This window comes from Stigmatopora argus, chromosome 10 (genome assembly GCF_051989625.1).
Source record: "Stigmatopora argus isolate UIUO_Sarg chromosome 10, RoL_Sarg_1.0, whole genome shotgun sequence".
NCBI lineage: Eukaryota > Metazoa > Chordata > Actinopteri > Syngnathiformes > Syngnathidae > Stigmatopora > Stigmatopora argus.
The window spans coordinates 3,287,501-4,200,000 of NC_135396.1; the positions used below are offsets into that span (position 1 = coordinate 3,287,501).

At 40.6% G+C, this 912,500-nt stretch overlaps 48 protein-coding genes, 7 long non-coding RNA genes and 1 other non-coding gene across 105 annotated transcripts in view; 26 read left to right on the forward strand and 30 right to left on the reverse strand.

Annotated features, from left to right (window-relative positions):
* The window catches only part of hnf1ba (HNF1 homeobox Ba), an 18,932-nt gene extending 4,578 nt beyond the window's left edge, over positions 1-14,354 (forward strand). Inside the window, exons 3-10 of the mRNA XM_077611914.1 lie at positions 1-108; positions 213-439; positions 7,031-7,167; positions 9,229-9,355; positions 9,442-9,624; positions 9,706-9,824; positions 10,067-10,111; positions 12,967-14,354. The exon at positions 1-108 is cut by the window's left edge and continues 163 nt beyond it. Coding sequence (XP_077468040.1) covers positions 1-108; positions 213-439; positions 7,031-7,167; positions 9,229-9,355; positions 9,442-9,624; positions 9,706-9,824; positions 10,067-10,111; positions 12,967-12,987 — 967 coding nt within the window. The 3' untranslated portion in view covers positions 12,988-14,354. The remainder of the gene's footprint in view (positions 109-212; positions 440-7,030; positions 7,168-9,228; positions 9,356-9,441; positions 9,625-9,705; positions 9,825-10,066; positions 10,112-12,966) is intronic.
* Positions 14,355-17,901: 3,547 nt separating this feature from the next.
* synrg (synergin, gamma) lies at positions 17,902-35,660 on the forward strand. Its single transcript, XM_077610532.1, has 24 exons — positions 17,902-18,014; positions 19,205-19,245; positions 20,160-20,302; positions 20,439-20,566; positions 20,718-20,823; positions 20,896-21,007; positions 21,416-21,703; positions 22,725-22,991; positions 23,499-23,579; positions 24,373-24,569; positions 25,283-25,498; positions 26,095-26,234; positions 27,042-27,151; positions 27,234-27,296; positions 27,832-28,623; positions 31,847-32,212; positions 32,531-32,694; positions 32,758-32,811; positions 32,883-32,979; positions 33,041-33,189; positions 33,452-33,562; positions 33,623-33,658; positions 34,291-34,323; positions 35,188-35,660. Exons 1-24 carry the CDS (start codon positions 17,938-17,940, stop codon positions 35,317-35,319), a joined length of 3,903 nt encoding a protein of 1,300 aa, XP_077466658.1. The 5' UTR covers positions 17,902-17,937; the 3' UTR covers positions 35,320-35,660.
* LOC144083067 (uncharacterized) lies at positions 33,844-35,392 on the reverse strand. The gene is made up of 3 exons (XR_013303466.1): positions 35,179-35,392; positions 34,207-34,318; positions 33,844-34,147 (listed from the first exon to the last, which is right to left on the reverse strand). It is a non-coding gene; the product is annotated as an uncharacterized LOC144083067 (long non-coding RNA).
* Positions 35,661-40,066: 4,406 nt separating the features above from the next.
* On the forward strand, positions 40,067-52,584 carry LOC144083064 (uncharacterized). 23 transcript variants are annotated; one of them, XR_013303460.1, is made up of 19 exons: positions 40,067-40,216; positions 40,860-43,125; positions 43,243-43,325; positions 43,443-43,525; positions 43,634-43,653; positions 43,718-43,800; positions 43,882-44,007; positions 44,105-44,509; positions 44,578-44,668; positions 45,712-45,797; positions 47,018-47,135; positions 49,638-49,757; positions 50,312-50,429; positions 50,757-50,879; positions 50,981-51,089; positions 51,355-51,477; positions 51,674-51,825; positions 52,325-52,375; positions 52,462-52,584. XR_013303460.1 is itself a non-coding variant. In XM_077610534.1 (17 exons), the coding sequence occupies exons 14-17, from the start codon at positions 50,828-50,830 to the stop codon at positions 51,750-51,752; spliced, it is 363 nt and encodes a 120-aa protein (XP_077466660.1). In that variant the 5' UTR covers positions 40,067-40,216; positions 40,860-43,125; positions 43,243-43,325; positions 43,443-43,525; positions 43,634-43,653; positions 43,718-43,800; positions 43,882-44,007; positions 44,105-44,509; positions 44,578-44,668; positions 45,712-45,797; positions 47,018-47,135; positions 49,638-49,757; positions 50,312-50,429; positions 50,757-50,827; the 3' UTR covers positions 51,753-52,584. The 23 variants fall into 23 exon arrangements, 3 of the variants coding, with proteins under 3 accessions (XP_077466660.1, XP_077466659.1, XP_077466661.1); XR_013303459.1 differs by having other exon boundaries at positions 52,325-52,584; XR_013303461.1 differs by lacking the exon at positions 52,325-52,375.
* dusp14 (dual specificity phosphatase 14) lies at positions 52,244-61,054 on the reverse strand. Of its 6 annotated transcripts, none has more exons than XM_077610539.1 (9): positions 60,737-61,054; positions 57,554-59,271; positions 56,538-56,655; positions 55,267-55,386; positions 53,611-53,728; positions 53,098-53,217; positions 52,717-52,785; positions 52,447-52,544; positions 52,244-52,381 (listed from the first exon to the last, which is right to left on the reverse strand). In XM_077610539.1, exon 2 carries the CDS (start codon positions 59,208-59,210, stop codon positions 58,605-58,607), a length of 606 nt encoding a protein of 201 aa, XP_077466665.1. In that variant the 5' UTR covers positions 59,211-59,271; positions 60,737-61,054; the 3' UTR covers positions 52,244-52,381; positions 52,447-52,544; positions 52,717-52,785; positions 53,098-53,217; positions 53,611-53,728; positions 55,267-55,386; positions 56,538-56,655; positions 57,554-58,604. The 6 variants fall into 6 exon arrangements, with proteins under 6 accessions (XP_077466665.1, XP_077466663.1, XP_077466664.1 ...); XM_077610537.1 differs by having other exon boundaries at positions 52,447-52,549; XM_077610538.1 differs by lacking the exon at positions 53,611-53,728 and having other exon boundaries at positions 52,447-52,549.
* Positions 61,055-61,479: 425 nt separating this feature from the next.
* tada2a (transcriptional adaptor 2A) lies at positions 61,480-67,346 on the reverse strand. Of its 2 annotated transcripts, XM_077612168.1 has the most exons (15): positions 67,194-67,346; positions 66,380-66,486; positions 66,234-66,293; positions 66,065-66,156; positions 65,818-65,975; positions 65,344-65,432; positions 65,061-65,133; positions 64,920-64,983; positions 64,442-64,485; positions 63,835-63,945; positions 63,289-63,360; positions 63,077-63,209; positions 62,965-63,008; positions 62,798-62,877; positions 61,480-62,347 (listed from the first exon to the last, which is right to left on the reverse strand). In XM_077612168.1, exons 1-15 carry the CDS (start codon positions 67,216-67,218, stop codon positions 62,162-62,164), a joined length of 1,338 nt encoding a protein of 445 aa, XP_077468294.1. In that variant the 5' UTR covers positions 67,219-67,346; the 3' UTR covers positions 61,480-62,161. The 2 variants fall into 2 exon arrangements, with proteins under 2 accessions (XP_077468294.1, XP_077468293.1); XM_077612167.1 differs by having other exon boundaries at positions 62,798-63,008.
* Positions 67,347-67,539: 193 nt separating this feature from the next.
* Positions 67,540-81,058, reverse strand: LOC144083955 (uncharacterized). Its single transcript, XR_013303669.1, has 4 exons — positions 80,875-81,058; positions 80,546-80,667; positions 72,121-72,190; positions 67,540-67,752 (listed from the first exon to the last, which is right to left on the reverse strand). It is a non-coding gene; the product is annotated as an uncharacterized LOC144083955 (long non-coding RNA).
* Positions 81,059-81,225: 167 nt separating this feature from the next.
* On the reverse strand, positions 81,226-99,152 carry traf4a (tnf receptor-associated factor 4a). Its single transcript, XM_077612162.1, has 7 exons — positions 98,697-99,152; positions 88,695-88,746; positions 86,931-87,035; positions 85,996-86,157; positions 85,014-85,175; positions 84,110-84,265; positions 81,226-84,026 (listed from the first exon to the last, which is right to left on the reverse strand). The coding sequence occupies exons 1-7, from the start codon at positions 98,837-98,839 to the stop codon at positions 83,394-83,396; spliced, it is 1,413 nt and encodes a 470-aa protein (XP_077468288.1). The 5' UTR covers positions 98,840-99,152; the 3' UTR covers positions 81,226-83,393.
* On the reverse strand, positions 98,915-114,565 carry nek8 (NIMA-related kinase 8). 3 transcript variants are annotated; one of them, XM_077612158.1, is made up of 19 exons: positions 114,091-114,565; positions 113,414-113,511; positions 108,243-108,372; positions 107,439-107,644; positions 107,107-107,339; positions 106,900-107,031; positions 106,618-106,826; positions 105,730-106,054; positions 105,521-105,668; positions 105,307-105,383; positions 105,116-105,233; positions 104,535-104,685; positions 104,273-104,436; positions 103,878-104,030; positions 102,524-102,682; positions 101,634-101,688; positions 101,423-101,532; positions 99,343-99,386; positions 98,915-99,025 (listed from the first exon to the last, which is right to left on the reverse strand). In XM_077612158.1, the coding sequence occupies exons 3-16, from the start codon at positions 108,287-108,289 to the stop codon at positions 101,660-101,662; spliced, it is 2,151 nt and encodes a 716-aa protein (XP_077468284.1). In that variant the 5' UTR covers positions 108,290-108,372; positions 113,414-113,511; positions 114,091-114,565; the 3' UTR covers positions 98,915-99,025; positions 99,343-99,386; positions 101,423-101,532; positions 101,634-101,659. The 3 variants fall into 3 exon arrangements, with proteins under 3 accessions (XP_077468284.1, XP_077468286.1, XP_077468285.1); XM_077612160.1 differs by having other exon boundaries at positions 101,423-101,688; positions 105,730-105,899; positions 105,975-106,054; positions 114,091-114,223; XM_077612159.1 differs by lacking the exons at positions 98,915-99,025; positions 99,343-99,386 and having other exon boundaries at positions 99,488-101,532.
* On the forward strand, positions 111,160-115,287 carry tlcd1 (TLC domain containing 1). The gene is made up of 4 exons (XM_077612166.1): positions 111,160-111,667; positions 112,708-112,790; positions 113,432-113,514; positions 114,055-115,287. Exons 1-4 carry the CDS (start codon positions 111,462-111,464, stop codon positions 114,448-114,450), a joined length of 768 nt encoding a protein of 255 aa, XP_077468292.1. The 5' UTR covers positions 111,160-111,461; the 3' UTR covers positions 114,451-115,287.
* Positions 115,288-115,432: 145 nt separating this feature from the next.
* LOC144083956 (uncharacterized) lies at positions 115,433-117,062 on the reverse strand. The gene is made up of 3 exons (XR_013303670.1): positions 116,792-117,062; positions 116,584-116,713; positions 115,433-115,564 (listed from the first exon to the last, which is right to left on the reverse strand). It is a non-coding gene; the product is annotated as an uncharacterized LOC144083956 (long non-coding RNA).
* On the forward strand, positions 115,544-119,587 carry LOC144083949 (ras-related protein Rab-34-like). Of its 2 annotated transcripts, none has more exons than XM_077612164.1 (11): positions 115,544-115,771; positions 116,608-116,690; positions 116,841-116,932; positions 117,012-117,077; positions 117,151-117,252; positions 117,335-117,399; positions 117,512-117,563; positions 117,668-117,749; positions 117,918-118,008; positions 118,224-118,331; positions 118,406-119,587. In XM_077612164.1, exons 2-11 carry the CDS (start codon positions 116,616-116,618, stop codon positions 118,474-118,476), a joined length of 804 nt encoding a protein of 267 aa, XP_077468290.1. In that variant the 5' UTR covers positions 115,544-115,771; positions 116,608-116,615; the 3' UTR covers positions 118,477-119,587. The 2 variants fall into 2 exon arrangements, with proteins under 2 accessions (XP_077468290.1, XP_077468289.1); XM_077612163.1 differs by having other exon boundaries at positions 115,545-115,771; positions 116,605-116,690.
* LOC144083954 (adenine phosphoribosyltransferase) lies at positions 119,465-121,245 on the reverse strand. Its single transcript, XM_077612169.1, has 5 exons — positions 121,060-121,245; positions 120,875-120,968; positions 120,027-120,173; positions 119,825-119,920; positions 119,465-119,747 (listed from the first exon to the last, which is right to left on the reverse strand). Exons 1-5 carry the CDS (start codon positions 121,180-121,182, stop codon positions 119,605-119,607), a joined length of 603 nt encoding a protein of 200 aa, XP_077468295.1. The 5' UTR covers positions 121,183-121,245; the 3' UTR covers positions 119,465-119,604.
* A 1,839-nt stretch (positions 121,246-123,084) lies between these two features.
* Positions 123,085-126,600, forward strand: proca1 (protein interacting with cyclin A1). Its single transcript, XM_077612157.1, has 4 exons — positions 123,085-123,486; positions 124,238-124,370; positions 124,449-124,583; positions 124,662-126,600. The coding sequence occupies exons 1-4, from the start codon at positions 123,246-123,248 to the stop codon at positions 126,472-126,474; spliced, it is 2,322 nt and encodes a 773-aa protein (XP_077468283.1). The 5' UTR covers positions 123,085-123,245; the 3' UTR covers positions 126,475-126,600.
* A 1,537-nt stretch (positions 126,601-128,137) lies between these two features.
* Positions 128,138-130,919, reverse strand: LOC144083950 (dehydrogenase/reductase SDR family member 11-like). Its single transcript, XM_077612165.1, has 7 exons — positions 130,670-130,919; positions 129,738-129,947; positions 129,584-129,678; positions 129,273-129,402; positions 129,067-129,159; positions 128,601-128,666; positions 128,138-128,520 (listed from the first exon to the last, which is right to left on the reverse strand). Exons 1-7 carry the CDS (start codon positions 130,799-130,801, stop codon positions 128,479-128,481), a joined length of 768 nt encoding a protein of 255 aa, XP_077468291.1. The 5' UTR covers positions 130,802-130,919; the 3' UTR covers positions 128,138-128,478.
* A 1,050-nt stretch (positions 130,920-131,969) lies between these two features.
* On the forward strand, positions 131,970-135,542 carry ca4b (carbonic anhydrase IV b). Its single transcript, XM_077611613.1, has 8 exons — positions 131,970-132,018; positions 132,097-132,141; positions 132,220-132,384; positions 133,238-133,383; positions 133,463-133,555; positions 133,939-134,005; positions 134,292-134,455; positions 135,112-135,542. Exons 1-8 carry the CDS (start codon positions 131,970-131,972, stop codon positions 135,280-135,282), a joined length of 900 nt encoding a protein of 299 aa, XP_077467739.1. The 3' UTR covers positions 135,283-135,542.
* Positions 135,543-138,311: 2,769 nt separating this feature from the next.
* Positions 138,312-143,157, reverse strand: LOC144083464 (RIMS-binding protein 2). 2 transcript variants are annotated; one of them, XM_077611348.1, is made up of 6 exons: positions 143,065-143,157; positions 140,053-141,191; positions 139,829-139,985; positions 138,968-139,092; positions 138,804-138,875; positions 138,312-138,739 (listed from the first exon to the last, which is right to left on the reverse strand). In XM_077611348.1, the coding sequence occupies exons 2-6, from the start codon at positions 140,278-140,280 to the stop codon at positions 138,674-138,676; spliced, it is 648 nt and encodes a 215-aa protein (XP_077467474.1). In that variant the 5' UTR covers positions 140,281-141,191; positions 143,065-143,157; the 3' UTR covers positions 138,312-138,673. The 2 variants fall into 2 exon arrangements, with proteins under 2 accessions (XP_077467474.1, XP_077467473.1); XM_077611347.1 differs by lacking the exon at positions 143,065-143,157 and having other exon boundaries at positions 140,053-141,241.
* On the forward strand, positions 141,269-146,470 carry ywhag2 (3-monooxygenase/tryptophan 5-monooxygenase activation protein, gamma polypeptide 2). The gene is made up of 2 exons (XM_077611345.1): positions 141,269-141,615; positions 143,546-146,470. Exons 1-2 carry the CDS (start codon positions 141,529-141,531, stop codon positions 144,200-144,202), a joined length of 744 nt encoding a protein of 247 aa, XP_077467471.1. The 5' UTR covers positions 141,269-141,528; the 3' UTR covers positions 144,203-146,470.
* Positions 146,471-150,576: 4,106 nt separating this feature from the next.
* Positions 150,577-155,864, reverse strand: camkk1b (calcium/calmodulin-dependent protein kinase kinase 1, alpha b). The gene is made up of 16 exons (XM_077612191.1): positions 155,569-155,864; positions 155,439-155,486; positions 154,729-154,782; positions 154,592-154,643; positions 154,403-154,524; positions 154,241-154,277; positions 154,150-154,171; positions 153,974-154,062; positions 153,444-153,643; positions 153,314-153,367; positions 153,148-153,221; positions 152,841-152,928; positions 152,301-152,429; positions 152,120-152,223; positions 151,759-151,809; positions 150,577-151,396 (listed from the first exon to the last, which is right to left on the reverse strand). Exons 1-16 carry the CDS (start codon positions 155,794-155,796, stop codon positions 151,312-151,314), a joined length of 1,437 nt encoding a protein of 478 aa, XP_077468317.1. The 5' UTR covers positions 155,797-155,864; the 3' UTR covers positions 150,577-151,311.
* A 1,577-nt stretch (positions 155,865-157,441) lies between these two features.
* On the reverse strand, positions 157,442-160,414 carry LOC144083481 (dicarboxylate carrier UCP2-like). The gene is made up of 6 exons (XM_077611381.1): positions 160,167-160,414; positions 159,896-160,103; positions 158,475-158,681; positions 158,170-158,271; positions 157,911-158,091; positions 157,442-157,829 (listed from the first exon to the last, which is right to left on the reverse strand). Exons 1-6 carry the CDS (start codon positions 160,293-160,295, stop codon positions 157,715-157,717), a joined length of 942 nt encoding a protein of 313 aa, XP_077467507.1. The 5' UTR covers positions 160,296-160,414; the 3' UTR covers positions 157,442-157,714.
* Positions 160,415-160,574: 160 nt separating this feature from the next.
* On the reverse strand, positions 160,575-172,778 carry c2cd3 (C2 domain containing 3 centriole elongation regulator). 2 transcript variants are annotated; one of them, XM_077611379.1, is made up of 31 exons: positions 172,529-172,769; positions 171,532-171,801; positions 171,210-171,367; positions 170,756-170,928; positions 170,589-170,686; positions 170,228-170,333; positions 169,935-170,048; positions 169,721-169,868; positions 169,381-169,490; positions 169,051-169,218; positions 168,867-168,982; positions 168,600-168,718; positions 168,376-168,501; positions 167,491-167,904; positions 167,259-167,410; positions 166,892-167,138; positions 166,428-166,789; positions 166,149-166,321; positions 165,746-165,881; positions 165,412-165,680; positions 165,257-165,334; positions 164,365-164,961; positions 163,941-164,246; positions 163,604-163,742; positions 163,266-163,527; positions 162,947-163,056; positions 162,682-162,834; positions 162,120-162,283; positions 161,584-162,013; positions 161,363-161,459; positions 160,575-160,812 (listed from the first exon to the last, which is right to left on the reverse strand). In XM_077611379.1, exons 1-31 carry the CDS (start codon positions 172,578-172,580, stop codon positions 160,678-160,680), a joined length of 5,982 nt encoding a protein of 1,993 aa, XP_077467505.1. In that variant the 5' UTR covers positions 172,581-172,769; the 3' UTR covers positions 160,575-160,677. The 2 variants fall into 2 exon arrangements, with proteins under 2 accessions (XP_077467505.1, XP_077467506.1); XM_077611380.1 differs by lacking the exons at positions 160,575-160,812; positions 161,363-161,459; positions 161,584-162,013; positions 162,120-162,283 and having other exon boundaries at positions 162,687-162,834; positions 162,926-163,056; positions 172,529-172,778.
* A 3,005-nt stretch (positions 172,779-175,783) lies between these two features.
* Positions 175,784-178,462, forward strand: LOC144083719 (diablo IAP-binding mitochondrial protein-like). Of its 2 annotated transcripts, none has more exons than XM_077611749.1 (6): positions 175,784-175,961; positions 176,519-176,651; positions 176,741-176,869; positions 176,958-177,068; positions 177,499-177,595; positions 177,686-178,462. In XM_077611749.1, the coding sequence occupies exons 1-6, from the start codon at positions 175,849-175,851 to the stop codon at positions 177,889-177,891; spliced, it is 789 nt and encodes a 262-aa protein (XP_077467875.1). In that variant the 5' UTR covers positions 175,784-175,848; the 3' UTR covers positions 177,892-178,462. The 2 variants fall into 2 exon arrangements, with proteins under 2 accessions (XP_077467875.1, XP_077467877.1); XM_077611751.1 differs by having other exon boundaries at positions 176,744-176,869.
* A 795-nt stretch (positions 178,463-179,257) lies between these two features.
* Positions 179,258-182,223, forward strand: LOC144083720 (diablo IAP-binding mitochondrial protein-like). The gene is made up of 6 exons (XM_077611752.1): positions 179,258-179,400; positions 180,154-180,274; positions 180,338-180,460; positions 180,807-180,917; positions 180,998-181,094; positions 181,612-182,223. The coding sequence occupies exons 1-6, from the start codon at positions 179,357-179,359 to the stop codon at positions 181,812-181,814; spliced, it is 699 nt and encodes a 232-aa protein (XP_077467878.1). The 5' UTR covers positions 179,258-179,356; the 3' UTR covers positions 181,815-182,223.
* Positions 182,224-184,654: 2,431 nt separating this feature from the next.
* nectin3a (nectin cell adhesion molecule 3a) lies at positions 184,655-209,797 on the forward strand. Its single transcript, XM_077612105.1, has 6 exons — positions 184,655-185,023; positions 199,144-199,491; positions 202,234-202,536; positions 203,960-204,077; positions 204,946-205,097; positions 207,349-209,797. Exons 1-6 carry the CDS (start codon positions 184,960-184,962, stop codon positions 207,960-207,962), a joined length of 1,599 nt encoding a protein of 532 aa, XP_077468231.1. The 5' UTR covers positions 184,655-184,959; the 3' UTR covers positions 207,963-209,797.
* An 11,404-nt stretch (positions 209,798-221,201) lies between these two features.
* On the reverse strand, positions 221,202-224,651 carry rrp8 (ribosomal RNA processing 8). The gene is made up of 8 exons (XM_077610901.1): positions 224,464-224,651; positions 224,290-224,394; positions 223,787-224,063; positions 222,780-223,716; positions 222,575-222,704; positions 221,651-221,757; positions 221,479-221,575; positions 221,202-221,397 (listed from the first exon to the last, which is right to left on the reverse strand). The coding sequence occupies exons 2-8, from the start codon at positions 224,377-224,379 to the stop codon at positions 221,284-221,286; spliced, it is 1,752 nt and encodes a 583-aa protein (XP_077467027.1). The 5' UTR covers positions 224,380-224,394; positions 224,464-224,651; the 3' UTR covers positions 221,202-221,283.
* Positions 222,701-234,023, forward strand: ilk (integrin-linked kinase). Of its 3 annotated transcripts, XM_077610905.1 has the most exons (15): positions 222,701-223,692; positions 223,952-224,928; positions 225,022-225,228; positions 225,975-226,168; positions 228,733-228,898; positions 229,787-229,882; positions 229,966-230,062; positions 230,140-230,223; positions 230,313-230,398; positions 230,630-230,739; positions 231,012-231,139; positions 231,227-231,348; positions 231,995-232,094; positions 232,924-233,054; positions 233,141-234,023. In XM_077610905.1, exons 4-15 carry the CDS (start codon positions 226,080-226,082, stop codon positions 233,288-233,290), a joined length of 1,359 nt encoding a protein of 452 aa, XP_077467031.1. In that variant the 5' UTR covers positions 222,701-223,692; positions 223,952-224,928; positions 225,022-225,228; positions 225,975-226,079; the 3' UTR covers positions 233,291-234,023. The 3 variants fall into 3 exon arrangements, with proteins under 3 accessions (XP_077467031.1, XP_077467028.1, XP_077467030.1); XM_077610902.1 differs by having other exon boundaries at positions 222,701-224,928; XM_077610904.1 differs by having other exon boundaries at positions 222,701-224,928; positions 225,077-225,228.
* Positions 234,024-234,560: 537 nt separating this feature from the next.
* On the forward strand, positions 234,561-241,697 carry apbb1 (amyloid beta (A4) precursor protein-binding, family B, member 1 (Fe65)). Its single transcript, XM_077610900.1, has 14 exons — positions 234,561-234,733; positions 235,513-236,072; positions 236,139-236,344; positions 237,081-237,137; positions 237,205-237,284; positions 237,365-237,431; positions 237,593-237,739; positions 238,203-238,330; positions 238,598-238,712; positions 238,796-238,874; positions 238,956-239,036; positions 239,110-239,225; positions 239,701-239,877; positions 239,966-241,697. Exons 2-14 carry the CDS (start codon positions 235,535-235,537, stop codon positions 240,119-240,121), a joined length of 1,947 nt encoding a protein of 648 aa, XP_077467026.1. The 5' UTR covers positions 234,561-234,733; positions 235,513-235,534; the 3' UTR covers positions 240,122-241,697.
* A 194-nt stretch (positions 241,698-241,891) lies between these two features.
* robo1 (roundabout, axon guidance receptor, homolog 1 (Drosophila)) lies at positions 241,892-462,798 on the forward strand. Of its 6 annotated transcripts, none has more exons than XM_077610931.1 (31): positions 241,892-242,156; positions 307,963-308,087; positions 348,172-348,261; positions 377,569-377,895; positions 427,639-427,796; positions 432,570-432,690; positions 433,303-433,441; positions 433,523-433,650; positions 439,888-440,012; positions 440,325-440,496; positions 441,066-441,265; positions 442,531-442,612; positions 442,704-442,872; positions 443,560-443,726; positions 443,831-443,952; positions 446,264-446,495; positions 448,250-448,371; positions 448,701-448,872; positions 448,950-449,153; positions 449,818-449,844; positions 449,963-450,005; positions 451,519-451,673; positions 453,015-453,365; positions 454,759-454,878; positions 456,360-456,504; positions 456,670-456,906; positions 457,982-458,472; positions 458,596-458,751; positions 461,517-461,774; positions 461,862-462,055; positions 462,124-462,798. In XM_077610931.1, the coding sequence occupies exons 1-31, from the start codon at positions 242,101-242,103 to the stop codon at positions 462,136-462,138; spliced, it is 5,103 nt and encodes a 1,700-aa protein (XP_077467057.1). In that variant the 5' UTR covers positions 241,892-242,100; the 3' UTR covers positions 462,139-462,798. The 6 variants fall into 6 exon arrangements, with proteins under 6 accessions (XP_077467057.1, XP_077467062.1, XP_077467059.1 ...); XM_077610932.1 differs by lacking the exon at positions 241,892-242,156 and adding an exon at positions 294,391-294,689; XM_077610936.1 differs by lacking the exon at positions 453,015-453,365.
* On the reverse strand, positions 458,993-463,076 carry LOC144083267 (uncharacterized). The gene is made up of 4 exons (XR_013303508.1): positions 462,826-463,076; positions 462,316-462,432; positions 460,600-460,654; positions 458,993-459,225 (listed from the first exon to the last, which is right to left on the reverse strand). It is a non-coding gene; the product is annotated as an uncharacterized LOC144083267 (long non-coding RNA).
* Positions 463,077-463,329: 253 nt separating this feature from the next.
* On the reverse strand, positions 463,330-505,196 carry LOC144083938 (uncharacterized). Its single transcript, XR_013303668.1, has 7 exons — positions 504,742-505,196; positions 466,777-466,948; positions 465,771-465,933; positions 464,132-464,232; positions 463,735-463,864; positions 463,454-463,586; positions 463,330-463,376 (listed from the first exon to the last, which is right to left on the reverse strand). It is a non-coding gene; the product is annotated as an uncharacterized LOC144083938 (long non-coding RNA).
* Positions 505,197-506,359: 1,163 nt separating this feature from the next.
* robo2 (roundabout, axon guidance receptor, homolog 2 (Drosophila)) lies at positions 506,360-746,156 on the reverse strand. Of its 2 annotated transcripts, XM_077610828.1 has the most exons (30): positions 745,702-746,156; positions 643,175-643,501; positions 563,604-563,761; positions 563,389-563,509; positions 562,507-562,645; positions 556,645-556,781; positions 552,945-553,069; positions 551,031-551,202; positions 548,621-548,826; positions 546,975-547,056; positions 546,722-546,887; positions 546,491-546,657; positions 544,982-545,103; positions 542,620-542,851; positions 539,527-539,651; positions 539,276-539,447; positions 536,644-536,832; positions 535,507-535,533; positions 533,390-533,432; positions 526,476-526,603; positions 524,956-525,228; positions 523,529-523,654; positions 519,453-519,612; positions 518,964-519,227; positions 516,767-516,981; positions 511,474-511,671; positions 511,071-511,229; positions 510,684-510,935; positions 509,415-509,609; positions 506,360-508,825 (listed from the first exon to the last, which is right to left on the reverse strand). In XM_077610828.1, coding segments are annotated over exons 1-30 (4,806 nt in total). In that variant the 5' UTR covers positions 745,826-746,156; the 3' UTR covers positions 506,360-508,823. The 2 variants fall into 2 exon arrangements, with proteins under 2 accessions (XP_077466954.1, XP_077466955.1); XM_077610829.1 differs by lacking the exon at positions 511,474-511,671.
* A 19,147-nt stretch (positions 746,157-765,303) lies between these two features.
* On the reverse strand, positions 765,304-769,451 carry LOC144083142 (uncharacterized). Its single transcript, XR_013303484.1, has 3 exons — positions 769,298-769,451; positions 768,791-768,908; positions 765,304-765,448 (listed from the first exon to the last, which is right to left on the reverse strand). It is a non-coding gene; the product is annotated as an uncharacterized LOC144083142 (long non-coding RNA).
* A 2,756-nt stretch (positions 769,452-772,207) lies between these two features.
* LOC144083482 (stromal interaction molecule 1-like) lies at positions 772,208-793,267 on the reverse strand. Of its 2 annotated transcripts, XM_077611382.1 has the most exons (14): positions 793,028-793,267; positions 791,794-791,904; positions 789,448-789,578; positions 788,125-788,239; positions 785,867-785,978; positions 785,649-785,764; positions 783,227-783,404; positions 780,726-780,903; positions 780,126-780,293; positions 779,890-779,990; positions 778,851-779,080; positions 777,882-777,962; positions 776,573-776,636; positions 772,208-775,176 (listed from the first exon to the last, which is right to left on the reverse strand). In XM_077611382.1, the coding sequence occupies exons 1-14, from the start codon at positions 793,032-793,034 to the stop codon at positions 774,723-774,725; spliced, it is 2,046 nt and encodes a 681-aa protein (XP_077467508.1). In that variant the 5' UTR covers positions 793,035-793,267; the 3' UTR covers positions 772,208-774,722. The 2 variants fall into 2 exon arrangements, with proteins under 2 accessions (XP_077467508.1, XP_077467509.1); XM_077611383.1 differs by lacking the exon at positions 777,882-777,962 and having other exon boundaries at positions 793,028-793,265.
* A 289-nt stretch (positions 793,268-793,556) lies between these two features.
* Positions 793,557-795,877, reverse strand: LOC144083898 (acyltransferase PGAP2-like). The gene is made up of 6 exons (XM_077612067.1): positions 795,646-795,877; positions 795,008-795,167; positions 794,679-794,928; positions 794,450-794,556; positions 794,269-794,377; positions 793,557-793,996 (listed from the first exon to the last, which is right to left on the reverse strand). The coding sequence occupies exons 2-6, from the start codon at positions 795,134-795,136 to the stop codon at positions 793,881-793,883; spliced, it is 711 nt and encodes a 236-aa protein (XP_077468193.1). The 5' UTR covers positions 795,137-795,167; positions 795,646-795,877; the 3' UTR covers positions 793,557-793,880.
* On the forward strand, positions 795,859-800,703 carry chrna10a (cholinergic receptor, nicotinic, alpha 10a). Of its 2 annotated transcripts, XM_077612065.1 has the most exons (5): positions 795,859-796,045; positions 796,946-797,091; positions 797,583-797,737; positions 798,103-798,635; positions 799,040-800,703. In XM_077612065.1, the coding sequence occupies exons 1-5, from the start codon at positions 796,000-796,002 to the stop codon at positions 799,666-799,668; spliced, it is 1,509 nt and encodes a 502-aa protein (XP_077468191.1). In that variant the 5' UTR covers positions 795,859-795,999; the 3' UTR covers positions 799,669-800,703. The 2 variants fall into 2 exon arrangements, with proteins under 2 accessions (XP_077468191.1, XP_077468192.1); XM_077612066.1 differs by lacking the exon at positions 795,859-796,045 and having other exon boundaries at positions 797,017-797,091; positions 797,583-797,655.
* A 1,725-nt stretch (positions 800,704-802,428) lies between these two features.
* LOC144083554 (olfactory receptor 10J4-like) lies at positions 802,429-803,429 on the forward strand. Its single transcript, XM_077611513.1, has one exon. It carries the CDS (start codon positions 802,429-802,431, stop codon positions 803,362-803,364), a length of 936 nt encoding a protein of 311 aa, XP_077467639.1. The 3' UTR covers positions 803,365-803,429.
* A 2,833-nt stretch (positions 803,430-806,262) lies between these two features.
* LOC144083429 (olfactory receptor 52B2-like) lies at positions 806,263-807,451 on the forward strand. Its single transcript, XM_077611270.1, has one exon. The coding sequence runs from the start codon at positions 806,263-806,265 to the stop codon at positions 807,226-807,228; it is 966 nt and encodes a 321-aa protein (XP_077467396.1). The 3' UTR covers positions 807,229-807,451.
* Positions 807,452-808,162: 711 nt separating this feature from the next.
* On the forward strand, positions 808,163-808,353 carry LOC144084104 (U2 spliceosomal RNA). Its single transcript, XR_013303731.1, has one exon. It is a non-coding gene; the product is annotated as a U2 spliceosomal RNA (small nuclear RNA).
* A 564-nt stretch (positions 808,354-808,917) lies between these two features.
* On the forward strand, positions 808,918-811,564 carry vstm5 (V-set and transmembrane domain containing 5). Of its 2 annotated transcripts, none has more exons than XM_077611229.1 (5): positions 808,918-809,017; positions 809,101-809,257; positions 810,079-810,405; positions 810,480-810,623; positions 811,317-811,564. In XM_077611229.1, the coding sequence occupies exons 2-5, from the start codon at positions 809,176-809,178 to the stop codon at positions 811,346-811,348; spliced, it is 585 nt and encodes a 194-aa protein (XP_077467355.1). In that variant the 5' UTR covers positions 808,918-809,017; positions 809,101-809,175; the 3' UTR covers positions 811,349-811,564. The 2 variants fall into 2 exon arrangements, with proteins under 2 accessions (XP_077467355.1, XP_077467356.1); XM_077611230.1 differs by having other exon boundaries at positions 809,013-809,029.
* A 401-nt stretch (positions 811,565-811,965) lies between these two features.
* On the reverse strand, positions 811,966-817,190 carry med17 (mediator complex subunit 17). Its single transcript, XM_077611228.1, has 13 exons — positions 817,050-817,190; positions 816,390-816,639; positions 816,159-816,322; positions 815,859-816,078; positions 815,640-815,776; positions 815,012-815,093; positions 814,784-814,936; positions 814,590-814,720; positions 813,937-814,121; positions 813,717-813,854; positions 812,996-813,113; positions 812,774-812,933; positions 811,966-812,358 (listed from the first exon to the last, which is right to left on the reverse strand). The coding sequence occupies exons 2-13, from the start codon at positions 816,622-816,624 to the stop codon at positions 812,150-812,152; spliced, it is 1,932 nt and encodes a 643-aa protein (XP_077467354.1). The 5' UTR covers positions 816,625-816,639; positions 817,050-817,190; the 3' UTR covers positions 811,966-812,149.
* Positions 817,191-817,396: 206 nt separating this feature from the next.
* On the forward strand, positions 817,397-828,553 carry cep295 (centrosomal protein 295). The gene is made up of 28 exons (XM_077611227.1): positions 817,397-817,746; positions 818,164-818,364; positions 819,473-819,597; positions 819,658-819,751; positions 819,863-819,982; positions 820,051-820,191; positions 820,345-820,528; positions 820,594-820,752; positions 820,862-821,149; positions 821,214-821,290; positions 821,364-821,564; positions 821,634-821,698; positions 821,830-823,195; positions 823,304-823,472; positions 823,544-823,669; positions 823,732-823,896; positions 823,970-824,082; positions 824,830-825,058; positions 825,149-825,270; positions 825,351-825,648; positions 825,993-826,336; positions 826,454-826,633; positions 826,954-827,124; positions 827,466-827,535; positions 827,617-827,859; positions 827,937-828,006; positions 828,275-828,374; positions 828,445-828,553. The coding sequence occupies exons 1-28, from the start codon at positions 817,648-817,650 to the stop codon at positions 828,484-828,486; spliced, it is 5,562 nt and encodes a 1,853-aa protein (XP_077467353.1). The 5' UTR covers positions 817,397-817,647; the 3' UTR covers positions 828,487-828,553.
* A 425-nt stretch (positions 828,554-828,978) lies between these two features.
* Positions 828,979-832,295, reverse strand: ech1 (enoyl CoA hydratase 1, peroxisomal). Of its 2 annotated transcripts, none has more exons than XM_077612226.1 (10): positions 832,203-832,295; positions 831,413-831,581; positions 831,251-831,339; positions 830,880-831,004; positions 830,761-830,809; positions 830,608-830,672; positions 830,191-830,261; positions 829,562-829,633; positions 829,346-829,496; positions 828,979-829,269 (listed from the first exon to the last, which is right to left on the reverse strand). In XM_077612226.1, the coding sequence occupies exons 2-10, from the start codon at positions 831,538-831,540 to the stop codon at positions 829,165-829,167; spliced, it is 855 nt and encodes a 284-aa protein (XP_077468352.1). In that variant the 5' UTR covers positions 831,541-831,581; positions 832,203-832,295; the 3' UTR covers positions 828,979-829,164. The 2 variants fall into 2 exon arrangements, with proteins under 2 accessions (XP_077468352.1, XP_077468351.1); XM_077612225.1 differs by having other exon boundaries at positions 832,022-832,252.
* A 356-nt stretch (positions 832,296-832,651) lies between these two features.
* Positions 832,652-835,029, forward strand: sbds (SBDS ribosome maturation factor). Its single transcript, XM_077612228.1, has 5 exons — positions 832,652-832,895; positions 833,023-833,152; positions 833,307-833,507; positions 834,213-834,377; positions 834,449-835,029. Exons 1-5 carry the CDS (start codon positions 832,765-832,767, stop codon positions 834,572-834,574), a joined length of 753 nt encoding a protein of 250 aa, XP_077468354.1. The 5' UTR covers positions 832,652-832,764; the 3' UTR covers positions 834,575-835,029.
* LOC144083992 (claudin-4-like) lies at positions 834,833-837,235 on the reverse strand. Its single transcript, XM_077612230.1, has 2 exons — positions 836,785-837,235; positions 834,833-835,961 (listed from the first exon to the last, which is right to left on the reverse strand). Exons 1-2 carry the CDS (start codon positions 837,118-837,120, stop codon positions 835,623-835,625), a joined length of 675 nt encoding a protein of 224 aa, XP_077468356.1. The 5' UTR covers positions 837,121-837,235; the 3' UTR covers positions 834,833-835,622.
* A 960-nt stretch (positions 837,236-838,195) lies between these two features.
* On the reverse strand, positions 838,196-845,861 carry LOC144083994 (claudin-4-like). Its single transcript, XM_077612232.1, has 2 exons — positions 845,719-845,861; positions 838,196-838,937 (listed from the first exon to the last, which is right to left on the reverse strand). The coding sequence occupies exon 2, from the start codon at positions 838,928-838,930 to the stop codon at positions 838,292-838,294; it is 639 nt and encodes a 212-aa protein (XP_077468358.1). The 5' UTR covers positions 838,931-838,937; positions 845,719-845,861; the 3' UTR covers positions 838,196-838,291.
* Positions 839,248-900,055, forward strand: LOC144083984 (cyclin-dependent kinase-like 1). Of its 4 annotated transcripts, XM_077612219.1 has the most exons (17): positions 839,248-839,442; positions 840,130-840,191; positions 861,669-861,938; positions 868,809-868,917; positions 873,598-873,686; positions 877,097-877,188; positions 887,577-887,658; positions 895,326-895,412; positions 896,212-896,400; positions 896,676-896,797; positions 897,348-897,420; positions 898,368-898,458; positions 898,727-898,927; positions 898,994-899,076; positions 899,137-899,193; positions 899,345-899,500; positions 899,576-900,055. In XM_077612219.1, the coding sequence occupies exons 9-17, from the start codon at positions 896,233-896,235 to the stop codon at positions 899,669-899,671; spliced, it is 1,047 nt and encodes a 348-aa protein (XP_077468345.1). In that variant the 5' UTR covers positions 839,248-839,442; positions 840,130-840,191; positions 861,669-861,938; positions 868,809-868,917; positions 873,598-873,686; positions 877,097-877,188; positions 887,577-887,658; positions 895,326-895,412; positions 896,212-896,232; the 3' UTR covers positions 899,672-900,055. The 4 variants fall into 4 exon arrangements, with proteins under 4 accessions (XP_077468345.1, XP_077468346.1, XP_077468348.1 ...); XM_077612220.1 differs by lacking the exon at positions 899,345-899,500; XM_077612222.1 differs by lacking the exon at positions 899,345-899,500 and having other exon boundaries at positions 898,368-898,472; positions 898,727-899,076.
* Positions 841,492-844,693, reverse strand: LOC144083630 (uncharacterized). Its single transcript, XM_077611614.1, has 2 exons — positions 843,889-844,693; positions 841,492-842,731 (listed from the first exon to the last, which is right to left on the reverse strand). Exons 1-2 carry the CDS (start codon positions 844,609-844,611, stop codon positions 841,958-841,960), a joined length of 1,497 nt encoding a protein of 498 aa, XP_077467740.1. The 5' UTR covers positions 844,612-844,693; the 3' UTR covers positions 841,492-841,957.
* LOC144083490 (claudin-4-like) lies at positions 847,940-848,787 on the forward strand. Its single transcript, XM_077611394.1, has one exon. It carries the CDS (start codon positions 848,151-848,153, stop codon positions 848,775-848,777), a length of 627 nt encoding a protein of 208 aa, XP_077467520.1. The 5' UTR covers positions 847,940-848,150; the 3' UTR covers positions 848,778-848,787.
* On the forward strand, positions 850,725-852,680 carry LOC144083989 (claudin-4-like). The gene has a single exon (XM_077612229.1). The coding sequence runs from the start codon at positions 851,087-851,089 to the stop codon at positions 851,819-851,821; it is 735 nt and encodes a 244-aa protein (XP_077468355.1). The 5' UTR covers positions 850,725-851,086; the 3' UTR covers positions 851,822-852,680.
* On the forward strand, positions 852,837-854,730 carry LOC144083993 (claudin-3-like). Its single transcript, XM_077612231.1, has one exon. It carries the CDS (start codon positions 853,847-853,849, stop codon positions 854,492-854,494), a length of 648 nt encoding a protein of 215 aa, XP_077468357.1. The 5' UTR covers positions 852,837-853,846; the 3' UTR covers positions 854,495-854,730.
* On the reverse strand, positions 859,419-862,998 carry LOC144083985 (uncharacterized). The gene is made up of 5 exons (XM_077612224.1): positions 862,813-862,998; positions 862,098-862,281; positions 861,592-862,028; positions 860,678-860,864; positions 859,419-859,716 (listed from the first exon to the last, which is right to left on the reverse strand). The coding sequence occupies exons 1-5, from the start codon at positions 862,884-862,886 to the stop codon at positions 859,600-859,602; spliced, it is 999 nt and encodes a 332-aa protein (XP_077468350.1). The 5' UTR covers positions 862,887-862,998; the 3' UTR covers positions 859,419-859,599.
* On the reverse strand, positions 863,414-867,910 carry ppp5c (protein phosphatase 5, catalytic subunit). Its single transcript, XM_077612216.1, has 13 exons — positions 867,752-867,910; positions 866,420-866,661; positions 866,080-866,227; positions 865,874-865,995; positions 865,732-865,797; positions 865,520-865,618; positions 865,342-865,447; positions 865,131-865,273; positions 864,963-865,050; positions 864,816-864,856; positions 864,561-864,739; positions 864,402-864,483; positions 863,414-864,322 (listed from the first exon to the last, which is right to left on the reverse strand). Exons 1-13 carry the CDS (start codon positions 867,846-867,848, stop codon positions 864,260-864,262), a joined length of 1,476 nt encoding a protein of 491 aa, XP_077468342.1. The 5' UTR covers positions 867,849-867,910; the 3' UTR covers positions 863,414-864,259.
* On the reverse strand, positions 884,057-892,614 carry tgfb1a (transforming growth factor, beta 1a). Its single transcript, XM_077612218.1, has 6 exons — positions 891,692-892,614; positions 886,130-886,414; positions 885,752-885,986; positions 885,518-885,668; positions 884,968-885,078; positions 884,057-884,895 (listed from the first exon to the last, which is right to left on the reverse strand). Exons 1-6 carry the CDS (start codon positions 892,020-892,022, stop codon positions 884,848-884,850), a joined length of 1,161 nt encoding a protein of 386 aa, XP_077468344.1. The 5' UTR covers positions 892,023-892,614; the 3' UTR covers positions 884,057-884,847.
* cyp2y3 (cytochrome P450, family 2, subfamily Y, polypeptide 3) lies at positions 899,963-903,802 on the reverse strand. The gene is made up of 9 exons (XM_077612217.1): positions 903,599-903,802; positions 902,521-902,683; positions 902,214-902,363; positions 901,964-902,124; positions 901,716-901,892; positions 901,476-901,617; positions 900,702-900,889; positions 900,391-900,532; positions 899,963-900,237 (listed from the first exon to the last, which is right to left on the reverse strand). Exons 1-9 carry the CDS (start codon positions 903,761-903,763, stop codon positions 900,053-900,055), a joined length of 1,473 nt encoding a protein of 490 aa, XP_077468343.1. The 5' UTR covers positions 903,764-903,802; the 3' UTR covers positions 899,963-900,052.
* Positions 903,803-904,295: 493 nt separating this feature from the next.
* LOC144083987 (uncharacterized) lies at positions 904,296-908,115 on the reverse strand. Its single transcript, XM_077612227.1, has 5 exons — positions 908,027-908,115; positions 906,363-906,621; positions 906,256-906,289; positions 905,513-905,702; positions 904,296-905,276 (listed from the first exon to the last, which is right to left on the reverse strand). Exons 1-5 carry the CDS (start codon positions 908,070-908,072, stop codon positions 904,930-904,932), a joined length of 876 nt encoding a protein of 291 aa, XP_077468353.1. The 5' UTR covers positions 908,073-908,115; the 3' UTR covers positions 904,296-904,929.
* On the forward strand, positions 904,778-910,261 carry LOC144083995 (uncharacterized). The gene is made up of 7 exons (XR_013303676.1): positions 904,778-905,283; positions 905,538-905,710; positions 906,277-906,626; positions 907,011-907,096; positions 908,203-908,275; positions 908,357-908,468; positions 910,128-910,261. It is a non-coding gene; the product is annotated as an uncharacterized LOC144083995 (long non-coding RNA).
* Positions 910,262-912,500: the final 2,239 nt, after the last annotated feature.

A 912,500-nucleotide genomic window follows, 5' to 3' on the forward strand; every position in this document is an offset into this window, starting at 1 on the left:
CCGCTTCAAGTGGGGGCCCGCCTCGCAGCAGATCCTCTACCAGGCCTACGAGAGGCAGAAGAACCCCAGCAAGGAGGAGAGAGAGTCGCTGGTGGAGGAGTGCAACAGGTCGGTCGCCATCGCCATCACCGATGAAGAAGCGCCCCCCAAAATCTATCGGAAATGATCCAAAATGGAGGCTTGAAATGTGGTCCTTGTTTGTGGTCCCTTAGAGCCGAGTGCCTTCAGAGGGGCGTGTCGCCATCCAAAGCTCAGGGTCTGGGTTCCAACCTGGTGACGGAGGTGCGCGTGTACAACTGGTTTGCCAACCGGCGCAAGGAGGAAGCCTTCCGACAGAAACTGGCCATGGACGCCTACAGCACCCCCACCACGCACGGCCTCAACCCGCTGCTCTCCCACGGATCGCCGCACCACCCGCAGGGCAGCGCTTCGCCACCGAGTAAGTTCAGCTCTTCTAATTATTATTATTTTTTAATTGACCTCTATGTTTACGGTCAAATAAACTTGCCCGACGTCCAACATTGACCGGGAGGGGGGCCAATGAACGTTCAATTGTTTGGCACCCCCACCTGTTCAAATGAATTGGACGTCTAATGCCGTCAATGGTGTAGCTAAATAGTTCATCTATGTGAGCTCACAAGAGATTTAAAAAAAATTGCAGAGCAAAATGCACACGGAGCAGTTTAGGTCTTTATTCTTATGCTTAAAAATGTTTACAGTTTGTTTAGTTTCATATTTGTAATGATATATTCATTTTCCGTAAACAAGAGTAACGGGGGTGCTGGAGTCTATCCCAGTGTACACCCTGAATTGGTGGCCCACCTATCGCAGGGCTAGCTTGAATTAGTTGGCAGCCAAATTTAGTTTTTTGTTTAGAATTATTACACATTGCAAATTTGTATTTGTATACATTTTTTTGGTACTATTTAAATAACTGATCTGGGAAGTGGGGGGTACACGGAGTACACATTCAATCTTAGCCCTGTGAGCTGGACATGCTAACCACTCTTTGGACGAGCTAGCCAACCTTCAGTCGGATATACTAGCCACTCTTTGGACGAGCTAGCCACACATTGGACATGCTAACCACTCGTCAGACATGCTAGCCACTCTTCGGAGACGCTAGGCAACCTTTGGACATGCTAGCCAACCTTCAGTTCGACATGCTAGCCACTCTTCAGATGTGCTAGCCACTCTTCGGACATGCTAGCCACACTTTGGACATTCTAACCACTGGTTGGACGTGCTAGCCACTCTTCGGCCGCGCTAGCCACTGTTTTGACGAGCTAGGCAACCTTTGGACATGCTAGCTAACATTCAGTCGGACATGCTAGCCACTCTTCGAACGTGCTAGACACTCTTTGGACGAGCTAGCCACACTTTGGACATGCTAACCACTGGTCGGACGTCCTAGCCACTCTTCTGCTGTGCTAGCCACTCTTTGAACGAGCTAGGCAACCTTTGGACATGCTAACCAACCTTCAGTCGGACACGCTAGCCACTCTTCAGACATGCTAGCCAGTCTTCCGACGTGGTGAGAGCTCAAATCTCAGTAGGTCACGTTGTTGGTAGGCCCGTAAATGGAACGGAATGACCTTTCTCCGTGCCCAAGCGGCCCGTTAAGCAACTCAACGCGGGGAATCGGCGAGCGGGAAGCTCTCCCGCTTGTTTGACGAGGCCATCGCGGAGCGAGAGGAAGACAGACGAGCGGTCGACGTGAGCGGAGCTGAGCAAATTCCATTGTCATTCCAATCTCGGACAACACCCCGAGAACAATCGGCATTGTGGGCCGCAATCTCCACCACAAAGTCAGCGCCGGGCGTCCCGCGTCGGGGTCGCGCCGGGGTCAACGGGGCCCGCCAGACAGCGCCGGCATATTCCGGGGAAAGGTGACCGTTTCACCTCCGACGTCGGTGTTTACCTAGCGGCCCATCGCCGTTGACGAGGTCTCCTCGCCGCGTATACGACGCAGCAACAAAGCTGATAGCGTTATCCGCCTCGCCATCGCTCAGCCGCCATAAAGCGGCGGCCGGCGGCCCATTGTTTTCTCTCGTGTCTCAACACGAGAGAAAACAAACTGTTTGCCTTGCTGGGCTTTGCTCTTTTACCTTTGGATTAAGCGTTCGTCGCCAACTTTATTTGCCTTCTTCAATCTTGGCCGACCCAAAAGAGTGGACGGCCATTCAACAGTTCCGGGCAGAGAGCGTACGCCGTGGTAGTCAGCCAAGAGGACGCTAACGAAGGAATCTGCAACTCTGAACAGCAAATATTTTTGTTTCACATCTTGCCGACACTTGAGGATCAGCGCTCCGGAAAAGTAACGAACAAATACTTCCAGCAATTTGATGCAGTTAGTCAACGCTTGAAAAATACGATTTTTGTGCAATAAACAGCTAGGCTAGCTCAAAAGCTAGAACACGCCTATCCCAGCTGACTATGAGCACAATCGGCATGACGGACAACCAATCATAGCTTAGAACAGGGGTGTCAAACTCGGGTTGGTTCGCGGGCCGCATTAACGTCAACTCCATTTCATGTGGGCCGGACCATTTTAGATATAATATTTAGAATTTTTTTAAATAATGGATTAAATGAACTAGATTAAAGGCCGTGAATATTCAGTTTTTAATAGATCTAGAACAATGTTTATTTTAGCTTTTTAAAATATATTTTTAGATTTTACAAAATGATTTTTGAACTAAAAACTTAAAAAATAGCAATTATCTATTTAAAAGGGGGAAAATCAGGAAATTTAATATACATCTATACTCTTCATTTGAATTTGATCCTAAAACAGAAAGTCAGCATTCACGATTTACTTTCCCGGGCCACACAAAATGATGCGGCGGGCCAGATTTGGCCCCCGGGCCGCCACTTTGACACCTGTTGCTTAGAGCGTTCAACTAGCCAGCCTAGCCTAGCATCCCGGAGAACCCAAGGAAAACCAACGAATGCAAGCCTGGGGAGAACATGCAAACTCCACCCCGAGCGACAAACCACCTGGAATGGAACTCTCCACACCAGAACAGCGAGGCTAACCAATCCTTCCTCAGGACTTAAAGATCCATTCGCATCCTGGCCAGCCACCATTTTGAATCCCAACCAGGTCCTCCTCATTCCTAAAACGAGAGCATGCAGGAATTTGCAAGGAACTTCTTCCTCCCTCCCTCCCTCAACTTTGCTCACCTGACCATGCGTTGACCTCGGCGTCGGGCCCCCGGCTCTCAGCTGGCCGCTTACAAGGCGTCCCGCCGCCGCCCCGCCGACGACGTCAGCTGTTTTTCAGTGTCGGGCCATAATGTCCCGGCGGGGTTCCTCATTGCGTTGCTGGGGCACGGCCTGTATTATGCATGCCTAATGGACAATTAAAATCCTTTGCTACTACATCTCCCGGGCCTTTGATTAGGGACTCCTTGGACTATACCCTTCCACGGCGGGGGGCCCCATTGTTTGCTGTATTAGAAGACTGCAAACTAGGTTCATTTATCTCCTCTGCTGGGCTCTCCAGGAGTGGGGGGCACATTTTACACCCACCTTTTCTTGTGTGGGTGTGTGTGTTTTTTTACCTTTATGGGCCGAAGAGGCTGGTTTCAGACTTGGAGCAGCAGGAGCTGTCCGCTGGGGTTTTGGATCTTTTTGGGCCAGACAGGACTGATGAGCTAGAGAAGAGGGCGGGAGATGCTAATCTGGAAAACACCCAACACCCGCACGCTTTCCTCGGCTGCGCCTTCGCCAGAGTTCACCCGTGGGTCGCGTCCGAGGATTCTTTTCCTTTGGGAATTTTGCCCAGATTAAAAAAAAAAGGCTCTGCTGACCAGTTGGACGAGATCAGGAGTGTCCAAATCATTTTTTCTGCCATACTGACTGGGCCGTTACACATGTTGTGGTGACGGGGGGTGTCCGACATGAGTGACCCCAGAAAAACTGCTCAAGTGTCGTTTCAGTTTGAAGCTTTGTAGACAAATTCCTAAGAGATTTTGTCCACAAGCGACCAAACTTGAAAAATTCAGCCCTCAGCGTTGGTTCAATTTAGCAACATGAAGTTTGGTAGGAATGTTGGACAAGTCATGAAGCACCAAAAAGTCTCAAGAAGCCTGGCTCAAAAACTCACTGGAAGGACTCCATTTTGGCTCAAGTCTTCTAAGACAAAGTCCTCTTTGAGATTTTGCCCAGATTTGACCAAACTTGTCAAATTTAGCCCTCAACGTTGGTTCAACTTAGCAACATGAAGTTTGGTAGGAATGTTGGACAAGTGATGAAGTACCAAAAAGTCTCAAGAAGCCTGGCTCAAAAACTCACAGGAAGAATTCCATTTTGGCTCAAGTCTTTGAAGACAAAGTCTTCTTTGAGATTTTGCCCAGATTTGACCAAACTTGTCAAATTTAGCTCTCAACGTTGGTTCAACTTAGCAACATGAAGTTTGGTATGAATGTTGGTCAAGTGATGAAGCACCAAAAAGTCTCAAGAAGCCTGGCTCAAAAACTCACAGGAAGGACTCCATTTTGGCTCAAGTATTTTAAGACAAAGTCCTCTGAGATTTTGCCCAGATTTGACCGAACTTGTCAAATTCGGCTCTCAACGTTGGTTCAACTTGGCAACATGGAGTCTTCTAGGACAACCTCCTTTGGGATTTAGTTTTTGGTATCGTATGTAGGCCACAAGAGGATCGTGTTCGAGTACTTCACAGCGAGGCAAAGACGACACGCAGCTTCAAAATGTCCAATCGGGAGGCAAACCCCTTGTTTCATTGTGATTTGTTGCGCCGGAGCGTCTTTCCTCCATTTTGTCCAAGTCCATATTGTCTGTAGCCCCCCCCGCCCAACTCCCGCAACCCTCGGCCGGCCTTGTAAACACGACGGCGGGACAATAAAGCACTCCATCGAAGCGCTGACCCCCGCTCGGGAGACAATGGAAGGGCGCTCATAAAAGGACACTTATCTGGACCACTTTGTTACGGCTTAGTCATAACTCCAATTCCGGGGACACATTCGTTCGGGTCCTCTTTTCTCAATGCGCCCCTGAGGTGGTCCCCCCCCGGATGCGAGCCCCTAATTCCGCCCACAACTGCAACCAGCGGGCGACAACTGCTTTGGATTTGGACAAAATGGCCTTATTTTTAACCCCGGAAATGATGCAAAATCCAAAGGCGGTTACTTGTAAATACAGCCAAATCAATAGAAGAGTGCCCTTTAAATGCCCCCAAATTATTAGCAGGTGAGCTAAAATCAACGGTGAGTGAGTGACTCAGCATTGACGTCAAATCAACAGGAAGTGACTCAGCGTTGACATCAAGTCAACAGGAAGTGACTCAGCATTTTACACCAATTTCGTTATATGCAGCTGTGTATGATGACGATAAAGGCTCTTGATTTGATTTTGACATCAAATCAACAGGAAATGACTCGGCGTTAACGTCAAATCAACAGGAAGTGACCCGTACGCCCACAGAAATGGCATATTTGAAGTGAATTCCCTTTTCATTCATGAAATGCATTGAATCACAAAAAAAATCAATGATACAAAAAATATCTTATAATAATTATTCATATTAAACTTAAGCGTTTGAACCGATGTCCAAATGAAAAAAATAGCCCTGAGGATTTAGTAAATAAATAGAAATGTAACACAGGAATTGTAATATTCCGCACGTTTGTGATGACGCACTGTTTTTCCTGTTGCTTTGATTTGACTTTGTTCATTTGAATGTAAATAGAAGAAGTCTTTTAAGTGTTTTAAGAGCAAAAGAAAGGCAAGCAAGCAAGCAAGCAGCGTGTTGTTGACGGTGTTTGGTTGCTACGTTGTGAGCAAATGAAGTGAAGGTGTTTGTGGAGATTGGCACCTCCCCGTCGACTCCCCAAAACAAGACGGATGACTTAATTAAGCTCGGTCAACACAATTAGCCCACACTCCGGTAAATATTGCGCCGGGACACGACACGCGAGGCCAGGCCAGGCGAGGCGCACCTGCCACTCGCTCTTTCCCTGCCATTGACGCTTGTTTATGTCCAAATTGTTCTCTTGCAAAAGAAATTGACATTTTTTTTAATTTGTCAAACTAGCGTTCCCTCTTACAATAAATTTAAAAAAAGTAAATATTACAATAAATTTAAAAAAAGGAAATATTAGAATAAATATAAAAAAGGAAATATTAGAATAAATATAAAAAAGGAAATATTAGAATAAATTTTAAAAAGGAAATATTACAATAAATTAAAAAAAAAGAAATATTAGAATAAATATAAAACAGGAAATATTACAATAAATATAAAACAGGAAATATTACAATACATTTAAAAAAAGAAATATTACAATAAATTTAAAAAAGGAAATATTACAATAAATATAAAACAGGAAATATTACGATAAATTTAAAAAAGGAAATATTACGATAAATTTAAAAAAGGAAATATTACGATAAATTTAAAATAGGAAATATTACACTATTTTTAAAAAAGGAAATATTACAATAAATGTAAAAAAGGAAATCTAAAGATAGTTGAATTAATTATGAAGGAAAAAAATACATTTGAAAATAATATTTCATTTCGATGAAAGGCTTTTATTGAGAATAACAGAAGTTAAAACATTTATTGTCTTTTTTTTAGTTTTCGTTACTGGAAAAAAATGCATCAAATAGTTGAAAATCCAAGGCAACAAGAATATTTTCTTTGTATTTTCCTTTTCTGAACTTGGATTAAACTGCCAAATATCAACCGGACTAGACGTCCAATCCACTGGGATTTCCCTCTCCGAATAGATTGGACGTCTCCGCGCGCCCGTTTTCCCCCCGTCACGTTTGGGTCAAGGACGAAAAGGAAGAAGGACATCTGGACTGCAAACATTGTCTATGTGTGGATAAGAATGTGTTTGACATCGGGTAATGTTGACTCTGCATATCGCGGCGGGACGCTCGGAATCGGCAAACAGTCCGCTCGCCGTCCCGTGTTTGGTTTTCCACGCGGCGTTTTGCCGTTTCCCCGACCGCCGCTTTTCCCCTCAACTCTGACCTCTCGACCTTTCGTGTCTTTCAGTGCGCTACAGTCAAGGGCCGGGCGAGGTGACGTCGTCCACCGGCATGAACCACCACGCCGGCCAGTCGGTCCTCCAACAGGTGTCCCCGGGGGGCCTGGACCCCAGCCACGGCCTGCTGTCACCCGACGCCAAAATGGTGAGTGAGCAAGCGAGCGACAGCCTGAGATTAGATAAGGGCCGCCCCCAACTCGCGTTTTATACGCCGGACAAAGAAACGTTCTGTCCTCATTGATTTGGACGCCGTTTCGGAGGATAGGTGACGTCTTCGTTTATGTTTTATTTTTTTACGTTTCTCTGCTGCTCCAATATTTGCTTTGTAACAAGGAAATAGTGTTGGAGGGTGCAGCACGGGGGCGGAATTTAAGGGGGGAGGGGGCTACCTGTCAACAGGGGCGGTCCTGGCAAATTTTGGCGCTCTCGGCGGACAAGCCTCTCGACCAAATAACATAAAAACAGAAGAATTCATGTTATTTATTTCGCTCATTTCACATCATTTCGGCTAAAATCCTCATTTAAACCCAATAGAGACTACAAATATGACAACAAAAATAAACACCAATGTAAGATACACAAACTCTGAGCCACAAAAATAGATTAGAATATGTTAAAATAATTAATTTATACTATACCATAGGTTTTAGTCTTTGGCATTCAATTGCTCAATTATTATTAGTAGTACTATTAGTAGTGGTATTAGTGGTATTAGTAGTAGTAGTAGTAGTAGTATTAGTAGTAGTAGCATTAGCATTATGATATTATTAATATTAGTAATTATTATGATATTATTAATATTAGTAATTATATTATTAATATTAGTAATTATATTATTAATATTAGTAATTATATGATATTATTAATATTAGTAATTATTATGATATTAATGATATTATTATTAATAAATAATCTCAATTACATTGGACAAACGACTAGTTTTGGTCATTTTGGTCAAACAACAAGCTATCCCATCCCAATTTTCTGAACCGCTTCATCCTCACTAGGGTCGCAGGGGGTGCTGGGGCCTATCCCAGCTGACTTTGGGCCAGACACCCAGAATTGCTGGCCAGCCAATCGCAGGGCGCAAGGAGACAAACAACCAATCACTCGTAACTAGGGGCAATTTAGAGTGTCCAATCAGCCTAGCATGCATGTCCTTGGAATGTGGGAGGAAACTGGAGTACCCGGAGAAAACCCACCCACGCCATAATGTTTCTTTGTCTAATTTATTATTGTCTAGCTTACCATTATTTTTATACACATTTATTCTTGAATAAATTGATTGTTAATTTAAAAATAAATGATTTAAAGTCAATCAAAAGTAGAGAAGCACTCAACATTTGCTTCTTTTTCTTCTTTTTAATACCATCGTATTAAACTCATTGCTTGCCATTGACATCAATAGACGTCCAATTCATTTATCCTGGCTGGATTGACTAGTCCAGTTAAAAAAAAAAAGATTGGACGCCTGTGTTCACATTAACGTTGTTCATCTCTTATTTGAGCTCGAGGGAGGGAGGGAGGGGCCAAAAATACACTGTCCCGCCCCCAAAAAGTCTGATATTTTGAGCTCCAATGTTTTTTTTAAAGCCACCTTTTGTTCCTTATCAGTGTTTGATTACACGAGTGTGCACTTTACATACACACACACCCTTTTATGCAAGAATTTGAACAAAGTCAACATGGACACTCAGCGGACACAACAATGACCTTTCTTTGATAAAGTTTGGATGACAATGGCCAGTTTGAAATGAGGTTTTCAGCTTATGATTTTATACCTTGATATTTTCGTAATGCCAAAAGCGTACCTGCCGCGCCTCTAAAACGCCCAAATATTAGACATTCAGCGCAATGTGGCGTATACCGTATTTTTTAAATATATTTTTGGATTTTACAAAATGATTTTTGAACTAAAAACACAGAAAAAGTTGATTAAAAAAATGACAATTATTGATTTAAAAAGGAGAACATCAGGAAATTTAATATACATCTATACTCCATTTTAATTTGCTCCTAAAACAGAAAGTCGGCACTCATGATTTACTTTCCCGGGCCACACAAAATGATGCGGTGGGCCAAATTTGGCCCCCGGGCCGCCACTTTGACACATGTGCTGTACGCGCAGGCGGCTAATATGCAAGAAAATACTGTCATTGTGAATACACGAGCACACAAGGGGCTAACGTTTTGCTTGCATGTTCAGATTTCCGGTTCGGGAGGCGGCCTACCTCCGGTCAGCACACTGACCAACATCCACAGCTCGCATCACGGCCACCATCAGACGCAAAACCTCATCATGCCGCTCTCGGGGGTCATGGCCATCGCGCAAAGTATGCGCCCGCCGAAACCCCGCCCCCACGCCACTATTTCCCCAACTCCTATTTTCACCTCAGCTCCTTTTTTTTTCCCCCTCCAGGTCTTAACACGTCGCAATCTCAGTCGGTTCCGGTGATCAACAGCGTGGCGGGCAGCCTGGCGGCGTTGCAGCCGGTCCCGTTCTCGCAACAACTTCACAGTCCTCACCAGCAGAGCCTGGCGCAGGCGTCGCCCGGCCACATGAGCCAGCAACCTTTCATGGCCGCCGTCACGCACTCGCACAGTCAGTAGCCCGAAACAGCCGCCCCCAACGTACTTCTCGTCCTTTTCAATCGCTCAAACCGACTTTTCCGCTTTCCCGCAGTTTACTCCCACAAGCAGGAGCCCCCGCAGTACTCGCACCCGACGCGTTTCCCGTCGGCCATGTTGGTGACGGACGCCAACGGCATCGGGACGCTGGGTTCCATGACGGCGGGCAAGACGGTCAGTAACAAACACACACTTGCCCATGTTTATTTTTTTTAACGTTTGGCTTCATGAATGTTTTTTGTTGTTGATGATGTGATTACGTGATGTCATTTCCTGTACAGTGGTACCTTGACATACGATCTTAATCCGTTCCGGGACTGAGCTGATCGTAGGTCGAGGTACCACTGTATTCGGAATTTAATTTCTGTGAATCGCACATGCGCCAAATGTTGATTTGTTGTCTTCCTGTCACACAGGAGGCTCCGGTAAACAAGATGGTGCCACTTGGGGGTCTCTCATGGGTAAATACTTTGTTTTCTTAGTCCAGTAAACACACACACACACACACACACACACACACACACACACACACATGCACACACGTACTCCTCCGTCCGTTCATTTCCTGTCCAATCAACTTCTTGTTCCTTGGAGCTGAACTCACGTTGATTGATGGCGTGAGGAAATGAGCCTCTTAATCCAAATTCTCAAGCTTGGTGTCATGCTACAGTGGATAGGAGGGTGGGCAAGGAGGGACGGCGGCAGGGGGCGGGGGTTCGAACCCGCCAGCTTTTTTTTTAATTCCAGGTGGTTTGTAATCATTCCCCACTGATGCATTTATGCAACCTCGTGATTACATTTTATCGTCCTGTCTAAAATTAATGGGATGTTGGAGATTGTTTTTTTATGTAAATTGTAAATTCAAAATTTGGCGGGTTGTTACTTTTTCCAATTAGGGCTGCCGTCATTCATCGATTAATTGGCAGCTAACGGGTTATTTTGAGTCGTTTAAAGACATGGTTGACCTAAAAGTGGGTCAAATCTTCTTCTTTTTTAGCCTCTCACTCGCAAAAGTCTTCGTATTTACTTTTATTTTATGTATTTTTACATTATTTGCTAGGATTGAAGTAGTGCATTTGTATCTTTTTTTTCTTTCATTTTTATTAAAGTGCATGATTTTACTAAACACTAAAAACAAAAGGGAAAAATAACGATAAATATACTATTTTATTTTTAATACAATCAAAACTATTACTATTTTAATTGTGTATATAAAAAAATAATGTGAAATTAATTAATTAAAAAAAACCAAGAAGTAGTCTCTTATTTTAATGGGTTTTTTTTTAGATAAAATGAAAAATTCTGTAAATATTCTGCAATATTGACTGCACTAAAATGAAAAGCGGTATGGTCCGAAACCACGACGCCAACTTCGCACGCTCAATTTCCCACGCCGAGCGCTGATGGCTTCACGGCGTGTGACGGATGAGGGGGAGGGGCCCCAAAAGGGCGGGCTTTAGTCCAGTCGCCAAAAAGATGTCGAGATACCACAAAAAATCCTCCTTTTTAGGGGAAAAATCCAGCAAAAATAATATAAAATATCATTAGAACGGGACAGAAATAGTCTCCTAGTCATTTTTATATTTAGTATAGGCTCCAGCACCCCCGCGAGCCCTCTGAGTGTAAGCGCTACGGAAAATGAATGAAAAAATACATCTGTAATAGATAAATAATCCATCACAATAGATAATGCATTCATTCATTTTCCTTTCTGTTGATCCTAACAGTAGCAACGGGGGTGCTAGAGCCTGACCAGTAGGCGGGAATGCTTTTCAGCCAATTGCACGGCACAGGGAGACACACAACAAATCACGCTAGGGTCAATTTAGCATACAGTTAGCCTAACGGAGTACCCGGAGAAAACCCACGCAGGCCTGGGAATGAACATGCAAACATGTTATGGCTCCCAATAACATAGGCTAAAGCTGAATATTATATTATTATTATTATGTCATACTACTTTTCTCATTGACTGCCTTTGACACATCCAATCGTTTGTGACTGGGAGGGTCGGCAGCTCTCATTTCTAAGGTGCCAATGGCTCATTTAAGCTCCAACAATTATTCAGCGGGCCCTCCCTCCCAGGTATTTCCTTATCTGAACTTTATTTGGCCGAGCCCGCCTTCTTCTCACGACCTTTTTTTTTTTTTTTTTTTTTTTTTTTTTACAACACTCCCTGTTTACCCACAAAGCCTCCATTATTGCACCTGACGCTGATGGCGCCGCCCCGCGGGTCACCTTTTTATCAGCTGTTTGCGCCCAAATAAATTCCACAAACAATTCCAAATGGACTTAAATCTATTTGGTCAGGTGTGGAGCAAAAGTACTCCGCCCCTGTTGTCGTAAAACTCCCCCCCCCCCCCCCCCCCCCCCCCCCAAAAAAGAAAACTCTGATTTTAAAATGAGACCCAAGTACAAAAGTCCACATTTGGATACTCGTTTAACTCATTGCGATCGTTCCAGTCAAAATGGATTGGACGTCTATCGTCGTCAATGGCAGCCGACTTGACACCAAATTTTTAAGGCTTCTAGCAGGCGTGGCGAATAAAATAGACGCAAAGAGCGAAAATTTAGTCAAAACGTACGTCAAAAACAGCATTAAAAAAATCTAATTAGCCTAATTCTTTTTAAAATATCATTTATGAAATTATGAATTTGAGTGAATAATGTAAAGATGAAATGAGGAATATGATATGAAGCAAAAAGCCGCATTCATTTTGGTCGGGAGCCGCATGCGGCTCGAGAGCTGCTGTAGAACAAGGGTGTCAGACTCGGGTTGGTTGGCGGGCCGCTTAAACGTCAACTTGATTTCATGTGGGCTGGACCATTTTAGATATAATATTTAGATTCTTTTTTTTTATAAATGGATTTAAAGAACTGGATTAAAAACCCTGAATATTCCGTTTTTTTATAGATCTAAAACAATGTTTATTTTAGCTTCTTTTAATATATTTTTAGATTTTCCAAAATGATTTTTGAACTAAAAACGCAAAAAAATTGATTAGAAAATTACAATGATTGATTTAAAAGGGGGAAAATCAGGAAATGTAATATACATCTATACTCTTCATTTTAATTTGATCCTAAAACAGAAAGTCGGCACTCATCATTTACTTTCCCGGGCCACACAAAATGATGTGGCGGGCCAGATTTGGCCCCCGGGCTGTCACTTTGCCACATGTGTGTAGAAAGTAAAAAATTTAATGTTTTCCCTGAAATCTAAGCCGAGCGCTTTAAACAGCGTTGGCCATTTTGTGCCTTTCCCCTACTTTTTGTCTCGCGCTTACTGTTTATTTTCTTTTCTTTTTTTGGACAGTGTCCTCTCCAAGCGTGGTGAGAGCGTGCCCACCTGACCTCCTCGCTGCCCGGCAACCCCCGTGCATTTCCCCCCTCTATTTTCCCCCGCCCCACCCGCTTTCCCATCGCCATGGCGACGGACAACGAGTCGGCCCGGGGAAGCAAACCGCGTCCGATTTCACTATTGGCTATCGCCATTTTTTTTGCTGGGATCGAAGCAACTTTATTGACCAAGTATGGCGGAAACACACCAGGATTGTTTTCTTGAAAAACTCCCGGAGGAAAAACAAATCGCGCGAATTAGCACCCCCAAAATGTCTTCCTGTTTGCCTTTGGCGCTGACTTGCGTGTGTATATACTGTGATTTTTTTTTATTTTTTATTTTGGGTTTGTTGACAATCTTCAGAGGACTATGCAAATATTAAGCGCAAGAAGACGAGAAAATGAATTTAGAAGACAAGTGTTGTGTATATGCGTGGAGGGGAGAACGGGGTTGGTTGGCACAATTTTTTTTACTCTTTCGGGAATATATTCCATCACGACACTTACAGTTAGCTGAAGATGCTAATCAAAACCGTACCTTTTTCCTCCTACTTTTTAACAGTAACACTTTCATAACCTAATTAATATATGATATACCCCCCCCCCAAATCGTGAATTTTAATTGACCTTTTAAAAAGCAATTGTCTCGTTATGCTGACAATAATGCATTTTTTTTATTTTTTTTTTTTATCGGCGCAATTCTGACTCCGATTGCGCAACACCTACCCTGGTTGTCAAGTTATACCCAACGTGACAAACAACCCTGTTCCCCCTTACATATATGTACTATGCATGAGCCGTGGCATTAAAAAAGTAGTCTATTCTTAAAAAAAAAAAAAAAATGTCACACCACCTACTGTATGCACTACGTGAGTGACGGCACCGACAACATCTCGCACAAGCGTTTTTTTTAATTGTTTGTTTTGTTTTTTGTTTGTTTTTTTTGTTAATATTTTGCTCAACGCTGCCTGCTGGAAGGAGAAACAAAAAGGCCAAAGTAGATACCAATTTCCTCATCTGTGTTTTGATATGAATATTGTCGATGATAAAGTTGGACCCCACTGCGTGACAAATTTGAGGAGGGGGTGCTTGACACCCAACAGTATTAGACATTTCCATGGATACGTTAGGTCATGATGTTGCTAGCGGTTGATGCTTTTTTTTTGGACTGTTATGAGGTGCGTGTGCTCATTCATAGCCGGATTTTGCGTGTGCGTGGGTGCGTGTGCGCGTGTGTGTGTGTGTGAGAGATTTCCTTCCTTAATGTATTATTTTTGTAAAAAAAAAAATGAAATCAATCTTAAATCATTATTTATACGTGCTGAGGAAATGTTGATATTTTAAGTAAAGGTTTTTTAAAGTCGACGTCATGGTTGATTGTCATTGTTTTGTGCTCGCGGGGGGTGCTGGAGATAATCCCAGAGCCTAAATTGGTGGCCAGCCAATCGCAGGGCACGAGGAGACGGCAAACCAATCGTAGCTAGGGGCAATTTAGAGTGTCCAATCAGACTACCATGCATGTTTTGGGAATGTGGGAGGAAACCGGAGTACCCGGAGGAAACCCATGCAGGCCTGGGGAGAACATGCAAACTCCACATGACCTGGATTTGAACCCAAAACCCCAGAGCTGTGAAGCCGATGCGCTAACCACTCGCCCTTTTTATTATTGTTTTCTTATTTACTTGATTATTATTTAATTTGTAGTATTTTATCTCTTTATTATATTTATTCTAAATACTTTTCTTATTTGGTTTATGGAATTCCATTTTAAATTTAAAATTTAATAATTTAATTTGCAAAAATGGAGTTGCCTGCAACCCCACTTGTTTTCATTTCCTCTATTATTATAATTTAGTTAGAATTATTTTAGCCTTTACTTTTTCTATTTTCTATTTTATTTCCATAACTTTGTCAATCATTTGAGTTATTTTATTATTTCAACTTATCCCGTTTTGGCCCAAAAAAATACTTGTCGGGCGAATCTTTCCATTGAATGCTACGGACGATTTAATTGGACGCCGAGTGTCGTAGCGGCAGCCCGGGGGGACCCCGAGCGACTCCCCACCGTGAGCGGTGGTCTCCTCCCGTTGACCTGGCTTGGGTCTTGTAATCCACTGATGTTGCGCAATTTGCTTTTCAATGAGGCCTTTGATTCTCCCGCCCGGGAAGCCCACCATAGATCTGAGCCGGACCCTTTTTTGGGGAAGCTCTCCTGCTGGCGACAAAAGGCAACCCGCGCGCATCTGTTTGGGTGACTTACCAAAAGCTTTCCACATCGCCGCTAATGTGGCCTGAATGCAAAGTGCCCGCTTTGCTCTTTCTTCGGCCTCAGGCCTGATGGATGGTGACATTTATGGTAACAATAACGTACATAAATGTATGGCTGGACACACTTGGGTTAAATAGGTGAAATGTAAGATTATTAATTTGAGTTTAGTTCATGATCATTTTAGCATTTCTTATTTTCTCAAAAATTTTCATCTTATTTTCTGAACCAATTTATCCTCACTAGGGTCGTGGGGGGTGCTGGAGCCTATCCCAGAATTGGTGGCCAGCCAATCGCAGGGCACAATGAGACAAAGGACAACCAATCATAGCTAGGGACAATTTAAAGTGTCCAATCAGCCTACCCTGCATGTCTTAGGAATGTGGGAGGAAACTGGAGTACCCGGAGAAAACCCACACAATGAATGAAAACGTAAAAAGGTCACAAGTATTTTAAAAATATGTTAAGTCAGTCCAGTGTAAATGAAGCATTCGGGCATAACATTATTCCCATTGCTTTGATCATCATAATCAATAATAATAATACAATAGTGTTAAGTTTTGTGAACAACAAATAGTTTCAGTAGGCTGACACTTTATTCAATTCGTTTTTATGACATTAGTTTGCCACCCAAAGTCATCACTTATATTTTTCATAATTTTTTTAGTTAACAAGATTAACCATGTTCCCAACGCCACTATTGGCTCATAGCCAGTCTTCCCGCGAGGGTCGGTGCCAACAAAAATGACCCCAAGAGCACAGTGATGACTTATCTGAGAGATCCCAAAAAGCGGCCTACCCCAAATAAAAGTCACCATAAGTGGCGCTGCAAGGCCACGTTACCGTGGCGACCGCCCCGTACCCGCGTCATGGCCGGCGACGAGAAGTGACGAGGGGGCGGGATGATGGAAGAGCGCCGCGTCGCACACGTGTTAAAGATGGCTTTCGGTGACCAATTAGCCTCTCGACCCTTGACCCCCGCTGGGCCGCCACCTCCGTGAGTCCCTTTGGGGCCCAGCTGGAGTTGATGTAGCGTCCTCGCTTGTGACGCCGCGTTCAGCACGTGCCTTGCACTTTCCGCCTCGGTGTCGCCGGAAGGTCAAACCACAAAAAAAGTTTGCAGGAAATTTATTTTGAATTGGAGATGAACTCCGGGTTGCCATTGACTGACGATTCGAATAGACTGGACTTCCATTGACATGGTTTATTTGTTAAATGCAGAATTAGGGTGTTAAGCTAACAATTGGGTTTAAGTCTGGGGTTTTAATTGAGATTTTTATCTGGGTTTCAGGCCTGTTTTGGGATCAAAACAAGTGATGGGATTTTCAAACTTTGGATTAATTGTCAAAGGATGGTTGCAAAGTATGTTTTTGAATTAGCATCGAGGTTGCTAATTGATGTTTCATGCCTGGATTGAGGTTTCAAACCAGATTCAGTGTGAAATGCTATTGTAGCTTTAGTAATTTTGTCTTATAGTTTGACTTCTTTGATTGGATTTGTGTTTGTAATAAGTCAAAGTTGGATTTTCAGGCCAAATTTGCCTTCTGAGTGGCGACAATGAAGCTTTTTCTTCTCTTGTCATGCGAGCTTTTTGGGACCACTCCCGCATTTGGAGAACATCTGACAGATTGATGTCGTCATGCTGACGCTGTCGCAGCTTTGTCGTGATTTACGGCACTCCGGTTAATGTTCACCTTTCCCGGCCCGTCGCCTTTCACGAGAATGGGGGGAAGGCCCGGAGGGGGTTCGCTCTGATCTGGGTGGAGACGGATGCGGGGTGATGGAGCCTCATCGGGCTTCTAATGAAGCTCAATTGGAGGCGGGAATACATGCAAACATCTGTAATGAGCTGCGGTCTAATCGCCAATGGGCGACACCATTAATCACCCTCGCGGGAGCAATAATGGATATTCGGCCATTGAGATTCAAAGTGGAAAATACACTGAAGGAGATCCAGAAAAGTATCCAGGCCTTCTCGCATTGTTGCCTGGCCACGTGAGGCTTAGCCTGAGATACCTTTTGTTTGGTTCACATAACACTAAATCTGTTTTCATTTCATTTTTCAATGACATTTAGCATCGTCTTCAGTTAATTTGATTGCTGTTGTTTTGTTAGCATGCTAGAAGTTAGCTGCTAACCATGTTAGCTGTAGACTTTTTTGTCTGTCTAAATTCCTTAAATATATTAATGCATTTTCTTTTTTCTTTTTTTTTTTTTTACATGCACCTGCTAAATGTTATTTTTAACTGTCTTGTTTACCTAAAAGTTCAATTACAAACGGGATTTAGAATTTAGAATTTTGTTATTTTTATACAAATTTGGTTTGCTTGTGAGGCACGTAAAATGGATACGTATATTAATTTTAATTGAATTTTCGTAATGTTGCATTTTTTTTTTCCTCACTAAACGCACTCTATTTGCCTCATGTGTAAAAACAAAAGTAGGGTGGTTTCGGTGTTCAAATAAATGTGAGCGTCAAGCAGCAGCTGATGTATAATTATCACGGCAATAATGCAACTGGTTGACATGACACATAATGGCCGTCATAGTAGTGTTGTCAGACGGTACCTAAAGTAGATCAACATAGACACCTCTCGGGCTATACGTACACTGCAAGACTTGACACTAATCTGGGCATTCGAAACTAACGCGAGGTTGACGAAATCTCGTGTTACTGACGTAATGAATGACGTCAGCATCAATGTAGCAACTGCCCTACTCAAGATGGCGCTGCGGCCGGGATCATCTGGAGGCGGCAGGTGCGTTTATCTCCTTTATCTCTATTTTCCCGTGTTTTTAACATTTGTATTTCGTGCAACAAACATCGGATTGGACTACGATTGGGGACCGTGGACGTTTTAAGGCGATATTGCGACCGGATGGTTTTGTCGTCGAAGCCGGTTGACGAGTTGTATGGTTGTCCTAGCTAACGTTAGCCGCTAGCTCATCGGTTGATTCGACCCTTTAAATTCATATCCATTGACATCATTAAGGTATTTTAGGATGGGATAACAGGTGTTGAGTTTGCTGTAATTTGTGAATAAGGTTTTATATGCTATTGTTTGCGCGTAAGAAAGATACGGACGCATGTACGGGCCCTTAGTGGATTTGTAATGTGTAATTATTTATCCCTGATATTCACGGAAAGTAGAGTGAAAGGATGCAGCGAATAGATGATCCTGTGATCTATTATTTGCCCAAAAAAAGACAAAATGTTGTTATTTGGGTTATAGTTTGGTTAAGGTAATGTTTTGATTATTTTGGTGACACGTCGTTGTCGAGGCACAATGTTAGAGTACGTTATTAGGATTAGCAATTGTAAATATGTTTGGTCAGGCAAATGTCATGGAACAAGAATAACCCAAATAATATGTATACAGTGTCTTGATATTACATCAAGCTTCAGATGGTGCTACATAATTCTTTCTTTCTTTATCCTTGACGTTCAGTGTGGAATGAGTAGAAAATCGCTAATAATGCAAATTGACCTCTGTCATCATCACTATATTTAATTTTGCATTACATAATTAGTGAACATGAAGTGAGACATGCTAAATATTAATTTTCATTTATTTTTTATGTCAAGCACCTGAGCAGCATAAATAATGAATGTGGGGATGACATTGATATACTAGCTCAGTTGTAACTGAAGTCCAACCATTGTTGGTGGAAAGAACATGGATGCAAATACAGTCCTAATGCGGTGGTTGTCTAATATATAAAGCAGTCACAGACATTCACAATGGTATGCAAAATGTGAGGGAGTTTTGCTTGGTTTGGTTGATGCAAAAATACAATAACCTGTTACATTCAAACATTTACGCTCCCGTTCCTAAGACATTCTTAATGCACACAAAGATGGTACTTTCTACCAGCATGCAATGGCACGCTTTACTAAAGAACTGATAACATGTGTCTCATTCATAACTTGTTTCCGCTACTTTTTCAGTTTCATGTATCCTGTCGGAGGGAGCTTGGGACCCCCACAAGGTGAGTCACCAAATGTCACTTGGTGCAGCAAAATGAGTCACATGTAAAAAAATGACTAGTTCATTAAAACAGTTAAGATGTGTTTTCTGACCCTAGATTCACACAATGTACTGGTGTGTGAAAATAGACCAATCAGAGGGCAGTATTTTAGCCTGGAGTATTCTGGAAAATTCTTTGGAATTTCTTACTTAGTTTAAGACAAATGTTTTAGACCAAACCCAACCATTGAAACTTAATTTTTACATCAATGGCAGTCAATCAGTTGAGGATTTTTTGGGGGATTGTCCATAATGATGAGCACATTAAAAACTAGCGAACAAAATGTATGGCAAATCTCCAAACCCCGTGATTGTTAACCCCACTCAACATGTTTAATCACACAAAAAATGGCTCCAGAATGCTCTGCTTGTCTTTTAAGTGGACGTCTGCCTTGGCAGACATTTTGGATGATGCCATGCCCCCCCTATCCCCTCCTGTTTTGCTCCAAGCTGTTGAAAAACAGATTGGCTTCTGGCTGGTCTTGTATTGTCAACTATTAACAGATAGAATCACAGTCATCGACTTGACATTTTCCGTAACTTTTCCATCCGTGCATCTGAGTTGTCAGAAGTTAGAAGCACTTTGATGACTTTATTTCATGTATCTGTCCATTGTGATAGTACATTGGTACTTGGGTATTGAGTTTCAGGTATTTTAGGCAAGAATTTGTATATATTTTTTTTAATTCTGAGAGCTGGTTCTAGAGGTGACTGTGTAGTTCCCTTCAGAAAGAGTGCATTTAGCCAAACCATCTTCTCTGTGAATTAGCCCTTAGCTCTAATCTTACATATTTACATATGTTCATTAATATGTATTGTCCGTTTATCAAATAAATCAAACTCAAAGTCATTATAGCATGTCGCTTCTGTGTACAGGCATGATGCCCATGCAGCAGGGACAACAGCAACAACAACCACAGCCGGGATTCCCAATGGTTCAAGTTATGCAGCCAAATATGCAAGGCATGATGGGAATGAATTTTGGGGGCCAGATGCCTCCAGGAGCGATACCCATGCAGGTGGGTTTTCGCGTTGTTGCATGGTGTACAAGTCCAATGGAAGTGTTTTTTTGGCGTGAATTTTTTGGGTGAAAAAATGGATCAGTCATTTGTCATAGTACAGAGTTTCACTTAATTTGCGCCTTGTATGTTATAGGCTGGGATGGCGATGGGGATGCAGACACCCGGGATGCCGTTTTTGGCCCAGCCCCAGTTTATGGGCATGAGACCTGCGGGACCACCGTACACCCCAGATATGCAGAAGCAAATGGCTGAAGAGCACCAGTAAGAAAGAAGCCTACACCCTCTCGTTTTTATTTTTTTGCCAGTGCAGCAATTTAAACTCCAAAAGTCTTTCTTTTCAACAAGACCGTCTTTGGTCTATTATTAGATTGTCGTTCTCAAAGGCGTCTGCATCTCTCTTGCTTTTTTGTAGAAGACGTCTGGAGCAGCAGCAGAAGATGCTGGAAGAGGACAGAAAACGACGACAATTTGAGGAGCAGAAGCAGAAACTCAGGCTGCTCAGTAGCGTCAAACCTAAGGTGAGACCAAAAAAAAACACTTTGTGCAATCGCTCTTGTTTTGCCATTTTTGACGTGTTTTTCTTCACGCAGACGGGGGAGAAAAGCCGAGACGACGCCCTGGAGGCCATTAAAGGCAACCTGGACGGTTTTAGCCGGGACGCCAAGATGCACCCCACGCCGTCGTCGCAGAGCAAGAAACCAGGTAGAAATTATTGTTGATTCTGAAATCAATGGTCATTTGGTCTTTGCAAATGCGACCACTGCAGTTTTTTATAATTTTTATTTCAACTTTCCTCTAACTTGTTTTTCCCCCTCAACGTTGTTGTTGATTTGCTTAACCAACAATGCATTGCGGTAAAATTTGTTGTCAGGTATCATACTATTTTTTTGCCCTTTCTGTAACACTACTCAAATCTAAGTAGTGTTCTTTTTTTAACTGGCATGAAATGAATTATTTTCAATTATTTGGGGAAAAAGTGTTATAAATTGTATTACGGCAGCCCTCATTCGTCAAACTGAATTGGCCGTTACTCATTAATTCTTCACTTGTCGTGTTTTTTTTTTTTGGCCCGTTCTGTACTCCATCATCACAACGTTTTCATTCTTCCAGACCTATCTTCTTCATCATCATCACCATCACCCCACTCCTCTGTCCCCCCACCCCTGTCTGAGGACAATGGCGAATTTAGTGACTTTCAAGGGTCCGCCGCCACGGCGAGCCTTTTCCCCGAGGGGGACGAGGAATTTAGCGACTTTGTTCAGGGTCCCGCCGGTTCCCAACCTTCTTCACGTCTTTCCTCTCAAGTGCACCCTTCCCCCCCTTCCTGTGTGTCCCCTCACCCTGCCGCACCTCCTCCACACTCTGCCGTCAACGGCGGCTCTCAAACTGCATTTCAAGGTAAATTATTTTTCTGTCGTTCATATTTCCATTCTTTCGTGAATTCACGGCAACCTTTTTTGTGGTCGAGAGACGTGTTGGAAATTCCGCTGAGACAAAAATTATAATAGATGGAAAATTGATTATACTAGTGGTATTTACTATCCAAAATATCTTTTATGAACTAACGTCCAAAAAAAACAGAATTAGCCAATTCTAAGGACATTGACTGAGAAGCCAAATATATTTATTGGATTTATGGATGATATTTTGCATTTCAAATATCTCAGAGGAATTGAGAAAAGGTTTATATGATAAGTAGAGCTGGGCGATATGACCAAAATTGTTCTAATGATTTAAAAAGAAAAAATTTGGTCGATCGATAATGATCACAATACCTGTCTCATCAAAGTTCTGTGAATAAGTAAATAAATTATTTTCCTCCATATTCAAATATGAAAGTAACTGTTACCTTACTTATCTTAACCCCACATAACAAGTTTTAGATTTTTGCCAGGTTTTCAGAACATTTACATAAAATGGGAAAACACCTTGATATCAAGTAACAAAAATGTCCTCAAATGAGAACTATGGGTTAACGACAATTTCAATAAGGCATTTAAAAAAAGAATTAAAAAAGAAAGCAAACGCCAGGGAGAATTAACTTGGACTTTTTAGTGGGTCAGCTCAGTGTTGTCCTGCATCTCGTACTCACTAATTTTGGCTGTGTTATTGTCCTTTTGCGTTCATGCCCCGTGTTAGCTTCTATTGCTAACATGCTAAAAACATGTTTTCTCATCATCGTCTTCTGAGCTTAAAATGACCGAATTTTTATCAAAAGTTTTTAATATTATCGTTGACAAAAAATATTTCACGATAATTATCGTTTTATCGCCCAGCTCTAATTACAAGCAACTAACTGCCTCATTCACATAGCAACCACTAACATATGTGGAGCCGCCACATAACGATGCTTTAAACGAAAGACGCCGGTTGGCTGATGCTGAAAAAGCACATTGCCCCGATTGGTCCTCCCCTCTAGGCCCTTCTCTGGAAGAAAAGCTTTCCTCGTCTTGCGACCTCACCGCCGGCAAGACGGCCCACTTGAACTTTAAACCCAGGCAGATGTTGACCCAAATGCATCCCAGAGCTAGAGTTTCCACCCAGTTTCAGAGCAGCAGTAAGGCCAGGAACTGGGCCACGACCTCCGCGGACTTGAATCTCCAGTCTGTCTTCGTCTCGCAAAACCCGCCCGAGCCCGCGGCGCCACCTGCTGCCAATCCCTCCTCTCAATGCAGTGTTCCGAGCGGTGAGACAAGCGCTAATTTATTTTGAAAAGCTCTGCAGCTGATTCTGCCACTTGAACCACTGCTTTTTTCTACTCTGCCATCACTGCTTTTATCTATTTTTAATTTTTTTAACATCCGATTCAATCAGGATGACATCCTCTTTCTTATGACTGTGACCTTTTTCTAAGTGTTGCTCACCTTGATTTCCAACCTCTTTGCTAGAATTTTTCCCCAGGTATTTCGCATTTATTGTTTGGGATCTTATGCAAATGGCCACCTGCTTTGGACTAACATGATATTTTCTGGTCTATTTAAAAGCTGTTGAATCACACGCCTTCCCTGGTCATTGCTTGACGGGTGTTTTTTGTTGTTGTTGTTTTACGTCTGCGCTGAAATTTCCTGACATTATTTTTTTTGTAGAAATTTTGGATACCAGCAGGGGCTCGGCTGCCAAGAGACTTGGCAACTCGTACTGCCCTCTTCAGCTGATTCTAAAACAAATAACTCTCTTTTGTCTGTTTCAACAGGAGGTGTTGGTGTGTATCCACAACAAGAGCAAATGCAGTCCCTCCCCCCAGCTTGGTTGTACAACGACAGCCTCATCCCAGGTCATTTTAGCATTTGGATACATTGTAACAGAGGCCAGTTTAATTTGAGTACTTTTTCGGGGGCTAGTCGTCAAAACCTTAGCAGCGGTTGATGTTTTGCAGGGGTGTCAAAATCATTTTTGTCGCAAGCCAAGCCGTATTTACGGTTTCACTCGGAGGGTCGTCATGTCTGCTAACTAAAATTGTCAGACGGTTATTTTTTGTTACTTTTTAAGCCCCGTAAGGGCAAATATTCTTGTATTTTTATTTTTTAAAAAGGGGGAAATGGTTGTATTGTTTTTTTAATGCTGTTTTTAATTTAAGAGGAAACGATAAATATCATTTTTGGTTTTATATGTATTTACACTACCAACTAAGCCTTCTCAGTTTTTTCTCCATCTAAATTTCAGATTTAAAATGCAATACTAGTTTTCTTTTTAGAGCTATTTTTAATTTTAATCCATTTTTAAATAAGGAAAAAAATATTGCCTTTATTCATGTTTAATCATTTGTTTTTCACTTAAATAAGATAGGTAGCACATTTTAATTAATATTTAATTCTTGAAATTTACTCTAAAAAAATGAAAGCAGAAAACAAATTATTCAGTTTCATTAAACTATGAATTTTCCTTTTTTTTAGATTTTTAAAAAGGCTTTTTTTGGATTAAAATCAAACTGTAAAAAAAAAACTTTTCCGGAAGCATTGCATCATAATGTAAAACAGTATTTCCATGTATATTTGTTAAGGATTCTATGTGTCTGTGGTTCCTAATGTGTCGTTAAGAAAGTAAAAGTGTTGTTTTTGTGCACGCAGACATGTTCAAGAAGGTTGTGGAGTTCAGCATGACGCCGGCCGGCATCGACACGGCCAAGCTGTACCCGCTGCTCATGTCATCCGGTCTTCCTCGGGAGGCCTTGGGCCAAATCTGGGCTTCGGCCAATCGGACTACGCCTGGCATGTTGACCAAAGAGGAGCTCTACACCGTGCTGGCGCTGATAGGCGTCGCGCAGGTAAAACGGCATCCAAATTCAATTTGGGACCATTTAGTCTTCACTCTTTTTGTTTGTTTATTTTATTCATTTCCTTTCATATTTCATTTAAAAAATGGTTAATTAGTTTCAAGTGTCAGACTGAATTGATGACTTTTAATAATATCGCTAATGGTTCAAATGTAGCCATTGTTTCATGACAAATTAGTTTTTATATGTAAACAAACTCATCATTAGATTTGTTTTTGGTAGACTACATTGTAAAATCTAATGTTTATTACATGTCCTTTCATATATTTTCGTGAGCATTTATTTGATTGCTAATGCATACGTATGTAGGAAGTCTAGCTAGTTTGTACCACTTTTATTTCTTGACGCATTAATGTAATTTAATAATTAATGATTGAGTGGCTTTGCTTGAGCTGACATCAAATATAGAAGCAAATAAAATGATTCATTAAAAGAAAACGCATAAAGTTACATTGTCCAATATATCTAGTAATTACAGTAAGCCTGTTTGATAAGCATTCATTTCATGAACAATTTATATTTATACAAATAACTTAGTCATTTGCATTTTTATGCTGACATTTGTTTCCAGGAAAAGATTTTTTTGATTTTGATTTATTATGATAGTTTTTCTTTTTTTTAAACTCGCATTTGGTTACAGTTTTAGCGAACCAATCCACAGCTGGAATGCAAGTTTAATGTTCCAATTTGTGTAAATGTTTCAGAGCGGCCTGCCTGCGATGAACGTGGAAATCCTGGCTCAGTTTCCGTCGCCGCCCATTCCCAACCTGCCGGCCCTCGCCATGGCCTTGGCCCCCGTCGTGCCCCAGCAGCCTGTGATGACCCACCCGCCGGTGTCCATGCCCATGCCCGTACCGCCCTCCACAGTCCTGCCCCCCACGACACCTGCCAACTTTATTTCTAGTTTCCCTACCGCTCAGGTAAGTTTTCCATTATCACTCGGACACAATCTTATTTGCTTTTAGCCTCGTGTCAGGGACGTGTATTTGCTGGGTGACAAAATGATAATGATAACGATTGTGAAACAATTTTTGTCAACAATAATATTTAAAAAAAAATGATAAAAAATGGATAACTTTAAACTGCAATTACACCACCTGCCCACCAGAGAGAATGGGGGCGCTGTTGTGAAATGAACGCTAGTTCCAGACCAACGCTCAGGAGAAGAAGAGGATGATGAGAAAATCAGTTTTTAGCTTTTTAGCGATAGGGGCTAACACGGAGCATTAACGCAAAAGGACAATAACACGGCCAAAATAAGCCATTATGAGATGCAGGACAACACCGAGCCGACCCACTCTCGATATCAACTGATAATTTAATTTTTTTTCATCGTGATAACAATTTTTGTCATATCGCCCAGCTCTAGTCACGGTAGCAATCCCGCCTCGAGAAAATAAAGGCACTTCATGCCAACTGATGGAGCTCTTTTTGTATCTTATAGATTAATATCACCGAATGTGTAAACACCAGCCCTTCTCAATTGTGGTCTTAATTGTTGTCGGGTACTTTTTAGGGAACCAAAGTAGAAGATGACGACTTCCAGGATTTCCAGGAGGCTCCCAAGGCCGGAACGGGCGACCAGGGTTTCGCCGAATTCCACGGGGAGTCGAGGGCGACTTTCCCTGCCGGCGTAACGGCGCAGCATCAAAACAGGTTCCCGTTCATCCTCGGCGCTTCTTCGGAATGCTTTCTTTGAATATATATTGGGCTCAATGAAGTTCTCGATAGTCGGCTCGTCTTTCTTCCTCGGTGGAAGCTCCTCGGCATAACAATGAGTTGAGGTCGCGTCCTGACGAATTCATTTCAGCGGGCGGTCGATAAGCTCATTTCTCCGTATTACTTGAGCAATCCAAACGGAAAGGCAATTATGTGCTAAGAGGCAAAGATGCAAGTGCAAGCGCAAGTGAATTTTCTTCCATCTGAGTGGTGTCAGCTTTCTCTAACAATTGCAAGGACACTGGATACTTTTTCAGCACTTGGACTGGCTTTAGATTAGATTTGATGAATCTTTATTCACCAATTCTCGTGAATTTCTACATTAAATTGGCATTTTCCGAATGACAAATGACAATCATTTGTTGCTCTAACTCGCTTTTGCTAGAGGGATTTTTGACATGGCCTCTTTTTGGCAGTCTGCATAGGACATAAACCTGTTGGATTTATGTATTTTTTAAAATATATATCTATATGAATATTCAATGCTTGTTTTCACGTCTAAGTGAATGCGGTCTTGTTTTAATGTGTCTTTAATTTTAAACATGACATAACCTGTGGTGTAATGATGAACCCCTTGAAAAGTAACACTGAACTATTCAAGAGACTGTTTTTAAATCTGTCTAGCTGGTCAGTTAGCATCTGCATATTTATACGGTGGATTTAGGGGATCAGTGAGATCAACCTCAATTTTTTTTTTTTAGTCTGTTGATGTCCACCTAAAAATTGCTCCAAAATATCTTCCAGTGCAACGGCCATGTTAACGCCTCAGACCGGCGGCGCTTCCGCCGACAAGTACGCCGTCTTCAAGCAGCTGTCTGTGGATCAGCCCGCAGAAGTCACGCCGCCTACCTCAGGTATTATCTTCATATCTGTGTGATTTTATTTAATTTTTTTAACCATGTATTTCCCCACGAAATTGTCTTTTTCCTCTTCCAGGTGGTGGAGACAAATACAGTGTGTTTAGACAACTTGAAAATCCCGCTGACAGCAAACCACTAGGTAAGTTGACTTTTTTTTTACACTAAAATATTAAAGAGAATACATGGATTGCCCTCCACAATGAAATGAAAACTGTAATGTACATGGAGTTGGTTGTTTTTGCACATGTTTTGCCTGCTCTGTTTCATTAGAACAGTTTGCAATGTGGTCCGGTTTTACGAACCCAGTAAGTCATGCTTGAAAGTCTGCAGTGTGCTGAAAGTCTTTCTTTTAGTGAATGCTGAATTTTTCCACTTTGATTTCTCAGTCAATCTGCTCCAGAATTGGAGGACATTTGAACATTTTTTGAAAAAAAAATCAATGTCCTCTCATTTGGACCGACACTACCATTTTTTTAATTTGCCTTTTCATATCTGTGTTTTTGATTTTTTTTTCGTAACTCACTGGCTGCTAATGACTGCGATATATGTCCAATCCGTAGTACGTCTTATTGCGATGGCTAGTAGGCTACGATAAAGGAATCCCTATCTTCTAATAATACTCTCTTGTCCACTTTAAAACCAAGAGTATATTTTGTGTTCTCATTTGCTTGCAGGCGAAGGATTTGGCAATTTTAAGTCCGTCCGAAGCGACGACGGCTTCACGGACTTTAAAACGGCCGACAGCGTCTCTCCACTAGAAAGTTCGGAGCAGGCCAAGATCTTCCAGCCCGCCTTCCCTTCTTCTTCTTCTTCTTCTTTCGCCAACGCTCAATCTCTGCAGCCGCCGCCCGTTCCCGTTTCCGTTCCCGTTCCTCAAGCCAAAAACCCTCTCAACATGACAGACCTGGACCTTTTCTCGTCTATGGCGCCCTCCGCCGAGACACAAACCGGCAACGCCAAGCCCGACGGCTTTGGGGACTTCACCCTCTTCGGGCGTCCGTCGTCGGACGGCGCTCCGGCCACGGCGCCCCAGGACGACTTCGCCGACTTCATGGCTTTCGCCGGTTCCGGCGGCGAGCCCAGAGGCGAGAAGATCTCGGACAAGTACGACGCCTTCAAGCAGCTGTCCCTGGAGGGCGGGCCGGCCCACGAGGACGCCAAGGAAGGCGGCGAGGATTTTGCCGACTTCCAGTCGTCCAAGTTCTGCACGGCGCTGGGCGCTTCGGAAAAGACGCCGGCGGACAAGGTGTCCGCCTTCAAGATGGGCACGGAAGACTGCGCCTCGGTCAAGTCCTTGGACCTCCCGTCCATCGGGGGCAGCAGCGCCGGGAAGGACGACTCGGAGGACGCGCTGTCGGTGCAGCTGGACATGAAACTGAGCGACGTGGGCGGGGACTTGAAGCACGTGATGTCAGACAGCTCGCTGGATCTGACGGGGCTGTCGTCCCATCAGCCGCCCGCCACAGGTGAGGAACTGGTGCGCTTGCTTTGGTGAGGAAGCACATTTTTCGTACGCTCACAATATGGCGACATATCACATTGGCCGTCTATCCTCATCCTCCATTTCAAACTTTTAGCATTCATTTATATTTATCTTTAACCGCCGTCGACGGCAACAGACATCCACTCGGATGTTTGTCGCTCTCGGCGGCAGAAGTAGCGTCTTATTGTTGATTTATTTATTTGTTTGTCGTTCTTCGTGTATTATTTATATCCTCACAAATGGTCGTTCCTTTGCTAGCTCGCGTCATCGTTACGGCGCGATACAAAATTAATTTATTAGTTTGATGAAACCAAGTGCAGAAATACTCGTTTGTCTTTTGGGATTAGCTCAATAAGGCTCCGCCCCTTCAACGTCTTTTCTACTAATAGGACAGGAGATGGTGCCAAAGTGCTTTTCAAGTTGACATGCTAATTAGAATCTTATGGCGATTAACATAATGGGTTAAAAAAAAGATATGAAATAGAATATGGGCATCACCTTTGTGGTTGCAACTATTTTTAAAATAGATTGATTTGTCGATGAATTCATTTTTGATCAAAAAATATTTATATAACTTATTTAAAAAAGGGACATTTTTGACTATTGCTTAGGTCCCATTTAGTAATGAATTACTTGCTGCTGTTAGAATCTGAATGAAAAACACTTTTTATAAATAGTGTCAGTTACTAAGAAATTGTAAGTTATAGGCCGTGAAATACCCCACCTTTTGGCTAGGTTTCTTGAACATTTTTGTACTACAATGCAGTTCCTAGCTAGTGTAGATTCTGGTTGATGTCTTTAAATGCATCTTAAGAGTCAACCAATTGTGTGCGTGTGCAATTGCGCTTGCCGTGGACAGCGGTGGATGGCGCCGTACTAAATTTTTTGCACTTTAGGTAACAGCTTGGATGTTTTAAGAGAGCAAAATGGAAAATGGAGTTTGAAGTAAGGCTAACAAAAAGGTCAAAGTCAGACAGAAACAGATATTTCAGATTTCCATTGAAGAAACGTATCAAGCGGCCATCGCAATTCGCCTGTAAATCTCCGCTTTTTGGTTTGCTTGCGTTAAATTGGGCTTGCTAGCTTTCAATTTCAATTTTTGAAATAATCCAACCAGGTAAATCCACGAGCAACTTTGCCATATTAAGATTAGAACTTGATTTCATCCCGTATTCGGGAAATTTCCTCGATTGCAGTAGCAAGACAGACACACAAGACATTGTAGACCTAGTTAAAAAAAACAGTAATGTCAACATATCAGTATTCATACTCATTCTGTCATTCATCCATTTTTTTAATGGACCTTTGATCCATTCCAGTCCGATCATTTCACTGCAACACCACAACATTCATACAACACCATTTTTACCAGTTAAACATGATCAACGCCTTATAAATAAGGACGTTTGGACCACAAATAGTCAATAACACAGCGTGGAAGGATTTCTAACATTGCTCTCTTTTAAGTCTATTTTTATCCACCATTGTTTTTGGAGAGCCTATTTATTATTGTTCAGCCCATTTGAACCAACCAAATGTTTCCCAACATGCATTTGACCTACTCTTAAAGAGACAGTATTCCTTTAGTCGATTGGCTTTCGCGTAAAGCGCACAGAAGGAAACTGTTACGGTGTGTCATTGAGACTGTTTTTATTCCTCGCTTGCTTTTACCCATCATGCCCTGCTTCTTGCTGCCTTTTTCAATTTGTGAAATTGACAAGTACACAAGACGTGTTGAGGAGAAAACTATCTTTTCACGATTCTCCTTGTTGTTGTGTTCAACCGCTTGATTGAAAGAAAAGTGGAAAGGAAAAAGGATACTGTCTCTTTAAATAGGCTTTGTGGATTTTTGCTTTGCTTTCTAACCTTTTGGGCGCTTGATTAGGTCGCATCGTTGTATAGAATAACTTGAATTTTTCGCTATTTTCAAGCTTTTGGAGTCCTCCAAGTGGTGTTTGATCCCTTTTTTGCCTTTAACAAAGTGTAGCCCACCCAATGCATTTTGTCACGTCCCCCGATTGACCGATTTGAGTCTGTGAATGTGCCTTCTGATTCTTTGTGCTTTTCTTTCACTGGTTTCTATCCTTGGGTTCTCTCTTTATTTTTCTCCCCCTATTTTTTTCCTTTTCTGTCCCTTTTGCTCAGCTCCGACTTGCATGCCCTTGTAAAACTCGGCAAATCCAAAGTCTTAATTTTCCACGTGTTAGTTTGCCGACCTTTGTGACCTCTTCTGGCTCTTTTTTTCTCTCATGTTGTGGTAATAAATATTCCTCTTGCTCTGGCTCAATAATGGGTGCCGTCTTATTTTTCTTCTTTCTTTCCACTACTGGATGCTTCTCTTGCATCGCTAAAATTCTTGTCAATTTCACAAATTGCTCTAATTGCTGAAAAAATGGTGTGTTTGAAGATTTGAATGAGTTTTTAGGATCCACACAAAATTTTAGGAGCATTTTTTGAGGCCCTCGTCTTTTGTTTTATGGTTGATCAATTCTGACCCCCCTCTTTTTTCACTCAAAAATGTTGTTTTTACTGCCTTTTCATGTTTCTAGTAGTACAAACATATAGTAGCCCTATATTTAAATAGAAATGAACACCCAATGCAGGTTTTCAATTCTGCTGGCAAGTTCATTCTTCCAGCATCTTCTTTGATTTAGTGCTTTAGAAAATTGCATTATGCTAAAAAAAGGTAAGTTTCATGAAATGGAATTCATATATGAAATGTTAGGCCTGTTTAAAAGAAAATACACAATGAAAACAAATAACCACAAAAGGAAATTGGACTGTCAAGCGATAAACTGCATTTTTAGACTTATTTTGCGTTTAAAAAAATACTTTTTTTAATTCATTGTTTTTTTCTTTAAGATTTTATACAGTGACTCCGAAATGTGTGCACTGTTTAAAAAGAGTGAGACTTGAAATGTACTCCCGTTCCAAAATGTTCACCTATTTTGAATCGATTTGGATTAATTTTCTAATCTATTCAGAAGAAAGTCTTTGAGACGTTTCCAGCTCACGGTATAATTGCATAATTATTTTTAAAAACACGCCATCTCTGAGCTATAGCGGCGGAAGCTAGCGATTAGTGAGCAGCCATCAGGTAAGACAAACAACCATTTGCTAATAGAAGCCATTTTTGCCTTTGTTGTTATTTTGTTGGTCTCAGGGGCATTTTTTATACTGGCACGTCGTCTGTGTTGTCATTGCAGAGGCCGACGACTTGAAATTCGACCCCTTCGGCACCTCGGCGCTCGGCGGCCCGGCCAACGATGACTGGTCGGAGCCCGGCCAAACCGACGCCAAAGCCGCCTCGGAAAGCATCTCGCTCGCCGGGGACGACGGCAAAAACGAGGACGACTTTGGAGAATTCGCCGGGACCGTTTCCGAGGACCCGGACTCGGTCCCGCCCCCCGAGACGGCCTCGGAGGCGGATCCGGACGATTTTGGCGCCTTTCAAGGAGACAAGCCAAAGTTTGGGAAATCCGACTTCCTGAAGGCCAGCGCTCAGCCCAATGTCAAATCTAGCGAGGAGATGATCAAGAATGAGCTGGCCACCTTTGACTTGTCTGTTCAAGGTTAGATCTTTATTCAAACCGGTTGCCGTCTCCATAACGCTCTCATTGGTCCAAATACGTCCTGTCAAAATAATCCTAGTCACTTCCCTATTAATATCCGCTTACTTTTTATTGACAAAGGTTGAATTCCAGGTCAACAATTCCTGTTGATTTATTTTCCAGGTATTTCAGAGTCACCTTTTGTTGATTTTGAGTCATTTTTGAGAGAAATTATGGCCAGCAATAACAGTCTAAAGTAGTTATTACTTTGCCAAGTTTTCTTATCGTGCTCACATTGACAGCTGACGTCCATCTTTACATTTTTTTTCTTCCCTTAAGGTTCTCACAAGCGCAGTCACAGCCTGGGAGACAAGGAGATGGGTCGCCCGCCCCCACCGCCGCCTCCCGAGCAGCCTTTCCGAGACCGCTCCAGCACCCTGAGCGAGAAGCCCACCCTGCCCGTCATCCGCGACAAGTACAAGGACTTGACGGGAGAAGTAGAGGTGAGGCCAGACCAGGCGTCCAATCATTTAAATCCACCTAACTCTCTTTTTTTGACATCACAGGAAAGCGAGCGCTACGCTTACGAGTGGCAGAGGTGTCTGGAAAGCGCTCTTGAGGTTTGTTTGCCATCAATTGCCCAACTGCTCCCCCCACGAGGTCATTTTTTTAACAGTCTTCCCGCATCAAGGTCATCACTAAAGCCAACAACACCCTGAACGGCATCAGCAGCTCCGCCGTGTGCACCGAGGTCATCCAGTCGGCTCAGGGCATGGAGTATCTCTTGGGTGAGAGCTTCAACCCGTTGGGGCGTGGGCGCGAGGGTCTAACGGGCGCCTCACGCGACAGGTGTGGTGGAGGTGTACCGCGTGACCCGGCGAGTGGAACTGGGCGTCAAGGCCACGGCGGTGTGCTCGGAGAAGCTGCAGCGGCTCTTGAAGGACATCAGCCGTGTGTGGAACAACCTCACTAGCTTCATGTCGCTAGCCAAGTTGGTGGTGAGTAGTAAAGCTCTTGTTCCCAGTTAAAGTGTGGTGTAGAATTACAGTCAAAATGACAACTGATATTCCATTTAAAAACTTTTTTATTTACAGTTAAGTTTGGCATTAGGAAAGTCAATGGTTACTTCTTTTAGATGACCTTATTTGATGCCGTTCAAATGAAATTAACTCCATATTGAAAAGTGATCAGTCAATTATAAAATATAGTGCAGAAAATACAGTATTTCTAGTGATCATTTATTTGTTGGTGTTTTGGCAGCCCGACGAAAGCTCCTTGGATTTTACCTCCTGCGTCCTGCGGCACGGGATCAAGAACGCCAAGGAGTTGGCGTGCGGCGTGTGTCTGCTCAACGTGGACTCCCGTAGCAAGGTGAGCTCGTGCAAAAAAACCCACTCGCCACTTTTCTCTGATGCCGTAAAATGTTTGCAGATTAAAGACGCGAGCGCCCTCAGACGCCTTTTTAAAGTACGACAAACCGCTCTTTTACCTTTCCTTAGCAGTTTTGGATGAGCTTAGGGAGCGGGGCTTAATTCACACTTCTTCGCTTTTCTAGAACGGCCTAACTTAAAGTAGCTCACCTTTTTAAATATTGGTTAAAAAGTTCACTTTAGTCAACTGTGAGTAGACAGAAAAAAAACAGCTCATTGAATTGAATGCTTTTATTGTCATTATAAATTCTAACGTTTTTTCACAAATCAGTATTAATTCTGCTTGTGCATTTAAAGGTGAGGACTTTAATTTACTTGCTCTCCTATTGGATGAACATTGGGCTCTGAAGTGCTGTCGTTGCAGTCTAGGCCAGGTCCAGTCCGGTCCTCACCGCGGCAGTCGAGTGCCTTAGCAACGGTTGCTACGCTTGTCTTTGAGAAAGCAACCGTCGGCCTTTAGCTGAAAATCAATGCAGATCGTCGTCGTCGTTGAGCGCTCACTCTTTCTACGCCAAAGGTGGAACTTCTGAAAGGCAAAAACAACATTTTAACTTGGGCTTCACGCCGGTCGATGTCTTTTTGTACCTTTCCTCCTCTCTCTTGGTGGTGACGGTGACGCTGGCGCTGTTTTTTTTGTTGTTGTTGTTGTTGACCGTCTTGTGATTTCAGGCGTTGACTCCAGAAAGTATTCGGAGGTCTGCGGTAAATATTCTCACTTGGGTTGTTCGGTCATTCCAAAATGTTTGACCTCGTTTGGTAGGCCCATCAATCTGAAAATTTTTGTTGGAAGGAACTCAAATTTTCACAGCTTGTGGAGAAACGTTTCAAGTCTTTGTGTGTAACGTTTCCATCTTTTCAGGTTAAAAATTCCGTTCACTTGGAAAGAAAAGGCATTTTGCGTGTTGGACGATGCTCGGTCGGAATCGGTCACCCAAGACAGTGCAAGTGCAGTGTTCCCTCTCACAAATTGAGCACATTTTGAGTCACTGGCCAGCCAATTGCAGGGCAAAGTCCACACAGGACCGACCGGGATTTGAACCCAGGACGTCAAAGCTGCGAGATTGCGAGGTTGAGGCACAAACTACTTGTGCCACGGGGCCTGTCTCAGACAACTTTAGCAACACAGACAGTCTGTGTTGCTAAATTTGTGCCTCAGCCTCGCAGTCTCGCAGCTCTGACGTCCTGGGTTCAAATCCCGGTCAGTCCTGTGTGGAGGTTTCCCTGCAATTGGCTGGCCACTGATTCAAAATTTTAAAAAAATGTGAAGAAGGAACGCTGCACTTGCACTGTCTTGGGTGACCGATTCCGACCGAGCATCCTCCAACACGCAAAATGCCTTTTCTTTCCAAGTGAACGGCATTTCTTAACCTGAAAAGACAGAAACGTTACACACAAAAACTTGAAACGTTTCTCCACAAGCTGTGAAAATTTGACATCCTTCCAATGGAAATTCTCAAAATGACTGGCCTACCAAATGAGCTCAAACATTTTGGAACGACTGTTACACACAAACTGTTTTTTTTTCATGAGTTATGTCAAGACGGCTCCTTTTCTTACCTTTTTAAGGCGTTCAACTCAGAGACAGACAATTTCAAGCTAGCGTACGGTGGCCACCAGTACCACGCTAGCTGCGCTAACTTCTGGATCAACTGCGTGGAGCCCAAACCGCCGGGACTCATCCTGCCCGACTTGCTGTGAACTTCCCGACGTTCAACTTTTTCTTCGCCTCCTTCATCTTCCTCTCCGCCGGCGGCCATTTTGTCCTGGTGCCCGGATCCTATTGTAAAGTTTGTATGGATTAATTTAGTTGTGCTGAAATGCTGATTTGAATGTGCTCTTGTTTTAAATATATTTTAAATCTTCTAGGCTGGAAGATGACATTTTATTTGGCTGTCTTAGTTTTCGCTGTTTTTCAGGGTATTTAACGGGTGTATATTTTAACTCATTCGGTGCATCGAAGGTAAGCAATTTAAGTTATTTCTGTTGTGGCTGTAAATCTGTTGTCTTAATGTTATGTAAATAAACAATTGTAACAATTACATAGTCGTTTTTTAAGGGAAAAAAAGTCTTACTAGACTGTCGTTTTTTACGAAAAATGCCTTACTATACTATGTCGTTTTTTAAGAAAAAAAAAGCCTTACTATACTATGTCGATTTTTAAGAAAAAAAACCTTACTATACTGTGTCGTTTTTTTTTTACGAAAAAAACCCTTACTATACTATGTCGAGTTTTAAGAAAAAAGCCTAACTATACTATGTCGTTTTTTAAGAAAAATGCCTTACTATACTGTCGTTTTTTAAGAAAAAAAGCCTTACTATACTATGTTGTTTTTTTAAGAAAAAAAGCCTTACTATACTATGTTGTTTTTTTAAGAAAAAAAGCCTTACTATACTATGTTGTTTTTAAAGAAAAAATGCCTTACTATACTATGTCGATTTTTAAGAAAAAAGCCTTACTATACTATGTCGTTTTTTTACGAAAAATGCCTTACTATACTATGTCGTTTTTTACGAAAAATGCCTTACTATACTATGTCGTTTTTTACGAAAAAAGCCTTACTTGGTCGTATTTTTGATACATACGTACATTTGATTTGATTTGATATAAAGGCGTAGCATCCCATAAGACTAGGCTTTCATTTCAAACTATTCCACAAAATGTAGGTTTTCCTAAAGAGCAAGCTTTCCACAATACTAGTGTCCTACAAGTGCAATCAGTGGATTGCCGTCAGGTGCTTCTTGCAGCCCAACCCCCGTTGCTTCAACTGAGTCCGACCGAGTCTGTGCTGGATGTTTCGGAACAAAATGCTGGCCCAACCCACAGCGGCCCTCGAGGACCCCTGTTGCAGACTCTCCAAGCCAGTCCAAGTCTTTTTCTGGACCTATTGTAAACGTTGGCCATCAAAATGCAGACTTTTGACCATTTTGACTCATTTAAGAGCACCTTTGTTGAATGATATTTTACCCATTTCATTATATGCAGCGGTGTATGATGACACTAAAGGCTTTTGTTTTGATGTAAAGGCATAGCATCCCATAAAACTAAGCTTTCATTTCAAACTATTCCACAAAATGTAGGTTTTCATAAAGAGCAAAGCTTTCCACAATACTAGTGTCCTACAAGTGCAATCAGTGGATTGCCGTCAGGTGCTTCTTGCAGCCCAACCCCCGTTGCTTCAACTGAGTCCGACCGAGTCTGTGCTGGATGTTTCGAAAAAAAAAATGCTGGCCCAACCCACAGCGGCCCTCGAGGACCCCTGTTGCAGACTCTCCAAGCCAGTCCAAGTCTTTTTCTGGACCTATTGTAAACGTTGGCCATCAAAATGCAGACTTTTGACCATTTTGACTCATTTAAGAGCCCCTTTGTTGAATGATATTTTACCCATTTCATTATATGCAGCGGTGTATGATGACACTAAAGGCTTTTGATTTGATGTAAAGGCATAGCATCCCATAAAACTAAGCTTTCATTTCAAACTATTCCACAAAATGTAGGTTTTCATAAAGAGCAAAGCTTTCCACAATACTAGTGTCCTACAAGTGCAATCAGTGGATTGCCGTCAGGTGCTTCTTGCAGCCCAACCCCCGTTGCTTCAACTGAGTCCGAGTCTGTGCTGGATGTTTCGAAAAAAAAAATGCTGGCCCAACCCACAGCGGCCCTCGAGGACCCCTGTTGCAGACTCTCCAAGCCAGTCCAAGTCTTTTTCTGGACCTATTGTAAACGTTGGCCATCAAAATGCAGACTTTTGACCATTTTGACTCATTTAAGAGCCCCTTTGTTGAATGATATTTTACCCATTTCATTATATGCAGCGGTGTATGATGACACTAAAGGCTTTTGATTTGATGTAAAGGCATAGCATCCCATAAAACTAAGCTTTCATTTCAAACTATTCCACAAAATGTAGGTTTTCATAAAGAGCAAAGCTTTCCACAATACTAGTGTCCTACAAGTGCAATCAGTGGATTGCCGTCAGGTGCTTCTTGCAGCCCAACCCCCGTTGCTTCAACTGAGTCCGACCGAGTCTGTGCTGGATGTTTCGAAAAAAAAAAATGCTGGCCCAACCCACAGCGGCCCTCGAGGACCCCTGTTGCAAACTCTCCAAGCCAGTCCAAGTCTTTTTCTGGACCTATTGTAAACGTTGGCCATCAAAATGCAGACTTTTGACCATTTTGACTCATTTAAGAGCACCTTTGTTGAATGATATTTTACCCATTTCATTATATGCAGCGGTGTATGATGACACTAAAGGCTTTTGATTTGATGTAAAGGCATAGCATCCCATAAAACTAAGCTTTCATTTCAAACTATTCCACAAAATGTAGGTTTTCATAAAGAGCAAAGCTTTCCACAATACTAGTGTCCTACAAGTGCAATCAGTGGATTGCCGTCAGGTGCTTCTTGCAGCCCAACCCCCGTTGCTTCAACTGAGTCCGACCGAGTCTGTGCTGGATGTTTCGAAAAAAAAAAATGCTGGCCCAACCCACAGCGGCCCTCGAGGACCCCTGTTGCAAACTCTCCAAGCCAGTCCAAGTCTTTTTCTGGACCTATTGTAAACGTTGGCCATCAAAATGCAGACTTTTGACCATTTTGACTCATTTAAGAGCACCTTTGTTGAATGATATTTTACCCATTTCATTATATGCAGCGGTGTATGATGACACTAAAGGCTTTTGATTTGATGTAAAGGCATAGCATCCCATAAAACTAAGCTTTCATTTCAAACTATTCCACAAAATGTAGGTTTTCATAAAGAGCAAAGCTTTCCACAATACTAGTGTCCTACAAGTGCAATCAGTGGATCGGCGTCAGGTGCTTCTTGCAGCCCAACCCCCGTTGCTTCAACTGAGTCCGACCGAGTCTGTGCTGGATGTTTCGGAACAAAATGCTGGCCCAACCCACAGCGGCCCTCGAGGACCCCTGTTGCAGACTCTCCAAGCCAGTCCAAGTCTTTTTCTGGACCTATTGTAAACGTTGGCCATCAAAATGCAGACTTTTGACCATTTTGACTCATTTAAGAGCACCTTTGTTGAATGATATTTGACCCATTTCATTATATGCAGCGGTGTATGATGACACTAAAGGCTTTCCCATAAAACTAAGCTTTCATTTCAAACTATTCCCCAAAATGTAGGTTTTCATAAAGAGCAAAGCTTTCCACAATACTAGTGTCCTACAAGTGCAATCAGTGGATTGCCGTCAGGTGCTTCTTGCAGCCCAACCCCCGTTGCTTCAACTGAGTCCGACCGAGTCTGTGCTGGATGTTTCGGAACAAAATGCTGGCCCAACCCACAGCGGCCCTCGAGGACCCCTGTTGCAAACTCTCCAAGCCAGTCCAAGTCTTTTTCTGGACCTATTGTAAACGTTGGCCATCAAAATGCAGACTTTTGACCATTTTGACTCATTTAAGAGCACATTTGTTGAATGATATTTCACCCATTTCATTATATGCAGCGGTGTATGATGACACTAAAGGCTTTTCATTTGATGTAAAGGCATAGCATCCCATAAAACTAAGCTTTCATTTCAAACTATTCCACAAAATGTAGGTTTTCATAAAGAGCAAAGCTTTCCACAATACTAGTGTCCTACAAGTGCAATCAGTGGATTGCCGTCAGGTGCTTCTTGCAGCCCAACCCCCGTTGCTTCTACAAACCCTTTGCCCACCCCCCAGCTAATTGGTGACGGCGAGGAGGTGATCGTTACGATCCGTCCCAAAAAATTGCAAATGAAAAAGCACTATGTAAACGCTAAACGATTATCCCCCGACTTAAACCCAGCCGGGAAGAAAAATATCATGGAACATTTCAGGATGAATACTTTTAGAGTGACCTCTTACAAAAAAAACAAGAACAATCGCCTCCGCCAAGGACCTTTTTCAATTTAACTTTACATGACAGATAATGGTTTACTTTGAAACCACAGTCAAATAGTCAAGTACATATTGACTTTTGGCTTTTAAGGACGAGAATATATATATATATATATATATATATATATATATATATATATATATATATATATATATATATATATATATATATATATTTAGTATATATATATATATATATATATATGGGTTCAATAAAACTGAATACAGCAGTTTCAAATTAAACCATTACACACATATATATATATATTTATATATATATATATATATATATATATATATATATATATATATATATATATATATATATATACATACATATATATATATATATATATATATATATATATATATATATATATATATATATATATATATGTGTGTGTGTGTGTAATGGTTTATACTGTATTCAGTTTTATTGATTTGAGAATACACATCTCTTTGGTAGCTATACAAAATAGCTCTGGTCCATCTTATGGTGCCGATATAATTCCGTTTTTCAAAATAAATCATTCATTGATTCAATAATTTTCCGCACCGCTTTACTTCGCAGGGGTTGCAGGGATGCTGGAGCCTATCACGGCCAACTATGGCTTGCCAGCCAATCACAGGGCACTGAGACGAAAACACGCTGATTAACTTCAAATGACTTCAGGTGGTGGGGCTAGGCACACTGTATCGCAGACCTATTGCACGCCAGTCAGGTATAACAATAATTATAACATTTATTTTAATGTCTTACGAGTTAGTTGCTTGTTATAATGAACAAGTGTGCGTTTATTTTGATGTCTTACGAGTTACTTACTTGTTATAGTGAACAAGTGTACCTTTAGTTTGAGCTGAAGATCGCCATGTTGAGCTCCGCTAAGCAAGCATGGGTTAAGGTTAAACCTCAAGCTTAAATTTTAATGTTATTTTGCTAAATTATGTATTGGGCAAGTATTCATAAGAACCGAGCGGTGTTCTTAACGCGGTGGTTATTGTTACGGGATTCCAACTGTCTTTTTTTGTGTGGAAATATCATGCTAATGAGCGATTAGCACGAGGCTAGCGCTAGCCGCGAATGGCTAATCCACGTAGTGCTTCTAACTGTACTTTATTGTGGATGCTAAATGAGCGTTAGTTAAGCTAATGTTCATACTCCTATGATTTTGTTTGTAAAAATACACTTATTTGTCGGTGCGAATGGGCTCAAAGTTTTGGTTAATGATGTTAAATGCAAATGTGATTGATTGACACACATTGTATGGCATGCACTTGTTGTAGTGTATGTACACGATGGAATTAAGGCTATAAATGTTTGTTTAGAAAGCAGACTAAACTCTGTCCCTGTGTGGCTTTTTTAAGTTGACGGACATCTTCCTGGACAGCGGCTTGAGTTCTAAAAGGCCTGGGGCCACCTGGTCTGACTGCACCACGCCGGCCTGGCTCAGTACCTCCGGGACACTAAAGTGAAGTTCAACCTGGACGGCATGGACGGACGGACAGCATGGACGGACGGACGGCATGGATGGACGGACGGCAGGGACGGGCGGCATGGAGGGACGGCACAGACGGACGGACGGCGGATTTATGGATACTTCTTCACAGTGGAGTTTTGGACACTTCTTGGACACTTTTTTTCTCCCCAGTGGAGTTTTGGACACTTTTTTTCTCCCCAGTGGAGTTTTGGACACTTTTTTTCTCCCCAGTGGAGTTTTGGACACTTTTTTTCTCCCCAGTGGAGTTTTGGACACTTTTTTTCTCCCCAGTGGAGTTTTGGACACTTTTTTTCTCCCCAGTGGAGTTTTGGACACTTTTTTTCTCCCCAGTGGAGTTTTGGACACTTTTTTTCTCCCCAGTGGAGTTTTGGACACTTTTTTTCTCCCCAGTGGAGTTTTGGACACTTTTTTTCTCCCCAGTGGAGTTTTGGACACTTTTTTACCGGTGCAGGTAAGTATTTTGGTCTTTGAGTTTTGATTTGTGGACACTTTTCTCCCTAGTGGAGTTTTGGACACTTTTTGGACACTTTTCTCCCCAGTGGAGTTTTGGACACTTTTCTCCCCAGTGGAGTTTTGGACACTTTTCTCCCCAGTGGAGTTTTGGACACTTTTTGGACACTTTTCTCCCCAGTGGAGTTTTGGACACTTTTCTCCCCAGTGGAGTTTTGGACACTTTTTTACCCGTGGACGTTTGGACACTTTTTTACCCGTGGATTTATGGACACTTTTTTACCGGTGGACTTTTGGACACTTTTTTTTACCGGTGCAGGTAAGTATTTAGGTCTTTTGAGTTTTGATTTGTGGACACTTTTCTCCCTAGTGGAGTTTTGGACACTTTTTGGACACTTTTCTCCCCAGTGGAGTTTTGGACACTTTTTGGACACTTTTCTCCCCAGTGGAGTTTTGGACACTTTTTGGACACTTTTCTCCCCAGTGGAGTTTTGGACACTTTTTGGACACTTTTCTCCCCAGTGGAGTTTTGGACACTTTTTGGACACTTTTCTCCCCAGTGGAGTTTTGGACACTTTTTTACCCGTGGACGTTTGGACACTTTTTTACCCGTGGACTTTTGGACACTTTTTTACCCGTGGATTTATGGACACTTTTTTACCGGTGGACTTTTGGACACTTTTTTACCGGTGCAGGTAAGTATTTAGGTCTTTTGAGTTTTGATTTGTGGACACTTTTCTCCCTAGTGGAGTTTTGGACACTTCTTGGACACTTTTTTTCTCCCCAGTGGAGTTTTGGACACTTTTTGGACACTTTTCTCCCCAGTGGAGTTTTGGACACTTTTTGGACACTTTTCTCCCCAGTGGAGTTTTGGACACTTTTTCTCCCCAGTGGAGTTTTGGACACTTTTTCTCCCCAGTGGAGTTTTGGACACTTTTTCTCCCCAGTGGAGTTTTGGACACTTTTTCTCCCCAGTGGAGTTTTGGACACTTTTTCTCCCCAGTGGAGTTTTGGACACTTTTTCTCCCCAGTGGAGTTTTGGACACTTTTTCTCCCCAGTGGAGTTTTGGACACTTTTTCTCCCCAGTGGAGTTTTGGACACTTTTTCTCCCCAGTGGAGTTTTGGACACTTTTTCTCCCCAGTGGAGTTTTGGACACTTTTTCTCCCCAGTGGAGTTTTGGACACTTTTTGGACACTTTTCTCCCCAGTGGAGTTTTGGACACTTTTTGGACACTTTTCTCCCCAGTGGAGTTTTGGACACTTTTCTCCCCAGTGGAGTTTTGGACACTTTTCTCCCCAGTGGAGTTTTGGACACTTTTCTCCCCTGCTGAGTTTTGGGGGACGGACGGACGGACGGCACGGACGGACGGCACGGACGGCACGGACGGACGGCACGGACGGACGGCACGGACGGACGGCACGGACGGACGGCACGGACGGACGGACGGCACGGACGGACGGACGGCACGGACGGACGGACGGCACGGACGGACGGCACGGACGGACGGACGGACGGCACGGACGGACGGACGGACGGCACGGACGGACGGACGGACGGCACGGACGGACGGCACGGACGGACGGCACGGACGGACGGCACGGACGGACGGCACGGACGGACGGCACGGACGGACGGCACGGACGGACGGCACGGACGGGACGGACGGACAGAGGGATCAAGGTGAGTGCAAAATTCAGCACACCTTGCTAAAAAAATGTAATTAATTTATTGGAAAAATTTCAAAGACTTGAACCTTTTTTTCCCCCGTGGACTTTTGGGCATGAACGGACGGCAAAGATGGACGGCAAGGACGGACGGCAGGGACGGACGGCAGGGACGGACGGCAGGGACGGACGGCAGGGACAGACGGAGGGATCAAGGTGAGTGCAAAATTCAGCACACCTTGCTAAAAAAATGTAATTAATTTATTGGAAAAATTTCAAAGACTTGAACCTTTTTTTCCCCCGTGGACTTTTGGGCATGAACGGACGGCAAAGATGGACGGCAGGGACGGACGGCAGGGACGGACGGCAGGGACGGACGGCAGGGACGGACGGCAGGGACAGACGGAGGGATCAAGGTGAGTGCAAAATTCAACACACTTTGCCAAAAAAAAAATATTGGAAAATGTTCAAAGACTTGAACTTTTTTTCTCCTCTGCGGACTTTTGGGCATGGACGGACGGCAGGGACAGACAGAGGGATCAAGGTGAGTGCAAAATTCAGCACACTTTGCAAGAAAAATTCCTTAAATTATTGGAAATTTCCAAAAGCTATAACTTTTCCCCTCCCTGCGGACTTTTGGGCGTGGACGGACGGCACGGACTGATGGACGACAGGGACAGAGACAACTGCAGTGAGTCGGCCACGCCCGCCGGCCCGTGCCGTCGTCCAATCGCAAGCCGAGCCCATTCCACCCGTGTTTGCTCTCTTTCAGCGTGCTTCACGGGTACGTGTAAACTAGGAGTCTTGAGGCCCTGTAGTTGGTGTTAGTGACTGGCGGCCATCTTACGACAGACACTCTGAATTGGCTCAATTCTTCAAACGTTTTGGTTGGAAGGAGGTAAGTGATCCAAGATGGCGGCGCGGGTGGATGCAGCTGGCTCTTGCTCTCCAGTTTTGTTTCCTCAGTCTTGTCGTTGTTTGCTAACATCTGCCAGGCAAACCTTTTCTACAGTCGCCAGGATTTGGTTGCTCTCGGGAGGAGATGCCATAAATCCATCAGAGCAGATTGCCAACGAACCTGCCGCATGTCCCCGAGGACATCTCGAGACGACCAATTTCGTCATACGCTGCTGTGTATGATGACAATTAGGCTTTTGATGATTCGATGATGATGATCAAGCCCATGTCTGAACAGTTAGCAATCCCTCATTTTCTGTTGCTTTGGGGATATTTTTGCGCCACTTCCTCTTGATTTTGAGGGAATTGATCGCATCACTCACATTACAAAAAAGATAGGGTTGTTGGAAAAAATATTATAGAAAATAATTCAAATTCACAAGATGGGGAAGACGTGCTGGCGGCTGTCATGGAGTTCCGTGCGCATCGGTCGCGCCATGCAGGCAAGCCCCGCCCCCCCCCAGGGATAGAATTTGGCCGTCCGTCCGCTTAATCGGGTCTTTGCTTTCAGCTGGACGAGAGCGGGAAGTCGGTCTTCACCGTTCTGTGGGGGGACGTGGCTGCTGAATTGAGGAAGGTGAAGAACTGCGTCATCTGTTACGGTGGGTAGCCACAAGAGATTTGGCCGGCTTTTGGTCGGGGGAAAAAAGGCTGTTCTCTGTCCATGAATCGTTAGGCTTTTTTTTTCTAAAAAATGACAATGTATACATAGTCATTTTTTTGGAAAGAAGGCTTACAATAGATGGTCGTTTTTTTTTTTTTTTAAAGCCTTATACATTGTTTTAGTTTTAAAGCCTTACAAAAAAAGCCTTAAAAATGACCATGTATAGTAAAGCTTTATTCTTAAAAAAATATATAGTATATATAGTAAGGCTTTTTTTCCTAAAAAATAACATAATATAGTAAGGCTTTAAAAAAAAAAACAACATAGTATAGTAAGGCTTTTTTTCTTTAAAAAAACGACAAAGTATGGTAAGGCTTTTTTCTTAAAAAACGACATAGTATAGTAAGGCTTTTTTTCCTAAAAAAGGACATAGCATAGTAAGGCGTTTTCCCCCTAAAAACGACATAGTATAGTAAGGCTTTTTTCTTTAAAAAAAATGACATAGTATATAGTAAGGCTTTTTTTCTTAAGAAAAAACGACAGTATAGTAAGGCTTTTTTTTTTTTAAATTAAAAAACGAAATATTTTAGTAAGGCTTTAAAAAAAGAAAGATAGTAAGGCTTTTTTTTTTAAATTAAAAAACGACAGATAGTAAGGCTTTTTTAAATTAAAAAACGACACAGTATAGTAAGGTTTTCCTAAAAAACGACATAGTATAGTAAGGCTTTTTTCTTAAAAAAACGACATAGTATAGTAAGGCTTTTTTTCTTAAAAAAACGACATAGTATAGTAAGGCTATTTTTCCCTAAAAAACGACATAGTATAGTAAGGCTATTTTTCCCTAAAAAACGACATAGTATAGTAAGGCTTTTTTCTTAAAAAAACGACATAGTATAGTCAGGCTTTTTTTCTTAAAAAAACGACATAGTATAGTAAGGCTTTTTTCCCTAAAAAAAAGACATAGTATAGTAAGGCTTTTAAAAAAAATGACCATGTATAGTAAGCCTCATCTCATTTTCTGAACTGCTTTATCCTCATTAGGGTAGCGGGGGATGCTGGAGCCAATCCCATTTGTCTCGGCCAGACGATCTTAGGGTACAAGGAGACGGACAACCACGCACTGTATAGTAAGTCTTTTTTCCTTAAAAACGACATGGTATAGTAAGGCTTTTTTTCCCTAAAAAACGACATAGTATAGTAAGGCTTTTTTTCCTAAAAAACGACATAGTATAGTAAGGTTTTCCTAAAAAACGACATAGTATAGTAAGGCTTTTTTCCTAAAAAACGACATAGTATAGTAAGGCTTTTTTTTCTTAAAAAACGACATAGTATACAAAGGGTCTTTTCCCTAAAAAACGACATAGTATAGTAAGCCTTCCCCCCCCCCCCCCAAAAAAAAACAGCATAGTATTGTAAGGTTTTTTCCCTAAAAAACGACATAGTATAGTAAGGCTTTTTTTTCTTAAAAAAACGACATAGTATAGTAAGGCTTTTTTCCCCCAAAAACGACATAGTATAGTAAGGCTTTTTTTCCTAAAAAACGACATAGTATAGTAAGGCTTTTTTTCCTAAAAAACGACATAGTATAGTAAGGCTTTTTTCCCCAAAAAATGACATAGTATAGTAAGGCTATTTTCCCCAAAAAAACGACATAGTATAGTAAGGCTTTTTTTTCTAAAAAAAAACGACATAGTATAGTAAGGCTTTTTTTTCCCCCCAAAAAAACAGCATAGTATAGTAAGGCTTTTTCCCCCCAAAAAAACGACATAATATAGTAAGGCTTTTTTTCCTAGAAAAACGACATAGTATAGTAAGGCTTTTTTTCCCTAAAAACGACATAGTATAGTAAGGTTTTTTCCCTAAAAATGACATAATATAGTAAGGCTTTTTTTTTTCTTAAAAAATGACATATTATAGTAATGCTTTTTTCCCTAAAAAACAACATAGTATAGTAAGGCTTTTTTTCCTAAAAAAATGACATAGTATAGTAAGGCTTTTTTTCTTAAAAAAACGACATAGTATAGTAAGGCTTTTTTTCCTAAAAAAAACGACATAGTATAGTAAGGCTTTTTTACCTAAAAAAGGACATAGTATAGTAAGGCTTTTTTCCCCAAAAAATGACATAGTATAGTAAGGCTATTTTCCCAAAAACGACATAGTATAGTAAGGCTTTTTTCCCTAAAAAAAATGACATAATATAGTAAGGCTTTTTTTCCTAAAAAAACGACATAGTATAATAAGGCTTTTTTCCCTAAAAAAAAAAACGAAAGTATAGTAAGGCTTTTAAAAAAAATGACCATGTATAGTAAGCCTCATCTCATTTTCTGAACTGCTTTATCCTCATTAGGGTAGCGGGGGATGCTGGAGCCAATCCCATTTGTCTCCAGGCCAGAGGCGGGGGACATCCTGAATCGGTGGCCAGACGATCTTAGGGTACAAGGAGACGGACAACCACGCACTGTATAGTAAGTCTTTTTTCCTTAAAAACGACATGGTATAGTAAGGCTTTTTTTCCCTAAAAAACGACATAGTATAGTAAGGCTTTTTTTCCCTAAAAAACGACATAGTATAGTAAGGCTTTTTTTCCTAAAAAACGACATAGTATAGTAAGGCTTTTTTTCCTAAAAACCGACATAGTATAGTAAGGTTTTTTTTTCTCAAAAAACGACATAGTATACAAAGGTTTTTTTCCCTAAAAACGACATAGTATAGTAAGGCTTTTTTTCCCTAAAAAACGACATGGTATAGTAAGCCTTTTTTTCCTAAAAAAAACAGCATAGTATAGTAAGGTTTTTTCCCTAAAAAACGACATAGTATAGTAAGGCTTTTTTTCCTAAAAAACGACATAGTATAGTAAGGCTTTTTTTCCTAAAAAACGACATAGTATAGTAAGGCTTTTTTCCCCAAAAAATGACATAGTATAGTAAGGCTATTTTCCCCAAAAAAACGACATAGTATAGTAAGGCTTTTTTTTCTCAAAAAAAACGACATAGTATAGTAAGGCTTTTTTTTCCCCCAAAAAAAACAGCATAGTATAGTAAGGCTTTTTCCCCCCAAAAAAACGACATAATATAGTAAGGCTTTTTTTCCTAGAAAAACGACATAGTATAGTAAGGCTTTTTTTCCCTAAAAACGACATAGTATAGTAAGGTTTTTTCCCTAAAAATGACATAATATAGTAAGGCTTTTTTTTTCTTAAAAAATGACATAGTATAGTAATGCTTTTTTCCCTAAAAAACAACATAGTATAGTAAGGCTTTTTTTCCTAAAAAAATGACATAGTATAGTAAGGCTTTTTTTCTTAAAAAAACGACATAGTATAGTAAGGCTTTTTTTCCTAAAAAAAACGACATAGTATAGTAAGGCTTTTTTACCTAAAAAAGGACATAGTATAGTAAGGCTTTTTTCCCCAAAAAATGACATAGTATAGTAAGGCTATTTTCCCAAAAACAGCATAGTATAGTAAGGTTTTTTCCCTAAAAAACGACATAGTATAGTAAGGCTTTTTTTCCTAAAAAACGACATAGTATAGTAAGGCTTTTTTTCCTAAAAAACGACATAGTATAGTAAGGCTTTTTTCCCCAAAAAATGACATAGTATAGTAAGGCTATTTTCCCCAAAAAAACGACATAGTATAGTAAGGCTTTTTTTTCTCAAAAAAAACGACATAGTATAGTAAGGCTTTTTTTTCCCCCCAAAAAAACAGCATAGTATAGTAAGGCTTTTTCCCCCCAAAAAAACGACATAATATAGTAAGGCTTTTTTTCCTAGAAAAACGACATAGTATAGTAAGGCTTTTTTTCCCTAAAAACGACATAGTATAGTAAGGTTTTTTCCCTAAAAATGACATAATATAGTAAGGCTTTTTTTTTCTTAAAAAATGACATAGTATAGTAATGCTTTTTTCCCTAAAAAACAACATAGTATAGTAAGGCTTTTTTTCCTAAAAAAATGACATAGTATAGTAAGGCTTTTTTTCTTAAAAAAACGACATAGTATAGTAAGGCTTTTTTTCCTAAAAAAAACGACATAGTATAGTAAGGCTTTTTTCCCCAAAAAATGACATAGTATAGTAAGGCTATTTTCCCAAAAACAGCATAGTATAGTAAGGTTTTTTCCCTAAAAAACGACATAGTATAGTAAGGCTTTTTTTCCTAAAAAACGACATAGTATAGTAAGGCTTTTTTTCCTAAAAAACGACATAGTATAGTAAGGCTTTTTTCCCCAAAAAATGACATAGTATAGTAAGGCTATTTTCCCCAAAAAAACGACATAGTATAGTAAGGCTTTTTTTTCTCAAAAAAAACGACATAGTATAGTAAGGCTTTTTTTTCCCCCAAAAAAAACAGCATAGTATAGTAAGGCTTTTCCCCCCCCAAAAAACGACATAATATAGTAAGGCTTTTTTTCCTAGAAAAACGACATAGTATAGTAAGGCTTTTTTTCCCTAAAAACGACATAGTATAGTAAGGTTTTTTCCCTAAAAATGACATAATATAGTAAGGCTTTTTTTTTCTTAAAAAATGACATAGTATAGTAATGCTTTTTTCCCTAAAAAACAACATAGTATAGTAAGGCTTTTTTTTCCTAAAAAAATGACATAGTATAGTAAGGCTTTTTTTCTTAAAAAAACGACATAGTATAGTAAGGCTTTTTTTCCTAAAAAAAACGACATAGTATAGTAAGGCTTTTTTACCTAAAAAAGGACATAGTATAGTAAGGCTTTTTTCCCCAAAAAATGACATAGTATAGTAAGGCTATTTTCCCAAAAACGACATAGTATAGTAAGGCTTTTTTCCCTAAAAAAATGACATAATATAGTAAGGCTTTTTTTCCTAAAAAAACGACATAGTATAATAAGGCTTTTTTCCCTAAAAAAAAAAACGAAAGTATAGTAAGGCTTTTAAAAAAAATGACCATGTATAGTAAGCCTCATCTCATTTTCTGAACTGCTTTATCCTCATTAGGGTAGCGGGGGATGCTGGAGCCAATCCCATTTGTCTACACGCCAGAGGCGGGGGACATCCTGAATCGGTGGCCAGACGATCTTAGGGTACAAGGAGATGGACAACCACACACACTGTATAGTAAGTCTTTTTTCCTTAAAAACAACATAGTATAGTAAGGCTTTTTTTCTTTAAAAAACGACATAGTATAGTAAGGCTTTTTTTCTTTAAAAAACGACATAGTATAGTAAGGGTTTTTTTTCTCAATATACGACATAGTATCCAAAGGGTTTTTTCCCTAAAAAACGACATGGTATAGTAAGCCTTTTTTTCCTAAAAAAAAAAAAAAAAACAGCATAGTATAGTAAGGTTTTTTCCCTAAAAAACGACATAGTATAGTAAGGCTTTTTCCCCCTAAAAAACGACATAGTATAGTAAGGCTTTTTTCCCTAAAAACGACATAGTATAGTAAGGTTTTTTTTTCTTAAAAAACGACATAGTATAGAAAGGATTTTTTCCCTAAAAAACGACATAGTATAGTAAGGCTTTTTTCCCTAAAAAACGACATAGTATAGTAAGGCTTTTTTTCCTAAAAAAAAAAAAAACGACATAGTATAGTAAGGCTTTTAAAAAAAAAAAAAAGACCATGTATAGTAAGCCTCATCTCATTTTCCGAACTGCTTTATCCTCATTAGGGTAGCGGGGGATGCTGGAGCCAATCCCATTTGTCTCCACGCCAGAGGCGGGGGACATCCTGAATCGGTGGCCAGACGATCTTAGGGTACAAGGAGACGGACAACCATGCACTGTATAGTAAGTCTTTTTTCCTTAAAAACGACATGATATACTAAGGCTTTTTTCTTAAAAAACGACTTAGTATAGTAAGGCTTTTTTTTTTCTTAAAAAACGACATAGTATAGTAAGGCTTTTTTCGTAAAAAACATGACACAATGTATAACAAAGCTTTATTCATTAAAAACGACATAGAATAATAAGCCTTTTTTCTAAAAAAAACGACCATGTATAGTAAAGCTTTATTTCTTAAAAAAAACGACATAGTATAGAAAGGCATATGTAAGCTACAGCATGGAGGAAATGTTCCCCGCAAGTTACCCAACGCCTTGCCTTGTTTGTTGACAGACTTGTACCGGCGCCCCACGGATTGCGCCTGCATCCAGGAGTCTCCGGCGCCCCAGTGAGCGGAGGCTGACATGGTCATGCAGTTGGGACAGATGCACATCGCCACCGCCTTCGTCATGCCAGGTAGAAAACCGTGTCGCGACCGTAAAGATATTAGCACCGTAGGACAAAAATGTTGTCATCTTAGGCAGTGTTGAGAAATAATTGTCTTTGTGTCATGACAGATGCATTGGACAACGTGGAAGAGGAGTGGGGAGGAGAAGAACGGGTGCAGCCGACCGATCGACAAGTCAAGTCCTGCTTGCCTCACCCCGTGACAGCCGTGGGTTTGAGGTGTGTCCCCGTCATTCGGCATACGTGGATGTGGACGAGGGCGACTGGCAGAACAACGCCACCATGCGGTTCTTCGACAGCCGGCGGTTGTGGTGGGAATGCCAACCAATAAAAGTTTGGGTGGCTTATTTGAAATCCTAGCTAATAGCCAGTGTCTTTTGTTTTTTTAGGCCAATTCTTTTAACTAATTTTTATGTAATGTTTAAATGGAAAATTTAATTTTTAAAGTTTTTCTTAGTAAAAGGTAATGAGTCTTTTGTCGCAGGCACCAAGAGTTCGTCTGCGGGACGCGAACCGGCTTCCATTCGACGGTAGGCATATGCTCTACTGTGTGTGCTAAAGGGCCCTCCCACCTTCCCACTAAACTACAACCGGCTGAGTATTTTCGGTAAGAGGGCGCTGGAGTGATTTTGGCTAAGTGTGTAAGCCGCCTCCCTACTCAGCATGGTCCTGTCCAATAAAAGTTTTCTTGTCTTTTGTTTTTGTAGGCCAATTCTTTTAACTAATTTTGATGCAATGTTTAAATGTAAAATTTAATTTTTGAAAGTTTATTTTAGTAAAAGGTAATTTGTCTTATGTCGCAGGTGTCTCTCCCCGCCGAAGGCGGGGAGGGGCACCAAGAGTACGTCTGCGGGACGCGAACCAGCTTCCACTCGGTGGTAGGCGCATACTCTACTGTGTGCGCCAAGGGGCCCACCCACACACCCACTAAACTTCGACCGGCTAAGTCTTTTCGGTAAGAGGGCGCTGGAGTGATTTTGGCTAAGTGTGTAAGACGCCTCCGTACTCAGCATGGTCCTGTCCAATAAAAGTTTTCTTGTCTATTGTTTTTTTAGGCCAATTCTTTTAACTAATTTTGATGTAATGTTTAAATGTCAAATTTAATTTTCGAAAGTTTATTTTAGTAAAAGGTAACTAGTCTTATGTCGCAGGTGTCTCTCCCCGCCGAAGGCGGGGAGAGGCACCAAGAGTACGTCTGCGGGATGCGAACCGGCTTCCACTCGGTGGTAGGCACAAACTCTACTGTGCACATACTTACCCCGCGCGCTATTGGGCCCTCCCACCGTCCCACTAAACTTCGACCGGCTAAGTCTTTGCGCTGAGGAGGCGCTCGACTCATTTAACTAAGTGTATAAGCCATCTCCACAAAATGGTTAAGAATGTGTGACTGTACTCAAGTCTCGTTTAATGGGCCAAAAGGTCTTACACTCTTGACAATTCTGGCATTTTAAAAGAAAGCTGGAATTCCTCCTGCGTCAGCCCCTTGGTGAAATCAACATCCGCAAGTGAGTCTAAGAAAAACAAAAGAAAAGAAATATTTTCTGCACAGCAACATGAATGTCTCTTTTAAACTTACTTTTTTTGTCTTCAGGTGTCCTCCTCTCGCTTTCCTTTGGGAAACCTTTTCGTTGGAAGACTGTCCATCCCACAAGTCATCCATTTTTGCCGTTGTCACTCATCTGAAAAAATAAAAATAAAAGTTGACAGCAAAGTATCTCTTGTTCTATTATGTGACCTTGACTTTGATTTATTAAAAAAAAATGTTTCATTCGAAAAACTATTTTGTAAGGGGATGTGGCTATGCACACGCACTAGGATCGCTGCAACAAGGCAAGACATCACCTACCGAGTCAATACAAAGGCGACCGGTCGGGGCGGCGCTTCATCCGCAAGCTGGTCCCAAAACTACTCCATCCTGTCAGAAAGATCATTTTTTAAAGAAAAAAGCCTTACTATACCGTCTTTTTTTAAAGAAAAAAGCCTTACTATACTATGTCGTTTTTTTAAGAAAAAAAGCCTTACTATAGTATATCGTTTTTAAAAAAAGCCTTACTATACTATGTCGTTTTTAAGAAAAAAAGCCTTACTATACTATGTCGTTTTTAAGAAAAAAAGCCTTACTATACTATGTCGTTTTTTAAAGAAAAAAAGCCTTACTATACTATGTCGTTTTTTAAAGAAAATAAGCCTTACTATACTATGTTGTTTTTAAGGAAAAAAGACTTACTATACAGTGTGCGTGGTTGTCCATCTCCTTGTACCCTAAGATCGGCTGGCCACCGATTCAGGATGTCCGCCGCCTCTGGCCTGGAGACAGCTTGGATTGGCTCCAGCATCCCCCGCTAGCCTAATGAGGATAAAGCGGTTCAGAAAATGAGATGAGATGAGGCTTACTATACATGGTCATTTAAAAAAAAAAAGCCTTACTATACATGGTCATTTATTTTAAAGAAAAAGCCTTACTATACTATGTCGTTTAAGGAAAAAAGCCTTACTATACTATGTCGTTTTTTAGAGTAAAAAAGCCTTACTATACTATGTCGTTATTTAGGGAAAAAAGCCTTACTATATATACTATGTCGTTTTTTAGGAAAAAAGCCTTACTATACTATGTCGTTTTTTAGGAAAACCTTACTATACTATGTCGTTTTTTAGGAAAAAAAGCCTTACTATACTATGTCGTTTTTTAGGGAAAAAAAGCCTTACTATACCATGTCGTTTTTAAGGAAAAAAGACTTACTATACAGTGCGTGGTTGTCCGTCTCCTTGTACCCTAAGATCGTCTGGCCACCGATTCAGGATGTCCCCCGCCTCTGGCCTGGAGACAAATGGGATTGGCTCCAGCATCCCCCGCTACCCTAATGAGGATAAAGCAGTTCAGAAAATGAGATGAGGCTTACTATACATGGTCATTTTTTTTAAAAGCCTTACTATACTTTCGTTTTTTTTTTAGGGAAAAAAGCCTTACTATACTATGTCGTTTTTTTAGGAAAAAAAGCCTTACTATATTATGTCATTTTTTTAGGGAAAAAAGCCTTACTATACTATGTCGTTTTTGGGGAAAATAGCCTTACTATACTATGTCATTTTTTGGGGAAAAAAGCCTTACTATACTATGTCCTTTTTTAGGTAAAAAAGCCTTACTATACTATGTCGTTTTTTTTTAGGGAAAAAAGCCTTACTATGTCGTTTTTTAAGAAAAAAAGCCTTACTATACTATGTCATTTTTTTAGGAAAAAAAGCCTTACTATACTATGTTGTTTTTTAGGGAAAAAAAGCATTACTATACTATGTCATTATTTAAGAAAAAAAAAAACCTTAATATATTATGTCATTTTTAGGGAAAAAACCTTACTATACTATGTCGTTTTTAGGGGAAAAAAGCCTTACTATACTATGTCGTTTTTTTTAGGAAAAAAAGCCTTACTATATTATGTCGTTTTTTTAGGGAAAAAAGCCTTACTATACTATGTCGTTTTTTAGGGAAAAAACCCTTTCTATACTGTCGTTTTTTTTAGAAAAAAAAAGCCTTACTATACTATGTAGTTTTTTGGGGAAAATAGCCTTACTATACTATGTCGTTTTTTTTAAGAAAAAAAGCCTTACTATACTATGTCGTTTTTTAGGGAAAAAACCTTACTATACTATGCTGTTTTTTTTTAGGAAGAAAAGGCTTACTATACTATGTCGTTTTTTTAAGAAAAAAGCCTTACTATACTATGTCGTTTTTTAGGGAAAAATAGCCTTACTATACTATGTCGTTTTTTTAGGGAAAAATAGCCTTACTATACTATGTCGTTTTTTAAGAAAAAAAAAAGCCTTACTATACTATGTCGTTTTTTAGGGGAAAATAGCCTTACTATACAAATGTCGTTTTTTTAAGAAAAAAAGCCTTACTATACTATGTCATTTTCTAGGGAAAAAAGCCTTACTATACTATGTCATTTTTTAGGGAAAAATAGCCTTACTGTACTATGTCGTTTTTTTTTTAAGAAAAAAGCCTTACTATACTATGTCGTTTTTTAGGGAAAAATAGCCTTACTATACTATGTCGTTTTTTTAAGAAAAAAAGCCTTACTATACTATGTCGTTTTTTTAAGAAAAAAGCCTTACTATACTATGTCGTTTTTTAGGAAAACCTTACTATACGGTGTCGTTTTTTAATTTAAAAAAGCCTTACTATCTGTCGTTTTTTAATTTAAAAAAAAAGCCTTACTATACTGTCGTTTTTTCTTAAGAAAAAAAGCCTTACTATATACTATGTCATTTTTTTAAAGAAAAAAGCCTTACTATACTATGTCGTTTTTTAAAGAAAAAAAGCCTTACTATACTATGTCGTTTTTTAAAGAAAAAAAGCCTTACTATACTATGTTGTTTTTAAGGAAAAAAGACTTACTATACAGTGTGTGTGGTTGTCCATCTCCTTGTACCCTAAGATCGTCTGGCCACCGATTCAGGATGTCCCCCGCCTCTGGCCTGGAGACAAATGGGATTGGCTCCAGCATCCCCCGCTACCCTAATGAGGATAAAGCAGTTCAGAAAATGAGATGAGGCTTACTATACATGGTCATTTTTTTTAAAAGCCTTACTATACTATGTCGTTTTTTAAGAAAAAAAGCCTTACTATACTATGTCTTTTTTTTAGGAAAAAAAGCCTTACTATACTATGTTGTTTTTTAGGGAAAAAAAAGCATTACTATACTATGTCATTTTTTAAGAAAAAAAAAAAACCTTACTATATTATGTCATTTTTAGGGAAAAAACCTTACTATACTATGTCGTTTTTAGGGAAAAAAAGCCTTACTATACTATGTCTTTTTTTTAGGAAAAAAAGCCTTACTATACTATGTTGTTTTTTAGGGGGAAAAAAAGCATTACTATACTATGTCATTTTTTAAGAAAAAAAAAACCTTACTATATTATGTCATTTTTAGGGAAAAAAAGCCTTACTATACTATGTCGTTTTTTTGGGGGAAAAAAGCCTTACTATACTATGTCGTTTTTTGGGGAAAATAGCCTTACTATACTATGTCGTTTTTTGGGGAAAATAGCCTTACTATACTATGTCATTTTTTGGGGAAAAAAGCCTTACTATACTATGTCGTTTTTTAAGAAAAAAAGCCTTACTATACTATGTCTTTTTTTTAGGAAAAAAAGCCTTACTATACTATGTTGTTTTTTAGGGAAAAAAAAGCCTTACTATACTATGTCATTTTTTTGGGGAAAAAAAGCCTTACTATACTATGTTGTTTTTTTAGGGAAAAAAGCATTACTATACTATGTCATTTTTTAAGAAAAAAAAAAGCCCTTACTATATTATGTCATTTTTAGGGAAAAAACCTTACTATACTATGTCGTTTTTAGGGAAAAAAAAGCCTTACTATACTATGTCGTTTTTTTTTAGGAAAAAAAGCCTTACTATATTATGTCGTTTTTTTAGGGAAAAAAGCCTTACTATACTGTGTCGTTTTTTAGGGAAAAAACCCTTTGTATACTATGTCGTTTTTTAAGAAAAAAAAGCCTTACTATACTATGTCGTTTTTTAGGGAAAAAACCCTTTGTATACTATGTCGTTTTTTGAGAAAAAAAACCCTTACTATACTATGTCGTTTTTTAGGGAAAAAAAGCCTTACTATACAATGTCGTTTTTAAGGAAAAAAGACTTACTATACAGTGCGTGGTTGTCCGTCTCCATGTACCATAAGATCGTCTGGCCACCGATTCAGGATGTCCCCCGCCGCTGGCCTGGAGACAAATGGGATTGGCTCCAGCATCCCCCGCTACCCTAATGAGGATAAAGCAGTTCAGAAAATGAGATGAGGACTCATGTATAGTATACATGGTCTTTTTTTAACAAAAAGCCTTACTATACATGGTCTTTTTTTAAAGCCTTACTATAAATGGTCATTTAAAAAAAGCCTTACTATACATGGTCATTTTTTAAATAAAAAGCCTTACTATAAATGGTCATTTTAAAAAAGCCTTACTATACATGGTCATTTTTTAAATAAAAAGCCTTACTATAAATGGTCATTTTAAAAAAGCCTTACTATACATGGTCATTTTTTAAGAAATAAATGCCTTACTATACATGATCTTTTTTTTCTTCAAGAAAAAAGCCTTATTATACATGGTCATTTTTTAAGAAAAAAAAGCCTTTTCTATAAATTGTCTATTTTAAGAAAAAAAAGCCTTACGATACATGGTCACTTTCTTAAGTAAAAAAAAGCCTTACTATAAAGTGTCGTTTTTTTAAAAAAGCATTTCTATAAATGGAAATAGGAAGTTCAAGAAGAAAATAAAAGCCTACAGTAAAACAAAACAAAAAATGGTGGGCCATTAGCAGAGTAATTTTATTTGGATTAATTTAGTTATTTTGTATTTTAAAAAATAGAGGGTAAATTACTACGAAAGAAAAACTAACTTTAGTGTCATTTAATTGTTTAGTATTTTATTCCGATATAAAAGGTATTTTTAATAAAGACCTGGCGTACATTTTTGTGTTTCCCTAACATTTTGGTGATGCGGCATAAATCTCAAGGCACGCCACTATCTGAAAGTCGTTACATTTAAAACCTTGTCGCCTTGATTAAAAATATAAAGTTTCTGTCATCAAAGTTTTATCAACTGCAATCAAATAAACCCCACCAACATTATTTCAAAATATAATTGTTCACACTGACCTTATGTCGCCCAAAGTTGATGTCTCCGGATGCCGAACAACTTCTGGTTCGAGTGATTTAAAAAAAAACAAGTAATGTAACGATTTTAGTGTCATATTTTAATGATTTTTTCTCCAAACAATTCTCCTAACATGCGGCGATAAACAATTTGCTGTTCACGCACACTTCACGTCGCCCAAAAATGATGTCATCAAAATCAAACAACTTCCGGGTCACGTAACGAACAAAAAACGACTTTCATCTAAAAATATTACGACTTTTTCTCTCCCAATATTACTTAAATGTCCCAATAATACACAAAAAGCAGTTTTGTGCTCACACAGATTTAACGTCGACAAAAGTTGAAGCCCGCAAAACCAAACAACATCCGGTTCACACTCCATAAAAATAAACAAAACGACCTCAACGTCATAATATTACGATTTGAATCTTATAATAAAGCAATGTATGACTCAATTCTCTTCCTTTTTCAGATTTTAGTCTCTTAAGATTTTTCGCTCGGAATATTACAACGTATGAGAGATATTTTCCTTTGGCATGCACAGTGGTTGGGGAACAATTTGTAAACCAAATGTTAGTATGACATGAACCTAAATATGATACCCCTAGCCAGCACCATGGTTGTTTTTTTGTTTTATTTTGTTTTTCAATAACCAAAAATAAAGATTTACCCTTAAACATTGGTCACCAAACTAATCCACAAAGGGCCGCAGAGGGTGCAGGATTCCATTCCAACTAAACAGAACCGCATCTTTTCACAAAACGGGTGTCTTCCAAGTCCCGTTAGTTTTAGCAGAAACCTGATTGTGCCGGATCGGTTGGCACGAAAACCAGGACCCACGGCAGAACCGGAGGGCCAGTTTGCGGACCCCCGGCTCCACCAGCTTCAAACAATTGACAATTTTCACAGGGAAACACTTTCACGTAAGGGTCATTTCTACGATTCACGGTCCGTCCCGTTTGACCCGTTAACACGCTCGATGTGCAAACGGAGACCCGCGGGCCTCTCTCCGGCCCGCTAGCATCCGATTGGAGGAGCGCGGCCGGCGTCTCACATGCCCCAGTAGGGCGCCAGACCGCGGCGTTCCCTCTGGTAGACGTCGGGGACGAGCCCGTAGGGCGTCTGCACCATCTTGACCGAGTTCCTCCCGAAGAGCTTGCGTTCGTACTCGATGAGCTGGCGCCAGAAACCGCCGTTGGGCCGGATGACGGGGCGGCGGGCCTTCACCCAGGCGTGGGCGTCGGCCAACGACACGCGGTGGTACTTCATGAGGTAGGCCAGGCAGAGCGAGGCGGAGCGGCTGACGCCCGCCGCGCAGTGCACCAGGACCACGCCGCGCTTGCGGCCCACGCTGTGGATCTTGTCGGCCACGCCGTCAAAGTAGAGCGAGATGGGCGAGTGCGGCGCGTCGGCCAGCGGCACCTTGACGTACTCCACGTGCGGCCAGTTGAAGTTGGGCAGCTCCAACGTGGCGTTGACCACGCAGGTGATGCCCTTGGACAGCAGCAGGCCGCGGTTGGACGCCACGTTGCCCCGGCTCAGGAACAGGCCCGGCGTGATCTGGGCCATGCCGCCTTCCGCCGTGGAAAGCGGGGCCACCGAACCACGCTGCTGGTGGTGGTGCTGGGGGAAGAATCCTCGGCCGCGGGAACCCATGGCGAAGACCACGACGCGCTCAACGCCGGAAAAGGGGAGGCATAGCGTAGCGCCGAGAATCCTGGGAAATGGAGAATTCATGTGTCAAGTGGGATGAGCGCACCTCTAAAAACCTCAATTTGGGTCGCGGGGTTCCTCAGGGATCCGTCTCGGATACGCTAGTTTTATTAGCCAACCAATGACTATTTGAACTGGATGTTAGCATTAAGCTAGAGGATGTATGTTGCTTATGTCACTTGTTTGTGCTCAATTACAAAAATGAAACGGCTCCAAATTTGTAGCCTACATTTTTTACTGCTACCAATTCAGTGACTGCCATTGACGGCAATACACCTCCAAAAATGGTCATCTCTCGCAGTTTAAAATGGACGGACTTGTCAATGGAGTCCATTTTAAAAGAACAGGTGACAAAACTCAATTTCAAGCAAGTGTCAATGGAGGCCATTTGAAAACAACAGGCGACAAAACTCGTCAATTCTCAGCAGAAATATACAGCGGGGAGTTATTCAAAAGCCATTTTCTTCTCTTTCCGCCTGCTATGATTGAGAACAAGTTGCTGTCCTCTCATCAGCAAAGGAGACGGAGCAAAATTGCAGACGTTGCTGTGGCAACCTACAGACATGGACATATCCATATGACTAGTGGCTCTTTCCTTCCTCTGCAATCAGTCCCAGGGAGATCTTCTGGCATCATTCAAGTCTGTTGACGTGAGTGTTCAGATTCCACTGGTAGCGCAAACTGGGGAACATGAGATACCCAACTGAAAAATTTAAAATTAGGTGCAGTCTACTTTATGGAAAATCCGGGATAACGGTGTACAAAAAAGAAGGGCTCATTTTTAGGTCCTAAGTGGTCGCTTTCTGCTTCACTAGATCGGGTCATTTTATTCCGGAATATGGAACTAGTTCTGTTACTTGAAGTGGCTGAAAACAAGAGTTTGAAATCAGTTCTACAAGTAAGGCTTGGATTAAGATGTCAAATTTGGCTTTTAAGGGAATATCTCAAATTAAATGACATTTTCTTTCCATTAAATTACTTTTAAATGTGTCACTATTAAGTTATTATTCAATGAAGTAGTAGTCGATTTTTTTCTTTTTAAAGACAGTGTTCTAAAACACCTGCCTTTTTTTCTTTTGATATACATAATCATTTAATAATCGCTCGAGGAATAAAACTGATTTTTTAAAATTAATACTCATACTAATTCTATTGCAAAAAACTTCATATTTGAAGTGATGATCTCATTGTGTTTAAACATTTTAAATTTGATACATTCTAATAACGAACAGAAATATTCGCATGTCTAAATTTAACTGCAGCAATAAAAAAACGATCATCCAAATTCAACAATGTTAAGTATTTTTTTCCAGAAACAAGTCTATTTAATAAGCATAAATAGTGTAAATCCACATCAGTGCGTAAGATTCCTGCATGTCATTCATTTATTATCAGGCGTTTGGAAAAATCTACATTCAAGTGTTGTTAAATAGCTGGTTTATATTTATATAAAAAAAGTAACCACTCACCAGTGTGACTCAAGAAGCTGATAACGATGGGGACGATTTCTCGTTTCACGCAAGGCCCACGTCGGTTACCGGCGTCCACTCGGTCCGTTCAATCACGCCGAGGTGCAGGTAGTTGGGAGTGGGTTATGTGTGGGGGGGCTCCACGACACGCAGCGTGACGACAAAGTCCGCGGAGGCTCCTCCTTTTTCACGGCTTGAGTGTGGGGGTGACAACAGCGACACGCCAAGGCCAAAAGCACTCACTACAATTTTTTTTAGGCAAGACGTCGGTGGCAGCGAAAGCTGAGAATTAATTCATGGTCAGTCTTCCTAGTTTTTAACCCTGGCATGCATCAATTATTTTCTTTTATCTCTTTTTTATTTTATTTTTTTAATCATATTTAAGGCTCTGAAAAAATAGTAATATTTCATGTCTCCTCAAATCAGTGTATCTGAAATGTAGATAAAAATATATACAAATAATTGTAAATAACATTGAATTGAAAACTTCATTAAAAATGTTTAAAGGGGGCCAAGAGTAATGACAAAATAAATGAAAAAATAAATTTGCAATTAATTTTAAAAGAAAAAAACAATTAAATTGTGCCTGGAAATTTAACGTATCGATCAATGTCAATTTAATGATTTGAAATCGTACCCAAATAAGCAATTGAAACGCCCAAACATTTCTCTACTCAAATTGAGGCCTTTTAATGATCCAACTCAAGCGTAGTGAGTATCCAAAACCAAAAATGTATTCTTTTAAAAACAGCCTTAAATTGGTCAGTTCGGTCACAATTTAGCTTGGACATTTAAATTGTATTTGAACATTTGAAAATCTACATGATGCCACCTGGGGGAAAAAAAGTGCACAAATGTAGCATTAAAAAGAAGTTCAACGACGCAAAACCAAACGCACACTTAAAGCAACACGAAGGCATCCGGCCGGCAATGCGGTGGATGACGGTGCCGGTCGCCATGACAACAGGCACCCGCAGCCAAACGCGTCAGGTGACATTAGGCGACTTTGACGCGACAAATCCAATGTTGTACACCCGGGCCGACACGGTTCTGTTTTTTCTTCTTCAACGATGACAAAAGAGATGACGACGACGTGTGCGCAGTTGCCGTGGCAACGAGCTCAATCCGAGACCGGAATGCATCCTTCTGAGGCAAAATCGTTTCTGATCACTGAGCGAAAAACATTAAAAAATAAAATAGGGGAGGCGTTGAAACATTAAAAAATAAAATAGGGGAGGCATCGAACTCGTAAGCTGATTCGACGGCTCTAATAAATCGGACGTCTATCGCCGTCAACGGTTAACGAGGGAAAGTTTACGATGGGGGAACGTACTTGAAGTTAGCCTGACACTTAGCAGCGTTAGCTTGAAGGTGGTGGTAAACGTGTAGTACAAGGAAGAGAGCAAAACAAAAAAAGGTGCACCGCTAGGCCTTGGTGATGCTTCCCTCCCGGATGAGGAAGTCGTAGATCTTGCGTGTTTTGTTGACGTCGATCTTGATGAGCGCCCGCGCCTGGGCCAGACGCAGGCCGCCCTGGCGACGGCATTCGTTGAGCAGCGCCTGCTTGTATTCCAAGTAGGCGCCGGGCACCAGACGCACCACCTGGCACAACTGCGCACAAACCGCAAAGGCGTCAGCGGATGTCCAAAATTTCATCATATTTAATGAAGCTGTCACTTTTTTTGCAGGCGGGGCGGATCAAATCAATACGTAAATAAATGAAATCACTTATAAATAACCACTAGGCCGTTCCGAATGAGTCAATCTAAATATATAAATTGCATCAATAAATTATTACATTAAAAAATATAGATAAATATAATAAAATTTTCAAAAGGAGATGGGCGGTTTAACATAGAGCCAGTTGCAGCAAAAAAAAGAATAAATCTAAATTAAATAAGGTTTTCAAATTGAAACTTAAAAAGAAATACAAGATAATATTTTCTAATAATTAGATACAATGGATTGGACGCCTATTGACGTCAATAAGTTCCCTCTTTCACTAACCACTGCACCCAGGTTTTGAAAAAAAAAAAATCAATGGAACACACGTCTACGTACTTCTTTCTCTCTCTCGTTGAGCTTCTCTGTACCAGGCAGTCCGGTCAGGTTGAGGGGGGGTGCGCTCCTCCTGCCTGTTGCTATGGAGACCCCCCCCCACGCGCGCACACATACGACACAATGAAAGCCAAATATAACCCGCTTGGTGAAACGGAAATAATTGCTACCTGAGGTCGTGATTGTGGTCACCGCCGGTGTGATGCCGGCATCTCTGCGGACCCAAAAAAATGAAAAGTGAGATTGACCGGTCACGTGACGGCGGCGGCCGTCCAATCTTACATGGCGGCCTGCTTGCTGAGCCACTGCTGGCACGCTCGGCCGTCGTGGATGTACTGCAGCACGTCGCACAGCGCCGTCCTCTTGCGCCGCTCGTCCTCGCGCAGACGCTTGGTTCGGTCGTAAACTTTGGCAACTGTGGCGCGTGGGAACGAGACGGGGTCGGGTGAACGCTCGGTGCCGACTGGACGATGGAGACGGCGGCCGCAACTCACTGCAGAAAGACTTGAGGCCTGCCCCGCGGTACTCCTGCAGCCTTCGGATCTCCCGCCGGAGCTCAAATTCCACTAGGAGGCAGAAAATCGAGATTAAAGTCAATGGAGCGCCGTGTCGGAAAATATTCGGGTCATTCTGGGATTGGACAACGGTATTGCTGTCTAACTATTTGAAATGATACGAAGGCAAATTACTACAACATGCTTTGGGCGGAAAAACTGAAAAATATATATTAATCTGGAGTACTCCTAAAATGATTTTTTTCTCTAACCTGACTCCCCCAATGGCCAATTGACATCTCATTGCTGTCTTTTGTAAATGTGGGGACATTTGTTTTCAAATCATAAAAACTAGAGTTTTAATATGAATGACTATTTGTGAGCGGTTGCGGGTTCAATTCCCCGCCCCGGTTACCTCATCGAAGCGTCCTTGAGCGTCACCAGTAAGTAAATGACCATACAAATAGTGTTGGGGTGCCTATACGTAGACGGGCAAGTCTATTTACCAATTGTGGAAATGACCCGTTGTTTTGTGTAGACACTTACACACGTGACTCTCGATAAATTTGTCGTGCTCGAGGGGTCCGGTGACTCTGGCAAATCGTCTCATGAGTTCGTAGAGTTCTTGGACTTCTTTCGGGTAGCAGTGCTCCAGCACTGGAAGAGAAGAAACCAGAGCGCCCCGTTAAAATTGCTATTGACGGCGAGATATGTCTAATGTCTTTTAAACCGTCGGGGCCGGGGAGTAGACGCCCAATCCGTTTTGGACGGCGAGGGTCGGCAGCGATCCCCTCTCAAAATGGATTGGACGTCGGTGGCGCCGTGCCGTAAACCTCTGCTCGCGGGGCATTTTAGCGTGAAGCGTGATCTTGGCATGTGGTAAATTTGCTCTACCGAAGGGGCGTACGCACAACCTCCAACAGTCTCCATGACGACCGTCGGACAGCTCTTTTGTCTCTGGGGGGTGCCGGAGATAAGGGCTGATGCCGGTCGGGGAGGCTAATATGAATGCATCCCGAGACCGACCAATGGCAGAGAAATGTGGCAGACGGTCGCGTCGAGCAGGCAGAGGGACGCACACGCGGCGGTCGCTGAACGGCAGCTTGGTATCTTGTAGCCATAGCAACCGTGCTTGTGTCAGAGGCGAACTCACTCTGGAATTTGCGCATGTTGATGAGTCCGTGATCGCGAATGATCCTGGAAACCAGATCATAGAAAATAAATACATCAAAATTGGTATTGCATCTTTTCATTGTGCAACGTGGCACTTATTCTATAACATTGACAAAAAAATGGAAATTGGGTTAAACCTTAATTGGGTTAAATTTATTCCAAAAAGGTCATTGGGTTCAATTACTTATTGTCAGCCATCTTCACAGAGTATGTGTTGTGGTAGTTAGTAAAAAAAAAACGGAAATTGATATTGAACACCCGTTGATGGGAATAGATGTCCTATGCGTCAAAGCGCTTATCTGGCAACCCAAAGAAAAGAGGATATATATTCTCAACTATTTTTGGCTAACAGAAAAGAAAAAAAAGTGTATGAAAGGGTTAAAACATGCTCGCATTCAATTTGTTTTGGGTGGAAGACTGTGTGCAAGCACGCCCCCTATTGACAAACATAAACCTACTTCTTCCTCCGCTGTCGCTCCTTTAATCTGGAATGGTAAATATCCACCACGGCCAGTTTGAGCGCTAGAACACAATCAAGTACGCCTCATATTACACGACAATAGGACCATTTGCGTTTTCTCGCGCCCGAATCTACAAACCGCGAAGGACATCCGAGTCGTCGTCCACAAAGTCGATGTCTTTCAGATCCCATTCGGCGTAGTTGTCAAATTCCTGCGGGGTCGGAGAGAGAAAAATACAGTCGAGGAGCGTGCTGCCCATGAGTCATCGAGATTGACGCGTACACATATTTGACAACAAAGTCGAGGCGATGGACAAATGTTAGGATGATTCATTGTTGAGTGTGAGTCACCCCGTAAATAGGACAGCGCTCACAATCATGTAGAGGACAAGGGGGTCTCTTATGAAATTGACGTTGCTAACCTCCATGAAGTCAGCTCTGGCGGGCATGTATCCTGCCATGTCTCTGGACAGCATGGAGTCAAATGTGGGGCGAGGGGGGTCGTCACTTGCTGGTTAGATGGAGGAAGGTTAGAATTATGAGAACATTCTGGTGTAAATTGGTGACAAACTAAGATTTGGCGCGGAAAAATCTGCCGTTCTAAAGTAAAATGAGAACTAAATGGCAAATATTCTGCCTGTAATTTACATATTTGTTGTTGTCAGTTTTTAGGGACTGACAATATTCACATGATTTGCTCTTTGAAATAATAGGACAAATTAAATATAAGTTTTGAAAAAAAAAATCGCCATTAATTTCCTATTTGTTTGTGAATTGAATTGCATGTTTCACTTAAGTACATTTAAAAAAAAGTTAGAAGTAATCATGTTTTCATCTTGTAAATTGATGTTGATGAGACATAGCCCTAAAAAAAATTTTCCGGTGAGGTCACTGACCTTTGAAAGGAATGGCGCCGTCGGCGAAGCGAGCGTCTTTGGTCTTTCGCAGACCGAGCAGCGTGGAGGAGAAGAGAGGATTGTTGATGAAATTCTTCATGTAGTGACTCTCGCACTCTTCCTTGCTTTTGCTTCGCATCTGGTAGGCCACGTCCTGCCTGGAGAGGCCACACATAGCAAACATGCAAAGGCAAAACTAAAAGGCAGTCCGGCAGGCCTCGTCGACAACCAACGACATTCGACCGACCAGTTCCCGAAGCCGCAGTCCATCACGGCCTCCAGCAGGGCCATTTCCTCCTGCGCCGTCCAGCTGGCCTCCAGGACGGGAAAGTCTGACGTCTGCACAAACAGGACGCAACTAATAAATCAACTTTTTTTAACCTACATAAAACGCTCTCATAGACATTGCTGCTTACCATAATTTCATACTTGTGATCACTCTGATGTTTCTTGTATTCGAAGCCCCTGGTGAAACACTGGGAAAATACAACAGGGAGATATTTGAGGGGTGATTACGTAGTAAGTAGCTTCTTTTACTCTGTGGAGACGGCAGTTTTGCCACCTGCAGACAGAGAAGGAACGGCGAAGGTCCGCATTCTGCACACTTGATGTAAGGCTCGACGAGGTACGTCGAGCACCCTCTGCATGGCGGCTTGTCGAAAGGGTCGCCTGAGGGAAACGTGCACAACATTTAACTACAGGTTAGCAACTTACTTGGGAAAAATGGCTGCATCACATTAAGAAACATTCAACATAAAACGTTAGTTTAAAGCCGAACATGGACTGGGAACTACTCCACGACTCCACTATTGGTTGCATTTGTTTGAGTTAGTTATTCATTTAGCTAATTATATAATGTTTGTAGTTCATAAAACACAATGCAACACAAATAAGTACTTTTGTACGTTAACAATCATTGAAAATAATTAAATAGCTAGTTTATAACTTGAATTACAAATATTATCATACAAAATATTACCTTCCCAGACGTTTTTCGCTTAAACTTGTCACAAAAAAAAATATATTTTTTCAATTTGCCCGATCTAAACCTGATCATGGACAGATTGTATATATAGTAAAGATTAGTGCAGACAAATTGAACCTGTTTTATTTTGACACATTCTGAAAATTATATTTGCACTGCATAAAGTCCTTAAACTGAGTTGTGGAAGCCTTCCATTAACAATAATTTTACCAGAAACACTAAATTGCACATAAAACTAGAAGAAACATCGTTCCAAATAGAACGTGACCAGCAATACATTGCTGTATGGAATGCTACCGTTAGCATTGCAAAGCTAAGTCGGGTGTTGTGCTTCGTAAAAACAAAAAAAGCTAAAACGCTTCAACACGACTCGGACACAAATTGAACTTACTCCCGAAAGAAGAAAGGTGCTCCATTTTAGTATATTTCAGATGTTATTTGGAGGAAAACTACGCAGAAAGGGGTGCTAGCTTTTTTGCGCCGCAATCGATTTTTCTCAACTCAGCCTGTTGCCCTGTTGCTGGGTTTCTACAGACCAGTCCAAACTAGTCGAACACCTATCGCAAGAGTTTTAGGTTTTTGACCTCCAGGTGGTAGTGTTGCACCTTTTATCATGCGAAGATGAAAAATATGGTAAATAATAAAGACCTCGTCTCCGTATCCCGAAAAATCACCACTTGAGTCATTAAAATACATTTCCAAAACGATTTCTTTTCATTTTTTGACCTTATACAATACAGAAATGTCACATTAAATTAAAAACGGCAGTCTGTTTATGGCCTCCAATATACTCAAATATTCATTTTTTAAAAAATCCCATTATTTTTTGTCCCACTAATTCCATTCACAGCGAGAGATGTCCAGTTCAATTAAACTAGAAGGTCTGGCTGGTCATGTTGCAGTGCTCCCAGTCAAAATGGATTAGACATCAACGGCAGCCAATGAGTGACCTATGAGTGGTTAAACAAACAAATCATTTGCTGACAAAATTGATCAACCTTTTTAATACTTCTAACAGTTAAATTTCACCTGAGCCATATATAATGGTAATATTTGGAACAACTCCCATAATAATAAAACAACCTAATAGAACAATTTGGACATTGAAAAGTGTCAAATGTTACAAGAAACATGCATAATTATTATAATAGAACAAACGGGGCACCGATTTGCATCAAAGGATAACTTGTGAGAAAATGATTATTACATTAAAAAAGTAAAAAAAAAAAAGTACACATTAGTGCCTTGGAGCCAAACTGCTGTCTCTTGTTTCTTCACAGCAACTGTAAAAAAAAAAACCTAAAAAAGCGGCGACCCCCTGCGGCAGCGCCCCCGATGTTCCTCCGCCAGAGAAGTGTGCCACATAATACAATGCCCCTCCCCACACACTCCAGCCTTTAAAAGCTCCCCCCACCCAGCTCAAGTACTTCCCAGCTGCTGTTATTTGAATAGCGGGGCCCCTCACGAGAAAAGAGGGCATCTGGTGCACACAAACACCTTTTAAGTGCTCCTGTCGTGGAGATGTCAGGCAACGAGATGAGACGTTAGCGAAACGGACGCCAGGCTTCATTAAAATGAGTCGCGTGGTCGATACGTGACGTCAAAAAGGCGGAGGGTGGGAGCCCCGTTTTGCGTGGACGCCTCATCGCTGGTTGGTAAACATTCAAAGTAATGTATGATGGCCAACTTTAACGGAGCTGCTTCAGGGTCCTAAGAAGCGGATAAACGTGCTACCGTATTATTCGGACTAGAAATCTCATCTGAATATAAGTCGCCCCAACTGAAGAATGCACATTGAAGAACATATGAAGCACTAAAGTATGCATCACCTTTTTTTTAATTGATCAGAAACTGAGAAAAGTACTATATGTTAAAGCAAGGGTGTCAGACTCGGGTTGGTTCGCGGGCCGCTTTAACGTCAACTTGATTTCACGTGGGCAGGACCATTTTAGATATAATATTTAGAGTTTTTTTAATAAATGGATTAAAAGAACTGGATTAAAAGCCCTGAATATTCAGTTTTTTATAGATCTAAAACAATGTTTATTTTAGTTTTTTAAATATATTTTTTAGATTTTACAAAATGATTTTTGAACTAAAAACACAGAAAAAAATGGATTAAAAAAAATCACAATTATTGATTTAAAAGGGGGAAATTCAGGAAATGTAATATACATCTATACTCTTCATTTTAATTTGATCCTAAAACAGAAAGTCGGCACTCATCATTACTTTCCCGACCCACATTTGGCCCCCGGGCCGCCACTTTGACACGTGTGTTAAAGTGATAATGATAATAGTGTAAGAGCGATGATATTAAAATCTTTTTTTTAATGAACCATATTGCATTAAATGGTGTTTGAGTGCCAATAAAAAAAACAAAAAATATTTTTACATTTACATACTGCTCTCTATTTTATCAAGGTCTTTTCTCTTGTTTTTATAGATACATTCGTCAGTAAAGCGTCGAGAATGAATCTGGACCGCCATATGAATAAACATAATAAAAAAAATGCCGAATCATATAAAACAAAAGTACCAAGACTGGCATAGACATTTAATTTTTTAAACCCTGCCTTTTTACGCCATCATTTTGCATTTTCAGATGATGACATCATCATTCCGCCATCTCCAAGCAAATTGTAACTCTGGTGAGATTTGAGGGGGGAAAAAAAAGCCCACCAGCGACAAGCCACGCCCCCAAACCACATAATCATCATTGTGTTATACTGCGTTATATCAACCAACCCTGGAGCGGCGCCGTCAATCTTGGCGGAACTTCGTAGCCCAACTATTTGAGCCCTATCTCCACCCGCCGGTGTCGTCGGAAATCTACCGCGACTCCATTTTAAATGATGACTTTTGAAATGTCACTTGACTTATGAGCTAGCTTTCACCACCAAAGACTGGAAAAGAGCGGCGAGGCCCTGTGAAGCGCAACCGCCACCGCCAAGCGCTTCCTCACAGCAGAGCGCGTCCGCGACAACAACGTCACAATGCATCAGCTAACGGGACGCTAACGTGGACGCTAGCGGGCCTCGGGTTGCTTTAATGCTGCTCCCAGTGGTTCAGTCAAAAAAAACTGGAGTGGATTACGTATTGTGTTGGAGAATAGAGAGTAATAACACAGAAGGGTTGAGTTTTTACAAAGGATTAACTCTTGGCATTGGTGCAGGGATGTCAAAGTCATCTTTGTCAGGGGTCACGTTGTCGTTACGTTTGCCTCCGGAAGCCACCAATGCAATTCATCGACAACTAATCAATGACTGAACGGATACAAAACGATTTAGATGACCTACGAATCCTTTAATAATTAAGACAACAGTCCAAATACTCCTTTGGAGCTTCACCTTAAATATTTTTAGGGTTTATTTGGAGATGTTTACCGTATTTTCTCGCATATAAGCCATATTTGTAACTAAAAAATGGCGCAATCAAGGTTACGGCTTATATGCGCACAAATTAGATTTGACATGCACGAAACTGCAAGACGAAATGCCATAACGCAAGATAATGCGGCCAATATGGTCATTTATTTCAATATAGAGAAAAGATAAACAGATAAAAAGCTAACCAAAATTGTAAAATTCAATCATTTTAAGGGTACAGCTTGTAGAGACGGTCAATATGCGAGGAAATACGGTAATTCATCGACTAATTGTCAACTTAATCAAGAGCAAAAGTAGTGTTTTGATTGTCAATGAATGAATTTTAAGACAGCGTCTTTATTTTATTTACATTTTTTTTAATCAAACACAAATCAAATCTATAATGTATTTATGATTTGTAATTAAAAAGTTTTCAAAATTAGTTTCATAATTGTTTTTTTTGAAAATTGACACTTATCCACATTGACACTGTCGATGATAAATATTCCATTTATTTTGACTGCAATGGATTTCTGTCAGCCCCTCCCACTCCAAACGAATTTGACGTCTATCTCCGTCACGTACACAGTACAATTCCAACTATTTCCTTCGCAATGGCCGCCTCTTTACTTCCTCCAAACTGAGCTCGCCGATCATCCGGAGGATGTTTGCGTTTGACTTAGCGAATTCACGGAACGTGAGCGAGAAGCGAACGGCATCTGTTTCTCATTGACGGCCAAACAACATGACGACGACGCGGCTCTTTAACTGGCCGGGCCGCACGTGAGCGCGCCGTGACCACATGTTCCAGTCGTTCTCGACGCAACCAACCGCTCTTAAAAGATGTTTGTTTTTTTTCCAATGGCCCGTCGTGTTGCAGGCGGGCCAGCCGTTTTCCCTGACTCGGGGGGTTTCGTTTGATTTAAGGGGCAGCGCAATGCATGACACAATCGCCTTGGTTTGTTTTTCTACGAGGCTGCGAATGACAGGCAGTAAAATAGAGTTTTTAAATATTTCGTTGAAGCAGCTGTGTCGCAGAGTTCCTAGATTTTATGTAATTTGACCCCAAAAATATTGACTTACCGTATTTTCTCGCATAAGCCTTACCCTTAAAATTGCCTTAAAATCTTTGAATTTGACAATTGCTCTCGTATAAGCCGCCCCCTGATTCATAATTTTCACCTCCATATTCATGGTTTTAATAGGGAGTACAAATGTGTTACTTTGAAGGGAAAATCTTAAGAAAAATCATCGCACGTGGTATTTCTGAGATACTGTATAAATCACAGGTGTCAAAGTGGTGGCCCGGGGGCCAAATCTGGCCTGCCGGATCATTTTGCGTGGCCCGGGCAAGTAAATCATGAGTGCCGACTTTCTGTTTTTGGATCAAATTCAAATGAAGATTATAGCTGTATATTATATTTCCTGATTTTCTCCCTTTTAAATCAATAATTGCATTTTTTAAATGAATTTTTTAAGTGTTTTTAGTTCAAAAATCATTTTGAGCGAGCAATGGCAGGCACAAGTTAGTTTTTTTTCCCCGTTTTATGAAAGATACGGTTTATTTTCTTCCTTAAATTTAATTCGTAAACATCAAAATGAATTTTGTTTAGCGTTTTATCTCTTATTCTTTTCTCTATTTAGAAATAAATGACCGCATTGTCTTGCGTTATGGCGTTTCATCTTTGTCACCATGTCAAGTCTAATTTGTGCGCATATTAGCCGTACCCTAGATTTAGTCATCATTTATTTTGCGGCAAATATGGCGCATATGCGAGATGCCCGTGATGACATTTTTCCATATTTTCTCTGATGCGGCTGTCGCTCGTTGATTGACAGGAAGCCCGGGCAACATGGCGAAAGCACACGCCGACTTTCTCCGTAAAAAAAATGATGCGGCAACGGGCGCCAATGAATCCCTCCGTAACGCTCGGGGATCGATTATCCTACCGTGTGATTGATTATCTTGGTCTCTCATCTTCAAGGATGAAATGGATTCTCACAATGGGAAACCCAATCTCTGCACAGACACAAAAAAGGAGGGTTTTAAAAAAATACAGCCTTTGAAGAACTCTATCTTTAGGAAATACATTCTCAGTGAAAATTTTTTTTGTCATACATTTCTTTCTTTAAAAAAAAAAAGTAGGAATTGCTGCTCTTCAAATTTAACGGTGAAAAGGCCACAAGGTTCCACATCTGTCTTCACTTCCTGTATGAGCTTAGGGACTTCCTGTCTCGAGTTTCTTCCTTGTCTGCTTATCTTTATTATTTATTTGTCCATCTTTGGTTAACTGACAAAAATAAACCAACAGCACCCATTCCCACAAAAAAAGTTTACAGTGAAATGAAGTTTTGTCAGTTTGTTCGATTGCTGCCAGCCCACCCATTTCAAATAGATTGGACGCCTACGTTGGATTAGGAAAAGTTGCCACGTTATGCAACTTTTATTTTTTTACGGATTACAAGCAATCCTGTGGAATGTTAAAAAAAAAGGTTCCGTAGGTGAGGATTATATATAAATATGCAGGTATTATCCGTGCAACTGTGTTATTATTATTTTTTTCAATATGACGAGAACAACACAAGTCTTCATTGTCCCGTCCCGGGTTATGTAAATCACATCTGGTGTCAAGATCCACTGAGGTGGGCTTTTTTGATGATGGTGGGTGGTAGGTGGGGGGATGGGCGGGTGCAAATGGGGACAACATATGGGTCCCTTCCTTTCGGGAATCGGGTTCGAACGTAAATCCCTGCCATTCAGTCAAAAAGACAGATGAAGTTGCAACTTGCCATGTATCTGTGGCTCAAATGTCATTTTGAAATGTAAAAATGAAATACCAGAAAAGTCCATAACCTCTGATTTTCATCTCACAAATAGGATTTTGTTTCTATGGAAAATCGATTCGCAATCGGAACTGTTTTATGACATAAAGTGGTGATTTGAGAAAGAAATTTAGCCTCGGTTGACTTCCATTGGATTGTTTTTTTTGGGGGGGGGGGCTTGTTGTCATTTCCAGGATTTGGACCACAGACTTTGCAACGTTGGGGTTGCGATAAAGAATTGCAGCAGCTGTGTGAACGCCATGGAAATGGTAAACAAAAAAGGGGAACGGTATTGATCCCTGTGGAACACCCCAGATTCATATTAGATGAGGGAACATGCATTGTTCCCATTGGCCAAATTTCCAAACTGTTATCGTTGGGTGGGAGATGACAGCCACGCCTCGTGGTCATCCACCCACGTTTTCGTGGCACTTCTCAAGGCGGTCGGTGACCTTCCCGCGTGTTCCTTTCTAGAAAAGAATACACTCTCAAGGTCATTGCTAATGGATTGTACAGCATTTGGATGGATTAGCAAAAGAGCCACACAGCTTAAAGCTAAAGTGCAATATGGAATTGTTGTCCCGAAGGTCTTCAACGGCAAAGTCAGCCAAGAATGCATTTAAAGATCTTCGATTAAGATGAAGCGGGACGGTGGTAGAGTGGTTAGCGGTCCGCCTCGCAGTTCCAAGATTGACACTGGGAGGTCGGACCCCTCCGGGGATTTAACCCTCAGTTTTAGAACTGCGAGGCGGACATGCTAACATTAAAATAGCATCCTAGCGTGGTTCAAAAGTTGCAATGTCGAAATTCCCTGTTTGAATTTGTATAATACTGATTTAACTTAGTAAATATTGAAGTATTTGGAGTAAGATTTTTTTAATCATATTTACCACTACAAACATTTTGGACAATAGTAAATATTCATTTTTTTATGGATCTAAATCAATGTTTATTTGAGCTTTTTTTTAAAGGGAAAACTCTTAAATGTGTTTTTGATTTCAAAAGGAACCAATTTTTTTTAAAAATTCTTTTCAATAATGTGGAAAACAGAAAATATTTTTATATATTTATTTTTAGATTTTGCAAAATGCTTTTTGAGCTAAAAAGAAAGAAAAAGATTGGAAGAAAAAATTGCAATTATTGAATTAAAAAGGGGAAAATCAGGAAATAATAATACACAGTTATCCCTAGATTATGCGGGTAATGTAGACCAGACAAGGCCGCGATAAACGAAAAACCACAAGGTAGGGTCACCCCTATTAAAAATAAATAAATAAATATATAGATTTTTTTTAACTTCAGTGCTGAGTTCTAGTAGCGAGCGGAGAACAGAGGAGTGGCTTCCGCTTGCGAGTTTCGTGTGGATTTTCACATTATGAATTTACAAAAAAAATGTAATTAACCCCAAAAAATTCCCCCAGAAAAAAAAACACTATGTAGTGAAGCCGCCCTATTCGAGGGATTACTGTACATTTATAATCTTCATGATCCTGAAACAGAAAGTCGGCACTCATAATTTACTTTCCCGGGCCGCACAAAACGATGCGGCGGCCCAGATTTGTCCCCCGGGCCACCACTTTGACACCCATGTCCTAAAGAGTCAGAGTCAAAGCTCAAAGGAGCCCTTTTTGTTATGTTCAGCCCTGGCTCACATGCACGCTGTGTCCCCGTGACACCGACTTGACAGGAAACGGCTAATATTACCCCGGCGCACCCGTAATGAAAGCAAGATGACGGGGGAGTGAGACATCGCCTTCGACGCTCTCCGCAAACCACACACTAACGCCATGAGACGTTATTATCTATTTTCAGGATTTAATCGCCGACTTCTATCCCGGCACTTTGGAAACGTGTTGCGGGGGTCCTAAAAAACTGCAAGACAAAATGTCAAATATGTCAAACAGAACACGCAATATGGCCAAAATGTAAAAAATCCTCACATTTTCAGCAAGCTAACCGGTCGATGCTACATTGGGTGTGAAATTCCAGCGACATTCCTCAGGCCCTTTTACAAGCCGAGGTCTCGGCGGCGTCCTGCGACAACAAGCCTTTAACGTCGATTGTGTTTGGAGAGAAAACAAAGCTGACACATTGGCTCTCCCGGCTAAAGCGCCACTGGCGGCTATAATGCGCTCCATGTGGCTGAAATCGGAGACGGGTAGGACCCACGTTGTCAGTGATGGAAGGCTCCCTGGTGACCCATCAATGTTGCCAGATGAACCTGTTGACACTTCGGTCTTTGAGATTAGCGCCTCGAGTTGAAGTCAAACTGACTTGGCTTCATTAAGGCTAGCTTGAAAGCTAGAAGACAACTTGTTTGTTTTGCTGCAGTATCTTGGAATTTGGGATTGGCCACTAGCCCAGAAGATAATTATTCCTAACAATGGAGGCCATGTGAACGAGAGAGGCCCGAAAAACGAAGACCCAAACAACCTACTTGACACTAGTTTCTTCAAATTTGGTTCTATGTGCCTGTGCTACTTCTGTTCTTAGGTTATTCGGGCCTCTGGTCCCTAAGGGGACTCCTTCTCGAGGTCTTGAGGCCTTTTAGCCCAAAGTAAAACAAACTAAAACATTATTTTTGTAAGACCCACTTAGCACAAGATAAACAGTCTCATATATGAAAAGCACTTTTGTTGGGACTCTGTTATTTTTCTGGCTGTGGTTCTTAAAGTCTCTGGTGAATTATTCAGGATTTCGGGTTTTAAGTCACAGTCACCATAAGAAAGAAACAAAGACCTCAGAAAATAGAGTACCTACCTAGTCACCCTAATAACCGGTGGTTCTAAATTTAACATGTCATAATGCGGACAGGAGAACCAAAAGGATCATAAAAACGTAGAAGACAAAAGTCCATCTAAGAAAGAGAAGATTAAGCGATTTTTGAAAAAGTCAATCATCACATTTCATACATTTGGGGGGATCGGTGATCAGCCAATCGCTGAACACCAAACAGCGCCAGAACCAGAGACCGCAAAATCCCGACGGTCATTGACGGCTTTACGCTTCGCCCATCAATGACCGATCTGAGCGTGCCATATTTCCCGCAAGTCTATCATTATCACAAAAGGAGCAATAATCACGAGTCGGCATGCGACGGAAAAGCTGGTGCAATGGGGGCTAAAACCCCTGGCGGAGCTCTCCGCAGATCCCCGCCTCGGCATCCCCTGGTCGGCGCTAATCGGAAGCAGGCAGACTGGGGCGGATCCCGGCGCGGGATTATAAAAGCTGCGAACAATTAAAAACGCACGAGGTCGGCGAGAAAGGAAGGAGCTGCTGTCTGTTCATTTCTTTGGATTAATTTAAAGAGCTTTTCAAGAGGGTTTGGATGGAGAGGACTTTTTTTTTTTAGAATTTTTTTATTCCTTCTGCAGCTTTTACGTTGATTTAAACTCCCTTCAACTAGTTTTCCCACAAAAATCTGACTTGAATCACATCTTTTTTCTCAATACATCCTACAACACAAACAAGACATTTTTTTCCCTGAACAGTTCATCACCTCAATGCAAGCTCCCCTTCTGACAAATGATTGGGTGGATGCAAAAGCTTAGTGAGACCCTCCTGCAATAATTAACCTGGATGCCACCCCTGGAGCCACAAAATTGAACGTTCACACTAAACGTGCCACAATAATATGCACCATGTCGTCTAATTAAGTGTCCTTGTTAAGGGGATCTTTTTTTACCTTCCCATTTCATACACACACGTTTGTGTGTATGTGTATGTGTATGTATGTGTATATATGTGTATATGTGTGTATATGTGTGTATATGTGTATATATGTGTATATATGTGTATATATGTGTATATATGTGTATACATGTGTATACGTGTGTATATGTGTGTATGTGTATATATGTGTATATGTGTATATGTGTATATATGTGTATATATGTCTATGTATGTGTATATGTGTGTGTATATATATATGTATATATATATGTATATATATGTGTAAATGTGTATATATGTGTATACGTGTGTATGTGTATATATATATATGTGTATATATGTATGAGTATATATGTGTATGTATATGTGTATGTGTATATATATGTGTGTATTTATATGTATATATGTGTATATATGTGTATGTGTATATATGTGTATGTGTATATGTATGTGTATATATGTGTATATATATATGTGTATATATATGTATGTATATATACATGTATATATTATATGTATATATGTGTGTGTACTGTAGAGCTATCAAAGTGAATATATGGATATTCTATATACATATTCATGTGTCTATATAACCAGTATTTGCTATTAATGTAAGCAAAAGTAAAAGTTTGGAATCACAAAAGTGAAGCAAAAAAAAATATACTATAAGATTTTTTGTATTTTTACAGTAAGTCACAGCATATTTAATACACATTCAATTTTTCCTCCTATGATTGAGTTTCAGTTTAAAAACAAAAAAAGTAAATTTCGTTCATTATACTTGCCAGTCAAAATGGACTGGACGTCTATCGCAGTCAATGGCAAAGAATGAGTTAAAATTTGCCATTGCCTTGAGGAAATCTGCTGTGGGAAACCTGGCAGGAAAATTTGGTCAGATGCCCGACGTGCGTCAAGGCACAGATTTGCCTGATGGCGGCCATTTGCAATGTATTGTTGCTTTCCGCGCGTAATTAGCAGCGCTCCATCTGAATGAGGCTAATGCAATTACAGTCTATTGTTCAAACACATCCGCTTAATTTCAATGGCTTTGCTAGGTGACGGCTAACACACGTTTATACTAAAGACCTGCCCTCATTGATCTATGCATATTTATTTATTTTTTATTTTAAAAGGCACTATTTGGAACATTATCCTTCCACTTAGACTTCACTTGACCTTCTTGAACCCACGCAGGGCTCCATAAATAACGGCAATAAACGACGACAGCAAGGTTGTACATGTACATGGATCCTTTCCCATTGGCAGAACATCTTCCCCCTCAGCCAATGGCTAGCCGGTTCGACTTTAAGGGCCCGTGTTCACCCGGGCAACGGGCCCCCTACCATCACTGACGCACATAGATACACTTAAATAGAAACGACATTCATTAAAAAAATAATATACATATATATATTTTTTTTTTAAAAAAAGGTAAAGCAAGCATGCCAAATCAGCTCTTTCGTTAAAAATGGGAGTGATTTCAAAATAAAGGATTATCGATGTGGTTTGGTTCAATGAGTGTAGGGTTATTTAATGCGTTTTTTATGGTCTATAATCCATACGATGAGAGATCATGGATCGCCGCCCTTGTACATCTGGATGCCTTAAACCCAACGTATTCCTCGATTCATGTATTGCGATAATCTTGATAGGATGACAATGATGATAATAGGATTAAAGTCTTATACATTTCAACAAATGAACATCATGCCCGCAGTATAACAACGTGCTGGTAGCGTGATGGTTGCTTTGCTGCTCCAAAGCCTGGATGACTACGTGTGATTGGTGAAAGCATAAATTCTGATGTTGAACAGAATATCGTAAAGCGAGTTAAATCGATAAAAATTAAAATGTTGTATTTTCCGACCATTTAAACCTGGGATTTCAAACTCAATTGATTGTAGTGCTCCTGTAAATAGTTGGCTGGATAGGGTCCAGCACCCCCTACAAAATTTACGAATACTCTAACACACTAAACCAGCGGCAAATAACGTTCATTATAATTTTTGCAGGACTGACGGCTAACGTTACAATTTACTTTACGTGCATTTGACAACGAAAGTGGAGATAAAAATAAGCTTTAAAACATACATTATGTCTATTTTGGAGCCGCTCTTTTTCTCCTCCTTTAATTTTTTTTGGTGTGGAGACAGATTATGGGTTCCACAGTGGGTGCCCACAAAAAAGGTCTTACTTACTGTAAAGGCTCTTAAAGACTGGGGTGGGGGTTTACATTTATCCTCACAATTTAAGCAAGCACAAGACTAACAGTGTGATAAGCGCAAGAATTAGGATATATATATAGGTCATTCAATGTTAGTTACTGTTATGTGTTAGCGTTTAATGGTTTTGGAAGCGTTGATTCAAGTACTCATTTAACCAAAGAATGGTCTCGCTTTAGTTGGATTTTTTTCCAAGAGTGGAGACATTGGAAAAAAAGCAAATTATATAGATAGTAGTCTTACTGTCTCTGAATGAATGAACGTACAAACAAATGAATGGGAGGTTGTTGGCTTAGCTTGAGGGACATTTATGCATTCCAGCTGGACATCATGAAGGAATGTGACGATGCTGAATAACCTCACGAGTGTGTGTGTGTGTGTGTGTGTGTGTCTCTGTGCGCTGCAGCCTAGCTCAGTAATAATGGGATTACTTTATGGTTAATCCTGCAACAGTATGTGGAAGGAGGTCACAAATACTCGCTTCTTTAAACACATATAGAAAGATCATTGACAGGAAGACAAACAATATTATTGAATTAGCTTAAATTAAAAAAAAATCATACAGATCAACAGTTAAATCAATATTAATTAAAACGTAAAATATTTATATTAATACAATTGTTAAAAATACATGACAACGCCATGATAAATGGTATATCTTTTACACAATATTTTGGCTAAAAACAATACCAACCCAAGCATTACATATATATGACAAACATTTTTTGACCCAGTGACCTTTGACCCAAAATTAAATCCACTCCTCCGTTTAATATTACAAACATATCTTTCGATGGCACTGAAACATGTTCGATTGGATTTGACATCTATCACTGTCAATGACGGAATGAGTTAGAAATTGTTGAACGCGGGGATCTGATTTGTGATTTTATGACTAGCTGAATTGTAAATCTGGCAACGTTGAGTTCATCGAAATGTTCTTGCGCTTGAAGGAAAGCCCCAAACAGTGTAGCAATCTTGTCTGCTGTCTCCTTCCCCTTTTTATGACTTCTTCCTAGCACTGATTTACATCAGCCTTCTCTTGTTTTTGCTCGACACGCAGCAAAAGGCGGAGGCACGACTCTACTCCTTTGAGCTCATCTAATTATACATGTGACTTGTTGCGGTTCTAAAAAAAAATTGAATGATGTGGCTTGCCTTTGTATGTCGGTGGAGTTTTATCGAATTGTACAGAGGAATTGACTCAGACTTTTGGAATGTTGTAAAAAGAACAAAGTACACAGAGGTGATAGTAAAAGTCTACACACCCCCTGGCAAATGTTAGGTTTTGCGTAATTAAGGTGACCTTTAATGTGTACAGCTCAGGTGGGAGGGAGAAAAAGCTTACCACAACAAACTAGGTTACTTTTCATCACTCTTGTAATTTAGTGCGGACATTAAAAAGTCATATTAATGATAAGACATGAACCTTGCAACTCAAATATGACATTCCTTAAGGAAATAAGCAATTTAGAGTCGAATTTATGGGAGGGTTCAAGTTTGCTTATTTGTTTCCTTAGTTTCAGTGTTGTAAGTAATCAATTGGCAAAGTTATTGTGCGGTCAATATAAAAACTACTCATTTTGAGAGCCAGTATGGTTCGTCTTTGGCTATCAATAAGTTAATTATGATTAGAATTGCATGCTTTGACAACTCACCCCAAATTGCTGTTGTTGTGCTCCTATCATTGCGTAGCTTCATTTTTTTAACCTTGCCTTTTCATCCAGTCACTCATATTGGCCCGGGTCTTCATATTTTTGATGTATTTTCGTTCTGGCAACTGTTGTAAAATAATTTTCAATCATTTTCAGGCTGTTAGGAATACAGTTAGCTAGTTAGCTAGCTTCATGTCGGGCGTCTAAACACTCCCGCATTCAACTATTACGTCATCACAACAATCAAATCAAAACATATTTTAAACGTCAATGGGATATATTAATACTCTTGAATATGACTCAAAATTACTATTAAGGCGTCTTTTCATTACCTTTTGGATGGTGAGTTCACTGTCACACTGGTTGATTGTCTGTCGGCCGCCATCTTGAAAAGTGTAGACAATTTAAGAGAGGAGTAAAATGTTGTCTATGTTTTTCCAGTAGACCCAACAGATTGAATTCGAGAAACATCCATTCGCCCACTCACATTATTTGAATTTGGTACATTTCGTGCTAAAAGATAATTAAAAAACGGTATTAAAATTCAACAATAAATCACATACGTTGGGGGGAAAATAAGCAGGTGAACAAACCCCCCAAAACAGTCCAAATAATTCCTACCAACTCATGCATGACACTAGTGAAAACATTTTTTTTTTTTAAAGGCAAGTATAAACCCCACCTTTTAAGACACAGTATATGGTATTTATTTCAATTGAGAAATTGACAAGCACTCATCAAACGACAAAAACTTTGTGCACCGTCTGCATCAACTGCCGGCGCCTTTAAAATAAATACTTTTTTCTTTTTCAACAAAGAGGAAAAATAATACAGACAGAACACGTGAGGCTCAAATAAGTGAGACACACGGACAGACAGACAGGCAGATTTTCCAACTCGACGTCGACCCTCCAACCGAAAAGTAGAAAACAGCCCAAAAGGATATGCTTGTTGTTTTTTTCCCCCATTTAAAAATACAGAATCGTACAAAAACATCTTTGAAATCACTAAAATATCAGCTGGTATTATGAGAGTAAATCAGTGTGTCTGTGTTTAAGTGTAGTAATAAAAAGGACAGAATGTGCTTCTGTACTTATACATGATGAATTCACACAACCATTGTGAGTCAACAGTAATGTACATTTTACAGTCCTCCGTCCAGTAGGTGGCGCTGTGACGCCAACCATGTCAGCGCACGTCAATCAATATACAGCAAATGTCAACTTGTGGTCTTGTTGAACTGGTTAGCATAGTCACACAATTTTCACATTTTCTGTTTACAAAAACAGGCAATACTATCAAAAAAAAGATGATATTCTTAAAATTCTCCCAAAACAAAGGGCCAGAGGCCAAAATAGTCATGGAGGGACTTTTCAAGAGAGCAGGTTACAGTACAAAATGTGGTCCAGATGTTAGTACATGCACGTGTGTCACGTTTGTCCTCTCATGCGAGCGCATACTGTACATTTAAAAGGCCACATGGCTTTTCCTTCACTTTTAAATGCATCTTTTGATCCCACTAACTGGTCAGAATGGCCGTTCATGTTCTCTGGCGAGGTTCCCCCTTGCTACAAGGCTTCTAAAAAGAAAAAATATAATAAATTTCAAATATATTTATTAGTAATAATTCAAAAAGAACCGACAATCCATGTGAACACACTCTAGTCTCTTTTATTGGTTTTAGCTCTTAGCTTTGTTCACATGCAAAACTTCCAATAAACAGCATCCATCGTCTAATAATTGTATTTATTTTAATTGGGCACCAATTAGATACAATCTTTTTGAGCGATACTTGAGAATTTTTTTTGTAGTTCTACTCATGAAAGGTCTATGAAATTGTTGCTTCGAACCAAAATGGCGCACTTCCTGTAACCTTTTTTTTTCTTTTTCGCTCATAAGTGAATAAAATTTCACCTAAACATTTTCCCAAATTTAAAGTTGGTATCAAGATAGATGCGTCAACTGAATTCATATTACTGGATGAAATTAAATTTAATGTCTTCAAGAACTGGAGACCCTTGCAAATGAACTACAAAACGGTTGCTTCGAACCAAAATGGCCGACTTCCTGTGTCTTTTCAGCCCTGTCTGCTTTGACACTTTTTGTAGCATGATAGAAAACCAAATTTCAATTAAACTTAAAACAGGACACGGAAGCTGAATTTTCCTCCAAAACTTTGTGCGGTCATTTGAGAGACTTTTCAAGGATGAAAATGAGACTTCCTTCACGCATGCTAACATGCTAACCATTGGCAACATAGCATACTAACCACTCCGGCTCAAACCATAGTCGTGATGGTTTCCAAATCTGGACCGAAAGCCAAAAGGGGGAGGGACAACCAGATGAAGAGGACCAAAAAAAGGGGCTCATCAGAAGACCACCACCACAAGGTGCTAATTATTATACCTCCTTATCCGCGCAGGGGCACGACGAGTCAAGACGCGAGGCGAGGCGAGGCGTGGTCCCGGAAATGCGCGTTTCCTTAGAACAAGTGGGGCTGGGAAACCGTGTAAAAGGTTGCATAACGGGGGGAACGGAGCTGCACTGTCACACCGGTCCGGTGGGCTACAAGAGCATGTAAACAAACGCGAGTCAGGCTGAATTTTTTTGCCTTCTCTCCATTTAGTTCCACCCGTCCGAGATCCAATCTCCTAAGTGCAGAGCGAGGCCCTTGGCCGCCCCGCCAGGTCCTTCATCCGACAATCTACGGGTGGAGAATACAAAGCAAAAAGATGAACTTTGAGGCACTCTTTGATTTTTTCCAAGGCGTTTTGTTTGTTCGTTTTGTTTTCCGGCGCTCTCCCGAGTCCGTCAGCCGTCAAAAAAAGGGGTTTTCGGCGGTCCTCCCTCTTCAAGCCATGATCTTCTGTGGAATCTCGATGGAGGCCTTGACGAAGACGCAATTGTCGCGCACGTAGTTTCTCTTCTTGATCTCCTCGTGCGAGATGAACTTGGGGTAGCCGAAGCCGAGGGTGCTCTCGTCCAGCGAGTTGCGGGCGCTGCTGGGCTTCTGGAAGTTCTTCCAGTTGGGGTCCGGGTTGAAGGTCTCGGTGATGTGCTGCGGCTTGGACAGCGACGGGTCGCTCTGGTCCAGGATGGAGAAGGTGACCTTGTAGGCGAAGGGCCACTCCAGGAGGTTGTCGTACTCGCCGGGCAGAACGCGGATGTAGACGGACAGGTGCGAGCCTTCGCCGCTGCCGTTGCCGTTGAGGAAGGCCGACACTTGGAGCTTGTAGCCGTAGCGGTGAGTGTAGAAGGGCGGGCTGAAGAACTCGTGGTTGCTCCGTAGCTTGGCCTCCTGCAGCTTGCGCGAGTAGTCACTCAGCTTCCAGATGAGGACGCCGTCGTGGCTGACCGACAGTTCCTCCATCTCCCGCCGCAGCTCCAGGATCTCCTGACGTTGGCGTCCCACCAGGTTGCACATCATGGTCAGGTGCGACTTGGTGGTGTCCTCCAGGTGGCGGCCGATGGCCAGTTTGGGGCACTGAGAGAGGGATTGGGTTGGATGCCTTTAGGGGCTAAATCTGGGGAAAAATGCTCCATTGAAAAATACAAAAACTGACTTACTCGATGTTTACAGCCGGCGTCTTTAAAAGGGCAGAGCACCAGGGCGCTGCCGCAGTTGTCCTTCACGTGGTTGGCCAGGTCTTCGCGGGCGATGTTGGGCGTACCGCACTGGTTCGGGCACTGGACGGGGAAACGAGGGCAGTGGTACTGGTGGTTCTGTGGAAGCAAGAGAGAGATTTTCAACGCGTTTTGACAGCACTTATGATAGCTGTTTGTTTCTATGGGACCAGATTTTTGCCCGCAAAAACTCAGGACAAAAAAATCTGAGTTAAAATGTATTTATTTATTTTTTGCCATTTTATTTTTAATTTGGAAACTAAATACAAAACGAAAATAAATACAGGTTTATTGCCTTCTGGGCTTTTTGCATATAAAAAAGACACCTGTTTTCATATTCCCTGGGAAAAAAGAATTATAGTTCTGCTTTTCCAATTGAAATATATATTTATATTTTATTAGATATAATTTTAAAATCATCTGCTTTCATCAAGGGCTACAGAAAATATTTAGTTTTTTTCCCCCTATTTTTAAAAAAATAACTATATGTAATATATGTTCATTTAACACATTTAAAAAAAAAACAAAATATTTTTTTTAAATCAATCATTTTGTGAATGACTAAAGAAATCAGAAAGTAGAGGTCATTCCTTTTCTGATTTTAAAACTAATGAATTACTAATTAAAACTAGCTAAAAATTAATCTTTTACAAAAATAAAAATTTAAAAAATATATATAAAAAACACTTTCCCGTTATTTAGCAAAAATAAAAAGTTAAAAAAATAAATAAAAATGTAAAATGTAGAAGAGAATATTTACTGTAAAGAGGAGTTGGACACTTTTCAATCAACAATGTCTCTAAAATGTGATTGGTCGTCTACGGGCGGGACACGGCAGCGTCCTCACCTGTATGGTGTCGAAGACAAACTCCTTGCCGCAGTACTTGCACGGCTGCGTGCGCTTGGGACACTCGGCCATGCTGTGCTGGGACAGCAGGCGACGCATCATCCGTGCGCCGCATTTGTTCTCGCAGTAGACGCTCTCCTGAGGACACACGCCTTGGTGGTTCTGGACAACACACACACAAAAGACATGCCATTTTCTGATTGGTCAACTATCATTTTCTTCGGCTTATCAGTCCGACTCGGCGACGGGTGATTATTTTTTACGGCACCGACTATTTTACGGTCGTTGTTTATGGCCCGCGGAGACGTTGATTCATGGATCCGTTTGCCCCCGTTCGCAGCGTCGCCTTTTTGTCACCCGAACACGTTAAGAAGAATGAATGTCTTTATCCGAAAAGGAAAGCTCTCGGATATCAAACCCAAGGCCTGAGGGCCAAATCCGGCTCGCCAAAGTGCCATATTTTCTGCACCTTTTCTTTTTTTCTATAAAAAAATTGCTACTGTTTATGTCAGCCCTTAATATCTATTCCTCATGATCTGATTTTATAATCTTTTAGCAGCCTAGGAAACATAACGCGAAAACCTGCCGGCTCGCCATCTGCTTTTCCGATTCAGCAATTTCTTCGATAGGAGAGAAAACAAGTGGGTGGCTAAGAGGAAAAACAACTCCCACACTATCCTGACTAGAACCACAACTCCAGATGCAGGGAGAAAAAAAAAACAGATGAGAAATGGAAGAAAACAAACATTTTACTGCTGTGAGGTTGGTAGCTAATCATTTTTAGCAATGGTTTACCAAAGACTGGACGCTCTGGGGTCAGTCAATGTGAAAAAAAAACGTCAAGACAACTGGCAATATTTTTGGGGGGGATGGCTCTTGAGCGCCCATTAACGGATGGCACCCTGTGCAATCGCCCGTATTGCCCGTAGCAAAAATGATTTCCCCAAAACATGGGTCAAACAAAGAGCGCTTTTCATCGTACCTCGTAGGCTTCGCCGGTGAATTCGCTGCCGCAGAACTCGCACTTGACTTTGCGCTTGGGGCAGTCGTGCTGCAGGTGGTCGGGGAGGTCGCGCCGCGTCAGCTTGACCGAGCAGCGGTTGGGGCAGGGGATGACGTTGAAGGCGCAGGTGGAGAAGTGACCCTATCCCGGAAAAACATAAAATTGCCGTCAATAACATTGATCACGCCCAAATGGTTTCCTCCCAAAGCGCAAAAAGAAACATGCTAGGCTAACTGCTTGAACACTCTAAATAAGCTTCGAGTTTTTTTTGTCTCATTGTGCCCTGCGATTGGTTGGCAACCAGTTCAGGGTTTAGACCACAGGTGTCAAAGTGGCGGTCCGGGGGCCAAATCTGGCCCGCCGCATCATTTTGTGCGGCCCGAAAAAGTGCCGAATTTCTGTTTTAGGATCAAATTCAAATGATTATAAAAGTATATTATATTTCCTGATAATATAACTCCAATAATAGCATTTTTTTTTAAATCATTTTTTTTCTTTTGTTTTTAGTTCATAAAGCATTTTGTAAAATCTAAAAATAAATAGATAAAATATTTTCTGTTTTCCTCTTTAATATTGAACATAATACAAAAAAATTGTTTCCTTTTGAAATGAAAAACAAATGACTAAAAGATGTTTTCCCCCAAATAAACATTGTTTTAGATCTATAAAACTGAATATTTAGAGCTTTTGATCCAGTTCTTTTAATCCAACCTTTAAAATATATATATATATATATATATATATATATATATATATATATATATATATATATATATATATATATATATATATATATATATATATATTTTTTTTATTTTTTATTTTTTATTTTGTATTTTGTATTTTTTATTTTTTTTTAAATATTATATCTAACCAACGAAGTTTGACACCCTTGATTTGGACTAAAAACTCACCTGCAGTTGCTTCATCTGCCCGGTCCAACGACAGCCTTCCTCGCTATGGATGCAGCGGATGGGCAGCGCCAAGATCTGCTGCTCCAACTCCGGATCCGGATAAATCTGGAAAAAACAAAAAAAACAAAGGCCCGTTTTTGATCCGTCCGTGTTGAAAAAGTGGCAAAGTTTGTGGAGCATGACCCAGAAAGCTCCTCTCGTCCTCATTCTCAATTTCTTCTGACATTTTTGTAACGCGAGCACTTTGGATTGGACAAATGAGGACACCGTGTGAGAAGACGCTCAAGCGGGGCGAAGCGACATTTTCGTCTGCGGGATTTACGACCCGACTCATCTCGGTGGGAAAGCGCAAAGGCGTCCGTCCTCCCTCCAAATGTCACGGCACGCTAAACAAAGAGAGGCTTGCGTTTTTTGGCCGACACGCTTTTTTTTTTTTTTTTGTCCAAACGACTCTTTAGCTCGCCAACTCAACCCACGAGTTAACACCTCATCTTTGGCTCTTTTGATCCATCTGCTGAGAATTTAAAATGAGTTTATCCCCAGCAAAAGTCCAATCCGTTGGAATTGAATTTGAGATACGAGTAAAATTTCGAGCAAATATTTAACTTGAGATACGAGACAAATTTTGATTTACGAGCACTGGAAAATAATAAAATAAAATAAACACAGAGACAAAATATGCATTGCAGGAGTATGGGATGAAATTATTTTTTCAAAATAAACATCAAATTAGAACACAGAGAGAGACAAAAAATGCATTGCAGGATTATGGGATGAAATTATTTTTAAAAAGCATATATAGAGAGACAAAAAAGAATTTAATGATTATGCGATTATTATTTTTTTAAACAAGACTTATTCCACTTAATGCATGCGTTTAAACGCAATTGCATGCGTAAAAACGACGGTTTGGCGCAGGCGCGTTGAATTTGTTTCAGTTTTTTTTCCCCGTTAGTCAGTGCAGAATGGCGGAGCTTCCTCGCTAATACGAGAGGAGTATATACTACTTGTGGTTGGCAAGTGGTTGTGCGTTATCCTATTGTGAGGACATTTGTGTGCATCATTTTGGGAGTATTTTGAAGGGAAGACAAAAGCAAACAACCCTCGATAGGTTGCATCTGAAAGTGTAGTTGGAGGCGGGGCCAATAGAGCCAACCCGGGAGAAGAAAGGTATCAAAATTTAAAACAAAATTACAATTAAATTCAGTGATAGGTTAGATGAAACTTATTTTTGAGTGTGTCTGCATCGTAAGCCAAGTTCATTTAAATTTGTTTATGTTATGTTACGAGCGCGTTGCCGTGTACTCTATTAATAGATGACGAATTAGAAGAAATAAAAAAAAAATTCCAATCCTTTTTCAGAGGGTTGGAACGAATGAATTTGTTTTTAGTTCATTTCATTTGACATACGAGCTCAGTCCTGGAATGCATTAAACTCGTAGTCAGATTATTGCGGTAGTAGGGTCACCCCTATTACAAAAATAAATAAATAAAATAAAAAAATTGGAAAAAAAAAGAATGGCATCTGGTTATGGGTTTCAGCGTGGGTTTTCGCATTTTTATGAACTTAAAATAAATAAATGAATAAATAAATAAGCTGGGTTAGGCTCCAGCAACCCTTTCGAATATAGGCGGTATGGAAGATGAATGAATAAAATTAAAAAAAATTTTTTTATAAAAAAATCTCTGTACCATGACTCCACGATTGCTTTTTTTGAACGCTCAATTAAACACAGAGCACGTGATGTAGTCAGTCAGTCCTACCTTGGCGTAATCCAAAGGCAGCTGGTCTTCCGGACACTTGAAAACTCCTTCGCTGGAACGAGACAAAGAAAAGAAACATTTTTTTTTCCCCTTGAAAATATGGAGCAAGCACATCAAGCTGTTGACCTGCTGGCGCAAGTCAAACCATTTTGATTGGGCTTTTGGACTTCACCCCAAGGACGAACGCCGCTGTCACGTGAAAACGCTGCATTCAATAAAATGTGAACTTTGAGGCCGGCACACAGTGGCTCTTTCATCTCCTTCCTGGCTTTAAGCGCACGCACACACGTGTGCGCCACACTTTTGCCTTTTCCGGACCTCAAGTCACGTTCGGCGAACAATGCACGCCATTTAAATCGTTTTGGAGGATTGGTGGAACACATCAAGGTTGCTCGTTTGGAACGTTTCCTTATTTGCAATCGGTTTGGAAAAAGCTGCTCCCAATTTGGAATTGGACAATATTTCTAGGATGAGTTTATCACTGGTTATATTCAATGTTAGCCATAAAATAGCAATATTCAAGTGTCAACTCATTAGGATATCATTTAATTCCTAATGCCTTTCAATTATTGGTAATCTGCTCTTATTTTAAATTTAATTCCTATAAGGCGTAATGCAGTCGCATTTTTAGGAGGGCGACTTTTTGCCTGATCAGAAAAGAAGAACAAGCATGTCTTAAAATGGCAATAGCAAAATGGGCTAAACAGATATCTGTAAAAAATAACAATAGTTCAGAAAAAATAGCCTGAAAAAACAGAAACAGAAAGAGAAAAAAAATAACATAAGTCATACTTAAGTATTAATTAGTCGCAGGCCCAGCCTAACTGTCAAAAAAGGTGCGACTTATAGTCCGGAAAATACGGTCATTAGCAGCAAATTACCAATCTTTAAACGAATGATCACACTAGAACATTTTACATCTAATTTGCCATAAACTTTCATCATATTTCTAAGACACGTCAGTTGAGATAAAGTCCAAAAGTATGAAATTGCTGAAAAATTCCCGATTCCCGAGTTTGGCCGTCAAGCAAATGCACATCAGCGCGGGAGGACAAAAAGAAGCGCCCGCGTCTCCCCGGCTGTCCGACCAGCGCCACGCAACCAAGAAATGCAAAGCGACAAGTCCGGCGCTCTGGACACAAACGTGACGCCAGCGAGTTCGAGCGGGACACCGCCGGAGGGGCCCCGTCCCGCTCGGACCCCCACGTCCGGGGAGATGCTCGCGGGCGAAAAGGAGCCTCGTCACGGGCTGTCAGCACGATTCCACCGCCACCGCGATGGCGCATCGGCGGCAGAGGGGGGGGGTGGAGATCACGTGCCCTCGCCGGTCGTCTTTTCGTGACAAGCCACGACCGAAGGGCATCAGAGTACGCAAACTTGACGGACGGGTCGGGATGAGATCACGTCAAGGGACGGAACGGGCTTTTAAGGAGGACGAGAGGCTGAGGGCAAATGCTGGTTTCAACTTTCACAAACACAAATGATATGCATATTTAACTGTAAAAAAAATAGGATTTGCCCAAAGGAACATTTTTTTTAAATTGTGTTTACAAGTATATGGCGATAATGGCGTGCGTCTCCAGAGAGCGAGAGTGGCGGTTTGATGTCGTTATCTGCGCCCGGCCGGTCAGGTGTCGTTTCCACCCGTGTCACTTGACACCCGTCTCCCCGAAAGCGGGGTTTTGTTTGTCAAAATCAATCCACGCGGTAACGGCGAGGGAGGGTTAGGGAAGCATCACGATGAATTCATTGGACGTCATTGACGGCAATAGCGGTCGATACATTCGAGTGAGGAGGGGCTGCTATCGAAGGATTGCGCAGAATTCTGGCCCGACAAATAATTTCTTCTTTTTAACTGGACACAGTGACTAGGGCTCGTGCGCCCCTAATAACGACGGCACCCTGGGCAGTCGCCCGCATTGCCTGAAGCAATAACCAGCCCCCCTGACTACAGTAATCCCTCGAATATCGCGGCTTCACTACATCGCAGATTTTTTTTCTGGGGGAATTTTTTTTTTTACTAATTTTTTTTGTAAGTTCATATAAATGTGAAAATCCATGCTAAAACTCGCAAGCGGAAGCCCCACCCTGTCCTCCAATTGCTACTAGGACTCAGCACTAAAGTAAAAAAAATATATATGTTTTTTTAAATAGGGGTGACCCTACTTCCCAGTTTTTGGTTTATCGCGGCCATGTCTGGTCTACATTAACTGCGATAATCGAGGGATTACTGTATTAGCACTTAAAAAATGATGCTAACCCTCAAAAGCAACCACGTGCTGCTTTTGAGTTTAAGCGATAAAAGACATCACTTGTTTCCAACACCATGCAGCAACTTGTCGACTAACTTTTTCAAGACTCAAGCTTATTTTTAGCTTTCTCATTCGACTTTTGTACTTTGGTATAAAGTCGATTTTCATTTGATGCTTCAGCCAGAAGAAGCGAAAAAAAGTGATGCAAGTGGTAGGAAAGGAAGAAAGGCTACTATGATACGTGTGTGTGTGTGTGTGTGGATGTCTGGCCCGTTTCCCCGGATTCCGAGTCCGCCGGGGAGGCAACGTGGACCGAAATAGCGGCGCTAATAAAAAATAAAAGGACTTTTACTACAGGATGAGAATGAATGAAAGTTGAAGAGAAGTTCGCATTTGAGCTCCGTCCACGCCGCTGACGCATAGTGTGACTTTATGGCCCAAAGGCTTTTATCCTACAACAAATGGGGGGCTTTTGGGAGAGGGGGGGGGGACACACTTGTCGGAGTAGGCGTCAAACTCCTCGTTGTGATCTTTTTCGCAAAGAACAAGAGCGAGCACGTGTGAAATCTGGCTGTTTCATCACAGATGGCGCGTCTAATTTTAGCCGGGGCCTCGGAGGGCAGATTGAAGGGATGGGGGGGGACGAGGGGGCGAGGTGGGCCGGCGAGGTGGGGGTGACGACATTGCGCCGTGCCGCTGCCACGCTAATCCGGCGGAATGCCGGCATCCGGGTGCCAACGCCACGGTCAGGCCTATTAAGGAGAGGCGCTTGCCAGCGCTGGACGGAAGACATTTAGCCACTTTGCCTACTTGGAATCGGCATTTACAATAAAAATGCTGCCAAAGCTCAAATCACAAGTGTTTGTTTTTTTTCAAATGCAACAATGTCTTCACTAAGCGTAAATGACTGACAAAATCCATTTCAACCCGCCAATTCTAAACCAAGGCTATGATCATTCTCCTTCATGAAAATGAACCAAACGACAGCAAAAAAAAACTACAATTAAAACTGTAGTGTTCAACAAGTGCATTCAATTTTTTTTAAATGGATCCCTTTGTTTTGTATTGCAGCACTAACCATGCACGTTGAATTGCCAACCTTTCTATAATTAATATTCAGTCATTCGCCAAGGGGGTGCTAGAGCCTATTTTATACAACAACGGACCTGGGAACAGGTACACCCTGGTCTACAAACACACTCACACACACACACACAAAACAGGAAATGGGTCCAGTCCTGAATTTGAGGGCATTTATGCATATATAAAATATATACATTATATATTAGGGGTGATTTCATGTGAATAATATTGAGGAAAAATCACAAATTGTTATTTTCTAAGGACTAAGAATTTAGTCCTCAGCCCTACTTGAAATAGATATATCTAAAAAAAAAAAAAAAAGAAGGAAAAAAAAAAGATGATAAAAGGTGTGGCCATCCTGGGCAATTTTAGTCTCCATGGCAACCTGGGTAGGAGGAGGAAATCTTTGGAGGGAGCAGCTGGCAGGCAGCAAGTCCACAAACATACAAACACAGGTGCGCGGATCCACTCACTGACAACACACACACACACACACACCCTTCTGCACCTTATCGGCAGGATTCAAGGCCAAATCTATCAGCGTGCACACACACACACACACACACACGCCCTACCCTCCTACCCCACCCTACCTATCAAGCCCTTATTTCCACTCATCCGACCTGCTCGCGGACGCCATTTCTTTGTTCGCCGAGGCGCTGACGTCCGGGCGGCCCCCCCTTTGTCGACAAGCGCGTCGACGGCATTGTTTTTTTTCTCCGGCGCGAATTCCTCAAACGGCCTGTGTTGCCGAGAGCGAGCCCCAGATGCATGGTGGGATTTTCCTTTCTCCTTTTTCACCACCTCTCCGAACGGGGGGGAACAAAGGGGTCAGTCCACAATTACAGGACACTTCAGGTTGCAAATCAACCACAATCACCAGACCAAATACAGACATTCAAGTTTCATATTGCAATTTTTTTCCCAAAAGCCCCAGCTTTTGATTCCCTCCGAATCAGCCGCAGACATCCGATCCATTTGGCCCGTAGTCCCAGTCCAAATGGATTGGACGTCCATCACCGAGTCCATAAAACAAGCGCTAATTCACGAGCACCTGGCGTCCTTCCCCAGACAAGATCAATACATCTCGCTGTTGGCGATCACGCGGCAAACCCGGAGAGAGATTTCTGTGTAGAGGCCTTATTGACTGGGTAAATAGATGGCCCCCCCCCGGCCCCCCACCCCACCAGGCGGAACAAGACGGAGGGATCTTTGGCGTCCGGACAAAAAAAAGGGGAAAAAAGGCCGGAAAGGAAGCGGGGAAGGGGAGCAATGATCTCAACTCTCATGGATAAATGATGACGATTCATCAGCTGAGGGGGGCTTAACTGCTGCGACCACACCTGTCGGGCCCCACAGAGGAGTCTTTCACTGGGGACAGGTGCCATGGCGACCCCCCCTCCCCACCCACGCGAGCAAACAGCGGGCTCCGGAACTTTCACAAGATCCGCTTTCACGTGCACAAGTTCCGCTTCCCGATGGTGCCGAGGATACGGTCGTCTCGGAAACGGCGGGTTTTGGGTTACAAATCGGGAAAATCGAAAGCAAGGGGTATCTCCACTTTTTCATCCCGGAAAAGCGAACTTCATTAAGTACCATCACAGCGCTATAAAATATCATAACACTATCAACAAGTGATGTTCTCAGACTTTTCCTTCAGTTTCAGCACAGCAAATTTTTATCTCACATGTTGATATTTGAACTAAAACACCCAAGCTAGCTCACTTTAGTCCCTTTTTTTAACCACACTTTCTTTTGATCATATATCAATCTTTTTATGCCTGCTTTCAACCAATCAAAAGCCTTTATGGTCATCCTACACAGCTGCGTATAACAAAATGGGTGGTGCTACTCCACAAAGTGCATTTTCCCAGTAAAAAAAAACATAAATAAGTCATATAAAAATATAATAAGTCACAGCCTGCCAAGGTAAATTCTAAAATATTGCACCATCTAAGATATTGCACATTGTTATTTATGCTTTGACTTTTTGGGTGAAGCTTTAAATCTCAATGTACTCGCATAATGTCAATAAAGTTATTGAATTCAAATCATCAACGGGAGTTCTCGACATGCCTCAACTTGTCATCCGCGGGGTGCTTTAAGAACGATCTGTGCGTCTTTCTGGAAAAAATTCCAACAATGCCCCCGATTGGCTTGTCAGCACGTGCCAGCTATCTTTCAAACGTCAATTAGTCGGCAAGCTAGAGGTTTGATTTATTTGGGACACGGATCGAGTCGTACGTTGGACGAGTCGTGCCTCGTTAACCCCCTCTAGTTCGCTTTATGTACATCTCACGCACGGGTCATTAATCGGACGTGCTGGCGGCGGCGGCGCGCACGTGCGCAAAGTCTCACGGGTATTAAACCACCAAGAGGCGCTTATTAAGCAGCGATTATTTCGGGAAAGGGTCACTTAATTTGAGTGGGAGCGGGAATATATATTTGAACATAATTTTTACACATTTTTTACATCTTAGGAAATAATATGTTTAAATTCATATTCAGGTATTTGAAAAAATGTCTTCATTATTTAGAATTGTAATCCTCCGAAATGATTGACACTTTGAAAAATATTTTGCAATCATTTTCTTTTTAAATTACACTTCAATGTAAATCTCCTCGCCCTTCCTGTGTAAAGTTTGCATGTTCTCCCCAGGCCTTCGTGGCTTTTCTCCGGGTACTCCGGTTTCCGCCCACATCCCAAAAACATGCTTGCTAAGCTAAAGCTAGCAGGTTGAACACTTTAAATTGACCCTAGCTAAGATTGGTTGTCCGTCTCCTTATCCCTTGCGATTGGCTGGCCCATAGTGAGGCTCCAGCACCCCTGGCGACCCTAGTGAGGATAAGCGGAAAGAAAAATGAACATTTTCTACTGTACTATGATGTGATATTCTACCATTTTAAAGTATTTTGCGGTTTTCGTGAGCAAAATGTAAACATACGCACATGGTTTACATTTGGCCAATGGGAGAATCCCACTTGTTAGTAAACATAAAAGCACAAGGACAAAAACTGAGAGCTGACTAATGGGTGGGAAAGTCTACATTTGGAAAGGCCATGTTTAGCTTTTTTTTCTCCATTTTTCCAAACAACACTAATGGCCGCCTATCGGGTGTCAATGTCCATTTCCTTCATTTTGGCTGTTTCCCGTCCTGCCGGGGCTTGGATTACGTTCCCAAACGTGAGCTAACAGCTTGATCCACTTACTTAAACCCCTCCCCACTTTTTTTGTATTTTTTTTTATAAACTTTGACATGAGTTTAAAAAAATGCTGCTCAAGGAATGCGTTCCCATTGCTTCATATGAAACACGTGTTTGTTAAGAAAAAGCTTAGGGCTGACAGAAATAGCGGTCCAATCAAGTTGATCATCTCTTTGCCATTGACGGCGACGGTAGAATTTTGAAAAAAATAAACTGCTAACATATTAAGTGCCGTTGAGGGGGAAAGACGTCCAATTCAGCTTGACTGGGGGACTGGCGGCGATCGAACGATCTGATCAAGTAATTGGAAATCAGGCCTGAGCATGTTATTTTTTATAAGATGTGTGGTAAAAAAAAAAAAAAAGACTAAGGATGCAAATTTTAAAAAAAATGGAGCGACGTGGCGCGGCGGTCATGCAGCGAGGGCACCAGCATTTTTGGCGAAATGGAAAGGATGGCGCCGGCCGACTGGCCGGCCCTTGGCCAACTTGGCTCCAATTCGCCCAGTCAATGGATCTGCGGCAAGCGGCTAATTAAATAGCGGACAATCCGCAAGGGGGGTTTTGTTTGGGCCGTCACCAGGGAATCGGCTATCAAACTGGATTGGATGCCTGTCGCAGTCAATGGCGGTGGATGAATTCATTTAGGAGACAATATTAAAGGCGCTCAAGTATTTTTAGCATTAGCAGGCAGACATTTTAATAGCTCAATTTTAACCAATCAAATGTAAGCATCCCAGTTTCACGGGTCCGACGAATTTAGGTTGCTGACCGGACCTGCCTGCCGCCATTTGAAACCTGTTATCTAGGTATGTAATAGCAATTAGCAGGTAGCTAGTGGCGATTGTACTTGAATGGCCAAACTGGAGCTAAATCCTATTTTTCCACCTCGGTTGACCCGAGCCAATTCACGGCCAGACAGTCATCGAGCAAATACGTGGGTTGGTCAATGCTGGCCGTGGGAGACGGCGTCGCGTCTCCCGCTTCCGCTTTTGCGCGAGCGCAGCTTCCCGGCAAGCAGTCATTGCGTTTGCGCTTATCTGACGCTTCGCTGGCATCATCGTTAGCAGCGTTCCTCTTTCTACTGGCGAGTGAGTTTCTCCCCCTCGGGCTGATTTCAAGCTAGAAGGCCCAGTTAGAGTTACAGTTTAAGTAGGAGGCATTTTTCCCCCTTCTTTCAGTTTTTTTAATGGTGATGAAAACAACAGCAAACCAGTTTGTCTGAACTTCACAGGCCCCTTGGGAGAGACAGCGCACAAACAAAGACCGCAACATTCTTATGACATCTAAAACTTTTAAGGCATGAGTTTTGAAGATTTTTTGGTATTTTTGGAAGTTGGTGTCTGTCCAAAAAACGTGCTGAGCTAAAAACAATATGAATGTGGTTGAACTGGCTTGTTGAATAGAGTAAAAGTAGTAGATAAGAAGATTTAATGCTTTAAAAAAGTCTAGTTTTGAATGACCAAACTCTAAATCAATTCATCTTATATAAAAATACAATGTTTAGGAAAATGACGCCTATTTTGATCAATGTGAAACTCAAAACACAGTTTTTCCAGACTATAAATCACACGAGCCAAAGAATGCGCAGAGAAAAAAATATCTATATTTTTGGAGGGCATTTTTTTTAAATTGATCAGAAACCAAGAACAAAAATACGTTAAAGAAACAATAGTAATATGAAGAACAGGCTAAATAGGCTATACTATACTATCTATAAACAAAAAACAACAACAACAACATAACAGGTTGTTAGTGGCAAAAAAAAGTCACAGACCTAGCGAAAGTAAGTTAAACAAATGTGCGACTTATAGTCTGGAAAATACAGTATTTTGCATCACCACATCATGGTTGAGTTTACAGACTTTTAGCCGTAGCACTCCAGTATGACGCGCTGATTTCTTTATGAACAAAGACGTCTTTGCGACAGATTAGGAGGTGAAGCCGGCCGGCCGGGTGTCGGCTCGTCTGACCCCCGAGTGAAAGATCCCTCAGAGCTTTCCACCAATAGTCTCGGCATCTAATCATGGACTGGAGGCAACAGTCCTCCCTTACTCCTCCCGCGCTCCCCCCTTACTCCTCCTGACCTCCCCATCCGTACACAACATACACTATCGGGCCTGCGTGGCACCTCGGGGCAAAACTGCAGACATGGGGATCTAACAAAAGAAGACAGTCAATGTAAGATCATGCTGGATGGCTGAACAAGCCCATTGGTGAACATCTAAAATGCAAGCAAATCCCACTATATTATTATTCTAAATGACTTTTCAATGACTAAATGTAGCCGAGAAGCAACTTAAAGTACATCAATTCAAAAAGGTAAACAAACCCTTTTGGGGGGAATCTTCAACGCTATTGCAAAAGAAAAGCACCTCCATTTTTAGTCATCGACTTGTTTTCTTAAAATGCATACAGTACAGATCTATCAACACTACTGTCATTTTAAATAATATATTCTATAAATGTACTGTCCAATCAACTTGAAACGCAAGTCAACGACGTGGAAAAGACACCGGACATCCCTACAATAGCAAACCCGGCCAGGAATAAAGAAACTAAATACTGGTAAAGTCCAATAAATGAGGACTGGGAAGGTTGGCAGCGAACGATCACATCCTCGGACGTCCAATCCACATAATTGGAGTCCCCTTCTAACGGCTTGGACGTGGATCACCGTCAACGGCAGGGAAAGCGTTAATGCAAGTGAACACACGTCCATTATTATTGTTATAAAATGGCCCAATATCATGGAAAAAGACTTTCTTCCAAATCTGTCAGGTAAATAGTCCTCTTGAACTATAATGAATTCTAAGCTAGGATATACAAAGAAGAAAAAGGAGCAATGAAAACAAAAACAATGACACTGTACCTTTAAGGTAAGGTAAAGAGTCAATACTAATCGAAATCTGGCAAGGATCCAATGGGAACACAAAAGGTCCCTCATTCAACAGTCCAAAAATAGAACGTTCAAAGGCAAGCTACCCCCTTCAATCAATCTTTTTTTTCTTTCAGCGTTCAACTTGACTTCAAGCAATGGCTAAATCCGTGCTATGTACAGAAAAAGGCAATTGGAAGCGCACCGACAAGTGTAAACAGAACCTGTGATAATCAACAATACAATCAACGACCGACCAACCCCCCCCCCTTGTTATGATATCCATAATAAGGCGACATTTCAAGCACAACGTCAAGAGAATGAATACACGTCGTTTCTTCGCTGACGGTGTGAAAGTGCCGCGGGCCTGGAACCCAATCGAATCTGTCCCGCTTTTTATCTCATGGCGCAGTGTAAACACAACACCGTGGAAAGGTGAGCTGGAAGCGACCCGCCCCGCCTACGCGTCCCCTTTCTATCTATTTACCCAAGCTCAACCGAAACTGCAGTACCCATGCAAAAAAAAAACATACCCACACACATACACGGACTGATTAACCGATAACCGAGGAAACAAGCGGCGTACCTGAGGAATTCTTGCAGGCAGGTGTCACAGAAGCGATGGCCGCAGGTCGACACTTGGACGGGCTCCCGCATGGCCTTGCTGCACAGCGGACACTGGAAGCGTCTCTTGGGCTTCTCCAGGAACTTGTAGTCGAAGCCGGGCATGGTGGCTTCTCTTGAGACGGCGGCTGGGTTCGGCTCGACTCGGCTCGGCTGGGCTCGGCTCGACTCGGGCTTTTTCGGCCTGGCGCTCGTCCCTGTCCTTGCGGTTCTTCGCTTTGCGCCTCACGCCGAAGAACGGCTCATAGCACGTCTTTTCCAGGGATGGCGCTCCGGGGGGTCGTCTCGCCCCTGCGACATACAAACAAATAAAAAAAAAAGAAATGGACACGGAGCTTCAAATGTAAGGAAGGAAGCCGACTTGGGGGTCTGAAGGTTGTGGTGGCGGTGGCGTTAAGACTGAGGCGAGCACACAAACCCTTCGACTGTTTAGGTGCACCGAGCCCCGCCCCCTCCTCCAAGCAGGAGGAGTCAAGAAGACGATTACTTTTTTTTAATAACTCCAAACTCCTCTTTAATTGGGCATTTCCCCCAATGCATAAATATGAATAAACCAATTATAATGCCGATTAATTTGTAATCATGAAAAAAAATGAATATGGACTTACGTTTTATCAGGATAGAAGCTCAGCAGCGCCCTCTTGAGGCGGAACTGAAAGGCACAGGAGAGAGAAAAAAATCAGTAAAAATGTGTTTTGTGTTTACTAGTGCATTCAAAGGTGAAGATTAAAAATATAGGCATTTGTAGGGGGAGTGAAAGGAATTTAATCAACAGCAATTTTCCAGGTTAGTGATAACTAATACCATAAATGAAAAACATACGGAGATGACTTTTCACCTGCTCTATTGCATTTGCATTACATCATCACGAGAGGAAACAATGGTAATAGGGAATCGAGCACAACAACAAAAAATGTAGATTGAAATAAGAGCACGATAATGGGTTACATATTAAATATCAAAGTGCATCATCAAAAAAGAAATCCATTGCAATAAGGGCTCATGCACAATATTTAAAAATGGGGGACAAACAATAATAGGCAGAACAGGTTATGGCATTTAATACCAAAGGAAGAATACATAATTAGATGGAGACAAAAATACATTAATCTGACTATTTTGTTGCAAAATAAGAAATGCATGTATATGGAAGTTTTTGTCTACACTATAGTGATTTACATTTTCTCAAGAGTTGGATTAAAATGTATACCTTTATATAATATATTTTCTGTTCCGATTATCTTCATAAGGCTCGCAGGGGTGCTGGAACCTATCGGACTTTGGGAAGTAGGCGGGGAGCTCTCTAAATATATAGATAGCCTGACAATCGCAGGACATAAGACAAAAATATATAAATATATACAAACAAACAAAAAAAAAACACAAATGAGTGAAATATAATGGCCTTGGTGGGTTCTGGTCTCGATAAAATCTGAGTCTTGGGTAGTGTGGTCTTGAGCACAACACTACAATTTATGCCTAAATAAAGATTTGTTGGACAGACAGTGAATCATACATTCATCATTGGATTTTTGGAAGACATTTTTTTTCACAGGAATGTATAAAATGGTCTTTTAGCACGAAATAGCGTCCATTTATGCCACAAATCAGAGGAACAGAAAAGTCACTTTGCCAACTATTTTGGTATCTTCACATCTTTTTTTGATTGCAACTTGTTGAATTTTTGCCTCCCTTTTTTGTAAAACGCACACTTCTGTACTTCTTTAGAGTTTCTACTTGTACTTAAGTACATCGTACTTCTATCTCTCACTTGGCTCAACTAATCCAATAAAGCACAATGAGAGCAGTGTGTCCGGGGATCGGCGTGCATCAGCGCGGGTCATTTGACAGACGACTAGCTTAAACACTCCACTGTTCTTTCCCCTGTGCATTGTCAACATCTCCATTCAACAGGAAGGCTTAAACACAGGGGTGAAGGGGGGAGAAGGGGGGCGGAGGCCAGCCTGGAACCGGTTTACACTCTTACGGGCCAATTGCTCGACACGCACGTGACGCCGCGCACAATGCCTGGACGGCGGCGTCACCGTGGGACGGCCAGCTAATAGCTACCTCACGGAAGGTGTCCGGATTACGACCGGCGGGGGGGAAAAAAAACTGTAAACGTGCCGTTGACGACGAGCCGTGTCCAATGCATTTGAAATAGGAGGGCTGGCAGCGACGTGAAAGATGTTGCTCGGTTTATGTGTGGACATTTTTTGGACCTCGGATAACTGGGTGAAAAATATTTAAACAAACACCACCTATAAGTGCAGCCATTTTGTGACATCAGTTATACCCACGTATACATATTTTGTGTGTATATATAATAGTATCATGTCAGTCCCAATGTCAGGCATTCATTTACTAGTAAAATTGGCTTTTCTTGACATTTTTCTTTCAATGAATACATTGTTTTACTTTAATATATCGGGCAAAATTACTTCTACTGGCATGCACATGCTAAATGTGTTGTATGTCCCTTTAAACACGGCTTCGATGTGGATGTAAGTTTGACTTGAACGTAATTATTTTGTCCTTTCTCACTTCCCTATAATGATGCCATTTGGAAAGAACATTTTACATGTAATTACATGTATAGCGAAGTTTAAAAAAGAGGTAGAATGTTTTGTTGTTGCTTGGTTTGACTTAAAGTAACGTGCTCGCAACATGAAGACATTTTTGTTGTACCTTCATTTTGCACATGAGTCTGCTTTGTAGGAATTGTTTGGGGAGTTTCTCTTCTCTGTTCCCACTGGACAAAGCAGACACACTCCCAGAAATGTTGTCAGAAATCGTCCCTGAAGAGAGAAAGCTGTTTGTGACTTTCTTCCACACTCACTTCCTTGAGGCGCGATCATACTTTCCTTTCACGGCGCGAACGGTGTCAAAGGGAACGTACTCAGGTGGGCGGGGCATCCGACAAAGTCATCTCGGGACGGCTTCGTCGAGAAAAGCTGAAAGGAGGAAGGGACAAAAGGAAGTTTGGCATGAGACAATAAGCACTTCTGTGGAGACTAAATGTGTTTTTTTGTGTGCCATATTGACAATATCCTCCCATGTTGCAGTCGGACTGTCTTTTTAACCCGTAGCAACGAGGATTAGCGACATCATCTCGCTTACTTATTAAATTGTGTTGCACTTTAATCTTCTCTAAATCGGTGTCTATTTTTAATGTGGACTCTCCGAGAAAAGTTTAATCCAACATTTGCGGCTTTTCACTTGCAGCTTGAGGGGGCGGGCGGACATTGGTGGAGTATTTAATGTTGGATTGTATTTTTAAGTATAGATGCTAGCATTTTTCATCTGTCCTGTAACGAGGTCAGAAATCAATGAGAACAGAAAAGGAATTTCACCATATCATATTTTATACTAAAAGGGAGTGTCCATGTGACCAAATATGGTGATGCTTTGACTTTGTCTGCTTAGGCAGAAGTTGTCTGTCTTAGAGTGCTCCTCTGGCTATTATTTCTCTTATATTTAAATGATTATTTTTTTTTAAAGAACAAATTCAATTAAATTAACATCCTTAGAAACTAATTTAAATGAATGAAATACAACCTATATATCATGCTCAAAAAATATTAAATTTTTTTTTGTAGTATTTAACATCGTGGACATCCACCATTCATGTCAATGGCAGCCAATGATGCGAATTAAAGGGTTCTACATTCATCCAAAATGGCTGACAAATCCTCGAGGGATCGTTCAAAGTTATAAATGTCCCGAAAGATAGATAAGGAAAAATATTTTTTTTTCCAGAAAAAAAGGGACTAATGGGCAAAATATTACGTTTCACCGCCAGCAGGCTGTTTCCATGACAACAAGCCACCGATGTCACCGTGAAAGGGTGGCTCTCGTCCAGCTGCACCGCCTTCGGTACCCCCGAGTCTTCCTCTTTTCTTCCCAAGCGTCCGCGGGCTCCCTTTCCCCACGTGTACGCCTCGCCATCTGCCGGAAAGGTAGACGAGATGAAAACGGGTGGGCGGAGAACACCCCCCAAAAATGTGGTTTCCATCCGCATTGTGTCTTTTTCTGGTCCCCAGAAAGTAGACACGTTGCGCCGCGGTTGGGTTCTTCCTGCGAGGGCAACACAATGGCTCCATCTGCCAACAAAGGCCTCCCTTGATGAGGAGAAGCTGGAGGCGAGCAGGTTAGCTGCCGGTGACTTTCACACCAGGGGAGCTAATCACCGGCACAATGTGACATTTCACCATTTGAACCCCCCAACAAGTACACCCGAGCAACCCCTTTCAGGCAAACAAAGGGAAAAAAAACGCACATTTTAGCTTATTTCCGGGATTTTTCCATCCGTTTGAGCCATATATTTCATGAAATCTACCAATTGCAGTGTAAGTCGCACTAGCCAAAAAGAATACACGTTAAGGAGCTACAACTAGATATCCTATAAGTCACACTGGAGTACAAATTGCATTTTTTTTGTTAAGTAACCAATAATTTTAAAGTACAAATAATAAAATGTGGAAAAACAGGCTAAATAGGCATCTGTTAACATACCTGGTTTTACAAATAACTATAGCTAAAAAAAACATATCAGGCTGTTGGTGATGAAAGAAAAAAATATTTATAATATAATAACCGTAATATAATGTACTTGATGGAATTTTGCACTCATAGTTTGGCTGAGCCTGTGACTATATAACTATACTATACTAAAGTGCTACTTATAAATGCTATTCTGTTTTTTTAGGCTATAGGCAATCCAAAAGAATGTTACAATTGTATTATAATTTTGTTCTCGGTTTCTGATCAATAAAAATGTTGCCCCTCAAATATGCAATTTATGCTTTAGTGTTTCTTCATTGTGGATTCTTTGACTTACAGTCCAAAAAATACGGTATAAGTCGCGCTCGAGTAAGATGCTAAACTCTGAAAAAAGTGAGATTTATAGTCTGTACAATACAGTACGTGTAGTGAGAAAAAAAAAATCTGATAATGTTACAAAGCTCCAACGGAAAAAGACACGCCAAAAGTATTTGAAGGCAATGCAAAGGTCAAATAAGACTCAATAAAAACAAAGACTCAGTACTGGGTGCGTGCGTACTAGACATTTTAAAGGGTAAAAGAAAATCGGCTTTGGCGTTTCGTTTGACACCTGCGTGACCTAAAATGAGGGATTACTCACCAGACGTGATGGCCAGCGTGAACGCGTCTCCACAGGCCGCCATGGTGACGCCCCGTAGGCCGGGCACCGGGTAGGGAACGCGACTGCCCCGCCGGGAACTGCGACCCATCTGCCCATGCTGGTTGCTGCCAAAAGTGATGCACTGGCCGTTCTCTAGAGAGGGATGACCAAGGGTAAGCAAAAGGATCCCCACCTTTGTCATCATCTTTGTTTTCCAGACAAGATAGTAAAGAGAAGTAGCAAATTTGAACGCCATGTCAACTTGAAATTTTAAGCTAGCATGATTGAAGATTTTATTTTTTCACATTTTTGTTGATCTTTTTTTTTAACTTCAACTTTCACACTTTAGGCAGATCAGTTCAACTCCTAGCAAAAGAGGAGGGTGGTAACTTTACCCGTCACGGCGACAGAGTGCGCCGTGCCGATGTCAAGGTAAACGACCTTCTCCTCGGTGAGTGGCGCCGATTGAACGGCCGTGAAGCAGTGAACTTCGTCCACCTGGTTTGAAGGACATGGCTCCTCCCCAGACGTGATCTTGTCCAGACCCAGCTTGTTAAACCTAAGACCAAGATGATGACAGACCAACCAAAACTAGATTAGAAAAACAAAACAATATTTGTATTTTCACTTGGTGACTTTCCATGATCAAGTAGTGACCTGTTACTTCCGCATGCGACAATGCTGTTCCCAGCGCTGACGATCATGGAGCAGTCGACACCGCACAGCACTCTCTGGGGCTCAAACTGGGTGGGCAAACACACCTGCTGGGGACAGTTGTGCGTGTCTTGGCTGCCTAGTCCGAGTCGACCTATAAATCGGCGTAAGTCATGACAGCCCAAAAATAGGAGAAAAAAAAAACAGGTCACATTTTTAGGAGGGCATATTTTTTTTCCTTTTATCAGAAACCAAGAACAAGCATACATTAAAGGACCATAAGTAAAATGGAGAACAACAGGCTAAATAGTTTCAATTTCAGTTGACTATAGCCTTTTATGTTATTTCTTTGGCTATCGATGGTCCGAGAAGAAAAATAAACATAAATGCTGCACTTGAATTTAAGTCGCAGGCCCAGCCAAATGATGAAAAAAATATAACTTAGTCCGTTGAATACGATCCTTAAACCTAAGTACAGTACTTTTTAGTTCCATTTACATGGCGATAGGTTTCCATCAAAACTTGAAGATTCAAGTGAAATAGATTGAAGTTGTGCTATTTTTTAAAATTTATATTTTGATTACCGTTCTCTCCTCTTCCCCAGGCAAAAACTTCTCGTTCGTTGGTCACGGCAAGAACGTGGGAAGCGCCGCATGACACCTGCACTAGTTCGTAGCCGAGGAGAGCTTCCACGATCTTGGGCTGGGGCAGAGAATTAAAAAATATTACCATATAAAAGGTGAAATAATGCAGCGAATGGAACGTAGCAGCGTACCTGCGTGACATCATTGAAATTCCCATGGCCAAGACAGCCATTGCTTCCACTTCCAAAGGTCATGATGATGCCCCTGTCTGCAAATGGCTTCATTACACATCTCTGTATGTATATTTTCTTAAATTTGGGAGCCATTTCTAGCCAGTTGTCAACTCGCGAATTTCCGAGCTCCTAAGTCAAGGTCCGTCTTAACGAGGGTATGTGGAAGCCTTACCTGTCATGCAGGCGGTGAAGAGATCGCCGCAGGAAACCGACTTGATGGTGACCCCGGACTGGCCTTCGAGGAAGCGCGAGATGAAATGAGGCTGCATCTGGTCCACCACTCCGGGGAGGCTCGCCTCGGGGGACCCCACCAAGGGCGCCTACCCACGTCGCAAGAGTCAATTTATTTTAAGACCGAATAAACGCTCGTTCCCGACGCACCTCCCAAGTGATGAGCCGCCCCGACTTGGTCACGCCCATCTTCTGAGTGCGTCCCAGTGACACCTGCAGGACCTCCGTGTTGAGCATAGGCAGCCGTAGCGGGGCGGCGATGCCGCTTCCCCAAGTGTAGACGCACGACAGCGGGAGGGAATGCAACTTGCCGGAACCGTCTGAACAAAAAAAAACATTCTTGGTCATATGATCGGATCTGGGACATGTCTCCTCTAATTGACTTGGCTCCTTACCTCTGGACCTGCTGATTGGTACCCGACCCGTATTTCTGCCTTGTGGTCCGGTCTGCACAGCAGACAGTGGTTTCTCAATTCTGGAAAGAATACATTTAAACTAGTGGTTTCAAACCAAAATGTCAGACTCTCCATTTTTTGTGTGTGTTTTCTAGACTTCTCGTGATTCGCATGTCCACCAAATGACATGTTACTGGGTAAAACTGTCTCAGGGATCAATTTACCCCACAAAATATCCATTTTCTAATTTGATGTTCCCAAGTGAGTCAAATATCACATACCATACCCAATGTCAAAAATGCATATCAATGCCAATATAAACTCCCCAGTTGTGTCCAGTTTTAGATTCAATCGCATAATCTACAACACAATTTAATGCCAAGTGTAAAAAAGGCGCAAAACATTTGCTACAATGCGAGCTATAAATTTCGGTTATGTTATGCTATGTTACTTTTTTTTTTCATTCAAATTTATACTATTTTTGTGGCTCCACGTTTGTGAAATGGACATTCGTGTTTGTATGTTGGCATATTTGAACTGTTGAAATAATAATGAACATAGATAATGTAATATATTGTGTTTGTGTGTGTTTGGGCGGGTTATAAATGAGCCAGGACCGCTCCCGTTTCGACGAGAAACGCACCTGCGCATCTTGACGTTCCCGATATCCGTGTATAGATTGAGGAGAGGGCCGATGCAGATGGGGAGCGCCATGATTTCATTGAGCTGAGGTCGTTTGGAGGGATCTAAGTTGAGCATGTTGAGGATGAGCTGACGCAATTCCGAGCTGTAGCGGTCCGAGATGGGGGCGAAGGTGCCGCTCATGATTTTCAGCACCAAGGCGGGGAGGTTCTGAAAGAAGGGCAAGAGATATTTAGAGCCCCAGGACGAGGTATTGGCTTGGAGATAGCCAAAGATTTCTCACGGCGGCCTCAAATGCTCTCTTCAGGCTTGCTAGCTCGTAGAGGACGCAGCCTAGAGCCCAGATGTCACTTTTCTGGTTGTACGGCTTGCCTTCGCACAGCTCCGGAGAGATGTAGCATGGTGTCCCGACGACCTGCCAAGAAGGGAAAAAACACATTAAAAATGGAAATTGGTGGAATAGTAAAGAGGCGTATGGTTTGTGGCTCACCGTGTACGCTTTGCTTTTGCTGACGAGGATTTTGGAGATACCAAAGTCGCCGATTTTGACGATCATTTGGTGCTTGTCCAGCAGAATATTCTGCGTCTTGAGGTCCCGGTGCAGGATGAGTTTGTTGTGGACGTGGTACAATGCCAGCAGGATCTGAACGAAGAAGTGAAGGATGGTGTCCTCGTCCAGGAGGGAGTTGCAGCGCTTTTGGATGTAGTCCGCAAGGGTGCCGCCTGGACGGCAATAATTTGAACAGGGAAGAGGAGAAGTCATTATTCAGAACTGGAAATCAAGTGTGGCATGTTGAAAGAATATCCGGCCATTTTTTTTACCCGGTGCGTACTCCATGGCGATCATGAGCGCCTTGTCTTCCAGGAAGTTCTCGTAGTACTCAATGATGTTGGGATGGTTGAGCAGTTTCAACACTTGGCACTCGTTCTGAGCAGCCAGGCGCTCGTCCCGGGACATCTGCTCTACCGGGATCTCCTTCAGGATGACCAGGCCGCCGTCGCTGCGCCGGCGGCACAGGTGGACGATCCTGAAGACCGGAAGGAAAAGAAAGGAGATTTGAGGAAGAAAATGCTAACGACAACACAGAAAATATCACCATGTTTTTTTAACCTGTCAACCTACAACGGGTCGACTTTGAATATGGCATTAAAAAAACGTCAATTAATACATTGGCTGGCACTGACGGCTATAGATGTCCAATCCATTTGAATATGATTTATTGAAGTGAATTAACGCATATTCAATCCCTCCAGTTCAAACCCACATGATTTGACGTCTACCATCGTTAAAAGTGTTAACATGAATTTTAAATATTACATTAGCTGTCATTTCAACTGGCTAATAATTGGCAACTTTGACACAGTAACTATCAACGTAAACAAAAGTTCAAAATAAATGATTAAATCGTAGAAAAAACAAATGTTTGTAATAATGCTAATTAGCTATTACAGTGGATAGCATATTTGTAAAAGGTGGCATTATTTTCGCGAAACAAGCTAGTATCCAAACTTTCTGTGACACACTTCGTGAGGTTTTTACAGCAAAAAAAGCGTACAACTGTGTCGCGAGCAGCCCAAAATGTGTGCAAATAGTCGAAATAGTTGACGTTAAGACTGAGTTTTTACCCGAATGCTCCTCTTCCGACCACTTTGATTTTCTCGTACTTCTCCATCGCGGCAGAGGCTGCGATCCAACACTTCCGTCGGCTCCCTTGGCAACCTTTCCTTGGCGAGGGAGAGCGACGAAGGACAAATCCTGCGAAGCGCAAAGTGGAACCGCATGGATTGGAATGCTTCCCATGGACCAATTTCAAATGGAAAAAAAATGGGGACTATTCTTAAAAGCACTAACAAAGGTTTATATTAATGGGAATCTTTAAGATTCAATCTTAACATAGTAAAAGTGAAAATGCCATAAATGTGTATTTGGTAGAAAAGTGATACAATTGGTTATATCTCAAAATAGACAAAGATAAAAAGAAGTGTTTTTTGGTTTGCCCGAGTGTAAAACACATTTCGTTTTCTTTGAAAAGAAAAGTTTTACAGTGTAGTAAAAGAAAAAATATTTCAAAAAAAGAGTTCATCCAAATCACTTAAAAAGTTACTATTTCTGTTTAGTCAGTTTTGCCACAACTTTTTGATATTATATTCAGTAAACAAAAGCATGTTTTGTTCTGTCAAATATCAGTATATAATCACGTAATGTCAAAGGAAACCAATCCTAAAATGTAATCAAATCTTGCGGGGAAAAATGTTCCTTTTGAAAACCAGAAATTAAACATTCACCGTATTGGCCCGAATATAAGACGATGTTTTTGTATTGAAATCTGTCATCTTATATTCGGGCCAGTAGGGTATGTCGCGGAATATACATCACACTCATTGGCTGCCACTGACGGTGGTAGACGTTCAATCTATTTTGATTGGGAGGGGCTGGCAGCGAATTATTGCCATTCTCTGTTGCATTTTTTTTTATAATGACCAAACATATTTATAGAATTTGCCCAATTCCAGTCACAGATAGATTCAATTCAAAATGCCTGACATCGACTTGGGTGCCGTCTGGAGGAATGTGATCCAAGTGCTGGATAATAAATGCTTTGTGCAGCGACAAAGAAATGCCTGTGCTGCCACTATGCTATTATCATCCATCTGAGAACGTGTCTTGACATATGATTGCACATCCACCTTCTCGCTTCCTTCCTGACTACAACCAGGAATGAAGATAACCCGTCTTGAGAAAGCCGCTCGCTCTCTTTCTCAGGAATATCATATCTTGAGAAAAAGTTTGCCGCACGCCCGACCGACGCTTCTCGGACCGGCTCGGCGACATACTTGAGTCAAGATGCGAGAGTCAGAGTCCAGGAATGTGGCGCACTGAAACTCAAACAGGATGTTTGAAGGTTATGTGAAGAAAGCACGCGTGTTGTTGTCGAAAAATGCTCTCAACTTTTCACCTCTCGTAAAAAAACAAAAAAACAAAACACTCCCAGGTTAATAGGTCCAACTTCACCAGTAGTGGCAAACAAGATGATGATTTTGAGAGTAATAATTTAGTATTTCTGTGCCAGAAAATATAAACAAAAATCTAAATTTGATTCTTAAACCTGATGTGAACCAAAAGTGGAATTCCAACTTAAATGGGAGAGCTTGGGCTAAGACTCTTCCATCAAAAAGGCATTTTTAAGCATTTCTTTTGCCATCTTCTGTTCAAGTGGAGAACTACGATCCATAAAACAGAATTAAGTGTTTTTCCTCAACACGTGCTTTTGCTGACATCTAGTGATAAATGTTTTTTTTTCCTAAAGCAAAGCACACACTTGCCAAGTGTAACCAAAGGTTATTTAGTGGCATATTAAATTAAACCAGATGGTTGGGAATACAAGTGAATTTATGGGGATGACAGACTGTAAAGGAAAAAATGGACTGCAGTTTCAAATAAAAGTAGATCATTGATGTATTTTTCACAATGAGACCTGGAAAATGCGCAAAACTATTCTATAATTTACTTGAAGTTCATTTCAGTATAAAACAAATTCCAAATTCAAATGTAATATAAAAAATATAACACAATTTTCATATGAAACTATATTTAACTTTTCCTCTCGCCCATAAAACAAAAAAAAAACAATGACCCTTCAATCAGTTTCAATTTTCTATCTAATCAGAAGAAAACTTTTCATATAAAATACCAGTCTAAAATGAGCTAGGAATAATAATTCAAAAAAAAATGAATGCAGTAAACATTTGCACATTTCTAGCAAGTGATTGTATCTGCATCCAGGAATAATATCCAGTTGACACTTAGGTACAATATGTATTTCAAATGCTGAATATGCAGCTGTCATGCAGGTGTTGGAAAACGGGCGTGTAATGTGTGCGGTTCGTGAGGAATGCTACGACCAAGAAATGATAGCCCCGAATATACTTATACAGTTATACCTCTACTTACGAATGCCTCTAGATACTAAATTTTCAGGTTACAACTTTCCTTTAAAAATGCAAATGAGTGACTTGAGATATGGTAGAAAAGGCTCTTGCCACCACCTGGCGGACAAACATGGGTATCACATCTCCCATTATAACGGCTGTGGGGGGAACTATTTCAGCGGCGCAGGGCACATTTTCATATAGTTTATTTATTTTAAGACATTAATAAATCGATTCCTTATAATTTTCTCTCATTTTTGTTTCTCCTTACGTTGACCAATTTTAAAGGGTTTAGTTGGTAGTTCTGTGAGGAAAGTGAAACAAATGAAAGAATTTACATATAAAGTACACTTCTACTTACGAAATGTTCAAGTGACAAAAACAGTTCTGGAACCAATTAACTTCATAAGTAGAGGTATGGCTTTGTTTTATCCTCTAGGCTCACCCAACCACGCCCCCTTGACAGTCTAAAAGCAGGCAAACCAAAAGCCAGGGCCCCAGCAGGGCCCCCCCTTAGGTCCACCCCTGCTTTGAAGCGTCTTTTACTCTTAGGCATCCACTTTGGTTATGTCGCCTGCCACGTTTTCGCCTTGCTCCTCCCCTCTGCTCGAATAGTTGCGTGGCCTGATGGGTGCAGCCCTCACGCAAGACGTAGCGAGTCCACACCCAGCCGCTTGTCCCTTCACTCGGCGCCGAATTCGGAGCCCCAACCCCCGGGACGCAACAGGCGAGCGGCCCCCGCACCCTCCACGCCCTTTTCCTACTTTTTTTCTTTTTTTTCTGGGTTTGACTTAGAGCAAACACAAACATCACGCCACACTACTCCCAGTGAATAGCGCGCGTAAAGCACCCGCCCACCGCATCCACCCAAGCCGGGAAAGGAGCGCGAGAGACGGACGGCACAGGCGAACGAGGATGGAGGCCCTCGTCGCCGTGGTCAAGAGGCACCCGGGGCCGTCGGTGCTGTTCTTCGCCGTCCTTTTCAAGCTGCTCAACCTCCTCTTACGGAAGTTACCGACGCCCAAAGTGGTGCGCCGGGATGAATTTCAACTGTGGAGGTGGAGGAACCTCGGCGTTTCCATCGTGCACTCGCTAATCTCTGGGACGTGGGCTTTCTCCAGGTACCATTGACACATTACGCTCTGAGTTTAACTAGCTTGATTACTAGTGGACGTCCAATGCATTTAAACTGGGAGGGCAACCGCTCCCAGTTCGAATGCATTGGACGTCTAGCGCAGTCAGTGGCAGCAGCCAATGAGTAAATTGTGCATGAAGAATACCTTGCTATTTTGACAGCGTGACACTAGAGTATGGGTTTTTAGTCACGTAGTGGGGGAGGGGGGTCTGTTCTTAACTTAACGCAATAAAATTAAGAGTCATAGTGAAATAGTGAAAACATGTTCCTATGATTGTTGATAGTGAATACAACTTTGAAAACAATGATTTTCCCTTCTTAGTTACGTTCTTTAGATGGCGTCTTTGTATATGAAAGTATTCTTGAATTGTTAAGATTCTTCATTGAGGGCCTCAATATCTGGGAAAGTGGCAATTTTATCCGGCAATTCTCTACGGTGGAGTATTTACTTGCTCAAGGTCGAGGGAGCGTTTTCGCTATGAGCAATGTGAACGACCCCCCAGGGCGCAGTTTGTTTGGTGGTGCACAAGAGCCCTGGAAAAAAAATAATAACCCAAGTGTTGCCAGTTGTGGAGACTATTTTCCCCCATTTCAACGGTTAGTGCTAGAGGGGAGGTTTGGGCAGGTTTGGACAGGTTTGTAAGCCACATAAAAGGTTGATTCCATTTTTTTGCAATAACTGTAGAAGTAGAGAAACATGTTAGGGGTGGACATCAACCGGAAAAACCTGATTTTTGGGTGAGTCATTTAAGTTTATTAGTGGAGGAGCTCTCAAGGAAAGTTGGGTTGGTTTAGAAGACAATGAAAAAAAGTATGTGTGTGTGGGGGGGATACTTTGCAGTGAATGGAAATTGGGTTAGGGTTAGGACATTTCAACGTAGTGTTTAGACAAGAAGGAAAACCTGATTTAGAGGCGTTTCCTTGTTTATTTTATCAGTACGGCACCAAGCCACCAAAAAGATGACTGTACGAAAACTGGAATAACATCTAACCCTAACATGTTCCTGTGTATTCCCATCCCCGCAGTGTGTTGATTTGGCCTGAGACAACTAGCGACATCCACAGGTACCACACGCCCCTGTCCTACCTGCTCGTGTGCATTTCAACAGGTCAGCGAACGCATCGCCGTTTCCCTTATCTGCCTCAACATTTATACACTAGGCGTACAACTAGAATCCATAAAAACAATTCCAATATAGAAGGACTTTGATGCTAGGTCTGCGTGTCCAACACAAACAAAAGCCGAGGCCCCGCCCCCTCACCTGTTTGCTAATTACCACTAAACTAGTGGCGACTCAAATCACTGTGACGACGCAACGATCATCATCCCTCCCGGGAGGCGTTTGTACACACCAAACACAAATCTGTGGAGGTTTTTGCCATAACAACACTTGGTTGTGTTGTTGTTGAATGCGCACACACACACGATGCTCGTGTGTGTGTGTTTGTGTGTTAGCTACAGCGTGCCACTCATTCCTAGGCACAAAAGGACTCTCAGTTTGCCTAAAAATGCAAAACAAGTGCTACGATACAAGAATCGAAGCAGAATGCTGGTATTATAGTTACGCTGGTTAAATTCATGTGTTGATAAAACTACTGTAATTTAAAGTTGAGGGTGTAGTTTGTTTCATAGATCGTACAGCAACTACTAAAGCAGAATAAATGGATAAAAAAATCTAGTATTTATCCTCTATGAGAAATCAAATTTAAATCATGATTGTTCTAATTGTACCTTCTCTCTCCTCTCCAGGTTACTTCGTCGGTGACACGTTTGACATCATCTATTCGGGATACGCGTTAGCCTCTTGGGAATTCCTCATCCACCACGCGCTGGTAAGAAAAGGTCATTACAGTAAGGCAGTGGTCCCCAAAGTACTCCAGAAAGGGCCGCAGTGGGTGCAGGTTTTTTGTTCCAACCTGCAAGAGGAAACCTTTCCACCAATCTGGCATCCTAGAAGTGCAATCATGGATTGCAGTCAGGTGCTTCTTTTTTTAGCAGAAACCTCATTGGTTAAACTGTTTGTGTTGGATCGGTTGGAACAAAAACCTGCACCCAGGACCGGTTTTTAGACCTCTACAGTAATCCCTCGTTTATCGTGGTTCATAAATTCCAAGACGCACCGCAATAGGCGAATAACCACAAAGTAGGTACATTATTTCTATTTAATATTATTTGGACTTTTAAAAGTCTCGCTGTATACTATTAAACTCCCATAGGTAGACACTGCCTTCTAGTGGCCAGTGAAATCATCTCCAATTGCAACATGCCATTTTTCCATGTTGTTGTTCCTACACTATAAACTTTTCAAATATTTGAAAGACGCGATGTGTCGACTCCGTGTTAATCATCCCCGCTTCCCGCTGTGCGTTCAGGTGCTCTTGAGCTTCCTGTTCGCCCTCTACACGCACCTGTACGTGGGCGCCGCGGTGATTGCGCTGCTGGTGGAGGTGAACAGCGTGACGCTGCATCTGCGGCTGCTACTCAAGGCGGCGGGCGCCGCCTCCTCGGCCGTCTACAACATCAACAAACTGGTTAACGTTTTCACCTTTGTGGCCTTCCGCCTTTGCACGCAATTCTATATCACCTGGTACATCGCCACCAACTATTCCAAGCTGGATTCCGCCTTCTTTTTCATGTGTGCCCTGATAATCATGAACATCATGATTTTGATTTACTTCTACCGCCTCATCCGCTCCGACTTCTTTCGGCACGCCGGCCGCGCTGCTCAAAACGGGAAGCTTGAAACCAAGAAGTTCATCACTGATTGAAGAAGCATCTTTTTTTCATACCCGTGTTGTCCAATTGTTGGGTTTTGTTTTGTTCGCACTGACTACATTTTCCCATGGAAGGAACTAACGGAGCGTTTTGAAAGCGCATGCTGAAAAGTTTTGGATTCGGGGGTTGTTGTACTTGAGTTAGGTGAGGTTGATTTGACATATTTGTCACGCAGGCAAGAGGTTGTAAGTTAGAATCCTGGCTGTTGAACTTCCACAAAGACTTGAAATAGTCCAAGCAACAAAATATCTCAAACGTGACAATGGCAATGGATTGTACAATGTCAAAATGGCAGCACAGAGATGAAGTTAAAAATGTGGATTGATTTGGTTGTTTCTTGTCACAGAATAAACTTTTTGGGGTTGGTGAGGGAGATAGAACGTTTTGGATTTTGATATTTGTTGCAAGAAATGGCAAACTTTGAGAATGTCACAACCGACAAAGCTGCATTTATCATTTGGGTGATTTTACTCCACGCCACTTACAAGTTTTAATGTGTACAAAATGTGTCTACCTGTCAAAATGTTTACTTTTGATGTACTATTTCGTATATTTATCGTGAACATGGACTCGGGTGGAATCACGGTTTGGGGGGATTATTTCAGTTTAGAAAAATAACAAGAAACAGACAGAAATGAAGATATGATAGCTGACCTGTTCCACAGTGCCTCAACTAAAGTGCCTTTAAACAGACCAAAAAAAAAAATCCAGAATTTTGCTTTCTTTTTCTAAGAACCCTACCGTTAAAAACAAAAAAGTGGCAATAATGTGTGTTCTAATGAGGGATAACAGGTGTGTATTTTGATCATGAGTAAAAATTTTAAAAGGAATGTGTTCTTGTTTCTGGTGCTGTTGTTCACATACTAATGGCTATATTTTCGCTATCGAGTTAAGGACGCGACCCTAGTGAGGATAAAGCGGTTCAGAAAATGAAATTAGATGAGTTAAGGACGAAAATCACTCACCTTACATCCGCTCCAATGAAGTCTCCGACCCAAGATGGCCGCCAATCAGTTACGCCGCCGCCTGCCTTGGGCCGAATGCAGTGAAGCATTTCTTGTTACATCACGTCCGGTCTAATTTCCAACTCTTCCAGCAGAGGTCGCGCTGTGCCAAAGAGAAAAGCATTGACTCTCCGGTGGCTGCTTCTTTTTGTCTTCGGTTTACTTGGCCATCGTTCGGCATCAAAATCCACGTTTCATCACTTTTGCTATGAGCAGTAACGTGTTGGACTTGCACTCAAGGACGTTTGGCTAATAAAGGGGAGCAAAGGGTGGATAAAAAAGGGAAGAATCACCTCTCGTCTCGCTAAAGGTATCGTCTTTTTTTTTTTTTTGCTTGACTCAACGTTTTTCAATTTTTTCTTCTTCTCCAAAGTTCTACAAAAGATTAAAAAAATAGAAACACTGTCTAAAAGCTGCGACTTTAGAATCTATTGCATGGTAACTTTTATAACTGTTAAAATGCTACCTTTAAAATGCATTAGTTGTAACCAAGTCATTTGCGTAAAAGAAGCCTTTATAACGTTTTTACGAACAATAGGATTAAAAGTAAACTGATAAACCGATTTAAGTCGTCTGCTGCTTCCGTGCTTTCCGCGATTTATCACGAATTGAAGGAGTTTTTAGTTGTTCTTTAGCTTTATTTTCCCAAACGTGAGTCATTTTTTTCACCCAGCATTCTTTCAACAAGCCCTCGAGGAGGACCACACACATCGTTTTTAGAAGAAAAAATAGTCACTATCGCACAATTCGGCAATATTCTGATCAAATAATTGCGAATTCGTGCATGGTTATGATACTTGGGCTCTTTGGGTCGGCTAACAAGCAAAGTTTTGCAAGTAGGCGAGCGGTTGCTGGTGTGTTAGCGTCACCATGGCAACGAGTACAGCTCCTCCCAATTTTTCAACAAACTAAATATTTCCAAATAAGATCATTTTTAGAGTATTTGTAAAGGCTTTGGGTCTTTCTGGGCTTAGTTACATTTTTTAAATCGAATAATTTAGTGACTTGGTGATTGATTGTTGGTCATGATGGTAGCATAGTTGTACTTAGGTTTTTGTTTTTTTTAACAGGATCATTTGGATTTCAGAATAAAATTAAAGTGAAAAAATATTTTTTACTTACCTCATCATCATCAATTTTTAGCAGGAGGCCTGATGTCGACACGAGGTTCATCCATGAGCGTGTTCCCACCGGTTCGCAAGGACCGCATCATCCCGCAGCTTCCTCACGTAAATCCACGCCATTTTTAATCCTGAAATAATGTTAAAAATAATAATCTTTAAAACCCTGCAAATTTCAGGGTAAAAAAACAAACATTTCAACGATTTACCTTGCTGTTAAATGTCAAAACGAATGTCGGCCATCCATTTTGTTCGCAGTGTTTCCGCAAGGACGCGGCGCTCCACGTTGAGAGCGACTTCGACCCCAAAGTGAAAACGGCGTGCCAAGAGCAGCGCACCGGCACGGTCGGGTGTGTGTCCCGATCCGAGTAAGACCACGTTCCCGGGAGGGCGTTCGCCGCTTGACGCCTCTTGTCTCGGTTACCGCAGGTTCAAAACCTCCAAGGTCATTGTGGTTGGCGACTTGGCCGTGGGCAAAACCTGCCTAATTAAGAGGTTAGACAGAGAACCAATGAATTACAGAGATTGGTCTTCAACACTATTTGTAACTCGTTGCTTCCTATTGAAGGTTCTGCAAGGACATTTTCGACAAGAACTACAAGGCCACCATCGGCGTGGATTTTGAGATCGAGCGCTTCGAGGTGTTGGGCGTCCCTTTTACCTTGCAGCTGTAAGTCCCGATTGCGATGGATGTCGCAGTTGTCGTGGCAACCTCCCGTGACCCTTCTTTTTTTCTCGACTGGACCTGTAAGGTGGGACACGGCAGGTCAGGAGAGATTCAAGTGTATCGCTTCCACTTACTACAGAGGAGCGCAAGGTTACTGATATTTATCGATGCAGTTTGTCACCTTTAAGATGGACGGCCAATCCAAGTGCTAATTAATCTGTTTGCAAAAGTGTCGACGATGTGATTCTGCTTATCGTTCCAGTGGTGATCATCGTGTTTGACGTAACCGACGTGGCGTCTTTGGACCACACCAGGTGACGTGTTTCATTTGAATGTCGAGGTTGCTTCAATCGTGACAATGAGTTCATGTTTAGAATGTACGTGGTTGTTTTTGTGAGTTGTCGTGGTTGGTTTTCAGGCAATGGCTGGAGGACGCCCTCAGAGAAAATGACCCCACGGCCGTTCAGCTGTTTCTGGTCGGCACCAAGAAAGACATGAGTGTACGTCTGCTACTCTATCTTTTGTAAATCCTTCCTACGGTAGTTTAGATGGATTTTGGTGAATCTGTTGGACCGTATTTCTGTTATGTCTTATCATTTGGGGGTTTTTGGGAGGGTGTAACTAGTTGGTTGGAACAGAATTCGAATGTTGTTATTGTTGTTGTGCAGTCGCCCGCTCAGTACTTGAAGATTGAACAGGATGCCCTTCAGATGGCGCAAGAGATGCGAGCTGAGTATTGGACGCTCTCGTCTCTGACAGGTGAGCAAGTGTCATTTAAAAAATATTTTTTAATAGCGTATGTGATGCAAAGTCAATATTTTGTTATGTAAAAAAAGGAGCTTACAATGGGCCTTTTTTTCAAGTAAAGTATTTTTTTTCAGTTTCAAAGAAATACAGTACTATAATAATAATGGTACAATATTGTTATATTATTATGAATTCAACTCATTTGACCAAAATCATCTGCACTTCAGGGGAGAACGTGAAAGAGTTCTTTTTCCGAGTGGCATCGCTGTCGTTCGAAATCAACGTCCTCGCCGAGTTGGAGAAAAGCGGAACGAGGCAAATTGGCAACATCGTTAGTAAGTAGAAAAAAGGTCGAATCTTTTTCTAAGTCTAAAAAAAACCCTTCTTTTAATGGCTTTTTTTCTTCTAGAAATCCAGAGCAATACTAGCAACCTATACAGCGCATCCAAGAAAAAGAAACAACCAGCCTGCTGTCAGTGATGCCACAAAGGAAAGGCGGATGGTACGAAAGGGAAGAAAAAAAAAACGACACTGCCGTATTGAAACCGAGAGAGGTCAGAGGTCAGATTTTCCGAGCTGACTTGTGACTTCACGTGTGCATTGGGAGTTATCGTACCATTATAAATGTGTCCATAGAGGTTTAAAAAAAAATCTAAGCGTGCGTGAATGTATCAAAACAACCTCATTTAGACCGCTCAATTTTCTCACGTTACCTGGAATTGGCTCCAGCACCCCCCGCAACCCTAATGAGGATAAAGCGGATCAGAAAATAAGATGAGAAGACCAAATTATTATGAACAGACTAAACAAAACTGAACTCAGTTCACACAGGAAAATAAATGATCTATGGTTAATTTATTTTTGAAAAACCAAACAGCTATTGTGGTAAAACATGACAATTCTCCAGGGCAGTTTTTAATAGGAAAAAAAGCATGTATTAAAATTTAGTTTATTTCCCCCCTCACAGGAAACAAGTTAATTATAGGAATCATTTTATGTTGTTGGGGAAAAATAATGAAAATACACAAGTATATTCATCTAGCTTTGTCGTGATGCATTCAAGTACACTTCGAACTTTTGTTTACAAGTATACCGAACAAGGGGGGATGTTGACATATATTTGTAATATATTTAAAGAAAATGCACTAGAAATTGACTGAATGCAAAGACCATAATACCTATATTACAAAAAAGTATTGAAATCGCTATTTTTAGTGGCATTACATCAGTTTACACGAGTGCAAAAATAGAAGTTTTTAGACATAAAGTACCTGCGTGGACACGAGACTCGAACTGCCGCCGCCAAGCCAAAGAGTCGGTCACCTCGTCAGTGGAAATTGAGCGCTAACGTGATGGTGGAAGGACTGCTTCATTCAAACTCTACAAACAAAGACCAATTCCAAAAAAGCACTTTTTACATGCCTTTTTTCGCATCTATAGTTAATCGTACATAATAAAACTTATCAAGTCAATGAACGTAAACTTTATTTAGTAACTTTAACTGCTCTTTTGTTACAGACGAGTGTTAAAAACGTCCTGAAATGTGTTGACGTGTTACTTTGTCGACAATAAATGGTTTCTATGAAAGGAATGTCTTTGTGTTCTCACTCATTTCTCGAAGCCTTTGAAGGACTCCAAATATTTTGCATCGATTTGTCCCTGGAGTTCAGCAGGGACGCAGTGCGAGCATTTGTAATGGTCTTGAATCCACTTGCCTCCTTCCGTGTTCTCCATGGCCACAGCAGCCACACCTAAGCGACAAATGGAAGGGAACTTCATCCACCATTTGTCGTGACCAATCAAGATAATAAAGCATAGCCTTACTTACCAACAATGGTGGCTCCCATTCTCTCCAGTAACTGGATAGCGGCCTTCATGGTTCCTCCGGTCTCGATCCACTGGTCCACCAACAATACCCTCAAACCTTGGACAAACATTCAAGCCGTGGCGTTCCTCGATTGCGAACCATCATCCCACTTCTAGAACGCACACCGTTGGGAAGCCACGTTCCCCCCAAAAATTCTGTTTACCTGGTTTGATGGCATCTTCTCGTACCTCCATGGTCTTCTCCCTTCCCGTGTAGTCGCTGTACGTCTGCTGTTGGCTGCTCACGCAAAGATGTCCCGCCTTGCGCACCGCCAGGAAGCCTTTGCCCAGCGCGGTGGCAACAGAAGCACCTGAAGACGGGAAAATAATCAGCTGAGCATAGATAGAAGTTGACTTCAACATGGCACGACATAACTTCAAAACGAAATATATCTAAATGGCGCTTAACAAATATACTGTACTAGCCTTCAACTGTAAATAAAGTTACTGAGCCCTCAGTTGGGGAACTAAATTTAGTCATTTTGGCAGCAGCCTAGCTTAACTGATATAGGAGTAGGGCAGTGGGCAGTGACTTCCCTGAGAAAGGACATCAACTAGGATGGGCGCAAAGTTTTGTTTAAGGTTGTTTGTTGACTTCAGTTGAGTAAAGAGCATGCTCTATGGGGTTTTACTTTGTGAGATAAACTGCTGATTTTGCAGTGTATGCTAGCAATGCCTATTAGAAAGAAAGAAAAAAAAACTTCAACCATTGACAAGTCTATTTCAAACTGGTTGTACTTCTAACTAGTATTAATTTACACATCACTAATCTTCAAATTTGGATCTTTTTTTATAGATAACCAATGACAAAAAAAACCAAAAGGCCATACCAGCTACATATATTTGTAATGTTCAAGATTCCCACTTCCCAGATTTGAACAATGTTTAAATCCATTTTTAGCTCATCGACTGCCGTCGGAGTCAACAGACGTCCAATCCGTATTGACAGTCGGCGACCGCTCGCCAGTTGTAGAGCCGAACGCTACTTGAAGAGTGAATCTTGACTCGGTACCTAGAATGAATCCCATGGCGTCTATCCCGGCAACCAGGTCGATGGAATCGCCGGTAAAGGGGCTCAGGATATCTTGGACGCAGTCCGCCAGGGCCTGGGACGGCGGACAGTCAGCACATTCGGACCGCGGACAGTCGGTGCATTCGGACGGGCGTCGACTCCGCTTGAGTGGAGCCGATACCTGCCTGCGCGTTGCAGTACAGTCTGGACGGGTCCAGCCAGGCGAATGGCGCTCCCTTGGTATTGGGCGCCATGAGGGCCAGATACCAGCCTCGGGGGCGATCCTTCGGGGATTCCAGCAGGTCCATGGCGCCGAGGGAACTGGGAAGGACCCGGCCAGACCCCCGGACGACTAGAAAAGGGAGGAGGGGCTGCTTGCTGGACTTAAATTAGCAACTTTGGGTTGCAAGTGGTCTGGTAGCTTGACAGCTGCTCAAATGCGACATTAGCACTTCCTTGACAGGTCACTTGGCTGCCATTGACAGCGTTTGATGCTCAAAGTGCCGTCAATGACGGTGAAATATGAACAAATGATCTCTTACCATTGTCATTTAAAAAAAAAAATAGATATGACCTCATTCTCACAATATTTTTTTCTCAATAAGCTAGATAGAAGCTAAATATATACTATTGTCTAAAATAAACAATCAAAATGTAAAATAAAAGTTATTGGAAATAAAAACAGATATGAAAGACAATTTAAATATGATTTGTTTGGGAAGCAAATTAAAATTAAAATAGCCAAAATATTTTTCTAGCTAAAATTTTGTGTCTATACATCTTTCTCCCATTTCAAAAGAATATAATTAAAAATGTCACTTTTGCCCTTAAAGAAAATTGTCCTGAAAAACAAAGTGTGTTCAAATGACACATTTTTCTAGAGAACCCTTAGAAAATAAAATTGGAAAAAAAACTACCTCTAAAATTATTTTGACAGATCAAAAATGACAAAATTCCACCCCTTGTTTTTTTTTTTAAACATCTCTTCCTTCTTGTGACAACGCGCACAGTCCATTTCCCTTCCCACGCCAAGGCGCTTTGCCACGTTGTCCTTTAGAAGGCAGGATTGCAATTTCCCAAAGTAGGCCGACGACTTTCCCCAGTCTAGCTCCCCTCCCCAACCACCTCCTCCTACATGATGAAGTGGCGCGTCGCCTCTGACCATTTGACATCATTTCTCTCCGCCTTCCTCCAATCCGATTGGTGTGCTTGGAGGAGAGGCCTGCGCCCGTGCCCGTGCCTGACCGGCTAAGAGCAACCTTGTGACTGAAAAGCTGACAAGAGCCTTTTCTTTTAGCGCACTCAGCAAAGTAAAGCGGTCCCTCGCAAAGGATGAAACGATGCTTTGGGGTACAAGCTGTTTCGGGGTTCTGCTCTGGTCTGCTCTCCACGGGATGATCTGACTTGCTTCCTCCGCATTCCACAATCCACGACCCCCCCGCCTATTTGCCTCTGCATTCAAATGGCGCTCACGGACGCTTCATGCTAGTTTCCATGGCGAAGCAAGAAACCTCCACGCTTCTTCGTTCCCAACGTAAATTGTCACTTTGAAGGAAGGGTTTAGTAGAAAAAGTCATTTGATCAAGTCCCCATTTGTGGGTTGTGAGTTTCAAAAGGGTTCCCAGACCAGCGATTGGACAATCAAATCTACAGGATGACACCTTGGGGGATGCCCGCTTTCCAAATGTTATCTTTTGTCACTAATAGAAATCCCAACCATAAGACATACGTATTTAACATATTTGCCCTCATTCCTGAATGTATTCGAACCATTTCAACTTCAAGCAGTTGGACAACAATTTCCCTTTTGAAGGGTTCCGTGACCCCAAATAAATCCCAACAAAATCCCCGGACTAGAACGTACCATTTCTGTAGAAATGGTGTAGAAAGGTTATCAAGCAAGTCAGTTTACTATAACTTGGAGTTCCGTGTGGAACAACGATTAAAAGACAACCCTGCTTCGGTTGTAAAACGATATATTGTTTTGGCGAGCAAAAGGGTAAACAATCCTTTTATCACTCTGACTTGACCTCCTCCTTCTGCACGTCTCGACCCAAATGCTCGCTAGTAGTAGTAGTATTAGGGGCAGCGCATTCTGAGATGCGGGAGGGGGAGCTTGGTAGGTTACTCACGGTCATCTGTCAGCGCATTCAAGGATTTAACCCCCCACCCTCCCGGGCCCGGCCCCTCGACACGTTTGCATCCGGCTCCGTATTGAATCGATTTTATTTGCAGTAAACTCCTCCTCGTGTAGTCAAGGTAATAATCATCAGACCACCCGAGTGGGAGGGCGCACGTAGGCCTAAAAAGCCCCCGGGTGGAGCCGAGCGGCGAGGGCCCCCACCCCGCCACTTTACCCCTGCCCTTGGCCATGTGGTGGCTCGTCTTGGTGGTCGTGTCTTACCTGGACAGAGAGGCGGTGCGTGCCGCCGTCGCCGCGCCGACGGTGGAGGAGCGCCGGTCGGAGCGGGGCGTGCTGCCTTTTGTGGGTGCGGGGGAGGCCAAGAGGAGGGGGTCCGAGGAGATGCTGAGGAGAGTCAAGAGGGGCTTCACGTATCCCGGGACGCTGTGGTGTGGAGCTGGAAACATGGCGGACAATTACGACCAGTTAGGTGAGATTGGGTTGGTTTTCTATTCAGCAAAAATACAGGCAGAATAAGGGTTGATAAACCCTGAAAATCTTCATGTTAAAGATTTACAAGCAAACTAACCCTAAAAAAAATAGAATAAAAAAACATCAAGTGCATAATTCCTTTTTGTGGGTGCTTTCTTAATACAGAAAATATGTTTGACGATGCGTCTGATTATATGTGGAAGGATTGAGAGCAATTTAGTCATGAATTTGTAGTAGTAAATTTTTATTAGCTACATTAGCCCTCTTGGGGGCGGGACAAAAAAGAGTGACTATACTGATATCCGTCAGAACCTGAGTTTCTCTCATGACATGAAGATTGAGCGATGTTGGTGGTTGAAACTTCCTCATTCATAAATTTGCTATCAAGCTAAGCCTAAAAATGACCTCAAAATACATCGCCCTCTAGTGTTTCTGTTTTAAATTTTTATTTTTGCATTTGGGTTTTGTGCAATGACAAACAGCAAAAGAGCCACCTGGCAGTTCTGACATGTTTTGTAACAAAATTATCTTTAGGGGTTAAAATATCTTTTGAAAAATCGCTAACTAAGGTCATGCCTATTAAAAAAAAATCATTCAGTGCTGAGTCCTAGTAGCAAGAGTAGCTTCCACTTACGAGTTCCAGCATGGATTTTCACATTTAAAAATAATAATAATAATTAATAGCAGAAAAAAATCACAAAGCAGTGAAATCGTGATAATCGAGGGATTACTGTACTTGCAATCTCTAGGAAGGTTTGAGAAGACGGATAGCTGCTGCCGCACGCACGACCACTGTCCTCACGTCATCCACGCCTTTTCCACAAAATACGGCTACACCAATTTCAAGTTGCACTCCATCTGTCACTGCGACTGTGACGAGGCGTGAGTAGAAAACCGACACACACACACACACACCATGCGACAACACACAATGGATTGAGATGCACTTCCGTACCACAGGTTGAAAAATTGCCTCCGCCGAGTCAACAACACGTCCTCCAGGATGGTCGGCCAGGTATTCTTCAACGTGATCGGCGCACCTTGCTTCGATCTGCTCTACGAGGAGCAGTGTACCGATCGCCACTGGTACGGCGTGTAAGTGTCTTTACCTCCGATTGGGACTTTTCGCCAGGCCACAACCAAAAAAAGTCATTCTCCTCCCATCCATGGCAGATGCAAGCAATACGAGAAGGTGCCCATCGCCGTGGTGAAGGAGGCGGTCCCGTACGACTACGGCGGCGAAGAGATCGTCGAGGAGGTGACGAGGGCTTCTTCCGAAGGGAAAGGCCGCGGCGAGGAGGACCTCAACAAGGTGCTCGCCACCGTCTCCTCCCCATCTAGCGCCGACACGGACAAAGAGTCGCAAACCTCGGAGAAGAAGGTGAAAGATGGAGTCGATAAAAAGAAGAAGAGGAGAAGAAAGGGTAAAGTTGGCCATCAAAAGACACAAGGACAGAGTGAGGCTCGGTCCAAACCTTCCCATGTGGTCATGAAGGATGGTCCATTGATGGAGACCGCCAAGTATCTTCTGACCGGACCTCCTGCTGGATCTCCCTTGAAAAACAGGCAACCAAAGAAGAGCAAGAAAACCTTGACAGCAGGAGAAACCACAACCCCTATTAAGTCTTTATCCAAAATCCAGAAAACAGGCAAGGAGAAAGTACTCATCACTTCTGTTGAGGAGATACCTCAACTTGCGGTTGAGCCCTACAAGCTAAGTGTCTCTTCCAGTCCTACAATTCTGATGGCAAAAAATCAATCTGGCAAGGAGATACCACATCGCGAGGTGGAATTGATTCACAGCCCAGGTGCCACAAATCCATTTACGGTAGAAAAAAACAGTCCTGGTTTTGGGTCCATCTCAAAAATCCAAAAACCAAAGAACATGAGAAAGGAAAGGCTACTTGTCACTTCCGTTGAGGAGATCCCTCAACCCAAGATCAACTTAACCAAGAACCTCAGCGTCACTTCAATCCCCAACAACCTTCACAAAGAGATGTTTCAACCGGTGCTAGATTTGAACAACAACCTCTGTGTCCCATCTCCTCGGACACGAGAAAAAGCAAGTTCTCCAAAAACGAAGCGACGAAGAAAGGCCAAAGCAACGGAGACTCAACCCTTATTTGAGACCGCCAAAAACCTTGGTCCCATCATAAAGTCGCAACGCAAATGTCAGCGGCCAGGTAAGGCGATTGCGCTAGCTCACAGGGTTCGTCAACCTGCAGTCACTGGCGCCAACCCTTCAATCTTGGACCCACAATCTGAACAACAGCTCCCAGGTGTAGGTGCGTCGGAGACCCCGACACCTGCAGTCCACTTCACCAAAATCCAAAGCGTCCTTCAAGTCACTCCGGCGTCACAACAACAACCTGAGCAGTTCCCGAAATTTCTTAGACCTACCACCGCCACGTCCACAGCCACCAAGAGCTTCTCTCAAATACCGGTCCAAACCACTTCTAACCCGAGTGCCACTTTCATCTCGACGTCACAGCCCGAACGAGACCCCGGTGAGAAGGTCTATCCTCAACGAGACAACAAGTCTAGGAAAAAAAAGAGGAAAGCGCGACTCAATCTAACGACCCAGAACACAACATCAGGAACAATCACGGAGCTCTCTCAAACTCCTCTCACGATTGCAGCTAGCCTTTCCAAGGTGAGCATTGTGAAGAGACACAAGTCCAGTGAAGGAAGACAGAAGAATGTAAAGACAACAACTACTACACCAAGTGCCATGAAACGAAACAATGCCAAGAAGTCAGAGAAGAAATATACGCCACCCAGAGAACTTTCTATTCCGGAATTTCCAGGTCTGACATCGACACCCGTAGCGACAACGGACAGAAACGAACATTCGACACCCCGGGTATCTGCTACGCCAAACTCCAGTGCCATGCAGTGGTCAATGAAGAGAGTCAGAGAGCAATTTGCCTGGAAGAAGAGAAGAAAAGCAGCCCTGTCCGTTAAATCGCTGACACTTGCTGTTTAGCTAGCTTTGCTGATTGCGGGACTTTAAATCCGACTTCGATAGTTCACATCAAGGAGATGAACAAATCCAATGAGATTGTAACGCGAGGATCTGGTGTGATAGGTGACGTGAATAAAGTACATCTGATGTTTCTGCTCTGGTTTTCGTTTTTCGGTTTAGTTCTGGAAATTGACGTTAAGGTTTTGTTAGGTCTTCCTAGTTAATTTGGATATTAATTTTATTTTTTTATGTTTTAGCTACATCTGGTCCAAACCATTTTTTTCCGCTGAGATGAAATTGTCCAACCCTATGACCTATGAAAGGGCCTTTGATTGGCTGCATGAAATCATTGAAATTAGGACTAGAGAACTACTCAGGACACAAAGCCCATTACTACTCTTGGCTCTAAGCGCATTTCTTCCCAGTAAACGAACGCAGACGACGCAAGACAATTTGAACCCACTGGGCTCTTTTGTTCCAGCCGGACTCTGACCTCGCGCTCGCAACCCTCGGTGATTTTCAGACGAGGTCACATTCTCCGAACAGCTTTATCGCATTACTTTCGCCTCCTAACATCCCGCCAAATACGCCAAATCCCGTCGCTCAGCTGACTTTCACATGCTGGCTTCCGACTTAATGCGCACGAAGCATCCGTCTGTCTTTTCGTCCGCCGATCGACGGCGATAAAAGGTCGGAGAGTGGAAAACAATCGAGTCTGGGAGTACTTTTTGGAAGACGGCCAAGGATTTAAAGCAGCTTCGGCACGCTGAAGGAACAGAGGCGGGCGGTTTGACGGAAACAAAGTATAATATTCATGCACTGTAACAAAATTCTGCCAATTCCGGCATTCCGAAAAATGTCTATTGAGCCTTTGTGACAGAATGAATACGGAGGCCTTGACGATTTGTGAACTCGTTAGCAGGGTTCAGCACTCAAGCATTGTGTTGAGCCATATGGAAATTGATTGATGTGTTTAATTGCCTTTTGCAATAAGAGACAGTGTTCATTGGATGATTTTCCTACTCAGCATTTACTCATGGAGTGGATGCATATTGTTTTTTTTATTGTGTAAGAGAAAGACACACTCGTATAATTAAGCCTAATATTTGATGGAATGAAGCCAAGGATTTGTTTCCAGAAAATGCATTCAGGATTGATGTCGTTACCAATTATTTTGGCCCTTACCCTAGTGACATCTAGTGGAAATTTAGAGGGACTTTGTAACATATCGGAAGCTACCGTTTGGCTTATTTTATTGATCTAAAATGAATGTCCATTTCTATCTAAATTCTGTTGTAGGCTACAGTTTTTAAAAAAAGACTTATTGTCCGAAAAATGCGGTACTTACCTTACAATTGAATTTGGACAGCTTCACACAGGTAGGTAGATTATGCTAAATCAATAAAGTAACATTCATATAACTAAAATATCAGTATTATAATACCCTTATTTTTTTACTAAGATGAAATTGTAACATTTTGGCACAACTTTTAAATAATGGCCGGTGTGGTGTAGTGACATCAAATAAGTAAATGGTGACCACTTTTACATTGGCGAAGGCATCAGAAAACGCCGAGAATTTATCGACAAAGGGTGTGTAAATTTCTACTTCTATACCCACTTCTCTACAATAAATATCTTCCAGACCTGATAGCATATTTTGAAGAAAGTAATATTTCAAGAGTAGATTGTGGCGAGCACTTTTAATGATAATAAGCGCTACAAATATGAATTTGCTGTGCATTCACTCACTTTTTCTCAGCTTATCAATGCTAACAAAGTCCACTGGACCCTTTCTTTCTTAAAGGAAACCTCATAAAGTCATCAACGCGTGTCATTAATAAAGATAGGCTTGCAGAAATTTCCTGCGCTCATCAGTCACTTATCTAAAGACGGGGGAAGATCCTTTTTGCTTCTACTACTGTATATGTTGAGATGCTATTTACGTTTAGCGTGATCCCGAATGAGGCTAAAAAGACGATCTAAAAAAATCAAGACCTTTTAGCTTGAGACGAAGTAGGAGGGCTAAAACGACTGTTGCACGGGTCGCATCTGAACATCTCCGATCTAGAAACGACAAAAAAAGATGACACATCTGATTATTTATCACCTTAAATTATTCTCCAAAGGTCAAAGGTTGAGCGCACCTGCACGTGTGGAGGGGCGCTGAGGACATAAGTGACGGCTTCGGCAACATCTTTGGCTGTCAGTGGCTGCAAATGGAACAACCGGGTTAAAATTTGATGCCGCATTTAACTAAATCCCTCAATTTAACAATATATCAAAAATGTCGACACATTGTACTTGAATAACGACAATAAAGGCATTCAATACAATTCACTTGAATGACTAAAGGGCAGTTCCAAAAACAATGATGAATAACAGCCGGTAGATGTCTCTGTACCCAGAAAATCACATTAATAATTTTTACCAAACCTCCCCAGAAGGCATTCTAGGAATTCCGGCGTCTATATACTGTATATTGCGGCGTATATTTCTATCGTAACATAAAACGACTCATATCGCCATCAGTATGAAATGTGATCATTCACAGCCTGGCCTTCCCAGTTGAAATAAAAAATGTTACAAAAATACAAATAAAAATAACGTTACCTTAAATCTGGAGTAAGCGGCAGCTGCTTTTTCAGCGTCGCCGTTGTTGAGCCGAAGAGTGAATTCAGTCTCCACCAGACCGGGAGATATACACTAACAAAAGACAAGAAACTCAAATGACACTACAGAAGAGGCAAAATAAATATATATATATATATATATATATATATATATATATATATATATATTGCACAGGCGAATGGTACCGAGGCTCTTATTTGGGTCTTGGCCTCAAGCAGTTCCTGCCTCAAGGCCTCGGTCAGTGCCGTCACGGCAAACTTGGTGGCGCTGTAGAAGTGGACGTTGGAGTTCGGAACCATGCGATGACCGGCCATGCTGTGGCAAAATAGGTCACTTATTGATTCATTATGAAAAATAAATGAATGACCTGTACTGTATTTTGTCAAATGCTACTCGTTATTGTGTATTCACAAAAATTTGAACAATGGGGAAAAAGTCTGAAGTCAGTTAGCATCATAGCGGCAAATGTTTGCGACTGATTAAACGGTGGCGTTACCTGTTGATGTTGATAATGTGCCCATCGTCCACATTTCTTTCTTTCATAGACTGATAAGCCTCTCGCGAGCATATAGACAAGCCAAGGATATTGACCTGCATGGAAATGACACCAAATGACACAAATGCATTAAGCAGGTGGCGATCCAACGTACATCCAGCATGTTCCTCCAGCCAGAAGTCTTGCCGCTCAGCAGGGGCTCCGGGTGGGCCAACCCTGCGTTATTGATGCACACGTCCACGCCTTTGTGCTGGATTTTGATGGCGCTGAACATGGACACGATGTCCTCCTCGCGGGTCAGGTCGCACTTGAACGGCACCAGGACGCCCGGGAGTCCTTCACCCTGACATTCGACTGCTACGGCCTGGGGGAGAGACATTGTCAGACATGGGTTGTCAAACTATTACAATGAAACTAGGGACTTGTGATGCTAAACAGTTTGCGGCATTCTCAAGATGTATCATTTTTGTTAACGTTTACTTGCTCAAGGTCAGTCTAGTGGTGCTGTCACTTGCTCACGTTTGCCAATACGCACTTCAAAAATTCCGGTTTATTTTTTATCATCCTGTATGAAGCTTTTTTTTTTCTAACGATGCATTGCAATTTTACAAAATCTTCAATTTTTCGGTTGAAACATTAGTTTCATCAACACTTTAGATATTATCTGTCATTTTTTCCAAGCCACACTGGTCCAACAGCTCAATGTATTTTTGTTTGTTTAAAAGGTAAATAATTTAATGTTAAAGTCAATAATTGAACAGGTCCAAGGGACGCTCATAAGTTTAACTAGTTTTCATAACGGCGTTTCGGGCAGCTAAATAAAGTGACTCAAAAAGAACTAAACACACAAATATATCCACCATATGCTGGTTTCTGTACTAGCAACACATATACCCAAACACAACAAATCCAGCAAGGTTCTACTGGAGATTTATTACTAAATTCGTTTGGAAGATACACCAACTTTTTGTGGTAGCAAGTTAGCATGTGTACTAGCAAACTCCACGTGACGCAGTTACGCTTTCACGGCAAATTGTCTTGTTTGTGAAATTGTTACAGTTAATTAAAAAAATGGTAGGTGCCAACCTTTATTTTATCCACGTCCCGGGCACAGCCCACCACTGTCATTCCGAAACGGACCAATTCTTTGGCAATGGCCGCCCCGATACCGACCGAGGCTCCGGTGACCAGAGCCACTCTGCCCCGCCAGCGCTCCATCAATTTCGGCTTGCTTCTGGCAAAGATACGGCACACTGCCAAATAATTACGGAAAGATAACTTCCCGACTTCTTTCAACGCTTGACGTTCCCAGACAATTGAATGCACCGCGCAAGTAACCACGCCCACGCCTTGATATAAAAAAAAACATGGACGTTGTTATTTTTAAGGCTTGATGTTGAAATTAAGTTTGAATAACTTTTTAGTATGCAGTCAAATGTCTGCTTTTTAAAAAATAAATTCAAAGAACTTTACAGCTATTTCGAAATACTACACACTCCGCTGTCGATTATGCACTGTTCATCGAATGGCCCCGACGCAAAATGGCCGTCAAATGACGATGGCCATTACTATTGCTTTACAGAATACATCAGATATCTAGCTTTGTAATGTGATATTTACGAGAACTTTTACTACAATTTTGATGTAAAATATGCATTTAGGTTTGCATATAGAGAGCTCTCTATATAGATTTTTTAATCCATTCCAATTTTCTCTCTCTTTTTTGGGGTACCAAACAAAGTAAACACTCCACCAAAAATAGTGAGAACCTAATAAATAATTAAAAGTTTTAAAATTGCAGGAAAAATGTTTTAAATTTTCTCACCAAGTATTTAACAGGAAAAAGTGTATCCATCCATTATGCTTGTCAAGGTCACGGGGTGCTGGAGCCTATAAATAAACAAAAACATTGTGTAAATTCAATATTGCTTTGCAGAAAAATACTGTATACTATATAGCTTTTTTTAATCAACAAAGAGCTCAACAATTTTGAGGAAACCCTGACTCATCTATTTTATCATTAAATTAATATAAAATATTGTTATAGTAGGCAAAATAATCAATTTTATTTATCACAAAGGCCTACTCCATTTACATCCAGTGTAAGTAAAAATGAAAAGCTAACTGTAATTTCCAAGAAAACAGTAGCAATATGGAAGATAAAGGAAAACAAACATAGATTGGCTGTTCTAACAGATCAACTTGGATGTTCTTTGAGTCCAAAGCTTGTATATTTTTATCTATTGCTCATGTAATTGTTTGCCTATCTCATAAGGTTAGTCATAAAAGCAAAGTGGGCGGGGGCCACACCGATGGTCCTGAGTTTATAAAAACAAGACGTCTGACGTTTTTGACCAAAAATAATATCCAAAACAGGACATTGCCAATGTGGACATTTTTGTTGGTGTCATTCCTGGAGTTGGCCTCTGGGCAAGGTAGGAACATCTCAATACTTCTCACCAAAGACTCTTATGATGTCATGTCAATTAAAAAAAGTCAATTCTAACGTCTAGATTGGTGTTACCAGTCCCAAGTGTCTTGCAGTGACACTTGTTTAGGTAAAACTCAAGAGCACAATTACTAAGAAGAAAAAAAAATATGAAAAAGCAGCATTATCAAGGGTATTTCTTTGCCAGGGCCCGACCAATGGGGAAGGAGTTTTCCAGAGTGTAATGGAAGATCGCAATCGCCCGTCAACATCGTGACCAGGAAAGTGTTACCGGACCAGAGGCTGGCGCCGTTTCACTTTCTGGGGTATAGGCACGCTTTTCATGGAAACCTCTCCAACAATGGTCATACAGGTACTGTTTGATTGACTGAACTCAATCATTGGTGGTCAATAAGCCATTTTTGGAACTCGTACAGCATATACAGGGGTACCTCGACATACGAGTGCCCCGACATATGAGCAATTTGAGATACGAGTAAAATTTTGAGCAGATATTTATCTTGAGTTACGAGACAAATTTTGATATACGAGCACTGGGCGGAGCGTTGCATTTTTTTCTGTGTTTTTTTTCCCGTTAGTCAGTGCAGAATGGCGGAGCTTCCTCGATAATACGAGAGGAGTACAAGTGGTCGTGCGTTATCCTATTGTAAGGACATTTGTGTGCATCATTTTGGGAATATTTTGAAGGGAATACAAAAGCAAACAAACCTCGATAGGTTGCATCTGAAAGTCAGGGTGGAGGCGGGGCAAATAGAGCCAACCCAGGAGAAGAACGGTATCCAAACTTAAAATAAAATTAGAATTAAGTTTAGTGTAAGGTTAGATTAAATATATTTTTGAGTGTGTCTGCATCGTAATCCAAGTTCATTTAAATTTGTTTATGTTATGTTACAAGCGCATTGCCATGCAAAAAGAACCCCCCACTCTCTTTTAAACCACTAGTTATTTGTTACTTTGTTAATAGATGGCAAATTAGTACAAATAAAAATGTTTTTTCCAATCCAATATCCTGTTTTTGGTGTTTTTTCAGAGGGTTGGAACGAATTATTTTGTTTTTAGCTCATTTCTATGGGAAACGTTCGTTTGAGTTACAAGAAAATCGACATACGAGCTCAGTCACGGAACGCATTAAGCTTGTATCTTGAGGTACCGCTGTATAGTAATTCAGGCAATATCTATCTAATTTTTTTTTGTACTTGTCGTAGTGCAACTGGATTTACCTGCCGGTATGCAAATCAAAGGAGGAAATCTGTCGACAGCGTACACCGCACTTCAACTCCACTTCCACTGGGGCAAAGATGGCGGCCCAGGCTCTGAGCACACAATAGATGGCGAACTTTATCCCATGGAAGTATGTGCACAATATTTACCAAACAATAGAAAAAGAGAATTCTAATGCAGATTGGTGTTTGTTTCCTCCCAACCCGCAGATGCACATTGTGCACATCAAGGAAGGATACGATTCCTTGTCGCAGGCCGCGAGTGATCCAGAAGGCCTGGCTGTTCTCGCCATCTTCTTCCAGGTGTTTACCATTTGCTAGAAAACCAATGCTGATGTTTTATTTTAGTCAGAAATTGTTTCATTTTTAAAATGACCTTTTTTAAAGAAAAAATATTTTTTTAAAATGTAATATGACAAGTTTAAGGCATTTAAAATGGCTCTAGAACAGAGCCTTGTGGTACTCCATAGTAAAAAAAACACATAACACGAGGAAACCCAATTTTTTTTTAGTTATTACCCGATCTTTCATTTTCTCTACCACATCAAGTCTTTTTAACTAAACGTTCTGTCTTTCCGTTAAGAAATATAAATACTTTGTCACTGGTTGAGATCCGTATTGAACGAAGCAAAGGAGAACTTCCAATGAAAATTTGTGCATTCTGTTCTTTTCAACTTCTCTCCTAGGAATCCAATTCTGCCAACAAAAAGTTGGAACCCCTCCTAAAGGCTCTGAAGAGAATCCCACGACCTTGTAAGTTTCCATGGCGACGCTAAACATGATATGAGATGATATGACACATGTAAAGTGCCAAAGTGTAAGTGTGTTCTCGATATGATTTAGATATTATACACATGTGCAAGTTAGCAACGTGCCAAAGTGCAATTTGTGAGACGATAAGATGCCTGAATGTACACCAAAAAAAAAGCAACGTTTATATAATAGGTTGAACGGTATTTATCGACAATAACAATGGTGTTAGCTCATTCTAGTGGTCGCCTCGGGCTGTGTTTCATTTGTTGACGTTTCCTACGTGCAGCCAACAAAACAATTGTTCATGGCATCTCCCTGCAAATGTTCCTCCCCCCACACGGTCATTTGAGAGATTACTTCCGTTACCATGGTTCCCTGACCACACCGGACTGCGCCCAATCTGTCGTTTGGACCGTCTTGGAAAACGCCGTACCGCTCAGTAGGCAACAGGTGAGTCCAATTGGAATGAGAATGAATGGGCCTACACAATAAGTTGCAGTGATGCCTACATTTTTGTTTTTTTTTGCACTTCTCAGGTTTAGTTAGTCACTTCAACATGACATTTCTTACTACATTTAAACTAGGAAAGCTGAAACATTTTTTGCACTCAATTTTTCTAATAAAAAGTTATTATTTTAGGGGATTATTTTTATCGTGAGGGGGTCTCATTTTATTTAAGTAAAAAAACATTGTGCAATATCTTAGATTGTGCAATATTTTAGAATTTACCTTGCCAGGATGTGACTTTTTATATTTTTTTATATGACTTATTTATGTTTTTATTACTGGGAAAACGCACTTTGTGGAATAGCACCACCCATTTTGTTATACGCAGCTGTGTATGATGACAATTAAGGCTTTTGATTGATTGAAAAATCACTTGGACAAAACAGTCAATGAACCAATTTATGGCTGAATTCATTCACCCTCAGTACTGCGTATCCTCACGAGTTTCGCAGGGGGTGCTGGAGCCTATCCCAGCCAACCACGGATAGCAGGCGGGGTACTTAAAAAAAATAAGTTGCTAAGGCTAGTCAAGTTAATTTATTAATCTGACCTTTTTTTTTAAATGACTCCATCTTCTTTGACTTTTGTTCTCGTGTCAGCTGTCCACCTTCTCCCAGCTTCGTTTCTCCGACGGGAGGCCGATGGCGAACACGTTCCGCGCCGTGCAGCCCCTGAACGGCAGGCGGGTGTATCGGTCCGGAGGCCACGTGGCTACTTCGCCCGCCCCCGCCGTGGTCCTCACTTTGGTCTTCCTGCTGTACTCCCTGTGAAGGGCAAATACTAAGTGGACATCAAGTTGGGAAAAGACAGTTGAAATGGACTGGATGTCAATGGCAGCCAATGAATTAAGGGTGTACCCCAAGGTTCCATGCTGAAACCACTACCATTTCTATATTGTATGTACTCTTACTATTGTAATGTAAACGTCCAAAAGTTTAGTTTAGTTATATATTTAGCATGCTGATCAACTTTTGAGCACTCCTTGTTGAGCTTACTTGTGATTAGTGGTATAGAGTATTATTTAATACAACGAGGGAGTATTTTACAGAAGTGAAACTTTTTCAAGATAACACTTGTTTTAGCTTTGCAATAAAAGCATCTGACTGAAAGTTGAAGGCTTTTCAAAATAACAGCCACTGCCTACTATCCTGTCAGTGAGATCTATGTGTACTGTTTCCTCACCATATATATATACATATATATATATATATATATATATATATATATATATATATATATATATATATATATATATATACAGTATATATATATATATAGATATATATATATATAGATATATACAGTATATATACACTATATATAGTCGCAGCTCGTACCTCGACTCAATTACATTCTTAGCGAATCAATTTCAAAGACATTTTCTTCTAACTCCACAAAAATGTGTTCTTTTTTCACTGGAATATAACTTGACAGTAGTACAACATTAAAAAAATACAATAATTTACATTGGGAAGCGATGATTCGCTGCCAGCCTAAATTCAAATAGATTAGACATCTATTGTCGTCAACAGCACTGATCATTTACTGTAAAAAAAAAATCCCCCCCCAAAAAGGTGAGGTGCCACTCTACTGTCACTCACTTCCTGTTCTCTGAATTTGTGGTTGTAGTTAACGTGACGACGTTCCTCTTTGCAACGTTCGAGTACGCACACAAAGCTGCATTTTGTTCAACACACACACACACACAATTCACACTGATGTTGGACTTCTCATAAGGGTGCTGAGATATGAGAGTTGTGAACACTTCCTGCCGACTAATCTGCAAAAAAAAAAGACTTTCACATTGTGCGATAAAAACCTTTGCAAAGTGAGATAAGAATTCAGAAATCATTAGTATAACTAAAAAATGCACAAACTTGGGTATGGTTTGGAGTCAACTACTACATCACAACGTACCTGATTATAAGCCGCACCACCCAAATTTCATTTTTTTTTGGTATTAGTTTTTTTTTCTAAAGCGCATTCCCTTTGATATAAGCTGCATGTATCCACATTTTAATATATTTACATGTTGCTGGTATGAGCACAGCCAGACTGAAACGTTAAACACACTTACCAACAATTTGATGACAAAAAGAGAGAGAAAGATATTCTGACTTCTTGACTTAGCATAGTACTTTTAGCTGAGAGCTAACGGTTTTCAGTGCTAGCCTTAGCCGTTGCACATCAGCTCTTTATGGCACACTGTGAACTTTCGTTCTTTTTTTTAACCCACCGCTCAAGCCTAACCTTAAATTATTCTGATTTAATGGCACAGATGATAAATAATACGAAGCTTTCAATAAATTAATTAAATCCCAAGTGCTTGACGAAACCGTCCACCGTATGTTAGCTTTAGCATAGCAGTGTCAATGTAGCAAAGTGTGAATATATTATGTTATTCTGTGGCGGTGCTAAGAATAAAACAAAGGCCTGTTTGTCTATTTACAGAATTTCCTGAGTGTTAAATCTGACAAAAAATTTGACAAACGAGTTTTAGCAAAATTTAAATATCCATTTTTTAAAATAACCATCCCTATTTAACCTTAAATTGTTCTCATGATAACAAGTTGGCATTTACCTGGATAATTCACTATAAATAACTTTTAAAAAAGGATTTTCATTTCATCTATAAATAAGACACTTTTTATGAAAGCCACAATATTTTAACGGAAAGGAAAATAGCACTTCCTGTATGAAGCACGTGCCTCACACTAGTCGATAAAAAGCGGATGCTCACTTCTCCTTGTCTTTCTTTGTCAGGACTCGAAACTTCTGCCGGTAAGTTCATTTTATTTTCATGCAAAGTTATTTCTGGAAATATAATTTCTGCTTCCAGAGGGTTTTCAAGCCTGGCAAATCCAGAAGGAGGAATTTACAAGTTGTTAAATGTTCAGTGTTGTTCAGCATAAAGTAGAAAGCACTGCAAAAAAAGGTCAACGCAGTGTAGTGTTTCCTACTTTATGGATGACTGCACTGTGGGCGACAAAGGAAGAAAAGAAAGCATCGTTTGACGATAAATTGCATGAATGTATGTTTGGAAAAATGTTTTGAAATGAATTTGAAATGTGTCAGAGTCCCCCAACAAGCTCTGTGTGGTTATTATTCAGGGTAATGTTCGGGTTACTATTTATTGCTAAAAATTCAGCTCATGGATTTCTGTTTAAAAGTGTAAATATCATGATCAGAATGACAAAAAGTGCATGTTTTAATTATATTTTGAGAAGCAACAGGTTATCATTTGTATTGAATTTAGGTTTTAATAGGATATGTGTAAACTTTGTAAAATATAGTATGGAATTCTAGGATATATATACATATAAATATATATATAAATATCCTAGAATCCCATGAAGCCATATAAACATGTCCAAAAGTTATTAAAAAAAATGATTGTGATATTTTTCCATAACTCATGTTTATATTAAGTCTATGAATGTTTTTAAAGATGCTAAAAATATTGGATTAGGTCCTTGAAATGAACCTAAACATAAATGAAGGGTGTTATTCATTTTCAGTTGATGGCATTGTGATGCCGATATTTTTAATGTCAACATTCAAAAAAGAAAGGTCATGCATTTTTTTTCCAATAAAGTCATATGTATACAAAATAAAACATGCATTGATTTTACTTGGTCTATTTGCAGTTAGCAGAAAAAATGTAAAATGTTTTTGTTTATGACGAGTACATTTCGTGATATCATATATATATATATATATATATATATATATATATATATATATATATATTTATTTATATATATATATATAGATATATATATATATATAAATAAATCTATTTTTTTGAGTAATTGGTGGTGTACATTTTTGCAACTACTATTGCAAAAAAATAGATCCTAACACAAACAGAAATTCTGTGCACCCGTCTGTCCGGTATATAAAGTACAAATTAAAATAATCCTACAAAATGTTATGTTATGACTATACATAAAAGTATTGCATAATGTAAAAAGAGTCCAAAAAAATACAAAATGTATAAATATGTAAAAAGCACACACCAAAAAGTTCTTCATAAGGCTATCATAATACCCTTTGCAGTCAGGTATTTTGTTTAAGTAACGTAAAGTGTTGTGTGTATTTTTGATTTTTTTTCTTTTTATATGACTTTAACGTGTTTTTTTGACGACCACAACCCACTAATCAATCCCACGGTAGCAGCTGCAGAAAGTTGGACGGCACCAACCCGCGGCGTCCTTGCAGGTCGCCCTGAAAAGACATTTTATTGGTCTAAATATCGAATAAAAGAACAAAATAGGTGATTAACCCTCACATAGTAGAAGCCGTCGGCGTCCATGTCACCCAACACGTAGATGATGTCACCTGAACGAAAGCCGATTTCGACCTGCAATTGAGGAGAAACGGGAAACACAAAAAGATAAAATGTATTATGGGAGTGATGGAGAAAAAATTTAAGTCCATTATGCTGTTACTTACTTCGCTGTCAGCATTGGGGGAACTTTCCCAAGGGTCGTAGTCGAACAGGGCCACCATGCGGCGTACCACGACATCTTCGGGAACGCTGGACACGGCGTCGCTCACGTCAGGAGTTAAAGACATTCCTGCAAAATGGAAAAATGACACTCCAGTACTGTAGGTGGTGCCATAGCGTAGTCATTAAAAAGAGAAATCGCAAAAGAAAACACGAAAATGTCGTACAAAAATGCTAAATAAGTCAAACAGCTGAAAAGTAACGGATATTTGAATGAACTAACAAATGAACCAAAAATTGGCATCCAAAAGATTTGCAAGCTGACAAATTAGCTAACAAATAAACTAACGTACGATTTAGCTAACTAGCAAACAAGCTAAATGGCTAATGAATTAAGTAGCGGAAATGAGCTAACAGGGGGGAATATGTAGTCAACAAAACCTTCAGACGGATGAAATGAAAATTAGCAAAAAGAATCAATAAACAAACGACGCAAACTTTCCACAAAAAGAAGAAGTGAATTGAAAAATGGACATAAGAAAACAAACGTAAATTCACATATGTTCCAATTAAAACACAATAACGGATGAGCAAATTGACAAATGGTAGCCCAGGGAAAAAAAAACACCTAAAGTGTGGCAGGAATAAATTAAAATCAATGACAAAAATGGACAGTCTTGAATACTGTGTGCAACTTCCCTAAGAAATGAACAGATGGCAATCACCTAAAGTGAAAGAACTGAGAAACAACATGCAAACAAAACAAAAGAGCACGACTTATAACCTAAAGAACAAATGAAGTAACTCACGATCAAAACCCATGAACCAACTCCCAAACAATAACACGAGAGCAATTTTCAGTTCACCTGTTTGATCTACGGGTATGAATCCCTGCCGCATGATCAGATGTTTGAGGTAGTGGTCGTCCACGGGTACTTCGGCCACCAAATTACTGGCCACGTAACCCGAGAGGCCGCCGGATTCCCCGTGATAGAAGCCGTCCACGTCCTTGTCGCCAAACACCTAGCGCAAAAATCCCAACTAAAAGTTATTTTGGGTCCAGGCCCCCAAAGGAAGACGGTGGTCTCACCTTGATGATCTGGCCCGGCACGAAGGGCAGCTCTTCGGCCGCCGTGTCCGGGTTGGGCGACATGGAGGCGGGATTGTACGGGTAGAGCGCCACGAAGAGCCGAGGCTCCGATCCCGGCGACGAGGCCCGGCTGGCGGTCTCCAACTCCCATTGGCCCAGATCCTCGGGGCTGACCACCCGCACTTCGTCGGGATAGATCAGCACGTCCAGCTCCATGACGGAGTCCATGGAGAGCTGTTGGCGGTCTTGAATCTAGGTTCCAGATGGTCCACCAGCCCTCGCCTTCTGCCTCATCCTCATTTTAGGTAACTAAGTTAAGAGGCGGTTACCGCTAATCCAATTTGCCTTCACCTCTAACTCGACATTGCGCATTTTCCACCACTCTTCTCTTCCACTTTGCCTTCATAAGTACATGCGTTTTTATAATTGTGGCTTACAGATCATTCATTTTCCATGATCCTTATCCTCACAATGGTGGCGGGGGGTGCTGGAGCCTATTCCAGCTGACTTTGGGGGACACCCTGAACGGTTGGCCAGCCAATCGCAAGGCACGAGCACAGGAGCAACCAAACACGCATACCTTAGGACAATTTAGAGTCTTCAACTAGCTAACTAGCTAGCCTAGCATACATGTTTTGCGGAGGTGGGAGGAAAGCGGAGTACCCGGAGGAAACCCGTAAAGGCAACCCCAGGGTGAACATGCAAACTCCACACAGTGAGGAGCCACCTGGGATGGAACCCTCAAACCACCGTGACCTTTGACCCACTTAGAAAAAGCCAAAGCTTCCTTTTTAACAGGTGATCTTAGTGACTAAGAAGCACCCGTGTGTGCGTCTGTCACTAAATGGCAATCCATTTGAATTCAGATGACTTTTCATCAATGATTTGAATCTTTTCTATTCAAAAACAAGTCCAATAGGTTGACTTGAATGTGCAAAATTCCTAGCGTATTAAATGAAAGTTTATTTTGAATGGAGGGTGTAGTTCTTCACGTTGACCACACGAGGTCAGCCTTTCAGATCTACAAAAGCCATTACGGCACACCCAACCCCTACTCTCCTTGAACTCCATTACCCAGAAGGCCTTGCGCCAGGGCAGCCACTAGTATTACATCATTGGCACGGGCTTTCAATTTTCTACTGGAGGGTGACGCAACCGATGGAGAGGGAGGGATGGAGGGATGGAGGGATGGAGGGAGGGGGGTGAGCTAAGGGAGAGAGAGAGAGAGTGAGTGCTTAGCCCGAGAAGAGCAGAACAGCTGCAGCGTTCACTTGTCGTCGGATTTTCACCGCATTGCGAATTGACCCAAACTACAAATTGAGATTTTTGAAATAAGAGCAAATCTCCAGGCGAGCGGCGCCGAGGCCTCAACACCCCCCCTGGCTCCCCCCCTCGGACAACAGCGCCACCCCCTTTGAAAAAAAAACCCAATTAAGCCTAAAAGAGCGGCACTAAAAGCCCTCCGTTTGCCCAAAGATGGTCGACCGCGAACAGCTGGTGCAGAAAGCCAGGCTGGCCGAGCAGGCTGAGAGGTATGACGACATGGCGGCCGCCATGAAATCGGTAAGTGCCTTTTAAATCACGCCGTCCGTCACGCCGATAGTCGTTTGCCATTCTTTTCAATTTACAGCGCCTTCTTGCTGACATGACGTCAAAGCCACTCCCTTTGTCTTGTCCTCTTGTGAATAGTCGGGTTACTAGGGATGCTCAAATTGGGCGGGGCCTGTGCTCCATCCACCGATATTATTAGTATTATTACTAAAAGTCATTTTCAACCAAATGACGCCTCCATTCCATTCAAAGCCACCCATCCAAGGGTGACCGGGGGGCACGTGAGGTTGCCCCTGCAGCCCCCCCAAAGCCCTTTTGTTCCCCCCCATACCCGCACCGCTTCTTCCTTTGTCTTGGAAAATACATCATAATCCGACTGGTTTGAGATTTAATGCAAATAAGAGCCATGTGAAATATGCAGGCCGGGGGTGGGGAGGCTTTTTTCTTTCTTTCCTTCCATCCACGCAAACGTAGGAGGCTGTGGAAGAAGGAGAAGCCTTCTGGAATATTCTTTTGTCATATTGCAGTGGAGTCAATAAGGACGATGATGATAAGATAAGATTTCTCAATGTAGAAGAAACTGCTGTGTCATGTCAGTGAGAGTCAAACTGGATTAGTGCAGCAGATTTTGATTGAAGAATGACTCAATCACATGTTAAGAATGTGCAGTAATGACATCAATTTATATCATTACTATTATTATTCTTATTATATTCACTGCAGATGCTCAAAGCGATTTATTGACTGCAATAGACGTCCAATCCATCTGGACTGGGAGAGTCTAAATGGATTGGAAAAAAATAGGCTAACTCATTCATGAAAATTCAGGTCAAGTAGATTGAACGCCTATCGCCGTCAATGGGAGCCAATGAGATGTTTAAAGAGTTGGAAAAAAAGGAATTGCAGGCTTCCCCAGTGCTTTATAAGCATGGCGGGCCGCCAGGCTTTTCCGGTGTTAAAACAGAATTTAAAAACTGTTTTTTATAGGTGACTTACAATAACCCATAACAGTATATGGGCAATATTTAAGCCATATAAGTCACAAATTTAGACACATGTACAATTCAAATAATTAAAAAAAAAATGATTTTCCAATTTTTTTTGGAAGTCAAGTAACAAGGCAACATATTGAGTCATTAACTGGCTTGTCAAGGGTTAATGACTGCTCTCACTGCATTGGTTAAGGCAAAAGAAAAAAAGTAGTAGTCAATTTTAGCCTTGGTTAAGGTCAGGGTGTGTACGCACAGGGTTTTCACTTACAGTGCAGCTGCCCGCAGTGCTCATGACAACATCTCAGTCATTTGAAAACGGCCCCTCCCTACCTCAATGCACCCCCCCACACCCCACGTCCAAAAAATGACTATCCCATACATCTTTAACTTAACATTAATTCCATGGAAATTTCCCAGAGCACCCTGCCAAATGTGTGCAGATGTATTTTGAATGTGAGTGTGTCGTTACCATGGAAATGGCCGCAAAACAGGATGGGCGATGACGGCGATGGACGCCCGACCCCGAGGTCGCCCTCCTTTGATGCGTGATGACCAACGTCCAATCGAATGGCTCTTTTCATCCTGTGAATTCAAATTCTATTGTTACTATCAGATGTCCAATCGGTTGGAACCGTGAAGGACGGCAGCAAATGAACATATTGACGTTCTGGCGCCGTCGTACATAGAAAAATAATTACAAATTACTTTTGACAACTTCTTCGTTGACTATATTTGTGGGCGGGGCCAAGGGCCCTGGGAAAGGAAGACACAGCAATTAGGATCACTTTGACTATGAAAATAGTTGATTGTTTTGCTAATTCATTAGCCCGAGTTAGCAGACACAAAATGGCCGTCCGAGCGACGTCGGTCGGACCCGCCCATTTGAAGCTGTTGGCCGGCACCAACGTGGACTTGACCAGTTCCCGCCGGGTTTCCCTCTCCCCCCTCAGGTGACGGAGCTGAACGAGGCGCTGTCCAACGAAGAACGCAACCTGCTGTCGGTGGCCTACAAGAACGTGGTGGGCGCCCGGCGCTCGTCGTGGCGCGTCATCTCCAGCATCGAGCAGAAGACGTCGGCCGACGGCAACGAGAAAAAGATCGAGATGGTGCGCGCCTACCGGGAGAAGATCGAGAAGGAGCTGGAGGCGGTGTGCCAGGACGTGCTCAACCTCCTGGACAACTTCCTGATCAAGAATTGCGGCGACACGCAGCACGAGAGCAAAGTCTTCTACCTGAAGATGAAGGGCGACTACTACCGCTACCTGGCCGAGGTGGCCACGGGCGAGAAGCGCGCCGCCGTGGTGGAGTCGTCGGAGAAGGCCTACAACGAGGCGCACGAGATCAGCAAGGAGCACATGCAGCCCACCCACCCCATCCGGCTGGGCCTGGCCCTCAACTACTCCGTCTTCTACTACGAGATCCAGAACGCGCCGGAGCAGGCGTGCCACCTGGCCAAGACGGCCTTCGACGACGCCATCGCCGAGCTGGACACCCTCAACGAGGACTCGTACAAAGACTCCACGCTCATCATGCAGCTGCTACGCGACAACTTGACTCTGTGGACGAGCGACCAGCAGGACGACGAGGGCGGGGAGGGCAACAATTAAAGCGCCGGCCGGGAAGGTTGAGACCACCACCCAGACCACGACGACGACGAGTTTAAAAAGAGAAAAATCAAGAAAAATTGGGCCAGAGAAACGAGGCCGGTGGACTTTGGCAGCCGCTTTTTGCCGACTCCACTCGCGCAGCAGCCGTTGTTTATTTTTCCATGCCTTTCCAGAAAAGAAACGAGAGGTGAGCGTGAGTTCCAGTAGACCTTTTCGCCGTGACGTACTTCCGGGTTTGCCAAAGCTTACGACGCCTTCTCGCCGTAAATTGAGACGGGTCGAGGGTGGAAGGACTCGGTTTGAAAAGATGGGCGAGGTCACTTTTTTGGGTGGAGAGATGGAACGGTAGCGGAAATTTCAATTGCAATTGTCGGCTCGATTAAATAAAAAAAATGCATTTAAAAAAATGGATATGTAAGGCAAATTCTCACTTCATTAGGGATCCGTTGACTCTTTTGTTTTCTTGTTTGAAGGACGACACGCTTGGACAAAATTGGCGGTTTCCCTCTGTCGACAAAAGAAAAAACCACAGTCAGAGGAATCACAAGTACTAAAAATTAATATAAAATAGGCACTACTTTGGAATTGTATTTCAATACGATTAAAAACCTAAAACAGGCTTGAGCAAAATTTCAGTCCATTTTTATAGACCCAACAATGAAAATTGGAAGCTGGGGCTGCTTTGCTCTAACAGGGACTGGGTATCTTGAATCTGCAATTTTAGTAAAAAATATATTTTTTAGGGTAACCAATAATTTTCTCTACCAACCAAAGGTTGTGTTGCATTAATGAGGCCCGGCTGGCATTCCTCCTCTAAATTTTGTCATTTTCAGAATAGCTCGTCCCTACTTTTCTGGCACCCAGAAGTACTCTGGCACTTATCGTTTACTCGCATTATGAAAAGGTCTACAAATATAAATATATAAATAAATAGAGAGAGCAAGAGAAATATATATATCGGGCGAAAGGGCCTCCACGCTGTTGATTTTCTTTGCGCCGAACCAGAGCACTCGTCGGCCAATCGGAGCGCGTCGTCAAATAGTATCGACGACATGGCACTCAGAACTGGGTCATCCAGACACGCTGCTTCATTTTTATTGTACTTTTCTTATTCTATGTATTCGTTGTGCATTGCGACAGTTGTTGGTTTCAGGAAGTAGTCGCAGCCCGGGGCAAGTCATTGTCATTAATATCTGTCGTAACGCCGCTTGATTCAAGAAAGTAGATTCCGGAAACAAATTGTTCCAGGAAGTAGTGCAAGGCCAAAAAGTGCGCGTTGAATTCCGCTAACAATTTTTATGAAAGGAAAAAAAAACATGTTCGGATGTGCAACTCACAGCTAACGTGACAAAACAACTGCATTCATTGTTGCAAGCTCAAATCCAGGAATTAGTCACATCCCTAAACAATGAATGGCTTCAATTGGCCCCCCAAAAAATACATATACTGCTTTTAAAAATGCTTCAACTAGTAGACCTTAGTTTACGCCCCCGCCATTTTTTAGAAGCGGATGTTACCAAAAAAAGAAGAAAAAAAAGGAAAAAAAATGAATGACAATGCAGCTTTGTGTTTTATTTCATGAAATGCACTTGCGTACAACTACTACTACTATTACTACTACTACTACTATACTGTTTCTTCAGTGTATACAATGATGATGATGACGAAGAATAATATGCTATATGATACTATTCAATATTGTGCATGCTGGTGATGTATTTATATACGGTAGCTCGACTTGATTCACTTACTGTATATTGTGGGTGTTAAATATTCATATGACTGAGAAAACAGAAAAATGCAGCCTTCTGTCTAATTTATTTGTTTTATAAAAGGATTATTTTCTCTACTCGTAATTGTTTTAAAAAAAATCCAAGATTTGCTTTTGTGGCATACAATGTGTGTATTTAATTTATATTAAAAAGAACAAATGAATAAAAATAGCTACAAAGAAGACAAAAAAGGATGCTAGAATTTCACCATTGTTCACTCAATGTCACCAAAAAAAGGCAATTATGACACACTGCAGTATTTATTATTTATGTTATGTTTTTTTTGGCGCTTTGATGAACGTGTTTGGACCACATAAAATTGGGTTTGTTTGTTTGTTTTGATACCTTTCTGCTTTTTCTCGCTGTTTTCCCAATTGACAAAAAATATCTTGAATGTGAGTCCTGATGTAGCAGTTGCACAAAAAACGGAATATTAGCTACAATGATCATTGAGACAATAAAATAAATCTAATAAAATGATGGCTGAATGATCAACGCGCCATTTCTCCTGTCTTTTTTTTACACAATTAAAAAAAATGTCGAAAAGCAAAGTCTTACCATTAAAATGAATACAAACCAAAAATTGCTCTGATCACAGCACCCATTATTACAGATTCATTTGCTGGACGCCCAGCACTGTCAATGGCAGTGCCTTAAAGGGGGTGACAGGCGGGAGGAATGATGTCACCGCCGCCCTTACTCCACACTATTTGGACAGCTGCTTGCATTTATTTTTAGTCTCCAAAGTTCCCGCAAGGCTGCCACGCGAGTCCTTTCATCATGCTACAAATAGCCTCCCCTGACTTTATATATATCGCCAAGTCACTCTCAACGTGTATTTTAAATGACAGAGCTTTCCAGTACTCTTTTTTTTAATGTTCTTATTCTGGGTCTCTGTCATTTTTGGACATCCGTTATGATGACGATTAAAGGCATTCAATTCTTCCAATTTAGGAAGGCACTTGCCAATGGTTTTAAAATGTAAAACACCTCAGGGATTTAAATGTTAGCATGTGAAAGAAAGTACACTTTTTCTTTGTTTGAAAAATATGTAAGAACTGACACAACGTTAAAAAAAATGACTAACAAAATTTCGGGGATTTTGTGTTAGCATTTTTGTAGCATTTAGCATGCGTAAAAAGGGTCGTCTTTTGATTCAATAATCTGTAATAACTGACATAACAGTTTACACGAGCTTTAGAGTTAGCATTGCTTGTTAGCATGTGTGAGCTTCATTTTTCTTGATTTGTTTGAATAATATGAAACAATTGACACAATATTAAAAAAAAATACTTTAGTAATTAGATTATCGCCAATTCACTTCGCATTTTTTATGCTATTAATTATTAAACAAAAATACCTCCGGTGTTAGCATTGTTTGTAGCATTAGCATGCGTAAAATGGTCTTCTTTTGTTTAAACAATACTTAACCAACATAACCATTTAAAAACGGAGTAATAAAACCACTACATTAATGTTACCATTGTTTTCCTTCCCCCTTAATTATAGTTTTCAACAATATTAATAACTATGAACTCCGGAAAAAAACATTGCCTTAATCTACTTTATTCACGTAAAAACGTTTAAATTTTCCCGAACAAAAACACACATTGGCTGTCACTGTTGTTTGTACCATTAGCTTCAGCTTTTGATAATTTTTAAAACCAACAAAATGTTTTGTGTTGTGGTGCATTTTTTTTTTAAACACTTTTTGGACAAAAACGGCTAAACTGCCCATTTTCCACCGTCGGTCTCTTCTTACCTTCTGCCTGATAGCAGGCTCACTTGCAGGATGAACCTTCTCACGAGATGAACAACCAATCACCGTTTGGCCGACGAGGCAAAGAGACCAATCAGATGGCCGTTGCTAGGGCTAGAAAAAGTCCCCCCCGCTGCTCCTACTGCCGCGCCGAGGTGACACCTAATGCATCCTATGAGGAACGTGACAAAAATGGAAGCGGACGTTCAGGCTTTAGGCGTTCGAGACCAGGCTGCTTTTTTTTAGCGCTAGGACACCATTTTGGAGCCACTTTGGGATGTCAAAAGTAGCCTTTTCATCAAATTCACACTGCAAATAGGTTTGTTTAAATCAGATTATTGGAATTATTTAAATATACGTTTTTTATGTGAAAAAAGGCACTAACACTGGGAGAAAAACACGATTTCTGCTCGAAAAGTAAATCGGACGATAAGAATTCCAGAACTATCTGCTTGGCATCAGAAGGACGTAAAATGTGGCTATAAATAAACCGTCGGTAGACAGGTGGTAGATCAAAGACACCCTTTTGACAAGGAAAAGGCCCAACTCATCGATGATAGAAAGGAAAAAAAAGTAACCTGTCAATGCGGTGGTCAAAAGTGGTACTGCAACTTTCTCCAACATACAGATAACGTAGATTTTTCCTTTTTTTCTAGGTACATGACATCGCTATTGTATTGGCCCGAATATAAGAGGTTTTTTTTTGCATTGAAAAAGTGTGGGTCGTCTTACATACGGGGTCTAGACGTTATACCCATTCACAACGCTAGATGGCGCCAAGTATCTTTAGAGGGAATGCTGAAGACTTTGATGGTTCATACACTTACTGCAATTTTGTTGTTTTATCGCACTAGATTGGTTCATTTACATTTCAAAAACCACAGGCTATTCAAGTAAAATCAATTTTTCCAATTTATGAGGGGGTTGTCTTTATTTTTGATGGCGTCAATGCGGCAGCGTGGCGTGACGGGCAAAAAAGACTTCAGCGGCATCTATTATTCATGCTGCCTTTTTGCGCTCTGTATTATTGATACAAAATGGCGGCACGCTGGTCAAGTCGCACTGAAAGCAGAGGACATTTTTCTCTTTTATATTTATCCATTTTTGTATTACTCTGTATTGTTATTGTTATTATTATAATTTTGTATTTGTATTAATAAGTAATGGGATTTAAAATTGGAGAAAAAGAACAATCCTTTTCATATTTATTTTATACTGAAAACAATATGAAAAACATTTTCACAGAGCAAAGCCATACATTTAATTTTATTTACTTAAAATGAATCTATATTGAAAATGTTAATTTACAAATTAGAAACTGATCAAAGACAATTTGATACCCCAAAATTGTAAATTTATGTTGTCATATTTCTGTCCATTTTTGTTTATCATTCAAATTCACATTTAACTGTAATTTTTAGTCTAGAAATATTTCATGCCTTGAAAATCCTTCAGCTAAGTGCTATTTAATATTAAATTGTCTTTGATTTGATATCTTTGTAAAAGTACACCACAAAAAATGGGTTTCTAATTTAAAAAAAACCCTGAAAATGGCAGTAACATTGACATGAAAAAAACATACCTTTTTGTTTTTTAAAATTGATTTTCATGTCTTGATCTGTTCTGATTGTCTGGTTTTGAGCACTTCACGGGTGAGTTGTCAAGCATGTGGGCACGAGGGGTCTTCCCCCACACTTACATGCACCCCCCTAAAAAAAGGAAAAAAAAGATGTTTCAATGCATGAGCACACTTTTTAAAGCTTAGTAAACAAAGCAGCAAAAGGAGTATGAAGGATAGTCTTTATTAAAAATACAGTAGCGAGCGAGAAGTCGCCCAGCAAAATTTCAAGCGCATATCACCGGCGAGGTTTTTCATTCTTTTTTTCTTTTTAATTTTGTGCTGTTGCATGGCAACGGTTTCCACAGAAATCCTCCCTCGCGGCTCCCCGCACAACTGCAGCAAATTTGCAAAGAAGAGACCAGAATCAACATGACTATTTTGTCAAATTTGGGAAATATTAGGAATTGATCATTTGTTTGCTTCCAGGCCCTCAGTTAAAATGGATTGGACGTCTATTGCCGTCAATAAAAGTTTTCATAATCAATTTCCCTTTTTTACTATCATATGTGTCCTGGGATAGCAGTGAATGAGTTAATCCAATGATAAGTTATGAATAAAAGTCGACTGGAGTGACCAGTTTTTCAAAGGAATTAATAAAAATATATATATTTATGTATTAATACATAAAGGGACCCCTTCCCCTCCTTTTCAAATTTTTCAATAGTGAAGTCCATTCAAAATTCATGCTTGTGTTTGATGGAAAGCAAGTTCTACCCTCTAGTGGACAAATGTAAAAGTGAACACTTGAACCGCAGCAAAGAATAGACAGAAATAGGGACATGATTATATATTTTTAAATATTTATAATTTATATTTTTAGTAACTCCTACCGTGTATTTGGAGAAGGTGGGAAAGGTCATAAAAACTAAATTTTGAGTGAACTATGGAGGCCAATTAGCTATAAAATGACTTGAATGTATAAACCACATATTGCAATTGGCTTTTTTGTTGTTGGTAAAAATGCTTTTGTTTTCATTTAAAAGATTATAAACATTTAAATTGAACATTTATCATTTGCTATACATGAGACAGTGTAATGCTGATATATGTGCATGCCAAGTCTCAATTAGGATGAGTATTATATATTGTTCTAATTATGTTCAATATACCAGTAATACTTGTTTTAAATTGCAAATTGATACAATTTGATTTTAAAAAAAAGATATTTAAAAAAAAAAAAACCTCTACGGAAGCTCAAAGGTAAACCAGGCTCGGAGCAATATTTGCCTTATTTAAATGCTCTTTATTTATCAGTTGATGAATAAATGAACAAACATGTAATTCTTTTCAGGAATATGGGAAGAAACTATACGCAACTTACACGCATTTTTTGCGTAAACACAGCCACAGTCAATGTGTGTCACTTTGAATGTAAACGCACATAAGAACAAATATTATAGACCAAGACATAAACTGAAATTTGGTTTTATGTTGCACGGTAAAATATCTCAGCTTTTAGAGACCTGTTTTTTCCCCAATAGTTTTGCAAAAAAAAAACATTTTTGAATAATTAATGCTCTGAATTTAGCTTATTGGGGACAAGGTCATGGAGTGTTAAAAACAAGGAAAAAGCCAGCGCGTAATTAGCAAGAGTTCAAATAACAACAAACATTGACGTCATCAATGCAAAGTTTTGGGTTTGGAGGACAACTTTTAAGGACGGGATTTTTATCTGAGGCTGAAAAAGTCAAGTGGCCCGTTTTATCCGATTAGCGGACATGTCGCTCCGGCAATGACGGGGTGGAGGTTTTTTTTAGGGTAAAAACCTGGACCTGGCCTTCTCCCTGGTCGTGTGTTCCAGGAGAAGGCGTGCAGAAGAGGGATGGATCATATTTCAGTTTTGTGCACTCATTTTTTTTCTGCCAGCACCTCTTCTTTAGCTAAAATGTTCTGTTGAATAGAGTCGTTGTAGGAAAATGTAAACAGTTATTCTTCGGACAGCCTGTTTTTTGTCGTTCTAGCTTGTGTCCGAACACTCTGTGAACGCTTCGTCTTCGAATAAATCCTCCAGTTCGTCGCGGCTTCCGTCGCGGCTGTTGCTCCTGACGGGCCAACACAATGTGAGCAAAATGGGAGAATTTGGATGAGCAAAAATTGGGAATAGGTGCGGATGAGTTGGGATTACTAGTTTGGATCTAAGTTTGCTAGCGGAGGAGAAATTTACGATTACGTTTTGCAACCCCAAAAAATTGATAGCCTATTTTGGCTCCTTTAACACTTCTGCATCACATGATTATTAAATACAGGTATTTTGGTTGGTTATTTTGAGGAGAAATACGCCCATTTGTGATGACGAGAAGCCGGAGAAGGATGGAAGTATGGAAGGGTTTGAAATTTAGGAAAGCATGAGGAGGAAAAAAATTAAAATTAAAAAGAGGGGAAAATGTTTGTTGAGAATGATTACCTTAAAGAAGGGTGAAGGTGAGCTGAGGATCCCAAAAGACTCCAACAACCACTGGAAGAAAAAGATCGTTGTCTTCACTTGCCTCATTTGACACTTAGAAATTATTCACAAGTAGCACAACATTATACATTTCATCAAAGGAGCAAAAAAAGCAACATGATTTTTGACTACAAGCACATGTACTTGCGAGTATTTGTATTTCAAGTATGTGGACTTGTGTGCACTATTACTACAAATGTGTTTACTTGTACTAGAAATGCATGGAATTGAGTGTACTTTTACTACAAGCATGTGTACTTGTACAGGTGAAGTCAAATGTTGTAATTTTGGAACTTGGGCTGCTTTGGAGCCGCTTCCTTACGTCAAAAGACCACCCGGAGCAGACATGGACCTCTCGGCTCGTCTGGCGGGACACTCAAAGGGATTGCTGAAGGAGCGCTTCCTGAGCATGGACTTCACCAGGATCTGCAGATATTCGAGGGATTACTGTAGTTCCTCTCGTTCCACTAGAATAGCCTTAAAATTCTAATGAGGTTTCTCACCACAGTGGAGAGGCTGGAAATGAGGGTGACGCTGTTCAGAACGTCTTCGTCTGTCACATCCACTGCTGTGCAGTGATCCTCCTCCAGCGGTAGAGGGCACTCTCCGGACTCTGTCACCCATTGGTGGAGCTGCCAAGCAGGCGGGCACACAGTTAAGAGACAAAATCTAACAACAATTTATTTTTTTCCCCCAAAGGCAAAAATAAAAAAAATGGAAGAGCCAACTTGAAATCCGTCCATTGTCAGGGGGATCAGAATCAGTTCAAAAAAAAATACTTATTAGTATTAACTCATTGGCTGTATTACGGATTGCTACTGTTTAAGTGGCAAGTTCCATTTAGTGTAAAAGCTGAGAAGTACAACAAAATCTAGGCTGATTTAATCTTGTGTGGGCCATATACAATGATATTTTCATTCATTCATTTCATTTTGTTGGGGGACAATACAACAAACGGGGAAGCAGGCCACAATCCGAGCCACGGTTTGGACGTATGACATTTCAGTAGCGCAAGGTCGTACTATTTGCGGAGTGTTGCTCACTTTCATTTGCGGGACGGTGATTCTGCTCTGCGGATTTTTGTCCAACATGTTTTCAATGAGCTGCTTCAGTTCTTCGCTTATCTCAGGCCTGTGGAAAGAGAACACAATCAAAAGCGAGTCACTCAATCTAAACAAGATAAAAGTCACCCAATATCAACAAAAAGCAACCCACAAATGAATTTAGCAAGCAGCAAATCATATTTTTTTACACCAAAATACCCCAGACAAAGTGGTAAAAAAAGGAAAAACATTTTTTAAACTGGTTTTGTTCTTTATAAAACCCCATCATATCAGAACACGGTCTCACGTTTGCAGAAATTCCACAGGCTTGTTCTTGATCTTGTTATGCAGGGCAACGATGTAGTCGTCGTAAAAAGGACACTGCGTGTATACGTGCAGGTTACAAGAAATAAGGAAATGTACACATTCACACAAACTGACAAAATTTCCTATTTTACACATAGTTTGCGTACCTTTCCATAGACAAAGCAGTAGAGCGTCACCCCCATGGCCCACACATCTAGCGCCTGCACAAACACAGAGACAGAAGCTAAAATGAGGCCTTTGCCACGGTTGTTTTTTTTTGCAGAGGCAAACCTTTACCTTTCCCGTAAATTCCCGTTGGTGTTCCTCCATGGTCTCGGGCGCCATGAAGGCAGGGGTGCCGGCCGTGCCGGACAGCAGCGCGTCGGCTCCCTCGAACTCGTTGCTCACGCCAAAGTCGGCGATCTTCACGTGGCCGTCGTCGCCCAGCAGCAGGTTGGACGGTTTGATGTCGCGGTGGATGATTTTGTGGAAGTGCACTGCCAGGAATAGCGTTGCAAATGAAAAACCAACACAATGACCAATACTAGAGTTATGAAACCGTTTACTAAGTTGAAACAAATGACTAAAAACTTGAATTCAAAGAAAAATAATCATAGTCATTTTCTAATAAAATACTAATTGAGATGAACTCATTCACTACCAACCAACGGATACCAGACTTTGCCCCCCATTTTTTAAATTTTTTCATAAGTGCGACAGAATATTTTGTTCTATAAGGACATGAACACAAAATGTACAAACACAGACACATTATAAATTTAAATAAAAACTAAATGTCACATGGTGCCAAATGCGTGTCAACGTACAATACTCGATGCCCAGCACGACATCTCGGAAGTAAAAACGAGCCCGATCCTCCGTCAACGGCTCATCCGTGGGCACCTCCATCACAGGACTGAAAAGCAACCGACCCAAAAAGAAAGAACCGTCAAAATAATCCAATCCTTTTCAGAGAACACCCAAATGCAAACAGCTAACACACCCTTTAGTCATCAGTTCGAAAGCTTGAAAAGCAAAAAGCCGTTTTAGTCTTTGAAGTCGTCACCCCCCAAAAAATGTCATTGAGATTTTACCCATGTGAAGTCCATCTTCGTCAGGATCGTCAAGAACCTGCAAATACACGAGCAGAAATGATACTACGGCGGCTGACAAATGAACAAATTGTTCAGTAAGCAACACCAACCGTTTTACTTCTAACTACAAAGCTGGTGTTTGCAACGAGGGCACTGACCGACCTCCACCAGCCTGACCACGTTGTGGTGGTCCAGCTTCTTGAGAATGGCGATCTCGCGATAGATCCTCTCCAGGGGCATTGACGTCTTGGAGAAGCCCTCCTGCTGGGGGGGTACAGCACGACCTGAAGACAGAAAAGGATGAAATTCCACACTCTTACCCGTGTTATGCTCTTTAGTGGCGCTACTCACGCAGAAAGCCAAATTGTTTCATGAGCTTCTTCTTAGAAACCACCTTCATGGCCTGGGTGTAAAGAATTAAAAAAAAACATGAGAATGAGAATACAGATAAAGCAAAATGACTGAAATTAGAAACGTGGTCTACTTACATAATACTGTTCCGAGTCTTCGTTGTAAGCGAGTTTCACCACGCCATAAGAACCCTAGTTTACAATAATAACAAATTATATTCTGGAGCATGAAAAACAGCAGTAGTATCACCATTCAGTCACAAGATAGCAGTATTAAAGAATAAAAATATTATAGAATTTTCATGTAGCCAGACAAACAATTTTAAAGCACCAATCCCTAACTTTGGCGATTTAAAAAGGGATTCATTATTAATAGTTTTTGATGCTACACTCAATATTTATTATAATAATCATTAATATGCCCTTTTCCTATTTTTTTCATGAATAAATAAAATGGTAAAGTAAAAAATGCTAATAAACAGTAAGTAAAATAAAAAATAACAGTCACACTTTAAGCTGAAAAATAACAAATAATAGAACAATTAAAATGAAAACACATTTAAGTAAGAAACTTGCAGTTGTATCTTTAAAAAAACCATGAATTTATTGGCAGCCATTGACAGCGGTAGATGTCCAATCTGTATGAACTGGGAGGGCTGTGAAAGTTACAATAAACTCTTTGAAATTCTCATCCATGCCCCAAAAAGTTTTAAAATTAAAATCAGTCCAAAAATGTGTCATCGCTTTTTCTAAAATATATGTCGATCTTGTTAAAAAAAAAAGATTTATCTTCTGATATCTTATTTTCTGAACCGCTTTATCCTCACTAGATAATAATAAATTTATACCTTTCCAATCTCTTTCTTGAGCTTGTACTGGTTTAATTGCACAAAGTCCTGAAAGCAGAAAAAAAATCCTTCAGCCTCCTGAGAACAAAAAAACAGATTATTTCAAAGACATGGGAAAGGCGTTGCTGACATCGCTGTCGGTGATGGACACCCTCTTGGTCTCGATGGTGGGCTGCCTGAAGACGCGCCCGCCACGCTCCTGCAGGGACAACTTCCTGTCGGAGAAGCGGGCCCGTTGGGTGGCGGCCGAGCGATAGCCGCCGTTGGGCGCCGAGGCCGCGTTGACGCTCATGGCCGCCACCGTGTCGGCCAGCTCGGCGTGGTGGTCCGCCTCGTTGTCGTCGCCCGACACGCTCATGATGACCCGGAGGGGTAGGTCGCTCACTCGGGAAGCATCGCGACGCCGCTGATGGGAAAATAAAAAGAGGGAAAAGACAGGAAATCACGTCATTTGCAGAGCATCGGAATCGGGTAAAAACATATAATTTTTTTAAACCTTGGAGCTTCACTTTTGTAAACGTAAAATGGATAAAATGCTGTTTGATAGTTTTAATGCCCTCATTAATAGGCATAAATTCATCTGTCGGCCAAATTTGCGCAATTTCTTGTCCTTTTAAAGCTTTTAAACCAACTAAATTTGACTGTACTACAAATGTATGGCTAAACCAACTGATCATTTTTTAGACTATTTGTATTGGAATTTCTGGCAAGATGAGAGTTCCCATCCGCGAGATTGTCTCCAGCATGTTGTCTTGAGATACAAGAGCTAAACGCCGGAAAGCTCCTTATGCAACGACGGCAACAAAAGATCGGGGAGGAAAACACTTCCTCGCCAAGAAGGAATTTGAATTGACTCAAGGTGTGTGTGTGAGACAAACACTCAAGCGCGCAAACATACAAATTAAAATCCAGCTCGTTTGTTTATACAGAAAGGAGAACAATACAAGCCTGAAGCGTGCGTACTGGCACATATTAAAATTTATACTTTCACTAGTCTCCAACCCTTTTGACTTTACTCACACTGAACAAGTATTTTGTATTAACACGCAAATTACAGATATATTCACACTTAAATTTGACCTTTTCTACTTTATCCTTGTATTTGCTTTTCTCCACAGTTCTCATTTGTTCTGCAAATTCAATTTAGGACTCATAATTCAGATTAACTCCCACTTTTGCCAGCTGGAAAGAAAATATATCTATACCAGAGTCAGATGTTGAATTGTGTGTCTGTTTCTTTTGTTAAAGCAATTGCTGATGTGTCTAAACGCATCCTGAGTCTCTCAGTTTTTTGTGTTCTCTCCGTTTATCTTAAAATCCTCCAAAACAGAAAACAGTCAAGTACGAGGTCAAGACACGTTAACGCTAAAAATACGTCAAAATAGGTTCTATGAGTCGATGTGTACTCACCTAGCGCGAGAGCGGACCTCCCGTGTCCCGGGTCGTCGTGGTCGTCCTACGCGAGGTCGACGTCGGAGGTGTACCTTTTGTGTCTGAGCGCCGGACTTTCACTGTTAATCGGAAAGAGGTCGCGGTCAGCTAGCGCCGGCGTTTAGGGATTAGCCTGGGCCGCATTTAGCGCAGCTGAGCGCTTCTGAACACCACAACATGACCCGAGAAGGCCGGGAGGGGTCGGAGGGGCTGTGCTGATACGTTGAAAAGTCGAGCATCACAGCATCACAGCTCAACCACGGGTGGCAAACTCATGTTGGTCGTGGGCCATGAAAATGAATCTTCATTCAGCGTGGCCAGGTAGAAGAATCCTGAAAAACTTGGAAGAGCTTCGATGATGAAATTGACATTTGTTAACAAAGACTAATTGCAAGACAAAAAATTGACTGCGACATTTGAATGTTGTCTTGGCTCAACAAACAAAGAAATGATTTTTATCTGTCTTGTGCCTGTTTGCATATGACAGATTGACTGAGCTTTTTATAGCAAACATTCAATTTAGAAAAAGGATCGGAACAGATTTGACTTTTTGTTAAAGCTTTATTGTGTCAAAACCAGGAAAAGAGACACTTGTTTCAAGACCGTGTCAATAAAGGCAAAGCTAAATTACAAGCATAAGTATGTCAACACACCTTTCAATAGGAATATAAAAGAAAAATACAACAAATATTTAAAATTGATGTTAATAAGTCCAATTTCTGAATTGTTAAAGTAATTCATTGAGTATGTAAATAACGGCACTACTCAATGGCCAATTCATGATTTATGCATCCTACCAGTGTTGTCAATTTTTCCCCTTACGAAGCAAAAACCGGCTGGACGGGTTATAGCAGCGACTCCACGGACTTGTGTGCTCTTGTCATCCCTCTTTTAATCTGCTCGTAGCTCATAAACATAACCACGTTCCACGAGCCCAGGCGCAAGAAGGAGGCCAAGAATCTGCAAAAACAGGCACAAAAAACATGATTTGCAATTTGCATGCATTTTTCCTTGATACTTTTCATAACAGCACATCCGTACCCTTTGTAGAAGGCCGTGGGCCCTTCCTTGAGCAGCATAGTCAAGGCGCAACGGAGGGAGCCGCTGTACTGTCCCGGCGGAGAGTTCATGTAGCGCGTTTTGATCACGTCCACCGGAGACGCCACCACGGTGGTGCAGAAGCCGGCGGCGAAGGCGGCCGTGAAGTGGCAGGGCATGTTATCTGGGGGCGCCAGGTTAGGCGAGCCGCCCTCGGGCAGGTGTTACGGTGGTCTCCCGTCGTGCGCGAGGTTCTACTTGCCAGTCATCAGCTTGGACCGCAGGAGGCGCTCCTTGATGATGTCATAGGTGACCATCTCGCAGCAATTCACGATGGCGTTGCGAGCGATGTTTGGCAGGCAACCTGCGGATTTCACTTGGCTGCTCCAAAAGTTGCACAATCCAAATACCTTTGTCTTTATTATTCTTCCTATTCATGTTGACTACTTATTTATTGCTATTAGTTATTTATTTGTGCACTTTATGGTGATGATTTAGATCTCACTATACATGTATATTTACAATAAAAGATTCCAATTCCAATTCAGCAATATACGAAGGAGGTACCTTTCCACAGCCCTCGGACTCCTTCGTCCCTGGCGATGGTCCTGTAGGCTTCCATGGTGCCGCTGTACCTGGCCGCCGCCGAGGAGCCTCGGGGCACGCGGCCCTGCGCCTGGAAGCGAATTTTGACCACGTCGGTGGGCTGGGCCACCATCACTGCCATGGCCCCCGTGGTGCAGCCCGCCAGCAGTCGAATCCCAATGCTGGCATCTACAAAAAAAATGGGAGAAGTTAAAAATTTTTAGAAGGATTTGGACAATTCTCGGTCAACAATGTCGGAAAAATTAAATAGATTACATTTGATCCATTTCAACAGTGACAGGCTAACGGATAAGAACTTTTGCAATAACTCAAGAAAGAATAAATGCATTATTAAAAATGCAGGCTAGCTTTGTAATATGAAACGGAAGAGGTGATTCCATTTTGCAAGGCCACCGAGGTCTGAAAAGGATTTTTTAAAGAACTTGTTTCACCCTAAAAGGCAGGCACTCAAGCAAAGAGTGCAATGCTTTGAGTTTGGCTGCTTAGGTGGGACTTCTGCTCTCTGTGGAGGAAGTGGGAGAGCGGAGGATGCTGACCAGGATGATGTCCATCATGAACAGCACCTCCCACCCCCTGCATGAGTCTGTGGAGACCCTCCGAAGCTCTTTTAGCAATAGACTGCGGCACCCTCATTGCAGCAAGGTGCGCTTCTGCAGATCCTTCCTCCCATCAGCTGTCAGGCTCTTTAACAAAAAAATGGCTGAGTGTTAAGACCTACCTTATGCATGAATGTACATCTATGTGTATGTATGTATATATGTGCTTATATATGTATGTATACATATATATATATATATATAGATATATATATACATATATATATATATACATACATATATATATATATATATGTGTATATAAATATATATATATATGTGTGTATATATATACACATATATACATATATATATGTGTATATAAATATATATATATGTGTGTGTATATATATACATATATACACATATATATATATATATATTTATTTTTTCAGCAACACGCTTATTTATTTATTAACTTACTTATTACCCATCTATTTATGTCTAAAATGCCTTTCCTATTTCTGCATCCTCACCCTCTTGCTACTGTGACAACGAAATTACTTGAATACGGGATGAATAAAGTTATCCAATCCAATTTCACAGCCATGAAGTTATGAGGTTGAAGGTTTGGTCTTGGCACAAAATCAAGAGGAAACGGCTACTCTCCCCTAAAGGGCGGGGCCATAGCGTTCTTCTTCACTATAGGAATGCCTGCTGGGGTGGTTACTTTGCCTTTACGACACACCTTCTTGACTTTCAAAATAATGAGACAGACGCCTGCAGCAAAAACAATGAATGCATAGTTGTGACAAGTCCGGATTTACCATCACTCATAGCACTCACCTTCCGAGCCCCCGCTGTACAAGTGCTTCATGGTGTCATACAGGCCCACCCGCACCGATGCGAAGCCCATCTGCCTGTGCAGCCCGGCGATAAGTCCGTTGTAAAGTCCCCGGACGCCTTCTGAGTTTTTGATGGTGAAGATGGTACCAAACACACCCCGGTACATGGGCTTCTGGCCCCTCGCCAAGGCTTTGGATTCACCTTGAATCTAGAAGAAAATAATACAGTGACCACTCTGTGTGGTCGTGTCCCTCCCGCAAGTTCTGCTCACCTGCAGTCTGACTTTAGCCGTGTCCAACGGGAAGGTGACCAGGTCCGCCACGCATCCGGCCGCCCCGGCCGATAAGACTTTGACGAGCACCGGCGGCTGCAAATCTGTGGATTTTCCTCTGCCGACCATTGTCGAGAGCAAAACCTTCGTCTGAGGATCAACAAAAACAAATAGACGCCTCACGGAGTCACATTATAGCTAGCTCAGTCAGAAGTAAACGCCGGTGTCCCGCCTCTAGCCCTATTGAGGCTGCCAACTTTAGTACTGCTATTAAAAAAAAAAAAGACCGGCAAAGGCAACCGGTTACTCCGTCTGTCGTGCGCACACTCATGTAGCCGGTCATGCGAACACAACTGACACAAAAGAGTCACGTCACCTGCGCAAGTATTTGACTCCAGCAAGCACACAGAATGGACAGCAAATATTTATTTAAAAAAATACATCAGTGTGACACTTACTGTAGTTTTTTTTCCTTCCACATTTCTATACATTAAAAACACTATCACACGAGCTAATCGTCGTCATCTAAGTGAGTGGCGCAGATTCGGGCAAATCTTTCAGTCTCTCTCCTCTTGGAGGTGGGCGACATGGAGGGACAGCGCCGAGGACCCTTGTGAGGAATGTCAAGCGGGGGAAGGCCGCCCTCCTGGCAAGAGATATTGAAGGACAAAGAAAAGAAAATCAAGAACAGAAAGCTGGGAAAACCCTAGCCCTAGTCACACTACTATTCACGGGACACAATCAAAGCATAAATGCATAGGTTAGCTTCCAACAAATTTATTTGAAATTCACAGTTATATACGATTGAAAACATGAGACTTCATACGCGCGTGCTGCCCTTTTATCTGGCAGCCAGCGTTCGTTTTGTCAGTCGACCGGTACGATGGTATGTGGACAGGTGGTGTTTGCGCAATGATTAGTATGACTCGTCTTGTATGGGAAAGAGGTCTGTTAAATGGAATGTGGACAGATGGTGTTTGCGTGATGATTAGAATCAAAGATGTCGGAACGCCACCTAGCTCTTGACTGATGTCTGCTCTTCTAGGTCCTGATCTACAAAGAAGGTGCTAAATTATACAAGCTGTGTTTTGTATTCCTTTGCAGTAGTGTGGTGAAATCCCAGTTTTATTTTAATCAACAGAAAATCATGCATAAATGCCGCCAAATCAACTGGCAAAAAAAGCAAGACTACTCACCACGTCACTGGACGAACTGGAAAGTAAAGGTGCCAAGCGTACCGCTTTCAGAGAAGCCTCAAGTTGATGTGAGGGCAGGAAAAAGTTGGGAAGAGAGCTTTCGGGGCAAAGAGTTAAATAAACAAAATTCACATGATGGCAAAGTACAAAAATAAACTAAGCAAACTGTGCCTTTCTAATATCCAGTTATGCGCTTATTGAGACGAGCCAGTAAAGGATACACTAGGTTGTCAAATGTAGACCGTGACTCACTGCCCACTGCTGACGCGCCGTCGTCGTTACTCGGAGAACTTGAAGCTTCTCCGAAATCCACGGAAAGCTCCTCCAAGCTGTCGGCTCGCCGGCATTGCACGACGACGTCCTGTTTCTTGCCGGATTTCGTCTGACTCTCGCCTTGTTCTGACAGGATGCTATTCGATGGAGTGGTCTTATCGGAGGAAAACGTAAATTCGTTCAAATGTCTCGGCTCCAACACCACTTCCTCGTAATCTTCCTCCTCTTCTTCACTGCTAAAATTCGATTTGCATTCCCCATCCTCGACTTCATCCTCCTCCCCGTGCCCGCCATCCTCTTCTTCCGCCGACTGAGATGATGGAACAGGTGATCGGGGACAAGATGAGGGTATCAGCATGTCGGTGTGGTTCTCTTTGTCTGGATGGAGGAAATGCCTTGTATTGAAAATCATTACAAATAATAAAAAGGGGGCTTTAAAGTCATCACATTGAACATGAAGGGAAGCCAGAGTGCCAAGGCTCACCACTGTGGACATCGCCTTGAAAATGTCCGGACGGGACGAGGAGCTGGCGCGTGTTGCCCTCCGCCTGCGTCTGCTCGTCATGTTGCAAAACAGGGGAGAAGGCGGGCGACGCAAGCTTGCTGCTGAAGTATCTCTGGATGTTATCCTGATCGCTCATAATTTTCCTGTAGGTTAAAAAACTCGATTTTAAGTCACGTCTCTTCTTGGGTGAGAACACGAGGGAGAATTGAATGTCGCTAGGCCAGCGGTCGGGAAAATAGTATACAGAGAGAACCAGAAACAATTCATATATTTAAAACATTTCATTCTTTGAGAGCCATACTCAAAACATACAAGTCAAAATATATGAAAATGTCCTTTTATTTTTTGTCATTACAACACAGAAATCTATTGTTTTGTTACGCTGTTGCTAATTCAATGAGTATCATTGAGAGTATGCTTTCAAAAGGGAGTCTAATGGGGAAAAAAAGGATTCTAGAGGTATGTTTTAGCTTACAGGGTAGCCACATGCGCCCATCAATAGAGCCACAGGTTCCCTACCCCTGCGGTAGTCTATCTATACCTGATGGTAGTGAAGAGGAACGAGCCAGAGGGGTTGACTTCGCTGATGCTGTCGCAGGATGAGTGGGGAGCGGCTTGCTCCTGGAGGCTTTGATGATGAAGACGCACCTTTTGCATGTGCTCGTGGTGGCGTTCGCTCTCACTGGGCACCAGACTAGTCAAAAGATGCCAAAAAGTCAATTGAAATTGCAAGAGTGGTTCATAAATATAATCTAATAAAAAAATCATTGTGTGAAGGTACACACATTTTGGGAATGAGGGTCTACCTATGGTCAGGTGAAGAGATATGCTGCTCAGGGAATCTACTGATGTGAGAAGGGAAGGTGCTGTAAGTAGCGGTAGTCTGGTAGCTGCGAGTTTCCACTTGGGACAAGGGCTGTGAAGAAAACACACATTTTAAACTCATTGGCAGCAATAGAGGTCCAATCCATTTTGACTGGGAGGCGTTGGCAGGGATTATTTACTGCTGGCTCTCAATCAAAATGCATTGGAAGTCTTTTAGTTGATTTTAATCTGAATTTTCTTCTTCCGGGACTATCGCATTACATGCTCTGTGAATATTAGGCAGCAGAAGTATTATCTTACCTCCTTGTCCACGGTGACTTTTCTGTGCCCGCGTAGGTCCTGCACCCATTTTAGGGGTGTGACGGCCAATTTGAGCTGGCCTCTACAGTGCCCGCTGAAGTCGACGATGTTGTACCAGCCGCACAGCGACTGCAGCCCGCAAAGCAACGGGGACAAGTCTACCGAGGTGAAGCCAACCACCTGCTCTGCTTCTGCGGCGCTTTTGTGGAGGACTTTGAAGACCAGGCTTTGCTGGGGGTCGAGTAGGAGCTGCTTGGAAAGCCTGGGGAGTAAAATGTAGAAATTCCTCAACTACGGTTGAGGTTTTTTTGCACGATGTGTGGGGAAACGAGGCTCACCTGCATTCACGCTGGTGGTCCCATAGGGGGCAGTTGGTGTCCGCCACCACGGGCGTAGTGATGGGATCTGCAGTGTCGGCAGCAACGTACGAGACAAAACAGACAGCCGGCCCCATGCTTCTGTCAGACGCCGTGGTACCTGGCAAAAAAATGGGGCGAGTCACTTAAAGTAAAAGAGCCTGTAGGTTTGAAAATAATGTCTTAAGACGTTCTTGAATTATTTGGAAAAAAGCTAAAGACAAACGTAGGAATTAAATACATACATTTAGCCTAAATGTATGTAAATATAGTGTTGAAATGACCACTGGGCAGGGTTCATAATAGATTAAGCACTGACCGTTTAGATCGAGATTGAGGTTCTTGGCTCGGTGCACGATAACCGTCGCTGGGAAGGATTCATCCTCACTCATTTCAATGGGCTGCGATATTACGTCATCTTGAGTGGTTTGACTTGGTGTGATTTGTGGCGGGGAGGATGGCGGCGAGAGCCGTATCGGCCCCTCCACTACGGTCTCGTCCTGGCTGTCAAAGCCCGCCGGGTCCTCTTCAACGGTGGGAATTGAACCGGAGGTCAGGCTGATGTGAACCCGCAGGGCGGCCCCCTGCAGGTCTGCCGCCGAGCGTCGGAAAAGTGGATACACTCCTGACAAACAAGATAGGCGTTGCGATGAACAGAAATGCAGCCCTGGAAAGAACTGCTAACACTAATAAACGGATTGACCGTCATGAAAAATGGAAATTAGGATTGGATTATTTCCTACCGCTGATGGTTAACTTCGGCTGGTGAGCTTTAGCGAGCGAGGACAGATCGACGAAGGCGGAACCCAGCAGTCGGTCCGTGTCCCGTGGCTTCTGGCTTTTGTCCTTCTGGAAAGCCACCCACACCTGGACCTCCAGCTTCTCCTCTCGAAGGTACCACAAGAGCGGCTGGGAGCTGTTCAGCTCCAAGGTGCGGCTGCCCTGGAACGTCACGGTGGCCAGGTGGCCCTCCCCCAAGCACGGGTGCTTCATGAGCGAGCAAAAGGCATCGTGCTCGTAGAATTTGTAACGGAGGTAGCAGTAAGTGGAGCGCTCTAGAGAATCGTGACCCGGCAGGAAGAGGCAGTGAAGGGGCAACCACGCTCTGGGCATGGAGAAGGTGATGGATAACTTCCTGCTGCTCAACTCCCAGGCGCCTTGGTCATCACCGTCTACCTGAGCCTGCGTCATATCCCAGCCCAAATTTTGAGCGGCCTGAATGACCCGCTTCCGTTCAGAGTGGTGCGCGAAGCCGACTGAGATCTCCAGGCCCCCGACCAACGTGTGCTGTCGTTGTGGAGATTCGCAAGGGGCGGAGATGCCGTACCAGCCAGAAATTCCTAAACGTGTGGCACACACAAAATGAGGATCATCACTCTATTCTTTGAGACTCTTAATTAATGTACAGTAATCCCTCGACTATCACGGTTAATGTAGACCAAACATGGCCGCGAAAATTGAAAAATTGCAAAGGAGGGTCACCCCTGTTTATAACTACCGGCGGGAAGTTAAAGTTGTGAAAGGAACATGTAATAAAAACATAGCAAAAAAGGAAGCGCATTTTTTAATCCCGCTTCAGCCGAAAATACTCAGCCACTAAATTTTCAGTGCATCTCGAAAAGCAGGGTCACTCGCCTGTTGTTTTGTGGAGCAGTTCGATTAAGGGTATTTTCACTGTGCCCAACATCACATCTGGAGGTGTGGCATTAATACCTAGAAAGAAAAAAATGAAATAATTCCGGATTTCAGCAGCTGAGAAGAGAATAAAAAGACTTTAGGTGATGCTAAACCTTTACGGCTGTCTTTGTTCCAAACGGTGAAAACGGCACAAGCTTCCGCCAGCTGCTCGGCCAGACTGCAGCTTTCGCCGCCGCTTTTGTGGACCATTACATCGCAGCGCATCTCGGCACGGTGGTCAAACTCCGGCCAGAAAGTCCTCGCCGCCGCGCGGGTGCACGACGGCTCGTCGTTGGGCAACAGAGACAAGTGGACGCTCACGTAAGAGTTGACTCCCACGGTGGCAAAGTAGTCGAACCTTTCGTCTTGCTGGGCAACGACTCTGGAGGTTTACGATTCGGAGTTAGCCGTTGGGAGAGCATTCTGTGGGATGACAGGGGGGCTTACCTGGCCGCTGCCTGCAAACCGGACCCTCGGTGTACTTGAACTACGAGAGTCACTGAGGAGGAAGCGTCTCCTCTGCCGGTCAGCGCGTCCACTCTCATCGGACGGCATTTGTACCGGATGCACACGTCGAGAAGGCCTGACAATAAGTTCAAATTAAAATAAATCACCACTAAAGGGGAGTTAAGACACGCTATATTTATCGTATTGTCTCGTATATACGCTGTATTTGATTTGAAGGCAATTTTAAGGGTGCGGCTTATACATGGAGGCGGCTAATATACGAGAAAATACTGTACCTCATTTACTGCCATACATGAAGTTGTGCATCCCCCCAATTTTTTTTGATTCAATTCAATTCATATATTCCTGTGTTTATGAGTTATAATGAGTTGAGATTGCGAACCAGAAGAATGAGGCTGGCGTGCTGGCAGGCCGTCCGTTTTGGTGAGCAAAGGTAGTGAAAACATTTGGGCATCGTCAAGATGGCGTCCTTGCATGGTAACCATGGCACAAAGCTTGGACAAAGGCAGAATCCCATGGGCCAGCAGCTGGTCTCGGACATTCGGATAATAATACCTGCAGAGAAGAAAGAAAATCCTACAGTATTCATCTTCCCAATCCACTTTAATTCAAAAATGAAAATTCGCCCAAAATTGGAGCGTCGTTTCAATGCCGTACAAACCTGCACCAAACTTCAAAGTTCACACCGCCGCCACTGCTGAGACCTTGGCAGGAAAGCGAGCTGAGTAAGAGCTTCTGAACAGGAACTCCCTCGGGCGCCAAGAGTGCGTGGGTCTCCGTGTGTCCGAACCACGGGTCAGGAACGCACAAAGTGGTGGTGGTCCGAAAAGACTTCAGGTCGGTGTTACTGTATCCGTCCAGGGCGGTGTCCACATCGGCGCCTTCTTGACAGGGGAAAGCGTACTGGATATAGCAGTCGGCCTCGCCCCAGACTGTAGATTGCAGGGGGGTCAGGCCCGACACCTTTTCCACCTGGATGGTGAACACGTGCTCGGTCATCGCTTGAGCTGGCGAAGCCGTGACCTGACGGTGGGGGAAAAAAGCAACGTTAAAATGACATCTCCTCTTTGACTCTGAACATAATGATTTCTGGAAACCGTAAATATGATTAAAAGCGGCAAGAACCTTGGTGGGGGCGACGGGCCGGCGGTCAGGCAGATGAAGCAGTCTGATGGAAGGGCGGCTCGGCGAATGGCCATCGTTGTCTCTGGCGCGCTGCAAGGCCAGCACCTGCTCGCAGAGGCCCATGGCCAGCGTGACTCTCAGGCTTCCCCTGCAGCCGCCAGAGAAGACGTCCACCACCGGCATGTAGCAGTCCACCCCTAAGACGGGATACTGCGCCTGGAGGAGGAGGTGGGCGATTTGGGGGTCCCTGTGACGGAAGGTGAGCAGCGTGAGAAGAGACAAAAACGCACCTGGGCTCGTTTCAGCGACATCATTCTCCCACTTCAAATGAGATAGACGTCTACCGCTATGGACGATAGCCACTTGCCTGAAGGACATGTAGAATTGGTGCAGCGGGAGTTTTACCAGGCCAAGAAGTTTCTCATGACCGGAGCCGCTTGTCTTCTGCCACACTTCGATCACCATCAAGTTGTTCCTCATTCGTTCCAGTAAATTTGGAGTTAAAGCCACGGGAGTGACCTATAGTGGGGGCAAAAAAAGATAAAACGATAACAGTCCGCCTAAAGTGAAATTTCCCAGCCAATCAAGTCACGTCCTACCTGGACAAAGTTAAACGAGGGATTGGCGCGGCCCCAACTGACGACAGACCTCGCCACCTCGTCGCACCAGAACAGCTTACAATTCAAGTAGACGTTGACGGATTGCGCCGGGCCGCCGTCAAACTTCTTGCCGTCCGGCACCATGAGCAACGTGTGCAACAGGACCTCCGGCTCCTCCAGCGTCACACGTCGAGACGGGTTCGGCGGCGTGCCAAGCGTCGGATGCGGGCCGACCGTGGAAAGTCCGAGAGGAACGTTTGGTGTAATATCTTCTGAAGCGCGAGGGCCGACAACCTCAAATTGGGATGCTGAGCGGGGCTCGCACTGAGGGTTGCGGTTGACGCCTGATGACGGCATGTCTCTTTTTTCAGGGGCTACGGAGGCACTGTGGTTGGCACAAAGTTGGAGCAGCACCTAGGAATTCAAAATTGGATTTTTCATTATTCGAAAAGTGAAACATTTGTTTTTCTGGTTTTCAACCCAAATTTCTTGAAAAGGATGTTTTACTCAATTAAGTCGCCTCAAATAAAGTTTTTTTTTCTCTTAATAAATCAAAATTTCATTTTCCGGGAAAAAAAAATCAGTTTCTAAAACACCATACAAATTAATCAAATATTTCATTTCTTGACATCCTTCCTTTCCACTGTTTGACCTGAACATAAAAACATATTTTTCCCCTCAAAAATAGGACTTTGTTTGTAAAATTATAATTTTTGTTCGATAGAACTAGAGCTGTAATAAATAACCTAAAAGTGCAATCTTAATAAGTCTACAATTGAAAAAAATCTACAAAGCTTCTTGAAAATATGACTACCTACGTATTCTTGTTTAAACGGATCGGAAACAACAAAATGAGAAAATACAATTGCAACTCCACACATTTACCCTGAGAAGACAAAGTTCCTTTTTTGCGCCTTCCACGGCATGCACGGGCAACGTGACGGACTCGCTGAGCTGCTGGCTCTGCATCAGACGTCGCAGCGGGTAAGCGGCTTCTCCGATTTGAACAGCCTGCCAGCAAAACAACAACAAATTAGCTCGGTGCTGTTCTCTGGCCACGATGAGGGCCTTGCCAAATGCTATCATTAATCTATTGTGATAACACTGGCCTTGTTTTGGTCGTGCTTTCGAGCGAAAACGCGGAAAAGGAGTTCCGTTTCCCACCACGTGTTGACCGTCGTTTTGCTGAATTGGACGGGAAATACGGAGAGCTGGTGGAAGCTGACCACTTGAAAACAGAAAAAAGAATATAAGCAACAGGACAGTAAATACAGGGCCCAAATTGTGCGAATGATGGCTGGCAGCTTTCCCGGTAAAAAAAGGATTGGACGTTTATCGCCGTCAATGGCAGACACTGACTTAAAAATACACAATACCTCCTCCTGCGACATTACTGGAAACAGCTCGGGTCACATCCGCGCTGGGTGCAATGTTTCGCTCAGGTGGATTGGAGGAGGAAGTCTTGGGGAAGGCATACTTGACCAAATATGTGCTGCCAATGAGAAGGGGTCAGTTATGACAGCATTTTTTAATTTAAATTTTGAATAAGCATTCTCTCACGTTTTCTTTTTGCGTAACGGGGAGGGAGATTTGCTCTGGGCCTTCCCAGGCACGCTCATGGAGTCCACAGTGACTTTGGCTGATCTCATGAAACTCAGAAATGTCATCTGCTCCTCATTCAGGGGAACGGCGATATCGACTGGGTCACCTTGAAGCTCTAAAACAGGACTAGACCAAATTGCAACCACGTGAATGGAGAGAACCATCTCAAAGGCATCGTGATTCACCAAATCAAACACTTCGGTGACCACAGACCGCAGGCAGAATATATTCAACGTAGATAAGACAGCATCCCAATTCATCATCTCGAGAAATACGAAGCAAGCTTACTTTTCACTCCATGTGGAAGCAGACTGTTTTAACAGTTTCTCACTTTGAGATGAAGTTTTCATCTCCCTTGGACCGTCGCCTGCCCCTTTCTCTGGTCTCGAATCTGACGTCTGATAACCCAAAACATTTCAGCAAAGACAGAAGCGGCAACTTGAATGTTTTTTTGACATACAGTAATCCCCCGATTATCACGGGTTCACTTATCGCAGATTCACTACTTTGATTTTTTTTCCACTATTCATTATTTAGAAAAAAAAATTTTTTTAGATTAGCGCGGCCGTGTCTGGTCTACATTAACCACAATATTCGAGGGATTACTGTATACGATAAAAATACAGACGGTGGTTTTGTAGAAGAGCTTTTCTAGCAAGCTGTCGTCGTACTGCGGGTCGCCGAGTTCGCTGTCCACACTCAGGCTGCCGTGACTGGACGGAGACCTGGGGAAATGCTCCTCACCCTGCCACAGTGTCGGCAGGGACGTCTTGGTCCTAAGGACAGACACAAAAAAAAGATGCGACGAAAAAGATTACCATCACCCAGGGGAGCGCATGTACCTGCCGAGGAGGAGCTCCACAGCTCGAAGATCCATGTCGGAAGAGCAACCGACAACGGCGCTGTCGGACTGCTTGTCGGCAACCGGTATGTTTTCAAGGATAATTTCTGAAGGCCTGAAGACACAGGAGTAGACGATGAGTTTGGTTACCGTATTCTCTCGCATATTAGCCGCACCCTTGTGCGCATATAAGCCATACCCTGGATTCAGTCATCATTTTTTTTGGCGACAAATACGGCGAATATGCGAGAAAATATGGTATGTCCCTTAAGCATTTGTTTATACTACACTCACGTAGTGGGAAGATGAAGATATGTGAGAACCGGGGCGGGGGTCTTGTCGCTTTCCCGCGGCGAGGCGACCGTAGCATCTCGGAGTTTGTTGCCGCACTCTTCACAAGCTGAGGCAAAGTCAATGGGATGTATTAGCTGTATGCTATGCTACCAAGCATACAAAAGGTGGTCTTTTCTTAGGTGTTTTAATTTTTCCGGAACATAGTGTTCATTTTTCAAAGAAAGTAAAAATGCAAAAGTGTATGTTTAGAAAAATGATTCCCTCCTTTTTTCCCCCTCAACGAAATGTTTTACTCTTCTTGGCAAACAAACAAAATGTTATTTTTGTTCTTGTACATTTTTTTTTAAGTATTGTGAAAGACCTGAGACGATGTCATTTTTCGGCTGGTCCACAGCCATTTGACAATTAGCTTGCAAGTTTCTGGTCTCCACCGATTCGTCTGCATCTATGATTTGATCTCTGAAAACAGAAATGTGCATTAGCATACATTTTCTCAGTTTAAAGCGCATTAAAAGGTGCTTCAGACACCGTCTGTTGTTGCCATTGCCGTCCTCGTTTGATTTGCTGGTGTTCGGAAGAGAAGACTCGTCAAAAAGGGTCAGCGAAGGTAAGTGTGGAACGTTGCTGCCGATGTAAGTGGTAAGAACGGGAGAATTGCAATTGTCGAACGCTCCAGCCAGAGGCTCCAAGTGAAGAGAGACCTTCAAAAACAACGTGGACAGATGGATTGAGATAAAAAAATGTGACTTTTTAACAGGAAGAATGGCTTTCCTTTAACTAAATACAACTTAAATTCCATTTAAAAAAGCTCTCAAGATGCTGGCACTACTTCTTGTTTGTTGTGTCTGGTATTTCCCCAATAAATAAATAAAGTGTATTAAAATTTCTGTCCAACTAAAAAGTATTTATCTACCTATATATAATAACCTGGGCCTTCCCATGCCTTGGATCTTTCTTTTGTATTTAAAAAAAACTGTCTCACCTCCACTTCCCCGAGCTTTTTCGACGTTGGCGACATCAGTGTGTGAAATCCAGTGATGGGCTGCGATTGGGAGAGGCGGGAAATTTCCTTCACCTGCACTCTAGCAATGGGCAGGTGACCCTGCTTTCTCAAAACCTCGAGCACCAAGTTTCCCATATCTGTTGAAATATTAAAACGTGGCACCCTTTATCATTCAAGCCCATCATTTGAGTTACCGTTTTACTGGCATAAGCCACACCCTTAAAATTACCTTAAAATTGTTGAATTTTACAATTTCTCACGTATAAGCGGCCCCCTGATTCACAATTTTCAAATACGGTACCTGCCAGGTAGGCAGTGAACTGCTTGGGTCCGCAGCGCACGGGGAAGCGTGCCGTGGTCCTGACGCTCTTCTGCGAGGGCAGCGCGCTATTCCGGGGGTTGAAGTGCGTGCCATCCGACGACTCCCCCCACCAACGCAGACGCACTGACGTCACCGGCGGGGGCCTGGCCACGCTCCACAGCAAACAGCTAACGGTCACGCGCAGGTAGCACCGTAGCTCACCTTCAACCAGGGGCGGAAGGCTGGTGGATGCCGTCACGTCGCACGGGGCTGCAAAGACAAAAATGATTGAACACCGTTTTCCTTGCAATATTTGAAGAAAAAGTGCAGCTACAGTCGAGCAATTAATTACTACAGTATAAAATATGTCCAGTTTTTCTGTGTTACAATTGCATCCAGTGGACTTTCTTGAATGTGGGTTAGAATACAAGTCATTGTGTGTATATTTATGTTTTAAAAAATGGTTGCTGGAAAATGCCAGAGCCAATCCCAGCTGACTTTGGGCACGAATTGGTTGCCAGCCAATGGCAGGACAGGAGGAAACGGACAACCAATCATAGATAGATAGGGGCAATTGGTAATGTTTAAACAGCCTGCCATGCACGCACTAATTACGCAGCCGCGTCCCAAAACTAACCCACAGCTACAAAACTCCTGTTTCACCTTTGGAGTGAAAAAAGTGAAGTTTTTGATAGAACAATATGCTTGTGATGTAATACAAACTACAATAGGCAATAACACACATTGAATAACATAATAGAACCAAACAGCGCCTTTACATCATAAGAAAATGCTATTCGTAATTTGTTGGTTTTGGGTAAAAGGTTATCATTCTGAAGCACAAACGGTTGCTCTTTCAAGTGTTAGTATCGTTCTGACAACACAAAAGCATGTCCGAATTGCAGTATTTGAAGCCAAAATATGACGTGTGAAGCACCTGAGCGACTGACAGCTAGTTGACAAGTTAGCAAGCTAGGAAGCTAACAACAACACTGACCTTTCTTCCTCATGGCACCGGCTTTGATGGGAACATGCCTTCGGCTGTTCATGACGCCTCTCGAACAAAATGCCGGGCAAAAGTGGTCGACGAGTGAGTTCCGACTTCCGTAGACATACTTAAAGCACGCCGCAGAGACTTAATAAAAAGTTTTAAAGGCGCAATACATTGAAGTAGACGCACATACGCACGACTCCGCGCCTATTCTTCAGTCCAACTTCAGTCCCGCCTTCGCTGCCGCCTACTGATGCATTATGGGAAGTGTAGTCAAGACTTGACATCGATCAGCGCAAATTTGCTTCATTCATTTGATGTGTGCGGGTTGCTTTTAGAGCCCATAACGTTCATTTGGTTTAATTTTAGATTGAAATTGAAAATTAATGCGATTGCCTGGTCACCAATTCCAGTCTACACTGCACTTTCGTGCTTATACCAGCAGACGGCAGCACGCGTCATTTATTTAACACTGCGTTACGGTTTATAATTAAGAGGATTCGCCTTTTAAATAAGTACTACAGTAGTAGCTAATATTAATACTGTAGCATCAGTACATGATAGGTGCCCCACATCTACCGATAATCCCACAGGTTATAAATAAAAGTGCCATATGGCCATTTTGAACCAACACAAGCAGTTATATACACACACCACGATAACCAACTTGAATATTAACTGGATTAAAACATGGAACAATCTTATATGATCAATAAAGTTTAACTTATTCCATAGGAAAAACAGTTGGGTGAAATGTCTGTCATGTTTGGCAACAACTCTCCTGTGGGGGTGTTTGTTTGGTTGCCCTGGCAACCACCCAGCCTTCAGCAATTCTGGTTGTGATGTCACAACCAGAATGGCGTTCTCGTCCTGCGCTAGCTTGGACTTGTTGACAGAATGGGAAAATAGGATTAATTAAATTGGTAAATGGTTATTGCTATTAGATTAGTGAATATTGTTCAATACATTTCTGGCTAATTCTTGTATCGTCATATTATGAGATAATTAATCATTATCGTGTCAATTCCAATGACGGCATGACCCAATTCTAACGATGGAATTTTCCATCAATTTAATTGCCATCTCTCTTTGATTTAAATGTGTGTGTATGTGTGTTTGTATGTCTGTGTGCAGTGGGTTGATGTTTAACTGACACAATTTCATGAAAACTTGGCTTAAACCGCTTTAAGCAAGATTGGACAACTTTTGGACGATGACCTTAGGCCAGGGGTGTCAGACTCGGGTTGGTTTGCGGGCCGCGTTAGCGTCAACTCGATTTCATGTGGGCCAGACCATTTTAGATATAATATTTAGATATTTTTTTAATAAATGGATTAAAATAACTGGATTAAAAGCCCTGAATATTCCGTTTTTTATAGATCTAAGACAATGTTTATTTTAACTTTTTTTTAAAATATATTTTTAGATTTTACAAAATGATTTTTGAACTAAAAACACAGAAAAAATGGATTAAAAAATTACAATTATTGATTTAAAAGGGGGAAAATCAGGAAATTTAATATACATCTATACTCTACTCTTCATTTGAATTTGATCCTAAAACAGAAAGTCGGCACTCATGATTTACTTTCCCGGGCCGCACAAAATGATGTGGCGGGCCAGATTTGGCCCCCGGGCCGCCACTTTGACACATGTGCCTTAGGCTGATCCAAATGTTGTTACGAGACTTAATAGTTTAAAATGTTTAACTCTTCAGTATATAGTGATTCACACAGATGGCAAACCTAATTCCGCCAAGTTTTATTGCACTATACGTAACAATTTGACTCGCTCAAGACACCAATTCAAATTCCAGTCTTGTTTTGACCAGAAACAAAAGGATTCATGTTTATCACATGTACGAAGGGAAACGTTTTATCTGTACCTGTGTTGCAAGGTTATGATATTTTTCTGTTTTCAACAGGCCTCGGTTAGCAATTAGCGGACGAGCTTATCGCTCACGTCACGGCGGACCACGGTTGTTGTGCAACCTTGACTTGGCCCATTGTTTGTCAAACGCTTGGACTCTGGAGGTGGCGGTGGGCTGGGGACGGTACTGGACGGGACGGGATGGGCGCTGGGGGCTTACGGGCCGCTTTTTGTTTGCGCAGGCTCTGCGTCACAGCTGGACAAGGCCTAGCGGCCCGCCGTCCAAAACAAACTTTGTGTGCAAATACTTGGCGGATGCCCCGAAGTCATTTCCAAACAGCTGTCTGCTTTGCCAGGATTGTCAAATAGTCAAAGTAATGCATTATTATCTAACTCAGAACACATTTGAATCCCAAATTTCATGATGATACCGCTCCAATTGGAATAATACACTCGAAAGAAATAATTTTTAACGTCCCGACTGATAAATGTTATTTTTATGGGCAAAAAATCATGAATATTAATATTATTTATGAGCAACGTTCATCAAACACCTGTTTGGAAGATCCCACAGGTTTTTTGTCCATTTCATTTTTTGAACCGCTTTATCCTCACTAAGGTCGCGGGGGGTGCTGGAGCCTATCCCAGCTGACTTTGGGCACCTGGCGGGGGACACCCTGAATTTGTGGCCAGCCAATCGCAGGGCAGAAGGAGACAAAAAAACCATCCATGCTCGCACTAATACCTAGGGGCAATTTAGTGCATCCAATAAGCCTATGTAGGAGGAAACTGGAGTACCCGGAGAAAACCCACGGAGGCCAGGGGAAAACATGCAAACTCCGCACAGGTGGACCGACCTGGATTTGAACCCAGGACCCCCACTGTGAGGCCGACGCGCTAACCACTCATCCGCCGGACTGCGAAGCAATAACCAATATTTTAGTTAATTATAGTTGCAGTACCGATTTTAGCCACCAGTCTTACATAATGCAAAAAAATGAATATTTCTAATTAGAAAGCGGAATTTTTAGGTCAACAAAAACCGGCTATCAAAATAGTCGACTGCGCTGATAATCTTTTCGACGTCATCTGGAAATAATTGACATTTAATGACATTCTGACACAGAACAAAAGCGCCAAACGGGAAGAACGTTGGATTACCAACGACGTTGCTTCACCACGTCAAAGATCAACCGCGAGATTATGTGATCGTGTAGCATGCACGTACTTATCTTGTACATCAGACTCTGCAGACTGCGTGCACATTGCCTTTTTTTTAGGAGATAAGGCCATGCAAGCACATTTGCATGCAGAGTCAACAGATCGATGACTTTTACGCAATGTGACGCAGCTCTGAGGGCTGTATAAATACAAGCCATAGAGTGTTAGAGAAGCAAATTGAAAGGGATTTTTTTGATTCAGATTCTTATTGTACTTTTAAAAGACTGAAGTTTAGAATGCAAGGCGTCCGTCAGTGTTCCACATGTGCCGTTCGGGCCGCTGGGAAACTGTTGGCCTCACAACGAGACCTTTCGAGCAGGAGAGGAGCAGCGTGCAGCCGTCTGCTCAGGTACAATTTTCTCCTAAAAATATCTTTTATTTTACAAAACAGCCCTCTAAAAATGATCCCATATATCTTGATGGGATCGGAGGCCATATTTTGGAGGTATTTTTGATCTGTTCAAACTGTCTTTAGCCAAAAAACGGATAATTTAAGTAGCATTTTTTTAAAAGATTTTTTTGATTTTTTTAAAACAAAAACATATTTTTTTTATACATACAAATACAAAAAGTATATACATAATTTAGCCATGTCTGATGATGAGGTGAAAAGTGCAATGATGGCATCTTATGGACAAACCTATCCCAGCTCACTGGCATTAAACTGAATGACTTTGGATTATTACAACTGTCTATTTCTAAGACTCTACAGCCAAGTATTGTCAAATAATATCTTATAATAAGACATAATCATTTCAATTGGATTGGACGTCTATCACTCTCAATGGCAGCCAATGCACTAACATTAAAGCCACGAGAGCGATAACCTCACTTTTTCTAAAGAAACGTTTATTAAAATGTACTTTTTTCTTGAAAAACTAACAATTTTTCATTTCTTCACCCCAGTGGCAGTTGTGCGGGTGTCCTCCTCAGCACCAGAAAGACAGCAAGCATGAATTTGGCGCAGTGGAAAGAGTCTGCACACACGAGTGCTGTGCCTTTAAGCTTGAGCCACCTTTGTTCTTCCCCATCTATTCGGGTATGTGCCCAAAAATTTGACTCAACTTTTACTCACAATTCCGCTACAGAAACTCCAACATTCATTGTAAAAATTCAAATATTTCTTAGCAGCAAACGGAGCACCTGACTCACGAGGCCCTAATCAGAAGGGCAACGTTATTGGTCGCGGATGGCACCGGAACACTCCTTTCACAAAGTACCTACGCTCTGGTGGACGCCTTGGAAGCCTACGCCAAGGTGGGATACCACACAATTAACAATTAACAATTAACAATCTCTTATGATCAAAATTAAAATGTATGAAATGTTTTGGTCTGTTTTCCAGGCTGTGCACACAAGAATCGCCCTTCAGAGACGTCATTTGACTATGTTGGGAAAACTGAGTACAGCTGAGGAAGACTCGCTTCAACGGGCCATCTTTGAACAGAAGGCACAGGTTAATTCAATTATTATTAATGTATCGTCTTCATAGGCGTACATATATGATTTGTAAAAAAAAAATGGTGCAGACTTAGGTTAGGTTAGTTCACAGGTGTCAAAGTGGCGGCCCGGGGGCCAAATCTGGCCCGCCGCATCATTTTGTGCGGTCTGAGAAAGTAAATCATGAGTGCCGACTTTCTGTTTTAGGATCAAATTCAAGACACACAAGACATTGTAGACCTAGTTAAAAAAATAGTTTTGGGTTGAGGGTTTTAGGGCGGTTATGGGTTCTTATAGTAGTTTTGATTCAGGGTTGGTTAAGGTCAGTCTTAGGGTTTGGACCAGGGCTCCCAAATTTAATTTATTGGGGATTGCCGAGAAATAATTTGGACTGCGTAAAAAATAAAATGTCTAATGTTTCCGTTTAAATGATATTCCTCTGATAGGTCAGCGAACATCTGGATGAATGTAAACGCTTCGAGACCACCTGGATCAAAGCCATCAATTTGTGTAAAATAGCGGCGGAGGTGGCTTACGCGTCTGGTGAGTACGCTTAAAGTATTAGATTTTTTTTTGGGGGGGGGGGGTGTAATGGTCCGTGCCAGACAAAAGTTTTCCTCCTGTGGCTTTTAGGATCCGAGCAGGCGTCCGTTAACATGACAGCCAACATCCAGTTGGCGCAGTCGCACGCCGACCAGGCCCGACAAGTGGCGGCGGGCGCGGACAAGAAGCTGGCTGAGACAAAAGTGGACGAGATTCAGAGGATGGCGGAATACGCCGCCTCGTTGGAGGACGTGGACGAGCTCCAAGTAAACGAAGCTTACTTGAGAGAGGACTGAAGAGGACGTCCAATTTTTAATTGCAGTCGTACTATTTATCGTTGTGTTGTTGGTTCATTCCGACAAAAATTCTGCCAGCGGGAACTAAAGTGCGATGATCTTGGGGGATCTTGCAATCAGTCAACAAACGTAGAGAAAAATGATGCTTTTCCACATTTTTGTCACAATTTGGGGTCAAGAAACTTTGGTGTTCTGAGTTGACTAGCAGTGAGGCACCGTGATTTGCTGCCCTCCAGTGGAATCTACGGGGAATTTTACCTCATGCTCAATTACTTCCCAGATTGGGCGTTCATTGTATTTAATTCCTCATTATTTATTTGATTAATATTTAAAGGAGCAAATGGACTGCGCAGTTATTAAAACAGTTCATTTTCTGCGCCACTTGTCCTCATTACGGTTAATGTATCCATGATTAATATAGTCATAATTATCCATGATTGTGTTTTGAGGACACAATTTTCTTATGTGGGGAGAGTGCGTTGCTTCAGAATTTGCTGATTAGTGTAGTTTTATCTCAGTGATTGTATCACATTGTGAGAAGGAATAAAAATGTATTATTTAACCATGCAAAGGTACAAATGTTGTCTTTTTAGACCCTGTTTATGCGAATCATTTCATATTGTGAGGTTAATAGGCTTACAAATTTGGGTATATATTTAGATTTAGGGTAAATTCTCAATACAGCATAAAGCATACAACGCACACGTTTCAAATATTAATTTGTCTTCAAGTCTTTGTGATGCAAATAATCTCAATCTCAAAGATAAAGTATATAAATTGGTTTATTATGATATGAAAATGTTTGGTCTCTCTGGAGTGATTATGTCTATAAAGCTATTCTCCCAAGTTAAAACAGTCCCCCTGAAACTCATTAAGAGCTAAAAGCATTCATTAATTATTCAGACTGTTTGGCAAATGGGACAAATGGTGGACATTGGGAGATGCAGTTACACTAATGAACGCAAGGTGTCTTTAGCTATGTCATCATGTGTTATTGTACACAAGGAAGCCATTTTGAGAAACGCACCTGTGTCCTGTGTATTGATAATGAGGTCCACGGCTGCTCATTACCAGGAACATTAATTATTCATAACCTGTGGTTTCCATACAACATCATTTCGGATTTCATTAGAGGGCAAAAACAATAAAATGATTGCATTTTTGATACTTTTTCTTAAAAAAAATAATATAACCAACTAAACAAAGAGATATCTGAAAGTGAAACACTTAAAATATTGACTTTTACCTTGATATGGTGGACAATGACGGTTCCAAACCAGAAAATAAAAGCAACCCTTCCTGGAAACAGAAAGTTACATTCAAACATCCCATTGTGATTTTTAAATGACACAAATAAATACCACATAACCTTTTAATATACCTACCTAAAGTCGAAGATGTTCTCCACCAGGTGGCAGTCGCACATGCCGTGAAACCGGAAGTGTTGACACTGTGGCGGACCAAGATGGCCGCGCTCGGGCGGGGGGCAACCTTACTCCGTTTACTCCGGTAGGTCCTGATTTCAATTCATTTTAATAAAATCTCTTTGGAGAAAATAATCTTTACATTTTGATACAACTACAAACAATTATGGCTGTTGTCATTTCAATCCATTAAACGATTGTTTTGTACCGAAAAGGAAACCGGAAAACACTGTAAGGGACATCAAGTGACGCAATAAGTGCGCATTTGACACAAAAACAATAATTTCGTTTATCATCCAAATAGAAGTGATCGACGAAAAAGCTACTTGTCGTATTTATTCACTTAAAATGGAGGAAACAAGCAGAGACAACGTTAAACCATCACGAATTACACCTGCGTTCGATGAATTAACAATGAGAAAATATTTCCGGGTCCCAGATATGAAATGTGAATAGAATTTTTGCCCGGAAAATGAGTTAATTCACATTTGCAGTCATAGATTAGCTTTTTTCCCTACTGAGCATTTGGGTAAATACATCAAATACAATTTGTAGCCTAAAGTATCCGCAAAGCAAAAATTTTATATTGTATGGGCAAGATACAAAACTAAAATGTCTACCAAATGCAACTTCAACCCTACAATACTAGTATTCATTTTAGTCTACAGTTTACTTAACATGTTTTCAGTATGCCAAAGATACGACCATGTACATTTCGCCTATTAACTGGATGATGCCTAGTTCATGAAATCTTAAAATCTAAGAAAATCATGTACACGCTGTTCCTAAATAAATTAAACCCCTTAAAACAATTTACAACTGTATTTTCCCCTTTCAGGAGCAACGCTCAAGTGTTATGCAAGTGCGGTCAATCTGCGGGATGCGCCTTAGCGAGATGGAGAAGTACGGCGACATCTTTGGCTGTGGGTGCTGGCCTGTGTGCTGTTCCTTTCACTCAGGTAAGACTGTGTTCCTATTAAAGTCCCATTTATGATCATGAATGTCCGGATTTTCCGTGGCAGGTTCCGAGTCTGGGTCACGATTCTCTGATCAGGCGAGCGGCCTCGCTGGTGACGGACAGTTCCAGTACGTTCCTATCTCAGAGCACTTTAGCGCTCATAGATGCTATCACTGAGTATTCCAAGGTGAGTTTGAACGCCACGCCGCTTTAATTTAAAGGCGGCGCTGCCATCTATTGGTGTGGGGCTGCCGCAAAATATTATTTGGGTACAGTAATCCCTCGATTATCACAAATTCACTATTTCGCGATTTTTTTTCTCCCGGATTTTAATTATTACATTTTTATTTTTATTTTTTAAAGTTTATAAAAATGTGAAAATCCACGCTGAAAATCGGAAGCGGAAGCCATTTTGCTACTATGACTCATCACTGAATATATTTGTTATACATTAAAAATAGACATTTGAAGGAGTTAATACTTAAAGGATCTCTACACAAAATGCCACAAATAAGAGCTTATTTTCTGTACAGGCCGTTCACACGCTGGTCGCGCTCCAAACGCGTTACCTGGCATCGCTAGGAAAACTGAGCCAAAATGAGGAAGAGTCCATCTGGCAGGTGATAGTTGGCCAGCGAGCCAAGGTGAGTTTCGGCCGTCTACGCCAATGCTGACCGCCGTGGTGGTGATGCCCACATCATCCCGCGTTGCCTTCCTCGGACAGATCGGCGACAGGCAAGAGGAGGTCAAGCGATTTGAGGCGGTGTGGATCAACGCCCTGCGCTTGTGTGAAACAGCAGCTGAGGCCGCGTATACTTCAGGTGTGGAAAAAAAATGAGTTTTTATAGCCTCCGGGTTTAATGTCGATTCGTTTGCGTCCATTTTATTGTCACAAAAGATCTTTGGAAATCACTAGAAATTTTCTAAAATCCTATTAACAAAAGCTAATTTACTATTTTCCCAAACACGTGAGCTATATAATTTGAAGTTTTCTTTTAAATAAATGGTTCAATTGTCCATTTTCATTGGGTTTTCCTTATGTTATTCACGCTAATGTGCTAATAATCCGACATAATAATAATAATAATCGGACATAGGCTTTGTCATCATTATTGACTCGACAAAAGCCTAATTGTCATCATACCCAGCTGCGTATGACAAAATTGGTAAAATGGTCAACGGTCGTCATACTTTTGTCAAATATGGCAAAAATACCTGTGCTAAAATTGAACAAATATAAAGCAGCAAAAATCAATGAACGACCGAGCTTTGTATTTGTAAATCGTATTGCTCTAGCATTACCGTACTTTCTGACCTGACCTGACGTGACCTTTGCAGGCGCAGAGCACGCGTCCGTCACCATGCAGACCAACATTCAGCTGGCTCGAACCCAGGCCGAAGAGGCGCGAAAATTCTCCCGGGACGCCGACAAGAAGCTGCTGGAGGCCAAAGCCCAGGAGGTCCAAGCGGCGGCCCAGCGCGCCGCCGCTTTGGAGCAGAGCCAAGAAGACGTGCCTGAAGCTTACCTCAGGGAAGACTGAGATTATGAGAGGACAACCCCGGAAGGGAGAAAACCACTTTGTCGGTGAAAATCTGTGATTGCCTTGGTGGAGGGAGGGTGGGTCGGTGAATTTTTGAGGTGTTCTTGCTGAGAACAACAACGTGGAAGGAAATTGCTTGATTTCTTCTCGTCTTTGCACTCTTTGTACAATTCAGAATGTCACTCTTATGTTCAACTTGCTTTGCCAACATTAAATAAGAGTGAGAATTCTCATCAAATTTCTGGAAAAAATGAGAAAGGTTTCTTCTTGAGAAGAAATAGGGAAATAAATTAAAAATTAAAAAAGGGGGGAAAAACATGCTAATTCACTCTTCATTTCTTCAGTCTTTAAATCTCATTATACTTTTATAGTGACAATAAAAGCATTCAATTCAATTAAGCTTTACAAACATTTGCAGTTTTTGAGATTTTTTCCTGATATCAAACAAGCTGTGGAATATTTTTTACTGTTTTACAATGCTTTAACTTTCTCAGAAATAATAACTTTTTTTTGGTTTATGTTTAGTGCTATATACACAAAATAAAAACTTCGTTTACAAAATAAGCCAGCAGAGGGCGACATCGCTGCTTTTTTCCACTTTATTTAATTCAATCAACTCAGCAGTAATGGATTAAATATGTGCTCTTTGAAGTGAAATCATATCCTACACAAAAATACCGCAATTGTTTTTCCTTGGTTAAAAACAAAAAAATAGGTTCATCTAGGCCCGTTTTTTTAAATTTACAATATTAGGGAACCCAAAAAGATAAAAAATACACAAAAATTTGGAAGTGAAGGCTTAACTCATTGATTAAAATGTTATAAATTTACAATGAACCAATTTGGAGACCATCAACCTCCTTTTTATAGACAACAGGTACAATATCTTTTATGAAAAATGAAATGATTCATCACGCGTGATATTAATGACTGCTGTTGCTATGTCATCTGGTCTGAGAATAAATTGGATTGATTGTAGAAAAGGGCAAAGCTTCCCACCTGGGGATTTAAGTTCCCCCAGGATATTATTAATAAACTACCACAGAGTGTATACTGAACGCATAAAAGCTTATGTTTTATTCATAACGACTACTTTGAATAGAAACTTAACGACCTTCTTTAAGAAAATAAAAAACAATTAAACTCAGGCTCTAAATTAGGATAGGCATCATTTCTTGTTTTTTTTTAACTGAATAAAAGAGAGACTACAGCTAAAACATATTTATATTTTTAAAACTATGTTATGGGGAAAATAAACAAATAAGGTACTTTTAGCTCAAATATCTTTTTATTCTGAAAAGAAAAACCGAAACATATGAGGACTGGTTTTTGTGTGTAGTTAAACAGAATTAAATGTGAAAAAATGCTTATTTTGAGGCCAAAAAATGACATAATGAACATAAGACTATTTATAAAAATGACGTCATCCATAAAAAAATTTAATGACAATAGTACTGTCATACTATTCCAATTTCAAATATGCTTAAACATGAAAATCTTAACACATTTTCCTGTAAAAATGTATCCAAAAAAGTGTAAATAAAAGTAAAAGAGGCCAACAACATGAAGTGATTGGCTGCCATTGACGTCAATGGAAGTCCAATTGTAAGACAAACACAACTTAGAAGTCAACTTTGGCACTTTCCACCGTAAAGCACTTCTATTTATCTTAATTGAATAAATAAGATGACTCTTCAAAAATGCTGACGGTGCCGTATCATCTAGCCGTGCCAAAGTCACTGATCATACTTGGACACTTTGTCCTTCAGGAAGCAATCTCCAGGACTTTATTTTGACATTCACGTCCTTGTTGTGCCACACTTTTATTAACATTGTTTTGTTTCCTGATAACATCCGGAAAACTCAATTATTAACTGTATTTTGCCAGCTGAAATCATGGATTTATTTATCATTTCTATTGCCTGTTACTGTTACTGGGCTTGGTTTTGGTTATAATATTTGATTTAGTTTCAGGTTGTCATTTTTTGTTTTGTTTTGAGTTTTATATAAAACAGACTCAATATCCAGAGCTGCCAACCTCCCAGTCCACATGGATTGGTCATAAGTGGCTGTCAAATGCAGCCAATGAGATCATTTCTGAAATAATAATTAAAGCCGTCCATTTGGACTGATGATCTCGGTCAACCCTCCCAGTCCAAATACGACGTCTATCGACGTCAATGGCATTCACCATTAATTCAATGGCACTGAGTTAACAACAACAATAATAATATTAATAATAAGAATAATAACAATAATTATAACAATAATAATGATAATAATAAAAACAATGATAATAGTAATAATAATAATAACAATAATACTAATAATAATAAATAAATAAATAAATAAATAAATAAATAAATAAATAAATAAATAAATAAATAAATAAATAAATAAATAAATAAATAAATAAATAAATGAATGAATGAATAAATAAATAAATACATAAATACATAAATAAATACATAAATAATTACATAAATAAATAAATACATAAATACATAAATACATAAATAAATCAATAAATCAATAAATCAATAAATCAATAAATCAATAAATCAATAAATCAATAAATCAATAAATCAATAAATCAATAAATCAATAAATCAATAAATCAATAAATCAATAAATCAATAAATCAATAAATCAATAAATCAATCAATCATGTCATTACAATTGCGAACGATACTTGACGTTATATTTTGGGTCATATCTACTCTACGTGACCCAAAACGTGACGTTGACCCACAAGGTTTATGAAGGTCACGTCCCCTTTAAGAATGAAAGTTTCTTCATACTATTTTTTTTCACGTAAGTATTATAGACCATAAGCGTAATTGACAGCTGTTGCGTCTTTGGACCCTTTGTGAAGCCGTTGAGCGTTTGATTCTTTCAAGTTTCTTTGTAAAATACGAACCGTCATCGCAGGGAAATCATTTGTGCAAATATTGCCGGAGAGAAGAACGTGTATTTTGAAAAAACGCTCATTTGATTTTTCCCACGTCTTTTTAGTGGTACATCCTACTTTTGTGTAGCGGTCCCGCTAGTCCCGTCCAATTGGTACAGCCCACTTTTCCTTCGGAGGCAGGCAGATTTCCATCCACAGTTGGGACGCACGAGGACTACACGGTCCGGTCCATTCATGGGAGCCATGGAGCCTCTCTACGGACTTTTAACAACCTTTCTCGTCGTCTGCGGACTCACCGGTAAGTCGCTTATTGTCTTTTCTTTGTTTTAAGAAGTTTACGTTCGGTTTATTATGCCCCGATACCCCCTTTTTCCCCACATCTGCCACCGGCGAGTCGTGCTTGCTTTTTGGATGGCTTTGGCTTCTGCTAGCTTAATGAGCTTTTCAGCTACAGTCCCAACGGCTCAAAAGTGGAAAAAAAATAAGGAAAAGGTGGGTAAAATGGAGTGGTAGAGGTTGACTTTGATGTTGAGGTGGTGGAGAAAGATGCGAGAGAGGGGAGTTTGCCTCGCTGCAGGCGTAAAGTTTGGCAGACGCCGAAAAGGATACTTGCGGGGAGTCACTGCGGATTCGCTGGGAAGCTTGACCTGCAACTCGGGCTCCTTGCCAACTGGAGGTCCCCTTAGCTTTATATACATTTTATTTTCAGATTGTATTTTTTTTGTGGTCTCGTTTTCTAATTACCACTTATTACGAGCTATCTTCATCCCACATTTTTCTTATACTAATATTTTTAAATAAACAACTTAACCCCTTTATAGGGCAAATGGCTTTATTGTGGTATTTGAAAAAAATACCGAATTAAGACTTAACATCTCAAAATGTGATTCTGGTCTCAATAAAATATTTTAGTATATAATTATTATGCTATTTTTAATGTTAGTTTGTATTTTAGATGAATAAATGATTTTATGATTGAATGCAATGAAAATAAAAATAATTGCACACTGATTATTGCCTTCAATAATGTTTTTATTTTCATATTATATCACTTATTACTTACTGTTGACAATGTCAGGTGTCCAATTAAGGGAGGGTTGGCAGTGATTCTTCACTATGACCTTGTTCAATCAAAATGCAGCCAATAGGTTCAAAAAGTGTTGCTAGGAAGAGTTCAAAGCAACTGCATTTTAAATAATGCATGTGTATATTGGATTGGATAACTTTATTCATCCCGTATTCGGTTAATTTCATTGTGACAGTAGCAAGAAAAGGCATAAGACAGTAAAGTCGCAAAGGCCGCAAAACAACAAAGCAAAAGCACAAAGTACAAAGCAAATCAAAGTAAATGGGATCATCAAGAACAATAAAGAAAAGCAGCAAAAACACAAAATATGTATATTGTGGTATCATTTTATCTTTTTGATTGAATGTTATCTCTTCATAATGATGTTCTGTGCAGTATTTTAGAGAAGGTAGGTCACATTTTTTTAAATATATTTTTTAAATGTACATTTTTTTTCTCCACCGCCATGTTTGTCTAAATTTCAGCATTTTGGGGGAATTATTTTGGTACAAAAAATGGATGTGAGTGTATACCCTTTTTGCCTTGTTACTGTTGTTTTGAGGTCAAGATGCTTGGATTTGGTAGCACAGACTTTGGGGAGGGGGTTAAAGGTCACCATAGGGGAGGCACTGCAGAGTCTCTGGGGGGATTGACCTGTTAGTTTGCTGAATTCCAGCTCGTGGGACCCCCTGTACGGTTCAGCCCACTTTGTGCATACGTCCTGGGATGAACGGACACGACTCAATTATGGGAGTCCCAAAGCCTTAATGTCAACTTAACAAATATTTGATACTGAGCCAACTAGCTATTGACGGCAATGGCGTCCAATCCGTTGGAATTGGACGTCTCATGGCCGTCAATGGCACTATGTTCCCTGCGGAAGTTTATGGCTACTCGACGGTGACGTCTGGGTGTAGGCATGTGCCAGCTGGATCGTAAACAGAGCAGGACTTAAAATTCCACACTTAAAAAATAGTTTTTGACGTTGCTTAGTCGATGCTAATGGGAATGTGGGTATTTGCGTGATGTTGTATTTGGGCCAAATTTCATTTAAATGACTTTGCTATCATTTTGATGGCATTTTTCCTCATTATTTTGGGGTTTGCTACTTTTTCCTTCAACGTGTATCTATTTATTGTCTTTAAACCAAGGGTGTCAGACTCAGGTTGGTTCGCGGGCCACGTTAACTCGATTTCATGTGGGCCGGACCATTTTAGATATAATATTTAGATTTTTTTTAAATAAATGGATTAAAAGCCCGGAATATTCAGTTTTTTATAGATCTAAAACAATGTTTATTTTAGCTTTTTTAAAATATATTTTTAGATTTTACCAAATGATTTTTGAACTAAAAACACAGAAAAAAATGATTAAAAAAATACAATTATTGATTTAAAAGGGGGAAAATCAGGAAATTTAATATACATCTATACTCTTCATTTTAATTTGATACTAAAACAGAAAGTCGGCACTCATGATTTACTTTTCCGGGCCACACAAAATGATGCGGCGGGCCAGATTTGGCCCCCGGGCCGCCACTTTGACACATGTGCTTTAAACAATACCAAATTAAAACTTATTGGGTATTTAACCAACATTTTTATACTTATACTCTAGTTTGTTTTAATATTGGTTCCCATTTTCATACAATAGTAATTTTCCAATCTTTCTCTAACCTGAGCTTATAAGATATCGACTGTTTCTTTCCCCATTAACAAGCAGCACCGAATCAAGTTACATTCAAATCAATTAGCTCGGTCGCCGCGCTTTGCCTCTTTCTAAAAATCTATTTTTGTTTTGAGCCTGTAATTTGGGCGGCTCCATTACTGCCACATTTTATTTACTTCGATGCGAATCACGCCGCCTGGAGGGGGGAGACCACAACCGCCAAAGTGAGGTCTTCAATTAAAGAGACCTCAGAGCTTTTAGCTCCGCCTCAACTCCGATCGATCCACTTGGGTGGACGCCTTGAAAAAAAAAAAAAAAAAAAACGAGTGCGGCAACTTGGAAGCTAATCAGCAAACTTGACTATTTGCGATGCAGCTGCAGCTTTTTATGGTTACAGCCTTCGTTTGATAATCTGTGACATTTCAAGTAGACAATACGGACAAAAAAACTAGCGCCATCAATCATCTTGATTGTAGAAATATGGTCAATCAGCATGGATTGCGAATTATTTAAAGATGACAGAAAGTAGAGTGGTGAAAAGCACATGGAATCGGGAGGACATCCCTCATACTTTTTACTACGTTGCTGGGAATGCGAAATTGCGGCATGACAGTAAATGTTTTTGACTCGCAGCATCTTGGTCACGGGAGTAGCAGAAAATCATTCCAAAATGTTTGCTTCGCTAAGAATAAATGAAATAGGCGCTTTTGCTGTCACATTGCGCCACCTCAAATATGTGTCAGACCAGAAAAAGGCTTTGAGTCATTGGAGGAAATTACCATGCAGCAAATGCGATGACAATTTGAGCAAAAAAACAAAAATATGTTGTCGGTTATTAGAGACGAGGGTCAGTTTTAGGTGGTTTTCTCGCAAAAGCCAACCCTATAAAGCTCTTAAGTTTAATAATATATTAAAGATCAAATAAATACTGGTGAAAAATGGAATGAAAATTAGTCTGAAAATATTTTGTAAACATGCAAGAAGAAACATTTGATAAAAAAAGAGCAACATTATCTCATTTCATCTCATTTTGTGGACCGCTTTTATCCTCACTAGGGTTGCGGGGGGTGCTGGAGCCTAGCCCAGCTGGGGACACCGAGAATTGCTGGCCAGCCAATCGCAGGGCACGAGGAGACGGACAACCAATCGTAACTAGGGGCAATTTAGAGTGTCCAATCACCCTAGTATGCATGTTTTTGGAATGTGGGAGGAAACCGGAGTACCCGGAGAAAACCCACGCAGGCCTGGGGAGAACATGCAGAATAAAATTATGACTTCAAAAATTTCTATATACAAATTCAGTGTAAAACACTGAAATAAATTAGTTAGGGGAAACGTTGAAGAAAAAATAGAAAATCTAGAAATAACTCATGTTGGGCTGAAAATCTATAAAATATCAAGATTTGTGAAATTCTACATGAAAAATACGAAGAGAAAAAAAAGTTCAGTTGAGTCGGTAATCCAAAAAAAATTGGGTCAATTTCCAAATTAGATACAATAAACAAATCGTAGATGTCCAATCAGGGAGCCACTTTTCATCGATTGTGAATAGGAATGAATAATAATAATCCATCCCATTCCACCTGATGGACCCAATGGACATCACAACCACGACATGTGGCGGCGTTAAGCCTTGGCGTCTGTGGCCTGGCCTCAGCTGTTCCATCTCGCTGACCTTCAGCTGCCAAGACTGGAAAACTGGTCGTCACCATCGCAACACGTGCCGTGTTTTCTTTGGCGAAGCCCAGCCACGCAGCAGATGAGCGCCACGCTTTCTTGTGGGATCCGCTTGCGAGCGTGCGGCGCGAGCGGCTCGCGGTCGCCGGCTTCTGTCGACTCCACCCGTCGTTTCCCCCCGCCACCCCCTTTTGGCCCGACAGATGCGACCGTTAACGGTTCCTCGGGGAAAACCCTCTCTCCCCGGTGGTCCATTCAAAGAACCCAGATTTGGAACTTGGGTCTTCTCGAAGCTTATCTTTGTCTGAAAACGGCAAGCAAAAGCAAGCTGTGATTTACAAGAGGCTCTACTTGTAGAGAAGAAAAGAAAAGTCATTTACCGACACTGAGCTGAGGTCAAATGAATTCCTTACGCGAAGGCAGGCTAATGATGGATGATGTCACATCGCTTTTTGGACCTCCTGTCATTAAATAAAAGAGGCTTGGCTAGAAAGCGGGTGTGTAATTGTTCTTGTGTGTGCGCTGTGGAACGAAACATGGCTTTTCCCGACACGCATAACAACAGTCATATGGTTGCAACTGTATTCTGAGTGTGAACTTTAAAAATTCACCTCATTTAACCCCAGTCAATGCTTTGGACACCTGTTGCACAATCAGGAAACGTGTTGCCAAATTTCACGTGTTTGCGGGACTCCGGCGAATGCAAAAAGTCCAAAAAACTGAAAGTGAAAGTAAAGTTCGTCCCTTACATCAACTTTTTGTACATTCCACTCTTCTGTGTAAACTGACTTTTAAGGGAAAAGCCAACTATTGCCTGAACAAAATGCTTGTTTCTCTTCTAGACCGCCTTAAAAAGCCAATTTGTTTCTAATTAGCCCCTAATCTTAGCCTGATAAAGTTTTTACACTGCATTAGTTACCAGTATTTGTTGGGATAGCTTTTAGGAATAAACTTATTTGCCTGGTTAAAGTCAAACATGAAAATTTGAAGCTTACCAGCTAGCATCTTAGCCAAACAAAGGCTGGATGACACCTGTGTGTTAGGCAATTCTGCAATACCAGAACAAGGATATGAAATTTAACGCCCGCCACTCAAGTCTTCACTCACATAAATGGATTTATCATGGTTTTGTACAAATAGAATGAGATTAGATTAGATAACTCATATTTGGGAAATTTCACTGTCACAGTAGCAAGAGGGTGAGAATACAGACACAGGAAAAGACATTTTTGACATAAATAAATAGGTAATAAGTGAATATATAAATAAATAAGTGAATAATGGTTAAATAAATGAATGGGCAAAGTCGACCATCAGTGGAAGTTAATGCCTTATCAATTTGACTTGAATTTTTTCAGTCTAATTGGACATTTTCAGTTAGACACCATGTTTTTGATGCTATTATCATGAGACTTTCATATATTAAGGCACAATCTTGAAATAATTTTCAGTACAACGGCATAAGACGTCTCAATTGTATTTCCAACTACATCACCAAACGTTAAATGCGGTTAAACATTGATATATTTTTAAAATACCATATATTTACAATTTTAGCCTAGCAGCCTACTTGGCTAATCAAGCACTCGAAACAGATGACACGAAGATTTTTATACTACAACCTGAATCTGCCCGCAACAATTCTAAATGCTCCAATTTTCAGTGAATGCAGCGTTTTTTTTTCATCCTAGCTGGAGCATTTCTCTTTATTTTCCGGCTTTCCGGTCAAACGAGGCAACAAAAAATGAGCTACGACGGACGGGTCAAGGGAGCATCTTAAGCCAAGTGTCGCTAGGGGAATTGTTACTATCCAAAGACCGGCCGGCGTGCCTCTATTTGAGCGCATTCTTCTTTGGAGCATTAGCGCAGTCCATCTGTGCAAAAGTGAGGCTGCTGAACAAACACAACTGAAGAAATCCAAGCTGGGGGAACTATAATTTTCCCCTCTTTGGCATTCCCAGACGTAAGGTGGCTACGGTCAAGAAAAGTTGCACTACCGAAAAGCCCGCTGTTTTACACTTTGGATATCACAGGAAGAAGTCTATTTGTCGGGCTTTCCTTACAGAATTGTCGGAAGTTGCCCCATGTTTTTTTTCTTTTTTTTCAGGCTCGTAAATAACGCATTTTAGCCACCGTTTCCTGCTTCCTATGGTTTTTTTTTTCGAGCAGTCATTCCTGGAGAGCGCTTTTGTGTTGTTAGCTCTGTTGGAAAATTGCTACTGCCAAGCGTTTCTATCGCTTCGCAGGGACAAGCACGCGGCAGAAATGAGTCGTAGAGTCAGCGTTTGTCACTTCTAGACTGATTGATGCTGTTAGCAAATCAAAAGCAAACGGCACAAGGCCGTGACAGCTGAAGGGCTGTGCCAAATCGAGCCGAACAGAAGCCCCACCTGTTTACTAGAAGAACCCCCTTTGCGGCTTTCCCTGCTGGGTCGGCACATCTGTGGGTCTTGTGTACCCATCGCTTTTTGATATCAAAACAACACGGCAGGAATCTGAACATTAGGGGCGTTGCTTTTAGGTGGTGGGGGGTGGCTCGACTCGTAAAGCATAAAAACTGCAAGCAAAAAAGGCTTTTTGCAGTTGGGGGAGTTAACCGTGGAAGTACCTGGAAGCCATTTGTTGTCATTTATAAAGACACCGCAATGATGTCAATTGGAGACAGAAAGTTGTTTTTACATAACACAACAAATGCATTTGGGACGACATCAGCGTCTGGAATTAAATTAGATTAGATTAGATAACTTTATTCATCCCGTATTTGGGAAATTTCACTGTCACAGTAGCAAGAGGGTGAGAATACAGACACAGTAAAAGGCATTTTAGACAAATAAATAAATTTGTATATATATATACACATACACACACATACACATGCACATGCACATGTACATACATACATACATATACATGTACATACATACATACATATACATGTACATACATACATATACATGTACATACATACATACATATACATGTACATACATACATACATATACATGTACATACATACATATACATGTACATACATACATACATATACATGTACATACATATACATGTACATACATACATATACATGTACATACATATACATGTACATACATACATATACACATACATGCATATACATACACATACATGCATATACATACACATACATACATACATATACATACACATACATACACATACACATACATACGTATATATATATACATATAAATATACGTGTATATATACACATACATGCATATATATAAATATACAAGTATATATACATGCATACACATAGATGTGCATTATACATACGGTTGGTCTTAACATTAGTCACAAATAATTTGAGACTTTTATTATAATAGGATCTATACATAAATTTGTTAGCAATTATCCAGTCAAAACGATGGACATTCAAAACAGCAAAGACTGTTGTTATCGGGTTTTTTCCCCGATCATTCTGTCTTACAACGGTTTTCAAATGTTGGTTTTGTCCTTGAAAACATACATATGCATGATGTGTGGCCCGTGATTATTTTTTTTCTTGAGCTGTATTTTTAACATTTGAAATTGTGCGAAAAATAGTACTTCTTTCCGCCGACTAAGTGTCAGAGGCTGCTCGTGAGTAAATTGTGGCTTTCTGTCATTCATTTTCACATGAACAGGGTTACCGTAGAACTGAGACCAGGAAAAAAAAAAAAGCAAGTGAACTCCCTCTGACCAAGACGCACAATGTTGGTGCTATGCCACGCTTAACCAAATTACCCATGTACGCTTTCCACTGGGCGGCTTCACTTCCTCCGAAGATACTTTCTGCCCGTTTCTGCTTTTCGCATGACCTTAAATACGAAAACAAAACAGCATGTGCGACCAAAACAAAACCTGAAGCTTTCCCAACATCCTTTTGCAATATAGCAAGGCACTTTTTTAAACTATACTTATAACCATATTGCACACGCCCTCCTGTGACGCTATAATGTGGCTGTCACTTGTTTTAGGCGGTTATATCTAGCACAAGACATTCATGGGAATGATTTTGTAAGAAAAACAGTGTCATTCCCATAAGACTTTGGTTTGCGCTCTTTGTGGAAAAGTTGTTTTTGCCTTAAAGAAATGCATTGATATCTCAAGTTCTGGTCATTTAATAAACTAGATTGCAGTCCATTATTTGGTTCAGCCAATCAAGAATCATCTAATATTACAAATGTAACGAGGCCGTTCATTTATGCTTGTAGTGTATTTTTGGTATTTTTTTATAGGCAAGCGAATCATGGCGAAAAGCATTATTGTAATGTTTACTTTTAAATAGGAAAATTATTTATTAGCCATAAAATGGGATTGTTGTCTAAGGCACATGTGTCAAAGTGGCGGCCTGGGGGCCAAATCTGGCCGGCCGCATCATTTTGTTTGGCCCGGGAAAGTCAATCATGAGTGCCAACTTTCTGTTTTAGGATCAAATTAAAATGAAGAGTATAGATGTATATTAAATTTCCTGATTTCCCCCTTTTAAATCAAGAATTGTCATTTTTTAATCCATTTTCTGTTTTTAGTTCAAAAATCATTTTGTAAAATCTAAAAATATATATTAAAAAAAGCTAAAATAAACATTGTTCTAGATCTATAAAAAACTGAATATTCAGGGTTTTTAATCCAGTTCTTTTAATCCATTTATTAAAAAAATCAAATTATTATATCTAAAATGGTCCGGCCCACATGAAATTGAGTTGACGTTGGTCTAAGGCATTTGATTAAAGATACTTTATCGAGCCGTCATTAATAGTCATTTCTATTTCTACAAAAGTCGCATGTCAAGAAGTGAGAAGGAACGATTGATCTCCCAAAAGCATTTTAGCAACTGTGGTTTTCGATTTTGGGGGTCTGCATCTGACCTTAATGCCCACCCATCACACCCGAGGTGGTCTTGAAGAGATTCAATGGCTCCAAGTTGTAAAACCCAAGAAACAAATCCACTCAAGGGAGATTCAAATTCCTTTGGCCTGGCAAAGTGCGGTCAATAGGCCAAATGGCACCTTTTGTCATCTGTGTAAAGACTTGGAGAACCGCAAACATGTCCAGGCTTACTTTATACGTGTGTACTCAATGCAAGAGAACAGAGCTTTGCCAGTCTTGGAAAAGGCAGAGCGGCAAATTGCCTCCCGTCAAGCGTCCCTTTTATCATAAAGAATATTTGTGCAGGGTGAATGTAATCGACCCCCTTCCTTCCTCGCATTGTGCCCCGCCGAGGTTAGACAAATAGAGGGTGACAGGCCTTGAAAAAACCAGGGCAGCAGGGCTCGTTCGCCGGTCACACTCCTTTCTTTTTACAAAGTGGAGCCCCGGCAGCCTCTCGCTCATCTGATTAAAGATGTCCACTTAACAGCATGATATGGGGGGCTTCCAACTTTACTGGAGGCAACTTTACTCCAGAATTCTCACCAAAAAAGGCTTGAGCAACGCAAACATTCCTCGTTTTTTGTGCTGTATATTTAGGAAGGTTGCACAAACGTGACACAATGTGGCACACACAGAAACTATTTCAAGTCAAGGGAAAATAAACCTCTTAACATTGTTTGTACACCATTTGCACAGTAGCAGGAACGTTTTGTAATAGCTCTAAAATTAACTTAGGCAGTCATCATTGCCAGGTGGACTAATGTTATTGTAGTCGGAAGACAAATTTTATTGTTAGTTGATTTAATATTCATGTGTGTTCATGTGAAACTCGGCAAGAATTTTGTAGATTTGGAATTGTGTTAATTGGAAAAAATGGGGTCGGTAAAACTTAAAAGTAATCCCTCGAATATTGAGGTTATGCAGATCAGACATGGCTACTTGCAATAATTGCTTCTGATTTTCAAATTTGTATCAACTTAAAAAATAATAATAATTATATTTTTTTTTACATTATTATTATTAATTAATTTATTTTTATATTATATTTATATATTATAATTAATTTATTAAAAAATATTATGAATAGAAAATTAAATAATTTATAGCGGTAAAAAAAACCTCAAGACGCGATAATCGAGGGATTACTGTATTTACATCGAACTCGACATGCATGGAGGCGACAAGAACAGGTGTTGTCATTTGTCGGCCATCTTAAGAACAGGGAAATTGGAAACAAGTTTAATGGAAGCGGCTACTTTACAGCCATACACTCAGTCACCCCTATTCAAAATGGCAAAAGTGGCGGGTTTATACTGATAAATGCATGTACCCTGCGATTAACTGCTGACCAGGTTCCAATGCGTTTGCTTCTCCTATCCCATAATTAACGGGAATAACCTAAAAAGTTCAACAGAGAATAGGACAGGGAATCAAAAATCCTGCCTAATAAATATCTCATTGTGATACGCCTTCATTTGAAGCATTTAGTGACCTCGTGTTTTTGCGTGTGTGTCCTTGAGCAGAATAACAGAAGCCCAAGAATCACCTTAATGGAGCTTTAATAGCGCCCTTCGCATTATTAGCCTGTACACACAGCCCTTAAACAGTCATGAAACACTGACCCTCATTATGTCTCTGCTGCTACGCCCCCTTCAAAATGAGTGGCGGCAGGAAAAGAAGGCGAGGCTGTGGCTAGGGTTGGACTGGGGTTGGACCGGGGTTGGTTGCTAGAAGCAGCGGGCCTCCCTGGAGGCTTGTTGATGTCTTTGGACACAAGCCACTGTTATATGCTGCTCTGAAAGTAACCCGAGCGTTCACACTGTTTTGCTTGTTTACCACCTTAGCATGTGATTTCTTTTTTTGTTTCAGGCGTGGTGATGTGACTGCGCAGTGTAATGGGATTTTGGAAAATTGCTTTTTTTTCCCGGTATATTTTCCTCCTATTTGTTCAGAAAAGGTTAGCTAGAGTAATGGATTTAGCCTCCACCCCCCAAAAAATAGTTTCTGTATTAAAACAGTCTGACTTGTATTGTTACCAAACATGTCATTGAATTTCTTGCTAGACTTAAAAGTGCCCCAAGTTAACTAAATTAGGAGTAAGAATTTACGTTTAAAACCACCACATACATACTTGATTCCGAATGGATTTTGAATTAAAACGGTTTATGACGAAAAGGATCAAGGTTAAGTGCGTGTGATTTTTAAACGCACACATCTGGAGAAAAGATGCTGATTTTTGCATCCTTTTGTTATGAGTGCTAATTTTCTGCGGTGTTTTTATGATTATTTGAATACCACACTAATTCCAGTAACTAACAAAGAGCACATAAATTTGACACATACCAAATAAACCTAAGTGCTTAACTCCACGTCCAACGTTAATGAAAAACAAACAATCCTTTTCTCTGAAAAATGGCACAATGCACTCTGGGACATGTTGAAATCCAAACTTGGTCAAAGGACTCAACGGATCAAACGATGAAATCACCGCGTATCGCCGTCGACGGTCGCCAACGAGTTGAAAGCTGTTGGCCAACAGCGACGAGCTCTTCCAGATCTGATTTGTCATCTCCATGTTTCTGCTAATCCCAAAACCACTTTTCCTCCTGCACAGAATTAACATTCTTGATAGGTGAGGTCTTTTAAATCAATCCCTCATGAACGTCTGTACGCAATATTCGATGACACCAACAGGAACAGTACTTTCTTCTCATCCTACGCACAACAGCCGACCTCGCGGCGTGGTTCTTGTTCTTCTCTTGGTCCTCCCGGGAGCCGGGTGGGCGTCCAATTTGGCTCGGCGGACTGGAGAATACTTGGCCGGCTTTTCCAGGCCGCCAGCAGGAAGCTCTTGATTGACCCTTCACCGCCTCTTGTCACGAACAGTGATGTCAGAAACAAATATTGAAGCGTTTCGTCAAAGCCAGCCAAGTCTGAGTTCATTATTTCCCCAGACCACTCGCAAAGTGGGGGTCAAAGGTCAAAAGTGTCGCCCTAAATCAAGGGTGTCAGACTGGTTGGTTCGTGGGCCGTTTTAACGTCAACTTGATTTGGGCCGGACCATTTTAGATATAATATTTAGATTTTTTTTGTTTTTATAAATGGATTAAAAGAACTGGATTAAAAGCCCTGAATATTCAGTTTTTTATAGATCTAAAACAATGTTTATTTTAGCTTTTTTTTAAATATATTTTTAGATTTTATAAAATGATTTTTGAACTAAAAAAACAGAAAAAAAATGGATTAAAAAATTACAATTATTGATTTAAAAGGGGGAAAATCAGGAAATTTTATATACATCTATACTCTTCATTTTAATTTGATCCTAAAGCAGAAAGTCAGCACTTATGATTTACTTTCCCGGGCCACACAAAATGAAGCGGCGGGCCAGATTTGGCCCCGGGGCCGCCACTTTGACATTAGTGCCCTAAATAGACACCGATCCCACTCTTTCAATTTTTCAAAGCTTTTGACCTGTAGAGCAGGTGTATCGAATGCTTAGACTACTAGAAAATTGTTGACCATCTTACTGGATTTTTCCAGACATTTTTCAGCCAATACTATTGCACGCAGCTCAATTGTGGTTGCCATGCCAACTTTTCCTCCACACTCACACTTCCTGCCTTGTAGGTATCCCACGTTGAGGCCATCTGTCTTTCCCTTCTCCGCCACCCTAATGGTCAGGGTGGAGTCGGTTCCGCGCACCCCCGCCCTGTGTTTATGTACACGCTCCCCGACTCTTACGCTAAAGCAAACAGCACATGGTGCGCACTTTGGTTCCAGTTTCTTGCTGTGCTACTACACGGGATAAGAAAGATAACACCCACGCCAAAGCGGGACGGTAGCAGTTGGGGAATAAATCTCGCACGCGTGTGCGGACATTGATCACCGGTGTTAGCTTAGCGTGTCATCGCTTGTGACAATCAAATGCATCCTTGTCAGACAGTTGGTGTTGTTGTGGTGGTTTCAAATGACGTTGATGGAATTCATTTGGCGTGTCGAGATCACCTGTTAGCGACAAATGCTTTGATTGTTTTTTAAAGCATTTTAGTTGTAAGAAAACTAGCAACTCAAATGGATATTTGGGGATTAACATCGACCGGATGACATGTTCTGCAGTTATATAGATGTAGATGTAGATAGTTATAGCTAAAAAAAAATCTATATCTAGCTATAGCTAAAAATATATATATCTATATCTAGCTATAGCTAAAAAATATATATATCTAGCTATAGCTAAAAATATATATAGCTATAGATATAGAATTTTTTTTCCATCTATGTTTAGTGATGTGTTTTGGGCTATTTTGTTGACAAAGAGCATTCCAGTTGGCTTTAAGTCGACAGGTGTGTATCTGTATGTGACGTTTGACAAAAAAAGAGTGCTGATGTAGACTTGTGTGGATGTAAAAATAGCGTTAATCTTCTTAGGAATTTCCCACTTACAAATTTAAAGCTACGGTGCTGATTTAAAAATGGAAGTTATTCGGTCAAAAATCCCCCACTTCACGTAGGCAGCTACCAGAATCACACGAAAAATATTTTTACAAATGCTGGGTGAGGTGAGAAGTGTTGGGGGTAGGGGGGTTGCTTGTCAGAAAAACCTGATAACACAATCCAACATGCAACGGTTTGCCATCGACTCAAGTTCAGGTATTGTTTTGCTTGAAAGAAAGTGTATGTATTGTGTGTAATCAGGGAAGTTACAGAGCGCACCGGGGAGTCTCAGCGTAGCCCAATAGCATCGCTGCGGCTAACCACTTGCGTGGATGCCAAGTCGCCAAAATACCAGCCGGTTGGCCACTTTTATACGTTTCACTCAGCGCGCACGTCCGAGAACAGATTGATGGTTCCCAAATATAACAAACTCTGCGTTGTAAACATGTCAACAGAGCTAAAACGGACCTGCAAAAAAAATACCAGTGGGTCATTAAATGTTTACTCCACAGGCCTGAAATACTTGCAAATAGGATTTAACATGCACGTAATATTTGGGTCAGTGTAAATCATGTTTTTGGCGCCTCTGGGAAACTAGTAAATACGGGATGAAATTTAACGGATATTTTGGAAATTAAGTGGCACAACATTGAGAGTTGTTTTTGTCTTTTTTGCAGGTGTAAGCAGCAATTTGGTGGTGGTCCCTGCAACGTTTGATGCAGTGCATGGCAAGAAGATCACATTGAACTGCTGGATTGAGTCAGTCCCCGACCTGAAACTCATCCAGAGTTCCTGGGAACGCCTACTCCCTTCAGGAAAGGAAATCCTCGCCGTGTACCACTCCGATTACGGGACGTCCATCCCCACCGAGTTAGCCAATCGGGTCAGTTTTGTTTCCGCCACGGCCCAAGATCTCAGCATCGCCCTGGACAACGTCACCCTTGACGATATTGGCGTATACACTTGCAAGGCGTCCACTTTCCCACTAGGAAATTCCCAAGCCTCGACGCAAGTCAACGTATTAGGTGAGTGGAATCATTTTTTTTCATGTACACACCATTTGTTTTGTGTATGTGTGTGTTTTTAGGAGGTGCCGTTAAACTAAAATAACCTGGGTATGGTTTGACCAAATGTTAAATTTGTCAAGGTTTAAATAGTTCAACAGAGCTAGCAAATAGTTTGGAGCCCAAATGTTGGCTACGATTTAAACAGTTGGGTGTCAAATGTGGTCGTCTTAACAACAAATGTGGACGCCAGGTCTCCAAGATGTCGATTCAATTCAACATCACAAACTTGGGTATGGTTTGACCAAATGTTAAATTTGTCAAGATTTAAATAGTTCTACAGCGCTAGCAAATAGTTTGGAGCCCAAATGTTGGCTACGATTTAAACAGTTAGTGTCAAATGTGGTCGTCAACATCACAAACTCTTGATTAGCCTCGTTAGCCTTGTTTATCCGTAGTGTACACTATCTTATAAGTAGCTGCCATGTTAGTGAAGCTTTTTAAATGTACTGAGCTCGTCACCTGTCTCTGAAATGCTTCATAAATAGACTCGCACACACAAAAATCAGCCCTTGCTTCTCTTCTCACGAATATTCTATGAATTTTCCGTGTGCGCTAGCTAAGAGTTGACAGAATTTTGGCTAGCACAAGCTCATTTGGTGGACATTGTTTAAGCGATTTGTCTGGCAATTAGGGAAAGAATTGTCCATGAGTTACTTTATCATCAGTTTTCAGTCATTTCAGGTCATTTTTTGGCAATATTACATAAATATATTATTTCATTCATAGTTTAATGGTCAAATTACCCCAAAACGCTCCATTGTGTTTACGATCTCCCTCATTTTTTGCCAGAACTGTTGTTGCTGTTGATAAAAGTTCTTTAGTTTGGGGTTAGACAGGTGTTAATTGATATCATGGACAATTTGGGGCAATATATGGTTTGACGTATTCTACTTCCTTAGCACAATGTCACCCAGTGTAAATCTTGGTTGTTAGGTTTAATTGAGTAATGGTGGACACAAAAGGGCACTGTTGTCTTGCTAACTGCTAAACTGTGTGTCTACAAATTGCCAGCTCTCGACTTGTATTTTGCTTTTCATTAGTCTTCCGTGTTCCTTGGCCGGAAAACCTCAATGTTTAAATAATTAATGAACATTTAACCAACAAAGTCTAGAATTTCAAAGTATGTCAAAAGTGCACTGTCTTTGGTTGTGTACAAACAAACCTCAAGAACTGGAACCTCTCACTGAATCAGGGAAATGCTCCAATTGGCACGGAAACCCACCGAACTATCCCAGAAAGAAAAAAACACCCAGACAATGGCACTGGAAACTCAACACATGGCTTTAATCAGACATTTTTTACAAAACGGTAACATCATGAATAATAAATCAAAATGTATAGTTTAGGCCAAAAGATGAGACTGACCTATGCTTGGATGACATGTTAATAAGGAAGGGAGCGGTGTAAAAGTGGACATTTCAGTTCTACAACATGCACGGCAACCGCAACAATTTATCATCCCGGTTCCGTTAATTTCCTCTTCTTTTTCACGTGGCCAACGATGCAGTTTTTCTTTTTTTTTTTTGCCTAGTCAGAAAACCGAATTCAGCTGCACATAGAGAATTGCTGACGCATGGAAAAGTGGCGAGATGCAGTGGCGAGTAAATGCGCGACTGCGCACCCGCTACTACGCAGGAAGACTGTGATGCACATCTCTTTGACACAAGAATTCATTTGCAATGGAAGATTACTTGACCTAAGACTAGTGTTGGCATCATATGGAATTTTTTAAGTTTCCACCACTGGTAGAAATACTATGCCCTGACATTACTCTTGAGTCAAGAACATAGCAGCTACTGTTTTTAGCATGTGCCTGCTAGTCAGGGGCAGAGCAACTGCAGCGCCAGCGCGGCCCCCCTCGCTCCAGTGCAGGAGAGCGACAGCTATTTTTAGGGAACGGGGTGCCGGGAGTTATTTTTGGAATTTGTGGCGGCAGCCTCCGCTCGGTTGTGGGCGACGGCAGCAGATGTCCCGGAGGTGACGGCCTTGTCTTGGGGAAGAGGTGGTCGCCTTTTAAAACTGTCGTCACTGAAGTTAGAGGAGCAGCTGCTTATGCCATTTCATAAGGACATTACGAGACAAAAGAAAATTATTGGCAGGGAAATGTAAAAAAAAAAAAGGGATGCTCAAGCTCAAGTCCCATATCAAATTTACTGCATACAATCATTCAATAAGTGCTCAGTAATGCCAAAACAAAACCTTATTGAAAAAAAATACTCATAGGATGCTCAAGCTCAAGTCCCATATCAAATGTACTCAAATTTACTGCATACAATCATTCAATAAGTGTTCAGTAATGCCAACAAAATCCTTATTGAGTGAGTTATTTTTGTCATTAGTCCATGTGGTGATTAGTAGACCTGGTATGCTCAAGCTAAATGTTTTGACCTACTGTTTTTTTAATAACTTATTGATATATATATATATATATATATATATATATATATATATATATATATATATATAAATATATATATATATATATATATATATATATATATATAAAAATATATATATATATATATATATAAATAAATATATATATATATATATATATATATATATATATATATATATATATATATATATATATATATATATATATATAAATATATATATATATATATTTTTTTTTAAATATTCTTCAAGCAGTGAAAGGTTATTTACCATTTTAATTTTTTTACTGCTTCATTCTTGTAGTGGAGCCCAAAGTGTACGTGTCGGCCAGTCCCGCCGCCCTCGTGGATGGCGAGGGCGAATCCCTGGTGGCCACTTGCATCGCGGAGAAAGGCCTCCCCGCCGCCAAGGTCTCCTGGGAGACGGACCTGCGCGGTGGCCTCGTGGAGCAGCGGACCGTGGAGGAGACCGACGGCACGGTTAGCGTGCAGGTGCGATACCTTTGGCAGCCGTCCAGCGCCGCTCAGGGCAAGACGCTCACCTGCGCCGTGCAACATCCCGCACTGCAGACGGAGTTCCACATACCATACGTGCTCAATGTCCAGTGTGAGTAACTAATTCTCTGTCGTATGTGAATGGTCGTATCGCTTTGGCGTACCTTGATCTGACGTCCAATCTATTTTGATTGGAAGACGCTAGTAGCTAATGCGCAAAACCTTTGAAAGGGCTACTTTCAAACTAAAAATACTAACTAACAATATACATCCATCTTGACCAGGGGTGTCAGACTCGGGTTGGTTCGCGGGCCGCTTTAACGTCAACTCGATTTCACGTGGGCCGGACCATTTTAGATATAATATTTAGATTTTTTTTTTATAAATGGATTAAAAGAACTGAATTAAAAGCCCTGAATATTGAGTTTTTTATAGATCTAAAACAATGTCTATTTGAGCTTTTTTATATATTTTTAGATTTTACAAAATGATTTTTGAACTAAAAACACAGAAAAAATGATTAAAAAATGACAATTATTGATTTAAAAGGGGGAAAATCAGGAAATTTAAGATACATCTATACTCTTCATTTAAATTTGATCCTAAAACAGAAAGTCGGCACTCATCATTTACTTTCTCGGGCCACACAAAATGATGCGGCGGGCCGGATTTGGCCCCCGGGCCGCCACTTTGACACATGTCATCTTGACTGTCTTGCTTCTTTAATCTCATTAGCTAATAGCAATATTATGCTGTTCCTTCAAATTCTCATTTTGCTGGCTTCTAAAAAAAGGGCCCACTCATGAATGAATTTAACATTGAAATTAGGGGAACGGTTAACATGATTGTTGGTCATTAATTAATTGCCTAAAAGTCCAGGCTCGTGTTCAAATAAAATTGCGTGTTTTCAAATCAGCTCTTGGCTTATTTATTGCCAAAATGACAACACATAATTAACAGTATTATCGGTGACCGCTAACGATAGAAGTATTGATCAAGTCAAGTGTGTGGCGAAAGGTGGGGTGAAGAAGGCAGTGGGTGTAAACGCGGGAAAAGCCGGGTTCATATTAGCGGAACGAGGCCGCATGGCTCAATAAATCATCTCCCAGACAAAAGTAATTTTTCTTTTTTAGTGCAAAAGAAGCACAATTTCTACGCCAACGCGCCAGACTTTTTGTTCAGTAACGACTCATTTGTTCGCTAGAGAAATCAAAACCGGGAAAATTTGATATCCGACTCTCTGTTTGCTGTGTTTTATTACAGCGGCACGTGCCGCCTTCCTCCCGGATGTGTACCCCCCCCACTGTGTTATTTTTTGTTTTTGTCGAATTTATGAGCTGTGCAACTATTTTACGAATGCTCCTCCAAGCTCATTATTTGTTCTTGGCAACTTTTACCATAACACGATGCACATTACATTTTTTCTCCTCCGTGCAAGTGTATTGTGGAGTTTATATGTAGTCACAAATCTGCTGTGCTCAGCACAAGTGACCCATTGTTAATGGCAACATTTGCTGTGCTTTGTTTTCACACAGTCGCACCGACGGTCGTCATACGGGCGCTGGAGAAAAACTGGTACGCTGGACAAAACAAAGTTGTGCTCCTTTGTGACGCACAGGCCAACCCCCCGACCCAGCAATATTTGTGGGCCAGGTCTGTATACTATAGCTTTCTTTATAACATATATACCACATTGTTGCATGTACTGATACCTTAAGTCAGGGGTGTCAAACTCGGGTTGGTTGGCGGGCCGCATTAATGTCAACTCGATTACATGTGGGCCGGACCATTTTAGATATAATATTTAGATATTTTTTTTCTATATTGATTAAAAGAACTGGATCAAAAGTCCTGATTATTCCGTTTTTTTATGGATCTAAAAAATATATTTGAGCTTTTTTTCTTAGTAAGGGAAAATCTCTTTTAATAATTATGTTCCATATTAAAGTGGAAAATAGAAAATATTTTTATATATTTTTAGATTTTACAAAATGATTTTTGAACTAAAAACAAAGAAAAACATGTATGAAAAAATTGCAATTATTGATTTAAAAGGGGGAAAATCAGGAAATATAATATACATCTATAATCTTCATTTTAATTTGATCCTAAAACCGAAAGTCATTATTCCCGTTATTTTCCCGGGCCACACAATATGATGCGGCGGGCCAGATTTGGCCCCCGGGCCACCACTTTGACACCTGTGCCTTAAGTATTTGGCGTGCAATTTCCCCAGGTTATTTTCTTTGACACTCGATCTGCCGGTTGTAGCCATCACGAATACCAGTCTAAATGTCTCTTGCGTGCGAGTAAGCCAGACATGGAGGCACTTTGTTGTCGTCTGATGTGAAAACAAGGCTCGTAGCGATCTGACTTGAGCAGTAAAGTCTCACTCGGTGAAACCAAGACAAAAGCTAGCTGTGTCCGAGTGTTTTTCCAGCCTGTGTAGATCACTTTAAGCCAGATAAGATGCTTTTTTAACCATGGCATTCAATGTAACAACTTTGTTTTTTGTTCCCAGGTTGGATGGACCAATGCCGAATGGCGTCGAGGCCATTAGCAACAGGTTTGCGTTCCTGCGACCACTGGAGCTCAATGATTCTGGCGTGTACCGCTGCGAAGCCAGCAATGAGGTCGGCACCCGTAGCCAGGACATATCATTCTGGGTTCAAGGTAGGCTTCCACATTTTGACCTAAGGTGGTATGCATGCGCTTGTGTCTGATTGGCCGTAGCGTCCACTTAGACAGAACTTGTCAAAAATGTTAAAACTAAGACGGAGAGCCGCCAAAGAACCAAGACTATAAAAAATCCGGTGTAAATCAGGTGTTGTGGTTCAGCGAGGTACTTTTTTTAGCTCCCGGTCAGCTGTCTTGGAGACATAAATGAATCGCGCTGACAGATTTGTAGGTTAGCGCAGCATATAAGCCGTGAAATGTTCCAACGTAACACCGCAGAGCCGTTGAGTGCTCGCGTCTTTGTGTAAATGTCAACCAAGGCCGCAGACTTGAACCGTACCTGGATCATCGTAATGGCTTTTCCCGATCGGGTTTTTTTCCGAAATGTCCGAGACGTCGTCGCGTCCACCCACATCTGCGCTTCCTGCGCCGCGGCCCCGCGGGGACCACTCACGCCGTCTCGTTATTGCCGAGTCAGGGTCAGGGCGTGGATCCTGAGAACGCTCCTTTTTTTGTTTTCATTCCTGCATGGCTCCTTTGTAATCCCTCTCCAAACAAAGCAAGCACCGCCTTTCGGATCCCCCCGTCACCTCCCCGCCGATCGCTGGCTTCTGGAAAAGCGCTGGACGCACCCCAAAAAAGCTGTCACGCTCCATTTGTTTACAGGCCCGAGCCGAAAGCCCTCCTCCGAGCGAAAGCACAGCTGACAGACATTCCCGTCCAGGAAAGACTCTGCTGGCCAATTATCTTGCCTCTCTCTTCAAATATTAAGACTCGGGGTATGCCCCCCGCCCCCCTTTTCCCAGCCGGAGTTAGGCTCCCTCTCGCTAACCCTTCCCCCACTTGCTGCTGCCGTTTGAAGCCTTGTGGTTTTTGGCCAATGACGTTCTCAGATGGATCAACTATGCCATTGCAGATGCGCTTAACCCTTCAGACACCGTTTGAAAAATCTCATCTAATCTGCTTGAGAAAGCTAAACTACTTATTGATTGAGTTTATATACTGCACGGATGGAAATTTTTTGGTGCGCCAGAGAAATTAACCGGGTTCTGTTTCGGTGGCCAGCGTTGAATTTGTGTTTGACAGATGTGGTTCTGCTGGCGGCATCGGGCTGCAAACTCGAATCTCAACGGAGTGCTGCTCGAGTGTGTGTGAAGGGGTGGAGAACATAGAGCAATTGAAAAGGAGTGGGGCGTATTCTGAGGGTCAGTAGGTCCTGTCTGCCCCAAGTGGAGGAATTCAACTATCTTGGGGTCTTTGTCAACAAGCGAACAGGAATGACAGGCCAAGACAGAAGGAGAGCTAGATAAGAGCCCTGTATTGGTCCATCATTTATTTGAAAAGATTGGAGCAGAAAGACAACGCTTTGGATTCACCGGTTATCCAAAATTCAAGACGCCAAAATGACTTGATATTCCTTTGAGATAGTGACAAGCTTGCTGAGGAGATAACTTGTACTGAAGAGGCCGGACAAAGTGGCTAGTTGGTGACATCAGTTTTTTTGGTATTTCCCCGACTGTAGTTTTCAAACCCTTGGATAGGAAGGAATGATATGGCTTGCAAAAGTTAACCAAACAAATCATGCAAAGGTTCTTTCATCTATTTGGCAAAAATTCCCTTTCTGTTTTTTTTTTTTTTTTTTTTTTTTATAATGAGAGACAAAAATGAACAAATCCGAACACTTCTTATCACTGTCCATTGACCCCCGTTGACCTTTCAGCAGCACATAATAAGCCGTTCAAGTGGCCGAGAGGGCGAATCCCAAACAAACACGCCAATGTTGAGTGACTTTGACGTACGAGGTGTTATAGGGAGGTGCGCTCCAAATAAGAGATGCTCCTTCTTGACCTTTAGGAGGCCTCTTCACCACCACCACCACCATCACAAATAGCCAGCTTTTCCTCCTCCAGAGGACAAATCAGCCAACGCCTATGTCGACTGGATAGTGCAACACTCATCGGTTTGGAGACTCGTATTTGCTCGCTGCCTATCAATAGAAACGCACCTTCGAAGCGTACCCCCACAAGGTTGTTGGAACCAAATTGTGATAGGAGGTGGGGTCTAGGTAATAGCTATATCGATTTCCTTCCCAACTAATGACCAGAAAGTGCATGTGGCCGTACCCCATCCTTTGCCGTCCTTACCCTAACCGACGTGAGCATGATGGGACAACAACACCCTGGTGTGAATGCTTCCAAAACGTATCAATCCCGACACATTATTAACCCGTGGCTGGTTTTCTCCACAGAACGGCCCTCCACCACGGCCCCCCCTTCTTCCCCCACCGGCCGGACGACCACGTCGGCGGCCGCTACGGCGCAACGCTCCCCGTTCACCTACTCCACGCCAGCCCCCGCGGCGGACTACAACCTGGGCGCCTTGGCGGGCGGAGCCGTGGGGGGCTCGGCGCTCCTGATCGTGGCGCTGGCGGCGGCCTGGTTGTGTTTCTTCCGCAAGCGCCGGACCTTCCGCGGCGACTACTACACCAAGCAGTACCTGGGCCCCTCGGACATGCAGAAGGAGACGCAGCTGGACGTCCTGCAACCCCACGAGCTCCAGGAGGTGTACGGGGACGAGGCCGACCAAGGCAGTCAGGAGCTCAAGCCCAAGCTCTGCGGGGACGTCATTTACCCCGATTACAAGGAGCAAGGCGGCGACGAGTGGAGCGACCGCGACCGCGAGGGAGACTACTACCCCGACCCCTACCGCGGTCAGAACTTGCACCACCCGTGCGGACCGCCCGTCCTGGCCAACGGCGGCTCGCCGTACCTCGCGGACAACCGCTGCAACAACTGCAACGAAAGCGACTACGTGGCGCACGTGGACGGCTCGGTCATCTCGCGGCGGGAGTGGTACGTCTGAGGCAAAAGTGGAAAGCGCTTTATCTGGCGACCGGACGGACAGACGGACGGAACGCCTCCGCCGCCGCCATCGGCCAACATTTGGCCCCCCGAGTGTCGGACCCGCTCTCAAAGGGAACGTCAGGAAACAAAAGAGAAGGAGGCTTTCCGTTACACACTACTGAAATGGGAAGAGTCGCACAAATGGCAAAGCCAGACACGCCAGAGACTCGCGTGGTTGGTTGGCTTTTCCCGCCTTTTTTTCGTAAAACGTTCTCGTTCGTAACGTTTCTTTAAAAACCAAATGTGGGGGCAATCCAGCACCCCTTGTGCAAGAAGACCTAACTAAAGCCTTCTATGCTTTCAAACTGATTTTTCATACTTTTTTTTTCCATGACTGCAAGTTGGACTATGGCTTCGGAATTTTTTGGGGGTCCTGCATTCCAAAGAAACGCTTTCTTTGTTCACCACTGGAAAGCTTACTCGTGGGTCTTTTTTTTTTTGTCATTGTCGTTTTGTGAGGTTCACTCATCACCCCTTAAAAAATCTATGTTGATGTCATTCCTCATCAGAGTGCAGCAGATGTGAGGTTTGTTTTTGTTTTGGGTTTTTTGGTCGTCGTTTTCTCCTGCCGAAAATTTGCCGGGACGCCATGGTAGCGGAAACATTGTTAGCCGCTGACATCACGCTTGGGCCGCTCCCGCTCGCTCGTCACGGGGGAAAAAAAGTAACGCGATCTTGCGCCGTGAGGCAAAGAATCACGGAAAAGTTTTTTTTTCTTTTCCGACGCACACAAAGCACTGACGTCATGATTCGGGAGCTCGGAACAAACCCGCACTTTTTCGCTGCTATCAAAAGAGGACGCGGACTCAAATGAAAATACAGCGACGCCTCCACATCGGGAGCGAACGCCGGGGCGTCGCCGCCCGTTTGGGGTTTTGCGCGTCGCCGCTTTGCGGGCGCGTCCCGACCCGACCCGGCCCCGCCCTCGCTGAGAATAAACCGCTTTAATGTTGCGCGCATCGGGGGAGCGGCCCTCGCCTCAAATTTCGTCCTTAGCCTTCGGCTAAATCGGGAAGACGCCGGAAGAGGAAAAAAAAAAAGTTTGGGGGAGTCGTGTTATTAAGTTCGGGTTTGACGGACAGTTTTTTTGCATTGACCACACAGTAATATATTTGAACTACGTTAGGACTTTTAGGGACATTTAAGAGAAGGCTTTCACAACTTTTTCAATATTCTAATGGTTTAAAATCCAAAAATTGGAGGGAATACATGAGTACATGAAATAATGACTTAGAAAAAAGTGAGTAATGCTAAACAATTGAAAAAAATAATGGCAAAATTGATTAAAAATTCAGTTTTAGAGAATATAGATTTTTTTCTATAGTATTTATAATATTTATGTACTTGTGTAATCCTCCCATTTTTTTGTTAACTCATCGTCTGCCATTGACGGACATCCAAGACGAAGATTGGACGTCAATGGCGGATTGGACGTCGATCTCCGACACTACAAAATAGTGTTTTTTTTTGTAAAATGACGTCACACCAGTTTGTGTTGAGAACGCGGAAATATCGGCTGGGCATCAGCCGTCGTCGCCGAGTAGACGGTGCCTTACGTTAACGTACGTTTGCTATTTAAAGTGGAAACCGGGAGGGACAAAAGGACGCGTGGAGCTCGTGAGCCACAACGGCAGGAAATTAAGTCTTGTAAATAAGAAGTTCACCACTTTTTTTTTACTCTTTTCTATCTGTAATATTGAAGATTGTTTGTTGTCGTCAACCAATACCAAATTTTGTATGGTGTGCGGCTGCGTGTTTGCTTTTCTTTGTTTGCAATAAAAATTTTGGACCTTTTATGTGTGCTCTTTCTCCAGATAACCTCAAATTTCGGATTATTTTTGGGATTATGAGAGATCTATTGCTTTAAAAATAGTGAAAAACCACTGCTCTTGACACCAATAGATGTCTAATCCATATTCCTGACAGTGATTATTCTCTTGTAACAAGATAACTTGATTTTCCTTGAAGTTTTACCCGCAGCAGGCCAAATACTCGAGTTGTTTTGACAAGGATTTGATGGGATTTTGTCCCAAAGTGCTCCTTTCGAGCCTAAGTGCTGCCATTTTGTGTTTTAGGCTAGTTAGCGCTTGGAAAAGAATCTGACAAATGAGACATGTCGCACAAATTCCAACTTATTTTCACCCAAGTCTTTATGTCTTTACGTAAAACTCTTGTCTTCAGCTCATGCCGACAATTCTGTCCTTTTTTTGTCACCACTTATGACTCGGCACTTTTTGTCCCAATTTCGTGATGGTCGTCCATCTTGTGTCATGGCTGTCCTCACCTCCATTACCGCTTTAATGAAGCGTATCAGTGCGTCTTCTTCACCGGGGATTTTTCTTTGTCCCACCTGGAGGCCGGGTGACCACCCACATCAAGGCGTAGCCCCCCTCCAAATAATCCCTTGCCCCCCACCTGCCCCCAATTGCCAAAAAAAATCATTTTGTAAACAAATTTGTGACCTTTTCCCATGACCTATTTTTTTAAAATGGAAGCCCCGCCTCCCAAACATTACTTACAAACTTTTCTTCCCCTCCATTGTTACGAAAGCTTATTTTTCCCCTTCTGGATGGACAAAAATAGGATTTTTTTTGACATCATGAGCCGTCCAATCCCTTGGAAGTGAACGCCTGGTAGCGAATGAACAAACACCCACTCGTGACGAACTCATGATCACATTTGCGGCGAGGGATGAAAACACCCGCATTGTCGAGAACGCTGAAAAAGTAAATCTTGCGACAAAGGTGACTTTTGAAAAAAAATGTCATGAAAGAAATGGCGTGTCACCAAAGCGAATTCTTTCCATGAAAAGGATTGTTTCATGCAATCATGTGGCGTGAAATTGTGGGAACGAATCCGCCCTTAAAAAATTAGATTTTTCTTCACAATGAAGAAAACAATCTGTTAAGTGTTTCCCGAAAAAAAAGCCCAACTGTGACCACCCATAAGCAAGTCCTCCCCCAAACTAGGTGGGCAAACAAGACGAGCTCTTAACAGGAACGACCCCTCTCCACAATGGCGTCCCTAATCCGGGCCCTCTTGCTCTAAGTGGCCGTCTTTAATCCCCGCGGCGTTAACCCGGCACCCCGGCTATCAAACCCGAACGTGTTGTTTAGCTAAGTGACAAATAGTCCCACCCCCGACGTCAGATTAGGAGGAGAAAGCGGATCCTTAATCCTCAGTGGCATGCTATAGCTGATAGCTTCTAGTTTCTCTCGATGCGTCTAATCCGTCAGCGCGGATGTTTTGCGTGTCGGCGAAGGTTCGGGTTACCCGGCCGGTCCGGCTCTTTCGCCACTTGCTGAATCTGTCAGCAAAAGTGTCCGCTTTTCGCCATTGTGAAAAACCGCCTCGTTTGACCTTCCTGACATCAGAATTTCTCCATTTTTACATTTTTCAGAAAGCTGGGTGGTTAGTGGGCTTGCGTGGGTTTTCCCCGGGTGCTCCGCTTTCCTCCTACATCCCCAAAACGTGCATGCTAGGCTAATGGGTTGAACACTTTTAATTGCCTGACTCTAGCTATGATTAGTTGGCCTTTTATGTCCTGGTCCTCTGATTGGCAGTCAGGTGGGATGGGTTCTAGCACCCCTATCTGTTTAGAAAATGAATGTAGTATATGCATTGCATTGATCCACTGAACTGTATTCTACATTTTAATATTTTACTGAGCGTTGACCAATGACATGAATTATTTGCGTATTTATTGACGTAAATTCCGAGTTAGCCAGGAGAGGGAGACAGGTGGTCGTAGTTCATTCCATTCTCGCTTGTAGATTTTTTTTTTTTACGTAGAAAAATGTCATCTCGTTCTTATCAGTTAATGGATACGTGGAACCTTGTCACTCCGCCTAAATTAGCGCCACACCATCACGGGGCCTGGTAGTTTTTCTTGGGTCCGGGGGGGCTTCATAGGTGGTCGTGGCTGTGATCCCAGCGGGTGGGCGGTCGCCTCGGCCCGCTCGGACGCGTGGGAGAGTCTGCATCTCGGGGGGAATTATTCCGCCGGGCTGGCAGGCATGGCCTAATCTGTACTCAAGCGAGCGAGTCGACGGATTGGGAAGAAGAGCGTCGCGTGCTGAAAAATACCCAAAAATAACACCCCCAACAACAATGCATAAACATAAATGAATAGCATTGGTGCAACTAAACTTAGATTTGTAGCAATCATTCAAGCCCAAGTAAAAGGCTTGTTTTCTCCCATAGAAGCACTGAGGCGTTAACGTTGCCATGTGTGCTCTCACGCGATTGGTTGGCTTTGTACAATCTGTGTCAAAGTGGCGGCCCGGGGGCCAAATCTGGCCTGCCTCATCATTTTGTGTGGCCCGAGTAAGTAAATCATGAGTGCTGACTTTCTGTTTTAGGATCAAATTAATATGAAGAGTATAGGTGTATGTTATATTTCCTAATTTTCCCCTTTTTAAATCAATAATTGCAATTTTTTATCCATTTTGGTGTTTTAGGTCAAAAAGCATTTTGTAAAATCTAAAAATACATATAAAAAAATATTTTTGGTTTTCCACTTTATTGAATCTAATTTAAAAAAAAAATGTTTCCATTTGAATTGAAAAACAAATGATTATTAGATGTTTTCCCTTACTAAGAAAAAAACTTCAATTAAACAGTTTTATATCTATAAAAAACCTGAATATTTAGGGCAGTTCTTATAATCCAATTTAAAAAAAAATCTAAATATTATATCTAAAATGGTCCGGCCCACATGAAATCGAGTTGATGTTATTGCGGCCCACGAACCAACCCGAGTCTGACACCCCTGAACTAGCATCCGAAAAAGTGCGTCTCGAAGAAGGTTTTTAGCCAATTTTGATGTAGTACAGGTCCGAAAACGTGGTTTACGTGTCTGTTCAAATAGAATCATGTGACTTTTCAGCCGTGGGTGTGAAGGCCGCTCGTATTTGCTGCCGCATTCCCTCAGCCAAGCAAATGTTGTTGTAGCCAAGAAGGGAAAAAAAACTCATCATCCATCACTTTCAGGGACACTTTTGCGGCTTCACCTGCTCGGCTCCGTCCACGGGTGGGAAACCCACCAAAAAAAGATGGTAAACGTTTGTTTCAGACGCCAAGAAGCCACCCGGCGACCAATCCCAATCCCCCGTTCCATCGTCTCTCTTTCCAAATCTCCCTTCTCCCCATCGTCGACGCTTCCCACTTGACTCCCCGACACTCGACGCTCCCAAACGACGGCGCTTTTGACTTCGTTAAACGCAACTCTCGCCACGTACCGCCTCGTACGCCGCGGTTTCGAGCGACGGACAAAAGAGACGAGAGGAAGTCCATTGTTCGGGCCGCAGGGCGAGGAGGAGGTGAAGCGCGGCCGGCGTCAAATCGAATCAAGGACTTTTTAGCCGACGGCGGGGGGCGGGGGGGCCGTAGGTCGGCGTTTAAAGTCTGGCAGCGTGACGTCTTAATTAGTGAGACTTAACGCTGACGTCACGCTGCGACGGTCAGGAGTTGGACGAGGAAGAGAAGAGCGGCGAGCCGGAGACAAAACACAGCCCGATTAAGGGGGCGGGGGGTCCGGCGGGGGGTCCGGCAGGGTGCGGGCTGACGCTGGATGAACTGTTTTTGCGCGACTGTCAGATAAAAGGCCTCATCCTGTTCTCCACTCTGCGTCCCGAGCGGCCAATTGCACCTTTTTGTGCCACCTTTATCCTTCCTGTCAGGTTACGCTTTCACGCGTGCTCGGCTTGATTGCCGGTAATGATCCCGCCGTGCCACCCCCTGCCGGCCAATGGCATGCCGGCGGAGCCAGAAAGGGCCGTGGACGAGGGTTCATGGCACCACGACAGCTGGCGTGGTGGTGTCGGTGTAAATTGGGACCTTGACAAATGTTCTTCAAGTGGCTGCAAGTGTTGGGAAATGTCAAGGGGGGACTTTAGTTTGGGGTACGACGCCATCTTGGTTGGATTCTTTATCGGTACTCCAAAATTGTGCGCAGTATGTTCGGTCGCTATAAAATTGGCAATCGGTTGGGGTCCTTGGTGTTGTCATTGTGAGTCTAGGGTTATTTTTGTCCCGTTAATGCGCCACCGTTAACTAGCCAGCCTTCCCGTTAGCCTGGACAAGATGTCTTGTATCGGAAATTAATAGAAGGACGGACCTTGTGCTTGATGGTTCCATGCTTACAAGTTGAGAAGGATTGAGTCTTGGATTGAAGAGGCGGAATTTATGGCTTGATGGGAGGACAACAGTGTAGTATAGTATGTTGTTTTAGGATGGACAGATAGTCTTCCCTCGATTATCATGACTTCACTTATCGTGATTCATTTCTTTGCGATTTTTTTTCCGCTATTAATTATTTAAAAAAAAGTCTAAGTTCATAAAAATGTGATATTTAGGGATTTTTACCCTAAATTCATCCGTTTGTTTAACCTTTTGAATGCGTCTTATTGTTGAGATTGTTGAAATTCTACAAGGATTTGAAATGTTTAGGACTGAAAGGCCATAAGGTATTTGGTTTCTTCTCCTGGTTTAGATAGTCAGGGACTTAAATACATTTTATGGCTGCTTGCTCTCTGGCTTTTGGAGGCGCGCTTATTTATGGTCCTTAGCTAAGGGTGCTGTTTTTTTCTTCTTCTCAGGGCCATTGTTATTGAACAAACAAAATCCTAAATGTGGCACCAAAGACCTCGACTTGTTTGGGGTTCTTAAGTCATTTTCTTGGATAAGGCGTCTTCAAAGTTCTTGTTTGGTCATTGTTGTGTTGCACCTGGTCTCCTCACAGGGGGGTTATGTTAAAGCCGTTTCACTTTGCCCCCGAAACTCGCCTTGTTCCCGTTGGTTCAGGTTTCCAGCTTCTTTGTCTTCATCCTGTTTTTAGGCCTTGTTCAGTTCAAGGATTTATCTGTTGGGATCCTGACCGTCGTTTTTCTGCCCGCATCTGGAAAAACGGGCCTTCCAAAAGACTGCCTGAGGATTTTAAGCCTGGTGTCACAATTGGACCAGGCTAATTTATTGCCCAAAGTGTGTCTTTCTACACGGTTGCATTCAATGGACTGTTTCTTCTTCCTGATCCCGTTCAATGTCTTTGATTTATCCTCGTACGAGTTCATTCCTACTTGGACTTAAACGGTGCAAAATGTGTTATCCCATTTCCAGGACTTGTGCTAAGAGACCAACTTTTTGGGGTTTTGCGCTTCCCAAATTGGAACCGGCGCTTGGACGTGGTGTAAAGGCTTAACTCCATTAATATAGGGCTAACGTCTTTAGCATACAGTGGTACCTCAAGATACGAGCTTAATTCGTTCCGGGACTGAGCTCGTATGTCGATTTACTCAAATGAACGTTTCCCATAGGAATGAACTAAAAACAAATTAACCATCTGGAAAAAACAAACAAACAGGATATTGGATTGGAAAAAAAAATTGATTTGTTCTAATTCGCCATCTATTAACAAAGTAACAAATGATGCCATATACTTTGCTTTGCTTTGTACTTTGTGCTTTTGCTTTGTTGTTCTGCGGCCTTTGCGACTGTATTGTCTGTTTATCTTCCCTTCAAAATATTCCCAAAATGATGCACACAAATGTCCTCACAATAGGATAACACACGACCACTTGCCAACAAAAACTAGCATATACGAACTCCTCTCATATTAGCGAGGAAGCTCTGCCATTCTGCACAGACTAACGGGGAAAAAACACAGAAAAAAATGTAACGCTCTGCCCAGTGCTCTTATATGTAAATTTCTCGTATCTCAAGATAAATATTTGCCTGAAATTTTACTCAGATCTCAAATTGCTCATATATCAAGGTATTACTGTATGTCGAGGTATGACTATACTTCCATTAACAGGGTCAATTAGCACCCTCACCCATTAAAATGGCCACACCATGGTTTTTTGTCCGACTCGTTCTGGATTAAACACCTCACAAACACACACACACACACACACACACACACACACACACACACACACTGGCCGCCATGTAATCACTTAGCGCAAGGTAGCGAAATGCCGAGTCAGCACAAGTAACGCAAAGGTCACACTGTTGTGTACCATTGGCAGGGACGTGTGTGTGTGTGTTTGTGTGTGTTTGTGTGTGTTTGTGTGTGTGTGTGTGTGTGTGTGTGTGTGTGTGTGTTGGGATAACACCTGCGATATTGGCTGGTACAGTGGGAATGTCGCCTTTTTTAGATTGTGTTGTCAATGTGATGGCTCAACATTGTGTGTGTGTGTGACTGGAATGCAGGCAGCGGTTGAGTGATCATAGCGTACGCGAGGGGCGCCGTGGGGATTTGAGAGGGCCGAGGCGTCCGCCGTGCATGTTTGCGCGCGTGATTTTGTGCTGCCTAATAGCTTATTGCGCTGGAGCTAGGAATTTCCCAGCTTCGTCTTACCACGTATCACCTGGAAAGCGTACCCACGTTGATTGAATTTGCTCGGTGCAAAAAGTGACAAAACGGGCCGAGCCAAAGTCCGTCTGCCAATTTTTCTTGCAGCGTTTTGAGCCGAGCAACTTTTCAAATTTGCAGGCCGTGGCGAGCCGTTGCACGCCAGACCGAGCCCGAGTCTACGTCGTCGTTAAACGCCAGGCCGAGCCGGCGCGACCGAGCGGGGAAAACCGCGGCTTCCATAAAGTCGCATCGATTTGCCGCTCGCTCGCCTTCCTCTCGGTCGGAGTCGTTTGTCCCGCCGCTCTGAGCGTTGCGCGGGAATTTTATGTCGCGTCAGCTGGGCTCATTAGCTATCTCCGGGCTGCCTTCGTTAGCAGGCGATCTTTGACACGCATTAGATGCCCATTGGCAGACATTTTGGCTCCTCTGAAGGAAACCACAAAGACGGTCAGCAAAGCCAATCGAGCGACTCGGCTAAGTGATTATGCACTACGCCACAGGTGTCAAAGTGGCGGTCCGGGGGCCAAATGTGGCCCGCCGCATCATTTTGTGCGGCCCGAGAAAGTAAATCATGAGTGCCGACTTTCTGTTTTAGGATCAAATTCAAATGAAGAGTATAGATGTATATTAAATTTCCTGATTTTCCCTTTTTTAAATCAATAATTGTATTTTTTTATCAATTTTTTCTGTGTTTTTAGTTCAAAAATCATTTTGTAAAATCTAAAAATATATATATAAAAAAAGCATTGTTTTAGATCTATATAAACTGAATATTCAGGGCTTTTAATCCCGTTCTTTTAATCCATTTATTAAAAAAATCTAAATATTATATCTAAAATGGTCCGGCCCATGTGAAATCAATAAATATTTAATATTTAAATCAATAATTGTAATTTTTAATCTATGTTTTCTGTGTTTTTAGTTCAAAAATAATTTTGTAAAATCTAAAAATTTATATATAAAAAATGCTAAAATAAACATTGTTTTAGATCTATAAAAAACGGAATATTCAGGGCTTTTAATCCAGTTCTTTTAATCAATTTATTTAAAAAAATCTAAATATTATATCTAAAATGGTCCGGCCCACGTGAAATCAAGTTGACGTTAATGCGGCCCGCGAACCAACCCGAGTTTGACACTCCTGCACTACGCCATCGTCTTTCTGCACCGTCGGTTCAACCGCGTCGACGAAACGATCCGACCCAATCGTCTCTTTCCGATGCTTTGTCTTACGGGTCAACCCGTAAAAAAGCGCGCCGAGTCTACTCGCCGGATTGACCTCCCGCTTCTCGTTTGCGTGAACGCGCGAGCACTCGGCATCAAAAGTTCTTGATACTAATAATATGAAGCACTCGCTCGCCGGTTGATGGGCCGATCATCCGAAAGAACTCATTTGTAGTCCACTCAAGCGAGAGTCATTACGCGCCTGAGTGCACGGCGGCGTCAACAGGAAGTCACGCAGACGTGTCACTCAATAACTTTGTCTCTTTAAAAGCATTCCGGCCAGACCAAATGGCGCATTTGATGGATTTCTTTCCACTAAACGTGCTGACAATCACTTGGCGACGCGCTTTGTCATTCTCGAGCAAACAAAAATATGAATCCGTCCCTTTAAATTTGGGCCGTGTCGGCTTTCAGTACCTTTTCAGCACGGCCACTTTTTTTTTTAAAATGCCTGGGCCAAAACCCCCCCAAAAATGTTTTTCACAACAACCGCTTTTCCTGTTTGCATTCATTTTCATCTTTGATTTGAACCCGTCAAATTCTCGTCTATTTTATTCCACTTTTTTCAAATTTTTCTGTTTTTTTTTTATCTCGCGGCTCTGATTTGTATTTAATTTTCCCCAAACGTCTTTTCCGCACATCCCGACGAGGTCAGCCACGTGAGCGAGACTCACATCTGCGAAAAGTGTCTGTTCGCCACGTCGGGTTCGTGCGTAGTAAACTCCTCGTCTGGGAAAAACATCCCGCTTGAGAGCGCCGGAGCACTTTTTGACGCTTTCCGGACTCCGCGTCCAACTTGTCCGAGCGCTCGGCCTGCTTTAATTAGCCTGTAAAAGTGACCTCCGGCCTTATATTTCTGTCATTAATATCAATTGGTTGCAAGAATGCTGTGGCAAGTGTAAGCACCCTTGAAAAAAAACAAAAAAATGGAACGTTCCAAGTCATTCCTGAACTGTTTTTCACCTTCCGGGAAAATATCATCTACCAGGACCTGATGAATTATTGCTTTAATATAGTTTATAGTGGCTGATCTCAAAATGGGGTCCAGTGGACTCCAGGGGGTCCGGAAAATAATTTGTAATAAATTATTCAAGTCATTTTTCAGCCATTTTTGAGAAGGATTTGGACTTAAATATATATATATATATATATATATATATATATATATATATATATATATATATATATACATGTATATATATATATATATAGTGTTTTATGTTTTAAAAAAATAGTGTTTTATGTTAAAAAAAATATATAGTGTTTTATGTTTAAAAAAAATATAGTGTTTTATGTTTTAAAAAATTATATAGTGTTTTATGTTTTAAAAAAAATATGATGTTTTATGTTTTTAAAAAATTATATTGTGTATTATGTTTAAAAAAAAATGATATAGTGTTTTATAACTCCAAATATGCCAAATAAATGGTGACTATCTTCCAATAGGGGAAAAATGATATTACGGTTTTGTTGAATTCTTTAATAATAATCACGTAACCGGTCTGATGGAGCAATTGTGATGTCACAACCAGAATTTCTTGAAAAAGGGGGCGGTCCGTTCATCGAATTAGAATTGAATTGATTGTGATGCGTAAGATTACGGCAGTCATTTTCTTTTAGTGAAATGCTAACCATTTCCTAGCAACAGGGCGGCTTATATGTGAGAAATTGTCAAAATCAACGATTTTAAGGCAATTTGAATGATGCAGCTTATATGCGGGGTGGCTTATATGCGAGTAAATACACTCCCGGGAGTGAACCAATCAAGAAAAGTTGTTTTGATGTTGCGTTTTGCTTGTACAAGAAAACTTTGGCTTCCAAAAACAGGAAAGGAATTTTGAACAATGCTATGTTAACCATAGCATGCTAATTCCAATTGTAAAGTCCATATCGATCCGTAGACGGTCTAAAAAAGACATTTTACGATTCTGGCTTTTAAAGGCTTGTAAAAAAAACACCAGCAAATGAGCGCCCATTCATTTTTCCGCTTGTCATTGGCCGCTTATCCTGCTGCGGTCTGCGTTGAAAGCTCCACTTGGCCGCGGGAGGAAAAAAAAACGGACATCCGGAAGCAAGCTTTTTGCATTCTAACAAAGTCCTGCAAACATTGCACGTGTTCAGCGACCTTTTTTAGGGTTGTTACGATTGATTTATAATAAATAGCCACTTTTGCAAAAGACAGCCAATCCCATATCTGGTAAATGAGTGTGCACCTGTATCAATAAGACACACTTTAAATCCATTTATTTGTTCCGTGCCGAGTCTCAAGCTGCGCTATATTTCACCCAATGACATATTGACTTTGGACGACGCGGCGCTCGGAAAACATCCCGCCGCGAACTTCTTTTACGGTTCCGTGAAGGCTTTTAGCGACCGCTCGGATGTGCGTTCGAGAGGGCCGATCCGATTTTGGCGTGTTTACACGCGGCAACGTGACTCGAAACCACGTCGTTTTGTTTACGGGCCTCTCGAGTGAAACTATCGCAGGATTTCCATATTTCAATTGATGCAAACAATCATTTGACTTGATGGAAAAACATATGGGCTCATGTTTTGACCCCAAAGTGAACCATATTTATTTGAAAACTGACTCGAGCTTAGCGTGTTAGCATTTGTCTGCAGTGTGACTCATCCTAATTCTCCTTTTCTGGATGTGGCCGCAATGCATCATGGGAACGACTCCTGCCAGTCAAGTCGCACGAAGCCAAAGACCTTTTTATTTTTAATTTTTTGGCTTTTCTTTCTTTCATGACGTTCCAAAAAAAGGCAAAAAAAAGACTTGTCATTATTTGGAGTTCTACTGTTGTCATGACGATACAAAAGAAGAAAAAAAACATTCTGCATGAGTCATTTTTAGTATTTTAAGCGAGAGTAAAATGCGTCAGCAGCTCTCCGAAATCTTGCCGTTCAGATGACGAAGTTAGGCGTCCAATCACGTGCCTCTTGTGTTTTGTTGGCGTTAGCTTAATTTGCCGGAAACGACATTGAGCCGTTGAGAAATGAGCAAAGCGCGGGGTGGTCTCGGCCCGGCCTCTGACGTTTCTTTGGCTGGGTCGACGGCCATGTTTTTGGGACGCGAGGTCACCGGGCCGAGTTGACCTTTCGGCAACGTCGCGCGTCTCGCGGGTGGTCAAAAGTGGAGAAGCCGTCTGGCGCCGTGTTTGCAAAATATCACGGGATAATTTTTTCGTCATATTCTGCCCCCCCCCGATCAGCCAGACCCTGGCTCACGTCCCTCGTCGTGTGACTCATTGGTTTTGTTTCCAACGGGAAAATGAACAAAAGATGGAGCGCTTTATAGTCTGGGGCTAGCGGCAGATTACTTTTCTGCTCACGAATAGCATCCAAATATGTCATTTTTGAAGCCAAACTAACTCTGGCTGAACCTAACTCAAGCCTGGGCCTTCTAATCATTACCCAAACTTAATATTTATCGCATTTTCCACACAGCAGTGTTAGATTAGAACGCCCTCTTGTGGCTAATGTAGTCAGTGCCGTTTTATTTCGTGTTAAAACTGAAGTGCAACAGAATGTTGCCTGCTTTTAAGATTCTTTAGTGGGACGTATTCAACTATTATTCATTTTTAATTTGCTGAGGGCCAATAAATCAAAGAGGACTCTTGTTAATAAACATATATTTGAACAACAGATTTCAATACATTTGAAATGTCTTTTAAAAATGGTGGAAAGGTCGCCAGGCTCATCTCTTCTTGTACAAGCAAGCTTTGAGTTGCAAGCCCAACTTTTTCACGTTTTCCGGCGCGTCGGCCGTCTTGAGGAATTCAAACGAGAAAAAATGAGTGTTCTCTGTATCCTGAAAGAAATGACAGAAAAGAATACGACATTATTATGTCGTTTTGTTGAAATGAATCGGCTGAGCTCATCTTGTTCTTACTTTTGACACCATCTTAAATCCCAGTCTTGCCAGCGCGTTGACGAAATCCCGCACGTTTTCGAATCGGCTCGCCACTTCGGCGATTTTCAAAAAGCCGCTAAACAAGACGAGAGAGACGCAGTTAGGGGGCAGAACGGCGGATGAGTTGACGACGTCTTTTCGCAGGGCTTACCCTCGTTTCAAGACGCGGTTGGCCTCGGCGAGGAACTCGCTCAGGTTGGTTCCCATCAGCGAGAGGCAGAAGACGGCGATGCCTACCGACCTGTCCTCCAGGGGGACCTGGGGCAAGGACACAAACTGGTGTAAGTACAAAAACTACTTGATATTAGCCGAGGAATTCTAATGTGCTCGTGTAAAAGTGTCATTGACCGTCAGAACACTGTATATTTTTATTTGTCTATTTAAAAAACAACAAAAGCATTTTCAACTACGCACTTTTAAGGGAATACATTTCCTTTAAAAAAAATAAGTCAATTTAAGAAGTATAAAAACATGTATTAGCATGTGGCTAAAATATGTGTTCAAATTTGGGACAAATTTTCAATCAGGCATTTTTAAAGACGCCCATTTCATGACATTCTGGTTGCATTTCCCTTTGAAAAAAAAAGTCCAATTATTAACAAATGGAGAATTAAAAACACATTGACAGTGTTCGGATGGTCAGGTACGTTTTTGACTTCATTTTTAATCAGGCATTTTTAAAGAAGCCCATTTCATGACATTCTGCTCTTCCATCAAAAAGAAAGTTTCATTATAAACAAAGTAAGAAAAACATTTAATAGCAGTGTTTGGACGGTCAGGTAAGTTTGTGACGGATTTTTAATCAGGCATTGAAGAAAAAAAAAGTCCAATTATTAACAAATTGAGTATTAAAAACACATTGGCAGTATTCGGATGGTTAGGTACGTTTTTTACTTCATTTTTAATCAGGCATTTTTAAAGAAGCCCATTTTACATTTATTAGCAGTGTTTGGACGGTCAGGTATGTTTGTGATTTTAATCAGGCATTTTCAATCAGGCATTTTCAAAGCATCGCATTCAAACTCATTAACCAACTTGAATGATCCGACATGTCGAGGAAAAAACGCGGAGTCACCTTAGCCATGTCGCAGACCGTCGCCAGGTCGCAGGTCGCCACCAGATCGAAGCTGTGGACTTTGTTCTTGACGCTCCTCGCTATTTTACAGTCACCGCAGCCGAAGTCGGCCACCACCATCGAGGCGGGCCTGAAACGACACGGGCAGAGCGCTCTCGGTGACAGATTGCTCCGAGAAGGAACAACAAGAGAAACGTATCCTTACTTATTCTTAATGTAGCTGATGATGGCGTCCACGGGGTTGGTGGGCCACCGGCTGACCTGAGTCGTGTAGCCCCTGTGGTAGATGTGGAAGGCCTCCGGGTCCTGCTTGAACATGCGCTTGGCCTCGCCGCTGGTGCTGCTGTACAGGAGCTCGTTGATGTAGCGGAAGTGAGCCGAGTCCAGGCGCTGCTGCATGCGCAAGCGCAACTGGCTTGAGCGCAACTCACTCGGGCTCAACCCAATCGAGCTCAACCCACTCGAGCGCCGCAAGTCGCTCGTGCGGTCTTCTTTCGCTTCCTCCTCCTTCGCCGGAACAGGCGGCGCTTCTTCTTCTTCGGGCTCTTCTGGATTCGCTTGGTGAAGAATCTGTCGGAGGCGCTCACGTTTCAGCCTCTCCGCTTTGCTTAGCTCGCGTTTGCTGTCAGATTCTTCTGCTTCCCGCCTCGAACCGTTGACTGTCTGCTCCCTTTGCATCGAACCGTTGACTGTCTGCTTCCTTTGCATCGAACCGTTGACTGTCTGCTCCTTTTGCTTCTTGGGCATTTTCGACGGCATCGAACCGTTCACTGTCTGCTCCCTTTGCTTCTTGGGCATTTTCGATGGCATCGAACCGTTGATTGTCTGCTCCCTTTGCTTCTTGGCCACTTTTGACGGCAAAACGGAGGGTCCATCAGCTGTTTTTTTCCTCTTTTTGGGCATTTTTTGCCCATTTGGCGCATCCACCTTCGGGGCCGCTTTGGTGATGGAGGGCGTAGACAGCAGGGGTTTGGCGACGCTTTCATCTTTTTCTTTGGGTTTGTCCTGGAGGAATTTATTCTTGCATTTCCTCTTGTTCTTTATTTTATTTCTCCACTGCTGTCTGCTCAGTTTGGAGCCGGTCGGCGGTCCTTCTTTTCCAGCCCCATCCTGAGCAGGTGCGCTTTTCCCATTTGGGACAACTTCAGGGTGACATTTATTTCTCCGTTAATAGCGACTTTGACATTAAAAGACAAGATAGCCAACACTTACCATTTTTCTTTACAACTTTCTTCTTCTTGGTGACGTTTTTCTCTGTCTTGACGTCCACGTTGTTTTCCTGCTCTGCTGTTGTGGTTGTGGCTACTTTTGCCCGTTTTTTTCTGGTTTTCTTTCTCGTCTTCTTGGCGTGCGGCACCCCAGCGCCTGGCACACCAGCTCCGGTGTCGCTATCGCTGTCAACCGGACGCTGGTCTTCGCTCATCCAATCCGGTATTGATCCCAAAGTCTGCAGGGTCCGCCTGAGACTCTTCTTTCCCACATTTTTCGGCTAAAAGGTATGGGACAATACATGCTTAATTACATAATCAATACAACACATCACATCTAACCACAAGGAGGCTAAAATGTCAATGTAAATAAGTATTAATAACACTTCTAAACATCAAATTAGTATATATAAAATACTGCAATCAACCACTTAACAAAGATATGGTATTTTTGGATCCTTTTGCTTGATCCTACTCTAAACTTGTAATAGTGTGGACTGCGAATACTTTTACGGTGGTGCTGTTTGGCTTCTTTTTCTCAACATTGTGATGGAAGACGTCCGCGGCGTCGTTCCAGTCGTCGTCTTCATTAAACATCTTCGATGGCAAAAACTACATCGGAGGAGCAGATGCTTTAAAATGAGGCAACAGTCGAGCATGATCAGGTTGAATTTCACTCACCAGACGACGAGATCTAAACAAGAAGACCTTTGTTAAGAATGCCAAATGTAATCCCGAATACCTTTACTCTATTTTAGCTATTGTACATTGTGATTTTGGCCAACTTTTACTGGCCACGTTTGTCGCTCTATTTACATGTGTTTGGATGAAGTATGATGGAGTCCAATGCGCAAGTTGATGACGTAGGAGGTATGCGCAAATACAACACATATACCAGGATAGATGTTTGAAGGTGGAGTCAATGGAGTAAGTCCCTGGCGGCCATCTTACATCGGGAGACTTTCATTTTCAACACCACCTATCCTTGTCGGGGGTGCTGGAGCTCATCTCGCCAATCAGTTGAAGGGCACACATAGACACAGACCACCATTCGCACTTCCAATCACTTCTCCATCGAATGGGAATCGAACCGACGAAGTCTGCACTGAAGTCAGGCGAAAGAAATACTGCCCCACAGGGTGGCAGGTGAGTTAATTACTCCATTAAAAGTCTCTTTACGCACTGACTAATCAAAAGAACAAAATAGTAAACAAATTCGGGATATTCGTGTGTCTTTAGAATTCGTGCCCCCAGGTTGTATTATTTGATATGCAATACTACGCATGACCTGCAGACGGCGTTACGGTTCCTCGGGCCTCCGTACCACGTCCTTACGTGAGGGTGTGGACGTCGGCAGGCAGTCGGCGAAGCCACCGAGACGCAAAAGAACCTTTCTATCAACTTCTCCCGAGGTCCGTCTACATCTATTTTACCCTCTTCCATTGGGTAAGTATTCGACTTTTCTCGTGACATTTATTCGCCCGTCGTGTTTGTGTAAACGTGAAAGGACGCCGTTTCTGGTCGTACTTCTTCCAACTCAACGAGGAACGGACCGTCAAGAATGTAGGTTAGCTTGAGAGGCTAAAAGCTGCCAAAATGTCTCGTTTTCTTTCTGCTTCCTCTTCGCCCGTTTACTGTTTTGACTCGACTCGAATATTTGGACCGTGTTATGGCTTGAGGTTGACAGGAACTTAACAAAGTTATGTTTTTTTCTCGTGGTTTTGCGCGAAGGTTCGGTAGCAGACGTTGCTATCCAGACATAAATGGTCATCTCACCAGTTGATATTTACATCATATGAGTTTTTAAGTTATGAGTTTAAAAGTTAGTATCGCAGACAAACACCATTCATTCCTTCAAGGAAGCAATGAGGCAGAAATGTTTTCTAATTTTGTTTAATTTTCCTTTAAATAGCCAACTATCACTTTACAATATACTAACAAGTACTCAGATTAGTCATTGAAATTGTATAAATCTGCATGAAGTGCATTCAATTACTCACTCCAAATTAAGAAAAACAAACATCTTGATTGGCTGTCAGGTGTACCTAATCTAATGACCGTCAGTGTTGTTTTTAAAGCATTGCTTAAATTTGGTTGATTTTCATAGCAGCCTTCATTGGCATCGTAATTAGCAGACGGCATTAACAGTGGGTTTCCCCCCCAAAATGACTATTTTAATGTAACCTTTTCAGGTTGCTACGAAGGCCCTGCGATCGTGTCCCTCACTGGCCCCGGTGAGGGACGGATGAAACCTCCGACAGGTCGCCTCAGCTCAGGTTAACGTCGGACGTCCCGAGATGGATGACATCTTTACGCAGTGTCGGGAAGGCAACGCGGTGGCCGTGCGCCTGTGGTTGGACAACACGGAAAATGACCTCAATCAAGGGTGAGGTGCAGTTTTGTTTTGTAACTGGGATGTCTCATTGATTGGTTAATTCATTCCTGATTAAATCAAAAGAAAAAAAGTATTAGAAGCTCATGATGTTTCTACTGAATTAGCATTCTCAAAGCAACGACTGTCTGTCCCTTGAGACAACCTGCCCTGGGATTGAACCCACTTCTGCGGAAGTGCATGTTTATAGGTTGGGAATTCCCTTAAAAATAGCTGACGCCGTCACAGGAAGCCCTCCATGCAGGTTGTGAAGATCTTGGAGTCCGATCCAGGCGGGATCGGTCAAGACTTTGCAGTACTATTCATTTAACACGACTGAATTTCATCGCAAAATGACGTCTGCGGCAATCGACAATACGCCACTGGTAGCTTTTCCATTAGCTGATTAGCATGCCCAGCTTTTTTCTTCCTGGTTGATTTATCGCCTCGGGTTGGGAGAACACTTCACTTTTCCATCCTTGCTGCGGTGTTGGTGTAAAATTACAAGCAGTCTAGCGTATTTCTACTGAGTTTGTATAAAATTAGGTTGGTTGGAAAAATAATTATGCCTGAATATAAAAAAAAAATGTCCCACTTTTCCTCAACAAGAAGAGTACTGTCGCGTTTTTGATTTGTAAACCACTACTATTATCTCTCGCATCTTAAATTTTCTGTACAGCCACCAAATGTCGAAAATAGTTTTTACCGCGGTGCTTTTGATACAGATTGACCTGACTTAAAAAGTGAGGCTGGCTAGTCAGATCTGATATTTCCATTCACGACAGTAGTTTTTCCTAAATTGTTTACACTACTACAACACTCCCAGGAAAGCGTTGTCGCGGAATGCCGAATCTCCTTACAAGGAATAACGCGCCGGCTGACCCGGACGACTGTAGTGTGTCGTGTGGCCAGACAGACAAGTGTGTGTGGAATGCGTATCACCTCCCCCGCGCCTCCTCGGACGAGTCCTTTTCCGGCATTCTCATTTTTCTCCACTTGTTAGGAGACTGTCATTTCATTTGCGCTAATTGCAGTTCACTTTGTATTTTCATTTCCAAGGTGTTTTGCCGTCAACAAAAGACCATCGTCATCATTCGTTGTATGTGTGTGTTAGCACGCTAGTTGCGGCTTTAGCGCTTGTCTTTATTTAGCTGGAAGGTTTGAATCGGTAGAGTGTGCGGAGTGGAGGCTCCTTGTTTGGGAAGGTGGGATCTTTACAGGGTGATTGCTGATTTTATAAATAACTCCCTTTGTCAGTGTGGCGGGAAGTAGACATTTAGTGGTCGCCCTAACTCCGCCTGACAGTTTTTATGAATGGAAGTCCGTAAAAATTGCTCGTGGTTGAGAGAGATTCGTTTACGTGGTCATTAGTTTATCGTAAAATGGAATGAATCATCCTTTTACTGTTGAGTAGCGCTCATTTCCTTGGGTTTAACCGGCCCGTTTGAAGATCTGGGGTTGACGTATTCTGGACTTTGTGTCTGCCTGGCTGAGGACCGTTGGCAGGTGGAAGTGCCTGAAATAAATGACCGCAGTGGGCCACGGGGGGCTTAGAGCTGGAGGGGTGTGTATGTATGTGTGAAAGAAATTTAGCTCCAAAGGAAAATATTTCTCTTTAAAAGTACCCTCAATTGGATATAAATATAAGACAGTCAGTTATACGTCAATTGCTAACAGTTGCGTCAAATGCTATTGAGTTATACATGCAGTTGGTCCACCAATCAGGGATTTACTACTCTGACAAAATACAGTTGAAAAAGAAAAAAAACTTCCAAAACAGGTTGACTTGGGCTGTCTGGACACACAGCCAGCAATTCACACCCGCTTAACACGTGGTAAAGTCGACAAACATGCAGAATTGACACCCACTGCCATGATTAGGGACGTGTTGGTGCATAGTTTTGGCCTACAGAAGCCACCCCTCAAAAGGTCAATAACTTGCAAACCCACGTAGCATTATTTTGTCAGGTTTCAAGATCTTAATTGCCGCATCAGACTTCCTTCCGGTGGATTTATCGCTTCATAAATTTGAACTAATGACTTTTCAGGGTTTGGCCTTCTGGCCCGACAGGAAATGGAAATGAGATGAACAGATATGCCCTTGTGGTGGGACTGAGAGGGTCTGTGCGGGACCTCCACGCAGCCCCGCAGAACGTGTTGCCACAAGCCAGCTCAGAAGGCGGCGGGGTGAAGGGTTGAGATTCCTTCGTAACTCTCCTTCGCTTCTCTTTGGTGTTATTGTGCTGCACGGTGACGCAAAACAAAAGTCTGACTTTAATTTGAGGCTTTAGAGGAAACGAAGGCGAGTCAAGTCCACAAAAAACAGAGAGAGAGACTTATTGGCACAGATTAGCTGCCCTTAAAAGGACCGCGGCCGCTCTTTCGTCACCCCCCGTCCTGATTTGATTGACTGCCATCCCGCTGGCGTTCATCCGCCCCGGGCCGCCGTCGGTCCGTCTGACGGAAGGCTCGCTGCGTCGCTCCCAAATGCGATACGGCCAGAGTAATGCAATAAGTCAAGTGATATTACGCTGGCCAAAAAGAAAACGTTTTGACGTCTGTGACTTTTAACTTCACAGTGACGACCACGGCTTCAGCCCTCTCCACTGGGCGTGCCGGGAGGGCCGCTCCAGCGTGGTGGACATGCTCATCATGCGAGGAGCTCGCATCAACGTCATGAACCGCGGGGACGACACGCCCCTGCACCTGGCTGCCAGCCACGGACATCGAGACATTCTGGGCAAGGTAGTGGAAAAAACAACTCAATAATAGTCTACCGACCCTGTGTGTTGCATTAAATCACAGATGGACACAGTATTAAAAGATTCAATTTCCTCCTCTCTGAAAATATATATTGTATAGTTTCATGTTAACTCCTCACCATTTTATTGCAAAATGCTGCGCAACTCGGCCTTTGCAATAGCTTGCGTAAACCAGTCGACATTTGTCAGGTCGGGTTGTTATTGTTGGCAACGTTTGTTGCCTTGGATATCTTCTGCTTGGTGTCAAAATGAGTAACGCTGCTGGTAAGATATGCGTTTGAATATTAGGCAACACACGCCCACATGGAATCCAATTGAAGGCTTTTATTGTCAAAAGCCGGGGGGCCCGGCTTCACTGGTCGCCCACTGCTTGTTTAGAAACAAAAGACTATTGTTGCGCTATTAAAAAAAATCTCCTTTGAAAATAACAAATAAATGATTGATTTTACACACTTAGAGAAGGTGAAGAAATTCAATCACTTGCTATCTGACATTCGTTTCTAGCCACCATAAAAAAAATTCAAGTCTCTACGTTGCACGGTTTGGACAAACGTAGCGAGAGAATCTTAACATACGCTCACACACTCACACACCCATAAATCACGCTTTATAAGGATTATAGATTTTACATGTATAATGAGATTTAAAGCTTTCACCATGTAGTGCACAAATACCAAGAAAAAATAAATTATCAGTAAATAAGAAACAAATAAATAAGTAGTCCAAGTGAGATCAGCGGGTTCACCGCCAAGTTGTTGAGAGCGTGCCACTCGGTGTATCTATGGACACCCCCCGGTGTTGAATTCAATAAATGCAGCCCAAGGATAATCGACTGTCTGTTTTTGACTTTTTCATATTTTTGTGGTTGCAGCTGATTCAGTGCAAAGGAGACACCAACGCTGCCAATGAACACGGGAACACGCCACTACATTATGCTTGCTTTTGGGGTCAAGACCTGGTGGCAGAGGTTAGTACGCCATGCGTCACCCAGCTGTGCCCTCAAAACAAAATCATTGGATTGATTAAACGAGCCCCAAACTCCTTTCACAGGACCTCGTGAACAACGGTGCTCAAGTGAGCATTTGCAACAAATACGGGGAAACTCCTCTGGACAAAGCCAAACCTCACCTGCGAGAGCTTCTAAGAGGTATCCCATCAGCCCCCTTCTCACTTGTGACTGTTACACAATTTGCTCCGTGTCTTCATTTTTGTTCCGTCGTGTAGAAAAAGCGGAGAAAATGGGACAGAATTTGACCAAAATCCCCTTCAAAGACACTTTTTGGAAAGGCACCACAAGAACTCGACCCCGTGAGTATAGACAGAAATACAGGGATGATGACCAAAACAGTTGAGCTGTTTTTAAAATTTCACTATTTTTTTAAATATTTTGTTTCTAGGCAATGGTACTTTAAACAAACATGCAGGCATCGACTATAAACAGCTCTCTCTCCTGGCTAGAATAAACGAGAACCAGTCTGGAGAGGTATGTAGAAATACATTTGAAATGCATTGTATAGAAAATTTGGGCTTGGCAGGCGTTTATCCTCAAATGTCAATACAAACTCATCTTACAAAATTCAAGACTTATAGATTCATTTCTAAGAAATGCACTGCAAATATAAGAAAAATTAAACCAGGACAATGGAGGTGGAAAAAAAGATGGCCGTATGTGAAAGGTCGGTAACTCTTGGAATATTTTCTTGTACCCCCGCAGTTGTGGCAAGGGCGCTGGCAAGGCAACGAAATCGTGGTCAAAGTGCTGAAGGTCCGCGACTGGACCACCAGAAAAAGCCGAGACTTCAACGAGGAGTATCCCAAACTCAGGTGATGGTCCGAGCTGTGTTTGCTTTCTTCTCGTGATCACCATTTGTCTTGTTTGTGTGCCCCAACCGCTACGTATGCACATTTCTTTGTCTGTAAAAGATAGGCATACTAAATTTCAAGATATTTAACTTAATAATCAAACAGTTTGAGTTCATTTATTAAGCTCTATGTGCATTTTTCCATTTCCACTCATTGTTGAAGGACATTGTTTGCTTGTTTCAATTGCGCCATATTTTTATTTTTTGTCGTCTGTGTCCTCATCACCTCCCCAGGATCTTTTCCCACCCTAATGTCCTCCCTATGTTGGGAGCTTGTCAGTCACCACCAGCCCCTCACCCTATCATCATCACACACTGGATGCCTTACGGCTCCCTCTACAATGTTCTGCACGAGGGCACCAGTGAGTACTTGAAGGATCGATCACGTGCTCGCTCGCAAAGCCTATTGGCGCTTTTTCTCCAACGTTTGCGTCTCATCTCGTCCTCAGACTTTGTTGTGGACCAGACGCAAGCGGTGAAGTTTGCTCTGGACATCGCGTGTGGGATGGCCTTCTTGCACACGCTGGAGCCCATGATCCCACGACACTATCTGAACAGCAAGAGTATCATGGTGAGGAGACCAAAAAACCCAAATCACTTCACTTTTTATAGGATATTTCTTAAACTCACTAGTAAATGATTGCTTCTGGCGTCTCCCAGTGGCCAGCAATGAGTTAGTTAATAGTCATTTTTTTGGTTTTTCAATAGAAATAAAAAGGACAAATTTGAAAACATCCTAAAATAATCAAAATTATTTTTATTTCAAATGTTTTTATTTTTTTAATTGAAAAAAGGAATGTTAAAAATCCTATACATACAGTTTGATTTATTAGCGTTAAAGTTATTTCTTCTCATTGTTCTTTTTTCTAAAATCAATATTTCATTTATTCATTGAAAATTGAGAATAATGATTAGCACTATAAAAACAAACAAAATCGAGACCTGACATCCACGTTTGCGGATATCACATTTTGGCTCATGTACACGTACTCTAACAAATATTAATATTGCGTTCCAAAATGTGATGGCCACATATGTGGACCCCGAGTGACAAAGAATAGTCCCCTACCCTATCAAGGGTTAAAAAATGTTTTAGATGAACCTTACGTGAGTTAACTGAATGTCCTAAAACCTTTGCCTACATGATGTGAATGTTTCTCCTCCCCCACACGTCCTTTTGAGTCAGAAGTGACACGCTACCCGTGTTCCGTCCACAGATAGATGAAGACATGACAGCCAGGATCAGCATGGCCGATGTCAAGTTTTCCTTTCAGTGTGCTGGCAGGATGTACTCCCCCGCTTGGGTTGCCCCTGAGGGTACGTGATGCAGTATACTCGCCTTCAAAGTGACATCTTAAGCATGAACGATCACTTTGGGGGGAGGGGGAGGAAACTGTAATCTCTACAAGATGTCCTCCAGAGATGCATCGTCTAAACTTATTAAGGAGGAAAGAAGCTTCGAGACCAGCAAGAAGCGGGATTTGTCGTCTAGTGAATCGTAGGAGTGAAATGATAATTCTTTACAGGTTTTTGCGGGCCGAAATATAGGCATATTTGATAGCATTCTGGAAAACAAGTCCCTACCACTGCCTCCAAAAACATGTTTCCCTAGGAGAGCGTAATGAGATTATGCATGATAACTGCACAATTCCACTGTAATTTTTTTTTTTTAAAAGCTATCAGAACTCAAAGATTCACATTTAGGGGAAAAAATCAAAATATTGCCTTCATGGAATTTTTTTTTTACTAAATTAGACTTCCGCTAAGTACCATATTTTGTCGTTTAATATACCCAACCGGGTATATTAAATGATTTTTGCTTTTTTGAGCCTCCCGTTTGTGCGCCGTTTATTATACCCGGGTATATTAAATGGGGGGTATATTAAACAGCAACATACGGTAGTGTGGAATTAAAATTTGAAGTAACAAGACTTCATTTTAATTACTCAGAATTCTGCATTAGCAACCTCATTCAAACCATTGCCACATTTCCTTCATATTAAACGCATTTACACAATAAAATGAGTTAACAATACACAAAATATGTTACTGAAGAAAACATGAAACATTGAGGCAAGCATGACTTTTGCAGGAATTCTATTTTAATTTCTTTTTTAAAAATTATTTTCCTGGCTTTCCTTGGCAGCCCTGCAGAAGAAACCAGAGGACATCAATCGGCGGTCAGCCGACATGTGGAGCTTCGCCGTGTTGCTATGGGAGCTGGTCACCAGGGAAGTGCCATTTGCCGACCTCTCCAATATGGAAATAGGCATGAAGGTCAGCAGCCCCAAAAAAAAGAGCCAGGTGGCCTTATCTTTTAAGGGCAACCACGAAAAAAGTGGCCTTATTTCATCTCGTTTCAGGTTGCCTTGGAAGGCTTGAGGCCCACCATTCCTCCCGGCATCTCGCCGCACATCTGTAAGTTAATGAAGATCTGCATGAATGAGGACCCCGCCAAGAGGCCCAAGTTTGACATGATCGTGCCTATTCTGGAGAAAATGCAGGACAAGTAAAAAAAGAGCAGACTTTTATTTTGATTTTTTTTTTTCTCCCTCCCCACCCCGGGATGTTGCCTTAACTATTTTTCTTACCGCAGCATTGAGCACCGCCACAACTACAAATCAGGCAGCAGCTATTGTTCGCTTTTGTCGGTATGTGTCCGTTTTTATTGTTTTTATTTGTATGTGTCCGTTGTAATCGTATGGACTAAATTACCTGTGGAGGGAATTCATTCGGATCGGAATGTTCTTTCTACAGAATATGCTAAAAGCAGGTCTTATCCCACCCTGAGGTGTCGCATCAGCGTTTTGCGAAGCATGACAATGCATTTCTCTGCGTATTCATGAGTAAAGCTATTTTTCTTTCCAACTAACTCATGTTTCCAAAGCTCCTAAGATGGTGTGCGGACTAAAGTCTAGTATGAATTGTTACGTCTCTGTTGAAAATACAGCACAAATGTGCTTTTGATAATATTTTTACCATTATATAAAGTGCCTGAGATGAAACTTAAGTGTTGAATTGTGGCTTACGACGGAGAACAAATAGCGTACTTAATGTTAATCGTCGTCGTTTTTATTTTTCATTGCGTTCAGCACGTGATTATTATATTTTCTCGTTGCTTTTCACACATTTATGTTATTGTTAGTGTGCCTTCATCAGCTTGCTTGATTGCGTCCAAGCCAAAATCGAAAGCAACCTTTACAGATGTATGTATTTATATATATATAAATATATTGAATTGAAAAATTGTGCTTTCCTTTGTGTGTTGCAGACTTGTTTGTAGGTTACAAGTTGCGAAATGAGGCAATGTAAAAACTTTAAAGGGGAATTTATTTTATGATATGATAACCTACTAATAATAACCTAAATTGTGGTTGTAAATTTAATGTGAAGAAAAGCATAAGGACATCCAAACCATTTCCAATGAGGGCCACATACAATAAATTGGATAGAAATGTGAGTGAAAATAGCTTAAAAGAAGGAAAAGGTGATTATTACTAATAAATTAGGTATGATTTAAAATACAATACGGTGGGAATATCAGGTATAGTGCTTGATACCTTTAATTTCGTTTAGGGGAATCAAGTGAATTAAATAAATAAAATATTCCCAGATTTTTTAAAATATATTATGTTATTATTATACAAAAAAGGCTAATACTGCGAAAAAAATCAAATCAATGAGCAATATATCTATAACAGGATTTATTGATTAATTACAGTATAGTACTATGTTATCGAAGACTTTGGTTCTGGACCGGTTGGTATCGCCGACCGGTATGTGTGACGTGGGCGGGTGACGTCGGTTCGTCACCGGCCGAGCCCAGTTACCCGTTCGTGACAACGACCCCCACCTCCTCGGACCGGACCGTAGGCACCGGAGCCATCTCGTTCCCATGAAATCATGTAGCTAGCTCGCACTATTCGACATATTTCAAAGCCAAGGAGGGTTCGTCGGTAAGTGAGAATTCTTCCAGCCCAAAATATTGCCGTTTAATTCGACGTTTCGGAGCTAATTGAGGCAGCTAACGTTAGCTTAGCCAAGATGATGGCGGACGGACGGTGCCCGACTGCTCCGTTATTATGATCCAACGGCCGGCTTACAAAATGCGACTGACGTGGTGCGCTTTCTTTTCGCGTATAGTGTTTTATTTCATTTAAATTCCGTTTCCTAGCGACTTAGGAATGCTCCCCTGACGCCGCGGTGTTTTATATCAACGTTGTTTATTTATAGATCATCAGAGTGTGGCAATGAAATGGCCAAAGTACGTTTCAGGCTCGGAAAAAAACAGGCTACGATAGCAGGTGTACAGAATGTGTGTATTTTCTTACTTAAAAGAGACATTAATAACGATTAAGCCATCCAAAGCTTTTGAGAATCAGCATGTAAACCATATAACGGTATTAGGTATACCGTGAGTACCGTTTTGTCTCCTGTTGCCACGACATAATAATTTTCAATATATCGATATGAATGTTAAATAAAAAATACTCGCTACCGTATTCAGTACTACATTAGATAGTGATTTAAAGGATCCCACCTCGAAAAACAAATCTATTATTTTTGTATGTGTATGTTCACGGTCTTTATTTTGTTGTATGGTGTGTTTGCATGTGGTTAACATTTGGTTACCTTTGTGTCTTGTGATTTAATTGAGTATGGCTTTTAGATGCTTAAAAAATATCAAATTTTAGTTGTGTTTTCCATGCGAAATGAGGGCAAATTCTTTCCGCAGGTAAGCGAAACGCCAAGGAGTGATGGGCGGCCACGACGACGAGACGATGCCGTACGTGGCCAACAAACAGCACGACAAAGAACTGAAGAAGATCAAACTGAAGGATTGGTGCGAGCAGGAATCCACGGGCAACAACGCCAAGTGGCGCAAAGAGGACCAGAACCACTTGCGCAAAGTCAGCGAAAACCAACAGGAGCAGGACCACAACTGCAACATTTCTCACAATGGCAACCTGGAGGGGGAGTGCGAGGAGTCCCCCAAAGTCTCCACCACCCGGGAGGAGGCCAATAACATCCTCAACGAGCCGCTGCTCATACGCCCCGCCGAGGAGGACGACGAGAAGGAGAGAAAAGAGGATGACCAGGGCGAGAAGTCGGAGGAAGCGGCTACAGATGGAGAAGACGCCATGACGGCTGAAGAGGGAGAGGCTCAAGTCCCCGGCAGGAACGCGTGCCTCCTTTTCGCCAACGTCAACGCATCCCCGAGCGAAGACGAGGTCAATTGGCCGGCCGCCTCTCAAGATAACGCTCCCGATGCTTCTTCTCCCAACGGCAACAGAGGTAACACTGTTTTTTTTGTGTGCAAAAGAGCGTGTTATTAAAGTACGCATTTATGCCGTTTCCCAGACTCCTTTTGGGACTCCAACGCCTTCGAGACGGACACGGACCTGCCCGCCGGCTGGATGAGAGTGCGCGATACGTCAGGCACGTACTACTGGCATATCCCCACCGGCACCACCCAGTGGGAGCCCCCCTCGCCCCTCGGCAAGGTCGGCGACTCGGTGCTGTCGTCCACCATGTCGCTGGAGACCACGCCGTGCGAGGAGCCCGAGGTGAGATTCGCATGGAAGGTACCTTGACAAAAAAGGGCCCCAAGCTATGGATTTTCTTCTTTTATGGTTTCTATTTGGAATAGCTTCTAGCAAGGATGTCAAGCTAATCTTTCATCCTTTGTTCAACAACTAGGGCTTCCACGGTTAATTAACCAATTGACAATTAATCGCTTTTATAATGGATTGATTACTTTGGTAGCGATCTTGTTAGCCAGAAGTTTGATCAAATATTCTCATTCTATTCATATTACTTTTTACATTTCAAATTTTTTTTGCAGAAAAGGAAAATATTTCTTATCTTTCATGCATTGTTGATTTGAGATAAGTAAAAAAAGTAAATAGTCTTTATTCCTTTTATTTATATATCCTTTTTTATTTGAAAAAGGCAACAATGAGTAAATATCTTGTGTAACTATTTTTAACTGTTAATATTCTTTTTACTTAAAAATGGTTATTTAGATAAAGAAGCGCAATGGAAAAGAAGATCCCTTAAGCACCTTTATTTCTGACCTTTGTGACCTTCGTAAATGCAAATTTGAGTTACTAAATAATTTCTTGCAAAATGACTTTTCTGACTTCTGTAATTTTTTACTTAACTAAAATTAATCACCACTTCTGTTTCACCAAATGGCCTTGGTAAAATAGCTTAGACCATAGTTTTATTTTCCATTTAAGCAGATTTAAATACATGACAGTTTTAAAATTCAGGTTTTATGTTGTTGTTTTTTTTCCCTAGGAAACCTGGGCTCAGTTTTCTAGCACAGACGAAGGCACCGATGGAGAGCTTTGGAAGGTAAATCCAAATAAGTTGCTTGTATAGAAGATTTTCGACAATGAACTTATCACGTCTGTGTTCTCAGGAGGAAGGAGAGGTGGCATCTGATCAAAGCCTGCGAGAGTTCGAGGGGGCAACTCTACGTTATGCTTCCATCAACCTCAAGTATTTCCTCTTCTTACTCCAATGTACCTTTATATAAAGATACAAAAAAAAAACGTTCTCATTTTCTCTCTCCTCCGCAGCTATAACTGCTCCCAGCCTGAGGACGACGAGAAGAAGGTTCCGCTCTGCACTGATTTGGAAAGCAAGGTACACTTTCTTCTAATATGGACAATTTTTTGTCAAAAATTTGAGGGTGAATGAAAAACAGTCATTGTCACAAGTGAGAATATTTTTTGGTGGGGTAATCGTCTCCGAAGCACATGGTAGTGATGTTTTCTTGTCTTCCTTGTCTTGGCATGGTGCCGCAGTGCTTCGCCGTGCGTTCCTTGGGTTGGGTGGAGATGTCAGAGGAAGACATGGCGCCCGGCAAAAGCAGCGTGGCCGTCAATAATTGTATTCGACAGCTCTCCTACCACAAACACAACTTGCACGATACTGCCGGGATCTGGGGAGAGGTGAGCACATTTGTTAGGATGATTACTTAAAGAGTGGCTTCCACAAATGCTTATTTGATACTTTTAATCACTTATATTTTTTGGAAGAATCAGCTCCTAAAAATCACATTACAGTTGTATTTACATTTCAGCTGTAAAGGTGAACTGGAACCAGAAACTGGGCAAACATTTGCAATTAACGTGTCAATGTTTTAGCAAATGAAGACAGATGTTTTGCAAAAGTTTGAGTTGTTTGAAAGATCATCATCTTTCATCAACTACAGCACTATTAATAAGATTTAAAATACAAACCCTAAAATTGCAGGGCTTATTCAATATCAGGAGAAATAAATCAAATCCCAGAGGATAAAAATAAACAAAGTAGATTATTTTTTTAGTCAAGACTTTCTAATAATAATGGATTGGACTCATTATACAATAAATATTTGAAATCTGTGCAATATTTTTGTTTTTTCTTCTGCAGGGTAAGGACATGCTGATGGTGCTGGAGAACGACACCATGAACCTGATCGACCCGCTAGGTCAGACGCTGCTCCACACGCAGCCTATCGGCAGCATCCGCGTTTGGGGCGTCGGCAGAGACAACGGCAGGTTCGTTCGTTTTTCTCGTTTTTTCGTGGTTCCGTCTTTTTGAGCAGTTAGTACTCACTTAGCACCTCTGCTGGACGTTTTGTGCTATTACAAGCAGAGCCAGTTGCTTGACAATCTTCTAACCCTCGTTTTTTTTTTTTCACGCTGCTTTTTCTCTCCACGCAAACAGGGAAAGGTACACACCAGTTATTTTAATAGGCGCACCGTGCCGTCTATGTTCACGGATTGTTATGCAACGAGCTAATTTAAATGCGCTCTGTCCCACAGGGATTTTGCTTATGTGGCTAGGGACAACCTGACGCAGGTCCTGAAATGTCACGTGTTTCGCTGCGACTCGCCCGCCAAGAACATCGCCACCACTTTGCATGAGATGTGCTCAAAGGTCGCCTTCTCGTCGAGATGCCACCGATTGAAATTTATTTTTTGGAAGTAAAAAAAAACACTTTTTTAAAAATTCTCTTATAGATCATGTTGGAAAGAAAGGCATCCAAGTCAGGATTGAGTCATCTCAGCTCAGACACGGGGAAACCTTTGTCCGTGGAAGGTAAACAAAAGCACATTTTTATAAAAACGTTAATCTCATCCGTTTGCATTTTGGGTCAATTCCGTCTTTCATTTTCACCAGAGTTTCCAGCTCCTAAAAATGAACTTTTCCAGCGCTTCCAAGTATACTACCTCGGTAGTGAGCCTGTGGTAAAGCCCGTGGGTAAGAATAGAATCTTCTTCTGCTCGTTGCATCTGCGGCCTCACGTCATAAAATACGATCATATTCTTGTCAGGTATGGATGTTATCAACGACGCACTGGAGATTGCGGTAAAAGGCAAAGACAAGAACGATTGGACGCCAGTGTCTGTCAACGTGGCGCCTGCGACACTCACCATACTTGCAAAGCAGGTAAGCGAATGAACTTTTTCCTCAATCCAATGGTTCCTTCCATAATAATCAGTAAGACAAATCAGCTTAAACATTTTTTTTTACACTTTTTGAACATATCGACCGGTGGTTAAGTGGTTAGCGCGTGGGCCTCACAGTTCTGTGGTCGAGGGTTCGATCCTGCGTCGGCCCTTACTGTGTGGAGTTTGCATGTTCTTCCTGGGATTGCGTGGGTTTTCTCAGGGTACTATGATTTCCTCCCACATCCCAAAAACGTGCATGCTAGGCTAGCTGATTGAACGCTCTACATTACCTGACCCTAGCTATCAGTGATTGGTTGCCTTTTGGGTCCTTGTGCCCTGCCATTGGCTGGTCGCCGATTCTGATTTTCCCTCGCCTGGTCCTCGTAGTGAGCTGGGATAGGCTCCAGCACCCCCAGGGTAGGCGGTTCAGAAAATGAACGGATAAAAAATACACTGTAACTCGCTCATTTCAGACAGATGAGGTGTTATCGGAGTGCCGGGTGCGCTTTCTCTCCTTCATGGGGGTGGGCAAAGACGTGCGCACCTTCGCCTTCATCATGGCCGACGGCCCACGAGACTTCACCTGCCACAAGTTCTGGTGCGAGCCCAACGCCGCCAGTCTCAGTGAAGCCGTCCAGGCCGCCTGCATGGTCAGTTTTATTAGTTTGAGCCATGTATGAGGTGTTTTTTTTTCAATTGCTTGTATTTAGGTTTTTTCCCCCCTATTTTTTTTTAAAGCTTCGCTACCAGAAGTGTCTGGATGCCCGTCCGCCCAGCCTCGCATCCTGCTTGCCCACGCCACCCGCCGACTCGGTGGCACGACGCGTCAAGAAGGGCGTGCAAAGTCTGCTGGGGAGCTTCAAGAGCTACAGGTCTGGTTCCCAGTCACCTTGAGGTGCCCCACTCAAAAGCCCACCCACCCGCACCAGGAAAGTCCACGCCACATCTCACTTTTTCACTCTCGTCCTGTCATGTTGTGCTTTAGCTGGCGGGGAAAACGCCATGTTTTTTTTGTCTTCCCCTCTCACATTACTCTCCCAATCGATGGAATTCCAGCAATTTTGGGATTCCTTTATGTGATTCTTAACAGACAGAATGTCTCCACGTAATGTATGCTCAAATGGGCGCCATCGATTGTCATACACACACACACACGCACACACACCGTAGATCACCACCACTGTGCACCATAACACTAAAATAACAACAATAATCGACATGGAAAGAAAAATGTTAACTCAAAAGCATGCAAAAAGTCAAAGAAACAAAACGCAAAGTCAAAAACTGCATATCCACACACACTTTTTACACAATTAAGGAATGTCGTCACTCCGGTTGAAAGGATGGTTACTGCCACTTTTCACAAAACTGTAACATCACTTTTCACTAAATTGCTACAGAATACTTGCTTTTACATTTGTGCATTTTACATGGTACAATGTACTAAAAATGTCGCATTAACGCAAACACTCGTTTTAGTTTAATTTAGGGGCACTGAAGCCAAATCTGAACTTTTTTGTAAACTCTATTTCTTTTTGTTTTTGCCAATCAAGATTATTTTTTTGTGCAATAAAAAATAATTGCAAAGTCAACTAAAAAATAGCCCAAAAGTAACAATATGTAGCAAAAAAAGTGCCATCTTGTAAAGTCCTCCAATATAAGAAAAACTGTCAAATCCAACAAAGACAATAATTCATAAAAACAATTAATTTGACACCTAAGCTACAAACTAACTGGACACTAACTTTCCCCTAAAAAGATGGAGGGGATTCACTGTATTTAATTGAATTATCATTCGTGTGTGTCCATCTTTATACTAAACTACAAACACCATGTTATTAAACATGATACACATTAGTCTTATACATGATTGGATTGATTTGCATGCACGTTGAGTTGCTCGAGTGCAATATCCAATTTAATATAAATGGTATTTTAGAGAAGAAGGGAGCAATACATGTTTTGAATACACACACATACACACATAAACACACCTGCTCAGTAGTACTGTAGGATGCATGTTTAAGTGTGGGAACCCTTCAGTGTAATCTGTGCGTTCTCTCTGTGAGTCACTGTGTGTGTATAATCCCAAATTAGCGGTAGAAAGACTCCACAGAGCAGGTATGTTTGTACAGATATAACTTTACGCACTAAAATGTATGATTTTTATATAAGGAACAGGTGAATGATGATATAATTGACATGTATGTAGCGCACTAGAATAGTCAACGTTTAAAAAAAAAAATCCAGTATGTAAAATATACTTATTTCTACATTAGAAACACTAACCCACCCATGTTGATCAATTTACTACCCCCTGTTTTCCTCACCCCCATTTTCCAAACTGTCCACGCTGATGACCGGAAAGCGGATTTAATTTATTTTTTCTTATGTACATTTTAGATGTAAAAAAAAGTGTGTGTATATATAAGAAATCACCACACAATAAATGTCAACATATCATTACTAATTGTTGTTGTTAATATCATTATTGTGGTTTTATATGTTTAACTGTAGGGCATTCATTATTAATTGTGGTGATTATTATTATTATTGTAGTTTTATATCATTAATTCTAAATGGCATTACATTGAGACATGCACTTCCCTTCCCCCCCGCTGGGGGCCGCTAATGACGCAAGTGATTGGCATTGGAATGCGCGATTTACAGGTAGAGCGAAAAAGTTCCACATGTGGTTCCACGCACTACGACGCCAGAAGATGGAAATGTCATTTTCACCACGAAAAGACGGAAAATAAACAAAATCGGGACGGACGAGGAAGGACTTTTTGTGCGTGCACTCAACTTCATCGAGACAAAGACTTTCAAAACTCGATGTTTACAAGGAAGACTTTCACTATTAGTCAGCGTCGATGTGTCCGTTCAGAAAACGCCAAATGGACCAAATGTACTTCATTGAGAAATCAAGGTAAGACCATCATGATTTTAATTTGTTAAAAAGTGCTGTTTTGCATGCATCAAGAATGAGGATAGGTCGTTTTAAAACGTTAATACGCTGGATGGGTCATGACATTTGTTTGTAAATCTGACCACTGATTACCACTAATTAAGACAGGTGGGCGCTAGACTCATGCGTTAGGTTAACCAAATGTTTGTATACTTGTGTGACGTGCACGACACATAATTTCTTGCCTGGACAAATTGTATTAAGGCTGGTATTTTTTTAAATGACCGTAAATAGGCCCTGTGTATTTTAAAGGTGAAATATAATAAATGTTACGTACTTGCAATGCACATTTTACCCACAAGATGGAGGTGTACATTTTATGCCCAGCCTGGATGACAGGAACAATTTACAGTTGATTTAAATGTATACATACAATGGTTTTCAAACTGGCCAACAAGTGGGCCTGTTTTAAATGTGGATTTAAGTTTTAAGCTTTTCAAATAGGGTTTTAAGGTAAGTTTCACAGAAGGATTAGTATTTCATGCTTGTTTATAGCTAAAAGGTTGAAGTATAGGTTTAAGATTTCAAATTAGTTTTTGCATTGGGACTCCCTGTGTAGGTTTTAACTAGACCTATTGCAGTTAAAAAAAAAAAGAAAAATTGGGTTGAAACCCAAGATTAGGGTTCCAAATTATGGTTTCAAGCAAAGGATGTTGTGTCAAAATAGGGTACCAGGCCTCAATTTGTATATCTGGACACTCCTCGTGGACATTGTAAAGTTACTTGACATTCACATAGGTACATAGAACAAACCAAATCTAGCACACAAAGCCCCCTGCATCCCCTTCCCAACGCTTCCCATCCTCCCCCACCGCTCCCCTGGATAGGTTCCCCTCACAGGCAAGAGCAGCTCTTTGTTTCCCCTGGAAAAGCTTTAGAGATGAAAGCCAGCAGGAAGCTAATAACCTAGCCTCTCGTGCGGAATTAGCCCACGTTTGAAGAGTCTGGCCCAATCCACCCGGGACCTTTAGTGGGAATAACCCTGACCGGCATTTAAAACGCCTTCCTATGTCTGCTCAAGAATCGTGTGCTTCATTTCCCAAGGTTATTCTTGCATAGTCAGAAAATAACGTGCTCAAATTATCCACCATTGTCTGTTATGTATTTTAAATGAATACAACAATTAATTGTCTGGACTGGCAGGAAAAGGTAAGTGAAAAAGGTAAGTGAAAGGTAAGTTAATAACTTAACTTGTCTTAATAGCCTCATTTTTCCATGTTTTTCTTGGTCCAGATGTCATTTTTATCAAATTTGAGTTCTTCAATCGTAAATATACACTTGCGACCAATTGATATCTTGAGATCGACAAATCGTCCTAAACTGCAACTAGTTTAGGAAACGAAAAATAGACCGTAATTCATCTTGAATTGTGCAATTGTGTTCTGCGATTACAGAAAATGTTAGGGTGAGGTTATTGCTGCTAAATGTGTTCACCTCACCTTTTCCTATCTTTTACTTTGAGTAAAAATCTAAAACACTCTTTATTCAGTGATTTATCGTCACTTTATTTACTGGTTGCTGCAGAGCGACTGAATTAATCAGTATTCAACTCCTCAAATTCCCTTTTAATTTTATTGATAGCCAAATTGTTTTTAATTAAGTTTTAATAAACTTAATGACTGCCTCATAGCTGAGTAGATTTAAATATTGATTGCTTTGTATGCCTCGTGAACATACCATTTTAATGAGGTTTTTACATACAATAATAAAGGTCACGTTTAAAAAATATATATATGAAAATTTGTGCGGCGCGGTGGATAAGTGGTTAGCGCGTATGCCTCGTGAACATACCATTTTAATAAGGTTTTTATATACAATAATAAAGGTCACGTTTAAAAAAATATATATATATATGAAAATTTGTGCGGCGCGGTGGATAAGTGGTTAGTGCGTCAGCCTTACAGTTGTGAGATCGAGGGTTCGATCCCTGGCCAGGAAACCTTCCTCTGTGGAGTTTGCATGTTGCGTGGCTAGGCTAGCTGGTTAAACACTCTAAATGGACCCTAGCTGCGATTGGTTGTCCGTCTCTTTGTGCCCTGTGATTGGCTGGCCACCAATTCAGAATGTCAAAGTCTGCCGGGATAGGCTCCAGCACCCCCCGCCTCCCTTGTGAGGATAAGTGATTCAGAAAATGAATGAATGAATGAAAAAAATGGATTCTCCACTTGCTCTGTATTTGTAACATACCATTGAATTATTCAGTTGACTTTTATTAGACTTTCAATTAAATTCTTCATCAATAAGTTATTCTGTTTATAATTTGTTTTCATGGCCTTCCCCTGCATTGTATGGAATCATTACATGCTAACCATTGATTAATAACCGAAGCCTACAATGCACGCGTAAATAACATTAAAAACAAAGCAAAATGTTGGCGAGCGCATCATTTTTTTTCGTCCTTTTTGTTCCGCTACAGATTTTTTGCACGTGTGTCACTCACAATTTTGTTTCGGAGAAACTAATCACATGTGTATAATTGTTCCCATAGCCTGATTATGCACGTGGCATTTGTGTTAATGGAGATTTATTCGCAGTAATGAATGTGTAGTCTTGTGGAACATTGCTTTTCCGCCCAACTCCCGCTTCTTCTTCCAGCTCATCAGCCAATCAGGAAGCAGATTAAAAAGGCTCCATTTTAGACGCGTTGTCCCACTGGGGCTTCATCCTTTTCTCGCGCACACAAAGTGCAACATAGACCGAAGCATAGATGGAATTTATTACAAAACATTTCAAATGTGTCCACACTCAACTGGACCTACATTAAAGGATTAGGCCTTTAATCCCGAATATTTGTTTCCTATCATTTTGGCTCCAATTGTGCTTTCAGAAAATGGTCACAGCAGTTTTTACAAGTGGTCAGACAGGGAAAATATTACCGTATTTTCACGCCGCAGTGTCAGTAACGAGTGCTATTTCTGTATTTTAAACCCACAAAGGACACATTGTTTTTTTAGACTCATATATATTATATATGAATATCTAACCGCAATAGTGCTGGCTACCGGAAGCAGCCCCAGACTCTTTTTCCGGTTTCCGGTGCGCAGTGACTGCTGGGATATATAGTTCTTGCACGCTACACCCACACGCTTAAAACACGTTTTTGAAAAGGCAACGGAAGCAAAACTGAGTTTGGTTGTACTTTATTTAGCCATTTCACAACGTACTCGCGTCATCATCACCCACAAATCCATCAAATTCCTCATTTTATGTGTCCGAATTGAACAATTGTCCAAATGAGTCATCGAAAACGCTGAGTTTTATACGTTCGTCCAGGCGGCCACAATCCATTCGCAAATAGTAGCGAGCTAGTAGCTAGCGAGTAGCTAGCGTATCTTTTCCAACGCTGCTTTCCATGCTTCGTCATGCTGTGTTGATGTCGATGTATACAGGCCACAATCCATTCGCAAATAGTAGCTAGCTGGTAGCTAGTTTTGACAAAAGAACTACTACATATCCCAGCAGTCACTCTGCAGTACTTTGTCTACGGGAAAATAGTAGAGTCGGTGTACCCTATCGACTGATTCATTGTATTTCATCGTGATAACAATTTTAGTATTGGTCCATATATAAAGCGCACTGGATTATAAGGCGCCCCGTCTATTTTGGAGAAAATTTAAGATTTTTATGTGCGCCTTATGGTCGTGAAAAGACGGAATTTACAGTGAACCCACAAAGCTCAGAAATGGAAGCAAAAAAAAATGTAAAACCTAAAAATAAAAGAAGCCACCCAATCCTCTCCAAGCAAGGAATGAACTCGTCATGTGCTTTTGGAGTTGAAATGCTTTGTTGCACATTTATTTTAAGCGCATTCCCTACAGAAATGGGCTTCCTTCTTTTGTCGTCATAAAAGTGGATGGGGGAAAATTAGACTTATTCAAAATATTCAGTGTGTTCAATTGGGTTTTTGGCCCAGTTTACGTTGACTGTATTACGAGACGCGTTTGTAAAAAGAGGATAAAATAAAAAAAAACATGGAGTTACGCCTCAAGCGAACGGCCATGATGAGGGCTTTCGCAATTTATTTCTTATGCATGATAATGCAAGAGCCGAAACCTTCAAATGTAATACAGTGGTACCTCGTCATACGACCGTTCGTCATATGGAATGCTTGTCTTACGGGGGAAATTTCGATCGAATAATTCGCCCGTGATGCGGTCAAAGTTTCGTGATGCGACCAAGCCAGGTTGCCATGGCATTTTTTTTGGCATATCTTTCGTGTATAACAATATTTACGAGCACCGGATGAGCTATTCAGACCAGGAAACGCACAACGCGCATGCGCGGTGAAAAGAGGGCTTTCTGGGTAATGAAGTATACTCGTGCGCACAACGCCGACAGGCAATGGCATTAGGCGCCGTTCGAGGGGATGCGAACACAGATGCTACAAGCTAAAAGGAGCCACCCAGGAACGTGGCGCCCTACGTTTTTCATCCAGCCGGAGATATTCGCACTGCCCCACACCTCCGGCTACCCCCTGGATGAACTAATCCGCGTTCCAGTGACAGCTCTAGCGCTGCTGAGGGTAATCCTCAAGCGCCTGAGGTGGCCCAACAACAACAACAACATGAGCAGCGGCGCGATCGCTGATAAAAGACTGCTGCTCGTCGTGCGTTATTCGATTGTGAGGACATTTGTGTGCATCATTTTCGGAATATTTTGAAGGGAATAGTACGACAGCAAACAGCCCATCGATAGCGAACGTGAGGGTGGAGTGTTTGTTCCGTTTACGAGTGCGTTTTGTGGAAGAAAAAAAACGAAGCCCCCCGCCCCTTTTGTGCCCCTCTCCCCTCGGCGAAATCTGCCCAATTTTAGTTAGATTAAACACTTTATTTCTATTAAACCACTCGTTATTTATTACTTTGTCAATATATGGCGAATTATAAGAAATAAAACTTTTTTTTCAATCCAATATCCTGTTTCTGGTGTTTTTTTCAGAGAGTTGGAACGAATTAATTTGTTTCCCATTCATTTCAATGGGAAACTTTACCTCGAGTTACGAGTAACTTGTCATACGAGCTCAGTCACGGAACGGATTAAGCTCGTATCTCGAGGTACCACTGTACATGTAAATATTTGAAATAAACCTAGTTATGGGTCGTTTTCCAAACTTCAAGGTGAACGTCTTGATCAGCTCATGCTGCTGTGGAAGGACCGCGGTTTGACAGGGGCGGGGGGGGGGGCAACATGTGCAAACTGACAACGCAGACAGCGTGGCGCCACCTTGAACCGTGAACGCTGATAACAAACATCAGCGCTGCAAAAATTAAGGCTGCATTTGAATCTCTGTGTTTAATTATTCATGATTATGCAAAACGGATTTCTTATTCATGACGATCGCCATAAACCAAAGCAGTGAAATTCGCAGTCAAATCTGGAATTTGACACTGAACGATTAATTCCTACATTAAATATTTTACTATTTGTCATTGTTTGGAAAGCAAACACATCTATGTTAAATGTAATTTACTCGGATCAGCTTTTATTTTGTCAAATTTTTTATCTTCAGGCATTGATGTGGACGACAACAAATAACCAAATCATTCACAAGTGACCCCAAAATGCCCCCACATAATTAGGACGTGACCCGATAGCGACAGGAAGTGATCTAGAAATACTCTAAAATCACGACAGGGTTAACCAACCAAGCATTGTCATTTTTCGGATTTATTTGCGTCTTAAATATTGTGATTGGATCGTTAAGGTGGCCACGACAGTCGGTTTAAAGTGCACAGACACGACGCCCCTCATTAAAGACGCCGCTCATGTCCTCCTCCGTTTCGACAAAATCATCTTGGCAGGAAAGGTCACAAGTAGCAGACAATATCACCTCAATGTTTTTCCTGTTAATGAGCACAGCGCTAATGAATAATCTCAACGGAAAATGAGGGAAAATAAAAGAACACAAAGGTCCTCGTGGGACCAGCAGACGCAAAATGAATTGGACGTTTATCCCCGCCAAAGGAACTCAAACATTCTCAGCAGCTCCTTTTAAATTTAAATGAATAGCACACATTGACTGCCACAACTAGTGTATTTCTCTTTTTTATTCATGTAACCTATTATAGTGGTACCTCGAGATACGAGCTTAATTCGTTCCGGGACTGAGCTCGTATGTCAATTTACTCGTAACTCAAATTAATGTTTCCCATAGAAATGAACTAAAAAAAAATTAATTTGTTCCAACCCTCTGAAAAAACACCCAAAACGGGATGTTGGATTGGGAAAACATTTTGATTTGTTCTAATTCGCCATCTATTAACAAAGTAACAAATAACTAGTGGTTTAATAGTACTAAAATGTATTTAATAGTACTAAAATCAGACATTTAGCATGGCAACGTGCTCGTAACATAACAAACAAATTTAAATGAACTTGGATTACGATGCAGACACTCAAAAAATAAGTTTAATCTAACCTTACACTAAACTTAATTCTAATTTTGTTTGAAATTTTGATACCTTTCTTCTCCCGAGTTGGCTCTATTTCCCCCGCCTCCACCCTGACTTTCAGATGCAACCTATCAAGGGTTGTTTGCTTTTATCTTCCCTTCAAAATATTCCCAAAATGATGCACACGTCCTGACATTAGGATAACGCACGACCACTTGCCAACCAGAAGTATTATATACTCCTCTCGTATTATCGAGGAAGCTCCGCCATTCTGCACTGACTAACGGGAAAAAAAACACAGAAAAAAATGCAACGCTCCGCCCAGTGTTCGTATATGAAAATTTGTCTCATATCTCAAGATAAATATTTGCCCCAAATTTTACTCATATCTCAAATTGCTCTTCTGTCGGGGCACTCGTATACCACTGTACTATTATCATATTATTCTAATTTAAGAAAAAAACAATAATGATGATGTATGCGAGTTCATGTATGGACATCAGGTCTTTATTGGTGGTGAAATGGTCATTTTTTTAAATCACCCAAAATAGTCACTTGCCCATAACGTAGTAAATATCGTCCAACTACAATATGGATAAACAGTACTGCGTAGAACGGTGTTCAACGGGACGGGGGGCTTTTAGTACGCGGTCGATGTTAAGTCTGTTCCCCGTGACAGCCGCTTCCCACGACTACGCAGAGAAAAGGCAACTCATTGACTTCCTCGGCGCTCACTCGTTGGCCTCATTTGCCGAGAGACGGAGTGTGTCCGTGAGACGCTCTGCGCCGACAGCAGAAAAAGGTCAGAGACGAGACATTTCCCATCAGTGAATGGATTGTCTGCTTTTCAACTGGCTGCCTCGCGTTGGCGTCGTTTAAAACCCGCCATCTTTTCAGTCCGTGACTTTTCGGCCCCTCGAAAGAAATGGAGTGCGACAAAATGCATCGAAAGTTCCCTAGCCAACCATCGTCAAATGATCACGTTTCAGTCGGTGACTGATCAAATGGACTGGACGGCTTTTGCCGTCAACGGCAGCCAATGAGAATACGTGTATCTCTTTCTGGCAACGCAAACACTGGAACATCTACAATGACCGCTTGATGAATTAGCCGTGTAGCGGCGTCTATCGATTGCTATGATCCATATACACGGATCAATTGTGATTTGTTGTAATTTGCCATTGATCAAGTGGAGTTATTTGTCCAATTATATTCGTCCTCACTAGAGCAATAACATCATTGCTCTCTTCTTCATCTTGTTACCTTCTCCGTAGAGTACAAACACTGCATTTATTGATTTCCAATCGTCTTCAACTTGCGCATTGTCTATCGTTCTGAGTATATGTTAGCAAAACAAATATCAGAGTATGGGAGCACCGTCATTTGTATGCCATTTACGGCGAAGAAAAGTGAATGTATCATCTAGAAATATTAAAAAGCGTGATATATTAAATTTTTAACCTTTTGGCAAGCAGCCTTTTTTCAGTTCTTCGTGTCATTGTTCGCAACTTTTCATTGGCGAAACGTCCCTAGTCACTTCGTCAAAGTATTCTGGAGTAAACCCTGACTAAAACCCCCTCTAAAATGCTGGCTCACCATGGATGAGGACTTGTGTGTGGCTCCATTTTTTTAATCTAGGTCTACAATGTCTTCTGTGTCTGTGCTTGCTACTGCAACCAAGGCAATTTCCCAAATACGGGATGAAATAAAATTCTAATCTAGTATAAAAATGGAGCTTACCTCCTGTTACATGACTGACTTCCGATCAGTAACAATACCTTCCTGGCCAATATAATTTAAAACTGTGTTTTGCTCATTTTTTGTGTATTTGACAAAGAGAAGGGTTGGCTGTGTGAAGTCTAATTTATCGAATGCGGTAAAGTAGCCCCCCGAGGTGATTGTGCGACTTTAATAAGGACAGACACGCACAGCCAATGTTATGGAAATGTATGAGTTTAATTAGAAAAGCATTGCTTTTAGCGCCAAAGCCTTTTTCGGCGCTAATGAAATCTCACGCTTGAGCAAATAAAGGCGGACAAAAGTCATGCATCTAAGCCAAGAAATGCCACTTCCAAGTTGAGGTGTGCCATTTATTATTTGCAGCTGCAACCTATATTCATCTTGAATCGTTTTCCCTTCACTCATAAAACTATGACATCCCATTTACATCCGCCATTTGACATAACATTACTTTGATAGTAGAAAATAAAATTAACCAATCTTTTGTGGTTTTCATTTCTGCCAAAAAATGATATATCCCCTTAGCGATCAGCTAGTTTAGGTTAGTTTAAAATACTGTCGCTCAAGAAACTTTTATGTTTCGTTTGTTTAGCTTAACATCCTAAGACGCAAACTCTTGCGAGGCGTGTATTTTTATTTTCTCTTTGATATTTAGGCTAATTTTGACCTGTTGAGTAGAAAAACAAAGAATTTTCATGTGGACGCCAGGCCCTTTTCGTCCAAAATTTAACTTTGTAGTCTTTGACAACAAAAAAAGGGGATGTCCACATATATGGATACCAGGTCTTACCATCTTAAAGCAACTGTTGGTAACATTTTTACCACATAATTACTTCTAAATCATTGATGACGTTTTAATATATACCTTAATTTAATCTTTTTTTTGTACGTACCAATGTTGTTGTTGTGTTTTCTCTCATTTATTTATTCCGTCTTTCTCCTATCCCAAATGAGACCCTTGTATAAGCAGCGTGATAATTAAAGCAGGCCAACGAGGCTCTTGGAGCCCACATTTGTCTTTTTTTTTGCACTAATTGGCAAGATCATTAGCAGCAATAGCCGTTAGCGTAAATGACGAAGACAATGTTTGCTTAAGTGCAGCACGGCGTGGGGAAGATAAAGTTGCGTTAAGGTTGAACTTGTTTTACCAGTTGACCAATCCTAAAACCGTAATTGTCCAAATGAGATGGGAAAGAATCATTTAATGAAGCATTTAACTGTGGCATCATGTGATTTCAACTCGAACTAGTATCTTGTAAAGGACAGTACAGTTGTTGAGGACGGATGGGTTATGTTAAACTTTAACTTGGATTATTAAAACAAATGGATATTTGATATTTCCGACAACAGCTGACGTTAAAGGAGCAAAAACAGTGAAAAATAAAATGTCGCTGATCTCACTTAACGCATTTTATTGAATTTTCATGTTAAAACTTGGTCATTTTAACATTTGTATTGGGCAAAATATAACAAAACTACTGAAATGAAAAGAAAAATGGCACATTCGGAGGCTTAAGTCATGTTGCATTCAAGTCCGTTCAAAAGGCTCCCATTTCCAGTCACATATTTTTTGCTCTTGGCTGAAGTCAATGAACATTTCTAAAGGGATGTGATATTTATTAATCCACTTTTTCAACACGCCTCAACGCATGTGACCTTTTCCAAAGCATAAATGTCCCAGCAGCCTCTTGTGGAGTGTGAAAGGTTAACTGGGACGCCCGTGTAATACAAGACTGTTACTCGAAAATAGTACCAGATCGGCCCCTCAAGCTAGTTTCACTTGGCAGTTTGAAATTAGTTAGGTGATAACTAGACTCATCCAAGTTGCCAATTTGTAGTTCTTTTGGTTGACTTTGTAACTTTAGGATTTCTGATTGAGCCCCAGAAATCCAATTCTGCCATTTGATTGTAACGTTGCCATTTTTCGTTGATTTTTTTAAATGTATTTTTTTCCCTCCTCGTGATTTGGTTTGATTGCTACTCAAGTTGAACCACTTGCGCAAAAAAAATGGGCGACAAGTGCGGTTGTGTTTTTGCAATAACTCCATTCCATTTGTCCTCCCATCAGAAAATGTTGAAACAAGTCGCCCTCATCCGATGTGAAAAGCTCTGGGCTCGGCATCCAATTTCAAATCTACTTCTCTCTGGCAAATGTGTCGATGAAATATTCATCAGAGACGCTCCACATCTGGCGCGCATCCACCGCCCCTTCCACTTTACGTACCTGCTCTAATGCATGTTTACCCCACTCACTCCGTCATCTGCATGCAATTACCAGTCAAAGCGGCGCGCGAAAGCAAACAGATTGTCAGAGGAAGAAACACTCCCGCTCGCCGTTAATTCCGTCCCCGGCTCTCGAAATTGATTGTTTGGAACGCAGTATTTAAACAGTGGGTGGCTAAAATGGCATCATCGGCATCATCGCTAGCTGACCCACCAACTACAAAGCTAGCATAAGCGAACCAACCCGCTTTCCATTCATCAAGATGATACCTAATTTGAACTGTTTGAGTTTTATTGAGATTTCTTGCACGCGTCACTGCCATCAGTCAGCGTCAAATTTTGCACTTGCGAGACAGGGATGATTTGTTGATGTCGTCCCTCGTGGGAAAAATGATAGGCTCGCTCTGTTGCTCAATCCCTTGCTCGGAGCTGTAGTGATTTTTATATTAGGGGAAGTGGCACTGGATTCTGAAATCTAGTTTTTTTTCCAGTTTTATTAAGAGTAAAGTTTGAGATACAGTGGTACCCTCTACGAACAAAATGTATTGGTTTCGTAACCTGAAAAAATTGTAAATAGAGACTTTTTGTATGTGTAAAAATCCCTAATCCATTCTAAATTGCGCAATACTACCAAGTAAACGCTTTAAAAATAAAGTATAGCAGCGTTGTTGGAAATGTGAGAGTTTAATAGAACTTAATTTTCTTGGAGACCGTGATTTAAAAAATTAAGAATAAAGTTGCTTTAAGGTCACTGGAAGGTCAATCAAAATAAAATGTGTAGATGTTAGATTTTTGGGGAGAATTTGCGTTTCATAATTCAAATTTCTTTGGTATCATGAATGTCGTATGTAGGGATGTTCATGAGTAGAGACTCAGTACCACTCTGTACATATAATATGTAAACTTGCACGATAGAAATATTCCAACTTCAATCTCACTAGGAATTATAAAGACAAAAATTGGGCAATCAGATTTTTTTTTTAATCTCGTGAAATTATAACCCATGCCGCAGCAGCTCTCTGTAGCTTTTTGTTTTCTTCTTCTCTTAATTCCAAAATTTGGAAGCTAACCCGAACAAAGTATTTTCAATGTATTCCCACGATGTTCCTATTGTGGCTTTTGCTGAAGGTATGGACACTGCATCTTTGTCTGCTTTGCCTTCTTTTCCTGTCTCAAACCCAAATAAATTCATTATTGCCATAGGCGATGGGTCTCAGGTTATCCAGCAAATATAGAGGGCTGCGGCTGATGTCTTCCGTGTGACAGCTGCACGCGGGTGCTTTTTAAGGAGAAGGGCAAACACTAACCTCAGCCGCCGCCAAAACCAACAAAGCTGGGAGGAAGTACGAGCGTGTATACCACTGAGGGATCGCCATATGAAAAGTGTGCGTGGCAGTGGATTAGTATTTACAGCATGACCTCACCTTACAAGTGACTTCATGATTTTCATTTTATCATCGGTCCTTCTGCTGATTTAAAAAAAAAAAAACACTTTATGAACATATCGATGGGCGGCCCGGTGGATAAGTGGTTAGCGTGTCGGCCTCACTGTTCTGGGTTCGATAGTTTGATCCCAGATAGGTCCTCACTATGTGGAGTTTGCATGTGGGATTTCGTAGGTTTTCTCTGGGTACTCCGGTTTCCTCACATCCCAAAAACATGCATGCTAGGCTAAAGGCTAAATTGTCCCTAGCTATAAGTGGGTTGGTTATTTGTCTCCTGGTGCTCTGCGATTGGCTGACCATCAATTCAGGGTGTCCCTTGCCTGGTTCCCCTAGTCAGCTGGGATAGGCTACAGCACCCCCGTGACCCTAGTGAGGATAAAGTGGTTCAGACAATGAATGAATGATTGAATGAACATATCTACCACCACACTATGATTGGCAGTTTATATTTTCTCTATGACATTTAAACAGGGATGACATTTGATCAGTTGGAGTCTAAGATTTTAATATCATTTTATTAATGTCACCGCATATGCGAGTATAGTATATTTGCCACAAAACAAAGTTTGATCTTTTTGTTGGTAAATAATCCATTCTGCATTTTCCAGATTTCTAACGTATAGGCCTGTTATGAGCATCATAATAAGTAATGTGCGTACATTTTGCTAATCTACTTTTTTACAGGCGCTTCTCTGGTTTATTTGTGAATAAATTGCTGCGTCATGACTCACGAGGCACGTAAACATGACTCGTTGCTATTGATGATCGCAGATGAAGTTTATCACTCATTTTTTTTGGGTAGAGGAGTACTTTTGCCTCAACTTTCCTTAATCACAAGTAGGAAAATAAAGTAAGTAATCTGCGCTCTGGTGGCTGACTTAATGACTTTAGCGATAAAAACAAAACAAACAAGCACACAGATTGAAAAGCCATGCTCCGTTGCGTTATTTGTTGATTTTCCAGGCGCCCGTCGGCAGCACTCATCTGAATCTGCTAATCCCTTAGCTGAGAATTTTCTCATGTATTGCTAATATTTAAATCATGTACAGTGGTACCTCTACTTAGGAATGTCTCCATGTATGGAATATTTAGGTTGCAAAAAGCCTCAATGGGAAAATTTGGTCAGGATACAAAAGAAATTCCAAGTTACAAAATTCCAAATCTGGAAAAAACCGTTGTAGGGTCATTCTAGTGCACATGTGTCAAAGTGGCGGCCCAGGGGCCAAATCTAGCCCGCCACATCATTTTGTGTGGCCCGGGAAAGTCAATCATGAGTGCCGACTTTCTGTTTTAGGATCAAATTAAAATGAAGAGTATAGATGTATATTAAATTTCCTGATTTTCCCCCTTTTAAATCAATAATTGTCATTTTTAATCATTTTTTCTGTTTTTAGTTCAAAAATGATTTTGTAAAATCTAAAAATATATATAAAAAAAGCTAAAATAAACATTGTTTTAGATCTATAAAAAACTGAATATTCAGGGCTTTTAATCCAGTTCTTTTAATCAATTTATAAAAAAAATATCTAAATATTTAATCAAAAATGGTCCGACCCACGTGAAATCAAGTTGACGTTAAAGCGGCCCGCGAACCAACCCGAGTCTGACACCCTTGATTTATAAAAAGAAACAGTTCTTGAACATTAAACCTGAATATCTTTTAAATTGATTACAGTTGAACTATTCTTGATTAAAGCCAGCTAGTGGATTAAAAAAGATTGACTAAAAGAAATGCTCCATCAATCTTTTGCGGAACACTAGAGGGAGCTGGTTTACTGCCAGTTGTCACTTTCAGAACCGCAATTGATCAATTTGAATTGAACAAATTCAACCCTGCCGTGGATCTGCTGCCAAAAGCTTAGCCTTTTTTTTGCTAATTTATTCACCAAATAATTAAAATCAGTGTGCTTGTGTGTGTGTGAGTGCTATTTCATTTCACGGCTGCGTCTCCTTGGCCGCCGTCCAATTCTCGTTGTTCCGTACCCTGATCACGCCCGGGCGTTCGGGGGTGGGGGAAGGCTAAAGAGTAGCTGGTGGGCTTGATGAGTCCTAATGAGCGCCCCGCTATTGTTTCAAAGTCTCCTGGACAATATTGAAGGCAATTTTCATTACGAGTCACCCCGTACTTGTTTTGGGGCTCATGGCCCAGCGGAGAAACTTGGCCTTGAGTGAATGGGGTGCGTTTCCAGATGAATATGGACGAGGGTTAGCTCAAGTGCGACGCCGTAATTGCGCTGGGATGGAAAGAAGCCTCGAGTGCTTCGTGCGTGCATATTAAAGCCACGTAGCTGAAGATAAGATGGATTTTTTTTGGTGGGGTCATTTCCTTTTGTGAGGAGCGAATGATTCATTCAAGGAAAATTATAGCGAACGTCTAGCAGTTTTTCTCAGAAGAGAGTTAGACCATTGGCGTATCGTGTGGAGTTTTGCGTTAAGAGAATAACTTTGTACATTTTGAGATGGGAAATATAGTTAATTTTCTGATATTTTGTGATTAGAAGACAAAGTAAATGGATTGAATTTCAAGTTAGTCAGGGAATCGGTCGATTGCGTATGCTTGTTTTATGCCGGGTATTCTTTTTGATACAACCCACATTAGGGGTAATCATACCCAGGGACACCACAACACCGCACCACTCAAGCTCAACCAGCCCCGGTGATAATTAAAGTTTCTTTGTCCTCCTCTAGACATGTACTGAACACAATCCAATAATTCACGGCTGTTTAGTGTGTGTTTGCAGAATCTGACCGTTCCCATGCTTGGTCCGCTTTAATTGAAATCATACATCTTTGGCTGCAGACCAGGGTCTTGGCCCGGAGTCCACAGGTGTTGTTTGCTTTCCACTTGTCCGTATCGCCGTCGTCGTCATCATCTTTTATTTACTCAGACATCTGCGGCCTAGGAAAGGTGCAATCTATGTAAACATCGCTCCTCGGTCCACGGATCTGGTATTGATCGTTAAAGGCTATGTCTGCGGCGGCACGCACGCCTCCGCTACTTGGCCGCCCATTAGCGTGCCCTTTAGCCGCATACGTGAAAGATTCAAAGTTCAATGCCGCAATCACCACCAACGAGATTCATTTGACACGTTTGAAAAGATTGTGTTCTCCGACAGGCGAGGTCGTTACTGAAAATGACAACTCGTTGGCTAGCATTCACGGCGATAGATAGATAGGCGATCGATTCATTTGGACTGGGTGGGTGTAAAGAGAGGATTGAGAGTGGATTAGGGTCAGTGGGGGGTTTAATATAAATATAAAACTCCTTTTAGATTAGATTAGAACTTTATTTCATCCCATATTCGGGAAATTTCTTGGTTGCAGTAGCAAGACAGTAGCAAATACAGACACAGAAGACATTGTAAACCTAGGTTAAAAAACTGGAGCCACACACAGGAAGTCCACAAGTCTTACTAACTAACACAAGACACACGATATGAAAACAATACTACATATACTTTGGCTGGCAGTGAATGAGTTAATGTCAGATTACATTGTCTTTATTGCGTTGTTGATAGCATTGTATGCTTAAGATATGTTCTTATTCGATGTATATTAATGAAGACGTAACTTGTAATCGGGTATTTTGAAGCTTACAAAACCGCAAAAACAGATGACAATTCCCTTCCAAATGATTGTTTTTGTACGACTACTACATTTGCAATGGGATTCACGCACGTGCGTAGATTTAGTGCAGCAGGCGAGCTGCGACGTAGCGAAGTCACTTTCACACACTTTTACTCCGCTAATTGATATGAATTGCCGGTCACCTTCCCGGCCGGCCTCGGCGTCCTCGACGCATGACGGCTTCTGCGCGCTGGCAGCAAACTTCATTAGGGAGCCAAATGAGCACCTTGGCAACCGGGCCGCAAATCCGCCACGCCTACGTACAGAGCGAGCGCAGTGACGAAAGGTCCCCGAACGCAACGCGGCAATCCGGACGAAGCCTCTCGGATTGTTTGCGCTCCTTAAATTTGGCAAAAAACTAACAGGGCTGGACTGAAGGACCAAATCATACACAGGGAAACTTAAACACGAAAAAAGACGCCATCTTTACATTTTTCTGCGGAAAAATTAAATTGCGTCTTTAAGTAAACATGATTAAAATGAAGTTTAAGTCGCATTGATATGGTCTTTAATGAAAGATGGAGAACTATAGAAATCAAAGTATTTACCTTTAAATTTGAGAACAAACATTTGGTTTCAATTTCAAAAAAGACCATTTAGTTTTTCTTTTTTTTTGTTTTACTAGTTTAAAAATGATAGAGCAGTTATTGTAAAAGGTTCCACTTAATATTCATTGTATTTCTCCTTTTTTAAAATATATTCCTGTGTGTAGTATGCGTATGAAAAATTTAATATCTACTCTTACCCCTTATTTTATTCTAAGAAGGTAAATAGAACAAAAATAGATCATCGAATATTGTATTCTCTATATGTATTTATTACATTCTGACATTTACTAAGCCTATAAATTCTCTGAGCAATTAACTAACTATAAAAATAGCCGACAATTGATTTGATATTAACCCTAACTGGTCAAAATGGATTGAACTCCGGCACTTGTGCCCAATGAATCAAGCAGAAGACACAACAAAACACAAAAGAAATGATTTTACTTCCAATAGAGTATACAATTCTGAAATATTAAAAGAAAAAAGCTCTTTTCTTTGTAACATTTTTACCAATCACATGCCATCAGCTCTGCCTAACACTGAACAAATAGGTATTATAATCCGGTCCTAAATAAAGCGACGCTTACAACTATTGCTGTGTTTATGAACATCATTAAATTTATATAGAAACTACTGCCCCATGAATCTAGGTCGATGTATATACTATACATAAATGTGCAGACAAAGTGTAATATGAACAAAGGGTTATAAATTATACTAGCCCACATCAAGAAGGAACTGGCATCAGCCAAACATCTAGTATGTGTATACTATCTACGTCCGGCTTTGATTCTGTTGGTCCTGTGGGAGAAGAGAGGCGGGCAGATGATGGCTGGCAGATAAATGGGTGTGTTTTGTTGCCTGCCTTTCTTATTGACCCTGTTGATAGTAAAAGTAATCCATGAGCATGTTGGCCTGTCAGCAACTGAAAAATGGGCAGCGGATCCACACGCTTTACATTGGGTTCTTTGTACGGTATTCCCTCGATTTTCATGGTTAATCCGTTCCATAAAGTGAATCCCCGTGACGTAGGAACCATGTATAAATATATGCTCTAGCGCATGTGTCAAAGTGGCAGCCCGGGGGCCAAATCTGGCCCGCCGCATCATATTGTGTGGCCCGGGAAAGTAAATCATGAGTACCGACTTTCTGTTTTAGGATCAAATTAAAATGAAGAGTATAGATGTATATTAAATTTCCTGATTGCCCCCCTTTTAAATCAATAATTGTAATTTTGTAATCTATTTTTTCTGTGTTTTTTAGTTCAAAATATATTAAAAAGCTAAAATAAACATTGTTTTAGATCTATAAAAAAACTTAATATTCAGGTCTTTTAATCCAGTTCTTTTAATCCATTTATTAAAAAAAATCTAAATATTATATCTAAAATGGTCCGGGCCACGTAAAATCAAGTGGACGTTAAAGCGACCCGCCAACCAACCCGAGTCTGACACCCATGCTCTAGCGTATACGTAACATTTCAATTTTTTTTTAAAGTTTCCATACCTTTATTATTCCCTCTGCCAATGTAAAAAGCGGATTTGCTATACACTCCCCAAAATTTTTATTATTAAAAGCAAAGAATGGATTAGATTTCGAGCGTCAAGTTCGATGAGTGCTCTCGAAAGGGTTTAAACTAAATGTTTAAGCAACAATAGGCAAGATTTGCACTTGGTTGACTTGCTTAATGGCCCCGATATATATATATATATTTTTTTTACCTAGGTCTACAATGTCTTCTGTGTCTGTCTTGCTACTGCAAGCAAGGTAATTTCCCAAATACGGGATGAAATAAAGTTCTACTCTAATATAATCTATCTAATCTAATCTAATAGACATTATTCCTCTCTCTCTCACCCACTTTCAGCCTCGCCCTTTTGTATAAGCCACAGCACGAGTTTGGCTAAGTCCATTTCTCTTGTTGCCGTTCAATTAAGGTCCCATCTGCTCCTCTTTGCATTGGCTGCCTCAATGAAGAAAGTGACTTTTCTTACAAAGCTCAAAGCGCCACTGCCAATTAAGACCTTCCAATAAGGCACATTCCGCGCCAATACGGGAAGTCCACCTATCCGAAAGAAGAGATATGCAAGAAAGAGAACTTTGCGATGAAAGGGCGCCTGAACTGCTTCTCTGGCTTTTTCAAGGACGAGATCTTTTTTCAAAAGGGAAAGCGAGAGGCTCACCTGCGTATGGGCTGCTGCTCATTGACGGCTGCAGATGGCGAGAGCCCGAGGTGGCGGAGACTAGAAAGAAGACTGGATGAGGCCCAGTCGTAGCGGCGCATAGCAATGAAAAAAATATTGTAACAAGGACTTTTACAGCACTGCTGCAGCGAGGCGGACTCCACGTCGTGAATACTTTAAGTGTACTGTCGCTGCCAAATGGCCTAAAATAATTAAAGCCACACACTGCAGGCTCGTGACAATAGCGTTTGAGCGTTCAGGTTTTCGGGAGTGGTTTCATTGGAAAATAAAATGGTCATGTAAATAAGTACTTAAAATAAGCTGTGATAAATAGCTATTTTTTTCCATTTTATAGTACTTTATTCTTTTTAATGGACTTTTATGGATGATTTAAACTAAGATCAAGGATTTGGTAAACTAGTTATGTTGTGGTGTTTAGGCTATAGTTATGTGAGTAAATGTTATTATTTGGGATATGAATGTGAGTTAGGATTTGCTATTTCATAATTTTTCTTTTCCATTTTATAGTACTTTGCCTGGGCTTGTGACTTATTCTTTTTAATGGACTTATGGATGATTTAAACTAAGATCAAGGATTTGGTAAACTAGTTATGTAGTGGTGTTTAGGCTATAGTTATGTGAGTAAATGTTATTATTTGCGATATGAATGTGAGTTTGGATTTGCAATTTCATATTTTTTTTTCCATGTTGTAGTACTTTGGCTGGGCCAGTGACTTATTCTTTTTAATGGACTATTATGGAGGATTTAAATTAACATCAAGGATTTGGTAAACTAGTTATGTTGTGATGTTTAGGCTATAGTAATGTGAGTAAACGTTGTTATTAGGGATATGAATGCGAGTTTGGATTTGCAATTTCATATTTTTTTTCCATTTTATAGTACTTTGCCTGGGCTTGTGACGTATTCTTTTTAATGGACTTTTATGGATGATTTAAACTAAGATCAAGGATTTGGTAAACTAGTTATGTTGTGGTGTTTAGGCTATAGTTATGTAAGTAAATGTTATTATTTGGGATATGAATGCGAGTTTGGATTTTTTTTTTTTTTCCATTTTATAGTACTTTGGCTAAGCCAGTGAATTATTCTTTTTAATGGGCTATTAGGGATGATTTAAAGTAACATCAAGAATTTTGTAAACTAGTTATGTTGTGGTGTTTAGGCTATAGTTATGTGAGTAAATGCTGTTATTTGGGATATGAATGTGAGTTTGGATTTGCAATTTCTGGTCTGTGAACATTTACTGGATCTTTCTTGATTCCATATTTTTACATTGCTTCATCATGGAAAATGGGAAAACAAATTAATGAGGGCTTTCATTGATTTAAAAGAAAAGTACTTCAAGCCACTGATTTGCAATTATTGTTTCATTTAGAGTGACAGACACTGTAATGGTCCAAGTATGGGAAAAGGTCTTGAAGTTGAGTTTGCGTATTCGGAATTTGAAAAATAATAGGTGGGCAGGCAGAATGAGACGTCTCGCCATAAAAGGCCGAGCGGCGGCAGGGGCCGTGACAGATGAATCCACACGTGGAACAAAGGCTGTTTGAACTGATGGATGGAGAGATGAATGTGCCGCTCGCTGCCACTCGCAGCAGAATGATAAATGGCTAGAAGCCGGGGGCTGTCGCGGGACAAAGCATACCTGAACGCCGCAACCTTTCAGCCAAAAGAAAATTCTTTATTATTCATAACTATACAGCCATCCACTCAGGAATTTAATGTCACCAACCACTTTGAAGTTTGAAACTGAGCAATTCTTTGTTCTAATGGATTTTCTGAGGCTTCACAAGTGGATGTGTGTAAATAGTGGCCTGTTGCTAGGCAGCATTCATTAGATCCAAATGATGGATTCATTTTTTTTCTCCTCAAAAAGGCATTGTTTGGTCCAATGGACACTAGGATGACAACACAATTTATATTATGCAGGTGAGATAAAGTTTTATCAAGCTTCAAATCAGACTTTGTGCTAAAATAGTTTTAAATGGAGCTCTATATATAATGTTACTATATATTTTTGTATCTGTTGCACAATAGTTTCAAATTGTTATGTTCTTAGCTCATAGGCTGCTAACAATGGCTACTTTAACCATCACAAAAAGCCAATTTCATTGGAAACTTGGAAATTAATATTATTCTTATCATCATTTTTGCCATTATTATCATTTTAGCTGTTGCTGGTCAAAATTCGCCACAAACCTATTACAAGTGGATGTGTGTAAATAGTTGCCTGTTGCTAGGCAGCATTCATTAGGTCCAAATGATGGATTCTTTTTTTTTTACCCTCAAAAGGCATTGTTTGTTTCATTGGATACTAGGCTGAAAACACAATTTATATTATGATTTTTGAAACATTATATATATATTTTGAAACAAGAAGTCAATTTTAGATGTTACATTTTTAAATAAGCCACTCTATGTAGTTTAAGGTGGCTCTGTATTTAAAAAAAGAGCTCAAATATTAGAAATGCTTCGGTTTCATATCCACTAGAACAGGGGTGTCAGACTCGGGTTGGTTCGCGGGCCGCTTTAACGTCAACTTGATTTCACGTGGGCCGGACCATTTTAGATAGAATATTTAGATTTGATTTAATAAATGGATTAAAAGAACTGGATTAAAAGCCCTGAATATTCCGTTTTTATAGATATAAAACAAAGTTTATTTTAGCTTTTTAAAATATATTTTTAGATTTTACAAAATAATTTTTGAACTAAAAACAATGAAAAAAATGATTAAAAAATTACAATTATTGATTTAAAAGGGGGAAAATCAGGAAATTTAATATACATCTATACTCTTCATTTGAATTTCATCCTAAAACAGAAAGTCGGCACTCATGATTTACTTTCCCGGGGCCACACAAAATGATGCGGCGGGCCAGATTTGGCCCCCGGGCCGCCACTTTGACACATGTTCACTAGAATGACCCTACAATGGTCCCGTTCCGGATTGACCATCTTTTTCTATCGTGAGGCTTCTCAGAAAGCACAATCTTTTCAATTAATGAAGACTTTAAGACGTCACGACGAAGCGTAAAAAAAGCCCTAACACGTCCCACATCGTGTCCAGCCACGGGCCACACGTAGCGACTGCGGAATTAGCATAAAAAGTGCGGGCTCACTACATTGCGTATTCCTCAGCTGCTCGGCTGGAGAGTATTAATAATAAAACAACACAATAAGAAGCCGGCTCGGCGCACATCCACTGCGAGCTCTTGCTTTCTCTTGACACACACCGACGGAATATTTATGGCGTCGGCTCGCCGGGCTTCAATTAAATGATGGTCTGGGCGCTCGGCGGGATGTCTCGCTCGCCGACGGATGCCCTCACGGCCGCGCCGAGACTATTCCGAATGTGATCTCTGTTCCTTTTCACCTTATTACCCCTCGGCCTTTACCCCCCACCACCACCACCACCACCACCACCCTCCTCACTGCAGTGTTGTCGCAGTGAGTGTGCAAAGGAGAAGCATGCGTGCGCATACTAACATCGTCTGCGCTTTTTTCACCCCCCCGCTAACGTTGAAAGCCTGCTGCCTGGCGCTCTCGAGTCTTATGAATAAGGGAATAAGCATTGAACGGGTATTAAGGTCGATTCAGACAGATGGCCTCCACTGTTTACAAGCTCAAGTGAATCAGAAGAGTTGCGGGGAATTAAACGTCTTCACTAAAATGATCGCGTCTAGGAAAATACAAAATCGAAACAATATGCTTGGGTTAGAAAGTCAGTGATTTGCTCACCTGTGATTGGCTGGCCATCAATTTAGGGTGTCCCCCAGCCTGGTGCATGTAGGCTTCAGCGCCCCCCGTGACCCTTGTTAGGAGAAGTGGTTCAGAAAATGAATGGTTTGCTCGCGTTATTTTTACTTTAAATAAGCCGAGCATAAGATATTTCCTGGTCGTAGTTTTCCTTCGTCTTGTGTAAAAGCCCTGAATATTCCGCTTTTTTATAGATCTAAAACAATGTTTATTTTAGCTTTTTTTAAAATATATTTTTAGATTTTACACAATGATTTTTGAACTAAAAACAGAAAAAAATGATTAAAAAATTACAATGATTGATTTAAAAGGGGGAAAATCAGGAAATATAATATACATCTAAAATCTTCATTTTAATTTGATCCTAAAACAGAAAGTCGGCACTCATGATTTACTTTCTCGGGCCACACAAAATGATGTGGCGGGCCAGATTTGGCCCCCGGGCTGCCACTTTGACACCAGTGACGTATAAGATCGACACTGCCATCTTCAGTAGTGGACATGGTATTAAACTTTTCATTCATTCGCATTTACTCATTGAAAAACATGATGTCTGGCCCCTCCCCTTTTTTCCAGGTGGTACTTAGTAATAGAAAAAAAATTGCAAAGCAGTGTTCTAATCCAGGTCTTCTTAAAAAAATAAAAAATAAATGCACAGCGTCGGGAAATCATGCATGACAACCCGACAATTGGCGTATGAATTTTTCACATAAGTTCCGAAGAAGGAGGGATTGCGGGGGCTGGTTTGTTCCAATCGACAACTCATCATGAATTTATATTTGCCACTCTGTTATAGGGAGGGTGCCATTTATATTCATATGTCTCAGCGTGGGCCGCATGTCCATTCCACAAGTCTTATTCAAATGTGTTGTGAGAGCAGCATAAACCTCTCGCCAGTGCTTGCTGTGAAAGAGATGGCCTGCCGCGCTGGAGGGGAAAATTACTCATGGGGGGGGGGGATACGTTAGGAGCCGGCCACGCTAGAACCGAGAGAATATCCTTTGAGGAGAAAAAAGTGGTTTTTCACCACACTGCTGAAAGACCCGATTCAATTGGAAAGGACGTTTTAACCCTTACTTGTGATAGTTTTTTTTTCTTATTTAATCCCCTCCTGTCAAACACTGTTCTTTAAAAAACTGAGTTGTGTAAGTCCAATTTTAGGAAACGTCTGTGTTAAAAAGTGAAGCTTCTAAATGTGAGTTTTAGTCTGTTAAGAGACCGAAGTTCTTTTTTTTGATTCCAGACTAGTGTATTTTAGCAGTACAAAAACTAAACAGTTTTTGGGAACTGTTTCATCTAAGGCACATGTGTCAAAGTGGCGGCCCGGGGGCCAAATCTAGCCCGCCGCATCATTTTGTGTGGCCCGGGAAAGTAAATCATGAGTGCCGACTTTCTGTTTTAGGATCAGATTAAAATGAAGAGTATAGATGTATATTAAATTTCTTGATTTTCCCCCTTTTAAATCAATCATTGTAATTTTAAAATCATTTTTTTCTGTTTTTAGTTCAAAAATCATTTTGTCAAATCTAAAAATATATTTAAAAAAAGCTAAAATAAACACTGTTTTAGATCCATAAAAACGGAATATTCAGGGCTTTTAATCCAGTTCTTTTAATCAATTTATTTAAAAACATCTAAATATTATATCTAAAATGGTCCGGCCCATATGAAATCGAGTTGACGTTAACGCGGCCAACCTCGCGAACCAACCCGAGTCTGACACCCCTGATATAAGGTGACTTAACACAGACCTAGGCGTCACGGTGGACGAGTGGTTAGTGCATCCACATGCATGCGGTCCTGCAAAACATCGTGACCGTGTGACGCTCAAATGGATTATTTCCATCTTAATCAATCGGCTATGATCGATCATCGATTTGTACACACCCAGATGCGCCTGTGCAATATGCATTTGGACGACATCCTATTACAATCTCTGACCCCGAGCCACCTTTTGCCCTTTGCCCTCACACTTGACATCACTGCTAAACTTAACCTTTCCCCTTCAGGTCCTCTCCGTCCAAGCCCGGTAATCCAAAGAAAGCCCCCCCGCTTCTAGTTTTAACGTCACCCAAATACTGTAAATACTGACAGGAGCGTGACATAAGCATGTTGATCAACTGTCCTGTTCTTGTTTGAGCGCCCCGTGTGGAAGCGGCTTAAGCATTTAACGTCACCCTAAAATAAAGCTGAGGTTGGGTTAATACGCGTAAGTGCTTTGACTCCATCCATCAGCCCCCCAGCCCCCCGTGCCCTGACGACTCCCTTCTCCCTGACCTTCTTTCTTTCTTTCTTTCTCTGTGAGGTGTTTTGCGTTTTTTTTTACTCGCCAACGTCGATTGATTAAGGACGCATTAATCAGGCTGAAGGATTATCCCGTGCCTGCAAAAACGGCTTCTTTCTCTAGTAAACCAATTATACTTTTTATGGGATGAGAAGGTTAAATGGGCCGTCCGGGCAATTCATTCCAGATGCTGACACTTTAGGTCTGGGGAGAAAGTAGAAGAGGATGGATGAATGGAGGATAGAGAAGGTGCGAATAGAAAGGCCGGGCCGACCCAGGTCACGATACGCTTTCGGGGAGTCGGAGTAGAAAAAAAACAGAGCCAAAGAGCATAAAAAATATGATTGGCCATTAAAGTTAATTGGGGATGTAAAAGATAAGTTTCTGTGATGCTGCCACACATCGCTATACACGGAAGAATATGATGCTTCTTAATGGGTGCCGAGATGACACGATTGATGAACCTGTTGCTTTTTAGGGGTCGGGGGTAACATCAAATCATCCGCCGTTAGTAGCTTTTTAACACCACTTAATATGAAAAAATGAAAGATATTTAGCGATTGGCTTTTAGCATACGGGGGTTAGCATATCGGGATAACTTGGCTATGTATTTTTTATTTTCGGCTTGATCTTTTCAAACAGATGGCCTAGGTCAGGGGTCTCCCAAAAGGTCCTCAAGGGTGCTGTGGGTCCTGTTTTTTATTTATTTATTTGTTCCGACTGATCTTGCTCGTATGGTTTAACCCACGTGTCAAAGTGGCGGCCCAGGGGCCAAATCTGGCCCGCCGCATCATTTTGTGTGGCCCGGGAAAGTGAATCATGAGTGCCCACTTTCTGTTTTAGGATCAAATTAAAATGAAGAGTATAGATGTATATTAAATTTCCTGATTTTCCCCCTTTTAAATCAATAATTGTAATTTTTTAATAATTTTTTTCTGTGTTTTTAGTTCAAAAATAATTTTGTAAAATCTACAAATATATAAAAAAGCTCAAATAAACATTGTTTTAGATCTATAAAAAAACTGAAATTCAGGGCTTTTAATCCAGTTCTTTTAATCCATTAAAAAAAAAATATCTAAATATTATATCTAAAATGGTCCGGCCCACATAAATTCGGGTTGACGTTAATGCAGCCCGCGAACCAACCCGAGTCTGACACTCTTGGTTTAACCAATAAGGTTTCTGCTAAAACAAGCAGCAATTGATGGCAATCAGCGGACTTTACTGTCGCCGTGTTTGGTCGGAATGAAATCTAACGCCCACTGCGGCTCTATGGAATAGTTTGGGCCCCCCTAGCCTACATGACCCAAATCGAGTTTCTTCTTGCCGAGTTCAAAGAAACTTGCCAAAGTTTGGGCTCTTGGTTCTCGACAGCCATTTCCCATATTGTAAAATATGCACCACACTGGAAGGCTCGCATTCATTTTACATGCAACTTTATGCTGCGTTTCGTCTCCCGTTTCCCGCTTGCGTGTGTGGATGAACTTGAGGAACACAAAAGTTTATGCGCGTTGTCCTAAATATGTCTATTCCGTCTCACACTGAAGCGAAACGATGGCGAGTATGAAGTCGTAATCAGCTGTTTCTGAAAATGTCAAATAAAAACCTCCCCAAAACGTAAACCTAACCTCTAAAAATGTGCCCCTACTCCCCAAACCTTAAACCTAAACCCATTCACTCTATACATTTGAATGCTAATCGCAAATCTTTAATCCTTAATCTTAACCCAAAATGGCAACTTGATGGTCTCTGGGTTCCCATGCAAGTTGGAACCAGACCCTTATATTTTTTTTGTCAGAGAAACAGGAAAACTGACAGACAGCTTTCGTGTAACTTTGATCCTTTGAAGGCTCCCGAGGAAGATGTGTATTTGACATCCGTACAACATGAAAAAAGCTGTAAATGTTGCAAATTTTTTGTCATAGTTCTCCGTAAAATTGGACACTTTCAGCCAATTATTACAACGTATATGTATATTCTACTTTGTAACTCCCTACTATTCGTAATTTATTGACAATTAGCTGCCAGGCTGTATCAATACAGTATTTAGAGAGAGTGTAAAATATGCAAGAGGTTGTCAAAATGTGTATTATTGATTATAAAATCCAGATATATTAATGTACAAACATCCAATCTGCCACTTTGCCTCAAGGAACCAAACATAAGGCCTACGAGTCTTTGTTTATTAGTTCACAACATTTCTTTGAGCAATGTATGGCTGAATGACTCGTGCTTTAGGGCTTTATTCATACATATAATATGAGGCAAGACCACTTATAAGCACTCCTGGCATTTTGTGATCCATTTTCAGGCTTTTTTTGTTACATTTTCCTTTTCGTGTTGACTATTTTTTTTTGCATAAATGAGGGACTTATTGCAAAACATTGACATTGTGCTTGTTATAGCTTCTGCCTGTCAATCAAAATTTCTGCAATAGTGTGTATTGCACATAGAATGTCACTAAGTGATGATAAATAAGTTGCCCCAACGTTTGCTAATGATAGCTCTTAAAGTTCGCTTAAATAGGAATTAATGGCTAAAGTATCACTAACTAGACTTATCTGCCTTTAACAAGGCCACCAGGATAATTGTTTTTTTTATCTGTCTTGATCTTCTTTTGAAAAATATAGTCAGTATTTTTTATTTTGAGTCGTAGAGAAATGTAAACAAAAGGAAAAAAATCATCTTTTAGTTACACAACTTGATTTATTGACCATCTCCACTTCACTGAAGAAGACTTTTGCCATCTGGTCCAGGTCCGGTTCTTCTTCAGCGCTAAGTCAATTCTTTTGAATCTTCATCCCTGCAAGCTCATCACTCTTAATCAGAGCTGCAAATGAACAAATAGACCAAAAAAAAAATAGTCCAGACCAGACACGCTTGATTTCAATCAGCCAGCGATGGCGAAGAGACATCAGCGCCGCCCCTCCACCCGCCCCATCGACACTAGGCGAAATAAACGATGCATTTGTCCAGCAGATGGCTGAGAAGTCGACGTCTGACTTAATGTGCTGTTTAGTTTTCATTACGTGAGGGGAGACAAAGCGTGGAATGAGCAATGTTTGGACTGCTAAAAAAAAGTCCATTTGTTTTCACGCTCAGTGTTTTTCTGATTGGAACTTCACTGTGGCTTGAGGTGCCGGCTTGTAAACGTGAATTTACTGTCTATTAGGAATGTGTCTATGAAGGTAAACTCTAGCCCAATTACACATATTATAAATCCAGCGCAATCTGTTCATTTTAGCCTTCACTTTATGAAGATTTTAAATGAGTTGTCAGCAAGAAATGTTAGCGTATCAATTAGCTGCAGGCAAAAACAAGAAACAGAAAGTTCACACAGAGATAAAATACAATTATGTAGAATTTAGGATGGCATCTGTGCAATTTCAAAATACACATTTTGTAACAAACTCAGTTAAAAGTACTGAAAACGTAAAGCAAAATAGGTATTTAACATACTATACCAATTTTAAAAGTCACCATCACCTAGCATGCTAGCCCCTAGCACGTCAATGCACACAGTATTCTAATAAAATCTATGCTCTCCACAACAATAAACATTTTTCATAATAAGATGAGGCAAAAATATTTGACATTTTCTCTTCTGGTTTCTATGACAATCCAATGAAAGCACACCAAAATAGATTGCCGCCCCTTCCTCGCTTTCAGGGCTTTCTTTTATCAGCAGACAGAATAATACCATCATATTTTATGACAGGTAATTTGATGTAATCCTGAGTAGGCGCTGTGAAGATTTGCATTTTAATTCCTCCACCCGGGTTCACCAGGGGGCTTGATTACTTGCGGTCTGTGGTTGAGGGTTAATTGTGTCATCTGACTTCGGTGTCATTACACCAGTTTGAGTGATAACGTAATGAGCTTTCATGATAGCCAACCTGTTTACGACAGTATTACATCAGAGTTAGCAGTATAATGTTAGCACTTTGATTAACTCATCGACTGTCATTGATAGACATTAGTGTGCTAAAATAGGCTAAAGGGGCTCTGACATTGGTTCCTCTGCTAAAGCGGGACACTTTTACCTTTTACCTACCTAGCTACTACCTATTTTCTTGTATATACGTCGTATTTGTTGTAAAAAACGATTACTGAATCGAGGGGACGACTTATATGCGCACAAATTGGCACGAAACTGCAAGGTAACAAGGACGAAAGGGTGTCGCCTTCACGTAGACAAATTCAAAAAGGAAGTCACGTGAGCAGTACAACCAGGAAGTGTGTACGTAGCAATCTGGTTTGTCATCCCTAGGCAGAAATAGCACGTGATGATTTATCTTAAGATTTTCCCCTCAAAGTAACACATTTGTACTCTTAAAAACAAGAATCTGGAGGTGAAAATTGTGAATCAAGGGCGTCTTATACGAGAGAAATTGTAAAATTAGACGATTTTAAGGCCATTTTAAGGGTACGGCTTATACGCGGATGCGGCTAATATGCGAGAAAATAAGGTATATGTCAATCTTAACAAAGGTAAATCCCCATTCCTGCAATCATGGATATGATTAACTGAAAACTAAACAAACTATTAACTGATCTTTACAATTTACCAGTCCATCCGAATTGACCTATCAGTACCAGGGAGAAAAAAAATCCCTTCTTTGCGTCTTTTTGGTTATCACTTTTTAAAATGTAAATTTCTTTCATTATTTCCATCTATTTTCCCTGTCATGCGTATTAGCTATGCATCTGGCCCTTAAAAGTCTGAGAAAGCCTGCTGTAAATTGTCAAAGGTCATTACTCCTTCCCTTGGCCAAATGTAGCTTTATTGGCTACGTTTTACCCGCAACTAATGAGGATCCACATTATGGAAGTGGATGGATGGAATTTTCGCTGCCTTTCTGTGGCCATTCGCAATGATTTGCATGGATTGACTCCCATGAGCCAGCACAGATGTAACCCCGGTATTAGCCAGCCACATCGGAGGCTGTTTTGCATTGGAAATCATTGCCGCTGGGAGGGTCCCAGTACACCGGCGCGCGGCTGATTGCCCCCCACACTTTGCTGGGTTTTAATCCTGCTGTCATTTTTGCATTTCTTACTGTTAACCGACTGAGGCCGTTTTTCCACGGTGGGAAGGCAATAGATTTCTGCTCCTTTTGAACCGGGGAAGTTTTAGTGCCATTGACCACGTTAAGCGTCCATTCCATTTAAACCGGGAGAGGCTGGCGATGACTTTTGAATGGATTTGCCTATGGATTCATATATTGAGGGTCAAAGGTCACAGATGTCAGTTAATTGTCGGCAATTTGAAGTTTAAAATAGTAATGGATTAAGAAATTTAAAGTTGTTGAATTGCTAGTTTAGTTTAAACCTATTTATTCAAGGGTAAAAGAAATAAAACAATCCCAAAAATTACTTATTTAAAGTAAAAATAATGACCGATGCAGTCAATTTATGCGCTAATGCACAGGTGTCAAAGTGGTGGACCGGGGGCCAAATCTGGCCTGCCACATCATTTTGTGCGGACCGAATACGTAAATCATGAGTGCCGACTTTCTGTTTTAGGATCAAATTAAAATGAAGAGTATAGATGTATATTAAATTCCCTGATTTCCCCCCTTTTAAATCAATAATTGTAATTTTTTAATCAATTTTATCTGTTTTTAGTTCAAAATATATGCTAAGCACAATGTAAAGAAGTTCGTTTTCACCCTTTTTTCCCCCGATTCAGCAATTTTCTTGGCCTATAAGTAAGTACGCTTGACGTTTTAGTGATGGCGTCCCATTAGCGGTGACACGTAGCCGTCTTGTGGGCTTCCGAGTGTAGTCGCCGCATTTTGTTGTTTTTGGAATCCGGACGTCGACGCCACTTAAGTGTGAGGGTTGTTGACGTAAGGCTCCTCCATCTGTGCGCATTAGCGTGTGAATGATGCAAAAGAAAATGCGACGGGGCTCAATTACTGCGACTGGTCGTCTTATCGATAATTGCTTTTTTTTTCTTCCTTCTCTTATTCCCCAAGTCCGGCAATTTAAGCCGAAACGATAGCAGGCCCCGCGGGCAGTTGTTCTCTCTCGTTGCGCTGTCCTTCATTGTGAAGGAATGAAACTCAATTTGATAAACAGCACAGCCTATTGTGTGATGATGTTATCATGCCAGGAAATGGGAGACCAGTCTGTGGAAAAGCCGTACAAATGACTTCTTCCTCATCCCTCCCAATTCAGCCCTTTATTATACCACAGGCAAATGAGAGAATTGGTTTGCTGCCGGCTGCTAGTTTTTTTTTCAATTGTGTCCACTCCCCCCCCATCTCCCCCCTTTTTTCTCCTCACCCCGCCACGTTAAGCGTAGCCTTCAGTGAGGGGATTTATACACAGTGGAGATAAGGAAGCGGACATAATTAGTTCACTGGAGGGAAAGGAAATATTCCATTAGCATCTTAATTTTTATCAAGGAAACACCATTTTTGTGTTTGTCGTTTTTAGCACAAAGTGGACAATTCAAAAGCTAGTTTTTTTGGTGTTGTGAGGATCTCAAAGTTGGGTTTCGGTTCTGTAATTGAATGGAACGCTAAAGTGGAAGTCTCTTTACATTGATCATTTTTAAATGTTAAACCAAGTTTGTGAACAACGTTGTTTCAGACCAAATAGACAAAGACTTGTAATGAGATTCAAGGCGAATTTACAACCATTTAAATATTCAAAGACTAAGAAATGAATGCCCTTCCTTTTTCTTCTGTTTTGATCATCTCCAACCTTCCAAGTGTAACCTTTCCACGTGACCGTCATATAAGCTCCAAATGTCACGGCCCAATCTGCTCGTCTTATGTGGGGTGGGGTCTTTTTTGTTCCCATGTACCTCGACTCTTACTGTCCATCTCTGAGGATTATGGCTGGGTCAGTCAGGGTGGGCCAATCGCCGTTTATTTATTTATTTATTTTAGAGCGGACGCTGCCAGATGAGACCCCATCTGGACAGTGCGCCACTTCCTGCCAACACTCGACCCCCCTGGCTATTTAAGGTGAGGAGGGGGGACCCCCTCTCATCAAAAGGGTGCCCACAGTGATCCCCTCCCACCACGGGTGGCCCCGCGTCTCATTATTGACCAAAAGGGGCCAAGCGGGGGTCTCCACTTGTGGCGGGTGTGCACAGCCGCTTTAAATTCTGTTTATTTTATTCTTGCATAGTATTTTTTTGCTTTGCCATGTACGTGGTCTTCTAAGCCAGGAATATATTTATAATATCTATCTATCTGAATTTATAGTGGTACCTCTACTTACAAATTTTATTAGTTTGTAGCTTGAATTTTACACAAGTAAAGTCGCATTTTACAAGTTAATGCCCAATTCTGCTCCTGAATCTTTTAAAAAAAAAAAAAAGCATACCAAATTCGGATGAAATATGTGGGAAAGACAAGAAGAACATTTATTTTTCATCATCCACTTAATGTTATTATCGTTGTTAGTATTCCATCCGAGAAAAGTTTAAATGCACATTTCATAAACCCTTCAAGAAAACGCTGGTTTTCCGGTAATTTCCTCATCTCAAAGCTTTTTATGTTCTTTAGACTCATAACACTCATCTAAAATTGCCTGGTTTTGTTCAATTCAGCTATAAAAGCAAGACTATTGATGAAAGTGGACTCATTAGAGGCAATCAACGCTTAAATACAATGCACAGTTAATGTTCAGAAGAAAATGCTACACTATTCCAGATTCATGCTTGACTCAAACTTTTGCTATTTCGTGCAAGTATACAGTAATTTTGAGCCACAATTAGTACCTTTATGTTGCACTCAAATGGAGGTAAATGAGGTGATGGGCACGGAGATTGTTCAAAAAGTGCTTTGTGTGGCGTGTGGTCAGGAAGGCTAATTAGCTCACTTGAAATATGATGTATATAAAGGTTGTTTCTTTTGCCTTTGGATTTTGCTAACTTAAAAGCTGAAAAAAATGGAGCATTGAGGGCATTATGTTAGGCCTGCAATTCAAACTGTAGTGTGTCGCTGCAAATGGCCTTGGAGAGGCCACTTTAGGCTCAGATGTGTAGGCGTGTGTGCAATATGTGTACTGGGTCTACTGTTGTTTGGGGAAAAATATGAAGTGTTTTTAGAAAAAAATAAGAACTTGGATGGGCGACATTTGACAAATGGAATGGATGAATTGGCAAAGTACAGTTGTGATGTAGCGAAATGAGTCAGAGGTTGAACAGACAGTAAAGATAAAAGCAATCATTATGAGACCCCCAAAGGGAGGGCTCCAGATCTCGCCCTTTTTGTGTTATTGGACACTAAAAGTTATTAGATTAGAACTTTATTTCATCCCTGTTTGGAGCCTCCGTCACAACATGCAGACATTCATGTGGACTCATCAGATGTCCCCAGATGTCTCCTCTAGTAGGATTAGTCTTCAACCGTCGTGAATCCAGGCGCTCCGCCGAAAATCCACTCCGCAAAGGGTTTTAGACTTCTTTCCCAGATGTCGACCAGCGCCCGGATTCCTTCCGGTATGTTGACTCCCAAGCTCGAAGGACCAAAATGTTAGGTTCACCAATAGATACGCTTTAAGATAAGGAAGACATCGGACACATATCCAGCTTTTCTTGCAAGAGAGAATCGATCCTGACTCGTCCTTGTCCTAGATCATTCTAAAGAATCGAATCCTCTCCTGCCCATTTTATTGCATTAGAGTCAAATTCTGGTCATCTATTCAAAACAATTGCATAAGAGGCAAATCAAGCGAGCCACTATTCAAAACAATTAAGGTCAGAAATCAAAACAATTGCATAAGAGTTAAAACAAGCAAGCATCCATTTTAAAACAATTGGGAGTCTTTTCGGAGGTCAATTCGGTATCGCCACCTGGTGCGAAAATCCAAGTCAAAACAATTAAGAATCCGTCCCGGATCTTCAGTGTGAGAGGTCGAGGTTTCAAAACAATTTTGATAAGTCCACACGGATAGAGACCTTTTCCTTTGTTTATCACGGTTGCAAGCAGATGTACTGAAAATGACTTGTTTAATGTTACTAAGCTTCATTGCAAGCACATACATATAATAATTATATTTCACGCACATTTATAATAGTACCCAAAATAACCCCAACAATCCCGTATTCGAAATTTCCGAATATGGGATGAAATAAAGTTCTAATCTAATCAATAAATATGGCTCAATTATTCATGGATTGATCAGAATTAAGTAGTGAAATATGAGGATTAAAAAAAAATAATAAATTGTAATACTCCTAATCATTTTTTTCCCTATGAAAATTCTAGTCTCTGATTGGTTTCTGCCATTCGTCTATTTTCACACTAGTAATAACTATTGTCATCCCAAATTAGAACGTAACTCCCAAAAAATAGCTGTCGGTGAAGTTACTGCAAATATAAGAAGTACTTGGCAGTTTCCTGAACATGTATAAAAACAAACATCTTCTAAATGGCCAAAAGCGGCCCATTTATTGTCGTCAAAGTTTAAAGCAACAAGGGAACACGTGTCGTCTGATGGATGTGTTTGTGTATTAAGAAGTATGCTGTTGTCTATTTAACGGTAATGTTAGATAGACACTTGGTTTTGGAAGGCTATTATTCATGCCGACGTAGGAATCAATGGCGTGGAGGGAGAAACTGGAAGAAAAAAAAAAGTTGAATCAATAGAAGAGAGAGGCGAGCGAGCGAGCGATTAAGTCAGCTTGTTACAGAGGAAGATACACTATAATCCCCAAGCCAACGTCTTTTGTTTGAGCCGTGATGAGCTAATTGGAGATGGTGAAATAGTACACTGGTGACGATTCAGGCCGTCGGGAGCATTAAGCGCTCCGCATCATGTTTACACTTGGGTTATTATGTAAACCAGGAAAAAAGGCATGACTGTGCCAGAAAAATCATAAAAGGTTTCATTATGTTTGTTCACAACAGGGGCCAAAGTAGTTCCGGCTAGCGGGGAAGTCTGTTGAACTCAACTACTCCATCTAGGGAGGAAATACACATTTTTAGTTGTTTGTGTGGATTTTTCCTGGTGTCAGTACTTCAGTATTTTATGATGTCGTTATACTTTTAGATGCTAAAATTTGAATGCAACAATTTCCAAGTCAAGTTTGATCGTGGGTGAATCGTGTATTGTCCAATTTACTTTCTTCTGACTCAATATTTTCTTTTTCACTTTGATTTACTTTTTAAAACATTTTTTAAAGAAAGTTGAGGGGAAAAAACGTGTTAACATTTTCTTGAATCCTTTTGAAATATTTTTGTCTTTTAATTAAAAGGACAAAACAAAAAAAAGTAAGAATTCTGTCTTAAAATGTTAAATAAAATTTTAATTTGTTTATTTAAAATATTTTTACGAGAGCAAATTTTATTACATTCTTTTATTTTAAAACCTCTCATTTCTAGTGTCCTTGATGAATTTTATTGATCTGTTTTTAGCATAAAACATGAAGTCAGTGCACATGATTTAGATTCTAGGACCACATAAATTGATGTAGCGAGCCGGATCTGGTCCCCGAGTCGCTAGTTTGACACCTGTGGCTAAAGATAAAAATCTTGCACGTGAACAGGAGTGCGTAGACCTTTTTATATCCATTTTAAATCAAGCAGTTGATCAGTACTTCACATTTTTCCCCTCTAGTACATTTGTCGCTCAGATTGCAACGCGCCAACTATGTCATCTGCCATTTTTTAATATTTTAAACATTTTTTATCAACTCTCATGTGAAGTCCCCGAACTGAGGTGATTTTTTCCTGTAGGCTCTTATCAATCACCTTCATCTACACTGAATTAATTCCAGATGAGTAACTGTGCCTTTAATTAGATTTCACCAGCACCACCAGTGGCGACAATCGAGGACACATCCCTGCAATGAAGGCATTGTTTTCAGATAACACCTTCAGTTTTTAGCACGTGTGAAGGTGCTGGCTCCGTAGGCTGAATTTGTATTGATTCCTCAAGGTAGCGAGTGAGAAAGTTAGCTCGCTTAAATTGACAATCGATGCAGATTTCCAGCCTTCCATGAGGAAATGAGCATCAATTGCCTTCGACTGCAGCGCTTAATTACACCATTCTAATGTAGAAACAACAACAGAGTTCATGTTTGGAATTACAAAAAGAGTTGAGAGAGCTGTGGCTTTTAAATTAGGGTTGGAATTGTTTATGAAATAGTTTATTGCCACTGACGCTGATAGACTTGGCATTCAATTGAAGTGGGCAGGGCTTTCCAAGTAAATTTGAGCCATTTTTTTGGCTTTCAAATGAACTATTAGTCTCTTAACAGGGCGATACCTTGATTTTTGTGGCTTTGAAAAGGGGGTTGGAATATTAAGCCATTATTGGGACTTCAACCAGGAGTTGTTATTTCGAACAGCATTAGCTTTTCAGACAAGACTAGATAGAGCAAGGGTGTCAAACTCGGGTTTGTTCGCGGGCCGCGTTAATGTCAACTCGATTTCATGTGGGCCAGACCATTTTAGATATAATATTTAGATTTTTTTTAAAAATTGGATTATAAGAACTGGATGAAAAGCCCTAAATATTCCGTTTTTTATAGATGTAAAACTGTTTATTTGCACTTTTTTCTTGGTAAGGGAAAACATCTAATAATCATTTGTTTTTAAAATGATATTCAATATTAAAGTAAAAAACCAAAAATATTTTTATATATCCATTTTTAGATTTTACAAAATGCTTTTTAACCTAAAAACACCCAAAAAAAAGGATAAAAAATTGCAATTATTGATTTAAAAAGGGGAAAATCAGGAAATATAATATACATCTATAATCTTCATTTGAATTTGATCCTAAAACAGAAAGTTGGCACTCATGATTTACTTACTCGGGTCGCACAAAATCATGCGGCGGGCCAGATATAGCCCCTGGGCCGCCACTTTGACACCTGTGAGATAGTTTTGAGAGTTGTGAGTGTTTTTTTAATCAAACAAAAGATGTGATTTTAAACGAGGCTATGACGAAATTCTAGCCAGGCTTATTTATTGACACCTATGCCAATTTTATCCCTTTTTTTGAGGGGGACATTGAATGAATCTCCAGCCAAGTGTCAATAATCTTGAATTGCAAAATGATCCACGTTGTTCAATCGCTTGTACGAAGATTGAACCTACGAGGTTGCTCTCCAACAGGCTGTTTTTTTGTAAAAACCCACCGTTGTTGGCGCTCTCCAACTGACAGCCTGAAAGAGCCCGCCTGGGGCAGAGGGGGCTTGTGTGGAAAGGTGACACAATCAATAGGCCTTAGCAGCTTTTCTCATGCTCCTAATGTGCTCACGGGCAATTTCCATGTATTCCAGACAGAAATAGACAGGGAAAATAGGGCAGAAATCCACTTGGCTGGATTGTTTTGTTTTCCACAAAGTGTTTTATATTGCCGTGAGGTGAAGTTGTGCAGAGCAAAACTCACGGAAGAACTAACTTGGCAACGGATTTATTGAATCTCTTTGAAACTGCGTTTTAAGACCGCTTTTGGGTTTCAAAAATTGTCAAAAATAAGTTAATGAGGGTAATTTTAGTCACAAGTCATAGTCAAATTTTTTTTGCCATTCTACTTTAACCAGTCAACCATTTTGACAGTTAATATTATGAATTTCATGGGTTTTTAAAACAGTAAAGAGATTCAAATTCAGTTAAACACAATATATTATGTCATCACAATTTTTTCTCCTTCAAATGCGAGTAATGTTATAATATTCCGAAATGGCTAAAGAATCAAAAATTCCTTTGCAATCGTCCTTTATTCAAATTGTGACATTTCAACCAAATTTTCATCATTTTAGAGCAGGGGTGTCGGACTCAGTTTGGTTCGCGGGCCACATTCATGCCAATTAGATCTCGTGTGTGCCGGACCATTTTAGATATAATATTTAGATTTTTTTTAATTAATGGATTAAAAGAACTGGATTAAAAGCCCTGAATATTCAGTTTTTTAAATATATTTTTAGATCTTACAAAATGTTTTTTGAACTAAAAACAGAAAAAAATGATTAAAAAATTACAATTATTGATTTAAAAGGGGGAAAATCGGGAAATTTAATATACATCTATACTCTGCATTTTAAATTGATCCTAAAACAGGAAGTTGGCACTCATGATTTACTTTACCGGGCCACACAAAATGGTGCGGCGGGCCAGATTTGGCCCCCGGGCCGCCACTTTGACAAATGTGGGCTAAAGAATCAAAAATTCCTTAGCAATTGTCCTTTATTCAAATTGTGACATTTCACCCAAATTTTCATCATTCTAAAGTATTGCGTTTAGCCGCGAAAGCTTCTAATAATGAAAAAGTTTGATTTCTGTTTAGCTGTTTTCCTCAACAATTTCGGTAAAATTACTCAAAAAAACACAGCACTAAGTTTCTAATATGAAAGGTTATTTATTCGTGAACCGTTTATCATTGGAACAGCTGCCACTTGAACGTTTGGGGTCACATAGAAAAGGACAAATGTTGTCCAAACATGGGTAAATAATGGAATGTCACTCATTTTTCATGCTGGTCATCCTACGCAAGTTAATGAGGAAAGTCGAGACATTTCCAGAGTGACATGGCTCTACATTATCCCCAAACATTGGGGAAATGGCACGTGATGAATAATAAAAGATGGGAGCATCACTACTCCGTGTTTTCACAGCTTATTTATATTTATTTACACCGTGCTTCTGCTCAGTTATTCATTGGCAGAATTTCTAATGCATACCTTGTCACTCACTCAGCGGTTTTCACCAAGTCACAGATATACTTTACAAAATATTTGACTCTCCGAGTGGAATAATAATCACTGTGTCAGGCTGATGTCTAACCAAGTTTTTTATTTCTCAAAAACATGTTTCGGATTATAAATCTTGTACTCACAGTGTCTAGAGGGATACTTACTGCTAACTTAACTCAGAGCGGCTGTTATTTACATTCATTTATTCCCCTGCAGTTTTAGATGTGTATGTAATCTCATCTATTTTTTTGCGCTAGTGTTAATCCAGATAGCAATATTTTTTTCCAATCCCCGATGTACTGTATTTGAGTTTAGGACGCTCAATCTTACACATTTTTTAGTGTACCGACATTGACCAAATTTCATATTTACTCGTCAATTTTACATTCACATTGATCCATGCCTCATTTTTATGATACTGTGAATTTGTACCTAGAATTATTGCGTGATTACTGCCATCCCTTCCAGTTAAAGAGAGATTGGTTATCTTTGGCTGTCAACGGGTAGAGAAAAAATTAGGGTGACATATGTATAATAAATAAATGATATTTTTTCCGAGCCCTGATGTACTGTATTTTAGTTTAGGACAGGGGTGTCAGACTCGCGGGTCGTTTTAACGTCAGCTCGATTTTATGTGGGCCGGACCATTTTAGATATAATATTTAGATTTTTTTTATAAAAAGATTAAAAGAACTGGATTAAAAGCCCTGAATATTCCATTTTTTATAGATCTAAAACAATGTTTATTTGAGCTTTTTTAAATATATTTTTAGATTTTACAATGGTTTTTGAACTAAAAACACAGAAAAAATGGATTAAAAAATTACAATTATTAATTTAAAAGGGGGAAAATCAGGAAATGTAATATACATCTATCCTCTTCATTTTAATTTGATCCTAAAACAGAAAGCCACCACTCATGATTTACTTTCCCGGGCCACACAAAATGATGCGGCGGGCCAGATTTGGCCCCCGGGCCGCCACTTTGACACAGTGGTTTAGGACATCCGACTATGTACACACTCAATCTTACATTTTTTTTAGTGTACCAACATTGACTAAATTTCAAATTGAGTCATCAATTTTACATTCACATTGATCCATGCCTCTTTTTTATAATATTGTAAATTTGTACCTAGCATTATTGCGTGATTACTGCCATCCCTTCCAGTTAAAGAGAGATTGGTCATGTTTGGCTGTTAATGGGTAGTGAAAAAATTAGGGTAATATATGTATAATAATTTAAAAAATATGCTAGTTTTGCACTGCACTGTAGGAAGCCTCTTTAGTGGTCTCAAAACCGCTTCCTGCCCCTTAGACAATTGCGGTGGCCCCCTTTGCACCCCATCTTTTATTTGGCTCTCCTTGTTTGGAAATAAATCACATTCACACAACATCTGAGCTGGCGCCAGCCGATGGATTCGCTGGGAGGGGGTCCCAGGTGGGACCCATTCAAATCACTTCTTGGAGTGGGAACACACATGCACACAAATGCAAAGGTTACAGTCAATCAAAGCCAACTCATGCATGGGTCACATTGTTTATACGATCCGTAGTACACGCATTCACACAAGCATATTGCTTTTATGTTGGCGGAGCTTAACTCGTTGAACGTGTTAGCCATTTTAAATCTGCAGCAACAAAAACTACGAGAGAAAGATCACAATAATAGAGATTTGCGTCATGGCAAAGATTAGGAAAGACTTCGGGAAACTGCAGACACGACTGTAAATGTTATGGTTTTTTTTGTTTTACGCTCAATAAGGTGGCTTTTCCATCGCCGTCCTTTACCTGACAGCGCAGACGTAGCGCAGGTGGAATTGGGAGGCGAAGGATTTGCATTTGGATGTCTCCCGGTATCTGGCTCGGCAGGCGTGAAGGCGGTGGAATCATCAGAAGTGCAGGCTGACATTTGTTGAAGTGAATGTTCAGCGCGTTATCTAGCGGGCGGCCCATCCTCTGCCTGTCATCCGTCGGTGGATGCGCATTGTTGTTGTTGAGGGGGATTGTGATTATATTTGCTTGCAAGCGTACTAGCGGACAAACATGGAGTTCACACGTGTACAAATGATAAAAGACAAAAAAAAACACTAAGTAGATACACCTACAGCTTCACTTTGAGGTCTAGACAAGAGAGGAGAGAATTTATAAGTAAATGCCTACGGTGGGACTCAAATTGTGATTTTATACAGCAATATGAAAGACGTATTTAAAAATAATGTTATGCGTCATTAAACAAGCTCTTCTGATTAGTCCAAATGCGAACTGCAGAGACCAAATGCTTTAGATTAGATTATATTAGAACTTTATTTCATCCCGTATTCAGGATTTTTTTGGGTTCCAGTAGCAAGACAGACACAAGACACACAAGACATTGTAGACCTAGTTAAAAAAACTGGAGCCACACAGAAAATCCACAAGGTGGGAACCTTCTGCAGACTGAGGTCAATTTAAAACGCTTGGCAAGAGAAACCACAAACACAAATTGACCAGAACACAAATATTAATACCAACAACATGAATGCACATAACCACTTGGACCCCAATATCCCATATTATTACTTTTAAACAAACATTAAAAATAACACTTTCTCCAAGTACTTCTAACTTGAATTTTGCTACTACACATTCTCCTTACTTGCTTCATTGCTCTTGCATTCTACCTACAAAATTCACTTTCTGCAACTACTACATTAAACAGCCTTATTTAGGTGAATTGAAAATGATACAATATTCAAATAAAAACCAAATCAAGTTAACTTATTCCTAATTTCCAGCAACACTGTGGCTAACTCTTACTTCTGTCTCTGGTGGCAGCCACCACTGACTCCAGCCTGGAATGTACAAGTGGGACAAAACAATTGAAAAATAAGCAGGCGAGGGTTCCGTGCTGGAAGCAAAGCATGGCCCGGCATGCCAATGAGCCTGACGGCGGGAATGAGGGATGGGGAAGTTTCGCACAATGATTACAAATGTGCTCCCATTCATTATTGTTTCGCCTGGACCGCGAGATGGCCAAACGCCGTTCTTTGGACCGTGGCTCTCTCACCTGTCAAACGCGACATTAAGGGCAGCCTCTGCCGAACAAATCTCGCATGCTGACCTCACTCAAAAACATTGCCAGTTTTGGGTTCGTCTGCCAACAAGTATTCACGCAATCATACACAGTTATGAGCGACCTTTTCAGATCACTATTTCATAATTAAGAGAGATCCAAATGAGAGTGCGACTTGGTTGAATTTTGTTATTTGGAAGTCAAATTAGTACTTGGCAATCCGTGATTTAATATGCGAGCGCCGGACAACTTTGTGCTTCTTACACGCCTAATCTAAATACGCCCCCTGACATACTCGCAAAACAACAGCCAGACAAAAGAGTTTAAATTTAAACAATTAAATAAAATTGTAGAAGTTCGTCAGTCAGCTGCATGATGGGCCAACAAAAATAGGTAATAATTTATATATACATTTTGACACATTCTTGCAATGCAAACCTGAGTAAAGGTATTACAATAATAATAATGGGTTAAAATAATGCAATATCATTAACAGTGTGCACTAATGTGAAGGATCAATGTTAAAGAATGTTCATTTTTTTAAAATTGTTAATTTTTGACAGTCTTGCAATGCAAACCTGAGTAAAGTTATTTAAATAATAATAGATTCACAATAATGCAATATCATTAACACTGTGCAATAATGTGAAGGATCAATGTTATAAAATGTTCATTTAAAAAAAAAAAGTTGATAATCACCTGAGTAAAGGTATTAAAATAATAATGGGTTAAAATAATGCAATATCATTAACACTGCACTCTAATGTGAAGGATTAATATTATAGAATGTTCATTTAAAAAAAAGTTAATAGTTTTTGACACATTGTCTTGCAATGCAAACCTGAGTAAAGATATTCAAATAATAATGGATTAAAAATAAAGCAATATCATTGACACTGCGCACTAATGTGAAGGATTAATGTTATAGAATATATATCTATTTTTTTAAATAGTTAATAATTTTTGACAGTCTTCAAAATGCAAACCTGAGTAAAGATATTAAAATAATAATGCATTAAAATAATGCAATATCATTAACACTGCGCTCTAATGTGAAGGATTAATGTTATAGATTTTTTTTAAATAGTTAATAATTTTTGACAGTCTTGCAATGCAAATCTGAGTAAAGATATTAAAATAAACATGGATTAAAAATAATGCAATATCATTAACACTGCGCTCTAATGTGAAGGATTAATGTTATAGAATGTTCATTTTTTTCTAAATTAAAGCAACTTCGAACAATGTCAAGCTTTAGATGAGCTCCAAAAAATGCCACCAAAATCGATGCCACTCTCGACTATTTAACAATTTTCTCACGGCTCAACATAGACCCTCCCAAAGCGTCACATTTGATTCTAGCGACATGCTTTGTAGCTTTTCCACTGTCAGGCTAAAAGTCTGTTTAATGTCTGCTCCGATTGATTGTGATCTTTGTATACTCGCAAACGTCTCCTCTGGCTTGCGCCTTGATTAAAAACCTTTCCCGTGCCCGTGTGAACGAGAAGCTTTAGGAGTCACGCACGCGGGGGGCCCATCAATAAACCGCGGAGCTATTTTAGACCCCGCAACCATTGATTTGAGATAACACGGTCAAAACAAACTGCCAGCATACTCGGACGTGGGAAGACGGTGGATGTGGCGAGCCGGGTCCTTCGATCTGGTGAACTGTTTGTTCATTTTTAAAGTATAGAAATGAAAAACGATGCGTTCATTCCCATTGGTGTAGTCCACATGTGTCAAAGTTGCGGCCTGGGGGACAAATCTGGCCCTCCGCATCATTTTGTGTGGCCCGGGAAAGTAAATCATGAGTGCCGACTTTCAAAAATGTGCAGCGGATCCACACGCTTTATATTGGGTTCTTTGTACAGTTTTCTCTCGATTTTCACGGTTAATACATTCCATAATGTGAATCCCTGTGACGTAGGAACCATGTATAAATATATGCTCTAGCGCACATGTGTCAAAGTGGCGGCCCGGGGGCCAAATCTGGCAATTTTGCAATTTTGTGTGTCCCGGGAAAGTAAATCATGAGTGCCGGCTTTCTGTTTTAGGATCAAATTAAAATGAAGTGTATAGATGTATATTAAATTTCCTGATTTTCCCCCCTTTTAAATCAATAATTGTAATGTTTTAATCCATTTTTTCGGTGTTTTTAGTTCAAAAATCATTTTGTAAAATCTAAAAAATATATTAAAAAACGCTAAAATAAACATTATTTTAGATCTATAAAAACTGAATATTCAGGGTTTTTAATCCAGTTCTTTTAATCCATTTATAAAAAAAATCTAAATATTATATCTAAAATGGTCCGGCCCACATGAAACCGAGTTGACCTTAATGCGGCCCGCTAACCAACCCGAGTCTGACACCCTTGTTGTAGTCAAACCTTAACTGGAAAGTGACCATCTTTGGGCATCTGTTATGCTAACATAGCAACTTCCTCATTACCCATGGCCCCGATCACAGGGTCCAATTCAAATAAGCCCCCCGTTCTTCTTAAACATTATTTCCCGTCCTTCCCTTTCAACAGATTGCTCCTGACATTTTCACTTGTTCGACAGCCCTCGCCCGTCCGTCGAACGTTTCCTTCTGTAAATAAATGATCTTTCTCCGGCTCCGCTATGCTAATTATCACTGCCAGGACACGTTAGATTATCGCCGAGCCAAAATGATGGATGGCATGGTGTCGGAGCAGGTGGGCTCGCGCTTTTCCAGATAACCCCCACTTTTTTTTTACGGGCGGGCTGGAAGAAAAGACGAATGCCTCTTCCATCCTAATGGTCTTATCTAGATACGCAGGAGGTGTTTGCCCGGCTCGGAGCTCTTGTAATGAGCACGCGGAGAAAGATGAAAAAGTCAAATGAGACACGCAGCCTCGCTTCATTAGCATATAGATAAGCAAAGTCCTTGCCGTATCGATACACGGTGGGGAAATGTGGAAACACTTGTTTAGAGCGGAGGAGGAGGAGGAAAAAGACCATTTAAGTTGGCTTTTCAAGTTTACGTGGGTGGAGAATTGTCTAGGAATGGATTTTGGGATGGATGCAGAGTACAGTCAAGTGGTATCTGTAGTTTTCTTTTTTAAATGTACACACACGGAACAAGAACGAAAAGCAGTGTGCCATACAAGTCTGAAAATGACTGCTTATTTTCTAGATAATTGAGAGCTTCAAAAAAAATCAAAAGCCTTTATTGTCATCGTACACAGCTGCGTATAACGAAATGGGTGGTGCTACTCCACAAAGTGCGTTTTCCCAGTAAAAACAACATAAGTCATGTAAAAATATAAAAAGTCACATCCCGGCAAGGTAAATTCTAAAATATTGCACAATCTAAGATATTGCACATTGTTATTGCACACCCCAAAGTTATTGCACAGAAGGGATTGTGTGTCGTGCTACCGCAAGTTCAGAGTCCTGATGGCTGTGGGAAAAAAACTGTCCCTAAGTCGATTTGTCCAATGGATGGCATCGTATTTGTAACAATTATCTTATATTCTGTATGTATTGTATCTTACACTTTTTGGTACACTTTTGTGCTATGTTTCATTTTCAGGAACGTAATGTTTCCATTCAGTGTTCTTTCTTAGGATTTGAACACATTTCTCTCCGACATTGCCTTAAAAAAAAGCAGGCACTGAACTTGTAGTATTTTTCCCTCACTGGCCAGTAGTCCGAGCTAAGAAAAATTCTGTAAATTTTAGATGCAATGTGTGCTCCAAAAATCTATACTGGTCTCTAGAGACAAGCTTCCTTCAATTTAACATTTAGCCAGACTTGGGGGATCACCTATTTCTACCCCACCCTCCACGTTGAAGCGTGGACGACGGCAAGCAGCTCAATTTACGTCTAATTAGGCATCTGATGCATGCTATTAAATACATCGCTGTGTTCCAATTAGGAAAGAGGGGGGCCCATGCATCACTTTAATGGATTTGCACCAGCAGACACATGGGCTCACGTGCTTCCATTCCCTTGTTACCAAACTGATCTTTTTATTGGGACACACCCACTGGCTTGTTTATGGGATGACATATAGGTGTGTGTGTGTGTGTGTGTGTGTGTGTGTGTGTGTGTGTGTGTGTGTGTGTGTGTGTGACTGGGGATGCGTGAGAACGGCAATGTGGGGCCTCATTATAACTCGCCCGCACAAACATATACGACTCCCATGGTGCCTGTTTATTTAGTTTATTGAATGATCATAAAATGTTATGTTAGGGTACAACTGTGATCTGTGTACGCGTGATGTATTACAGCCTCCAAAAAAACAACAACAACAACCCACACAATGATATATTATATACAAGACAATATATACAGATAATTGTTAGAAATAACTTTTTTCTTATATTTTGTGCAATTGGATGCCATTTGGTTTCCTTTTTGCTATTACATAGGACTCATATTACATATGATACACAACTACTATGTATGAATTATTTGAAATATTTCTGTCTTGAGGTAGTTTAGTTCAATTTAATGACGATAGATTTTTTCCTCTTCATTTTGTATTCTTTGGCTATAGTCCGAAAAATGCGGTACATGAAGTTAACCTACACCAAGGGTGTCAGACTCTGGTTGGTTCGCGGGCCGCTTTAACGTCAACTTGATTTCACGTGGGCCGGACCATTTTAGATATAATATTTCGATTTTAGATTTTACAAAATGATTTTTGAACTAAAAACACAGGGAAAAATTGATTAAAAATTACAATTATTGATTTAAAAGGGGGAAGATCAGGAAATTTGATATACATGTATACTCTTGATTTTAATTTGATCCTAAAACAGAAAGTCGGCACTCATCATTGACTTTCCCGGGCCACACAAAATGATGCGGCGGGCCAGATTTGGCCCCTGGGCCGCCACTTTGACACATGTGATTCACAACTATCACATATGAATTATTTGAAATATTTCTGTCTTGAGCTGGTTTAATTCAATTTAATGACGGTGACTTGTAGATATATATAAACGGATTAGAAAATGCATAGCAGGCCAAATCGAAACATCCTTAAAACTTGGCAATATATACTGAAAAGGATAAATAAAATTCGCCTATGTCAGGTGCATCATTTTCCAGTTTCCACTCTGAAGCAAATAATGTGTTGGTGCTCGTATGAAGAAAAAAATCAAATCAAATGTCTAAAGGAGGGTAAAGTGGCGAGTGGTTCCAACTGGGCAGCTTTTCGCAGTTCGCTGGCCTAGCGGTCAGACCACATTGCGCCCTTGTCTGGGCTCGTGGCCGATAAAGCTGACGTCGATCAATAACTATTTCTTATCCTCAGGCTTCATCTTCAGTCCATCAAAGGGCGGCAGTTTCTTTCACAAGTGATTGTGCCGCAGATAAGCACCCGTTGGCCGCCACTTCAATCTCCTCCGTCCGCTTTGCGTCGGTTTGGTATCTAGCGCCAAACCTAGCTTTCACCTCCATCAAGGATGTTGATTACTCCCCTATATCGCCACGCGGAATCCATTCAGAGCTGGATCACGTGAGCCGACTCGTGATCAGATCAAAGTGTTCATTACGTGGACAATGTCACTTTGGAGAAACAAAACATTCAACCTACTGTACAGTGCAGGTACAATATTACGTCAAATATTATTCACCTGGACTAAAATGACATTTTGCACTATCCACAGCATTTTACTTGAAAACGTTGAGATAAATAAAAAAATTAATAGATTGGGTAAATAACTGCATAAAAATGAGATCGGATACATTTACTTTAACAATGTCAAATCAAAGTTATTTACCGTATTTTCCGGACTATAAGGCACACTTTGTTTCATATAATCTGATATTTATATATGGCTTGTAACTCAAATAACTCTCATAGCGCATGTTATGCACAGAAATAAGTCAACAGTAAGGGTTAAACGAGATGTTGTGTTTCCTCTAATTAACAGTCACACTACTGATTGATGATGGACAGGAAGCCCTTCTAATGATTGACTGAATTTTTGAAATGCCAAGAAATGGCCAAGTGTTGAATTACACAACGTAGGTGAAGTGGACGGTTGATCTTTTCAAGTTGTTGTTCATGTCCTATTTTTGAACCGATATTGTATATCACCCAAAACCTTATTAAGATAGAAGTCCTCTGACTATCAGTTTACAAAGTGATTGGAACCTGTTGGATCAATAACTTCTGTACTGTTGTTGTCCCAGAGGAAAAACCCGTGTTGAGGACTTGAAGTGTGAATCGACATGAGACTGATGGAACATGCTAGCACAAAATTAGGCACACAAAAATTCAGTCTTTACATAGACAACAATGACAATCAACCTCTAAATAAAATGTTCTGGTCTTTTAAAAGGTATTCAAAATATCATACATATTTATTATCTATTATAATGATCAATATTGATATACACCATTGATGCCGATTTTTTGTTGTTACCCCGCCTCCAAAACCCCCCCAAATTATTAAAAAACATTTAAATTTTCATAGAAAATCCAAATTTCTAATGATTATAAAATCAATCAAAGTGGTATATAAAAAAATGGATACTTTTCCTGGGGGAAATTTCAATGAATTTAAATCACTTTAATTCTGATGCATCTGTTTTAATCGAGGGCAAAAAAAACCCCAAAAGAAACCCTCACCTTGCTCACAATTTGTATTAATAAATATGACGTGTAGGGTCCAAAAAAGTGGTTCATCAAAATCTTTCAAAACAGTCTTTTGGTAAAACTCAAAGATAAGTCATGTAAGACCAATTTAAAAAAATTATAATAATAATTATTATTCATAGAAGACTCATTTTTTTGCTGGTAAAGGGCTAGCTTATGTACTCATCTGTATTCATGCGTATTTTTCAGCATTGCGTTTGGGACTCCACCCGTTTCCTTTGTATCCTCACTTAGTCGACACATTAATCTCGCCCTTTGCGGCGTGGAGCCTCTCTCTTTCCTTGGCTACTGAAATGGGAATTGTGGGGGTGGAGTAGGGGGCGGCTGCTGTGTGGAAAATATTACCAGAGGGAAGGAGGTGTGCGGTAAGGTTGGGGGTATTGCGAGGGGTTCAAGCGTTAGATTACAAATGCCCTCACCCCTGTCCAAGAAATAAATGAATTAATAAAAAAGTACGGATACTTGCGCCTTGACACTAATTTTTTTGGACAAGCTTTATAATCTAATCGTGAAATGAACTTCCTCGAGAAGTACCTCTTGCTGGGTGGTGGTTTGGGGGCTACAGTCTTTTTGGGGTTTAGATGTAATATGTTTTTTTGGTAGTTTTAATATCAAGTCTTGATTTGTTCAAATATTGTTCAAATATAATTTTACTTATTTACTTCTACAATTGAGAAAGTCATGTCAAATGAAATCTGCGTGCTAGACATTGTTCCATCTATATTAAGTGTAAACATGGTTATTTGTATCAAGCGCTGTTGCTATAATGGTGGACATTTGTTACCGAGGTCATTGTCTTTTATTAATGTTTTGACGTCAGTTTGACTTCATTTCATGTTCAATAGGGATTCATTTTCTTGACAAATTGATGGAAACTTAATGGATTTGCGGAAATTATGGAGAATATATTTCAAAACAACATGGAAAGGTGGCAGTAAAAACTCAGGAACACTGGAAGTTCTCTTTTGGGCTTTCATTGGATGCCAACCATGGCGAAATTATATATAAAAAATACACCATGAAGAGTAAAAAATATAAATTGCATTTTTAGGAGAGAAATGTATTTGATCAGAAACCAGAAGGAAACATATGTAATGATAAAATAATAATAATAATAATCGGACCTAGGCTTTGTCATCATCATTGACTCATTGACTGTTATAGTAACAATAGTAAAAAAATGGAGAACAACAGGCTAAATAGGCATCTACTAACATTATAGGTTTTCAGAAATCTATAGCCTGAAAAAAACATGAATTATTGGTGTTTAGAGAGGGAAAAAAACCTAGTCACAGATAAGTATCAGTCGCAGGCCCAGTCAATTTATGAACAAAAGTGCGACTTATAGTCCGGAAAATACGGTACTTTTAGTCATGCCCCCGATTTTCAGCAGCTCCTCCCCCCCGACTTTTCAGTTCATGCTTAACAAGAAGAGACCACATTTGATTGTGAGTCAGTGAGCAAAAGTGAGTCCGACTTTATTTAAATGGTACTTCATCACCTGAAGGCATCGGCGCCCGACGCTTATTTCTCACCGAGATTACATTTGACGTGTTCGGAGTCTGCTTCCTAACTCACGGGAGTGACTTTTTTACTTGTACTCAGGGGGGGCCGTGACCATCTTTCCATCAAATCTCATAGCCAGGGTCCTAATTCGAATGAACGTATAGTACACACTATACTGTATATTGCTGAGTGAATTGAATCGATAGCTTTATTGTCGAAAGTATAGCCTGAACGGACAAGTTATCACATCACATACCCCATTTGTAGTGTTATTTGTTCTTATTCCTATAGCGTGCAAAATTGTCTATCACCCAGGAGTGCATCTGCTTTTGTTTCCCATCCATCTGTTCCAAACAAACTCAACTTGACGATTCCTGCAAGGTATCGTAAGCGGCCGAAAGCAGACGTTTTCTGTTTTTTATCAGGCATCTGTGATTGGGTGTCGCAATGCAGATGGCAGTTTGTGGACGTGTATAAAAGGGGACCAATCAAATCGAAGCTGCGAGCAACAATTAGCGGGCCCTGCGACGTCGGGGACGAGCCAAATTGACCAACCGGGAGGCGAGTTGTTGCGTGTGCTACATTTGTTGTATATACTACATTTCTTGCATCTTGAAACGAAAGACTTGGATCAAGCTCTTATCTCGTGAAGACCCTTGTGAGGATAAGTCCTTCAGAAAATGAAGAAATGAATATTTGCATTGCATTGTTTAATTTTGGTAGAATTAGATGGAAAATAATCGAGGTTTGCATTCGACATTTTCACTGGTTTGTGTAGATCTGCTTCTGCATAAAACTGAACTGATCCAATGACAAAAACATCTGTTTTTGACTTGACTTTTGACTTTTGGTCTCATCTCGTGTCGCTAGGTAGATTTTTTTGAATGTGCTGATTGTTTTAAGTTGGCCAGAAAGTTTATATTTGGATTGGATTGGATTGGATAAGATAAGATTGGATAAGATAACTTTATTCATCGTGTATTCGGGAAATTTTGTTGTCACAGTAACAAGAGGGTGAGGATGCAGAAATAGGAAAGGCATTTTAGACATAAATAGATAGGTAATAAGTAAGTTAATAAATATATAAATAAATAAGTGTGTTGCTGAATATATATATATATATATATATATATATATGTATATATACATACATACATATACGCATACATATACGCATACATATACACATACATATACATATACACATACACATACATATATATACATACACATACATTTACACATACGTGTACATACACATAGATGTACATGCATGCATACGGTAGGTCTTAACACTCAGCCATTTGTTTTGTTAAACAGCCTGATAGCTGATTGGAGGAAGGATCTGTGGAAGTTCAGTTCCTACCATTGACAACAATACGCTAACTGTTGTAAGTCGGATTGGTCTCCAGCAACCCTAGTGAGGATAAACCAAATAGAGAATGAACGGTTGTATGAAATTGGATATGTTTGCCATCCAACCAAAGTGGTCGAGATCCTTTTACTAGGGGCAATTTTGTGAGGGTAAAGGTCATCTATTTCTCCCCTCATGGTGAACTTGGGCATCTATTGTACAGGAATTGTGTTTATGAATATGCAAACATGGTCACCTTTAGTGTTTAGGGAGCGTTGCTGTTTTGTTTTGCTGATTGATGCTTGACCTTCGGCTGCCTGCCGCGCTTTGATATGATGAACAACTTGCACATGAAGGCGTTTGTTTCTTCGGCGTGCATAATGAGCGAGCTTAACGGCTGACTTTTCACTTTTCGCGCATCTCGGGTCAATGTCGATGACTAAACGGTCTTATATTTGAGTTGTGGTTTTTTGGTCATGCTTCCATAATTTGCAAATTCCTACTTTCCCGATGGAATTTCCATCCTGCCTTTGAATCATTTAGAGTCGTTGGCAATTTGCGAGCCTTTTTCGCACGGATTGAGTGCTGGATGGGATCTGGCCCCTCCCTCCTGTCAATCACTAGAGTGTGATCTGATCCAGCAGGCTCTTCTCTCTCTTCTCGTCGTCCCCGGGTGCATTTTAACGGGCTTGTCTGCAGTGGCCGCAGAGGGGAGAGAGGTCACGTCTGCGGGGATTGTCAATCTGCACCCCCCCCATTCCCGCCTCAACCTCATCATTGCGCGTAAACACACACGTATGTGCGCGCACACACTTTGAGAGCCTCATCCTCGGCTTTTGGGAAGCACTGCCAATGTGTTGGAGTCAGTGGTGTTTGATTTCTTGGGTTATTTCTGCACGTTGCCGTTTATTTCTGTTGCGCGAGATGCCGATTGGGAGTTAATGAAGAGAGGAATAGTCATGCAATCAATCGGTAAATGATGTAAAATAAAGCAAGATCATTTAAGCCGTTTTATAGGAATGATGGGAGGATGTAAATTCAATGGCCGCAATGGTAGGCAGTGATGTAAAGTGCAAATTTAACTTGAATATTCTTTCATTCTGCCTTCCCAGTTAAAAAGAATTGGACGTCTATCATCATCAATGGGATGTAGTGAGTTAAATATCATGAAAATGAGATGTACTTTAGAGTTACTTGTGGCAGTAATTAGAGTGCAATTTGGTTTTTATTCATTCTACATAATAAATCATATTTATAATGATATAAAAACACTGATTCATAGTCAAAAACATTTTTTAATAACCAAAAATAGTTATTTGCCCTACAAAATCGAATAGTAGAATAGAATAAGAGTACTTTATTCATCCCCCATGATGGGGAAATCACTTGCCACCACATCATAGACAACCATAGTAACATCAATAAATAACAGTCCACGTACTGGCAGAATTCGCGGAGAGAAAGAAGTACGATTAAACAAAGTTCAAGGTTCAGGTTTCACTTTTTGAATAGCTGTCCACCGAAAGACACCAGATCAGTACTCTTCAATTTGTCAGATTTGCCTCGGGTTTCACCCAAAAAAAACCTACCAGTGCCATCTCCTTTAGGACCCTGGGAGGCTGACACACGCTTGTCCTCCCTGCAGGGCGCTTGAAGCCCACTCGGGTTCTGATTCTACTCCCATTCTCCCTCCCTCCATCCTTCCCCGCCTCCCTACCTCCCTCTCTCTCTCTCCACCTCCACCACCACCACACACAGTCCTCACCTAAGTGAGACACAGCATCCCGGATATTCTGTCCTCCTCCTTTTGATTTGATTTCACCTTGTAAAGGATACTTCCCGTTTGGCAGCAGGTCGCGCGCCGGGGGATACGCCACCCCATCGGGGGAGACTGCGCATCGTCCCCCGTTCTCATCCTCACCCATTACCTCCCACCTAGTTGAACTTTACCGCTGCGAACATGTGTCAAGACTGAAGAAGAAAAAAAAAAAGTTTCCCGGCTATGGATCAGCTTTGTTTGTGAAGAAGGCGGACCCGGTGCGGTTTTTGGAGAGGTGAGCGCGCGCCCCTTTTACGCGAGATTGCGCGAGGGGGTACAGCACGTAGACTAGCGTGTGCCTTTTTATTGGCGTGCTTGTTTGACGGGTGCTTGTGGATATTATCGCACCGATTTGAGAGTAGGATACGTTTGATTGGGGGGTTGCTATATGGCGCTCTCCGTGGTGCTGAAACTTTCCCATGTGTTGCTTGAGGGGAGCAAAAATAAGCCTTTTTCTTTTGAAATGGACATTTTTTTAATTAATGCTATATTCAATGGAGCATTCTTTGAATCAGAGTTGATATGTTTTGAAGAACAATTATTATTCATTTCCCTTCGGAAAGGCGATTGACTTTAACATGAGCGTTTCCAGAATTGGATGGAGATGGTGAAAATGGAAGTCGCTTTTATGGAAGCAAAATTCCACTCTTTTGACCCAGGGTCCGGTCGCACGCCGCCGCCGCCGCGTGCGCGTCTGGCTCAAGCGCGCTAATCCGGAGAGAGGCTGCGCTGATGTGCCTTCACGGCACATTTGGGACTTGGGGCTTTATCGGCAAGTTTGTGTGTGGTAGCCTAAAGGCGGAACATGAATTGATTTCCATCTAACAGGATTAGTGAATATTTGAGTTAAAAAAAAAAAAGGAAAGCAGTGGGCAGATGCTGAGCAAGACTCCAATGCTAGGTTCTTTCTCAGTGTTCAGCAAGGATTCTAGATGGGTTTTTTTCACCCTGAAGAAAACTGAGATTATAGACCAGGGTCACTTAGACTCAGTGTATGTTTAATTATCTGGAAGTAAGCAAAAATGTCTAAGTCTGGAATTTGTTTAGTTGATTTCTTGGAAAATGGGGGTGTATTCGGGTGAATTTGATCCAGTACTTTTTTTTTGTAAAGTTCCTTTTTTACCCTCTTAACTATGAAAATGTTTTTGAGAAATAATGCCAAGAAAAATGATTAATTTACTCATTTAATCCAGTAGTGTTTAAATTCACTCTAAACGTTAAAAACCAATGCATTTTATTCAAACTAAATTTTAACCTTTTCACCCCTTGCCAACCAAATGAGGATTTTTTTTCTATTTTTGTCATCGTCGTTTTTAATCACATAACATTTTTAATAACTCTAATTTTATTCATAAAACATAGCAATAATGCTGTCTGAATTGGACCCAGAGCACAAAAGCTTACTTTTACATTCATTTCTCAAGGACGGCAATCATGTTTTTGTTTCTGGCTTTTTATGATTAAAATAAAACATATTTAAACCCAACCAAAAGGTTCATACATTTCTACATCTTATCAATTTCCTAATCAGGCTTCTGAAGCTTACTCACAAATGAAGGTCTTTTTCCTCACACTTGACTTTTTGAGACCCCGGTCCGCATCCCCCGCAAATAATGTCGCTCATTGGCCACGTGTTTTACTTCCTAATCAATCAAACTGACCCCCAACTCTTCTTATTGGCTGTCAGTGACGACGACGGATGTCCAATGCATTACAACGAGGTTCTTTATCGTTGTTAATGGCCGCCAAGGAGAAAACATTAGCTAGCAAATCACCTTTTCCCTTCACATTAAGTCCACGTAGCAACAATAGCATCTCGTCAAACCTAGAAATGACGCAGAAAGTCACTCAAGTCGTCCGAACGCCCTCAGGCTGACGGAGATTGATGCGGCTTTTATTGTTTCTATCACCGTCCTGCCACCATCTTTGATTGAAAACCCGCCCATCCACCGGCCGCCGTCTCCCATGGCGGAGCCCGCGGGCCCCCCGACCGCGAGGTCGGGGGATCATTCTCGCCCTCGTCGTTCCGCCGCGGCCCGGTATTATTAAGTTCGGGAAACGGCGTGTCAGTCACCGGCGCGGGCGAGTCAATTAGTCACGGCTGAGAGGACTCCGGAGAGTGTTTGCTGGCAGGTAGACATGGCGTGGAAGCGGATTAGCATGTGTTGCTACTAGTTTTAAATCCCCGTGAGGGATTGGGAGGACACAGTTGGAGGAAAGACCTTTTGGTTGGGACGTCAAACATACTTCCGGCGGGTTGTACGTGTTCTAAAGTTTGGGCTCTCAGAAACTTTGATTGATTTTTAAAATGATTATTATTATTTTGTTAAAAGACAGACAAGCATTCACACTTGCAATCATATCGTGGGAATGTTAACGTTGGAGAATTGCAATGCTTTTGCACATGAGGACGTTACTTCAATGGCGTCTCCTTTTCCATCTTGACGCCAATTTGTCATGCAGAGCACATAAATTGACGATCACAGTCCGACGATTGCAAGCGAGGACTGGCAGGCGTTGAGTCGGGCGCTGGGAAGCCTTATTCGGCGATCAAAAGGAGGCGCTTTAAGACCTGGCGGGGAAGTTCCTCAAGGAATTTCACCGTTACGTAAATCAAAGAGTGCCGTACGCTGTTTGAAGATGAAGTACCGAGAGGAATGGGGAGAAACGTGGGAAAATGACCTTTTGGGGCAAATTGGATTGTTTCCTGCTTGTACTTACTGCTCATGTAGAATTCAGTTGTATTTAACTTTAATTTTTTGATACATTTGCTTTTGGATGCGTGGCCATTTCAGTTTAAATATGAATTCTGTATTAGTTGGTCACTTTTGCTTGCTTCTTTCCATTCATCGGAACTAATTCCAACAATGAATGGAAATACTGAAATATGATTTGACATGTCGTATTTTACAAGTAACAGACCGGCGTGACCGGACGTTTCGTCGAAAGACGTTTTGGTCCCCGGACGTTTGGTCGAACGGACGTTTGGTCGCCGGGTTCGCTCGCTGTCAAATTATGACAGAGAGTTTACTGTTGATATTTTGTTATTAGATATTTAGATATTAAACTCACTCTCTCTCATGATTATAATTTTGAGAGATGGTTTCAACAGTAACAACCTGGCGACCAAACGTCTGTGCTACCAAACGTCCGTTCTACCAAACGTCCGGTCGACCAAACGTCTTTCGACAAAACGTCCGGTCGACCAAACGTCCGTTCTACCAAACGTCCGGTCGACCAAACGTCTTTCGACGAAACGTCTGAGTACTACAGACTGGACATAAAAGTTCATTTTATAAAAATGACACTGTTATTTGTGCCAGTTTTTGGTCAGGTTTTCAGATACTCCAGTTGTTTCCAGAGAGCAAATACCTCTCTTGGGATGTCGACCAATCACACTAAGCCTTAGCACTGAGTGAATTGCTTACAGTTCTCATACATCGATAACACATGCGAGCCTTCTTAGCTTGTATTAGGGCAACTGGTATCCCTTTTTATTTACTGCGACTAATGCTCGCTGATGTATGTACTCCCTCTCTTTCTACTGATTTGTTTCATACACCTGCTGTCAGTTGCCTCAGGCCCCCCTAAACTCCTCCTGAGACCATCAACAGACTCAGCATGGAGTTGGTCTTACTTACAACATTTGAGTGGTCCATTTTTCACAATAAATCTGCGCAAAGTGTTGTCCCCGTCAGAGATTAGTGGAACAAATTGTTGTTAACCTCGGGAGCTTTCTTGGAAAACAACAAAAAAAGACATATTCGCTATCGTCATCCATGTATTCGGTAAATCTTGAACTCTTTCGTGACCATTAGTGGCAAAATAGTAGGCTACTGGCTTGATATATTATCAGATTAAAAAGGAACTAGATATCTTGGCTCTTGTTCAAGGGAGTTAAGTCTCTCACTTTGACGTACAGGATAGTTGTTGTCTTATTTTGTTTTTTCTGACTGCTTGTATTATTTAGCAGCTTTTAAAGTCACAACACAGTTTGCATCCCAGCAGGGAGACTTGAGGCATTGAGCTGTTTACCCGTATTTTTCCATCCTGATTTCTTGATTTTGGTTTTACTTATTGAAAGGTCTTTCACAGCCCTTTGGTGAGGAACCTTTTTTCTTCATATGCCGTCCTTTCAAATTCTTTTTGATGTCACTCGCTAAACCCGACACCTTCCCCGACCGACGTCGCGAATAGACGCGCCTTTCATGTGGCGTAAAGGCTCCGTTAAGAAAACGTACATCAAGGTCACCCTCGCTACTTTTCAATATGGTATTTGCATTCTATGTGGGATTGCGTCAAGTTGGCGCACTCTCAGCTTTGCACTTTGATGTACTATATCTGCCTCTCAAGAGAAAATGGTGGGCCTTGTTCAACGGGGTTCAAGTGGACCCGTTGCATTTCTAGTGCGAATAATAGAAAACAATGAACATTTTGTTATAAAAACTGCATTTTCTCGCATATACGCCGTATTTGTCGCAAAAAAATGATGACTGAATTGAGGGTTAGGCTTATACGTGCATAAATTAGACTTGACATGCACGAAACTGGAAGGCTACAAGGACCTAACGTCATAACGCAAGACAACTCGGCCGATATGGTAATTTATTTCAAAATAGAGAAAAGATAAACAGATAAAATGCTTAACAAAATTGATTTTGATGTCTGCGAAATAAATTCAAGAAAAAAATGAACCGTATCTTGCATAAAACGTGAAAAAACTCAATTGTGCCTGCCATTGCTCGCTCAGGGCGCCGCCATTTTACCTAGGGATGACAAACGAGAGCGCTACATTATCTCAGAAATAGCACGTGCGATTTTTCTCAAGATTTTCCCTTCAAAGTAACACATTTGTACTCCCTATTAAAACCATGAATATGGAGGTAAAAATTGCGAATCAGGGGGCGGCATATACGAGAGAAATTGTAACATTCAACGATTTTAAGGGTGCGGCTTATACGTGGAGGCGGAATCAGCAATATGAGAGTATTTTTGCATTCTACTTAGTACTGCACATCATTTCCACAGTAGTTGACTCCAATATAATGCAGCGCAAAGGCTTTGTGCTATCATTGACGGAAATGATTGCAGCGAGAGCTTTTCTTGATGGTGCTACAGCGTGGACATTGTGTGTCCTCTTTAATTACCTGCGGATGCAGATTGTTATTCACGCTGGGGGCAGTGGTGGTCCTCCACACAGACGCTCTCCCCTCCCAAATGGCTTCATCCCTCAGGGCACCCCGCCAGCAGCGATGTGCAAAAAAGCAGATGTTATCTGTATGATGTTAGGCGCCCAGTGTTTGTGCTAATGGTGAGCTGTTATTCAGTGCTCATTCACTATTTTTGTATTATTATCATACGGCTGTTGGTCGAGAGTAAGGTTTTCAGACTTTTAATTGAACATAATTGACAAAATCAATGCTTCAATGTTTCTTTGTCTGGCCAATCGCCAATTTGATACAGCATGTAGCTATAATGTTGCATTTAATTTTGCTTCAACAAAATTGTTTTTTATGTACACATGCAGTACTTTTCTTAAACAAAAATTTCAGGGTTTGACAGTTTCGGTAAGGTTTTCAAGCCAGGGTTGTGATTTTTAGATGAACATGTGTATACATGGCGTGGAGACCATAACTCCTCCCACTTCCTTGTAATGCGGAAGCACGCCATGTAGTATGATTCTCATTTGCATTCAAATTCTGGGTCTTTTTTTTTAAATAATGAGTCAATGAAGATACATAGATGGATACAATTGAGAAAGGCTTGTTTTGTCCAACTCCACGTAATGTTTTCAATTGCTCCCATTATTAATGATTGCAATTCCCCTTATTAAGCGCTTAAAAAAACATACAAATGCAATGCAGCACTTTTTTTCCTCACATAGGGCGTACTTAAAAGTCTAAAATGTTCCCCAAAGTGGACGGGGTGCCCAATCAGTATGCGCAAAATTCAAGATTCTGGTGATGGTGCTGTATTACACTGACAGCCTGACTGTCTGGGTACATTGCTTGCTGACGCGCTATGTTTATATAGTGAAAAGGTGGATGTGTGAAAGGGGAATGTGTGTGCGCATACCATACCATATTAGACATTTTCATCTGCTACCAGTGACCGATACAATCCGGATTAGAGCCGAAATGGGTAAAATGAGATCGGTTTTACACAAAAAACAACTTAAAAAATGGTTATATGGCGTACACAATTTGAAATGATGAAAAAACTAATATAATATGGGAAAAAAGTATAAGTGAACTGATATGAGAAGGTGAGGGAGTTCAGATTAATGTTTGTCAGATTTGTGTTGAATTTGTAATTTTTGCACATCCCTTTGACACCTTTGAAATTGAAGCTTTTGTGCCGTTTTCTACCATTAGCGCTATTAAAACAATGTTTGGAGATCCACTCTGCGCAAGTATGCATGTGTATGTGTGTGCACGGCTGAGCAGACAAGTATGAAATTAACAAGAGGGCCATCTCCAGAGGGCCCCCAAAACAAATTGGCACGTTCTATGAAGCAAATCTGGCGTGTGATTCGTGAACGTTCCATCGCCGCCATGAATATTCTGAACTCATTTTTGGCTGATGCCACGACTCTGTTCAGCCGCTGCAGGTGGATCAGGCGAGGGTCGATTTACAGCGGTAAACAAATGGGTGCCAACGACGACAGAGGTTGGTAATTGCCAATTTGACTTTCCTGGTAACGCTTGAGGGGAAGGCGAACACGGGGGGAGGACGCCATCGTATTTTGTTCGAAATGCTGGCGTGGTTACGTTTGTCATACCCAAATTAAAAATGAGTTTCCAGTTGTATTGTTGTTAGCTCTCTCAACTTGGGAAAATTGTTTAGCGCAGAGGTGTCAAACTCATTTTTGTCGGAGTTAGGCTTTTATCCCGAAGGCTGACAACTAGTTTGCCATAATTAATCGAATAATAAATTGGCAGCTTTTTTTTATTCTCATTTAATTTGTCCAAGTTCTCTTTTTGAGCCACTTGAAGGGAATTATTCTGTAGCATTTTCAATTTTTTTTAAATTTGTTTTATCATCATGAAATATTTTCTTTTATATATTATTTGTATAGAAAGGAAGATCAGAACTTTTTGGAGGGGGAAATGAGGGGAAAAGTGTGAATATTTTCTTGTATATTTTTGTACAAATTTATACAAAATATTTTGGTGAGTTAGATTTTTTTAATTTGTTTTATCATGAAATATTTTCTTTTATGTATTTTTTGTATTTTAGAAAAGAAGATCAGAACTTTTGGGGAAAAAATGAGGGGAAAAGCGTGAATATTTTCTTGTATATTTTTGTACAAATTTGTACAAAATATTTGGGCGAGTTAGATTTTTTTAAATTCGTTTTATCATCATGAAATATTTTCTTTTATATTTTTTTTTGTATTTTAGAAAAGATCAGAACTTTTGGGAGAAAAAATGAGGGCAAAAGTGTGAATATTTTCTTATATATTTTTGTACAAATTTGTACAAAATATTTGGGCCAGTTAGATTTTTTTGGGGATGTGAGAAATGGAATGCATTGCGTAGTCCGTAGTGGATTCATGATTGGAAAAGGGATTCAAATGAGCTTGTAGGATCAGAACTCAGGGTTCAGGCTATGATTTTAATTCAGCCTTACAAGATCACTGATTGGCTTTCCCATGATCCTGAATCCACAAAGCTTATGAGAAGAGGAAACCGGATAACAAAACGCAAACTCACACTGGCACTTTAAAGACCAAATCTGCTTAAAAGCAATTAAAAAGTCTCTTTTCCAATATATGTCTCCTTTTAAATTGTGCAAAAGCACGGCGCTCCTTCCTGTCTGTCGCCGTGCTAATCAACGGCAGCATTTGTTAATCTCTGGATTTTCTTTACGTATCCACTTTTAATTAGCCGTATGATTTCTGCAAGCTGATTAGGAGAACGTGTTTACTTGGAAGGGAAGATGAATTTGCATAGCTCAGGATAATTCATTACTTTCTAAATTGGTTTAAGTGTTACAGAAGTGCCGAAAAAAAGACTGCGATGTAAAAGGTTGGAGCAATGATTCGACTTAATTCACTGCCATTGGTGGTGATAGCTGTCCAAGCCATTTGAACGGGGAATGTCTCTCCGAGAATGTTCTTTTATTGAAATGCGTGACCGGACGTTTCGTCGAAAGACGTTTGGTCCCCGGACGTTTGGTCCCCGGATGTTTGGTCTACCGGATGTTTGGTCGACCGGATGTTTGGTCGACTGGACGTTGTGGGTAGACCGGACGTTTTGGGTAGACCGGACGTTTTGGGTAGAACGGACGTTTTGGGTAGAACGGACGTTTGGTCGCCGGGTTCGCTCGCTATCAAATTATGTTAACTGAGTTTACTGTTGATATTTTGATATTAGATATTTAGATATTAAACTCACTCTCTTTCTCATGATTATAATTTTGAGAGCTGGTTTCAACAGTAACAACCCGGCGACCAAACGTCCGTTCTACCAAACGTCGGTTCTACCAAACGTCCGCTCTACCAAACGTCCGCTCGACGAAACGTCCGAGTACCATTGAAATATGGTTCTTCTTTCACAATTGCTGTCTTTTTCCGGTTGGATTAAAAAACAAAAGTCCAAATCCTCCCGCCAAACGAACATAGGGAGTTCTTGTTATCATGTTTTATTTGTCTTGGCGCTGTTGTAGTTGGACTGCAGTAATCTTCGCTCCCCCCTCGCATGCGTTTCATGTCTCATATCACTCGTCTGAGCTTCGTTGGTGAGTTGCCGGAGCGTGAAAGTCTGCCACTTGTAGTTGTCAGAAGCCGACAGCGGCAGGAATTTTAAATTTTTTAAACATTTTTTTTTAAAACACCATTTGGACGGTCTCGCAAACACGCCTTCCAATCCGGCGCTAATTTACATGAGCGCAAATGAAGTGTTTAGTCATCTGGTGTTAACAAGCTCTCTACATGAGAAATGTGTTGGCTATTGCATATAAAGTAGTTTTAAAAATCCACAGTGAGTGCTGAGGTGCATGTTGTTGTGATACAATGGAACCTGTAGTTCTGTTGTATTTAACTTTATTAGGAAAGACAGTTCCAGATATATTCGCACCCGTGCCAAAGTCTAGAACCAGAGTGAAGATAAAACTATTATTCACTTGCCCAATTTCACTCATTTGCATATAAAAAAATTGTAACCTGAAACTTTCGTAACCTAGAGGCATTCGTAAGTAGAGGTATGACTACATCTGTGAGTTGCATAGTTATTCAGGGTTTACTAGCAGACAGTACTTGAAACTTTCAAACGACACTCTTGTCCGATACAACTAAAACTTGAATGTGGAAATTCACACGGGTGTTATGTAAGAAAAACTTTAGAAGTGAAGAAGTAGTAATCCTCAAAAATTCCCCGGACGACTTGTCAAATCCCTTTCAAATGCAGTTTGGCGAATCTCAACAGCTTTTATTTATGAACGCACATCTGCCGAGTGCGCTTATGACAATGATATGGCTGTTCACTGAAGAATTTATCACAACGGTGCACCTGAGTGAGGAAACATGATAAATATATCCAACTAAGTCTTTTAATTAAATCAAAGTTTGGGCTTCTTGTAGTGTTGCAACACTCAAGACCAGTTATGGCCTCGTCTAAACTATCAAAAGTCTTGGTCTCGGTGGGTTCTGGTCTCGCATAGCGTGGTTTTAATTAAAACAGTAGTTTCTCCTGAATGACTGAATCAAACACATGCGAAACAACTTCCCAGATAGCGAAAACGACCCGAACACACGTACGAAATTTCATGTACACTCTTTGTTACATGTCCAATAGCCACGAAAGGGTAGGCAGATTGCGTGAGGTTAAAAATTCAAAACAGCAATTCAATCCCATTGTTTTGAAGAAAGGTTTCCAGCTATAATACGAGTTTTAAGCATTTGTTAGGTTTTCAAACTAGGCTCTACGTTTGGAACTTCCGAGTGCCCTTCATCCTTTTGATGATCTATGTTTGTCCTGAGCGCAACATGTCCGTTTTTGTATGATGTATTCTGTTTGTTATGGGAACGTCAGGGCTAAACCGTACGATAATAGGGGTGGACCCCAAAAATCAAAGAACCATCCATCTGTCCTCTAACGACCTGGTCCGGCCGGCATTTATTCAAATAAATGAAGAGTTGTCAAAGATGGCAAACAGAATGGGAGCCACTTAGGCGGCGACTGGTCCACACGCTGCCCAGCGTTGGGCTAATCCATCACCGACTGGCGCGGGATCCCCGCGGGAAATAATCAGCTTTTAATTTATCACGGATCGAGCTCGGGGAGGAAGACGGATGGCCGTGGGGACGGACGCCGGGTTCCAAACGCCGGACCTGGCGTTTATGTCTGATTTAGACTGAGTGGCTGTTTGAAAAGCGTTTTGTTTGTTAATGGTAGCCGATGAAACGCTGTCTTGGTTTATGCAACGACAACACGTTGGAGGCCGGACACGGACAAATGAATGTTTTCTATGCAGTCAAGCCAGAGATTTAAAGGAAGCTTTACCAGCAGGTTAGGGCTTAAAATCAAACGGAGTAGATTTTTTTCTAGCCGAGGGCCAATGTTTGAAGACAGGGATGGGTTTTTTTAATGATTAGCTTATAGCTTTAAACAAGGATTTGTATTTTCAATTCGGTCTGCAAAATAAAGGGTTTAAAACCAGGATGAGGATCTCAGATAAGTATTTTAAACTAGAGTTAATGTTTTATTGAGGCATATTGTGGAGCCCGTGAATCGCAGATAGCATCCAATGTTTATATGAGCAAGGGTCAAGCTGACCTACCAAAAAAGATATCAGACAATGTGTTTTGGCCAGGTTTCAGGTTTTTCGAGTTTGGAGTAATGTCCGTTGTCGGCTGGGATTGGCTGCAGCACCCCCGTTACCCTCGTGAGGAAAGGAAGCTTGGGTAATGAATGAATGAGAGGATGGACGCAAGTGTTACACACCATAGTTGCTGTGATTGCCCCCCGTTAACCATTGTCTACATTTCATACTGTTCCTGAGGCTCCGTAACGACCATTCGGCAGGCCTACTCATTTTTTGCCGGTGAGCACTTGATGATTTACGGAGGACAGCCGAGTTACCCGCGGTCCGCTTTCCTCTGATGGCTTTACGCTGCCGAGGCAGGTTAATCCTTTCATTGTCATAAAGCGAGGAGTTGTGGTGGGCATTCGGGAGCGAGACGCTTCATCCGTTTTCATGAGGAAGGAGTTCGCTCGTTGACTCACAAGAACCACGTAAAGGAACGGAAAAATCCATCAAAACACGCATCATAGTTGGCAAGCGGTCGTCCAGCTCCTGAAAAAGTATTAAGTTTCTAGGGGTTATATTTCAAATATTGGTTTGATATTTGTGTTTCAGGTAGGGGTAACGAGTTGAAATTAGGGATTTAATTGTGGCTCTTCTAAGTTGTAGAAGACGGATGCAAGAGATGGAAACATTGGATTTAAGGGTCAGCGGAGAAGTTGCTACCGGAGGTCGTCTTGAGTTCAGCTTCAATGAGCTGGCTTAATCATGCCTTACTTCCTAATCAGGCTACCTTTGCTTTTGTTTTCGGCGGCACTGCTTCAACCTGCGCCAGCTCGGGATCAGGCGTGACCGGACGTTTCGTCGAAAGACGTTTGGTCGACCGGACGTTTGGCCGCCGGGTTCGCTCGCTGTCAAATTATGACAGAGTTTACTGTTGATATTAGATATTTAGATATTAAACTCACTCTCTCATAATTATAATTTTGAGAGCTGGTTTCAACAGTAACAATCCGGCGACCAAACGGCCGTTCTACCAAACATCCGTTCTACCAAACGTCCCTTCTACCAAACGTCCCTTCTACCAAACGTCCGTTCGACCAAATGTTCATTCGACCAAACGTCCGGTCGACCAAACGTCCGGCCGACCAAACATCCGGGGACGAAACGTCTGGGGACCAAACGTCTTTCGACAAAACGTCCAAGTACCGGATCAGGACTTTTCTGCTCTGTCTAGTGTCCGTCATTGTGAGAAAGTGGAGCTTTCCAAGCCTACTCACAATCAATATGCAGCGCATCAGTGTCTCTTCTGAATTTTCTTTGTGCCCTTTATGGGAAGGAGTCTGGCAGCTTTGCATTGCCTTGTCACCGCCAACCTAATAGGCTTCAATCAATTCAACGCGACCGTGGAGTCGAATAACGAGAGACAATAATGGCATTTCATTCCTCGGCAATTGAGCCACCAGCGACGGCGGTTCGGAAAACAAGTACCGTAAAACATTCATTTCCTTTCAGGATTGATTGGTTATCCTTGTGCTGATTCATATTTATGAATCCTCGAACAGGCGCCGAAACAATTATTTAGCTGTAATCATTGTCAAATGGGAAATTTTGCAGTTTTGTTTTCACTAGGACGTGCTACCATGAGATCAAAAACTCCTACAAACTCAAATTCTGACACTAACCCTTAATCCTAACATTTGACCAATAGCCCCAACCCAAAACTGAATTTTTAGTAACCACTTTACAAACTTGAATAAAGGTTCATCTGAGCAATTTTGACTTTTTCTCACAGCCCGCCTCTCAAAAACCTCAAATACAATCATGTAAAACTTCATTTATCTTGTATCTATGTATAACTGACCAAAATCTCATGTTAGTCACTATGATGTTGCTTGTATATTTCTTACCAATCCCCTTTTTAAAAAATTGGACAACTGCTGATCCCACTAAGATTTCCAAACCAGATCACACTGAATTTATTTAATCTAATGAAACGAGACAATAATCAATTCATAAAGGCCCTTTGAGGGAACCCATGACTACGATGTGGCCTATCGTAATAAATAATTTGACGCTAACCTTTTCCGATCCCTTACTCTCATTTCAATTCAAAACGCACATGTTACCAACACAAACATAACCAGTGGGCTTGTCAAAGGCATCTTAATTGGATATTTATCAGATCCCTCGCGCCAGTACCCTGCAGTGTTTATCGGCCATGATAATCGGGAAAACTACAGGGTCACTCTTTCCAAAGAAGTCCGTGGACGGGTGGTCTTCATTCAAACATTTTGCTCTTCATCTTTCCATCCAAATGTTGTAATTGTGTAACTGGATCCCCTCTTTTGCAACTCTGTGGGAATGAGATTAAATGGAATGTTTGGTGACGATAACTAGCATTTGATAGTCAGTTTTTGGGAAACATTTTAATTCCAGATATTCATGATAACTTCAATGGTAGAACTAAAATGCATGACTACCAACAATCCGTAATTTACAAAGACGATATGCTATGACACTTGCATAATATATAATCCAAGGAGTTTCACGCATGGAAACATCATTACAATGAGAAAATCACAATGCATGTCCAAGCAGAGTGAAGGTGTATAAGAAAGACATGACAAAAAATAGTGAGAAACTGGGAAAATCAGTTTTTACAATCAATTTCAAATGCAGGTATAGAACGAATCTATACGCAGTATGTATTGCATTTCTTTAGATTTTAATGGCATTGTCCATGTTTGTCTAATCCTCAGACCAATGCCCAGAGATGGTGTAAGAGTGATTGCAAGAATGCGTAGCACACGCTGGGGGGCCACGTCCCTCCTGATGACGGTCATCCTCAAGCTGGTGTGCTGTCAAGAGGCTCCCATAGTAGCAGGTAAGACCAGCGCTATCTCGCGTTAACATCAGCATGTCATTTCAATCCGCTTCTATTCATAAGAATGCTTGTCAGACTGTGAGTGTAAATGTATAAATGTCACTAGCTATTTTTTTTTCATACAATCTGATAGCATCGGAGGGTATTTTCTGTGTAGTACTTTTAAATTCAGGGTTTTCTCAATTGCATTCCAAGAAATACTCGTAAATTTAGTTTTGTCTTCAACCGCCAATGAGTGGTTTGGGTAATCACATCCGGAAACCGTTGATTGCAACCCTTACTGGAAAATGATAATTTAGTTTTAAGCACAAAGCAAGGCTTGATAGCCGAACCCTTTTCCACGTTATTGCGTAAACGGTACATTCTCTGCCAAACAATAGTTACAAAAGTTTGATTTTTGACTAGTCCAGCGCTTCTTCTTTTTTTTTTTTTTAAGTTATTGAAGTAATTTCCTCTAAAATAAATGGCCTTGCTACTACTTGGTGTGACTAAAAGAATGCATGGCATTACTTTGCATTCCGTATTCAGCTAGTTCTTGCCTGAGGGTGATTAAATATGTGGTTAATACGGCGTCCGTGAAAGCCTTAAATTACACAGGAGCCAAGCTGACCTTTTTTAAATTACGGAAGCGATTGTGCGAGACGACCGATGGGAAGTTTATAACCTGAGCTGCTAAATCCCAGCCCAGATGGATAGATGTCCTTAGACATGTTCTGTCAGAACCATTTTTGACCGTGTGACCTGTTGCGAACAAGCTAAAAACATGCCAAATATAAACTAGTGTTTGTGTTTAACGTCAATGGAACCCATCGCATCTGGATGGCTCGGTTCTATTTGCCGACTCAGCGCTATCGTATAAGATTTTAGCTGAAGGTCATCAGCTGCTGATCCAATTTGAAGCGAAAGCAAGAAAAATGAAGCATGAAGTCGCCCTTTTGGCATCACGATGCATGGCCATGGCCATTTTTCAAGGAGTGTTGGCACTTATCTGGAGTCCAAACCAATCTAGTGGCCCGCTTGGCGAAATCCACACAAAAGCTTTTTACAGATGAAAACGTCCAATTGAAATATAACTCCAATAGTTCAAGCTAGCTCATCTTGCGGAGTGAGTCTCGTATACTTTCTCGAGGGATGAGATCGCCTGTGGTGCTACTAAAGTTCTTTTTGTTGGATCTTGATTGTCTGGATTGGTAAACTTTGGTGAAACTTGGAAGTGCAGAAGGTGCTGAATTGGAGATTGGTCATCAGATCATTCCTCTTCATTCTTCTGAATTTGTGTAAGAGATTGGTCTCCTAGGATTTTAGGGTACCAGGATTCATTCTGCAGGCCATTGCTTCTTGTACATCGGTATCATAGTTTATTTGAGTTTCTAAGCGTAAAGGTGGTTTTCGGTTTCTGCTATGACACCCTGATGAGGTTCTGAGCCTTGATCTTCAACTGGAATGGTTGACTGCTAAGTGTGAAGTGTCTGAGATGAGAACCAGACCCCACAAATCTTAAACTAAAGCCCCTCTGCTAGAAAAGGTCGATCTCCACGGGAGATTCTGCTCTTAGCGATGGGGTGAAAAGCTCGGTCATGTGGGAAAGGCCTAGTGGAAAAAAAAACCACATGATATGCCTCCACATCGAGGTGTCCCACAGGGGAGGTGACCCTAGGTGTCATAATAGCGAGGGCTCGCTATTTCTTTTGCGCAAACAAGCAATCCGTCAGCTTTTCTTGTTTTGGCAGAAAATGCGGTTTTGCTCACCAGTGACCTTATTTATTTAATTTTTTTTTGTAGCCTCTAACAATTTCCCCATATCCCGTGAGGGAGGAGTCGAGCGACTCTTATCGTCTTCCAGCCTGTCGCCATTTAATTACGAGACGGGGGTACGAGAACACACTTCCTCATCACACTCCATCCACCCCCGGGCCACCATTTAATGATGCCCAATCTGCGGGGGGAGTGTGTGGCATTTGTTTTATTAGGATCATTCTGCTGCTTTTTATTTATACACTCCTCCATTGTGTCTAAGGATGACTCCGTTGGTGCACTCTCCTTGTTTTTGTTGTTTTTCTTTCTTTCATATTTCGCTTCTAGGCTTGAAAATGTATTGCCTTGACTTGAGTGCCTTTGGCTAAAAAAAAATATATATATATATATCCGCTTCACGTGTGTCAGATGTGATTTCACCTTCAGCGTGACGCTCCTAGCCGACCGCTGACAAGAAGATAAAACATCAGGCAGACAAAACAAAGCCCTTAAAGTAACATTTCATTTGCGAAACAGTCAACAGTGAATCTTTGCGGGTTCTCCAGCAATTACCTAGAATTCATAATATAAAATCTCTTTCCCATTTTTAGTTCTTGCATTAATAAAACAAAAAAAGCCATTACATTTGACATTATTCCTCTTAAATGCAATGAATGGCATTTAAATTGCAATGCTGTATTGCGCACGGGCGGCACAGGTTATTGATTTCCATAGAGACGCGACACGGGCACCTCTGTATCTCTTAACCCTGATTCTCATTCAGTCGATTCCCTGCAACCCCCCACGACCCCCCCACTAGGCGTACACCTTCCCCTGAGCATCCCTTTTTCGAGGGCTTTGTGCTGTGGGACTGCAGTAGCAGTGTCAAGCCACAAATGAATTTCTCTTCACACCCGTCTCTCCATTAAATAAAGCATTTATGTTGCATCTGTTCATGCACACCAAAACACACATGCACACTCGAGTATACTTTCTTGCAACTGCACTGTGTCTAACTTATTTACAATTATGTAAAAGTGATACTTCCCGATAGGAAGACCAATTTGTATCCCTTATGAAGTCAATTTATCTTCACTCTAAATGAAGAGTGTCTGTATTTTAACATAAATAAGTACACAGATGGATTCTAATAAGGTGGAAAACATTTTTATAATGTTGGAAGATGATTAGTTTGGGAATCTGGTCTGATTTTCTGATTAAAAATGGAAAATAATATGCGAGCAATATCATAGTTAATCAAATGCAGGCTGACTTCAGCTAACAGTCCATAAGTGTAAACTCTAGTTTGGGTTAACTGTGAAAACACATAAACACACTCCTAAAAAAGAAAGCTAATACTGTGATTTCAAATGCAGCGTACATTTCGTTTCTTGACTATTTTTTTGGTACCCGGGCAATTCATCGCCGGACACTTCGTTGCCAGACAGTTTGTTGCCGGACAGTTCGTCGACCGGACATTTCGTCGACAGACAATTCGTCGCCGGACACTTCGTCGCCAGACAGTTCGTCGAACAGACATGTCGAATGAATATTTAGTCGAAGAGCGTTTTTGTCGAACGGTTGCTTCCTCGCGAACGATTGTTTTGTTGCATAAATAATTTGTTGAAAGCGACCAACCAGGTAATTTCTCTCTCTCAAAATTATAATCACCCTAACCTTAACCACTAACCTTAACCACTATCCCCTAAACCTAATTCTAACCATTAACCTTAACCACTATCCCCTAGCCCGTGAAGAATTGTCCGTCGACGAAATGTCCAGTCATTCGGTAATAAAAAAAATACAATGTACTTCCATCGTGACTTAGCATCCACGTGTGTACATGGCACTGTTTTGAATTCATTTAGGTTGGCTACATTGATGTAATTGATAGCTGCCAAGAGATTTAATAGGACAGTTGTTTACTTTGAAAACACACCGCACGGTGTTTCGTTTTTCGTCGCAGCTTTTTTTATTCTCCCGTGTACTATATGACACACCTATAAAAAAAATTGAAAAATCTACCTTCTCACTCGTCACTCTTCCGCTTCACCCATTAACGCCACAGCAACAGAGACAGGCCGTTTTTCTTGACATTTATTCGGGGCTCACATCGCCTCCGAGGCACCTTTTCTCATGCAAAATCCGCAGACGCCAATTTCAGACGGACCCTTCAGACTGACGGACAAATGAAAGAATTTAAGCAGCCTCCTTTTGAAAATTGGCCAGTTGCTAGAATAGAGGAATCATCTCAAATGTGATTGCCAGCTCACAATTGAGGATGTTGAAGAATGGCATAAATAGGATGGACATTGGATTTAAAGTTCCAAGTGAATTCGATAGCAAGATAAAACCGCAATCCTCAGTGAGGATTTGTCCTTTGACAGCAAACAAATCTCAACGATCCTCCGTCCTGGACTCAAGAGCGTATTTTTGTGTCATGGTAAAAGTTTCAGAATCTCATGGCGTGATGGCAGTCAGGAGGCGCAGACATATCGCTTTTTAGTCATGCAAAAGGCGTCCAGCTAGGTTGCGATGATGGTAGTTTAATCTCATGCAAATCTTCTCTTCGGCACGAGGGAGCATAACCAAGGCAACCACGGCGTTTGCCTTGGCTTCAATTGTCTCGTTAAACTCCAGCGTTTACCCTGCGGACCGCGGGGGGCCGCTCGCCCGCATCACGTTTCCCGACTAATTGTGTTTCAAGCCTACTGAGAGCGTTTCACTTCTGTTGACTTGCTTGATTTTCTTTTGTTCTTTCCACTCCGAACGTGACGTGCATTCATCTTCTACGCAAGGACGGCTCGGTCGCTAGGTGGGGAAAAGCAGGCATTTTTTGTCTTAAAACAGAACTGTGGGCAAAACGTATTGTGGTCAAATAGGAGCCTTTATTTTTATCAAGCCCCTTTCAGAAAGGCTCTTAAGTCTGCTACCGTGATGATCTTTAAGCAGTTTTACACGTGAATGTGTGAACAGTATCCGTTGGTTGACTTGACTCCGCCCTCGTTCCCATTTCGCATGATTCGCATTGTCTGAATTCAAGCGTACATGCAACTCAATGGCATAGCTATGATGCAACTGTAATTGCATAAATGCATAAGGCGCACCTGATTACAATGTCCATTAGGTTATATATCTATATTTATCTATGTCAATCTATATATATCTATATATATATTTATATCTATCTATGTCTATCTATATATATCTATATATCTATTTATATCTATCTATGTCTATCTATATCTATCTAAATATCAATATATCTATTTATATCTGTCTATCTATTTATCTATCTATATATGTATAGATGTATATATGTATACATCTATACATCTATACCCCTATAGCTCTATACCGCTATACATCTATTCACCTATATCTCTCTATCTCTCTATAGCTCATAGCTCTATAGCTCTATCTATAACTATCTATATATCTATACATATATATATATATGTATATATGTATGTGTATATATATATATATATATATATATATATAAAAATATATATATATATATGTATACATACATACATACATACATACATACATACATACATACATACATACATACATACATACATATATACATAGATACATAGATACATATATATAACTATCTAATATCTATATCTATCTATATATCTATAGCTATCTAGCTCTATCTATATCTATCTATATCGCTATATTGCTATATCTATATATCGCTATATCTATATATCGCTATATTGCTATATCTATATATCGCTATATCTATATATCGCTATATCTATATATTGCTATATCTATATATTGCTATATCTATATATTTTTTCACACTTTTGTATTCAACTTAAGCTGTAACAGAAAGTTATGCTCAAACAAAAATAGCTTTAAGGTCATTTAGCACAACCATGATTGGTGCACAAGCCACTTGGTCATTTTTAGGAAAACAACCGCACATGCAATGATTAAGTAATGTTACCTCAGTTATGCCTTTTTATTTCTTTCCTGAATGTTGGCCGATGCTCGCGAGAACTTTCCAACCGAGAAAAAAAACAAGTGATGTTAAGGAAGCGCCAATATTTGGATCTTCTTGGAGCATTATTACATCAATCTTGTTTTATTCCCGAATCCTCTAGCGGCCAAGCTTGCCCACGCGTTGGAGATAACTTTTCCAGAGGTTTTTAGTGTGCGTGTTTGCGCTGTAAAATATTCATGCCGGCTGCGCTTCCAAAGGCGGGAGGTCAGGAGTATCGCGGGACGGGAGACGTGTTCAATTATGGAGCAGGTTGCAGTAACTTAAACATCATTCTCTCCCCGAAGACCACGCTGGGCTATGCCGCCTTCCTTTTCAATTCGCCCACGGGTAACGGCCTCGTAACTCAACGGGCGCCTTCGATAGGAGCTGCGAATATATTGTGCTTTTTTTATTTTTTATTTTTAGGAAATGAAATGCGAGCATTTTATGAGTTTCTCTTATCTCCTCCCTAATGTTCCTCCTCTCCTAATCTCGTCCACTCGAGCCACCGTCATGCCTCCGTATAAGCAATGTGTCGAGGTGGACACTGGGAGATTAGAGAGGTGAGGAATGTTCCTGTTCCCGCTTCAGATGACGACAGGACCAGAGGAAATATGAGAAATGAAAATTGGGCCGAGTCGGCAAAACAACTTTATGTATTGAATTCTCTCGTGGGGAATGCTGGGGATCTTTGAGATAAAAAAAGGGAATATGTGGTGACTTCAGGGGAGTGAGGTGAATACAAACAATCGCATTAAATATATTGATTGCGTACACAATTAAGTTGAAGAGGCAGATGCCAACCCAATTCACTTGTGGCGGAGTTCAAATATAACAAAAAACGTTGTTGAAAAATAAAATATAGTACCTATAGTATGCTAAGCAGTGCTATATGTTGTAATAAAACATGACATTCACAACAGCTGAATAGCCAGCATATCGTAATTAATATTTGTAAAATGTTATCACAAATGTTATATTCAAATGTATTGTACTTTAAAGTTAAATACAACTGAATAATGATGAACGCCTGAGTTCGGAAATTTCAACAATGCGCATTAATATTATGTTGCGCGTTATCATTTCCTCTTCTGTAGTATCTATAGTATACTAATCAGTGCTATATGTTGTTAAAAAACACGACATTCACAACACCTAAAATGCCAGGATATCGTATTTAATTTTTGTAAACAAATATTTGATGTTATCACAAATATTATATTCAAATGTATTGCACTTTAAAGTTAAATATAACTGAAGCAAATATTATGTTCAAATGTATTGCACTTTAAAGTTAAATATAACTAAAACAAATATTATATTCAAATGTATTACACATTAAAGTTAAACATAACTGAAACAAATATTATATTCAAATGTATTGCACTTTAAAGTGAAATACAACCGAATAATGATGCACCCAATAGTTCGTAAATTTCAACAATGTGCTTGAAGCAGCATAGTGGGGTTGCAAAAAAAAACAAAAAACATTTGTATTAATATTATGTTGTGCATTATTATCATTTCCTCTTCTGTACTGCTTATTCTGGGGTGCTCGAGCCTATCCTAGTTAACATTTTTTATCATAATTGGCTACATACTGAACGTGACTTTATTGCATCCTATTCTAATTTCCTCGACAACAGTCGTCGTGCCGCTTTGGCAAATACAAAACATGAAAATACCGCAACAGAGAGATTTCAGTTCCAAATAATAAGCATGTAACTGAAAGCATAACGGCTAATGACGGAACCCAATGAACAAAAGCAAATGCAGTTAAATGACTCTGAAACGCTAATCATGGCGTGCGGAGATGAAATTATTAAGTGGAAGGGATGTACACAAAAGACAGGCGGAAAATTAATACAATACCAAAAAAGCGAGGTGACATTGGCTTTTATTGGCCTACCCCGCCATCCTATAATGACGGGAAATCGCTGACGAGGGAACCCGGTGATCAGTCACTGCCGGGTGCCCGTCACGGTGGATCAAGGGTGCGGCGAGGACGGCATGGCCGGCCCTCGTAAAGCCGTTAAGACATGCCATCAGCGCAAGGGAACCCCCATGTTAAACTACATGCTATGCTACGCTATGTTATGTTATGCTATTTTACGAAGACAGCAAACAGTTCATTGTTGATGGAGTGGTGTCCCAATACTTTTGGATTTTGATATATAAATGTAAAATAAATCACGTTAATCATAAATTATTGTCATTTTTAAAGGATGTGTAAATATATTGCTTTTTTAATTGAAATATTTAAACGCTGCTCAAAAATATAAAGTATTTTAGTTTATTCCAAACTTTGTAACCAATTTTTGTATGTGTGTATATATATATATATATATATATATAATAATCCAGTTCAGATATAGGAATAAAATACAAATATTATTAAAAATTGTAATAATATACATTTAGGAATAACTGAAAATGCAAAGCCAGATCAAATAAATGCATAATATGAACTTCTAAGAGAAAAGTTACAATATAATAAATAAAATGCAAATCTTTTACGAAATGAACATTTAAAAAAAAGATATTACTATCCAGCATAAATACCATTTTGAATGTCAAATAAAAGACATTTTAGGGGGAGATACGATGCTTGAGTGAATGGGAATTAAAGCCATCTACAATCTTACCATTACCACGTGTTCCGCTAAAATTAAATGGACGATGAAAGCCTCGCATTTCCATTTGGGACGATCTTTTGTCACATTGAAGCCACTTTCTTTTGTTTTTCATTCAACCTCTTTCAATCAAGTAATTTTCCTGAGTGCAAAACCTAGTGGTTCCCAAATAAAGACCCCATGCGAACGGCGCTCTGCCTTTTGTCGACGGTGATTACTTATTGATCATGCAATCGATATGTTTGTCATGTGACACACCATCACCTGAATACCCGATGCGCGTCATTCGGGAGGTTGAAAATGATAAGTCCAAAATAATGGATTGACTTGGTGCCGATGGATTGGATGTCTACCACCGTCGATGTGTGGTTAATTGTGTGTATACCTTTAAATAACATCAAATGCAAGTTTCAACTTTTATTGTCGTTATAATGATATTTAAAGCTTCACTATGAAGTGCACATATAACAACAGATCGACAAATAAATAATCAATAAATAATAAGTGGGTACAGGGTGAGGTCAAATGCGAGTACGAAATATGCTTATTACGTCAGGAAATATAGGCAATATTGCATTTACTTTTGTGTGTGTTGCACTGTTTTATTCTATAGTTTAAATTACCTTTTGTAGGTAAAAACAATATACAGGGTTTTCCAAATATAATTTTCATTTAAAAAAGTCAAAAAAAAAACGGCTTTTCTGGCAAATTTACAAAACATTTTCTCAATTTAATAAGATCTTAAAATTCTAATAAAAATATATTTGTAGGATTATCTTTTCTTAACACTGGAAAAATCCAAATAGCCACCAAATATCAAATTTTCTCCAAAAGTAATTCCCTCTTGATTTTCCCTCCAAATGTATTCAATTGTGGTTATTTTTTTTCCATAAAAAAACCCAAACCACCGATATCTATATTTTATAAGAAACATTTAAAGTTGCAATTCCTAAAGACTTGTTGTACTTTGCAGATGAAATAGTGCAACACACACCAAGTTTTTTTTTGTGAGTGTGCTGACTCGTACTTCCTGTGCGGCCAAAGTGCTGACTCCTAGTTTTCGGGACCCTCGCAGTGGGTCGGGCCAGGAATAAGAAAAGAGAATACGACTTGAACAGTCCTATCTATAACTTGGGTAAAGTTGCAGTGCGGGACATTTGCATTCAATGCCACGCGCCGGTTTGGATCTCTCTTTCATGTCGTTTTGTTCGCTTTGGAAGCACAAAGATGGATTTTCCAGGATGGCTTATTCATGACCTGCCGCACAACAATCCCATAAACATAAATCCATCTACATGAAAAATACATAATTCATTTCCTTTGGGGTATGAGCTGCGAGTGTGAAGGGAGTCTTTCCGTTCCAAAAAGGATATTTTCAAGAAAGTAAAAAAAAAAAAATCTTTAAGTCCAGATTTATCAAAAGAAAATGAAAGTTGTGTTATAGGAAATTGAGGTTAGGCAGAAAAATCACTATTAGAATTATTATTATTAACAGAACGTTTACATTTTCAAGCATTAAATTGTTGTTTTTCCAGGACAAATATTTTTTTCAATCTAAAAAAAAAACAATAAAAAATTAATATGATCAATTGGAATCTTAGAAAGAAAGCCAATGACAAAATATGAAGATTGAATATTCAATGAATATTTTTGTGCCAAAAATCCTTACCAAATAAGTTTTGCATAATTGAGCATAATTTCGACAAAAACACTTTGAAGGGCAGTATCCTGTTTAAAAAAATAATCATGAAACATCAAAAAGTCAAATGTCATGCCTAAAAAAACATAAATAAAAAATTGAGTATGAATAGTCTCGTACAAAACTATCAAACGGGTTGCGTTGCTTCTTTTTTAACAGCATTGACTCACCCATTACGGTCTTTTAACTTGCCATTTTCTGACGGATTTAGCACCCGTCTTCTAATTTTATGGCAGCAATATACAATTAGGGAAAAAAGACGTCTCAGGCCGAAGACATTTGCTTTTTAAATGCCTACTTAAAAGCACATAGACAGTCATTAAAAGCAGGGTGTCGGAGATGCGTCAAGGTGACCGTGTCATCGCCGGCTTGCCCATCACCGCTAATTTATACCTTTGATTTCTTTATTCAATTGCTTGACCGGAGCCGACCAGCGCGTTATTCCCAGAAGAAGCTCCTCCATATCGATTGCTGACGCGGCACTGCCGGCCGGGTAGACGGCTGACGGTACTCTCGTGTGATTCGGCTACGCTATATTGCTTACCTGTTCTTTTAGAAGTACTTTGTATTTGACAGTATAATAGTAGTACACACGACAGGGGTTTTCCATCGTTATTCCTTGCAAGGCGAGTTTGTTAACATCAAATTGCCTCCATGCAAATTGGACAAATGTTAGGTTTGTATTCCTCTACGTAAACAAACGTAAAACCTTTTACAATAACCCAGATGTAATTATTCAGTAAATATTTTATTTTATTTCCCCCCAAAAAAATATGTATACGTATATGTGAATATATGTATGTATATATGTGTATATATGCATGTATGTGTATATATTTATATGTATATATATATATATGTATATATGTATATGTATATATATATATATATATATATATATATGTGTATGTATACATGTATACATGTGTATATGTGTATATGTGTATATGTGTATATGTATATATATGTATATGTATATATATATATATGTCTAAATAAATGTATGTATATGTATGTATACATGTGTATAGATATATATGTATGTATACGTGTATATATATGTATGTATACGTGTATATGTATGTATATATATATGTATGTATATATATATGTATGTATATATATACACATGTGTATATATATGTATATATACATGTATGTGTCTATATATACATATATTTTTATTTTTGCATGTACACGTATTTCTATATGTTCATAACAGTAAAATTGTTTAAACAGTTATGCCATTGTTGAAGTAAAAAACAAAAACATATACATTTGTAATTTTATAACTTAACGTACACTGATACACTTTTTTTCTTTACCACCATGTTGCTGTTCTTTACACACACCCCCAGATGTTTCTCCTCTGTAAGAACCAGACTGCGTCTTATTGATTTTCCATCAATCACGTAGTTGCTCACGTGGCTCACGCTCACTTGCCTGCTTTGAAAGCCACCAAGGACATAATAAGGTATCTTCATAATTAGATTTTTTTTCTTTCTCCAAGCCGACAGCATCGTGCCTGCCCACGTTCACGGAGTTTGACGGCTCCAGATTGTTTACACAGATCGCCACCTTTTGCGACGCATTAAAGCTGTCACACGCAGCAATTTAGCAGCGGCGATCCATCACTTGAAAGTGGCTTGTGGCTGTTAGCGTATTAGTAGCACACATTTGCACTCCTGTCCATACAGAGACCGGTGACCCCACTACGAGGCTCGTCGCCGAAGAAAGGACAGCGGCGAGGCATTTATTGTGGGACGTGACTGACCTGCAGCCTCGCCGTGATTTATACAAGCATTTATTGGCATTGCTCTTTCAATGTGCAGCGTGGTTTTATGCCCACTAGTCCCCTGGATAATGCCGTGTATGTCCAATAGATCCAGACTGGATTTATCTGCTTTAACCTCCAATACTAACCTGAGCTGATTTGTGTCCCCGTTGAGTGCTGTTCCATTGTTAGCTTTGCCCATGGATGTTGACGTTGAAGAGCTAACTAGTTTTGATATAATAATAATAATAACTGGACATAGGCTTTGTCATCATCATTGACTGGAGAAAAGCCTAATTGTCATCATACCCAGTTGCGTATGACGAAATTGGTAATTTTGCGGTTGGAATGACTTGATCGGTGATAGATTTATTATTGATATACTTTAATCAAACAGGGAGACATCTTTAAACATACACTGGCTACAACTTGCAAGGAAAATCACTCCCAACTCGCCTTCGTTCAAGAGGATTCTGAAGAGCGCCATCCTCCTATAAGACACTCTTATACAAAAGTAATTAAAAATGCATACATCTATAAAAGTATCCAGAATAACCCCAACAATCGGAAATGGTGGATTCTAACTAGAGATGTCCCGATATTAAATTGTTTAAACTTCGATCCAAGCTGATTTTTCTCAAGATCTGTTTTGCCAATATTGATTCGACGCCCATATTTTTAGACCAGGAAAAAATGATAAAGCACTTTGTTTGTATCAAAGTTCTTGTCCGATACTGCAAAAATAGTATCAAGCGCCGATACCAAAATTGAGTATCGGATCGGAACATGGCTAAGTGAAACCAAAATTGCACACTTTATGTGCCATGGCGACTCGAAAATTATTTCTGGTAGAAATGTTTCCCCAAATAACACATTTCTGGTAAAATGAGCTTTGGATTTTATAGTTCTTTACATTTCTGGCTTTTCAAGACTATATTTCCCCCTATAAATGAACCCAGTCTGCCTTTGTGTTTTAAAATAAGTTGTCTTAAAATTGCACCTGACTACAGAAGTTTGCATACCCTTGAAAAGGCGTCAATCCACCGGTGCAACACCGCCTTGTCCTTAATCTGAAAACTGCTCACGAAAGCTTTGTCCTTCCCGGCTTTTATTTAAACATGCCGTGTGCTTTACCCCGAGGTGAAGACCTCCGTGGGCTGGGGGTGGGCTTCTCTTTATGCCCAATTAAGCCCGGCAAAGGATCGGAGATAGTCCTGGCTGAAACCACGTCTCCCTCGATGCCCCATTAGAGGACCGAGTAGCCCACAAAAGCTCTTGGTAGTCTCGGGGCGGCGTGGAAAAAAAAGTGACCCCTAGCTGAGAGGTAACAATGTTCTACTAAGTATACAAAGCCAAGAGTTACCCATAGTTAGGTCAAGACTACAAGTGTATGCGTGCCAAGAAAGGTGAGGAGCTTCTTTCTTATGCGCGGTGGGAAAAAAATGGATTCCAACATTGAGGTTGAGTTCATCCTGCTATATTTATTCACCGTCAAAAAGCCAGATCCTCCGAGATATGCAATATAATCAGTCCTTTCCCCCCAAATACTGTATCTTTCATATTCCAGTACTCCCAGTGAGCTGCCCACTTGGTATCGATCGCAGTCAGAGTCAGCGCTAGGACTGGTTTTGCCCGTTGACGCTTGTAGTCCATCTGTTGATCGTCAATAGCGAGCCAGTTTTGAGAAAAAAATGGAAGGTTTTGTCTTCCAACTGGCATCCTCATCAGAAGCCAATTCCCACACCAACGCAATAAGATGATATGACTTGCAGGAAGTTGTTCGAATCCAAGAATTTTGTAGTTTTCGTCTTTCGTCTTTTTGTAAAAATTGTAAGTCAGGTGTGACAATGGACGTTAGTGTGTCAGCTGTTGTGAAAATTGTCCTTGGTCTGCTTGGCATTCTGTATCCGTGTTATTTTCCTCCCAGAAAGGAGGATTAGCTTCAAAACAGGCCTTGGGATTCTTGTAATCTCATCACGAGCCGCTAATTTATCGGAATTCTTAGCACTCTGCTAGTTTGCTGTTGGAAATTGTGTCTTAAGCGTGGTCAGTCATACAAAGTTGCCAAGTTTCAAGTATTCTACTTCAGTCCGTTAACTCGCATTTCAACAAAGTCCACATTGCATTTTCCCAGGCATCAATTGTCAAACCTTTTTCACCAAATGCCACCTCATTAAATCGGCATTGGTAACAAAAAAACCCAATACCGTATTTCACCAGACTATAAGTCGCCACTCAAGTGCAACTTAAATATGTATTTTTTTGTCTCTTACCACCAACAGCCTGTATTGTTTTTTTTTAAAATTTAAGGCTATAATTATCTGAAAAAAAGATGCCTATTTAGCCTGTTGTTCCCCATTTGACAATTGTTACTTTAATGAATGTCAGTTCTTGTTATGTAGTACCCTCACAAAAACAGTCTTTGTATTAATTCTAAAAATGTATTGCTTAAAAACTAGCACTGCGCTTCAGTTAAAAAAATATGTATATTTGAATTCAAAGCATCATCCTGAGGCGAAAAAATGCCAAAGTAAACAAGTTATGTAAAGGCAGGTAATGTGCTGTTTCTAAAAGTTAAACTCAACTCTGATAAATGTAGTGTATAGAAATACAGACCATTTTAAACCATGATAAAAATATTAAGGGTTTAAATCACTAATTAAATGACAATACAGTACAACATTATTTTTTTGTTAACATATTTCAGATGCACTTATTGGGAATTTGTCATGTATGGATGGAATCTATTTATTTATTGATTATTTGTCTGTTTGTTGTTATTTGCGCACTATGTGGTGAAAGCTTTTAATCTCATTATACTTGTATAATGACAATTGAGGCATTCAATTCAATTTAATGGAGATAATAATCATTCTTTCTGGCCCACGAAAGTAAAATTGTGGTCAGCAAAACCAACCTAATAATCTTTATCTTCACTTTGTGAACAAAAGTGAAATGTTATGCCTCAAAAGGAACAATGCAATTGTTGTCAGACTCCCCCTGCACTTGCATAGGCTGTCATCTTAAACCCTTCAAGGACAGAAACAGTCAAATAAAAAGAAAAACAATGTCACTTCACTGAAAATAAGCACCTGGAATAAATAGAATGCGTTTCCAGGAAGGACTGCTGGGACAGATAAAGACACGGGAGAGAAAATGACCATAGAAGTCAATCCCGGCTCTCGGGTTGGCTTACTTATTGTCCGCCTTGCTCTATTATGGAGCTTTATTGCGGCCCCGAATGAGAAATCTCGACGTGGTTGCCTTTAAACCGTCCCGTAACGACGTGGCTTATTGTGAACGAGTCAGGCGGCGAGGGCGTTAATGAATGAGGCGGCGATGCGACTAGATAAGGTGGCAGCCCCCACTAAGTGGCTCTCTCCTCTTCAACCTTCAACTGTTAACATCAACTGAAAATGAAGTGTGTATTTGGTGTTTTAGCCGCCAGATATTTCACACAAGGCATTACCGTATTTTCACGACTATACGGCACATCGTATTTTTAGCCGCAGTGTCAATAACGAGTGCCATTTCTGTATTTTACACACACAAAGGACGCACCGTTTTTATAGACGCAGCCAGGCATGGCAAAACATACACCAGCTTAAACATACACGCTACACCCACACGCTAAAAATACGTTTTTAAAAAGGCAACGGAAGCAAAACTGAGTTCGGTTGTACTTTATTTAGCCATTTTACAACTAACTCACGTCATCATCACCCACAAATCCATCAAAGTCCTCATTTTCTGTGTCCGAATTGAACAATTGTCCAAATGAGTCATCGAAAACGCTGAGTTTTATACGTTCGTCCAGGCGGCCACTATCCATTCGCAAATAGTAGCTAGCGTAACTTTTCCAACGCTGCTTTCCATGCTTTGTAAAGCTGTGTTGATGTCGATGTATACAGGCCACAATCCATTGGGTGTATTGACAAAAGAACTATATATCCCAGCAGTTACTGTGCAGTACTTTATCTACGGGGAAAATAGTAGAGTCGGGGGCTGCTTGCCGTAGTTGTGAGAGCTGTAGAGGATGGTGTACCCTATCCACTGATTTTTTTTTTGTGATAACAATTTTAGTATTGGTCCATATATAAAGCGCACTGGATTATAAGGCGCCCTGTCTATTTTGGAGAAAATGTAAGACTTATGTGCGCCTTATAGTCATGAAAATACGGTACTTTAAGAGAAATAATGAAATTAACTCTGACCTTGCTTTAACTCAAAAATTACACTTTTCCCCCCCGAAAGTAGCTTTTTCATAAAATAAAGAAAACAAACTATGCTTGCGACGAAATATGTCAGGCAGAAGAGTTCATATTTTTTGCTTTCTTGACACCTCAACAATATGGATTGTACGCGTAAAAAAAGGCGCATTGCTCGAGTTGTACGTCATTTTAACGTAGCCATTTGTCTTTCACTTTACTTTCTATTCCTTAAATCTAATACTGCTTATTCCACAAATGTATGTTACAGAGTACCTATTGCTTCCTTGAATTGAGTGTGACATAATAGCGAAGAGATCGGTTCAAATCCTCATGCTCATTTGGATTGAAATCGTCACTTAATGAAACGTTTACGCCCCCAGGAAATTGGGAATTTGCATAATCTGACCTAGAATTATGATAAAAGAGCCATCGGGGAAGTAGGAAAGGATTCATATCAGAGCTGTTTGTCTCTTTCCGAGGCTGAAATGTCAGGAGACGCAAAATAATTGGAAGGGATTTATAGTTATAATACACTTGTGAGTGTGTGTGCAAAGCGTGTTTACAAATTAGAAGGTCAATTATACCTCTTGATACAATGACATTGCCATTTAAACCTCACCAAGGCTAAGGTGTCAACTCATTGTTTGTTTGGGCATCTGTTGTTTAGTTAACAGGCTTCTCACATGGAATGCCGACCTTCCGCTGGCAAAACAAGTCAAATCGAAAATTCTAACCAGCACGTTCAACTCTAATATGAAGCTTACCTTATTTTGCCGTTTAATATACTCGGGTATAAATGATTTCTGCTTTTTTGAGCCTCCCGTTTGTGCGCCATTTAATATACCCCTGCCGCTTAATATACACAGGTATCTTAAACGGCAACTCATCTTTTTTGGCAAGATTTGTATGGTGTTCATGGGGGCATTAATTATAGATATACTTAAGTTCATTAAAATTCCAAGTCAGACTTTATTCAGCAGTAAGTAGTTTTAACCTGAGCACTAAGTAGTGTTAGTCTGCAAAGCGTTGATGCACCCCGTCACGGCATAAAAAGTGCGTAGTGGATCGTACCTTCCCGTTTGTGCGCCATTTAATATACCCCTGCCGTTTAATATACCCGGGTATATTGAATGGGGGGTATATTAAACAGCAAAATACGGTAATGTGAAGCTTAACCACGCATTAGAACGATAACCTTGCGTTAACCTAAATTTCGAACCCTAGCTCACATTTGCCAAGCAAAATAAGATTTTAGACCAAAAAGGTCTAAGAATGATTTAAGAATGGTCACCAAGGCTTGAACGCCAATCTTAAAACAGTTACAGTAGAAATCCTGTCAGGTGTTTTTTAGCTATGGTTTGAAACCAAAACCCCTTAACTCCAATTCCAGCCCACGTTTAACACTTTTAAAATGCATCGCATATCCCGAAACCCTCGTTTTAACTCAATTTAACACCATAAGCTGGAAAACTTACCCCGAGAGTAACAACTACTAACGCCCTCGTCATTTTCTTCCAAATCATTTTGAAAGTTCAGCCGCATTGAAAGGCATTAGCACATCAAATATTTACTTCCCCAAGTCAAACAGAACGCTAAACGCTCGCCCTGACGTGACGGACGCTTCACAAGGACGCGGCTAATGTGCACTTTGTCACCAGAAATAGCGCTTTGGCCGACATTAGATGGAACATCAGGCTAGATTTATGCAAGTCGTGGGCGCATAAGTGCGTGTTTGCTATACCGAATCGTACTTGGTCATTACCACAAGTCTCGACTCTTGTTTTTTAGTTGTATTTATATATTTCTTCATTCTGTCTTGTACCAGACAACAATCCTAACTTGTCTAAAGCTGAAGAAATACATTTTAACATCCAAGGACACAATTGCAAATGATGTTTTCGGAAACATAGCTTTTGACTTTCCACTTAATGGAGTTAGTTTGCTGTAATTCTCATAATCTGAACTATTTTTGGAGAAAATTCCGGCATATTTAGCAGTTGTTGATCCACAATGGCACTCTTTGTGCTGCAAGTGAAATCAATCACAACATGAGTATCTACTTGCTTTTTCTTCCTCGCTGTCAAGTAAGTGTTTTATTGCAAAAACCTTTTTACACGGAGACTGTCCATTTTGGGATCCGCACTTTAATCGAGGCAAACACAATTGAGGAGAATCGATAGCGCTTTCTCCTTTGATCATCCATCACTTTTTCCTCGTCCTTCCTTTGTCTCCCTTTCTTCTATTGCAGGGAAGCGCGAATGTACTCGTTGTGTTCTCGCGGCCGGCGATGTTGTGCACGCGGGATGGTGCGCGTTAGATGCCATTTTTTTAATTGGAATTTGCGGCGTTGAGAAATGAGAGGCTTCCTCATTTGAACTGGGAGAGTCAAAATAATCACTGTCAAAAGGTTTAATTCAAATCAGCAATAATGCTATTTAAAAAGATTTTTTTTTAAACCAGTATCAATTTAAATGACAATAGTACTTAATTTAGTTTCCGTCAAATTTTTCTCAACTCCCATAGTGGTTAGTTAGTAAAACCTTGAAGGAACAACACTATTCCTCTAATACAAATGTGTTTTTAAAGCTTTTTATGATACATTTCCGTTCATCATTCTTATTTTAATAGATTTGCATCATAGAGAGTTAGTCCATACAAGAACTAAATTATTTAAAATTTAGCTTATATCAACTGCTATATTAACAAAACTGCTATATTAATAAAACAACAAAGTCCACTGTATACTACATACCTCTAGAATAATTATATATATTTATACCAAATGCAAGGGTTTTATGATTTATTCCAATTCTTTTTCTAGCATTTGTGAGATCATTAGCCCGCAACTTGATTAAATAAGTGATCGTTCTAGGAAAAATAACTGATATTCTCTTCTAACTTATTATTTTCAGACTTAACCAATCCCATTCAGAGTATAAAAGCGACACTGCGCACGATTCAAACGATTTCCGACCAACCCCAATTAAATTATTATTCATCCCAACTCTTCCATTAAGCATTTTCCTCACATTTTTTCGTACGCCGTACTTTCTTTCCCTTCAAGTCAAGCTCATCGTCTTGCTGGTATTAAAGCGATCATCTCGAAATGTTAGTTCATGCACGCACCTCGTATATCGCCTGGCTTTGAAGTCTTTGGCGAACGGGCGCAAAGGTGAAGGACAAACGGGATAGGACGGCGAGATGCGCATCTCGACCTGTCCAATTGCGTCACCTGTCTTTGTCTGCTTTGCTTCCATCCCCCCAACTGCACTCCTGCCAGCTGGTGTACAATGGGAGTGATGAAAGAGCCTCAGTAATGGATCCTTTTCGCCATCCCATTCTGCTTAAACTAGTGTGACAGCTCTCCACACTTTGGGATTGGCTCTCTTATGTTAGGGAAGGCTGCCCCTTTTATTTTATTTACATTTATTCGGAAGTAAAAATGCATATAATTAGATACTGCATTTTTTTTAGCTCTGATCATTGTTTTGCAATGTTTGACCAGGGATAGCAAATACGCAGTGGGGGATTGATGAAATATTAAAATGCTGCTTTTTAGCCTGGGGGAGAACAACAATGACAAAAGAAGTAAAGTCTTGATATTTTGTTTTTTTATTATTATTTTTTAACTAGCAAATGCACCTTTTAGTGATGAGCAACTTTGTATGGATCATTAATGATTGCAGTATATTTAGTATGCACATTGATTTTCAATGAAGTTCATTGTAGACTTGAGATAGTGTAGTTATATAGTTAAGCTTTTCTTTTAAATCACATGTAAATCATTAGTGCTGACTTTCTGTTTTAGGATCAAATTAAAATGAAGAGTATAGCTGTATATTCAATTTCCTGATTTCCCCCTTTTAAATCAATAATTGTAATTTTTTAATCATTTTTTTCTGTGTTTTTAGTTCAAAAATCATTTTGTAAAATCTAAAAATATATTTAAAAAAAGTTAAAATAAACATTGTTTTAGATCTATAAAAAACTGAATATTCAGGGCTTTTAATCCAGTTATTTTAATCCATTTATTAAAAAATCTAAATATTATATCTAAAATGGCCCACATGAAATCGAGTTGACGTTAACGGGGCCCGCGAACCAACCTGAGTCTGACACCCCTGTTTTAAATGGAATAAAGAATGAATACATAAATAGGAAAATTCATTGTTATTCATTACATTGCAAAACAGATATTAGTAGAAAAACAAGCTAAAACAGCTAAAATATTGACCCCCCTGATGTTGATTGAATTCCTATTATTGTCAGGCCGAATCTGTTACGGAACATGGTTTTAATTCAGAAAATCCGCCCCGCATTTGTATTTCTTTTTATTTGAGACACATTTTTTTCAAATCTAAACCAGTGGTGTACATGCTACGGCCCACGGGCCAACTGTGGCCCCTTGAACAGTTCTTTTTGGCCTATAGAAAAGTGGTGAAAATATCATTTTAGAACACTCACAGCAATAACAGAATAGAAGACCCATCTATGGCTTGCTGTCAGCTTCCTAGCTGACCAAAATCTGTCATTCTCTTGACCAAGGCAGGTGTAAAAAAACAAACAAACCCCATTATAGCGCCCCCTGTTGTCTGAAGCAAGCTATTGGCCAATTTCCCCCGAAAGCAAAGTGACTATTCAAAGCACTAAAGGCTTCTCCTCCAATTTTTTTATTTTTTTTTGTCATCATAATGTTTGCTTCCAGCGCCACGCCATTGTTGCCAATTTTCCCGGCAGCATATGTTTCCACGGCAGCCCGGAAGATGATTGACGCGGGAGCTCCCTCAGTCGTGTATAAAAATGCTCGTCTGATCGCTGTTCACGCATGCGAGCAAATTCCAGGCCCGCCTCGAGGTCCAGGTCCCCCGCCGTCATGTACAGCCGCCGCCCACCCCCTGCCGCTCCACTCTCTTTCCCAAAACACTCAATCTGGTGTAGGAGACGGCCCCCAGTCCGTCTATCTGCTGCCACCCCCCCTCCTGCTGGCGCGTCTTGGCATTGGCACTTTTGCCGGGCTCTGAAAATTCAATCAGATGCTTAATTACATCCTTACACGGGTTCCTACCAGCTGGCTTTATTCCCCCGCTCCTGATTAAAGGGATTTGAAAAATGAAATTTAACAGTGCATTTGCATACGCCTCTAAACGGAGGGAATTGTCTGTGCACCCCCCTCCCCGCCCTACAAACCCACCACCCTTTGGAATTTATGGAAACGTTGCAACGCAATCTTCCCAATATGATTAAACTTTTTAAGAAATCTATTTTTACCTTATTTTTAACTATTTATTTGCAATTCACCGTTGTTATTGCCAACATAGTGTTTGAATAACTCAAGGGTGTCAGACTCAGGTTGGTTCGCGGGCCGCTTTAACGTCAATTTGGTTTCATGTGGGCCGGACCATTTTTGATATAATATTTAGATTTTTTTAAATTATAAATGGATAGAAAGAACTGGATTAAAAGCCGTTTTTTATAGATCTAAAAAAGTGTTTATTTGAGCTTTTTTTCTTAGTAAGGGAAAGTCTCTTTTAATGATTATGTTCCATATTAAAGCGGAAAATAGAAAATATTTTTAGGTATTTTTACATTTTACTAAATGATTTTTGAACTAAAAACACAAAGAAAAAATGGTTTAAAAATTGCAATTATTGATTTAAAAGGAGGAAAATCAGGAAATATAATATACATCTATACTCTTCATTTTAATTTGATCCTAAAACAGAAAGTCACCACTGATGATTTATTTTCCCGGGCCACACAAAATGATGCGACGGGCCAGATTTGGCCCCCGGGCCGCCACTTTGACACCTGTGGAATAACCCATAGTTTTTTTTTATCAGTCATGCAATTGTTGCTTAAACATTTTTGTTTCAAGCTTTTGTAAATATCAAATCATTTTCAATCTTTGCAGACGAGAGAGGTCCAATCAATTTTGGCAGGGTGGGGTGGCAGGAATCATTCGAATTCTGCCACTCAAATCAACCCAACGCAACATACCTTAATTCTGATTGAAATAGATTTGACTGTCAAAATATGAATACATATTTGCATTTTCCGATACTAATTTGCATAACTGCAAAAAAAATCTGAAAATCCCTTCTAAAATACCCGTATCCCACTGAATAATTACTTTAAACAAATATTAATACACAACAAAATACTATAATTCTACTTTTACTTCATTGCTTTCAACATATCAAATTTTTCCGTGGCACTCTTACTAACTCCCTCTAGCGTTAAAGCTGACAAGTGCAACGGGATGTAGGCTGGATTTAAGCTTTTTGTGCAAGCCATATTCAACGATATTTTCCTAATTTTCTGCGGACCAATCAGAAGTAGAGAATGGCCAACAGATGGCCAGCGCGCTGTAGCGTGGTCTCCTCCATCCTTACTCGCTAGCTGACGTGGAAACTCATAAATCAGGTTAAAAAAGATGCGCAAACACTACAGCGCTGGTATCCGGCCGGCCTGACGAATGGCAGCGCAGAGGCGTAATGGGGGCCAAGTGCTGGCCTACTAGGAAAATAGCTCCATTAATCACAGCAAGGCCAGCGGCATCATCACCATCTTCATTTCCATATGATGACTGTGCTTCTTTTTTTTTTCAATCTTGTACATACCGCTAATCCAGGGAAGCTCTGTTTCTTTACACTGGTTTATTCCAAAAAACAAAGAAGCCCCCATCAACATGGAAATCCTTCTTTATTCTCTATGGCAACGATTGAATGTGTTAAATACCAGTTGAAAGGATGATTCACAATTATGCTTCCAAAAATCCTTTCCAAAAAACAGGATTTTTTTCCCAGATCACTGTTTACAATTCTACAATAATCCCAGTATCGCTAGGCTTGTACAAATACTCATGTTAAATACATTTTAGGCATGTTTTGACAGCATTTGCACCACTGTTTGTCATAGGAAACTCATTCTCTGCACCGCTTGTTCTCACAAGGTTCTCAGGTGGTGCTGGAGCATAACTGTGGGCAACTGTGGCTGCCTGCCAATCGCAAGGCACAATGTGATAAACAACCAATCATAGCTAGGGGCAATTTCGAGTGTTCAACCAGACTAGCCTGCATGTCTTTGGGATGTGGGAGGAAACCGGAGTACCCGGAGAAAACCCACACAGGCCTGGAGAGAACATGAAAACGCCAAACAAGAAGGTCGGAAGCCCCAATTTCAGAACCGCATCAAACTAATCATTTCAATTTAATGAATGGCTGCTCATCTGTGTGTTTACTTTCCACTAATCTTAAACACGACTGAACAGCAACCCCCACTTTTACCACACTAGCATTATTTGCTTTATAGCCATTAGCCACAGATGGGTTTTTTTATTTCCCTTTATGAAAAATAGAACAAAATCTTGTTTATAAATTACACTTTTGCTCCATACACAACAATAGTGTCCTGCTCCTCAGTGCCTATTGTATGCAAACATCATAGACATGTTTAATTTAAGTTTGATAAAGTGCGATCTCGTATTAGTGGGCTCAACCGGATTAAGAGTAAATTACCATGAAGTAAGAACCAGGGATTAGTAAACTGTGCCTGATGTTGTACTTTTAGTATTAATAATTCTTTAGCTCCGAAGATGATGAAGGACGATGTAATTAGTCCCACTGAAACTATAAGAGGAGGATGAGGCTGTGGGATCCTTTTGTCTAGCACAACTGCAAGGGATGTAGGGGGGCTTTAGACCCCGAACCTCACTCCTTTTCATCTATGAGGAGCCTCACTGCCATCTTTTGGCCATGGCGGCCACTGCAGTTTTTGTGAATGACAATTGGTTGTTATTAGAGCAAGTGTAAATCGATTAAAAGCAAGAAGACAATTAATGAGTGCATATTAATCAGTCTGTCTACCTGTATTTCAGCCCTACTTTCTATCTTTCTTCTGTGGTTGTTTTAAAAGGTCTGTGCAAAGAGAATTGAATTAGAAATAGTGGTTGGTGATGAGTCCGAGTCAATAATGGATTTTTATTTTTTATAAACAAGCATTACAAAGCCAGTTAACACAATCAGTAATTGCGCTGAAGGTAAAGTCTATGGACGAGTGAAACTCTGACCTCTAGTGGACATTACAATTAATATATTTTATTTGCTACCACTGTATACTGTACAAGATGAATCCATTTACAATTATTAAAATAATAATAAGCTAATTGACTTCATAACAAAATGTATGGATTCTAAATGTAATAGCAAAAAGGACAAATGACTAAACTTTTCTAAATATTATTAATTCACTCATTTATCCTCCTTCCTTATTAATTCACTGAGTACCATTGACAGCGATGATGAACATTCATTCATTGGCTGCCAGCCCTCCCCCCTTCAAATGCTTTGGACAGCCATTCATGTAAAATGTATTTCAATCCAGATGCCACATGATTGGCCTTCTATCATCGTCAATGGGACTGAAAGAGTTGAAGTAAGCAGAGAGCCTCCTCCGTACAAATTTTACAGTCTATGAAACTACTTGATTTCATTACATTTTCCGGTGACCGTGTTGAAGGTTTTTGCCTCTGCGCCATTGAGCGATCACATCTTTCTCTCCGGACACATTAACCTTCAGCCAGGATGCCCCCTTGCGACTTCTCATTGATTGTAGTGGCCCTTTCTTTGTGCGGGTGCGCGTCAGGCCAGAAGACAAATAGAGGCTGAAGGTGTGGGTGGTGTTGCCGTGCAGATTGAATGGCTAGCTCATCGTGTGATGGAAGAATTTGTTCGCTCCCTTGCAAGCGTGTGATCCTTGTTTCGGGGTCCTGGGGCCAGAGGGTGGGAGAGAAGTACCTCCCGTGTACATTCCAAAATGACAGCTGCCAAAATGATGGTGGCGTAGTGTGTCTGCCTGATGGCTAATTTGCCAAGACGGCTGTCATTGCATTGAGTTGCACTGAAAAGTATATTGTATTGTCGTGTAGATCGGATCGCATACAGCAAAGAAGTTGACATTTTGTGAGGGGGAGAGATGTGTGTGCATTTTAGAAGATTTTATAAATGTGCCTTTATATGCAGAATTATGTGTTGTTGACAATATCGCTATTGGGAATAATTTGAGATATGTTGCCCACTAAAATGTGTTATTGTGACAGGCCTAATATATAGGTTTTTTTGAAAATATTTTTAAAAATATTTTCTTAAATATTTACTTCTTACTGCATCTATTCCGTGTAGTGCAAGGGTGTCGGACTCGGGTTGGTTCGCGGGCCGCGTTAACGTCAACTTGATTTCACATGGGCCGGACCATTTTAGATATAATATTTAGATATTTTTTTATAAATGGATTAAAAGCCCTGAATATTCAGTTTTTATAGATCTAAAACAATGTTTATTTTAGCTTTTTTTATATTTTTTTTAGATTTTACAAAATGATTTTTGAACTAAAAACACAGAAAAAATGGATTAAAAAATTACAATTATTGATTTAAAAGGGGGAAAATCAGGAAATTTAATATGCATCTATACTCTTCATTTTAATTTGATCCTGAAACAGAAAGTTGGCACTCATGATTTACTTTCCCGGTCCACACAAAATGATGCGGCGGGCCAGATTTGGCCCCCGGGCCGCCACTTTGACACGTGGTGTAGTGTATGTACGTTGTAGTTTGTCATTGTGGCTGTGTAGCAATTCCTTCAACAAAATTAAGGCTGTTAAGCTATTGAAGGGTTTAAAAATAGGAATTTGTGTTCTTTTGCAATTAACAGAATAACATGGATCAAATTGGCATAACTTCTTCCACAAATTCAGAATATGGACTGTGGAATTTGCGAAAACTGGTGCATCGTTGCCATCAGATAGCAGGTGGGCAGCAGCGATATTGTTAACGCGATTCAGAGTGGAGCCGCACCAGAATCCAAAATCCTTTTGAGCATTGATTAAATTATCTTGTATTTGCCAGCGCGTGTTCTTGGACTTTCGGTAATTAATTTTTTTTACGCTTTGGCCATTGAGAAGACTTTGAGGAGCATAAAGAAGTGTGAATGACAAAAGAGGCACAACCTTCACTTTCACATAGTAATCTGCACCTACCTGCCTCCCTCTCTGACAGCCGCAGGAAACGAGCGATGTAACTCTAAACGTAGACTTGCTGAGCTTGTCCTTACTGAAATAGTCTTTGTGCTCTGTGTGTGTGTGTGTGTGTGTGTGTTCATTCATTTGTATGCCAGAGGGAGTAAAAAAAAATGAAGTTTTGCAGGATATCAGTAGCTTGGTTTCTATTACTGTAGTTTTTTTGCAAAATAAAAGTCAACCAATCATAGCTAGCGGCAATTTAAAGTGTTCAATCAGCTAGCCTACCATGCATGTTTTGGGGATGTGGGACTACCCAGAGAAAACCCACGCATGCTCGGAGATAACATGCAAACTCTGCATAGTGAGTGGGTTCAAACCCATGACCGCTCAGCCGTTGGGCTGCCCGCCATTTGCCACTGTTGATATTTTGATATTAGATATTTAGATATTAAACTCACTCTCTCTCATGATTCTAATTTTGAGAGATCGTTTCAACAGTAACAACCCGGTCGATCAAACGTCCGTTCGACCAAACGTCCGTTCGACCAAACGTCCGTTCGACCAAACGTCCGGTCGACCAAACGTCCGGGGACCAAACTTCTTTCGACGAAACGTCCGGTCACGGAAATATATAGAGTTGAAATTGATTTGGAGGTTCTAAATTGGAAGCATCCAAATAACCCCTCTAGAAAAAGACAAGAATTGTGGAATTTGCCATTTTGCTTTGAATCTGTCACTTAAAGGGCCAGAACCAAATTGGGCTTATTGTCCTCCCTTCTTTTTTAAAATGTTCTCCTCCATCTAATGTCGACAATATTGTCGACAGCGCAGCTCCGCCTAATGTTGCATCCTCTGTTTCCCAGCCACTTTTGAAGCGCCGTAAGTGTTGCCACTTCCGACGCTCTGCTGTGTAATGTGCGATGTTCTTTCAGAGCCATTAGGGCTTTACTGCTTGCACATTAACCGCCAGTCATACATCCGTGACTGAGTGTGTGTACACACTAGTGCACCCTCACATGAAGAAAATCCATCCGTGTACGTGCAATGTGGGTGTGCCCGTTTGAAACGACCGGGAAGATTACTCCACAGACGTCTCTTCGCTGGCGTGATGCTCGCTCTCAATGTCAAAGCTGCTCGGCAGTGATTTATTTTTGACACCCGGGGACAAGTGACGAGCGACGGGGAGAGGACTCGCGTCCGCACGCACGACAAGTACTTCTCAACTTTCAGAGCGTTCTTCAAAGAGAGCACAGGCGAAGTGGATTGCGCCAGTGGTGGATTTTCGCAGCCACTTTGCCCTCCAAGGGATGGACCCAATCATCAAGGAGGATGAGGGCTTCACGCCAGAGCCCCGTGGATGTGAAGACATGACAGCTGCTTCCACCAAAGCCCAGTCGTGAGCAAGAGTGGCTTGGAGGCATGGCAAGGCGGAGGTTGAGGCTGATGCTTCTGCTGTTTTTAGTCGGGGCGCACGTTGGGGGGTGCACGCCAGGGGACGCCCCGGGCAAATTCAAAGGCAGTTGGAGGTGGAAAGGAGACCGAGGCCGTGAGTAATGCTGTGGCCGTTCCCGACTCGGTTTTGGGTTTGGGTTTTTTACGGGGTTGGATGTTGATTGCTGAATGTATGGATGTATAATTTTTTTTTTTTTTTTTTTAGATAGGAAAATGGTGGTAGTAGTAGAAAAGGCTGGAAAAAACAGTGCCGGTACAATATGAGAAAAAAAAAAATTGACTTTTTTGAGACGATGGCATCAGAATGAGAAATTTGCAAAGCAAAATCTCCTCATAAATAACGGGTATTTGCATTCACTTTCAAAGTTATTTGCCCGCTTGCTGACAGTCTGCTCGCAGGTTGAACGTCGAATAGGAAACGCTCGCCGCCTGACTTTTGGCCGCTAACAGCTAATGGGATTGTTTGGCAGTGCTTGACTATTTGAGTGATGAAGTGCGTGAGTGTGTCCGTCCCCTGCGCGGAGGTTAAAGGGACACGCTGGTCTTGATGCCCTTCCAAGATTAAATGACTACGACAGAGTGGAGAAGTGGTGACGAGTTCGGCTTAGCGGCTCAAGGAGATGTGATGGTTGAAGAGAGACTTGGCATTACCGTAAATCTGGAAATACACCCATTCAGGAATTTATTTTTTAAACCTATCCTCCTTCAATATTGATTTTATATCAGACGAATTGAGTTAGGACACAGCTAACTCAACTCTTTAGCAATGTTGACAGTATAAAATGAGCTTTATATGCAGTTTTAACACGTCATTGCTGAGCCATGTAGTCCAGTCCTGTGTGGGCCGGAGAAAATGGAACCTTGAGAGACTTTTTAGTTTTGATGGCTATTATAGTTTAACATTAGCACAGTGTCGTGACAATGCAAATAAAATGTGGTTAAAAAAATCTGACAGACAAACTCCATGGAAGTATATTACTACGAGCGTTTCTGATGTCATCTCAAGTATTGTCCTAAAGACTATAATACGTAGCTGAGACCAGACCGAAGCAAGACCAAGACCAGACCAAAACTTTTGGTAGTCTAGACTGAGACAAAAGTAAAATGTCTAATTGTTCCTGATTTTTGCATCAAACTTCTCATTGTTTTCCTGTTCTGTTCTTCGTTCAAGGTTTTGCAGACTTAACATTTACAACAGTATAAAATTTGCAGTCATTGTGTGAGATGTTAAAAGCTGTTACTCTTTTACGGAAGTATGTTTTTGAATGTTCCTCTTCCCGTGCTTGGTCGAGCCTGTGATTTCTACATGTCTTGCATCTTAAATCTTTGTAGTGGTTCTGTAATCTGACCCATGGTTCTTCAGTGGTGGCCCGTTGAGGAGAGCATTATTGTTGAACCCATAATTTTACAGTGCTGTCTAAATAATCCCACCCACAGTACCAAGTGTTTTGGATTAGTATGCACCACAGTCACAGGTACGCCATGTGTCGGTGTAATATAGCACAGATGGCCAGTGCACATTGAGTCCACGGACCATTGAGCACATTTCATGTGGACTAACGTCTTTGGATGTTAGCGATGGTTTAGAAGCCTTTTCATATTCAAACGATATTGTTGAAGTGTCCAACTTGGTGGGCCAGCAACAACAGGTTTGGTTGAGTTTATTGCCGGTGGCAGTGTCTATGGTCTTTTTTCTTTGGAAGTATTGAAAATATTTAGATCAAGGGTGTCAAACTCGGGTTGGTTCGTTGGCCGCATTAACGTCAACTCCATTTCATGTGGGCCGGACCATTTTAGATCTAATATTTAGATATAATTGTAAAAATTGGATTAAAAGAACTGGATCAAAAGCCCTCAATAGTCCGTTTTTTTAGACCTAAAGCAATGTTTATTTTAGCTTTTTTTTCTCTTAGTATTGGAAAATGTGTTTTAATCATGTTTTTTATTTCAAATGGAAACAAAATATTTTTTTAAAGTGGAAAAGGGAAAATATTTGTATATTTAAACTAAAAACACAAAATAAAAAAATTGGATTAAAAAATTGCAATGATTGATTTTAAATAGGGGAAAATCAGGAAACATCTATAATCATTTGAATTTGATCCTAAAACAGAAAGTCGGCACTCATGATTTACTTTCTCGGGCCGCACAAAATGATGCAGCGGGCCAGATTTGGCCCCCGGGCCACCACTTTGACACCTGTGATTTAGATGGAGCCCTGATAGGATCTAATCCTGATTTTATTGCATGCGGTCTGTGTTCAAATTTAGCTTTAAAGTTGGACCGTTTTCTAAAATTGAGGAGGCAAGTCTATTTTCTCTGGTAATAGTGGAGCAATTTCTGGGTCCGGTGTGGTCGAGGGCACTTTCATTTGTCAGTGAATAATCATCTCAATTTCAATGGCTTGATTGAGTGCATTTGTTCATAGAAGTGTACTTTTCTAACTGAATTTTGTTGCGAAATTCTGTTGTTTCTAAAAAGCACTTCTTTGCAGCTGAGGTTGTTGCTGAAACATTAATGTTTCTCACAGTTTTATCCCCGTCCTCGTACACTTTGATGGAATCATCAGAGACACAGGGCCATCTTCCCAGGGTTTCCGTTTGCATCCTGAGTGAAACCAGTCGGCCGTAAATCCTATAATCTGCCTCATCTATCACTAGGTGACAATGTTAGGAACCGCGGAAGCAAAGCAAACCCAGCCAGACGCTCGTGTTGTGGAAGTGATTGTGAACAGCCCTACAACCGTGCATACAGTAACGCAAAACAAAACTAGTCAGATCTATAAAAAGAATATATTTTATTCATTTGTTGTTTGCACCGTTCCCACTAGCACTCACATGCACATTTTAAGATTAGTCGGAGTTCACTTGTAGGACGCTGTCATGTGTGTCTGAAAAATTTAGTCAAGTTTTTTCGCTACCCAGTATCTTGTTGAAAGAAGGTATTCTATTATTAAGACAAACAGCTGTTTAGAAGAAACTAAAATAATACACCAATTGATGTATTTATTCATGTCAGATGTAAGAATTCTCATTTTTTCCCCTGAATGTGTGCCGGATGTTCATTTTTCGGGTTGAAAGCGGTGATGCGCGAGACCACTTAACGCTGCTTGTCGCTTTAATTAGACTTATTTATTACACTTGCATGACAGTTAGGAATGTTTCTTAACATGGTGTACGAACGATCAGAAAGGGTTTTATGATGGGGAAACCTTGAGCCTGGATCAGATTAATTCACTTTAGATTATTTCCTTTGGTGAAAATAGCTTTGAAGTCAACCAGAGTCACAGAGAGGATTGTGTTCATCACTTTGTACCGGAGAGTTGAGAAGTCATACTTTGATCCGATAGATGGCAACAGCGATGCACGCTTTAGCGAGAATCTACAGGTTGGATGGATTAGAGCGCCGCTAATGAACTGCCGATCCGATCCCGAACCCAGATGGAGTCCAGACGCTCTCCACCACAGCGTTCTCTGTCATCGCATGCTGTGGCCAAAAGAAGTAGAAGCTCTAACAAGCATGAACGCTCCATTGGCTTTGGAGAACGCTTGATGGCCAGCAGGGATGATGTCAATATTCATCAATTTTCCTCAAGCGCTTATTCTAACAAGGCTGGTGGGGTGCTGGAGCCTATTCCAGTTCACTCTGGTGGGGGATACCATGAATCGGTGGGCAGCCAATCACAGGGCACAACAGGACAAACAACGCTAGGGTTAGGTCAAGGGTGTCAGACTCGGGTTGGTTCGCGGGCCGCTTTAACGTCAACTTGATTTCACGTGGGCCGGACCATTTTAGATATAATATTTCGATTTTTTTTAATAAATGGATTAAAAGAACTGGATTAAAAGCCCTGAATATTCAGTTTTTTATAGATCTAAAACTGTTTGTTTTAACTTTTTTATATATATTTTTAGATTTGACAAAATGATTTTTGAACTATAAACACAGAAAAATGGATTCAAAAATAACAATTATTGATTTAAAAGGGGGAAAATCAGGAAATTTAATGACATCTATACTCTTCATTTTAATTTGATCCTAAAACAGAAAGTCGGCACTCATGATTTACTTTCCAGGGCCACACAAAATGATGCGGGGGACCAGATTTGGCCCCCGGGCCGCCACTTTGACACATGTGGGTTAGGCAATTTAGAGTGTTTAACTAGCTAGCCTAGCGTGCACGTTTTTGGGACGTGGGAGGAAACTGGAGTACCCGGAGAAAACCTACGCAAGCCCAGGGAAAACATGCAAAGTCCACACAGTGAGGACCCACCTGGGATCGCTCCCTCGACCACAGAACTGTGAAGCTGAAGTGCTAACCACTTATGCACCGAGCTGCTGTCAATATTCAGCGATGTTTAAAGTTTTAATACAGTAGTGCCCCGATTTAAAAAACAAAACAAAAAAAACTTTTAATGGGTTGGTATAGAAGATTTTCTTGATTTATATAAATAATCTTTTTGATGGGTTGGTATAGAAAATTTTCTTGATTTATAAAAATAATACTTAATGGGTTGGTATAGAAGATTTTCTTAACTTATAAAAATAATACTCCAGTAGATGGCAACTTGGGATTTGAAAAGAGCAGTTTTTGAATAGAAATGTCGAGGTTTCTTTTATTTATTTATTTTTCAACATTTAAAAAAAAGTTTTAGGTAGAATACATACATGCTCGTGTTGTGCTAAGACCAGAACTCAACCGCACCAAACACAAGACCAAGACTTTTAGGACTAGAGATCAAGACAAGACCAACCCCCCTAAATCTCATCAGACACATTTTTACAGTCTTCCGACGTACAACATTAATATTTGTGCTCTTTTGAAGTTTATTACTCCCATTTTTCATTTAACTAAAGTGAGGAGGCGGCGAAAAAAAATCCAAATGTAGGTTAGAGGAAGATAAATGTTGACGCACGCTCCGTGCTCAACCCTCCTGGCAAGAAAAATAACATTGAGGTTTCTTTCACGCCATTGTACCAAAGAATCAAAAGCACATCAGCATATTTTTTACGCTAGCATTTGACAGAATGAGTTCAATTTGTTTTTCATTGCCGTTCTTGCTGATGAGACACTCTGAAAGACTCCGAGTGTGGATGGATGACTGGATGCGTTCGGGCTGTGTTGTCCAAGCACCTTGGCGGGCAGACGGCATCCTGTTTTTCCCTTGGGGTATGAGCTAATAATTATAGCGCCTCGCCTCACGCCTGCGGTGTGCTAAACATATCTATTTGCGCATCAGCCGTCCCACTGGTTTTAAGTTAAGGCGAAGAAGGCGTCATGGCTCACAGCTTTGTGAGCAATTCGAGTTAGTTCCAAAAAGAAGCAGGCGTGATTGGCTGAAAGCACTTTGATTCACTTACAAAGATTCTTTTTAAAATCGTTTGTATTGTCTATGCTGTGAGCCAAGCATTGTTGAATTGAATGCTTTTATTGTCATTATACAAGTAGAAGTAACTAACAGACGAATAGTCAGTAAATTAGAAACAAATAAGTAGTACAAGGGCGATAAGCAGTATTAGTATCAGTTTAGTATTGGTCCATATATAAAGCACACTGGATTATAAGGCGCCCTGTCTATTTTGGAGAAAATTTAAGACTTAAGTGCGCCTTATAGTTGTGAAAATACGGTAGTGTCAGTAGTACTGTATTTTGCCGTTTAATATACCCGGGTATATTAAATGATGTTTGCTTTTTTGAGCCTCCCGTTTATGCGCCATTTAATATACCCCTGCCGTTTAATATACGGCAACTCAGCTTTTTTGGCAAGATTTGTATGGTGTTCATGTTGGCATAATTATAGATACTTAAGTTCATTAAAATTCCAAGTCAGACTTTATTCAGCAGTAAGTAGTTTTAGTCTGCAAAACGTTGATGCACCCTGTCACGGCATAAAGACTGCGTAGTGGATCGTAACTTCCCGTTTGTGCGCCATTTAATATACCCCTGCCGTTTAATATATATTAAATGGGTATATTCAATGGGGGGGGGGGTATATTAAACAGCAAAATACAGTAGTCAACATGGGTAAGTGGTACCAAGTGACTAAGTGGCTAAGGTTTTGATTAGGCCCTAGGTCCAGAACTCCAGTTGAGTATGGTGACAGCTCTTGGGAAGAAACTGTCCTTGAGTCTGTTTGTCTTGGCTGTTATGGCTCTGTAGCGCCTTCCAGAGGGTAGCAGGTTGAAGTGGTGGAAGCCAGGTTTGTGTATTGTCTTTTATGATGCTCTCTACCCTTGCCAATCCAGTCATCCTCATGATGAACTTGTTGAAATATTGTCTCGATCGCATATTTTTTGCACCCAAGTTGGAGTTGGGTTACATTATTTTTAGGATCTGCCATACTGAGAGCCAATCTGTGATGAAGTTAAGTACTAATGCTCTTTTGTTTAGCATATTTTTGCACCGACTAGGCGAATGGATGATGTTTCAGACACATCAATGGATTCGTTGCATTGTTGCATGTGTGTGAAATCAATTGTTGGAACTTAAAGGCGCTTCAGTTGGGGAATATGGAACTCATTTAGACGCTACAGATAGCTCATGAGATGATGCTAATTAGTGCTAATGAAGAGGGCAAATGGGGGCGAGTACTTTCAACTGAAAAGCCAACTGTGGACTTAATGTGATAATGACTCGGAATGAGAGTACATCACTGTCAAAACGTCAAAATGTGCATGCTTGCTGCTCTGCGTGGTTCTCAAGCAGTCTTTTTTCGAGTATTCTCGAGTTGTGGCAATGTTAAAGCAACTCTGATTCGCTGGTTTCAAGGGTCCGTCCATTAGTATTGATTAGGCAGGGCACTTTTTATGATGGATGACTTGAGTACTCGGTGACTATCGACATTCTAAAAATTCTTTTTCTCATCCAAATAGTTACAATATGAATCAAAAAGTAAGTGCAAACCAGTGCCTATTTTAATAATAAGTCACCAGGCACTTTTAAACCCGCCACGTATGTAATGGAGACCAAGTGTTACAGGATGAAAGTGCAAAGAAATAAAATCCACACCACATGATAGAGGCTATATTAGATTACATCCAGATGTGTGGTGGTAATCAACCAATAGCCGCACCTTATTTTTTCTTTTTCTCTTCTGTTTAAAACCTTCCGCATATCACAGCTTTATTGAACACAGTAAACACGAGCATTTAATTTTCAGCTCAATTTTAGCATTAGTATTATGTTAGCGTTTAGATTTAGTTAGGATGAGTTCCACAAATTCACACACATTGAAACTTTTCCAACACTTCAGGAAACCATTTTCTATTATTTTTTATTTTCTTTAACTGTCTGCAAATTTGTAGACTTTCAAATTATTCTGGATATTCCCTGAAAATAAGTCGGATGGAAATCAGTAGACATTTTTCAAATTGGTAGTAGTAACTTCATGTTCTGATTCCACATAATTAAAAATCTTCATTTCTTTTCAGGACAATTCAGTATTTTAAAATAGTTAAATCCTCCATTCAAACACTTTTAACATTAAAATATTCACTCGGTAAGCTCCATTTTTTTCCGGTGAGTCATTAAAGAAGTTTATGTTGCGCATCTAAAGTCCAGAACTTATTTGACTGCTTTAATTAGTAACGGCTTTAACCCGAATCAAACAAGTGCTTGACAAATGTATTCCATTTTCCAAATGTGAGGTTTTATTTCAGATGTTTGCAATTAGAATCCATCAAACTGTGGTTTTGACGGGACCTTGTAATTAGTCTTTGAATTATGCTGTCTTTCTTTTTATATTTGAACATTGTTTCTATGTTGCAATGGAGCATTTTTACATGAGTATCTGTGATCATTTGATTTATTCATGAATAATGCACGATTAAGATTCTTTAGTTGGACAAGGGCTCGAAGAAATGATTTAGGTTTTATAATTTCAAAATGTGTGTTTTCCATTACTGGGATGATTGTGTCACTTATACAAATGAAACCAATTCTTCTTCTTAATATGATACCGCATATAGTAAATATGTCATCTATCTATCTAGTTAGTTATGAGAGAAAAGGGGTTGTTTTTTCTATTCTAATGTTGTGATAATAGTTTTTTAAATGGGACTTTCATATAGAAAATATTTTTAAATATTTTAATTATCCTTCAGCCTATACATGACTTTTTTCTGGTGATATTTTATTAATTATTGATATGTTTTTAAATCTGTCAGTTGGTGAGTGTCAATGTATGCTATGCATTTTAATTCCCTATATTTGATGTTTAAAAATTATGGCAAAAATTATTTCATGTACATTACCGTTAATTTTAGTCTGAGGTCAGGTGTAAATTTGCGAGTATAATGCAGCTAAATTTTAAAATACTGTTTTTGATCATATACATACTCTGGTAGTTTCATTTATTATTGGTAGGTGGTACAATAATAAGAATAGGAATATAATATGCAATAATAACCTGTGTAAACTGCATCTTGGTGAACTCTTTTTTATTTATTTATTTTTAAATTTATTATAATTTTTTATTTTTTTATTTTTTAAACTCATCCATATGACACAAAAGTTGACAGCCTATGATTAATTACTTCACGAACATTTTGCGAAAAAATCCTGGCAATAGATCAGATGCCAACAGTCAGTTTAATGAGGGGATTTCACGCCAGCATATTTTCAAAAGAATATATGACGTCACATAGCCCAGCTTTACTCACGCTCCTCTTTCCTTTGATGGTTGATTGTTAAAAGTTAAAAGTTAACTTAGTTAAAAGTATCTTCAAGTCATTTTACATGTGTCTCCCATGAAAGAATTACAAAAAATAAATAAACGTGTGGTTTAACCTGTCAACCAAGGCAGACAGCGAGTAGTTAGGCTGTAAATCTAAGAATTATCGTTAACTTTGCCAGAGGCAACCGAGGTTCCATTTTTTTGGGGGTCGTTCTTTTCATTTTCACTCCACGACCTAATCAATTTGATCTCGGCGCACTTTGACACGTCGTTTGTCTTTAGTTCAGCTTGACATTGCTATCACGGCAATGCCAAAGGCAGCCGTCCCAGCTGCCTTTCCGACGCAAAAAAGCGCCCTTGCATTCCTCTCCGCTTACTCATCATGATATCAATATCCTTTGGTTTGCAGATAAAGATCCAAATTATTGCGGTATTTACAGTGGATACAACTTTGTCAATTCTGCACTAGAAACATAGCCATTAATTGCAGTAACGATATTTAATGTGTTCAATTATTTAGCAGTTTATCATCATTTCTAGCATCCATCTTGGTCTATTGATAATGAAATAACTTAAAATTTCACTGCAAAACTGATCATTGAGGCTGGAGTATTGTGATTTTTTTTATTTTTCAGATTTAATGCAATGCCGATGTTGATCACAGAAATTAATGCAGTACTAGAACACGCTTATTTATTTATTAACTTATTAATTAGCTATTTTTTACGTCTAAAATGTCTTTTACTGTCTGTATTCTCACCCTCTTGTTACTGTGACAGTGAAATTTCCTGAATACGCGATGAGTAAAGTTATCTAATCTAATCTAATATAAGTACAGTAGGTTCCGATGCATTCACTGACTTGTTTACATAGTTGGTGATAGACTTCTAATTCGGTAATTCGCTAATATTGGATATTCTACCATTGAATTGCCTTTTTGGGTTGATCACAAATCCGATATTTCATGCCGCTTTAAATCATAACATATAAAAACATTAATACCACATGAAGAAACGGTTAGAGCTGCATTATTATTGAAGACAATTAATATTGTTGCCTAAAAATGCAAGAGGACAATTTCATCGCAATACCATAAAAAAGGTATTATTGCATTGGTACTGTACCAGAACTGACAATGATAAGCGTCATCCTGGAGTTTATTTTTATTTTTTTAAGACTAGTTAAGGAATACTGTGCCTGTCAATACTTCAAACTGCCAATGATGATTTTTCAGTCCTTCAAATCCCCTTTTTGGGGGGTCCAAATCCCACTTATTGTTCCTTAAGCGTTTGTCCTCAAGCTGGATCAGCAGACACCACAAAATAACTTTAATTGTTGTCTTAAATATAAAGTAAGAGCACGCCACATGAAGGCCTGATGACACATATCAAAGATAGTATCTTTTTAAGAAGAATCCCATTCTTGGGTGTTTTTTTTCCACGTCTGGAGCAGGTGTCCTTTGTGTGGCTTTTAATTACAGAGCGGAAGAATTCCCCTTCGCTAACATAAGCGACTTCAGCGCGAACGTCGGTGGTGCTTATCGTGTCTTCATGAGTCATCGTTGAAAAAGCACTGTGAGGGATTTTAGGGTGGAGAGAAAACAAGCCAGTGATTGATTTCTTGTAGAGGATTTCAATATAAAACATATGGCAGTTTCTATTCAGGCTTGTTTGTGTCAAGAGCACATGGGCTTTATTATGTGTGTGTTTGGGTAGCATCTCTGCAGTTTCTCATTATATTTTTGAGGACCTCAAATAACTGCAGACTTTTTCGTCGAATTCTGGAATGATATTTTTAATCTCTGTCGGCACATTTTGGGAATAAATCCTCTCACGAAATGACTCATGTTTGCTCGCTTTTGCGTCATGCTTCAAAGTATTGGCCGGCTCCTTCAGAAGTGGAATATTAATAGAATCTCACATTATTTTCAAGTAAGCGTGAGAATTGTTTTCTCATCATGAAGACGACTTGCGCCGCTCTTGATCTATTTTAGTGCGAGCAAAAAGCCTTCCGGTGTCGTGCACTAACAATCATGACGACAGTGTACCGCTTTCTCCTCATCCGTCGTCTGAGTGCGCCCAAAAATGTGTGTGGTGACAATTTAGACACAGCATGAAACCATTAGTTGCAGCATGCTGATTTGTTCGAGTGTCTTTTGAGGGTTTTTTTGGTTAACGCTTCAAACAAAGTCAGTATTTTAGGGTTCATGTAAATCGCTTTCACATAGCGATGAGCAATAGTTGCTACTTATAAAGTAGAGACACGCTCTTTCACTTGGTAATCAGTTAAATATTGGCTCAATTGCTGTTTAGGATGGCGGTAGACATCTTGTATTTATATACATTGAACTGCGAGAGGTCACTGGTAAAACGGTTAAATACAATCAAGTCAATATGTGGCACAAGACATTTTTCCTCAGTATATTCTGAGTTTCTGTGGCAGATTTTTTTTTATCTGGCAACACTTGTGTGCTGGTTGCTGAGGACCATTGAAGCCTTTTTGTAAAAAAATACTTTCGCGGCCTGTTTCCCCCTTATTTTGGCTCATTCAAGTCAATATGTGGTACAAGACATTTTTCCTGAGTATATTCTGAGTTTCTGTGGCAGATTAGGTGCTTATCTGGCAACTCTTGTGTGCTGGTTGTTGAGGACCATTGAAACTTTTTTGTAAAAAATACTTTCACGGCCTGTTTTCCCCTTATTTTTGGCTGATTCAAGTCAATATGTGGTACAAGACATTTTTCCGGAGTATATCCTGCGTTTCTGTGGCAGATTTGGTGTTTATCTGGCAACTCTTGCGTACTAGTTGCTGAGGACCATTGAAGCTTTTTTGTCAAAAATACTTTCGCGGCCTGTTTTCCCCTTATTTTGGCTCATTCAAATCAATATGTGGTACAAGACATTTTTCCTGAGTATATTCTGAGTTTCTGTGGCAGATTGTTTTTATCTGGCAACACTTGCGTGCTGGTTGCTGAGGACCATTGAAGCTTTTTTGTCAAAAATACTTTCTCTGCCTGTTTTCCCCTCATTTTGGCTCATTCAATATGCAGTTGCAGCCATTGATTTAACAGCAATCACTAACCAGAACAATTGTGTAGTAATCGCAGTATTCCCGATTCGCCAAGTACAGTTTTATTATATTTAAATCAAGATTTTGCGACCCGTATAATCAAAATGAGAGGCCAGCATGGGCACGTGTGTGCATCATCTGACTCCCCCTCCTAAAACTCAGACCTGCACAATACAAATAAACAAAAGGAGTTGGAGTATCAGCCTTTAGTGGTCACACTCGGCCAATCTCAAGTGCTCTTTGGCGTCCGGCCGCCTGCCGCCAATCAAATTTGATCCCACTTGGGACAGATTGACACTCGGTCAAGTGCAAAAAAAACGGGGAGGGCTGCGTGAAATGAACCCATCTCACGACCCACAAAGAGACTTAGCACGGCCGTGTCTGATTTATTCCGCCCTCCCGCCGCCTGTCATTATAAAAATGACACAAAAGTTGCCATTTAAGGGAACAGATTAGCTATTAATGGGGGATAATTGTATTTGCATCAAACCCTTTTCCATGTGTGTGCTGTGTTGTCAATCATGTTGAGTGTCAGTCTGCCCCCCCTGGACCCCCTTTTGTGTCGGGTGAAGTCACTTATTGATATGCCGGGCCGTTTTCTCATTCAGAAATCAAAAAGCCACAAGACGCGAAGGAGTCGACGTTATCGTGGCGGCTAATCTTGATGTTTTCGAGATGTTTTTCTGTACTGGAAGAGATAGCTACCGAGGATGGGGCCTGTTTTTACTCTGGGGTTGCGTTGGGGGTGCAGCGGGCACCGGGCATCACGGAGAAGAAGCGTCCGGTTTCTTAGTCCCTCTGGTGTTATTGTTGACAGACACGGGAGTGACGAAGGACGAGGTGAAAGAGGGTCCGACGGCGGCTCCCACCACGGGACATGGTGACGACAACTCTTTGGGCTACACAGGTACAAGATGATTTGTTTTGACTTTGCTCTAGTCGTATTTCTTGTTAGGTCACTTCTAGGGTTGCCACAAATGATTATTAATCAATTATGTTGTTTTTCTTATTCAGTTTATCGGTGAATATATATATTTAGATGGCACGTTTATTGTTATATATTTTTGGTTTTTTCTGAACTAAAACTATGTGTTAGTAATAGCAACTGTTATTATTTTTTAAAGCAGATGTTTGCAAAAATCTAAATTTGGGTAAAATAAGCAACCGTCTTCATTAAGGACTGCAAAAAAATTCAGAATATTTTTCTGTTTGAAAAAATAAATAATGCACACAATAATTTAAATTTAAAAATATTTAACTCCTAGATTTTTAGAGGCCCGATTCAGCATTCAGCAATGTTTCTAATTAATTCAGAACAATTTTTGAATAATTTGAATATGAATTAGTTTTGGATTAATTGATTATTTCATCCCAAGTAACTATTATGGTGAGTGAATATAACATTTTTCCATGTTTTTTTACATTCACTTTTTGCATACAAAGAAACTCATCTAAATTAATGTCCAATCCACTTTGACTGGGAGTCAAAATAGTTTCTCACCCGTTCACACTCTTTAAAGCAGATCAACCTTTATAAAAAAATAATTTAAAAACCCTCAAGCAGGACCAGGACTTAGATCTGTTGCCAATCACGATTTTCATAACTTTGTCCCTCTCATGTTGTTGTTGTGAATCTGAATCTGAGGCTGAAGATTTTCTACCAACCAGTGCCCACCAATATTTCAGTAATTCCCAAATTTGTCATAAAGCCAGCCCTCCCAGTCCAATTTGAATGGACATCCATCGCCGTTGATGTCAGCCAATGAGTTGATGATAGTCTCTCTGAAGGCATTTAATGGCTCCACAAATGCATTCCTAATCTGGCCATTTTTAATCCCATCAGTGCCTAGCTAAGAATAAAGTCAATCGATCGAGGCTGTTTGTCGAGTCGGAAATGAGCCTGATGTGTCTTAATGCCCCGCGAGCGCTTGCCGTTTGGAAACGCTGACGCTGTCTTGACAGCTGTCGCTTTTAACCGAGCTTTTGAAAAATAATGCTTCTGACTAGCATCGGCGGGGACGATAAAGTGTCCGAGAGTTTAGCTCGTATGATGTTTGATTGCGACTTCTCGCCGAACCTTGCTTCGTATCGTGGTCAAACTCAATTGGACGCCAAGAGAGCTTTGTCTTTGTCGGGTTTTAAACTCACGAATTTGGAGGGGTAGATGAAACGTGGCACTAAAAAACCTCTGGCGCCATCTGTCTTTCAGTATTGAAGTGCAGTTTTCCTACGAAAAGCGGGAATCCATAAAGAATTGACCCCGAAATGTCGCTATGTTCTGTAATTGCCACAAGAATTAGCATTTGCGGCCTTAAAATAATGCTTTTAAGATCTTTAGAGTACACAAAGTAGCTGTTGCAGTGTAATAGACGACACAAATTTCTTTCGGATGTGGTTTCAAACTAAAGTTAACATTTAAGGATCATTTGGGACGGTGCTATTACAGTGTGTCGAGCTTTGCAACACTTATAACTGCAACATTTTGAAAGCTTTCATTGCTCCCTTTGGAGAGACTCCAAATTGTTTTCCGATCTCACAAGCGCATCACATTCATAATGAATGAGAGCAACGAGCTGAAACACGGCGCTAACGCTACAGAGCCTGACACGCGTGGCGCGCTGTGTTTTTTCTCGGTTTGTCGACATGAGAGGCCGAGCGTGACTTCACAGGGAATATTTACGACTACGCCACCATTATAAAGCGCCAAAGACGACATGGGGCACTCAGAGACTTTATTTTGTCAGGTGACAAAAAACACGGAGGGCCCAAATGATCAAGGAATGACTTTTAGAATGTTGACGTTTGAGATGCGTTCTATGGGAATAATATTGGGTCTATTGGACCGCGTTGTGATTGCAATTTTGTTCGTCTACAGCCAGGCTTTAAGATGATTGGCTAAGAGGTTCAGAGACGGGAGTTCACATATTTTATTTGATATTGAGAGAAGGTGCTTTGACTGAATGCGCCATTTTTTAAGGGAATTGCACAGTCACCTATAGAGCCAGCCATTGGAGTTTAAGTGGGAAAAAGTTTTTTTTAATGACAATGATTTCAAATATGTTTGAGGATTGAGAGAATGATATATATATCTAGTGTTGACCAAAATTGGTGGATGCATAAAGGTAGATTTTGGTTGTTCTAGTTTGAAAGGACATTTACTACTTAATTGACGTGTGTACGGAGACAAGTGAGTCCGGAATAAGATTTCAAATAAGGATAAGGTTTTCACGCCAAGGTTACAAGTTGTACAACGGGGGTCACAAAGAGGTGGGGGGGCTGTCTCGGGGTTGTAAATCTGAGCAGCACCTGCTCCCCCAACTGCGGCGCGTGGTGTGAGGTCAGATATCCCATCGCTCATATTTATTACGCTCATCGCAGCGCCAGTTTGTTTTGGCAGCTGCGTGGAAAGAAGTAGAAAGAAAGCGAGACAGAAATAAGACCAGGCTTTTTTATTTCTTAGGAACGGTGTCTTGACGCGGGGGGCAGGGTCGTACAAACATCGACTAAACGGGGTAAAAGGCGAACAAGTTTTTCACTTGTGAAGTCAATTCCTGCGAGCAGATGGAAGTTGGGCAACTTGTGCGTAGTGGAGATTTATATTGGAGTGTAAAAAGATTCATAGTTTGGAATAGGAAGATTTTTTAGATGACTTTGTTTTGCTGTGAGTGACATGGATAGGCCGATTTTATTTGGGAAATCGGGGAGGGATTGTTCACATTTTGTTTCAAATTGTAGGTTATGTTAGAATCGGTCATAAATTAGAGTTGTGGTTGTAGAATTAAGGCTCTAAACTTGGGTTATAGTGCAAAGTAAGCGTTCAATTTGGAGTTAGTTTTTCAAACCAGTGCCATGGATTTGTAGAAGTTTTGGTTTCCAAAAGTAGATGAAGTGTTGAAATATTCGACTTGGCTTGTCTTCAATATTTTAAATCAAGATTATGGTTGGAAATTGGAGTTTACCTCATTAAGGTCTGAGTTGGGATTCCATAATTTAACCCAATTGTTTAATTTTTTTTTTAATAATAATGAATCCCCACCATTTTAACTGTGTGGGCTGCGAGTGTTGCGTTAAGGTTAAGAATAAAGCTTCCGATCCGGATTAGAATTTGGTTAGCGATCCAAGTTAGTTTCCGTCTCTTTGCCAGAATGTGTCGTGATATCTTAAGTTCCCTTTTTTTGCCGGGGCCTGACGCTAAACAGATGCTAATGCGGGGCGAATTTGAAGACACTGGGAAAAGAGAGACGAATCGGTCATGTGCGGGCAAGCGGAAAAGCAACAGCCTGTTTACGGCCCCATCCTGCTTTGTGCTTCACGTCACCCCCTCACTCACCCCCCCGAAACCCATCTCTTTCTTAGCTTCAACCATAGTCATGCATTGGGATCTTCCTTGTACACAGATACATTACATTCTCAATGGGACATTGTTTCTTTTTACACTTTAAGAGTAGTACACAGTCCACAACATTAAGCACATTGCTTCATGAAATATACCATATTTTCCTTTTTTCATAGTTTGACCGGGCCTCGGTCTTATACTCGAGTGTGAGCTTATTATTTTGTGATTTTTTAGGCTATAATTGGCCTACATAGTCCACAACATTAGGCACCTTGCTTCATGAAATATACCATATTTTCCTTTTTTCATAGCTATAATTATCCCAAAAAAACTATTTATATTGTAAGTTGTTCCCTATTTTATTATTATTTTAACGTAAACTGTTGTCTAACTTAAACTCCAGTTTGACAGATACAACGTCTAACAGTGTATATATTAGTACCCCTTTCTTATACTCGAGTGTAAGCTTATTATTTAGTGATTTTTAGGCTATAATTATCCCAAAGAAACAATATTTATATTGTAAGTTGTTCTCTATTTTACTATTATTTTAACATATACTGTTGTCTAACTTAAACTGCAGTGCGACAGATACATGTATATATTTATTCCACTCTCATTTTACATTTTTTGCCAGTGCGACTTATACTCAGGTGTAACGTATAGCCCAAAAAAAAAACGGTACACTAAATATATCTCTCCTGATTTCTACACTTTCCATATGTACTCCATTATCTCGCCAGATAAAATAATGCAAATTTATAACAGATTAGTATTAGATAGAACAAAAATATTTTTGCACTCTTCAGTCACTCAACCCATATGACATTTTCTTTTCTATACATCATTGTCATTATACAATTGACTCATTATTATATGAAAATGTCATTGAGCCGCCATCATTTGTAATCTAAAGCGAAGCGCGTTTCCTTCAGGTGCTTCTTGGCCGTTCCCCTGGCATGCAATCAGAGATGATTTGTTGCCTCTTTTAGCGGTGGCCCTCTCGGACAGAAATACAATCTACCTTTTCCCAAGGTCGCCTCCCCCGTCTCCCCCGTCTCCTCCCCAACTCTAATTAATGTCTGCCTCGCCTTCGCTCCTTTTCGTAGCCGACTGACACGGAAGAAGCGGAGGCGTCAAGGCCGGGCGCATAAATCAGACAACATCCCTACAGGAAGTTGTAAAAAGAGATACGTTTGTTTGTTGACAGAGATGGAAAACATTCGGAGAGCGAGGGAAGGGCAGCGCTAGGTCAAGAGGAAGTGTTGCCAAGTCGTTATTTTCAGGCCGACAAATTATCGTCTTAAGCGTTTTCCTTCAATTTTGATTGGAATTTTCCTAGTCAATTTTTTGCCTGATTGCTGGCAAGTTTGAACCATTCATTTTTTTCGACCGCTTATCCTCACAAGGGTGCTGGAGCCTATCTCATCTTAATTCAGGCACCGAGTCAATCAAGTTTGAACCATGTGACGAGGGATAAACTGCAAAAGTTTTCCAATTTGGTGCATTTGTGAGGGTTGAGATTGGTGCCCAATTTTCAAGGCATCCTCACAAGGGTGCTGGAGCCTATCTCAGCTTAATTTGGGAATCTAGCCAATGAAGTTTGAACCATGTGACGAAGGATAAACTGCAAAAGTTTTCCAATTTGGTGCATTTGTGAGCGTTGAGATTGGTGCCTAATTTTGAAGGCTCACAATGAAGCTACAAATCTACCTGCATTTTTTTTTTTAATTCATCCTCACAATGCTTTTGAGCCTGTCAATCATAAGTAGCCCCCATAATACTGTTTTCCAAAACAAAACATTTTGGCTTGACGCAGCCATTTTAATCCTTTTAACAAGTTGCCCAATTGCAAGAAATTTTAGTTTTTTTTAATAGTTTTCTTTTTTATAGGTTTTTTTTTAATAGCTTGAAAGTTTGGGGAGTAATTGTTGTAATCATATAATGCTGGAGAACCTTGGAGCTATTAGGAGTGATCTACGGGGTGAAATGAAAGGAGGCGCTCTTCTTTTAATGAATCATCAGCATAGCAATAATTTACAGCAATTGTGAAGCTGTTAGTTTGATGGCCAGGTTTTTGTGTGCTCAATTAAAACTTCATCTCGGCCGTCCTTGAGGAGACATTTCATTTTATTTATACAAAAAAGAAAATGAGGAAACGTACAAAGCAGCTTAGCTGTTGTGGTGGGAGTTGGCAGCAAGTGTTTTTGTCCCCAAGGTGCTTGGAGGAGATAAATAGCAAGTCAAAGGAAGCTCTCTTAATTTTTTTTAAATACACTTTCCAAGCAAATAATTGAAACGGTGTGGCAGAAATCTAGTTATGTGTAAATAACAGCAGAAACTTGTAGCAGCAAAGCTTGAAATCTGAATCAAACAATTAGGAAAAATGACTTTGTCATTGCTTTTTAATGGAGTTTTGGGATTGATAAAGTGCTTAATTTTGCATATTCAACTAGATAATAACATACCTGTCAATTGCTCCCCTTATTAATGATTGCAATTCTCATTATTAAGCGATTAAAGAAGAAAAAAACATACAAATGCTACACGTCACATACCACACACTTAAAGGTCTTAAATTTTCTCCAAAGTAGACGAGGTGCCCAATCAGTATGCAGTAAATTTCAAGATTCTGTAGATGTCGCTGTATGATGCGGACAGCTTAACTGTCTGGGTACATTGCTTGCTGACGCGCTATATTTATATCGTGTACAGGCGGATAAGTGAAAGGGGAATGCATGTGCGCATATTATGCTTAAATCATGACAATATTAGTGGTCGACAATTACGTTTTTGTCTGCTATGAGTGACCGAGACGATCCGAAATGGGTAAAATGAGATCGTTTTTTTAACAAAAAAACATACTTAAAAAAGATCCCGTACTAAAAAACGTATAAAATACGGGAAAACCGTATAAGTTGACAGGTATGTAAAGACAAAGAAACACCATCTAAATCAGGGGTGCCCAATTTTGGTCATCTAAGGCCCCTGAAGACATGGAAAACAGACTGGTTTAGGGAACTTTGAGGACCAGAGTTGGGCACCCCTGGTCTAAATAAAGCTCCGTAACGACTGCAAATAGGTGAATTTTTAGGGAATAGTGGTGCATGTGCATTTTTTTTTAGTTGAAGAGGAAAACAAACAGCAATTTTTCAAAGGTTCACTATTCAGTATATGTTGAAATTTACACCCCACTTAGCGTAATCCCCGAACTAAAAGGGAAACCCTAAAGCGCAAAACAAAGAAACAATTATTCCCTACTTCTGCTTTAACTTCCAACTAGCGACGTGTCGAACAATCCCCCCAAAATGTCTTCATAACAACAACGCCTTTGTTTTATTCGCTTTATCCATTTTGTAGTTTGAGCCAGATTGGACTGAAAACCATTAAATTGTCTTTGTCGCCGAGGGAATGCGGGTTCCTTTTTTTCCCCTCACCCCTATTTGCCAGGGGGCCTATGTAGGTTTTGTTCTGGGGTCTGAGGTGTGTGAATGGCAACTCAGCGTGGAAGCTAACACGATCCCCCCCATCTCGAAACATCCTGAGAAAAGATGAACCCGTTAAAAAAAGGAGTGTTAAAGCACATGAAAAGAGCTCATTGAGGAAAGGGATAGTGAGATTTAAAAGGGGGGTTCGTATTTAAGGAAGGGGTAAAAAAAAAACCTTGTTAGCCCACCCCACTTGGGATTTGGGTCTTTGCTAGTGTGGCAGCAGCATGACGGGCCCTCAGTGGGAAGAATGCGGAATATTACAAAATTTATTTGGCATTAGCTGAAAAGGAGGCGAAGTGGATGATCATAATGCAAATTTTAGTCCTGCTATTCGCCATGCTGATCACGCTGGGGGTCCCAAAGGAAGACCGCCGCGGGGGTCGTCATCGCGACGTGTGTAAACAGCCAGGCGGAAACTTTGGACTGTACTTTGCTTCTTCCCGCCGTTGGCGTGGGAAAGTACCCGCATGCCCGTACAGTAAGTGTAACTTAGCTAAAGTGTCAAGTTTTTATTTTTTGCAAGCCTTGGAAGTCAAGTCCGATAAAAAAAAAAAGTGTTTTGAATGCAAATGAAGTACTTTGAATCTGACTTCACACACACGCAGAGCTATTTTGACACTTTTCCGGCCTGGTTTGCTCTGATTAAGGGAGTGGGCTGATAAAAGAGGGGGTGCTAAACTGTATATGGTAATCATCGCAGGGTTGATGCAATATGGTTGCCTTTGACGCAGAATTTTCTTTTTTTTTTTTAAGCTTCTCTTGCAAAGAAGAAGCTCTGAAGTTTTTATGCAGTTCTTTGTTCCCCGATTTTCCCCCACAGGAAGTAATGCAAAAGTAAGAAATTTAAGTGTGTGATCCCTTTTTGCTTTGCTTCTTTTTGTCTATTTAAAAAGCACAACTTCAGAGTTGAATAGAATTTAGCATCCATTGATATTTTCTATTTTGGCTGATGAATTGATGACGTAAAATAATGGCAACGGGTTGAAAGGCAAAGCTGGTAATTAAGTTTCTACTCTTAATCACTAAAAAAAGCACTTTTTTCAGTTAGGGAATTTTTTGGCTGAATTAGAGCTCAAATTGAAGCTTGTTTATTGCATTTTTTAATTATTTGTGATTATGACAGGGACATTTAGATGAGATTTGATTAAATAAATTATCCCCCAGGTTTTATAGCAACATATTGGCCACTGCATCCTCTGTAAACTCAGTTTAGTACCACTAGAGGTCACTGTATGGTAACAAATTCATCTCAAAAGCAGCTCTATGTTCTCTTGATGGTTGATAAAGTAAGAAAGGCTTTCAGATATTCTCTTTCATGCCACTCACTTCTAACTTTTTCTCCCTTCCACGCCTATATCATCTTTTAATGCACCAGTGTGAATTATGCATGCGTTGGAGGGACGTGTCTTGTGTTTAAGCTTTTGCTTCATCAAAAGAGCAAAGAAATAACAGTCTGCAGGCTACATTGCTCATACTTAGCGTCTGTGTCGTAATGAGGAAGAGTCATCCATTTTTTTTAATCAAGGTGTTAATATTAAACACACATTAGTTTTTTTTTTCTATTTCAGTTAGGAGACATTTGCTTTAAAACAAACAAAAAGGATGAAATTGATTTATTCAGTATATCCTTGTACGTTATACTGTAGTGCATCAGTGTGCGGTTGACGTATTTTAGCACAGTTGTCAGTTTCTTTGCATCGTTGCTATTTAATCTGTACTGAAATGTTGTTCGATTACTATTTTGATTGATTTTGTTGAAGCTTAGAGCACATCCTTGCTACTTTTTGACATTCTATTATCTTAAGTATGAAGCTTATTGGAGTTAAGGTGCAAAAGAAAGATGGTTTCTCAATGTATTTGCATACCTATGTAAATTCTGATTTTTTTGACTTCTCATAAATAATATTCAAACACACACAAATGACCACGTTAGGGTTGCAGCCATTTTGTGACGTCAGTCAGATGGACACACAAATTAATAGACTTTGGCACTTGTGATAATGAGTAATAATGACGTATAGAGGAAGGGTGGCTCATTTGGGATTGAAATAGATCATTGGATAAATTATATGTATATGTTGGTTGGTCACTTCCTGAAAATAGACTTATTATTATTATTATTTTTTTTACGCTATAACACATCGGAAAATGAAATTCAGTGTTTAGAAAACTGGGATAGCAATGTTAAAGGGCTTGTCTTTACCTTTAAACACAACATAATCGTAGACGTACTAACAGTAAAAACATATTTTGCATCGACATTTACGTAAGCATATAAGTATAAGTATACGTAAGTATAACACAACATAATCGTGCATCGACATATACGTAAGTATATAAGTATACGTAAGTATAACACAACATAATCGTGCATCGACATATACGTAAGTATATAACTATAAGTATACGTAAGTATAACACAACATAATCGTGCATCGACATATACGTAAGTATATAAGTATAAGTATACGTAAGTATAACACAACATAATCGTGCATCGACATATACGTAAGTATATAAGTATAAGTATACGTAAGTATAACACAACATAATCGTGCATCGACATATACGTAAGTATATAAGTATATGTAAGTATATAAGTATACGTAAGTATAACACAACATAATCGTACTAACAGTAAAAACATATTTTGCATCGGCATATACGTAAGTTATGTTTTCTATGGTAGCCTACTGTAAAAATGAGTTTTGTCGAGTATGGTTTATTTTCGTGTCTTTTAATTTATATTCTGAGTCTGAGTGTCACCAGCCAAAAAACATTATTAAGTAGGTATATATATTTATATTTTTTAGAGCTCTAGCACAGTATAGTTAGTTTCTTGGGGCAGGGGTAATATCATCACCCCCATTTAATAATGAGAGTTTCAATAACACCCAGTTTATCGTTACGCCCATCTGGCACCGCCATTATAGGAAAACCACAGACTAAAAATCGTCGCGATAAAACGATAAGTGGACTTTATGTGCATCCAGGCGGGAAGTGGTTAAATTTCCACACTGGGAAACATCACCATGGAGGAGGAGGAGGAGGAGAAGAAAAGGGGGTGTGCGTCTATGTGCGCGCGTGTGTGTGCGCGCGTGTGTGTGTGTTCATGGCAATAGTCAAAGCCATTCCTGCTTTTCCTCCTCCTCAGCAGCAAATCAGTGAAGTCGATATATCGCTCCGCGTCTTCTCCTGCTGCTCCCAATTTCAAACTTCGGGATGGAGAAAACAAAGGGGGGAATTGGGATGGAAAAATTGCGGTAATCGCATCCGATTTTTTTTCGTCTGCTGCGGACGGGACGGCGATAAAGTTGCCTTCAACTTCGGGGATTCGAACGTCGGCCGGCAATAATGTGATTCAGTGGCGTTTTAGGACACCTTTCCGTTCAAATGGTGTGAATGACGCGTTCAAGTGTTCACGAGGCAAAGCGAGATCGGGATGCTTCTCCGCACTGGACACTTTTTGCTTGTTTTTCGTCACCTTTTTGGGGAAGAGCACGCGCGTTGACGTCCAAACGGACCCATTTGGAATTTGGAATTTATTTGGATTACTTCTGCACAGTGAGAAATGATGTCTCCGAGCAAAACTGGATTTTTATTGCTATTAGGAATTTTCTGTGTGTGCTCAGGTGAGTGCTGAGGGGATCAACTTTAAACATGTGGAATTCAACTTTTATTCTTTTGGTTGTGGATATGCATGAAAACTCGTTTATATTTTATGTTGGCACGTAAAGTAAAAGGGAAGGATGGTATGGGAGGTTTTGTTAGACAGGCAAATTAAATGGAGACAATTGGGAAGCTCACAGAATTTCTTTTTTTTTAATGGAATTATTTTTTTAATTGACTTTATAAGCACCTTTGCGGGGCTCACAACTCCAAAATTAATTGGCATGACCCCTAGTGTGGATAATTGGGATTTAATTTGAATTTATGGATTTATAAACCATATTTACAGATGTGAACTTGTGAAAACTCACTTTCACACTTTTTATTCCTCTTCAAAATTGTCTAAGACACATCTACATAAATAAAAATATAAATTTCATGTCAATATTCATATTGCTCATGAAGAATTTTCATTTTCATACTTAGACGCCAAACAAAAGCACAGTTTATTACTTTGAAACCAAATTAGTTGCATTTCTGTTCACAAAAAAAAGTTGGTGTGAAAACCAAATCTTCATAATGGAATAAATTAGCCTTGTCATGTTTTTTTTTGTGATGCTCATTATTTTATTCTCCAATTTGCTTTATCGAGTACCACCAGGCGTACAGTATATTTGCTTGGTTTATTAACTCATTCACCGCCATTGTTAAAGCATGTGTTGTAGTTGTTTGCATTTAATTGATTAACTGACTCCTTAAGATATTAAATATGTATATTAATGTTTAATACATCTAGATTGAGAAGCCTGGCAGTGAATACTCATGTACTCGATGTCCTTGATGGCAGTCAGCAAGTTAAAGGAAATGTGCAGGCTTGTCTGGGTGGTGCGGGGGTGCTTGTCTCTGGTCTTTTGTCCTACTACTGCACCATTTTATTATCTTTTTTCCCCCTCTTAGGCCATCACATGAATGTCTTTGTGAGGCTTCTAGACCATGATATTCAAGCTTTTCCAGGTCACTTGCATCCCGAGTTATGGTCTGGCTCCCTATTAAAACACATTAGTGCAAGTGTGGCCTGAGTAGGTCAGGATTTTTTTTCATTTCTCATCTCGTCCATTGGCTCAGTCTGCTCTTCCTGTTAAAATTTGTGTATATTGGGTCTTCCAAACGTCTTTAACTCAAGCAGGAAGTGAAAAAAAATCACCTAAGTAGGAAGTATTCAGCATTAGGTAATAGGTCATGTGTGTGTGAGAGAGCATTGAGATGGATGGAGTACTGCGAAGGGCCAAAATGGATTAGACACCCAAATTAAATTGGGATTAAGAGCTATTTTCCAGAAGAAAAGATGTCATGTATGATGCTAATTGGAAGCTTAGCAAGTTGATTCTGATGTGAAAGACATGTTTGAGTTTCACATTTGGATTTGAAGCCACGTTGAGGATCTTGAACCCAATGATTGAGCTTTCAAATTCCAGTTTGAGGCCATGGTTGTAGTTTTAAGGTTGGGTTTTACACACGTGTTGAGGTTTAAAGACATGGGTAGACTTTTGAATAACTTCATAGCTCGGTTGGAATTCTAAATTTGTCTTTGCTAATCAAGGTTTTGAGCATATGTTAGGGTTTCGTGACATGGTTGGGGGTTTAAAGTGGGTTTCTAGACGGGAATAGGGTTTTGCGTACAGGGTTTGAAGCCTGACTTGAGGTTTTTCTTGAAATCTTCAACCCAACCTCAGTGGGTTTGGTGCATTTTTAATAATATGTGTTCTTCCTATGCGTAGGGTTGAATGGGAAGCATTTAGGAAGTCTAATCTGTGTTTCGTTATCCCTTCGTGGTATCTGCATATCTAACGGACTGACCCTTGCCCCTAGTACACAGTGTCGTGGACTCGGCCGTTGCTGCCTCACCCTATCACACGCTTAGAAACGGACGAATGCATCCGTGGGGTGTAAATCCGAATGAGTCATTTTGTTAGAGCATCAAGCGCGGGCGTTAAATGCTTCTTATCACACCACATGATTGCTCACCAGGCCACAGGTTTACCTCACAGGAACAAAAAGTGGTTGGGCTATGACACTCATAAATGTTTGCATGAATCAATCATTTCAAGCCGCAAAATTGCGGCGAAACATTCGGTTTGTCGTTAAATCGGATCAGCATTGATCGGAAAAAAGTGACTCGGTGTTGAACTATGCAATGCCAGCACCTCGCCATCATGACAAATTGGCTTGTAAGTGCTGATAAATTGCAGGGCGCCGCTGCCTCCCTACATCATGACAGGATACAGCCGGTTTCCTCGGCCAATTAATGACCACGGAGCACAAGTGAGACTCATCATTGTCTGGGGTTGACACTTGGCAATGAAAATGATATACCTTGTGGTGCCGTTTCTGTCCCAAAAAACAAAAGAAATGTCAATGATTCGTTGGCTTTCTTACCAAAGAACGAAAAGATGCCTCATCTCGATTACAACAGTTAACGCAGTTTTCCGATTTGTTATCTAACACGTGTAAATTTCCCATTTGAAATTAGACAGATATTAGTTCAGGGAGACCGGTTTGCGAGAAGTGTGACAAATTCCGTAACGACTGACAAGATAAGCATTAGGGCGCAGATAAATTAGTCTTAATGATCTGCTAACTCCACATCCCCACTGAGAACTCTCACTTTAATGAACCAAAGGATGGGCTTAATTGGATTAATTTGCTGATCTATCATGTCCAAAGATTGTCGTATGTTGGGAAACCATCATTGTTTTTAATGTGTCTGGAATGAAAATCATTCGTAGGTATGAAATGTTTCTCTTTCTTAATTATCCGTAATAGATTATTTTATAAAAATCACTCTTTAAAAGAAAAATCTGACATCTATAATACTGACCAAACTAATAAATCAGAAGAAAACCTGTTTTCCCCCTTAAGAAAAATCTGTTGAATTTTGCGATAGAAAACCAAAATGGGAAAAGATTGAAATGTGTATATTAAGATTAGTTTTTGTCTTGTTTTTGGGGTTCAGAAAGGTACTAATCTTTCAAATTCAGTCTTGAAGCTTGGAAAAATCCGTAGAATTTTGCGATAGAAAACCAAAATGGGAAAAGATTAAAATGTGTATATTAAGATCAGTTTTTGTTTTGTTTTGGGGGTTCAGAAAGGTACTAATCTTTCAAATTCAGTCTTGAAGCTTGGAAAAATCTGTAGAATTTTGCGATAGAAAACCAAAATGGGGAAAGATTGAAATGTGTATATTAAGATTAGTTTTTGTCTTGTTTTGGGGGGTTCAAAAAGGTACTCATCTTTCAAATTCAGTCTTCAAGCTTGGATAAGTGTCGAATAAGTACTGGGTAAATAGACAAAGGTTAAGGCATTTTTTTCCCTTAGAAACAGCTGTTTGATGTCAAACCGAGTGCAGACTCTTTGTCACGTTGACAGTCGGTGTAATCACAAGCAACATACAATCAGTCCTGCTTGGAGATGTCACTCCAGGAAAGTTCTGGAACATCACTTCCAATGAGCTTCCTCAGCATGGCCGAGGCTGATAGAGGGCAGCCGGCGTACCCGGCACACGGGTTAATCGCTGGAGGTAATGCATCTTCTTCTTGACACCCGGTCGGAAAACAAACATCATGATAAACGAGTGTCTGGCTTCTCCCAAAAATGGCCTGCTTGGAATTTCCCACAGCTTTTTCCTGTAATGAACAATTGCGCAGTCCAAAGCTTATGCCTACTAAAATGGTTACATAATGCTAATCCGTGCTGAATGCTCTCTGACATGCTTACTGGATGTGGGTTGATCAGGTTTGAGTTTTAAGCCTCTAAGTATGTGACTGGAAAGGTGAATCATCCCTGTTTGAGTTTAGTCCAATTTGTAAGACTTTATTCCAGGTTTCAAATCATAGTTTGACTTTTCAGTTCAGGTTCAGATTGCCAAATTAGCATTTTAAGATGGAGTTGGTTTTTAGTATGCATTATTTTAGCCGGGGTTATCTTTTCAATTTGGGGCTTAAAGACAGCTGCATCTTGATATTTGTGTTCAAATTAGGTTTAAGTAAGGTCAGGGTTTCAAACAACTTTTTGGAAACTAGAGTTTTAGCTTTCAAATTGGGATTTTGACCTAGATTTCCATCTAAGAATTTGGCTTTCAAACCTATACTCTGGTAAATTTCATACAATGAATCCCTCCCCCCTCATGTTTTATTTTCGCCCATTTTTTAAAAAAACTAGCATTTTTTAGTGGCTAGACTGCAATTCTCTAATAAAACAGGTCGACACAAAACCCTGTGGGGAAGGCAACAGGGATGCTGCATTGTGTTGCCGTAACAGCCCGATTGTAAGGTATGGAGGAGGGGAAGGCTTTTGCCGGGGACTTAAGGCAGGGGGAGGTGGCTCACAAAGCCTCCCACAGTGGCTTGAAGTTGGGGGGCAGAAAAGGAAGGAACAGGATAGAGGAGACACACTAACATTGAATATTGGTCCTCTTTCGTGATGGGGAATTTCCGAATAGTTACAAAGGACTTTGAAAAGGAGGCGCATGGGCTGATGCTGCGGTTAAAAATCTGCATTGTGCGAAATTTTGTATCTCCGATTGGTTTAGCGTGCTCGCAGACTCTCGTTGGAAGTGACTGCCGATTGAACTCAGTTCTCCTCAAAAGGTGGCGACTCCGTTCTCGAATTTTCAATTGCGAAACCCTCCCCCATCCCACCTTTTGCCCAAAGACATGCTAAGAGGAACATATTCAATTAGCAGTTAAGAGACTGCTAATTACATGATAAATGTCTTCACTCCTTCCCACCTCTGCTTGATTGTTTTTGGTTAATATTCCCCTTTTGCTGACAGTAAAAACCATCAAATGCTTCACATGGGCAACTTTTCTTCTCTATCGCCTTGCTCATCCGAAAGCTATTATCGGTTGCAACTGTCAGCAAATTTACATCTCCCCTGACGTCTGTCAAGACAAAAGAAGAAAAAAAATGTCTTAAATGTAGTCGTGGCAAAACGTAATTAACGAAAGGACGACCTTGAGATTCATTACGATGCAATACATTTTTAACCACGATAACGGTGAGCACCCTGCAATCTGAATCAAAGTAATCCCGAACTATTAGCGAGTGGATAAGGTCGTTTCCATTAATCTCCACCCCCAGCTCTAGTAATTAGCATATACTTACCATGGTAGTTGGAACTGGCGTCGAATGTACATACTTTGTTCTTGGATAGCATATTTGGAACGCTCCACTTCCGATTTCCTCTCTTGGGACCTTCTCGATTAAATCATCGACATGCTTTTCTTGGCTTCTCGTTCTCGTTCACTACCATCTTGCACAATTGAAATGAATATAGCTAAAATAATCTGATCGTGTCTTGCGTAATAAACAATAGAAAAAAATGCTGTGACTTGATTTGTGTTGTGTATCGTACTATTTCTTGCCATGAGCTTTTGTGTTTGGCTTTGAGAATTACGCGGGGCTTTCAACACACGTAAGCCGTCGCTTTTAACTGCAGAAAATGCTTTCAAGCAGCTGCATTCCAGTATTGAAGGTCTGTTTATCAGTCACCTCCCACATACCCTCCACTGTGCAGCTTCAGTGAAAGCTCTAATTGAATAACAATTGGAGCTCTGCTGGCTTGAAGACAGCTTCTCTGTGGCTCAGGGCAAAAAAAAAAGGATTTACATTTGCATTTGATTGGACGTCTTAATCAGAGGACTCGTGTGTCAAGCAAGTGTCAGCCAGTGCACTCGAAAATGTCATTTTGAATTTGCCATTCAAAGGAGCAAATGTGTTTTGAAGTGCAATGTATTTGACCACTTTACACGTTTAGATTTAGCTGGTTTGCTGGCTTTGGGTGCTCTCAAATAAGTTTAAAATGGGAAAAAGGTACTGCTGCTTTCTGGGTAAAATGGTTTACAATGCCCTAGAGCACAGGTGTCAAAGTGCCGGCCCGGGGGCCAAATCTGGCCAGCCGCATCATTTTGTGCGGCCCGAGAAAGTAAATCATGAGTGCCGACTTTCTGTTTTAGGATCAAATTAAAATGAAGAGTATAGATGTATATTAAATTTCCTGATTTTCCCCCTTTTAAATCAATAATTGTAATTTTTTAATCATTTTTTTCTGTGTTTTTAGTTCAAAAATCATTTTGTATAATCTAAAAATATATTAAAAAAAAAAAGCTAAAATAAACATTGTTTTAGATTCATAAAAACTGAATATTCAGGCCCTTTAATCCAGTTCATTTAATCCATTTATAAAAAAAATCTAAATATTATATCTAAAATGATCCGGCCCACATGAAATCGAGTTGACGTTAAAGCGGCCCGCGAACCAACCCGAGTCTGACACCCTTGCCCTAGAGGTTGCCTAGATTTGTAGCAGGCTTTGGTGCTCTCAAAGTGGGTAAAAATTGTGAAAAGTACTGCTGGAAATGACAGCGCAGGTCTGATTGTTGAAATTCCCCTGTGAAACTGGGAATAGTACAAAATTAAGAGGCTGATCGGAGCTGTGATTTGGACAGCCAATCTGCTCGCGTGATAAATCCACTTTCGTTTGTTCTATTGTTTGTCAATCACCATAGGGTAGGTCATCATGGGTTTATTGGTGGTCTCGCCGATCGATCATAATGGCTGTAATTCTATTAATTGTAATAATACTCTACACATTTCTATCATTTCTTCCTTCTGACACCATGATGGGTTTTATAATAATGTGGGTTTAAGTGATGATGTCATCTGCGGACAAAGCTTCCATTGGCAATGGGTTTTTCTTTGGACGAGGTGGAGGCAATCAATAACATTCAGAAAGGACGTACGTCTTCGGGGAGGTTATTTCCAAAAAGCTTTTGTCATCACAGCTGTCTTGTGCAGATCTTGTCATCCTACTACCCCCACCTATCTGTCCCCGCCCACATGACTCCCTTTAGACCCTCGCAATCAACTCCCCAACGTTGGAGCCAGACAGGTCTTCAGACGTCAGTCAGGGATCCTAATGCTGAATGCTTAAAACATAACAGATGGCGATCGCCAGTCCGGAATGTGAGGAAGTCGTTGTCAGTCAGAGCAAAAGAGGAGATTACGCCGATGCTCTCAACCAGTCGGTATGGGGATAGAGCTTAGTGTTTGTTCAAAGTTCAAATCTTTCCGTGAAGAGATTCAAACGTAGGTAGCTATGTAAACAGTGTCATGTGAGTGCAGCCAAAAAGAGATGGACTCTTGCAATTAAGGGCCAGTTTAACAAAGGTTATCTTTTTGTTTTAGTTCAATATGGACCTATAAAGCAACAGAGTAGAGTCAAGTATGTGAACCCTTATTGGTTTATCGAAAAACAAGAAATGGGACTCTCTTGTTAAGTCATCGAATCATGCCCTATTTTTGCCTTTGTATTACAAAGTGGTGAATTTTCACGATTTCCACATCAATCTTTCCCAAACATAGGCGTGACCGGACGTTTCGTCGAAAGACGTTTGGTCCCCGGACTTTTGGTCGACCGGATGTTTGGTAGAACAGACGTTTGGTAGAACGGACGTTTGGTTGCCGGGTTCACTCGCTGACAAATTATGACAGAGTTTACTGTTGATATTTGGATATTAGATATTAAACTCTCTCTCTCTCTCTCTCTCTCTCTCTCTCTCTCTCTCTCTCTCTCTCTCTCTCTCTCTCTCATGATTATAATTTTGAGAGCTGGTTTCAACAGTAACAACCCGGCGACCAAACGTCCGTTCTACCAAACGTCCGGTCGATCAAACTTCCGGTCGACCAAACGTCCGGTCGATCAAACGTCCGGGGACCAAACGTCTTTCGACGAAACATCCGAGTACCAAACATAGGCATTGTCACAGTTCTGGTAAGAGAAACACACGAAGAAATGCCAATATTTGAGTCAACACCATTGACGATCTGAAACTAGTGTGAAAGGAGCTTTTGTTAGCGATCTCAATTTTTGACAGTGGAAGTGTGATCTAAGTGCCAGACAAACATTGCACAAACGTTCCTCTGTAGAAGTCTGAGGTCTCTTGGCACCCATCGCTCCTTTCATGATGATTTTTGACCAAGTATTTTACGCCGCAACATATGGCACGCCTTAGAAAAAAATATATATTAAAAGGAAATTTCATATTTTCCTGTGGCCACATTTCAGGGGCTAGTTTCATCTTCCATTTGTCTGGATTCTGGCCATGCCCCACTCATCCCGCCCGACTCCCATTGGTGTTTCTACGCCTGGGCCACACGCGCAAATGGCTCCGCCGAGTCTTTGGTTAGCAATTTAATAATACCTCACGTGGGCAGCTGAAGTTTATGAACTGTCGTCGCGTACGCCAGCAAAAGCACATCGACACCGGAGCGCTATGGACTAGCCACTCTCACCCTTTTAACTGAAGGACGCCCGGGCAACACGTGCCAAAGTTTTTTGCACTCAGACGTAAACAGTACCGTGCCCCCCGATACCGTGATTCCCTTTCAACACCCAGCTGTCTTAGATCGCTTCAAGCTTGTATTTGGCCCGCATGAACGGTTAAGGCTGTTGTTGGACTGTAACACAACACGTGTCCTATAGTAGGGTTCTATCAGCCTCTGAAATCGAGGTAAGTACCATTAAGACCAATTAAGTTTGGCTTTTTAAGCCCCAGTGCTTATTCTGCATTCTCTTTCTTGGCATGGAGAGCAAATGACTCGGGTTCTCCAGTAAATCCAATATAAATCTCCACTCTGTAGTCACCCCGTTATGTGGATCCTGTATGTCTTTCCATGAGGGGAACTACACCAAATCGTAGGTGGAGGTGTTTCTAATGAGAAAAGGCAACGTTTGTTGTTGTGGACTCAAGTTCTTTGTTGGTTTTTGAGGGAATGGTTGTTGATGAATGGTCAGTGAATTTGAAAAAAAAATCACCTTAATATCATAGAGATTTGTAGTTTTTTCCTTCTACCTAGGTTAGGGATGCCTAAATTTTGTGTTGGAAAGTCAAACTCATCTCAGAGAATGAATTTAAGTCAAGAATCACTATTTTTGTTCATTATTAAGCTTCCTACTGGTTAAAGAAGGTTGACAGACAGTTGCAGGTTCCATTATTTTTTGTGTGGATTGTAGAAACTGGATAGTTAAAATTCAGTGCTGCATTTTCTTTAAGACTTTTCTCTTATTACGTACACTTTTAGCTTGATATTTATTTTTTTGCACATTGTCCCCACGATTAAATACCTTTTTTGCGTATCTTTGCTTATGGATCTTCTGTGTAGATCTGAATTCTTGGGTAAATTCCCAAATAAAGGTCGATACAAGCCTCTTTTTAGTCTTTTTTTTTTACATGACAAGCCAATTTATTTTTCTGCTCGAATTCTGACTTCATTAGTCCCTAGAGGAATTCCTAGTCTATCATGTGCAGGATGAAAAAGGCAGAAGTGACACTCCAGTGATTCCCCAGTGGGGGAAAAATGTGCTCAATCAGTATGCTCAGCTTTGATGTATTGCTCAGACTGATTGCAGCCCAATGGTCAAACTTTGCTTTAAAAAAAAAAGTTTGAAAGCCATGAATAAGAAGTAATTGCCAGTGTGAGTTGATCCCTTATGGTCATTTTGCATAACCTTTTCTTAATGCAGCTTTCTAGCATGGGATACATAGGTTGTATTGATTGCGGTCCATCATCTGCAGTCCAAATGATGTCCATGACGCTGACATTCTTTTGTAAGAAACATTGGTGGTGTCAACCGGTGCAGTCTGTCAATCATTAAAATCAGAAAATTGGGTCTGCAGATTGTAGCTATAGAGGGGATATATATTGAGAGTCCAATCGGTTTGGGTACTAAAGCTTCTTTGACAGGCTGTCCCTTTAACAAGCATTTCAGGCTTTCCCTTGTCTGTGTGATTGGATTTGATGAGGCATATTTGGACTGTATTTATTGGGCAGAAAGTCACCCCGCTCTTATTTTGACAGCTTTTAACAACATTTCCTGGCATAGTTTTGGGAGGAGCTGCAGTTCTTCCACAAATGCTCCCTTTGGGATTGGCAATTCGTGCCTGTAGAAGTGTCTTTTACCACGCAGATGTCTCCCATGTTTTGTGGCTAAGCTCGGTAGCATTGCGGGGAATGACAGGACCCCATCCTGCTTTTCCCGAAGAGTAATTTTAGAAAATGCTGAACCCCCGGGTGGGAGGCAACGCGGCTTGTTTATGGTGTCATCAGCCCGTTTGTCAGCTCTTTATTGCTCGGGACAAATGAGCCGAGGGATGATCTGAGTGGTTAGGGAACGGAAAATGCTACGGCTGTCCGAGATTTCATCAAGCCAAAGGCCACAGGAATAACTAAGGCTTCAGCACAATCAAATGTGAAATGTGTTTAATGTGCAGGTATATTTTAGTGCCACTTATGTTCCCTGAAGAGTGACTTCTGGAATACCACCGTCTAGGACAAGGGTGTCAGACTCGGGTTGGTTTGCGGGCCGCTTTAACGTCAACTCGACTTCATGTGGGCCGGACCATTTTAGATATAATATTTAGATTTTTTTTAATAAATGGATTAAATGAACTGGATTAAAGGGCCTGAATATTCAGTTTTTTATAGATCTAAAACAATGTTTATTTTAGCTTTTTTTTAAAAATATTGTTATATTTTACAAAATGATTTTTAAACTAAAAACACAGAAAAAATTGATTAAAAAATTACAATTATTGTTTAAAAGGGGGACAATCAGGAAATTTAATATACATATATATACTCTTCATTTTAATTTGATCCTAAAACAGAAAGTCGGCACTCATGATTTACTTTCTCGGGCCGCACAAAATGATGCGGCGGGCCAGATTTGGGCCCCTGGGCCGCCACTTTGACACCTGTGGTCTAGGAAATGTTACATAGTGAAACTGGATTTGATGGCTGAATTTTCCTGACAAATACGGCCAGTGTGTGAATTTCTAAAAGTATCAAAATGGCTTGCATTTCTATTTCTGCAGGGAAAATAACCAAGCTTAAATGCGTATATGATATTTTACTAAACCAACATCCTTGAATCAAATCATGGCAGTCTTTATTTAGAACACAGTCAAATATCAAATAGTCGTCGAAAGATTCTTACAATAACCTCATGAAATTTGTGATTCACAGCCCCAATAACAGTGCTGGCGTTTTGTTATTCATTGGATTTGTCACTCATGTGCGAAAGCAGCCAAGTCTATTATAAAACAAAGAGATTAGGAAGGAAAGAAGCCATAAAGATATCAATCAGTTCACCTCGCCCCACCTCCCGGCCCTCGGCACACATTCACACCGGAGGCTTTAATCCTGCCTCTTAGCGCTGTAACTGATAGCCTTGTGCTAAAAAGCATTAAAGAAGGGGAAAAAAAGGTCTGATAAATGTCCAGTCATTGCTTGGCCGAATGCTTCAAAGGCTCACTGTCCGGTTTGATCGTCGATACATTTTGCCGTCTTATCTATGCCCTCTTTTTTAGCGGCGTGCCCTCGTTGATTCGCGTCAAACCCTCCAGGGACATGCCCCCTGCTCTTATCTGCACTAGAAGTCCCTCTTAAGGCCCCTAATTACACATTAATGGGCCCTCTAGATATGCAACGCTCTACTGTGGTCGGCATTCCTTATCAGGGATCCATATTGCTTATCTGCGGGACATCTGACAGGTGGCTTAGGTCTTTGGAGCGGGCCTTTAATGAGATAACTTTCAGAGAGTTTATGGTCGAAATTAAACTTTTTACAGGCCGGCAAGTCTTTGTTCTGACTGGGAATGGGATTTTTTTCGCAAACATGCCACGTGGACTTCCGTTTGGTAATAGAAGGGACGTCATTTAACTGTCTGGAAAAATAGAAACTAAGCATATTGCCCTCACAGACGCCTTCCAAAATAATTGTTTTCTTCAGTCTAGATCACAGGTGTCAAAGTGGTGGCCCGGGGGCCAAATCTGGCCCGCCACATCATTTTGTACAGCCTGAGAAAGTAAATCACGAGTGCCGACTTTCTGTTTTGGGTCATGAAGATTATAGATGTATATTATATTTCCTGATTTTCCACTTTTTAAAAACAATAATTGCAATTTTAATTCAATTCATTTTTTCTTTCTGTTTAGTTCAAAAAGCATTTTGTAAAATCTAAAAATAAATCTATAAAAATATTTTCTGTTTTCCACTTTAATATTGAATATAATTTAAACATTATTTTGGTTCCTTTTGGAATGAATTTTTTTTTTCAAGAAAAAAAAAAGCTCAAATAAACATTTAGATCTAAAAAACAGACTATTTAGGGCTTTTTATCCATTTCTATTCATCTATTAATATCTAAATATTATATCTAAAATGGTCCGGCCGACATGAAATGGAGTTGACGTTAATGTGGCCCGCGAACCAACCCGAGTTTGACACCCTTGGTCTAGATGGAAGATGTCACGGTTTGCCTTTGTACGCTTCCCCTCTTTTGCCCAATTTTATGCAGATGAATTCATAAGAGACTAATTAGTAAAAAATACAGGATTCAAGATGTCGCTAGAGGGACCCGGTTAGCTTTTAATTGCGTGTCAGGTCTGTAAGGGCTGACCCTGATTCTAACAATTGATTTCCTCAGCGGGTAGTTTTCGTTTTTTTTCTTTATTGGTTTTCTTCATCTCTAGAGTCGTGAAAAAATGTTTGCCTCCAAACCATCTATACTGAGTTCCATAATATCTGACCTAAAACACTAGGAAATAATACAAACTCCCTTAGTACACGTGTACAGGCCTAATACATCTCATTTTATTTAAACACTCACTACCTTGCACAATGGAAAATGTACTTTGCGGAACAATAAATCATACCAAGACATTCTTAATCATGCATTGGAATATTTTTCTTTAAATATACGATAAACTTAAGGAAGCGTAGAAACATTTTGTAAGCAACTTAATTTCTCGTTAAGAATTTGCCCGCAAAAAGTCCTCCATATTTTCCTATTTAGTCTTCCGATTTAAGGGCAAGTTTTCGGAAACTTCAACCCTGACCCCAGTGTACTCAACACCTACCAGAAACTAGTCTGTAAACTCAAAAATTCTGGGCCCAATTTCCATAATCCCCCTCCATAGTCACTCTCTAGGATTCTAATTCCGAGGTAACTCATTGAAGGCTTTCATTGGACAGCAAAAATAAACTTTTCTCCAAATCTAAGATGGTTGAATTTTTTTGTTCATGATGCCTGGGGCTGGGCAAAACCACCTGGAATTCTTCAGATTACGGGTCAGTGTCTGGGTCCGGGCCCTGGCGATTTCCATACCGAAAAGTCTCCTCCCCCTGCTGTGGTTCTTCTATCTGTCTTGGTTGCCGAAACTCTTGATAACTGTTTTTTTTCTTCATTTACTCCCTCAAGCCTCCCTTTTTTTGAGTTTCTGTGTGTGTGAAGGAGTAAACGACAGAGGGGGAAGGGATAAGGGAGCACTGCGAAGAGTTGGAAAGTAGAATTCTGCCTTAGGCCTCGATCAATCTGGCCCTCAAAGTAGAAGTCCCAGCTCTCCTTCAGGTCGGCTGGCTGTTGCATTAGCTCATCGTACAAGAGCCGAGAGCTAGGAAGGGAGGGAGAACGGCGGGGGTTAAGGGAAAAAAATCTGGAGGCGGCCACTTGGAATCATCCGTAGAAAGGAAACTAAATGCATCATGGTGAGATCATGCAAAGCCCAACAGATGCACATCTTGTCCAGAAGAGATCATTTCTGCCTGCAGTTTCTGATCGTATGCACCTGTAGAAAGAGCTAGGCTTGCTGTCATCCTTTTCACACCCCTGTGTTGCACCCCCTTCTTTTACACCCCTAGTGAAAGGTAATGGTGCTGAAGTAACTGAGGTCACTCAGTGGGGTGTCCGGGGAATTCAATCAGGGTCACGACACAAATAGAATAGCATTGTGTAACACATACCCAGCGCCCAAACAAGTGTATTTCCAATTGTCATCCAGAATATTTTGGGCACCATTCACTTTCAAATTATGATGTGAAGAGATAATGTTGCCCCCACAAAACCCCAAACTTTCAGCTTTCAAATGAAAGACAAGCTATTTAACATCAGGCAAAGGGGAAGAGAGTGTTGGGTAGTTCCTGGAAGAGCTCTTCAAAAGTCCTCTTTAAATAAAACATATACCTTTGCTTGCCTTGCTCTCTTGATGAATGAATGAAGGAGGCAGTGTGTTAGTCTCATTGCAGAATTCTGTTTGACTGGAGGGCGGGGATCTTGTTACTAGATAATCTACGACAGGAACAGGCTACAAATGGAGGTTAATTCATCTGGTTGCGCTACAAATACCTCAAGCGACATCCTGCAGACTTGTTCGCTCATCATCCTAGTTTTTATGACACTCTATGTCACAAAAAACTTTTAATATCCCTTCTTACTTCTATTCATACACGTTTATGACCGCCATGAGTTTGGTTGACGACGGCGAGAGGACATTTTTAACTGATTCACTTAAGATATATATCTGTACTCTGTTGATGATGACATTTAATGCTTGGCTTTTTAGTCTTTATAACGTAATCCTCGGTTCATCAAGGTGGCCTACATGTGTGTGCGGTCGATTGGTCGCCGGTCTTTTGGTTGCGGTCTTTTGGTCGCCCCGACCGCGACAACCGGCGACCAAAAGACCGGCGACCAAAAGACCGACGACCAAAAGACCGGTGACAAAACGAGGTAAAACAACACGGTCTATGCATCAATAAAAGCCAACAATGGCCCTGAATAGTTTCACTGAGCCGACGTGTGTGTATAAGAGTTTTTATGTACATGCGTTGTCCCTTTAAGAAGCTACATCAGTCAGGGTCTTAACAAGTTCTCCAACAAAAAAACAATCAAAGTCCGGGAAATTTGGAGCTTTTCTTTAGCCTAATAATTACTAGGGCATTAAGTATGACTAAATAGTAATTCACAGTTTGTATTTAGGGAATTTGAGCAACGATTTAAATGGTAATTATCACTTACCTTCCGGGCGACCAAAAGACCGGCGACCAAAAGACTGGCGACCAATCGACCGTGTACCATGGAGGTTAATTCATCTGGTTGCGCTAGAAATACCTTAAGTGGCATCATGCAGACTTGTTCACTCATTATCCTAGTTTTTATGACACTGTCACAAAAACTTTTAATATCCCTTCTTATTTCTATTCATACGCGTTTATGACCGCCATGAGTTTGGTTGACGACGGCGAGAGGATATTTTTAACTGATTCACTTGAGAAATATATCTGTATTCTGTCGATGATGACGTTTTTAGTCTTTATAACGTAGTCCTTGGTTCATCAAGGTGGCCTACATGCCTGGAACACAATGAAATATATTGGCCATGTGGTTCTTGGTCTTTCTTTTCTTCTCATGCCTCACGGGTTTCAATTCATGTGTTGTTTGGTGACATTGCGTCGTTGTTTGCAAAGTGTGTGGCTGCTTTTTGCTATTTGCTTGTCGTGTCCCTTTTCACTCTAGCTGTTCCTCAGCTCACTGAACCGATGCTTTTGCAGATGTCGTTGGTGTTTTCAAACACTGCGCGCAGTCAGACGCCTTGAACTACCAATTCAAGTAAATGACATAAATTTGTACATATATTTCCTCACGCATTAAGACACATATTCATTTCCGTATTGTTTGTCATGAATGTCTCTAACCTGTGAATCTATTTGGATAAGATGTGAATGGGAGCTCTCAGCTTGTTTCTTGTAGCGAGGCCATCCATCGTTGTTGATATGTTATTGTGGCCTTAGTGGCGCTGCGTAGAAAATTTCCATTTTGGTGTGAGCCACACGGTTGCCCACATCAGGCTACTTATTTATGATGAAATAATACGTTTATGATTGAGGAGGGTCGGGATCGAAACTTCTAGAAGGTGTCATTGTGCACTCGCGAGGCGAGGCTGCTTTTATGTAATTGTTCATTCTACTGTATTGTGTGTCATCACAACCTCTAAAAAGAGAAGTTTATTTCAGTTATTTTGCATCAACTTGTTTCCTCTTCAATTTCCAAAATCAGTGTTGAGATTTCGGACATGAATTCTGATTAAAACGTAATTTTTTGCGCAGAATCATTCCAAAAGTTCTAAATACTTGAATCGAATCAGTTTACACTCTATAGCAAGGGTGTCAGAGAAGAAACTGGATTAAAAGCCCTGAATATTCAGTTTTTTATATATCTAAAACAATGTTTATTTTTAGCTTTTTTAAAATATATTTTTAGATTTTACAAAATGATTTTTGAACTAAAAACACAGAAAAAATGGATTAAAAAATTACAATTATTGATTTAAAAGGGGGAAAATCAGGAAATTTAATATACATCTATACTCTTCATTTTAATTTGATCCTAAAACAGAAAGTCGGCACTCATGATTTACTTTCCCGGGCCGCACAAAATGATTCGGCGGGCCAGATTTGGCCCCCGGGCCGCCACTTTGACACATGTTCTCTATAGCTTAACAATATTCATTTTTATGATACTATGATACTTGAATTGCAATAAACTGCAACTATTAATATGGTCAAATCTTGTGTTTCAACTGCTGAAAAGCTCAATTTGGCCTGTTTTTATCAGAAACATCGTTTGCATTGATATTTGGATGGAGTTAAATTTGTTCGAATGTGGAGGATGGCAATTATAGCATCAATAAAATTCGCACCGACAGTTTCCAGTTTATGGATCTGTCAACTTGCTTTTTGGTGTTGTTGATTGGACGCTGGACCAAAATCAGGCGAATGTAGCACTACACCATCAGCGACAACATTTGTCCTTATTCCATCCAGTTTTATTCTCCGCCCAGTAGCGATATTAATAGCTACCGCCGGCCTGTACACTGACATTTTTTCCACAGCTGCATTAGGAAGAACTGATAGAAAACACATGTTGGTGTGTTTGCAGTGAATGAATGAAAGGCAACTCCACAGAGAGCGAGAAGAGAGCCAGCAAGAAACATTTAATAGCTTTCGATGAGAGCTTTGATGATAATTATATCTACTATCATGCATCCCAAGTATTATGGCGAGTGCGTTAACTAGAATGTGTTGCAATGGGCGCCATCACGGAACCTCTTTGTGTCGGAGCGATCCATCTTATTGCAGTTTTGTCCCTAATTATGCTGACTATTTGGAAACGTGTGGCGACCACACTTAAAATATGCCTTGCTCAGCAGTAGCAGTTAATGGGGGGGGGGGTAGCAGAGGGCACAGAGGATGAGATGTTGGAGGAGGCAGTTGGTGGGTAGGGGGTTAGTTGGGGGGTCACCGTGGCAGCGTCACAATACGCCACTAAATGAAATCCCAGCTTCCAATTAGACTCGCCTCTTTTTAATTAGTACTGAATATGTTCCAAAGGCCAGATATGACTTGAAAAGGGGGCGGGGGCTTGACTGGGATGGAGGGGGTTACTTTTGGCTGCCACACCACCAGAAAACTAATTAGTGTGAAAAGAAGCTTGGGATACCAGTAGAGGAGTTATTTGACCTGAGATATGGCGAAGGTGTTAAGAAGCTCCTTCGGTGCGGTTTCAGTTCACTGCTTCTTTTCTGTTAGCAAGCGACACGTCCACACATCCATGTCTTATCTTTTATCACTTCATTTCCTTTTGACTTCAAGGTGCGCTGCTCCCTTTGCCCTCTGCGGTGCCGTTTGATCAGTAGACGTGTGATCGGCCGGCGCCGTATCAAATGGACTGATCTTATAATTAAAGATCATGCCTAGCCATGGATATCCAAATGAACGCATGATATTTTAACCATAACGAGTTTTTGCATATTTTGCGTGGGTTCATCTGGTTGGAAAATTACGTTTGGGTGGGGTTAGGGGTTTGTACCCTCTTAATCTTCTTGGTGGTGTCCCTTTTTTTTTCGGGTCTGCATTTTCTAAGCAATGTTAAAGCTGGTTAAAAAAAATCCAGAGTAGTGTTTTTTTAGAAGCTGTTCCTTTAAAATCCACAGTCAGATATGGAAACCATTTGATAATTTTGTCAAATAAACATATTATTTCAAGAATCTGGATGTTCTACTGCAAGGGTGTCAGACTCGGGTTGGTTCGCGGGCCGCGTTAACATCAACTCGATTTCACGTGGGCCGGACCATTTTAGATATAATATTTAGAATTTTTTTGTTGAAATGGATTAAAAGAACTGGATTAAAAGCCCTGAATATTCAGTTTTTTATAGATCTAAAACAATGTTTATTTTAGCTTTTTTTAAATATATTTTTATATTTTACTAAATGATTTTTGAACTAAAAACACAGAAAAAAATGGATTAAAAAATTACAATTATTGATTTAAAAGGGGGAAAATCAGGAAATTTAATATACATCTATACTCTTCATTTTAATTTGATCCTAAAACAGAAAGTCGGCACTCATGATTTACTTTCCCGGGCCACACAAAAAGATTCGGCGGGCCAGATTTGGCCCCTGGGCCGCTACTTTGACACCCGTGTTCTACTGTATGAATCATCCGACCAAGTTTTTGTCCGACTTGGTTAAAGATCAATTTGGCCCTATTATTTAACCCTCCCAAGATCATAGATGTGTGTTCACTGTTTTGTGATGGAGCCCCGAATTTGGTGTTTTATTTACGGTGAATGTGCATGAAAAACTCTCCCAAAAAATTCTGTAGGCTATTTAGTTCATAGAAAAGCTCAACAGGAACGTGATTTGTGATGTTTCAACTCTCCAACAGCAGCCATTTTCTACCATCTTGTGGCATTTGTGGGTAGATACAATACAGTATTAATCTCAAGAAGAGAAAAATGCTGACGGGAGAACTTGTAAATGTGTACTCTCACAAGGACAAATAGTAAACATCTTTCCGTTGTTTTTGTTCTAGGATCCCGTCTGCGCCAAGAGGACACACCGCCCCGTATCGTCGAGCATCCGTCCGATCTGATCGTCTCCAAAGGCGAGCCGGCCACCCTCAACTGTAAAGCCGAGGGCCGGCCGTCACCCACCGTGGAGTGGTACAAGGACGGCGAACGGGTGGAAACGGATCGGGATGACCCGCGTTCGCACCGCATGCTGCTGCCCAGCGGTTCACTCTTCTTCCTGCGCATCGTGCACGGGCGGCGGAGCAAGCCGGACGAAGGCTCCTATGTCTGCGTTGCCCGTAACTACCTTGGAGAGGCAGTCAGCCACAACGCCTCGCTGGAAGTAGCCAGTAAGTGCTGCATGTCTTCTTATCTCCTTCGGGGGTTTCTACTCCCAAGTTCTGAAAAAGAAGGCTCCGCTTCTAAACCACCCCCCCAGTGTTTTCTGGCATCAATGTGCTCATTGAGTTGGATAATCTCTCAGGAGATGGGCAGGATGTGTTTGGCCCAGTGGTCTCCATAGCCCTGCGGAGCCTTGGGAGTGAGGGGGCATTGGGGGAACTGTGAGAGTCTGATCTTTCCAGGGTGAGTGCTTCTCTAAAGAGCCCTTAGTAGGTGGTCAGGAGCCACAATGGCAACAAAGGCCTTTCTGTTTTAGCCCAGCTTCTCTTGTCTGTTAGCAAGAAAGATATGACGTTTTAAATCTCATCCGTAAGCCTTCAGAAATGCTTTAAAGCTCTTTCCGTAACGTATTCCATAACCAACAATGTAAAATATTGTATTGTAACGCTAAATGCGACTGCAGACTTCAGTCTAAGACATGCAAATCTATATTTTGCACATTGTTTGTATACTGTTGGATTAGGTCATTTGAAATCCGGAGATAGAAAAAAGTATTGCATGGTATTTTGCTGCATGCTGTGAATGGCAAAGTAGTGACAAAACTAAGAATAATTGCAGTATTCTATGATGAATTCATTCCGTGAGTGAAAGTCGATGTATATATTAGTTCCTCAAGCTCGTTGAAAGCTATACCAGAGTGGACATCTTCTCTTTAGATCAGGGGTGTCAGACTCGGGTTGGTTCGTGGGCCACTTTAACGTCAACTTGATTTCACGTCGGCCGGACCATTTTAGATATAATATTTAGATTTTTTTTAAATAAATGGATTAAAAGAACTGGATTAAAAGCCCTGAATATTCCGTTTTTTATAGAACTAAAACAATGTTTATTTTAGCTTTTTTATATAGTTTTAGATTTTACAAAATGATTTTTGAACTAAAACACAGAAAAAATGGATTAAAAAAATACAATTATTGATATAAAAGGGGGAAAATCAGGAAATTTAATATACATCTATACTCTTCATTTTTATTTGATCCTAAAACAGAAAGTCGGCACTCATGATTTACTTTCCCGGGCCACACAAAATGATGCGGAGGGCCAGATTTGGCCCCCGGGCCGCCACTTTGACACATGTGCTTTAGATGCTTTGTTTGTCGTGCTCTCTAGACAGTCTAAGTTAAGGTTTCGGAGTACATCTCAGAAATCAAACGTTAGTCAACCATGCCCTTAAGCCTGTCTCCAGCCCGTTGGATGTAATCCAGTATAAATGGGGGGAAAAGGCTTATTACGTACGTGTTAGTTCGGACGTGATCCCATTTCCAGCTTGTAAACCTTTGCTTCTTTTTAGGCAGTTGAATACAAGTTTTGTGCCGCCCTCAGAGGTGTTTTTTCTTCTCTCTCTTCATTTTCGGCAATAACCTTTGACGTCGTCAGCGGGATATTCTGCTTTCTCAGCAACCTCCCATGTGAAATTTCTGCTCGGAAAATGTATAATACGTTTCCAGAATCTCCCACAGACATAAATCTCATGGAATGGCGCTAAAATGTGTGTAAGACACCGTTTTCATAGGTCAAACTAAGAATATTTCCCTACGTTCAAGGATGATCTATGTGTCGTGTTTACGTTAGCGCTGGGTTTTGTCATGTAAAGGAGAAAAAAAGGAAAAACAAGCCACTTGGCAGGCCACGCGAGCGCATGAGCGCCGTTGGCTGGCGCTCAACTGTGGGCTATTTCATTCTGTGCCGGGTTCAAACAGACCTCATAATGACAAGCCGCCGTGATGCCGCTGAGCTTCTCGCCCCTCAGTGCAGCTCATGCTTAACTGCACATAATTATGTAGTCGCAGGAGCAAAGATGGATCACTCGTGCCACAGCCAGGTTCGCCAACAAGAGGCTCCTTCTCAAGGCCTCGTTTATAACTTCTGCCAGTTGATAAATGCACAAAGCTTCCTGCCGTTTAATCTGACCTTGCACAAAAAGTCCATTCATTTTCAAGGTGACTTTTAAAGATCAAGTTATTATCTTCACAACTGTGTTTATTCACATCTTTTTTCACCGCCACGTAATGGTATACCTGGATACGGCTGTCAAAAAGAGGAATATTTCTAGCTTTCTTTTTCAATTCAGGTCCAAAGCTAAGAACGCAACTTTTAAAAGGATGTTATTGCAGTTTCTTGACACTCCGTCGCTTGTTAACACAGTCCGAGTTTCAACAAGTTCTGTTTGGCCTGGCCACAGTGAATAGGTTGGGCTGAGCCATCGCAGTTTGTTTTGTTAATCATTAAACACGTTTATACAGTCGACTTTGCATTCTCTCGCCAGCCCGCTTTCATGCATTTATCCTGAATTTTGTTTGCTTTGCGCATTCAGACGTACCTTTAAACCACAGCTTCGGACTTACTAACTTTTCTGTATGAAAGTATGTGAAATAGATCTGCCCAGTCTCCAGTGTTTTTAATTCCTATCACCGCTTCACAGTCGCAGTTTAACGTGTAATACATTTAATGACTAGTTTAAGTCTTGCCTAGTTATTACCCTACAAACCTTTGAATTTGAACATGTTAAATATAAAACAAAGCTAAATCTGCTTTAACGTGACCTTGTCTGCCAAAGTATTTCTTCATGCCAGGCAAATTTTGTGTTGTGTATACAATTTTATTCACAAATAACTCCTATCTTGACTTCCAATTTAGTTACGATAGGCTAGGTTAATTAGCAACTCTAGCCAAATGCAGGGCAAAATTCGGACTTTTCTGCCCTGTGACAAAACCAAGCTATTAAAAAAGTTTGCCTGTCTTAACCAAGGCTGCTTGGTGCATCAACAACCAGGAATTTATAAGAATGTTCACAGCATTACATATAGCATTCCAACAATTTACTCCTCGAGAGATTTTTACATCACACGGCATGAGTCTTGTTTGAATCAGAGCCTTTTTTCTTCAAGCCTTTATGTGTACCGTATCCTGAGGCGTTATGAGCCACATCAGTTCCGCTCTGGGTCTGAGAAACTTCCTAACTCTTGCCAGCCACATGTGAGAACTGGCAAATTGGTTTCTTCGCGCTTTGTGGCATAACTCTTGAGTCTACATTGTTGGCTACACCAATTAAGGATGGACATTTGCTCGATGGGATAATTATCAATTCAATCGTAGTTGTTGATGCGATACAAATCTTACTTGACGAATGCGTTGGACTCACTTTGAAGAGTTTTAGCTTTATTCCGGAATGTGATGGGAAGCCGGAGTACCTGGAGAAATATACAAACCTCATAGCGGAAAACCAAATGTATACTCTTTGAACGTGGAACCTCAGAACTGCAAGACAGAGGAACAAACCACTCGGTAGCTGGAAAGCAACATACAGCATTATTTGATACGTTGTAGTGCAGCGTTAAGCCCCCAAGAGATTCTATGAATAGACTTTTACTCCTGTTTCCTGCTTGCACAGATAGTAAGGTGAGGTAATGGACTGCTTCACTCAAGCATCCGATAACCTCTGTCTAGTGGCACAATTGCTCAAGATTGGCTGCTGGCCTAACGTCCATTCTTTAATTCCCAAGCAATGGGGCGGTTGATTTTTAGAACCACGAATCGCAAACAAGGAACGCCATTTGGGACGGCTGGGAAGGGCAAGCCAACATCTGATGTGTCATTCAGATTCAGGTGTCATGTCCATGGGTCATCTGCTTAGTGGTGGACCGTTACTTGACATGGATCAGTCTGACGCCAGCAGGACCGTCTCCCATTGTGCTGACTCCTCCCCACCGAGCCCTTTGGTCTGTTTCTTGGAATGGAATACTAGGTATATATGCCATCTGTTGTCTAACAAAAGGCTCTTGTCAATTCAACATTTCCAAATAGTCTTTCATTTAATGTTGAATCCAAATTTTACAGCATCAATTCTGCTCAATTTATCATGGGCATTCATTGTTGAAATGTTTTCAGAACTATTTTCAGAAGAGCCGACCACACGAAAAACTGTATTGATAGATATAACTAGTGGTGGCTGGAGTTTTTTTGAGAATATTTAAGGAGGGCAGTAGGAAGTGGATTTTGAGGTGCTTGCTCTGGACCCTTGGGTTGATACGTGGATCAATGTGGGCTGTGCCAATTCTGGAGATTTTGCGGCCATCTTAGCCTCTCATTTTAACATGGAGTCAAACTGTGAGTCAGAATCACCGTGAACGAAGCAAATATCAGGACAGGCAGACGCCAGCGGGGCTGAAGAAACGGCTGGCTGGTTAGTGAGCTTTCATTCTGGCGAGCTGCCCGACAAGTCACAGGCTCTGCAGCGGTTATTTGTCTCGGGCTGATTCACAGCAAATTGGTGCAAACGGCACAGTCAGGGTCTGCTACATTTCAGACGTGGGCTATGCCCCGCACCCACATATACTCGCCATAGACTTAACTGGCGGAATGTAAAAAAAATTAAGAAAAATGTGTGCATATGTACGTGTGCAGTTGTCAACAGCCTACAAGACAAGTTACCCGGGTTCTTATTGGCATAGGCTGAAACCTTGTTGCGGTATAGGCTGCAGACTATTTGCTGTGGGCCTCAAAATGACTAGTGAATGGAAATTTACCCAATTACCCAATCTTTTTCAGCATTTATATGCGGCGAATGCATTTCAAAATGGTCCTGGGCTGTTGACTATTGCATATATAGCGAGAACTTTAGGCGGTTTACTCAAATTATTATACTTCACGTATACAATTAAAGATACAGCATCTATTTTCTGGGCGTTCGCTTGATCTCTAAATGTGATTAATTTGAATTTACTCAGGTAATGTTAATTGGCCTGTGTGCGTACGGTTTAAATTTGGTCATATTTACTCTTATGCTGACATATTCGATCCAAAAAACTCAATCCGTGACAGTAGCCTCAAGGTGTGTCAATTTTGAGATTTAGCCTTGTAAAACGTGTCAGATGTCATGCTGACTGATGGATTTAAAAAATGATCTTGATGTCATGACCTCACCTATGCATTGCCGCGCATTGTGCACACAATGAAATAGCAGCAGAAGTGGCTTTATGCGGGTGTGTTTTTATCAGGGGAAAGGTAAATGGATTAAAGAAAAAGCAGCTGTATGGACGTGAACGGGCTAGGCAAACAAATACTTCATTTCCAGTTACACCCTGGATACGCCATTTTGAAAGCAATGGAAAAATTTACTTCAACTCCTCCGACTTTTATCGATATCTTATTGAGAGGACAACTTACAGCCTGTAGAAAGCATGAGTCAATAGTCAGCGTGAAAAGGGCTAGTGTGTGTGTGTGTGTGTCAACGCATTGTTAGCCTCCCCCAAAATAACCTTCCAAGAGTCTCATCAATCTCAAGCCCAGTGCTCCACCAATCTCTGACAGCCTACTTGGCCAAGAAAGATGGTGATGAGGCAAACAATATCCCCCACTACCTCGCCCTCCTTGAAGCCCGCCTTCTACCCGTTTGTCCCGTGGGATGGCGAGTACCAAGGAGAAGACAAATGAACGGGGGCACCTTCACGTGGCACCAACATCTGCTTTTGTTGGTACCACTTGAGCCTGGCAGTTTAGCGTGATAGATGTCGGCTGTCTTGCACAATTGGAGACGTGTGAATCACTGGCTCTTGCTTCTCGATCCCATATGGAGGCATGTGGGAAACAGCTTTTCCAGACTCAAAGACATTTTGAACGACTGTCTGAAAAGTCTGCTGTGACGGGTTCTCCCCCGCACAAGCGATGGAAGGTTTTGCATCACGCAATGCTCTCAAGAAGTGGAGCTATAGCTTTGTTTTTTAGCTGAAGGGTACGAACATTGAGTGACAGATCTGCTTTTCCGTTAGCACAGCGCCTTCTTGCTCTTTTCCCTATAATCCTTGCCTCTAGCATCACGGTTATGATGGGACGTTGGTCCCAGGATAGTAAAGCATGAGCTTAACTTCAGAAAGTGCCAGTCGAGAGCAGATAAGATAACTTATGAGAACTCCGGAGAGAAGCTGGTTCTTTTACAAGCACTCAAGAGGACTGTTGATACGGTAGTATCCTCACTTCACCCCTTAAAATTCTTCCCATGTGTGCATGATTCACTCAACTGTGTCCGTGTTGTATTCTCATGATGAATGTGTGTCCCTCACGCTAATCTTCACTCCTGACCTGCTTATTACTCTTGTAAGGTTTTATCTCTGAGCCTTTTCCATGGCCCAAAAGTCCACTACACTCTGATGCTTGGTCATATGACCGGGCGAACATGCTTGGCTTATTAAACGTGGGTTAAGCCCCGTCAAGCTCCCAACCTTCTATCATGCTCCTTGATCCGAGACAGCAGAGTTTGGTCGGGATTAAAGGTTTTGTAGAATTTGGACCTTTGGGATTTTCAGGCAAGACACAAACTTGTTTAAGGTATGTTTTCATTGGGCATCTTAATTGCAGGGACATGCTACCAGTTCGTCACATCTTGAGAGTTTAGCAGCAACCCTCGAATTTTCAGCAGACGTCCAGCTGTGAAGTGGACAGAGCCTATAAAAGAAATGGTCACAGATAATAGCTTCTTTTAACACAGTCCCTTCTGGTCAGGAATTCAACGCTGTCTTGCACAAACTGCACAGACGACTGGACGGCATAACTACAGGTTTGGCTTTCTGGAAGATTTTGAAGTGTGTATGTGGGAATCGTCACATTTGTGAGGTTAGCGGTCGAAGGTGTTGGAACAAAGCCTGCCTCAGAATCCCTGTGTTTGATTTGAGAAAATAAATACTTCAAGTGATTCCCAAATAATTCAAATGTAGCATTGTGTGAATAAGATTTAAGTTGGAATTAATTGGTACAGACCCTCTTGTGCTGTCTTTCCCTGAGATATCCTTCCCGTTTTAATGCAGTCTTCTCATTTTGTATTTAACCGTGTCCAGGCCTTTAGCTATTGTTCATAGCATCATCAGTCAGGAACTTGTCCACCCTGACACTGATGTCCCTGAGAAATTAAAACTATCGACTTGAAACACCAGTCTTCTGATCCTATTGACCACATTGCTTGTACAGCTCAGGTTAAGCATGCGCATGACCGTCCAGAAGAGACTGTGTAAACATATCCACCCAAAAAAAAATCCAATTCAATCCACGATGAGAAGGGTTAATTTGCCTGATGGCTGAATAGAACAGATCCAACCTCACCTCCTTCTTTGTGTGTGTTTGACCTTTTCAAGAAGGGTGTGGCGGTGACACAATGGGCCCACCTCGCTGTAACCGTATAGCGCCTAGGGGTCAGCTAAAGAGACAGACAGGGGGACGTCATGTGTAAAGGGAGCTGAGCAGAGAGGGTCCTTTCAGAATAGAGACATTGATAACCATCACGGTTTTGGAGAGAGCTGACATCTGAGTTGGAGAGGCTGAGTATTGCATGACCATGTAGCCGTTGTCGAGCCTGGGGGGTGCTGGTAGTATTAGTAGTACTGATGGTGTTGCTGGGAGTATGTAGTGGGTATGCCCATTCTCAATTCCAGACATCTTTCACTCTCTTGATCCACCGAGTGCTAGTGTCGGGTTCTTATCTGTCAGTGCTGCCTCGACTCCATTTAGCCAATTGGCTCTCATCCTGACGGATGGTGCAGAAAATAGCTCATTTCAACAGCTATAGGATACACTCATTGAAGTGGTTTGTCTCCTAATTACATTATCCTTGGGAAATATATATTAACCTGTTTTGTTTTGTTGAAAGTTTTGGTTCAGGTTTTTTCGACCTTGTCACAAGGTTTCCATTTGATATCTTTGGTGGGCCTCACATCAATTATCATGCATCCCAGGTAGATAATCACCGAGATGTCCGGTCTAGTTCTCGCCTGCCAATGGGGTTATTCGAGAGTGCCGACTTTGCAGACAGAGCCCTAAGTTAATTTGGCCTCCAGTTTGCAGCCATAATAGCTTATTGATTGCTTGACAAAGATGCAAGAAGCATCGTGCGAGGGCACCAAGAGCGGAGGGAATAAGTTAATCATCAGTCAGCATGTTGCCAGGCCTTAATCACATCAACGGAGGTTCGCCACTGCCATGTTAAATGAGTTATCCTCGGGATTTGGACCTGCTTTCCCCCTTTCTGCGGCATGAAGGCGCCTTGCCCACAGGCCCGATGATGCTGTGTTAATTTTAGCCACGCAGCACTGACCTCCATCTGCCACAGTGGCACTCAGGTTGCCCGTAAAACATCAGCTCGGTCCTCCATTATTTACGCTGGGATTCCTTGACAGCTGCTTGGACCATCACTCACTTATTCCATTGCGATCGCACTGTCACGCACAGGCACAAGGAACTGTGGTGCATTAGCGCTGATCATTGATGCTTGTCACAACATTGGACCTGCTTTTATCGTGGTGGAGTTTCGAACATACGAAAAACAGAAAAATGCAAGCATAACAAAAAGCATTGCACGGTAATATAGCACCCGTGGGATGTATTGTTTAGACATGGAGGAAAATATGGAAACTTGCTAAAATACCTTGCAGTATTAAAGACTTTTCCCCACCCCGTTCCCCTCTGCTCCACACAAACGTCAATAAAAATATCTGAAGATGATATGTAGAACCAAAACTGGCTTTCTCCCATTTTCCTGCCTTTTGTACATTGAGTTCTAAGAAATATTATGCCAATATTTGCAGGTTGACAGTAAAGAGAAAGACGTACAAGCTATATTTTCCTGTTGACAGGCTGTTTGTTTAACCTATTTTTATGACAAATTGCATCGAGGATGAAACGACCTATCAGAAGCTTGTTAGACATCGCTCAAAGCAACAACAAAAAAAGACATTTGTTTGGTTTTTAGGCTTCAATTGGCTACTGGTTAAGCCGTTCCAATACAAAGTGGTCACAAGGGGAACAATTGAGCCAAAATAGTGTAAAAAATGCTAAATGTGTAAGCTGGAAAATTCCGCATGGGATTTTTTGCCTCTATATTTTGCTGAGCGAAGTGGCTATTTGGGCGGCACGCTACGTTTGTAGTCAGAAGAAGACTTGCGACTAAATGAAGCAGAGGCTGCTGTTTGCTTTGAGCAAACAGACGCTGTCCAACATGGTTGACGAGGCCATTGGGCCATGAAAGGCGCCTTTGTCTGTTGAATTTCTCTTGAACTCGAAATTTGACCCTAATTATTTCCATTTACCGATTCAACCAGTTTCAAGTTTAAAATTTGAAACATGGCTAAAATCTCTTTTGGAAATTTCTATTTCTGCTTCATCTTGATAATATTAAGGAAGTTATAACAATGAAGTTGAAGCCACTGAGATTTGTAGCCTTTTTTCAAATATGATAATTTCTTCTCAGAAGAAGAAATAATACGTCTTTTTTTCCCCTTGACTTATTGTTTGCACAGTTCATCATTGTCTCAGTAGAAAATGTATTCATAGAGTCAGCTGTGTAGTCGCTTTAAATGTACTGTAGTCATAAGTAGATTAATAGTCCTGCTAGGCTTGAAGTTAGGATCATTTATTATGTTCACGGCTAGTTGTATGATCATTTTTTTTCAGTTCTGCTGAGCTGCACACATCATTTGTAGAGCGGGAGGAATATTTCACTCTCAATTCCAGAATGAAATTGCTTCATTTTTCAACGTGGAGTATATTTATCGGACGACTGTATCGTGAAAAACCCACATATTTGCCGTTAAGATACATCTGCTTTTATGTGTGGAACTTTTGAACTGTGCGGGCTGGCAATACTGTAAAGTTAACTAATACCGTAATAATAGTGGGAGGAGTTTTTGATTAGAAAAATGTCTCTAATTTCATACAATTTATACGAAAAACCAATTTTTCACTTCAAACTAATACGATCTGATTGCTCATAGGTTGTTTGTTTTCAAATAATCCCTGAAATTGATCCAATTTCATTTCTATTAAGAATTTTTTTTTCTGGAAAAATATTTTTTATTAACAAGCCGCCACTTTTTCAAATTTGGAGCCTTCAAACTAGCTGTTTAAAAAAACTCTTTTTTCACAAGGGAGCAGTGTCTCGGAACAGATTGCATTCGATCTCAGAAGCTTCATTTTATTGATTGATGTCAGTCGAATTGAAACCCAAAGGATTCTTTTTTTTTTTTCAAACTGCTGCACCTGATCCATTCACGTTCCACCCAACCCAACCCAACCCCCTGCGGTCACCTTGATTGGGACGCATCTTTTGTTGCGCGCAAGCATTAACGGCTGCCTTTTAGGATGAAAGCGCCATCTGTAACCACTCGCCAATCTTTCTTTATTACTCTGCCACGCCACAGCAGCCGTCCCATATGAATCAAGACTACGGGGGCGTCTCGTTGCCGTCTAATCATCTGTTAAAGTAGTTCTGTAATGGCGATGGAGGTCCTTTCAAGTCTGTGATGATGCTTAAATTCAGCACACATATTTCATCATTAAGCGTATTGAATGGATCGAGATAGTGGAACGGACATCCTCCTGTTATTTTGGTCTCTTAGGTAAACAACAAAAAAAGCTCATGCGTCAACATGACCTGCTGCACGTTGTTAAAAATAATAATAATTTAACACTTTTATTGAATTTTAAAAAAATCCACGTTTGTGTAAAAACAATAAAATCAATTGGATTCACATAACACTTTTATCAAGTCCCTAAAAATGTTGTCGCTAAAAGCCAATGCAGTTTTTTTAAGAAAAGACAAATAATGATAATTCATTTAGATTGGAAAAATGTAACGGTACAAAATAGAGTAAAACATTTTTTAATGCAGTCTTTTTCCAAGAAAAGACAAACAATGATAATTCATTTAGATTGGAAAAATGTAACCGTACAAAATAGTTATAATTTTTTAAATTAGTGTTTCATGGGGCAAAAATTCAAATATTGTAGATCAATCTATTGCTAATGTTGAAAAAATTGGAACCCAGCAGGGATTGAACCCTTGATCTCAGAACTGTGAGGCAGACGTGCCAACCACTCTAACACAGATATTCCATTTAATGGGATTAAGTGGTATAGCCTATATAATCTCATGTATCACCTAATTCACCACAAAGTGGATACATTTGACATCATATAATTTCTAATTTACATTCAGCATTGATCTACCAATACAATTTTAACATTTCCTCCAAAAACAGGGACAATTTTAACATTTTTTAAGAGCACTTTGATCTTGATGTGCAATGTAAGACGAGGTTTAAAGCTGAAAACTCACTTCCAGAATGAAGCAGTCCGCATTCTCTTTTCCCACATAAAGCGCCTCTGCACTTTTCAACTTCATGCCGACATCAAAAACTTGGATTTTCTTTCATCCCTCCCATTTCCCGCCACCCCGTGACAATTTTTATCGCCGTCTTCGTTGTCCTGCCATAAATACATGCAATTTCCACATCATCTTGAATTCATCTTTACCATAAAGTTGTCAAGTGGCCCAAAAACATTCACTTTCGGGCTTTCGGTACCGTTCCAAATAACAGCATGTGCTTGTGTTTTGTGATGTGGAGCCGCGCATTGAACTTATCTTTAGCAGCGTCTGCTGCACATTTGCAGCATGTGGCTTGCGGGAGCTTTTTTAAACACAAAACAGCACGTTTCTTATTGAGTATATGCACATAATTCAATTTTACTGAGAGAAATCAAGGTATGGTGAACATTTAAGTGGCTCCAACTTCTCAAACTCCATCAGTAATGAAGATAGTTATATTTATAAAAAAACATACGGTTTGATGTTAATTGGATAGTCGGGTATAACCGGTATTGTCGTTTAAAGTTTCCCAAATATGTTATTTTCCTAGCATTGTCTGGAAAGTGTCATAGTGAGACATGAAGGTGGAATTGTTAACTTTATCCACCAACTTAAACATTTAAAGGGCGTTCAAATAAACACATTCTGCCTGCTGGAGTTTTTTTGTTTTTTTATGTTAGTCTTACCAGTGCGAACAGAGCTGTTTTTGTGATGGATCTCTATGCGGTGAGATAAGATTCCAATCGTCCGTTAATCCTCCCGGCGCTGAGTAGACAAAAGAGATGGATGGACGTCAAAGAGCAGACGTTGAAGGAAAAAAAAATAGCAACGGGAATATCTGACTTTTCCGAGTGAGTTCTTTGGTGAAGTAATGGGAAGAGCTTTATGCCGCTAGATTGTGAGCTTGAAGTGGAAAGACCCAGTAAAGTAATTATATTAGTCTGACGTCTTTTGTTTTTTTAAGGACTTTTGCAGTTTTTTTTCTGGCTATTGTTATACTTATTTTAACCTGTTGGGTTTATTCTGGGATGTTACTATATGTTCATTAAGCATTTAATAAGTAATGAAGTTATAATTTAATTTGTGAGGACACGTTCCCCCGACAGCTGCTTTCGAGGCCAGTTAATTGTTTTCAGGACTATTGACTGAACAGGACACCATGTTCCAGGCCGAGACTGTTGATCTGAGTTGGCAATGAAGATCTACAAGGGACTCTTGAATTGCTTTGACTTGGATTCCGGCAGATGGCGATAATCAAAATTATTATGCTTATTCGTGCAAATTCTTACGCAGTTGTTTTGGTTTCCGATCCGCTCGGGTCACATTGTATGCTTATACGTGCAAATTCGTACGCAGGTGTTTTTGGTTTCGATCTAATATGCAGTTGTTTTTTGACCTTAATGGTGTTATTCGGTTAGCTTATGCAATTGTTTGAATCAGATTACATTAAATGTTTTGAGTATGGCGCGACTAAATGGACAGAGGAGGATGCCGTTTCTTCAGAATCATCCTGGACGAGGGCGAGTTGGGAGTGATTTTCCTTGCAAGTTGTAGCCAGTGTAGGTTAATGATGTCTCCCTGTTTTGATTAAAGTGTATTAATAATAAATCTATCAAACCTAGCATCTATAAAAAACCTATTTTAAAGCACGAAATATATGGCAGCCTACAGTTAAAATGACATAACAGTTAAGGTTTCACTTAAATGACATTTAACTTCGAGAGAATAGTTAGAATAATAACAATAAAAAAACATGTGTAGCCCTACATATAGTCTTCTTCAGTTGTGACTGGTTTGTGTGGTTTAATATTTCAGGACACAAGTCATGCTGTTTCTCTGGTATGTGCGTGATATATCTTTTTGAAGTTAAAAAAAGAGAAAAAAATATATATATGTATGTCAGGTTTAATTCACAGTTGGCTGACTTTCATGGTGTAGCCATTGTGAATTTAAAGACGGCGTTTATTTCTGGACAGCGTCACAAGGGACTTCATGCAAAGTGAGAAGGGCGTGAAGCAAATACGTGTGAGCCGTTAGTGTGTATGCACCATCCAATTCATGGAGAGCTTCCAGATGCGGGCCATTTTATATCCTCAACATGCCTCAATTCATCCGGGAGCCCCTGCGTCCGTCTGGGCTGCCGACAGCTTTGACCTGTAATTGCCTAATGGACTTAAACGTATCCGGGCTTGGATATGGACAATGGCACAGTACGTTCCTTTGTTCGCAAACTCAAAACACAGAACTCCAGTTTGTACTGTCATTGACGTAGCAAGATTTAAGCAATTTCTGAATATAGAACATACAATGTCTAAGGGTTTGCCTCTTCACATAGATATCCTGAAAAAATAAATAGAGCTTTTTACAAAGCAGAATTTGTTACGATGATCTACCTGCAACATTAGTCCGTAAAATGTACAGCACACAGTATATTATTAGTACAAGGCTCGTTTTGTACAACAGTAAGAAAGTTTCATCCTCTTAATGTACTCGGCTAGCGGAAACGGAGTCTCTTGAGCGACATTATGATGCAGCGTCTAAAAAAACCTGAGCCTGAAGGGCTCTTCTGTTCAGGACGCCTAGTTCCTATCATTCATCAAAATAGTTCCTTTGACTCTTCAGCATATATTCTATATCAGGGACAGCAAAAAAACATTTTTTTACAATCCAATGGAGGTCCACAGTTGTTTTTTTCATCTTGTGATGTTGTTTTGAAATAGGTTTTAGCACTGCAGAGACCTGGGACGTCATTTGGACACCCGTAATGTATATGTCTATTCCCTTTCTTACGGTCTGTGCAGTTTTGTCCCTCCCACCCCATCGGTTCACCCACAGCATGGTGCCTGTCATCGCTCTGCATACCGACACTGAGCTAATTGGTGAAACAGCGGCCGGAGTAAACAGTGGAGTGTTGGCGACTGTTATCTGTCAGTGACAAAGTTCAGGGAGGCTCTTTAGGGGTCCGTCTAGCTGTTTTTCACTTGTTGACCTCACCCCCCCCTTGCACCTTTAATCCCGTCTGTCTCTGTTTATGAACTTTGGAGATTTGGACGTGAAAGGTGGTCCCACACTGTCTGTGGGGTCCGCGGGGGCGATACCTAACTGTAATGGGGCTAATTAGTCAACGTTTTTTTTTATCCTTATTGACTGATTTTCACTCATTTTGATGACAAAGGTCAAAGGAGGAGACTTGGAATGACAGTGTAGAGTTCATTTATTTTGTTTTGCAAGAAGTACTTAGACTTTGTTTTTTTAGGAAAATTAAAACGAGAAATATGGAACATATTTTCTTGAAAGTTAGCGTGTTAGTGGCTTCCGTCTATCGCAAGGGTGTCAGACTCGGGTTGGTTCGCGGGCCGCTTTAACGTCAACTCGATTTCATTTGGGCCGGACCATTTTAGATATAATATTCAGATTTTTTTAATAAATGAATTAAATGAACTGGATTAAAGGGCCTGAATATTCAGTTTTTTGGTAGATCGAAAACAATGTTTATTTTAGCTTTTTTTAAATATATTTTTAGATTTTACAAAATGATTTTTTAACTAAAAACACAGAAAATATTTATTAAAAAATTACAATTATTGATTTAAAAGGGGGAAAATCAGGAAATTTAATATACATCTATACTCTTCATTTTAATTGGATCCTAAAACAGAAAGTCAACACTCATGATTTACTTTCTCGGGCCGCACAAAATGATGCGGCGGGCCATATTTGGCCCCCGGGCCGCCACTTTGACACCTGTGGTCTATCGCATCCACAGCCGAGAAGTCAAATAAATTGACCCTCAATTTCCATAGTTAGCGCTGATGCGTTCAAGGTTGCATGTTTTTACGCAATTTCCAAAGACCCAGCCGTTGAAACCCAAGTCCATTCGAGCCTATCCGTCACCGTGCGGTGGAAAAACAGCCAAGATCACTCAGTGTTTTAGGTGAAGGGCTCTCTAATTGAGCCTGACTGGACCCCCGATGTGCTCCCGCTGTCTGCTTTCCATCCCCTCCGTGGTTGATTGAAACAGCAAAACTGCGGTGCTTTGACTCATTTGTATTTATTTATGCGCCCATTTCTCCATTGGATCTGGTCCCTGTGGAGAGCCCCCCCCCTTATGCCCCACTCATGGGGACTGGAATGCGCTGCCCACAGCTTGGACTAATGGTGTGCATGAAAGGGGTGTCGGGTGTGGGTCGGCAGGACCCTACGAGCCGTCAATGCGCCTCTTTGCTGCTTTTTTGCGTTCAATGTGTTATGCATCTGGCAGCGGTGTAACATTTCCAATGTTGAGAGGCGGCATTGATACACATCGTAGGTACGGTTACAGGCACAAAAACGCACAAACAGAAATGTTTTTTTTAAAGACTCGCCATTGTAAACGAACCCGACATCGGCCTGGTCTCCGCTTTATGCGTGGAGGATGTTTGCGGGGTAAACGCGGTGCACGTTTACACCGTTAAAGCCTTACAATCCAACTCACGCATGGCTTATATTAGAAGTAAGCCAGTGTGTAATTGAATATTAGTTAAATCCCCATAATGCCGATGAGATTTGACCTAAATATGATCGTGTAGAGTTGGATGCCCGCCAGCCTTTACTATGCGTTTGTCATTGCTTCTGATATACGTATTCAATTCAATTCAATTCAATTTATTTGGCAAGAAAATGATTATATTCACATTTTTAAAGTAAATTTTGGGGGATTTGGGTTACTTTTAGGGGGCTGAAGTGGAAGTTTGTGGCTTTTAAGAGGACTAGTTGGGGAGCAAATTTGTTTTCTTTTTAATTAAATGCAAATCTTTGCTTTCGGAAGTGTGAAACCAAGCGGTTGACTTTAATTAGGTATGTATTTATTAAAGTTTGGGTGTATTGAGTTCCGTTGACACAATCTGTGACTGATGAATGCAACTTTTTCTAAGTGGCGCCAAGAGACTCCCTGATGAAACATCTTTAATTAAAACCCCTGTTTCCCCCTCATCAACACTAGCCATGTCTTGCTTCAGCCGAGAGAAAGACAGTGTGTTAATTCGGTAACACCCCCTTTTTTCCCCGTTTTTGTATGTCTTGCCATTTGAAAGGATTGCTTAATACGTAGAGGCTTTTGTATCATTTTATTTTTATCATAATGCCTGTGCAGGATATTGTATTTTATCCTCGTCAGGTTTCGGTTAAAAATACTGTACAGTGGCTTAGCATAACAGGACAAAGATCTACAGACTGTCATTGTCTTTTTTTAATTAAAAAAAAGTTTTTTTTTTTAAATAAGCTACTTTGGTTGCTGCCTTTTAGATGCCCAATTTCCTTGTTCTTCTCCTCCTGTTTCAATCGTCGTTTCCGTCACTTTTAAGTCCAAACCGCTGAGCAGTAAAATTAGATTTTATGATTTTGGTCATTGCAGCTTCTAAGGATGAGTTCTGAAGCCTTTTTTTCTGGAGGAAACTGCCAGTTGTGCAATGACAAGATGAAGCATGCCAGCTTTATATCAAAGAGTCCTTATTTTTTCCCCCCTAATTTAATTTGGTTTATTTGTGAGTTTTCAAAAATGCTTGTTGCTACCCCACCAATATAACTAAATATTTGACCAACTTTAGTTTACACAGCCCGAAAGACATTCACATAACATAGAATAGTGTTATTCAGATGCCGTGTAGTGTCATTCCCCCCAAAATCCCCCAACGGGGGTGCTGCTTTTTCCGTGTCTGCATTTTTATCTTCTCGCTATTTAATTCCATTTCCAATCAATTCCTTCTCCTGCTTCCCATCCGCGATGCTTTTGGCATACTTAATATTCCGCAAAAGTAGGACGGGGGGTCCCCACAGTTGGCGCTGGTGTTGCTTGATGCTGCCATTCATTAATCATCTGCACAAGGGTCTTTATCGCTCATTGTTTTTTCCTTTTTATGTTGTCGCTGTTGTTCGTCGTGCTCAGAGTACCTTGTTCCACATGTTCCAATTGCAGCTCTCGCATTTGCAGCATCCCCGGGGAGGTCCCGGCGTGTGCCTGGATTTAATATTGGCTTGTTTTCCATTCGTTTATTCGTCTATTTTGGAGACAACAAAAAGTTTAAATATGGCCATGTTTCCCTTACAGGAAGCACTTTGCCAGTATGTAGCTAATGAGTGTGTTTTTTCCCCAAGCTGTCTCCCAGGGAAAAGATTGATCCCATGTTTAAGTTGGCCAGAAAACATTTTGGGGATTTATCACCATACTTGCACGCACCTTTAACTCCTAAATGTCACACGTGCTTTCACTTGCTTTTGCCCTGCCCCGTAGCCCGTGTGCTAAATGATCCGTAACGGTGTATATGGGCTCAACCTAGTCTGCAATGGTCACAGATGCCTGCATCTAACTGAGTCAACCCCATAAGACCCTTTATATGCTTTAAACGACCTTTGAGTTACCTGGAACGTCCTTACGATGTCCAACATGTCCAGAAATTGTGCTGACCACTCTATTGAAAATTGACTTTGGATTTAAAAGGCCAGAATACTGCTATTTTCACAGAATGTGTGGCACCTCAGCATCTCCATGATGTTTTTTGATGTACTATACAATTTTGATAGATATCCATACCTGTCAATTTATACGTTTTTTGATCATTTCAAATTTTGTACGCCGTATAACAACTTTTGTACAGGATACTTTTTTTTAAAGCACCTATTTTATAAAACCGATCTTGTTTCAAGCTCCAATCCGGATCGTCTCGGTCACTGGTAGCAGACGAAAACATCATCGTCGACTGCTAATATTAATATTGCTTTAAGCATGATATGCGCACCCGCATTCCCCTTCCACAGAGCGCGTCAGCAAGCAATGTACCCAGACAGTCAAGTGTCATACAGCGACATCTATAGAATCTTGAATTTAGTGCATACAAAATGTGCACCGATTGATTGGGCACCCCATCCACTTTGGGCAAAATTATAGACTTCAGTGCGCCCTATGTGAGTAAATATGTGCCGTGTTGCATTTGTACGGGTTATTATTGCTAAATAAAGGGAATTGCAATCATTAATAAGGGGAGAAATTGGCTATGGTTGAGAGGTATGGATATCTGATCTATGTTTCACACAGTGGATCTTTCAATGGTCCCGAGGTCCTTGTTTCTGCGTTTCAAATTTGACAAATTATTTCTCATCTAAACCAAATATCTTCCTGACCTTGATTTGACCTGTCAGGCATGTGCCACCAAAGTCGCAGAGGCTGGCTAAACCTCAAATTGTTTACTCTGGACTATTAATAAAATACTACCATATCGGTGACAGTGCAGGAATGCCATGCTGTCTGTAAAGGCGTTAGGACAGACACTAAATTATGACCAAATATGTGGTAGGGGTGAACGTTGATATTTGCACCCCCTCGTCAAGGTAACGTGATGAATGGGGCTGTGTCGCCTTTTTACAGCCGACTGCATTCCTGTGTCTGGACTGTTTATTGTTACCTCACTCGCTCCTCGTTGTTGATGTGTCGCCAAAATGGCGTTAGAGTCATGCCACAGTTCCATAAACGTGATGTGAATGTTTTATGCATGCAAGCATGTCTTTTAGGAGTATGAATGAAAGCGCCTGTCTGTTATAAATTGACAATTTGATGGCTAATTCTGATTGGGTGTTTACCGTCCAATCATAATAAATAGTTGGAACAATGCGTTTGAAGTAGTATTGGTTATTGACCAAGTACGCATACCCGTTGTTTAGCTTCCTGGCATGGCACAGATTGGGAAACAAAGCTCGCAGCTGTAGTGACGTATCAATGGCAGTATTTGTGGACATGACAGAAAGGGATTTAGAGCTAAAAACCATTAGCTACCGTCTACTGTTGTGTTACCAAATGCGGTCATGTTGCACAGCAGTCATTTTTTTTCTCCCTCGAATGTCACGGCAGTCGGGGGGCTTGTTGAGGAAGGATTTACTGTCCATGCCAGCAGTCGACCTCGATAGTCATTAGACAAGCAGCTAGCTCTAACTTTGTCCCTTTGAGGATTGTGCGCCAACGCCGTCTGATCACTTCGAGACAGGTGTGGACGTCAACACGTCTGTGTTGAAGATTCTTTGGTGTTATTAATGGAATGCCAGTGGTTCTTTCTGGTGGGACTTTAGGTTGGTAGTACCGAAGGAAAAAAAATGTTGTACAAAAAGCTTCCTTGCTTTAATGCAAATAATTGGGTTTCTAGAGAGATTACACAATCTAGGTAATCTTTGTTCTAGGCCAGAACAACGATCAATTACTGACAAATAATTTTCCTTTCACTGCATATTTTCTCTTGCCATGCTAAAGGTCCTTTTGTCCCCTGGTAAAACCACGCACACAAATGTCCACCTTTCTCTTTTAAAGATGTGCATTGGAAAAACCCACAACTTCTTAGTGATGCCGTAAAATATTTCTGGATTATTTTGATTTAGCCTTCTTGTTCATCTCCATTCTGCTTTCTGATAGGTCAATACCAGCCTGAAAGTTACACATTCAATTGTTACTTTCTGTCGCATTTTCACTTGTCCAGTCTGTCCACCCTCCCGTACTGTTTCTTGCTAGTTTCCAGCTGAACTCTGCTAGTTGACTACAGCCCTTGTTGAAGTGTTGTTGTGGTTTGCCGTTTCTCAAGGGGCTCCTTCAGCTTGTCTCTCCTCTCTGAGTGTCCCAGTGGCCTCCTGCCACTGACCTTCCCAAACCCCCCACTCCCTCTCGTTGTCCCACAATGCTGCTGTCAGCTCGCAGGCCATACGTGTCTGTCCTGGAAAAAAGGGGGTGTCGGCTGGCTATTCAGGACTAAGACACAGATGCAGGCTTGACCTGAAGAGATGCAGCAAAAGCACTCTCTTCTGAACAATCACAGCTGAAGTTAAGAGTTATTGTGTCACAGGTTCGTAAGGCTTTTGGCCGAGGAAGCCCGTGGAGCCGAGCCAGACCGACACGGCACAACAGCCTCTCTGTTGAGGCCTCCTCGAGCCTCCCCACAACACAGAGGGCCAGACACATTAACAAATACAAGCCTTCCAATAAAACACAACCGCTGGAATACGTCCCGTTGGCTCCGTCAGTCCTCCAACCGGACGTGTTTCGAAACTCAAGAAAGTAGACGACATTCATTCCATGTCGTTACATGCTGAGGTCTCGTTCTGTCGATTATTATATACAGAATTTAGCTGTAAAAAGTATGGAAACTGATGGAATGTATGTGATTTTAGCTGGTCCTTTATGCAACAGTTATAATAAAAACGATGCGGGTGGTAGATTTCGTTCCTCTTTAGGTTCATACATTTTTTTAACCACACTGCCGCCCTGTACTGCCATTAAGTAACATGAATTGAATTAATTGCACAATTAAATGACTCACGGTATTTTATCGAGTAGACTTTCTGCTAACTTAGTTTCAAGTGGAAGCTAAGAGTGTTGGCCCTGGAGACGCCTAACAGTTTCTCTGTAATCTCCTAAAGATCTTGATGACTAACCAGGTAGCGACGACAAAGCTGTGCTTGTCAACGCCTCCTTAATGTCCGGCCTGGAAGGTCACAGGAGACAATCGCTGTAATTGGCAATCAGCGATGAGAGCTGCCCTTGATCAGCAAGTGTAGAAGGACAGAACGAACACCAGGCTTTGGTGTCAAGGGGGGACTGGCATTCAATCCTCGACATTGCATGCTGAGAAAAACAAAGATTGCGGTTCCCAATGACCAATGTTTTGGTTTCTTTTAAATCCTTTCATGTACTCACACGCTGGATTTTGCTCCTTTGCTGTTTGGGCAGTGTAATGGTGGTTACCACAGATGCGAAGTAATGAGAAAGGAGAAAGAATTCTCATTTTGGAATTGCGTGAGCACGGTATGCCGCTTAGAAATAAGAACAGACAACACAGTGCAAATTAAGGCTCTTGCCAAGACACAATTGAGGTCGTCTCTTTTGGCTTTGTAGCTGTGGTCAGCTGGAAAACTAGAAATTAAAATGTCCAACTTGACCAATAAATGTTTTACGAATGATCCTTAGAATGGTTAACAATTATTGTGAATTTTTCTATCCACCAGGCAAGATGTTATCATTATCATCTGTTAGCCGACTAATTGCAGCTTAAAATCCTTGAAGATTCAATGTTGCACATGCATGGATGCCGGTTCTTTGAATTCTTTGATGCGCCCATCAAATTTGTGTGCATGCAGCTTTTTGAGAGTCAAAGAAGGACTACAAATCAAACGTGCAAACAAAGAAAAACACTCGTGATCATGCATGATTCGCATCGAGATCGATGTAATAGCTCCCACACCATTAATTCACAAGAAGTCTTCCCGTTCAGAATAGAATTAAACCTAATGAATAGAAATAATCCAAAGCGTTAAAAGTTCCATCTTCATTGTTGCCTTCCATTATCCCCCGTTAATTAAAATGTCCCCCTGGGCGCGTAGGAGAATTGCCTGGTAATTAAGGGCTAATTGCGCCCAAGGTCAGCGCTTTCTTCATTTATCCTCTCATTTATTTCCAAGTAGGGTCAAGGCATCACCACTGCTATTTGGCTAGAAGTGTTTAGTTTAGAAGTGATGAGCACCCTGTCGAGCAAGGCAGCGACATGTGAAGGTGTTGTCGTCCAAACACCAGGGGCCCCACTTGAGCGGCTTTCGAGCCGGCTGCCGCTGGGGTCTCGGCGATGGCTCTAGTAAACAGTTGTGCTGATTAGCTGCTAACATGTTCTCCTTTTGTCTGAGCTATCCATTCTTCCCATATTAGGGCCACACTCGCACTTGGCTGAGTAGTTTTTATGCCCCTTTGGCATGTTTGAAAGAGATGGACAATGGTCTGCCACCAGTGGTCATACCACAAATAGCGAGTTTTCGGGACACGAGAAACTGATATTTAAACCGCGGCCACATTGAGGCAGACAATACTTTACCAGTATAACACTTACTGGCCCACATCATAAAAAGCAGCACAATGGCAATTGAATGCAAAGCCCCCAACTTAACTTTATTATGTATCTTTCACACGAATGCGGCATTGCAGTGATGTCCTGTCGGATCCGACGCAGGAGTCATGTTATCAGCCTGGTGCAGGATGGCTTAATTCCCCTCATTAACTCTGCTGGGCACAGATGGCAATTTGGCACCCGGACAGGGACGCATGGTTACCCGTTGTGCTGCCTGTCAGACCCCCAACTCCATGTGTCCGCAATGCACCCGTGTACCGTTTGTGCATGTGTCATCTGCCCGTTTCATCAGTTGTGGAGCTGAAACATGAGTGATTTGGAGTGTGTGGAATTGCAGGAATCTTTGGAGTCACTACCGCTTCCTTTAGATGTTAAAATGCTTAATTAATAATAGCTTTTTAGGTGCTGGAAAAGGCTTAACTCAGCCCAAGATCAGACACACTCTTTTCCAGCATAGGTTATTTAGGCTTTTTTTAAGATGTCGGCTTTTTTACACTTCTGCCAAATGTCATGTTGCTAAGTCAAACTGATTTCTTTGTTTTATGAGAAGACAACGTTTATACGCTATATTCCATTTGTGGGACAAGGGATCATCAGGTGTTCTTGTTAAATTACCTAGATTTTATGTCACATATTAGGATAAAGACTTTAACAACATTTCCAACCAAATATTTTCATTAATCTTTGCAAGTGGCCAATAATGACTTTAGTTATCTTTTCCTTGTGCTAGCATGTATTCTCTCCAGGTACTACGATTTCTTCCCCTGTTACAAAAACATCCATGGGACAGTTTAATTTATAGATTTATAGATCAATCCCCAGTTATTAAATTCATAGTGTATTCTCATCAGTTGAAAAGATTCCAACTCAGAATATTGATATCATTTGGCAAACCCTATCGGTGAGTAGAACAGATTTTCCCGACTGGACATGAGCCAGGTCTGCATGGATGAAAGACCGAGTGTGTGTCTGTTTGTTGACTCTTAGGGCTTTCGCTTATGTGTGTGTATTGGTCATTCTTGGCTTCCTGTTGACAGCTGCAGGCTGCAGGCAGATTTACTGTGTGGCAGATGCTGCCGAGGGACACAACTTAGTCTCACGTTTATGTTGTACCATTTGGCCGTGTCTATTTATGGCCCGGGCGGACTATACAATGAGATCGGGTAGACTAAGCAAAGCTGCATATGTGTGTGTGACTTCAGTTCAACACACTCATTAGCAGGAGGGAACAGGATGACATGGTCCACAAACGATTCACTGTCACATCTTCCTTCCTGGAAGGAAGACTGATGTCGTATCAGGAGAGTCTCGGTATTGGGAAGTGTGTCACATCTCTGAATTTGAACAGAAATGTAAAAAAAAAGTGTACCAGATGAAATTCTCACTGATCAGAAAGAACGAATCTATCTTTCTTCATGTTGGTATAACAGCTGCTTTATGTTGGAACATTGGAGGACTTCAAATCTCTACATGGCTAGTGAACCACCTCTTGGTTCAGATTTTGTACAATTGTATTTGAATGAAAACCTTTACCTTGCCTGCACTACTTTCTCTGATTTCTCTAACTTCATTGTTTTGACTTGTCTTAAAAGAGCATCCACGAAAAAACTCCAGGTTTAGTCTTTTTTCCATGAAATTCCACAGATTTTTATGCCCGACTATTTGGTTTGCTCACGTGCAGTCAATGGAGAAAGTTCTTTACGCCATGGTTTATCTTTGGAGGGCTCTAAACCAGACAATGTTTCTCTAAGCCCATCACGTTGACAAACCGTCCTGCTGCCATTCCATCCCACCCTGTTTGTTCAGGGTCCTCTAAATTGGCTCCCCAGGACATGACCTCTGGTTCCCGCAGCATCACGCTGTCGTCAGACTACTTTCAGTGGTCACCCCACTACGACAGCTGTCCTTTCATCAGGCAAAGCCCTTTAAGATGAATAGCAAGGGATATTGACAATGGACAGGTGAATGATTTGAACTTTTACTTCAACTTTTACTTGATTTTTATTGTCTCTTTTGTGGAAAATCCTAGTGGTTTTATACCTGTGCAGGTCAGAACTAGAAAAATGTTTTTGATTTCCTCAGTTGTGGAAATTCTGTTATCACTGAATCGTGGATTTCTGGTGGGAACTGTAGAATGGTGAAGGTTTGTTGATTATTTCACTATTGTTGCTTTCACTTTTCAGCCTGAAGATGTTGTTGTTAACCTTTTCACAATAACGAGAGTGCCAGAAAAGCAAGAAAAGTCTTCTATTGTGGCAGTGGACAGGGTTCGTTGCTCTCTCATCAAGAGAAAAATACGTTTAGATCCAAGGACACACGTATTGATTTGTCCAATCTCTCTACCACTTCTCCATATACATTCTCCCAATTCTCATTGGCTGGCTCTTTTTTTTTTTCTTCCTCTGCTGAGCTTGTTCTCCCCCCCCGCAGACGCAGTTAGACTTCTCGCACGGCAGGCCCGCCAGGCAGAAGATTTCTCCTGAGGGGCGAGGGCAACAAGGCGTATTCAGTTACAGCCGGCACAAGAGACAGGAAAAATGCGCTGTTACCAGATATGAGTGAAATTGAATCTGTTTGACTCTTGCCTACCAGAGGCGCATTAATTTTTCCCGGAGCATTGGAATGAGGATTGAGCGAATGCGTGAATCGGGTTACCCAGAGTGCACCTGACAGATTGATAGCGCTATCGGTATGCTCAACCGGGCTGATAAGCAATGCGTTTATTTCCGCAGAGTGCTCTGTAAGGAAGGACTTGTCTAGAAAACTAGCAGTCCACTCAAATGCACTTTTATTGCTAAATTTCTTGACGTACTTTTCACAACTTCTTTTAAGAGTGGGCTGATGAACTTAAAAGACAAAAAAAGATTGCGAGACTAATCTTGAAGTCTGTTCCTCGGGTTTTTAACGGAGTTTGTTGGTCTCAAAATTGGTCCGGGTACCACTTTTTGAAGATCTTGGGTCTTGGTCTCAATGACCTATGTCTTGTAATTTGTGAGTTCTGTTCTCAGGCAAAAACTTGTCTTGGATTCTGTAGTTTTAAGTACGATACTCAGACTGCAAACCGTTATTAGCGTGGGTTCTATTCATAGGAGTTTGGTGAGTGAAATCTCCATGGTTCAGCAGATTTAAAGACAAACTTAATGTGTTTCTGCTCAGTTCCCGCAACACGTTCTGCTTGATCATCATTAGCTGCAGCCAAAAAAACATTGAAGAATACTTTTTTTAAACAATGATATGGGTGGGGTTGATTTGTACATCCGTAAGGGAAAGCCACTCAGCATTTTATTCCTGTATACTTTTAAAATGGTCTAATATAAACATTCCCAAAGAGTGCCGTACGCTCCAGCCACCACTCCCCCCATTCCAGATCTTCTCGGATGTCTAAGCTAACATCCAGAGTGTGCTTCAAAGAGCCGTGGGCGTTGACACACTGCCCTGCTTTGTAGCTTGGTCTATCTGAGCAAATTGAAATCGAGAAGAAAAAGCGACTGCCCCGGGTTGAGGATGATGCTGCGGTTGGAGGATTGGGGGTTAGACGACGACCTATAAACAAACGGCATGAAGTCAAGGCTTCGGGAACAGCTGCCGGGGTTGTCTTGTGAGGCCTGGTCTGTTTGTTCCAGCAGTGTGACAGATGTACTCTGCTGCCTTTTATTGTCTGCTTGCGGGGCCTTTGTATGGCCAAGTGGTTAACACTCCACAGGAAGACCAAGTCGTTGTATGGACTTCACTAAAATGTGCTCTATTAATAAACAAGTCCTTTACTGCCAGGACTTAATGGATCATTTCCGAAGGACTCCTAAACGAAGTGGATGAAAAACTGGTTTCCAGGCATTGTCATAATGGATCGAACATAGTGTAATAACAGAATCGCATAGAGACTGAAGTGGTTTGTGGGAATGTTTGTTTAGAGAAAAAAAACATTTGGGAATTCATGATGATTACTTTGAGTTTTTTCTGTTGTTGTTTCTTATGGTTGTGGGCAATCGGGTGTGCGTGCGCATGTGTGTCTGCAGTTCATAAAAGGCAGCTCGCGGAGCTAATTAAAAGGTCTTGCGTAGGACACAGCCATCTATCATGATGATGGGTCCAAGCTGTCAGAGTCCTGCGGGTTCAACGCGCCGCCATTGCTGCCTTGAAGGGCATGTGATTATATTCACACTCATGCACTTTTCTTGTAATTTAGCCCTCGAAAATCGTTGTACGTAGCAACATAAAATCAGTAGCAATCCGTATAATGAGTAGACTTTTAAAAACGTTTAAGAAGCAATGCCCTAAAGACACTGTAGGCTTAGAGATTGAGTTGGACGTGACATTAATGCATTGCTGCCATTTTCAAAGGCCTTTTTTAAAAGATGTAAACATCCTGGTGCAATTGGGAATAGCCTAGAGTATTTGTGAAACGCCATGGTGAAAGGCTCTATAGTTTCAAACGAATGTTTCCGGATGATTCCTTGATGAAAGACAAAAGGGACCTCCCTCTGTCAACCTTCTCTCATGAAAGGTGACAAGCAGATCTTGTGAGGATGTTTAGCTATGCAGGAACCTCGCTCTGGATTCTCCACGCTCAGCTTTTTTGTGTGTGGATCAGAGGGCACTTTTATTAGCTGCGATGGGACTGCCAAAGAATCCATCGTCGGTGCCTCGTTAGTATGCAGCTCATCCCTTTTGCTTGCAACCTCCACACCCCCCAAAATTCAATGGTTGAACCCGGATGATTGGCTTCTTTTGCCCTTTCATTATCGTCGAAAGGTGAGCTCCCAGGGACATGGATATCATGGCTGGAAGTCACACTTATCCATAATGGAGGCACAAAATGTGTAGGGATGAGCAAACACCGTGGTTTCTGTTATTGATTAAACACGATGTAATCATTGAGCTGCATATCATTACATTGTTGTTGGGGTTTTTATTTTCATTGCACCGAGAAAGTCTTTCTCTGTTCTGGTACAAATTTGGCCAGTGGTTGAACACAGATTTTTAGGTTGGTTGAATTGTCCTATAGGAATAAATTTAGCTTGTTTTGCCTTAAAGTGTCAATGAGGCTTTCTGGTGTCCTTTTGTGGACATTCTGGATTTTGCAGCAGATTTCTTCAGATGATATTTCTACTGTAAGCAAGATATGTGCACTCAGAGACAGTCTGTAGAACTCAGAGACACAGAGAGCGAGGGGTCAACTGAGGGTGGTGGTGGTTGGGCTGGCGCTACGGGGGTGGGATGAAACCTTCACCTCTGTTTGAACTTCAAACTCCTGACATCGGAGGGAAAACCAGGCAGGGGGGAAGACTTGAGCTTGATCATATGTCTGTGGGGATCGTGACAAATGACTGGGATTTCCCTTGGCCTGAGTGACCATGTATGTCATTTGGTATATCTTCTGACTTGCTTGGACTTTCACCAAAGTGATGAATACTCTCCGATATAGTCATTTTCAGCTATTCCACTAAAAAAGCGGTTGAACTTTGAGTTATGTGGCCTGTCCTCCGGGGATCAAGTGTATGAATCCATAATTCCCCTTTTCTGATCTTCACCCAGTTCAATTAGGTTTTCCCACAAGTTTAGTGTACTGGTTGCTCATGTAATTTCCAGTTGATCTATTCCAAGAGAATTGCAGTTGAGCTCTGAATTATGTGACCTATCATCCGAGGATCAAGTTTGTAAATCAACATTTCTTTTGTAGATCTTCGCCGAGTTCATTGGCCGTTCCTCTTTTGTAAATATTTGGTCAATTGGACTTTTCCCTTTTGTGCCGGGTAATGGTGAACGGTTGTTCACGAAATAGCGTGGCCTTGAGAATCAGATAAGATCAGCACTTTTCCTTAGAGTTTTAAATAATTCAGCCAATGATATAAATTTAAAGATGTGGTTGACCTCTGAGTTATATAAGCTCTTGTTAGAGGACCTACTGTTACAATTGTTAGTTTTATTTTATTCTATTATTTTAAATTCAAAATGAATTCCAACCTGGTAGGCTAAACCTGAGGTCATATGAATTCCTCTCATTTTTTTCCCTCCCATCCTGAGAATATTTGACGGACTTGATTGCAAGCCGTTAGGCCAGGAAAGATGATCAACCCGGGTCACGAGGTTGTATTGATGGATGGAGACACTGACAAGTGCTGGCGAGCACCGCTGATGCCTTGCAAACTGCAAAACGTCAAGGGGGAGCGAGTCATTACCAGCGGGCGACGATCATTCACACTTACCTGGAGATAGTGATGAAGTGTCTATCAAGACCCTTCTCCCCCCAGTTTATCTCGAAGTATGTGGGGGTTTGTGTGTGTGTGGTGGGGAGCTTGGAGGTATGGTGATGAAGTGCGGCAAACAGACCTTATTATTAACACTGAGCCACTCCTCAGCCCCATCTCAACCTAAACAGCTAAAAACAAACAAGGTGACCCCACTTTAACCCTGGCAATGGTCATCCATCACCCACTGGCTAACACACACAAACATACACAAACTATGAGAGCTCTTATCTGAGACCAACCCCATGTGGAGAGTCATGCTGTTCTATCTTATAACTGTGCAGTGATCTCAGCATCCGGATTTTTTTCAAACGAACAGCGTTTTGGAGCAGGTGGACTTCTTCAATAAGAACGAACTGAAAATTTCGACAGATTTCCTTATTTAAAATTCAGCAATCAAGCGCCATATAACCGCATAATAACCAACTTGTAGAGTTTATACAATTTCTCCTAATTTCCATTTAAGATTATAATACTACAATAATGTTGCTACACACCACATTTAAACCACATACATATGCCATAGGTCCAAAACCAACTTGAAAAAAAAAAAAAAATGGTCATGGTGTGTGGGCAGCTCCAAAATAAATTAGATCATTGGCCATTGAATGTGTAAATCATCAATATTTGGACTGAACTATTACCAGCACAAAGAAGTTAATCTACAGAACTGTCCATTTGTCCTTCAAATGCCCACTGGGGTCATCGTCACACCTACGTATTTAACTTCAGATTAAAACGTTCAGCGGTCCGAATGATTCTCCACGATTGGATCAAGGGGAGCCTGTCTTCACCTGTGTGAGCGTTACCTTTGTGGAAACCTTCTACACGTTCCAAGCTAATCGCACTGAACCGCGTCGCCACTTTCACAGTAGACTGTCTTCAAATGCATTTCATAGAGTGGCAGTCCTCCAAAGCCTTGTCATGGTTGTCTTCTCTAAGCTGGATGTGTCGAATTACCATATAAAGCGAGATAGGGCAAGCTTTTCCTTCCACGCTGTGAGCTGTCAGCACAGTATGTGTTGTCTGTTTTTGTCTTGCTGTTTGTCACATGCTTTCAAAACACCGTTTCCTCATTTTCCAGGAATTTAAGCGGTGTTGTGTTGGTCCGGCCTTACTATGCCGCTCTAATTTATCTGTCAACTTGGCTGGTTTAGTCACCCTCTATCAACTGTGCCCCCGTGCCAAGCGCTAGACAGCTGCTTTAATCCTCTCCCGTGACAAACTAAGCTGGCTTTTGTAACCTTTCCGAAAGAATAAACGAGGCGTTAGTTGGCTGGGATGACTTTGCGAAATGACGTAAGTGATAACCTTGAACTTACTGAACTTGAAGGTGCGAGAAATTCATTTTCTATTCAAGGTGTTAAAACTGCTCAAGTCAGGATGAAAGCATTCCTATTCTTGGTTCTACTCGGGGTGAGGGTGCACTCAGGGTTAGTTAACATCCAAGCGGGACATTTCAAAAGATCTAATGGTGTCGCCGAATGTGAAAAATACTTAAAGCGACGCCCCACTAACTACATGCGTGGAAGCAATTCCACCTTGTCTTTTGGTGTTTTTCCTTGAGGCATTATCCCTAAACTCTTCTGACCTCTGCCAAGAAGGTTTTCTTCATTGCTTACTTTGAGTTAGCAAGGTTGTGCTCGTCTCCAACTACTGGCAATTTCAATTAAATTCTCTTTAGATGTGTTTATGTGCCAAGGAAGGACTTTAATTTGAGGGAAAGGTGAAAATTGTAGCTTATTTTTTTAATTCCATCGTCTGAAATGGGTTTATATTTGAGACATCTCAGAAGTGTTTTGCAAACAATCTTGTCTGTTATTTTATTTCCCCATTGCTACCAAATTTGGCAAACTATTTTAGACAGATGGCTAACATTAAAACGTGAGGAAGTAGCATTTTCACCATTTAACACATCATTTTAATGATGCACTAAGTTGCTATATAAGTCGAGATTGATTTATTTTAGTCGCTGTGTCCTTAGAAATTTCCTACGAATGAAAACCATGTCAGCATCTCCGATCAGGGATTAAAAGGCAGAAAAAAAGAACTAAGAGCTTGATGTCTCATCTGTGATGTCCTACTTTTTCTCGCTATCTATTTTATTGTCTCATCTCTCCCACTTGCCCAATGCACCTTCTCATTTGGAAGCTTGGCTCTTTCATTACCTGTACAAGGTACTCTGTACTTTCTGGTACTGCTCTCCTCTGTTGCTACCAATCACCGCCACGTCTGCTTCTCGGTGAGGCCAACAGATGGGAATGGCTGACATTTCCACTCATCTGGGAACAGTTCAATACCAACAGATGTGAAAAGCACTGCAAGGGCGTCCCTTAACTCACTTCCACAATAGTAGGCAGGCTTAGTTCTTAGTCAGATTACAGCAATTTGTGGGAGACTAATGCCTCGTTTGTTTAATTGAGAGCCGGATCAAGTGTTTGACCTTGACTTGTTTTTTTTAAGCGGCCTTGAGAGTGCATTTTTTTGTATGAGAGAAGTGAGGGGTCACATTTTTAAAATTTGGATTGAAATGTATGCAAGCAACACCTCACTGTATCTAACCGAGTGTTAATTGCATCGTCGTATGGTATACTCGCGTATGATGTCAAATCATCTTCAGTAAAATGTTCGAACGAGAAGTCTTCATCGAGCCCAGCAAAATATGAAATTGTCAATACTACTTGATTTGGCATAAATCTCAGATTTGACTAGATTGAATCTTATTGGCAAGATGTCTCACCTTATCACGAGCCATACTGATCTATCTATTAATAATGTACTGTATTCCAATGTTCATTGCCATATTAAAATCCCTTTGATCGTTGACATGTGCTATAATAATTAACTTGAAAGGCCTATATGGTATTGTATACTAGTATCTAAATATGCATATATATATATATATATATATATATATATATATATATATATATATATATATATATATATATATATATATATATATATATATATTTGTGTGTGTAAATCCTCACATCTCTAAAGGGAAATGTGCGTGCGTGGAAGTCATTCATGTGGTATACCACAGGATACAGTTGACATTAAAGATAAATAACAGTGGGGGTGGCGTGCCAGAGAACAAAAGGAAAGCTTTCTAGGCTGCGGTCGGTGTTGATGACTGCTCAAGCGGTGAGGATGGACTAATAACTGGCTTCTGTTCTTGACGCATGCTGTAGAAGCATTAAGTCCAGTCATCATTGGAATTCCAGACAAAGAGTGCTCCACATTTACTGACTCGTTTTAACTGCTTAAGAAAATCTTGCCTCGTCAAGGACGGCCTGGCAAAGTCAAGCAAGTTAGTAGTGTACATCTCAAAGTCAGTAAAAAGCTTCAACCGCCTGGGGGAGGATCCGTGCTTCAAAAGAAAGTTCAAGTCTGCCTTTTTGGGGCAACGTCATGGCTTTTATCCCTTAAAAAATGTCTACACTGGTCATAATCGGAAGCAGTTTTAACTTTCATCATTCTTTCTGCTGTGCTTGGTAGAAAAATAATCGGCAAGTGGCACCAGTTTTATTGATTGGTATTGAAATTGGTTCGTGTTTGAACCATTAGTTAAGCATTTAGTTTTAAGCAGCCACTTTGGAAATAATACAACGGCATGGTCCCAAACGAATTGATCTCCCGAACAGGTGGGTGAAGCTTAAGTGATCTAATTTGGGCAAAGTACAGGCTCAAATTTAAACTAATGTTTCCTTGAAAAAGTGTCAGCATTGGCCCGCTTTTCTAAACTTCCATTTCTAACTGCAATTCTTGGCATGTTGCCGTTACCTTTCGCTCAAAGAGCCACTGAGGGCCAACGTGGGTCTTTGCGGGATGCCCTTTTGCCCTTTCATCTGCTTAACGGCAAATTACGACCCATTAGCGCACATCGGAGCCTTAATGACTTTGTATGCATTAAACATCTGTGCTGTCCTCATGAACAAAGCACCATTTATGACACTCGCGGGAAGCCGTGGTGAGTAAGACAACAGGTCAGAGGTTAGCCGGGAGCATGTGAAGTGGACGCAGAGCTAATTACTGACTAGCATACAGAAAGCCAGCTGTAAACGTCAGTGAAGTGCAGCCTGTAATATGTTTTGCCCCTTTGCAGCTGTTATCTGTGTTGCATACCAATGGAACAATGGAGGCTACAGATTGGCTAGCAGAGTGTTGTCTTCGATGGTGGATGTCATCTGAGATGCCAATCAGATGAATCTCCAACCACGTAGCCTCTACCTTAAAAAACCCATTGCTTGTTATCTGAGAATCTGATGGCAGAATTTCTCGTCAGATATTCGGGAGGCTTTTCAGCATTGTCTCTAGATTTTGGAATGGTGACTCCATTCCTGCGGTGATGGAAATTACACCGTTTGCCTGATACTTCAAACTGCCTTGTTTGGACTTGAATGCGCAGTGGTTTTCACAGCTCCAAAAGCCTTCAATTTGCGAAGACTTAAATGAGACATTGAAGTAGTCAGCTAACTCTCAGAGGGTGAGCATTGTTCAAACTTTTAGATCAAAGCAGATCAACCCAATGAAATCAATGCACCTATACATGATGATAATATAACCATCAAGAATCAGACAGATCACCAGTACAATAAATAAAAGGAAGTAATTGGTCTTTCAAGAGTACATTTTTCCACATGACAGAAAAGAAAACATCCAGACAAAGATAGTAGACTATTGTCCTAATCAGAATCAGACCATTCCTTCCTCTTTCCTGAATTTAACTGCAAATCTTTGCCAGGTTTCCTTAAGCGCAGGATTATGTTCCCTGTAAATCACCACAAACAGTGGCAGCCAGACAAAGAGCTTTTGTACCATGTGGGTACATAGTAATATTTATTAAGTAATAACCCAATTACACGTTGTTCAGTCTAGGATTTGGCCGACGGCCGCTTGGCATGAGCCATAATCATCTTATTTTTCTCGCCTGGAGGTGACTGTCAACGGCAAGATGATACTTCTCATCTTCGTCATCACCGTGCAGCCTTGGTGGCTCCTCTTCCTTCCATCATGATATGCACTTTATGTCACGGTGAAGCCAACGAGCTGTAAATTCAAATGGGAAATGGTTTGGGTGGGCTGTGCGTCCAATTACTAGACTCTTGTTCCTGCTTGTCTGCCATAGTCGCGAGATTATTACCTCAGTGCAGGAGGTTTAGTTTCTGTTCTGCAGAAGTAATTTTTTCCTTTTGGTATTTTTCTTCCTCTCTGCTTTCCAATTCAATATTTACCTTCGAAAAGAATTTCTCAATGGATGCTATAATTTTACGTGTATTTATTTAGTTGTTTATTTTGTCTTGTAAATGTGTCATAATTACATTTTTATTATTCTGCGATTGGCAAAAACATAGTCTTCCTTTTGGATTAAAAGAATTTGAACAATAATGTTGTTCAGGCAAGGTGGGTTGAAATAAAAAAAAGATTCCGCAATTCACAATTACCAAATTCAACCCCCTGCTACAATAATTTGCTATTATTTAATCTCCATAAAATACATTGAAGTGCATCAGTAATGCACTCCTCCAAATATCATTTGAAAGAGGTTCTTCCCTCCAAAGCTATGTTTCCTAAGGCAATATTTCTATCTGCCTGCTTCTCTGTCGCTCCGTGGGATTCTCTAGCACCTCTAATTGGCCGGCTTCTCTTGCTTCTTTCCTGCCGGGTAATTGGACATGCTACCCCACAACCTCTTATAATCCACCCTCGGTCGAGCATCTCTGCGGACCCGTCTTTGACCACCGTGATCAAAAGGAATATCTGATTCGGCGCTGTCCTAACACATCATGGCGGATCGGGGTTCTAGCCTCACCCAAAATATTAAATATCAGCCTGAGATAGATCCAGTGTTGAAGATCTTTTGCTAGAATTCCCGGGAGACAAACACCAGTCCTCTGCGTTACATGAAGAGCAAGGTTATTAATTTGGTACTGTTAGAATTATTAATGAGGGTGTTCGTTTTGAAAATATTCCGCTCTGATCTAGCCTTGAATAATTCACGCACAGAATTCATCCTCATTGGAAAAGCCAAGGAGTCATCTGTCATTATTACGCGCCTGGGTAAGGGCTTGTCACGTCGCGTGGAGATTTTACGGGGGTAACGCAATAAGCTCTGGCCCTTCTTTATAGGAAACTGGACCGATGACCTTTGCGAAAGGTCCAATGGTGAGGATTGAGTGACAGTGTCATTCGCAAGTGTAAAACACCTCTATTAAGAATTCTGGGCACGCATTGGTGCGTTTAATGAGGAGGTATTCAAAACAACCGTTGTGAGAGATGAAGGGGGGTTGGGGGGGTCACCTCACAGTCAGATGTACTAGAGCCAAGACCCACCGCAGTGGGACGGACGGCATGCTTAAATTAGGCAGTGGTCTTGAGCTATCATGGATTGCGACTACCGCGGACCGTTTCTTAGTGATCATTTCTGTTTTCCAATGTATTGTCTACACACATTTGACAGCTTGGCTTCTACAGTTACTGCAGCCGCCTTTCTGGAGGTCTAAGCAAAGCCAGAAGGCAAGGCAGTCCCTGGAGTTCATCATCGTAGACGTAGCTGAGAGCGAGGGCTCAACAGTTGTGCCAAAACACCCGCTGATATGAGCCATCTGTGTACAATTTGACTTTGACTCTCTTGTCATGGCGCTCCCCCTGTAAGGTATCCCCCCCCCTGTAACTTTATCAGCAGATATGCATAGAGGGATGGGTAGGGGGAGAATCCCCAGGGCCTTGCCACTGAGAGACATGGAGGGTCAAGCCTAGAACGCAGATGCGAGGGAGTACAACTCCTGCCTGTGTTTCTGATTGGTCCCTGAGAACATAGAGCTTGTTAGAAGAAAGGAAGGGCTACGTCTAGCTACTACTGCCTGACCGCAGGCTATTTTTTGCTCCGTAAATCTATAATGCAAGATTTACTGTAAGGGTGTACTCATGCAAGGTCATTGAAACCATTGTTGAGGCATAATAATTCGTAGGTCTGGCACGAATGGGGATTGCGAGTGTTTTCAGGCATGTGCAAGTCTGGTGGTGCGTTTGGAAGAGTGTGGGAGTATTTGTAAATGAAGCTTTGTCAGAAAAATCACAGGTTTAAGATTTTGTTTATAAAGTAAAACCCATGAAATCAATTCTTGCCAGCCGTGCTCCTGCGCCCCAACTATTTACACTTAATTTTCCACATTCAGTTTATTTAGCGCCGACTAAGCGTCGAAGCTTCTCCCCTCGAGGAATGTCCTGGTGTGCCAACCCGCTAACCTTGAGTCAAAAAGGGGATAACGAATTAAATTGGGGAATAAAAGAATCAGGGTTGCTAGGGACAACAAGACTGTGTCTTTTTAAAGACTGTGTGTCCTGATTTCAAAAGCGTATTTCCAGAATAACATGATTTAAATAAGATTCTAAATGACTTATCTCTGGTTTTCCAAGGCTACCTGCATACAGAAGGCGAATGTAATAATTTGGACATGGTTTCAAATAGGTAATGGCTTTACAGCACTCATTCTTTTCAGGTCAAACAGAGACACACACACATTCCTGCACAGAGCCATTGAAAGGACAGCCCATTGAGAACAATTGAGACAGATAGGCCAATGGCATTTCCTAGTCACCATCCAAAGCCTCAAGGACTCTTGTGGCCTTGTCCATTCATCATACTGGAAGGAGAAGGGAAGGTTGGGATTAATGGTGGGTGTTGCTGTTTGTAGATTTTATTAAGCAGCCTCTAGTGTTGCATAGATTGTTCAGTTAACAGAAAAGAGATGAACCAGAAGTATGTATTTTTGGAGATACAAATGTCTATGGAGATAACAGTCGAACATTTGTGCTGTTGTTGCGAAAATGTCAGTCTTTTTGGTTTTTGGCTTCGTGCTGTGTGGCATGTGACAGAATTCAGATATTCAAGACACAATTTGGAATATCCGTGATGGCAGTATGAGGAAAACAAAAAAGAAAATACTATCACTGAACAAAAAATACGTTTCATATACTGCATATGCTCGAGTTAGCACCAGGCATCTCTCGCCATATAAAGCAAGTTTGTCGCAGGGAGCAACACAAAAGAACCTGCACCCCACTTCCCTTTGATAGCCCTCCTTTCCCTCTTGCCTTTAATGGATCCAATTAGGGACTCCCAGCACTGCATCTTATTTTGAGTGAACTGATATGCAAATGCATTTTTTTAAATGAACACACTCCCAATAATAAATTGATATATCTGTGGTGAATGGGGTCTTGGGGTTGCTTTGGGTTGGGCAATTTTTCAGGAAAATAACAGCTCACGTGGTTAAATTATGCTTAAGTCTCTTTCTTATTACACACTGTAGAAATGTTATATACCACCCCAACCTTAATGTAATTGTGGTAATAGGCATAGGAAATGGCTTTGTTAAATTATATATCTATCTGTTTTGGGGGGTTTGAAATAATTTGTACCCAAGGGAGTACTGGATGATGACAAGATGAAGTGCCACTTTCTAGGTCCACGTTTATGTTCACGCTCTAACACACCCTTACCAATCCTTCTTACCCCTCATGGCAAAACCCCCCTTACACTTCCACTGCAGTGTGTCCATCACTAAAACCAGACGGGAGTCTGACCCACCCTGGACACAGAGGGGGTCATTGTATCCTGTTTCTGCCAGAAACACCACTAGATGTAAGACAAGCAAACATACAGGGAGGAAAATGAGTGACGTACATTCCTCATTGAAGGATAGACGGGATTAAATGACACACTACTAGTAGCCTTTCAATTGGCGACTCTAGGTGGGTCCAAATTTTAGAATGTTTAAAGTAAGGAGACTTGAGAAATTTGTGTAAAGTTACCACTGGAGTTGACGGTACTTTTCAGACGATGTAATCTGTAATTCACCCGCATTGACTTCTCACATGATGGTAAAAATGAATACGAAGATTAAAGTAATGTCAGAATGTCTGTCAGGGGGTCCCTTCCCCAGGCCAAACAATACTTGAGATGAGCATCGGCATTCCTCAGAGCGAAGCAGATGTAGGTCATGTAGCCACAAAGGAGTCCTTTTTGTTTAGTCTTTTTTTTTACATGAAGAATCACTGTCAAATCTTTGTTTCATATGCAAACTGCTTTTCATTGTTTCATCTTCCCAAAATAATGAGTTGCATCCGAAATCAGATTTTACAAAGGCGATCATTTAGTTTTAATTGACGCAGTTTCAAATTAAACATTAAACCCTCGCCAAAATCTTTAGTGGTTAGTTGTTTGTTTTCTCAATCGACGCTGCTGAAATAAAAAATTGGCATGTCACCATTTTGGATCGATTGTGCACCATTAAATCTCATTTTTAGTGTTTAAAACTTTTACACAGGAAAAAAAACGTTCGGGATTATTTTTGTTACTGTAGAATGATTGCAATTCAAAGCAGAAATGTGAAATGCCTAAAGGTTAATGATCCCTACAGTATGCTTTGTAATGCACACATGCGGACACTTTCCGGAAATTCCGGAAGAGAGAACCTCCAAAGTGGTCCTCGGGGAAGTCAGGTTCTTGTGGTGACTCCTCCGATGAAGAACAGCTGACTAAATGAGTCCTTAGTGTGGGAACTAGCCTAGTTTGAGATATTGATCAGACAGGAAAAAAGAAAGGCCAACGTAGGTCAGTTTGTCTAGACCCTGAATCTTACTTTCAACTTCTCGTGGTGTGGTAGTCTGTGAATGGGCAGGAACTAGATTATCACATTTTCTTTTATTTGAAATTTCGGAAAATTGTCGGCCAGCAGGACTTAAACTCGCATCAAGTTTTTTTCATTTCGCCCCAGAGAAAAATGGCAAATACCATGTCAGGTCCATAAGACAAGCTATTGTGGCAGCGAGTTAACTCCCACGCGGTTGAAGTTGCAAACAAATATTGCTTCAGTGAAAGTATTATGGTGAGACCAACTTGCAAGAATTGATAACTCAGAAACAAACAGATATCTTATGTGCCTTTCACTTGCCACAACACTTTTCTGGAGTCCACTACAGGATGAAAGCAGGCGTGTCGACATTAAAAAGACAGAAGTGTTAGTTGATATGTTGAAAGTTGGTATATTCAATGTCATGGTGCTCAGGCCGCCAGGACAACACATTTTTAATGATTTCATCTATGTTTTCTGTACGGGTTTTCCAATATCTCTTGCCGTTATCACCTTGAAATCTGGGTGGGGGGAAAAATATGGAATTACAGCCGGTGTAATGCATCTGTTTCCATTTATTAGAGATTTCCAGCCATCCCTAGACTAAAAACTAAGCTAAATCAAGGGACAACTCGTATCACATTGTTACAGTGAGCACTTGCACGTTCATGCTGAGGCTTGAAGTGGTGTGATGGACCATTTCAGCTTTAATGGTGTTTTTCTAAGCCGAGCCCACGGCTCATTATGTGTCCCTGGTGGGCGAGGATGCTCACCTCACCCAGGCACACGCTAAAGCGGTGGAGGGCCTCTCCAAACCCGGTCTGGCGCTTGTCGCTGGTTTGGAGTGGCCACTTGCTACATTGAGATGCAGCGAATGGCAGCTTCACCAAACAGTTGCCTTTGTTAATGGCGGTCAGCGGTGTGAAGCAGGTCCTCCAGATTGACCAGTAAAGTTGTGTTTGCATAGTAGTGACCTACTAGCTGCATGCGATTTGGAATTTTATACTATTATAAGTTGGTTTCAGGACTGAGGCTTTTTGAATTTAAAAAGAGAGAATGGAAAAGCTGTTACAGAAATAGCCAGGTAATATTGGATGGAGGTTAATATTACTGTTCTGTGCTTTATGAATAATTCATGCCTAGATTTATCATCTTGGAGCTTGCGCATTTTCATAATATTGCTCTCCCTACAGCTAAGTTATGCCCATGTGACGGTATTCTAACTCGCTCTGACTTAAGTCGAATAACAGGCGCCAAATATGGTAGTGGGCCTTTCACTATTTGACTGCTATGAAATTTTGGATTTAAAACTTGCAGTGGTGCTCTCCGTTTTTGTCATCATTTTCCGCATAAGTCTGCAAATGTGTTCTAGCATAAAGAAGGACCTTGGCGCCTAGTGTTTACAAATATTTAGTGCAGGTCTATTTTGGTTGGGCGCCATTGTCGACTGTGCAGCTGGGCCACGTAAGCTCTCTCCAATAAAATAGGAGGTCTAACTCAGATGTTATCTGCGATGGATACAGACAATGTGATTTGGAAACAGACAAAAGTGGTTGAAGAAAAGCACGGTGGTTGCAATCAGGACCGAAGGTTTTGTATGTAAAGAAGGGTTTTTGTGTTTCAAACTCACTTCATTCTCCTACCAGGGTAACAAATGCCAGCTGTGCCACTTTGGTGCCAATGATTGTCTGGGGGTGGCTAATGAGGCTACGCTAACTTCACCGCCGTGCTTTGGCAAAGCCACCATAGTTGTGTCTATGGTTTCCAGGGATTTATGTTAAAATGGTCGCTTCAACAACAACAATGTTGAATGTTAAATTCATGGCTTCTTAACTCGTTTACTGCCATTGACGTACTAGCCGTCAAACCCATTTTAACTATGAAGGTTGGCAGCGGTCTAAAATTGAGCTAGACCAGACATGGGCAAACTACGGCCCGCGGGCCATATACGGCCCGTTAGGCTTTTTAATCCGGCCCGCCGACGTTGTCCAAATTATAGTAAAAATCAATGACCTCATTCATTTCCCTTTGCCCTGCAATACCCTCGTTTCCCCGATAGCTGACGCACTAGTCTAGACCTTTGTTGGCGTGTAACTTGGAGAACAACAGCACAGTTCCCACTGAAATGTGAGTTTCCCTACTGTGTTAAAAATAGCAACTTGCACATGTATGCACAGCAGCAGTACAATAACTTAATTAACATGCCACTTATCACTCTCAATTTAAAGACGGCTTTCTTTCGTTGAATAATAATATGTTCTTAATGTCGAAAGTAAATTTGAAAATACATGTTCACCTTCAATTGTGTCTTTTTTCTTACATTTCAATCCCCTGGTTTGATAAATTACATTGCAGGTCCAAATGATCCTGGCCCGGCCCCTCTGTCAAATTTTAGTATCCATTCTGGCCCGCAAGTCAAAAAGTTTGCCCACCCCTGAGCTAGACTATTATTTTGATTCGTTTTCTGGGTCAGATTTGGCCCGGATGGCTTGAACGCTGCTCGTTTCCCAAACAGATCACCCTCATTCCGCCAGTTGCATAGACCAACCCCCTCCCTCGATTGCTGTCTTTCCCCTTTGTTGAGCACAATGTAGCTTTCTAGCTGTCTTATCGTGGCGTTGTTGGCATATTTCGACCTTGGCGAAGCTAAACAACGGATTTATTTGATGTGCTTAAGCCGCACTGCCCGTATTGTATGCGTCATGCTCCTCTTATCTCCTCTTGAGGACTTTATCAATCGTCCTTGCCTTGCTGATTATGTTGACTTCAGAGACGTGTTCCTGTCTCTTTCTGGCAAATCACACATTTTCTTGTTTGCATTTGTTTAGCTGGCACGGGAACATGTCGTGTTTGTGTTTATGCTTGCTGGTTTATGCACCCAACTGTATCTCTCGGGTCCAGAAATGTGGTGGAGCACCCCTGTTAGAAGTGGCGGACGAAATGTGTGACACGCACCATAAGAGCTTAGCACTGCTGTGTACACACAAACACACAGTTGGCCTGATGCCATTGAGCTTAAGGTAGAAGTAGTGCCGGAAAAAATTTAAGGTCGGATTTCAACATTGAATAGGGAACTGAAAGTGTGTCATTACATGAGGAATTCACAATATATTTTTCTTTTTTTGTGCTTTTGCTGCTTGTAAATCTTCCAAATGTTTGGGCAATTATTTTATAGCTATTTTAGTAAGTCAAAATGTCGTTGAAAATAAACCTTTAAGTTCTAAGGATGTCTTTTGGGGTACGAATATGTATTTTAATGACTATAAACTAAGGCATACAACTATTTTACATCTTGCTACCACTACTATTTCGATAGTTTCTGCCAATGACATAATAAAGGAAGTACCTGGACCTATTTCAGGAAAATCGGAAAACTACACAGGGTAATATTTGTTTGTCCTCTCCAGCCTTGCCGCAGACTGCTTTTCTGTGAGCTAAATTGGTCGGGAGTCTGCCGAGGGCTTTTAGCTGACCACATGCTTTTCCTTAGATATTGAAAAACGGAGTTCACGTCAAATCTCATTGGTTGTGACGAGGTGAAGTCGAGGTCGCTGTAGTGGAGCGGACATTTGCAAATGCACCTAAATAAGCGTAGAAGTGTCTGCCCATGGTTCCGTGGCGCTACACACTTCCCTGCAAAGTCCATATTTTGCGTTGATGGCAGTAGGAAACGTCCCTACTATTGTTTTCACTCCCATTGGATGTTAGTCTTTTTTTCTAGGCAAGAATAATTGAATTCCATTGATCCGAGCTCGTTTATATTAAGTTTTTATTAATGCTTTTACGCAGGGATTTAGAAATTTACATTGCAAGATTTTGGCCTCCATTGAATAGCTGTCAATTTTATTGCATATCAATGGCAAAACCAGGCATATGCAGTGGTTGTAAAGAAGGAAAAATGTGTGTTATTTTGATCCAAACTGTATGTTTTTTATTTTTTATTACTTTGGCATCATTCTTACCTTAACCGAATTCTCAGCATTATTTCCAACTGTAACGTAGCCTCAACCTAAATGGCAATACAATCCATCTGGGAATGTTCAGTGTCCATGTGGAAACCATTGAATTGGCGTTCCCCTCTGGAGCTTTGGAACATGCGCCTATTTGTGCTCCATCTCCATGCATTGACCTTTCCAGCGTGTCGTTTCCCCGCCCTCCCCTCCATCTACAGTAACACCCCCCCCTTTCCCTCTTGCCTGTTAAAGCCATTGAAGACACATCAGCATGTTGGGAATGCGCAAGTGCCCATAACGGAAGGTTGAGGGATCTGCCATTTTTTTGACTCCACACAGCCGCTATCGTGTTACTGAGCAAAATAACTTCCTGTTTCTTGCATTTCTCTTGACAAACAAGATGCTTGGATTTCCTCTCCAGAGTTTTTTCTGCTTTAAATTAGTTTGTTTGAGCTACACAGGGGAACATCTGCTCCCTTGCGTGTCTGCCGGATCTCATTAAGCGTTTACCCAAGCAAGAGTTGTCAGTAGCAACGATTTGGAGTTTAAACACAAATGTGTATGATTAAAATCTTTTTTTTTATGAATAGCAGGGGAAACATTTGGCCAACGAGATAATGTTCTCCAAGAGCGATGCCTCTTTTATGAAGCACCATCTGCGCACAATGGACTTGTTTGAAAAAGCTAACAAATGTTACCCACGTCAAAATTCCTTTGTATATTTTAACGGGTGAAATATATCTGATTCTATTAATTTTTTACTTGCCATATTACATTTATAGAAAGAACTGAATCAAATTCCTTTCTATTAAAATGTGTATTTCTTTGTAAAGAATCCATAAATCCGAAAAAAATAAGAGTGGACAGAGCTACTGCCACTGGCTTCCGCGTGACGGCGCCATCATTTTTTGATGTCCTCCTGTCAGAAGCGTAACCCGTGTTGTATCTGGCAACCGAATAATTCCATAAAAATCCAAAAGACATCTTGCCATGTCATTTTCAGAAGGGTCACGACATATTTTTTTATTGAGGTGACGTGTGTTGCTCTTATGACATCCAAAGTTCTTTCCTGTCTGCCTTCATGAGTTGCTTTTTTTCCCCCGAACTGAAGTCGTCCTTTGTCCCTTTTGTCCTCGTCCAATCAAAGAAACCGCATGTCAAAACAGACGAGCCGGCGCGCACTTTGTGGCTTTTCCCAGGAAAGGAAAACAAGTTGCCTCACATCCTCGGCTCATTCAAAGATCCCGTTGCCAGGTCAGGTTGAAGAGGAGAAAAGGAGGGTGGAGGGCAGACCGGGGCGTCTTCCAGGAGGGTCAACGGCGCTCCGAGGAGCAGGAATGTTAATTGGAAAGATTGTTTTAATAAGACCCTCATCTCTGCAGATGCTGGGAGAGTGGGCCCCACACAGTGAGATATTGTAAGCAAATATCACGTTGGCTCGACGTACCGAGATTCCTTTTTTGCGTCTGCTCCGCCGAGACGAAAAGGATTTTGTCCTAATGAGCGCTCGGCGGCCATAAATTTGCGACGCGCTTGTGTTCCCTTAATCTCTTTAATGTTTGGAAGTCTAACACATAAGCGTGAAGAAGACATTCATTGGGGATGCTGAGCTATACTGCTTTAGCGCTTTAAGGCTTGTTTGTGCAAGACGATAGATGGCAAGTGTTTATTGGATACGCCTCGTGGTTATGTCTGTAACTAAGAGTGATAGAGGTGAAGAGTTCAGGAGCTCAGCCTCAGGTTTATTAAACGTTGGATTATTTCGTTGATTGTGGATGTTGATATCAGCTCTCGTGGTATAAGAGTTAAGCAAATATTCAAATATAAGCCTTATCAAGTTTCCAGTTGTCAAATAAGCATTTAATGACCACACTTGTTCCTCTTCATTTGTGGAAAATAGTATAAAACTATCGATATTTTTGAGTTTGCTAATTATACAAAAGATGGTTTTGTCAAAATATCTTTACGAATTTAGGGTAAGTCATGTAGTACTTTCGTAAAACTGAGAAAAACTGCTATGGTGCATTTCTTTAAAATTATAATAATGTTAACCATTGGTGATTTTGTGTCGTAAAAAGATAACTGTGTTTTTTTTGTTTTAAAGAAAATCCCAACGTGTCACTTCCCTTAAAATATGAGCAATTAATATTTCACTTTTCGAAAAGAAAACTATCGGAAAGTCGGTTGATGTTGCGACACTTAATCTACGAAGTTTTGCAACTTCTTAAAATGTGTATGTTCAAAGTTTGCCAATATTTGCTTTTCAAAAAGAAAACAATCGGAAAGCCGATTAGTAATGTGACACTTATTTTTGCAACTTCGTAAAATATGTATGGTCAAAGTTCGACAATATTTCACTGTTCGAAAAGAAAACAATCGGAAAGCCGGTTGACGATGGGACACTTATTTTTGCAACTTCTTAAAATATGCAGTGTTCAAAGTTTGCCAAATTTTTGGGGTTAATCTCCCACCTAGCTGCGCGTCAAAACATAGACGGCTCTAATCCGGTACATCGCAATCGTCACCACTTTTTCACCTGAATGCCTCTCGGTCATCTTCTCATTAGATGTCGCAGGTGTAGCGAAAATTGCGGCCATGACAAGCGAGCTAATATTTTCCCCCCGTTTGTGCAAAGAGGTGTAACATAATGAGAGCATACAGCGTACAGGTGTCCGGGCTCTCTAGTGTTACAAGTTGTCTTTTGTACGTGCACGCAGGCAGCTCGCGGGCAGATATCATCTCCCGAGTGCTGAGAGATAACGTGACTGAGGCTTTTTCTTCTCCTCCTTTTTGCTCGCCCCGAGGAGCCGACAGCTGAGCTCCACCTGCGGAAGGAATGACTTCATTTTAGATGTCAAAGCGACGGAAGGATAAGCAGTTGTTTGGATTTTGCAAAAGGGTGAGCTTTTTGGGCTTGTGAAAACGGGTTGACCGACTCGCCTTCGTCGTTGTTGTTCTGTTTATTGCGTGTCATGATGGAATGCAAACGTGCAGACAAAGCGATGCGGAGTGTCTTTCGATTTGGTGTATTGGATATATGTTGGAGCCACTAGAGGGAGTTTAATTACGCTCCTGCTAATTATTCATTCATAGTAAACTTTGTAATGCTTTTATTTATATTTATCGCAGACAGAGCGATGCAGAGTGTCTTTCGATTTGGTGTATTGGATATAGTTTGGAGGCACTAGAGGGAGTTTAATTACGTTCCAGCTACTTATCCATTCATAGTTAACTTTGTAATACTTCTATTTATATTCATAGGTATATATTTAGGTTAATTTATGGTTGGAATGTTTAAAATCATTTTTAAAGTGGTAGGATAAGGGTTAGGTTTTTTTTTTTATTATTTTTTTACAGTTTTTGATTGTTTTTATCTGAATTATATTTTTGTCAGGTTTTTAAGATTTTTATTTTGCTTTTAGAATTTTTTATGATTTTTTTTCAAAGGTTTTATTGATTTGTTTTTTGAGGGGTACATTTGTGGTCTTTTTTTTTCTTTTAGAAATATTTTTTTGTGGTAGTCTTGTTTTGTCATTAATTTTGTTTGTTCTCAATTTTCCCATCTTTTATTATTTTTTTATTTGACTATTTGATTGTTGAGCTTTTTAACATTTCAAGTTATTTTTTCTTGTAAAAAGTAGACCACCACCCAGCTTCAAAAACCCAACACATCCTTAAACATTTTCTCTCCCAACTTTGTTCGTCATACCACCAAATTGTAAACTTTCGACACCAAAAAGTGGTTGTGGTTGACTTTTATTTTCTCCCGTCTTTCATGCTCCTTCTTTCCCGCTTCCACGGGCGAACTTTGTCCGTTGCATGTCAAGGAAAAGGCGCCTTTTGATACATTTTTAATACAAGAACGCCGCTTTTCTGTGTGTCCGTGTGTCTCTCCTTGCATAGATTTGTTGTCATTTCTTTCATTTCCTCAGAACAAAGCTCATGTAATCTTTTCACCGTCTTGTGTGTGGCATTAAGATCTTTTTTTCATTAATGTTTGGGGGGTTGCAGCTCCGAGATCTCATTTTAATTTGACATTTAACCATCTGTTTTCAATTTCCTTCAGGAACAAGCTGTGCGTGTGTGTGTGTGTGTGTGTGTGTGTGTGGCTGAGACAGTTAGTTAAAAGGGTGATGAACTCGTAAGTGTTGCGATCTGACCTTTTAAAGGCGGGATTCCAACGTCAGCCAGGACAGCGGTTAATTGCGTTAGCTTCCGACGAGGCTTTAATCTGATTCCATCGGTGATTGATGGTACGACGCATTATGATAGTCGGATGTTTGCGCGTCTTTCCATTGCAGCGAAAGTAAGACGGCAGTAATGTGAGAGCGTAGGATTTTTTTTTAGGGTTTCAAGTTTGGTATTGCAGCCTTATTTCATGTTTCAAAGAAGAAGTGGAGTCCAAATCCAAAGGTTTTTTTTTATTGTACCGTATTTTCACAACTATAAGGCGCACCGCATTATAAGGCGCACCCTCAATGAATGACACTTTTTTTTCCCATATATAAAGCATACTGGATTATAAGGCGCCCTGTCTATTTTGGAGAAAAATTAAGACTTTTAAGTGTGCCTTATAGTCGTGAAAATACAGTAAGTTTCCGGGAGATGTACGTATTACAAGGCGGGGTTTTAAAAAGAGATAACATAAGGATTTCAAGTTTAGGTTTCAAGCATTGTAAGTTCCTATTTTAAGCCCGGGAGAGGGTTTTTTTTGTTTATTTGTTTTTGTTTTGAAGAAAAAATGTTGGCTTTCAAGTTAAGATTTTAAGCATGTAAGCCACATGTGTCAAAGTGGCGGCCCGGGGGCCAAATCTGGCCCACCGCATCATTTTGTGTGGCCCGGGAAAGTAAATCATGAGTGCCGACTTTCTGTTTTAGGATCAAATTAAAATGAAGAGTATAGATGTATATTAAATTTCCTGATTTTCCCCCTTTTAAATCAATAATTGTAATTTTTTAATCATTTTTTTCTGTGTTTTTAGTTCAAAATCATTTTGTAAAATCTAAAAATATATTTAAAAAAGCCAAAATAAACATTGTTTTAGATCTATAAAAAACTGAACATTCAGGGCTTTTAATCCAGTTCTTTTAATCCATTTATAAATTTAAAAAAATCTAAATATTATATCTAAAATGGTCTGGCCCACATGAAATCGAGTTGACGTTAACGCGGCACGCGAATCAACCCGAGTCTGACACCCCTGATCTAAACAAATATCAGGTTCCAAAATGGCGTTTAAAGCCAAACTTCTAGTTTTTAATGTGTTTCCTTTGTGTGGTTTGTAATTTTGAATGTAGGCTTCCAAACATGTTGGAGCATTTTAAGATGTTTACAATGGAAATAATTGCCAGTTCAAAAATTAGTATTTAAAAAAAAATAAACAGTGAAATTTAAATTATGCAAGTGGAGCGAATGAAAACCTTGTATTGTCTTTGTGTGCCATTTCAAGGAATGGATACAACATTTTATGTTTTAACAAGAAACTATGTTTAGTTTTCAAGTTAGTTTTAAGCATAGTACAATGTATTTTAAAAAAAAAATGAAGCCAAAGATAGTCTTTTTGTGGATTTTGGGTTTCAAGGTCAGGTTTCAACTTAATTAAAAAAAAAAATGGAAACTCCCTTACCGTATATTTGGGGTCAAACCATCTCATCATCGTCAGCATATTTGAACAAATCCGTCCTTCTGAAAACAACATTTTCACACTCTGCTCTCTGACTCCCACTAATTTTCACACACTCGCACACACGCACTGAGACTGGTCTCCCTTTTAATAGTGCGGGAAATCTTATCCATGAGAAGACAGCTGCGGGCTTACGACGAGAGACGGCACTCTCGCGGGGAATCATTATCCGCCACGCACGTGCCCATGCACGCACTGTCCGTTTGTTTGCCATTTTCTCCCCAACTTTTGTTCCCAGAGCCTTTCAAAATGAATGCCTGCAAATATGCGGCGCTCTGGGGGTCACCATTTTGGCAAATATGTCCTGAACTTGCGTGTTTGGGGGCGCTCTCAGCTGTGTTTACAGCAAAGAGGTGTTCGTTTGGGGGTCTTGGGGGGGGGGGTGCTGTGTGCAGAGGCTCACAGCAGCGATGTCGGTGTAAACATGGGAGCATGCCAGGCTTTTTTCTTGTCCTTCATATCCTTTCGGAGTCGGTTTGCGTAGTTAGATGTGGATTGTGAGCTTGCCTAAGCCACAGTGAGAAGATGAGTCGGTTTTAATGTCGCCTGCTATGTTTTTATGAAAGGAGCCAAGGGAAAAGGGCCCAGTTTAAGGTTTCAGGCCAATATTTAGTTTTTGGTTTCAATTATGGTCTGTTTTTTTGTGTTGTTGTTGCTGGGTTTTTGTCCAGGTCTTTTTCTTGAAAACATGAGGTGAATCAGTTCCACTTTTGCCCTTTTATTTTTTCGTCAGTTCCCTATTTTTTTCCCCCATGTAATCTCTATTCCTTAAGCAAGAATCCATTCAAATGATTTGTAATGCAGAAGAGCATTTTCTTTGACATATGTTGGTTTCTTTAAAAGAAGGATTTTTATTCAAAGGTCTAAAATGTTTCAGCAGTAAACTGTCAAAATTGATCTGTTTTTATGATTAACATTTCTTTAGGTGCTTTCTAACTTTTTGCCTTAAATCAAGGGTGTCAGACTAGGGTTGGTTCGCGGGCCGCGTTAACGTCAACTCGATTTCATGTGGGCCGGACCATTTTAGATATAATATTTAGATTTTATAAATGGATTAAAATAACTGGATTAAAAGCCCTGAATATTCATTTTTTTATAGATCTAAAACAATGTTTATTTTAGCTTTTTTTAAATATATTTTTAGATTTTACAAAATGATTTTTGAACTAAAAACACAGACAAAATTGATTAAAAAATTACAATTATTGATTTAAAAGGGGGAAAATCAGGAAATTTAATACACATCTATACTCTTCATTTTAATTTGATCCTTAAACAGAAAGTCGGCACTCATGATTTACTTTCTCGGGGCCACACAAAATGATCCGGCGGGCCAGATTTGGCCCCTGGGCCGCCACTTTGACACATGTGCCTTAAATCCATAGAAAACAATGGATTGACTTCATAAAGAAAACTAAATAGACTTTTTAATATTGGCAAATATTCTATGGCTGTTTAAAAAAATCAATATTTTATTTTTTATTAGACAGATTATTTCCGCATTTAGTAAGGACACTGTGCAAGTTATTATGCCACGGATAATCCCACGTAAAAGGACTTAAAGAGCATTTTGGCTCAAGACGGGAATGTGCTGGCTCGCTCTTTAGGTGAGAGGTTTCCCGGAGCGAGTCTGACTTTCATCTGGCATTTGAGAACAAACTGAGGAGTGTGAAACAACCCAGCCAAGACTCACTCTAACCTCCCCAAACAGCCACAAATAATCCATATTATTTATCCCGTGCGTGCATTTACACCATATGTGTACGTACGTGTGCTGTGTGTGTGGCCTGAAACTTACTAGCATTTTTTTCATGTTTCTCCCACAACCGAGCTGGAAAAACAGATTTTTTTTTTACGCCTGCCCTCTGGGTACATTTAATACGGACTCTCTGTAGAGGACATGTATGCATCAAACCACTTGGTCATAATATTGATGGGATATTCGGAAGTCTGTAGGGGGCATACAACTGAACACCCGGATAATTTGGGGGAAGTTTTGGCAATCGAAAACCTCCGCGAGGGGTGATTTGGTTCCAAAATGTGTTGGACAGCTGTTTCATTGTTGTTGTTTTATGACTAGTTTTATGACGGTTGCAGGATCTGAATGGTGTTTTTTTTTGTTTTTTTCTACAGTTCTACGTGATGACTTCAGACAGAACCCCGCCGACGTGATCGTGGCAGCCGGAGAACCGGCGGTCTTGGAGTGCCAACCGCCCCGTGGTCATCCGGAACCCACCATTTCCTGGAAAAAAGACACCCTTAACATCGACGACCGAGATGAAAGAATCACAGTGAGTGCCAAGGACAAATATGTCCGATGCGTTTATCTGGAACGATACGAGTCGAGCCATTATTGCCACTTGAGTTGGTTCTTGAAACATTGATTAGCTCATTACGTTGAGCCAATCTCAAGCATGCTGTTAAAAAAAATCAATGGAATCCTTGCTTCATTAGTCTCCAGCAATGCATTGATTGCCTTCAGTCATTCTGATTAAAAGATCCTGAAAATTCAGCTTCCTGAAAAGTTGGGCTCAACTGGGCTACTATCAATTAAGAGCAATCCGTGGACAATGTTGAAGAACTCAGTTTCGGAAAGCCACGCACGGCTACATAAAAATAATTCCCGGAAGCTACCGAGGACAAAAGATCTCGAGCTGGGTGTTATTTTTATTGCCTGGCTCTCTGCTAATGTCTTGGCCACTGCGACAAAGTATAATTTTTGATTATATGGTCATGCACAGTGGTAATAACACTATATGCATTCCGTTTATAGTCGTGAGGGCGTGAGGCAGTCCAAAAAAAAACTTTCTAAACTGCCTACACAATTATATATTCATATTACTACCCCAACAAAAAAAAATCTAAACAATAAAATTGGCCATTACCCATTCTTATACAGCAGGGGTCGGGAACCTTTTTGAAAGAGAGAGCCATAAACAATTCCTATTTTCAAATATTATTCCTTTAGAGCCATAATCACAATTTAAAAGTCAAAACACATGAAAATGTGTGATTTTTTTTGGGTCATTTTACAACTTTTAAAGTACAAAAAGCCTCTTAATTATTTTGACAACATTGTTAAGCTGTTGCTAATCAATGGATGTCAATGAGTTCAATGAGTATCAATGAGAGAATGAATGCAGAAGACCCCCTGTTATACAGTATTTGGAACACCTGCTTCGGGTCGGCCCCCATTTCAGAGCAAAGATATTTATTATACTTCTCTATTGTTCTGACTACGTTACCGGCTCGGTCCGTGTAGCCATCTATCATTGCAAGTTCATGCTGACAATCTAAAAAAAGACAAAGAAAACAAATGTTTTCGCTCCACAGGCCGCATGAGGTCGAGAGTCGTAGTTTCAAGTAAAACTCATAAAGAGTACAAGTGCTCGCTTTCCTTTTTGTTTTCTTTCAAAGCCGCACTGGTCCAGCCAATATGTCTCTGGTCCCTGAGCGGCAAATTGAAAGGAATAAGCACATAATCTTATTTAAAGAGAAACGAGTCATAACTGTCCACCAGGTCGGCCTTGGTCAGTAATAAGCATGAAACCTTAGTTTTTATTATTTCTATGCGATTTGCAGCCCAGGAAAATGCAGCTCAGGAAATTTGGTTATTGATTAGATGGGTAGCTCATTTGCACAAGGATTTCTCCTGGGTTATATGAAGTTGGAAAATTATTTTACTAAAGTATATTGCTTGAATAGTTAGTTTACTATCATTTTATTGCACAATTTGAAGTAGATTGCTATCAGGTTTTCTCTTAAGATGCCTTCATGGCACATTTGCATTGTTAATATATTCCTCAGAAAACTGTTGGATTGAAACACAAACCAAAAATGAAATTGAGGTTATATACTATTATATTATTATTTTTAAAAAATGCATTTTCTTACCAGGATATTACATCTGAACCTTCCATTTAAAATGGATTTGATGGCGGCAAATGGCCTATTCAAATATGTCAGATTTAAACACCCTCCATTATATGTGCATTTTTCTCTGAAAAATGTGTTCGCTATATGAATAATTTATTGAGCGTTTAACAAAAATAAAATAGTGGGCTACACGTGCACTCACAGGCATGAATGTCCCCTTTATGCGCTGTATTGCATGACACACCTGCTAACCTGCACTGTGTCCACTACAGAGTCCGTTTGTCTTGATGGAGAATATATACAACACACGTAGAGTATATAACGCTGCTATAGAGAGCTGTGGAAGCAGATGGTGAAATATTTTTAATGTCTCCAGCAGCTGAGCCCATCAAAGGGTCCTTCATCCCCGGCTGCATTGTCGTTAGCTCGAACCTGTACTCCCGCGGCGGCATGCCGGAACATGCCGTCTCCATAGCAACAGCGAAATCCTTGGTCGTTCGGATGTTTGCAACATGCCTCTCGTGTATGCCCCTAATTCCCCCGTATGTCTATTTTGGTGGATTGATCCTACGTTTTAATGACATGCTTGTAAAATATATTCCTGAATTTAAGCGGCGTGGTGCTGTTTACAAATTAGGCAGTTCCCACCAGCAACATGTTTTGGATGATTAAATAAATTAAGAAAAATAGCTGATCACGGAAATGAGACTGTATGTATATATATACGTATATATATATATATATATATATATATATATATATATATATATATATATAAATATAAATAAATGTATATATATACACATATACATATATATATATATATACACATGTATATATATGTATGTATATATATATATATGTATATATGTATATGTATATATATATATATATATATATATATATATATATATATATATATATATATATATATATATATATATATATATATATATATATATATATATATACAGCAGTTTTTTACGCAGATCAGTGGTGGACTAGTTAATTTAATGACTTTTCTGATCCTCATTTAATGGCATAAACATGCTTTTTTGACACTAAAATGAATAGTGAATTGACCTTAGTTAGCAGGCTAGACTTTTTTTGGTGTCTGGCATTCCCCACACTGCATTTTTTGCCATTCTTTTGTTCATCTCTATTGAATCCTTCTCTGCTTCCCAAAAGTACCCTGGCGCCTATTATTTGCAAACATTATGAAAATGTCTATGCTTGTAAATCCCCCAAAAGGGAACTGCAGCATTGTGCCTGGTTTTGTGCTGAAGTTGTAGCTAATCATCAACCTGCAAAATGAACCGCTGCGTGAATACAAAAGAAGGCGCACACTGAATGGAGGCTCTCACATTATCAGCATTGGCAAATGGCACGAGACAAAAAAAAGCGACAGGATGGAGCCATCTCTTTACAATGTAGGGATAATGGTCAGCTTGTTGTTCTGGGGGTTGGTGCAATGCATCTGTCAAAAAAAAGAAGATACTGCAGTTTATTTTGAGTCCCTCCTGTTGTGATACTCAGTGTACCCTCTGAGGATTGGGAAATACCACAGTCATGGGTAAGTACCCATAAAGTGGATCAGGCCTTAAGTGGATCCTCATGTCAAAACCCGCATAAAAGCGACGGTGACCTGCACACCATACAGTCTATACAGCCCTGACCTAAGGCCCCTTGTGTGTCTAACAGTGTTTTAGTGGTTAAGCCTTTGCTCAAACAAACAGTAACATAAGGATACTTCAAGCCCATGCAACACCACGGGGTACCCCGAATAAATCGAGCTTTCCACAGCCTCTTCAGATGCCTCGGGCCTCCCGTTTCACAATGAATATTTCAATGTCAACTATACTGAAAATGTTTGCTAGCAAAATCCAATGTGATTGGTTGATTGTCAAGATTGTATTCAACTTTAACATCACACTGGATGAGTCATACCTTTCATCTTCAAGTTATATTTAGTAGAACTCCACTCGAGTTAAATTAAAAGTGAAAGATGAAGTTGAGAGACTTGAGCTCCGACTATAAAATGAATAACTATAACTTCATACCAAACCACATTTCAGGACCTCCTGAGGCTTTTTGTGTCGAGTATATTATGGAAAATGATCTGAAATGGGTGTGGAAATATCGTTTTATTTGAGGGACTCTTTGGTGCCAGGGATAAAGTCCCTGGTGTTTTTTTTTTTTGTTTGGAGCTGTTTGAACACTAAATCCAAAACTTCTCTGCCCTAGTCATAAACAGGAACAACAAACATTTGGCTCATCCAGCGTTTGAACCCCGGACAAATTGCACTCAAGCCACACATTGGGAAACAACGGATGTTTACTCCATTCTGCCTCCTATCTACGTTTATTAACGACATAACAAGTGGAGCTCTTAAACATTTCCCAACCACATATTTCTCCCTTAGCTGTACTTTGCATCATTTCAAGTTGCGGTTTCCCAAACATTGTGTGTCAAGTCCTCTGTCGGTTAGCTCTTTTAATAAGAGTATCCATTACCTGCCTGCAGGTGGAGATGGGGGCCATGTAGGTGCTTTTAGGCTTAAGCCTTACCAAGATACTGAGCCCAATGGTAGCCGAGCTATTGTCTGACTGGTGTGGTTGTCAGCCGAGAGGAGTGCTGAGGAAAGGGGGGGTCCTTGGATAGCTTGTCCCGTCTACTCAAGAACAAAGCATCTCCTCTGGCCTGTAATCAAAGCCCTGGGAAATACCTGGACTTGGATAAACCCTCATTTGACGCTCGTCATGTTCTCTTGAGTGTCGGCTTGCCACTAGCAAAGAACAGTCTCAGAAAACCTTTAAAAAAACCTTAATGATCAGGCGTAATGTTGGACCCTATCGCAGCTCATTGAGACACCTGGAAAAGTGCTTGTGGTCCTGCAGAACCTCAGGTGCTCCCTTGGGGGGTGTGGAGGGGGGCTGTGGTTGTGTTGGATTGGGAAAGTGTTTTTTGGCTCAGCTTACGTTGAGGGGAAACAGGCTGACTGATAGTGATTTAGACTTTAAGTGGAAGCTGAGAGGCAGTCCGAATGAATGGAGCCTTTCATGAACGACTCGTTTTTTTTTTTTACTGGTCCCGGTTGTTTCATTGTGACAGTTGTAACGACCTCCATGAGATGGCTGAGCCACACACAACTAAATAATTCATTTTTTATCTCCTTTTTACTCATCAGATACGCAGTGGCAAGCTTATGATCACCAACGCCAGGAAGAGCGACGCTGGGAAGTATGTCTGCGTGGGGACTAACATGGTCGGTGAACGGGAGAGCGAAATAGCCGAACTCACAGTGTTAGGTAATGAGCATTTTCATCTTCTGTACTCGCACTTCTTTTACTTTTTGTTGCCACATGAACCTACTTTCTGCAGAATCCAGATGCACAACTTTGACCAACTCTCGTACAGAAAATTTAAGGGTGTCAAAACGTTTTAATCTGATAAGAGTGTGAGATGACCTCATATCTCACGTGAAGAATCACAAGCCAAAACCGGTTGCACCCCAATTTTTTGTGTGGCGTGACTTTTATCACCATTTTACTCAATATTTAATCACCAACTCATACGAAGCCTCAGATTTTTCCTACGAGTCCTCACCTGTAAATGACAGAACCAATTTTTTGGTCTTTATTCAGTCGAGTTTTATTTGTCTGGCCTTAGTATCACTGTCAGGAATTATTTTCAATGGAATGCAGTAACAAAATCTTTAACTACATTTCAGCTAAGCGCAAGAGACTGACATTCTATTAATCGCTAAAAAAAGCAGCACATCACGACTTAGTTTACTTGGTGCAGATGTACTTTGTACTCAATGAGTTTAATAATTTCCATTACCAAACTTGTAGCTCAATGGGGAAAAAAACTGGGGCCACTTAAAATATTTCCCTTGTTCCCTGTTTGCATCCAAACAGAGCGACCCAGCTTTGTCCGCCGACCCGGCAGCCAAGTTATGCTTGTTGACCAAAGCGTGGAATTCCGTTGCGAAGCACGCGGTGATCCTGTTCCAACGGTCCGGTGGCGCAAAGATGACGGTGACCTTCCCAAAGGAAGGTGAGGAAATCGTGGGGAAACCTTTCTTTGACTGTTTTTTTACACACTTCCACACATTTATTTCCGATTGCTGCTCCTAAGGTACGAGATCCGGGAGGACCACACCCTGAAGATTCGCCGTTTGACCTCAGCAGACGTCGGCTCATATACGTGCGTGGCGGAGAACATGGTGGGCAAGGCAGAGGCATCGGCCAGCCTCACCGTCCACGGTAAGAATGCATTTTTTCTCAGGGTTTATCATCAAGTTGTTGGGTGAATGAATGTTTGATTTTGTTTATTCAGTCTAACGTGTTCCGAGAATGGCAGGCAAGGAACCATTCATTGACGCTAGCACAATAATTTGACAAGTCTAAGAAACATATCCAACCTGGTGTAGGTGCTAGTTTGTGTTGCAGGGGTCCTGATCAAGGCTTACCTTGAACAGTATGAAATGAAGACGTTTTGTGCAAATGTGTGAAGAGTTGTATGGAAATTTAGCTGATTCTTTGCCTTGAATTCGATTTGAGGTCATTATTCTGCTTAATTTCAGAGCAGTGCTGTTTTCTTACTACCCCCTATTGTCTGTTAGCCTTTTCCAATTAGCCGATTGATTCTATAGAGATGCACTTACGGGATGTCAACCCTTGAATCAATTGAATTTTGTTCTTTTTTATAGAATATACAAGTGGCATTTCTCAGGAGAACCCACTGTCGTTTGCATTTTAAGCCGGCGCGATGGTCTTTGTAAACATCTCTGTGTCGTCTCATGTGGCCTTCCCCATTGGATGGCTTATTAACACGGTTCAGATATAAAGCAGTTGGTCACAGAGCGTGAGCATTCAGAAAGAACCCTTTCAGGGGAGCTGGGAAGGCTTGGCTGGGATCGGTCCAGAATCCCCCTTGAGATGCGGAGGGAACACAGGGGCCATTTAACAGCAAACTAATGGGAATGCTGGGAGTTGTTCGGCAAGAGAGAGAGCCAGGGGGGCTGGGTGGAAGGATGGTGAGTCGGCGTCTCGCCGCCGATGCGGAACGTCTTGGGAATTGGGACTTGCGGTGGCTCGGCGGAGAGGTTTTCCGCTGTGAGGTCAGCCATATTAATGTCACTTCCAGCAGTCGGCGGTGTTCAGATATAACGAGACGGGGCAATTCTAATCCCGTGCCAATTCCCCCGCCTGTCTGCGAACACATGCACTTCGTACACACATGGCTACCCTTAGCAATTATTCCTTCATTTTCTCTGCCTGACAGCGTCCTTTAAATTGGTTCGGGGAGTACGATTAGCTTCAACTGCCGATACTCCGTCAATACATCAAGTCGTCCGATACCTTTCTCCACGTTGAAAGCTTAGTTAATGGAAGAGAAAAAGCACATGATGAGCTCATTTGATGTGTTGTTTACTCGAGTAGACCGCCTTTGTATTCTGTAAGAATGGAAATCACTTCAGCCTCAGACTGTGTTTGAATGTTTTCAATCTCAGACATTGGAAAGATACAAAGAAAATACACGAAATGAAGGCATAGCACTTCAATCACAAATGCCACTTCTGATAGTTCAATTGATACACTATGAAGGCATCAGAGGTGGAAGCTGTGGCCAATGTGTAGTCCGGCTAATTACAGACCAGTGGTCCACAGTCCCTTGCCTGGAAATAACATGCTTCTAATTACAGGAAAGGAAAGAAAAGCGAGTAAGTGCAGGGCTTATCCGTCGCAAGTCAGCCAAAGTAAGGTATAAGTAGTGGGACGTCATCCTAATTGGGGGCTGAAAAAATTGCACTGGCTCACAGTTCTGCCAAATAGACATCAATAAGTGTTATTTACAAGAGCACTAATTTTTAAACTGACTTGGTTTTAGTGTATTTAGTGTTAACCTACACACGTTATAGTTTTGAGGTATATTTTTTTAACTGTAGAAAGTTTTGATGACTTGCTAAGGTCTTACTCAAAATAGCACAAGTTTTGGGGGGAGTTTAGATTGATGATATTTTAACCTGTATAACATTTGTAAGATTTACTGAAGTCTTTTTTAATACTAAAACAGGTAGAACAGATTATAGGAAGTCAACTTCAAGTGTGTTTGGTGGATTCTAATGACTACTGAACGACTAGTTGCACTAAATCCGGCTGTATGACAACATATGTTAAATTTAGAGCCCACATTTGGTATAATTCACTTGGCTTATTATATAATATAGCATGAGAAAATGGCATTCGCAGGGCGTATCCCGCGTCCTTCAAATCAAATCCACTTTGAGCCCCAGAGAGGAACCAAGGGGGGATTTTCACACCCTCCACGGTCAGACTATTGCCGAAACAATGTAGCCAGTGTGCAAGCGCTGCCCTCGGGCTGTTTTTCTTTCGATGCGCGCCACTCTCGTTACTAACTAAATCGGCGAATTGTTGTTTTACACGCGTCTCAGTCGGCTACACCTCTCCGGGACTTATAAATATGTCAGGAAAAATATTCCCCTTAATTGATGCCGGAAAGCCACCAAAGTAAAACTAAGACTTTAGCTTGAAGCCATGTGCCAAGTCGATACTTTAGCTATTGAGACGACAAGGACGTTAAATGCAGAAACCTTCAGAAGGCGGAGTTTGTTCTGAGACTTTTAGTTGGATTATACTGACAATTTGTACACTTTTTGTATAACTACAGAACAAGACTTTTGGGGCTGTATGGCAATCTTTAACATTTTGAGATTTTCCAGTTATTTTAAATTCGCCAATGCAACTTTACACTGCATGATTTGTTAGTTTTGGTTCTTGTTTCTTTTTGGCAGTCCCCTTATTTTCCAATTATTCCAATTGTTTTATCTAAAACTTCAAAGTTTTTGGCCTTAACAGTAATTTGTGTATGCTTAAAGATTCGTCGTGCGGAAGCATTTTAATTAATTTGATAATCCGATATTTTCCCGAACCATTTTTCTTTATTTTAGTTGAGGCAAAGAATGGTTTTAAATGGAGTTCCAGTCCCTAGAGCAATGTTACTAACAGCCTGTGCTAAAGAGCCCTGAAGGAGACTTAAAGGCAGGAACTTTCTTGTCAGCGGCGTGCATGCTGTTGATAAAACACTTAAAATCCCAGCTGGGCGACCACATTTTAAACACAGTTTCTCGGTGTGTGCGTATGTGCATATGGTTTTTCTCAGCCATCTGACTCACTCTCATTGTACAACACCCTGATATCCAAGGAAGCACAAATGCATGATAAAACTCGCTATTTAGTTCATTTTCTGAATACGAACAAGATAACGGCCTACACCAGCAACTACAATTTATAGTTCAATTATGTGTGTGAGTCATGATATCAAATTTGGATTTATTTTCTATTTTTTTGCAGAATTTATGGTACTCGGTCGTTTGGTCGCCCAGAAGGTTATTGATAATTACCATTTAAATCGTTGCTCAAATTCCCTAAATACAAACTGCAAATTATTATTTAGTCATACTTAATGCCCTATTAATTATTAGGCTAAAGAAAAGCTCCAAATTTCCCGTACTTTTATTTTGTTTTGTTGGAGAACTTGTTAAGACCCTGACTGATGTAGCTTCTTAAAGGGACAACGCATGTACATACAAACTCTTATACACTCACACGTCGGCTCAGTGAAACTGCTCATGGCCATTGTTGGCTTTTATTGATGCGTAGACCGTGTTATTTTACCTTGTTTTGTCGCCAGTCTTTTGGTCGCCCATTGTTTGGGTCCGGGCGACCAAAAGAGCTGCGACCAAAAGACCGGCGACCAAAAGACCGCGACCAAAAGACCGGCGACCAAACGACCGTACACGGAATTTATTCCCTAGACAAACCATTGACAGGACACTTTACAAACGGAGTTATTTAAGCTTTTATATAATATTACAAAGATGTTAATGCCCCCTTTTTAGGTTACATTTTATTGTATAACAATCTAAGGTCTTATCAAAATATTTGTTATTGTTTCTCTAGTCTGCAATCTTGGTTCTTTCTATATCTATTGCTCAATATTACTTTGTATTGTATCATTTGAATAATGTGCATAACGTAATTTATCCAAAAATGTATTGCTAGCCAAGTTTTTTTTTACGTTACAGCCCTAGTCATGCCGGAATAATAAAGCTCGGTTACATTGACAAATGCGCTGCAATCTTCTCGAAGTTTGCCTTTTTCGTTTTATTGATGATCTGCTTACTGGCAAAAGAATAAAAAAATGTAACTTCCCAGACGTAGACAGACAGTATTTCTTTCAAGGCTCAGACGTGTGGGTGTTGTGTGGGCTGTTTTGAAATCTGAGCTTTCATGATAGAAAATAATGAACGTCTTCACAAGGTGTTGGTTTAGATCTACATTCTAAATTGTACAAACGATTCAAAGACACGGGACGTGGCGGGCGGGATGGGCTAAGTTCATTACACCGACTGACAGCGTTTATCTTTCCGTGGGAGCACGTAGATTAGATAAAGTAAGCGATCGACTGTGAGAGATTTATGACCTCGGAGTGACAAGTTAACATTCACCTTGCATTTTTATGGACCTCAGCCCACATTTGTAACCATCTCTCAGCTGCTGGGTGATGACTCCCATGGAGGGAGTAGAAGCGTTTATCGTGTTTGGGAAACGTTCCATCATGTTGTCATTTTATTTAACTTAATCCAAAAATATTCCTTGTGCCCTTGTGCTGAGATGTTCTTCTCTTAATCTGCAACCTTCAGCATAACAGGAGGTTTCATTGTGTTTTTCTAGCCGTTTACAACAATGAAATGTATACGTTTTGGTATCAGAGGGAAATAATGTGTATTAGGGATGTCCTGATATGATACTCTGTATCGATATCGGGGCATATGTTATATTGTCATTAATCTTTACATTATTTTTTTGCATTATTTTTTACTGGATGAAAAGTTCCGGCATCGGATCAAAGCTTTTTGCATTTTTTTTTACTGGATGAAAAGTTCTGGCATTGGATCAAAGCTTTTTTCATTATTTTTTACTGGATGATAAGTTCTGTAATCGGATCAAAGCATATTTTTTTTAAAAATTGGATGAAATCGGGAGTAAAAAAACAGGACATCCCTAATGTGTTTGCATTTTCTGCCCATTGACATCACCTTAGTTTCACATTGTGGTTTTGTGTTGTCTTTTTTTTCTTTTTTTTTTAGTTGTATCTGGTAAGTTGACTTGTCACCCGTCACCCAAGACAGGAAGCTGTCGCCACTTCACCCCCACCCACCCCCATCCATCCTCTTCCCATCACCACTCCACACGCCAATCATGTCGCCATTGTCACAGGCAACAGTGACAAAATGGGTAAAAAAAAAATCCAAAACCCCCCAAAAAACAAAGCACTGGTCTTAGGCCCTCCAAGGTAAAGCTGTCTCATCTATTTTTCTATTGTTCCCTCTCCTTTTAATGCATTACAAAACCACGCATTCAATTTGCGGACAAATGGCGTCTTTATTTAAAACGACAGCTTTCCAATTGCTTTTTTTCCAATTCATCACCAAGCCGGGTGTACAAATGATTAACACATTAGTAGGCAGAAAATGTTAAGCCCCACCTGATTCCTAAGCAGAGTATGTCCTCATAGTAGAAGGTTGAAGGCAATAATGCCGCACCCATTCATTAAGATGCATGCGTACGATTGGAGGGCGTCTGCGTTGAGCAGATGGGTTAAATTGCGTATTTCCATATAAATGAGTTGGCAGCTTCGTAACCTTTGTTGTTTATATTTCTTGCATCTGTGAAGTGTTTAGTATGCTTAGTGTAATGTCGGATTGCTAAGGGTAATTGTAAACAGGATATTCTGTAGGATGTTTGTGCATGTCACGTTACGTCGTTACAGTAACAAAAATGGATAAATACAAATTTAGTTGGGTCAAAATGAAAGGGAGGCATTAATGTCTGCAGTAAAGTATGATCAAGTCAACACCATTATTTATTCTTTTTAATTTAGCAATGCAGTTAAGGAAAGCAATTGAATCCAAATCCTTAGTTACATCTATAGTTTTCCTTCTCAAAATTAATGATGAAATAGTTACTTTAGATGACTTAAACATTAAATGTATTTTCTGAGTGTGATAGAAATTGTTTATGCTAAATAAGGTTTTGCATTTTTAATTTAGACAGTGTCGTTAGTATTTGTAGTTCATTTTCTTAGTTTGAATTCCTATATTTTAGAAATACAAATGTTTAAGCTTCATTTGAAGAATTTTATGACATTTGGAGTTGCGTTTGACTAAAATACTAAAAGAACACTGCACCAACATATAAAGAGCCTGAGACTGAGTTACCCTATTTACCTAGATACATTTCCTTTTACATTAACCAAAACGGTGAACTCTCACCATTTACCGACAGTTAACCCCTGAAACGTTTATAAAAATATATTAGAAGCAATACCTTGTAACCCAACCCCCCAAAATACTTAACATTGAAATTGACTTGTGCTTCGTGTTGTCTAATAATTGAATCCTGGCTATTCTCCAGTGCCACCAGCGTTTGTGGTGCGACCAAGGAATCAAGTGATTGGTGTCGGCAGGACCGTCACCTTCCAATGTGAGGCCACGGGGAACCCTCAACCGGCAATCTTTTGGCAACGGGAAGGAAGTCAGGTAAATGACCCCCAAAAAATGAAGACTGATACACTGATACAATTGCTATTATATCGTTCAAGTTCTTCTTAACCATACTGTATCTCATATCAACTTTTCCAATTCAACACAATGAAAAATGCATCTAACCTGTGATTTTGCCACTTTTTAAATCAAGTTGGCATACACTTTGATGATAAAATACCACGAAGACGACGGATCTGTAACGTTGGCAAAAGACTAAAAAACATTTGGTCAATTTAAACATGATGGCAAGATTCAATTGGGAAAAATCCCTCTAATTGTATCGGATCTACTTTGTTTCACCATCAGAACCTGCTGTTTTCCTACCAACCGCCCCAACCGTCCAGCCGTTTCTCCGTATCGCAAACGGGGGATCTAACCATCACCGGCGCCGAACGCTCCGACGTGGGTTACTATAGCTGCCAGGCCCTAAACATCGCCGGCAGTGTCATCACCAAGGCGTTACTGGAGGTCACCGACGGTAAGTCATTTACTGCCTTGCCTCACAGTTAAACTTGTATCTCCATCAATGACAGTTACCATCTGAAACTCTAACCCAAGGGTGTCAGACTCGGGTTGGTTCGCGGGCCGCTTTAACGTCCCCTTGATTTCACGTGGGCCGGACCATTTTAAATATAATATTTAGATTTTTTTTAAATAAATTGATTAAAAGAACTGGATTAAATGCCCTGAATATTCAGTTTTTTTTATAGATCAAAACAATGTTCATTATAGCTTTTTTTAAATATATTTTTAGATTTAACAAAATGATTTTTGAACTAAAAACACAGATAAAATGGATTAAAAAAATACTATTATTGATTTAAAAGGGGGAAAATCAGGAAATTTAATACACAGCTATACTCTTCATTTTAATTTGATCCTAAAACAGAAAGTCAGCACTCATGATTTACTTTCCCGGGCCACACAAAATGATGTGGCGGGCCAGATTTGGCCCCCGGGCCGCCACTTTGACACAGTTTCTCTAACGCCAATCTTATGAACTTTTAAAATGAAGATTAGCTGAATTCTTCCTTTTTGCTCATACAGCGGTATCCGACCGTCCACCACCGGTCATCCGGCAGGGCCCGACGAATCAAACGGTGGCGGTGGACGGCACGGTGATCCTCAGCTGCGCTGCATCGGGCAATCCCACCATTTTGTGGAGAAAAGATGGCGTCCTGTTATCCACCCACGACTCGCGGGTCAAGCAGCTGGACACGGGCGCTCTGCAAATACGTTACGCCAAGGTGAGTCCAGTAGATGCTCGAGTTGGGAACCAACCAATCGCCACAAGGCGCTCGCTATCTTCTCAAAATGGCTTTTGAAGAACCGTGACATCTCAAATGTTGAGCGCCTCCTCTCGCCTTTGTGGCGGTTTGTGGTAAAACCCCGTCTCCACGGTTTTGCAAATAACAAACTGTCACTGGCTTGTCCATACGGTTTTTGTTCGCTGTCAGGTAGTGGCTTTTGTGTGGGGGGGGCATGTGTGGGAGAGAAGTGGGCGGGCGTCTTCCCCTCTACCCCAACACTGGGTCAGAGTTCACGTCAATTTGCGGTGCAGTGATGACTGCTGGCGTACCTTGTGGTTTAAAAGATCGCAGTGCGAGTGGACTTGTGGTGAAAGCAATGTGAGCAAGGAGGTTGATGGGGGAAGACCCCCCAACCACCCACCCGCCCCCAACACACACACAAATTGGTATAGCCGCTCAGGCACTCTCCAATAATGACGGTATTACTTCTCCCATTTTGTGTTTTTATGAAGATGATTGTCACAGGCGAGGGAGTTTTTATTTATTTATTTTTTTTGTAGCACATCTTTTGTTTTGCTGAAATGGACAGCCTTTTTTTAAAGAAAAGATTCCTGCCATAAACTAAATAGAATTGCTGCAAAATGCATTTGACTAGTTGGAGCGCTCATTAATCCTATTCAGTGTTTTACATACAATGTTCAATCCTTAAATAATAGGATTAAAGAAGTGTAATATTAACCCAAATATGACTTGAGTAAATATGTGACTGAATTAAGTGGCTTAATATTGGCAAATAGTGAAAAATTATTCCACAATTTAGATATGTTATTCCAGTTCCATGTGGAGTAAATTGCAGTTTATTTCTGCTTGATGCCTTCTGCTTTACAAATACTATATAATATTTTTTTGGGTGGCGTGCATTTAAAAAATCTTCACTAAAGAATAGAAATAGTTAGTATTTTGTATAAGTCATTTAGTACATTCCTGTGTATACTAACACTATAACACATTCTAGGCCTTGAAAGTTAGCGCAAAACAGGTGGAAAGTGCAGAAATAGATTTTCCTCCAATTAGTCTATCTTCCTTTTTCCATTTGGCGTCTGCCACTCAACCTTCCACCGAAGACATGATAGCGAAATGATCAAGAAATGACAGCTGTGCTACTCAAGACTGACGGCGAGCCTGCTGGGGGGAGGAAAGAACAGGAAAGTGTGTCAGACGCTAACAAATCCTTTCTATTTTCTACAAATGTCTTGTTCCAGCTGAGTGACTCCGGATACTACACCTGCATCGCGTCCACGCCTGGCGGCGAGGCCTCGTGGAAAGCCTATCTCCAAGTTCAGGGTAAATGACGGCATGCGTAACGGCGTCTCACTCAAAAGATGAAATTGATCACAAGTGGTTTAACGTTGTCTTGACGTGTTCATCCAATCAGAGTTTGGGATTCCCGTGCAGCCAAACAGACCCACTGACCCCAATTTGATACCGAGTTCCCCCTCGAAACCGGAGGTCACAGAGGTCACCCGCACTTCGGTCACGCTCTCCTGGAAGCCTAACCCGAACACGGGGGCCACGCCCACATCCTACGTCATCGAAGCCTTCAGGTAAGCAAGCACCTTCTTCGAAGGAAATATTTCTGAGAAAAAAACGTCACTGAGAATATAGTTCTCCAAATTTGATGACTTTTGTTTAGTTCGAAAATCCACAAAAAGATTTTAATCTTGCAGCCTCAAATGTGTTTTGGGTATTAAATAATTAGGTAAAACTGTGTTGCTTTGCTACAGTTATCTATCTCTAAATTCTGTTTGTTTCTTGTTTGTAGATAAAAACAAAGATTTTCTCATAAAATGAATACACGTACAGTCTACTAATTTTGTAATGGATTTTAGAGAATTAAAATCAGGCATTCATCCCGTATTTCGGAAATTTCCTTGGTTCCAGAAGCAATACAGACACACAAGACATTGTAGACCTAGTTAAAAAAAAACTGGAGCCACACACAGGTAGTCCACAAGGTGGGGACATTAGTTTTTAGTTTTTTTTTTTTTTTTGTAAAAAAACAAAACAAAATCATCTCACAATTTTACTTACCAAATATTGTTTTGCCTATTTGTTGTTATTACATTCCAGACCAGGTAAAAAAAGACTCACCTTTTAACCCCCCCACCCCAATTTTTCTTTCTCCAAATCTAAAATTTGAAATATTATGATTCTGTCAAGTTCCAGAGGTGTTTTTTCAACATTTTCGAAATATAGAATAATAATAATAATTCGCTGTTTTTCGTCCACAGTCATGCTTCGGGCAGCAGTTGGCAGACGCTGGCGGAACATGTAAAAATGGAATCGCTGGTACTGAAGGGCTTGAAACCCAGCGCCGTTTACCTCTTCCTGGTCAGAGCGGCCAACGCTTACGGTCTGAGCGACCCCAGTCCAATCACGGATGCGGTTAAAACACAAGGTAAGACACTCCAACTTCAAAATATTGACTTGTGTGACTCAACCCATCAATCAAATCCCCCCTTTTAAGTAGACCTCCCACTAAAAGTGCTTACGTTCATGCAGACATCCCCCCAACCAGCCAAGGCGTGGACCACCGTCAGATCCAGAGGGAGCTGGGCGAAGTGGTCATCCACCTCCACAACCCGACCATCTTGTCGTCATCCTCTGTCAGGGTGCAGTGGACGGTGAGAAAAAACATTTTTGGTCCATTTTTGTCCGAACACCAAAACCGCCAACATCGAAAAGTTCGTCTGCGGATGCTAGCCAATGAACGAAGTGCTCTTAAAAGTCCATTTGGCTTCGGCCTATGATGCGCCTCTTTTAAAAGCTTCATTTTGGCGCAATGGAGGATACTGGTGTGCCAATTTGTGCCCCAAAACTGATTGAAAACAGTGGGCGACTGTTAAAATAATACGAGCGCAAAGGAATAAGCGGCCAATTCTCTTATGTGAAAATGGCTTGCAGATGTTGACGGCGGAGAAAAGTAGCGTAAAAAACCCACCTCTTTGTGTATGTTCGATAAAATTGGCCTTTTTAAAGAAGAAAATGTCAGTCATTTTTTTAGTATTATTAACGTTATTGGAATATTTTTCAAACTGGTATGCTTGCAAATCTTAATATTGTTATTTTTATTTTTTGTTTGCATTTTCTGAACCGCTTTATCCTCATTAGGGTCGTTGGGGGTGCTGGAGCCTATCACATATTGCTGCAGTAGTCTCTTCTAGGATCAAATTGCTTTCACATTGTAATTTTAGTTTACCCAGAAAAAAAAACACAAAATACACGTTTTTTTGGGATAGGAATTGTTTCCATTTTTTTCTTCCAAAAACATTGGCGTGAAACCCATTGTCATTGCCAGTTCAATTTGACCCGCCGCATAAAAATCAAAATTTAACCAACTACTTTTCCACTTTTTCTCCGAACTCGATCTTTTTTTCCAACGTGGGATTTACTGCCCTTATATTTCACTTTGTTTTGTCCTTACGAGCTAATCATAACCACCTGAGCTGGCAGCTTTTTTTTATAGGAAATAAAAATAGAAAAAGCATGTTTTAAAAGCAGAGCCGTTCACCTTCCGCTGAGATTTACAGGGATATTAGCCCGGTGGTTACGACGTATCGTAAAAAGTGCTTTAATTAAACAAAGCGAAACTCCTGGGTGAGCCTAGTCCATCCTAGCCCTTCAACCTAGTCATCCTCCTTGGCTCACTCTGTCACTCCACTGAAGAGTGCGCTAATCCTGCTCTAACCAGATCCAGACTTGCAGGAACCTCTATCCAATGACTTAATAGTGCGGCTTGTGCAATTTGGCTACGCCACGCCAAAGTGGAGCAATTGACACACAGTCCGAAAGCATGTCAAAGACTCGACTGGTCGCGTGACAACTTTCGACAGACTCTCAGGTGACCTGCGGTTTTGGGATGCTACTGTGCAGCCGAGGATCCTTTTTTCCTCCGTTTTAAAGCCTTTTTGACGTTCGTTCCAGAGAGCTACCGTAAACAGACTTAGCCAGGTTTTGTCTTCTGGGCGCTACAGGATTCCACGCCAGACTTTGCCACAGTGACGTGTATGCCTCAGACGCCTTGTGCATTAAATAATTGTATCATTATGACGTTTGAGGACGCAGGGCAAATAATTATAATAATAAACACACCCTAATATGGCCTGTAAATTCATTTTGGACATCCACAGTAGTGTTAATCTTTGCTGTAGCGACACAAAGTCTCCTCTTGGATAACATCGAGTTCATGCAAAAGTAACACACACCTCCTTTCATTTCTTTCCTCTTTTAGTCTTCAGTTCTACTGAAACTTCCACCAACAAATATGCCAAACTCATACCTGTCAATCTTGGCCAATTTCTCCCCTCATGAATGATTGCAATTCCCCTTATTAAGTGATAATAAACCGTAAAAATGCAACACATAGGGCACACTTAAGTCTAAAATCTTCCCCAAAGTGGACGGGGTGCCCAATCAGATGCGCCTTTTGTATGTACTAAGTTCAAGATTCTGTAGATGTCACTGTTTGACGCTGACTGTGTGGGTACATTGCTTGCTGACACGCTATATTTATATAGTGGAACGCGCGTGTGCATATCATGCTCAAAGCATGACAACCTTAGCAATTGACGATGACGTTTTAGTCTGCTACCAATGACCGAGACGATCCGGATTAGAGCCAAAATGGGAAAGACGAGATCAGTTTTACAAAAAACTTATTAAAAAAAATGTTTTTCCCCTACCAAAGTTGTTATACGGACGGAGTACACAATTTTGAAATGATAAAAAACTTTGAAATATGGGAAAAACATTGACAGGTATGAAAACTCTACTTCGTAGTCTCCATCTTCCTGCAATGACAATTCTTGGTAAAATTCAAATCTAGCCAAACTTCTTATCTTAACTGGGTCAGGAGAGTTTCGTTTTTCTCAATGGAGAAAATGGAATAATAATCTCAATGAGTCAACTGTCTGTGTTTTTTCCACTGTCCACTAGGTGGAGCAGCAGTCCCAGTACGTCCAGGGTTATAAGGTCATGTACAGGCCTTCTCCAGAGGGCCACGCGCGAAGTGAGTGGGCCACGTTTGAGGTGCGAACGCCAGGCGAGGACAGCGCCGTCGTACCGCAACTCCGCAAGGGCGTCACGTACGAGTTCAAAGTGCGACCATTCTTCAACGAATTCCAAGGCACCGACAGCGATGTGAAAATCGGCCGGACTCTGGAAGAAGGTGTGTGTGTGTGTGTGTGCATGCATGCATGTGCATAAGCGCTTTAACACTAGCCTGCATGCTCACACGTTTACATGTTTACACTCTTTTATATGCACAGCTTGCATGTGTGCGAGTAGACAACAGCTGTTCACACCAGGCAATGTGGTGGGTGTATGTGGGGGGGGGGGGGGGGGGGGGGGGATTATGTTCCAATGTGCCACATTGAAGCTTGGTAGCGCCTGTACACCAGAGGTACCCAAACACAATATGAGCTCATTGTTGTTGCATCCGCTATCTAGTCAATGGCTTTACCTTCGATTAAATGGACAGGTACAGGTAAATCACTCTTGTTTTAGTAAAGGGACCAATCCCCTAGAGCACATGTGTCAAAGTGGTGGCCCGGGGGCCAAATCTGGCCCGCCGCATCATTTTGTGTGGCCCGGGAAAGTAAATTATGAGTGCCAACTCTCTGTTTTAGGATCAAATTAAAATGATAGATATAGATGTATATTCTATTTCCTGATTTTCCCCCTTTTAAATCAATAATTGCAATTTTTAATCCATTTTTTTCTGTGTTTTTAGGTCAAAAATCATCTTGGAAAATCTAAAAATATATAAAAATATTTTCTGTTTTTCACTTTAATATGGAACATAAAAAATGGTTTCCTTTTGAAATGAAAACCAATTATTAAATAAATGATTTTCTCTTACTGAGAAAAAAAGCTCTAATCTATTTTAAAAAAATGAATATTTAGGGCTTTTAATCCAGTTCCTTGAATCCATTTATAAAAAAAAAAAATCTGAATATTATATCTAAAATGGCCCAGCCCACATGAAATTGAGTTGACGTTAACGCGGCCCGCGAACAAACCCGAGTCTGACACCCTTGCCCTCGAGACTTACACTCACCTTTCCCATTTGATTGAAATTCAAAAAACCAAGTCAGAGCTTGTTTTTTTTACAACTTACACATGTATAGTCAACCTTGTCCACTACAGTGTACATTTGAGTAGTACAAAATGATCACCTAATTTGATAATCCGTTATCCCATGCCTCTCGTTGGTTACATTTGAGGACGTGAGAGCAGAAATGAGAAAAATATACCCGCCGCAACATTTGCATTTGAAGCAGTGGGCGCGGCGTTAAGCAACGTAACTGCACATTTTTAATTGTGGCCCAGATGGAAAAACGTATCTGTCTGCCAGAGTGTTTACTGGAAAGTGTTTTCATGTTTTGGATGTCTTTTGTACTTAATTGAATGCTGCTTTTTGCTGAAAATGACTGCTTTCACATTAACCACCACCCACACAGTCTCTCTCTGGCGTGCATTTGTCATTATTTTAATTATCGCTTTAAAAATGTCCACTATTCCACTCCAGAATTAATTAACATCCCGCTGGAAAAAGGGAGATGAAACAAAGCTCAGCCTTTTATTTGTCAACTCAATGATTGCTATCTGAACTCCAAAGGTTCACTGCCAGGCCTCCCAGTCAGAATGATTTGGACGTCTAGCAGCTAATAATGTTAGGAATGGGATGTACAAAACAGAAAATACAGAAAAGTGGGAATGGGTGGACTATTTATGCAATGAAAGTGTGTGGAAAAAGAAAATATTTTATTCATATTTTCACTGTGTGCCCCTTTTAAAATGGCAAAGTCAACAAAATGAGGTCCAATGAGGATTCTTGCTATTTCTTTGTTGTCTGTTCCCCGATTGCAAAGGTGTGTCTAATGTATTTTTCTTTTGTCTACACTCCCAACCTCCCATCAGTGCCTAGCGCACCGCCCCGTGAGGTTACAGTGACAGAAAGCGGCGACAACGGGACCGCCATCGTGGTCTCCTGGCAACCCCCGCCGGAGGAGGAGCAGAACGGGGTGGTCCAGGAGTACAAGGTAACAATCCATTTGAGGTGTGGAGGGGGGATACAAAGCCACACAAAAGCACTTCTGTGTGCACACATGGACAGTAGTTATCAATTGAATATGACCCCCACCCACCCCCCAAAAAATATTGGTAAACACTACCACCTAGTGGACAATTGAAAGCGATGATGAAAAGGGGATTTAGTTTTCAGATATCCAAAGTTGTCCATATTGATATAAAACAGAGTTTTACCATTTAAATCGATATAGTATTTTTTTTTAATATTTGGTATAATATAAATAAATAAAAATACATTCTTAAATGGATTTTTAATGTTTTTTTGCCTCGTTTGCTGAAGATTTGGTGCTTAGGAAACGAGAGCCGCTACCACATCAACCGCACTGTGGACGCCACCACCTTCTCCGTGCTCATTCCCAGTCTGGCGGCGGGGGTCCGCTACGGCGTGGAGGTGGCGGCAAGCACCGGGATGGGCCCCGGGGTCAAGAGCGATGTCACCTATTTCCAACTTGGTGAGTAGCACGCACGCATTACTGACCAAAAAAATAATTGCGAAAAAAAATACAATCCAAAGTGTTTGTTGACTCAGATGCGTCGGGGAGGATGACGGCGGCAGTGGAAGACCCTCAGAATCCCATATCGCAGCAGATATCTGATGTGGTGAAGCAGCCGGCATTCATCGCCGGTATCGGAACGGCGTGCTGGATCATCCTGCTGGTCTTCAGCATCTGGCTGTACCGGCACAGGAAGAAAAGGAATGGACTCTCCAGTAGCTACGCTGGCATACGCAAGGGTAAGTCATGTGGATAATTATTGTTATATATGATATATTGTTCCTGATTCATCACTCAAACTGCATTGGGCGTCTGAAGAGTGTTTGGAAAAGCATATAATTGCAGCCACGTGAAGTAACAAGAGCGCTCCGGGGTGAGGCGAGTTAAGACGGGACGTGGATTCGATTCTGTAGCAAGTAGAATGCTATATTAAAGCCTGGGATTGAAGCCATTTTCACCATGATTTATTTTCTTCTTCGTCAACGCGGATTTCTCACACTCAGACTTAATTGCGTCAACAAGTGCATATTTGCCTCAGATGTCTCATTTGGATTGGGTTGGGCTTGTTTTTTTCCTACAAATGGACTCCTGTTATGATGAAATGTTGGTTATTTGCCTTATGTGGAGTCTGAGGATGACTGATGCGTTCAAAGACCATTTTTTAAGTGTAGATCGGTGCCTTCAATGGAATGGTTTCTTTTTCATTTTGATTCATGCAAGTTGGTTCATGGCAAAATTTTATGCCACACACTTTCAATAGCCACCTTAAAAAAGCAACAATTCAGTTACCATTTCGAAGCCATAGATACTAATTAATCGTTATTCTATTGCCCTACAACTATTTTTTTTAAAGTGAAATATTTTCAATTAAATCTGTTTAACTTTTTCTCCTTTTTTCTACAGTGCCGTCTTTCACCTTCACACCAACTGGTAAGTGTGGGCATGCCCAAACACACACACACACACACATGCAAGTTGGGTTTTTAATGGGTGAACGGATAATTGTAGTTCATTTTACATGATGTCTTGTCATGTCTTGTCATTCCAGTGGCGTACCAAAGAGGCGGAGAAGGAGTAAGCAGTGCTGGAAGGTAAAAAAAAAATGCTAAGAAAGCCATTGAAGCCTAACAAAAAAATGTAGAAATTTAACAGCGTGATTTTTTTTTTCCATTTATTTTTACTGATCACTTCAACTAAATAGACTAAGTTTGGGTAGGGTGTGCCTCCTCTGTCTGATCTACAGATGGCGTGGTGACACTTTGCAGTGCAGCCAAATAGTGGTGTTCCATTGGGGGGTTCACTGGGTGTGTCAGTGAAACGAGATAATGTGAAAAGACAGATGCAACCACTAGGCTGCGCCGTTGCATCACTGCAAAATACATGTACTATATACTGTATATACATATACACTCCCTTATTATGTGTGGTGGAATGGTACAATGTACACTAGAAAAACAGTGCAGGTCAAGGCTTGTGCAGAGGGAATACATATTGAGGCAAATGTTCATAAATCAAGGTGCTAGAATGAAATTTGATCATAATTCCATAATTCTTTGACAGTATGCATGGTAGGGCCTGCAAAAAAATTTAATCCATCTACTTTTTTTTAATGGACTCTCTGAGCAGATAATGTGTAGTTCATTGATTCCATGTTGGTGTTAAAAAGAAGCATATTTATATATTTTTATGGATCTATATTTTGGAGTGGAGTTATTTGGACTAAGTGTGAGCAAGTGAGCTGTATTCAGCGTTGTCGGATTGTTTGGACCGTAAGATTTAGCAACATTCCAAGTGAGTATTATCTGTTTGTCTAATCCAGGCGGTCTGTTAATGCTCACGTGGGCTCAGGGAACGTGTTGTCAAGCTTTGGGCCAGTTGAGCAGACACAATCTGTTTAGATGGGATTTTTATGTTGTGTCGGTGTGTGTCTATGTGTGTATCCAAAAGGCAAAAAGTACTACTAAAGCCGGATTTGTAGTTTCCCTCTTCTCAGGATGAATAAACTGCGCATAATCTTCTCTTTCAAATATGATGTTACTGCACTTCATTGACATTAATACCATTGTGTGCTGTTATGTTAACCAATTCCTTGCAGCTTTATCATTTACAACGTTAGAAGTTATTTTTGCAACTTTTTAAAAAATGTACAAAGACAACTATTATAGCCTATTACTCCTTTTATATGCAATTGTCTCGTATTAATTTGTTGAATTTTATGATTTCATGCATGTATTTGTTCTTCAAAGTTTGCAAAATGCTACTACCGTATTTCCCGGACTATAAATCGTTTTTCTTTTTTTCTTTATATACATATATACTTTGGCCGGGGGTGCAATTTATACTCTGGGGCCACTTATGTGTAAAATTACATTATCATTTAACATGTTATTTTCACACTAAACCGCAAGAGGGCACTCCAGGCCACCTGCGAATACATGCAATTGCGCGACTTATATATTTCCTTTCCTAAAGAGTTAGATCCAACAAAATTACAAGTTGGTTTCACGAAATTCCACAAAGCTACTGTCAGTGCAGAATATAAAACGCTATACTGCATATAAAACAATATACAATTTAAGCTTTTTCTTTTTTTTTTACGTGCAGGCCAGGCCTCCTCAACATGGGCGAGCCTGCCACGCAACCCTGGCTAGCCGACACGTGGCCCAACTCGTGTTCCAACCACAACAACTGCAGCATCAACTGCTGCGCCGCCAGTAATGGCAACAGTGACAGCAACCTGGCCACGTACAGCCGGCCCGGTAGGCAAAACACAAAGACGACACAACTCCAAAAACACGCCTACACACACACACACAAGACAAAGGTGGGAGCTGCCAGTAGGAAGTAAAGTGCGATATCTGGGTTAGCTCCCTCGAGAGCTTTCTCTAGTGTGTGTGCCTCCCTCTCTACAAAAGCCACTCGCACAAAGGAAATATTAGGATTAAGAGCAGCAGGCTGTGTTTGATTTCTCCCAGGCAGAAGTTGACATGTTTGTGGGAGGGAAAATACAAGGAGGAACATGCTAAAAAAGAGACAAGATGTTATTCCATACATAACTACATAACCAAAATTTACAGTGGTACCTGGACATACAAGCAATTCGAGATACGAGTAAAATTTCGGGCAAGTATTTATCTTGAGATACGAGACAATTTTTGATATTCGAGCAGACAGCGGACGCGAGATGCAACTCCCTCTTTGTAATGTCTCCGCGAGCACTGGGTGGAGCGTTGCATTTTTTCAGTGGTTTTTTTTTCCTGTTAGTTATTGCGAATGGCGAGGCGTTCGCTAATACGAATTATTTAGACTAATTCTCGTTGGCAAGTGGTCGTGCGTTATCCTATTGTGAGGACATTTGTGTGCATCATTTTGGGAATATTTTGAAGGGAATACAAACTCAAACAACCCTCAATATTGACTGAAAGTCAGTGTGGAGGCGGGGCAAAAAGAGCCAACCCGGGAGAAGAAAGGTATCAAAATGTCAAACAAAATTACAATTACGTTTAGTGTTAGGTTCGATTAAACTTATTTTTGAGTGTGTCTGCATCGTAATCCAAGTTCATTTAAATTTGTTTATGTTATGTTACGAGCGCGTTGCCGTGCAAAAAGCGCCCCCCCCCTCTGTCCGTCTCGCTCTATCTCCCCCCTTCAAAATCCGTCTCGCTCTATCTCCCCCCTCCGAAATCCGTCTAATTTTAGTACTATTAAGCACATTTTAGTAATATTAAACCACTCGTTATGTGTTACTTTGTTAATAGATGGCGAATTAGAACAAAAAACAAATTTTTCCAATCCAATATCCTTTTTTTGGTGTTTTTTCAGAGGGTTGGAACGAATTAATTTATTTTTAGTTTATTTCAATGGGAAACGTTCGTTTGAGTTACGAGAAAATCGACATACGAGCTCGGTCCCGGTACGAATTAAGCTCATATCTCGAGGTACCACATATTTTTGAACTGACCTTTGCATGACCCGTGTGTTGCTGTGACACTTAACAGCTTCCTTAAGAATTCCACGAATAAAATGTCTAATCACCCCAACGCAGTAAAACTGTTTCGCCAACGGCGGGCGGCTCGAGTAACCCTCCCCGTGTCCTCTAGCCGACTGCATCGCCAATTACAACAGCCAGATGGACAATAAACAAAGCGGCCTCCTGGTGCCCGAGCCGGGGATGTACGGCGACGTGGACCTGTCCAACAAGATCAACGAGATGAAGACTTTCAATAGCCCCAACCTAAAGGACGGCCGCTTCGTGGGTACCGGCGGCCAGCCCACGCCGTACGCAACCACGCAGCTCATCCAGTCGTCCATCATGAGCAATAACGAGCGAGGGACGGCGGGTGGTGGAGGGGAGCTGAATGACAAACACTGCTGGAAGCCCGCTGGCGGCATCTTGCAGCCCAAACAGGAAATGCAGTACAGCATCATGGAGCAAAACAAGCTGAACAAGGGTGAGTGTGACGAGAGCCCCTCGTCACAAAAGCCTTGATCATCGCCATCCCACGCAACTTCCTCTTCCTCCTTCAATCTTTTCCCAAGTGGAATTACATCGAGAACTCATCTAGATGCCGACATTCTTCCCTTTCGCCTGTTTGTGTTTGTGCGAAAGACATTCATCTCTAACCTAAGGGGTGTCCAAAGTTTGACCAGAAATATCTTACTTACCAGTGGTCCAATTTGACGATGAACTCCTTTTGGCGGTACTCGGACATTTCGTCGAAAGACGTTTGGTCCCCGGACGTTTGGTCGACCGGACGTTTGGTCGAACGGACGTTTGGTCGACTGGACGTTTGGTAGAACGGACGTTTGGTCGAACGGACGTTTGGTAGAGCGGACGTTTGGTAGAGCGGACGTTTGGTAGAGCGGACGTTTGGTAGAGCGGACGTTTGGTAGAACGGACGTTTGGTAGAACGGACGTTTGGTAGAACGGACGTTTGGTAGAACGGGCGTTTGGTAGAACGGACGTTTGGTAGAACGGACGTTTGGTAGAGCAGACGTTTGGTAGAACGGACGTTTGGTTGCCGGGTTGTTACTGTTGAAACCAGCTCTCAAAATTATAAACATGAGAGAGAGAGAGTTTAATATCTAAATATCTAATATCAAAATATAAACAGTAAACTCTGTCATAATTTGACAGCGAGCAAACCTGGCGACCAAACGTCTGTTCTACCAAACGTCCATTCTACCAAACGTCCATTCTACCAAACGTCCTTCGACGAAACGTCCGGTCACGCCTTTTGGCACGTCTTGATAAATTCATACGAGTGAAGAATTGGCTTTCAGTTTGTCTGGATAAAATTGGACACCCCTTATCGTACCATAGCTCAACTTCTCACATCTCTACTGCTGTTCCTGTCTGGATTATCTTCAAGCCTCATCAAGGAAAAAGACAACGTTGTCTTTTGTTGTTCATTAGCTTTCAACATCTTACCTCGCCTGAGGGAAAGGATTATTCCGGAGATTTTATTCTCTTTTCATTTGCATGTTCAAACACTACTAACATTATTTCACATTTTTTAACATGTCCACAAAGGCTGGAATTAGATTGCAGATTTGAACATTCAATTTATAGTATTAATTCTCATTTTAAGTGATGCATACGTAACATGTTTGTCACACTCAGTTTATCAAATTTGTAAGTTAAGAACTGGTGTGATCTCTATTTTCTGTCCCTCTTTTACCAAAAGCGACTTTACCACTTGAGTGCTAATAACTGTCATTTTTAAACACGTAGCACAAACCCAGCCTTTATGGAATGCACTAGAACCTCATTCCCACTCTTAAATCATGTCGAAATTCTGATTCATAGTTGTCTCATCAAATCTTTTTATCATTGCCCATCAGACCGCTACCGAGGCGGCGACACCTCCATGATGCCCGCCACCATCCCCTACAACCACAGCCACGACACCCACACCGGGTGTTCCTACAACAGCTCAGACCGAGGAAGCAGCAGCACCTCTGGTAAGATATTACCTACCATTCAGCATATAACAGTATTTCTTTTTAATTAAACTTAAATTAAATTCAACTTTAACCACCCTCATCCAGAAATCAATCAGCATTTTTAATCTTTTTTCAGCAACCAAAATACTTGTTTTCCCCCCAAATGAACATGAATGCTATATGACTATAAGTAGCATTACATAGTTGAATGCTACTTGACTGTAAGTAGCATTACATAGTTGGCACAGTTGAATTTTTCAACTTTAACCACCCTCATCCAGAAATCAATCATTTTTTAATCATTATTTCACCAACCAAAATACTTTTTCCGCTCAACTGAACATGAATGCTACATGACTATAAGTAGCATTACATAGTTGGCACAGTTTAATTTTATAGAGGGGAGCTGTTTGAGGAAGGGCTAATTCAGCTAATTGCTAGGCTAAGAACAGGGAAGACGAGGGTAGGACAGGGTGGACTTAGTGTGCCTGATTGTAACAATGAATTAATTACAAGTCCTTGCTTTTGAATTGAAACCATAAGCGAATCTTCTTTTATGGTCCTATCTTAATTCTTTCTTTGTGAATCATTGTCATTTGCATTTCTTTAACTTCTATATATGCTGTAATTACCTTTGCTTTCAACTCCAATCTGTCTGGAGGACCTCTGGGGTCTTCTTGGGGACAAGGACAAATGGTATCACATTGGAAAGACGCCATGCAAGGCTGCCACGCTTAATGCTACGTATCCATTCTGATATCACATTTCAAGTTGTAGTCATTAGGCCTCACAGCTCATTGGTTCACACTCTTGGTATTAATTGGCTCTTCTTTTTTTTTTCCTCAGCACTTATTTTAATGCTGCAGGGCTAAAACCAACCTTTTATTGCACTTCCCCATTACTGAAGCCCTGAGAGGCATGCAGATGCCTATCAACAAAGGATGAACAATATTTATGCATTTATTCTGCGGTCAATTCACGCTCTGTTAGTCATTTTTCACTCATTCGGGATCGAGCATGAGGTGGAGGACTCGTGTTTAATATTCTTTTCCAAATGAATGCAAAACATGTCAAAAATAACACCCATTTTGGCAAACTGGGGCCTATTATCTTGAATACTTTCATAATGCTGCCTCTAAAACCGAATTAGTTGCGTTTTCTGTTAAGTTAGAGAAAAAAAACAATAATATATTATAATATTTCCCCCTAAACAGGAAATTGGGTGGACAAGCTTATCATAAGAAGGCAAAAAAAATGTGATAGCATGTTTAAACGAATTTCACAAATCGTAATTTCATCTAATTGTGACAATTATAGGGATTCAAAATGAGAAAAAGGTGCAATAATCCATGCAAAATTGGGGGGAAAACCCACAAAACAGCAGGGAAAGCCTCAATTCACTCCAACAAACCAGAATTTGCCATCGAATCGTGTTTTCCCAAAAATATTGTATTCTCTCTTACAGCGTTTCTTCAATTTCTTTTTTTTTCGCCAAGCAGGAAGCCAAGGTCACAAGAAGGGAACTCGGACCCCCAAACTGACAAAACCCAGCACCACCAATTGGGCCGACCTCTTGCCGCCCCCACCCGCCAACCCGCCCCCGACGCGAAGCGCCGACGACTACTTGCTGTCAATGGAAGAAAGGTATGACGGCTATGATGCGCCCGCGGGGGTTTAATCTGTGTCAAACCTTGACGGAGGGATGCCATGAATATTTAGCACGTGTTTTCCTGTGTTGAGAAACACGCACGTCTCGGGCAAAATGATGTGGAAATAATGAGCCTTCACTTGCTTCTCCGTCGTTGGCAGCTGCGACCCAGACATGCAGTGCTCCATGCCGCCCTCTCACATGTACCTTCAACCCGGCGAGCTGGAGGAGATGGAGGAAGAGGAGATGGAGCGAGGGCCGACTCCACCCGTCCGCGGCACGGCCTCCTCCCCCGCCGCCGTGTCGTATAGCCACCAGTCCACCGCCACGCTCACGCCTTCGCCGCAGGAAGAGATGACGCCCATGTTGCAGGAGGCGCCCGACAGCCACGAGCGCAGGTAACGTCGCCCCGCGTCGTTTCACAGCATGACCACTTTGAAATCGACAATTGCCTTGTAGTCAAAAGCAGTTATTATATTTGATTGCCGTCTCAATTTGATGTCTGCATTCGGAAAGAGTGTGTTAAGGCATGAAATAGGCTTAAGTTGTAGCGGTGTGCAAACAAATAATGCTATAGTTCTTTCCACATGTTGTGAAAACCACTTTTTTGATCAACCACTGATACTAATACTTAAAATACAATCGAAGGAGGAATGGTTAATTTTTGCTTGTTGCGGTTTTAGCAATAACAGTTGAATACCGTGTTGAGTGATTAACACGTTAGCTCTCCCCCGCGACCCTTGTGAGGATAAGCAGTACAGAGAATGAATGAAAAGATGAAAACTTTAATAATTGAGAATCAGCGATTAAGAATATGATGTATTACTCTAGTAGAAATAGTCGGAAATTGGGAATATGGCTGAACACAGTACTTGAAATGACAAAAAAAGTATTTTTTGTATACTTCTAGTCGTGATAAAAGTATCTAATAAATTTAATTTATAAAAAAACAATAAAAATGACATGCTCGGTACAGAGCCTATTTTGCAAGTTATACCTTTGTAACCAAATGTTTGGCTTTAGACCACATGTGTCAAAGTGGCGGCCCGGGGGCTAAATCTGGCCCGTCGCATCATTCAATGTGGCCCGGGAAAGTAAATCATGAGTGCTGACTTTCTGTTTTAGGATCAAATTAAAATGAAGAGTATAGATGTATATTAAATTTCCTGATTTTCCCCCTTTCAAATCAATAATTGTAATTTTTTAATCAATTTTTTCTGTGTTTTTAGTCAAAAAATAATTTTGTAAAATCTAAAAAAAAAAAGCGAGGATAAACATTGTTTTAGATCTTTAAAAAACTGAATTTTCAGGGCTTTTAATCCAGTTCTTTTAATCCATTTCTAAAAAAAAAAATCAAGTTGACACTAAAGCAGCCCGCGAACCAACCCGAGTCTGACACCGTTGCTTTAGACTTTAGTCTGTCCTCTTGACTCGTCCTGAACTTTGACGGACTCTGACTTCTTCTCTTGTTAGGCGCCATGCTGTAAGCCCCCCAACCCCTCCCAGCCCACTCTCGCCCTCACACACATATAGTTACATCCATAGCCCCCTGGATACCGATGGCATGGAAGACGGCGAAGAGGCAATTCCAGAGGAAGACGAAGAGGAGGAGGACGAGGACACAGACGCTGAGGTTGCAAAGATGCACTACCACCATAGCCACCCCCACCACCCGCAGATGCACCAACGCCGGTTGCTCCTACGGGGGGGCATGGAACAGACGCCGGCATCCAGCATGGGCGACCTGGAGAGCTCGGTGACGGGCTCCATGATCAACGGTTGGGGTTCCGCCTCCGAGGAAGATAATGTCTCTTCGGGGAGGTCCAGCGCGGTCAGCTCGTCGGACGGCTCCTTCTTCACGGACACCGACTTCGCGCAGGTTGTGGTGGCCGCCGCCGAGTATTCGGGTCTGCGGGTGGCCAGACATCCGGGCGTGCAAGGCCAGGAAGGTGCAGCATTATCGGGTAGGTTTAATATAAATGTAGTGAAAGCGAAGAACTCTAAATAATAGGTTGAGGCGGGAAAGGTGACCACACAAAAAGGGCCACATTGAATGAACTCTGCTCATTTTTTTGTTGCTTTCCCAGCACGGAAATACCAAATCCACCCAGCGGGCCATCGTCCTAGCAGCCCGGTGTCCACAGATAGCAGCATGAGTATGGCGGCAGTGCACAGGAGGCCTCCAAAGAAGCAGAAGCAACACCCAGCGCCGGGGAACCAGAGACGCGAAGCCTACAATGAAGGTGCAGCACTACTCATACATAACAAGAATGAGTCACTTCCATTAGATGAATAGTTCAGTGCTACCTTCTCGCTATTTCAACAAAGTAAATTTCCCAACTACGGGATGAATAAAATTTAATCTAATCTAAAATGATCCTACAATTTAATTTTTAAATCAGAAACCATGATTTGATAGATTTTTTTTCTTCAAATGAAAAGAGATTTATTCCTACCAGGCCAATAAAAAAATAGAGCATTGAATTAAATTGAATGCTTTTATTGTCATTATACAAGTATAATGAGATGTAAAGATTTCACCATGTAGTGCCCAAATAACAGTAACAAACAGACAAATAAATAGTCAGTAAATAAGAACAAAATAAGTAGTCCAATTGAGATCAGAGCAGTCTTGTTCCGTCTGAAGTCCAGGATCAGTTCCATGGTTTTGGAGACGTTTAGCGCCAAATTGTTGATCCACTTGCTGAGTCTATGGACTTAACAACAAACACAGATAATCAATATATAGTAATGATAAATAAATAGTACTATAAATAAGTAGTGAACATAATAAATAAGTAGTATAAGTTGTAGTAATTAGTCTTGATCAGGTCCTAGGTCCAGAACTCGAGTTGAGTAAGCTTAACATACCCAAAATGAACTTGTGAGATGTCTTTAAAGGAATGACTGTTCCGCATGAAATATTGTTGACGTTTGCCTTATAGTTGACGATAAAGAAAGAAATGTGCTGGTAAAAAAAGTGTTTAACTGACCAAATACCGATGCAGCTTTATGTTGTAATATAGGGTAAATGTATCCGTGAACACCTTAGGTGCTTGTGTGCTGCAGGCTCTCCTCTTCAGTGTCAGCTGCCCTTGAGTGTTGGAAACACTTGACAGTGAGATTTAATATCCAGCTCACTGGGAGCCAGTGGAGCAGCTATATATTCAACCCCCACCCAGCCTTGAAATTCTGCTTCCTCTTCCTCTTGCCGTGCTTCTTCCCCAGCTTCGTGCTTTTTTTCAGTCTTTGTTTCTGCGGACAGATCTGTCCGTCACGTTCAGTCCGTCCGTCACTACTCTTGCTGATTACATTTGATCTGAATGGATTGTTTTTCATTTGGAGGTTATTGCCTACACAAGCTCAGACCTCTTCATCCCCCATCTTGTCGACCGCTACCATATAGTCTATGCCATAGACTATATGGTCTCCGCTAGAGCCAAAATGAACGTGGCTCTTTGCTTCTTATCATATTTTGTGTGTACTGTCACTCTATGCTTCATTGTATGCAATTCTGGCTTTGTTGGATTTGATGTGTGTTGAGGGTGGACACTTACCTTGATAACACGTTGTTTTTTAAGGGCAAGAAAGTGTTAGGGTGAATAGTATGGTTTTAATGGTGTTTTTGTGTATGTGTCTGTTTTTGGCAGGTCACTACGTGGTGTGGCTCTTTGACTTAGTTTAAAATTGTTGGGTTTATATAAGTATAATACATGGAAGGATTGTTAGAGACATTTTGTTGTTGTTGATTATGTAGACTTTATGAGTAAGTTGAATGAAATGTATATTGGGCAGATATAGTTGGAAATAAGAGTGGTAGATTCATCATATAGCATTTAGTTCAGATTGAATTTTTGCTGAATTGTGCTATTGAATACATTTAAATCTTCATTTCCTACTATAAGTATATTTGGCAGATCATAATTTTGAGTGAGTCAGATCTCTAGCTTTAATGTTGTAAAATTCCTTTATTTTGAACATCTTTCAATCAAGGTAAATTACCCAAGTTTGCTTAGAATGTGGGCCTTATTAAGTATTTTCAAGTTCATATCTTTATTATAAAGCACCAGATTAAATTTATTATATCTTACCGTGTCCAACGTAGTCCAGTTTTCTTTATTTTGCTCCAGACAGCGAATATTCTCCCTGAAAGACATTAAATAGATTGAAAACATTATAGAGAGAGACAAAGAAAAAACTATCAGCAGTAATGCTTTTTATTAAAAATGCTTTCACATTATGGGATCCAATATATATTCCTGTAGCTTCCCACTCATTCAATCTTATTTGTTGACAACTGAGACCAGTCTCCCATAAAGACATATTAAATTGATTAAAAGACGGCGCCCGGCCGCCATATTGTCGACTCTTTGACCTCTTCAATTCTCTCTTGTTTGCTTAGCACCTACCAGCACCTCTCTTTGCTTCATATCGCTCGAATCCTTTTGTCTGCCTCTCTCAGCTGTCTTTTACCTTTCTTGCGTATTTCGTCCAAAATATTTGCTAATTGTTGGATTCCAATCTTACTGTGTGGAGTTTGAATGTTGTCCCTGTGCCTGTGGGGCTTTTCCCTGGGTACTCCAGTGGTATTCTATGCATGAACATTTGAAATTGGCAGAGTGGTTTGTGCGTCAGCCTCACAGTTCTGGGGTTGCAGGTTCGATCTTAGGTTTGCATGTTGGTTTTCTTCGGGTACTCTGGTTTCCTCCTGTATCCCAAAAACATGCATGCTAGGCTATCTTGTTGAATGCTCTAAATTGCCCCTAGCTATCATTGGTTGTCCGTCTTATGTCCTGCAATTGGTTGGCCACCAACCCAGTGTGTCTCCTGCTTGGTGCCCAAAGTCAGCTGGGATAGGCTCCAGCACCCCCCAAGACCCTTGTGAAGACACATGGTTCTTAAAAATAATGTATTTCTGTTGTACATGTACATGTAAAAATAGTAAAGGACTGGAAAATGAATATCAAGTGGACTCAATTTGTTCTTATTTCTTGTGTCCCACCCACAGATCTTCCACCACCACCCATCCCTCCCCCAGCGGTGCTCAAGTCCCCCACGCATCCCTCCAAGGTGAGCCTGGATGGCAGGGGAGTGGTCTCCCCCAAATCGGGAGATAGTAGAGACAAGAGAGGGGGAGTGGGAGCCGGAGGATACCGTGTCAAAGAAGGCTCGGACCCTAGAACCAGCTCATCGGAACGCAGGGAGGCCCAGGAGAGACAAAAAGTGCACGGGAGCAAAGGCGGCCAGAGGGGGCGCCAACAAGCAGGTAGAGACACAAATCCAAGTGGAAAGATTTGAAGTTGGTCCTTGCATGGCCTTTGGATAACCCTGATCTAATCCATATTGTTTGTAGGTACAGAGGACATTCTACCCTACAGCCGACCACAGTTTCCCGTGGTCAACAGTCCCCGAGACCCCAGCTCCTCTAGCTCCATGTCATCTAGGGGGTCGGGGGGCCGGCGGAGAGGCGAGGGGGTCCACAGGAACCTGGCTGACGTAAACCCTGGCACCACGGGGGGTTTACAGGCAGCAAATGAAGAGCTTGAGGTATGAAATTATTTTCAAATATTTATTGAAACATGCGATGCTCATTTCATATTTTGCTTCTTTTCCAGATGGCAGAAAGCTGAAGATGAAAAGGATTTTGTGGGGTTTGTTTTTGTTTTCAGTTCTTTTGCCGAGTACCCTTGTTTCCTCTTAAAAAATATCTCAGTATTTCCGTATTGGCGGCATTTCTTCACATCTGGAAAACTCACCAATGTCTTCTAATTTATCACTTTTAACCTGAAAAAGAGAGAAGGACTTACCCCAATGTTGCGCCAAAATGCGGCGTGTGGGTGTTTGTTTAATTCCAATGCAATATGGAGGGAAGTCTTGAAAACGGCTCGAGAGCTTCTTTCCATCAAGTCGGCACACGTACGTTACTGTAAAATGCAAGCAGAGAGGGCTGGGTTTTATGTGTGTAAATATGCGTACAGTATGTAATACATGTCGTCCCATTGTGGTACCTCAATTTGCCTAACTTTGTTTTTGGGTATTTTTTCAAAAATGAAAATCCTAATTTTATCATGCCAGTAAATATAAGTATTTTATCATTTCCATCCATGTTTGTAAAATGCAATATTGTTTAGCAAGTGTGCCACTTTGGGATTTTTTTTTCTTAGGTTTTTTTTAATTTTTTGTAATGCACTGTTATGTTTCGTGTTGTTGTCAATGTTATTTGCTTTTTTCTTTTTCTTGTTTTACATTGGTTTTAAAAGCACAATCACTAAACTTTATTTTAAACCATTTTATCTATTAACCTTTTTTTGTCTTACCGGCGGGAAAACACAGGTAGGGCCAAAAGAGTCTTGCTAATCCTGATGATGATGATGATGTTAGCCGTTTTCCGAATGCTCATCTGCCTCTCCGCTTCTCAAGTGACATGAAAAACAAACATTAAAAAAAGGACAGTTCATGTGAGTCACCGCTGCAATGTAAATATTTTTTGCCATTGACCGTGATGTCATCAATGCACATGATACTGAGAACAAATAAGATTTCCGCTAAATGCACTTAAAAGAATGTCAAGTTAAAAAAACGTCACTTTGAGAAAAGGCAGGGGGGTCTGAAGATGATGTAAAGTTTTTTTGGTGGACAAAACAAAAGGCGATGAAGGCCTCTCTTCTGAAAGGGAGCAAAGGGTGCTGTTGTTTATTCATAGGACATCTGCAAACGTTTGTTTCGTCACGCAAAAACAAAAAAGAAAAATGAGAAAAAAATGGATGAATAAATAAAGAAAAAAAATCTAACTTACCTGTGCGTTTGTCGTCATTTCCTCGTTGTTGGCCGCAATGTTCCCTTTAAGTTTTCATATTTCTGGGCATACCTTGAACAGAGGACCAGTGTGAGCAACATCAGAAGTTTTAATGACTACTAACCATGCACAAATGACTTAAATGTTACCTTATTTTCCAGGTCTGTCCTTCTCACTTCTTATTTTCATTCAAACGACTTTTTTGCTGAATGCGTCGCTTGAGAAGGTAATCCAGCTTCCATTTAGTCCATATTCTTCCAACCGCTCACAACGTTAACTTTGCTGCAAAACAAGAAAGGTTCCCCAGTTACAGCAGTGCTTGCTATGGCCACAAATGATCTTAGTCGTAATAACATTTAATGATTAATATCTATACATAAATCATCTTAATAAATGGCACTATAATTTGCACAAATGCCTTAAACTGTACCTTATTTTCCACGTCTGTCCTTCTCACTTCTTATTTTCATTCAAACGACTTTTCTGCTGAATGCGCCGCTTGAGGTAGTCCGGCTTCCATTTAGTCCATATTTTTCCATCCGCTCACAACTTGAACTTTGCTGCAAAACAAGAAAAAATCCCGTTACAACACTTGTTCTCCCATTTGCATCCACATTCTAATTAACCAAACCATTTTCAGCTCAACCAACCCAATATTTCAGTCATTTTAGAGCAATTTAATAGACATTTCGAGCCGGTATAATTTTTTTTCTTAACGCAGTATACTTATTAATCTTGATCTAATTTCTAATTTGCTGCTGCTATTTTGTAAGATATAACATCTTAATAAATGGCACTATCATTTGCACAAATGACTTAAATTTTACCTTATTTTCCACGTCTTTTCTGCTCAATGCGTCGCTTGAGGAGGTAGTCCGGTTTCGTCCATATTTTTCCATCCGAAAAGATGCTCACAACTTTAACTTTGCTGCAAAACAAGAAAGAATCCCCAGTTAAAACACTTGTTCTTCCATTTGCGCCCTCATTTTAATCAACCAAACCATTTTCAGCTCAACCAACCCAATATTTCAGTAATTTTAGAGCGATTTAATAGATCTTTCGAGCCGATATAGTTTTTTTCTTCACGCAGTATATGTAGTAATAAACTTGATCCCATTTCTAGTTTGCTGCTGTTATTTTGTAATAGTTCCCAAAAAAACATTGTGTAAGAGTGACACTCAAAAAATAAATGCCTATTTGAAATTTGCCTAACATTTCATCGATTAAAAATAAACACTGTGGTCTATTTGTTTTTCGTTCCTAGGGGTCCGAGACGTCTTTGTGACTGATGCCTGTACCGTTGTTTGGAGTGCAGATTTATGACAGCGCCGCATGTGCTCGCCTAATTTGCACTCCTACCTTTAAGCCCATTAATTGTGGTTTCTACATGCTTAATGGGCTGTTTGCATATCAATGCATCTGCCTGTCCTGACAGTTCCAGTGATCGATTTAAACACGGAGCTTTTAGTATGCGCAAGCAGCAGTACTTTATGCCGATCAATCTCACCCCTGAAAGTAGAAGAGTCTGACAAATTACATTTCAGGTCGTAAAAATTCAGTGACGTACCATCGAATTGTATTTGTGCCTTTTCTATCCTGTTGGATATTGCACTTGACTATACTACTGTTGCAACTAAGGTTGGGGAGGAATCTATCTCGTAACCATAGCAACATAAGAGCAGCTTTCAATTGGAGAATTTGCACTGTATTTCAAAATGGAGACATCTGACATGCAGCTTTACCCACAAGTTTTCCCCCCAAAAAACGAAGTAAATCCAACTAAATAGAGCTAGACACCCGAATATAATAACCAAAAATTTGATAGAAGCCTGTCTCTCCAAACACATGAAATTACATAAACATAGAGACATTAAAGTCTAAAAAGAAATTTATTTTTCCCATTATTTAACTGAGAGACAAAACAAGGTCAAGGCTGGCACGAAAACTCATTTTCTTTTCCGTGATTGTGTCTCGTGTCTTACGACCCGAGCTCCTTCATTAACATCCTTCCCAAATGAGGAGCTAATTAAGGCAACATCTGCGTGTCTTCATCTTTTGAAGATGCTGCCGCAGATGCACATGGGGGTAAAAAAAAAATGTATTTAGTAATTTATATTTTAGCTTTTTTTAAATTTCTCCTTGGCAATCAATTTTCCAGCTGCAGGTCAGATGTCTTCACACTTTTAATTTTAGACATGAGCTTTAAATTTTAGTCGAATATATTGGAACCTCAATGCTCGCCTCTGTATAATCAATTCATGTCTTGAATGAATCGTAAATGAACGCTGATTATGATGTGTTCATAATTTCGTTTACAGCCAGGAACAAGTAATTACATCGTTCTAATGTTAAATCGTCATGCCTGTCATAAATTTTATGTTCCATTACTTCATCAATAGTAGTACGACTATATTTTCCCAGTTTTTTTTGTCTCAAGTCAAAACCTGGAAGTCTGAATGTACTTACACGGGTTCTTGTGGTTGTGGTCAAGTCCTACAAAGCAGATGGGGGGCACCAGTCATGCTTAGCCTGGAGGAGATCTTCCGAGAAGGCCAGTGCTCTTGGAGCTCATCTTCATGCAACCATCTGCTGGGCCAGACTTGGTCTTTATCTCCTTATGTTGCATAGTCTGGAGTCGTTTTGGGGGAAGGACAGCTTAGTTAGTAGAACTGTTAATACTCCTACACAGACAAAAACCCTGAACTGGTCACCAGCCTGAAGTCTACCGTAAGTAACACGTCCTATGCAGGTTTGGAAATTGGAACAATGTCATTTTTTATTTTATTTTTTATAATAATAGATGACTAAAACTAATGTTTATGTAACATGTTTTTCAGTTTTTATAACCCTGTATATCTTTAGAAGTGGAATGACTTAATATGAATCCGATATAACTTTTTTAACTACCGTATCTTCTGTACTATAACGCGCATCAACGAATGGTCGTTCTTAAAGTTAGTTTCATATATAAGACATACTGGATTACAAAATGCAGTTATTATTAACTAATATTGATAAAGTGCACCAGATTATAAAGCACACTGCTTTTGACATGTTGTTTGGGCCTTATAGTTCGGAAAATACTTAATACTAAGTTTTTCTACTTCGTCACCCAATCTCTTAAAACTCACAATAGTTTTTTTGTGTTTTGCTTGTAGAAAAGTGCACATCAATGTATGGGAATCATTTGTGAATGATTATCAGAGCACATTGCATCACCCAAATGCAAAAAAAAATGCAATACCAAACCAAACATAAAGCATCCTGGCTAGTTAAGACAATAAATTGAATCGTAATCCCACCGAATCGAACGGATTTGAACAGTTTCCTCTTTAAATGGAATTGTTCTTGAACCAAATCGCACCCCACGTCTCGAGATATGTATCGAATTGCGCTTGTCACAGAGCCTTCAAATAAGGCTTTCGAGGTTTCCAATTGCGGATTCATGTCAGGGTTCTCTCTGTCCATTTACCTGTGCCTAATGCTGTGTCCCACGAGCCTCTTCTTTGACGGTCGGTTGCCCGAGGAAGTCATCCAGCAGAATCTCAGTTGTGGCATCAAAACTCCATCAGCGTCCAATGAAGACGGATAGCCGTCGTTGCCGTAGGGACATCTGGGAGGAGATCACTTCAACTTCTCACCATCTGGAAGAGAGCAAACAACAGAATCCGGGATTCAAAAAAAAAAAGAACCAAAGAAGGCCACGAATAAAGACGAAGGTAGGCAGTGAAAAGGGCAATGCATTTGTCACTTTCTCGTCCAGGAAAGAACAATATCATCAATCTCCTGACATTTCAATATGGTATTAACCTTTCTCCTGCAATTCATCCTGCTCATTAGTCTTCCTTTTTTTTCTGGTAGAATAACAATCGATACCGACGACCCTCGGCCAATCAGACGTGCTTCCTTTATCTGCTCCGAAAAGTGAAAGCCACTCGCTTAAGGTGTGAAAAGAGGCTCGCGTGGCTACTGACAAGCAAGAAAAAAAAAATCAATCGGAGGAAAAAAAATACAAAATAAGATGAGTCAAGGCCACAGCAACACTGTGTGGTAGATTGAAAGAAAAATATTTACTCTTTTTAACTCAGCCGCATCAAACATTGCATGGAAAGCCTAATGCTAATTTGTTAAATAAGATATATTCATTGCAATTCTCTGCGACGCACTGATTAAGCTTTCCTATTGGACATCATTAGAACCTGCAGGTGTCCTTAACGACGTGTCCGTTAAGATGTTAGACTTGATGCAACTGTCAGCGTGTCTGCTGAGATTTGTTATTTTTATCTTTCCTCCGTCTACAGCCCCTGACTGAGGTCCAAGTTTTAATCACCTGGGCATAATTGAGATGATTCCTTGTCTTAATATATATTTCAATCCATCTGTATAATTACGATGTCCTCCCCCCGACCGTTTTCCTCACTCGATCGGCAGCAATTAAGCACCGTCTTGAAAGGACGAGGGAATTGCTTCTTTTGCGGTCTCATTTTTTTTTTCCAGGCGCGTCAACAATTAATGCATCACGACAGTGCGTGTACACAACCCCCCCCCGCCGCTCCTATTTACATATTACACCTTCGCTCATTAGCCTCACGCCGTTAGGAGACGTTACGAGGTCGTCTTTGGGAGTAACGGCAGTGGTGAACCGTCACGGCCAGCAAGGCCTTCTCGGCTGGACTAATAGCATAACGACCATGATAATCATGTATTTATGTAATAAACAGGAACATCAATTTCATGATAGATTAATGTTGTTTTTAACCGCAGACTGCAATGGACATCCAATCCATGGCCTGGAGGTGGGACATCACTCATTCGAAAATGCAACGGTACTGGACTAATAAGGTATTAATAAATAATTTGACACATTTTGGTGGTTTGACAGTTATAGAAAATATTCTTCCAAACATTTTAAATCGCCCTGTAAAGTCTTGTCTTCTCTTTGTTGCCGGCATGGACACGTTGTAACGCTACGGATGGCTTGACTTTCTTTCATTTCCTCTTGTCGTTTATCATTACCCGGCAGACGGCTGCTATCTGGTCCTCACAGCTAAGATCTGCGACGTGTCTACCGAAATCTATGAAGTCCTGAATCGGCTGAAAAAATAGTTTGTCACAGTTAATTTTTAGGGGGAGAGTTGGTCGCTAAAAAAGATGAGATTGGTGAGATTAAAGAAGGGAGCATGGATAGTTCATGTTTTCAGCTTCTCGACGTAAGTATTCAGGTCTTTTTTTAGCTTGCTGCCACAAATGTAAGCTATCTATCTCGATCTTGACGACCTCCCTATCTACAGCCTTTATGGAACATTTAACCTGGACCTTGACCTCTTTCGCATCCTTGCTTTCCTTCTTCCACGCCGACCCTGGAAGATGCATTCCTTCGTTTCATCACTGACACTCCATTTTTTTGTAATCTGCAATAGACCACTTATACAGTGTCAGGGTAAATTGATCTATTTATCAATCAGTTGGTAGCTCTGCTCATCTGTCAGTCCCTTCATCCAAGCAAAGTACAAAAAAATATATGAAAATGTAAGCCTTAACCTTAATACAAGCCCTAAAACATGTTTAAAAATCCAAACTTTACATTTAAACTTATACTTTCAAGGCTTTAATCCCTTAAATTAAAGTCTTACTATCAAGAATTGCCTTTCGACTTTCGAAGCAAAGTGGAACTCAGGAACAGGAAGCAGAAAAAAAAATTCTGGCGCCCAAATTATGATTTTGATGAAAAATAACCATACAAATAATCCAAACTGGGACAACGTTAACAAAATAACAACTAAACAGGGGAGACGCACACCATCCAAGAGGCAAACATCACAGAAATACTCCTAAAAAGACATAACAAAACACGGGATTTAAATACACAGACAAGGGTTGATGACAAATCACAAACACCTGGTCACACAAGGGAAGGAGAGCTAAAAGGGTCATATGTAAACGGGGAACTCTAAAAAGCTCAAAACAGTTACCAGATCGAGGGAATGGCCTACAAATGTTTAGTAGTCTCATGGTAATACTTGATCTAATAGAACTCTCCCTGAAATACTTTACGTAAGAGTTTGCCAGGTCTCATTTTCATCCCCCATGGGCCGGAAAGTGTCCCGTCAACTCGGCTTTGCTCACATCTCGACGCAAACGTTCTTCTGGTTCCCCGTCAGTTGCACGGGGACCCGACCTCCACATCCTCGCTAGTTTGTCTTGTGTTTGTTCAGCCGTGAGATGTGTGCTCGTAGCGCAAAACTTCACGGAGAAAGTCAGTTGGAGCTGTTTCAACAGGAACTGTTTGTGCCCTAACGCTAAACATTTTGCTTTATCTAATCAGCTATTCCGTTTTATTATTCCCTCATAGCTTATCCTTCTACGGCACTACATAATGAACCATGTCAGTACAAGTTTTAATATTAATTATACATCACCCAGTTAGCCGCACACCAAATGATAGTCTGATTAAAAATATAAATACATAAATTACAAAGCAGGAAGATGAAACCCACTCATATTTGGCATAAGTGGATTTCGTCTTATCTATGATGGATAAACAGACAGACAACTGTCTCAATGTATTCTTTTGAAAACAACCCTTCACAAAAATGCCAGGTACCATAAATGAATGCATGTTATATTCCAAATATAATATTCATTTATTTTCTGAACCGCTTAATCCTCACAGGGGGCGCTAGCGGCAATTTAGAGTGTTCACCCAGTCAGCCTCACATGCATGTTTTTGGAATACGCAGAGTACCCAGTGAAAACCCAGACAAGCCCATGGAGAACATGCAAATTCCACAAACGGGAACTGACCTGGGATCGAACCCTCGACCCCAGAACTGCAAGGCCAATGCGCTACCCACTCCTCCACCGTGCCACTCGTCGACAATCAACCTTAGTGCACATCAGGCTAACAGAAAAAGACATCTCGGAACAGGCAAGAAAAAGAAACTAAACTAAAATATCTCCTTTTTATGGGTTGTTCTTGAAATGAATTCATCATCCAGTTTCCACAGCATTGAACGAGTCCATCAAAAACCAAATCTGGGAGCTTTCTTCACGGCACGTTTAAAGCGGAGAGTGTGAGACTGCGCAACGCTACACCAGTTTTATTGCTCCGGCAGAAATCACCAGAAGGTGCCAAAAAATAAAGCCGCATCGTTTCCTCGCATCTTCGACAATCCTCCGTCTCCTCGTGTTAATTTGCTGCTTCAGTGACACACATCATTGCAGGGGGGGCCCATTTTTTTATCCCCCCTATCCCAGTCTTCCCCTTGTACGAATCATGCGCCCACGCGCCATTCGAATTATGAAGCATAATAACGACAGCGATGCACTTATAAAGGTTTTGCTTGCTTCCTGCCTGACATGAATGCCGCGGTGATGTTTACAACGCCCACGCGTGCGCGACCTCTGCCACCCACCCACTGCCGCCACCCCTTCCAAGGCTCATCTTTAGGCGCGGAGACACATACCAGGCTGCCGGGTTGAATCATTTCATTTCCATGAGGAATTGTGCTATTTTTTTTATCATATCATGCATTCAGGGGTGTCCCGCTTTACAGGCCTTCAAGGGAAAAAAGGGTGAGCGACCGAGTGCCATCATTTTCTATTTACTGGTTCAGACACGTGACATTTTTTGTGTGCTCTCAACTGCTTTTGTCGTCATACATCCAAGGAATTGGAGACAAACACGGTGAAGAAAAGGGATTAGGAAGAATCACAAAAGAGGCGGAAAAAAAAGCCTTACTATACTATGTCGTTTTAAAAGAAAAAAACCTTACTATACTATGTCATTTTTTTGCAAAAAAAAGCCTTGCTATACTATGTCGTTTTTAAGAAACAAAAACCTTACTATACTATGTCGATTTTTAAGAAAAAAAAGCCTTAGTATACTATGTCGTTTTTTAAAGAAAAAAAGCCTTACTATACCATGTCGTTTTTTTAAGAAAAAAAGCCTTACTATACTATGGCGTTTTTTTTGCAAAAAAAAGCCTTACTATATTATGTGATTTTTTACGAAAAAAAGCCTTACTATATTATGTGATTTTTTACGAAAAAAAGCCTTACTATACTATAGTATGTCGTTTTTTTACGGAAAAAAAGCCTTACTAAACTATGTAGTTTTTTGCAAAAAAAGCCTTACTATACTATGTCGTTTTTTACGAAAAAAAAGCTTTACTATACTATGTAATTTTTTACGAAAAAAAAGCCTTACTATACTATGTCGTTTTTTATGAAAAAAAAGCCTTACTATACTATGTCGTTTTTTTACGAAAAAAAGCCTTACTATACTATGTTGTTTTTTAAGAAAAAAGCCTTACTATACCATGTCGTTTTTTTAAGAAAAAAAGCCTTACTATACTATGGCGTTTTTTTTGCAAAAAAAAGCCTTACTATATTATGTGATTTTTTACGAAAAAAAGCCTTACTATATTATGTGATTTTTTACGAAAAAAAGCCTTACTATACTATAGTATGTCGTTTTTTTACGGAAAAAAAGCCTTACTAAACTATGTAGTTTTTTGCAAAAAAAGCCTTACTATACTATGTCGTTTTTTACGAAAAAAAAGCTTTACTATACTATGTAATTTTTTACGAAAAAAAAGCCTTACTATACTATGTCGTTTTTTATGAAAAAAAAGCCTTACTATACTATGTCGTTTTTTTACGAAAAAAAGCCTTACTATACTATGTTGTTTTTTAAGAAAAAAGCCTTACTATAATATGTCGTTTTTTTAAGAAAAAAGCCTTACTATACTATGTCGTTTTTTACGAAAAAAAGCCTTACTATACTATGTTGTTTTTTTACGAAAAAAGCCTTACTATACTATGTTGTTTTTTAAGAAAAAAGCCTTACTATACTATGTCGTTTTTTTTACGAAAAAAAGCCTTACTATACTATGTCGTTTTTTAAGAAAAAAACCTTACTATACTATGTCGTTTTTTGCAAAAAAAGCCTTACTATACTATGTCGTTTTTTGCAAAAAAAGCCTTACTATACTATGTCGTTTTTTACGAAAAAAAGCCTTACTATACTATGTCATTTTTACGAAAAAAAAGCCTTACTATACTATGTCGTTTTTTACCAAAAAAAAGCCTTACTATACTATGTCGTTTTTTAAGAAAAAAAACTTACTATACTATGTCGTTTTTTTGCAAAAAAGCCTTACTATACTATGTTGTTTTTTACAAAAAAGCCTTACTATACTATGTGATTTTTTACGAAAAAAAGCCTTACAATACTATGTCGTTTTTTAAGAAAAAAACCTTACTATACTGTGTCGTTTTTTGCAAAAAAAGCCTTACTATACTATGTCGTTTTTTACGAAAAAAGCCTTACTATACTATGTCGTTTTTTATGAAAAAAAGCCTTACTATACTATGTCGTTTTTTTACGAAAAAAAGCCTTACTATACTATGTTGTTTTTTTACGAAAAAAAGCCTTACTATACTATGTTGTTTTTTAAGAAAAAAGCCTTACTATACTATGTCGTTTTTTACGAAAAAAAGCCTTACTATACTATGTCGTTTTTTTAAAAAAAAACCTTACTATACTATGTCGTTTTTTGCAAAAAAAGCCTTACTATACTATGTCGTTTTTTTACAAAAAAAGCCTTACTATACTATGTCGTTTTTTACGAAAAAAAGCCTTACTATACTATGTCGTTTTTTTAAGAAAAAAGCCTTACTATACTATGTCGTTTTTTACGAAAAAAAGCCTTACTATACTATGTCGTTTTTTTTATGAAAGCCTTACTATACTATGTCATTTTTTAAGAAAAAAGCCTTACTATACTATGTCGTTTTTTAAGAAAAAAAGCCTTACTATACTATGTGTTTTTTTTAAGAAAAAAAGCCTTACTATACTATGTCGTTTTATAAGAAAAAAAGCCTTACTATACTATGTCGTTTTTTACGAAAAAAAGCCTTACTATACTATGTCGTTTTTTTAAGAAAAAAGCCTTACTATACTATGTCGTTTTTTACGAAAAAAAGCCTTACTATACTATGTCGTTTTTTTTAAGAAAGCCTTACTATACTGTCGTTTTTTTTATGAAAGCCTTACTATACTATGTCGTTTTTTAAGAAAAAAGCCTTACTATACTATGTCGTTTTTAAGGAAAAAAGCCTTACTACACTATGTCGTTTTTAGAAGAAAAAAAGCCTTACTATACTATGTCGTTTTTTTAAGAAAAAAGCCTTACTATACTATGTCGTTTTTTAAAGAAAAAAGCCTTACTATACTATGTCGTTTTTTTAAGAAAAAAGCCTTACTATACTATGTCGTTTTTTACGAAAAAAAGTCTTACTATACTATGTCGTTTTTTTAAGAAAAAAGCCTTACTAGACTATGTCGTTTTTTACGAAAAAAAGCCTTACTATACTATGTCGTTTTTTACGAAAAAAAGCCTTACTATACTATGTCGTTTTTTTAAGAAAGCCTTACTATACTATGTCGTTTTTTTTTATGAAAGCCTTACTATACTATGTCGTTTTTTAAGAAAAAAGCCTTACTATACTATGTCGTTTTAAGAAGAAAAAAAGCCTTACTATACTATGTCGTTTTTTTAAGAAAAAAGCCTTACTGTACTATGTCGTTTTTTACGAAAAAAGGCCTTACTATACTATGTCGTTTTTTTTATGAAAGCCTTACTATACTCTGTCGTTTTTTAAGAAAAAAGCCTTACTATACTATGTCGTTTTTTAAGAAAAAAGCCTTACTATACTATGTCGTTTTTAAGGAAAAAAGCCTTACTACACTATGTCGTTTTTAGAAGAAAAAAAGCCTTACTATACTATGTCGTTTTTTTAAGAAAAAAGCCTTACTATACTATGTCTTTTTTTTAAGAAAAAAGCCTTACTATACTATGTCGTTTTTTTAAGAAAAAAGCCTTACTATACTATGTCGTTTTTTACGAAAAAAAGCCTTACTATACTATGTCGTTTTTTTTTTAAGAAAAAAGCCTTACTATACTGTCGTTTTTTTACGAAAAAAAGCCTTACTATACCATGTCGTTTTTATTTATGAAAGCCTTACTATACTATGTCGTTTTTAAGGAAAAAAGCCTTACTACACTATGTTGTTTTTAGAAGAAAAAAAGCCTTACTATACTATGTTGTTTTTTAAGAAAAAAGCCTTACTATACTATGTCGTTTTTTAAGAAAAAAAAGCCTTACTATACTATGTCGTTTTTTTAAGAAAAAAAGCCTTACTATACTATGTCGTTTTTTTTAAGAAAAAAAGCCTTACTATACTATGTCGTTTTTTAAGAAAAAAAGCCTTACTATACTATGTTGTTTTTTACGAAAAAAAGCCTTACTATACTATGTCGTTTTTTTAAGAAAAAAGCCTTACTATACTATGTCGCTTTTTACGAAAAAAAGCCTTACTATACTATGTCGTTTTTTAAGAAAAAAAGCCTTACTATACTATGTCGTTTTTTACGAAAAAAGCCTTACTATACTATGTCGTTTTTTACGAAAAAAAGCCTTACTATACTATGTCGTTTTTAGAAGAAAAAAAGCCTTACTATACTATGTCGTTTTTAAGGAAAAAAGCCTTACTACACTATGTCGTTTTTAGAAGAAAAAAAGCCTTACTATACTATGTCGTTTTTAAGGAAAAAAGCCTTACTACACTATGTCGTTTTTAGAAGAAAAAAAGCCTTACTATACTATGTCGTTTTTTACGAAAAAAAGCCTTACTATACTATGTCGTTTTTTTTATGAAAGCCTTACTGTACTATGTCGTTTTTAAGGAAAAAAGCCTTACTACACTGTCGTTTTTAGAAGAAAAAAAGCCTTACTATACTATGTCGTTTTTTAAGAAAAAAAGCCTTACTATACTATGTCATTTTTTAAGAAAAAAAGCCTTACTATACTATGTCGTTTTTTAAAGAAAAAAGCCTTACTATACTATGTCGTTTTTTACGAAAAAAAGCCTTACTATACTATGTCGTTTTTTTAAGAAAAAAGCCTTACTATACTATGTCGTTTTTTACGAAAAAAAGCCTTACTATACTATGTCGTTTTTAGAAGAAAAAAAGCCTTACTATACTATGTTGTTTTTAAGGAAAAAAGCCTTACTACACTATGTCGTTTTTAGAAGAAAAAAAGCCTTACTATACTATGTCGTTTTTTAAGAAAAAAGCCTTACTATACTATGTCGTTTTTTAAGAAAAAAAGCCTTACTATACTATGTCGTTTTTTTAGGAAAAAAAGCCTTACTATACTATGTCGTTTTTTAAGAAAAAAAGCCTTACTATACTATGTCGTTTTTTTAAAGACAAAAAGCCTTACTATACTATGTCGTTTTTTAAGAAAAAAAGCCTTACTATACTATGTCGTTTTTTAAGAAAAAAGCCTTACTATACTATGTCGTTTTTTAAGAAAAAAGCCTTACTATACTATGTCGTTTTTAAGGAAAAAAGCCTTACTACACTATGTCGTTTTTAGAAGAAAAAAAGCCTTACTATACTATGTCGTTTTTTTTAAGAAAAAAAGCCTTACTATACTATGTCGTTTTTTTATGAAAGCCTTACTATACTATGTCGTTTTTTAAGAAAAAAGCCTTACTATACTATGTCGTTTTTTAAGAAAAAAGCCTTACTATACTATGTCGTTTTTTAAGAAAAAAAGCCTTACTATACTATGTCGTTTTTTTAAGAAAAAAAGCCTTACTATACTATGTCGTTTTTTTAAAGAAAAAAAGCCTTACTATACTATGTCGTTTTTTAAGAAAAAAAGCCTTACTATACTATGTCGTTTTTTACGAAAAAAAGCCTTATTATACTATGTCATTTTTTTAAGAAAAAAGCCTTACTATACTATGTCGTTTTTTACGAAAAAAAGCCTTACTATACTATGTCGTTTTTAAGAAAAAAAGCCTTACTATACTATGTCGTTTTTTACGAAAAAAAGCCTTACTATACTATGTCGTTTTTTTAAGAAAAAAGCCTTACTATACTATGTCGTTTTTTACGAAAAAAAGCCTTACTATACTATGTCGTTTTTAGAAAAAAAAAGCCTTACTATACTATGTCGTTTTTAAGGAAAAAAGCCTTACTACACTATGTCGTTTTTAGAAGAAAAAAAGCCTTACTATACTATGTCGTTTTTAAGGAAAAAAGCCTTACTACACTATGTCGTTTTTAGAAGAAAAAAAGCCTTACTATACTATGTCGTTTTTTACGAAAAAAAGCCTTACTATACTATGTCGTTTTTTTTATGAAAGCCTTACTGTACTATGTCGTTTTTAAGGAAAAAAGCCTTACTACACTATGTCGTTTTTAGAAGAAAAAAAGCCTTACTATACTATGTCGTTTTTTAAGAAAAAAAGCCTTACTATACTATGTCGTTTTTTAAGAAAAAAGCCTTACTATACTATGTCGTTTTTAAGGAAAAAAGCCTTACTACACTATGTCGTTTTTAGAAGAAAAAAAGCCTTACTATACTATGTCGTTTTTTTAAGAAAAAAGCCTTACTATACTATGTCGTTTTTTAAGAAAAAAAAGCCTTACTATACTATGTCGTTTTTTTAAGAAAAAAAGCCTTACTATACTATGTCGTTTTTTTTTAAGAAAAAAAGCCTTACTATACTATGTCGTTTTTTAAGAAAAAAAGCCTTACTATACTATGTTGTTTTTTACGAAAAAAAGCCTTACTATACTATGTCGTTTTTTTAAGAAAAAAGCCTTACTATACTATGTCGTTTTTTACGAAAAAAAGCCTTACTATACTATGTCGTTTTTTAAGAAAAAAAGCCTTACTATACTATGTCGTTTTTTAAAGAAAAAAGCCTTACTATACTATGTCGTTTTTAAGGAAAAAAGCCTTACTACACTATGTCGTTTTTAGAAGAAAAAAAGCCTTACTATACTATGTCGTTTTTTTAAGAAAAAAGCCTTACTATACTATGTCGTTTTTTTTAAGAAAAAAGCCTTACTATACTATGTCGTTTTTTTAAGAAAAAAGCCTTACTATACTATGTCGTTTTTTACGAAAAAAAGCCTTACTATACTATGTCGTTTTTTTTAAGAAAAAAGCCTTACTATACTATGTCGTTTTTTTTAAGAAAAAAGCCTTACTATCTATGTCGTTTTTTACGAAAAAAAGCCTTACTATACTATGTCGTTTTTTTTATGAAAGCCTTACTATACTATGTCGTTTTTAAGGAAAAAAGCCTTACTATACTATGTCGTTTTTAAGGAAAAAAGCCTTACTACACTATGTCGTTTTTAGAAGAAAAAAAGCCTTACTATACTATGTCGTTTTTTTAAGAAAAAAGCCTTACTATACTATGTCGTTTTTTAAGAAAAAAAGCCTTACTATACTATGTCGTTTTTTACGAAAAAAAGCCTTACTATACTATGTCGTTTTTTTAAGAAAAAAAGCCTTACTATACTATGTCGTTTTTTAAGAAAAAAGCCTTACTATACTATGTCGTTTTTTAAGAAAAAAGCCTTACTATACTGTCGTTTTTTAAGAAAAAAAGCCTTACTATACTATGTCGTTTTTTTAAGAAAAAAAGCCTTACTATACTATGTCGTTTTTTTTAAGAAAAAAGGCCTTACTATACTATGTCGTTTTTTACGAAAAAAAAGCCTTACTATACTATGTCGTTTTTTACGAAAAAAAAGCCTTACTATACTATGTCGTTTTTTAAGAAAAAAACCTTACTATACTATGTCGTTTTTTTGCAAAAAAGCCTTACTATACTATGTTGTTTTTTACAAAAAAGCCTTACTATACTATGTCGTTTTTTTTATGAAAGCCTTACTATACTATGTCGTTTTTTAAGAAAAAAGCCTTACTATACTATGTCGTTTTTTAAAGAAAAAAAGCCTTACTACACTATGTCGTTTTTTTAAGAAAAAAGCCTTACTATACTATGTCGTTTTTTACGAAAAAAAGCCTTACTATACTATGTCGTTTTTTTTATGAAAGCCTTACTGTACTATGTCGTTTTTAAGGAAAAAAGCCTTACTACACTATGTCGTTTTTAGAAGAAAAAAAGCCTTACTATACTATGTCGTTTTTTAAGAAAAAAAGCCTTACTATACTATGTCGTTTTTTAAGAAAAAAAGCCTTACTATACTATGTCGTTTTTTTAAGAAAAAAAGCCTTACTATACTATGTCGTTTTTTAAGAAAAAAAGCCTTACTATACTATGTCGTTTTTTTTAAGAAAAAAAGCCTTACTATACTATGTCGTTTTTTAAGAAAAAAAGTCTTACTATACTATGTCGTTTTTTACGAAAAAAAGCCTTACTATACTATGTCGTTTTTTTTAAGAAAGCCTTACTATACTATGTCGTTTTTTTTATGAAAGCCTTACTATACTATGTCGTTTTTTAAGAAAAAAGCCTTACTATACTATGTCGTTTTGTAAGAAAAAAGCCTTACTATACTATGTCGTTTTTAAGGAAAAAAGCCTTACTACACTATGTCGTTTTTAGAAGAAAAAAAGCCTTACTATACTATGTCGTTTTTTTAAGAAAAAAGCCTTACTATACTATGTCGTTTTTTTTAAGAAAAAAAGCCTTACTATACTATGTCGTTTTTTAAGAAAAAAAGCCTTACTATACTATGTCGTTTTTTACGAAAAAAAGCCTTACTATACTATGTCGTTTTTTTATGAAAGCCTTACTATACTATGTCGTTTTTTACGAAAAAAAGCCTTACTATACTATGTCGTTTTTTTTAAGAAAAAGCCTTACTATACTATGTCGTTTTTTACGAAAAAAAGCCTTACTATACTATGTCGTTTTTTTTTTATGAAAGCCTTACTATACTATGTCGTTTTTAAGGAAAAAAGCTTTACTACACTATGTCGTTTTTTGAAGAAAAAAAGCCTTACTATACTATGTCGTTTTTTAAGAAAAAAAGCCTTACTATACTATGTCGTTTTTTTAAGAAAAAAAGCCTTACTATACTATGTCGTTTTTTAAGAAAAAAAGCCTTACTATACTATGTCGTTTTTTAAGAAAAAAAGCCTTACTATACTATGTCGTTTTTTACGAAAAAAAGCCTTACTATACTATGTCGTTTTTTTAAGAAAAAAGCCTTACTATACTGTCGTTTTTTACGAAAAAAAGCCTTACTATACTATGTCGGTTTTTTTTAAGAAAGCCTTACTATACTATGTCGTTTTTTTTATGAAAGCCTTATTATACTATGTCGTTTTTTAAGAAAAAAGCCTTACTATACTATGTCGTTTTTTAAGAAAAAAGCCTTACTATACTATGTCGTTTTTAAGGAAAAAAGCCTTACTACACTATGTCGTTTTTAGAAGAAAAAAAGCCTTACTATACTATGTCGTTTTTTTAAGAAAAAAGCCTTACTATACTATGTCGTTTTTTACGAAAAAAAGCCTTACTATACTATGTCGTTTTTTTATGAAAGCCTTACTATACTATGTCGTTTTTAAGGAAAAAAGCCTTACTACACTATGTCGTTTTTAGAAGAAAAAAAGCCTTACTATACTATGTCGTTTTTTAAGAAAAAAAGCCTTACTATACTATGTCGTTTTTTTAAGAAAAAAAGCCTTACTATACTATGTCGTTTTTTTAAAGAAAAAAAGCCTTACTATACTATGTCGTTTTTTTAAAGAAAAAAAGCCTTACTATACCATGTCGTTTTTTAAGAAAAAAAGCCTTACTATGTAGTTTTTTACGAAAAAAAGCCTTACTATACTATGTCGTTTTTTTAAGAAAAAAGCCTTACTATACTATGTCGTTTTTTTAAGAAAAAAGCCTTACTATACTATGTCGTTTTTTTAAGAAAAAAAGCCTTATTATTGTTGGAGTAATCATTATTATAAATGTGTTTGCAATGCTTATTTAGGAATATAAAGCCTTGTTATAAACATGCTTACAATATTAATCAATATATTTGCTTATTAGGAATAGTAATGCTCATCCTAAATGTGTAACAATATTAAACAATATATGTATGTGTTGATCGCTGTGCTTTTATGTTAGAGTTATTGGCATTAATAAAAGCCATTTTAATGCATCTCTTACTAAAGTAAGGACTGTGGTTCACATCAAGAGGACAGGGAAAGGCCTTGGGCATGGAGAGATCTCACAACAGGTGCTCTTGGGAACCAAGGACTGTTTACGGCTTCGGAAGATGGTCTCACAACAAGCACTCTTGGGAACCAAGGACTGTTTCGGGAAGATTCGACAATACCTACAATTGTTTTGATAACTGTACAAAATTGTTGTGAGACTCTACGAATGTTTACACTTCTGTGGTGCAGGGCGTTAAAATCTTATGAATAAATTAGCGAAGCGGACTTCGAGTTGTTAGAATAATCTTGACCGGACGAGCGGGAGGATGTATTCTCTTCTTGCAAGAATTAAATGGTGATGTGACTACAGATGCCTTTTTTATTGAAAGCTGAATTTGGAAATACCTAAGGATAAACCTAACAATTATACTATGTCGTTTTTTAAGAAAAAAAGCCTTACTATACTATGTCGTTTTTTTAAGAAAAAAGCCTTACTATACTATGTCGTTTTTTAAGAAAAAAGCCTTACTATACTATGTCGTTTTTTTAAGAAAAAAGCCTTACTATACTATGTCGTTTTTTAAGAAAAAAGCCTTACTATACTATGTCGTTTTTAAGGAAAAAAGCCTTACTACACTATGTCGTTTTTAGAAGAAAAAAGCCTTACTATAATATGTCGTTTTTTAAGAAAAAAAGCCTTACTATACTATGTCATTTTTTACGAAAAAAAGCCTTACTATATTATGTCGTTTTTTTAAGAAAAAAGCCTTACTATACTATGTCGTTTTTTACGAAAAAAAGCCTTCCTATCCTATGTCGTTTTTTAAGAAAAAAAGCCTTACTATACTATGTCGTTTTTTACGAAAAAAAGCCTTATTATACTATGTCGTTTTTTTTATGAAAGCCTTACTATACTATGTCGTTTTTTAAGGAAAAAGCCTTACTATACTATGTCGTTTTTTTAAGAAAAAAGCCTTACTATACTATGTCGTTTTTTACGAAAAAAAGCCTTACTATACTATGTCGTTTTTTACGAAAAAAAGCCTTACTATACTATGTCGTTTTTTAAGAAAAAAAGCCTTACTATACTATGTCGTTTTTTACGAAAAAAAGCCTTACTATACTATGTCGTTTTTTTTTATGAAAGCCTTACTATACTATGTCGTTTTTTAAGGAAAAAGCCTTACTATACTATGTCGTTTTTTTAAGAAAAAAGCCTTACTATACTATGTCGTTTTTTAAGAAAAAAAGCCTTACTATACTATGTCGTTTTTTTAAGAAAAAAGCCTTACTATACTATGTCGTTTTTTACGAAAAAAAGCCTTACTATACTATGTCGTTTTTAGAAGAAAAAAAGCCTTACTATACTATGTTGTTTTTAAGGAAAAAAGCCTTACTACACTATGTCGTTTTTAGAAGAAAAAAAGCCTTACTATACTATGTCGTTTTTTAAGAAAAAAGCCTTACTATACTATGTCGTTTTTTAAGAAAAAAAGCCTTACTATACTATGTCGTTTTTTTAGGAAAAAAAGCCTTACTATACTATGTCGTTTTTTAAGAAAAAAAGCCTTACTATACTATGTCGTTTTTTTAAAGACAAAAAGCCTTACTATACTATGTCGTTTTTTAAGAAAAAAAGCCTTACTATACTATGTCGTTTTTTAAGAAAAAAGCCTTACTATACTATGTCGTTTTTTAAGAAAAAAGCCTTACTATACTATGTCGTTTTTAAGGAAAAAAGCCTTACTACACTATGTCGTTTTTAGAAGAAAAAAGCCTTACTATACTGTCGTTTTTTTTAAGAAAAAAAGCCTTACTATACTATGTCGTTTTTTTATGAAAGCCTTACTATACTATGTCGTTTTTTAAGAAAAAAGCCTTACTATACTATGTCGTTTTTTAAGACAAAAGCCTTACTATACTATGTCGTTTTTTAAGAAAAAAAGCCTTACTATACTATGTCGTTTTTTTAAGAAAAAAAGCCTTACTATACTATGTCGTTTTTTTAAAGAAAAAAAGCCTTACTATACTATGTCGTTTTTTAAGAAAAGCCTTACTATACTATGTCGTTTTTTACGAAAAAAAGCCTTACTATACTATGTCATTTTTTAAAGAAAAAAGCCTTACTATACTATATCGTTTTTTACGAAAAAAAAGCCTTACTATACTATGTCGTTTTTAAGAAAAAAAGCCTTACTATACTATGTCGTTTTTTTAAGAAAAAAGCCTTACTATACTATGTCGTTTTTTACGAAAAAAAGCCTTACTATACTATGTCGTTTTTAGAAAAAAAAAGCCTTACTATACTATGTCGTTTTTAAGGAAAAAAGCCTTACTACACTATGTCGTTTTTAGAAGAAAAAAAGCCTTACTATACACTGTCGTTTTTAAGGAAAAAAGCCTTACTACACTATGTCGTTTTTAGAAGAAAAAAAGCCTTACTATACTATGTCGTTTTTTAAGAAAAAAAGCCTTACTATACTATGTCGTTTTTTAAGAAAAAAGCCTTACTATACTATGTCGTTTTTAAGGAAAAAAGCCTTACTACACTATGTCGTTTTTAGAAGAAAAAAAGCCTTACTATACTATGTCGTTTTTTTAAGAAAAAAGCCTTACTATACTATTTCGTTTTTTAAGAAAAAAGCCTTACTATACTATGTCGTTTTTTTAAGAAAAAAGCCTTACTATACTATGTCGTTTTTTAAGAAAAAAGCCTTACTATACTATGTCGTTTTTTTAAAGAAAAAAGCCTTACTATACTATGTCGTTTTTAGAAGAAAAAAAGCCTTACTATACTATGTCGTTTTTTAAGAAAAAAGCCTTACTATACTATGTCGTTTTTTACGAAAAAAAAGCCTTACTATACTATGTCGTTTTTTTAAGAAAAAAGCCTTACTATACTATGTCGTTTTTTACGAAAAAAAGCCTCACTATACTATGTCGTTTTTTACGAAAAAAAGCCTCACTATACTATGTCGTTTTTTTTAAGAAAGCCTTACTATACTATGTCGTTTTTTTTATAAAAGCCTTACTATACTATGTCGTTTTTTAAGAAAAAAGCCTTACTATACTATGTCGTTTTTTAAGAAAAAAGCCTTACTACACTATGTCGTTTTTAGAAGAAAAAAAGCCTTACTATACTATGTCGTTTTTTTAAGAAAAAAGCCTTACTATACTATGTCGTTTTTTAAGAAAAAAAGCCTTACTATACTATGTCGTTTTTTAAGGAAAAAAGCCTTACTACACTATGTCGTTTTTAAAAGAAAAAAAAGCCTTACTATACTATATCGTTTTTTAAGATAAAAGCCTTACTATACTATGTCGTTTTTTTAAGAAAAAAGCCTTACTATACTATGTCGTTTTTTAAGAAAAAAGCCTTACTATACTATGTCGTTTTTTAAGAAAAAAAGCCTTACTATACTGTCATTTTTTAAGAAAAAAAGCCTTACTATACTATGTCGTTTTTTACGAAAAAAAGCCTTACTATACTATGTCGTTTTTTTAAGAAAAAAGCCTTACTATACTATGTCGTTTTTTACGAAAAAAAGCCTTACTATACTATGTCGTTTTTTTTAAGAAAAAAGCCTTACTATACTATGTCGTTTTTTTTATGAAAGCCTTACTATACTATGTCGTTTTTTAAGAAAAAAGCCTTACTATACTATGTCGTTTTTTAAGAAAAAAGCCTTACTACACTATGTCGTTTTTAGAAGAAAAAAAGCCTTACTATACTATGTCGTTTTTTAAGAAAAAAAGCCTTACTATACTATGTCGTTTTTTTTAAGAAAAAAGCCTTACTATACTATGTCGTTTTTTTTAAGAAAAAAGCCTTACTATACTATGTCGTTTTTTACGAAAAAAAGCCTTACTATACTATGTCGTTTTTTTTATGAAAGCCTTACTATACTATGTCGTTTTTAAGGAAAAAAGCCTTACTATACTATGTCGTTTTTAAGGAAAAAAGCCTTACTACACTATGTCGTTTTTAGAAGAAAAAAAGCCTTACTATACTATGTCGTTTTTTTAAGAAAAAAGCCTTACTATACTATGTCGTTTTTTAAGAAAAAAAGCCTTACTATACTATGTCGTTTTTTACGAAAAAAAGCCTTACTATACTATGTCGTTTTTTTAAGAAAAAAAGCCTTACTATACTATGTCGTTTTTTAAGAAAAAAGCCTTACTATACTATGTCGTTTTTTAAGAAAAAAGCCTTACTATACTGTCGTTTTTTAAGAAAAAAAGCCTTACTATACTATGTCGTTTTTTACGAAAAAAAAGCCTTACTATACTATGTCGTTTTTTTTAAGAAAGCCTTACTATACTATGTCGTTTTTTAAGAAAAAAGCCTTACTACACTATGTCGTTTTTAGAAGAAAAAAAGCCTTACTATACTATGTCGTTTTTTTAAGAAAAAAGCCTTACTATACTATGTCGTTTTTTTAAGAAAAAAGCCTTACTATACTATGTCGTTTTTTTAAGAAAAAAGCCTTACTATACTATGTCGTTTTTTAAGAAAAAAGCCTTACTATACTATGTCGTTTTTTAAGAAAAAAAGCCTTACTATACTATGTCATTTTTTAAGAAAAAAAGCCTTACTATACTATGTCGTTTTTTACGAAAAAAAGCCTTACTATACTATGTCGTTTTTTTAAGAAAAAAGCCTTACTATACTATGTCGTTTTTTACGAAAAAAAGCCTTACTATACTATGTCGTTTTTTAAGAAAAAAGCCTTACTATACTATGTCGTTTTTTAAGAATAAAGCCTTACTATACTATGTCGTTTTTAAGGAAAAAAGCCTTACTACACTATGTCGTTTTTAGAAGAAAAAAAGCCTTACTATGCTATGTCGTTTTTTTAAGAAAAAAGCCTTACTATACTATGTCGTTTTTTACGAAAAAAAGCCTTACTATACTATGTCGTTTTTTTAAGAAAAAAGCCTTACTATACTATGTCGTTTTTTAAGAAAAAAGCCTTACTATACTATGTCGTTTTTTAAGAAAAAAAGCCTTACTATACTATGTCATTTTTTAAGAAAAAAAGCCTTACTATACTATGTCGTTTTTTACGAAAAAAAGCCTTACTATACTATGTCGTTTTTTTAAGAAAAAAGCCTTACTATACTATGTCGTTTTTTACGAAAAAAAAGCCTTACTATACTATGTCGTTTTTTAAGAAAAAAGCCTTACTATACTATGTCGTTTTTTAAGAATAAAGCCTTACTATACTATGTCGTTTTTAAGGAAAAAAGCCTTACTACACTATGTCGTTTTTAGAAGAAAAAAAGCCTTACTATACTATGTCGTTTTTTTAAGAAAAAAGCCTTACTATACTATGTCGTTTTTTAAGAAAAAAAGTCTTACTATACTATGTCGTTTTTTACGAAAAAAAGCCTTACTATACTATGTCGTTTTTTTTATGAAAGCCTTACTATACTATGTCGTTTTTTAAGAAAAAAGCCTTACTATACTATGTCGTTTTTTAAGAAAAAAGCCTTACTACACTATGTCGTTTTTAGAAGAAAAAAAGCCTTACTATACTATGTCGTTTTTTAAGAAAAAAAGCCTTACTATACTATGTCGTTTTTTTAAGAAAAAAAGCCTTACTATACTATGTCGTTTTTTACGAAAAAAAAGCCTTACTATACTATGTCGTTTTTTTTAAGAAAGCCTTACTATACTATGTCGTTTTTTAAGAAAAAAGCCTTACTACACTATGTCGTTTTTAGAAGAAAAAAAGCCTTACTATACTATGTCGTTTTTTTAAGAAAAAAGCCTTACTATACTATGTCGTTTTTTTAAGAAAAAAGCCTTACTATACTATGTCGTTTTTTTAAGAAAAAAGCCTTACTATACTATGTCGTTTTTTAAGAAAAAAGCCTTACTATACTATGTCGTTTTTTAAGAAAAAAAGCCTTACTATACTATGTCATTTTTTAAGAAAAAAAGCCTTACTATACTATGTCGTTTTTTACGAAAAAAAGCCTTACTATACTATGTCGTTTTTTTAAGAAAAAAGCCTTACTATACTATGTCGTTTTTTACGAAAAAAAGCCTTACTATACTATGTCGTTTTTTAAGAAAAAAGCCTTACTATACTATGTCGTTTTTTAAGAATAAAGCCTTACTATACTATGTCGTTTTTAAGGAAAAAAGCCTTACTACACTATGTCGTTTTTAGAAGAAAAAAAGCCTTACTATACTATGTCGTTTTTTTAAGAAAAAAGCCTTACTATACTATGTCGTTTTTTTACGAAAAAAAGCCTTACTATACTATGTCGTTTTTTTAAGAAAAAAAGCCTTACTATACTATGTCGTTTTTTTTAAGAAAAAAAGCCTTACTATACTATGTCGTTTTTTGAAGAAAAAAAGCCTTACTATACTATGTCGTTTTTTTAAGAAAAAAAGCCTTACTATACTATGTCGTTTATTAAGAAAAAAAGCCTTACTATACTATGTCGTTTTTTACGAAAAAAGCCTTACTATACTATGTCGTTTTTTAAGAAAAAAAGCCTTATTATACTATGTCGTTTTTTTAAGAAAAAAAGCCTTACTATACTATGTCGTTTTTTTTATGAAAGCCTTACTGTACTATGTCGTTTTTAAGGAAAAAAGCCTTACTACACTATGTCGTTTTTAGAAGAAAAAAAGCCTTACTATACTGTCGTTTTTTAAGAAAAAAAGCCTTACTATACTATGTCGTTTTTTTAAGAAAAAAAGCCTTACTATACTATGTCGTTTTTTTTAAGAAAAAAGGCCTTACTATACTATGTCGTTTTTTACGAAAAAAAAGCCTTACTATACTATGTCGTTTTTTTAAGAAAAAAGCCTTACTATACTATGTCGTTTTTTACGAAAAAAAGCCTTACTTTACTATGTCGTTTTTTTTAAGAAAGCCTTACTATACTATGTCGTTTTTTTTATGAAAGCCTTACTATACTATGTAGTTTTTTAAGAAAAAAGCCTTACTATACTATGTCGTTTTTTTAAGAAAAAAGCCTTACTATACTATGTCGTTTTTTACGAAAAAAAGCCTTACTATACTATGTCGTTTTTTTTATGAAAGCCTTACTGTACTATGTCGTTTTTAAGGAAAAAAGCCTTACTACACTATGTCGTTTTTAGAAGAAAAAAAGCCTTACTATACTATGTCGTTTTTTAAGAAAAAAAGCCTTACTATACTATGTCGTTTTTTAAGAAAAAAGCCTTACTATACTATGTCGTTTTTTAAAGAAAAAAGCCTTACTATACTATGTCGTTTTTTAAGAAAAAAAGCCTTACTATACTATGTCGTTTTTTAAGAAAAAAAGCCTTACTATACTATGTCGTTTTTTTAAGAAAAAAAGCCTTACTATACTATGTCGTTTTTTAAGAAAAAAAGCCTTACTATACTATGTCATTTTTTAAGAAAATAGCCTTACTATACTATGTCGTTTTTAAGGAAAAAAGCCTTACTATACTATATCGTTTTTAGAAGAAAAAAAGCCTTACTATACTATGTCGTTTTTTAAGAAAAAAGCCTTACTATACTATGTCGTTTTTTACGAAAAAAAGCCTTACTATACTATGTCGTTTTTTTAAGAAAAAAGCCTTACTATACTATGTCGTTTTTTACGAAAAAAAGCCTCACTATACTATGTCGTTTTTTACGAAAAAAAGCCTCACTATACTATGTCGTTTTTTTTATGAAAGCCTTACTATACTATGTCGTTTTTTAAGAAAAAAGCCTTACTATACTATGTCGTTTTTTAAGAAAAAAGCCTTACTATACTATGTCGTTTTTAAGAAAAAAAGCCTTACTACACTGTCGTTTTTAGAAGAAAAAAAGCCTTACTATACTATGTCGTTTTTTAAGAAAAAAAGCCTTACTATACTATGTCGTTTTTTAAGGAAAAAAGCCTTACTACACTATGTCGTTTTTAAAAGAAAAAAAAGCCTTACTATACTATATCGTTTTTTAAGAAAAAAGCCTTACTATACTATGTCGTTTTTTTAAGAAAAAAGCCTTACTATACTATGTCGTTTTTTAAGAAAAAAGCCTTACTATACTATGTCGTTTTTTAAGAAAAAAAGCCTTACTATACTATGTCGTTTTTTACGAAAAAAAGCCTTACTATACTATGTCGTTTTTTACGAAAAAAAGCCTTACTATACTATGTCATTTTTTTAAGAAAAAAGCCTTACTATACTATGTCGTTTTTTACGAAAAAAAGCCTTACTATACTATGTCGTTTTTTTTTCTGAAAGCCTTACTATACTATGTCGTTTTTTAAGAAAAAAGCCTTACGATACTATGTCGTTTTTTAAGAAAATAGCCTTACTATACTATGTCGTTTTTAAGGAAAAAAGCCTTACTATACTATGTCGTTTTTAGAAGAAAAAAAGCCTTACTATACTATGTCGTTTTTTAAGAAAAAAGCCTTACTATACTGTCGTTTTTTTAAGAAAAAAGCCTTACTATACTATGTCGTTTTTTAAGAAAAAAAGCCTTACTATACTATGTCGTTTTTTAAGAAAAAAAGCCTTACTATACTATGTCGTTTTTTTAAGAAAAAAAGCCTTACTATACTATGTCGTTTTTTAAGAAAAAAAGCCTTACTATACTATGTCGTTTTTTAAGAAAATAGCCTTATTATACTATGTCGTTTTTAAGGAAAAAAGCCTTACTATACTATGTCGTTTTTAGAAGAAAAAAAGCCTTACTATACTATGTCGTTTTTTAAGAAAAAAGCCTTACTATACTATGTCGTTTTTTAAAGAAAAAAGCCTTACTATACTATGTCGTTTTTTTAAGAAAAAAGCCTTACTATACTATGTCGTTTTTTAAGAAAAAAAGCCTTACTATACTATGTCGTTTTTTACGAAAAAAAGCCTTACTATACTATGTCGTTTTTTTAAGAAAAAAAGCCTTACTATACTATGTCGTTTTTTAAGAAAAAAGCCTTACTATACTATGTCGTTTTTTAAAGAAAAAAGCCTTACTATACTATGTCGTTTTTTAAGAAAAAAAGCCTTACTATACTATGTCGTTTTTTAAGGAAAAAAGCCTTACTACACTATGTCGTTTTTAAAAGAAAAAAAAGCCTTACTATACTATATCGTTTTTTAAGAAAAAAGCCTTACTATACTATGTCGTTTTTTTAAGAAAAAAGCCTTACTATACTATGTCGTTTTTTAAGAAAAAAGCCTTACTATACTATGTCGTTTTTTAAGAAAAAAAGCCTTACTATACTATGTCGTTTTTTACGAAAAAAAGCCTTACTATACTATGTCGTTTTTTACGAAAAAAAGCCTTACTATACTATGTCGTTTTTTTAAGAAAAAAGCCTTACTATACTATGTCGTTTTTTACGAAAAAAAGCCTTACTATACTATGTCGTTTTTTTTCTGAAAGCCTTACTATACTATGTCGTTTTTTAAGAAAAAAGCCTTACTATACTATGTCGTTTTTAAGGAAAAAAGCCTTACTATACTATGTCGTTTTTAGAAGAAAAAAAGCCTTACTATACTATGTCGTTTTTTAAGAAAAAAGCCTTACTATACTATGTCGTTTTTTTAAGAAAAAAGCCTTACTATACTATGTCGTTTTTTAAGAAAAAAAGCCTTACTATACTATGTCGTTTTTTAAGAAAAAAAGCCTTACTATACTATGTCGTTTTTTTAAGAAAAAAAGCCTTACTATACTATGTCGTTTTTTAAGAAAAAAAGCCTTACTATACTATGTCGTTTTTTAAGAAAATAGCCTTACTATACTATGTCGTTTTTAAGGAAAAAAGCCTTACTATACTATGTCGTTTTTAGAAGAAAAAAAGCCTTACTATACTATGTCGTTTTTTAAGAAAAAAGCCTTACTATACTATGTCGTTTTTTTAAGAAAAAAGCCTTACTATACTATGTCGTTTTTTTAAGAAAAAAGCCTTACTATACTATGTCGTTTTTTAAGAAAAAAAGCCTTACTATACTATGTCGTTTTTTACGAAAAAAAGCCTTACTATACTATGTCGTTTTTTTAAGAAAAAAAGCCTTACTATACTATGTCGTTTTTTAAGAAAAAAAGCCTTATTATTCTATGTCGTTTTTTAAGAAAATAGCCTTACTATACTATGTCGTTTTTAAGGAAAAAAGCCTTACTATACTATGTCGTTTTTAGAAGAAAAAAAGCCTTACTATACTATGTCGTTTTTTAAGAAAAAAGCCTTACTATACTATGTCGTTTTTTTAAGAAAAAAGCCTTACTATACTATGTCGTTTTTTTAAGAAAAAAGCCTTACTATACTATGTCGTTTTTTAAGAAAAAAAGCCTTACTATACTATGTCGTTTTTTACGAAAAAAAGCCTTACTATACTATGTCGTTTTTTTAAGAAAAAAAGCCTTACTATACTATGTCGTTTTTTAAGAAAAAAGCCTTACTATACTATGTCGTTTTTTAAAGAAAAAAGCCTTACTATACTATGTCGTTTTTTAAGAAAAAAAGCCTTACTATACTATGTCGTTTTTTAAGAAAAAAAGCCTTACTATACTATGTCGTTTTTAAAAGAAAAAAAAGCCTTACTATACTATATCGTTTTTTAAGAAAAAAGCCTTACTATACTATGTCGTTTTTTTAAGAAAAAAGCCTTACTATACTATGTCGTTTTTAAGGAAAAAAGCCTTACTATACTATATCGTTTTTAGAAGAAAAAAAGCCTTACTATACTATGTCGTTTTTTAAGAAAAAAAGCCTTACTATACTATGTCGTTTTTTAAGAAAAAAAGCCTTACTATACTATGTCGTTTTTTTAAGAAAAAAAGCCTTACTATACTATGTCGTTTTTTAAGAAAAAAAGCCTTACTATACTATGTCGTTTTTTAAGAAAATAGCCTTACTATACTATGTCGTTTTTAAGGAAAAAAGCCTTACTATACTATGTCGTTTTTAGAAGAAAAAAAGCCTTACTATACTATGTCGTTTTTTAAGAAAAAAGCCTTACTATACTATGTCGTTTTTTTAAGAAAAAAGCCTTACTATACTATGTCGTTTTTTTAAGAAAAAAGCCTTACTATACTATGTCGTTTTTTAAGAAAAAAAGCCTTACTATACTATGTCGTTTTTTACGAAAAAAAGCCTTACTATACTATGTCGTTTTTTTAAGAAAAAAAGCCTTACTATACTATGTCGTTTTTTAAGAAAAAAAGCCTTACTATACTATGTCGTTTTTTAAGAAAATAGCCTTACTATACTATGTCGTTTTTAAGGAAAAAAGCCTTACTATACTATGTCGTTTTTAGAAGAAAAAAAGCCTTACTATACTATGTCGTTTTTTAAGAAAAAAGCCTTACTATACTATGTCGTTTTTTTAAGAAAAAAGCCTTACTATACTATGTCGTTTTTTTAAGAAAAAAGCCTTACTATACTATGTCGTTTTTTAAGAAAAAAAGCCTTACTATACTATGTCGTTTTTTACGAAAAAAAGCCTTACTATACTATGTCGTTTTTTTAAGAAAAAAAGCCTTACTATACTATGTCGTTTTTTAAGAAAAAAGCCTTACTATACTATGTCGTTTTTTAAAGAAAAAAGCCTTACTATACTATGTCGTTTTTTAAGAAAAAAAGCCTTACTATACTATGTCGTTTTTTTAAGAAAAAAAGCCTTACTATACTATGTCGTTTTTAAAAGAAAAAAAAGCCTTACTATACTATATCGTTTTTTAAGAAAAAAGCCTTACTATACTATGTCGTTTTTTTAAGAAAAAAGCCTTACTATACTATGTCGTTTTTAAGGAAAAAAGCCTTACTATACTATATCGTTTTTAGAAGAAAAAAAGCCTTACTATACTATGTCGTTTTTTAAGAAAAAAGCCTTACTATACTATGTCGTTTTTTACGAAAAAAAGCCTTACTATACTATGTCGTTTTTTTAAGAAAAAAGCCTTACTATACTATGTCGTTTTTTACGAAAAAAAGCCTCACTATACTATGTCGTTTTTTACGAAAAAAAGCCTCACTATACTATGTCGTTTTTTTTATGAAAGCCTTACTATACTATGTCGTTTTTTAAGAAAAAAGCCTTACTATACTATGTCGTTTTTTAAGAAAAAAGCCTTACTATACTATGTCGTTTTTAAGAAAAAAAGCCTTACTACACTATGTCGTTTTTAGAAGAAAAAAAGCCTTACTATACTATGTCGTTTTTTAAGAAAAAAAGCCTTACTATACTATGTCGTTTTTTAAGGAAAAAAGCCTTACTACACTATGTCGTTTTTAAAAGAAAAAAAAGCCTTACTATACTATATCGTTTTTTAAGAAAAAAGCCTTACTATACTATGTCGTTTTTTTAAGAAAAAAGCCTTACTATACTATGTCGTTTTTTAAGAAAAAAACCTTACTATACTATGTCGTTTTTTAAGAAAAAAAGCCTTACTATACTATGTCGTTTTTTACGAAAAAAAGCCTTACTATACTATGTCGTTTTTTACGAAAAAAAGCCTTACTATACTATGTCGTTTTTTTAAGAAAAAAGCCTTACTATACTATGTCGTTTTTTACGAAAAAAAGCCTTACTATACTATGTCGTTTTTTTTTCTGAAAGCCTTACTATACTATGTCGTTTTTTAAGAAAAAAGCCTTACTATACTATGTCGTTTTTTAAGAAAATAGCCTTACTATACTATATCGTTTTTAAGGAAAAAAGCCTTACTATACTATGTCGTTTTTAGAAGAAAAAAAGCCTTACTATACTATGTCGTTTTTTAAGAAAAAAGCCTTACTATACTATGTCGTTTTTTTAAGAAAAAAGCCTTACTATACTATGTCGTTTTTTAAGAAAAAAAGCCTTACTATACTATGTCGTTTTTTAAGAAAAAAAGCCTTACTATACTATGTCGTTTTTTTAAGAAAAAAAGCCTTACTATACTATGTCGTTTTTTAAGAAAAAAAGCCTTACTATACTATGTTGTTTTTTAAGAAAATAGCCTTATTATACTATGTCGTTTTTAAGGAAAAAAGCCTTACTATACTATGTCGTTTTTTACGAAAAAAAGCCTTACTATACTATGTCGTTTTTTTAAGAAAAAAGCCTTACTATACTATGTCGTTTTTTTACGAAAAAAAGCCTTACTATACTATGTCGTTTTTTTAAGAAAAAAAGCCTTACTATACTATGTCGTTTTTTTTAAGAAAAAAAGCCTTACTATACTATGTCGTTTTTTGAAGAAAAAAAGCCTTACTATACTATGTCGTTTTTTTAAGAAAAAAAGCCTTACTATACTATGTCGTTTATTAAGAAAAAAAGCCTTACTATACTATGTCGTTTTTTACGAAAAAAGCCTTACTATACTATGTCGTTTTTTAAGAAAAAAAGCCTTATTATACTATGTCGTTTTTTTAAGAAAAAAAGCCTTACTATTCTATGTCGTTTTTTAAGAAAAAAAGCCTTACTATACTATGTCGTTTTTTACAAAAAAAAGCCTTACTATACTATGTCGTTTTTTAAAGAAAAAAGCCTTACTATACTATGTCGTTTTTTACGAAAAAAAGCCTTACTATATTATGTCGTTTTTTTTAAGAAAGCCTTACTATACTCTGTCGTTTTTTACGAAAAAAAGCCTTACTATACTATGTCGTTTTTTAAAGAAAAAAGCCTTACTATACTATGTCGTTTTTTACGAAAAAAAGCCTTACTATACTATGTCGTTTTTAGAAGAAAAAAAGCCTTACTATACTATGTCGTTTTTTTAAGAAAAAAGCCTTACTATACTATGTCGTTTTTTACGAAAAAAAGCCTTACTATACTATGTCGTTTTTTACGAAAAAAAGCCTTACTATACTATGTCGTTTTTTTTTCTGAAAGCCTTACTATACTATGTCGTTTTTTAAGAAAAAAGCCTTACTATACTATGTCGTTTTTTAAGAAAATAGCCTTACTATACTATATCGTTTTTAAGGAAAAAAGCCTTACTATACTATGTCGTTTTTAGAAGAAAAAAAGCCTTACTATACTATGTCGTTTTTTAAGAAAAAAGCCTTACTATACTATGTCGTTTTTTTAAGAAAAAAGCCTTACTATACTATGTCGTTTTTTAAGAAAAAAAGCCTTACTATACTATGTCGTTTTTTAAGAAAAAAAGCCTTACTATACTATGTCGTTTTTTTAAGAAAAAAAGCCTTACTATACTATGTCGTTTTTTAAGAAAAAAAGCCTTACTATACTATGTTGTTTTTTAAGAAAATAGCCTTATTATACTATGTCGTTTTTAAGGAAAAAAGCCTTACTATACTATGTCGTTTTTTACGAAAAAAAGCCTTACTATACTATGTCGTTTTTTTAAGAAAAAAGCCTTACTATACTATGTCGTTTTTTTACGAAAAAAAGCCTTACTATACTATGTCGTTTTTTTAAGAAAAAAAGCCTTACTATACTATGTCGTTTTTTTTAAGAAAAAAAGCCTTACTATACTATGTCGTTTTTTGAAGAAAAAAAGCCTTACTATACTATGTCGTTTTTTTAAGAAAAAAAGCCTTACTATACTATGTCGTTTATTAAGAAAAAAAGCCTTACTATACTATGTCGTTTTTTACGAAAAAAGCCTTACTATACTATGTCGTTTTTTAAGAAAAAAAGCCTTATTATACTATGTCGTTTTTTTAAGAAAAAAAGCCTTACTATTCTATGTCGTTTTTTAAGAAAAAAAGCCTTACTATACTATGTCGTTTTTTACAAAAAAAAAGCCTTACTATACTATGTCGTTTTTTAAAGAAAAAAGCCTTACTATACTATGTCGTTTTTTACGAAAAAAAGCCTTACTATATTATGTCGTTTTTTTTAAGAAAGCCTTACTATACTCTGTCGTTTTTTACGAAAAAAAGCCTTACTATACTATGTCGTTTTTTAAAGAAAAAAGCCTTACTATACTATGTCGTTTTTTACGAAAAAAAGCCTTACTATACTATGTCGTTTTTTACGAAAAAAAGCCTTACTATACTATGTCGTTTTTTTAAGAAAAAAGCCTTACTATACTATGTCGTTTTTTTACGAAAAAAAGCCTCACTATACTATGTCGTTTTTTACGAAAAAAAGCCTCACTATACTATGTCGTTTTTTTTAAGAAAGGCTTACTATACTATGTCGTTTTTTTTATGAAAGCCCTACTATACTGTCGTTTTTTAAGAAAAAAGCCTTACTATACTATGTCGTTTTTTAAGAAAAAAGCCTTACTATACTATGTCGTTTTTAAGAAAAAAAGCCTTACTACACTATGTCGTTTTTAGAAGAAAAAAAGCCTTACTATACTATGTCGTTTTTTTAAGAAAAAAGCCTTACTATACTTTGTCGTTTTTTAAGAAAAAAAGCCTTACTATACTATGTCGTTTTTTAAGGAAAAAAGCCTTACTACACTATGTCGTTTTTAAAAGAAAAAAAAAGCCTTACTATACTATATCGTTTTTTAAGAAAAAAGCCTTACTATACTATGTCGTTTTTTTAAGAAAAAAGCCTTACTATACTATGTCGTTTTTTAAGAAAAAAGCCTTACTATACTATGTCGTTTTTTTAAGAAAAAAGCCTTACTATACTATGTCGTTTTTTACGAAAAAAAGCCTTACTATACTATGTCGTTTTTTTTCTGAAAGCCTTACTATACTATGTCGTTTTTTAAGAAAAAAGCCTTACTATACTATGTCGTTTTTTAAGAAAAAAGCCTTACTATACTATGTCGTTTTTAAGGAAAAAAGCCTTACTACACTATGTCGTTTTTAGAAGAAAAAAAGCTTTACTATACTATGTCGTTTTTTTAAGAAAAAAGCCTTACTATACTATTTCGTTTTTTTAAGAAAAAAGCCTTATTATACTATGTCGTTTTTTTAAGAAAAAAGCCTTACTATACTATGTCGTTTTTTACGAAAAAAAGCCTTACTATATTATGTCGTTTTTTAAAGAAAAAAGCCTTACTATACTATGTCGTTTTTTACGAAAAAAAGCCTTACTATACTATGTCGTTTTTTTTTATGAAAGCCTTACTATACTATGTCGTTTTTAAGGAAAAAAGCCTTACTACACTATGTCGTTTTTAGAAGAAAAAAAGCCTTACTATACTATGTCGTTTTTTAAGAAAAAAGCCTTACTATACTGTCGTTTTTTAAGAAAAAAAGCCTTACTATACTATGTCGTTTTTTTAAGAAAAAAAGCCTTACTATACTATGTCGTTTTTTTTAAGAAAAAAGGCCTTACTATACTATGTCGTTTTTTACGAAAAAAAAGCCTTACTATACTATGTCGTTTTTTTAAGAAAAAAGCCTTACTATACTATGTCGTTTTTTACGAAAAAAAGCCTTACTTTACTATGTCGTTTTTTTTAAGAAAGCCTTACTATACTATGTCGTTTTTTTTATGAAAGCCTTACTATACTATGTAGTTTTTTAAGAAAAAAGCCTTACTATACTATGTCGTTTTTTTAAGAAAAAAGCCTTACTATACTATGTCGTTTTTTACGAAAAAAAGCCTTACTATACTATGTCGTTTTTTTTATGAAAGCCTTACTGTACTATGTCGTTTTTAAGGAAAAAAGCCTTACTACACTATGTCGTTTTTAGAAGAAAAAAAGCCTTACTATACTATGTCGTTTTTTAAGAAAAAAAGCCTTACTATACTATGTCGTTTTTTAAGAAAAAAGCCTTACTATACTATGTCGTTTTTTAAAGAAAAAAGCCTTACTATACTATGTCGTTTTTTAAGAAAAAAAGCCTTACTATACTATGTCGTTTTTTAAGAAAAAAAGCCTTACTATACTATGTCGTTTTTTTAAGAAAAAAAGCCTTACTATACTATGTCGTTTTTTAAGAAAAAAAGCCTTACTATACTATGTCATTTTTTAAGAAAATAGCCTTACTATACTATGTCGTTTTTAAGGAAAAAAGCCTTACTATACTATATCGTTTTTAGAAGAAAAAAAGCCTTACTATACTATGTCGTTTTTTAAGAAAAAAGCCTTACTATACTATGTCGTTTTTTACGAAAAAAAGCCTTACTATACTATGTCGTTTTTTTAAGAAAAAAGCCTTACTATACTATGTCGTTTTTTACGAAAAAAAGCCTCACTATACTATGTCGTTTTTTACGAAAAAAAGCCTCACTATACTATGTCGTTTTTTTTATGAAAGCCTTACTATACTATGTCGTTTTTTAAGAAAAAAGCCTTACTATACTATGTCGTTTTTTAAGAAAAAAGCCTTACTATACTATGTCGTTTTTAAGAAAAAAAGCCTTACTACACTGTCGTTTTTAGAAGAAAAAAAGCCTTACTATACTATGTCGTTTTTTAAGAAAAAAAGCCTTACTATACTATGTCGTTTTTTAAGGAAAAAAGCCTTACTACACTATGTCGTTTTTAAAAGAAAAAAAAGCCTTACTATACTATATCGTTTTTTAAGAAAAAAGCCTTACTATACTATGTCGTTTTTTTAAGAAAAAAGCCTTACTATACTATGTCGTTTTTTAAGAAAAAAGCCTTACTATACTATGTCGTTTTTTAAGAAAAAAAGCCTTACTATACTATGTCGTTTTTTACGAAAAAAAGCCTTACTATACTATGTCGTTTTTTACGAAAAAAAGCCTTACTATACTATGTCGTTTTTTTAAGAAAAAAGCCTTACTATACTATGTCGTTTTTTACGAAAAAAAGCCTTACTATACTATGTCGTTTTTTTTTCTGAAAGCCTTACTATACTATGTCGTTTTTTAAGAAAAAAGCCTTACGATACTATGTCGTTTTTTAAGAAAATAGCCTTACTATACTATGTCGTTTTTAAGGAAAAAAGCCTTACTATACTATGTCGTTTTTAGAAGAAAAAAAGCCTTACTATACTATGTCGTTTTTTAAGAAAAAAGCCTTACTATACTGTCGTTTTTTTAAGAAAAAAGCCTTACTATACTATGTCGTTTTTTAAGAAAAAAAGCCTTACTATACTATGTCGTTTTTTAAGAAAAAAAGCCTTACTATACTATGTCGTTTTTTTAAGAAAAAAAGCCTTACTATACTATGTCGTTTTTTAAGAAAAAAAGCCTTACTATACTATGTCGTTTTTTAAGAAAATAGCCTTATTATACTATGTCGTTTTTAAGGAAAAAAGCCTTACTATACTATGTCGTTTTTAGAAGAAAAAAAGCCTTACTATACTATGTCGTTTTTTAAGAAAAAAGCCTTACTATACTATGTCGTTTTTTAATGAAAAAAGCCTTACTATACTATGTCGTTTTTTTAAGAAAAAAGCCTTACTATACTATGTCGTTTTTTAAGAAAAAAAGCCTTACTATACTATGTCGTTTTTTACGAAAAAAAGCCTTACTATACTATGTCGTTTTTTTAAGAAAAAAAGCCTTACTATACTATGTCGTTTTTTAAGAAAAAAGCCTTACTATACTATGTCGTTTTTTAAAGAAAAAAGCCTTACTATACTATGTCGTTTTTTAAGAAAAAAAGCCTTACTATACTATGTCGTTTTTTAAGGAAAAAAGCCTTACTACACTATGTCGTTTTTAAAAGAAAAAAAAGCCTTACTATACTATATCGTTTTTTAAGAAAAAAGCCTTACTATACTATGTCGTTTTTTTAAGAAAAAAGCCTTACTATACTATGTCGTTTTTTAAGAAAAAAGCCTTACTATACTATGTCGTTTTTTAAGAAAAAAAGCCTTACTATACTATGTCGTTTTTTACGAAAAAAAGCCTTACTATACTATGTCGTTTTTTACGAAAAAAAGCCTTACTATACTATGTCGTTTTTTTAAGAAAAAAGCCTTACTATACTATGTCGTTTTTTACGAAAAAAAGCCTTACTATACTATGTCGTTTTTTTTCTGAAAGCCTTACTATACTATGTCGTTTTTTAAGAAAAAAGCCTTACTATACTATGTCGTTTTTAAGGAAAAAAGCCTTACTATACTATGTCGTTTTTAGAAGAAAAAAAGCCTTACTATACTATGTCGTTTTTTAAGAAAAAAGCCTTACTATACTATGTCGTTTTTTTAAGAAAAAAGCCTTACTATACTATGTCGTTTTTTAAGAAAAAAAGCCTTACTATACTATGTCGTTTTTTAAGAAAAAAAGCCTTACTATACTATGTCGTTTTTTTAAGAAAAAAAGCCTTACTATACTATGTCGTTTTTTAAGAAAAAAAGCCTTACTATACTATGTCGTTTTTTAAGAAAATAGCCTTACTATACTATGTCGTTTTTAAGGAAAAAAGCCTTACTATACTATGTCGTTTTTAGAAGAAAAAAAGCCTTACTATACTATGTCGTTTTTTAAGAAAAAAGCCTTACTATACTATGTCGTTTTTTTAAGAAAAAAGCCTTACTATACTATGTCGTTTTTTTAAGAAAAAAGCCTTACTATACTATGTCGTTTTTTAAGAAAAAAAGCCTTACTATACTATGTCGTTTTTTACGAAAAAAAGCCTTACTATACTATGTCGTTTTTTTAAGAAAAAAAGCCTTACTATACTATGTCGTTTTTTAAGAAAAAAAGCCTTACTATACTATGTCGTTTTTTAAGAAAATAGCCTTACTATACTATGTCGTTTTTAAGGAAAAAAGCCTTACTATACTATGTCGTTTTTAGAAGAAAAAAAGCCTTACTATACTATGTCGTTTTTTAAGAAAAAAGCCTTACTATACTATGTCGTTTTTTTAAGAAAAAAGCCTTACTATACTATGTCGTTTTTTTAAGAAAAAAGCCTTACTATACTATGTCGTTTTTTAAGAAAAAAAGCCTTACTATACTATGTCGTTTTTTACGAAAAAAAGCCTTACTATACTATGTCGTTTTTTTAAGAAAAAAAGCCTTACTATACTATGTCGTTTTTTAAGAAAAAAGCCTTACTATACTATGTCGTTTTTTAAAGAAAAAAGCCTTACTATACTATGTCGTTTTTTAAGAAAAAAAGCCTTACTATACTATGTCGTTTTTTTAAGAAAAAAAGCCTTACTATACTATGTCGTTTTTAAAAGAAAAAAAAGCCTTACTATACTATATCGTTTTTTAAGAAAAAAGCCTTACTATACTATGTCGTTTTTTTAAGAAAAAAGCCTTACTATACTATGTCGTTTTTAAGGAAAAAAGCCTTACTATACTATATCGTTTTTAGAAGAAAAAAAGCCTTACTATACTATGTCGTTTTTTAAGAAAAAAAGCCTTACTATACTATGTCGTTTTTTAAGAAAAAAAGCCTTACTATACTATGTCGTTTTTTTAAGAAAAAAAGCCTTACTATACTATGTCGTTTTTTAAGAAAAAAAGCCTTACTATACTATGTCGTTTTTTAAGAAAATAGCCTTACTATACTATGTCGTTTTTAAGGAAAAAAGCCTTACTATACTATGTCGTTTTTAGAAGAAAAAAAGCCTTACTATACTATGTCGTTTTTTAAGAAAAAAGCCTTACTATACTATGTCGTTTTTTTAAGAAAAAAGCCTTACTATACTATGTCGTTTTTTTAAGAAAAAAGCCTTACTATACTATGTCGTTTTTTAAGAAAAAAAGCCTTACTATACTATGTCGTTTTTTACGAAAAAAAGCCTTACTATACTATGTCGTTTTTTTAAGAAAAAAAGCCTTACTATACTATGTCGTTTTTTAAGAAAAAAAGCCTTACTATACTATGTCGTTTTTTAAGAAAATAGCCTTACTATACTATGTCGTTTTTAAGGAAAAAAGCCTTACTATACTATGTCGTTTTTAGAAGAAAAAAAGCCTTACTATACTATGTCGTTTTTTAAGAAAAAAGCCTTACTATACTATGTCGTTTTTTTAAGAAAAAAGCCTTACTATACTATGTCGTTTTTTTAAGAAAAAAGCCTTACTATACTATGTCGTTTTTTAAGAAAAAAAGCCTTACTATACTATGTCGTTTTTTACGAAAAAAAGCCTTACTATACTATGTCGTTTTTTTAAGAAAAAAAGCCTTACTATACTATGTCGTTTTTTAAGAAAAAAGCCTTACTATACTATGTCGTTTTTTAAAGAAAAAAGCCTTACTATACTATGTCGTTTTTTAAGAAAAAAAGCCTTACTATACTATGTCGTTTTTTTAAGAAAAAAAGCCTTACTATACTATGTCGTTTTTAAAAGAAAAAAAAGCCTTACTATACTATATCGTTTTTTAAGAAAAAAGCCTTACTATACTATGTCGTTTTTTTAAGAAAAAAGCCTTACTATACTATGTCGTTTTTAAGGAAAAAAGCCTTACTATACTATATCGTTTTTAGAAGAAAAAAAGCCTTACTATACTATGTCGTTTTTTAAGAAAAAAGCCTTACTATACTATGTCGTTTTTTACGAAAAAAAGCCTTACTATACTATGTCGTTTTTTTAAGAAAAAAGCCTTACTATACTATGTCGTTTTTTACGAAAAAAAGCCTCACTATACTATGTCGTTTTTTACGAAAAAAAGCCTCACTATACTATGTCGTTTTTTTTATGAAAGCCTTACTATACTATGTCGTTTTTTAAGAAAAAAGCCTTACTATACTATGTCGTTTTTTAAGAAAAAAGCCTTACTATACTATGTCGTTTTTAAGAAAAAAAGCCTTACTACACTATGTCGTTTTTAGAAGAAAAAAAGCCTTACTATACTATGTCGTTTTTTAAGAAAAAAAGCCTTACTATACTATGTCGTTTTTTAAGGAAAAAAGCCTTACTACACTATGTCGTTTTTAAAAGAAAAAAAAGCCTTACTATACTATATCGTTTTTTAAGAAAAAAGCCTTACTATACTATGTCGTTTTTTTAAGAAAAAAGCCTTACTATACTATGTCGTTTTTTAAGAAAAAAGCCTTACTATACTATGTCGTTTTTTAAGAAAAAAAGCCTTACTATACTATGTCGTTTTTTACGAAAAAAAGCCTTACTATACTATGTCGTTTTTTACGAAAAAAAGCCTTACTATACTATGTCGTTTTTTTAAGAAAAAAGCCTTACTATACTATGTCGTTTTTTACGAAAAAAAGCCTTACTATACTATGTCGTTTTTTTTTCTGAAAGCCTTACTATACTATGTCGTTTTTTAAGAAAAAAAGCCTTACTATACTATGTCGTTTTTTAAGAAAATAGCCTTACTATACTATATCGTTTTTAAGGAAAAAAGCCTTACTATACTATGTCGTTTTTAGAAGAAAAAAAGCCTTACTATACTATGTCGTTTTTTAAGAAAAAAGCCTTACTATACTATGTCGTTTTTTTAAGAAAAAAGCCTTACTATACTATGTCGTTTTTTAAGAAAAAAAGCCTTACTATACTATGTCGTTTTTTAAGAAAAAAAGCCTTACTATACTATGTCGTTTTTTTAAGAAAAAAAGCCTTACTATACTATGTCGTTTTTTAAGAAAAAAAGCCTTACTATACTATGTTGTTTTTTAAGAAAATAGCCTTATTATACTATGTCGTTTTTAAGGAAAAAAGCCTTACTATACTATGTCGTTTTTAGAAGAAAAAAGCCTTACTATACTATGTCGTTTTTTTAAGAAAAAAGCCTTACTATACTATGTCGTTTTTTTAAGAAAAAAGCCTTACTATACTATGTCGTTTTTTAAGAAAAAAAGCCTTACTATACTATGTCGTTTTTTACGAAAAAAAGCCTTACTATACTATGTCGTTTTTTTAAGAAAAAAAGTCTTACTATACTATGTCGTTTTTTAAGAAAAAAGCCTTACTATACTATGTCGTTTTTTAAAGAAAAAAGCCTTACTATACTATGTCGTTTTTTAAGAAAAAAAGCCTTACTATACTATGTCGTTTTTTAAGAAAAAAAGCCTTACTATACTATGTCGTTTTTTAAGGAAAAAAGCCTTACTACACTATGTCGTTTTTAAAAGAAAAAAAAGCCTTACTATACTATATCGTTTTTTAAGAAAAAAGCCTTACTATACTATGTCGTTTTTTTAAGAAAAAAGCCTTACTATACTATGTCGTTTTTTACGAAAAAAAGCCTTACTATACTATGTCGTTTTTTTTCTGAAAGCCTTACTATACTATGTCGTTTTTTAAGAAAAAAGCCTTACTATACTATGTCGTTTTTTAAGAAAATAGCCTTACTATACTATGTCGTTTTTAAGGAAAAAAGCCTTACTATACTATGTCGTTTTTAGAAGAAAAAAAGCCTTACTATACTATGTCGTTTTTTAAGAAAAAAGCCTTACTATACTATGTCGTTTTTTTAAGAAAAAAGCCTTACTATACTATGTCGTTTTTTAAGAAAAAAAGCCTTACTATACTATGTCGTTTTTTAAGAAAAAAAGCCTTACTATACTATGTCGTTTTTTTAAGAAAAAAAGCCTTACTATACTATGTCGTTTTTTAAGAAAAAAAGCCTTACTATACTATGTCGTTTTTTAAGAAAATAGCCTTACTATACTATGTCGTTTTTAAGGAAAAAAGCCTTACTATACTATGTCGTTTTTAGAAGAAAAAAAGCCTTACTATACTATGTCGTTTTTTAAGAAAAAAGCCTTACTATACTATGTCGTTTTTTTTAAGAAAAAAGCCTTACTATACTATGTCGTTTTTTTAAGAAAAAAGCCTTACTATACTATGTCGTTTTTTAAGAAAAAAAGCCTTACTATACTATGTCGTTTTTTACGAAAAAAAGCCTTACTATACTATGTCGTTTTTTTAAGAAAAAAAGCCTTACTATACTATGTCGTTTTTTAAGAAAAAAGCCTTACTATACTATGTCGTTTTTTAAAGAAAAAAGCCTTACTATACTATGTCGTTTTTTAAGAAAAAAAGCCTTACTATACTATGTCGTTTTTTTAAGAAAAAAAGCCTTACTATACTATGTCGTTTTTTACGAAAAAAAAGCCTTACTATACTATGTCGTTTTTTTTAAGAAAGCCTTACTATACTATGTCGTTTTTTTTATGAAAGCCTTACTATACTATGTCGTTTTTTTAAGAAAAAAAGCCTTACTATACATTGTATAGTAAGGCTTTTTTTCTTTAAAAAAATGACCATGTATAATATTTTTTTGTTCTTTAAAAACGACCCTGTATAATAAGGCTTTTTTTTCATTAAAAATGACCACATATAGTAAGGTTTTTTTGCCTTTCTTTTTACCCATCACTATTGTCTGCCTGAAGTAAACACTAGTAATAAAGTCGCACACAAGATCCTCCCGAGGTAAGCCTATATCCATCACAACAAGACAACCATCTTTATTACTCCAGGCCAATATTTCCCTTACATTTTTCATATTTCTGAGCATTCAGACAACTTCCCTGCATACGCCCAGGACCAGTGACGTGTCAGAAGCATCACAACTCCACGCTATGTCCACACATCATTAATCGCACCTGCCATTTCTACTCCCCACAAACGATCGAGTCCTATCAACATTTAACAATGAATATCCATACATAAAACATCTTAATAAATGGCACTACAAATTGCACAAATCTGACTTACCTTATTTTCCCGTCTTTTCTGTTGAATGCGTCGCTTGATGTAGCGCGGCTTCCATTTGGTCCATCGGAAAACACGCTCAAACTTTTTACCTTCACTGCACGTTTTGCAAAACAAACCATTCTCAATCGAAAAATAAAAGATGTCCCTCAGTATCAACGCTTCTTCTTCCATTTGTCATTTGCACAAACTGCGATGGCCGTTCCGAGTTAAAAGATGCACGCTGTTTTACTCTGGTTTGAGGAGTCGATGTATCACGTTGACTTTAGCCGTGTTAGCATTACCCCCATGCGCACGTACCATCGATGCCGTGATTGCTTGCGTGCGGTGCGTCATCGCAGCGTATCCAATGATTGGCTAGGACGCGTATCACTAAACAAACGCAACAAGATACGGAAAAAAAGTTTGTATATAGATATATCTAATGAATTTGCAGTGCGTTCGCTGCGCTGGATAACTTTTCTTGTGCGATGCGATTGCTGAGAATGTTCGACCAGTGTGCAATCGCGCAGGTGCGCAAGTTAGTGGGAACGCCCACAAATGGGCCGGAGTCAGCTGGGGTTGCCTCCATCATCCCCCGCGATCCTCGTGAGGATAAAGCGGGTCAGAAAAGTAGCACACAGAAATTATGCTGAGATAAGGCATGCAGAAACAGACTTTAAAATCTCACTTTAACTTTATTATTTAAACCACGTGTCAAAGTGGTGGCCCGGGGGCCAAATCTGGCCCGCTGCATCATTTTGTATGGTCCGGGAAAGTAAATTATGAGTGTCGACTTTCTTTTTTAGGATCAAATTAAAATGAAGAGTACATAGATGTATATTAAATTTCCTGATTTTCCCCCTTTTAAATCAATGATTGTAATTTTTTAATCCATGTTTTTGTTTTTAGTTCAAAAATCCTTTTGTAAAATCTAAAATATAAAAAAAGCTAAAATAAACATTGTTTTAGATCTAAAAAAACCTGAATATTCAGGGCTTTTAATCCAGTTCTTTTAATCCATTTATTTAAAAAAATCTAAATATTATATCAATCAGGTGGACGTTAAAGCGGCCTGCGAACCTGCAATCCTTGATTTAAACCCACTTCATGATTTCAAAAGTGAAGACTTTACACTTTTCCTTCATGCAGCATGACCAGTCACATTTACAAAGACATTGGTCTCTACACAGAAATTCAATGGCAGAAAATAGCGTATTTGTTTTGCAGAGGCAAGAAAGTGTTGGAGATAAACCACGCGCGAAAGTTGCTTACTGGGCAAAAGAAAGGCGAAGCCATTAACGATTTCCACCGAGCAGCCTGAACTCGTTCCCCCCGGAGCGCCGGTACAGGAAGAAGTGTGAAATGGGCCGCTGATGAGTTTGTTTAACGGGTCAGAATGAAGGCGTTGAACCTTTGAATGCAGAATTCTTCCATCCCATCAAAGGAAAATTTTCTTTAGTCACACAGCTTCAGCTCATCTCCATTTTTTTCACCCCTGGTTTGTTCTGCAACAAAAGCACAACAGCAAACACAAAAAAATGAAACAATCCCTATTTGCGTGGGTTTTCTCAGGGTGCTCCCACATCCCAAAAACACGCATGCTAGGCTATTTTGCCTATCAACTGCAAGAGATGTGTCATCATTTTTCAAAAATATTTTATTTGATATTGAGGCGGGTACAAGGGAAACAAAAAACATGAATTCATATTTATCTTACAGAACATGGCGGATGTGTACGACCGTCGATTCTTCTTTTTTTTGGGACGAGGAGGACATGCAAGTGAATACAGAAGAAGGAGGACGAGGAAAAGATGGTTTACAAAGCAAATGGGGGGGACCGTAGAAAGAACGGTAGATCGGGACTGTACACAAAGATTTCACCCGACCACTTTTTTAATCAGCGTTTTTTTCCTTTTCATTTTTTTTTCTTAAGAAAAAGGCAACACACACAAAGGCTACAAAGAACCAACAATATCGAGGGGGAGAAAAAAAAATGAAACCCTTAAGATTTCTGGCTCCTCCCACGCAACCGTAGCCAGACACGCAAAAAGCCTTGCACACTCAATTTTTTTTACGAGCAAACCCAGAAACAAACCCTAAAAAGGACACATTTCATACAGCACATTTTGTTATGCATATTCCACAATAGACTTTTTAAATCAGCATTGTCTTCTTCAAATAAATTACAAAAGAAAGCCGTGGTGTTCAAGTAAAAATGGGGAAACACGATCACTGGACGTTAGAATTTTAATTTGGTCTTATTTGTCGGAATGTTGGGGGACTGTTTATGAATAGACCATGTGTATTTATATATAGATATAAATATACACACATACATAAACAGAATGTAAAAGAACCTGAGATACTCTCTTGCACCTCATTTCCAGAAACACTGGCTACTGTGTAGATAAAAAATAAAAATAAAAACATTACAACCTTCAAACTATTTAGCATTTACAAACTCATATATTAAAAAAAAAAAACTTTAAAATGAAAGAATCCTGAATAGTAAAAAGTTTTAGAGCAGCAGAGTTTTGGTAAAAGGCAAATAAAAAAAGGATAACATCATTTGATGTATTCTTTGTGTTTGTGCACGTGTGTGTGTGTATGTTTGTTGATGCAAAGCTTAGTCAGAATTTGTGTGTTTTTTATTTTTTTTCTGAAAAAAGTACACTTTCTGTTGTTGTTTTTTAAGTGAGTCATAATCGTCTGTTTTTATGTAACAATATAACTTTTTCGGGACTAATTTATGGTCTGATTTTATGTATTTCACCTCATGTAAATTCCGATTTTCATTTTTTTTTACAATTATAATTATTTGCAGAATGGAATCTTTCTTTTTTCATAAAAAAGTGTAATATGTTAAGTGTAAAGCAGTAATTTTACAAGATTGAAGTCACGAGACAGTAAACTGACAGACTTTCAGAGTAAATCGGTGGGATTTAGTGGCCAATAAACTGCTGTGTTTGTGTGTATTTGTATGTGTGTTTTGTGTGTTTGGTGTTCCCACGTCCATTATTGGGATTTAACAAGAAACCTTCGAAAAGCTGCACACAGGCGGCCAATGTGCAAGTGACTCAAATTGGGGGCGGGAAACCTAAATTGCGGAGCAAATCAAGCTAAGTGCTCCCCCTAAGATAAATCCAAAATATAAATTACAATATCAAAAGCAAAAAAGTGATAGAAAATGAACATGTAAACATTTTGGAGACGCTCCACATTTGCCCAAGTGCTGAAACATCACCCCCAGTGTGGTCAAATGTTGATAACTAGAGTCAAAAAAAGAAAAATAAATACCCCCAAATGAGTATTAAATGTGTAATTGGTCGCCTTAAAGTGACAGTTTCCTCTCCGAGCCCCAGGAACTTCCTGTCTGCCCCCGCCTTGCCGCCAATCTTTTAGAACAAAACATCTCTCTGTACATTTCTCTGTATATAATTCTCTTCTTCTCTTTACAGTACAGAAACTCCTCTTCACATCGTCTTCTTCGTCTTCATCATGTCAGCAGGAGCCATGGTCTTTTTTGTGCTTATCACCAAAAAGTTGCAGTGCAAAAAAAAAAAAAACTAATAATCATCATCATAATAATAATTACAATAATTAATGACTATTAACAGGTTGTTTAAAAAAAAAGAAAAGAAAATGACATTTTCATGGCACAGCAGCCACACCGTTCACATAGACATCGTACAATAATAACAAAAACAATTCAAAAAAATAAACTGTTGGATGCTTGCATAGCAACAGCAAGTTGAAAGAAGATATTTACACGGAAATTGTAAATTAAAAAAGGGCGGCCACTAGAAAGTGTGTTTTTTTTCCAGAAAAAAATAACCCAAATACAGCCAAATTCTTCCTGAAAAGAGCAAAATTATAGTGAAATGTACAATATGTCTGTGTCTATACATCGTACGTCGAACATGTACACTTGTGACACCCCGCTGTTCTTGCCACTGGGATGTTTGTCTGTCCGGAATGACGACAAAATGAGGATTGGCAAGATGTCATTGTCGCGTTTGATGAGGGCGAGGAAACGAGGCGTCGCCATTGGGGTTTTTTTTTTGTTTTGTTTTGTTTTGTCGGATCTTCAGGCAAGTGAAACACTCTGCAGGAAAAAAGAAAGAGCACCAAATAAACTATTAGTGAAATAATCTTAAAATAAAATGACCATAATACATCCAGAAATATTTTGTCACTCTTACGGAGTTTTTTTTTTTTTTGCTTTGTAATCTAAAATAAAACTGCAGTAAAACACTCCAAATTAGTCATAACATGAATTTTACGTTTTTTTAATTAATAGGTTAAAATAAAAGAATTATAGATAATGTCTCACCTCCCATCTCTCCTATCTAAAAGGAAATCATCATGAAATAAAAAAAATCATCCAAAAAATTAGAGCAACTGCCAATTTCAAAACAATGCTCGAACATCCAATTTCAACATATCACCTACCCTGAAAATCTGAGTGACATAAGCTAATACGTTATAATAATAATCGGACATAGGATTTGTCATCATTATTGACTCAAACATACAGACACGGAACCGAATACATTAAAACCAGCTCCCGATTTTGCCTCACATATCCCTATGTCGAGAATAAATATAAAATCACTGTTAATTGCTCTACTACTACCGTAAATCTCTCAAAAGTCGCACCTTAAAAATTAGACGTGTGTGTTGGAGAAACTTACATAACTCTCCTGAGTACTGCCCTTGTCCGTTGCTTCCCAGGAAGTCGGCGTGTTCCAAGGCCGTCCATTGTTGCGGCTGCCGCGGGCCGTCCGTCTTGCGGGGGCCCGTGGAACCCTTGGACGAGGTCGTTCCCGACGAGCTGTGGCCACCTGCTGACGGGAAGGACGGTTTATGGTATGGCAGGCATCCGTCCTCTGAGGACACAAACATACGGTCACCATCAAACACTGACATTGGAAATATGTCCGACAATTTTGTCCATTTTCCTTTGAGATGACATGACATAGCTGATTTAAAATTGAATGTGAGAAGGTCAATTTGGATTAGGAAAGTGAAAAGGGGACACAAATGGATTTAAAAAAATGTATAAGTCTACTAGAATTTTTTTTTTCAGTTGGTTGGGTTGAAATGGATAAACCGATTGGAGATTTTGGGAGGGACGACAGAACAATGGATGCCGTAATCCTCCCACGATGACAGCAACAACAACAAAAATGGTCCTTTTCCAAAACCATCACCCTCATGAGAGCCCATGACAAGCAGATAAATGTATGGGGGTCCCGCCGAGTTCAGACGAGCCGGCCCAGATGGGAACATGGCTTCGTCTGCTGCCGTCACGGGGACAATAAAAGCCAAAGTCATTTTATCAGTTAGCGCGGAGCAAAGCCTGCCAAATGTTGGCCGTGCCATCAACGAGAGAGGTGGGGAAACGGGGGAGAAATTTTAGAGGTTGAGAGGAGGAGGAGAGGAAAAGGGGGGGACGTTTGGGGGAGCCAGCACAAGTGTTAGACAGTGCCATCTGTTGACGACGGTAGCGTGAGCGCTAGCAAAAAAATGAGAAGAGAATTTACCCCAAAAGTTGGGATGTGAAATTGAAGTGTTAATTGAAATAAAAGTGTTGAAATGCTTTATAACAGAGGACAGTCGAATAATGGTGGCGGAATTTGTGGACATTGGACATTTCTACTAATTTTATTTGGATAGGAGAGCAAAAGAAGAAAATCCGGATGATAACAAAAGCTTAAATGGAGTTAGCGTAATTTTCGGACTATAAGTCGCACCTGAGCATAAGTCGCACCTGAGAATAAGTCGCACACGAGTATAAGTCGCACCCGAGTATAAGTCGCGGCAGCCCAAGAATATACACTGAAGAGGAAAAAATATATAAGTTGTACTGGAATACTAATTGCTTTTTCAAAGAGGGCAGTTTTTTTATTTTATCAGAAAACCTGATCCAACTTTCGAGGTAGCAACCAAGTCTCACGTACCATTCTTATGGCCTCTGCGGTTATCGTCGGCTCTTTCTGCAGAGCCCAGTCGCTCTTGAGCCTGGCGGTGATTCTCCAGGGTGGCGCGCGCCATCGGCCTGTCGTCCACCACGGCGGACAGCGTTCCCGACATGGCCGGGCGCTCCAGGGACGTCGCCTTCCTCTCAGGAGGGGGAATCATGCTGTTGATGCAGCGCCCCGTCTGGGCTCGGGTGCCCTGGCCGGGTGGAGGCTCGGGAGGGGGAGGTAGGTCTGCTCACGAGAGGAAACCCACACAAAAGTTACACAGTCACCTCTAGAGCCAGTCAATGAAATTGTGGTAAAAACTGTCTAAGGATGAAAGAAGCTCCAGGATCCAAATCTGTAAATAAATCAATTAGTACACACCGTCTCCACCGGCATCTCTGCGGTGGGGTGCCGTGCTCTGGTTCCGGGGTTTGCGTGCTGGCCTCTGGGCCCTCGGATGGCCCAGGCTATGGCTTCCGACTGTGCTGCCGTCTGTCGAGAAAGGACTGCCGGGCCGGTGTCTTTGGGACAAGCCTTTATCTGTGGGCCAGAAATTAAAGCACAGGGAGGCTGATTAATAACAAGGCTGTCCTAGAGATCTCAGTCCAGAAGGCGAGAACAGTTGCAGCCATGATAGAGTTGAAAGCCAGGTAGACCCATTCCCTAAAAATGCCATGCACGAGGTGAGTCTCAAAAGTGCGTAGAATAAACCTCAGGAGAAGTCATCAGAAAGTGGAAAAGATGGCGGCACGCTCCCAAACAAGTAAAAAGTCAGTGCTCAGACCTCTTTTACACCGACCACGCTTGCTGAGGCTGGTGCCCTCCAGCTGGTAGCCCGCTTTGTCTGCAGCGGCCACCAGGGCCTGGGCAAAACTGCAGTGGGTATAGATGGAGCCGTCGGACGAGCTACCCAAGCTGGAGCGGTGGCTGGAGAAATTGCGCTCGTCTTCCGAGGCCGAGCCCCAGCCGTTCACCATAGAGCCTGAAACACCGTAGTTGGTTAACCTCTAATGTCCGTACGTTGAAAACCACTGTGAAGCGTGTTTTGGTCACCAACGAATCATCGGTTGCGCTTTAAAATCCGGGTTGAAGCCAAGACTGTATCTTACGATAGGTATTTAGATCGTTAGGGAACCGGTTTGCGAGTTCAAGACATTCTCTTTTGTACAAAATGCTGAACAAATCATGTTCCATCTTTTAGAACAACTAAAAGTTTTCCTTTCGAGTAAACCGACCAGGCGGTCGATTCAAACATGACACCATACATTGTCAATCAGGAGTTTGGCATGCACAGTTCAGCAGTTTGTTGTCACGCCATAAAACCTTTCTGGAAAAAGACAATGTCACACGTTTGTCATGGTGTACCCCAAGACTCAACTTTGACCTTCCTCTACCCTCCTACCGCAGTTGCCTTGTTAGCACTCGGCACTCCTTCCATAATGCGAGCAGAGTACTTGGGCAAGCGCCACTTAAAAATCGTGTGCCAAAGCGGGCCCACTGAAAGCTGTCACGTTAACCGACAGCTTTGCGCTCGCCAAAATTTTTACTGGCTGACTGATGCCTTTTTTGTCTCCTTCCTCTCCATTCTGTCTTGACTTAAAAGATATACACAAGACAGAATATATAGACCCTTTTCATATACATAGTAAAATCTAATAGGGCCTGAGCCTCAATAAAAAAAAATAGAGCCAGAAACAATTCATGTTATTCCTTGAAAGCCATACTCACAATTTAAAAATTCAAAAACAGGAAAGTATGCGCTTTTTTGTCGTTTTAACAAAGTACAAACATTTTCAGAATTATTTTAAAAATATTGTTACGCTGTTGCTAAGCAATGAGCATCAATGGGAGTCTAATGAAACAAAAATTATGATTACAGCAACACTAGAGGTACATTTTAGCTTACAGATCTGCGGAGGAGAGCCATATGCACCCATAAAAAAGCCATATATGGGTCGCAAGCCATAGATTCCCAATGCTTGTCATACACTATCATCTAAAAAACTAATTTCAAAGCATGCACAAAAATACGGCAAATAAATGAAGCGTACATGGACATAGTGGTACTTCGTGAACCTACACAATTAAAATTTGCGCCCTTGTTTATTTTGTCTTAATTCCTCCATCACTAGGAGGCAAAACGCCACGATAGTCAAATAATCCAGCCGCAGAAATAAAACTGCTTTGCAGTTTAAATTGGAAGCAGACTTTGAAAAAAGTAAGATGCAGTCCAGACATGACTTCAAAAGAGCTGAATGAACTCCTCATCTTCTTCCGAATGGATGGTAATGCGACTATAATTTATTTAGCTACACTGGGAAATCCCCTTCAAACAGCTTCCCCTTTAAGAGTTGCGCCTTCTTCGGCAAAGGTTGCAACATTCTTTCCCATCACTTTGAGAAAGTTCTGACATGAAAGCATATTTCTCCAAAATATAGGTATGCGGCAGAAGAACCTATGAACCGCCCACACTCTCAGGCAACGTTTCAATTGATTTTTCTTTTTTTTTACAGCTGAAATCCAAAGTGGAAACTACTTTGGAGACCTCCATATTGCCTCCTTCCTTCTTCCCTTTTGAAATTCCTTTTCAGAGTCTGTCATCAAGACAAAAAAAAGTGCGATTTCCACCAGGTCCAATCCTGCTGCGAAGAATAGCAAAGATAATGAAGTAGACGTGGCTGTGGCAGGCAAAGCTGCTTGAGCTTTGGAGGTGGAATACCGCCTCAGCATATCACATCACAGAAAGACTACCTACCCACCCCCCCGTTAAACTTTCTTTCTTTTTTTCCCCCTGCTAACAGCCACTTTCCACCGCAGCGCTTGCGTCGGGAGAAATAGCGGCGCAATCAAAACTGACGGTATTGTCAGGCAATTTGATAAAAATTCAATCAAGTTTTCTCTTTAAGCTCAGAGGAAAAGTTGCTCCGAGTTCAAAACCAATTTCGAATTTCTTATGCCACTCACCTTGAAGGGAATGCGGGCCTTACAAATATATTAATTGACTTCAACCAACCATTTGCAGCCATGATTTAAACCTCCAATGGCTATTAGGCGGTAATACCTGGCCCAAGTCTTCCTGATGGTAAAAACAACTCAAAAACAGTGTCAACATGAACATTTTTTTTGAGATAGGTGACCTACTATTTTACATATTTCTCAGAATGTCTCGTTGAGGGATGATGCTCGATGTTGTAACTCTTGAGCTTTGCAACTTTGTGCATAAAATACTCAGCTGCCTCGGTTCTTATGAAAAAAAAAATCGACATTTTCATGAAAATCATGAAACGCCAAGCTCTCACTTCGCAAGAGGCTTTGAGAAACGCATGACTGTGAGACAGGATTTATTTTCCTTCTAACTTTGGAATTACGTTTGAACCAATTCACTTTGGCTAACTTCTTCACTAAAAACTCGTATTAGCCCGAGCTGTACTGAACTGCAATGTAGGTAATAATAACAAACCGAAAACAGAGCAATGATGGCCACACTAAGTTTAGATGTCAAGCAGACGGGCCGCAAAAAACACGAAACAAAACACAATTTTGAGACCATAAAATCTTCAGTACCAAGTACTGACTAAGATTTGATTGATTTTTACAAAATCTTCCAACACATAGCTCCTCCTCCACTGCAAAATTTTGTACAAAAAAAATTCCAACACATCAACAAGGGCTGGCTCTAGAGGTGACTGAGTAGTTCCTTTCAAAAACAGTGCTTTTAGCCAAAGCAATACAAATACTCAATACCAATTAACATACGTGAACTCTCATCTTTGAACCTCTTGGCCAATCATTTTAAAACCTGGCTGTAAGACGAACAAAATTGTGATCAGAACGCTGTCTAAAACTGAGCTACATGTGTGTATGTGTCATCATTTATCTTTAACCTGCACAAGGGACTATAGATGGAAATTACCTCTCAGCTACAATCTTACATATTTACATATATATGTTCATTAACATGAATATAAATATGTTCATTAATATGTGCTGCCCCCCTTTAAATAAATCAAACTCCACTCAAGATAGGAAAAACATCTCATTTGTACGTTTGTGTAAAACAATGAATACCATAGATGGCCTGTGTGACAGCTAAGAAAAAATATTGTTGTAAATACCACCTTTAAAAGGATATTATATGAAAGAGTCATTTTAAAAGACAGTCACACTGAGACCCCATAAATCGGCAAACTAAAACTTATAATGACCCCAAAAACATATTACAATAATACAATGAAGCATTTTTCCACAAGTATCAATGAATTAAGTCTAAAACGCAGTGGTGAAATAACAAAACTGCATCCAATGAATATGTTTGATATCCAGAATGATGCTTTATGACGCAAACCACCATTTCCATGTTTGTCTCAAACAATGACAAATCTATCGAGCCTTGACGGGAAGCTTACTGTTATTTGTATAGCTAGCCAACAGTGGCCGCCATAAATCTTCTGCTGTCACCAATGCCACCATCGCTATCTTCCCCGCACTCCCCCACCCTTCCGCTTCGGGTGTCAAGCGACGGGATGGCGAGGGTGGGGGTGACCGACGAGAAAGATTAGAAGAAATACTGCTGTCTTCGGAGTAATATAGTGCAGGAAAGGAAAGATGCGGCAGATTAGGGCGCCATCGCAGCTTTATATTCCCTTAAATACATCAGTAGTAGCATGTGTCAGCACAAGCAAAACCGCCGTTCCATCATGCCATGGAAAAGTACTTTACCCGCCACGGCCGGGTCGGAGCAGCGAGCCAAACCCTTTCATTCCCTTCGGATATTTTCTGCTGCTATTTTTTTTTCCTTTCTACTTTCCACCCATTTCCTGATAGCCACTTGAATTGCTCAGAGGGGAAAAGTGTCCCCGTTTAACATCGTAGCAGCTAATTTGATGACCAAACGTCGGTTGTTTCCTTTATGCGCTCTTCTACGGCGGTCAGCGTGTTAGCGGTGGTGGCCATGTCGTGCCCTTGGTGTGTCCCAACCCCAGCCCACCCCTCGCTTGACAGCTGGCAGTAAAAGTTTTCAGAGAGTTGTAAAAATGGAAATGGTCTGGAATAGAAATACTGCCACACGTGAAGTTTATTTCAAATCTACAGCCACACGGCGCCAGACACCCTTTTAATTTCCCTATCACTTGCCTGTTTAAAATTCATGGGCTTTCTTATCACCTTTTTTTTTGGATGGGCTGGATGGGGTGGGGAGGGGGGGTTGATAATTATAATTCCTCAGAGTGTGCCAGAGGTGCTTAAAAACTTGGAGGGACATTACTTGTTCGTGTTCTTATATAAATGAACTCATTGCAGAGCCGCGTGCAACAAGCCACATGAAAAACGACAATCAGGAAATTGTCACATGGGATGAGAAAACAAGTGAGACATGACGCTGCAGCAAAGTCATTAATTTGAAAATAACAACAACGCTGATGAAGCACTGAGAAGGACGGAAATGTTCAAGATTATGTGAAATTTAACTAAAGTGGAACGTTAAGGAAAAAGGGGGGCTACAAAACTAATGTAAATTCTTCAAAGGTTGCAAAACGACTCCTGCATTTCATCGGGTTTATCGTAATAAGTAATAACATCGTAGATTTATCGGAAAGTTGGGCTGGTAAGTATCAAGACCTCCAAATTAGGCTAAAATAGGCACAACATAAATATTTGTTCTAAGTTGCATAGGTTAAATAAACAAAAGTAATGTTCTTGAAAATGAGGCCGATCAAAAAACTGTTTTGGTGGTTAAATAAGAACGGAATGAATAAAAAGACGAAAATTAATCAGTGGCAACATTGCATCAATCAAAATAAGAATACGAAATTTCCTCCTGTAAAAATGGTGGAGATTAGAAAACGATCCCAGTAAATCCTGTTAAAACATCATTTAGGATAATAAATGTCCTATAAAAGAGTCAGAGAATAAAATTTGCTTGTTTTTAAATCTATTACGGCAATAAAAAGAAAAACAAGACTGCTGTAAATCCTCGAAATGTTGCCCAAATATCAAATAGCGCATTTGCACAAGACTATTGTTCACGCCCCCCATGTTGCCCATCCCACCCCAAAAACTGATTCCAAACATCTGCCCACCTGTCAAAGAGCTGTCCAAGTTGTCCATGCTGGACACCGGCGTGTGCTCCATCCCACGGGGATGCCTGGCTCCGTAGCCTTCATCTTCCTCATCGTCATCTTCCTCCCCCTCGTCGTCCGGCAGGTCCGTCTCCATGTCGGAAACCATTGTACTGGACACGTAGCCCACCGGGGGAGCCGGAGCCTGGGGCGGGAGGGACCCCCCTTGCATGTGCCTGTCGTCAAATAAGAGACGTAAGGACCAAAATAATCACGCTGTATGACAATATCGCGACTATTATGCACACGGTGACCCATACATTTGGAATGTGACGTTTTATGCGGGTATGCCATGTAATTAACAACCCCTCGTGGAGTTACAAAAGCTTTCAAACCAACGTAGTCATTACGGCGACCGACATGACATCTAGTTTCCGACAATAAAACCCTTCGCCCGCTCTCTCCAATGAATATCAAAGCTACCAAATACAATGAATCTTCTCTAGTTTACTATGCCAGTCTTTACCAAGCTTGTAAATTCTTGTCTGTATCCGTTTTTGCTACTGCAACCAAGCTGGCCCCGCTCAAGTGGCAGCCGGTTGTGTTTTTGCTGCTTTTTATTGCATTTTGGTATTTAGTTTTTTTACCTAGATCTACAATCTCTTCTGTGTCTGTGCTTGCTACCGTCTTGCTACTGCAACCAAGAAATTTCCCGAATACGGGAGGAAATAAAGTTCTAATCTAACCTAATCTAATTCACATTTTGTATCAAAACATTCAACAACAACAAAAATCAAGCAATGTTTTTTCTTTCTTTTTTAAAAATGTTGAAAGTTTTAATTTTTGACTCACCATTTCAACCTACCATGACCAGTAATTTCGAAACGTCATCTTCCAAATAACTTTAGCTTTTATCTTGTTGTACAAAATGTTCCATTATTTTGAAAGTTAAGTAGCATACTCAATTCCTTTTCAAGGATACGTCAGTTATCTTTCAACCAGCATCGCTATAACGAAAACGTTAAAAAATAGTTGATCTGCTGTTTTAAAAAAAAAATCTCTTTGCAACTATTGAAAAAAATACTTTTTAAAAAGCATTAGTTAATATAGCGCTTTTTTTCAAACATGACGCTGATAGATATGACTGGGAAAAAGGGTCATGAATCTAAAAAAATCTTCTTTACCTACTACAAAATATGATTTTTGACTGAAATGTTAGAATCTGCTCAATCTGGACAGAAAGAAGCATGGCTCGCATTTGACTTGCATGAGTACAACAGCTCCGCAATGTACTGCATGTCCGTGTGTGTAAATACTGAGAGCATCCGGAAGCACAGTAGCAAGTACGCTATTAAAATGAAATGATTAATGGGTTTATCTCCACTGCACACACAGGCGACACAGAGTAAGCGTGAGAGCAGCAACAGAATCAATCCTGCCGCCGCTGGCAAATGTGCGTACAGTAAGCGTTTTAAAAATCACATGCGTACATACATACAGGTTGTTTGTTTTTGTAAACTGTCAGGCTGAAGCTGCAGTTTATATTTAATGATGTGAGTGTGTTTTTATTTTGTGCTTGCTACGGGCAATTCTTGTCCCAGAGAGAATTTTGTACTAGTATTGTTTTTTGTTATGTTTTACGGAGAATTTGGTAGAAAATGCGATGAATTTATTGATGGTTTTCACGCTCAAGTCACAAAAGTATGGAAAAAAATGTTTGTTTTTGTTTCTTCATTTTTATAACTTCTAGGAGATTTAAAAAAAAAAGCAATTTTCAAAAAGCATGTTATATTACTTTTATTATCGTTTTTTATTAATTTGCCAATATTGTTGTGGTATTCAAAAACACAACTTTAAGATACAGATTTAATTTCTGTATTTACTATTTAAAATTTAGCATATATTTTAAAATAGTATTTGAGTTTTTATTTTTCTGTTTGGTTAATTTTGATATTTGTATCCCTTTATATGGGTCAAAGGCCAACATATAAATCTTAATTTAATATTAAATTATCAACATTGCATTGGATCTTTAAAAAAACTAAAATATATTTTTAATCAATTATTTTACGTATCACTTTTTGAAAGTTTACAATTGTTGTGGCAGTAAACAATCATCAAAAAATGGTAAGATGATGCCCGATGCTTACTGTAGCATTTAGCGTTTCAAAACAAAAATGGCCGAAGCAAGTCGAACGTACGGCGTTGTTATTGTTACCATGCTTGCTTGGCCATGTCCATTTGATAGGCTCGGGTCAACTCGTCCAGATGCGCCTGAAGCATCGGCTGCATCTCATCCCGGGGTGACGGAGTGAGGGTAGCCGTGGACTGCTGTCCGAAGGAGACGGCGGCCGGAGAAGACGCCACCCCCCGGATGGGCGGGGTTGGCACACGCTCCTCCTCTTCCTCCAGCTCATCCTCCATACCTTGATGGAGGTAGGTCTGCACCGGCATTGGTGGACCCCAACCGTCACTGTCGTACCTGATCGGTGAGATAAGACCTTGAATTTGAGGAGAAAATGTTGCTAAAGCTAAAACGGGATGCAAAAAAACCAAGAAAAACTTCATGACCAAGGCTAATTTTGTCCTGGCTTAACTGTATGTGGTGTTGCTAACTCATGACTCATGGTAGAAATAAAATAACATATCTTAAAGAAAAATGTCAGTGCCTTCTAGTGTAGGAGCGTTATGATCTCACTAAACCTACCCGCCTCCGTCGTGATGTTCATTGGGATAGTGGTCCATGTCTGTGCCTGGTAGGGGGTGAATTGGGGGAGGGGGTAAGGGGACATTGGCCCAATTGGACCCGTTGACTTTCGTGGGCTTGGAACCGGCCTTGGTCTTCTTCTTTTTCCCTCCTTTCCCACCTAAAAAGAGATGATTTCAATTAGACAACACGCAAGACTATCAAAAGAAATTTGAATCCATGCATAGACCATTTCAGCCCAGGCCAAATAAATAAATAAACCAGGACAAAACCCCCTTGAAAATGCCATTGAATTTGAGGCTTTCAACAAGCTCCTGCCTACACACAAAAATTCAAGGTTGCCTGATGAAAAGCATCCTCCCATTGATCGATTGGCTGAAAAGAATCCGATCTCCATAGAAACAGCAGCCAAGAGCCGTCGACAGACCTTGGTGCTCCACCCATCCCTCACCCGGCCTCGCTTTTGGTTCCACGGTGGGGGGAAGAAGAAAAAAAAAAAATCCCAGTCTCTGCCGCATCATCATAATGAATGGCTTGTGTGGAGTCGGTGTGGTCCTAATGCAATTCGCCCAGAGTCTATTACTACTTTCATTTCTTTTATTACACCAGAGAGCCACTAACCCCATCCATTTTCACCCGCATCCTTCCAAAAACTGATTCCCCTCCTGTCCCATCCGTCTTTGTACAGCTGCCGGCTGGGTCAGCACCATGTTTTATACAAGTTACCCCCTTTTTCCCTTCCTCTGTTAAAAACACACTTCAAAGACTAATTTGGTCCTGGTTCATGCATTATTACCCTTAAATGGCATCCAATGGAAATGAACGTTATGCTGCTCAGTGCTCATTTTCACATCATTTTAGGTGTATCAAATATATATTTTGGCAAAAAAGTAAGACACAAAAATACCTCAATATTGGCAGAGAAATGGTAACACGGCAAATATCGAAACTAAGAAAATTCAATAAAGAACAGAGCAATGAAAACAAAACCTTAAAAAAAAATTACAATATACATGTATGGAACTCGGAAGTTCGTCGAAAGACGTTTGGTCCCCGGACGTTTGGTCGAACGGACGTTTGGTCGACCGGACGTTTGGTCGACCGGACGTTTGGTCGAACGGACGTTTGGTCGCCGGGTTGTTACTGTTGAAACCAGCTCTCAAAATTATAATCATGAGAGAGAGTGAGTTTAATATCTAAATATCTAATATCAAAATATCAACAGTAAACTCTCTGTCATAAGCGAGCGAACCCGGCGACCAAACGTCCGTTCTACCAAACGTCCGGTCGACCAAACGTCCGGGGACCAAACGTCTTTCGAAGAAACGTCCGGGCACGACATGTTTATATTTGATATTATTGATGGCCGACGAGTGGTCAGCCTCATGGTTCTGGGGTCCTGGGTTCGATCCCAGTTCGATCCTCCTGTGTGGAGTTTGCATGTTCTCCCCGGGCTTGGGTGAGTTTTCTCCGGGTACTCCGGTTTCCTCACACATTCCAAAAAACATGAATGATAGGCTGATCTTGTTACATGGCCCTTAGCCTGGTGCTTTTTCTTGCCAATAAATTGAATTGAATTGATTGAATACTCAAAATCGCCCCTAGCTAGCCATCAATTCAGGGAGGGGCTCCAGCACCCCTGCGACCCTTGTGAGGATAAGAAGCTCAGAAAATGAATGAATGATTTGGAAAAAAAGACATGAGGAATAAAAGGCTTTGAATAATAATAAACCCGCTTTGACTCATTCAACTTTGAGGGCTTTCATTACGGTTTAATGTTTCAAAGTAGCGTTAAAGTTTAGGTTTGTATTTAGCATTTCAACCCTGACTTAGTACAGATTCAATCTTCAAAATCTGCCAATCTACTGCATCTCCCGAGCGACACGAGGCGTAACCAATAAACATCACCAGTAATACAAATGACTCTCTTTTACTTCTTGGAAAAGAAGACGGTGGTCTGGCACTACCGTTCCCCTCCAAATATGAAAAGTAGAGAGCTCAAGGGTTGCGGCCGGGCAGCGAGATGCGAATTACAGAAGCAGGCGGGCCATCTCCTCCGACGTACAAACCAAAAGGGGCCTCTCTGCTCTTACAGTGAGCCTTCTAAATATAGGCAGCACTCTGGGTATTTATACCCCAAGGTTTTGGGGCCCTCCCAACATACACAGTAAGTGCAGGATGTGCAGGCCCTGATTCCCGCTCTGTTTTCATTGGGTGCTGAGATGGGGAAGCCGCAGGGCACCGACTCGGAGCCACACATAATTCACCGGCGGTGACGGCCATCAAAATAACCATAAAGTATCTTGTATTTGATTTGGCTTGGTGGACAAAAAACTAAGAAAAGAGGAAGGTGGGATGAAAAAGAACAGTGGTGCTATGCTTATGAGAGCGATAAGTCAGCAAATATGTTGGAAATTAGCTTGGAAATTAGCGGGCCGTGCTGTTTGATTTGGTGGCTTCCGATCCGTACGTGGACCAAAATACCAGGTTCTCGTGGGAATTTGCTTGGAAATTGTACGGAACGTTAAACACTGTTATTTTCTAACATGGCGTAACGAATGTCGATAATGCATCTCCGTATGGAGGAAGATATGTTATTAAAAGGACATTCAAATTGGGATACTTTGCAACATGACTGTAGTCGAAGTGCATGAGTTTTTCCAAGATTTAAGCCATAATTATCAAACATAATTTCCCCATGAATTATAATGTTCATCGGATATGAATAATGCTAGGGACTGTTAATATATTTAAAAGTCCTATTTTGAATGAGTGTTTCAGGACTGGGTTCGGGTTTCATTGTCTACCTCACCTAAAAATATTATTTATTTACAAAGCAGTTCAGAGTCCAAAAAATGACATTGTAATTTGTAGTTTTATTTTAAAATTGGGGCTTCATGATAGTCTGTGTGTAAACTTTGGCTGGTATTGCAAGTCTAAGTTTTAATTTGAATCAGGACTGTCAAGATTATTTGAAGTTAGTTGAACTCTAAATTGTCCAAATCATGGTAATTTTTCCCCCCAAAATCTACTTATTTAAAAAAAAGATTTAAATAAAGGAAAACTAGAGTGAACATGCTTTTATTTATTTTAAATTAGAAAAGGAAAACATTGATGTATTTATTAGTCAGTATATTAATTACATGTATTCTAGTAATTAAACAAATGTAAATATGTAATTTTTCCAATAAAAACATCTACTTATTTGAAAAAATAAAAAAACAAATAAAGGAAAACTAGTGTGAATGTGCTTTTATTTTTTATTTTAAATGAGAAAAGGAAAACATTGATTTATTAACTAGTCAATATATTAATTGTATGTATTTTAGTAATTAAACAAATGTAAATATGTATTTTTCCAATAAAAAAATGTACTTATTTAAAAAAAAGATCTAAATAATGGAAAACTAGTGAACGTGCTTTTATTTCTTATTTTAAGTTAGAAAAGGAAAACATTGATTTATTTATTAGTCAGTATATTAATTGTATGTATTCTAGTAATTAAACAAATATAAATATGTTCGGTTTACTGTAGTCAAAATGTTAACCTTGTCGTTAGACAAAAATAGATATCCATAAAACAACTTTAACCTATGCATAGTTTTTTTGGTTTCCAGGTGAAGAGAAAAAAGTTCAATTGCTGTATTTTTATTTTTTATATTATATAATGCAGATTATCAGTGAAATTATGAAGCCCAGAGCAATTGAACTGTAAATAATGTGGGTCTATATTTACCCTGATGAGATTGCAAAAGCAATTGCTGATTTGTGGACTATCAAAAAATAGTTTGTGACAGTTCTAGTGGACAAGAATGACTTTTGGTCATGGCATTCATTTGAGAAAATGTAATCTTACAAGAGCTTGAAAGTGGTGTAGAGTGCGAGGCAGCGCAAAGCATCACTGGTGAGAGATGGTGTTAATCAAAAGCGCCATGGATGTCAGCTTTGTACATGCAAATTCCAAATCAATGAAGCAATTAGGAGAGCTGTCAATCATAAGGAACAGAACACTCGAGGGGAGCGGGGTTTGTTCCGGACGAGCGGGGGGGGGGAAAAAAAAAAAAGAAACAACCAACCTGAGAGACTGCCGCTTCGCTCTGAGCTGTTGTGAGAGCTGGTGGTGCTGAAATCTTGCGATTGGTTGTGTGGAATTCGATTAGACAGCCCGTCGGTCAGTCGGTAGTCGGGAATGAAAAGAAGGGCTACAAGTGGGGAGTGGGAGAGGACCACCAAAACAAAACAAAACAAAACAAAACAAAACAAAAAGGGAGAAGCAAAGCATCACAGTGGCGTCAGGTGAAGGGAAGCAAGAGCGCATGCAAAACACATGCAGTTAGAGCACAGGACCAGCAGGATCAGGACCACAAGGGGAAGGGGGGTATTTGACCTTTGACCTTGTTGTTGGTCAAATTGTGTTAATTTTTATGTAACCCGTGTTAATATTTATGTAACTCTTCCACTGCCATTGACACTGAAACAAGATCATTGGCTGACAGCCCTCCTCGTTCAATTGGATTGGACGTTTATGGCCATCAATGGCAGCCACTGAGTTAATCACAGTGATATGCTACAGGTCAGGTGTGTGGAAATTCATACACAATTAAAAAAAATCATTTTTGTGTATATCTTATATAAGTATTAATGACCTCGATTGATAACCATAATGTGCATTTACATTTTATGTTTTTTTTAGTTTGATTTATTTGTTTTCATTTAAGCAGGACTGACACAAATTGTTAAAATGGGCAAAAAATGTGTGTGTGTGTGTGTGTGTGTGTATGTTTGTGTGGGAGGGCGCGACATGGGGGGTTGAATCGATGTGCTAACAGATATATTGTTTAATTTTGATGACAGCCACCGCCAATTTTTTAAAATATTTTTAAATAAAGGGTTAAGAAATGTAATTGGAATTCACAAGGTGTATCAACTATATATTGGACCAATAGATAAGGTAATGGGGCTAAAAGGAATCTGGAGGGGCAATAAATTTCTCATTTTACACATTAAATTGGACATTGAACCATGAACAATGTAGTCATACTATAGAAAGAAATGTAAAAAGAGGGTCAAAAAGACAATTTATGTCTTCGTTTGCAGATGTATGAGGAAAAAGTGGAAACAATTGTCACATCCACGTGCGGATTTTACGGCAACCAAATCAAATCAATTTGTTTTTAGTCACTCAGCAAATGAGATCATACATATGCATTAGATTACATCTAAGGAATACTGATTTCACCATTTACAAGTAATTAATATGTTTACGTGTTTGAATGCGAGTCAAGCATAAGATAATTAGAAATCACCGAGGACCTAAAGCTCGTTTATTCATGCTTGGCGGAAATGGAAAATGATTCCTAAAAAAAAGAAGTAAATAAATCACCCTGTCTGTGCAATAAAAGGCGCTTATAAATGACTGCAAAACCTTGGAAAAAAGTTTACTGGCCGTGTTCAAACTATATTTTTTTAGAGAAGACTGCAATGGGTCAATTTTCCGACTTACTGTTGTTGCAGGTGTTCTTGTCGGGCAGCGAGTAGCCCAAGTTGGCCATCTCCTGCTTGGCCTGAAGCGAGGCTTTCCACTGAGCCTCGGGGAGATCCACGGCCAGCTCGTGGATGCTGCTCGTGTGAAGGATCTGAGTCGTGGCGTAAGGCGTGGCCTGCGACCCTTGACCCGGGCTGCTGTAGTTGCCTTTGGTCGTGAAATCGATGCTGCTGTAGATGGCTCCGTCCGAGAGCATGGTGCCTGTTTTGTCACCCTGGTTGCCGCTGATATCTGCAAACGTGGGGGAATATCGGCAAAGAGAAACACGGTGTCATTGAATTTTCCGTCATTTAGTAGCTACTTACAAGCAACCTTTCCGACAAAAGTGCATTAAAGACATCATTTTTCTGTCACTTTGGAGTCTTAAACCGCTAATTCCGACAACTTTACACTCAAAATAATGATTTGTTCGAAGAAAGCCAACGGCCATCACACCTTAGATTGGTCGCCCATCCATTTATTATAGCAACAAATCAGATTTGTCAACTACTCCACTACCCTTGATCCTTGAAGCTAAATTCCCTGCTGATCCATTGAGGAAATTCTTTGGAAAGTCCAATCTTTGTTTCTAACAGTTGACTAATGGCCATCACACCCTAGATTGGCTGCCCATCCATTTATTATTGCAAAAAATCAGATTTGTCAACTACTGCACTACCAACTAAGAAAAAAATGACCCTTGAAGCTAAATCCCCTGATGATCCATTGAAGAAATTCTTTGGAAAGTCCAATCTTAGTTACTAAAAGTCGACCAACAGCCATCACACCCTAGATTGGTCGCCCCATCCATTTATTATATCAACAAATCCGATTTGTCAACTACTGCACTACCAACTTAGAAAAAAATGACCCTTGATTCTTTGGAAAATCCAATCATAGTTTCTAAAAGTCGACCAACGACCATCGCACCTTAGATTGGTCGCCCGTCCATTTATTATATCAACATATCAGATTTGTCAACTACTACACTACCAACTAAGAAAAAAATGACCCTGGAAGCTAAATTCCCTGCTGATCCATTGAGGAAATTCTTTGGAAAGTCCAATCTTAGTTTCTAAAAGTCCTCCCTTTCCACATTTGTACGCATCAACACATCAGCGGCTCCGAGTCAGGGGGAGCCCGGGAAGTGGCAAACATCTCTTCGCCCTGCTTGCATGCCCAATCAAGGGGAGATGATGTAGAGCCGGAGCGGAAGCATCCGCGTCCGCGCCAGTCAAGCTGAGCCTGTCCTTCACGACTGGCTGCCCCACACCATCCTTTTCCCCACAGCACCCCCTCCTCCACCACTACTACAACCTCGCATCTGCAGCTCTGAGGTATAGTCCTGTGACAGCAACAGGATGAAATATTCTCCATTAGTCACCCCGGTGACAGTGGGGGGTGTACACTGCGTGTGTCCTATGTACTAGATATGCACAGGATGCACGTACTATGTCGACATCTGGGAGATAAAAGCACAGAAGAAATATCTCGCTCACCTCCTCGGCCAAAGTTGGTGAGGTCATTGGGTCCTCCGGAGCCGCTGTTGACAGGCAAGCTGGTGGCGGGCCAAGAGTCAGCCAACCAGGGGTACCCTGGGTCGCTGGCGTTGAGTAAGCCTGGTCGACTGGGTGGAAATCAAAGATGAGAAAGCGGGGATTAGTAAAGAAATATTACCAATTATTTATTAGCATTTCTTTAATAGATCTCATGTGGGCCGGACAGTTTGTTTTAGGACCAAAAAGTTAAGTTGCTGGAAATCTCGTAGTCAAAATGGATTGGACGTTTAGCGCTGAAATATTAGCATCCACTTCCAGTTTAAGTGAAATGGGCATCTATTGATGTCAGGGTCAGGCAATGTTTTAATTTTGCGTTTTGCATTTCAATTTACGATAATAAAGGTCACGTATTGTAAATGATTTGGCTCATTTCCTATTGATTTTGGTGGAGAAAAAAACGAATGTGACTGCGGATAGGAAAAATGAAATAAAAATAAAAGCATCTTGGTGGAAAAAAATGAATGTGACTGCGGATAGGAAAAAATAAAAGCATTTTTATTCTGTTTGTACAGTATGAATGGGGTAGAAAATGCCTTTAAGGAAGAATAAACCCCGCGGGCTGTCTGTTTGACATCCCCGCTCTAACCTATACCTCACATTTTTTTTATAACATGAGGTTTAAAGAATTAAGAACAAACGCATGGCAGCCAGCAGGATACAAGTATGAAATCCCCAACATGTAAGCGAACGGTCAGGTGGTGTCGTGAGATAAGACGTCGGCGAGCCTCTGAAGAGTGATGAGAAATACTACAAGGCTACGTTTTACCCTTCCACAAAGTCAGAAGTCCATTGGCCAGAAAAAAAATACAAAATAAATAAAAAACACTCTTATTCTCCTCAGGTTTACCCACTAAGACTTGGTCACACAAGAACACAGAATTTATATATTTACTTGAAGTTTAATTAAAAGCTTTATATTTTGCAGTGTGTTCTCCAAAAGCCTCTCAAAAAGAGGTCGAGAAAATTTTTATTTGACGAGGCGTCAAGCGCCCACCGTGACAAATGGGACCCAACGTGTGGGAGGCTGGTGAAAACAAGGAGCTGGGAAAAGTGGGGGTGGCAGGTCCATTGAACAGGTGTCTCGTGCCTCCTTATAGAGGACGCCAACCATAAAAGTCAGCCATTAAGAGTGCAACCAGTCACGGGTGACAGCACTGGGGCCATTAAGGCCATTATACTGTACGCTCACGTCTGTGGGCGACACAGGCAGGAGTTAATTGAGTTCACTTCTCTCTCAAACAAAATTCGGATGATGGCTGATAATTATGCTATCAATTTCTCAACTTGTTTCAGCTTCTACTCCTGAATCAGACTTTAATTTAAACCTAATCTGACAAAAGCATAACGGGAAAACCTTCAATTAGCTTACTTTTACTAATCCTGAAACCTACTTTAAAACCAATTTGCAATCCATAACATCATCTTAATCCCAATTTTAATTCCTGTAGCAGGAACCAACATTGAACTATTTTCAATAAAACCCATTGCTTTTTATTAACCTAGCCTTAAACAGGAAAACGGCTAAACCTAAATTCACGATAAACACAAACTAAGTAGCTTTAACCAAATCCAAACAATAACCTAATCCTGAACCCAGAACTCTTGATATATCATCCGTCAATTTCGTGTTGCTTCGGTTTATATCCAATTGTTTCCCCTATTCATCCAAAACTAACGAAAAGAAAAATATAATCTACATCTGACTGTACTCTGTACCATAACCCCTGCTGCTTTTCATCCTGTACAGCACAGGTGTCAAAGTGGCGGCCCGGGGGCCAAATCTGGCCCGCTGCATCATTTTGTGCGGCCCGAGAAAGTAAATCATGGGTGCCTAATTTCTGTTTTAGGATCAAATTAAAATGAAGAGTATAGATGTATATTAAATTACCTGATTTTCCCCCTTTTAAATCAATAATTGTAATGTTTTTAATTAAAAAAACATTTTGTAAAATCTAAAAATATATTAAAAAAGGCTAAAATAAACATTGTTTTAGATCTATAAAAAAACTGAATATTCAGGGCTTTTAATCCAGTTCTTTTAATCCATTTATAAGAAAAAAATCTAAATATTATATCTAAAATGGTCCGGCCCACATGAAACCGAATTGACGTTAATGCGGCCCGTGAACCAACCCGAGTCTGACACCCTTGCTGTACTGTGTTAGGTATCCTCTTGACTCAAAAATAAAAACCATTCGAAGTACAGATGCTCACATTGGCTAGGAAGGACAACAAAAAAACTATCCCAATTCAACCTGAAACTGCACTAGGCTTTGAATCCATCACAGCAAGCACACAAATCATCTCCTGGTGTCCTAACAACACAAAAGAATCGGCCAAAATGTCCATTCATTTTTCTTTACCTTGCACAGTCTACCTCAGACTTCAAGCGCAGGGATGTTTATACCCTGTAGGGCTGTGTTGCACAGGTGTAAAAACCTGCAGAGGGCCATTGCTTTGCAGTCTGGCTTCCCGGAGTGCCATTTTTGTTTCAGTTCCAGCTGAGCTGACGAACTGGTTGCGGAGGGCAATACAGCAGGTGGGCAGACGCCTCTAGCGCCAAGGTCGGGCGCTACAGGTTCTAATGAGAACAGAGACGGAGGAGTCCGGATCCACAGCAACCCTGGCGAGCTACGATGGATTGCTGAATGCCAAAGCGGGCCCGTGGGGGGGAGACGAGTCATTCAAATTGATGGCTGCGCCCCAGACACGTCCCCACCACCTACCGCTATCACTCTACCATGACCTCATCGACGAGTCGAGATTTTACGGATGGGGCCCAACAGGGTTTGGCGAAGCCTTCTGCGCAAAAGGCCACGCGAGATAATTAGTCTTACTTGTCCTTCTGTCTCCGCCCCTCCTCACAACATACCCGGTTTGAAAGACGAGCGGCTGACAGCTGAATGGCTGCGTCGTCCTTGCATCCGTCACACTACAGCACTCCCGCTCGGGATAATTAGAATAAGACTGATTTCTACTGGGGATATTTGTTATACCACACACACAGACACACATTGTGTGGAATGCGGAGGATGGGCGGTGATCATACATCGTAGAAAAAGTCGACACCTAACTTTTAATTCCCTCATACCTGTCAACCTCGACCAATTGCTGCCCTTATTAATGATTGCAATTCCCCTTATTAAGCGATTAAAAAACCTTACAAAATGCAACACGGCAGCTATTTGCTGCACACTTAAAAGTCTAAAATTTTCTCCAAAGTGGACGGGGTGCCCAATCAGTATTCAGTAAATACAAGATTCTGTGGATGACGCTGTATGACGTGCCGTCAGGGCCTTCAAGGCCTTCTCTGCTGGCCTAATAAATATCTGAATCACAGACTGATGTTAATTATATTTTGTCCATGAATACTTATTAAATAATTCCAAATTGTCTGTTAGCTTCCTTTCATTGCTTTCCCCCCTGGTTGCACCGCTTCCAGGTGTGTGTTTTCATATTGAAGCATTTAACCAATCAGATTTCAGCCATTATGTGTTACCAGGGTCAGAAATCTGCCTCAAGGCCTTCACAATCAGTTCTGCAGGCTCTGCTGCATTAAATAAGCGTCGATAAGACTGATGCTTTAACCAATCAGAATTCAATTTGGTGACACCAAGGCCTTCTCGCAGGCGTAGGGATACGTCATCGCTTTCACCAACTATGATTGGCTAGTGATAGATTAGCCAGAGCTACCAAACTGTATCTGGAGCGAGCTGCACAAGTAAATATATTGTTGTGTTGATTTAATAGCGGTTTTGTCAACCCGCAATGGCTGAAGGAGGAGAAGAAATTGATTTGTTTGCAGATTTACTGTCAAAGCCATTTTCAAGACGGACTTTTCAAGAACATCATTAAGAAAGGTCGGACAACTCCAAAGCAAGGTTGGATTGATTCCGATAGCTGAAGGCGTCACTAGAAAATTCACGGACCGCCACTGCAAGTGAAAAGGCGGCTACGAGTGACCGAGATGATCCAAAATGGGTAAAACGGTTTTACAAAAAAAAACGTACTTAAAAAAGATCCCGTACAAAAGTTGTTATATAGCGTACACAATTTGAGATCAAAAACTTATAAAATACAGGAAAAACGTATAAGTTGAAAGGTATGTCAGAGCAATAATTTGGGGGGGCTCAAACTGGGTAAATCAAAACTGGTTGTCACCCACTTCCGCTGATAAATGTGCCAAGCATGCTGATATTAAACAGAGGGAAAGTTCATTAATCAAAGGTTTACTGTCCCCGTTGGTGCCGTATGGAAGGAAGTCAGATTAAAAGCAGTGATGTGAGCAGGCGTGTGGATCAATTGAAATTCATTCTGCGAGCTATCATTCAGTGTTGAAAACCTGGAATTGCCATGGCAACACTGTCAACGCATAGCTCAGCTCGCTGGCTTTAGAAGTGAATCTTCTTTGTTGAAATATTGATCAGAGCTGAGATGGAAGTTATTACCATCTCTCGTGGAAAAAGAGAAGGGTGATGTTGGGGTTTAACAAAGTGATCAAATTGATCAATCTGAAGCCTAGCCATCGTCAGATAATCATTTATTCTGTGATCACTTGTCGATTGGGAATCTAGTAGAATAGCCGTGGCAATTTGACAGCAACCGATGAGAAAGCTGGAGAAAAAAAAGAGGATTCATTCTATTTTTATCTGATTAATAAGGGGGGTTATGGCTGTGCTAGCAAAATGCTGCACATTTTTATATCTGAGGACCAGATGGGGGAAGTTACAACATCTGGAATGTGACAAATGATTTCGTGAGCTCCTGAAGGCATCTTCTATGCTCCACTAACTTCAGATATGACAAGAACATGGCTTGCATTTTCTTTGCAGGGTGCAAAATCAAAACTACTTGAGTAAGGAGAAACATGGAGAAATCCATCCATATTCAATTCACCATTCAGTTGAATAAGAACCTAAAAATTTAGACTAAGGGTGAATGTATATTTGCATTTATAGCATATTATTCTATTAGATTGATAATTGGATTGATTTGTCTATTATGTGCAGTGTTCCTTTACTGTGACGCTCTCATGAATCTTTTAATGATTCATAAAGAAACTTGACAAGTGTATAAAGGATGGTACTTTTAATATATTTTAACAACCATATGTATACATGTACATCTATGAGTATGTATGTACGTATATGTATATTTATATATATGCATGTATATGTCTATGTATGTGTATGTATATCTATATATATTTCAGCAACACGCTTTTTAATTTATTAACTTATTTATCACCTATTTATTCATGTCTAAAATGTCTTTGGCTGTGTCTGTATTCTCACCCTCTTGCCACTGTGACAGTGAAATTTCCCGAATAAGTTATAGTTATCTAATCTAATCTAATCATACAGTTTTTCAAACCTGTATTTCTTTACATAATACATTCAAACATTGCAGAAATAATTTATACTTTAATGTATTAACTATATCCTATTTTTAGCGCCTAGAGAAAATGTATTTTTCCAATACAAAGGATTTTAATATGTCCAGTTATTATGGAAAAACTATTTTTGGCCAAACACACTTTTCACTATGAGAGCAATTATTTTGACACCTACAAATCTATACATTTTATTGTCTGCACAATTGGTCCGACTTCCAAAATCATGCATTTTTTTTCCTATAGGAAAGTTTCTCTGAGTTTGTACATTAATGGATCTAAAAATAATCTGCAGATGAACCAGTAAATGTGGCCAACTTGTTGGAACTCTCCTAAATAAGCACCCAGGTAACTGATGTCCTCAAGATGCTCTCTGCAGACCTTTCACTAACACTCACCCGAACGTAGTGGTCCGCACTTGGGGTGTGAAGGCACATGCACGCACGCGCACTCACCGCGCACACCTTTCCCCCGGGTAATTATTTTTACATTATTACACATGCTCAGATCCCGGCCGCCCACGCGAGGTGACAGGCAAATTTATCACTCGGGAGGGCTCCTGGCTTTGCCCGCAAAGATAAATGACAAAATAAAGGCCCTCTCTGCTTAAATTGTTTCGCTTAATTCCGCCGAGGAGATTGATGAGTTCATCTGGCCATGCATGAACACCGGAGATGCGGACGGAATGTATATTTTAGGCTTTTGGTATAATGTGAGGATCTTTTTTTCGCAGGCAAACTGCTGCAGGGTTTTGACGTGAACTGTATGTTGCGGATATTTTGCATTACAATGTGAAGTGCATGTAGGTTGACAAATGAATGAATGGAGAAATGACTGCACAACTTTGTTTTTTGTGACCCAATACAAACCAACATTGACGAAATGGTGATTTCAATTTAAACAAAAAAAAGTTGATATATTTCTGTACATACTTAGTGACTTGGTATCGCTGGGTGTAATTATCCCATAATAGAATGTGGACACGTGGCTTTAGTCCACTGCGGCTTATATAAAGTACAGTTTGTTGTGGGGAATTGGGTGCGTCTTATAGTCCGGCCAATTGTCTATGAAATTTTATTACTTGTGTATGTAAATTGGATTATCTAGTCATATATGTACGTATATACATATATACATATGTATATACATATATACATACATATATATGTATATACATATATACATACATATATATACACATATATATATATATACATATATTTATATATACATATATATATACGTACATATATACACGCACATATATATATAGTAGTGATCAAAGTGAATGTACTTTTTCATTTTGTAACTAGACTAAATTGGTGTTATTACCCCATGTACACGGTATGATATGTATTCATTATTTCTATAATCTAGATGTGGGGTGATTATCAATTTTCAAGTTTCTTTCATGTTTTAAATATTCACTCATTTGGATTATGTTTTTATTTTTTTTACTCACCTTCCGTTGCTCATCAAGCCGCCATCGACCCTCTGGAATGTCACTGCAGTGGGCAAAAAGGAGAGAGAAAAGAGGGCGTATATTAAATATCACTGCCTTTAGTCAAAATATATTTAAAAAAAAACAAAGACAATATTGTCCACGGCATATTACATGTTGGAGACAGTGTCTTGCTCAAGGACATGACAAGCACAACTCATTTTGTCCTTTTTTTTTTTTTGCTAGGAGCTTATTATCATCAGGTTTATGATTAAATCGAAAGGAAATTATTAAAAAAGGCAGCGGGATCATTAATCAAACTGTCTGAATTTGCAACACTGCAGAGATAACAAGCTTCAGCTAAAGATTCCAAATGAGATGTTTGCACTGAACGTTAGTTGTTTCCTGATGACAAACAATGACATGCTTTAAATTAAAACCTCAACTCACTTAAAATCCGAATCCAGCATTGAAATCAAAACTAAAAGCTCCAACTAAATTTCAAATCCTTCAACCTGCAGGAGAATTGTCTTAATAGGGACCACCTAGTGATGATAAAAAGTGTCTATGGCACATCTTTGATCTCTTTAAGGGCCAAAGGCGACGGAACATTTTGAGGCAAATCATCAAGTCATCTCCCAAAAAAGTAAATCATCTTCTGATGTTTGTCATTTGCTCTCACTTGTTCAACATTCACAGATGAGACAGTACGTGTGCTGTAAATTCCTTCACAGAAGGCTTTCTACATGGATCAAGGGGATGTCGCAACAAGTTCAAGCCGGCGTGAGAACCCTGGGGGGACGTGGAAGGAGGTGAGGGGTATTTTGATAGGGCAAGGGCGGGAAGGGAAACTCCGACATAAGCCTTCAGTAGTACCTGTCATCACTTGGTTGAAATTCATTCCATCAAAGCCACATCTTATCCTTAACATTTCTACAAGCCTTTGTTTTTAAATGCTTTGCCTTTAAAAAAAAGTTAAATTAACCTGAATACCTTTGAAACCTTAGTTTGAAACATTGCCCTAACTTGAAAACCTACTTTTAAGTTTAAGCCAAGGCAAAACCAATAATTCCCCCCCAAAAACTCCTGCATAGAAAGCCTCTATAAACCATCTACCTATTTTTTCTAACCTTGCCTGTCTCAAAACTACTATTTTGAAGTCTTAGTCTCTTGAAACCCTAATTTGCAACCTTAACCTTTGTTTAAAAATGTTCCTCAGTTTCAACGTGCCTGCAAAGCAAAGTCCCTTAAACGGATAACTGCAATCCAAAAGCACTTTCGAGCGACTTGACGTCGGCATCGTCTGCCGCAGTTTCTGATAAGTACCTCATCCCTCTATGAATGCAGATGAATCTTTTTTAATCAGTGCTAAAGGCAGACAGGACATCATCGCTGTATGAAAAAAAAATGCCATCAAATCTTCTCATCTACTGATTTACCTTCTCTCAAGATGACAGCTTTAGGAGGCCATAACAGGACACTCGCAATACATCAAGTTGTTGTCAATACCGGGAAGAGCAGAGCCACTCTTCGGACTAATCTTGTAAAAATCATCTCGCTAATCTTTCCACGATGTTTGACCTTGTTCTATTCTAAGCATCACGTTTAGGAGAAATTTAGAATTTTACATGATTGCATAAGCAGATTGACCGCTAAAATGTTTATCGTCATTTCTTAATGTATATTTTTGGCCATAAAAACAAAAATTATAAATTCCTTTCAAATTACTATGAAACTTTGCACATGGATACTAATGATATCCAGGCTTTAATGGACAAGAAATTATGAAAATCATCTTTGGATGCGACAGTGCGAAGAGTGAGTGATTGTGGTCAGATATTCACAAAACAGTGCAAGGATAAAAATAAAAACAGAAATAAAATCATAATTACATGAATTGTAATTGCTAAATTAAAGCAACAACATGGCAGAACACATTGAAAAATTATGTTGGGCTGGATTGAAAAATGAAGCCGATTTTACGTAGCCCCCAGGCCCTACATTGCCCACCCCGTTTCATGTTCCTCATCGGATTAGCGTTAGCTGTGAGCATTAGTCTTGCGTATTTAATAAGCAGGCAGAAGGAGAGCTCGGGTTGAGGGGTGTGGGGGTGAAAAGACGGGACAAATGAACAGTACCTGCAGGGGTGAAGGTGAAGGACTGAACTGCAAAACAAGAAGACAGAGAGGTTGGGTGTTAAAAGCCTGCAGCCAAAGCAGATGCTGCTTTGGGGGGAGGTGGGTGTGGCTGCTGTGGTGACGGTGGAATAGGTGGTGGGTTAAAAACCTAACGTTAGCTTCCTACACTAACCCAGGCTTGAAAGTGCAAATAAAACGTCAGCTTGTGTTTGAACTCATTGTTCTGGCTTGAAGCCCTAACTCCGATCCCTCACAATTTTTGATACCATAATTACCATACGAATAATAAACATGAAACTGAATTTGAAAGAATAAGCAGACCTTGAAAACCAGGCCTCAACTTTTTTTCGTGAAAACCAATGTCAAAACCGAATGTATAACCTTTGAAACTCCGACTAAAACCTAAAACAAATTTTGATACGATAGCTTCTTCCCAAAGCCCAGCATTTAAACACTATCATTTAACTCGCAAGAAATGGTAACCAAGTCAAAAAAAAGGGAAATGACTACATTCGTGTAATTAAAAAAGGTGCTAATGTAATTTTACACATGGGAAACAAATTTGGCACTCAAATCTTGCTGTATTTTGTCATTTCATAGTCTTTCCATCCAAAACAATGCATCAGGGATTTTCACCCTGTTTTTGCAGCAATTGTAGGTTTGACTCTGCCCGTTGGTAGACACAGAACTCAAACTAAGTTTATCTTAAAATTCAAAATTCAATCAAGGACTTGGGAAGGTGGACGCTCCCTAAAAAATACGCTATTAGGACCTCCAACTCATTGTCTGCCATGGAGAGCATCTTCATCAATAGCAATGAACGAGAATATGTCCTTCCAGTGTGGACCCCCAAAGCCAAGAAAGCAGTTGGACCTGAGAGGCCACGCAAAAGCAGTGGAAAAACTCCAGAAAACCCAAAAGGTGACAAACACAAAAGAAGAGCAACAACATCTGCAGTTCTACTGGTTAGAATTAGTCAACAATGCGAGTGTTCAGAGTGGGACGGGGAGGAGAGTTGAACCAGCTCGACCGGGGTAGAGAGTTCATTACCGCCCACTGGGTTCAAGTACCCCTTGGCTACGAAACAACACATTAGGTGGGTGGGAGTACTCGGCCAACATCGCCAAAGTTCCTGACCTGCGTAGTTGCTCAGGCCCTTCCTCTTCTTCCTCCGCCAGTACAGCCAGATACTGAAACCCATGAGGATGACCCAACAGGCACCCCCGATGCCGGCGATGAAGGCGGGCTGCTTCACCACGTCGGTGATCTGCTCCGTGATGCTGTTGTTACGGTTACCGTGGATGATCACATCCTGGAAGGACTTGCCTGTGTTCGTGGGGAGTGGAAGAAAGCAGTCAGGCAAGAGTCTGTTGGATGGCTCTGGCCGTATTGATACAAGGAACACATAAGACCAAAAAAGATGGTATGGTGATAGAAATGTCAGTCATGCTAATCTGGAATATACTTGTTGTAAATGCCAACTGAGGAATTACTTACATGCTAGCCAAATTTGAAACATTACAACTAGCCACATACATTTTAAGAAATCTTAACCTATGTTGTTGCATGTGGAAAAATAAGACACTTAAATTGTTTTTTGTTATCGTTGTCGCCTATTTCGTTAAAACAAAACAAAGTGGAGAAGAGCTTTGTGCGTACATTGTTGCGAGTGAGGACGGAACAATTAAAAATGATGAATTTGGGAGAAAAATTAGCAGGACTTTAAGCACAAATGATTCTATCAGTCAGTATCGGTCGTCGTTATTGCATCAACGGTTGATTTATGTTGGTTTTCTGGTTAGTGATTGAGGAAAAAAATAATCCATTCTTACTGTGAAAGTAAAACATCTTGTGTGGACAGTGCACACGTCACCCTTAGAAACACCCCACCTGAACATCTCTTTGTTATATTTTACTATTAAAAGATCCAGTTTCAAGAAAAGGCAGATATTTTAAATACATGAATGCAAGTGGTGCGCTCAACAAGATGAAGACTTTTGAGACATGTTCAAGACAATACCAAGAATATAGAAATCAATTAAAGAGAATAGAAAAAATTATATAGTTTGGAGTCGTTTACATGGGTTAATAATATTAATAATGAAAATTCAATGTTTTACTCAAAGACCCTTTTACTAAGTTGGAATTGCTACTCTTAAAAGACCAGTCCAAGATGAAGACAAGCTCAAGGCTTTTAGGGGTGGAGCCTAAAGCATAAAAGTCCTACAAAATGTGGTCTTGAGAAACCGTCTCGAAACTGGCCTTAAGATTTACTGACTACCGAAGTCATGAAATCCCAACAATGCTACTTTTTAATATGGCTGTCACATTGCTATGGTGCTAAAGCAATCCAGTGCTGTGGAAACACAAGTCAGGACATTGATTGGCCTCAAAGAAGGTGTGATGATTCTCAGGGAAAGATATCGACCAAAGGCGCAAGACACGGATTCAAGAAGATGTGGAATGAGGTATAACACGGTTGGAAAAAAACACACAAAACAATCTTATGAGAAAACTCCCCTGGTGGGCAGCTTGTTTGCCGAGCAGAGCTTCTAATTCACTCCGTGGCCGCTGAAATACAGCAACGATAAATAAAAGTGGGAGCGAGACGACTTATCGATCAGTTCTTACGCACGCATGACACTTTTTATGGCTCCTGCAAAGGTTCGCTTGCACCGGCCGTATTGACACAAGGAACACGCTAGGAGAGAAATTCAGGCTGAGCTCTTTGGACGGATTATGGAAGTGACACAGGGGAAATAAGACCAGCTACAGTATGAGTTATGGATCATAATAATACAAAGAGGGGGCAAAGTTAGTTGAGTCGGGAAAGTATTTGTAAGTGCAGTGGACACTTCATTAGGTACAGTGGAACTTTTATCGCCACTTGTGGGAAGTCATAGTAAAGTCGTAAAGTAAAGTTATTAATCAGTTGGGACGACTTAAGGAATGGACCTTTCGCTATGGTAGCAACATATGGACAGAAAATTTTGTCCACCCTACTAGTACATTTATATAGTAGTACAGTGGTACCTCGACCTACGATCAGCTCGTGGTACGACGAAAATTTAGATCGAATAATTTGCCTGCGATACGATCAAAATTTTGAGATGCGACCAAGCCAGGTGGCCATGACATGAGAGGCTGTTTATCATTGTAGCGCACTGTCTTTTTTTGCTGCATCTCTTTCGTGTATAACAGATATCTACGAGCACTGAACGATTTATTCAGACGAGTTTCGACCAGGAAACGCACAACGCGCATGCGCAGGCAAAAAGAGGGCTTTCTGGGTAATGAAGTATACTCGTGCACACAACACCGATAGGCCGATATCGCTGTCTCTACCCTCCACGAAATGCGTCTAATTTTACTTCTATTAAACACATTTTATTACTAGTAAACCACTAGATATGTGTTACTTTGTTAATAGATGGCGAATTAGAAGAAATAAAACATTTTTTCCAATCCAATATCCTGTTTTTGGTGTTTTTTCAGAGGGTTGGAACGAATTAATTTGTTTTTAGTTCATTTCAATGGGAAACGTCCGCTCGAGTTACGAAAAGCTCAACATACGATCTCAGTCCCGGAACGGATTAAGATCGTATGTCGAGGTACCACTGTACTATTTTTTTCCCTATGATCGAATTTATATGCAAATTGGGTCACGCAAATAAGTACCAGTATGTTGGTAGTGTGTGCAAATTGACTTTTTTTTCCCCGTACTAATATGTTGGCGGTTACAATGTACATTACTTTCTCATGTCCTTACCAATAACAATGGTCTGGGGTTCACTCTTGACCCCCACCCCTGCGTTCGTGCTGGCAGCCACTTCCACCTGGTAGACTACACCCGCTTGCAGCCCACCCACCACCACTGAACGAATGGCGGCGTCCACTGTCTTGTTGACGTGGAAGCGTGTTTCGTTACCAAGGCACCAAATCTGAAGCAAAAAATATATACATATATATTAAGAGAATTCCAATGCAACCAGTCTTGCCATTGTTGCGCCGTGAACTAACCTTGTACTCTTGGATGATACCGTTCTGGTGGTCTGGTGGAGGAGGGTCCCAAGAGATGCTGATAGACGTGCTGTTCTGGTTTCCAACGGTGAGAACTGTCACCTGCTGTGGGGGAGCGCTGGGGGCTGCGAATAAGCAAATGATTCAAGTGTTAGGAGACACTAGCGCTAAACCAAGGAATCAACTCGATTTCATGTGGGCATTTTCGATATAATATTGAGATATTTTTTAAAAATTGGATTATAAGAACTGGATCAAAAGCCCTAAATATTCAGTTTTTTATAGATATAAAACTGTTTATTTGAACTTTTTTTCTTAGTATCATTTGTTTTTCATTTCAAATGGAAACTTTTTTTAAATTATATTCAATATTAAAGTGGAAAACCGAAAATATTTTTATATATTTATTTTTAGATTTTGACCTAAAAACACCAAAAGAAAAAAAAATGATAAAAATTGCAATTATTGATTTAAAAAGGGGAAAATCTGAAAATATAATATACATCTATAATCTTCATTTGAATTTGATCCTAAAACAGAAAGTTGGCACTCATGATTTACTTACTCGGGTCGCACAAAATCATGCGGCGGGCCAGATTTAGCCCCTGGCCCGCCACTTTGACACCTGTGCGCTAAACCATCTGAACAATGCCCGATACTACCTAACCATTTTCGATTAAAAAAGCCACCAAAAAGGGGACAGGTCTAGCGAGTCAGTGTTTTACTTAAACTGTTACCTACTGACAATAACACATTGCCCTTAAAACTATCAAGAACCGCCCTAAAATCTCAAACATGCCCTTAAAACTATCAAGAACCGCCCTAAACTCTCAAACATGCCCTCAAAAGAAGACATTACCAACAGTCCAAGTGTATTCGTACTTGTCCACTAGTCTCCAACACTAATGCTTACAGGCTGTCTCTTGTTCAAAGTGTTTTATGAACGATCCTGTTTTTAGTTATTTGTCTACCTCCCCACAAAAATGGGGAAATAAATAGCAGTTTGCCACGGTACGTTTTAAAAATAATGTTTTCTCATTTCCGCAGCGAGGCGGAAGCAGAGCTCAGAATACTGACAGGTCAATTATTCGCACGCTAGCTCTCACGCACCTCGCCTCCATCCAAAATGGCACTTGTCACCCGGTAAATCTCCGCTCATCCCTCAGCGGCGCTGGCCACGTGTTCCTAAGATGAATGGGTCCCGTTATGAACCCGCCACCTCAACCAGATTAGAAACAATCTACCCGGCGAGAATCTGATCAAACGGCCGCATTAAATCCGGGGTGTGGGGCTCGGCGTGCGGTGGGCATAGCGGGCAATGTCGTTCAAAGTTAATGGCATGAATGATTTAGCGACTTATTATCCTGCATATTTGTGCTAAACAATTCACATTTTTCATTAGAGGCCGCCCTTAGAGGGGGTGCTAATAGAGCCATTAGCCGTATGATGTATGTATGGCGCGAATGTGACCTCCTGTCTCCCTCGTCAGCGCCACCCTGGTGCTGGATAATGAAGAAATACAAACAAATCACATCACAGCTCACGCACACGTGGAAAAAAAACGGTAGCGGATGATGGCTGGGCATCGACACAAACGATTTGGCGAGCACCCATGAGGGGATTGAAGCGGGCTGTGCCAGTTATTCACGGTACTCACCGTGGTAATATTTCAAAACGTGAACAAAGACCAAGCACGATTTGGCTGATGTAAAAATAATAATAATTAAAAAATATGCCCTACCGTTCAAGAGAAACGGAAAATAGAACGTTTTTTTGTCATGTGCCAGCTATAATATAAAGAGATTTTGGCATCAAAGTTTGATGATCTTTGTGAGAATTCGGCATGACTGAGTGGGTGCGAAAACCCTCTTTAATCGATGCTTCTTCGCTAAAGGACCGTCCTGGGAAATAAAAATCAGACATCAGCGCCAGCCACGACTTCCATCCTTACAGGATAATAAAACAAATACGCTTCATCTATTTAAAATCACTCTGAGGGAAACGATGAGTGCTAGCCAATTGTTAGCACTGAGTTTTAATCACTCCCAAAACCTGACTTCTCAATCCATCTTCCCGGAGTCTCGGCGGACACCAGAAAGAAGCGAGCTCGGATAGCCTATCAGCTCGTAGCAGGCTTTGAGGCTGCCAGTGTTTTAGTTAGGGCTGAAATGGATAGTGGTCAATCTCTCTGAGGGACCAAGTCACAGATAGAGCTAAAGCGAGAAGACTTATCACCACTGGTCTTGGGAATGACACGCAGTTTCTGGAGGCCTTGGGGGGAGGTGGGTTGGCAGGTTTTCGCTATGCTTTGGTGTTATGTGTCGAAGACAGTTCCACTACAGCGGAGGAAAGGGGCGGGGGGTAAATGGACCTGTCACTGTGACGGAATGTGAACAACATGCAAGATGGCCTTGGTCCTGAGGACAGCTAGACAATTACTTTTAGGTCTGTTGGGGTGGGATAGTTTGGAAAAACCTTGAACGTTTACATTTTTTCTAAATAACTATTTGTAGTCAACATATATTTACCGGCAATTCTCTGCGATTGGCTGACAACCAATTCAAGGTGTACTTTGCCTAATACGCGAAAGAATGCAATTTTACGACTGTTGAACGAGATCCTCAGAATAATATTTGCAAAAACATTCCCAGATTAGTAATTTCATTTTTTTGTGCGGTATCTTAATAGTTTTGCAAGTTTTAAAATCAGTTTGCTATTAGTGCAAAGTACTGTGGGTTTCTGGAGACCTCCCTAAACTTTATTTCAAGTCATTTCCTCAATGGATCATGGAGAATAAAGTCCATCGTTCCCAGACTTGTTTGCGTAAGACGCCACTCTTGTAGCCTTGTCAAAGCTTGTACGAATCAAACTTGCCTATCATCTTCACATGACAGCCTATCACACATGCCTGCCGGGTGATTAGAAAAACAAACGCGCCTTACATAGTCGTAAACAACCCTCCCAAAATATGTGTTCAGTCTCAGTATCCGAGAGATAGTGGATGATGGGTGTCAGCCTCGGGTGTCTGGGTATGAATCAGCCGTCGCGTCCCGCAACAAAATGCATCGCACTTAACAAGTCTTTTTGCAGTACCTTCCTCGGTGGTCCGCGCCGTCTTGGATTCGCTGTCCATGCCTTGGAACTCGTTGAAGTAGGGTCGGGCCTTGATTTCATAGACGATGCCCTTCTTCAAAGATGATAGGACCACGCCACGCTCGGATGGGACCTTGACATCCTGCGTCTGCCAGTGTCCTGGCGATGGCAGCCCGGACGTCTGCCTGTATAGGACTCTATAACCTTGGATGAATTGGGACTGGCGGTCCACCTAAGGGAAGCAGAAGAGATGTGTTGACGAAATGAGTAAAAAAAATGTTGAATAAGTACTCAAGGCTTAACTCCAATTTGAAAAAAATGGAGGATCAAACTCATGTATTGCACTCAGCAATCCTAAATTGATTAGCCTAAGATTGTGCAACAACTCTTTCCAAAATGGCCGCATTAACGAAACTAGGCTCCACCTCCTGCAAGAAAACATCCCAAAAAAAGCACTTTAGAGATTAATTGAAGGTGAAAGATTATTTTCCTCGATTTTTCGTGTAATATTGATAGATTTAAAGAACATGTGTTTTATTCCCAGTTTTAGACACTTTAATCCACGTGTCAAAGCGGCGGCCAGGGGGCCAAATCTGGCCCCCCTCATCATTTTGTGTGGCCCGGGAAAGTAAATCATGAGTGCTGTCTTTCTGTTTTAGGATCAAATTAAAATGAAGAGTATCGATGTAGATTAAATTTCCTGATTTTCCCCCTTTTAAATCAATAATTGTAATTTTTTAATCCATTTTTCTGTGTTTTTAGTTCCAAAGTAATTTTGTAAAATCTAAAACTATATAAAAAAGCTAAAATAAACATTGTTTTAGATCTATAAAAAACTGAATATTCAGGGCTTTTAATCCATCTATAAAAATAAAATCTAAATATTATATCTAAAATGGTCCGGCCCACGTGAAATCAAAGTGATGTCAAAGCGGCCCGCGAACCAACCCAAGTCTGACACCCCTGCTTTAATCAGTATCATCCCACCTGGGAATAGCATAACATGTCCTTTAAGCATGTCCATTTGAAAAAGAGGACAGTTCTTTTTTTATTTTTATTTTTTTTTTGCTGCTGTGCACTCCCTCGGATTACTTTCATTACACTTTAGAGGCCGTTACTAATTTTATAGGTGCTTTTATCACTAGCTACAGCTACGCTTAGTTTAATGAACGCCTTGACATTAAGGCACAGCATCCCCCTTAAGAGTTACCCCCTCTTAGCCGTTTCATAACGCCACCTTGAAGGACGCACCCGTGTATTCTAAATACCAAGCAGCACTGAACGAATGGGAATGCGACAGGGGATGATAATAGCAAACGTGTGCCATTAAATAAAGACAAGAAGCCCCCCCACGACCAAAAGTACCCCCCTTCGCTCAGTGCACTAGGGCGATGGCCGCATCATTCATCGTAATGGCTTGTTAACTGTACACGCAAAAAAGCCTGGCTTTCCAAACGACATATTAAACAGATGCTTTTTTTTTCTCGTCGCCAGAGTAAATCAGTGAAATGGGATCGGCTGACTTATTAATGGAATGTTTTGGGAATATAAAAGCTCTCTGAGCGGAGGTTCTTATTGTTTACGGAAGGGGTGACTCCAACTGATTGATGAGGGTAGTCGCGTTTTACATTTCAGAGGGATGCCTTTGTCGTTAAAAAAAAAAAAAATGACGCCTTCATTTTAAATTAGCTCCGCCAGTCCCAAGGTAAGACTTATTACTTGGTTAAATAAACATGTCAGCAGGAAAACTGCTAATGTGTCGTGTACGCGCACACGTCAATATTAGATGCATGTATGTGGACGCGTGTTGACTGGAGTGATTTATAAAATAAAAATAGAAAATAAAAACTATAGATGAATTTGTAGCGGCACGGTAATTTGTCTCGTGCGACGGAATGCGCTGATGCCGTGAAATGTAAGCGCTTGCGCACACGGCGAAGAGAAGAAGATAGATATGTCATATCATAGCAGGAAAAATACTGTTTGCTAAACACTGTATTACCATAAACATTCATTTCTGTCAGAATGAAAATATACCTAGTAATAAAAAATAAGATTGAGCAACAACCAGGTGGTTTTATATTTATTCCTATCCGGTTCTAATGTAGTTTAAATATGTTATTTATCACTTGGGTTCATTTACATACAAGAGAAAACCATCAGATAAAATATAAAAATATGCTCATAATCCTGGTGTTGTACGTAAAGTAGATTATGTTTTATGGAAAGCACATTTAAAATATTAAGGAAGAAAATAAATAAAAAATGGAGCCCTTTTAGAGAAAATTATTTCGAGCCCACACATAAAGAGCTGAAATCTGACATGGTCATTATCTAATAATTTTATAAGTAGTATTCTTACCGTCCATGTGACCTGGATGGCGGTGGGGCTCAAGACCACAGGGTTGTGCAAGCGAACGATGACCTCGCCCAGCTCTTTCTGAACGTGTCGGTGGTCCACACCCTGAGCTGGAGGACTGATATCTGAGGGAGATAGACAATTTTAATATCTACTTTGATATCTCCCAACATGGACCAATGGCCAAAACCAATTTTTTTTTTGCAATTTGTCTTAATTTACAGATTTAAACCAATTTGACTAAAATGTCATTATAGTGACCCAAACCCTTTCTGGAGATTACATTTATTTCTTTAAAGCCTCTCTTACACTAACAAGACATATTATTTCTTTCTTTTTTAAATTTGTGTTATAAGACTGGACAAATAAGATAAATTGGATGCTATGACATTTGCAACTTTTTTTTTCGCCATTGTTATTGTATTTATTTAATTTTTTTTAAATAATTGTGTTAATTTTAACCCATAACAGGACGTTTAAGATTGATAAAAGTGTGAGCACCAATCAGGATGAGACTGGACAAACAAGATAAATTGGTTGCTATGACATTTGCAACTTTTTTTTGTCATTATTATTGTCTTTATTTATTTATTTATTTCTAAAATTTGTGTTAATTTTAACCCATAACAGGACCTTTAAGATTGATAAAAGTGTTGGCACCAATCAGGATGAGACTGGACAAACAAGATAAATTGGATGCTATGACATTTGCAACTTTTTTTTCGCCATTATTATTGCCTTTATCTAATTTTTTTTAAAATTTCCGTTAATTTTAACCCAAAACAGGACGTTTAAGATTGATAAAAGCGTGAGCACCATTCAGGATGAGACTAGACAACCAAGATAAATTGGCTCCAATGACATTTGCAATTTTTTTTCGCCATCATTATTGTCTCTATTTAATTTACAGGCAACAAAAAACAAAAAAAAAACATGTGAGAAGATTATCCTTTAAACAGAAATCATATCCAAAGCAATTTTGCAAGATGGGCCAACAGTGGTTAAGAAAAAAAAGACCAGTGTCAATAAACACGTCTATATATTATTCAAAAGCCCTTACCTGAATGATGAAATTTAAATTGACTCTGCTTTTTATGAAGCGAGCGCACTGGCTTTGACGGTATTTAGCCGAAAGGCTGATTATCATATCAATGTAATCAGGAGACCTCGTCCTGGCCGGTACTGTAATAAAATCTCCAACGAGCCGGGAGGCAGTCATTTCTCTCCCTTATATTCATTAACATACCGGCAACGGCCGTAACTCAGTTAGCCCATCCAAAAGTAGACATGCTTATTTTACATAATGGCTTAAGTGTAGGGTGTAATGAGGGCTGAGATGGAGGAGTTTGACCTCTGGAAAAGTTCCGTAGTATTACAGTGCAAAGCGGATGATCAGTATCACATCGTGAAGGGTCTAAGTCTGGTGGTCTACTATATTGACCTTGCCCCGTCAGCCAGTATACAGGTCTTAAAATAACACTCTCCAGATTAGAAATCACGATGGCCAAGTACCTTGCGTTCGAACGGGTTCCGACATGGGACTCGGGTCGCTCACACCCTGGCTGTTGACTGCTCGGACCATGAACAGGTAGATGGTATTGGGGCGCAGACCCTTGATGGTGAACTGCGTGGTCTTCACGTGATCTGCGACCGTTTGCCAGCTGTTGCTGACGGACTGACTGCAAAAGACCAGAAGAGTGTCAGCGTATCTGGTTTCGCCAATGAAGGAAAAGCCACACAAACCTGAACGCCTCGATGACAAAGGAACTGACGGGGGACGCTCCGACCAAGCCGGCTTGCCAGGATAGAGAGACGCTGTTTTTGGTGACGTCGGTGACCTGAGGCTTGGACGGCGGTCCCGGAAGCTTGCCATCATCGTGGTTCTTTGTGAGAGCTACGCCCCCAGCTTCTGAATTACGTGACACATTAACTCATATATTAAAAATGCACGCTAAGAGATCTTAAAATCTCCAGGGTCGTAAAAGCCATCCCGTACCTTTAACCTCGAGGAAAGCACTCCAGGACGTCTCTCCGCTGGAGCTTGTAGCCACACATGTGTAGATCCCCGAGTCGGACAGCTTTAATACGACAGACAACATTTTGCGTCACTGAACTCAAAGCTGTATACAACCCCAATATTTCATCTCCGTCATTTAATGTGAAACAGCGCTCAGAAACATGTTGGAATCACTCGTGTTCCAATGTCGTAAAAGCGCTGGCGGTGACTTTTACGAGCTAGCCTGGCCTTCCGAGTGCTGACGCTAATTTCCTAATGAATTTCATTTCCTACTCAGCACCCTTCTATCACAACCCAGCTTTCGCCTCCTCGTTTCACTGCCATCCCGCCATAACAAAGCTAATTAATTTAGGGTGGGCCGCTCAAACCCCCTGGACTGACGACAGCTGGCTCTTCCGTTGGTCCTTCCGTCCCCTATCGGAGCTTTGTTTCGCTCGTATGAGTGTTCCTTTCGTTCATTCAATAACATGTCAGTGGTCGTCAGCTCTGTCAAGCATATTAGATATTCCACTGAGACCTCACGAAGATGCGAGCCCCTTTAAATTTAATCTACTCTAAATGTTAGCTTGTGTGGACATGCGCAAGTGTGTATGTGTATCTCCAACTGGATTCCATCCAAGCCTGAGTACTGTTAGAGCTGTCGGTCCGGTCAGTAATACAATCAAACTATTAAGGGCAAAAATCAATGCGGCCAATTCATCTTTAAGACTTCTCCATGTCCATCAACTCAATAGTTCGTCTCAAGAGTGCATGGGTAAAACGTAAAAGCGTAGCACAATTACGTACAGGCCACCCCATTAGGTACACCTTCAGTTTTAGTTTTGAAATATGTACTCAGTTATCCCTTTAAAAAGTAAAGATGTCTATTCCATCTTTATTGTGCTGCATAGGCATGAACAAGTAGCTATTGGTGATTTTAAAAAACGATATATAATGGGAACGGAATGGCTAATTATGTGATTATTATCATTATTATCATCATTATCATCATTATCATCATTATCATCATTATCATCATTATCATCATTATCATCATTATCATCATTATCATCATTATCATCATTATCATCATTATCATCATTATCATCATTATCATCATTATCATCATTATCATCATTATCATCATTATCATCATTATCATCATTATCATCATTATCATCATCATCATCATCATTATCATCATTATCATCATTATCATCATTATCATCATTATCATCATTATCATCATTATCATCATTGTTATCATTGTTATCATCATTAGTATCATTAGTATCATTATTTTCATTATTATCATTATTATCATTACTATCATTACTATCATTACTATCATTATTATCATTACTATAATTACTATCATTACTATCATTATTATCATTATTATATTATGAATAAAGTATTAATATACTTTTTTATATTGTAAAATGTTTTTTTTTATGACATTTTCGGCATGTTTACATATTGCATTTATAGACTGACATGGACAAAATCATCATGAAAAACAACTCTTTTTGGATAAACAGTGTTCAATTAGAAAGCAAGCTTGGACTTCTTCATACCAAATGTATGATAAATGATAATGATGTGCGTATAATTCCTACAATTATTACCATACTGATACTGCTTACCTTAATGTTGGTAATCTGCAGACTGCCCAATTCCTGCAAGGACATACGGGGGTCCTTCCCCAGCAGGCTGATGCCATCCTTGAGCCAGCTGATTGAGGGGACGGGGTCGCCTGAAGCCTGGCACTTGAGAAGGGCCACACTGTCCACACCCAAAGTCTGATTGGAGGGACCTTGGCGGATGATGGGTGGCGGTCTGTCCGACAGGACTGCAATGCAAAAAAAAAAAATGCAACATGAAGAGATTCCAGAGTGGGAGTGGTGGTCTTTTTTGGACTACAGCAACATCCTGTACAGCTGGGTAGTGGGATTCTAAGCACTTTCCACCTTATTTTTAGACACTGCCACTACTACTACTACCAGACAAGAGTGTTTGGCTACCAGCTCCTGCCAAGTGACTCAGTGTGGTTGAGAGAAAATGCATCGTTGTGGAAAAACACCAGATCCAGCACATGCTAAATATAGGCTGACTGTGTCTGTTTTGGCTCAACGAGCTTACGTTGGATTCATCCTCGTCAATTGTCTTATCGCCGACTGCAACTGGACACTTGACAATATAAACATTTTTCTAGAACTGATGAATAGTTTGAGCTAATTGATAAAAGTACCAGAAAGAATAGGTCAGATTGGTATTCCTTGTATGAAAGAGTGAGAATGTCAGAGGGTAAACTCGGGGTTAACGGCAGTGCAGCGCCGCTGAATAATGCCAAATCCCACCGGCATATCACAGAAGCCATATAAATTAGACACTATGGATTAATGACGCTAGACCTTCAGGGAATAATTAGCCAGTCCACTACCTCTATAACCTTTCAACATGTTATCACACCCTTCCCCTTTTCCCCGGTAACAAAAGGGTTGGTTTGAGTTATGAGAATGATTCCAAATCCGCTGCAGATTTCAAGCCTGCTAAAAACCAAGTGACCCAACCCAACTGTGGTGCAGTATGGGGAGTTTGAAAAGCACTTTTCCTGAGTGTCAGACCCTATGTAAGCATTTTTGCTGAGATTTCAATGGCAGGTGAAAATTGCTCAGATGCGGCAAGAGTAACATACAAAGTACCATTTTGTTTAACATTAGTTTTTATGGAAAAATGCCAACATTTTTCTCAGTTTTCCAAAAGGACTTGAGAATAGAATGATGCTCTGACTCTAAAGAAACAAAATCTGAAGTCCGTAACAGGGTGCAAGTGGTTTCCAATTATCCAGTTAAGTGTTCGGCTATGGCACTTTGTGTATAGCGGGCTTTAAGGATAGTAGACGATGTAGATGATCCAAGATGTAAATACATTTAAAAAAAAGGGAGTGATACACAGCTGCTTCTTTTCTAGACACTCCCTTTTGTGTTCAGATAGACCACCTGGCTGACACCCATCCTGTGGAAGAACAATCTGGATGTGTTTTGGGAATGTGCTGCCCCATTGCGAGCCTGATAGATGTGCTAACGGAATGTAGGACCAACGTTGGGAGGCCGGACCGAGGGGCCTTGGATTTCCGGATCAAGAATTTCTCATTACAAATCTCCTTGAACCTGGCGGACACCCCCTCAGTAAATCACACAATGACGGCTGCGACTACAGCTGGTGTGGCCCTGACCCCCCTCCCACCTTACACCCTGCTCTTCCGCTTTCACCAAGCCACCGGTCTATGTCATCGGGTTTGTTCATTCCGACTTCCTGACCAGACGGAGGAGGACGGTCATCTATCTTGCCATCGCAGTCGTTCAATCACAGACGCTCTCAGGCAAGCGATCGTTAAACTTGAACTCAAGGACGATGCTTTCGTTCCACGTCAAAGCAGAAAAATGATGGACAATGGACTCTGACTTGGTTTGACTGACTGCGAGGGGTGTAACGCGACGCTAGCAGAATCACTGACCGACATTTGGGGCGTCAATTTAAATATTTGAAGCCTGCTATATTGTTCTATTATTTCCAAAGGTTTTCTTTCTTTATTTAATGGAGTTTCCATTGTTCAGGATCAGATGTCAGCTTCAAGTGGGTCAATCAAATCTACATTAAAAATGACAATTTTTGTGTTTTTGTGTTTGGCAAACACATACAATGATGCAATTATAATGGGTTTACGAACACATTCAATTTGAAGTAGTAGGGAGTATGTCAACTGACCAGTAAATGGTAAATATCACATCAAAGCGTCCATATGTAAACAGCTAAAATGTACAGCTCAGCGTAACGTAACAGTAAATACTACGAATCACAATAAAAAATGGTGATTATTCAGTCATAAAAATAATTTGAAGACTATAAAATCTGCCTAGCAACAACTTGCCAAGAATTTGTTCCTTTAAATTACCTTTGTACAGGTTTCCTTTGGTTTGTTGAGTTTTCAAAGGACTTCTGTTTTTTTTTTTAATCATAAGCACCAAAACAGAAATCAGAATTAAGCTTTACCATCCGTGACTTCCAGCTGGGCCTTGGCCAGGATGCTACCGGCGACGGTCAATGCCTGGCAGATGTAGTAGCCAGCGTCGCCCCGTTGCACCGAAGTGATGGTGAGGGTGCCACCCGTCGACACGGAAAAGCGGCTGTTGGGTTGCTGGGGTTGGTTGGGAAAAAGTAAATTCTGTGGGAGAATAAATTTAAAAAATGAGTATTTAAAAGCCACCTGTAAACCACAAGAACCAAAGATGGATTGCCAGCTTGCAATTGTCAAATTTGGTCGTCACCATTTAAACAATGTGCATATTCTTCTTTTTCCAGTTAATTATACGATCTTCAACACAAGATCTCTCCCGTTTGATTTAATGATCCGAAATCATCTGAATGCAACAAATTAACAACTGAACTGATACATTTAACAAATTATTACTTCTCTAGGCACATGAGCGATTAACACTTCATTATCTTCAAGTGGGAGCAGGTGGGAACAACCCCCCCATCATTTTCTGTCACTTGCTGTAATTAATTAGGCGGAGTTTGGCAGTAAATAATTACAATCGCACCTCATCGGAACTTGCCCGCCTCCATCAAAGTTCAGTAGCAGCAGTGAGACACTTGCTAAAAAAATGTTTATTGGGTTGTGAGTCAACGTCAAGGGTTTAGTGGGCAACATCACGCCAACTGGTGATGACACGCACCTCTTCCGTGTGGCATTTTGACGGCCTGCAGGCTACATGTGAGTGAGTGAGTGAACGAATACACGCAAGGGTGTATGTCTGTGTTTGAAGCGTATCCGCCACTGAATCATATCACCGGGCTCATCGACAAGCCTCAACTGGCTCCTAATTGGCGCTGTTGTCAAATGTTGCGAGGACTCCCAGGTATTTGAATGGCTTAACTGCTCCAGTGAGAGATGGGATCGTTCTTATCGGTGCAACGGGTTACCGTGAAAAGCGATTAGTGCTACAGGCCAGGCGCGCCACTGACGGCTGTGAAAAAATTGTGCATAAGCTGTAAAGAACCTGATGACAGATAGTGAACTGTGAAGATCTGTGTTAATGTGTGGAGGGACAGAAACATCCATGGTACTGTTTTTTGTTATTTTGATTTTACAGTACAATTGGATTTAATTAGCTCTACTGAAGTAAAATAATAAAGACCAGGATGCGTGGCTAAAGAAATCAACAGAGTGGTTCTAGTCCAGCAGAGCAAAACAGAAACCTCAAAAGGTTATATGATTCGGCTTTAAAGAAAGAAAAAAAGGATCGGAAGGACAAAAATTGTTTATCAAAACAGCAATGTTACCTAGTATTTTCTATCTAGAGAAACTAGGTAAAGATAACTAGGTAGAGATAATAATGATTTTACTTGATGCAATTGCTTTAGATCATATTTTGGATTCAGTTTGTGCTTCTGGGTGCATTTGTCTAAATTTTCTGATCTACCGTACGCAGAGCTGCCAAACTTTGTCGACCACATTTCAGGAGGACCCTTGTCCTAATTCAGGAGTTTTGTTTTCAACAGGTGTGAATGCGATTTGATATAAAATGTAAAAAAAAAAAAAAACGGAAAATTTTAATCGGATGATTCGTAATGCACTCGTGTTACCGAATTCTTCCGATTTATAGTGCAGTTGAATCAAATGCACAAGTAAGATGGCAGAAGCCGTAGTGGTGGTGTGAATTTCAAGGCATTTAAATTGGAATTTTGGCACTTCTCCGAAATGGTTGCTTAAAAAAAAAAATTCAGTGACAATTTTTTTGGATTTCTGGAGTTTTCGGAGGTTGTTAGGAGTCTAAAATCCCAGAGAGGTTGACAGCTCTGCGTATGATAGAGGCTTATCTGATTAAAAACTGTATTTTGGTGGTAACGCAATGCCTCGAGGTTGAAACTGAATTGTGTCAGGTGCAGTGATCTTACCCTTACCTGACTTCCTTCCTTCTGCCAGAATACTGCAGGCTGAGGGTTGCCTTTGGTTTCACAAGGAAAGGTGGCAGTACGTCCCTGCGCCACGATCTGGTCTCTCGGACGGATGACAAACTGTGGGGCAGCTGAAATTAAAACCGCAACAGTTGGTCTAACTCACTTGATGGCAAATATCAGTGGTTGATTTTACTGGAGGTTTAGGAGACGAGCAGTTAAACCACAGTCAAAGCAAAATCCACGCAGTCTCGGTTTATGGTTTTGCTTTGGACATCAACTATCATTGCCACGGTAACCAAGGTTGGGCCATTCATCCAAAGAATGAATGGCAGTCATATTGACAATCACAGAGGGAAGAAGAAATTACATCGGAGACAACACATGACTATGAAGAGGTGGCCTAAGGATTCGGAATCAGTGCAAACAGAGTTAAAAGCAAATGTTTGTTAGACGTTGCTGTCCGGCAAGTCAAGTATTAAACTTTGAAATCGAACAGCGATAAGCTGCTGCGTTCAATTCTCACCGGCTCCATCCGACTGATGCCAGAACTATCGGAATGCCAGTTGGGCCCGAGTGAGACGTTTTGGAGCTGACAACTTGACAAAGGTGGTTCGATAATGAAGCAAAAGGGGGAATGAGCTAGCCATGTTGAAAATCCGTAATAAGGGTGAAGAAAAGGAAGTGTAAACTGCCTATCTAAAAAATATATATATACAATGCACTATAAAAACAAACAAACGAAAATGAGGTTCCTTTTGGGTCACTCACATCTCATTTATATTGGAAATATTCTTCATTTTTACAAATATCTGTTGGGTACATTTGGAAAAAAACAAGAATCTAATGGTAATTTCTAAAGAAAATTCACATTGCTTCAAATCTGTCCCTAAAACTAGTTCAAATGGATCAGATATCTATCGCCACCATTCATCATACGGCCCAACTGTTTTTTTATTTTTGCACCTACATATATATTTTGGTTCAGTGTTCTACTAAATAGTTTACAATGCAACGGCTATTGAAATGACTAGACAATGTCCTCACTGCAACATTGTGTCCCCTCCCATGCTTCTTATTACTTCTCAAGTCTGACAAGCCAGCTGGTTCCAGTAAGGTCCAGCTTGGTCCCATTTGGCTGCTTTTGCTGTGTAATCCCCCCGACAGTGAGGATCTGTGTGTCTGTGTGTTGAGGGGGGGATGCATTTGGGAGAGATACGCACACATACACACAGTTGGGAATGGTACAGATGGCCACAGATTTACAGCCTTCTCGCCTGGCCTTGTGCAGCTTGGATATCTTGTGGCTCTCAAAGCCCAGGACTGATACTGAGAACCTAAATCACACTTTGGCAGGGATTCCACTCCCTCCCTGCTTGCCTTCGCCTTCCGACATCCCACACACCGGATTGATAAACACATCAAAAAACCTGCAACGAGCCCACTTGTTCTTTCTCACGCTCTTTTTTGCACCGGTGTTAATCGTTTTCTTCCACTACGACTAAACCCGACGTCTAAGAACGGACAGGAAAGCACATTCTATATATCAATTGAAACCAAATAGCAATGTGATCGGTCAATTGCTTGGGTGATGTGCGTTAAAATGCAAAGAAGGCATGCGGGATGGAGTCGAATCAGAAGGATGGTTAACTTACCGGCACGGCCGTCTGGAGACGCGACAATGGAAGAGTGGACACATACACACACGGGAAAAAAAAGATAAAAATCACAGACGTTTAACAAAAATAGAAGATTAAAATATATGAAACCAAAGTCAGAATGAATGACATGTTGAAATCAAGCGAGACAGAGAAGGTCCAGATTTTGCTCAGAAGACACTTAACATGGTTTGGAATTTGCAAATGCATACATGTCAACTTATGTTTTTCCCATATTTTATGCGTTTTTTGATCATTTCAAATTGTGTACGCCGGACAACATACTTTTGTACAGGATTTTTTTAAAGTAGTTTTTTGTAAAACTGATCTTGTTGTTACCCATTTGGGCTCTAATCCAGATCGTATCGGTCACTGATAGCAGACAAAAACGTCATGGTCGACTGCTAATATTGTCATGCTTCAAGCATGGTATGTATTCCCCTTCCACAGAGTGTGTCAGCAAGCAATGTACCCAGACAGTCAAGCTGTCAGCGTCATACAACAAGATCTACAGAATCTTGCATTTAGTGCATACAGAAGGCGCACCGACTTATTGGGCGCTAGTACGTCCACTTTGGGGAAAATTTTAGACTTAAGTGAGCCCTAGTTTCATTTGTACGTTTTTTGTCGCTTAATAATCAATGATAAAGGGATCAATTGGCCGAGGTTGACAGGTATGCAAATGAAAATAGATTTTAGATTTTATTCTAGAATGTGTGTTCTGATATCGATTTAAAAATAGTTCTTGAGTTCACATCCAATGTATAGAAATTGTGTAATCTCATGGCATCTTATTGTCATGGCGTCAAGATGAATTAAAGGGAGGAGCTTCATTTTGTCGCTGGACCTTTTCTCTCTTTGTCAATGAATGGCGAAATGCCAAGCAAGGGTGCAAAAATCTCAAATGTGCCAATAGTTCTATTTTAAAACCCCAAAATGAAGCAGAAAGACCCTGATGTGCGCCTTCATGGGATCTTTAAGCGCTCCTCCATGGGGACCTGCAACACTTGGGGGTTAATGGTGGCAAGAGTGCCAGCAATGGTGGGAAATTATGGCTAGGACCTTTTTATTAACCCCACAAAACCCCAGGTGACGCATTGGTGTAGGCACTAGTAAACTGTGAAAAAGCTCTGCTGGTAACCGGATGGATAATTGCTGGGATGACAACCGTAGAAGAAAAGGGGCACAGGAATGTAAATAATTAAATAGATTCATAGACTGCTGAAATCTGAGTGAGGCGTCAGCATTCAATGCAACCCTTTGGGTTTGGCCGCGTGAAGGCTACGTTTTTTAGCATTGGAGACGTAACCAACAAGAACATTTAAAAAAGGTGAAAGGGTGACTATTATCTTTCAAGAAATTGCAGAGAACTAAAACACGTTTGAAGAGAAAAGGCTCAAATACGGATCAGGGATAAAACGTGAAATCAGGTTTAGCAAACATTTTTGTGTCAGGTTTTGAAGGACAAACACGTTTTTTTGTGTATTTCGCTTGAAGTATCATTCAGAAACCAACAAGGTCATTTGCTTTGACAGCTCAGGCTTTGCAGTTTTTTTCTTTTAGCATGTCCTTCTGTTTGGTAAGGCTCGAAATGCCTCCTATTTTCGAGGCTTTTTGACTATCGAGCTGCTCCGACAATAAAATTCAAGTTCCTTAAAGCAGGGTCTGTACCTCCACTTATGAATAAACCCAAACTCCTGAATTAATCATTCAAACAAAGCATTTACTAGATGCTTTGCAGTGTTTCCCATAGCGACAATGTTGTACGAATTTCAAGAAAACATTACTATCTATATCCAAAAATGTTTACAGCCTTACTGATTTCCAGTATCAATTGTCCAGGAACAATGTGCTTACAAAAGTGGAGCTGCCAAATGTTAGTGTCCTCACATCTGTATAAAATAGTAAAAATGGAAGCACACTGACTTATAGAACGCCCTGTAAAAAAAAATCCAAAGCCAAAATTGAAAAGCAGGGCCGCCTAAAGTATTTTAATTGGCGCACTGAAAAGAGAACGCAAACCAACTCAAGGATTAAAGGACGTCTACCTCGTACTGTCAGCGTAGCCGAGGCCTCCAGCTTGCCAACACGGTTCTCCGCCACACAGCTGAAGGTGCCCTCGTCGTTGACCGATGCCTTCTTCACCCTCAGCACATAGTCGTCCTTGTCATATTTGATTTCATACCTGTCAGGTGAAAACAGGCTCACCGTGAGATCTCAGGAACAAAAAAAAGGACAACCCAAGTCCGGCTACTCATTCTAACAAATGGAGATTGCGAGGGAGATCAATTATTTAACGGCATTTGCTCAGAACCCTGCAAACGTGTTCAATATTCATGAAGTGTATTTTTTTTCGCGGAGAATGTGCGGTGCATTTTCATGAAGGGAACAGCGGTCAAATTCTGACTGAATGCCTTGAGTAAACACCCAATAGACAAAAGTGTTTTCAATTAGACATGAGTAATTAAATACTGTCTGCGCATTGTAAAAGCTGTTGACAAGTTGAGCAGGCGGTGAAGACGGAATGGAGGGGGGTTGCTGTGCTGCCTTTAATTCAGCATAATAACACAATTGAGATGTACACAAAAGATGTGCGAAGGCCATTTAAGAGAATCGACGGAATGAAAAGCACTGCGTCATTTTCAACCAATCGATTGTTGCGTAGGCGCAAAGGTGATAGCGAGACAGTACCGACGAATATTTGACAAGCAATCGTTCTTTTGTTAAAATTCATACGGGAGAGTTTGATAGTCTGGAAACTCTTCATGATATACATACATGCAACATTAAAAAATTGCAGTTTGACATTACATTTCAAGATACTTCAATGGTGATAGCAACTCCTTTAAAAAAGAAAAAAACGAGTCCCAACTGCTGACGGCTTGATTGTGATTGGCTGGCAACCAATTTAGGTTGTCCCCACCCACGGCCCATGATTGGCTAGGATATGCTCCAGCACCCCCTTAACCCTTGTGACCATAAGTGGTATGGGAGATGAATTAATTCATAAAATAACTCCATCTAGGCAAGATGTCTTCTTCTGTAGAAAACCCAAATTTTACTGTGGCGGAACTGTAGCTTTATTTCTATTCATTTCTGACTCCCAAAGCCCTTATTTGGATTTTTAATGATGCTATGAAACGCAATAATCCGTGTGTTTTCAAAAGTCATGTGCACAAGAGAGTAATTTATACGACTCATTGTTGTTTTTATCCGATCAAGTGGGATTTCATTATACGTAGTCATAAAACAATGAGCTGAATTCTTTTAAAAGCGTAACATTCTAGGAAGTCAAGTCGTTTACGGTTTGTGTTCCTTTGGACAATTGCACCTGGCATGAAAGCCCAGTTTGAAGCAATACTTTTTGGAACATTGTCACCACGGCCCATTTCCCCTCAACCTGGAACTGCTATATACATAATCTATACACTACATAGAGTACATCATACAGGGTGCAGCACCCTCGTGATGGCCGCTTGCCACCAGAAGCTCAATCTGTCTTGTCGAGCAGGGAAATTGTTTTTCTTTCATGACATTTCTCCAGCGAGCGCTCAAAGGTCGCTTTATTGGGAGCGCATTCCTGGCCGTCGCCTGCCAGTTCTACCTCTCGGCACAGGTACTTAAGAAGTCATAATGATTATTTGACTGAGTCATGGCTGAACGATTTGTTTCTGACAGGGGGAAGGCATAGTGGATGTATTGTAGGGAGAAGAAAAGTGATGTTTCAGGGGGAAAAAGAGTAGAAACATGATGGGATGGTTGAACTCAAGAAGCTAAAGGGAAGTTGTTTGCATCGTTTGGCTTTTAACTATTAAAATATCCCTTAATATTAGGCAAGTCTTCTTATTTGTCTTTCTGATTCCAAAACACCATCTTAATCTGGAACTGTTTTCATCTGTACTGAAACTACAACCATTATTTTAAAAGGAATAATTTTATGGGGAAGGATGTGCCACTTACGATTTGCAAAATTATCGAACAATGACGATTTTTTTTTAACCGATTTTCATGTTTTTTCTCTTTTACAAAAATTCGTTCCTGAAGCGAAATTCAACTATCTACCAAAACAAACCAAAAAAATCCATGTAAAATACCGTCATGAAGACCTCAATACAAATCAAACCAATCTGAAGATAAAGCGATATTTTCATGGGTTAAAAAAGTTTCGAAAAAAGGGGAAAACAACAAACAACCCTTATATTATTCATAATCTTTCACGGTTGTAAGAAAAACTGTGGCAAAATAACCCAATGTCAGCACATACTCCCTCAGTTTATCTAGCAGACTGTAATGCTTACTGGTGCTTTATTTGTTTTCGTTTTTTTCATTCCGAGATCAAAGGCAGCTTTTGTCATCAACTTCACATTTTGGCTGAGCATCTCGCTAAGCTTTTCTGTGGCCACATCGAAGCAGACACAACAAGGGAACAGTAGCTCTTTCTTCGACCCAAACTCTGTTTTCTATTACAGTAGGAATGTAATTACAGAGCTGGGCCAAGTTTACTCGTCTTTTCCACTTTACCATTCACATTCACTCAAGGAGGAAAGTATAAAATCACCAAAACATCATTTTTGGAGTGGTGGGAATGGAAGCAAATGTCAAGAGGAGTGCTTCTAAGATCCCCCCAAAAATTAGAGACTTTAAATGTAAAATTCTGCATATGATTAATGAGAGTCAAATTAGGATTTTGCTTCCCAATTTTAAATTGCAGTGACATGTTTTTGTTAAAACAGTCGAACTCCTCTACTACAAACGCGATACATGTAAGGTAAAATATTTGTTTTTTTTATAATTCTAATGGCAGTTTTAGTCGGCAATAGTTGACCCAATAAACTTTACACGGAAATAGGCGCATGTCGCAGACACTAGAGCCCTGTGTCAAAGTGGCGGCCCGGGGCCAAACCTGGCCCGCAGCATCATTTTGTGTGGCCCGGGAAAGCAAATCATGAGTGCTGACTTTCTGTTTTACGATCAAATTAAAATGAAGAGTATAGATGTATATCAAATTTCCTGATTTTCCACTTTTTAAATCAATAATTGTAATTTATTTTAAAAAATTATGTGTTTTTAGTTCAGAAATAATTTTGTAAAATCTAAAAAAATATCTAAAAAAGCTAAAATAAACATTGTTTTAGATCAATAAAAAACTAAATATTCAGGGCTTTTAATCCAGTTCTTTTAATTCATTTATTTAAAAAAATCTAAATATTATATCTAAAATGGTCCGGCCCACGTTAACTCAAGTTGACGTTAAAGTGGCCCGCGAACTAACCCGAGTCTGACACCCTTGCACTAGAGCAGGGGTCTCAAACTTGCGGCCCGCGGGCCAACTGCGGCCCTAGGGACGATAATTTGCGGCCCCCGTCTTAATATGAAAGATCGATTTTTTTTTTTTTTTTTTTTATTTATTTATTTTTTTTAAATGTTTTTTTTTTTTTTTTTTGTACCCCTTTCCCCATGATGGCGCCGTTTAAGTGGCAGCCAGTCGCAGTAGCTCTGTCCACTCATGTTTTTCTTGTTTTACAGCATGTTTTACATGAAAAATTAGAGGGAACATTGACATGCACCTGCTTGTGGCAGGTGTGATACTGGTGTGCCCATAGCGAGCAATGATGATGTCGTGACCGGATGATTCGCCTAAAGACGTTTCGCCGACGGACGTTTGACAGACGGACAGGTCGTACTAGTATTTGTTAGTTTAATGATTAAAAACAAATACTAGTATTTGTATTTAATCATTAAATGCTGTTTTCAGCTGGATTTGACCGAATTTGAGAGCATTTTGAGTCGTTTGGCGAATGGACGTCTATAGACGTTTTTTTGCCTCCATCGCGATATCATCCAGTATTTGTATTTAATCATTAAATGCTGTTTTAGGATGGATTTGACCCGATTGCTGTCATTTTACGGCTCGGTTCTGCTACATCTGCCTGCCCAAGAGTGCTTATTCCCGGACTGCCATTGATGGTAGACGAACATTGATTTTTACTATAATTTGGACAACACCGGCGGCGGGCCGGATTAAAAATCCTAACGGGCCGAGGTTGAAAAACTTGTACACACACGATCCGGCGGGGCGAGCGTTCGAATCCCGTTTCGGCGAAACCTCCGTTCGGCCGAATGAACGTTCGGTGGAACGTCCATTCGGCGACCTGCCCGTCTGTCAAACGTCCGTCGGCGAAACGTCTTTAGGCGAATCATCCGAGTACCGATGATGTCGCTCACACTGGTACTCAGTGCGCTCAGGGAGGTTGTCTTTCTGCTCAGACCAACAAAAAATTAGAGGGAACTTTGGTTCGGAGCTGAATGAACCAATCACGGTGAGGTATACGGCTATGGAGGGCGGGACATCGGCCGGGCTGTCCAGTGCCTCGCTCACTCACTCATTCATTCCTCCAATCAGCTGGGCGGAGGAGAAGCCGTGAGGCCGATCACTCCGCTCGGCGCGCACACTCCTCCGCTGCTCTCAGCATAGAACTGAATGTTTTATCAGTGCTTTTCTTGTGGAAATCCTGATGCGGCCCAGTCTCACCCAGACTCGGCCTCTAGCGGCCCCCAGGTAAATTGAGTTCGAGACCCCTGCACTAGAGGGAAGGTTATACTTCACAAAACATTGTCTATTGCATAAAAACGAACATTATATTGATATACTTTACCTTCTATTTTTCAAAAAGCCTTATTGCCGCTTGCGATTGGCTGATAGCCTTTCCGAAATATATCGTATTACCTGATTGAAGTTTATAAAATTAAACGTAGTCCATTTCCTCTCGTTTTGTTCTCTACTATCCCATAATAGTCCTTGCATCCATGTAATGAGGCACCCCAAGGAATATCAAAGCTCAACCGTCCGTTGAAATAAAGCATCTATTATGACTTGACAACTTAATTTGCCGTTTATGCATCTTTTCACTGGCTTCTGCCAGATTGCTGTTTTTAATTGTTTCTGCATGTGTGCGTACCTTACAATCCTCTGAGGGGTTCGTATAATACTGGCTCGTTATATTTCGATCATATTACCAAAAAAAAAACTGAAATGAAGACTGTGATTAGAAAAGGAACAGCAGCCGGTCGTGTCCTGGCAGGAAAAATGTGACATTATGAATGTGCTATTTGCTCAGCTGAGACTCCAGCATGCCTTCTCTGACATTCATGTAAGCAATGATTTGGATGGCACAGAAGGGAAAAAGTGGCATGCTTGATCCTTATTACAGCTGATTCTTTAATTACAGACTTATCGGTGCCTGTGTTGCCTAAATGCATTTCCTAATTTCATAACTTTTCCATTCAAAGTAAAACACTAACTCATTTATGATATTACTGTTAAATCCTAACTGAAAACATTAGAAGCGATTAACAGCTGTTAAATGACAGTGACAGAGAAATTAAATCATTTCAAACTGGCGGACTTCCTGTGGGAGTCTCCCATGGATCATGAACAACTCTAATGACTGACGGATGATGGTATCATGTGGTTCAGTTTTTTTGTTTTTAAAGGAATAGGGAAATGACATTTATCCTACTCTGCGGATTCATTTGCAGTGCTTCCGTTCAACAACTTGTGCAAGGAAACAATTCTCATATCAGTGTTTCTTTTAGCACCGTGCACAAAACGTCATGGCGGCCAATGGAAAAACAAATAAAAGAAACAAAAAAAACCTTATCAGACGCAAACACGCCGCCCACACATTGATGTCATAGCATCTGGGGCGATTCCTGAGTAAGTCCACAATGACATTGCATTTTGTCAGATTAACCCAGACAGGTACAAGTCCTTGTACTGATTAAAATACTCAGTGTCCCAAAATATACACTAAGTAAGGAAACTGTGGTATGATAAATTAATTCGTTTGGTTGGCACTCCAATGACATGTGCGTGTTTTATTTGGAACATCACAGGTTGGTCATCTTACCTCCCACGAGGAACGTCGACATCGTCCCTCCTCCAGCGCACATTGGGCTGGGGGTCTCCCTGCACCTGGCAGCGGAATTCAACCATCTCGTCCTCGAGTACCACTTGGTTGATGGGGCGGCGGAGGAATGTCGGTCGTTCTGTGAAACAATGTATACAAAGGAAACATGGTAAAAGGAATAAGGCCATTTTGTAGACTAGAAAATACCAAACAACTTATATGGTGTTTCCCATTTTTATCTATTAACCATGTCTCTTAAAATTAACATACTATTTACAGCACTTAGTAAGTCAAGCGGACAGTACATAGCAAAATAAAATTCCTTTCACTTTCATCTGCAACTCAAGATGTGTGCTAGACACCATTTAGTCTTGAGTAATACATAGTTCAAAAACCCTGATTTGACAATCTAACCCACAGGTGTCAAAGTGGCGGCCCGGGGGCCAAATCTGGCCTGCCGCATCATTTTGTGCGGCCCGGGAAAGTCAATCATGAGTGCTGACTGAAATGAAGAGTAGAGATGTATATTAAATTTCCTGATTTTCCCTCTTTTAAATCAATAATTGTAATTTTTAATCCATTTTTTCTGTGTTTTTAGTTCAAAAATCATTTTATAAAATCTAAACATATATAAAAAAAGCTTAAATAAACATGGTTTTAGATCTATAAAAACTGAATATTCAGGGCTTTTAATCGAGTTCTTTTAATCCATTTAGAAAAAAAATCTAAATATTATATCTAAAATGGCCCGGCCCATGTGAAATCAAGTTGACGTTAAAGTGGCCCGCGAACCAACCCGAGTCTGACACCCCTGGTCTAACTTATCAATGAGCTCTGCCTGATTTTATGACACACAGGAGAGTCTGTGTAAATTAAACTTACCAAACACAGTGACTTGTGCCGTTTCGCTGTCCCGTTCTCCCACCATGTTGGTGCCCACGCATATGTACATGCCGGCGTCGCTTTTCCTTGTGTTTGAGATCATCAGCTTTCCTCCACGGATCTAGAAAAATTAAATAAAAAAAATTAAAAGATTCAGGTTTAGAGGTCAAAGATATTTTTCCTTGATTCAAGTGTGTTGTGTGTTGGGCACTCACCGTGACTCTGTCATCCTTATCCTCAATACGCACTTTGTCTTTCTTCCAGTAGATGGTGGGTTCGGGGTGGCCTCTTGGTGGAACGCATTCCAGGATGGCCGGCTCGCCCGCTGCCACCACCACGTCGGTCGGGTTCTGCCGGAAGTCGTCTCGCAGCACTAAAAGGGAGGTTGGTAAATGGTAAGTTTCAGCTAAGTGGATCTTTCCCATCAATATAATTTCTCACACAACAGCCCTCTGTTATATGCATCACACTGACAGTCTGCCTTGCCTAATTTACCAATCAATTGATCAACTCTATTGATTAGGTCAAAAGTATTCATCCATGAATTGGTGATTTCTCGGAGCCCCCGCTGTCGGGTTAACCGTACTAATCCCGACTCCTTAAATGACATAAGGCAAGCACACGAGAAAGTTAATAGGAGGTAATGGGGGTCCCAATGGAGGGAGAAGAACAAACACAGATGGAATGCCCTCAAGCTGAATGTCATTCACATGTGAGGGCTAACAAGGGGGTTGCACACATAAGAAGTCCCTATTGGACTGGTGCTGAAGCTAAAACAAAACCAACAACGAGAGTGCCTCATGCACAAAGAGACTAGCCAACTTAAGGTCGGCCACAACAGACGCTTATTATTTAACGAGGCCATCACAGGTTTTTTTTTTTCTTTTTAAATGCAGATTTCTCCGCGAGGAATGAATTAAGACATGAATGCAAATCGAAGATGGGATCAACCTCCAGGTTTTTTCAGTTTAAGAATCCAAACTAACCTATATAACGGTAGTTAACCTAATCCTGTATTTAACCTAGACTTGAAAACCTGTTTGAAAAGCCTAACCTCGAACGGTGACCCTTATTTCAAGCCCTAAGCCGCAATTGTAGCGAGAAACCTTAAAAACACAGCCTCAAAACCCTCATTTCAAACCACAACTCTTGCTTGAAACTCTTATATTGACTTGTAACTATTGTTTTAAACCTTAACCTTGGCTTCAAACCCTATAGTGGAACCTTAACCCTTGTTTGAATCCCTTATTTGAAAGCAAAACACAGGCTCAGAGGAAGAATTAAAGAATCTATTGTCCCACTGAGGAGGGTCACACTGACCTCTTTCCGCTACCTGCTAGCCCACCCCCCATGGCACTTTGGGATTCTCCAATTGAAGAGAGCCTACGCTGGTTTGAGGATGTTTGAAGATGCTTGAGGGGTGCTAAATTAAAGGCTGGCCACAGGTCCTTACGTAGATTCCGAAGGGGTGATTGTCGGTAGGATTATAAAAGGGGATAACTGGTCGCCGTGCCCTTCTTAGTCTCTCCACAGAGATATGCCTCTCTTCTATACTTCCACTGGGGAGATGGGAGGCTTTCAAACCAATTATCCCGGGGTACATATTAGGACTTTGCTGTGATGTGAATGCAAATGGAGGCACTCCACATAAAATACAGAAGGCATGTTTCCATGCCTCCCATGAAGGACTAGCGACGTAATTAGATGAAGACCTAAAATCTCTTTCCAGTATCGTGCCCCACCCTTTTGTTTGCTTTAGCCATGGATGAACCACGAGGTTTAGAAGTATGGACTACGTTGTGTTTAATTGTTCTCCTCCATTTAGGGCCAATGGCACTCTGGGGAGTTGAGTCGCATGAATTAAGTGAATGGTTAAACATAAAGCTAATTTTGTTTATTTAATCTACACGACTATATGGATTCAAAAACTCAATAAAAAACACAGTCAATAAAAACTTGCTCTTAAAAACACGGGTTCAAACCCGAATCTGTGCTTCCAATTTTTAATTTGGGACCCCCAATCTTGGTTTATACCATCATTTGAGAGTTGAATTTGGGTTGCCAATTTCAAACCTTTGTTTGGAAAACTCAACTCAAGCTTCAAACCCCAATTTTATTCCACCATATTTACTTCGTAGAATGAATTTAAAGACTTACCCAGCCATAGACTCTGGGTTTGAACCCCAATTTTAAAATCTAACCGACTAAAAAACCCAATGCGATACCCAACACCTTCTTTGAAGCTCCAACCCTGGCTTGAAAGCCAATTTCGAATCCCTCACAACCAATCACAAGCTTCATTGCTTTTGGTATTACCACCTCTAGGGGCGCACTATCTATACACACAGATCCTTTCAATGTTCTAGGGGCGCATGACTCGATGCTTTTGTTTAAAAAGAACAAAGTCCGCTCGCTGATAAGCGAGCATGTATTTGATGTAAGAAAAGTGAACTCACTCTTGCTCGATAACCCCGAAGGCACGCAGACCTGGCTCAACGATAATTGCATTTCTATCCCCCATGTGAAACACTCCCAACAACACCTCGCCTCCTGCCGAGTTTGAAGATACGGCGGACTCTGCCGTCTCGCTTATTAATATTTATATTTTTGGTTCCATTTGCACCCCTTGCACTCTGTTGGCAAGCGGTACGTGCAAATCGGGCTGCAGGCTAAACAGAAGCTGTATCTGAGGAGTACTAATCTCTCTGTATTTTTATTTATTTACTGGGCAAATATGAGAGGAGTGGGCTGGTTGCAACAGTACAGAGCGAAAGTGCAGATCTTCCACTTGGCTCGACCGCAACACCTTGAACTCAAGGCACTACGGAGTAGCCCAAGGGTTGTGGGTGTTGGGGGGGTGGGTAAAATGGGGGCCAGATAGTCGTTGTTGCCAAAATTTCTCAAAGTAGACTCCCACGCATGTGTGCTACTTTGTAGAGGAAATTAAAGAGCTAACGGGAACTACGAAGTAAGTGATTACTAAAAAAATAAAAATAAAGACAGGACATTAAAATTGTCAGGAATTACAAGATAATATACACATTTTAACCTATAGTCTGACTTAAAACCGACTGTAATTCAAAACTAAATTTTCCTTGACATCAAAATTTGGACAACTTATCCTTGTAAATTCGAAACGCAAAAGCAGACTTATCTTATTTGAAACTAAATATGAATCTGTTCTTAACAGATGCTAGAAGCTTGTTTAAAACTGAAGACATTGTTTAAAAATCTTAACTCTGGCTTTAAAGGCATACAATCCTGACTGATTAATTACTACAATTAACGGGTTAAATATGTTTAGTGATTTTATCAACCGCTAGTGGAATGTGGGCAGGCAACGATGAGAGTTGAGGGTCCAGCATGCCCACCTAACATTACTCATGTAGCGGCTATGACACGGCTTGTCAGTAAGATGAGTGGGCAGCCTTAACTCAGGCACCCTCGTAGCCTGCACACTCTGATAAGTGCTGACAAGACACATTTATGCACAATAGTGCACCTATCAGATGTTTAAAGGGCACCTTCACTAAGACATTAAATAGCAAACCTCAATGGAAAATTAGCAAAACTAGTTTCATCAATCAACATGAAACGAGTTGGACATATCTTTGTTCTTACTACTCTCAGCTTTGTTTCAAAATGTTCTTTTTCTAAGGTTAAATAACGGCTGGATCTGAGATTATTAAACTTGGTGTGACTACTTAGGTTGACCCCATTTGTAAAACGTCTTGGCAACCATGTTTGCTTTTGTGTGTGTTGGAATTTGATTCTATATTAGCCTATCATAATTTTATTTGTTTGTCTTGTACTCTTCCAAAAACACTTCTGGTCTGGTGAATTAGCTGAACTGATTTAAAAGTAAAATGAAACCAGTGGTATTTGATGGCAACTGTTAAGTAATTATCATGGAAGAAAAAAGTAATTTGATAGAGTTCGCATTCCTGACAATTAGTAACATTATTTACCAACATTTCTCTCTTTTCGTACTTTCATGGACTTTTGGTATTCGCAATTTCTCCCAAAAATACCTTTCACTTAACATTGGTCAAAGACCTTAAATTGTCCATTCCGCTGAATGCCAATATTCTTATTTTTTCTAATTTTGGTTTGCTGGCGACCAATCTTCTCCCTTCTCTCCCTTGGATAGCTTCTAAGTTCAAAATCAGATGACTGGAACTACAATCAGCTGGAGGGCGACACATTTCTTTTCACGATACCTCATAATAAGTCCATTTTATTGTATTATTTTTCTTTCAGGGTAGCGCATAAAAGCCGCCTGCATTCTTTTAGAGATACCGTTCCCAGGTCAGGGGGCTAAGAAACAAGAGAGGGAGATTAGAACAGCACTCCGAGCCCAGAGGACATACTCTGGCACCGACCGTCACAGTCTGATTGGAAAATCACACACACAAACACGCACGCAACGCACACAATATCTGGACTGGCTGTAAAGAAGTCGCTCGAAGCTATGATATCATTTCCTTGGAGTAGAGTCCTTACAAAGAGTGCTATTATCATCTTTTCAATTCCGCCCTGAGTGGCGACTTAGTCCAGTACATATGTATGTCACCCGACAAAACAGACCAGCGTGGGGTCGCCATTTCTGGTGCTGATGCTGAAGGCAGAAGAGGGATCATATCACACTCGACAGAGGAGATGAGCTCAATCTGTTTCCCCCTTCCTCAATGACCTTTGCACCGCCGCCGACCAGATGCAGAAATTACCCCCTCAGCATGACAGTCAGCAGCAGGTTAACACACACACACCGGAGGGAACAGCTGGAACCAACCAAATAGCCAGACTTGTCGTTAGCAAACATCTTTTTCATCCATTTTCTCTTCTCTCCGGCCTAGATGTGCCAGTACGACGTAGGTATTATGGCACTATCGCTCTCACGACACGAAACCAGGCGCACACATTCGCTGAACCACGACCCACCATGCACCCCGATAGCATCTCCCAACACCTTCTTCCTAAATAACACTGTCACTTTTTTGATAAGATGCAGCCAATGAAGTACGGATGACACTGATACCTCAGTGGAAGGGAGAAATTCAAAAGGAGGCGATATGAAGGTATGAAATGTGCATTTTTTTTAAAAATAGGTAGGCGTCTTAGAGGCAAGATGGAAGAGCATATGCGCTTTGATGAAAAAGACGCGAGACAATAGAGGCGTGATGAGAGGAGGCTCATTCAAGGTCACTCTAAGCTGAAGACTCCAGAGGTTCTGTTTACACGAATGGTGAGTAATGTTGACACTTTATGTTCGTTTAGGAAGAAGAGAAGTAAAGATTCATGCAGTTATAGAAGGCATGACTCAATTTTTAAGAGGCAAATACTTAAAGTTGTTATATATTTAAAAAAAAAGATTTAGTAGGCAATACATAAAACTTGAGAAATCAGTTCCTGCCCATCTATTAAAATGGTAGTTATTTAACTTTTAAGATACATAATTCCACCTACACAAAACCAAGATAGTCCCAAAAAAGTAAAAGGTTTATACCTACAAATGATTCGGTATTTAACTAATTCAAGGATGCAATTCACCTGAAATAGAAGAGCAAATATTTTACTTTGGGTTGGAAATAATGTAATTGTGAGAATTTTGAACATCAAACTAGAACAAATTGAACGTGAATAATGATTTCAATTTTTTTTTATCCAATGGCTCAATGTGGTGACTCACTATGGTATTGATAGAACAGCCTAGCCACATTAAAATCACAATCATAATGTTCATCTGGTCTGTTAATTACCCTTTTGGGAGCCACAATTGCCTAAACATTATCAACAGGAGTAAATTGCTTCTAAATGTTTCCAATTTCAATGTCATTACGCTGAGATTTGGGACGCTACATTTTAGTTTGAGATGGTACTTGATGAAAAATAATAATAATACAAATTCAAAATTTAAAAGAAACTGAACGTAGCTGCTGTGAACCCATAATTGACTCTTAATGGACCTTTATCTTTCACAGGCCACAACAATGACAACAAACACTTGCACTGCAACCTCATCCAAGTACATCCGGTAATGTATAGCTCATTAAAATGCTAGCTAAAACTCATTAGAATCGTCTTGAAGAAGTAATGGCTTCATTACGGTAATGTGCTGAAAAGCAAAGAAAACGACAGGAAACAAACGGCGATGGCGAGAGACAGCTTTTCTAATCATTTAATTGAGTCGTGAATGGAACTCATTTGCATAATAAATAATGACGTGTCGCAGCCTTCGTTGCGGTCGTTAGTGATACATTCTCTCGCCTCTCCCCGAAATTCATTCTGGAGGCTTTTCAACTCTTGTTGACGCTTACGATTGTGTTTTTTCGGGGTAGGGGTTGGATGATTTGGTTAGCGGGGTCGGGGTTGGCACATGCCTCCAGTGTGCCGAATCCCACGCTGGCTGATACCGATGAACAATGCGCCCGCGGGACTTTGTGCCCGATCCGATAAGGCCGGACGCCGAGTGTGATGGCTACGCTCAAGTCTTGAGTGGACACTTTGCAGCCAGAAGGGAGGTAAAAAAGACACGAAGGAAGGCAGAGGAAGAAGGGGGTGTTGGGGGAAGAAGAAGAAGAAAGCAGGGATTGATTTCCTGCCAGCGTTGGAGGGGGACAACACGGATTTCGGTGGAGTGCGGGTGCTTTCTGTACTTCGGGGTGTGAAGAGGAAGTCGAGTGAAATGAAGATTTAAATCTGGATGCCACATTTAAGAAAGTTCAATGTCAAAGGACTCGTATGTTTTTTTTTTTTTAAATGATATACAAACTACAGTGCATTCATTGATCTTCTGTACCGAGTATCCTCACAGGGGTGCTGTAGCTTATCCTAGCCAACCGGGTACTCGGACGTTTCGTCGAAAGACGTTTGGTCCCCAGACGTTTGGTCGACCGGACGTTTGGTAGAACGGACGTTTGGTAGAACAGACGTTTGGTCGCCGGGTTGTTACTGTTGAAACCAGCTCTCAAAATTATAATCATGAGAGAGAGAGAGAGTGAGTTTAATATCTAAATATTTAATACCAAAATATCAACAGTAAACTCTGTCATAATTTGACAGCGAGTGAACCCAGCGACCAAACGTCCGTTCTACCAAACGTCCGTTCTACCAAACGTCTGTTCTACCAAATGTCCGGTCGACCAAACGTCCGGTCGATCAAACGTCCGGGGACCAAACGTCTTTCGACAAAACGTCCGGGGACCAAACGTCTTTCGACAAAATGTCCGGGGACCAAACGTCTTTCGAAAAAACGTCCGGTCACGAGCCAACCGTGGGCAGTAAGCATGGCACACCCTGAATTGGTGGCTAGCCAATTGCGGGGTGCTTTTACATGCAAGTGATGGAAAATCCAATGACATTGAAGTAGTCATTGACCTTCCACCGCGAAAGATAATCCTCAGTATAAATAGAATGGATTCCAGCACATGCATGCACAAAACGACACACGCACACACACACACACACACACACACGCACACACACACACCTATGTAAAGTGCATGACACACCTTACATAACCATTTATGAGTAGCAAAGCCCTATATCCTATTTCTGCATTCTTCCGATTCAATCTACCTATCATTATTAACGACCGTTTTTTTTTCTTTCATAAAAATGATATTTTTTTTTACCAGTCTATATATTTTCCACTGCCTCTTTCGCTTCCTGTTTTATTGTTTTGCTGGGTAATTGGATTGGCAGTAACGGGCGAGCGAGCAGAGAGAGCTTTTAGGAGCTTATAAAAAGGTGTCACTCGCCATTTTAATTAAGCTCTCGGCGGGGGAGATGAGCGCCTCTTATCGGACTTGCTGGTATGATCGCATGACGGTGCAAAACCGATGCTCGCTAACAGGGAAGGGTTTATACATACTGTATTTTGAACTTATTCATAGTTTGCTTCTACTCAAGTGTGCCTAATGTTTTATTTATGTTTTTACTCTGACCACTCCTAGCCTGTTATGTTGTTCATTATAGGCCAAGTGTGTCAGATTCAGGTTGGTTCGCGGGGCGCTTTAACGTCAACTTGATTTTGGGCCGGACCATTTTAGATATAATATTTAGATTTTTTTTATATATGGATTAAAAGAACTGGATTAAAAGCCCTCAATATTCAGTTTTTATAGATCTAAAACAATGTTTATTTTATCTTATTTTAATATATTTTTAGATTTTACAAAATGATTTTTGAACTAAAAACACTAGATTTTTTTTAATATATGGATTAAAAGAACTGGATTAAAAGCCCTGAATATTCAGTTTTTTTATAGATCTAAAACAATGTTTATTTTAGCTTTTTTAAAATATATTTTTAGATTTTACTAAATGATTTTTGAACTAAAAACTGAAAAAAAAATGATTTAAAAGGGGGAAAATCAGGAAATTTAATATACATCTATACTCTTCATTTTAATTTGATCCTAAAACAGAAAGTCGGCACTCATGATTTACTTTCCCCGGCCACACAAAATGATGCAGCGGGCCAGATTTGGCCCCCGGGCCGCCACTTTGACACATGTGTTATAGGCTATACTTCTCTTTTTTCATTCATTTTCAGAACCGCTTATCTTCACAAGAGTCATGGAGGGTGCTGGAGCCTATGTACGTCTGCACAGTGATGAGAGAAAGATGGTGTTTTTGCGCGTGTTGTTGCCTTCTTGTGCTCATTGTGACAGTGCCCCACCCATCAGCCTTGTGCAGTCATGTGGTGCTGATGCAAAGCTTGCCGAGCAACACAGAGTGCAAATTGGGATCTTAAAGGAGATGGGGGGTACGTACTGATGTATGTCATGCAGAATTGTAGGTTTTTTTTTGTGCAACGAGGAATAGCTTGCTGTTTTGAGGCCTCCTCTTGAGCTCCAAATGGCACGTTTGGATCATCTTTCCTTTCGATCGATAGTGCCCGAGGGGGTAAAATCCATCACCTCCTCTGTAGATGACTTGTGAAACATATGCCATACAGTGAGAACCTTTTGGTCAACCAGCAAATGAAACATAAAAAGGTCAATATAGCCCAAACCTGAGACTTGGGAAGCGCAGACTTAAGTTGGTGTGCTAAATCAACTGCAGTCCACACGCGGAGACGTTCAAAAAGATTTATCGATTGCTTTATAGATCTGAACTCTGGAAGAAGAGCCAACATTATACGGCTTGGGTTTACACAGCCAAGGTTAACTTTCGAACAGGAAAATGAAGAATAAAGACAAGTTGTGTCTTCAAAAAAAACACACCTTTTTAAGAAAGTAAATTTGACCTAATGCAACCAAATAACGGAAATAAATATCAAAATTTTCTTGGTGAATCCAATCCTATCAGGAGCTTTAAGACTAAGAATGAACTTTGCACGATTGTTTTACAAAAAAATGGATATATTCCAAATATAACAGTCACAATGCGGATACAGCGAATTAATCCTCCATTAACCTGATGTAAACAAACAATCAATTCAAGATGGGCGCCATCATACGCATACACACAGCAAAAAGGCAACAAATTCACTCACATCCCCTACTCGGAGATTTATCGCCGCTGAGCTCGGCCCGGCGTCGTCCCGCCGAGGACCGCTACATCTCGCAAGGCGGAGTCGGCGTGACAGGCCACGCTCGCTTATTTCGCAATCCAATTTGTGCTAATTGTGTTACGGTGGGAGTAATTGTGTTAGCTGCATCTGTAATGGGCTCTCCGGCTCAGTGCACTTGCATACTGTATACCTTTACACCAGCCTGATGTAACATTCTAATATAGGCAGGGATTTATTTCAACCAGAGACTGAAGAAAAATTCTCTGGTGTCTGAGGCAATGGCGTAAGATCAAGTCGATTTTCAAGGCATTGGAACTGTGGCTAGATGGATAGATTGAGGGTGGGGATCAAAAAGAATAATGCACATTTTCATTTTGACCAACTCATTCGGTCCAACTGTTTCCATTGCGGTTAATCTCTTCGACAGTGGAACAGAGTTAATGGGCCGACTCGTAATCGGAAGCGCCGTGTACGCAAGAGTTGTGTCAACAGTATCGACGCCACTGCGGATGGGATGAGATATCGTCCGAGGGCCCCCGTGACCTACATAGCAAGGACAAGACAGAGGCTCAGCAACAGCCGGCGTGATCGCACAGATCTCCAGGGCACACATTCTGCACATCATCAGCATGCATTTCCATCCCACGCCACGTTCTTTATCGCCGACTTCACCACATTGCGACTGTCCTCAATCACTCAGACACAAAATATAGTATTATCAATATCTGCCGCACAGCACGCAATCGCTAGCCATTTTTGCTGACAATTAGCAAACACGTAAGTCAACGCGCTATGGCTATTGGGCTAGAACTTCAATAGAGAGGAGTAGACGTGGAATAACACTTTGTTCTTAAGGAGAACATATCAACTTGCGCTTGCTATGTATTTCGTTCATTTGAGTGTATTTTGAGGTCTTGGAAAATAGAAAGAAATACCTGCGTTTTTAGTTTTGTGACTACCAATGGAGAAACTGTAAGGAGGGTTGAGGACCCGCTGTAAATTGATGGATACAAAAGAAAAGATGTATAACATTTAACATGTTGTAATGATTAAAAGAGCCGAGAGGTGCTTTCCACTGGCACCGAGTGTCATTGGGAATCTATATGTCATTAAAATGATGGCTGACTTGCTTAGTCTGTGCTTTTTGGAATCATTGCTCTGTTGCATGATTGTTATCGCATGTAAATCTTATCTTGGAGACAGAGTTGAATCGATACTAATTGGTTGCTCTGTTAAATTAGACATAGTGGACAAAGGGATGCGTTTATGGTGGTTTGAGAAGTCTATCAGTAACTTAAGAGTCTGTTTTTTTAAAGATAACATCATATACTACCTGAACGCATGGACTAAAACTGAAAGGGAATAAAATCACAACGCAATCAAGTACCAGTCAAATTTGGCACCGATTTGACGAACTCTCCGTAGTACTTAGTTGATATTCATGTCACTGCCACAACACAATGGTCCAATTTCCAACGTTTGTTTAGAAATCAAAGCGATTAATCTGGTTAACTATGACTCATTGGCAAAAATGCAGAATGCAGGTGAGGTTTTGTGATTGGCCAAGGAACCATCACATTTATGTGTGAATGAACATTCCGAAGGCCTTTTTCTGATCTTGTGTATTATTAGTTTTGGATGCTATGATACTAAGTATGCGTCTACATTGTGAATTAAGCCGTTTTTAGGCTGCTACTGTGATTTCGTAGTGAATGTCAGGTGTACCTAATGGAGTGTCCATCCAGAAGAACCATTTTACGGTCAACTAATGTTTGCCCTGAGCTAAAACTGAACTTTTCATTACCACATTAGATGCTTTAGAGCTATGAATTACCACTATATCTTCCTAGCATCAAGTCGAGACCATGCCTCGAGGGGGGGCGGAAACATAAATGGCCATGACTACATCATGGAATCCGTTCAACGGCAGAGACGATTCCATCAAGGCTCAGATCAAAGGTGACGGTTACTGCCATTTGGGATGGAAGGTGCAATTTTTCCTTTGATTAATTCTGGGTACTTGAAAGGTCGCTCGCGTACAGTGACATTTGAAACGGTCATGCCTCACCCCAGAGAGCTGGACGCCAGGGAACTATTAGAGACGTCGCCCATGTTTACCGTCGCCGTTTTAGTCGCCGCTCGGGCCGCCGCGGGGGTCCCCGTGTCTCGCATAGTAGGGGTCTGCATGCGTGCACACGTACGTATAGAGAATAGCAGGCTACAAGAGTGTGCTAAAGCCCCCCTCCTCGCTCCCTTCTGTGCTGTCAGAACAGAGAAGCAAGCAGACGCACTGCCACCTGGGTAATGAAAGAGTGTCGTGAGTTTGGGCGGACACTTATCAGCTCTCTCTGTTGGAGACGCCCGTGCACATTTAACAAGATTTAAGACAGGAGCTGCTTCAAAGTACGATTGCAGAGACCTACAGCATCTGAATTCTCATACAGAAAACATGCATTTTGTTTGCCGTTTGTGTAATAGAGAATCAAAACATTATAATGAACACCTACATGTATGTTCCTCTGCATTGTTGATTTGTAAAGTTTCTTTTGGAACCTGTAGTAAGAATCCATTGTCGTTATCTCCACCAGTAGGTGAAACCTACAGAAGTGAAGGTTATTCGATTTCGTACGTATCTATATCTATATCTATATCTATATCTATATCTATATCTATATCTATATCTATATCTATATCTATATCTATATCTATATCTATCTATATCTATCTCTCTCTATCTATATCTATATCTATCTATATCTATCTATATCTATCTATATCTATCTATATCTATCTCTATCTATCTCTATCTATCTCTATCTATCTCTATCTATCTCTATCTATCTCTATCTATCTCTATCTATCTCTATCTATCTCTATCTATCTCTATCTATCTCTATCTATCTCTATTTCTATCTCTATCTCTATCTATCTCTATCTCTATCTATATATCTATATATCTATATCTATCTATATCTACCTATTTCTACCTATATCTACCTATCTCTACCTATCACTACCTATCTCTACCTATCTCTACCTATCTCTAGCTACATCTACCTATATCTATCTATCTGTCCATGTCATCTATATATATATATATATATATATATATATATATATATATATATATATACATACATACATACATACATATATATACATATATATACACATATATATAGATATATAGATATATATATATACACATATATATATAGATATATATACACATATATACATACATATATATACATATATGCATATATATATATATATATATATATATATATATATATACATATATATATAAATATAGATATATAGATATATGTAATATTTTCAAAGGTTCTACTTCTGGGGCCGTATGCATTATATATATCGACACGGAAATTGTGCTGCTGCACCAATCACTTGCTCTAATTTCCACTTGGCTAAGCAGGTTTCTCTCTTTTTTTTCCTGAATATTAATAATAAATGTTATGGTATCTTATTTGCCACGATTTCTGTCTGCTAGAATTTACTAAAAAACACTGCTAATTGCTGCAATTCAGGAAGCTTTGCCGATATGACAGAGATGGATTATATTTGATTAGTAAAGACAAGCTGATCATTTCCAATTTCTATTAACATTATTGAACACCAGAGGAAATTTAAGTGACTTTTCTATCAATATTATTGATGTCGGTGCTCAATACAAATCAGGGGTTATGAAGAGAGGGAAGGAAACTAGTTGGTGGTTTTTTGTTGTTGTTCTCCAGCTTTCATTAATTAGCTCGCCGCCATGAATGACTGCATAACGGGAGCAATGATAGCACACAAAGAGTTGTTTTTTTCATATCGCATGCGGATAGTGGTGATATTTTAAATGAAGAGCAGGCAAATAACTCATGCTTGACCGCTTCCTCTAAGTCTATTTCCACCCATCACTGGAGAAGACAATGACGATAATAATGGCACATTTATGGCACGTCTACCATGAACAAAAGTCGCCAGTGGGAAAAGGCGTGTATATTGTGTTTGATTTGAAAAGTGGGGCAAGATGGTCAGACGGAGCTACCCGTACATGTCGTCCTGCTTATGAATTAAATACGTGGACGGGGGGGACAAAAGCAGGGCTGAGTTGAAGAGATGTGCGGGATGAGGGCTGCCAGAAAATAGCAGAAAGGTGACATGTGAGCACTTTGCCTTGTGTTGTGGTTTGCATGAATGCAAAACAAACAAAAGCGTTTGCAGAGCACGCTAAAAAGCTGCCATTAACACCTAATTTCACGACATAAAGCTGCTCACGTGACTTGTAGTCGATCAACAAATTGCTCACTGGCTATTACCATAATCGCTTCATGGATGGTCATACTTTGTAAATGCATGTGCTATTAATGCCAGCAATTACACGGGTTAAACGCAAGTAGGGTGACAGAGGCATTAATCCCCCCCAAAAAAGTGTGCAAAGGACCAAAAAGCTCATTTTGTCATGAGTGCAAGTTGGATCGAAGCAGGTCGGGTGCAAAATGTTTTTCATTTTAATTCCGTACAGGGGGGATGTTACGTTTTAGGCATGTGTACTTTACTTAAATATACTGCATACTGTGGGACTGTCTACTTTTACTTAATAAAATAAGTGGAAGCTCAAAATGCATAAAAAAGCCTACTTGAACACAGCATTAAAATCACGATTACGGTCAATATTTATATAAAAGCCACTTAAAGGCCAAAGATATAAGACAATCCTATTTAAAAAATAAATAAAACACTCGGTGGGGGTGCCTGAGCATACGTACTGTGAGAAAATTCAACATTGTGAGTTATAAGAGGATCTACAACATGGGTCAAAGTGGCGGCCCGGGGGCCAAATCTGGCCCGCCGCATCATTTTGTGTGGCCCGGGAAAGTAAATCATGAGTGCCGACTTTCTGTTTTAGGATCAAATTAAAATGAAGAGTATAGATGTATATTAAATTTCCTGATTTTCCCCGTTTAAATCAATAATTGTAATTTTTAATCTTTTTTTTCTGTGTTTTTAGTTCAAAAATCATTTTGTAAAATTGAAAAATATATTTTAAAAAAGCTAAAATAAACATTGTTTTAGATATATAAAAAACTGAATATTCAGGGCTTTTAATCCAGTTCTTTTAATCCATTTATTTAAAAAAATCTAAATAATATATCTAAAATGGTCAGGCCCACATGAAATCGAGTTGACGTTAACGCGGCCCGCGAACCAACCCGAGTCTGACACCCTTGATCTACAACTAAGAATTTGGCGAAACAGAAATGACTTAATACTGGAAGACTTCTTGAGAACTAATGGTTGCTCTTGCCTTCTGCCGAGCATCTCTGAACACTCTCCCATGAGTCTTTGCTTCACTGCCAAATGGGCACATTCATTAATAGCGGACACTTAAATGAACGCGTCGGCTATCAATTTGCTAAGGCCAGGACTTCGAGTCCTCAGTCGAGGCGGTTGGGGACTTATATTTAGGATAGATGTTGGACCTTCATGATGGATGAAGTGTTTATCACTCCTAGTTTATCTATTGAAAATCTAGAATGTGCCCTTTAGGGTAAGTCATCCTCATCCATCTGGAAGATGTCTTCTCATAAGGAAGAGAAGAACAGACCAACTTGTGCAAAACAGGAAAAAAACCCACCCCAAACATTAAAATAGACGATCACTTTAACATTCTTGATAAGCGGACTACAGCAGCCATATGGATTTGCACATGATCTCGCGAATCCATCTCGTGTGTCTATCCATCTCACCCGTTTTACTGATGAGTTAATTTCCCTCCCATCACCCGTTGTCTGAGCGGCCCTTGATGGGCCGCTAGATTCTCCTAACAGGACCCTCTCGCTCGGAGCGATTGATCGACTCTGCGGCAGGCTGTCAGACACGATCGATATGTCATTCCTTCAGTAACAAGAGAGCCCTCGTACGCCGCCTCTTCCTTCCCTCCCTGCCTTGCGTTACCCCCCAACTACTACTATCTTATTATGATTTCTTGCCACAGATCGATGCGGTAAAAAACAGAGCCACTGTAAAGCACGATGCAATTAAGCGGCGACTAATCTCCTTGTTGACTCCTCACTGTCTCCTGCACTTGGCAGCCAGAGAATCAAATACAATTGATAATAACATCTAATGGGACTTCACGCAGTGGTTTTAGGCTTCTGCCAGGTATGTTTTGAATTTGGACTTTGGGCCTAACAGTAAGGTTAATCCAAACTTCAGGTTCAGATTTGACCGCCTGCTGGGGGCAAAATTCGGATGTTTTCCGCAAGATTCGTTTTTCTTCTTCTTGAATTTCATTCATAGACGTCAAAATAAATGTTGTTTCACGTTTTATCTGTTTATCTTTTCTCTATTTTGAAATAAATGACCAAATCGGCCGCATTGTCTTACGTTATGGCACAGGTGTCAAAGTGACGGCCCACTGTAAATAGTATATCAAAAAAGGTCCGGCTCAGGTGAAATCGAGTTGACGTTAATTCGGCCCGAGAACCAACTGAGTTTGACACCCTTGCATTATGGCATTTTGTCTTTGTCAATTTGTTAATCTGTACACATATAAGCCTTACCCTTGATACAGTCATCATTTTTTTTCGTTACAAATACGGCTTATATGCGAGAAAATACGGTAACTAGGCTAATCTTGCGAGTGCAACACGCTTAGCATTGAAATGTTACTCCATATTGCTCTTGTACTTTGGACAGCATTATATTTCTTGATTCCAAACAGCATCAAGTGTGTTGGCAAGAGAAAGAGGGGGAGAGATCATTTCTGCAATGTCATCGCATTAACATTTGGTTCTGAGAGGCCAAAAATAGACTGGCTAATTTGATCATTGAATCAAAGAATTTGACACGTCCGTCCGGTTTGGCCTGGGGTGTAATTTGTCCGTCCGTCTGCTCGGTGGTACGCAGGCCGGCAATGTGGAACCGCACAAGCAATTAACAGACCCCATTGCGGGTAGTCCAGCTTTTGAAGGATGGGTACTCGGCCCGATTGGTAGACCCGCTGATGTGTAGTTTACTAATCTTTCAATAGAGGGAGAATTGCTAACGAGGTCTCATCTATTACGTTAGCATTTGCGATGTACTGTAATTAGTCTAATAAATGGTGGTGATGGACTGGAGCAGGGCCAAACAAGAGCAGCTCAATATGGGCTCCTGTGTTCACCACCGGGTGGCAACAGCAGGGAGATGAAGTAGAATAGATTCCCTTGAGGCGGGGAGAAAGGTCTGCTATCCAGACAGTCACAAGGCTAAAACGAGCTGGCAGAGAGTTGGCTTCTTAATATATCCTGGGTCGTTAGTAAATTCAGCTAGGCGGATGGCGAGTTAATCAATTTGCAAGCTGTTAAGTTAGTCAGATGTTCATGGAATAACTTGCTAGTCATGCCGCATTTTATTTAATCATTCATTCCGTTTCTGAACCATTTATGCTCACAAGGGTCGCGGTAAGTGTTGGAAACTATCTCGGCTGACTTCGGGCACCAGACGGGGGGCTCTCTGAATTGGTGGGCAGCGAATCGCAGGGCACGAGGGGACGGACAGCCAATCATAGATAGGGGTAATTTAGCCAGCAAAGCATGCATGTTTTTGTAGCCAGAGAAAACCCATGCAAGCCCAGGGAGAATATGCAAACTCCACACAGGTTGATCGTCCTTGGATCGAACCCAGGACCCCAGAACTGAGGGTGGCGTATTAACCACTTTACTTTTAAAAAATATATCTTGTATCAAACATTAACCCGGTTTGTTGAAAATAAGTTACCAACATTCCTTTTCTAGACAGTGATGTTCTAGCTTGATAGATTAGCTAGGAATCAAGTCGTGACCAATATTTTTTCTCAGGTCACTTAGGGGTCACTTCAGGTGTGGCTCTGTTAACTGTTTTAAACGACATTTTACACCCAAGGGTTGAGTTCCCCTTACGAGGTTGAAAGGGGGCCGCACGGGTCACAATTGTTTGCATTGGACCTCAAGAGTGATTTAGTGTGTCATAATGACCCATCGGTCTACAAATGGAATGTGGGTGGCCAGACCAGATCTTTCTTCTTGGATCTTTTCGCTTTCACACATGAATCTCTACATGTCAATGGAGAGTGTAAAAAACCCCAAACTGACTTTTCCCACTCAATCCACCACATCATAAAAGTGGAAATGGAGTGGAAAGGGAAAAAAGGCACGCCATGGAGACAGCAATGCAATGGTCCATTCGGGCTCCTCGACATGATCAACAGCTGCTGGCATCAATATGCAACACCAAGATGGGGAAATCAATGGAGCCCGGAGGACTTTTCCACTCTCTCAACATCGTGGCTTCACTATTAACGAGCAGTTCATAAGGGCTGTCCACTCTTCCTCGTGGACACCAGATGCGAACTAACGCAACTACTAAGGGGTGAATGAAAGCGCATAAATCTGCAAGGGCAAGGAGATCAGAGACCCAACAAATAATCAAACAGAATAAATGCGAGGGGGGGGAAATAAAGCGTACTGTGCCAGAGGAAAAAATATACTGCCTGGTTGTTCGGATCGACAGACTCGTAAATGAGAAGTAAGAACCCGGAGAGGTATTCTATTCACGCAGTAAAAAGCCATTCAATTGTAAAAGAGGAAATGCAAAGGACAAATGCAGTTAAAATAAGGCTAAATAAATTGCAGGCATGGTAAACCAATAAAAAGGTAAACAACAGTAAAAACTGAAGGGGAAAGGGCTTTTAAACATTTAAGCACGGCGGTGGGAGATGCTGCCGTCTGCCCTGTAATGGCAGAGAGAAGAGGAAGACGGCGGCGGACTTCTAACAGCCTCATAAAATGCGGGCAAAGGTAACGTCACTTGGTGAGCAATTCGCTCTAAACCACAAAAAATCTTCACTGTCGGCATTTTAGCAATAAACCGGACACATTAAAGGCAATGATGTTAAAATTGAATGTGGTTTGACCCTAATTCTAAAAATGCTACCAGATTAGGTAACACTTTATTACAGCGTTTACTTCTTTGTTGGCCATTTTATTTTGTACTGACAAGGTGCCAAAGCAAATCAAACGCTAAAAACGCCTGAAAATGGGCCTACTGAGAAAGAAAGGAAGAGAAAGGGGGCTTGGGGACTGGACGCTTCACCCTTCTAGCAACTCCACTGTGACATTCCACAAGCGTTGGGGGAGATGGTCTAATTTTACTGCTGCCTGACATCCATTCAGCTTGAGCGATGAGTGGCTGGGGGTGCACGAAAGCACACAGTGTATGTGTGGAGAAAATGATGGCAAAGCGGCAAACTCCGAGCGAGGTGGTGCCTGTGTTGACAGGCCCATTAACTGCCCTCTGCCTGCCATTTCAGTCTTGTGTCACGCCGGACCGTTCCTGGGGAAATATAGTGGGCTCGCAACATGGCTATTTCGGCCTTGGGTACGCTCCACTGCACCGTAGACCTCCCGCTAGGGCCATTCTTATCCTTTGTCTGCTTACCAATGAGAGAACCAAACTGATTTACTGTAATAGGATGCAATTCCACCTGTCATCAGGTACTCCTCTCTATAGGGTTTGATGAGAATATGCACAGAGCCTTCGGGGCAAGTTAGAGGCAATGGAGTAGATGCGACCAGAATTGTGGAGGGGGGAGACCCCCGAGGGATCAGGAGGCCTCCACTGAGATGAAGATAAATGGAGCGCTTTGGTCTATCTACGAATTGTATCATTTATAGGAAAATCCATGTTGGGTAAGGGCGGTTGGATGATGGACTTGAAGACTAATTGGCAGCGTAAGTGACTTTTTAATGACTTGTGTACAAATAGTTGGCCTGCTGGAGTGTCTGCCTATTCGTTAAGTGTGAAATATTAATTAAATATTTTGTGCAAAGCCTATTTTTGCAGCACTTCCAACTTTCCTGGCTGGTACATTAGATATCACTTCACACATGAAAAGTTTTCTACCCCTGCTTTGGAATCTAGGCTCGAGGAGGATCTATTTTCAGGCAACACTATCAAAAGTCAAAGCTAAGCCAAGTGCAACACAAATTAGCTTAACTAATAGCATTACCTTCTGATAAGCAGCAACGTAATGTCGTATGTTTTACAGCTACGGATGAGCGGCACTCGTTGACAAACTTGTTGCCTCCATGGAAGAGAAGACAAGTCAATTCAGGTCAATTTAAGCGCAAAAAGAAATAAAAGTGATATTCTTTCTTCCCCTTGGGGCATTACATTGTGGAAAGAAAACATTATTCATATCCTTAAAGCCTAAACACTACTGCAAGGGAGAGAAGAAGATCTAACAGTGTGTTTGGCTACGGTCCGTCAAATCGTTTCACCGAGGTTTGGGTGCGGTGCAGTCACTTTAAGAGAGGAAACTCATCTGAATAATGTTTTGAACAGTGACCTCCAGTAGCTGGAAGGAAATCGATCACACGCCCGAATTCATGCTTAATCATAGTGCCGCGGATTAACTGGAACACAAGAAGATTGGTAGAGTGTTGAGAAAAAACCGAGAGAACAGTGCGAACGTTCTAATTTAGTGTTATGGATTGAAGACACTCAGACAATGACCCTGCAGAGAGGAGTGTCGAAATCCTTCCTCGAACAACAATACCGAACGGGCGTGACAAAAAAAAAATGGCACGAATAAGAATGACTCCGCCATCTGCCATTGGAGGTTTTCTGGAAACACGGCCCACCGTCAGTCAGCCGGAGGGCTTTTACCGCTGACTGACAGGACTAATCACGCCTGGGCTCTGATTGGAGAAGAATGAGACACGGATAGCCATTAGGGGAATCCATCTGAGAAATGGTTTTAAAGCCAACGATTTGCTACCAAGGCAACAGATGGGAAAATATTTAATGTTGTAGACTAGGACAGTCGAAAATAATGACAGGGTTACAGGACTGTCCGACACATTTTTTTTCCTGTATTTATTTGAAAGCGGGTTTGAACGAGCATTTGATTATATTTAAAAAGCGGTAAAACAATAGTGTGAAATTGTTCGATCAACGACAAATAGAATACTATGATTCAGTTCCTGGCACAAAAGCTAAAATTGCCTTTATGAAAATAATCCGCATCCAGTCTACTTGTTCAGTAATTAATCACAAAGTACAGAACAAATAATGCAGGATTCATTTTCTGTTGAGTGAGGGGAGGATTAAAAAGAATCATAATTGTCGTCCAGATGTATTTCAAAGCTCGTGTTTGGTACAGGACGTGATGTATTTATTGATACTGCAAATGAGACCACAGACTGCACGTTAGCGCGGCTTTGTAAAGCCTCGGGCTGCCGTAGAGGGGAAGCTCAGACAAAGCGAGGCAAGCGCTATTACACGTTCTGAGAAAACGAAGAGACAAAAGACAAAACAGGACAGACAACAAAACCGCCTGGATTCAGGAAAGAGATGGGGGTCTTTATCTGGAGGCACCATGTGGGAATGATAATGACCATCTTGGATTCAAACGAGCAAGCATTCATCTTTAACCCCCGGATCGCTTTGCAAAAACTCCTAATCCTTCTAACACCCGCAGGAAAAGGGGAGAAAATGGCACTTTGAAGGCCACGCTTGTGGGATAAGACAAAAGACAAGCCATTCCTCGCCCGCTTCTCGCGGTGATTCAAAAAACCCTTGGAATTCCCTCCATCTGCTCTCCGGCATTAATTCCCTGTCTTTCAAAATATACCATTTAACTGCTCTTCTCCCCTCCTTTACTTGCCTTCAATCATACTAATACCTTTTCCCAAGTGATGAATCATTTCATTTTTTTTTCATTCCCTCGATTTATCATAGCTAGAAGTCCGGTCTGGCCTTATCCCCATTCTGCACCCTCGGATACACCCCCCGCACCCCGTGCTTTAGGCTGCCCCTCCTCAACAATCCGACATTCTTTCCTCCCCACGCTGCCCTTAAAGCAGCCTTCAGGAAGAAGAATGGCACAAGTTAAATTGGTCCTTTTTAACCCTTTGACTCTTGATCTTCCAACACTAAACACCGCTGTCAAAAATGAATTAAGAACACTTTGTTCTAGCGCACAAGATATCTGCACTGACCTCCGATTGTACAAAAGTCTAACCAAACTCTAAGTCTGGCTTCAGATCTTGTTTCAGATCGCTTGAACAGATTTGACACCCAAATTTGTCAAGTCAATATACAACCTAAGTTTGAAACTGTAGACCCCTGTGTAAAACCCCCTTGAAACCTTAAACCCCAAACCATGGCTTATAACTTCCATATGGAACACCAGTTTGAATCCCGAAGCAAATCAGTAACTTGAATCCTGGCAAAAACAAACAAACAAACAAAAAAAACGTACTGTGAAACTCTTACCACTGATTTAAGCCTTAACCCCTCTTTGGGACCCCAAGATAGGTTTGCCATCCAATTTGCAGGTCTTGTTTTATAAGAATGCTCAACCAAAAACAAATAAAATCAGAGACACGGCACAGTGTGAAGGCAACACACTTCCACCCGTGCGCTAAATCAGATTACGTGTCGGAAGTGAAGCCGGCAAGCAAAGCTAAATGACCCGACGGATGAGTAAGTGGATAAATAAAGGAGTGAAGCTCGCGGTGGCTGCCTGCCACAAGCGCCACATTACTTGTGTACACAATCTGCCGCACTGCCACAGGCTTCGTTTCCACACTCGGCACAAATTACCGCGCGTTCACTTGAGTTCTGCGTCGGCGAGCTAATTACACCTCGGTGAGCTCTCCATCGTTTTACTGGATGATGAGGTGAGTCACCAGGGATGCAGATGGAGATGCCAGCTACTTTCTCACCTGAAGGTCTCTCATGCCAAAAGATTTAATGGAGAATGAGATTCAGTGTGGCAAAAAGGATTAATGTAGCATATAATGGGGACATTAATAGACTTTTTCTTCCCTAAACACATTTATGCTACTATCCCGTTGCTATCGACTGAGGGGGGTTTCTTCCATGCGACATGTCACACTCCGTTTTTTGCACTAGTTGGAATGAACAGCATAGAGCAAATATAGTTTACAGGTTCCAAATTGTAACATGGCTTTAAACCCTGCACCAAATTTCCGTGGCCGTAATGCTAAACATATCACCCTGTAAGCATAAAACTGAAACTTAAACTCTGGCTTGAGCCCTTTTGAAGGCATTTACTTTACATATTACAAAATACATAACCATGATTCGAACTAAACTGAAGTGAGCTTCCAAACTACCATGACCCTAAAACTAATCCTTCACCATAATGACTAAAATAAATGGACTGCAGGAGTCCAGAAAGGATTCAAATGTAGCATACAAAAGGCATTTTTAGATGTTCTTTTCCCTACCATGAACTTATATGTGGTCCCATGCTGTCAACAACCAGTGTTTGAGGTTACCACTGGAGAAACATGATGCGTTGTAAAAACAACCTTCCCAGACCTCCTACCGACCTGCCCTGTCTGCCCCTTTGCGCCAACAATCACATGTGAGCTCCAAAAACTGAAAAAAATGGAAAAACTGGCAAAACAAACATTCTTGTGCGAGCTCTGGCCAGTGATGGATGCCATTTCTTCAAAGCGGAATGAGGGAATAATGAAAACCAGTACAGATGATGGCCCCCGCGTTCGAGACATTATTAGGCATCATGTAACGGTTAATTGAATCGAGTCGTCCTCTTCATAGATGGGACTTTTTCTCATTAGCTCTAGCATAATGTTAATGATAAAAGAGGCTTGTTGAAAATGTGCTAAGGGATAAAAGCTGACGATGGACCTAGGCGTGTAAATGAGTTCCCTATCTTCTTATTAAAGCAATACAGAAGAGAAAGTTCTAACATTGAGTCTGAGGAATTGGCCACATTTTAAACAAGACGGGAGGAAAAGCCGATTGTTAAATCGTGTCTGACGCTGAACCAACTGTTTGTCAGGTAAACAGCATTTCATGTCACTTTTTGCTAGATACTGTGGACAAGTCTGTCAGGGTGGCATTGAAGCACTTTGACGAACTGGTTAACGATTGCAAGAATGAAGCAATCCAAGGTCTCTTGTGTTGACATAGATTATTTTAGCCAAATCTACGACCTTGTGTTCTTTCATTAGCCTGGAGCCTTAACCCTACTTGGTAAATAAAGCGTAGAAGTGTGTGTACTCTGTTAAAAGCAAAGGTGAGGGGATGTCATTGCCTAAAAGTAATCGATAAAGGACCGTTGCTTTCTGGTGTTTCTGCACATGAAGTGACTGAAGAAATCTCCCTCTTAATGTAATAATAAAATAACAGTTATCTATGAGTCAGTCATGCAGCAATTTCAGGAATGCATTGGAGCTTTAACTCCTCACTAAGTTCTATTGACTTTTAATCCAACAGGTTTCTTAGCTTAGTCCTTGTCGGATGCCGCTTTGCAGTTTTTATTCAGAAAATAAAAAGTAATATGTGGTTTTGGCACAGACAGCAGGCGCTTTAGAGCACTGCTATCGTCTGCTGCGTGAGACAAAATACATTTAAGTCTCATAAGTGAGAACGGGAAAGGCGATGAGATGACGGGGTCAACTAAGGAACGTTGATTTTTTTTCCCGCATAAAGTGAGGATACATAATTTCACACAGGGAAATCGGAGCCGACTTTTAAGTTTTCATTTGATTCGTGATGACAGACGGCGGCTCAACAACGTCATAACCTGTTTGCATTAACAAAAAATCCCTGATGGTTTCTGACTCTACGGGGGGTGACGTGTTCCCATATCACCTTGCAGAATACTCAGCATGAGGCACACTGACCAAGAGAAAAGTTGGCAGTCGCACAGTATGCTCAAATGACTTTTAAACACAGCATGAACACCCACATAGACCCATAACTCCTCAAGTTTTGCACATTTTCCCTCATTAACATTCATGCACTATTCATGTAAGAATTATTTCTGTTATGTGACAAATGCAGGATTACATTTTAACCACTAAAGTCAAAATATCAGGAATTCGACTAGGTCAATGTGACTGTTATTTACTATTTACAAAAAAAATTCGCTTACAGGCTTGGCAGGCTTTAAACACACACACAGACACACAAGTCAAGCATCAGCAAGTGTGGAAAAGTCAGAGAAAAAGATGGTGACAGACATCCCAAACGGGCTGCGCTGCTTCTGCCAAGAATCACACTTCTGAAACAAGGCATTTGCTGATGGTCATTTTACAATCTGTCAAGTCATTAAATACCCCTGGAAAGGAATAATAAGAATAAAAAAATCTTCTGCTTTCATGAAAGACAGACTGTTCTGTCAACAATTGAAAAACCTTTTTACCAGTGAACCACGCCACCCCATACGCTGAAATATGGGAAATTACATCTAAAGGGGCCCTGATAAACTGCTATTGTGCAACAGACCAGCAAGATGGAGACGGTCTGGATCACCTCCCCTTCTCTTTGGTGTGGTAATGCAAAAAAAGAGTGGGAGGGTAAAGAAAATAATACCCAAGCAAGAGCAGACATTGGATCTGGCAAACAAGGATGATTTGCTGAGGACAGTGAAGGCAACACTAAGAGAGAAAAGTAACATTGTTTGGATTCCTTTTGTTTAGAAGCTAGCCAGTCACATATTACTTGTTTTTAAACACTCTACCCTTGTTGAAGTAGCCTAAAAAAAATGTATTTCCTTTTGTCTACCGTGAAACCCTAAGCAATTTGCATCAACCATTCAAAGGTTTATGGGACCTGCCGATGTGAAAATGATGGAACAGGACACAAGGACCAGGAGCTGGCCTCTTTAGGGCCAGGACTACGTGGTTGAACCAGCTGTTGAGGGCTAAGGGATCACCACAAATAAAAGTTTAACGACTCTTCTGACATAACACGGTGCAACTCTGTCCTCCATATGGACTTTGCGGGAGGCCAGGTTTCCTGCACGATCTCTGCAAAGGGACTCATCAAACTTCTCAGCTGCTTCTCACTAACTGAATCCATCTGCTGCCAAGTAACCCACCCAAAAAAGGACTCGCATTCTGAATAATCATACGCCGGTTCTACCTTGAAAGCTCTCACAAGTGGCAGATAAACTCGATTTACTCCAATTCATTGAGTCCTAAACTTGCCGGCTCTTCTTTCACCCCCCAAGATCCCAGCTGGGCTTAAACACACACTAACGGGTATCCTCCGAACAAATATTAACTCCTCACCCAGGAAGGATTGAGTAGAATCCTCTTTCCAAATGGAGTAATTTGGGAGGCGACAGAATTGATGAGGCTATATCCTATTAGCGGGATTACTTGTAAACCAATTTGCTCCCTTTAACCTTTGCGCTAACTCTCACTGACACCTTCTGAATTAAGCAGTGTAACAAAGGCACATACCTCTGCAAATGTTTCATTTTAAGTCATATTCAAAGTGAATTTTTACTTACCTTTAGAGGCCCAAAAGTAATGTTGGAAGGAGAAAGGTGTCGGTTCCAGACATGAGGGAGAAAAGAGGGGAAAAAAACAGTTAAAATAGGGAAATATCACTAAACATTGAATGATTCTTTCCTCCAAGGAGGTTAAAATTGATAGTTATTAGATAGTATTCCCTCTTGTGCATTCTGTGCACCGTCTGACATCTGACATCTGCTAATCCAAGCGACCCTTGACCTTCCAAGGAATTGCACTCTCTCAACCTTGACCATTTCCATTCTTTATCCCACTGTGCTTTATGTCTGGCAGATCCCTATTAGCCATTATCAATCCCTTCATCGGCGTCCAAACAGAAACAATTTAAATTCCCGTGCGCCGACATGTAGTCGCGGGCTCATCGCAACAAGGGTGCATAAGCCGGAAGGTTTTGTGACTGTGGCAGAATCGGGGATGGACTAGCTTTGTTTCTTTAAGGCACTTTTACACTTAATACCTAGCCAGAAACTCCCATACGGATAATACTTCTTCCAGATGATGTTTGTACTGCACGTTAGCTCGGACCCAGTTGGTGATGCCTGCACATGGTGCCACCTGCTCGCAGACCGATGCCAGGGTTATTTCTATATATGGATGAACATATGGCGTGTCTAGACTGCATCCCTTTTGTGGATGGGAATTCAAAGATTGTCCACATGAAAGTGCATCAATGAGTTGAAATTGCGACTCTTATACACCATTTTCCCTTTTTTTACTTTGAAGTTATCATCTGTTACGTGACCACGGAGGCTAGTCCTGTATGATTATGAGAACATAAGAAGTACCTGCCTCCATTAAGGTTGACATGAAGAGACGAGGCAGGAATCAAATTGTTCCTGCCAACTCAGTGGGGTGTGTAAGCTATTTTAGCACTGCATGTCAGAAAACATGATTTTAAATTGCACTACAGTGGCAGAAATTAATAAGAAGTATAGCCAACTCTGTTGCTTTTTGTCATTTTAACTTCTTTGTGTAGGGATTGAAGTAAAACAGAATGCAAGTAAACCAAGGCAAGATCCAAGGACTGTCTAATACCACCCGACATATTTCCCTCTTGAATCAAGCAAGCAATTATTAAACTAATTATAACACAAATGACTCACTGAAATCAACGGGTGGTTGGTTTACCTATTACATTATTACCACTTTGTCATTTGGAAATAGTTGAACAATCATTAGACCTGTAGCAAATAGATTTTTTTTTTTAAAATACAACAAAAAGGACAAGTACACCCATTTTACTATATTTACAGGAACTGATGACTGAAGCGAAATAAACATGTCAACTAGGAGAACTGGGAGTGAACAATAAGAACACACCTGCTCCCGATAGCGGTTCCATATCTTAAATCTACCCATTATTGCTACATAACCTCCTGATCTGTTCTTTAAAAAAAATCAAACACCTGGCCATTTCTGAGAGACTTGCCTATATTTTGCTTTCTACAACTGCGGCAAAAATGAGCTGAGAGCAAAGAGAGAAGGAACGGCAACACCCTCATCTCATTTCATGCATTTCTTCCCTCTGGCCGGCTGGTAGAGCTGAAGTGAATAGAAGTGGAGTGCTGCAGAGAAGTGGATTTGCGTGGAAAATAGCCAAGAGGACGCTGGCTTCATCTCTCTTAGGTCAGCGTACTAAGCGCTTAGAGAAACTACCGTCTTTCCTAAGTAAGGATAACCAATCAATTTCGATGGCCGCCCAGAGCAGCTGCTATCATAGACCAGCAACTCCCTATATTTTGCTGGAAAGAGGGAAGCTTATGTGTTGAGTTGATCGGAATTAATTGCTTGAGATGTGACCTTGCACATTTGACGGGAGGGGTTTTATCTGGAGTTTTTGCAGTTGGATGGGGATTCCTGAGCTATTATCTTACGAGGAGAAGGTATAAAACCCAACTTTCCTGTGGGACGAAGAAGATAAAAGCTCTCTGTTAGAGGAGAAGGGAAATGCTGGTATGTCAATTGGAGATGGAAACACATATCTCCATTTATTTGCAATGAAATGGTTGAAATGTGTTTTAATAAATGGGTTTTTAAGCAAAACACTGGGGGGAACATTACTTAGACAATTGATAAAAAAAATACTTTAAATTCGAAAAATTATTCCAACAGATTATTGCAAGGAAAATTTAAGGACTATTCCAAAAATGATTAATTAATGATTTTCGCTTATTTTCAGGTTCAAGCAAGATGGGTAAAAACAAGATGGTGTTTTTATAATTGTGCACATCCTTTTTTTTACGGAATCGGAAGTACATTCATATCGGGCCGATCATCTTTGCTAAAATATGCACAACTGAACTTCAAGAAGATACATATTTGATATAATGTTGTGTTTGTGTCCCAAATTCTGTTACGAAAGCTCAACCGTGGCTCATTTCAGTTCTTGGCGCAGTAAACAAGAAGCCGTGATTTCTTTGCTGTTATTTTTACACCCGCCGTCTTATTCAGGTTGTGAAGCAACTTTGCGGTTCCTCGACTACCTCTGGCATTTTATTCGTGCTTTGCAAACACACCTCTTTCCTCCCTTCATTTGATAAAAGCGACTCATTTGCTTCGAAAGCCCCGCATTGTACTCTCACCTTATAACGGTGTCATTTTCTACAGTGAAGAAACCAGGCCTATAAGCACTCCCCATTTTTTTTACTCTGACTACTCCACATCTGCTTCTGTGTTGGTTATTAGTGCACATTTAAAAATACACATCCAAAAATAAGGCATCTGCACATGATCAAAGTCTCTGTGCTGTGGTTAAGACAAAGTCAAAAGAGATCCAAGTCGAGCGAGAGGCACAAAAATATGAAGTGAAAGACAGGAGGATGGCGGAAGCTGACAGCACATGAAAGAAAGAAAAAACACTTTCCATGGCTTGCGAACAAAAAATAATATTAAGAGTATAACATAGAAATCATTAACAGACAAACAACAGGGACATAAAGTTGCTCCTTTGTTTGCATTAAGACTCCTGCCTCGGTCTCCTCTTGTAATAAAACATATTTAGAAATGTTAGCCCACGCCTAAATAAATACACGCTGCTGTGCGTAGGTCAAAGGTGAAGGAATGCATAATGAGGATGAGCTGTCCAATGAAAACTGCTGCAATATAACATCAGCGCTTTGCTGCTAAATCAATTTTTTTTCATGGCCCACACCCGTAAAGTGCATTAAGATAACGCCACGCTCTATGTATTGTAATTAGCCATTGACGTGAGATGCCATCTTGACATCTAAAGAATTGTGTCATCAATAAATATATCAATGGTTATTTTTATGGCCCACGGCTATAATTGATTTTAGGATCAAACTAAGCTCGATGTAGTATATTAAGCCATCGATATAAGATGGAGAAAGAAAAATGCTAAAACTTTAGCACATACATATTTTAACTGAGGGCTTTAATAAGGGGTATTTTAATGACTAGATGGGTAGATAAACTAAATTGTATAGATATGCTGTCTATATAATAAAAAGGTAAAATATTGCTTTTAGCCACTTCTGAAATGTTTTCCTTTTTCAAATTACTATGTACATATATGTATTAAAATATCTGTTGAGAGGTGATTTAGGATAAAACTCAGCTCTATTTAGTATATTAAGCTATCTATATAAGATGCGATCTAAAAAAAAATGCTAAAACTTTGGCACACAAATTTTAAAAAAGGACTTCAATAAAGGGTATTTTTAATGTCTATATAATAAAAGGTAAAATGGTAAAATCTATCTTTTAGCCACTTCTGAAATGTTTTCCTTTGTCAAATTACTATGTACATATGTATTAAAATATCCATTGAGGAGTGATTTAAGAACAAAAAAAACACAGTTTGTGGTATTCCATACAGTGCTTGCTAAAACCCATCAGTTCCCTTCTTAGAACCCCTCCCTAACAACACGGGGAAATCCCCCGGCAACAGGACAGCATCGGGCGCTACGGCGCCTGCCTAAAAGTGTCAACATACGTACGTATGACCACAATTACAGGCGGTACCTGCCCCGTCGGACCAAGCCACACTGGAGCGGCGGCCTCATTACTTCCACTGGCATCGAGTCGGCCGTGAGCACTTTGCGGAACGGAAGCGGAACCACAGGAAGACGGGGGGAATGTTCCAGTGAATCTGCTGTTTGGAGAGCCAATTAGATTAGAGGAGAGCAGGGCTGTGGTTAAAGAGCACCAATTCACAAAACATCTGCTACCAGAATGCCATACTACACATGGTAAACTTCTGCAGAAGCAGACAGGCAACTTGATTTAATCTGGTGCATCTCCTGTGTAGAAATGCTACATCCAACGGAAATGGGCGGCACCGAAAAATACTCGTCTTTGAGAGTACAAACGATTACTTGTTGTGAGCCCCTTTTCGCTTGGCACTGGCACAAAAGCTCCAGCTGCGTCTTTTCCGCCATGTGCATGATAAAGGCCCATCAAATAACATATTTCTTTCATTCCAGGCAATTTCCCTAATCTGTGATGAGCTACAGGGGGAGAGGAAAACATTACGGATGGATGCTGTGGGGGGAGCAGGTGGTACAGAAAGGGGAATTTTGTCGAAATGCATGTTGCTTGCGTGCGGTAGGGGTTTATCTCGACGCATCCTGTGGATTTCGGATTTCCAAAACAATTTTCCAAAACATGTTTGCTCCAAGGGAGACATATAAAGATATCTTGAAGTAAGACTTAACGTCTGGGAAGAATCTACTTATCCCTCTAGACTTGGTAAAGTAAATTTATTGCTGCAAATTTCAAAGCACTGCAAGCTAGAGCCACTGAATTTAGGTGAAAAAACTGCCATTGATTGGTGGAGAAAAACACAAGATGATGGTCTGACGACTGGTGGATTTGTCATAAAATTGAGGTCAGAGTGGTGGTTGTGAGGTGCCCTTCAGAACGGAGTCTGTCTAATGTCTGTCATGTCACCACAAGCCAGTTTCTGGCAGCTCAAAGACGTGAACAGAAATAACGAGGTACAGCGGTGGATTCCGCTGTGTCAGCATTTTGTTTCCCTTTGGTTGGAGGACAAATAGAGACAGAGAAAAGTGGAAAAGGAGGTAGGGAGTAAGCGTTGCAGTGGCAGTACACAGCTAACGGCGATCTGTGTAGGAGTCATCTTTTATGTTTTGATTGTAAATGTTTAGAGTTGGGTTCTGGTCCAAGTCTTTAAGTTCCCAAGCTCACAATTTGACTTTTCTGGGCGTCTTTCAAAAACAGAAAAGGCCATTATCGATCGAGTTAATGCCCTTAGAATGGAGAAGACACCAGTGAAGATATATGGAACAGCTCCTCTTCCCCTTCTTCAGCTACAAGGGAGTTTCCATTCCTTTTTGGCAAACAATTTTGGCACTGACGATTAATAGAGAGGGAAGGAGACAGTGGGCTGGAAAGAGGGGAAATGAAAAATGGCCAACTTCCAAGTCTCCTATCCTTCTCTTTATCTGAACCCTGCCCTCACACTCTGCCTGGCTGCCTGCCAGTGAGACTGATTTATTATTCCTGCATACTGGTTGAATCCGTTCGCTGGCCTCTTTTCAACAATATATTGCCTTCTGTGCTCCTGTTTCATGTAGCATGCCTCCCACAGCAAACATCATCACTCGCGCTGCCTGCTTGTCATATCGCATGCATCTGCCTCGTCTCTGAGAGAGATATATTTAGTATATTTTACCTGTAAAATAATTGGAGAGGTAACAGTTGACTTAAACATCAAGGTGTTCTATCACTAATGAGGCTTTCCGGGGTAGACAAAGAAAGACAAAGTTCTGTGACAGATTTGGGGGGAAAAATTGTACTTTGTTGATTTACATAATTGCTACGGTGAGAAAAGTGTGGCTTTAAGACGGAAAATACTCATACTGACAGGTGGGTGATGGTGATAGAGTGGGCGCACAGTAGTGAGTATTGCTTCTTACCCTTCCCATCAAAGACCCTGATATGAGGTAGAAACCTGGGAATGAACAAGCAGGCGCTTGGGAATTGTGGAATGATCCCTTATGTAGATCTGTGCAGTGAGCTGTGGCTCGAATAAAAAAAAGATAAATCTAGCCCTGGATGACAGATGATGGATATGACAGACTGGAATTGCCACAAATTGCAACCCTCGCGACACCAGTCTAGACCACACGACCCCGGCCATGCAACCCTCACACCTCCCTTGTTCTTATCAAGAGATTTCCCACCCCGGACGGCCACCTCGATCTCATCAACACCGGAACTAATGTGCTGAAACGGGACATCTAACGGTCAAGGCTCGGATCAAAGGCAATCCTACTCCAACGGAGAGCCCCTGGCAACAACAGGATTCGAGCGCCCCGTGTGTTTCAGATCACAGAGCTCCCACACCAGGAGTGCAATAAGCCCCCATCATGACAAGAACCCCAATGAAAACACACAGAGATCAATGCAAGATATTGCACTGCCTTGATTTCCTATTGAGAATTCATATGAGAGGATTTCTTCGGGGATATTTCCATTAAATGAGTCTCATATGCATTGTTTGAGAGAGTCTAGGATGGAGTCCAAAAATCAACCAAGTCCGTATTCCCTTCTCATAATGACCTTTTAAATCACGCTTGACACTTTAAAGCCGGCACAGGCAATATCCCGAGCTGCAATATTAAAACCGATGCTGGTAATCTTATTGCTTTGTTTGATGACTTGCATTAGGCAACTCCCATCCCCCTCGTCATCTCATCCCTGGCCACCATAGAGCATCCTGCTTTCCCCCCAGAGATCATCCGATCCCACCCAGATTTGCCCTTGTCCCGACACCGGTTGCTATTGGCGCTGTTGCCAAGGGCGGACTACAACAAGGTCCTTCTGGATAGAAATTGCACGACAGTTCTTTGGATAGTTGTGTTGGATTGAGCGTCACAACATGTCTGATTTATTGGTGCTCTCTGTGAAGGTGAAGTCAAATAGGGTGTCAAAACTCATGGTGTGAAATCTACAATGTGGTGCAAGGGCACACGTCAGGCTGATGAGTCTCTCAGCCTTGAGTCAAGTGAAGAGGCACCAGGTTTGCTAATTAGTGAAGCACATGTCTTCATAATGACACTGAACCACCTGAGCATAGCAGCAACCATGCGGCGAAGCATGGGCGGCGAAAAAGCCAGAACTACTGCTGGGGAGAAATTAAATGCCAAAAAAGGCTTTCATGGCTAAAACATGCATGACAGAATTGCGACTTGTGGTTTTAGTCTCCAGTGGCATAGTTAGGTGTTGCACCTTGGATTAGAAGCGACTCTAATTGGCCCATTGGGTCCTACTGCAAGAGGGGAGGGGGTCTTGCAGTGACAGCGATTTCCTCGGCAAATAAATTATCCCTTCTTTTTGTGTATGCAGTCTCAACACTGTTTGAGTCAATGCCAAGTCTTTGGCCGTTTGTGAGATGTACTGTATTTACCAATATTGATTGGAAAGTGTTTGTTGTGGATAAACGCATTGTACAAGCATCGCGCCCACATGACACACATTCAATCGTTGCAGCTAATCTAGCAAAATGGTGTTATGGATAAACTCTGATTTAGGTCTCTTACAAATAATACTCATTTTCTTGCCACTTTCAGCATTTGTTCAGTTAAGCAAAGTTAGAAAAAATGTTAATTTCCCACTGTGTGGCTTTGCAAAATGGGAATTCCTCAGTTGTGGTCATCTCCACAGACAGCCATTTTTTTAGGGCCTTTCTATTTCCTGATAATTGTGTTGGTTGCGCTGCCATAGTGAACCCCCCCCCCCCAACAGCTAATGAAATGAGGCTTTTTGGGCCTGTACAGACTTGTTCTTCTTTCCCAGCATCCAAATGGTTCAAACGAGGGCGGAAAACAACCATGAGCTAAAAACACTCAAGGGAACATTGGACTCCCTACCACTTTCCTTATTTCCACATTGGATTACATTAACCAGGGATACCACGGGGGTAGACATGGGTGGGTCAGTGGAAGAGGGCAGGATGGGGAGTGGGCAGAGGGAGGGGAGGACAACGCCCGCCATCAAAGAAAAGCCGCACGTGGCACAGACGGAAGCTACGAGTCTGCAAACCCACCACTTAAGCAAAGAGTCAAGCTGAGATTCAGATTGGAAGGCTTCAAATTATACCCAAGAGCCTGCAGCTTAGTTAGACGGGAGAGGATTAACGTCGACTTCACATCAAGAGCTTTTCTGGTTGTAATATCCATAAGAAAAAATACACACACACACACACACATACGCACATGCAATTGCTTGAGTTGTCCTCAACCCGAGCGGCAGGCTGGGACAGGAAAGGCAGGCTGCCAACCGTGTTAAAACAGTTCATAAACTCCAGAACAGCTCTTGGAATTGAGGCCATGCTATGCTTGGGATTCCCCAAGGAGACTGGCGCTGGTTAAAAGAGCTTACCAAAAGTGTAGCTCAGTGATCTGGACAGTAGTAGATGCAGATTCAAAATGTATCATTGGAGGTGGGCGGGGGCACAAATAGGGAAGGTAAGATTAAAAAAGAGCAATGCATTGGAATAAGCGGGGAAATCATAATCTCCACAGAAGAAGCCTGGTAAATATATTTGGATTCTTTAGTTGTCAACCCCCATTACGGCTGCATTTTATAATTCTCTTGGGGGGTCCCCAATCTAAGCCACCATATTGTCATCGAAGACCTTACTGTAGTGGGAAACCCCGTGGTCCCATCCCAAGAGGCTGGACCAATACGGTGAAGACCAGCTGTTGCGTTGCTCATACAAAGGTAGAAGAAAATAATGATAAAACAAGGAGAAAAAAATATGTATCGCCATGTTATAAAATTTGGAAAATGCTAAACAATATGTCGCGTTAACAGGGCTACACGAATAAGGATAAAAGTGGATTTTGGGGAAGAACTAGGTTCAGGATAAGGTTTCATCAAAGTGGTTTAGATAATACAACAACAATAAAAGACATAAGATGCTGAGATGGAAGTGTTTTGGGGTCCAAACACAAGAATTTTCCCATCCTGACATACTTCAGTTTAATTGATTCCAAGCTGAAAAGACTCTACTGAGGAGACTGAGCAACCCTGTCTGCCTTGAACTATCAGTTGGAAGCCTCTCAGTGGAGAATAAAAAAAAATACAAGCAGGGCCTTAAGAGGGGAGCACTATAATCATCTCCCTGTACATGTGCGGGAGACGGGTTGTGTCTGGGTGGTCGGAAAAGGGAGGAGCTGGGGGAAGGTGCATCCAAAAGGAAGGGGCTTTTCTGTGTAGCCTGACAGCGCCTGGGTGTCTATGGCAGATGGACTATTGTCAGCAGAATCCTGGGGAGTGGATGCCTTGTGTGCCCGGGGTGGCCTATTCTTTATCACGTACTTCACCTTTCTGTCCTCAGCCTAGGGCTGGGTACCATGCTTCATCTTTTTTGTCTTTTATTATTTCCAGAAGGAGGTCATTTTTCTCTGCTGGTTTTGTCTGAGGGACAAGGCGGACAGACGATAGAAGAGTGCTGAATCGGCGCATTTGGCGCTTTCTCTGTCCTCCCGGGGAGACAAAAAGATAGTAAGAACTAGCGCATATATCATGGGATGAAGACAAACCAGTGTGACAGGGTGTCTTGAATCCTACAGGGACCACCGGCAGATACCCTGTTGGATTGTAGTGTAAGCCAACGACCTGCTACTAGGAAACTTAAGTATAATACAAGGTAGCCCTTTAATATTTTTGAAGGATTTCAAGTGTACTGTAGAGACTTCAACTCAATCTACCTCCAAATGATCAACCTGGAAAGCCACAGTCACAAAGCCCTATACTTTGCCCAAGCCATTTAAGAAGAATCTTGCTACTTCAGCCATGTGGTAGTATTTGTTCAGCCACAGTGTGGTTTTCTGTCCCTGCTCTGTTAGAGTCATTAATTACGTCACTACTGTAAAGATGAAGTACTACTGTACATCATGGTAATTCACAGTGATCCGTTTACTGCTGTTAGAAATGCTTCCAAGAACACCAAAGATGATAAAATTGGTGTCCTGCATCTCCCATTTGGTTGAGACTGTTGGAAAAAATGAAAAAATGGAAAAAAAACCTCATAAAATTCAAGTTTTTAAAGATAATAAACGTCTTTGAGGTCATCTATTTAAGTGTTACTGGGTTGAATGAGGTGCCTCAGAAACCAATCCTTAAACTCTCATGTTAATACCTTGATTTTGCAACGTCTCGGGTAGGGAAGTTTTACAATAAATCCTGGGGATTATTTACAACTTCCTATAAAAGTTGCAGTTAATTACAACATTTCGGATTTATAAATTACAGATTGTGAAGCTCTTGCTATACTTAGAGTAGGAGAGGCATGCCCTGGCTACTCGATGAAGAGGAGGAGAGGAGCATAGAACAAGGAGTGGAGCAGGATGGGGCCTCATCGACTGATGTGGTCCATGGCCTGGCCCTTGATCATGGCCCTAAAACGGGACCATGTGGTTTCTGCCAGCGTTGAGCTGGAGTGGCACCACCATGTTGTTTCAATCAAATGATTTTTTTCCCCAAAAAATGACGGCTGGGTACGATTTGTTAATGTCCGAATGGCAATTAAGGATTTGAAATTATGGAGAAAGATCTGCAGTTGATAATCTGAATTACATTTATCTGGCTTGACCTAGAACATACTGTAGGTGTATGGATAGAAATGAAAAGGGTTAATGTAACTTATTTTAATCTGATGCAATTTTTTAAAGTATTTGAAACATTTCTTGGTATGATGACTTGCGATTCTCAGCATGTTCCTTGTATGCGTAATGCTAAAATTTAATTACACTTAATTATGTTTCAAAGCATGAAAAGACTTTCAACACGGTTCATGTCTCCACTAGTAGGTTAGTTGAATAGTGTGTTATATCATTTATAATTATAATAATAACAGCTTTTATGCTGGTTTGATTTGTTGGCAGCATAAAACAGAGGTTGCTCATGATGAACCCCACATTGGCAATAAACTCACTGACAACCTACATTAGATTGTGTGGGCGAAAACGCTTTGCAAATTTTGTGCCACTTAAGTGTCAGGGATAATATTTTTGATTTGAGATATCTGAGTAGTACAAGCCCTTGGATTGATCCAAAAATTAGCTGCGTAAAATAACAAAAAGGACAACAACTTGACAAATTGGCCTCCCAATCTGACCATATGCTAATGTCTTGTTTTTTTTTATTATTAGGGCCAAATTCAACAGAATTGCCTCTAAATGTGTGACGCATCTTCCACCGCATTGATCACCTCTTAGCAAGGTCTGGACAGGCGGTGAATTGCAGACAGTTGGATGCTAAAGAGGGTTAATCCCGGTCATCTCCACGCTCATTATCTGATTTATCAATGGCCGTTAGCAGGGAAAAAAAGCCCCACTGCAACATGTGCGGATACGAGGGTGGTCTCGATGTGCCGGGGGAAATGAATCCACCTCCCCAGAAACACCCCAAAGCTGCTCAGCACCCCTGAGGACGTCCCTGCTGTCATAGGTCAAGCCAGTGGTCAGATTTAATGCACTGCGTTGTGTCAACTCCATCCTGTCTTTGTGTGAATTGTTTATGACTGTGTAGGATTCAACCATCAGGAAAATTTCCCTTTTGGTGGTTAGATGCTCTACTCTCTAAAAAAAAAAATTGTCATTGTTTATTTCGGAAGGGGGAGAAAAAGTGTAAAATTTGTAGCCTATTATATTTCCGAGGGACTTGGTACAGGTCATGGACTCCAGCTGAGAAGCTGTTTGTAGAGGTCAGGCCTGCCATCTTTCATTTGCGCACATATGGCCCGAGGGTCTGCGGTAGAGGAGTGAGGTGCGATGTTACACCAGCTCAGATTGCTGATGCCGAGTTGAGAAAGGACGTCCCTCAGGTGAAGAAGAAAAAATACTCAATCCTACAGGGCATCTTTATAGGCTTAGCATAAGACTTGAACAATCGCTGGGATGCTACCTTGTTCCCGCTTTGCTTAAAAGCTGCCTACTGATTGCATCTATTTCCAAACAATACTTACTATATAGTTATCAGAGACTTAAAACAAGCCTAGATAAAGCGTCATAAGGTTGTAATTTGCATAAAATGGCTTCTTCAGGAGACAATTGCATGACATCCTATTCAATTGTGAGTACGGTTACTTCAGACTTTTTATTGCATACTCTTGATAGTGCACTAATGTTTATGTTGACCCATGAGACTGTTGACTGTGTCTCATTGTATCGTAATTAATTCCCTCAAAATAGTAATCTAACATCTTCCTAGCATATCAACTTCCGATTGTGGCTCATTCGGGCAAATTCCTTAACTGCAATATATCATTGTAAAGAGGGGAACAAATTAAATTCTAATAAAATACACACTTTCACAAATTTCTGTTCAATTCCAGATAAGGACCATTCAAAAAATTTTCATGCATCTTGATATTTAAGATACACTAAACTACATGTTGAATAATAAAACTTAAATTCCCGTCTTATTCTTACTACTATTCCAGGTAGGATTACTGGGTAAGTGGAATAGTGTTGTGATCGGGTCCGGGATATATTTTTCACATTGAAAATACTCGCAAAAATTGGGGAAAATGGAGACCCCCCCAAAAAAATCATTATAATAAGATGTTGCTTCCTGCTGTGTCCACATTTTTTTGTACCATTTAAACAAGGATCTTGAATTACCAACACTACAGAGTGACTGAAGACAGCACTCAGCCTTTGACACGTTATAGCCCTTCTCCCAGGAGCTAATATGACTACCCCCTACCTCCCTGCCTGTCTTCCTCCCTCCCACCAAGGATCTCGATTCTTTACCCCAGCCTCAGGCTTTCGACCCCTAGCTCATTAGGGGCGCTTGACAGGTCCAGTCGTCACCATGATCCCTCATCATTAAACCATGTAAATCTGCCTGTCACGCACACGTATGCGTATGCCACTGACACATATACGTACATATGACAGGCCAGTGAAAAGGGGGTTCCAATAACGTTCACCTGAGAAATTAGAGCCACTAATACTAGTGTCGCCAAGAAGGTCCAGCTCATACATCTAATAATAACTATGCACGAGAAGATAGAATCAAACAAGATGTTTTCTGATGCTCATGCAGTAGAGCCAAGTTAGGAAGAATTAGGTATTGTCATTTAGTGGCTAATAAAAAAAATGTCTTCCCCGCGAGCAAAATAAAGATTTATACCATTTATACATTTTGGAATACTTCAAGGATTGTTCAATTAACGACAATCACAAAAAAAGCTTTAGCAGAAGAGTAGTACTTTATATCTACTATACCATATGTACTTTTTTTGTAGGAAAACCAATGTTTTTACTTATCACAAATAGCACCATGAGCTTGACTTTTCGCAGGTGTCTAGACAGGTCTACCAAAATAATTATTGTAACGAATCCAGACATACCAGAAGTCATCCAAATTACTGAATGTCTCATTTTTAAACAGACATCTCCAAATGCTAAAAAGCCTGTGTAAGACAAGGCAAGTAAAGCAAAAGCAGATCTGGAGGGCCAAGCATCTGTTGGGTCCCCAGTCCCACTGAGGACCGCTGCATATATAATTCACACCGCTTTCTTTTCCTGCAGCCATGTAAACGAGCCCGGGCATATGGAGGTCGAAGCAGGAAGTAGGAGGGTTTAGGATGGGCAAAAAACACAGAATGAGATGCCACAGGCGGAAAAGATCTAATACTGAACGGGTGCTTGGGTTGGGAAGCAAGCAAACAAGTCGGCTTGTTGCTTTAACCGCATGACAAAATTCACGCACTGTTCATTACATGCTGTGGAAAACTTCCAGGCATGGAAATGAGATGTTTGTCATAATTTTAGACTAAAACGAACAGTATATACTTAATTTTTGTGTGCATAGGTTGTTGTTTTTTTTTAGATGCAAAAGTCTGAATTCAAAATACAGATGAGAACAGACTTTTTGGAGACAAAAGTTGCATGACCCGTCGATTATTTTTAAACACGGGGTTATAAGTACAGCATGGCGTATTTATGAAAGTTCATTGAGTGACCGATTGACCCACAAGAGAGAACACACAAAAAGGAATATAAATTGAACTCACCTGATTGTTGACATTTGTAGTATCACAGCAGGGCAACATGAAAGACAAAAAAAGAGAAGATAAGTTAGTTTATTAATTAACTATTGAACTAATGCAGCAGAAAAAGAATGGGTCAAACTGAACCAGTTACAAATTTGTTATCAGGAGTTGGCATTTTGGGTCTGTTGAAGAAACAAACGGAACAGAACGATTCAAGGTCTGGTTATTAATGGAGATGAAATATTTATTAGTCTCACAAGGAAGACTCAATTGACATGAGATTCAATACATCCCTAGAACAGGGGTTAGAATTACATACAACCCCCCACTAAGAGAGTTACGTCATCCACCCCAAGCCCAAGATATAAATCCAACCTGGCCCAAGACAATAAAAATGAGACATTCTTTACGAAAACATATCCGGTTAAATGAACGGTTAGCGTCTGCCATTTTAAGGTGTTGCTCATTACTATTCCTGATGGGCTGCCTTGGAAGTGTTGCATAAGGAAGGCTTTTATTGAAGGTGGTTGGGTGACGAGGGTCAGTTGTAACTGGTTTTCTCCATGCCGACCTTTCCTGTGTATGCCTTTGGCATGAACAGATGCAAATCTGCATGTGGTTATGTACCTCCTGTTTCTTTGAAAGCTGCAGACATGCCCCATGCAAAGACATTTTTTTTGGGGTTGTTGAACTGAACCAATTTGATAAAATGATCGCACAAGATTTTTTTTTTTGACCGCCACTCCATAATCTGGCTACACAAGACCTTACTGGCAGAAACTCAGGAAGGTTAATATTGAACAGCCGAGTCAGTCAAACAAAGTGTTTGTGGTTCTGCTGTTTGAAAGCCAAGTAACAATTCAAAACATACCACATACCCACAAACAATCGCATGCGGATAGACTCTGTCAACATGTTTATCAGACTGTCAGTCATTCGCCAGCAGCACCATCACCACCACAAGTTTACAAGCACGCCGGCATTGTCCTGTCATAATCTTGCCTCTAACTGCTAATTTTACTACCGGCAGATAGGGCAGTAAAGTGACTCACTTTCAAAGATAGAAGGAGGAGGGGACATGGGCAAACAGATAAAAAGCCTTTTGATGATTGCAACACAGTGGTCTCGGCGTGCTTTTAGCAATAAATACATATAGATAGAGATGGTTAATTCAGGTCAGCGGGGGACAATATTTGATAAGCAGGCTGGACGGAGATGCTATCAGGACATCTCGCTACTGTAAAAACATCAAATTCCCGCGACTTGGGCCAGTTCAATACGCCACGCAGGCATTGGTCCTAGACTTGAGATCTGTTTGTTTAGTAGAACACCGCATGTTTGATTCGTCTGCCACAGAATAAGAAATAAGTATGTGAAGAAAGTGGATTTCATTTTCAGACCGTATTTTTATTTCGCCATTGCAGAGAATTAAAGCGAGAATGGAGAACAATACGTCAAAACAGTTTTAAACGGGACAAAACCTGTCTTTCTGTCCCCACCTTTAAGTGTAAATGCCATCCGATTTTCGGTAACATTTCCACAAAGAAGATTTGATGTTAATCTGGAACAGGCTATTCCACGACCGTTGTAAAATATGTTTGTGCAAGCATAAATGAGCATTTTAATCTGGCTTTGCGTTTAAGCCTCATTCAGGCCTACATCTTACTCTTGAGGCTTCCTACTTGTGATTGCCTCTGACAGGACGCACGGTTGGAAAAGAGGGGTTTCCAAATAATCCCCCTAGTTGACCACGTGACCTTGCTTAATCTACTTTTGGAGAGTCAGGCATAAATAAATACCTGGTGAAAAAAGAAGGGGAAACAGGACCTGGCTGAGGAAAGCTTGGTCTAGCCTGGTTGGAACCCTGAGACAGCTGCAGAGGTCAATAGACTTCCTTCCATGACCAAAGTCAAACAAAAGCTTTGCGTTGTTTCCGTGTAGACAAACTCTGCTGTCACAACTCCAACAGAGTCAAGCAAACAAGATGCATACACACACGTCGACACTTTGAGCTCTCCCTTGCCATCTAAGACAGCGGTCTCGGCGGGGGCGGGGACGGCAGCGAGGTGTGAAGACTCTGATGGGATCACCAGGAGCTATGGCCTCTTTTATCCAATTACTCAACGATCCAGCCTCGGCCTAATCTCCTTTCCCGAAAGCACAGAGGGTTGGAATCCAAGCAGAAAACAGCAGGTCGCCCACCGGGCCACGCGAACTAATCTTGAGGTCGCTGACGCGTGTTCGCTCCGTTGCTTCTATACATACTGAATACATGCCTGTGTCTACTTGGTTCATATAAATCTATCGCACCCCTAGTATTCTCAAAGGGAAAAAAAACATACTGCACGGTCTTTGGATTTTACAGTTTCATTAAACTGACATGCAAATGTTTGACTTTTATTTGACTATCCCAATAAAAGCGATGTTGCAGGCCAGAAAAAAAAGTTCAATGCCATTTGCAGAATGTAAAACAGCAACTGCATATGTAAAAGGGTGGATTCAATCAAAGACAGGTCAGTGTTGCTTTGCTTGTGGATCCGTCATCGTCCATCCATCAGCAACCTAATGAGAATTAACACCTCAAAAAACAGGCCCAGATTTCCATAAATTAATCAGGATTGAAAATGACTGATGGCTCTAAAGGCACTACTAAAAATACTGAGCGGCCCACAGGCCTGCCTTTGATCCCCGAGCTCAAATTCAATTGATTCTAACGCTTTCAGACAGCTTGCTCTGTGTCCTTCAGATCCCAAGCAATGGTTTCATCAGGCTCTCATTGCTCAGCTCTGCCTGAAGCTATCTGCATGGAACCCCCCCACCACCACCGTCCTTAACCCTCTGTTTTGTAATCCGGTATTAGAGGAAGCCAGCATTTCTGTCCCAACGAATAAGGAAGCAAAAGGGCTTTCCCAGAGTGTCAAAGTTACCAAAAAAATCTGCAAAAGGCGTATACACATCGTCAAACTGTCAGGGTTTGGGTTGGTTTGTTTAGTGGTTTGGTTTGTTTTAAGCTTCTGCTTTAGTGTGTCTTGTCCTTGTGATTGATTTCTGCAAAATGTACCTTCTCTTTGTGTGTCCACCAATCGGCTTCCTCTCCTGTCACCTACCTGATCCCCCTCGTCACTTTGGTCTTCTTTAGTCTGTTCTTCTGATTTGCTACTTTTTTCTTTTGCTTGCGCAAATGTGCAAAGGAGAACAAGTTTATATTGAATACAAGTTGGCACTAGCCCCGTTTTACCTTGTATTTCCCTGCATTTGGGTCCACCCTTGGTTTATACGTATGCGAGCCAGCCTTCCATGCTCACACTAACAATTGAGAATTCTCTACAGTTGTGCATCATAACATTCTGCCTGGGAGGTAATGAATTCTTGATTTTCAAGCCGTGGCAGAACGGTTTAATTTACTGTTTAACTAGATTGGTAATCAGTAGAGCGTACACTCTTTTGCCGCCCTGCCGCCCTTGTGGATTGACTGGTGCGGTACAGTCAATTCAAGAGCAAGCCAAATTATTTTTTGCAAATCGAGTGTTTGGTAAAACGACATTTCGTATGCAAAAATATTTGTTTGCATTAATAATAGTCTATGCACGGAATGAAACAGTTGTACAACAATGGGAAAAAATGACAATCCTCATTTTAGAGTTTTCAGTGATTTTTGAACCAAAAATGGTCAAAGGATTCCCCAACCAAAAACAATTTTGAAAAGAAGCATAATTTTTGGGTTTCAAACGACGACTTCATCACATTATCACCGTCATATTGGTGGAATTCTGCGGTCAACACGTGGCGTCAACACGGTGCACCAACAAAAAACAGCATGGATGATCCCTGGCAGAATCCAAGCAACTGCGGCCAGCCATCCCAAATGTCTTCACCACAACAGTTCTCCCTAAAGGCATAAACACACTGGGTATTTCTTACCCTGGCCATACTGTCACAACCCCAAAGCAGCTGTTCCTTATCCTGTGGGCGACACTCACATCTGGTGTCAAGGCTGCCAACACGCCTGACAACAAAGACTCCGTCTCTAACCTAGCAAACAGGATAATCACATTTTTTTTAAACATACGGTCATTTCAATGTAGCCAAAGGGGAACATTGACCTCCATCATTCTCAGGGCCGAGCACCTGTCCTCCACGTATCTGAGGGTGCTCCCCCACGCTTAAAGGTGAAACAATATATTTCCTTTGATAGCAGAGCTTAAGGTCTCCTCCAATGCGAAAGAAATGACTCCACACAGCATCACTAGGGCACCCATTAGCCTTTTCAATCTAGCTGCCTTCAGCCCTACTAGCCCCACGGCCATTCAGGATGGTAATAATGGTGTGTACTCTCCATGCCATAGATTCCCAGACCTGCGACCCCCCCAAACACGTCAATCAGATACATAGCACTCTAAATTCAACATTGGTCACAGTATTTTCGTGTTGACTTGGCATGCATGTTATTGACTTCTGCGGCGGGGGTTGTTTTCAAGAGGCAATCCCTGAATCTTGGCGTCAAACCCCCCAACCCCTTTCAGTCTCTGAGCAGACACCCCCATCCATTAGCAACGGAAAGGGGCGGACACCCTGTAAATTATAGACGAGCCCCACCAGTGAACAAAGGCTCGTCCACTTTGTATTCATCTGCTGGTTCGACATTCCTTTGTGGGCATTTTTGACAAAATACGACAATATTCGCTCAAAATAAATACATCAAAAACACTGAATACTGCATACTGGTCTGAAATCAATGGTGGTGGATCTTCTCGATGTACCATGATGACCACAAGGTTCATTCACTCTTGCTAGGGTTGTTTACAACAGTCTTTACTTTGGCCCAATCAAATTATTTACTCATTTGTACTTCAGGTTTACAGTCTTTTCAAGTGAATGCCAAAAAAAGGTTATATTTTATATACGTTTTGATTTGCATTTAATACTGTGATTTTTTTTAGGCTGGCTGATAAAACCTGGCAGGGTACAACTGATGAAAACTAGCCTTTTGGGGAATTTTTGTACAAATACATGTCATGTTTTTTAATGTGCAGTGTGTAAAAAAACAAATAAAAGTCCAATGACTTAATGTGGCTATATTTGAGAATTGGCCATATCCTCAGGAGCAGGAATTGTTCACCCCTGCGTGTCCAGACTGCAAATCAATGATGCTTGCACTCGAGCTACCTTTCGTAATTTTAAAATATCCCCATAAGGCAAGTCCCCTCAAAGATTTGATTGGATTTTTCCTCCTCGGGCTGACCATCATCACCAAACTACCAAATTACACTCAATACAAATACAGCCTCCTGGACTCAACTCATACAACAAAACATACAATTACACACCATGAATCTGTGCTAACACTGAACGCCTACATAGACGGGTTTTGATGTAACTTTAATAATAACGTTAACCTCAGAATCCAACGACGAGGCGGTTTCTGTGCACATTTTGAACAGCCGACAGTTACCGCTGACCTTAGCAAGCCGGAAGATAAATCGGCCCGTGTTTGCACAAAGCAGCGTTTATGAGAACAATGACTCTGAATCATCTGCTCGGGGAAAATGAATAGCGATAATTAACATTCCCTCTCCCCGCATCCTTTCCCATTAAACTTGAATTAATGAAAGCGCAAGATAAAGACGTGAAATATTTTCTGTCACCGCAACTCTCCTGTCCAGAATGAGTCCATTTTTAAAAGGTGCCATTACCAATTATCTTTTATTTTTTTTAAATATATGGAGTCCAGATGGGATTGAGCGTCATAAACTCCAACTGACGTCTGGTCGAGAATATCTGTCGGGTATAGTCCCAGACTGTGACCAATAAAGTATATCCAGAAAGAAAATTGAATTTAGGATGAGCTAAAAAAGAGAGAAGCTTTTCAAAGGTAACGCAGCATGAAGCCTTCTTTCACCCTCTCTTCCCGATTCCTCAGCTTTGTAGTCTTCCTTTTCCACGCTCATCCATAAACCCCGTGACCGGCTGGGTGAAGCCGCATTGCCAGGCCTCCGAGGTTGAAATGAGATGCCTTTACACCCCCTTATATCCCCCCAAGATGTGTTTCTGTCTAATCCTCAAATACGGTGTACGTGTTCATCCATTAGCAGCCTGGCCTGGAGGCCTTTCTGCGCACCCCCCAACCTCTTCGCCCTCTCCACGGAGACGATGGGGTTAATATTATATTGGTGAAGGGAGACATTTCTTATTTATTGAAAGGCAGTCTAGCATGAAAGAGTGTTTGCAGGGCTGCCCCAGTGAATTACCTGACCCCGTCTTACGAAGGCCCCTCCAGAAACTACCTGCAGAGATGGTGGCTTTCCGATGCTTAACAAACAATGCTAACCTTATTATTTACGGCTTCCCAGCACTGAATACAAAAATGCAGCTACTTTGCGATATTTTCAGCCCAGTGACGAGACTTATTTCATGCCAATTTTAGCTGATGGTTGGGTTGACGATCAGGTAGGCTACATAAAGAAGGCATTTTGCCCCCAAAAATGGAATTTTTAAGAGTTTAAAAACGCCAAATAGGCCAGGAATGATCGTGTGCGGTCGATTGGTCGCCGGTGTTTTGGTCGCCGGTCTTTTGGTCGCCGGTCTTTTGGTCGCCGGTCTTTTGGTCGCCCGGACCCAAACAACGGGCGACCAAAAACCGGCGACAAAACAAGGTAAAACAACACGGTCTACGCATTAATAAAAGCCAACAATGGCCCTGAGCAGTTTCACTGAGCCGGCGTGTGAGTGTATAAGAGTTTGTATGTACATGAGTTGTCCCCTTAGGAAGGGACGTCAGTCAGGGTCTTAACAAGTTCTCCAACAAAAAACAATAAAAGTACGGGAAATTTGGAGCTTTTCTTTAGCCTAATAATTAATAGGGCATTAAGTATGACTAAATAATAATTCACAGTTTGTATTTAGGGAATTTGAGCAACGATTTATCAATAACCTTCCGGGCGACCAAAAGACCGGCGACCAAACGACCGAGTACCAGGAATGATCGTGTGGCAAACGATTGAAGAAATTCTATCTTGAACATGAATCCTTGATTTGATATATTTCTTATGCTTGAAAACAGAAGTGAAACAGACATGTCCAAATAAAGGTCAGCAGCATTTGAATCCAAATGTATTTGAATTTGAACCACAATGTTATTGTGTCAACGGGACCACAATAAATAACGCAGATTGTTTTGCGGTAGTATTAGAAATGAACGTGACCTTTGAGTCAAGGGTTATTGTCGTAACGACAATGACAAGAAGCACTTGATGGGACGAGAGCGAAATCACCGAGAAGGACAAAGAGGGCGTCGAGGCAAGAAGTAATCAGGAAACCAAACACTGACGAGCAAGTAGAATTCGAGTGAGTCGGCGGCCCGTTATCATAAGTGCGAAAAACAGGCCGGCCTTTAGTAGCCTTACTAAAAGCCTCCACAGAGACGATCGTGTCAAGAGTGCTTATCATCACCAAACTCCGCCAGACTGAGTACAGCTGCCTAAGTGCTGCCATCGGAATAAGTCTCGACATTAGTCTCATGCCATCACCATCCTTAACTGACAAACTCTTTAATCATTTACCGTCAACTCTCATGTACAGTCTGAACTCTTGTATGGAAGGCACCTGTCATTGCCAATCTTGACCTTTTGGAAACTGCATCGTGATTTTTTTCCCTCTTGTTATGAAGGACAGCTTACATGTCAAAGGTATTTTCTTAGTAGTGTTCTTCAGACAAACTTATATATGTCATCCAAGGCCATATGCACGCACATTTATCCATTCGAACATGTTGGAACTGGTTAATGATAAACAAATTACAGATAGTACTAGCAAAAAAAAGACCATTTATCAATTCGACAACAGGAGAAAAACTGGCAACACCAGTATTGTTATATGGGAACTATGTTTTAATGTGCCACGTATTTTCTCAAACATCCCAACGCGATTATCTGTGAAAAATCAAATTGAATCTGTAATATAATAATACGAAAGATGGGTGTGTGTCGATACCCAGAATTTTGTTTAGCATTTTAGATTGGCCGCTACAGGGGCGATTTAAATGTCATTAACTAGTCTTTGGGCTGGTTAAGCTACATGGCAACCAAGTGGTGACCAGTTTAAAAAAAAAACAGACAAGACTTTTCTAGGAAGGATTTGCATTTTACTGAGTGAGAACTGAGAATATCAACCTGTCGAGTATTTGTGGCTGTTCAGTGGAAATGTTGATAGCGGTAAGAGGGCATTATCCACTATATTTAATCTATTTTGATGTCACCTTTTCACCTGGAGGCAAAAAATGTAGCACTACAAAAGAAATGAATCAATATCCACAGTAGCTTGTAATTAATTGTGCTGATTTTTGGCTGATAAGGTAACACCATTTCAGGCAACTGATCGGGGTTTGAGGTGAGAAGATGGGGGGTGTTCAGGGGGGCTTAATGCGTGAGCGTATAGACCCTGACCCATATACTTAGACCCCTTTTGACAGAGCCGCAGGCCACAGTCAATAATGCAATGTGGAGGTGAATGGAAAAACGAGAGGAAATGTGATTCATTGATAGAATGTTGAGGACAAATATACTGATGTTTAAATTGTGAATAGAAAAGAAAAGGCCAGCTTCATATTGTATGTTAACATTCTATCATGTGTATTTCATGACAGCCCTCAGTAAACTCAACTAGCAGGTGTCCATATTGTATTATGGGATCTGTACAGTAAAATATATGAAGTAAATACAATAATATTACTAAATACAACAAAATTTAAATATCTGAATGAGAAAAAAATGAAAACCAAATTAGACTAAATAAATTAATATGTCATTACAAAGTAATCAAACACACCTACATGTACTGGTAGAAAGTATTTAAATATATTTTCCTCGCAAATTCAATATTAAAATGTAGTGAATGCAATTAATGATTGATTAAAAGATATTAAATTAAATAAAACAACTAAATTTTAATATAATCAGATAATCCAAATATACAATATTGACATTTAAATTAAAAAAGTAAAATGAGATCTGTTCAAAGCAATTTAAGCATTTAATTAAAATACCTCAAAGCAAAATAGGTCGCAATACATAATTCAGAGTGATCAATATTTACAGAAGCCTCCCATTTTATGGCCCTAAATCCTCGCCGACACTGAAAATCATTGCAAGTTTTCCTATTATGAATGGCTGCATGAACATCTTAAATAAGTAAAGGACGTGTATTTTGACATGAAGTGAAAGTACAGATGAACTTGTGAATATTTCAAGAGTATGCATGAGGCTGAAAAGGAACTGGCAGCAAGTTGGCAAACGCATGGCAGAGTTGTTTACACCTTTCAATAGGGCAGCCTGAATAGAAATCAATCGCTTTCCCCTGCGTGAGACTACCAATAAAAACAAGTCGTTTAAACGGTCCCCCCCTGGATGACGGGAAGGCGGAATATTACTCCACGCCAAGCATCTCGGCGTGGATAAATAAGAAGCGGCACATCGAACGCACTTAGTGCTGAGCAATAAATCAAAGTGCATATAATACATGTGTGGGTGTGAGAATTGGTGTGTACTGCTTAATCTTATTCCCAACTGCCAGATATATTTATATTTTTTGGACCAACGGAAATGAGTTAATCTGACCGTCATCAGGCTTTTTTGTTATGTTTTGGCCTGACCACCTGTGTGACGACCCCTGAGGGGATAAGCCAAAAGGTCAATCCGCATAAAAACGTGACCTATGTTGAGTCAAAGTCAATTAGAGTAACTCACATCACATGTAAACAATTAACCAGGCCAAATATGGCGACTGACTGGGTTGACCCAGGTGAGCATAAGCGCTCTATAAAATTGTTGAATGAAAATAATACGTCAATTTGACCTAGTGTTAACCCCTCGATTTTGTGGTACCCCATGGCAATATATATTGTCACCCTGACAATATAAAGAAATATCATTGGTTGCTATGATGCTAAATAATACAGCGATTTCTTTTAACGACGAGACATATGGCTCACCATTTTATTTCTCCTTACCAAATGAATAGAGGAGTCAAAGCGCGGAATTTAATGGCAGCCGACACGACGGGTGGGTGACAACCTAGCATCGGGAGAGACAACATGGCAAATTAGCTGATAATTAAATTTTTAACTTCATTAGTGAAAGTGTGGAGTAATAACTGGCACAGTCGGACCACCACCTCCATCTCTATCGTCACGTTGTCTAAACTACTGAGAGGAGTTTGGCGGAACCGCGGGAGACGGCAGACATATTCTCGTGCAATCTCAACACCGGCTTGTCGTTTGAGTTCAGTGTTGGGTTTACAGAATTCGCTAGTCATCTGGCTACAGGTGCATGTGTGTGTGTGTGTGTGTGTGTTTGAGTGTGTGTGTTGAATCAGGAAGCTTTAGCCTCCAGCTACTGATGCCACGGCCCCCACCTTCATGCTCACTGATCCAGGTAATTACCTCGTACATCTGACCCCCACCCACCAAACACAGACAAGCGCACATGTGATTCCACCATTAGCAGTATACTGTCAGTAAAGCTATGCAGTGGTTTTTAAACTTTTTTACATCAAGTAGCACCTAAAAATACTCAATTACCCAAGTACAACAATTACGAATTACCTTCACCGTATTTTTTCGGACTATAAGTCGCACCTGAGTATAAGCCGCGCCAGCCAAATTGTGCACAATGAAGAGGAAAAAAGTCACACTGGCGTGTAAGGCGCATTTTAGGGAGGGTGATTATATATTTTACAACAAATTGAGAACAAACATGCTTTAAAGTGAAGAATAGTTACATGGAGACTAAACATGCACGTGTCAATGCGACATTTACAATTTTTTGGGGATAACTATCGCCTTAAAAAACTGGTTTTCAATGTATTAGTGGCAGGCCCAGGCCAATTATGAAAAAAGTGTGACTTATATTCCGAAAATTATGGTACATACAGAAGAATAGCAATAAAAATAACAAATAAGTGAAACCCTACACATCATGTCACGCATCATTTTGTGTGGCCCGGGAAAGTAAATCATGAGTGCCGACTTTCTGTTTTAGGATCAAATTAAAATGAAGAGTATAGATGTATATTACATTTCCTGATTTTCCCCCTTTTAAATCAATAATTGTTATTTTTTAATCATTTTTTCAGTTTTTAGTTCAAAAATCGTTTTGTAAAATCTAAAAATATATAAAAAAGCTAAAATAAACATTGTTTTAGATCTATAAAAAAACTGAATGTGCAGGGCTTTTAATCCAGTTCTTTTAATCCATTCATTAAAAAAAATCAAATATTATATCTAAAATGGTCCGGCCCACATGAAATCGAGTTGACGTTAACGCGGCCCGCGAACCAACCCCAGTCTGACACCCTTGCCCTACACCATCAGGTGGCTTGTTCTGAACTGAGTGCAGAAAGACCAAGATTATGAATTTGCAAGGTGGGGAATTATTAATTGCCTCAATTAATCAGTGGCAGATGCCCAATTGTTTGGAATAGCTTTATCAATTCCCCAAATTCACACACTTGAGAGCCCACAGGTGTCCAAGTACTCTGCTACCATATTAATTACATTCCACACTTTGAAAAAGATTGGACGTCTGTCGACAGGTTTGCCCACAGAAAATAAGATGAGCAATACGCATTACAGTCCACGGCGGTGGGGGCCGAGAAGGTAGATTTACCTTCTCTTTTACAAATGATATCAAATCAGGCAAAGGAAAAGTCTGTCAGCTGTGAAATTACAGCTTGGCTCTTGTTTCTAGAGAAAGAGAGCACGCAGGAAACCACGACTGGAGGGCTCGGCACGCCTGCCGTCCTGGCTTTTTCCAGAACAATCTCGCCCAGGCTGATTGAGTGCACACCCTAACCTTGCCCCCCCGATGATGGCGGTCACCAAGGCCATCAAAGGGTCACAACCTTCTCTGCCGCTCTCACCTCCAGGGTCACTTGACTCCAAATGTCTCTTTTTTTTTATTTACTAGCGCAGACAACTATATGCAGCAGCATTATTTTTGATAACCTCAGGCAAGAGTGAAAGTGGGAAAATTATATCTCGGAAAATTGGTTTGAAATAAGTAATTGCACTGACTGTTTAATTTGAAACTCAATTTCATTAGGTGGCCAAAACAACAGAATCGTATGATATAATTTTTCACTGACATTTTTTTTTAAATGTTTGACATCTGCAATGAACGCTGCAAAGCATAAACACCAAATCAATTGTTTTTGGTGTGTTAGTTTGAAGGAAGGCAACTTAGTATTAATTATGGTGACCCTCAACAAAAATACAAAGCATAATCAATTGTCAACTGCCCATTCCAAATATTTTGCGACTATTCATAATAAATAAATATAAATAATAAAATAAAAATAATAATGATGATAATGATGATGATAATAATAATGATGATGATAATGATGATAATGATGATAATGATGATAATGATGATAATGATGATAATGATAATGATGATAATGATAATGATGAGAATGATAATTATGATGATTATAATGATGAGAATGATAATGATGATGATAATGATGATGATGATGATAATGATGATGATGATGATGATAATGATGATGATAATGATGATCATGATGAGAATGATAATGATGATGGTGATGATAATGATGCTAATGATAATGATGATCATGATGATCATGATGAGAATGATAATGATGATGATAATGATAATAGTAATGACAATAACAATAATTATACATAATATCTAATAATACTCATTAATAATAATTAACAATGACAATATTATTATTAATAAATATTATTAATAATATTTATCTTGTTTCAAAAAGGTAAAAGTTGTGGTAGAGTGCAGTTCAAGTAATACTTTATTTTTGTCTTCACTTTCTATGACTTCAGTTTAAATGTCTTCTTAACTGGACATTTATAGCCATGTGACGTATTGCATTTGCACTCTACACCTGTTCTTAGAAGCCATTCCCATTCCATTGCCAATCCACCCTGGAGGGGCTGCGTCAGCTGGACGGGACTGGACTAAATGGGGAGGGATCAATGCCGGGGGAAACGGCATCATAATGACTCGGATTAATGATGAAAAATTCGGTGTCATCCAGCCAGCTCCTGGTTATTTATCACATGGGGAGCGTGGAGACTTTGCCAATAGTTGCCTCTTACCTGACCTGGCTGAGAGGAGAAAGAGAAGGAGGAGGGAGTGGGCTGTTCCAGTGCAAATGCCACTCCAGCTGGAGGCCTGATGGTGGCGCTCTCTCGGGCATTCATCCAGAGGAGGATGGATATGCTGACTGACACTGAACCTGGAGATGTGCCTCCTAAATTAAATGGGTTTTTTTAATAAATTGGAATTAGGCATCTAAGATTAAGAAATGTATAGTTTATGATATACTGTTTACAATTTTTTTTCTATCACAAAGGCTGATAACAGAATGTCCGATTCTGTGGGCGGGGATTGAGAAACAAGGATTTTATGAGTCTGTTATGCCTCTAGTATTACGTCTGAAGCCTGCAAATTCTCGGCTCAACTTTAATCCCCAAATCTCGTGTCGGCACTTTACGAGCAGGACGTAGAGCCCAGACTGGATTACATTGGTAATGGGAAGGGTTTTTGATGGTGATGGTAAATGGGGACTGGCAATGGCACCTTTATCTTAACATTACAGTGGCGGCAGCACTTGATAGGATGGCATTCACTTATTTACGCGGATAAGTATACGCCACGCGGCATCGGGAAAGTGGCCATTAGGAGGAGACCAGAACCTTCTCCGGCCAACAGTAATTCCTTTGCGTTCTGTCTACTGCATCCCTGTAAATGGCATATGGACATGCCCCTAATGGGCGCAAGGACACTATCCAGGAATGTGGAGCAGAAGCAGATATCGCAACCCAAAGCCGCGATAGGAGGGAGCAATTAACTGTGCATCACGAGGCGGAGCACAGGTGTGTGAGCTGGTGATAAGGACAACAGTGCAGCTATTACTCATCAGCCAGCCACAACTTCAAATAGACTGCCAGATGACGACGACGACGACTCGACTCTGGCGGCCGGCTTAAGCTTTTTGCATTTTTCCTCTTTTGCTGGAGAGAAGCGTATGAGGCGGAACATAGTGGATAATGGATAGATAGAAATGAAAAGTGCATTTCATCGTGCTGGAGCGGACAGTAGGATGTATGTGTGTGTGTGGTGGGTGGAGGGTTTTACTGTTATTTGCAAATTGGTAAGGGAAAGGCTACAGTTTGTTTTGTGGGCTCTAACAAAAACTTTAACTTTAACTCTAACAAAAACTTTAATAACTAAGGCAGGATCTTCAGAAAATAACAAGGACTTAGAATTAAACAACAAAACCAAACCTAACATGGACAGATATGGGAAAATGAGGAACTTAGAACATGGCATAGGTACATGGAGCAATCGTAGCCAAATCAGGGTAAAGCAGACAATCCGACAAACACTCAAAAACACACAGGGTTTAAATAGACAGACAGGGGTTGATTACAAAATACACATACCTGAACACACGAGGGAAGGGAAACCATGAGGAGCACAATAGGCAAAATGCATATAATAATCATATCTGACAGCACACACAAGGGGAATGCACAGACATTCATCCAAAACCAAGGAATCTAAGAATGAGATCAAATTATAATCCAAAACAATTAAAAAACGGTGTGAGATATGAATAAACAGGAGTTCCGATTAAACCTTGAACGATTTAGCATTTGGCTTCTATTAACGTATGTGTATCATAAAGAGTACTCAATTCCACAGCAAATAAAAGGATAATTCTTGTTACCGCCTCTATAGAATGTATTCTCATGAGACTTTGACCATAGTCTTGCTGATGTCTTTGACATCATCACTTGCTTGGAGTGGGGACAGAGGACATCCTGTCTTGCCTGTACATCCTGGTTGGCTATTCACTGCGAAAAGCAGATGCGAGCGCCTTGGCGTGTCACAGCATGCATATGGATATGCGGGTTCACGCACTTGACAAGGGATTGAGACCCGCGACAGTACTGAAGGTGCTCTGGGACCGAGGGAAAAGGGCATCTCTCTACGGAGACAAACTCCTTGTCATCGTTGACATTTGCCTGCTTTGAGTTAGTGTGCCACCTGGTAAAGCCGCTCTCTGTGGTAAAGCACAGAGCTCTACCGACGAATCAAATCCTGGATTCAGTTCATTTGAACCTGATCAATCCATTTTCGGCAATAATTTTTCTATAGGTATGAGCGTGAATGGTTCTACGTCTTTTAGTGCCCGTAGTTGTCCGGGTTAAACCTCAGTGCCCCGCGACCCTTGTATGGATACACAATTAAAAGCATGCAGTGGGGCAAAGATAAGCAAATCTAGAACCTCTGAACATCAATGTTCTGCCAAACACTTCGACAACTACAGCTTGACAAAGCGGGGTAGGGCAATTTTTCTCTTCTCTTTTCATTGTCTTCTCAATTTTCCCTTTTTTTGTAGCATAATGCCACTCACAGACAAAACAGGAAAACCATAAAAAAGGCATCCTTTGCAGAGCCAATTTCGGTGTTTGTACCCAAACATCCTTCCCATTGCTTATTTTCTTCTCAATAAAAAAACGCTTAGGGATGCAGATATGAGCTACCCTTTGTTCCCCATTCAAACTCGGCATGGAAACCCACAGCAGCTTTCCACAGTTCAATCGCAGGCAAAGAAGAAATAAAAAAACTGGGTCTTATTTGACTAGCGCGGCGGAGGCGGCACTGAGGCTATAACTCACGGTGGAAAACAAATCTGGCACGGTTAAAATATGCAAATGGAATATTCTTGGACTACTTGCACAGACAACGACGAGCAAAGCAAACAAGGAGCAGAGAAAAACAGCCGGCCGGCACGTCAACAGGACACCCCCAAAGCCCTTCCTTGCGACCACCCATCGGCGACCCATCACCTGCTTGGCGCTGCCTTGGTTTAATTAGCCGCTGGTAATCAAACTGCGTGCAGATTAAGACCCCCTCAAAATACTGTAGGCAGAAATAAATCCTCAGGAGAGACAAAGGCCTTGCTGAGCGAAACAAAATGCTGAAACTGTTTATTATGTTGACTTGCGGGTGAAGATTGGAAGCGAGTGAAAAGGGGGGAGGGCATTTGTCGAGGGCTTATCATCAATAGACCACAAAAAAGCCAGGGGGAAGAATGTTGTGTAAATCACCAAACATATAAATGAGACTATTAGACCAAACCAATCCTGGTTCAACACATCCAAACAAGGTATAAGTAACCCACATTTGGTTTTTCAACAGGGTGGGTTTAAAGGCTGTGTTTCATCATCAGAGGGTGATGGATTTAACTCTATGATGTCAATTTTAGGGTATCTAATGAAGGATTCAGGCCAAGGTTCAGCTAGAGTTCCAAATGAATCAATTATGAATAGGGTTCTAATTAGGAATTCAACCGGGTTCAAGTTTCAAAGTGACATTGCCAACCACTGACATGGTAAGAAGATTGCACTATCCAATTTGAACAAGGTTATGTGATTGAAACGGTAGAGTACGCTCGTAATATCCTCAATCCAATCCACTGTAAATGTATTTTATGAGAACCTTCCCAAGAGTCATACTTGCTGAAAAATTAATGTCCATTAAGACAGGAAGATTTGCTTACAGCTCCATAAAAATCACAACGCCCAATCAATACGGAGATGCTCCGCGGTAACGATAAAGACGCCCGATGGTTTATTTTGTCTTTGCATTAACGCGGCGCTGGACGAGAAAGTCCTTCCTGCCTTTGTAATTACGCTTTAAAAAGGTGCCGCGAGAGTAAATTCATTACACGGCCGACTCGCCCTAGTTGCCCACTCACTCTCTGCATCTTTTGTCTCGCCCGGCATGATATGTGCAGACAGGGCCCGGAGACACGCCGGCCTCGTCAGCGAGCTTACCCGTAGATCAAGCACCCCTACGGGGCTCCAACCCCCCACTTTGGCCCCCTTCTCACCGGAACCCTCCATGCAAAACCCCAATCTTGAATACATGCAACGAAAAGGCATGTTATAATACACTGAAACATGCATTCATCTTGCTTTGGGCTGCTTTTTTTTTGCGGAAGCTTCTCAACGATGACCCCAATTTTCCTCCCACACACATTCATACAAGACGAAACAAGTTTTCCTGAGGAAAAGCAACATTGTATTTCTTAATATCGGACCAAAATATGAGTCTATTTGAAAAAAGAAAGTGTTCAAGCTGTAGCCCTTGTTTCACAGAGGTCAATACATAAGAACTAACCCATTGATTCGCCGAAAAACAGAGTGTCCATCGGGGTCGGAACGGTAGAGATAGAATTGAGTGGCAGCTCGAGGAATATTGGTTGATGGCCTGGGGGACTCAAATAAACCGCACAAGTCCTTGAAATTGCCACACAATGAAACACTGCGTGACAATGGCAATCAAATCATAGAGTTTAAAAAAAGACAGTATATTAATGCTAATTCTGCAATTCATATCCTCCTTTGAATGCTATTGTTCAGTCCTTCTAATAGAACCATTTTTCAGTTTTGGAAATGCAATATTACAATACTTCACAGTCCCAAAACCCAAACTCAGCCTTTGGAATAAGACCTGTTTATTTCTTTTCTCCTTCTCCTGTCATTATTCTTTCCAAACAACTGTATACAATATTAAGATTTGGTATTTGCTACTGATCACTCTGTGAAATATGCATTTCTCGTGATGGACATTTTTCTATTCTGCTTTACGTCGAACTTGGTGACACCTAAAAAAAATCTTGGCTGCTAAGGGAGGGCTGTATTGATCGCTTTTATGCTAATTATTAGGTATGATCAACACCTTCTAAGTGATCAATCAGTTTTGAATCATTCAGATTGACTCGCGCATCCATTTTGCCGACCTTCTATTATGTCCGTCAGTCTATCTGCCATTGGGAAGCAAATAAATAAATAAAATGAATGCATTCAACCTCTCATCTCCTCCTCTTCCTCAGCATGTTGGCCTGTGTGTCTGTGAGGATTCATCATGCATCCTTAGGACCCGATCAAGAGGAAAACACCCTCCCTCTTGCTGTGCCTCCTCCGGCTCATCTTGCCCTCATCCAACATTAATGCTTCTTGTTTTTTTAATGAGGAAGTGAGTGTCCCTGTGCAGTGTGTCCGTAGAGGGCTTGCAGTGAATGGGGAGGGATAGGATTGGGGTGTTGGGGGGGATGCTGAGAAGATGTACTAGTGCTAGAAGAGAGAGAAGAGGAAAGGCGGAAAAGAAAAAAAAAACATCCTCTGGCTTGTAAGCCTCAAATGCCAGCCTAGCGGAATAGGAAAGGATGGGGGGTGGTGGTTGTTAAGGCCTGGAGAACCAGAGAAGAGTGTTCGGGGGGTTGCATTCTCTTGGTAAATATTGCCATGCCCTCAATCAGCCCGCAATGAGGATAACAAGCCAACAGCAGAATTCTCATTTGGCTAGCTCGGCCAATAATATGGAGACGAGTCATGTACGAGTGTTTCGTTTCATCATTTTCTAATGTTATCCATCCCTCTCGGCCAATCGTAGGGTCTTTCACTATCTAAATATACCACGCACTTTCAAGATAAACCTTCACAATGATGCGTGATCGCTAATTTCCAGTCGAGTGAACCACTATGCAATAGTAATGCCCCCTATAGGTCTGAATCCCTTGCGCGTTTGTGGTTCTGGAATAACATTTTCAACCTAAGAAGTAGTTTCATGCGTGAAGTTTATGTGAGTGCGGCTGTTTGTCATTACGTCCCTTGCTACCTGGGTGCCGAATCATCTTGGCACGAATTCACTCGCTTGGCTGTGTTTTTTTTGCTTTTAATATCGTAGATTTATGGTTTAATAAGCGCTTGGTTGCTCTGTGGAGAACGCTTTTACTCTTTGTAGGAGCTTCGCGGCTAAATGAAAGCAACGGTGTATTGTAAAAGAAGAGAATCTAAAGCAAAGTTATGTCATGAAAATAAGCTTTTTATGTTGTGGGTAACTTAGGCTATTATGTTTTGGTGTTGTTTAGTGGGGAGCGAAACTGGGGACCCTCCCACACATTTGACAACAAGTCAATGTCCCTGATCAGAGAACCCACAAGATTAAGTTAAGGATGACTGTACAGTATTTTCACAAGACAAAATCTCTTTTTTAAGTCTTATTCCACGTGTCAAAGTGGCGGCCCGGGGGCCAAATCTGGCCCGCTGCATCCTTTTGTGTGGCCCAGGAAAGTAAATCAGGAGCGCCGACTTTCTGTTTTAGGATCAAATTAAAATGAAAAGTATAGATGTATATTAAATTTCCTGATTTTCCCCCTTTTAAATCAATAATTGTAATTTTTTAATCCATTTTTTCTGTGTTTGTAGTTCAAAAATCATTTGGTAAAATCTAAAAAAATATATAAAAAAGCTAAAATAAACATTGTTTTAGATCTATAAAAAAACTGAATATTCAAGGCTTTTAATCCAGTTCTTTTAATCCATTTATAATTTAAAAAATCGAAATATTATATCTAAAATGGTCCCGCCCACATGAAATCGAGTTGACGTTAACGCGGCCCGCGAACCAACCCGAGTCTGACACCCTTGTTAATTATTCGAATGAAGCAAAGCTTCGGTTGTCCAAAAAAATGACCGAATAAATACAAAAGGAAAAATCCCCTACTGTCTATTAGTGACACAGTCCAAACATGCATAAGACACTTGTTTGATGCACCGCTCAGCCATGCCGTGCTAAAAGCACACAGCCTCCATTTTGCAATTATGTGAACAAAGACACGGAGACACTGGTAACCAATTAAATAAAGGAAATGGCCTTCATCATTGTATGATTAATGGAGCGCGCCATTAGTGTGGGATAACGCAACCTCCAACCCAGCACCACTTCTTCCCTACCTGTGTTCATGTGTGTGTGTGTGGGTGCATGTCTGTGCGTGAGTGTCCCCGGGGTGTCGTAGCTGGAGGTATTCATCTCTGCCTCCTCCTTCCCGAGTGATAATTCCGCTGTTATTCAGACAGGAACGGGACAGGGCGGCGGCTGCGCCTGTGATAAAGCACCGTGGCCTTTAGAAATTCATTTACAGACGCCATTCATCGCTTTCCCATTCAATGGCGACGAGACCTGCCGGGCACGCTGGGGGAGTTGTTAGCCAGCCGCGCGATATGTGCACTCAAAGACTCATCTCGATGTGACAATTATTTTCCAAAAAAGAAAAGAAAAAATAGGCTGGCACAAAATGGGAGAAACAGCTTCATCCATGTACTTTTCAAGCATAAAGGGAGTTTTGCTTAAGTGCTCTAAGAGGGAATATAGGAGAGAAAATGTCAATGCGTGCATCAGTCAAGAGTAGGTTGTTATTTGCTTAAATGAAAAATGTATTTGCATATCCTAAGTCTGAATACGGTGAGTCATGGATTTTTTTTTAAAGTCACAATTGACCTGTCTCATTTTATAGGTTAGTGGTGTTAATTATTATAAGCAAATTCTAAGTGTAAATCAGCAGAATTGTAAAACTGCAGAATTTCCCATTTTCTGTCTCTCGGATCGCCTTTAGATGATAAAGCTGGACATTTGTTTGTTCTTCTATTTGTTTGTTCTTAAAGATAATCAAGAGTAAAAAATAGTATATTTCTATTTAGTTAAAATATTGTAATCACACAGCCATATTTATGAACAAGATAATCAAATTTGGAACTCATAGCAGTCGATTTCGATTGTGGTCTATGCATACCTGTCAACCTCTGCCGATAACTGCCCTTATAAATGATTATGATTCCCCTTACAAACCCCCCAAAAACCTTACAAACACCGTACGACTCGTACGAGTCGTACGGTGTTTGTAAGGTTTTTAGGGGGTTTGTAAGGGGAATCATAATCATTTATAAGGGCAGTTATCGGCAGAGGTTGACAGGTATGTCTATGGTACAAATTACTGTTGGACTTTTGTGTAAGATTAAGGACCAAACGAGGTACTAAGAAAACCTTTGGCCTTCCAAACTTGTCAAAAGGATTACACGTGTTTTAGAGAGGAGTCTTCCTGGAGGAAAGATGCGGCATAGTACAAACCAGAATCTCTGTTTTACCATGTGGAATGGTTTGAGTCTAACAGCAGGCTGCAACATCAAATGTCCTCTTGCACGGTCCCCCAACTGCCCTTCAATGACCGGGTCACACCCCCAACACAAACACACCTCCCCAAAACATCTGTTCACCAAAGTAAACCTTCCACCCCCTTCCGTCTCTAAAGAGCACTCTGCAGCCACACCCCTCCGCCATCCAGTCAACCTCCACTTAGCGGTCCGTCCAGACTGGACCCCCACCACCCACACCCCTAAGCAGACCACTCCAGCTGGCCGCTTTACTTCCATATGTACTCTTCCCCTTTAGCCAAAGCCTCAGGATACCCCCTCCAAATTTAGGGGGTGAATCTTGGCTCACCAACACAACACCACAGAAGTTTCTCCATTGGCAGGCATGCAGATTGAAGCTCCAAATTCTGGCGCCTGCTAATCGGTGATCCACGCTTACAACATCAGGGTTCCAAAATCCACCGGGCACCCAAGCAATAGGGAAAGTGACCGTATAAACGGAATATTACATAGCTGCGTGCTAATTGGATGCTGGAACAGGATCATGGTTAATCTTAGAATACATTAGGCCCCGACTGCTGCCAAGGTGGGCGAATAAATGACGACAAATGTGTCATTTAGCCGCAAAATGGAGACCGACAGCAAGAGCCGCCTGATGTGGCAGATGTTACTTACACCTGGCAGAGTGGGTGCTTGGACTGATTTTTATGGTTATCTGCGGTACATATTTGCCCCTTTTGGAGGTATGATGGCAAATCGGGGAAGTAGAAATGCAATGGTCTTAATTTAGGCTCAAGTTTCTATGAATTTGGTGGTAAACTGAATGGCAGTTTGGTAATCATTTTCAAAGTCTAGTACAAAAAAAGTCAAGTCACACAAAAAAAAACTTGAGCGAGAATGTCAGCTTGGATTTAAATAAATAATTAAGACTAAAAGTGAGGCCACGGTGGACAAGTGGTTAGGGCACATGTGTCAAAGTGGCGGCCCGGGGGCCAAATCTGGCCCGCCGCATCATTTTGTGTGGCCCGGGAAAGTAAATCATGAGTGCCGATTTACTGTTTTAGGATCAAATTAAAATGAAGAGTATAGATGTATATTAAATTTCCTGATTTGCCCCCTTTTAAATCAATAATTGTAATTTTTTAATCATTTTTTTCTGTTTTTAGTTCAAAAATCATTTTGTAAAATCTAAAAATATATATATAAAAAGCTAAAATAAACATTGTTTTGGATCTATATAAAACTGAATATTCAGGGCTTTTAATCCAGTTCTTTTAATCAATTTATTTAAAAAAATCTAAATATTATATCTAAAATGGTCCGGCCCACGTGAAATCAAGTTGACGTTAAAGCGGCCCGCGAACCAACCCAAGTCTGACACCCTTGGGTTAGAGTGTTGGCCTCACAGTTCTGAGATCGAGGGTTCGATCCCAGGCCCAAACCTTCCCATTGGCTGGCTACCAATTAAGGGTTTTCCCCCGCCTGACCCCTGAAGTCAGCACCCCCCGACCATTGTGAGGATAAGTAGTCCAGAAAAAGAATAAAATACTTAAAGTATAATATGAAAAAAACGAGACCAACCAGTTTCATATAGAATAGGAATCGGGCATGATCATAATTAAAGTGAAAAAAAAATGACATCTACACTCTTTGGACATTTGTAATACCTATTGCGAATACAAAAGACAACATTAATAAAATAAAACATTGCCACAGCCCCAAATGAGCGTGTCTAGCGAGAATCCATTGTGTATTGTCGCATTGATCCACAGCAAACTTTCATCCATCATATAGAGCCGTTCAATATGTTACCGGTTGAATAGGTTGTCACCGCCACATCATAATTCATCACCCAGAGTGGAAGGCTTCTTCACATTGCAACTTTCCCAAAACAAACACATTAATTTCACACTCAATCGTCTAGCCTAGTAATTAAGATTCCAAATGGGCAGGCAGGAGATGTTTCAGTGGTACATTGCGGCAGCGGCGGTGAACACGTCTAACATCTGTTTGGCATTAATGATTCCTGGTGCCGCTCCCAAGCTACTCTAATATTCACAAGGCCTACCAGCTAGTACAGTAATTGGGATGTTTTCGCAATATCCTACTATCTAGCGCCAACATACAATGCAACAGAGAGCTTTTTTGCACAATTTACAACCAAAGACTCATGAAATATACACTAAAAGCAATCAGTTCTGGACAAAATCCAGTATACGGGCAATTAGCGGGTAAATAAATGGAGGCTTGGCGATTTCACGACCAGATATGAAATGGTTACTGTTTTAAAGCTATACCTCAATATCAGTTTCCAAAGTGCTAAAACATCTTATGCCTTATACATTATTATACTTTATGAATTTCATAACATTAGAGCATACCTGTCAAATCTGGCCCGCCGCATCATCATTTTGTGCGGCCCAAGAAAGTAAATCATCAGTGCCGGCTTTCTGTTTTAGGATCAAATTAAATTTAAGAGTATAGATTAAATTTCCTGATTTTCACCCTTTTAAATCAATAATTGTAATTTTTTAATCATTTTTTTCTGTGTTTTTAGTTCAAAAATCATTTTGTAAAATCTAAAAATATATTTAAAAAAGCTAAAATAAACATTGCTTTAGATCTATAAAAAACAGAATATTCAGGGCTTTTAATCCAGTTCTTTTAATCCATTTATTTAAAAAAAATCTAAATATGATATCTAAAATGGTCCGGGCCACATCAAATTGAGTTGACGTTAATGCGGCCCGCGAACCAACCCGAGTCTGACACCCTAGCTCTAGATCATAATTGATTGTTAAATTTCCCAATTATTCCTCAATGATTGTGTGTCTGAAAAATTTACAAGAGCATGAATTGCAACCCAAATGGTTTCAGCGGCAGTAAACGATGCTTCCTTGGCCGGCTGTTTAACAACAAAGTAATGTGGCGTCGGCCACGCAGATTAATGCTGGCTTGGCAGACTAATGGCTTCCGTGCTTTAGATGCGAGAGCAATCGCCAGCGCCGCGCCATGTATCAACACTCCCTGACGCGCCCATCCCAGGGGCGAGCGTTGCGCCGCGTTCAAACCCCAACATGCCAACATAATGAATGAGCGGACAATTGAAGGCTTGCTAATTGATTAAGGGGAAAACAGAGTATTACTCAGCTCGCGATGGCAGCTCCGAGGGGCCGAGAGACACTTTGTCGATGCTTTATATCTGGCCAAGTCCGAGCCAGAGGCCCGCGGATTAACCCAGCGTGGATGTCTTGCAAAAAGGGAGGTTACGGGACACGTATTCGTCCTATTCTTCCATTAAGCGCTGAATTGTTTCACTGCTGTAATTTACATAAATTGAGCAGATGAACGTGTAGTACATCTTCGCTGCGGGCGTACACCAAAAGCAACCAGGTGTGTCCGCCACTGATGAGAGAGCAAACGGCGATTTTTCAAGGCTTTACACCTCCGGGCTTTTGTGCAACCAAGTAGAGAGTATCTGCTAAGGTGGGAGGTGCATGTAGAGGAGCATTGTCTTTGATTAACTAATTAGGAGACATTATCAAGGCTAAACAGAAGTCATTACCAATGGGCTTTGGTGGGGAAGTGCTCATTTCCCCAAAGACCGCCGGCCGTTCGTCGTTTGCCAGCTTTACGCCTTCTTGGCCACAAGCTCAGAACACTGGTACTTATTTCGCAAGAATAAAAAGTGATTTCTCCGTTTAAACGAAAGCTCTAATTGACCTTCATGGGGGACAAAAAGCAATACAGCTCATACTATTTGAGCCACAGATAGAAATTGGAATGAAATTGGAAAAAATAAGTTTTCAATGTGAATAGTACTTGAAATACCCAGGAACAATTAGTTTGTTATACTACTGATAAAATGTAATAAATATTTCAGGCAGTTGGTTTTACAGTTTACAGAATTATGATTGTGTCATAACGTTAGCATCTTTAGGAAGCGTTAAAGTCATTTTCACAACAGCCCCATTACGCCACCAAACCAAAGAACTTATTCACTTGATCAATCTTTGATTCTTCATATTTTCATATTCTGTTTCATTAACTAGTAGGGATAATAAAAATTAGTTTTGTCCTGCTAGTATATTATCTTTCTATTGTACTCCAATACTTTGGTGTGTAGTCATTAATGATGTAGCGGTACATTGACTAGGGTGTCTTTTGAGTTATAAAATCAGTGATTTCAGTGATCAGAAGTTTTTTTCTTGAAGTATTACTTTCATCCTTTTCGCACTCATTATATTGTGCATATGTACTTATTATTCCTCTCCATCCCTGATGCATTTGGTGCAAGAGTATTGCTATAACATTGCTATACTATTGCTATGATAACCAGAACTGTTGTATATATAGACGCTATAGTGACAGTATCATTATTATTATTTTTTTTCCATATTGTTTCATACAGACATCCTCGTATGAATTGCTGTAGCTGGCATATAGCGAATGGAACTGCCGATCTGAAGGCATCACACCGGGAGAGGCGATACAAGGCGAAACAAAGAGAAGGCGGTTCGGTCAGGACGGATCCCCCCCACCCTAATTGAGTCCTTTGGGCCTTAAGGCTCTGCTGATCAGAGACTTGTTACAGGAATCCGGTTTCATGGTTTCCAAACAAGATGGTTTCACAGAAGGGATTTACCGTCCTACGGGAGGCTCGACTAACCTTTCGGTGACTTTTGTGCTTCTCTATTGGTAGTTGGCCCCCCCAAGTGTTCTTCTGTTGAGTCCAATTATGATCAGACGGAGACACGAGTTGAGCGCAAGGATTCAAGTTTGAACATCTTTTGTGCAATTTGTATTGAATGAAGCGTGTCTAGTATCCATATGAATATACGCATAATTAATGTAGCGCGGAACAATGCTCTGCCCACATTAAATGGCTTGCTTCTGATTGGCGTTTATTTGAGTGAATTCGCCTTTATGTTTTGACTGTTCAAGCCTAAAATGAACAAATTGTCGTGAGGTAAAGCGGCACACTTTTGCAAGGTTTCAGAATGCAATTTAAGTGATTTTGGAAGGGGGATTACATTTTCATAAAGATGCATGAGAATGTAAAAACTCGCTCTAAAGGCAAAATATTTCTGATAGGATTCGTAACAAACAATTGATCCAGTTTTCAGGCTCAGATCAAGTTGAAATTTTGCTTGAGGTATCATATAAATCTTGATAGGCTATTGTGAGATGTGTATGATTTATAAAAATTAAACAGAAAGCAATTGGGGGAAAAATAATTCTGCTGAAGTATCTTTTGGCCTTATTTCTTGTCAGCGCAATGCCAAGAACAAGTAGGAAAAAAAGCCGTACCAATACACACTTTATTCTGTTTTAACAGGCACTCAAGTGCAGTGCTTCATAAATTACGGCGCAAAGCAAAGAGAGGCAAAGGCGAGCAAACACGACAAGTAAATGCGACAAAGAAGTGCCCCCAATCGTCCCTCACATATTGTGACAAAAACCTAGTGGAAAAAGTGGAAAACTAAGGACTTGCGGCAAGTATGTACAAAGAAGTCCAGAAAAAGGAGACTTGTGATGCCAATAAATTGTCCTTATTCTTAATTAATCTGCCCCTAGGGGGGGGAGGGGTTCCACACCCAGAACCCACCCAATTTGCAGCTGTGTCCAAGCTGGTAAAAATGAACTGTTGAATTAGTATTTAGTCATTTGAATGTAGCCCTTCAAGGCATTTTCCCTAACAAAGAATTAAATGTAATGGCTATCTTGAATAGAGTCTGCCATTTTGTTTTCAAAGGCTCATTTTAAATTCTTATCAATTTTCAGATGCCCTTCAAAATGGAACTTGCCTTCTAGCCCCTGAGGATTATTTTTTTAATCCAGCTCTTGAAGGCCATTTGATTTAGCAACATGAAATTTGGTGTGCATGTCTGTTAAAGTAGACCAGAAAAGACCAGTTACGGCTGAAGAATAAGAAATTGAGCCTCTCAAGTTATAGTTTCCCTCATCAACATCAACAAGGACACAGGAAATATGCCATTAGGGTTTGAAACTACTACTGTCAGAATAGTTTTTGCCCAAACCAATCTAACAAGTCATTATTTTCATTTCTGGAGACAATGAAAAACCTGGCTGAAGCTTAGTTTTCTTTAAGGCTGAAGTGGAATTGGGCAGGGATGAGGGGGGAAGCGGGGGGACAGGAGCCACCTGATGCCATCAAACCACCTCGTGTGGCCTCCTTTTGTAGGCCAGAGTGCCGGCCAATGATCATGGCGGAGACAAAGAAGAGACGTGACTCTCTGCAGGAGATCCTTGTGCCATCACCACTCCTCACAAAGCCTTCATCTGGCCCCCCGATACCTCGTTAGCCTTCTCCGTGAAGCCCTCACGTGGCGGAGAGCTTGACGACGGGCCCCCTGCTGGCCCTGGCCTATCGCTACAAGCACGATGTTGGCCATTATGAAAGGCACACACACGGAATACTGGGCTGTGGAACAAAGCACAGGAGGAGAGAGCCAAGTGCAATAAAACACACCTGTTCCACTGAGGTTTCACGGTTGTTCCAAAATCTTTTTTCTAAGTATCTGCGAAGCTTGTGAAGCTGAACCTTTCAGATGATCTTCAACATACATCTAAGTAAGTGTCGTTCCTATCACATTCACAACATATTTTATTCCAGCACTAAAACTACGTAGCTAATATGTTAGAGTTGAGTTTTTTTATGGTAACCGTAAATTTCGTGGTCATAATCCACAACCTCAAATAACAAAAGGTTCCACTTTCCCAATATAGTGTTCCAAATACATCAACCGAATGTGGTTTGAATGCTTTGGCAAAAAAAGATATCATCCCAAGGAACAAATGTATCTTTAAATATATGTTTTAAATCAAAACGGCTGGTTTCCATTGAATTTTCAAGTGCGTCGTCTATGAACTTTTGCATCGATTTCCTCATACTCGACATTTCCACACATTTCTAGACAAAAACAATTTATAAAACCTATTGTGGTGTCCATACCCCCCCTGAACTTGACTATTACATCCTTCCCCTTTCAACAGCTGTCGCCTCACATGTTGCCAACCTGCTACCTGCCACTGTTCATCACCAACATCAATCAGACCTTCCCTGCTGCGTTCTAATGGGTTTGAACACACACCCACACACACACACATTTCCCATCAGCCCCTTTAAATTTACAATAAGGAAAGGTCACCCCATCCAATTAGACAGTCATCTAGGATGCAACACCAGAGGGTCATTCCCAGTTCCCGTCGAGCACATCATGGATTCTCCATTTGTCCTAGAAGGAACAACCTGGGTTGTCCGGAGTCCGACTGATTGACTGATTACAGCACGGTTAAACGAGGTGCCGGGTGCAACTATAATGGAGGACAATGCGCAAGATGTACTATACCGTGGTCAGGATGGATACACAGTGTCGCGGCATTTGAAAGTGCGGCAATTGGTTTGTCCCGTATGATGAAACGTGTCATTGCCGGTTCATGTACTGACCCTATGGCGAGAGCTGGATCGATAGGTCACTGATCGGGACTAAATCAAGCACCACCCAGTGACTGCATCCTCATGAATATGGGAGGCAGTTGGATAGCCTTAAAGCTGTTGGAGCCCAAGGCGGATTTAGCATCCACTAGTGGAGAAGAGCCTGTAGAGGCCATTGTCTTATCTTGGTGGAGAGAAGACGCACACAAGAAGGGGATATAGATATACACACATCCACACACACCAAGAGAAGGACAGGGTGGGTCAGTGCGCTTTGAGCCAATCTGGGCCAATTAGGGCCAAGTGACAGCACAGCTCCATGCTCTTGACACAACTAGACCAAGGAACGATTCCCCAACCAGTGTCAGCACCCCAGTTCTGTCTAACTCCAAGGCATTTTTTTTTGCTTCCTGTAAAACAAATACTATTTTGAAAAAAAATAACACTCCACCGCACCAAAATACAGCTAAGGTTGACGCTTAGCCCCCCCAAGTCCCTATCCCAAACCGCCTGCTTGCCTTCTGTCCGCCACGCTCAGGCGGTTTTCGCAACGCGTGACGTTGCCCAGCAGTAACATAGCCGACCTCTGACCTCTCCGTTTAAATTTTGTGAACCTGAGACGGGAAGAAGCCCAGCATCTCGGCGGTTGGGGGCACTTGGATAAAGGGGGCAGGGTGTGCGGGGTTGGGTTGGCCGGTTCAAATGACCACTGGCAGCTGTTATTGCCGCCCTGCCTTCTTCCTGTCACCACATAATGACGCCTTCACAGAGTGCAAGGAGGTGGTGAGCCACCTGGTTGGAGGACTGCTGGCGAGTCCGGCGGAGGGTATTGTGATTAATGAGACTGGGCACAGCGTGACAGGGTGCTTGGCAGCACGAGGCGTAGCAAAATCTAACACCTAAAAGCCACCTCACGATCTTTTTTAGCGAGTCTACAAATTCGGGCAAACACCATCCAAGCTGCATCCTCATCTTTTTCACCCTTGACTGAGCATCAAGTGCATCAAATATGTGGCCAGTTCTTCTGGGTGGGTGGGGCAGGGGGATAAGCAATGTGACCGACGGGGGGATGAAAGACAGTGGCATGCCTGTCATTCAAAGAAGTTAATGATAACATGTTACCAAGGTCACCATACCTTGCTTTGAGTGATGGAGAATGGAGTCAGGAGTGGTAAGATGGAAATGTAGGCAAGTGAAGGGAGGGTAAAATTCTAAGAATAATTTAATGGAGAATTTCATGTTGGGGTCCTTTTGACTAAGGGTGGTTTAATGTGTTACTGAATTCAAAAAGTTCAGTTATCCAATTAATTTGATTGTGGTTGCCAATATCTTTGAGCTCACTGGTTTTAAATTGTTATCATCATCGGCCAGTTACGGAGCAGCAATTTAGAAAGATGCGAAAGCAATGGAGGGAAAGGGGGAGGATGTTCAAGGTAGACAAAATGACGAGGACTAATATCCAATGCAAGGGTGGCCAAGCCCCAAATATCTGAGATCCTATTGTCATGTAAAAACAAGTGGGGAAGAGTTGGAAGGGTTAAGACTGGTAGACGTCGCACTAGCTTCCGGGGGCCATTTGTCATAAAGCAGGAAATGAGGTGAAACTGACAGTGATTTATGTCGGAGTTTTCCACATTCACATGAGAAGCAAAGAAGTGTAGGAACAAACACAATGACAGATGCCTCATATCCCCCTGGCCCTAAAATGAAAGATGTCTGCTTTTCTTGCTCTGACAAGAGAGGAATCACGAGTGGAGATTTGCCCGTTTTCGGCGCAGATTTTGGGCCTTCTTGGGGTCGACTGATGGTCAATCGATGGCCGGTCAGGGGTCGTGTCTAGAGCAGTGCCAAAGGTCGCATTTCAGGACCAGTCGGGTGATTAACATGCTGCCAGTGGAGCTAAATCATGCCAACAACTTTGCTGTCCTGGGGATTTCATGGATTGAAAAAGAGCTGGTGAACAGAGGTTTTCATTCATACATACATATATACATCCATTTATCATGACCACTTCTTGTTCAGGGTATTTTGGTGAAATGCCTTGAACCCATCACAAGCCAATTATTGTTGCAGATATGTTGTTTAAAACGTGGCATAACTTTAAGAATGTTGTATTTGTCTAAGGTCTGAATTATTCATCTTAGATTAAATCCACTATTGTTTTGCATAATCATATGTGGGAGTTACAGTATACACCCCCCACCCCCACGTCTCCGCCAATTGCATGAACTAACAACCAGTTACTCAAAAACGTATCTCACTCTGCATACTTAAAATCTTTTTCACAACCTCACACTGAGCGACTGCGGACAAATCGATATCCATGAATTTTCAGAGTTATAATTCACGTGTCTGTTCGCCATGCACACCACAGGGACCTTTTCAAAGAGAAAAATGAATGGGAGTTGGAGGGGTGGTGGTGGGGGATTTCAATGCAAATGATACCGTTGATGCCGGTGTAGCTATGTTGGCCAATTAAGCCTTTCTTCTTAGCTCCATTACTAAGTAATGTCCCGGGGTTCAATTTTCCCAATAACTGTATCATTTATCTCTCCGATGGGTAGTTTAAACGCTTCCAGTTAATCGAAAAAATGTTACAATGTCATTTTGAAAACCCACAGTAGCACAGACACCCCTGTACAAAGGAGTCAACTAGCTACAAACCCAGTGTTGACCACTCAAAGTTGTGTAAGCAACCGCAACTAAAGTTAGGTTGGTGTGTACCTTGTAATACTGTCTGTAAGACAACAGATTGCTCTGAATCTTACTCCAGCGCTATCTTCCCCAACACACCATTTCCTTAAGCACAGACAAAGAGAAACACAGGACGCACCTGCACCCGCGTTAATAGCTTTGCCCCGGACGGTGTCGAGCGAGGAGGCCGGCAGCAGAAGCAGCGAGATAAGATTCTGTTTAGCATTTGAATGGGCTTTTCCCCGATTTCTATTCAGTTGGCCTTTTGCCACGCTTAAGTGATCTGTGCAAAAAGGTCCGCTTTTTCTAGCATGCCCAGTCGACGTGTAGTCTCGTACTTGGTTACATGTCAACGTTTGGTCCACCATTTTTGTCCGGCCGGTCTTCAGCTCTGGTCATCGCGAGTCCCGAATGCACCTGCGTACACAGGTGGTCACGCATATCGCAGCCCTTTGTGTCATGTCATCTGTCCGCACCTGTTCACTACGCAATAGGAATGTTCACGGTAGCCGGAGGCGTTATTAATCACATCGAAAACAGAACTTTGTCCGTCTATGGCGAAGAAATGTAGCCCCATCTGCTAAACAACCCTTGATATTTGCCAGGTCTGAATGAACGGTCACTGACTTTGGACAACCAGGATGTAATGATTGTCTATTTAACATGTTTTACCGACAGAAGGAGAAGTAAATGTAAAACCCAGCCATTGTGTCTCGTTGCAGTCCAACAGGTCTAAGGCAATCAGGGAATACAACATTTATTACGCAAGGCAAGTCAACAAAACGCCTGACTCCCAAGTTGCAACAATACATTGGCGGGGCTGCAAATAATGAGGGGAAACCACCACTTTAAGTGTGCGATCAGATGATGCAAGGGTCTTGGGGGGGAAGAGTGACAGTGAAACAAGAGATAGGAGGATCAGGTTTCAAACCCCGGCCTGGCGCTGTCCGGCGCAATAAGTGTCCCTTAGAGCAAATGTAATTTGAAGCCAATGCAATTTTGGACTGTGCCGTAAAGAAATCACCAAGTCATAACATATCCGGGGATGCAATAACTCTGAATGGTTATGGGGGTGTGTGTGAAGATTTAATTAAAAAGCCAAATGAAACCTATTTGTACAAAGCTAGGGAAAGGGCACTTTAATACCTGTTTCAGTAAATGGGAAATGTGTGATCTCAGCCTTCTCCTTTTTGCATAATTCCATACTTTGCTCCCTTCTAGCCATTCATCTACCTCTCCGTCATCTATCCATCCACGTAGCCTACGTAATGAGGCTGAAATGCCATCTCCTGAACTCTCGGGGGACTACAATCATGAGGGATCTGTCCTTAATAACTGCCAGAAAATCATTTTACAGCTTTCTTTATAGTGTGTTCATTTCAGGTACCTTTACCTCCCAATAAGCTGAAATAACCCCGGTTGGTGAACACCTTTAACTTCAAGATCAATTACTTCTGGAACGTACGGTTACCAGGTAACTGAGGACATGATGACATTTCAACCAGAGCACTATTGCAGAGAACCACAGTCAAACACACACACAGATGGGAACAATTCCAGCGATATCCGTTTCAAAGCCAAACGGTTCAGCACATGAACTTCAGCCCTGAACGCGGTCACCTCCGTCCTGGCGTGCTGTATGACGGATTATTATTTTCAGGCATGCTACGAGGGTCTCTTTGTAGGTGCCCGGGGGAAAGGTTGCGTTTACTGGGTTTAAGAATTATGGTACTGAGGCGGATAGTTGAGGGCAAAGGGTTCTTTCGGGGTCACGGGATCCGAGCCGTCACTGAGAGATCTACAGGGACTCCACTGAAGGTCACCGTTGTTGATTAATGGTATTATGACTGACTTGTTTTCTGGGCCATTCGTCAGCAAAAAAAAACCCATCACATTCTACTGGAAGCCTGATAGCAGATACCGAACGTAAACTTTGTTCAGTCATTACAATAACTCTGCTTCATTGTAAAAATGAATAAATCACATTAAATTGGTCCATCTTAAACGTGAAATCCAAGTGGATTTTGGTCATTAAAGCAAAAGCCTTCGAGCAAGTCTGTGCTTTGCAGTTAGTCAATAATCTGCCTGTAGGTCCATATCAATAATTTAGAGTGGTGTCTGCTCGCCAGCAGGCAGGGGTATGTTCATTTAAATCTCCTGTTACGCTTTTTTGGGGGTGACCCATTGCCTTTTTTGAACAACGAAATAAGCCCTACCCAAAAATGAAACACCCTATTTTAACCACTCACGTAAACCTCTATGCTCAATTTAAATAAATAAAAATCTCCCCCCTTTTTAGTGCCATAGTGTCATGGTGGGGTCAACAAATTTAATATACATGTACAGTAACAATACAGAGTATAAATAAAACGCCATGCCAATTTAAATATGAACACTCAAAATGGTGATCGGAAAGCTGTATGGAAATTCCTTATCTCATCGATCTTAGGTATTTGATTTCAATGGAACTTAGTATATAAAAATGCATATCCTGAGCATGTGCTCTGTACCAAAGAAGGCACACATTCATGTGTAATTTAGAGCCTTTTTTTCATGCAAATATTTATTTTGTCCTCAAAGTGGAGAGGGTAAGACACAAAACTGGGGCAATGCCAAAAGCAAGGCAGACAAAAGCAATAAAGCCGCATTGTCGTTGGTGGAGAGGCCATCAATAAGCGTCACCATAAAAGAGTGAAAGCCAAGAGTGTGAGAGGAGGCCGTATAATGGAACAAAAACCACGCAGCCGATGGGTGCTTCGTCTTTGCCGGGCACTAATGGGCGTGAGAAGAGGCCAGCTCAGCGTTCCTGGGCTGACAGCTCACTTCTTCTTCTGACAGCCGGCACGGTGTCCGTGTTTAATCCGGTTTATAAACCCTGGCATGACTTTGTGGCGAGAGAAGAAAGACGGAAGGTCAAAGTCTTCTTGATTGAGATCAAAGTTGTGAAAACACACAGGTATGCTTATACTGGAGTACGGTGTCAGTAGTTTTTACAACCAGTGGGGGAAAAATACCAAGTTTATCGTTGGATGCTAGCTGAAATGGGGTCTGCTGAGCTTTGAAACACCAAGTGTGAGCGTCTGATTCACAGCTGATAATCACACTTTCAGCCGATGACATGTCTAATCGGGAAGGTGTCCTCGCTCGCACTTTATTGGATGAAGATGTTCGCCACACCAAAGCAGCCGCCCGCTATATGGTGACAATATTCGCTCTTATTCTGCCCACAAAATCTTGATTTAAAAAGCCACTTTTGCTTAAAAATGCAATGTTTCTTAACCATGACTGGAATTATTCGATCTACAAAAAAAGTCTAAAGAAGCAATTCCTGAAATATACAGGTAAGTATGCCATTTTTCAAACATGAACTCATACCGAAGTGTTCTGGTCTGCCATTGCGCAGGTCGTGGTTTGATTCCTGATTGTAGGTCACATCAGAAAGGGCATCCAACATAAAAACTATCCTAGGAATGGACTGATCCAACATGGCACCCATTTGGGGGACAAATCCATTTGGCTGGATGGTAAACTCATCCAAGAGATTTTATCTAAATGCTACCAAACTTTGAGGGAGTTTTTATTTCTCCCATCTGATAGTTTTTCCACAATCGCTAGCAATTACTAATATCATTTTCAGTCCATGTTGAGCAAGAACTCCTTCATTGGATTCCATTACAACATGCAGGTGTTCCCAATCTTTGACTGGAGGGCACATTTAAATACAAATTACACCCAACTAAATGTCCTGATTTTACATCCTAACCGTAGCGTGCATCATTAATGTGCAGGAATGATTACATTGTTGCTTGGGTCTTCATTAGCCTTCATTATGACTCGAGGAGTTCCATGTGGGGATTAAATGAGCGTGCCAGGTTGGTTTTTTTCTTCCTGTCTGAGTTGTTTGCATGTTGATTGTATGCTTATTTCTGAGGAAAAAAATCATAATGAGCCCAGATGAGCTCTTGAGAAAGACTTGAAACTGTCTCTCCACCTGCTCTACTTCTCCCAAGCCACTCCCTCTCTCTATTAGTTGCTCCTCCCCTTCCTCTTTGTATGTTTGCGACTTCCCTCACTCTTGCGCTATTTCCCTGCTAATTACGCTGCTTAATTGCAGAAGCAGTACATTAGGTGATATCTATGGAGATTTTTTAAAGAAAAAAAGTCAACCAATCCTATTTGAGGAAGCATTCAGAAAAGCATCTGCTTCATTTGCATATGAAGTCGTTTCCTCGGAAATTTAAACAGTTCCCAGGTGTCTTAATAAAAAGATGCAACATGCGAGCAACCAGTTTATGGCATTTTGGATATGTCAGCATATCGGTTATGCCAGGTTTAAAAGTTATTCCATAATTAGAATTTAAAAGTAAAAATACAGGAAAATGTGTGCATTTTTTTTGTCATTGCAGCAATTTTAGAGTACAAAAAGTCTTTGGATGCTTTTTAAAAGGCACTAGAGGTGATGTCAATGCTAGAGTACTCACTAGACGTTTCCATATTTTAGCTCACAGGATAGCGAAGAGCCATATGCACCCATGCCACATATGGCTCTCAAGCCTTAGGTTCCCAACCCCTGGGATTGTGTTGCATCTACGGATACTGCAGTTTTGTTTTACATGACAGTAACGAGTCATGCTGGTGACATTTGTAAGAGAAGTAAATTGCCGTGGTAGCGGAGTTGGAGATAATAGGTGAGGGGCAGTTATTTAGACCATTTAGTACTTTCAAAATGTAAATAACTGACTGATTTGACTCTCACGGCCTCCAGAATGAGTCAAAATTGTTGTCTAAATACAAATGACAGCAATTCCATGTCCCAATTATTGGGAAATGATCCACTTTTTAAAGTCAGTTATTCATGTTATTAAAGTATAGCATAAAAAAAGCATCTATGTAGAACAGAATTATATTTTTATTATTGTTATTCCTGCCAATATTTTATCTGTTCTCTCCTTCTGAATTTTGCATTTCTTAGATTAATCATAAAATGCCATCTCCTTGACCCAAGATCGTTGTTGGAGAAAAAATGCTTTTTAAAATTCCTATTCTTGCATCGTAAATAAACAATGAATAAAGCAAGTAGTAGTATTCCAAAGTTTTGCACAAAAGGCCACATCACAGAAGGGTAAAAAGCCAACTCATGCAAATGAAAATGCATGAAAATGCATTAAGACAATTAAAAGTGTAACCGTTCTACTTGTATATACTGCATCGGGTGCAAGGGTGCATGACTCTAGCTGAAGACACGGAGCCAATTAACATTTACCAGGCAACGCTCTATACCCAGGTGCCGTGTCACACTGATACACGTAGATATATATGTATATACTACAAGCAGATATAGCGAGTATATGCCGCCGCGCCAGCAATTTATTCAGCAGCACCGCAGCAAGCGTTTCTGACACGTTGGCTTCACAATGATTTATGAAGCTGCTCATTGACCCAGTTCATTCGGAAAAAGAGAAAAGGGGGGCACATCCTTTCCGTTAAGCGACAGATCTATCGCGCCGTGGTGACTCTGGGGCACGTTTTTGCCGAGCTTGAGATGACAACGCCGCCATCTGAATTTCTACTGCTTATCTTTTAAGTTAAGGAGGAAAACAAAACAGCACAACAACAGTTCCAATTAGCAGCATGGAATTTGGCTGAGTTGGGGATTTTTTTCTTTCCTTTTTTTGCATTACTAAACGCACATGGGGTGTATATTCGGTGATATTTGATGATATGAAATACAGTAGGACTTTTTAAGGTTTGGTTATACAGGGTTTGGAGCCAGTTTTGCTTTTTAAGGTAAAATTTGTTAGATATTTAAAATCGTGATCATTAGATTCAAAGACTCAAAAAAGCACGCCAGGAAAGGCACAGGAAGTCTGCCAATTTGCTTTGGGTTATTTTGCCTCTTTTTAGGCAAATTTGGTGCAAATCCAAAAAAAAAGAGTAAATATGTCTTGTGGCCAGATGTCTGATACTAATTTGTAAAAATAGCGTTTTTGCAAATAGTCGTAAAACTCAATGGTAAGTAAGTATCGTAATTTAACCATTAAAAACAACTTGGAAAATGAATGTAATTTAATCAATAATTTTCTAAATACAACTCTATCATGCTAGAATTAGAAGAAGTTCTAAAAAGATACCCAATTATTTTAGTGTGGACCTTTTTACTATTTCAAGAAGTCTCCTATTTTGCTTTGCCTTCATACACAACTTCCATAATATGGGCGGTAGAAAAAGAAGCCATACTAATGAAACGATCTCCAGGGCAGAGGAATAACCCACAACAGTCCATTGCGCCACTCAATGCATTTGTTAGCGTAAAATACTTGAAGAAAACATGGTCAAGAGCTACTCCCCAAGATGACTTCTATTAATAATAGAGAGAGGGAGGTATCTCTTGGGAGAAACCCCACCCCACCCTCCCATCCTCCCTTCCTCTTTGCTCCACTTTTCCTTTTTTTCCCCGCTGGAGCCCAGCGTGATGTCCGACGTTCATCGGCGGAACTCCTCTCCCTGCACACTGACTTCAATCTGTTTCAGAGCTGCAATTCAATTATCTCACGAGGGTCCATGCTCAACCACTCGTGAACAGAAAGAGGGGGCTGGGCTTTGGGCGGGGGTGAAGGTGTGCAAACAGGGGATGGGGGGGGGAACCTCAGGAGACACGGATGGCTGGGACAAGACTGATCATAAGCACAAAACCATTTTAACACGGATTTAAACGTTACTCTTTCTTGTGCCATTAGCTTGGGCTTTACAATCACTGGAGGGATGTTATGGCCTGATAAAGCTAATCACGCAAGCAAGCCATAGGCAAAAGAGATTAGGTGGCCTGACCACCCGTCCACCAAAACACAATCCCCCCTAAACCCTTCTTGAAGATCTTAGCTGGGAGCAAAAACCTCTATCAAGTCTTGAAAATTAGATAACCGAATGACAAATCATGATTTGACATTGGTGCTAATATATTACATCCACACATCCACACAATTTAGTCTTAGTTACCCTGCAACAAAAAGAAATAATTGTTAAAAAGCATAAGATGGTACAGAAACTCCACCCTATCTAGTTCTATTCAACAAAGGGTTACACAACGAAGAGCTTATGGAATAAGGTAGAAAAATACGACCTAAAATGATCCACTGACTCCATCTAGTTTTTTTACGGAATTTTCATTCAAACCCATAGAATCCTTCTTGCAACGATCAATAGATTAAGCTGCTGTTGCAGTGTCTCACCTGGGGGGTTCTTGTAAGACTAGACTAGATCAAAAGGTGGGCATCACCCCCCGCTATATTCTCTAACACATAAGCCAATTTCCTGCAGATCACAAGTCGGCGAAAAGTGGAAAATACACTTAAAGTTAAGTATAAGATACGACTCGGGGAAAAGAGCACAAAGAAGCAACCTTTGTGTGGTTAGAATCGATCACGGACGACAAGTGCAGTGAATCAAACCTAAACCTTTATAAAAAACGTTGTAGTGGAATTATGTTTCCAACACAAAGTAAACAGGAAGCCTAGCCTGGAGTCCCTGAGCCACCTTCATCAAAGGTCATTTGCTCTGAGGATCACTCACAACTGACATACTGCCAGAAAAAAAAATATCCATTACAACTTTGATCCCTCACTAGCACATTTGCTTCCATGTTCGGTGAGCTGCTTACTAAAAGGACACCCTGAATTTAAACTCTGCAAGTCATGACATTTCCCATCCAAACTAACATCAAAATAGCCGTGTCCCCCAAACATATGTCTTAATATACTTGCAAAAAAAAAAGGGAGTTCTTTTGGTGAGATCTTGAGCAGGAGAAAAAAATAATCCAGTCCAAAAGGTGTCTACATTGATAAATCGAATATAAAGATTATAATCTAAAATCCACCAAATTAAACCAAGTGTAGATCGTCATATTTAGATCAGTTTTGAAAAGTCATATTACCCATTAAATCCAAAAATATTAACCACGAAAGCGATACTAGCTAAAAAAGTGAGTTCTTTTGGTGAGATCTTGAGCGGAAGAAACAAAATAGTCCAGTCCAAAAGATGTGTAGACTGATAAATCGAATATAAAGATTATATCTAAAATCCACCAAACTAAACCAAGTGAGGATCGTCATATTTAGGTCAGTTTTGAGCAGTCATATTACCTGTTAAATCCAAAAATATTAACCACGAAAGCGATACTTGCTAAAAATGTGAGTTCTTTTGGTAAGATATTGAGCGGTAGATACTAAATAATCCAGTCCAAAAGATGTGTACACTGATAAATCGAATATAAACATTCTAATATCTAAAATCAACCAAACTAAACCAAGTGAAAACTATCATATTTCTGTGAGCCATATTTCAAAAATGTTCACCTATTATTTGTAGTACTTACCACAACAAAGCCTGGACCGCATTATGTGCAATTACCCCCACAAATATTGTTTACTAAAGAAACAAATTCAATAGCAGGCGATTATACAGTAGGCGAAGCATATCAAATCCAAAGAACGCAATCGATTCTCAACCATAAACGAGACTCAATCTCAAATGTACCGAATGGCCCGTCAAGTAATCATTGCTTTTTCTTGACCTCCACTCATTATGTATAAATAGCGGTGAAACTCATGTAAATTTAATTTCTGGGAGAGTAATCGCTCAAGCAAATGGCTTCCGTTTTATGGCCTGTGAGAAATGAAGGGAAGCAAACCGTGAAGGAAACGGTAGGACTCACATGCTACTTCCAGCGAGGCGTTCCGGCTGACGGCCTCGCCCAGGTAGTTGCGGGCCACGCAAACGTAGGCGCCCTCGTCGGGTTTGCTCCGCCGCCCGTGGACGATGCGCAGGAAGAAGAGCGAGCCGCTGGGCAGCAGCATGCGGTGCGAGCGCGGGTCGTCCTTGTCCGTCTCCACCCTTTCGCCATCCTTGTACCACTCCACGGTGGGCGAGGGTCGGCCCTCCGCTTTGCAGTTGAGGGTGGCCGGCTCACCCTTGGACACGATCAGGTCGGAGGGGTGCTCGACAATGCGGGGCAGCGAGTCTTCCTGGCGCAGGCGGGATCCTGGAGGAAAGCGGGCGAAAAAAATGACATGTCACGTTCATGAATGGCCTTGTGATTACATGTCAAAACAGACTTGAAGAAGGTAGACACTGTAAATGCCTGTAATTAGAAGAATCTTTTCATGTCAGCTGCGAAATAAAATTGCCGGCTAACATCATGTGCCGTCCTTAAAACCAACACTTTCTGGAGCTAAAAAAAAGGCTTGTTTTTGTTGGTTACATTTTCACTTTCAGTATTTTTTTCTTGGTCAGTTCACAATGCAGTTTTTCTTACATTTTTCCAATCTTCAACCACCAAAACAAACCAGTTAATCCACTGTCATGCTCAAATCAAAGAGCAAGACTTGCCCCAGGCCAGAACTCGCCCTGACATCAAATACCAGTATTGTAAAAAAAAAAGAAAAGAAAAAAACTATTTTTTACTGTATATTCATTTATAGGCGTCTTGTAACACAAAGTTAGTCACACATAAAAAATATTGTTTTCTTCTCTTTAAAACACTCCAATTAAAAACAATCCCAAATGCAGCAGGTCAATCGAGACCAACATAACCTTAACCTTAAAATGTAGTCCAGGCCAAGCCTTGAGATTTATAATATTAACATTTCTAGTCTCGCAAAACAATACCAGACAAGCTCTGCTGGAAAAAAAAAAAAAATAATGATTTCATATAGATTTTCTGATGGTGTTTCACTTATTTAGTAACTACGACTCTGTAAACAACACTATGCCTTAGGTTAGACAAATGCATAAAAAAAACACCATAGCAGATCTTTTAATCAGCATTTGAACCTAGACAAAAAGCAACCATCTGCTCTTTTCGGCGCTACAAGCGCAAGCTTGTGGGTAATTGGACCCAAGGGTGACCAGTGAACGCAGGCATAAAAAGTGCCCACATTGCTGCCATGTACACAAAAGATATTTCACGAGGAGGCGCAAACAAGTAAAAACTGTTGAGTCCACCATTGTCAAGCTTGTGATGTGAATATTTATGCGGAGAGGTCTCGGCTCGTGTCAAACGCTAATCCCCCCCAGGGGGTGGCGAACCTTGCCCTACTCCCATTTTTATTAGCGCCAGCAGTGGGTGAGCACTGGGAGTCTAGAAGCTAAGATAATACTCCGAGTATTGTACGCACGAGCCTGAGTGTAGAACGTATTAAAATGCCGAAAGCCAGGGAAACATTAAACGGTCTACCATCAAACGTTCATGGTGATAAATGAGAAAAACATAGGGCTTTATTTTACTTTTCATTTAGGGGTGTGTGTGGGCAGATATAGTACATTAATATTCATTCTACCTATTTCACATCAAGTTAATATACAATCAGCAAATGTGAATAAGTGTTCTGATGTAATCAGCTTTATTCAATGTAAAAATAAACATCATTTACAGGTCAAAGTGACCCATTTAAAGTTCAAGAAATAGAATTTATTACAATCAACACGTACATTAAAATGGTTTTAATTCGCAAATTTGCATTCATTCATTTTCCGTCACGGGCACGGAGGATGCTGGAGCCTATCGCAGCTAATTAAGGGCACCATGCGGGGCACACACTGGATTGATGGCCAACCAATCGCAGGGCACAATGACAGGGACAACCAATCATATTGGGTAGCAATTTAGTGTTCAACTAGATAGTGTAGCATGCATGTTTTTGGAATGTGGGAGTGCCCGGAAAAAAACACACTAGTCTGGGGAGAACATGCAAACTCCCCCCAGGACGGTCTGGACCTGGGATCGAACCCTCGATCGCAAAACTGTGGGGCTGTTGCGCTAACCACTTGCACACCAGACCGCCCACAAATTTGAAATTAAATTAATTCGCGATTGCATTACTAATGATTGTGAAGCAACGTGTGTTGGTACAAAGTATATCATTGTTTTGACAACTTAGTATGAAACACGAAAAAGGGTAAATTGAACCACTAACATTATTTAAAACCTATTCAACTTATATCACTCAAATTACTGCGATTATTACTATCAAATATAGTGTTACGCAAAGACTGGTATCAGTAGCGACTGCATTCTTTGGGGGAATGCTTGAACAAATAGCAGGTCACATTGACCCATGAATATTTCAACAAATACAAACATTACATGAGCACTAACTTGCATTGTCTCGGAATTTGCTGGTGCTTTTGTTGGTCGCTGAGCCAAGTCGGGGACTGTACCCTTCCCTGAAGGAGCACACTAGGCTAATAGAATGCAGTGTACCACGTAGACCCTAGTGCTTACCTAAGGGCTAATCTCAGAATGGAATGATGGGCGAAAATAAAAAAAGAAAGTGGGAAAGGCTACTGCTTTGTCCGACTTGATATGCACATGTAGCACTAGCCCATCCACTTAAATCTCCCTGGGGGAAGAAGGGACAAGCTGCACTCCACCCCCAGTCGTTTCAATCCGTCAGGTCGTTGGGAGCGCCAACATCGTGGCCGCTTCTTGGAAGCGTGTTAAAACTTCACTGTTTGGGGATCCGGCCTCAGATAGTGACATATTGACCTGCGAACAGAAGGTAGTCTGTAGTCCCTTCTGCCTAATTCGTGATAATTCCTTCTGTTTCGACGCCATTGATTGATGTTCAGGCTTAGTATATTGCTAAACGAGTAGGGTTTAGAAGAAGACGATTCAATCCCAACGCGTTTAAAATAATGTGGAAGCAGAAAAAAATGGGGGCCTATGGAGCATCTATTGAACGCAAATTCATAAAAACTCTCCAGTGTGTCCACTTACCAAAAGAGAACATTTTTATTTATTCAATCTCGAAATAAGGCCTGTCACGATAACAAATTTTAGTGTCTAATAAATTATTCCCAAAAAGGGATGATTGGGTAATTATGAGAGCAATTACAATTGTGCAAAGATGCATTTTGGGCATATTTGCTTCTTCATTTTTTTGGTATTTGGTTAGAAAAAACGTGATGGTCATTTGATCGAGACGTGGTAACTGTCCTAAAATCAAAACCTCCAAATGTGTGCTATCCTCAAACCCAGTACGGTTGTGGTTTCTCCTTTCTTGATCTCATAAGACTAAATCCTACTTCTGTTGCTCTCTTTAATGCGATTGTCACCGTTGTGTAATCAAGCGCCCTCTGAGTTTGAGACAAGGGCACTTCATCGGGTTTCAAGTACACAGACTTTGATCAAAATGTTGGGGTCACCCACCCAAACGGCAAACCAACAGACCCCTCTGTTAGCAATAACCCTAGAAACCATTTCATAGCCAGCCAGTCATCCAGCACTGTAACTAAAGAGGAGCCCACAGCGTGCAGATAGCTAATGAAATCAGAGAAGGATTACTGAACCAGAAGCCTACCTTGTTTTCGCTCAGATTACATTTGTCAGCTTCACTGGAGTCTGCTGTAATTTCCCCAAAGAAAGACGACAAAACAGCAAGCGTCAAACAAGCTTGCGGGGTTTAAATGTTTGTGTCTTTTGCAAGATATGAACAGAATAACACGGCATCGTTGCCAGATTCCAATGACCCCAAAGATATACGTGGTCTTTCCTGGTTTTTGAGCCAGACGGTGCTGTACCTTTAATGATCACTTTCTAATTACTTTCATTGGCTCCTCAGAGAAATTTGAGCCTACACAACACACACAATAAAAAAATCAATAGGGGAGTGCTCCCTGAAGACTTTTTCTGCCAACATCCTGGTCACCAATAGCTACCACCTGCCCCGCCAAAAGTGTTAGCCCCTATAAAAACAGTTCAATTCAGTCCGTAAGAAATGGAGAGCGGAAAAAAAACGGGTAAGAAAATAAATCATCACCCACTAAAAAGCTAAAGGAAAAACTCAGAGCTTGTCAAGGGGTGACGGATGCCTTCCACACACTGCCCCCAACCCCTCCCATCTTTCTTCTACCGGACTCATATCAGCCATGTCACTGCAGAAGGAAGCGGCTATGGCGAGGGAATGACATTATTGACCATGCGTGACTTCACACCTGTCCACCATGACACTTGAACGCGACCGGTCGCTAACCTGAGATTTATCTCCCTAGTTTGTCAGACAAATATGAACCGTACCGTCTTTCCATTCTGTGGTTTAGAATGGATCATTTCCGCACCTCGATTCTAAGAAAGGAATAGGAATATCACAATCTTATTCAAGCCAAAAATAACTCTTGGGCGTAAACCTATGGCAGGATGCCGATTCTCTCTTGATTGCGTCTGTTCTGTGTGTTTGCTGTGCATACTAGCACCCGCTTGTTATTCAGTCTGCCCTTTAAAGATCTATACTGTGGAAGCAAACACGGGGGTTAATCCTGGAAGCGACGCTCATCGCATCCTGCTTTGCCTCCCAACAACGATCAGATAGGGTTGCACTCAGATGCTGTATTTCAAGCCACGATGTATTGACTTGCCGACGTGTTTTGTTTGCCCGCTCCTTTCCCGTTACGGCTAGAATTTATACACATAGACGCGTGTGGGGAAGAGAAGATCGTATTCTTGTATTTCAACAAACTTGGTGAGCATATTTGTTAACCTTGGCCAATTGCTCCCCTTATTAATGATTGCAATTTGCCTTATTAAGCAATAACAAAGTGGGTGAGGTGCTCAATCAGTATGCACTAAATGTAAGATTCTGTAGAGATTGCTGTATGACGTGGGTAATCGGTTTTACAAAAAAACGTACTAAAAAATCCCGTACAAAAGTTGTTTATACGGTGGACAACATTTGAAATGATCAAAAAATGTATACTGTATTTTCTCGCATAAAACCCATATTTGTAACTAAAAAATATGACTGTATCATAGCTACGGCTTATATGCGCACAATACTTGCTATACTCTTTTTCACCATTAGATGTGGGCAAAGTACATTTACTATTTGTTGGTTATTTTCTGTTTTGCAGTAAGAATACAACCATTACTGGATGAATTAATTCCTTATGATATTGACCCTAATAATGGGCTTTTGATTCATACAGTATTTCAGAAATACCACTTCCGATGATTTTTCTTAAGATTAAGAAGTAACACACTTGTACTCCCTATTAAAACCATGAATATGGAGGTGAAAATTGTGAATCTGGGGGGCGGCTTATACGCGAGAAATTGTAAAATTCAAAGATTCTAAGGCAATTTTAAGGGTGTAATTTTTTTTTTAAAAAGCGTTAAATACAAGGTGGCCATTTACATTGAAGTACTACTTTAAACCAATCGTGTGCTTACATTTCAGGGCTTTTGTACTCTGACGGTGCATCATAACACAGCTGCTTTAGAGAAATAAGACGGGGAAAAACTCCAAACATTTGAGCATGTGGCTACTTGAAAGTGTTCCGCTGAGAGACAAGATGAATGGCATCAATTGATTCTCGCTTCTCCCTGAAGCACTGTAATGGCCTCACCTGCATTTCTGCACGCTTTGAATGGAGGAGTCTGCACACACATATGTGGCTTGTTACTTCAAGAAATAATGATCGTGTCAGTGACATGAGACTAACAGGGTGGTGCGTCAATGTAGACCACCTACATATTTTTCACATCATCATTTGATGATCTGCCTTCACTCACTAGCCACACTAGGAAATTGAGTAATGCACTATTTATTTAAGCTGCAACCTTATAACTAAACGATATTTGTGATGAAAAAAAAGTGCCATGTTACACGAGCTGAAAAATATACCGCAAGAGTTGACGGATAAAACTAAACTTGTCTTCCTTGTAAATTCAAGGTTAGAGACACTTTTTATTTGCTAGTTCTTTTCATAAAGAACACAGTGAGAATTCAATCATCCATCCCAGGGTTGCAAAGGCAATGACAGTCTTGCGACAGAATACGTTTTCAACATAAACAGACTCAGTGAGCCTTTAAACTTCACTTTATTGTGCATCCTTACGAGTGTTTATTGATCAAGCATATTGTAGCACTTCTCCTTCCACTCAGGAAATAGTAGTCATTACGACTTTGCAAAATGTGAGGCCATATATCTAACAATTGCTTTCCACACCAAGGGCCTCGGTTAGTGAGTCTCTGTTGGTAAACTTCACAACAATTGACACAAAAGTCCACAAATTATGTCCCTACTTTTGTTAGTTTAAATCCACACATTAACCTTAACAACTCAATTCTACGTTTGTAGCTTATGCACAGGACAGAAAGTACGGTATCACCTAAGACAAGGGTGTCAGACTCGGGTTGGTTCGCGGGCCGCTTTAACGTCAACTTGATTTCACGTGGGCCGAACCATTTTAGATATAATATTTAGATTTTGTTTTATAAATGGATTAAAAGAACTGGATTAAAATCCCTGAATATTCAGTTTTTTATAGATCTAAAACAATGTTTATTTTAGCTTTTTTTAAAATATATTTTTATATTTTACAAAATGATTTTTGAACTAAAAACAGAAAAAAATGATTAAAAAATTACAATTATTGATTTAAAAGGGGGAAAATCAGGAAATTTAATATACATCTATACTCTTCATTTTAATTTGATCCTAAAACAGAAAGTCGGCACTCATGATTTACTTTCCCGGGCCACAAAAAATGATGCGGCGGGCCAGATTTGGCCCCCGGGCCGCCACTTTGACACTTGTGACCTACGCGGATGTTCCAGTGAAACGGCATCGCAGTTCAAATGTTCAAGGGGGCTATTAAGGCTTTATTCCAATCGAGAGTCTGACCGGGAGCCAGCATATACATTAAATCAACTAGTAACTCGCTATGATTGCATTTATGAAGACGCTCTTGGAGCAAAAACTTTGATTTCTTGCCATCGACTATACACCTCTTCATGATTCAATCCGGCATTGCACTTCCCAGGTTATGGCTGCTTTTGAAACTTAATTGTGGACATCTTTGGGGGGTAAAAAACTAAATTAATTTGAAGTACTTGGACACAATATCTAGGTAAAATGAGGACGCCTGAAGAAACAAATATATGAGCTTGGGGGTTGCACAACAAGGTTATTTAGAAAGACAGTGCCAAAGAACGCCTTGTCTGATAAACAAATAGGGACTAAAAAATGCAACTGGGACACGCACAAATGGTAAAAAGATGGATCATTATTCAATGCCATGTTGCACAAAATAGCGCTGACTAAATCCTTACATCAATAACAGACGGGAGGGAAAACTAAAATACCTTACACAAATACAGTTTGTGTGTGTGTCGCAGGTGTGTATCGTGGCGGCACAGGTGCGTGAGACAGGTGAGGGCATGGTCTTCCCCCACGGTGGCCTCAATCTGCACAGGTGCACGGCCATGTTTGAATTCCTCCCCCATGAAAGACAGTCGATCCAATCGGTGTGTACGTGAGCACAGCAAAGTTTTCGCATCTTCAAGTACGAATCAAGGTCAGAGATTTTCTAGCACTACGGGCACTTTGTTTTTGGATGCCGTCCTCTGAAGCACAAAACAAAAGATCTGAGACATTTTTTAGCCTAAATTATCTGCTTGCACACTGGCTTCTAACTAGCATTAGCATTAAAATTAACATTCCTTTGATGAAACCCCACCCGAGTCGGTGCTGTCATAGTGGGGGTCCCTATCGCACTATATAACAAAATCAAACAATCTAATTATAGGATGAGAAGTCAGACTGTGCCAAGAAAAACAGACACTGAACATTAAGATTTTAAGATAATATTACAACGAAAAGACTCGACTGTTAGCGTGTTGTCAGGTCACTAAAGGATAATCGAGAATTTTATGTCACGCATGCCAAACAAAGTTATAAAATTGGATAATGAACTAGAATTGGTAAATTTCCAATATAAGAAAGCACTACAAGTGCTAAGTTTTAACGTATATTGTCTTCCCTCGATTATCGCGACTTCACTTATCACAAATTCACTTCATGATTTTTTTCTGCTATTAATTATATACATTTTTTTTTTTTTAAGTTCGTAAAAATGTGAAAATCCATGCTGAAACTGGTAAACGGAAGCCACTCTTGCTACTAGGACTCAGCACTGAAGAAAAAAAAAGGTAGTTATAATAGGAGTGACCCTACTTTGCTATTTTTCAATTATCGCGGCCATGTCTGGTCTACATTAACCGCGATATTCGAGGGATTACTGTAACCACAACTTATTTCAATATAAACCCTGCGTACATAACTTGAGACCATCAGCCGTCACTCATAAGCTCATATCATCTTAATATCTTCTGGCGACACACTCTCTCTGCCAAAGTTTATTGACTTTGTCTCCCTTTCGGGCAACACAGCAAAAGCCTGCCAACTGTCAGTCAACAATGGACGTAAAATAAATGCCATAAAACCTTCCATCTTGCTATAAATTTCTGACACTCAAAGATGACAGAATATGGAGTGAAACTTCATAAATTTAGTCAACTTCACACACTTATGAACATGATAACATCTCATTAGCACTTACTAAGGGTTTTGTTAGGGTTATTAGACTTACATTACTATATATTTGCTTGCAATGAAGAAAGTGCTTCGCTTAATACATCTAAAACTGCCTGCTTGCAACAAAGTAAATGCTTTGCTCCTTAAGACTAAACTCTTTTTGTATTGCATTGAAAATAATCAAATAAATAAAGCGTAGGTCAAATGTGTCAAAGTGGCGGCCCGGGGGCCAAATCTGGCCCGCCACATCTTTTTGTGTGGCCCGGGAAAGTAAATCATGAGTGCCGACTTTCTGTTTTAGGATCAAATTAAAATGAAGAGTATAGATGTATATTAAATTTCCTGATTTTCCCCCTTTTAAATCAATAATTGTAATTTTTTAATCATTTTTTTCTGTGTTTTTAGTTCAAAAACCATTTTGTAAAATCTAAAAATATATTTTTTTAAAAGCTAAAATATACATTGTTATAGATCTATAAAAAACTGAATATTCAGGGATTTTAATCCAGTTCTTTTAATCCATTTATAAATAAAAAAATCTAAATATTTTATCTAAAATGGTCCGGCCCACGTGAAATCAAATTGACGTTAAAACGGCCCGCGAACCAAGTCTGACACCCTTGGCGTAGGTGAACCAAGTTTGCGTCCCTGCAATCCTTGCTGGTCTTAAGGCAAAGAAAATAATAATAATAAGCCACTGACATTTTCCCCTTTCTTTTACATTTATTAAAAAGGTAGATTCATAACAACGGGAAGAAGGCCCAGTGTTGGCTGCTGAAATCGGAGCCCATCACTTGCCAGATTTGGCTATTAGCAGATCATAGGAGTTGACAGGCCCCCGTGTTACCACTCATGTTGACGGTAACCAAGCAGAGACTCATTCGCACTCTTCATTGGCTCACCTCGACGCCGTCTTTGTTCCCGCTTAACTCTGACTGCCTCTTTAGCCAGTCTTTGGTCTTGACGGCCTCACATTTTTTGATGCTAATAAAAGAATAAATAGTAGGAGACTTGACGAGAGCAAGGGCGACAGAGGGGAGGGCGAGTGTTTCTGGTGGATCTCGGGATGAACCTTCCTCATTACACTGCGGCCTCATTCGGGCAAATGAGCCGCCATTATGATAACGCAGCCAAAATGCGGCCCACTGATGCAGAACGATCACATTTGGAGCGAAGCGAGACACGGCGGCGGCGGCTCTCCGCTGTGACTCGGCCCTCACTTTGACTCAAGGAGGCATTAATCCAAAGTTTGCACGACAATCCACTAAACTTTTGGCTTCCAGTGTACATCCTTGACATTTTTTCCCCATAATTCCAGTGACTTCATTTGAAAAGTGGAAAGAAAATAAATTGAAAATACTTGTCTTGGCTGTTACTTTTTTTGGTATGTATAGGCACCAATAATTTCGGATTGGCTTTTTTTTGTCATTGTCATCTTAAATTGACGCTTTTTCAGAATCAAAATATTCCCCGGGTCAAACCGACCCAGAAAATAGTTTCTGAGAGACTAATACAGCCAAAGCTATTTGCAGTACTATAAAATTGATAGCAATGTCAGCTAAAATGAAAATAATGCTAAAATGTTAATGATAAAGCGCTTTTTTGCATCAGCTTTCCATTTAAAAAATAACAGGAGCGTTAGGATACTTATGATGTACTTTGGCAACTATTTGGCAATGAAACGCTAATGAAAAGTGATTCATTTCAGACAGTTTTGGTTCATAAAACAGTCTGGGTCAAATTGACCAGCATACATTGACACTTTCTAAGAAATAAATTTAACAAGAGAGTTCCATCAATCTTTGGCTGTACTTGGCAATTAATCCTAAATGAAATGTTTTGTTTTCCATCTCAAACTCAGCACAGTTCATTAATCCAGGACCATTATTTCCAAAGAAACAAATATAACAGGAGGTTTCACATCTTATATCTTAATTATAACGTTTGATTAGACTCCCAGCAACTCTATATTCTTCCCCATAGACTCTCGTGGATTAGAGTTTCTCTGAAAACAGCACCCGTGCAACCGCAACCCCGGCTGCCAAGGCGGAGGGGAGGGGAGGGGAGGGGGCGGTGGTTTGGCTGAGGCCGCAAAAGACCATCCACAGTTATTTATCTGAAAACTGCAGGTTTGCCACTTTCAGCATCTGTCAGCATGACGTCACAAGGAGACTGGAATAGCACAGCCACAAGGTCATAAGTGCAGGCTCTAATCCACCTGGGAAAGGGAAACTCAACATCTACTGACTAGCGGTGTCCTAGAAATAGATTCTGAATTGTTTCGGCTCTCGGTGAGATTGCGCACTTGTCACACTTTTGCTGCCATGGAAAGAAACACGTCAAATCTAGAGCTGTAATGAAACATCGATCTGGATCACATGTGTCAAAGTGGCGGCCCGGGGGCCAAATCTGGCCCTCTGCATCATTTTGTGTGGCCCGGGAAAGTAATTCATGAGTGCCAACTTTCTGTTTTAGGATCAAATTAATATGAAGAGTATAGATGTATATTAAATTTCCTGATTTTCCCCCTTTTAAATCAATAATTGTAATTTTTTAATCATTATTTTCTGTGTTTTTTGTTCAAAAATCTTTTTGTAAAATCTAAAAATATATTTTTAAAAAAGCTAAAATAAATATTGTTTTAGATCTATAAAAAAACTGAATATTCAGGGCTTTCAATCCAGTTATTTTAATCATTTATAAAAAATATATAAATATTATATCTAAAATGGTCCGGCCCACATGAAATCGAGTTGACGTTAACGCGCCCCGCGAACCAGTCTGACACCCTTGATCTGGATCAATATATCGATATGTTCAAATAAAAGGCTTTTCGAAATTCCACTTTCCAAACTGTCAAAAATATGAGCTTGATCGACAGCCCTTGTTTTGAAATCGAATTATGGCGGACATTATATTATCGGAAAATATTGTGTTTACCAATAAATTGATAGTGAAATTTCCCGAATAAGAGATGAATAAAGTTATCTAATCTAATGGTCTGGAAATCGGTGATTTAATCCATTTCGACTGTCAGTAGATGAATTTGGTCCTTTAGAATGTCACGGTGGCGAGGACGAGCCAGGACGATTCTCACTTGCAAGTTTAACGCCAGAGATGTACCCGATGCCCACCTTGCATTGTTTATATTATATTAAAGTATACCTATTAATAAACCTATCAGTACGTTTACTCAATATTACTGCCAATGTAAGGAATTACGAAATAAATTGTGTAAAGCAAAGGGTGGCTGCGATACTACCAAGGTAGCTTACATGAATAAGTTCTGACGCTGTATAACCCCCGTACCCGCACCAATTAATTCACAATGTACGCCCCCTTTTGAGTCAACAGAAAATATCCCGCTCACCTTTTCGCGCCCCGTGTGTTAATCACACTGCCTGACGCCATTCACAAGCATTGGCTTTGTTGTTGGAGAATACAACTCCAGACCCCTTTTTTGTCTTCCTAAGTGGACTCTTAGTGGGGAACCCCCCTCCCGGAGACCCTTCGGATTACCTCTGAAAAAAGGATGGAAGGGGACCGAGCGGGGTGGGGGCACGTGATTAGGAAGATCCACCGCGACGAGCAATGCCATTGGCCCACTGCTTAGCAACCAGTGGCCTGGCATGAAGAACCTCGTGAAAAAGTGCAAGAGGGGGTGGGGCTTATATACTGTATTTCTAAAGTCTATTCCCTTTGGGAATTTTGGTCAAGAGTAAGCAAAATAGGAGATCTGAGAGGTTTTGGGGGACTCCCTAGACCCCGAACAGAAATGTTCCTTAATCCGTCTTTACCGTATCAAACACGAGTGTAGAAGCAGCTGCGAGGAACAAAGGCGGCGAGCCACATTTCGCATTCAACCGACAACAAAAAAACTTTGCATGAACCGTTGGGTTGGACGAACAAAAGTGGCGGCTTCCCTGCGCGTCCTTTTGCACTCCCTTCTTTGAAAGGAAATGTTTGTGCAACAATGTGACTGCTAAGTGTTTACAAAAAAAGCACTCATACCTGCGGTCGACGTCATTCAGACCACCTGCGTGAGTCACTTTTATTCCCCTAAAGTTTCGGTGTGAATCATGACGGAGTCAACAAATAGACGCTCCCTATATTCCACCTGTAGAGACTATAGACAACTTTTATGTTTATGAATCACCTCAACAGAAAGTAGAAACATTCCAAGCAATGAGACAGTCTTCCTGTTTTCGACTCAATGGCTGCCATTAGCAGTCGTGGGCGTCCAATCATGTTTGAGACAAACAAGGCAAGGTTTTCTTGGATTTTCTTTGTGTTTTGCTCGAGGTTTTGGTGATTCCAAACCGGTTTGTCAATTTTTAGCAGGGTTAGTAATACAAAGACAAAGTGATATTAATGCCAAATGAAAGATTTCATTCATTTTCCGAACCGCTTATCCTCACAAGGGTCGCGGGGGGTGCTGGAGCCTAACTATGGGCACCTGAATTGGTGGCCAGCCAATCGCAGGTCACAAGGAGACAAAGGACAACCAATCATAGGTCGGGGGAAATCTAGATTTTTTTACCAGCTAGCCTAGAATGCATGTTTTTGGGATGTGGGAGGAAATCAGAGTACCCGGAAAAAAACCACGCAAGCCCAGGGAGAACATACAAACTCCACGCAGTGAGGACCGCCCTGTTGGGTTGCCAAATGGAGGATTTAAACCTTGTAAAAAGCTAAGTAAAAGCAACAAGTTTGAAATTATAGACAATAATTTGAGGAAACAAACATTTGGGGCAAATCTGGACGAAATTAAAGCTCCTAGTGTCAATGAGTCACGTTCTTTTCATGCATTCACATAACAGTCCACAGTACATACCGCCAACAAATGGCAACGCCTTCATTCCACTATGAGACCATGGTACATAAATGTCAAAGAGCAGCTTGCAATATCAAATGCCAAAGAAAAAGGTGTATGTATGTTGTTATCCCAAAAGCAAAGCTATATTTACCAAGTTACATACTCTAGTACAGTGCAAATCCACCAAAGCAAATATTATAACAGGTTGAAACAACATTCTGTTGCATTTCCATACCATCATCGGTTCCACCAGCAGTTTAAGATTTAATTCCCATGTCTTAATCATAAAGTGTATTATCAAGACAACTAGAAAGTGTTTTTAATTGTTATATAATGTGTATTTATGTTTTTTTTTTCTTGAATTGATCATTTTCAAGTCAATACTGTCATTTTGGTATCACCATGCAATGATTCTAGGACTTATTCTATAATATAGTTATTATTTAAACCTGGACTGAGACAAATAAATGTCAAAATTGTGATTTTATCTTTTGAGATAAGTAAGAATTTGGCAATTTAATGCATAGTGTCTCATTTTACAAAGGAGAACCCAAAACTTTTAGACATAACCAGATGATACTAGCTGTACAGTTGCCTAAGTGTGCATTGGTTAAAACAGAAATAAAAAATGTTCAACTTACCATTAACTTGAAAGCATAATATTCCACCCACCAGGATGAACTCGAGTGGACTCATTCTAGCATATTAAAACATCCACGAGTGGCGCACAAATCCTCCAATTCAATGCAGCAAGGGGGGAATCAAAAAAACTGGGATTTATTCCGAGTAAAAATGACCAAAACACTGGGACTGTCCTCAAAAACAAGAACATCCATTAAAAAAACAAAAAAAGTCGCTCATCCAGCTACTCGGGCTTGCTCCCCTCAAGTCGCGTCTTTCTCGGGTTCGAGTCCCGTTTCGGTCCAGATCCCTTCGGGTCCAGCCCGAACCACAAACCCTCGCTACAAAAAAAAGTCCACTCACTCGTCCACGTTTTTTTTTTTTTGAATTTGCGGTTTTTCCCACAGCGTCCGTCGTCACACGCTTGCCGGACACCTATCAGTCGACGGACGTCGTACTTCGGGGTGCGGTGACGCACGGCACGTGCGTCCACGGCAACATTCCCCAAAGAAAACGGAGTAACTTCTTCACCAAAAAGAAAAAAAGGGGGTAAAAAAAAGAAGTCTCCCTTAGCGAGTGTCGGTGAGTGTTATCAGAAGAGTAACAATAACAAAAACATATCTATCTTCCTGCCCCGTGTGCCGCCGACGCCTCCTTGTTGGACGCACGCAGCGCGCACACTCTTTGCGCAGCCGGCATCGCTTGCACATCAGCGGGGCAAAGGATGGATGGGAAGCGGTAACAGGACGGAGGGAGGGAGGGAGGGAGAGTTTGGATGGAGGGACGGAGGGAGGGAGGGTTGTCATTAACTCTCAGCAACACACCCGGTGACCATCTACTTTGGAAAGTTGACTTTAAAGTGTTAGATTCTTACACGTGTTATTTACAGCTTATTTTGGGCTATTTTGAGTGCTGGGATGGGTAAATTATTACAGGAAGGGTTTGAGTAGGTTCAGGTTTTACTTCAGATCCATGATGAGGACTTTTTTGTTTTGTTTTTTAACCAATCTGGTGTTCAAAAGTTTAATTAGTGGATTGCAGTCAGGTGCTTGTTGTTTTTTTGTAGATATCTCATTGGGTAAACTGGCTATGCACGGCTGGCTGGGTTGGAGCAAAAACCTGAACCTGAACTTGGTTGTATTCCAGTTTTGTGTTGGGGTTTTGAATCATAGTATTTGAGTTCATTTGGTTTTTTTTCTGTTTATTTGTTTGTTTTTGTTTCAAAATGGCTGAATGTTTGCTTGGGTTTAGCTGAGAGTGATCCCTGTGAGGATAAGCGGTTCAGAAAATGAATGATTATATGTTATACTGCTTGGGTTAATTTGAATGCGCAGTCCCATAAAAAGGAGGTTATTGAATTGTCACATGAGAAACAGTTGGACAAATTTGGGTTCATCTGAAACAAATTACTGCTCCAAAAAAGTTATCCAAAATGATAGTCGATGCCTTTTATAGCCAAAGGCTTAACCCGTCTGTTTTTAGAGTGAAAAAGCGACAACATTTGGAATGTGGGAGTGCGTTTTCAGCGGTGCAATTATAGGACAAAACAAAGTTTTTAAAAATGCCAATTTTACTCAGACGTGTCCTTGAAATACTTTAGGACCACAAAATCGAGGCTTTACTTTTCAACCATTGCTTTTTCTTCTTTCACAGAAAAAATACACTTGGGATTCTTAGCTTGAACATTTGCCCTTGTTAATTTCATGCATTTTTTGCCATAATAAAGATAAATAAACTTGTATTTTAAAGTAGATTTGTCAAATTGTTTCTCATGTGATGATTCTGTTCATCATGTGCACATCTTGAGATCATAATGACCAATCTATATTAATAATTATCACCATCTACATACCTCGTCACCCCCAAAAATGCCAAAACAACTCCAATCTAAAGTATTTCGATTATTGTAATGATTCTTTATGGCTGGCACAGACACATTGGGGCAGCAGTTGTGACACAAGCTGTTGAGGTTTACAGAGAGGAAAGGGGGGACGAAAAGGGGGAGAGAAGGGAGGGAGGGAGAAAAAGGGAAGGACTGCAGTACATGTGGTCTGCCCAGCAACCTCCTTCTCATCATAGTGAACTGTGAGCTCCCCCTACTGGCGTCATCCCCCAAGGCACACCCCACCTATTAGAATAACTATATAACTGAGTACAGCTCTGTTATAAAATAAATATTCATGAAAATATGAATGATCTGTTTGGCTTTAGCATCAGGTTTATTATTAAGTAGTGTAGTAGTACTGCTATGCATTATATTCGATGTTGTTTTGAATATCTCAGTGACCTTGCAAAACAATGGATTTCATCGAAATGATTTTGCCTTAAAGCACCATCACTATTGATTAGCAATTAAATAGCCAAGATGTGATGGAAGTGTAGATGTTTGGCTTTAATTTTAGCAATAAAATGAGGAACTACTAAATGGTATGTGGCCGTGAACCTCTAACAGTGCATGATTATTCAAATTGTTACTTATATAGTTAAAAAATACTCAAATTAGGAACAAAGAAATACACAGTTTAAGTGTTTTGGCAAGGTGACAAGTTGTTTCTCTCTCTCTCTTTCGCTCTTTTTTGTTTGTAAATGCATCTACTTTAATCTTATCTGTATAGGCTGCAATAACCATACTTCATTTGAGCTAAAATAGACAATGTCTTTAACTGTTGAGCCGTCAGGAAAGGCGTTTATGGTCATAAAAGCTGGTTATTAGCTTTTTAAATGACACTACTGATTGGTAGAGCATGTAGTCAAAGACGTAATGGGAGCTCTTCAATCACATGTTTTCTGCATTCAAAAAATCGATTGTCACGTTGTGTAAAAAACACAAGCATTAGTTATGGATATTCACCAATAATTATACTTTAATTGTGCTATTGTCAGGCAAGCATGCAATCTGAACCCCACCCAAAAAAATAAAAAACAAAAAAAACCTAACCTTCATTGGTTATGCGAACTAGGATCAAATTTGGTGGTCATATGATGGAAAAAAATCACCTTCACCAAAGAAAATAAAAAAAAAAAACCTGTAGACTTTGTCATATGTATTAGTGGTTTACAAACCTTTTACACAGCACAAAACATGGATAATCATTCATTCTGATCAAAATAAAGCCAAAAAACACAGCTATCGATCTAATTGTACATTCTTGACATCACTGTACTTTGCTGTTTGATATAACCATACAAATCTTGCCAAAAAAGCTGAGTTGCCGTTTAATATACCCGGGTATATTAAATGGCAGGGGTATATTAAATGGCGCACAAACAGGAGGCTCAAAAGAGCAAAAATCATTTAATATAACCGGGTATATTAAACGGCAAAATACGGTACATCCCTATTTATAAACATGGTTTTGTCAGATTTCAGATAATTTTAGGATATGGCAAAAAGCAGACAAAAAAATGAACTCATTAGTAGTCAACCATAAATTAATACTTCATTTTTGGAGAATATGAAATCCCTAGATAAGCATTTTAGTAACTACAAATAAGATTCGATCGACTAGGGTCCTCACACCACTTCCTAAAAAAAAGTCAACATGGACAAAGAACTTCACATGCAGCGCCGAGATGCTTCGATGCAGCTATGCCATGATTTACTATGTCGAACAAAGCCCCGCCCCCTTCAGTCAAAGAGGTTTTGCTGTGGGCTGCACTGTGAAAATCATCCTCTCCTTTAATAACAGCTCCGACAAGCATATAAATATTCCTCTGTTGCTTTGTATCGAGGCATGTTGCAACTTGCCCTAGCAAGGCCTACAAAAGTTGCATAACATAGAGAAGAACATTTATGCTATCGCCCATCACGTCTCATCAGTGCGCCTGATGGAAAAAGGGAGGCGGGGCAGTAGAAGAGTCATTTAGGAAGACGAAAAGCTCATCGTCAAACATAAACAATGGAGAATATGGCTCCACTGATGGAAAAGTAACTAGAGTATAATTCTCCAACTAGCGCCCCCTTTAATACGACCATTTCAATCAGCGGTATCGAAATATCAAACTCAAGTTTATTTTAATTAAAAAAAAGCCCACTGTTGGAAGTTAAAGCAATAAAAATGAGATGTAGGGTGGTCTTAATGCAATCCAAACAAACCATTATTTTTTTCCAATAGATGAGTTGAACCAGGCCGGAATTAAAATGGCCCCAATTCCCAATGGGGATCATTTGTTATTTTTTTTAACGATTCAAGGCACACGCATTGTCACTTTGCTGCTAAATTATGTGTTTGTAATCGGATGAAAAGTGTAATGAAATCCCTTCCATTGTTGCACTTGTACCATCTGCTTATATATCGATGGATCCATAAGACCAACGCAAGATCAGCAGTTTACTATGTTTGTCCTGTTTTACCATTATTAATAGTCAATGTATTTTCCTTTTTAAAGAAATGAACCATGCAGACAACAGTCACAAATACTCAAAATCATTAGCTTATCGTTTTTCTTTTCACTGACGGCCAATCATTTCTCTTTAAGAAACCGAGGACTCAAGACAATTGCAGGAGTTACAAATAAAATGTACATCTTAAAGCACAGGTGTCAAAGTGGCGGCCCGAGGGCCAAATCTGGCCCACGCATCATTTTGTGTGGCCCGGGAAAGTAAATCATGAGTGCCGACTTTCTGTTTTAGGATCAAATTAAAATGAAGAGTATAGATGTATATTAAATTTCCTGATTTTGCCCCCTTTTAAATCAATAATTTTAATTTTTTAATCCATTTTTTTTCTGTGTTTTTAGTTCAAATAGAAAGTCGCCACTCATGATTTACTTTCCTGGGCCACACAAAATGATGCGGCGGCCCAGATTTGGCCCCCGGGCCGCCACTTTGACACGTGCTTTAGATCTATAAAAACGGACCATTTAGGGCTTTTAATCCAATTTAAAAAAATCTAAATATTAGATCTAAAATGGTCCGACCCACATGAAAAGCGTTGGCGTTAGCGGCCCGCGAACCAACCCAAGTTTGACACCCTTGTCTTAAACCTTGAGCTGCAATAAGGATACATAAACCACCACGCAATAACACACAACAAAGTCCATGGGGCATCTGAACATAGAACTGCTTTTACAGCCACACAGTCCAACCGCAAAAACAAAGCGACACCTTCCAGCCCAAATTTCCTTTCAGCCACCGCAATGCAAAGCACAAACAGTCTGCCTTGATTAAACGTGCACTTCCAGCCAATCTGGCAACCGGGGGGGGGTAGGTTAGCGAAAAGTGTTTTTAATTGTGTACCAGGTCAAAGGTTCAGGTAGCAGCATCACTCATGATCAGATGGGAGTGGTATTTGGGGAGCTCTTAAGCTAGATCTCCTACATAGTCCAAGTATGCCTAGACTGGCTCAGAGTGGGGATGATTAGGAGCTGGATGTTGGCGGGCGTCTGTGGAATGGGGGGGGGTGTACGGCTACGGAGGGGTGATTAATGTAGATGTCAGGAGCGGCCCTCCCTCCCGCGCCGCCTACCCGGCGTGCGTAATGACACCTGGGGAAGGCGGAATGGGCCTTACCTGCCGCCCGGGCTCCCCGAGCGGGGCATGATTCTTCCCCGTGATCCTCCTCTGTCAGCACTCCTGTCAACGGGGTTGGATCAGGGAACCTTATTAATGGGCCTCTATGTCAAACACCGATATTAAGCTGTGCTCTGCACCCCGCCATCCTTCGGCAATAACGCCCACCAACGCGTCGAAAATCATCCCGGTGCGCCACGTGCTCACTTTTAGCTCTTTAACATTTGCACATTTGCACATTTATTTCAAAGGAGCCAATGGATCTATTAAATGTGTCATTTCCCCGCCTTTAATCCACATGATTGTGGAAAAGTGACAAAGCTCTGCCGTGCTAAGACGTATTGGGCAACAATGCAAATGATTGCCGCTCAGGGCGAAATAAGGTCCACGCGGGGATGGTACGTGGCTAGGATGTTTCATTTCCGCCCGTTGTGGCATGCGGAACACGTTGCATCGGCGGGAACTCATCAGCTATTTTTTTCGGGGGTGTATATTAGAATGGTGGGGATATGATGCGTGGATGTGATAAGTTCGAGGGTCAAAATGAAGGATACTTGAGGGGAAAAAGAGCTCAGTTAGAAGTTCGGAATTTTAACCTGCTGATAACTACAGTATTGCATCAGATGTTAGAATTGATAGTGTGAGAATGTAGGTAATGTTTGATTAAAATGTCTCTTTCAATAGCATTCGAATTACATACTGGCAAAAGAAAAGACCGTAACATTGCTGATTAATTTCAGATTTTCTTAAAGGAGACAGTAGGTTTATGTGGGGAATGGTTACAGTAAAAAAATGTGCCACAGAAAAGCACAAGTCCAGTCTAGCCAGATGATTTTGAGAGATTAAAGTGCCAACGGTTACTAGGTGTCAATTTATAAAAGACAGAAAAACATGACTACTTCTGAAAATCCATAAAAAGTATTCAAACGAGTTATTTCTGTTCAAAATTTTGAGTGTGCATCATTGCTTCTCTCTAATTGGCTAAGAATTTGGACGGAACAGATGTCTATTCATTTCAAAACTATACCGAGGTAGGTTTTATGTGAATAAATGGAGATACTGTTATTAATCTTGCTTCTTAGAAAAACAAAAAAACAGTAAAATCTTAAAAACTAGGCTGTTCAATGGAGAATACTAACGATTTTCCATTCCAGTCTTTTATTTTATCCCTGAAAACATTCCGAGAAGTATTTTACAGTAAGTGCTGGTGTCACAAGACTAAAATTTTGTGCTACTCCTTATTGGCCGATGTTGATAAACAAAACCGTTGCTGATGGATTGTAGTGCCAAGCAAAAATCGACAGAAAAAGGACTGCTTCCTGGCAAAAATCGACAAAAACGCTTCAAATTCTCTCATATTGTGTCGCAGGAATTATTCGTCGTGTCGGTTAGCCGTCAAATATTATTAAATTTTTGCTCTTTGCGCTAGTTCCATAAAAAAATGAATTGAACGTCTCCCATTAGCCTTAATTCAAGGCCCCCCTCCTCTGACCTCATCCGGAATTTCCATGTTCAGGTGAAAAACAGCCTTTTGCCGGCGCTAATGAGCTGACCTACATTCCCCGCCTTCCTCAAACACTTCAGCTCGAAACCCTTCGCAATCATCGTACCCTGGCACGTGAGAACGGACCTCGAACGTCGGGAGGCATCCACGACAGAACGGGATGAACAATGGCTGAGCGACAGGACAAGCCGGTTGCTAATAAGTGCTGTGCTGTGAAAAGGCAGGATGAAAACCCCTTAAGTATCTCCTCGGTATCCTTATCATTAAGAAAACGGTCTTCCCACGCAGAACCCGCAGCGCCACACCTCATCAAGCGAGGCGCCCAAGCCCCTGGTCGCTCGTTTTGGCGACTAAACAACTGACCAAGCGGAAAAAGTTCAAAAGCAACACGCTGGGAGTAGTCGGTGGAGAGGTTTAGATGGAGACACTGTTGTCCCAAACTCTTTAAGACGGTAAAATCGCCCACCAGGGCTGCATTGAGCCATTGAGATGGATTTATAACCCATCTGCTTATATATCGATGGATCCATAAGGCCAATACAAGATCAGCAGTTTACTATGTATGCCTGTTTTACCATTATTTATCGTCAATGTTCCTTTTTAAAGAAATAAACCATGCAGACAACAGTCAAAGTCACAAATACTCAAACTCATTAGCTAACGGCCAATCATTTCTCTTTAAGAAACCGAGGACTCGACAACAGCAGGAGTTACAAATAAAATTTACATCTTAAAGCGTCTCTTTTTGGGAAAGTTAATTTACAAGATTTTGTCTGTATTTTTGAGCAAAGGTCAAACACGACAAGTGCGACAACAATATTGAATACAACACCAAGTCATTAGAGCTTTTCCTTCTTTTTTTCCTGAAAAGTGCAACACTACTATTTTCTTTCACATTTAAAAACAATGACAAGAGTCAAGTTACTTAACATCTTAAACCACAGGTGTCAAAGTAGCGGCCCGGGGGCCAAATCTGGCCCACTGCATCATTTTGTGCGGCCCAAGAAAGTAAATCATGAGTGCCAACTTTCTGTTTTAGGATCAAATTCAAATGATTATACATGTACATTATATTTCCTGGTTTTCCCCTTTTTAAAAAGAATCATTGAATTTTTTTAATGCAATATTTTTTCTTTTGTGTGTTTAGTTCAAAAAGTATGTTGTAAAATCTAAAAATAAATATGGATATTTTCCGTTTTCCACTTTAATATTGAACATAATTTTAAAAAAAATGATATGAAAGATGATTGAAAGAAATTTTCCATTACAAAGAAAAAAAAGCTCAAATAAACATTGCTTTAGATCTATAAAAACAGACTATTTAGGGCTTTTAATCCAATTTAAAAAAATCTAAATATTAGATCTAAAATGGTCCGGCCCACATGAAATGGCGTTGACGTTAATGCGGCCCACGAACCAACCCGAGTTTGGCCCCAGGTCGCTCGTTTTGCCGACTAAACAACTGACCAAGCGGAAAAAGTTCAAAAGCAACACACTGGGAGTAGTTGGCGGAGAGTTTTAGATTGAGACGCTGTTGTCCCAACTCTTTAAGACGGTAAAAATCGCCCACCAGGGCCGCATTGAGCCAGCCTGTCTCAGTTCATTACCGAGAAAGGAAGGGCTCATTTAATCCAAGAACTGAGAGGACAAATGAGGATCTGTTTCAGAATAGTGAAAAGTCTCTAGGACACAAATCACAGAAAAAAATTGTGCTTGCCAAAGGCAGAATTACGAAAAGCAACCTAGTTTTTAGGCTGAAGATGTTTGAATCTTGGTCTAAAAGGTTTTAAAAACAAACTATTTAGTCTCTTTCTGTCTCAAGAGAAATTTTAGAATGGGTCAACATATTTGTGTAGCGAGTGCAAAACATTGACGGTCTGAAAGAGCGTCCCGCCCTCTCTTGGCAATCAATTGACGGCTGTCTGCATCGTTGCTTCGGCAGTAATCGTTCTCCCGAAGTGAAAAGTGATTTACAGCCTGAGGTCAGATTCAACTGTACCCCAACCCATCATGCCTCCTCCTTTTCTAACCAATGGTGTAACGGGGACACGGTGACCTTTTTGGGGAGGAATGATAGACATCCCCCTTCCCCCTAGCAACAAACATGAGTGAGGTGAACAGTGGAGACCTCTTCACAAATACAGATTTTTGCGAAAAACTTCATTTTCGAAGAGAAAGTGCAACAGCCCAAACTCAGACACATTTGAACCTGCTGTTTCTCGCACCCATTATTCGTCATGACAACCAACTGCCGCATTAGAAATATAAAAAGAACAACCAGGAATACCGTATTTTCTCGCATATTGACCACCTCCATGCATAACCCATTAAAATGGCCTTAAAATCGTTGAATTTTACGATTTCTCTCGTATAAGCCGTCCCCTGATTCACAATTTTCACCTCCATATTCATGGTTTTAATAGTGAGTACAAATATGTTGCTTTGAAGGGAAAATCTTAAGAAAACTCGTCGAATGTGGTATTTCTGAGATATTTTATGAATTGAAATGATCGTCTGTGCGTTTTTTCACGTTTTCTGCAAGATAGTTTTTTTCTGGAATTTCATTCATAGACGTCAAAATTAATTTTGTTTAGCATTTTAGCTGTTTATCTTTCTTTGAAATAAATGACCGCATCGGCCACATTGTATTGCGTAATGGCGTTTCGTGTTTGTCTCCTTGCAGTTTTATGCATGTCACGTCTAATTTGTGCGCGTATAAGCCGTATCCTCGATTCAGTTCATTTTTTTCAGTTAAAAATACGACGTATACGCGAGAAAATACGGTAAGTCACAAATTCAAAATCCACCTTTTGTCTCAGAGTTGACGATATGACACGGTGCGGATCTTCACAGCATCCTCTAATGAAGCCGGATTGTTCCGGCTCCGTCCCCCCGGGCCGTGACGAGCTCGTACCGTGGCCTTGCCACTTCACACTCTAATTGCTGCCTCATAAGCAGCAAATCCACTTAACAGCAGCAGCATATTGATCGCTGGCAAGCACGCACCGAGGCGGCCGGGCACCTCCTGGCCTTGGGTTGCGGGACGAGGTGCACGGAGGGGGGCTTTTACAACCTGAGGGACAGCCCACGCCCATTAAAGAGCAGGTCCCTGTGACAAAATAAATACCAAAAGAGGGTCAGAGTGATACAATTACTGCTTTGCAGCCCTGACCCCGGCCGCAGTGGAACAATAGGCGGCAGGATGGAGCGCGTGTCATTACAGAGCCAAGCCTGGCAACCTGTTCAATTTGCTCCAATAATGAGCGCTGAAGAAGCACTTCCCTCCATCCCAGCAGAGCCATTATGACGGCAAACGGACTTCCCACCAAGACGCGAGCATACCTGGAAGATGATGACGACAAAAAGAGAAGCCTGCAAATTTCCGATCAATACAAGAGTGCTGCCCAAGCTCTTAAAATGCTTCGCATAAATCTAAATTTCTCAGCCCAGAACACATGCCGTCAATGAACGGGTAGCCTTTTTTTTACAGAAAGAGTAGTAGAGGAAAAGTTATTCCCATTACGTCAGCTGATTTAGAACATTTTGACAGGTTTTGCAAGAAAGTAACATTGCCATCTCCAGCAATAGGCTAGTGTTGGGGTTATTCCGGGATGTTATTATATGGTATATGAGCTTTATTTATTTCAATTTGGGACCGAGCAAGCTCGAGGTCACTTTACATGGCAGGTGGCTCCGATGGGCATTTAATTGTTTCAGGACTTTTGACAGGTCACCAAGTTCCGGGCCGAGGACTGTTGATCTGAGTTCGCAATGAAGATCTGTGAAGGACTCTTAAATTGCTTTGACTTGGATTTCGGCAGATGGCGATAATCGAATGAACTTCCAAAAATACTCGCATAATGTTTCAAAATACTGTCGCTCGGTTCACCTTGAAAGAAAATTATTATGCTTACTTGTGCAAATTCTTACGCAGTTGTTTTTGGTTTCCGACCTGATATGCAATTGTTGTGGCAGTTGTTTTTTTGACCTTAATTGTGTTATTCGGTTAGCTTATGCAATTGTTTGAATCAGATAACCTTAAGTGTTTTGATTATGCGCGACTAAATGGACAGAGGAGGATGCTGTTCTTCAGAATGTCACGGTGGCGAGGACGAGCCAGGACGGTTCTCACTTGCAAGTTTAACGCCAGAGATGTACCTGATTGATGCCTCCCTTGTATTGTTTATATTATATTAAAGTTATTAATGAACCTATCATAGTAATTGCAATTTTTACAAATCTTAATTTCACAGTTTGTTGAGAGCCTTTTCTATTCAAAGATATATTTTTTTATCCGAATAGTTCACAGAACATCGTCATGCAAAAGTGCGTGTACAGCAGGGAAAATGAATTTTTCGTCATTTATCGGATCAACTTGCCAGTTATTTGTGACAATCGAAATAAACAGACCAACTGGAAACTGAAAATGCCAGTGCTCATGTGACGAGTGACGGAATAAGGTCAAGAATGAGAAGATTAGCGCTGCTTCCACCAAAGATGATTATCCTCCTCCTTCGTACGGCGAAACATCAAAGTCGAAAGCAATCAAGATTTGCTTTCCTTTTAATTCAGTAATCTGCTTTAACGTGGGACTAAACGATTCTTCTATTCCGCCTTTGTTGTCTTAATCTGTCTTATTTTCAACTCCCGACGCCTGCTCCTCCGAGAATAGCTTCTTCATCCCAATGGCAGCGATTCAAAAACGGCATGATGGACGTCTACTTTCGTCTAAACCCATTTTGGTGATGACTGGTAATGAAACCACGAAACAGACGCTCTAATTAAACGGGTCAAGACAGAAGATGAAGTCGTGAAAATCAGACAGTACTTTTTTGCCGTCTGGCATTCCCTCATTATTCTTAGAAATATTCATTTTGGGGGTTCTGGGGCAGGACAATGAGTGATTACCAATGCACGTTTGTGTTTAGCTATGGTCATAAAGAGCGATCGAGGATGAAATATATTGAAAGCAAGTGCCGTTGCAGCTGTTCCTTAACCAATCGGCTCAGACTCTTAATGTCCTCCTCGGTTGCCAGTTGCAACATTTCAATTACCGGCCAATTTTTTGGCCACAAAGGAGAAGCCGTATCACTTCAGGAGTAAACTTTTCAGAGAAATATTCGTCAAGACCAAAACTTTTCAGAGAAATATTCGTCAAGACCAAAACTTTTGCGTTCAAAACTCCCATAATCCATTGTGGCATGGAGTCAACAAGGTACTGGAAACATTCCTGAGAGAGCTCCATATTGACATAATAGCATTACGCAGTTGCGCAGATTAGCAGACTGCACCGCCATGATGCTAATGTCCCATTCCATCACTTCCCAAAAGTGCTCTATTGGATTGAGCTCTGGTGAAAGTGGAGGCCATTTGAATGCAGTGAACTAATTTGCAGGTTCATGAAATCAGTCTGAGCTATCTGACAAGGCTATTACATGCTTGAAATAGCCATCAGATGAGGGCTATACTGTGGACGTAAAGGAATAGTCAGCATTTCGGATGTAGCATTGCAATGATGTTTCAATAAGAGTGTAGTTTTGAGTGCAACACTATTTTTGCCACCTCTGCCCAATCAAGTATGTTGGTCCAATAATTCCACGAGAGGCACAACAGAGCATTTATTGGTCCACCAACTCAAAACTCGGCGATTAAAGCTTCTAACCAACCACTGCAGACACTCGCATTCAGATGAATAAAAGAAAGTGGATTGTGAGTGTGAACTGTGGCTTTCAACGCAAATTTGGCATGGCCAGAAAACAGCAAGTTTTCCTTTCTTTTCAGTGTCTTTTCAAATATAAAACACCTGATGTTCCTCTCATTGCTCTTATACGAGGTGATTCTTTTCAAGAAAGTTGTCAAGACAGGAACACCAAGTGCTTCTGGCAGGGGGAAAAAAAGAAAAACAGAATAAAGAAAAAAGAATGATTGCTTCAGACCGTGGACTGCAATTCTGCGCTGTTGCTACTAAAGCCTTCGAGAAAACAAAGAAGCAGCCTTGAATCTACACGCTTATTTATAGTTCACTGCACGCTACGCCGTTGAAAAGGCGACCCTGAGACTTTACGGTTTGCCATCAAGGTCCAACACATAAAACTGAAAAGTTCATCTGGGCTCTAAAGTCGGGATGTTGTTACACCTTTACAACGGAAGGAAATGGAAGGCCACCGAGAACGTTTTTACTAGCCAACTTTTATAAAAACACGGCCGAGTACAAGCTGTAGGATAAGACCCGTAAAATAGATCCATGTTGGTATGTCTAGGTCAATTCTTCCTCGCAGTTCTTTATTTTTCCTGGTTGAGATTGATTGTAGCCGTATTACCAAAGAGGACTATGACCTACAATTGAAAACAAGGCTGCCTTTATTTCTATTATGCAAGGTCACGAAAGCTATTTCAAAACAGTACGAATACTGAACTGAGATTGACGAATAGTTATATTACATCGTAGCATTACTCGCTAAACTGCTTTGTTGTAATTGTAATTGACTATGATAGGCCATTAAATGCATTAGAACGGGGAGGTTAATGGTTTCCAGAGGACTGGAAATTTTGGAGTTGGAGTATAGACGCATTATTAGTTACGAAATATCGTGACCGGACGTTTTGTCGAAAGACGTTTGGTCCCCGGACGCTTGGTCGACCGGACGTTTTGTCGACCAGACGTTTGGTAGAACGGACGTTTGGTAGAACAGACGTTTGGTAGAAGGGACGTTTGGTAGAACAGACGTTTGGTCGCCGGGTTCGCTTGCTGTCAAATTATGACAGAGTTTACTGTTGATATTTTGATATTAGATATTTAGATAGTAAACTCACTCTCTCTCTCATGATTATAATTTTGAGAGCTGGTTTCAACAGTAACAACCCGACGCCCAAACGTCCGTTCTACCAAGCGTCCGTTCTACCAAACGTCCAGTCGACCAAACATCCGGGGACCAAACGTCTTTTGACGAAACGTCCGAGTACCACGTAATATTGGCGAAGAAACCAACACCAGTATTTGTGTCAGTGGAGCCTTAGTACGTGGCTGAAAGAGAAAATTAGAGGCAAAATAAAAGATCTCCTGGTCAAACATGACAATGCAAAATGTGAGAAGCACTCAAAGTGTAACGATTCTGGCGAGCCGGTGTCGTAGTCGCTTGAGGGAGAAAAAAGGGTGTGCTTCAATAAGGCTGGTTGTTCCAAAAGGAACTATCGATTTCCACGGTGACAGCTCGTCAGCCGCTGACTGACCTGTTCTGGATCTCCGCTCCTCGTCGCCAAAGCTCAATTGAGCCACGGACAAGTTGGCTTGGTCAGTTAAGATTCAAGACGAGAGCAAATCACAAGCCCCAGCCAATTTTTTTCCTATAATCGGAACACCCGCTGCCTCTCGTCCTCACATGCAATTGCCTTTTCCCTTCCATCATCCTGAAGATAGATTTATTTGAGTGTTTTCCTTTCTGTTTTCATCATTTTTTTCAGCCACTTAGCTCATTCACAGCCATTAAAGGCGATAGACCTCTATTTCATTTCAAATGGATTAGCCGTCTGTCATTGTTCCCACGGAGTTTTAATTTCCAAAAGAATCAAACGTTCAAGAACTAATATATTTTTAAAAAGAACAACAACTTCTATCTAAAGCAGGCATGTCCAAAGTCCGGCCCGCGGGCCAATTGCGGCCCGTGGACAAATTTTTACCGGCCCGCGGCCTCTATCATGAATTTTTTTTTTTTTTTTTTTTTTAATTTTTTTTTTTTTTTTTTTTTTTTCATCATGAAATCAATAATATGCGGCCCGCCAGCACTGTTGACCACAGTATAAAATACATGTGTACAAAAAGCTATTTTTCATATTTTTCATTTCACCAGAAGATGGCAGTAGCCCTGTGGCCGCACTCTGGCCGCCGTGACCCTTGACCTTGCGTGATCGTTTCAGCCCGGCACATTTCTAACATGGCGTCTGTAAACAAAAAAAGGAAAGTTGACCGCGAGGGCCGCCGCTTCCAGGACAAGTGGAAATTTGAGTATTTTTTCACTGAAATACGAAACAACTGTGTCTGCCTAATTTGCCAAGTGACTGGCTGTTTTCAAGGAATTCAACATCAAGAGGCACTACCAGACGAAACATGCTAGCTACGACAAGCTAACTGGGAACAAACGCGGTGAAAAAGTGAAGCAACTGGAAGCTGTTTTAACGGCACAGCAAAGCTTTTTCACAAGAGTCCGTGAGTCAAATGAAAATGCCACAAAGGCAAGCTACGACGTGGCAACGCTGATTGCAAAGCACTGCAAACCTTTCACTGAGGGTGAATTTATTAAAGACTGTGTAATGAAAATGGTTGAGAAAATTTGTCCCGCGAAGAAGCAAGAGTTTGCCAATATTTGCCTGGCTCGTAATACTGTGGTACGGAGAATTGAAGACGTTTCATTAGATATTAAGAGACAGTTAGAGGCAAAAGGAACTGAGTTTGACTTTTTCTCGTTAGCGTGCGATGAAAGCACGGATGCGTCCGACACCGCTCAGTTACTGATCTTTTTAAGAGGAGTGGACAATGACATGAACGTGAGTGAAGAGCTTCTGGACCTCCAGAGTCTGAAGGGCCAAACAAGAGGAACGGATTTATTTGTTTCTGTTTGTTCCACCGTAAAAAAACCATAACGGTCAAATTTCCATGGTTAGTTACTACTACTACATTCAAAGAATGTCAGGCTAAATAGTCGGCCCCCACACATTTTCACCTTACCAAATCTGGCCCTCTTTGCAAAAAGTTTGGACACCCCTGATCTAAAGGAAAAGGGAGCGAAAACTAATAACCAAGGTCATCCTTCCCCCGTGGTGGCAAAACATCTCAGCAATACTGCAAATTCATAGCTCAAACCAATTCCACCCGAGGAATCAATATGGCTGAAATATTGGCTTTTTATGAGTTGGTACATATAGCTATGGGCCGAGCCTGTGCAGTAATGTGTTCACTCAGATTTGATTTAAACAGCCAGACACTGAAAGAAAGCAATTTACTAGACAACGATGGAGGCTGAAAACAACAACTAGGATTATCATTACTATATTCCGACGACAATGTCCATCGCAAATGATCCCGAATTGTGACTAGGTAAATTACCATGCATGTCATGGTGAAGTGAACAGGGCAGATTCTGTGTAACCACATCACGTTCATACTTTCAGATCTGAAAGTAGGCTATTTGGGGAAGAAATATGGTTTTCTTAATTAAAAATGGATCGCTGCGAAACTATAAAATGAACTAGCCAGTCATTAAGGTACTCATTTACTCAGCGCTGTACACCTGACAGTGACGATAGAGTTAGTGGTCTCCTGACTGGTCAGCCAACAACATAAAGTAGCCAAAGAGCACTTATCATGGCATTGACAATCCATCCAAGCCAATAGATTTGCATTATTAACAAAGTGCTGCTTTAGCGCCTGATGGAATGAGCGTCACAGTGAGCCCACTGATCCCTCCCCCCCTGACAGTGTTACACTCATTAACGACCTCAATTTGCCTTAATGGGTTCCCTATCACGGGTTTCATCCGTCCATCACGGCAGACTGTACATTTCTGCACGTGTAATTAATCCATTTATCTCCGAAAAGACGCGATCAATGCAGTCGGGAATGAGAGCAGTCCGCGGGCGAGTGAAAGAATGCGACGACAACTATGTTTAGTTTGCTTGCATCGACGGAATAAATGTCACGCTCAAGCCGTCGGCCTCTAATGCGTGTTACGAAAGTCAATTCACATTTAGTTCTGTTCTGTATGATTTTTCCATGCAAGTCTGCCTATTATGCTTCCAGGCTAAATGTCATGCGTGGCATGTACTAATATCAAAAAATCAATTCCAATAGGGTGTATCAGAAGGGAAACTAATGGAGTCGTTTCTACTGGAACCATATGATTTTTTTTTTTGCTTAAAAAATACATGTTTGTCCTGATTTGATTCATTTTTGTGATGTGTTTGCTGTGTGGCAATCATGTCGCACAAGTCACTCTGATTGACCCCAACACTGAACCCCACTATTTCTACCACCGCCTGTCTAGATTTGGCCCGAGGATCAATAAGTAATTTTTTGGACCTGATTAGTTTGCAGCAGGAAGGTGCTTACTGTCGTCTCTGTCCTGAGGATATAATCAAAAAATTCAGGGTTATCCTCCCCCTACTGCCCATACTTGTGCTCCAGCACCCCTGCGAGGATAAGCAGGATGGAAAATAAATGAATGAATGTTCTTAGGGCCAAAAAGCCACATCATGGGAGAGGTTACGTTTTATTTTTACATTGGCGTGAGTATCCAAAAATTAATTTCCTTGGAGAAAGCACTGTTAACATACTAAAAAGTAGGGCGCAGGTTGTTGTGCAGTTATTTGCATATACCCCTCGATGCTGATGCTGCGACCTAATTCAAACAAGCCAATTCTCCAGCGGTCTCATGAGGCAAAAATGGGCTAAAAATATTTACATGTGTTGTTGATGTATTCTCTTCGGGGTCTAAAATTGAGAGACCTTAGAACGACATTATTGTGTCGCTAATCAATGATTTTGCAAAGTCACAAAGACTTTAGTACTACAAAAGGTTGCGTTCTCGGCGTTCCATGTGGAAATGCATGATCAACTTTCATGTGCCGGGGTGCTGCAGAACCATGTTCAAACCAACATCCCCAGGGTCTCATAACCTGGCCCATAAATTGGGTGAGTGCTTAACAGCAAGTTGGTGACTGGTTGCCGCATATCATACTTTAAATTAAATCTGGGTGTCCCTCTGATGATTTACAACCTGGTTGTTAAACATTACGGCTTGGATGTGTGAGATGACGGCTTTATGTTTTGTCTGTGGATGAATATTTAAGGTCAAGTCACATGTCTCTCTGAACACAGGAGTTGCAAGAGGAGTGCTTGAAAATCCTTGAGGGTGTTTTTCCTCCCTTTAAAAAAGTCTACTTAACCAAGACTACTCAAATAATGATAAATGTAAAAGCACCTGAATTTCAAGTTTAAAAAAACATGCAATTGTCAATGTATTCTCCCCAAAAAGTTAAAAACAAGCAAAATATACTGACACATCAGCAAGGGCTTGTAAATTTAGGCCAGTGGTCAAAGTCGATCTAATCCAAAAGGCTACTAAATATAAACCAATGCACAAATGATTAAGTGTACTCAACATGAGTGGCTAATACTTTGTTGGTTTTGGCTGATGGTCAACTACTACGGGCTACTGGATTAATTCCCAAATCGCATTGACTGTGGGGGGCTTTGGAGGTCTAAGCAAATCATCAATGATATATGACAGTCATGAAAGAAGTATAAAGGAATGAGGCTGTTTCTACGGTATGGTTACTATATTTCATGGCTAGGTAGGATGAGGTTTTGTCATCATCAAAAATAGAAAGTGGTAAAAACAGCTTTGAAATAATCTGAAATGAATGTTGTGGCACTCATCCAGAATAGTCTCTGAACATTAGTTATTGGGCTCCTGAGAATATGCAGACCCAATTGGAGTTCTCCAGTATTAATCTGGTACTGCTCCAGTTGAACACACAAAACGCAATGTGTCTCCCCCAGTGTTTAATCTATTTGGTGTCGAAAGACCGGCTCCCAAGGGGGCCATGACAGGAGTTGCTTCGTGTGCTGAAATCGCACGACGACGAGCACCACCGTCATTGCTTTTTCGCACAAATGACGAGGTAACTCTCATTAAAGCACTGCTCATTATGTCCTGTTTTGCACCTAAACCACAAAAAGAGAAGAAAAAAACACTCTTTACATTCTTCGCCAAGATTATCAATGTTATCTCATCTGTAAAATTGCCTGGAAAAAGGAATAACATTGTTTGGATGTTATTCTGTCTTCAAATATGCAGTACCGTATTTTCACAACTATAAGGCGCACCACATTATAAGGCGCACCCTCAATGAATGACACATTTGAATTTTTTTTCCATATATAAAGCACACTGGATTATAAGGCGCCCTGTCTATTTTGGAGAAAATGTAAGACCTCCAAGTGTGCCTTATAGTCGTGAAAATAAGGTACATAAATATCTGACAATGACATTGCAACTTCCATCTCACGTAGCGAAATTGCCATTAGAAGTTATTCTAGCACAGAAAAAAAACATTGCAAGTACTGATTTAAAGACATGGACTTGAACTTTTGCGACCTGCCCATCACAAACGAGAGCCACTATGTGTTTATCCTAAAAGATTGGAAACCGTTTTTCTTGTTCAACGTGCCAAAAGACTAGCAGAGGCTGGCTGAGGCTGAGAAAAGAGGCTCTGAGGAGCACCCGCCGTCATGGCTTTGGTTTTACAAGCTGCACCCAAATGAAAGCAATTACCTTGTAATGTGCACCATAAACCTGAAAGAGAAGGGCCTCAGGGAGGTTCTTTGGGGGGGACGGGGGGTGGACATAGCTTTAAAAGTCAGTTCATGGCCATATTAAGAAAAAAACAAATTAAGACTATACAGACACTCAAAGTCATACCATCTAATCGTATCAGCCCCCCGACCACTGTTGCCTGATGGAAACCGCGGGGAACCTATACGTGACGGAAAGGATTTCAAACAATCCCGATCACCATTTCGGGGGGTTAATTGCTTGTTGGGATGCCAAAGTGATGCAAGGGGAGAGAAGATTTAACCGGGACCGCTTCCTCTGAGGTCAAAGAAAAGCCTGAATGGCGTGTGTTCCCAAAAAACGAAGACCATACGCAAAGGTCAGCATAGCTAAGTGGTGTTGTGATGTCCAGCTAAGAAGGAGATAAGTCCATTACGGATTGCGGAGCAGGGAGTGCACGGAAGAAGAAACACAGCAGTTTAGTGTCCAGGCACAGCTGTAATTTTAACAAGCGCTGAGTGATAGCACAATAGAAGTTGTTTCCGTTTCGTGACCCCACCTAGTCCAGCGGCTAAAGGCGGCCATAAACAAGAAAGCCCTAATAATTATAGCAGGCTCCCTGTTGGCCAGTCAGGTGACCTATAATAGCGACAATAAAATATAAAAATGCTTAGATGCTATTTGGCAAAAATGCACACCAGCAGCATTCTCTTAACTATTAACGATGGTTATATTCATAGTGCTTCACTTCCTGGGAGCTGAACACGAGAGTCTACCATTGGCCAGAAGTGAAAATATAAAGTAATGGTTACAAATAAAATGGAGTATTTTTAAAATGTGTTTGGCATGGGAGCAGGGCTGCTATAAATATTTATTATGGGTTACAAATGAAAATGTGTTTTGTTTTTTACTAGATTGTTTCAGATATAAATCACATTATTGTGTTTAAAAGAGTTTAGCTGTATATGTACAATGGCACGATAACTATGTTGGACTATGAATGCCACTTAATGTCAGTAGCTACGTGACTGTTCTTGTTTTATTTAGATTTTTGGAGGCAAAGGAGATGGAAATATCTCATTTTAAGCCTGCATTAATCAAAGACACCCGAAAAAAATGCTATTAACTCTTTTGGTGCTTATGTCATGTCACAACCACCATATTTTACAAGAAAGCTAGTATTTGTTCATAAATAAATTCGCCTCCGAATTACTGTATAAAATGCAAGGTTCAAGAAGGGGAGAACATTGCTGTCTATAATGTATAAACTACCCAATTCATGAAGTCATTCACCGCCGTTGATGGCAATCGATTTCCAATCCACGCTGATCACCATCAATGACATCCAACTAAGCAGTTTCCCGATATTGGCAATTTTCGACTCGGCTGACATTTGTTTTAAACTATTTTCTAACAGTTGCCAACACAATAGCATCAAGGAAACATGGATGGATCAGACAATTTTCCACAGCACACACACATGATCTCTCACACTACACTGCTAATAATCACGGTCATACAGGATAACTCAAGTCGTGTGCAACACCTAGTATATAAACCTTCAGACGAGTATTCCATTTGGCCAAACCACACAATAAATCCCAAAACAGATCGTAGCCGCATCTCATCCTTGCCCTATTCAAGACCGAGAGCGCCTTATCTCCAGGCCAACACATTTCCGACATACGTTTTCCTGCTGACGACAGGCTCGCAGGGTTTTAAGCCCAAATTCAGCGTGCCGCGTCTCCAGTTAGCGGATGCTACCTCTTCCCCATCCCCGCCCGCCTCAACCCAAGATGAAGCTTCCACATCGGGCCAAGACACTGGGTCTGCACAAACGGTTATTTACAGAGCACGTGAAGTTATTAAACTTTAATCCCACCAAGAAGAGCATACTCTGATAATGAATTATAAATGTCACATCTTGAGTCTCACATTATGACCTCTATTCCAGAAAACCTACCATGGTGGTTCTTACTAAACCATATAATATCAACTGGAAAAATAAAAGTATATTGATAAAAGCAGCAGGATGTGGAATGTAATCCTGCTGTGAATTGTAGGGTGCGAAGGTGTGTGGTGGGTCTTAAACCTCGTCTAATTAAGAAATCATCACATGGTCTGAAACCAATATTTTGATTTGTTTGGTCTTAAGGGAGTTGAATTGGATTGCCCGTTTGCCATCTGTCCAAAATTGGAAAATTCATTAGAGACCCATTGTCCTTCAGTGAAATGATGTTTTATGAGTTGAGAAGTACAGAGTGCCTCTCTATATTATAACAGTTTCAAAATATGTATTTAGAATAAATGTTTTGCCTGTTCTAAGAAAATGTATGCAAATATCTTTATCTGGCAAGAGTAGAAGCAGGGATTGAACTCTTGTCTTTTAACTTTTTATCATACTAGCGTGTCCTTGAAGATCCACTCAGTGGATTGAAAATTTACAGACAAAAAGTCAGTTCAAAGGAAACTCCCACTTATCTTATATCGTATTTGCATATAATTTGATCAGGACAGAGACAAAGATTCAAAGATCTACGAACTCCAACATGTACAGTATGAGAACACAGGCATCGAACCTTTTAACTTGTTGTAGACTGCAATTCATTGAAAAATATCCACAAATGATTGAATTATCAGCCATGAGTTACGGAGAATGGGTGTGACTACCAAAAAAATACTCCAATTATGCACAAACAACTGCAACATTGTACATTATTCCATTTGAGAAACAGGTGCACCAATTGAAAGGATTCATTTTAATTGGCTGGAGGTGGAATAGGAGCATTGCTCACAATCTTCCACTGTCAGGCTCTTTAACAAAACAAATGGCTGAATGTTAAGACCAACCGTATGTATACAGGTACATCTATGTGTATGTATATGTATGTATGTATATGTATGTATGTATATGTATGTATGTATGTATGTATGTATATGTATGTATGTATGTGTATGTATGAATGTGTATGTATGTATGTATATGTATGCATGTATATGTATGTATGTATGTATGTATGTATATGTATGTATGTATATGTATGTATGTATGTATGTATATGTATGTATGTATATGTATGTATGTATGTATGTATATGTATGTATGTATATGTATATGTATGTATGTACATGTATATGTATATGTATATGTATGTATATGTATGTATATGTATGTATATGTATGTATATGTATGTATGTGTATGTATATGTATGTATATGTAAGTATGTATATGTATGTATGTATATGTATGTATATGTATGTATGTATGTGTATATGTATGTATGTATATGTATGTATGTATGTACATGTATATGTATATATATATGTATGTATATGTATGTATGTATGTATATGTATATATGTATGTATATGTATGTATATATATTTCAGCAACATGCTTATTTATTTATGTATGTATTTATTTATTAATTAACTTACTTATTACCTTTCTATGTATGTCTAAAATGCCTTTCCTGTATCTCACCCTCTTGCTACTGTGACAATGAAATTTCCCGAATACGGGATGAATAAAGTTATCCAATCCAATCCAAAATATTACATTACACCCCACAACTAAAACTCTTAAAATAGCATGAAAATAAAGCTATTTTAATCACGTTTTTTTATATCTCTGATTGACTTAACTTCTTTCACTACCAAATGTGGTTGCAGTATGTTGTGGTGTACTGGTTAGTACGCTTAAAAACAGCCTGATGTATTTGTTCAGGGTGTTCAGATTTGAGCAAAAAGAGCATTAGCGTGGTACGTGTGGCGCATCTTTCCAGCTGTAGCTTGTTTCCTTCAACGCGCCACTCAGCGTAGTGGAACCGCAACTGAGCCGGAGCAAACAAGCTATTTACCAGGTTGCGCGGATAGGATCGTGTTTGCTGGTAAATGGCGGGTGGTTATGATAAGTAGTGAAAGCTACTGTGCCAGCAGAAGGTGAGCGTCACGCTGAAAAGAAAATTACCACCACAGCTCCTAGCGGGAAGGCTGACTTTATTTTTGCTCCGCGACATTTGAGGCAAATTTAAGGCCCCGATAAAATGGGGGAAGGAACTCGGTGTTTGTAATTGCATTATCGTCAGTGACATTTATTTAAAAAATAAATAAATAAAAGACTCAATTCTGCCGTGGCAGTGGTCGGGTTTCACATGGTTTATAATTGCTCTATTTCCATTTAAATGAGGTTCACAACACACTGTTGGGGGGCCGAGAGATTTTGGTGCTTTCATGACGTCGAGCATATTAACGACATTTGGAACCTTCTGCTGCGAGGTTAAAAAGATAAAACTAAGGAATGGCAATATGTTTAAAGGCCAGTTACAATGTATTCAATGGATGAATTTGCAACATCTTGTTCAAGTGACCCACAAATAGTTGAATTTGAATTGAATTCAATGCTTTTACGGTCACTATATAATGAGATTTAAAGCTTCACCACGAACTGCGCAAATAACAACAAAAAATAGACAAAAAATAATCAATAAATAACAATAAATCGTCAAATAATAATAAATATCAAGCCTAACATAAAAATATTCGTCAACATAATCAGTCGTAGTCAATATAGAGTCAACATAAATAAGTAGTCGCATAAATAAGTAGGTACATGAAAAAAAAATAATTCATAGGTTTTGATCGCTTCATTTGAAAAACGTTTATCTAATAAAATAAAAAAATAGGGGAAAAATTAAAAATGGTTTGAATTATGTGGTCATAATGAAAGCTGATGATTATCTTTGTAATGAATCAAAATAAAATATTGGCAAAAATCTGCTTCAGCTTTAAAAAACAAACATTTTCATTCCGATACACATTTCCAGCTAAAACGTTAACCACGACGTAATATAAAAGCAAATAAAATAAATGGTTATTGAACTATCAAATTTCATTTGTGGCGAACTTAGCATCAACGGGTTCAACCACGAAGACCCCTTTAGTCATTTGTTACGATGATGTCCCGACAAACTCTTTGTCCAGTAGCAACAGCAATTCACAGGGCAAAAAGCAAGTGCGACTTTGACTGCTGAACCACTACAATTGGCTGTGATCGAACCCCCCCAAGGGGCCGAAACAGAGCGTGATCCCCGGGTCAGCTGAGCCGCGCTCAGTGATCTCTATTCTCTACTGCGCCACTTTCATCCAGCACTCCCGACGACTCATTACAGAGGCTCGGCTTCCCCCCGCCCCCCGAGGAAGCCTTTATGTGGTCCCCGAGTGTACGCACATGCCATGTCACCGCCATGGTCGCGGAAAAAGCGGGAGGAGGTGGGGGGAACAAAAGTGGCTTATTTCCAGGTGACACTACGTGGCATGACACAAACACAGGGGACGACGGGTAAGAACAAAGCGCAGAGGAAAAAGACAAGAAACTGGAGTGCAGAAGGTGGAGTTTTTTTACGGTGAAACATCCATGTTGTTTGGGCAATTTATCTTTTTCAGCAGTTTAGACAAAACCTTCTTAATTCATTCAATGCCATTAACAGCATCAAACGCCCAACATGACCACATTTTTCACAGCCTTGGAGTGTTCTGTCCCAAATGTGTGAATGTTAATATTCATATCTCAAACTTGCTTCATGTACAGGAATTAATGTGATAGCTTTACTTGAGTAATATTCTAAAAGATGACTTTCCTGAGAGAACATTTCCTTTCAATCAATTTAATCAAATCATTTTAAGTTAAAATCTGATAAATACATTGACTCCAAAATATTATACTTTATAAACAATGCCTCTTTTTATATGCTTGGAATTAGAAGACAATGCCAAATACCAGTTGCAACCACATAAATGCTCTGGACATTCAAAGCCGCAATGTCTGTATCCGTTTTTGCTACTGCAACCAAGATGGCGCCGCTCAAGTGGCAGCCGGTAGCGGTAGCTCTGTCTACTCCTGCTCGTTTTTGTGTTTTTGCTGATTTTCTGTCTTTTTTATAGCATTTTGGTATTTAGTTATTTTACCTAGGTCTACAATGTCTTCTGTGTCTGTGCTTGCTACTGCAACCAAGAAATTTCCCAAATGCAGGATGAAATAAAGTTGTAACCTAACCTAACTTAACCTAACCTAACCTAACCTAACCTAACCGAAATACTCAAACCAGTGCCAGTGGATTTAAATTTGGAATTAACATAAAACTGACAACAAAACCCTTGCTTTCTGACCCATAATACCATTTACCAATGTGTTTAACCAAAGCCATGTTGGCCAAACGTCTGTTGAAAAAGCCATTCAACAAAAACGCACGATTTACACAAATCTGCCTCGAGTTTAACACAGTGGTGTCAGACTCGGGTTGGTTCACGGGCCGCGTTAACGTCAACTCCATTTCATGTGGGCCGGACCATTTTAGATAAACTTAGATAGACTTTTTATAAATGGATTAAAATCCCTGAATATTCAGTTTTTTATAGATCTAAAACAATGTTTATTTTAGCTTTTTTAAAATATATTTTTAGATTTTACAAAATGATTTTTGAACTAAAAACACAGAAAAAAATGGATTAAAAAATTACAATTATTGATTTAAAAAGTGGGAAATCAGGAAATTTAATATACATCTATACTCTTCATTTTAATTTGATCCTAAAACAGAAAGTCGCCACTCATGATTGACTTTCCCGGGCCACACAAAATGATGCGGCGGGCCAGATCTGGCCCCTGGGCCGCCACTTTGACACAGGTGGTTTAACACATATGATCTGCCTACATTTGCACAAACACGATTGATGTTGATTCATCACAATTGCCCAGCCCGCACTAATCACTTCATTTCACCTAGAGTCACACAAGAAAGTCCAAGACAGGAAACCCTAACACGATAACTGCAACTTCTGGATTCAGGACGTGGGTCACCTTCCTATTGGCCACCACACTCCAAAACTGTCCCAGTTTTCCACTGTTAGATGACCTGCCATGATTTCAAATGGCCTTAAATCAAGTGAACTGAAAAAGCTGGCCATTGACTCCGAGAGAATTATTGTAGATAAATATCAAGGGTTATCTTATCCATCGTGTTTTCTGGCGAGCTAATCTTCCCCTTCGTCAATATTTTGTCCTTAACGGACAGTTGTTGTAACACCCGCCGGAGGGTCCACGCCCAGGCAAGCAAGTGATCACATGCAGGACCCCCGATGCATTGCTTAGCCACATTACCCGTTACGCATCGACCAAAATTTCATTACCGTCTCATTACCGGCTAGATCACAGGCGTGGGATCATGGCGCTGCATCATAAAGTGTTCATTTAATGCCAGATGCAGCCGGAGATGAACCGGATTACACTGTCAAACGCGGGTTGACTTTCAGGGGAAAAGACGCGAATGAAGCGTTCGGTGGTCATGATTTAGGTTAATGCTGATGAAAAAGGCCAACCAAGCGTGCAAGGTGGCGTTTATCAATTGGCGATTTTGTGTCGTCTGTCAATGCGAGAGAATGAAATTGGACGCTTACCTATTTCCAGGAGGAAGCATCCGAAGAGAGCAAAAGGGGGAAAAAGAGAAAAAAATGAAGTTAGTTTTCTTTCTTTGTGTCTTAGATAGGGCTATCAGAAATCACAATTGGCATACAAAACGTATATTTCAACGAATTGCCGAATTTTCTCGCATATTAGCCGTCTCCGCGTATAAGCCATACGTTTAAAATTGATGAATTTTACAATTTCTCTTGTATAAAAGGCCCCCTGATTCACAATTTTCACCTCCATATTCATGGTTTTAATAGGGAGTACAGAATCAGAATTGGCATAAAGGGGGTGCCATGCCAAGGAAATGTCATTGTAAAATACTGAAACATCAGAGTTGGTAATCAAATTAAAGCCCGTGTCCAAAATACACAGGAAAATCTGTCATCTATGATGTGCATTTTAATCAAGTGTCAATCAGGCTAGAGCTTTGATTGAAGAATAAACTAAAATACCTCAAAAGTGAGTGACCAACCGCCAATCAAACTAGGGTAGTTTGCAAAAAGATAGGTCAAGCTATTTATTACATGATTTTCAAAACACATCGCCAAACGCGTCATGTAGCCACGATTTTTACAACGTGTGCATTTGCCAAATATGAGCACCATAAACACATCTGTACATAAAATACATAGAAAATTGACGGCCTTCTTCGTTTAATGCTAGCAAGGGGAAATAGTTGTTGACAAATAGGCTGCAATTAGTCAAAACTAACCAAACAAAGCACCTTTTGCCATAAAAACTAAACCATACACAAGACCAAGGAAGAAGTCCAATAATATTACGACACTTCCACCGTGCGGCTTCGCAGTTCGGAACGAATCGATAGAAAGAGAAGCTTATCGTCTGGACTGGTTTACGGCAAAGGAAGACAGACGGCAGCATCATCTTTCATGTTAACAGTCTGTTGCCATTTCCATTTTTTCTTGTTGTTGTTTTTTTTCCAATCGGCAAAGATCTGTTGAGGAACCTCGGTGGGTTCTAATGAGATGTCACTTGATTTAGGGCCGGCCGGCTTGGCTGCAAGACTACACTGTAACCCCTCAGCTCCCACCAATCGATGGGAATCAATACGGCTCCCGTGCAATTATTAATACAGTCCCAAGCAGTTAGATGCAACTGAGACTGATGACATTCGGACCAGATTGATCGAGAAGGAAATTGATTCCATAAAAGAGTTCAATGCCTTTGTTACACTGCACACAATGGTTGCGTGCAAGTGTTGTGATTCTTCTAATTCTGAACGGGAAATTGACCTGGTCAAAGTATGATAGTCATGAATTAAAGAACGGAGTAACATCATTTAAGAAAATGTAATTTTCTTTTTCCTGACTCGGTTTGGAGAAGCAACTGTATTTTTGACCATCTGTCGTGCGGTAAGAGGCGGAGTCACTGGATTTTACCTCGCTAGAAGACAATGTGGAATGAAAAAAATATTAATAATGTCTGCATTCAATATGCACAGAAACAATGCAGTCAATATTGCGGATCTATCGCGTGGCAAACGGCGATCGAGACCGTTCTCAGATGTCTCTCCCAAATGAATATTCACCCAGCAAAGAAAAAAATAATAAAAATCTTGCTCTCCCTGTGGACCCGCTAGTACTAAATAAGAGTGCATTAGCGGCAGTAAAGGCAAACAAAGCAATGGGCTTTGTTTGAATAACCTCTAACACCCCGGCTCAACGCAGAGAGTGCTAATAAAGCCGGCTTAAGCCGCTGTTCGTTCGCTGAGCGAAGAGATTCCAGCAATGCCATATTTTGTTTTTGATTCTTCGTGTCTTTTGCTTGTTTAAATCCAAGAGTATGCATCCTGGTTGAAAATAAGTTGAACAAATTCAGAAGAAAAGGTGTGGTTCATATGATTTCAGCAATACTATTTATTTTGCTAGAATACAATGTCCCCAGAACTAGCTAGCCGATCGCTGTTTTGACAAGTTGTTGATTAAACGCTTGTTTTGTGGGTTTTTCTAAATATAAAACCCACAAAACAAGCGTATATATATGTATATACATATATACGTAAACATATACGTAAACATATACATATACACACACATACACACGCACACACGCACGTACGCACGCACACACGTACGGACGCACGCACGCACACACACACATACGCACACACACATACGCACGCACACATACGCATGCACACACATACGCACGCACGCACACACATACGCACGCACGCACACATAGGCACGCACGCACACACATACGCACGCACGCACACACATACGCACGCACACACATACGCGCGCACAAACACGCACACGCACACGCACACGCACACATACACACACATACACACACACACACATACACACATACACATACACACATAAATATATATACACAAACATGCATATCTGGTATATACGTATCCACACGATTTTCAGCACCGGACAGCGCCATGAAAATAGATCATTCCAAATGTTATCAGAATTCCAACTAATATCACGGTAGTAATTGCACGTCATAGCCGGGATTAGATGGAGAGGGCTAAAATGATCACGCATTAATATTATAATAATACAACACCCAAACGTCTGACGACATGCGTAACACTTTAATTAATATGTAGACGAGGGGGGCATCACGGCAATCCTCTGTTGGGGTTTAAGTCAAGCTTTAGCAGGAAAATACGACTACTAATGTCAATGCAGGTTTATTGGGTGTAAGAATTGCTCTGTGAAACTAGCCAAAAAAACTACCTATTGATCTCTCTTTGGCTCATGATTATGATATAATAGAGGCCGACTCCACTTCATCTTTTTAATGAAATTAGCTCGTGTATCAGTAGAAAAATGTCCGTTGGCAAAGCCAGGCGACAAAGACGATCATCTTCAAAAGGTTACTCGCCAAGCACATGTTCATCGCTGTCCTGCAGCCACGATTGTAACGTTAGACGTGGCGGGCTTCAATTACGTCTCAATGAAATTTCAGCTCATTAACGGAATGGGATTCCTTGTTTAATATTTCATAATTGGCGAGGACTGAAGTCATTTGTCAGAGATTTCAGCTAGGTGAGGCTTTGCTTTTAGAGTTCTTTTTTGGATATCGGTCAGTAATGGTAATGTCAAAATTATGTATTAAATGTGTGAAGAAACACCGATAGCCAATGGCACGCTTTCTCAGAATAAAACTTCATTACCCACAATCAATACGTGGGTAAGCTCAGCTGTTGCATTTCCTGTTATTCCTTCCTTAGCCTGTTAGCTCGCGCGATCGCTCATTCAAGACTACTTCTCATTGGCAAGTGGTCGTGCGTTATCCTATTGTGAGGACATTTGTGTGCATCATTTTCGGAATATTTTGAAGGGAATACAACAGCAAACAGCCCATCGATAGCGAACGTGAGGGTGGAGGCGTGGCAAACCGCTAACCCACCCAGAACGAAGGTTAAAAAAAATAAAACAGAATTAGAATTCAGTTTTGTGTAAAGTTACATTAAACGTATGTTTGAGTGTGTCTGTATATATTAATCCAAGTTAATTTAAATTTGTTTGTTCGTTTACGAGTCCCGTGGATAAAGTCCCCCGAACACCCCCCACTCTCTCCCCTCCGCGAAATGCGTCTAATTTTACTTCTATTAAACACATTTTATTACTATTAAACCACTTGTTATTTATTACTTCGTCAATATATGGCGAATTAGAAGAGATAAAACATTTTTTTCCAATCCAATATCCTGTTTTGGGTGTTTTTTCAGAGGGTTAGAACGAATTAATTTGTTTTCAATTCATTTCAATGGGAAACGTTCACTTGAGTTACGAAAAGCTCGACATACGATCTCAGTATCGGAACGGATTACGATCGTATGTCAAGGTACGACTGTCGATCTAAAATTCTCCATTTTAAGGTCCGATGAAAATTTACAGGAAGCTTTCAAAGCAATTTCTTGAAATTAATTTAAAAAACCACATATTCCGGCTCCTCTCACATCAAAAAGCAACGTAATAATAGTAAAATCATGACCACAGTTATTTATGTTTGCACTGGCTCACAGGAATGACTAGCAACTCTGAAGCAACTGTTGTTGGCAGAAATTTGAAGCGACACATCTGGCGGCGCCCCTGACGTGTTTGTGCTTGGCCGCCTGAAAATGACCCAGCGGGGTCCGCTCTTCCAAATAAAGCCTTCTGTCTATTAGAGCTATCCAATAGCAATTACCTTGCGCCTTTCATTGAAAAGTGCGATCGGGCCAATCAATCTTGCCCGAGTGTGTGTGCATGTGCGTGTGTGCGCGTGTTTGAGCGGTCACCTGCCGGCCAGTTGGCGGCCCTCGAGTATCCTTTTGAGGGAGGTTAATTAAGCAACTGTTAGTGAACACACAGGTCATCGGTGCAATTCATCGGTAGCCCAACGCGACGAGAACAGCGGCGAAGCGGTGCCCGTTCGCTCCGCCGCATAAATCCCGTGTCAAGAAAACGACCGCATACGGGCACGGTCGCCAACATGTGGCAAATGAGCAATTTATCTTCTGCAACCTTTTGCTGTAGCAACACAGCTGAGCGTTGCCATGGCAACAATGTGAAAGTTTGGGATGGGGGGCTCATTATGCCATGTTATTTTACACACGGGCCTTATTAGATTTTTTATTTTGGCCAAGCTTAAAGGGAAAATATGGGTTATGGTTCAAATTGATCAATTTTATCCAAATTGGTTTATCACTATGTTTTTAATGTTGTTGAATCTAAACCTATTACTATTGGATTTTCTATCGAAACGTATATTTTAACGAATTACTGAATTTTCTTGCATATTAGCCGTCTTCGCGTATAAGCCGCACCCTTAAAATTGCCTTAAAATCGTTGAATTTTACAATTTCTCCCGTATAAACCGCCCCTGATTCACAATTTTCATTTCCATATTCATGGTTTTAATAGGGAGTACAAATGTGTTACTTTGAAGGAAAAATCATCGCACATGGTATTTCTGAGATACTTTATGAATCGAAATGATCATCTGCTGGATTGCACATTCCTAAAGGCTGTTTCAAATTCAAAAAGATGGCGGCGCTCTGAGCGATCAATGGCAGGCACAGGTGAGTTTTTTCACGTTTTATGCAAGATACAGTTTATTTTTTTCTTGAATTTCATTCATAGATGTCAAAATTAATTTTGTTAAGCATTTTATCTGTTTATCTTTTCTCTATTTTGAAATAAATGACCATATCGGCTGCATTGTCTTGCGTTATGTGTCAAAGTGGTGGCCCGGGGGCCCAATCTGGCCCGACGCATCATTTTCTGTGGCCCGGGAAAGTAAATGATGAGTGCCAACTTTCTGTTTTATGATGAAATTCAAATGAAGATTGTAGATTATTTCCTGTGGTTCCTGATTTTAAATCAATAATTGCAAAAATTTGTACTAATTTGAATGTCCAAAAATGATCTATCGATTAGCACGATCAAGAAAGATGTCAATTTATTAATCGATTAATTTTGGCAACCTATTTGGAAGACATAACGGCCCTCCGAATGTAAACAAACTACCATGTGAACCGCGACAGTAAATGAGTTTGACACCCCTGCATTATGGTGTTTCGTCTTAGTCACCATGCAGTTTTGTGCATGTCTAATTTGTGCACGTATAAGCCATACCCTCGATTCAGCAATAATTGTTTTCGCGAAAAATACAGCGTATATGCGAGAAAATACAGTAACATGAAATATTCTTTTAGATCGATATTTGATTTTCGTTCATTGTCCATCACAAAGTCCGCGAGAGCAACAATTTAACGTCAACTAGGGGTTGCCAAATATTGTCCCGCGGACCGCAAGCCTTACTTGATTAGAGAACAAAACAAAGCTTCATCAAATGAATATTTCATATATTGCTTTTACTCCATTCCAGGTTTCACGAGTGTTCTATACCCTACAGTGCCAGACAAAAAGAAAATCCAAGATTGGGTTTGGCCCATAAAAGGACATAATGGCGCTGCAGGAGGATTATTAGATCTTCAGCTACAGCTGGGGTACAAACTGCCGTGTGGCTCCTCCACGGGGACGGACTGCAAGCATCTAATGCAATCAATGCAACAAATCACGTGTAGGGTGTTGCAGCGGGCTCACAAAGACTTGCACAGCAGGTCAAGTTATTAGCGTCACAATGCAATTTGGCGGTGGAGACTTCTGATTGCCTTTCGCTTTATTCTTAACAGAAGAAGAAGTGTTACAAGGTTGGGAAAATAGGAAGGCCAAGAACGTTAGATTTAATGCCACATTTTCAAAAACTACTGCGATGGACCGTCACGCAGATTTTGGAATAATAGGCATTGTTGGTTTGAAAATAGGCTGTGATAAAGTGTTTAGCATATCTGCCTCACAGTTCTGAGATCAAGGGTTCAATCCTGACCCTTGTATGGGTAATAAATTAATTTTAAAAAACAGATGGGAAGACATAGGGAAATTAGGAACATGGAACATGGCGTGGTAACTTGACACGAAGCAAACAAAACAGATGATCTGCCAAAGACTGACAAACACACGGTTTAAATAGACAGACAATGGTTGATTACAAAGTACACACCTGATTACATGAGGGAAGGGAAACCATGAGGAATAGGCCAGGGGTGTCAGACTCGGGTTGGTTCGCGGGCTGCTTTAACATCAACTTGATTTCACGTGGGCCATTTTAGATATAATATTTAGATTTTTTTTAATAAATGTATTAAAAGAACTGGATTAAAATCCCTGAATATTCAGTTTTTTTATAGATCTAAAACAATGTTTATTTTAGCTCTTTTTAATATATATTTTTAGATTTTACAAAATGATTTTTGAACTAAAAACACAGAAAAAATGATTAAAAAATTACAATTATTGATTTAAAGGGGGGAAATCAGGAAATTTAATATACATCTATACTCTTCATTTGAATTTGATCCTAAAATAGAAAGTCGGCACTCATGATTGACTTTCCCGGGCCACACAAAATGATGCGGCGGGCCAGATTTGGCCCCCGGGCCGCCACTTTGACACATGTGCAATAGGCAAAAAGCATACAAACCATCCCAAAATGCAAAAAGTTTGCCAAGCCTAGCAACTGTAAACCACAGGTTGTTTTATTACCGATGGTCAAGTGACTAAAACACGACTATTTTGAGTTGTGAGCAAAGTCAAGTTCAATTCTTATCTCAATGCAACACTGTTCTGTCACAGGGCAGATAAACATTCCCATTTCCTCTCCCTGGGTATTGATCACAAAGCACCTGATACAAAGACAAGGGAACGAGACTGCCGCAAAATACAAACATGAAAACAGAAGCTTATAAATAAATCACAAAATAATTTCACCTAAAAAATGAAACTGCATTCGCGCCCTTAAAAAAGAAAAGACAAAGCCATTACGAGTTAAATATTTAAGGCACAACTCATTTCTCTCTGAGAATCTTTCATTTGCTGGACTGCTCGCAGTTTGAGCCAATACTTTTTCAATAATAAATGTTCTGGTGACAAGTATATTTCCCAATAAATAAGAAATGGAGACAGATAAGTCCGACGCAGGTTTCCCTGACACCTCCCACCATTTTAATTCACGTCACACGCTAACGCCGCTTTAGCAACCGATGACCTTGAGCGCGTGACATGCCGAAAGTACTTTGTGTGTTTTTAATGAGACAAAAAAGTAATGACCCCCTCACACAAACCACACACACACACGGCAGCAAAATGACAACATTCCGATGTGCATCATTCGAATAGCACACGCCAGAGTGCCCATCTGTTGTTGTAAATTATGAATGAGCTATTAAATTTTTATCCACCTTAAATATCTTCCATTTTTTCCCCATGATGAGACATCGGGGTGGCCCGCCAGAAATTAGAGTTTTAATTTCCAGTTAAAAAAAAAAAAACAGTCTAGCCGTGCGAGCTTATTAAATGAGATTCCGCATAGTCTGTGCATAAATGCTGCCCCCTGGCGATCCATCAAGGCATGACAGAATTGCGCGAGGGTGTGTCATCCAGACCACAATATCACCATTACCGTCAGAAGCAAAACATTTGACAGGAATTATTCATATTCCAAGAGGAGAGTCATTCTAAACGAGAAGAATTCTGGAAACAGTGATTCTGGAAAATATGGATATACAATTCTTATGAGAAAACGTGTTTGTTTTCATGGAAAGCGTGGTCTTCACACAAAGGTATTAATACTAAATGTGAGAAAGCCACAGCATCCTGAAAATGTAGAAATAATGGATTCCGGTGATGTAGTATCCTGGGGGTCTGTTTTATCGGTGGCACACGCATCACTTTAAAGAAATAAATAGATAAAACACACACACACACACAAAGATGATAGGAATCGGCTCCGGGGTGGGTGGGAAAGGCGGCAATTCGTCATTCTTTTTATGGCTAAATCGGCCAATGATAGATTTTTTTTTCTTTTTCCGAGTGGTGTGAACAGCACATTAACATAGAGATGGCCTCTTGTAGGCACGTGTGAGGGCAAATGTGTCGGAGTAGAGGTGGGGGTGAGGTATGAGTGGATATATGGTGGGCTAATTATGTCAGCTCCCCCCAGTGGCTAATGAAAAGTTTGGCGGCCATATTACAGTTTGGAGGGACGTCATAGAAACAATGCCTTCTAATTTCATAATGAAATATCAAGAGCAGAGAATCTGAGGGCAAAACTTTTCCAAGATCACAAGTTTTTGGGTCGAGATCGAAACAAGACTACTGTGTCAAAGTGGCGGCCCGGGGCCAAATCTGGCCCGCCTCATCATTTTTTGTGGCCCGGGAAAGTAAATCATGAGTGCCGACTTTCTGTTTTAGGATCAAATTAAAATGAAGAGTATAGATGTAGATTACATTTCCTGATTTTCCCCCTTTTAAATCAATAATTGTAATTTTTATCTATTTTTTCTGTGTTTTTAGTTCAAAAATTGTTTTGTAAAATCTAAAAATATATTTAAAAAAAAAAGCTAAAATAAATATTGTTTTAGATCTATAAAAAACAGAATATTCAGGGCTTTTAATCCAGTTCTTTTAATCCATTTATTTAAAAAAATCTAAATATTATATCTAAAATGGTCCGGCCCACATGAAATCAAGTTGACGTTAATATGGCCCGCGAACAAACCCGAGTTTGACACCCTTGACGTAGACTAAGACAAGACTGAGTCAGAAAAAATATTCGGTTAGTCTGAGATTGACCAAGACTTTTGGGGGTCAAGACCAAGTCCCTCAAAATGTAGTCCTTCATGAATAATCTTTTAACTGCTGTAAAAACAAAAAAAATAGTAGTTTGAACATTTAAAACCAAAAAAAAAGAAGTTAATTAAAAGGATTCAGTTGGATCCGAAATCAAAGTTGATCAACTTTGCTTGATTAGCTTAAACAATAATTCTTTAGCCATTGGAACTGGAACCTCTACTTCTGATAAACAACTCTTAAATTTACAATAAAATGATGACTGGACACCACAAGAGTTCTAAAACTACCCAAAAAACCTAATTATTTGGGACTAATTGTGAAATCGCAGCATCGCATGCTGAAAGTGGGCCAAAAAACCCAACAACATACAAGAGCACAAGTTATCGATGCACATTCTCCACGCTATTAAACACCAAAGGCATAAACAAACCATTGTCATGGAAATGTACCACAAACAGTCTGGAACCTGTTATCAGATAATCGTGTCTTTGATGTTTAGACATGGTGAAGCAGCATGTTCCTCATTTCCCAAGGTTTTTCATTTCATACCCTTGTTTCGCAAACCGTTAATAATTCCTATTTACAATGAACCGACGACAACATTTGAGCAAATACTAGCGCGTAACAGCACATAGTGCATTTGAAATGGGCGTCTTTGTTGGCATATATTTCTTCTCATCCTTCCTTTCTTCCATGTCGAGCGGCGAGGAATCACGTAGCGCCGCTGCCTGCGTGTCCTCCTACCCCACCCTGTGGTCTGGCTTTGTTCTGCTCTCGCTACTAACACACGGATTCATCGAAAAACTGTAGTACACGGGGGTTAATACATCAGCGCGTGAGGGCAGACGGGGGTTTGTTTGGCCTAATCAATCAGAGCAGGCCAAAAGAGGGTGGAGCGCATTAGGGAGGAACTCTGCGCTCATTACCCTGACAAATCATACACGCCGCGGGGTGTATTACACATTGATCATCCAGTCCGTCTAATAGTAAATACTGTGGCAGGCCTTCTCTGCTGGCCTAAGAAATATCTGAATCATATATTATATTTGGTCCATCAATACTTATTAAATAATTCCAAATTGTCTGTTAGTTTCCTTTCATTGCTTTTCCCAGCTGGTTGCACTGCTTCCAGATGTGTGTTTTCATATTGAAGCATTTAACCAATCACATTTCAGCCATTATTTGTTGCCAGGGTCAGAAATCTGCCTCAAGGCCTTCACAATCAGTTCTGCAGGCTCTGCCGCATTAAACAAGCGCTGATAAGACTGTTGCTTTAACAAATCAGAATTCGATTTGGTGACACCAAGGCCATTTCGCTGGCATAGGGATACGTCACCACTTTCACCAACTATGATTGGCTAGTAGGCGGACCAAAGCCAAAGTGAGCCGCCAGAGATCGCAAACTCCACCCACAATGGCCGACAGAGGAAAACAAATGGATTTGGTTGCAGATTTGCTCACAAAGCTATTTTCCAGACGGACTTTTCCCGAAAAAAATGGACATCATTAAGAAAGGGCGGTCAACTCCGAAGCTAGCAAGTCTGTTACAGCCGGGAAAAGGGTATGTCCGCCACTTTCAGTGCACTAACTACAAAGAGCTACTACCAAACTGTATTTAGAGCTAGCTGCATAAGAAAATATATTGTTGTGTTGATTTAAAGCCATTTTGAAGACGGACTATGCCGGAAATATGACAGGACAGGCTCGACTTTCAGCATTAGTTTCGATGGCGACAGAAAAGAAGGAAGAAAGAAAGGAGGATGGATATTGTGTACAGTTAAAAATGATTTTTGGTGAGTAAAATATGGCTATATTCCTAAATAATATTTCAATTGTGGGCCCGGTTCTGATATCTAAAAAGCTCCAGTGTTTGTATTTAAGCTCCATTGTTTGTATTTAATCACTAAATGCTGCTAGGAAGTGGATTTTACCCCATTTTAGTGCAATTTTTGCCGTTTTCCATTGACGTCCATCGCTGTTTTTTTCTGGGAAAATCACACCCCGGCCCGGGTGTAATGTCTGAAAAGCTCCAGTATTTGTATTTAATCATTAAATGCTGCTAAGAAGGGGATTTTACCTGTTGAAGGCGCTACGAGAAAATGCACGGACCGCCACTGAGTAAATATGTTTGGATGCATGTCCAAAAAGTGATCCGCAAGTAGAGTCGTTACGCCAAATAACATCCGTCTAGACTCGAGCACCCTTCGCCTGGCTCTCAACGTGAAGGAATAAAGGCTATGCGGTAAACAAATGTATACGTGTATTTTAAAATGTGTGGCTTCGTAGCGCAGCACGGAAATGAGCGTGACAGGTAAACATCATTTTGCGGTAATAATAGGGACACCTTTTGTTTTGTAAAGAACAAGCAGTGTGTCGCTAAGAGGCTTACGCATGTTAAATTTAGCCGGTGATGGGAAGACTGGACTTGTCAGGAGCGGAGGCTCATCCTGTCCTATACAGTATGTCTCAACAGAGGAATTATTCGCCATGAGAAGAGGAACCGTGCTTTTATGCGGACCGAAAACAACAAGCATGACAACAAAAACAAGCTCCAAACACTATACAATAGACACAAATAGCTAATACTCCATGAACATTATGCATGGTAAAAATGCACAAGAGGCATTTTATTATAATTTTTAACAAATGTTCTAATCTGTTTGTTACGTAAAATGCACACAGTAGGCTATGGACAATTACATACACTTTTATAAGAAATTTATGTAGGTTATATTTATCACTAAATACTCTAAACTGGTATGACACGTATTAAAATTGTATATTGTTATTAGAAATTTCTATATATTTTTCACATAGGATGAAATGAATTTCATTCATTTCGATTCAGGGCTAACAATTTTGCTTATGCATTTAAAGAAAAATTTAATCTAATTTAAAAAAAATTAACAATCAGATCGATTTCATATAAAGTATTGAAAAACAAAGAAAATTACTTTTTTTTTTCTTTTACAATTTTATTGCTCAGACTTCGGACATTTGAACGAAAACCATTTTTTAAGAAAAATATGCCAATCGATAACTTGCATTTTGACCAATTTGATTCGTTGTTTAACTAATCGATATACCAATCCAGATTACCGAAATGTTTCATTACACCGCTAGTATAAAATATGCTACGGCCAAACACTATTAAACGTCACAGTTTCCTGTGACAACATCTTTTTAGCGTAACATTTCAGCATGTATTCCAGTCGAGGCGTTAAAAAAATGCGCAAGGATTTCACCCTGAAACTCGCCTTCCTAATCCTCACAACAGGAATTCCTAGCAGGTAAACGTCATTCATCACTTGCTAAAATGACGTTAAGCTTTGTCCATCATATCTGCAGGTTTTGAAACAAGCAATGTTTGATGTCAAAATGCAAAGCCCGTGCATGGTCACATCTGCTTAATGTGTTTTTAAGTATTTGTCCGCATGGTTGTCAGTTCATGACAGTCACTCCCCGCCGCCACCGCCAGTCAGGCAACTCTGAGCGGGAGGCAACTGTGTGGAGAAAGGAAGCTTGTCACAACTGTCTCACAGGCTGATGTTAATATGGCAATGCTAAGCTGGCACCAGCTTTAAGCAGCTTACAAAGTAGCGAGGAATGAACTTCCATGATTCCATAACAGTTTCTACGCCACTTTTTAGGGGGGTGGGGGGTTGTTAAATCCCGAAGAGCGCCAGTACACAACCCACTCTCGTGCTAGCCTTTCGTATCAAAAAGTGCGAGAAATTCCAGCATATTTAGCGAAAAATGAGCTCCTGACTTTGACACATGGGTAAAAATAGACAATGCAAGAGAAGTTTCAATAGGTTTTGAATAGAAATGCTCTAATGCAAGGGTGTCAGACTCGGGTTGGTTCGCGGGCCGCTTTAACGTCAACTTGATTTCACGCGGGCAGGACCATTTTAGATATAATATTTTTATATTTTTTTTTATAAATGGATTTAAAAAACTGGATTAAAAGCCCTGAATATTCAGTTTTTTTATAGATCTAAAACAATGTTTATTTTAGCTTTTTGTATATATAATTAAATTTGACAAAATTATTTTTAAACTAAAAACAGAAAAAAATGATTAAAAAAAATTACAATTATTGATTTAAAAGGGGGAAAAATCAGGAAATTTAATATACATCTATACTCTTCATTTTAATTTGATCCTAAAACAGAAAGTCGGCACTCATGATTTAATTTCCCGGGCCGCACAAAATGATGCGGCGGGCCAGATTTGGCCCGCAGGCCGCCACTTTGACACATGTGCTCTAATGTGTTTGATACGTGGCAGGGAAATAAAAAATCTAATTTTGTTGACATGGAATTAATTCACATTTGTATGAAGAGTTTGAAAATGCAGAGTTTGTATCTGGCGGTAAAAAAACAATGTTAAAATCAGTTTTTAAAGGGGCTATTCCTCTTTATCTTGGCAAACGATGCAACTATGTAAGGAATTTCGATATCTTCTGCAAACGTCATTTGATTGGTCGCTTTAATTGCCTGTTTCACCTCCTCCAAGCCTGTAAAAATCAATAGTCATCTGGATCATTTCAAATCCCTCAATTAACTCAGGACCAATTGAAAAATCTAGCCTGTTTCGAGCTTTTCCTGCTGAGGAGATTATAATAAAAAAATGCCTTCCTGTGTAGAGTCGAGCACCAAAAGACCTGATCAATAGGAATTGGCAAACAGTAGGAAACGTCAGCCCATAAATCCAAAGCTGTGTCAGGACATACATTTTCCTCTTTGCCGTAGAATCCTACGAATGGCTATTAAAACTATCAATCTGTCAAATAGCGCTCGTAGTTTACTAAGGTGACGTGTAATTCCAGGAGTTAGATACGATATGGAGAACATCTCAAGTCCATCATCTGGCTGTCAGGATGGGCTAAGGTCGACCATATTTTATTGTTTAAGCGTTATGCTTTAATGGATTTCCTGTCATTTTGTCAGATATCAGCTGTGACCCCAAGATGGACCTTGTCATATCAGGGGTACGGGGGTGGATACCCACATCTGAGATACTTGCCCGTTTTGTTTTCACTTCTTCTGACCCCCATTTTCCCCTCTAAAATGCTCATATGTTGTTGTTTTATGGTTACGAAAAAAACGGCATGAGTAATTTAGGAAATCATGCTTGCAAAATGCTAAAAAAATTGTCGATCATCTGCATTTAAACTGCTATTTTCAGACATGCAACAATTTAACTGATTAAAAATGTCTTTGATAAATGTGTACTACTTTTTAGCACATAGATAAATGCATACTAATTGAAATATGTTTCAGACAAACACATATTTGAGATGGTGAAAATGCATGCAATTTTAGTGGGAACCAACCCGAGTTTGACACCCTTGATGTAGATCAAACATGGCCGCGATAATTGAAAAATCGTGAAATAGGGTCACCAGTAGGATTTTCACATTTTTATGACCTTTAAAAAAATAAATAAATAAATAAATAATATTTTCTTCAGTGCTGAGTTCTAGTAGCAAAAGTGGCTTCCGCTTACGAGTTTCAGCGTCGATTTTCACATTTTTATGAACTTTAAATATATTTTTTAAAGAATTAATAGCGGAAAAATATCAGGAAGTAGTCAATTCACGATAAGTGAAGACGCAATAATTGAGGGATTACTGTATAAATGTTCTAATCTGGTTCAGGCATAGTATAAATAGATGGTATACGTCATATTTAGGGACAAATGCTCTAAATCCATGGAAAAATGTGCAATGGATACTTGCCCCGTCTTTACTGCAACCTACCCCATCATCATCATCATCATCACCCCCCATCCATTTGGCCTTTCACTATCTGTCTAAGTGGCAGGAGATTCCAGCCACCCCCACACTTTCACCCAAATTTCTCCCCGCAATGATAATACCCCCCAATAACAGGCATAATCCCAGCATGCTGCGCTCCTCAATTACAGTCCTTTGGAGGATGGGATTAGGAGTGGAGAGAGGGGGTAGCAAAGGATGCTGGAATGAGGGTGAGTTGGGGGGGGTTGCGGCGGGTTCGGGTTTACTCTTTACTTCCATGAAAAGGCTGCAGATGAAGAGACAGGCACAGCGGCAGTGGGTAAATCCCAAATAGCCTGTCACCAGTCGACAGCGCAGCGAAGCGTGCAGAGAGCAGACTGGCAGGCCGTCTTGAGCTGGAGGGAACGGGAGGTCGCTCGGAGATGTTAAAGCTTGGCCAATTTGACTACGATGGCGCCGGAAGTTAAAGAGAGAACGGCGTGGCATTCAAAAAAAATGATTGTTTAGGGAGATTGGTTGTCACGTGGTCAAAACGGCATGTCGCATAAAGATTTCCAGCATGGGGAAATGTTCTAATATTGCTGAAACGTGGGAATTTTAGAGTCGTTAATAAGTCACAGAGGGATTATTTCCCTTTACAACTCTCAACCCAGTCCCTGCTTTGGCATTTAGAGAATCCCATAGCTCCAATAAGCAAACCCAACCTTTCAAGATCTCTTTTTCTGGTGGATACTGAGAGATGTGAGATGAGAGCTTGGCAACAAAGTAGCAAAGCAGTGGCAATCTCAATCTGAGTGTCACATTTGACTAAAGCCGCCAATCCATACAGTTTTTCATCAAGAAATTCATCAAGATGCACATTTGCAGACAGAGCCACCATTCATCCGCTACAGCTATCAAGATCACAACAGGCGATCCAGTTTGTCCCGGTGGACTTTCCCCTGAACTGATTGGCAATCAATTGGGAACTTGTGAATGGAGCACTGAGTAGGGAGCTGCGTGGAATTCTTATTGTGTGAACCACTAGATTATGGCTCCACCCAAGCCTTTCAGTTGGACTAACCATTGGTTCCTGTTTTAATGTGTTGTCATTTCCTGCAGTAAAGTCAATGACCATCCACATCTAGAGTCTTTATACCGTTCCAACACCGTTAAAATGAATTTGTTGCTGAATGTGACGGTCGCAGGAGTCCGACTTTGCTTCCGTCCATGTTTCTATCTGAAAACTACCGTATTTTGCTGTTTAATATACCCCAGGGGTCTCGAACTCAATTTACCTGGGGGCCGCTAGAGGCCGAGTCTGGGTGAGACTGGGCCGCATCAGGATTTCCACAAGAAAAGCACTGATAAAACTTTCCAACGTTATCAAATATCTTTATTTTTTAACAAAAAATAATGAATTAAATAAATTAACTTAAAGATGAATAAAAAATAAATCAATCAGTAATATAAAACCAAATAATACTAATGAGCATACAGTAGATATTCACTGGCTGGCTAAGTAGAGAAAATGAATTATTTTTATTCCGTTTCAAATTTCTGTATTAACAGCTCTTTAACCTTTAACTTTCTGAACTTGAATGGAACATTGAACATGAAATATTCTGAACACGGCTTCTCTTGCCTACTCCTTGCTGCTAGAGACCTGGCAGCACTTCTTCTCACATAGTAACATTTGGCTTGAGGGAGGAAGCAGTGGAGACCCTCAGTAGAGCTTGAAGATGCTCATCAGTAAGTCTGGACCTGTACTTGGACTTATTGAAGTTCAAGGTGGAGAAGAGCTTCTCACACAAGTATGTGCTCCCAAAAAGGCACATGGTCCGCTTGAACCTTCGGGAAAGTTCAGGGAAGCTGGGGGTCAACTCTCTCAAAAATTGCCCAAGCTTGTCTGCTTCTCCACTCACCTCCCTGAACTTGGCTTTGAGTGCAGAGTTGCACTGCAGGTTAATGAGCTCCATTTGAAGCTCAGGAGGGGCATCTTGCACATCAAAGGAGAAGGGGTCCGCAAAAATTTGAAATGTGGCTTTGTGTGTCTTGAAGTCTGCAAATCTGTGATCAAATTCCTCCTGTAGCTTCGAAATGGCCTCAACATACTTCTCACCACTGAATGGTGTGCCTGCATCCACGAGAGCCTTGCATGCTGGGAAATGGCAAAGGTTTGTCTGAGAGAGCTGGGCTTTCCATAACACAAGTTTAGTGCAGAATGCTCTCACGTTGTCATAGGCAGCACTGACGAGTTGCCCCTGGCCTTGTAGCTTCTTGTTCAGTACATTAAGCTCATGTGTGATATCAACAAGAAAAGCCAAGTCCATGAGCCATTTGGGATCACTTAGCACAGGATCAATCAACTCACAAACGGCGTAGCTAGCTTTGACTGCTGCATTACTGTCTTTGGTAGCCTTCTTGAAGAGATCCTGTTGCCTCAGAAGACGTGTTTTAAGACTGGCAACCTGGTTGGCTCTCTCATCTCCCTGGTATTTTTCGTACTCCTCAGCATGTCTCATAGTACAATTACGTTTCAAATTGTATTCCTTGTGCACCGCAACTTTTTCAGTGTAAATGAGACACGTCGGGGTGCCCCTGTGTTCAACAAAGAAATATTGCACTCCCCACTTTTCTTGAAACTGTCTGTGCTCATCACCGACCTTTCTCTTCATGGCAGGCTTTGAAAGAGACATCTCTGGGGCTCTGTAATATGTTTTTCCACTTGGAATGAGTCTCGGGTTGATCTTTCACATTCATTCGCGCGGGTTTGTGGCGCATGTGCACTTTCGCTCTCCGTTTCAATCGCGGAGATGGCTACAGACACTGACACAGGCTGGATCACGGATCATAGCGCCTCATTCAGTTCTATGCTGAGAGCAGCGGAGGAGTGTGCGCGCCGAGCGGAGTGATCGGCCTCACGGCTTCTCCTCCGCCCAGCTGATTGGAGGAATGAATGAGTGAGTGAGCGAGGCACTGGACAGCCCGGCCGATGTCCCGCCCTCCAGAGCCGTATACCTCACCGTGATTGGTTCATTCAGCTCCGAACCAAAGTTCCCTCTAATTTTTGGTTGGTCTGAGCAGAAAGACAACCTCCCTGAGCGCACTGAGTACCAGTGTGAGCGAGATCATCGGTACTCGGATGATTCGCCTAAAGACGTTTCGCCGACGGACGTTTGACAGACGGGCAGGTTTCGCCGAAACGGGATTCGAACGCTCGCCCCGCCGGATCGTGTGTGTACAAGTTTTTCAACCTCGGCCCGCGGGCCATATACGGCCCGTTAGGATTTTTAATCCGGCCCGCCGCCGGTGTTGTCCAAATTATAGTAAAAATCAATGTTCGTCTACCATCAATGGCAGTCCGGGAATAAGCACTCTTGGGCAGGCAGATGTAGCAGAACCGAGCCGTAAAATGACAGCAATCGGGTCAAATCCATCCTAAAACAGCATTTAATGATTAAATACAAATACTGGATGATATCGCGATGGAGGCAAAAAAACGTCTATAGACGTCCATTCGCCAAACGGCTCAAAATGCTCTCAAATTCGGTCAAATCCAGCTGAAAACAGCGTTTAATGATTAAATACAAATACTAGTATTTGTATTTAATCATTAAACTAACAAATACTAGTACGACCTGTCCGTCTGTCAAACATCCGTCGGCGAAACGTCTTTAGGCGAATCATCCGGTCACGACATCATCATTGCTCGCTATCGGCACACCAGTATCACACCTGCCACAAGCAGGAGCATGTCAATGTTCCCTCTAATTTTTCATGTAAAACATGCTGTAAAACAAGAAAAACATGAGTGGACAGAGCTACTGCCACTGGCTGCCACTTAAACGGCGCCATCATGGGGAAAGGGGTAAAAAAAAAAAAAAAAAAAATGAAAAAAAAAAATTAAAAAAAAAAATTAAAAAAAAAAAAATCGATCTTTCATATTAAGACGGGGGCCGCAAATTATCGTCCCGCGGGCCGCAGTTGGCCCGCGGGCCGCTAGTTTGAGACCCCTGATATACCCCTATTTAATATACCCAGGTATATTAAATGGCAGGGGTATATTAAATGGCGCACAAACGGGAAGGTACGATCCACTACGCACTCTTTATGCCGTGACGGGGTGCATCAACATTTTGTAGACTAAAACTACTTACTGCTCAGGTTAAAACTACTTACTGCTGAATAAAGTCTGACTTGGAATTTTAATGAACTTAAGTATCTCTAATTATGCCCCCATGAACACCATACAAATCTTGCCAAAAAAGCTGAGTTGCCGTTTAATATACCCGGGTATATTAAATGACAGGGGTATATTAAATGGCACACAAATGGGAGGCTCAAAAAAGCAAAAATCATTTAATATACCCGGGTATATTAAACGGCAAAATACGGTAAATGCCTTAGTTTTGTCTTTGCTTCCACACCAAGAAACTAAAAGTGCCGAGTGGCTTTCTTACTAGGTCCAAATTAACCACTAAATTTACATCACTATACTTTGCATCACCTGCAACAATAGTCTGACAAAAACCTCTGGTTCCTCCAATGCGGGAAAAAAAGACAAAAAAAATCTTCCATTCAACATTGAAAATCAGCCCGCTCAGCCAAACTACAAAAAGAAAATCTATTAAAGAGTCTTCATTTTTAGTTACAAAGCTAACTGATGATTGAGTTTTCGTCCTCCCTTTCTGTCTGGGATAAAACCTTTTTTTTTCAAAACAGCAAATCAAATATTTTAGCTGCTGCTTCTATTCCCGACTTCCTCCAGAGAGAACTCTGCATGTTCTCCTCTCAAGTTCTGTTCCACTGATCTGGCAATGTCCTCATGTCAAATTCGAAAGCACACACAGGCAGACACCCGGATCGGCAGGGTTACTGAAGCGTAAGAAAAAAATGAACAAAAAGGGAGCAAAAAAAAAAGACAAGAGAGGAGAGTTAGAGCGCTGGTAAACAAAAGAGAAGCTGATGAAGCTGATAAAGTGGTTTGATCAGATAGCTGCGGTGCTCAGTGGTCCGGAGGGTCCAACGCGCTTGCTGATGCGCATCCGTCGGTCGGACAGACCAACAGGCTAAACAAATACACAACTGAGGCTAAACGGAAGCATCCGTCACATATTTGTTTGTCAAGGTGTACTGTTTCTATTTTGAAAATGTATCCGTCGACTTGATCTCTCATTCAATAATTGCCACACAGCACCGATAGTGAATTCCCACCAAGCGCCAATTTTAGCATCATGCAATCCATTCGTCTGTTTTAATCAAGTTTCAGTGGCTCTTCAAATCAGATTACTGCACACAAATCCCTATGTTGCCACTAAATACATTCTATACAATAAATGCACTGAGATAATTGGGTCACATCATTGCGGATGATGTTTAGTATCCTTAGTAAAATACGATATTAGTTTATACTGGAATATAAATAAACTCAAGGTAAAATATGTTAGATGTAATTTGATTTGCCCTTTTGGAGCACACGGTGTGTGCAGTGTTATTGAGGTTAATTTTCAGCAATGAGGAGAGTTTAGGAGGTAGAACAAATTGTCTGGTTTAGAAATTCCCTCAGTAGGGGTTTGCGATTAATGAGAGGAATTAACTGAAAACCTGTTGGACATAGACGCATACAAGTTCAAATCATTTGTATAACGAGGAGACGCCCCTCAGAAAAGCCTGAAGACGCAGTACAGTACAACTTTAAGGTGATGTTAATGATTATGATGTGTTCCCATGGACAAATTTATACCGATTTCGATTTCTACCAAATTGGAGCCAGATATAGCAAACAACTCGTTAACTATAAAAAATATTGCATGAAAAGCAGCACATGATATCAAAGATAAACGATGAAAACAAATAAACTGTAAAAATTCAGGTCTTGAAAGTAGTTACACTTAGCAACACGCAACTTTGTCACAAGTCAAAGTTCTCATGTGTCAACATCTGTAATATCCCGAAATCCTCCCAAAATCAATTTGTCCTGCAGATATTCTGGTTACTTTAAGAAAAATACGTTCAAGAATTAAAACATGAAACTCATACCTCCGATCCATAAGGTCCGATTCTTTGCCTTGCATGTGGAAATATCCCCAACCTAAAGAGATTGCAAGGCAGTTTAAAATTTGTAGATAACTCTACCCCCATGTTCCTCAAACTAAAAAAAACACGGTATTGAGTCCCCACTTTTTAATTATCTTTGTTATCATCCACGTCTGAACAGGTAATGATTGAGCGCTGCAAGCACATTGGCATCCCTCCCCAGAGATCAGTAACAACACATCCATCTGCCTGTCCTTCATACGCTACTGTCATGTGTGACACCATGTCCTTGTTGCCAAGAGAGCCCGGCGAGATAAATGTGCTTCATAACCTTTCCCGATGTCTCTCGCTTTACCGTCTGTCTCCTCAGAGCTCTTAAATTCAATCTTTAGATGTTACAGATGTTTGCGCATTAGTGCTGTCGCCACTCAGATGCATCTCCGAATCGTATACTTTTGAAGACCGCCAAAATGTGGGAGAACCCGCACATGACAGTGGGTAAAAATAGCTCAAATGGGAGACTTGAGACTTTTTTTTTAGGTCTATTGATTATAGACAAACCGAGCAGGTTTCAAGGCGCTATTTGAAACGGCTTTTGTCAGAAGGGTGGAAGGTTTGACGGAAACAACAGCCCGGAGTCAAGGTCGCTTGCTGGATTGCTAACATTGTCATTTGACTCCAAGAAGGATCCAGCTTTGACCTCAGCAACAGTGTCAAAGTGTGCAATGTGTGACCCCTCTCAAGTCAGTTCTATGATTGACTGGTGAGTTGTTGTCGTTGGCAACTATTGCCCCTCACCCAATGTCAGCTGGGACGAAAATAACAGGACAAATACATCCAATATGGTTGGACAGATGGATGAGAGTATGAGGAAGACAATCCTGTTATTCCATTAAAGTACGAAGATTGTGACCATCACAACAAATAAACGGCAAGGTTAGAGTTCTCACTCTGCGATTAAACTGAGCCACCTTGAAATCACAAACATAAAATTGTTTACAGTTACTTGGAACAGAGGGAATCGCCTTAAGGCAACAAAACACAGAATGGCTTTTTTTCTTGTAAAACTACAATAATACATATAATACATAAGTGGATATTGTCCCACCCTGCCTACAAACAGCCACCAGCAGTGTTTGAAAAAAAACAAGAACCGGATCTTCCACGTTTGACTCCCAAGACAAGATACGGGGTGACACCGGAGATACACCTTTGAAATATGGATGCGGTGGAACACACTCCATCATACGCAGTGTACCCTGACATGGAGTGTGTTGGGCGGAGGGTATTTTTATAGCAGGACGGGATGATGGACAGGGAAGAAGAAGTGAGCAGAACATGAAGCACTTAAAGAAGAGTTGGTTCCCAACAGGTTATTTGCATTCACAATTGGAGTTTTGTTTCCCCATTGGAAATTGTTCCTTTTTTTCAGTGTGAGTCAGTCTGAAGCTAAAAAAAGTAAAAATCTAAAATGAAACTGAGGCAAAGTCAACGTCAACTCAATTTCATGTGATTCCATTTTAGATAAACTTAGATAGACTTTTTATAACTGGATTAAAAGAACTGGATTAAAGGCCCTGAATATTTAGTTTCTTATAGATCTAAAACTGTTTATTTTACTTTTTTATATATTTTTAGATTTTACACAATGATTTTTGAACTAAAAATACAGAAAAAAATTGATTAAAAAATAACAATTATTGATTTAAAAGGGGGAAAATCAGGAAATTTAATATACATCTATACTCTTCATTTTAATTTGATCCTAAAACAGAAAGTCGGCACTCATGATTTACTTTCCCGGGCCACACAAAATGATGTGGCGGGCCAGATTTGGCCCCCGGGCCGCCACTTTGACACAGGTGGTTTAGACAGACCAAAGAGTTTAAACCAACTCCGTAAGTATTCGCACAAACGATCCAACTTGAATACGAACGTAAAAAAAGGAATGAACACAAACCTTTTTAGATAATAAACCGCACTTCCAATTTTTTGTTCTTATTTTGTAGGTGGAACATCAGCTTTTTTGCTTTTTGCAACCAAGCAATTCTAAATGATAGCATGCTAAAATCTGTTTGATATTAATCTAAGAATTTGAACAAATAAACCCCGCCCCTCCTCACACCACAAACAACACCTCATCCCATCTGCCCTTGTGTAAATAGACCGCACACCCCTCTGGCCACAATTTGGCAAAAATGCTCTATGTTGAATCAAGGCTTTAATTTGACACCAAAGAGTAAACAAGGCAAATTTGTTTGTGTTGGGAGTGACTGGAGGCCTCACACATACACACACACTACAAATACATTGAAATATATAGTAGAAACAAAAGTACCAAGCTTACATTAGATTTTGTCTCTTCTTTAGCCTCCAATATAAGCAGGTATTTTTTCCCACATTGGTTTTCTGCCAATCAATGTATAATCATATCATCTAGGAGAGGATATAATGCGCCTACCTTTGCGTGTTCACCCCAATAAATACGAGATAAAAAATATTGGAGTCAAACTCAGCCTCGGCAGCCTTCAAAGCAGCAAAAAAAGGATGCATGGAAAATAAAGTTTTAGTGTGGCGATTTTAAAACCATTTCCTTCACGCTCTTCAACGCTTGCTGTGACACATTTACATATTGATGAGCTATAAATAATTCGGAGAAAAGCAAATGTTTAAGCTTGCAGAGGGAAAGTAAAGGCCACGTGTCCACACTTTTGTGGAAAATGCGTGTAGAAATGCTAAAACGGGCAGTTTTTGTTAAAAAAAACGAAGATGACTCTAATTGATATTGCTAAATTCAGAATTACAATATGAAAACGTCAGCATTTGATTTTGTCATCATGACGAAAACTGGAACCGAGCGCATCTTGGTATTGGAACCATTGGGGAAAACATGGTGCTCGCCAATTAGGCCTTCATTTTCCACAGTGGCTCGCTCTGTAATTAAATGTAGCACCAGCATTGGGAAACTGAAATATGCTCTTATTAAACTGATGACCGATAATGGGAATCTGCTGAAAGGGGACCAGCACACGCAGTGTATAAAAACCTGTGCCCCTGCTGAAAACCGGGAGTAGCAGGCCAGATTAGCCTTTAATTCCCCCATACGCACCCTGGTTGTTGGAAAAGCATGTTTTCCTAATTACCTTTTAAAGTCCATTAAATTAACACAAGTTCACAGTTAATTTATTCTGTCCCAATGTGGAAGGTGGGGATTTTGGGATGGAGGCTTGCACAATGATAGGCCGGTTAAACTCATTAATTATGATGTTGCCGGGCAGGATAAGGCGGAGGTGGGAGCATTATGACGCTACTTTGAGGATTAATCATGTGGTTTTAAAAACACTACCATGGGAAATGTGGGCTAACGACATTGAGGAATTTTCTGGGAGGAAAAAAAATCCACACACAAAGATGGCTCATTTGATAATGTCAAGGATTATGGATTTTACATAATTTGGGATTAAGAGGGAGATTTGCAACGAAAACCAACTAAACATATTCAAGCGGCAAGTATGCTCTCTGAGAATGGTTGTATCGTGTTTTTCTGTATTAAAGTTGTTCCCCGCCTAGGCATAGGCTCCAGCACCCCCAACCCTTGTGGAGCAAAAAGTGAATTAATATTTGAATGTTCTTCACCTGAAAAGACAGAGTTGCTAAAGATTGCTCTCCTTTTAGTTTAAATCTAATCTAATCTTTTACCTGGCGGCCAGTGTTTTACACACAAAAAATTCAATCATTTTATTGGGAAATGCTTATAAGGGAAATAAGACTGAGCTGAATGAATTACCTACTGCTACACCAACCAAATTTGCCATAATGATCAAAAGTAAGGAAGTGGACACATGGAAGGAAGTGGACCAGCCAATAGGGAGCCTATTTATTATATTTATGACTATGTGTGGGGAAAAATGATCAATTTAATATAACAATCACATAATGGAGCTCATCAAAGTATTGGACTGATCTTGCTGTTAAAGCGTTTCCGTGACCACCTTGGCAATAACTGCCATCTTTTCATCTGGATCACAAAAAGTTAACCTTGATATGAAACTCTGCCCAGGGGAGCTAAGCCACTTTTTCCCCATTTCCGCCTTTGAAGGCTCACGGCGATTCCAATAATAGCAATAAAAGGCGTCCCTGGGTTGAAAAGGAAAGATGACTGATGGAGATTTCATGATAAAAAATGTACGTGAAAAACTTACACAATCAATTTGTAGAATGGAAATGAAACATCCAGTGTTGACTAACGTTTCCCCAAGGAAACTTTCGCGTGAAATCAAACGGGAACGGTTTCGTGTCTAATCTGATGGTAGTTTGAGTTTGAGTTTGTTTTATACATGTATAGTTTGGTTTGCTATATATATTATATAGTTTGGCTGAAATAAAACTGATTCCAAACTTGATATTCATTGTCACCCTGCGTTAAACCGTGCTCTCTCTTAAAAAAAGATTACTCGGAATCATTTCTATTATGCAAATAGGCGGCAATCATAAATGAATTAGGAATTGTGTTCAATTTATGAAGCTCCACTATACATTGTTTGCACACTTTGCCCACATATTCATCATCTACCGGAATCCCGAATCCCGCAGTTTGACTACAATGAATAAAGTAATTAAACGAAATACTGGCCGGCTTTGTTGAGAGCTTATCTGGGCTTTGGAACGGTCACAAAAGAGCTCTCAACTCTCGAACCATTGCGTGAAAGCTAACTCTGAGTTTTGCGTTGGAGATATTTTCCTCGGTCCCACGAAAAAACAGCGACTGCCGTTTCACTTGACTGCGCCGTTCTTTGGTGTTTTACGTTCAAGAGTTTGTCGGAGGTCACTGAGCGCGTTTATAATCAGACGAGAGAAAAGCTCAGCCAAGGTGACAAAGACAGACTCCCTCTTTTTATGGAGCCATCGAGATTTTTCAAGTAGACTAATTAGGAGCTGAAGGAACTGAGGAACGTGGCTTCGCCGGTCAACACTGATCCCTCCTCAGTTCTGCCCGGTGGCCCTGGCAAGTCGATGAAATATGGCCGGCATGAGAAAGTTTACGAGACAGCACACAGACGCACCCATAAAAAGATGGAGGCCACACGGAGAGCACCAGACGCTTGGCGTAAATTGACCAGCTGCCTCGGCTGGCAAATAAGTTTAGCGATGGACAGTTTTGTTGTTTGGATGCAGGTTGGGCTATAGTTTATTTTTTTATTCATCAGTATAAATCTGTTGACTGTGGTCGCGAGCTAACGCCAGAAATTCAATACGGTTTTAGTTAGGGTGGCTGTAGCCTTGGAGGGTACGTTTGGCCAAAACCTCAAGCGCAAATCAACTTCTAGGGCGAAAACAACATGAGACGATCACTACAGAAACAAAAAGGAACAACTTGATGGAATCTGTCAATTTATGAGACAACACTGACTTAATAAGCACAAACTAGAGCAATTGGAATGGTTTTTGCTTGAATAAATAAGGACATTTACGCACTCCTCATATAAACGAAAAAGAAATAAGTGTTTACAGTAGGACATAATGCAAAAAATGACTGGAATCTCTAGTTTGAAATTAAACAGTCCAATCGATCTTGGATGAGTTGCCCATCTGTAAAAACCTGTGTGCTAGTTACGATTTTAAGTTTAAAAAATATGGTAAATTTTAACAGAATGAAGCCAGGCGACCAGCATTTTCAAGAAAGGCCTATCATGTCAGGGCAAAAGAAAAGTGAAGCTGCCGTATTTGGCTTTTGCGTCTCAGAACGGTAATTATGGGTCAAGTTGTTTTTAAAATAGTTAGTCTCCACATTCCTGAGTGAAAACCTTCATAGCATTTTCCAGTATTTTGCTGAAACCAGAAATGAAATGCATTTCTACTCTACAGTAATCTTAATAATTTTAAATCCTTGGTATATTTTGATATAAACATGTCCCAACCATTTAGTCAAGACCATATGGGACGTAAAACAATCCTTTGACGTGTAGTATTGTTAGCTGTTTTTGGTTAGGGGGAACATGGAGAGATGCTGGGGTAGATACAAGTAATGAAGGAAACGCAATAAGAAGGCAATAACACTGGACTCTAGTCAGTCGGGGCCCAGGGCAATTCCTCTTTTGAGTCATAGATGACCTGCTTTCTCGTCATCAATAATACATTCTAACACTGACTTTGGAAATGTGAACTTGTTACTAAGGCCCTTCCTAGTGATATTAGGTCAGTGAAGCGGAATAGGAAAAATCGCCACACAATATCCCACAGTTGGCGGCCAAACCTGCTGACGGGGGTCCAGCCTGGGCTTTATTGGTACACTTCGCATGGCTCACAACAGCAGAACTTGCATACGACCCTTAATAACTGTCATAAAAGCAACAAGAGGCAACTAGAGACAAGAGACGGGCAATAAATGACACATCCTCCCACAGGCGTTATAACTTGGCCATCCATCACTCAAGCTGCGTCCACATTTCTCCTCCCTCATTCGCACTTTTTCCTCCCGGGGGACGAATTACTTCTACGGACAAAAGGGATTGATTCAGCCACCCACTTTTTGATGTTTATTTTAGCTGGAATAAAACATTGTTGTCCTTAATAAACCTCTGGCAAAGATGATCTATGCTACAAATTACAATATGATACTGCACACAAGGCCATGTGTCTAGGCTTGAAATTCATCTGCCACCTCCCCATTCTTCCCAAATTCACCCCCGTGCTAGCGGTGGGATCGATTTCACATAAAATTGTCTATGAATGAGGTCTGGCACATCTTCAGCACCCCGCTGAGACGGCATGGCGGGTGCCCCGTAGACGTGAAAAGGTTTTGGGAGAAATGGAAGGCAACCTTGGAAAGAAATTTCAGCCATTCAAAAGAACGCTGACATGTTAAACTTAAAAAACTGAAGTCTCCATTCCTCATCCATTTTCAACCCAACAATTTTTTTGAATGTTTTAAACATTAGCCTTTTCATCGACTTATGGAGTTTATCTATATGTACAACCACATCAAGGAGGCACTACAAACAGCTACATTTAGCAGGCTAGCCTCAGATTAATAAACGAAACCCCAAAATGTATCTTCATGTATTTGCGTCCTTTCAGGTGCGTTTTGACTACGCACTATTTTGACGCTCACCATAATTCGTGAGTGTGAGAATATCCCAGCTTTGATGAATTTACATCTTCATTTTTTGCCGGTTTAGATCTCCTCGGCATTAATATTGCAGTCAGGGTTTTATCTTCCCGCTCTGACCTCTTAAATCACATCACAAAGGCGCGGTCAGAGAGTTAAGACCTGCTATGCCTCCATCCATTCCTCTTCATTACCCGTGATTGTATCTTTTTTCCCAAAGAATTTTGACGAGTTTTCACAGGAAACTTTTATTCTGTTGAAAAATGGCTAGCCTTGAGTCGTGGAATAGTGAGCACAACGGAAAACACCGTTTAAAATGTGCAAAGTAGTTTATGCCCCCACTAAATCTCAGTTTTACAGGTTAATGTGAGTTTACGCATACTTAAACCTACTTTAATGCCCTAAAAACCGCCTTTTAGATGATTGAATGAGATGAACAAACATTAAAAAATGAAAACATTGGCCAAGGCAATGCTATTTGTCGTTATTAGACAACATCTAAATGATGTTTTTGATGATTAAATGATGGTGAAGTGAAAAGAAACAGATTAATGCTATTTCAATATGAAAACTGGATTTTGTAATCTCTATGAATGATTTCTTCAATCAATTTTCAATTACACAAACCGAAAACAAAATTAGCTACTATCTGTTATCTTCTTCATTTCACGTAATGGAAAAAAAACACAATTGATATGATTTTCTATTTGTAATTGGAGGTTTATGTTGAAGAATAAAATTTGAAAGTAAAAATGACTGCAGCCCAAATAAAGATGTTTTTTGCTGTGATTAGCAGCGACTGCGATAACCGTAAATAATGTCTTTTTTGTGCATGTTCATTAATTTTTAATTTAACACAGTCCAAAAGTGAAGTTACATGTCAAAGATATGTCATAAAAATAAGAGGATAAGGCTAGTCATAAAGGAACTATGCTTAAACTGCACTGCTATTTACCTTTTAGTTCTGATAAAAAAAAGCATTTGTCTATTTTGCCCTCAAACCGATCATGTCATTGACTGAGGATCATGTTGTACAGGGGGTTATCTAATACCGTGCGAATGTCATGCCAGCTTTGGCCTGTTCCAAAATGAAAGCTTCAAGGAAGGCCATGTGGAAAAGGGACTTTATGAAAACTGAAAGATTTACCACATTTTTCCATTTGTCACACACCAGTATACGTAGAAAACGTGATGAATCGTCGAGTTGGTGGCATCCGTCAGCCATGCGTTGATTTATGACCTTAATAACCAAGTACATTCGCAAGCCTGTTATTTCTTTGTTGCTGTTTTGACAGAAATACAGCAGTCAAGCCAAAAAAACGAGCTGCATTTAGCCTCTTTCAAAATCACATAAAGTCCCCAACGGTACTCTCAAATGAACCATTTGAGCCTTTGGGCAAAAGAGTTCCTATTTGTCGTTGGAAAAGGCAATGAAAAGTGCAACTGTTTACAAATAGAAGATTAACAAAGTTAAGAAACTCAAATAATCCTTGTTGCAAAATTAGTTTGACTAAAAGACAGTGGGTTGACAAAAGTGTCATTGGGATTTTTCCAAGAACAAATTATGAAAAGTCAGCAAAGGCAAAAGTCAATATTTGACCAAACGTAAGATAATTTTAAGTTGTGTGTATTTTTACTTGTGTTTAGCACATATTTCAGATAAAGTGGTTTACTTGCATCATTTCTAAAGGGTTGCGTGGATCTTATTAGGGTGTTGGAGCGAATTAGAGTTTTTACATATAAAATGCATCTACTTACGAAAAATCCCAATCCCAAAACCACTTTTTTGAACGAATTAATTCGGCAAGATTGAGGTACCACCATGTTCTGAAATGACTTGAAACATATTCACCCATTTATATCTTAACTTGTGTCCTAATATTATTTTTTCATTGAGAGTGATTTTGTTTGCCACTAGATCCTGCTTCATCCTAATAAGATTAGAACAAACTTCCAAGCGTGTACAAACCATAAATAAATGGATATGCAAATGGAATGTGAATTTATTGACAGGGATGTATGTACCAATTGTTTACAGAAAAAGTAGGATAAATGCACCTGTTACCCTCCCGCCTAGGGTGTAATATAGACATATGTGGCACCTGGAATGGTACAATGGGGGCATCCATTATACATGCAAAGCAATAAAAAGATAATTAGGAATCCCCCGACCGTGTGCTGTCATTTGGCAAGGCTCTTTAACGCGCATACGTTCTGATGAGCTCCAGCTAATCTTCACAAGAGACGAGGAAATTGGCTTCCTTGGCCAAGCCGGTTCGCAGCTTCCTAGTTTCATCTGTGGACCTGCCAGCTTTGAAATCCACATGAAAGACTAGCGGGCGGGCAGTATGGAATGAGAAAGAAGGAAAAAAACACTCAGCAACAGGCTTTCTAAAGTGTTTACCTACTTAGCCTTCCTGTGAAGACCAATTGCCTTGTTTGGTTGAAGCAAAGATGGATGAAGCTAATAAGAGAAATGAAATAATGGTTCATCAAAATTTGATGAGCGCAAGGTGGTAGACTTTAGCCAATGGAGCAGTTGGAAGGAATCCTCTCATTAACCACTTTTAAATTGCCTTGGAGTTAAGATTGTCTTTTAGGATTTTAGTTAACACTTTATACATTACGATAAACTCGATATGGAAACTGGAAGGGATCTAGGCAAGCAATTACATCATCTTTCCATGTCAGTGCCCTTTGTGTTGAAATGAAATTATGAATTTCCAGTGCGCCGAGACCAAATGATAATGTTTGTTGGAACAGATTTTAAAAAGCTGTTATTACTACCTCAAAAACTAACGTATTTCTTAGTCAAGGTCAACCCACGCAGTCCCGCCTCATGGGTGTCCTGGGTTAATGTTAAAGAGGCTATAATAGAAACGGTTGTATCTAGGGGTGGTATGATTGTGACTGCGAATGGTCGTCTGTCTCTCTGTGAGCCCTACGACTCACTGGCGACCTGTCTCGGGTGTAGTCAGCTTGGGTAGGCTCCAACAATCCCCGCAACCCTTACAAGGAGGAATGAATGAAACCTACCAAGCAGTTTATTGCGGCAATTTTTTTTACTTGACCTCCCGCTAAGTCGAGTCAATCAGATTCTTTCATTATATTATTCCAAGAATGTTCCAATTTTCTAAGTCGGACTCCGTTCAAAGCTCGTGACTGGAGTCCATATTTGAAATGAGGCGGGAGAGATGAATGGGACCGTTGATAATGGTCGCAGCCAAGTGAACAATGGTGCTTTTGGCAAAAAGGAAGGCGCATTGCCAGCGCCACCACCTTGATGGATGACCATGCCTCCAGTTGTGTGTCTAAAACATGCGCTCGCACAACGGCGAGTGTGATTAATTACTTCGAGCGTCCTTCTACCTTGTGACTCAAAACAAATTAGCCACCACCTATGTCAGCAATGTACGGAACATGCCTGCTTTGTAAAACACAAAGAAAATTACGCCGGGAAGGCTCACACTGAGCCCATTTTTAAGAGCCTAACAATATTTCCAAAGTGTATTAAATTCAAAAATGTGTGGAGAGGAAAAAAAAAACCTTTTCAAGGACAGAATATACAAAAGATTGTGTGATACCGGAGAAATAACCGTTTTACAGATTGTGCGATTCTGTGGAAATAACCGTTTTACAGAATGCCGATTTCACAATGGCTCCATCATATTTGAAAATCATACAATATGATGCAACACCTGAATGCATCCAGTAACAACATTGCCATTGCTATCATTTGATGAAAACTTTTTTTTAAAGTGCTGGCTTGGAGTTGATAAAAGACTCTTTATTCCTTCGACTGCTTTTCAGCTCGCCTCGAAATGTTGGCACAGATACTAATACAATTTTGTTTGATGGACAATTTGGGCTCAAAATAGATCTGTCAACATCCTCAGTCTTCTTAACACACACACATCAACGACTATCTTATACACGGTGCAGCTTTGGCCTTGAGACATTGATGTGACAAAGCTCAAGGAAAGAGCGCCACTTTCACCCCTCACAAGGCTGATCGCTGTGAAATGGAATGGAAACGATGCAACCTGTAGCTTGCAACAAGACAAGTGGCCAAGGGTGGGGGGGGGGGGGGTGTTTTAAGGGCTTGGTTTTATCCAAAGCTGTCGCGAGATGGCCACACTACAGGGTGGCGGCGGCCACTTCAGACGAGCTTGGGAGATTAACGCTTGCAGGGAATGGTCACGCCCGCATGGCTAATTCCAAATCAGCGTTTTGACGACGCAACACTAGATTACTGGCGGTCGAGATGAAAGAGTCCACACTTTCTCCCTCGACTTGTTTACTGAGCAACCTTCATACTGTTGCTTGGCGCCAAAGTCGAAGTGGCGGGGTTCAAACAAAATGCCTGCTCGCTAATTATCTGCAACTCCTCATCAGAAGAACCCTCTCTCTCCCAACCCTTACATACTACATAAACAGTCTTTTGGAATAGGACCCATTTGCATAATAATTGCAACTTGGCTGTGCACAGCGTGAATAACTGAGAAAATGGCGCCTTCTACTTAGGGAACAGATAAGGCTTCTTAAGGAGTTCTATTGGTTATTGGTCATCCGCATGCAATTGCTGGTTATTATTAGCAATGGACATTTGACTATGGGGGAAAACTGACAATGATTGAACAAAATACAGTAATCCCCGAGATGTGTGTGGCTGAATTTGTCAAAATTGACCAATCATTCATTGGAGAAACGAACAGCGCTTCAACGGAGTTCAAGCAGTGCACGCGCAGATTTGCTAAGTAACGTTCTTTTCCTCATGACTATTCAATATGTTCTTAAGACGTTATTTAATGTTCTCTCAGTCTGAATGCACAACCATTAGTGTTGAGGCCTTGTTAATATTTGAAGAAAGATTGGTGGGTACTTTCCCAGAAGCCGCTTTCGTACTGACGACTGTGGAATATTTCCAGAGGATTTCATGAAAATTTCAGAAGGCGCCATACCTTCGGAAGAAGTAGAAGAAAAAAAATAATATAAAGGCATCAACTCCACTTCCTCAATAAGATTTTAAAGAAGAAGAATGAACTACTTAAGGAAATGAATCAAATAAATAAGACAAAAGTCCATTAAACATGGCACAAAAGTACAAATAACGAAATGAACTGTCCCAATTAAATTAATTATCCCTGCCAAGGAGGTTATGTTTTTATTGCTGTTCCATAAAACTTTGGTAAGTTCAGGAAAATGGGCCAAGATAAAAAACAAACAAAAAAAACGTTTGTGTGAATTTGGGAATTCGTTAATTGGCTGTCACCATTTTCATCTTAATTGACACACTTTTTTAATAGCAAGAATAAATTTAACTTTAAACTTGCAGTTTTGACAGTACCCAGTGTGAACCAAACATGAGCCAAACCGTTTTTTATGATAGTTTTGCACCTTGTTTTTGGTGGCAAATCATTAAAACACCAAATATAAATTAATGATCCAATTTATTAATCACAGTATAAACCTATCAGGGTGGGAAGGATATTTTTCAACATGTTATTTCTAAGCAAGACATTAATACAGAGTTAATGATGAAAAACGAAAAAAGATTGGGCAGCTATGAAGCTGTAAAGGTTGGTCCTGATCCAAATTAGACCTTGGCAAAAATCAAGGCTGAATGAGGAAAAATGCAATCCGATTTGTGTGCCAAACTGAACATCTGAAGAAAAATAGAGCAAACAACAAGAAACAAACAGAAATTAAGATTATTGTTTGTGTTAATTAAGATTGAAAAGGAAAGGAAACAAGCGGGTGGGGCGCTTTTTTTCCGTATACTGATATTAACATTGGAACAATGCCATTTGCAAATTATTTGATGTGTTGCTCAAAATGTTTCGGTCACATTTACCATTTTAATTTTGAGTTTTCATGCAAATTGGTCCTGAACTCCAACTTTTTCAGACCTACAAAGTCAAATCCTCACAGTAGGCAGGAACATTTGATACATTGAATTTTCTACCAACATCTCACTCTACTCAAAGGCTAGCTGTTGCTAACTTTTAACCGTTCTAGAAAACATGGGATTCAATCTGTCTTTCAATAAACACATAAAATGATTTAAAAAAGTGTCAACTCGCAGCGTTTGAGGTTTTAAAATTGCGCACAGTGACCGAATAAGCCCAAGTTAGTCAATAACATCAACTTACGGACAAAGTGGGAACATAAAGAACTCCACCATAAACCGAGAACCACATTTGCATGGACCATTTCACCCCTAAAAGACAAGCAGGTGTCACTTTCCACATCATAAACAGCTTCTCTCTAGCACCAGCAGGGAAGCAGCAAGCTGGAGATCTTGCTCTCCTTTCAAGGGAATTCTTTATGAGCCCTGAAGCCTATTTCGGATTTCAAGCATTTCCCTATTCTTCTGCCCCCACCCGTCGGGGCCCCGACGAGAGCAGTAGACCCTCCCAAGGCGACTGGAGTTCTCCACCACCTCCCACCCGGCATCAGCGCCGTCGTCGGCTCTGATCTGCAACGAGAAGCCGCGACGGGCTAATGCCATTGGACACCCTCCCACTAGCTTCCAAAGCGCAACCCTTGAAACAGTTGAACAGCATGTAAGATGGGAAGATGGGTGGGACGATCACAGTAGGCTATAAGTTTCCCGGAGAAGTGAAGGAGGAGGATTATTGGGGGGTTGTAGAAATACCACCACTCCGTTAAACGGGAGCACTGGGAATTAATATGGAGAAGAGCCCACGCAAGCTTACTGGAGTGGGAATGAACAGGTGACTGATCTCAAAAATCCTCTCAGGATGAAGCGTCACAAAGTTCGTACTGAAACGGTCAGTTCAAGTAGCAGTCTGCAACGGAGCGAATGATTGGATGATTCAAAACGCCTCTTGAAACAGCGCGTAAAGTTTTGGAGCTTGGAAAAGAGGCGCAATGCCAGACGTAGGCGCTTAAAATAGGAAAAAAAAACAGGAAACAAGTACACATAAATCACTGCAGGTGAGCGCCTGTGCGAAACACAACGGAGACAACTTTCAGATCACTCGTGTGGCGCTGAGTGGGAGTTGTACCCGCCAGGGATGGGATTTTTTTTTTTCCACCACAGTTGGGGGATTTTACATCTCACATAAATCTCTTTAGAAACTGGGACACCTCCGTTTGAAATATGTGGACCATCAGTGGCTGCATATTTGCAACTAAAGTCTATAGAACTTCTTCATGTTTGCCTGCAAATATCCGGGTTCATCAGTCACAACAAGTCATGACGTTTCTGGAAGCAAATCTCATCCTGATCGGGAATTTTGTTGTGATTGTTTTGGTTTTCACGATATGCAGGGTTACCTTGACTCATGAGTTTAATTGTGCAATGGAAAAGGTGCTTACTGGATTTATTGACCCATTCACTTCTATGTTCTCCAATCAAATAAAAGGAACTGGCATTCAATTCATTCCGGAATACCTCAATTGTTAAATTATAATGCGTACGTAATGAAGGAAAATGTAAGGGTATAAACTTAAACTCTTTTATGAAGTGTAATCAAGCCAAAGGTCACACACACAGTTTTGTATTGAAGTGTTTGGAGATTTGTCCCATTAAAACTTTAAAAAAGAGATCATAAGAGATCAAAATTTTAAAAAACATTTTTTTAATCTGTCCTGTATGTTTGTCTGATGTAAAAAAGTGTGTAGGCTAAATAAACATTTCCTCTTTCCCTTTATTTTGAAAGTCAGGCTTTTAAAGTGCTGTTCGTTTGTATGTTGTTGCGTGCTCGATGATCCAGTTTTTTAATAAATGCTACATATTTTCCATTTTGTGCATTTATGCAGTTTAATTTGTTCAATTGAAAAAACAAGTATTGCTCAGCTTTAGCTTAGGTTGTCTTTTTAATAATTATGCCATTTTCTTTGACTCCTATTGCAATAATAAAAACTACTGTAATCGTTTTCGTTGCATTTCCATCCTTTTTCATCTCCTTTTCTTTTAATATGGCCCTTTTTCCACCCCTCTTTTCAAATTGTGCCTTTATGAAGATCAGGATGACAAATGAAACGTAAAAGGCGAGCTGAAGGACGACGGATGGCGTGAGAATCAGTCATTCTTCGCCCTTAATTGCACACGACATTTCATTTCGGAGAGTGGCGTGTCATTTAATCAGATGTATCCTCGAGTATCTAATTAGTCAAGGTGAAAAATAAAGAGCTGAAAAATGCCATTTGTTTTGTGGCGTTTAAACACGAAGGCATCACCATACGAAGATGAACAAAAAGTGGCTTTTCCTGCGATGGGGGTGCTAAATGTCAACGTGAGAGCTATTCATTGACATGAGTAGAAAACCTTTGGCCAACTCCTGTGTCCATTAACATCAAACCCAGCCGAATGAATGGAAAAAAAAAAAAAAAAACAACAGCCCAAGTCCCTTCAGAACGGCAATTAACGTCAAGTGTAAAATTGTCAGGGTTGTTGAAGCCTGGAAAGTATGGCTAATATCCCTCATTAGGATAATAAAGGCTCAAACTCTTTACGGGCTTTGTTCTGGCTCTTGTGTGTCGAAAGAGCAAACGATGTCAGTCCGTCCGTCCATGCGGGGTGTCGCTTGCTGGCTAGAATTTCCTCTCCAACAAACTTCTCTCGCATATTTCTTGGCACAATGAGGGCTTTGGACGGAAATTAATAGGTGGGTTCATTGTGCAGAAGATGTCCACCTTTCAGTCCTGCTAATGTCCAAATAGACATAGCAAATGCATTAACGCTTTAGATAAATAAGAACCGCAGGAGGGTTTCAACCTCCGGAATGGTCTTATATGGGTTAGTCCTGCTGCTGTGGTGTAGATTGCCTTTGATTTCAAAGAATTGATTGTTTATTTAAACACCTTGAAGCCCTATCTAGATGAGTTTATCTTCGTTTTTCAGTGATGGGAGTCAAGCAAATTAAAGAGCTGGACAGTCCTCACTCTTTTGGAAAAAAGACTGAACACGGATGCACGGCGTATCAGAAAAACAACAAGGGCCAAGCATGTTCCTCTTTGCCGGATGTTTGACAACATGACAGAGTTTACTGTTGAAACCAGCTCTCAAAATTATATTCATGAGAGAGAGAGTTTAACATCTAAATATCTACTGTTGAAACCAGCTCTCAAAATTATATTCACCCGGGCGACCAAACGTCCGGGCGACCAAACATCCGGGCGACCAAACGTCCGGCGACCAAACATCCGGTCACGGTTCCTCTTCAACTAGAACCCTGATACAACCAGCTAGACAGTTGGGAGATTAAATATTGTTTACAATGAGAAGGGGCCAGAGGTCGGACTAGCAGTTACCCCGCTTTCTCTAAAAAATCCAAGCCAACCTGCATTGTTTGAAAGAAAAAGCTCCAATATCTCTAAACATCACAGGAGTCGGTGACGGCCAAACAGGAAGCGTGTTAAAACATCAAACAAAAAACCCCAGAAGAGAAGCCAAGACGGATGTCAGACAAGCAACCGAGGCTGCCAGTTTGGCAATCAGGTAGCGCAGCGTTGCCGTGGGAGGTGCCGTTTCACCGATGCCCCGTCCACGGCACCCTAAATCTCTTGTCAGCCTGTTGGCTATGGTAAAGGCCAACCTGGTGGTTTAAACCCGCTTTGATATTTCAGACGTGTGGCCTCCCTTCTGGCCTTCCAAACCGTGGGTGAAGGATTAGACGTGGTGGGATTGCGAAGCCCCCCAAAAGCCAGAGCGAGGCTCTTTCTACGCCTGCCTTGCCGCAAGCTGTTTCCTGACTCCCGCCATTCTAACTTATCTAAAAAAACAGAAACCCACACACAGCGACACGACGGTCAGAGACCCCATAAGATGCCTCCTCGAGTTAGGAAGGCGATTCTGATCCAAAGCCACTTGGTCCCTCCATCTGTTTGGCCACGGAACCTGGGCATCTGCTAGCTTCTATTGTTGGGCTACGTCTGATGACAGGCCAGGCCAGGACCTCACAGGGGAAGCGAGCCCTTCTCTAAAGGGTGAGTTGTGTGTATACGTGCGAAAGCAAGAATGTTTGCTATTAGCTACAAGGGGCAAAGGAGCCAGGCCAAGTCCTGGCTAGGACCACCGTCTTTGTTACGATGGCAGGCGAGGTGGGCAAGCGACAGTGGCTAAGGGTGAAGAGTGACTTTAACCCTCCCGGCTCGACGGCTTGGCTGACCTCCAGTAACGCAGTGACAACTCTTTCAAAATGGCAACGGGTGACTTTGCCAGGAGGGCAGTGAAGATTCCAGGAGCAGTAAGGCAGATTTACCTCAACAGCATGGAAGATGTAACATAACAGACTTTCACATGTACAACTGTGAAAATGCATTAAGAGGGATGAATTTACATAAAGGAGCATAATATGATGTAGTTGTATGGACTTAAAGTCGAAGTGTTTTCTAATGCGCCCAATTTAAACTTATTTAACCAGATAACGACTCTGTCCGAGATTTTGGCCTCAAACCGTGACTCCGACCTTTAGGATCATTTTTAAATAATTTTATGGATTGATTTTTCCACCTTTCTTCCCTACACCTGTTTCTCGATTTTGTCTTTTTGGGGGCATGCGATTCAAAACATGCTTTATCTTCATCTACGATAGCAATCAGCAATTTTGTTCGAATAGGTTGGAGCGTGAAGCTGTCTTGTGAAATCATCTCGTTTTGCGCACTTAACATTTTGGTAAAAGGGTCATCTCATGTTGGAAAAAATAATTACATGCCTCTTTAACTTAGATAATTGTCTTACAACTTTTTAACACTGAATTTCCAAATGGGGTCCTCACAGAGATCTGCTGCTTCAAATTCTCCCAGAGGGTCTGCCGTTCCAGGTCAGAAATCTCTTCTGCATCATTTGGACCATTTTATTGTCATTAACTTTTTTTTTTCCATTAGGTAATTAATCCCACTGTTCTTCGGCTGACACTGACTAAAGGAAAGAAATTTCACGTTTTAAAAGAAACGGTTCTGCATCATTCCTTTATTCAGCGATTCTGCTTCTTCTACGTTTAACTTTTCATGCATTTTGCAGGGCTGAATAATTAAGAATGTTGATTCCCTCATCATGAAATATTAATGCACTGGGGATGCATAATTAAATACTATAATTCCAGGATTTCTGACGTGCTCCTTGTTTAATTATCATTTTGGGAGACTGCTTGAATATAATGGGAGGAGACAATATGAAGGAATAAAAAATACAGCAGGCAAGTGTGGGAAAACATGGCTTATCTAATACCAACAATTCCAGGTCCTGTTTTATCGTTTAAAAATATTTACAGAGGATGGACGTGAATGACCAACCATTTTAAAAAGATAACGGTTGAATGGCGTTCAGCTACACAACATATTAACCCGTTCCACAAATGGTTTCTTAACTTGGATTTTTCGTAAGTAGTAAAACACTTTATATGAAAATTCTCTGATTCATTCCACGGTCCTCAATAAAAACAACTGACTTAACCTCATGATGAATCTTAGTTTCTAAATATACCTAAACCATTTTATCCTGGTAATTGTGGTAATCCAACCCCAGTTAATTTTCTAAATTCTCACAAAAACCAAGAGATTTTTAGCTTTTCTTTTACCACAGCACAGTAAGTCTAATTTGTCCATTGCTTTAAATGATAAATAGAGGCCATTAGGAGATGACTAATAGACGTTGAGGGGATTTTTTTTTGCACAAACGGCGTCGACATTCGCTATTGGCAAACACCGACAAACAACTTCCTTCGTGAGTGACTACATGCTTGACGATCAATGACTTGTAAGCAATTCATTCCAACTTATTATCATCAAGAGTGATTAATATTTCACCGCTTCCTACTGATGAAACAGAACGGCGAGGGAGAAAAATTGAGGGCCAAAACATTTAACCTTTAAAGCGACCAACAGGAAGAATTTGTCACTGCTGTTTCTTCAATAACATCAACATCAACTAGAGATCTGTTCCAATGAGAGTCGTGCTATCACTCTTGGTCGGTTAATAGAACGTCAAAGTAAAAATCTGACAAAACGCCATTTATCATTTAGTAGCACAAGCTGTGCTCTCCCGCGTACTCGCAACGGGACAGAAAACACTGGCGGCAACTACATTTGCTAAACGCTAATGATCAAAAAAATGGAGTTTTTTAATGAGTTCTCATACATTTCACATTACCTGTTAAAAAGAAACACCTACAGTAACGCTTCCAGTGACGAGCAGGTGCTCTTGCTCACACATTAAGCCGCCGAACAATTTTCTCCATTTCCAAAAATGCATATATGCAATAAAGCGAGGTTAGCTTCGGGTGTTTTTTGCCTATTTTTATTTGCGTTTTCTAGGACGACAAACAAAGCAAAACCTTTAAAGATTGGCCCAAAGCCAGATCGGACTGACTGACTGACTGAATGTGACAGTGCAAATACTTTTTTTAGTACATTTTGCATCATTTACTTTACTTAAAGGTTAATTGCTTATTAAAGTTTGCAAGTATAAAACTTCCCTGTGGCAAAAGAATTAATGTCAGTGATGGTACTTTTTCGAAAACTAGCTAAACACACGGACTGTTTTCTGGCGCTTCTTGGATTTAGTACAGAAATTTTTGAAAAGGAAAACTTGGCGTGGAAAATGTGTCAAGTGTGTCTACTGTATATGTGAGGGTGGGAAATGATGGGCGAAGGGGGAATGGGATTAAAAACACGAGACGTATAATGAGCGCATATTGACAGAATGTTTTCAGGTAGCATTCCGATGCTCTGGGAGGAGCTACGCAGGATTGGGGACGCAAAAAAAGGCGGCCGTTAACACCTCCGCACATTAATTAGCACCCAGAGGAAGTGCGTGGAACGGGGAAGTGGGACAGGGCATTTGGGAGGATGATGACTCCCCCATTGTCAAGCAGGTACCCCATAGAGGACGCAACTATGGAAAAAGTGTACTAAAATGAAGACTGAAAAAATGTCAAAAGGTATGATGAAGTATATAACAAACTTATTTCCTCCTCTAAATGGGAAGGTACCGAAAATACATTTAAACGAAGAAAAGGACAGAAAGCGCAACATAAACCGCTTTCTGTACGTGCCTAGGTTAGGTTAGGTTAGAACTTTATTTCATCCCGTATTCGGGAAATTTCTTGGTTAAACAAGACACACAAGACATTGTAGACCTAGTTAAAAAAACTGGAGCCACACACAGGAAGTCCACAAGGTGGGGACCTTCTGCAGACTGAGACTGACGTTTTAAAGATCATCTTCCTTGCCTAGATCCTCCTAAGCTGTTCCATCACCTAATCAGCAGATAGATAATATATAATACTCGCAGATCCTTTAAATAACAACTCGGTTAAATCGACTTGTCGCAATGCGTGAATAAATGTGACATGAACATATCAACGCTGAACTTTTTTGTTCTTAACAGCTAAGCAAACAGTGGCATCCAACTGCTTTCGCCAGGAAGCTCGCAGTACAAAAATGTTGGGAGAGTGTCGGCGTGTGAGGGTGGACATGGCACAAGAGACCATCTGTGCTCAATAAAACATTCTTGGGTAAATACATTCTGACAGAAAAATATGACTCATAAAAGTACGGCTATATAGATAGGTGCATATATGTTGATGAGTAGAGTTGGAAAGACTAGCTAGCGAGAATAGGAACCATATAAATTGTGTGATTACGGTAGTACTTTACAAGTAACCCAATTGGAATTTTGGAGCGGGCATATTTTTTTGGTTTTATACTTTGCGTTGAAAAAAAAAATGTTCGTTATAATATAAAATGCAGTGTATTTATAAAGAAAAATGAAGCAATTAAGTAGAGTACGAAATTAAAGGTACTGTCAAAATACACTTTTAGACAGTTATTGAATGGGATAAACAGCAAACAAATACAAAAGGAAAGTAGTAAATATTTCCTTGTATAGACGCATGTACTAACAAATGCTCTTTTGAGAAGTTGAATGTGATTAACGGGATTTCAATAGGGGAAAATGTATTTGAGACCAGGGTAGTTTAAAATCATGATCTGATCTTATGTCCGGAAAACAAATTACACTCGTAAATCACAGTTTCTTTGTTTTTATCTGCGGTTACTTTAAAATAATCATGTTTCTTTGTATATTTATCATGAAAAACTAGCGAGGCAAGGCCATATACAAGATAAAGAACACCTGCTATGCAGCATTTTTCCAGGATTTTGAATCCAACGTATGTCCTCAAAAGTGAAATATTTTCATAATTAGGTCATGTTTTTTGCTACATATTGAAACAGACAGCTGTAGATGACTTATTGTCATTCTGTTCCTGCTTATTAACTGGCATGTTAAGTGAGAGAATTAAGAAATAGAGTAATTATCGACAAACTGCGGTCGTTATAAAACAAAAACGGATGAATAAATGCCTGTGAAAGACTGCAGCGATATACATGAGATGTAGAAAAAATACTCCGGTGGAGCGCTTTTGTCAGCCAACGGCAACATTTCCGCTTTCAAGGAATAATTAGGCCTCCCATTATTAGCACTGTGGGTGTAGCACTGGTAATTATCACTTCATAGCTATTCCATTCCACGGGAACTTGCCTAATGCGCAATTTTAATATTCAATTCGTTTTTCCAAACTCACTAATCTGTCGTGGAAGAAAAAAGATGGTTTGTGCGAATACTCTAAATTTGCTTATCACTACTGATTTGTAATGTTGGGTAGAAATCCTAATTAAAGTGATGGGTAGATTTCAGTGGTTTTAAGGTTAGAGGGTGGGCACGGCTTTTTAGGTTTAGGTTTAGTTTTTTTATAGATATAAAACTGTTTATTTGAACTTTTTTTTCTTAGTAAGGGAAAACATCTAATAATCATTTGTTTTTCATTTCAAATGGAAACATTTTTTTAAGATTATATTCAATATTAAAGTGGAAAACCGAAAATATTTTTATATATTTATTTTTAGATTTTACAAAATGCTTTTTGACCTAAAAACACCAAAAGAAAAAAAATGGATAAAAAATAGCAATTATTGATTTAAAAAGGGGAAAATCAGGAAATATAATATACATCTATGATCTTCATTTGAATTTGATCCTAGAACAGAAAGTTGCCACTCATGATTTACTTACTCGGGCCGCACAAAATGATGCGGCGGGCCAGATTTGGCCCCCGGGCCACCACTTTGACACCTGTGGTTTATTACGAGGGAAAATGTTAAAGGCTGTAAAAAGGAGAGGATTTAGCATTTCGCCAAAATTTTGATCTGGTGACACTTGAAAAGACTTTTGACTTTACGTTTACAAATGGACTCATTTAGTCATATTCTACATTAAACTCACTTTGATGATCGGGTTTAGGTTAGTGTTTCACTTCCGATGAGACCAGTGACAATATTGTAAGAGGTAGCAAAATAATTTGTATAATTTTGCTTAAAAACTGGCTCTCCGTGTGTAGGAACAGGAAATACTTTATGCCAGATTATGCGCTACCTGCTGTAACCGTCATGGTGGAGGTGAAAGAAGAGGATGTACTGAGGGAGGATGGGTTCTCCAATTTATTAGCCTCCGGCAATTAGCCGGGAAGTGCTACGGGCCCTTTTGATCGCAGGGATGCTTAAATATGGAAGAGATAAGAGAGGCACAGATGTAGCAGCCCCACACCTCGAGGTAGTCGCAAGCTAGATAGATAGCAAAAGCTCCTACAGGCTCAGATAGGCCACACAGGACCGATCCGGTGCTTGATAGCATCTGTCAATCAGGCCTGGAGCTTGATTAATACATGCAGCTCACAGGGGAGAAAACCGGGCCAACTTGGAGTTCAAAAGGGTTGCACTCTGCCAGCCGGGTTAACTTTGCTTGTCACTTGGACTGCTCCATTCAGGCCAAGGTCAGAGCTGATCTGTCAGGGTCTTATGGTTTCCATCACGTTTGTGATGAGAGACCGGCTACTCTCCATCGCCCTGTACGTCACTGTCACGTTTAAAATCTGTCCGGTTGCAGGGAAAACCACTACACACACACCGTCTTTTTTGTTGTTTCACAATAAACTTTGGAGTCGAAGAACTGAAGCGCATCAAGTGAGAGAATTTTGGATACAATAAAATACGAGGTTAGGTTTCAATTAGTTTGGGTCTTTTGTTACATTGATTTTCTTTGAAAGAAACTTTGTTATATCAATTCCATCCTTTGCACTGTAATAAATGACGATAGATTCTATTTTTTTTTCATAAAAGCAGCCAGTGGCTTCATTTCAACGATGCCAACTTTTGCCAAAAGCTCCCTTCCTCTTATCTTTGGATTACCGGTGACCGCATTTTAATTGGAAAAATATCTCAAGTAATTAAAGCCACTCCAAACGAGCTCTTAATAAGTTTACTTCCCATTTTATGGCATCACCGCCACGTTTGTCCATTTTGTTTTTCTGCACCTGCCCTTGAAGCTTTCGTACTAAAATCGCTAACATCTTCCCGTGACGGCATTGGAGCCCCAACAAGCGGAGAAAAGAAAAAGTAATTCTCTGTAAGTTTTTAATGTTTGATTAAGATAAAGCCAAGCTTGTCTGCGCTCGTTCCCGACTCTCCTCTGGAGTCAATTGTGTTTGGTGGGGAACCGCGGCAGATAAAAGGCGAGAGCCGATGACTTCTCTAATCAGTCTAGTGCGGCGATATGGGAGAAAAAAGTATGCTCACCCCATTGGGAAAAGAGGGGAGATGTACACCCCCCTCCCCACACACTGGGTAGTGTATATGCGAGTAGTACCGAGTAGTTTTCCTTGTACAATTTAATGGTTACCATGAAGGCAACGCATAACGTGAATAGTATGGAGTATAGAGTATGGTATAGTTCATGACTTTCCAAAATTTTCAAGGAAAAGGGTAACAAAATGCATCCTTCCTTTCACATGAACAAGAAGTACCCAAGTTTTGCCTATTTACCCCGACATATTTTAAATTTCGGCACACAACCTCCGTGATAGGTTCACCAATTAGGTAACAGATACACCTTGAGTTGGTACTCGGACGTTTGGTCGCCGGACTTTTGGTCGCCCGGAAGGTTATTGATAATTACCATTTAAAATTGTTGCTCAAATTCCCTAAATACAAACTGTGAATTATGATTTAGTCATACTTAATGCCCTATTAATTATTAGGCTAAAGAAAAGCTCCAAATTTCCCCTACTTTTATTGTGTTTTGTTGGAGAACTTGTTAAGACCCTAACTGACGTAGCTTCTTAAAGGGACAACGCATGTACATACAAACTCTTATACACTAACACGTCCGCTCAGTGAAACTGCTCAGGGCCATTGTTGGGTTTGATTGATGAGTAGACCGTGTTGTTTTACCTTGTTTGGTCGCCGGACTTTTGTTCGCCGGACGTTTGGTCGCCGGATGTTTGGGTCCGGGCGACCAAACGTCCGGCACCCAAAAGTCCGGCGACCAAAAGTCCGGCGACCAAAAGTCCGGCGACCAAACGTCCGGTCACGCCTTAAGATAAGGAAGAAATCGAACGCATATCCAGCTTTATCTTGCAAGAGAGAATCGATCCTGATTCGTCTTCTTCCTAGATCATTCTAAGGAATCGAATCCTCTCCTTCCCATTAAATTGCATTAGAGTCAAAACAATTAAGGTCATCTATTCAAAACAATTGCATAAGAGGTAAACCAAGCAAGCCTCTATTCAAAACAATTAAGGTCAGAAATCAAGACAATTGCGAGTCTTTTCGGAGGGCGAACGGTATCGCCACCTGGGCCGGAGTCCAAGTCAAAACAATTAAGAATCCTTGCCGGATCTTCAGTGTGAGCTTGCGACCGAGTGAGAAGTCCAGGTTACAAAACAATTTAGGAGTCCTCCCGGATCCGTGTGGGAGGTCGAGGTTTCAAAACAATTTTGATAAGTACAGCTGGATAGAGGAGCGTTTTTCCTGTTGTAAATCAGGAGCGTTATTCTTGCAAAAGATGTATAACAATGCAAATTGCGACACGTCATTGTTCTATAGCTCAATGAACACATTTGCTAGCTGCTGACAGTCATCAAACAGCACCAAAAACAGCATAGAACAAATTAAAATGAAATGTACAAGTGAACAAAATAGAAATAACCTGGCCTAGCCAAGGAAGCGAATGTAAGATTTAAGAATTTGAGTCGTTTCATCTTTCTGGAGCTTTAGTCTTCCCTGGACATTGTCTTGAGATTTAGGAATTGCATCGTGAAGCTTTTGCTTCCAAAGCCTCTAAAAGAACTTTTTTTTTCCCCTCTAGGACTTTTCCACCCAATTCTGTGTCATCGCCTTGAAAGGGTATGTCATCTAAAAGCTTAACGCCGTGAAGTACATGTCATTTTCACAGCTGACTCAAGTATTCTTTGGAAAATTGCTGAAACAGAATTTATTCTCCATTCCTGTCTGCATCCTTTAAGAGTTGCCAGGAGTGTTAATACCAGACGATTGAAATGTTATGCAACGTCGAATCAAAGGCACTCCGCGTTGACTGCTACAGCGACTGCCTAGGTCTCAACAAAAAAAAGTAGAAATGGTGTATAAATAAACAGAACCTGCTAAAACCTGATTTATATCTGCATTTTAATGAGCAAGTATTCTGTTAGAACTACTTAGCATCTAATCTAATTCTTCCTGGAAAATGGAAAATAAATAATATTAAAAAAACATGGCAACATGATATGGTAGTACTGTACTTCTCAAAATTTGGGCCTAAATTAGATCGGTCCATTAATTTTAGGAGACCCAATTTAAACTTACCAAACAAAATATCAACTTTTTCTCACCGTGGCAATTAAGAAATATTTGTTTACTATTCTTTTTTTGCGTTTTATTTTTGTTCCCATGTGTCTGCGAATCGGAAAATCTACCTGCCCCAGCCTCAATCAAATTTACCAAAATGGTTTGACCACCTGCTCCCAAAATACCATGTGATTTGAGGCCAATTTTCTGCCACCAAAATGACAGTCACGGGGCATATTTTAAAGGACACGCCCTCTCTACATCTACCACAACCCAGCATGGCGCAGAACAGTCTTCCAAATTGCCTCACAGGTACTCAAGAATCCAGATGCCCCAGTTTTACCCTTGAATCGAAGCTGCCTTGTTTATACGTATAGCCTTGCCACTGTAAAATATTCATACGAGAAGCCGACGGTCTGCCACTCTCAAAACATCTCGAAAAAAAATGGACAATGATTTTACTCCTTTTTCCCCCTCCAATCACGTTTCCATAATTCACCTGTGTGGTCAGCACCAGTCACCTCGAATCTGCTCACTCATCTGTTTGAGTCACAGTAAATCAATCCCCTCAGCGGTTATCCCGGTCCAGGTTTTGGGGGGCATGGGCCCAACGATCTCCCCTGCATTAATTGGAACAGTGCACCGATATGCAAATTACAAATCAGAGAAAAAGTGCGGTGGGCAATCGGAGATGATATCAGTAGCCGACGTCAAGCGCTGCCGGCTCTTGTATTATCGGCAACAAACGGAGGGAAAAAAGGCTGTTGGTGTTTTGTGGATGGAGAACAATGTCTGTCAACAATTAGGTCAGTGGTGGCTTGAGTGACAAATGCATTGAACTAGCACAAGTTGAAAAATGGAGATTTTGCATGTTCACTTGGCGGAGACCTTACGTTTATTTCTTTTTGTTTTCTTTAAATGGATCCTTTTTTGTTTAAAAATCTATATGCTTCTAATATCTTAGATTATATGTGTCAAAGTGGTGGCCCGGGGGCCAAATCTGGCCCGCCGCATCATTTTGTGTGGCCTGGGAAAGAAAAACATGAGTGCCGACTTTCTGTTTTAGGATCAAATTAAAATGAAGAGTATAGCTGTATATTAAATTTCCTGATTTCCCCCCTTTTAAATCAAAAATTGTAATTTTTTTAATCCATTTTTTTCTGTTTTTAGTTCAAAAATCATTTTGTAAAATCTAAAAATATATAAAAATACTTTCTGTTTTCCACTTAAATATGGAACATAATGATTAAGAGATTTTCCTTTACTAAGAAAAAAAAGCTCAAATAAACATTGTTTTAGATCTATAAAAAAATGAATAGTTAGGGCTTTTGATCCAGTTCTTTTAATCCATTTATGAAAAAAAAAATCTAAATATATCTAAAATGGTCCGGCCCACATCAAATCGAGTTGACGTTAATTCGTTAATGGGATGTCCTCTAACACATATGCCCAATCAGTATGCACTAAATTCAAGATTCTGTAGATGTCGCTGTATGACGGTGACAGCTTGCCTGTCTGGTTACATTGCTTGCTGACGCGCTATGTTTATATAATGTGTTTTTGCGGCTTTTCTGTCTTAATGATCTGATTTGGTGATTCTTAATGATCCCATTTACTTTGATTTGCTTTGTACTTTGTGCTTTTGCTTTGTTGTTCTGTCTAATCACCCTCTGCTACTGTCACAATGAAATTTCCCAAATACAGGATGAATAAAGTTATCCAATGTCACTTAAAGCTATAAAAAAAGAAACAACATTTTCTGCTAATACATTCACTATTCACTTAATGAAACGCTTCAAAATAAAATCCACATCAACCGTGCGTCATCCGCTTCGGAACAATATCCTGTGTGACGTGTTAAAAAATTGTCCAAAGTAAAAATAAACACTTTCCACTTTAAATGCACGACCTACTCGCCGTGTTTTTGAGTACATAAATGCCCTCAGCTGCTATTGGAAGACTTACGGTGACACGGAGAAGGCTAGCAATTAAACACTTATTCCATCTCTAGGCGTGTAAAAGCGGATCCAAATGGCACCTCGCAGCACATTAAAGTCTCCCGACTCTCGTCGGCATTGAAGCTAAAGGATAAGAGCTTCTCGGAAAGCCAGACGGCTTTTCTTCCGCAAAATTTGCATAACCGAGCGAGACGCGGCTGGCTCCGAATTCAAAGCAAACGCAAAAAGAAACAAACATCTACAAAAGGAAATGAAGCTTTTGTGTTTCGACTAATCCAAGGATTGCTCTCCAAATCTTTCAAATAGTTGGCAGTAGGCGTCCGGGTGTGGCGGAAAAAAAAAATATTTGATCGCTAGAATATGCTCGATAGTGAGCGGAAATGGAGAAGATTAGAACTTCTGTTTTGGTAACTCCTTTGAAGTGTGCAGAATGATGCTTTTTTAAACAGAAAATAGTCATGACAAGTGCATTTTTTTCCCTCATTTTGCTGATTGATTCCTTCCTCAGCTTTTAAAGGAGACTGCAAAGTCGTCGCCTTTTGTGACAACTGTGATCTCCCTGGAAAATATTCCAGCCTTTACTTTACGGATTAGGGATAGTGAAACGATTCTGCTGTGACGTGCATACCTGCCGCCTGTATGGTTTTTCATTTTTTTGCACGGTCACTCAAATTTTTAAGACGAAATCAAAAGCTCTCATGGGAGAGTGCAGAAACGCTCGAGGTCGGGAGGCAATGCTCAGCGACTTTGCGGACCGAGTGCACATTTCTGGTCTTTATCGTTGCACCGAGTGGCAAAACAAGGTGATGTGATGTGTCGCCACATGCTGTTTTCTAAGCTTCTTTGGGTAGAATTCCTCGGTGATGAAAACCCGATGTCTTCCGCTTTGTAGTTCGCATCAGCTCAGAACTGAGAATTATACTAAGCTCATGCTAATATATTCTCACGAAGCCTGACTGCCCTCTGATTGGCCGGTGAGCATTTTAGAGTGTGAAGCGAATAAGGATCAGTGCTATAGAAACGGATAGAAAGCTCATTTGTCTTTAGTTCACTCAATTAAATTGGAGTTGATTATCGTAATAGTAGCTGTTAACATATTCACTCGGCTAATCGCGAAGGAACGAGAGGGATGAGTAAAACGCGCTCGGACAGAGATTAATTACTTGCAACGTGAGATGTCGTTGAAACGTTTTCCTGGTCGATGCTCCTGAACAGCTGGCCACTATTGGCCAGGCATCGGACAGATTGGGGTCCTACTTTCAGCTGTCCTAGTACATCGGTCAAGTGGAAACGGGAAGCAATTCGGTTGAATTTTCTTGTCTTTTATAGACGGTAGTTAGCGCAAACCATTGATTTATACGGTACATGCTCGATTGGTCGCCGGTCTTTTGGTCGCCGATCTTTTGGTCACCGGTCTTTTGGTCACCGGTCTTTTGGTCGCCCGTTGTCGCGGCCGGCGACCAAAAGACGGCGACAAAAAGACCGGCGACCAACCAACCGCACACGGATTTATATAGCGTTAGCATTTTGAGTCAACTAAATACTGTCGTCTTCTGGACTATTCTCAACAGGCATTCAATATTTCAAACACTTGTAAAATCATTTCATACTCACAAGGCCACATCTAGCACACTAAATTCCTAAACCTCAAAAATGTTTGCATCATGCAAACACGTCCTTCGGTAGACCTTTTCAGATGTATACTTCATCTTATCCTTTTTTTCCAATCAGTGTTATAATTACAATCATATCAAAAGCAAAAGCTAGTCCGTAAGAATTGCCGACTCCCTGCTTGGGCCAAAACAAATGCCTCCTGCCTCTAATTTTGAAGGTGAAACCCAACAATGTCCCAAAGCTACCATTCTCTCCTCGTATTTGAGGAAGTGGCAGCAAACAAGAAATCCATCACGTTGACAGACAAAACAAATTACAAGGGAAACAGAGCCTTAATATGTCAGCAGAGCTAATGATATCGAGGCGGGGGCGAGGCGAGGCGAGGTCTACCCAGACACGAGCGCAAGGGCCCTTGCTTATGAGTGCATAAACACCAAAAGGCGGGTGGGAGATACACACTATTAACGCATTAGAACAAGATTCATAAATGTCTATTACATAGCAGGCCAGAGCATGTGTGAGCTTTTTTTTTTTCAATGAATGATGCAGCGTGGCTCCAGACAATAAAAGTGTAATTACATGCCTCGGGCTTTGGTGGCGGTGCTGCGGTGACAGGTGGGTAGAAATGAGGAAGAAGGGATTACCTTCACTTTTCATTGAGTTCTGGCACCGTCACCCTGGCCCAGAGGGGGGGTCACCTTGGATGAGAAACCATCATTTTACCAGTCATTAAACCCTTAATCTGACCTGGGTGTACACACTTGATCTCATCTTTTACAACGCCTCTTAACTTGAAATCTCCGCATCGTTCGTGGACGAAGCAAATAAGTACCGATGATCCTGAATAGTTGGATAAGAACCCAATCTAGACCCTGAAGCCGGCAAAAATAAATAAAAAATACAGCGAAAGTCACCATGGTTAAATCTATCGGAATAACGTTCTGTCGCTATTGTTTTGAAAACGAAAATCATTTTTACCTCTATTCTATATTCACCAACCTTCACCATCTAAATCACGTGTCAAAGTGGCGGCCCAGGGGCCAAATCTGGCCCGCCGCATCATTTTGTGTGGCCCGGGAAAGTAAATCACTTTCTGTTTTAGGATCAAATTAAAATGAAGAGTATAGATGTATATTAAATTTCCTGATTTTCCCCCTTTTAAATCAATAATTGTAATTTTTTAATCAATTTTTTCTGTGTTTTTAGTTCAAAAATCATTTTGTAAAATCTAAAAATATATAAAAAAAAGCTAAAATAAACATTGTTTTAGATCTATAAAAACTGACTATTTAAGGCTTTTAATCCAATTTAAAAAATTCTAAATATTATATCTAAAATGGTCCGGCCCACGTGAAATCAAGTTGACGTTAAAGCGGCCCGCGAACCAACCCGAGTCTGACACCCCTGGTCTAAATGCAAACACTAAGCGAGAAACGCCAAAGAATAGTACAGCCAAACAAGAGTACAGCCAAACAAGGCTATTTATTATGCAATAAAGTTGAATAAGAGTGCATTTGCCAGCGTTGAAAGGAGCTTTTCATAGTCAAGCAACTACAAAAAAAAAGCATTGAAATACCACAAACGCTCATATAGAAAACATTTTGCATTGCCTTAACACCTAAACGCTCAAAGACATAAAAGTCACTTACCAAAGGCAACTATTAAAAATCTTACATTTTTGAAAGAATAACGTTCTTTCAAGGCACCAAAACCAAGCGTTCCAAAAAATGTATATAAACCAATGTCATTTTGTCAATGATCTCAAAAGCAGACATTATTCTGCAACCTTGAGAAAGCTGCTCTCATCTCATGCACACTTTGGCAAACGACAAAAGAGAGAAAAAAATACTCCTGTCACATCACGACGCGGTTCAATACTTGTGTGCATTTCAACCCAAAGACCACACTGCAGACACGGACCCCGCCGACACGTGACAAGCACACTTTTACACTCACTCAAACTATCACTTCGAGCAGACAGAAAAGCCAGGGTCTTACCTAGCACTTAGCGGCATGAAATAACTATATTCCATATTGTAGGTGGCAAAATAACCATCTGTGATTTTTGCGATGGTTACGCTCCAAATAGAATTCTGATTCGGATATGCTTGAGTCATAAAACTGCCTTTTTAATTGCTTATTTGCTACACCGATATTTATGTCTCTAGAGTGTGTCTGCAGCAATCAAGTGTGAAATAACACAACCAAGATTATTTTGTTAGGAATCTATTTGTCTGATGAAGAAGCTGTGCTGATTTTGCAACCGCAGTGGAATACAGCCCCATTCATCATCTTACAGATTTATTCACAATAGGTGAAAATCCATAATTGAGAGAGACCATTTAAGAAAATATACACATGGGGTCATACAAAGGAAAACAGGAGTACGGCTAAATAGAAAATGAGAGCAGTGGACAAACTGAAGTTGCCAGCAGTTGTCGCTATCTAATTTTAGCATCAAGATGAAAAACCTACTGTACGTATTTCCGTTCCTTAATTCTGTGAATTTTCATTTTATAACCCAAAAATCAATGGCAAAACCTCTTAAATGAAAAGGATCTATTGCCCAAAATGCAATTTTTTGTCACCAGAATCAACTCATTCAAAAAAAGGCTCAAGAACACAATAATGTATAATAATAGCCAAGACAATCCTTCATTTCTCCATGCACGCCAAAATTTCCACTTGTCTTACGTGTTGCTCTTTGCGGATAAACATTGCCCAATCGTGTAACTTCGTGACCACTTTTGCTTGTTTGTTTCCCGGCAAAGTCCAACACGCCTGCAGTTGTTCAAAATTAAACATCGACACCGACTTTTGCATCTTGTTTAGAGTAAATATGTTAAGCGAACGACGGTCAATTTTTGATGCGAAGTGCCATCGTGGCTATTACTGATTGACAGGTGCCAATCCCCCCGCCTCCTGACGATTTCGGTTGTCGGACCATGCTCTCAGGTATGCTCGTCTACTTGTTTGTTCGAAGAAATAACGTAATCTGGCGCTGCAATTGTAAGGCCAGACCCCACAAAAAAATCAAGTAACCTTGCAAAGGCATAAAAGGAAATCTGATGGAAAATTAGGAGTTTTTCGCCTTGTAAAAACAAGCATCACTTCCTATTTGTAGCAGTCTGAGCAAATGAAGGGAATCTAGTCGTACTACTGCTTAACTCCATCTGTACAACTTTCTAACAGTGCAGCCATAACTGGAACATAACCAATAACAGAGCCACGATTTTAATCAATCAATCTTAGTAATGAGAATGGGAAGTTAATCCATTGTCACGCATTATTGGACTGCAAATGAAGGTCTTTGGGGTTAATTAACTAGCGAGCTAAGGACAATGTTAATATAAGGCGGCCCTAATGCGGGGCAGGTAATCATGCTCTTGGGATCATTCTGCTTCACTTGGTCTCCAAAAAGAAGAACAAAAAAAAGTTTTAAATGATGCTCTACTATAGCTTCCATTTGAGGCTAACTTTCTACTGAAAGCTGACACGCTACATAGTCCATTCCGAAGAGTAACGACATAAAAATGTGTTGAAACGAAACAAATGGTCACCGCCTCTAATTTGATTAAAACTAAATTGCCCAAATCCACCATTTCCCAAGTCTGTGAACCAATTAATTTCATCATCATTGACTGGCTGGAGGAATCCTTATGACTGGTAATGAGCAATGGCTGACAAGATGATTGGTGACTAGCGGTGTTACTTTACTCATCATTTCATGCAGTCAGCCGATTACGTGAAAGATTGCCTTCAGCTAAGTTTACTTCAAAAGTCGGAATAGTTGAATAATAAAGCTGCAATCGATAAAAGCTCCATGTTTGCTTATGCATGTTGATATTTTACCAGATATGTATGAATATCAAAAAGATAGAAATTCCAAGAGAACTCAAATTAACTCCATCAACAGCGAAAGTTAGTTCAAATAGATTGGATGTCCATTTTCATCTATTGGACTGAAAACATGATCATTCACTGAAGGCTCTCTGATTAGCAGGTATCTCCAAGGTGGACAGATCTTTGACAAAAGTTTAATTTTCCCCTTCTTTTTAAAGGTGTGCACTAATGTAAAATGCATATGTGGCCTTTGTAGACCTTAATCTTAGTTTACAAAATCCCTGGCCGCCTATAAATACTTCACTGACATGCTTCTCATCTGCTGTGTGAAGAAAAGAAAGAGACCGAGCAAGAGTGAAACCGAGGGAGTAAGAGAAATTGCATTCTTTTTTATCCAGCCTTTAGATGTGAACTGAAATTGCGTTCACCAGGCTTGAGGAAATCTTGAGTAGTGAATGATTGAAACGTGAATGCCCTTGATGTTGTAGTTTGGACTCTCAAGTTGCAAAAACAGTAAAAGCACTTGCACTGTATTCAGATGTTTCGGTATGTAGAGTCAGAACTTTGATCCCGTACAAGGTACATGAATTGAATACTCGGTAGACAAACACTGTGTAGCTTAGCTTCTGGCTTGAGAGCACGTTTATGTTGATCCACCAAGAAAAATGCCAATGCTTCACTCAAGGAAAGAAAAATCTGTGGTGAGTACGCAACATTGAATAGCATTTAAACAACCTCCGATGAGCTTTTCAGATGAAACAAAAACAATTAATATAGTTTGTGTTGAAAATCAAGGCACTGGTTTTCAAGACAACATTTTACGACGTCTCTAAAGTGTTGGTCTTGATTGGAAATCGTCATTAAAGCCGTTTATCGTGTTTTGTCAAGAGCTCTGCCATTGTCAAATGATAGGTCATGATTTGTTTACTTAGAGGAAAAATCCGTCTTCAGCCGTTAGGAAGTACATCTAACTAGACGTCGAATCCCGTTCATCGTAACAGTTTCTTGAACATTTGAACCAACTAGCCCAAACCACATCACAACTAGAAGTCAGCTTTGTCCCTCCTCCCTAAAGTGTAACATTTTGAAGCACATTCCCGCCTCCGAGCCGGAAGAGGCCGTTTCCTGACACGCCAGATTGGACAAGACACTAACACGGAACATTTAGAGGCGGACGGTGAGGGTGTAGTGCGGCGGACGGGCATAGCCAGCTGCGATAATGATGTATAATTTAATTGAAGGCTGTGCTTTCCTATCCTCCATAGGACTCAAACTGCTCCTCTCTCTCAACCATGCATTATTCAGGCTAATGGTGACCCTGAAATAGAAAAAAAAAGGCTTCTTGCGTCTTTAAACTTTTATCGCCGAGAGCAAAGAGAGGTAAGGCGGTAGGCTGAGAGGGCGAATGAGTCAGAGTAGGTAGAGTCGCGGATAAAGTTACTTCCGTTTCCATTCCTGACTGCGGACGTCAGTGGCCCGGCAACTGGTTTTGTAACACGTGGTATGACCCCATTTGGAAAGTCGTGGGGTGCCATTCACACTAGGAAAGTCCATAATATGCTTTCTCTAGTCCGTATTAAAATAGAGTGGACAGCCTTTGAGATGGTTCGATTCCCATTGCAATTCTCGCAAGTGTTGCAGTACTTGAGACGTGACGTGTAAACGTCATTGAATCATTGGACAAAACGGATGACATGTTAAAATATGGAAGTAAGAAATTACAGAGCCCGTGATGCTAACCAAACATAATTTCCCATGATGCCTGTTACTACAGAAAGCACAATTTCTTCAGGTTTCGTCTAGACCAAAAAGTGCGGGGAGTAGTCTAATCTCGGAATGTCAGTTTTTCTGTTTGTTTTTTACTGATTTCCTAATCCTCAACTTGATTAATTTTTCAAGTTAAACAGCTTGTGAGAATTTTCTGTATTACTGAAAGCATGACGTAGACCAGATCATTTTGATTTCCCATCAATTGTCTTCCATATTTGATCACAAGGGAGGCCAAAGGCTCAGATTTGAGCCGAGAGTCTGAAAGTGCGCTCAAGACGTTGGTGTTTAAAAATACCGGCGTGTAAATTTTTTAACGGCAAAACATGTACGACTTCTCTGTCATCATCTCCTACCATGTGAAGAGAATCAAGATGAGAGGGCAGGAATTTGGAGCAGAACGAGCAGCCATGCATAAGTAACGGACTAAAGACCGTCTTCTACTGTACGTATGACGGAAAGCAGCTGGGTTTAGCCAAGTCAGGAATGTGTTGCACACTCAGTAGTGGGTTCCCGTATTTTCTCGCATATTAGCCGCCTCCGCGTAAAAGCCACACCTTTAAAATCGTTGAATTTGACAATTTCTCTCGTATAAGCCGCCTCTGTATTCACAATTTTCACCTCCATATTCTGGATTTTACATTCCTAAAGGGTGTTGCCTGCACATAGACGAATTCAAAAGGGAAGTCATGTGAGCAGTACAACCAAGAAGTGTGTCCGTAGTGGTCTAGTTTGTCATCCTTAGCTAAGATGGTGGCGCCCTGAGCGAGCAATGGCAGGAAGATACAGTGCTAAAATGCTTTTATATAAGTATAATGAGATATAAAGCTTCACCACAAAGTGCAAAAATAACAACAAACAAATAAATAATCAATACATAAACAATAAATATGAATGAGCTTTCCAGCAGCGACCAATTGCTGCCAAGTCACACGAACCAATCGAGTCGGTGCAAGTCCTTCCCATCCAAGTCGTTGAAAAAGATGACATACTAAATTATTAATTGTGAGCCGATGTATAAATATAACTATGTAAATGCAGTCATTTTTTTGTATTCTGCCACAAGGGAGGCTGATGACAGTGAAGAAGTTATATAACAAATCTTGGACAAACATGGCAAATGACGCAAAATAATTATTTTCTTAGCCTTGAAAATCTTATAACGGCCTCCAGCTGGGTCATAACATCCTCTGCTTCATGACAAGCTGGTCCTGTTAGTAGCATGTACGCACCCACACAATTTAGCTGCTGGTTGCATGTGACATGTATATTTCAGAAGGCGGGGGTGTTTGGGAAAGTCATTTTTCTTTACACGCGAGTGCTTAATTAATATTTAGGTAAGAATAGCAGGCTTAGCTTGCGCCCTTCTCAACTACCAGACAACAACGTTTTGAGAAAAGTACCAACAAATCATCATTTAATCCATAAAATAACAATAACAAATTACCCAAGCTCACAAGGCATGTCAATACAAGGATAGAATGTGAGTGATTTTTAGCCCCGATCTACAAAAGCCCTCATTGCCCCCCTTATACCCCCCGGGACATGAGTCAAAACACATTAATTAAAATTAAAGACACTCATTTCATTTTTCTGTCAGGATGTTGCCTAATATTCCGCCCAATTAGTTTGTACAGCAATTCAATCCCTCTGGCCAACAAACACTGTGCCGTCCTGCTGTGGCCCAGACACGGGGGCATCAGAGAGGGGACGGGGGGGGACGTGTTTGTCGCTGCCTTCACGTTCATTTAATTTCAAAATTAAACTGTGCCACCAAGTTAAACTGACAGGAACAGAGTTGATTGATTCAGGGCTGAAACAGTAAGCTGTGATGGCAGTTGATTTTTTTTTCAATTTTCAATTTTTATTTTTAATTTCAAACATTCAATTTGTGTTTTTTAATTTCATTTTTTAACCTTACATTTTTACACCTAACTTGTCAATTACTGATACCATTTTTACTGAGTGAGTTGTGTGCTTGTAGTTCATTTGAGCTTGTGATATTGATAAAAATCCAACCAAATGAAGTTGTAAATGTGATTGATTCAGGGCTGAAACAGTAAGCCGTGATGGCAGCTGAATTTTTTTCAATTTTCTTTTTTTTAATTCCAAAACATTCAATTTTTTCCGTTTTTTTTACCTTGCGTTTTTACACCGGACTTGTCAATTGCTGATACGATTTTTACTGAGTGAGTTGGGTGCTCGTAGTTCATTTGAGCTTGTGATATTGATAAAAAAAAATCCAACCAAATGAAGTTGTAAATGAATGCAGAAATGGGATGCTTCACACACACAATTTCTTCCAGCTGTACTTGATTCCCTCGCATAAAATTCCAAAGAAAAGCTAAAAATGTTGCAAAACATATCCACTCCGCCCTCCATGGCCTTTTCTTCGCTGGATAGTCTATTTTAGTCTAGTCCCAACCTGTTCAGCATCAGTGCCAATAACTTGATGAGCCATCCATCAATACGAGGGTGCTCTGCCACCGATGGCATGCTCTACTCACTCCTCGTTGAGCTTTCCAGATTGGATCCTCCAACTCCCACCCCAGATGTCACAAACAGTATGTTGGGTTGTGGGCAGGACCGAGCCGTATTGTTACACACTTCCTCCCCGCCTTACTCAGCAAGCCGCTGTTTAGTCAGACAGTCTTTTGGCAACCCGGCAGCAGGTGGGCTCAGGATATCGCCAAGTCAATTTCCCCAGACGGGCTAACAGCTATTCAGGCTTGCTTAATGTCAGAGCGGCGCATCGAATACTGGTGCTGTTTGCTGGAAAATAAGCGGGTTGTCCATGTGAACCATGGGTGGGCAATGTATGTTCAGCCTGATTTACTCTATACATAGAGTGAAATATTTCACTAGTTTCAATTGACCTTTCGCAAACTCCTGGGCCAATCATCGACCTAGCAGCTGTTCTTAAGTGAGCAGGGTCCGACAAATTCAGGATTCCCCAGCGTCCAATTGATAATTTTGGCGGTAAATGTGAGCCTTTCCTGACTGCCAATACTTTTGACAAGCTTACTAAGAACACACAGCTCATCGGCACGTATACAAATGCATTAATGGACTATAAACCACAAGATTCCAAGTGAAAGAAAAATTGATTAAAAAAAATTGTAGTAAATGTTTCTGTTCTTAAGGAATCTATTAAGGAACAAGAAATGGTTTCAACCAAATCCGTTTCGGCCAAAAAAGTTTACCAAGATGCAACGATAAACAATTACTAAGCTCATCAGCTCTTTAAATTTAGCATTCATTCATTCACTTAAAGGAAAGAATCGAAAATAGATTTCCTTTTGTCGCTGTGACCTATAGCGGATAGCATGGTAAAACTATAAAGTTCCCAGAGCGAGTAGTTTTGTATTTTCATTTTCCCTGGAAAACACTCGTGTCTGTGAGAAGCAGTTAAACGCTAAGTCGCTCCTGCTGATTCTCATAGGCGCTTGTATTTTTGATATGCAACCTTTAAACTACGTGTTCCAAGTGCATCATTGCCTCCAAATAACAACCTGCACGGTTTGACTCTGTATTGCTTCTTAAAAGCCCTTCGGACTTGAGGGATGACGGTAAAGTTTATCGTTTTGATCTCCCGGCGAATGGCAGCTGTGATTGTACCCGGCTCGGAGGAGGAATACAATGCAATCCTGAAAGCAGTGTATCATGACTAGAAGGGGGAAAACAGCAACTCCCCGCAGCTATTTTGATCATTTTCCAAATTGAAAACTCACTGCCAGCGCAATAAAATGTAACACACGCGAATTTAAGATAAAGATTTAGAGCCGTTCTCCACGTGAAGAGCCAAATAGGCGATTTGCCCCCTAAAGCGATGGGTATTGCTCCATAGATAGAGATAGAGACTCATTTAGATCACGACCATTATAGTAACCAAGAGGAAAAACAAATGAATCTTTTCAAAAATACAAAAAGTATGGTATGAACTACCAAACCTTCAATGACAACCAATGTTTTTTTTCAATGTGCTTCCAGATCTTAGTAAAAAACAATGAACAACTGAACTAAAAATGTAATAACTTACTCCAAATAGTAAATATAGAGTAACTTAAATAGGTAATCGCCTTAACAATTCAATGAAATATATATTACCTTTAAAAATACTTATCTATGAATGAAAAAAATACATGTGCAACTCCCACTAATACACCACAACCACTAAAATCTAAAAAATACCATACATACTCAGTGCATGCATTTGTAAGTGTTATTAGTAACATAATAAGAATACCGACACAGTTATGGCCATCTTGGTCCTCGTAAAAGTCGAGATAATTTCACCTTTCATATCTCTAAATGGGGAAATTCATTTTGAGTAAAGTGCTGTGTTTTCTTAGTTTAACTGCGCTCACAAATAGTCCGGTTATAACCGCAAAGGTCGCTGGCCTCTATTTCACCAGATCCGGACATAGCGGGAGGTTGCGTTCTCCCTCGCTAAGGCTTCATTTTTGTTCCCAAACTATTTGATTGGGCATCACTAACAAGCGCCTGATAATCCATTTCCCCTTGAAACTTTCATCTGACAGAAATGATCTTGATTCTCGCCCTACTTTCTATGTTAATTCCAATCATTAAAGCAGCATGTAAACACAAAGCAGGAGGGGGCAAAAGTGGACCTAAAAAGAGAATCTCTTTCATTAAACCAATTTGTGCAGCCTGAAATATCAATTGAAGAGTGAACGCCAACTCATTAGGAATGAACTTTAGCGCGTGGCATCTGAAAAGTGCAAGGTGGAAAACATGGAGGGGCGAAAAAGGAGGAACAATATAGCTGGTCCATGCCACTGTTTCTCTTTGAAGACAATCCAAGATCCCACAGAGCGCTAACAATGTCGAGGGGTTGAATCTCAGCCTCCTTGCCGAGATTAGAGGGTCCCTTTAATCCGACAAAGGGGATTAAATCCAACAAGAGCGCAACGGGCTAACGATCCCACGGAGGAGAGTCATCACCGTGCCAGGTTGCTTTCAAGAAATAAACGTCCCATTAAATGATCCGTAAAAACAGAGGCGACCAAACCATGAAGACCGCAGTGCCAAAAAAGTATATCAGAAATAAACAAACAATAAAATGGAGGTGAACCATTTCACTACTAACTTCTTTCATTGCAAATGACTTCTCAAAGTCCAGCAAACGCCCAATTTTGCAGCACCAACTGTAACTTTCCTGTGTTAATTTAACTCCGAGACATTTTAATCCACTGCGGAGTAACCAAATTAAAATTTCCTGTGTAACTCCATTACTAAGAACTTAATGTAGTCGTAAACGAACAGCAAACCATTGACCTCATGTTTGTTTTCCAATAAAGCCTTAATGTTCCAGAGTCAATTTCCCTATACTTTTTGTTTCAAACTCACCAAACTCATGAGAAACAAAAACAAAAACCGTCATCCCACCATGAAATCCATCACAAAACAATTCCTCCATAGCTGACGTTCTCGCACCATGAATTGAAATAGTCGCTTAAGTACAGCAAACAGCTGACTTGACCATCCTCTTGAGAATTTATCAGGGTGACAGTTTGCTTGTAGATGTCTTAAATTATGCACACAACAGAATTAAAAAAAAACGCTTTAAGCATTTGTCTCCCAACTTGCGTACAAGTTAATATCTCCGCAAAAAGCCAGCCTCCAAAAGCCAATCAAGACAAGGTCAGCCTTGATGTCAGCAACAATCCCACTCAAGACGACCTGGTATCCCATGACACCTTACCTCCCTTGTTCCATCTCCCTTTAGTCCGAGCTGGGTAGGTGGCTTCGGGACACCCGGAGAGCACCAGGAGAAACAAGACAAGTTCAAAGGTAGGAAGAAATCCAGACTGGCCCCTGGAAAACATGTCCGAGAGTTGCTGGTAGCCCCGAGACGCTCTCACATGGCTCCTGGAGCGGGAAGCCACGCGCGGGCTGTCATCCGTCACGCCGGCGTCAGCAGTTAGGTCTCCAGCTCAGCGACCATCCTGCTGGTGCTCCGGCTGCTTCTGGGGAACGCCACCAGCCCCGGGGCTGGTCCTCACTGGTGCTGATGCTGAGGCTGATGCTTCATCCCCGCCTCGTGCGGAGGAGCCGTGGGGCGAGCGATGGTAACGCGCAGCCTGCCACGCGACGACACCACGCAGTGCATCGGAACTCGCGCTCGCGCACGACGCCACTCTCTCTCCACCGCTCCGTGCCGCGTGATGCCGCCGCCGCCGCGGATGTCGACGCTGCTGGTGGAATAGTCGCCCTCCTCTATCATTTGGGGAAGGGGGGGGGGATTCATTCCACAGCGATCAAGCTTCTACTGTGAGTAACGGGAGCACTATTGCCCCTGTGCACTCTACAAAAAGGATTGAAGCAGGGGGGCAAAAAAACATCGCCAACGTATCACCAAAGGTTGTCCTGGCAAAAAAAAAAGTCACATCCACATTTGTTTGGATGACCTTGACTGGCAGTGTGGACAAAATTTGGAAATCTTAACTGGAGGCAAGAAGGCGCAAAAAGAGAAAAACTGGATTCCTTTGTAAATTTAGCGAGAGGTCCAAAATCAGCTAAGTTTTCCAAACTGGATTTTAACTGAATTTTACAATGACTACATACAACAAACCAGTCCGATTAGAGGTTCATTTATTCATTTTCTGTACCGCTTATCCGTCGCAAGGGTCGCGGGGGTGCTGAAGCCTCTCTCAATCAACTAAAGGCAGTAAGCAGGGGACACCTGAAATGGTTGTCAGCCAATGGCAGGGCACAGAGAATAACAACCATTCACAATCACACTCTAAAATCTTTAGAGTGTTCAACCAACTAACCTAGCATCCCCGTTTTAGGATGTGGGAGGAAACTAAAGTACCCGGAGATAACTCACGCAAGCCTGGTGATAACGTGCAAACCCCACACAGGTGTAGATGCAAGATGGAGGATTTATAAAGGAACATGCTGAAAAGGACCAGGGTGTCCAAACTTTTGTATTTTAAATAGTATTTTTCTCCTGACCTCTCATTGCATCTAGTTTGGGTATGAAAAGGAGGAAAATGAGGTCATTTAAGGGGCATTTGCAACTTTGCAAAAGAAATACAAATCTTCAGTCCTCTTATCGCAAAGCTTTCAATGAAAACTCCTCCACGAGTTTTTCAAAGTCAGGTTGTTAAATCCAAAGTATAGAAAAAGAAAACTCACTGACGGACAGCTAAAATGGACTACTATTTAGTAAACTTTATAACAAATATTTTGCAGGCAAACAAAATAAAATTGATCTTTAAATGCAGTTACTAACTGGCAGTTTGACCATATATTGTTTTAATCGTTGAACCCTACCCTTATTACTCTAATGTCCATAAATCTTTATCTCCCAAACTTACACCTAAAGCTGCAAATTATTAAATTTAAGGATTAAGGGTCAGTTTTATGACCTAGGGCAAAAGTGTCAAAGTGGCGGCCCAGGGGCCAAATCTGGCCCGCCGCATCATTTTGTGTGGCCCAGGAAAGTAAATCATGAGTGCCGACTTAGTGTTTTAGGATCAAATTAAAATGAAGAGTATAGATGTATATTAAATTTCCTCATTTTCCCCCTTTTAAATCAATAGTTGTAATTTTTTAATCATTTTTTTCTGTGTTTTTTGTTCAAAAATCATTTTGTAAAATCTAAAAATAAATTTTAAAAAAAAGCTAAAATAAACATTGTTTTGGACCTATAAAAAACTGAATATTTAGGGCTTTCAATCCAGTTCTTTTAATCCATTTATAAAAAATATATATTATATTTAAAATGTTCCGGCCCACATGAAATCAAGTTGATGTTAAAGCGGCCCGCAAACCAACCCGAGTCCGACACCCTTGACCCAGGGGATTGTTTTGGTCAAATTAGCGGTAGCCTACGTGATTGCTATGGCTCATGTGAGGGTATAAGAATTTAAAAAAAATAAGGAAACACTACTATTCTCTTACACTAACAATATTCTAACCCTAAAGCCAAATACAAAGCCGAATGCCCCAAAAACAAGAAGGCAAAGAGGTGACTTCCGTTAATTATTTATCCCTTTTAATGACGTTGTGGGTCCATTTCAGCTCCACATATTGCATTGAGGAGAGTGATGACCCCCATTGATTGCACAATAACTTGCCAATTAAACGTTCTCTTCGCCTTGTATTTTTTTTTCCATCAAAATAGCAGCCACACTTCAAAAGCCTCATAACCTTGGAGCTTTGTCAACTATAAAGCTCCTGGTGCTCCCAAGTTAATAAAACACTCTTCTCACAAGTGGGTGGCTCCAACAGGGATCAACACATTGGATTTAATGTCCTAATTACAGCCTCCCAAGCCATTTTTTTTCTTTCATACACGCGGCACAAATTATTATTCACACAATCCTTGCTCATTTTCTACCTGCCCACCTGATTTTAGCGTTCAGTCACGCTCTCCCAAGCGTTCTCGCTAATAACAATCAGTGAGAACATAATTAATCTTTCCGCTCACTCGGGGAGAAAGAGAGAGATGTCTGTTTTTCTATTCCCAGAATCTAACAGGACAGTGGCACAAATATTATTCTGACTAAAAACTCCTATCAGAAAGTGCATTTGGAGGCAGCAGGAAAGATAAAACCTCTAAATGGACTCTCAGATCTCTTTGTAAGGTTGAACTATATCTTCAAGCTTTAATTGTCAAGTGTGCGCACCCGTTTTAAAAGTAGCAGATCTCGAGTACAGCTCAAAAAAGGATCGTCTAGTCGCTTTAGAATTAAAAGGATGTGTTTGGATCGAAAATACCATATTGCATAGCTGTCAATTATTTATCTATTTGTCTATTTTATTAAGTTTTGATTAATTTTACAATAGGGAATAAAGATGGAAATTAGCACTTGGCTACAATCTTACATGTTTACATATATATAAATATATATGTTCATTAACATGAATATAAATATGTACATTAATATGTGCTGTCCCTCGTTAAATCAAACTCAAGTGATAATAAACCGTACAAATGCTCGGCTAGGGCACACTTAAAAGTCAAAAAATTTGCCCAAAGTGGACGTAGTGCCCAACCAGTCGGCGCGCCTTTTGCATACACTAAATTCAAGATTCTGTAGATTTCGCTGTATGACGCTGACAGCTTGACTGTCTGGGTACATTGCTTGCTGACGCGTTATATTTATATAGTGAAAAGGCGGAGGGGTGAAAGAGGAATGCGCATATCATGCTTAAAGCATGACAAAATTAGCAGTTGACGATGACATTTTCGTCTGCTACCACTGACCGAGACAATCCGAAATGTGTAAAACGAGATCGGTTTTACAAAAAGGTACTTCAAAAAATCCCGCACAAAAGTTGTTATATGGCGTATACAAGTTGAAATGATCAGAAAACGTATAAAATACGGGAAAAACGTAAGTTGCTAGGTATGACAGTAACAACACAAATAAAATTTTGAAATTTTCTGCAAAAAGGACATTTTACGAACTGTGAACTCAATGTCATGTTCAAGAAAGTAGCCAGAGATGATTTAAGCTTTATAACATGGTGCCCACACCGCTACCCCGCCAAAAGGATCGATACTAAATTCTGGACCTGCTGGCACGCGATTGGCTGTTTGGAAATATTCGTGAATGAGCAGTTGGAGAAGTGTGCCTAATATAGTGGCCGGTGTGTGTGTGTGTGTGTGTGTGTGTGTGTGTGTGTGTGTGTGTGTGTGTGTGTGTGTGTGTGTGTGTGTATTGTGTGTTTTATTGGGATAGTAGTGTGTTGCACATTACATTATTGCATACTCCAGGTTTCCTGAATTGGTGAATTATTTCTGCAATTTCTTTGTTGTGCAAAGTAAATTATGTGATATTATATTAAAAGTCTGCCACTCTCCTAAAGAAACAATTATCCACTATAATCAATAATAATCACATAATATGATGAGTCAACATTATATTTAATCAGTTTTACATTAACCTCAGGCCTTATGAGGTCAGCAGAAAAAAATATTTGGATTTCAGGCTAAAAAATGTGTCGGTGTTTTATTATTTTTTGCTTTCCGAGCTATTTCGTGAGATGACTCAAGGTTTTGACTGGAATGTGCTCATTCTGCATGTTAACGTGGCCAAGTACAAGCAGGTGTACAGTCGATGCTGTGATCAAATCAAACTCTGAGTTGTGTCATCAGGCCGGCTTTGATGTGTGTGAGTAGGGGGGCTCCCCTCGTGTAAAATTAGCTGGCAGAGACGAGAATCTGGCAAAAGCAAACGCTGGAATTAGCATCCAGCTTCTTCCTTTTAGGTCCCCGGCGAGCCGAGAGAATTCTAAAATTGTTTTCACATCAAAACACAGACGAAGAAGAACAGACCACGTGGCGCCATTCGAGAGAATAATTGAGCTGTTGACTAATATTTTGGGAACAAAAAAACTGAATCTTGATTCTTTCCTACATGTTCTAAGCAAATTGAGCCCTGATTCAGTAGCAGGAGACTACGTACTCTCCGAGGTTCCCAGATGAAATATTTTGGCACGAGACCCCAAAGCCCACTCGCAGTTTTTATGGGGTTTAAGATTTTTTTTTAATTACAAAAACAATAGCCAGATGAATAAATAAATAATAAAGAAAAAGGCTCTTGACAGTGAGTCTGAGATCATGCCTGTCAAATTAGTTTTCCCATATTTTAGGAGGATGGATATTGTGTACAGTTAAAAATGATTTTTGGTGATTAAAATATGGCTATATTCCTAAATAATATTTCAATTGTGGGCCCGGTTCTGATATCTGAAAAGCGGTGTTTGTATTTAAGCTCCAGTGTTTGTATTTAATCACTAAATGCTGCTAGGAAGTGGATTTTACCCCATTTTAGTGCAATTTTTGCCATTTCGCCATTGGGGTCCATCGCTGTCTTTTCCCGGGAAAATCACCCCCCGGCCCGGTTGTAATGTCTGAAAAGCTCCAGTATTTGTATTTAATCATTAAATGCTGCTAGGAAGTGGATTTTACCCGTTGAAGGCGCAACGAGAAAATGCACGGACCGCCACTGCTAGTAGAAAGTACTTCTGCAGGATTTGCAACGGGTCTCGGTGAAGTACAAATAGAACCCGATTGAATTTGTCGTGATTAATTCATCGACGGCTATTGCACTGAAATGTCCCATTCACCCGCCTCGTTCCGGTTTTCGCTTCTGCTTGCTTAGCATTCCCATTCGTGCCAAACCGCCATTTAAAAAGAACATCACCTGGATCGTCGAGTTAACGCATTCACCATTAGACCGACTGTAAAAGCGCCCACGCCAGAATACCCCAGCGCCCATCGCAAAGCAGTCGGGATGTGTCAGGGGGGAGAAAGAGAAACGCTCGGCGTCCGTCCCGTTACGTTTGACAGCTTATCACCCCCAGACAAGAGCCCTCTGGATAAATGTGGTCAAGCAGGAGAGGAGGCCGAGTGCTGGCTGCTACCGCGGCGGCGGCGGCGTGGGTGCACAGCGCCGATAAGGACCCAGCTCTACTGGGCAAAATGGAAGGAGGCGAGGCGAGGGGGGCCAAAAGGAGGCCCGCGGGGCGAGACGCTCAGCCAACAGCCAGCCGAGCTAGAGTTGCCTAAACCTCTTTAAAAATTTACACCCAGGCATTTACCGTACTCAGCAAATGTGGGTTAAAGCACAAGCGCGTGTGTTTTCCGCCGTCTGTCGCATTTCGGAGCAAGCCGACGAAGCTGGCGAGTGTAGGAGTAAGTACGTTAAGACAAAAGATGGGGAAATTTGGTCGTCTTGACGAGATGATGCCGTGAAATTTGCTTTCTTGGGGAAAGCGCATTGAATTGATTCATACAAACACACACATACACACACACACAGCCCTTAGCGCGATGGAAATCTGGCGCTTTTTTGTATGGTGTGTTTTTTTTTCTATTTTTTTCCCCTTTTCGGCGCATCTGCCTGCCCAGATACTGGATAATCTGCTGGCTCGCGGCGTTCTTAATCCCGGCAGCCAGCTCCAACTCACTCCGCCCATCCGGGACGGGACCGAATTTGGGGGAGTGAGGGGCTTGTGGAAAAAGTGTCAGGGGAAAAAAAAATCAATCTTAACTAACATGAGAATTCCTGCCACCACTTAATAGAACCCTGTAAATAAAGGGACGTTTCTAAAATAGATAAAAAGCACTTTTTTCCATGGTAAATTAGTTCAAATCAACCCACACGAGACGCGACACAATGCTGCCATCTTATGGAAACTGGAATAACTAGTTTCATTAATCAGCCCAGAGAAACAAGCGGGTGACGTTTTGAGCCATCCCTCCAGACAGTCTATGCTTCTCACATTACATGATGCTCATAAGGTTCTATAAAAACAAAAACTGATTTTTTTTAACAAAGTGATCTATTTCCTCTAATATCAAGACTTGATTTTTAACAAAAAACATTTTTTAAAATGAAAAAAAATGTATTTATCTTCATTTTTATGCCGGCAAAATGGGAAGCCACCGCACAAAATGAACCTTTTTCCTTTTTTGTCATACTAATGCCAACAAAAACCAAACCCGAACTTGAAAATCTCATTGTCTCGGACATAAAGAAAAGTTTTTTCCTCAAACTATTAAGACATTTTACTCCGAATCCCAAATTGATTAATTCCACAGTATTTCAACAAACACCCTTTCAGAATTTCTCCAAAAACTGCCTTATATCATGACTACACTCGCCCCACGATAAAATATTCTCAACATAAAAGCCCATTTATTGCCTCTAAATCCCACATCAGCGTGTTCCATCACTTTTAGGTGCACATTTGTGCGGAAACAACATACAGTAAATGATAACGTGTCAAGTCAAGCTAAACGACATGGCTCCCAGCCTCCGCCCACTCTTACACTTATCGACAATTCAATCAAAACGTGAGTTCAGGCCCGTCTGCTCCATATGCAAATGTGATGTGGCTATTCAGAAAACATGGCGGGCAAAAGCCAGGCAAAGTGCAATTACTTTAGGATTACGTCCCCTTACATGCGGCATAAACTTGCGCACACAATGTGTGTGAGTGTGTGTGTAGGATGGTCCAAGTGCAAAGAACAGAAGCCTAATAAGAATCCCAATGAGTTAGTGATGGCTGTCAAAGTACAGCACACGCTTCTATTTACAAGCTGCAGTAAAAATGCCTGGCAGGCGATTTGTGCAGGAGCAGCTCAAGCTATTTTTGCCAAGGGCACGTTCATAATCTCCCTGCAACTTATTGGCAGATGAATATTTTTGTTTCATAGGTTGTTTTTGCATGAACATTTCTGGTGACCTCCAATCATAGCAGCACTGAGGTTTTTCGTGTAAAGTCAAGCTAGGTAATATTCTAATACCGTATTTTCACGTCTATAAGGCGCACTTAAAAGGCTTAAATTTTCTTCAAAATAGACAGGGCACCTTATAATCCAGTGCGCCTTATATATGGAAGAAAATTAAAATGTGTCATTCATTGAGGGTGCGCCTTATAATGTGGTGCGCCTTATAGTCGTGAAAATCCGGTATTCTAAAAAAAATTGGGGGGGCTTCATGCAGTCATTTTCTGTTGATATATTTTTGTATGCAGGCCGGTGGACAAGTGATTAACGTGTCGACCTCACAGTTCTGAAATCGAGGGTTCGATCCCAGGGTCGGACCTTTCTGTGTGGAGTTTGCATGTTTTTCACGGGGCTTGCATGGGTTTTCTCCGGGTACTCCGGTTTCCTCCCACATCCCAAAAAGGGTAGGCTAGCTTGTCGAACACTGTAAATTGCCCCTGGCTATGATTGGCTGCCCTTTGTCTCTTTGTGCCCCGCCTGGTGCCGCTAGTCCACTGTGATTGGCTTTAGCACCCCCCAGGAGCCCTCGTGAGGCACAGAACATGAATGAATGATTTTGTACGCGGTCACTTTGTTATCCTAAATCTACGTATTTCCTATTTTGTTTTAAAAATGAAATAGCAGAGCAACTCCATGGTCCCTTTACATCCAACGACAAAGTAAAAGCACCCGCGAAATGATCTTGAAAGAAGCAATTTGGGATTCCACAATTTGGACGAAGAGCCGAGCAAGGTCATGTGCTCTTCAGACAAACAGCGGCACGCACTCGATATCAGCACACTCAATTTAATAACACTTTTCAACAGCTCGCTTGCTTGCGCCCTGGCTCCGTTCACCCCTTCCCCTCCCGGCCCGCTCATTTCTCAAAACACGGTAACATCTCAATTACAAGCGCTGCTGCGGTCGGCAGAATTAAAATAGTGTTTTCCAAGCCCTGCGCATTAGCGGCGCGCCATAAAGCAACGTTACATCAGTCACTGGTAATACACGCTAACCTTAATGACACTATTAAGATCGGTCGTTGACGGAGGAGCCAAGTCGCACGTTAGCGCAGAAACACATTAATGTTAAACTAATGTAAGGAAAAACAAGTGACTTGGTTTCCAAAGCGATTGCGAAAAAGTGCACGAGTTGATGGATTTTATCGCTCAGTTTGAAAAGTAAACGTCAACGTTGATAAAGATGAAAAAACAAAAACTATCCAGCAAACTATAGAAAGTACTTGATTCTTGAAAATCGCCTAATTTCCATGAAAAATTTGCCCAATTATCTAAAAAAAATAATTAGCACTGTTAATCAATGTATAAAATGACACTTTTTCCAAAATCTAAATTTCCTCTCCAGAATTATTAGTTTTTTTCTAAAATTATTATTTTTGTATGCTCAAAAATATCTGCCTCATTTCCTAAAAAATACATAATTTTTTGCTTAATACTAAACTATTTATAATCTTTTTCCCACAATAATGACGCTTGTATCATTTAAAGAAAAAGATACTATAATTGTGAGATACTCATTGTTGTATTTTTTTAAATAGGCTTTTTTGACAATGATGTCTTGTTCTGAAAACATTATACTTTCTCGAAAATAAAGTCTCCTTGAATTCATTTTTCATTTTTTGTGGGTATGCTAGAACCAATCCCAGCTAAGTACAATATTTTCAATGTATTATTCAAATAAAGACACTGTTCAACCAAGGCTAAAAAAAAAACACTCATTTGTACTCTGACCTTGGCGAGCCATAAAATTAAGTTTCTAACCAAATACGAGAAAGGAGGACAAATTGTTTTTATGAGAGAAAATTGTTAGATTTAGTAGCTGGGTTTGAACAATGGCTGCCAATGTTGATGTAAAAGAATAGAAAAAGGAAAGTCAAATCAAGCACTAACTACGGCACAAAGTCTAAAGTGCATTTTTATCCTCTCAGCTTTTGTCACAGTGGTCGCCCACACAAATCACTGTCAAAGCTGTGAGAAGCTGAGAAAGTAGATAAAATAAGAGAAAAAGAGAAATGTTGCTTGTCAAGCCGGCACCGTGACAAACGCGCAATCAGGCTTCGGAGTCGTCTCGATTGCCCGTCGATATCGTAAATCTCCCCCCGAGGCAACGGCGGAGAAGTTTGGGAGAATCGCTGGCGTGGGAGATTCACAAATATACCAACAATGCTAAACGCTATACTTTAGCATGAAGTGAGAGTATTGTCAGTTTTACACAGTATTTGGCACTTTTCTTCCTAAAAAATATTGAGAGCATATTTCCTTGAAGAAGCAGACTTATTCATTCATTTTTTGAAACACTTATCAGGGCCGCGGGGGGTGCTGGAGTCTATCCCAGCTATTTTCTGGCGACAGGCGGGGGTCATCCTGAATCGGAGGACAGCCAATCGAAGCCAAGGGCAATTTAAAGTGTTCAACCAGCCTAGCTTGCATGTTTTTGGAAACCGGAGTACCCGGAGAAAACCCACGCAAGCCCGGTGAAACATTCAAGTGGTTTTAATATCTAACACTGAATAGCAGCGAATGAATTAATCAGCATCTCCCCTTTGCGTTTACAGTTACACCGCACGCATGCAAACCATTGGACGTGATCAAATTCCACATCCGATATTATGCGGGTGCGTCGAGCAGAAAATAGCAATAGGTAATGTTATGGAAAGGAGAGGAATGGGCTGTTATCTGAAGTCAATGTGCGTCGACAAATAAATCATGATCTCACTCCAGCTGCGGGCGCTCATTCATTTGAATGGCGCACCTTCGCCACGCGCCAGACTGACGACCAATCGATCATCGACGGGGCGCCGATGTGTTATGCGTTCTGCTGGCTCGTTTGCCGCGAGAATGTAAAGTGACTCCGGCGGGCTTGTTTGTAACCCAACACTAAATTAATAACGCCGGCGGAAAGGTGGACTCGAGGTTCGGGGACAGAAAAGACCATTAAATGGTTGTGTTCATTGGTCGGACCAATGGAATGGTGCCTTCTATACGAAATACAAAGTGTCATTTCTAGCTACTTCCTGGTTTACTCCAATCCTCTTTGGCTGCAAGCCTCCCAACTTCTCATCCCACGAGCACGTTTGATCACTTTAAATTGAATGAGTGGAATAATAAGGTCGTCTGGATGATATGTCGCCTTCATCCCCTTCCCTGCTCCTTTTCTACATTTCCAGTTGAAAATGAGACTGCAGGAGAAGTGCACTCTTACTGAAGTCAGGTGTTTCTATAATCACATTTTCCTTCCTCGACACTCTTTTGCTCTCTTGCAGAAAAAAGGATCCGTTTTCATCGGAGTCGGGGGCAGAAGGAGGGGGGCTGCACAGCCTTCTGGTGTACTTGTGTCTGCCTTGAATGCAGCATTGCAAAGTAGGGTATACACGAGGTAGAAAGCTCTGGTAGGCCAACCTTTGTAGCATCCATATACCTGTCAACATATGTTTTTCCCGTATTTTATACATTTTTGGATCATTTCAAATTGCGCACGCCATGTAGGGGAGTTTGTTTAAGTACGTTTTTTGTGAAAAACGATATCGTTTTATCCATTTGGGCTCAAATCCGGATCGTTTCGGTCATTGGTAGCAGACGAAACATCATCATCGACTGCTAATATTGCCATGCTTTAAGCATGATGTGTATATGCGCATTCCCCTTTCACCCGTCTGCCTTTTCACTATATAAATATAATGCGTCAGCAAGTAATGTACCCAGACAGTTAAGCTGTCGGGGTCATACAGCGACATACAGAATCTTGAATTTGGTGCATACTGATTGGTCACCTCGCCCACTTTGGAGAACATTTTAGACTTTTAAGTGCGCTCTATGTGAGTAAATATGCGCCGCGTCGCATTTGTACATTTTTTATTGCCTAATAAGGGGAATTAGATTAGATAGTACCCTCAAAAAGTCAGTTAGTCCTTTCTTACTTGCTATTTGATTTGTCTGACATAAAGATTGATATACTGGAATAACACACTAGCTCTTTTGGGTCAACCCAAGAGCCCCATTAGCCTATAAGCCACCCTTTCTGGGAGCTAGCCTATGAATTGCATTACAGCAAGGTTGATCTGGGTTTTGCAAGAATTTAAAAGACATTCAATGTTGTTAACGAGTTTAAAAAAGGAGAAGTATGTGGGGACAAAAATTGAGAATAGGTATCTTATCAGGTAAAAGACAGAAGATTTCACTACTCAGTCATATTGGGACACTTCTTATAATTCTATGATACCAAGTACCGTTGAGGACATAACCCTCAGACAGAGAACGGTAAAGGAGTAAAAATTCCATAGCGGAGGCCATTCGAATAGTATAAGATCATTATGAGTTGCAGGACTACATTGACAAAAATGCAGTAGTTTACTATTTGACATGTAACGAACAGAGTAAAGACAACCTTATCTGCATTACAGCGATAAGGTGGCAGACACTCTGCAAGAAACATAGTTCTGGAGAAAAACACATTTGAACGCTCCGAGACCCTGTGCTGACAGCGCTGACAGTTAGCCCGAGCGACTCGAAGGTTGCTCAAAATTGAATGAAAGCCACCCGCAAAGGGCAGCAATATATTTTTGACATTTGTCGTCGGGTTTTGTATTTTGTCCTATATGCCGAGGAAATCCAGCTCGGAGATTTGTGGATAGGAGAAAGGTCACGTTTTGGCGGTAGAGTGGGGAGTTCAGATATGTGTATTTTTTTCCCGCGACTTTCTCGTAAAAAGGGGCATAAAAATCATTTTTTAAAACATTCGTGGTCATTAAATCTCAAGTGGCCAGAGCGGTATTATTTGTGGCTTTGTAAGCTGTAAATAACCACAATTAAAAATCTTATTGTTGCCAATTCAAGGCAATTTGGAAAAGATTCACACTTTGCTTGTTTTAAAATCATACACAAAGTGAACTGTATTTTCACCATAGATCATTACAAAATGGCAACCATCCAGTTGCTAAATGTCTAAAACACAATATTTCTGTAGTGCCATCTTTGGGCCAAAAACGAGGTTATAAGGGGAGGAGCTTTGTTTATTAAAGCCATAGTCTCGTCTAACTCAATACAAATTTTTGATGGCGAACATGTACGAACGACCCGCAGATTGTCCTCTTCCCAGTTTGTCGAACCAGTGAACTTTCCTTGAAGGTTAGCCAAATTATTAACGGGAAATATGGCGGGCGCATTGATGGACAGCGGCATTACATTTAACAATCCCACTTGCCCTGATTAACGAGACAGGCCGACGTGATTAAGATGTCTCTGATTGTGCTGTCAATCTTCCAAATGGACGGGACCCCGGCGCTCACCCCCGTGCCGTTGCGCTCCAAATGGCCCGGCAGGAGGGGCCGCGCCGCCTGCCTTTCTAGCACTCGGTCATTTAAAAGACCCCGCCACTTGTCACTAAATCTCCGCCGGCCCATCTGGAGACGGGGCGTTAGACGGGGGACGCCAGTCCACTCGGGCTAGCCATCACCTTTACGGTCCCTCAAAGATACGCCACTCCATTAGCATTAACGCCGGGCTACAAGCTGGGAAATCGAAGATGATCTCACAGAGGCGATAATAGCAGAGGTGGAACGCTCTGCATTTGATGAGGGCATGTTGGAGTACTTAGTATGTAATATCAGCTTCTGGCTTTCCGGTTCTGGGAGATGCGCTAGTCGCCTGCAAAGTGGAACTCAATACGTTACGACGAGGACCAGCGATTCGGTTCTAAGATTTGGAGTTTACTCGGAGAATCGTCAAGTCTTTCCGAAGAATGTTTCGGAGTTTTCAAGTTATGAGCAGTCTAAACAATTCGTGTTGGATTTTCACAAAGAGAAGAAAAATGACAGATGTTATGCTTTCCGAAAATGTAAACAAACTATTGCCTTTAATGTTGCACGTTTCTGAAGAGTTGTGTTGGCGTGCTCTATTATTTTGTTCAATATGTCTGCGTTATTAAAAGAAGACAAACTAATTGATGTATTTTCTGTAAAGAAAATGTAGCCTTTATTGTTTATTTCTGACTATTTTATTGTTTTTCTGAAAAATAAAGAAGATGAGAAGTTTTTTGTTTTAGCTTATAAATTGAATTTTAATCAAGCAAAATGAAGGAATACATTTTTGAGGTGGCAGCATTTCGCCATATGATCATTCTAGTGGAATTTGCTTGTTAAAAATGTGTGAATTTAATCATTTCTATTAATTTCAAAACATAATCTGTGCACAAAGTTCTTGTTTTGTCACTAAAATGTCCAAGTTACCGACGCCTCACAAGACGTGTTCCTATTTTTTGACCTTTGAGGCCTGCCATCGTTTGTTTTACATTCCATTACTCTCACTGGCCCCCCCAAAAAATGACTGTTGAAACTTTGCTGAACTCACAAGCAAAAATAATGAAGGGCACACATGCTGTGCAAGAAATGAGCTCCAAGCTGCTTAAACAGCAAACAGGCTCTAATTTATGAGGGTGGCGCACATTTGCTAGCCGACTGTAAATACATAATCTTTAAAGTGGGCACGCTATTGTATTGTTTGATCTGACCACTGGAGCATGTTGTGTGCCAAAGCCGTTTTCATTTGGACTTGCTCTCCAAACATAATGTCATCATCATTTGTCAGCCCAGCTTTTCCAGCCTTAATTTGATGAATGGCCCCTCCTGCTGCGTTTGTATGTGAGCAAACAACATACGGACGCGTCGTTCATCAACAAAATCCAATGCCAATGTTAAAGTTCATGTAGCGGCGCCGAGGTAATTAATGGGGAGGCAATAAGATGAAAATGTCAAAGAAAGCCGGAAACAAAACCAATTGCGTTGAAGTGACATGCAGAAAAGCTTGACAAGCGCATCGACACGTGTACTTTTTGAATAGAAGGCGGTAGTGTAATGCGAATGGACTATATTCATTTGCTGAACGGCTTATCGCGGAGGGTGCTGGAGCCTATCCCAGCTAACTACAGGCAACGGGCAGGGGTCATCCTGAACTGGTGGCCAGCCAATAACAGACAGACAATCATAGCTAGGGGCAATTCAGAGTATTCAACCAGCTAGCCTAGCATGCATGTTTTGGGAATGTGGGAGATAACCGGAGTACCTGGAAAAAAAACACTCAAACCCGGGGTGAACATCCAGACTCCACAAGGGGGGCTGACCTGGAATCAAACCCACGAGCCCAGGACTGTGAAGCCGACGCGCTGGCAATGGACAGACTATATTTACACATATATACATATAAATATATGTATGTATATATATGTATGTGTATATATGTGTGTACGTGTTTATATGTGTATGTATATGTATGTGTATATGTGTGTATGTGTATATATGTATGTGAATATGTATATGTATGTGGAGATATATATATGTATTTGTATATATGTGTGTATATATATATATATGTGTATAGATGTGTGTGTATATGTATGTGTGTATGTGTATATATGTCTGTGAATGTGTGTGTATATATGTGTGTGTATGTGTGTGGATATATATATATATATATATGTATGTATGTGTATATATGTATGTGTATATGAATGTGTATATATGTGTGTATATATGTATGTGAATGTGTGTATACGTGTATGTGAATGTGTGTATACGTGTATGTGAATGTGTGTATACGTGTATGTGTATGTATGTATGTATGTATATATATATATATATATATATATATATATATATATATATATATATATATATATATGTATGTATATATGTATGTATGTATATATATATATACACATATATCCTGATTGCCATAATATTTAATAAAAATACACTTTTTGATCATTGTACTTGTGTACTTGTATTTCTGCATAGGCACGATAACATGTATTGTGGTAATAATATTGGGGGTGATCCTACTTTTCGTTTATCGTAGCCCTTTCTGATCTACATTAACCGCGATAGTTGATGGATTACTGTACATCCACAAGTTGAATTATTAGGCTGGGCAAAAAGCATTCCCCGGCCTTTGTTTCGGTTGGTATTTTTTTTTCTTACTTTAGTTGCATTTCCTCCCTAGCGGTGTCAATCAAAAGTGAGCCACGTCATTGTGGAGGCAGCTCTTTTAGAGGATCTCCTTGGGGAATTTCACAAGGAGAACGCAGCGAGGGGCCGAGTCCTTACCGGTGAGAGCTGGGGGAAGGTGACGGCCAATGAGAGAAGAGTGACAGGCGAGGAGGGACAGTGGAGGTGTCAGGGTTGCTTTCCAAGGCCAAGAGTAACACGGGCTGACAGGTGAACTCGGAGGGAGGAATCGAACAGAGTGCATCCAGCCGGCCGTCAAACGAGAGCTCATCTGGCACCGCCAGAGCTCATGTGTCAAACAAGGGCGCCGGTGTTGCCGGTGTTGCCGATGTCGACGCCGGGTGGACAGAAGGACGCCTGCATATGGCTATACGGGTAAAGCTGTGGTGGCGAGCCCTGTACGCTAAGCGGCTTTAATGGGCGACGTGTAACCAACGGGAAAGGACACGCTCGTGATTATCTCTTCGTACATGTTGATGGTAGCCACGCCCATTATCTGACTAGCAATACTAGCAATATTATTGTGACTGCTGACGAGTAAAGTTTTGTGGTCCGTTCTGAAAATAGTAACGTGGGTTTGTCCTAAAAATAGCTCAGGTGCAGTTTTAAATGAAAAGCCGAATAAAAAACATTTTAATATTTGGTCTATTTGATATTTGATGGTTTATTGTTGTTGTTGTTTGCCAGCTGCAAGGCTTATTGGGGGATGTTTGCAAAATTTAAGTTGTTATAACATACCTGTCAACCTCTGCCGATAACTGCCCTTATAAATGATTATGATTCCCCTTGCAAACCCCCAAAAAAACTTACAAACACCGTACGACTCGTACGGTGTTTGTAAGTTTTTTGGGGGGTTTGTAAGGGGAATCATAATCATTTATAAGGGCAGTTATCGGCAGAGGTTGACAGGTATGTTATAACAATGCCATGGTAGGACAGATTGCCAGGATTTTTACCCAAAGGGAGTTTCAGGTAAACTTGATTTTAATCTGACTAGAAGTCGGAAAATCATTTCAATGTTGTATTGATTCAGATGGAGGAACATCTTGTTCATGGAATTTCCCAGCTTCCTACAGCTACCAACCATTTCCCACTATTACCTGGGAAATCCTTCCAGTTGGAAGCACCCAAAAGTCCTCACAAAATCCCTCCACTAATTTTTTTACCCTTCCTTAAGTGGCCAAGATGCCCACCCAGAAAACTAATTTCCAACCTGTTAAATTATGTTCCTGCAAAACATACCCGCCCAATTTCCAAAGTGTTAAAAAAACATTGCGATAAGGAGCTGGATGACTATCTAATGACGTCAATGTGAATTAATAGCTTATTTTCAGTCGCCAGCTGGTGGACTTCACCCCCTTTTGGTTATAAAGACCACCCTTGAAAGAAACAGTTGGGCGGTAATTAACAAACTAATGAACAATGAAAACAAATGCCCTAGTGAATCCCTTGACGATTCATTGATAAACAACGTGTATATTATTAAAAAGAAACATTTACTAACCGTATGCAAAATGTCGGGGAAACCAGCACAATTTCTCGTATATACACAATCGTTTCCATTATTTGGTGATGTTTAAGACTTTAAATAAGTGAAACGGAGCGTGACAAAATGCTCAAATCAGTCCCTTGAAAATACCATCTGGAGGGCTTGGTAATGACAACATGCTGTCAACGCTAACGATAGTTAGGTTTGTTTACTGCTAATAAAGTCATAGAAACACTTAAAGTTTTTTTTAAAACCAAGACTCATTCACAACTAATCCACTTTTGTACGTATTGGACGTTGCAGAGACAACTTCGCTAATCATCTGGACAAATCTGTTAAGTAAACGTCCAATTTAATAGCAAAGCGCACCTTAATTTACAGAATGTTGAGATTAAATACACCGTTTTCCTGCGTGCCAGCTGTTCTGTGGCGGGCATTTACAGCGGGATAGCAGTCAGACTCAGCAAATGTTTTTACCCAAACATCTGGGGGGGAAATGTGTGCCAGCAGGTACGTCATCAAACGCTAAATGAGACTCATCAGTGGGGATGAGTAACCTCTGCTAATTGCAATTTGTTTTCTTGTTTTCCAAGCATCAAACGGATATAAACGTGTTACTTAAAGGGGATTTAGTATACAGTAATGTCTCTGCGAGCACTGGGCGGAGCGTTGCATTTTTTTTCAGTGTTTTTTTTTGTTTTTGTTAGTCATTGCGAATGGCGAGGCGATCGCTAATACGAGTTATATGGAATACTTCTCGTTGGCAAGTGATCGTGCGTTATTCTATTGTGAGGACATTTGTTTGCATCATTTTGGGAATATTTTGAAGGGAGTACAAAAATCAAACAACCATCGATATTGACTGAAAGTCCGTGTGGAGGCGGGGCAAAAAGGTATCAAAATGTCAAACAAAATTAGAATGAAGTTTAGTGTTAGGTTCGATTAAACTTATTTTTGAGTGTGTCTGCATCGTAATCCAAGTTCATTTAAATTTGTTTATGTTATGTTTCGAGCGCTTTGCCGTGCAAAAAGTCTCTTCGTCAAATTGTAGTACTATTAAACAGATTTTAGTACTATTAAACCACTAGTTATTTGTTACTTTGTTGATAGATGGCAAATTAGAACAAATAAAATGTTTTTCCAATCCAATATCCTGTTTTGGGTGTTTTTTTAGAGGGTTAGAACGAATTAATTTGTTTTTAGTTCATTTCTATGGGAAACGTTCGTTTAAGTTACGAGAAAATCGACATACAAGCTCAGACTCGGAACGCATTAAGCTCATATCTCGAGGTACCACTGTATAGAAGATTTTCTATTTTCAATAAAAAAAATTGGATTGTTGCTCTTGTGTGAATTTTGCCCTTTGCTCCCACTTGACAGATAGACAAAATTATTATGTGTATGATTGCCATTGACAGTGATTTAATGGCGCGGTGAACTTGACATTTCCCGATTGCAATTTGCCCTGATTAAGGTTGTCATCGCTAAAAAAGAGAGAATGTTGACGAGGCAGACAACGCTTAATTGAAAAGTCTTTTTCCATCAACGTTCGTGTTGAGTGAAACGATTAAAAAAAAAAAGTTTCTAGCAAAACATTTAGAAGGATGATCAGAAATCATGGCAAAGTGCTCATGATGTCAACGTTAGTCATTAGCGGACATCCAAGATAGGCAGAGTTTCTGATTGGCTGCTCTTGGCCTTGATAAAAAAAATCCTGTCCAAACCAATTGGACATGCAGTGGGACTGAAAATGATGTTAAATCTAATTTGAAGCATTTTAAATGGCAGAATCGTGATTTCCCTTCAGGGATTAAAATCACGTTTGTGTACAAACATACGGCACCGTTACTTTAAAAAAAATGGAGAGGCATAGTAATACCCTACAGCTAAAAATAGCACTTTTCTTCTTTATTATTTCAAGTTTTTTTCCGGGTGAAACTTCAATATATCTCAGCAATATCTCTCATTGAGTCCGAATAGTTGACACTCAGCATCATGCATAGTGATATTAAACTCTCCAGTCAAATAGACTTAATGTGCACAAAATAATACATTAAACATGGGACAGGGCAAGTAATAAGTTTTGTTTGTGGCAGGGTGGAATCCATATGAAAAATGTAATTTCAAGTATCTCCCTAGGATATTAATATCGCGCATGCCAGTGTCTTAAAGTAAAGGATGAATTAATGAAAACTTGACAACTTTTTTAGACTTTTAAAGACAACCAGCCTGAACTCAAAGAAATACAGAGATAAAGCTGAGAAATGCAACCGAATTAAGGTGAAATTTAAACATCTTGTGCAGACAATATTTGAGGAAACTCGTGGACTTAATTGAAGAAATAGGATAAGTAATGATAATTGTGATAATGAGTAATTTCCCTGTTTCAAACTGTTGTTTTTCTGTGATGGGGACTTTGATTTTGCTTAATTGTTTTGCTTTAGTTAGATTTGTTTTGGCAAAATAGGACGACCACAAACATTTAAAAGACTAAATGTATCATGTCACATTGATTTTAGTTTTCTTTTCTCTCTTAAGGTCAATTAAAATGTTTGATCTTACCTTTTTTGTAGATGAAGCTTGTGTCGTTTTTTGTCCAAAAATGTCTTTCAGAGAATCCTTTTGTTTTTTATTTGACGTCAATTAAAAAGTGTCATCTGTGCATTTCTATTGGCTCTTCTTTTTTTGACACAGTTCATAGATGGAGCCATCTGAAATAGAAAGAAAGAATTCAATTCCAAGCGCGCGAATCCCGTTTCGGCGAACCGTCCGCTCGGCGAACCGTCCGCTCGGCGAACCGTCCGCTCGGCGAACCGTCCGCTCGGCGAACCGTCCGCTCGGCGAACCGTCCGCTCGGCGAACCGTCCGCTCGGCGAACCGTCCGCTCGGCGAACCGTCCGCTCGGCGAACCGTCCGCTCGGCGAACCGTCCGCTCGGCGAACCGTCCGCTCGGCGAACCGTCCGCTCGGCGAACCGTCCGCTCGGCGAACCGTCCGCTCGGCGAACCGTCCGCTCGGCGAACCGTCCGCTCGGCGAACCGTCCGCTCGGCGAACCGTCCGCTCGGCGAACCGTCCGCTCGGCGAACCGTCCGCTCGGCGAACCGTCCGCTCGGCGAACCGTCCGCTCGGCGAACCGTCCGTTCGGCGAAACGTCCATTCGGCGAACTGTCCGTCGGCGAAACATCTTTCGGCGAATCATCCGAGTACCGGTTAAAACTTCAGACTGAAACACTCACACATGCAAATAAATAAATAAATATTTTTTGGGCGATATGGCTTCAACGTTTTCTGCCACGCCGGATTTTTCCAGGCCATCTAAAGACATTCACTTCAAGAGCTTTTTTTTTTCTTTTTGAGCAGAGGCACTACAACTTCAGTCAATTTTCAAAGTAAAAGTCATCACACAGAGCTGCTGGTTTGGCTCTCAGAGATACGCGGCCACAAAACAGCATCCCTTGTTCTCCGGACGCCACTTTGTTGTGCCGAGAGGATGAGCGCGGCGACAAAGTCAATAGGACGGCGAGGCGAGGGAAAGAGGAATGCATCATTGTTTAATTAGACTTTTATTTCATGAAATGCCAAAGCCAAATGGTCGCCATTCTTGGCTACGACTCTTTGTCACAGATTGCGACGGGCTCGGGAGGTTCTGCTTGGTCGCTGATAGTGTTGTTTATTGGCGACTGTTTCCCAGCCAAGACTTAGTCCTCAAACAATGACGAATTTTAGATTAGATCTTTTTTTTTTGCCTTATTTTTAAAGCTGCTCACGCAAAATATGAAAAGTCTATTTTCACGGCCGGGCTTCTTTTCAAAAGATTTTTAAAAGGACATAACAACATTGTCATATTTTCAACTGGGGGGAAAAAATGTGGAATTACAAGGCCAATTTTTTGGAAAAGGCTGGCAGTGAATAATCTCATTTCACAGTTTGTTATTGTGATGCCAGCCCTCCCGATCAAAATGGCTCGAATGTCTATCGCCATCAAAAGCAAACAGTGAGTTATAATCATTGGTAAAATATGTTTGTATATTACCTCATTGGCTGCCCGTGATTGTTCCAATCCATTTGGACGGGGAGGGTTGGCAACAATTGAACGATGGCTGCCAACCCAATAGATTTGGTGACTATCACCAATTGTGGCAGTTAAAGAAGGATTTTATCAATCGGTAACGGGTAACTCCATTAAAAAAAAAATGTAAAGGCTGATGAGGGTTTTGCATGATCTTCCCAGGCTTACGTGGGTTTTCTCTGGGTACTCTGGTTTCCTCCCACATCCCCAAAACGTGCATGCTAAGCCAGCTGATTGAACCCTCTAAATTACCCACCCCTAGCTATGAGTGGTTGTCTTTTGTCTCCTTGTGCCCTGCGATTGGCTGGCCACCGGTTTGGGGTGTCGCCCTGCTTGGTGGGCGTAGTTAGCTCCAGCACCCCCCGCAAACCTTGTGAGGATAAGACTTTCGGAACAAGATTGATTGCTCATAAATTCAAATGCGATATTTGCAAATATCGGATGATACACCTACACAGTACATTCATCGTCCAAGTTTAAAACCTCAAAGGACACATCTGAAAATCTTTTCATTTAAAATTATGTCGCCTATTTTAACAACAGTCATTCTTATTGAAGTTTTATCACATCAACCTCCAAAATGATTCCAAAATCTCATTTGTTCACACTGACCTAACGTCACCAAAAGTTGATGTCTGCGGACCCTCAACAATTCCTGGTTTCAGTGACGCAAAAATAAATATTGTAATGTTTTTAAATTGCATAATTTTCGGCCTTTTCCAAATATTACGATAAAAAAATGTGCTTACACAGACTTTACGTCGGCAAAAGTTGATGCCTCAGAAACCAAACAACTTCATATTAGAGGGAAAAAAAAGCGACAAAATGACTGTTTCACAATTAGAATCTTGTAATCTATGATTTAACATTTATCATATTTTGATTTTAACCTTGTAATAGTCCCATTTTAATCTCATATTCATTTTTCTCTCTAAATATGACATCGTATGACATCTTGCACAGAGGTTGGGAAACACTGTCCATGTATTTACCTTTTGACAAAGCCACATGGTAATAAGAGTAGTACTGTGCGCCGAATATCTAATACCAATCCAAACGAGAGCATGTTTAACACAAGAAGAAAAAGCCGGTCTCATATAACAGCAGGAATTGTGAGGCAGAGTCAACGACTGGTTACAAAAAGCCACATTTAGCAGAGTAGCTTTTTGAAGGCTGCTCGCCGCAGCATCAGCAGCAGCAAAAGCAGCCCACCACGCCCAGTCTGCATCAGCAGAGGCATCAAACATGCAGAAAAGCAAAAAAAGTCAGCCAACCCGCAGCATCGTGGGTTGCGCCGGGGCGCCGACACCCGGATACGGGATGGATGATTCCCATCACGCGGCTCAATCAGCCAAGCCGTGATTCATTTCACAGACACTCGGGTAATTACGAAAGACGGCGCTTCTTCACCTCTGCGGAGGAAATTGCCATAGTTTGCATGTGTGTTGACAAAGAGTGAAGAATGACGGAGAGGAAACAAGAAAAAAAGGACAAATCTGTTGAACAGGTGTCACGGAGCGCATTGTGGGATGAAAACAAAACACATTTTACAAAGCAGAGATGTGTGAAAGTCCCTGTGAGTAATTGGTGGGGTAATCTCACACACACACACAATAACAACAACACACACATATACACACAGAAATTGAGTAAGCTTTTGAGAAGGACAGTGAAACAAAGGATACAGAAAGAGCTCGGGCATAAAAGAGGGTGTGAAGAAAGATGGGATGGGAGGGATAAACTCATGTTAGAACATTGAGGAAACAGCGCCGCTTAGCGGACAAACAAGAATTTGATACATTTGTATATACTTTTCTAAATCAGGGAATCAAACCAAAGTTTTTTTAAGTTATGTCATGACTTAAAACACTTAAAATTTGACAGATAGGCTGGGTCAGCACAAGATATGATACCTATAACAAAAAACTGCATTTCTTTAACAGTGAAAAACAAACTGAAAAAATGCATTGGAGTATTAACATACCTTTTAATGAGAAGAGTGTTGTTGATCAGCCATTTTAGCCAATGCATTGAAGTCTAGTGGTAATGCTGTTGTGGTATTTCTCATAAGAGATTTGAGGTGTTCATCACTCGTCTGGAATCTGTGGGGTGCTTTGTTAGTGTTCATCACAATAAAAATGTGTTTAGTAGAGGAAAATAACATCAAAATCTTCCGTGCTATCATCTGGATGTTTGGAAATTTGTCTGCACTTCTCATCTCATTTTCTGAACCGCTTTATCCTCACGAGGATCGCAGGGGGGTGCTGGAGCCTATCCCATCTGACTTCGGGCTAGAGGCTGGGAGCACCCTGAATTGTTGGGCAGCCAATCGCAGGGCACAAGGAGACAAATAACCATTCACGTTCACGATTTAGAGTGCCCAATCAGACCTACCATGCATGTTTTTGGAATATGGGAGGAAACTGGAGCACCCAGAGAAAACCCACACAGGCCCAGGGAGAACATGTAAACTCCACACAGGTGGACTGACCTGGATTTGAACTCTGGTCTCCCACATTCAGTTCTTGTGTCAGTATGTCCACAGTAAAAACTAAAAAGCCAAACTGTGTCATTCACTTCAGGAAGTTTGTCAGTATTCTCAAGTAGCTCCAAAAAACGAGTAGGAAAATTACCTCAGGGGTTGTCCTCTTTCACCCTGTCCTGAATTTGCATTATTTTAAGCATCCCGACGTCAGATTTGGCGATCGATCTGTGGAAACAAATATCTGAAACCAGGTTATTTTTTTAAAATGCTCCTCGTGTTTTTCCTTGCAGGATTCCATATGCGAAAATTCTCGAAATTCTCCTTCATCCCTCTAATAAAACATACAATCTGAGCGATGTCCTTTAGATCATTGCTTTCGTCAAGTGCCAAAGAATATCATCTTAAATGACTACTTTTTTGTTTAGATCAAATGATTAACTTATCAGGAAGTTGTCAGGAAGTTTGATGCCGATCCCGATGATTTGATTCAGGTGCGTTTAGAAGGGGAAGACATGTCAAACAGACCGGATTGCGGCTCTCGAGGATCGGACTTGGTTGGCCTCCCCTGTAATGTTTTCATGCAAAAAGTGACCGGATTTCAGTAAAAAATAAAATAAAATAAAAAAAGTTCCATTCTTAGTTACGCACGGGTTCTGATTTGAGCAGTAGAAGAAGAGCTGTAATTGGAAATGGATCTCTCAAGTCACTGTGCCTCCGTGCCGTCTAGTGGTAAAAGGCTGTCATTGCAGTTCAAAATGAAATGAATGCAGTCATTTACATCAAAAAATAATTCTGTACGGGCGGCCCGGCGGCTTGGGTGGTTTGTGCGTTCGAATCCAGGTCGGTGCACCCGTGGGGAGTTTGCATGTTCTCCCCGGGCCTGCGTGGGTTTCCCCTGGGTACTCCAGTTCCAAAAACATGCATGGTAGGCTGGTTGGACACCCTAAATTGCCCTTAGGTGTGGGTAAACTGAATCCCTACAATTTTAACAAAATGCAACAATGATAAAAAAACAATGTTTCAGCCAAGTCCCAGAAATTAAATAGAAAAGGTAGCTGCAAATTTGACCAAGGTATGTGTCAGTGTTTGTAAAGTCATTCACTAGTAGTCAGTCATCCATTGTGGGGAGACAGCGGTGATGCACGGTCGCGCATCCACATTCATCTGCTGGGCCCGACGCAAACTCTTGATGAGACACTGATGCATTTTTCCGGAAAGATTCATCCCTCACCCGCCACCGCTCTCCGGCGTGTCACTTTGAGGAATGACGTCTTTGCCGGGCGGCGGACAAAGACTCTCTCGCATGATCAAACAAATTAAGAGTGTCGAGCCAAGGCATGAATTTCAAACCAAAATCTTGGCTTCTATACTCAATGTAAACAGAGAGTAGCTGCTTTCAAATCTGGATTCAGGTTTGTTTTCAAAAAAATTCATTTATTCCACTTAACCTCATAGGGGTGGTAGGGGTGCTGGGGCCTACACCCTGAATCGGCAGCCAGCCAATCACAGGGCACAAGGAGACAAACCAATTATTGCTAGGGTCAGGCAATTTAGAGCTAGCTTAGCATATACGTATTTGGGATGTAGGAGGAAAGTAGAGTACCCGGAGAAAACCCCTACAAGACCAGGTAGAGCATGCAAACTCCACCCAGTGAGGACCAACCTGGGATCGAACCCTTGATCCCAGAACTGCAAAGCCAATGGGCTAACCACTCACACACTGGGCCACTCAAACATGATTAAATTTCAACACAAAAAGTCTCATCTCATTTTCTAAACCGCTTTATCCTCACTAGGGTCGTGGGGGGTGCTGGAGGCTATCCCAGCTGACTTCGGGCCAGAGTCGGGGAACACCCTGAATTGGTGGCCAGCCAATCACAGGGCACAATGACACAAACAACCAATCACTCATAGCTAGGGGCAATTTAGAGTGTCCAATCAGCCTACCATGCATGTTTTTGGAATGTGGGAGGAAACCGGAGTACCCGGAGAAACCCCACACGGCCCAGGGAGAACATGCAAACTCCACACAGGTGGACCGACCAGGATTTGAACCCAGGTCTCACACTGTGAGGCCGACGCGCCTCACACAAAAAGTGTTGCGGCCTATTAGACAATATAAAAAAGTTAGCTATTTAATGGTCGAGTTATTGCGTTCCACTTCCAGAGAAGCGGCAGATTCATTTTTTGTATCCCGTTATATAAGAAAATGTATAACAAGGCATATTTCCAAAGGCTCCTGTGGCGCTCCAGTGCTCGCAAATGATCCATTGAGACAAATGCACGAGACCCAAATAGCGCACAGTTAATCTACCCGCACACTCATCAGGGAAGTGAAATAGAGATACGTCTTTTATTTCATTCGTCTTTCTGCCCCACTTGGGAACTTGTAGGTCAAACTTTTCTCAAATTAGGGTTTGAGTTTTGTTTTTGTTTTTTTTAAAGTAAGGTTCCAAAAATGTCAAGCCTGCTTTAAAAAAAAAATCATAAAACACAAAGTTTTGATCATTCGCTTTCAGGTCAACCCAGTTTAAAGACACCGGACATCTATTTTCTATTTTTTTTTATTAAGATATAAAGTATTTTTGTCAAAACCTCGTGAGACCAACAACTAGTGAAACGGCCAACGTGAGGACTGTAAAAATCAAAATAAGCAGCAAAGCCTGGAGGAAAGATTGGTTCCATTTTCGAAGACAAGGTTCTTATTTAGTAAAAGTTATATATAGTATACAGCAAAACTATGACATATGAGAAATAAAATGCTACAAAGAATGAATTTGTGTAATTTCATATCATACTTTGTTGGAAAAAAATGAGAATGAATGTATTTGCTTTAGAGTACATTTAAAAAATACAAAAAAAATTGGGGGGAAAGATAAATAAAAAATAAATAATAATAATAAAAAATAAACATGGTTTGTTTAAAATAGTTTATTGCTTTCATGCAAGAGTGCCATAAAAGACCATCACGGAATATGCAAAAGTTAACGTTGTCTTTGTACAAATAAACGCTTTGAGTTTCATGAATCAAAGCCCAAACGTTTTTAGAAGAAATCATGCATCACCAACTATTCAGGATTTTTTTTTAACTGTAGACCTGTTGGACAAAAGACATATCAATTGTTTGCCAAATAAAAAAGGAAAAGTAGCCATGTAAAAATCTTCAAAAGCCAACTCGGCCGATTGTCTTTGTGTTTGGACTAAAAGTTGCAACTACAGATGCATAGTCAGAAAGGCTCCTTGACAAATGTAAACATACAAGACCATCGATTTTTTGCTAGAACCCTTTTGAGATTTGGCACTTTAATGTGGGGGTCAAGGTTTGGTACCATATTGTTTACGTTTAGCCCTTTTCCAGCACCCAAGACATCATCCATGACCGACACCCTATTTACAGAAATTATAAAGCTGCAACTGGCCCCAAACACCTCATTTTCCATATTTATTTTTAAAAAATAATCATCCAACTGAGATGGCCTTTTGGTTTAAAATGATAACTTACAAATTTATCATACTCCTTACCACTCATTTGGGACAATTCAGAAAGTATCATATTTTATGTATTTTTTTATATCTTTTCAAATTGTGTACGCCGTTCAACAACTTTTTATAGGCAAAAAATGTTTTTTTGTAAAACCGATCTCTTTTTACCCATTTCGGCTCTAATTCGGATCGTCTCAGTCACTAGTAGCAGACAAAAATGTCATCGTCAATTGCTAATATTGTCAGTCACTTCCGCCCTTTACACTATATAAATATAGCGTGTCAGCAAGCAATGTAGCCAGCCGTTTTTTGATCATTTCAAATTGTGTATGTTGAATTTAGTGCATACTGATTGGGTAACTCATCCACTTTGGAGAAAATTTTAGACTTTTAAGTGCGCCTTATGTGAGTAAATATGTGCGGCGTTGCATTTGTACGGTTTATTATCAATTAATAAGGGGAATTGCAATCATTAATAAGGGGAACAATTGGCTGAGGTTGACGGGTATGTTGTAGCGATCACGCTCACTCATACTGACAGTAAACAATGGTAAAAAGGGTGTCAAAATCCAACCATATTTTTGGGTAACAGTAGACAACAAATCCATTTTTTTTTTTTTTAAACGAGCGTTTGTGCACTTTTTTTAAAGACTACAAATCCATTTTGACATCGGGCCACGTAGTCTGTGTCATAGGTGAAAAAAATCCTGACCAAGTGAGGCCTAGTCGTTGAGATGAATAAATAATATCAACATTCAACCAAAAGGCATGCGCAGAAAAACACGGGTGTTTCCCTTAGAGACTGGCAGAGAATAAATAAATCTTTACATTGCACCCCCAACCACAAATACTGCCCACAAAAAGTGAGAAATAGGAAGCTTTTGTTGTGAAATTCCAAAACTTTTGAATGGACAAGTTGGTGTTTACGGTTGAGCTGATTGTGACTGGATCGAAACTTTCCAACAAAGTACAACTGTAAACGCGGTGTAAAACTGTGTAACAGAGATCAATCTCTGTGTGAAAATCAGCGAGTGTTCCCGTTAATGACTAAAGGGAAACTAAAGGATATATTTTATAGACTTTCGCAATTTAAGAGCTGGATTTGCGATCCAAAAATTTCCAAGGGAGTCAATTTGTCAGATTTTGAGTTGTCATTTTGAGCCTTTTAGGTCCGAGTTTTCCTCAGGCGTCCAAATTAATTATCCTGTAGAACAAGGGTGTCAAACTCCGGTTTGTTCGCGGGCCGCAATAACATCAACTCGATTTCATGTGGGCCGGACCATTTTAGATATAATATTTAGATTTAGATCAAAAGCCCTAAATATTCAGTTTTTTATAGATATAAAACTGTTTATTTGAACTTTTTTAGTAAGGGAAAACATCTAATAATCATTAGTTTTTTCATTTCAAATGGAAACATTTTTTTTTTAAATTATATTCAATATTAAAGTGGAAAACCGAAAATATTTTTATATATTTATTTTTAGATTTTACAAAATGCTTTTTGACCTAAAAACACCAAAAGAAAAAAATGGATTAAAAAATGCAATTATTGATTAAAAAAGGGGAAAATCAGAAAATATAATTTACATTTATAATCCTCATTGGAATTTGATCCTAAAACAGAAAGTTGGCACTCATGATTTACTTACTCGGGCCACACAAAATGATACGGCGGGCCAGATTTGGCCCCCGGGCCGCCACTTTGACACATGTGCTGTAGAGTTTTTAGAGCAATTATTTAATTCAATTGAACCGTTGAAACATAGTCAATGTTTTTCAGTGTTAGTGGCATCCTACTGAATCAAGTTCGGTCCTGGAATTTCACCCAAAAACGACATTTCCGTTTGTATCGTAAGCAGCCGTTTGCTCCCAAAAGATGTGAACGCTCTCAAAAACGTGGAGGGTCAACCGGACAAACGAAGAACCCCGAAAGGTCAAGTCACCTTCATTTCTTCTGCTTCTTGAAAATCTTGAAGGTGTGTTTCTTGCGTCCGGCCGTGGAATCCGTGTCCTCGCCCGTGGACCCGCTGTCCTCCTCCAGCGGGCTCTTCTTGGCCGACAACTGCGGGATGCGGGAGTTGCCCTTGGCCCCCGCGGCCCAGGTGGGCGAGGGGGTGTCCGGCTCGGTGGAGCTGAGGGAGCGGGTGGACTCGGCGGGGCTGTGGACCTCCGCCGCCGGCCCCTCATGCTGATGCGGCGGCGGCACTTTCTTCATGAGGATGGGGCTGTCGGGCGAGTACTCGACTGCGCTGTATTCGTGAACCCTGTTCCCCCCGTTAGGCAAACCGTGCAGAAGAGAGGTGGGCTTCATCAGGAGGCCTTTGGAGCCAAACGCCGAGAGACGGTCGCTCGCTTGCGACAGGGAAAGCGACGAGTCCGAGTCCGAGCGGTTCAGGTCCCTGCGTGAGAAATGGAAAATTACACTAAAAAATGAGGAAATACACAAATGTAGCTACACACTGGGACTAGACTAGTCTGTTCAAACGTGCAAAATCTGTTAGTTTCATACCGGTCAACCTCGACCAATTGCTCCCCTTATTAATTCCCCTTATTAAGTGAAAATAGTTGTTCACATAGGGCGGACTTAAGTTGAAAATTTCTCCCAAAGTGGACATGGTGCCCAATCAGTATGCGCTACAGTCAAGATTCTGTAGATGTCGCTGTATGACGCTGACTGGGTACATTGCTTGCTGACATGCTATATTTATATAGTGAAAAAAGGATAGAAGTGACTGAGAATATTAGCAATTGACGATGAGGTTTTTGTCTGCTAACAGTGACCGAGACGATCCGGATTAGAGCCGAAATGGGTAAAAAGAGATCGGTTTTACCCCCCCAAAAACTTTTTGCCCATTCAAATGTTGTTTGAAAAGAAAAGAAAACATATAAAATACGATACTTTCTGAATTGTTCCAAATGAGTGCTACATGGAGAGGTACATTGCTTGCTGATGCGCTATATTGACCGAGACGATACGGATTAGAGCCGAAATGGGTCAAACGAGATCGGTCTTACAAAAAAAACGTACTTTTTACAAAATAATTTTCCCATATAAAAGTTGTTATATGGCGTACACAATTTGAAATGATCAAAAAAAGTGTAAAATGCGGGAAAAATGTACAAGTTGACAGGTATGTCGTTTTCAGGCAGGAAGACGAGGTTGGGGGGGGGTGAAAATGTAAATGGGGTTAATGTGAAAATTTGGAAGAATGGAATCAAAACGAGACTGCCTTTTCAGCAATATAGTGGAACATTTTTAAATGTGTCCAATTTGCAATACTTATACTTGTACGCATACATTTTGTTCTCCACTCAATTGGTGATTTGTGGACATTTTCCATTTGAAATCCAGGTTTTGTCATCTTTTGCTGTTTTGTTTTGTTTTTTAGGGCATTTTTAGGTTCCACTTAAGCCAATGTTTGTAGACGCGGCCGTGGTTAGCGGTCACACGAGCATGCGCTGGCAAATAGATACCCGAAGCTGTCCCTACGCTCCGATTGCGTTTCCGAGACGTCGGAGAAGGTGAGGTCCGGAATTGGGTCCAAAGGCTGAAAGGAAGGGTGATAAACGTGGAAGGAATGAGGGCCGGAGGAAGAGGAGGAATGTGGTGGATTGGAGCCCGAGCTACAGTAGATGGCGGGATGGGACACGGCCGAGGACAGCATGGGCGGACACAAAGTCTCCAGGTGTGCGAAAGACTGGCTGCGAGACTCCCGGAAGGCGTTCCTAGGCCGGGAACCTGGGTGCGAGGATCCCTCCCCTTGCTGACCCTCCAGCGGGGAACCCTCTACCAACCTCTGCGAGCTCAGAGCCAGATGCGGATCCATGTGGCGCTGCCGCAGGGACATCATGCTGGGAGCTGTGGGCACAAAGTGACAAAGTTTGGAACCAGTCGCTATGGGTGAAAAGAGACCAAAAATATATTGGGATTCATTCGTTGCTCCGGAAAATGTAAAATGAGAAAATGGCCATTAGAATGTGTAAATATGTGACATAAAATCCCAATATTTGTGGTATCTTTTCCTCTTTATACGTGGAAAAAAATGGGATTCAAATGTCAGGTGGTACTACAGTGAACTCCGCCAAATGGTGGATGGACATGCACCAAAAGGAAAAATAGTCCATAATTAACATGGTTATTTTGGCAGTATTAGAAAATAAAAGGAGTATAATATCCACTCACGTCAATTTAATTGCTTGGTGTCAAAATAGCACTCGGTTGCAACAAGAAAAAAAAAGCTTATCTACAGCAAATGAATTAAAATCACTGTTTCTCCACCTATGAAAATCTGCAAATATAATCCCACAAATTTACTGGAGTTCACTGTAGATTAACCTTCACATGGTAGAAAACAACAATAATTTTACTCTGTGAAAGACATCATTTTCCACCTTTTCAACAATGTAATTTTCCAAAATGTGCATGTTTTTATGTTCTTTTTGGGACGGACACTAATCAAAATTGCTACTCCTTTATTTAAAGATGGAGCAGGATGAAATTTGATGGGTATAATCTGGGGATTTATTTGGAACAAATCTGTGGGGTGAATTATTTTTGGTTGCGGGGTTGATAAATTAGAATATTTGATTGCAGAATTAAACAGATAATTTAGGAGGTATATTCTAGCAATGTATTAAAACGGCTGTCTACAAATCTCCTACTCTGGTCAATTAAAAAAAATAACCAGAAAAATAGCAATTAGCTCCTGTTCAAAGGCTCAACAAATTGGATTTATTTGGAAAAAGCGTCTTTATACAATGAGCGATCTAAATAGTTATCGATTAATTTGATGGTAATCTTGGATGCCCGATTAATGAACGAAAATTGCCTTGAATGCAGTCATTTGCTTGAGTCGATCAAACAATTGAGGCGAATAAAAGGTGGTAAAAGCTGCCTTTGACAGTAGATATGAAGTTTTAATAAGAAGAAAGGGGTGAGTTAGGTAGTGACAAGATTAAAATCTGAATAATTTGGGTGTAAATTAGAGAAATGGGGAGGAATAAAAAAAAATAGTAATAAGGTGATGATTTGTCAGGTTGGGGTGGCTTTCACGGAGGGCGGGACACTATTGAAAGGTCGGGGGTTAATTAAGAAATGGCCAACCGAGATTTTTCCATACGGGTTGACAATCCGAGCATCCGGACCACAGGTCACTGGCTCGTCGCTCCAACAGCCGAGTGCCGTCTGCAGTTGACGGTGCGAGACGGCGAGGAAACGTGAAGAGGGTGCCGGTGTGATGTGAACGTGAAGAAAAGGGAGTGAGATAGCAAGTGCAATTAATGCTGATGAGAAGACTTACGCTTGAAGTCAAATCCTCGGCGGGACTTTGATGCAAAACTAAAAATGCTGTTAATTCGCTTTTGGAGTACAAACACGTTGGACAAAGTGGCCTTCAAGTCATCACTTTTTCCACATTTTGTTCAAAATTGGTCGATGTAGCTTCAGAAGTTATAATAAACAGCCTTAATTTTTAATTATAAGTAGGCTGCAACGAGCTAAGTTGTTGTGAGCGTTCCTCCTTCTGCTTGCTTTTCTTTAAAAAAAATAAAAACCTCTCTAGAAGGGTTAGAAACATGCATGCTGTTTTTGGAATGATGGATGAAACCAGAACACCCAGAGAAAAGCCAATGGCTCAAAGGCAGAAAATCCACACAAAAATGAACTGGGAGGCTTCCAGTGGCAAGGTTAAAAATTTGGGCCTTCCCTGGGTGTCCAAATTTTGCCCTATTTTAAGTATCAATCCTGGCAAAATGAACACACATTTGCTGCAAACACTTCACAAAACACTTTTTAGTAAGAAAGCATCTTTTTTTTTTACAAAAAAAAGTTTGTGCGCAATCCACACACTTTCATGCAGCAGGGATTAATGGCAGTTTTGTGAATTTTACACAAAGGACAATGTACAGATATGAAATGAGGAAACAACACCCCCCACACACGCATCCACAACCCCCCCGTCACCAAATGGTCACGAGTTCTGATGCTTAGACTTCCCCAGCAGGGTCTTGGGGGGCTTAAAGTACCGTTTGCTACTCCCCGCCGACGAGCCGAGCGACTCGGACGAACTCTTACATTGCAGCACGGCGGGCAAGATGTCCTCGTCCAGGTCGTCCATGTCGTCGGAGACGATAAAGTGCTGCGGCGTGGCGCGGCCCCCCATGAAGCTGGGGTCCAGGTTGAGGGCCGACGCCAGCGACGGCAGGCCGGGGTTGTTGACCACCGTGAAGCCGGTAAGCTGTTCGATCTGATACCAGCGGTGGAGGCGCTCGCGCAGGGCGGCCGTCACCTCGCCCAGTGCTTGTCTGAAGCGGATGACAGATTACAAATGCGGATTTAGTCGACATATTAGGTTCCTTGTTCGATTCTAGCATGTAAAAAATATTTAAAATGTGTCACTGGCTACTAAAATAAGCATTTAAACAAAATAGGAAACTGTCATGACTCAAATTCTAGCATTCAGCACTTGGGAATTTAATGGTTTGAAGCAAGGGTGTCAGACTCGGGCCGCTTTAACGTCAATTTGATTTCACATGGGCCGGACCATTTTAGATAAAATATTTAGATTTTTTTTTATAAATGGATTAAAAGAACTGGATTAAAAGCCCTGGATATTCAGTTTTTGTATAGATCTAAAACAATGTTTATTTTAGCTTTTTTATGTATTTTTAGATTTTACAAAATGATTTTTGAACTAAAAACACGGAAAAATGGATTAAAAATTTACAATTATTGATTTAAAAGGAGGGGGGGGAATCAGTAAATTTAATATACATCTATACTCTTCATTTTAATTTGATCCTAAAACAGAAAGTCGGCACTCATGATTTACTTTCCCGGGCCACACAAAATGATGCGACGGGCCAGATTTGGCCCCCGGGCCGCCACTTTGACACATGTGGTTTGAAGGAAGTAAATGAGAAAAAAAATATGTCTTTGCTGGTTAATATGAGAGTGACATTTAGTGACTTCCTGACTGTGGACATGTTAAGAAGGGGTAAAGACATTCCCAATAACCCTGAACTTGGTGGACACAATGAATGAATGTCTATTTCAGAGTGACAATCAAAAACAAAAGCACAATTTTATCTCCAGTTCTTGTATTTCTACTCACTTTGCTGCTAAAATTTTGTGGTCCACGTCATCCAGGGACGAGCTGTGCGCTACATGGAATGTCCCAAAAAGCGTGGTCCTCTTTTTCTTGATTTTCTCAGCCTGTGGAAACCAAGCCCAACAACAAAAATTGTTCCAACGCAGTCAAACATCTCATTTAAGCCTTCCAGTCCAAAAGGATTGGACATCTATCGGGTTCAATCGCAGTTGATTTCAAATGCAATCTATGTGTCGTACCCCTTCTTTGGCCACCAGGAGTTGCCTTTCGGCATTCTGCTTCTTGATGTTGTAATACTGCACCTCCACCTCGTGGGTGAGCTGCAGCCACTTCTGAAGCGATTCTGGAGGGGCCCAGCAACTTCGTGACTCCAGCTCCTTCTCCGCTTTCTTTAGAGCCATGCGCACCTAGGGAGGAGTTTAAAAATGTTGTTTTCACTTTTTTAGTAGCCATATTCAAATAAGATAGTCTCAAATACTCAGTAATAATACTCGTTCTTTGCAGAGGATAAAGAATATATGCCTGCGAGTATTTCTGTATGGTTTCGTACATTGTTTTTGTGTTCACAAAACCAAACCAAATAGCTTGAAACAGAAGATGGTCTCAAATACTCAGTAATATTACTCGTTCTTTGCAGAGGATGAAGAATATACATCCGACAGTATTTCTGTATTCCTTCGTACTTTTAATGCCTGTTGCGCTGGAGCTTTATTGCCAAACCCCCGATAAACAAAGCCAAGTGTGGATGTTTTTCAATTACTGTATAGCCAATGAGACTATGATGCAGCCAATCGTATGTTACAATACACATTTTCCATACTGGATTAAGCTTTTAATACCTGCTCAAGCTCCTCTTCGGCGTACTTCTGTCGGCTGAGTTCATTCTCGGTGCCCTCGCGCAGCTCCCTTAGCCGCTGGGCTTCCTGTTTTGCTGTGCTGATCTCGTCCCTCAGCTTCTGCTCAAGGTTGACCTTCTCGACCTCCACCGAGCGATGCTCCTCCTGGGCGATCTGTAGCCTGCAAGCAAAACAAAAACCTGTTATTATTCGCAGTGTTGTTGGAAGAACACAACACTGTATTCTGAGTGTCAATCCAAAATGGGTTTCATCATTCTTGTACAGCGAGAATTGTTACCATTTCTATTTTTATGGTTGCGCATTGCAATGTTGCAGCCTGTAGCTGTACATAGTGTATTTTCTCGCATATAACCCGCCTCCGCGTATAAAGCCGTACCGTTAAAATTGCCTTAAAATCGTTGAATTTTAGCATTACATTTTTTCATGTTTTATGAAAGTTTTTTTCTTGAATTTCATTCACAGACATCAAATTAATTTTTCATAAGCATTATCTTGCCTTATGGCATTTCGTCTTTGTCACCTTGCAGTTTTGTGCATGTCAAGTCTAATTTGTGCGCATATAAGTCGTACCCTGAATTCAGTCATCACTTTTTTTGCGAGAAAATACGGCTTATATGCGAGAAAATGCGGCTTATATGCGAGAAAATGCGGCTTATACGCGAGAAAATACGGCTTATACGCGAGAAAGTACTGCTTATACGCGAGAAATACGGTATATGTCGAGACTTTCGTGCATGTCAAGTCTAATTTGTGCGCATATAAGCCGTACCCTGAATTCAGTCATCACTTTTTTTGAGAAAATACGGCTTATACGCGAGAAAATACGGCTTACATGCGAGAAAATACGGCTTATATGCGAGAAAATATGGCTTATATGCGAGAAAATACGGCTTATATGCGAGAACATGCGGCTTATATGCGAGAAAATACGGCTTATGTGCGAGAAAATACGGTACATGTCGAGACTTAGGTCATGCACCACCAGAAAGCATCATTGACGAACACTACTGAACTCTCTGTTCAGCTGCTGGGTTAAGAAGCTGAGAACAGCTGTTGGCGTGCAATTATAGACCAGCACAGAGTGTTACTCAATGCTTGTGTACCACCACATGTGTCTGAGTTTGTATAGAGCATTCCTATTTATAGACGTGAGCATGACTTTACAAAAGAGGAAGGCTTTATCAACCGTGACTTAATTACCGAGTGCTTAGACACGCGCAGATGATGATTTCGTTCTGGGGAGCAAACCATAATAGTGCACAATGTGCTTCAGGTTTTTTTTTTTTTTTTGGAACAGATGTAATACTGTCCCCAGTCACTGAGGAGCGGCATTTCCCCAAGGAAGGCTTGGGTGGGAATGAAAGGCGATCCAGATGGAAAATGGAGGCTGACCTCTGCTGTACAGTGGCGATTCCCACTAAACGTGGCGGAACCTTTCCCCAGAAAATTGGTTCGCCATTCTTTCTTGCTACTGTTCTGTTTACGACTCATTGGACGCCGCCCTTGTGGACAGTCCTTGAGCGTTTTTTCCGCTGTCTGCGCCACGACTCGTCGAGTCACCTCCTCGGGTGGCGGGATTAGCGGCAGAGCCTCCGCATTTGAAACTATCATGCTTAACACCTGGTCTCCCTGCATTGAATCAGAGAGCCCAGCGGTCAAGCGGCGCTCTAAAAGGCTCCCAGGAAATCCAGCCTTCTCCCACCAATAGGGAGGCGGCGGTATCAAGTGGCCCCGGGGCTTGAGGCTATGGAAAGAGAGCAGCTGACGGCAGGGATCAGGAAAAGCAAAGGACATACTAAAGCGCCGCTTCCTTAGCTAACTGTAAAATTCCCTTAGTTGAGGCACTAGTTTAAATCAAGTCAAAGTTTAGAATACAACAGACCCTTGACTAGAAATTTGCTCAGTAAAAAAATGGTCAGTTTTTCCCAATTTTGCTTTTTCCAGGTCAAGGACAACAAACGCGAGACTATCTTGCTATCCTGTCGTCTGAGTAGTGCTTCGATAATGTGGTAGGAATTGGGTCAGGGATGATAATCTGAGAAATTAAAGGACATCTTGTTTGCTTACTTTCAAAGACCATCGGGGTGGTTAACGGCGTCCAAGCCCTAAAAGCTGATACCTAATAATAAATGTTCAAATTTCACGTCATGTGCATCTCATCCCATCACAAATGTTACGAAGACGAATCTTAAATGGACTGCTGTGTTAGATGAATGGTGAGCAAATCCTTAAAAGGAACATGAAGCGATTGCTCACAGGCACATTGTGGGCATTCCTTGTCGTATTAGCGGCCTCAAAAATAGGCGCTTCAATAATTTACACTGCGATGGCAATCGTTGCTGACCCAAACGGCTTATTCAGATTTTTTTTAATGTCATCAATGGACTTCAATGTACAAATATGAGGAATCATTGGGGTTTTTTAAGAACAGCAAAAAAAGTTTAAAATATATATATATTAAAAAGAAGAAAACATGGACTGACTTTTGTTGCAGGTCATGAAGACTTTGTTCGGCCTTCTGCAGGCCCTCCAAGTCCTTCATCGTCTTCTTCATGTGATCCTTAGAGTAGCGGTTCTGGATGTAGGCGAACCAGCAACCACCCATTCCAATGACAATGGATACCACCAACATGAAGTCCTTCAGATGGTTGTGTCTGTTCACTGTGAGAAACACAAACCAAAAGGTGTCCATATTTGAAATAGATTGCGTAGTCCTTTTTTTTCATTTGGCTACTTTTCATACACTGAACAAATACCATAAAAGGACACTTACACGCAGAGGTGATTCAATGTGTAAAGCACTAATAGAATACAAAAGTGGGTGAGACCTCAGATCAGGTTCCAACTCGCTATCAAGAACGACAGTGTTGTTTGCATTTTTCCCCCCTGAGTCACTCAGAACAAAAGGCAAGTTGGATAGTTGAATTCATTAGTGATTATTATTGTGATGAGTCTACCTTTTATCTTAAATTATATGTAAATTACCTATTATTCATTGTAATATTTCTTTTGGTTTGACATTTTATCTGCAAATGTGCATTGAAATAAAGTATGCACTGAGAAATTTGGGCTTTAGGTTGGTATATATATTTACTGTTATTTTAATAAAAATAGATAAAACATGTTTTCCCCTTTATTATTCATTTAATATGACCAAATAATGAATACCTTTTTAAGTAAATAAATATATTTTTCCCTTGTTTTTTTAATATAAAAGAAAACTAAAAATGTATACATACAAAATATACAATTATAAATTAAAAATTACTATACTATAAATTATCTAATAATTTAATATACAAGAGGATATTTACTTGAGATGTATAAAAAGAGAAATGGAACCATGTTCAGACTAAATGTCTTTAAACTGTTGAAATAGTTGTAAATGAATTTGATGATGGACTAGTTACTAAAAACACAAAGAAATGAGCCTTTTGCAATAATCTTGCATATTTCCATCTCTATGTTCATTAACATGTGTTGTCCCTTTCTTAAATAAATATAACTAACTGTAACACGTAAATCCCCACAATAGGCCGCATTTGTCTGCAGATTCAAATCCACTGAACTGAGTCTACATGACACCCCGCGCTAGCAACGAGTGCAAAATCTGCCACGGTGTAACCACGGACACGCAGCAGATGCACTTCAAATCGGCGTGCTGAATTGCGTAAGCCTGGTTTAATGAGGATGTGCCTCATTGTGAGCGTGTCTTAAAATGCTGCCTGCCCCATTTGCGAGGGAGCCACGGTGGGCTCCCAATGCTTGGAGAGGCTGTCAAAACCAGGCCTCGCTCGCTGGCGTCTTCCTTCCCGGGTTCCGACGCCCGCGGTGACACATGCCACGCGCAGATTCCGCTCGCATGCCGTGCCTGCTATGCAGAGCAACGGGTCAACAAAGTAGACCGACTGGCGTCACGTAGGCGTGTCCCCAGCTGGTCATGCTTGGGCAGATTATTTGGTGGGATAAGCACGTCTATAACGGAGTTCATATTTTCATTTTTTTTCACCTCAGTAACTGTATCTTGCTATTTTTCTAACAGGTAACAAAAACGCTTTGGAACTCATTTCGGGGTTAAAAGTGCAATTGTGAGATTAAAATTTTCGTTACAGTTGGGGTTGCAAATGTGTGGAATGTTTTCCGTCAAATTCCGGAACATGTATGTTAAATATTTATAGGAAATAAGCCACGGGAACTGAGTTACTGAATGGAGAACTATAGCGGCGTATTAAAGGATTTTCTACATCATTTGGGCTGCTGACGTTTGAGGCTCTGCTGTAATTGGTTGAGAAAAATTGACAAGCAATTCAAGTTGTGTTTGAAGCACATTGATGTCCGAGTCTCTAGATGCAATAATAACACACATTAGGCAGCTATCAAGCCTGATATTTTAATGATCGACGCTACCTTGTGGACTTCATGCGTGTGGCTCCCGTTTTTTTTAACTAGGTCTACAATGTCTTGTGTGTCTGTCTTTCTAGTGCAACAAAGGAAATTTCCCGAATACGGGATGAAATAAAATTCTAATCTAATCTAAGATCTTTGATTAGCAAGTATATACTCATGTCTGGCCAGTCAGAGCACGTTTAACTAGAGTAAGGTGGGGGCGCCGTGAGCGAGCAATGGCAGGCACAAATGCGTATTTCCACGTTTTATGCCAGATACGTTTTTTTCTTGAATTTCATTCATAGACGTCAAAACAAATATTGTTTAGAATTTTTTCCTGTTTATCTTTTCTCTATTTTGAAATAAATGACCGTATCAGCCGCATAGTTTTGCGTTATGGCGTTTCGTCTTTGTCAAGTCTAATTTGTGCGCATATAAGCCGTATCCTTGATTCAGTCATCATTTTTTTATAGTTACAAATATGGTGTAAATGCGAGAAAATACGTGAATCTCACTTACTGAGGGGTGCGCCAAACAGCACGGTGTCCAGAGATTTGAGTTGCAGCTTTTGAATGTGGCTGCGGTCCAGAATCTTGAGGATGGAGTGTGTCAGAGTGGTGTTCTTCACAGCCAACCTGAGAGAAGAACAAATATGTATGCTGTTCCCTCCCTTCTCAAAGTCGGAACATAACAAACATGGCGCAGTTTCCAACGAAACGTGACAACAACGGTCTCACCTGGGCATGGAGCTACCGTTAAAGCTCATCTTTCGGAAGGCCTCCATGTACTGCGGCAGCTCCACATAAGTGATGAGCCATTCCACCACCTCGTCCACTGTCCAGTTATACACTGAGGATAGAAAGAACGAAGAATAAAATATTTTAGCAGAAAAATTCAGAAACCATCTAATTTATTGGTATGTTGATAAAACTATTAGCAAGTAAATTCTGCTGTTTTCTTAAAATAAAAAACAAGTTTCTAAAAATAATTTATAGCAGAAACAAATTGCAAATAAGTGAATTCGCGATAATTGAGGGAAGACTGTACAAACGACTTAAATGATTCATATCAAATTCCGTAGAGTAATCCCTTTACATTCAAAACATTAATATTTTATTAGTCTGAAAGGATCATTTTTCGTTTCCCAAGTCATTTTTGAACATGTTCCGAAAGAAAATGGAGGTGCAATGATTGGCTCATCATCAGCAGGAGGTGATGAGTTAATCAAAAAATTGATAATCCATTTTCAAATTAAAATGACGTTTCCTAAATCAGTTAATCCTATTGATACTGCAAATAATTGCCAAAACTTTTGCCTATTTTGCATGAAAAAAAACAGAAACATCATAAACAAGAAATCTAAAGAAGACATATTTGCAAATAATATTCATTTATCAACATTCAGGAAGAAAAAATATCAAAGTTTTTAAACATTTGGAGACAAATGCGTAACTCTTATGTGTTGATTCACTGCTAATTGTTATTTTCTTAAATTTATCCTCAAATTGTGCTTGATCTTGCAATAAACATAGCGTTTTAAATAGAGCTTTTGCACTTTAGTACTTGGCTAACTTTCTAGTTGGATAAGAAGTGAAGGTTTACTTTGCATTGCAGCCAACAACCACTCGTAACATTTGCATCCGGGCTGCAGTCCCAAAAGAACTATCCAGTGTCATAACAGTGAAGGAGATTGAAATGGGAGTGGGTGACCTAACCAGCTCCACAGCTGCTGGCGCAAAGTCATTGTGTGCAAGTAGACTACAAGTGTGAGAAAAGGCATCCGGCAGAAATGGCGTGAAAGACACCATGGCGAGATAACATGACAAAAAGAGCCCGACCACAAGAGACTATTGTGTTGACTGGCTTGATAGAGCATGTTTTCGAGTGGGCTGCTCTTCATTCGACATGGCTGCAGATAGAGCACCTTGACCAGTACCAAGTGAGCGAGAAGGTCAAGTGGTAGCCTGCTAGAGCCATAGATTAGCCACTTGTGTGAACCAAAATGGCGTTTAAAGCGACACGTATTCCCAAATGGGACAAAGACCGAGACCAGTCAAAAATAGGTCAAATTTACACCTGCCTAAAAAAAGGTTGCCATTTTCCTGGTAATGCCACAAGATGGTGGCAAAGCACTTTTTTTTTAATTAGACTAAATCTCCCCAGAATTTCGTTTTCATGTTGACTCATAATCGTCTGTTCCAAAGAAAAGACAAATATGAGCATATTTGTTATTGATATGTAAGTGTGTATATATTTTAATGCATCTTTGCATAGGGGAGATGATGCATGTTGGTATATGATAATAGTAAGTTGGTTAAAAGATACTTTTAGATCAACTTTCCTTCTCTACAACACTGACAAACTGAATTTTAAAAACGTGTGGAAGCTATACACATTTTGAACAAAAGAAGGTATAACAAGTTCTAAAAAAAGAACACCCTGCATTTTCAACCTGATAAAGCCAAACCACACGCAGCCTTAACCACAACGTCATTGTTGCATTGGTAGTCGCTTTGGTATTGAAACTGTGGTTCGTAAAGAAGGTGCGAAAAAAAAAATAATAAACCAGTTCAACAGTTTGAGACACGTATTAGACACGCATAGGACAGCATTCCTTTTTCTAAACTAGAGAAACTTGTCTCCTCAGTCCTCAGGCATTAGTTGCAAAATGAGAGGATGCCTCACAGTGGTGTAAATGGACTTGCCCCAACGTATTTGACATGATTGACACCATTGAAACCTACAAATTAGGTTTGTAACTTTTAAAAACGAAAGGATACGCTGAGCCATAAAATTTGGAAAATGCGTTCAAAGCAAAATATGGCTTTTTTTCCCCCTGCGCTGTATTAGAACGAAGCATAGCTTTTTTTCACATTTCCAGATGGTTCAGATTTCGCCATGAAAGACATCAAGGGATTAAGCAAAGACTAAGTAAAATCCCACGAACTTTTCCATTTACAGAGCAATAGCATGTGTCCAACAACCAAGTCAGTACCTTCAGAGCCCTTCCAGGCGTTCCACAGATCTTCCACGCTAATGAACTGGTCATCCCCATGGAAGGTATTGTGCTTGGCCTTGGGGTCATGGTAGTTCAAATCCTCCCTTAGAAACTGCAGAGAGTAAAGTTTAGATTAGTGCTTGACGGAAGGCTGCTATTGTATCGGGATGAGACGGACAGACACGTGGGGAAGGGTGAAAAATTGACATGATAAAAGAGCGGTCAACCACATTTGCGCAATTATGTCATGCATGAAAAGGAACGCTGGGGTATTTCCTGCATTTAATGGGCTGGAGTTGCAGAAAATGTTCAGTACAACTATATATAAAAAAGGTCAATCAACATGCACTTTATAATAATAAAAAATAAAAAAATGCTGATCGCTAATGACAATGTCATCAATACTTTACTCCAGACTTCCTTATTGTTTAATCATCACACTTATTTATTTATTTACTTATTTATGTACTTATTTATTCCTTTATAGATTTATTTATATATATATATATATATATATATATATATATATATATATATATATATGTATTTATTATTTATTTATTTGTTTGTTTATTTACTTATATATCACCTATTTCCTTATGTCTAAAATGTATTTTTCTGTGTCTGTATTCTCACCCTCTTGCTACTGTGACAGTGAAATTTCCTGAATACGGGATGAATAAAGTTATCTAATCAACAACAACATTGACAGCCCTCGAAAAAATGACTATACTTCAAATTGTGTTCTGTCAAAGAAACTCTCTATAAAAAAAGAGTGAGGGAAATCCATGAGCTCCGTTTGCCTTCATTTTTTGAAAACTCTCGACTGTTGAAAAATGCTTTTCAGTAATTATGAGCGACATTCGGAAATCATACCATCGTAACGCAGACCTAGCATCGTATTCAAACGCTAGTTTAATCATTAATATAACAGTGTGACCGCGTAGGCAATAGTCACCTCTCCCTGGAGTAGTAGTTATATTTATTCGTATATTTTGCTACTCGCCATCATCGTATGGCATCAATGAGAAATGAACTCGTCGACTGCCGTCGGAGATAGCCGTCCAATCCGACATGTAGCAGCAGGTTGAAGAAATAGAGCAGCTGCTCTATGACGCTAGGTAATATTAGCAATGTGGGTCATCCTTGTGTACACGATGTTAATGATTGACGGAACCCATAGAGGCGAAACGCCACAGAAACTGCAAATCAAAAATCCTTCACGGACTGAGAAGTGACCTCCTTCATTATTTGATGACGAATCAAATTCCACGGGGTTGAAAAAAAAAATCCACAGGATTTTTGTTTGGCGCCACCTACCCCGTCTGTCTCGAGCACGTCCACATTGCCGTTTTTGTCATCGTCCATTTGCTTGTGGATGCTGCGGATGGCTTCGAAGCTGAGAAAAGGGTTCTCGTCCCGACACAGCAATCTGTCGACACGACAGAAATCTGAAAAAGACCACATTTTAGGATGCCAAAAGGTCGCAATGGGAGCGGGTCATAAAAACTGGATAAAGTTCCTCAAATTGTCTTGGAATCGAAATCTCGCCATTGATTCGTTAGCCTGACAGATGCTGGCATCGCTCCATAATTGGCCAATCTTTCACTACCATCTTCCCCTTTTTCAGCTGCTTCCTCCTTCCTCACAGATAAAGCGAATATAGGAAACATTGTTTGTGACAGTCTTGTGCAGCAAGAATTCCGATTGCTAACATCTTGTGGCTTTTTCCCCTTCCTTTAATTTTAAGACATTTATTCAATACACAAGAAAACAAAGATGGCACAACAAGGAAGTTACAAGTCACTACAAGAATCTCTACGTCGTCAACAAAACAAATTTGAGCCAAGAGCATATGTAGTATCTTTGTTTTGTTATTTTTTCAGGCGCCGTAGCCTGGTTTTGAACCACAGACCTTCCGTTCCAAGGACATCGCGAGCCACCAACGGTGCCAGGGCCGCATAAGCATTTCCATCTAATCTTTGTCTAAACACTAACTTCATCCACACAAAGGCATTTGCCTTGCAAACCTCTTGATGTGCAGATAAGAGATTTACAAACCAGTCAGTCTGCTTTTTTGGAAGCTCCTATTACGCAAGTTAATGGATGCTAAGGCTACATGTCTTACTTTTCCAAATCCATGTCTGGGAAGATAGCGACTAATTATCTGTCACTTTAAATAATTATCAATTAAAAACAATGTGTCACCAACTTGATGAAATAAACACCAACTCTGAAATAGACATCTTAAAAAAAACTGAAAGAAGTCAGACACATTCTGGCTTTTTATTTAATATACAAATCAGCTTTAAGGATTTGGCTGGCCACCAATTCAAGGTGGCCAAAATCGGACGGGATAGTCTCCAGCACCCCCGCGAGGATAAGCGGTTCAGAAAATGAATGAACAAAACTTTAAGGATTAATCAGGCATTGAAACAACGAAAAAAAAACTAAGTTAAGCATTTTTTAGAATTACCGTATTTTCACGACTATAAGGCGCACCGCATTATAAGGCGCACCCTCAATGAATGACAAATTTTATTTATTTTTTCATATATAAAGCACACTGGATTATAAGGCGCCCTGTCTATTTTGGAGAAAATTTAAGACTTTTAAGTGCGCCTTATAGTCGTGAAAATATGGTAAGCAGATGTTCGATAGATTTGGAATTGGAAAGGCAAGCAGCAATCGAATGAAAATTATGTTTTAACATTATGTATGATGAAGAATAAGATAATTTAGGCCAGGGGTGTCAAACTCGGGTTCGCGGGCCACATTAACGCCAACTCCATTCATGTGGGCCGGACCATTTTAGATCAAATATCTAGATTTTTTTTTAATTAAATTGGATTAAAAGAACTGGATCAAAATCCCTAAATAGTCCATTTTTATCGATCTAAAACAATGTTTATTTGAGCTTTTTTTTCTTAGTAATGGAAAATGTCTTTTAATTATCTTTTTGATTTCAAATGGAAACAAAATATTTTTTTAAATGGAAAACGGAAAATATTTGTATATTTATTTTTAGATTTTACAAAATCCCTTTTGAACTAAAAAACACAATAGATTTATTGATTTAAAAAAGGGGAAAATCAGGAAATGTAATGTACATCTATCATCATTTGAATTTAATCCTAAAATAGAAACTCATGATTTACTTTCTCGGGCCGCACAAAATGATGCAGCGGGCCAGATTTGGCCCCCGGGCCACCACTTCGACACCCATGATTTAGGCATTATTACATTATGGGCTGATCAGGTAAGAAAAAAATAAGCTGCAAAGAGTTTGTTTACTCACGAAAAGCTCCGCCTCTCGGATAGTGAAGTTGGCGTGACGGTGAAAAGTTACACCCATATCGCTTGGATTACGTACCCCAGGTGTGCATTGCATCGTGGGTGTTAAGTAATTCATGGGTAAGTGTAACTTTCGCACTGATAAACAGCCCAGCGGCCATTAGGGCAATTGCTTCCTGTCTGACTAAGCATTTTGATGCTCGCTGGAGAATGCGAGCCGGCCTGGACTATTCCTAGCATGGCTACATATAGAGCCAAAGACTCATGCAGAGTTTAAGTCCAGCTGCGCGATTCAAACTCGTCCAGCAGTTAACACCCTTATTTGGACATTTTTGGAAAACTTCCACAAGATTCCTGTGCAACTCTGCTTACCTGATATTCCATTATCAGTGGTGTCGCTCGAGGACGAACTGGGTTTTTCAGCTCGACTTTCGCCAATAAGACACAAGAAAAAGATCCACAGGGTTACCATTTTTTCCAGTGCTGCAAAAAGAAGAGAAGCGTGTAACTATCCTGGCAGGGAATCGACATTATTGGAACACTTGAGTTAGATTTATTTGTATTGTTTCGGAGAACTATTATTTCAAGCTGGGGACAAAAAAGAAATAAGTCAATATTTACTCCGCTTAGATAATGCCGTAAAGTCGCTAGCTTGGTTCATGTGTGTCTTAGAAACCTGTATTTCTTCTTCCAAGTGCACTTTAAGATGCTGACGATTAAATTAAATGTTATTTGAAGGCAAACATGGTGCCACTTTAAGATGACACCCAGCTCAAAAAGAAATAGTCAAATTTTAGACAATTAATGAGGTAAAATGATGACATTTTAGTAAAAATATATTGTTTCATATTCATTTTCCCCAAGTATAAACAGTACTTTAGCTTTCATACCTGCATCGCCTGGGCTATTTTGCAAGGAGCCTGTTGCGAGGGCTGTTAATGATTATTTTTGAGTGTTTTTCCTCAAAAACTGCCAAATGCTTTCATCTTATCCGCCAAAAAAAGTGATAACAGCAAAAGCCATGTGCTCTAGTTGCAGAACTGCTGTCAAGTGTCAGATGATGAGGAGGCAGCAGTGATGAAGTGATGATTGACACTTTTGAGTCCATCAGAATGGTGAACTCAATGTTAATTCAAGTTAATGTCATTTATTCAATTGGAGGAAAGGTATTGGAATGATCTGCTACTGATAAAAATCATTTAAAAAGGAGCCAATACCTTTTCTTAAAAGCATGATAAATTATATTATATTCGCGGTATTCAAATGTCGACCAAGTTAATGTGCAGATTTGTTTCCCTTTGTAAAAAGTATGATCTGGGGATGAGATTTTAACACACAAATGCTACCAGTTTTAACTTTGTGTAACGCGGGTGCAGAGTTGAAGCTAGCTTGCGTTTACAACGTAGAGATCAACTCAAAAGCGACATTTTCATGCTTCAAACCTCACGATCTGCATCGTTACGAGTTAGCGTCAACTATTATAAGCCATCGGGTTGACGTCTGATGGCACGATTGACATTTGGTACGCGTCTGGCGGTGGTCTTTTAGCTACTACATTTCAGCACATCAACAACGTAGCGCCCAGTCAACGGTGGACCAAACTTACGTGTCATGAGCGAAGAAGCGGCGTTCAAGTTGGTCTTATTCGTAGATGATCATCGCTACGATTATTTTTAAAAATGCACCAAAAGGCTTGGCAAATATTTCTCTGGGTCTTTCGCCCTAGGCGCAGTGAATAAGTGCCCACCCACTGGCCGAACCGAGAAGAGCCGCAGATTGTGAAGACAGGAGTGGAGGAAAGTGGTTCTTCTTCTACGCTTATTAATGTTGCCTCGTCCCTGCAAAGGGACGACCATCGCCAACTAACGTCTGGAGGATTTAGCAGATAAAAAGCGAGAGGTCTAAAAATTGAGATGGAGGAATAAATAACAGGCAGCCATCTTATGTCAGAAAGCTCCTCTAAATTCCAATGTAGCAGACGTAGGGTGATCATTTTCTCCTTTTAAATATTTACAAGTACTACACATTCTTGTCGTACTTGTAAATATATATCATGTTTTAATAAACTTTCTATTCTAGACATTTTTGTATTGAAATTACTGCATCTCTTAGAAAATCGGTTTACATAAATTAAAGAAAGCACACACTCCATTGACTACAATTTAAACTTAATCGAGCTGCACTGACATAAAATGGCCTACAAGTGACAATGCTCATCCCCAATTTTTTATTTTATTTTATTAGTACATCCTTTACATAATTTGTAAGCTTTGTCAGTGGCCTGTAAAAAAAAAGATACATCGTGGAAGGTTAACTCCTTGAAAAGTAGATCTTTGAACACCCCTGCAGTAAGTCATGTGTGATACCTTTCCACAAATTTTTCATCCCATATCGGGGTCTTTGGTACCTTTGAGGGCTTCATTTAGTCCTTCGGCGAGTGTCTCCAGGCGTAAGTCAATTTACAGACCGCAAGCAATGATTATGCCATGGTTCCGGAAATCCCACACCGCCGTGAAGTGGAAGCCCATGTTGGAGAAGACAATGAGGTACTCAAACAGGGCAAACAATGTGTAACCTGTTGGAAGAGATGGTCATTTATGGATCATCATAGTCATCAACTTCTTTGGAGAGGAAAAACAAGAAAAAAAGTGACATATGCTGTGATAAAAGTGGGTGAATGGAATAAAATCTTCTTTGTGGATGCTTTCAAGGCATTACTAAGTGAAATATAATTTACTTTTGTGTAAACCTGCCTTGCTAAAAATGATTATTTATTTGTGCACCAGAGTAACAATCCAATCAATATCATAGACTGAATTGACTAAATCAAACTGATGTCATACTTACTCCCCACTTCACAATATAAATTGTGCTGAATATAAAAGAATCCAGCAAAAACACTGAAGCACAAGTTGAGCAGGAACAAACGTACTTTCCAGAGATGGGATTTGGCATCCTAGGAGAAAAAAAAATGAATATAACAAAAAAAAAATATCAACCACTGTTAATGCAGTGAGCGGTCGCTTACCGCTTGATTAACCGAGTAACTCTTAATGGCCTTCCATAAATGGCACGTTATCACCATGTGGCTAAAGGAGCCCAGAGTGAAGAGGATGAAGCCCACCCCGTGGAGAGCTAAAGTGAAGGGAAGGTGGCGTTTGCATTCAAAGCAATAAAAATCAACTTTTGAATGCCTTGCGTACAAATATTACACTGAGCTATTACTCAGAAGAATGCCGAGAGTGCCATGTACTCACAGTAGATGTCAGCGGACGACACGTAAGTGAGCATCAGCAGTCCGAGGGTCTCAAAGATGGCGAAGCCCAAGTTGACGTAGGCCAAAGTGGTCCCGGGCCCCCGAGTGGCAAAGCATAGTTTGTAGAATTTGAAGTAAGTAAATGCCACAATAAATCTGGGTGCAGAATGCAGGCCAACGCAGATTCGCCAGATGTGACACTCGGGGCACAGGCCGATGGAAGCGCTGATGGACGGCAGGTAGTTTTCAACCTGGAAAATACATGGTATTTTTAAAGGGCTTTAAATAGCTCATTTGTCCACCAAAAAAGGCTTGATTTTATCTTCCTACCTGGCAATGTGTTCTTGTAGAGTCCTTATAATGATGAAGAGCGGAGATTACAACACAGATGATGAGGCCCATCAGCGGCAAGCAGACGGTACCCGCCGCACATGCCGTGAACGAGACGCGGACTAACATGGACCTCTGAAGATAATCTTTTGCACTGCACCTGTGTTGATTGAAATATATGATTAGACAGACTGATAGGACTGATTCATTTTTTTGACTCCACAAACACAATTTCATACTATTGTACAGGTTCTGCTAAACATTGGAGCCAATAGCCAAGCATTCTGATGCGTCGGCATGGAAACAATCACGGGTCAGTCGCTTCAAAGGCTAAGGATTAGGAATGCAGCACTTATTGTGATCGTTAATTAATCACTTTTAACTCATCACAGTTCGAAATAGCCACTGGAACCAAAAACGATTTATAGTGCGAAAGGCAAGGTAAAAAATATATTTGACTACACAACTGAATCACACTAGAGGATATTTACACTTGTTTCCTTTTTTTTTTAAATACCTTTTTTGTTATCAATTTAACACTTTTTTAATCCACAAAACAGCATATCTATTATATTTATTAATTTTACCTATTGGATTTCAAATATGAAGAACAAACATCCAGAATAAGTAATAATTACCTTGGAAGACATCAAGAAAAGAAAAGGAAACACACGTGCCTTACGCAAACAAAATAACAGGGACGGATTGTCACCCACTGGACGATCTTATCTTTCCGGAATAAAAAGTGTTTTTTCGAGGTCTGTCTGGGAGAAGGTGATGGAGTTAGCTGTGGTGCTAAAGCTAATGATGCCAACAGTGACGTCAGAGACGCGCGCCGCCTCCCACTAGCGCAGAGGGCAAAGGATGGAGCGCAGTGAAAGCAATTTGAATTTGAATTAGTAATCTAGTTTGCCTTTTCGTCACATTACAGAGTTTTTATTTGTTCAAAGTCTCCTTTTTACATCGCTTTTAACGGCATAAAAGGATCGGAAATGCAAAGTGTATTGTACTTGTTAAGTTGTGTCTCAGTGTTCCCAGGTAAGAATTTTATTCCCCTTATATTTCATTTTAAAAAAGAAAAAAATAGATTCACTTGCCCCAGTCAATTGTAATATTCCGTTCATCTTTTTATATATATAAATATCATATATTTGTTTGTTGTTTAAAAAGTATTATATTATTATTATTATTTTATAATTTTGGAGTATACATTGGTCTCAACATGATGTTTTTTTTAAAAGTCTTTAAATTTTGTATTATTAGTGTTTTTTTATATTCAAATGTTTTTTTTTTAAATGATAGAATTATTAGGACAAATTTTAGTCTTTTAGGGGCGTGTTTTAAAATATCTGGTCTTTATGAAGACACAATTAAATTGTACAATTCATATATATATTTTATATGATTTGTTTCATTCAAGCTGCTTTTCTTCCATGAAAACTGTCCACGCAACATCCAGCTGTGCAGGGATTGCGCTGCCATCATCCATAATCCTTTCTGTGATGACCTTGTAAATCAAGTTTAAAAACACCAACTGCTACCAACACACTGTCTCATTAAACAACTCATTCATCAACCCAAAATATCTTCAACTTCCCATCATCAGTGTGTATTTCCCCCAAATATTTTACACCACATGTTCAATTGATGAAAGTATACTAAAACCTACAGATTTGGGTCAGGCTCAAAATCCAGGGGTAAACCATCATGCAGTGACTTTGGCTTATCTGAAGCACAGGATTCACTTCACGGCTGATAGTATTTCAAACATTGTGTCATATGAGAGAGCTGAATCTATTTGGTAAAGCAAGGCACATATATTTCTATAGCAGAATTCAACACAAGGTGAGGTGTTTCCCATCACATATTGAAATAGTTGATTTAAAAGACCAAAACATATTAAAGTTACGTAAGAATTCTCCCACTGTGTGTCCACAGTTTCCTGGTGCGCACACAGCAGGTTCGCCCAGAAGCTCCTTAATGATCTTTTTGACAACTACACCAGCGCTCTGCGGCCGGTAGAGGACACCGATGCCGTCTTGAACGTCACCTTGCAGGTCACACTCTCGCAAATCATCGACATGGTAAAATACTACATAAACATTCATTCGCTGCCAGCTACTCCGAGTCGAAATGAATGGAATGTCCAACATCGTCGGTACTCGGACGTTTCGTCGAAAGATGTTTGGTCCCCGGACGTTTGGTCCCCGGACGTTTGGTCGACCGGACGTTTGGTCGACCGGACGTTTGGTCGACCGGGTTGTTACTGTTGAAACCAGCTCTCAAAATTATAATCATGAGAGAGAGAGTTTAATATCTAAATATCTAATATCAAAATATCAGCCGTAAACTCTGTCATAATTTGACAGCGAGCGAACCTGGCGACCAAATGTCCGTTCTACCAAACGTCCGGTCGACCAAACGTCCGGTCAACCAAATGTCCGGGGACCAAACGTCCGGTCGACCAAACGTCCGGTCAACCAAATGTCCGGGGACCAAACTTCTTTCGACGAAACGTCCGGTCACGAACATCGTCACGTTATAATTCATCACAAACAGTTTGGATGTTTTTCAGGATGAGCGCAACCAAATACTGACGGCCTATTTGTGGATACGACGAGTTTGGCTCGATGCTCACCTCAAATGGCGTAAGGAAGACTATGATGGCCTCGATACCATCCGTATACCTAGCAGTTATGTATGGAAACCCGATATAGTCCTATATAACAAGTAGGTCGGACTGGTGTCGAGTTACCAATTTGTGAGCATTTTGATTGAGAAGGCACAAGCTGGACATTCCTTGAAGGAGTGTTCAGACCTCAGTTTTTTTATGCCCCAGTAAATGGGCAGAGTTTACGATGAAGACGGTTCCTAAAACTTGACTTCATTTGCCTTGGCTTTACTGGAAAGACATAAAATACAGATAGAAAAGTGGGTATACTTGTGTCTTCTCAAACATCTATCCTTGCTCGATTGGAGTATTCTTCCGTGCAAAGGCACGGTTCTCCAGTTTCTTTCTATGACTCCAGTTCCTACGCGAACAGAATTGAAGCAATCCATTTCACTCCTCATGGGGTCTGTTTCTGCCCTTTCAGTGCCGATGATCACTTCACGGGCCCCATGGACACCAACGTGGTCATCCGCCATGATGGCCAGATCATGTGGGACTCGCCGGCAATCACCAAAAGTTCCTGCAAGGTGGACGTGTCCTTCTTTCCCTTTGATGCTCAGCAGTGCAGGTTCACCTACGGTTCGTGGACCTACAGTGGAAACCAGGTGGACATCCTGAACGCCATGGAGAGTGCCGACCTGGCTGACCTGGTGGACAACGTAGAGTGGGAAGTCCAGGGAATGCCGGCCACCAGGAGTGTCATTTTGTATGGCTGCTGCGCTGATCCTTACCCTGACATTACATACACCCTGAAACTTAAGAGGAGGGCGTCTTTCTATGTCTTCAACCTGCTGATACCGTGTGTGATGATCTCGTTTCTGGCTCCACTGGGCTTCTACCTGCCCGCCGACTCTGGAGAGAAAGTGTCTTTGGGTGTCACCGTTATGTTGGCGTTGACTGTCTTTCAGTTGCTCGTTGCGGAGATCATGCCACCCTCGGAGAATGTACCACTGATCGGTATGGATACAAAATTAAGCTTTTGCAGATTGGTTAGCTTCTTATTCTATGTCAAATGCGTGGGTCCACTTTAAACCCCCATACAAAAAGGAACACAAGCCATAGGACATTTTCGGGATTACTTACCAGTGAGCAATTGGGTTGATGGTTATGCTAAAGGTATCTATGGCTTTCCTTTGGTCATAACTATACTGGCGTTTTGGTTTTGATATCACGTCCGGTCACGCCAAGAATGTATCTTAATGACAAAGTCGCCATCATCCATAGATCGAACAACATTCTCTTCAATTTTAAAGTATTTAAGAGTGAAGATTCTTAAAATGACTCTCAATTCAAGGATTAGGAGTTTATCGCAAAAGCATACCCAGAATCAACCTTTTGACGGCTTTGTCTCTTTCCAACAGGCAAGTACTACATCGCCACCATGACCATGATCACTGCCTCCACCGCCTTGACCATTTTCATCATGAATATCCACCACTGCGGCCCTGATGCCAAGCCGGTCCCCAAGTGGGCCAAGAAGGTCATCCTGCAGTACATGGCCAGAATGTGCTTCGTTTACGAGGTCGGGGAGAACTGCATGTCTCCGCCGTTGGAGAAACCGGAAGCTCCAATGGTGACGAACCGCAACGTGAATGGCCTCGCGGCTGCCCACAGACCGGATCGTGACGTAGAGACAGAGCCTTTTTGTTCCGAGATTACAGACGAAAGAGAAGACTTGGGCGACAGCTATGAGTCTCGGAAGAACAGAACCTTCACCGGCACGGACTACGGCGACTCAAACGGCGCCAGAAGATCTCGAAGAGACGGCGTGAGTGACGGGGAACGGTCACACTTGGGTTCGTGCCATGAGAAGCTTCAGCTTTTGCCAAACGTGGAGTACATCGCCAACTGCTACAGGGAGCAAAAGGCCACCCAGAAGAGAACCGGTGAATGGAAGAAGGTGGCCAAGGTGCTGGATCGTTTCTTTATGTGGTTATTTTTCATCATGGTCTTCTTCATGAGTCTTCTCATCATGGGAAAAGCCATCTGACACCTGGTACGTTGGTTTTAGAGGAATCATCATCAACGACTGTGGTATTATTTATGATGGAAGGATTTTTTTCCAATAAATGGAAGAAGAAAATTCATTGCAACCTCCCTAAGACAATTAATGCAATAACTATTAGTCGAAATAAAATGTCGTCAAAAACAACCTCTAAACCAAGGGTGTCAGACTCGGGTTGGTTTGTGGGCCGCGTTAACGTCAACTTGGGCCGGACCATTTTAGATATAATATTTAGATTTTTTTTAATAAATGGATTAAAAGAACTGGATTAAAAGCCCTGAATATACAGTTTTCTATAGATCTAAAACAATGTTTATTTTAGCTTTTTTTATATACATATATTTTTAGATTTTACAAAATGATTTTTGAACTAAAAACACAGACAAAATGGATTAAAAAATTACAATTATTGATTTAAAAGGGGGAAAATCAGGAAATTTAAAATACATCTATACTCTTCATTTTAATTTGATCCTCAAACAGAAAGTCGGCACTCATGATTTACTTACCCGGGCCACACAAAATGATGGGCCGCCACTTTGACAATTTCATTTTTTATCTGTCTACATGCAAAATAATGTACTACTGAGGAAGGGACCGGGTCAAAAGTATTAAATGTTAATGTGATAAGGACTCCCTTGATTTTTTGTGGATTGCTTAGATATTGGAATCAATGCGTTTTTCTGTCTCTACCCTCATTTTTTTTTGTTTTCAGCAATCCTAATGAATAAAATGTCTCTCCTTTCCCATGAAACCTCTCTGTGGCTAAAAGATGTGAAGCTAGTGCCAATAAAAAGGTCTAAAATGTCCAAAGTGGGTCTCGTGGGTGACACAATTAGTCCTAACGGTCCCTTTGTGGCTATTTGCCATATGTTACAGTTCCCAAGGACCATGTGACCACTTAAGTGATTAAATTAGTGCAAAATATTCCTGTAATACCTCCAATACCTTTAATTACTAAAGGTATTATTTTGAATTTGTCAAGACTGTAAACATTTCAAATAAAACCTCATGAGTTGACTTTGTCAGAATATGTTTTTGAACTGTTCTTTGTTTTTATTTCCAGCAGAAGTGGAAAAACAAAAGCTAAATGGTTCCATTTCAACATGACAAATTAGCAACATTAAAAGTTAATAAGACAAACAAGTGGTCATCCTTAAGTTTTCTCCAGAGTGTCGTTAAAAACAAATCCCTAGCAAATAGCACCGTCATTAGCCACCCGAGGTTTGAACGAACCGTCGGTAACAATAACAATATTCATTTTGCTCCCAAAGGGACTCATTAATAATAATTTGTTTTGACAATCACAGCTGATGTAATTCTGTCTTTTTTTCGATTGCAAATATATTTTTCCGGGTGTGCATATGTATTTAGATTTTAGACACCTAAAAGGGTATATCCCAGCAAAGAATAATAATAATAACAACCTACTCTAGCTTTACTTGACGATTAAAAATAAATTCAAAATGACAAAAGACGAAGTGCTGATACTTTAACAAATAAGACTGTTTAAAAAGTTGTGCCAATCAAAATTTCACTAAGCAAGGATCCGAACAAATCCATCAAAATGCAAAACAATTGTCCGTTAAGTTGAAAATAATCATTTTCATTTCAATGTCTGAAATGTCACTTTAATTATTGTTCAACGTCTACATGTGGTATGTTTTTACATTTCGAAACGTAAAAAAGTTGATGAACGACTTTTACCCGAATCCACCCCTGTCAACCTTTTTAACGATTGCAATTCCCCTTAATTGGCGATAATAACCCATACAAATGCAACGCAGTACATATTTTCTCACATAGGGCGCACTTAAAAGTCTAAAATTTTCCCCAAAGTGGACATAGTCCCCTTTTCTATGCACTAAATTCAACATACTGTGGATCTCGGTGTATGACGCTGACAGCTTGACTGTCTGGGTACATTGCTTGCTGACACGCTATATTGATATAGTGGAAAAAGTGGACATACGTACAATAAGGATGAGCAACTGAGACGATCCGGATTAGAGCTGAAAAGGGTAAAACAAGATCGGTTTTACAAAAAAAGTACAAAAAAATCCTGTACAAAAGTTGTTATACAGTAAATCACGTGTCAAAGTGGCGGCCCGGGGGCCAAATCTGGCCTGTCGCATCATTTTGTGTGGTCCGGGAAAGTAAATCATGAGTGCCGACTTTCTGTTTTAGGATCAAATTAAAATGAAGAGTATAGCTGTATATTAAATTTCATGGTTTTCCCCCTTTAAATCAATAATTGTAAATTTTTATTCATTTTTTTCTGTGTATTTAGTTCCAAAATAATTTTGTAAAATCTAAAAATATATTTAAAAAAAGCTAAAATAAACATTGTTTTAGATCTATAAAAAAACTGAATATTCAGGGCTTTTAATCCAGTTCTTTTAATGCATGTATAAAAAAATCTAAATATTACATCTAAAATGGCCACGTAAAATCAAGTTGACGTTAAAGTGGCCTGCGAACCAACCCAAGTCGGACACCCTAGCAGTAAATGATCAAAATATGTATAAAATATGGGAAAACCTATAATTTGACAGGTATTGTTTACACTTGATCTGCATTGGCCATCTCCCCTAACGTCACATTTGCCAGTCAACAATCCCCGATGATGTCATCGAATATCGTGTATAAAGCGCGGCACAGGAACCACTCCTCGCGCTCAATCACCCCGCCCATGACCCACTTCGATCGCCACCTTTAGTGAGGCCCAGGATAAAAAAATTAAAAATGACAAACGCGTCTTTGGCCTTGAACCCCTACATAACCCTGACCACATTCGCCATCCCTCGCGGAGCCAAGTACCCCATCTTGTTCCTGGGTCTCCTCCTCTACCTATTCTGCATCCTGTGCAACGCCACGCTTCTGACGGTAATCGTACTTCACCGCAACCTCCACAAACCCGTCTACTTCATCCTATTCAGCCTGCCGCTCAACGACCTGATGGGCATCACGGCCATGCTGCCCAAAGTCCTATCCGGCCTGTTTGCGGAGGAAAACCGCATCTCCTACCCACTTTGCGTCCTTCAAGCTTTCGCGCTGCACCTCTACGGCGGCGGAATCCTCTTCATCCTGGCCGCCATGTCCTTCGACCGCTACGTGGCCATCTGCATGCCGTTGCGCTACGGCCTCATCATGACCCCCAAGACCGTGGTCTGCGTGGTGGCCCTGGCGTGGTCCCTAGACTTTGCCCTGGTGGCGTTGCTGTTCTCCTTACAGACGGGGCTGCCGCGTTGCCGCTCGGTCATCGCCAACGTCTTCTGCGACAACCCGTCGCTGCTCAAGCTGATGTGCGGCGACACGTCCGTCAACAACGCGGTGGGGTTGTTCAACACGGCCGTCGTGCAGGCGTCCAGCGTTTCCGTCCAGGTCTTCTCCTATGTTAAGATCCTGATCACCTGCTTGGGGATGCGGCGCACCGACGCCAAAAGAAAGGCGGTCAACACCTGTGTGGCTCAGCTGCTCATCCTGATCATTTTTGAGATCGTGGGCACCTTCACCATCTTGTCGCACAGGTTCCAGAACGTGTCTGGCGACTTGCAGAAGGTGATGGGCGTGCTTATCTTCCTCATATCGCCGCTCCTGAACCCGCTGGTGTACGGACTGTACACTAGCGAAATACGAAATACTCTCCTCAGGGCCTTGAAACACCGCATCTTTGTCTGAAGTCGAGATATTTGGAAGAAGGTGATGATAGTGGTGTGCGGTAAATGGCAAGACCAAAGTCAAATTCAAAGAAATTTATTCCCAAAAAAAAATGAAAATAAAGGATTGAAAAAAAACACAGTTTGGAAAAAAATCATTGAAAAAACAACCCCAGAAAATAAGTGATTTACAAAAACAGATTAAAAAAAAATATTATTTCTGTGTGTAAGTGTGTGAGTGTGTGTGTGTGTGTGTGTGTGTGTGTGTGTGTGTGTGTCATCGTTTATCTTCAACCGACACAAGAGACTAAAGATGGAAAATAACCTGTGCTACAATCTTACATATTTACATATATATGTCAATTAAAATATTTTTTTTTAATATGGGATGTCTCATATTAAATAAATCAAACTTAATAAACAACTGCAAAAATAAATTCATTTGAAAAACGGTCAGGGCTTTTTTTTTTTTTAATTGTAAAGTGAATGCAATACGCTTCGGTATAAAAACAGCCAAAATAATTTTTAGATGAATTTTCTCTAAAACTGTGAATGCAGGATTAATGATTACTTAATTTCTAAACTCCAAAATTGGTCTTTGATATCCTATTTTTTTAGAATGTCTATTTCTATTAATTTCAAAGATTTTTATTACCTCTTTATTTAAACTTGTTGATGACCCCATGATATACTACATAAAAATTACTATTACTGTTTTTATCATTTTTATATTGATCTTGATGTCAAAATGTAAACATTACATACGAGTTCTCATTTAATCTTGACATATTGGTCAGTTTATATCTGCTGTTAATTTTACCATTCAACTCCTTGTTTGAGAACAATTTTAGTTTATGCATACTATGTGAATATTATTGTTTCACCAAGAAAATATGGATTTTTGCAAATGTTTCATTTTGATTCAATACAAAAAAAAATGCTTTTTAAAAATTCAAAATATTAAAAGTATTTTCAAAAAAGCTATGAAAATGACTACAAATGGAATATTACAGGATTAAAACAATGTAAAATGTTTTTTATATTTAAAATTTTGAAACAGATAAAAATGTCAATTAAAAAATGAATATTTAGTGGAAAAATTGATTGTTTTAATAAAAAGATAATGAGCCTGCTTTTCTAGGGAATATCCACGTTTTTTAATCTTATTGTGTTTTTATTTGTTAAATGATCTTAAATGAAAAAAACATAAAAGAAAATATGTTTTTTCCTGTGTTTTTACTTTTCATTTTGAAAAAGGTAAAACTAATTAATTTCTAATATAAATAAATAAGAGAACACATTAAAAGGCTTAAAAAGGAGGATTCAGACCCTTTTTAGGTTTTTAACAACGAATCAACTATCAAAATACATGTTTAATTTGACATACAATTTAGATCTCATTTGACAAGAAAGTGCTTGTTAATTTGAAATAAAATAAATATCAATATGCATCTGTTCAGAGAACATTTTTGAATGACAACATCAACAACATTAACAGAGTATTACGGTAGTAGTATATACAATACATAGTTTTATCCATCATCATATTTTCTTTTTTTCCATTAACTGCAATGAATCTAAATTGTGGCATTCCTTATGATCATATTTTGGTGCCAAAATGGAATTATTTTCCATATGCGCATTTTGGTAAATTGAGCTTTAAAGTGAACCACATGCTGTTCATGGTAGACTGGGTTAGATTATATTATATTATAGTATAGTATACTACATATAGTATAGAATTATATTATCATTTTACCAATAGGCTTGTTTTAAGTCTTTGTGGACAGTATGTATACATAGCCTTTTTGTTGTTGTTGTTTTTTAAATAAAAATATCAGACTGATTGACAGACTAGACTGGGTGTGGTTGTTTTGTTGATGAATTGACGAGTCCAAACTGTCTTCATCCCCAAAGAGCTGACGGTAACGTCACCAGTTTTATGGCGTCTATAAGAGTAGCAAGTTACACACGGGGCATCCTGCTTTTCAGAAAGCACCCCTGCTGATTATTTCATTTATTATTATTATTATTATTTTTTTAATGCATTGGTGTTCTTTGGAACTCCACTTTAATTGCGCATTTGGGCGATACATTGGTAAGTTTGATAATTGTGACCGATGCATTGATTTTTGTCTCATTATTTTTTAGATTTTACAGGTGATCTTGGTTTTACGGCGTTCCCGACATACGCCACTGTTGGGGAAATAATATGACAGTATTCTACTTTTTTATTTTACTGTATTTCTGAGTGTATTGCCATTTTGTACATGCAAAAGTGTGTCATTTTTCCCTCCCTTTTTGTTTTAGCTTTTCTAATCACAATATATTTACATGAAGTTGGATATTTCACGGTTCAGGTGACATTTCTGGAAGAACTTTTTTAGGCAATTTATTTGACTTTTCATGTCCACGTCCAACTTTTCACTCTTTCAGCGCTTTTTTTTCATCTAATTTTTTTTATTCCAAAACAAAATTTTTAATCCATATTACATTTTGTTTTCATTTTTTTCCTCCCAATTTAAACAAGCAGTAAAATGAGGAAACATACTAGCATAAATGTATATATATTTTTTTTCTTTTTACGTAGTCATTTATCAAAGTATTATAATATTATATAATAAGATATTTGCAAAAATCCCCTTCATGATTAATAGTCATAACAGTTCCATAGCATTGACGGGATTGAACCCTCGATCTCAGAACAGTTAAGACTGATCTGCTGACTGATATGCTAACCACTTAACCAACGCGCCGCTGGAAAAAAAAAAGAACAAACCACCAAAAAACCTGAATTTTTTAATGAGCTCAAGAAATCCTGGCCATCTTAATAGCAGATTAGTCAACTAGTTGTGCCAGACTGTATGCGATGGTGACGAAGCGGCAGTAATTGCGCCCCTGTATTCTAGCTTTCGTCTAAATGGAGAATCATCCCAACACGTCGTCGTCCACGATGTTGACCCAGCGCTACGACATCCCCCCCGAGGGCGTCCTGCCCGTCTTCTTCCTAGCCAGCCTCAGCTACGCGATGATCCTCCTCTGCAACCTCATCCTCCTCCTCACCATCGTCCTAAACAAGAAACTACGTCAACCCATGTACATGTTCCTCCTCAACATGCCCGTCAACGACCTCTTGGGTTCGTCGGCCTTCTTCCTGCACCTGTTCAAGTCCCTGCTGAGCGACAACGGGCGCTTGTGGTTCCCGGCCTGCGTCACCCAGGCCTTCCTCATCCACATCTACGCGGCGGGCACCGTGCTCATCCTCACCGCCATGGCGTACGACCGATACGTGGCCATCTGCCTGCCGCTGCAGTACAACGCGGTGATGACGCAAGGCCACGTGGCGAGGATCGTGGCGTCCATCTGGCTGCTGTGTCTGTTGCTGATCGGCGTGCTCTTTTTCCTCCTCTTGCGCCTTCCGCGTTGCCGTTCCACCGTTCACAACATCTACTGCGACCACCCGTCCTTGCTGGCGTTGGTGTGCGTCGACACGACCCTCAACCACGCGTACGGCCTTTTTACGGTGGCCGTCACGCAGTTGTTGGCCAACTCGGTCATCATTTTCTCCTATTTTCGAATCCTGATGGTGTCGTGTCGGAGCCGAAGGGCCGACACCAAGGTCAAGGTGGTGCAGACGTGCGCCACGCACCTCTTTGTTTTTCTCTTCCTGGAAATTCTGGGGCTTTGCACCATCATTTCCTACAGGGTCAAACAGCTTCCGCCCACTTTACGCCATTTCATCGGGTCGTCCACCCTTATTTTCCCACCTTGGCTCAATCCCATTGTATATGGGATCAAGACAAAGGAAATTAGAAGCATTATAGTGCACTTTTTTAGGAGTAAAATCACAAAGTCTTGCGCCAGTAAGCTCTGTTTCTCAAGTTAACGCGTGTTAACGATTTGGAAAAATAGTGCATTGACACGACACTGTAATTTTAACTACGTGACACGAATACAGAAGAAAAAACAGGGAAAAAACATGAAATGTCAGTGAAAGCTACAGTTGACAAAACACAGACTTTCCTTTATATTTACACATTCATTCTAAATAATGCTCGAGTAATGCGAGCTATTAAATAAGGAATTAGCGTGTATTATTTCTGAACTTTTACAATCACCACCAATGATTTTATAATGTTATCCAACTGAACTGTCACACATGGTTATTTTGCTAATTAACTATTCACCTAATCATATACATACCTGCTCATGTTTACTGTTTTATAAAACTGTGCTTAACATTTTAGCTTCAACTGGAATAAAAAATGAGACCTATTTGAACTTTGACTACTATGTGAATACATATCATGATATTCCAAACCCAAAACAGATTTTGAATGACTGAACGTGACTTTCTCTTATTCTGAAATGTTCAACGGAAGTGCGTGTTCTCCGCTAACTGTACGCTTTTCACTCGGTACATAAATTTGACTTTTTTCTCTCAATTATATGTGGCGTCAGTTGTAATTAAAAAAAGTCTTGTATTGCTGTTGATGACCAATAAACATGATATTAATGGAAATTTAGTCCCATACGCAATCAATGGGCGGAGTTTAAAAATGCATGTGTGGCGAGAGCACGCATAAGCACGTGACGATGAATGAATGTGAGTCACGTGGTCTAAAAGACCCCACATTTTAGAAGCGTTTGTTACATTTTAAGACCCAAAATCAACATTGTTTCCAGGTTTTTCTACAAAATATGTGAAGTTGTAGTTTCTGCTTTCGGCCTGTTCATTTTTTTTCATTTCATATTTTTGACACCACTACTCTAAGTCGTATTGCCTTGAATCACATCGTTCCTCGTAGCGTTGGGTAGGTATCGCTTCTCGGCCTTTTGGCTAAGATCAAGTGTAGTATCTGTTCTTATCAGTTTAATATCTGATACGTCCCCTATCCGGGGACCATATATTAAATTGATTTTTGGAACTGGGAGATGGAATAGGGGCTTGCTCCGTCCACTCCACGCATCGACCTGGTATTGCAGTACCTCCAGGAACGGTGCACCCCCCTAAGTTGTGAAAATGATCAATCTTATAAAGTTATAAGGGAGAAACGATCCAATAGCTGGATTCTCCCGAAGAAATAATTATTATTACTAACGCTTTATCTTTGATGACGTTCGATTGAGTAATATAAGATGTGTTCTGATATAGGAGGGCGCTGTCTCCGAAAATTTAGTCCAATACCAAGTTATTTCAGGTGTTCTCTTCTTTGTTATTACTCTTTTCTCTACAAAGAAAAAATATGAGTTAAAGGTCCAAAGCATTATTTGTTTTAACTTCACTTTTGAATTCTTGAATTTTATCTTTAATTTTATGAGACGAGTAAAATATAGCATTTGTTAATTACTAGTAATGTTGCTTGGTATCATGTTAAAATGCGTTCACATTATTGGTCAAATTTTACAAAACCTAAGCGTGAAATTGAGTCCTTAACAAGAATGCATTTCTGCTTTATTTGTTTGAATTTTACTATTTTTTAATTAACATTTTATCATTTGTATTGTATTACCTATTAACTCTTATGGAAGGGATTTTTCTTTTACATAACTAAAATAAAAATGTATTTAATCATTTAAATTTTAAAGATAGTGACTTTAAACCCTCAAGACGAAACAAGAGAACTTGCGAGTGTGTGAGCTGCGAGCACTTCCTGTTTGGCACGTTCGACCAGGTGTGCCTCGAAGTTAGTTGGGTGAGGGGCTATCGAGCAAGCCCGTTGATTCACGTAGCGACAACGTCCCTGTTTTCAATCAGGCGGGGAGGACAGCAACTAAAAAGGACACCAGGGAGATTCTTCTTCTGTGGTTCGAACCCACCAATGGCTCGGAGATGCTAACTTGGCACTACCGGCTCTGGGAACCCCACGACGTTGTTGCCATACTCGTCTTCGCTCTCTACATGTGTCGCTTCGGTAAGGAACTCCTTTCTTATTCCTTCTTAACTTTTTTTCGGGTGTTTGTCTAGAGTTTCGTGTTAAAAAGTAAACGGGGCTTAAAATAAGTATGTTAAGAAATGTAACTCTCCACGTCACGCTTCGGGTTCAAACCTAGGCTAGGTTGCTAGGCTAATTGTATGCTAAATTGACACCCCCCCCCCCCCCCCCACACACACACACACACACACACGTATGAGTGGTTGTCCAATTGTGCCCTGCCTACTGCCCAGAGTTGGCTGGGGTAGGCTCCAGCACCCCCGTGAGTCGTGTACGAAGTGAAGGAATGAATAAATAAAAGTGGGAAATGTTTATTCTTTAGTATTTAGAACTTTTCAACTGCGGATAAGCTTGTAACAGCAAAAGTAGTCACACGCTGTGCTTAAAGTGGAACGCTTAATCTTTGATCATCAATGGCACACCTTGCATATTTCAATAATATGTCATTTTTATGTTTTTTTTTTCAACCACACAGCTGCTTGGCATTCCCGGGGGAAATTTTTTCATGCATACGTCACTGTGCAAACAGCACAAACAGAACTTACTGAAACGCGGTTGCCCAATAACCCATTAAATGCCTGTCGGGCAGGTTTGATACTCCTTTCCAATTGGACTAGCTCGTCGCTGTTGAGCCCACCTGTCGCGTTCATCCGGCCCCTGCCAACCCTCCCACTTCACCGCGAGAAATCGTTAATTTCAACGATTTTAAGGCAATTTTAAGTGTGTGGCTTATACGCTGGGGCGGCTCATATGCGAGTAAATATGGTAGCGGATTGCTTTTTCTTCTCTCTCCTTCCAAGTGGGGGCCATCTCCATCCACTCCCCCAAGCAGAGCCTCATCCGGTCGGTGCAAGAGGACGTCTTCTTCTCGGCGGACGTGTCCTGCAACGGCACCCCCACCATGCAGTGGACCTTCATGTCGGCCTCTGTGAGCCGTGCCATCGCCGCCTGGCGGCCGGGAGTCTTCGCCAACGTGACGGCCGACTACGACGGCCGCGTGGAGTCGCACGACAACGGCTCCATGAGCCTGGCCCGTCTGCGGCTGCAGGACTCCGGCTATTACGTGCTGACGGTCACCGACGACGCGGGAGCCAGCAGAGACGCCGGATTTGTCCTCAAGGTCAACGGTGAGCCCACGTTAGCCGTCGCTAACATCACCCAGGGGGGTTCTACTGTCTCTTGCCAAATCGCCCTTCCGCAGAAGTTCTGTACGAGGACCTGCAGTACCTGTCGGTGTCGGCCTTGGCCCTGGGCTGCTTGGCGGCCCTCCTCATGCTGGGCATGTGGCTCTTGAACAAAGCCTACAGGAAGATCGTGGCTTGTAGGCACAGGAAGCAAATGACAGGTAATCGCTAGCTAGCGCTAACTAGAACCCCCCCCCCCCCCCCCCAACCCCCACCCCACCCCAGTAAATCATGCTACGAAAGAAGATTACTTACCTGTTAACTTGTACATTCGTCCCGTATTTTGTACGTTTTTTGGTCATTTTTAATTGTGTCCGGCATATCCTCCTGACTACCAGTAGTTCAAATTTGTCCTCAGAGGACATTTATATTTACATTTTAGATATAATATTTAGATATTTTTTTAATAAATGGATTAAGTGAACTGGATTAAAGGGCCTGAATATTCATTTTTGTATAGATTTAAAACCATGTTTATTTTACTTTTTTTATATATTTTTAGATTTTACAAAATGATTTTTGAACTAAAAACAGAAAAAAATGATTAAAAAATTACAATTATTGATTTAAAAGGGGGAAAATCTGGAAATTTAATATACATCTATACTCCATTTTAATTTGTCCTAAAACAGAAAGTTGGCACTCATGATTTACTTTCTCGGGCCGCACAAAATGATGCGGCGGGCCAGATTTGGTCCCCGGGCCGCCACTTTGACACCTGTGATGTAGATGGTGGAATTTCAAAATACATGTGATTGGACAACATTTTGGTAGCCAAGATTCAAATGGGAGGTTATTTTGTGTGTTAGGTGTGTTTTGGAGTACAAAGGTTAACCCTTTGTTTTCTTTGGCAGAAAATGATGAAACAGAGCTGCAACCTCTATGACGCACGGTTGATGGCACAGTTTGTTTTTATTTTTTATATACCAAGTAGGTGGTACTACTTTTTTCCCTCCACTACAAAGGATGCGGATTACAAGAAGACTGAGGTGGATTTTTAAAATAATAATTTCTACCTGGACAACCCTGTAAATAGCAACTGTATTTATTGACAAAATTTTGATTGTTTGGTTACTGTCTGCTCACTTTATAAGTTTGTCATCCTAAACACACACACATATATATATATATATATATATATATATATATATATATATATATATATATATATATATATATATATATATATATATACATATACGTGTATGTGTATATATACGTGTATGTATATATATATATATATATATATATATACACATACACGTATATATATACCTCACATTTGTTAACATTTGAGATTAAAGTTTTGCACTTTATTCTTCGTTTTTAGAAAAACTTTCTCTTAAAGTTGTACTATAAGAAAAAAAATCTAATTTTTGGTGCAATTTTTTGTAGATGCTATTGTTTATTTTTATAATAACATTTTATATTAATTAAAAAAGTAGTTACATTTGTCTTTCATACTTTTTAAATATTTTACTAACTGATGGCTTTAGATTGGATGTCAGGTTTTCAATGTTACTGAAAAAAGTCACATTTAGATGACAGCAGACTTTTTTTTTCCCTTTTATTTTCTCGCACATGTGAGCAGGCAGCTTTGTAAGAGTCGTTCTCAGAACAATAAAATGGAAAGCAACTCTTCTTGGTTTTTTTTAGGGGGGTGCAGGTTCACGTTTGTTGGTTGTGTTTAAGGGCAAGGCGTGAGAGCGGCCATGAGGAGCTCCATCTTGTAGACAAAGTTGCGTCCCTCCATTTTGTTCCAGTGGACTTCCTTATAGGGACCCCTGAGGTGAGACCACTTGCTGTCCTGGATGACTTCGCTCTTGGGCAGCTCCTTGCTCTGGCTGCGCGGGAATTGCACCAAGACCCGGCAGCCGCTTTCAGGACCATTTCGGACTGCGTAGGGGAAAGTCGGTTGTCGTTAGGAATGTGTAACAGTAGGTGGGAAATAATGTGGTTGTACTTTATTTCCCGAAAGGTTATTAAAATGCTCTCGCTAAGAATCAAAACATCTTTAAAATTAACAGGAAGAATTTCTGCAAAAAAAAAGTCCATTGACCCAGTGGCTGCCATTGACGGCTATGGACGTCCAATCCACTTTGAATGGGTTGGGCGCCCAGTGCCAATAATAGCATTCATATTCAGTCTTCTGGCTAATGGAGGCAATTACAAGTCGTTTTCTTGTTATTTTGAAACAGGTTTTACTCCTCTAGGGACCCGGAAAAATCCCAAAATCAACGAGAAGTGAGAGATAACGAAGAGCAAATCCCAAAATGACGAAATGACTAACGTATGCTAACTACGGTCTCACCCGAAATGGCGTACTCTCCGTTGGGGGATGCCACGGTGACGGCGGAGGCGTTCCCCACGCTCTCCACCGGGCCCAAGCCCGCGTGGTTGCTGAAGCTCAGCACGTGCCAGCCCATCACTTTGGCCAGCTGCTGCACCGCGTGCACTTGGTGCTGAGACATCTGCCAGCACCAGACGAGGTGAGATTGAGGAGCGGCGGTTTAACAAGAGAAAAAAAAATCACCTGAGAGAGGAGAAAGTCTTGCAGTTCCTGCTCCTGGTGCGACAAAGTGACCACACGCCCGTCTCGGTGCACCACTCGGATCTGCTCCACGCCGATGTTGAGCTGCAGCTGGATCGACCTGGACGTAAGTAAAATAAAGTAGTTGTTTAGACATTATAATTTGTCGTTGAGCCTCTTAATAGCAAATGTTTGCTTGTATTTAAAAAAATAACAATATTGTTTGATAAAAATGAGAAACTTTTTTTAAAAATTTATTAAAAAGAGTCAATTTTCTTTTTACTTGCATTAAACAAAGGGGGAAAAGTACACATTCTTTTAGATATTAAAACATAGTTTAGCATTTTATTTATATTTTTTATCATAAAAAAAATACAGTTAATATATCTTGAGAAATATTTTATTTTTTACATTAAAAATAATTTGGGGGAAAAAGGAAATATTTTGCTGAATGAATTAGTTTTTAAATTTGTGATGAAAAAATAATACAATTCAATATTAGATTTTTGGGATTAAAAAGTGTTTAAAATCATTTAAAAAAAAAATGGAGAATAAAAACAGTAAATATTCACTATAGCCCGAAATAATCATTACAATTTTATCATAAAACATGACCACCTTTATTTTGGGTGGGCTACATCTTTTTGTGTGGCCCACCCAAAATAAAGGTGGTCATGTTTTATGATAAAATTGTAATGATTACAATTTGACTCCTGTGACTTACTTGCAGATTTGCTCATAGCTTTGAGAGGTGATCAGCACTTTGACGCTGGACTCGTACACGTCGTTAATGTTGGACCAGTGCGCTTGGATTTGGGGGTCTTCGATGCGGCTGGCCAGGCTGTCAATGGTGCGTGCGGTCCTACCCGTGACAAATTGGTGACATCAATTATGACCTAATATTCCTACCCTAACGTACGGGACACGCTCGGAAGCCGTCTTACCTGCTCCGTAAGAAGATGTGCTTGGCCTGTTTGATGATCTTCTCCAGAAGACCTTCTCGCTGCTGCAGGTTGCTAATTTCGGCCTTGTCGTAGGCCAGCGGTCCGGCCAGACGCAGGCGCTTGTGACTGAAGGGTGCGCTGGCGGGATGGGGCATCACCAAGGAACTCAGCTGCTGTTTGTGGAACTAAGGGTGACGTATAAAAACCAACAAAGTTCATTCTTTGCTTTTCTTTGGTTGGACCAAAATTCAAGCTAACAAACAATTTAAAAAAAAATATTTAAATGAAAATAATTGTTACAATAGTCCCCTTCCATTTTTTTAAATAAATAAAAAAGACAAGTAAAAAAATATATATATTCCCACCTTTTTAAATTAAAAAAACATTGGTTAAAAAAATGATATTTACTTTCAACTTCTCTAAATTACAAAATGTAAATCAACATTAAAAAGGAGTAGTTGCAATTAAAAGGCTGAAAAAAAATGACTATCTCTAAACATTTTATCGACTGTTCTTGATTCTTTTTTCTTATTCATTGTCGATTACTCTTTCAGTGGCATTGATGGGGATAGTTACCCAATTATGTCACCGTATTTACAATTTTGACACCACTAATTGATTGTAATTTTTGCCATCATGGTTGAATTCCTCACCTCTCGCATCATCTGATGCAGGTTATGTTCCAGGACGTAAAGATGGTCATCCGGTTTGGGTTTCTCCGGAGACCCCCGGTGGTTCTTCTTCTCTGCCGTCGAGTGACACAACGAGATGGACAGCTGCAGACCTGCGAAAGCCCCGAAACGTCAGCGTCGCCGACAGGTAAAGCCCGGCGTTGCGCCACGGTCACCTGGGAACGGTTGCGAGATGATCTGATTCTTCACCACAATGTGAGGGATTTGAGACTTGATCTGGACGGCTTCCCGAGATAGCTGCGCGAAGATCTCCTTGCAGAGAAGAACGTTCTGAGCCGCCTCCAGTTTGGCGTGCCACGGCTGCAAACCTGCCCATGGTGACAAATTGCTTTGAAAGTGTACTTGGAAGAAGAAAATAATAATAATAATCACTAATCCCATACTTCCTTTAGTTTTCGTTTGTCTTCTGAACAAGTTGACTGTTCCAAGATCACCAATGTCTGGAGCTTGCTTCTGAATGGAAACCTGAAAAAATTACAAATTACAATTTGTTAAAAAATACTCTTTGCCTGTTTACCACGACCAGGGGTGTCCAACCTATGTCGGGCAATAAATGATGACAATATTATTAGATAAGTCCCACAGAGGAAGCTAGAGTGGAGCCAACGTTCTTTTGCACTTCTCAGTTCTAACACTAGATGGAGCTAGTCATTCAAACTGTGCCATCCAAGAAGCTCAAAAGTCAATCTGTGGAACTTCAGTATTTTGTTCGCATAAATTAACTTTAAATTACTCCAATGGGAGAAATTGACAAGCCCCTGGTTAAAGCGGATTGGCCGACTATCGCCATCAATGGCAGCCAATTAGTTAAAAGAAATATAGTATTTTAACAACTAAGATTTTGATCTTTTTTTTAAAAGTAGCCCTTGTACAAATAAATTTGGACACCAACAATTAGCATGTTGTTGGCTACAATCAATTAAATTATGAAACTCCGTTCTGCTCAACTTCTTTTAACTGTGAAATGTATAGCTTTGAGTTTTATGTAATAATATTTTATGTCTCTTTTACCTTGATATAAGCAGATCCCTCCAAATCACTGGGAATCTGCACGTCGAGGGGACAGTAGTCCTCCGGGATCTTTTTGTCCAAATCGATGTCCGTGTTCTTGATGACCTCGAAGGAGCCGTGATGAGGAAACAAGGAACCTACGTGGGTGACACCACACGACTTTTAAATGGCCGCACGCCCTTGTCGGTACAATTTAATTGCCGCCGAAGTTCCGGTCACCCGCGCTGCGGTAGCTGAGGTCTCCCAGAATCTTGTCTCCGACTTTGCGCAGCTTCCACTGCGAGCGCAACCTCAACAGCTCTGAGTTGAAGTCCCGTTGCCGCCGGTTTTCCAGGTTCTCCGCCACGGATTTGTTGAGCTTCTCGGCGCCTTTCAGGAGGAGCTGAGCGGCCGTGGCCAGCGATTTCTTTTTGCTCATCAGCTGGAACACCTGAGGGGTCTGGATGGAAGAAAGAGAAGAAATTGGACCTCAAACAAGGTTTGGAAATTTTCAAAATCTTTTTTTTTTTTTTTCTTCACCTTGCTCGCAGACGGGTCTGGGGACACTGGGTCGAGCGCCATGTACTTCTTCTCTTTCACCACGCACAACACGTCATAGAGGACGCACATTTCCGTCAGAGCGCTGCGCAAGTTGTTCCGCACAGAGTCCCAGGGCCATAGAGACGGTTGGAATTTCACGGTGCCTGTTTTTTTTAAAACAAAGAAAGAAATTGTACAAAAATACAATAATTGACATTTTTGGTGGTATACCTTCTTCTTCCTCCTGATCCTGTTTGCACCAGTCACGATCCCGGGATTCGCCGTCAGCTACCTCGCCTTCCGAATCAGAACCCTGGCTGAAGTCGATTCGTTGCGCTAACTTGGACAAGTTCTGGGACATGGACAGAGGCGGTACGTATGTCTCGGTTCCGTCCAGGGCCACTTCCTGGACTTGCTTCTCGCAGGAAGACTCGATGCTGACCCTCACGCCCGGACCGCTAGCCATGATAAATTGTGAGATCTAGGAGGAAAAAAAGCAAAATTAGACAATTTCTACAAGATGAAAATATGCAGTACATGTACAACCTATAGTCCCATTCTTTCCATTAAGGTTGAATCATAATCCATTATTTTATGGTCCATTACATTTCTCTATTATTGATGGTCTTCTTTGACAGCTGCATTTGAATGAATGAGATTTACTTATTCACCTGCTTAGAATCTACAAATAATAAAATGTGACTAGGCGAAGGAGGGTCTCTAAATAGCGAAGTTGAATTATATTTAGCTGTAATTAAACTGTGACTAGATAAGATCACATTATCAGGTATTTTTGGTTGATAGCGTGAGCGCCATGCTAACAAGGTGAAAAGTTAAAGTGCAATCGGCGAGAGAAAATCTAAGAGCACTTTTGGCTGAAGCATTTCTTACCTTTGTTATCGAAGAAATGTTTCAAATGTAAATATTTATTCTTGGGGTCGTAATGTTGTTTTCGCCGAGATGTGTTGAGTCTTGGCTACTCTTCCTTGACGTCGAATAAGAGATGAGAACGCTCACATGGGGAAATAGCGCTACGTATGGTGAAAAAGTGCAACTGAATACCAAAGATGCAAAAAATACCACATATATTTTTTATTTGAAAATAAAAAAAAATTAATGATTTGGTAACATATAAACTTTACGAAAAAGTAACTGTTATCGTAAAAATTAAAAATAAATATTTAAAATTAGCAATTCCACAAAGCGCGGGCGTGTGGCGGGAAGTTTAAACCACCGGATATTACGAATTTACAATTTTCGAAGAAGACTCTTTGTGAGAGTGCGCAGATTTCAGTGTCTGAAAATGTCCATTTTCCTGCCGCATTTTAGAAGTGGCTTTATTTGCAAAATAATGTTTTATTCTTCTGTCGAATTTGACTCATAGTGACCCAGCACTACCGGTAGAACCGAAGTCAACAAGCTCCGCTAAATTAGCAGAGCTGCAGCTAATTCGAACGTTGTTACAGGGAAATGTTTGCGCTGAAGAATCATGGCGAGACGGGTGGGAAAATTACGACTGAGCCCCAACGAAGAGGCACAGTTACTTCGAGAAGAAAGAGAAAGGAGGCGAAAACTGCGAATACAACAGGTAAAAAGTAAAAGCAATTTATTTTGGGACGTTTAAATTTTACCCTTTGTATGACGTCATGTGTTTTTACCGTGTTTTCCCCAGTTAAAATTTGCATCGATTTTGAGTCACTCTTATTTAATACCATTGAAAATAGTCTGGTGGATGGTAAAAAAATGACAAATATTCACATTTACGTGATTGCCCCAAACTCTAATTCGGTGGTGAGCTATTCCCCCAAAATGCAATGACGAACCCTTTAGTTGCCATTGACGGCATTGGGCGTCCAATCCAATTTCCACTGGAATGTCCTAATCGTTTTTATTCATTTAGCAACCACCACAGTAGATACTATTTGAATGCTAAACACCTAGGCTGGAAAGAAGAGTGTTTTGAATTGAAGGTTTCTGTATAGTCTGAAAATTTTCACTTTTTCAGGTTCGTGAGCAGCATAAAAACTTTGCACTGCAAACGCGGCAGAATGTGGAACAGAGGCGTCGACGGGAGGTGGAATTGCTGGGAGAAGAACTGCGGCAGCAATGGGAGCACCAGCGGAGTGAGAAACTTCGTACCTTGGAGATGCTCTTCGAAAAGAGCCTCCAGATGGTCGGCCAAGGACACAGGATGGCCAAAGAAAATGTAAGGCGATATTGATTGAAATAGTAATATTTACCTGTTGTGTGCAGATGTCAACTACTGCACGCTTTGGCTTACTTCTGACGAGTGTGGCCATTTCCACACCTTCGAAAAATGGTGGTGTTCAGTGAGGAAAGAAAAATCAGTGCATCCCACAAAAAAACATTTCCTGGAACATTACACTTTTCTATGTGATAACAATTATTATATCACTTTGATTTTTAGATACTTTGTTCATCAGAAATAATCAACTTTGACCCCAAACCAGTGGAGACCACCAAGTGAGATTGGAGGAAGTCCTTGTTTGTCTAACTCATGTGTCAAAGTGGCGGCCCGGGGGCCAAATCTGGCCCGCCGCATCATTTTGTGTGGCCCGGGAAAGTAAATCATGAGTGCCGACTTTCTGTTTTAGGATCAAATTAAAATAAAGAGTATAGATGTATATTAAATTTCCTGATTTTCCCCCTTTTAAATCAATTATTATTATTTTTTTAATCCATTTTTTCTGTGTTTTAGTTTAAAAAACATTTTGTAAAATCTGAAAATGTTTTTATAAAGCTAAAATAAACATTGTTTTAGATCTATAAAAAAACGGAATATTCAGGGATTTTAATCCATTTATATAAAAAAAATCTAAATATTATATCTAAAATGGTCCGGCCCACGTGAAATCAAGTTGACGTTAAAGCGAGTCTGACACCCTTGATCTAGGATATAGCATGTGCAATTGAATCAGGAAAAAAATGGAGATTTTGTTTTTACAGTCTCAAACTATTTGGCTCAAAAACTTGAGCCAAAATTTAAAATCCTGGTTTTTGATAGAATGCAAATATTCTAACAAGTCAATATTTAAAAAAAAAAAGAAATACTGTGCAGGAAAAATATTGTTGGAGAATCACAATATTTAATAAAAACATTGAGCAGCAAAGACTACTGCCAAGCCTAAAATAGCACTTAACCTGATCTCAATGTGCCAGTTGCTAAACGAGGCTTAAATATTCAAGACTGGACTCCTCCTGCATGAACGAAGGCGTATGGCCACCCTAAGTTTCAGCTTTAGAATGCTATATAAAACTGTCTTACATTTGTGTTCAATTTTGACCTGAAAAAGGAACCCGACGTCGCCGCCATTGCCCAGAAGGAAGCGCAGAATCACGCCAAAGCAGAGGAACGCTTCCGAGAAGCTCTCAAGGAACTGAAATCACAGAAGCTTAAAGACCACGAGACGCAAAAACGGTGAGCATTTTTCCAACTCCTAAACATAAGTATAATCTCACGCATTTTTTCTCTTTCTAGAACCATCAACGCCAGAAAGAAGGCGCTTCAGCTAGAAAGGGAGAGAGCGACCAAAGTGGCTCACCTCCCACCACCAACTCCAACCCCCATTTTGGTGAGTTGTCTCCCCCCCCCAAATATATTGTTTTCCTCCCAGTATAATCTTTTAAGCAAACTGGGATACGGTGAACTTTCATTTTATTCAGGATTTTCTTTCCCACACAAGCAGGCACTTAATAATAATGAGAAATCACACTTGGTAAAGAAATCGGACATCAGTGACTTTGCCTCCTCGCGTTACCACGTGCCCGCGGCCACGGTGGACCGAGGGACGGAAGCAAAGCAGGTAAAAGGCTCATTGTTGACCCCGCTTTTTTTTTGGTACCCTTGCGCTAAGTGTAGTTCTACAACTAGACGGACGCACACGACGGGGCGGAGCAGGCGATGAAGAGGCTGGAAGTCTTCCAGAGGGACGGCGAGAGGAAAAGAGCCGAGCAGATGGAGGCGGCTCGCCTTCGAGGGATAAAGGCTCTGAAGAAAGAGCACCTCGCGCTGGTATGAATTTAAACTTGCTTGCTAATAAAAAAAAGACACTGGGTAATTGCCAATTTGGGGGACAGTTCAAAAAAATATGAAATTTGAAGCCCACCTGTCATCTAATTTTGGAATTTTCCTACTCCATTTGTATTTTTCTTCCCCTCCCCGAAGGACCGCGATCGTCTCCTCGTAGAACTGGAACACATGCAGCAGGCCGACATGCTGAAGAGGCGGCAACAGGCCTTTCAGATGCCGCCGCAAATTTTCCAGCCTCCTCAGAGGAGACAGGAGATAAAGGAGGAGTTCCAAAGGGACATGGAGTTTGCCTTTGAGAACATGTACATAAAAGAAAAGAGTAAGAGCCATCGGGAAACAGTCTTAACCTGAAATTTGCCATCAATTCATCACGGCATATTCCAGAAATCAAAGGTGACCGAGTGGGTCAGCTGGTACCTGAACCCATTCCTGTGACGTCCACGAGCACCCAGGATCCAGAGTTGGACGTCAGCTTGGATGAAACCGTGGCACCCGAGCAAGAAGAGCCGCAAGTGCAAGCTGGATCACATTCCGCTGTCAATGGTACCAAAAATACATTTGTGAAACGTCTACTAGGGCTTGGATCTTGAGCTGGATGTCAAGATATTCCAAAACACAAAGGACTTCCCGTGTTCTCCTCAAAACTCTGCAGGTGAAACCGTCAGACCAACGTCTAGACAGGCCTTGAAGAATCTCCTCAATCGCATCAGGACCCAGAGGAGCGACCCGAACCAAGATGGCGGGGTCCCAGCGGCCCAGTCCCTCGTCACCGTCGCCAGCCGGGTCCCGGGACGAGACTCGCAACTCATCATGGAGAAGGTTGAAGTCGCAGGGCAGCATGGAGTTTCTAAGAAGGATGCGGGCGCCAAAGCCACATTGGAGTCACAAACCACCATCATTACAGGCTCCCTCGGCAGCCAGCCTCTAACGTCATCAACAGGTAGCCCTTTTTCATTGTAATTGTCATTGAAGCAAAACTTCAAGCTTTTTGTTTCCTTCACCAGATAGGCCAATACCAGAAGGCAACCAGGAGGCCCTTTCCTCCAAAATTCTGGAAGTTGAAGCTGAGCAGAAGAAGCGGGTAAGCGATGGCTGATATATTTTCAAGGCGATTTGACCAGCACATTTCTCAAGTCAGGCGTTTACTTTTGCAGGAGCTGCAACTGGAAAGGGAGAAGCAGCAGCAGATAGCTTTGCTGCAGGAACTGGAAGAGCAGAAAGCCCAATTAGAGCAGCTTCTGCTTGAGAGTCAGCAGGCGGAAGAGCACCCCAATGTTTCAACAACCTCTGAAATCTCGCTAAACCAAGCTGGGGTACCGCAGCCATCTGTGGCAGATTTTACACGAGGTCAAGAGGTAAGTTCTGCTCTTCATTCTCAATCGTTTTCTTGTGGCGAGCTCATTTTTCCTTGATTGACATTGCAGCGGTTGACCCCTGAGCACAATAGAAAAATCCGAGAATGTCAGGAACGCCTCTTGGAGCAAAACAGGTGTGTAGCACTATTAGGTGCTCCATTTGTATGGTATCTATCTGTGTTTTCCTGCTATATGTAGCAAAACGACCCAAAATATCCTCCATAATAATAGTCACTGGTGGTGATTTTCCTAATTTGACTCTTAGAATTCATCAGCAGTCCATAGATGAGGCTCGACGGCGCCTTGAAGACTACCAGCGCACTTTACAGACTCGTCACAATGTCGCAAGGGCTCCTCTGCCACAGTTTCCTTCGGCATCTGCTGGTCCACCTATCCCTCCCAGTCTTCCCCTTTCCAGTGTCAGCCTTGTGTCTTCCAGCCGGGAGCGCATAAATAGTCCCAGATCCCAGGTTCGGGATGTGTCGGGTCCCTCTCAACAAAATGGTATTGGAGGCCGGTCAGTCACAACAGAGTCGCTCCCTTTGAAAATGGCCACCAGAAAGCCATTTTCGCCCAATACGGTCTCCAGAGAGCCAATTGCTCAGGGAGCAGTCACCAGAAAATTTGTCCCTTCTCAGTCGGGCACCACAGAGCCTAAGGCTCCGGTGGTGGTCACCATAGAGTCCGTTCCTTCTCGCTCGGTCAGCAGAGGGTCAGTTCCCTCTCGCTCGGTCAGCAGAGGGTCTATTCCGTCTCGCTCGGTTAGCAGAGGGTCCATTCCTTCTCGCTCGGTCAGCAGAGGGTCCGTTCCGTCTCACCCGGTCAGCAAAGGGTCAGTTCCTGCTCGCTCGGCCAGCAGTGAGTCGGTACATTCTCAGTTGGTCCCCACAGAGCCAGTTCCTCATGGAGTGGTCACCAAAGAACTACTCCCTTCTTGGTCTGTGGCCAGAGAGCCTACTCCTTCTCCGTCGGTGGGCAGAGAGCCTGGTCCCTCTCGTCCTCTGACCAGACTGCCGGGTCCTACTCTGTCGGTGGCCAGAGAGCCAGGTCCTTTGCGGTCAACGGCCCGAGAGCCGGGTCCTCCTCGCTCGGTGGCCCGGGAGCAAATCCCTCCTGTAATGGTCACCAAAGAACTACTTCCTTTTCAGTCGACCTCCAGAGAGCCAAGTCCCTCCCAGATGGCTACCAGTAAGCCAATTCCGTCACAGTCTCTCTCCAGACGATCAATTCCATCTCCAGTGGTGACCAGTCCAAGTTCTCCTCGGTCGCGCATTGGAAATGCCGTCCCCTTTAACATGGTTACCAGAGAATCCCTTAATCCTAGACCAAGAGATGCAGGTTTTCCTCCACCAGTGACCAAAGAAGTACTTTCTCCTCAAACAGTCATTAGAGAGTCCCTCACTCCTAAAACAGGCCGCAGAGAGTTTCATCCTTCTAAAGCTGTTGGCAGCCTTTCTCTTCCACTAAGCCCCATCCAAACGGTCACAGAGGACAGCGTTTCACTTTCTCCTTCGCTTCAAGAAGACCACTTTGATAGCCTTGAAGAGCTGCGACAACAACAGCGAGAGAGCTTGGAGCTCCTCAGGGAGCAAAAGGAAACCTTGCAGGCACTGCTTCGTGTTGATGCGCAGGTGAGTTCAGCCTACAGGATGTCAATGTGTCTGCCACAATATCTTCTTGTGGGTTTAAGCACTAAGGCCTTTTATTGTGAAATTGGGATGATGTTTCCCCTCGCACAGACACCAGACCAAGTCTCGGCACCAGAAGATGGCGGACAAATGCGCTCGGAACTGCTCTCTTCCCTTCTTAAAGTCATTGAAAAGTCAAACGGCGGGAGTCTTCCGCAACCTGGAAGTCTGCAGGCGGAAGAAGGTTCAAATCTGGAACTTCCATCTAGCAGTCAAACAGGTAATGGCTTTGGTTCCCAGTGTTCTGGTGAGGCACAAACATAGTTGTGTGATCCTTTTGATTCCCTTCAGCCTCGTTCCACACTCGAGCAGCCAGGCCCCCGGTCACCCGCGTTCGGCTCGGCGCGATGATGAGAGAACAGCACGAGCTCAGCGCTATTCAGGAAGTGGAGACGCCATTAGAAACCAGCCAAGCCGGTGAGTATCGGGTAATCGTTTCGCCAGAGTTGCAAAATTGTACATCACCTTTCTGTTGGCAGGTCCGGAGGGAGTTTTCGCATTGCCTCAACACACAGCGGACTGGTCGTACGACTGGAGCGGACAGAGTCTCCCGAACAGCACTGTGTCAAGTTCAAGGAAGTCCAGCCCGGCCGTTGGGCGAGAAAATGGAACGAGACCATCCCCAGAATCCTCTCGCCGTAGTAGTATGTTCTGCCTTTTTTTGCGCACTGAAAAAAAGTAGGAAATTGAGTTGAGGGAGAATTGTCTTCACTCCAGGTGGTTCTCAACCGTCAACTAAGTCTGGCCGGGAAGCCAACAACCTCATCCGGGCATCTGCAAGCCGTGCCCTCCCAGTTGATACCAGCCCATCTGGAGAGTCAAGTCAACTGGTACGGTTATTTTTTTATTTTTTTATTTTTATACATTGAACTCGTGTAAACTAATCTAGCCCTCTGAGGTTCACAATCTGTGGATCAATGATGAAAAATAGCCAAATCTGACTGCCTTGGAAAACATCTTCCTTGGCCTGTGATTATGCATGAGAAGCATTTTTGTGTTTATTTGTTTGTTTGTTTGTTTCTGTCAGTTTGCTTTTGTATGCCTGTTTTTGTGAGTGTGTGTATGTGCTTGTGTGTACGTTTGGGTGTGTGTGCATGCGTGAGTGTTGTTTGTCTGTCTTCTGAGCGATGATGTAAATAAAAGTACCTGAACTGTATTTTACAATTGAAATACATTTCATGAGGGTTTCTACACTTGAACTGAGCTCAGTGACTGTGTGTTTCCTACTATTCTTGAATGTGTGTGTGTGTATTTCCTCTGAGTTAATATTTGTGTAGTGTGTGACGATGTAGACTTTGCCCTGAATTGTATTTTACAGAACACTAAACTTGATATTTGATAGAAGTCCAATCCATTTTGGCAGTGAAACATGATCCTTCAAGGCCAGCCTTTCCAGTTGAAACAGATTTGATATATATTAGATGAAATCAAATTTAAGCTTCTTGTGATGGCCATATTCAATAATCTTTTCATGTATTTCTTATAACTGGGGGTTCGACTGTTATATTTTTATTAGTAAAAACGACTATATAGTAGAACACTGCTCGCAAAACCATAATACGTTCATTTTGTGTCAGTCTGCCCATGGATATGGTGACCCAGAATGGAGGTCCACCTCGCTGTCCACTGGCAGCTTCATCTCAACGGACCCAGAGGCTTGTCAGAGAAACACCCCGAGACCCGGCTCCGGCCAGGCCCACTCTGAAGCGCTCGCCTCTCGGTTTAGCGACGGCTACGCCCAGCGCATCATTGACCGATACGCCAAAGAACTCAACGGCTCTCTTACCGCCGTGGGTAGAAGCGCAGGTAGGTTGCCCCCAAGCTGCTCCGTGTCATATTTATTCTTGGGTAAGTTGAGGTTCCCTTTGCACAATCTCCCCCGTTTTGGGTTCGCAGACACCAACCGCTCCGTGTCGGATGCGCTGGGCTCGTCGCTTTCCGAGCTGTCTTTACACCAAATCTCCGGAAGACCGGAGGGTGTGACGCCGCTCTCCGAAGCGTCCCTCACGAGCGACCTGGCAAGTCCAGTCACATTTTATACGTATTTGTAGTCATGGAAAATGGTCAATGGCGCTGACATTTGATCGTTCTCCGCCAGATCCGTCCGGTCCCTGCTCAGATCTCCATCTGCGAGGATCAGGAGTCGTTCAGGGCCCTAATGGCTCAGACCGCCGATCAATCGTCCTGCCTTCAAGCGTCCATGATGGGCCAGCTCGCCGCCGAATGGGACTCGGTTCACTTTGGCGTCACGGAACAAAGCTCTCCAGGATTGACCCGGCCGGACCCCCACGCTGGGACAGCAGAGTCGTGGTTGGGCGGACGTCCGGAGGAGAGCTCCATGAGACCGCTTCAGGGGGAGTTGGACCTGTCTTCTTTCCAGGACAGTGGAAACTCCGGTATGAGGATTCATGATGCATATTTTTTATTGGGGGGGGGCACCATTGTTTGACTAATAGTCAACAAGTTGATGATGAAATGAGATTTATTGATGAATTTGAACTCGTGGCTTCCAAACAAATGGGGGATATTAAAAAAGAAAACATCCCTTTATAGTCTCTTCAATAGAAATTTCCAAAACGGAGAACAGTACATATAAACGATTATTTTTTTCTAAATGACAAATATTCAAATTGAAAATCCATTAGCCAACGTTAACATCTATTTTTTGGTGGCAGGCCTTCTTATAACTCGCTCCCAATTCAGCAGATAAAGGAAGAAAACAATGGATGTCTGGTTTCAGGTGGCAGAACCTGCGCGAGTTTCGGCACCCCGCCAGAGGCCACCGCTCGTCCGCTGTCGCCACCGGACAGCACTTCCGTTCCCGCTCTAAATCCCGACCCGCCAAGCCCAATGGTGCTTTCGTTTCACCCTCTGCCGGCGGAAGTCACTCACAACCAGTCGGCCGCGACGTCCGCTCTCGGCTCGTCTGCCGGACGCCTCTCCACCGGCGAGCTTGGGGCGTCGACAAATTCCGACACGCCGTCTTCCGACACGCCATCTTCTGGCGAGCAATCCGTCGAGCGATTCCGGGCCGAAGACGGCGGCTGCCCGACCGCCACTTGTGGTCGAATTGCTTCTCCTCAGGTTGTGCACCGCTTGTTTGCATTTTTATTTTTATGTCGTCTTTGTTTTTTGTCCTGGTGTTTTTCTTTTGTTCATTTGTTCACCTAACCTCCGAATGAATCTCCTTCCTGATTTCAGGCTTTGCATCTCTCGCAATCGGACACGTGCGACTACTCTTGGTCTGCATTCAGTTTGCTGCCTGAGGTGGAAGTGGATGAGGAGCACGGAGTGGACGTTCCAATTCCAGTCCCCTCTGCGGAAAGAACGCTGGAGGAATGCTTGAGCCCGAGGAAGGACTTCATAGAAGAAGCATTATCGGTACAATTTTACGTGGCTTGTTTTTGGTTGCGCCTTATAGTCCTTCAAATACCTGGAAAGGGGATTTGATTTCTTCGGGTAAGTTTTTGAGTTTTGTGATGCATAGTGTTAAATTTTCTGATTTAGTAATTCAAAAAAAAAAAATCAAGCTTGGGTTTAAAACCTTTTTCTAATAAAAAAAAATATATATACCTATTTATTTAATTTAAGGTTTACCATTCCAATCTTTATTGGCGGTGTTACTTTTATTGGTTTTGTTCCCTCGTTTTTTTATTTTTTTATTAAATTGGTTCTTTTTATGCTTTTGATTGACGTTTCAGGAAGCGGGCAGTACTAAAGGAATCCTCCAACAGTCCCAGATAACATTAGTGAGCCTGACGGACACCACCCCACGAGACAGCATGGTGTCTGAGGCCATGTGGGGGGAGGACGAGGACGAAGAGCGGAAAGAGGTGCTCGATGAATTGGACGTCTATCGTTGTCAATGGCAGGTACTGAGTTAATATTGAACCTCTGAAGGCATGTGTTGCACGTTTTGTTTTTCCTGTTACCAAAATTTAAAGATTATTTTAAAATAGCTTAAACAAAAAGGTAAAACTGCAATTCATTTCTTTATTAGAAATAATTGTTCCTTTTTTATTTGTTTAGAGTGCATTTATCTTCATTTAGATTTTGCTAGTAACATGATTGAATTTTAAAAATATAAAAGATTACTAATCAATGAATGTTAATTAAATATAATATATCTTAATTATATTTGAGACTTGTCCATATGTGAACTTCAGGATATTTATTTTTTTAAATTTATTTTTATTTGTTATTTCTTTCATAGGAGTCCCAAATAACCACAACGGAGAAACACTCGATGGTCTTAAAACAGAACCAGAGCCCACCACATGCAGGTAATGACAAATTTGGACTAACTTTACATTTCGCAGTGATTTTCCAAATGAGAATCTTTTTTTTTTTTTTTTACTTGACAGGCACGCTCCTGGAGTTGACCTGGGGGTCTCAGCCACACGGGGTCTTTGAGCAGAAGCGCCGAGCTCTGCAGGAAAGGTCAACGCGCAGGGCGGAAGAAGTCAAAGCCAAGGGTGCGAAAGCCAGGACGGTAAAGGTCGGCACCAAGTGCGAGGAACGCCCTGCTCCGACTCAACGAGACGCTCAACTTGACGAGCCCAAATTGGCCAAGTCCACTTTGAGCAAAGCTCAGAAGCCACTTCCAGGTAGAGAGCGTGACGTGTAGTAATAAGTAGATTGACGCTGGCTAGATTGATCACGGTCACGCCCTTTTTTTTTTTAGCTACAATAAGGTTGAACGATCAAAATCAAGAGAAGAGGAGCAAACAAGAGATGCACAAACGAACGCAGAGGTATAGTTGCACTTTAAAAATATTAAATTTTTTGTTTTTACAATATCTTTGTGCGTGGATTTTGGATTTGTTTTGTACATTTAGGCTGTGCAATGCTTTGTTTCAATTTATTTTTTGTATGTACTTAAGAAGGACATATCCTAGACACGAGTAATGCAATGCATATAATAAAGCACTTAAAAATGCTATGTACTAGCAATACATCATGCTTAAAACAAACTGAATTTTAGCAGGTATTAATGGTTCTTTGTTTTTTTGTTTTTTCAAGGCTGTATGATCAGCTGGAGGAAGTGAAGCAGCAAAAGGCAGTCCGGAGCAGACAGGAGGCTTGCGCCAACAACAGACTAAAGGCCAAAGCCTTCCATATGGTAAAACATATCACTGTTGATGTTTGACAGAGCGCTCAAATAACATCAATTTTCATTTACTCGCGTGCAGAAAACTCTCCAGAAGCTCCGAACCAAGCAGGCCCAACATTGAGCCGCCCAATGTGTTTTTATACCTGTAAGTTATTGTTTCAATAAAGCTTTTAAGTTATTCTAACGTACTGAATGTTAACAATCTGTTTGAATTGGGAGGGCCATTAGTGGCATTTTTGTCGAAAATCGCGTCGTAAGTGGCATCAGACGAGTGTTGTTTTTTTTTCGTTTACAAGATGCTAAAGTTGGAATATTAGTGTGTTTAGTTTCCTGACCAAGAAAAAAAATTGAATTTTCCACAAGTTCTTATGCAGAATTTCTTTTTTTCTCTTAATAAGAAAAATGAAATTTGGCTTTAAAAAAGTAAAAATACTGGAAATTTTTAAAAAGCTAATTCTGATTAAATGTGAATCTGCCTCAAACAACTTCCAAAGTGAAATCCAGTGAAAGATTAAACTTAAGCAAAAATTGAAAATTTAGCAAAACAGAATCCATTTGCAATGTACAAAAATAATGAGCGCGACACCAGACGTTCCAAAAAAGCAGCCCTCCAAATTTTTCAAGCATTTAATAGATTAAACATTCAAAATCATGTACAAATGTATTTCAAAATTCACCACTTGTCAGACAGAGTTGCACTTTTCAGCATCTTTGGCCACGTTTACAAATGGCACCAAAATGAGGCGATCGACCGCACGTGATCGCGTTCCTTTGGACGTTTGAAGCTTGTGAGCTTGTTTCACAGCTTGGAGAATTTGATGCTCTTCACGTCCTTCTTCTCCATGGAGGCCTGCGCCGATTTCATCACATCTTGGGTCTGCAGCATGCTCATGTTCCACGCCGCCTGCCGCAGACGAGACGGGACGCCGTTCATTTCGAGCCGGAGCGACGGACGCGGGTCAACGGAAGGCCCTCCTTACCATGTAGTCGAGTCCCTCAGCGACGCTGTGGTCTCGGGAGTAGATCAGGTTGACTTTGGTGCCTTGCACGGCCACCGGGCTACGGGCGGCGATCTCCCCGGCCACGTCCAGCGCACCCGCCATCATGGCCTCCTTGTCGGAGAAAACTCGGCTGGACGCGCAGAGGTAATTTGTTTTTGGACTTTTACAAGAAATAGAATGAAAAATGGCATTTACCTGACCAGTCCGCAGTTCAAGGCTTCGTCGGCGTACATTTTCCTGGCGGTGAGAGCCAGGTCGTTCACGAGACTAGAGGGGAGTGAAAAGTAAAAAGGTTATTCGGAGGATGGGTCCCAGGTTAAAAAAAAATGCGATTTGTTTCAAAATGTATCATCTAGAACAGGGGTGTCAGACTCAGGTTGGTTCGCGGGTCGCTTTAACGTCAACTTGATTTCACGTGGGCCGGACCATTTTAGATATAATATTTAGATTTTTTTTATAAATGGATTAACAGAACTGGATTAAAAGCCCTGAATATTCAGTGTTTTATAGATCTAAAACAATGTTGATTGTAGCTTTTTTTATGTTTAGATTTTACAAAATTATTTTTGAACTGAAAACGCAGAAAAAATGATTAAAAAAGTAAAATTATTGATTTAAAAAGGGGAAAATCTGGAAATTTAATATACATCTATACTCTTCATTTTAATTTGATCCTAAAACAGAAAGTCGGCACTCATGATTTACTTTCCCGGGCCACACAAAATGATGCGGCGGGCCAGATTTGGCCCCCGGGCCGCCACTTTGACACGTGATCTAGAATGAAACATGAAATCTGCCCCCAAATTAATTATTTTTTTGCTTACCTGCGGCTGCCAATGACCTTGGGGAGCCTCTGCAGGGTTCCGACATCCGCCGCCAGGCCGACGTCCACTTCCTACATCATGGTATATTTTTCACATTTCAACTCATTCCATTAATTACAGCTCCAGCTTTGAAAGAGATACTTATCCATCTCTGTTTAAAAAAATGTTCAATGGATAGTCGATGACTTGGGACCAAATGCAAAATGGGATTGCCCAGTGCTTTATAAGCCTGTTGGGCCACCAGTGTATTTGATTTTTCTCCTGTGTTTAAGTATTGTTAATTAAATGACTTCAAATGTGTCAACTTGGTCAGTGTTGTCTATCACGAAGCTTTGCACTTTTTCAGCAGAAAACCCTGCTGTATGTCCTGCATTTTTTTAATTGTGTCAAATATGAGTCATATTTCCATCTTCATACCTTGACTTGGAACCAAGCATCCTGGGTGCACAGGCGAATGTCACAAGCGGTGATCAAGTCTACACCTGATGAAGAGATTTTAGAAGGTAAAAAAAAAAATACCCCAACATGGAATCATTTTTCTCAAATTCCAACATGGTGACATGATCCTACCTCCTCCCACGCAGGCTCCGTGTACCGCAACGACAACCGGCTTTGGACACTACATCGAAAGAATTCAACCGATAAGTCAAAAATAATTCCAACACGACATCCTATCCGGCAGGACCGACCTTCTCAATGACCGTAAATGTGTCCTGGTACTTGCGGATGGACTTCCTGAGGTTCCAAGAAATCCGGGCCGTGTCGTCGCCGTCGGGCTGCAGAATCTCGCCGGCCATGTCCATCAGGTCGATTCCTGCACAAATGCAACATTTTTAACGGCATGGGTAGGTCGACGTGCCTTAAGTTAATATACAGAATAACAGTTCATGCTTAAGACTTTGTGTTAAAACTTTTACCTAAATTTTTGAGATGATTACTATTACTTGAACATTATTTTTGAAGTACCACTCAATTTTTGCGACTCTACAAACCCGTTTGTTGTCAACGACAACTCATTGACGACAATAATTAATACAAAGCTTGAAATAGGTGATGCTACCTGCCGTGAAGACTTTCCCCGCGGCTGAGAACACCACCACTCTGCAGTCCTGGTCGTCCGAGATCTGGTTAAAACAATCCACCATCTCCCTGGGGTGGGGGGGACAAAGGTGGTCACCAATTTGGACAGGTATGCTCGTCGGACGTCACCATTCTTGCTTGCCTCCAGAAGGCTTTGTTCATGGCGTTGCGTTTGTCGGGCCGGTGCAGCTCCACCTGCGTGATGGTTGGCGTTGGATGGCTGATGGCCAGGGTGGTATAAGGGGCCGTGGGACCCCCGGATGACGACATGGCTCGGATAACTGTGTGGCCACAGGGCCCAAACCCCCCGTCTGTTAAAAAAAACCGGGGGTCGGGGTCAATTCTTATATTGTCACATTTTGTAGTTCCATATTATGCCACTAGACGGCAGCACTGGGGATGATTGAAATGTAGTGAAACAATTTTGCAAGAGGAAAAGTAGGTTGCTAACATCAATTTGGGATGTAGTTGTCTCAAGATTATGGAACCACATGTTTTAATTGTAGGATCTGACACAATTGCAGTGAAGTTTGATTTGGTCAAGTCGAAATCGCAATTCGATTTCTTCCCCTCTAAAATCGTTCAGCCCTAGTTATGAACTTTGGCACACATCTATGACAGATAATTGGAACACAACACTTGTTAGTTGTCACTTTTGGTGGTTAGGTCCATAAGGGGTTATTTGTAATGTTTTAGGGCTGACTCTGTAGAATGTGACGTTTAATAACGCAATATAGCACCAGTGACTTACATGTTTTGAGAACAGACCTGGCAAAGAATGACAACATCGCCCTTGAGACGGTGCAGGAAGGAAGGCGAGGGAAAAAAACTAGAACCTCATCAAACACGTTTCGAGAAGCGCAACGTGTTGCAGATTCGATGAAAAGTGTAAAAGAAAAGAGCTGAGGGCAATTTTAGAACAGGCGCCTCACCTAGACTCCTTTTTCCCCCAACGTGCAGAACAGTGGCTTCAATTCTTTTTCTCGCTCCTTTTTGCTAGAATTGCACTGGTGCTTAAGCTTGTTAGCGCCCTCTAGCAACGTTCGTTGTAAGTTGCTTTTATCGTTCAATCACTCGGTCGTTTAATTTTATTTTGTATTTGTATCATTTTTTTGTGGTTATCATTTTTTACAGGAAGTAATTATTTGTATTTTGAAATATAGTTTTTACCAAATTATAATCATTTCACTTTGTTTCCTGGATACTGTTATAAAAAAATATTACATTTAATCTAATACATTTGATTAAAATTCGCTCAGTTCGGTTATTGAACTAACTTGGATACTGTTATAAAAATATTACATCTAATCTAATATTTTTATTAAAATTCGCTAAGTTCGGTTAGCTTGCTAGCTAGGCGGAACCTTTTGCTTATCATCGGTGTTTCTTGACAGACTGCTGTTGTTGTAACACGCGGAAAGGACGTCAACACGCGCAGTTGTTTTGATAACAATTTTATTTTCATGCAAATTACTGACTAGTTAGACGTTCAACATGGCCAACATATTCACACCGACCAACCAAATACGCCTCACCAACGTAGCGGTGGTCCGGATGAAGAAAGGAGGCAAGCGCTTCGAAATTGCTTGCTACAAAAACAAAGTTGTCTGCTGGCGTTCCGGGGCGTAAGTTGATCCTAATTTTCCCGAGTTTCTCAAAATATGATTCAATATCAGCCTTGTATAAAGACCAAACGAGAAAACGAAGCAAATCCACGTGTTAAATGTACAAGTCACGTGTTTTTGTCGACAGAGAGAAAGATCTGGATGAGGTTTTGCAGACAAACTCCGTTTTCACCAACGTCTCTAAAGGGCAAGTGGCTAAAAAGGAAGATTTGGTCAAAGCTTTCGGGACGGACAACCTGACTGAGATCTGCACAATGGTTCAGTAGCAATCCTATTGAGGCTTATATATTATTCACTGCCTTTGACGGCGGTGGGCGTCTCCTCTCATTTGACGTCCATCGTGCTCAATGGCGCCCCCTTGTTTTTGAATGGGGTTACCTTGACCTTTTTTGTATCATGTCACGTTTGCAGATTCTGGCCAAAGGGGATCTCCAGGTGTCCGACAAGGAGCGGCATTGTCAGCTGGAGTCCATGTTCAGGGACATCGCCACCATCGTTGCGGATAAGTGCGTCAACCCCGACACTAAGAGGCCGTACACAGTCAGCCTGATCGAACGCGGCATGAAGGACATCCATTTTTCCGTTAACACAAACAAGAGCACCAAGCAGCAGGTGAGCACCTACTCGGGTGGGCGGAGTTGTAGACACGTTAGGGCAGTGTTTTCCAACCACTGTGCCGTAAGAATTTACAAGGATTCATAAATTGTAATATTCTGAGAGAAAAATCTTGATATTACCTGATTAAAATCCAACTACAATGAGATTGAAATTGAAATATGACGAACCCTACATTATAGATTGTACTATGACAAGATTCAAATCGTAAAATGTTGAAATTGAAGTGTATTTTGTTGCACATTTTTATGTAACGTGAAACAGAAGTTGTTTCACGGGCTTCAACTTTTGTTGCTATGAAGTCTGTGATCATAAAATTTCTCTTTGTGTAATGTTAGGAGATTGAAGTAATATTGGGACTAAAAAAAGTCGTAATGTTACGAGATTTAAGTTCTCTTGTTTTTACGTTAAGTGAAACAGAAGTTGTTTGGTTTCAAGGGCATCAACTTTTGTCCAAGTAAAGACAACATTGCTTTTCATGCCATATTGGAAGATTTAAGAAATATTGGGAGTAAAAGTCATTCAATTATGAGATGAAAAAATGTTAAATTACTTATTTTTACATTATGTTGTTGTTCGGGTCTGTAGACATCAACTTTTGTTGACATTAGGTCGGTGTAAAAATTTTGGACGATTTTAGAATAGTTTTTGGGATTTATAGGATTCTTGCTGAGGAAATTTTCTCGTTTTTCTGTCTTGAAGGCTCTGGAGGTGATCAAGCAGCTGAAGGAGACCATGCAGATCCAGCGGGCTCACATGAGACTGCGGCTCATCCTCCCGGGAAAAGAGGCCAAGCGGCTGAAGGAGAAGGTCAAGTCTCTGCTGCAGGTCATCGAGAGCGAAGAATTTGAGGACAACCTGGAAATCGTGAGTTCGGACGGACGGCCTTTTGAGAGAATCCAGCTAATTTAACAAAAAAAAATCCCAAATCTTTGAAGGTGTGTCTGGTGGATCCCGGCTGCTTTAGGGAACTTGGCGAGCTGATTCGCTGCGAAACCAAAGGTCGAGGCTCTGTGGAGGTCGTCAGTCTGAAGGACGTGGAGGAAGGTGACGAGAAACTCTAAAAAATGCAGTTTTGTCACTATAATTCACTCTTTAAAATTGCTCTTGTGTTTACTCGCTACGCTATGTCAACGCCTGTTTAACTACTCATTTTCCACCATTGACGATTGACATTTAATTCATTTAAAGCGGAAGGACTGCCTCTGAATGCTCATTTTGCAGCGTCATTGACGGCGTTGGACGACCAATCTATTTCGACTGGGATTGGTCGTCTCGCGCGGTCTGAGCAGTTAGGAAGTGGATCAAGTTTAAAACAAACATGGCTCAGGATCAACTTTATTAATAGCCGCTCAAGTACCACAGAAAGACAAATGACACTATTAATAACTAGACGTACATTGACGACATTCAAAAAAATGTACAAGCAAACTGTTATGAGTGAACAAACTATAGGCAAAGAATTGTAATTGCACATGTAAATTCATCAAGTTAAAGGAATAAAGTTGTACAAAATGAATGCATTTTATGACTAAAATTACAAATATTAAGAACCATCGCGTAATGTCAAGTTGTCATTGAAAATGTGAACTGGAAATTCCATTAAAAAAATAATTTGAAGACTATAGCATTTCTTAAGAGGAAAAGATAGTGGTTGAAGAAAAGACAATAATGGACAAAGAGAAAAAAATACCCCATTTGCATCAATAATTGGAAAAATGCAATAAATAATAAAACAATCAAAATGTCAAGTTTTTCCATGTTCACACAATCAATACATTTCATGCTATTTACCTCATTGTCTGCCATTAACAGCGACAGACGTCCATTCATTTGAACTGGAAGGATTAGTAGCTTTGGATGCTCATGTTTCTGTGCCATTGACACCACTAGATGTCCAATTTATTTTGACTCGGCGTGCTTAACAAACTCAAACACCTTTTTTTAAGTTACATTTTGACAAAGATATCTGCCAATAAAAAAAATTAAACATTGGCAAAAATAAATTCAAGTCTTGAATAGTCCTCAGTAAAGTAGATGTAGCGCCCTGTGATTGACCAGCGACCAATCCGGCCCAACCTAAGCTGACCGTAGAATGGATTTCTGCGTACGTCAGAGGGCCGCCGTAGCACGTTGGTACTGGCTGTGCGTGAAGGCGGCCCGGTTGATCCTGCTTAACGGGTGGGCGGCCCCGTCCTCTGGGTACGGGGCCGTCGGAACCCCCATCGCCCCGGTTGGTGCCTCGGCGGTGGGACATAGCGTGGTTAGCACGGTCCCTCCAACCATCATGAGCCCGAAGGCGACCCATCCCAAGTAAAGCGCCGGTCCCCAGTCCCTTCTTAGGTGCGCCGCTCCCTCTAGTGGCTGGTTGCTGTGGTGGCAGGTCCAGGCGGTTGGAATCAGAATCAGGACCCCGGATAAAAGGTACGTTGCCCCAGAGAACACCTTGACCTGTGTTGTCCCGAAATTGGAGGAGTATTTGGCTTTAGAATTCTTGAAAAATACGCTTTCACGTTTATAGCATTCTGCTCCTCTTTCGTCAAAGTCAGAAACTAGCGGAGGTTCGATGAGCTCCGTTTGAAGATAGTTAGCAATGTTCCCTCTAATTTTTTGTTTGTCTGGCCAGAAAGACAACCTCTCTGAGCACACTGAGTACCAGTGTGAGCAACATCATCATTGCTTGCTATGGGCACACACCAGTATCACACTTGCCATAATCAGGTGCATGTCTACTACACAAATGATTTAGTAATAATAAAATGTAATGATTAATATCTATGAATGGGGCGGCCCGGCGGATGAGTGGTTTGCGCGTCGGCCTCACAGCTAAAATAATAAAAAAACATAATTGGGATTTTATTTTGTGCGCTCCATATGATTTGCTGTGCACAGAGAAGGCGAGACTAGTGCGCAATTGAGCACGCGCGCAGCTTAGAGGGAACATTGAATTAGTTAGTGTACGGTTTTCGGAGTTTGATTCAATTGATGTTTATTTTCTGTTCCGTTTATGCTCATCCCGGCTGACTGCAAGGTTTGAAGTGTCCGGGATCAACGTATCACAAACGTTTACTTGCATTAGGCGAGGCTGTCACCTCCACATATAAGTTGTTGTCGGCGAGAGAACTTGATGAGCCAGATATGCGTGTTTGCCAAAAAAAAAAAAAATATCACGTGTGCTGTGTTAGGGGATGTGGACGCAACGCAGTACGCTGTTTTAGTACAAAATATTTTCCACATAGGGTATTTTAAATCAGGCGATTTTGTTTTGACCCACCTGACCCCGTTTGGGGAACCACACAGCTCCGGCCGCCCCCACCAACGTCGCAAAGGCCCCGGCGCCCACCGCCGCCATGACCAGTGCCCGCCACGTCCGGAAGCTCCCGGAAAGCGACAATAACGACTCATAGAAGGAGCATTGCAGCCGACCGTCTCGCAGCAGGTCCCAGTGGTTCCATTCCAGCCAAACCCCGTCCCAGTAGACCGGCAAACTGGCCGTGGAGTTGTCCACCGTGCCGCTCACCGTCCACAAGGCCAGGCAGCGGGTCAAAATGGCGCAGAGCCACCCGCAAAGGGCCAGGCCGAGGCCCGCCAGCTCCAGGTGCCAGCGCATGTCGACCCGGGTTTGCCGCCGCGACAAACCGGTTAGAAAGCAGAGAAAGGCTCCGCCCGAGAGGAATTCGCTGTTTGTTCTGACATTCTATCAAAACAATCTGACCTTGGCTGCTCGAGGCAGTCGGCAGGCGGGACAAAAGATCCTCTGTTGGCTTTTTGACTCTCTCCGAAAAAGCTCATTTAAAGGAGAAGTTTTGTTTTTCGTGCACAACGCCAAAGTTTGTTTAAACTCACAAAGAGGAGCTTTCATGAACTGGTTTGCAATGTAGCGGTTTGCTAATGGGTCTTTTAATGGTGTACTGCTTGGACACATTTGTGATAATCCGTGGACGACTCCCTGGCCTGGGCAGGAGGTCGCACTAGTGGGTGTCAAGGGTTTTGTCCGCAAGAGGGAGCCATTTATTTGTTAGACTTGGCACGCCTTTGCCTTGTTACAATTTTGCATTTTTTTAGCATTACTTAACTGCTACTGGTGCTTGTTGAAGTAAAATCCATGGGACAGTCCACCCCGTTTACATTCAATAAAATTATATAAAATATAGGAAGAGCATGTGTCAAAGTGGCGGCCTGGGGGCCAAATCTGGCCTGCCGCATCATTTTGTGTGGCCTGGGAAAGTAAATCATGAGTGCCAACTTACTGTTTTATAATCCAATTAAAATGAAGAGTATAAATGTATATTAAATTTCCTGATTTTCCCCCTTTTAAATCAATAATCGTAATTTTTTAATCCATATTTTTCTGTGTTTTTAGTTCAAAAATGATTTTGTAAAATCTAAAAAAATATATATAAAAAAAGCTAAAATAAACATTGTTTTAGATCTATAAAAAACTGAATATTCAGGGCTTTTAATCCATTTATAAAAAAAAATCTAAATATATCGAAAATGGTCCGGCCCACGTGAAATCAAGTTGACGTTAAAGCGGACCGCGAACCAACCCGAGTCTGACACCCTTGAGGAAGAGGGAAGAGAGGTCAGATGGGTGTGGTAGGGCGCAAGCAGTGTTAGTGATGTGCACTCAAAGAACACACAGAAAATGAGTCGACATTTTGTTTTTATTGTGTGAATTACAATTTTATCTTGGAAAACAAGATTGGACACATTTTCTCCATGACCCCTGACCTTTTTCTTCTCCAAATATTGTCATCATTTTACAACTAGCTCACGTTCTAGACATAGTTTTTGATAGCGTAGCTGCCGTCGCCATGCGTCCCCGCCGGGGCATACCCGTCGGAAGGGACGGCGTCCCCGGATGCCGGCGGCTCACCGGCGCACAGCAAACCTCCCCCGCAGAGTAGCAACGCTGACGCCACAAAGCCGATATAAATGGCCGCCCCCAGCTCCCGCTTGAGTACTTCTGGCACGCGCGGGTTATAGAAGTCTTTGATCACGTCGTTGGCCGTCCAAGACACGGCCACCATGTCCACGAAGCCGGCCAGTCCAAAGATGAGTCCCGAAACCAGGACCACCCGGGCTTTGATGCGCGGGTGGTTCAGGCATCTGGTGCACCGCGCCCCCGTGAGGAAAACCAGGAAGCCTAAGCACCCCAGAAGCACGCCGACGCAGATTAGCCCGCGAGCCGCCTGCAGCGGGGCGGACAGGTCCAGCAAGGCGTCGTAGAGTTTGCACTGCATCTGGCCCGTGTACTCGCTGACGCACGTCATCCACAGGCCTTCCCAGAACACCTGCATGACCACCAGGCGGGTTCCGATGAAGGCCGTCACCTTCCACGTGGGCAGGGCGCAGATCAGCACGGTCCCTGCCACACCCAACATGGCGAGGACGATGCCCAGCTCCTGCAAAGCCATGTCGGACCTAAAACCAGCAAAGGAAGTCATCGTTAGGTTCGTAACAAAAGGTCTTTCTTATCATTGTGTACGACTTTTTGCAGTCTTGATGATTTAATGTGAATTTGGTGAAATCCTGCAATGATAAAACGATTAAATCAATGAGAAAAGGCATCGAAACAAACATTGCTGCTTCATTTAATCGTTTAATCAGAGTGGTGTTCAATTGTTTGTTGTCAAAATGTTGTATGCACGTACTTGTATAGTACTATAGTATTTACAGTTGGATTGATTTGGGAGGATACACTGCCCTCCGGTGGCTACGGTGAATATGACATTCCTCGTCAACCACATCTTGGGATTGCACCTGCGGGTGTCGTTAATGAGCTTGCTCGACTCCGCTACCAAAAAACAATGCACAAACAACTATGATATAACTTATATCGACATTTAATGAGTTGCTTAATTGTTTGGTCAAATAAGTGTGCGTTTATCCTGACGCGAAGCACAGTGATCACTCATGTTGGATTCCGGTAAGCAAACATTGCTATAAATATGCCTCAATGCTAAATTGCTATTTAAAGTGTTATTTTGCTAACTAGTGTTTTCTTCGAAAATGTATTAAAAAACAACGGGAGTTCTTAAAGTGATGAATATTATTGTAGGGGTTGTACTATCGTTGTTGTGTAAATATGACGCTAATGAGGTCACTCATGATGAACTCTGTTAGCAAGGAATGCTATGGACGAAGCTGCTATACGAAGGTGCGTTTTACGTTTTTATTATGCTAGAATATGTCCTGTTCGAGGTTTCATTAAAAAACCGTGAACGGTCTATAAGTGTTGAATATTACTGTAGTAGTGATACTATCGTTCTTGTGTAAATATCATGCTAATTAGTGATTAGCTCGAGCCTAGCGCTAATTAACAGATAAACTTTATGTACTACTACTTACTGTAAGTACATTGTAAGTGCTAAATGTCCGGCTAGTTAACGTAAGAGGCTTACGTAACTAATTTTTTTTTGTATAAACAAAATCGTGATTTCAATGTATGAGTGGGATTAGGTTCAAACAGTACAAAAATGTGAATAATGTAGTTAATAGGTTACTCTATATAGTTATACTTATATATCTCTTTAAAAAGAGGGAATAGTCCAAAAAGGACATTCTGCCAAACTGTATAATTTTTGCAAGAATACCAAAAAGTTCTGTTTTTTAGGATTTAAAGTTCAACCGATTGGGACAGACGATACTCCGAACAGGTCGCCGGCCAATTCAAAGGTACGTAACATGACAAACACTCCCTTAGTCATACAGTCAATGGTATCATCTTTGTTTTATTTGGATGTTGTCCAAATTTTTAGCATTTGACAACACAGAAACAGCATCATCATTTATTAGAAAGGAAATAAATGCACCACGAAACACCTAGTAGAAATTAAATTCATGTGAAAGTATTTAAATTTGGGAATAATGAATTTGTTAGACCTCTTAAGCTGGAGATAATGTGTAAAAATGCATAGGTATTTTGTGGCATTATCCACAAACATAAACAGTGATTGAGTTGTGTATTTTTGCATGTAAAAATTGGTATCATGAGAAATCTGATCCATTTGATTGGCCAAAATTGAGCCAGTCGTCATAAAATCTGAGTTGCTCACTTGGTTTCAATATTATAACACATTAGAAAATTGAAATTCAGGTTTTTTGGGAACTTGTAAAGGTATTATCTACCATTTAAAATACTGCTTGTCTCACCCTAGTTTAAAGATTTTTTGGGGGATTTTTTTTTCCAAAACTGAGAGTCAGTGTGCAATAGTGCAGGATGTCGAATAACTGGTTCACCCGGAACCAAAGTCAACCAAGAAAAAAGCTAAACTATTGTAACCTTTAACATGAATGAACAAAACAACATCACAATCAGTTAATACTGTCCAATTTTTAATGTATTATCCTCAAATGAGCCCATTTCATAAATTCTGTCAGAGATGAACTAATCTAGACCATGTTTTTTTTAATCTCTTACATTTTAAATTGTACTGCTTTGCCTGAAATTGTTTGGAAAATGTTCTGATTATACTAATTTTGTATTTTATGTTTGTTTAACTAGCGTCTGTATGAAATCGGCATTTAAAAAATGCTAACCCCCAAAATGTGACAAACGCTAAATATTTTAATTTCTTAACTAAATAAAATAGTTCAAATAAAAACAATAAACTATTCCTCAATATTCGATTGTGGACTACAGAAATATATAATAATAGAGACTTTCTTTGAACAAAAAAACACAGTCGACGCACGTGACTTTCCTTTTGCGGACCCCGGGAAACATAATATTTCTGTGCCACTGACAAGTTCACCTTTTAATATTCGTCAGCAAAAGAGGAATATCAACATTTCAAAAATCTCCACGGATGACGATTGCATAAATTTGGCACGGACGACGTGAACGTGGTCAAACCGGTAATTCGTCAGGAAACAATGCTCATTTCTTGCTTTTCTCGACCAACGCCCTAATAACCTACTTAGAAAAAAAAGCACTGCTTTTGACTCTTACCCCCAAAGAAAAACAACTCAACGGTTATACCGGTGGAAGTAAATGCTTTATTAAATATCTGTAAAATCGAAAAACAAAACGATTTGGATCACACAACATTTTATACACAAAAGACAATAGGTGTCTGTACACAAAGCTTAACAATATTTTTTTGGGGGGGTGGGATGGCGCAAGATGAATCAAGACCTGAGATCAGTTTTCCGACGCATTTAGCGTGAAAAATGAGTTGTCGAAAGAAGAATTCATCTTACTCATTCATCCTGAAACCGGGGAGGGAAAAAAAAACATGGCCGCCAGAACCGGAACCAAGTTAGTCATTGGTATTTCTTTTAGGGTTAGTTTACTATACAAAACCACACATTTTCGACAATTCTGGTGTACTCGTGTCCTTTTTGGGGGGCGGGGATTGGCGGTTTGGTTTCCCCAGGAAAACCGATCAGTCCACCTAAAAGAATGTCCCAGTCTTTTTCTCCACGTGTCTGGTTTTCCCTCACACGTAAGCCCGGCTGGTGGCCGTGGACCTGGCGCCCGAGTACTTGACTGGGTACTCGGGTCCGTCCTTGGGCGGGCAGGAGCTGCAAAGGAGGGCCCCGCCCAGCAGGAGCAAGGCGGCGGTCCCCCAGCCGATGTAGAGCGCGGCGCCCAGCTCTCGCCTTTGCGGGTTGGTCAGGATGGGGTTGTAGAAATCCCTCACGATGGTGTTGGCCGACCAGCAGACGGGGATGAGCACCAGGACCCCCGCGATGATGAAGACCACGCCGGCGGCCACCGCCACTTTAGCCTTGGCCACTTTGTCGGTGACGAAGTTGGTGCACTTGCCCCCGGCGATGCCCAGGATGATCCCCACGCCGGCCACGATGATGGCGACGACCACCAGGGCGCGAGCCGCCTGGAGGTCCCGAGGCAGGGCCAGCAGGGAGTCGTAGATCTTGCACTGCATCTGACCCGTGCTCTGCGTGACGCAATTCATCCACAAGCCCTCCCAGATGACCTGCGCCGTCACGATGTTGGCGCCGATGAAGGCGGTCACCTTCCACATGGGGAGGGCGCACACGATGATGGTCCCCAAGAATCCGATGACGGCCAGGATGAAGCCCAGCATCTGGCGGCCCATCGACACCATTTTGATCAGTTTTGTTTTCGAGTGGAGAGCGAGAACCGGGTGAGACGTCAAATGAGCCAGCCGCCTCGTTGGGCTTTGTTTTAAGTCGGCGAGAGGCGGAGTCTTAACTGAAACCGGCGTCAAACCCGACCGGCGGGATTCCTAGCCCAGCGCAGGTGCAGGTTTCGACGAGATGATCACTTCTTCCGTGACATCGTGAAACGAGCGAGAAGCTGGCATCCCATTGGTCGGTTGTCCAATGCTTGCGCTTTTCAAACTGGAAGTTGGCTAGTAGTATTGGGGGTGGGTTTTATTCGAAGGTAAAGTGGCCACTAGGGTCGTCCTAGTTTTGGGGTTTCATTACACATAGCTTTCATTTGACTTTTTGTACAGAGTGACTTCCTTAAGCAATACTACATTCCTTTTCGGATTCAACGTTCAAGCATTTGTACTCTTATTTTAAACAAGCAGCCTTAACACTTCATAGCTGCTTAAAATGTCTTTCGATTTGTGCTTTGCCTTTTCCACATTTGCTCTCCAAATTTGAATTTTGGCTGCTTTGGAAGACATTTCAAGGCTTTTTCAAGGCCTGTTTGCTCTTAACTCATTGCTTGCCATCGACCAATAGAAAAATCCAATTCATCTCAACTGGGAGGGATGGCTGCAATGTCGTTTAATCCAAAGGCATTGGCTTGACGTCCAATCTATTTAGCTTTGGAAGGATGGCAGTCTCCCTGTCCAATTGAATTCAATGGCAACTAATGAGTTCACTGCTGTACAATTTGACACCACACCAGCATCGTTTCCTCATTTTTCATTTTTTTATTCATGCATCGTAAGTTATTTACACAAATACAACAGTAAACCGATTAAAAAAAACAAGTCCATTCTACAGCAACATTTAACTTCCGTGCAAACACACATGTCAGCCGTCCAATCAACGGCACATAATCACCGGGATGTCTTTTTGACTTCCAGTCGCTCTGATTTTTTTTCCCAATATATGCTGATCTGATGCCTATATTTTAGGAACGGTACAAACAACGGCAAAATAATGCAACCCATAAATGACCAATCTTATTTTCATACAGAGTGACTTCCTTAAGAAATAGTACAATATCACACAAAGCTCTCTTTACTATCATTCGTTGTCATGTTTGCCTAGTGGTTTGATTTACAGCAGAGTACTGAAAACTACTGGATCGGACCCGATCCCGCAACCAAAATCCAATACCCCCCAAAAATAGCCACGTCGGTTCCAGATGTGACCTTACGTACGTACCGCGTGCGGAGGGTTCTGTTCGCTTCAGTCCTATTTAAATGTACTGCCTGGGCGAGTAACCGGACGGCGCCACGTACGGTTTGGCGGGGTAGTACGACCCGCTGGGGGTGTACGCATGGCTGGACGGCGGCGCGTAAACGGGGGCGTAGGTGGAGCCGTTGGCGTAGGGATACGTGGAGTAAGGGTAGGTGTTCTTCTGCGGCGGACAGGAAGTGGTGAGGATGATCCCTCCGACCAGTAGAATGGCGGCGGACGCCCAGCCGATGTAGATGGAGGCTCCGATCTCCCGCCGCTGCGTCTCCACGGTCAGGGGGTTCTGGAAGTCGGTGATGGTGATGGTGGCCGACCAGGTGACGGGAATGAGAACCAGGACGGCGGCCAGGATGAGCAGGCAGCCGCCCGCGATCATCACCTGGGATTTGGAGACATCCCGCTTCAGGCAGCCGGTGCACTTGGCGCCGATGAAGGTGATGGCGAAGCCGATGAAGCCGAAGACCAGCGAGATGATGACCAGCGCACGCGCCGCCTGGAGGTCGGGGGTCAACCTCATGACCGACTCGTTGAGGCGGCACTGCATCTGGCCCGTGCTCTGCATGACGCAGTTCATCCACAGGCCGTCCCACACGATCTGGCCCGTCACGATGTTGGCGCCGATGAAGGTGGTGACCCGCCACATGGGGATGCCGGTGGTGACCGCCACCCCAACTAGGCCGATGAAGCCGATGACCTGACCCGTCGTCTCCTTGACGATTCTCCCCATGGCTGAGAGGCTGTTTTCACTTTGCGCGACTCGGGGACTCCGGACGCTTCTGTCGGGCTGGCCGACCGCGGCCGGGGAGGGTCCGCCTACCCGCCGCTCGTCGGTTCGGTTTTTCTGGCCCGACCGGATTCTTTCCCCGCCTCCTCCCTTAGTCGCGGGAGGCATGGCGATGACAAGACCCAGTGTTTACGTGGTAGCGTCACCTCGTGATATCATTGCAAATACGTTCAGATGATATCATGTCAACAAAAGTTAAATGGCAGGTGCGAGGCGAAACTGTTTAGTTTTTTCCCCCAGTATTTAGTTAGTCCTTGACAGGGATAGACCGGATGTCAAGCACTAACTAAAATAAGACTGATTCTCAGTGCCATTGTTGCAACCAGGTGTCCAATCCATTTTGACAAAGTTCCAAGACTTTCAGAAGTTATTTAAAAGTCGACCTCAATAGAGCAAATGACCATATTTGGTAACATAACACACCTGTTTTTGACACGTAAGACCTTTATCAGGGAAGTGATTCTTATTATTCTTATACAGTCTTCCCTTGATTATCACAAATTCACTTCTTTGCGATTTTTTCCTGCTATTAATTATTAAAACATTTTTTTCATAAAAATGTGTAAATCCATGTTGAAACTTGTAAGCGGAAGCCACTGAAGAAAAAAAAGGTAGTTATAATAGGATTGACCCTACTTTGCGATTTTTCGATTATTATGTATGATCTACATTAACCGTGATATTCGAGGGATTACTGTATATATATATATATATATATATATATATATATATATATTTAGATAGTTGTATTAGATAAAAAGTTCTGATTGAACAAACACATCTAATAAACAATTGAATCTTGAAACTAATAAATTACCTCAAAATAATAACAAGAAAAATGAAGCCACATTTATAAAAATAATACAACCAGAAAATTAGTCAAAATCATCAGAATAAAACCTCATTATTTGATTGGCTATTTTCGAGTGATCTGTTTTCCCTGGCATTGGCGGCCCATCCAGAGCGACCGGGGGTCCGGCAGCGATCATTCGATGGCCGCCGACCCTCCCGCTCATCAAACCCAGATCCCCACAAAAAAATCAATCTGACCTCTCTCCGCGTCTGAAAGTGGACGTCCGCGCCGTTCCTGTTCATCCACGCCGAAAACGCCGGCGGAAGACGAGCGAGTGGGCTCGGCGAGCGGCGTGTGGCCGACGGGAAGCGAATGAATGGAGCCAGTGTGCCCCCCGTCCCCGTCCTGGTCCAAAAAAAGTGAGCTTTCATCCCTCTCTGGGATCAGATTGAGTTCCACCAAAGCGGGAGGAATGTCTCCAATGAAGTCTGTGATGAGAGATGCTTTGAAATTGGGACACACGACTCTTTGGACTTTCATCTGTCGGGATGTGGAAGCCTTCAAAAGTTCAAGGAAAGAATGTCTTGTTTTTTTTTATGTAGTAACAATGTACGCTGGTCAAGGGATGCCAAAAATAAAATATTACAAGGCTTAAGTGTAGAGCATTTGATTTCTTAACATTTTCATGTATGTACCGTATTTTCCGGACTATAAGCTGTATTTTTTCATCGTTTGGCTGGGCTTATGACTAATACTCAAATGGAAATTATATGGGGTTTTTGTATTTTTTTAGGCTGTAGTTATCTATAAAACCATTATGTTAACATATTTCTAGTTTGTTCTTAGTTTCAAATAAAAAAAAGTTCGCCTCCCCCAAAAATGTGACTTAAACTCCATTTTGATTATGTATTTTTATCATCTCTCGTGTAGTCTTTGGTTGGTGCGACTTATAGTCCATTATTATTATTATTTTTTACAAATGCGGTCACATTTTAAAAAGGCTTGAAATAAACTTGTTACATACATTTTAAAACAACATATTTTTGGAACCTCCACCTTGTATTTGTCTCCTCCTAGCGACACATCCAAGCATTTTACTTTAACAAGTATGAGCCAATAGCCCACCTCTTATGATTCAAGCTTTATTTATATTTTGATCCTCCGCAGATACTCATTGAGCGATAAATAATCCAAGAAGTGAAAATAAAATAAATTCACCCATAAAATATTTGCGTTGCTTCGCAGCCAGGCCCAAATAAAACCGCGCTCTTAAATTTACACCTCTCGGTTAAGTGGTTTCCAAGTTTGCGAGATAGCGCCGCCGGTCCTGTTCAGCATCGCCCCTCGACATTTTGATGGCGTGAAACGTTGGCGGGCGGACGTTGAGAATTAATTACTTAGGAAACCATTGGACAGATAAAAATTGAGGGCTTTATAGTCCCGCCCACTCAAGAGTTTTTACGCCCCAATTAAATCATTGGGGGAACTCATGCAGAAATGACTCACACAGATCCATAACCATTGATGTTATGCACTAAATACAATTTATGTCGCTGTTCGCCTCTGCATAGTTGAAACCAACCAAGCTTCGATCATGGCATTTTAGTGTGTTTTGTACTTTTTTGGCTTCATTTTACTTGGGAAAAGACTGGGTTGTGGCTTAGTGAAGGTAAAAAGGACCCAATTCAGTTCTGAGGCCATAGTGGGACTTTGAGATAACCATCACCGTGACTGGTGATCCGGAATGACCTTTGTAAAGGATAGGACAGCTCTTATTACACCTGGCCTTGCAGGAACAATGCGTTTACTCACAGGCAATAAAAAAAGCCCGAGGCAGGTATTTACGCCACGCATAAATAATTCCCCTTGTTAATAATCCTCCTGATGGGAGTCAGTATAGGACGTAGAAGTCGAGGACATGCTGACATAGGACGCGTATTGTTTGCTTTGATTTCATTGCTATATTTTGGAGGTAAGGAAGGAAGAAAATCAAACGAAGAAACTTAGTATGCATGCTAGGCTAGCTGGTTGACTACTCTAAATTGTCCTGAGATATGACTGATTGGTTATTTATCTCCTTGAGCCCTGCAATTGGCTGGCCACCAATTCAGGGTGTCCCCCCCCGGATGGTGCCTGGAGTTAGATGGGATAGGCTCCAGCACCCCCCTTGTTCAGAAAATGAATGAATGTGATTTTTTCGGGCTGGGAAAGATTCATTGGGAAATGATTTGGGTCTGATTTGGGAGAAAGATGGAATTTTTAGGCTAGGGGACATCTAACCCTCCACCATGTGAAATGTTTGGAGTGGTGGTAATTGGCTTTAAAGTTGTGTTTAAGTATTGGAGACAAAAAAATAGTGTTTACTGTATGGGATTGCTGGTGGTAAAGTGTTGGAGAAGATAGACGTCCACGCTTTGGTGGAAAACTTCAGAGTTCGTGGTTTGACCCTGTAACTTGTCGCCATTCTGTATTGGATTTGACGTTTGTCGATGTCAATGGCAGCTAGGAGGTTAATTCCCTTTTCTCCATCCGGGATGGTTGGCGGGCATCCTTCAACGCTGGCCCTGACTCCACCTTCCAGCCGTATAAAGAGCACAGATGGAGTTTCGCCCCGGAGTCGGACTCCCGAGCGGCGGGTATCCGATATCGCCTCCCGCACGCAGGGCCTCTGGGCTCTCTTTCCCCGACCATGGCGTCCGCCGGCGTGGAACTCCTGGGACTGACGCTGGCCGTGACGGGCTGGCTGGGCGTGATGGTGGCGTGCGGCCTCCCCATGTGGCGCGTGGCCGCCTACGTGGGTCAGAACGTACTCGTGTCCCAGGTCATCTGGGAGGGCTTGTGGATGAACTGCTCGGTCCAGAGCACGGGACAAATACACTGCAAGGTCCACGACTCGACGCTGGGGTTGGCGCCGGACCTCCAGGCCGCCCGCGCCTTGGTGCTGGCCTCGGTCACGCTGGGAGTGGCGGGGACGGCTTTGGCCGCGGCCGGCGCCAAGTGCACCGACTGCGGCCGGGACCGGGAGGGCAAACGGCGTCTGGCGGCGATCGGCGGGCTGCTCTTGACCCTGGCGGGGCTCTCCACGCTGACCGCCGTGTCCTGGACGGCGCGGGTCATCGCCGCGGGCTTCTACGACCCGCTGCTGGAAGACACGGGAAAACGTGACTTTGGGAACGCGCTCTACTTCGGGTGGGCGGCGTCCTCTTTGCTCGTTCTCGGAGGGGCCCTGCTGTGGTGCCCCTGCGGCGAGCGCGGGGAGGTCGACGACGCGGCGGCCGTTAGCCGACGCCGGCGTGGAAAATCAGACTATGTGTGATGGCTGTTATTTGTTTGACCAGGAGGGGGAGTCTGGAGCCGTGGTTGGACATAGTGGACTTGGGTTTTTTGGGGGGGGGGTTTACCTTTATGTTCAGTGTCAATGGAATTTGGATTCAAATTACATTCATTATATGCTATCTCTCTCTATCTATATATGCATTATCTATTTTGTCATGGTGTCAAACATACAGCGCGCGGGCAGGAAGCGGCCCCCTGCAAACTTGATTCATTCATACAGAAACAAATGCTTTTTATTTTCTTTCAGTAAAACCAGAATTGCGTGTGTGTGATGGAGTTTGTGTACTGCTGCACTTTCTGCGCCTTCAATGGCAGCCAAAGAGTTAACGAGGAACCTTAAAATGCTCCCAAAAGCTAGCAGGAAGCCACCTGCAAATGCCCAAAAATCATCAGAAACAACCCGGAAATTCCCCCCAAATAAATAGGAAATGATCCAAAATTTATAGAAAGTGTCATTTACAATAGAAATTGTGCCTAAGAGAATGTTAGAAAAGAACCAACTTGAAAAGAAGGCACCTTAAAGTTAAATATAACTGAGCAGGACTTAACTCTTTGGCTGCCATTGACTAGACGTTCAATCCATGCTAAATGGCAACAAAAATACTTCTTACACCACTCAAGATTAGCATCAAACAAAAATTAGTACTTTGGAATCTTGTACTTAATATTTTTAAAAAACAACAACACTTTTTGCATCAATTCAACAGACATTGTGCATCTCCTTCTATTGTGCATAGCTTGGCCGCTAGAGGCCAGTATAGCACAAATAGGAGCCAGTCAAACCACAAGAGTGAAAAGGCCATTCTGTATTTTTTATCAAACAAAAATTATATGAATCCTTGCTTTTGAAGTACCATTTCCATTTTTTGTACACATTTGTGTTACCTCAAGGCACACATTTACCAAGCCGTTTGTATATTCAATTCTATATTAAAGTCAGTTATTAACGTTTCACCTTGGCTACTTTATTATGCACAATGTAGCAGCTGCGCCCACCCCAAACCCCCCACCCCTCCCCTCCAGCGACAACCAGGAGATATTTAGTTTCGGGGCAAACACGGAACGGACACAAAGGGGGTCTTGTTAGCCTCGTCTTCCTTTGTAACCTGCCCTGAAACCCAGTCGGGGATAATGGGCCAAAAGTGGAAGAGAGACCTGCACAAAGAGCGCATTGATCACCTGGTTCCGTCATTTCGGACCCCCTGTCGCATTACGCCGTAAAGTAAAAGTCAAGCTAAAAGTTATCCCGTCCAAAAGTGCGATTGAGTGACCTATTTAAAGCGCTCCAAACAAATGAACGTGACCTACTTGCTTGTTTTTTTGGGGACGATACGAGGTTAATCATCATGTAAATAGAAGGAGAAAAGCTCGACTTTTGTTATGTAGCGCATTAGCATTGGCTGCTAGACATCACAATCATTTCATTAGTGTGGAAAAACTGTATTTTGTGGACTTTAGTCACACCAGCCAAACAATTCACAATCAAGAGGGGAGTATTAGTCTATTAAGTATCATTTTTATAAGTCTACTAAGTATCATTTTTACTACTCTATTAAGTATCATTTTTATAAGTCTATTAAGTATCATTTTTTAGAAGTCTATTAAGTATCATTTTTATAAGTGTATTAAGTATCATTTTTATAAGTCTATTAAGTATCATTTTTATAAGTCTATTAAGTATCATTTTTATAAGTCTATTAAGTATCATTTTTATAAGTCTATTAAGTATCATTTTTATAAGTCTATTAAGTATCATTTTTATAAGTCTATTAAGTATTATTTTTATAAGTCTATTAAGTATCATTTTTATAATTCTATTAAAGTAAGTATAATTTTTGGGAGAGCAGTTTATTATTTGTTCAGAAAACAAGGTTAACTTTAACCATAACAGAGTAAAAAACAAAAAACAAAAGTTGCACTTGAGTATTGGTGGCAAGCCCAGCCAGACTATGAAAAAAGTGCAACTTATAGTCCGCCAAATCCGAGGCCGCATTCTTCCCTGACACCCGCAGCCGTTAAAAAAAGGTTTTACGTTGGCGTTAGCTCAACAAGTTGCCTCATTTTCCCAAGAGGAAGATCCCAGCTCTCAAGGCTAAAGTCAGCACACCCGCATTCTGCCGTCCAATCGTCGGACCGCCTCCGTTACTCTTTAACCGGCGCCGCCACATCTCAGATAAGCCGTGTTTACTCTCCCCGAGAGGTAGCGCCACCGAGGGGTTGAATCATTAAGCCGAGGTCATTTTCCCAAAACCACGCCGACCGTTTTTCGGGGCGACGCTCGGCGTGGGGATGGCGAGGCTCCGCCTCCCCCCGGCCTATATGAGCCGCGGCGGGGCGACGGCGCGGCGAAAAGACGAATCGGGAACCATGCCGTCGGCGGGATTGGAGATACTGGGGGTGGCGCTGGGCGTCCTGGGTTGGATCCTGGGCCTGGCGTCGTGCGTGCTGCCCATGTGGCGCGTCTCGGCGTTCATCGGCGTCAACATCGTGACGGCGCAGACCGTCTGGGAGGGCATCTGGATGAACTGCGTGGTGCAGAGCACGGGACAGATGCAGTGCAAATTCCACGACTCCATGCTGGCCCTCGGAGGCGACCTGCAGGCCGCAAGGGCCCTCAGCGTGGTCTCCGTGGCGACCGGCCTGGTGGGCCTCCTGATGGCCGCCGCGGGGGCCAAGTGTACCAACTGCGTGGAGGACCGGCGCTCCAAGGCCCGGATCAGCGTGGCGGCCGGGGCCGCCTTCCTCTTGGCGTCTTTGACCCAGCTGGTGCCGGTGTCCTGGTCCGCCAACGCCATCGTGTCGGACTTCTACAACCCGGTGGTCCCCGAGGCCCAGAAGCGGGAGATGGGGGCGGCGCTGTACGCCGGTTGGGCGTCGGCCGCCTTCCTGCTCCTCGGCGGGGCCCTCCTCTGTTCCGGATGCCCCCCCGAGCCCGAGAAGAGGTACGGGACCCCGTCCGGACTGGTCTACCCGCCCGGCAGATCCGTCCCCATGGGGGACTACGAGCGGAAAAACTACGTCTGAATGTGACGGTCTGGGACTCGGTGGCAAATCAGAAGGGAACCTTGTGTTTTCGCCACAAATGTTTTAGGACGCCATTGAAATCGAGAGACGATGAATACATTTGGACTTGTTTTTATTTTTTTTGCAGCATTTCACTTTGTAAAAAAAAATTCACATTTTGAAGACTTTTTTAGTCAAAATCTTAGCAAAATTTGACTTTTTTTTCTTGAATTTAAGTTTAAAAAAATTACCACAATTTTAGCAGTTTTAACTTTTTCTTTACTTTTTTTCACTGTTTTACAGTATAACTTTTTCAAAAAGAATTTTATTTTTTTCTGTTGAATTTTAATATTTCTTTTTTTCAGCAGAATTGGATCTTTTTTTAGCACGTGTATTTTTTCTGCATTTTACTTTACTTTCTTTCCTTTGTTTTTAGCAGAATACTATCATTTATTTTTTATTTTTTGCTAATTTCACAAATTTGCTCCTAACCCAAAAGTTTCCAGATCGGAAAACTCAGTTTGTAAATGTCAAATTTAGGCCTGAGCGTCGCTAATAGACACTCAGTCATTCGCTGCCAGCCTCTCCCCGCCCAATAACTTGGACATGGACATTTTTTTTGCCGTGTGGCAAAGATTTTCAATGCATTTATATTAATAGAAATCCACAGTTTGGATGTTAAACGAACAAAAAAAAGAATGTTTTTTTTTACCCAAAATCTACTTAAGACTTTTTAACAAATCTTTGGATTAGGCTCCATCGCCCCCGCGAGCCTCGTGAGGATAAGCGCAACGGAAAACGAATGGAGGAATATGTATCCCATGTAAAAGTTACAACTCAAAATTCACGCGTCAAATTTGGTTTGAAGTATGAATCGGAAGTCAGACTCTTGTTTTTCTTCCTCTCGGCGTCCTTATCTTCCCCTTCAGTTTTGCCAGTGTTTGCTGCCAGATAACCTCAGCGTCGATCTACTTTGTCACCTTATCAAACAAAGGACTGGCTTCACCAGAGAGAGAGAGTTGGGGGAGGAAAGATGGCGACCATTGGAAGGAAGGGGGGCGTCCACATATCTAAGGAGACGCTCATTGCGCCAAAGAATTCCAAGGACGTCCCGCAGACAGACAGTGATTAAAGGCGCCCAAGCAATGCCCGTTGGCTCGCCGTTGGGGAAAAAGTGGAGAAGAAGGATCTTTCCCCCAAAAAACTGCACTTTTCAGTTCTAAGGAAAATCATCAGCAATTGGACCTGGACCGTAGACCTCCCATTGGTTTGGGTGGCCGTCGACCCTCCCGCTTCCGACGGCTCGGACCTCCAAGAGTTGAGTGGTCGCCCAATCCCGTAGCTGGAGAAAACTCCCTTTAAACGAGTTTGTCACTTGTAGACGTCCAATCAAGTTGAAGTGGGAGGTTGAAACCTTGCTTATTCGATCACGTGGCTCTCAAATTGTCCAAATAGGTTTTTCACTTGTTGACGTCCAATCGGCTTATAAAAACTCCTTTGCTGCCAACCCTCCCACAGTTTCACGATTGGACGACCAGTTTGTCAAATGGACCGGGCTAATCCTTTTGAAACGGGAGGCCCGGCAAGGAAGATCTGAATGGAGTGTTTGAGAACCACATGATTGGACAAGCCATTTGAGCAGAGGATCACATTAAAATGGATTGGACGTCCACTCGTGATGAAAGGATTGGAAAACTTTGAATTGGGATCGATTGGACGCCATGAAAAATGCCTGCTTTTGGTCCTTTTAACCGTAAAAGGCTTCTTTGTCAGCGCAGAGTCTTGTCTTCTCTTAACTTTATCCTCCCTCTATTTGGCGAGACTCCTCCCCCCTTTTTGGCCTGACTCCTCCCCTCCGACCCGAGCCGACTCTATAAAGCCCGGCGCCGGCGTCTTGGGCGCTCACACACGTCCCGCTCGTCTTCTCCGGATAGTCCCAAAGCCCCCCCCAACGGCGTCCCATCTCGGCATTCTTCTCCGGATATCCCAAAGCCCCCCGGATAGTCCCTAGAACCCCCCCGCCCCACTCCCCACCCCACCCTCAGGATGTCGGTGGGCCTGGAGCTGCTGGGCATCTCCCTGTGCATCCTGGGATGGATCATCGGCATCGTGGCGTGCGCCCTGCCCATGTGGAGGGTGACGGCCTTCATCGGGAGCAACATCGTGACGGCCCAGATCATCTGGGAGGGCTTGTGGATGACCTGCGTGGTCCAGAGCACGGGCCAGATGCAGTGCAAGGTCTACGACTCCATGCTGGCGCTGTCGCAGGACCTGCAGGCAGCCCGGGCCCTCACCGTCATGGCCATCCTGCTGGCCGTGGTGGCCGTGCTGGTGGCCGTCACCGGCGCCAAGTGCACCAACTGCATTGAGGAGGAGGCCTCCAAGGCCAAGGTGATGATCGTCTCCGGGGTCTTCTTCATCGTCTCGGGCGTGATGCAGCTCATCCCCGTGTCCTGGTCGGCCCACGCCATCATCCGGGACTTCTACAACCCGTTGGTGACGGACGCCCAGAGGCGAGAGCTGGGCGCCGCGCTCTACGTGGGCTGGGCGGCCGCCGCCCTGCTGGTCCTGGGGGGTGGGTTGCTTTGCTGCTCTTGCCCGCCCAGCCAGGCGCGCTACGGCAATTCCAGGATGGCCTACTCGGCGTCCAGGTCGGCGGGGGCTCAAGGGATGGAGAGGAAGGACTACGTGTGAAGGGGGGGCCATGTGAAGAAGAAGAAGAGAAAAAAAGCTTTTCTCCAACTTTTCAACTAACTGCCGTTCCTCCCATATTCATTAACCGCTTTTCGTAGAAAAAAAATGGGTTGTCGGTTCCTTCCGGAAAATCCCAAGCTGTCGTTCGCTAAACATTGCCGGAAGGCCGTTTGAGGTCGCGCTGAATATTTCCGCATTTTTGACTCCCCTTGTTTTCGTGAAACGACTATTTAGAACAGAAAAGTAGATCAAGTATTCTGCAAAAGGTTTCAAATACGAACACAAAGTAGGGCAGTGTCTCTTTTTAATCCTTTCAAATGTGTGAACATTTTCATTATTCAAATTGCATTTTTTTTTCATGATTACTTGTGGATGAATTTCATATGATGTGTGAATTTATATCAAATCGCTCTCTCATGACTGTATTTTGGCATTTCTTGAAGCTTTTTATAAATAACATTTCTACATTGAGAAAATGTTCAATACAAATTGAATCTGAATGAAATAAAACATTCTCTCAGGTTATGACCCCCAGTAACAATCACTTTTTTTATTTTATTTTGTAGCATTTAACTTATGACAGGATGTAAAGGCTTCAACAAAAAGTCACTTTTCTCAAATTCTATGAAAATAAAAAATTGATCGCAACATGAACTAACTAACTATCGCTAACTCATGTCATTAGCATTAGCTATGCTAGCCTGTGCTGTAACTTCAATCTAAACAGACAAATGACCAATCACACATGCATGTTTTGGAGATGTGGGGGGTACCCCCGGAAAAACCCACGCAAGCTCAGGGGGGAAACATGCAAAATCCCACAATGGGATTGAACCCTCGATCTCAGAACTGTGAGGCGAACATGCAAACCACTTATCCACCGTGCCTAGCATTCTTTATACTGTCTATATTTTTGTTTTTTAATGAAATGATTTATCTTTTTCTTTTCATTTCTAAGTAAAAAAATGTATTCATCCTTTTTTGATATTTTTAAATCACTAGTAAAGATCTTTGTCATCTCTTGGATTTTTTGTTGCTTTTTTTACTTAAAAACACACGCAAAATAAGAAGTTTATTTTGAAAATAAGACATTAAGAGCAATTTCAAACATTGTTCTCCCACCAAATCTCTTTTTAACACAAATTGGAAGCGGGTTTTTATGATTTTTAACTTGAAATGGTTGTGCTTTAATAGTCAATTTCCTCTCTTGGCGTCTCAAAACGAACATTTTTTCAATTTTCCATCCAAAAAAAATGATATCACCAGATGTCTCACATTAGGAAAGTCTTCCAAATTCATTTGAAATAATCCAGTAGGGTTATCAAAAATATGCGCGCGATAAACACCAGGCTAAAAGCGTCGTTAATCCCACCCTTTGACACGTTGATTGCGAAGTCGACGCCGTTTTTGCACCGTTTGTATTTTTGCACAATAAACATCTTCGTGCTTCTTGAATTTTCACTGCTGTTGGAAATTTAACAGGAAGAAAGGAGAACAGAGCCTTATTTTTATTTTTATGGAGCCGTAAATCAAGTGACAGCTACTCAAATAAAAGGCTTTTGTCCGTGAGAAAAGAATTCTTTTGTGGAAAGATAAGTTACAAAAAAAAAGTACCTACATGCAATTTGTTCCTCAAAAAGAGTCAAAAGTGTCACATAAAAGGAATAAAAATGTCATTACTGACTTAAATTTCCAGTGTTGTTTTAAGATGCTAAAACTGTACGTTTTTCATTTATGAAACAATGAATAAAATATGGTCGTAGCTAATAATGGGAGCTTTAAAGGTGAAGAAGATGTTGTTGGAGCCAATGTGTCACACCCGGTAAGTGACGGGGTGCTGAAATATTGATTGGCGATTGCCAAACAAGTGTGTCACCTTACGGTGGCGTATCGGTGTCGCGTCGCTGCCGGTAACGACGCAAAGCGACGCCGACTCGGTAATTAAAGCCACTCGATTGGCTTAGAAAATACCTCTGTTGACAGCAATGCAATTACGTCATACTTTAAAATGTGTCCTTTGAAATTATGTGGGATTTTGTGGGTTGTTGAATGTGGAAGGATGTGCTCAATATATGTATATATGTATATGTAATGCTTTTTTAAAATTGTTAATATTTCATGGGAATTTTTGGGGTAGAATATTTCATCACAGTTCTTAGCCATGTATAGCACAGGTTCAAAATGGCGTCATTTTGTGCTGCCCACTGGAGGAAATCATGTGTGTCGACTTTGTTTCAGGGCAAAAATTCAAATAAAGTAGAAAATATTTTACCCCCCCCAAAAAAAATCTATTTAAAATATGTATATATATGTTTTTCCCAAAAGGTATTTTTGAGTCTATAAATTAAAATATAAATAAATCAATCAAAAGCCTTTATTGTCATCATACATAGCTGCGTACAATGAAATTGGTGGTTCTACTCCACAAAGTGTGTTTTCCCAGTAAAAAAAACATAAATAAGTAATATAAAAAGTCATGTCCTGGCAAGGTAAGTTCTAAAATATTGCACAGTGAAACAAAAGCTCTGTTCTTCTACCTGACTTTTATTTTCTTGTTGTCCGTGAACGACTGACTGAAATGGGACCTCCAGGCATGTTTGACCAGTTTGCCTATATTTGAGCGAGCTAATGATTGACTTTGAGCGGAAAAAATGAAATGAATCCCAAAGGCACTTTTTTTTTCTCTCCAAGTCCTATCTGACCACGGCGGTTTGATCCAATCCGGGTCCGGTCAGAGCCATCGCTCACGTGACCGAAACTGGGGAATGCGCTGGGCCGAGAGGTTGCTTAGCACCTGAAGTTGGAATGAAAAAGATGCCCCCGCCCCCCTTCCCCGTGGCCCCCCACTCCAACTGCCAGTAAAAAATACTCCATCTGCGTATGTCTTTTCAAACAAACTCACTCAATGCGATCCAACAAAAAAAACAGTGACTTTTTTTTTGCTACTGAAGGCCAAATTCCTGCTGTCTTTTGGCCCGTGAAGACATTTGAGATTCAAATACAGCTAGAGATGTCAAATATCTTTGAACAGAGCAATGAATAAGTGCCACTGAAAATGTCCCTTGCATTCAAATCCAAGAAAATTGTGGAGAATTTCACTCCAGCTAGATCAGGGGTGTCAGACTCGGGTTGGTTCGCGGGCCGCTTTAACGTCAACTTGATTTCACGTGGACCAGACCATTTTAGATATCATATTTAGATTTTTTTTAAAATAAATGGATTAAAAGAACTGGATTAAAAGCCCTGAATATTCAGTTTTTATAGATCTAAAACAATGTTTATTTTAGCTTTTTTTAAAATATATTTTTAGATTTTACAAAATGATTTTTGAACTAAAAACACAAGAAATTGATTAAAAAATGACAATTATTGATTTAAAAGAGGGAAAATCAGGAAATATAATATACATCTATACTCTTCATTTTAATTTGATCCTAAAACAGAAAGTCGGCACTCATCATTTACTTTCCCGGGCCACACAAAATGATGCGGCGGGCCAGATTTGGCCCCCGGGCCGCCACTTTAACACGTGAGCTAGATGCTGTGATGTGCTGGAGATTAGATTTGTTTTGCAGATAAAATTTGGAAGATCCTGCTCCTGGTCTGTGTTGTTGTTTTTTAAATCTGGATCTTGCAAGTCTTTCATTGAGGAGTGCAGAAATGCCGTTTGGATTTTCATCAAGTCAATCGGAGGGCCATGTTTGGCCTTTGGCCCTTGGGTTTGATACCCGTCTCCGTCTCCGCCAGATTCATTCTTTTCACTTTACGCATCGTCTCATCGCTAGAAGCGACTCCACCCGTCGGCGAGCTTCTTATCAGAAGCTGGGATGCTAACTTTTATCAGTATGACCTGATACGCACGGCCACTCTTTCATTTTCCAAATTCTGGAAGGCAACCTGCCAATGGACATCAGCATTTTGCCTTAAAGGGGCAGTCAACGCAGAATTTCACATTTCTGACTGGTAAAAATGAAGAAGGAGGTCAATAAAAGTCTATTTCCAGTAAGCTGAGGCTGTCCCATCAACACCAAAGGGCGCCGAGGTCCAAGCATATCTTTGCTGGACAACTTTGAAGTGTCCAAGATCCAAGGATCACTTTAGGAGCAGTTGTCCAGCGCTCGTTTATGCCACCATGCAAGGCAACCTTAAGAAAAAGACTAAAGTCATAATTAAAAGACTCAAGTCGCAAGTACGGTCTGCTTGAAAGAATCCAAATCGGAAGCTAAAGAAGGGAGGACGGAACACAGTGTGTTGACCTTGTGGGGTCAGATTGGACCGTCAACCTTTATGTCGTCTGGTCGTGCTGTGGAGGGAACACGAGGCCCATTAGATGCGAGTTCATGCCCTCTTATAAAAGGAGGCAGCCAGAAGCAAAAAGCATGAAATACTCCCTCCCTTAAATTCCACAAGTGAGATAGCAAACCAGCACTCGGGACGGAAACTGCCTGGGAGACCATTAAAAAAATTAATTCATTAATAACCCACAGAAAATGTCAGTGGCCTTGCACAGTAGCTCTTGATAAATTAAGATTCATGAGAAACACATAGTAAAGATATTTGGTGCCCTCTTGTGGCCAAGTATATATTTGCAGTTCATTTAAATGACTAGGATTAGATTAGTTTTATCGCAAATTCACTTCTTTGCAATCTTTTCTGCTATTAATTATTTAAAAACTACTATGACTCAACACCGAAGATTATTATTATTTTTTAAAGTTCATAAAAATAATAGGGATGACACTACTTTGTGATTTTTCAATTATCGCAGCCATGTTTGGTCTACATTAACCGCGCTATTCGAGGGATTACTGTACTAGATTTACCTAGATTACAAAACTGGAGGATTACGTCAAATATGTATTCCTCTAATTTTGGAATATTAGCCTAATTATATATAAAACCAAAATCAACAACACAATTCGTGTGCATGATTGAAAGTACTTTTTAATAGATTTTTGTTATGGGAAAAAAAATCATCTTAAAAGTAGAAGCAGGAAAATAAGGAATGTGATCCTTAAAAACACACATCTTATTTTTGATGGTGAAAACCAGTGTGTGTCATTTTAATCATTTAGCAAAAAAAAAATCGCTCCCAGAAGGGACATTTAAAGTTTGTCCTCGCCGTCGCCGAGAGTGTAGAAAAAGGCCGCGTCGTCTTCCTCGTAGATGATGGCCACGGTTTCGCCGCTGTCGTAAACGCCGGCACCGTTTTGGAGGTACGCCTGAAAAAGGCAACATTTGGAAGAATATGTCAGTAAATAGTGGATTTTCCAGATTTTAAATACCTCGGTAAATTTGTATTTAATACCAACATGTGTTTTTTTTTTAACTATATCCTGGCTCATCTTATTTTGTTGCTTTAACGTGATTCCAATCTCCTAAAAATGATACAATTTGAAGTTGTTTGACTTAAAATATTAAGCTCTGTTTGACTTCATTTTTGGGTTGTTTTTGAAGGCCAAAATTGTTATTTTTTTTGTAACTTTGTAGCTCACTTATCTAAAGGAATCTTGTTTTGACACAACATTGTTTGCCGTAAAAGCTGCTTTTGACGCCAATTACGGCAAATATGCTATTTTTGGGGGTAATAATATTTACAGTATTTAGGCACTTGGCAAACAAGCTACATCACGTTTATCAAAGTGGCGGCCCGGGGGCCAAATCTGGCCCGCCGCATCATTTTGTTTGGCCCGGGAAAGTAAATCATGAGTGCCGACTTTCTGTTTTAGGATCAAATTAAAATGAAGAGTATAGATGTATATTACATTTCCTGATTTTCCCCCTTTTAAATCAATAATTGTAATTTTTTAATCCATTTTTTCTGTTTTTAGTTAAAAAATCATGTTGTAAAATCTAAAAATATATTTAAAAAAAGCTAAAATAAACATTGTTTTAGATCTATAAAAAAACTGAATATTTAGGGCTTTTGATCCAGTTCTTTTAATCCATTTATTTTAAAAAATCTTAATATTAGATCTAAAATGGTCCGGCCCACATGAAATTGAGTTGACGTTAACGCAGCCCGCAAACCAACCCCGAAAATTTTCCCCCAAAAATGTGACTTAGAGTCCAGCCCAACCTACTTTTTCGGCCATTTTTTGACCCGTTCGACGTCTGCTCGGCAAGATTTTTTTCAAATGTAGAGATAAAAATGGATCATGAGGAAAAAATGCGTGTACCCACCCTCTCCAGGAGCTGCAGTCTCTCTTCCGTCATCATGTTTTTTTGCCGGAGCTGACTGACGGTATTCTCAAGGCCGAGCATTTTGTCCAGGTGGCGTCGATGGCGCTGGTGTAGGACCTTCACCTTCTTTTGCAACTGGGCCACCGTGGTCTCCAGTTGCTCCTTGTTCAGGTGGGGCTTGTGGTAGCTGCCATTTGGAAAACGTGCACAAATTAACATGGACCGAAGACCCGCATCTGGGTTTTGATTTTATTATCTATGCCGCTTCAAACTCAATTTTTATTGGTCAAGGAAATTTTCTATCTGCATACGATAGGGAGAGTGACTGTATTTTATGGAAACAACCTCAAAGTATGTAAATGTCACATTTCGGGCATGTTTAGCCAATGTTAATATTATGCCCTAAATGAGCCAAAACGTTAGGTCTCATTGGCAATTGTATACAGTATATTTTTATTATGAATCATTCTTGTGTTTATCTTTATTTTTGGGGGGTTGAGCTTACCACATATTTTTACAGTAGAGTTCCAGTTTGAGTCATTTGATTCAGAGCATCTGGCGATGTTTGAATAAGACTTTTATTCTTTTTTTTTGGATGATATCTTTCTACATTTGGATTTTGTCAGGGGGAAAAAAAGCACAATCAACTTTACAATATTTCCATAATTTGGAGATTATCAGTCTGGCATAATGTTGTCTAAAAGCTTTCCCATGACAACTAGCTTTAGTTCACTTCCTTGCTATTATATATTTTATTATGGCTTCTTGCGGTCGGTACACTTGAATTATTATGTGACTTTTTTGCCTTGAAAATGACACATTTTTAGTTGGTTTTCTCACTCGATTCCGATCTTATAAAAATGGCGAGATCAATAATGCTTTGAATTGATGTCCCTTTTAAAGGAAATGCTCACCAATGTTCCTCCAATTGGTGGTCCCAGCTCTCCGAATCTTCATCTTCATCATCTTGCTGTTCTTCTCTCTCCTGCAGGAGGGGCTCGGACGGCGGCCGCGGCGGGGCGTGCTTGGACACGATGGGCAGCGTGGAGGCGATGGGCTCGGGGCTTAAAGCCGACGACAGCACCGTTTCCGAGGAGACCGGCAATTGGCCCGAGACGCCGTCGGGAACGGACTCAAAGTAGGCGATCAGCTGCGTTGTTTCGCCAGCGCCCTCCGCGTCCACGGCGCCGCTTTCGGGCAGCAGGACCAGCCGCCCGACGTCTCGCCCGTCCGCCGGTGGCAGTAAAGGAAGCACGCTCAGGTAAGGGAGCTCGCCGTCGGCGTAGGCGGAGTCGGCTTCCCTACGAAGCACTTTGACGGTCCTTTCGTAGTCGTCCGTCGCTTTGCGTTTCTAGAAAGATGGAATCGGTTGGTTCAAACATTTATTAATGAGCTCATGTACACGGACAATTTGCGTTACCTCCATTTTCTGGAAGAGGGTGGGCACGGCGTCGCTCTCGAGGTTTCGAATCCCCCATCGGAGCTTGAAGCACGACGAGACAAAGTGCTCGTGGCAGACGTACTGATGTCGAGATGGAGTCCAGTTGTCGCGGCCGATGTTTCTCAGCCACAGCTGCAGCTGCTCCGGATCGTGCAGGGGGAATCTAAGGGGGGGTCCCAAAACAGATGGAAAAATGCCAAGATTTGCTTTAGAAATTTAAGGCAAGAATCATCAGAATTTCCGCTTTTTGACTGTATTGTAAGATTTTTGGATTTCTGTAAATATTTGGATATAGAGTTGATAGACATGTAGAAGATGATTAGATTGGACATTTTGTTCTTTGTTGCCCACATTAATCTAAATTATATTATATGGAATGGAACTGTGTGTGTTACCCATCTTGATTGGACATGTTGAGAATATTATTTAACTCAGGAATCAACACGTCATCTCAAAAAATAGAAGAAAATGACTGGCATGAGGATTTAAAAGTCTAAGCTCAAAGGTCAAAAAGCAGGACGTGTGATAGACGCAGCGTTACAAATAAGAATGTCCGTTCTTTGTTTTACGACAAATGTGCGATTTAAAAAAAATCAGAGTAGCCATTGAAACAACAAATAGAAAAACGCGCCGTCACTCAGACGATCGTAAACGGACTCAGGTTAAAACGAAACATGAAGTCAAGGTGTCTTACTTGTAAAAGCTTTTTGGATCGGTGCCGCTCGTCGAATCGTTTTTACAGTTTGGTACCGAACAATATTTCGGCATGTTGGGCCTAATCGGCGTCGTTTGTCGTGTCGCCGATATGCGTAAATACGCGTCCTAGCAGGTTGGCAACAAGGTGAAACTCGTGCAGTGTTGACAACGCGGTGCGCATATACTGACGACATATTGTTGCGACCAGATCAGCTGCTTCTGCGCGTCCTGACGTCATATATAAGCGACTTCGCGCGCTATACAACTAGATGCGTTTATGACATTTTCCCCACGTTTTTGAACGAAAGTAAACCAAAACTGCCTCAAGTATTTTACTTTATTTTAACTCTAATTTTATTATGTCACGAACGAAAAGAACATTTCTATCTAGTCGGTACTTCTACTTTTTAAACCCCCATCGTAAACGCAAAATGAATGGAAAAATGTACGTTGTAAACAATGCAGAACCGAATATACCACCGACTTGACTTAAAAATAGTAAATTTCTTGAAAATAAGGCCAAGGCAAGGACCATTTTTTAAAATTACTGTACACAAATATAAAAGTTTTTGTCCCCACAAATAAGGATGCAAAACACATTTCTAAAATCTCTGGACCTTTTTTTAATTCATTTTTTTCTCCAAACCTTACATGGAATTTCAATAAATGATACAGTATATATACATACACATCAGTGTACTTCTTTACCTAAAAAGTCAAGGGTCATGTTACAATGAAGCTGTGCGTTTTCAAGACAGGGTTACATGATGGACGTTTTTTTTTAATGTTGCCTGTGCTACCGGACTTATCCACAATTACGGGTGACATTTTGGGTGTTTGGGTTCAGAGTTTGGGGACGGTGTATGAGCTGCCGGGGTGAAAATATGGTAGCGAGGGGAGCAGCAGTATCTTCCTCTGGAAGAAGCAGTGCAAATTAAACGTTCAGTACGTCTGTTCTAGCTAACACGTCAAAAATGGCAAACAGCACCTCGATGTGAACCCAGAGACAGTCTCTTTTTTTTCGAGCTGGGATCGAACATATACCTGAAAAAGTAATAAAACACTGAAACAAATATACCGTTTGTTAGGAGACACTGATGGACATGCCGCTCTTGAAACCATTCCATCCGTGCGCGTGCTTCCAACGCTGAGCGTTGTTGCTGAGGGACAATTTCAGTTATACATCTTTGGTACGGACCAGAAAGGTGATCCATGTCAATCGTTAAAAAAAAGAAAAAAAAAACAGATTCTGACTGTTGGAATCGTGTAGGAGGCGAGCCAATGTTTTCCAGTTTGGAAGTGGTAACCTTGGGGACCAGGTGAGGGGAGGGGGTCTAAGAAATCTCACTCAAAAAGTGAGGAGGAGCGGGTTCCCTTAGGCCTAAGGAGGAATCGGGGAACACTGAGGGAAATGATGTCCGACGCTTCCAGGTTTCCTCGCCCGCCTACATCATCCCCATCTGCATTAACGTGTTGGCGTACGCCATGGGCTTGACATTCGGATGAGGCTGGAAAGCAAAGGCAGGAAGAAAATGAGACAAACTTGAAGTCCGAGCCTTTGGGAGTACACAAACGCAGCGCACTTACCACGGCAGTGAACTGGTGGAACTCTGGCTTGAGATCAGATCCCCTGAGGTGGATAAAAGCTCCTTTGTTTCCCATCTGGTCACTGGGGAGAAGAAGAAGACGGGAAACGTCACGAGGTGCCGGGATACCGCTGCCCAGAACAGACCGAGGGGTACTGACCAGTAGTTGGGCGCCGAGAAGACCGTGATGCACTTCCCTGAGTGAGTGACCTCGTATCCCTCCGCCTTGACTTCGTGACTTCGAATGATGAAATCCAGCTTGTTCTGATCCAGGAAACGCTCGGTCACGTCGGGCCCGAACTGGCAGCTGACGCCCCGCTTGCTGATGGACCGCCCGTTCTGCATAAAACACAAAACTTTGTTCACCTGAGGAGCATGTTCAAAGAGGCGGGAAGAGAGTAGGGTGGCACTAAACCTGAGGCTGGGGGTCTGACCAGAGAAGATCACACATGGGACCTGCAAGCCAGACGCAAAAGGAAGATTTTAGAACGCATACATAAACCCCGCTACCCAAAAACACACACAACCACAAGCCTAAACACCCCTCTGCCCTTCAAAGTACCCGAATCTGGAGGCTGTCTGTTCCTCTCGATCTTCCTGAGGTCCTCCAACGTGACGCCATCTTCGCTGAACAGCCCGCCGTGCATGACCTAAGTAAAAAAAAAAACAAATGTTCGAAACCCGGCGCTGACCAAAAACAGAAGTGATGCGAGAGTCGTGCTTAACGCACCAGTATTTTGCTGTTGATGCACTGCGCTAGTGGCAGCCACTGGAAGACTTCACTGAATAGCTGGAACATTTGCGCCGTGTACTTGGCCTTCACCTCCCCCTCAAAGCCGTACATTTGATTCATGTTGTCCGTCTCGTGGTTACCTGCCATTCAGCCATCTTTAGTTAACGCTAGATTCTCGAGGAAGCGCGTTCTTCTGCTAACCGCTTACCTCGCAGCAAATGGAAGTTGTCAGGGAAGAGAAGCTTGAATCCAAACAGCGTGAGGATGACCTCCACTGAAAAAGATCCACGGTCTACAAAGTCACCGTTGAAAAGCTGAATTCAACCCGGTTAAGAAGATTTTTGGCAAATGCGAGGGATCCTGAGACGAAAAGTCGAAAAGGATACGTAAGGATTGCTCTCTGCCGGGAGGCCGTTCAACTCGAAGATATTGAGCAGATCGTAGTACTGTCCGTGCGTGTCGCCGCAAATTGTTATTTTTTCAGCCTGTTGAAAAAACATTTTTTGCTGTTGACTTGGATCAAAGATTCCATCTAATGAATTCGAATCAGAGACTATTGAAAAAAAATGTAATAGCTGAAAATTAAAGACAGCTTTACCTCTTGTAATGTGACTTCTACAAGACTCGGTAGTTTGGATAAAAGGTCTTTGATTTGCACCAAAATCTGCAAAACAGAACATTTTATTCCACGCTTACTCCGCCGGTCTGTTCGCTTTTCACCACCAGCGGCGGCGTCTTACCTGATATGCGCACTTTCTGTGCAATTTCTTCTGTTCTTTGAACCATTCCATCATTTCCTTCATGAACTTTAAGGTGACCTTGCCGTCCTCCAGTTTGGGGCCGGTGTAGTCGTCTTCGATTGCTGCGACGAAACGGCGGCATAATTTCATAATGACACCAAAGACTTCTATATGACTCTTTTATTATTATCTTTTTAAACACTTACTCATGCTTTCAATATCAAGCGAATCAACCACCGACTTTTTGATCTCGTCGCTAGCGATGGCTCTCTCGAAGGCCTTCTGTTTGACGATCTTGTTACATTCCTGGTACTTCATCTTGGCGTCCTTGTCATTCGGTCGAACGCGCACCACCTGTCATGGCGCAACAAAATCATTGAAAAACATGATCCTAAAACTAAAAATGTACAGGGTGACTTTTGCAAAGCATACTGTAGACACGACACCACGACTCACACGCTCATCATGACATGATTAGCACATAATCCCTTTTGCAAAGTGTTGGGATTAGCTGTACGTGGACTAGATTTTGCCAGGTTGCCTTACCGTCTCGTAGTCCTTAAGCGCGGCCTTGAACTTGCCCAGCGCCATGTTGGAAGTGGCCCGGCGGTAATACCCTTTGATATAGTTCTTGTCAATATCCAGGGCCTTGGTGGCATCTGCCAAGGCGTACCCGTAGCACTCGGTGCGCAGGTACGCCAGGCTGCGGTTGCTGTAGTAGATTGCATTGGATGGGTTGAGCTCCAGGGCCTCGGAGTAATACTTGATGGCATTTTCATAGTCTTTATCTGAAAAAAGAAGACATTTTTACATTGACGTGGGCAATATCTGGCAATGACGAACTACCTTAATCATTTGCTAATGACCTTTGTATGGCCATATGTCAAATTTGGTGAATTATCAAATGAGGTGATATGATAAGAGAAAGTGTCTAAAGTTGTAGGTCATAAAAATAGAGATTCTTTGAATTTGGTTACTATGGCTGTGCGCCTCCAGTTTACTACCAAGCATCTAAATGTTGTTCAAAATTTTAATAAAAATCTGCACAAACTAGTATTATCACAAAATATTGATAGTAAAAATACCTGATACTATCAAGTATTTTTTACCATCAATATTGAACTTGTTTTATTACATTTATATCGTATCAAGAATGCTATCAAGTTGATAGCATTCTTGATACGATATAAATGTAATAAAACAAGTATGACTTTATTATTATTCTCCATCTTTAAATGAAAACCAATTACTAAATTACTCATTTAATATAACACATTTATCATGAAAGCCCAAACACTTATTTACATAACATGACGAGTCAAAACGAGATAACTTTTGTTTTATTTGGATTATGGTGGGGGTCCTTTAAAATGTTTTGCTAAGGCCTTATCAAAGACTCTAACACTCGATAACAGCTGATGTTAACATCGAATTCACAACCAGGTGATAAAATTAATTTGATTGACGACGGTGTGTCGATGAGCGCAACTGCTCACATGACGATGGTACTGTTAATTCACAGAATATTCCAGCAACTTCGAAGTACGTCGAGTAAGATCACTCCTATATGATTTTATAATTAAACATAGGACCAGGCACCATATTGACCGAATTTACTTCGACGCGAACTTGATTTTCGTGCGACAATAACACACGCGGTAAAAGACAACGTTAGCGTTAGCTACTCGCTTACAAGAGTCCAATGAATGGGCTTCACGCGTTAGCCTGCCTGGTTAGCTTTGCTTCACATTGACGTGTGACTGTGATCGGGGCCCCTTTAAAGTGGATGTTTTGGCCCCTTGTGCGAAAACCGGTAACGCCGTCGTCTGCTCTCTACCGCCGACGCGGACCGCCGACTTGACAGCGTTGCCAGCTCACCTTTAAAGTATTTATTGGCCTTCTCCTTGAGTAGCTCGGCATCGTTTACTCCCTCCGCCATCTTCTTCGCGATGCCGTAATCCGACACGTGCGCCATTGACGGACTGTCGCAAAGGTCGCAAAGTTGTTGCGCGTGGTTTTTTCCTTGCGTCTCAGGGTTAATACGCAAACAATAGATGGCTTGTGGTATGTATTTACTATTGAAATGTCTAATTACTTTAAGAATAGACTGCATTAATTACCATGCACGAGGCGGAACTGAGTTTAAACTGTAACTTTTGTAACTTGTACTAATGTATTGCTCGTCATCAACCAGTAGAGAGCACTAATGACATTGAATTCTGCCATTAACTCACCCTGGTGTTAGTAGTATATTTACTAAATAACAAGACAAACTGTTAGTGCCCATTTATCAGTTTCATTGACGGCGATGGACTTCCAATTCCTATTACGTAGAAGCAGACGAATGAAGGAATGTTTAAATAAACATGTGCCCCCTCCCATTCAAGGGAATTGCTGATCTAGTTGCCAATGAGTTAATAATAATAGGTTAAAATTGCTAGGAAAGACAAAAATTGTGCTTACAACTATTGTGTGGCAATTCGGTTCCAGGGAGAAACGCCAAAACACATCTTTTTAACCACTTGTTCATTTGCAGGCCTATTACCAGAATGTTCTATTGTTTGCAAGTACAGTATCCAATTACAATATTTCTAACACATTTTATGTTAGATAATTATTATGCCACACCACCAAACACAAAGTCATAGACAGTACTTGTACAGTATTGATGAAATTTTGATCTCCTTTTCGTTTACTTATAAATATAAATGAGTGGTAAATCCGGGCTTTTTTCCCCAAATGTAAATAATGCAATAGAAGATTATGTGAATCATACTTATAGTCGACATCATGGTAAAATATTGCTTCTAACCATATCATTAGTGTACATGAACATGGTGGAAATGTACAGTTGCTTTTGAGTGACATAAAAACATGCTTGCAAACAACAACAAAAAGAGTACATCTTCACACATTTTTTTTGGTCTTCTTCCAGGTGCCTTCAGGCATGAGGATGTTGCTCTGGAAATTTCCTGCCATCTGAGCGCAGCGGGTGGCTGCCGGCCTCCACAGATGTCAGATTTAAGAGGACAAACAAAACGCAGGTGCTCATCCTCACAAATGCATGCACATGTGGTCTTTTTAAAAAAAAAGTTATGTAGCCATATTTGACTTTTAGGTGAAATGACAGGACCAACCTGAATACACATTCATACCTGTCAACCTCTGCCGATAACTGCCCTTATAAATGATTATGATTCCCCTTACAAACCCCCCCAAAAACTTACAAACACCGTACGAGTCGTACTTTTAAGCCCTTTTCCTAACTGTCAGTTTTTGTATCGGACTATACAAGGCTGCTTGCTAAATTTGCTGTTTTCTAAATATGTAGGCAATAGCAAATTTAGCAAAAAAAAGTACTTCCATTCAAAAGTTTAGACTTAAAAATTGATGTCCTCTTATAGAGGTTATAGTGAATATCACATTCCAGCAGGAAGACCAATATCCCAATCTTTCCATGTTTTAATTCACATGCACATACATGGCGAGTGACGCACTGTCGCCTTGAAATAAATCATTTGCCCAAAATATAACAACTTTAGGCTGAGAGGTTTGCTTTTTTTACTGCCAAAATTCAGCTGGACAGGCTAATGAGAGTGGCGCCCGAGAAGGAAAAGGACATTTCTAATTTAGAAGTTTGTGGCTTTCTTCGTTAGCGAGGAGACTGGAACGGGTTTCATAAATTACTGCGACATAGAGGAGTATGGCCCAATCCGTCCACCTTGCTCTGACTCACAAAGAACATCCAAGAGTCAAGTGTGCCTTGCTGGGGAGTCAGGTGAGTCACCACTGGTGACCTCCCGGTGAACACTTAGTAACCCCGCAGTGTGAATTCACTTTCCCCTTACACGGAAGAGCGATGAGTAAGTACTTTCACGCTATGCCAGGCCTGGACCATTTTAAAACTGAGGCAGTAGATCATGTGTCAAAGTGGCGGCCCGGGGGCCAAATCTGGCCCGCCACATCATTTTGTGTAGCCCGGGAAAGTAAATCACAAGTGCCGACTTTCTGTTTTAGGATCAAATTAAAATTAAGAGTATATATGTATATTAAATTTCCTGATTTTCCTCCTTTTACATCAATCATTGTCATTTTTTAATCCATGTTTTCTGTGTTTTTAGTTCAAAAATCATTTTGTAAAATCTAAAAATATATTTAAAAAAAGCTAAAATAAACATTGTTTTTTTAATGTTTTTTTTAATCCAGTTCTTTTAATTAATTTATAAAAAAAATAAAATCTAAATATTATATCTAAAATGGTCCAGCCCTCGTGAAATCAAGTTGACGTTAAAGCGGCCCGCGAACCAACCCGAGTCTGACACCCTTGCAGTAGATTGAAAAAAAAAAATCATTAAAATGCCAAACGTGGTGGAAATGCAGCCTAACTATAACACACGTCACAAAAGAGTGGTACTGCAAAGTTAGCGTCCACAAGAAGAACAACAACCGCCTGAGTTGACAGGCCTGTAAGGCTTATAAAAAAAATTGGGAAAACAATCCAGATCGGACAATGTGAAAATAATGTTTTGTTTATTTTGGGCCCATATCACCTTGCTTTAAATTTCACATCAAAGTAGCATAAATGTCTCCTGTGCTAAAAGGGGTAAAAAAATAAATTAAAAAAAGGAGACGGAGGTGGGATTCGGGGCTGACATGAGCGCCTCACACGAGAGTAAACGCAGACAGTGAGTGGGAGAGACGGCGTGGGAGGGAATCTGGCAAGCCGGCTCGCTCCAAGTGGGAGAACCCAGTCCTCTTGGGTGCGTGATGGTCTAGCGCGCAGCCTCTGGGGGGTCTCCAGAAAGTTAAACAAACACAAAGGAAGCCAGCAAACACAGAGACAGATGAAGCTCTCCGGGAATTTGAGTGACATTCCAGCGCCGCGGGCCAGTTCGCTCGATATATACGTTACACGGGCTTGATCCGGACCTCTTGGCTATTTATTATGGTGCGGCAAGTAAAACTGCAGATGAAAGTATTTTCTGTCCAATCCCAACCGGGGCCCTTTTTTTCAGACTTCCTCTCCTGAGGTGAAAGATAAGGAGTTTTCCAAAGTTTACATACTTTAGCCATCCCAATTTATCTTATCTCTGCTTACGCAATTGTAAATACTTGATGTATCGGTGGTTATCAACACTTAAGTGTTTCTCTTTTTTTTTTTTTTTTTTTTAAATAGCATCAGCTTTTGGAGTGAAATATTCTAAATATGTGGTACTTACTATTGATAAAGTTAACAGTTTAGAGCACGTGTCAAAGTGGCGGCCCGGGGGCCAAATCTGGCCCGCCTCATCATTTTGTGTGGCCCGGGAAAGTAAATCATGAGTGCCGACTTTCTATTTTAGGATCAAATTTAAAAAAATTAAAAAAAAAGCTAAAATAAACATTGTTTTAGATCTATAAAAAACTGAATATTCAGGGTTTTTAATCCAGTTCTTTTAATCTAGTTCTATTAATCCAGTTCTTTTAATCCAGTTCTTTTAATCCAGTTCTTTTAATCCAGGTCTTTTAATCCAGTTCTTTTAATCCAGTTCTTTTAATCATTTTATTTTAAAAAAATCTAAATATTATATCTAAAATGGTCCGGCCCACGTGAAATGCCCGCGAACCAACCCGAGTCTGACACCCCTGGTTTACAGTTTATTTTACTAACTTACTGTTTTTAAAGTCATAGTTAACGTAAAATTCAGACAGATGTAACTTATCAAAATTTGACAGTTTAAAGGCTCGACCTAAAAAATAAACTCTCCAATATTTTTTTTACCAAAAAGTTGTTTTTTTAGACAGAAAAAAAAGCTCAAAACAAGTTAGAAAGTCAAATTTTGCTAAAAAAGCAACATAAACGTAAATAAATTGCCAAACATTTTTTGTTAAATGTATTTTTCCCCTGTATTTGTGCTGTAAGCCCCCTAATAGTAAGTAATATCTACATAAAGAAACAAACTCTTTATTAACCCTGCAGTTATCATATTTAATATATTGAATTTTGAGGAATGTGATATTTTGTGGTGAGTGGTGAGCGTATCTGCCTCACTGTTCTGATGCTTGAATCCCCAGTGGGTTTTGACCTTCCTATGTGGAATTTTCATGTTCTCCCCATGCCCACATGGCTTTTTTCCGGGTTCTCCGGTTTCAACCCACATGCACAGTAGACTATGACTTGTCCTTTGATATGAGTGTGATTTTTTTGTCGCAGTTTGCACTGCGATTGGCTGGCGGTTAACCAATTGACGGTAGGCCCAGCATTTAATTATTTTTAAACATAAATGCACATAAAAACAACTTTTTTTCGTTTCACCTCTCTTAAATGCTAGTGCTAACATGCTAACATCTTTTCCAGAGCCGAAGCCCACCCAGTCTGAAAACCCCCACATTTTTACAGCCCGTCTCAGAGAATTTGTTTAATTTGGAAAACTTGAACGTCTTGTTCAAGAAAGTTAAGGAAGTTTATGATTAATATTTTCACAATTGAGGAAGTGTGTCATTTCCTATGTCGCGTTCTAGACACACACATTGACTCAGGAACAGTTCATCGGTCATTTTTGGGGGGGAAATCCCATCTCACCACCCTGGTTAGAAAACTCAATACACTGACCTAATATTTGAATTATATCATATCTTATCATTTTTCTCCTCGCCCTTGTCTCCCCTTCTGATCAAATAAGTCACCAGTGAGAGCTTAATGTGTCCTGTGTGAGCGGGTCGTACTTTAAATGTAAACCATGTGTTTTTTTCCCCCCAGTGGGCGGGGCTTTAGCAACTGGATTTAACATGGCGTAAATTAGGAAGAGTTTATCGTCTTCTGCGCCCCTCTATCTCGGGGAGCCCAGACTTTGGGTTTCTGGAGAAGTCTGCGTTTTTAGGTCCCTTTTGAGTCATAAATGAATCCGTGCAGTCCACCTCCTGTTGATCAGTAAATCAACATCCTGAGGTGACACATTGCACGCTGAGCCAGAGTTCGGAAATTTCACGTAAGAGGGAAAAAAAATTACCTGCCCGAGGAGTCTGACGTTTTTTTTTTTGGTTGCCTTTCCGCATTAACGACGGTTAACGATGGAGTAAGGTTATTTTGCTCTCCGTTTTTATGGAGGGATCTTGTAAATAATTTGAAGGGTAATTAAAGCAGGAGTATGTTGGAAAATAGCAAGGACGCTTGAAATAATATATGGAGACTCAGACATGACGTGAATAAACAGAAGTTTGGCTTGTTTAGTTTGTTTACGCGAGCTACTATTTTGTGTGAACAAGTTGATAGTAAGTGGGCAATAAATATTTGCTCGAGTGCGCAAAACCATATTTTCACCGTATTTTCTATATATCTTTATTTGAATTTTAGCAAAACGTAAATTTTATTTTGCAGCCCACACCAAGTGATGTGTGTGTCAAAATAGGCACGTGTTAATGTAACATTAACAGTTTAATGGATAAATATAGCCCCCAAAAATACAACAAAGCAAGTTATCCAGGTTATTTTCTTTGTCAGGAAATGTAATGTACATCTATAACCATTTGAATTTGATCCTAAAACAGAAAGTCGGCACTCATGATTTACTTTCTCGGGCCGCACAAAATGATGCAGCGGGCCAGATTTGGCCCCCGGGCCGGCACTTTGATAGCTGTGCTCTAAATTGTTTCAATACAAGTTTGTCTTCATCCGTAATTAATGTGACAGTGAAAATCCATCATGTAAACCCTTGTATTAATACCTAATTTTTTTCCTACTGTAGATATAACACGGAAAACGGTACACAGTCGATTGGTCGCCGGTCTTTTGGTCGCCGATCTTTTGGTCGCCGGTCTTTTGGTCGCCCGGAAGGTAAGTGATAATTACCATTTAAATGGTTGCTCAAATTCCCTAAATACAAACTGCGAATTACTATTTAGTCATACTTAATGCCCTAGTAATTATTAGGCTAAAGAAAAGCTCCAAGTTTCCCGGACTTGTATTGTTTTTTGTTGGAGAACTTGTTAAGACCCTGACTGACGTAGCTTCTTAAAGGGACAATGCATGTACAAACTCTTATACACTCACACGTCGGTTCAGTGAAACTGCTCATGGCCATTTTTGGCTTTTATTGATGCGTAGACCGTGTTGTTTTACCTTGTTTTGGTCGCCGGTCTTTTGGTCGCCCGTTGTCGCGGTCGGGGCGACCAAAAGACCGCGACCAAATGACCGGCGACCAATCGACCGCACACGACGGAAAACATTTGTTCAGCTCATTAACTGAAAAAAATCCCTAAATTACACACAACGGATACTAACGAGAGGGAAACAAAATAACGTCTCGTAGTCTGAAAATGATGGTATTGGATGTTTAAAAAAACTGCATAATGGTTACCCTTTTCTCTCGCACCGTCCTTGCCCGGAAGACGACACATTGGCGTGTGGACGCTAACTCCCCACTTGTGTGTCAATGCTATTTGCGGAGAACAAGATCCAGGAAAAAAGAAAAAGCATACAATTCTAGGCTGTGTAAAAGGCTTCTATGAGTCACACCCGGCACCCCTCAGCTCACAGAGTGGCCTTGTTAAAAAAGAAAGGTAAAAAATGGCAGATAATTAAAACAAATAAAAAGTAATTGCTGGGGGAAGCCAAAGCCAACCCAGATTCCTCATAAATTAAATTAGGATGGAAAACAATCCGGCCGGCCGAATGAGCTCAGCTACAAGCCTGACCTTGTGGTTATTAGCATAATCAACCACTTTATGTTTCCAACCTTTTTCATTTTTTTTTCTTGCCTTTTTAGTGCCTATGTCATTTCTCTTTTTTTTTTCTTCGTCTTGCGCTCGTCGTAAGGTTTTCGTGGGCGCGCGAGAACGCATCATCTGATACACACCCCGTACAGGAAATGAGAAACTGAAGCAGCAGGCCGCGTTACGACAAAACGTAGAAACATGCTGTTAAAAAAAATAAAAAGAAAGAATGTAAGAACTGTAATGGAAAAACACACCTCTGTAGTATTGTTATATATTCGCCTCTGGGCTACTGCATTAAATTGACTTTTAAAAAAAAAGGGATTTTAGGTTAACAATGTCTAAGAAAGAATAATCGACTATCAAAATAGTTGTTATTTGATTTGTTGTGAATTAGTCGATCTATCTGATCTTGTCTTTATTAATCAGCTTTAGTTAGTAGATGTCACAGGAAGACAAAAGTTGTAGCGCCTGATTAAAAAGAAACATTTTACCTGATATTTTTCCCTATTCACATATTTGAGTACTGAACAAGAAGAAAAAATCTTTAGAATACATTTCTTGAGTCTGTGATTTGTCACGTTTGTTCCATAAATGACAGTAAATTGATACTTATGCACTTTTGCGCCCTCCATTTTCTGCCATTTATGGTGACAAAATGAGTTAAAAGGAGAGAAAGTGAGTTAGAGGAGGAAGTACCGTATTTTGCCGTTTAATATACCCAGGTATATTAAATGATTTTTGCTTTTTTGAGCCTCCCGTTTGTGCGCCATTTAATATACCCCTGCCGTTCAATATACCCGGGTATATTTAACGGCAACTCAGCTTTTTTGGCAAGATTTGTATGGTGTTCATGGGGGCATAATTATAGATACTTAAGTTCATTAAAATTCCAAGTCAGACTTTATTCAGCAGTAAGTAGTTTTAACCTGAGCACTAAGTAGTTTTAGTCTACAAAACGTTGATGCACCCCATCACGGCATAAAGAGTGCGTAGTGGATCGTACCTTCCCGTTTGTGCGCCATTTAATATACCCCTGCCGTTTAATATTACCTGGGTATATTAAATAGGGGGGTATATTAAACAGCAAAATACGGTAAGTCATGATTCTGGGGCGATTTTTTAGTACTGCAAAGTTAGCGTCCACAAGAAGAACAACAACCGCCTGTCACGTTTGTTCCATAAATGACAGTAAATTGACACTTATGTACTTTTGCGCCCTCCATTTTCTGCCATTTACGGTGATAAAATGAGTTAAAATCTGGTGTAACAACCATCGCTTTAATGTGAACTCATAAACACTTTGAACGAAATGCTAAAAAGCCTCACTCGTGATCATTGTGACACATTTAAGACTTTTTCGCATCCGTCACCGGGGAGTCGTGTTTTTTTTTGCGAGAGGTTGTTGAAACGGCTCACTGGGAATCAGACAGAGCGCTAGTGTGTCGGTTCTCCGCCACGCCGCATACTCGTACCAAAGTGCCAGACGGCGACCAGTTAGCAACAGGGCTCGTAAAGCAAGCGAGATTCCCCCGGGATTACCGTTCAAAGCGACAGTGGCGCGCCGGCGGGGCCTTGGCCGGGCTTTCATCCGCCCGTGTGCGGTCGGCGTTTTCGCGCCGGGGGCGACGCCGTGTTGTTGTAGCTCGTTTGTTTTTACACCCACGTGGTCAAGCTTTCCCACAGAAGATCCCCGTTATCAGGACTGAGTCACCGGGGTGTGGGTGCAAAGTAACACTAAAGTTGCATCAGTTGTTCTTTAATTTTGGGGGTCCAGGGGAAACCCAGTGTTTCGCATAGCTAAATACCCATTGAGGTTATTTAATGTCCCACCCTCATGAGTTATTACCTGCGAATTGTCTAACCAAAGATCCGTAACTATTGAAATTGTGCAGTGAAATTAGTTTTGTAACGGTTTGCTTCTGCATAGGAGAGGGCTTATGACTCAATAGAAAACAATAATCGAGACTCATTGTGTTTATCGTGTGACGAGTCGGAAGACGAAATTGAAAGTGAGTTAGAGGAGGAAGTACTGTATTTTGCCGTTTAATATACCCTGGTATATTAAATGATTTTTGCTTTTTTGAGCCTCCCGTTTGTGCGCCATTTAATATACCCCGGCCGTTCAAAATACTCGGGTATATTAAACGGCAACTCAGCTTTTTTGGCAAGATTTGTATGGTGTTCATGGGGGCATAATTATAGATGCTTAAGTTCATTAATATTCCAAGTCAGACTTTATTCAGCAGCAAGTAGTCTGCAAAACGTTGATGCACCCCGTCACGGCATAAAGAGTGCGTAGTGGATGTACCTTCCCGTTTGTGCGCCATTTAATATACCCCTGCCGTTTAATATACCCGGGTATATTAAATGAGGGGGGTATATTAAACAGCAAAATACGGTAAGTCATGATTCTGGGGAGATTTTACCTTAAATTTGAATTGTAAATATCTTACATTTACACCATTGATGCTACAAGCAAGCATGGCGATAGAAAGGAACGAATAACAATACAACCAAATTGTGTTCCAGGTACGGTTCGACCAAAGAGGACAAGCCGCCTGCTGCCAATTTGCCATTAGAAGCGCTTCGGAAAAACCCTGCCTACGTTTATGTTGATTCTGGTAAGTGACTGTAGATACTTGGCCAACTGTAAAACAGGATTATTGAGTGTGTTTTGTGCTTTTTTGCGTTTTTACATTGGCTCATTGAGTTCCAATCCATCTAATTCAGTAAAGCACCCCCTTAGGTAACCTTTCAATATAGCGTGCTAGAGATGTACTCATAGTCCTTGTCATAGTCTACCAGATGTCTGTCATCAACAACCAGAAATGAGGTTATTTTGTGGTTCAGAGAAAGAAACACACAAATACTTCCGGTAAAACTTGATCTCTTGTATTTTATAATAGCCATATTTGCATGCCATGTTCATACCACCCATGAGGCAAATTGCAGTTTCTGAAAATATCCAGTCATATCACACTGACAAACCATCCAGGATGTTGTGGTGGAGGTAGTGGGGGGGTGTTTCCTTTTCCTGTTGCTGTTACTGTTGGACTTTCCTGTCAGATAGTATTAACTACTAATACAGCTTTGGGTGACTTCCAGACTCCCTTAAAGACTCTTCTTCTTTTTTTTTTAAATCTTCAGTGAGTTTCATTCGTTCGTGTGCTTTATAGATCACATCTTGTGTACTTGGGTGGTCAACATGGGGCTGAGAGAGCAGGTACATTTCGAGTGGGACACGTGTTGTTGATCACAGGCAACGTGATTGTCCTCTTTGTCATCTTAAATGGAGATGCAAGTGGGCAAGAGGAGATGTTTGTTGTTGTGTGTGGTTGTCTTGGATAAATGTCTGCTAAGCATTATCTCCTAAAACAAAGGGTTGCCGGTCTTTCAGCCATTTGACTCAACGTTTACTTGATCAAACTCTGGTGGACTGAAATTCCTCTTTTGAGATGCAGGACTCAAAAGAGCGTTTATTATGGAATTATCAAATACATGAAATATACATTGATCTTGATGCAAAGTTAACATTAATCCAACAAAAAAACCTCAAAATAATTTAGCTACCCCAATTGTAACTGAAATGTGAAATGTAATCATTATTCATGTCACATTGATTCAATCGTTTTTTGGGCTGGTTGGGATTTTTCACATTTTTTAAAAGGGGAAATACAATAGATTACAATCTTTGTGTCATTGTAACACGCACAACAAAATTAAATACCAAGCCACTTAGTACATAAATATTCCAGTCATATCAAAATTATAAAATACATTGATAAAACTGGTACATTTTATTGAGACTACATTTTTTAATGACAAAAATTTGGTTTGAAAGGAATAGTAATACAAATATGTTGGAAAAAATACTTTTCTAAAGGTTCTGTAATATTTTATTTCATGGTAAAAACAAAATGCAATTCCCTAAAAGCTTGTGTATTTTTTTTTTAAAATTCCCCAAGTTAGTGCAAGTCTTTCATGACTCTCAAGAACAATCTCAGGGATCAGGTTTTCTAGTTTTCATCAGATACTGCTACTGACTGTGTAAACTAAAATGTAGCCACAACCCCATAACTTGCACACACATTCATTTACTGTAAACAACATTGCCAAAGTGCTGCCCGTTGGCATTAAGATGGCTCCCAAATGGTGTGGTTGCACTTGTACTAAATGCCAAACATCCACTGGAATTAACTTAACCACGTCGTTAGAGAGATTATGGTTGATTTCTGATTTAATGCTGGGATGGGCCAGGGTTTGGTCCGGAGGGGCCACATTCGGATTGTCAAATTCACACATAAAAAATGTAAAAATCGTAAGCGGAAGCCACTTTTCCTACTAGGACTCAGCACTGAAGAAAAAATAAGTTACATTTTTCGATTAACCCGGCCATGTCTGGTCTACAATAACCGCGATATTCGAGGGATTACTGTAAATACATTTAAAAATAAATAAATGTGTTCAAACACCAACCAAATGTGAAATGTATACTCCAGCTGCTTTACAAAAGCAAAATAGTTTATTGAAAAAAATCATTGCATGTTAGATCCATTTTTATTGGCAAGAATGGCTGGAATCATTTGCCGCGGGCCTCTCGCAATCAAAATTGTTTCGACATCTTGCACCATCAACAACATTGATAGTCTTGTGATGGAGATGCCAGGGCTGTCCAAAATATAGCCTGAATTACCACTGAAAAAATGCTACCTTTAAACATTTTACAAACGAAAGTGACAGAATTTAAAACGTCCTTTTCATTTTTGTGCATTTTTTGGACACCCTTGCTATGGAAATGGTCCAAAGAGGAAGAACAAGCTAAACACTTAATTTTCCCTCACTGCACCCCGATCACAGGAAGTAGGCGTGGAGCGATGACTCAGCGTAGGTTGACCTCCATAGCCCACGACAACTCCCTAGCACTCCCACCCTCTCTAATTAGACAACTTGTTTGTGTTTCTCACCCTGTCTACGCTTCGTAGCGGCATCCCACTCCGCCTTCTCGTCCATTTTCTCTGGCAGGATGTAGGACAAGGGTTTGCAAACTTTTTGGAACCCTTTGAATTCCCAAAACCAGGGGGTACCTACCTCTACAGACGTAATGAACCGGTTCAGAAGTAGTAACTTTTCGTAAGTAGAAGTGTACTTTACATGTAAAAACCGTTCCAAGGTCCCCTATAGGAGCTTTAAAAATGCCCAAAGTGTACAAACCCGAGAAAATGATTTGTTAAGCCATTGAACTGAATAACAAACACTTGCAAAAACATATTCGATTGTTATTGAAGGGCATAGGTGAGAGAGGAGGAATGTAGTACTTGCTGCCAAACAAATATGTTCGAGTGACACACTTAGACTGTTCCAACATCTCTGTATACACATACCGATCATAACTTGAAAGAAAAAAAAAAGTAAATGATATCCAGCAGAAGATCTTGAGTGGACCTGTCAGTCTCTAAAATGTGTTCCAGATATGCGGTCCTTTCAAAAATCCAGGGGATGTTTCAGCCTGCCTATTGTATTGTGTGTTGTCACAGTTACCAATAAGCTACCAAGTTCAAACTCGTGCATACATCATCATCGATCAGTATACAATGCTTTTAGAAGGCCACGGTCCGAAGTGGAACGGAATCAAGGGGCGGGCAGTCCGGAGATGTAATTGGTACCTTCCCTTTTTTTTAGCAAACATGTCTCACTCAGCCAAAGTGAGTCAGAGCGTTTTGTTTTATAAGCACTCAGGCATACTTTCCCTCTGTGGGTTTCTCTTTGAAGAGTTTCTCCTCTGCGTTTTTACACCCTGATGTTAGCTGACAGTGATGATGAAGATGAACAAAAAGCTTGGCTGAGAACGCTAAAACCCGCATTTGAAGTGACTCAAAAGCGCATCCGTGTGTGGTCTTTCACTTCTATCTCACCCTCATTGGTGTTCTCGTCTAGCGAGTTTTTTTTCTGCGGCGATCACTCGCAATGTCTTGGTTGCGTGTCTTCAAAGTGCTTGCCAGGTTTTTGGATGGGGGGGTCGTAATGAAACAAGGCCATCAAAAAGACCGTGATAAGAGAAGAAAAGACAGGTGGATGAATGGGAGACGTGGGTAGCAGGAACATCTAGGTTAGCTATGAAAATAATCAAAAAGACACCTATGTTAGTTCATCTGTTCTTTGTTAAATTGAGGAATCTGGTTTTCCAAATGTATTTTTTTTTAGTATTAACTCATTGGTCGTCATTGAGGGTGGTAGACATCCAATCTATTTGGACTAGGATGGCGTCAGATAGCTAGTCATTGCTAATCTGTACCTAATCTGTGCCAAATCTGGTGTTTGACAGGTGTCAAAGTGGCGGCCCGGGGGCCAAATCTGGCCCGCTGCATCATTTTATGTGGCCCGAGAAAGTATATCATGAATGCCGACTTTCTGTTTTAGGATCAAATTCCAATGATTATAGGTGTATATTATATTTCCTAATTTCCCCCTTTTTAAATCAATAATTGCAATTTTGTAATCCAATTTTGTGTTTTTAGTTCAAATAGCATTTTGTAAAATCTAAAAAATAAATGTATACAAATATTTTCTGTTTTCCATTTTAATATTGAACATGATAAACATATTTAGTTTCCTTTTGAAATGAAAAACAAATGATTAATAGACGTTTTCCCTTACTAAGAAAAAAAAAGCTCAAATAAACATAGTTTTATATCTATTACAAAAAGAGAATATTTAGGGCTTTTGATCCATGTATTTTAATCTGATATTAAATATATCTATACTATATCTCAATTTTATATCTAAAATGGTCCGGCCCACGTGAAATGGAGTTGACGTTAATGCGGACCGCAAACCAACCCGAGTTTGACACCCTTGCTCTACACAATGCTAAATTTACTTATTTGGTCCTGTTGAAAGGTAATCAAAAGAAATATGTTTAATTCAACAAACTCCTCCTAGTTTTATATTGTTTTTTGGCCAGTTACTCTAAGAGAAAAATCAAAATCATTTTAAAAAATGGAGTCAAGTTTAACTTATCCACACCCATTGTTAGATCTTTTTATTATTTATTTTTAAACACACACACTGGCCACCTGTAGCATCAATGGCTCGAGGCGAGCAGCTGTATGCGGCAGGACATCAAAGCGCATTATTAACGTCGCACGCAGGAGTTACGCCGTCCGGACCGCTTAATGAAGGACCTGTTGTAGTACAAATGCTAATGTTAAAGACCCCGCTGTGAGTCAGACGTTCAAGAATAGAAACCTGTGAGGCCTGCGGTGCGTCAAATAAACGTGATTAGCTCTGCACGCTCAACAGGTAAAAAAGCGCTCTTGATCCAGATCAAAGAAACCCAACTTTGGACTTTCCTGTTTTGAACAGTACGCCCTTCATGTTTTAGTCCAAAGTTTGCAGTTCACAAGAAGTTCTTGACTCACTGCACTGTCATCCATCAGAATAACCACTTCCGTTATTTCCTAAAAAGAAAACCCAGCCGTACTGAAACGGAAGGCGCATGACCTTAAAGTCCTCCCGTATGTCTTTGCTTAAGATGAAATGCAGCTCCACTGGCCCATTCATCACCAAGCGTCACCAGTGGTGACACGACACCTGCTTGACAAAGTAGGTAGAAACACTCCAGATTTAAGTGCCCCCCCTACTGTTCTCCGCATGCTCTGGATGGTGTCAGCAGGTTTTCGCGGGGCCCCCCGATCAAAAGCCGGAGAGCCCGTCAGGAAACAGCTGTCGAGGGACGAGCGATGCCTTCAAGGATGAGACCACTTGAGTGGGACTCCCCTTTGGGAACGCTCCATTTCCACAGTGACAGATTTATTAGCCCCCTGACATTGCCATGCTTAGTCGTTGCAGTAGATTTCAATGTTGTTAAACCCGCCCACCACCACCACCTTCTCCAAAAAACGACTTGTTTTGCTTGTCGTGGTTTGTTAATGATGCCCCTCTCTCCTTGTAACATTCCAATTACTTTGCCGTTGCGCCGCAGAACATCGTGTACCTCCAGGGCGGTCAAATTTAAGAGCTGGCAACCCAACCCCGTCTTGGCGTAACTCAATCAATTCTGGAACAAGACGCCGCAGATCGCCGTCACTCGGTTAATGGCGTGGACTTACGTAAGCGGGATTGCGTGTCACCGGGTTCACTGTTTTCACCTGCGCTTCATTTTCCATGTAGTCACGGCCCCTAAAGTCTGGGCCGTACCAACGGGTCTGGACCTGCGTGCCTCATTCCCAATCCAGATTTGCAAGCTTCCAGTAATCCCCGGTGTTTTGAGGAAGAGAGGTGGGGCCCCCTTAGGAACGAGGTGCGCGCCGATAAAAAATGTGGCTGGCGTCCAAAGACTCGGTGCCAGGAATGCTAGCGTTGTGCATCTGGGAATGCTAGCGTTGTGCATCTGGGAATGCTAGCGTTAGCGAGATTCAAGCTTCAACAGAAACACTGACCTACATTTAAAACATAATTATAATGTTTGCTCCATGAAATTGAATTTCCATGTTTTCTGGTATCCTTCCATTTTGGCAGAAAGCTGCTCACTGTTTTATTGAGCCTATATTTTTCGTGGCTAAGCAGCCTACCTCTACGAAAACAAAAACATGGTAAATCACATTGTAAGTAAGTCAAAATATAATTTGATGTTCTTGTACATTTTTACTACTTTTACCAGCAATCAAATCTACCTTTGGGTATAAATAAGGCCCCTTTACTTTTTCCAACAATATACCCCATCCATGTATGTAATATAGGAAGTTTTTGTTTGCCAAATCAAATTATAGCCACACCTGTCAAATCTGCCAGAGGTGTTCAAAACGGCATATTCTAAATAATTCTAAATATCCTAGATACAAGTGCCCAAATGAGTTTTATTCACTGGGAAAGGCTCGGAGTGGGAGGAGCCAGATGAGGTGGCTCGGGCATCTGATTGGGAAGTTTTTGTTCGCCAAATCAAACTATAGCCATGCCTATCAAATCTGCCAAAGGTGTTCAAAATTGCATGTTCTAAGTAATTCTAAATATCCCAGATACAAGTTCCCAAATGAGTTTTATTCACTGGGAAAGGCTTGGAGTAGGAGGAGCCAGATGAGGTGGCTCGGGTATCTGATTCGCATGACTCTGTCTTCTGATTGGTTGCTCAGAACAAACCATGTCTGAGCATTTGATGTACATACAGTCAAAACAAAAAGCCTCCAGTTCAACACACGTACACATTAAACATGTTATTATTTATTTTATTGTTGTTGTTATATCTACAAAATCTGAAAATGAAGTACACTATAAAACATATTTTTTGCGTCATAACTAAAACACAGGAAATGATTACAGTGAACCCCACCTATTCATAGTTTGTTCTATTCCTCTTTTTAAATGCTCTTTTGCTTTGTAATGCCCTAAGATGCATAATTAGTGACTTATAGGAAAGAAGTCATTATTGTCTAGGCATTTGAAATTGATAGATTTGAATTTATTCAATGTATTTTTGTAAAAGGGAGGAGTGAGATTTCAGCTTGGTGTTTAGTATCGGAGAATCGTTTGTATTTTGTGTATATTTTGGTGTTTGCTGATAAAAAAGTTGAAGCAAACAAGTCATCTACCCATTCATTTTAAAGAGTAATGCAATATAACAGGTTTGGGATTATATCAAAGTGTTTTGTCCTAGCTTGCAGTGTATTTACTGTTTAAACCATTATTAAAGGGTAAACATTCTTAAAGGTGAGGCAGCAATTACTCGCATATTTACTCCGAAATGGGGGTTTACTATAGTGCAAAAAGTCTTCAGATAAGAAGACAAAACTGACTATGGTGTCCAAAATGTCCTTTTTTGAGAAGATGAAAAAGCTTCATTTTGATAAACTGACATTCATTCAAAGATCAACATGAAAACACTTTAAAACACTTGACACGGTTTGGAAAAGCTAAGCAAAAATCTCGGTCGGCGGGATTTTCCGTGGAGCGAAGCGTCCCTGCTGTCCTTTGTAAACACACCTGTTGCTATGTCCCATGGGAAAACCCCAACAACAGCTGTTTTCCAGGCTTTCAGCAACACAAACTCATGGTATAGACAGACGTCCATCGTCCAATTGAGTCGGCCCCAAAATAAATTAATCCTTTTTAAAAGTCAATACCTTTGAGTATATACAGGTACAATATAACCAATGGAAGTAGACTCAAGGTTCGATTTCAAGTCAATGATGGCTGACTTCCAAGAATTCCTCCTCACGTTTCACCTTTGCCAGCAGTGTTCTCCCCAAACGGGATTCTTTCATGCACTTTCCACGTCTTGCTATCGTTTAGCTACACTTACATGACTTCACGATCATGTTAGACAGCTGCTCCACCTAAAAGTGAAAGGAAAGATGTCAATATTGAACAGTTCACCCTCACAATGGAAGTGACGGACCGAGACTGACCCTGTGTTGTCTGCCCACGTAGTAGAGAATCGGAAGGGGTTCCAGTGCCTGGGGGACGCAGCACGGTTGGGCTGACGCCCCGGGGTTGTGGTGCTTGTACAGCGCCAGAATCTAAAGGGATCCCAGCAAGGCAAGATTATTTGATACTCCAGACAAACAGAACCATTATCTCTACAAAAATAGATTATGGCTCCTTTTAGATCGCACAAATCAGATTTTTTTTATGGGGTAATACACAATCTTCTTGTGGGTTCTCCTGGACTCAAAAAGTTCCATGTCCTTCATGTCAAGATTTCCTGGATTTCTGGACAGGAAACTCTTCCCAATGGTTTCCTCTCGGCCATGATAAATAACAAAATTAGCTCCGCACTTGACAGTCAGTCCCCGGGGGAAGTTATTACTGATGGTTCTTAAACTTGGTGGGAAGGGGTCAACAGCCAAGAACAAATCTGGAATTCTAATCAGCTTAATGTATTTTTGGTCTTGGACGAGGACATGTCTTGGATTCACGAAGAAGAAAACGTCAACAAGCTATAAGATACCGCCCTACCTGAGAGTATTTGTTCTCGGCATTCCAGATGTATGTGCAGGAACCCATGCAGTAGTTGGCATGGTAGCCGGTTGGCCGGTGAATCCACTTCCAGCCCAGGTCTTTCCTGAAGTCGATGTACAAGCTCCTCACACAGCAGGTCTCGGTCTGCCTGCAGAGGGAACTTTGTCAGTTAGGGATGCGCTCCCATCATTTTTGGGGCGTTGTTGCCTGGCGGTGTGTCGCGAGACTCACGCATTGCAGGTGTCTCGCGTGTCCGTGGCCCGTCTTTTCCGTGTGCTGAGCTGCCCGCTGGCACTGACTGGGATGGACTTGGTCAAGATGAAGGGCGGCTGCTGGGTCATCTGCTTTAATGCCCCGAGGTCGCTCCGGTCGCTTTCAATCCCGGAGATCGAGAAGCTAAAAGTAGCATCGGCGCTCCTCTGGCTGCACTCGCAGAAAAGCCGGAGTTCGAATCCTTGCTCGTCCTCTGCCGGGATTGACATTTCAAATGGAAAGACTTGAACATAGTTGATAACAAGTTTTTGACCGAGCAAGTCCCAAGGCCTCGATTCGGCAAAGGGACTCCCCCGACTCTGGTTGAGAGATTAGGGCGCCAGGTCTTAAACCCACCGTTTCCTTGGATCCAGTCCTGTAAGGTCTCGGTCACGTCAAAGGACAGCCACTTGTCCTTCAACTGGTTGGTGACAAAGCGGGACCCCAAGTATCGGGCCGACGGGCCCACGCCGCGGTATAGCTCCACCCTCTGTTCGGAGGGTATGGAGGGATTCTTGATGAGCATCCGCAGCTCGGCGGTGGTCAACAAGCGAGATTCGCCCACGTTGCCCCGGATCTCGGACATGTTGAAGGATAGCGAGATGTTTTTGGAGTTCTTGGTGGTCTCTGAGTAGTTTTTTTCTGTCGGATGATGAATAAAAAAGGGGTTAGTTGTGCAGGAATTCCACTTTTCAAAACTGAATATTCTGTCAAGAAATGCCGCCTAACTTGTAACGAGCATATCAATTAGTCTGAGCTGGACTGGTGTACATCTAATTGGTCGTTTACAGAATGTTTACAGAATGTTTACTGAGCTACCAATCGTTCATCAACTATCTTATTCAGTAACATATTCATCTAACATATGACAGTACTTGCATGGGGTATAGTATTTTCATTTATTTCAATGATCTGCTAATATTTTTACTTCATGTGCTACATTTAATGTTTTATATTCCTAGCTATGTACCGTATTTACAGTAATTGAATACCCATGTGCCTTGAATGTATCATATTTGCATCACATTAAATGTTGTCCATGGAGTTCAGCTGATATCTTATTCTTCAAGCCCAATCCATCAATCAAAGTTTGCATGTACAGTGCTTTTTCATCTGGTATCACCGTTATTTCTGTCAGTACGTCGTAACGATCGACCCTGTACTTAAAATTTGTGTGTTTATCTTATGATCTTCCCAGAATGGTAACACACTGGAAGGTTGAAATGTACGCATGACATAACATAACTGTTTTTCATCCCCCAATGTCTTTCCCAGCTGCACACACACATTAACTAAATTGAATAAGTGCACGCACACGGAGCGTGACGGCCGCCAAATAGGAATCGATTCCACCTGCGGCAACGGCCCAAGCGTAAAGAAAGAGGGTTTTGTTTCCTTACCTTTTTTTTTTATTTTATTTTTTTACGGGAGGGGGAACAACCCATATCCCCACTTTTCCATGTTAGTCAACTTTAGACTGTGTCGAACGCTGATAATGCTTGAAAATATTGAAAAATAGAAAAAAATAGGTGTAAAATCCATTAGATATGAAACTAAAAAAAAAGGTCAATATGTAAATAGTTTCCTGTAAAAAAGTAGTATTTTTTTTACCTTGATTTGCCAACGTATTTTTTTTTCCTTAAATACTGAATTTTAAAAAAAAATATCGGCTTTACATAACATTTTATTTCCACTTTCCAAAGTCAGAATTAAATTGAAAATATTATTTGAAATGGGCAATAAATGAACAATGTTTGACTCGCATGATTAAAGTGCCTAACCACTTCTTCCCATTTTTCTATAGGTGACCCTCTACGGAAACGTTTTGGATGGCTGCCATAAATCTATATATTGAGAAGATGAAACTGACCAGGAACGGCTTAAAGGTAAGATGGAAAAATGTCATGAAGAAAAATGTATGTGGGATTAGTATTCAAGTAAAGGAGTGAAGTGGTGGGGAGGGGGGTGTTTGGCTTGCGGTGAAATGTTTATCGATGCTGCTCTGGCCTGGCCCGCTCCCAACATCTTGTATTTTGCTTGGGAATGCCAAAGCCATGATTCTCTCCTCTCCTCGTTTCTCGCATACTTCCCGGACTCGGGACCGGCCGGTACCGGGACGGCGGGTCCGCCCGCCTCTTGTGTAAGACTTTTTACCAGAATTTGAGCTGGCGCCCTCGCACGAACGTACGAGCCAGTCCACAAGAGAGACATTTGGGCCGGTGCCGCCGCCCATGTCGGATTAGCGGCGCTGAAGCGAATGGAAAGCGAGCAAGCGAGCGCCAATGGGGTGAAGTGAGAAGAATGTGCGAAGGGTCAGCGAAGCGAAGTGAAAGCGGAAGTGAGGTCACATCCGCTGCGAGTCAGATTGACTTCAGTGCCAGTACTCACTTCTACTTTTGAAAGAACAAACCAGATCTTTGATTGAACTTCTCAAGTCGATCGGGTTGTCGAATGGCCGATTCCACACAGTTAACTTTGCGACGACTTTCTACCAAAACTAAAAAAAAACACGTACGCAGGTGCTGATCCGCAGGTAAGAAGGGGACAGCTGTTGTGACAGGCAGGGAAGCAACTCTGTAATTAACGCTGCGAGGAAATAGATTCCAGGAAGCAGCTCCACCCTCGCCAGGACCTCCGATTCTAGACTTCCATCTACCCCTACTTACGCATTATGAAATGGAGACTGACAACAAAATATGTATGCTAGCTAAACAAATAATTGTTGACCCCAAACATTAGCAATGGGCCAAACAACTAATCCCAATCATATCTAAGGAGAATTTAGAGCGCTCAACCAGGCTAGCATGCATGGCTATGGGATGCGGGAGGAAACCTGAGGATCCGGAGAAACCCCAAGATGGCACGGGGAGAACATATAAACTCCACACTGGTCGGAGTACCCGGAGAAAACCCAAGATGGCATGGGGAGAACATACAAACTCCACACAAGAAGGTCGGAATACCCGGAGAAAGACCAAGCTGGAACGGAGAGAACATACAAACTCCACATCGGTCCTGAACCATCGAGGATTGAACCTCAATCTCGGTACTGTTAGGTGGACATGCTAACCACTCATCCACCGTGCGGCCTCCAGAGATGATATTCAAGAGACTTTGGGATGTGAATCAGGACGCCTCGTGAAATCACTCAGTCGAAACAAGTCTTTAGTAATTTTAGCTAAGCAAGTTCCGAGTCCTAAAACTGGCAAGCGACTCCAGGGGAGTCACATGACCCGCCCGAGACCCCCAAAACAATTGCATCCTGAAATACGCATCCCTAAAGACTGGAGTGTGTGGAAAGTGTTAGTCATTGAGTGTAGGCAAATGGGCCAAATTGAAACTAGGCTGAGTTAATGAAAAGAACAGAGCAGTTGGTTGGTGTCCCACGCCCTCTGCCTCCTCCGCCGATGTTTTTCTAACAATTGCAAAATATTCCTCCACTCTGGTTGGCTGGAGACCAACGGCAGCACCAAGAAGGCTTGTTTGGAAAGGAAGCGGGGCCGCTCTCTGGCATTCCGCGGAGGTCGGAAAGGCGCGATCCCCACGGGCACCGGACCTGAGTCACCCTGGGGATCTCGCCGGTTGTCCGCCCGCCCTCCCGCCCGCCCGCCTTCCTTCCTGCCCAACTGGCCCGTCACGCTCGCCAACGTGCGAGCCTGCCGATAGCTCGCTCGGGAAGGAAGAACTCTGAGGTCGAGGGCCAAATTGCGGTCGGAATAACAACGCGTACCCGTTCTCTTGTGGGTAATTCAGTCTAATGGCTTGCTGACAATTTGAAACAGTAATTCCCAAACTGCCTCGCTTGAATAGCAATTTATTTTTGTCTTTTGGCCCTGTGATAGTTAGTATACCTGGAATGCGCAAGCTAATGTTTTGACCTGCCATTAATTTTAAAAAAAGTTCTTTATTGAATGCTATACATCCTTTGAGATGATATTTCCCCAATTTGGAATCCTGGATTTAAGACAGTTTGAACTAAAACTGGTTTGCACGAAAGATTTGCCAAAATCACCTAAAACTGAGAAAATTATATAATGAAGACCATAGGTTGTTCAAACATAAAACATGTTTAGAGCTAACAAATACTACGAATAATTTGTAGTTTACTACGCCAAGTCTTTACCAAACATGCATTTTTGTATCAAAATTAGGAAAATAACTTACTATGACGATTATTTTCAAAACACAACATTGTGTTTTAAGTGAGTTTTGCATTTAGCACCTTGTCAGAACATTCAAGTATGTGCTCTCTTCCTAATTGTACTTTTATCTCCTGTCCATTTTGATTAGTTTTTTCCAAAGTGATAACAAAATCACCTTAAAATTTAGTATCAGGATCGAACCTCATCGTGACCTGTGAATTGTGATGCGACTCGTATCACACCACAAACTATAAGGCAATACACACCTCTAATGGAAAGTGTCCACTAAAAGCCAAGATGGAGAACAAGTGATAGGCTATGAAAGGGAGAACCCAACCAACGCTCCAGTTACAGGAAACCCCCTCCATCTCTCAGGAGAAAATCAACTGAAAGAGAGCACGGGAGTGAAAAAGTGCACATCACGTCTTCATTTTCCGTACCGGCCCCGGCCGGTGGGAAAAAAAAATCTGTTTAAAAGCCCCTTTGTTCTCCTTTCTGGATGGGATGGAGTCCGCCTTTTGAAGCGGCGGCGGAGAAGGGAGGCCAACTCGGACGCGCCATGACGCATACAAACAAATGAAGATGTGTTTATGGTGAGAGATTTTGTGGCCAGATGCTCGCTGGTGCTAACGTGCTCAACGTGTGATCTTGGAGGGCTTCTGGTTGCCTGGAGACGCTTGGGTGGAGATCAGAAGATCGTCCGTGGGCTCGATTGCCTTTGAATGGGAGCCAGCTGACATGAGACGCCGCCTTGAAATGCCAATGTTCGACCACATGAAGACACGCGGCTGGCAGTCGTTTACATTTTTATTGGGCTTTTGAACACCGCTATGAAACAAATGTTTTCCACCTTGCCAAGGCACGATTGTGGAAATGATCTTTGAACAAGGACGACAACAAGAAACACCTGCTTTTCATGAAACTTGGTGGAGCGGTCCAGAAATATGATGTGGGGGTGAAAAAAAAAAATCATCATTTGATCGGCATCTGGTGAGCGGACTTGGATTTGTCAGGTTTATCAATGAAGTCTGACTTCCATTTTTTTTTATCCCGTTGGATCAAGATCAAGAGCAAGAACTAAATTTAATGCTCTATCAGTTTTCCCACTATTCAGTTAAATGTATGACGCACAGGTGTCAAACCCAACCCAGCCTGGTCGTTTTGTGTGACCCCCAAATTGAACAAATAAATAACTTGTCATGTTGTCATTTTTAAGCCTTCTTCTGTGAATTACTTCTTGTTCATCGATAGCCGTTAGAATGAATGGCCGTTCTTCAGCTTTCAACCCAATAGATTGGACTTCTATCGCCATCAACGGCACCCAATCGGTTTAATAGTAGCTCAATACAATTCCAATGTTTTCAAGGGGTTTATTAACCCTTTACATTCCCTGTTTGATTGGCCATCAATTGTTGTCAATGGATAGTTATAGAATTTCAAAATAATCAACATTTAGAGTGTTCTTGGGGGCCATAACTACATTGTATTTTTTCTCTATTCATTCTATTATTATTTTATAAACATTGCTAAACTTATTTTCAAGGGTCATTGAGGACCAGCATTTATATCATTGAAAAAATACAATTAATCGACTTGAGTGTTATCAAGGACTGTAACCAGTATTTTTATCCCAATTTTCTTATTTAAATGACTTTTATCCATTGGAAGTCGGCATCGTCCGAACATTCCGCTTCAAATCGATTGGACGTCCATCTCCAGACTCTCGTTTATTCGGTGAGTCTCGAATGGGCGTGTGGAAGAGATGCACGGTACTCACCGGTCATGTTAAACTTGTGCAGCACCTTAGCGAAGTACTCTTCCTCTTCTTGCTCGGTGTACGTGAACGTCTCGTCCTGAGCCTGCTGCTCCCTCAGCATCTCCGTTGTGCTGTTGTAAAGCGACATGAGCGTGGATGGGATCTCCTCCTCGCCTCCCTCTTGGTCCTTTTCGGGCTCCTTGGGCAGACGTAGCTTGCTGAGGATCTGACTCCTGATGGCCTCGATGCGCTTTTTCTTCACCATCTCCAGGTCCAGGGTCTTGCACGTGGACATGCTGCTCCCCCGGGCCACCGCGTAGACGGCCACGGCGATCAGGAGGGCCAGCTTCATGTCCGAGTGTTTACGTCGGCAGGGGAGGGGGGACAATTAAAGCAGTGTGGAAGTTCAGGACTGAATAGCTCCTAACATTTGGGTCGCTGGAAGACCCTGACTCGGCAAGGAGAGTTTCCCTTTACATGTTTTGCCGACGCACGAAGACCCCACTTCCTCTCGTCGCCGTTCCGTTCCGTTCCGCACGCGTCCGTCTCCGAGCTCCGAGACGGACGGCGCGATGCGAAGTCTGTTTGTCTTAAAAGTTGCCGGCAAACCCACGCGGAGGCCACCAGCGGGAAAACGATCTTCTCACTTTTTGACAAACGATAGCACGTGACCCGAGGGAGCTTTTGGTGTCCATCCTAAAGGCTAAAAAATAAAAAAAATGCTCTTCTCAGAACTTGGTCGCCGCACCTTCTCCTCCGGACTCGGCAACGGCTCCGGCGGTCGAGGGGTAGGGGGGCGTCCATCCACGTCTATCCGCCAGTTTGACTCCCACCTCAGTTTTGTTGCATCTCCTCCTCCCCGTGACACGGCTGCCTTTCGCACGCCTCTTTTTCTTCTTTTAACTTTTGTTTTTTTTGCTTTTTTGGCCTCTGCTTGTCACAGCTTGCCGGTGACAAAGTGATTTGTGGCTTCTCGTGAGCTCAGCTCACTTTTCACCCCACCCTCCTCCTCCTCCTCCTCCTCCTCCTCTTACTCCTCCTCGCCTCCTCTCGCTTTCGAGCTTTTTTCTTTTTCCTGTTACGTTCCTAATCGAGCGCGGCGCTCTACGCCCAGGAAATGAGACTAACGGTTGCAGTGTAAAACGTCTACTTCGCTGCCTTCTTTCACACGTCAAGCGCGTGAATGGCTGTCCGTCTTTTAGGCCTGGCGTCACACGACTGACATGTCAACAAACATGTCATCTTGACTGACCGCTACTTTTACAGGACAGCTTTAAGTCCATCTTCTGCCAGGCCCGAGTGTCGAAATCGCCAAATCTAAACGCGGAAGTTTTTGAAAGCAGAACAAGGCTGGTCACGGCCAAGTTGCTGATAGTTTAGGTAGGCTAGGAATGAAAGCCAAATCCATTTGAACGCGGAGGACTGGCAGTGAATGATCACATTTCAGTGTCAGTATTTACAATAGGTTTGGCTCGAAACATTGATATTTTCTTGATTGTAAATTTCATTGCGCAATGGAAATATAGGTGTGCCGTTAAAAAAACAAAAAAAAGAGCCTAGTAATACTGGCAGCTGTGGTGGTTGCTAGAATTTTACTGTTGACACAATAACAACAACAAAAATGCCAAGTAGATTACGGTCAAATTGACAATTTTTATTCTATTATAAGAAATTCCATTTTAACTGTTTTTTTGCACTGGTGTATATATGTACTTATATTTTCGGGGGTAGATTTTTGTATTTTTTATTTGTCAGAAACCAAGAACAAACACTTTACAACTTCTTTTTGAGTCTGTATCCGTCTTTGCTACCGCAACCAAGATGGCGCCGTTCAAGTGGCAGCCGGTGGCGGTAGCTCCGTCCACTCTTGCTCGTTTTTGTGTTTTTGCTGCTTTTCGGTCTTAATGATTTGTGTTGGTGATTCTTAATGATCCCATTTACTTTGATTTGCTTTGTACTTTGTGCTTTTGCTTTGTTGTTCTGTCTAATCACCCTCTTGCTACTGTCACAATGAAATTTCCCGAATACGGGATGAATAAAGTTATCCAATCCAATCCAATAAATAAATACGCTTTGTACCTCCTAAGCACTCGCTATTTAAACTAAAACTAATTCTAATTATGAAAAAGTCTCCTTGCTTCTGATCCAGACAACTTGCTTATAATTGAGAAAGAAAAAAAAACATTTTTTAGGCCTGTCGTGCTCCCCAAAAATAAATTGCGCCCTGGGCGGTGGCCCACATTGCCCATTGCAAAAAGCAACCCTAATCTGGATTAAACAGTATCATATGAAGACAAAATGTGGTCATGATGAGTCAACCAAAGTCTTCCTAAACAGATTTTCAAGTCATCTGGTGAAAACCTTTCGTTTTTAATATGGCAACCCCCCCAAAAGTCGTATACTAACCAGTTTTTTCCAATATGGTTAAGCCCTACAAAGCACTTTTATTCCTTCTGAGTTGTAAATGTCCCATAAAAGTACCCAAATGAACATTTAATACAGTGATTCATCAAGGAAGCCAAGCAACTCAATTGAATTTGACGGAAATAAAGTCAGTCCAATGCTCTCCACTGTTGTTTGATGAGACACATTTTGCCTTTTCCCATGAGCGTCACTTGTCGTCTCCCTGCTCGCTGCAAAGAATGAGCCATTCATCAATGGCCTACTCTGAATGGCTGTCTTTAAGAGCAGGAGAGACGTGACAAAATCCCCTAAAACATCCACTCCCGCACAAACAGAAAGACAAAGATGATACACAAACATTTCCACGGGTGACGCGTGAGGGTGAACAAGTCATTGTAGTTCCCATAGAAAGCAGGAGTGAGGATATCATTTATAAATAACACTCAGTTTCACGTGGCTATGTAAGAACATATTTCAAAAAGTAAAGACATCATCTCATCTCATTTTCTGAACCACTTTATCCTCACTAGAATTGTGGGGGTGCTGGAGCCTATCCCAGCTGACTTCAGGCCAGAGGCAGGGGACACCCTGAATTAGTGGCCAGCCAATCGCAGAGCACAATGAGACAAACAACCAATCACTCATAGCTAAGGTCAATTTAGAGTGTCTAATCAGCCTACCATACATGTTTTTGGAATGTGGGAAGAAACTGGAGTACCCGGAGAAAAACCACACGGCCCGGGGAGAACATGCAAACTCAGTTTCAGAAAGAAAAAAAAATCAAACTCAATTCCTCAGTCTCAGTCTACAGAAGGTCCCCACCTTGTGGAGTTCCTGTGTGTGGCTCCAGTTTTTTTTAACTAGGTCTACAATGTCTTCTGTGTCTTGTGCCTGTCTTGCTACTGTAACCAAGAAATTTCCCGAATACGGGATGAAATAAAGTTCCAACCAAGCAACCACACAGGTTGACCGACTTGGATTGGAACCCAGGTCCTCCACTGTGAGGCCGAGGCGGTAACCACTCATCCGCCGGGTTGCCCGTAAAGACAATGCAATTATCAATAACAGCGATGTTCAATTTTACATGGCTTTCAGGTTGCCCTGTGTGGTCATCTAGTGTCCTCTAGCGGTGGGGAAATGTCAAACAGCAGTTTGCTGTTAGCGCTAGTTGATAGTCTTCCGCATGTCTCCATGGCTACCGCACTACTTGCATAGAGAATGGCCCTTTTACGCCCCCTTCCGTTGTTTCCAGGAGCCGGCTAAACGTCGTCACTGTGTTTGTCTGTCACCTTTCCAGAGGTGAAAAGTTATTGACGCCATCGCGTCGGATTCGCATGCTGTGAGTACACTTTTGCTTTTCGAACTTTTTAATGTGTCATGATGTAAGAATGTCACTTTTTAATCCAACTTCAACTTATATTTCACTTTAGTGAATACTGAAGGCACTTTGTTATCCATGAAACGACATTGCCTTTATTGTAGAATGTTGATCTCCAAATCAAATGTTCAGGAATTCACCCTAAAAATAATAGAACTGACAAGTAAAATGAGATGCATTTCTACAAATGATAAAGTTGATTTGGTATTCATTTTTTTGTGCGGAAACATTCCCGCACTCACCAAAGTTGACACAAAAAAATAACAACTTTAAAGTGTCGTTAGTGGCTGTAACAAACGTTTGTTTTCGTTTTTAGTCATTTTATTTTATTAGTTTTTACAATTGCTTTATTCATTTTTGTAGTTATGAAAGTTATTCTGTAATCAAGTGTTTTTATTCATTTTCATTTAGTAATATTGTTTTCTTCACGTTTAATACATTTATCTAAAAAATAAAAAGTAACTAATGCTAAATAATTGTAAATATAATCATAATTGATAATGTTGAGGTTATGTTTTTTTTAGAATTAGCCCAAAAATAGGCACTTGCCTTATAAAGGAATAATCTGTAAAGATAAACACACAGAAAATGACATAAATTGTGAACTAATATACAAAATCTATTTTGTGGTGCCTTCAAAAAAACAATAGAAAAAATAAGTTTTAAAAAAAGTGTGATGTAACAATCGCCATTAGTCTATATTAAAAATAAATAAATAAATGGTAGTTTCCTAATGTTTAGCCCACTTTGCTTCTTCCAGGTGTCGGCGACTCAGCGTCCGATGGAAAAATACGAGAAACTGGCCAAAATTGGAGAAGGCTCCTATGGGGTCGTTTTTAAGTGCAGAAATCGAGATACGGACCAAATTGTGGCCATCAAAAAGTTTGTGGAATCCGAAGACGATCCCATGATCAAGAAGATTGCGCTGAGGGAAATACGCATGTTGAAGGTGAGCAGACCATGGACTACCGCAGGTGGCGCTGTTTATATGTGCCACAATGGTCAAATGCAGTAGACCTAGCTAGAAATGTCAATGGTACATTTTTGCATGCAATTTGAGTACTTCGTAGTCACCACATTTATAGTATAATGTATTTTTTAACCCGATTTGAACAAAGCTATCTAACTTTAAAGCCATAGAAGGACAATGTCATATCTCCAGAGCATCTTTGTAACCCTTGTTGCCCATAAAAGCTGAATCGTCCTTTTGTGCTCGTCCCACAGCAGTTAAAGCACGTCAACCTGGTCAATTTATTGGAGGTGTTCCGCAAGAAACGGCGCCTCCATCTGGTCTTTGAGTTCTGCGAGCAGACCGTCCTCAACGAGCTGGAAAAACACCCTCGAGGGTGAGCATACATTCATCTCACTTTAGACTGCTTTCAAACTAGCCGCTTCCATGACATGATCAAGCAAGATGAAAAAAAATGAACTTCATTTCAGCTTTCAACTCAGGGCCATCCATTTTTATTTGTGATACTAGCATGCCATCATTTTGTTAGAAAGTACAGCTGCCTGGTGGTAAAGTAAAGTCAGCGTTTGATGTTTATACTACTTGAGCTTGTGTGGAAACTTGCTTATGTAAACTCAGGTCACACAAAAGTCGACTGTCTAAGGCCAGCTGACCTTTTTATCCCCCGACGGAGCCACGTTGCAGAAACCGTGGCTAGATTACAAAGGTGCTTGTTACCTGGTGGTTCCCCTTCCTGTTCTCACCTGGAAATTCTGCAGTTTGCGCTGAAAAATTCCTGAACGTTTGCTTTTAAGCATTTGATTCTGGTATTTTAAGGGAATCACCCATTCCATTTTATATATAGTCCCAAGTTTAACCACATTGATGATCATCTGGTATAAGGTCATAAGGTTACCGTGTTATATCTTGTGTTTATCTTTCTGCAGGGTTCCCGAGGCGCAACTGAAAAGCATCGTGTGGCAGACGCTGCAGGCCGTCAATTTTTGTCACAAGCACAATGTAAGTAAACATACTTCTTGGAAATCATTTGAAACAAACAAAAAAACTGCTATTTAATAACAAAACGGACAAATAGTAAATATTTTCATAGTTTCTGGGTTTTTAAAAAGTGTTTGAATGTGTGCATGTGTGTGAGTATCTGATTTCTTTAGTCTAGAACAGGGGTCGGGAACCTTTTTGAAAGAGAGAGACATAAACAATTCATATTTTCAAATGTTATTCCTTGAGAGCCAGACTCAATTTAAAAGTCAAAATACATGAAAATGTAATTTTGTAGTCATTTTATCACTTTTAAAGTATGAAAAAAGTCTCAGAATTCCTCTGACAACGTTGTTAGGCTGTTGCTAATCAATGAATATCAATGAGATCAATGAGTATCAATGAGAGAATGGATGCAGAATTCAATGCCACAGTCCTGACGTTCCTATTGGTTCGTTCGGGACTCCGCTCTCTCACTACCGGTTTCCACATTTTAGATCAGAGCCATATGCACCCATCACAAGAGCCACATGTGGCTCCCGAGCCATAGGTCCCCTTCTCCTGGTCTTGAACTACTACTACTAGTCTAAGGGCTACAGAAAATGTGATTCATGTTCATTTTAGCAAGAAACATGAAGTCAAATGTTGGATTTCTGTCATTAAGGACTACAGAAATGTCAAATGGATTCCATGAACAATTGAAATCAATCAATCATAACGTCAAAAAGTAAACATCTGATTTCTCTCAAGATCTGGCCCTCGGTCCACAAATGTCACACTTGTTTTATCAATGGAGCAAAAGGAGGAAAATGACAACGCGCTGTTAATTTGGCAGCTGCAAGCAGCTTACGCTTGAGCCAAATATTTATTATGTTAGTTTAAAGTTTGTATCGAATCCACCATTTCTGGTGCTCATAGCATACGTCGCTAGGTGTCAACAATAAAGTGAGACTTTGTTTGTGTTCCAGTGCATCCACCGTGACGTCAAGCCCGAGAACATCCTCCTCACCAAGACCGGCGTCGTCAAGTTGTGCGACTTTGGCTTCGCTCGCATTCTCAGTTGGGTCCATTGTGTGCGTGTGTGGCCTTTTACGTGCATTTACCCCACCGTGATGACTTATTCAGGGCCGGCTGCTCACTTTCAATGCTTCACCTCAAGTCAATTAGCGCGACCCCGTGACGGGTTTCCCCGCTCGTGTTACCGCATTAGCCGTGGCGTACCTTCGGGAGGTCTTGTAATCCCTCCGCGATGTTGCCTTATTTAGCGTTCACTGTCAATGTACAGTAATCCCCTTTGACAACCGACGTGTCATGTGTGTGTCCTCAGCGGGACCAGAAGACGACTACACGGACTACGTGGCGACCCGCTGGTACCGCGCTCCGGAACTGCTGGTCGGGGACACTCAGTACGGCCCCCCGGTGGACGTGTGGGCGCTGGGGTGCGTCTTTGCCGAGCTGCTCTGCGGGAGTCCCCTCTGGCCGGGCAAGTCCGACGTGGACCAGCTCTACCTCATCCGCAAAACTCTCGGTACGCCTTGAAATGGAGGGTGCTAAAGGGGCCAGAAACCGCTTTCTGATCATTTCTAAATCCCAGGGGACCTCATCCCTCGGCACCAGCAGGCGTTCCGCTCCAACGTCTTCTTCAGCGGCGTCAGTATTCCGGAACCCGACACCACGGTATGACCTCCGCAAACATTTGTTTTCCACAAAGGTTCTGATTGGATGTTGTCTCTCCAGGAAACTCTGGAAAAGCGATTCTCTGGAGCGTCACCACCGGCTCTCCTGGTCATGAAGGTGCGTTCAATTTTGCTGTTAAATTCATCTTTGACACAGGCCAAATGGGGGTTATTTTTCTTCGGTGTTGCCGGGATTAAATAGAAAAGTGTGGTGTGGCCCTCAAGTTGCGAGCTTGAGAAGCTAACGTTCCTATTTTTGGAACGCGTAGTCGTGCCTAGTGATGGATCCGTCGCTCAGGCTGTCGTGCGAGGAGATTCTGGCGCTGCCCTACATCCACGGGGACGCCGGCTCCGGTTGGGCCCGCGAGGGGGAACAACGTCTGGCGAGACGCCACGATAGAGGCCTCCGTCGCAGGCAGACCGGGGTGTGCCAGGCCAGCCAAATCGAACGCTGGTGTAAAAGGCCCAGCCGCTGATGCACTTTCTCTTTGTGTGTCCAGGTTCAATACCTGCCGCAGTTAACAAACAGCAATATGTCGCCCGCAGCCGATGTCAAGAAGCCGCTGAAACACAAGTATCACCTGCCTAATATTTAGCCCGTGTAGGCCTAGGAATGCTATCTTGACCAATGACGCCCCAACTTGGGTTTGAGTTTTTGAACAGTCACTTGCTTGTTGTTTTTTTCTTCTAATATTGATATGCTTTACAAACTTGGTCACAAAAGGAATTACAGTATACTCCTAAGTCAAAATATGGCTGCATTTTCTAGTGATGCATTCAGAAACCACTGACGTTCAGTGTCCATTTATGTAGAAACACAATGTATGTATACTGCAATTAAACCCTATGGTTGAATTAATATCACATTCTATTTTTCAGACTATAAGTCGCGCCAGCAATTCTTTTATTTGAACGTTCGACCTGTTCCGACAAAGTTTGCTAACCCACTCATCAAATACTGGTCCTCAGTTTTGCGTTCATTGGCGTGGCGTGGCAACAAGCAGGTGTCTTCGCGGCATGTTGGCGAAGCTGCTGTATTCTGGGGTAAGGTCCACGCTGTCCGGCCCACCCGGGCTGGAGAAGCTAAAATGTTGCAACAGCGATACCAAGAAGACGAACAGTTCCATTCGGGCCAAAGACTCCCCGACGCAAGCCCGTTTTCCTAGGAAAACAGACACCCCAAATCTTTTAGAGATTATGGTCCAATGCTTGTGGAGGAAAGCATCCCCAGAAAATAGCCCAGACTCTACGCTCTAATGTTTCGGCCATGCATTGGCGATACGTTCCGGTCTGGAATTTGGGATTCCGGCTTTACCTGCTGAAAATGGCACAAATGCGGCATTCTTCTTAAAGTTCCCGTTGTGGTCCAAGAAATGCTGCGGATCGAAGGATCCGGGATTTGCCCACTGGGTTTCGTCTTTTAGCACCGAGTGCAACAGGGGAATGATGATGGTGTCCTGTTTGGGAATGCGACACGGACAGATCAAGTCTTGTCAAGATCCAAAAACTAAGGACTCGTTTGCATGACAACAGTAACTGGGGTGAAAATGCAAAAACACTTTTGGAAAAACCCTTCCAGAGTGGAAACGTTGACACCGCCAAACGTGGTTTCGGGATTGACCCTACCTTGGGAATGGCGTAACCACGAAAAGTGATGTCACGGAGCGTGTAGTGCGGCAGGCTAAAAGGGACGATGTCCAGGAATCGCTGGACCTCATGAATGACGGCGTCCGTGTAGGGCATGGACTTCCTGTCCTCCATGTTGACGCTGCGCTCTCGTCCGATGACCGCATCTATCTCCTGTTGCATTTTCTCTGGACAAAACAACCCAAGAATAATTCTTTACTGGTTGAAAAATATTTCCCATCTAGATCAAGGGTGTCAGATTCGGGTTGGTTGGCGGGCCGCTTTAACGTCAACTTGATTTCAAGTGGGCCGGACCATTTTAGATATAATATTTAGTTTTTTTTTTTTAAATAAATTTATTTAAAGAACTGGATTAAAAGCCCTGAATATTCAGTTTTGTATAGATCTAAAACAAGGTTTATTTTAGCTTTTTTTAAATATATTTTTAGATTTTACAAAATGATTTTTGAACTAAAATCACAGAAAAAATGGATTAAAAAATTACAATTATTGATTTAAAAGGGGGGAAATCAGGAAATTTAATATAAATCTATACTCTTCATTTTAATTTGATCCTAAAAGAGAAAGTCGGCACTCATGATTTACTTTCCCGGGCCACAGAAAATGATGTGGCGGGCCAGATTTGGCCCCCGGGCCGCCACTTAGACACATGTGATCTAGATTCTCCAGAAAGGAAATTTTGACCGTTTTTTTTTCGGCGACAGTGTCTACTTCGTATGTTGTCAAATGTTTTACGATTTCTTTGGTTATTACCTTGTACTTCAGGATGTTTGATGAAGACACTGAGCGCGTATCGGATGGTGGAGCTACTGGTTTCCGTTCCCGCTATGAAGAGATTCATGACCGTGGCTTCCAAGTTCTCGTTGAAGAACTCCGTGGATTCGAGGTGCTTCTCCTGGGAACGCAAATGCGGTCAAAACCAGTGGCGCAACAAATGTGAATGGGGCCCGGGGGCAATGAGTGTCAGAGCCCCCCACAAAGGGAGTTAGTTACCTCTTGGATACGTTTGAGAAAGCAGTCGATGTAGTCTCGGGGCACTTCGGGGTCAAACGAGTTCCTGTGCTGCTGGATCTTGTCCTGGATGAAAGCTCTCACCACCTCTATTTGGGCGAAGACCTTGTGGTGGCGGCCAGGAAGTCGCTCGGTCAGCCACGGAAAAATGTTGTACATCTGTAGAACAATCCACTCGTTAAAGGACGTTAAAGATCGGCTCCTCTGTGATAGGCCGTAGCCCGACTCGCCTGCCCGAGAGGACTGGCCATCAACTGGATCATTTGGGAAATGATGGCCAGCAGATCCAGGAAGTCGGCGTCCTCGTAGTCGTAACGTCGGCCGAACACCAGGCAGCAGATCACGTTGGACACGGAGCAGCTCAGCAGGAACGACGGATCCAAGGGGGCTCCTGGAAGAACGAGAGGACTGCGTCCGCTTACAGAAGACGTCCAGGAGGTCCTAAATATCTTAACTTCTTCACTCTCTTTAAAATCGCACCATTTTGCGCGTGTAACCGTGCCAGCAAATGTTTGCTCTCCTCCTGGATCCAGGCCTCCATGCCTTTGCGACCCATCCCGAAATCTCGCAGCGTCGTCAGCGTGAAACGGCGGAGCTGGCGCCAGCGCTCGCCGTTGCTGAGGCCTATGCCTGAGCGAAACAAACGGCAAAGACTCGTAGACGTCCCAGTCCAAATGCTTTATAAGGATAGGAGACCAAAATATCGATTTTTTTTTTTCAACTTGAGTGCATTCGCAAATCATTATTAGTAATCCCCAAAGTATCAGGGTCTTTTTGGAGGACTCACCATATCCTCGGGTGGCTTTGACAAGGAAGGGCAGCTGCATTCTACCGGTAAAATCGTCACCTTGGTCCACCAGAGCCTCTTTAACCGTCTCGTAGCCAACCAAGACCACCGTGCGTTGCCAGCCCAGATGCAACGTCATCACTGGGCCGTACTTTTTACTCAGCTAAAATCAAACATACACAAATAAATAGCGGATGCCGTGCCAGAAGTCAACTATTGACGGTGGGTGACGTCCAACCCATTTTGACTGGGAGGCCTGGCCAGGGTTCAAAAGTCCGATGTTCTACTCATCAATCAAGCATTAATTGTGTGTGAATTTGGGGTGAATAAGATCAAGAATGAGGTTGCAGTCTTGCATTAATTTGATTATTTTTACTTCTTTTTTTTCATAGCTAAAAACAAGTATAACCTTTTACAGCAGGGGTGTCAGACTCGGGTTGGTTCGCGGGCCGCTTTAACGTCAACTTGATTTCACGAGGGCCAGACCATTTTAGATACTATAATATTTAGATTTTTTTTTATATAAATGGATTAAAAGAACTGGATTAAAAGCCCTAAATATTCAGTTTTTTAAAGATCTAAAACAATGTTTATTTTAGCTTTTTTTAAAATATATTTTTAGATTTTACAAAATGATTTTTGAACTAAAAACACAGAAAAAAATGATTAAAAATGACAATTATTGATTTAAAAGGGGGAAAATCAGGAAATGTAATGTACATCTATACTCTTCATTTTAATTTGATCCTAAAACAGAAAGTCGGATCATGATTTACTTTCCCGGGCCACACAAATGATGCGGCGGGACAGATTTGGCCCCCGGGCCGGCACTTTGACACATGTTTTACAGGATTATCTTTCTGTACTACTTTCTTAATGAATTGTTAATTTTTTTAATCACCGTCGATGGCAGCGAGCTGGCCAATCAAATGCATTTGATCTTTTGGCCAAATAAATATCATTTAAAATTCAAAATGATCATTGCGACTGGAAAATGCCTTTTTTTTTTCCTCCAACTCTAAAATAGAAAGAAATACACTGTAAAAAATGACTTAAAGTGTGAATCCATAACACTGACCTGAAGCAGACTCTTAAAAGGAACATGTTTGTCCACTTGCGGCAGGTTTCCCAGCAGAGGAAAACCGAGCGGGCCCGGGGGAAGACCGGCCCTCTTTTTGACGAAAAGTGACCAGAGGAGAAGCAGGAGGAACCCCAGCAGCAAGGTGGACCCGCAGAGCTCCATGACCGTCGGCTTTCACCTCCAATTGTGGCGGATAAATTGCAAGAGGGAGGCACGCAGGTCAGTCATGTGACCCCACATTGCACCTTCACCCAGCCGCTGTCGGCCAAAAGCAAACAAACGTCAAGTTTGACCTCATTCTATCAAGTCACATAAGTTGTTGACGTTCCCTGATTTTACTTTGTTGTTGTTTTTTTAAATTCTTAACAAGCAGGATTAGGAGAAAATTAATTTTGGGTTAAATCTTAAATTTTTATGCCCAAAATGCGCTGGAATCGTTGTCATTTTTAGACAGAATTTTTTTAATGACTATATTAGAGAAAAAAAGAGGCGTTTCTGCCTTTTTAACGTGATTGTAGTATAGTTTCATTTCATATGTTGCCATTATCATATCACATGGTGTGATCCCGAGTTATGTAACACATAAAAATATGAAGACGGAGAGATTTAAATGGCGATACACCTCTTTATGATTCTGCTTTTCATCTGAAAATGAGTTTAGAAAAAACAAGGCTTGAGCATTGGACAGTGTTTAATCAATAAAAAAAAGCGAAGATAAAGTGGACATTTTATAGTAATTGGGTTTACAGTGGTTTGGAGTTCACAACTTGGAAAGAATACCGTATTTTTCGGATTATAAATTGCAGTTTTTTTTCATAGTTTGGCCGGGGGTGCGATTTATGCGTGGAATTATTAATGAATTTATGATGTTCTTTATGCTAGAGTTATCTGAATAATGTCCTTACTGACATTACCCGGCATGTCAGTCTTGCAACGTTAGCATACCGTATCTTATTCAGCCTGTTGTTCTCTATTTTATTTTAATTTTAAATTGTCTTTCAAGATGACATGTATGTTTTTGGTGTTGGATTTTATCAAATATATGCCACTTATACTCCAGTGCGACTTATATATGTTTTTTTCCCTTCTTAATGATGCATTTTTTTGGCTGATGCATATAGTCCAGAAAATACGGCACATCATAAACACATTGATTCTTGACTGTTATTTGTGTGTCCAGAATGACCGACAGGCGACCGTTTCAAAGAATGGACGGCTCACGAATGATCGACCCGAGGAGTGTCGGCCACGTGAGCGAAGGAGAACGCCATCGCGGACATTTTTTTACAGCAGAGGAGGTCAGAGGACGGCAATTTTGCGTCGAGCTTTCAAAAGGTAAATCCTGCGCAATCGAAGGCGTCGAAGTCGGGGTCGCCTTCAAAGTCGAAGCTGTTGAAGTGCGGGTCGGGATCGCCGTCCCGAAATGAGCCGCCGGCCGTCGTATCCGAGAAGACCCCCGGGCTCCCGAGGACGCGGCCCGTCTCGGCCGTCCCGCCCGCCGACGGCGAGCAGGAGGCGATGTAGCCCAGGGCCGAGGAGGCCGCCGCCCCGCCCATCAGCAAGCAGACGGCTCGCACCGCCCGGGCGTCGCTGCTGTTGCCGTGGCGGAGACAATCCGACACCCGGTGGAGGGGCGCCACCGACGCGCTGCGCAGGGTCCGACGGGGTCCGACCGCTGAGAGGTGAGAGAGCCAGAAAGCAAGTTTTAAAACATTATTCTCGAGGTGCAATCCTACCATCATTTAGCGGTATTTTTCAGAACTAGAATTTAGAACTGAACTTTTTCGTAAGGTGGCTGACTTCCTATTTTTTTCATTTTATTGAAGTCTAATTCGGAACGAGAAACGCCACTTTAATGAACACTTTACACTGAGCGTTTTTTGGGCGTGAAAATGCGGTCCCAATTCTGACCTTGAGTCTGATTTCGCTCCCTCAGCGATCCGCCCCTGACCGCCACGTGGCCCGACGGCGGCGGGGTGCCCTCGCCGGTCTGGGGTGACCCGGGGTCCTGGTCGCTGGAGTCGTCGGGCAGCGGCTCCCTGTCGCTAATACGACGGATGATGCTCCGCTGCCTCTGCAGGGTCGCGGGCGACATGACACCCTGGAAAAGTCAGTCAAAAAATCATTGTTGACTTCAAAATATAATAATTTATCATCGTAAACAAGAGTATTAAAATGTCAACTTGCTCCTTAAAGGTTAATAGAGTACTGTTCAGTTGTATTGAACTTGGATTAAAAAAATCACATTTATATATAATGTGATTTTCTCTTCAAGTTAAATACAACTGAACAGTACTCTATTAAAGTACTGTTCAGTTGTATTTAACTTGGACTAAAAAAACCACATTTATATATAATGTAATTTTCTCTTCAAGTTAAATACAACTGAACAGTACTCTATTAAAGTACTGTTCAGTTGTATTTCACTTGGATTTAAAAAAAATCACATTTATATATAATGTGATATTCTCTTCAAGTTAAATACAATTGAACAGTACTTTATTAACCTTTAAGGGGCAAGTGACTATTGTTGGAAATATGAAAAATGATTTTTTTTATATGTGACACGTCCAATCCATTTTGTCCCAAGGTATTGGACGTGTAATATATGTTGTCTAATATTGTCATACTAACGGGGAAACATAGCGACTGACCTCTCTGACTTTCCTTATCAGCTGGAGCCACAGACTAAAAGGCAAAAAAGGACAAAAGTCATTGGAGAATTTTGGACAAAGACGGCGAGGAGGACGATGGCACCCACGTGCAGTCGTCTGGGTTGTCCGCCAGCATGAGCAGGAACTTGCTCTGCTGCAGGATGAGGGCGAAGCAGCAGTCCCTGCGGCCCCCCGCCGGCAGCCTGGGGAGGTCCAGGATCTCGCGGCCCTCCACGATCAGCTCGCAGTGGCTGTGCAGCTCCACCACCTGGTCGGGCGGGGACTCGCCGTCGCGGCACACTAGCAGGCTGCCCTCCACGCTGAGGACCACGAACTTGTCCTTCCACTGCTTGAACATGAAGCCCCCTACGGTAGGAATAGACCCTAACCTTCATTTGGGAAGCTTTACCATTATTCCATCAAGCATAGCTTTTTAATAGCAAATATTTCCTTATGAGTTTTTCATTCCTACTTTTTTTGCTATAAAAAGAAGCTAAAAAAGATGGGTATTTTTTAGGGGAACGATTTTGGGGGAAACAGGGTTGGTTGTCACAAGGTTTTTTTTTTAAAATATCTCACCATCTTCATTTTCTTACTAGAAAGCTTCCATTTTTAGTTTTTTTTTTTCAAAATTCAGTTGGTGAAACACAACTACTCTTTTTTTTTTGTTTTCTATTTATTTTTCTTTAGTTTTTCTTATTTTATGCGCCAATAAAAAACTTTATTCTTTCCAAATGTTTTTTTTTAACTTTCAGGGGACATTTCAAAATGGACCATTTGGATTTGAAATGGATTCATCTTTCAACCCTGCCGCTGGACAAAAATGACCGCCACGCTAACGGTACGCTAACTGCACGCTAACGGCACGCTATCCGTTTCCAGGACAGGTAACACGCGACGGCGTTCCCGACAGCCGGCCATTCGCTAATAGCCACGATGACGAAAATCTGCTCCACTTCTCCGCACGGCGGATTAAGCGTGGACGGGATTTGACCCACAAAAAAAAAACGTAGAGAGAAAAGAGAGCTTTGATTTAAAGTATTAGGACTCGCTTCCCGATTTTGGCCCGTTCTTTTTTTAACTGTGCTACTTTCTACAAATAATGTCCGCCAACTAGGCCTGCTGCGACCAATCCACCAATTGACAATCAATTGTATTGAATCAACAGCTATTTTTTTTTACAGTCGATTATTTATTGGATGACGTTATTCACCTCACATTTGACCAAATCCTCTTTTTTTGAAACTCTTAACTTTTTTTGACGGTCACTCACGTCCAATACATTTTTTACTTGAAGAGTCCAAAAAGTATAAAAAATGAACTGTTCATCTGTTCATATCCAGAGAATTTACTTTTGCTGTAAATATTCTAAAAGGGAAAAAAACATGGATATTTAACTCTTTTTAAAAAAAATGCACGTTTTGTACACTGTATAGAAACTCACAACTTCAAGTGGTAGTTGTTATACTGGATATTTTTAATAACAGGCTGAAGACTACAAAAAAAATCCTAATCTACAGGAGACAATTTCCCCAAAAAATAATATAATAAATTTTCCCGGCGCGCTTATCCTCATGGGGGTGCTGGAGCAAACTTGGGGTAGTAGGTGGGCGACACCCTGAATGGGTGGCCAGCCAATTGCAGGGCACAACCAATCACTTTAGCCTAGTGTGCATTTTTTGGGGGATGTGGGAGGAAACCGGGGTACCCGCAGAAAACCCAAAAAGCCAACGAAAGAGAAACAACTATCGAAACGTGGCGTGTTTCTTACCGTATTTTCTGAGGTAGCCTCTGTGGACGCCGCCGACCGCGTTCATGGCTGCTCCAAAAAACGCAAATGAAGGCGGTTTCTAAAAAAAATGGATACAAAAGAGAGAGAGAGAGAAAAAAGGGAGAACAGAGAGAGGGCATGGTAATCCCACTCGTTTTACCACAATCATCCTGCAGATTAAAAGAGAGGGATTACGGTGAAGGCCGGATCTGGATCGCTGCCCACCTCGAAAATGGTGGACAAAATAAGGCACGTACATCCTCGCAATTTACGTCAAGATTTAGTGCGATCAAAAGTTTTTTTTTTTCTCATCAGATGTTTTTTTTGCAGAGAATTGTGGAAGACGAATGAGAGGAGAGATATGGAGGAAGCAGCTGGACGGGAAAAAAAGATTTGAAAAACGTCCAATCCATTTGGAATGTGAGGCTGGCAGAAATGGACGGTATGTAAACAGAATCGCTTCATCCTCGCCTGTCGTTTTCTCCGTCTTGGCACAGGCGGTAGAAATCAAATTTGGAAATGAATTTGAGTTTTTATATGGAAATAATGAGAAGCAGAAGGGATGTGTATTTTTTTTATAAAGCCGGTCGGTAGCCATTACTCATTGCGATGAACGCAACACGTGTAAGACAGTCAAATTGAACATGAATTGGAAGCAATGAATATACTTTCCCAGGCCAACTGCACTTATCCTCCAAAAAATAGAATAAATACAAATATAAAGCAAGATTTCATTTTTTTGTCATTGAAAAACACAAAATGAAAAACCTGAGGATTTTTTTGCTGTGGACTTTAACTTTTTGTCATGGAAAAATACACAAACAATGACAATTATTGTTATCGGCTTTTACTTTTTGTCATTGGAAACCCGCAAAACGTAAATCTAGCTGTCAAAACAGCAATCGCCACTAGAGGGCGCATAAGTCCCAGCCACCATCCCCATAACTTCGTATCACGTGAATTTTTCTCAAACCTGCCTGCTGACCAGGTGCTTTTTAAACTTCCACTTTTAATCCACTTTAATTTTACCGCCAAATCCGAGTAAATCTTGCCACGAGGAATGCACACACACACACACACACACACCCCTCCAAACACCCCCTTCCCTGGCCAGGACCCCCCACCACTCCCCCTGACTACTTTTCAATGAAAAAGCAGGCTTGCACACAATGAGGCTCTTTTAAAGGGTCCCGCGGCCATTCTTAAAGGGCCCAACCTGTGGGCCCCCAGCGTGGGAAAGAAGGGGAGGGGCCCCCAACACACGAAAAGACAACGTAGGACTTATCGATGACCATGACGTGAACTGCGCATTGGCAAGTGTTACAAAAATGTGGTGTGGGTATTCCAGTAGCACCAGTATAAATAGTATAGTAAGTGTAGTGTAAGTAATAGTTTAAAGTACATTTTAGGAGTGGTAAAAATGGGACTTGAATATCATTGATATGTTTTTTAGTCTGTGTTTAAATTGTCATGAAATATTTTGGATTAATATAAGAAATTAGAAGATTTTTAAAAAGAATTACTTCAGCCAAAAACACGTTACTTATCTGAATCATTGTGGATTTATACTAATTCAAAATGTTATTATTTAAAAAATAGGAAAAACTTTAAATATTCTATTTTAATTTATTTATTTTCAAGGTGAATTTCAAAATTCTCACTATGACACTAAATGCAACCTATTAAAAAATAGAATAAACTGCTTGGATGATTTTGTCTTTATAGAAGAAAAACATTTCAATAAATAACTAAATTCAAAAATATCTTAAAGTAGATTTCCAAATTCCAGCATGTCATTAAATGCAACGTATTAAAAAACATAATAAACTACTTGGATGATTTTGTCTTTATAGAAGAAAAACATTTCAATAAATAACTACATTCAAAAATTTCTCAAAGTACTCCAAATTCCCGCATGACATTAAACGCAACGTACGAAATACGCAATCATACAAAAGTGGTTGAATTATTTTAGAAAACATATCAATAAATAAATCCTATCCTTGTTGATTCAAAATCCCCACATAATGATAAAAACAATACAAATTTCACTTGTGTTGATTTTTAACATTTGAACTATCTTTCCATTTGTTGATTTTAGGTTGCGTCCAAAGTGACCCACTCGGCTCGCTTCACTTCAGGCATGGAGCAATTAAAAAGCTGATTGTATGCACGGACAATCGGCGGCCTGCAGGGGCCCGGCTCGGGCGTCCTCGGCGAGTAGGAGGAGGAGGAGGAAAAGTGGGAGGAGGAGGAGGAGAAAGAGAAGGAGGAGGGGGAAAAAAGGAGGGTGCAAAGAAGCTGACTTGTGGAATTTGAGTCCTGCTTGAAGGAGAAGGAAAGCAAAGTGAAGGAATCTACACGCACTGGCTCTAAAAAGTTTGACTCGGACTTTGTCGCGCTAGTTTGATCAAAAGATGACGAGGAGGTGATGGCGCCACCACGCGCGATGAGCCTCTTGAGAAAGGAGTCCACTTTCCGAGGAGAAGCGCCACAGCAGCCGCCGCCGGTGGTCCCAACGCCGCCACCACCGTTGCGCCTGCTTTTGCTGCTGCTGCTGGTCGTCTGCGTCCCAAACAACGTCTTCTCCTTGCGAGGTAAGCCAACGGACTTCTTCTTTTCCTTACGATTGAATCTTGATTTTAAGAAGAACTGTTTAGATTTGATTCTTTTATTTGATTGGCTGCCCACCGAGGCAAGGTGTCCCCTGTCTTACTGCCCATACTTGGCTGGGATAGGCTCCAGCACCCTTGCGTCCATGGTGTTGATCAGCGGAACAGATTATGAAAGTTGGTTTTTCTTGTGGTTTATGATTTCATTTGTTGTTGTATTTGATGTCATTCTCCAGCTACGTTAATTATCAATAGCAAAGGTTATGAATGACACATTAAATCATAGGACGTGTCATGTAATTGAAAACATCGTCTAATAGTCACAAGAGGATTTTTGGTAAAACTAGACATACATGATCATTTATTATGATTTCATTATAGTTTTTTATTATTATTTAAAACTGCATTTACTTTATCGTCCTTTTTAGATGAGCTTTTATGTTAATTATGTAAACAAAATGGATGATTTCTGGTTACAGCCTCCAATAACATGAAATTTGTTAGTGCTAATATGGTTGAAAAGTTAGCGTTAGCTTAACTTATTGACGCCAGGTCATTGTGTACAAACAAAAAGGAAATTTGATATTGATAACACCTATGGACAGAAATAGATGTCCAATTCTTTCAATTGGGAGGTGCTGGAAGGGCTCACTTTACTACAAAAACAAGTATTTATTAATAATTATTTTAACTCATTACAAAAGATGCGTAAAAACAAAATAATGTGAATAATTCAATAATTTAAGCAATTTAGAAACGTGTTAGCAAAGCACCACCCCGTTTGTAAATCACGTGACCTTCAGGTGACTTTTTTTAAGCGCTCGTAAATCAATAATTGTTTACATTTTTGCCCGAGAGCTCCAAATGAGGAGGGTCTGCTTTTGCTAGAGAGTCACAACCTCCTTTCTGTGACTCAAGCTTGTGTCTTGACTCATGCCCAAATTGGAGGATGTATGGAGGCCCGGCATGGGGGGAAAATAGCGAGTGAGGTGGAACGAGAGGAAGGGGACGATGGCATGTGTGCCACTCGGCCGAGAAAGACCCCCAGGGCAAAAAAGCCTTTTGAGCGTATTACTCTCATTTCAATACATTTATACAACAACTGAGGTCACATTAACTCTTTTTTTTGCCTTGTTTACAAAACAGCACGTGGCTTTAAAATGTAGTGGTGAGGTCACTTTTATGGTTTTTGTAGGGGAATTCGAGCCAAAGGGCCCATTTTCGCGACGTCTTTGTTTCCCACTGTTGAATTGTGGGTATTCCCGCACATCACTTATGAGGGTGGGGTATTCGAGAGCTGTCAAAAAATTGAAAGTTGTTGACAGGAAAGCAAACCATTTCATCATAACGGGGAAAATAACGGGTTTTTTTACATTTTGTTTTGTTCGTTTTATATTTATATTTCATATTCATAAAAAGAAAAGGGGAAAATGTACTTTTTTTGCTAATATTGGTACATAATCAAAATATATTAATTTTTTCTTTTTTTTTTAAATTGTTTTTTCTCATTAAAAAAGTATGCCCTGTGATTGGCTGACCACCAATTGAGGATGTCCCCTGCCAAAGTTGTCTGGGATAGGCTCCAGCACCCCCGCGGCCCTTGTGAGGATGAAGGAAAATGTCAAAGTTAACATTTTACAGACCTTCATTTTATTTTATTTTATTTTTTTTGTAAATATTTGATGTATTTATAAAAATATTCTCTACATTCAAAGAGAACTACAGATTTTTTTCAATTTTTTTTTAGGTTAACATGAGCCTAAATGTACTTTTCCATGACATGTTTACAACCCGCAATTGAATTATGGGTATTCACAATCCAATTCCCATTCAAACTGGGACAGTTGGCAACCAATACGTTA

What these genes read in the sequence shown, in the direction of transcription:
- synrg (XM_077610532.1), top strand. Translation starts at nt 17,938, where the DNA reads ATGAATGACGTCAGCATCAATGTAGCAACTGCCCTACTCAAGATGGCG. An exon ending in GTCTGGAAAGCGCTCTTGAG is followed by an intron (nt 32,812 to 32,882) that starts GTTTGTTTGCCA and finishes TCCCGCATCAAG; the next exon opens with GTCATCACTAAAGCCAACAA. An exon ending in AAAGTATTCGGAGGTCTGCG is followed by an intron (nt 34,324 to 35,187) that starts GTAAATATTCTC and finishes TACCTTTTTAAG; the next exon opens with GCGTTCAACTCAGAGACAGA.
- LOC144083064 (XM_077610533.1), top strand. Translation starts at nt 50,828, where the DNA reads ATGGTCATGCAGTTGGGACAGATGCACATCGCCACCGCCTTCGTCATG. An exon ending in CACCGCCTTCGTCATGCCAG is followed by an intron (nt 50,880 to 50,980) that starts GTAGAAAACCGT and finishes GTGTCATGACAG; the next exon opens with ATGCATTGGACAACGTGGAA. An exon ending in CAACCGGCTGAGTATTTTCG is followed by an intron (nt 51,478 to 52,461) that starts GTAAGAGGGCGC and finishes TTTTGTCTTCAG; the next exon opens with GTGTCCTCCTCTCGCTTTCC.
- dusp14 (XM_077610538.1), bottom strand. Translation starts at nt 59,210, where the DNA reads ATGGGTTCCCGCGGCCGAGGATTCTTCCCCCAGCACCACCACCAGCAG.
- tada2a (XM_077612167.1), bottom strand. Translation starts at nt 67,218, where the DNA reads ATGGAGCACCTTTCTTCTTTCGGGA. An exon ending in CGGCGCCATTCCTTTCAAAG is followed by an intron (nt 65,433 to 65,817) that starts GTCAGTGACCTC and finishes CCATCTAACCAG; the next exon opens with CAAGTGACGACCCCCCTCGC. An exon ending in GAGCGACAGCGGAGGAAGAA is followed by an intron (nt 64,486 to 64,919) that starts GTAGGTTTATGT and finishes TCTGGTTTCCAG; the next exon opens with GATCATTCGCGATCACGGAC.
- traf4a (XM_077612162.1), bottom strand. Translation starts at nt 98,839, where the DNA reads ATGCCCGGCTTCGACTACAAGTTCCTGGAGAAGCCCAAGAGACGCTTC. An exon ending in TGCCTTTGGATTACGCCAAG is followed by an intron (nt 87,036 to 88,694) that starts GTAGGACTGACT and finishes TGTTTTTTCCAG; the next exon opens with ATTTATCCGGATCCGGAGTT. An exon ending in TTGTCTTCGACACCATACAG is followed by an intron (nt 84,266 to 85,013) that starts GTGAGGACGCTG and finishes TTGCTTCCACAG; the next exon opens with AACCACCAGTACCACTGCCC.
- nek8 (XM_077612158.1), bottom strand. Translation starts at nt 108,289, where the DNA reads ATGGAGAAGTACGAGAAAATCAAAGTGGTCGGAAGAGGAGCATTCGG. An exon ending in AGAGAGCATTTGAGGCCGCC is followed by an intron (nt 106,827 to 106,899) that starts GTGAGAAATCTT and finishes CCCTTCTTTCAG; the next exon opens with AACCTCCCCGCCTTGGTGCT. An exon ending in CTGGGGAAGAGGAGAGAACG is followed by an intron (nt 104,686 to 105,115) that starts GTAATCAAAATA and finishes GCCGATTTATAG; the next exon opens with GTCGACTCGGACTAGGCAGC.
- tlcd1 (XM_077612166.1), top strand. Translation starts at nt 111,462, where the DNA reads ATGGAGGCCCTCGTCGCCGTGGTCAAGAGGCACCCGGGGCCGTCGGTG. An exon ending in GGGACGTGGGCTTTCTCCAG is followed by an intron (nt 111,668 to 112,707) that starts GTACCATTGACA and finishes CCATCCCCGCAG; the next exon opens with TGTGTTGATTTGGCCTGAGA. An exon ending in GCTCGTGTGCATTTCAACAG is followed by an intron (nt 112,791 to 113,431) that starts GTCAGCGAACGC and finishes TCTCCTCTCCAG; the next exon opens with GTTACTTCGTCGGTGACACG.
- LOC144083949 (XM_077612164.1), top strand. Translation starts at nt 116,616, where the DNA reads ATGTCGACACGAGGTTCATCCATGAGCGTGTTCCCACCGGTTCGCAAG. An exon ending in GCGTCTTTGGACCACACCAG is followed by an intron (nt 117,564 to 117,667) that starts GTGACGTGTTTC and finishes GTTGGTTTTCAG; the next exon opens with GCAATGGCTGGAGGACGCCC. An exon ending in GCAAATTGGCAACATCGTTA is followed by an intron (nt 118,332 to 118,405) that starts GTAAGTAGAAAA and finishes TTTTTCTTCTAG; the next exon opens with AAATCCAGAGCAATACTAGC.
- LOC144083954 (XM_077612169.1), bottom strand. Translation starts at nt 121,182, where the DNA reads ATGGACCTGCTGGAATCCCCGAAGGATCGCCCCCGAGGCTGGTATCTG. An exon ending in CGCCATGGGATTCATTCTAG is followed by an intron (nt 120,174 to 120,874) that starts GTACCGAGTCAA and finishes TCCCGTCTTCAG; the next exon opens with GTGCTTCTGTTGCCACCGCG. An exon ending in AGAAGATGCCATCAAACCAG is followed by an intron (nt 119,921 to 120,026) that starts GTAAACAGAATT and finishes TGTTTGTCCAAG; the next exon opens with GTTTGAGGGTATTGTTGGTG.
- proca1 (XM_077612157.1), top strand. Translation starts at nt 123,246, where the DNA reads ATGTGGTGGCTCGTCTTGGTGGTCGTGTCTTACCTGGACAGAGAGGCG. An exon ending in GGACAATTACGACCAGTTAG is followed by an intron (nt 123,487 to 124,237) that starts GTGAGATTGGGT and finishes TGCAATCTCTAG; the next exon opens with GAAGGTTTGAGAAGACGGAT. An exon ending in GATCGCCACTGGTACGGCGT is followed by an intron (nt 124,584 to 124,661) that starts GTAAGTGTCTTT and finishes CATCCATGGCAG; the next exon opens with ATGCAAGCAATACGAGAAGG.
- LOC144083950 (XM_077612165.1), bottom strand. Translation starts at nt 130,801, where the DNA reads ATGGAGCGCTGGCGGGGCAGAGTGGCTCTGGTCACCGGAGCCTCGGTC. An exon ending in CACATTATCAACATCAACAG is followed by an intron (nt 129,403 to 129,583) that starts GTAACGCCACCG and finishes ATTTTGCCACAG; the next exon opens with CATGGCCGGTCATCGCATGG. An exon ending in AGACCCAAATAAGAGCCTCG is followed by an intron (nt 129,160 to 129,272) that starts GTACCATTCGCC and finishes GTCTTTTGTTAG; the next exon opens with TGTATATCTCCCGGTCTGGT.
- ca4b (XM_077611613.1), top strand. Translation starts at nt 131,970, where the DNA reads ATGTGGACATTTTTGTTGGTGTCATTCCTGGAGTTGGCCTCTGGGCAA. An exon ending in TTGCAGTGACACTTGTTTAG is followed by an intron (nt 132,142 to 132,219) that starts GTAAAACTCAAG and finishes TTTCTTTGCCAG; the next exon opens with GGCCCGACCAATGGGGAAGG. An exon ending in GCGAACTTTATCCCATGGAA is followed by an intron (nt 133,384 to 133,462) that starts GTATGTGCACAA and finishes CCCAACCCGCAG; the next exon opens with ATGCACATTGTGCACATCAA.
- LOC144083464 (XM_077611348.1), bottom strand. Translation starts at nt 140,280, where the DNA reads ATGGACTCCGTCATGGAGCTGGACGTGCTGATCTATCCCGACGAAGTG. An exon ending in TGCCGGGCCAGATCATCAAG is followed by an intron (nt 139,986 to 140,052) that starts GTGAGACCACCG and finishes TTTTTGCGCTAG; the next exon opens with GTGTTTGGCGACAAGGACGT. An exon ending in CATACCCGTAGATCAAACAG is followed by an intron (nt 139,093 to 139,828) that starts GTGAACTGAAAA and finishes TCCATTTTGCAG; the next exon opens with GAATGTCTTTAACTCCTGAC.
- ywhag2 (XM_077611345.1), top strand. Translation starts at nt 141,529, where the DNA reads ATGGTCGACCGCGAACAGCTGGTGCAGAAAGCCAGGCTGGCCGAGCAG. An exon ending in TGGCGGCCGCCATGAAATCG is followed by an intron (nt 141,616 to 143,545) that starts GTAAGTGCCTTT and finishes CTCCCCCCTCAG; the next exon opens with GTGACGGAGCTGAACGAGGC.
- camkk1b (XM_077612191.1), bottom strand. Translation starts at nt 155,796, where the DNA reads ATGAGCGTGTCGGGCGACGACAACGAGGCGGACCACCACGCCGAGCTG. An exon ending in ACTGCTTTGTCTATGGAAAG is followed by an intron (nt 153,222 to 153,313) that starts GTACGCAAACTA and finishes GTATACACGCAG; the next exon opens with TGTCCTTTTTACGACGACTA. An exon ending in CACCTTCACCCTTCTTTAAG is followed by an intron (nt 151,397 to 151,758) that starts GTAATCATTCTC and finishes TTGGCCCGTCAG; the next exon opens with GAGCAACAGCCGCGACGGAA.
- LOC144083481 (XM_077611381.1), bottom strand. Translation starts at nt 160,295, where the DNA reads ATGGTCGGCAGAGGAAAATCCACAGATTTGCAGCCGCCGGTGCTCGTC. An exon ending in CGGCTAAAGTCAGACTGCAG is followed by an intron (nt 160,104 to 160,166) that starts GTGAGCAGAACT and finishes ATTTTCTTCTAG; the next exon opens with ATTCAAGGTGAATCCAAAGC. An exon ending in AGTCCGAGGGCTGTGGAAAG is followed by an intron (nt 158,272 to 158,474) that starts GTACCTCCTTCG and finishes TGAAATCCGCAG; the next exon opens with GTTGCCTGCCAAACATCGCT.
- c2cd3 (XM_077611379.1), bottom strand. Translation starts at nt 172,580, where the DNA reads ATGAACAGCCGAAGGCATGTTCCCATCAAAGCCGGTGCCATGAGGAAG. An exon ending in CGGTGCCATGAGGAAGAAAG is followed by an intron (nt 171,802 to 172,528) that starts GTCAGTGTTGTT and finishes TTGTCTTTGCAG; the next exon opens with CCCCGTGCGACGTGACGGCA. An exon ending in GGCAATGGCAACAACAGACG is followed by an intron (nt 170,687 to 170,755) that starts GTGTCTGAAGCA and finishes TTCTGTTTTCAG; the next exon opens with AGATCAAATCATAGATGCAG.
- LOC144083719 (XM_077611749.1), top strand. Translation starts at nt 175,849, where the DNA reads ATGCAAGGCGTCCGTCAGTGTTCCACATGTGCCGTTCGGGCCGCTGGG. An exon ending in GCGTGCAGCCGTCTGCTCAG is followed by an intron (nt 175,962 to 176,518) that starts GTACAATTTTCT and finishes TCTTCACCCCAG; the next exon opens with TGGCAGTTGTGCGGGTGTCC. An exon ending in CCTTGGAAGCCTACGCCAAG is followed by an intron (nt 176,870 to 176,957) that starts GTGGGATACCAC and finishes TCTGTTTTCCAG; the next exon opens with GCTGTGCACACAAGAATCGC.
- LOC144083720 (XM_077611752.1), top strand. Translation starts at nt 179,357, where the DNA reads ATGGCCGCGCTCGGGCGGGGGGCAACCTTACTCCGTTTACTCCG. An exon ending in ACCTTACTCCGTTTACTCCG is followed by an intron (nt 179,401 to 180,153) that starts GTAGGTCCTGAT and finishes TTCCCCTTTCAG; the next exon opens with GAGCAACGCTCAAGTGTTAT. An exon ending in GTGCTGTTCCTTTCACTCAG is followed by an intron (nt 180,275 to 180,337) that starts GTAAGACTGTGT and finishes TTTCCGTGGCAG; the next exon opens with GTTCCGAGTCTGGGTCACGA.
- nectin3a (XM_077612105.1), top strand. Translation starts at nt 184,960, where the DNA reads ATGGGAGCCATGGAGCCTCTCTACGGACTTTTAACAACCTTTCTCGTC. An exon ending in ATACGTGCTCAATGTCCAGT is followed by an intron (nt 202,537 to 203,959) that starts GTGAGTAACTAA and finishes GTTTTCACACAG; the next exon opens with TCGCACCGACGGTCGTCATA. An exon ending in CAGCAATATTTGTGGGCCAG is followed by an intron (nt 204,078 to 204,945) that starts GTCTGTATACTA and finishes TTTTGTTCCCAG; the next exon opens with GTTGGATGGACCAATGCCGA.
- rrp8 (XM_077610901.1), bottom strand. Translation starts at nt 224,379, where the DNA reads ATGTTTAATGAAGACGACGACTGGAACGACGCCGCGGACGTCTTCCAT. An exon ending in AACCGCGTCTTGAAACGAGG is followed by an intron (nt 221,576 to 221,650) that starts GTAAGCCCTGCG and finishes CGTCTTGTTTAG; the next exon opens with CGGCTTTTTGAAAATCGCCG. An exon ending in GATTTAAGATGGTGTCAAAA is followed by an intron (nt 221,398 to 221,478) that starts GTAAGAACAAGA and finishes CATTTCTTTCAG; the next exon opens with GATACAGAGAACACTCATTT.
- ilk (XM_077610902.1), top strand. Translation starts at nt 226,080, where the DNA reads ATGGATGACATCTTTACGCAGTGTCGGGAAGGCAACGCGGTGGCCGTG. An exon ending in ATCGAGACATTCTGGGCAAG is followed by an intron (nt 228,899 to 229,786) that starts GTAGTGGAAAAA and finishes TTGTGGTTGCAG; the next exon opens with CTGATTCAGTGCAAAGGAGA. An exon ending in ACGAGAACCAGTCTGGAGAG is followed by an intron (nt 230,399 to 230,629) that starts GTATGTAGAAAT and finishes GTACCCCCGCAG; the next exon opens with TTGTGGCAAGGGCGCTGGCA.
- apbb1 (XM_077610900.1), top strand. Translation starts at nt 235,535, where the DNA reads ATGGGCGGCCACGACGACGAGACGATGCCGTACGTGGCCAACAAACAG. An exon ending in TATGCTTCCATCAACCTCAA is followed by an intron (nt 237,285 to 237,364) that starts GTATTTCCTCTT and finishes TCTCCTCCGCAG; the next exon opens with CTATAACTGCTCCCAGCCTG. An exon ending in GCCTGTGGTAAAGCCCGTGG is followed by an intron (nt 239,037 to 239,109) that starts GTAAGAATAGAA and finishes TATTCTTGTCAG; the next exon opens with GTATGGATGTTATCAACGAC.
- robo1 (XM_077610931.1), top strand. Translation starts at nt 242,101, where the DNA reads ATGTGTCCGTTCAGAAAACGCCAAATGGACCAAATGTACTTCATTGAG. An exon ending in AGCCTATCTCCAAGTTCAGG is followed by an intron (nt 442,613 to 442,703) that starts GTAAATGACGGC and finishes TCATCCAATCAG; the next exon opens with AGTTTGGGATTCCCGTGCAG. An exon ending in CTGTCAGGGTGCAGTGGACG is followed by an intron (nt 443,953 to 446,263) that starts GTGAGAAAAAAC and finishes ACTGTCCACTAG; the next exon opens with GTGGAGCAGCAGTCCCAGTA.
- robo2 (XM_077610828.1), bottom strand. Translation starts at nt 745,825, where the DNA reads ATGTTTTCCAGGGGCCAGTCTGGATTTCTTCCTACCTTTGAACTTGTC. An exon ending in CGCCTCGCTGGAAGTAGCAT is followed by an intron (nt 563,762 to 643,174) that starts GTGAGTCCTACC and finishes CCTCCCTTTTAG; the next exon opens with TGCTGCGAGACGACTTCCGG. An exon ending in GGAACCCGTTCGAACGCAAG is followed by an intron (nt 545,104 to 546,490) that starts GTACTTGGCCAT and finishes TATCTCCCTCAG; the next exon opens with ATATCAGTCCTCCAGCTCAG.
- LOC144083482 (XM_077611382.1), bottom strand. An exon ending in AACGGTAGCTCCATGCCCAG is followed by an intron (nt 785,765 to 785,866) that starts GTGAGACCGTTG and finishes TTCTTCTCTCAG; the next exon opens with GTTGGCTGTGAAGAACACCA. An exon ending in CACAAAATTTTAGCAGCAAA is followed by an intron (nt 779,081 to 779,889) that starts GTGAGTAGAAAT and finishes CATCCGCTTCAG; the next exon opens with ACAAGCACTGGGCGAGGTGA.
- LOC144083898 (XM_077612067.1), bottom strand. Translation starts at nt 795,136, where the DNA reads ATGTTAGTCCGCGTCTCGTTCACGGCATGTGCGGCGGGTACCGTCTGC. An exon ending in GTCGTCCGCTGACATCTACT is followed by an intron (nt 794,557 to 794,678) that starts GTGAGTACATGG and finishes CCTTCACTTTAG; the next exon opens with CTCTCCACGGGGTGGGCTTC. An exon ending in TTTATATTGTGAAGTGGGGA is followed by an intron (nt 793,997 to 794,268) that starts GTAAGTATGACA and finishes CTCTTCCAACAG; the next exon opens with GTTACACATTGTTTGCCCTG.
- chrna10a (XM_077612065.1), top strand. Translation starts at nt 796,000, where the DNA reads ATGCAAAGTGTATTGTACTTGTTAAGTTGTGTCTCAGTGTTCCCAG. An exon ending in TTGTGTCTCAGTGTTCCCAG is followed by an intron (nt 796,046 to 796,945) that starts GTAAGAATTTTA and finishes GTGTGTCCACAG; the next exon opens with TTTCCTGGTGCGCACACAGC. An exon ending in TCTCGCAAATCATCGACATG is followed by an intron (nt 797,092 to 797,582) that starts GTAAAATACTAC and finishes GATGTTTTTCAG; the next exon opens with GATGAGCGCAACCAAATACT.
- LOC144083554 (XM_077611513.1), top strand. Translation starts at nt 802,429, where the DNA reads ATGACAAACGCGTCTTTGGCCTTGAACCCCTACATAACCCTGACCACA.
- LOC144083429 (XM_077611270.1), top strand. Translation starts at nt 806,263, where the DNA reads ATGGAGAATCATCCCAACACGTCGTCGTCCACGATGTTGACCCAGCGC.
- vstm5 (XM_077611229.1), top strand. Translation starts at nt 809,176, where the DNA reads ATGCTAACTTGGCACTACCGGCTCTGGGAACCCCACGACGTTGTTGCC. An exon ending in ATTTGTCCTCAAGGTCAACG is followed by an intron (nt 810,406 to 810,479) that starts GTGAGCCCACGT and finishes GCCCTTCCGCAG; the next exon opens with AAGTTCTGTACGAGGACCTG. An exon ending in GCACAGGAAGCAAATGACAG is followed by an intron (nt 810,624 to 811,316) that starts GTAATCGCTAGC and finishes TTTCTTTGGCAG; the next exon opens with AAAATGATGAAACAGAGCTG.
- med17 (XM_077611228.1), bottom strand. Translation starts at nt 816,624, where the DNA reads ATGGCTAGCGGTCCGGGCGTGAGGGTCAGCATCGAGTCTTCCTGCGAG. An exon ending in CCTCAGCTACCGCAGCGCGG is followed by an intron (nt 815,777 to 815,858) that starts GTGACCGGAACT and finishes TCACCCACGTAG; the next exon opens with GTTCCTTGTTTCCTCATCAC. An exon ending in CATCTCGCAACCGTTCCCAG is followed by an intron (nt 814,721 to 814,783) that starts GTGACCGTGGCG and finishes GGGCTTTCGCAG; the next exon opens with GTCTGCAGCTGTCCATCTCG.
- cep295 (XM_077611227.1), top strand. Translation starts at nt 817,648, where the DNA reads ATGGCGAGACGGGTGGGAAAATTACGACTGAGCCCCAACGAAGAGGCA. An exon ending in GAAAACTGCGAATACAACAG is followed by an intron (nt 817,747 to 818,163) that starts GTAAAAAGTAAA and finishes TCACTTTTTCAG; the next exon opens with GTTCGTGAGCAGCATAAAAA. An exon ending in CGTCCCTCACGAGCGACCTG is followed by an intron (nt 825,271 to 825,350) that starts GCAAGTCCAGTC and finishes GTTCTCCGCCAG; the next exon opens with ATCCGTCCGGTCCCTGCTCA.
- ech1 (XM_077612225.1), bottom strand. Translation starts at nt 832,058, where the DNA reads ATGTTGTCATTCTTTGCCAGGTCTGTTCTCAAAACAT. An exon ending in ATGAACAAAGCCTTCTGGAG is followed by an intron (nt 831,340 to 831,412) that starts GCAAGCAAGAAT and finishes CCCCCACCCCAG; the next exon opens with GGAGATGGTGGATTGTTTTA. An exon ending in CATTTACGGTCATTGAGAAG is followed by an intron (nt 830,810 to 830,879) that starts GTCGGTCCTGCC and finishes CTTTCGATGTAG; the next exon opens with TGTCCAAAGCCGGTTGTCGT.
- sbds (XM_077612228.1), top strand. Translation starts at nt 832,765, where the DNA reads ATGGCCAACATATTCACACCGACCAACCAAATACGCCTCACCAACGTA. An exon ending in GTCTGCTGGCGTTCCGGGGC is followed by an intron (nt 832,896 to 833,022) that starts GTAAGTTGATCC and finishes TTTTGTCGACAG; the next exon opens with AGAGAAAGATCTGGATGAGG. An exon ending in ACAAGAGCACCAAGCAGCAG is followed by an intron (nt 833,508 to 834,212) that starts GTGAGCACCTAC and finishes TCTGTCTTGAAG; the next exon opens with GCTCTGGAGGTGATCAAGCA.
- LOC144083992 (XM_077612230.1), bottom strand. Translation starts at nt 837,120, where the DNA reads ATGCGCTGGCACCTGGAGCTGGCGGGCCTCGGCCTGGCCCTTTGCGGG. An exon ending in GGTTCCCCAAACGGGGTCAG is followed by an intron (nt 835,962 to 836,784) that starts GTGGGTCAAAAC and finishes GGGACAACACAG; the next exon opens with GTCAAGGTGTTCTCTGGGGC.
- LOC144083994 (XM_077612232.1), bottom strand. Translation starts at nt 838,930, where the DNA reads ATGGCTTTGCAGGAGCTGGGCATCGTCCTCGCCATGTTGGGTGTGGCA.
- LOC144083630 (XM_077611614.1), bottom strand. Translation starts at nt 844,611, where the DNA reads ATGGGGAGAATCGTCAAGGAGACGACGGGTCAGGTCATCGGCTTCATC. An exon ending in ACTCGCCCAGGCAGTACATT is followed by an intron (nt 842,732 to 843,888) that starts TAAATAGGACTG and finishes GCGCTGGGCTAG; the next exon opens with GAATCCCGCCGGTCGGGTTT.
- LOC144083490 (XM_077611394.1), top strand. Translation starts at nt 848,151, where the DNA reads ATGGCGTCCGCCGGCGTGGAACTCCTGGGACTGACGCTGGCCGTGACG.
- LOC144083989 (XM_077612229.1), top strand. Translation starts at nt 851,087, where the DNA reads ATGGCGAGGCTCCGCCTCCCCCCGGCCTATATGAGCCGCGGCGGGGCG.
- LOC144083993 (XM_077612231.1), top strand. Translation starts at nt 853,847, where the DNA reads ATGTCGGTGGGCCTGGAGCTGCTGGGCATCTCCCTGTGCATCCTGGGA.
- LOC144083985 (XM_077612224.1), bottom strand. Translation starts at nt 862,886, where the DNA reads ATGCCGAAATATTGTTCGGTACCAAACTGTAAAAACGATTCGACGAGC. An exon ending in CCCTCTTCCAGAAAATGGAG is followed by an intron (nt 862,029 to 862,097) that starts GTAACGCAAATT and finishes CCATCTTTCTAG; the next exon opens with AAACGCAAAGCGACGGACGA. An exon ending in CACCAATTGGAGGAACATTG is followed by an intron (nt 860,865 to 861,591) that starts GTGAGCATTTCC and finishes TCCAAATGGCAG; the next exon opens with CTACCACAAGCCCCACCTGA.
- ppp5c (XM_077612216.1), bottom strand. Translation starts at nt 867,848, where the DNA reads ATGGCGCACGTGTCGGATTACGGCATCGCGAAGAAGATGGCGGAGGGA. An exon ending in CGCTTAAGGACTACGAGACG is followed by an intron (nt 866,228 to 866,419) that starts GTAAGGCAACCT and finishes GCGCCATGACAG; the next exon opens with GTGGTGCGCGTTCGACCGAA. An exon ending in CGGCAGAGAGCAATCCTTAC is followed by an intron (nt 865,448 to 865,519) that starts GTATCCTTTTCG and finishes GGTTGAATTCAG; the next exon opens with CTTTTCAACGGTGACTTTGT.
- tgfb1a (XM_077612218.1), bottom strand. Translation starts at nt 892,022, where the DNA reads ATGAAGCTGGCCCTCCTGATCGCCGTGGCCGTCTACGCGGTGGCCCGG. An exon ending in GCACAAGTTTAACATGACCG is followed by an intron (nt 886,415 to 891,691) that starts GTGAGTACCGTG and finishes ATCATCCGACAG; the next exon opens with AAAAAAACTACTCAGAGACC. An exon ending in ACGCGAGACACCTGCAATGC is followed by an intron (nt 885,669 to 885,751) that starts GTGAGTCTCGCG and finishes TTCCCTCTGCAG; the next exon opens with GCAGACCGAGACCTGCTGTG.
- LOC144083984 (XM_077612219.1), top strand. Translation starts at nt 896,233, where the DNA reads ATGGAAAAATACGAGAAACTGGCCAAAATTGGAGAAGGCTCCTATGGG. An exon ending in TGGCTTCGCTCGCATTCTCA is followed by an intron (nt 898,459 to 898,726) that starts GTTGGGTCCATT and finishes GTGTGTCCTCAG; the next exon opens with CGGGACCAGAAGACGACTAC. An exon ending in TTCCGGAACCCGACACCACG is followed by an intron (nt 899,077 to 899,136) that starts GTATGACCTCCG and finishes TTGTCTCTCCAG; the next exon opens with GAAACTCTGGAAAAGCGATT.
- cyp2y3 (XM_077612217.1), bottom strand. Translation starts at nt 903,763, where the DNA reads ATGGAGCTCTGCGGGTCCACCTTGCTGCTGGGGTTCCTCCTGCTTCTC. An exon ending in ACGGTTACACGCGCAAAATG is followed by an intron (nt 902,125 to 902,213) that starts GTGCGATTTTAA and finishes TCGTTCTTCCAG; the next exon opens with GAGCCCCCTTGGATCCGTCG. An exon ending in TTCTCAAACGTATCCAAGAG is followed by an intron (nt 901,618 to 901,715) that starts GTAACTAACTCC and finishes TTGCGTTCCCAG; the next exon opens with GAGAAGCACCTCGAATCCAC.
- LOC144083987 (XM_077612227.1), bottom strand. Translation starts at nt 908,072, where the DNA reads ATGAACGCGGTCGGCGGCGTCCACAGAGGCTACCTCAGAAAATACG. An exon ending in GACAACCCAGACGACTGCAC is followed by an intron (nt 906,290 to 906,362) that starts GTGGGTGCCATC and finishes TTTGCCTTTTAG; the next exon opens with TCTGTGGCTCCAGCTGATAA. An exon ending in TGATAAGGAAAGTCAGAGAG is followed by an intron (nt 905,703 to 906,255) that starts GTCAGTCGCTAT and finishes TGACTTTTCCAG; the next exon opens with GGTGTCATGTCGCCCGCGAC.